General features: G+C 44.8%; 1 protein-coding gene and 1 long non-coding RNA gene across 2 annotated transcripts; both read left to right on the top strand.

The window, feature by feature from the left end:
• The first annotated feature begins 75004 nt into the window (after positions 1-75004).
• On the top strand, positions 75005-788078 carry LOC115090623 (potassium voltage-gated channel subfamily KQT member 1-like). The gene is made up of 5 exons (XM_029599984.1): positions 75005-75077; positions 108113-108207; positions 119214-119254; positions 138578-138639; positions 786564-788078. Exons 1-5 carry the CDS (start codon positions 75045-75047, stop codon positions 786675-786677), a joined length of 345 nt encoding a protein of 114 aa, XP_029455844.1. The 5' UTR covers positions 75005-75044; the 3' UTR covers positions 786678-788078.
• A 16451-nt stretch (positions 788079-804529) lies between these two features.
• Positions 804530-866544, top strand: LOC115090620. The gene is made up of 4 exons (XR_003856431.1): positions 804530-805373; positions 806692-807038; positions 863498-863583; positions 866095-866544. It is a non-coding gene; the product is annotated as an uncharacterized LOC115090620 (long non-coding RNA).
• The last annotated feature ends 169967 nt before the right edge of the window (positions 866545-1036511 follow it).

Here is a 1036511-nt window from a genome sequence, read left to right as displayed (position 1 = left end):
CAATCTGATAGAATCTACTCCCCCAAGGGGGAGGAGTTAGCAATTCGTCAGAATTCTGCTCCTATGGAAGGAGGAGTTGGCAATCTGTTGTGAACTGGCTCCTATGGAAGGAGGAGCCAGCAATCTGTAACGGATCTGCTAAGGAGTTGGCAATCTGTTATGATATAGACTGTTGGGTTGGCAATCTGTACCAGCGGAGTGCTAGAGAGGGTGCTCAGCTGGACAGGAATGTAAATTGGTGAATCCTTGGGCCGATGGCAGATGACAGCGCCCCCAGAAGGATATCCTGACAGGGACCACCGGCTAGGCTTGAGTATGGAAACAGACACAGATTGTTCTTTGATTAGACAGGTAGTAGAACCACCAGAGGTGGCAGTAGTGAGCTGATATGCCCAGCAGGGCTGAAGTCCCTCAGATGCTGGAACTGCGATCCCCGAGTTGTTGAGCTGTAAAGAGACTGTAGATAGTGAATAGACAGAGTATGTGCAAAACATCGGATGTTCTGAAAGCCCCGTCGGATATTGCCTTTAACATGTTTGCACCATTGTCTGTGACAAAGAACCCTGCCTGAAGATTCCTGTCTCGCTGGTGTATCTGCCAGCCCGCCAGCATCTGTCTGATGCATGCTAGAATATTAGCTGAGGTATGGGCGTCGTCCATCAGGTGGGTATGCAGTAAAGCCCACCTCCACCCTGATACTTGTTCACTAATAGAGCTGCTGCCTGCCCTGCCTCAGCCAGATCCCACCAGTATGCTGTCAGGGAGAGGTAAGAGTGTGCAGCATTTATTGTGGTTCAGATATCGCAGCTGTAATTCACACTCTCCTCTGCCCTAGCTAGCAGCGCTTGGATGCGACTGCGACACTGATTGTACAAGCTGGGGGTGACCTTTCTGCTAAATGTGGTTCTGGGGGAGACTTTGTAATTTGGAACTAAGACCTTCAGCAAATACTTGAGACCCACATTCTCCACTACCTACAAGGGCTGGTCATCAAGGGCAATCATTTCCCCAATGCTCCTGGTTACAACTTTTGAGGCTGCCTGCCTCCTTCCCCGGGATAGCGTTACCGAACACCACCCCATTTTCTCCATGGTGGGTTGTTGCTTCTGACAATTGGCAGGGGGCTGTTGGCCTGCCACCTGACTGCTAGAAGTGGCTGTAGGCATGGGGTGACTGCATCTTTTCAACCACTTTACGCTGCCTGGAAAAAGGGGTTCCCTGACTGGTTCTGCCACCATCCCCAGATGGCAGTACTGTTAGGTGTTGCTTCTGCATATGATGCATCATGCCAAAATTAGTTGGATGTCCCATTTGCTTGCCTCTGCTAATAGCCCTGTCACAGAAATTACACTGAGCAAAACGCGGGTCCTCCGTCACTTTAAAGTGGCTCCAGATTGCAGATTTCTTTCGTGATCCTTTCTCTATAGCCTTTGGGGTGGATGCTGGCACTGGAGTTTAAGTAGTGGGTGCACCCTGAGAAGCAATGCCAGGGGCATCAGTCACACTCTGTGCCTGTGCTGACTGCTATTCCTCCTCATCATCATCAGTTTCATCTCTCCCCTGCAGCACAGAAGTGGAGGCTAAGACAGAACTAACTAATCCTCCTAAACCTTCTTCAGCTATTACCTCTTCCTTTTCTGATGATGAGAATCCCACACAAGATGATTCTTCATCAGAATCAGAAGCAAACAGTGCCTGTGCTACATTTCCAATGCTAAGTCGAGTCTGCTGTCACACTGCTGCTTTTGGGTCTCGCCCTTATGTCTTGCATGACTCAGCCTCCCCTTCCCTCACCTCCAAAACTACAGGTTCAGAAACAGGTGGTGGCAGTGCATCATTTAAATTTCAGTTTTGTACGGATGGCACTGCCTGCCCCTCCAGAGATTTTAGATTGGAACAGCTCCCTTTTTAACTTTAATGGGGGACTGGCACTGCCTTTTGAAGTGCCTCCTCTGCCAGTCCCAATCACTGACCACATCTACCTTTCCAAGACATCATGGATTTAATGTACTACCTACTAGGGATTTCAATTAAAATAATTATTTCTTTATTGGTGAATGAACACCTGTCCCAATATATGTGAGTCTGGAAAACTGCCTACAGACTCACGGTGCAGTGCCTTGATGTACACTACAACTGAGATCATTGTATGTGCACACACCAAATTTTTAACTACAAAAGAGGCCTACTGGGGATTTGGCTTAAAGAGCACTGCTGTCCCAATATATGTGAGTCTGCAAAACTGCCCACAGATGCACGATGCAGTGCCTTGATGTACACTACAACTGAGGCCGCTGTATGTGCATGCACCAAACTTGTAACTACAAAAGAGGCCTACTGGGGATTTGGCTTAAAAGAGCACTGCTGTCCCAATATATGTGAGTCTTCAAAACTGCCCACAGATGCACGATGCAGTGCCTTGATGTACACTGCAACTGAGACCGCTGTATGTGCACGCATCAAACTTGTAACTACAAAAGGCCTACTGGGGATTTGGCTTAAAAGAGCACTGCTGTCCCAATATATGTGAGTCTGCAAAACTGCCCACAGATGCAGTGCAGTGCCTTGATGTACACTACAACTGAGACTGCTCTGTGTGTACAAAAAAATGAAACAGCAGAGAAAATGCCAACTAGAAGCCTGAGCAAGCACAATTCCTAGTGATGCTGCTTCTTGTTTGAAAATACCAACTCACACTAATTCCCTTCACACCACCCAAACCCTGCCTGTGCCTGCACCTGCACCTGCACCAACCTAACCCATGGGGTAAGATCAGCAGCACAATGCCATTGCTGGCAGCTTGTCTCAGTGGAGAGACAGAGAGACAGTCTGAGTTCAATAAAAAAAAAAGTGCAGTCAATAAAAGCCTGGCTGGCACAGCAGCAAAAATAAACAAATATATTTTTCAATGGAAAATTCTATCAAAGTAGCTAGCAATTGAATATATCTCCCACCCACACCATCCAAACCCTGCATGCAACCTACCCCAGGGGGGTAAGATCAGCAGAAAGATGCCACTGCTGGAAGCTTGTCTCAGTGGGAGAGACAGAGAGACCGTCTGAGTTCAATAAAAAAACGTGTGGTCAATTAAAGCCTGGCTGGCTGGCACTGCAGCAAAAATGAACAAATATCTTTTTCAATGGGAAATTCTATCAAAGTAGCTAGCAATTGAATACAGATTTGAAACACTCAGACTAGCTCTGAGTAAAGCCTCTTCCCCGGACAACCCTGCAAAGAAAGAGAGTGGCACGCCATATGCTTAAGGTATAAATAGTACAGCGTCATCAGGAACAGCGTCACAGAGCACTGAGTGAGCGCGGCGATTGGCTGCATTAGAAAAATGCTTAGCTCTGATAAGTTGCATTCTCCTCTCTTTGCCAACCTGTCTGACCCACTCTATGACAGGGCTGTGAGGTCACTTATGACTCACAGGAAAGGGCTGGTTTTTCTTATGGATACTCCCACATGGCCTTCTATTTCAAACGGCTGCTAAGAAATCACTGAGAACCAAAAGAATGAAACTAATATGATATGTTTTATTCGTGGCGGATCGCCATGCGTTTCACGAACCCACAAATCAAATGAACAGGGACATGTGTTGCGGATTGCACATTCGTTGAAAACAAATGCACATCCCTAACAACTATATCTTTTTTGAGATGCAACGACGAGAATTCCACACAGTGTGCTCACCATGGAGCAAAACTTATTATGACATTCTCCATTTTATTATCCTTGCCTTTCCTAATAATTCCTAACATTCTGTTTGCTTTTTTGACCACTGCTGCATGCTGATCCATGGATTTCAAAGTAATGTGTACGATGACACCCAGATCTTTTTCCTGGGTGTCAATATTTAACCAAACATCATGTGGGTTACTTTTACCCATGTGCATCGCTTTGCATAAATGCCCTGTCTCCGGTCTGTCAAGATCTTCCTGCAGTTTATCACAATCCGCTTGTGATTTAACAACTTGGAATAATTTTGTATCATCTGCAAATTTGATCACTCATTGTTCCCCCTTTCCAGATCATTTATAAATATATTAAAAAATATCAGTCCCAGTATAGATCCCTGAGCCATTCCACTGCTTCTTTCTCCACTGAGAAAACTGACCATTTAGTCCTCCTCAATGTTTTCTGTCTTTCAATCTGTTTGCTATCCACAGTAGGGTATTGCTTCCTATCACATGAGCTTTTATTTTTCTCAGGAGTCTCTCATGGAGGACTTTGTTGAATGCCTTCTAAAAATCCAAAGACACTAAATCCACTGGCTCACCATTATCCACATATTTATTAACCCCTTAAAAAAAAAGTAGCAGATTACTGAGACAAGGCTTCCCTGTGTAATCCATGCAGGCTGTGTTCCATTAAGCCATGTCATTGTCTTCTATATGTTTTGTGATTTTGTTCTTTAGAATAGTTTTGATGATTTTTCCCAGTACTGATGTCAGGCTCACCAGTCTATAGTTTCCAAGATCATCCCTGGAGCCCTTTGAAAAGATTGGCATCATGGTGGCCATCCTCCAGTTTTCAGGTTCAATAGACAATATTATTGATATGTTACATATTACTAGTATTAGATCTGCAACTTCATTTTTTAGTTCTTTCAGAACTCTGGGGTATAAGCCATCTGGTCCAGGTGATTTGTTACTCTTTAGTTTTTCAATCAGCCCTATTACATCATACAGATTCTTTGTAATTTGGTTCAGTTCTTCCCTATCATTACCATTAAATATTGCTTTCTGCACAGGTATCTCCCTAACATCCTGTTCGGTAAACACCGTAGCAAAGAATTCATTTAAGGCCGAATTTTAAAACCCCTGCATGCGCAGAATCAAGGAGGTAAGTGTGTGGCTGGGCCATGTGCCCGCTGCGTGGATTTTAGGAGGCCTGCAACCACACACGTATCTCCCAATATGTGCATTGGAAGGGCTAAATAAAAAAGGGGCGGGCCAGAGGCAGGGTCTTGGCAGGGCGTGGATATGGCAAGGGCAGTCTGGGACAGCACCATTAGGCACTGTCCTACTGAAGCGCACGCCGGGAGCCAACCGGCCCGTGCATCCTGCTACAGCTCCGAAGAGTGAGTAAGTAACAAAACAAAAAAATCTAGGGTAGTTAGTGGGGTTTTAGGAGTTGAGCTAGTTGGGTAAAAGGGAGTGGGGTTTTAGGGGTTGAGCTAGTTGGGTAAAAGGGAGGCAGCTTAGGTAGGGGTTTTGGAAGTTCCCTCCCAGTCCCCTCCTTTACTGGAGCAGGCTGGGAGGAAACTGGAGAAAAGGCCTATTCCATCGCTGTGTGCATCTACTAAATTTCCCCCCATTTACATGTGTGAGATGACACTCGCACGCACATGCGCGTGGGTAGTGGATTTTATAACATGCGCGTGTTGACGTGCGATTGTTATAAAATGGGCACATTCATATGTGCGCGCTGGCAGCCGCACACACACAGATGCCTGCGCGGAACTTTGAAAGTTTCCATTCCTGTCTTTCTGCTATGCCTTGTCTTCTCTAAGTGCCCCTTTAAACCCTTGATCATCTAACGGTTCAACTGACTCCTTTATGCTTGTTGAAATGTGGTTGCATACCTCCATGCGCACATGTAACTAGGGTGGCAATCCCTATCATGGATATTTAAAGACATTAATCTAAAAAATTAAATCATTCTTTACAGGATAAATTGTCAAAGTCTGGATGGAGAAAAACAAGAGTTATGTAAGCAGAATGCCTGAATCTGCATAAGTGGATTTTCAGCCCTCTGAGATAAGCAAGCCTTTAGCTACATTGGAAAAAGGAGTTCTCATGGGCATTTCAGAGAGATATTGGAAAAACTACCCATATGCATTTAAGTTTAAAAAATGTACAGGTAGAGGCCATATATTATGACTTAATTTGGAGCTACTTAATGTATTTGCATACTTTTATTCACATAGCAACCTGATCTTCAAAGATAGACCATGAATAGCAGCTTTGGTTTGTGCAAATTGTAAAACACACATATACTTTTGGTGTCAGATTCCTTATTGAAATGTACCCCTAATGTATAGGACAATAATTAAGAAGAACATTTTTTTTTTTTTAAATTTATATTCCACTTTTCCAGCACTTCAAAGTGGATTACATTCAGGTACATTCAGCTTCTAAAGGCCTCAGAGACTGGTCCAAGAAAGGATTGATTGCTTAGTGGAGAAAAAATAGCATTCTAGTTTTTGTTCTATAGTTTGTAGGTGGAGGTGACAGTAGGCCAGTTGGTAGTTAGTCCAAGTTATGGTTGTCAACTGATTCTAGCTTTGCTTTTGTCTATTGAATACATAATGCAGTTATATTCTTCTTCTTAAGGAAATCTGAAAAGTAAGTCCATATATGTAATGGATGGGGCATAGCTCAACTGTATGAATTGTCCTTTCACATACCAATGAAAAAGGTCCACAAAGGAAACTGGTGAGAGTTTAGTTACCTTGTTGCCACAGACCCAATGGTCTGAAGCCAACAGCCTGGAAAAATACCTTTTAGCGATCTGTACATGGAGTATCTCTTTTGACACCTGCTGCCCTCATGTACAGAGGTCCCTTCTCTTGTACTTCCAAAAAGGTGAAAATACTAAACCACACTATAGTAATATCATATACCCAAATACAAATGTATGTATGTATGTATGTATTTATTTATTTATTTATTTATAATGTCCTTCTAACCTCTTTCCCAGTTCTAGAAAGGACTGTCCAAAGTGGTGTACAACTGAAACTTGCATAAATCATAAAAAAAGAATTATATACAAATCATAAAAAAACCAAATCACACAAATTGTAAAATTACATGTTACCAGCATCAGCTTAGAATTAATTCTGTGAACATTTTTATTACATAAGATTTGCCATACTGAGTCAGACCAAAGGTCCATCAAACCCAGTATCCTGTTTCCAATAGTGCCAATCCAGATCACAAGTACCTGGTGACCCCTAAGTGGAAACCTTGCATTGTGTAGCTATAATTTGGGATACTCTTCTCTAAGTGCATCATTTTGCATTTATTCACATTAAATTTGCCTTTTGTATGCCCAGCTTCCCATAAATAGACCATCGCCCCTAATCAAATTGTTGAAAATAACCTTGGAAAACAAATCTTCAGCTTTTAATAGTATTACAGGTGATATTGAGAAAAAAGCCACATTTTCAATTTTTTTCAAAAAGTGGGATAATTTGACTCATGCCTATTATCTATAGGTAAGCATTTCCAAAGCATTGGTGCTGCACTGGAGAAAGCTCTAGCTTGAAATCAAACTACTATTATTTCCTTAATACCAGGAGCAAATAGAAGAGCGCGTTGGCTTGATTTTAACTGCTAATTAGGGACATGCTATCTTAATTTATTATACAAATAGGGCCTGATTTCAAAAGCATTTACACTTTTAAAACTGGATTTTACATGTGTAAATACACTTTACCCCTGTAAGTGGCCTTTTGACAATTACTACAATATATACCTTTGAATTCTCCATAGGTTTTACACATGTAGTGCAATTTATGAGCGTAAATGTCTTTTTAAACTTATTACAATAGTATACTATGTTTACACGTGCACCTCCTTTGAAAATGTCCTCCATAGTCTGATACCAAAGAGGTGAATTTAAGACCTGCGTATTTGCGCACATGTGCGCATGTTAGCAGGCTCACGCACATGGACACGGCGATTTTATAACACATGAACATATGTGCATGTGTTATAAAATCGGCTATGCATGCGTACATGTGTATGCAAATTGCCGCCTCAATTGTAGAAGTGCCGACGCAATTACCTGTTTCCCCAGTTCATTCCCAATTCGCCTCAGTAAAGGAAAAGACTTCCTAAAGCCCTTAGATAACTTGCTTCATCCATTTCCTTTCCCAAGTTCTAACCTCTCTTTTTAAGCATAGGAAGTTATCCATAAACCACGAGGTGATCTTAGACCTCTTATTACTATCGGATTTTCAGGGTGCAATCTCATCTAAAACTCCTCACGCCGTTTGTTAACCAAAGACTCACAATTATCATCTTCAAGCTAACATCAACCCTGGATCTAATTTATTATTAAAAATATATTGAGCCACTTTACCTCTAACCAGTCGCTTATTTCCTAAGTAAGTTCTATTCTGTGCTTTAAAGTTATCATAAATTTCAAATGTAAAAACAGCAATAAATGATCAGCTGAAGGAACCTTATAGTTCTAGTAATTATCACATTGCAGTTTTCCCTCTTATAAGAGGAGGACAAAATCAAATCTAGAGACTGACCTCCTTATGCATGGGAAAATCTACAATCAATTCCAACACAATACCCTTGGTAAAAGTAACAAAGCTTTGGACTAAAGGGCATAACAGATCATTACAGTAGAGACTGAAATCCCCGAAATGTCAAAAGCTAAGGAAATCTCAATACAACATGCACAACAGTCCAAACGTTTATTCAATTTAAATTAATTTCTGGAGGTCAATAAATGTCTAACAAATCTATATTAAATCCCATATTCAACTGAAAAAGCAAACATTCGGTATTTTATGGACAATCTAATAGAATTTGGGAGACAGTCCACTTAGATTTAAAATAATCACCATCTCTTTTGCCAACTTAAGACAAATAAAGATCATAAAATCAGAGCGGGTAAATCTGAGACATAGATATCCCTCCTTTAGTAGATAACCAAGGCTCAGTAAGAAAGACAACCTCAGGATTTTCTGCCAGAATCAAATCATGTATACCTATAACAACTTGGTTTGAACAGACCATGCATTAACAAGTAAACAAGAAAAAAAATCAACAAGCTGTTTCTTCTCAAATGAGACCATGTTTGAATCTGAATTAATCATCTCCCTTCTTTCACCCGCCCCCCACCTTGGCATATTTTTGCACGGATTCTCCACAAAATTCACTTTGCATGTTGAAATAACAGATTCATCAAGGCGCTTGTATTCATAGGGCCAGCCTTGGTGGCTCAGATGCCAAGTTCTGTGTACCCCTATGCAGAAGATTCCCAGTTCAATCCTAGGGTCAGGTCAACTGCTTCCCAAGTCTGCTGGAGCTGACATCTAGTGGATGGATTGAAGGTCAAGGTTCAAGAAGGAGCCCTGGTGCAAGGCCCTCAGCTTAGGACCATTACTGCAGTGACCAGTGGTAACAGGATATAAAATAACTCAAAAAATCCCAGAGAAGTTGAGAATGAAGGCCCATGGTGTCAGATCCTAGCCCTGGTTCCAACTGAGCAGGAAGCAGCTGCTAGATCAAAAATAAAATAAAATGTATAGAATTTGGTGGGAAAATACTTCTTTTTCCTCTTCCAAGAAAAGAGTGGAACACTGAAAATGTTGCAGGTTAAAGACTGACTTGCAATAGAACACAAGTTAAATATTATTATATTTTATGTGCACCAGTTTCAGCCTTCAACTATAGTCTAACATAACTGATCCAACTCTTGCATATTCATGAAATTATTCGATTTCCTTTTAAAAATATCAAATGGTGTTGCTTATGAGACCTCAGGAGGTGCTGAATTCTGCATCCTGAGTTATCCAGGGAATTTAATTGAACTTACATACTTAATGCTAGATTTCTTCCATAGGCAAATCATGTTGTAGAGTTTTAACCCAAATCTAACAAAGGTAATTTTCAAAGCTCTTTCTGTGAGTAAAACAGTGCTTTACCCATGGAAATGGGCTTTTAAGAAAATTTCCCCCCCCTGGGTGGGGAAAATTACATCCGTAGGGCCTCTGTGCACACACTTTTACCTGCAGTACAGGGAGGCATTCCTGTGGGTGGGGTTGAAGAGGGTTTGCATTTAGTGCATACTTTTCAATTCTCAAAAACTTTTCTTGGAAAAACCACTTGCATAATTTATTAGATGTAAATGCATTTGTGCAGTTTTTATGGGATAATTTTCAAGCAGAAAGGGCCCACAGACTTTGCACCAATGCAGGTATTTTTAAAATAACCCCAAGAGACTCATATTTCAAATATATAAAGCTGATATTGTTCTCAACAAACATATTTTTTAATACTCACAGTAGCTCCCTATGTGCTGCTTACAAAAATGTTCTTTAATGAGCATCTGTTAATACTAGATTTAAAAAAAATAAGATTATATTTTATCCAAACATTGATTTAAAAAAATATATAAACATTAAGTTGCCAAACATTAATCAAAGTAGATTTGGCAATGTATATTTATCTTATTGAAATGCAAAAGTGAAACCCTATGTTATGGTTGGAATAATATTTTTTAATTGAAGATTAGATGTGAGAACCTCTTTGACCGATTTGCAGTACAACCATTGTACTGCTGGTTCAAATAATTTGAAAACTGTAACTGAAAAATATGGCAGAAATTTCAAATGGCTGTTACATAACTTTATGTCTTCAAATATTTAGGTTACAGTGGCAAAGGGAGTTTTAAATGTGTTTTTGTATTAAATGCATAACAATTTGTGTGCAACTCTACAACTCTGAGAGGGAAATTTTCAAATAGCCTGCATATATTAAAGTCTGTGAGTACTTTTAAAATGCAGATTTTAGCTAGAATTTTCAAAACGGATTCACGCACATAAATCCACTTTGAAATTTGTGGGTTTGCACATAATTGACTTCGACATACAGGCACATAGATACATGTAACCCTTTTTTGGGGGAATAATGATAATTCCAAAGGGCCATAAATAATTTCTTTATGTGGGCTAGCTCTTCTGTTTTATTTTCCCCCAAATCTTCTTTCTCCCGGTGGGGGGAGAATCATTCTGTGGGGTTGAAGGATAACCTTCATGGTCTAGGCAAGGGAAACCTTGTTTGTGTGTGTTCTCTTGTTCTTCGGGACAGATACCTGGAGAAAACAGGCAGGACTCACTGATTGGAGGAAAATGAATAAAGGGATAGATTTTCAAAGGGTTACGCATGTAACTCCGAAAACCTGCCCCTGCGCGCGCCGAGCAAGCCCCGGGACGCACGTATGTCCCAGGGCTTTGAAAAAGGGGCGGGAAGGGGGCGTAGGCGTGGCACCAATCCGGGGGCGGACAGGGGTGGTCCGGGGGCGGGACCGAGGCCTCCAGCACAGCGGCTGCGCCGGGGGGTGGTGCGCCGGCAACTGGCCAGCTCGCGCAAGATACGCCTGACAGAGGCAGGCATAAGAAGTTAAACAAGGTAGGGGGGGGGGATTTAGGTAGGGCTGGGGGATGAGTTAGATAGGGGAAGGGAGGGAAAGGTGGGGAGGAGAGTAAGAAAAGTTCCCTCCAAGGCCGCTCCGATTTCGGAGCGGCTTTGGAGGGAACATGGAAAGCCATTGGGCCTCCCCTAGGGCTCAGCGAGCACAAGGTGCACAAGCGTGCACCCCCTTCCGTACGCCGACCCCGGATTTTATAACATGTGCGCACTAGCACGCGCATGTTATAAAATCAGGTGTACATTTGTGCAAGCAGGGTAGCGCGCACAAATGTACCCCGTGCGCGCTTCTCTTAAAATCTACCCCATGGTGTATACATTTTAAAAGGTGTGCCGCGCCTCCATGTGCATGCAGTTTCTGGCGTTGGCGCACATGTTATAAAATATGCTTCCCGCGTGCACATGCACATCGGATTTTCATGTCTGTGCGTGCATATGCGGGCGGGTGGCCTGCTCCACATGCGGGGGGGGGGGGAGTTGAATTTCAGAATAATACGCGCATCGACGCGAGTAGAGCTTCCTCAATTCCCTCCCAGTCCGCTCCAGTAAAGCAGTGGACTGGGAGGGAACTTCCTTACCCCTAACCCTATCCTTCCTCATTCTTCCCTTCTCCTCCCCAACCCCTAAACTAACCCTACCTATCCCCGTATTTTTTTTATTTTTGTACTTACTGCTCTTCTGAAGCAGAAGTAAACTCAATACATGGCTGGCTGCCTGTGCGAGCTTCCCTGGGACAGCATCTAATGGCACTGTCCCGGCCCGCCTCCCGCCCCTCCCCACCCAGACCCCATCCTGGCCTGCCCCTTTTAGCAGGCCCGGCACTTGTGTGTGTATCGGGGATTGCGCGTGTGACTGGGCCTATTCTAAAATGTGTGCAACGCGCACAAGGCCCAGTCATATACATAACCCCCGATTTTTACACACTCAGGTAATAAAACAAAAATTAATGTATTCTTTCATGAACCATCTTTGCAGAAAACCAGAAATCTTCATAAATACAATAAAATAGAATTAATCATCAGAACAGGTGCAGTGCAGAGCTAGAGCAATTCACATTTCAACTAACATGAAAAAAAAAGTCAAATTCAGGTGTCACCTCAGCAAAAATTAACCCTCCACTGCTATTTTGTGAAGTAACACAAACTCTTGCAAAGAAAGAGGCATCTAGAACCTTGCCATACAGTCACAGCACTGACTCTCAGGATTCAAATAACAGCAACCTTATGAAAAAGCAGCAATGCAAATACTACACCAAGCCCTAGAACATTAATACATCAACGATGGGAATAACAGAACAAGCTGGACTTCTACTACAGAGAAACTACACACTAGCAGAAATACTGCACTTCAGTCACACACACACAGGCAAAACAGAAACCGACCCTTACCTAATATAGAAACAAGAGACCACAAATTAGAAACAGAAACATGCAGATAAAACCAAAATAGAAAGCCTGAGAAACTAAACTCTCTCAACAGTGGAATACTGAAGAAAGAGCAAAATACAAAAATATAAGAAATGCACATTCCCAAAGATGGCATATCTAAAATCTCAAAATATATATTTTTTTAACCTTTGTTGTCTGATCTTTGTATTTTTCTAATCAGTTGGTCCTGGTCTCTTTCCCATTTTTCCCTTGTCGCTCATTTCCTAAATCCTTTCCAGTGTCTTTCTTCTACTTTTATCATCTTCCCTTCCACACACACACACACATACACACTTTCTCTCACACACTCAAGCTCTCACTCTCATATGCTCTCCCCCCCCCCCACACACACACAAGCTCACATTCTCTGCAGACACACATACAAGCTCTCACTTTCTCACCCCTCCCCAGGCTTACATTCTTATGCACACACAGACGCACAACCAGGCACCCATTCTCACCCACACACAAACTCAGACTCCCATTCTCACCCACAAACCGATGCTCCTATTCTCACCCACACATACACATATTCAAGTTCCCATTCATACCCACACATACACATATTCAAGCTCCCATTCTCACCCACACATACACATATTCAAGTTCCCATTCTCACCCATTCACAAACCCAGACTCCCATTATCACCCACACATACACACATTTTAGGTCTCATTCTCACCCACATATACACACATTCAAGCACCCATTCTTACCCACATATTCAAGCTTCCATTCTCACCCATACACAAACCCAGGCTCCCATTCTCACCCACACACAAACCCAGGCTACCATTCTCACCCATATATATACACATTCAAGCTCTCATTCTCACCCACACACAAACCCAGGCACCCATTCTCACCCATATATACACACATTCAAGCTCCCATTCTCACCCCCACACATACCCAGGCTCCCATTCTCACCCACACATACGCATTGAAGCCCATGCACAGCTTCCGCTTCCACCCCCTCCCAAGCAGGAAGATCAGTTGGCCTCTCCTGCTGCCACCGGCCTCCTGCTATCTTTGGGCCGTCTGGCCCACCGATCTTCCTGCTTCCGCTTCCTGCTTCCGCTTCCGAGCTTCTGCTTCCACCCCACCAAGGAGGGGGCTGAAGCAGAAGCTGTATGCGGCGCTTCTGCTTCCTCCCCACCAAAATAAGAATATCGGTGGGCCATACGGCCGCAGGATCGCCTCCCCATGTGTGCCGTGCAAATGCACGGAATGGCGCGCTGGCCCTGGGTCCTCCGCCATACCGAGATGGGATCCCGCGACGGCCTTGCAGGTCCGGTGCTCCACTTCCAGGTCCAGTTGGGTGGTCCTGGGTCCAAATTGGGTGGGCAGCTGCCCACCCAGGCCCACCTGTGGCTACTCCACTGATACAACCTCTTAATTGTTTTTTTATGCTCATCTCTAGAGCATGGTTTTCAGTTTATTTTTCTGCCTGATATCATATGTGTTGATTTAAAAATTATGAGGTCTATATTCAGTTGCTGCTTAGCTGTGCTAGTTAACCTGATAAATGTATCCAGCTAATTAGCGCAGTATATTCAATGGTGCAGCCGCACCTCTGAATATTAGAGATGTGAATCGTGTCCTCGATCGTCTTAATGATCGATTTCGGCTGGGAGGGGGAGGGAATCGTATTGTTGCCGTTTGGGTTTTAAAAATATCGTGAAAAATCGTTAAAATCGTGAGCCAACCCCCTAAAACCCACCCCGACCCTTTAAATTAAATCCCCCACCCTCCCGAACCCCCCCCCCAAATGCTTTAAATTACCTGGGGATCCAGCGGTGGTCCAGAACGGCGGCGGTCCGGAACGGCCCCCTCAATTGAATCCTTTTGTCTTCAGCCGGCGCCATTTTGCAAAATGGCCGCCGCAAAATGGTGGCGGCCATAGACAAAAACGATTCGACGCAGGAGGTCGTTCCGGACCCCCGCTGGACTTTTGGCAAGTCTTGTGGGGGTCAGGAGGCCCCCCCAAGCTGGCCAAAAGTTTCTGGGAGTCCAGCGGGGTTCAGGAAGCGATTTCTTGCCGCGAATCGTTTTCCGTACGGAAAATGGCGCCGGCAGGAGATCGACTGCAGGAGGTCATTCAGCGGGGGTTCCGGACCGCCACGATACAATACCAATTCCGGACCGCCACGATACAATACCAATTCCCCCGATAAATCGGGGGAATTGGTATTGTATCGTGGCCCTAACGATTTTTGACGATTTAAAATATATCGGACGATATTTTAAATCGTCAAAAAACGATTCACATCCCTACTGAATATACTTCTCTCTTTTAAAGTTAGCTGGATAACGTTAAACTCGCTAACTTTAAGACATCCCTATGGCTCGTCCAGAGTTGGCTGGATAATTCAGCTGGCTAACTTTGAATATTGACTTTAGCCAGTTAAATTATTTGGGCAATTCAACTCTTCCTGGATATACCCATTCAGGTCCTTGACGAGAACATAAGAACATGCCATACTGGGTCACTTGATGGTCACCAAGGGTCCATCAAGCCCAGCATCCTTTTTCCAACAGTGGCCAATCCAGGCCATAAGAACCTGGCAAGTACCCAAAAACTAAGTCTGCTCCATGCTACTGTTGCTAGTAATAGCAAATAGCAATGGCTATTTTCTAAGTCAACTTAATTAATAGCAGGTAATAGACTTCTCCTCCAAGAACTTATCCAAGGGCCAGATTTTCAAAGGGTTACATTCGCAGAAAACGGCACTTATGCGCGTAAGTGGCCGGAGCTTGCACAACCCAAATTTTGCGTATGGGTATTAGGGATGTGAATTGTTTTTTGACGATTTAAAAAATCGTCCGATATATTTTAAATCGTCAAAAATCGTTAGAGGCAATATACAATAGGAATTCCCCCGATTTATCATCAAAAATCGTAAATCGGGGGAGGGGGAGGGGAAGGGGGAGGGCAGGAAAACCGGCACACTAAAACAACCCTAAAACCCACCTGACCCTTTAAAATAAATCCCCCACCCTCCCGAACCCCCCCAAAATGTTTTAAATTACCTGGGGTCCAGTGGGGGGGTCCCGGTGTGATCTTCCATTCTCGGGCCACGGCTGCATTAATAGAAATGGCGCCGGCGCTACCTTTGCCCTGTCATATGACAGGGCAAAGGTAGCACCGGCGCCATTTTGGTTCCTGTCCCCCGACGTCACGAGCGCAGGAGATCGCTCCCAGACCCCCACTGGACCCCCAGGGACATTTGGCCAGCTTGGGGGGCCTCCTGACCCCCACAAGACTTGCCAAAAGTCCAGCGGGGGTCCGGGAGTGACCTCCTGCACTCAGGTCATATTACCGTATTGCAAAATGGCGCCGGCCGTATTGCAAAATGGCGCCTGCAGATAAAATCTCATCAGCAAAATGAAATATAGCTAGTTAAGCTCTGTAGTGGCAGAGAATGTTTTTGTATGTTGTTTTAACCTTGGAAAACATTGACAAATGATTCCACATCCTCACTACCCAGAAACCTGAAGATGAGTTTGGCTCCCCCCATTGGTCCAGACTTTGAATTACCCCTATACTTGGGGTGGGAAGACCACATGAGAATATATTTACCAATTCGATTTATCTTTGGGTGCATAGCCTGATGGGGGATGAAACAGGGTTGTGGTCACCCTGATACCACAATTCCTTGCTCTTCCCAAACAACCTCTCACTTGTGGCACCACAGAGCAGATAAAATCATCACACTAGAATAAAATAGTAATTAACCCTTTTACTAGTATTGTGTAACTAGACAGTAAATCCAACCAAAACATTAAATGGGAAAAGTACAGTAGTGAATTATATGATAAACTTGCAGTTTTCTTATTTTAAATCAAGCAATTCAAAAACAACACTGAGTATGGACTGTTAGTCAGGGCAATCAACATAATCATATGGATAGTAAAAAGAAATAAGGAATGCTAATAGAGAAAGTTTGTGTTAAAAAGCAGCAAAAAAAGACTACTACACCCAAAAAATCCACAATTACCAGTACGATGCTAAAGCCCTCTTTACTTATGCTTCACACCTCATAAATTCTATTCCTCCCTCTTTCACAGATTGTGAAGCAAAAAATAAATGTAATGAACTAGCTACCTTTTTCCATACCAAAATAGCCAATCTCATTTCACAGTTCCCCCCTTCTTCCCCCTCACCTACACCATTCACAAGAGTCCAAACATCGCCTTGACTCCTTTGAAACCACCTCTGCCTCCGAGATTTTAACACTTCTAAAGAAAATGAAACCCTCCACACACCCAGAGGACTCCATTCCTACAAAATTACTCCTTTCCATCCCTGACATTATAGCCAAACCAATATTAGAACTTATTAATTGCTCACTCTCCCTTGGACTTGTCCCATCTGCGTGGAAACAAGCCATCCTCAAACCCATTTTAAAGAAATGTAACCTAGACCCATCCGTCCCTGCTAACTTCCGGCCAATCTCTAACCTCCCTTTCCTAGCTAAACTTATGGAAAGGGCGGTCAACTTGCAGCTCACAGATCACCTCGAGAAACACAACCTTCTATACCCTTCACAATTTGGCTTCCGGAAGTTCTTCAACATGGAAACCCTCTTAATTTCCCTTACAGATACCCTCCTCAAAGGCCTTGACAAAGACCAATCTTTTATCCTTGCCATGCTAGACATTTCCTCAGCTTTCAACACTGTCAGTCACAACATTCTAATTGATCGACTTTCAGAAATTGGTATTTCAGGAACAGCCCTGAACTGGTTTGCAGCCTCCCTAAACAACCGACATTACAAGGTCAAAATTGGCAACCATGAATCCAACCCATTAATTTAACACACGGGGTCCCCCAAGGCTCTTCCCTCTCCCCGACCCTTTTCAATATCTACCTTCTGCCCTTATGCCAACTCCTCGTGGACCTTGGCCTTACTCACTATATTTACGCTGATGATGTACAGATACTCATCCCCGTCAAAGACTCCGTTCCTAATGCCCTCAAAACCTGGGATAACTGCCTCATTTCAATCAACGGCCTCCTCACCAACCTCAAACTCGCACTAAACAGGTCAAAAAATGAGCTCCTTTTCATTTCCCCAGCCCACCACGACACTCCTCTATCCTGTCAGCCCTTCCCCTTTTCCCAACATGTCAGAGATCTAGGTGTCATTCTTGACAATCATCTCAATTTAAAAAAAATATATTAACAACACGATCAAAGATTGTTTCTACAAGCTGCAGATACTTAAGAAATTAAGACCACTCCTACATCATAATGACTTCCAGACTCCTCCAAGCCACCTTATTTACTAAAATCGACTATTGCAATTCCTTACTCTTGGGCCTTCCCCTCAAACTCAATAAAACCTCTCCAAATGCTGCAGAATGAAGCAGCTAGAATCCTCACCAACTCACGCAGAATAGACCATATCACCCCTATCCTCAGAGACCTCCACTGGCTCCCGATCCCATCTAGAATTCTTCATAAAAGTCTTACTATCATCCACAAAACCTTGCACAACAAGAATATTCATTGGCTCAATGACTCCCTCCATTACCACACCATCAGCAGACCCACTAGATCCACATACAAAGGATCCCTGTCTACTCCTTCTCAAAAGTTCATCCAACATATCTCCACCAAAGAACGGGCGCTTTCCTTAGCAGGACCAACTATTTGGAACTCTATGCCACCCGATCTACGTCAAGAACACTGTACAGCAACTTTAAAAAATAATTTAAAACATGGCTGTTCAAACAAGCCTATACATAAAGCCACCCTCCCCCCATGAACTCATAGCTCACCTATTCCCACTCCCCCCCCTCGCGAAAGACCTATAAGTTTTTGTAATTTAGTTTTGTGTTTTTCTCTCCTTAACACCTATACTAGGTAACCCTGACCCTTTATTTTCTCACTCTCCCCTAGTTCCTTTGATATCCCTGTTAAATGTAACTTTATTTTTCCCTTTCTCATTTAAAGGTATTACTCCCCTTGTTAATTGTAAACCGATGTGAAATGTATATGAATGTCGGTATATAAAAGTTTTAAATAAATAAATAAATAAGGTAATTGGAGACATTTAGGTTTATTTGCTTAGAAAGTTAACACGAGGTGTACTGCAGATATGGATCCTAATATGGTGAAGGAGGAACAGCTGACGGGCCAAACATGTTTGTAGATACCAGCCCTATACCTAGTTTTACCCTGCATTGCTATACACACCATGAAGCCATGGATAGGGAGCAGACATAGGGCCAACATTTTCTGTTAACAACACCCTCTTTACATATCATGGAACATACATACTCAAACACATGGTCATATTAATTAAGGACATCAAAAAAGGTTTTTGGGTAACCTCACCCATATTATACAGCTTCAGGTTGTTCACAGCCTGCACACAAAAATAAGTTATCCTAGGTATGTAATACATGTTCCCTCTGACTCTCACAAGCTTTCAACAGAGCTCCATTGATGTTAATAGGCTGTGCACACAGCTCATTGATGTTAATAGGCGGCGCGCACAGCTTCATTAAAGTCAATGGGCGGCGCGCACCACTTCATTAAAGTCAATGGGCGGCGCGCACAGCTCCATTGATGTTAATAGGTGGCGCGCACAGCTTCATTAAAGTCAATGGGCGGCATGCACAAGCTGCCTTTAACTCTCATAACGTACAACATAGCAAACAATAGAATATCATCAGCATACCAGGCTGTTTGGTGAGCTGGTATAATGGGAAGAGATTCAGGTGACATACAAAGGTGAACTGCTACAAAACCTCAATGTACCTTACAGAGGCTGGTGAGAAGCAGACTACACATGTTAGAAAGAGAAAGTATGGTATGGTTCCCCTTTCAGAGCAAACACAGAAAACTACTAATCCGAGATACAAACACTATACACAAGTATCCCAGAATAAAAACAGATTTCCCCTTCTCAGGATTCATTAAAGCCTTCTTACCTACACATTTCACTCTGGTTCCTACAGCTGCAGCAATGAAATGACTAGTATGTGCACAGACTTGTGAACACTGCAGGGTCACAGAGAAGGTCAACTCAATCGTGGCCAGCTGCTAATCAGCACCTCCCACACCAAGCAGGGTAGTGAGACAAACTGGTAGGTGATTACTCGTAATTACCGGGGGGGAAGGAAACAGCACGCACATGTTGCATATAATCGTTAATAGCTACACACACACATTTTTTTATAGGACAGCATGCACAGCTCTATTGATGTAAATAGGTGGCGCGCACATTTTCATTAAAATCAATGGGCAGCGTGCACAACTCAGTAGCGCGCACAAGTTCCGCATCAATTTTAATTGCCGGTGCGCGTAATTGCAATTTGCGCTGATATGATCCACTTGTGCGCGTAACTTATGCAGCTGTGGGTGGGGAAATGTGCAAATTGGGCTCCCTTCAAAAGAATCACTGGTCCACTCAATGGGCACCTTCACCATGTCTCAGGCACGTGCAGTTCTGATTCGTAAGCCAAACTTCTTACCAGCTGAGGTTGACATGCTTGTTGAGCATGTTATTCGGCACTAGAATCTGTTGTATGGTCCACAGTCTCGTACGGAAGGAGCAGATCTGGAAGCAGATCAGGCACGCTGTCAACTCGGTGTTCCACCACAACATAGCATTGGGGAACTGATGCAAAAGTGGAGGGACCTGAGGAGGATAGTGAAATGGAAGCAGGCAAGGAGGGAGCAGGTAGCCACATCACCTTCACTCCCTCTGAGCAGCTGATCCTCGGCACCTTGTCTGAAGCAGCTGTGGGAGGAGTTGGCCTGCTTGATACCATGCCTTGTTTAGAGCAGGAAGGTAAGCCAAAAAAAAATTAAGTTTCAGTAATTTGCATTAAGAATCATCTAGCACTGCTAATTAATCATGCCTTTGTCTAGCTGCTCAACTAGTAAATGTTTTCTGGTACTGTATGGAAAGCCACATTGATCACATCTATAATTATTTGTATGTACACACTACAGAGTACAGCAGTTTATCTTAGGCTTTGTAAGGGACACAGGGGCCATAGTATTTTGAGCATTCATTATCCTAGGATAGTAGGAATACATGATCTTCATGCCAAGCCAGGACATAGCTTGTAAGTACTGCAGCTTTGGTCATATAAGCTAGGTCCAAGCGTGCAGTGTTCTTTCATGTGTGTATGAAGAGATGCAATCTGTTTGATATTTGCCCTAATAAAACTGTGTGTTTAAGGTGTACTTGCCTAGCCTGTGGATTAAAATGCATAGGGGAGCTTCACTGTTAGGGCTTATGTAGGCTGATCCTATAGCTGCTGCTGAATGTGAAATACCTGCAATATGCTCCTGGCTTTAGGCAATGTGTTCACATTTTCATATGGAGATCACTAGAGAAAGCAGAACACATTCATGAGGAAAGCACTGGATTGGCTTGTCACCCTTGACAAGGAGCTGTAAGGTCACCCTAAGTGTAGCTTCTCAACCACTTCACACCTTACAAGGTTCCCAGCAGATAAGAACTGTCAGGTGTCCCTGCAGTGCACAGAACAGTGGTGGTCTCAGCTATACACTTTCTGGATTCTTCCAAGGACAGGGCCTTCTGTTTGTGGAACTGGTAGACTATGGTCCAATTCTGTGCTGTCATATTCCCCAAGCACTCTGCTGTGTGCCTTAAGCCCTCCCTCTGCCACCACTGGCTGGGTTCTAGACTATTCAGTATGCCTGGGTCATTGATAGCTCTATACCACTGGATTAGTAGTGAGGTATATGTACTGTACCATGCATGCCATATGAATCTAAGGACATAACACACCATTTGGCAGTGTATGCTCATTTGTTTCTGATCCTTTTTAGGGGAGCCAGATGATGAGCAACCTGGACCTGCACCTAGACGACCCCAAAGGCCATACGGTCGTCTACGGGTGATCTCTGCCTCGTCGGAAGGGGGAGCCCGTGAACAGCCGGAACAGCCTGCGGAGGAAGAGGAGCAGCAGCGGCTGGGAGAGGAGCCAGAGGACACACTGGCTGATCTGCTTCATGATCGCCTGCAGGACAGCAGTGCTTCGGACCAGCCCAAACCTGAACTGGTTGCCAGTCAGGCTGAGAGACTGCTATTACAGCAGAGCGCCGGACTCTTGGATGCTATCTCCAGCCTGCCTGATGTGGTGTGGCAGGAAGTAGAGTCCCTCCGTGATACCATCAGGGAGGAATCACAAGCCCTCCGTGATACCATCAGGGAGGAATCACAAGCCCTCCGTGATAACATCAGGGAGGAAGGGGCTTCAGCAGGCGATCCGGGACCTTTGCTGGGCTACTGATGAACAAACTGAGGTGTGGAGGGAGATGCTGCAGCGGTTGCCTCTTGTGTAGCCACAGCCACCAGTGGCACCATGGCCTTTCATGGGGCACTGGATGCATTACCCTCCACCTTATGGGCCAACCTTCCAATAGATGGCACCTGCCGATGCAGAAGAGCCCGCCGTGGGACAGCCACCTGCACCTCAGCCTGCTCTAGGCTATCCGTGGATGGCACCCCCACCCTGCCTGCGCCACCTGTCATGCTTCCACCACCACCACCACCAGAGCTGCTGCTGCCATTGGCTGTACCTTCCAGCAGCCATGAACTGCCCCAACCTCCTCTGCCCTCTGAGGGTAACGTCAGCAATGGGAGGAGTCCACTGCGCAGGAGCTCCCAGTTTGGCAGCCGAAGCTTCCTGAGGGCCGAAAGAGAGGACGGCCAAGGAAGTGAACTTTTACTGTATTTATTTTATTGGTTTTTACTTTTTTATTTCTGTGCACTTTTTGTGCATACATCCACTTTAAATACACACTTGTAAATAAAGGCACTATCACCTTATGAAATGGCTTTCTATGAGAGTGTTCCTTTGTTGTATAGCCTGCCTTTGACTCAAGCGATGGATTTCTGCCCCAATTCCTCCTGAGTCAAATGCTCTGCCTCCTCCTCATTCTGTTCAGGGGCCTCCTCTGGAGAAGGCATGTGTCTGTTCAGTGCAAGGTTGTGTAGCATACAGCAGGCTAGAAAGATCTCACACACTTTAGGGGGGCTGTACAGAAGGCATCCTCCAGATCTTTCGAGACAGCGGAAACGGGATTTCAGGATGCCAAATGTTCTCTCTATGACAGCCCTGGTCTTATAGTGTGTCCTGTTGTAGCGAGTCTCAGCGGCAGTTGTGGGGGAGGCAATGGAGATCATGAGCCAGGTTTTAATTGGATAGCCTCTGTCACCTGTAGGAGAAGACAGCAAATCAAGGTTACATTCCTTCTGTGCTTCATTGTGGCACAGCTCAGAGGGCAAGCAAACACGAGGCGTGCTGTTCCACCCTAAATATAAGCCTACCAGACACATAACTGGGAGGTATTATGTTAAAAATTAGTAAGCTTACTACCTAGGAGCCATCCCCCAGTGATGTGTCCTTGCTGGAAGTGGTCATGAATTCTGGATTGTGATAGAATGTAAGCGTCGTGACTGGATCCTGGAAAGTGGGGCACCACATTGGTGATGATGCCCTTGGCGTTGCACACCACTTGCATATTTAGAGAGTGGAAACCCTTGTGGTTGTGGTAGGTGGCCTCATTTCCTCCTGGTGCCCTTAGGGCCACGTGAGTGCAATCAATAGCTCCAAGACTGAGGGGAAGCGTGCAATTTGGTAAAACTCTCTCATTATTTCTTGCTGTTCCTCTCTTCTGAAGGGGAAGGAGATAAAGCGTTGTGCTCCAGACACCTTGATGTGGCAGACTGAGTGATTCCAGAAGTCATGCCAAGCAGTGTTTAGAAGGTGCCGGTAGCCAAAAAAGCCAGGGTGGTAGTCACCTTGATGTGCACAGGCAAGGCATGGCCCCTTTAGGTGATAGGTTGCAGGACAGCCTCTAACATTTGGCAGAGGTACAGTATGGTCTCCTTATTAAATCTGAAACGGTGCATTACTTCCTCCTCAGACAGATCCAGAAATTGTGTGCGAGTCCTGTAAACTCTATGTAAAGGGTACCACCACTGTCTCAGCATTCTTCTCCTCCTCCTGAGCCATATAGATCGCAGGACCCATATCGCTATTATAAACATGTGTAGAAAAGAAATAACCAAAGAATAGCTGTTCAGTTTATAAGCTCCTGAGGCAGTCTGCAGCAGCAAAGTAAGCAACTTTCAAAAATTGTCTTTACCCCGAGTATTCAAAAAGGGGCTGGGGAAACAGATCCACCCCAATGTCACATGTTGGTAAAGGGTGCACCCTGTCCCAAAAACAAAATTGTGTGAGGAAAAAAAAAATCAAGAAAATGAAGAAGTCTCTCTTGAAGGTATCGCTGGCTAGATGACAAACCAAATAGAAGAGCACTGCTGTGTGTAAATGGTCTCTCGCTCCTGGGGAGCTTCCCCAAATGATTTTCTTGGTACTAAATAGATAGCTGGCCTGGTTTCAGTTTCTTACAAAAAGGCCACGGTCTACCAGTTTCTCTTTGTTGTGTTTGTGGCATATTTGTGGACTCTTGGTCGAAGTGGCGATGACTCCTCCCATGGGGAGGGGCCCCATGGGGAACCACAATGATAGGCTAGACTCTAGTAAGCAGACACTGAGGAAAGAAGGCTTTATTATACTGCTGTTGAATCTTGCCCAAGGAACGTACAGTAAGGTAATCCAGTGGTATCTCCATAAGCTCAGACAGTCTCTGTAGTAGATAGTCTCACCCAGATGTAGCAAAGGTCCGGTAGTGTTCCACAGCACGGGTTAGGCCGTGAACCTGAAGGGTAGAATAAGAAGAGCTGGAGCGTAGTGATACTCACAGAGTGGCAGAGTTTCCTGCACCTTGGATCCGTGGTCCAAGGTGCAGGATACCCTGAGCAGAATAGGCCCTTGAGGAGTGAGCACCTAGGAGCGCCAAGGGTTCCTGAAAGAAAGCAGACAGAACACCCGAGGAGCGGGTGTCCTTAAGGTTAAGCAGTTGAACCCTGAAGGGCAGGGAGAAGCGAGAGGCCCCCGAGGAGTGGATACCCAGAGCTTCCGTAGGAGAGAGATACCCCGGAGGGTAGTGAGGAATACAAGCGAGCAGCTTAGAAGCGGTCAGAGTAGCAAAATTGAAGTCCTTGCTAATTCGTTCCCGCCATGACGTATTCAAAAGCAAGGGCAACGTGTGCGTGTGCGCCCTAGGAGGCCTCAGGAAGAAGCATGGCAGACATGGATGCCCATGCTGTTTCGGAGACGCTGAGGGTTTCGGCAACCAGCAGCGGAGGCAGCCATCTTTCCAAGGGAGGAGGAAAAGGGTAGAAGAGAGGTGAGGCAGAGTTGTTGCAGCCGTCTGCGACCGACAGACGCAACTGTACAGTGGCCTCGGAGGGAACTTTCCTTCCGCCCCCCCCCCCCCCCCCCCCCGCACCATCCCCTCCCTTCCCCTACCTAACCCGCCCCCCAGCCCTACCTAGAACCCCCCCATACCTTTGTTGAAGAAGTTACGCTTGCCTCCTGGCAGGCGTAAATTACGTGCGCCGGCCGACGACCAGCCCACGATCCCGGGCACAGTGGAAAATGGCCACTGTGTCTGGAGGCTCAGGCCACGCCCTGCCCCCGGACCACCCCGGACCGCCCACACCCTGCCCCTTTTTGCAAGCCCCGGGACATACACGCGTCCTGGGGCTTGCGCACGCCGCCAAGCCTATGCAAGATAGGCTCGGCGCGCGCAGGGGCAGCTTTTCGGGGGTTACTCGCGTATCGTATGCGCGTAACCCTTTGAAAATCTGCCCCACTGGGTACAGTGGCACTCCGCATGTAGGTTTTACCCGCACACAGGGAGGGCAGTTTTTAAAAGCTTGTTTTTGTATGTAAAACATTGCTCATAAAGGGCAATTTCAAAGCCATTTATTTGGGTGAATCGACCGTCTGAAAACTTCCCTCCCTCAGTAAGTGTGGTCTTCCATAGTGCACATGATTTTTGGCCATATAGCAAGGAGGCATTTCTAGAGGGGTGGAGGAAAATAATGCATGGTTGTAATTTTTAAATCTACTGAGGTAGATTTTAAAAGCCCGGCACGCGCATCAATTGGGGGATGCACGCACAAATCGCTGACCGGATTTTAAAAGACGCTCAGATGCGCACGTATCTCCCACTGCACACACTTTTCACTCAGTTTCAAAAAGGGGTATAGTCTGGGCGGGGTGAGAGTCTTTTGGGGTATGACAAAGACATGTGCACATTAATACTTACATGCCCTGTTGCGCACCCTGGTCCTCTGCCACATAACATTACACCTTCTGCCAAGGAGGTCTAACTGTAAAAAACAAAAAACAGTCATTTTGGAGGGGTTTGAAAGGTCTGGAGTAACCAGGGAGTAGCGCAGGCTAAAACAAGGGGGATCTGGAGGACCTAGCTCAACACTGGGTGAACTAGTGGACCAACTGGTGGAACTGGTCATGGTTGGACACGCACCGGTTTTAAAATACCCTGCCTTACTTGATAGAAACCCGATTTACGCATTGGGCACATGCACACTTAAAATTGTGCGCACATATGTGCACACCCAAGCTATTTTATAACGTGCGAGTAAGTTATATATCTGGGAATGTACCAGGATACATACTAGGGATGTGAATCGTTTTTTGACGATTTAAAACATTCGTCAGATATATTTTAAATCGTCAAAAATCGTTAGAGCCGCGATACAATAACAATTCCCCCGATTTATCGTCAAAAAAATCGTAAATCGGGGGAATGCAACCGTATTATAACCAACACGCGTATATGCGCACAAGTTATAAAATAGGCTGTATGCATATACTTGTTCTCACAATTTTATATGGATGTGCACATTTATGCACAAATGTCACCTCTACTGAGTAAGTGGGAGATGTTAGTAGACTTGCGCACCGATGCAATTACAAATTTCCCCAGTTTGTTCCCAGTTCGCTCAAGTAAAGGATATAACTTCCTAACCAACCTAGTTATTTAGTCTCCATTTTACCCTGTTAGCCCTTAAAACCTTGCTAACTAGCCTAGAATGTTTTTTGTTGTAGGACTTACACGCCATCCATAGCAAAAGTAAAGTTATACAGTAGGGGACCCGAGTGCGAGCTTGTTTATTTACACGCCGGTTTCTTTCATAAATCCTGGAATGCCCATGTCCCACTCAGACCATGCCCACAACCTGCCTCGTTTTGGGAAAATAATGTTTGTGCGTGTTCCGGGAGGTACACTCATACTCAGGTGCCTTTTAAAATTTGAGCAGCGCATGCTGGCCCAACTTCTGCATGTATCTCCCGGCTTTGGCATTGCTGGGCTTTTAAAATTCACCCATATGCACATAAATTCTCTCAGGAAAACCATGCATACCAAATAGCGGTTGTAATTGTGTGCACATAGTTTTGTCGGGATAATTTTCAAAGAAGCTTGCATGCATAAACTTGCTTTCAAAATCAGGGTAATTCATGTGCAAAAAGGCCCATAAAGTTATGCAGCCTTTGATAAAATCACATCAATGAACAAAGATAAGAGGGTGGGGGAGTGGGAGGGAGGGATGTCAACTACTATGGGAAAAGCAAAAGAGAGAGCATATTATACGCTTCCTCCTTTTATCTTCCTGTCTTGGACCTCTCTCCCTTAAAGTCCCCACACGGCAGCCCACCAACTAGTAACAGTGGGGGTTCCCACCACTTAGTTCAAGCTGCTCAGGGACCATTGATGATTTGGCAGGAGGGGCAATGGTGGTGGTAGTGTTGTTGGTGGTGGGGGCAATCACAAGATGGGCCTGGTGCCATGTTATCTTTTGTAGCTATAGATCTGGCCCCACTGCTCCCTCAATATGGCACCAGATAAGGATTACATTGCCCAGGCAATCTGCCTGTTTTTTCTCCTGCTGTAATACTGCAGATTCCACCTGATTTCCTGTTTTTCTCTTACTTATCCACTTATCTTGTTTTTCTTTTACTTATCCACTTATCCTCTGTGCTTATTGCATGCTTTCTTGAATTCTATTAATGCTTTTGTCTACCAACTCCACAGGGGGGTGGGTTGAAATGGATGCTGTGAAATCAGGGTGCATAGTTCTTGCAAAGCCACACTAAACCCTGATATGAATTCTCTGAAAAGTGAGGAGGGAAAGATAGACTTCTAGGGCTCAGATAAGAACATAAGACTTGCTATACTGGGTCAGAACAAAGGGCCATCAAGCCCAGTATCCCGTTTCCAACAGTGGCCAATCCAGGTCACAACTACCTGACAGGATTTGAAGGGGTAGAAAGATTCCAAGCTGCTTATCCTAAGAACAAGCAATGGATTTCTGCAACTTTACCTTAATAATGGTTTACAGACTTTCCTTCAGAAACTTGACCAAATCTTTTTTAAATGTAGCTACACTAATACCTTTCACCATGTCTTCTGGCAATGAGTTCCAGAGCTTAATTATGCATTGAGTAAAAAACTATTTTCTCTTATTTGTTTTAAATGTATTACCAAGTAACTTCATTAGAACATAAGAAAGAACACAAGAAATTGCCAAACTGGGTCAGACTAAGGATCTGTTGCGGTTCTGGCCGCGAGCACCGTGGCCAGGCCCTTACCCCCGTGCTCCCGGACCTGCTCCCGCTTCCAGAGGCCTAGTTTGCGGCCTGTTTGGCGGCGTCCCCGCTGGAGCTGCGCTGCTGCGAGGTCTCCCATGGATGCTCTGCTCCTTGGCGCGCGCCACTTGGGCGCTTTTCTAGGCCGTTTCCCGCCAGTGGTGACTCCGCCCAATTCTTGACTTCAGATGCCGCGGCCTTGATAAGCCGGCCACGGCCATCCAGTCTTGGCCTTGCAATGGGTTTGCCTCCCGGTTCCCTGTTGCGCTGTGCCCCGGAGTGACTTGCCTTGCTTCGTCGCTCCGTTCCTGCTTGGTTCCTGCTTGCCTGCCACAGTGCCTGCTTGGTTCCTGTTTACCTGCTACAGTTCCTGCCTGGTTCCAGTACCCGAGTTTTGCTACAGTTCCTGCCTAGTTCTAGTACCCGAGTCCTGCTACAGTTCCTACCTGCTACAGTTCCTGCCTGGTTCCAGTACCCGAGTCTTGCTAAAGTTCCTGCCTGGTTCCAGTACCCGAGTCCTGCTACAGTTCCTGCCTGGTTCCAGAACCCGAGCCCAGTTACAGTATCTCTACTGTTCTAATCTGGTTCCAGTTACCCATCCTAAGTCTAAGTCCCAGCAGCTGGGCCCCTACGGGCTCCTCCCGGGGGGGCTTTGGCTTCCAAGGGTGAAGCCACCTAAGTCCCAGCGGTTGGGCTCCTATGGGCTCCTCCCGGGGGAGTACCAGCTTCCAGGGTGAAGAGCATCTACGTCCTGCCCGATCATCTGCCTCCCGGCCTGCTATTCACTAGAGATATTGACCATCTTTCCTAGTCTCCAGCGGGTCGGCCCAAGGGTCCACTAAACTGAGACTCCCATAACAGATTGCAAGGCCATGGACTTGGCGGATGCATCCGCTCCCTCGGATCTGCCCGGGATGGCCCAGCAGATGCTACAGCACTAGAGCTGCATTGATACTTTGGCAGCCACGGTGGAACGGCTATCCTCGCGCCTGGAGTCCTTGCCTCCCGCTGGCAGGGCCCCGAGGGTCACAGCTCTTCTGTGACTCAGTTACCGGCACCCTCCCGCTATGCTGGTGATTTAAGGACCTGCTGTGGCTTTCTGAACCAATGTTATGTACGGTTCTCTTTGTTGACCCGGTAGTTTCCCTCGGATGCGGTGAAAGTGGCATATATCCTGTCCCTGCTTGATGGGAAAGCCTTGATATGGGCTTCTCCCCTCTGGGAAAACAATGATTCTTCGCTAACGGACTTACAACAGTTCATCACGAACTTTCGCCAGGCCTTTGATGAGCCCGCCCGAGTAGCCATGGCTACTTCTGATCTGCTGCAACTTCATCAAGGGGCTCGCTCCTTGGCAGATTATGCAATGGAGTTTCGGACTTTAGCCCAGGAAGTAGGTTGGCAAGATGGTAGTCTTAAGGCCATCTTCCTGGAAGGCCTCTCCAGACGCATAAAGGATGAAATTGCTGCTCGAGATCTGCAGGAGGACCTCAACGCCTTGATTGAGATGGCTGCCTGCATTGACCGCTGCCTACAACAACGGGCCAAGGAGCAGAGGGCCGAGACCTGTGCCCACTCCCAAGATTTCTCATCCAGACGCTCCCACCTGCGAACCCATGCAGCTGGGACGGGCCCCACTTTCTGCTGAAGAAAGGCAACGTCGCCGTTCATTGAAGTTGTGTTTATATTGTGGCCAGAAGGGCCACTTCTTGGCACGCTGCCAGGAGTGTGCGGAAAATGCCAAAGCCTAGGAGGTCAGGAGGAGCTCCTCCTAGACTGTGCTACAGCTCCTCAATGTACTGTCCCTGTTACCTTGGAATATCCCGGAGGCTCCTTTGAGATGATGGTGTTCCTGGATTCCGGAGCCGAAGGTAATTTCAGCCTGCGGGACTTAGTCTCCCAGTTGCAAATCCCTACGCATAGACGAGAGGTCCCATTACGAATTACCTCTATCCAGGGGACGTTCCTTCCTGGACCTGTCCAGATGTCCATGGCACCCATTACGATCCGCACCGGGGCGATCCGTTCAGAGGAGATAGCTTTCCTAGTGTTGGATAAGGCTGTCCACCCTGTGGTGCTAGGGTTGCCGTGGTTACAGAAACACTCGCCCATGATTCAGTGGGACACGCTACAGATTGTCAAATGGAGTCCTTTTTACCTAGCTAATTGTATGAAAGTGCCTAAGACTCCCGCACTTCTGTTGATGCATTCTGCCGTGGGTCCTCCTACACCTTATGAGGACTTTACAGATGTATTCTCCAAGACCAAGGCGGAGATCCTTCCGCAGCATCGTCCGTATGACTGTGCTATAGACTTGCTACCTGGTACTATGCCCCCTGAGGAAGGGTTTATCCGTTATCCATACCTCAGACCCGGGCCATGTCCGAGTACATTGCAGAGAATCTGGCCAAGGGTTTTATTCGCCCGTCCAAGTCGCCTACAGGGGCAGGCTTCTTTTTTGTCAGCAAGATGGCTCACTGAGGCCGTGCATAGACTATCGAGGCCTAAATTCTATTACCAAGCAAGACCGTTACCTGCTCCCATTAATCCCGGAGCTCCTTGATCGGCTTCAAGAAGCGAAGATTTTCACAAAGTTGGACTTCGAGGAGCATACAATTTAGTCAGAATCCGTCCCGGTGATGAATGAAAAACCGTGTTAAATACCCGAGACGGGCATTACGAGTACCTCGTGATGCCATTCGGCTTATGTAATGCCCCGGCGGTGTTCCAGCACCTGATGAATGAGGTGTTGCGGGACCTTCTGAACACCTGCGTAATTGTTTACCTCGACGATGTGTTGGTCTGCTCCCAGGACCTGTCGTCACACCGTCAGCATGTCCGTCAAGTGCTCCAGATACTTAGGGAGCACGGTCTGTACGCGAAACTGGAAAAATGTAGCTTTGAGAAGACGTCCCTGCCATTCCTAGGCTACATAGTCTCTGCTGCTGGCTTTCGAATGTATCCTGAGAAAGTGGCGGCTATTAAGAATTGTCCCCGGCCGAGGGGCCTTAAAGTGTTGCAATGCTTCCTCGGCTTTTCCAGTTTCTACTGTCATTTTATTCCCAATTACTCTCATATTGTAGCCCCGTTAATTGCCCTCACCCGAAAGGGGGCTAATGCGGTGGATTGGCCTGCTTCCGCCTGTCAAGCTTTTGAGGCCCTTAAAGAAGCCTTCTTGTTAGACACCTGCCTTCGTCATCCAGATCCCAGCCGGCCCTTCGTGGTGGAAGTTGATGCCTCCAATGTGGCCGTGGGGGCCGTACTGAGCCAGTACTCTGATTCTGGACAGCTGTTGCCCTGTTCATATTTCTCGAAGAAATTCTCCCTGGCAGAGAACTACTGTGTTGGTGACAAAGAGTTGCTAGCCGTGAAACTTGCCCTGGAGGAATGGAGACAGTGGTTGGAAGGAGCCAACCATCCGGTTATGATTTACCCCGATCACAAAAACCTAGCATTCTTGAAGCAAGCCCAATGCCTGAATTGAAGAAGAGCCTGGTGGTTGCTGTTCTTTGATCGGTTTGACTTTACCTTTCACTACCGACCCGGCTCTAAGAACGTTCGAGCTGACGCGCTCTCGCGCTCTTCTGAGGTCAAAGAGACTCCTGACACACCTTAGTATATCTTGGATCCTGTGAACATAAGAACATAAGAGCATAAGAAAATGCCATACTGGGTCAGACCAAGGGTCCATCAAGCCCAGCATCCTGTTTCCAACAGTGGCCAATCCAGGCCATAAGAACCTGGCAAGTACCCAAAAACTAAGTCTATTCCATGTAACCATTGCTAATGGCAGTGGCTATTCTCTAAGTGAACTTAATAGCAGGTAATGGACTTCTCCTCCAAGAACTTATCCAATCCTTTTTTAAACACAGCTATACTAACTGCACGAACCACATTCTCTGGCAACAAATTCCAGAGTTCAATTGTGCGTTGAGTAAAAAAGAACTTTCTCCGATTAGTTTTAAATGTGCCCCATGCTAACTTCATGGAGTGTCCCCTAGTCTTTCTACTATCCGAAAGAGTAAATAACCGATTCACATCTACCCGTTCTAGACCTCTCATGATTTTAAACACCTCTATCATATCCCCCCTCAGTCGTCTCTTCTCCAAGCTGAAAAGTCCTAACCTCTTTAGTCTTTCCTCATAGGGGAGTTGTTCCATTCCCCTTATCATTTTGGTAGCCCTTCTCTGTACCTTCTCCATCGCAATTATATCTTTTTTGAGATGCGGCGACCAGAATTGTACACAGTATTCAAGGTGCGGTCTCACCATGGAGCGATACAGAGGCATTATGACATTTTCCGTTTTATTCATCATTCCTTTTCTAATAATTCCCAACATTCTGTTTGCTTTTTTGACTGCCGCAGCACACTGAATCGACGATTTCAATGTGTTATCCACTATGACACCTAGATCTCTTTCTTGGGTTGTAGCACCTAATATGGAACCCAACATCGTGTAATTATAGCATGGGTTATTTTTCCCTACATGCATCACCTTGCACTTATCCACATTAAATTTCATCTGCCATTTGGATGCCCAATTTTCCAGTCTCACAAGGTCTTCCTGCAATTTATCACAATCTGCTTGTGATTTAACTACTCTGAACAATTTTGTGTCATCTGCAAATTTGATTATCTCACTCGTCGTATTTCTTTCCAGATCATTTATAAATATATTGAACAGTAAGGGTCCCAATACAGATCCCTGAGGCACTCCACTGTCCACTCCCTTCCACTGAGAAAATTGCCCATTTAATCCTACTCTCTATTTCCTGTCTTTTAGCCAGTCTGCAATCCACGAAAGGACATCGCCACCTATCCCATGACTTTTTACTTTTCCTAGAAGCCTCTCATGAGGAACTTTGTCAAACGCCTTCTGAAAATCCAAGTATACTATATCTACCGGTTCACCTTTATCCACATGTTTATTAACTCCTTCAAAAAAGTGAAGCAGATTTGTGAGGCAAGACTTGCCCTGGGTAAAGCCATGCTGACTTTGTTCCATTAAACCATGTCTTTCTATATGTTCTGTGATTTTGATGTTTAGAACACTTTCCACTATTTTTCCTGGCACTGAAGTCAGGCTAACCAGTCTGTAGTTTCCCGGATCGCCCCTGGAGCCCTTTTTAAATATTGGGGTTACATTTGCTATCCTCCAGTCTTCAGGTACAATGGATGATTTTAATGATAAGTTACAAATTTTTACTAATAGGTCTGAAATTTCATTTTTTAGTTCCTTCAGAACTCTGGGGTGTATACCATCCGGTCCAGGTGATTTACTACTCTTTAGTTTGTCAATCAGGCCTACCACATCTTCTAGGTTCACCGTGATTTGATTCAGTCCATCTGAATCATTACCCATGAAAACCTTCTCCATTACGGGTACCTCCCCAACATCCTCTTCAGTAAACACCGAAGCAAAGAAATCATTTAATCTTTCCGCGATGGCCTTATCTTCTCTAAGTGCCCCTTTAACCCCTCGATCATCTAACGGTCCAACTGACTCCCTCACAGGCTTTCTGCTTCGGATATATTTTAAAAAGTTTTTACTGTGAGTTATTGCCTCTACAGCCAACTTCTTTTCAAATTCTCTCTTAGCCTGTCTTATCAATGTCTTACATTTAACTTGCCAATGTTTATGCTTTATCCTATTTTCTTCTGTTGGATCCTTCTTCCAATTTTTGAATGAAGATCTTTTGGCTAAAATAGCTTCTTTCACCTCCCCTTTTAACCATGCCGGTAATCGTTTTGCCTTCTTTCCACCTTTCTTAATGTGTGGAATACATCTGGACTGTGCTTCTAGAATGGTATTTTTTAACAATGACCACGCCTCTTGGGCATTTTTTACTTTTGTAGCTGCTCCTTTCAGTTTTTTTCTAACAATTTTTCTCATTTATCAAAGTTTCCCTTTTGAAAGTTTAGCACGAGAGCCTTGGATTTGCACACTGTTCTTTTTCCAGTCATTAAATCAAATTTGATCATATTATGATCACTATTGCCAAGCGGCCCCACCACCGTTACCTCTCTCACCAAGTCCTGTGCTCCACTGAGAATTAGATCTAAAATTGCTCCCTCTCTCGTCGGTTCCTGAACCAATTGCTCCATAAAGCTATCATTTATTCCATCCAGGAATGTTATCTCTCTTGCATGTCCCGATGATACATTTACCCAGTCAATATTGGGGTAATTGAAGTCTCCCATTATTACTGCACTACCAATTTGGTTAGCTTCCCTAATTTCTCTTAGCATTTCACTGTCCATCTCACCATCTTGACCAGGTGGACGGTAGTATACCCCTATCACTGTAGTCTTCCCTGATACACAAGGGATTTCTACCCATAAAGATTCAATTTTGTATTTAGTCTCATGCAGGATGTTTATCCGGTTGGACTCTATGCCATCCCGGACTTAAAGCGCCACACCTCCTCCCGACTGCTCCTCTCTGTCATTGCGATATAATTTGTACCCCGGTATAGCACTGTCCCATTGGTTATCCTCTTTCCACCATGTCTCTGAGATGCCAATTAAGTCTATGTCATCATTTACTGCTATACATTCTAATTCTCCCATCTTACTTCTTAGACTTCTGGCATTAGCATACAAACATTTCAAAGTTTGTTTTTTGTTTGTATTTTTATTCTGCTTTTTAATTGATAGGGATAAGTTAGAATTTTTTAGCTCAGGTGAGTTTTTAGTTACAGGCACTTGGACTACTTTTCTAATTATTGGAACCTCACTGTCGGGATGCCCTAATTCTAATGCATCATTAGTATCCTTTAAAGATACATCTCTCCGAACCATGCGCTGCTGAGCGACTGTCGGCTTTCCCCTTTGTTCGTTTAAAAGCTACTCTATCTCCTTTTTAAAGGTTAGCGCCAGCAGTCTGGTTCCACCCTGGTTAAGGTGGAGCCCATCCCTTCGGAAGAGACTCCCCCTTCCCCAAAAGGTTCCCCAGTTCCTAACAAAACTGAATCCCTCTTCCTTGCACCATCGTCTCATCCACGCATTGAGACTCCGGAGCTCTGCCTGCCTCTGGTGACCTGGCGTGGAACAGGGAGCATTTCAGAGAATGCTACCCTGGAGGTTCTGGATTTAATCTTTGTACCTAAGAGCCTAAATTTGGCTTCTAGAACCTCCCTCCCACATTTTCCTATGTCGTTGGTGCCCACGTGTACCACGACAGCCGGCTCCACCCCAGCACTGTCTAAAATCCTATCTAGGTGACGCGTGAGGTCCACCACCTTCGCACCAGGTAGGCATGTTACCAGGCGATCCTCACGCCCACTCGCCACCCAGCTATCTACATTCCTAATAATCGAATCACCAACTATGACGGCCGACCTAACCCTTCCCTCCTGGGCAGTAGGCCTTGGGGAGATATCCTCAGTGCGAAAGGACAATGCATCACCTAGAGACCAGGTCCTTGCTACAGGATCCTTTCCTGCTACACCTGGTTGGTGCTCTCCCATTATGAGACCTTCTTCCTCCAAGGCAGCACCAGGGCTGCCAGTCTGAAGTTGGGACTGGACTACTATGTCCCTGAAGGTCTCATCTATATACCTCTCTGTCTCCCTCAGCTCCTCCAGGTCTGCCACTCTAGCCTCCAGAGATCGGACTCGTTCTCTGAGAGCCAGGAGCTCTTTGCATCGCATGCACATGTACAACTTCTCACCGGTGGGTAAAAAATCATACATGTGACACTCGATGCAAAAGACTGGGAAGCCCCCCTCTTGCTGCTGGACTGCTGCCTTCATCTCAATTTTGATCAGTTCCTAGTTAAGTGAAAGTAAGTCTTGCTGCAACCTTGGTGTCCTCCCAAGGGAAGACTGTCGTTCCACGTCGCTCTCGGAGAGCAGTTCTCACTTGGGCCCATGACTCCCTCACTGGGGGCCATGCTGGTTGGAAAGGGACTTTAGACTTGTTAATCCGTTTCTACTGGTGGCCAACGGTGAGACAGGACGTCCAAGTTTTTGTGGGCTCGTGCCCTACCTGTACTGTTCAGAAGCTGCTCATCGGGAAGCCCAGGGGTCTGTTGCAACCATTGCCCATCCCGGTGGAGCCTTGGACACACATCTCCATTGATTTTGTCGTGGACCTTCCTGTCTCAGGAGGTAATTTGGTCATCCGGGTAACCGTGGACCGATTTTCCAAGATAGCGCACTTTGTTCCCTTGCCAAAGCTAGCTACCTTCTGCACCTGACCTGGCTGGCCTGTTCGCTCAGCATCTTTAGACTTCATGGTCTCCCGCAGGATATAGTCTCCAATCGAGGACCACAGTTTACAGCTCGTTATTGGAAAGCCCTACGCAAACGTTTCAATGTGCAACTTAGTCTTTCGTCAGCGTTCCATCCTCAAAGTAATGGGCAAACGGAATGAACCAATCGAACCTTGAAGACTTTTCTCCGTGCCTTCATGAACGAACGACAAGATAATTGGGCCAAGCTACTCCCGTGGGCGGAGTTCTCATATAATAATCACACGCATGCTGCTACTGGAAGTTCGCCTTTCCTCGTTGTTTATGGGAAGGAACTTCGACTGCCCCTACCTTCGCCTGAACCTAGTGCACTCCCGGCAGTGCAATTCTCAGCCCGCCAGCTTCGTTCCTTGTGGATCTCTACCCAGGAAAAGATCCGTAAAGCCACCCTGTCCGCCAAGAAGTGGGCGGATAGGCGTCGTCAGCCAGCACCCGTCTTCCTCCCAGGAGACCATGTCTGGCTTAGCACCAGAAATCTACAGCTACGTATTCCGTCTCGAAGACTAGCTCCGAAATTTTGTGGGCCTTTTCGAGTCGCCGAACGAGTGGGAGCAGTCTCATACCGTCTACGCCTACCCTCCTCCATGCGCATACATGACGTGTTCCATGTGTCATTGCTGAAGCCTCTTATGTTATCCAGATACCACTCCTAGGCTCCTGAACCGTCAGACCCTTCAGTACCGGACGAGGTTACATATCAAGTACGTGAAGTCCTGGATGTCAGGTTCCATCAACGCCGATGGGAATACTTGCTTGCCTGGGAGGGTTGCGGACCCAAGGATAATTCTTGGGAACCGGCCCGTAACATCCTCGACAAGGATTTATTGCGGCCGTTCCATCTGAACAACCCAAGTAAACCCGGACCAGCTAAGAGGGGGGCGTAAGAGGGGAGGTACTGTTGCGGTTCTGGCCGCAAGCACCGCAACCAGGCCCTTACCTCCGTGCTCCCGGACTTGCTCCCGCTTCCAGAGGCCTAGTTTGCAGCCTGTTTGGCAGCATCCCCGCTGGGGCTGCACTGCTGCGAGGTCTCCCATGGATGCCCTGCTCCTAGGTGCACGCGCGCGCCACTTGGGCGCTTTTCTAGGCCGTTTCCCGCCAGTGGTGACTCCGCCCAATTCCTGACGTCAGACGCCACGGCCTTGATAAGCCGGCCGCGGCCATCCAGTCTTGGCCTTGCAACGGGTTTGCCTCCCTGTTCCCTGTTGCGCTGTGCTCCGGAGTGACTCGCCTTGCTTCGTCGCTCCGTTCCTGCTACAGTACCTGCTTGGTTCCTGCTTGCCTGCTACATACCTGGTTGATTCCGGCTTGCCTGCTACAGTTCCTGCCTGGTTCCAGTACCCGAGTCTTGCTACAGTTCCTGCCTGGTTCCAGAACCCGAGCCCAATTACAGTATCTCTACTGTTCTAGTCTGGTTCCAGTTACCCGTCCTGATCCACAACCCACCTAAATCCCAGCAGCCGGGCCCCTATGGGCTCCTCCCGGGGGGGCTTCGGCTTCCAAGGGTGAAGCCACCTAAGTCCCAGTGGTTGGGCTCCTATGGGCTCCTCCCGGGGGAGTACCAGCTTCCAGGGTGAAGAGCATCTACGTCCTGCCCGAACATCTGCCTCCCAGCCTGCTATACACTAGAGACATTGACCATCTTTCCTAGTCTCCAGCAGTCGGCCCAAGGGTCCACTAAACTGAGACTCCCATAACAGGCTCCATCAAGCCCAGTATCCTGTTTCTAACAGGTTCGGCAGTCCAAGGGCAGTGGTCCTCGGTGGATGCGTCCTGGTCAATTCTGCATCCCCTGGTCTTTGTACTTTTTGGAAGAGTAAACAACTAATTAATGATTACTTGTTCCATTCCACTCATTATTTTATAGACCTCTATCATAACTTCCCTCAGGCGTCTCTTCTCCCAGCTGAAAAGTCCTAATCTCCTTAGCCATTCTTCATAAGGGAATTGTTCAAACACCTTTATCATTTTGGTCGCCCTTCTCTGTACCTTTTCTATTTCTGTTATATCTTTTCTGAGATGTGGTGACCTGAACTGCCCACAGTACTCAAGAAGAGGTTATACCATGAAGCGTACAGAGGTATCATGATATTCTCTGTTTTATTCTCCATTCCTTTCCTAATAATCCCTAGCATTCTATTTGCTTTCTTAGCTGCTTCTGCACACTGAGTAGAAGATTTCAAAGTATTTTCAACATATTTTCAACAATGGCACCTAGATCCTTTTCCTGAGTGGTGACTCCTAATGTGTAGCCAAAATGCGGGTTACTGTTTCTTATATGCATCACTTTGCACTTGTCCACATTACATTTCATTTGCCATTTGCATGCCCAGTCTCCCAGTTTTGCAGTGTCCTCTTGTAATTTCTCACAATCCTCTTGTGACTTAACAATTTTGAAGAATTTTGTATCATTGGCAAATCTGATCACCTCACTTTTGTTCCCATTTCCAGGTTGTTTATAAATATATTAAAAACAGTGGTCCCAGAACAGATCCTTGGGGTACTCAACTATTCACCTTTCTCCATTGGGAAAATGTACCATTAACTCTGCTCTCTGTTTTCTAATTAACCATGACTTTTTAATATCCTCTCTCATGAGGGACTTTGTCAAATGCTTTCTGAAAATCCAGATATACTATATCAACTGGCTCACCTTTATCCACATGCTTATTAACACCCTCAAAAAAGTCTAGCAAATTTGTGAGACAAGTCTTCCCTTGGCTTTATCCCAGTAAACTATGCCTAGCTATATGTTCAACAATTTTGTTCTTTATCATAGTTTCTGCCATTTTGCCTGGTACAGATGTCAGACTCACTGGCCCATAATTTTCTGGATCATCCCTTGATCCCCTTTTAAAAACTGGTGTTACAATGCCAACCCTCCAGTTTTCAGGTACAAATAGATGATTTTAATGATAGTTTACAAATCACTAATAGCAGGTCTGCAATTTCATTTCTTAGTTCTTTCAGTACTCTGGGATCTATCCCATCTGGTCCAGGTGATTTGCTACTCTTTGTCAATTTGCCCTAGTACATTTTCATTGAGATTTGTTTCAGTTCCTCTGAATCATCACAGCATTGTGTAAATGTCACTTTCTGTAGGTGCTAGCTCAGACTTTTAGTACCTATACTATTGAGTGCCAATAAATATGCTGGACACATGAACAGGGTGTTCCAAAATAAATAAAAATAAAAACAATTACTATTCAACTTGTTCAAAGGTAATTAGTTGGATTTGGGTACATTTTATTTCCTATTACATCCATAATCAGTTCAATAAATAAAATCCCCTTTCTTCCTGTGAGTGGAATATAGGGTTGCTCAGTATCTAATAGGTTAGATTCTCCTATTCCTAATGGATAGGTCCACAGATTGTATCCAAAATGTTCCTATTTCTCCTCAACAGAAACTGCTGTAAGGAGCCTGAGGTTTCTCCTCTCTTCCCCAGAAGGTATTCTTTCACTCTCCCAACCTCCTCCTAGAAGTCACTGGGATCCTATGGACTGAATGATCCAAAATTAATTAAAAAATGACAACAATCCTTCTTTCCCACATCTCTCTCTAGAACAGAAGGGTGGACAAAAACTTCCAAATAAAATCATCAAATACAAATGTAATCAAAGCATTGAAATCCACCTAAGCGTGGGTTAGAAGATATCATTTTCTCACTTCCAACCCTACTCAGCACAGGGTTTTAATTAATACTGGGTACAGATAGGGAAGCTACAAAAAAAATCAGATCCTTCTTGTATAAGCAGAAATTCCCCCCTGAACCTAAGGGTCACCTGCGCCTGTACAGAGAGGAAACTACCATTTCAGTAATTTCCTGTGTGGATGCAGTGGCAAAACGGTATATTCCTCTAATTCTGTGATGAAATATTTTCTAATGCTATTCTTGAGTCCAGATAATATCAGTAGACTCCTGCCTGTTTTCTTTGTTCTTCTTTTAATTTTCCATATGGAACGTCATCTCGTAACTCACTTCAAGTCTTCATGCACGCAGAGGCTGAAAAGCTGTGCTTTTCCATACCATGTTTTATGCCTTGGCTGGCAGAATTCATAATTAATCCAACTTCCCAGCATTTCTGAGGATGGGGGAAAAAGCAGGGGGGTGTATTTTTATTATTTTTAAATGCAGTGTGAGGCATGGTACATGCTAGCGGATTCCAACTGCGTGACCAGGTCAACCACTGTACTCTGTTCCAGTTCATGCCTTTTTAATTAGGACTCTGATGCTGTTATTTCTTTAACCTCTGGATATTTGCAGCTTATGAATCTCATCCATTGCTGAAGAAATTACAGTTGTGAGGGAACTGCTGTAAATATTAAGCAGTGGGTAAGGCTATTCTGTCCAAACCTCCTGGCACTCATGGAAGATCTCAATTGCTTACCCTGAGTCTTGCACCCCGTAGTGTAATGCCATAGCACGCTGTTTCTTAAGGAATTGAAACTTCTGAGTAGTGGTACATAGATGTTAGAGAACAGAGTTGCAAACCTAAACATTTCAGCATGATACCTTTTTATCCTTGGTCTGTTATCTTCCAGTTTAGTTGGAATCAATTAGGCTCCAGTGTCATGATCCTTCATTCACAACTACCTGCCAGTTTCCCTCCTCTATTTTATATCCCCTTCCCAACTCACTCAGCCTAATCCTTACAGCAACAGTCCCCGATATGCACCAAAGCTCCCCTCCACCCTATGTCTGGCCACTGCTGTGTGAATACTGGGTACACTGCCAGTAATCTGTTCACTGTAATCTGTAATCTGTTCACTGCCAGTAATCTGTTCACTGCCTTGGCAACAGGTTGACTCGCTGAGTGTCTAGTTGCTGTTCCTGCGTTCTTCAGTTCCTGCGTTCTTGCTCCTGCGTTCTTCAGTTCCTGTGTTCCTGTTCCTGAGTCCTCCATGCTTCTGCCCTGCTCTGCTCCCGAGTTCCTGGTCCTGCTCCTGTTCCTCTTCGGCTTGCTTCACTGGTTTGACTTCGGCTTGGCTTCTGGTACTTCTTCGTCTGCTGCCCGTCCTGACCCTTGACTCGTCCATCTCCTCGTCTGTCTTCAGCCTGCCCCAACTTCTGACCCCGATCTCCATCTCACACTGCTGCCGCCTGCCACGACCTCTGGACCGCCTCAGTTTCTCCCATACTGCTGCCTGCCTCGACTCAGACCATCCTTTGGATTCTTCGTGCCAGGAGACCCTCGCCTAAGTCCTGCCAGCCCCGGCATCCAAGGGCTCAACCTGAGGGGAACGAGGGCTGTTATAAGTGAAGGTCCTGCCCGGTCTCCTGCTCCTGTACCACCTGCCGGTTACGAGTCCTGCTGGAGGTCTTCCTCCAGTGGATCCATCCCGCAGTCTAGCAGGTCCAAGGGTCCATGTTCATAATATTTTCCTGATTGTTTTAATGGAATTCTACTGATATTTTTATATTTGGGATTATTTGGTCGCAGTACAGTTTCGGCCGAATTTTTAATTGTCCACACACATAAAAAAATGGGTGTTAGGTATGTGGCCGGGCCTTGCGCGCACTGTGCGCATTTTCAAAGGGCTTGGCCACGTGCGTAACCCTCATTTCGTGCTGAAGTGCCAGGCCCAGAGAAAGGGGTGGTCCGGGGGTGGGGCTGGAGGCGGCCGGTATAGCAGTAAGTAACTAAACAAAAAATAGGTAGGAGAACAGGTTTAGGGGGTGAGGAGGAGAGGAGAAGATAGAGGGAGTATGGGTAGGTTGGCAGGGATCTAGTTGCCGCGTGCACTTTTCTAAAATTAGGTCCCTCTGCACGTGCCGCCCGCACAGCTCACAGATCTTATAACATGCTCGCACTGGCACACACGTTATAAAATTGGCACATCTGTGTGTGCGTGCCAGGAAGCACACGCACATGGACGCACGCACTTCTTTTAAAATCTACCCCTTTGTGCACAGTTTTCTAGTAATAATGCAAGTAAAAGAAGTTTAAAATTGTTGTGTGGAATGACATAGTTTAAAATTTAAAGAAACAAAACACCAAATGAGAGGGACATAGAATTTAATCCTATTACCACACTATATTAAAGCCAAGAGACAATATCATAGGCATATGCTCAAAGATTATAATCTACTGTCTCTCGCCCACAATGGGCCTCAGGCAGTCGTCAGCCTTATGAGCAGTTCTCTTGTAATCATTTATTGTCTCTTGCACTTTCGTTTCTGAGAAAAATGTTTTTCCAAATTGCTCAAACACTATTTTATTAAGGCTTCTACTTTATAATTTAGACTTCCACTATTCCAATTTAATATCTATGTTTAAAAAGGAATACTTAGCCAATTCAGATGCTCATCAGCCAAGATTCTGACTGGAAAAAGTATTCCGTAATTTTTACCCGATATAGGCCATGATTCGACTTTTACAGTCTTCTTCAGGGGAAATAATTTTATTGTACACCATTGGCAAAATATTCTCTTGTCCTGGACAGTAAATACCATCTCTTAAAGATCAAAGCCACATCATGGCGTCTCGGTGTCTAAGCAATCAAAGCCATGATGTGGCTTTGATCTTTAAGAGATGGTATTTACTGTCCGGGACAAGAGAGTATCTCAGAACGTATCTCAGAATTTTAGTAGGGAATCACTACCTCCAGTACCATGTAATGACTTTTGACTTTGCATCCGTACTGTGAGTTTTCATAAAATACTTGGCAGTCATCATAGCATTTGCACACAGATTAGGGGTTCTTAGTATTTCTCAGGCAGGAGCAAAGGAATCAATGTATAGCATCATCCAGATACTGGAGTTACTAGAGTTCATTGCAAAAGGGCTGGACTAAAATATACTCATACCACAAGCTTTGTCAAGTTTTAAGCGGCCCCACAGCATTACCAAAATAATGTAATGTAAATTTAGTCTTTCTTTTGTATTTAGAGACCATCTCTTAAATTAAGGCCCTAAATAAAACATAAGCCCATCATCCTAACTGAAATTTATCAGGGCTGTAGTAGATGTGACTCAGGTCAGCCTTCCCGTCTCTACCAACAACATCAGACTTAGGCCTGATGAACTAAGCTTTTTTGTCATTGTTACGCATGCCATCCGCGGCAGACGCGTGGCACGGCCCTCTCACCTTTCCACAAGGATTCCAGCCTCTGGTTCCTCCTTGCTAGCAGCGGTGGGCCATAGGGATGTGCAGGCAAAAAGTTTTCGTTGCGTACGTGATCCGTATTCGTGGGGGGTCAATTCCGTTTCATGCGGAAGTATGGAGAATTCAATAAGTTGATGATCTGTAAATACGTTACTACTAAATTAACTACAACCCCCCACCCTCCTGACCCCCCCAAGACTTACCAAAACTCCCTGGTGGTCCAGCGGTTGGGTCCGGGAACTCACTCAGACCCTCGATGCTAGTTTCCTCATGGCGCCGATAGCCTTTGTCACAGGGGCTACCAGTGCCATTGGTCAGCCCCTGTCACATGGCCATCGGCGCCATCTTGTGCTCCTACCATGTGACAGGGGCTGACCAATGGCACCGGTAGCCCCTGTGACATAGTATGGGCAAAGGCTATCTGCGCCATTTTGAGTCCTGGCGTCGGACGGCAGGTCGCTCCGGGACCCCCGTTGGACCCACAGGGACTTTTGGCAAGCTTGGGGGGCTGGACCACCAGGGAGTTTTGGTAAGTCTTGGGGGGGTCAGGAGGGTGGGGGGGGTTTAAATTTTTATTTAGGCCGAATAAAACAGAAATCTGTTAAATAAGTGGGGAGTCGCGATGCGTTTCGCCTCCCCACGTATTTAACAGATAGCAAAAAATAAGTTGCGGATTACAAATACGTGGAAAACGGATGCACACCTCTAGTGGGCCACCAGATTCAACCTCGGATCTCCTCCGGTGCCTCCGGCTCTGCCATAGTCCCCAGCATTCCAGGTCATGATGCTACTGCTCGTCAGGCCTCTCCGCATGGCCCATGGAGAGAAGCCACTACTCGCGCCGCGCCCCGCCCCTCCTTGATCCTTATGAAGGGACCACGGTGGGAACCTGGCTGCGGCCCCGAATGATGACATCAACATTTTCACAGTATTTAAGCTCAGGTCCCATTCCATAGTGTTGCCTTTGCAACAGGTCTCCTCGCTGGTCGAATACTTGTTACTAATAGAGATTCATATGTACTCTACGTTCCTGATCCCTCGTTGTTCCTGGTTCCTGCTCTTTCATTCCTGCCCTGCCTATGCTTCGGATTGATTACACGGACTTTGACTTCACTTCGCCTGACTATGCTAAAGCCTGTCTCGAGACCCAGACCTCTGTTTCGCCTGACCACATATTGCCTATCTCCAGACCCTGACCTTTGCTTTGTCCGACTACACTATTTGACTTCTCTGTGATCAGACCTCAGCTTCGATTGACTGCGCTATTGACTTCTCCTTGACCAGAACTCAGCTTTGATTGACTACGATATAGACTATCTCTGTGATCAGACCTCAGCATTGCTTGCCGCAGCCCCTGGATTGCCACCGGCCCTGACACAAGCCTAATATTGGACGTCTCTTCAGCCTATTCCCTGGACGTGGACTTATTAGGCTTCAGCCTACCTGTGCTCAAGCATCCTCAGTCTGCCTTTGTTTCACTGGCACCCGAGTTTCCGGAACGTTACCCAGTCCAGGTTGGACTATACCATTCCTCGCCTGCTCTCTCTGGGCTGAACCAACTTCTCTTGCTACTCTATCTTGAGGCCCACCTAAGTCCTGCCGGCCCTGGCACCCAAAGGCTCAACCCGCGGGGAACGAGGGCTGGTATAGGTGAAGCACCAGCGGCCTCTGCCTATCAGCCCACTCCACCTGCCCGTGGTGGGGACCCGTAGATCCTTACCTATGGGTTGCATTGATCCCACTTCGGCCCAAGGGTCCACCTCTGATGCAACAGATTGCAAAGGCCATGAACTCGGTGGAATTACCCTCAGGTCATCCCAGGCCTGGCATCCAAGGGACAAGAACAGCAGCAGTTTCTTGAGGCATTGGCCTCCTCCATGGATCGTCTTCATGCCCGGCTTGATGCCCTCACTAATAATCCAGCTTCTTCTCCGGCTCCTCCACATCTACAGCCATCTCCATCAATGCCTTGAGCCTTGTTGGCCCTACCAGCACCCCTGTGCTTCAACAGTGACTCCAAACTTTGCAGAGGGTTCATTAACCAATGCTACATGCAATTCGCTCTGCAGCCCTCTGTCTTCCAGGACGAATAGACCAAAGTCACCTTCATCTTATCTTGTCTCGAAGGGAAGGTGCAGGCTTGGGCTTCCCCCCTGTGAGAATGCTTGGATTCCTTGTTAAAGGAACTGTCTCAGTTTGTGTCTGTGTTTCGACAGACTTTTGATGATCCTGGGCAGCATGCCATGGCAAGCACCAACCTACTAAATCTCTGTCAAGGTCAAAGAAGTCTCTTCGACTATACCATCGAGTTTCAGACTTTGGCTACTGAGCTCACCTGGCAGGAAGACTGCCTATGAGGTATCTACCTGGATGGACTTTCCTCACTGATGAGCTGGCTGCAAGGGAGCTCCCTTTCTCTCTTGAGGACCTTGTAGACTTGACAGGCCGAATTGACCACCATCTCCAAGAGCATCACCGGGAGAGATGCCCAAGAAGCCTTCTTGGGTTCGGTCCCATTTGCCACCAACCAGCAACCCTGCCCCAAGCAGGGACACTATGGTGACTAAGACAGAAGAGCCCTCCTTATGTATCACATCTATTTATGGAGAGCCGTTACCCGGCCAAATCTCCCTTACTACTGAACCTGTCCAACTGCGCACTGGTGCCCTACACACTGAGGAACTCAAATTGTTAGTGTTGGAGAAATCCATCCATCCAGTGGTTCTTGGACTCCCCTGGCTACAGAAGCATTCTCCCCAATTTAATTGGGGTCCTGCCTGCCACCAGTCTTGTCTTCAGAAGATAGTACCTCCATCCGTGGTTCCTTTGACAGTTACTTCTTCAGCCTTACCTGCCCCTTACACAGACTTTAAGGATGTGTTCTCCAAGCAAAAAGCAGATCTTCTTCCGCCTCTTTGGAGGTTTGATTGTCCTGTTAATCTCCTTCCTGGGACCATGCCTCGAGGACGCACTTACCCTCTGTGTCTGCTCGAGGGCCATGACGGAATACATCCAAGAAAACCTTGCAAAGGGATTAATCCGCCCCCTCTACTTCTCCTGTTGGGGTTGGATTCTTTTTTGTAACCAAGAAAGATGGGTCACTTAGGCCGTGTATTGAGTATCGTGGCCTAAACACCATCACCCATAAGGACAAGTATCCCCTGCCACTAACCTCTGAACTATTTGATCATCTTCAGGGAGCATCTATATTTACAAAGTTGGACCTATGCAGAGCCTATAACCTGGTACGAATCCATCCCGACGACATTTAGAAGACCACCTTTAACACCCAGGATGGGCACTATGAATACCTGGTGATGCCCTTCGGCCTCTGTAATGCACCCACCGTATTTCAACGAATGATGAACAAAATTTTTAGAGATTTGCTGTATACCAAAGTCGAGGCTTACCTGGACAATATCCTTGTCTTTTCTAAAGACCTGGATACCCACCGCATGGATGTTCGAACCGTCCTCCAATGCCTTCGTGAGAACCATCTGTTTCCAAAATTGGACAAATGCTTGTTCGAGAAATCCAGCCTGCCTTTCTTCAGTTATATTATCTCCCAACAAGGGGTTTCCATGGACCCAGGCAAGTTAAAAGGAATCTGGGATTGGCCACAGTCTTAAGGCTCTCCAGCGCTTTCTGGGATTCCTCAACTATTATCATCACTTCATCCCACATTACTCTACTTTGACTGCTCCTTTGACAGCCTTAACTCGCAAAGTTTGAGATACACTCTGGAGGCCGTTGCAGCCTTCCAGCGCCTCAAAGAAGCCTTCCAGAAGGGGTCTTGTTACATCATCCCGACCTGAATCGTCCATTGCTAGTGGAAGTAGACGCCTCCGCCATTGGGGCTGGGGCAGTCCTGAGTCAATGCATGGCTACTGGTACTATAGTCCCGTGCTCCTTCTACTCCCGTAAATTTTCATCTGCGGAGCAAATTTACAGTATAGGGGATAGTGAGTTACTTGCCATAAAATTGGCTCTTAAAGAATGGCGCCCATGGCTAGAGGGCGCACAACACAAATTCACTGTGTTCACCGATCATAAGAATCTGGAACATCTGAGACAAGTCCAACGTCTCAATGCCTGTCAAGCTCGATGGGCTCTGTTCTTTTCCAGGTTCGATTTTGAGCTTTGTTACCACCCAGCCGAGAAAAATCCTCAGGAAGATGCCTTATCATGGTCCTTTGAGCCTGAAGACACTCCGGAAGAACCTAGCCACATAATAGACCCAGCCTGTATTTGTTTATCTGCCACTCACCCATTCCCTGCTGGGAAGATGGTCATGCCCCGACATCTCAGAGAAAGTTCTCCGCTGGGCACATGATTCCAAATTTGCCGGTCATCCAGGACGAGCATGGACTTTGGCATTGCTCCAGCGGTTCTTCTGGTGGCCTACTATGGTCTCTGACACTAAAGCATACATCAAATCCTGTAATATCTGTGCATAGCAAAAAACCCCGGATGGTCGACCTTGGGGACTCCTAAAACCACTTCCAGTTCCTGAGGAACCGTAGACCAACCTGTCTACGGATTTCATTGTGGATTTGCCTCCATCCAAGGGTCATACCGTAATATGGATAATCATAGACCGATTTTCAAAAATGCCCCATTTCATCCCTCTACAGGGCTTACCGTATGCTTCAGAGTTGGCACGCCTCTTTTTCCACCATATTTTTAAATTGCATAGCCTACCCAAGGACATTGTGTCAGACAGAGGTACACAGTTCGTTACTAGATATTGGTAGCTCTTTGCTGAAAATTTGGTAGTAACATCAACCTGACAATTGCCTATCATCCTCAAGCTAATGGACAAGCCAAGCAAATGAAACACTCCTTGAAAGCTTTTCGGCGCGCTTACATCAATGACCGCCAAGAAAATTGGTCCGAACTTTTATCCTGGATGTTGCCACTGCTACAGGCACATCACTGTTCTCTATAGTCTATGGAAAACAGCCACGACCACCTCTGCCATACCTCTATTAGTGCCATCACCTGCAGCACAGGCTACTGCGGATGCCCTCAAGACTTTATGGGAGCAGACAAACCTTCACTTACGTCAAGCCACTTCCCGGGCCAACAGAACTGCTGACAGTTGACGTCGCTCGGCTCCTGAATTCTTCCCTGGCCAGAAAGTCTGATTAAGTACTTGGTGTATCCGACTTTGAATACCATCCCAAAGGTTTGCTCCAAGGTATATTGGACCTTTTACGGTCACTTGACGCATTGGACCCATTACATACCAGCTTCAACTGTCTCTTAAGCTGGGAATACATAATACATTTCATGTATCTCTCTTAAAACCTGTGGTCCTATCCTAGCCTGCCCGGAAGGCTCCTTAGCCACCTCCACTTGTGGCGAAAACTGATATGATGTACAAGGTACACGAAGTCCTTGACATCCGCCGTAGGGGACGCCGATGGGAATACCTCCTTTCTTGGGAGGGTTACGGACCCGAAGAAAATTTGTGGGATCCAGCTCAGAACATCCTGGACAAAACCCTCCTCCTGAACTACCATCGTGCCCATCCAGGCAAACCCCAACCTCCAAGAGAAGGGCATAAAGGGGAGGGGTACTGTTACGCATGCTGTCTGCGGCAGACCCGTGGCACAGAACTGCTGTGATTTATGTGATAAATTGGTCTCTTGGTTCCTCCTCGCTAGCGGTGGTGGGCCGCCAGCTCCAACCTTGGGTCTTCTCCAGTGCCTCCGGCTCTGCCACTGTCCCCAGCGTTCCAGGTCATGATGCTACTGCTCGTTGGGCTCTCCGAGTGGCCTGCAGAGAGACGCCACTACTCGCACCACGCACCTCCCTAGGCACGCGCATTGCTGATCCTTATGAAGGGACCGCGGCGGGAACCTGGCCGCGGCCCTGGATGATGATGTCAACCTCTTCACAGTATATAAGCTCAGGCCCCACTCCATAGCATTGCCTTTGCAGCAGGTCTCCTTGCTGGTTGATTACTCGTTGCTACTAGATTCATCTCTACGTTCCTGATCCTTTGTTGTTCCTGGTTCCAGCTCCTTCGTTCCTGCCCTGCCTATGCTTCGGATTGATTACACTGACTTTGACTTCGCTTCACCTGACTATGCTACAGCCTATCTCCAGACTCAGCCCTCCGCTTTGCCTGCAGCTTATCTCCAGACCCAGACCTTCACTTTGACTGACTACGGTACAGCTTATCTCCAGACCCAGCCCTCCGCTTTGCTTGACTACGCTACAGCTTATCTCCAGACCCAGATCTCCGCTTTGCCTGACTATGCTACAGCCTGTCTCCAGACCCAGACCTCTGCTTCGCCTGACCACGTATTGCCTATCTCCAGACCCTGACCTTCTCTTTGTCCGACTATGCTATTTGACTTTTCCATGATCAAACCTCAGCTTCGATTGACTATGCTATTGATGTCTCCGTGACTAGACCTCAGCTTTGATTGACTATGATATTGACTATCTGCGTGATCAGATCTCAGCATTGCTTGCCACAGCCCCTGGATTGCCACCGGCCCTGACCCAAGCCTACCATTGGACGCCTCTTCAGCTTATTCCCTGGATGTGGACTTATTAAGCTTCAGCCTACCTGTGCTCAAGCGCCCTCAGTCTGCCTTTGTTTCATTGACACCCGAGTTTCCAGAACCTTACCCAGTCCCGGGTAGGTCTACACTATTCTTCGCCTGCTGTCTCTGGGCTAAACCAACTTCTCTTGCTACTCTATCTCGGCCCCAGCACCCAAAGGCTCAACCACCGGGGAATGAGGGCTGGTATAGGTGAAGCTCCAGTGGCCTCTGCCTATCAGCCCACTCCACCTGCCGATGGTGGGGACCCATAGGTCCTTACCTACGGGTTGCGTCAACCCCCACCTTGGCCCAAGGGACCACCTCCGATGCAACAGCCATAGACACAGAATGGGCTAAATCTTATCTGGCTACATCAACAGAGGTCTGGGGAGAAGCAGCATTACTTTATTTATTTCCCAGTTTTCAGCATTATCTGACTAACATAGCCAGAATATTTTAGGACAACTGATGAGCAATCCTAAAGTTAGGTAGATAAACTTATTTGGCTAACTTTAAGATAGTCGGGTGTATTCAGCGGCACACTCATACTGCTAAGTGACAGGGTCATTTATCAAAATGTGTTATGGTGTTAACACACGCAATAACGCATTAATGCATGTGATAACGCTAGTGCACGGCGCGAATGCAAAATGTGGGAAGGGGTGGGATTTATGAAAATGAGGGTAGTATTGCACTGTGTAATAGCATAATATCACTGAAATGGCCATAATGCAATTTGTGATACATTTTTTGAATTGGAGAGAGAGAGAGACGACCTAACCATCAATCCAGGGTGAGATAACAAAGTACAAAATACCATCTTTGTGAGACTTTCCTCAGTCCAAATGATGTCAAATCTTCACCGAGGTATACTGTGCTGTTCGTATGTCTCACTTTGTATAAAACACTGGCCCCTAAACCCTAAACTACCACCAATACCTCACATCAAGCTATTAGATGGCCCTTCTATAGAGATATAATACTTGACTACTATGAGGGCCTTATAGATAGGCTCTCGCTCTCATTGCAGTAAACTATGAATGAACTATGAAAAATGTACTGCACTACTGATGAAAAGCAGTTGTAATTCTAAAATTTCCATAAACACACCCCTTTTTCTTAGCACATGCATTATGATGTGAGTTGGATAAGTTTATCTAACTCTCTTTGCAAGCAAACCCAGCAACTGAAATATGGACTTCAAAGAGACTAACAGGTAGCCACGTTCTACCTGAACAAGCAGTAAGGAACAGGTTCAATCCTCGCTTTACCAAAAACCTGCCCTCAAGTCAGAAATTGGGAATTTTTGGCATGCCCATCTGCCCTCACACCCACTTGGAAACCCCCCATACCTCTAAATTCCACTGGGAGCTGGGAAGAATTGCCCAGCTCCAGGCACATCCAGTGTTGGGAGAGAGGTGGATAGGTTTTCAGGTATATAAGCCAGCAACTATTTTCTTGTTTTAGGGGGGCTTGGGCAGATGGGCTTGGGCTAGCAGGTCTACACCATTGTCTTTTTTTCCCCTTAAACACATTGGCACTTAACTAGCTTTATTCTTTTGAATATAGCTGGATAAGGGCAAAGTTATCCAGGAGCACAATATTTTTTTGAAAATGTTTGGTGAAATATTTATATATCCTTTGATCCTGATCATTTAGGTAAATTTTTGCAGGATAAGTTTGCTTCATAGGTCAACCATTCTCCATAAATTGATCTTTTGAATCTTAGGATTGTATTAGGAGTGTTAGTGCTGTTTTGTACACTTGTATTCCTTGTACATATATTATTTTACAAATTTAAAAAAATTAAACTCCTCTTATGGCTGGGTTTCTTTGTAATAAAAGATTTTTGGAGAAGCTAATGCTTTACATACCGTTGTTTCCTTTATTTATTTATTTATTTATTTATTTATTTCTTTAATGTTTTTTTAAAATAACTGTTTTTATTGAAATTTATGTAAACAGAAACAAGAACAATGTACTGTATGATAAACACAAAATTTGGATAAGAATGTAAAGCATACAATCAAAAATCCATATTTGACTCAAATTTTATGTGTTCAATTCCATCATTGCAACCTACAACAATCATACATTCAAAGCCACTTCTCGCCAGTTCCAATATGAATCCCAAATCTGCTCATAAGTATCTACTCTGTTCTGGACCATATAGGTTAACCTCTCTAATACTGCTATCTCAGTTAGTTTGGACTCCCATCAGCTTCGAGAAGGAATAATTTTCCATTGATATGCAGTTGTTAGACAAGCTGCATGTAGCAAATGACCAACCAATTTCCGATGTCCTCTCATTTCCCATCTGTTACTCCATATTCCCAGCAAATACAAAGAGGCATCAATTGTCAATGGTTGTGTTGCGTTCGTGCCTGCTCTTTGCCCTCGCTCCACCCTTTCTACTTGTGTGGTGACTCCCTCCGGGTCTGAGGGACAGCTTGCTGCCGTGGCATCTCTCTGCCGCCTTTCTATGGAATCCCCAGGCTGGCCTGACACTGCAGATCCGCCATGTTCCTAATGACGTAGGGCGTGCATGCGTGCGTGCGCACTCCAGACTTTGTACCAGCATGGGTTCGAACCTCGGGGGCGTCCCCCCATTGTGACGTCATCCGCCTCCAACTTAAAAGGTCTTCGTTTGCAACTACGAATCAGGACACGAATCATACTCTTCTGGTTATGATTCGCCCAATCTACTCTGCCTTCTTGTACTTACCAGGGGTACCCGCTCCTTGGGGGCTCTGATCTCTCTTCTTGATTTCAGATTGCTAAGACAGGATCCGGTACTCGCTCCTCGGGGGTCTTCATTCCTGAATACTCCAAAGACTCCTTACTACCTGGAAGCGATCGCAGATGTGAACTGTGAGTTCTAATACAGATAGAAACTGGTACTCGCTCCACGAGGGCCTATGTTCCTAATCACTGAAGACTCTCTTCTGTCTAGACGTTATTGTAGGTACGGAAATCTTGAGTTCTTATTCCAGACTGCATATAGGAACCAGTACATGTCTACAGCTCTTGTTCCTGATTATATTGAATACTCTCTGTTGCATAGAAGCCATTACAGATATCTACAACTGTGAGTGTATCATCTACTACTGGTTATGTATCCAGCATACCCTGTCTACTCACTACCTATAGTTTCTCTCTACAGCTTAGCAACCCAGAGATCGTAATTCCAGTATCGGAGGGACTTCAGCCCTGCCGGGCACATCAGCTCACAACTGCCACCTCTGGTGGTTCAACTTCCATTCTAATAAAGAACTATCTGTGTTTGTCTCATACTCCAGCCTAGCCGGTGGTCCCTCTCAGGATATCCTCCTGGGAGCACTGTCATCTGCCATCGGACCAAGGATTTACCAATTTCCATTAAGTGTTATTCCTTACACAACAGAACAGTATCATATAGATTGCCACTCTGTGGGATCCAACTCACAACAGATCATTACCTCTGCCTACGGAGAATTACAAATTGCTAGCTCCTCCTCTTTGGGGAGCAGCATTGAACAGGTTGCTTGCAGATTTCAGAAATACAATCGGTAACTGTAAGCCAAAATCTTTGTACTTCGATACAATCCCAACACATATGAAGGTATGATCCCTCTCTCCCACAACCTCTCCAACATAATGGACTGGTGTTATTAAAGTGAGCATAAAATACTGGGGTGTGGTACAGACAATGTAATAGTTTAAACAACACCTCATACTCTATTACAAATAGAAATATTCCTAGCAGATTTCCAGTCCCTGGCCTCCAATGATCCTGCTCCATCTGCAGCTCTGGGTGGGTAACATGAACACATACCCACAAAACCTTGCCTTTTGTAGACTGATGATTTTCCCTAAATCACTTCTACTAATACAGCTGAATGCTAGCCCAAATGGTGCTTATTTCTAGACATTCAGTTGTGCTGAACTGTATCAAATTCTTTCTTTTCTGTTTCATTTATTGTTAGAAAATTATATTTAGGAGTATCATAGTTGTGGTCTGAAAAGGTTAATCTCACAAGTACTAATACCTCTATAACTCTATTAGTTATTAATTCAGGCAACTCATGAAGGCAGTTTAGTGGGTATTAGCAAGTGAACTTTCCAAGAGACCAATTTATCACATAAATTCTGAAGTCTCTTGACCTCCAGATAGAATTACAGGTTTATAATTTACTCAACACTAACATGACCCGTAGAACAAAAGACTGCCAAGTTAATCAAAACATAATTACTCTTGACCTTAAATTAGTCTTTTTCATGAGATTCAAAATGTTAATAAATTGCTGTTCAGATTATTTTTTAGACCACATGTGGTAAGTTGTTTTTTTTCCATTTCTCTTTCTCCACAAGTTTTTGTTACCACTCTGAGTTCTCTACAATGGCAATCTATTGGAGAGTCTTCAGAGAGCAGGACTCTCCTTGCCAATGTGACTTTTGCTCTTTTAACCTATATGTATGTGAATTAAGCTGTGTTTCCAACTGTCAGAATGAGATATTTCTCTGGTTTTCAGATTCTCACTCTATTGTATGCAGAATGCATGAAGAATGGGAGTTTAAAAACTTAAAACTAATCAACATATCAGAATGGCATTGTGTATTAGCTCCTGTACTAACTTTCAATTGGGTAAATAAAAAAGTTTACATTTATATAGCATCTTCCACCCACAATCTCTAAAACAGAATCATTTGACCCTTGTCACAGAATCTACCCCAGAGCTGTTGTAGGAAACCAGTGCTCTTGTCTACAATATACACATATGGGTAGATTTTAAAAGGGCCGCATGCATGCCCATAAACATGCGTATCTCACTGCATGCAAAGATATATGTGTAGGTTATAAAATACTCTTCATGTGTGTATGTCTATGCACATATTGAGAGAGAGCCTTTTTTTATAAGGCTCAGTCTGATATTCTATATATGGACCATTGTAAGGGGGCACTCTGATTCAGGGTGAGTTTTTGGAAGGTAGTTGTGCTTGGGGTTGGGGAGGGTGGTGTTACAGACACAGTCAGAGGTATCCATTGTAAAATTGACATTATAAAATAATTTTTGACCTTATAAGTGATGAAAATTCAAACAAGAGGCGTTGATTTGTACACTGCAGTCTCTGCTAGCTGCATTGTACAAATCGACTCCTTTTCATCAGTTATAAGGACCAGGACTTTTGATGCGTCATATATTTGATGCTTCCATTTTGGCAATTTATTCTGGCAAGCAACCCAAAAACTAATTGTTGAATTATTCAAGTAGGGCATGTGAAACAATTAAACATGCTGCTTGGGTATGTTTTTGCCCTTTTTCACTTTTTGTAACAGGGAGGATAATGTTAAAAGAATTGTGTGTGAGCCTAGAATTATATGCATGTGGGCTCACATGCTCATGCAAGTCTCGTGGGGGTCAGGAGGCCCCCCACAAGCTGGCCAAAAGTTCCTGGAGGTCCAGCGGGGGTCAGGGAGCGATTTCCCGCCGCGAATCGTTTTCGTACGGAAAATGGCGCCGGCAGGAGATCGACTGCAGGAGGTCGTTCAGCGAGGGTTCCGGCGCCTCGCTGAACGACCTCCTGCAGTCGATCTCCTGTCGGCGCCATTTTCCGTACGAAAACGATTCGCGGCGGGAAATCGCTCCCTGACCCCCGCTGGACCTCCAGGAACTTTTGGCCAGCTTGTGGGGGGCCTCCTGACCCCCACGAGACTTGCCAAATGTCCAGCGGGGGTCCGGAAGGACCTCCTGCCGTCCAATCTTTTTCGTCTATGGCCGCCGCCATTTTTCGGCGCCATTTTGGAAAATGGCGCCGGCTGAAGACGACAAGATTCAGGAGCAGGAGCCCGTTCCGGACCGCTGCCGTTCCGGACCGCCGCTGGACCCGCAGGTTATTTAAGTTATTGGGGGGGGGGTTCGGGAGGGTGGGGGATTTAATTTAAAGGGTCGGGGGTGGGTTTTAGGGGGTTTTAGTGTGCCGGCTCACGATTCTAACGATTTATAACGATAAATCGTTAGAATCTGTATTGTATTGTGTTCCATAACGGTTTAAGACGATATTAAAATTATCGGACGATAATTTTAATCGTCCTAAAACGATTCACATCCCTACTAGAATATCCTCTGGGACATGTAATAGATTTAATGGTGGCTCTAATAGCAGAGTCAGCCAATGTCCTCCTTTCAGAAAGAAAGATTGGGCCCTGTCCTACAGTTCTTGTTACTCCCCTAAGCTGTGTCCTCTGGAAAAGGATATCCCACTGGCTGGACTGCCCAATTTTCTGCCTCATGAAAAGGGATACCATGGCATTTCACTGAGTGTCCCTGTTCTGGGGTACTTTGGGGCCTGATGGTAGCATACCACTTCTTGGTACATTAAGGGAGTACAAAGAGCTATACTATTCACTTCAGATGTCAGTAGAATACATAGATACATACCAGTATGGAGGTCACAGTAGCAGCTACAGTACACACAATAAACTTTGTATTCACATTTCTCTGTACAGATTGAAGAATTTCCAGGAGGAGCACTGAAAACATCGGAGGTGGCTGGACCAGCTGCATGCCAGGCGGGATGGGGCCGAGGTAAGTTCTTGAAAGGGCCATCACAGAGATTTTCACATATCCTGTCTATGTCTTGTTTCCATCAATAGCCACACTATTGGCCTACCGTTCAGCCGCACCCTCTCTCTGCCTTGAGCTTAAACAAACCCTCATGCTAACATACTTTGACCTTGGAATTTCTTAGTGTCACGGGCAGCACTGTCATAAAGCATTACTTTGAAGGCACCCTCAGGCCTAGCTGGAAACCCTTCAGGATGTTTGAACCCATTCCCAAATTTATAATAACTGAAAGTCCCTATACTAGAAACACCCATATACTATGTGCCACAACATGCCATAACTATCTGACCCTTGATGCCTTGCTATGTAGACCACAACCCAAAGCTAACTACCATGTCGCAGAGTCTACCTCCAAGCCCATATCACATCTAGTAAAATAGAGTTGAACAGAAGCTTCTGTATTTCAAGTAACTATTCTGTGGCCCTGCCACCACCAATGTGATCTGGGTGTCCTGTAGCTAGGAGCACTTCCCTTGACCTACTCCTCTAACTGCCTGTATGATCATACACATCCCACTTTGGAGCATTGAGCTCTTGAAATGACACACATTTTCTCTTCTCTTCACAGATGACAACTCTTCTTCAGAGGAGGAAAAGGAGAAGAAGAAGATCAAAGATGATGGTGGGGGCCCAGCCCCTCCTCCAGCTGACACCACCAATGAGGAACAGCAAAAGTTAGAAAGATCAGAATATACTCTTTCACCACTTGGAGAGTATCCAGTTGTAGCAGTCCGGACCCTCCCCCCAACAGGCAGAGCCCAGGCCAGTGGCACTAGTCATCCCTCTCCCCTTCCCAGTAGGCCTCCCCCCCCCCCCCTTTATCCCCAGGATGTAGGGATATTGGGACTGCAGCCTTTATCCCCAGGATGTAGGGATATTGGGACTGCGGCCTTCCCAGTAGGCCTAGACTTCCCTTGACCTCTTCCCCAATCTTTTCTAGACTTGTTTGGAGCTGTTCAGCCTGGCTCAGTGGCTGAAGCACCACCTCTAAGCTGTCAGCCAGTATGTGAGGAAGTATTCAGACAGGGAATGCAGATAATGGTGGAGGGGGGTCCAAGCAGACCTCAAAATTCTGGTTGCTGTGGTGGTGTGACTCGTCGAGTCTCAAGAGTGCCTCATGGCAGCTCTTGAGCTCAATGGCATGATGCTGCTGCCACAGTGAATAGACTCCTAAGCCTTCAGGAACTGACATCTTTAGGTTCCTGATCATTAGTTAGATCCATAATCCCTTTTTACTTTATACAAATTATACAGTTTTTAATTAATTGTAATAATTATGAACATTTTATAAATTTTGTGCACATTTATATTTACTTTGTGTGTTTATCTCTATTATTTCTTATAAATTATGTGTTATTATCTAAAACAATAAAGTCCCTTTAAGGACATCCTATATCCATAACTATCTGACCCACACATAGCCCTGTACATCTTGTTGATGCGATCCTGCTCGCAGCAGGGCCGCGAGCAGGCTCTTACCTTTTCCTCGGTGGGCCTGGCCCAACCCCTGACGTCATCACCGGCACGGCAGGAGCTGTGCTGGGGTTTCTTGTAGCGGCAGGAGGCCGCCATCGTGCCGGGGATTTCTCTCGTGGTTGGAGCCATGCTGTGTCGTCTTGTGCGGTCTGGAGGCTGCTGCACATGCTGCAGGAGCCGTGCTTCTACCTCCCTTGCGGCCCGGAGGCCACCCTTGCCTTCCTTTGCGGAATGGAGCAGCCTACAATGCCCTCATGCGACCCGGAAGTCGCTAACCTTACCGTGGACCCTCCGTGGAAGAGGGCCATCATCCCCAGTCTTGCCTGCGTCCTGAAACCGCCTCTGGTGCTCTCCCTGCAGCTTGGGAGCAGCTGACAGCCCTAGGCCTGGGTTGAGGCCTATCTCTTCAGCTCTGCAGTCTCCCGTGCAGCAGGGCTGCTGTCCAGGGTCCTGTTTTGCTTCCTGCTTCCTCCTAGGGGGTGAGGCCGGCTCTCTCTTCAGTATTTAAAGGTACAGCAAGGGAGTGGTGCTTCACTGATGTCACCATTTGATCCACCTCTTCTCCAGTATAAAAAGCTTCAATCTTCATTCCAGCTTTGCCTTCGCAAGGAATGTCCTCCTTAGGACTCCATGTCTGCTTCTCCTCCTAGGCACTCTGTTCCATGTGGGATCTCGTGTCTTCGTCGTTGTTCCATGTTCCAGTCTCTGCATTTCCTTGATGTTCCTGATGTCCTGTTGTCCACCTGTTCCTGAGGTCCAGTTGTCCACCTGTTCCTGAGGTCCAGTTGTCCATCTGTTCCTGAGGTCCAGATGTCTGCCTGTTCCAGATGTCTTCAGCTCCTCCTGACCCGTCCCTCATGGTCCGTGACCAGCCCGGCTGGGCTGGTAGGGCATGAGGGACGCGGACCGGCTGGGCTGGTAGGGCGTGAGGGTCGCGGACCACTGCCCTACCATGCCCGGCTGGGCATGGTAGGGCAGTGGTCCACGACCGCCCCAGCTGGGGTGTGTAGGGCGCTGGTGGGCCTTTCCATCAGACGGCGCCAAGGAGTCAACTCTTTCCTCATTAGTCTGCCTTGATGTCCGTAACGTTGATGTCTGCCTTTCCTTGATGTTCTTGCCTGATGTCTTCCTTCCCTGGACAGGTCCTGTCCTTTGGTGTGGTCCATGACCAGTCCGGCTGGTCTGTGTAGGGTGCCTGAGGGATCTGGCTGCCTGCCTGTTCCTGTCCTTGGATTTTCGTGGCCCTGATGCCTTCTCGTGTGGTCCGCAACTCTGCCCAGCTGGGCTAAGTAGGGCGCCAGAATGGACATTGTCTGCCTGGAGGTTCTGGACTTTTAACCATTGGTTTTAGTCTTGCCTTGTCTTGCCCTGTCCTGCCTTGCCTTGCCTGTCCATACCTTGCTATGCCTTGAGTCTTCATCTGCCCTACAATGTCCTGAGTCTTCATCTGCCCTGCAACGTTCTGAGTCTTCATCTGCATTACCACGTCCAATGTCTTTGTCTGTTTTGTCATGCCTGATGTCTTCGTCTGCCTTGTCCTCTGTCCTGCCTGCTGCTTCCCACCGCTCCATAGCGGCAGTCCAAAAGGGCTTGGAATGGTTGGAGGACCATTCAGAGACCACCATTGCGTTGGTGGCCTCAAGGAAGCGGGCAGGTCCAGTCGAGGCTCAGGGTAAGGAAGTTTCACCACAAGGGCACCAGGAGAGCGCCCCCTGGTGCTCTCTCCCATCCGCAGCACAACACGTGCCATGAAGATTTGTCCACTTATTATTAACAGCTCTTATCTACCCTTACATCAGCATTTAGATCTGATTCAGTTATGTTAACCTTGTACCCTGCGAACTGCCTGACTAAAACACCAAAAGGCTCCCTGTATCTTCTCCACCCTCCCGCTCGCTCCTACCTACCCTCCCCCTCTGCCTTCCTTTCTCGCCCTGCCCCATGGCTCACTAACCTATTTATTTCTGTGTTTTCTACCTCCTCCTTCCTGCTTTTTCCGCCTTTTTTTCTGCTTTTTTTTTTCTCCTGCAGCCGACGCTGATCGCGGAACCTGAGGAACCCGGAAGACCAGCAAACTCCTCCTTCTTGGCTGACGTCACCGATGCCAGAAGCGCAGCCAAGAGGGAGGATTTAAAGAGCAAGAAGGACTGGAGGCACCGCGCGCTGGCGCCGCACTCCGAAGGGGCGCTACAAAGTGGCATGCCCCTTTGTACGCCCCTTCGTACACCCATTCACACAACAAAGGAACTTGGATCAACCGTCCAAACCACACAACAACAATAAAACAACCAAACTGAAACATGGAAAAGAAAGGAGAAGTCTCGAGTAAGCAACCAATATCAGTCTGCATGAACAAAGGTAAATATAAAAAGAATTTTAAAATATTCAGATCTAATCAAAGCAAAAGAGATTTGCAGAACTCACTTAAAAAAGAAAACAACCTGGTACAGATAATAAGAACCACCAAATCAAACACCACAACTCTAAATAACTTACTAATGTTAACATTTATCTTAGTAAATGCTCAATCAATCACTAAAAAATTCCCAATCATCTCCAACCTACTGTATGACAATAAACCCAATTTCGTTGCAATTACAGAATAATGGTTAAAAACATATGATGATGTCTTAAAAAATCAAATTGCACACAAAACTTATGAGGTTTTCTCAGTCCCAAGGATAAATAAACGTGGAGGCGGCCCTACTACTAATTATTGAAAAAGCTTTTAAATGTAAACTAATCCCAATAATACCTCCACCTAACCATGAAATTGCCATCTTCAACACCAACAATATACAAATATGCCTGCCCACCTAGTTTACTAGAGTTAAATATGTCACCACTAATCAAGTTTCTGACAACACATCTAAACACCTCTAAACCTACCATAGTGTTAGGTGACTTTAATCTACACATGGACATCCAACCCCTTTCTAACACATGCCAGACACTAATGGATGAATTCAGAATTGTAATTTAATATTTCAGCCTGTTTAAATTCTGCATTACTGGAGATTTAGTCTCTAGTTTCATAAACTGCCTTTATTGTAAAAACAAGATATGTAAATTTCAATTTGACATCTCAAATGAACATTTGCTGTTTTATTTGGTTGTATGAATGTGTGAGTGTGCTAGCTTAGTTTTAAATGTCTATGTAGGTATATATGTGGATATTTTCAATAAATATTAAATAGGGTTAAGATGTTGTCTCTCTAAGATTTGTGGTTGAGTCTACAATAATGATATAGAGAGTTGTATTACCCTTTTGTGTTATTATACAGACACTAATGGATGCCATGACAGCACTAGGGTTTTCACTAATAACCGATAAACCAACACACAGAGCCGGACACTCACTTGATCTAACATTCATAAATAGCAACTATTTAGAACACTTAGCTACAAGCTACACACAAATTCCTTGGTCTGACCACCTCTTTATTCAGTCCAATATTAATATTCTCAATCCTCAGACCATACAAACTCATAATCCCATAGAATTTAAATATCGACTACCCTATAACAACGATGAACTAAATGACAAATTAGAAGAAGAACTAAAAGACATAACACTCAATGATTGTAACAGCTACGGAACTTTGGTTAAACTCAGTTAAAAAGATAGCTGATGAAATAAACCCCACCAAAACAATAACTATCAAAGAAACAAAACAAAATAACCACTGGTATAATGCAAAAATAAAAGATGCAAAAAGAAAGCTCAGAAACTTTGAAAAAAACTGGAGAAAACACAAGACAACTGAAAACCTAACCAAATTCAGGAAACATCTAGCTTTCTACAAACAACTGATCCTTAATACTAAAAAAGTATACTATTCCAATAAAATAGAAAAGTTTGCCAATAACCCAAGAACCTTATTCTCCATAGTAACAAATCTCACAATTGACAAACAAGAATCACCTCAAAGTCTTCCTGAATCAAAATGCAATGAATTAGCCAAATTTTTTAGTGACAAAATATTAAACCTAAGAAACAAACTCCCAAAAAACAGCAAACAAGCAATCGTAATGCAAAAAAGAGATGTTAACCTATGGTCCTCATTTATAGAAATATCAGAACAAGAAGTTGAATCAATGATAAAAAATATAAACCCTGCTCCACACAAAATCGATACAATACCAACAACTGAGATAAAAAAGATTACCAATGTAGTAACCCCAACACTATCTAATATCATAAACCTATCCCTAACTGATGGATTAATGCCAGATACACTGAAAAGGGCAATCATGAAACCAATCATCAAAAAGAAAAACAGTGACCCACTAATCCTCAATAACTACCGCCCAGTCTCAAACCTCCCTTTATTAGATAAATTAATTGAGAAAACAGTACAGAAACAGCTAGCCAAACACCTAGACAATAATAGCATACTGTACCCCTCACAACATGGCTTCCGAAAACACTACAGCACCGAGACATTACTTCTCTCACTATCAGACAACATACTAAGAGGTTTTGATAACAGTAAACATTACATCCTTATAATGCTCGACTTATCTGCAGCCTTTGATACAGTAAACCACAAAATACTACTAAAAAGACTTGAAGAAATTGGATTACATGACAAAACAATAAACTGGTTCAGATCCTACCTAAACAATAGGTTCTTTCAAGTCCAGATAAAAAACACATTATCAAAAAAATTTAAACTTGAAACAGGAGTACCCCAGGGTTCAGCGCTGTCTGCTACCCTCTTTAACATATATATGCTACCCTTATGTCATCTGCTGGCAGGCCTAGGGATAATACATTACATTTACGCAGACGACATTCAATTAATTCTACCAATAGATGACACAATTGAAAAAACATTAAGTCTAGCTAACATGTACCTAGACATAATTAAACAACTACTAAACCAAATGGAACTGGTTATCAACATTGACAAAACTGAATTCCTTCACCTTGAGAGAAAACATACAGAAATCATTCAAACACCGATAACTCTAAGAAATAACCAGACAATTGAGCTAGCCGAAAAAGTAAGGAATCTGGGAGTAATAATGGACCCAGAAATCAACCTGAAGCAACACATATCTATAAAAGTAAGAGAAGGCTATGCAAAACTTATGATCCTCAGAAGATTCAAACCATTACGCATACCTGCCCACTTCAGAACAGTATTACAAACACTTATCTTTTCCAGCACTGACTACTGCAATGCACTCTTACTAGGACTCCCAAGCACATCAATAAGACCACTCCAGATACTTCAAAATACTGCAGCCAGAATACTGACGGGAAAAAAGAGGAGAGACCATATAACTGAAACTCTAGCAGACTTACATTGGTTGCCCATCGAATACTGGATAAAATACAAGGCTTTTTATGTACCATACACAAACTAATATATGATAAAGAAGCAGACTGGCTAAACACAGCCTTACAAGTACACGTCCCACAAAGAAACCTCCAGTCAGCAAAGCACTACTAACAATCCCTTCAGTAAAGTCAGCAAAACTAACCCAAGTGAGAGAAAGGGCTTTATCATTGGCTGGGCCCATACCATGGAACACGATGCCCCCTGAACTCAGATTACAGAATAATCTCAAAACTTTTAAGAAAAATTTAAAAACATGGCTCTTTAAAAAAGCCTTCACTAAAGAGTCTGGAGGGTAGAGAATGAAAGTACAGGAAACGCAGATGAGAATGATTTTATGCAATCCTACATTTAAGAAGTAATATCTCAAAGAGATAGTAACTCAATAATATACCTGGACTAGACCAACCTTGCTCAAATATTGATTTTATTTATGAAATTGTAACCGAACTTTATTGGCACCTGTTAGAAGGTACGATAACCTACATTAAATACCTTAGTCTATGTGCCTATTTGTAAACCGTTGCGATGGTATATAACTTAGCGACAGTATAGAAAAGTTTTTAAATAAATAAAATAAATAAAATACCCTAAAATAGCTCAAAAACAATATTAGGCAAGTGAATTAGAAAAATGTGAAAACACCAAATGAAATACTTCACCACAAAAGATTTTGAATTTCTTAGAACTTTATCTCTCCAGTAATTGCTGCATGTATTTTCTGAGAAAGGAAAAGACCTCAGAACCAAGCATGCATTTATTTTAACAACATACGTGCATGGTATGTGATCTTGAATTGAGTTGGAGATCTGGAAAAAGTAGTAGAGCCAATCGACAAATTTAATAGTAGCAAATCAATGGGACCTGATGGTATGTAAATTTTGTACATCTCCTAGAACCTGGCACCAGGTGCCAAATAAATAATAAATATTCTTAACCAACTCAGATATGACATTGCTTACCTACTACTAGTAATCTGTAACCAATCATTCAAATCTGCTTCTGTACCCAAGCAAATGTAATGCCAATTTTCTAAAAGGGCTCCAGGGCTGACCCAAGCAACTACAGACTGGTGAGCCTGATATCTGTACCTATTAAAATTGTGGAAGCTGAAATTAAGATCCAAATTACTAGTCATGTGGATAAACATGCCTTAATGGGAAAGAGCCAGAATGGATTTACGAAAGGGGAGTCGTGCCTTACTAACCTATTAGAATTGTTTGATGGTGTAAATAAGTATGTGGACAAAGAAGAGCTGATCAATATAGGGGTAGATTTTATAATGTGCGTGCACGCATCCATGTGCACGTGCTTCCTGACGCGAACACATGGATGTACCGATTTTATAACATGCGTGTGCATGCAAGGTGGGGGGTCGTTCACATTTTCCGCATGGCGATGCATTCGGGCCTTCCCCAGACTGGGAGGGAACTTCCCTGCCTAACCTTACTTCCCCTTCTCCACTCCTCCCCACCCCCAAAACCCTACCTTTTTTTTTTTTTTAGTTTTATCGCAGAACTTACTTTAGGTCCCCAGGCTGAAGTAAGTTGTGCGCACCAGCAGCAGGCCGGTGCGCAAGTCTTCGGGCAGGGATCCATGGTGCTGTCCTGGCCCGTCACCCGGCCCGCCCCTTTGAAGAGGCCCAGCAGTTGTGCGCGTACTGGGGTTTACGCACGTGGATGGGCCTCTTTGAAAATTGGCCCAGCGTGCACAAGGCCCGGCCACGCGCGTAAACCCCTGAAAATCCACCTGATAGTGTATTTGGATTTCCAAAGTCCTTCGTGAGAGACTCCTCAGTATACTATAAAACTTAGGATAGAAGGTAATGGGGCTGATGTTAAAAACTACGCGCGAGCGTAGATTTGTGTGCACAACCCGGCGTGCACAAATCTACGCCCGATTTTATACATGTGTGCACAGCCGCGTGCATGTTATAAAATCCAGGGTCGGCGTGCGCAAGGGGGTGCACAATTGTGCAACTTGCATGCACCGAGCCGCACAGCCTTCCTTTGTTCCCTCCTCCCACCCCATCTTCCCCTCCCTTCCCCTCCCTAACTCGCCCCCCAGCCCTACCTAAATCACCCCCCTACCTTTATTTTATAAGTTCCCGATTTTGGAGCGGCCTCGGAGGGAACGGGGAAAGTCATCGGGGCTCCCCTAGGGCTCGGTGTGTGCAAGGTGCACAAGCGTGCACCCCCTTGTGCACGCCGACCCCGGATTTTATAACATACGCGTGGCTGCGTGTGCATGTTATATATACTATAATCTGGCCCTTACTTTAAAGTACCGCAGTAACCACAAATACGGACAACTTTTAAAACCTCAATTTAATTGGAAATACTCATCGTAACTGTCGCATATTTATTTATTTTATTTATTTTATTTATTTAAAAACTTTTCTATACCGTCGCTAAGTTATATACCATCGCAGCGGTTTACAAATAGGCACATAGACTAAGGTAAGTAAATGTAGGATATCTTACATTCTAACAGGTGCAAATAAAGTTCGGTTACAATTTCATAAATAAAATCATTATTTGAGTAATGTTGGTCAAGTCCAGGTATATTATTGAGTTACTATCGCTTTGAAATATTACTTCTTAAAAGTAGGATTGATTAAATTCATTCTCATCTGCATTACCTTGTACTTTCATTCTCTACCCTCCACACTCTTTAGTGAAGGCTTTTTTAAAGAGCCATGTTTTTAGATTTTTCTTAAAAGTTTTGAGATTATTCTGTAATCTGAGTTCGGGTGGCATCGTGTGGGCCCAGCCAATGATAAAGCCCTTTCTCTCACTTGGGTTAATTTTGCTGACTTTACTGAAGGGATTGTTAGTAGTGCTTTGTTTGCTGAGCGGAGGTTTCTTTGTGGAACATGTACTCGTAAGGCTGTGTTTAGCCAGTCTGCTTCTTTATCATATATTAGTTTGTGTATGGTGCATAAGGCTTTGTATTTTATCCTGTATTCGATGGGTAAGTCTGCTATAAAATGAAGAATTTTCATATGTAAAAATAAAGATTTCTTATAACTTTTTTTATCTCAATGTAAATAACAAAACATAAAGGGGTAGATTTTAAAACCCCTGCGCACATAAATCCTGCCGGATTTACTCGCGCAGGGCACTCGTGCGCCAGCGTGCCTATTTTGCATAGACCGCTGGTGCGCACAAAGCCCCAGGACGCGCGTAAGTCCCGGGGCTTCGTAAAGGGGGCAGGAGGGGGAGTGTCCTGGGTCAGGGGCGGTCCGTGGGCGACAGGTTCGGGGGCAGGCCAGGAGGGCGGTCCCGAGTCCCCCGGCACTGCGGCCTGTGCCGAGGCATGCGAGGCGGCGCGCAGGCGTAACTTGCCCAACAAAGGTAGGGGGAGGGATTTAGGTAGGGCTGGGGGATGGGTTAGGTAGGGGAAGGGAGGGGAAGGTGGGGGGACACGGAAGGAAAGTTCTCTCTGAGGCTGCTGGGGGGGGACACGGAAGGAAAGTTCTCTCTGAGGCCGCTCCAATTTCGGAGCGGCCTCGGAGGGAACGGAGGCAGGCTGCGCGGCTCGGCGCACGCAGGCTGCCGATTTTGCGTAGCCTTGCACGCGCCGACCCCGGATTTTATAAGATCTACCTCAGCATCAATTAGGGGCAGATTTTCAAAGAGCTATGCTCGTCAGGCCTATTTTCAAAAGGCCTGGTGGTGCGCATAAAGCCCCGGGCCATGTGTAAGTCCCGGAGCTCGAAAAAATGGGCGGAGTGTGGGTGGTACGGGGCGGTTTGGGGGCGGGGTCAGCGGCTCCTTGCAAAGCGGCCATTTGCCACTGTGTCAGAGATCGTGTGCCGGCAATCGGCCGGCAGGTGCAAAAGGTAAAATAAAGATTGGGGGGATAGAGTAGGGCTAGGGTGGAAAGGTTAGGGGAATGGGTGGAAAGGTCAGGCCAGGGGGAAGGGAACTTCCCTCTCAGGTCGCTCCAATTTCAGAGTGGCCTGGGAGGGAACGGAGGAAGCCAGCACATCTCAGCGCACGCAAGGTGCACAATTGTGCACCCCCTTGCATGCACTGACCCCCAAATTTTATAACATGAGCGTGCCTGTGCATGTTATAAAATCCAAAGTCCGAGCGTGCAAGGGGGTGCACACTTGTGCACCTTGGGCCAGATTTTGTAATCTACGCCTGATTTTATAACATGGGCGTGCCCTTTCCCCCCTACCTTTGTCGTTTTCTATTTTTTATCACAAAACTTACTCTGACCCTGCCCCCGCTCCCAGACCGCCCCGCCCTTTAGTAAAGCCCCGGGACTTACACGTGTCCCGGGACTTTACTTGCGTCACCGGGCCTTTTTAAAATAGGCCCGGCGCGCGTGACCTTTTGAAAATCTGGCCCATATTACTTACAGATGTACTGCGAGGTCCTGCCAGCTCCTCCGGGAGCTCTCTAGGCCTGGGCTCTTATGGCAGGGTGAAGGGAACTTCCCTTCACCCAGAATCTCTTGCATTGTTCTTCCTTAAAGATGCCTGGGTTAAAAGCCTGAACTAGGCTCCTTAAGGTTCAATGAGGGAATTGTCGGTATACTCCGTCAGATATGGAAATGAAACAACATGGCTTCACTAGTCATATTATTTCCCTAAAAGTTAGCCATAATTCAGGAGTTGTAGCTAACTTTCCTTGGGAGTATTGGGATGCTAATGTGCTTCTAGGCAATTTCTTAAAGGGAGCTGGTGGCCCATTCAGACCTCCCAAAGTATTGAAACTCCCCTGAGTGTCTTGTGAGACCCCTGTCCTTTCCCCCAACCACTTCAGGAGGCATTTCTAGTATATATAAAAAAGAAAAGAATGTTTAATTCATGTGGCAAATGCCCCTCCTCCATCACAAACCTGTACCTTTGATTAAAAGCTTCCCTCTCTCTTCCGGGCTCCAAATTTACACTCCCTGGTTTTTTATAATCCCCCCCCCCCCCCACACACACACACACAGATCCACCCTAATCCACCCTCCTGGGCACACCTTTAATGATCTGGTGGCCTAGTGTGGCCAGGAGCACCCCATGGGCTCCAGACCCATCGTCATCTGAAACCAAAATGGTGCAGGCCGGTTGCTATACAAGTTATTCCCTTATCATATTTAACAGTTTCCGGTTCTTATCCTGCAAATTGATATGTGGTTAATGTATTTTTGCCTCTCCAATACCTGATTTTATACTCTTTAGCTCTGAAGCCCATTTTCCAAACCTTTGACCATTCTTCTAGTTTTTCAAACACGCTTTCATTTTCTCATCCCTTCTAGCAATTTTCCTCTATTGCATTTATATTATCTGCAAACAAGCATATTTTTCCTTCAGGTTTCTCAGCAATATCACTAAGAAAGTTACTGAAAATAACAGGCCTTAGTACCAAGCCCTGATTATTTTAACTTCACCAGAGTAAACTCCATTGACCATCTCACTCTGTTCCTAGCAATCAACCAATTCCTCACCCAGTTTGACATTTGTCCTACTCTCATGCATTCATCTTGCATACCAGCAGTCTTCTGTGTGCAACAGTGTCAAAAACCTTACAAATGTCCTGATAGGCAACATCTATTGCATCTCCCTGACCCATCACTTTAGGCACCCCATTAAAGAATTCAGGTTTGTCTGATAGGATATTCCCTTTATAAAACCATGTTTTCTGATGTCCTGTAATCTACTTGTTTCTAGATACTCCGCTGTTTTTGGTTGGTTTTTTTTTTAGTATGGTTTCCATAGTTTTACACACTAATGATAATTCGTAAGTTGTCGATAATTTGTGTAGTTGGATTATATCTGCTTTCCTCCATCCCTCTGTCTTTAAGGACAGGTTGAACAAGGCTCTTAGTACATAATATCCTGGCATATATACTATCAGGCTCAATGGCCTTATCCATTCTCTTTTGTGTAAGTACTTTTAAGTAGGGATGTGAATCGGGCTTCGGACGATTGAAAATATCGTCGATATTTTCAAAATCGTCAGAAATCGGGGGCTCTCCCAAAACAATAGGAAAACCCCACGATATTGATCGTGGGGCTTCCCTTATCGTTTTGGGGGAGGGTGGGAAAAACGGCACACAAAAATAACCCCGGCCGGGCAGCCGATAAAGAAAACGCGAACGGGCCTGATGGGAAAAAACCCACTTGTGAATCTGAACCGGAATCCAAACCGATTCCGGTTCCGATTTACATCTCTACTTTTAAGTACCTTTGTGTAATTAAGGTTGTAATCATCTCACATTCATCAGTGCATTCCCTGCCTTATGTCAGTTGTCTTCCCTTTCTTTAAGTACTGAACTGATTTGATTTCTGCATTTTTCCAGTTTTCCTCTTTGCTATCTAATCTTTGGTCTTCCTTTAATTGGTGGTTTATTGATGTGGAAAATATGGAAGCTTCCATTACTATTCATAGCATGCAATAATGGATGTTTTGTGTACCATGTAATAGGGCCTTGTCAGTCAGTACCTGGACACTGTCAGAACTAGAGTCTCATGTCTTATGTCTTATCACTCACAAGCTCAGACTCAACTGAGATGCAAAGTTAATATACCAGCATTGCTGTGGAGCATAGGACTTTGCAAATCATTTTACCCTAAAAAGAAGATAATGAATTTTAGGCACATTCACATGTTCATGAATGTGAAAGAACTTAGACTGGTTAACCTAGTAAGTTTGCATTTGTGCCTTGCTTACTGTTAATGTTTCCTAAAGATTGGTGAACATTATGTATGACTTCAAACGAAAAAATGTTTAAGCCCATCCTATAAGATCTGCAAGATTTACCCTGGTTGGAATCCTGTGATTGAATTCATAAACTGAATGCTCTCAAAGTGAAGCTGCATGGGAATTATTTAAATAATTTGATGCATTTTTTAAATTAGCTTTCAGGAGCTAGCATTTCCTTCCACAGCTCAAAACAGAATGAGCAAAAGATGACATAACCAGAAAATATAAGCAAATCATTAAAAGCATTCCACATTATAGTGTGACGGGGATGAGTAGAAGGGGGTGGTTGATGGGTGATTAGAAGATGTCATGCAGTCAAATTTTATTACTCATAATGGGTTAAGAAATCTAGGGCATTGTTGAGCCCTTTCTCGTGAGTTTTGAAATGTCTGATCATTTTAATATCAAAAGTTTTACATTCCTGGATTGTTTTAAAATTTCTTGTAAGTATCTTAATCATAAGGTTATTGATGCAGTGGTCTGGTTCCAAAAAGTGCTTTCAATGGAAGTGTCACCTTGGTCTTCTCTGGGCTGATTGATCTAGTGTTTGTGTGAGTTGTTTCTTCTTTTAACATCTGGCCTGCCTCACTATTGTAGCATCCTTCTTCACATTTTCTGCTCTGAATAATGTATACTACATTAGAGGTAAAGCAGGAAAGCTGGGCATATTCTCATAGTTTTAATGGGGCATACTGTAACATTCTTCCATAGATTCAGTGTTTTAAATTTTAGGAAAAGTAAAGAAACAAAATTTTGCCAAGCAAATTCTCATCTTTATGAATGTTAGAAATAGCAAGACCTCAGTTCTTAAAGGGGTAGATATTCAAAGTTAGCCAAGTAAGTAACTTAGCCGGTTAGAACTTATCCGGCTAAATTACGATCTATATTCAGTGGCACTTAGCTGGATAAGTCTACCCAGCTAAGTTTAAACGTGCTGTATGGCATGTCTAAACTTACATGGATACTTATGCAGCTAACTCCAAATATCATTAGTTAGCTGTATAAGTGATACTACTAACTCACTCTGCCACGATCCGGTCAATGTACACCTAGTTTTTGTGCGTGTAACCTTTAGCCATATAAGGGACTTGTACGGTTAAGTGGTGGTTCTGAACTAGGCGTATATTCAGCGGCCGCTACTTACCCGCTTATCTGGCTAAATAGTGCTTTTTTAATTCAAGGAATACATTCTATATGGGCTTCCAAAATGATATTTTTAAACAATGTCCACAGCTCCTGCAAAGTTTTAACCCTTGCAGTTGCTCCTTTTAGTTCTTAACTAATTTCCTAGTCTATCATAGTCACTCTTTTTAAAATTATATGCTACGGGGTTCAATTTCCAGCCAGGTCTTTTTCCCCCTCCCCCCAATGTATATTCAACCCCCATACCTGCCTCCAAAATGGCACTGACCTGTCCTTGCCCCAGCTTTGTGACTGGGGTTAGATTCGGGGATTGAAGGGTGTGGGGAGAGGGAGGTGGGGTTTTGATTGAGGAACATTGGAGTTGGGATGGGATGTTTGAATGTTGGGACTTCAAGGGGTCCAAGGAGTGAGGGGTATGATTAAGGGACTTCAGTGTTTGGGGTGGGGGATTTCAGTGTTGGTACTTCCCGGGGGCTGGGATGGGTGGGGTTGTGACTGGGGGGTGGGGTATAGGTATCAGGGCCCAGGGCCACATTTTATTGTTTGGGGAAGGGGAAGGGGGAGCTAGGGCCATCACCATGCAATTCTTTTTTAACTTTTTCACATTTTGGGGTATTGTGATGCCCCCCGGGCTCAACTTCCCCATTTGGTCGCAACTTTTTAAAAAGTTTTGTGCTGCTTTAAATGTGTGGTGGGAGCCTCAGGGCTTGCATTGGGGTCCTGGGCCTCCTGCCACACATCTAATGCATTTCAAATAGGTGTAGATATTTTATTGTGGCTGACCACCTTCTCTGTCATCCGTGATAAAATATTTAGATAAAATTGACTAGTAATGACCTTCTTTGCATGCACTCGCATTATTCATACATGAAAATCGCATGCAAAGAAGGTTATTGTAATAGGAAAGGATATCTGGGTGGGGAGATGCAAAATATCACTTATATCATGCAATATATGTGACAGATTATGTGCTAGAGCCCTAACGCAGCTTGATGAATCATCTAGAGAGTGTGAACTAGCAAGTCTTTTGGGAAATTGTCTTTGGGTTTAATACCTGAGTCTTTGGAAAAAGCGACTCTACCACTGTGAAGTTCAAATAGCTGCTCCGAGGCAGGCAGAAGGAGGAATAGGTTAGAGAAAGTCAAGTTGATGGACTGGATAGGATGGAGAGACTGTAGGTGATAAAGAGCCGGCAAAGGGGAGAACTTCCAATATTTGGAAATATCCATTATCTCAAAAAAGCTTGGTTCCAACTCTCTCCTTATATAAGATGCCCCACTATGGGGGAGTTACCTCGGAGGAGAGACGCGCTGAGAGAACTGCAGCGTGTTTTGGAGCCGCACGGCAGAGAGGGACGCTGGACGGAGGAGCGCCGACCGGACCCCGCCTATCTGACGTCATCAAGGCCCGCTGCCTCTATTTAAACCTGAGGATAGCGGCGCGCAGGCGGGAGTTACCTCGGAGGAGAGACGCGCTGAGAGAACTGCAGCGTGTTTTGGAGCCGCACGGCAGAGAGGGACGCCGGACGGAGGAGCGCCGACCAGACCCCGCCTATCTGACATCATCAAGGCCCGCTGCCTCTATTTAAACCTGAGGATAGCGGCGCGCAGGCGGGAGTTACCTCGGTGGAGAGGTGCGCTGAGAGAACTGCAGCGTGTTTTGGAGCCGCGCGGCAGAGAGGGACGCCAGACGGAGGAGCGCTGACCAGACCCCGCCTATCTGACGTCATCAAGGTCCGCTGCCTCTATTTAAACCTGAGGATAGCGGCGCGCAGCCGCCGGCGCGCCGAAGCCGCGCACCAAAGGGGCGCGCCCCGGGAGAAACTTTCCTTTTCTTTTTGATTGAGTGCTAATCGTTTTGCTTATCGGAAGAGGAAAATTGTGGATGGAAAAGAAGCGGAAGGCCAGGATGGCGATCTCCACTCCAACCCGAGGAGATATTATTGGACCAATGGACCAGCACCTCATAAGGAGGGTAAGTCAGTCCATTAGAGAAGTCATCCCAGATATCTCCTTCTCCTCAGGGGCATCCGTTAGTCCCGCCACAGACCAGTCCCCCAATATATCTTCTGGTAAAGAGGGAATCAGTAAAAATTCTGATCCCCTAAATACGGAACTAACATCTCCGGAATCCAGAGGGCAGATACCAGGAAGGCAGGAGGGGACTTCTGTAATTATTGAGAGGGGAAGTACGCCAGAAGGTAATTTGCTTGAAATAAATGATGAAGTAACCCCTCCCGATAACATCACCCTGGTAGATGTATGGAGGGTAGTCACCAAAATGGAAAGAATGCTTTCTCTTTCCATGGCTCAATCCACCAACCTGGCAATGGAAACTAAGAAAACCTTGGAAGACCATAATGAAAGAATTGTACGTTTGGAAAATTTGAATGATTCAAGTAACTCTCAAATGGCTACATTTCAAGTTGCAAGTACCGCGTTTATGAAAGATTCCTTAATAATTTTCAAAAAATTGGAGAGTTTTGAAAACATATTGAAAAAGAAAAATCTAAGGTTCTTGAACTTTCCTTGTATTAGGTTGATATCTGCTCAAGAACTTTTTAACAAATATGTAAAAGAAATTTTGGGAATAACAAAGGAATTGGTGGTGTCAAAAATGTATTATTTACCTGTGAAAAAAAGAGTTGTATCGAACCCTGAAGGAGGGATCGATACTTTGGTACCTATTAGCCCTAATTTGACATCTTTCCTTGAATCATCAAATGATGATATTCAAACAAGAGCTACTTTGTTAGTAATGTTTAGTTTGGAGAGCGAGAAAAATCTGGTTCTCCAAAATTATTTTAGAAATAAAGAAACTATGTTTTGCGGTCAGAAAATCCAAGTATTTCCGGACGTTTCTAAAGATACCCAACTGAGGCGGAAACAGTTTTTGAATTTAAGACAGAGTGATATCCCTCGGGGCATCCTTCCATCTTAAATTCCCATGTAAGTGCTTAATTGTTTTTCAAAAAAATAAGTTTGTGTTTCTGGAACCACCTCACTTGGAATCTTTTCTTTTAGATAAAGGTGGTTAAGCATGGTAGCCAACTCTCCTAAAAGGTGGGAATAACTGGTAGTATAAATAGGCTTTCTCCTAGAATTTCATGTTAGATATGAAAATTTTCCTTTAATTTTCTTGTTTGTAACTCCCCGTTAAGTGGGCTGGATATTGTTTTCACATGATATTTTGGAGGTAATGCATTTATGGTTATGTTCTTGATGATGTGAATCAATATTTTCTTTTTTCTTTTTGCATTGTAAAATGAAGAAGAAACTTTAATAAAATATAAATAAAAAAAAAAAGATGCCCCACTATGGGCATATACTGTATATGCACACAGAGACTCAAAGGCCTTAACTGTTGCTCTTAGGAGCAATGTTTGGGAATAACTCAATAAAAGTAAACCAAGGAGTGTAAATACTTCATGTTCTTCTAATTAAAAGATGCCACTTTTATGCAGGGATAATTGTCCTCTTTAATCTCCTATATATTATCTCTTTCTAGACCTGATTCTAATGTCTTTCACTATGATAAATTTTGAAAACCCAAACTGTGCATGATAATATTAAGAAATGTATGCACACATACTGTGTGTTTTAAACTCAACTGTTGTTTTTCATTTCATTTCATTTATTTCTGTGTATGTGTTTTTATGTTCAACAGATTAACGGAAACACACAGATCAGCTGTGAAAGTCATCCGAAGAATGCAGTATTTTGTAGCCAGAAGAAAATTTCAGGTACACAGGTAGATTTTTCTAATTGCAGTAGAGGAGCATTTTGCAGATCTGGCTGCTACTTAGCATGCTGAAAACATAGCACGCTATGCACTGAGACTTTAGCCTGCATGTTTAAACTGAGGTCAGAAGACATAGTGGGTACACACTAAAATTAATGCATTTCTGCATGTAAATGAGAGACACTAGCGCAAGTGAATTAGTGTATGGATGACAGCATGTCATACTATTTTGCATTTGCCCACTGAAAGTTACTAAAGTGTAACCCCTGCCTCAAAGTGAATGTTAAACATTAACATGCTCACAGTGTTGATATGATAACATCTAAAAATGGGGACAGGTCCTGCCCTGGAGGCCTCCTTCCAACTACAAGCATCTCCTCCCCCTCCCCCCATCTTATAATTCCACAGTGACAGAATTTGGCAATTAAGGTAGAAGTCCATTACATGCCACCATTTTTAGCTGCACCTTCTGCATGTCTCTAATGGGATTCAAGAAGAAAGCAGAAAGAAACACTTTCACAACCAATTTTTTTTTTGTCTCCAGCAAAAGAATTTCTTTCATGACTCAAAAATGGCACCAGATCAGCACCTAAAATCTAAGCCAATAATTTAGAGTGTTGTAGGTTAGAAGTATGTGTCAGAGTCAATATATTTTAAGCTTTGAATTTAATGACTCATCTTTTAAAGCCTGTACTTGAGGAAAGTTACAATTCAGATACAGGAAGTTGGCCCCTGCCCCAGAGAAGGTTTTTTACTATTTAGGGGGTCATTTTCCAAGCCGATCACACGCGATTCCAAGATCGGGGCAGAGTAGGGGCGGCGTCAGCCCCGGAAGAGGAGGTGTCGGGGCGGCACCGGGGCTGACGCCGTGAAGACTTTGTCGACAGCGAAAGGTACGCTGCGTTTTCGCTGCCAGTTTCGCACCTTTTATGGTGTAGTTATTTGGCACGACGCTGGCAGCGATCGCACCGCGGAGGTGAGATCGCTGCCAGCTATCGCAGGACTGCCCCCCCTGCCTCCCCCTCGTTACCGCAGGATTCAGAGAGCCCAGCGGTATTAGTAAATCCAGCCCTTAATTTAGTACCTGGGGCAGTGAAGAGCAAAGTGACCTGCCTAAGGTCAAAAGAGGCATCAGTGGAAAAAAGTGGGATTTGGACTCTGACTTACTTGTTTTTCAGCCTGCTGTTGTAACCACTAAGCTATTTCTCCATGCCAACTTTGGTAGCAATGATAATAGCATGATCATAAGTACCTGTGCCACTGACAACATCACCATTTTAGTTCCTCTTCAGTCAAAGATTTCTTATACTTGTATCCTCATGTTTCTGAATTTTTGTACTTTCAAGAGAATGTTTTGTCATAAAGGTTAGGTAGAATTTATAGGGATAATTTTCTGATTTGAGAGGTTGGGATTTGAACTGTGTGAACAAATTTAAAGGTAAATTTTAAAAAGGACACTCAGGCATCCATGTGTGCGCGATTCCCGGCACACGCACAGGGATGCGCTGATTTTATAACATGCGCGCAGCACTGTCTAAAATCCTTAGGTGATGCGTGGTCAGCCACCTTCACACCAGATATGCATATTACCAGGTGATCCTCATGCCTACCATGCACCCAGCTATCTACATGTCTAATAATCAAAACACCAACTATGATGGTCGACCTAACCCTTCCCTCCTGGGCAGGAGCCCTGGGAGACACATCCTCGGTGTGAGAGGACAATGTAGCACCTGGAGAGCAGGTCCTTGCTACAAGATCATTCCTGCTGTGCCAGGTTGATACTTTCTGAACAGAAGACCTTCCTCTTCCAAAGCAGCACCAGGGCTGCCAGACTGGAGTTGGGACTTGGCTACTATGACCCTGAAGGTCTCATGTATATTACTCTCTGTCTGCCTCAGCTCCTCCAGGTCTGCCACTCTAGCCTTCAGAGATTGGACTTGTTCTTTGACAGGACCTCTTTGCACTGGGTACACTCATACAACCTCTCACAAACGGAAAAAAATCATACATGTGACACTCGATGCAAAAGAGGGGAAGACCCCCCTCATGCTGCTGGACTGCTGCCTTCATCTTAATTTTGTTCAGTTCTTAGTTAAGTTTAGATTGTTATGGGAGTAGGAATGCATACAAGTAGAGTCCGTGAAATGAACATAAGAGCATAAGAACATAAGAAAATGCCATACTGGGTCAGACCAAGGGTCCATCAAGCCCAGTATCATGTTTCCAAGAGTGGCCAATCGAAGTCACAAGGTACCTGGCAAGTACCCAAACATTTGATAGATCATAAGCTACTATTGCTTATTAATTACCGTAATGGGAGTTTATGGATTTATCCTCTAGGAACTTATCCAAACCTTTTTGAAATCCAGTTATACTAACTGCTGTAACCACATCCTCTGGCAGGGAATTCCAGAGCTTAACTATACACTGAGTGCAAAAGTATTTTCTTCGATTAGTTTTAAATAAGCTATTTGCTAACTTCATTGAGTGCCCCCTGGTCCTTCTAATATCTGAGAGAATAACTTGTTGCGCCCGTCGGTCGCAGACAGCTGCGACCTCTCATGCTCACCTCTTTTCTTGCTACTTTCACAATTTTCGGAAGAATGGTGGCTTCCGCCAGTGAACGCCAACCTCCCTGGCGTCCCTGGGACGGCGTGGGCGATGCCAACCGCCATCTTGTTCCTGGAGTCACCTAGCATGCACACGTACGCACAGGCCATCTTTAATACACGTCATGGCAGGAACTTCGGGGGCGTCCCCTCCACATGATGTCACCACCTCACTGTATTTAAGCTGATTGGACCTACACTCAAACGGGTTAGCAAAGAGTTCTCCTCATTGCTGAATCCGCTTCTCCTTGGACTTTCTGTTTCTGTCTCGTGGGGAACACTCTGAGTACCCACTCCTCAGGGACTCTTCCGCATTCCTAGGTTATCCACTCCTCTGAGCCTTGTGAGTTCATATCACTTCATCTCTGCCAAGCCTTGCTGGGATTCTCTCTGCGGTGTACCCCAAGCCTCGGGCCACTACTGCATTTTCACCAGCAGGATTTGCTACTTCTACCTGTGCTGCAGGAAGATTGCTATTTCCTCTACAAGTACTTCTGGGCTCCAGGACCTCAGACGTCCTTTACACCATCGGCCTTGTACAGTCATCCTCGGCGTACCCCACACTGCGGACCACTACTGGATTGTCTCATCTGAGGTACCTTCCTGGGTTTACCCCTCAGCTAAGAGCTGTACTTTGATTGCAGTACCCGCTCCACGGGTTATGCTCTCTCTTTCTCCCATAATAAAGTCTATACTACAGCTGTGTCCTAACTACTGAGACCATGCCTACTAGCAGTAAGGCCCATGGGGCTCCTCCCTGTGCGTGGTGACACCTCTCTCTCTGGTCCAGGGTCCACATCCATACCAAAACATAACATAAATAACCGATTTACATTCACTTGTTCAAGTCCTTTCATGATTTTGTAGACTTCTATCATATCCCCCCTCAGTCATCTCTTCTCCAAACTGAACAGCACTAACTTCTTTAGCCTTTAGTCATAGGGCAGCCGTTCCATGCCCCTTATCATTTTGGTTGTCCTTTTCTGCACTTTCTCCCTTACAGCTATATCATTTTTGAGATGCAGTGACCAGAACTGCACACAGTATTCAAGGTGCGGTCTCACCATGGAGTGAATACAGAGGCATTACGACATCCTCCGTTTTATTGTCTATTCCTTCCTAATAATTCCGAACATTCTGTTTGCTTTTTTGATCGCCACAGCACACTGAGCCGACGATTTCAATGTATTGTCCACTATGATGCTTAGGTCTCTTCCCTGGGTGGTAACTCCTAATATAGAACTGTTAGGTTTGTAGGTTTTGTGGACCCTTGGCCTGAGGTGGAGGTTGATGCTACCTGAGGGGTAGGGCCCCACAGGTCCTTACTGTCGGGAGACGAGGCCAGCTGGAACAGGGGCAGCAGGGACACGACTGTAGTTCAGATGTGAGGGAGACACCCTGCGTCATTGCCATTTGATTGCAGGTACCTGCGCTGGTTATACTGCGAGGCACCCCGAGGAGCGGGGCTGGAGAGACACGGTTCCGAGGAGTCGTAGTACTTGGCAGGCCTGGAGATAGGATGTACCAGAGATGGGACCTCTGATGCAGAGGTGTGCTGGGCAGACCCCGAGGAATGGGGAGCGCTGAGACAGAATCTCTGGCGTAGTGACGTATGCCTCGAGGAGCGGGGAAGCATAGAGTCAGAGTCTCTGGTATAGTGAAGTAGAGATTGCACCGCGGAGCAGGGAAGTGTAGAGTCATAGTCTCTGGTGCAGCGGTGGTGAGGCTACCCCAAGGAGCGGGGAAGCGTAGAGACAGAGTGTCTGGAGTAGAGACATGGAGGCTGCCCTGAGGAGCGGGGAAACATAGAGTCAAAGTCTCTAATGTAGAGGTTGAGGCTGCCCCGAGGAGCGGGGAAGCATAAAAACAGGATCTCGGATAAGGTAATGCTGAGGCTACCCTGAGGAGCAGGGAAGCGAGCAGACAGGAACTCTGGTAAGGAGTGCAGGGGCTACCCCGAGGAGCGGGGAAGCACGGAGATGGAGTCTCTGGATAGGAAGTGCAAGCAAGCCCCTGAAGAATGGGTGCCTGAGCCAGATTCCAGAACGGAGAGTAGAGATCCAAGGCAAAACCGCAGGTCCGAAGGCAGGAACAAGCACCAGAGAGCTCAGGGAACTCGTTGCCAAGTCAGTTTGCGTAGGCAAAAGGAGGTGCTTAAATATCTCAGGGGAATGATGTCATCAGTCGGGGATGGCCCAGGAGTTCCCGCCATTGTCCCTTTAAAAAGAGAACAGATGGCGCGTGTGCGCGCCTAGGGAGGCCTGGAGTCAGAGAGTGGGTTGGTGGCATCCCAGCCGCCAGGAGGGACAGGAATAGTGCAGCTACAGTGGCTGGCCAGAGCCGCGAGTACCCCCAGAGTGGAGGCTAGGCATGGCAGGACGTGAGTTGGGTTGGCCGCAACTGCCCACGGCCGATGGTCATAACAAGAACCTAACATTGTATAACTATAGCATGGGTCATTTTTCCCTATATGCAACACTTTGCACTTCTCCACGTTAAATTTCATCTACCATTTGGAAGCCGAATCTTCCAGTCTCACAAGGTTCTCCTACAATTCATAACAATCTGCTTGAGATTTAACTACTCTGCATAGTTTTGTGTCATCCGCAAATGTGATCACCTTACTCGTTGTAACCCTTTCCAAATCATTTACAAGTATATTAAAAAGCACCAGTCCAAGTACAGATCCCTGAAGCATTGCACTGTTTACCTTTTTCCACTGTGAAAACTGACCATTTAATCCTACTCTCTGTTTCCTGTCTTTTAAGCAACTTGCAATCCACAAAAGGACATCACTTCCTATCCCATGACTTTTTAGTTTTCTTAGAACCCTCTAATGAGGGACTTTGTCAAATGCCTTCTGAAAATTCAAATATACCACATCTACCAGTTCACCATTGTCCACATGTTTATTCACCCCTTCAAAAAAATGTAAGAGATTTGTGAGGCAAGACTTCCCTTGGGTAAATCCATGTTGGTTGTGTCCCATCAAACCATGTCTATCTAAATCTTTTGTGATTTTATTTTTTTATAACAGTTTCCATAATTTTTCCCAGCACTGAAGTCAGGCTCACTGGTCTATAGTTTCCTGGATCACCCCTGGATCCCTTTTTAAATATAGGGGTTACATTGGCCATCTTCCAATCTTCAGGTACATCGGATGATTTTAATGATAGGTTACAAATTTTTACTGATAGTTCTGAAATTTTATTTTTTAATTTCTTTGGTGACCTAAAAGGGGATGATTAAACTCTTGATAAGGCCTGAATTTAAGTTAAAAGGCTGACTTTTTTTTTTTTTTACTTGAAAGTTTCTCCTGCTTATAAATCAAAGAATGAGCTAGGGGTGGGTGGGAGAGGGGTAAGAGAAAAAGAAATATAAATACACAAACGCCTGGCTTTTGCCTGCTTCTGACTAGCTATTTAATATAGACAGACAAACACATTAAAGAATATACCCCAATAGTTAATTCTCCCCAAAAGTTTTAAGTTCTAAAATTCCCAAAGCAGTACTTACTGATTCTCTTCAGCCACGAACAAGGTGATCCTCTCCTCTCAGTACTCCCACTGGATATTAGATGTAAAACATTTATAAGGCAAGCTAATACAAAATTTGAAAAGAAACGAGCCATAGAGGCAAAAACTAATAATACAAATTATTTCAAATACATCAGAAACAAGAACCACTAAATGATCATGGGGTAAAAGGAACACTCAAAGAGAACAAGGCATAGCAGAAAAACAAAATTCTTTGCTTCAGTCTTTACTGAGGAAGATTTTGGACAGATACCCAATCTGGAAGTGTTCTTTGAGGGTGATGATTCATAGGAACTGATGCAAATTACAGTGAAACTATAAGATGTAACAGAGCAGAAAAGGGGCAGCTCAAGGAAATCTGCTGCCTGAGGTGAGGGATGAGATAGCACCCCTCCCACCGCCCCATGATCGCGTACCCCCCTCTTGCTCCACCCCCATCCCTCCTCCCTCCTCCATGCTACTGGCCTGGCCTCCATCGGTTTCAGTGGCATTGGCATCCCTCTTCCCTCCTCCATGCTGCCGGCCTGGCCTCCGGTGCCATCGTCGATGTCCCTCCTCCCTCCTCCATGCCGCTGGCCTGACCTACGGTGAGTGTGGCAGCAATGCTCCTCCCTCCTGTATGCCACTGGCCTGGCCTCCGGTGTCATCGTCGTCTTTCCTCCCTCCCCCACGCCACCAGCTTGGCCTCCAGCGGGTGCGGCGGCAGCCCTACTCTCTCCTCCACGCTGCCGGCCTGGCCTCTGGTGGCAATGGCCCACAGCAGCAACCTCCTCTTTTCTGCTGCCACTGGCCCGGGGCAGTAGCCTTGACAGGGGCAGGCAGGGTGAGGTGGATGCCACAGTGGCGTTCTGAGAGGGGCATTTTTTGCCACCTCAAAATTCTGCCGCCTGCAGTGGCCACTCACCCTGACTCATTATAGAACCGCCCATGTAGCAGACTGACAAACTAAAAGTAACAAATTTATTTATTTATATATTTGAGGCTTTTATATACCGACATTAGTGTACAACATCATACCAGTTTACATTGTAACTGACAGCAGGAAAAATACAATGAACAGGGAAGGGGGGGAAAGAGGAGTAGTAACTAAGAGGTGCAGCGCAGGAGGAAATAAAGCATAAACTAACAAAAAATATAACAAGTGATATGCTGTGGAGGGGCAAAGGTGTTGGTGGGGAAAAAAAAACGTATGTACAAGGTGGGGACTTATATACATGAACCTTAAGAGGGGGGCAGTAAGGGAGCAAGTTAGCCATTTAACTTGTAAGCGAGTAGCAGGAGAGCATGGGCAGGCGGGGGTTGGGTCTAGTCTGGGTAGGCTTGTCGATAGAGCCATGTCTTTAGTTTCTTTCGAAATTTAGAGTAGCATGGTTCAAGTCTGAGCATAGGAGGGAGTGCATTCCATTGCCTAGGACCTGCAATGGAAAATGTGCGAACCCTTGTGGAGCAGAGGTGGGCTTTTTTAAGAGAAGGAAATTTGAGGGTTCCTCTGTTGACAGCCCTAGTGGGTCGTTCAGAGAGTGTGAGGTGGAAGGGTTCGTCTAGCCAGTTGGAGTTATGACAGTAGATGGATTTATGAATTATGCAAAGTGTTTTAAAGAGGATGCGTGCTGAGATAGGGAGCCAGTGGAGGTCTCTGATTATGGGGGTGATATGGTCAGATTTCCATGTATTAGTAATGACCCTGGCTACAGCGTTCTGGAACATTTGTAGGGGTTTAATAGTAGAGGAGGGGAGGCCAAGTAGATGGGATGGTATTCACCATTGAGTTTTGAAAGAACTAAAATTTTAAACTGCAGACCTGTTACTAGTCAGTAAATTATCATTAAAATCATCCACAATACTTGAAGACTGGAAGGTGGCCAATATAACACTCATTTCTAAGAAGAACTCCTGAGGTGATCTGCGAAACTATACACAGTAAGCCTGAGGTCATTTCAGGAGAAAATGGTAGAAGTAATCTGAAAAAAAAAGTTATTGAGTATATGAATAGACATATCCTAACTGGGAATAGCCAATATGGTTTTAGCAAAGGGAAATCCTGCCTTACCAATCTACTAGAATTTGTTGAATAATTTGTACATAAACAGTGGACATGGGATTTATTTATTTATTTATTTATTTTTTATATACCAACATTTGATCTCAATTGAGATATCACACCGGTTTACATTCAGGTACTGTAGGTATTTCCCTATCCCCAGAGAATCTAAGTTTTTGTACCTGAGGCAATGGAGAGTAAAGTGACTTGCCCAAGGTCACAAGGAGCGACAGCAGGACTCGAACCCTGGTCTCCTGGTTCATAGTCCACTGCTCTAACCACTAGGCTATTCCTCCTGTGGATCCCTAAAGGCTTGAGGATGATAATGAAAAAAAGAGTGCATGGGGGGAACCTGCATGGAATAACAGTTAGTACCCTTACCCAGAAGGCATGGAGGATAACTACCCTTAACCAATTATCCTTGATAATTTAGATACAACTGCAACATTGCTCTCCACTTTAACAGTGGGGCAGGGAAAAAAGGGTATTGGGTTCTGAAAACAATCAACACTGGGCCACAGTGTTTATGATCTGGGGTACTGATGCACTAACATTGGAGATGAAGCTTCTATGGCCTATTCCAAAAGCAAAGAACATTAAAGCAATATTGTCAGAATTATCAGAAAGGTCACTAACCAAGTAAAAATGTTGCAGTAATTTTGTTATGGGTTTGACAGTTGCTTGGTCTTGCTTGTAAGTATTACTATCCTTAACATAAGGCATGTTGCACAGAATGACAGATACTGCCTTTAGCAGATACTTGGGGGTAACTTGTACATTGAGACAGTTGCTGCCAAGGGAAGCTTGCTGGGCAGACTGGATGGACCATTTGGTCTTTTTCTGCAGACAATAGAGATGTGATTCGGCCGAACCATCTCTTAAAAAACGGCGTGGGCCATCCATTGCTCCTACCATGTGACAGGGGCCAACCAATGGCACTGATAGCCCCTGTCACATGGTAAAAGCAAAGTGCCATCGGCGCCATTTTGATTAGTGGCAGCCGACAGCCCGAGAGGGGGAGATCACTCCTGGGACCTTGCTGGACCACCAGGGACTTTTCGGTAAGTCTTGGGGGGGGGGGGGGGTGTCAGGCAAGTCTTGGGGGGTCGGGAAGGTGGGGGTTTGCAATTAATTAAATGTGAAATTTCATGGGTTTCGTGGGTTTTCTTATCGTTTTGTCGACCTCCCCCCCCCCCCCCCCCGAAATGCGACGAAATAGGAAATATTGTCTCTATTTCATCGCAAACAAATGCACATCCCTAGCAGACAATACTATGTTACTATGTTAAACATGTCAATAAGGGCAAGCCAGTCAATATGATGATTCTGGATTTTCTGAAGACATTTCTCAAAGCTCCTCATAAGAGACTCTTCTGGAAACTAAAAAATGGTAGGATAGGAAGCAATGTTCTATTGCAGCTAATTGGTTAAAAAAATAGGAAACAAAGTCAATGGTCAGTTTTCCCAATAGAAAAAGATGAATAGTGGAGTGACCCAGGGATCTGTGCTTGAACCTGTTTAACATATTCATAAAGGATCTGGAAGAGAAAGTAATGAGTGAGGTGATCAAATCTGAAGTGACACAACATTATTCAAAGTTGTTAAAAATCAAATGGATAGTGAGGTGTTGCAGTAGGGCCTTGCAAAACTGGAGGAATGAGCATCTGAAAAGCACATACAATTTAATGTGGACAGATGCAAAGTGATTCACATAGGGAAAAAAAATCCTACCTACTATAGATGAACATAGTGCAGTGGATTCCACATTAGGTTTCACCACTCAGAAGAAGAATCTTGGAGTCCTTGTGGAAGACACACTAAAATTATTGGGTCAGTTTGTAGAGCAGCCAAAAAACAAATTGAATATTAAAAAAATGTGAATAAATAATGCCTCTGTATTGATCCATGGTGCAACTGCATCTGGAGTATTGTGTGTAGTTCTGGTTGCCAAAAGATATAGCAGTAGAAAAAATTCAGAGAAGTGCAACATAAATGGTAAAGGAATGGAACGGCTCTATTACGAGGAAAGACTTAACTGGTTAGGGTTCTTCAGTTTGTAGACAAGATGACTGAGAGGGGATATAGTAGAGGTTTACAAACTTATGCGTGCACAATACTAGGACTAGAGGATATTACATGAAACTAACTAGCAGAAGATTATGAAATAAAAAAATGTATTTTTCCATGTGGCATCCCTATCGGATCTTGCCACTATCCCTGTACTTAGAACACACTTAGGCCTGGATTTATCAAAATGTAGTAAATATCGCATGCAATAGGAAAAGGGGTGTATCTTAGCACTTCATATAGGTATTACCACAGAGTGCAATAACTTTTTCACACATTGTGGTAAGTACCACAATTGTTGCAATTCCTACCTACAACCACAAGAGAGCGAGAGAGAGAGACTAGCTATAAGGCAAGGCCCTTATACTATGTAGGTATTTATACCTCTATATGAGGCCCACCTAGTAACTCGAGGTGAGGTTTAGTTAGTAGTGTAGGGGTTAGGGGCCACTTTGACATTCAGAGTGAAACGTATGAACAGAACAGTACACTCTTGGGAAGATTTGATGACCTTCGGAGTGAGGAAATTCACACAAAGATGAGATTTGTACAATGTTCTCTCAACCTAGCTTGATGGACTCAGAACATTGTACAAATCTCATCTTTGTGTGAGTTTCCTCACTCCGAAGGTCATCAAATCACCTAAAGTAACAGATAAGGAAAATGGACACTTGAATCCAAGGAAGAGCAAAAGAAGGAAATCCTATTTGGATTTCCTCACAAGAAAACAGGACAGGCTGGGTGTCTATGGGAGAGAAGATTTCTAAAGGTAGGATTTTGGCAAAGCAAATGGGACCCCTTCACTAGGATTTTCACAGCATAGCCGCTGGGAGAGTAACTGCATTTAAAATCACCATGAGCTCTACCCAGAGGTCTAGAATAAGGACACCTATCTACAGGGAAAGAAACCCTGAAACTATAATCAGATGTACACTCATCATTTTGAACAATGGAATTTAATTTAAGAATCAGTAAACTTTATTTTAACACCCAGTCCTGGTTCTGTCTGAGTTCTTACAGCCTCTCACCTCATGGGAAGCACTTAAAGTACAGCGCACACACTGGTGATGTTCTTTCATCGTCTGTGCCATAAGCAAGAACTCCCCCCCCATAAAAAGAATCCCTCCATGGATTAAGAGCGTGGGAATGAATAGCTAGCCAGAGCAGCCCCAGAAAATATAAATAAGATTGTATGTCCTTAGGAGTACTTCTCCTAGAAAGGGGGTTACATCTATCAATGAACAGCTATATTAAGGAACTTGTTGCCAGATATGGTCAAGACTAATAGTATAACTAAGTTTCAAAGGTTTGGCTAAATTTCTGGAGGACAGTTCTGTAAACAATTACTAGCCTAATAAAACTGGTATCTCCACTTCATATTTCTGGAAGTGAGCAATAGGGATTTGCTGGGTTCTTCCAAGTGATCCAGCTTTGCCATATAAGAATATAACAACATAACAACATGCCATACTGGGTCAGACCAAGGGTTCATCAAGCCCAGCATCTTGTTTCCAACAGTGGCCAATCCAGTTCATAAGAACCTGGCAAGTACCCCAAAACTAAGTATATTCCATGTTACTGTTGCCAGAAATAGCAACTTAATTAATATCAGGTAATGGACTTCTCTTCCAAGAACTTATCCAATCCTTTTTTAAACACAGCTACACAACTGCACTAACCACATCCTCTGGCAACAAATTCCAGAGTTTAATTGTGCGTTGAGTGAAAAAGAACTTTCTCCGATTAGTTTTAAATGGGCCACATGCTAACTTCATGGACTGCCCCCTAGTCTTTATATTATCTGAAAGAGTAAATAACCGATTCACATCTACCTGTTCTAGACCTCTCATGATTTTAAACATCTCTATCATATCCCCCCTCAGCCGTCTCTTCTCCAAGCTGAAAAGTCATAACCTCTTTAGTCTTTCCTCATAGAGGAGCTGTTCCATCCCCTTTTCATTTTGGTCGCCCTTCTCTGTACCTTCTCCATCGCAACTATATCTTTTTTGAGAAGCAGCAACCAGAATTGTACACAGTATTCAAGGTGCGGGCTGACCATGGAGCGATACAGATGCATTATGACATTCTCCGTTTTATTCACCATTCCCTTTCTAATAATTCCCAACATTCTGTTTGCTTTTTTGACTGCCGCAGCACACTGAACCGATGACTTCAATGTGTTATCCACTATGACGCCTAGATCTCTTTCTTGGGTGGTAGCTCCTAATATGCAACCTAACATTGTGTAACTATAACATGGGTTATTTTTCCCTATATGCATCACCTTGCACTTATCCACATTAAATTTCATCTGCCATTTGAATGCCCAATTTTCCAGACTCACAAGGTCTTCCTGCAATTTTTCACAATCTGCTTGTGATTTAAGTACGCTGAACAATTTTGTATCATCTGCAAATTTGATTATCTCACTTGTCGTATTTCTTTCTTTATAAATATAGGGGCGGATTTTCAGAGCCCTGCTCGCGTAAATCCGCCCAAAACCGGGCGGATTTACGCGAGCAGGGCCCTGCGCGCCGGGAAGCCTATTTTACATAGGCCTACCTGCGCGCGCAGAGCCCTGGGACTTGCGTAAGTCCCGGGGTTTTCGGAGGGGGCGTGTCGGGGGGGCATGTCGGGGGCGGGCCCGAACCGCGCGGCGTTTTCGGGGCGTGTCGGGAGCGTTCCGGGGGCGTGGCTACGGCCCGGGGCGGCCTGGGGGCGTGGCCGCGCCCTCCGGACCCGCCCCCAGGTCGCGTCCTGGCACGCAGGAGGCCCGTTGACGCGCGGGGATTTACGCCTCCCTCTGGGAGGCGTAAATCCCCCGACAAAGATAAGGGGGGGGGTTTAGACAGGGCCGGGCGGGTGGGTTAGGTAGGGGAAGGGAGGGGAAGGTGAGGGGAGGGCAAAGGAAAGTTCCCTCCGAGGCCGCTCCGATTTCGGAGCGGCCTTGGAGGGAACGGGGGTAGGCTGCGCGGCTCGGCGCGTGCCGGCTATACGAAATCGATAGCCTTGCGCGCGTCGATCCAGGATTTTAGCGGATACGCGCGGCTCCGCGCGTATCTACTAAAATCCAGCGTACTTTTGTTTGCGCCTGGAGCGCAAACAAAAGTAGGCTATTCGCGCTCGTTTTAAAATCCGCCCCATATTGAAAAGTAAGGGTCCCAATACAGATTCCTGAGGCACCCTTCCACTGAGAAAATTGACATTTAATCCTACTCTCTGTTTCCTGTATGTGCAGAGATATTCTGCCCACTCCTCGGTTTATTTCCATTATCGGCTGTATAATAAAGACTCTCTTGACTTCTGTGTGTGTACCATTAGAGCCAGCCTATCGCAGCAAGTCCCCACAGAACTCCTCCCTGTTGGAGGTTCCATCTCTTGCTACAACCAAGGGCCCACAACACCAATGAAACATATCAATGACATTTTCTGTTTTATTAACCATTCCCTTCCTAATAATTCCTAACATTCTGTTTGCTTTTTTGGCTGCTACAGCACACTGAGCCGACGATTTTAAAGTATTACCCACTATGATGCCTAGATCTTTTTCCTGGGTGGTAGATCCTAATATAGAACCTAACATCATGTAACTACAGCAACTGTTATTTTTCCCAGTATGCAACACCTTGCACTTGTCCACATTAAATTTCATCTGCCATTTGGATGCCCAATCTTCCAGTCTTGCATGGTCCTCCTGTATTGTATCACAATCCACTTGTGATTTAACCACTCTGAATAATTTTGTATCGTCCACAAATTAGATAACCTCACTCATCGTATTCCCTTCCAGATCATTTATATATATATTGAAAAGCAACGGTCCAAGTACAGATCCCTGAGGCACTCCACTGTTTACCCTTTTCCACTGAGAAAATTGAATAGGGATGTGAATCATGTGCCCGATCATTTTAACGATCGGGTTCGGCTGGGGGAGGGGGGGAAATCTGATCGTTAGAGATGTGAATTGGGATCGGTTCCGATTCCAATTCACATCACTAATTTTTTTTAGTGAGGCCCGCGCCGATAAAAAAAACCCACCCCGACCCTTTAAAATTACCCCATAGCCTCCCCACTCTCCCGACCCCCCCCAAAACTTTTTACACATACCTGGTGGTCCAGGGGGGCCGCGGGGAGCGATCTCCCATTCCCAGGCCATCAGCTGCGCTAAAATAAATGGCGCCGATGGCCCTTTGCCCTTACCATGTGACAGGGTATCCGTGCCATTGGCGCCGGCCATCCAGTGCTCCTACCATGTGACAGGGGCCGGCCAATGGCACGGATACCCTGTCACATGGTAAGGGCAAAGGGCCATTGGCGCCATCTTTATGAGTGGCAGCCGATGGCCCGAGAGCGGGAGATCGCTCCCTGCGCCCCCCCCCCCCCCGGACCACCAGGTAATTTTAAAAGGTTTTGGGGGGGGGGTTGGGAGGGTGGGGGAGGCTAAGGGGGTCGGTTTAAAGGGTCGGGTGGGGGTTTTTTTTATCGGGCCATCGGCGCCATTTATATTAGTGGCAACCAAAATGGCGCAGATGGCCCGAGAGTGGGAGATCATACCGGGACCCCCCCCCCCCCCACTGGACCACCAGGTAATTTAACATTTTGGGGGGTTCGGGAGGGTGGGGGAGGGTAAGGGATTAGTTTTAAAGGGTCGGGGTGGGTTTAGGGGTTGTTTTGGTGTGCCGGTTTTCCCACCCTCCCCCCAAATAATTCCCGTGCCCGATTTAACGATTTTTGACGATAAATCGGGGGAATTTGTATTGTATCGCGCACTCTAACAATTTTTGACTATTTAAAAAATATCGACGATTTTTTAAAATCGTCAAAAAACGATTCACATCCCTAAAATTGAACATTTAATCCTACTATTTCCTGTCTTTTAACCAGTTTATATTCCATGAAAAGACATCGCCTCCTATCCCGTGACTTTTTAGTTTTCTTAGAAGCCTCTCATGAGGGACTTTGTCAAATGCTTTCTGAAAACCCAAATACACTACAACTACCGGTTCACCTTTATCTACATGTTTATTAACTCCTTCAAAAAAATGAAGCAGATTTGTGAGGCAAGACTTGCCTTGGGTAAGGCCATGCTGACTTTGTTCCATTAAACCATGTCTTTCTATATGTTCTGTGATTTTGATATTTAGAACTATTTTTCCTGTCACTGAAGTCAGGCTAACTGGTCTGTAGTTTCCCGGTTTGCCCCTGGAGCCCTTTTAAAATATTGGTGTTACATTAGCCACCCTCCAGTCTTCAGGTACAATGGATGATTTTGATAGGTTACAAATTTTTACTAATATGTCTGAAATTTCATTTTTTAGTTCCTTCAGAACCCTGGTGTTGCATCTGTCACTGCCCGATGTCTCCACTCCGCCCTCCTAACCTCATCGGCGACTCCCTCTTGCTCAAGTGTAAGATTGGCTGCCACTGCGTCTTTTGCCGACTCCCTCCGACGTTCCCGGAATGGCTCGACGCTGCACACCGCCATGTTTCCCAGCAGCCTAAGGGTGCACACGCGGCGCAGCACCGACTGAAGTACCAGCAATGGCGCGAACCTCAGGGGCATCCCCCTGAGGTGACGTCATCTTCACCAGATACTTAACGTCTCTGTAAACGCTAATGTATCGAGTTAGCAAGGAGTTGGATATGTACAAGGAGTTCTAGGACTGATGGGCGATAGTATGAATCTCGTGTCTCCATTCAAATAAAGAATTTTGGACAACATTTGGTGTCTAATCCACTGTTTGCCCACAAGGAGTTCTAGGACTTCGGGTTCTCTCCAAGCTACTCTGCCTCCTCGGACTTACCAGGGGTACCCGCTCCTCAGGGGCCTCGCTTTCTCTTTGCTTTTCAGATCACAGTCTGGAACCGGTACTCGCTCCTCGAGGGACCTCGTTCCCTGACTCGCTTCTGAATACCTCTTCTGCCAGGAACTCATTGCTGCCTATAACTCCAGTGAGTTACCATCTCTCTCTCTCAGAGCCTTCCCTGGAACCAGGTACTCGCTCCTCGAGGGCCTAATCCATTCCAGCTCCTGGGCTGCTTCATTATGTGAGTGTTACCATCAAGGTTCTGTTCCTGAACTCTGCATACCCTGCCTACTCACTATCTTTACTAGGGATGTGAATCGTTTTTTGACGATTTAAAATATCGTCCGATATATTTTAAATCGTCAAAAATTGTGAGAGGCGATATTTAATAGGAATTCCCCTGATTTATCGTCAAAAATCGTAAATCGGGGGAAGGGGGAGGGCGGGAAAACCGGCACACTAAAACAACCATAAAACCCACCCGACCCTTTAAAATAAATCCCCCACCCTCCCGAAACCCCCCCCCCCCAAATGCCTTAAATTACCTGGGCTCCAGTGGGGGGGTCCCGGTGTGATCTCGGGCCTCCGGTGCGTTGTAGAAATGGCGCCGGCGCTACCTTTGCCCTGTCATATGACAGGGCAAAGGTATGCCCTGTCATATGACAAAAAACAAAATGGCCGGTGCCATTTTGTTTTTTGTCCCCCGACGTCAGGAGCGTAGAAGATCGCTCCCGGACCCCCGCTGGACCCCCAGGGGCCTCCTGACCCCCCCAAGCTGGCCAAAAGTCCCTGGGTGTCCAGCGAGGGTCCGGGAGCGATCTCCTACGCTCCTGATGTCGTTTTGCCGTACAAAATGGCGCCAGCCATACGCCGTATGGCCGGCGCCATTTTGTACGGCAAAACGATTCGAGTGCAGGAGGTCGCTCCCGGAACCCCGCTGGACTTTTGGCAAGTCTTGTGGGGGTCAGGAGGCCCCCCCAAGCAGGCCAAAAGTCCCTGGGGGTCCAGCGGGGGTCCAGGAGCGATCTCCTACGCTCCTGACGTCGTTTTGCCGTACAAAATGGCGCCGGCCATACGCCGTATGGCCGGCGCCATTTTGTACGGCAAAACGATTCGAGTGCAGGAAGTCGCTCCCGGACCCCCGCTGGACTTTTGGCAAGTCTTGTGGGGGTCAGGAGGCTCCCCCAAGCTGGCCAAAAGTCCCTGGGGGTCCAGCGGGGGTCCGGGAGCGATCTCCTACACTCCTGACGTCGGAGGACAAAAAACAAAATGGCCGGCGCCATTTTGTACGGCAAAACGATTTGAGTGCAGGAAGTCGCTCCCGGACCCGCACCTGAGGCCCGAGAGTAAAAGATCACACCGGGACCCCCCCTCTGGACCCCAGGTAATTTAAGGCATTTGGGGGGGGGGTTCGGGAGGGTGGGGGATTTATTTTAAAGGGTCGGGGTGGGTTTTAGGGATGTTTTAGTGTGCCGGTTTTCCCGCCCTCCCCCGATTTACGATTTACACGATATTTAAGAAAACAAAACCGCGACGATCCGATTCCCTCCCCCTCCCCCCAGCCGAAATCGATCGTTAAGACGATTGATCACACGATTCACATCTCTAATCTTTACAGCTCAGTTATCTGGGATCGCTGTTCCAGTATCTGAGGGACTAAAGCCCAGCCGGGCATTACCAGCTCACTACTGCCACCTCTGGTGGTTCAATATACTGTTTAGTAAAAGAACTAGTGTGTGTCTGTCTCCATACTCTGAGCCTAACCGGTGGTCCCTCTTGGGATCTTCCCCCTGAGGGCGTGGTCATCTGCCACCGGCCCAAGGATCCACCCACAACTACCACGAACATTAACACCTGGGGTGTATACCGTCCAGTCCAGGTGATTTACTACGCTTCAGTTTGTCAGTCAGGCCTACCACATCTTCTAGGTTCACCGTGATTTGGTTCAGTCCATCTGAATCATTACCCATGAAAATCTTCTCCGGTACAGGTATCTCCCCAACATCCTCTTCAATAAACACCGAAGCAAAGAAATCATTTAATCTTTTCGCGATGGCCTTATCTTCTCTCTTTGACCCCTTTAACCCCTTGATCATCTAACAGTCCAACTGACTCCCTCATGGGCTTTCTGCCTCAGATATATTTTAAAAAGTTTTTACTATGGGTTTTTGCCTCTACAGCCAACTTCTTTTCAAATTCTCTGTTAGCCTGTCTTATCAATGTCTTACATTTAACTTGCCAACACTTGTGCTTTATCCTATTCTGTTGGATCCTTCTTCCAATATTTGAATGAAGATCTTTTGCCTAAAATAGCTTCTTTCACCTCCCCTTTTAACCATGCCGGTAATCGTTTTGCCTTCCTTCCACCTTTCTTAATGTGTGGAATACATCTGGATAAAGATCCTGCATGAGACTAATTGCACAATCAAATCTTTATGGGTAGGATGCTGGGCTTGATGAATCATTAGTCTTTCTCATTGTAGCACCATTTATGTTCTTAAGTTAAGCATGATCTAGCAACACAGGCCATGGGGATTGCAGGGTTGGTATCAGCAAGCTACAGTTTCCTAGAGTCCAGACAGGTTGAGACAGAAAAGCTGAACCCAAACAAGACACAGGCCAGCGTAGTTTATTTTGGATCTGTGGCTACTCTTTCATGTTTTGAATCAAGAAGCATGCTGCAGAGAGGAGGTGGTGAGAACCTTTAGGATTTAGACATGCACTGAATGGGAATGTATGGAGTGAGATGGCATCAATTGATACCATCTTTAATGTATGAAGGAAAAACCAAACCCCCTCTGCAAGGGAACCAATCTCATAAAGGTGAATTTGGGAAGACTTGAATAACATTTGTATTCCCCTAAACTAGGATTATCTGACCAGATGATATCCTGAGGAAAGTATGGGGGAATGAAATGGGCATGAAAGAGATGAAGTCACAAAGGAAAATGGGAGGTAGCTAAATTTGTTCAAGGAGACAAGCATAGGATATGGCATAGGCTATGATTCTAAAACTAATCTAAACTAGATCTGTCTAGCAGGTTGCACAAATACAAGAATAATGAACTCCTAGCAGAAACGCAGATACTCCCATATTTGGTCTGTCTGATAGACTGTGCTTGAGACATAAAACTAACAACTGGATCTGTCTGGCAGGCTCCAGGTACAGTAATAACAAAGTCCTTGCAGAATGCAAGTGCTCACGTAGCCGGCTCTGTCTAGCAGGTGTCGAGGGGACACAGGAAGCCGAATATGGGTAACACCTTTGTGGTTTTGTGTAAAGGAGGGGGCGGGGTACTGAGTTTGAACTAAATAGTGAATCTTGTATGCTCAACTACACAGGAAGGTGGAGTATTAAAGAGAGAGACAATAAAAACTGTCCTGGATAATGAGTACTGTTTTCCGAGCAGTCATGTTTCATGGCTGGCAGCTGGTATATATCGTTATCAGTATGGACAGAAAAAACTGGGCAGTCTGCATGGACCATTTGATCTTTTTCTGCCATCATCCAGAATGGTAATAAGAGCATATATAGATGAAGAATTTCACATAACAGTAGAAATAAAGGCCAATACATTTAAAAAAAATCTATCTATCTATATATAAGGTGATACCTTTTATTGGACTTAGTATCCCTTATATTTGTTTACTGACCTTATAATTCCTCGTTTTAGGTATACAGGCAGAAATAATCTGCACATTCAAGTGGACTAAGATGGCAACCCCACTATTTCACACGATAGTGAGAAAGGGAGTAGAAATGTTACACTGCAAACTTTTTTAGGAAGTTTATAAATGTGTAGGAACAGTTGATAGTTTGGTCTTCCTTTCAGGCCATGCTGCAATTTATACAAAAAGTTTAAAAGTTTAGTCCTTCCATTATCTCATGATTTAAAAAAAAAATATATTTGAAGGTACTACAAAATAAAAACTTAAGAGGTTAATACTGAAAGCGGTTTGCCCACCTATGTTTGGACATAGCCAGAGAAACCGCAGGCTTTAAAAATTCTGCTGGTTTGATTCCCCTCCCCCTCCCCTCCCCGACATAGCTGAATACATTGTTAGACCACTAAAAACATCCAGTTATGTCAGGAATGTACCAGGGCAGAGTGGTGTTATCTAAGTTATCTGGATAACATTGATTTTTAAAGGTATCTGGCTAATATAGCTGAATAACTTTAGAACTGCTGCAGAGCATGCCTAAAGTTAGCCTGATAAAGTTATCTGGATAACTTTTAGATAGCCAGGTAAATTAAGTGGCGCACCCACATTGCTGATTATCCCAATTTAACTAGCAGGATACATTTGCCTGGCTAACGTTGCCAGACACCCAGCAGCTAAAAATGGACCTCTAAATCTTATCAGTATACTGACTTAACAGAATATATATTTATTTATTTGAAAGAGCTCGACTAGAAATGGGATCAGGAGTCTCCGAAAGAAGGGCATGTGTTTGAATAGCTTGGAGAGGAATTCTGCACCTTAAGGGCTGGCATTTGAACCAAATATAATATGGACTAGTAAACTGAGATCCAGAGAACCAGAATTTAACCTAAATTGCTATGTTAATCCCAGGAAAAATTGTATAGTTTGGAAGGTTTGAAATCATGTGTTGTGCAATAATGTATATATATATATCTGAGGTTGTACACTGTGGGCTTTCTAAGTGCGTTGTACAGATGTATGAATCTGCCAGGTCCTCCCCAAGGTATACTAATGGGTTCTCAAACAACAGATAGACAGAGCAGGTACAAGTCTAGGTGTTTAATTTTTGTTATGCGGTGTGTCTGATACAAACAGATCAGCTTTGATCATGGCAATAGTTTCAGTCCCGAGACAAGGATCAATGAAATCCACAGGTGGGGAGGTCCAGTCCTGGTGAAGGGCAAGTAGGATGTTGCAGAAAGGCTTTGGTCTGCAATATTTGTGTTCTCAGGTTGGTCTACGAGTCTAGCCATCCATCCAGTGGCATAGCGAGGGTCTCCAGTACCCAGGGGGCCAATGCATTTGTGTAAATGGATGTGTGTTGCCTCCCCTGCACTCGCTCCCCCTACCATCCTGCTTGTAGAAACGCTTGCAGTCACAGAAGGTCACACTAACACAAACCCCAGAAAAGAAATGAACTGACAGACTGTCATGATCAGCTTATGGGGAAAAAGCTTCCCCTCCTTCAGACAGACTGCCCCTTCCCTCTGTGGCACTGCAAGCATACAAAAACAGCCTCTGATAAAGAATGAGATCAAGATGGTCAGAGGGGAAACCAAAAAAAAAGAAAAACCGTTCCAAATTTGTCCTTTCTCCAGACCTGCACACATCCCTGCAGCTTCATTACAGCACATAGCCCTTCCCCTCACCAAATACAGATTACCTGACCACAAATTAGAAAGAAAAACAGAAAGACAAAAGCTGAACTGGAAATCTCAAAAAGCCAGACTCTGCCAGCAGTATACTGTAAAATATAGAAATATTCAGACTTCCTCCCCAGGCCCTCTCCCCACCCAGACCTCCCAGAGTCATATGCAGTGCAATAATACAAAAACAGAAGCATCACCATTAGTCATAAAACAAAATCAAAATATATAAATCAATTATAATAGTAAACCATACTAATAAAAACAATATTTCAAAACAGATGAATAGATAATCTAATAAAAAAGAATAAAAATAAACATTTCCCAAAAATCATTTAAATATTTCAAAACAGCAGACACCTAATAATTAAACTAATAAGGTTAAATATTCCCCCATCTCCATACATGGGAACTTTTGATTTCCAGTCACCCTGAGATTGTCATGGATTACTGGAGGGGAGGCGTGAAAACACAAACTTTCTGCTCTTTCATATACACACGTCATTCAGAAAGACACACATATACGTGCAACCTTCTTCCATCTCCTTACTCCCTCTTTCCTTGCCTCTCACTCACCTCTGTCACTCACCCCTTTCATCTCAGTCACTCACCCCCTCCCTCCCACTCACCCCATTCCATTCTGTCTCAGTCACCATCTCTCATCAGTCACCATTCTGTCATCAGTCACCATGCTCTCTGACAAAATCGGCGCTCTATGCATCCAGTGCTACTGCATGGGGCCACTTCTCACTGGTGGGGAATGGGAACCTCATCAGCTTATCAACCCAGGACACTGATGTGCAGGTCTTTTTCTCACTGGCAGGGATAGGAACCCCATCAGTGTGTCTTCAGAGTAGTTAAATCACAAGCAGACTGTGATAAATTGCAGGAAGACCTTGTGAGACTGAAAAATTGGGCATCAAAATGGCAGATGAAATTTAATGTGGATAAGTGCAAGGTGATGCATATAGGGAAAAATCACCCATGCTATAATTACACAATGTTGGGTTCCATATTAGGTGCTACCACCCAAGAAAGAGATCTAGGCGTCATAGTGGATAACACATTGAAATTGGCAGTTCAGTGTGCTGTGGCAGTCAAAAAAGCAAACAGAATGTTGGGAATTATTAGGGAATGGTGAATAAAACGGAAAATGTCATAATGCCTCTGTATTGCTCCATGGTGAGACCGCACCTTGAATACTGTGTACAATTCTGGTCACCGCATCTCAAAAAAGATATAATTGCGATGGAGAAGGTACAGAGAAGGGCGACCAAAATAAGGGGAATGGAACAGCTCCCCTATGAGGAAAGACTAAAGAGGTTAGGACTTTTCAGCTTGGAGAAGAGATGGCTGACGGGGGATATGATAGAGGTGTTTAAAATCATGAGAGGTCTAGAACGGGTAGATGTGAATCGGTTATTTACTCTTTTGGATAATAGAAAGACTAGGGGGTACTCCATCAAGTTAGCATGTGGCACATTTAAAACTAATCAGAAAAAGTTCTTTTTCACTCATCGCACAATTAAACTCTGAAATTTGTTGCCAGAGGATTAGATTATTGCAGTTAGTATAGTTGTGTTTAAAAAAGGATTGGATAAGTTCTTGGAGGAGAAGTCCATTACCTGCTATTAATTAAGTTGACTTAGAAAATAGCCACTACTATTACTAGCAACAGTAACATGGAATAGACTTAGTTTTTGGGTACTTGCCAGGTTCTTATGGCCTGGATTGGCCACTGTTGGAAACAGGATGCTGGGCTTGATGGACCCTTGGTCTGACCCAGTATGGCATGTTCTTATGTTCTTAAGCTTGCTGGGCAAACTGGATAGACCAGTTGGTCCTTTTCTGCTGTCAATTCTATGTTTCTATGTCTCTATAAATGGCACGACTGCTTGTACTATCGTACATATTGTGATATTGTGGTAGCAGTGGGACTTTCAGTGCTAAGCAAGGAACAGCCATAGACACATGCCTCAGAACTGAGAAAGAATTCTTGTTGAAAGTCAGCATAAGCAGAAACTAATTCCAGAAAAAAAAAGGAGAAAGATTTTTTTTTAAAATAGAAACCTTAGTTTTGCTCTAAAGCCTGGCACAGAGCAGAAACCTGTGCTGCAAAGTTCTCATATAGACAGTATCACAGACCAGGGGTTCACACTAAGGAAAAGAAGTGAAAAGAGAAATTTGAGAAACCTGTTTTATTCCTGCACAGAGTAGAGGACCTAAACTAATAAAATACTGTGGCTAAGCATTTTCTATAGTACAAGAACATGTAATGAAGAATATTTTTCCTAAGGGGCCTAGCTAAAAGAGCCAAGCGAGTTTAAAAATAGCAGCTAAGGAGAATAGCTGTGCCTGAGACAGGAATATACAAGTAAGTAAGGGTTTTTCTTGTGCATTTTGAACAATAATTTTGTCCTTTTACTCCAAAGAAAAAAGGTTGAAAGCTAAGCAGGGAACGGTCCATTGAAAACAACCAGCCTTGTTTACAACAGAGCACAAGTGAGCTAGTATAGAAGCTTTGCTTCAAACCCTCCTGGAGGGACAACAGCAGCTGGGAATTTCTCTATAGTCCTAGGTAGCCAAGCAGCAAGTTCTGCAAGAAAATTTGAAAAAGCATCAAGCTTCCTGGGTACAGTGTACAAAATCCATGAAAGCTCTGACTCTAGTGATACTCGAGGTAAATCAAGGAGAGGACTCAGGGTAATCTGAAGCAGAGGAATATGAAAATTAGAGGGTGCAGGAGGAGGGCACGGGTTGTGTCAGACCCAGCAATATTGAGAGTATCTTCCACAAGGATACTGACATGGCTGCAAATGAGGGCCAAACCAAGTGAGGATGAAGAGGTCATTGCTTTAAAGACAGAGATACAAAAAATGCCACTGCATGTGGCCAAAGGTGGTTGACACTACAGTAATTTTATCAAGGGTGCAGGAAAGCCCATGGTGGGGTCTTGTTTGGTGTGTGTCGCTGAGACCATTGGCTGGACAGGTTGGTCCTAAAGAGGTCAATGCTCTCTTAAGGTAGACCAAGGAAGTTGCAGTGGGTACAGCTGTGCAATGTTGCATGTGCCAGCCGCAGCAGACCCGCGGCTCGACCCTGTCACCTCTCTCTCTGACGAATCCAGTGCCTAGTTCCTTACCCTAGCGGCGGTGGGCCACCAGCTCCGTCCTCGGGCCACCCCCAGTGCCTCAGCTTCAGCTACAGACCCCTGTGTTCCGCGTTGGGCCTCTCCTCATGGCCCGCGGAGAGACACCGCTACTCAGTGCCGCGCCCTTCCCTAGGCGCGCGCATCATTGTTTCTTATGAAGGGCCCGCAGAGGCAACCTGGCCACGGCCCCAGATGATGATGTCACCGAAGCTCTGGTATTTAAGGCCGGGCTCAGCTTCCAATGATCGCCTTTGCAACAGGTCTCCATGCTGGTCGTGTACTCGTTGCCTCCTGGTGATTCTCCTGCGTTCCTGGTTCCTGATCCCTGCAAGTTCCTGTTCCTGTTCTCCTCCCTCCCTGCGTTCCTGATTCCTAGCCCTTTATCGGATTGCCTTCTTGGACACGACCTCTACATTTCCTGGTTACTCCATTGACTCTCTCCAAGCTCGGACCTCTGCATTGCCTGACACGGTATTGACTCTCTCCAAGCCTGGACCTCAGCTTTGCCTTGCCTCCGCTTCTTGATTGCCACCAGCCCTGACTCCAGCTTGCTCTACGATGACTCCTCAATCTACGTCCTGGACTTGGCCTATTCAGGCTTCGGCCTATTCTTGCTCGGGCCCCCCTGTCTGATTTTGGTTCTATTGGTGCCCGTGTTTCTGGGACTCCACCTCGTCCAGTACAGACTTCTCCATTCTACTGTTTCTGCCTCTGGGCTGACATCTCTGCCTTTCCATCAATGACAACATACGGAGGCCCACCTAAGCCCAACCGGCCCCGGTACCCAAAGGCTCAACCCGCGGGGAATGAGGGCTGGTATTGGTGAGGTGCCAGTCGGCCTCCATCCTTCAGCCCACTCCGCTTGCCGACTGTGGGGGACCTGTAGGATCCCTCTTATGGGTAGCGTCAACCCCACCTCAGCCTAAGGGTCCACCTCCGGCGCAACAGGTTGCAAAGGCCATGGATTCAGCAGGGCCGTGTGCCCTCCAGGCTTTTCCTAGCCTGGCTTCAAAGATACGAGAACAGCAACAATTTCTCGGGGCACTGGCCTCCTCCCTCGAGCATCTGCATGCCCAGCTTGATGCCCTGTCCGGTAATCCAGTTCCAGTACCGGCTTCCTCTCACCAACAGCCGTCTCCCTCCACTCCTAGAGCCTTGTTGGCCCTACCAGCTGCGCCTCGTTTCAACAGTGACTCCTAGCTCTGAAGAGGGTTCATCAACCAATGCTACATGCAGCTCGTCCTGCAGCCATCCATCTTCCAAGATGAACTCATGAAAGTCACTTTTATCTTGTCTCGTCAGGAGGGGAAGGCGTTGGCTTGGGCTTCGCCCTTATGGGAGTGATCAGATTCGCTCCTGCAAGAACTATCTCGATTTGTGGCCGTGTTTTGACGGACCTTTGATGATCCTGGGCGGCATGCCGTGGCAAGCACTACTCTGCTGCACCTACGACAAGGCCAAAGGAGCCTATTTGATTATACGATTAAATTTCGGACCTTAGCCACAGGACCTGGCCACACACTGTACTGATGTTCACATGGTGCTTCAATGTCTCCGCGAAAACCATCTTTTCGCAAAGTTGGATAAATGCCTGTTTGAAAAATCCAATCTGCCCTTTCTAGGATATATAATTTTTCAATGAGGATTCTCTATGGACCCTGAAAAGCTCAAAGGAATCCAAGATTGGCCTCGGCCCGTGGGCCTTAAAGCACTACAATGATACCTTGGATTCACGAATTATTACCGCCATTTCATTCCTCATTATTTGACACTAGCGGCTCCTTTCACCGCGTTGACCCGTAAGGGCCAAGATACCCGGAACTGGACCCTGGAAGCCATTACAGCCTTTCAACGCCTCAAAGAGGCCTTCCTTGCTGGACCCTGTCTTCACCATCCAGAACCAAACTGCCCCTTCCAGGTCAAAGTAGACGCCTCTGCTATTGGGCTGGGGTGGTCTTGAGTCAACATTTAACTTCTGGATCTCTAGTTCCGTGCTCGTTCTACTCACACAAATTCTCTTCTGCGGAACAAAACTATAGCATTGGAGATTGCAAATTACTTGCTATCAAATTAGCCCTAGATGAATGGCGCCCGTGGCTAGAGGGCGCTCAGCATAAATTCACCATATTTACAAATCACAAGAACCTGAAACATTTGAATTGTGCCTAGCATCTCAATGCACGTCAAGCTCGATGGGCCCTGTTTTTTTTTAGGTTCAACTTCGAATTTCACTACCGCCCTGCTGGAAAAAACCTTCGGGCAGATGCCATGTATTATTCCTTCGAACAAGAAGATACTCCTGAAGAACCCAGTCACATCATTGACCCAGCCTGTGTTTGTTTGTCTGCAACTCACCCAGTCCTGACTGGGAAGACTGTTGTGCTCCGTCGCCTCCATGAAAGAGTCCTCTGATGGGCACATGATTCTAAGTTCGCCGGTCACCCAGGGTGAGCGCAAACTCTAGCTTTGCTCCAGCAGTTCTTCTGGTGGCCCACTGTGGTCTCTGATGCTAAAGCGTACGTTGATTCCTGCAACAGTTGCGCTCAACAGAAAACCCTGGTCGGTCGACCATGGGGTTTGCTCCAGCCACTTCCAGCTCCCGAAGAACCATGGACACATCTCTCCATGGATTTCATTGTGGACTTGCTGCCATCTAAAGGTCACACGGTTCTATGGGTTATGATAGATAGATAGATTTTCTAAAATGGCCCATTTTGTTCCACTATCAAGCCTACCATCTGCTTCTGAATTGGCACGCCTGTTCCTTCGCCATATATTTCAGCTACACGGCTTACCTAAGGACATTGTCTCTGACAGGGGTCCACAATTTGTCGCCCGATGCTGGCGTACACTCTGCAATAAATTTGACATCAACATCAGTTTAACCTCAGCATACTATCCACAAGCCAATGGGCAAGCTGAGCGAATTAATCGCTCCTTAAAATCTTTCCTTCGCACCTATATAAATGACCGTCAGGACAACTGGTCTGAACACCTTCCTTGGGCGGAGTTCTCCCACAACTCACATATTGCCGTTGCCACAGGTACATCGCACTTCTGCAACCACGAACACCATTACCCATACCGTTATTGGTGCCTTCTCCTTCTGGTGCCTTCTCCTTCTGCAACCACTGGTTGCAGAAGGAGAAGGCACCAGAAGGAGAAGGCACCAGAAGGAGAAGGCACCTTCTCCTTCTGCAACCACGAACACCATTACCCATACCGTTATTGGTGCATGCTACTGCTGATACCCTCAAGGCACTCTGGAATCAGACAAATCTTCGCTTACGCCAAACCACATCCCAGGCCAAGATGTCTGCGGACATCCATCGACGCTCTGCTCCTGAGTTTCTTCCCGGCCAGAAAGTCTGGTTAAGCACTCGGTATATTCGGCTTAAGATACATTCTCAAAGGTTTGCACCAAGGTACTGTTATGGTTATTGATGTTTGGGTGGATCCTTGGACACTGTGGCAGCTGACCACGCCCATGGGGGGCAGTCCCATGAGGGACCACAGTGTCAAGCTAGACTCTGGACATACAAACACAGATTTGAATATTTTATTAAACAGTTTTGGAAACCACCAGAGGTGGCAGTAGTGCGTAGTGGATGTTGAGCTCGGCTGGGCAGGTCTCCCACAGAACGTTGGAACAGCGAGTCCTCTGCTGGCTGTGCTGTAGTGGAAAGAGACTGAGAGTTATGAGTACACAATGAGAAGCATTCAGAGTCCCAGGTAGAATTAGGAGAGGCTCCGAGACAGGGAGAGCAGGCCCTCGAGGAGCGAATACCTGATCCCTTAGAGCAGAGAGACTCAGTGGTATTGTACTCATGTAGCAGTAACAGAGATTCCACTCGATGAGAGGTCTGGCACCAGAACAGAGGGCAGGCCTTCGAAGAACGAGTACCTGGTTCCAGTGAAGCAGTACTGTGGAATAGATAGTAGTTGTACTCACAGATGGAAATTGTTAGTGAAGTCTTCCAAGTAGAAAGGTTTGAAGATGCAGGCAGCGACTCAGGGAACATGGGCCCTCGAGGAGCGAGTACCGGTTTCCTGTTAGCACATGAAAGAAGCAGAAGAGGCCCCTGAGGAGCAGGTACCCTGTAGCAACCCTGAAGGGTGTAAGAGTTCCAGATAGCGCTGGAGTGGCAGAGCAGCTTCGGTAAGTCTTGGGTGGGTCAGGAGGGTGGGGGGTTGTAGTTAATTAAATTTTAGCCAGGAAACAAATAAGAATGGAACACATGAACGGATCGGGGGCCCCCCCCTTGCCGAATGCAACGTATCTGCCCCCCCACGAAAACAAATACCGAATGTAACGTATGCGGTCCCTCTGCACATCCCTATATACTATGCTGTGATAAGCATTTATCATGTGAAAAATGCTTATTTCAACAATATTTTTCCTGGAAAAACTGCATTTAAATGAGCTGATTTGTATGCCTTAACTTTGCAAATGCATGCAAAGCAGCTCATAAATATCTAATTTTATATAAATAAAATAATGTATTATTTTCCAAAAATTTGGCTACAACTCAGGAGTTGAAGTTAACTTTTCTTGGAGGCCTGGGATGCTTCTTGAAGGGCCATGCTGACTTTAAAGCCCCAATCAAACATGTACAAGTTCCCCGGGGATCTTGAGAGATCCCTGCTGCCTCTATAGTAGACCCTGAAGTCAAAAAAGTAAAAAAAAAAAAGTTTCAAAGTCACATGGCAACTCCCTACCCCCCACCTAAACTCCCTGTTTTAATAAAAGGCACCCCCCTGGTTCCACGTACCTGCACCCCCTCCAAAGAAGGCAGCCCCCCAGGCACACCTAATAGTCTAGTGGGGGCCAGATTAACCCCTAGGCTCCATGCGGCTGATCATTACATCTGAAATGGAGCCATCCAGCCTTTACACTATTGTGCTGGCTAAGGCCATTTTGGATAATGTCAGTGGTTGGCCCAGAGACTAGGGCGAGCTCCAGGCCCTAATAGACCACCAAGGACCCATTAGACTACCAGGAATGCTTGGGGGTGGGTGGGTGAGGAGGTCAGGAGTTGGCTGCCTTACGCAGAGAGGAAGCCCCTGAAAAATACCACAACAAGGTATATATATCCCTTAAATCAGGGCTTCCCAAATCTGTCCTGGGGACCCTGCAACCAGTCAGGTTTTCCACAATTAGCATATACTGGGTCTACATGATATGCAAATTTATCTCATGCATATTCATTGTGGATTATGCTGAAAATCTAATTGGCTATGGGGTTCCCAGGACAGGTTTGGGAAGTTGTGCCTTAGATTGTAAGCCCTCTGGGGATAGGGGAATACCAACAGCACCTGAATTTAATCTACTTTATGTGCCTAAAAAGAGGCTTGCAAATCAAATAAATAAATAAATCATACTAGTCTACTTGCTGTATTTCACCATTATATGCACAAAAGCTGCAACAAAAATCCCTATTTTCTGTTAGGGTTTGTATTTTCCTGAGACAATATTTGTTTATAAAAATTTTGAAAACTCCTTGTGTCTAAGCATGCCAACTATTATGACTCTAATAATTGATGTGATGCTAGATTCATAAGAACCCATATAGACTTTACACCCATATATCTGTATACTCAGGGATGGATTTAGAATTTAACTTTTGATGTTTTCACCCCTCCCCTAAGGGGCTGTTTTAGCAGAATTGGAATTAAGGAGATGTAGTATCCTTTCACACTGTGGATATGTCTCCAGGGAAAAGTACTCAGGACGGAAGGGTTAGAACGGCTATTGTAGTTGGTGATTCAGTTATTGGCCTAATTGTAAAATTTTCCCAATGGAGAAAGATGAATAGTGGAGTGCGTTAGGGATCTGTTCTGGAACCACTGCTTTTTAATATATTTACAAAGAGCTGGAAATGGGGACAATGAGTGAGGTAATCAAATTTGCCAATGACACTATATTATTCAAAGTAATTAAATCACAAGAGGATTGTGAAAAATTGCAAGAGGACCTTGCAAGACTGGGATGTTGGATCCGTGGACCCTTGGACCAAGGTGGAGTTGGTGCAACCTGCAAGAAGGAGCCCTTCAGGTCCCCACTATTGGCAGGCAGGCCTGGATGAGGCAGAGGACCAACTGGATCTTCACTGTTACCAGCCCATGTTCCCCTTGGGTCTTTAGCTATCAGTCAGCAGGTCTTAGGTGGGGGCCTCTGATGATGATAGAGAGATCCACTGGGGTTGCTGCATAGGAGTAGAGGGAAGCCAGAAGAAGACAATGGTGTACAGGAGTCAAGCAGTGGTCAGTGGCAGGTGGCATTCAAGAATGTCCTGGAGTCAGGCCGAAGTCAATACCGGGAATCTGTCCGAAGAGAAATGCGAGACTAATAGGCAGGGCAGGAAGGCAAGGAGCAGGACAGATGGGCAGGCAAGAATGTAGAAGAACAGAAGAACTGATCACAGTGACTGACAAAGAAAATAAGAATCACTGGAACTGAAGATGAAGACAAGGACTGGAGAACAAAGACACAGGAACCACTGGAAATGAAGTTGAAGACAAGGGCTGAAGCAACTCATGCTACTAGACAGTAGAAAGACACATTGCCAAGGCATCAGTGGAGCATCTGCAGGGGCCTTTTATAGGCTGGAAGCTTGACATCATCCGGAGGCTCCTTCAGCCCTTTCCCGCCATGGGCCCTTTAAATTTAGAGGTGTCGGGCATGGACGCGACTTAGGTGTGGGGCCAGAGGATGTCAGCGGCATCCTGCCATAAGGGTGTTCTGCCATGAGGGTGAACAGCGATGCACCGCTAGGGTTCCGGGAGGCCAGCTGCATCCGGGAGCATAGGATGAGGCCCATCCCATGGAGTAAGTATGGCGGTTCACGGGAGAAGTCCATGGACCACCAAACACATCACTGGGAGATTGGGCATGCAAATGGAAAAGTGCAAATGGCAAATGAAAAAGTGCATTAACAAAAATGACATTTCTACTATGTTATCTCACCCTAGCTTGATGGTACCTGTTCATCAAGCTAGGGTGAGATAACATAGTAGAAATTTCATCTTTTTGAGATTTTCCCCACTCCAAATGACATCAAATCTTCACCAAGGTGTACAGTGCTGTTCGAATGTCTCACTCTACATGCAGAACTGGCCTCTAAACCCTAAACCAACACCTCACCTCGACCTATTAGATGGCCCTCCTATAGAGCTATAAATAGGTGCACACAGTGAGGCCCTCCCCAGAGGTTCTCTCTCTCTCTCTCCACTCCCCTTCTCTATCCCCAAGCCCAGAAATGGCCAAAATTCATATCCAAAAATTTATCGCAAATTGCGTTATGGCTATTTCGGGCATATCACATAGCCTAATGCCAGGTAAAAAGGTGTAGTTATTTCCAGCGTTAAAACTGTGCGATATTGCCCCTCATTTACTAAATCCCACCCAATCCCACCCCTCCCAAAAATTTGCATTCGCACTGGGGTAGATTTTTTAAAAAAGCGCGATCGCGTACTTTTGTTTGCGCAGCAGGCGCAAACAAAAGTACGCTGGATTTTATAAGATACGAGCATAGCCGCGTGTATCCTCTAAAATCCTGGATCGGCGTGCGCATGGCTGTCGATTTTGGGCAGCCTGCGCGCGCTGAGCCGCGCAGCCTGCCTCCGTTCCCTCCGAGGCCGCTCCGAAATCGGAGCGGCCTCGGAGGGAACTCTCTTTCGCCCTCCCCTCACCTTCCCCTCCCTTCCTCTAGCTAACCCACCCCCTCGGCCCTATCTAAACCCCCCCCCCTTACCATTATCCCTAGATTTACGCCTGCGAGAAGCAGACGTAAATCTACGTGCACCAGCGGACTGCTGGCACGCCGTCTTCTGACCCGGGGGCTGGTCCGGAGGCCTGGACCACGCCCCCGGGCCGGCATCATGCCCCCGGTCCCGCCCCCGAAATGCCCCGCCCCCGAAACGCTACGTCATCCAGTCCCGCCCCGACACGCCCCCTTCGGAAAACCCCGGGACCTACGCGCGTCCCGGGGCTCTGCGCGCGCCGGCGGCCTATGGAAAATTGGCACGCCGGTGCGCAAGGCCCTGCTCGCGTAAATCCGGGCGGATTTAAGCGAGCAGGGCTTTTAAAATCCACCCGACTGTGTGTTTCAATTCTTATCACTGGTGTTAATGCACGCATTAATGCCATACACATTTTGATGAATGACCCAGTGTAATTGCAAAAACGTACAGAAATACATGATGTAGACTATTAGGACAAAACACAAAGGATAACTAGGAATAAAACTAAAAGAGGAGGCAAGCAACCATCAAAAAATAGGGAAGCTGGTATTTTGAGGAACTTGGGGAGCCCTGCAGCTCTACATCCTGCAGTATGGTGTTCAAGCTGTTACAAAATGTGACAGGCCTAGCAACAATCTGAATGATGAAAGTGAAACGCTCAGCTGATCTGAATGCGAGATTAAAAGCTAGACACCGTCTAACAACCTCTTGTATTGTTCCTTTCACAGCAAGCTCGCAAACCATACGATGTGCGTGATGTAATTGAACAATACTCCCAAGGACACCTGAACATGATGGTTCGAATAAAGGAACTTCAAAGAAGGTACATGTAATCAAGGGTTTATGAGTTTGCTCATCGCAGCTGACTTTCAAAGAGAGGTGTATTTATTGCACAGTAAATAAAAAGGTGCAAGCGCAACAGGGAGAAAGAGAGCAGTTTGTAAGATTTGGCAAATAGCCCACCGCCAACCCCTTTGTTGAAGACTGGTTACAATTTAATCACATTCCGTCTTGCAAAAAGGAAAAAAAAAATGTAATTGAGGCCATTGCATTTCATGTTAATGCATAAAGCATTTATTTTTAGCTCTTTGGGATCTCCATTCAAAAGATATTAGCACACAAATCAATTCTGTGTCTTAGGCAAAGATAGAAGGGAAGAGGGAAGGCATAAAAGACCTTAAAACCCAGCAAGTTCCTACTAGAATAAATGAATATGGGTAACACCCCCGCTCCCACCTTATCCTCCCCCTATAGTTAATCCATAAAGCACAATGGATCTTTATGTCTCAGATAGTGTGGGGGGGGGGGGGGGGGAGAGAATTGTGGGTGAATTACTTTTTTCTCTCAAACGTGAACTAGCTGAATTCACAAGGTAAAAATATTAAGTGTAGCAAAAGAGTCTAAGCTGAACTGAATCTAAGGTGAGACAAGTTTCCAAAGTAATCCTTTTATGTAAGAAAACTTTAGAGATTTTCCTTCAATAGAGTCAATGTAAGAAATAGCTATATAGCATTTTAGGACACCCACCGAAGAGCATGATTCCCATTGAATAACAATTTGAATCATATAGGGTTTGTTTTTTTTATTATGAGATTATGAGGTGGCCAACCTCAAGGCAAACTCCAAGTCCCAGAGGTAGATCAGCTAGATTTTTAGACATGTATCTCAAAGTCATGGTTTGCTGGTATAGCCCCCCCGTCCCCCTGTCCCTATCAGCTATTGGGCACAGGAGCACACAGGGAGGGTCATGGACCACACAAGATCCTGAAACTTCCCAGAGTTCCCACACAGGGAGTGGAAAAGATCGTCTTTTCAAGACCCTCAGGGTTTCTGGGGGCTCTTCTGCACATCACTCCAAAAATTACTCTATAATCCAGGTCTGTTATTCATAATGGGGCGGATTTTAAAAGGGTTACGCGCGTAATATACTCGCGTAACACTTTTAAACCCCTCCTGCGCGTGCTGAGCCTATTTTGCATAGGCCTGGCGAGGTGCACAAGCCCCGGGATGTGCGTATGTCCCGGGGCTTGAAAAAAGGGGCGAGGAGTGGGCGGGTGGGGCGGGACCAAGGCCTCCGGGGGATTGTGCGCCGGCAACCTACGCCTGCCCAGAGGCAGGCGTAAATAAAAAAATAAAGGTAGGGGGGGATTTAGGTAGGGTTGGGGGACGGGTTAGGTAGAGGAAGGGAGGGGTGGGGGGGGGGGGGGGGGCGGAAGGAAAGTTCCCTCCGAGGGAACGGGGAAAGCCATCGGGGCTCCCCTTGGCTCGGCGCGCGCAAGGGGGTGACCCTGGATTTTATAATATGCGCGTGACTGCACGCGTATATAAAATCGGGTGTAGATACGAAAATCTGGCCCAATAAGTCTTTACTGAAATGGCATGAAACACAATGCCCAAACAATCTGGCACATCAGTGAATGGTGCTTCCCAGGAATAAAGTCCAAAAGAACAACTCACTCTCTTTCACCTTCTCACACACTGCCCTAAACAGATCAGTTTTTGGGACAGTTACTCTTCCTCCCTGGGTCTTTCTAGTACATGTGGGTGATGCTGATCTTCCTGGTTCTTTTCTCTTAGATGAGCCTCTGGCTGATTAACTTTGTCAGCCAATACTCTGTGGACTTTCTCCAGGTAGACTGTTCTCCCTTTAGCCTCCCTGGTACACACATCCAGATTTCTGCAGAATTTTCTTCTCTATTGGGTCAGAGTCTGATACTTCCTCAGCAACTCTTCTTCCAACATTCTGGACTCCCAGAAATTCCCCCTCCTGAAATCTTAAATTCTGCCTTCTTTTCTTCTCCCCCGTAGAGGGATAAAGCCCACCAAGTGCCAGGCCCTCACACACCAGCCTTGTGCCATAGCTGATTCTCAGCTGCCAGACTCCTGGACCCTCAGACTGCATCACATGGGTGCAGTGGTTATATACACACAACCCATCCTAATGTGGAGTGGTAACGTTACTAACACACCTCACTACATTGACCTCACAGAAAAGGGCAGGGTCTGGATGGAGACTTCTGACTCAGATTGCTGGCAAGCTGCCTTGTTGAGACTACTGCTGCAATACCATTAAGGGGCAACCACTACTAGTAAGGGACAGAATGGGCACCCTGTCACATCAGCAATCTACAGACTCATTAGCCAGGAATTCTCAGAATTGGACACTTATCTCAAATTGGGAATACAATTCTGAATTTTCTTCCAGAACGGCACAGAAGTAGAAGTGTTCACCTCAGGTTATAGTAATGGGGCTGTCCATGTTCATGGCGAAGATGCCTTTCTATCCTTCACTGGGTTTGGCAGATGGACAGGTTGCCTGGCAGGAAGTAACATGGCCCAGATTAGTACATCCAGGGGACCCCATGAGCATAGCTTCTGTGAGGAAGGCCTTGGATGGGCCAAGGGAAAGCCAGAGGACCAAACTTGATAAAAGCTTTGCCTTACTGCAGGTCAGGAAGTATCAGCTGGGATGGGCACAGCTCTGCATTGCTGCAGCCGGGGTGTTCTGGCCATAGATCTTGAAGGTACACCACTCCTTTCCAGCAAATCATCCTTGACTGGGTCATCCAAGTGTGGCTGGAGGTCATGAAGGTGAGATAGGAGCCCTGATGTTAATGTACCCCCTATGCATCCTCTCATTAGGCACGAGAGTCCCTGAGGAGATACAGGGACCACGTTGTGACCCATGCTTCAGGGATCTTTCCTAACCACAGGGGGAGGGGGGTGGAATGTGAAATTAAAGTCATTGAAAACCTTAGGCTGTTTGAATGTCTCCTTCTTCTTTCCAGTAGAAATCAACTGTTGTCCAAAAAAGTAAACCTTTACTGGGTTATTCAAGGCAAATTATCTTACAGTGAATATGCTTGGAACTCATGGCATCCATACATGATATAAAGTCCAGAAATCCAAACATAAAATCACAGTCAATGCACAGTCTTCATACAGTAGGGATTTTCTGCTTCCACTACCTCCTAGCTCTGAGGTATTCTTAGGGGAATGAAGGCTTCCCAATATTTACCCTTATTAGTACCTACATTCTGGTGTGCAGATCTCTGAAGTCCAGCAATCACACTGGAACGCTCCTGTACAGATAAGCTTCCAAGCAGCAACTCTGAAAGTAAATTTCCCAGTCTGGCAGTCCTTTGACTCCAACCAGAAATGGATTCTGCAAACCCTGAAGGCAAATCTTCAGTGAAATGCAAAGTGTATGGGATTCACATCCTTTCGCTATTCTTCACCTCTTTTTGATTTTCTCAACTGCTGGATGAGAAATCTCTCTCCTCCTGCAAAGCCTGAGGGCTCCATCCTTGAGTCTCAGCCACCACCTATTCCAGGATGAAAGAGTGGGCAAAAGAACATGAGTGGGCTCATGAGTTTTATTAAACACACTCTTTTACATGACCCCCCTCCTACTGGGGAGTGTCAGGGAATACTGCACACTTTTACTCTCACTGCCTTCACACATCCAGCATTTGTGAAGTTTTTGGTGCACATCTGGTCCAGGTCCCAATTCTGGTGCATATGCCACTAATATTTTCAGCCCTTATCCTCTATCTAATTTATGCTTAATCTCTACCCATAGAGAAGATAATGATTGTGTTGATTTCAGTGGTAGATAGTTTAAGCCTGGATGATGTCATAGGGCATCAGCTAATAATATTTAAGGTGGGACTTGCAGTAAGTACATTTTGTCGTCTTTTTTTTTTCCCATTCTTTTGCCAAATTTTGCCAATATGTATTTTGCTCAGTGATGTAACGACCAGAAGAGACACATTTTTCTATGAAGGGGTTAAATTCTGTTCTCTGCTTCTAGGCACAAGGTCTGGCTTGTTTTAGAAAAAGCCCCTAGGAGGATGTATGGGGACACTATCAAAGAGAACGGCTTGCCTTGGAAGTCTCATTATTTATCCTGACTTCTCATGTAACATAAGTGATGCATTTCCTATTGATGAACTCTGCTGGATTTTTTCCAGGAATTCATTCTCTTTTCTAAGGCATTTGCAGTACATTTTGTTGTTGCTATTTTTTGTTGTGCAGGTCTGTAGAAGTGGAATTTGTGTAAGACACCCTATTTTGTGTTTAACAAATGGTAGCATTATTGGAGCCACCAGTCAAGAAGTGGATTTAATCCTTTTTCCCAGGGTTTGGGTTCTCCTGAGATGCAATGACTGCAATCCCTCAGTCCCTGGTTTTATTTTATATAGCCTGTCATGGGATTATGCATATAGTATGGGACACTTTAGTGACACTCTTACATTAAAATTGAAAGTGACAATGCCTAGTAGCCAACCAAGCCAAACCTGAAATTTGGGAATAAGGGAGAATTGTTGTTGTGATTGTCTTCTTGTTTTGACTGTATCTAGTCTGATATATTCATTGATGTGCAGCCCTCCTTCCATGTGCGACTTTAAACTGTGGGGCTTAGTCTTCACAGTCTTTTAAAACCCTGGTGTGGATCCTCTAAAGGGGGAAAGGATTATCCTTAGGGCCCAAGGCATTTTCATGGTATAGCACAAAAGTGACACTTGGCACAAGGTATTGGTATTCAAAAAATAAAAAGCTTTACTAAAACAGTTCAGATTAGAAAATGGCCGTCTTGCGGTATTGAAATTTGAAAAGCAGGTACCGAAATTTCACAATGAAGATTACTAACCCTTGCTAGTGCACCCTCCTGGGATCCCTTCAGTCTTTTTTCTCCCGTAAAGAGATGATGGGCTCCCTGACTCCAAAGGAGACTTTTCGGTACCTGATTCTTTAACACTTGACTCTTTCTCTTGCACATCTTCCTCCTCCTTTCCTTTGGACCCCTGGACCAGTGCCCCAGATGGGATGTTATCACCTTTTTCTCCTTTCTTCTTTTCACCCTGCTGGTTACTTCTGGACATCCACCTGACACTCACTTCTCGCTCCACCTATGAAAATCCTTTTCAAACACAAAAGTCATAGAAAGACAAACCCAGCTCCACACTGCTGCGGAATCCCTCAGGAGTAGCTACTTATATTGCAGTATCATAAACGCCACCACAAGAACTTTTCTGTGTGGCCTTCTACTCTCTACAGGATTCTGAAGTTCTGAAGACACCAAGGACAGAAATCAAGCTTTCCTCCTTCTCCAACTCCAAACTTCTGCAGAGAGATGAGAGACTGGATTTCTCTCTCTCTCTCTCTCAGCTCCTAACCCTCTGACCAGAATATTCTTGGGCTTCACTGATCAACCCCTGGACTGTACCATTATGGCCATTGCTAGAGGGAAGTGCCATAACAAATTGTTCAGACCACCCACTACTTTTATAATCTCAATATGTCCTCCAGTAGGAGAAGAATAAACTGTGGCCATCTTGTACCTACTACCTGCATTATGTAGTGTCTTCTCTCTGAAAAATGGTTGGGACTCTTGGGAGGCAGGAATGGCAAGCTGCAAATGCAGAGAGATCTAGCTTTGATTCCTGGCCCAGGCCTTCCACATTCTGGGTTGGGTGAGGATAAAGATGCTGCAGAGGCAGTGTTTAGTTGTTTACAGCCCCCAGGATGGAAAGAGTCATAGTGATTGTGCAACGGTGATGCAGATTTAGGGCCTATGACTGCAGGGTTCCAGCAGGATCCCTAGTGCCTGGCTCCCAGCCGAGTACTGTTGCTGCAATGACTAGACTAAGCAAGTTGGGAGTAGATTTGAAACAGGGGGAAAAGCATAGGGGTAGATTTTAAAAGAAGTGTGCGCATGTCCATATGCACGCGCTTCCCGGTGCACATACATGGACGCACCGATTTTATAACATGCGCACCGGCACATGCATGTTATAAAATCCATGGGAGGGACGGGCATGTGCGCCAAATTTTATAATCTGTGCACGCATGTGCGGGTGGCGCGCACAGGAGGACCTAATTTTAGAAACCTATGCGTGGTGACGAGATCGGGCCTCTCCCAGTTCCCTCCCAGTCCGCTTCCAACCCCCCTACCCCCTCCCTCTTCCCCTCTCCTCCCCATCACCTAAAGCCATTGCCCTACCTTTTTTTTTTTTGGTTTGGTTTGTTGCTTACTGCTCCATTGGAGCAGAAGCAACTTGCACACGCTGGCTGTCTGCTGGCACGTGCTTCCCCAGCACGGCGGCAAAAGGCCAGTGTACTGGCCGCCTTCAGCCCTGCCCCTCCCCGCCCCCCAGACCACCCCTTTCCTTCGGCCCAGCATTTCTGCGCATAACGGGAGTTATGAGTGTGGCTGGGCTGCTTTGAAAATGTGCACAGCGCGCACAAGGCCCAACCACGCACGTAACCCCTGTCTTTTTACGCGCGTGGCCGATTAAAAATTCGGCCGTTAGGGTAGTTACAAATGAAGGCTTATGGTGCCAGATTCCAACCCTGATTCTGGTTGAGCTGAGGCTCAAAGGAGAGGGAGGCACTTGTCATGAAAACCTCCCTCCTTCCCTTCAAAAAAGTATTTGATTCTGCAGTGGCTCAAATTGCTATACAATAGAAATCTTACAGTCTTTCTATGAATGATTCTGAAAGCATTTTCCTTGGAACAAACGCCTTTTTTTAAAAACATGCATGTTTAATTTGTATGTATAAAAATATATATATGTACCTAGTGGAAGATGGGGGGAGGGTTGTGATTTTAGCCTGTTTATGCCTGCCATTGGAAGCTTGTTCAAACTCACTCTCAGCTTTTTATATCAAGGTACAGAATGTAGAATGTACTTTGGCTTCTGTAAGCTGAAGATTCTCCCCTTAAGTTCTTGTCAGCTGCCCTATTGTAGCATCACCCTGGCAATCCTCCATTCAAGGATTATAGGCTGTGACTGCATTTACAACCTGACAAACGAGCACCCTTAAAATGGTCAATAGGTGTCAGTGCTGAGCAATGGCCGAGAATGTCTCCAGTTTTCCTTACCCTTTATTAGATCAAGAAGCAAGAGCTGTCATTTGGAAATCAAAATGTTGCTTCTAAATCACTAGGGTGGCCTATGTATTTTCTTTTCCAACACAATGCCAGTGATGGAGTTATAACTGAATGTGGTGGTAGCAGCTGGCAAAGGAATAGAAGGGGGAAGGGGGTTGTGGACACCTGTTCATAGAAATTAGTGCAGCACAAATCTATGGGTAAAGGTTTACCTAAGCTGTGGTATTTCGATGAGTAAGTTCCCATGCCAGACAATCACCTTTCAACTTTCACCAACCAATTAATTTTACTCTAGAACAGGGGTGGGCAAGTCCGGTCCTCGAGGGCTGCAAACCAGTCGGGTTTTCTGGATATCCTTAAGGAATATGCATGAGAGAGACCTATGCAAATCTATTTCATGCATATTCATTAGGGGTATCCTGAAAACCCGACTGGTTTGCAGCCCTCGAGGACCGGAATTGCCCACCCCTGCTCTAGAATGCATGTTTTTGATTACATACTCTGTAAAGAATCCTGTATGTTGATAATACAGCCCTATAATATATTATACCAAATACATAACATTACTGAGTCAGTACCACTTTTCAGTGCAAGCTATTGGTTTTATTTGATGATATATATCCTGTGGTTAAGCAAGAAGAGCCACTAGCACAGGGGTGGTCAACTCCGGTCATCAAGATCCACAAACAGGCCCGGTTTTCAGGATCTCCACAATGAATATGCATGGGATAGATTTGCATACAATGGAGGCAGTGCATGCAAATCTGTCTCATGCATATTCATTGTAGATGTCCTGAAAACCTGGCCTGTTTGTGGTTCTCGAGGACCGGAATTGGCCACCCCTGCACTAGCATATTATCAGACAACATTAAGGTAGCGATTTCTAAATAAGCTGCTTTTTTTTTTTTTTTTTTTTTTTTACAGTATATGCAGACATTTGAAACCTAGCTTATTTTCTAACGGAAACTAGCCATATTGTCTCAAAATCAGCAGTCGCAGAGCACCCATGTTGAAATCACCTTCCTACTATACACTTCCTATTTGTATGGGCAGCCAAGTGGGGGACAAATAGTATGCGTACATTTGAAAATTGAATGCACACATGCTGTTTATTTCCTCAACCCTAAACAATTCTCTGGGAATGCCTTTTTTAGCCCAGCTAAAAGTGTGTGCATGTTGAAATTATATTTTAGACAATGTGGTTCAATGTTTTTGCAACAAAGAGTCATGATATTCCCAGATGTCTCTAAACAGACACAGAAAAAACATAAACAGTTTTTACTGTTTAACCTAAAGTCCTTCAGATGGGTGCATTGTTCTTTCTAAAATTTCCATGTAAATGGTGTGCTAAGTGCAAGGGAGTTTCCTAAGTATTTTTCTATTCAAATCAGCTTGCTTTCTTTCTGAGTGCTAAAATTGTGCAGCCCGGATCCTCATCTGTACCATCTGCTACTGATACATGAATATCGTTCTTATATAATACATCTTGGATGTCTGCTAGTTGATAATTTGCTAGACTGAATTTGTTTTCCTTTTGGTTTGAGTATTGATTTTCTTCTCCAAGATTTTGTGGACTTGATCTGTGCATGACAATTATTGTTTTTTTATTCTTTTTTTTTTCTTCATTCACAAGATGATATGTCATCTTAGATTTGTCTTTCAAGCTATTTTTGATTATAAGTATTTTGAAAAATTATAAATTTATATATATATATATATATATATATATATATATATATATATATATATATATATATATTAAAAAGTGCTTGTAACCCCTGGGCTAAGGTCCTAATTGAAGAGTCCATCTGCAACCTCCAATTCCAAGGGATTAAGCTTTCCAAGCCACCTATACTATCCTATTTCCAGGATTCTCTGTCAGGGGAGGTATGGGTGGGGGAGATTATTCTCCAAAGCCCTCAGCATTGTATGAAAGTATTTAACATGCACGGTAATAGTCACACTGGACGAGGGATGTGGTTCCAATATAACTTTATTGATAATGTAGAAATGACATGATTGGCCATATATAGTTCTTTGTTTTATGAAATCCATTACATAATTCAGTTCCAATAAAACTGGGACTCTCTACTAATGTTTTAAGTTACTCTTCTGTTTCCACATCCCTTTCCAATTGGAGCTTCCTCCCAAAATTTGTGGCGTAAGATTCTTCACTAAATTTAGATGGTATGCAATACAATCCCACTTGTCATGCCTTGATTCAGATGACTACTCTTTAACAACCTCCTCCAGTATATTCGGATAGGTGCCACAATCCTCCTTCTCTCACACTTCCAGACTCCTTTCAGGAATGCATGAGTATTCCTGAGAATTTTAACTGGAAAAAAGAAATCTGATCATATTACTCCTACGTTAATTGAGTTACACTGGTTACCTATAGAATCCCGGGTCAAATTTAACACACTTTGCATCCTGCACAGACTAATATATGGGGAACAGGTAGATTGGTTAAATACAGCTATTAGACTGCATGTCCCACAAAGAAATCTACGCTTGGCAAATAAGGGCCTACTATCCTTACCATCTGTACATTCAGCGCACTTGAACCAAGTGAGGGAGAGAGCACTTTCACTGGCAGGACCCAAAATCTGGAACACACTGCCTGCTATTTTGATTGAAGACCATTTTTAAAAAGTTCAAGTGTGATTTAAAAACTTGGCTTTTTAATGGGGCATACACAGCCTGAGCCTTCCATGCTTTATGATCCTATTTTATTTTACTTTATTTGTATGCTGTTATCGGCCTTAGCCAGCCTCTGATTGTTTCTTATGCCTTTATCTTCCTTTTACTTTGGTTTTTATTATTTTTAGTTCACTTTTAGGCCCGTATTCTATGTTTTTTTAATTCTGTTTGATTAGAGATGTTACTATTTTACAATTATTTATTTCTCTTGATCTTATTGTTGATTTCTGAGTTTTTCTCTTCTCCACTTTTGATGTTACAGGAAGACTGTTATGATAATATTTGTATTAGTATCACTGATTTGTTATTATTCCATTTTTTGATTATGTTGTAAACCGTTATGATGGCATGTCCTAGTGACGGTATATAAAACCGAATAAATAAATAAATAACATTTCTTCTGTTGACCTGTGAAGGGTCCCTGGATCTCTCTGAATGAGAGATTCCTAAAAAAAAAACCAAACAAAAAAACCACTTTATTCATGACAGTGACTAAATTTCCTAGTTCTTTAGTCACTGGACCAAACATAAAATTCCAGGCTTCCAAAAGCAACAAATGATGAAGGAAGGACAACATCCAAAAAGAGATAAAATCAGTTTCTCAGAAATAGAAGATGAGTTCCCCTTTCTTCTGTCTGACGCAGATCTTGCTCCTAAAGATTCCAGGATATTCCATTCTAAATAAAAGGAACAAAACTAGGAGTAGGCAAAAACTCCATGCAACCTCCTCAAAGGTCAACTCAAAAATCAACCTTACAAAATGATGTCCCTGTTTTTTATAAAGCCAGGACATTGCCATGACATCAACCCACATGGGGCAGATATACACCAGAAGGAATATTTCTATTCTACTTATTAGTGGAGTTCTCTGCATGCACAAGCTATGAAAGCCTGCACAAAACTTTTATCTGGGTGTAAAAAGGCAATTTTCAGCCAAGTCATTATACCTGAGTAAACAAGTTTGAAAATTGCCTTCTAAATATATCAGGACACAAAAGCAGTGGCAATGAGATTTCTCACTATAAAGATCAAATGCCCCTAGGGGTTTGAATTTTGCTTAATAGCCATTGTAAATTTTTTTTTTGGCAATTTGAAAACAGTGTTTTCTACTTACTTTTCTGTTTGTTTGAAGTGATTCAATTTTTTAATGTGCAAACTATTCCATTCTTTTGAGTGCAACAGCTATTTGAGAACAATGCTAAAAACAAACTTCTTATATGCCTTTGCAGACTGGATCATTATCTAGGAAAGCCGGGTCTCTTTCTACCAGGTAAGTACACTGAACATGAAATAATGACCTCATGTTTACTGCCAAACATAGCCAATCAGAAAAAAAAAACATTTTTCCCACAGGCTCAGAGTTTATTTTTAAAAGTAAGAGGTCCATATTCAAAAGCATTTAGCTTGATAACTAATAAGCTATGTGGCTAAATTCTAACCGGATAATAATTTATCCATCTAGAATTTAGCTGGATAAGTTAGGGGCATTCCAGGATCGTAACTGGGAGAAGTTGAGTTAGCCAGATAACTCTGATATTCAAAGTTAGCCAGATAACTTATCTGGCTAACTCTGGTCAGCCCATAGACCTGTCCTAAAGTTAGCCGGATAAACATAGCTGGCTAACTTTAAGATAACTGGGTATATTCAGTGGTGTGGCTGAATTTACCCAGTTTATCTGGCTACCTAGCCGAGCTGCACAGCAGCTAAATATGATCTCTTAAGGGGTACATTTTAAAAGACAGTGCGCGTGTGTACTTTTGTTCGTGCATCAGGCGCGAACAAAAGTACGCTGGATTTTATAAGATACGCGCGCAAGGGGGTGCACATTTGTGCAACTTGCGCGCGCCGAGCCCTGCACGCGCTGCCCGTTCCCTCCGAGGCAGCTCCGAAATCAGAGTGGCCTCGGAGGGAACTTTCCTTCCACCCCCCCCCCCCCCCCCCCCGCACCTTCCCCTACCTAACTCACCCTCCCGGCCCTATCTAGACCCCTCCCCCTACCTTTATCTGAAAACTTACGCGCGCCGGCGTGGCAGGCCCCAACACAGGCCGCTGTGTCGGGGCACTCGGTCACGCCCCGGACCGCCCACACGCCCCCGAACATGCCCCCGATCCTAAACCATGCCCCCTGGCCACGCCCCGACCGCCCCTTTTTGCAAGCCGCAGGACTTACGCGCATCCCGGGGCTTGCGCACGCCGCTGAGCCTATGCAAAATAGGCTCGGCGCGCAGGGGGTTTTAAAAGGGTTACGCACGTACCTTATTCACGTAACCCTTTTAAAATCCAGCCCTAAATGTCCAAACCTATTGAGTTTTTAGTGTGCCCCTTGTTATTCCACATAGAAGTATGTGGTGTACCTGATGTTTCCCATTGTACTGCTCTTGTATTAAACAACAAGGTAACTGATTGTTCAGGAAATTCTTAATAATAACAAGTAGTAAACCACAGATATGTCTGACTGCTGTTATTGCTAAATTAGACATCCATATTCAGCCACTTAGCAGCTAATTAATATAGGGGATACACCTATCTAGCTAACTTAAGCAGGATATTCAGCTACACGGCAGCACCACTGAATATACCCAGATATCTTAAAGTTAGCCGGATCGGTGTATGCTAGGTGCTGCTAGTTAACCGGTTAGGTTAAGCAGATAACACTGAATATCAAGTTATCCGGGTAATCTAACTGGCTAACTTTGATCTTCCTGGGAATGCCTATTGTCTATCCCCGGTACGCCCCTGCTTAAGTGGCTATATTCTAGCCAGATAACTCATTATCTGGCTAGAATACAGCCAGGTAAGCTTTTTTAAAATAGCAGCTTAACCATTTAGATGGATAACTTTTCAGTCATCTGTCTAAATGGCTTTTGATATATCTACCCCTAGGAGATTATTCATCCGAGGACATAACTGATATGTACTTAATGAAACAACTGTTCTTCCTGAGAGAAAGGATGAGAAAGGAGTGGGATTTCTTCTTGGAATAAATACATTTGAGTAGTATCCTTCCTGCATTATAAATATATGCCCAATGGAGAATTTAAAAGAGAAACATGTTCCCATGTACTGTGTGATATTTTCACAGAGCTACATGGCACATGCATATACTGAATCCTTAATCCAATACTTCTGTACACTGGATTTTGGTACTATCATACTGAGGCCAAGCATCAAAATCAATCTGCTTCTGCATGCAAGGGCAAATGTACCAAAGGATAAAAAAACATCTGCACGTGGTCAGCACAGCAATTAGGGACCAGATTAATCAAAGTAAAAGCCAAAATTGATTTAGTCATTGAAGGTAGAGTCCCAAAGAGAGAAGGTTCTATACCCACTAAAGGTAAGAAAAGCCCCAGTAGTATTTCTTTAAGGATATGCTTTGTCTAGGGGTCAAGATAACACTGCATTGAATCAACAAGCCTGAATGTTCTCCCTACAAGGGAATTCTTATAAACAATTCAGCTGTAAAATTGAGGTCAACACCCTCTGTGTTCCATGTGATATTTCAACTCCGGCCGTGGTCGAGCCAACTTTTTTTGAAAAATAAATTGTCGGGATAAATGAGCAAAAAAGTGAGCCACTTTTTGATAAATGAACTGTTGGGATATATGAGCAAGTGAGATCCTGAAGAGATATCCTTCTGGGGAGGCATTTTGGCACCAAAATGTACCACAAATGATTGATTAGTCCGGGCAGTCTCTAAATATTGATTGAGACACGCCGACAGGCTTGCTGATGCAGTATTAATTTAAAATTAAAAATTAAAAAATAATTTTAAAAAGTATATAAAATTAAGGTTGTTATAAACATACAAGAAACGATAATACAAATATTGCAATAAGTTTGGCGTTTGTGGAGAAGACATTTGCTTTTGATTTCCTTTTTTGACATTGTATACACAACATGGAAATCAATTGCTGCTCTTTTTTGTTTTTTGTATATTTCAAAAGTATACATGGCAAGTAATGTTATCAACTCTGTATAAGTTAAGCATTTCATTTAGGTGGTATGTTGTGACATTCTTTAGCCAGCACCCCTTTAGTACACTGGCACCTCTGGCAACAGCCTGTCTGGAAGAGAATTGCAAATTCCATCAAGCAAAATGTGGATTAGTTCATAGAGTATGGGCTGTTCAGGTCCAATGTATGAAATAATCTGTAAGGATGTTGTTTTCAACTCCCAGTTCTTCATTAAGTAGCCTAAATGTATGAAAATTTTAGTCAAAATTAGGATCCTAAGAATTTGATTGAAAAGGAAACTAAAGCTAGTTTCTTAAAATTTAAGGCCCCATATTTAGGATTAATATTCATTTAGGTTCCCAAGGCGTAGAGGCACTAAGCCGCTATGTTTTTTTGCGAGAGGGTTTCCCACTGTTGCGGGGGAAGAGGGGTGTTGCCACAATAGTGAGCCCCTCCCCCGAAAAAACATTGCAGCTGTATTGCGATGTTGTTTTGTCTTGCGGCAAAACACTATAGGTCAAACCAACGTGGCCTCAGTCCTTTTGGTGCGATGGTGGCTCCCCACCTCACGGGACCACCATTGTCTTAATGGGCCATGCTAAAAAAAAAGTGAAAAATAGAAAAAAAGATATGGAGGGGGGGGGGGTCAAAGTTCATCCCCTGTTCACCCTCGAGCCGCTGCTCAAGGTAGACCCAACAATCAAATGTAAAAAATAGAAAAGCTCACATGATAACGGCCTCCTACAACCCCATCATAAATCAATGAAGTGTCTCCCCCAACTCACATTTCAATACAAATATGGCCCTCCAGGTTTCCCCTTCCTCCCACATCCCATGGTTAAAAAATAATTGGAGCATAGCCCCCTCCCCCATTTCCCCATCCCCATATCCCGTCTTTGCATCACCTTGCACGTGTCCATATTATATTTTATCTGCCATATGGATGTTCAATCTTCCAGTCTCGCAAGGTCCTTCTGTAATTTATCACAATCTGCTTATGATTTTGAATAATTTTGTGTTATCTGCAAATTTGATCACCTGACTCATTGTACCCCCTTATCATTAAAAATATATTAAAAAGCACCGATCCAAGTACAGATCCCTGAGACACTCCACTGTTTACTTTTTTCCACGGAGAAAACAGACCATTTAATCCTACTCTTTTTCTATTAACTAGTTTGCAATCCACAAAAGAACATCTCCTCCTATCCCATGACTTTTTGGTTTTCTTGAAGCATCTCATGAGGGACTTTGTTAAATGCCTTCTGAAAATCCAAATACACCACAATGCCTTTATCCACATATTTATTCACCACTTCAAAAAATGTAGCAGAATTATGAGGCAAGCCTTCCCTTGTGTAAATCCATGCTGGCTACGGTCCATTAAATCATGTCTATATTCTGTGATTTTATTATTTATAATAGTTTCCATGATTTATCCTGGCACTGAAGTCAAGCTCACTGGTCTATAGTTTCCTGGATCACTTCTGTAGCCCTTTTTATATATCAGGGTTATATTGGCCACCTTCCAGTCTTCAGGTACAATCGATGATTTTAATGATACATTACAAATTACTTGTAATAGGTCTGAAATTTCATTTTTGAGTTATTTCAAAACTCTGAGGTGTATACCATCCAGACCAGGTGATTTGCTACTCTTCAATTTGTCAATCTGGCCTACTACATTTTCCAGGTTCACTGTGATTTGGGTCAGTTCGTCTGAATTGTCACCTTTGAAAACCATCTCCGGAGCAGGTATCTCCCAAACATCCTCCTCAGTAAACACCAAAGCAAAGAATTCATTTAGTCTTTCCACGATGGCCTAATCTTTTCTAAGTGCCCCTTTAACCCCTTGATTATCTAACGGTCCAACTGATTCCCTTGCAGGCTTCCTGCTTCAGATATATTTTAAAAAGTTTTTATTATGAGTTTGTGCTTCTATGGCCAACTTCTTTTCAAATTCTCTTTTAGCCTGTCTTATCAGTGTTCTATATTTAACTTGCCAATGCTTATGCTTTTTTCTACTTTCTTCAGATGGAAATGTCTTCCATTTTTTGAAGGAAGATCTTTTGGCTAAAATAGCCTCTTTCACCTTACCTTTTAACTATGCTGGCAATCGTTTGGCCTTCCACCTTTCTTAATGTGTGGAATACATCTGGACTGCACTTCTAAGATGGTATTATTTTAATAATGTCCACGCCTATTGGACACTCTTAACCTTTGTAGCTGTACCTTTCAGCTACAAAGGGTTTTTTTTCTAACTATTTTTCTCATTTTATCAAAGTTTCCCTTTTGAAAGTTCAGTGCTAGAGCCGTGGATTCAAATTTGATCATGTTATGATCACTATTGCCAAACGGCCCCACCACCTCTCTCACCAAATCCTGTGCTCCACTAAGAATTAGATCTAAAATTTCCCCTTTGTGCTCCCCTTCGTGCTAACATTTGTGCTAACCTTGTATGTATGTTTTAGTTAATAATTTAACTTTTAGTAATGTTGTTCAGCTTCTTGCTTTATTTACAATTATTTTGTTACAGATGTTTCAATGTATCAGACTAAGGAATGTTATTTCCTGCTTATACTGTTTCATTGTAAACCGGTTTGATATGCATTTAATGCATGAAAATCGGTATATAAAAATAAAAAATAAATAAAATAAAATAAATAAAATACTTCCTCTATCATTAGTTCCTGAATCAATTGCTCCCTAAAGCTGTCATCACTAGTGTACCAATATTTTTGGACTTTGCATTGCCCATTTTCAGCACCAGTAAAAGTACTTTTATTTTTGAACAACAATATTGGTGTCTAAGTGGTATTTTGGTTTTGACTGGACTGATGAATGGAGGAACCCCAGTAAGAAACTCTTATGGTCCTGAAAGGGAGATCTTTTTTCCCCTCTGCAGGAAGCCCTAGGGGTTATGGGGCATGCTCTGGTATGATGAGGATCCCAAAGCCTGCAGAGGCTTTCTTAATCAGTGCTTGATGCACCTTGAGCTACAGGCCTCCAGCTTCCCTTTGGATTGGACCAAGGTGATGTTTATCCTCACTCTCCTAGCTGATTCCACTCTAGCCTGGGCTTCACCCGTATGGGAAAGAAATGACCCCCTTATAGGGAATCTGGATAACTTCCTCAAGCAGTTGCAACAAATATTTGATGAGCCTGGCTGCTCCTCCTCGGCCACAACAGAATTATTCTGCATTAGGAAGGCACCCAAACAGTTGGCGTTTGACTGCCAATTTCTGGCAGACCTGGTGGAATGTATCAAGGATGGCAAGTCATGACCTGCCTCCCAAAATGGAAGATCTCATTGTTCTTTCCATCCAGATGCACATCCACTTCCAAGAGCGAGTCCGGGGGAGAGAGACTTTCTGACAGCATTTCAAGCTGGCTCCCAACTTCCATCATTCTCTAATCTCTACCACAGATGCCACGTCTGCTCCCTCCACAGAAGAGCCCATGTAATTTGGCAGGGCTCGGCTCACAGAAGAAGAAAAGCAGAGAGGCCGACGGATCAAGTCATTTGTCTCTACTATGCTGCATAGGGGCACTTTGCTGGCCGTTGATCCGAAAAAGCAGGAAACTTTTGAGCCTAAGGTTGGTTGGAGAGGCAACCCTAGGCTGGCTCTCATCCTCTCCTCAATTATTTGTGCTGATCTGCCTCACCTCTGAAGGTACTAAGGTGCACACAGAGGCATTCATGGATTCTGATGACAGGGTCAATTTAATTGATGAAGCACTTAGTACAGCCTTCCCATGGTGACCCTAGACAAACCAGTTACTATCTCCTCTGTCTACAGAGAACCCTTTCCTGGCCAGTTGTCCTCAGGTACCCTGCCATTACTTCTTCAGACTGGGCTCCTGCACAGGGAATGCATCACCCTTTATGTTCTAGTGAAGGCAGTCAACCTGATCAGTCTTGGATTACCCTAGTTGATGCAACACAATCGCATCATAGATTGGCAAGCTTTGAACCTTGCCCACTGGGGGCCCTCTTATTGACAACAATGCCTTACTTGGATCTTCCTGCTAGTGCCTATAGCTCAGACTCTGACCTTAATCCTCCCAGGCCTTCCTTCTCAAATAGCGGCATTTGTAGATGTCTTCAGCAAGATGCACACAGAGATGCTGCCACCCCATAGGTCCTATGACTGCCCTATTGACCAACTCCCATGAAAGATGCCCTCCAGGGGCAGGATCTACCTACTATCTGCCTCTGAAATGGCAGCCATGACCAATTACATCAAAGAAAATATGGAGCGAGGATTTATCCATCTTCTTCATCCCCAGCAGGGGCAGGCTTCTTCTTTCTTGGGATGAAGGATGGGTCCCTCAGGCTGTGCATTGACTACAGGGGCCTCAGTGCCATAACTTGCAAAAATAGATATCCATTGCTCTTATTAATGAACCTCTTTGATCATCTGCGCGGAGCACAAATAGCCACCAAACTGGACCTTCAAGGAACCTATAACTTCTTCTGAATACATAAAGGAGATGGACATTATGAATATCAGGTAATGCTGTTCGGCCTTTGCAATTCCCCGCTGTCTTCTAACACATAGTTAATAAGATCTTCAGAGACCTCCTCTATTTTCACGCCCTAGTACACCTAGACAACATTCTCATTTTTTCACGTTCCTAGACACAGCACCATGAGCATGTCAAACAAGTGATTCAGAGGCTCTGTGAGAATCACCTATATACTAAGTTTGAGAAATGTACCTTTGAGCAGAGAGAGCTACCTTTCTTGGGCTATATTGGAACCCCTAAAAGCCTGCGCATGGACCCAGAAAAGCGAGTCCAGGAACATGGGCCCTCGAGGAGTGAATACCGGTTCCAGACAGCGACCTGAAAGAAAAGAGAGAGGCCCCTGAGGAGCGGGTACCCTGATAGAGTAAGTCCAATAAGGAGAGGCAGAGTAGCTAGGTATGGAGAGCGAATCCCATCCGTAAGGAGTCCCATTACCTTGCTAACTTGATTAGCTAGCAAAATAGAGTAGGCTTTTATATCCGGGATGCGTGACGTCATCACAGGGGGACGCCCCTGAGGTTCGCGCCAAAGAAGAAATAAGAAGCAGGGCTGTGTGGCGCGTGCGCCCTATGGCAGCTGAACAACATGGCGGGATGCAGCATCCAAGCCGGACTGGGGATGCTGGAGAGGACGGCAGGCAGATGCCGTGGCAGCCAGATGTCCATCAACCGTGGGAGGAGTCACCAAAGAGGTAAGGAGGGCGGAGTGGAGACGTCGGGAAGCGACAGTCATAACAGTACCCCCCTTCAAAGGGCGGTCTCCTCTGCGGGTACCAGGTTTAGGCTTCAAAGGATGCACGAGATGAAATTGACAGAGCATCTCTTTATCAAGGATGTTAGCCTGAGGCTCCCAAGAGTTTTCTTCGGGGCTGAAACCTTCCCAAGAAAGAAGGTATTCAAGTGTTTTGCTTTGTCTTTGGACATCAAGAATCTCTTTGACCTTAAATTCTAGGTCATCTTCTGCGTTGATGACAGGTGGTTCCTGAGTCTTGGAAGAGAATTCACTGAGTATATGAGGTTTCAAGAGTGAAACGTGAAAAGGGTTGTGGATGTTTAGTCCGGGTGGTAGCTTCAGACTGTAAGTGATGTTGCCAAGACGTCGGAGGATTGGAAATGGTCCAACTTAGCGAGGAGCAAAACGAGTGGAGGGTAACTTCAGTCTGAGATGCTTGGTAGATAACCAGACTTTGTCATCGGGTTTGAAGACAGGCACTTGAGAATGGTGAATGTCATAAAACCTCTTAGCATGGTCACTCGCTTTAACTAGCATGTCTTTCGTCTGAGTCCACAGGTTATGGATTTCATCAGCAGTAGATTGAGCTGCTGGGGATGTCACTGAGAGCTTCAGTGGAAGTGGCGGTGTTGGAGAATGTCCATATACCACTTCAAAAGGTGTTGATCCAGTTGATTTGCTGGATGAGAATTGATGGTGAATTCAGCCCAAGGTAACAGTTCAGCCCAGTTATTCTGACGGCAACTCACGTGGGCTCAAATGAATTGTTTTAAGGTTCTATTCATCCGTTCTGTTTGGCCATTTGATTGCGGATGATAGGCTGAAGTGTAGTCTAGAGAGATGTCGAATACATTGCACAAGGCCCTCCAGAATCTTGCCGTGAATTGAGATCCTTGGTCTGAAACAATGTGTCTTGGTAGGCCGTGAAGGCGAAAAATGTGCGATATGAAGAGCTTCGCAAGCTCCAAGGCTGATGGTAAGCCAGGCAGTGCCACGAAATGGGCCATCTTGCTGAAGCAATCAACAGTTACCCAGATGGTATTTATTCCTCCAGAAAGGGGTAAATCGACTACAAAGTCAGTAGCGATATGTGACCAGGGCTGTTCCGGAACTGGCAGTAGTTTCAGCAATCCCCACGGTTGGCCACAACCAGGTTTGTGTTTGGCACAGTTGGTACAAGATGCCATGTAGGATAGGGTATCTTTCTTGATAGTAGGCCCCCAATAGAACTTCTGGACCTTAAGCAGGGTGCGACGTTGACCAGGATGGCCAGCCAGCTTGGAATCGTGTGCTCAAAAGAGCACTTTCTTCCTGAGGTGTTTAGGCATGATGGTCTTACCAGCGGGCACAGAATGTGTAGTCGCCAAGATGACTCTCTTCGGGACAATTATGTGCTGAGATTCTTCAGGCACATCCTCCGAGAGAAAGGAATGTGACAAGGCATCAGCTCTGGTATTTCTGTCTCCGGGGCGATATTTAAGCACAGAGTCAAAACGATTAAAGAATAAGGACCATCTAGCTTGTCTGTGGTTAAGACGTTGCGCATGGCGGAGATACTCTAGAATTTTATGGTCCGTGAATACGGTTATTTGATGTTGAGTACCTTCGAACCAAGGCCGCCATTTCTCAAATGCTAGCTTAATAGTCAAGAGCTCTTTATCTCCGATCCCATAGTTCTTCTCTGCCGGGGAGAAACGTCGTGAGAAGAAAGAGCAAGGACGTAAGGATTTGGAGTCTCCAGTTTGGCTTAATACAGCCCCCACGCCGACATCCGAAGCGTCAACTTCTACGATAAATGGCTTGTTGGGGTCAGGATGCCGCAAGCATGGTTCCATGGAAAAGGCAGTCTTTAATTCCTCAAAAGCAGAAATGGCCTCCGCAGACCATTTTGAAGCGTTGGCACCCTTGCAGGTCATTGTGGTCAAGGGTACTGTTAAAGAAGAGTAGTTCTTTATAAAGCTTCTATAATAGTTGGTAAACCCCAAAAATCATCTCAGGGCCTTCAGGCTGGTAGGTTGGGACCAGTTTTTGATACTCTATAGCTTTTGAGGGTCCATCTGGAAACCGTCTTTAGACACGATATAGCCAAGTAAAGGCATGGAGTCTTTATGGAATTTGCACTTGGATAGTTTGGTGTAGAGCCGGTGTTGACAAAGTCTGAGTAGTACTTACTTGACATCCTCTAGATGTGTGGGCAAATCCTGAGAAAATATTAGGATATTATCCAGGTATACCACGACACTCTTGTACAACAGGTCCCGCAAGATGTCGTTCATCATGTTCTGAAATATAGCGGGTGCGTTGCACAGGCCAAAGGGCATTACTAAGTACTCAAAATGGCCGTCTCGAGTGTTGAAGGCTGTTTTCCATTCGTCACCACTGCGAATGCGAATTAAGTTGTAGGCCCCCTTCAGGTCAAGTTTTGAGAATATTTTGGCCCCCTGAAGCCAGTCAAACAGCTCTGAGATTAAAGGCAGGGGGTAGCGGTCTTTAATCGTGATCTCGTTCAGACCTCGGTAATTGATACAAGGACGAAAGGTACCATCCCCACAAAGAAGAAGCCTGTGCCGGCTGGAGACTTCAATGGTCTAATAAACCCCTTCTGTAAATTCTCCTCAATGTATTCGGACATCGCCTTGTTCTCAATCACTGAGAGTGGATAGACACATCCTTTAGGAGGTTCAGTATTGGGTTTGAGTCTTATGCCACAGTCATAGGGCCTATGTGGAGGAAGAATGTCAGCAGCTTCTTTGGAAAACACATCACTGAAAGATGTGTATTGGGGCGGCAGTCCCAGCATCACTGGAGTTGTAGGCATGCAGATAACAGGAGCAATCTTAAGGCACTTTCCATGACAACCTGGGTCCCAGCGGGAAAGTTCCAAGGATGCCCAGTCAAATTGGGGTTGGTGCAACTGCAACCAGGGTAACCCCAGGACAATAGGGTGCATGGCCTTCTCTAACAGAAAGAAGGGAATTGACTCGGTATGGAGAGCTCCGGTGCGAAGAGTTACCGGTATAGTTTTGCAAGTCACATCACCCGGTAAGGACTCCCCATGGATGGAAGATAGGAGAAGTGGAACCTTCAAAGTGAGAAGGGGGATCTTCAAATGTTCCACTAGGCGTCGAAGAATAAAGTTGCCTCCTTCCCCTGAATCCACCAGGGCAAGAGTTTGAAACTCAGACGTTCCGCAGATCAAAGAGACTGGGAGAGAGAGCAGAGGAGAGGCCATAGTAAGGCCTAAGAACAGTCCTCCTGCAGGACTTAGGCCCGTCCATTTCCCGGATGAATTGGGCATACACAGACCATGCCTCTTCTGAAGTCTTCTCTCTTTGGAAGTCAAATGACTGCGACCAAGTTGCATCGGTTCATCTCCACTGGCAGCAGGAATTACTGGAACCATCCAAGGTTCAGGTTTAGCACTACCCTCCTTCTGACCTGGTCCTCTATTAGGCCAGAGTTCTTTCACCTTATCACGATCCTAGTAGCCAAAGCCACTAGTTCATCCAGTGAGTCAGGTGTTTCACGAGCGGCCAGCTCATCTTTCAAGTGAGTATCCAGGCCTCTGAAGAAGAGAGTTTTCATGTATTTGGGGTCCCAGCAGAGTTCTGTAGCAAGAGTCTTAAATTCTATCGCAAAATCTGCCAGTGGTCGGATGCCTTGCTTCAGGTCCACCAGAGCAGAACTGGCAACGGTCACTTGGGCAGGATCATCGAAACGGATTTGAATAAGTCCAAAAATCCATCTATATCCTGCAAAATAGGATACTTGCATTCCCACAGTGTAGAGGCCCAAGACAAGGCCCTTCCATCAAGATAAGATAGAATGTAAGTAGTCTTGGCAAAAGCTGTGGGGAAGTGAGAAGGCTGTAATGCAAAATGCATGCAGCACTGGTTTACAAAGCCCCTGGTCTTCTGAATCTCTCCCGAGAAACGAACTGGAGCAGCCAGCGGTACAGAAGTCTTTAAAGTTACTTCAGGTAACTGACCTTCATTACTGGAAGTAGCGCCTTGGGTCTTCTGTGCGTGCAGCTGATGAAACGCTGAAGTGAGTTTCTCCAATGCGTCTTGCTGTTCAGAAATGCACAGGGCCAGGCCCGGAATGGCCTGCAAGGCATTGAGCTGTGCCGGATCCATGGAGTTAGCAATCTGTTATTGTTTGTAAGGTTTTAGGTGGACCCTTGGACACTGTGGCAGATGACCATGCCCACAGGGGGAAGTCCCGTGAGAGGCCACAGGTCAGGCGCAGCTTTAGGACACACAACACAGAATTATCTTTTATTAAACAGAGTTGAGAAGCCACCAGAGGTGGCAGTAGTGAGTAGAGATGAAGCCCAGCTGGGCTTGTAGTCCCTCAGGACACTGGAACAGCAATCCCTCAATAGCTCTGCTGTAGCGTAGGAAACTGAGGTAGTGAGTACAATGGAGCGTACACAGGGTTCTGGGATAGAGCCTCATTGGTAGATGATTCACACAGCAGTTTCTCCCAGAAGGTAACACAGAAGCTGAAATAGAGGCAGGCCCTCGAGGAGCGAGTACCTGGTTCCAGGGAACAGCTCTGAGAGAATATAGATGGTAACTCACTGATGGTGTAGGCAGCAGTTTCTTCCAAGCAGAAGTGAGCTCAGGCAGCGAGTCCGGGAACATGGGCCCTCGAGAAGCGAGTACCGGTTCCAGACAGCGACCTGAAAGAAAAGAGAGAGGCCCCCGAGGAGCGGGTACTCCGATAGAGTAAGTCCAATAAGGAGAGGCAGAGTAGCTAGGTACGGAGAGCGAATTCCATCCGTAAGGAGTCCCATTACCTTGCTAACTCAATTAGCTAGCAAAATAGAGTAGGCTTTTATATCCAGGATGCATGACGTCATCACAGGGGGACACCCCTGAGGTTCGCACCAAAGAAGGAATAAGAAGCAGGGCTGCATGGCGTGCATACCCTATGGCAGCTGAACAACATGGCGGAATGCAGCATACAAGCCAGACCGGGGACACCGGAGAGGATGGCAGGCAGACGCCGCGGCAGTCAGATGTCTATCAACCGCGGGAGAGTCGCCAAAGAGGTAAGGAGGGCGGAGTGGAGACGTCGGGCAGCGACAGTCGTAACACAACCTGAGGGAACCCCAGGTTGCTATTGGTGAATCTCCAGCTAGCCTCTGTCTCCTCCTGTGCTCCGCCTCCTGGAGGCAAGCACTCTCCTGGTCCACCCGGAAGGCCGTACCAATCCTGTACCAGGCCAAGGGTCCACCTCCAGCGCACCAGGTAAAGGATCACCATAGATGAACATAAGAACATGCCATACTGGGTCAGACCAAGGGTCCATCAAGCCCAGCATCCTGTTTCCAACAGTGGCCAATCCAGGCCATAAGAACCTGGCAAGTACCCCAAAACTAAGTCTATCCCATGCTACTGATGCTAGTAATAGCTGAGGTCAAGGTGACTCAAAAGAAAAAAAGTAAAAAATAGAAGTATGTGCCATGCGGAAGTGCCCTTCCCCTCTCCAAAACCTCTCCTCTTTCCACTAAAGTGAACCCCTACTCCAAATTCACCTGATGCAAACACCCCCTCAGTCCCCCATCCTGGTTTCCCCTTATATTCATTACACTTCCTGGTGTTCTGAAAAAGCTATGGTTATAGCTGTGCCCAAAAGCCTGCAAAATATCTTCAAATCAAAAAGTGTTTTGTGATGTAAAGTATCACCTCATTTTGGATTTTAAGATCCTGTTAAAACTTTCCACCACAAAATGGTGAACACCTCTGAACTCTAACAAATTCTTCACAGAACAATTTAAAATTCTCTACTCTTATCTATTTGTATTTTATTGGGAATATGGTCACTGTTAAATATATTTTCAAATGCCTTGGCTGCTTCACAGCCTGTCTATTTTTAAGCTCACCATCCATGCATATTTTGACCATCTATCTATCACTGTCAAGATGTTTTTGTATCTGCTGTTATAACTGGACAAGGTAGACATGTTGACCAAATCAGCCTTGTTTTAAGCATTGAAATAGATACTTAATACCGATATCTTAGGAGAATTGCAGATCACCAGAGCAAATGAAGAACTCCGTGGTCTTTAGATTTTACAGTGGGTTATATAGTCAAACCATCTCCCCCCAAACATACAATTCCAATTAATTAGTTACTTTGTTAAGGTAACAATTTTCAACTGGTTAGTTCCATGTCTTTTCTAAAATATGCTAAATACTTTATTCTTGTAAGTCATATGATTTCTTGTTAAGTTGAGACTACAAAGCAGAAGCAAAACTCAGTGGTGACCTTTTACATACTTTACAACCACAGAAGCAAACACCTCTCCAAATCTTTGCAAAACAAAATAAAAAAGGAAAGGGAAAAATGAATCTCCCAATCAGTTATTTATTAAAAAAAGAAACTTCAAATGAGCAGAGACGGTATCATAACTGGAGTGCCTCCATTTTAATTCACTGTCTCTCACCCTCAATGGGCCCCAGGCAGTATCAGCCTTAGCAGCACTGTAAATTGTAATCATATAGCGTCATACTCATAAAGTATTATTTTATTTTTACCTTTACATTTAGAAAAAATATTTTTATTTTTATAAAAAGACTGTTACTTTATTCTATAAACTACTCATTATCCAAAACTAAAAACTACAAAATATTTAGCTCATATAATCCGATGTTCAATAATTTTTCTGTTCAAAATGTTCCCAACACAGACCATGTTTCGGCCATCCGGCCTTCATCAGGGGATAGATTTTATATCAAACATCACCAAAACGCTAAAACTTCTTCACATAACCACATCCTAGAAAATATACAATAAAAATATTTTATATTGTAAAAAGTTTTTTATTTCTCAAAAATCACTACGAACCTCAAAATGACTCAATCTCCATATACAACACTACAAGATCCTACCTTCTTTAAGATATGTGATTCTCACAAATCTCTTCCACCAATCACTTTCACAAATGGCACCATAACGCTCACGACAGTACCCCTTCACTTCCTCGATTTAAAAACCTACTACACTGATATCACCGGAAACTAGACCTCAATACCGCTGTCAGTCACCAACTCCAGAATGGTAACATTCTTACAGACTTTGTCAGGTCAAAAAACAGGCCAATCTATTTATTTATTTAATCCTTCAGGTGCAACAGTTTCAAAGAAATATATCTTTTGTTCACGTCGTAACAAATATCTGTCAAAATCGCCACCACGTGAAAATTGTGTAGGTTGTTCCATTACTGCAAATGTTAAATCCGCAAAACAATGTTGCTGAGTAAGACAGTGCTGAACCAAAGGGGTTTCCAACCGGTTCCTCAAGATCGCACTGCGGTGTTCAATCATGCATGTGCACAAACATCATTTTGTTTTAGCTATATATACAGTAGCGGACAGGGGCACCATATGCCATACATTACCCTTAATAGAGGAACAATTTGTACACACTCGTAATCAAAAATGACCCCCTCTAAAAAAAAAAGGAAGAATTTCTCCAGAGAAAGATTGCTCACAAACTGAGCATTTGTTGCAAGGGTAATGTCCCCATTTAGCTAGTGTAACTACAGAAGTACCATATGATTCCTCCTCAAAATTTGAACGAACAATCATATCTCTGATATTCCTGCCACGCTTCAAGGCAAAAACTGGCATTTCTGAAAAAATTTCATGTAACCCCAAAATATGCCAATTTTTTTTAATGCTATTTTGTACCCAGTATATAGAAGAAGAAAAAGGTAACACACATATAGATTTCTGTGCCTGAGTGTCCAAGAGATTATTATCATTAGTAGGCATAAGCAACAAATCTCGATTCACCCAATGGGCGTGTTTGTACGCTTTTCTAAAAATGTGTGTAGGATAACCTCTCTGAGCAAAGTTATTGATCATCTCTTTAGCCTTCAATTTGTAGTCATAAATATTAGAGCATAACCTTCTTAAACGACGGAACTGCCCATAAAGGAGATTCCTCCGTAAATGTAAAGGATGACAGTTGTCATAATGCAATATTGTATTTCTATACATGGGTTTCCGGTGTATAGTGAAGCCAAAGTCCAATTCCTGAATAGTATATATCTAAGTATGGTAAACCTACTTCACTGTAAGAGGAGGTAAAGCTTAAATTAGGGTCACAAGCCCCTAACCATTGCATAAATTTAGTGAAGTCACTGGCGTCAAAATGGCACCATATGCCAATCAAAATGTCATCAATATAACGCTTCCACAATTTAATATATTTCAAAAAAGCATTAACTGGAAGCCAAATATCTTCAAATTGGCTCATATATGTTATAATCATGTAAAGAACATAACTTACTTACTGTTCTATCACTGTAAGTGAGAAATTATTTTTTTCTGTTTAATTTATTAACTTGGATATTTTGAACATTTCATTATTATTTTCAATACCTACATAATAAGTGGAAATGTTTTTTCTTCAAAAAATGTTAACATCCCATCTTAAAATTTAAAAAAAAAAAATTTGGAGTAGGCAGAAGGTTTCATACATATGTGTAGGTGTCCCTGCACCATTTGTTGCAAATATAGGGGTAGATTTTAAAAGGTGCATGCGGGAGTAGATTTGTTTGCACAACCCGGCATGAATAAATCTACTCCCGATTTTATAACATGTGCGCGCATAACTCCCAAAAAGCTGCCCCTTCCACCCCCTGTGCGCACCGAACCTATCTTGCATAGGCTCCGCGGTGCACACAAGCCCCGGGACGTGCGTAAGTCTTGGGGCTTTCCTGGGGGGGGGGGGGGCATGTCGGGGGCATGTCGCAGACGGTGCATCATCGGGGGCGTTCTGGGGGTGGGGCCGTGGGCATGGTTCCAGCCCGGGGGTATTCCAGGGGCATGGCTGTGGCATCCGGACCAGCCCCCGGACCGGAACATGGTGCGCTGGCAGCTGGCCGGTGTGCGCAAGTTACGCCAGTTACGCCAGGAAGATCACAACACTGCCGGTATCAGGGATAGGGCACTGTGTGCAGGAAGATCACAACACTCCCGGTATCAGGGATATGGCACTGAGTGCAGGAAGATCACAACACCCCCAGTAACTGGGATAGGGCACTGCGTGCAGGAAGATCACAACACCCCCGGTATCAGGGACAGGGCACTGCGTGCAGGAAGATCACAACACCCCCGGTAACCGGGATAGGGCACTGCATGCAGGAAGATCACAACACCCCCGGTAACCGGGATAGGGCACTGTGTGCAGTAAAATCACAACACTCCCGGTATTAGGGATAGGACACTGCGTGCAGGAAGATCACAACACCCCCGGTATCAGGGATAGGGCACTGCGTGCAGGAAGATCACAACACTCCCGGTATCAGGGATAGGGCACGGCGTGCAGTAAGATCACAACACTCCCGGTATCAGGGATAGGGCACTGCGTGCAGGAAGATCACAACACTCCCTGTATCAGGGATAGGGCACTGCGTGCAGGAAGATCACAACACTCCCGGTATCAGGGATAGGGCGCTGCGTGCAGGAAGATCACAACACCCCTGGTATCAGGGATAGGGCACTGCGTGCAGGAAGATCACAACACTCCCGGTATCAGGGATAGGGCACTGCATGCAGGAAGATCACAACACCCCCGGGATCAGGGATAGGGCACTGCGTGCAGGAAGATCACAACACTCCCGGTATCAGGGATAGGGCACAAGTTCTAGTCACATTGACTGATCACATTACTTTTTTTGTCAAGCTACCAACTGTTTCCATTTCCCATCCCCCATATATTGTCAGTGGGAACCTTGGTAACATCAATAAATAATAGGGCAGCCAATAGGAATACATATTCATTCCTAAACTGACCTTAACTGCCCTGAAAAGTGTCAAATTGTATCATTTTCTGTTAGTGCGCACTAACAATGGTTAGTGCGCACTAATCGGAAAAACCGATTTTTTAACTAAAAAATCGTGCCAAACACAATTTTCTTCTCCTGCCAGACGATTTTGATCGTTAAGACGATCGGGCACACGATTCACATCCCTACTCCTATCACTATAGTCTTCCCCAACACACTTGGGGTTTCTGCCCATAAAGATTCAGTTGTGCATTTAGTCTCATGCAGGATGTTTATCCTGTTGGACTCTATGCCATCCCGGACATAAAGTACTACACCGCCTTCCGGGGTGCTCCTCTCTGTCATTGTGATATAATTTGTACCCCGGTATAGCACTGTCCCATTGGTTATCCTCCTTCCACTATGTCTCTGAGATGCCAATTAAGTCTATTTCATCATTCACTGTTATACATTCTAATTCTCCCATCTTACTTATTAGACTTCTGGCATTAGCATACAAATATTTCAAAGTTTGTTTTTTGTTTGTATTTTCATTCTGCTTTTTAATTGATAGGGATAAGTTAGAATTTTTTAGCTCAGGTGAGTTTTTAGTTGCAGGCACTTGGACTACTTTTCTTATTATTGGAACCTCACTGTCGGGATGCCCTAATTGCATTGTTAATGTTGTATATATCATGTTTTTACTATGTACTTATTTTTTTTCCACCCTACTTGAGCAAGTAGTTCAGAGCAGATTACACTTTTAAACATGAAACTGTGTACAACCTATGACGGTAACTTTCAAATTGGCGTGCAGGTGTATATTTACGTGCATACGTCTGCTCGCTTCCAGGAACGTGGTCATTTTATAACTTGCTTGCCGAGTGCACATATGCGCTGAATTGTAAGTGCAAATCCTGATTCTATTGTGTAAATTGTGGGATTTTAAAAGGGGCACACGCCAACGCCACTCCGTTTTACCAGTTCATCCCCAGTTAAGAGATAGGTCCTCCATACCCCCCTAGCCTTCACTCTCCCATTAGCCCCGACCCTTAAAACCCCACAGATATGCTTAGTTTTCTTTAATTTTTAAATGTACACATCATCCATAGCAGGGGACCTCGGTGCATGCCGGGGTGCATAAGTATTTATGCTCACATCTCTGGTTCATGCCCCAAAACGCCTATGCCACACCCCTTTTTGAAATCTTTAGATATGTGCGTGCTGCCGGAGAAACGCGCATTTCCGGGTGGCTTTTAGAATCTGCTCGCGCGCAAGCACAATTTATTAACACCACCTAATTAATATGCACACTGGACTTTTAAATTTCACCTCTCTATATATTTATATGTATTTATACTTTACTTTCTTTATATATACATACTTTGTCCATATTTTGTATATATATTCTGTCTTTTTTATTATGCATACAGTCCTTTCTCAAGAAATTAAAATATGAACCCAAGTGTTATCTATATTGTCTTCATTTTTTTTTTAGTAATGTTATATAATATTAACTGTCTCATTGCATATAATTCTTAGTCTACATTTACTGCTTGTGTAATGAATGTCCTCTTTTTTTTAATTTAGAAAAAGGGGTAGACAAAGGATATTATACTGTAGGAGCCAGACTGATCCGACTAGAGGATAAGGTAAGGGTATGAAAGCTTTTTTTTCCCCTTTAGTAATGATATCTGATCTATGTATGGCTGTAAGATATAATCTAGGTATGATTTACTTTAGAACTAAAGGCACTGTAATGAAGAAAAATATTGTAAAGAGCTTGTGTTTGTTTGCACGCCTAAAGTTATGACATTATTAACCTTGAAAACATCAAGGTTTTTAACTCTGTACATATTTCAGTGTTAGATATATTTTTATGATGAAATATGTAAATTACAGCTCTTGTAAGTAAAAAAAATGCTTTATTAGTAAGATGTCTGCTATGCTGGGTCTCATCTGGTAGAAATGCCACATAGATGTTGTTTGCAAAAACCATAATGGAATTTTACGTTTAAGTGATAAAAGTCTAATCTGAAATGGTATAATAACTTTGCAGTTATGCCTTCAAGTGTCTAAAAGATTGCTGCTTAGCCTTCACGTAATCATCCTCCCTGGAGACCCACAGGTTAGCGAGTCATCTTCTCCATGACTATCCTTCAGTGCTGCTTTATTGGCCACAGGATCTGCCCATCACAGTAGCAGCAGTTGGGCAGACCTCCATGGATGGGAATGTGTTATTCCCATGTCACTGAGTGCTTCACCTTTATGTTTGTAAGACTTGCCTCACAATTCAAATGGTTTATTACTGTCTAAAAGCTGAGTACTGCTTATTTTGGGATAAGATATAGTCTTAGCATCTAGTAGTAAGGAGAAACAACTATACCCAGATTCTATTGTGCCACTGCTTGGTTGTTTTGCTACAAAATTACGCAGTATCTAGTCTCTACTACTTCACTAAAGTTTCACTAAAGTTTAAATTAATATGCATTGTATTGTTTCAGTGTTTAGATTTGTTTTGTCATTTAGTTTTTTTCTTCTTTCTAGTATTCATTATCTATTATAGCCTTTTCAATATCTGTACATATTGATTAACCACTATGCAAGCTTTATGACAGCACACCCAGCTATTCCCCAGCAACAGTAGGAAATGAACGTTGTTTTATTTTATAATACTTGGTTTTTAACTTATGAATGTTGTTTTGTAACCCACCTCTATCACTGGAAGAGTGCAGTTAATAAATCTTGTAAACAAATCTTGTAAATAATAAATACATGCTTTGTTTTGTCATACAAGGAAACTATTGTAGTATCATAGGAAATCTCCCTGCCTCACACACACACACACACACACACATATTATTTCTGAGAGCATTAATATATTCCCCCAATAATCTCTTTCTAAAAATTGAGAACTGGGGAACGCACGAGATTTCTGCTGTATTATGCCAGGTCATCATATTTGCTCAGTGTACCAATAAAAAGAAAGTAGATTAACTCAATAGCGCATAATGAATATTCATACAGTAGAACTTCTGAGATCCCAATAATGTGATCTGTGATCTTGTTCCAGGAAACCTCTGTTGTGGATCAAAGCCCTAGAACAGTGTTTCCCTACAGCCGGTCCAAGGACCAGCAGCAGTTTTACTGGTCCGTGAAGCCATGGTTGAGAAACACTGATTTAGGTCATGCCTTTTATTGCAACTAGTTGTGAGCCAGTTGGTGAACAAAGAATGATCTCTAACATGTTTGATCTGACATGGGATGCCCATGGGTTTATACTCCATCCTTGCTCTCAGACACTAGATCCATTTTACCCCTGAATACCTTAGGCTGGAATTTGCTGTGTGAGGAAACTTTACTTCCATCTTCACCCCCTTTCTCTCCCCTTTCTGAGATTTATAATCCATCTAACACTGTCCTTCTCACAGGTAACCCGCCATTGCCATGCTTTTTTTTATTTTTGCTTTCCAAACACCAAGGTCCCTTAACGCACTCTCTCATAAATGGAAGAAAAAGAAGTCTCCTGTGGCCTGCTGGGACATGTAGTTTCACTGTGAAGGTGACGGTCAATAAAAAAAGATGAGATGAAGCCTCCCTTTAGAAAGTGGGTCCTGGGTGTCTGGTAATTGTGAAGGTGACAGGGTGGGAGGAGGGGCAGTAGTCTCAATGTTAGAGGGAGATTGTCTCCCCCGCCCCTGGCCAACAACAGCAGCAAGTCCACATCAGTTTGGGAAGGTATCCAGCTGGTCCCTGGTATCCAGCTGGTCCCTGACAAACTGCCCTAGATTAATTACAGAGTGTATGAACACAGTCTCATTAGTAAGTTGCATATGAAGCCTGACACATAACATGATATACCTATTTAATTGCCTTATGCCTTCACCATAGTGTAGGTTATATAATAACAGAGAGAGAGAAAGAAAGAGCAAAAAGTGGTCTTCATTGTTTTCTCATTTTATCAACATAGGTGGAAAACTAGTTAATCATATTCAGAATGAAGATGATCATTTTGTTATTGATTTAATTTGACTTGTTGCAACATGGTGACTAGCTGTTGTCAAAACCAATGGAAGAATATTATGTTCTGCTCCTTTTAAATTGTATTTATTCACCTTACTTGCATCTAAATATATTCTGTTCCTTGAACTCCCATTTGACAGAAAATATATCAAGAGTTACATCTAGGAGAATGGAATCAATAGATGTAATTCTTGATCCAAATTTCCCTGTATGCTCTAGCTGTAGCTGGAGTCATCTGGTCACTATAATTATTTACTCCATAGTCTACTTTACATAGTATGGAGCTGCTTTTGGACCCCCCCAAAAAAGTTTTATTTAAATGGATATTATTTACTGGAGATGAACTATAAACTATCCTTTAAAGTAAAATGTTAGAGGAGGAAAGGCAATGTGCACTTAAAGCTTGGGTTATTGTTGTCCATTTTTAAACATTTAACACAGATACTTTTAAATTCAATGCATTTCTATTTGTAGTAAATATATTTCCATCCAAAAGTGAATCGCAGAATGCATGGAACAGAATTGTCCAAAATCTGTTAGAAACGCCTGTGCCTTTTTAGGAACAAGAACATAAGTGCCATGCTGGGTTAGACAAATAGTTCATTAACCTCAGCATCCTATCTCTGCCAGTTTGGGTCACTTGAAAGTACCTGGCAGAGCCTAACAGAAAAATACAAGAACTGATTAGAAATGGGGCAACTAGTACATTTAACTAAGTAAATAAATTCAATACGTCTCACTCCCAGAAGTAAGGGGTACAGACAATGAAGTCCATCTGGATAATGACTGTTCATGGACCCATCCTCCAGATTCTTGACCAAACCTTTATTAAACTCAAGTATCCTACTAGCCTTGCTATTTTCTAGCAAACAATTCCATAGCTTAATTGTACATTAACTGAAAAAAAAATACTTTCTTAAATTTGTTTTAGATCTGTTACTAGTTAACTTCATGGAGTGTCTCCTTGTCCTAGAACTATTTAAGAGGATAAAGTTAAGTCCTTTATACTATAGGTTTACTTATCATTTTACAAAGGAAAGCTGGTATATTTTTTTAATCAATGACACATATATTGGCAATTTTAGCCTTTACAGATTATATCTCCAAGACCTTTTTGGCAAAAGCTGTATTTTCCAAAGCTTTACACCTTGATGAACAAGATAAGCTGCATTACTACATCCAAGATTTTTTCTTAACCTTCTTTCCTTTGAAGAAAAATCATTTATATATTTATTTCTGTGGTGTACAATTTCCATTCCATAGCAAAAGGAAGATGTTCAGGCTTGTATAGAAAAGAGCCCGTCAGTTCATACAGATGTTATTTGTATGACTGCCCCTTATTTAAAAAGCAGCTCAGCATCAGGGCTTCATGTAATATGGAAGCAGGTGTAACCCTTGGGTGGGATAAGGCCCAGACGTTGGACCCAGAGGCACATAGAAATAAAATAGACCCTATTTGCATCAGTTTTCCAGGAATACCTTTTACTTCTGAGGTCTCTGTGGCGAGAAGCCCTTTTGCATTAACCAAAGTACACAACCCTTTTCCAAACCTTTAAACAGCACCGATAATCTCTACAGTTTATAGAAGCAATAATTACACTTGGGGCGGATTTTAAAAGGCCCCGCGCGCCAGCGTGCCTATTTTGCATAGGCCGCCGGCGTGCGTAAAGCCCCGGGACGCGCGTAAGTCCCGGGGCTTTCGAAAAGGGGCAGGAGGGGGCGTGTCCGGTGGGCGTTCCCGAAATGACGCAGCGTTTCGGGGGCGGGCCCGGGGGCGTGGCGCCGGCCTGGGGGCATGGTCGAGGCCTCCGGACCAGCCCCCGGGACCGGAGGACAGAGCGGGGCTGCCGGCGATGCGCGCAAAGTTACGCCTGCTTTCAGCAGGCGTAACTTTGCCGACAAAGGTAAGGAGGGGGTTTAGATAGGGCTGGGGGGGTGGGTTAGGTAGGGGAAGGTGGGGGGAGGGCGAAGAAAATTTCCCTCCGAGGCCGCTCCGAAATCAGAGCGGCCTCGGAGGGAACATGCAGCTCGCGCTGGGCTCGGCGCGCGCAGGTTGCACAAATGTGCACCCCCTTGCGCGCGCCGACCCCGGATTTTATAAGATACGCGCGTCTACGCGCGTATCTTATAAAATCCAGCGTACTTTTGTTCGCGCCTGGTGCGCAAACAAAAGTACGCGCTCGCGTATTTTTTAAAAATCTGCCCCTGAGTGTTTTCTAACTCCTTTACAGATAGTTGATAAATTGACTGAAGATTCTTTACAGTACTTAGGTATTAAATAAAATTGATGAACAATAATGAAGAATAAAGCTTTAATAAGTTTGTAACCTCACTCTTCTAGTATAGTCTTTGAATTTAAAGAAGCCAGTTCCTTAACAATTTATCTCCTTCTCTTTTTTAAGTACTCAAATTGAAGAAAGTGTAATCCTTCCTCAAACCCCCAAGTTTATCTGAAGCTTCTCCCCATTGTTGAATGGTTAGAATTTAATCCCAATCACTTATCAGAATACAAATCCCAATTCTCATACCTCTCCTGCAGTCTTCTTAAATATCTTAGATCTCTTTCTAAAAGCACCAGGTTAGCACTTTCATCCCAAATGTAGGATACTTGAGTCAGCAAAACACTTGAACACTATCTTCAACTCCTTCCATCAGGTAATGGACAGGAATCCATTCCTCACAGATGTACTCTCTACTCCACGGGCTTTTCCTAGGTGAAATACACCTCTTCTTCCCAGTGATTTAGAAATTGGGTCCCTGGTACCATGGGCACTCAATCTTATAAGGAACAAAAATAGACTTTGACTCAAAAGGGGGAAACAAAGAGACTGAAAAGCTGGAAAAAATCTTCCTTTGTCTCCCAAATTAAAAGATAGTCAATGAGGAAAAATGTAAACTCCTATCTACTTGGGGTGAAATGGAGAGCAGGAGAATCTTTTCTACCCCTTTGTCTTTCCTTATACAGGGACCCTCCAAATTCTCTGTGAAGGGGTACCAAGGCTCTCACAGGAAAGTGAAACAAAAAGGCACAATGCAGCAAAATAGGGCCAGATGGCTGACCGAAGGAGAGCAACTTAGGAGAATAAAAAAAAAAAAAATCAGCCAACAAACAGGTCGATCCAGTAACGTGCAGTTAAAGATTGCCCGTCTGTAACGTGCTGGGAGCGCACAATACAGACGAGTAAGGCCATCCAGCCATACAGTCTCCAGTTTCACGCGTCCTTAGCGCTTCCTAAAATAAACACCTAACCCTTTCCGCACCCAGCATGTAAATGAACGAAAAAGCTGTATAATGAAGGAATTAGCTATTCCCCTCCGATACTGTAACGGGCGCTGATATTATCTCCTTAGGAACGTGCTGTTTTGCCGCGGCCTTAACCTGTTAGTTTACCGCCTCCCCCTAGTAGGAGTTAGGACTGTGTAACAAATCCATCGACACCGCTTAAGATACTCAAACACAATAAAACAATAAGCCTGGCACCTTCCTTGATGTAGTAGGTCCCGGATGCCCCCCCCTCCCCAGCGCGCCCGCCACTACCCCTTTCATCAGCTGCATCCACTGCGACCCGGCAGTCCCGTGAGGCCTACAAAAAAAAAAAAAAAATCCCCGGCTCCCGCACCCCCGCACTGGCCCGCCGACTCTACCCCCCCCCCCCCCTCCTCCCGATCGGGCAAGGAGGCGGCGGCGACGAAAACCAAAGCAATTTTTTTTTTTCAAAAAGCAACATCACACATTGCATAAAATAATTTCTCCAGCCTTAAAGCGACTTACTTTTGGGATATGTCAAGTAAGTCGCAAAAGTAACTTACTTTTCTGAAGCCATCACGATCGTAGCTCAAGACGAAGATGGCCGCCTGCACGGGGGAAAGCGTGCAATTGGCCGCTGAAGACGTGAGGTCACGTCTTCAGCGGCCAATTGCACGCTTTCCCCGTGCAGGCGGCCATCTTCGTCTTCGTCCGGAGGAGCTAAGATCATGTTCCTGATGGCTTCAGAAAAGTAAGTTACTTTTGCGACTTACTTTTGGGATCTTGACAGATCCCAAAAGTAAGTCGCTTTAAGACTGGAGAAATTATTTTATGCAATGTGTGATGTCGCTTTTTGAAAAAAAAAAAAAATTGCTTTGGTTTTCGTCGCCGCCGCCTATCTGCCCGATCGGGAGGAGGTGGGGGGGTAGAGTCGGCGGGCCAGTGCGGGGGCGCGGGAGCCGGGGATTTTTTTTTTTTGTAGGCCTCACGGGACTGCTGGGTCGCAGTTGATGCAGCTGATGAAAGGGGTAGTGGCGGGCGCGCTGGGGGGGGGGGGGGGCATCCGGGACGTACTACATCAAGGAGGGTGCCAGGCTTACCGAACCGCTGCTATTGCCTCTGCTCGCAGGTCTATTTCGCCGGCTTGCTGCACGCTTTTGCTTTGCTCGGCTCTGCTTTTTCTCCTCTCCCGTCTGTCTTTGCCGCTGTGCCTCACCTCCTCCGGGTCGCAGTGGTAGCATGGCGCTGTGAGGGGGGCGAAAGGGTATATACCCATGAACGGATTTGAGTGGGAGCGCTCTGTGAAGCGGGACATGCCCGTGAGGGGCATAATGGGTGGATGCAGCTGATGAAAGGGGTAGTGGCGGGCGCGCTGGGGGGGGGGGGGGGGGCATCCGGGACGTACTACATCAAGGAAGGTGCCAGGCTTATTGTTTTATTGTGTTTGAGTATCTTAAGCGGTGTCGATGGATTTGTTACACAGTCCTAACTCCTACTAGGGGGAGGCGGTAAACTAACAGGTTAAGGCCGCGGCAAAACAGCGCGTTCCTAAGGAGATAATATCAGCGCCCGTTACAGTATCGGAGGGGAATAGCTAATTCCTTCATTATACAGCTTTTTCGTTCATTTACATGCTGGGTGCGGAAAGGGTTAGGTGTTTATTTTAGGAAGCGCTAAGGACGCGTGAAACTGGAGACTGTATGGCTGGATGGCCTTACTCGTCTGTATTGTGCGCTCCCAGCACGTTACAGATGGGCAATCTTTAACTGCACGTTACTGGATCGACCTGTTAGATAGTACATTCCTTCAAATATAAGAGAGTATACCTAATTGACCTCTATAAATTGTTCTTATTTCTCTACAAATCAGGGGTTATTTTCTTGGTTTCCAAAATCTATGACATGATCCTGTATAAGAGAGGTTCCTTTCTGTCTATGACTCAGCTGCAGTGCAGTAGACCTACTTTTTCATCTTCTGTGAGGGCTGTTTGTGGAGGTAATGTAGTGTGCACAGAACCCAGAAGAGAAGGGAAAGGATCTTTGTCACTGAAGGGGCAGCCCTACTGGCTCAAGAATGGTAATGAGGAAGTCAGGCTTGTCTAGTCTTCAGCCAGCAAGGAGTCTCACTTGGATAGTCATTCTGGGGGAAGAGGTGAAGAAAGCTGAAAAATTTAAGCTGCTTGATTCATGATTTTCTGTATCGCTAGTTCTTAGATTTCCTCCAGTCTCTTTTGATTTTCAGGATTCAACAGATAAACCTACCTACTATGAATTAGTCTGACTGGGCATTAATTGGCCCAAAATACGGATGGCAACAGAGAATTACAAAGCTACTAATATTTTACAATTTTTGTATTTCATAATGCCACTTACTAGCATTATATATCCACAAAGAGTCAAAATAGCTTCTGCAGTATTAGTTTATAATAGTTTCTGCAAGCTATTCCTTTAATTACAGTACTTTATTAGAAATAATATTATCACAGAACAAATGTTCTGCAGTTAGCATCAGCTTTGCTTTAAAACTGTAAACTGTGTCTCTATGCATATATATATATATATATATATATTATGCATTAAAAACCCACAGAATTTGGGTTTTTAAAAGTAGAAGACTGAAGACAACAGCTGTGTTGTCTTTGAAAAGGAAATATATTAGGTGTTTTTATAATTCTGTGGCATCCTCTTCATGTGGTATTCACATTTATGATTTACATTCATATTAAAATAACTATTTCCATATTTATAGATAACATGATTATACAGTGAGCCAAAACCAACCATTTGGCAGCTATTTTAAAAAAATGCAGAAACACTGAGGGAAACTGGGGTAGGGCAGAAAAACCCATCTGAGCTGTATTCATCACAATCATCTTAAGTCAAAACTAGATCCTGATCCATTGTAAACACATCTCAGTGTTAGACTTTGGTTATATGGTTTAATTTTACCAAATCAAAGGAACAATTTAAAAGTTGATGCACACTGGAAAGAGTTTTTCTCTGTGGAGCCAGTGTTTTGGACATGGTTGTGAGGTAGGTGATTATGAATCAAAAATGCTGAAATCATAGAATGTGTGAAATTTTGTCTGATACTTTATGATTCAGTTTCAAAGTTGGTAGTCCTTTAACTTCAAAACTCCATGAGCATTTTAGATTACATAACAAAGTGTGACTGCATGCTCTCTGCCACAATGATCTCTAATCAGTGGAAAATAACCCAGCTTCGTACATTGACCTATATATTTGAGACCTGACAATGTACAAGTTGAATGAGTGAAAAAAGAGTGAATGCCTCAGGGAGAAGTGGTGAAAAGTGGAAAAACTGAGGGCAACTGGAAAAAATAGATGCTTATGGGGCATTCCAGATGTTTTGCTTGAAGGAACTTTAAGGGGCAATATTTAGTGACTGGCCAGGTTGTAAAGTTAGCCAAATAGAACAAAAAAAACAAAAACAAAAATGGCCTTCTATGAAAATACCCAAAATTTTGGAGGTATTTTTGTATTCATTGTCAAAAAAATGCACCTCCTGCAGTACTGCAAGCACCCTCCTGACATGCCAAAATTGAACTCAGAGCCCAGATATGCTCATTTGGGCATCCGTGGGCATCTCTGGCCACTAAAATGAAAGTGAGCCTGGGGCCTGGTCTACTCTGCTGGCCCTCCCCTAGCCTCTCCCACCCCCCATCAAAATCTTCCAGGGTCAGGGATCTTCCTCTTCTGTCTCCACTTACCCTCCTTCTCGCAGTCCTCGAAAAATCCTTAAGGGCAGTAATGTAACACTCACTTCTATCCCAGCTCCAAGAATGGACAAATATACAGTTGTACAACATAATGGTGCTGGGTACACCAGAAGCAGGTGCCAAAGTGACACCACATCGCACTGTCCTCCAGGCAGCTGGCACCAGTTTAAAGTTCCTGGTGTCAGGGCTGAAGTGTATAGGCTTTGCTACTGCCATTAAGGATATTTTCAAAGACTAGGGGAAAGGGATAAGATGGAGCAGGGAAAGGAAGTCCCCAGCCTTCGCAAATTTTAACAGGGGGTGAAAGGTGTCTGGGGAAGCACCTCCTATACCAGGGCCCTAGGCTTCCTTTAATTTTAATGGTCAGAATCGGGGTTAATGATCCAAACTGAAAAAAACATTAAACGAACCAAAAAATAGCATGAACCATACCAAAAAATTTGGGACTACACATCTCTATTGAGAATTAGCCTTAATAGCAAGTGGGCATGCTAGAGCAAAAAGTATAATGTCTTCATGTTATTTCCCCCTGACTGCTAAGGAGTGTGTACAGACACTACACAAATTAGCATGTATGCACTAAACTTAACATGTGTAGTCTGCTTTACCTCATGGTTCATCCCTCTTGCTGTAAACCTGTATAGTACCTGAATGTAATCCACTTTGAACTGCCAAAAAGCAGAATATAAATACAAAATAAATAAATAAATAAATAAGTCTGGCACATGGAACAGATTGCCAGTGATGGGGGCAGAAGTGGTAAAGCTTTTGGACCTCAAGAGAGGAGGTGAAAAAAGAGAAATTTTCATTTCATTTTCATTTCATAAAATTTATTGATCGCCTAACACAAAGTAGGCCTAGGCGATGAACGAAAATACATACATAGTAAAAACAATAATAAACATAGGGGCAGATTTTAAATACTTGAGCGAGCGTGTACTTTTGTTCGCGCAGCAGGCACGAACAAAAGTACGCTGGATTTTATAAGATATGCGCGTATCTTATAAAATCCGGGGTCAGCGCGCGCAAGGGGGTGCACATTTGTGCAACCTGCGCGCGCCGAGCTCAGCGCGCGCTGCCTGTTCCCTCCGAGGCTGCTCCGATTTCGGAGCGGCCTCGGAGGGAACTTTCCTTCGCCCTCCCCCCACCTTCCCCTCCCTTCCCCTACCTAACCCACCCCCCCGGCCCTATCTAAACCTCCCCCTTACCTTTGTCAGCAAAGTTACGCCTGCTAAAAGCAGGCGTAACTTTGCGCGTGTTGGCCAGCTGCCCCGCTCCGTGCTCCGGTCCCGGGGGCTGTTCCGGAGGCCGCGGCCACGCCCCCGGAACGCCCCCGGGCTGAAACCATGCCCACGTCGCCGCGCCCGAAACGCCACGCCCCGCCCCCTAAATGCCGCGTCATCCCGACACGCCCCCGACAGGAAGCCCCGGGACTTACGCGCGTCCCGGGGCTCTGCGCGCGCCGGCGGCCTATGCAAAATAGGCGCGCCGGCGCGCAGGGGTTTTAAAATCCGCCCCATACACTTCAGACAAAAATTTTTGTTTCACAGAAACTGGAGAAAAGTACTACCAAATACTGGTATCTATGTCCCTAGATCAAGTTATTTATTCGTCAGTTGACATTAACGAGAACTCATAGCAATTACTCTACTCACATTATTCTCATTTTTCTAATAACCATGTTCTCACATTCTTTTCTCTGATAACTGAATTACACATATTTCAGGCTGTTACATATTATAGCACGATGGAGTAAATACTCTTTAAATTCTATTTTAAATCTTTTAACATCATCCAAAGACCTCAATTCCACAGGAATGAAATTCCACTGCATAGGAGCTGCTATGGAAAAAGAGGTCTCCCTCATACTAAACAACTAAGCAGGTCGAACTGAAGGGATCTCTAAAAGATTCAATTGAGAAGATCTCAAACATCTTACAGGTTTATAAATCCGTAATAATGCATTAAGCCAGTATGAAGAATCTGAGGCAAGAAGCTTATAGACTATCATGCCAATTTTAAACACAATCTGCTCAGTAACTGGCAGCCAATTAAGCCTACATAAAGTAGGAGAGATCTGCTCGAAACGCTTAGAATAAGAAACTAACCTGGCGGCTGAATTCAATAAAAGCTGTATTGAATGAATCAAACCTTTAGGTAAACCAATATAAAGACTATTGCAATAGTCAATATGCGGGAATATGATCACCCGTACCACTGTCAAGAAATCACTGTCATAAAGTAAGTGTCGTAAACTTGCTAACAACCGGAGTTTAAAGAAACCGATTTTAATAAGAGACCTAATCTGAGGTTTGAATGAAAAAGTAGAATCAAGCAACACACCAAGGCTCCTTATAGGTTTACCTAGAGAAAATGAGATCTTATCTATAGACACTGTATCATCAGAAGATATCGAATGTGGTCGATGAATGAGAATAGTGGTCTTGTATTCAACAAGGAGTGGATTTTAAAAGGGTTACACACATAAGGTACGCACGTAACCCTTTAAAAAAACCCCTGCGTGTGCCAAGCCTATATTGCATAGGCTTCCGGCATGCACAAAGCCCCGGGACGCGCATAAGTCCCGGGGCTTTCTTGGGGTTGGCGTGTCGGTAGGCGTGACACGGACGGTGCGTCATCGGGGGCATGTCAGGGGGCGTGACGCGGTCAGCGCATCATCTGGGGGCAGTGCTGTGGGTGTGGCTTCAGCCCAGGGGCGTGGCCGTGGCCTCCGGACCAGCCCCCGGACCGGAACACGACGCGCGGCAGCCAGCCCGGCGTGCGCAAGGTTACACCTGCTTCGAGCAGGCATAACTTCTGCAACAGAGGTAGGGGGGGTTTTAGATAGGGCCGGGGGCATGGGTTAGGTAGGGGAAGGGAGGGGAAGGTGGGGGGAGGCGGAAGGAAAGTTCCCTCTGAGGCCGCTCCGATTTCGGAGCGGCCTCAGAGGGAACGGGCAGCGCGTGCAGTGCTCGGCGTGAGCAAGTTGCACAAATGTGCACCCCCTTGTGCACGCTGACCCTGGATTTTATAAAATATGCGCGGCTATGCGCATATCTTATAAAATCCAGCATACTTTTGTTCACACCTGGTGCGCGAACAAAAGTACACGCGAGCGTAGAATTATAAAATCTACCCCCAAGAGTTTATTTTGTCTCAACCATTGGTGTCCATACACAAAAGTAAAGAATCAACTGTTTCTTGTCACGAATGTTGAACTTTTATGTAAAACTGAATATCATCAGCATAGATCTTAAAACCATCGGTGATGATATAATTTAGCAATGGGGGCAAGATAAAAAATAACATTGTCGAAAGGGCAGAGCCCTGTGGCACCCCAGCTTTCAACTGTTGAGATGATAAACATAAATTCCTGAATTTGATGGATTGAGAACGCTGTGATAAGTAACTATTAAACCACGCAAGATCTATTCCTGAAATCCCACATTCCTGAAGTCGACATAATAAGATTTGATGATCAATTGAATCAAAAGCAGAAGTAATATCAAGCGAAACCAAAAGAAATTGTTGCCCACTATCAAGACTCCATTTAATAGAATCAATCATAGAGAGAAGAAGTAATTCTGTACTTAGACCACGACGAAATCCAAATTGATGAGGACTCAAAACCTCATTTTTTTCCAGGAAATCAGTTAGTTGATTTAAAACTATCCCTTCAATCACTTTAGCAATAATAGGAAGCGAAGAAATAGGTCTATAATTCTCCACCTTACTAGCATCTAAATTAGATTTTTTAAGCAATGGCTTAACCACTGCAGATTTCAATACGGTGGGCATTATCCCGGAAGTAAGTGAGGAATTTACTATTTGAGTAATGGAAGCTCTCATGAGATCGAAAATATCTTTAAATGTCACAGTAAAGACATTTAAAATGGGACACATAGTGTTATTTAAATTTGAAATTACATTTGCAATTTCGACAGAAGAAACTAATTCAAATTCAGACCACAAATTTGAAGTCGTTACAACCAATTCAGAATACCAAGGGGCCACATCTTTAAAGGTTAAGAATACACTTTCCAATTTCAAAGCAAAATAATTAGCAGGAGATTAAGACCAAAAGCATTTGCTTCAGATGTCTTCTAAGGAGGCAGAGGAGGAGACAAATGTAGAGGAATCAGAGAAGAGAGCTAGTGGCATGATACTAGAGGCTGTGCCACACACATCTAGGATGACAGATCTATACAGTCACATGATATCCAGCCAGGAAAGTCTGCAATGAGGAGAATGACTGGCATCAGATTTATCTCATTGATGCCAGGGAAGGAAATCTGTCTGCCATAAATCCAGAGGACACTGGCATCAGACCATCCCCCCCTCTAAGATGGCATATTTCAAACTGACGCGCATGCGCACATGTGCCTTTGTGGCGCATGCACATGAACGCACCAGTTTTATAACATACATGCGTTTATGTGTGCATGTTATAAAATCAGCTACCCACGCATACATGCGCACACGATTTTATATTGAAGTTCGCATGTGCATGCGAATGACGTCTCAAGTGCGTAAGGGGGGGAGGAATTTTAGTAGGTATGCACAACGACGCATTAGGCCTATTTCCCAGTTCGCCCCAGTAAAAGAGCAGACTTTCTAAACCCCATACCTAACTTGCCTTCCTTTTACCCTACTAGCCACGACCCCTAAAACCCCACTGACTACCCTATTTTTTGTATTGCACTACTTACAAGCAGTGCATAGCAGAAGCAAGTTGCAAGGTTATGGGCTCCCGATGTGCACTTGTGCAAGTAACTGACTTCATGGTGCAGTCCTGGCCTGCCCAAGTCCACCCATGCCCTACCCAGATCACGCCCATGTCCCACTCCTTTTTCCCAAAACATTTTTAATGTGCGTACCGAGAGATACGTGCGTGGCTGTGGGCCTTTTAAAATCCACATAGCCTGTGTGCTTCCAAGTCACGCGCGTATCTCCTGACCTGGCCGCATGTAAGATTTTTAAAATCCACCTGTAAGAGCTTGGCTAAATGACCATGTGTGTGCAAGCTGTTGGTAGGAGAAGAAGGAATTGCATTTGAAGCCCTGGTAGAGGCTGCAAAATCAGAAACAACACAGTTTGGGAAGGGCAAAGAGCTCTAAGAAAAGAAAAATGTAGTCAAACAAAAAGAACTGTTGACCTCAAGGAAGCCCTGATTGCTCAGGTTGCTATTCTGCTTCAAGACAGAATACCTTCAAAGATCTTTGGCCTGATCAGCCACAACACTGACCATCATAATCATTAGGGATGTGCATTCATCTTAATTTGTTTTGTTATGTTAATATGTATATAATAATTTATTCATGTAAAATGTATTTATGTACAAATAAAATTTTAAAAAAATACAACAAAAAAGAAAAATGAAACAAAAGTTTTTCCATGTATACAACTAATAATAATCAAGCCATTCTATAGGACACCAAGGAATAGCCCTTTGTTAGACACTATCATACTATTAGGCCTTATACGTTGTGAAATGGACAACAATATTTGCTGATCAGCTAGTGCTAAATCAATCCCTTTTTGTTTCTGGTGATCATTTACCAGGTGTTAACCTTTTTGTTTCAAAAGACACTTTCATTGTGTCAATAAAGTTGGATATGATTAGGAGTATGTTAATGTCTATCTTTTCCAAAGAGAAGTTTGAGAAAATGTATAAAAGCACAAAGGCTTGCAGGTAAACTTTAACATTATCATCTCTTCTACATGATCTTTATCTTTCAGTCGTAATGCTTGCTGGTAGCTGAGCCCTTTAAATAGCATGCACGCTAAAATGGTAACACTTTTAAATAAATAAATAAATAAATAAGCACCTGGTCTGAGGAATGTGTTAAATTTTGGGTCTTAGTGAGCTCACACTAAATAGTATGTAGAGGGGAGCCACTCTGTGTGACCACTATAGCCAAATTTATATCTGATGTTCCTTCATTAGTATGCTCATGCACACACCAATGTTCCAGGACTGGCTTAGCATGTATACTGAGCCCTTAATACATATCATGCTATTCCATGTACATACTAAATGGCCTTAACATGTATGTTAATTTTTAGGGCACAGACCCCTAAATGTGCTGCCAATTACATGAATAACCCATAAAAGCAGCCATATTTTATGTATTAATAGAAACTGGAAAACTGCTAAGTTGAAGACATATTTTATATTGTAATAGGTGAATTTTAAAAGCCTGACGCACACCAAAATCGGGAGATAGGTGCACAAGTTGGGCCGGCGCACGCCGAGCAGATTTTAAAAGCCTTTGAAGTATGTGCACAAATGAAAACGTCTAAGAAAGGGGCGAGGAATGGGCGTGGTCTGGATGGGATGTGGGCATTCCTATATATGTGAATGGAACCAGCGCGTAAAAACTTCCGTGCTCAAGCGTGCGCCGGGAACCCCCACAGCATAATTTTACTTCTGCTATAGATGGGGTGTAAGTCCTAAAACAAAAAAAAAATAGGCATGTCAGTAGGATTTTAGGGGTCGGGGTTAAGAAGGGAAAAGCTAGGCTATTTAAATAGGGGGGTTAGGAAGTCCTATCCCTATCCTGAGCGAACTGGAAATGAAGTGGTTTAACTGGTAATTGCATCAGGGTGTGTTTCTATTAAAGTCTCCCCACTTATGCGGTAGTGGAAGCATTTGCTCGCACATGTGCGCAACCATCTAAAATTGTGCACACATATACATGCATATAGGGCCGTATTTTTAAACCTACTCGCGCGGGGTACATTTGTGCGTGCTACCTGGCGCGCACAAATATACATGCATATAGGGCCGTATTTTTAAACCTACTCGCGCGGGGTACATTTGTGCGTGCTACCTGGCGCGCACAAATGTACGCCCGATTTTTTAACTTGAGGGCGCAGACCTTGCGCTCGCCGAGCCCTCGGGGAGACCAGCTGGCTTTCCCCGTTCCCTCCCTACCTTCCCCTCGCTTCCCCTACCGGTCCCGCCACCCAACCCCCCCCCCAAAAAAACCCCCAGTACCTTTATTTCAGAAGTTACGCCTGCCAGCCAACTGCCGGCGCGCGATCCCCCGGCCCAGCAACAGTGGAGAGGCCTCCGGCCCCACCCACGCCTCGCCCCCAGACTACCCATTTTTTCAAGCCCCGAGACTTACGCGCGCGCATAACCCCTCCTATGAGCATAAATCCACCTGGATTTACGTGCAATGGGGAAGATTTTCAGACCGCGCGAATAGGCGTACTTTTGCTTGCGCATCAGGCGCAAGCAAAAGTACGCTGGATTTTAATAGATACGCGCGTATCCGCTAAAATCCGGGATCGGCATGCGCAAGGCTATGGATTCTGTATAGCCGGCGCGCGCCGAGCCGCGCAGCCTACCTCCGTTCCCTCCGAGGCCGCTCCGAAATCGGAGCGGCCCTCCCCTCACCTTCCCCTCCCTTCCTCTACCTAACCCACCCGCCCGGCCCTGTCTAAACCCCATCCTTACCTTTGTCGGGGGATTTACGCCTCCCGCCGGGACGCGACCTGGGGGCGGGTCCTGAGGGCGCGGCCACGCCCCCGGACCGCCCCCGGAACACTCCCGACACGCCCCGAAAACGCCGCGTGGTTCGGGCCCGCCCCCCGACATGCCCCCCTCAGAAAACCCTGGGACTTACGCGAGTCCCGGGGCTCTGCGCGCGCCGGTAGGCCTATGTAAAATAGGCTCACCAGCGCGCAGGGCGGATTTAGGCGAGCAGGGCTCTTAAAATCCGCCCCATAGGCTTTTAAAATCTGCTCGCATATATGTGCGTATGTTACAAAATGGCCACATCTCTGGTCACAAACTGACATTCGTGCGTACATGTGTGCCCGCGCACGGGTATTAAAGTTACCGTTTAAGAATATTATAGCCAGAACAGGTTATTATGGTCTTTTTATAGTTAGGCATGGCAATTGCAAGTTTGCTTAGAAGAATGTAGAAACTTTACAATGATTAAAAATATTCAGAGAAAATTGCATATAAAAAGGAATATTTGAATTTCATTCCTAGATTAGAAATTACACTTCTCATTCATGGTTTATATTTAGATACACTTGGCAGTCTCCAAAACGCCATGGTAGACGGGAGACTTGGCTTTCTTTGGCTCATGCAGTTGTGCTATTTCTGTGTTCATTTGGCTTGGCTCAGGCTGTGAAATGCTACAGTCTAAAATAACTTTTTATATGTTGACATGCTCATTTACCTAAAATAAGTAAGCAGAGTGGAAGGTAGTAGACTCAACATTGAACAAAAATACATTTGTATAGCCTTACCATATTTTACCCAACTTTTATTTTCACTCTGTTAAATGGTAGACATTGAATACTATTTTTGTATGTCTGCACTGTATAAAATAGTTTGCAATATGTCCATATACCGTATATGTGTAGGGTCATTTAACACTAAATCATTAAGAATCCTGGGTTGGGTTTTTTTTTCATTTTTTTACATTTTATTTTAATTTTAAAGAGACATTTGTGCTTAAAGTTTGCTTTCTGAGGGATGGTGGACATATTGACCCAGAAGCTTCTTCCTCCCGATCCTTTCAGCTGCCAGCTCAATCAGAACTGACCTCTAATAGGTCTACAATGCCATGAGCCTTCATTCATAATTACTTGGTGGTTTTTGGACAGTTATAATTAACCACTTCCCATCCAGCAACAGTCCTGTGGCCGAGAGGCATGAATTGAGTTTCCCTCTGGAACCTGGCACAATTATACCCATGAGCCAGCTGGTAGGCATCACTATTGCTCAATGGTGTTTACAAGATTTGAAAGTTCCTTCTGCTTATCCCTCCAAGTAAACTGAGATACTGTTTTGTCAGTTCTTAGCAGAACCCATGGAAGCATCACACTGATGCATGTTAAATATGAATGCACAAACAGCTGACAAATAGACTCCAGAATGAAGATTTGTTAACAACAGGGGATGCGCCCATAATGAAATGATGCAAACATTACATTCAAGGACATTGATAAAACTGAACAAATGTATTAGGATAAAGAGAACTGACTAACTGATTAAGATAACGCGACAAAGTCAAAAACAAAAAAGTTGTTATTTTCAAGACTCTGGTGCTTTAAGCAACATCTGTGTATGAGGTAAGACAGTAGAAAGTGGGTGACTGCCAACTTTTTTGCAAACCATTCTTGAGTCTGTGTACAGTATTGATAATGTAGCTCTGTATAAACAATGATTGCTGGTAGCAATCTGTCATCAAAATATTTGTTAGCTTTTTATTTTTGGCTTTTTTTTAATGTTTCTTAGAATCCCCATATTTAATAAGCGTTGTTATTTCTATTTCTCTGCTTAAATCTAGCACACAGTTTCAATTTTTAATTTATATATTTATTGAAATTTTTTAACTTACAGAATTACATAATACACTTATACAATAAGCATATAATTCACCATAGATCATAAAGAAAGATAAAGTGGTATATCTATTAATGGAGCAAAAAAGAATCTATATATATCACAAAATCATATATTAGAAGAACAGCATATCTACTTCTTTATCTAACCTCCTGCAGGATTCAGGTAGTTTTAGTCTCCCCTTTACAATTGTTCAAATACTTCTTCAGTTCTGATGGTTCATAAAAAACATAATTATTATTTTCATGTTGAAATGTACATTTACATGGATATCTTATTTTTATATTTATCCCCAAAGAACTTGCTTCTTGAATCATTCCAACAAATAATTTTCTACGCATTTGGGTTTCCTTCATTATATCGGGATATATCCATATCTTTTGCCCGAAATACAATTTATTTCGGTTTCTCAAAAATAGTCTTAACACCAAATCTCAAGATACAAGCAAGGTTCCTCTATACTCAATTTGTTCTTCACTTGGTGTTTCTAGAAAAGCTGTTAAATCAGTTTCTATATTCAAATTCAAATTTAAATCTTCTATTTGAGAAGTAGTTTTTGATGTTGCCACAAAATAAACTTTAGTTGTCAAAGGTATTTTTTCTGCTGATATCAATAATATTTCCATTAAATATTTTTTAAGTTGCTCTTTTGGAGATATCATTTTTAAAGAAGGAAAATTTAGTATTCGTAAGTTGAGATATCTCATCTTATTTTCTATATTCTCCACTCTCCTTCTCAACATATTATCTGAACAGATTAAATTTGTTTGAACCTTTTGGACCTCATTTAATTGTTCTGTAACTATATTTATCTTCCCTTCACAATTATTAACCCCAGTTATTGAATCCATCACCGTTTTCTGTACATTATTTACCACATTTGTTAACATTGATATAGACCCTTCCAACATAACTATTGCATTCCAAATGGTATCTAAAGATATTTTATCTGGTTTTTTCAACTTTTGCAAAGTGAGATTAGCACTTATCCTCCCCTCTCGGCATATCTCAGAAATCTGATCGATTTTTAATGCCGATGCTCCTTCACCCTCTTGTTCTTTCCCTCCAAGACCCTCCTTAGGTATCTTGGGTGTCTCGTTCCCTTTTCCCTTTATCTCAAGAAACTCCTCTGTGTCCGTTCTTATTCCTACCTTTGGTGGAAAGTCCCGAACTGATTCTTGGGGTTTGGGATGGGCTGGGGGTGAAGGAGTCTCAGGAGCTCCGGGGCTTAAAGATAGTTCTTCCAGGAAAGGAAGGCTATGCTCCTTAGCCATCCTCTCAGCGAAATCTCCCGGAGATGAAGCTGCAGCCGGCTCAAAAAAAACATCAATTAATGGCTGTATAGGGGTAGGCACCGGTGGAGCAGAGGACTCCAAACGGAGTCTCCCCTTACGCTTAGTATGAGGCATTACTTATAAACAAATATACAATATTGATGGTATTCGAGCGGGCATCTTCTACAACTATCATGTATACCACTTTAAACGAAGGTTCAAAACCAAGCTATACTAAAAGAAAAAAGAAAAGAAAAAGAAGAGTCTAAAGCCAAAATCTTACTCGAAGTCTGGAGTGAAGTCGGAGCAAAGTCCTTCAGCAACGCGCCGGCAGACGCGACGCGCCGCAGTGTCACCAAATTAAAAGTCTATCCGATGATGACGTCAGAGAGGGAGGAGTCAGGGGCGCCGTCGGGGCCGGGATAGCGTCCTCATCCCCGGTAAGCCCTGGATGTTTCTCTCTTTAGCGTTGCTTGGCTTGTCGTCCTCAAATTGTGAAGCAAAGGACCCGGTTTAAAAAACCCGCTGGTCCGGTGACGTCAGAGAGGGAGGAGTCAGGGGCGCCGTCGGGGCCGGGATAGCGTCCTCACCCCCGGTAAGCCCTGGATGTTTCTCTCTTTAGCGTTGCTTGGCTTGTCGTCCTCAAATTGTGAAGCAAAGGACCCGGTTTAAAAAACCCGCTGGTCTGGTGACGTCAGAGAGGGAGGAGTCAGGGGCGCCGTCGGGGCCGGGATAGCGTCCTCACCCCCGGTAAGCCCTGGATGTTTCTCTCTTTAGCGTTGCTTGGCTTGTCGTCCTCAAATTGTGAAGCAAAGGACCCGGTTTAAAAAACCCGCTGGTCCGGTGACGTCAGAGAGGGAGGAGTCAGGGGCGCCGTCGGGGCCGGGATAGCGTCCTCACCCCCGGTAAGCCCTGGATGTTTCTCTCTTTAGCGTTGCTTGGCTTGTCGTCCTCAAATTGTGAAGCAAAGGACCCGGTTTAAAAAACCCGCTGGTCCGGTGACGTCAGAGAGGGAGGAGTCAGGGGCGCCGTCGGGGCCGGGATAGCGTCCTCACCCCCGGTAAGCCCTGGATGTTTCTCTCTTTAGCGTTGCTTGGCTTGTCGTCCTCCCACAGTTTCAATTTTAAATATTAGTTTATACGTTAAGAAGTAGTATGGTTGTGTAGAAATAAAGGTCAACAAAAAAGTTGAGGATAGTAGCTTTGTTTTGGGCTAACATGTTATGTTTTCATAGAAACTTAGAACAAGACGGCAGATAAAGACCATACAGCCCATTCAGTCTGCTTGTCAGCATCCCCTGCTTAGCTTTATAGTCTCTTTCTCAGAGATTCTCTGTGCTTGTCCTATGTGCTCTTGAATTCTTAAACTGTCCTTGTTTCCATCACCTTCACAGGGAGGCGGCTGTTAGTGTTCCATGCATCCACCACCCTTTCTGTAAAAGATTATTCCTGAATCTACCCCAGGGATATGCATTCATTTTTTTCATTTTGATTAGTGTGTACTGTTTTAGGGCCTGATTTACTAAGGCTAAATGGAAATCAACATGCTCTTAAAAATATAGGTGTGAATTTTCAAAGAGTTGGCGTGTAAAAATTAGAGTATATGCACATATCCTATACTCATGCAATCACTATTTTATAAATATCAAAAATGCACATGTACTTTTGGTTTCACATGCACATAAAGGGGCAGTGTAGGGGTGTTCCAGGTTGCAGCCAACAGTTATGCATATAAGTTGCATAACTTGCACACATACATTTGGCAAATTACTTGCAGAATTTTTCACTGCTAATTACCTTGCATAATTGCTATCAGACTTGTTTATTGTGTAAGGTCTGGGTGAACTGGAGGAAGTACAGGCTGAAAAACTAAGAGGGTCTCGAGATTTGGAGAAGCACTGGGTGAACTGATGGAGTCATGGGCATAGCGTCCAGGCACCCACCAACTTTAAAACAGGGTGTGCCATATACCAGCAACTACATGCACATCCAGGACAGTGATGACAGAGAAGAGGAAGAGACCCGCAAGGCTGCCAGCAGACTCCATCCTGCCAGCAGCTGAGATGAAGAGACCCTCGAGGCCACCACTGAACCCTATCCCACCAGTGGCCGAAGAAAGGAGAGGTCCGGGAGGCCTCCTACAACCATGAAGAGGCGCAGGCCTGGGAGATTGCCAGCAGCTGAGAAGAGGAAGAAGCCTGCATCACAAGATCAGAGTAGAGGATGTGCTAACCCTGTGAGTTTTGAATAGTGTGGGGAAGGCACACAAGGAGCAGCAGAAGAATGGGTTTCTTCCTATTCTTGGCTGCCGGTGGCCTCTTGGGCCTGCTCCTCTTCTCAGTTGCAGATGGGATCGGGTCCACCAGTGGCCTTCCAGACCCAATGGGGAGCCTACCTGTGTTTTGTCTTTATGTATGGGAATGAATGGGAAACTACCTGTGTATGAGTGTGTGTGTAAGAACATGCCATACTGGGTCAGACCAAGGGTCCATCAAGCCCAGCATCCTGTTTCCAACAGTGACCAATCCAGCCCATAAGAACCTGGCAAGTACCCAAAAACTACATCTATTGCATGTTACTGTTGCTAGTAATAGCAGTGGCTATTTTCTAAGTCAATTTAATTAATAGCAGGTAATGGACTTCTCCTCCAAGAACTTATCCAATCCATTTTTAAACACAGCTGCACTAACCACATCCTCTGGCAACAAATTCCAGAGTTTAATTGTGCGTTGAGTGAAAAAGAACTTTCTCCGATTAGTTTTAAATGTGCCACATGCTAACTTCATGGAATGCCCCCTAGTCTTTCTATTATCCGAAAGAGTAAATAACCAATTCACATTTACCCGTTCTAGACCTCTCATGATTTTAAACATCTCTATCATAGCCTTCCTCAGCCGTCTCTTCTCCAAGCTGAAAAGTCCTAACCTCTTTAGTCTTTCCTCATAGGGGAGCTATTCCATTCCCCTTATCATTTTGGTAGCCCTTCTCTGTACCTTCTCCATCGCAATTATATCTTTTTTGAGATGCGGTGACCAGAATTGTACACAGTATTCAAGGTGCGGTCTCACCATGGAACAATACAGAGGTATTATGACATTTTCCGTTTTATTCACCATTCCCTTTCTAATAATTCCCAACATTCTGTTTGCTTTTTTGACTGCCGCAGCACACTGAACCGACGATTTCAATGAGTTATCCACTATGATGCCTAGATCTCTTTCTTGGATGGTAGCATCTAATATGGAACCTAACATTGTGTAACTATAGCATGGGTTATTTTTCCCTATATGCATCGCCTTGCACTTATCCACATTCAATTTCATCTGCCATTTGGATGCCCAATTTTCCAGTCTCACAAGGTCTTGCTGCAATTTATAACAATCTGCTTGTGATTTAACTACTCTGAACAATTTTGTATCATCTGCAAATTTGATTACCTCACTCGTCATATATCTTTCCAGATGATTTATAAATATATTGAAAAATAAGGGTCCCAATATAGATCCCTGAGACACTCCACTGCCCACTCCCTTCCAATGAGAAAATTGTCCATTTAATCCTACTCTCTGTTTCCTGTCTTTTAGCCAGTTTGTAATCCACGAAAGGACATCGCCACCTATCCCATGACTTTTTACTTTACCTAGAAGCCTCTCATGAGGAACTTTGTCAAATGCTTTCTGAAAATCCAAGTACACTACATCTACTGGTTCACCTTTATCCACATGTTTATTAACTCCTTCAAAAAAGAGAAGCAGATTTGTGAGGCAAGACTTGCCTTGGGTAAAGCCATGCTGACTTTGTTCCATTAAACCATGTCTTTCTATATGTTCTATATGTTCTTGAGTTCAACAACAACAAGGAGTTCTTGATCAAGTAACAGGAGCTCTGGAATGACTAGCCGCTTGCATGGACGCATTGGCTCTGGCGCTTTCAGGAACGGCATCTGCCGCCACACCTCCGTCTGCTGTCCTACATCTTCCACCTCCTCCTTGCTTTAATGGAGCTCCTCTGCAGTGTAGAGGTTTCATAAATCAGTGTCAGATGCACTGCTCGCTTCAAGCTTCACTATTTTCTTCAGATAAGACCAAGGTTCACCTTTAGTTTGTCCTTATTAGAGGGTCCAACTCTAGCCTGGGCATCACCATTGTGGGAAAGAGATGATCCCATTCTTAATAACCTGGATAGATTCTTGAAGGAATTTCATCTCAACTTTGATGAGCCTGGACGGTCAACTTCGGCAGCCAACGATTTACTTCAAATCAAACAAGGGTCCCATTCAGTGGGAGACCTTGCTATCCAATATCGGACCTTGGCAGCTGAACTCTGTTTGGGAGAGGACACTTTCACTGCAATTTTTCGACAGGGATTGTCCAAAAACATAAAGGACAAGCTAGCCGCTCGAGAACCTCCCGAATCATTAGAGGAACTAATATGATTAGCTATCCGCTTGGACTTACGATTTCAGGAGAGGGCGTGAGAATGCGCCGTGGTTCAAAGACTGTTTCGTCTAGCACCCACTTTTCAACAACCACTTGTAACACACAGGCCAGTAGAACCTCAACCCACTTTTGAGGAACCAATGCAGATGGACAGATTTCGACTTTTAACTGAGGAACGACAACATAGGAGAATAAAAAACCTCTGCCTATATTGTGTTGGAGCTGGACATTTTGCAAACAAATGCCCTAACAAGTCGGGAAACCGTCAGACCTAGGTCGGATAGGAGAGGCCTCCCTGGGTCTCACCATTCCCTCTCCTCAGATATTAATTCCGGTTACCATCTCGTTAGGAGAAGAAGCTATTCAGCTCCAGGCCTTCATAGATTCAGGGGCAGCCGGCAATTTCATAGAAGAATATCTGGTTAGACTTCATCATATTCCTACAGATCCATTAAAGACTCCACTCTCGATTACATCTGTGTCTGGACAACCGCTGGGGATCCAAATCTCCTACATCACTAAACCTATTAGAATGAATTCAGGAATCCTACACCAGGAATCCATTCAATTTTATGTACTTCCTTCCTCCATGAATCAGGTGATTCTAGGCCTACCTTGGCTAAGACTACATCAACCTTATTTGGATTGGGCATCTCTACAATTGGCCAGTTGGAGCCCATTTTGTTTTCAGAATTGCTTAAGTCAAATCAAACCCTGTCAGATCAATTCAGTGACTCTGTCTTCAAGTGTACCCACTCTCTACAGGGAATTTGCGGATGTCTTTAGCCAGCAGCAGGCGGAATAATTACCACCTCACCGATCCTATGATCGTGGCATTGATCTTCTTCCTGGGAAATCTCCCCCTAGAGGGAGGGTTTACACCCTGTCAGAACCCGAATCTGAAGCCATGACACAGTATATTCAGGAGAATTTGGCTCGGGGGTTCATCAGACCATCCTCCTCGCCATCCGGAGCTGAATATTTTTTTGTTAAGGCTGGATAAACAGACCAACAATTTCTCTAATGCAGATTCAAATATGGAAGAGACTAGGGGAAAATACCGAATATCATGTGCAAACAGCTTGTATGAAACTTCCAAGCAGGAAAGTGTAGAACATAAAGGGAGCAGGTAAATATTGAACAGAATAGGTGATATTAAAGAGTTCTGTGGGATACCTGTAGCTAATGGATATAAAGCAGAGGAAACATTACCAACTGTTACTTTAAAGGACCAATTCGAGAGAAAAAAAGAGAACCAGGAAAATACAGTGGAGGAAATACCCAGAGCTTCCAACCACCCAAGTAAAATCTTATGGTTGAGTGTATCAAAAGCTGATGATAGATCAAGAAAAACCAGAAAAAACTTAAATGGCAATTTTGTAATATTCAGCCGCTTATCCAGTTAAATTATAGCTGGCTAAGTAGTTATCTGGCTATAATTTAGTGGATAAAAAAGGAATATTCTGGGGTGTTCAGGGAAGGGTTGAGTTATTCGACTAACTTAGCTCAATAGCAAGCCTATCAGGGCCTAGGTGACCCTTGTGCTGCCCCCCCCCCCAGTCACACCACCTCCCCTGGTTGCACCCCACCCTACCTGTTTCGGCGCCGACTGTCTGCTTCTCAGGTCTCGTGGCCCTGAGAAGCACACAATTTCTATTTCTCTTTGCCGCAAGCGGGATAGGCCCCGCTTGTGGCACCACGTGGCTGCTGTTCGGCGCCCTAAGCGACCACCAAAGTTCGCCTAATGGACACGCCGGCCCTGGATAGAATGAAAGGAGCCCAAAGATGAGTCTAGATCTGTGAAGTACCAGGCCACCTTAGGAAAAACTGATAGCATGAAAATGCTTGTGTTACATTTGCAGATTCACAGAACTTTCCCACAAGCTCTGCACTCACCCCACTGTTGCTGGATGCTGCCGGATGCCTACTGTCATGGCAGAATATTGCCACTGCACATGCTGCTGACCATTGCTGCTGCCAAGCTGCCGCCTTCCCTTAATTGCACATGTGCGAGCATAATATAGGCCCTACAATGGGTAACACTGAGCAGCACTTCCCGATGACACAGCCCAAACGGGCTATTTAAGCAAGAGTCCTGCAGTATTACCTCGCCTCAGCAAAGAGTCTCCCTCCTTGCAGTATATGTTGCTTGCATATTCCTGTTTCCTGTTCTCCTGCATTCCTGAGTCCAGTCTTGCCTTCCAGCCTTGTCTTCTAGTCCAGCCTTGTCCAGCTTTGTCTTCGCCAGTCTTCCTTGTCCAGCCAACTTTGCCCAGCCTCACCTTGCCCTGTCGCCTTCTCCAGTGTCTTCTGTGTGTCTTTGTCCAACCTTGGCCTGTCTCTCCGGACCTTGACGCCTTGTTTGGACCTGATCACAAGTCACCTGTATCTGACCCCTTGCCTGGACCTGTCCATAACTGCCTGCTGCCTGACCTGATTACGATTGCCTGCGGCCTGAACCTGACCCCTTGCCTGGACCTGACCACTCTTGCTAGCTGCCTGCCCTGACCTTAGCGTGCCCTGACCCCAGTGTGCCTTTGATCTCTTCACCACCCTAGGGACCCACATAAGTCCTGCCAGCTGCCAGATCCCAAGGGCTCAACCTGTGGGAGAGGAGGCTGCTTTAGGTGAAGCTCTAGTCTGTCTCACTACAGGGCACTTTTGCCAGCTGCCGGTATAGGCCGGCCTTGTGGATTTACCCTTGAGGCTGCGTCTCCCCTATGATAATCTTATCTATAATAGTATAGGGCCCTATAAATCTAGCCCCAAGTTTAGCACAAAAAAAACTTCAAACACATAGGGCCGGATTTTTAAAAGGTTAAGCATGTAAATCCTCTTATGCGCGCCGGGCCTATTTTAAAAAGGCTCGGCAAAGCACGTAAAGCCCCGGGACGCGTGTAAGTCCCGGGGCTTTACTAAAGGGGCGGTCCGGGGGTGGAGCGATCCGGGGGCGGGGCAGTCCAGGGACAGGGCGGGGCCAGAGACCTCTGACACAGCGGCCATTGCCGCTTTGTTGAAGGATCGCGTGCCGGCAGGTTGCCAGTGCACGCAACTTGCGCCTGCCTGGAGGCAGACGCAAAAGGTAACATAAAAATTTTGGGGGGTTAGAGTAGGGCTAGGGGGAGAAAAGGTTAGGGGAAGGGGTGGGAAGGGAAGGTTAGGGGGAAGGGAACGGGGGAAGGCAGCACGGCTCAACGCTCGCATGGTGTACAATTGTGAACCCCCTTGCGAGCGCCGACCCCTGATTTTATAACTTGTGTGCACAAGTTATAAAATCGGGTGTATATGTGCGCGCACCGGGTAGCGCACGCACATGTATGCCCGCGTGCACCTTTTAAAAATCTACCCCATACTATTTATGGACAATATTTTATTGTGCATCTTAAATTATGATTTGGGCATCCAATGTCAATCTGCAAACCTGTTTTGGGCCAAAGCCTTATCCAGATTGCAGTTTACCTCCTTCCAGATATCCTGGAAATGCTGGGCCAACCTGATAAATTGACTGTGAAAAAGATTGTGCATTTCAAGAGCTGATGAATGCTGCGCTATGGGCATCATAGAAACAGATTACACATATAGAGCTGCTATAACAGGCCTCCAGGCATACGTAACAGCATCAGTAGATCCAAATACTGAAAAAATGCTGAATTTAGTGAATTATGAAATTGAATGGCCAAAATCGACTTCCATCCTTAGCTTTGCATAAGTGTTCCAACAAGTAGAAAGAATTATTGAGAATCTACCATCACACTTGTAAAAAGAAGCTACAGAATTTACAAAAGAAGAAAAAAAAACTTTAAAAAATAAAATCAGTAAACAAGGAAAAACAAACAGCCAAATCATAAATATATTGGAAAATACAAAAAGGTTACTCAGCAACTACAAGAAGATCAAAATCTGACACAGGAATGGTTCAGCAGAAGTCAACTTAAACCTAAAGATATGAGGTTGGTATTGAGGCACAGATCAGTGGACTATGGACAAGATGGTTCACAGCTTGCATAGAAAAAACAGTAAAACAGACAAATGCAGATTCTGGAAAAAACAGAGCTGGAAATGGTTACACTTCTCATCGCTGAGTGTCGTGCTGATGTCAGAAGGCCTGTATATAGAAAGGCACAATAAGGTGGCACTGTTCATGCATTGCAAAATGTGTAAACACTATGGCATCGCTGAACCAGAAGAACATTGAGATCATGACCCTGATAGAATTGTAGAGAATGAAAAAGTTGTCACTTGGGATATTTTCATTCCAGCTGATAAATAAGCTTGATAAAAGAAAGCAGACATTTTGATAAAGGAGAAAAACACAAGAATGTCATTACTAATCGAAGTGTTTGTTAGGGATGTGCAACTGTTTTTTGACGATTAGGAAATTCGTACGATATTCCTAAATCGTCATGGATCGGGAAACTGATAAAACGATTACACTTTCCCCGAATTTTTGTAAAAAATCATTTTTCGGCTTGTGCACACTAAGCCAAAAAACAATTTTTCACGAAAAAAAAAATGCTGATCCGCAGGAATATGAGATTTTCCCGCGGCCACACGAACCCGAAAGCGGAAACGATTGGGCACCCGATGCACATCTCTAGTGTGTGTACCATCCAATTACTCTGTACTATGTATGGAGAGCGTGAAGAAATATAATCAAAGATCAAGAAAATGTGGCAGAAAGTTGCAGAGATAACTCTAACTGTATTCATGCACCTCCGCCGGATCAGACAACTACGCAACTACCACATTCACAAAAACTTGGCTTCAATCATTCATGCTGTAATCACCAGTTATCTAGATCAGTGGTTCTCAACCTTTTTTCTTTTGGGAAACACCCGATAGATGGTTCTCATATGCGTGCCACACTGAACACATGACAGTCACAAGGTTAAATGTAAATGTACACTTTGCATCCACAGGAACCCCACCCCCTCCCCTGACCCTCTGTAATGAGTATAAATCAAAACTAGAACATTCCCCGTACAACTCACCATACAAAAAATATATTTTGGTGTTATCTCAATAACAGCAACACAAACTTCCTCTATTACCAGGCGCAATAGCCCTACTTATAAAAAGACAGCAGTTCACCACTTACGCATGTTCTGCTGACAATACTAAGCAAATAAGGACCTAGATTCATCATTTTGCTATAAATTTTGTAAGAATAGCACCTGTGATAATAAAGGAGTGTGGTGAGAGAAAGAGAGAGATAGCCCAAACTAGGTCAAGAGTACAATGTACAAATCTCGCGATGCTTTATGGCATTATCGTGGGCATTAAGGCCATAATGCAATTTGATGAATGACCCTGAAGGTGAGGTATTTTACTAGCCTACATGCTAGTTAAATACCTCACCTCAGTCATACACGAAAAATTGACCTTCACCAAATACAGAAAGATCACAAATTACAAATATGGAGACAGCAACTGGATTGGAAACCCAAAAAAAGCCACTCTGCATGCAGTACAAAACTGGAGACATGGAAACAGAAATATAGAACCTAACATAGTACCAGGATCTCCAATAATGCACACAAACTAATCCGTACAAAGTTATATCTGCATTATGGCATGTACTCAAATGGAGCAACCCTACCTATAAAAAGGCAACATTAAACCAGGCCCCAAACACCAACACACCTCCAATTAGGAAAACAGAAAAAGCCAAGCTGCTATAGATCCCCACACAGAAATAATTGTAAAACTATATAAATAAATGTTTCAAAACAGCTGACGAACAGAATAACAAAACTCTTACAAATTATGAAAAATTCTGCAAACACCAATAAAATATTTCAAAACAGCAGACACATCACATAATACCCAATAATTAAAATGGCAGTCAATCAAGAAAAATGAACTTAAAAAGGCCATATTGACTTACCCTCCCCAGCAGTTCTACTCCTTTCCCTTGCAGGCCATACCAGAAGCAGAAGTAGCTGCTGAAGCTGTCATCATGGTCCTCTTCCTTAGGCACCACAACTAGTCTCTGTCTCTCTTTCTCTATCTCTCTCTCACACACGCAAACACACTAGTCACACCCTCAGGACCAGTTTCTGTCCATCACACCAATCATCTCCCTTACCAGCCTCTCTCTCTCACACACACACACACACACACACACACACACAGACCAGTCACCTCCCTGATCAATTTTTCTCACAGATACATGTCACCACTTGACCAGTCTTTCTCAATCACACAATGATCTCTCTCCTACTTACACACAGGCTTTCAATCGCGCACATTTACCTAGGATCTCTCTCACTTAGGGGTAGATTTTAAAAGATGAACATGCGCGTCCATGTGCACGTGGGTCCCGGCACACGCACATAGATGCGCCAATTTTATAACATGCGCATGCTGGTGCAGGCATGTTATAAAATCAGGTGGCCACATACACATGTGCGCCGGATTTTACAATCCACGCACACAAGTGTGGGTGGCGCGCGGCGTGCGCAAGGGGGGTGAATTTTTGCAAATTATGAGCGTTGACTCAATCTGGTCTTTCCCAGTTCCCTCCCAGTCCATTCCAATTAAGGAGCGGACTGGGAGGGACCTTCCCTAACCCCCTACCTAAACTCCCTCCCTCTTCCCCTCTCCTCCCCACCCCCTAAACCCTTCCTATTTATCCTTTTATTATTGTTTTTCAACTTCCTTCAGGGCCAGAGCTCCGTACAATGGCGCTGTTCTGGCCCGCCCCCTGCCCAGTGGCATAGCCACGGGTGGGCCTGGGTGGGCAGGTGCCCACCCAACTTAGACCCAGGCCCACCCAACTGGCACCGGAACTGCAAGGCTGTCGCGGGATCCCATCCCCGCGACAGCGAACAAGAGAACCCACGCCTCGCGCCCCATCACGGCACACATGGGGAAGCGCTACTGCGGCCGTATGGCCAACCGGTCTTCCTGTTGGGGGGGGGGAGAGCGGAAGCGCCGCGCGCAGCTTCCGCTTCCTCCCCCCCAATGCAGGAAGATCAGCTGCCTCTCCTGCTGCCACCTGTTCTCCTGCTATCTTTGGGCCAAACGGCCCGCCGAACTTCCTGTTTGGGGGTGGGGGAGCGGAAGCGCCGCGCACAGCTTCCGCTTTCTCCCCCAAAACAGGAAGATCAGCTGCCTCTCCTGCTGCCACCGGCCTCCTGCTATCTTCGGGCGTCGGGCCATATAGCCCGCCGATCTTCCTGCTTGGGGGGGGGGGAGGAAGCGGACGTTGTGCGCTGCGCTTCCGCTCCCCCCCCCCGACAGGAAGTTCGGCGGGCCATACCGCCCGACGCCCGAAGATAGCAGGAGTCCGGTGGCAGCAGGAGAGGCAGCTGATCTTCCTGCGTTGGGGGGAGGAAGCGGAAGCTGTGCACATGCTTGAATGTGTATGTGTGGATGAGAATGGGAGTGTGTGTGGGTGAAAACTGGAGCCTGGGTGTGTATGTGGGTGAGAATGGAAGCTTGAATATGTGGGTGAATGGGAGCTCGAATGTGTGTATGTGTGGTTGAGAATGGGAGCCTGGGTTTGTGTGTGGGTGAGAATGGGAGCTTGAATGTGTGTACGTGTGGGTGAGAATGGAAGCTTGAATATGTGGGTGAATGGGAGCTTGAATGTGTGTATGTGTGGGTGAGAATGGGAGCCTGGGTTTGTGGGTGGGTGAGAATGGGAGCTTGAATGTGTGTATATATGGGTGAGAATGAGAGCCTGGGTTTGTGTGGGTGGGTGAGAATGGAAGCTTGAATATGTGGATAAGAATGGGTGCTTGAATGTGTGTATATGTGGGTGAGAATAGGACCTTAAATGTGTATATGTATGGATGAGAATGGGAGCTTGAATATGTGTGGGTGAGACTGGGAGCATGGGTTTGTGGGTGAGAATGGGAGTCTGGGTTTATGTGTGTGCGTGAGAATGGGTGCCTGGATGTGCGTCTGTGTGTGCATAAGAATATAAGCCTGGGGAGGGGTTAGAAAGTGAGAACTTGTATGTGTGTCTGCAGAGAATGTGAGCTTGGGGGGGGGGGGAGAGCATATGAGAGTGAGTGCTTGAGTGTGTGAGAGGGAGTCTGTGAGAGAAAGTGTGTGTGTGTGTGTGTGTGGAAGGGAAGAAGACAGTAATAGAAGAAAGACACTGAAAAGGAATTAGGAAATGAGCTATAAGGGAAAAAATGGGAAAAAGGGACCAGGACCAACTGATTAGAAAAATACAAAGATCAGACAACAAAGGTAAAAATATATATCTATATTTTGAGATGTTAGCAATTTAAATATAAGCAACACAACCGCTCTCTCAAAATTTATGGACAGGTAGGAGCCGTGTATAAAATCGTAATAATAAGAAGGCTAAAGTACCACAAATCACCGTGAATTATGTTTGTATCATTAAGTAAACCTCATACTTAGGCGTAGATGTGAATGCTATGCTGCATAATTTGGCATTATTTATCAGTAAAAAAACAACTAGTAGACCTGCATGCCTACAGCCCACCCATGTTAACCTTGTGCCCACCCAAAAAATCAATTCTGGCTACGCCACTGCCCCTGCCCCTCCCTGCCCAGACCCTGGCCCGCCCCTTTCTGAGAGGCCTGGCACTTGTGCATGTACTGGGGTTTACGCTCGTAGCCAGGCTCTTTTTAAAATGCGTGCAGCGTACACAAGGCCCGACCATGCGCGTAAAGCCCTGGTTTTACGCGCGCAGGCCTTTTAAAATTTGGGCTACGGTTCTCAATCACACATACGTACATATTGTCTCTCTCATACACGCAGGCTCTTAATCACACATACAAGGCTCTCAATCACTCACTTACATACATGCTTTCTCACACTCACATACATATACACAATCTCAAACACATATGATTGCTTACTTATTCTCTCTCCCCATCAAACTACTGGCAGCAACAGTCTCCTCCTCTTCCAGCCCTCACGGCCTCGATAAAGGAGTCCCATCGGCTGTGGGGCTGACCGTGCTCCTCTTTTTGCTCCGGCTGAGCTGCTCTTCTTTGGACCACACACTTTACCTAGCATGGTCTCTTCTTCCCGAGCGCATGGCCACTGCACACTTCCTCTTCCGGGCCAGGGGGGTAGGCTTGGGGAGTGGTAGGAAGAAACCATGCTGGTGTCACTGACTCCAGCTTTCCTGCTGCGCTCTGCCCGTGCTATCAACATTTTAAGCCCAGGCGGAAGAAGAGATCCATTTTCACTGGGGCAGGGGGAGCAGCTGGGCCATCGGGGGACTGGGAAGTGTGGCACTATTCCTGCGAGTGTTTGGCGACACACTGGTGTGTTTTGACACACCGGTTAAGAACCTCTGGTCTAGATTACTGCATCTCTCTACTAAATGGTATCTCCAAGAATAACTTGAGATGTTTACAACTTATGCAAAACACTGCAGTCAGATTCTTGGTAGGCACCAAAACTTCTGACCATATCCTATATAATCTGCACTGGCTCCCATTAGAAGCCAAGATAAAATTCAAGGTCATCTGCTTCACCCTCAAATGTGTGAACAAACTGGCCCCGGAGTACCTCTTGCACATCCTGACACCCTACGTCCCTTCTTGAGCAGTCCATTCCTCACAAATGGCCCTTCTTGCCTCTCCTTTCTTGACCACTGCAAAACTATCTAGTGCAAGGCAAAAAGCCTTTAGCTGTTTTGCTCCCAAACTCTGAAATGAGGATCCATGGCCCATTTGCCTTGAATCATGTGAAAGTTGTAAGCATGGCTGTTTAACTAGACTTTCCTTCAAACTGATCAAACATAATACCATTCTCCACTAGGACCCTTACCTTGAGGAAGTTTAGTCTCATTTGCTGTCTGCACTAGTGAATCCATTCATTTGGAGAAATATATCTCTGCATGTTTTGTTCTATTCTGTACAGGCTTAACTATTCTTTACCCTTGACCTGATGACCTGTCCTGGGTTTGCGGAGTCTTACCTATTGAATATGAATATAGGCTTCAGAAATCAGGTGACCACCAATCTTCAAAGTGCCAACTGACATTGGTCTCTATTACATGACTGCGTTAAGTGCTCTGTGTATTGTTTTTGTTCCTATGGTTTTTTTCTTTCAATTGTTCTATTGATTCAATGTTTAGCATTCTTTATGATGTACATAATTTTGAGAGCTATATTATGATCAATAAGGTGATTTATAAGCATTCTTAAATAAATAAAAATATTAGGCCCCACTGACCTGATTAAAAAGAACTTCCAGGCGCACCTTGATATGTTGCCTGTACATGTTACACCCTATGAACTCAAGGAGGTGGTTCTCTTTGGCATAATGCAAGTATTAAGAAGAGCATTAGCATTGGGAGATTGAGATAATAGCCACACATACTCTGGCTGTCAAGTGAGGTTCACGCCTGTGATGGTATGTGCAAAACTAACCCTTTTGGAGACATTACCCTGGAAGAGATCATGTATTACCTACGTAAGCAAGAATTGTATCTCTTTAAAATCTGTTGATTTGCCACAGCTCCATCACTGTTGGCTGTGGGAAACCCATGGCTGCTATATTGATTTTAACAGAGCCTTGCACATGCTGTCCTGGTGCCAACTGTAAAATGAAGGTACCATATATAGCTTAAAACTTCCAGAGGAGTAACTGTGTAAGTTGAAGCAGCAACAGTGATACAGAGCCTGATGGCATCTGTAATGTCCTGTTGAAACATGCCCCTGTATTGCTGACCAGGAATTGGGGTTTTTTTCCCCCTCCTATTCCTTTAATTATGTTTGTACTCCACTTCAGGTTTTAGGGATAGTACCACCAAGCAGCCAGGGATCAGAGGTTCAGGCTTCAAACATACATACAGGCAGACTAAGCACTGAGGCCACCTACACTGACTGTAAGCTGCATGTGTTAATAAATGTGCTTAGTTCAGTCTTAAGCCTCCATCATGATTTCTGAAATGTACTGGGATACTACACTGCCTTAGACTAATAGATTTATTGAGGCATGAGCTTTCAAGCACAAGGGGCCATCTCATCGGATATTAAATCTATAAGGTGCCGCCAGCCACTGTGCTGTTTTTGTACATAGTCTAGTTTACTAAAGTTCAGAGGCCCTTTCTTGAGAATAACACTGTTGCTCTTTCACTCTTCCTGTTTGCCATCTTCTTAACTCAGCATTTGTTTTGCAGTTCCAAAAGAATTGTTCTAAAAAAAAAATTTCTTTCGTTGCATATCAAATTTTACATCGAATTCCTTTATTGTTGCTCAACATTTGCAAAGCATTTCAAAACACATTTAAGAGGCTTTAAAATATGACACCACACTTCAGCAAAGATGTTATCAGTGCTTACATTTATTGCTGCAAAATAATGTGTGTTCAAGATGACAGAATTTTAACCAAAATAACTCTTTTTGGAGTTTTGCAATTAAAGCTTTAAAAATTATTTTTTTTGTTTAAAAACTTTTCCAGAAATGCTATGATGGCCATCATGTTTACTGCTGAGGTTCTTAAGTAGTGAAATAATGAACCCTCAGCAATAACCTGAATAGTGGGTGCCAACTAATAAGAATACTGACTGATTCTTCTATTCCACATGTAAGGACCCCTAAAGATTCTTTACTAAGTGTCCCTTTTATACAGCTTGTCAAAACAAACCTAATAAAGTAGGTGATTCCTAATCAAATTGGGTTAAACCTTCTCTTGGTTGACTGAAAATGGGCTGCTTCTTAATTGCAGCAAAACTTCAATTCTTTGGGTCGGTAGAACTCCCCTTGAGTATTCCTTGAATATTTCTGTAGACAAATCCATTGTTGATATTAAGGAAGAATCTAGGGTTGCTATTAGGTTCTAGGATGTCATTAAGAGTTCAGATTTCTAGAATAAGAGTAGCCTATTATAAGTTGTGAATTGTTAGGCACCTAAGGAATTTGCTGTCAATTAATGATTCTAAATTAGTGGTGCAAGCTGTTGTATTAACCCATTTAGATTACTATGATGCCCTTTATTTGGGGTTACCTGCTTACTTGTTAAAAGTATTGCAGCATGTGCAACATCCTTCTGTTCAAACCAGTTTTGGTCTGTGTTTGAGTGAAAGTTTGATGCCTTATATGAAAGAACTTCACTGGTTACCAGTGTTTCAGAGGATACATTTTAAGTGTTTTCGCTGGTTTACAAGGCTGTTCATTTCGAGTCCCTTCCTTTCGCAGGGAAATTTGCATGGTATATGCCAATAAGTTCATCTTCACAAATGTTGCTGTATGTACCATCTATTTGTAATTTCCATCTTCAGACTACTAGGTCAAGAGCTTTTTTGATTGCTGCACTTTTGTTATGGAATATACTATCTGTAAAGTTAAGGCAAGAACAGGATTATTTAAAATTTCAGAAACAAGTTAAAGCAATTTTGTTGAACCAGGCAATTGGAGAAATAAGGAGTACATGTTAATGATTCCTGAAGGACATTATCGAGCTGATTTTAAATGGCTGGCTTGCGTAAAAAATGGGGGTTAGGCATGTGGCCGGACCTTGCACGTGCCGTGCACATTTTAGAAGGGGCTCGGCAATGCGTGTAACTCCCATTACGCGCAGAAATGCCGGGCCAAAGAAAAGGGGTGGTCCAGGGGGGCAGGGAGTGGCTGGACTGGAGGCGGCCAGTACAGCGACCATTTGCTGCTGTACCGGGGAAGGGAATTCTGGTGTGTGCAATTTGCTTCTGCTCTGTTGGAGCAGTAAGCAATGAAATAAGAAAATAAAAGGGTAGGAGATAGGATTTAGGGGGTGGGAAGGAGAGGGGAAGGGGAAGGAAGGTTAGGGTAGGGGGTAGGGGAACTGGGGAAGGCCGCGATGCGTCGCCACATGAAACTTGCAAAAATATACCCCCTTGCACGCGCTGCGTGAACATGCGCACACAGATTACAAAATCCAGTGTGCATGTGCGCGTGGTCCTACAATTTTATAACATGCGTGCACTGGCGTGCACAGGTTATAAAATTGGTGTGTCCATGTGTGCATGCTGGGGAGCGCATGCACATGGCCACATGCGCACACATACTAAAATTTACCCCATTGTGGGTTTTTTTACATATATATTTAATTTATATTTATTTAAGTTAATGTTTGTATGTATAGGTTTTTATGTTTAGTTTTGATTACATATGTTTTATGTATAATTTTATGTATCTGGAGTTGTAATCCATGTTGAACACATAGGATTTGTGGAATATAAATTGCTTTATATGCATAAATTATAGGTAATTGTAAAGGATGCCAATAATGCCCAATCTTTGGTTCCAATTTTTAATAACTAGCATGTATTGTCTAATCATTGGTCTCTTAAATTTAAATATCAAGTGTCCTTCATGTGTAATATGTACAACTATAAACAACTTATTCTCGTAAGTTTATGTAACCACTCGCTTCACTCTAGCAGCGTGGATATTCACAAACTATGTTGAGATTCAGCTTCTGTAATGTTCAGTCTTTGCTTGTTTTATTTTTGTACCCTGCTTCAATCAATGGGAGAGCATGGACAATAAATGTTGTAAATAAATAAATAAAATAAAATAAAATATTCAGAAAAGTCCCGACATGGCATCTGGGTTTTGAGTCAGTGTCCATCTCTAAAAGTTCTCTTTGATCTGCATACCAGAAGTGGATCTGTGCAACAGAAACACCTTTCGAATTTCCTATAGTAACATGCAACCAATGTATTCATCACATAGCACTCATTTGAATTGTGCGGAGTGGCTAATTTCTAGAATTAATATCTTTAGTGAACTTTTAAAATTAAAATTATCTTTCAATAAAAATAATTAACTAGTGTGTTACTCATGACCACTTATTGACAAAATCAGTCTCTGTAACTATGTTGTTATTACATGTAAAGCATTGCTAATATCCATCTCTTTAAATGTGTCATTATGTTCTGACAGGTTGTTAAAATCATTTTGGTATACTTATCCTTAATAGTATTAATAGATCTTTACAATCAACATGGAGCCTTTCCAATACCTAACATTTTAAAGTAGAACACAAAATATATGCTCCTGAAAACAGAAACGAAACATTACAGAAGCTGAATATCAAAATTATTTGTAAATATCAACGTTGCCAGAGTGAAGCAAGTGGTTACATTGACCCACGAGAATGATGTTTATAGTGATACACACATTACACATGAAGGACACTTTATATTTAGATTTAAGAGACCAATGATTAAACAATACATGCTAGTTATTGAAAATTGGACCTAAAGATTGGTAACTATTGGCACGACATATGAAGGTCTATAATTTGTGCATACCAAGGGAAGGTTTATGGTTTCCCATTTATACGGGACATATCTTTGGAGTGCTAATAAATGGTATGATTCATTTGTAAAATCACTCCTTTGGGAGGCTTCCAGAATGGATTCTTCTTGCAATGAACATAAGAACATAAGAAAATGCCATACTGGGTCAGACCAAGGGTCCATCAAGCCCAGCATCCTGTTTCCAACAGTGGCCAATCCAGGCCATAAGAACCTGGCAAGTACCCAAAAACTAAGTCTATTCCATGTAACCATTGCTAATGGCAGTGGCTATTCTCTAAGTGAACTTAATAGCAGGTAATGGACTTCTCCTCCAAGAACTTATCCAATCCTTTTTTAAACACAGCTATACTAACTGCACGAACCACATTCTCTGGCAACAAATTCCAGAGTTTAATTGTGCGTTGAGTAAAAAAGAACTTTCTCCGATTAGTTTTAAATGTGCCCCATGCTAACTTCATGGAGTGTCCCCTAGTCTTTCTACTATCCGAAAGAGTAAATAACCGATTCACATCTACCCGTTCTAGACCTCTCATGATTTTAAACACCTCTATCATATCCCCCCTCAGTCGTCTCCTCTCCAAGCTGAAAAGTCCTGGGCTATGAGCCAGGGCCTGGACTGGGGGGAGGGGAGGAGGGCACAAGGTAGAAGATTCACCTAGGGTGCTAATACCCTTGCACAAGCCCTGTTCCCAGTCAACAATTTTCCACTTCTCTTTAATTATTGTTTGCTCTTGAAATCTCACCCACCTTGCCCCAGCCCTCCATCTTTCGTTCTTTGTCTCTCCTCTCATATTGGGCCGGATTTTCAAAAGACCCAGTGTCGAGTGTAAAGCCCCGGGATGCGTGTAAGTCCTGGGGCTTTACTAAAGGGGCGGGGTGGGGGCAGGACCAGAGGCCTCCAACAGAGCGACCATTTGCAGCTGTGTTGGAGAATCGCGTATCGGCAGGTTGCCAGCACGCGTAACTTGCACCTGCCCAGAGGCAGGCGCAAAAGGTAAGACAAAGGTCGGGGGGGGGGGGGGGTTTAGAGTAGGGCTGGGGGGGAAGGGGTGGGAAGGTCAGGCTAGGGGGAAGGGAAGTTCCCTCACAGGCCGCTTCGATTTCGGAGCTGCCTGTGAGGGAATGGGGGAAGGCAGCGCGGCTCGGTGCGCACAAGGTACACCATTGTGCACCCCCTTGCGCGCACCGACCCCCAATTTAATAACATGCGCGCACCTGCGCGAGCATGTTATAAAATTGGGCATACATGTTTGCGCGCCGGGTAGCGTGCGCGCCTTTTAAAATCTACCCCATTATGTTAACAATTTCTCCCTCAGCCTCTTTCTTCCTCTGTAAATAGTAGTAGAGACCTCATGGCTGGTCTTCCTATCCCTATGGTGCATACTTCCTGCTTTAAACTCTAGCAACCATTGTGGGGAGAGGAGAAGCAGCAGCCATAGGGATAATGAGAACATTCTTCCACTATCTCTGCACACGCTATGGCACATCTCTTCTGTTATGCAGCTGTAGTACTGCTGTCTCAAGGCTGAGGGAACAAAAAGGCATTAGAAGGAGCGTTTCTGGGAATGGCTGTTAGTGACTTTTTTTTTTTTTGCAATTCGGGGTCCTTGCAAGGCAATGTGTGTGGTCAAGCCTGTATTTTTAAAACTAAATATATAATCTACACCTCACCTCCCACTTGAAGGTTTACTGTTCCCAAAGCTTTAGTACTGGTGCCGGAAAGACACCTTTCTGACTGTATTTTAGCTGGCAAATGAAAACTTGTGGGTTAGACCAAATTTAAATTAGGTCATTGACAACACAGCAACATAGAAAGAGTCATTGATTGCTGATACTGTGGCAACTGTGCTCTTATTTCCCTTTGGAATAAGTATAAAAAAAGTCTTACCTTTATTTCTATTCGTAGGTTGGGTTTATCACTGGTTTATGATGTTCACCAATGGCAAATAGTTAAATAAAACACAAGGGCTCAATTCACCCAGTTATGTGATGTAAAAACATCTATGGCTTAAAGTTATTTGCTGAGTTTTGTCAAGTAAAATTAATTGTATCCTATGTTTAAAAAAGCTCAGCCCTAAGGTCCTGCATAGTCTGAAAAAGGCGCTAATGTTGTTCTTGATACTTTCAACACGTGTCCACAGATCCAGAGGAATTGTCAATTGAAATCCAGAGAATCGTCTTATTGTCATATTTTTATGTGACAGGTTTACTATGAATATTTGTTTCACTCTGTCTCTAATGCTGTTAAATGCACAGCGCATGGACATGTAGAGTGAATGATACATGGATATATATGTATAGCTGATTCTGGAATAAACAGTTCTTACCCAGCTATGTGAGTTCCTAAGTTAGGAAATTGATTAGATGATGTAGTGCATTTCACATGACTATAATAATTCACTGTTCCTCAGGAGAACTTGCATGCAAAACCTGTTAGATTACCTTAATGGGTGATACAGAATGCTAGAGTAGTGCTCACTGCTCACCAGGGGCATCGTTAGCACCAGGCACATGGGGCCCATGCCCTGATTCTCAGTGGCCCCACTATTGTTTTCAATCCTGGCAGGACTGTAGTGGAATTTGAGGGGTGACTGCCATGACAGTCCCAGGCCGAAGAGAGAAGGCTGCTAAGTGAGCCTGGGCTACACAGCCAAAGAGAGAAGATTGCTGTATGGCCCAGGAGAATGCTGATGCATTGGGCCTGAGCCACACAGCTGAAAAGAGAAGGCTATTGAGTGGGTCTAGGCTGCCAGCTGATAAAAAAAAGTTTTCCGCTTCATGCTCGGGCTGTGCACCTGAAGAAAGAAGGTTCCTGCATCGAGTCCAGGCCATGTGACTGAAGAAAAAAGGTTCCCACATTAACTTCAGAGCTGCAAAGCCAATGAGAGAACGTTGCCGCGTCAAGTCTGGGGCCATGTGGCCAAAGAGAGATTGTTGCCATGTCGGGCTTGGACCACATTGCTGAAAAGAGAACATTACTGCACTGAGTCTGAGGCCAAGCAGCTAAAACGTTGCTGCATCTGGCCCGGACACGTGGCTGAAGAGAGAAGGCTGCCAGGGTGGTCCATGCAATGCAAGAGCAAACACATGGGGGGGAGGGGGTGGGGAGAGAGCAGGAGAGAGGGAGAATGTGTGTGAGCATGTCAGTAGACAAGTGTGTGTGTGTGTGTGTGTGTGTGTGTGAGTTGCAGAGTATGTGAATGTGAGTGAGGGGAAAGTTTGTATGCACTCACCCCATCCATTAATCCGCAACAGTCTTACCCCTAGATTCATCAGAATGCTATAAAATTTGCATGAATATCTCTAGGGCTTTGCGGCCAGTTTTACATGCACAGGTAGACATGCGAACAGCACAGTACAATCAAAGATGAGATTTCTACAAAATCTCATCTTTGTGCACCTTTCCTCATTCCAAATCACGTCAAATCTTCACTGATGTGTACCGTGCTGTTCGTACATCTGCCTGTGCATGTAAAACTGGTCCCAAAACCCTAGACCACGCTGAAACCTCACCTTGAGTTACTAGCTGACCCTCCTATAATGGTATAAATAGTTGACTACTATGTGTGCCACCACAGAGATATTCTCTCTCTTTTTCTTGATGAATGACCCTGTTAGTTTGACTGGAAATTAAAATAAGATTTTTTAAAATCCTTATTTGCTTTAATTATTGTGTGTTTGATGTATTTGCTGTTTTGAAATATTTTATTGGTGTATGGGAAATTTTAACATTTTTTTATGAGTTTTTAATTCTTTGGTATTCTTTTTGTCAGCTGTTTGGAAATATTTATTTATTTTATGAGTATATTTTATATTTCTTGATTTATACTGTAGTTTGATATTTTATGTGGCATGATGATATTTTTTTTCCATTGTATTACATACAGTCTGGCTTGTTGTGGTTTTCAGTTCAGTTTTTGTCTTCATATTCCTGTTTATACTTCATGGTCTCTTTATTCTGTGTTTGGTGAGGGTTTGTCTCTGTTCTGCATGTGTGACTAAGATGAGGAATTCTGCTAGCGTGTGGTTTCTACAATGGGATCTATTCTATAGCAGTTTGCCTTTTTCTGTTTTCATAATAGGAGGAGTATTGGAGTGTAATAGTTGAAGTATTGCTTTTTCATTGTTTGAGTGCTGGCAGTTAGCGCTGTTTTGGTGTGTGAGGTTTACTATATTGTAATCATAATTCATTTTTTTCAGAGCATTCATTGTTAGTTTGTTTTCAGCATCAAATTAAAGACAGCACAGTTTTTAAAAATCTACAATACTGTAATCCAGAGACTGTATGTAAGTGGCTATGTGCTCAGTGCTTTGCCGTGTTTGGGTCCCTCAGCCAGCTATTGGGATCACCTTAAGAAGAGATCAGTGAAGTGCATGGATGTTTGATGCACTCATATTTCTATAACATTGGGAGAAATGATTTGCACGCACACAATTAATGGAATGCATGCATTTTTGCAAATTATGATCCGTCATATTGTTTTATGTTGAATCACGAGTGCATCACTCATCACTGGTAGCCCTGTTGGTTCTGTTGATCCATTGTTAGATTGTTCATTGCCATTGTCGTGGGGATGCTAGAATAGAAGGAACAAAGGGACGAGAGAAAGGAGGCCAGGAGTAGCCGATTGAACAGCTCACACCTGCATTCCCTTCAGGATGATAGGGGGTTGTTCTGCTCTTCTCCATTCTATACCATGCAACTTACAAAGTTCTTGTATAGTAGCAGATTCAAAGTTCCTTTCTTTATTTTCTTTCTTTATTCATATTTATGAATCACCTAAAGCGATACACTAGGCAATGTATACATAGTAAATATGTCCGTCAGCAAAAGCGGGCTCTAGCACAGTATAATTGATCATTAGTTCTTCCAGTGGATACGAGACATCGATACACTGGAGGAATGCGTGTTATTTGGGGGAAATGTCCTTCACAAGAACACATCTTTTACAGGTATTAACTAGGGATGTGAATCATTTTTCTAACGAATTGAAATATCGTACGATATTTCTAAATTTGTTAATATATCGGGTAAAAAAAGAAACGATCACTTTTCCCCCCAAATTTTCATAAAAATCGTTTTTCGGGTTAGTGCGCGCTAACAAAAAAAGTTTATTTTTGTTATTTTTTGTTACTTTTTGCTATTTTTGTTAGTGCGTGCTAATGGGAGTTAGCGGCGCTAACCCAAAAAACGATTTTTCACTAAAAAAAACTGGGATCTGCGGGAAAACGAGATTTTCCCGCATCCAGATGAACCCGAAAGCGGGAACGATTGGGCACCCGATTCACATACCTAGTGATAACCCTCTCAAGTACATCAACAGACATCGTGATCCAATAGTACAACTTCTTCAGGTTCTTCAAGGTGGTTACTGCTCCAAAATGTCCACCCCAATCATGCTTAGCTGCAACCACTTCCCTCTGAAGAGTCTGTGGGACCATGAAATGAAACACATCAGAGGAGTCATGGGGTCAATTATTTTTCGGTGTAACAGCCCTCTCTTAAGAAACAGTCTGTCTATCTGTTTCCACAATTTCTGGCAGGTAGGACTCCAATTAGAAATTTCTGAATCATGCTCTTTCGCTAATGCTGTGATGATAATATTCAGTTCGTCATCATCTCATTGATCCTCCTTTAGAAATTCATGACAGCACTCCATATTGTTTGCCTTTCTCCTATGTCTTATTGCATGTACATTGCTCACAAACTTTCCACTTGGCAATAACCATTCTTAAACTTCCTTTGTTTAAATTTGGTGGAAATCTTTCCCATTATATTCAGCTTCACATTGGTTTTGCTGGGCTTGTAACAGATTTCAACTCTGCTAGCTGAGCTAGCCAGCATTGTTCCACAGGCTGTATATTGGCATTTTCTAAGTACCACAAGGTGTTGTCATCAGTCTTTACAGTAAATTTCTTGTAGATCAAGTATTCATGGAACTTTTCAGTTGGTGCCCATTTTAGTGCCAAAAGCTCCAGCTTAAATGCACTATAGCTTTTATCATTGGACTTTCGCAGACCCCTGCTGGCATAAGCTATGACTCTCTCCTGTCCATCCTGTACCTGGCTGAGAACTGCCCCCAAAACATGAAAGCTTGCATCAGTTGGTCCACTTGGTGTCACTACAGTCCAGGAGATAATACCACTGGCTTCCAGCCATAGCACCTCCCCCCCCCCCCCTTGTAGTGGACCAGAGGGTAATTTAATATTTGCATAGGTGAGAAGGACTTCTGTAGGCTCCAAAGGAAAGAATTTGCTTTGGCCCCTCTCTGTCTCAACCAACAAAGATACTGCCAAGTAATTCACAAGTCACCAGTTGCCTTTACTGTTCTTCCCTGGCATTTTTTTTTTTACTTCAAATAGAGAGTAAACAGAGGTTCTCCCCTTTGCAATTTAATTCACCTTTGCTAATCAGAGCAAGAACAATATCTTAAGCTTCTGGCTACCACTAAAAATAATTTAATTAACACATTTATATTCTACCTCACAAGGATTAACACTCATTTAAAATTGGATTACATCAGATAAAATACAATCCATATAAAAAACTATACCATTAAAGAATATACAAAATAAAAAATTCATAATATAACAAATAAAAACAGGCCCCTAAATCCAATCACTCCATACATTTTCTCCCATAAGTAGTCATATGCACAGATATATCATTTGTGCTGCATTACTACAACATTACTAATAACTGATCCCATTTTTTTTTATATAAGCGCCATTAAATATAAATTTAAAAGGAGGCAATTTTGAGTAACCTCTGCAGGAGCAAGGTCTGGGGTACATTTATGCCCGCATGCTTTGTAATTAATTTTCAAAGGGAAACTTCACAGATACTTTCCCAAAATTAGCTAAAAGGTAAATAAGGGTGAATTTTTAAAACGGCTGCACATGGCTGGGCCCTGCACATGCCACGCGCGTAAATACCGATATGCGCACAAGTGCTGGACCCTGAAAAGGGGGTGGGCTGGGGGGCATGGTCTTGGTGGGGAAGGATGGGGCAGGCTGGAGGCCGGCTGGGACAGCAGCCATTAGCCACTGTTCCAGGGAAGCACACGCTGGCAGCCAGCCAGCACGCGGAAATTGCTTCTACTCCGATGGAGCAGTAAGTAAAACAACAAAAAAATGGGGATAGTTAGGATTAGGTTAGGGGTTGGGGTGGAGAGGGGAAGAGGTAGGAATAGTAGGGTAGGGTTAGGGTTAGAAAAGTTCCCTCCCAGTCCACTCCTTATTTGGAGCGGACAGGGAGGGAACCGGGGAAGGCCTGATTGTGTCGCTACGTGTAATTTACTAAAATTCACCCCCCTGCATGCTCCACCCACACATGCATGCGCGGATTTTAAAATCTGGCGTGCATGTGCGCACGACCAATGGATTTTATAGCATGCACACGCCGGTGCGTGCATTTTATAAAATCGGCGCGTCTATGTGTGCGCGCCAGGAACCATGCGCACATGGACGCGCGCGCGCTCCTTTTAAAATCTACCCCAGACTGTACATACATAGAAAAGTAACTGCCGGGCACTTGCTATTTCTAAAGATTAGCTGCCTGCTTGAAAATAAGTGCATAAGATTTGCTCTACTGGATCAGACGAAAGGTCTATCAAACTGTATCCTGTTTCCATCAGTGGCCAATCCAGGTTTACAAGTACCTGGCAAGATCCTAAGGGGTAGATATATTCCATGCTGCTTATACATCTGTGTATAAATTTGAAAATCAAATGTATGTACATATATTCCCTTCCCCAACTTATCGCCACTTCAGGGTAAGCTCATTTTTGTTATAGCTTAATCTTACTGTCTAGCTTTATCTACTCTGGTTTTCTTTCCCCTTGCCCCCCAAGATTTAGATCCCATTTAAATTTACCCTTGATACTTTTATGCATAAATCCATGGATGTGAGGTTATCATTAGTAGAATAAATTATTATCCATTAATTTCATTTATATTGTGAAATGAAATTAGCATTAGTCCATGTGAAATATAACATGAACATGTGAGTTGTTAGTACAGTAACAGCATACTGTATTATGCAAATGAAATAAGCATTTCCTCGGTCCATCTTATAATAAGACTGCCCAATTTTGCTTGAATTGCATCATGATTTTTTGCTAAATATATAATAAAAGTCAAATTAAAAACCTGGCTCTTTAGGCAGGGGGTTTGGGCATTTGACATTCAGGCTACAATTTATTGGGTTTTTTCCCCCTTCCGCTTATTTGGGATGTTGATTTCATAATGTGATATTGTCTTTAAAGTATCACGTTGGTTATTTATTTTTTTATAATTTTCTGTTGCATGTTTATGATTTTTTTTCAACATAATTGTTTTATGATGTTTACTTTATTGGATGGTTCATTCATGTGTTCATTTTATGTTCCCCTCTTTGCATAGATAGCTCCTGAAAAGGTAGATTATAAATTCTGTAAATTTAAATAATATAAATGATTTATTTTTCTGATAGTTTATATTAAATTTTGTTTTCAAACATCACTAAAGCATAGGCATATTTATTTAAGACACCGTAGATTTTCAGATGTGATAAGTGGATAGAAAATGCTCGGTTCCATTAAGAAATCACATAAGATTGCCATATTGGATCAGACTAAGGTCCATCGAACCAAGCATCCCGTCTCTGATAGTGGCCAGTCTGGGTCATAAATACCCAGCAGATCTTACTAAAGGATAACACAGTGCCTAAGGTTATTTGTATGAATATTGATTTGATAGCACTTATTGTTGATGTAATTGACCTCTGGAGTAGTATCATATGCTAAACGTAATTTGGTCATCTAGGCTGATGGTTAAGAGGCCTTTGCTGAGTCAGTATGTGGCAAAAATGTGCACCTTCAGAAAAATGCATCCAGATCCAGAATTCAAACCAGGAATCTCTATGATTAGGGACAAGGATTTAGAGCCATGTGAAGCAGGAGGAGCAACCAAATTGGATTAAGGCAGAACGTCCTAGTCCTTATGTGAAGGAGAACTATACGGGAGTAATTTTTGTAACAGCCCTTCTAAAAAAAATATTCAGCACCAATAGCAAGTGCATCTTGCAACATCTGTAAAAATTGCTTGTGCCTGATCTGTGTCTCAGAACAAAAAATCAGGAAGAAGCCTTTTTTTTTTTTTTACCTATATACAAACTTCCCCTACTCTTAAAGAAAATCCTCAAAACTAAAGTTTTATCAGATCTGAAAACAAAGAAGACTTTTAAGGTAGCCTTATGAATCTCCTCATCTTGAGAAGTCTAAAGAAAGGCAGATAATTCCAGGCCACCTACAGTCAAAATATCTTCTCCAGTATGATCTTGCACTTCCTTATTTATGGCACGCTTCTTCAATGGCAATTAACAGGCCTTATTCCTGTGGGCAGGGATTCCACAGGGATCTTATGAATTCTTTTATAGACCTCTTGAACAGTTCCATGGGACCTCATTGAAATCTGAGGAAAGTTCAGAATTCTTAAGTTCAAAGCTTACATCTTGTTTTCCATTAATTCCAGCTTACGTTGTATCCTCTGACTATTTCTCATGAGGTTACAATCTAAAGTCTGCACTGGGTTTAACTGTTCTTTCAATGACGCCGACCTCTCTGTATGCAACAGTGCAACTTGTTCAACTCTAGAAATTTGACCTCTATTATTCCTCAGTAAAGTCATGTTTTCAAATTTCTTGGAAACAGTGAATTCCAAACATGTGCAGCACTCCAAATAGATTCTGATGTGACTGCTCCAGAATCCCCAAGGCTGCCAAGTCCAAACCCAAAAGATGATTAACGGGAAGAGGACACCCTAGCCCCCACAGCTGGTGAACTTGATCTTTCTGTCACCACTAGGATAGATGAGGTAGCAAGCAGAATTATTGAGTCACATTGTACCCCCCATCTTACATCCCCAAATCCTTCTAAAATCTTTGGCAGTTTTCCTCCTATTGGCAGCAGTGCCAAATCCAATATGGTGTCATTGACACTCTGAAGAATTTGGGGAGTGGATGTTGTGGAGCCCCATAGACCTAGTTTGAGATATGGGAGAGTGGGAGTTGCCTAAAGACCCATAGGCCTGGTTTAGATTTTTTGGGGGGATGTTCTGTACATTAAGTAGGTTTTTCATGTATGTTTGATTAGCATAGGGAAACCTGAGCTGCCAAATGTGGCAAAATTATCATAGTACACTGTCTTTAATGCAACCACAATAACATTACCACACTGTGCATTTCATTATTTTAGTACCTTATGTGATAAAGCCCACAGTCACCTGTTGGTTACAATGTGTTAGTACATAAACCAGGGCTTCCCAAACTGTGGGTTGGGATGGTAAATGGGGTTGCCAAACCTTCAATTGGGGTCACAAGTGCCTTAAATGTCAGCACTTTTCCAGCAGCGTTAGTGGTAGAAATCAGCATGAGGCCTGCAAGTGAGCACATGCTCACAGGCCCTACAGTGGCACTGCTTAGCATGAGTTTCTGTGGTAATAGAAAGCCTTGCACGAGGAGGGATCAGGGCCACTGCTGGCTCTATGAGCTTGTACTAGCTCACAGGTCCCATGCTGACTTTCATTAATAATTCTGCCTCCACTTTCAGACTATTCAGTCTTGGGACCAGCCATTAGGGGAGGGGGAAGTTTGCCATTTCTCCTCTCTCCTCAGCCACACTTGAATTAACCTAAGAGTAAAATGTTGCCTGCTCTATATTCCCACTAGTTGTCATTCAGCTACGGCTCAGGATCCAAAGGAAAATGTTTCCAATGATCCTGGCCAGGGGGGTGGTTGGAGAAGGGGCAGTTTGAAGTCATGGATAAGAAGCAGGAGAGGTTTGAAGGTTTGATAAGGTGAAGAGGAATTGGCTGTGGAAGGAGAAGGTGGGGGGAATGACAGAAGATCACCTGGGGATGTACAAGTAGGTGGGAGATAAGAGTAAGCTAGATGGAATGTGAGAGAAAGGTCAGACAGGAGGAGGTGACACTGGGAGATGAGAGAGGGCACAGGGATGAGAGTGAGAAGAGAATGAAGGATGGGATGAGAGGGAGGGGATGACAGAAGAGCAGCTGGGGGTTATAGGAAGAGGGTGAGACGATCATCTTGGGGGATGCAAAGGCTAGATGGGCTGAGGAGGTAAAAGGAGCAGAGGTTGAGAAAGAGGATATGCTGGAAGGGGGGAAATCCTCTTGGAGTGGATGGAAGTCAAGCGAGGTGTTAGGATTCATGAGTTTAATGGACACTTGGCCTGAGGTGAGAGTTGTTACCACCTGTCCTCACCGTCGGGAGGCGAGGTCAGGTGCAGCAGGAACTTGTGGAGAGAAGTTTGCGGGGAGGTGCCGAAGAATGGGGTGAAAGACCCAGTACAGAGGGACCTCACAGTAAACAGATTGGACTGGAGAGCAGTACCTGAGCAGAAGCCTCCGAGTGAGCGGCGCTAGGCAGGCCCGAGAAGCGGGGAGCGCAAGGCAGGTAGGTCAAGAGGTATGCTGCAGAGACAGCCCCGAGGGGCGGAGCTGCGTAGCAAGGAAGGTACTGATGCTATGACGTAGGCTATCCTGTTTAATGGGGAAGCCTGAGTCGAGTCTTCAGACAATGACGTAAGCAACCCCGAGGAGTGGGGCTGTGCACAATGAAACCTCTAGTAGAGGAATGGAGATACCACCCCGAGAAGTGGGGAAGTGTGAATACAGTCACAGATGCAATATGAAGGCACTGCCCTGAGGAGCGGGGAAGCACAGGCAATCACCAGTGTGGAACGTAGGCACTGCCCGGAGGAGCGGGGAAGCACAGACAGTCTGGTGTAGAATGTAGGTACTGCCCCGGTCCGGGGAAGTGCAGACAGTCACCGGTGTGGAATGTAGGCACTGCCCGGGGAGCGGAGAAGCCCACACAATCTCAGGTGTAGAATGTAAGCACTGCCCCGAGGAGCAGGGAAGCACAGGCAGTTGCTGGTGTAGAACGTAGGCGCTGTCCCGAGGAGTGGGGAAGCATGGAGATGAGTCTCCAGAGTAGCAAGGCAGTTCTCAGAGGCAACCCCGAGGAGCAGGGAAGCCAGTGGTTAGGACCTCTGGAAGGCCCGGGTCTTCCCCCCACTCTGGAAGGAGCGGGAGAAGACAGGAGACCAGGTCTCCAATAGGAGCGCAAGCAGGCCCCAGAGGAGCGGGTACCTGGGCCAGAGTCCAGAATCCAGGTAGATCTGAGACAGCCACCACAAGTCCGAAGAGACAGGAGCAAGCACAGTAGCGATGGAACTTGTTGCCACGTCAGCTAGCAAGGGGTGAAGGCGGTGCTTAAGAACCCTGACCAAGTGATGTCATCAGTCGGGGACACCCCTGAGGTTCCCGCCATAGCGTCTTTAAAGGAGGGCTCAGTGGCACGCACGCGCCTAGGTAAACCCAGAGTGGGCGTGGGTGGTGGCTGCGTCCCAGCCGCCACGAGGAGCTTTGAGATATGCGGCGGTAGAGGCTGGCCTTCACCGCGAGCAGGCCTGGAGAGGGGAGAAGGGCAGCACAAGACGTAAGTAGATGTGGTCGCAGCCATCTGTGACCGATGGGAATAACAGTCAGTACCCTCCTCTTAAGACCCCCCCCCCCCCCCCGGGAGGATTGGGTTTTCAAGGATGTGTGGCATGGGACTGCCGGATAAGGTCTTTGTCAAGGATATTGGCGGCAGGTTCCCAACTATTCTCCTCAGGTCCAAAGCCCTCCCATAAAAAGAGATACTCCCACCTTCTACCACGTTTCCATACGTCCAGGACATCTCGGACTTGAAATGTTATGTCTGCTTCTGAGGACAGTGGTTGAGGCTCCAGTGGATTTTTTGATAGTACCAAAGGTTTTAGTAGAGAAATGTGGAAGGCATTGTGGATTGTGAGCGAGGAAGGCAGCTGGAGTCTGTAGGTGACCTGACCCAGACGGTGGAGCACAGGAAAGGGACCAATATACCTGGGGGCAAAGCGAGCCGAGGGCAGCTTAAGTCAGATAAACCGGGTACTGAGCTACACTTTATCGCCGGGTTTGAACTGGGGTGCTTCGCAATGATGTGCCTCGAAGAACCTTTTTGATCTTTGAGCAGCCTGCTGGAGCAGCTGCTGGGTACTGTTCCACAATTGATGTAACTCTTGTGCGGTTGACTGTGCCGCTGGAGAAGGTACAGACAGAGGGAGCGAAAGCGGCGGCAAAGGCTGATGTCCATAGACCACCTGGAATGGAGATGAACCAGTGGAAGTGGACTGATGAGAGTTTAGCTTGAACTCCGCCCAGGGAAGGAGGTCGGCCTAAGCACCTGCCATAGGCTCACATAGGCCCGCAAAAATAGTTTTAAGGTTCTATTATCTATTTCGGTTTGTCCATTGGCTTGGGGATGATAAGCTGAGGTGAAATCTAACGAGATGTTGAATTTTTTGCAGAGAGACCTCCAAAAGCATGCAGTGAATTGGACTCCATGGTCCAAGAGGATATGTTTAGGGAGGCCGTGGAGCCAGAACACGTGTCGGATGAACAGCTTGGCAAGCTGCAGTGCAGAAGGGAGACCGGATAGAGCCAAGAAGTAGGCCATTTTAGAAAAACAGTCAATGGTGACCCAGATGGTGTTGTTGCCACTGGAGAGAGGCAGGTCCACTATGAAGTCCGTCGCAATGTGGGTCCATGGCCTGTGTGTCCTTTCTCATGGTAGGCCACCAATAATACTGCTGGAGTGTGGAGAGAGTTCTATACTGGCCCAGATGTCCTGCTGTCAAGGAGCCGTGAGCCCATTGAAGAACCCTCCATCATAATTGGTGAGGGACCACCTTTCTTTCCAGGTGGCACTGGAAAAGTGGCAGACAGGATGAGCTTGGCAGGGTCAATTATGTGCCGTGGGGAATTGGGAACGTCTTCTGCAACGAAGGATCTGGAGAGAGCATTGGCATGGCAATTTTTATTGGCTGGTCAGTAGTGCAGCAGGAAATTGAATCCAGTAAAAAAGAGAGCCGAACGGGCCTTGGGATGGTTCAAATGCTGAGCATAGTGTAAATACTCGAGGTTTTTGTGATCCGTGTATCTTATGATCTTGTGTTGCGCTCCCTCGAGCCAGGGACACCATTCCTCAAAGGCCAGCTTGATAGCCAGTAACTCCTTATCCCAGATGGCGTAATTTCATTCTGCCGGAGAAAAATGAACATGGGTGTAAGGTATGGGGAGTCGAGTATTGGCTTAGAACAGCTCCTACTCCAATGTCGGAGGCGTTGACCTTGACCTCAAATGGACGCCTGGGATCCGGATGGTGGAGACACGGCTCCTGGAGAAAAGCGTTCTTGAGATCCTGAAGGTGGTCATGGCTTCGGGCGACCACTGAGAAGGGTTGGCTCCCTTATGAGTCATGCCCGAGAGTGGTGCGGTCAGGGTAGAATAATGGTGAATAAATGACCAGTAGTAATTGCCAAAGCCAAGGAATCTCTGTAGTGACTTGAGACCCGTAGGTTGAGGCCAATTGCGGATGCTCTTCAATTTCTGAGGATCCATTCTGAACCCTTGACTGGAAACCACGTAGCCAAGGAAAGGAATGGTCTCCTGCTAGAAGGAATACTTTTCGAGTTTGGCATAAAGTTGGTTGTCCCATAGATGCTGGAGGACTCGAGAGACATCCCGGCGGTGGCTTTGTAGGTCTTGGGAGAAGACTAGGATGTCGTCAAGGTAAACCACTTTGCATTGGTAAAGCATATCTCTGAAGACCTTGTTCATCAGATTCTGAAAAACCGCGAAGGCATTGCAAAGGCCAAACGGCATTACAATGTATTCAAAGTGGCCGTCACGCGTGTTAAACATGGTCTTCCATTTGTCGCCTTTGCGGATACGGACCAAATTGTAGGCTTCCCAGAGATCCAATTTCGAGAAGATTTTCGCTCCTTGAAGCTTGTCGAAAAGCTCCAAAATCAGAGGCAATGGATAGCTGTCCTTTAGAATGATCTCATTTAGACCTCTGTAATCGATGCAGGGACGGAGGGAACCGTCTTTTTTCCCAACAAAGAAAAATCCCTCTCCTGCGGGAGACTTAGAGGGCTGAATGAAACCTTTGGGCAGGTTCTCACGGATGTACTCCAACAAGGCCTGAGTCTCGGTTATTGATAAGGGATAGATCCTACCCCGAGGAGGCTCTGTGTTGGGCAACAAGTTTAATACGCAATCGTAGGAGTGATGCGGGGGTAGAGTGTCCACGGCCTTCTTTGAGAACAGATCAGCAAATGAAGAGTATTGCGGTGGAAGACTGGGAGGAGAGAGCGAGGCAGTCAAGCAAAGCAGAGGCGAGACAGACTCCAGGCAGTTCTCATGGCAGAAGGGACCCCAACAGGAGAGCTGTAAGGTGGCCCAGTTGAACTGCGGGGTGTGTTGCTGTAGTCACGGCAGTCCCAGAATCACAGGATGAATGGCTTTGTCCAGAATGTGGAAAGAAATAGTTTCTACCTGCAGGGTCCTTGTGCCGAGTTGAATAGGGGCCGTGGTGTGAGTAACCTCACCAGGAAGAGGTTCTCCATGGATGGACAAGAAGAGTAAGGGCACTGTGGAGCAGATGGTGGGGATCCGCAGGTGCTCAGTTAATTGTTTTAAAATAAAGTTCCTACCAGCCCTGGAGTCCACCAACGCCAGAGTGTGAAACTCCTGGTTATCCATTTTAATGAAGACAGGTACTATCAATGGAGGAGATGGTAAAGTCAGGCCTAGCAGCAGTCCTCCAGCAAAACCGAGGCCCGGGAGTTTGCCAGACTGGACACGAGGCTATGGCATGTCTGGGTTGGCCGCAGTACAGGCAGAGACCGGATTGCTGGCAGCGACGTCATTCCTTGGGGGACAGTCTGCTCCAGCCCATCTGCATTGGTTCATCCTCCACTTTATTCTGAGCTGCGTTCAGTCTGGGGGAAGATGAACATCGAGTTCTGGACGAGCCTGGGGTAGACTTCCTGGATGCTCTAGACTCTTGTGAGCGCTCTTGCAGGTGGTGGTTGATGCGACCAGTAAGGTCTATCAAAGAGTCCAACAATGAAGGTAATTCGCGAGCCACCAACTCATCTTTAATCCAGGGACTCAAACCTTCGAGGAAGATGGAACGTAAGCAGTCTGAGTCCCAGTGAAGTTCTGACGCAAAGGTCCTGAATTCAATAAAACATAGTCAGTTAATGAACGAGAACCTTGTTGGAGATGGAGAAGAGATGACCCGGAAATGGCTCTTCGGCCTGGATCGACGGAGCGGAATAAGGCCAGAAACCCTGGAAGGTCTTGAAGAACCGGGTCAGCATGCTCCCAGAGAGGTGAAGCCCAGGCCAAGTCCTTACCACTCAGAAGGGAAAGGATGTAGGTAGTCTTGGTGATCACATCTGGGAAGTAAGCTGGTTGCAGACAGAAGTGCATATTGCATTGATTCAAGAAACCCCTGCACATAAGAGGGTTCCATGAAAAGCATGGAGGTGCCGGCAAGGGCACGGTAGGCCGAGGAACTGGCATAGAGGTGGAGGACTTGAGCTTGGCAGACGTCGTGGCGGCAGTCATGGTGGCATCTAAATGAGTACTCAAGTTGTCAATGGCTGCTGCCAGAGTTTACAGGAACTTTTGCTGTTCACTGATTCTTTGTGCCAGGCCAGGGATGGCCTGGATGGCTGAGACCTCTGCCGGGTCCATGGACTTGGCAATCTGTTAGGATTCATGGGTTTCGTTGACCCTTGGCCTGAGGTGAGGGTTGTTACCACCTGTGGGGAGGAGCCCCACAGGAACACACTGTCAGGAGGCGAGGTCAGGTGCAGAAGGAACTTGTGGAGAGAAGTCTGTGGGTAGGTCCCGAGGAGTGGGGTGAGAGACCCAGTACAGAGGGACCCCACAGTACACAGGTTGGTCTGGAGAGCAGTACCTGAGCAGAGGACTCCAAGTGAGCAGCGCTAGGCAGGCCCGAGGAGCGCGAGGCAGGGAGGTCAGGAGGTATGCTGCAGAGATGGCCCCAAGGAGCGGGGCTGCGCACAATGAAACCTCTAGTAGAGGAATGGAGACACCACCCTGAGAAGCGGGGAAGTGTGAATACAATCACAGATGCAATATGAAGGCACTGCCCTGAGGAGCGGGAAAGCACAGGCAATCACCGGTGCGGAACATAGGCACTGCCGATGTTCCACACCTGAGCACAGGCAGTCATTGGTGTAGAATGTAGGCGCTGTCCCGAGGAGCGGTGAAACATGGAGATGAGCCTCCACAGTAGCGAGGCATTTCTCAGAGGCAACCCCGAGGAGCAGGGAAGCCAGCGGTTAGGACCACTGGAAGGCGGTTAGGACCACTGGAAGGCTAGTAGGGATGTGCAGAGCAAAATTTTATGTTCATATTTCTTATGTCCGAAAGGGGGTCCCACTTGCGGCCAATATGGACATAAAAAAAATCTAATGAGTTGGGTATATGTACATATGTCGCCCATTAAAGTCAATGGGGGAAGGATTTCCAGCCTATTTTTGGCTGCAGAATTGTGGTTTTCTTATCAATTGGCCCAGGAGAGAGTTCCCTTTCCTTTGTGCAGGGAAGTACTCCCTGGAAAGGGTCCACCCCTAGAGTTGTGTGTACCCGGTGTTTACATTGGCGTCCAGTGAATATCGTTGGCGTCTAGTGAATTCCGTTGGCGTCTAGTGAATTCAGACGGTACTTACGCACTTCAGCAGATGACAAAGGAATTGGAGGATCTCTCAGAAATAAGAATACGTGTGGGAACACAAGGTCTGGATGAACAGGCAGGCACAGCAATGGAGTTAAAACAGCAGTAGGAACACAAGGCCTGGATGAACAGGCACTTCCTTCGAGGACAGAGGTCAATCCCAGCTAGGGACACAAGGCCTGCATGAACAGGCACAGGAACTAGGTTAAAACACTGGTAGCTCGCCAGCATCTTTCTGATGCATGCTAGAATATTGGCAGCGGTATGGGCATGGTCCGTCAGGTGGGTGTGCAGTAAAGCCCACCTCCACCCTCATGCTTGTTCAGGGAAGGACTCCCTGGAACGGGTCCACCCCTAGAGTTGTGTGTACCCGGTGTTTACATTGGCGTCCAGTGAATATCGTTGGCTGTCTAGTGAATTCCGTTGGCGTCTAGTGAATTCAGACTGTACTTACGCACTTCAGCTGATGACAAACGAATTGGAGCCTAGGATTTCTCACAAATAAGAATACGTGTGGGAACACAAGGCCTGGATGAACAGGTACATCATTCGAGGACAGAGGTCAATTCCAGCTAGGGACACAAGGCCTGCATGAACAGGCACAGCAACCAGGTTAAAACACTTGTGGGAACACAAGGCCTGGATGAACAGGCACAGCCACTGAGTTAAAACACCTGTGGGAACACAAGGCCTGGATGAACAGGCACCGCCACTGAGTTAAAACACCTGTGGGAACACAAGGCCCGGAAGAATGGGCACAGCAACTGAGTTAAAACACCTGTGGGAACACAAGGCCTGGATGAACACGGATACTCGGATAGTAATTATGTGTTTTTTTAATGTATTTATATTCTTATTCGAAAACGTTTCTAGCACGTCATACTTGATTACACTCAGGTACTGTAGGTATTTCCCTATCCCCAGAGGAACACAAGGCCTGGATGAACAGGCACCGCCACTGAGTTAAAACACCTGTGGGAACACAAGGCCTGGATGAACAGGCAGGCACAGCAATGGAGTTAAAACACCAGTAGGAACATGGATGAACACTGATACTCGGATAGTACAATTTTTTTTTTATGGATTTATATTCTTTTTTTAAAAAGTTTATAGCACTTCATTTATTTTTATATTTATTTGTCATTTTTATATACTGACATTCTTGTATTCAATGCAAATCATACTTGCTTACACTCAGTTACTGTATGTATTTCCCTATCCCCAGATGAACACAAGGCCTGCAGGAACGGGCACAGCAATGGAGTTAAAACACTTGTGGGAACACAAGGCCGGGATGAAGAGGCGCAGCAGTCGAGCACAGAGGTCGATCCCAGCTAGGGACACAAGGCCTGGATGAAGAGGCACATCATTCGAGGACAGAGTTCAATCACAGCTAGGGACACAAGCCGCGGAGGAAAAGACACTAACCAGGATCCTCCAAGCCCTCATTTTCTCCAAATTAGACTACTGCAACTCTACATTTCTTGGACTCCCTTCCTCATACACAAAACCACTCCAAATGGTTCAAAACGCAGCAGCCCGTCTACTAACAAACACTAGGAAAAGAGACCACATTTCCCCAGTCCTAAAAGACCTCCACTGGTTACCAATTCAGTTCAGAGTCATTTACAAATCCATCACCTTGATATACAAAATCTTTCACCAACACACCATAATCGACCTACAAATTCCTCTCCGTTTATACAAATGCACAAGACCGACCAGGGAAGCCTACAGAGGATGCCTCCTTGTTCCACCCTCCAAAACCACTTATCACAGCACCTTTAGAGATTGAGCCCTTTCCACAGCAGGTCCACCGTTATGGAACTCCATCCCCCCAGATCTCAGAAATGAACCTTGCCTCCTAACCTTTCGGAAAAGACTCAAGACATGGCTTTTCAGGCAAGCCTTCCCGAACTGCACCTAACACACACCATCAATAAATTCTCAGCTCAGAAGCTGTATATATTGGACGCCATATTTGTAATGTACTCTTGTATATTTTTATATTCTACACATGTATATAATTAACCTCCTCTATCCCTCTTTATTTCTTACACTCCCAGTTCATAGCCCCAGTTAATTGTAACTGCATCTCTTCACCACGTGTATTTATGTTATAGGTTGTTTTCTTTGCACCCCTGTTTTCTGTAAAGCGACATCATGTGAACGATTTCATGAATGCCGGTATAAAAAAACCTTAAATAAATAAAATAAATAAGTAAGTACCGCAAGGGAAAGTTGAAAACAACTTTGAAGAGGGAGTTCAAGAGGGCGTGAAATTGTAAAGAGGTAAATGGGTGGGGTCCGTGCAGTCCGCCCGCAGGATTCAACCCGGCGGGTTCGGTCGGACCGGGGTTTCGGCGGATCCCCCACCCCCACCCCTTTCGCAGGGGGTGGGGGAGGGGCGGGGAACGCCTTCCGGACGGCCCCGGCCCCCGCAGGGCGCATTTCCTCCGCGGCGGTGCGCCTCGACCGGCAATGGGTCGGCTGGGAAGGCCCAGGGGGGCAGGTGGCCCGCTGCTCCGGCAGCGCGTGTTATAGCCCCCCCTCCCGGCGTTTCCTCCTTCCCCTTTGGCAACTGTTAACTTGTCTTAACCTCATTCACTACATCTATGCAGACGATGTTCAGATTCTTATTCCCATAACAGAATCTATTAACAAACTTGGCTATTCTTACAAGCCTTCCCTGATCCTTCAAACTTTCACTAGATAAGTACAGCTACTCAGCTTTGACTATGGAACTTCGCCCCTCCAATATTCTCCTCATTTAGCTACCCTACTTATGCACTTCAGAAAATGACAAAGGAATTGGAAGATCTCTCAGAAATAATAATACGTGTGGGAACACAAGGTCTGGATGAACAGGCAGGCACAGCAATGGACTTAAAACACCAGTAGGAACACTAGGCCTGGATGAAGAGGCACATCATTCTAGGACAGAGGTCAATCCCACCTATGGACACAAGCCGCGGAGGAAAAGAAACTAACCAGGATTCCCTCCGTAACGGCGAGTGAAGAGGGAAGAGCCCAGCGCCGAATCCCCGCTCGTCCGGCGGGCGCGGGAAATGTGGCGTACGGAAGATCGCCTCTCTGGCGCCGCTCGGGGGCCCAAGTCCTTCTCATCAAGCCTCAGCCCGCGGACGGTGTTAGGCCGGTAGCGGCCCCCGGTGCTCCGGGACCGGGTTTTCTCGTAGTCTGTTTGTTTGGGAATGCAGGCCAAAGTGGGTGGTAAACTCCATCTAAGGGTAAATACCGGCTCCGGCGCGTGTTATTGCCCCCCCCCCCCCCCGGCAGCAGCTTCGCCGTTTCCCCCGGACAAGGGTCCACCTCCAAGTTCAACAATTTCTTACTCTTTGTCTGTCGAGGCTTGACGTCTCTAAAAGGGTTTGACCTGGAATGCTGTGCATGTCCATCCAATATCGCATACAATATAAAGTGGCATGTTTAATTCAAAATGTTGTACACGGGGAGATCTCAGAAATGAACCTCGCCTCCTAACCTTTCTGGAAAGACTCAAGACATGGCTTTTCAGGCAAGCCTTCCCGAACTCCACCTAACACGCACCATCAATAAATTCTCTGCTCAGAAGCTGTATATATTGTATATACAGGTGGCCCGCCGCTCCGGCGGTGCGTGTTATAGCCCCCCCTGGCAGCAGCTTCGCCGTTTCCCCCGCCGTTTCCTCCTTCCCCTTTGCCAACTGTTAACTAGTCTTAACCTCATTCACTACATCTATGCAGACGATGTTCAGATTCTTATTCCCATAACAGAATCTATTAACAAAGCCATCGCACTTTGGAACAACAGCTTACAAGCCATCACTAATCTCCTCAACAGTCAAAGCATGAGATCTTATTAAGAAACTGACATTATCCTCAACAAATTCTTACTCCTAGCAAAACCTCTACCAAGTAAGTACACAGGGGTCTGTATTTTCATACCCCAGTGCTTGCTGTTTGAATACCACTCTTTCCGTACCGACCCGCAGGGACCACCTAGGGACACAAGCTGTGGAGGAAAAGAAACTAACCAGGATTCCCTCAGTAACGGCGAGTGAAGAGGGAAGAGCCCAGCGCCGAATCCCCGCCTGTCCGGCAGGCGCGGGAAATGTGGCATACGGAAGACCGCCTCCCCAGCGCCGCTCGGGGGCCCAAGTCCTTCTGATGGAGGATCAGCCCGCGGACGGTGTTAGGCCGGTAGTGGCCCCCGGCGCGCCGGGACCGGGTCTTCTCTGAGTCGGGTTCTTTGGGAAATCAGCCCAAAGCGGGTGGTAAACTCCGTGTAAGGCTGAATACTGGCACGAGACCGATGAAACAGCTAGTAGCAATCGGAATCTCTGGATTGGCGCTCACCTGGTTCAAATTGTTGCTAACCAACAGAGGTTATAAGGTAAAAATCCAGAACAAAGAATCACCACGCCACGACTCGGCCATCGGAGTCCCACAAGGTTCCTCTTTATCCCCTAAACTCTTTAATATTTACCTCCTACCACTCTGCCGACTCCTTACCAACCTCAATTTAATACACTTTCTCTATGCTGACGACATCCAGATCCTGATCCCCATCAAAGAATCATACACAAAAACCCTCGAATACTGGGATTTCTGTCACCTAGAAATCAAAAGCCTCCTCAAAAACCTAAATCTGGTACTAAACTCCTCTAAAACTGAAGTATTACTCATAACTCCTGACAACAATCTCACAGCTTGTCTCCCAACCAACCTACAAACTACTCATGTGAGGGATCTAGGTGTGCTAATCGATAATTAACTAAACTTGAAATCCCATATCAATAAAACCACCAAAGACTGCTTCTATAAACTGCAAGTTTAAAAAAGGATAAGACCACTCTTCCACGCCAAAGACTTCAGAACCATCCTCCAAGCCCTCATTTTCTACTACTGCAACTCTACATTACTTGGACTCCCTTCCTCATACACAAAACCACTCCAAATGGTTGAAAACGCAGCAGCCCGTCTACTAACAAACACTAGGAAAGGAGGCCACATTTCCCCAGTCCTAAAAGACCTCCACTGGTTACCAATTCAGTTCAGAGTCATTTACAAATCCATCACCTTGATATAAGAAATCATTCACCAACACACCATAATCGACCTACAAATTCCTCTTCGTTTATTCAAATGCACAAGACCCACCAGGGAAGCCTACAGAGGATGCAATGCCGGTATAAATAAATAAAATCAATAAGTACGTAAGGGAAAGTGGAAAAAAACTTTCAAGAGCGAGTTCAAAAGGGCGGGAAACCGTTAAGAGGTAAACGGGTGGGGTGCGTGCAGTCCGCCTGGAGGATTGAACCCGGCGGGTTCGGTGGGACCGGGGTTTCGGCGGATCCCCCACCCCTTTCGCGGGGGGGCGGGGAACGCCTCCCGGACGGCCCCGGCCCCGTCCAGGAATAAAAAAAATAAAGTAAAGCAATAAAATCAATAAGTACGTAAGGGAAAGTTGAAAACAACTTTCAAGACCGAGTTCAAAAGGGCGGGAAACCGTTAAGAGTTAAACGGGTGGGGTGCGTGCAGTCCGCGGCCCCGTCCAGGAATAAAAAAAATAAAGGAAATCAATAAAATCAATAAGTACGTAAGGGAAAGTTGAAAACAACTTTCAAGACCGAGTTCAAAAGGGCGGGAAACCGTTAAGAGTTAAACGGGTGGGGTGCGTGCAGTCCGCCTGGAGGATTGAACCCGGCGGGTTCGGTGGGACCGGGGTTTCGGCGGATCCCCCCACCCCTTTCGCGGGGGGGCGGGGAACGCCTCCCGGACGGCCGCAGGGCGCATTTCCTCCGCGGCGGAGCGCCGCAACCGGCTCCGTGTCGGCTGGGAAGGCCCAGGGGGGGCAGGTGGCCCGCCGCTCCGGCGGCGCGTGTTATAGCCCCCCCTGGCAGCAGCTTTGCTGTTTCCCCCGCCGTTTCCTCCTTCCCCTTTGCCAACTGTTAAGTAGTCTTAACCTCATTCACTACATCTATGCAGACGATGTTCAGATTCTTATTCCCATAACAGAATCTATTAACAAAGCCATCGCACTTTGGAACAACAGCTTACAAGCCACCACTAATCTCCTCAACAGTGTAAACCTGGTCCTCAATGCCTCTAAAACTAAACTCCTCTTCATTTCCTACAAGCAAGAAAACCTCCCATCTCAGATCCATCACAAACACCTTCTCACCCACAACCATGTGAGAGACCTGGGAGTAATTATAGACAACCGTCTTCACCTAAAGAATATGATCCAAACCACAACTATAAGATATAATATTATATCTTAATGGGCCTCGAGAATGGAAACTCTTTCCTATTGATCTTGTTAGACCTTTCCGCAGCGTTCGACACGGTCAACCACGCCATCCTCCTAAACCAGCTTTCGTCCATAGGAATCAGCGGCACCGTCCTATCCTGGTTCAAAACGTTTCTCAATTACAGAGGTTACAAAGTTAAACTCCAAAACAAGGAATCCTCAAGATTTGACTCTGTCATAGGAGTCCCTCAAGGTTCTTCATTGTCTCCGACCCTATTTAATATCTATCTTCTTCCTCTCTGCCAACTTCTTACCGACCTCAATCTAAAGTACTTCCTTTACGCAGATGATATTGAAATCATCATCCCTATCAAAGACACATACTGTAAAACTCTTGAGTACTGGGAAACATGCCACCAGAAAATCAAACAAGTAGTAAACAACCTACACCTCATCTTAAACTCATCCAAGACAGAAATCCTACTCATCTCTCCTGAAAACAATATCTCCAACACTACTCTTCCCACCAACCTACCTACCACACAAGTTAGAGAGTTAGGAGTGATAATAGACAACCGGCTAAACTTCAAGGCACATATCAACAAAACAACCAAAGACTGCTTCTATAAACTCCAGGTTCGGAAGAGGATAAGACCTCTTTTCCATGCTCAAGACTTCAGAACGATCATCGAAGCAGTCATTTTTGCGAAATTAGACTACTGCAGTTCCCTATTGCTAGGTCTGCCCTCATCCTATTCCAAACCACTACAGATGGTTCAAAATTCAGCAGCCCGATTACTAACAGGCGCAAGAAAGAGAGACCACATATCTCCCATTCTGAAAGAGTTACATTGGCTACCCGTCCACTTCCGTATCATCTATAAAGCCAGATGTGTCATCTTCAAAACTATTCATCAACGCATCTTATGCACTTTAGCTGATGACAAAGGAATCGGAAAATCTCTCAGAAATAAGAATACGCGTGGGAACACAAGGTCTGGATGAACAGGCACATCATTGGAGGACAGAGGTCAATCCCAGCTAGGGACACAAGCCGCGTAGGAAAAGAAACTAACCAGGATTCCCTCAGTAACGGCGAGTGAAGAGGGAAGAGCCCAGCGCCGAATCTCCGCCACTCCGGGTTCGGGGATCTGAACCCGACTCCCTTTCGATTGGCCCAGAGCGACGGAGGCCTTCGCCCGTCCCTTCGGAACGGCTCTCGCCTATCTCTTAGGACCGACTGACCCATGTTGAACTGCTGTTCACATGGAACCCTTCTCCACTTCGGCCTTGAAGAAGAATGCTCAGTCTGTTTAAAATAAGAAAATGAACGGACCCACTCTGAAGGACCATGCTCAGTCTGTTTAAAAGAACAAAATTAACGGACCCACTCAAGGACTATGCTCAGTCTGTTTAAAAGAACAAAATTAACGGACCCACTCTGAAGGTCAATGCTCAGTCTGTTTAAAATAGCAATATCAACAGACCCACTCTGAAGGACAATGCTCAGTCTGTTTAAAATAACAAAACGGAACTGCCCAGCTAGGGACACAAGGCCTGGAGGAACAGGCACATCATTGGAGGACAGAGGTCAATCCCGGCTAGGGACACAAGGCCTGGAGGGACAGGCAAGCACAGCAATGGAGTTAAAACACCAGTAGGAACACAATGCCTGGAGGTACAGGCAGGAACAGCAACGGAGTTAAAACACATGTGGGAACACAAGGGCTGCACAGTAGATGCCGGTCAGGCACAGCGATTCATGTCAAGAACATGTGCTGCAGTGCTTACATTATCTTGAGCATAGGAGGCAATTGGAACTGCTGCAAGGCTCCTTTCAATAGCTTTTATTCATCTTGCCATTCACAAGGAAAATCGGGAAAGCCAAGCAATGGCAGGTTTACTTTCAAAAACACTAGCATTTCCATCAAGACCGGTGACAGCCTTGAGCGGTGAGGGCTCATGATATCCCCTGTCATTGAAAAAACACGTTCACTGGGCACACTGGTTGGTGGACATGACAGATATCCTTCAGCCACTTTGGCTAGGTGTGGCCAGACAGTGGACTTGTGTGCCCAATATGCCAGCGGATCTGTCTGCGTGTTCTCTATCGGCTCTGAGAGATACCGTGTCACTGACAGCTCTGCTGCTGTCTCCTCCTGTGCTTGGGAGGGCTGAGAGTCACTCAATCCAGTTACTTTCTTTCTCGCCCGTTGCACAACTGATGTATCTTTATGGCCAACATGCCTTGGGCGTTCTGACGTTGAGGTGGACGCACTAATAATAGTATCTGTCACTGACACAGTCCTTCTCCTGCCAGGGCTAGCAGCAGCACAACTCTGTGACGTGCCTGCTGTTTCCACCTGTGCTTCAAGCCTAATCTGTCTCCGCCTATGGTGCTCCTGTTCACGGACCTGTGCTAACAACAGCTCCTTCACAAATGACAGACAATTGGTCTGTAGGGCGAGTTTACCTTTCACACGGGGATCACAGACAGAGGCGAGCATGTATGTGCTGTCCTCTGTTAAAGGCCTTAATCTGTCTTTCACCTGCTGCTGCAAAACGTCCACACACTGCAGCACCTCAGCAGTCATTCCCTCTTGCCGTTTAATGCCTTCCAAATGGTCATCCAGGAATTTCACTATAGGGATGATGTCAGCCAAGGTGGAACTTCTGGAACTCAGCTCCTCCGTGACGTCCTTGAAGGGCTGCAGGATTTTTACCAGCTGACTCATGACTAACCAATCGTGATGCCCTAGGGGATTCTGCACACCTATGTCTATTGTATCAGAAAGTTCATGAAGGGGTGTCTGCAGCTCCAGTAACCTCTCCAGCATCATAAAGGTTGAATTCCACCGGGTGGCAACGTCTTGAATGAGACGCTTCTGAGGCATATCCAAATCAGTCTGCTTTTCTCGGAGAACCTGCCCCGCCCTGACACTTCTGTGGAAGTGTGCTGCTATGTTCCTGCACTTGTGTATTAACCGACGCAGGTATTCAGTCTCCTTGTCCTTGGACTCCAAGCCCAAACCTGACTTCACTACCAGATGCAGAGTGTGTGCAAAACATCGGATGTTCTTAAACCGCCCATCGCTTATTGCCTTAACCATGTTTGCACCGTTGTCTGTGACAAAAAAGCCTGCCCGCGTTTTACTGTCTCGCTGGTGTACTTTCCAGCTCGCCAGCATCTTTCTGATGCATGCTAGAATATTGGCAGCGGTATGGGAATGGTCCGTCAGGTGGGTGTTCAGTAAAGCCCACCTCCACCCTGATGCTTGTTCAGTAATAGAGCTGCTGGCTGCCCCTGCCTCTGCCATGTCCCACCAGTGTGCTGTCAGAGAGAGGTAAGAGTGTGCAGCATTCATGGCGGTCCAGATATCGCAGGTGAAATGCACTCTTCCGTCTGCCTTTCCTAGCAGTGCTTGCACGCGACTGACACAGTGCTTGTACAGGCTGGGGATGACCTTTCTACTAAATGTGGTTCTGGAGGGGACTTTGTAATTTGGAAGTACGACCTTCAAGAAACGTTTGAAACCCACATTCTCCACTAACTGCAGGGGCTGGTCATCAAGGGCAATCATTTCCCCAATGCTCCTGGTTACTACTTTTGCGGCTGCCTGCCTCCTACCCCGGGATAGCGGTACCGCACTCCACCCCATTTCCTCCATGGTGCATTGTCGCTTCTCCCACATATCAGTGGGTTTCTGGCCTGCCGCCTGACTGCTAGAAGGGTATGAGGGCGTGGGCTGACTCTGCTGCTTTCCTACCACTGCACCCTGGTTGGAAGGGGAAGGGGTCCCCTGACGGAAAATGCTACCATCCCCAGATGGCAGTAATCTTGTTGGGTGTTGCCTCTTAATATGATACTCCATGCCAAAATTTGACAGATGTCCCAGTTGCTTGCCTCTGCTAATATCCCTGGCACAGTAATTACACCGAGCATAACGCGGGTCTTCTGTCACTTTAAAATGTGCCCAGATCGCAGATTTCTTTTGTGATCCTCCTCTCTTTCCCGCCCTGGGGGTGGATGGTGGCACTGGAGTTGAGGTACTACTGGGTGTGGGTGGTGCACCCACTGCACCCGGCGAAGCAATGCCAGCGGGGGCAACAGTCACCCTCTGTCTCCCTTCTGACAGCTCTTCCTCCTCCTCGATATCAGTGGAATGTCTCCCCTGCCACAGATTTCTGGAGGTGGAGGCTAAAACAGGACTAACTGACAATTCTACCGAAGATTGCTCAGGTATTACATCTTCCGTTTCTGATGAGAATCCCATCCAAGAAGATTCTTCTTCTGAATCAGAAGCTAACAGTGCCAGCGCTACCTTGTCACCGCGAAATTTTGCAGGACACTTCTGTCCCCTGGCTGCTCTTGGGTGTGTAACTTTTGTCTGGCTAGACTCTGCCTCCTCTTCACTCTCCTCCAAAACTACAGTGCCAGAAACACGTGCTGGCGATTGCAAAGTTTCATGGTCTGATTTCTTTTTTTTTGCCATGGAACTGCCATCCCCTACAAAGACGTTTGATTGCGACAGTTGCCTTTTTACCTGTACTGGTGGTGTTGCGCCGGTGTCTTTTGCGGTGCCTCCGCTGCCATTCCCACTAAGTCGCTTGCATCTCCCTTTCCCTGACATTATGGATTTAATGTCAATGAGTACTAGTGGTAACACTGCCCACTGTCCCACAATAATAATGTTCGGTCAGTTTAAAATAACTAAATTAACAGACCCACTCAAGAAGAATGCTCAGTCTGTTTAAAATAACAAAATGAACGGACCAAGTCAAGGACAATGCGGTTAAGTCTGTTTAAAAATAGCAGATTGAACAGACTCGCTGAAGGCCAATCTTCACTCTGTTTACAATGCCCACTGCCTCACTGCCTGCCTGGCAATGCACGGAATGTGCCTGTCTGTGTGTGTGCAGTGAGTGCACAGAGAACCAGCTTCCTTTTCAGTAGATATGAGGCAGAGTACTGCCAGTGCCAGCCCTGGCACTGCCCACCCAGCACTGAACCAGTCAAGGACAATGCGGTTAAGTCTGTTTAAAAATAGCAGATTGAACAGACTCGCTGAAGGCCAATCTTCACTCTGTTTACAATGCCCACTGCCTGCCTGGCAATGCACGGAATGTGTCTGTCTGTGTGAGTGCAGTGAGTGCACAGAGAACCAGCTTCCTTTTCAGTAGATATGAGGCAGGGTACTCCCAGCCCTGGAACTGCTGCCCACCCAGCACTGAACCACTCAAGGAGAATGTTTTTAAGTCTGTTTAAAAATAGCAAATGTAACAGACTCGCTGAAGGGCAATGTTCACTCTGTTTACAATGCCCACTGCCTCACTGCCTGCCTGGCAATGCACGGAATGTGTCTGTCTGTGTGTGTGCAGTGAGTGCACAGAGAACCAGCTTCCTTTTCAATAGATATGAGGCAGAGTACTGCCAGTGCCAGCCCTGGCACTGCCCACCCAGCACTGAACCAGTCAAGGACAATGCGGTTAAGTCTGTTTAAAAATAGCAGATTGAACAGACTCGATGAAGGCCAATCTTCACTCTGTTTACAATGCCCACTGCCTCACTGCCTGCCTGGCAATGCACGGAATGTGTCTGTCTGTGTGCACTGCAGTGCACATAGAACTAAAGTAGATATGAGGCAGAGTACTCCCAGCCCTGGAACTACTGCCCACCCAGCACTGAACCACTCAAGGAGAATGCTTTTAAGTCTGTTTAAAAATAGCAAATGTAACAGACTCGCTGAAGGGCAATGTTCACTCTGTTTACAATGCCCACTGCCTCACTGCCTGCCTGGCAATGCACGGAATGTGTCTGTCTGTGTGTGTGCAGTGAGTGCACAGAGAACAAGCTTCATTTTCAGTAGATATGAGGCAGGGTACTCCCAGCCCTGGAACTGCTGCCCACCCAGCACTGAACCACTCAAGGACAATGCGGTTAAGTCTGTTTAAAAATAACAAATTGAACAGACTCGCTTAAGGCCAATCTTCACTCTGTTTATGCCCACTGCCTGCCTGGCAATGCACGGAATGTGTCTGTCTGTCTGTGTGTGTGCAGTGAGTGCACAGAGAACAAGCTTCCTTTTCAGTAGATATGAGGCAGAGTACTGCCAGTGCCAGCCCTGGCACTGCCCACCCAGCACTGAACCACTCAAGGAGAATGCTTTTAAGTCTGTTTAAAAATAGCAAATGTAACAGACTCGCTGAAGGGCAATGTTCACTCTGTTTACAATGCCCACTGCCTCACTGCCTGCCTGGCAATGCACGGAATGTGTCTGTCTGTGTGCACTGCAGTGCACATAGAACTAAAGTAGATATGAGGCAGAGTACTCCCAGCCCTGGAACTGCTGCCCACCCAGCACTGAACCACTCAAGGAGAATGCTTTTAAGTCTGTTTAAAAATAGCAAATGTAACAGACTCGCTGAAGGGCAATGTTCACTCTGTTTACAATGCCCACTGCCTCACTGCCTGCCTGGCAATGCACGGAATGTGTCTGTCTGTGTGTGTGCAGTGAGTGCACAGAGAACAAGCTTCCTTTTCAGTAGATATGAGGCAGAGTACTGCCAGTGCCAGCCCTGGCACTGCCCACCCAGCACTGAACCACTCAAGGAGAATGCTTTTAAGTCTGTTTAAAAATAGCAAATGTAACAGACTCGCTGAAGGGCAATGTTCACTCTGTTTACAATGCCCACTGCCTCACTGCCTGCCTGGCAATGCACGGAATGTGTCTGTCTGTGTGCACTGCAGTGCACATAGAACTAAAGTAGATATGAGGCAGGGTACTCCCAGCACTGGAACTGCTGCCCACCCAGCACTGAACCACTGAAGGAGAATGTGTTCACTCTGTTTACAATGCCCACTGCCTCACTGCCTGCCTGGCAATGCACGGAATGTGTCTGTCTGTGTGCACTGCAGTGCACATAGAACTAAAGTAGATATGAGGCAGGGTATTCCCAGCCCTGGAACTGCTGCCCAGTGCCCACCCAGCACTGAACCACTCAAGGAGAATGCTTTTAAGTCTGTTTAAAAATAGCAAATGTAACAGACTCGCTGAAGGGCAATGTTCACTCTGTTTACAATGCCCACTGCCTCACTGTCTGCCTGGCAATGCACGGAATGTGTCTGTCTGTGTGCACTGCAGTGCACATAGAACTAAAGTAGATATGAGGCAGAGTACTCCCAGCCCTGGAACTGCTGCCCAGCCAGCACTGAACCACTCAAAGAGAATGCTTTTAAGTCTGTTTAAAAATAGCAAATATGAGGCAGAGTACTGCCAGCCCTGCCTGGCACTGCCCAGGATAAAATGTACAGACTCACTCAATAAGAATGTTCTTTTTTTTTTTTCCCTAACAAAGAATCTGTTCTGTGTTGTCTATCAAATCTGGTTCTGTTCTGTGTTGTCTATCAAATCGGGTTCTGCTATCTTCTCTGCCTCAGCCTGCCTAAGCCCACCCTGCACGATCCCGATCCCGATCCCACCTCCCCACTGAATCGCTGACAGTGTCCGTCAGTCCTCATGCTGCTGCTGCTTTTATAGTGCTGCTGGCTCGTCAGGAAATCCTCAGAGAAGCACGGAATGACAGCGCGATTCGCTGCATTCAGTGCTTCTCTGAAAAGGTCAACGCAGATTCGCTGCGTTCCGGTATCCATGCCGACCTGTCCCACCCTTTCCTGTGAGTCACTGAGACTCACAGGACAGGGTCAGACAGGTTGGCATGGTTACCGCAGGGGCGCCGCCATTTTCAGGTAATCCGGGGCTCCGAGCTCGAGTCGCAGGTAATGGCGGTGAGAAAGCGCGCGCATGGCGATTCGCCGTATCCGACATATCTATGTTCATTTATGTCGGAAATCTGCTCGTATACGCCCCATCTTTTTTTTAAGTTAAAAAAAAATATTGAGTTGCGTTTTCCATATGCGGTCAATCCGAATGCACATCCCTAAAGGCTAGCCCGATGAGCGGGGGAAGCCAGGAGACCAGATCTCCGATAGGAGCGCAAGCAGGCCCCAGAGGAGTGGGTACCTGAGCCAGAGTCCAGAATCCAGGTAGATCCGAGACAGCCACAAGTCAGAGGAGACAGTAGCAAGAGCAGTAGAGATGGAACTCATTGCCAAGTCAGCTAGCAAGGGGCAAAGGTGGTGCTTAAGAACCCTGACCAAGTGATGTCTTCAGTCGCGGACGCCCCTGAGGTTCCCGCCATAGCGTCTTCAAAGGAGGGCTCAGTGGCGCGCGCGCACGCCTAGGAAAGCCCAGAGTGGGCGTGGATGGCGGCGGCGTCCCAGCCGCTATGAGGAACTTTGAGGTATGCGGCGGTAGAGGCTGGCCCCCGCTGCGAGCAGGCCCAGAGAGGGGAGAAGGAGAGCACAAGACGTAAGTAGACGCAGTCACAGCCGTCTTCGACTGATGGGCATCACACGAGGGAATTAGCTGGAGTGCAGGGAAGGTGAGAAAGAGTGATTGGAAAGCGGCTGCACCCCTGCTGATTTGTTTTGGTCATTCTCCAGGGACATACAAATTTTCAACTGCTAAAATGGGGTCACATGGACTAAAATTTGCGAAGCCCTAACATAGACACCCCCAAATGCCTTACCAATACGAAGTTTGCCTAGTTCTGATCATGGTTATTCAATGCTGAAATAGATAATTGCCATAATGGTTATTCAATGCTGAAAAAGAATATTGCCATAATATGATTAAAAAATACCAAGTAAGCCTAACAAAATAAAAAAATAACATTTAGAGGAAGAAACCTTTTACTTTTTACTGTAATCTGGTGGACCGCACTATTAAATATGCATTTTAGAAAAACATCAGAATGTCTCCTACTTTATCACAGAGATATTTACGAATGACTACTCGGGCAAGGTAAATAGTTATTTTAAAGGTTTTGTGCCAAATAGAAACTGGCCTTAAAGTGTGTTTGACAACATTTTGACATTCTGGAGCTAAATCCGCTCACTGTCTTGCTCTTTCGGGGGCTGTTTCTGTCAGATGTCTAGTCTAATTTATTACTGCAAAGTTACATACATCATAGCAGTGTTGCAAGAGTGATGATGTGAAATCAGCAAGTGAAATTTCTGTTGTAGTTCCTGCCACAGATATCACACAGAAGTGTGATTTCTTGCAGGTTCTAGTTACTCAGAAGGCAAAGTAATTCATTATAGATTTTTAGGAATCACTCAGAAGCTACTTGAAAATGGAATCCCTTACATACTACAAACCCTCAACAAGGGCTTTTGTTTTGTCTGGATACAAATTTTACAGCAAAGCAAAACATTTAAATACAGTGGAAAAAGAATGATTTAATTAGCCCATTGGGCCACACCACCATGCTTGTGGCCAGGATTCAGTTTCTGACTGGGGGCTTTGATTCTCAGTGTGGTCAAGGCTGAAGCAGCAGTGTTCACAGTGCTCATGGGAGTGATTACTGGTGATGCTTTAGCAACAATTATAAAAGCCAGCTTTGACTAGGCAATGAAATCACGTGAGTTGCAGAAGGCATGTCAACTTACCCTCACTTCTTGGTCACAAGCATTAACTGTTACCTAGTGCACTATGTACAATGGAGAGGAAAGAAGATGAAAGATTAGAATAAAAACCCAGTCCTCATGGCACTGAAGTCTTCAGTCATTCATTTGTAACTAACTGGAATGAGATGTAGCACATAGGTTAACAACTGCTCACACTTCAGGATATGACAGTGTGTGGACCAAAACAGAAAACAGTTGCAAACTCACCTTAGATTTTGAAAGTTTCTTACATTGTCATTACTTAAGAAAAATATTCTTTGAACATGCTGCCATTTTTAGGGAATGAACACAAACCCTGTGGGTTCAATTCACCCAAATTTAGAACGGAGAACAATTAGCAAGAAGTAAAAATATTCACATCTTAGATAAATAAGTAAAATTCGGAGGATCTGCATGTTTCATCTTTTTAGACCCACCCTCATTTGATGTAGAAGAATATTTTATTAATTTCATTACAATATGCAAGACCCTCATCCCTTTCCTTTTTAAGCTGTCACTCCCATGATATTAGCAGCATGTAGAACTGGGCAGAGAAAATACAATAATTTATGTTCTCATTCTGATATCAGCTTTGTAAGGGAAAGAATCTAAAAATGCTTGCCCTTATTTCAGGCATCATTTAAATATGATCAAAAGCATGTATGTTGCTGTATTCCTCATGAAACAATGGGGGGAATGGAAATTTAAAAGAAAAGTAAAATCTATCATAATCTGGTGACAAAAACATTTCCATAAGGAAGCTACAGACAGTGTTATACAGGAATTATGATAGATCGCAAGGATGCAAAATAACAATCAAGGTTAATAAAATAGCTCATATTGTCCTTATTGCCTTATCTGCAGTTCTGTTCATCAAGGAGAAACATTCTTTTCAGAAACAGCACATTCCTGCTTTTCATGATTTAGAATGTTTGATCTCCATTCCATCCCTTTTAGGAGAGAATGCCCTGATGGCTCAGAACTGCACAGTAGGGATAGCAAAATGAGGAAATGGTTGTTCTTAATAGTCTTTTCTCGTGACTTGCGTATACAAGTAAAGGGGCAGATTTTAAAAGGGTTACGCGCGTAATATATGCACGTAACCCTTTTAAACCTGCTCCTGCGCGCGCCGAGCCTATTTGCATAGGCCCGGCGACGGCGCAAGCCCCGGGATGCGCGTATGTCCCAGGGCTTGAAAAAAGGGGCGGGGTGTGGGTGGGGTGGGGCAGGGGCGGGACCAAGGCCTTCGGCACAGCGGCTGTGCTGGGGGATTGCACGCCGGCACTCGGCGGCGCGCGCAACCTACGCCTGTCCGGAGGCAGGTGCAACTTATAAAATAAAGGTGGGGTGGTTGGGTAGGGGAAGGGAAGGGAAGGTGGGGGGGCAGAAGGAAAGTTCCCTCCGAGGCCACTCCGATTTTGGAGCGGCCTTGGAGGGAACAGGGAAAGCCATCGGGGCTCCCCTAGGGCTTGGCGCGTGCAAGGTGCACAAGTGTGCACCCCCTTGTGTGCGCTGACCCCGGATTTTATAACATGCGCGCGGCTGCATGCGTATGTTATAAAATCGGGCATAGATTTGTGCATGCCGGGCTGCGCGCACAAATCTACGCCCGCGCGTGGCTACTAAAATCTGGCCCAAAGTGTGCAACAATGAAGAAGCACAATACTGACCGCATAAGTACCATAAAAGATGAATTTTAAAAGCTGGGCATGTGCCAAAATCAGGAGATGTGCGTGCATCTAGCACATGCACGTGTTCACTTGATTTTATAAGCTGCCCACATGCGCGCACAAGAACCGATAAGCAAATATCTCATATCGGGGGACAAAAGGGGCCATATGTGGGCAGGACATGGATGTTCTGGGGTGGGCCAAGAGATATGCTTGCAAATAGTTACGTGCCTGGGTGCACGCCCAGGTATATTTCAGTGTAAAGTTACTTCTGCTATGGATGAGGTGTAAGTCTTAATAAAACTATTTCCAGGCATCTATGAAATGTTTGAGGGGTCTGGTTCAACTGGGGGGAGTGCAGGTTAAAGAACCAGGGGGCTTTGGAGCACCTAGCTTTAGGCTGGGCAAACTGGTGGATGAATTGGTGAAACTGGCATGGCCTGGATTTGTCTTTTATAAAATTCTCTGACTTGCACGTCCCAAAGCCCCGAGTTATGGTGCTGCGCCTGCACAATCTTCAAATTACGAGCACACGTATGCATGCCAGGGCTATTTTATAACATGCACGTGTATGTGCACATCTATACACATACAGTCCATTTCATTCCCAAATTAGGTTTCTATGGACAGCACTTTCATTCTACACAACTTCACCATTACCTGCTAGGATTCAGCTGACGAACTAAATAATTGAATCACAATCAGATCTCTCTGATCTGCCTCCTGAGATCCCACATCTTAGCCTCCAAAGGATCTCTCTCTGACCAAAGCAAACAGAATCAGATACCCATATTGTGGAGCATGCAGGGCACCACAAACACTTTGCACGCTGGCTGAAGTTAGAAGCAGAAAGCCTCAAATTTGACTGAAATAGCAGGAATATATTTTCAGGAGTTTAATGTACACTATGTAACTTTCTTGGTGGATGAATGGCACTGTGGTAATATCCTTCAGAGCCAGCAGATGGGTACAGGAATTGAGTTTACAGCCCAGATAAGAGGGTATTTCCAAATGAAAAGTCTATATGTATTTGGGTCATTTGATATTTGCAGGCAGAGAGGAAGGCATTTAATAAACTGTCTGTGGTGACTCCTCATGTATGGTTTGAATATATTTTTTTAGGCAGATATCTGCCCCAAACCAGCTTTTATAACAATCACTGTTTTTGGCTGTCTAGAGGTCAAAAAGGATTTGGGTATTCCTAGCCCTCTATACAAATGAATAAAACAGCCAAAAAAGAACACCTGAAACTTGCATTCTTTTAAATATAAAAACTAATTTGTGACACGATGTGGTTATTCATTGTAAGCAACAAATTAATATCATATTACCTGGTTACTTTCTAAGCTATTTGTACATATTTGCTGGTTTACTTTCCAACACAGTGTATGCATGTCAGTCAGCGTGACTACCGTAATCTCTCCGTTCACTTTTTTTTCAATAATGCAGCTCTCCGAAACAGTTTGTTAATAGAACCAGAGCAATTCAAAATTACATCTGAAAGATATGCAATAGGATTAAAACCACAGACTGTGCCAGAATAAATATAAACTCTCACTGCACTGATACAGTTGCTGGAGCTCACATGTTATGTATGCAGTTATAATTCTTTTCTGCAAGCATTCAAGAATACATTAAGGGATAATAGATGCTATCACTGAAAGCTAAAATAAATCAGCTGGCTAATTCTGCTTCAGATCTGTTTTTCGCTGACTCCATGTTGACTTTATTTTCCAGGCCCCTGCATTTATTTTTGATCAGTCATTCAATTTTAAACATGAGCTGAAACATGTGCCGTTGATATGACCATGAACAAATTAAACAGCCCTTATCAGAATCAGGATTGTGGCCATGTCACTAACCAGAGGAACTGGCTGCTGCCTGTGTCTGGATCATTTAACACAGCTGATTATTTTGTTCTGTGATGTTTTGGTTTCTCCTGAGTTTTCCAAGCTGATTAGTAGTTTCTGGTGATGGCACTTCCTTAGTTAATGTTGTAGTCAACTTTGAGGGAAAATCAATGGCCATTTTCCTAAAGGGTACTGCAAATTTAGGTAAACTGAGGCTTAGTAATCCATCTGTTGGCTTGTAGATGTGCTTTCAGACTGTGATTTCTTCTGAAAAGAAGATAAACAGAATAGCATATATGCACTGAGATAGTGCTGTCTGACCTCTAAGTACCATTTGCACAAATAAAAGATAGCCTGAAATAACACTCTCAAGTTTTAAACATGCCATAGACATGCCTGCGTGCTCATTTTAACCTCTTTTTTTTTCTTCCCATCCACCCTTCCGTTTTCTTCTTTTCCCTTCTCCCCTTCTTATCCTGTTTCTTCCTCTCTCCCTCCCTCCCTTTCTTGCCACTCCTGACAGATACAGAATGCTGCTTTCTTCCTGGAGCTCCTGACTTACCTCTCTCTCTCTTGTCATCCCCACACCAGGCCCCCACTGCATGCTTCCAAGCTCTGTGCAGGGTGGGGAGGGGGCTCCCTCTGTGAGGGGCTCCTGACTTACCTCTCTCTTGTCATCCCCACACCCCACACTGGGTCCTTTGGCTTGGTTCACAGCCCACTGGGCCCCACTGCTTGCTTTCTATTTCCCTGCTGGGTGGGGTGGGGGGGGGGCTGCCTCTTCCTACCCAACACTGTGAGGGGGCTTCTGAGACAATGCTCTCTTCTTGGCTTCCATAAACTAAGAATTATTTTATCCACAGACTTGTGCAGGCTGCTAATGCTGGTGCCTAGTCTGCAGTTTTATAAGACAAAGTTGTTGTTTGGAAAGGTAATTAAAAAACAAAAAACACATTTCTGGTTATCTTTCTTTTCCAGGGATGGGTTCCTCAATGAAATAAAATATTTGTTCTTCCAGGAATTGTCAAAATCAGTGTGTTCTTGGTTTTTTTTTTATCAGTGTTCTAGAGAAATTCATTTAGGGGCTAGTTTTCTAAAAAGCTTGGAAACTATTTGGGCCATTTTAAAATGCATAGCTAATTTAGGAAAGAAATTTTATTTATTTATTTATTTATTTATTTTATTTATTTATTTATTTATTTAGAATTTTTATATACCGGCAATCATGAAAACATATCTTGCTGGTTTACATAAAACAGGGGTGCATTATATACATAAAAACTAGAACTGTGGTGACCGAAGGTACAGTTACATTTAACAAGGGTAGCCGAACTTGGAGAGGAAGAAATAGGAGAGAATAGAAATAGTTAAACAATATACAATTTAAGTATAGTATACAAAATAAATGTTATATACAAGAGGCATGGTGTTTTAGGAGTCATTGGATTGTGTCAATGGGTTGTGTCCGGAAAAGCTTGCTTGAATAACCAAGTCTTAAGTTTTTTCCTAAAAGTTGGGAGGCAGGGCTCCTGTCTGAGGTCTGTAGGAATGGAATTCCACAGAAGAGGGCCAGCTGTGGAGGTGGCGCGATCTCTTATGGTAACGTGTCTGGTCGTTTTTGCTGGGGGAACTTGGAGGGAGCCTCTGTGAGCATCTCTGGTAGGTCTGGTAGAGTTATGTGCTTGGAGAGGGAATTGGAGATCGAGGGTGGTGAGTTGATGTATAGTTTTGTAGGTGATAGTTATGGCTTTATACATGATGCGGAACTATACGGGTAACCAGTGAAGCTCTTTCAGGACGGGGGATATGTGGTCTCTTTTCCTTGCGCCTGTCAAGATTCGGGCTGCTGAATTTTGAACCATCTGTAGAGGTTTGGAGTAGGATGAAGGTAGACCTAGCAATAGGGAATTGCAATAGTCTAGTTTCGAAAAAATGACTGCTTGGATGATCGTTCTGAAGTCTTGAGCGTGGAAAAGAGGTCTTATCCTTTTCAGGACCTGGAGTTTATAGAAGCAATCTTTGGTTGTTTTGTTGATGTGTGCCTTGAAGTTTAGCCAGTTGTCTATTATTACTCCTAGGTCTCTAGCTTGTGTGGTAGGCAGATTGGTAGGAAGAGTACTGTTGGAGGTGTTGTTCTCAGGAGAGATGAGTAGGATTTCAGTCTTGGAGGAATTTAAGATGAGGTGTAGGCTGTTGAGTAGCTGTTTGATTTTTTGGTGGCATGATTCCCAGTAGTCAAGAGTATTAGAGTATGTGTCTTTGATGGGGATGATGATTTGAATATTCATATATTCAAATCATATTTTCATATATATATTCATATATATTCATATATATTCATATATATATATATTCATATATATTCAAATATATGATTTGAAATTCTCTTTGAAAATAATCAAGTGCAAACCGTATGGGTTACAACGCACACATGTACCTTGCATCTGCTCTCTGTGTGCCTGGTTGGGGGTCCAAGGGGTTGAAAAATCAAATGCACACAGGTCATCTCCTCCCCCCCCCCACCCACATACCTCACAAAAGCGTCTTTTCTTGATATGGCTTAATGCACGCGCACTGTGCAACCTGCCCTTACTTCTGGTCCCATTCGGAGAAGGCAATTGTCAGTCAGGTCAATTTTACCCAGGTAAATTTATTTATTTATTTATTTGTGGGTTTTTATATACCGATAATCATTTGGAACATCTAATCGGTTTACAGGGAAACAGCAAATTCAGCAACAGGCTTTACAAATAACTTAGTGAGCAACAAATTCAGAAACAGTCTATAGCAAGGTAGTGAAAGTGACTAATATGAGAGATTATGTATTACTATGTATAACAATGTTTAGAAGGAAGTCGATATATATGACAAACTATGTACATACATAAACATTTAGCTTGGTAAACGAGTAATTAAACTCTCTTAAAGGAATATTTTCTCCGAGATGTAGAATATCATTATGTATAAAAGATGAATACATATAAGGTGTGGCTGAGAGAGTGACAAATGGAAACAGCATTGGCGGAAAGGGGAGCAGGGGACCGGCGAAGGGAGGTAAGGTAGTTCACGAAGGGGGGGGGGGGAGTAGAGGGTAAAGGAAGGGGAAGGATGGCTCAAGTGAAGGCTTGCTTGAAGAGCCATGTTTTGAGGTTCTGTTTAAATTTCTTATATCATGGTTCCTGTCGCAGAGTGTGAAGCATATTATTCCATAAGGAAGGGCCAGCAGTGGAGAGGGCACGGTTTGCGGTGAACTTCAGTTTCGTCAGCTTATGTGAGGGAGTATGTAAGGTAGCTACATGTTGTTTTCTGGTGGGTCTGCCAGTTTCATGGAAGTAGAGGTGTTCCATGAACCATTGCATGTCATTGTTGTGGAGGGATTTATGAATTAAAGTGAAAGTTTTATATTGTATCCGGGATGATATGGGTAACCAGTGAAAGTGTTTGAGTACTGGGGTGATATGGTCATTTTTATGTACATTCGTAAGGATATGGGCAGCTGCATTTTGGAGAATTTGTAAGGGTTGGATCGTGCTTTTCGGGAGACCTAGGAGAATGGCATTGCAGTGGTTGATTTTAGTCAGAATGATGGCTTGTAGTATAGTGCGGAAATCATGGAGGTGAAGTAAGGGTTTGAGTTTTTTTAATGTGTGTAGTTTGAAAAAGCCATCTTTTAGGGTTGTGTTTATGAATTTTTTTAGATTAAGTTGATTGTCTAAGATGACACCAAGGCTGCTGACGTGAGAGGAGAAAGTAATGGGGGGTGTATAGTGATTGATTGAAGGGGGATTGATGGTGATAATGTTGGGGGAAATGGCTAATAGCTCGATTTTTGCAGTGTTAAGGGTGAGGAAGTTGTCGGTGAGCAGAGCGTTGATGGCGGGGAGGGCTGATTCCCAGGTCTTGATTGCATTAGGCAGTGTGTCAGTGATAGGGATGAGAATCTGAATGTCACCAGCATATATGAAATGCGGAAGCCCAAGGTCAGACAGGAGACGGCATAGGGGAAGGAGGTAAATGTTAAATGAGGTGGAAGAAAGTGAGGAGCCTTGTGGAATGCCTTGTGCCAAGTTATATGATTTAGATTCGTTGTTCCCAATTTTTACTCTATATTGTTGATTACTGAGGAAAGACTGAAACCAGAGGAGAGCGGATCCTGAGATGCCAATTTCTAGGAGGCAATTAATATATTGTGATTGACAGTATCAAAGGCGGAGGAAATATCAAGTAGGGCAAGGATATAGGATTGACCATTGTCGAGGGCTTTTAGGATGTAGACGGCCAGTGAAATGAGGAGGGTTTCCGTACTATGGTGTTTACGGAAACTGTATTGGGAGGGGAAAAGGATGTGATTCTCATTCAAGTAGTCTGTTAGTTGGCGATTGATGATTTTTTTCTAAGATTTTGGATAGGTATGGGAGGTTGGAAATGGGGCAAAAGTTGGCAGGTTCAGCAGGATCAAGGGAGGGTTTTTTTAAGGATGGGTTTTATAATGGCTTGCTTTAATTGGTTTGGGACAGAGCCAAGAGTTATAGATCTATTTAAGATGAGGGAGATGGGTTTGGCAATTGTATTAGCGATGGTGAGGAGGGTTTTTGTGGGAATGTTATTGGATGGGTGTACTGCTGGTTTAATTTAGTTAAGGATGAACTAAACTTCCATTTCGGTGATGTTCATAAAGAACGGGAGGTTTGGAGGGAGTTCGGATGCTAGGGTATTAGTGGTGGTGGAAGGGGGAACATCTACAATTTGAGAAGAGTGGGTGTTTGTGGGTGATAGAGGTACAGGGAAGCGTGACATAATGTTGAGGATTTTATCGTGAAAGTATTGCACGAGGTTTTCACAATTGGCCTGGTCGTCAGAGTCGGGGCCGGTGTAGGAGGGTGATTTGGTTAAGCTGGCCGCAAATTCAAAGATGGGAGGGTGGGAGGGGATGAAGCTGCGCTGCCGGTGCAGGCTGAAAAAGGGGAGTCTGCCCACGCTGATTTCCCCTTTTCTATCGGCTGCCGCCCCACACCCCCCCTCCCTCACTGGGCCCTCCCCCTAGGCCTGCCTACTTTGCCTTCCCCACCCCATCGCACTCTCCTCTCTTACTGAGTCGCGGGCTCTTTAACATGATAAGCCTACTTGAAAAAACATAAAATCATACCTTGTGATATAAGGATATATCTTTTTTTTTTTTCACTTTTCTGCCATGATTTTTCTTTTCAAACTCTCATAAACTCTAGGAACATTGAGTTTATGGTGTAAAGAATAACTATTTTGATGATTCTCAACTTTAACATTTTGCCTTTCCGAGCACTACTGATAGATGGGAAATTACAGCTAGGATCCTTGCTTTGCCGTGATGCTGCAGGAAAGGCCACAAAATCTGCCTCTTCCCGCGGAATCGCCACCTGAGACTGGAGCCTGAGGCTGTCAGGCTATGCCTTTAATCACCTCCTCCCCTGGCCAGTTACCCCTCCCTTCCATGTTGATCAGACAGCAGGAAGAGGAAGAAAGCATTAGCAAGTGCGACTGCATCCTCCTGCTATGCTGTCCAGGCTCTGGCTGCTGCTCCAAACATGCGGCAGAATGGTATCCTGTGCGGTTCAAAGCAGAAGTTGGGCCCTGAGCAACAGAAGAGGACGATGTGACTTGAGGCACTGATGGGAGGGAATGGGGGATTGGGTAATAGGGGGCCTTGTAAAAAAGAGGGAATCGGGGGGATATGGTTTTTCGAGAGGGATTGGAAAGATGGTCTTTGTGTGTGTGCATGTGTAAAAAGGAGGCTGGGGAATCAGAGTGAGTGTGAAGGAGGAGCTACGAACAGGGTGGACGGTTGTGTTTGTATGGGTGCCAGGGATAGAGACAGAAAAGAAGAGGACTGGGGGTTGAGACAGGGGAGTGAGAGGGCATGGAGATGTGAGGGAGAGCTGGGATGGAGCTAGAGGAAGGACACCTACCCCTCATCTCTCTGGATCCTCTCCTATTTCTTCTCCCTCCCCTTGCAATCAAGATACCAGAATCTCCTTTTGCCCCATACATATCCTCCCCAATTCCAGAACCACTCTACCCTCCTCCTCCCTATCCTGCCTTATTCTGCCCATCCCCAATTTTCCCTCCTCCTCTTCCCCCATTCTCCTCCATCACCATCACCACATCCCCAAACCTCCCTCCCTTCTTCTCACCCCCATACTTGATCCTTTCTCCTTCTCTCTTCTCCATATGTTCCTCCCAGTTCACTCACCATTCTCCAGTCTTCTCTCCATCTCCTCTCCCCATCCCTGAAATATCTTCCTCTCCTCCCCCACATCGATATCTGAAATTCTGCACCCATAAATCTCCCAAAAGAACAAAGGGCCTGATTTACTAAGGCATTTCTCCCATTCTGTTTCTACAGGAAAAATGCTTAGGGGCGGATTTTAAAAGGCCCGCGCGCGCCGGCGTGCCTATTTTGCATAGGCCGCCGGCACGCGTAAAGCCCCGGGACGTGCATAAGTCCCGGGGCTTTCGAAAAGGGGAGGGAGGGGGCGTGTCCGGGGGCGTGCCGCGGCGTTTCGGGGGCGGGCCCGGGGGCGTGGCGCCAGCCCGGGGGCGTGGTCGAGGCCTCCGGACCAGCCCTCAGGACCGGAGGACGGAGCGGGGCTGCCGGCGACGCGCGCAAAGTTACGCCTGTTTTCAGCAGGCATAACTTTGCCGACAAAGGTAGGGGGGGTTTAGATAGGGCCGGGGGGGTGGGTTACGTAGGGGAAGAGAGGGGAAGGGTGAAGAAAAGTTCCCTCCGAGGCCGCTCCGAAATCGGAGCGGCCTCGGAGGGAACAGGCAGGCCGCGCTGGGCTTGGCGCGCGCAGGTTGCACAAATGTGCAGCCCCTTGCGCGCGCCGACCCCGGATTTTATAAGATACGCGCGGCTACGCGCGTATCTTATAAAATCCAGCGTACTTTTGTTCGCGCCTGCTGCGCGAACAAAAGTACGCGCTTGCGTATCGTTTGAAGATCTACCTCTTAGTAAATAAGGCCCTAAATTATTCTGATACAAAGCAAAGTTGGAAAACTATTTTATTTTTATTATGTAGAATAAATGAACATAATTAAGCATTCAAAATAATTTGAATTTAGACAATAGAATTTTCCCCTGAGCTGCAGAAAGGAAACCAGGGGCTGTGATTATAATGAATGAAGATGAAAAAGAAAAATCAAAGTGACATTGGAGGGGGGGGGGGGGGGGGCGGTGTCAATCTATAGGCATCTCTCTCAAAATATTTTAATTATATCTAGCTATGTTGTTTCTTTGTTTTTATCTTTTATTTTATCATGGGCCACAGCGTTTTACAATAATTCAAGCAGAGACCTTGCATTTTGTGCTCTGACATGTGATGCATTCCATTTGGAGTTATTTAAGGTTGTTTGTCATAGCCTACTGCTCGGCTCAGGGAATTTCTTTCTTTCTTTCTTTCTTTCTTTCTTTTTTTAATCATTATAAATGACTTTCCTTTCCCCCTCCCCCAGTCAAGTAGTCGTGGTTTTGGCAATGACATCCCCCCACAGGGAGATAAGGGAGTTTTACCATGTCAGTGACCAGAGGCAGCCACAGAACATTAGGCAGGCTCCTGTCTGTCGAGGAGTCAAAGCTGCCTGAAACAGCGGGGTCAGTCTGCTCTCCAGCACACTGATATTATCTCATTAGTGGTGGCATTTATTGCATGGGAGTAATACAAAAAGAAAAAAAAGAGCAAGCAAATGGTTATAGGGTTAGGCAGAAAAACAGTAAAATGAAAATGATTTTGTCTTTTTTTTGTTGTTAAAAAACCAGCGGTCAGGTTCCACAGAGAATGCATGCATGGGCTAATACAGAACTGCAGTGTAACATATGCAGAAGTGGCTCTAAGCTGTTATGTGGGAATGTTTGGGTCTCAATTTGGTGGCCAAGCTGCACATAGTAGCATTATTTTTAACCTGACACAGTATGTAATATACACTGATTCAAGCAATGACTGAAAGTATAGCTATATATATATTTTTTTTTTTATTTTTTTTTTTAAAGCAGCCTAATTTGCGGCTGTTCCTCTGCAAAAGTGGTTATCTTAACCACCCCCAGGGAGCAGAGTCATTTCACTCTTACTTTTCAGCAAGTGTTAGCTGGAGGGGCTGCTGCTAAGCTTCCCTAAAACCGAACAGTAGTATTTGATGAAAAATCTGTGCTCATATATTGGACGCATGTTACCAGACACACAAAGGGGTTGAATTAGCACAAGTTTGAAACTTGTGAGTAGTAGTGCCAATCCTCAAGGTTTCAACTGTAGTTACTGTCCATTTGCACATCTTTTATACACATTTATAACTTATGCAATTCAAAGGAAAACTGGAGTTACAGCAGTTGTAGCGTCTGATTCCCCTGTGAACCGGATGCACCATGCTCTTTTTAACCTCCCAACTTTACTGTGCATGTGATCCTCTCAGGTTTTCAAGTTGCCTTACACCTGATAAACAGTGAACCCTGTGTCCTTCATATATAGATCAAAAACTAGTATTTATCTTGCATGACGGAAACATAATCTTCCTTGACTCCATGCCCATGTCATAATAAAAAAAAATATGCGAGAGAACAGTTGGTGATTAAGATATACAATACTCAGTGGTATTACATAGAGATGTGAATCGTGTCCTCGATCGTCTTAACGATCGATTTCGGCTGGGAGGGGGAGGGAATCGTATTGTTGCCGTTTGGGGGGGTAAAATATCGTGAAAAATCGTAAAATCGTGAGCCGGCACATTAAAACCCCCTAAAACCCACCCCCGACCCTTTAAATTAAATCTCCCACCCTCCCGAACCCCCCCAAATGACTTAAATAACCTGGGTGTCCAGCGGCGGTCCGGAACGGCAGCGGTCCGGAACGGGCTCCTGCTATTGAATCTTGTTGTCTTCAGCCGGCGCCATTTCCAAAATGGCGCCGGCTGAAAAATGAAGACAAATGAAAATGAAAAATGAAAAATGAAAAAAATGAAAAATGAAGACAAATGGCCGGCGCCATTTTCCGGCGCCATTTTGGAAAATGGCGCCGGCTGAAGACAACAAGATTCAATAGCAGGAGCCCGTTCCAGACCGCTGCCGTTCCGGACCGCCGCTGGACACCCAGGTTATTTAAGTCATTTGGGGGGGGTTCGGGAGGGTGGGGAATTTAATGTAAAGGGTCGGGGGTGGGTTTTAGGGGGTTTTAGTGTGCCGGCTCACGATTCTAACGATTTATAACGATAAATTGTTAGAATCTCTATTGTATTGTGTTCCATAACGGTTTAAGACGATATTAAAATTATCGGACGATAATTTTAATCGTCGAAAAACGATTCACATCCCTAGACATAGTGGTATTTTATAGACTGACCTGGCTGAAAACTGCCTTCCTTCTCCAAACAAACTGTGGGCTTCCATTGTGCTTAGCTAGGTTAAAAAAAAGACAGCAGGCACATATTCGATTTTGTGCCATTCCTGCTACTGGCACAAACAGCGGCTGTAAAATACATGGACGTCTTTAGAATGTACACTCTGCGCCAAGACATTTTGAAAGTTTTATTTTGCTTAGAGAGTTTGTTACAAAGTGCGTGTGTGTGTGTGAGCTTTGCACCCCTGTGGGCTATTGAGATGTGCCCAGCAATAACCAAGAAATTAGTAGGCGGTAAGTCATAAACCAGTGGTTCCCAGTCATCAGAGTCCTAATTTGGCCATGCTTGCTTTCTGCATTTTGGGGGAAATTTTGTAGATGGCCGCATGAGTTTAAAGTCATTCACTCACGGACTTTCTATTGACTTTCAAAATTATCGAACCAAAACTACCCATGCACATTTACACCCAGATAATTTGTGCAGATAGCTTTCCCTCATAAAAACTATGCACATACTTTTGCAAATCCGAACGTATGTGTGTAAATGCACGTTGCTGTCCCTCCCTGCCACCAGGAATGCCTCTTCCCACTGCAGGGAAACTTCCATGCACAAGTTTACCCACATATAGGGCGGGCAGATTTACAAAAGACCGTTTCCATGGGTAAAGCACTGTTTTACCCACAGAAATGGCTTTTGGAATTGCCCTCTGTGTGGTTCAGAGGCTAACAACTGCCACATCGGAGTCATAGCAGACTAGCTGTCAGTCTCCATATACAAGTCTATGAGATGTACCTGCTGCAATTTCTGTAAACTCAGGAACTGAGGCTTGTATTTTCAGAAGACTGATTCAGACTTGAGGTCAACATTTCATCTAACTAATGCTAAAGTTGCCAACAAACAAAAACAATCTTTAGGGAAAATGTCAGCTAAATATATAAATTAATTCAAAATATATACCAACATTTTTTTTTAGGGGTTATTGTCTCCTTTAAGGTCTGCTATGCTTATACACAAGAAAACTGCATCTAGCAGCATTGAGTCTTTGATTCTTAATTGATAGTACTGATCTTTTTACCTGTAGCCATCTAACTATAAAAAATGCTGCCTAACAAAAACAAAATAATCTTATATAGGAAATCATTCCTAGGACTACATGGATGAAAATCAATAAATACAGATTTTGTTCAGCTCTAATTTGAAGGCATGTAGTATTTTGCCATAACAGTTGTTATGTTCTTTATGTAAGCAATGACATCTGTCAGGATGTACATGAAAGAATGTCACATATGCCACATGGTGCAGCATGCGGCACAAGGTCAAAGTCCCGGAGCTGTCAGAAGTACCTTAGACTGTTGCACACATAAAGTGTCCTAGAACCAAAATGTTCTCATTTTTATTTTGAAAATGAAGAAAATGCTATTTACAAAACAATTTTTTTGCTTTATTTGAAAACTTGTTTTAACTGTCTTTTTAGAGATTTAATGAAACGAGCAGTTTCTGTTACAAATCCGGAAGTGGACCCCTGTTCCGAGGTAAGGTTAGTGCCGCCAAAGAGGGAGTCAACCCTCTCTGGTCCCTACCGTCGGAGGGCAAGGCTTGAAAGTTCACCCGTCGAGTAAAGACTTCGCCCTGGAAGCTCGGGGTTCCCCCAGGAGGAGCCCATAGGAACCCGGCCGCTGGGACTTAGGAGACTCCCTCAAGACTGAAGATTGGTCTGGATGCAGGCGCCTCCTGCAGGTCATTTGATTCCAGACGGCTGGCGCCTCCAGCAGGTCGAGTCAGTCCAGGAGTAGAAGTTGAAGAGTGGTCGAAAGCCGTTCCGAGGGTCGAAGCCAGGAGAAGGGTCCGCAGCCAGTCCAGAAGCAAGCCAGGAGAAGGGTCCACAGCCAGTCCAAGGTCAAGCCAAGTGAAGAACAACAGCCGGTCCAAGGGTCGGAGCCAAGAATCAGTCCAACGAGGAAGGAGAACAGATGCAGGACAAAGACCAGGAACGGAGATCCGGAACACCAGCACGGAATCCTGAACCAGAAGCCTCAATACCAAGGCAAGGTCTGAGGAGCAGACCTTGCCTTAAATACCTAGTATGAGGGAGGAGTCTCAGGAGGGAGCCACGACCATTTCCTGTCGTGGCCCCTTTAAATCTTATCTTCAGCCGCGTGCACGGCTCTAAGGCAGCCAGGAAGGGGGAGGAGTCAGCTCAGCCTCGCTGGGCTCCGTGGCCGGCCTAGGCAGCGGAAAGAACACCTGAGGAGGCTCCCTGCTCCTGCAGGAGCCTCCGGGCCCACCCAATGCTGCGGGTGAGTACCTGGTCCTGACCGCCGCAGCCGGCGGCCATGACAGTCAACCCCAGTCGCGGCTTGCCGCAGCCGGTGGCCATAACAGTTTCTGATGTCATCAGTGAAGACACAGAAGACATCCAAGTAGTTCCACAAGGAGCCCGCAGAAGCACCAGGTGCAATCCAGAATGCAGATTATTGAAATAATGTTTAATCCCCTGCAATGATTGTCAGTTACCTGCAGACTTTACACCAGTTTTTGAAGGGAAAGTGCATGTGTAATTTCTCTTTAAAATTTATCCTAGAAAAATCACCAGCACACTTATATACCTTTGTAGAAAAAATGCATGCATATTTTCAAAAATGAAAAAAGTATGCAAATAAGTCAAACCCCTCCAAAACCCTACCCCTCGGTATGCCTCTTCTTACTGCTGGTAAAAGCATGCACAGAGAGGTCCCAGGAATGTACTTTTATCTGCTTACAGACCAGACAATTTTCTAAAAGCCCTTTTCCATGGGCAAAAATGCTATTTTAGTGGCAGAAATGTCTTTGAAAACTATCCTCCCTATAGGCTGACTAGACACCAAAGTCCCTAAACCATGCTCCCCATACCAGAAGAAGGCCTCTGAATAATCTGGGAGGTGATGGATCCCCTCCTGAGATGCACTGTCTCCCTCCTACACCTCCCCCCCCCCCCCCCCCCCCATCACCCTGTACTCTTTCTGGGTCCAACTGCTAGGGATGCCAGCTCACCACAGCTCTTCTGAACAGAATGATCCAATCCCAGTTTTGTCCTGTTGCATGCATGGAGCTGTAGTTTGGACTGTTTAAGAGAAATCAGAACTACAGCTCCATACATGCAATGAAGCAAAACCAGGACTGGATCAGCCTGTTCAGGAACACCTGGGGGTGAGGTATAAACCCTGCCAAGTGCCATAGCTTGCGCATGTAACATTCAACTTACATATCTAACAAGTTAGGCTCCTATGCTTAAGAGTTAGGTTTTTAACTTTAAATTATGCACACAAGTTAAACGTTAGGCTCATAAGTTTGAAAGTTGTACATAACTTGAAATAGGACATAGACTCATATCAACATATTCAATACAAAGAAAGCAACTGGAATTTTTCTTTCTTCAATGAAGTACGTCCTTTCAAATTTTGTACCTCCTGTTGCCCTTGCCACTGTCTCGAGATCTCTGCTTGCTGATTTTGTTGCCCCTGGTCATGCTGGTGCCCTGTTCAGTCGTGCACTGCAAAAGCTGACCCTGGACAACACTGCAATGAGGTAATGAAATCTGCCAAAATGTGCAGTGTCCTACCTGCTTTAAAAAAAGGGCCATTGCTTTTGGTTTGTGCCCCTTAACATAATGTGCAGACCTTGAGCTAAAAGGATGATTGAAACACACAGTTGCATAATGCTGTCTGGTCAATCACAATGACTGACATTTCTTGATTCTTTTATGTAGAAATAGGAGTCAAACAAGTTGCTGGTGATACCTTTTTATTGGATTAACGCAATACATCTGTGACTAGCTTTCAAGAGTTATTCATCCTGCCAGTGAAGAAACAACACAGTTACACTGGGTTTAAATAGTACATCAGGCATGAGGTTGCCTGCATGTGCCGTTCCAGCTCAGTATAGGATAGGGGTGGTTAACAGAGGTGACAAAGGCAATAACAGTTTTAGTTTCAAAGCTACTCTCTCTCATAATGGATGAGAAATTCAGTGTCCTTTTGTTTTTGTTTCAAAATGTTTGATCATTTCAATTTATAATGTTTTACATTTTAGGGTACTTCTAGAATTTCCTTTGAGTACCCCAGTTGTGAGGTCAATAAGGAAGTGATCTTCCCTTGAAAAATGTTTAGCTACTGAAGTTTCACTCTATTCTTCTCTGTAATGTGTTCCTTTACATCTGTCAAGTAGGTTTGCCAACTTTTCCACAGACCAGATCTGGACACTCAAGGACTGAAGGGGTGGCACCCTCCCCTCCCCCTCATTTGCATACATTTGCATAACATAAAATCAAGAAATATAAATCATAAGAATAAAATCATACTAATAAAAAGAAAAACTATTTCAACACAGTTGATGAACAGAATATCCAACTGGTAAATTTAAAAAAGTTTTTAAACAGCAATAACATTTCTCAAAATAGCAGACATATCAATTAACACCCATTAATTAAAACTAATGGTTAAGAATTCCCCACGCCCCATACCTGTGAATTCTAAAGACTAAATAATTATTGTGGATAGACAGTGTGCATGGACTTATCTCTCTCTCTCATATACACACACACACACACTCACACACGCACACACTCAGTCTAAAACAGGGGTTTCCAAATATAGGAGGTCATTTATCAAAGTGCTATATGGTGTTTTCGCATGCATTAACAAGTTTAATGCTTGCGATAACATGTTAACACATGCAAAAAGATCTATACCGCACATCACGATGCAAATTTTAAAAAGAGGAGGGATTGGGGAGGAGTTGGGGGAGGTCTCATGTAAAGTAGGATTTGCTAGCGCGTTATGCGAAAAATTTGGCCATTATCGCAGGTCATTAACGCGGATAATAGCTACACCTTTTTTATTTGCGCTAAGGTGTTATTGCAGATTATATCGCTGACCGCGGTATTAGCGCGGCACATAGCACATGCAATGAAAACTCAAAACAATACCCACACAGCTACCCAGCCTTCCTGGTCCAATAAAAATGCTTGTTTTTAGTAGGTCTGCCTTCCTGATACCATTTGCTCACTGCCAGGTGGCCACTTCATGCCTCACCAGTCTCGTCGCAGATGACAGCATATGGAAGCAGGACAACCTGAACAACAGGCAAGGCCACTTCCAAGATATCACAGGGAGTTACCAGCAGCGCAGGCAGAGTCTCTGCTCCCGCAGGCTCACAGGCCTGGCCGGAGCTGGTGCCTGGCCCAAGCTGAGGATAAATAGGCATGCCTGAGGACTTTTTGGTAAGCAGGTATCGTCTCAGCTCTCAGGCAATACATGAATTATATGAAGACATGCGAGCTGATCTGGATCCAGCAACTACAAGGTCCCACGCCGTCCCTGGCATCACAAAACTGTTGGCTGCACTCCATTTCACTGCCAGCAGCTCCTTCCAAACCACAGTTGGAGTTGTGGGGGGAATGTCTCAAAGCACTTTCTCATGCTGTCTGGATCAGGTCATTGAAGCTGTCATGGACCGCATTCATCGATACATATACTTTCCTTGCAACAGGCAGGACTTGATGGACTTGAAGAGAGGTTTTTATGCCTTTGCACACTTCCCCAATGTCATTGGAGCTATTGACTGCACTCATGTGGCCATCATTCCACCACGTGAAAGGGTGCAAATGGTCTGTGATGCTGGAATGCACATTCTGGACGTGGTGGCCAGGTACCCGGGAGGAACACATGATTCCTTTATACTAAGGCAATCGGTCCTTTTTGACAAGTTTGAGGCCGGCCTGTACGGTGATGCTTGGCTTGTAGGTAACAGACTTTTTCCTTTATCTATTCCATCTCACGCTATGACAAGCCAGTATACTTGCCTTGTCAAGGTTTCTATGCAAGTAATCGGCTAAATGTATGCCTTTTCCAGACCATTTTTCACTGCCCTGCTGATGTTCTGTAGTCAAACCAGTCACTAATGTTGATAAATAAATAATAAATACTGTTGATAAACCTTTTCCTTAGAAATAACTCCCTTCAAGACAGACTTTAGTTAATATTGTTACACATATGTATTTGATATGTATACTCCTAGTTTTTCTGTTAAATAAGCACTTTGCTTTTTCCCACTTATGTTCATTGTAAAGCCTTTGGCTGAATTACTGTTTGCTGTAAACCGAGGTGATGTGCATTACGTGCCGCGGTATATAATAAAACTATAAATAAATAAATAAATAAATAAATAAATAAATAAATAAACATGAAGCAGTATCTAGGTTCCTAGTACTTGTTATCTGAAAGTTCCTGTTCCTATTACTGCCGTTGGTGCCATTACAATGGCTCTGTTTATTTGTAAGCCGGCACCCTGCACACTGCTGGCACGCTACGTGTGATCATTTACGGAGCCATTTGGAACATAGGCAGCAAGTGTTAATGTGAACCCTTGGACACCTGTGCCACAAGTATTGTGCACTGCATGTTGCAGGCCTCTGTTATTCCCTCTATAGGGTATTTTGGCACCACTTGCCAGACTGCACAGCCTGCACACCTGCAATGGACAATCACATGTACAACATTAGCTACGGCCAAACCTTTCACTGCAGGTCTCACAGCTGTTATGTTTGTCTTGAAGGTTGGCAGGCAGCTACACACCAGTAGACTTTGCTGGGTTTTGAGGGCCTGTCATGCCACACTTGCAAGACGCACATCATATGCTGTAGTTATGAGCAGATCAGCTGGTTAGCGCTATAGCTTGCCAGCATGTATAGCTGACAACACCTAACTCAAACGCTGTCAGGCAACATTAATGAGCTTTTAAGGCTCAGCAAAGGTCCAGGCTATCTTGGACCGTCTTACTGGATGTTGTGGGTAGGCAGTCAGATGTGGCAATAACATAGCAAACTGTAATGTGTTTCTTCTGTCATTGGTGCAGGAGATTCAGGTTATGGTTGCAGGCCCTGGCTTCTCACCCCCATACACATGGTTAACTCTCGAGCAGAGATGAGATACAACGAGGCTTTATGTGCTACCCGCTCAGTCATAGATCGCACCTTTGGCCTTCTGAAAACCCACTTTTGCTGTTTGGACAAGACGGGGGGGGGGGGGGGGGGGGAGCTTCAATGTATGCCCCAAACAAAGCTACCAAGATTACCCTGCTGTGCTGTATTTTCCATAATGTGGCAGTACGGCACGGAATAGCAATGGATATACATCCCAATCTCCCACGGGATCCCGCATGTGAATGCCAGAGGCCAGGAGAGCATACCGAGTGGCAGCCAGATTTGGCAGAACCTTATACTTACACACTTTTCCTGATGGGCCTGGCCTATGAAATAGCCTTGCATTGGGAGGTCTGGCTGAAGCATATTAGCAGCGCTTCCACTCATGAGGCCTTTTCTTTGTTCAACATTTTGCCTAAGTATCTGGCTCCTTTTCATTTTTGTCTTGATAATGGACCATAGTACTGTAGTTTGAATAAAAGATTTCCTGCCAATGTTACTTTTTTTTTACATGAGTCAGTTCTGCCTGTATCTCACAGAATAAGAGGCACATCTGTTAACACAGTCTGTGGCCTACCTAGCACCATGTGGCCTCACAGCCATCACGGGTGCACCTCTCTGTCAGTGTGAAATGTGCCTGTCACAGTCTTATAAGTGTTGCAATGGACAACATGCTTCACGACCCTGCACGGTGGCAGCTGAACAAATGGTGTGAAATAGTTATAACACTGAAGGTGCAATGTGCATGGCGATCCCAAAAAGCCACACTTACCAGTAATAGTGTCAGATACCATCATTTTAAACCATTTACAGGTTTGCTACTGAAGCAATACCTCTGTTATGTATCTGTGTGTATTGACAAGGACATTCCCAGAGAATAGTGACACCAGTGATGTCACACATGCATGAATAAATGCATTCCACTTAGCTGTGTACATATAAATACACATCCTATTTCCTGCATGTGCACAAGTTTAGACAGTGTGAGTATACTTTACATTGAGCCAACATAGCTCAATGTAAAGTACTTTGGAAGTGTGCACCATGCGTGGCCACAATACAGCACACATCACACAGCTTTGCTCTCTCACCTTTCCTTACAAGCAGGCTGAAGGTCATGGTGCTATTAGTGTCTGGTTTAGCTATGTGCATAGCTACTTTGAACTTGCCATTGGCCTTTCTGAATGCAAGGATTCCAGAGTAGATGGCCCCAAGGTCAGGCTATTGGCTGTGGTGATATAATGTTGGTGTGAAAGGTTTTCCAACATATATATATGTGAAGAAACATGTGCAGGACAGTGAAGGCACATTATTCAATGAGTTACTGGCCAGCCTTCACTGCATTAGTCACATGAGACCCCAATGTTACAGCTGGCTCGTCTTTCATAAGAAGGCCAAGGTTTTACCTGCCTTTAAGTAGTCTCTCACTGGATGACTCACTGTCATATCCATATGGCAGGTTGTTGGAAAGTCCTAATGGTTACAGAGTGTCAGCTGTTCATGTGCTGTAACAATATGCACTTCTGTTTGTTCCTTCAAGATAACCACTAAGTCGAAAGTAATGCTACACATAGTACATTTTACAGTGCATGTGTTATGTGTGAGGCCTGCAAAGCACATAGGCTCAAACACTAACCATATTGTACCGCTAACAACCTAATGCTACACACTTGCAGCCTTTCATTATTTATAGCTTCAGCTCTTCCACGTGTGTGTGTATGTGAAGGTCTGTGAACAGCTGAACAGCAGCAAAGCTGAACAGTCTTCAGTAACTGCTGTAACAGTTTGGCATTATTATAATTGTTGTTGTGTCCTCTGGTCCAGTCCAGTCCATGCAGGGTGGGCTCTATGGCTTTCTCAGCAGCCAAACTGTGGTCAAGTGAACCTCATTGAGTCAGGAACCTCATTGAGTCAGAGGCACTCCATTCTCATTCGCTAGGGCTGCTGCTGCTACCACAAATGTCAGGTGGTTATCATGCTTGATGAGGTCCTTAAGATGCTGGCATCGTGCAAAGCTGCCATGTAGAGTGTGTTTAACCTTTCCGGGGCCCTTTAGGCAACCTTCCACTAAGTACCTGTGAAAAATGGCAGTGACAGAAGTGTTTCCAGAATGCTGCTATACTTACTGTTTGTGGAGGAAGGAGTGGCAATGGCTGATAACCAGTTACAGTAAGCTGACAATGAGCACCTTCAGCCATATTGACAAGCTTGGCATTAACAGAGTACCAGTGGACAATGTGTATGTGAAGGGCCAGCAACATGTAATGGCAACTGCTAATATACGTGAGCGTGATACCTAGGCTATGTTGTGCTGAGTGCGCCTTGGTCACTCGGTCACTTGTTGTCTGCAGGGCCTCCAGCTTTTGGTGCTTCCTCCCTTGGGTCTCTTTTACATAAGATGTTAGCAGGTAATCAGGTTCTAAGTCCTTTTTACACTATTTTACTGCTTTAATGGAGTAGGAGCTCTCTGTAGCTCGTGGCCCTCTGACAGTGACCCAATATGTACTGGGGTCAGTTTGGTCCGAAATATTACCATTATTTTTCTGTTCAAAATGAACCTACTGGGTAAATGTGCTGTTCTTGCAGGTGCAGAGGTGAGGCGGTACCCATGCTGACATATGAAGTAGTTGGCATCACCTTGTACTGAGCAACACAGCAAGGTTTGGATAGCAAGTGCTTATAGAAAATCACATCATGCAGTGTTTAGGTGTACGTAGACCAAGCCACCTTTCAGATACTGTTACCAATTTATGCTGGCAGCTTGTATACTTAATGACAAAGTGCATGTTGTGCTGCCTGGAGAGTGACAGTAAATTTTGATTACTGCTTGCACTAGAGATATCTTTCACACCCTTATTTTCTATCATGCAGCTTTACACATTGCATGTACATAGAAATGTGCCCCATTCCCTTACTCTGTGTGTGTGTGTGTCTGGATGGCCATTCTGTAATTCAATCCTGACACATGGATTGTGAAAAAGCAGTCACTGAGTACCATGTTTGTATCTGTTTCAGATCAGGAAGTATGGCCATAGCGTTCTCCACAGCACAACACCTTTTGGACCCCCACCTATTTGCTTGGCACACATAATAACCTTAGACCAGCTCTCTATAGGGCATATGAAATCCATCAGCTTTTCGGAGTCATGCAACAAGTTTTCTGACTATACATTCCTAGAAAGCCAGGGGCCCCCCCCATTTATAAATCAGTGTGCTTAAACTAATACATTATACCAACATTGTGTTTCAGTTAGCTGTGCTTGGAGTGAGTCGTCTTACACACTGTCAAGGGCAGTTCCACAAGTACACAGCAGGAGTACGTCAGTGTTGTGTGGAACAGCATCTGGAGAGGTGGCAAGTAACAGAGGGAGTGGTGTGTTGCTGGAGCTGTGTATCAGGAACACCTCTGCAGTCTGACTCTCATGCCTCCCTTGTGGGTGTGTAAAGTCCGTTTCTAGTAAGGCTTCCCATTACCTACCGTACACACTCCCAAAGCAAGGGGAGGACCTGTAGGGCGTATGCACAGCTCATGTGCCATACTGCTTCATATAGTACAGATACAATGGTTAGGCCTACTCTTCAGGCTTCAGCTCTGAGTGTGCACAAATTTCCATTAAAGGTATTCAACCAGTGCAAGACAGAACCTCAAAATAGTCTTAAAAAGGCATGTGTACAATGTAGTGAACTGTAAATAGTTATAGGCAAATTGCAGAGCTGTTTGTTGTGAAATAGCAAGCTCATGTTAATAAACTGATATAGGCAGTACATGCAGTGTAAGGGTTTTTCTAGACCAATGTGATTCTGATTAGCACGCCATGCTCTTTGGCTGCTGCTTCTTAGACAGGGAGTTAATGTGCTGTTAATTGACCTTTCATATAAGAACATACCATACTGGGTCAGACCAAGGGTCCATCAAGCCCAGCATCCTGTTTCCAACAGTGGCCAATCCAGGCCATAAGAACCTGGCAAGTACCCAAAAAATAAGTCTATTCCATGCTACTGTTGCTAATAATAGCAGTGGCTATTTTCTAAGTCAACTTAATTAATAGCAGGTAATGGACTTCTCCAAGAACTTATCCAATTCTTTTTTAAACACAGCTACACTAACTGCACTAACCACATCCTCTGGCAACAAATTCCAGAGTCTAATTGTGCATTGAGTGAAAAAGAACTTTCTCCGATTAGGTTTAAATGTACCACATGCTAACTTCATGGAGTGCCCCCTAGCCTTTCTATTATCCGAAAGAGTAAATAACTGATTCACATTAACCCGTTCTAGACCTCTCATGATTTTAATCACCTCTATCATATCCCCCTTCAGCCGTCTCTTCTCCAAGCTGAAAAGTCCTAACCTCTTTAGCCTTTCCTCATAGGGGAGCTGTTCCATTCCCTTTATCATTTTGGTCGCCCTTCTCTGTACCTTCTCCATTGCAACTATATCTTTTTTGAGATGCGGCGACCAGAATTGTACACAGTATTCAAGGTGGGGTGTCACCATGGAGCGATACAGAGGCATTATGACATTTTCCGTTTTATTCACCATTCCCTTTCTAATAATTCCCAACATTCTGTTTGCTTTTTTGACTTCCGCAGCACACTGACCCGACGATTTAAATGTGTTATGTTCCTCCAGTTCTGTAACTCTCTGCATCCACTGAAATTCCCACAAACAATGGAGCTTGGATGTTTCCCTTACAGCTCATCATACTAAAAGATGTTTTCAAATTCTGGTGTCACCTCACAGTAACAGCAGCACAAACACCTTCCACTGCCAGGCACATTGTGAACTAACACAAAACCCCACAAAAAAGACACTCAAAATCTGTACTGCAATCCCATCGTAACATAACAGTAATAACACCAAGGACTCAAACAACAATAACCCTACCTGTGAAAAAGCAAGGGTAAATATTACACTGGGTCCTATAATACCAATACACCACCTAATGAGGAAACAAAACAAACCCGATTGCTATAGATCCCTATGCTAGCATAATCTCTCATCATGGTCACACACACAGAGCAGAGACAGACCCTTACCAAATACAGAATACAAAATAAAGGAGCACAAATTAGGCAAAAACTGAAATGGAAACCCCAAGAAGCCAGACTCTGTGTATTAGCAATAGAAAAACAGAACCACCATTCCTCATAAAACAAATAAAATCAAGAAACATAAAGTATCAGTTATAATAGAAAAACCATACCAATAAAAGAATAGTTTAAAACTACTGATAAATAGAATTTATATTAATTAAAATCATATACATTTGTTTACAATTTCCCAAACACCAATAAAATATTTCAAAACAGCACATATATCAAATAACACCCAATAATTAAAACTAATAAGGATTTTAAAAAGCCCCTGCTGTCCATACGTGGGAGCTCTTGATTTCCCGTCACCCTGATATTGTCGAGGATTAGGAGGTTATCCTCTCTCTCTCACATGTCCATTCTCTCTCACAAATACACTGTCACATACATACACATTTGTGCTCTTATACCCAACATAACCTCTCACTCTCACAGACACTCAGGCTCTCTCTCCCCCTCCACACCCCCCCCCCCCCCACACACACACAAACTCTTACTCCCCTGGATTTTCTCATACACACTCATGCTCTCACTCTCACTGACAGACACACAAACACACACACACACACACCCAGGCAAGCTCCCAGTCATTCTCTCACACACACACACACACACACAGATCCCCAGGCAGGCTCCCATTCATTTTCACACCACTCCCTCACCATCTCCCAGGCATGCACACATTCATTCTCACACACACATACACCACACACAGGCAGGCACCTATTCTTACACATTCAAACCCCAGGAAGACACCCATTCATTCTCATACACAGACACACCCTCAGGCAGGCACCCATGCATTCACACACATACACCCCCAGGCAGACTCCCATTCATACACATGCACACACTAAAGGCAGAACCCCTCTCTTTCTTTTGCCAGCAACCTCGGAGCCTCTCTCATTCCTCTGCTGCTGCTGTCACTGCTGCTGCATAGCTATTGGGGAGGCGCTGATTGCTGCTACTGACACTGAAGCCCATTCTGCTGCCTCCTCTGTGCAGGCCCCGTGGGCTTCCACTTCCTCCATGCTGATCTCATACATTGTGAGATCCGCATAGACAAAGTGCTACTCTTGCACATTACCAAAGATTACATGTGCCAAACAGTAAAAAGTAATTTATTTTTTTTACCTTTGCTGTCTGATCTTAATTTTCTAATTGGTTGGTCACAGGCTTTTTTGTTCCACCTTCCCTTTCTTATTTTTTTGTCAATTCCTTTTATATTGTGTTTTTTTCTATTTCTTTTCTCTCCATCTATCTTCCCTCAAACACACAGTCAGGTTCTCATTCTCACATGCTTTCTCTCTCTCACATACACAAACAGGCTTTCACTCTCACATGCTCTCTCTCATACAATTATTCATACACACAGTCGCTCACTGGCACATGCTGTCTGACTCTCACACACACAGGTTCTCTCTCACTCCCACATGCTGTCTTGCTCAAGCACAGGCTCTCAATGTCACATGCTGACTCTCACACACACAGAGGCTCTCACATGCTGTCTCTGCAAACATTCAGATCCTCACTCCCACACACAATCTCTCAACTCATCTCATACACACACACACTCATACACCACACACAGGCAGGCACCTATTCTCACACATTCAAACCCCAGGAAGACACCCATTAATTATCATACACAGACACACCCTCAGGCAGGCACCCATGCATTCACACACATACACCCCCAGGCAGACTCCCATTCATACACATGCACACACTAAAGGCAGACCCCCTATCTTGCCTCTGGGCCTCCTCTTCATGGGTCGCCACAGGATGGGCTCTGCAGCAGCCCTGATCTTCTCGGGCTGCCCGCAATGTGGGATCTGCGGCGGCGGCGGCCCTGCTACCGGTCCTCCTCTTCTTCTCAGCCCGCTGCGACTTGAGATTCATGGATGACTATAAATGCTGCTCCTCTTCTGCACGCGGGTGATGCTCCTCCTCCTTCCTGCCCGCACAGCTCCGGCAACATTTTCTTCCGAGGCCGCACGGGCAGGAAGGAGGAGGAGCACCTGCAGGTTTGGATGCGACCTTTTTCTTCAGGCCGTGGAGACATGAGCTCTACCACGGCCCTGCCGATCTTCCTGCTGTGTGTGTCTGGCACACAGCACAGCACAGCGGTAGTTCACTGCTCAGCCGCCAGCGGGATGCGGTCCACCGGCGGCCGCATTGGCTCCCCCTGACCTCCGCTCGGTATACCGCTGCTCGGCGCCCCCTAATGCTCGGCGCCCTAGGCCCAGGTCTAGTTCGCCTAGTGCTTCCACCGGCCCTGCCTATAGGGCATGTGCATCAGAAAGGAGTGGTCCACAGGGGCCATGGCCCCACCTGTCCCACCAATTAGAGAGCTGCTGCAAGTGAATGACAAGGTGAGCTTTGATCCTCCCCCAGCTTGCAACTTACTTGCAATGGAAGTTACATCAAGATGTAATTTCCCCTGCAAGTAAGTTAAAAAAAAAAATAGCGGTTCACGATTTTGCTGTTTCTACACTTTTTGCCTGTGCTGCTGCTGCAGCTAAGTCTCTGATTCTTGCTGTGGCCACTGAGCTACGCACCACGGGAACTGCTGCCTTAGTTTTACTGCTGTTGCGTGTGGGACTTGGCAGGACTTGCTGCCATCATCACATGGGGGTCTGCTCTAATCCAGCTCAGCACCACCGCATGGTGCACCTAACTCTAGTCCAGACCAGCAAACCAGGGCCACCAGGTAACATGGGGGTGGGTCAAGACTTGCCGCCTATTGTCCAGCTCAGCACCACTGTCTTCAGTCTAAGCGGGACTTGCAACCACCAAGACAGGGACTACAGTTATGGAAAATAGAGGATGGATGGATGGGAGGACTAGGAGAGCTGGTGTCTGGGGAGCAAAGCAGGAGCAATGAGTAGGGTGGGGTGGGTGCGGGCAGGAAGAGAGAGAGCAAGAGGCCTGGAGAGTCAGTGAGGTAAATATAAAATAGGGGAAAGTAGGAGGGAAGCTGAAGAGAAGAGACGGAAGAGGTAGAAGACAGAGAGAATGGAGGATTAAATGGGGATGACAGTAGGGAATGGGGAAAGCGCAATGGGGTGGGGAGGGGCTGAAGGGAGAAGAGGAAGATTTTCTAAAGGCAGAAGAAGCTGTTGGGGGGAAGGGACTTTTCTTACCCCCCCCCAGCTTCCTCCTCTCTCCCCATCCTCTTCTTCTGTCTTCTCCTATTCCCCACTGCCTCTTGCCCTCACCCTCCCCATCAGGAGCAAGCCATCTCTCCCCAGCCTGTCAGTCTGCATGCACGTGTGTGAGTGTGAGTCTCAGTAAGTGTGTGTGTGTGTGTGTGAGCATTCCCATTCCTTTCTCTGACACTAATTTATAATGGGCATGAGAAAGAATGGGCGATAGAGCAGAGGTCTCCAAACTTTATCCTCAGGAGCTGCAATCCAGTCAGGTTTTTAGGATTGCCACAATGAATAGGCATGAGGTCTGCGGTATACAATGGTAGCAGTACATGCAGGTTTCATGCCTATTCATTGTGGCAATCCTAAAAACCTGACTGGATTGAGGCCCTTGATGACTATAAGGCCTGGATTTATCAAAATGCACTAAATATCGCATGACTATCGCATGCGGTAAGAAAATGGGCGTTTCTATGTAAATGAATGTTTGTCCACTTCTCAAAGGTAAGTATCGCACTTTGTGGTAATATCGTACGCCGCAAAACTCTTTGAAGTAGAATCGCGGTTTGCGAAAACGTCATCGCGTTTTGCAATAATGTTTCCAATATAACAGCACACTTCCTGCACCTTCTCCTTTGAGGGTGTGTTTGGTGTTGCAGGTTTCGGAGAGGAAGTTAGTGTTTGGAGAGGGTTTTGGAGGAGTTGTTAGCGATATCTGAGTGAGTAGTGCTATTTATTTGTTGTCCTTTGTTTTCCTTTCCCTTTGACTTTTGTCCTATTTGTTGGAGTGCAAGTTTGTTTGTCTTGTTAGTCTATTTCTGTGTGGAGGAGTGGTGGGAGTGAGGAGGTGAGGGTGGGAGTGAGGAGTGGGAGTGAGGAGTGGTGGGAGTGAGGCATGGAGGAGGTGAGGTGGGAGTGAGGAGTGGTGGGAGTGAGGAGTGGTGGGAGGAGGTGAGGAGTAGTGGAAGTGAGGAATGGTGGGTGTGAGGAGTACAGGGAGAGAATGGAGCGTGAGAGGAGTGGGAAGAGAGGTGAGAAGAAGAGTGAGGATAGGAGTGGGAGGAGGAGGGCAGGAGTGGCAGGGGAAGGAGGAGTAGAAGTAGGGGCAGGGTTAGCAGTAGAGAGAGGCAGGAGGGAAGGGATAGGAGGGTGGGAGAGGGGAAGGGGTTAGTCTGGAAAGAGTGGTGGGAGGAGTACAACAGGTTAGAGAGACAGGACAGAGGGGAAGGGAATTGGTAGGGCAGGATGAGGTGGGAGGGACGAAGGGAGGGTAGACAAGAGTGGGACGGAGAGTAAGGACAGGGAGGACACCCCTCCGGGACCAGAAGTGGCACCCCCATCTGGCAGCCAGGCAGCACTCCGCCAGAGATTGCGGGCTATTAGGTTCAATGCACAGGAGAACGAGCTGCTCATAGCAGGTGTCCTGCAGAACTATGCACACCTCTTTGGAAACGAAGCTGCCAAGACCAGCAAGTCAGCAAAAGTGCACATTTGGAATGACATAGCCCAGACCATCACCCGGCACAGTGGCATACAGAGAACTTGGGAGCAGGCATCTCATAGGTATAGAGATGTGAAAATTCAATTGAAATCCAAAACAGCATCTCGCAGAAAATATCAGCATCAAACAGACGGAGGGCACCTTGTCCGATAGAGATCACAGAAATGGAGCAGAGGTTATTGGAGCGTCTGGGACGGGACATTTTTGAAGGCTTGGAGCTGCGGCTGGACACTTCACACATCACGGCTGGTAAGTTCTCATGAGCCATAAAGGCCCACACAGCAACATACTGTGTCTTAAACTATGTGTTTTAGGCATTCACAAGGAAAGGAATGACCCAAACAAAGTAGTGAAACCCACACAGAAATTGTCATTAGATGATCACTTTCAAATCCCACAAAGTGCTCCTCTGATGCCAAAAACATTGAAAGGTTGTTAAGCCATATGTTCGGCTTTATCGGTGCAATGAGTGGTGGGAGGAGTACAACAGGTTAGAGAGACAGGGGGGATATGATAGAGGTGTTTAAAATCATGAGAGGTCTAGAACGGGTAGATGTGAATCGGTTATTTACTCTTTCGGATAGTAGAAAGACTAGGGGGCACTCCATGAAGTTAGCATGGGGCACATTTAAAACTAATCGGAGAAAGTTCTTTTTTACTCAATGCACAATTAGACTCTGGAATTTGTTGCCAGAGGATGTGGTTAGTGCAGTTAATATAGCTGTGTTTAAAAAAGGATTGGATAAGTTCTTGGAGGAGAAGTCCATTACCTGCTATTAAGTTCACTTAGAGAATAGCCACTGCCATTAGCAATGGTTACATGGAATAGACTTAGTTTTTGGGTACTTGCCAGGTTCTTATGGCCTGGATTGGCCACTGTTGGAAACAGGATGCTGGGCTTGATGGACCCTTGGTCTGACCCAGTATGGCATTTTCTTATGTTCTTATGTTCTTAATGAGCCTTCCTTCACAACTACCCAGAGATTTTCTCTCAGTTTTACATCCAACTGTCTTTATTATATTCATTGTAGTCACTGTCCTCACTGAAGTGCCATATACCAAGGCTTCTTTTGGTGGTTTGTTTGTGATTAAAAGTAACAAGCAGGGTAACCTGGATGGTACCCGTTGAAGTTTATGAAACAACCACTGTCCATCACAAAAAAAGTTTTTGAGAAAGGATTTTTGTCTTTACAGTTAGATTTGTGAATTGTTACTCTGGTTGAGGGATATACAATTTGAATTAAAGAAAGAAAATAAGAAAAAAAGAACAAAAATATTGATTAGGGGGTGTAGGTGTTTGGTGTGGCATTACAGTGAGTTTTACCTACATTGCTGGATCTTTTGGGTTGGTAAATAACTATAAGCAGCATTATTTATATGCCATCATTCTAAAGCATGAAGTTAGCAAGTAGCTCATTTAAAACAAATTGGAGAAAATGCTTTTTCACTCAATGCATAATTAAGCTCTGGAATTAAAGCAAACAGAATGTTAGGAATTATTAGGAAGGGAATGGTTAATAAAACAGAAAATGTCATAATGGCACTTTATAGCTCCATGGTGAGACCACACTTTGAATACTGTGCACAATTCTGGTCGCCACATCCCAAAAAAGATATAGTTGAGATGGAGAAGGTACAGAGAAGGGCAACCAAAATGATAAAGTTGATGGAACAGCTCCCCTATGAGGAAAGGCTGAAGAAGTTAGGGCTGTTCAGCTTGGAGAAGAGATGGCTGAGGGGGGATATGATAGAGGTGTTTAAGATCATGAGAGGTCTTGAACGAGTAGATGTGAATTGGTTATTTACACTTTCGAATAACAGAAGGACTAGGGGACATTCCATAAAGTTAGCAAGTAACACATTTAAGACTAATCGGAGAAAATTCTTTTTCACTCAACGCTCTGGAATTTGTTGCCAGAGGATGTGGTTAGTGCAGTTAGTGTAGCTGGGTTCAAAAAAGGTTTGGATAAGTTCTTGGAGGAGAAGTCCATTAAGGGCTATTAATCAAGTTTACTTAGGGAATAGCCACTGCTATTAATTGCATCAGTAGCATGGGATCTTCTTAGTGTTTGTGTAATTGCCAGGTTCTTGTGGCCTGGTTTGGCCTCTGTTGGAAACAGGATGCTGGGCTTGATGGACCTTTGGTCTGACCCAGCATGGCAATTTCTGATGTTCTTATGTGGTTACAGCAGTTAGTGTAGCTGGGTTTAAAATAGGTTTAGATAAGTTCCTAGAGCAGAAGTCCCTAAACTGCTATTAATCAATAAGGATTAATAGCTTGAGATCTATTCATTTAAAGATAGATTTTCAAATCAACGTGCCTGCGTCAGTGCGCACATGTTATAAAATACAATATCCACATGCGCGTGCGCGTGCGGAGGGGGAATTTTCTAAAGTACGCGTGGCAATGCGATCGGGCCTTTGCCCAGTTCCCTCCCAGTCCACTCCAATTAAGGAGCGGACTGGGAGGGAACTTTCCTATAACCCTACCTACCCTTCCTCCCTTTTCCTCTCCCCAATTTTTTTGTTTTCATACTTACTGCTCTTTTGGAGCAGAATATCTTCTGCGCGCCGGCTGCCTGCCAGCGTGTGCTTCCCTGAGACAGGGCCTAATGGCTGCTGTCCCGGCCGACCCCCCGCCCCGCCCCCCTGGCCTGCCCCTTTTAGTTGGCCCGGCATTTTGGCACGTATCGAGGGTTATGTGCGTGTCTGGGCCCTTTTGAAAATGTGCGCAGCGCGCACAGGGCCCAGCCACGCACATAACCCCCAATTTTTATGTGCACAGGGCTTTTAAAATTTGGGCGTTAATGTTTGGGTACTTGCCAGGTACTTGTGACTTGGATTGGCCACTGTTAGACACAGGATACTAGGCTTGATGGACCCTTGTCTGACCTAGTACGGCATATCTTATGTTCTTATTTCACCAATCAAATCATTAGACTGGCTAAACCTTCAGTATCTTTAGTCTGCTCACAGGATATGTCATATGAAGGACTAGTCTCATGCAAATATCCGATTCCAGCAATGAATGAGTGGGGATGCTATTTCTCTTACTTACCATATACTAAAAACAAACTTTGTTGAATTTCCTCATTTTTTAATCATGGACTTCTGTTTCAGCCTTTTTTTCTGGGTTACACATCTCAGCTTCATTTAATCACATTGTTCCCCTGGATCCAAAAGCTTACAATAAGCTCTGCGAATCACCAATAAGGATGTGTAGGAAGATTTGTAAATATGCATCATCTCTTTTCCACATTGTTGTTTTCCCTTAGTAAATCCTCATTGATTTTTCTCAACCAAATAATGCCAGAGAAGATCATCTCTTTGAGGGCAATTCTGAAACTGCAAGCTGCTAGGCAATTTTCAGAGGGAGGCGGAGTTTCCCGTGGAAAGTTCCACGGTGAGCTGGTGCCACGAAAGTTCTTACCCTGCATGCTTTCCAGAAGACATACTTTTCCCCATATGAGAAAGGGGGGCACAATTTTCAAAGGTGTTTTACCCCTAGGTAAACAGCTATTTTCCTGTGCAATCTCTTTGAATATTGTCCCCGTCATCTTTAATCTTACTTTCAAGTAGACATAAAAAAAAAATTATCTTCACAGTATTGTGTTGTAGTTCTCCAAATTTTTAGGGAGTATGTTATGGAGACTTGCATAGTACTGCAGTAGACAGCGGGTATAGAAACATAAAACTTCAGTGCTGTGCATCTGCAAATGAGCTTAGCTGCATGTATATTATCCACGTTGCTTGAAAAATCTGTTAATGTATGCAAATTTAAACTCACACTGTAACATAGGTGCCCTGGGAATTTGAGTAGCAGTGGAGTCATCACAGAGTCAGAGCCAGCTCTGATGGCATGTGCTGAAAGTTCTAGAGGTCCCAGGGCGTTAAGGGGGCTTGTGTTTAAATAGACAAACTGATCAAGAAATTTATGGGGCGGGGATCACATTTCTCTCAGTTGAACCAATGCTCTAAATTTTCCAGTCCTGTGCATTGCCCTGGGACTGGAATTGGCAGGATTTAACTAAGTAAGAGTCCTTAGATAGGTATAAAATCCAGAAAAGGAGAGGTCGGTGCCAGCGATATATTTAAGAAATATTACTTGCTAAGCAGTTTGAAAGATCCGGACTTGAAGTTAAAGAGGGACCTAGTGTAAGCAAGTTAGATATATTTTAGTTTTCATAGGATGGTTAAAATGTGCCAAAATCAGCAACTGAGACAAATAGTATAAATCAATTAAAGAGAGAACTGGAGCATTTTTCTGGAGACGGAGGGATTTGGAGATTACAGGCACTTGCTCATTTTTTTGGGTTGTGATGATAAACTCTGGGTTGATTTGTATTTCTTAAGGTTACAATGAGGGCAGGTCTTGATGGGCCATATGTTTCTTCTCCACACCCTTAAATATAACAGCTGGAAAAATGCCATGATTAAATAGCTATTTATTGCAGTTTCAAAGAAAAGCATATTATTTATTTACTATTATTAAATAAACCCAGAAGAGACATTGAAACCAAGATCTTCTGTACAGGCTTTGTCTTGTCTATGTTTCTTGATTAGGTTGTAAACTCCAAGGACTGTCTCTTATGTGTATTTGTACAAGGCTGTGTGGATCCAGTAGTACTGTAGAAATAAATTTAAGTAATAGGCTTTCAAAGAGAAACCTAAAGCTGAATACTTATTTACAATGCTGAAAAATAAATATAGACACAGGGAGGGTAATAAATATAGATGCAGGTAAAGTGTAACGAGACTGGCTGCTACCTGGCCCTCCCTGCCAGCAGGGCACCTCACTGGGCCACACTCCAAACCTCTCTAGCCGCTGCCCTCTTAAACCTTACCTCACAGATTACTCCCTGCCTCAGCGTGGAGTCTCTTCTCTGTTTGTGGCCCCTTGTCTATGTATTCTTTGACATTCATTCCTATTCTGGGACTCCTTATTCATGTATACCTTGCCTGATTATTTGCTCTGTCTTGTGTTAGGCCTCCCAGTGGCCTTCCTTGCCTGCGTGCTCCTAACTTTGCTCCTATCCTGTGTCAGGCCTTTTAGTGGTCCCTTTGTCCATGTGATTCCCTTGTGAGATCTGTTGTTGTTCCATGCTTTGTCTGGCTCCTTGTTTGGTCTCTGGACCTACTCTGCCTTGTGTTTACTTACCTGTCCTTGTCTTGTTGGTGCTCACCCCTGTTTGTGTTCGCTGTGGACAGGGCACCTTCCCGTTCCTTGTTTCTTGCTGCCTGCCGGCTCCAGTCCCTGACCCTATCTACTGCCCCCCCCCATAAAACCTGCCAGCCACCAGCACTGGAGGGCCCAACCCGAAGGGAAGGTGGCTGGTCAGGCAGAAGACCTACACCTGTCCTGCCTGCTCCTGACCCCTGCGGACCCTGACAGAAGACCTCACGCCTGACTTGCCTGCTCCTCACCCTCTCATACCCCTGCCTAGTGAGTACCTTGAGTCAGCAGCACTCCTGCAGAAATAGGCTTCTTAAAAATGGTCCTATATGCGGTTAAATGTACACACATACTTTTACTGCAGTAGCGGGAGGCATTCCCAGGGGTGGAGGAAGGGAGGGCTTTGCACTTATACACTTAGGGGCAGATTTAAAATACTTGCGCGAGCCGCGCGTATCTTATAAAATCCGAGGTCGGCGCGCGCTGCCTGTTCCCTCTGAGGGTGAAGGAAAGTTCCCTCCGAGGCCGCTTCGAAATCGGAGCGGCCTCGGAGGGAACTTTCCTTCACCCTCCCCCCACCTTCCCCTCCCTTCCCCTACCTAACCCACCTCCCTGGCCCTATCTAAACCCCCCCCTTACCTTTGCGCGTGTCGGCCGCTGCCCCGCTCCGTGGTCCGGTCCCAGGGGCTGTTCCGGAGGCCGCGGCCACGCCCCCAGAACGCCCCCGGGCCGAAACCATGCCCACGTCGCCGCCCCCTGAAACGCCGTGCCCCGCCCCCTAAACGCCGCGTCATCCCGTCACGCCCCCGACACGAAGCCCTGGGACTTACGCGCGTCCCGGGGCTCTGCACGCGCCGGCGGCCTATGCAAAATAGGTGCGCCGGTGCGCTGCGCGCGTAAATCCTTCCAGATTTACGCGCACAGGGGTTTTAAAATCCGCCCCATACTTTTGAAGTTCCCAAAAGTATGCAGACAGTTGTTCTCAGAAAAAGTACTCCAGAAATTAGCAGGCGATTTTTCTGCAGTGATTAGTGCATGCATGCTTTTACTTTGAAATGTAGTGCCAAGTCTGAGGATACCCTGAGACCTTGCACAAATATGGGCAGCTATGAAATGACTCCCCTGTGAGGCCATGAATGGAAGCTCCTTCCATAAGTAATAGTGTTTTCCCAGGGGAAATGGGTACAACAATGCCACTTGCTTTCACCCAAAGGCAGAAGGGTGGAGCTTGGAACCGCATGCCATTACCCACAGAGAAAGCAGGCACAAATATCTGCCAGTAATGTTTTGTTAAACAAAATCAATATTTTCTAAAATATTGTTAGTAATGGGTTTGCTTTGGATGCAATGCATGATACAGTAAGGCAGTTCATAAGCAGTTAAAGTAAAAACAGCGGTTTACACACATAAATTGGCTGTCTGGATGTTGCCCTTACTCAAAATGGCTCAACAATGTGCATAGGTTTGTCCGTATTGAGAGGAAGAGTTCCTGAAAAGCGTGCTTGGGTTGGGAAAGGCAAATAACCGCCCGGAGATTGCAAATTCAACTCTGTGTAAATAATTATCCATGGAAAAAGTACCCACACAAAAAGGCAATGCAGAAGTCTGCATCAAGTTTGACAGTGAATGTACTCGCGTGCTTTCTCTTTGAAAACTGATGCAACGTCGGCAACTAAAAAATATTCCTTAGCATACAGTACAGTACCAACCACCAAAAACTTGACGTACTGCTTGAAAACTGTAGGCATCACCATTCAATGTAATATATCAGCCAAAGATGTCTCATCTTATCCTGCCGTACTCTGTTCTAGCATTCTTTCCATACCAGGTTCCATGTTTTTAATTATTACATGTGCATGAGTGAAAAATAACTCAACATGTAGCTGAGAGATTCTTGGAAATAAACAGAGGCTACTACAGTAAAAAATAACTAGCTTTATCTCATTTTTTGTATTCATGTAAACATTCCTTTTACATTTTACTGCACTGTGCTCCTGCCAGCAAGGGCTAGGAATTCTGAGAGCAGTTTAGCACACACAATGAAAACTGTGCAAGCTACTATGCACCTAACACAGGGCACAAATATGGTATTTACCACAGCCTTGTCTTCAGAATATGTAAATGGAGGGAACATGAACTCAATCATTATCTTCCTATTTACCAAGCTGTGATAAATGTCCTGTAGGATAATTACCACTGGGGGAAGCTTATATTGAGACTCTTTGTGCCAAGCCTGTCATCCAAAGTAGTCACATGGATCGTCTTCCTGGTGGTGAGAGAGAGGCCTCTCAGGCATTGGAGAGGGGGAGAGCCTAGCCACATCTCCCCCCGCCACACACACACTTTGGTAGGTTCTGTAATTCTGTAGCAATTATATGGTATATTTGTTTACATTTGAATATTAAATATTGTGAATTATCTTTTACCTTATAAAGATACATTTTCTATCTAATTAATTTTGTTCTTTTTGAGAGCAAAGGGATATTAGTGATCGGTATTGAGAAAGTAGGAGGGGGAATAGCAAATAGAGGTAAGAAAGAGGATCTGGGAGATGAGAAGAGGTGCAGGAGAAGGGCTATCAAGGGGCAGGTCTGAGGGATTGGAGGTAAAGGAAGATGGGGAAGGGAGGAAAGGGAAGTCAAGAAAAAGAGGAGTATCTGGGATCAAGAGAGGGAGAGAGGGATGGTCCACTCTCGTACATCGCCTCCTGATGCTGATCCCTTCTCTTGATCACTCTGATATAAATACATACACCTCACCCCCTCGACCCCCTCATTAACTTACACTCATAGAATGTGCATACATGGACCCCACACACCCTCTGATTCCTTCATTCTCACACGCACACCCCTTACTCCCTCTGATCTTCTCATTCACTGAAGCACACTCCTACGTACGTATACTCCATACTCCTCATTCACACACACAGACACTCCATCATTCACTCCCCCCTCCCCCCCCCTACACACATACCCTCATCCTGTTCAATCTCATCATTCACAAACACATCTTAAACCTCTATCCCCACCAATTCCTCTCCCCCCCCCCCCCGGCTGCTTATCTGGGCTTGGTAACTAGGGAAGGACAACAGTGACGCAGTGCCTTATGTCATTCCTTTTCCTCTGCTGCCCAGGGCCAGAATCTCACTTTGAATTTCATGGTTCACACCATAAGACTCCAGCCCCTGGCAGCAGTGGAAGGGGAAGCAACCTGAAGTATCTTGCTACTGCTGCATTTTCCAACTGCCAAGTCTGGATCAAAAGTGAGAAGAATCAAAGTGGGGAATTCTGAAGCTTGGGGAGTATTTCTGAGAATTCTGCCCTGGAGATTCTGGATTTCAACTTTCTAACTGAAATCTTAAATTTGGCTTCCAAAATCTTTCCACTCCTTCCTATGTTACTTGCATAACAGCTGACTTCTCCCCAGCACCGTCTAAAATCCTATTTAGGTGATGCATGAGATCCATCAACTTTGCACCAGGCAGACAAATTACCAAGTGATCCTCATGCTCACCAGCCACCCAGCTATCTCCATTCCTAATTCGAATTGCCAACTACAACGGCCATCCTGAGCCTTCCCTCCTGGATACAGGCCTCTGGAGATACATCCATGGTGCAAGAGGATACTGCGTCACCTAATGGGTATGACCTAGCTACAGGATCACTTCCTGCCACACCAAGGTGATGCTTTTCTTGCAGGTGACCTTGCTTCTTCAGTATGGCAACACAGAGGCTGCCATCCTGGAGGTGAGACTGTTCTACTATGTCCCTGAAAGTCTCCTCTGTATACCCCTGTCTGCCTCATCTCCTTCAGGTCTGCCACGCTGGCCTCCAGAGATTAAGCTTGTTCTCTAAGAGCCTGGAGCTCTTTGTATCAAGTGCACATATACAACTTCTCATACATATATGTGACATCTCACTTTTGGACTGCTATCCGCATCTTAATATTGTTGAGTTCAGTGGTGTAGCCACGGGTGGACCTGGATGCGCTGTGGCCCACCCACTTTGGGCTCAGTCCCACTCAATCAGGGCTGTCCAACACTGCAGCAACACAGCGATGACATGCCCATGGGGATCCCACCCCCCTCTGCTGGCACATGAGCAGATGCACAGCAGCGTGGTGATGTCATGACCATGGGTATCCCAACCCCCCCCCCCCCCCGGGCTAAAGAAAACTGCAGCGATGCCGAAGAACAAGCCCGACAGGCCACAGAAGGTGAGGGAGGCAGTGAAAGGTGAGGGAGGAGGAGTGGGAATGCCTCACTCCTTCACTTCCTCTCCCCATCCCTTCCCATCTGCCTTACTTGATCAGCTCCCCTTTTTTCCCTTCCCTCCCTTTCCTTCTTATTGAGAAAGGAGGGAAGAAAAATGGAACTGAGCTGAATAAGTGAAAGGGAATGGAGTGGGCTGTGAGTGGGGGAGGTGTGAATGAGAGGGAAGGGAAGGTCAGAGGAGTGAGTGAGAGGGAAGGAGATGAGAGGGAAGGGAGGAAGAGTGAGATGGAAGGACAGGGGAGTGAATGAGAGAGGGATGGGGAGTGAGTGAGAGGAAAGGAGGAGGATCCATGTTGGCAGTGAGAGGATGACTGTGAGACTGCTGGGGATGGGGGAGGCATTAAATGGTGTGTGTAAAACTGCTGTGGATGGGAGACAATGAGGGTGAGTGTGAGATTCTCTTTTGTGTGTGTATGAGAAGATGGGTGGCTGGGTATGTGTATATAAGAGCATGGGTGGGTGGGTGTGCCTGTGAGAGCATGGGGGGGGGGGGGGGGCGTGTGTGTGTGTGTGTGAGTGTGTGTGAGAGAGAGCCTGTGAGCAAGATCCTTTAATTAAGAGCTATTAATTAAGTTGACTTAGAAAATAGCCACTGCTATTACTAGCAAAGGTAACATGGAATAGACTTAGTTTTTGGGTACTTGCCAGGTTCTTATGGCCTGGATTGGCCACTGTTGGAGACAGGATACTGGGCTTGATGGACCCTTGGTCTGACCCAGTATGGCATGTTCTTATGTTCTTATGTGTGTTTGTGTGTCTGTGTAAGAGAGCCTGTGAGAGAGCACATGTGAGAGCCTGTATGTGTGTGTGGGGGGGGGGGGAGGGGAGAGAATGTGAAAGTAGGAGTGTGTGAGTATGTGAGTGACCCTTTGAGAAAGCATATGAGAGTGAGAGTCTGTGTGTGTGGGGGGGGGGGGGGAGGGCATAAAGGGGAAGAAGATAGGAGAAAAAACAGAAAGAGAAAGTGACCCTGAAGAAATAATTAGAGAAAGTGGAAAAAAGAGACTGGGAACAACTAATTACAAAAATAAAAGATCAGAAAACAAAGATTTATAGTGACAAAATATGCCATCTTTGGGAATGTGCATTTCTTATATTTTTGTATTTTGCTCTTTCTTTAGAGTTCCACTGTTCAAAGTATGATTTCTCTGCTTTCTATTGGTTTTGTCTGCATGTTTCTGTTTCTAATTTGTAGTTCCTTATTTCTGTCTTAGGTAGTCTGTGTTCTGCTTGTGTGTAACAGAGGTGCAGTATTTCTGCTAGCATGTATTTTCCCCGTAGAGATTTATAGCACTCTGGCTTGATCTCTTTACCCAGTAGATGGTGTAGTATTGTTTTAGGGCTTGGTATAATATTTGTATTGCTGCCTTTTCATAAATAAGGGTACTGTTTATTCCTGAGAGTTAGTGCTGAGATTGTATGGAATTGCAAGTTTCTAGGCGTCTCTTTTTTTTATTTGCAGGGGTTTTTGTTACTTCACAAAAAGGTGAATTTTAAAAGTCTGATGTGCCTCTTAATTAGGGGATGCACAAATATGTTGGGCTCGCACATGCCGAATGGATTTTCAAAGCTGTCTGTATACGTGTGTATCTCCCGCTGCATGCGTATGTTACAGTTTACAAAAAGGGGAGGGGCTTGGGTATGGGCTGGGCATGGTCATTTTGGGGTGTGAACCAGAGATGGGCACATAAATACTCACACACCTGGGTGCGTACCCAGATACTTTGCCGCTTAAGTTTACGTCTGCTATGGAGGAGGTGTAAGTTATAAAATAAAGAAAAATAGGCAGATCTGCATGGTTTTAAGGGTCGGAGCTAACTGGGGAGAGGAAGGCTATTAAACTATGGGGGGTTTGGAGGACTTACCCCCTAACTGGACAAACGGGGGACATACTACATGTTTAACCTCGATATTTTCTACGATGTTTCCGTTACGTCTAGTTAACATTATACCCATTTATATTGTTCATTGTCTGTATCAAATGGATACCCATTTATATTGTTCGTTGTCTGTATCAAGTTGTTATACTGTAAACCGGAGTGAAGGCAGATAGCTATACTTTGGTATATAAAAGACTTTAAATAAATAAAATACTGGTTTAACTGGCAATGGTACAGGGCACTTTTAACATCCCATGATTTACGCAGTAGAAGCGGGATTTGCGCGCCCACTTAAAATTTGGCACACATGTGTGCGTGGCCAGACAATTTTATAACATGCACACATATGCACACGCACGTTATAAAATGGCCGAGTTCCTGGGTGCAGGCCAACATATGTGCACAAATGTGCACCCGTGCACTGGTTTAAAAGTTACCATCAGGGATGGTCATTTTTAAACAGGCATGTGGCTGCACATGTGAGTATGTTCGTCAGCCAGCACCAAGGGACTTGGCCCTTTTATAACATATGCATGTATATGCGTGCATGTTATAAAATAGACTGAGCATGCACACATCTGCACATAATTTTAAATAGACACGCAACTGTGCGAGCAAATGCCGCTTCTACCATGTAAGTGAGGGGCTGTAAAACACACGTGTGTCTACGCCATTTCCAGTTTTCCCAGTTCATTCCCAGTTTACCCAGGTAAGGGATAGGACTTCCAAACCCCTCTAATTTATTAGTCTTCCTCCTCCCCTCCTAGTCCCGACTACAAAACCCCACCGATCTATTTATCTTTATTTTATTACTTACACATTCTCCATAGCAGAAATAAAGTTCTGAGGCAGGGGACCCTGGCGCGTGCCTATGCGCATAAGTATTTACTTTACATGTTATGCTTTATTTTACATGTTATGCTTTACTTATATTTAATTCTCTACCTAAATCTGGTTCAAAGATATTAGTTATTTGTAACGTTTTTTGCAAGGTTTGGGTTTGATGTAAACTGGTGTGATAAGAATCTTTGTCTTGAACGTCGGTATAGTAAAAAGATGTAAATAAATAAATAAATCAAGCACGCACTGAAAATTAATCTAGCCTTTTTCTTTTTGAAGACTCAAACACAGAATAATCAATTTATCCTACAGTCTTGCTGCTTTTCCAAAATTTCCCAGCAAAGTAATTCTTATAAATTTAGTTCAACTTTATCGTTGACATACTGCTTTTTATGATATCAAAGTGGTAAACAATCATAAAATACTTTATAAAACATACAGTTCAGACTTAACATACTCACAAGATAGTCCTTCATAAAAAATACATTTTATATCATTAAAAGTCTAGAAAAACAAATAAAAATACAAATCCTATTCCCTCACCAGCAAAATCACCATCTTAGTACTCCCTTGGGATTCCACTTATAGAGCAGGTGCATATCTGCTCCACAAGTGGAAATTCAAAGACAATCCAAAATGTGGTTGTGATCACCCACCAGACAAAGGATCACCTCACAAAGGGGCTGATGTAAGAGGCACATCAGACTGATGTAAGAGGCACATCAGACTGATGTAAGAGGCACATCAGACTTTTAAAATTCACCTTTTTGTGAAGTAACAAAAACCCCTGCAAATAAAAAAAAGAGACGCCTAGAAACTTGCAATTCCATACACGTTGAAATTGGCACTATTTTTCTGCGCTTATTTTTTTGAGCATGCACGGCAAAAAAACAGGCAGCCCTGCAGAATGTAATAAATGAGAGAATGCAAATGAGATACACACATAGCAATTACCCACACAGCCCCAATGCAGAAAGCCAGGGACATGCAGATGCAGCGCGACAATGCTGTTTATTTTATTTTAAAAAGTATGCAGCCTCAGCAGCAGTGCCAGGAGTGCTGGAGCGGCCGCGGCGGTCTCACCGGCTGCTCGCTCCGGCTCCTGACCCACATGGCCGGTCTCCTCTTGGGCACCGAGAGGAGCTCCCCTCTGGGCCTCCAAAATTTAAAAAAAAAACCAAATGCTGTGGCCATGCTGCCCAGGTTCCTCCTAGGCTCCACAGACACTGGGCCTCCTATTTCAGGCCAATTTCTGCCAGCAATATTGGGCACAATTCTTCCTACCACCGATAAGTGTCATGGACTCAGGGCTAAACTGGGACACCGGAGGAGGTAAATATTATTTTTATTTTTCATCCTATCCACATGTCCCCTTTGACATTACACACAAAAGAAAACCCATCCTGAAATCCATGGCTCGACTGATTCTGCTGCATGTTTGAGTGCATATACAGCACCTATATCGGATTTCCCTGTTGGACATGTATTCCCCATAAGAAACCAGGCATTTACCATGTGAAAGAACACACATTGCTATAATATGTTAATTGCACATACATGTGCATACATACATACATCCCCATCTCCATCTACTGGAATGCATTTGGATAAACTTACAAATGAATAGGACATACTCTCGATAATTTTACCCATTATCGGATGGGTAATTTTTTTAAAAGCCCATTTCTGTTTTATCTGTAGAAATACTTCGGAAAATTATCCTATCTGTGGGTAATAAAATCATTGATCCTGATAGCAGATTTAGATATTCCTTTTGTCACAGAGATGTGGTTAAAATAGCCCCATGCTTGGGATGTAACCAAAGTTCCCATGTTTATGCAGCAAATTAATGTGCTAAAGATAGCAAATTCTGTGGATTTTTCATCAGTTATGTAGTAAACTTTTATTCTCTTGCGTAACACTTTGCATCATTAAGTATGCACAAAAAATCAGTTTTTATTGAAAATATTTCACATCATTCTTAAATAATATATCTAAATGATACAAAATATACCATGTACATAAAAGCTGTTTAACAAGTATAGGTCTCAAAATGTAATGGTGAAATGTCATTTATGTTTTGAATTAAAGTATATCAAAATCATTCTTTTTATATTTTCTTGGTAAAGTGTTTTCTATTTGAGTACTTACGTAAGTGTGTTGTTTGCCATTTTGCAGATGGTACCAAAATCTGCAACAGGGTAGACACCCAGGAAATTTTGGAAAACATGAGGAGGGATCTAACAAAACTTGAGGAATGGTGTAGAGTCTGGCAGCTAAGATTTAATGCTAAAAAATGCAGGGTCATGCACTTGCACTGCAAAACCCCAAGATAGCAATAGAGCATAGAGGTGAAATTCTTCTTTGCGCAAATCAAGAGCGGGATCTGGGGGTGATCGTATCTGATGATCTCAAAGTGGTTAAACAGGTGGATAAGGCAACTGCAGAAGCCAGAAAGTTGCATGAGTTCATAGGGAGATAAATGGTCAGCAGGCAAAAGGAGATGATATTGTGCCTGTCTAAGACCCTCGTGAAACCTCATTTGGAATACTTTGTACAACTGTGGAGACTTAAACCATATGGAGTCTGTCTAGAGAGTGGCTACTATAATGGTCAGTATATGGGAATAGACAAAGATTTAAACATGTATACCCTAGATGGGGAGATATGATAGAGACATTTAAATAACTCTAAGGTAGGGAGGCCTCAGTCAATGGAAAGGAGGCACTGGAACGAGGGGTCATGAGATAAAAGTGGGAGAGGGTAGACTCAGAAATAATATAACAAAATATTTCTATACAGAGATAGTGGGTGAGTGGAGGAGATAAAGACAGTGTCTGAATTCAAGAAAGCAAGGGACAAACCCAGGGGATCTCTGGAAGAGTAGTAATGATTGTAGAGATGGGCAGACTAGATAAGACCATGTTTCTGTGTTTCTAGACTGTACTCGGAGGGCTGAATTTTCTAAGCCATTTGCATACATAAGCCGGTGTTTTATGTACATAATGGCTGTTACAAACTAGCCTGGAGTCAGTGCACTTAAAAGTATGTGTATGCTTTCATGTGAACTGGAGAGAGGCATTCGTGGGGGCAGGAGGGGGAGTCAGAATTGGATTTTCTGCACATACTTTTTCATTTTTTAATGTATGCACATAACTTAACCTGCACAAGTTACACCCTTTAAAGAAGAAGTGTAACTTTGAGAGAATTAATAACCTGTGCTCATACCAGACCAACTGCAAGTACATTTTCAAAGCAAATGTATGCACATTAGTTTTCTCTAAAAATGTTGGTTGTCTGCATGTGCAAGTTACACATAGACTTTAGCCCTGTTTGCAGAGTTATAAAATTCCCCTCAGATTCAGCAGAATTTGTCACACTACATTATAAATAGCTAAAATTAATAAATGCAATGTATGCAATAAATATATTTTAAGTAGAATGAATGAATAAATAACGGAATAGAACCATATATATCCACAGGAAAAAAATTGGCTTTTGCAAAAAATACATACAACACTATAAACCATTCTGATTTACTAATGGAAAGGTGGTCAATTAAAATTATTAAACTTAAACTAAACTGCAGAGGGTCATCCCAGAATGTGCACAGAGGTGATGTGATCAGAAGAAGGGAGGGATGATGTCTGTCACTTCCGTGGTCAATCCTGCCAATCAACCAGTAGCTCTGAGGATGCATCTCAAAGAAGGCATCCCTCAAAGCAATCACACAAGGGCCCCTTGAGCTTCCCATCTGGAGAGGATAATGGGTGACAGAGATTGTTAAGGGGAAGAAACAAGAAGGATCAACCCAAAAAAGCAATATGTGCATATACATTAGTATATACAAATACAAATTATTAATTAAAATATAAAGTACAACAGTAATAAAAATAATATGCATCAAAAGCTGTGTACATACCTCTCCACTCTAGGTGAAAAAGTGTCAAGTTGCAACACCAATGAAAGCCTGCAGTTCTCTCTTCTGGCCATTAGATGTTGGCGGCAATACTGGCAGAGTGCCCAAAGTTGGAGTGTCCTGCTCCTGTGCTTTGGATTCCCACTCCCAGGTATCCAGATTGAGTCTCTTCCTGCTGGTGTGAATGTGATTGGCTGATACAGAAAGCCATCAACCTGCAGCACAGTAATGCTGCTAGCACTACAGGGGCAGAGGGGCAGTTGTTTTCATTACAGTGCTGGCAGACCTTTGAATTGATTGTGTGGTGAGAACATAATTGCTTGAGGAACATTTATCAGGAAGGGGGGACAGTATAAAAAACAAACAAAAAAAAGGATGTATAAAAACAAAACCTTACAATTAGTTGTAAAAATAATTAGTCTTTAAAATCAGGGAGGACAAATGACTTTCTCCCCTTACCATCCCCTGCAGGCACCCTTGGGCAGGGAGCCTGCTGATCTGTGTATTTGGCAGCAGTTTGTTTTGCAGTGAGATGCTAATGATGCTGCCCATTCCATATGCATGTAATTATGGGAGATTGGGGGCTATGGCTATAATCGTACCAGGTTATATAATGTGTTCATAGAAGGACAGGCTAAAGGAGAAGGCATAGCACCTTATGCAAAAAATATTAAAGCAACTGAAATGCAAGGGGCCTGGGGAAGGGAAAAGGATGCCCTGGATATCTTGGAAAGGGGAGATTGTACTTTCAGTTATAGCAGTGTAATGTATAGACCTCAACCCCAGAGATAGTTGGATAGAGATGTTGCTGGTGGGACATTTAAATCAACTGAATGTTATCTGGAGCATCCCCATCTCCAGAAACAATTAGAAGTAGAGAGATCCTAGATCAGAGGTAGGCAACTTTGGTCCTCGAGTGCCACGAATAGATCTAGTTTAAAGAATATCTGCAATGAATATGCATGAGATATTTGCGTGTACTGCTTCCAATTATGCAAATATATATAATCATTTTATTGTATTTGCTATTTTTTCTTCTATTTGAATTTTTGCATTCTTGACTGCTTTCCCAGTTTAATGTTTGCAGATATTGTCGCCTGTCTTCCTCTTTCTGTGATCTCTTGTAGTTTAAGAACGCTAACTTTTCTCCCTTACCTATTCAGCTACTTCTTTAGAAAACCATAGCAGCCTCTTTTTCTGCTTTTCTTTATTTACTTTCCTAATAAAAAGAATCTCCTTTTAGTTTTGCCACTGCTCTTCTACTTCCCCTAGATTTTTGCAACCAGCTAACTACTTATTGAGGACTGGCATTCCTTTCCACTTGAAGATACCACCCTACAGCAGTTATCTTAGCCAGGGAGACATCCAAAGAACCTCTCTCCCCCTTGGAGAGAGAGACTTGAAGAACCTACTTCTTCAAGAGAGAGGCTTGAAGAACTGTGAACTTTGAGGACAAAATTTGATATGCCATTGTCGAAAGTCAAACCTTTGTTACCACTCTTTCTCTACTCTGATCTCACTCTGAGGTCTGTTGAGGCTCTGAGACCTGCTAGTAAGAGAGTTATGAGACCCTCTTATTATTATTTAATTTGGTTGACTGCAAATTGGTCAAACCAGTCTACAATATCTAAAAGTTACATAAAACTATTTCACAATTAAAAACAAACATTCTTAAAAAACCAATAGGGTCATTCATCAAAATGCATTATGGTGTTAACACATATGATACTCATACATGCAAATTTTTGGAAGTGGTGGGATTAATGAAAATGAGGGGCAATATCACATGGTTTTAATGCTGGAAATAACTACACCTTTTTTTGTGGTATTAATTGCGATATGGTTGAAACAGCAGTAACACAATTTGTGTTGTTTTGCAATTTGCATTTTGGAGAGAGAGCGAGAGAGAGAGAGCCTCTGGGGATAGCTTCACAGTATTCAGCTGTTTATATGACTTATAGGAGGGCCAGCTAATAACTCGAGGTGAGGTGTTGGTGGTGGTTTAGGTTTTAGGGGCCAGTTTTACATGCAGAGTGAGATGTACAAACAGCACAGCACACCTCAGCGAAGATTTGATGTCATTTGGAGTGAATAAAGTCTCACAAAGATGATACTTTTACAATATTCTCTCGCCCTAGCTTGATGGACTTTATAACAGGGTACCATCAAGTTTGGCCAAGATAACATAGTAGAAATCTCATCTTTGAGAGACTTTCCTCACTCCAAATGACTTCAAATCTTCACCAAGGTGTACTGTGCTGTTTGTACGTCTCACTCTGCATGTAAAACTGGCCCCAAAACCCTAAACCACCAACACCTCACCTCGAACTATTATCTGGCCCTCCTATAGAGATATAAATAGTTGACTACTAGGCAGCCCTTATAAGTAGTCTCTCTCTCTCTCTTTGTCTCCCTCCCTCCATCTTCATGAGCTGCAAAATAGACCCTCCCACAGGGTGGGAAAAGTTTACCATATGCTACTATCTATATCAAGGGCTATATTACCACACAGTGCAGTAATTCTAAAAATGACCTCCCTTTCTCTTACCCGATATGATATTATAGCATTTTTAAAACCTTACACAAGTAAAAATAAAATAAATCAGGTAATAGAACAAAAAAACAGTAAAGTAAAAGACTAAAGCTCAAATGCTGGAAGAAAATCCATGTTTTTAAACACTTTCTGAATTTTATATTTTTTTTTTCATAATGACCAAAGAGAGATAAAATTCCAGGTTGATGGGGCTACATAGCTAAAAGCTGCTTGGCGAGTATGCTCTAATCTAATCCTGGAAGGGGGCGAACCTATAAATAGATCCTGCTGGGAAGAGCACAGAAGGTGAACCAGCTCAAAGAGGCACAAAAGGTATAATAAGAATTGAGGGTTGTCAGTGGATAGTGCTAAACTAAGAATTTAAATGTAATCTGATAGGTTATTGGCAACCAGTGCAACTCAATCAAAAGTGGTAACACAGAAGCAAGGATATACCTATGAGGAGACAAATAGGCAGACTATTTGTCTTTGTTATTAATAGTGGTTTAATAAATTGCACTTCTGTGTTGCGGTTCTGGCTGCGAGCACCGCGGCCAGGCCCTTATCTCTGGGTTCCCGGACCTGCTCCCGCTTCCACAGGCCTGGTTTGCGGCCTGGATGGCGGTGTCCCCGCTGGGGCTGTGCCGCTGCAAGCCCTCCCATGGACGCCCGACTCCTAGGCGCGCGCGTGCCACTTGGGCGCTTTTCTAGGCCGTTTCCCGCCAGTGGTGACTCTGCCCAACTTCTGACGTCAGACGCCGCGGCCTTGATAAGCCGGCCGCGGCCATCCAGTCTTTGCCTTGCAACGGGTTAGCTTCTTGGTTTCCTGTTGCGCTGTGCCCCGGAGTGACTTGCCTCGCTTCGTCGCTCCGTTCCTGCTACAGTACCTGCCTGGTTCCTGCCTGCTTGCCACAGTTCCTGCCTGGTTCCTGCTTACCTGCTACAGTTCCTGCTTGGTTCCAGTACCCGAAACCTGCTACAGTTCCTGCCTGGTTCCAGTACCCGAAACCTGCTACTGTTCCTGCCTGGTTCCAGAATCCGAACCCAGTTGCAGTATTGCTACTGTCTTAGTCTGGTTCCAGTTACCTGCCCTGATCCACAACCCGCCTAAGTCCCAGCGGCCGGGTCCCTACGGGCTCCTCCCGGGGGGGGCTTTGGCTTCCAAGGGTGAAGCCACCTAAGTCCCAGTGTTGGGCTCCTACGGGCTCCTCCCGGGGGAGTGCCAGCTTCCAGGGTGAAGAGCATCTATGTCCTGCCTGAACATCTGCCTCCCGGCCTGCTATTCACTAGAGGCATTGTCCACCTTTCCCAGTCTCCAGCAGGTCGGCCCAAGGGTCCACTAAACAGAGACTTCCATAACACTTCTGTGTCTAATGTGCATTATACATGTTCAGTAAGTTAGGGATGTGCATTTGTTTAAAACAAATGGCCTATCCACAACAAATATACCATATTCATTTGATTCATTTGCCCCCAAAAACGTATGAACAAGTCCCATGAACAAAACATGTCATTCATTTTACTTGTTTATGTTTCCCTTTTGAAAAGCATTGGCTGCATTATAACAATAGACTTTGAGGCTGGGCAGCTCATGTGGGAGTTTCCATAGCAACCAGCCCTCATGCCTATGACTCATGTGAGAGGTCAGAGGAGAACTAGGATCTGTTGTCAAGGAAACCAGGCTGACAAAACGAACCTATCAGAGGGAAGCATTTTTCTAAATTAGCGGATCACTGAACTTTCCATCCTTTGTATTGCAATCCCTAAGTGTTTCAGCTTGCAGTTGGATTCTATCTCTCACTTCTGGAGGATACATCCTGCTTTACTGTTGTCTTAGAATTCCGTATTTTTACAGTCTTCTCTATCAACAGTGCTTTGGTTCAAGATTAGAAACATTCCATCTGTTCTGATCCTGTTAGCTGTTAGCTGCTGTTACACTGTTAATCTGCTCGGGCTTATCATTTTTTTTTTAACATTGCTGGTCACTGCTACTGACTTAGAGGAAGGTTAGTGTTCTCAAGCATTCCCTTCCCTTTAAGAGGAAGTCACTCCAGGCTGCCAAGCCTGCCTCACTAGCAATGGATATTTTTGCAGTGATTTATTAAATATTAAACCTGTTGCTACCAGTGTAGTATCAGCACTGTAGTTGAACTATGCCACAGTAGAGAGGCTGTTTTAAACTTTCTTTGTCTGGGTCTACATCTGTTAGATATGTCAGTTTATGCACAAAGAGTACAGTAGATCTATGCCAGTTACCACCACAAGTATAGCCAGCCACTTTGTGGATTGTTTTATTTTGCTACTGTATTTAAATTACTTGTGCATTCACTTTTACTTCTGTTTTACCAGTAGTGAGCTCACACACATAGAATAGCACTATATCATTCTTTTTCTGTGTGTTGTGTGCATCAGCATGCACTTTAGTCACTAGCAGAGCAAAATACTAAAATTGTTGTTCTACTGTAGTATATTCTCTGTGATGTTCAACCTTACACACAAAAGGATCACTAGTAGTTCATCACACTGGTGTCATCAGTGTGACTAACCACCAAATTTTCAAAAATAAAGATTAATTAACAACACCTTTTGTCCAGCACTGCAGCAGAAAATAAACTCCATCAAGTCATGTAAAGGATGTGGGAAACCCACAGTTGTTGGCAGAAAATAGTGAGTCTCCCAACTAAGATAAAGAGGGATTCTTTCAAATCCCAAATGTCAGCAGGAGAGAGAGGCATAGCAAGCTTCAAGAAGTTGAGATTTGGGGAGGATATGCCAGTTGTTCCATCAGTGTCTCAGCCAGATTCTGCTTTCTCAGAGGAGAGGGAAAGGGAAGGCACTAGTAGTACTAGTAGCAGCAGAGTACAACCCCCAGTACCTATAGAAGTACAAGTACAAATGGTGAAACTAAACCCTTAATGCAGCAGAGGCTATAAGATCAGTTTTGTCATCCTCTTCTGATTCAGAGCTTGATGAATCTTCCTTAAAGGATTTCCTGAAGCAGAGATAGAAGAGGCATTATCTGAAGACTCTGTATTAGGAGATTTAGTCAGTACTGTGCTAGCTTCCACTTCACTGACAGAGGAGAGAAAGGCAGGAGGACATGTTAGTGAGAGAGTGCAGGCCATACTGACAATTAGGGATGTGAATCGTGTGCCCGATTGTTTTAACGATCGGGCACACGATCGGGGTCAGGGTGGGTTTAGGTCGGGGTGGGTTTAGGGGTTGTTTTGGTGTGCCAGTTTTCCCACCCTCCCCCCAAATAATTCCCTTTAGTGGACACTATCCCAATTAATGATTTTTTCAAGATAAATCAGGAATTTCTATTGTATCGCACTCTTTAACGATTTTTGATGATTTAAAAAATATTGGACAATATTTTAAATCGTCAAAAAACGATTCACATCCCTACTGACAATGCAGAAACAGAGGATGAATGAATCCTCTGCTGCATTTCCTCAGGCTCCATCTATGACCACCCCTACTTCACTGCAAGCAGTGCCATCCACCCTAAAAGATGCAGACAGACTCAAGGGATCATGAAAAATATTTGTGATCTGGAGCCATTTTCAAATGAAGGAGGACCCATGCTTTGCGCATTGTAACTATTTCACAAAGGACATTAGCTGAGGGAAGCAACTGAGCTACTTAAGCAATGCTGGAATGGAGCATTACCTGAAGAAGCAGCATCCCCTTCAATATGTACCTGGGTATGGTAGTAGTAGTAGTAGTAGTCAGGGGGCCCCTTCTGCAAGACAGAGGACACTAACTTTTGAAAAGGGGAGGAGGGTTCATCAAGCTCCTTCCAAGACTTCAGCTCCTTCTACCAGTCAGGTGGCAGGCTAGCAGCAACAGTCCCCAACTATGACTAAGAAACAACTGCCCACAATGGAGGACAAGGGGGGGTTATATTATCACTTTTTGTTCTTTTCTCTGCTCCAGGCTCTCCTTCCCATCCCTGGAAGTCCCTTTTTAGTTGTGTGGGTGCATTATATGTGTCTGACCCTAAACACACAGCTGAAAGGTGGAGTTCTTTTTGTGGCCTCTCCCACTATAAGGTTTATAATTGGCGTCATGAACAGGATCAATTCTTATCCAACCAGATCCATTTCTGTACTCAAAACCTGTCACAGATTAGTCAGTGAAAATTTCTGTACCTGTTGCAAAATATTTTTTTAGTGTGCATCTTTACTTTGGGGGGAGGGTGTTGTCTGAGAGTAGCTTGTTTACCCCACCAAAGTTCTGTCTTACTTTCCAGTGCCAGACATGGAAGAATTGAAGGCCCTATTCAAATCACAGAAAAAGAAATTGGATGTCTAGGAGGCCAGGTTTGGGGAATAAGCTGAAGCTCTACGAATGACAAGGGAAGAGCAGAAAGAAGTTCTGTCCTTAGCCAAGAATGTAAAGTACCCATCATTATAGTCTCCCAAGATAAGAAGATACCAGATTTCAGTGGAGTGCCTGAGGGGCCTGAAGATCTGACTGTAGAAGAATGGATCACTCAGACCAAGAGGCCCTGAAGAGTCTGTGCATTCCAGAAGAAGATCAATTGTGATGGTCAAGGACAATTTGAAGGGCCAAGTTAAGAACACTGTGAAGTATACACCTGCCTCAGAACCGAAATCTGTAGAAGATATTTTCTCACTATTGCTCTGAGTATATGGAGACAAGGCACCAATTAGTAAGAGGCTGAAGGAATTATATATCTGGAAACACCTGCCTGGGGAAAGTATCAGAGATTATGCCTACAGCCTACAGGAAAAGGCTACAAACATGATCGCCAGAGATGCTATCTACATGGGAGACCATGAGGCTAGGGTCAAAGAGAAATTTGTCTCTGGGTTAAGGGAAGACAACCTGCAAAGGATGATGACACAGAGGTGCCTAGAGAATCCTAATATGATATTCCCTGAGCCATTACAGGCCACCATGGGATGGGCTGAAAAGAATGAAGTGATCCAGCCAGTTGAAAACAGGAGCATCGCTCAGATCCTGATAAGGTCCAGAACTGAAGTGGCAGTAAGGGCAACCTCAGTTGCAACTGATCCCACAGCAATTGCTAGAGCTTTCTTGAACCAGAATGTAGAGAAGCTTGTCCTATAGCAAGAGAATATTTTCTCCCAACAGGGAGAATCAACTCGAACTTCACCCAAACACTTCAGAAAGACCGAGAGGAATACACCACGTGTGAGGTCTACTCTGAGAAGGACACAGCTTGGTGAGCTGGTATGCTACCATTGCCTGGAGCCTGGGCATATAGTCTGAAACTGTTTGATTGAAAGAAAGATGGCAGCCTGTAGACAAGAGCTGCGGCCTAGTGCTGGTGGAAAAGGCTTAAAAAAGCAGAAGGAGACAGCGTCTACTTCATAGGAAGCTGGATCCGGGTATACCACTCCTGCAGTACGACTCCAGTCAGTTGGTATGATGGAGGGATATTAGGATGATAAGGAAAGCCTTTGAAATGTCACCTATACTAGATGTGGTCATCAGAAGTATTAACACCCACTGTTACATAGACACAGGATCAGATGTGACTACAATCATTGAAAGTCATTTTCGACAGAACTTCCAAGCATATGGTAAATTTAAAGATGCTAGTTGGGTGAGTTTGAAGGCAGCCAATGGCATGGAGTTGCCAGTACTTGGCTGTCTGGAAAGAGAGTTCACATGTATGGGACAGACATTATCTCCTAGGTATGTGTTCATCATATGAGATAATGATACCCCAGACAACATACCTGGGATACTTGGGATGAATGTTCTCCAAGGCTTGGAAGGTATCTTCAAGGATATCACCACTTTGACCGAAGGACCCCACAGAAGAGGCAGAATGGCCAAGATTTTGGCTGACATCAGTTTCATAACTATGAGAAGGCACCAGAAATGTTGGGTTTCATCAAACTAATGGGGAACAAAAGAGTAACTCTCAATGAGAAGATAAAAGTGGGAAAGTGTTTCAACTTACACTCGATTCCAGCATGTCCAGGGCTGGTCACTCCAACCAAATCCGCAATGTTTCTTGATGCCTGATGGTGGCTCATGTATTGGCCCAGTCCAATAAGGGACAAGTTCCAGTACATTTCCTGAACACAGGAGAACGAAGTACAAGGTTACCCCCTCGAGTGAGAGTGGCTGAATTGCTAAAGCCCAAAGAAATTAAACGACTCATGGGCTTAAGGTTAGACAGTGAAAGAGGAGAAGTAAGAATGATATAAACTGGAGAAAAGACCAGGGGCTAGCCATGCAAACTATATCCCGGTAACAGTAGATTGGAATCAGCTCTCAGACAAAGAGTTGAGTTACAAAATCTACTTCAAAAGCACTATATTTTCAATCAATGATTCTGACATTCCTACAGGAAATGCTAGTCCAAATAAATAACCCAACCAGACAGTCTCTCACCCCATGTCTTCAGTGAATTCAAGCAGAATGTGCAAGGCCTTGTGAACCAGGGCATTCTGAGGAAAAGTAATGGTCCCTGGGCCTCACCAGCTGTAATTATCTGCAAGAAAGATGGGAGTGTGAACTGAGGAGTCCCTTGATGTACTAGGCCAAGCCTTATTGTTTTCATCTCTTGATTTGACATCAGGTTATTTTCAAATGGCCGTGCAAGCAGATGACATTCCGAAAACCGCTGTGACCACTCCATTTGGCCTCTTTGATTAGGTCTGCATACTATTTGAACTGTGCAATTCTCCAGATAGTTTTCAAAGACTCATGGAGTCTGTGCTGATTGAGGAGGTTTTGACATTCTACTCCTCTACCTTGATGATATCTTGGTTTTTTTCAAAAGACTTTGAAAGTCACATAGAGAGTCTGACAAAGTGTTCCAGCAACTTAGTGATAGCAGTTTGAAGCCAAAGCCTTCCAAGTATCGCTTGCTGTGCAAAGAAGTAGATTTCTTAGGTCATGTGATTTCAAAGAATGGAGTGTCAGTAGGCACTGGCAAAATCTATGCTGTGAAATACTGGCGAATACCCTCATCAGTGGCAAAGGCAAGGCATTTCCTGGGATTTACCACCTATTATTGCCGTTTCATGCCTGGGTTTGCAAGAATAGCTGCCCCACTTCATGCTGTCACAGGGAGGCCCATGAAACATAGCCATTCAACTGGAATGCAGTGTGTCAAGCCACCTTTGTTACCTTGAAAACCAAGCTTAGTATTGCCCAAGTATTGGCATTCCCCATCTTTGAATTGCCCTTCATATTAACAACTGATGCCAGCTTTCATAGGTTGGGGGAAGTTCTCAGCCAGTTGCAGGATGGATGGGAGAGATTCATAGCTTATGCCAGCAGGGGTTTGTGAAAGTCCGAGAAATATTATAAAAATTACAGTTTTAAGCTGGAGCTTTTGGCACTGAAATGGGCAGCAACTAAAAAGTTCCATGAATACTTGATCTTCAAGAAATTTATTGTAAGGACTGATCATAACCCCTTGTAGTACCTAGAAAATGGCAATATATAGGCTGTGGAACAATGCTGGCTAGCAGAGTTGCAGTTGAAATCTGTACGACAGAAGTTGGATAACGGGAAAGATTTCCTCTGAATTCAAACAAAAGAAGTTCAAGAATGGTTATTGCCAAATGAAAAATTTGTGAGCAAAGTACATGCAATAAGACGTAGAACAAAGGCAAAGAGTATGGCATACTCTTATGAAATTCTAAAGGCGGCTCAACAAGATGATGATTAACTGAATATTATCATCACAGCATTAGAAAAAGAACACAATCCAGAAATTGCAAATTGGAGTCCTGCCAGAAATTGTAGAAACAGAGAGACAGACTTTCTTAAGAGAGGGCTGTTATACCAAAAAATAAGTGACCCCCATGACTTCTCCATTGTTTTTCAGTTCATGGTCCCACAGACTCTTCAGAGGAAAGTGTTTGCAACTAAGCATGATTGGGGTGGACATTTTGGAGCAGAAACCACCTTGAGGAACCTGAAGAAGTTGTACTATTGCATTACAATGTCTGTTGATGTACCTGACTGGGTTAAGACCTGTAAAAAATGTGTTCTTCTGAAGGACATATTCCCCAAAGAACGCACATCCCTCCAGTATATCCATGTCTCGCATCCACTGGAAGTACTAGCAATTGATTATACCATGCTAGAGCCAGATTCCACTGGAATAGAAAATGTTCTTGTTCAACATACATGTTTACTAGGTATATTTTGGCCATACCAACTGTTATGAATGCGCTGCCCGCGGGTCCCCCCGCGAGCAGGCACGGACTCACCACGCAGCTGTTATCTTCGCCGAGGCGGCAGAACGCCGCTGTCGGCCTGCCCACGTGGCCAGGAGGCCGCCCTGCTTCCTTCTTCGCTCCGCGGTCGGAGCCGCGGCCTCCCATGGGGCTGGGAGTGCCCCCGACGTCATCAGGATCTTCGCGGCTGGAGGCCGCAAAAGCCCCGGTGTTTCCTGGCGGCTGGAGCCGTCCTCGGGGCCTCCTGCAGCGGCTGGAGCCGCTGCACTCGTCGGAGCCTGCGTCCAGGCTCTCTCCTGCCTCCTCTCAGCGTCTGACGCTGCCGGCGTGCAGACGCTGTGCAGGCCGCTGTCCAGGGTCCTGCACAGCCCTGCTCCTGCTCCTTAGAAGCACGGCCGCGTCTCTCTTCTATATTTAAAGGGCCAGACACAGGAAGTGTCTGGGCCCCACCTAAAGACTGTTTCCTGCCTGAGCCCTATATAGGGCTGCTTTGTTCATTCTGCCTTGCCTTGCATCGTGGTCAGTCTTCGCTCTGGAGGCTCCTGCCTGCCAGAGCTCGTTGTAAGGTCTTCTTCGTGGAGCTCCTCACCTTGATGTCATCTCGTCATGCTATGGCATGTCCGTGTCTTCGCCTGAGGTCCATGTCCAGGTTTCTTCGTCTTCGTCCTGGTGTTCCTGCCTTCCTGATGTTCTTGCCTTCACTCCGCCTCGTCCTCGCTCTGGAGCCTTCTGATACCGGTAGGCCGGGGAGTCCCTCAGATGCAGTATTCCTGGGTGGGCTGCCTGCTGGTGGACGGTTGTCCTGTGCTCCTGAGCCGTGAAGCCTGATGTGTGTTCCTGCGCTGTCCCGCTCCCGTCGTGGTCCGTGACCAGCCATGGGGCTGTGTAGGGCGCGTAACGGACAGGGTGGTCCACGACTCAGTCCCGTGGGTGGCCTGAGTAGGGCGCCCTGAGAGACAGTGCCAATGTCCATGCCTTGTGTCTTGCCTTGATGCCATGTGTCTTCGTCTGCCTTATCCAGCCATGTGTCTTGCCTCGGATGCCGTCCGCATCATCCCAACCATGTATCCTCGCTTTGGATGCCGTCTGCATCAACCTCGTCAAGTGTCTCGTCTGCGATGCCGTCCGCATCGATCCTGGTGTCTTGTATCCACAGCCCTGGTGTCACGTCTTCTGCCAAGTGTCTTCGTGTTTGTGATGCCGTTGCATCAAATCCAGTGTTTCCATGTCAAGGCCCGTCTGCCCTCAACCTCAGGCCAGGCCTGCTGCTCCATGCTGCTCGCAGCAGGTCCGAAAGGGCCCGGAATGGTCGGAGGACCATTCACCTTCCAACATCCTCGGATGTTTGGCCATGGGAGCTTGCCGGCCTGGCAGAGGGTAGAGTGTTCAGCCATGCGGGGCCACCGTCAACCCTTGGTTCGGCCCTGGACGGCCGGGGTCGGGCTGAGGCCCATGGGCACACTAAACCACCGATACATAACAGAATGCAAGGCCTTTCGAGGCCAAAACACAACACCAACTCAAAATCAGACAGCAAAAACCATATCAAAGGTGATAGTGCAACATTGGATATCACATTATGGCTGCCCTTCTTGCCTACACTCTGATCAAGGGAGGAACTTTGAATCTGCTACTATACAAGAACTTTGTAAGTTGTATGGTATGGAGAAGAGCCAAACAGCTCCCTATCATCCCAAAGGGAATGGCAGGTATGAGCAGTTTAATTGGACACTACATGACATGCTCAAGACATTGTCCATTGAGAAGAAAAGAAGGTGGACAGAGCACCTTCCAGAGTTAGTGATGGCCTATAATGGGAATGTGCATAGTTCAACCGGATAGGCTTCTAGGAAAAGTAAAAAGTCATGGGATAGGTGGCGATGTCCTTTCGTGGATTGCAAACTGGTTAAAAGACAGGAAACAGAGAGTAGGATTAAATGGGCAATTTTCTCAGTGGAAGGGAGTGGACAGTGGAGTACCTCAGGGTTCTGTGTTGGGACCCTTACTGTTCAATATATTTATAAATGATCTGGAAAGAAATACGACGAGTGAGATAATCAAATTTGCAGATGACACAAAATTGTGCAGAGTAGTTAAATCACAAGCAGATTGTGATAAATTGCAGGAAGACCTTGTGAGACTGGAAAATTGGGCATCCAAATGGCAGATGAAATTTAATGTGGATAAGTGCAAGGTGATGCATATAGGGAAAAATAACCCATGCTATAATTACACGATGTTGGGTTCCATATTAGGTGCTACAACCCAAGAAAGAGATCTAGGTGTCATAGTGGATAACACATTGAAATCGTCGGTTCAGTGTGCTGCGGCAGTCAAAAAAGCAAACAGAATGTTGGGAATTATTAGAAAAGGAATGATGAATAAAACGGAAAATGTCATAATGCCTCTGTATCGCTCCATGGTGAGACCGCACCTTGAATACTGTGTACAATTCTGGTCGCCGCATCTCAAAAAAGATATAATTGCGATGGAGAAGGTACAGAGAAGGGCTACCAAAATGATAAGGGGAATGGAACAACTCCCCTATGAGGAAAGACTAAAGAGGTTAGAACTTTTCAGCTTGGAGAAGAGACGACTGAGGGGGGATATGATAGAGGTGTTTAAAATCATGAGAGGTCTAGAACGGGTAGATGTGAATCGGTTATTTACTCTTTCGGATAGTAGAAGGACTAGGGGACACTCCATGAAGTTAGCATGGGGCACATTTAAAACTAATCGGAGAAAGTTCTTTTTTACTCAACGCACAATTAAACTCTGGAATTTGTTGCCAGAGAATGTGGTTCGTGCAGTTAGTATAGCTGTGTTTAAAAAAGGATTGGATAAGTTCTTGGAGGAGAAGTCCATTACCTGCTATTAAGTTCACTTAGAGAATAGCCACTGCCATTAGCAATGGTGAAATGGAATAGACTTAGTTTTTGGGTACTTGCCAGGTTCTTATGGCCTGGATTGGCCACTGTTGGAAACAGGATGCTGGGCTTGATGGACCCTTGGTCTGACCCAGTATGGCATTTTCTTATGTTCTTATGTTCCACACAGTACCTCCTGTTTGGTCATGACTCACAATTACCATAGGATTTAGTCTCTGCGCCATTTACTAAAGAAGAAAGCATGCGATGCTAGATGACTGGGTGTTGTCTTACTGAAATAGGCTAAATACAGCCTGTGCAATAGCAGAGGAGACATTGAGGTGAAGTGGAGAGATTCAGAAGAGACACTATGACCAAAGGTTCAGAGGTGCACTAATAGGTGAGGGTAATATGGTCCTCCTCAGAGTAGGCATAAGATGCAAGATGTCTGGGAATCTGCTCCCTTTGAAGTGATAAAATTGTTTGAACCCCATGGGAATACATTCAGAATATATTCAAAGTCTGAGGAGATAAAAGTTGTACACTGAAAACAAATTAAGCTGTATACTTTGGTGGATGAAGACAATGTAATGGTTAAGAAAACTGTAAACCCACCTGAGGATGCAATTTGACAAATACAAAATTCTGAGATGTTAGGGGAAGATGACTCAGATTCTGATCAAATCTGGTTAATAGGGATGTGAATTGTTTTTTGACGATTTAAAATATTGTCTGATATTTTTTAAATCATCAAAAATCGTTAAAGAGTGCGATACAATAGAAATTCCCCTGATTTATCATGAAAAAATCGTTAATCGGGATAGTGTCCTCTAAAGGGAGTTATTTGGGGGGAGGGTGGGAAAACCAGCACACCAAAACAACCCCTAAACCCACCCGACCCTTTAAAACTAATCCCTTACCTTCCCCCACCCTCCCAAACCCCCCCCCCAAAACATTTTACATGTACCTGGTGGTCCAGTGGAAGCCCCAGGACTGATCGCCCGCTCTCGGGCCATCAGCTGCCACCCCGACCCTTTAAAATTGATCCCTTAGCTTCCCCCACCCTCCCGAACCCCCCCCCCAAAAAAAAAACTTTTTACAAATACCTGGTGATCTAGCCAGAAGTCCTGGGAGCGACCTCCCGTTCTCGGGCTGTCGGCTGCGCTAATAAAAATGGTGCCGATAACCCTTTGCCCTTACCATGTGACAGGGTATCCGTGCATTGGCCGGCCCCTGTCACATGGTAGGAGCACTGGATGGCTGGCACCATTTTTAAAGATGGCGCCAGCCATCCAGTGCTCCTACCATGTGACAGGGGCCGGCCAATGGCATGGATACCCTGTCACATGGGGAGGAATGTAAGCCAAAAGCTTAAGATATTGTTCTTGCTCTGACTTGTAAAGATGAATTAAATTGCAAAGGGGAGGACTGCTGTTCACTCTCTATTTGAAGTAAAGGCAAATGGTGACATGTGAATTTCTTGGCAGTACCTTTACTGATCCAAGACAGAGAGGGGCCAATGCAAATGCTTTCCTTTGAAGCTTACAGAAGTCCTTCTCACGTAATCAAATGTTAAATTACCCTCTGGCTCCACTACAAGGGTGTGTGTGTGGGGGGGGGGGAGGTGCCATGGCTGGAAGCCAATGGTATTATCCCTTAAACTGCAGTGACACCAAGTAGACCTGGCTACAATTGCTAGGATTAAATGGATATTTCCACAGAATGAAAATTTTGAGGTGAATGGACCTATGGCAGTTATTGGAATTAGAACTTGGGGTGTAATCCCGGACCAGAGCCAATGAGGAGCAGGGGACCGATTGCTAATTAACTTTTTTTTAATTTGGTATAAAAGAAAGGATTGATTTTGGTAACAGTCAGACAAGCAGAGTGAGGAAAAGCCAGAAGTACATAGCAATGAGGTGAGGTTCCTACCAGAGCCACATGGCTGCTACCACAAAGGAAAGAGCAGATATATGGGAACGTTCCTCATAGCCATAGTCTGTAGAATAATAATTATATAGCTGTGCTGAGAAAGCAATGGTTTGTTATTTTGTAGTGAGGGAAAAGAGTGTGAGTTTCAAGTATTTCCTGACCTTTGGTTTCATGTATAGCTAGAAGGACAGTATTTAAAATAGTATCTGCATACATTCAATATCAGGCTGACTTAGTTGCAGGGAGATTTGTCATGATTTTATCAAGTGCAGAGAAGGAATTTATATATATATATTTTTTTTGTGAGAACCGGGACTTCCAATCTTCTGAAGCAAGAGGACACTGCAGTTGACCTGAGCACAGAATCTCAAGGATCTACATCAGCTTCATCAAGCACACAGTGGAGCAGCTTGTCTAAAGAAAAGGAAAATAGATCTCACATGAGACTTAACTGAGAACTTAAGTTATTATTCTGGCCAGAATTTAGTTGGGAGTTGAAGTATTTTGCAAGTGAACTGAACTAAGATACAGAGTAGGTGTAGTGATTTTTCTTTTATATCCTTCAACCTGATTTTCCCCACTTTTCAATGTTAATATAATCTTCTTTCCTTTTTACTATAATGCCATTTGTCTATGTTAGCCATCGAGTATAAGAATCCTAATGCACTGTGTAACTGTGCATGCACTGATTTTATGTGCAATACTTGCTGTAGCTACATAAGGTGGGTTTTATGTTATCACTTATTGTTCTATTCTCTGCTCCAGCCTCTCCTCCCCATCCCTGGAAGACCCTTTAGTTGTGTGGGCAAATTACATGTGTCTATCCCTAAAAACACAGCTGAGTGGTGGAGTTATTTTTGTCGCCCCTCCCACTATAGGAGAGAGGTTTAAAAATTTTGGGTACCCGATTGCAGGCTCTGCCCCTTCCCCAAACCCCTCCCCTTTTGGTAAAAATACATGGAGCTTGCACCTCCTCCTCCCATTTCTTACTGATCAAGTCCCAGTGGTCCAGTGAGGCCTGGAGCACCCCCTAGGGTTCTGTGCCTGGTGCCACCAGTTTTCAAAATGGCATAGGCTGGCTAAGATCCTACCTTAGTCCTATCATGTAATAGGACACATCAGTTTGCCAATACCTCCAACAGTTCACTCATTCCTTGCCCAGTTCATCCAAACCCTGTAGCACTTCACTCAATCCTTTCTCAGACTTCCCACCCAAAAACGTCAGACAAAGAAATGTCAGATTTCAATTGTACAAATCCATTAGCTGGTGTAAAAATGTTCAGACAAGTATAGTAATATATGCATGTATGCTTTTTTCAAAATTGCAACTTACTTACAGGTCAATACAGTAAAGTGCGGCCGCGGTTACCCCGCTCCTAACCCGCTTTCTACTCACTTTCCGGCCGCGTTAGCCCTTCCTGCGATACACAATCCCCTTTAACCAATTCTTACTGCCTCTTTAAATCACCAGGTAACCCCTTCCACCCGCGGCATGTATATTAGATGTAAATGATCGAATTAGCTATTCCCTCCCATACAGTAACGCGCGCCCCGACTATCGCTTTTTTACCCTGCCATTTTGCCGCGCATTTAACCTGCTAACTTACCGCCTACCCTTACCCCTGCATTAGAGGCAGGGGTAAGGGTAGGTGGCAAACTTACCCCCAGCCCCCGCTCACCTGCCCTGGCCGCGTCAATGGGTGCTGGTCTCCGGGGCAGCCCCAGTCCTCTCTCCCCTCCTCCCGAAGCAATGAAAGCAGAAAAAATCGAAAAAAGCCAAAAAAAAAAAAAAGTAGCAAATAAGTGGACGGTTCTCCTACGCTCGGGATTGCCAGTCCTCTCTCCCCTCCTCCTGAAGCAATGCGCGAAAAGCAGCCTTGCTTCGGGAGGAGGGGAGAGAGGACTGGCAGTGTAAATCGAAAAAGCCAAAAAAAAAACAACTAGCAATGAAGTGGACGACATGTGACATCATGCCTTGAGCAGCCCAATTGCACGCACAGGGGCCACTTTCGCCCGTGCAGGCATCCATCTTCGCTGGGAGGCAGGGGAGCCGTGATCCGTTTCTGCCGATGTCCATCTCCGGAGGAGGGCTGTGAAAAAAGTAAGTCGTTGCTTTACACTGCCAGTCCTCTCTCCCCTCCTCCCGAAGCAAGGCTGCTTTTCGCGCCTTGCTTCGGGAGGAGGGGAGAGAGGACTGGCAATCTCGAGCATAGGAGAACCGTCCACTTCCTGGTACCTGTCATTTCAAATGTCATTTGAAATGACATTTGAAATGACAGATACCAGCGTGTCCATGAAGCGTTAGGCCAACACACCCAGGATACTGTATAGCGCTCTATACAGTAAAATGGGTTGCGCGGGCCTAACGCTTCACGGACGCTTCTTGGACGCGGCATGCATTTGCAAGCAATTTAAATACAGTAATGAGCGGTAGGTGAGCCAGACTGTGCATGCGGCAACCGTGGGTGCGCCCGGCACTAATGCAGCTCTTCCTACCACTCCTTACTGTATCGGCCTGTTACAGAGTTCTAAACCCTTCCCTGGAACCCCCCTATACCACTCCTTTTTTTCCCTGGTAAAACATACATGCCATACTGCAAGTATGCATGTACTCTCAATGAGGCCGATGTAATGTGACCTGCGGCAAAGAAGGCGCTAGTTATGAGAGCGGGTTTTGATCACTGGGCGCAGTTAAAGCTGCCGCTTCCATGGGATGTAAAAAAAAAAAAAGCAATTGATTTACATGCAGAAATCCACGACATACAGAAAAGTGTGCACACCTAAGTGTGGCAAGGGTCTATTTAATAAGTAGCCGCATCCGCGCTCAAAACCCGCACCGATAATCCGCCCATAAATGCGAGCAGGCAAACGGGTCTCCCTATTAAGCGACAGTATAACCCTGGAAAGTATTTTTAATATTTTCAATAACTGTGCTGCAGAAAACATGGCAAATATTTTCACGGATGCTAATTCACATTGGCATAGCAGTGTGCTGACATAGGCACTCAGCCGGGAGCGAATATAGACTCTCTGGTGCCCTGAAAGGTGCCTAGCTAATCTTTCCGCTCAGGTGCTGAGCTAGGTCCATACTTGGTCATGAATCTATATGATTGGGCACCCTGAAAGGCACCTAGCTAAGGTGGTCACTCAGATGCTGAGATAGGCTCTCGGCTAGGTGGTTTTCAGGACGCTTGGATGCTGACATAGACCCCCCCCCCCCCCCCGAGTCAGCGCTGACATTTAATACGTGCCCTGACCATGGTGGTAAAAAAAACCCCACATTAAAATACCTGCACTAGCATTAACCTGGCTCCCTGCATTGCCTATGATAAGCTAATTGTCTCCTTTGCATGCCGTTAGCATGCATTCACGCAGGAAAAATCGCAGGTCTGTAAACACAATCATATGCAATTTTCCCCATGCACAAAATCTTTATTACATCCCCGTATGGAGCTTTGCATGGGAAAATGTGCATACAAACGTGCATCCATCCACGCACAAATCCACAGCAGCTTCAGGTCACCTTATTACATCGGCCCCAATGTTTATATAATATCATATGCATGAGTATATGCCATTTTTACATATACATCCCATATGTACCAAAATTGGAAGACGGGCACCCATCTAGCACTTGCATGTGTCTGCCCAATTTTATAAGGCTGCCAGATACGTGCACAAGTGCCGATGTGCGAATATCTCCCATCGGACAAAAAAGGGGTGGGATGTAGGTATTTTGGGGCATGGCTAAGAGATGTGTATCCAAGTAGCTTTGTGTCTGGATGCGCATCCAGGTCCAGTGCTACGTAACTTTACTTCTGATATGGATGAGGTGTAAGTTTGAATTATGAAACACAGGTATCTAGAAAGTGTTTGAGGGGTCTGGGTTAACTAAGGAGAGTGCAGGCTAATGAACCAGGGGGTTTGGAGGACTTAGATGAACACTGGGTGAACTTATGAAATTGATCATCGACTGGGCGTGCATTTGTTATAAAATACTCTCACTTGCGAGTCCGTAAGTTGACTTAGGCTGCTGGGTACACATGAGCTTAAAACTAGTGCACATATACGCGGGCCTCGGCTATTTTATAACATGCGCGTGTATGTGCACACTTTATAAAATTGCCGCGATTCTGGGCAATAGCTCATTCTGAATAGCTCATTAATACTTATTTCATGAAAGAAATCCCTTCTTATTGTGTTATATTTACTCTTTATTGCACAGAATTTTGATGAAACGGAATACTTAAATTCTGCATGCATGGACACCTGCCTATGACAGTTTTCTAATGAGAGCTATCAGTATGGTAAAATTTGGCTTTCTATAGAGTATTTCTTTGTGATAACTCTTTTTTCTCAGCCCAAAGCAGATGCTATTGCATGATAAAACCATTTGTGCACTTCAATGAATAGACTGCATATTTTTGTTCCATCACAGAGTACATAAATGAGAAGGTTGTTGATGATGAGTCAAAATCAGGCCTGAAAGATGAGTTTAAGTAAAATTGTTCTACTCATTCATGTAGCTTGGTTTGTCCAATCAGAATGCTCCATTTTTTCATACTGTTTTATATATCGCATTAAATCACAGTAACTCTGCTATGAAATATTATGACAAATTTCCATTTAACCCATGATAGGACTTTGCGACATACGACTTGGGGGCGAGTCTGTAAGGAGATGGTAACATTTTATGTTGGGCAGGATTACCAGCTAACAAATGCAGTAAGCAACAAACTATAATGACCACAGGCTGGCAAATTCTTCCTCTTACCAAAAAGAAATACAATCTTACATCCAGTGGCAGTAGGACCCAAACATTCACCAATATAGAAGGATGGAGACAAACAACTGCTTTGCTGCATGATTTTTGCTGGTGGGTAGGAAGCATTTTACTCTGCTCTTTGGCCCCAAGTAAGATTCTTGCATAATCCTATTCGGAAGATTGATTTTTTTTTGTTTTTTTAACAACAAATCCCCACGAGAAATCCACTGTAATAAACTCTGAACAGCAGGAAGGGCCTAATTTTCTGCACCTGCAGAGGTTGTTTTGTCTGAACATTTCTATAGGTGAATAAGCACTGGGAACACAGAGAGGAAGAGAATTCAATGGCTGGTTTAACAGATCTCAGCAGGCTACTCACTGTACACTCAGGTGAAACTGCCACTGTTAGATTTTTTTTTTCCAGGTCACGCATGATGTTAAGCAGGAAATGCTTTCCATTTTTCGCAGTTGCAGTTTAGTTGTAAAGAGTAATGGTTGCTTAGTTGGTGGTATAGGAGACCCATGCGTCAGCAGAGTTCCTCTCACCTAAAGAGAGCTTTTCTAAGAGAAGCTGCTTTTTAATTCCATCATATTTTGGCAGCCGCCGCAGCATACACAGTTCTGAACCCACATTAGTCTGGTGCAAGCAAATGTAGCGCAGTGGAAAATGGAATTATAACTGGGGGTGGAGGGGTGATAAAGGATGTCAGCCACCAAGCTGATGTTAGCTGTTGCAACACTGGAACATGGAGCAGGGCAGGGAAGCAGTGAAACTGTTTAAACTGGACTGAAGTTCAGAGACAAAATAAAAAGCACCTGCATTTTAGGAAACTGCAGAGAAATGCTAGACTTTCAAATGACAGGAAAAGCAGGCTAGAATAGATTCCAACCCTTCCCCCCCCACACAAAAAAAATATAATATGCCAAATACAGCCCTTCCTATTATTCTACACGAGGTAAGTAAAGCCAGCATACTTAGGGGCGGATTTTAAGAGCCCTGCTCGCGTAAATCCGCCCTCCCCTCACCTTCCCCTCCCTTCCCCTCCCTAACCCACCCCTCCGGCCCTATCTAAACCCCCCCTACCTTTATCCATGGATTTACGCCTACCGGAGGCAGACGTAAATCTGCGCGCGCCAGCGGGCTGCTGGCGCGCTAAGACCCGACCCAGGGGCTGTTCTGGAGGGCGCAGCCACGCCCCCGGGCCAGCGCCATGACCCCGGGCTCGCCCCCAAATGTCGCGTCACGCCCCCGAAACGCCGCGTCATTTGGCGACACCCCCGACACGCCCCTTTTAAAAAGCCCCGGGACTTACGCGCGTCCTGGGGCTCTGCCCGCGCCGGCGGCCTATGCAAAATAGGCGCGCCGGTGCACAAGGGCCCTGCTCGCGTAAATCCGGCCGGATTTACGCGGGCAGGGCATTTAAAATCCGCCCATCTGAGAATAAGAAAAGCAATAGTCACATATGGCACCACATAATATAATGGGGTACATCATTTAGGCTTACGACTGGAGATTATCATCAGAAGCAGCAGGTTGTGTTTTTCCTATCAAAAACTAAGTTAGTTGGGGGGGGGGGTTTCATAAAAAATATAAGACTTATTTTGAAACTTAATCATGTATTTGCATGTAAATTTTAGGAAAAATACACCCCCAACTTGCTGAACTTGTGGTTGCATCAACAAAAATTGTCTCCGCTTTTTCTGAGTTTGTCTGGAGACATCCGGGAAGACTTTAATTTTAAATTATAAGAACTGTTCAGATCTATGACGAAAATAAAGTTTCAATAACCAATCTTTGTCTGGTTCCAGAGTCAAAGTCACAATCAACTAGCTAGTACTGCCAACTCTGTGTCAGAAGTTTCAAGCAAAATAGGTGCGCGAGGGCCCTGCGCGCGTAAATCCGGAAGGATTTACGCCCGCAGGCCTTTTAAAATCCGCCCCAGTACCTTTACTGGGTTGATAACCACATTCACTTCACCAGAGATGGAAGCTGGACTTGCAACTTCTGCTGCGGCCCCGTCGATCCCTACAGGAAACAAACCAGCTGTTGCTATGGCTGTCGGCGTCTCCCCCGACTTACGGGCGACTCTGACAGTTGCTGGGTTATCTGGTGGAATTCCCTCCTCAGGGCTCAAAGGTGAGAGTGAGCCAGGGAGAGAGGGGAGCTCCAATTCCCCTCCCACTCCCTCCAGCGGCTGAGGCCCTGGTAGTGGGCTGCTGCGCAGAATGTGGGTGTCCATCAGGCACGTCAAAGGAACCGTTGAGGGGGCCACAGGGAAATACCCAGGTCTCGGTTTCCTTTTCCTATCCATACAGAGGAAAAATACGAAGCAGGAAATCTATTTTAAGAAAATTACTCGAGAGGGTCTCCATGCCGCAGACTATGTGTCAGCCATCTTGGATTCGCCCCGAACATGCCATTTGGAAGTGTAGCCCCTGGTTTCTTGTGGCTATTTAAGAATAGATTCTGCAGCAAGGGCTAGAATGTCCTGTGGCATAGTTTTAGAAGATCTACTACAAATCTGTGGTAATTTTCATGAAAGTATATGTTTTATATTACTTACTGAAGGTAATTTTCAAAGGCTAAACAAAACTTCAGCTCAACGCACAATAAAGCTCTGGAATTTGTTGCCAGATGATGAGGTTAGTGCAGTTAGTGTAGCTGGGTTCAAAAAAGGTTTGGATAAGTTCTTAGAGGAGAAGTCCATTAACGGTTATTAATCAAGTTTACTTAGGGAATAGCCACTGCTATTAATTGCATCAGTAGCATGGGATCTTCTTAGTGTTTGGGTAATTGCCAGGTTCTTGTGGCCTGGTTTTGCCTCTGTTGGAAACAGGATGCTGGGCTTGATGGACACGATCTGACCCAGCTTGGCAATTTCTTATGTTCTTATGTTCTTAAATAACTGTAAAAAAAATCTACCTGCCCAATATGCAGATAAACTTATGTGGGTATGTCTTGTATGTGCCTGAATTGAGCAAGGACATTCCCAGGACCAGGGATGGGAAGGGATTTTCACTTACACATACATTTATGTGTAAGGAATTTTTGTTTTTCTTATCAGAAGGGAATGTACTAACTTGTTGGGGAGGTTTAGAGAGATTAGTAAGTAGAAATTGGGGTTTTGACCTCCTCCATGTGGGAGGAGCAGAAGGTATGCTCTAGCAGTATATAAACCCTTACCACCACCTTACGTTATATATTTGCTTTCTGGTTTTCTGTTGACTTTCTGTTGTAGATGTTTAGCTCAAATTTTCTTGAGTGACCCTTTCTAACTGACCTATTTTTTGTTTCTCTTTTTGAACTACATTTTTGGAAACTCTTTTGTGAAAGTCCTAGTACCCCTTGCCAGAGGACTTCAGGGATATCCTGTGCACAGTCAGGTCTGCTCTCTCCATCCCAACCAGTGGATAGACCAGTCGGTGACCTAATGCAGAGGTTCCAATTTTGAGCTGTTTCTTCTAGGGATGTGAATTGGGCTTCGGACGATTGAAAATATCGTCGATATTTTCAAAATCGTCAGAAATGGGGGGCTCCCCCAAAACGATAGGAAAACCCCACGATATTGTTCATGGGGGTTCTCTTATCGTTTTGGGGGAGGGTGGGAAAAATGGCACACAAAAATAACCTCTAAACCCACCCCGACCTTTAAAACTAATCCTTTAGTTTCTCCCACCCTCCCGACCCCCCAAAGAAATGTTTTACATGTACCTAGTGGTCCAGTGGGGGTCCCGGGAGCGATCTCCCGCTCCCGGGCCGTCGGCTGCCACTAATCAAAATGGCATCGATGGCCCTTTGCCCTTACCATGTGACAGGGTATCCATGCCATTGGCCGGCCCCTGTCACATGGTAGGAGCACTGGGTGGCCTGTGCCATTTTTAAAGATGGCACCAGCCATCCAGTGCTCCCTCCATGTGACAGGGGCCGGCCAATGGCATGGATACCCTGTCACATGGTAAGGGCAAAGGCCATCGGCGCCATTTTTATTAGTGGCAGCCGACGGCCCGAGAGCGGGAGATCGCTCTCGGGACCCCCACTGGACCACCAGGTACCTGTAAAAAGTTTTTGGGGGGGATTAGGAGGGTGGTGGAAGCTAAGGGATTAGTTTTAAAGGGTTGGGGTGGGTTTTTTGTTTATTGGCTCAGGCGCAGCCAATAAACAAAACCGCGATCGGGCTGGACTAAAAAAAAAACCCACGATGTGAATCAGAACCGGAATCCGAACCGATTCCTGTTCCGATTCACATCTCTAGTTTCTTCATTGATTATGTATCCCCCAGTTGGTCTGGACTATAAATTAACCTATGCTTGGGTTGGGGAGTACCACATGAGAAATTATGGGCCGGATTTTAAAAGGGTTACGCGCATAAGGCACACGCGCAACCCTTTTAAACTCCCCCTGCGCACGCCGAGCCTATTTTGCATAGGCTCGGCGGCGCACACAAGCCCCGGGACGCGCGTAAGTCCCGGGGCTTGCAAAAAGGGGCGGCCGTGGGCGTGGCCGGGGGCGTCGTTTTGGATCGGGGGCGTGTGGGCAGTCCGGGGGCATGGCCAAGTGCCCCGACACAGCGGCCTATGTCAGGGCCTGCCGCACCAGCGCGCGTAAGTTACTACTGCCCGGAGGCAGTAGTAACTTTCAGATAAAGGTAGGAGGGGGATCTAGATAGGGCCAGGAGGGTGGGTTAGGTAGGGGAAGGGAGGGGAAGGTGCGGGGATGTGGAAGGAAAGTTCCCTCTGAGGCCGCTCCGATTTCGGAGCAGTCTCGGAGGGAACGGGCAGCGCGCGCAGGGCTCGGCACGCACAAGTCGCACAAATGTGCACCCCTTTGTGCGCGCTGACCCCAGATTTTATAAGACACGCACGGCTACGCGCGTATCTTATAAAATCCAGCATACTTTTGTTCGCGCCTGATGAGCGAATAAAACTACGCGCGTGCGCTGTCTTTTAAAATGTACCCCTATATTTAGTAATATGATTTTTCTTTGGGTTCATAGCCTGAGTGAGGGATGAGACAGGGTCCCACTCACCCCAATACCACAATTTACTGCCCTTCCCAAACAACCTCTCACTTGTAGCACCACAGACCAGATAAAATCATCACACCAGAATAAAGCAGTAATTTACCCTTTTACTAGTATTGTGTAAGTACACATTAAATCCAACCAGATAATTAAATGGGAAAAGTACAGTCGTGAAGTATAGTATAAACTTGCAGTTTCCTTATTTTATATCAAGAATTAAAAAAAATATGGCCTGTTAGCTAGGGCAACCAACATACTCATATGCTTAGTAACAAAAATAGGGATCAGTATTAGAAAATTGGGGTGGCGGGAAAGCAGTGAAGTATACAATTTTCAAAAATTGTCTTTACCCCTGAGTTCTCAAAAAGGGATGGGGGAAAGGTCCAAACACAAAATTGTGTGGGGAAAAAAACAATCAAGAAAATGAAGAAATTCCTCTTGATGGGGTTGCTGGTTAGATGACAAACCAAATAGTTGAGCACAGAAGCATGTGAAAGGTCTCTGTCTCCTGGGGAGCTTCCCTAAATGGTTTACTAGTGTATACTAAACAGAAAGCTGGCCTGGTTTCATTCAAGGGGTTTAGGGAGTTCCCTCCCAGTCTGCTCCTTTATTGGAAGGAACTAGGGAAAGGCCCTATCGCGTCACCGCATGCTTTTTAGAAAATTTACCCCCTTACACGTGCGAGTCAGCACTCGCATGCACATGCGCGTGGGTAGCGGATTCTATAACATGTGTGTGTACTTAGGTCCTTAAATCTCATATGGTTTTTGGTGCAGATCCCTCACCATTGTGGTTGCCTTTCTGTGGCTAGAGATGGTCCACAGAAAGGCAACCAAATTGATGAGGGGGTCTGCACGAAAACTGAATATAATAATCTAGATGAGTTCTCACCAGTGACCTGTATAGAGGTGTCATCACCTTTTTCTGCTAGTTAAGCCTTACCCTAAGCACCTTTGTATCACTCTGTTCTGCCATCTTGACAGCATCAGACACCATCACCCCAAGAGTGCACATCAGCTTCTCATTGCCCTTCCCCCATCATATACCACTCCCTCAAAAATTCTGTACCCAAATTCATAACTGCACTTCTTTACATTGAATCGTATTTGCCAAGCGTTCAACCACTTCTTGGGCTTTCTTAGATCACTTCATATTCTGTGTTCTCCCACAGGGTGTCCACTCAGTTGCTGGTCTTAGTGTTATCCTCAAAAAGGCACACTTTTCCTTCTAACTCTTCTGAAATATCATTAACCAAGATAATAAACAGAACTGGCCTGAGGACCAGTCCTGAGGCACATCACTAGTCACTTTTCTTTCGTCAAGAGTGAATTCTATTGATCACTACTCTACTTAATGATACGTAAGGCATTATCAGCAGCAATTTTCTGTACCTTTTCAACAGTCATTCCCCCATGGAGAATAATGGGGAAAATTGGCCACACCACAGGCAATGGAAACACCCACAAAAACAGTCATTAGTTTGCCAAGCTTTTAAAATCCTGAAGGTGACCTGTGCTGATAATAGATTAAATATCAAAAAAGGTGGAGTACCTCGAATTTGAAGCTATAAAAAATATGCTTAGATTAAAAAAAACTCAGTTGAAATGAGTATATCATGTAAAGTTTCTTTTCAAATGTCTGTTCAAAGCCTTGTGCAGTAATCATAATTCTCCTGGCTTTTTTTCTTCACTAATCTGAATTTTTTGCATTCAGTATGGGGCAGATTTTAAAAGCCCTACGCGCGCCGAGCCTATTTTGCATAGGCCCGGTGAAGCGCACAAGCCCCGGGACGCGAGTATGTCCCGGGTCTTGAAAAAAGGGGCGGGGTGGGGGCGGTCCAGGGCGGGGCGTGGCCAGAGGCAGGCACAACTTCCAAAATAAAGGTTAGGGGGGTTTAGGTAGGGCTGAGGGGCGGGATAGGTAGGGGAAGGGAGGGTAAGGTGGGGGGGTGGAAGGAAAGTTCCCTCGGAGGGAACAGGGAAAGCCATCGGGGCTCCCCTAGGGCTCGGCGTGCGCAAGGTGTACAAATATGCACCCCCTTGCGCGCGCCGACCCCAGATTTTATAACATGCACACAAACCCTTGCCCGCGCGTACTAAAATCTGGCCCTATATGATATGGAATCTTAATTAAATTTAAAACAATCCTAAATTTATGTGGAGAGTATAGGAGTAATTTTCAAAGTCATTTACATGCATAAAACCCAGTTTTATGCACATGTGGCTATTATTAAATAGCCCAAAGCTCAGTGCATGTAAGAGAATGCATATAAGAGCCCTATCACTAGCAGGACCCATAATCTGGAACACAATGCCTCCAGAGATCAGGCTACAAAGTGATCTCAAGGCATTCAAGAAAAGTCTAAAAACATAGGGGCGGATTTTCAGAGCCCTGCTCGCGTAAATCCACCCAAAACCGGGCGGATTTACGCGAGCAGGGCCCTGCGCGCCGGTGAGCCTATTTTACATAGGCTCACCGGCGCGCGCAGAACCCCGGGACTCGCGTAAGTCCCGGGGTTTTCGGAGTGGGCGTGTCGGGAGGTGTGTCGGGGGCGGGGCCGGAGCGTGCGGCGTTGCGGGGGCGTGTCGGCAGCGTTTTGGGGGCGGGTACGGGGGCGTGGCTACGGCCCGGGGGCATGGCCGCGCCCTCCGTACCCGCCCCCAGGTCGCGGCCCGGCGCGCAGGAGGCCCGCTGGCGCGCGGGGATTTACGCCTCCCTCCGGGAGGCGTAAATCCCCCGACAAAGGTAGGATGGGGGTTTAGACAGGGCCGGGCGGGTGGGTTAGGTAGGGGAAGGGAGGGGAAGGTGAGGGGAGTGCAAAGGAAAGTTCCCTTCTAGGCCGCTCCGATTTCGGAGCGGCCTAGGAGGGAACGGGGGTAGGCTGCGCGGCTCGGCGCGCGCAGGCTATACGAAATCGATAGCCTTGCGCGCGCCGATCCAGGATTTTAGCCGATACGCGCGACTACGCGCGTATCTACTAAAATCCAGCGTACTTTTGTTTGCGCCTGGAGCGCAAACAAAAGTAGGCTGTTCGCGCTCGTCTGAAAATCTACCCCATAGCTTTTTAAACAAGCATTTTACAAAGAGACGGGAGAATAGGGAGAAATCATTCAGGAAAAGACAGAAAGGCATCAACACACAGTACTTAGGACTTTACAGTAGATTAGTCTATGAACTCTACACAATAAGCATAACTATAATACTATGTGTGATAAAACTACCCGTGTACGTACCTTGGTACAATTGGTCATGAACTACTTTGCTAAATGACTATGTCTAATGATATATTGTAACCGAACCTTTGACGGCACCTGTTAGAATGTACTATTGTACGCTTTTACCTACATTAAATATGTGCCTACATGTAAACCGTTGCGATGGTATTTAACTTAGCAACGGTATAGAAAAGTTTTTAAATAAATAAATTTAAATAAATATAACTGTGTAAAAATACATGTGTAACCAAAACTACAGAGAAGATGTCCAGAAGAAGAGGGATGGAGTTGGAGCTTATGTGCATACTTCTGATTTTAAAAATATACGTGTAAATTAACCTGCATAAATTAGGCCCTCCAAAGACGAGGTTTGACTATACGCGAGATAATCTACGCTTCTTCTAAGCCAAGCATTTTCAGAGCAACCTGACATGCATACATTTGCTTTGAAAATGCTGGCTATAGTCTACGTGTAGAAGTTGCATGCAGATGTTAGCCCTATCCACACGATTATAAAATTACCCTCTATGAGTCCTTCATCAATTGGACCTGGTGGAAATCAAAGAGCAACTAAAGCACAATACAATCTTGCTGTAATTTATGCAGGCTAATTTATATTTTTATTCTGAAAACATGTATTCCCTCAAAAATTTGTGACTGAATTATACCATACACCCACAGTGGCAGAATACAGCATAGTCAAATACATTAGTTGAGAATAATAATAATAATAATACATAACTGAAAACTAATTAGGTTTTATTCTCTTTTTTTTTTTTTGTTTGCATCAGGAAAGAAACCCTGTGATATCTACACTGACATCTTTTATTTTAAAGGGAACGTTTTTGTTTGAGAATAAGCTCTACTCTAGCAGTTTTTCTCTCCCTCGTGGGCATTTTTGATTGGTCATATGATTAGATGTCAAATCCCGAAAGGTTTGTAGATTAAAAAACAAAGGTTGGTTTGAAAGTGAACTTGCTGTTGATGGATTAGGGCAGTGTGCCTGCTGTAACTAGATCCACAATACAAGTCCATTCACTGGGAATACAGCTCATGGGTCACGTTTCACTCTCTCTGAGGCCACTCTTTACTGTCCAGCTAGTGAAACCCTATACTCAGTACGGTTTTCTATCACAGTTTCAGTGCACCAACAATGTGTCTCATGCTGTGAAAAACAGAACCATAACTCAGAGCTCTGCATATATTATTAACCTTTCAAGGGCTCTGTTTCAAAACCAAAGCTGGAAGCTGGATTTCATTTCACCAATGTAAGAAAAAGAAATCTAACAAAAATTATATTTTCTACTATATAATCTAGTTAATATCAAGTAGGACTAGCATAGGACTAGTAGTATAATTTTGTACATAGCAAATGTGAAGCGAGCAATGTTTTGTAATTGTGCAGTTTATGCAAATGAACGCAAATGACATTGTTAAAGAGACAGTACTAAATTATTACTTTGTCTTTGCTATCATTCATGATCCACTTGTTGGATACTTAAAGATAGAAAAAGAGATAATACATATAAAATGCCATACTGGGACATACCAAAGTTCCTTCAAGCCCAACATATTGATTCTAGGTTTCAAGTGAATCTTGAAAGGATTAAAAAACTTGAAAGGTAATAACTATCATGTCTGTCATGATGCCATCTTCATGCCAATCAGGTGAGAGTCTGCCTAGCTCGACACTAGTTTAAAAACAATTAGGCAGTTTGTTGACAAATCAACTTGAAAATACACTCAGCACCCACTAGTTGCCCATAGTTGCAGGGACAGTCCACAATTCTTGCTTGTACCCCATTTTATAGAAAAGGACTGATGTGCTATTATCACGGTTTCTGTTGCTAGACAAAATATGGATTTTGTCAGCATCTGAGAAGCAGATTATTAATACAAAATGTGTTACTTTTTTTGCAACCAGTATCATCAAGGTAGCTCTTTCATCGACCTGGACACTAGAGCTACCTATTGAAAAGATATGATAATTGTCCATTAAAGTAAACAAAGAGCTTATACCAGCTGTGGTATGTTTTCTAAGAGCTAATATTGTTAGCTTTGTTAAAGCTTTGTTGCAGTCCAGTTTTGAAATTTAGTGGGATGCTGCCATGTAGTTTTTCATCAAATGCCCGAGTCAATGATGGTTACTTATTTTGCATCTCACTGTATGAATTAAAAAGCAATACATAAAACAAGCTAATGAGCAGCACAATTTTAAAAAACTATTTAGAACAAATTAAAAAAATATATTTTTATTTAAACTCTCAATAAATATCAGGTCAAGCTGGCTTTACATCCAAGGTAGAGGATAAAATGAAGACACCAACAAATAATCAGTATACAAATTGCATACTCCCCATCTTTCACACAAACACAACACAAAACAAAAATATACACAGTATAGATACTAAACTACAGATTTCAAATATCCCTTATTGATGGTAATAATGTTAAGATGTCCTATCCAAAAGCATGTCCAACCCGCAAGATACTTTATGACGACAATTGTACTGCAACATATAATCCAATGGAATAGTCTTGACAATATTGAGCCAAATGGGTCTTCCAGCAAAAAAGGTCAGTCCGTTGGTATTTTCAGATTACTCTAAAGTGCTATCATTAGTGAAAGGAACTGCCAGTATAACTCTTGGACAAATTTAGCAAGACAGTGTTTCTCCAAATACAGAATTAAGCTAAACAATCACTTGAAAAAGACGAATTATCTGTAAAGTCCCTTTACCAGTAAAAAAAAAAAAAAAAAACACATAGGGGTAGATTTTCAAACCGCGCGATTTGGCCTATTTTTGCTGGCGCATCAGGCGCAAGCAAAAGTACGCTGGATTTTAGTAGATACGCGCGGAGCCGCGCGTATCCGCTAAAATCCGGGATCGGCGCGCGCAAGGCTATGGATTCTGTATAGCCGGCACGTGCCGAGCCGCGCAGCCTACCTCCATTCCCTCCGAGGCCGCTCCGAAATCGGAGCGGCCTCGGAGGGAACTTTCTTTTGCCCTCCCCTCACCTTCCCCTCCCTTCCTCTACCTAACCCACCCGCCCAGCCCTGTCTAAACCCCATCCTTAACTTTATCGGGGGATTTACGCCTCCCAGAGGGAGGCGTAAATCCCCGCGCGCCAGCGGGCCGCTAGCGCGCCTGGACGCGACCTGGGGGCGGGTACGGAGGGCGTGGCCACGCCCCCGGACCGCCCCGGGCCGTAACCATGCCCCCAGACCCGCCCCCAAAACGCTGCCGACACGCCCCCTAAACGCCGCAGCGACTGGGCCCGCCCCCGACACGCCCCGACACCCCCCCCCCCTCGGAGAACCCCGGGACTTAAGCGAGTCCCGGGGTCTGCGCGCGCCGGTGAGCCTAGGCTCACCGGCGCGCGCAGACCCCGGGACTCGCTTAAGTCCCTGCTTAAGGGACTCGCTTAAGGGACTCCCTGCTTAAGGGACTCGCAGACCCCGGGACTCGCTTAAGTCCCCGCTTAAGGGCCCTGCTCGCCTAAATCCGCCCGGATTTGGGTGGATTTAGGCGAGCAGGGCTCTTAAAATCCGCCCCATAGAGGTCAATATTCAAAGGGGTTTATCCAGATAATTTCTGAATTATCTAAATAAACTCTGAAATTTGAATATCTTGGTCACATCCAAGTACTTGAAGGCATTTCAGGGGCATTCAGGGGTGAATTGACTTAGTTGAATAACTCATCCATCTAACTCTGATATTTATAGTTGGCTGAATATGTTATTTAGCTATGTCTGGACATGCCTCTGAGCAGGGCTAAAGTTTTCAGGGAATGTGCTCCTGGATAGCTTTACCTTAACCAGGTATATTCAAATGATGTAGCCAGTTAAGTCAGACCGAAGCCAGAAAAAAAGTAATGAGAAGACCTGATGGCCCAATACCCCAACCACTACCGTGACACTAATACTGGGCCTTGTGTCCGATTCTCCTTCCAGTACCCCCCCCCCCAATATAGTTTAAAAGTTTATAGCCTATCAGACCGATAGACCTCACCTCCTTTCTTCAAATAACATTTCCTTCAGCTCCCATCCCCCACTCCCCAATCTTATACTCGTAAGGTTGACAGCAATGCTAGAAGCTGCTCCCGGTGGCCCTAGGGGGTCCTAGTTGGGACAGGAGGGTTTGTGTTAGGGTGGTGGGGGAGGGAGAAGGGGTCTGGAGGAAAGGTTATTTGGGCAAATTGTAGGGGGGGATGCAGCTATCGACTTGATAGGCTATAAACCTTTTTTACGTTCATTGGGGAGGAGGGGTTGTCAGGCACAAGGCCTGACAGTGTCACTGGGATTGAGGGGAGTTAGGGATCAGGCCAACAAACTCACTTGGCTGCTTTTTTTTTCATGTCACTACTTAATTGAATATATCATTTGAATATAGCTGGTTAAGGTAAAGTAATCCGGGAATAATTATGTACCCAGACAACTTTCAGACCTAACCAACAATTTTCATACATATTAAGTTTCAAAGTTATCTAGTTATTTGAGGATATTCAACAGGACATTTATCCTGCTGAATATCCCTGATAACTTATCTGGATAGCCGAATAAGTTATCCATTTTCTTATTTTCTTAGTATTGGACTCTAATCATCCAAAGGGAGATAAAAAATAGCAGTATATTACTCCTGCATAGTGATTTTGTATAGTTTGCCAGTCGCTGAAGTCACCCATGACTGGCAGCACTCACCTCTTCATCTCCAGGGAGATGCCTGGTGAGCTCATCATGGCAAGACACCATTATCTTATCTTCCTCTGCGGGCTGCCTCTAGGCCTCTTAAGGGGTCTGCAGCAGAAACCAGGGCTGCTGGCAACTCCTGATGACTTCACAAGGCCCAGCCATGCACCCTAGCATTGCCTCAAAAATGTGTCACCTACACTGGGAAGTATAGTGTGTGTTGCTGCTCCTGTTCCTGCATTCCAGTCTTGCCTCGTCTCTGCAGCCCAGCTTTGCCTCATCTCCAGTCTTCCTTGCCTCGTATCCTTACCTCCTCTTTGACTGACTTCTGGATCTGACCTTTGCTTGAACTCTAACCACTCATTCCGAGCAAACCCTGGACCCATATCGCTACAGACTTTATTGTGGATTTGCCTGTCTCCAAAGGGAATAACACCATATGGGTCATGGTCAATCGCTTCTCTAAGATGGTACATTTTGTGGCTCTACTCGGTCTCCCTACGGCACCTCAACTGGCCAAATTATTCTTTCACATATGTAATGAACTTGCTATGCTAGGAATTCTCATTACTAGTCAAGTCAATCTTCATACGATACCAATTTTTAAATTGGCTTATCGTGCTGGTAAGCCCTGTAAACTGAAAGGCTTTATAATCATTAGGTGACTTGGTAATATTGTTTTTGATTCTTCCAAAGAAGCTATTTGTCTGTCACACTTATCTTGATTCAAGTCCACTGACGGTTAGTACAGCTGCCGACATCGCAATGTTTCGGAGCGTATGAACTCCTTCTTCAAGGGCTCGGTGTTAGTGCAAGTGGTCGATAGGTGGACTGATTTGCATGATTGAAGTGCCAGATGACGGAACAATAGCCGTCTGCTGACAAGGAGTTTTTAGCGGTGCAGTTGGCTATCGCTAAAAAAGTATTTTAGGTGCCGACAACTACCGGCGCAAGGGGGTTCAGAGCCCTTCACTAGCACCAGTGGACTTGAATCAAGATAAGTGTGACAGACAAATAGCTTCTTTGGAAGAATCAAAAACAATATTACCAAGTCACCTAATGATTATAAAGCCTTTCAGTTTACAGGGCTTACCAGCACGATAGCCAATTTAAAAATTGGTATCGTATGAAGGTTGACTTGACTAGTAATGAGAATTCCTAACATAGCAACTTCATTATATATGTGTTTCTAATACATGCTATACATTTGGGTCTTTTTTAATTAGTGATTACAAATTATTCTTTTGGCATGTGTTCCGGCTCCATGGTTTTCCCAAGTATATTCTCTCGGAACGTGTGGTTCAATTCACCACACGCTTCTGGAAATCTCTTTGCAAGAAGTTTAATATTTCTTTAGACTTCACCTCGGCTTACCACCCTCAAGCCAATGGCCAAACAGAGAGGACCAACAGAACTCTAAAGCAATTCTTGCGAGCCTATGTGAGTTTGCTGTAGGATGATTGGGCCGACCTCCTTTCCTGGGCAGAGTTTGCCTTAAACTCCCATCTGTCCACTTCCACTGGGTCGTCACTCTTCCAGGTGGTCTGTGGGTGACAATCATTGCCTCCTCTTCCGCTCCCGCTCTCCTTGGCCTCCCCGGCAGCGCAAGCGCCTGCCCAAGAATTGCACCAATTGTGGCAGAATACACAACTGTTTAAGTAAGCTGCTCAGAAGTCGAAGAAGGCCTTTGATGCTCATCATCGCACAGCACCCCAGTTTCAGCCTGGGGATAAGGTATTGCTAAGTACCAAATTTATTTGGCTCAAGCAGCCCTCTGTCTGCTTTGCTCCAAGGTACATTGGCCCCTTTCCGGTGCTTCGCCATCTGGGTCCCATTACCTACCGACTATAGTTGCTTTCCTCACTCAAGATTCACAATGCCTTTCACGTTTCTCTGCACAAGCTTCTGATTCTCTCTGGATTTTCTAAGAAACCACTGGATCCCTTGCCACTTTCTTCTGAGGCAGATGTCACCTATCAGGTCCAAGATGTCCTCGACATTAGGAAACGTGGAAGAAAATGGGACTACCTTCTTGCTTGGGAGGGCTTTGGGCTTGAGGAGAACAGCTAGGAACCCATGGCCAATATCATACCACGGGCCAAGTGTCCACCAACCCACAAACCATAACACATGTAAGTAGTATCTACTTATGTACATACTATTTTATAAACATCCAACATAAGTGCAATTTTTTGCTTTCATATGCACATATATGTGCATAAAAGGAGGCAGTTTAGGGGCATTCAAGGGTGGGGCCATAATTTATGTGTGTAAGTTGCTATTTTAAAAGACATGCATGCAGATTTGCCAATTTACATAATTTTATGCCTGCTAATTATCTTGTGTAAGCAGGGCCGGTGCAAGGGGATTAGGCGCCCTAGGCACCTTCTGCCTTGTGCTGCCAACTCCCTTTCCCCTGGTCGTGCCGATACCCCCCTCCCCCCTCCCCCGCTCTACCGTTCTACCTCCCGTCGCAGCCCCAACTACAGGGTGGGGACCACATGCCATTGCTCCCTCCCCCTGTGCCACCCACCCAAATTTAAATAAAATAACCCCTCCAACCTCCCTCCAAGACTCACGAAAAGCTCTGGTAGTTCAGTGGGGGGTCTGCTGGACCACCAGGGCTTTTTGTAAGTCTTTGGGGGGGGGGGGGTCGGGAGGGTGGTGTGACGGGGGGAGGAAGGGGGGAAGGAAGGGTGAGGCAGGGGCTAGGCAGAATTTTGAAGGGGCACTTTTTGTCCCTTCAAAATTCTTCCACCTGACGTGGCCCCCTCACCCCGCCTCATTGACTCGCGGTGACGCTGGCCCTGTGAGTAAGTGATATTAAATGTGTTTATTGTGTACTATCCTTTGGTGGGAGGGATGGGTGAATTGGGTGGGAGGGCTGGGTGAATTGGAAGAAGTTTAAGCTGAAGAACCAGGAGGATCTCAATGACCTGGAAAAGGGCTGGGTGAAATGGTGAAGTAAATTGTAAAATTGATAATGTCAATTACACGTGCATGCTTTAAAAAATACTGACTTACGAGTGTAAATCGGGATTTATGCAAGTCCTGCTTTATTTTCACGCATGAAAAATACGCATGTATATTTTTTAAATAGCTAGAAAAAGTATGCCCATTCAATAGATTGTTGTGAGGTAGAGATATATGTATTTTATAATATGTGAAGGTTATAAAATACTATTGTAAATTTGCGCACAGCCATATTCACATGTAAATCCCGCTGCACACAATTGCTTGAAAGTTATCCTCTCAGCACTACTTCCAAAGAAACCTAATTCAATTTTTCAAAAGACATCACAGGTCCCACCGCCTCCAGTGCAAGCTTAAAATGTCAGTAATCAATTGCTAATTAAAAATATTTTTCATGCATTAAATAACTAGCACTTTTATCGTTAGTCATAGTCAGAAAATCCTGCCATTACTCCTCATTCCTAATGGTTATAGAGGTACACGATGTTTCAGAGCCACAACTGTCAGTTCATTTCTGTTTTTTTGTGGGCTGCTCCTTTTTTATCAGACACTGCAGGGAGAGAGATTAAGAGTCAGCAAGAATTAGGATGCATAAAGTAGCAAGTTGCTGCATGTTCTCAGGAGTGACAGATAATGACAAGAGGAGGCAAGTGCCTTTTTTCACAGATGTTTCAAGCACTGGAAATCTTTGAACGTGATACCCCCAAGAGCTAAAGTTTCTTTCTCCTTCCATTTTCTGCCTTCCAGCCTCCCCACCCACCATACACATTGAAAATAAATCTCTGTCACTGAAAACTCTCCTTCCTCGACTTATTCACAGAGGATCCAAAGTGGCTAAAGGAAGTGAAGAAGTGGCAGTCTGTGTAACTTATAAGTGTAGTACAGCTGAAGTAACTCAGGTTCACCGATCCAGACTAATAGCACATTTACTAATGGTAGCCATCAAAAATATCACTATATACGGAGGGACCTTCAATCTCACTTTTTAGTTTATTTTGCCTGGGAATTTCAATATTAGAACAAAAAAAGCAATCAGTGGAAAAATGACTTTTCTACTGCTTTTTCTCTTATGTGTTATTTCAAAGTAATTTTTCCATTGACCTTTTTTATTCTAACATTGAAATTCCCAGGCAAAGTAAAATAAAAACTGAAAATGAATAGAAATAGTGCATATAGTAATTTTTTTATGGCTACTATTAATAGATTTCCTGTAACTTTTAGTTGAAACACTTCTGCATGGAGGTAACCTGCACAGAACGACAGTTACTACCATAAACAACTTGCCAGGCAGACTTCGTGGACCTTTTGGTTCTTTATCTGTCTTCATTTAATATGTTACTATCTCTGTGCTGGTTTCCTTCTATTTGATTTGATGCCTGCTTTAAATATTATGTATGTTTTCTATTAATGTCTGAAAATTTATGATCAAGCAGGAAACACCTTTTTTTTTTAAAATAAATAAATAATTTGGCAAACTCCATGGATTTGTCTTTGTGCTTGATTGCCTTTTAATAAGAAAGACAGACAGACATCCATAAAAAAAACCAGCCTTGTGAGTCTTCAGCTGCCAAAACACATTTTCCACCCCCTAAAATTCTATACAATTTTAAAATGCAAAGGCATAACCAACAATTTCCTGCACTGCACGAAGGACCTGGGCCTTTTCCAGCTTAGAATATCTCCTATTCATTGTGGGGGACACTCCCTAGACTTGATATTCAAATCTTATAATGCTCTCATCAACTGAAGTAGGATTGCAACTGACCCTCTCTCCTGGTCCAACCACTTAATAGTGAGTTAACTGGCTAAGACTTATCTGGCTAACTCACATGGGATATTCAGCAGCACGGCTATGCTGCTGAATATTCCCGAATAAGTTGCTAGTTAGCTGGATAAGTCTTATTCAGGTAACTTTAGACCTGCTATCGAACAGGTCTAATTTATCCAGTTAACCAGATAAGTTTGTGTTGCGCTAGTGGACCCTTGGACTGAGGGGGAGTTGACGCTACCTTTGGGGAGGAGCCCCACAGGTCCCCACCGTCAGTAGTCGAGGCTAGAGACAGGCAGAGACTCCTCTGGAGCTCTACCAATACCAGCCCATTTTGCCCTTAGGTTGAGCCCTTGGGTACAGGGGCCGGCTGGACTTAAGTGGGGTCTCTGATGATGGAGGCAGGCAATGTATCTCGTGGTCAGATTCCAGGCAAGGGTCAGAGGCAGGCGGCGAATCTCGTGGTCGGTGTCTGGTCCGGGGTCAAAGCCAAGGAGGTCCAAGAAGCAAAGGAGGAGACAAGGAACTCAGGAAGCAACCCGCAGCAACCCCAGAAGTGAGGAGACCTGTTGCCAAGGCATCTGCTAGCAGCAGGGTGCAGCCTTATATAAGGCTGAGGGGCTGATGTCATTGATGAGGGCCGGCAGCATTTTCTCACTGTGGGCCCTTTAAGATTCAGAAGGAGGTGCGCACGCGCGCTTATGTGGAAGTCCCGGGCAGGAGGTGGTTGGTAGCATCTTTGCTGCGGAAGAGCCGTCAGCAGCGTTGGCCCAACGGCTCGGGCCCATTGCGTTGTATGGGTGGCTGAGGACCAAGGATAGGACACCGTGTCGGCAGAAGCTCCCTGCTGCTGCCAAGGACCCGGGGCCTGCCTCAGCAGCAGCGCAGCGGCAAGGGTGAGTGAAGCAAGTCGCGGGGCTCTGCAGCCGGTAAGCTTAATAGTATGAATATCAGCACTTCTCCGGCTAAGTTAACTAGATAAGTAACTTCTCCCTGAGACGCCCATTTCTTGCCCCCCCACTTAGCCAGATAAGTACTTATCTGGATAGTTATCGACCTCTAAACATGGTCAGATACTCATCCATTGTCACTTAGCTGGATAAGTCCTTACAATATGGCTAAGTGGCACTGCATATCGACCTTTCAATAAATACATTTAAAAATACTAGTCAAATTTAAAAATCCTAAAATTGAGACATAACCATTCCTAAATCAGCTTTTAAAACTTTAGCAACTCAACAGATAAAAAGTCGACAGAAGCCCAGCAGCAAGATGACAACTATCCAATCTTATGTACCAAGTACCACATGTATGATTATCTACCTGATGAGAGTTGTATGTTTGTACCTGGTGCAAAGAACTCCTGGCTGTTAGAGATTGAATCCAATCTCAGGAGGCCAGAGTAACAGACCTGGAGGAGCTGAGGCAGAGGCAGACAGAGAGGTACATAGAGACGTTCAGAGACATAGTAGTCTCAACAGTCTAGCAGCCTATGAGCTGCTTTGGAGGAGCTAGGTCCCCTGGTAGGAAACCATTACCTTGGTGTGGCTGGAAGTGATCCTGTAGCTAGGACCTGCCCTTGAGGTGATGCTATATCATTTTGCACCGAGGATGTTTCCAGGGGTATGTGCCCAGGAGAAGAAGGGTTAGTAATGCTGTTGTAAGTGGTGATTTGATCATTAAGAAAGTAGATAGGTGGTAGTAGGTGAGGAGTCTGGGGGTGGATTTAGAATCCACCTTTATGATGGACGTTTGTGGGCTTCAAGTATTAAAGCGGGCATATTTACAATTAAAAACAGTTCACCAGCTGAAACCATTTTTGGATATTTCAGCATTGTGAACAGTAGTATCATCTATATTTATGAGTTCATTGGACTACTGAAATGTATTATTACTGGGAACTTTGAAGGCAATAATTAAGAAATAAGTTTTGCAGAACAGTGCTCCTCAATTGGTAATATGGAAAGAATCAATATGAAAGTGCTAGATCTTTGTTGGTATTGCTGCATTGGTTGCTATTAACTGAGAATATACAATTTAAGTTATTAACAATGGTATTTAGATGTATGTGAGGCAATAGACCAAATTATGGTAAATTAAAATGGTATTTTCTAGGGCCATCAATTGGAAAGCATAGAAAACATTGCTTTTTGAACAGGCGTTCGGAACAGTTGCTAGCCAGTGATTATATTTTATTGAATTATTTTATGTTTATGATCCTTATTTATTGCTTTATGTTTATGATTTGCATTTTTATTCTTTTTACGCTATTGATCATTAATTAATTTTATTATTAATTTAATGGGTAATCATATTGTTTCTTATCAATAATTTATACTTTTAAATTCTTATTGAATGTTTTAATTTTGTGAGTAGAATAAGTGTAATTTTTCTTAAAATTTTATGATTGTATTTTTGCTTTTACAAAGAAACTGTAAACCGTTGTGAAGGTTAACACCAACATCGGTATATAAAACTCGCTAAATAAATATTGTGCTGTTCAATTTCTCCCCTTCCATCCCAAGTTTATTTTCCTTGTTTTTTGTAACTTTCCCTCTCCCTTTTTCTTATTCACTGTATTTAAAGTTCAAGGTTCTTATTGAAAATATTGTTTTTTACGTTACGTTATGCTTTACACTCCTTGTTATTTGTAAACCGGGTTGATGTGATGCCTATCATGAAACTCGGTATAACAAAAACAATAAATAAATAAATAAATAAATAAATAAATAAATAAAATAAATAAATGCAGTTAGAAGTCAGTGTATTTTTTTAATAAGCTGCCTATTCCAAATAAGAGCCTTGTCATATTTTCAAATGTTTTGTAAGTTGGTAAAAACCTCATTGTTCCCAGATAGCAGGGGCTTTAACGAGCCATGGCTGATAGGATGACTTGGAAATAATGTTTGTCACATATGATTTTATAAGTTATGTATATTTATGATTGTTAACCTCCATGGTAGTTTTGGCTTATTTGAGTGGTATATAAACATTTTAAATAAATAAATAGCTAGTTGCGTGGCTGGTGGACATGAGGATCACTTGGTAACTTGCTTACCCAGTGCAAAGGTAGTGGACCTCATGCACCATATAGATACAATTTTAGAAAGTTCTGGGGAAGAGTTGGATATCATAGTACATGTGCATATAAAAAGACATGGAATGGTGCAGGAGGGAAGAGTGTCTGTGCTCCCACCTCTCCCTGACCTGTTTTGCTCAGCCCAGAGCAGAGGCTGCCCTCGGGAGATCTTGCTGCAAATTGTTTCCCCTGCAGATGACTTTGTCAGCTTGAGGTTGAATACAGGGAGGATGTCAGTGGGGGAACAAACCATAACCTTTGGTAGTGATGTCACTGGGGAACTCTTGGTAATGGATGGACAATGGAATAATGCTAGAATCCCTTGCTGTAATGGATACAATGCAAGATAATGAGCAGGTACCCATTTCTACCTTGGTGGGGACTCAGCTGACTTTTCGTCTTGAGAGGCTGAGTTTAAATTGGAAACAATTTGGAAGGCAATAGATGTGCTGGTCAATATCTTATCAGCTCAGCGTGCTGTAGTAGTGGACAAAAACCTGGCTTTGGAAAGCAAGGTATCTCAATTTTAAAATTTTAAAATAGATGTAATGTTGCGACAACAGTGATGTTCATCTTGCAGCCAATGCATCTTACCATCTGCCAGACCAAGGCCCTGAGACACCACCAACACCGTAAGATGCTGGTGATGTCTCTCTTGGGTGCACTTGCATGCATTGTGCAGTGCACCCCTTTCAAGGCCCCATGGCGGGAACTTTCGGAGGTGCTCCCCTGATGACGTCAGCTCTGCCGCACTGTTTCAACTCAGCAAAGCAGTAGCATGGTGCCTCAGCAATGGGTCTTCCTACATCATCTCACCAGTTTTGGTTGCTTCTGCTTGGTTCCTGATCCTACCATGTTGCTGCCTTGTTTCTGCTGAGTTCCTGACTCTGCTGTGCTCCAGCCTTGTTCCTATTCCTGCCTTGCTCCCGCCTCACCTGTTCTAGTCCAGGCTTGCCTTGTTCCAGCCTTGCTTCTCTTGTTACCATTCCATGCCTTGTTATTCTTCTTCCTTGTCCTCAATCTCGGTCCTCCTTGCCCCTCTCACTTATCTCTTGTTGCCTGACTTTTGCCTGGATACTGCCTTGATCTCCACTTGCCCCGACTCCTGCCTGGATACTGACTCTGCTTTGCTCTCTGCCTACCTCAGTTCTTGTCTGGATTTCAACACCGTCTGTCCACTGCCTGCTCTGACCCTTGGACTGCCTTTCCTGCTTGAGACATTTGCCTAAGTGCTGCCGGCCTCAGAACCCAGGGGCTCATCCTGCAGGGGAAGAAGCTGGTATAGGTGAAGCTTTCTCTTAGTCCCTGCCAGTAGCATATCCGCCTGCTGTCAACTTGGAGCCAGCCTGCACTCATGTGCAACCACGTCATAACCTAAGGACTCACGTTGCATGATAACAGAGATCAACAAAAGAATGGACATGGAAAAACAAGTTGAGAATTATACTCAGGTTCAGGAAGCCTGTGTGAAGGATAACATCTATCTTCAGACTGAGGGAGATTTATTAAGCTACAATAGCTTATTGCAGGAGTGGCCACATATTGCAAAGTGGGGGGAACACCAGAATATTTGGCCCCTCCTTGACAAACTATTGTGGCTGTATTGCAGCTATTCTGTGGCATGATTTTTTATTGCAACACAAATGCATCACAAAAATTCATGCAGCAGTACTCCCCTTTCCCATGAGATGGCAACCTACCTTGGCTAGGGCTGCTATCACTTAAAGGGCCAGCGGCCTGAAAAATTACCCCCTGCTGCCTTCCGAGTTGGCCCTGACCCCATAAAATCAGTCCTGGCAAGGACTGGGAAACAGACAAGGAACTGGACAGGGCAGCGTAAGACATGTATGTGTATATATATATATATATATGTGTGTGTGTGTGTGTGTGTGTGTGTGTGTGTGAGTGTGTGTGTGTGTATGTATATGTATAGTATATTTTAAATTGATACAATGTAATAAGAACAGGGGTGGGCAAGTCCGGTCCTCGAGGGCTGCAAACCAGTCGGGTTTTCAGGATACCCCTAATGAATATGCATGAAATAGATTTGCATACAACTGAGGCAGTGTGTATGCAGGTCTCTCTCATGCATATTCATTAAGGATATCCTGAAAACCCGACTGGTTTGCAGCCCTCGAGGACCGGAATTGCCCACCCCTGATATAGCCTGTTTAGTCTGCCCATCCACACCAATTAAGCTTAACAATCCCTACCAGTCACTCAGAGATCCTCTGTTTTTATTCCATGTTTTCTTGAATTGAGATACTATTCTTTTCTCCATCACCTTCACAGTGAGGTTGTTCCATGCATCCACCACCCTCTTTGTAAAGAAATATTTCCTTAGATTATTTATGAATCTACCCCTTTTCTGTGTGCTTTAGTACATCAGCCTCATTGAACCTTTCCAATTATTTTTGCTATGGCTTCAAAGGGGGGGGGGGGGGGGGAGGAGGGAAAGAGATGGGAGAGATTAAAACTGAAAAATTAAGCCAAAGTTTTAACATAGAACTAAAGAGAGCTCCAAGCTAATAAATTTGAAATGTACTAAAAATGTATTTTCATCCTGATCCTTGTTCAGGATCGGTGCTAGCCTTTTTGTTGCTCTTTACAAACAATTACTGTGCTGCTTACCCCTCTCCCCCACCCTGCCCTGATTCATTCAGTCTCTGCCCTGAGCCCATCAAAAAAAGCCCAGCTCCCTCCAGCAATCTATATTTTTAAAAACTGAAAACTGCCCCACCCCACGGAACCCATGGTCAAGAGAAGATTTTTAGATACCCTAGGCAAACCTAATAACCTTGCATACACACACACACACACACCACTCCCACACCCTCTACAGACACATATAAATTATGCATTTATAATAGAACATTCAAAAGTACAGTCTTCTGAGTCAAAAATATCACTTACAACATGCATATTATATTTACATGCACTGCTGTGATGCCATAAGAAAACTTTTTCAAGTGTCATTTTTGCACTCATATTTATTTATTTATTCATTTATTTATTTGTTTGTTTATTTATGAGATTTTTTTATACCGAAATTTGTACGTACGCCGGTTTACAATTAACTTGAAAAGGAAGGAAAATTACAATGAACAGGGAAGGGGAAGCAGGCTAGAAGAGAGGAGGGAGGAGAGGCAGAGAGATTAAGCAAGCTGGAAAATGGATAGGAACAGCACCATTAAGAGGTACAGGTGGAGGATAAACTAATTATATGAACAAAGGCGAAAAACTTATTACGATAACATATTAACACCTTGGGGAAAGCTATATACTTGACATTGAATAAATACAATAATAATATTTCTGGAGGAACAAAGGGGATATCATACTAGGGGGAACAAAAGTAGAGGGATACATCTCAAAGGCTATAATTGAGACCAGCAAAGTTAGGTCTAGGGGGAAAGAAAAGGCAGGGGGAGAGTTAGGGAGTGCTAAGGGACTGAAAGACGGTGAAGGGCTGTACCAAGTTGAACATCGAGTTAGGTTTGGTTCAATTTGGGGTAGACCTGTATGAAAAGCCATGTCTTGAGTCCTTTCTTAAATTTGCGCAGACAATGTTCTAATTGTAGTTCTGTAGGTAGGGAGTTCCAGAGGGAGGGGCCGGCGATAGAGAAGGCTCTCTCTCTGGTAAAGGTATGGTGTGCAATTTTGAGGGAGAGGGTATGGAGGGTGCCTGCGAGGGAGGTTCTGGTGGGACGAATGGATGCCCGAAAATGGGGCGTGTCATCAATTCAGGAGTGATTGGGATTGTACAGGGACTTGTGAAGGATGGTAAGGATTTTGTATTGTATGCGGGATGAGATAGGTAACCAGTGCAAGTCTTTAAGAATGGGTGTGATGTGATCACCTTTTCGGGTATTTGTTATGATCCTGGCCATGGCGTTTTGCAAAATTTGCAGAGGTTTAATCGTAGAAAAGGGGAGGCCCAGGAGTAATGAATTACAATAGTCTAATTTAGAGAGAACTGTCATTTGGAGCACGGTACGGAAATCCTGAGCATGGAGGAGGGGTTTGAGTTTTTTAAGGATATGAAGTTTGTAGAAACCCCCCTTTATGAGGCTGCTGCTGTGGGTTTTGAAATTTAGCTGTTGATCTAGGGAGACACCCAAATCTCTGACAGATTGCAGTGGGTCTTTTATTAACTTGGAGTTGCCACAGATAGATTGTATTAAACGGTCAGGTTGACTTGAGATTACGAGGAGTTCAGTTTGAGGCATTTAGTGCAAGCTGGAGGTTAGATAGTAGGGAGCTGATAGAAGTGAGACATGATTCCCAGAACTGGAGGGATTTTGGTGAGTGAATCTTGAATAGGGATGAGGATTTGCAAATCATCTGCGTAAAGGAAAAACTTTAGTCCTAGGTCAGATAGGAGGCAGCAGAGCGGCAGTAGATAAATATTGAAGAGTGTGGAGGAGAGGGAGGATCCTTAAGGAACGCCCTGGGTGAGGGGAACATGGGGGGATTCAGCGTTAATGATCTTTACCAAGTACTCTCTATGGTTGAGATAGGAGCAGAACCATAGGAGGGCTGTGTCAGTGATACCTATCTCTGTTAAGCGGGTAATGAGGAGTTCATGACTGATGGTATCAAAGGCAGCTGATATGACTAGGAGGGCAAGGAGATATGATTGTCCATGGTCCATGCCCTTGAGAATGGTGTCAGTGATAGCAAGTAGGAGGGATTCAGTATTGTGATATTTGTGGAATCCGAATTGTGAAGGATGTAGGATGTTGTTGTGTTCCAGGAAGTCTGTAAGCTGGAAGTTAACTACCTTTTCCATGATTTTAGATATGAAAGGTAGGTTAGATATGGGGCGGTAATTAGCAGGGTTGCTGTGATCGAGGGTGGGTTTTTTGAGGAGGGGCTTGATGATTGCAAGTTTGAGGGGATCTGGGACTTTTCCCAGTGAAAGGGAGCAGTTGATTAATTCAGCTAATGGTTTAGCAATGGCTGAGGGGATGGAGAGGAGAGCTTTAGTGGGGATGGTGTCGAAGATGTGTGTGGTTGGCTTGAGCTTTTTTAGGATGGATTCAATTTCCTTGGGTGTAGTTGGGTCGAGAGACCCAAGGTGGACATTGTTGTCTTTGGGAAGTGGAACAATAGGGGAGGGCTTAGTGGGGAAGTGAAGAAGTATGTTGGCAATTTTGTTTTTGAAGTACATTGCGAGTTCTTCGCATTTGTTGTTGGCATTTTCTTCAGTGAACGGGGGAGGGGTGGGGTTTGTGAGCTCAGCCACTTATGAGAAAAGGGCGTTCACGTTAAATTGGTAGTCGTGGATTTTAGATGCGTAGAAATTGCGCTTGGCTTGGAGGGTGGCTTGTCTGTAGGCATGCAGTGATTGTTTGTAGGCTGCTAGGTGTATGGGGGATGGTTGTTTACGCCATGTACATTCTTTCATTCTCAGGTCCTTTTTTGCCTTTTTTAAGTCTGAAGTGTACCAGGGTTTTCTCTCGGTTTGGGTGTGAGGTATTTTTTTGTGGACAATGGGGCGGGTTTCATCTGCTACTATGGAAGTAAGGTTGTTCCAGGATAGGAGAGCAGTGTCTGGGTTGGTCAGGTCGAGGTTATTAGCTACATTTTCAAACGCTAAGGTGAGGTCTTCTGGCGAGCAAGGCTTGCGAAAAGAGTCTTGCTATAGGTGGGGGGGGGGGGGGGCAGAGGAGTGGGTATTTGTAGAGAGGAGGACGTTGATGAGGAAGTGGTCGGACCATGGGACTGGGGTGGCTAATGGAGAGATGGGTGCTTGTATGCTGTTGTTTACGAAAATGAGGTCAAGGGTATGACCTGCTTTATGTGTGGGTGCCGTGATGAGTTGCCTAAAGCCTTGGGCTAGGAGGGTGTTGAGCAAGATATCGCAAGGGGGGGTGGGGGGGAGGGCATCAACATGTAGGTTAAAGTCTCCTAGTATTATAGCCGGGATGCTTGGATTGATATTGTCGGCTATGTAGTCTATGATGGGGGACGAGTCATGTTCAAGTTGGAATTAAACTTTTTGTAATGAGTGTTGGGTGTGGGATTGGCTCTCAGAAAGCCATGAGTAAATGGGATTACCATAACAGTATAGTAAAACTCCTGTACCAAAATAACCCTTATTACAAGCACTTGAACAGTAACAACCTTATCTATAAAAAGGCAACACTATACATAAGAACATAAGAACATAAGAAATTGCCATGCTGGGTCAGACCAAGGGTCCATCAAGCCCAGCATCCTGTTTCCAACAGAGGCCAAACCAGGCCACAAGAACCTGGCAATTACCCAAACACCTAGAAGATCCCATGCTACTGATGCAATTAATAGCAGTGACTATTCCCTAAGTAAACTTGATTAATAGCAGTTAATGGACTTCTCTTCCAAGAACTTATCCAAACCTTTTTTGAACCCAGCTACACTAACTGCACTAACCACATCCTCTGGCAACAAATTCCAGAGATTTATTGTGCGTTGAGTGAAAAAGAATTTTCTCCGATTAGTCTTAAATGTGCTACTTGCTAACTTCATGGAATGCCCCCTAGTCCTTCTATTATTCGAAAGTGTAAATAACCGAGTCACATCTACTCGTTCAAGACCTCTCATGATCTTAAAGACCTCTATGATATCCCCCCTCAGCCCCCTATAACACTAGGCCCTAGAACACCAATACACCTCCTATCAGGAAAACAAAACAAATCAGACTGCTATAGATTCTTACACAGAAAATATATGCCAGCTTTATACCTCACCTCAGTCACATATGCAGACAAACCCTGACCAAATACAGAATAAAGAGACCAGAAAGTATAAATAGAAACATGCAGAGAAGAACTGAACTGGAACCTACAAGCCAGCCTGTACATGCAGAGCAACAATATAAAAACAGAAACCTTACCATTCTTCATAAAACAAATAATAAAATCAAGAAATATAAAGCATCAATCAAAATACTAAAATCATATTCATAAAAAGAATACATATTTCAAACCAGTTAATGAATAGAATATGCAAACTTTCCCAAACATCAATAAAATATTTCAAAACAGCAGACAATTCAAACACCAAGCAATAATTATAACAAGGATAAAAAAAATATTCCTCTCTCCATATGTAAGCTTTTAACCAGCTGAGGAATGTCCCACGACTGGCTGCACTTACCCCCAAATGCCGCTAATTCAGCTGAGACACCGCCATGCCTCTGGGCCTCCATAGGCGCACGCACAGCATGCCAACTCTTGAAGGACCAGGGCAGGAAATGGAATCTCTAGTGTTCACTGATTTCACATGGATAGGTATTTAAACTCCAGCTCTGCTCCATAGCCTTGCCTCAGCAATAGGTCCTGCTTGTTGCTTGCTGTCTCTGTGCATTACTTTGCCTTGTCTTGCCTCGTTGTTACCATGCCTTGTCCTGCCTTGCCTTACCTTACCTTGCCGTGTTTTTGTCTTGATTTCCAGTACCTTGCCTTTGTCTTATCTGTCCATCTCTGTCTGATTCCTGGTTCTGACCCTTGCTACAGACTTGACTACTCTTCTGGACTTCCGCCTGCCCTGACCCCAACTTGGACATTGAACTACTTGCTTGCTGCCTGCCCTCACCTTGGCCTAGACCCTGACACCACTTGCCTGCTGCCTGTCCTTGACTTTAGCCTGGACCCGGACACTGTTTGCTTGCTGCCTGCCCAAGACTCGACTTCATATGACACCTCCTTACAGGACTCTCACCTAAGCCTTGCCGGCCCCTGGAACCTCAGGGCTCAATCTTCAGGAAACAGGGATTGTATAGGTGAAGCTCTAGACCAGTCCTGGTAAGATCGAGTCCACCTGCTGTTAACATGGGCCTAGTAGGTTCGTCTGCTAGGCTGCATCAACCATGCCACAGCCCAGGGGCTCACATCCATGACATTTCATCATAGCAGTAATATATTCCAGGGTGTGACATATTCTGGAATATCTTCATTTCTCAAATGAATGATCCTGAGCCATGATAATAAACCATGATATATAATGCCCTGTTGTAAAGTTTTTCTCAAATGTATATTCTAGTGCATTCAATGCCAGTTCTGTCCTCAAATGGGTTTGCAAAATCAGTGGATGGAGTGATGAGAAAGAAGCTGCTCCCCTCCGACATGGATTTCTATTCCCCTACCTATGGAATTCCACTCCAACCTGCAACCAGCAGTGGCAATCAGAATGGGGTCTATGAGCCAGCATACACTCACAAGCTCCGACCCCTCCTCCTCTGCATGATTCAAGTTAGATCAGAATCCCTGCAGAGGTCTGGGGCCTGTGAGCATGCACTGTCTCACTAGCCCTGCAATGATTGCTTATCATGGTGTCTGAGAGAATGAGAGGTGGGAGGGAATAAGAGAATGCAGAGGGAGTGGATGTTACGGCTATGGCTGCTGTGCAACCGCCTCACCACCAGGGGTCCCTCAAGAGCAGGCTCTCCTGACTGGCCCAGTCCATCTTCCTTGTTTTCTCTATGTTCTGGACTTCCCCCTATAACCCTGCCTGGCAGTTCCCTCGGTGCTTCGGCATCGAGCTCGCTTGGGCTCCCTGCTCTAGCCTTCCTTGCCTTGCTGTGCGTGTGGCCTTCGGGCCTTCTGCCTTGCCTTGCTATGTGTGTGGCCTTGGGGCTACTGCCCTGCCTTGCCTTGCTGTGCGTGTGGCCTTCGGGCCTTCAGCCTGTCTTGCCTTGATGTGCGTGTGGCCTTCGGGCCCTCTGCCCTGCCGTGAGTGTGTGTAGCCTTTGGGCCCTCTGCCCTGCCATGTGTGTGTGTGGCCTTCGGGCCCTCTGCCCTGCCATGTGTGTGTGTGGCCTTCGGGCCCTCTGTCCTGCCATGTGTGTGTGTGGCCTTCGGGCCCTCTGCCCTGCCATGTGTGTGTGTGGCCTTCGGGCCCTCTGCCCTGCCATGTGTGTGTGTGTGGCCTTCGGGCCCTCTGTCCTGCCATGTGTGTGTGTGGCCTTCGGGCCCTCTGTCCTGCCATGTGTGTGTGTGTGGCCTTCGGGCCCTCTGCCCTGCCGTGTGTGTGTGTGGCCTTCGGGCCCTCTGTCCTGCCATGTGTGTGTGTGTGGCCTTCGGGCCCTCTGCCCTGCCATGTGTGTGTGTGGCCTTCGGGCCCTCTGCCCTGCCATGTGTGTGTGTGGCCTTCGGGCCCTCTGTCCTGCCATGTGTGTGTGTGGCCTTCGGGCCCTCTGTCCTGCCATGTGTGTGTGTAGCCTTCGGGCCCTCTGCCCTGCCGTGTGTGTGTGTGGCCTTCGGGCCCTCTGCCCTGCCGTGTGTGTGTGTGGCCTTCGGGCCCTCTGCCCTGCCGTGTGTGTGTGTGGCCTTCGGGCCCTCTGCCCTGCCGTGTGTGTGTGTGGCCTTCGGGTCCTCTGCCCTGCCGTGTCTGTGTGTGGCCTTCGGGCCCTCTGTCCTACCGTGTGTGTGTGTGGCCTTCGGGCCCTCTGTCCTGCCGTGTGTGTGTGTGGCCTTCGGGCCCTCTGTCCTGCCGTGTGTGTGTGTGGCCTTCGGGCCCTCTGCCCTGCTGTGTGTGTGTAGCCTTCGGGCCCTCTGTCCTGCCGTGTGTGTGTGTGGCCTTTGGGCCCTCTGCCCTGCCGTGTGTGTGTGTGTGTAGCCTTCGGGCCCTCTGCCCTGCTGTGTGTGTGTGTGTAGCCTTCGGGCCCTCTGCCCTGCTGTGTGTGTGTGTGTAGCCTTCGGGCCCTCTGCCCTGCTGTGTGTGTGTGTGGCCTTCGGGCCCTCTGCCCTGCCGTGTGTGTGTGTGGCCTTCGGGCCCTCTGCCCTGCCATGTGTGTGTGTGGCCTTCGGGCCCTCTGCCCTGCCGTGTGTGTGTGTGGCCTTCGGGCCCTCTGCCCTGCCATGTGTGTGTGTGGCCTTCGGGCCCTCTGCCCTGCCGTGTGTGTGTGTGGCCTTTGGGCCCTCTGCCCTGCCGTGTGTGTGTGTGGCCTTTGGGCCCTCTGTCCTGCCGTGTGTGTGTGTGGCCTTTGGGCCCTCTGCCCTGCCATGTGTGTGTGTGGCCTTTGGGCCCTCTGCCCTGCCGTGTGTGTGTGTGGCCTTTGGGCCCTCTGCCCTGCTGTGTGTGTGTGTGGCCTTCAGGCTCTCTGCCTTACTATAAGGTTCCTTGACCCTGCCTGTACTCTGACTCTGCTTGCCTGCCGCCTGCCCTGACCCAGCCTGGACTCTGACTCTGCTTGCCTGCCACCTGCCCTGACCCAGCCTGGACTCTGACTCTGCTTGCCTGCCACCTGCCCTGACCCAGCCTGGGCTCTGACTCTGCTTGCCTGCTGCCTGCCCTGACCCAGCCTGGACTCTGACTCTGCTTGCCTGCCACCTGCCCTGACCCAGCCTGGGCTCTGACTCTGCTTGCCTGCTGCCTGCCCTGACCCAGCCTGGACTTGGACTTTGTCCCAGCAAGTACTCTGCTCCTTTTACCAGCCATCACCCAGCTCCATATACTCTTGCTGCAACACTTCTCTCCCAGCCATCAGAGACTTTCCAGTTACCCCTGTCTCTCTCCACCTGGAGCCACCCTTCTGGGTGGTGCTCATGACACCGGACCAGTGCTCAGCATAACAGTGGAGGTGTGCTGAAGGAAAAATTGGGAGGGGAACTTCAGGTCTGCTATTTTGTTCTGGACATCATCTGGGGTATGTAAATTGTCAAGTGTTATAAAGGGCCCATATTGGGGAGGAAGTGACGTCATGGGTCAAGATGGATGCCTGATCCGAGAGCTCCAACCAGATGTCTGCATAAACATATACATTTATAGATTGCAGAAGAGCTGAGAGCCCATAACCTCAGCAAATCACAACTTAAACAACTGAGCTACTATGTTGATATGAAAAAAAATCAGCAGAAATTAAAAGCTATTCGCAGCAAGCGTGACTTCCACCAGATGTGCAACAGTCCCAATAGTGGTACAGGAGTGTTCCCAGTCTTGCTCAGAGGAGGAGGGTAAGCAAGTGAGCAAGCTCTGCACAAAAGGAGATGAGAGCCTGGTTTAAAGAACTTAAATGAGATATAACCTCAATTAAAAACAAGATGTTAGAGGCTATGAATAAATTAAAGGGAGAGTTGAAAGAAACTGGCTCTTATGTGGATGAGGTGGAGCAGCATGTGGATGATCAGGCTGCTAGAGTAGAGGAGCTGCAAAAAGAGATACTAGTGCTGAGAGAAAATAAAGAGGAACTTTGTGATAAGTTGTCAGATCTGGAGGATCGAGTGCACAGAAATACTGTGCACAATAGAGGGGTTCCAGAACTGAGTGGGTGCGACAACTGCGTTGATGTGGTACAAAGTAAATGTAAAGCCTTGCTGAATAGCCAGGAAGATGCTGAGATGGAGTCCTTAATAAATATCGAAAGGGCTCACAGGCTGGAGGTCCAAAGCAGCAGAATTTCTCTAGGGCAGTGTTTCTCAACCTTTTTTCTGTCGGGACACACCTGACAGATGGTTCTCACATGTGTGACACACTGAACACATGATCGTCACAGGGCTAGATGTAAAAGTACAGTTTGCATCCACGGGAACCCCCCTGACCCACAATAATGGATGTAAAGCAGAATTATGACATTCTCCATACAACACACCCTACAAAAAAGATATTCTGGTTCTAGTGTCATCTCAGTAACAGCAACTCAAACTCCTTCTATTTCCAGGCTCAATAGCCCTACTTATGAAAAGACAGCAGTTTACCACCAATGCATGTCCTCTTGAGAAAACACAACAAATAGGACTGATACAAACGCTTACATGCTAGTAAAATATCTCATCTCGGTAACAGACACAGAACCGACCTAACATACTCCCAGGATCTGTAGTAATGCACATAAACTAATCCGCACACAGTTACACCTGTATTATGGAATACACTCAAACAGGAGCAACTCTATCTATGAAAAGGCAACACTACAAATATTAAATCAGGCCCTAAAAACCAATACACATCTTATTAGGAAAACAGAACTAGCAAGCAGCTATAGATCCCCACACAGAAATAATTGTAAAACTATACTAATAAGCAGAATAAATGTTTCAAAACAGCTATGAACAGAATAACATCCAACAATTAAAAACTCATAAAAACTATTAAAAATTCTCCAAACACCATTAAAATATTTCAAAAAAAGCAGACGCATCACATAATATTAAATAATTAAAATGGCAGTCAATCAAGAAAAATAAACTTAAAAAGCCACCTTTACTTACCCCCTCCAGCAGCTCTCCTACTTCTCTTCCATGCAGGCCGTAGCACACAACAGAAGCAGCAGTAGAGGCTAAGCTCTATACTCATGGTCCTCTTCCTTAGTGCCCATGTCTCTCACACACACACCATACTAGTCATGCCCCCATGACCAGTTTCTGTCTCTCACACACCAATCATCTCCCAAACAGTCGTTGACACACACACCAGTCACCTTCCTGAACAGTTTCTCTCATGCCATACACACACACAAGCTTCCCACTCCCGTGTTCTACTTACATATACAGGCTTCTCACTCTCATAATCACTTTCTCTGTCTCACACACACTCACCAGTCTCTCACACCCATGCTTGTTCTCTCCACATGCACAGGCTTCTCATTCCCATAATCACTTTCTCTCTCATACACACACACACACACACACACACACAAACACACACCAGTCACCTGATCTCTCTCATGCATACACACACACAGGCTTCCCACTCCCATGCTGTGTCTCACACACACACCCAGGTTTCTCACTCCCATGCTCATTCTTCACATGCACAGGCTTCTCATTCCCATAATACTTTTTCTCTCTCACACACACACACCAGTCACCTGATCTCTCTCATGCATACACACACAGGCTTCCCACTCCCATGTTCTCTTTCAGATATACAGGCTTCTCACTCCCATGCTGTGTCTCACACGCACCCAGGTTTCTCACTCCCATGCTCATTCTTCACATGCACAGGTTTCTCATTCCCATAATCACTTTCTCTCTGTTACACACACACACATATACACACACAACAGTCTCTCTCTCATTTCTATGCTCGCTCTCCACTGCCCAGGCTTCTCATTCCCTGAATCACATTCACACACACCAGTCTCTTTCTTTCACACACACAGTCACCTTACCAACCAGTCTCTCTCTCATGCATGCACACACACACAGGCTTCCCACTCCCATGCTTTCTTTCACACACACCCCCACAACACCAGATTTCTCACTTCCATGCTTTTTCTCTCTCTCACACACACACACATCAGTCACATCCCTGACTGTCTCACACTCTCACATACACATCGGTCATCTCCTTGAGCAGTCACTTTCATTGTCTCTCACATATACACACACATCAGCTCTCTGACCAGTTTCTCTCAATCACACACACATGCTGTCAATCAAATACGTTCTCTCACTTACACACTGGCTGGCTGCTTCTCTCTCTTTCTCTCACTTACTTCCTCTCCCCTGCCCGAGCACAAATGATAGCTGCAGCAGCCTCCTCCTCCAGCCCCCGCAGGCCAAGAAAGAAGAATCCCATCGGCCGCGGGAGGCTCATGCTGCTGTCTCCTTTCCAGATTACCGGCTGCTTCAATTGCTCGGGGGCTGCTGCTGCTGCCGCCGCTGCTACTTTATCACGTGGCACGGCTCTTTCTCCTTCACGCGCACCGTGTATCACTTCCTGTTCCAGGTCACGGGGGGGGCGCGGGAAGAAGAAAAGGCCAGCTACGGGTGCCACAGCTTCTTTTAGCACTGCTGCTGTTCCCACTGGGCTTGAACGTACTGATAGCCCGGAGGCAAAGGCAGCAGGGAAGGAAGAGCAGCGGGAGAGACTGGGAGCACGCGACACACCTGCTGGTGCTTGGTGACACACTGGTGTGTCGCGACACACCGGTTGAGAAGTGCTGCTCTAGGGATATAAGAGTCTGCTTCAGGGAATTCCCGCAAAAGGAAAATGTGATAGTGAAAGCAAGAGCCTGAGGAACGTTTCACCCACAAGCTTGAGTTCTATGTGGATCTGTCGGCAGAGACATCACCAAAGATAAAGGGAAATGAAAGAAATCACTGATGATTTGAGAGGGAGTAATGTATAATATAAGTGGCTATTATCCTTCAGACTTTTTTTTTTTTTTTTTACTATAAATGGCATGATACATAAGGTGAAAATGAAGTACGAGGCAAGAGCTAAGCTGCAGGAGGCAAGCCTTATGAATTCACGCAAGACTCAGCTGACTCAAGAACATGGATGGTTAGGGGCAGTGACGCCTACCCATGCTCACAGGGATTTCTCTAAATAGCAAAAGGTGTCGGCAAAGAACAGGATCAGTGCATAGACTGATGCAGAAGTCTGAGCAGAAAGGTTAAAGAGCCAGTTGGTTTATATACCTGGATCTATCAATACTGAGTGATGCTTAGCAACAGTGGATCCCAGCTGTTGAGAGCTTGTTTAGGCAGAAGAAAGAATGACTGTGAGGGATGGGATTCAGGAGTTATGATTTTGATATAATGATTTTGAGCTAATGGTTATAACAAATATGTTATTTTTGTTAGGTTGTTGATATTTGGTGAGTGTTCTTCTTCCCATAGGGTCTTTGCTGGGAGTGGAGAGAGCAAAGATGTGGAAAGTTATGGTGCAGGGGGGGGGGGGGAGTAGAAAGGTGGTGGGAAGTGAGAGAATCCTTGGAGGCGGGGGGTTGTGTTCACTTATGGGCTGGATAATGGCAGATACTGAAGGCTGGATTTAATTTAATTTCTCTTAATGTTAAAAGGCTAAATTCATATTTGAAAAGGCAGCTGCTATCAAAGAGGTTCATCAGTTACATGCTAACATAGTTCTCGTCCAAGAAACATACTTTCATAAAAAAGATGAAAATGTCTTATCACATAAGGATTTTGATCAAGCTGTGTTGGCCTCATTTAGGAATAGAAAAGAATGTGGGGTGGGAGTATTATTCTGGAAAATGTTAAAGGCTATTTGTGAAACTTATAAAGATGCAGAAGGTAGATATAGGATGATTCTTAATGTTAAACTTGAAGGAGTAATGGTGACTATTGTAAATTTATATGCCCCTCATACAGAACAAGGGTTTGTTTGTTTTTTTGAGAAATTAGCTTAGCAAAGTTCATCTCATGCTCAGGATACTCTAATACTAGTGGATGATTTTAACCTCACAATAGGACTGGAGTTGGATAATTAATCTTCTCGGGGGTAGCTTTGAAATGGCAAAGATTAAAATTACTACACATAATCAAATCCCTGAACCTTATAGATATATGAAGAGTATGGAACACTTCCTCTAGAGATTACACTTTTAATTCCCACCCACATGGAACATACTCCTATATTGATTATATTTTAATGGGAAAGGTGCAGGGAATGGGGATAGAGTGCTGTATCTGGTCTGACCATGCCCCGGTTTGGTTAAAAATGGGAAGGATACGTAACCTAGACAGGAAAACCTTGTGGAAACTTAACAATGCTTTGCTTAGGGATGAAAATATAGCAGGGAAGTTTGAAGATGCAGTGCAGGAATATTTGGATCCTAATAGGAATGGTGAAGTGTGCCATAGTATGGTATGGGGTGACTTGAAGGCAGTGCTCTGTGAGAAATTGATTTCTTAAGCCATTTGGAGAAAGAAAGAGTAAGGAAAATGATTGAGAGTTTACTAAATAATATCAGACAATTAGAAGTACAGCATAAAAAAACAGGGTCACAAAAAGTTTGACAACAGTTAAATAAAGAGAGAAAGGAATTGAAATACTGTCAGGTTGAATCCATTCAGCATCAACTTATGATAGTAAAACAAAAACATTTTTATTTAGTAATAAACTTTCAAAATTATTGGCATGCAAGTTAAAAAAGAAAATAGTGCAATCACAAATCACACAAATCCAGGATGAGCAAGGGAATATGATGTACCCACCAGGACAGATAACGGAGAGGTTTTGGCAGTTTTATTAAGAGTTTCATCAGGATAATGATGATATTAAGGAGGATGATATTGAGGGGTACCTTGCTGGAGTGTATATTCCATTATTAGATCTTGTGCAGCAGCAACAGCTTAATAGGGAAATTTCTACCTTAGAAATGTTGCAAGCCATCAAAACATTGAAAATCGATAAAGCTCCAGGGATAGATGGATACACAGCTAGCTTCTATAAGAAATTTTAGACTATTTTAATGGAGCCATTAAGGGAGATGTTCAATGATCTAATGAGAAATGATGAGATTGCCCCTTCATGAAAGAAGCAGGCATTGTGGTACTCCCCAAGGAGGGAAAATATAGGACAAATTGTGGTTCATATAGGCCAATCTCCCTACTCAATATAGATATAAAAATTTTGGCTAAATTTTTGGCCACCAGATTAGCAAGTGTGATCCTGGGACTGGTTCATGAGGACCAATAGGGCTTTATCCCTGGTAGGCACACTGTAGATAATATTTGGAGGGTATTGAATTTAATCTGGGTGGTGCAAAAGGACAAAATTTCATTTCTTTTGTTAATGATCAATGCTGAAAAAGCTTTCAACTGCATATACTGGGTATATCTCTGGGCAGTCATGAGAAAGGTGGGGTTAGGTAATAACTATTGCAAATGGATTAGTCAAATGTATAATTTCCCTACTGCGAGATTGCGAGTCAATGGATGCTATTCAGATTCTTTTATACTGTGAAGGGGAACAAGACAAAGATGTCCTCTGTCTCCCTTGCTTTTTGCACTTGCTATTGAGCCATTTGCAGCCTATATTAGATCTTTTCAAGATCTCAGGTGGAGTCAGTAGAATGCTGATCATCAAAGGCTGATGAATTCTTATTTACATTGTCTAATCCCAAGGAGTCTTTGCATACCCTAATGGGGGAAATAGATTGGTATGGGTGAGTATTGGGTTTTAAAGTAAATCATACCAAATCAGAAATGCTAAACATGACAGTATCAGAACTAGAGAGCTGGGAACTTTGGGAAAAGTACCCTATTATGTCAGTAGCCCCCTCTGTCAGGTATTTGGGAATATATCTTTCAGTGCATAGATAAAAACTATTAGATCTAAATTATACTCCCTTATTGAAGAAAATCTACAGAGATCAAGTGATATAGACGAATGAATCCATTTCATGGCTAGGAAGAGAGGCAGTGTTGAAAAAGAATGCCTTGGCTCATTTAGGGGCAGATTTTATAAATCTGCGCACACGCATACTTTTGTTCACGCACCAGGCGCGAATAAGATTATGCGGGATTTCAATAGATACGTACGTAGCCGTGTGTATCCATTAAAATCCAGGGTCGGCGCGTGCAAGGCTGCCCAAAATCGGCAGCCTGCGCACGCCGAGCCACGCAGCCTGCCTCCGTTCCCTCCCCCCACCTTCCCCTCCTTTCCCCTACCTAACCCACCGCCCCGGCCCTATCTAAATCCCCCCCCTACCTCTATCACGAAAGTTACACCTGCTCGAAGCAGGCGTAACTTTGCGCGCGCCGGGCCGGCTGCCGCGCTCCATGTTCCAGTCCGGGGGCTGGTCCGGAGGCCGCGGCCACGACCCAGGAACGCCCCAGGGTCGAAAACATGCCCGCGGTGCTGTCCCCGGATGACGAGCTGAACACGTCATGCCCCCTCGACATGCCCCCCCGATATGCCCCACCGATGACGTGCTGATCGCGACACGCCCCCCAGAAACGCCATCCCCAGGAAAGCCCCAGGACTTACGCACGTCCCGGGGCTTTGCACGTGCTGGAAGCCTATGCAACATAGGCTCGGCGCATGGAGGGGGTGTTTGGGCCAGGTTTTCAGGGGGTACGCGCGTATCTTACGCACGTACCCCTTTGAAAATCTGGCCCATATTGTTACTTGTTTCAGGTACTCCCAACTGAAATTCCAAAGTACATGTGCAATCAAATTCAAAATAAATTCTCAGGTTTTATCTAGAGGTACAGACCCCTGAGAGTAAGCTGCTACATTTCTTTATTGGCTAAAGGGAATGGGAAGACTAGGAGAGCCAAATATTGAGAACTATTATGCTGCTTTTCAACTACGAGCTGTTGTGGAATGGTGACAAAGGGGGATAGTCAAGCAATAGATGACCATAGAACAAGCATTTCTGGATAAGATCCCTATTCGAGCATATTCATGGGTGGAGAAAAAATATCAAATTCTGGGGTCGATACGTAATCTCTATATCAGACATATCTTGAAAATATGGGATAAATATTTTGCTCAGTTGGATTCATGGGGGTGATTTTCCCCTCTCGCACCTTTACAATATAATAAGGGATTTCTACCGGGGTCGCAAGAGGGGTTATTTCAAAAGTAGGAATGTTTGGGTCTTATTCATTTAGGGGTAGATTTTAAAAATTTGTGCGATCGCGTACTTTTGTTTGCGCATCAGGCGCAAACAAAATTATGCTGGATTTTATAAGATACGCGCGTATCTTATAAAATCCGGGGTCGGCGCGCACAAGTGGGTGCACATTTGTGCAACCTGCGCGCATCGAGCCCAGCGCGCGCTGCCTGTTCCCTTCCCCTACCTAACCCATCCCCCCCGGCCCTATCTAAACCCCCCCTTACCTTTGTTGGCAGATTTACGCCTGCTAAAAGGAGATGTAAATCTGCGCGCGCCAGCGGGCTGCTGGCGTGCCATCACCCGACCCGGGAGCTGGTCCGGAGGCCTTGACCACTCCCCCGGGCCCGCCCCCGAAACGCCGCGTCACGTCCCCGAAACGCTGCATCATTTCGGGAACACACCCTCCCTGCCCCTTTTACGAAGCCCCGGGACTTACGCGCGGCCCGAGGCTCTGTGCGTGCCGGCGGCCTATGCAAAATAGACGTGCTGGCGCGCGAGGGCCCTGCGCACATAAATCCGGCCGGATTTATGCGCGTAGGGCATTTAAAATCCGCCCCTTAGGGCAGATGGTATCTAATGGGATAGTGGTAAGTTTGCAGATCTAAGGGATAGGTACGCCTAAACCAATGCTGCTCTGTTTGCTTAATTTCAAATAAGATACTAATATGAGTGTTGGGCACTAATATGAGTGTTGCTTAATTTCAAATAAGACAATAATATGAGTGTTGGGCAAAAAGGCAACTGGGATGGAAGAACCTTGTTCTAAGAATGCTAGCCTTAAGGGGTTGACATCCATGATGTATAAAATTCTTTTGCACAAACCTAAGGCAAAGCTACAACATGAGGTGGCATGGGAAAAGGATTTAAAAATGGAGCTAGAGGAGGAAGAATGGGAGGATGTGCATATACTTGTGATTAAGTGGTTAAGTCATCCCTCTTAGTGCAACTGATGGAAAATACACTGAAAGTCTATTATAGATTGTATCTCACTCCTTACAGAGGAATCCTGCAAGTTGCTTAAGAACATAAAAAATTGCCATGCTGGGACAGACCAAGGGTCCATGAAGCCCAGCATCCTGTTTTGTAACAGAGGCCAAACCAGGCCACAAGAACCTGGTAATTACCCAAACACCAAGACAATCCCATGCTACTGATGCAATTAATAGCAGTGGCTATTCCCTAAGTAATCTTGATTAATAGAGGTTAATGGACTTCTCCTTCAAGAACTTACCCAAACCTTTTTTGAACCCAGCTACACTAACTTCACTAGCCACATTCTCTAGTAACAAATTCCAGAGCTTACTTCAGGTGGTGAGGAGGAATAGCCTAGTGGTTAGAGCAGTGGACTACAAAGGAGGAAACCAGGGTTCAAGTCCTGCTGTCACTCTTTATGACCTTGGGCAAGTCACTTTACTCTCCATTGTCTCAGGTACAAAACTTAGATTGTAAGCCCTCTGGGGATATATAAGTATAAGTATTTCCCTCTCCCTCTGGGGAGAGGGAAATACTTATAGTACCTGAATATAAACTGATGTGATATCTCAGATGAATGTCAGTATATAAAAAAAATAATAATAATTAAATGTGCTTTGAGTGAAAAAGAATTTTCTCCAATAGTCTTAAATGTGCTACTTGCTAACGTCATGGAATGCCCCCTACTCCTTCTATTATCCGAAAGTGTAAATAACTGATTCACATCCTCTTGTTCAAGACCTCTCATGATCTTAAAGACCTCTATGATATCCCCCCTCAGCGGTCTCTTCTCCAAGCTGAACAGCCCTAACCTCTTCAGCCTTTCCTCATAGGGGAGCTGTTCCATCCTCTTTATCATTTGGTTGCCCTTCTCTGTACCTTCTCTATCACAGCTATATCTTTTTTGAGATGTGATGACCAAAATTATTCACAGTATTCAAGGTGCAGTTTCAACATGGAGCGATACAGAGGCAATATGACATTTTCCGTTTTATTAACCATTAACCCTTCCTAATAATTCCTAACATATTTTTTGACTACTGCAGCACACTGAGCTGAAGATTTTAAAGTATTATCCACTATGATGCCTAGATCTTTTTCCTGGGTGGTAGTTCCATATATGGAACCTAACATCTTGTAACTACAGCAATGGTTATTTTTTCCTATATGCAACACCTTGCACTTGTCCACATTAAATTTCATCTGCCATTTGATGCCCAATCTTCCAGTCTTGCAAGGTCCTCCTGTAATGTATCACAATCCGCTTGTGATTTTACTCTAAATAATTTTGTATCATCCGCAAATTTGATAACCTCACTCATCGTATTCCTTTCCAGATCATATATATATATATATATATATATATATATATATATATATATATATATTGAAAAGCACCAGTCCAATGTATTTTGTCTCTTATCGGGGGTGTTCTTGAATTAAAGAGAAATATATATTGTCAAGGTTGTTATTTCCTCAATAAAAAATTAATTGAGGAAAAAGGGTTCATATTGGATAAAAGTTTGGGAAGCTCTGACCTAGTGTTTTATGGCACTAATTTATTTATTTATTTAATAATTTTTATATACCGACTTTTCATGCAAGCATATCAAATTGGTTTACAGTATTTAGCAATTAATCATTTTAAATTATTTGCATTTCCAAAGAAGAAAGAAGTACATACATTATTTCATAATATAATTAACATAGCAAACTAAATAGTATGCTAAATAATCAAAATTTAAACACTTAGAGAGGTAGTAGGGTAGAGATAGTATGATAAAAATAAAAATATACATTACCTTGGTATTAAATCAGAAGTATAAGATAATTATGCTAACAGCTCTTGGTAGGCTTGTTTAAAAAGCCAAGTTTTAATCCCCTTTTTAAATAATTTGATGTCAGCTTCTAGTCATAATTCCTGCGGGATGGAGTTCCACAGAAGGGGTCCAGCAATAGAGATAGATCTTTCTCTTACATTATTTAGGTGGGCAATTTTGGGGGAAGGAATTGGTAGCATCCCTGTTCCGGTTGATCTGGTGGTTCTTGAGGGGGTGTGGAAGTGAAGTGAAGAGGTTAGCCATTTAATTTTTTCATTGTAGAGGGTTTTGTGTATTTGTGATAAGATTTTATGCTGGGCTCTGTATTTGACCGGCAGCCAATGAAGTTCTTTTAATATTGGGGTGATATGTTCAGATCTTCTAGTACCTGTCAAGAGTCTAGCTGCAGAGTTCTGCAGAAGTTGCAATGGTCTTGTTATATTTGCGGAAAGGCCTAAGAATAGTGAGTTACAGTAGTCTAATCTTGATAAGACAAGAGCCTGTAAGACAATTCTAAAGTCTTTAGGGAATAGGAGGGGTTTTAATCTTTTGAATATGTTTAATTTGAAGTAACCATAGCTTATGGTTTTTTTAACGCAGGATTTCATGGAGAATTCGCAATCAATAAGAATCCCTAGATCTCGTACTTCTAGAGAGATGGGGTAGTTTTTGGCCGCTTCTTGAATTTCAAGCTCTTTTGTCTTGCTTAATTTAGGGGAGATGTATAGGATTTCAGTTTTTTTAGTATTTAGGGAAAGATTCATTTGGGTTAATACCTTTTCAATGGTGGATTGGTATATGTCCCAGAGCTTTAAAGTTTGGTCAATGGACTTTTGGATCGGTATTAAAATTTGAACATCATCGGCATAGATAAAATGTGTTAGACCGAGGCCTGATAGAATTTTGCATAAAGGGAGCATATAGATATTAAATAGTGTAGAGGATAGAGAGGATCCTTGGGGCACTCCGAAGCCGAGATCGAGAGGATGTGACTCCTTATCAAGAAATTTTACTTTGAAGGTTCTATTTGTTAGGTAAGAGCTAAACCATTTGAGCACTAAGGGCCAGATTTTAAAAGGGTTACGCGCATAAGGTACATGCGTAACCCTTTTAAAAAACCCCTGCGAGCGCCGAGCCTATTTTGCATAAGCTCGGCGGAGCGCACAAGCCCCGGGATGCACGTAAGTCCCTGGGCTTGCCTGGGGGGGGGGGGGGTGTCAGGGGCGTGTCGGGAGTAACGCAGCGTTTTCGGGGCGAGTCCGGGGGCGTGTTTCCGGCTCGGGGGCGTTTCGGGGCGTGGCCGAGTGCCCCAATACAGCAGCCTGTTTCGGGGCCTACCGCGCCGGCGCGCGTAAGTTGCTACTGCCTGGAGGCAGTAGTAACTTTTAAGATAAAGGTAGGGAGGGGGTTTAGATAGGGCCGGGGGGGTGGGTTAGGTAGGGGAAGGGAGGGGAAGGTGCGGAGGGGTGAAGGAACGGGCAGCGCGCGCAGGGCTCGATGCGCACAAGGTGCACAAATGTGCACCCCCTTGTGTGCACTGGATGGCCGGCACCATCTTTAAAAATGGCGTGGGCCATCCAGTGCTCCTACCATGTGACAGGGCTGCCCAATGGCACGGATACCCTGTCACATGGTAAGGGCAAAGGCCATCGGCGCCATTTTGATTAGTAGCAGCTGACGGCCCGAGAGCGGGAGATCGCTCCCAGGACCCTCACTGGACCACCAGATACCTGTAAAACATTTTTGGGGGGGTCGGGAGGGTGGGGGAAGCAAAGGGATTAGTTTTAAAGGGTCGGGGTGGGTTTAAGGGTTATTTTTGTGTGCTGTTTTTCCCACCCTCCCCCAAAACAATAAGAGAACCCACACGATCAATATCGTGGGGTTTTATTATTGTTTCGGGGGAGCCCCCGATTTCTGACGATTTTGAAAATATCGATGATATTTTCAATCATCCGAAGCCCAATTCACATCCCTAAAGATGATATCTTGTAGTGAAGTTAAAATGGTCTCTGTACTAAAATAATTTCTAAACCCGTGTTGTGCTGGGTACAGGGTACAATGTTTTTCCAGATAATCTGTTAGATGATTCTTAATTACTTTCTCGAGAATTTTTGATATACAAGGTAAATTAGAAATGGGTCTTAGGTTTGAGAGATCATATGAGTTTGCTTGTGGTTTTTTTGTGACTGGTTTTACTATTGCTGATTTTAAAGTGAGTGGGACATTAGCTTCGGTTATGGACAAGTTAATTATATCGGCAATAGGTTTAGATACTATATTGGTGATTGTTTTTAATAGTTTAGTTGGGATATGGTCAATTGGGTGGGCAGCTGGATTCATTTTTTTAATTATACCTTCGACCTCAAGAGATGAAACTGTGTCAAAGGAGGTTAAATGGTCCTTAGGCTTGCTTGTTAGTACAATTTGGTTAGAGTTCATGGGAGCTATGTTCTTTATTATGTTTAAAGTTTTTTCTTTAAAATATTGAGCAATTGTGTCGCAATTAGAAGAGTTGTTTGATGTGGGAGTTTCAATAGGACTGGTCAGGTCTTTTACGTATAAGAATAGAGCTCTAGGGTTATTTTGAAATTTATTTTGTTAGAATAGAATTCTTTTTTTGCTTTATTGGTGACTTCGTTGTATTTATGTAATAGAAATTTGTAGTTAGTGTTTCGGTGGAAGGAGAAGCTCTCCAATGTCTCTCAGCTTTTCTCAGTGTTGTTTTAAATATCCTTAATTCATTGTTGTACCATGGGGTATGGTGTTTTTTTGTTAATGGAAATATCTGTTTTAATAAGTGGGCAGCAATTATCAGCTACATTTTTTGTTGATTGCGTTATCACTGTTTGATGTGTCTAGATCATTCAGAGCTTTTGAGAGATGATCAGTTAGGGTATCTAGTTGACAAGGTTTCCTGTATTCAATTCTGGTCTTGGTTGCTGGGGGTGTTACGGTTGTGTATTGGATATTTATATCACAGGTAATTAATTTATGATCAGACCATGGGATTGGGGAAGTAGTAGGACTGAGAGTGGTGTTGAGATAAGAGTTGATGAATATTAAGTCTAGTGTGTGTCCTTCTTTGTGGGTTGATTGATTTACTATATGATGAAAACCTAATGCTGACCTAGGACCAGAAAAGTTATGTTTTTGATTTTGAAAATTATGCACCATGCAGTATTTGGATATACACATTCTAAGTAGTAATACCTTCCCTTTGTCATGTAAAATTGTATTTAAAAGTCATTGTTTTTGATGGCCCTGAAACTCTATGAGCAGCCATTTATGGTATGAGATCCGATTATTATATGTAGTGTGTGATATCACTTGTGCCAACATACTCAATATTAGGGATGTGAATCGTTTTAGGACGATTAAAATTATCGTCCGATAATTTTAATATCGTCTTAAACCGTTATGGAACACAATACAATAGAGATTCTAACGATTTATCGTTGTAAATCGTTAGAATCGTGAGCCGGCACACTAAAACCCCCTAAAACCCACCCCCGACCCTTTAAATTAAATCCCCCACCCTCCCGAACCCCCCCCAAATGACTTAAATAACCTGCGGGTCCAGCGGCGGTCCGGAACGGCAGCGGTCCGGAACGGGCTCCTGCTACTGAATCTTGTTGTCTTCGGCCGGCGCCATTTTCCAAAATGGCGCCGAAAAATGGCGGCGGCCATAGACGAACACGATTGGACGGCAGGAGGTCCTTCCGGACCCCCGCTGGACTTTTGGCAAGTCTTGTGGGGGTCAGGAGGCCCCCCCCAAGCTGGCCAAAAGTTCCTGGAGGTCCAGCGGGGGTCAGGGAGCGATTTCCCGCCGCGAATCGTTTTCGTACGGAAAATGGCGCCGGCAGGAGATCGACTGCAGGAGGTCGTTCAGCGAGGGTTCCGGCGCCTCGCTGAACGACCTCCTGCAGTCAATCTCCTGCCGGCGCCATTTTCCGTACGAAAACGATTCGCGGCGGGAAATCGCTCCCTGACCCCCGCTGGACCTCCAGGAACTTTTGGCCAGCTTGGGGGGGGCCTCCTGACCCCCACAAGACTTGCCAAAAGTCCAGCGGGGGTCCGGAAGGACCTCCTGCCGTCCAATCGTGTTCGTCTATGGCCGCCGCCATTTTTCGGCGCCATTTTGGAAAATGGCGCCGGCCGAAGACAACAAGATTCAGTAGCAGGAGCCCGTTCCGGACCGCTGCCGTTCCGGACCGCCGCTGGACCCACAGGTTATTTAAGTCATTTGGGGGGGGGTTCGGGAGGGTGGGGGATTTAATTTAAAGGGTCGGGGGTGGGTTTTAGGGGGTTTTAATGTGCCGGTTTTGCGATTTTACGTTTTTTCGATTTTTTTACGATTTTTCACGATTTTTCACGATATTTTACCCCCCCAAACGGCAACAATACGATTCCCTCCCCCTCCCAGCCGAAATCGATCGTTAAGACGATCGAGGACACGATTCACATCTCTACTCAATATGAACCATGCAGATCCATTAAGTTGGTGTCATTTTTGTCTCCAACTAACATTACTGCTCTCAGAAGATTATGAGAATTTTAGGGGAACTGCTGAAAGAATTTTTAATTAAAGACTTAGAAGTGATATTGTTAATCAGTACAATGTCTTACTTATGTACTTTTAAATGTGCAGAATAACTGCAATATAACCACTGTCATTCATTAACAAACATTACAACATATAAAAAAGGTAAAATTTTCTCTTAAAAGCCATCTAATAATCCTTTTTAAAAAATGTGTTCTAAATTAAAATCTCAGTGAAACTATATTATATTGTGATGTCATCAAACTTTGTTAAAGCTGCCTTGCCCTTGGTCAGTGTATCTTGATATATAGGCTAACCTTTAAAGAAATTTCATTCATAGTTAGATGCCAATATTTATCAAATTGTAATTCTTGATTTTTTTTTCAGCTTTTCAAAATAATGATTTCTTTCTTTAAATTACAAGTTTCAAAAAGACTGAAAAGTGGTGTTCTGCAAGACCGCGATTGTCCTCCCTTTCATAAGCATTAAATTGTACTGTGCTAATTTATTAGAGTTTCAAATCACTAATGCTGAATGTATTAAGTTTACTGCAGGAAAACATGTCATCAGTGTGATCCATGTATACCTTGGAAAAGATTCATTTGATGTGAAGAAATTGAAAGTTCTTAAACAGATCTTGCCAACTTATTTTCATTTGATATAGAAAGTGTTTTTATATATGTGAGTCATATCCTGCAAGCTGCTTAATGCTTCAACTTCACAAGAAGGCTATAGATTCATCATAATAGCATTATATTATATTTCTGTCTTATGGCACAAACAACATATATACCCTAAAAATTGCATGAAAATGACCTAGGGGACAATTCACTGTTCCCCCCAATCATACAGGGATGGATTTTCAAAATATTTACATGTGTAAAATTAGCATATATGAGGGTAATTTTCCAAAGGATTTACACGCATAAAGCTGGATTTTACATGTGTAAATGCACTTTACCCATGTAAGTGGGCTTTTGAAAATTGCTACACTATATGCCATTGAATTATCCATAGGTTATACATATGTAAGTGCATTTTAAGGTGAATTTTAAAAGCCTGACGTGTGCATTAATTAGGGTATGTGCGACTATGTCGGGCTCATGTGCACCGAGCGGATTTTAAAAACCACTGAGATAGCACATATCTCCCATAGCATGAACATCTAAAAGGGGAATGGGTGGGGCATGGGCATTTCGGAGCGTGAACCTGAGATGTGCGAGTAAATCCCTATGAGATCCAGCACGCGCCGAGCATAATTTATTTCTGCTATGGATGACGTGTAAGTTAAAAAATAAAGAAAAATATGTAGATCTGCGGGGTCTTAAGGGTCAGAGCTAACTGGGAGAAGTGAAAACTATTAAACTAGGGGGATTTGGAGGACCTCCCACTGGGAACACTGGAGATGAACTGATAAAAACTAGGAATAGAGTCGCTGCACGCGCCTTATAAAGTCCCCAAATTATGTGGTAGAAGTGTCGGCTGCCACTATAAAGTCCACCCAATTATGTGGTAGAAGTGTCGGCTGCCACTAATAAAAATGGCGCCGATGACCCGATAAAAAAAAAAAACCCACCCCGACCCTTTAAAACTGACCCCTTAGCCTCCCCCACCCTCCCGACCCCCCTAAAAACATTTTAAAATTACCTGCTGGTCCAGTGGGGGCGCCAGGAGCGATCTCCCACTCTCGGCCCGTCGGCTGCCACTAATAAAAATGGCGCCGATGGCCCTTTGCCCTTACCATGTGACAGGGTATCCGTGCCATTGGCCGGCCCCTGTCACATGGAAGGAGCACTGGATGGCCATTTTTGGGGGGGTCGGGAGGGTGGGGGAGGCTAAGGGGTCAGTTTTAAAGGGTCAGGGTAGGTTTTTTGTTTATTGGATCGGGTGCAGCCGATAAACAAAAAACCAATTGGGCCAGACAATAAAAATTATAAGATTTGAATCGGAACCGGAACCGAACCAATTCCGATTCACATCTCTATAAAATAGATGCATCCCTGGGTGTGGGCTGATGCTCGCTCACACATGTGCGTCTGCTCGCCAGTTTGAAAGTTACCATCTTTATGCACATAAATGGCTTTTGAAAATTGCTATGATTGTATGCTAAATTTACATGTGTAACTCCTTTGAGAATTGCCTCCCCTATGCGCAAGCAGCTTGTGCGTGTGTACATGTTGTTTTAAAAATATAAAAAATATTCACATATTTGCACTCTCGTGTACACATATTCACACACACAAAAAAAGGATGGAGTAGGGGTATTCTGGGGCTGGGCCGAAAGGTACGCACGCAAGTTGCTATTTTATAAGAGACTTGTACACTTACATTTGTCAATTTATTTGCATACTTTTACACCTACTAATTATCTTGCGCAACTGATAATAGACTTTATTGTTTATATTGGTTGGGTGGTTGGTCTGGATAAACTGGGGAGGGGGGTTGAGACTGAAGAATTAGGAGGGTCTCAATGACCTGGAGAAGGGCTGGGCGAACTGGTAGAGGTTTCGGCAAACTGGTGATTTCAATTATGCGTGCATGTTTTAAAATATACTGAGTTCTGAATGTAAACAGGGTTTTACCCAAGGGAGTCGTGATTGTTTTCAAGCATAAAATACACATGTAACCCTTACTTGGAATGTGTTAAGTCTCAAGGGCACACAATCTAATTTATTTCTTCAGGACTGCTCCAGCTAGCTGATTTGTCCCCAGCTTAACTCTCAATCCCTGGAGGGAATTCTTTTTATGAGGAGAAAGCTATCACTATGGCCCAGACAAATAAAACAGGTCGCCAATGTGTGCATATTGTAGTGGTGCTTCCCATGAAGTGAGAGGCTATAAGAATTAGATGTAAATTAATAGTTTACTGATTCTTAAGGTTAAATAAAGTCCATTTGTCCAAAAAATGTGCATACTATCTCAGTGGCTGTCCCGTAGAATCCTATTGAGAGGGTTCCCATGTAACTGCGAAAATCCTACCTTTCAACATCCTATTCCCCCGGAACACCCAAGCTTGTCCTGGTCCCTTGATGTGCAGAGATCCGGATAGGGTCTCCTTTTCTTGGTCTTTCTTTCTTTGGATCAGCTGTTCCTTTATCCTTAGCTGTTACTTCAGGCAATTTCTCTTGTGGAAAATTCAGGGGATCAGGCTAGTTCTCAGCAATGCACTGGATGGCTGGCGCCATCTTTAAAAATGGCACGGGCCATCCAGTGCTCCTACCATGTGACAGGCGCCGGCCAATGGCACGGATACCCTGTCACATGGTAAGGGCAAAGGGCCATTGGCGCCATATTTATTAGTGGCAGCCAATGACCCCAGAGCGGAAGATCGCTCCCGGGACCTCCACTGGACCACCAGGTACCTGTAAAAGGTTTTGGGGGGTGGGGGAAGCTAAAGGATTAGTTTTAAAAGGTCGGGGTGGGTTTTTTGTTTATTGGCTCGGGCGCAGCCGATAAAAAAAAAACTCGATCGGGCCGGACGAAAAAAAAATCACGATGTGAATCGGAACCGATTCCGGTTCCGATTCACATCTCTAGTAAGAAGGACCTTGTGGCAGGGAGTGCATGATGAGGTATCCTCTCTGAAAGACAACTCCTTAGAGCAAGGCCAGGAGACCCTACCAGAGTGTGGAAAAAAATACATCCTTAGTCTTTGACTGCTTCCTCAAATTGAACCCATGGTGTAATAAAATAGCTAAGCTAAATAGTATGGAGACATCCAATCCAGAGCCTTCTTGTGGGAGGGATTGAAAGGTATGGATGTCTCCCATTTAAGTGTGTATTAAGGACAGGGATAGTGACATCTAGTGGCCAAATCCAGTAGGGGAGCTACATACACATGTATATTTTAAAATATGTAGAAGTACAATATACTTTCAATGTGTTATGTTTGGCAGCTCACAAGACAGTCCCGTGAGCTGCCTCACTTACTCCCAATGTCATCAGCAAGCAAATGCCACTGAATGTAGCTCAGGATGCCTCAATACCGTTGCTTCCCCAGCTTCCCCTAGGTGTGTGCACACCAGATGTTCACCCTCTTAAAGGCCCTGTGAAGGAAAAACAGCCATGGCGACCCCTGATGACATCATTGGGTCTCCTCCATAAAAGGCTCCTTCAGAGCAGGATCAGATGGCTCAGCAACAGGTCTTCTGACATGCCTTGAGCCTTCAGTGCATGTTGCCTTCATTCCTATGTTCCTGCATTCCTGTCTTGTTCCAGTGTTCCTGTGTTCTTGTGTTCATTGTTTTTGCCTTTTTCCTGTGCCCTTGCCTTGTCCAGCCTTACCCTTGTCTCTGCGTCTGTCTGACTTGTCTTCCTGTGTCTTGATCTTCTGGTATTGACTCTTGCTTTGGACCTTGACCTTCCCTGATTGCTGTTTGATCTGACCTTTTATGTTGCACTTGGTGAATAGGAGGCCCATCCCTTGGCTCACTGCTCTTCCCTCCAGCCCAGGCCCTTCCTTGCAGCCTTCAAATGGTGCAGCAGATCTTCCTGGCCGAGACGTGGCCACCTGCTGCAGTGCGGCTAGGCCAACGCCGATGCTACTACTGGCCCTGCTGCAGAGTATCCCTAGGTGCGTGTACGCCCGACTTGCCAGGATTTAAAGACCCCTCAGTATGAAATCCACCGCAGTGCCCTCTGATGACATCATGGGTCCTCCAGTATATAGAGCCTGCCTGGATACCCCTCCAATGCCTTGGCAATAGGTCAACTCCATTGGAGAAGTGCTTTGCCTCTGAATTCCTGGTTCCTGATCCTTGCTTCCTGAGTTCTGACTCAGGTGTGTGTTGTTCTTGAGTTTCTGTATCCTGTTCCTGGCTGTCTGGTTTGTTTTCTGAGTTCTTGTCTTCGTGGTCAGTCTTCGTTTCATCTGTCTTCAGCACCTCTTCTTGCTCCTGTGATCCCTCGGCCTCCTCTTTGTTCCACATCTCTTTGATTGGATTTCTGGCTTGACCTTGGACTGGACCTTGATGCTGCTTGACTTCTGCCTGCCTCTTACCACAGTCTGCTCACCGTTACTGATTAAGCTCTGCCTGCTGTGACCACTGCCTGAAACATGACACTGAGTGAACTCCGCCTGCCTCTGACTACAGCCTGATCCTGACCTTGTTTGACTGCCGCCTGTCCTGACCACTGCCCTTTCTGACTCTGCTATCCCCCTCGTGCTGGCCTGCAGCACCTTCTATGTGATGGATCTTCATTTCCAGAGAGGCCTACGCCTAAGGCCAGCTGGTCCTGACACCCGACGGCTCAGCCTAAGAGAAATAAGGGCTGGTATTGGTGAAGTTCCTGTTGGGCTTGTGCTCCAGTCAGATCCACCTACCAGTGGTGGAGACCTGCAGGGCTCCTCTGCAGATTTCACCAACTCCACCTCAGCCTAAGAGTCCTTGGATCTGACCATGCCTTGTCTGCTGCCTACTCTGACCTCTGGCCTGTCTTCAATATCTACTGTCTGCTATTTGCCCCAATCTCTGGCCTATCTCCAATGTCTCCTACTTGCCACCAGCCCTGACCTTGGTCTGTCATTGGATTCTCATCTGCTTGACTGTTCTAGGACCCACTTAAGTCCTGCCAGCCTCCAGAACCCAAGGGCTCAAACTGCGCCCTGTGAAGCTCCAGTCCATCCCACTAAAGGGCGCATCCTCCAGCTGTCAGCGAGGACCACTAGGCTCGCCAACTTCACCACAGCACTAAGGGCCCACTGATGTCGAGCTCATTACAGGTTGCTGAGGCCATGGACCCGGGGTTCTAGTCACCTTGCAGGTGATTCCTAGTATGACGCAGCGCATTCAGCAACAGCAGAATATCCTTGGCCAAGTAATAAATGTCCTTGAGAGACTTGCAGCCTGAATGGACAGTTTACCACCCACATCAGTCACACCAGTCACACCAGCCTCACCTGCAGTCCTTCCACTGCCAGGGCCAGCCATTTCTTCAAGACCCATTCCACAGCTACCTCGCTACCAAGGGGATGATAAAGAATGAAGGTAGCTTCCTGAAGCAGTGCCACATAGGGATGTGAATCGTTTTTTGACGATTTAAAAAATCGTCCGATATTTTTTAAATCATCAAAAATCGTTAGAGTGCATGATACAATAGAAATTCCCTCGATTTATCATGAAAAATCGTAAATCGGGGATTTGGGGGGAGGGCAGGAAAACCGGCACACCAAAACAACCCCTAAACCCACCCCGACCCTTTAAAACTAAACCCTTACCTTCCCCCACCCTCCCAAACCCCCCAAAAACTTTATACGAGTACCTGGTGGTCCAGTGGAAGCCCCGGGACCGCTCTCCCGCTCTCGGGCCATCGGCGCCATTTTGATGCCACTAATAAAAATGGCGCCGATGGCCCGATTAAAAAAAAACCCACTGACCCTTTAAAAATCGACCCCTTAGCTTCCCCCACCCTCCCGACTCCCCCAAAAATGTTTTAAAATTACCTGGTGGTCCAGTGGGGGCGCGGGGAGCGATCTCCCGCTCTCAGGCCATTGACTGCTACTAATAAAAATGGCGCCGATGGCCCTTTGCCCTTACCATGTGACAGGGTATCCGTGCCATTGGCCAGCCCCTGTCACATGGTAGGAGCACTGGATGGCCGGCCATGGCCCACGCCATTTTTTAAAACGTTTTTGGGGGGGTCGGTAGGGTGGGGGAAGCTAAGGGGTGGGTTTTTTGTTTATCGGATTGAGCGCAGCCGATTAACAAAAACCCAATTGGGCCGGACGATAAAAATTTTAAGATTTGAATCGGAACCAGAACCAATCAGATTCCGGTTCCGATTCACATCTCTAGTGCCACATGCATTTTGAATTCCAGGCAGCCCTATTTCCCACAGACAAGGCCAAGGTCACCTATATCTTGTCTTTTTTGGAGGGCTCCTCGGCCTCCCCACTTTGGGAGAAAGACAACCCACTCCTGGTAGATTGTACCATTTCCTATAAAAGTTTTGCCTCATCTTTGATAAGCCTGGCTATACCTCCTCAGCTGTGACTGAATTCCTCCAGATATGTCAAGGCACCAGGTCATTTGAAGATTATGCAATCCACTTACACATACTGGCATCCTGTTATGTTTGGTGGCTCGTGGGCTGGCCTGGGAGCCACCTCACTTACCCAGGCCACTGCCAACTCCTTTAGACACTGCACCAGCTGTTCAACACTCATGCTGCTCTGGCACATTCTCATCTCCGCCAGAAGCCCTTAGACGCACATGCACAGAACCCTCATTTCAAGGGCCCGCAGCAGGAAACCAACAAGGCAGTACAACTTCAGCCAGGAGAATTGGTGTGACTCAGCACCAGGAACTTGCATCTTAAGACACTATGAAATTTGCCCCAAGGGCCATTCTTTGTGGTTCAACAAGTGGAAACAGAGGCATGCAAATTAAAACTATTCCAACTCTCCCAATTCATCATGTGTTCCACGTGTCATTGCTAAAACCTGTAATATTGTCTTGGTCATTAAGGCCTCCCCTCAAGGCCACAGGCATAGGGGCTGAAGATGGCACTCAATACAAAGGAGAGGAGATTCTGGACTCTAGGAAGGTCAGGAACAAAATACAGTACCAGTTTGCCTGGAAGAACTTTGGGCCTGAAGAAAATTCCTTAGAGCCAGCCTGCAATCTTCGGGTCCCACATCTAGTATTGGAGCTCCACAAAAGATTTCCCAGGAAGACCAGGCCCAGAAGACTGGGGAAGGGGCTTTGGAGAGGGAGGTACTGTTATGTTTGATGGCTCATAGGATGGCCCCGCAAGCTGCCTCACTCACCCTTGACACCATCAGCAAACAAACGCTGCCAAATGCGGCTCAGGGTGCTGCCATACCATCGCTCCCCTGGCTTCCCCTAGGCATGCGCATGCCTAATTCTCACTCTCTTAAAGGGCTCATGGCAGGAAAACAGCCATGGCGACCCCTGATGACATCACTGGGTCTCCTCTTTAAAAAGCTCCTTCAAAGGAGGATCAGATACCTCCTGACATGCCTTGAGCCTTCAGTGTATGTTGCCTACATTACTGTGTTCCTACATTCCTGTCTTGTTCTAGAGTTCCTGCATTCCTGTGTTCTCTGGCTCCTTCCTTGTTCCTGTGCCCTTGCCTTGCCCTTGTCTTGCCTCTCCTTGCCCCTGTCTCTGTGTCTGTCCATCTTCTCTCTCTCTCTCCCCTTGGCTTGATCTTGCTTTGGACCTTGACCTTCCCTGATTGCCACCTAGATCTGACCACACCTTGTCTGCTGCCTGCCCCTATGTTACTCTGTTAGGTGTGTCCCTAGAGCAGTCAAGCAGATGAGAGTCCAATAACAGAGCAAGGTCAGGGCTGGTGGCAGACAGGAGACACCTATCTCCAGTGTCTCCTGTCTGCCACCAGCCCTGACCTTGGTCTGTCATTGGACTTTCATCTGCTTGACTGCCCTAGAGACACACCTAACACAGTAACATAGTAATGATGACAGAAAGACCAAATAATCCATCCAGTTTGCCCAGCAAGTTTCTTATGGTAGTAGCTCCTACACTATGTAAGTTACCCCCATGTTTCTCTTTTACTGGGAGATGAGCATTCTTGAAAATTCAGACAGTGCTGCTTGACGTGCATTACTTATGGACTTGGCCATTGAAGCAGTCCTGTGCTTTTTCCCCTTATGTCTGTGTATCAGTACCTCAGACTGTGTTGGTTGTTGTCTGAATCCAATTCTTCCCCACCTCATCCCCTCCATCAAAGCGGAAAGCAATGTTTCAGTTGTGTCAAAGGCATCAAATCTTATTAGTTAAGAGTAGTAATCCCAGGCCTTCAGTTAGTAGTAACTGCTGCTCTGTACATGCTTATCAATTCCCCAGACAGTAAAAGTCAGGGCCTTCGTTGGCTGTTGTCTGCTTCCAAGTCCTGCTAGCCAATAAAACCCAAGAGCTCAATCTGTGGAGGAGGTATAGGTGAAGCTCCAGTCTGTCCCGTCAAGTGGAGTGTCCTCAAGCTGTTGGCATGGGCCTGGCAATATCATTCACTAGGCTGCACCAACCATGCCAAAGCAGTAAAGGCCCACCAATACCAAGCTCATTACACAATGCATTGCAGGATTCACATGTAACCATGCATACATGTTTATCTTTTGTACTTTATAATCTGTGTATGCCTCACACAAGCAGATTATAAAATACTCTCAGAGATCTCTGTGTGGCACATACACACATATATGGGGCTATGTGGAGTTGTTTGAAAGTTACCTTCTCTGTGTCTATGGGAAAAAATGTGATGAATCAGGCCCTTAGTATCTTGGAATCAATTTTCAAAAATTCCCCAACACTTCACTTAGGAACCTAAGTTTTAGTTTCTTGAATTTAGGGGAAATCCTAGCTGAATTTAGCTTCATAAGTTTTCAGGGAGAAAGGTCAGTCAGTGCTATTTTGAAAGATGCCCATCTCCACTCCAAGCCTGATGAAATAAGCTGAAAGTGGTGGGGTGGTGATAAATAAAATGGGGCATGCTTTGGAGGCCTAGTTAGGGGGTGGGGTTTAACCAAGGACACATTTTAAAGTTTTTGTATGCCAGGTGGGGAAGAGAGGATAGCCCATGGCCATTCCCCAAGGACCATCAGGGATTTTGTCTAGAGGGGGGGTAGAGGGAATATTAGAGGGCCTTGTGGCATCTTTAAGGTAGCCATATGGGAATATCTCCAGGTACTGTAGCCTGGCAAAACGCCTGGAAAAGTTAGCTACCTCTTATAGTGTAACTAATTTCCTCAGAATAGCTCAGCTACCTGTGCAACTGGTTGGTATGATAATGAGCTGTTTTGCATGTATTTGCATATCATGTAATTCATTATGTATTGCACTTAATTTGTTTATGCACTAAGCTGCAAAATGAAATAATTTACTGTATTGACAAAACTGCACATTAAAGGAGATGGCATGTGTTATTGGACGATATAGTGAGTTATTGTGATTTTGCAGCTTAAAGTAGACACCCAAACCTGTTGAACATTGAATCCTGTGTTTATTTAGGGGTGAAATAAGCAGTGCTAGCATTTCAGAGTCAGCACCAATTCACAATTGCTTTGAGCTCAATTTGAGCCTCAGCTATAACCATGTGGCCAGGCTGGACTTAAATGGAGTCAGCTCTCTCACACAGACATTTTCTGCCAGCATTACATTTTGGCAAGCCCTTTCTAAACTCCTGTTACATTGTGTCATGGAGATAATTTTGACTCTCAGAAGCTAACACATTTCAGAGTATAGCTACAGTATTTCCAGAGATACAACAGAAAACCTTCTCTTGTCTTACTCTGATAAAGCCTGTGATAAAACTAAGGAAGAACTATCTGCCTTCCATTCATGAAAATGTATGTTTTGCATCCCCCTCCCTTTCTCCTTGGAATGCACATACAGTGGGCCATGCATAAAGGCAGGAAAACCCTTTTAAAAAATAGCATTCATAGTATATTATTGAAAAAGGACTTTACTCCATCATGTGTTTATTAAAAAAAGATCTTTATGGAATAAGGCGCACTGTGTCTAATATATCTGGCATGATAAATAGTAGGGCAATTAACGTAGAAGGAAAACTATTTGAATGCAACCAAACATCATTTTTGGCTGGAGAGAACAGAAAAGGAAATTCTTTGATCACATTCAGGCCAATACAGTAAACCAAACGGGAGAGCGGGCGAGTGCCCGCTGTCCCGGCGCACGCACAGGCCACTCTCCTGTGCGCGCGATTCAGTAACTTAATTTATTTAAATTAGGGCCCACGGTAAAAAGAGGTGCTAGGGACAGTAGTGCGACCCTAGCGCCTCTTTTTTTGACGGAAGCGGCAGCTGTCAGCGAGTTTGACAGCCGATGCTCAATTTTTCTGGCGTCGGTTCTCAAACGCGCTGACAGCCATGGGTTCGGAAACCGGATGCCGGCAAAATTGAGCGTCCGGTTTTCAACCCGCGAGCCACGGGCCCATTTTAAATTTTTTTCTTTATTTTTAACTTTTTTATAACTTTTGGGGCCTCTGACTTAATATCTCCATGATATTAAGTCGGAGGGTGCACAGAAAAACAGTTTTTACTGCTTTTCTGTGCACTTCCCTGGTGCCGGCAGAAATTAACGCCTACCTTTGGGTAGGCGCTAATTTCTTAAAGTAAAATATGCGGCTTGGCTGTACATTTTACTTACTGTATCGCGCGGGAATGACTAATAGGGCCATCAACATGCATTTGCATGTTGCGGGCGCTATTAGTCTCGGGGGGGGGGGGGGGGGGGGGGTTGGACGCGTGTTTTCGACGTGCTATTACCCCTTACTGAATAAGGGGTAAAGCTAGTGTGTCGAAAACGCGCGTCCAAATGCCAGTTAACAGTGCGCTCCACTGGAGCAGAATTTATGGAACCTGCACAGTCAATGAAAGCTGCTCTTGGAGACATAAGTGGAATACTATCAATGTAATGGTCACTTAGATATTTATCTGCACATTTCTCTTAATGTACTCCAGATTTATTACATATAAAGAGGAGCACTGCTGCTGTTCTTCCTTTTATTTATTGTTTTTACCATATTTTAGGTGTTTGGATACTGAGATCTGGCAAAATAAACTACCAGAAAAGACAAATACAGGTTCTAGATCCTGTATTATTTCTCACTGTATCTTCCACAGTTGTAAATTAAGAGGGTGATATTCAGCGCTCTTAGCTGGATAAGTTAGAACTTATCCGACTAAGTATCAATGACTGAATATCCAGCCCTGCTGAATGGTTGTCACTTGGCTAGATAATTATTTTGCCAGATAACTAGTTAACTGGCTAAGAGGCAGGTGGAACGAGGGCATTCCAAGGAGGAGCCAACTTACAGGGTCATATATCAACTTGCATTATGGCGTTTTCGCATGCGAAAAACACCTTAACGCATGCTGCGATGCTAATTTTTAAAAGGAAAAGGATTGGGGAGGAGTTATGGTGGGAATTTTGTAAAGGTGGGCTGGCTTCATGAAGCCATAAAATTGCACTGTTTTAACACCGAAAATAACTACACCTTTTTCATTAGAATTAAGCTGTGTGATGTCATGTGATATGCCATGCAAATTCTACTTTGGGTATTTTTAGGCTGGGGAAGGGCCTGAGATGTGGGAGAAGGGAAAGGGAGAGGGAGGGAGAGAGCCTCTAGTGACAGCACCATAGCAAACAGCTATTTATGCTACTATAGGAGGCCCACCTAGTAGCTCGAGGTGAGGTTTAGGTAGTAGTGTAGGGGTTAGGGGCACTTTTACATGCAGAGTGAGACTACGAACAGAACAGTACAGTCTTTTTTTTTTTTTTGTTTAAATTTATTTATTAAAGTTTTCAAGTGGTCACATACAGCATCTTAAAGGAAAATAACATCAGGTCTTGAGTAATAATGAACACCATGTAAAGGATGCAACAACGAAGAAGTGAAACCAAAAACATTATGTGACCTGGAGAAAGGGGGAGAGATAGAGAAAGGAAAAGAAAAGGAAAATGAGAATATGCAAGGAAAAATGAGATATTGGGGCAAAAAGTGAGGCACTCCATGTGGGCATGTTATTGGGGCATAGAGTAGCGAACTCCTGTAGAGCTCGGTGTACAGCATATACAATGGGGTTAGAAGCAGATGGCGAAGGTAGAAGAACCCCTGGAAAATAGTCCAGCGGGGCAGGGGAGATTAGTTGTCGTTCTATAAGAAGCCATCTTGGTTGTTCAAATGTGTTAGGACTGGGAGTAAAATAATGATGTCCTTGCTGGAGAATAAAGGCCAGATGATATAAGTAAAAATTGGGGAAGTTAACCCCTCCATATTGAGTCATACATTTCAATTTATGTAAGGCAGTACGAGGGACTTTATTATGCCAAAGAAATCTAGTTAGTAATCTGTCTACATGTTTGTAAAAGTCCCTGGAAAAAAACACAGGGATCATGGCTAGGGTATATGTGATCTGGGGAGCAAGTACCATTTTAATAGTATCCAGACGACCCCACCAGGAAAGATGCAAGAGGGACCATTTGTAAGTAGTCTCTCGTGTCATCTGTAAAATATAAGACTCACAGTAGCCGGTGGTGGTGAGAATATCCATGTGAAATCATATACCCAAATACGTAAGACCATTTGACACTTTTTGGATAGGGAAGCGAGATAAATCCACTAGTGAGCCCAATAAGTTGAGAGGGAGCAGCTCAGTTTTATGCCAGTCGTTCTTGTATCCAGAGGCAAGAGAGTAGTCTGAAATAAGATGAAATATAGAGGAGAGAGAGGAGTCAGGATCGGTAAGGAAGAGAAGCACATCATCTGCATAGGCGGATAATTTAAAAACATCATTACCTATAGTGATACCTCAAATTGTCGCAGTCTGTCGTATTGCTAAGAGTAGAGGTTCCAAAGCCAGGTTGAAAAGAAGGGGAGTCAGAGGGCAACCTTGCCGTGTACCTCGGTGTAATTGAAAGGAAGAGGAAGTACGATTATTGATATATAGAAAGGCTGAAGGAGAGGAGTAGGTATATTGAACCCAAGAAAGAAATGTGGGCCTGATACCAAACCACTTAAGGGTAACGAAAAGAAAAGACCACTCAACTCGGTCAAAGGCCTTTTCGGCATCTAGAGAAATGGCCACAGCGGGGGCTGGTAGAGAAGGAGCATGATGTAATGCATGTAAGAATAAGCGGGTGTTATGAGCTATAAGCTTACCTTTAATAAATCCAGATTGGTCAGGGTGGATGAGAGAGCACAGGACATTTGAGAGTCTAGTGGCAAGTATTTTAGTAAATATTTTATAATCTGTGTTAAGGAGAGAAATTGGTCTATAATTAGAAATAAGAGTGGGGTCTCTACCTGGCTTCGGAAGAGCCACAATCCATGCTTCAGTGAAACTAGACATCCCTGTAGGGTGTGAAAGAAGTGACAAAAAATAATCATGTAATCGAGGCACCAGAGTAGTCTTAAATGCAGGGTAAAAGTCCGAGGTGAAACCATCCAGTCCGGGCGCTTTTCCACAGGATAAGGATGAGATCGCAGAAGCAATATCCTCCTGTGTGATGGGTGCATCCAGAGTTGAGGCCTGACTGTCCGATAGAGAAGGATGAGTTAACTTGGCAAGAAATTGCTGAATCCTGTCTGATGCTTGTGTGACATCTGATTCTGATTGGTATAAAGTCTCATAGAAGGAGCAAAAGGCAGAAAGAATATCAGCATCTGAGGTTAGTGGCAGTTTTTGGGTTGAGAGAACCATGGTAATCCGCTTCTTTTCTTGGTGTTTTTTTGAGGTAAGTGGCAAGTAGGTGCCCACACTTATTATTTTCAGCGTAATAGAGTGCTTTAGTGCGGTGAAATCTGAGTTGAACCTCTGCACTTAAATGTTGGTTATATTGATACCTTGCCTTCAAAAGAGGCGTGAGAGAAGCAAGAGTGGGAGATGCAATATGCCGTTGTTCTAACTCTTCAACCGTTTGTTGCAAAGTGGAGAAAGTAGCTGCGTGAATCTTCTTGGCTTTAATCGTGAAGCTAATGATTTCCCCTCGAATCGTGGCCTTGAAAGCATTCCAAAGGGTGGATGGAGAGATCTCTGGAGACGAGTTAAATTTAAAGAATTCCAATATACTAGGTTGAATGGCTTCAGTGAAGGAACAGTCAGATAAGAGAGAAGAATTAAAGCACCAGTTACGATCCATTTGAATAGGAGAAAGCATGATCCAAGATCAAAATGGGAAAAATGGACGCCGATTTGATAGAAGAAACCATTGAGTGGGAGATGAGAAAATAGTCTATTTGTGAATAGGAGGAGTGCGGGAACGAATAGAAAGTATAATCTTTGGTGGTAGGATGAAGTAATCGCCATGGGTCAGCAAGGCTCATAGACTCCATTAAATGCTGTAGTGTCTTACAAGAATTGGAGATATGAGAGCGAAGCATAGTCATTTTATCAAGAAAGGGATCCAAGGGCTGATTGAAATCTCCTCCAGCAATGATGGGATGCACCTCCAAGGTCAACAAATTGGCGAAAACAGAATGAAAAAATTCAGGATTGTCCATATTGGGGGCATAAAGATTGAGAAGAGTATATGAATGACTGGCAATGCGGATTTGAGCCAGAATCCATCTACCATCAATATCTGCTGTTTGGTGAAGAATTTTGGCCTCCAGGCGTTTATGAAGAAGGATTGTAACTCCTCTTTTTTTATGAATCGCTGGGCTAAAAAGAACTGTGCCGACCCACTGTTGCCGAAGCTTGAGAGACTCAGTCGAAGAAAGATGAGTCTCCTGTAGGAAAGCAATGTCTGCGTGTACAGATTGTAAATAGGTCAGAATCTTCTTCCTTTTAATCGGATGTGAGAAGCCATTGACGTTCAAGGAGATGGTGGTAATTGTAGTAATTGCAGACGCCATGAGGAGTGGAGACAAAGTCGTAATGAGTGGTAAAACTTCAATGCAATGCAAAAAACTGCAATAATACTATGAGATGTCATGACGAAACAGTCCAAACAAATAGGGATGTCACATTCTAGATAGAAGAAAAAAGAACAAAGAAGAAGAAAAAGGCAGGAGAAGAATTGCCATAAGAAAAAAAGTTGAAAAGCCATAAGGCTACACAGAAACAAAATGAACCTCTTGACATGCCAGAGGCCACAACTAACCTAGCGCTCATGCCAGATCGCTAGTAAAAGGGAACTGTAATCCAATACGGTATACTGGGAACCACTGCAAAAATAAAAAGGCATTCTCTGACATCAATCATATTGAGAAAAAAAAAAAAGAAAAGAAGAAAAAAGTCTCAAGTGAGCAAAGTGGGAGGCAAGAATTCACATAAAAAAGAAATTAACGGGATATCCTCCCAGTTGAGACTCCAGACGTATGGAAGAATCTTCCTTAGAAGGCCTCTGGGTAAAGGCGTCAGAGGAGAGTAACACCACTCACTAAGAGCAATAATGGCAATGATCAGGTAATCATATCTGGAGCCGATTGCGATCGCAGAAATTCTTCTAGGGCAGCCGGTTGTTGAAAGATCTTCGTTCTATTGTGAAGGGTAATCTTCATCTGTGCGGGATATAGGAGACCATATTGTGCCCCGAGAGAGTGCAGTTGTGGCCGCAGGGCTAAAAATTGTTTACGTTTTGCTGCCGTGGCTTTAGCGAAATCGGGTACCAAAATAATGTTATTCCCTTGATAGTGTGAGGGAGCTTGAGATTTGGCCGCATTCAAGATGAGAAGCACTTGTTTATAGCACAGTACTTTGAAGATGAGGGGCCTCGGGTGTTGAGAGTCACGTATCGGCCTAGTGGGGATCCGATGAGCCCGCTCAACTTCGAAAGGCTGGTCAAATTTGATCTTAAAAAAGGACGGAATGAAGTTAGAGATAAAGGCGACGGGATCCGTACCTTCCGTTCCTTCAGGAATTCCCAAAATGCGGAGATTATTCCAACGGTTTCTGTTGGAGAGATCCTCGAAATCGTGCTGTAATTGCTCCATTTTGGTGGTTATGCGAGGAATGGCTGCTGTAGTTAGTAGTAAGGAGGAGGCCTGCGCTTCAACATCATCAAGACGTACCTGAAAATTAGCCATTTGCTAGATCACCGCCTGTAATTCTCCCCTGATCGCCATGGTAGCGTCTATGTTGAGTTGTAGCATGTCCTTGAGCTGTTTTAATTCGAGCAGCACTAAATCCGCTGACACCATGTGTTTTGGCGCGGCTGCTTTGTCTGGGGAAGGTGGTTTTGCTCGTTTTGAGCTGGTTGCCGCGGCAAAAGCCACTTCAATTTTCCCCGATTTGGTAGCGGACATTTTCAAAAAGATAAATAGCCCGAATGCCAAAAACAAAGGACAAAGGAATCGGCTGGTTCCCAGGAAAAAAGTAGCGATGTCTGGTAGAGCTCTCAAGTTAGGCAGCCATCTTGGTCACTGCTCAAGAGCACCCCCTAGAACAGTACAGTCTTGTGAAGATTTGATGTCCTTCGGAGTGAGGAAACTCAGACAACGATGAGATTTGTACAATATCCTCCCAACCTAGCTTGATGTTACCCAGGTAGAGAGTCCATCAAGCTAGGTTTAGAGAAATTTGTACAGATCTCAACGTTGTCTGAGTTTCCTCATCCCGAAGGACATCAAATCTTCACAAGACTGTACTGTTCTCTTCATACGTCTCACTCTGCATGTAAAAGTGGCCCCTAACCCCTACACTACTACTTAAACCTCACCTCAAGTTACTAGGTGGGTCTCCTATATGTTCAATGCTGCTCCCCCAAGGGGAGGAGCTAGCAATTTGTAATACTCCATAGGCGGAGTTAATGATCTATAGTGGGTTGACTCCTACGGAGTGGCAATCTGTGATACTGCTCTAGTAGTGTAAGGAATCAACACTAAATGGAAATTGGTGAATCTTGGGCCGATGGAAGATGACAGCGCCCAAGGAGGATAACCTGAGAGGGACCACCGGCTAGGCTGGAGTATGGAGACAACACAGATAGTTCTTTATTAGACAGGAAGTAAAACCACCAGAGGTGGCAGTAGTGAGTTGATGTGCCCGGCAGGGCTGAAGTCCCTCAGATACTGGAACTGCAATCTCTGGGTTGCTGAGCTGTAGAGAGAGACTATAGACAGTGAGTAGACAGGGTATGCTGGATACATAACCAGTAACAGATGATACACTCACAATTGTAGATATCGTAATGGCTTCAGTGCAACAGAGAGTCTTCAGTATGTTCAGGAACAGGAGCCGTAGGCGAGTACTGGTTCCTATATGCAGTCTGGAATAAGAACTCACAATATTTATTTATGTATTTATTTAGCATTTTTCTATACCGACCTTCATGGTTAAATACCATATCAGATCGGTTTACATCGAACGGGGATAGAGAACTGTAACAAACGGAACATCAATTTATAATCAGAAGGAGAACAAAGTTCTCCTGTGTATGAGGTGTATGAGGTTCTCCTTCTGTGTATGAGGTGGCTTCTGTAATAGAAGAGAGTCTTTAAAAGGTTTTAGGAGCATAGGCCCTCGAGGAGCGAGTACCGGTTCCTATCTGCAATCTGCAATAATAACTCATGATCTCCGTACCTGCGATAATATCTTAGACAGAAGGGAGTCTTCAGAGATTAGGAACAAAGGCCCTCGTGGAGCGAGTACCGGTTCCTATCTGTAATAGAACTCAGTGTTCACGTCTGCGATCGCTTCCAGGTAGTCAGGAGTCTTCTGAGCATTCAGGGATGTAGGCCCTCAAGGAGCGAATACTGGATCCCGTCTAGTAGTCTGAAATCAAAAAGAGAGAGCGGAGCTCCCGAGGAGCAGGTACCCCTGGGATAGTACAAGAAGGCAGAGTAGCTTGGGCGAATCGTAACCAGGAAAAGTAAGATTAGAGTCCTCGCTAACTCGATTCTTAATAGCAACAAAGACCATTTTAAGTTGGAAGCGGATGACGTTACTTCGGAGGGACGCCCCTAAGGTTCGTGCCCTTGCCAGTACAAATTCTGGAGTGCACGCGCGCGTGTACCCTTACATCATCAGAAACATGGTGGATCCGCAGCATCAGGTCAGCCCGGGGATTCTGGGAGATGCGGCAGGGAGACGCTGCAGCAGCAAGCTGTCCTTCAGACCTGGAGGGAGTTGCCACACAAGTAGAAAGGGTGGAGCGAGGGCGAAGAGCAGGCACGAACGCAACACTATAGTAGCATGAATAGCTAACTACTACAAGGGCCTTGTCGATAGTCAGTCTCTCTCCCTTTTTATATTGCATGTGATATTTACTGCTTTTTGATAAATCTAGGCCTTAGTTCGATAAATAATAAAGCTAACTCAGATATTCAGAGTTAGCTCTGAACTGGCCAGACAGCCCTATGAACTGGCCAGTTAAATCTGGCCAGTTCATAGGGCTGTCCTAAAGTTAGCTGGATATCCTACAAACTGGCCAAGCTACACAGTGACTCAGTATCTACCTCCAAGGTTTTATGATTCCTTGCCAGAACCCAGAAATACCATTCTTGAACTAACATGTGTAGTTCTTTTCACAATCCTACTGTACTACCTACCCTGGCAGTTGTAAAGCTCTATTTTAGAAATAAAAAATGTATCTTGTATTGAAAACTGGAAAAACTCTGCACATTTTTTTAGAGTGCTATTTTTTTGAGAGGGGGGTGTGGAGGTTTCAGATATTGTAGTGTACATTTAAAGCTCTTGTTTTATAAAATGTGAAACCATCAATTATAAAATGCTTTCTTACTGCTATAAATTTAATAAAACCAGGAGGCATCTTAAAACCTCATTATAGTAACATATTACAAAATACCATACATACTACACAAAATTACGAAAAACAAACAAACTGGCTAAGTTCTTCCATAAAATTGCACGCTCCAAACAGAAACCTAAGATCAGCAAATAAAGGACTATTAAAGACTCCACCTGCTTGATCTAAACAACTCACCTCAACTCAAAAGAGAGCAATTTCTGGAACCCCCTACCAATCGAACTCAGAACACAAGAAAACTTTAAAACTTTCAAAAAAGAACAAAAACATGGATGTTCACCAAAGCATATCAACTCACCCAATAAAGAAATCTGGAGAACTCCATACTAGATGATATTATAACAGAAAATCGAAACATGTAAAGACTAACCAACAAAATAAGTGTATAAATTGATTTCTTCTATGATAACAACCATATGAACCTTTTTTTAAACCGTGTTAATCATCATAATTTTGTAAACCGTTGTGATGGCGAAACCGAATGACAGTATATAAAATATGATAAATAAATAAATATTAACATAGAAATAACGGCAAAAGAAAAGACTAAATGGTCCATCCATCCAGCCCAGCAAGTTTCTTATAGTAGTAAATGCTGCTCCGTGCAGGTTATCCCATGTTTCTGTTAAGGACAGACCTGCCGCTCCAAGCAGTTTACCCCAAAGCCTTATGTTAAGGGTAGTAATACTACTAGCAACATATTTATGTGGTGAGCAGCCGTGATAATTCAGACAATGCTGCATGCGTGAACATGCTTTGCTTTTGGACTTGGCCACAGAAGTAGTTCTGCACGTTTCCCCTAATGTCTACTTATCAGTACACTGGACTGTAAAAGTCAAGGCCAGTGTGAGCTGTTGTATCAATCCAATTCCTCTTTTACCCCCTCCTTTGAAGTAGAGAGCATTGTTGCAATTGCATCAAAATCATGAAAGCTACTTGGTTAAGGGTAGTATCTGTCACTACTTGCAGGTTACCACCATGCACCCTTTTCTTCATTTCCATTCTCTAGCCTTTAGGTATGCACAATGGTTATCCCATGCCTTTTTGAATTTGTTTTACTGTTTTTTCCCTCACCACCCCTTCTGGTAGGGTATTCCAGGCATTCACCATCCTTTCTGTGAAGAAATTCCTGATGTTGGTTCTGAGTTGTCCCCCCTGGAGTTTCATTTTGTGACCCCCTAGTTCTACTGTCTGCTTTCCAACAGAAAAGGATTGAAGTTTGTGCATCATTAAAACCTTTCAGGTATCTGAAGGTCTGTATCATATCTCACCTGCACCTCCTCTCTTCCAGGATATACATATTCAGATCCTTCATCCTCTCCTCCTAAGTCTTCTGCTACAGACCCCACACCATTTTGGTTGCCATTCTCTGGACTGCTTTTGCCTGTCTCTATCCTTTTTGAGAAACGGACTCCAGAATTGAACACAGTACTGCAGGTGAGGCCTCACCAAGGACTTGTACAAGGGCATTATCACTTCCTTTTACTTACTGGTTATTCCTCTCTCTATGCAGCCCAGCATTCTTCTGGCTTTAGCTATCACCTTTTCACATTGCTTCGCCTCCTTGAAGTTATCAGACAGTATCACCTCTAAGTCCCTCTCCCAGTCTGTGCACATTAAACTTTCACCCCATATCACATACTGCTCTTTTGGATTACTACACTCAAGATCTTGCTTGTCCCTGTTGTAATTATGTGTGTTTGTGGATCCTTGGGTGCTGTGGAGGTGACCACGCCCACAGGGAGGAGCCCCGTGAGGAGCCACAGCACTGGGCTAGACTCATACTACAGAAACACAAGAGTTCTTTTATTACACAGCTTGAAGAGAACCACCAGAAGTGGCTGTAGTGAGGCAGTCTTGTAGTTGCAGTCTCAGGGACCTCGGCAGAGGGAGCCCTTCTCTCCTTGATGACATCAGGAGGTTCTGCGGCAGGTCTCCCAGCGAGGAGATACTGTGAATGAGATAGACTGAGAGTTAGAGTACTCACTAGTTGTTTGCTGTTGATATGCGATTCCACCAGGTATGTTGTAGAAGGTACAGTCACCGAGGCAGGGAGAGCAGGCCCTCGAGGAGCAAGTACCTGTTCCCTGTAAGGCACCTGAAATAAAGCAGAGGGCCCCCGAGGAGTGGGTACCCAGTTTAGCATACCCCGAAGGACAGAGAGAGAGTTTCCAGCGGCAGCACGGAAGCAGCAGAGTAGCGTAGACAAGAACGGATTTGAGTTCTTGCTAACTCGGGGAGCTAACAAATGAGTGAAGGTAATATACCTGGATGGCGTGACGTCAGCATGAGGGAATGCCCTCGAGGTTTGCGCTAAGGGTGGTGCAAAGATATGGGTTGCACGCGCGCACACCCTAGTAGATACCTGGGAGGAGCAATGGCGGGAGGCTGCACCATAGCCGTTTCGGGGACGCCAAAGAGGTCGGCTTGTAGATGTGGTGGTAGCCATCTTGCCCAGGTAAGCAGGAGGAGCCATGAATAAGGTGAGGCAAACGGGGCGAAGCCGTCGAGGACCGACGGATGCAACAGTCCCGGCCATGTGGGTGCCGCGACCGGGCCTGCTCACCTTGCCACATACTCAACCAGCTTCGGTCTCACCGCTGCCACCAGTTCCCGCCGTCCCTGTCGCTCACCACGGCGCTCTCCGGCTTCCTCCACGCCGCAGGCCTCACAGCAGAGCTCCCTCCGGGGCTCAGCGTCCTCCTGCTCCTCGGCCCCGCCCCTAGGCACGTGCGGCCGACATCACGACATTTAAAAGGCCAAACGTGGGAGACCCGGCTTGGACGCACCCTGATGACATCACCAGCCCCTAGTATAAATAGCGAGGTCCTGCCCCCAGGACCTTGCCTTGACAATCGGGTCAACACCGTGGTGTTCTGAGTTTGCCTTCTCCATGTTCCAGCATTTCCATGTTCCAGTGTCTCCTTGTTCCTGAGCCTTCGTGTGTTCCTGTATCCTTCCCAGGTAGTACTTTCCCAGACTGATCTCTGGTACTGACCTCTGCCTGCCTGACCATTCTCTTTGTCTGCCACCTGGAACTGACCCTCGCTTGCCTTGACTACGCTCGGACTGACCTTGGTATTTGACCCCTGCTTTGGCTGACCACTTCTGGACTGATACTCTGGCTCTGACCCTTGCGCTTCACTCGGACATTCTCTTCTGGCCTATTGTGACTACCAGACCAACTTGCTTGGAATCCATCTGCGGCTTCCACCTGACTAGATCCACAGGCACTGCCTGTCTCACCCGGAGAACCTTCCTGAACTGTTACCTCCATGAGGTCTCCGAGCTTCCAGTTCGGGTCTAGTCCATCCTCTCTGCATCCGCCATGCACCCTTGCTCGTGGTGGGCACACCTCTCTGCTACCTCTCCGGGAGACCACCTGAGGCCCACCTAAGTCCAGGCGGTCTGGGTACCCAAGGGCTCAACCTGCGGAAACCCCGGACTGTTATTGGTGAAGCTCCAGTTAGCCTCTGTCTCCTTGTGTGCTCCACCTCCTGGTGGCAGGCGCTCTCTGGATCTGACCAGAGGGCTGTACCAATCCTGCACCAGGCCATGGGTCCACCTCCAGTGCAACACCAGATGCATGACCCTGCACTTCTTGGTATTGAATCCCAGCTGCCAAGTCTTTGACCTCTCTTCAAGCTTTCTTAAATCAATTTTCATTTTCTTCAAGCATGTCTACTGTATTGCAGATCTTAATATCATCCACAAATAGATAGACTTTACATTCTATCCCTTCCGCAGTGTCACTCACAAACATATTGAACAGAAATGGTCCCAAAACCAATCCCTATGGTACTCCACAACACTGCTCTTTCTTCAGAGTAGGTTCCATTTATCATTACAAGCTATGGCCTGTCAGTCAGCTAGTTTGTAATCCAGTCCACCACCTTGGCAACAACTTCCAAGTCTTTTCCTTTTATTCACGAGTCTCTTATGTGGGACCGTATCAAAAGCTTTACTGAAATCCAAGTGCATTCCATCTAGCGCTCTTCCCCGATTCAATTATTTAATCACCCAGTCAAAAACATCAATCAGATTGGTCTAACAGGACCTTCCCCTGGTGAATGCATGCTGCCTTGGGTCCAGCAACCAATCAGATTGTAGATAGTTTACTATCCTTTCCTTCAGGAGAGATTCCAATAGTTTTCCCACCACCCAGGTGAGGCTAACTGGCCTTAATTTCCATTCTCCTCTCTGTTACCAGTCTTGTTTTCCAAACATACGCAGTTTGGAAAATAAGCTTTTCTGCTTTTCATGTGTTGCTTGACCATGATTCCTTTTGACAGTGTAACTAATACATGTTTTGCACTACAAAAGATTATTGTAAAAAGAAACAAAATGGTTGTGATTATCAAGCTTTAGTGAAACAGTGAACGTCAAATATGAACAAGAAGAATATAAATCCAAGACTGGGTGAATGTTGTCTCCATATGTTCAGTAGAATTAACCATCAGCATTAGGCAGTGGTGGTGTCACAGATCCAGTTCTGTCTCCCCAGATGCTCATACCTTAACTTTGGAAAGAATCCCAAAAATCATCTCTCCAGTCTAGCATAAAGCTTGGCTTTCAAGGTACACCTATTTGTACAAAAAGATTGTATCACATTTTACTGCCTGTGGAGCACAGTTGATACCAATGACTAGAGTTTCTGTAGGCACCATTTAAACTTTTTTTTAAATGCATCAGCTAAATTGTCTTCAGCTGTGATCAGTATTCTTCCTCCTTTTCCATTCCTTTACCCACAGCCACCCCCATATGTGTGTGTGAATGTACTCATCCTAGTCTATCTCATACACACGTGTGCGCACACACACACAGCTATTCTAGTCTTGCAACTGTCTTCAGCAACAATTCTAAAGCAGTTGGTCTGCTGTGTCAGTGCTTTATCCTAGACTAGAGGTGCTATAAGTCCGGGTTTAGGTCTGGACAGGGAGGAAGATTTTTCTTCCGGGGTCCCTGGCGCTATCCACCATGATCTCCGTGACTACTTCATACGCTGTATTGTGATTTCCAGAAGATGCCAAATAGTGAAAAATAAAAGCAGGGAAGCCAAATTATCACCACAGGGAGAAACCAGGAATCACAAAAGGGTCCATCCATCCCAGTTAGTCCACACTTGAGTAAAACTCAATGAAAACACTGTAGTTGCTGTTCAAATAAAAAAATAGTCTTTACTGTATCTTAAAGAAGATTCAGGTCAAGATGACAAAAATAAGAATCAACATATATCCAATGATCTATAAAAAGCAAATGGTTTCTCTGTCCGTCCTTCTTCTATTCACTTCTCTTCTTGCTCCTGCACTTTCATCCTGATTGAAAATATCTTCACCAGTGAGAATGGGATAACTAAATTGTAGTTCCAGTTCTGGCAAGAACTGGGCTGGAAAAATTTTCCCCAAGAAAAATATCCAAACTGGATTCAAAAGTCAAACTTTTCAACTGTATTTCAAAAATGGAAATTTCTTGAGTTATTGTCTCAAAAGACAGCTTCCTTCTCTTTAACCCATCTGTTAACTGGTCAAATGGGCAAAAAGATCTCTATCCCAGCCCTTTGGGATACTAGGGGTATACCCTCCCTTTAGGCACTGATTGATCAGAAATCTCAAAATTTCTTTGCCAAATGCTTGAATTGCCTTCTGTGAGATCCAAGGGGACTCTCCAGCTCTCCAATCACCTTGCTTTGAAATCTTGGGGAAATTTCTTGTTCTTCAATCCTCTCTCTCTTTCTTGAAACCCTGGGAAGGTGTCAACTCCAAGCTCTTTCACTGCAGATCTATCAGTAGGGGTGATCTATATCTGCTCTTCAAATCCTCTTCCTTTGAGATCCTGGGGGAATCTCTAGCCTCTTTCCTTAGCTCCTGACTCACTAATCCCCTGAAGCACTGGACATGCTCCAACATTCTATATACCCCCAAAAAGATGACTAGCACTGGGAGAAATATCAGAACCCTTCCTACTGCCCCTAGATAGAAAAAGCACATAGGGATAATGTTAGTGACTGGCAGAGCCCTGTCACACTAGTATACCTGGGAATATGTGAAATGAAATGGTAGCTTTGCACCCTTACTAAATATTTTCACTGTTTCTATCTGCTGGGAGATGTTTGTATTTTTAGATCCTCCCAGGTGTTGGCCATTCCCCCTTTTTTAGGATTGGTCAGACTCCCCTTTATAAACTGGGTTGAGCATGCTCAAATTGTGTTTGCTTCTAGTCTTTAAGTTCTGGAAGCTTGGAGGGGTTTTTTTTTGCTAGAGATTCCCTTAGGCCCCACAGCCTGCAAGAAGGGATAACAGAGAGAAATCCAATCTTTTGTGCCCTCCCTGACTAGGAGTACTTTTCCCTACATTGGACAGAAGCTGAGAAGAGATATTTTTGTATTAGAGAGAGGAGATTTGTTTTTTCTTGAACTGCCCATCTTAAAAGGAAACCCCTCTTCTTGTAAGGAGTAGGATTGAGGCGATTTGTCTGTTTACCAATCAAGTGGGCTAGCAGTGCTCTGAAGAAAAGAGAATTGTTGTTAGAAGAGAACTTGTTTTTCCTATTTTGAAAGAAGGAATTGTTTTGGCCTTTACCTTCCTACCCCAAATTTTGAAGCACTATCATTCCTTTTTCAGCCACAGGGAAAAGGACATTGGTTCAATGTTGGAGATGGACAAAGAGACTATAATGTTGGGATTTATCATATTATTTTTTTTATGATGATGATGATGATTTTTGCCATTCTGGCATGGATATTGTTCTTTAAGTTACAGTAACAATTTTTGTTGAACATCACTCCCAGTCTATTGCCTGATTTTTATTGATTCCTCCTCCCTTGAAAACCTGACTGAAGAGAGTTTTCCTACATGAGGAAGAGTGCGCATGTGGACGAGATCCCCCATACCATCTGCAACCCCAAAGGCTTGGTCCTCCACCCCGCCAGTGGAACCCCAGCACTTTAGATGCCTGGGAAGGTGATAATAGCCCTAGGACTTGATATAACCTCTGTATTTGGGACACTAAAACCAAAAGGGTTTACATGGAAATTTTGTGGTATAGACACACTGTCTATTCACTGTCATATCTTGGCTAAATCTGTCAAAGTCATTTTCAGATGAATTAGGGTAGTTTGATTTTTACTCCACCCCTTTCTCCCCTGTTTATATATTGAGGTCAGTATTCAAAACTAAACATTTAAATGGATAACTTGAAGTTAGATGGCTAACTTGGAGTTGGTTGGATAAATTAGAGTTAGATATCCTGGATAACAGAGTTAGATGGATAACTTGTGAGTTAGATGGATAACTTGTGAATTTATCCAGTTAAATGGCTTTGAATATTGACCTCATTATTTCTAGGCAATGCAAGTATTCCTCCCAGCTCAGAGGGTTCGAAAGAGGACTCCTACGAGACATCCATAATATTGCAGTAGCAGTAACTCTCTTCATTCCTTCCCCAGACCTCAAACTCTTTGCCTCTAAGGCATGCCCAAGCTTTGTTGCCCTCTTCAGAAAGGAAAGTCAAATCTTAGTCTCCTGTACTGCAACACAAAGGGCTAAGGCCTGAACATAGGGCTGCTTTCAAGGTCATTCATTTAACCAGTTTTTCAAGTAATATTCACATATGGTTTGTCCAGCTAAGTTTGGGATTTAGCTAGACCAAATTGTGGGTTTCAAAATTCCTGTGCTCTAATCACCTCCAAGTCATCTGGCTAGGAAGTTAGCCATATAAAAAGTATCAGGTAGATTTTCAAAAGCCTACGCCTGTTGGTCCAAAAGGATTTTTTTGGGGGGGGGGGTTTTGTTGTTTTTTTGGGTTTTTTTATAACTAACTGGCTATATTTTGATCATAGCTGGTAGGGATGTTCAGAAGGAAATTTTTTACTTTGGTTCATTTATTTGTTTTGTAGGTCACAATCATTCATTTGGTTCATTTCAAACAAAAAAAATGTTTATTTGTTCATTCATTTTCCATTAAAATCAATGGAGGATGCACTGCAGCTTTTTTTTTTTTTACTTCCAAATTGCTGTTTCTCAAAATTGCTACTGAAACGTTTTGGTAGACATCATCAGAAGGGTGAAGACATTCCAATACATCAAGACTATATCAATATGGCATTAAAAAATTGTTGTGGAGCGCTAGAAGAGCGGTCCCACTTACCAAGAGATGTGTGTTCTTGGGCCACGGCTCAACCCCAGAGGAACTCCGAAGAGGTGCCGCGGTAGGCGAGGCATGCCCGAGCATGGGCTGGACAGGAGCGAGGCTGGACTGAAGATTGGAGATACTGACCCTCCTCTGGACCTGCACACTTCGGAAGACCAACAACGCAATGATGGTCTTATGAACAGTCCTTCGACCATTCCAAGCCCTTTCGGACCTGCCGCAGGGTACGGCAAGAAGCGGCAGGCCGGATGGAGGCCAGGGCAGTGAAGACCGGAACATGGAGATTCAGACGAGACTCAGGGACAAGGTATTTGGATGCACAGCCAAACTTCAAGAACGAGGTACTTGGATGCACAGACATAGACTCAGGCACAGATGTAGACTCAGGAACGAGGTACTTGAATGCACAGACGAGACTCGGGTATTCGGACAGTGGCACGATCCCTCAGGACGTCCTACTCAGCCAGTACTACTGGTCTGGTCACGGACCACCCTGTCCTACATCCGCAGGAGCGGGACCAGCTCAGGAAGGAACGAAGTACTTGACTTTCAGAAGACTCAGGAACAAGGTACTTGGCTTTTAGAAGACTCAGGAACAAGGTACAAGGCTTGCATCATGAAGCGCCCTACTCAGCCCGCCCGTGGGGCTGGTCGCGGACCACAACATGGCTTGCCGTGGGCTACCAAGCGTACAGAAGACTCAGGAATGAGGATCCAGGGGTTTCAGGAGAGCAAGACAGGAACACGGACTTCAGGATCAGGAGAAGCAACATCAGAGCTGGGTCACAGACATCAGGAACAAACATCTGAACTGGAACACAGATAATGGATCAGGAGACAGACGTTAGGGCTGGAACAAGGACATCTGGAACAGCAGGTGAACATCAGGACTGGAATGTAGACAATAAGACAAGACGAGGAGCTCCAACGAAGAACAGGAAACACAGGACCTTGAAGAAGTGCTGGAACAAGGACGACTCCTGGAGTGAAGGACAGCAGGATCCCAGGAGTGACCAACTCCTTGCGAAGGCAAAGCTGGAATGGAGCCCTTTTGTAGGGCTGAAGAGGACAACGCCCAGGGAGGGGTCAGCAGAGGGCCACACCTGGCTGGCCCTTGAAGAACAGGCAAGAGGCGCGCGCCCGCGCCTTAGGAAGCTGGAGAGGAAGAGAAGCAGGATCTGCAGGTGGCGTCCTCGGCCACATGGAGGGCCCAGGAAGCAAGGCAGGCAGCGGAGCAGCCCTGCCATGGAGGTGAAGAGATGGCAGGCTGCAGGAGTGGCTCCCAGCTGCTAAGACAGAAGCAGGAAGCTGTAGAAGGCTACAGGCCCAGGCGAGGACCCGGACTGCAGCAGGAACTGGCAGGGACGGCCTCCCTGCCGGCTGAAAACCCCAGCTTCGTGGAAATAGCTGCGGGTACAGCCCCAGCTGATCCGGGGGAGCAGGAGTGGCAGTGGCAGTCCCCAGCCACGAGGGAGAGCTCGCGGCGGGTCGGCCCCACCGCGTAGAGCAAAAGGCAGACGGGGAGGAGTCCATAGTGGCACGACCACCATGGAGGGAGTCAGCGTCCACGGCCTGACTGGCCGCGTGGCTGTAAGAGCCTGCCCGCGCTCCTCGTGGGCAAGATCGCAACAAAAATGTCATGAAAAGCCCAAGGATCCGCTATGGGGCAAACGCTATCAACAGTGGCTGAAGTTCTCCAAGGCACCATCAGAGGAGCAAAGCAATAACAAGAGTGGCCAGAATATCCCAGGGCTCCAAATGTAGGATAAAAGGCACCAGCAACATTAGCATAACCCCTCTCCCTCCAAGACTGCACAAGAGGAGCAAAGTGGCGCCACATGTGGTATAAACAGCACAAGGCACTATGAAGGGGAAAGAAATCAGTGATAGAGGGTCAAAGCAGCTAAACAAGTGGCATGAAGACCCCAAAATATCATCAGAGGAGCAAAGCAGCCACCTACAATGGCAAGAACACTCTAAGGATCCAAATGAAGAGCAGGGGGCACTAATCAAATTGGTACAAAGTCCTAGGCAGGGAGAAGCCAGAGGAAATCTCTTGAGGAGTCCTCATGTCATATCCATATGGCAACATTAGGGGAAGGGGCTATCTTTTCAGACGTGGAGTTGGTCTTCCCCTTTGCTGTGTCTAATCTCAGCCTCGTCAGTATCATCTGCCTCCTTCACTGTCTCACTGTAACTACAATGCTACTGACTGGAGGTGCCAAATTCTCTTTAGCCACTAGCTATTCAATATCCTGTGATTCATGGAATCCAGAACATGATTCTTCTTCTTCGGAATCAGTTGTTGCTTTACCTCAGAAGCAGTAATCATGGAGAAGAATGGTCCTGGTTGCAGGTGCTGCACTTCTCCAGCCCTTGCTTTATGTTGTGATGTAATCCATTAAAGGCTAAGTACCAGATGAGACCAATGATCATAAGAACCATAAAGGAATGAAGGTTGAAGAAAATGTCCAAGAGGCATGAAATCATTAAAGATAACTGGGTTAGGTCTTGTGTAAAGCATCAGACAATTTTGTTGTTTTTTTTTCTCTATTATTAAACCGCAAGGTCCCAAAAATTCCAAGTAGCAACAGTACCAGTGCCACCATTACCTGAACATCCTCTCTCTTAGGTTCCCATGGCTTTTCTAGCTGGCTTCATGCCATCACCAACCTACTGCATCAATCAGGTCAACACAAGGATGGCTTAGCCCTCCAGACAGACCTGGCTACTTGAGCACCTGTTTTTCCACTAGGACTCCTAGTTATTACTGTATTAGCAGCCTACCTGACAAACCCAGCTGCTAATTAATTGTATCTTCCCAGCCTACCAGAAATATATGGCTAAGGAAGCAACTGCATTTCTTCTAGGACTTCTAGAGGTCCGTACTGAGAGACATTTAACCAGATAACTCAGAAATTAACCAGCTAAATGAACATTTGGATACTTATCTGGTTAAAATGTACATAGGTTATCTTATTATCCAGCTAAAATGTTAGCCAGATAAGGTGTCTGGATAACTCCAATATTCAGAGTTAGCCAGAAAGCTTATCTAGCCAAGTTTGATTGCTCCACAGAGCTGTCTTAAAGCTAGTTGGAAAACTTTAAAATAGCCAGCTATATTCAATACTGCGGCTGCACTATTGAATATACCTCTGAAGTTAACCAGATAAGTATATCTGGCGAGCTTTGCTAACCAGATAGTGACAGAATATGGACCTCCTAATTATTAGCGTAGGTGCCAGCTCTGTGGGTACAGTGGATGCATGAGCGCCTTCAATATTTAGCAAACTCCTTCACTGTGTCTAGGGAAGGAGTAATTTGTGTTGAGTTTAACATCCCCAATCGCTTTGAAAAGTTGGCTCCTATGAGTTATTACTATTGCACTCTGCCAGACAGCCCTGGCAATTCATTAATTCTTCCTCTATCTCTAGCACTGTTTTCTTACATAAAAATTTCAGTAGCTTGGTCAAGTTCTTTTTGTTGCTGAGAAACATGACCACTAGGTCATTAGGTCCTTGGAAAATTAACACTGAGATTCAGACATTTGTTTTGAGCTGTTTTGTTTTTTTTTTAGAAATTGTAGATTGAGAAGCACTTGCAAGAGATTTTTCACCTTGCCTAAGACCCTTAATTACAGACTTTATTAGTCATCTCACCTGGGGACATTGTTGGATCATTTATTACAAATGTCGGAGTTTCAGGACTTTGCAGTACTGCTAATTAATTCCCTGTTACTGTCACTGACTGAATGCTGCTGCATGACACTCCACATGTGAAAGTACTTAATGTGATCAGGTCATACATTAGTGAGGTGCTGCTCCGCTGTCAATCTGCTGGAATGCTTCACCGTGCCAAAGAAAGCAGAGGCAAATATGGAATGCAGGACTCTGAAACCTGGGTAATTGCATTGGCAGTTCAATGCTTGCAGCTCAGTGTTCAAACCTGCTTTTCAAAATTGCTCTGCCTTTTGCTGTTTGCAGCATGGGCTCTCTTTCGCATGCAGATAGACATAGAAAAATAAGGTTGGCAAGAGACCTCAAAAAGTCCTCCAGTTCACCCCACTGCCTCCAGGTGAGATCCATGGCATGTAAACTATTGCAGACAGATGCTTGCCTAATTTGCTTTTAAAAACCTCTAATGATGGAGATTCTACCACCACCTGAAGTAATTTATTCTGGTACTTAACTAGTTCTGGTGTTATGATGTAGGGGCTGCAGGCTACTGGAAGACTTTAAAAAATGAAATGCCAAATTTGTGGTTGGAAAGTTTTGTTTTTTTTCACTGTTGCAAAATTGGCAGCAGATGCATTTATTTTTTTACTTTCTCCTTAATTACCATGTAGAGAGAGCTGTTAGGTAATCAAAATAGGGTTCAACATGGTGGACATCTGGTCTTCTTTCAACTTCACCAACTGTGTAAGAATACTTAAGATTCCAGTTAAATATAAACTCAGGGCAGGATTTAAGATTTTCATGCCCACAGGCAGAACCAGAGAGCAGGGACAGTGTCTTCCCCTCCCTACCCCGGAGAGCAGAAATTATGAAGGGTTGACCAGAGTACCACTGTGCTGCCCTCTGAAGTGCCACCCAGCCAAGAAAGCAGTGAAGTGCCACCCAGCCAAGAAAGCAGTAAAAATGGCGCGGGCCATCCAGTGTTCCTACCATGTGACAGGGGCCGGCCAATGGCACGGATACCCTGTCACATGGTAAGGGCAAAGGGCCATCGGCGCCATTTTCATTAGTGGCAGCCTACAGCCCGGGAGCGGGAGATCGCTCCCAGGACCCCCAATGGACCACCAGGTACCTGTAAAATGTTTTTTTGGGGGGGTCGGGAAGGTGGGGGAAGCAAAGGGATTAATTTTAAAGGGTCGGGGGTGGGTTTAGGGGTTATTTTTGTGTGCCGTTTTTCCCGCCCTCCCCCAAAACGATAAGAGAACCCCCACGATCAATATCGTGGGGTTTTCCTATCATTTCGGGGGAGCCCCCGATTTCTGACGATTTTGAAAATATCGACGATATTTTCAATCGTCCGAAGCTCGATTCACATCCCTATTACAGAGTTATAAATTGTAATCTAATCCAGTGTTTCCTAACCCGCTCCTGAAGGCACACCTATCCATTCAGGTTTTCAGTATTGCTACAATGAATATGCAAGAGATGGGTTTGCATACCCTGAATCTCCTGTGTATGCAAATCTCTCTCTTGCATATTCTTTATGGATATCCTGAAAACCCGACTGGTTAGCTGTGCCTCCAGGGAGGGTTGAGAACCTGCAATTGCCTGGTATATACAGACTGGCTCATGCCTAGCTGATTCTGTACTATTTAAACCCAGTGTGACTGCACTGTCTCTCCATTGACCTGATAATGGGAGGCTAGCTTCTCAAAAGCTAGTCACAGATGTATCGAGTTAGTCCAGTGTAATCATTTGCTGGTGATGGGTTCCATATCCATTTCTGGTCATTAGGAATTCTTTGAATGTGGTCATGCAGATGGTGTAGTAGACTGGGCTCAAATGGCTCTCTAAAACCTGTAACAGTGCATAGGCAACCTCCACTTCAGGCGAACCCAAACCCTGAAAAACAGTTCCAGCCACATCTTGGATTGGTAACTCTAGTATTGCCTTTTCACCCTCTGCGCCACACCATTGAAATCTTTGTCCATTAGGTCTGAATTAAGTTATTTAATGGTTTCACAAGCAGGTTAAGTCCTGGCAATTTCCTAGAAGGGAATGATTCTGTTCTGATTGTTCTCCTTGGGTAGTGGTTTCCTTATTTTATGGGTTTTCAGTGGTATTTGTATATGTTTTAATTTGTTTTTTTTAAATGATTTTATGACTATGGATGTTTCTTATTGTAAACCACTTTTATAATTTGTACTGATTGATTATGTGCTATAGAAGTGTGTTAAATAAATACATTTATTCAACAAAACATAGGGTGTCTTCAACAATTTAAAATACATAGGTTTCTACAGTAAAAGTTCAAAACAGACACAAGCAAAGGGGTATAGCAGTAAATTCCTTACCACAAAGAATTAATTCCTGGCAGGATCCAATACAGTTCATCAGTAGCAAGATTATTCACTTAATTATTGCAATTCCATGAGGCATGCTGTTCCTTCTACTGATGTCCCCATAATTCTTCTGAAGGGCTCTTCAGAAAGCAGAAGACCTTTAGACCTAGGAAGAGAGTATGTTATCCACTCCCTGCATGGAAAATGAGCATCCACTGCCTTGCTCACCAGCAGGCAAAGGCAATAGCATACAGCTACCACCCAAAGCAAATAAAACAATTCTTCAAGAAAAGGGGCAAAAGCAAAAAGGCCTTTAGATGTCACTGTTGAGGCCATCAAGGCTTAAAGGCACAAATCTTCTATTTCAACTCTACTGCATGAAGAGACATAAGCTATTGTTCTCTATGAATTTAAGTACTGGTAGAGGTTAAGATCATTTACACATATAGACCTAATGGTCAGACTTTTGGGACCAGAGTCACCTACAGCTTGTTTGCTGACCCTTATTTCTGTGTATTTCACAAATATATAGTAAAGCAATTGGGCATGGGCAGACATACTAAATGTTGCGACCGTTGGTCGCAGACAGCAACGACCGCTCTGCCTTACCTCTTGTCTTCCCTTTTCCTCCTCCTTGGGCAAGATGGCTGCCTCCGGTGCCAAGTGCCGAGGGCCTTGGCGTCTCCAATCTAGCATGGGCATTCCAGTCCACCATGCTCACTCCCGTGGCCTCCTAGGGCACGTGCGCGCACCTCTCCTACACGCAAATACACATCATGCGGGAACCTTACCTCCGGGTATTTAAAGCCTCTGCTTCGCTACCACCATTGAGTTAGCAAGGACTTCAGTTAAGCTACTCTGACCGCTCTAAGCTGCATGCTTAGACGCCACTCTACACTCCAAGGGCCTTGCTCCTTCAGAAGCTCAAGACACCTGCTCCTCGGGGGTCTCTCGCTTCCATCTCCCTTCAGGGTCTTACTAATTGAGACAACCGCTCCTCGGGGGTTTCTCTCTCTCTTATTCCTACATGACCTCTGGACTACCAGGTACTCGCTCCTCGAGGGCCTACTGTTCTAGTATCCTGTACCATGGACCTTCGGTCCCACCATCTCTATCAGGAAGACGCCTACACTCCTGTGAGTACCTTTATGATCTGGTGCTCCAACTCCACCCACCAGGCTCGGCGTTGCCCGCTCCGTGGGTCCCCACCTCTCTGTAACATCTGGGTGAGAATCATCAGAAACTGTTGAACGTATTGGCACCTCGCGGACCTCAGTGCCTTACCTTCCTGCTTCATACCATCTATCTACAGCAGTACAATAAAGCCTTCCATTCAATCTGTGTCTGCTATCTGAGTTTAGCCAATCTCTGTGGTTCCCCACGGGGCTCCTCCCCATGGGCGGAGTCATCTCCACAGCGACCAAGGGTCCACAATGCCACAAACACAGCACTAAAGAGTAAGATGAGACCTGCTCGAAATTGTCTGTTCCAATTGGAATGTTAAACAGCAGGCTGAATCCCTCTACAAAGTACTGCTGTTTCATAGCATGTGTATTTAAATTAAGTATTCCCTCTAAATACAATTATAACAGGATGAGAAAGTGCACATTCTCCTTGTTGCATGAATTAGGTATGTTTCCCTCTCCTGGTTCCCTTTCCTAGTGTCCCATTCTATGTGATGTGAAGATCCTTTGAAGCTGCCACTGCCCAGACTATCTAGCGGGAGAAACAAGGGCAGCAAGGCACTGAGGCTGGGAGAAGCAGGGTCCTGGAACCCTCCCAGCAAATACTTGACCTGCTCCAAGCCTGGCCCATGGTGTCTATACTGACAGTCTCCTTGCCCTGCCTTTTTCATGTCTGTCTGTCTTTCCATATCCATGAGTGCCTAATGCATGTGTACAGGCAGATTAGCAAAAAGTATAGGCGCGTTTGCTTGATTATAAAATTCATCTTAAAATAGATTGTGCTACCTGTTTTAAAATAATCTTAATTAGGTAGATTTACTATGATAAACTGGTGGTATTCAAGGCCTGGATTTAAAAAAAAAAAAAGGAATGATGGTTTCTGCTGTGTATTAATGTACTATTATGTACCAAAGTTTGCCAGAACTCTTACTACCTTACTGGCAGCTTGGAGCATCATAAATATTTTGACACTATAGTTTTAGTAATAAATGAGAGACTTCTTCAATAAGTAGATAAGAACTAGGGTTTAGAGCTGAACTTTGTAGTGTGTTCTCTATAGGATCACAACTTGTATTACATAATTTGAATTATATATATATATATATATATATATATATATATATATATATATATATATATATGATATGGTAGTTTTCCTTTTATTTTCAGAGCTAACAATTATTCAAGGTCAGTTTAACCCCTGGCATGAAAAAGTTTGCAAATGATGTGAATGTTAATGTAAAGGCCCCATGCATACTGTGCACTCTGTTTCTAGCTGGATAACTTAGAATTTGAACCTGCAACTTTCTGGTTTCAAGCCAGTGACGCAATCGGTGAGTTAAAGGAGTATCTTCTTCAGCTGAATGCAGAATCAGAATTAGGAAAAGGCAACTGCTTCTGGTGCAAAGTTTATATAGGTGTCAGAGCATTGCCGCCCCCGACATGTCTTCATCCGGGTCTCCTGCAGCCCTCATGTCCTGGCAGGCCCTGCAGCAGCCCACCCCTCCTCTGGCATGAACTTCCTATTACCATGGAAACCCTGCTTGGGGCCTGTCGCTGTGCAAGGGCTACAGGAGGCCCTAGGCTGAATTTCTTTTATCTTTAGTTGCTGCTGCTGCCATGGAACTGGCGCCATAAATTGAAGGTGGGGGTGGGGGAGGGATGTAGGCACAGGTGATCCTCTTACCCCTTCCTTCCCTAACCACAACCCTACCTCCCATTGCCTCTGGGCATAACACTGCTTGAATTTGGCCCTGGCTCAGTGTTCCCTCTAAGCTGTGTGCGCGCACATGGTACAAAGTTTAGCGCACAGAGTTTTTAATCCTAGAGTTTTACAAAAACTAGGCAAATTATTAGGCATAAAATCATTATACTTGCACAGCAATGATGGGAGACACCTAACGTGCACTACATAATGTCTGTGCCACTCTGTGGGTTAAAAGATCTCTGACTCATCTCTACACAGTCCATAGTATTGGTTTAAACACTTGCTCCAAAGTTTCTGTAACCCCGGTGAATTTAGGCCTAAGTGCACACACTGATGCGGTTCTCTGACAGAGGCCACGATGCCAGCTGTTACTTAGAACTGACTGCTAGCCTGCTAGGTCATTAATGGGATGAGGTCAGGGAGAGTTCATAATCCCAACCTCCAATGGCATGGGCTGCAGCTGTTCAGGGTACAGCGACAGAGTGTGGATGGGAGGGATGCTAGCATTGCTAGGCGACACAATACACATGCGTACAAGAATCTATGCTCTGCATCAGCAGCTATTTATTTTATTTTTATTTATTTAAAAAAAAAATGTATACCAGTATTTGGTTATTACCATCATATCGGTTTGCAATGTAGAAAACAATAATAACAATCTACCTTATAAATGGCCTGTGACCGACGGCCCGCAAATGCGCAGTAGAGCACAGCTCTACTGCGCATGTGCGGGCAAGGATGTCGATCAGAAAAAAAAATGGCGGTGGGGCCGCAGGAGCGGGAGGAGAAGCAGCGGCGCCGCCGCGCGCACGCGCGCGCGGCGCCGCTGCTTCTCCTCCCCAGATCTGCCGGCAGATCTCGGGGGGGGTGTCACTCCCGCGCCCCCCCCACCGAGATCTGCCGGCAGGAGCGGGAGGAGTTAATGGAGCCGGGGTGAGGGTTGCGGGAAGTCGCGCTTACGGCGCCGGGAGGAAATGGAGGTGGGTGAAGGGAGGGAGGGAGAGGGGGACTGAGTGAGTGGGAGGGAGAGGGGGACTGAGTGAGTGGGAGGGAGGGAGGGAGAGGGGGACTGAGTGAGTGGGAGGGAGGGAGAGGGGGGACTGAGTGGGAGGGAGTGAGGGAGAGGGGGGACTGAGTGAGAGGAGAGGGAGGGTGGAGAGGAGTGGGTGGGGGAGGGGGGTGGTGAAGAGTGAGGGGGAGGTGAGAGACAGAGGGATGTAGCCCGTTTTAACGGGCTTTACGGCTTGTATAATATAAAGCAATATAAAAGAGTTAGATGACTGAGTATATATGACACCATGTGGTAATATAAATCATTTATAAAGAACATTTATAAAGAACATTAGAAAAAAAAGATAGTGTCAACTGGTTAAGTTTAAATAAGTTGATAATATTTAAGTTAATTACAATTAAGATAAGATTTGATCGCATAAAAACCGAAATGAGTAAAGGTGTTAAACGCAAGAGAACAGCTACATCATCCGAATGGCTAGATGAGACTGTTGAAACTAATATCGCGAAGTCGCACGGCCTAACTCGTGTAGCCCTGCCCGAAATGTTTTTGTATGATGAAGATAAAGGAGTCATTTGTCTGATCTGCGCTGAAGCGAAAGCTGTAGGAGAGTTTTCTATGGGTAAAAGTTGGAACGAGGTCTGGAAACTGGATTTCCTCAAAAGACATCTAGTAAGTAAATCTCACATTGATAGTGTAACAAAATTGAAAAATATGAATTCACTATTTCACGGTGGGTTGAAGAACCTGTTATTAGAGACTCCAGAAGAAAAGCAAAGGAGGCAAATCATTGTAGAATGGAAGCGCTCAAATCTAGATGACTGACAGCGTCTTGCTAGCCATCAAATTGAACTCCTCTATGCTGGCTGTTATAGATATAAATGAACACATGACCAAATTTGTAAAGCTGCCAGATAGTTGGAGAAGTAAAAATTACGCAGTTGAATTTCTTGAAGTCATCAACAGCGTTGTTTAAAATGATATGATGCAAGAAATTTCTTCGGCATTGTTCCACACTTTAACCGTTGATGAAAGCATTGACATATCTTTGACCAAATGCTTAATACTTTACTTTAAATATCGGCCTAGCAAGCTTTGGATTACAAAGTATTGTTTGGTGCGATTAGAACATTGCAATGCTGCTTTAATCGTATCTGCCATCAAACTCTTTTATACAGCAAACAAGCTTGATTTAAGGAAGATGGTTATGTTTACATCGGACGGAGCCTCTGTTATATTAGGAAGAAAAAATGGAGTAGCAGCACAGCTGAAAAAAGAAATCCCACACCTAACTCAGCAACACTATGTAGCACATCGTGAAGATTTAGGAATAACTGATACATGGAAAGAAGTCAAACTCTTATCAGAACTGTGTACTCGATGTTTAGTAGATCTGTTTCAAAAAAAGTTAAATTTCAAGAAATTGTTGACGCCTCAGAGCATGATTCAGTGGCATTCAGACCTTTAAAGGAAGTGTGATGGCTGTCGAGGCATTTTGCTGTGCAAGCTATAGTTCGAAACTATGCTGTTGTGTTACAATATTTCGAGGAGGAACGGGGAAAAGACCCATTTGCCAAATACTGTTTCAAGAAGCTGAGCACTTCTGAGTTTAGGGTAGCTCTGGAAATTTTGATTGATGTCCTATCAGATTTGGCTTCATTGTCTCTTCTTCTTCAGAAGAAGGGTTTAACAACTCTAGAAGCTCACCATCTAGCTCGAGGCAAACCGAACAAGATCAGAAGTTAATATCTAGCAAGCTCACCTCAGTGGAAAAGTGTTAAAGCACTATTACAGGTACCAACCAATAGTGCAGTTGACACAAGCTCACTGATCACATTTATCAATCTCTTGTGTGTCCATCTGGATGAAAGGTTTCCAGAAGAGGAAGTAGGGGCATGGGCTGCATTTGATATTGGGCCACTTGTGACTTCGATTTTGGAATTGATAACCTTCTAATAGATATACCCTTCTCATCCCTCAAACCACTACAAATACTTCAAAACTCTGCTGCTAGAGTCCTAACTGGAACAAAAAGAAATGACCATATTACGCCCATCTTGTCCTCTCTTCACTGGCTCCCTATCACTGCACGAATCGCTTACAAATCCATGACTATCATCCATAAAGTCCTTAACAATGATCATCAAGGACTTAACACCGTTAACATAACTCTTCAAACTCCTCAAGAAACCTACGATCCAGCAATTCAAACCTCTTATCAATCCCCACTGTCAAAGATGCTCATCTAACAACAACAAGAGAGAGAGCCTTCTCCATCGCCTCCCCTAATCTTTGGAACACTCTACCTGAAGACCTAAGATCTCAACACAATATAAAAACAAAAAAGACCTAAAAACTCTACTGTTTCGTAAATTCTTCATGGATCCACAATCATCTACACAGACCAACTCTCAAATGAACTCATAACCTTAATTCTCAACCTAAATAACCTCCCTCCACATCCAACCTTATATCTTCAGAGACTTACTTGGTTATGTTTATTATTGTAATTACAACATGTTATGATATCTCAAAACCTCTTTATTAAAATTTATTCACTTTGTAAACCATTATGATGGCTTTCCAAATAACGGTATATAAAACTCTTCAAATAAATAAATAAATAAATAAATAAAATCACTTTGTGCTCAATATAAAGAGTTTCTGCCTGAGGAGTTAACAGTAGTTGATCAATACAACGACTTCAGATTCATTGTTGCTGAGAAAATCAAAGACAAAGTTGTTTCAAATTTGTCATCTATGTTGTCGTTTGTAACTTAAAATGAACAATTCAAAGACCTCACTGTGTTGATGGATATTGGAGGAACATTCATGGCATCCAGTGTAGACTTGAACATGGCTTAAGTTTAATGAACGCTACAAAAACCAAATCGCGGAATCGGTTACAGACGGATATGATCATGCGTGTGAAGAACTATCAACTAGATGGCGGAAATATAGATCTTGACAGAATCTGTAACGAATGGACAAATGTCAAAGACCGCAGGGAAAAAATGTAAATATTATGGAATGTGAAGTTGTGAACTGGGTTATGAGGCGCAATCGCCCAGTATATATGGTATAAAACAAACTGTTACGCTTTCTACTTGCTATACCTTAGTAGCCTCTTTAGTTAAGAAGTATATAAACATGTTAACATTTCACTTGGTCTTCACTTCTTTTCTTTAACTCCAGTAGGCTGAGTTGTAAGTTTGGACGCACATCATTAAGTTAAGTTTTGGAAAAGTTGCACACAACAAACCTTTTGCGCATATCGCATATCAGAAATTACAGGGAACATTGCCTGGCTGAATGGATAAGAGAACTCTGTCTACTTTAGCCTGGTTGCTCATACTGATGCCCTTATTACTCTGCCCTGTCACGGTTACTATAAGATATTTGAATTAAATCAGCAGATTCTAAATGAAGAAGTAAATTAGCATAAGCCACTTGGTAGCGATGTAAACTAAATTCCAACATGAACTTCTTGGCAATTACATTAATCAATTTTTCAAGAAGTGCATGGAAATAAACAGTCAACAATCATGACAAAAAGTCACAACATTTTATAGTGGAGATTTAAAAATCAAAAAATAAATCCATATGAGTGCAGCATATATAGGAGGCAATAATGAAATGTTTTCACATGGAAAAACACATTTACAAGCAAAAAATTTTATTTTTATTTATTTATTCAACTTTATATACTGACTTTCAAATACATGTCAAGACGGTTTACATCCATGTAATTTGCAGTAGAAAATTAAAAAAAAACAAAAACAACTTGTCAGTTTAACTATTACAATCTTTCAATAATGTTAATCTAAAAATAGTATTAAAATATACAGTTAAGACATAAAACCCTTTGAAATAAATTTTTAAAATTAAAAATAATTCTACCTTTTACCTCGACATACCCGGCCTCAATTAACTTAGTCAATTAACTTGAGTAAAGGCCTGCTGAAATAGCCAGGTCTTTATCAGTTTCTTAAATGTGAGTGATTTGATTTTTGCCCCCCTTACTGTAGTTAAAGTGGTTGGAGTTAGATCAAGAGATTTTCAAATCATCACATACACCTGCTTCAGTTCAGGTGCTGATTCTTGTTTTGAAAGGGAAATTATTTGGGGAGTTTCCCTTTGAGAATAAGCTTGCAAGTCCATGGGTACAAAATAGGCACTGGTTTAGAAATAGACCATATAGGCAATTGCCTCTAGCACCAAATGATGAAGATGCCATCTGATCCCCATACCTGAGAACCCATTGTTTATTGCTCCAGCCCCTCCTTGTCAGGCATCATGCCAAGAACAGGAGGGGAGGGACTTGAAAAGGGAGTAGAACTACTGTTTTCTGCTTTGCAATGGCGATGTCAGTTTCAGCTTCGCCCCCTCCTCTGCTTTAGCATGGGACAAGAAGCAGGACAGGGTAAGGCTGAGCAGACACTGCAGGAGAAACAGGAGGGGAGGGGCTAGAGCAGGCAGCTCAGCCTGCAGCTCTCTGTGATCCCAGGACTTGGAATTCAGCGGAAAGCAGAGTTGAGGGGAGGAAGGAGGCACCTGCAGAAAAAGTCAAGAGAGCTGTGAGTGATGTTAGTGGGGGAGGGGAAGAGCACTGGGGTCATCCCTGAAGGGGAAAGAGTGTGTATGATAAAGTGTGGATTAGCAGATGAGGGCAATCACAACTAAAACATTTCCAGTTATGCTGATCCTACTTCCATTATCAGCTCGAACCTTGAAGCTTGCCAGCAGGGATTCATATGGTACAATGCCTCTCTCCTCCTCTCTTCTGGCCTGAGGAAACAAAAAGAAATGAACACAGGTTTTGTGAGCAGATGTCCCCTCCCCCTCTTCCCTTGGGTATCTTTAGTAACAGGAAACCCTTGTGAAGGAGCAACCACAGGACCTGTGGTGTACACCTACTCACAGACTCATCAATTATTTCCATTACTGCCATAGGCCGGGTGGAGAAAAGAGGTTGATGGGAGGGGAAAAAGAGATCAGGAGGTAGTGTGGGGAGGGGGGCATGCAAAATGGGAGGACCTGGGCAGTGGCACTCTAGTGGTTCTCCCAGTCCTCCAGGGCCTGCCACTGCTCCCTCACCAAGAGTGCCTGTGTGTGCCAAAGTCCTAATTCCAAGCTTGGTACAAATTACCCAAGGACCTGCAGGCTCCCCTCACATTATTATTATAATCCCTCATAATCTTAAATGAAACAATATATAATTATAGGCTAATGTTTATCTAGTGTTGGATTATGAAGTTTCTAGTTTTGCATTAACCACTATTATTCTAATCATAGGTGTGATGGGGCTTTCCCAGTCACCAGAAATGCTCCCATGTAACGTTTTCCACCATGAGGTAGTGGGAAGGGTTTTTAAAGGTTTTGAATCCTCCCATGACCATATAACACCACCTTTTGGGGGAAAAGCGTGAATGGGATATAAATATCCCCATGAGCATGCTCAGTGTTCAGTGGGAAGGCGATAGAGGGAGAGGAGCTTAAAATGCTGGGTATCATGAAACAGTTGTTGGTTGGAGAGAGGAGGAAGAGCTCTGGAGAGTCTTGGCCTCATCCCAGGAGGTCCCAGTGACTTGAAAGATTACAATTGCTTTTGAAAAGATTTTTGAAGATCAGTCTAGAGGGAAAGGCATTTCCCTGGTATCCCAAGCGGTTGTATCAAAGGATCATGTTGCCCAGATAACCAATGAACAGCATAGGTGAAGAGGCTTTTGAGAAAGGAACTCAAGAGACTTGAAGTTTTTGAAGTTGGACTGCAAGTTCAGAGTTTTTGACTAGTTAGGACTTTTTTTTTCTCTAAAGTTTTTTGAGCTTGGTGATATTTCTCCTTCTGGAGAAATATACTGGAGCTACACTCTAGTTATCCCAGGTGATGGTATGTTTTCTGTTGATAAAGGTGCAAGAGATAAGAGAGAGATGAGAAGATCCAAAATGGGCAAGGAAATCTTATTTTTCATTGTGGTGATTTGTCTGATGCTGTTTTTGATTTTGGCTTGGATACTTTTCTTTAAGTTGCAATAAACAGATTATTTTGAACACTGCTTTGGACTCCTTTTTATCATTTTTCCTTTTTATACTCAGTGCTTTGGCTGAGTAGATGGACATTGGTTTGGCCCCTCTTTTTTTTTTTTTTTTTTTTTTACTAATTCTGGTTTTTACTAATTCTGGTTTCCTTGCTCTTATATTGGACATTTTTGCACCTTGAGGAAATCTTCCAGGGTCCCAGGAGAATAGATTCCCAGACCACTAATGCCCAAATGGGGGGCCGGCTACATAGGCCTTGGGGCGGATTTTAAAACCCCTGCGCGCGCCAGCGCGCCTATTTTGCACAGGCTGCCGGCGCGTGCAGAGCCCCGGGACGCGCGCAAGTCCCGGGGCTTCCTGTCGGGGCGTGGCGGGGGCATGGCGGGATGACGTGGCATTTAGGGGGCGGGGCTGGGCGTTTCGGGGGCGGCAACTTGGGCGTGGTTTCAGCCCGGGGGTGTTTCGGGGGCGTGGCTGCGGCCTCTGGAACAGCCCCCGGGACCGGACCACGAAGCAGGGCAGCCGGCCGACGCGTGCAAAGTTAAGGGGGGAGTTTAGATAGGGCCGGGGGGGTGGGTTAGGTAGGGGAAGGGAGCGGAAGGTGGGGGGAGGGCGAAGGAAAGTTCCCTCCGAGGCCACTCCGAAATCGGAGCGGCCTCGGAGGGAACAGGCAGCACGCGCTGGGCTCGGCGCGCGCAGGTTGCACAAATGTGCACCCCCTTGCGCGCGCCGACCCCGGATTTTATAAGATACGCGCGGATCTTATAAAATCCAGCATACTTTTGTTCGCGCCTGCTGCGCGAACAAAAGTACATTGTTTTATTGTTTTATTGTATCGCCCACCTGAGTTCTTTGTAAACCGGCATGATGTGCTGCACGAATGTCGGTAAATAAAAGTTAATAAATAAATAAATAAATAAATTTAAAATCTGCCCCCTTATATTTAAATAAATAAAGCCTCAACCCAGTTCCTTCAAAAATGATCCAGTGCTATGCTCTCCCCACCCCCACCCCCACAACCTGTAAACTTTAAAATTTTAATCAAAATCATTAGTCCCCACTATATACAAAAGAAAAATCTACATTTTGATGAAAATCCCTAGACAAACTAGTTATTTTGAATTCTACAAGCCTGAATCAAGGGCAAAATGTATACAAACTTAAAAATTGCTTTTAGGGAGCAATGCTCAAACTTTCCAAATTGGGACAGTCTATGGGTATGTTTTACCCGTGAACTTTGTACCAATTTTCCAAGGGAAAGTATCCATGGTCATTTGTATCTGTGTTTTTTGTTTGGATACTTCCCACACCCCCATGGGAAATAACGTGGCTAGAGTTAAAGATGCAATCTACGTACATTATTTTCCTCCCCAACTTAAACATGGCCCTGGGAATGCCTCCTCTAAATTTTCTGGAACATTGCTCTTACTTTTAGTTGAGTTGAGGGAAGGCCATTTTCAGCACCCATTTTACATACATAAATTGCTATTCACCCACATAAATGGCTTTGAAAATTGTCCTTTTCAGGCATTTCTTAACAATGCTATTGCTTTTTTATTTGTGTGCATGTTTTAAGAAATTGGGTGCTCTAAAAGTCTATCAGCAGACTTTTTCTGGAGTTGAATTAATCAGTAAATCACAGTCTCATATCCTAGCACTCCAGGAACGCTATAGTCCTTTAGTGGTAGAAGCAAAAATATTGTGTTTGCTTACAAAGTGATCCTATCCAGATGGTGGCTTTTTTGACAAGTTTTCTGTTTTTGCTGTGCTAATGACCTCTCTTGTTTTATTTCATTTCTGCGTAGCAGTGGGAGCAAACCGTGCCTTTCAGCTACCTGCCACTGCAGTCAATCAGAAAAAAAAAACCATATAGGAAGCAAGAAATTGAAATTGAAATAAAAGAGAGAAATTCAGTTAATCAGTACTAGAGAGGCAATCTTGACAGCGCTTGTTAATTTATTTCTTGTTGAATGCTTCATGAGACATGACTGAACAGGCCCCAAAGCACAAATTGAGGTTGGCAGCAAGATAGGATTGTTTTGCCCAAGTGTTACATTGAAAAATACTGAAAACAATCTGAATAAAGGGAATGCAGACTTTGTAAACTGAGTTTTGGCATTAGTGTGTATAGCAGCCAAGATATCTTAAACCTTACTTTTTCCTTAGAGCACTTTTGAGAGGTGTTTCTCTGCTGCCTGTCAGTTGGGCTAGATGTTTGCTTCTGTCACCCAAGCAAAATATGCAGTGTGGTTGCACGAGTCACACCTAGGAAAAAAAGAGTAGAAGGGTCCACACTGCAAGCAACCAACAGTCACAAAAGAATGATTTTTTCTTTTACATGGCTGCTTTGCTTATCTAGTTATGCTGTGTATGGCACAGAAATTATATTTGCTTGCAATAACCGCAGCTGAGCATAGTCTATAATTATTTTAAGAAAGTCCTTCCCCCTTTCTGCTCTGATCATGAAACTCTCACCCCCACCCTATCTCTCTTATCCTTTCCCACCTCTGTAAGTGTGTGTTTGTGTGTGGGGGGAGGGGGGATTTTACTGGGTACTGAACTGACAAATGGTTCATTCATGACACTTCTTCCTGTTTGACAGTAAAAGCAGAGCAACACAGAGGGGAAAAGTGCAGTGCTATACTGAAGTCTTTTCAGTCTTTATTAGAAATCTAGAAACTTAACAACTATTGAGAAAGCCCAGTTCAATCAACTAATGGACTTAGAGTTTAAATAAGTTATCTAGTCGCTGAAATAGCCTACATATTTGCTAATAGAAATTAGGAAATGGGTAATTAAAGAAATGAGTTAATAAAGTTGATAAAGTGTCAAATCACCAAGCTGACGGAGCAACCAAAATAGCTTATTAATGAAGTAACGTATTTGATGAATTTGTATGTTCCTAAATAGAAAGTCATTGAACTGATCCAAGAAATTCGTAATCTTCATGGAAATAGTGAATCAGAGAATCACCAGATAATCTTGCCACCCTCCAGTTGAACAGACAAATGAAGATGCAGTGGTTGCAGGCCTTGCTTTTCATTAAAACTGCTGTTTCTTCAGGACTCCTCTTCACTTTGAACCCAGGTCTTCTATAATGACAAGTGCTTTGAGGTATCTATTAACTATTACTTGACATTGGGAAATAATGCCTTGAAGAGTCTGTATATATAAATTGAAATTTACTGAACAGAACACAGGCCATGCTTACAATCACTTCTTATGGAGACTTGCTCAGACCATTGCTTGCTTAAAGAAATCACCCAGAATGCAGTAGTATGCTGTTTTGTTTCTTTAAGTGCTCTTTGGCAGTCTGATATCCCCATTAGATTCAGATAACTTTATTGGTATGACAATTTTACCTGTGTTGCCAAACTAATATACAGAATAATTAAAATAAAAGGATATGAAAAGGTAAAAAATTACAAAATGATAAGTAAAGAAACAGGTTAAAATACAGCATCAAGGACATGTCTCAGGTTTTGGTGCTAGTCACTGTTGTCCATGGTCAGATTTCATTTCTGACCTGGTGGCAGGATACCATATATATTTTGCTATGATTATAATTAGTTTTTTTCTTGCTCATTCTTTTGTGGGAAGTCTTGTAATTCTCCATCAGCTTTGGGAAATGTGCATCTCTGATATCTTTCTATTTTGTGAAAGAAAATTGCTTTTAGAAAATCAATCTTAAGCACACAGAAATGATATATTTTAACTGGAGGAAAAATTTTTCCAGTAAATATTGGTTTGGTTAGCTTCCCTAATTTATCTCAGCATTTCATTGTCCATCTCACTATTTTGGCAGGTGGATGGTTGAATACTCCTATTGTAACCGTCTGTTTTTAATCAGTAAGGAGGTCCAGACAACTGATCCGCAAAGATAGACTTTTATTGCTAGCAAGATGCAGCTAAGACAAAGGCTCAGTACAACTGCATGCCACGCCCCCTTCGGAGCAAACCCTTATACACTTTACAGTTCTTATCTTTCACACATGCGTTCTGGTTTTGCTGAATAAACATTTTACAACTGCTGAGCGAGCATATTCCGGCTGAAGGGGCTACTGACCCCCTCCCTAGACACCCTGGAACTTTCGTGAAACTTCTCCCATGTTCTGCAGGAGAGGCTGCTGGGACTTGCAGTTCTGGAAAGGAATTTGCGAGTCTGCAGTAATACAGCCCATCACATAATACATCCATTGTTCTAATCTAGGTTACAGCAGTGAAAGCTTATCAGAGAATAAGAACAGCGAAGCCAAAAAAAATGAAAATGTGCAATGTGCTGACAGAGAGTTTCTCAATGTCCTAATTACAGCTGTATTGCAGACTGTAAGTAAACCCGTCATGAAGCAGGGAATTCTGGTATATGAAGTCCTTTGTCAGGTTGAAGCGTTCAGACTCCTTCATTCCCCCCTTTGATACTTCAACTTCGGTAAGAAGGCGTAAGTATCACCTTCATATGTGAAGTAACTGAAATGACAAGAAAATAATTAGTACCATAATACTGAGTAGGGCCCTAAATTGTTTGCCAGGTCGATGGTGTCTTCACCGGTTTGAGACGGATGGGCCCTATTGGCTCCACCCCCCTTTGTAGCCGGACTTCACCTGAGCAAACAAGGTGGCCGTATGTTTCAAATTAAAAGTTAGTGTCATAGTAAACTGAAGATTCATCTTCTGAGTCTGAAGAATCACTGAAGGGTAGCGAAGAAATTGAAGCGTACTGGTTCAGCATCATAATTTGGGCTGCTGCTCGTCGATCAGCGATCTTCTCCATCATAGACGAAAGGCTCCTGAGGAAAAGAGGGAAACACATAGGGAGGAGTGCACAGGATAGTAAGAAAAATAATAAAGGGAATAAAAGTTCCCTGAACCCAGGAATAGATGTAAGCCAGGAAGGTAATGAAGCTGTCCAATCCAAGGCTCCGGACCAGGATTGTACCGGAACATGAGCCAACCGCACCATACGGTCTGTGATTTCTTCGATGACTTTACTCTTATCATCGATCTGCAAACAACAATTGGAAAGGTTAGAAGGGCATATGATAGTTAGAGCGGTTACCAGGAGGGTACTGATAACCCACTTCCAGAGCATTGAGATCATATGCTTTTGATGCCTGCGAGAGAAGAAAGAAACAAACAGGTTATTAGTATTTCTGTGACTGCATTAGTTTCTATAGTAGGTTGACCTTTGCTGTATTTCTAGTAAAGCGCAGGGTGCTGTCACCGGTCTTGGAGACCTGCCAAGTTTCGGTGGCTGGTTTAACTCGGGTCCAGTGGATCCAGGTGGGACAACCGGATACTTTGAGAGCGGAGGGTGTGGTTAACAGCACAGTGAATGGTCCCTTCCATCGAGGTTTAAGGAAGTCTGATTCGTCCCATTCCTTGATCCACACAGAGTCATCCACCTGGAATTTATGGATAGGATTGATTAAGATTAGTGGCTCTGTCTCACAGGTATATTTGCGAATTGCTTCCACAGTATTGTAGAGTCCTTTCATTTGGTTGCTGAGTGACATTTCCCCTTGGACTTGTAAGGATTCGGGGAAAGAGGGCAACGGTGGCGGTCTTGCGTACATCATTTCATAAGGGGTTAGTCCTGATTGTCGTGGAGTGCATCTGATGTTGAGCAATGCCAATGGTAGCATTTTGGGCCATTTGGTTCTTGTTTCTTGACATAGCTTGGCTAATTGACTTTTCAAAGTTCTGTTAGCTCGTTCAACAGTCCCGCTACTTGAGGTCTCCATGTGCAATGGAGATGCCATTTGAGGCCCAATATTTTGGTGAGGTATTGAGTTGCCTCGCTTGTAAAAGCTGGGCCGTTGTCTGAGTTGATCTGCCTTGGTAATCCATATCGTGGTAAGATTTGGTTCAATAAGAGGGAAACGACTTCCTTTGCAGTTTCTGTTCGCGTAGGCACAGCTTCAATCCATCCGGTGTAGGTGCATACTGCCACCAGCATGGCTTTGTAACCTTGTGCAGGGGTCATGTGGGTGAAATCAATTTGACAGACTTGAAATGGTATAGTTCCCCGGAGAACGTGTCCCGGTGCAGGACCAGGTCCATTGCGAGGATTATTTCTTGCACACGTAACACATTGATTAATTGCATGTTTAGTCAATTGTGTGATTCGGTTTATATAGTATGTTTTTGCCAGTAGTTTTGCCAATGAATCACGTCCCAGGTGTGTATGACAGTGTGCTTCTCTTACTATTGTCCACGCAATAGTATCAGGTATCCATATCGTCCGTCTGATATGATCCACCACCCATTCTGTTGATGGAAATTTTCAGCTTTTGCCCAGTCGTTTTCTTCGGCTGAGTAGGTGGGTACTTCAGTTGGAAACTGCAAGAGGGGACATATGGTCATTTTTGTTTGATAAGGGTCTTGGGCTCCTGCTTTGGCGGCAGAATCAGCTTTCTGGTTTCCCCGAGCGATAGGATCAGATTTTCCAGAGTGTGCTTTGCAATGCATTACGGCCACTTTGTGTGGTAGCCATACGGACCTTAACAGTTCATGGATCTCTGGCGCATTTGCCAATTGTTTTCCTTCGGCATTGAGAAATCCTCGTTCCTTGTACAATGCTCCGTGTACTTGGATGGTTAAGAAGGCATATTTAGAGTCTGTATAAATATTTACAGTTTTCCCTTCTGCCAACTGAAGAGCTCGAGTAAGGGCAATTAATTCAGCTTTTTGTGCAGACGTTCCTGAAGGCAAGGGTCCAGCTTCAATGATATCATCTTCAGTTACTACTGCATAGCCATCCACTCGTACTCCATCCTTTACCTGACTACTTCCATCTGTAAATAAGGTCCATGCGCCTTGCCAAGGCTGATCTCTTAAATCAGGTCGACTGGAGTGTACTGTAGCCATGACTTCTTCACAATCATGGCTTACTGGTTCAGGTGCGGGCATTAGAGTGGCTGGGTTTAAGTTTTTACTGTCTTGTATTTGAATTTCAGGAGTTTCACATAGTAAGGCTTGGTACTTTACAAGACGTGAGTTGGTCATCCACTTTGGTCCATGTGTTTCGAGCAGTCCCTGAATAGTATGAGGAGTTGTTACTTGCAAAGTTTGTCCAAATGTCAACTTGACTGCTTCTGGAATTAGTAAGCATGCAGCCGCAATGCTTTGAAGGCAACCAGGCCATCCTTTTGCAACATTGTCCATTCCTTTTGACAGATATGCAACAGGTCTTTCCCATGAGCCTAGAGTTTGAGTCAATACCCCAATGGCCATGCCTTTCTTTTCATCGACGAATAGATGGAATGGTTTCATTACATCTGGCAATCCTAGAGCAGGTTGTTCAATCAAGGCATCTTTCAGTTGTTGTAAGCTTGTCAGCTCATGGGTTTCCCACTGAAAAGGCTGAGATTCTGCCTCCTTTCCCCGCAGCTTGTCGTACAGGGACTGGGCGATAACAGCGTAGTTAGCAATCCACAGCCTACAGTATCCTGCAGCTCCAAGGAACGCTCGGAGCTCTTTCTTGCAAGTGGGTACAGGTTGACCTCGTATTGAACTGGTACGGGATATTCCAAGGCAACGGGTACCTTCCCGGATTTGGAATCCCAGGTATTCTACTTCCAATTCACAAATTTGCACCTTCTTTTTACTTGCACGGTATCCTTTTGAGTACAATGTCTTTAACAAGTGGAGTGTGGCTATAGCACATTCGTGATACGTTTCACGAAACAACAGAAGGTCATCCACATACTGTATTACTGGCCCATACGTGACTTGGTACATCTTCAAGTCTTTTGCCAGTTGCTCCCCGAACATCGTGGGTGAGTGCTTAAATCCTTGCGGTAAGCGAGTCCATGTGTACTGCTGCTTGATTCCAGTTTGTGCATTTTCCCATGTGAAGGCAAAGATCTTCTGGCATTCTTCTGCTACTGGAACGGAGAAGAAAGCATCTTTGAGGTCAATGACACTGTACCACTTGGAGGTAGGGGAAACTTGAGCCAAGATTGAGTATGGATTTGGGACGAGGGCTACTAGATCTGCTACTTGACTATTCACTTTTCTTAAGTCTTGTACTGGTCGATAGTCATTAGATCCAGGCTTCTTTACTGGCAACAAAGGGGTGTTCCAAGCAGATCGGATTCGCCGAAGAATGCCCAAATCATACAGTCTTTGCAGGTGTATCTGGATTCCTTGTCTGGCCATATATGGAATGGGGTATTGAGGTTGATTAATCACCTGTGCATTCTGTTTCATCTCTATCCATATGGGGGTAGCGTCGATAGCTATTCCTCCCGGGTTCTGTTCGAACCATACTTGGGGTACACTATCCATCAGTTGTCTGCGCTGTTCGTTAAGAGGGGTGTTGTTTTCATCTCGATGTTCGATGGTTCGTTCGACTATGGGAAGATGTAGTCTCCATTCTTCTTGGAGGGGACAGATGAGTATCACTGGATGGTCCCCGAAGGAGGCTTTAACTTCCCCTGTTGGTTGAAATCTCAATGTGGTCTGAGGCTTACACAGCAGGTTCCATCCGATAAGGGATACCATAGTCCCGCCTACTTGTATACTTCATTCTTTCTGCAGAGGGGCAGTGAGTACCTGACCTGAGGCACCCACTATAAAAACAGTCTCTTTCGTCGGGGGGGCCGATTGGTGCAGTCATGACAGATCGTTGGCCTTTGAGTCCAACAGGCCCCTGATTTTTGTTGTGTTACCTCATGGATCTCCACCAGAGGGTCAGTGGGGATTCTTCCCTCCCGATCTCTTCAGGCTGTATGCTCCTTGTCGCCTCCCCCGCCATCTGCCAGTGGGGGTTGTCCAATCTCCTTCCTCCTCGGCCCCTTTGTGTCGGTGCAGGTCCATTTTTGTCGTTAGTATTCACTGCAGGGCTCCCGTATTTCTTTTGCCATTCTTCACAGTCTCTCTTCCAATGGCCTTCATTTTTGCAGTACGCACACTGATTCTTTCCCAAAGGGGGGGTCTTGTTCCCCCTCCTCTTCGCGGTCTGCCATTGTCTTGGCTCCTTCCCGTCCGCGTGTCCTCGAGAGCGGCGGCTAACAGTCACTTTCTCCTTCATGTCTCTACTTGCTTCTCTCTTTTCTCTTCCACTTCTCTATTTCCACATACTCGGTCTGCTATAGCTTTTAACTGGCTGAGGCTCATGCCCTCAAAGCCTTCGGCCTTCTGCAGGTTCTTTCGGATGTCAGGTCTATTATTAAGTTCCTGGTTGCAGGGACGGGCCCTTTTCTTCTCTTCCTGATCCCTGTTCCCATACATCTCAAAATACGATGAGTCATTAGTGAGAAGTTCCAACACTGCTTGTAGTCGGATAATACGATTTAACATATAGATTGGAGTTCTATATCCATAAGAACCATCTTCAGCCCAAGTGGCAGGGCCAGAAGCTGCAAAACATTGCTTCCTTCATACTTGTAAGTTTGGCATTGGGTTAATTCAATAAAGTCAACCTGGATCTGCAGGCAAGGATCCAGGGGGGGGCGCTTTAGGTGTGCAGGAGTGATGATCAAACCCTTGGAAGCCTTGTATCAATTACATTGCAAACACTAAGAACATATGGTAATAGCCAGAGCCCAGCCCCCACCAGTGGTAAAAGAACATAATTGCAATATATATATATATATATGTGTGTGCTACTACTTTATCATTTGGGCCGACTCATATTTGCTCTTGTTCCTAATCTTGCATAGTGGCCCCTTTTCTTGCCCACAACTTCCAATAATCCTTATCTTGCGCCTGCCACTGTGGATGTATCGAGTGAAGGCGCAATGAATTTGCTGCTATAAAATGTCTTAAAAATAGCCCGCATCATAAGGCACTAAATGATTTGTAAGGGACCCTTGGTTCTGGTATTTCTTTGCAAGTAGCAATCCTTTGTCAGATTACAGACAGTTTTAGCAAGGACCTTGGAGAATAAATTTAATCAGCAGAAACTCGGAGCTACAATCTTCCTTTCTTTTAATTAACATACCACAAGTCTATCGTTATTCACATACGCACACCATGAACTAACTTTCAATAATGTTCTGTTAAAACAAACGAAACAATTTTCATTCACCCAGGCTAGCCAAATGTCCTTTTTTTTTTTTTTTTTTTCTCTCTGGCTCGATCCCCGCCTCTCTCCTGTAATTATCTCTGCCGTTAACCCTTAACTGCCATCAAGTTCTAAACTTCAACACCAGTAAATGCATTCTCAGTAATCAAATCAGTATTTTAACTTAACATTGTAAATTAATTTGTTGTATAGTAGTCTTGTGCAGCATCTGTAAACCAAAATCTCTTCTTATTAGGGTTTAAAACAATTAAAACAATTAAAAAAATCCCTGGTACATGTGCTTGCAATTCACAGATAGCAGTTATCAAAAGAAATAATGCATTTGATCACAAAAAGAAATTTGTCTAACCGATCTACCACAGTAGAATTTTTTTTTTTTTTTTTTTTCTTTCAGGTACCTTACAGACAGACAGACACTGGGGACTTCCGGTTCCCCAGGGCAACCCGGGTTCCCTTCTCGTATGACTATTTTATGGACCCGTGTGGCCGTTTGGAAATTAAAAGTTCCTGTAGGAGGCCAATTTACACAGAAACCGGGCCATTTATGGGTGCATCGTTGAATCATTCCGGGTTTTGTACATTTATGTTCATCGAACACTTCGCTATAGTGTTCCGTCATGACTTTTAACGGAGTCGACCCGCTCCCTCCCATTAGGATAGAGTTCACAGACAAAGGAGGGAAGGGAAGACGGATAGGTAAGGGGTCCGTATCCGTCAGACACAAAGGGTCACAATTGCCCCGACTAGAACTGCGAGGCCATTCACTCTCTTTCACACAACAAGAAACCTATTCCCAAGATTTCTTTCTGATTCCCAAAATTCAAAAATTTCCGAAATTCCAATTCAGGTTTTCAGTAACGAGGTCTTCGGAGGGGGAGCTCCTACTAACCACGCTGTGGGGTTTGATCAACGCCCCCTCGATCCATTTCAAGATCGGCTGGTAATTTAGCTGTATCTGGTTTCTAATTCAGGTTCCCCTGTTTCTTATTCCCGTGCAGATAAAAGTATACTTGCCTGAAACGTTCTCTCGATCGCGAAGAAAGCCTTCTTTTCGAATCACCAGCCCAGAGGTCTCAAGAAGTTCCTTGTGGAACGGTCCCCTCAGAAACCTGATCGCTGAACTCAGCGGTGGCCACTCACCAAGTAAGTCTGGGGGATCGCTCCGCCATCAAACCACCGGACCAGCTGGGGGGCTAAAATAGCGTCCCCGGCACCTCCTGGCTGAAGCTCGCCAAATGTAACCGTCTGTTTTTAATCAGTAAGGAGGTCCAGACAACTGATCCGCAAAGATAGACTTTTATTGCTAGCAAGATGCAGCTAAGACAAAGGCTCAGTACAACTGCATGCCACGCCCCCTTCGGAGCAAACCCTTATACACTTTACAGTTCTTATCTTTCACACATGCGTTCTGGTTTTGCTGAATAAACATTTTACAACTGCTGAGCGAGCATATTCCGGCTGAAGGGGCTACTGACCCCCTCCCTAGACACCCTGGAACTTTCGTGAAACTTCTCCCATGTTCTGCAGGAGAGGCTGCTGGGACTTGCAGTTCTGGAAAGGAATTTGCGAGTCTGCAGTAATACAGCCCATCACATAATACATCCATTGTTCTAATCTAGGTTACAGCAGTGAAAGCTTATCAGAGAATAAGAACAGCGAAGCCAAAAAAAATGAAAATGTGCAATGTGCTGACAGAGAGTTTCTCAATGTCCTAATTACAGCTGTATTGCAGACTGTAAGTAAACCCGTCATGAAGCAGGGAATTCTGGTATATGAAGTCCTTTGTCAGGTTGAAGCGTTCAGACTCCTTCACTATCACTATACTCTTCCCCAACACACAAGGGATTTCTACCCATAAAGATTTGATTGTGCAATTAGTTTCATGCAGGATCTTTATCCTGTTGGACTCTATGCCATCCGGGACATAAAGCACCACCCTACCACCAAGATGCTCCTCTCTGTCAATGCAATATAATTTTTAGCCCATTGGTTAGCACTATCCCATTGGTTATCCTCTTTCCACCATGTCTCCGAGATGCCAATTAAGTCTATGTATCATTCACTGCTAAACACTCTAATTCTCCCATCTTACTTCTTATGTTACAATCCTGCTCGCGGAGCCCATCTCGCGAGCAGGCTTCCCCACCTACCTTTGTGCTCAGTCCATTGATGCCGCTCTTCGCAGCCTGATGCCGCTGCCGCTGACTCCACCCTTGTCGCGGCTTCTGAGTCGCTGCCATCTGCGCAGCCTATTGCCGCTGCTGCTGCTGCCGAGACCTTCTACGGCAGGCCGCCGCCGATGCCATCTCTATGCGGCCTGAAGGCTGCGCCAGTGAGCTGTTCTTGCGGCGTGGAGCCACCGCCGAAATCCTTCTTGAGTGGCAATGGGAGGCTGCTGCCGCTTCGATGCAATCCTGCAGCCTGGAGGCCACTCTTGAAGCCTGCCTGCTCCTCCGTCTGCTTCCTGTGCAACAGGTACACCGCTGTCCATGGTCCTGCTTCTCTCTGGGCCTTCCTAGGTGCCGGCGCATGCTTCTTCAAGCTATTTAAAGGGCCAGTGGCGGGAAAAGCCCGTGGCCCCACCAAAATTCCGTTCCGCTCCACTTCCTGGTTCAGCCCTATATAAGGGCTTCTCTTCAGTCACTCGAGGCCTTCAATCAGGTTTCCACAGTTGTCTGTGCTCCGTGACCGGTCCAGGTCCTCCATGGTCTTCATCTGTGTCAATGGCTTCATGTACAGTGTTCTCCATGTTCCTGGTCCCGATGTTTCTGGTCTTGTTCATCATCAGAGCTCCTTCGGTGTTTTCCTGATGTTCCAGATGTTCTGCTTGTTCCAGTTGTCCTGATGTTCCATGGTTCTGTTCATAGTAAGCCTGTTCCATGTCCTGTCTTGGTTCCTGATGTTCCGTGATCCAGTCCTGATGTTCCCTGATCCAGCCTTGATGTCCTGTACCTCTGGTTCCTCGTCGCCTCCTTTCCTGGCATGTCATGTCGTGGTCTGTGACCAGCCCCACAGGCGGGCTGTGTAGGGCGCCTTGTGGCACAAGGCCTGCCTTCTTGCCTGCAGCACCAGCCTCCGGAGGGTCATCCTTGCCTGAAGCCAAGTCTCGTCCTGGTCTTGTGTCCTGAATCCTTGCCTGAAGCCATCCTGTCTTGGTCCTGTGTCCTGAATCTCGTACCGGCCCTCGGATTCCCTTGTGTTTGCTCTGTCCATGTTAGATGCTGCTGGAACCTGCGCCACTTCAGCATGGTCCGCAACCAGCCACAGGCAGCTGTGTAGGGCGCGCCCCGGTGCAGGCCTCTACAGTATCTGGGACATGTTCTTCGCACTTGCTTCACTTCTCATCTGGAGTCTGCCCTGCATCAAGTGTAGTCCGCGACCAGTCCCGTGGGTGGTCTGTGTAGAGCGTGCTGCGTCGCAGCCTCAACCTAATACTTGACTTTGATCCTGAATCTTGTTCCTGAATCCTCGTCTTCAGTACCTTGATCCTGAACCTTTGTCCTGAGTCTTCCACGTTCCAAGTTCCTCGCCTGAGTCTTCGTCCAAGTGTCTTCACCCGAGTCTTCATCTGAGCCTTCCATGTTCCAAGGCCTTCGTCTGCCCCTGGCCTCCGTCCGGCCTGCTGCTTCTTGCTGTTATCCAGTGGCAGGTCCGAAAAGGCTTGGAATGGTCGGAGGACCATTCAAAGACCACCATTGCGTTGTTGGTCTTCTTGAAGTGTGCAGGTCCGGTGGAGTGTCAGTAGCTTCAGTTATCCTTGTCTTCGTTCCAGCCTTGTTCTGCTCCGCCCATGCTTGCATTAGCTCACCTCTCGCTGTGCTCTCGGGGCTCCTCCCTGAGCAGCGTGGCGATCCAAGGGCTCACATCTCCTGTCAGAAGCGACCACGCCTCCACGCTCGCAACAGTAGCTGGAGGCCTTCGCTTTCGCAACATCTTAGCATACAAACATTTCAAAGTGTGTTTTTTGTTTGTATTTACATTCTGCTTTTCAGTTGACAGGGAAAAATTAGAATCTTTTAGCTCAGGTGAGTTTTTAATTATAGGCACTTGAACTACTTTTCTTATTATTGGAACCTCACTGTTGGGATGCCCTAACTCTAATGCTTCATTATCCTTTGAAGATACTTCCCTCTGAACCATGCGCTGCTGAGCGACTGTCGGCTTTCCCTTTTGTTCTAATTTAAAAGTTGCTCTATCTTCCTCAGTTCTCTTTAGCCTGCATCGGAAGGGGCAGGATTTGGAAGGGAAACTTGCCTGGGGTAGGGAATTTTGAGGTGAGATTGAGGCATCGAAACTCCTTGATCCTTGAAGTCAGGGGGCTAGAAAATCTGATCCTGGGACCACTGCACCTCTATTGTCACGTTTTTAGGGAACGATCAGGTTCTCCAAGTCCATAGCAATTACTGGACAAAACAGCTCCATGATCAAGGCTCGCTTTTGACACTTTCTTTGCCTTTCAGGCTGGAATGTTATCAGATTCACAGGTTGGCATCAGTGGAGGTGGGGGTGTCACTCTACTTGTCCACCCCTTTCAACAGGCTGATCCAAGACACCTCCTTTCTGTAGGGATGTGAATCGTTTTAGGACGATTAAAATTATCGTCCGATAATTTTAATATCGTCTTAAACCGTTATGGAACACAATACAATAGAGATTCTAACGATTTATCATTATAAATCGTTAGAATCGTGAGCCGGCACACTAAAACCCACCCCCGACCCTTTAAATTAAATCCCCCACCCTCCCGAACCCCCCCCCAAATGACTTAAATAACCTGCGGGTCCAGCGGCGGTCCGGAACGGCAGCGGTCCGGAACGGGCTCCTGCTCCTGAATCTTGTTGTCTTCAGCCGGCGCCATTTTCCAAAATGGCGCCGAAAAATGGCGGCGGCCATAGACGAACACGATTGGACGGCAGGAGGTCCTTCTGGACCCCCGCTGGACTTTTGGCAAGTCTCGTGGGGGTCAGGAGGCCCCCCACAAGCTGGCCAAAAGTTCCTGGAGGTCCAGCGGGGGTCAGGGAGCGATTTCCCGCCGCGAATCGTTTTCGTACGGAAAATGGCGCCGGCAGGAGATCGACTGCAGGAGGTTGTTCAGCGAGGCGCCGGAACCCTCGCTGAACGACCTCCTGCAGTCGATCTCCTGCCGGCGCCATTTTCCGTACAAAAACGATTCGCGGCGGGAAATCGCTCCCTGACCCCCGCTGGACCTCCAGGAACTTTTGGCCAGCTTGTGGGGGGCCTCCTGACCCCCACGAGACTTGCCAAAAGTCCAGCGGGGGTCCGGAAGGACCTCCTGCCGTCCAATCGTGTTCGTCTATGGCCGCCGCCATTTTTCGGCGCCATTTTGGAAAATGGCGCCGGCTGAAGACAACAAGATTCAGGAGCAGGAGCCCGTTCCGGACCGCTGCCGTTCCGGACCGCCGCTGGACCCGCAGGTTATTTAAGTCATTTGGGGGGGTTCGGGAGGGTGGGGGATTTAATTTAAAGGGTTGGGGGTGGGTTTTAGGGGGTTTTAATGTGCCGGTTTTGCGATTTTTCGATTTTTCACGATTTTTCACGATTTTTCACGATATTTTACCCCCCCAAACGGCAACAATACGATTCCCTCCCCCTCCTAGCCGAAATCAATCGTTAAGACGATCGAGGACACGATTCACATCCCTACCTTTCTGTGTGTTGGGATTGGAGGTGGAGAATTGGAGCATGCTGGCTCCTTCATCTTTGAGCTACAGTGTGGGAAGGATAAAATCCGTCTTGCTAACTGACGCAAAGTTAAAGACCAGTTAGCACACGGGAATTTTAAGACTTCCCTACCTGCAAAAACGTGATTACCTAGATTAATGTGATTGTTTAATTTTAAGCAATAGGGAGTGCTCAATACATAGCATGTAGAAAAGAGCATATGATTCCGTTTACTGTGCGCACAGCACAGTTAAGCCTCATTGCATGTGACAGTTCTTCATTTATATGTATTATTTATTTTATTTTATTTATTTTTATATGCCGACATTCGATCTGAGATATCACATCGGTTTACATTCAGGTACTGTAGGTATTTCCCTATCCCCAGAGGGCTTACAGTCTAAGTTTGTACCTGAGGCAATGTAGGGTAAAGTGACTTGCCCAAGGTCACAAGGAGTGACAGCAGGTTACGTGGAGATGCTAATTACTTTACTTTGTTTTTTTGTAGCCTGCATTGTCGAAAAATAAAAAAAAAATGATTTATTTGTTATTTTCTGCTTTTTGCCACATACATAATCATGAACATTAAAAAATATAATACAACTAAACAAAACATATATATATAGAGAGAGAGAGAACCCTTTTTTCATGGGTTTGCTATATCCCAAAGGGCATACAAAAGAATGTAAGTTTTCTGGTGCTGTCTTCCCTATCTTCTTTCCCTTCTGTGATTCCATAAGGAGTCCTTTCTATTAGGGTGAAGGCAGTCCTTCTTGGCCCAGGCATTGGAGTACGTTTTCCCTATGTGTGTGATTCTCTCTGCAAACTCTGGTGATGCAATGCTGCAGGGAAAAATTAGATGGACAATCTGCTCTTATAGGCAATCGTAGCATGGGATCTATTTAATGTTTGGGTACCTGCCAGGTACTTGTAACCCTGGACTGGTCACTGTTGGAAACAGGATCCTGGGCTTGATGGACCCTCGGTCTGACCCAGTATGACAACGTCTTAAGTTCTTATCTGTTATACACAGCAATATCCAGCAACAATCCCTTCTCTTACACACACAAACACTGCTCTAATTATCTCTCTCTCTTACATACAGACACAAGTATTCCAGCCAATCTCCTCTCAGCCCATCTCCTCAAGTTCCAATTTCCCTCTTAGCCCTTCCAGTCCTCCCCAAAATAATCCACATTTGCCATGTTTGCTCCAGACTCACCGTATCTTATCCTACCCCTGAATGACAGGAGGGGAGTGGTTGAATTAGAGAGTAGAATGCCTCTTCCTTTGCTATGCTATGTCTGCTCTAGCCTCAGCCCCTTATCTCATGTTCCCTTTATGCAACCTGGGAGGGGAGGGCTGTAGCAGCAAGCAGAGGTCTGTTCTCTGCTGAGTGAGATTCAGCTTATTTGGGAAACAGTAAATCTTCAATCAGTCAGTCTGATGCCCTATTGGCAAATTTAGGCCTGAATTTGTAGAGAGAAATAGGAAGATGATTCCAGAAATCCCATCTCCTTGTGGAGAAGGTTCTTTTCTTGTGCTTGTTAGAATAATTTCTCAGAGATGGTAGTACAAGGTGAGATTCATTTATGGACCCAATTTCCTGACAGGAACATAGAGCCATACCAACTCTATCACAGTAACTGGATCCAAATTGTGGAGGGCTCTATTGACCAGCATAAGCACTTTAAGAATTAGGCAGCCAATGAAGATCTGCAAGGAGAGAATGAGAGGGTCCCATTATTTAGTCTTGTTGCATTATTTTAAAAAACCTGAAGATAGTGCAATATATATTTAGGTAGCTTCAAATAAATGCTATTGCAATAATCAACTCTACTCTGGACAGTGCCAGTGTCTGTACCACAGTAATCAGGTCACACAAAGATATTAATAGGAAAAATTGTTTTGTCACATAAAGGTAGCAAGAAACAGATCTAATAACCACAGAGACTTGATCTGCCATTATAAGTTGGTAATATAACAAAATTCCTAATATGTATGTTGCGACTCTCTGGTCTCACACTAGATTGACCTAGCTCCATGCAATTGGTTTTCCAGCTTAGTGGGAGAGACCATTTCTATGCAGCATCTCCCCTTGAGGCTGGCTGTAAATGGTATATCTTTAGTCCACTTGGGGTTGCTTGGAGTAGGAGAAGTGTGGTCATTTTGGTGAAGCATCTGAGGAGCTATTTTGGTTTCCTTTGTGTGAGTGAGACCTACTCACCTCACTCAGTATTTTTATCACTGAGGAAATTCCAAGCAATGCACTCCCTGTCTGTGAGGCTCTGCCTCCTTTTGAAAGAGACTGATATGAGGATTTTGGCTTTTTTTATGAGGTTGGACTCGTATGAAGTATGAACCATGCACCTTTTAGGTGATGGTCATCCCCCAAACCCGGAGGCCAAGGAGCTGAAAGATCTGTGAGTCAGAGAAGGAACTGTAGAGACAGCATCACTCCAGAGTGAGATTTTTTGGATTTGAAGTATTTTCCCTTTTTGTATTGTGAGGAGGTTTTGATCCACTCCTCCTCACTAGAAGGCAGGACAGCCATTTTCCTATTCATCATCAGATCTCTCATCCAGAGAGAAGGAGCAAAATCTGGAGATGCACAACTGGATCTTCATCCTCTCAGGACACAGGTTGGAGAGAAGAAATACACTGAATTTTTTGACTCAGGATTTTTCCAGGATTTAGGGAATCTCCCCACTAGTAGGATTTCCCTTGCCCACTGGAACAACTAATTCACTCAGATGAGGAGTGATAAGCTACCTCCCAGGAACCTGAGAGACAAGACACATTCCCAGAGAAAGAGAGAGCAGTGCAAGCAAAGACAGCTGTAAATCTCACATCTTTGATTGATGATTGGACATTTACTTCACCTTAAAGAATCAAAATTCTCAATGGAGCACAGGATTTGGAGAGAGAGGTAATGGTGGTGGGGCCGCTTGGCAATAGTGATCATAATATGATTTAATTTGAATTAATGACTGGAAGGGGGATAGTAAGTAAATCCACAGCTCTCGTGCTACTTTCAAAAGGGAAACTTTGATAAAATGAGAAAAATAGTTAGAAAAAAACTGAAAGGTGCAGCTGCAAAAGTTAAAAGTGTTCAAAAGGCATAGGCATTGTTTAAAAATATAATCCTAGAAGTGCAGTCCATATGTATTCCACACATTAAGAAAGGTGGAAAGAAGGCAAAACGATTACCGGCATGGTTAAAAGGGGAGGTGAAAGAAGCTTTTTTAGCTAAAAGAACTTCATTCAAAATTGGAAGAAGGATCCAACAGAAGAAAATAGGATAATGTTTAAGCACTGGCAAGTTAAATGTAAAACATTGATAAGACAGGCTAAGAGAGAATTTGAAAAGAAGTTGGCTGTAGAGGCAAAAACTCACAGTAAAAACTTTTTAAAATATATCCAAAGCAGAAAGCCTGTGAGGGAGTCAGTTGGACCGTTAGATGGTCATGGGGTTAAAGGGGCAATTAGAGAAGATAAGGCCATCGCAGAAAGGTTAAATGATTTTTTTGTTTCAGTGTTTACTAAAGAGGATGTTGGGGAGATACCCATTTTGTAGAAGGTTTTCATGGGTAATGATTCAGATGGACTGAACCAAATCACGGTGAACCTAGAAGATGTGGTAGGCCTGATTGACAAACTGAAGAGTAGTAAATCACCTGGACCAGATGGTATACACCCCAGGGATCTGAAAGGACTAAAAAATGAAATTTCAGACTTATTAGTAAAAATTTGTAGCCTATCATTAAAATCATCCATTGTACCTGAAGACTGGAGGATAGCAAATGTAACCCCAATATTTAAAAAGGGCTCCAGGGGCGATCCGGGAAACTACAGACCGGTTAGCCTGACTTCAGTGCCAGGAAAAATAGTGGAAAGTGTTCTAAACATCAAAATCACAGAACATATAGAAAGACATGGTTTAATGGAACAAAGTCAGCATGGCTTTACCCAAGGCAAGTCTTGCCTCACAAATCTGCTTCACTTTTTTGAAGGAGTAAATAAACATGTAGATAAAGCTGAACCAGTAGATGTATTATATTTGGATTTTCAGAAGGTGTTTGACAAAGTTCCTCATGAGAGGCTTCTAGGAAAAGTAAAAAGTCATGGGATAGGTGGCGATGTCCTTTCGTGGATTACAAACTGGCTAAAAGACAGGAAACAGAGAGTAGGATTAAATGGACAATTTTCTCAGTGGAAGGGAGTGGACAGTGGAGTGCCTCAGGGATCTGTATTGGGACCCTTACTTTTCAATATATTTATAAATGATCTGGAAAGAAATACGAAGAGTGAGGTAATCAAATTTGCAAATGATACAAAATTGTTCAGAGTAGTTAAATCACAAGCAGATTGTGATAAATTGATAGATTGTGAGACTGGAAAATTGGGCATCTTAATGGCAGATGAAATTTAATGTGGATAAGTGCAAGGTGATGCATATAGTGAAAAATAACCCATGTTATAGTTACATAATGTTAGGTTCCATATTAGGTGCTGCCACCCAAGAAAGAGATCTAGGCGTCATAGTGGATAACACATGGAAATCATCAGTTCAGTGTGCTGCGGCAGTCAAAAAAGCAAACAGAATGTTGGGAATTATTCAAAAGGGAATGGTGAATAAAACAGAAAATATCATAATGCCTCTGTATCGCTCCATGGTGAGACCGCACCTTGAATACTGTGTACAATTCTGGTCACTGCATCTCAAAAAAGATATAATTGCGATGGAGAAGGTACAGAGAAGGGTGACTAAAATGATAAGGGGAATGGAACAGCTCCCCTATGAGGAAAGACTAAAGAGGTTAGGACTTTTTAGCTTGGAGAAGAGATGGCTGAGGGGGGATATAATAGAAGTGTTTAAAATCATGAGAGATCTAGAACGGGTAGATGTGAATCAGTTATTTACTCTTTCAGATAATAGAAAGACTAGGGGGCACTCCATGAAGTTAGCATGTGGCACATTTAAAACGAATCGGAGAAAGTTCACTCAACGCACAATTAAACTCTGGAATTTGTTGCCAGAGGATGTAGTTAGTGGAGTTAGTATAGCCGTGTTTAAAAAATGATTGGATAAGTTCTTGGAGGAGAAGTCCATTACCTGCTATTAATTAAGTTGACTTAGAAAATAGCCACTGCTATTACTAGCAACAGTAACATAGAATAGACTTAGTTTTTGGGTATTTGCCAGGTTCTTATGGCCTGGATTGGCCACTGTTGGAAACAGGATGCTGGGCTTGATGGACCCTTGGTCTGACCCAGCATGTCAATTTTCCAGTCTCAGAAGGTCTTCATGCAATTTATCACAATCTGCTTGTGATTTAACTACTCTGAACAATTTTGTATCATCTGCAAATTTGATTACTTCACTCGTCGTATTTCTTTCCAGATCATTTATAAATATATTGAAAAGTACGGGTCCCAAACAGATCCCTGAGGCACTCCACTGCCCATTTCCTTCCACTGAAAAAATTGTCCATTTAATCCTACTCTGTGTTTCCTGTCTTTTAGCCAGTTTGTAATCCACAAAAGAACATCGCCACCTATCCCATGACTTTTTACTTTTCTTAGAAGCCTCTCATGAGGAACTTTGTCAAACACCTTCTGAAAATCCAAATATAATACATCTACTGATTCAGCTTTATCTACATGTTTATTTACGCCTTCAAAAAAGTGAAGCAGATTTGTGAGGCAAGGCTTGCCTTGGGTAAAGCCATGCTGACTTTGTTCCATTAAACCATTTCTTTCTATGTGTTCTGTGATTTTGGAACAGGAGCAGTTACTGGAACAGGAACATGATGAGCAGCAACTAAGCACACGACAGGAAGTGCGGAGACCTGTTGCCAAGGCAGAGCTTGCTTTAAATAGTCCCAGACTGATGACATCATCGGGAAGAGCCGGCAGCCCTTGCCTGCCGCGGGCCCTTTAAACGAAGTAGAGAGGCGCGTGCGCACGCCTAGGGGGACCGGGCGAGGAGCAGACTGCGGCGGCATCTTCACTGCGCTCCAAGGCCTGCCGGTGGCAAGCAGGGCCACGGAGAGGAAAGCCGCGCCGGGGGCATCCCCTCCGCATCGCCTGGGCCCACACCCAGCATGGCGGAGCAATGCCGGGAAAGAAGGCCGGTTGCGGGCTCCGCAGCTGGCTAACGTAATGAGGCAAACCCAGACAGCAAAGGCCTTGGAGAGACAGGAGGGAAACTATATTTCCCAGGCTATTAGAACCTCTGAGAGACCAATGATAGGGCAGGCCATTCACCAGGGGGGCGTAACCCTGGGGGATTGGACACACCCAGTTGAGTCCCTGAGTAGAGAGGAGGGAGCACACAGTGATATTGGAGAGTTTAAATTACCAACCAACCCCATGGAGGGGGAGAAGGACATGGAGGTGAATTACCCAGAGACAGAAACCCAGTGATTCAAGGTGGACCCTGGCCAGGAACTTCCAACCCAGATTTTAAACTTTCTAAAATGGGCCCTGGGGATGACCCCGAGGCTTTCTTGACTACCTTTGAGAGAGTGGCTAGTGTGGCAGGCTGGCCCAAGGAGCAATGGACTGCTAGACTTGCACCATGTCTGATAGGGAATATCCAGGCTGCCTACAGGGCTTTGTCTGCAGAGAAGGCCCTCGTTTATGATGCTGTGAAGATAGATAGTCTCGACCGGTTAGGGTGGGAAGCTTACCGGCGGTGGTTCAGGGAAGCCTGTTTGGGTCCGGCAGATCGCTCACATGCCCTTGCCTAGCAACTGCAAGATCTGGACTACTGCTGGTTACACCCTGAGAGAAGTCAATAATGGAGATACTAGATGTGATAGTACTGAAGCAGTACATGAATGCTTTACCAGCAAACATGACGGGTTAGGTAGTGAAATAAAGGGTGAGTAAACTGGAGGTAACGGTTACCATTCTGAGCAGTTTTTGGAGGCAGAAGTGGCCACCATGACTTTGCTGAGCTGGTGGGTAACTGGGGAGCACAAGAAGGCTGACCTAACTAACCCTGGGCAGCGAGAAGTAGGGAGTCGTTACAAAGAAAGGGCCTCAAGGCCTCAGAGGACCCTGTACTACTATCCTAGGGAAGGTAGTGATCTAGGAGGGCCTACACAAGAAGCCACCCTTAGGTGCTACAACTGTGGGGAAGTGGGTCACTATCACCACAAATGCCCCCACAACACTTTGGCTGACATGCAGGGTCAAGAGCAGGCAGTAGTGAGAGCTGTCTCCTCCCCCCATCCATACCTCCAGGATGGGAACAGTAATGGGTTTCCATTGCAGGCCTTACCGGATACTGGGACAAATCAGTCCCTGATAGCGCCAGCAGCTAAGGATCTAGGCTTAAGGCCCAAAGGAGGAAGCACAAGGAGAGTGACAGTCAGGTGTGTGCATGGGCACGCACAGGGCTATGGGGTATACCTGGTGCAAATCCAGCTGTGATGCAATAGGGGTGGCGATAGTAAAAGGGCTTCCAGTACCCCTGATGCTGTGCAGAGATTGGCCATGCTTGGCAGGGCTATTGCAGGAGAAGCAGATGTATGTGACCACCAGCACAAAAGTGCAAGGAAAACCTAGGCCAGGCCAGGCCAGAGTTGGGTGAGATCTTCCCTTTCCAGGGAGAAGGTGTATTTGAGACCCCACAGAGGGAATGTAAACCTAGGGCGCAGCGCAAGAAAAAGAAGCGGGCAAGTCTAGGCCCTGACGCTTCAGTAGATCCAGAAGCTGGTCTGGAGGAGATTATGGGAACCCTGGGGAGACGCTTCCTTGATTTTCTGGCAGAACAACAGAAGGATCCCATATTGAGGGTTGATTAGGAAAAGGCAGCTGTCACTGATAAAGATCGGTCCAATAAAAAAAGGATGGAGTATCTGTATTTTGAGACTTGTAATAATTTATTGTATAAGATTGAAGAAGGTCTACCAGGGCAAGAGCCATGGGTACAGCTTGTAGTGCCCCTTAGATTTCAAGAATCCGTCCTGCTTCTGGCTCATGCTCACCCCTTGACCGGCCATTTAGAGGTACATAATACTGTGGCCCGCCTGAAGTGACGCTTTTATTGGCCTGGAATTTACCAAGCAGTTAAAAGATTCTGCTTGTCTTGTCCAACCTGTCAGCTAGTATCGAGGCAAGTTCCCCCAAAGGCACCCCTAATGCCCCTTCCTATAGTTCAGCAACCTCTGGATAAGTGGGTTCCCTTGAGAAGAACAGGCATGGGCACCACTATATAATGGTCATAATTGATTATGCCACATGTTTTCCCTGGGCTGTCCCCTTATGTTCCACCTCTGCCCAAGTAGTGGCCAATGAGTTGATAAAAATATTCTGCCAGTTTGGGTTCCCCAAGGGAGGTCCTTACAGATTGAGGAACTAACTTCATGTCCCGGGAGTTGGCCTAGGTTTGGGATCAATTTGGCATTAGGCATCTTCGCACGGCAGCATATCACCCACACATCGATGGTCTGGTTGAGTGGTTTAACCAGACTCTAGAGGAACCCACAACTGAGGAACTGGTAGAAAGGGAAACACAATGAGAACTAGGAGGGTATGTCTTAAGTTGGGGCTTTTCTCATCTTATACTCCTCTGGGGTAATTTTTGTTAAGATATACTGGTCTCTTAAAACTTTATGTATGTTTTGTGCTGTAAGTCACATAGATCAACAGTGTTGGAGATTGTGGATTATAAATGTAACAAACAAATAAATAAATAAATATCTATCATACACAGTCATAATGTTCTTGGAAAAAGTTGTTTCTTTTGCTTATAAATGCTTTAAAGAAGAAGTTCTTCAAAGTTGTACATTGTTGAGGCTAATTACAGTGACCTTTGCATGATTGCCTCCCATAATATTTGAGGGAACAACATAAGTCAGATTAATATAGCCATATTATCAAATGCATTTTAAATAACTGAGTCAAAAGCTAAAATAGGATTATCACTATTGCATGTATATTGCATTTTCAAAATGTTTTAGATTCTGTTGTCCAGTCTTCCTAGCAGGAGGGAGTTATTTTTATCAATAGTGATTTTATCAGTGGCCTCAGGATAATCTGTTATCTCCAGCATTCTACTAGTATTGATGATTAGCCACTGTAACTTCTATCATCCTATCTGTATTTTCTAAAAACTGGCACTGCCTTATGTTTCCTCTGTCATCTGTCTTTGAACTCTTATGCTTAAAAAAACTGAAGCTGCAGAGAACACAAGGACTTCATGATGATATAGTAAGGTAGTTCCTCATGATCTTATCTTTCAAGCATCGTTAAGCCCTATCAGTTCGGGCTTTGTTTTCGGGCCCCCGTGGGAAATTTCATTTTTCCCGTGCTTCTTTTTTTTTTTTTACGTGGGTCCCGATTTTCATTTTAGTGCGCGCTAATTGGAGTTAGCGCACACTAACTTTAAAATGTTAGTGCGTGCTGACTCCCGTTAGCACGCACTAACGTGAACTACGAATTTTTCCAAAATTTTGGAAGAATTCCGTTCATTTTTCGGTGCCCACGAACCTGTTACGGATCTGGAGGTGGACCCTTAGTCTGAAGTAGAGTTAGCTCTACCTAGGAGAGAATAAACCCTCTTAGGTCCCTACCGTCGAAAGGCAAGGCCAAGTAAAGCAGAAGTTGAACAGGTACTTCACCACTGGAAGCCCGCAGTCCCCCCAGGAGGAGCCCGTACGGACCCAGGCTCTTGGACTTAGGTAAATCACTGAAGACTGAAGATAGGTCTGGATGCAGGCGCCTCCTGCAGGTCGTAGAATCCAGACAGCTGGTGCCTCCAGCAGGTTGTAAGCCAGTCCAGGAGTTGAGGCCGAAGAATGGTCGGAAGTCGGTCCAGTGGTCGAAGCCAGGAGAATGGTTGGAATCCAGTCCAGGGGTCAAGCCAGGAGAATGGTTGGAGGCTGGTCCAGTGGTTGAAGCCAGGAGAATGGTCAGAAGCCAGTCCAGAGGTCAAGCCAGGAGAATCAGTCCAACGTGAGGAGACGCAAAAGCTGGGATCAGAAGGACGAGAACAAGACCGAAGCGGACCAACAGCGGAGACCAGGATCAAGACAGGAACAGGAACTCGGAGCTCAGGAACCACACCTGACTAGGAGCCAAGATACCAAGGGAAGGTCTGAGGAGCAGACCTTACTTTATATACAGGAACTCAAGGAGAAATCCCAGGGAGGAGCCACGACCACGTCCTGTCGTGGCCCCTTTAAATTTAGTCTTCAGCCGCGTGCGTGGCTCTAGGCAGACCCAAAGGGGGAGGAGTCAGCACGGCAGAAAGGAAGCAATGTGGCCAGGCCTCAGCAGTGGCAACGGCCGCGAAGAGAGCGTCGGGGATGGCTGCTTGCTCATGCAGGTGCCTTGGAGGCGGCCCGACACCGTAGGAGAGTGGCCGGCCCCGGTCACGGACTACAGCGGCCGGCAGCCATAACAGAACCATTACGAATTAGACAATTTTGTTGAAATTGTCTAATTCATGAAAAACGAATGCACATCTCTAGAAAGCAGTATTTTCGGTTTGAAGTACTGCAGTGAAATTTTTCTGATTATGGTTTTGATCTTATCAAGCAGTTTCCTCTGAAGTTTTTCCTTGAAGCTGAAAGTAAACTGCTAGAATCTGTCTCGGAGCAAAGACTATCAGCTCTAACTTTCTAAATAAAAATGTAAAAAGAATTAGAGCAACACGCCATTCATAAAAATCATGTGCTCTCTTTCATTTAGCATTTTTCTGGCCTTCTTTCATGTTTCATTAAAAGCTATGTTTCCAAGAGGAATAGAACTGAGTATATTGCAGGCAATGTTGAAAGTCTCTGATCCATTCGTTATCCCTCCACCAACACTAATATTAAAAATTCAAAGGTTCACCTCTTGTATTTTCTTGCCCTCTTCTCCCTCAGTCTAGTCCTGCTCTGAAGGCCCTTCCCATAATTTAATTTGCTTTATATCATGGAATATGAAAAAATATCACAAAAGAAAAACAAAACTTGCACTGTCTCTTATCCTAAGGCCCCTGCAACACTGAAAATCCATGACAAATCATCTGAAAATAATAACTCAATTATAAGCATGACATACTATAGATCAAGATAAAATGTGGTCAACTAATATGTGTTTCTTGGGTCTTTATCAAACAAAATAGGCAATTGAAGGGAAATTATTGAGTTTATTACACTTAGGGGCCAATGTACTAATGGGTGTTTGGATGAATGCAGGTGTTAGCCAACGCCCATGTTGATGGCATAAAAGCATGGTATTTCATATGTGTTACTTGTCAGTTTCTGAAGATAAGAACATAAGAACATAAGAAAATGCAATACTGGGTCAGACCAAGGGTCCATCAAGCCCAGCATCCTGTTTCCAACAGTGGCCAATCCAGGCCATAAGAAAGTGGCAAGTACCCAAAAACTAAGTCTATTCCATGTAACCATTGCTAATGTCAGTGGCTATTCTCTAAGTGAACTTAATAGCAGGTAATGGACTTCTCCTCCAAGAACTTATCCAATCCTTTTTTAAACACAGCTATACTAACTGCACTAACCACATTATCTGGCAACAAATTCCAGAGTTTAATTTTGCGTTGAGTTAAAAAGAACTTTCTCCGATTAGTTTTAAATGTGCCCCATGCTAACTTCATGGAGTGCCCCCTAGTCTTTCTACTATCCGAAAGAGTAAATAACCGATTCACATCTACCCATTCTAGACCTCTCATGATTTTAAACACCTCTATCATATCCCCCCTCAATCGTCTCTTCTCCAAGCTGAAATGTCCTAACCTCTTTAGTCTTTCCTCATAGGGGAGTTGTTCCATTCCCCTTATCATTTTGGTAGCCATTCTCTGTACCTTCTCCATCGCAATTATATCTTTTTTGAGATGCGGCGACCAGAATTGTACACAGTATTCAAGGTGCGGTCTCACCATGGAGCGATACAGAGGCATTATGACATTTTCCGTTTATTCACCATTCCTTTTCAAATAATTCCCAACATTCTGTTTGCTTTTTTGACTGCCGCAGCACACTGCACCGACGATTTCAATGTGTTATCCACTATGACACCTAGATCTCTTTCTTGGGTTGTAGCACCTAATATGGAACCCAACATTGTGTAATTATAGCATGGGTTATTTTTCCCTATATGCATCACCTTGCACTTATCCACATTAAATTTCATCTGCCATTTGGATGCCCAATTTTCCAGTCTCACAAGGTCTTCCTGCAATTTATCACAATCTGCTTGTGATTTAACTACTCTGAACAATTTTGTGTCATCTGCAAATTTGATTATCTCACTCGTCGTATTTCTTTCCAGATCATTTATAAATATATTGAACAGTAAGGGTCCCAATACAGATCCCTGAGGCACTCCACTGTCCACTCCCTTCCACTGAGAAAATTGCCCATTTAATCCTACTCTCTGTTTCCTGTCTTTTAGCCAGTTTGCAATCCATGAAAGGACATCGCCACCTATCCCATGACTTTTTACTTTTCCTAGAAGCCTCTCATGAGGAACTTTGTCAAACGCCTTCTGAAAATCCAAGTATACTATATCTACCAGTTCACCTTTATCCACATGTTTATTAACTCCTTCAAAAAAGTGAAGCAGATTTGTGAGGCAAGACTTGCCCTCGGTAAAGCCATGCTGACTTTGTTCCATTAAACCATGTCTTTCTATATGTTCTGTGATTTTGATGTTTAGAACACTTTCCACTATTTTTCCTGGCACTGAAGTCAGGCTAACCGGTCTGTAGTTTCCCAGATTGCCCCTGGAGCCCTTTTTAAATATTGGGGTTACATTTGCTATCCTCCAGTCTTCAGGTACAATGGATGATTTTAATGATAAGTTACAAATTTTTACTAATAGGTCTGAAATTTCATTTTTTAGTTCCTTCAGAACTCTGGGGTGTATACCATCCGGTCCAGGTGATTTACTACTCTTCAGTTTGTCAATCAGGCCTACCACATCTTCTAGGTTCACCGTGATTTGATTCAGTCCATCTGAATCATTGCCCATGAAAACCTTCTCCATTACGGGTACCTCCCCAACATCCTCTTCAGTAAACACCAAAGCAAAGAAATCATTTAATCTTTCCACGATGGCCTTATCTTCTCTAAGTGCCCCTTTAACCCCTCGATCATCTAACGGTCCAACTGACTCCCTCACAGGCTTTCTGCTTCGGATATATTTTAAAAAGTTTTTACTGTGAGTTTTTGCCTCTACAGCCAACTTCTTTTCAAATTCTCTCTTAGCCTTTCTTATCAATGTCTTACATTTAAATTGCCAATGTTTATGCTTTATCCTATTTTCTTCTGTTGGATCCTTCTTCCAATTTTTGAATGAAGATCTTTTGGCTAAAATAGCTTTTTTCACCTCCCCTTTTAACCATGCCGGTAATCGTTTTGCCTTCTTTCCACCTTTCTTAATGTGTGGAATACATCTGGACTGTGCTTCTAGAATGGTATTTTTTAACAATGACCACACCTCTTGGACATCTTTTACTTTTGTAGCTGCTCCTTTCAGTTTTTTTCTAACAATTTTTCTCATTTTATCAAAGTTTCCCTTTTGAAAGTTTAGCACGAGAGCATTGGATTTGCACACTGTTCCTTTTCCAGTCATTAAATCAAATTTGATCATATTATGATCACTATTGCCAAGCGGCCCCACCACCGTTACCTCTCTCACCAAGTCCTGTGCTCCACTGAGAATTAGATCTAAAATTGCTCCCTCTCTCGTCGGTTCCTGAACCAATTGCTCCATAAAGCTATCATTTATTCCATCCAGGAACGTTATCTCTCTAGCGTGACCCGATGATACATTTACCCAGACTATATTGGGGTAATTGAAGTCTCCCATTATTACTGCACTTCCAATTTGGTTAGCTTCCCTAATTTCTCTTAGCATTTCACTGTCCATCTCACCATCTTGACCAGGTGGACGGTAGTATACCCCTATCACTGTAGTCTTCCCTGACACACAAGGGATTTCTACCCATAAAGATTCAATTTTGTATTTAGTCTCATGCAGGATGTTTATCCTGTTGGACTCTATGCCATCCCGGACATAAAGCGCCACACCTCCTCCCGAGTGCTCCTCTCTGTCATTGCGATATAATTTGTACCCCGGTATAGCACTGTCCCATTGGTTATCCTCTTTCCACTATGTCTCTGAGATGCCAATTAAGTCTATGTCATCATTTACTGCTATACATTCTAATTCTCCCATCTTACTTCTTAGACTTCTGGCATTAGCATACAAACATTTCAAAGTTTGTTTTTTGTTTGTATTTTTATTCTGCTTTTTAATTGATAGGGATAAGTTAGAATTTTTTAGCTCAGGTGAGTTTTTAGTTACAGGCACTTGGACTACTTTTCTAATTATTGGAACCTCACTGTCGGGATGCCCTAATTCTAATGCATCATTAGTATCCTTTAAAGATACCTCTCTCCGAACCATGCGCTGTTGAGCGACTGTCGGCTTTCCCCTTTGTTCTAGTTTAAAAGCTGCTCTATCTCCTTTTTAAAGGTTAGCGCCAGCAGTCTGGTTCCACCCTGGTTAAGGTGGAGCCCATCCCTTCGGAAGAGACTCCCCCTTCCCCAAAAGGTTCCCCAGTTCCTAACAAAACTGAATCCCTCTTCCTTGCACCATCGTCTCATCCACGCATTGAGACTCCGGAGCTCTGCCTGCCTCTGGTGACCTCCGCGTGGAACAGGGAGCATTTCAGAGAATGCTACCCTGGAGGTTCTGGATTTAATCTTTCTAACTAAGAGCCTAAATTTGGCTTCCAGAACCTCCCTCCCACATTTTCCTATGTCGTTGGTGCCCATGTGTACCACGACAGCCGGCTCCTCCCCAGCACTGTCTAAAATCCTATCTAGGTGATGCGTGAGGTCCGCCACCTTCGCACCAGGTAGGCATGTTACCAGGCGATCCTCACGCCCACCAGCCACCCAGCTATCTACATTCCTAATAATCGAATCACCAACTATGACGGCCGACCTAACCCTTCCCTCCTGGGCAGTAGGCCTTGGGGAGATATCCTCAGTGCGAAAGGACAATGCATCACCTAGAGAGCAGGTCCTTGCTACAGGATCCTTTCCTGCTACACCTGGTTGGTGCTCTCCCATTATGAGACCTTCTTCCTCCAAGGCAGCACCAGGGCTGCCAGTCTGAAGTTGGGACTTGACTACTATGTCCCTGAAGGTCTCATCTATATACTTCTCTGTCTGCCTCAGCTCCTCCAGGTCTGCCACTCTAGCCCTCAGAGATCGGACTCGTTCTCTGAGAGCCAGGAGCTCTTTGCATCGCATGCACATGTACAACTTCTCACCGGTGGGTAAAAAATCATATATGTGACACTCGATGCAAAAGATTGGGAAGCCCCCCTCTTGCTGCTGGACTGCTGCCTTCAACTCAATTTTGTTCAGTTCCTAGTTAAGTTTTAGGTTGCTATGGGAGTAGGAATGTGTCTAACTTCCTTTAAATGTATTAGTGAATTCACTATGTGTCTGGTAGTGGCCTACTGGGGTCTGATCGAATTCTCAATAAAGTTTTTGTTGATGTTTGTTTTTTTTTGGTTTTTTTTTGTGAAAGTGGCACCTGCCTATAAATTAAGGGATGAGCTAGGGGTGGGTGGGCAAGGGGTGGGAGGGTTGGGAAATACAGTCTAACTTCAGTTAGTCAGCCTGAGTGACTCACTGCTCCCTTGATTAACAAATGTTGGTCCCTATTCAAACCCAATCACACTACCTCAACACCTTTCCAAGGTGAGTAACTGAGCTGAACTATTCAACTTTTTTACTTTGGTATATACTGCTCCTAGTTTATTTCTAGCTTCTGGCAAAAAATAATTAAAATCATTTCATTATGTACTAAGGCTGCAACCCCACCATTAAGGCATTTTGTTTGGGTCAGCTGGTGGTGCAGGCTGAAAGGCTATCTTTTTGGTAATAGAGAGATAGCAGGGTCCAGAGGTGCTTGTTGTAACCCCTGCAGTATTTTCACTACCCCCCCCCCACACACACACACACACTATACCCTCTAGAACAAAGGAGCCCCCCAAAAAGACTACCCCACATAACTACTCCACTGCCTTCACCCCAAAGAAAATATCCTAGTAGCCTTGCCCCTTCCAGCTGTAAACCCCACTCTCACCTAACAACTCCCCCCAAAAATACCCTCCTCCACAGACTCCCTCTGAGTTCCTATCCCCTCCACAGAATTATCTCCCACCCCAACCCCAGGTAACCAGGTTTTCTGGCCAAAAGTGATGCCCAGTTGCTTCAGCACCACCGGTGCCATAATGCTCCCCTACCCACAGCTCATGATTTCTGAACATACTGAATTGCTCTTGATGTTGCGGGCATGGACACTTGGACTGAGGTGGAGTTGGCACAACCTGCAGGGTGGACCCTTGCAGGTTGCCATTGTCGACTGGAGGAACTGGATGAGGCAGAAACCCAACTAGAGCTTCACCCTTACCAGCCCTCGTTCCCCTTAGGTTGAGCTCTCGGGTGCCAGTGCTGGCAGGTCTTAAGCGGGGGCATCTGCTGATGAACTGGAAATTCGTAGAGGGGGGGTCTGGTTGTAGATCAGGGACCGGGGCAGGCTGAGTTCATACATAGTTGGAAGGCAGGCAGTGGTCAGTGGCAGGCAGAGTTCAAGCATATTCAAGAATCAGGCAGTGGGCAGGGGTAGGTGGAGTTTAGGCAAAGTCCAAGTCTGAAGTCAGAACCGGAGATCCATCCAAAGGAAGGTGGGACAGATAGGCAGGCAGTGAGGCAATGAACAGCAAAGATGGGCAGGCGAGGAGACAGAAGACATTGAAGAACTGAAGACGTCACATGAACTGTAGACTGACCACAAACAGAGACGAGGACCACTGGAACAAGGAACACAGGAGACCAGGAACTTAAAGATGAAGATCAGGAGCACAGGCAGGAATGCTGAGGCAACTCTGTACTTGACAGTAGTGGACCTATTGCTGAGACATCCTGTTGCTGGAGGATTGCTCTTTTGTAGAGCAGCATCACTGATGTCATCAGCAGGGACCGCAGAGACTTCCCCGTCGCAGTCACCTTAAATCAGGCAAGGTATCATGCGTGCGCATGCCTGGGGAATGGCGCAGCGCGAGGGTCGGTGGCATCTGGCTGCGGGAAGGACCTGGTAGGGGTGTGCATTCGGATTGACCGCATTAGTAAAACGCAACTCATATTTTTTTTTTACTTAAAAAATTGATTCGACATAAACGATCGGATTTCCCACATATCGAACATAGATATGTTCGATATGTGGGAAATCGCGATTGTTGAGCCAAAATAAAAATATAAACCCCCTCACCCTCCTTAATCCCCCCCCCCCGACTTACCACAACTCCCTGGTGATGGAGCGAGGAGTGAGGACGCCATTTCTGCAATCCTTGGCGAGAAGCATGTGACGTCGGCGGCACGTCGAGTGACGCCGGCGTCACGTGATTCCCGGCTCGTTCGCGCCGGACGGCTCGTTCGGCCCAAAAAGAACTTTTGGCCAGCTTGGGGGGGTCAGGAGGCCCCCCCAAGCTGGCCAAAAGTTCTTTTTGGGCCGAACGAGCCGTCCGGCGCGAACGAGCCGGGAATCACGTGACGCCGCGTCACTCGACGTGCCACCGACGTCACATGCTTCTCGCCAAGGATTGCAGAAATGACGTCCTCACTCCTCGCTCGATCACCAGGGAGTTGTGGTAAGTCTGGGGGGGGGGATTAAGGAGGGTGAGGGGGTTTAATTTTTTTTTTGCACATATGTACATATACCCAACTCATTGGATTTTTTTTATGTCCATATTGGCCGCAAGTGGGACCCCCTTTCGGACATAAAAAATATGAACATAAAATTTTGCTCTGCACATCCCTAGGACCTGGTGGCCCCTTGCCACATCCGAAGGCAGCATCCCATCATGCATGGAGGCAGCGGGAAATTGCAGCTTCGGTGGCCTTCCAGGGGCTGGAGGTAAGAGGGGCGGTCCGCGGGGCATTATGCTGAAAAATGCACAATAAATTCCACCCTCTTATTTGTTCCACAAGAAAGTGTTTACTTGCTTGAGGGAAGGGGGGGGGGAGAGAAAGGGTGGGGGAGGTAGGGGGAATTGATGGGTGATCAGAAGGTGACAGGCAGTAGCCATAAAATGAGTCTGCTTGTCACCTTCTGGTCACCCATCAAACCCTCCTCACCCTGCCCCTTCACCTGGTCATTGGAATGCCTTTTATGATTCGCTTGTATTTCCTGGTAAAGTTATTTTTTGTTCATTTTATTCTGACCTGAAGAAGAGAGTATTAGCTCTCAAAAATGAGGCAAGAAATGTATTTAACCCATTGAAAAGATATCACGTTACATAATTTTTATTTTTATTTGTTAACTATTTCTGTGCCAATTTCCTAATACTAATCGGTACGTTATTGAAAGGTGAGACTGGATCAAGGTGTCTTTGGTGAATTGGAGTGAGTTGAAGAGAAAAGTGGAGATGTGATTTTCATGCTTTTTCTATCTTATTTCCTGAACTCCTCAGGTCTCAGCTATGGCTGAGATTAACCACAAGTGATTCCTGCTGGTAGTGGGTTTGGATTTTAGTGAGGTCACAATCCAGATAAAGGCTAGTGAAATAAAAAAAATCATGTCTGTTTAAGTGACAGTGGAGGGTTTTTCTGCATTTTAGAATAGTATTCTTTTTATTGCGTGGTAGATAGGGGTTTTCTGATATCTTTCCATTTTCCTCTGTCCCTGGGCACCCCAAGTTATAGTACAGATTTAGTTACTAATTCTACTTCCCTAAAATGCACTTCTCTTCAATTTAAATGCTAAAGACAAGATGCAACGTTTTGTTATTTGCTCTTCGGCTCTAAGAATAAGCAATTTTAAATTATATACAGTATGATTAATACAAAACCATAATTCCTTAATAATTTCAGACCTGCAGACTTCAAGCTTAGCTTCTCTGAAGAGCTGCAGCATGAAATTGAGTAGCATTCTTGCACTGGATTATCTGTAAGATTAGAATTGGTGCAAACTTCATAGCCAAGGGTCAAGGAACTAGCTAGCGGTCAATTTTGTTTCAGTCACAAATCAGTTCAGCAGTGAGTGATCTGCCTGCGCTCTGTGCCATTCTTTCTGCTTTTCATTATTCATTTCATTTGTGCTCCTTTTCTCCTTCCATGGGCCTCCTGTCTCAGGGCCTGCTGCAACACATGTGCTTTAATAAGCATGCTAACCGCAAGGTGATTCATAGTTTGTATCCGAATTTAGGTGATTCATAAAACAACCCTACCAGAGGGCACTGCATTTGTTTTAGAATCAAAACCAGTCTCAGCCTCAAGAGTAACGCCGACGCAGGTGTACGGGGAAAAAAAAACCCGACAGCCAGTGCACAACCTGTCCTTGGATTCAATGGAGCAATGTAAACAGACGAAAGGGGACGAGGCCTACAGTCAGGCACCACTACTGACAAGTTCATCAATCAGACAGCCTCTTTGGATCAAATAATCTACAGCAGCCATCTTCAGGCAGTACACAGCCACAGGCAGTGCAGGAGATGAAGCTCTGAAATAGTTTCACACATGTACACTTTATCAAGGAGGTCACCTGATAACTTTCAGCTACACCAGAATCATCTCAAATTAATTGTTCACAAGTTATGCTTTCCAATTAAACACCTGAAGATTATTGCAATCAGTTTTCCAGCTATGCTTGAATGCAGACCTTTTCCCTTACTACTCATCATACAAAAAAGATTATTTATATTCTGGTGTTACCTTAATAACAGCAACACAAAAGGTACCGTTGACTTGCAAGCAGCCTGAATTTTTTAAACATTGCCCCTAATGCATGTAATACCATATTTGGGGCTATAAGTGGAAGCCCTACATGCTTATCTCCATCAGAGCCTTCACTTCTAGCCTTGGATGATACAGCAGCCAATAAATTAAAATAATGTTAAATCTCCGTAAAAGGGAATCTTTGTTTTTAACACATGGCTCAATCAGTAGCTCACAATCCTAAATTATTTATTCCTTGGGTAATTCTGTACCAAAAACTTTAAAAATTCTGCACACAAAATCTGTAAATTCTAAAAAATTCTACACATTTGTCAGTCAAAATAATAAAATTTTTGCAAACTATCATCTTGCATTTCAGTACATCCCCATGTTTTCTGCCACTTAGCCAGATAAGTTATATCTGGCTAAGTTAAACCTTATCAGGTTAACTTAATGAACTAACAGGGTCATTTTTCAAATGGCGTTAGGACGTACCGCATGCGATAAATAGTGCATCACACATTGCTTATGTAAAATAGAATTTATTAATCGTGGGAGGAGTTTGGGTGGCATTAATGGAAATGGGGTCTATTAGCGATGCGTGTGATACAGTATCACAATTATCTCAGGATCTATCGCTGGGGTGGTACGGTGGAAAAAGTAATTATTGTGCACGGTTATCGAGGCGATTATTGCAAGTGATAAAAAAAGCTATGGTCACGGACATACCTACCAGGCCTTCCATACCAATGAAAACACCTGTTTTTAACTGCTCTACCTTCCTAAACCCTTAGGGCAGATTTTAAAACCTACGCGCGTGGCCTACATTTGTGCGCACTACCCAGCGCGCACAAATGTACGCCCAATTTTATAACATGCGCACGCAGCTGCGTGCATGTTATAAAATCCGGGTTCGGCACGCCCCCCCAGCCCTACCTAAATCCCCCCTACCTTTATTTTGTAAGTTACGCGTGCTGGCCAGCTGCCGGCGCGCGATCCCCCGGCACAGCAGCAAATGGCCACTGTGCCGGAGGCCTCGGCCCCGCCCCCGCCCCACCCCGTCCTGCCCCTTTTACAAAGCCCCAGGACATACACGCGTCCCGGGGCTTTGCGCGAGTCGCCGGGCCTATACAAAATAGACTCGGTGTGCGCAGGAGCAGTTATGCTCGTTAATTCTGAGGATTTACGCACGTAACTCTTTTAAAATCCACCCCATGTTGTTTCTTGCATTATTGTCACAGCATACTGAATGCCTCGGCAGGCTCGCCACAGACAACATGTGGAACCTGAACAACATCAACAACAGGCAAGGCTTGTTCCAAGGCCTCCTAGGAAAGTACCAGCAGTGCAGGCAGAGCCATGGGTCCCATGGGCTCAGTGCATGGGCCACTGTCTGGCATGCAGGTGGCTACAGCGCAGGAGATAGAGCGAGTGGATCTTTCCTCCATGAACATCCTTGTTGGGCATACCAGAGGACTTTGTGCTTAGTAGGTATCGAATCAGCCCTTGGGCAATCCTGGAATTATATCAAGACATCCAAGGGGATTTGGATCCGGTCACCAAAAGCTCCCACGCTGTGCCTGGCCTCACCAAACTATAGGCAGCTCTGCACTTCATGGCAAGCAGCTTCTTTCAAACCACAGTAGGGATGGTGGGGAGAATGTCCCAAAGCACTTTCTTATGCTGTCTCAACCAGGTCATTGAAGCAGTAACTGACCACATTCCTCGCTACATTCAATTTCCTCATCACAGGGAGAACTTGAAAAAGGTTTCTATGCCTTCGCATACTTTCCCAATGAACTCACATAGCTATAATTCCACCCCATCTGAGGGAGGAGACATACCGCAACAAATGCCACCCAAATGGTTGGTAGCTGCAGGGGAGGAAAGGATTGGTGACATGACAAGTGACTTGTACAGTCACGTATGCAGGCCATTGGCCCTGGCCATGGCTTTTTATCCCCATGCTTCAGAGCATGGCAAACTTTGAAGCCAACAAGTCACATCACGTAAAGCTCACTGAGTAAACAAGCACTATATACTTAGAAGGTCTTCATAAGCTAAGTGGCCCCATTCCTATCCTCTCCCTGGGTGCCATTTTAATAATCCAGGTGATTCACAAGCTTCAACTGTTTACACTGCCAGCACAGCACCATCACGTGCGGTTCCTTACAGAGGTGTAAGGAAGATTTTCACAAACTGTTTCTGTATAGACTCACACACCTATACTATAAGCAGTGTCATGTGTATGTTGGTGGCCTTCCATAATCCCTGTGTGTAGGCTCTCAATAGGTTTTCTAGGCAAGACATACTACATATCTGCTACTGACATTTGCATTCATACCATGAGGTATGGAATTTGCAGGTAGCACAGGTTTGGCAGCTCTTATATATCTTCTCAGGGGTGGCAGGCCACTACACACCAGTAGCATTTGCTGGGTTGTGAGGGCATGGCACGCAATAGTTCCAATACACACATGTGATGTAGTAGTTGTGAACAGCTGACCTCCTTACTGCTACATCAAGCCCGCACATATACTGGTCTACAACAATGTGATAGTCACTTAGGCTACACACATCACCCTTAAAGGCTCACCAGGCTACCTTATACAGTCTTACTGGATGCTGTGGTTTGCTCTGATTGACACCTTTAATCTGTCATTGCCACAGGAGATTCTGGGTACAGTTGCAGGACCTGACTTCTCACCCCCGTTGCCATTCTCAACACACCAGCAGAGAGAAGGTGCAAAGAGGCCTTATGTGCTACCCGATGTGTCATCGAATGCACCTCCAAACTTCTCAAAAGTCACTTTTGATGTTTGGACAAGACAGGTGGACTTTTAATGTATGCTCCACCCAAAGTGGCAAAGATAGTGCTGCTCTGCTGTGTATTCCACAATCTCGTTCTATGACTTGAGGTAACAAAGGAGATACGTCCAGATCTTCCCCCACATCCACCATGTCAATCTGCACAATGCCATGAGAGCAACCAGCTTCAGCAAAACCTTATAGAACACTACTTTGCCTGATAGGCCTCACATACCACTTCCCCTTCCAAGGGAGGTAGTTCAGAAGTGTGTTCACTGTTCCTGTCTGTGCTACCATCTTTCTTTCACACTGCTACCATGTGTAGGTCACTGTGTAACTGAAAACACGTATGCCTACTTAGCATTTGTCTTCACAATACAGCAGTACATTGTACTGGGAAAACTGTGGTGCAAATAAAGATTACATCAAAGACATGTCGCTGCCACCATGTGTTCTTCCTGATAGCTACACTAAAAGAGGCACATATTGCGCAACACTTTGTGAGCGCAATACGTGTGCCTTGCCAGCCCTCCCCAGTGGACCATCATCCTACCACTGACAAGTATGTGACATAGGTCCACCAATGTGCTGCCACCCCAGCTCCTCCTGGAGCATCAAGAGCTGCAGCTGTCAAAATGGTAAATAACTATAAACCTTAAGAATGCACAAGTGAAAGGGACAGGTATACAGTTAAAGGTTTAAGTGACAGAATTTTCTGGTTAAAGCCTTTTCCCAAAGTGCTGAAACGTGTGTATGTGAAGTGCTACCCCTGTATTGGTTCTGCTTACTGTCACATGGCTATGGCCACACAGAGGTGACCCCACAGCCTTGGCAATTAAAAAGACACTGCAGACTAGGAATTGCAACTGCATCCACATTGACAGCATATGTAGATCCAGTCCTGGTCTTACTGCCATGCATGCAGGTATTGATACTCTTGATTAGGCATGCACACCTATATGCTAATCACAGGAAATGCCTGCATGTTATGGCTTCCAAGCCTGCACAGGATTTACCAATCACAAAAATTGAACATACTTAGCAAGAGTAATGCACAAGATAGTGCTGTATTGCACCCCTTCCGTTTCAGCCTTGCTGAAAGTGCCAGTACTACTTGATGCCATAGACACTATGTGCACAGCTCCTTACAAGCTAGCCTGCCTCTTGGTGTTTGCATGCACCCCAATGCACATGCACCTGACTGCACCTAGCTATGCAATTTATCAATTATACTGTGAAAAAGGTGAGGTCCTTGTCTGCCATGATGTCATGTATGTTGCGTTAGCTTTTTGGTGAGCCCACAGCAGGATGCACATCATGCTCAGTGAAGACAGAATTAGGGATCAGATAGTGTCCTGCCTTCACTTGTCATTCGCAATGACCAATGAAATGGCACTGTCACAGTTTATATTTAACCACTCTTACAGCATCTACATCTATCAAGAACAAAGGTATATGTCATACAGACCAACGGTAAAGTGTGTTTGAACCTCCTGCTTTCAACTCTCCCCTCACACGTATCCTTACTCAGATAGAAAGATGCAAGGACATTGTGACTTATGCCTCAATTACATTAATGCGGTGTAGGTGTATGCACATATGTATGAACAGTTAACTTATGCTGAGTATTGACCTTTTACTTATAGCAACAAGCTCTTACAGTACAGCAATGAAATATGAGCACCAGGAAAGCACATAGGCTGAGCAGTCCTGCCCCAAATTGTTTACTGAGAGTTCCGTTGCCAAAATCGCACATGTTTCCATGCTTTCATGGTTGCATGCACTTGCTGATGTACATGCGTGTCACCACTGCTGGGGAATCTGGAAGAGCTGTTATCCTGTAGGCTGAGCATCAGGTGCTGTTCGTTACTTCCACTGCTTGCTCTGAGCATGCCAGGTCTGCTGCTACACTGGCAATGTATAGCATTAGGAGTAGAGAAAATCTTGTCAGCTAAAGAGGTCAGGAGCCTACTAGCTGCCCACATAGTAAAGGGCACATAGTGCTGAATGTATAGCCCTACTGCACCCAGAGCTGTAATGCCATTGCCATGCTGTCTGATGGCCTTTCTGTTTTGCAGTTTTCCCAGACACATATTTAGTGCTACCTAGGCCCTTCAGGCGCCCATGCCACTACCTCACACTAAGAAGGTGTAATGTATTCCTCAGACATCATTTGTTTAGGTGCCCAGCTATGTTTGCCCAGGAAGGACTCTAACTCATTAGAACTTAGGACAGGATGTAAAGCATTTTACCCACACACACAGAATGGGAGAAAAGCCTTATTCAATTGAGCCATTACTGAGAAGCAGACACAGAGCTCAATGTAGTATGATGAAAAACATTGATGAACCAATGCATTGCACATGTGTAGGTGCTGGAAGTGAAGCCAGTTGTCCATACTCCAGACATAAGAGTGTTTCTCACTCAGTGAATGACCAGCTGTACTTGCCTTTGTCAATTGCTCTGTGTGTGGGTGCTGCTGAACTCTGAGGTTCATCCCTTGCCACTACTATCCTGACCCCTGAGCAGGCAGTATGTACGCACATTCATAAAGCTCATACTGCTTTTGGACAGCACTGATGGAGTGGTAGGCCCGTTGAAAGCAGGCGCTTCTGAAAGGCAAGCATATGGGCTATGGTTGCAATGTCCTGACCCTTTATACTGTAACATTTCCCCAAGTACACTCAGAGTTAATACATACTGTTCATAGAGGGGCCGTGGTGTGCTGGTTGGCATTGTGACACATTAAATATGCTGTATAACTTCACTGTGATAGTTGACATTAGATTGTTGTGCGCCCCATGGCCCCCCGACCATAAGAACATAAGAACATGCCATACTGGGTCAGACCAAGTGTTACAATTGAGCTCCGACCTCCCCTTCTCTCGCCAGCGCGACATCTGCAAGAAAATATAAAATTATAATAATCAAACTACAAAAAAAAAAGGCTGGGGTGGGGAGAAAAGAATAAAATTACAATCTCAGCTGATTGCTCTGTGCCGCGATCAATCGCAGCACAAGCAAACAGCTGAGTGCTGCCTTCTTAGCGCTGTGGGGCTGGGGAGGTCGCTCCTGCTGCAGTTTCCAGCCTGTCAGGACTCTGCTTTTAATAGCAGCATACCGGCTACCTTATGCTGTAGCTGCTATATTTATTTATTTATTTATTTAAAAACTTTTATATACCGGTATTAGTATGCATACATCATACCGGTTTACAATGTAACTTTAAAGGTAGAAATTACAATGAACAGGGAGGGCGAACAAGGAGGAGTATACAAAGAGCAGGAGGTGGAGGAATTAAAGCAATAAATAAAAACTGCAACGGACTATTTACAGGAATATACAAGGCGTAGGCAAGATACTTGCAGAAGTCGGTGTACTTAATCAGGGTAGGCTTGTCGGAAGAGCCATGTTTTAAGTTTTTTTCTGAACTTGGCGTAACATGGCTCTAGCCTGAGAGTGGTAGGGAGGGTGTTCCATTGTTTAGGGCCTGCAATGGATAGTGCACGGTCCCTAGTAGAGGAGAGGTGGGCTTTTTTCAAAGGGGGAATGGAGAGGGTGCCTTTGTTGACAGTGCGAGTGGGTCGTTCAGTGCGTATAGGACGAAAGGGTTCATCCAACCAATTGGAATTGTGCGAGTGGATGGACTTGTGCACTATGGTTAGAATTTTGAAGAGAATTCGGGATGCGATGGGGAGCCAGTGGAGTTCTTTGAGTATTGGGGTAATGTGATCAGCTTTTCTTGAGTTGGTGATGACCCTGGCGATGGCATTCTGGAGCATTTGTAAGGGCTTGGTGGTGGAGGAGGGTAGGCCAAGGAAGAGGGCATTACAGTAGTCCAGCTTTGAGGAAAGGGTGGCTTGGACGACGGTGCGGAAGTCATGATAGTGGAGGAGGGGTCTGAGTTTCTTCAGGATGTGAAGCTTGAAGAAACCTTCTTTGAGGATGGAGTTGATCTGTTTTTTGAGATTGAGTTGTTGATCTATGATAACCCCAAGGTCTCTTACTGTGGGTTGGGGTGTTATGACGTTGAAAGCTGGATCGTTGGAGATCGGTGGTTTGGGAGGGAGGTGAGGAGAGATAAGGAGCAGCTCTGTTTTGGAGGAGTTTAGAGCGAGGTGGATGTTGGTGAGGAAGTCATTGATGTTGGCAAGACATGTGTTCCAGAAGGCAAGGGCATCTGAGAGAGAGTTGTGAATGGGAATGACGATTTGAACGTCATCTGCATAGAGGTAGAATTTGAGGCCGAGGTCTGTGAGGAGCTGACATAGAGGTGCTGTGGGTGGGGGTGAGTGAGGTGCTGTGGGTGGGGGGTGAGTGAGGTGCTGTGGGTGGGGGTGAGTGAGACAGAGAGTGAGTCAGCATGTGTGTAAGTCTATGAGAGAATGTGTGCGTAAGTAAGAGAAATGTGTGAGAACAAGAGACTGCTCAGGAAGGTCACTGGTGTGTGTGTGAGAGAAAGAGATTGGTCAGGCAAGTGACTGGTATGTGTGTGTGTGTGTGTGAGAGAGAGAGAGATTGGTCAGGCTGGTGACTGTTGTGTGTGTGTATGTGAGAGATTGGTCAGGCAGGTGACGTGTGTGTGTGAGAGATTGGTCAGGCAGGTGACGTGTGTGTGTGTGTGAGAGATTGGTCAGGCAGGTGACTGTGAGTGTGTGTGTGTGTGAGAGAAAGGGAGATTGGTCAGGCAGGTGGCTGGTGTGTGTGTGTGTGTGTGTGTGTGTGTATGTGAAAGAGATAGACTAGTCATGGGCCCTAAGGAAGAAGAACGTGAGGACAGAGCTTCAGCAGCACTTGCTGCTTTTGGTATGTGCTATTGGCCTACAGTGGAAAGGAGTACAAGAGTTACTGGAGAGATAAGTAAAGATGGTTTTTTAAGTTTATCTTTCTTGATTGACTGCCATTTTATTTATTAGGTATTATGTGATGTGTCTGCTGTTAGAAATAGTTTATTGGTGTTTGGAGAATTTTTAATAATTTAGAAATTTTTTAATGATTGGATTTTCCATTTATCAGTTGTTTTGAAACATTTGTTATATTCTAGTTTTAGAATTATTTTATATTTCTCAGGGAATGTATAAATAGAAATGTGGAGACAAAAACTGAACTGGAATCAGCAAGAAGCCAAACTCTGTATGCAGTAAAACAACGCAAAAACAAAAACATTAGCTTTATGGTCACTTTATTCTGTATTTGGTGAGGGTCTGTCTGTGTTCTGCATGTGTGACCCAGCTAAGGGTGTTCTGCGAGCTTGTAGTTTCTTGGTAGGGATCTATAGCAGCTTGGCTTGTTCTGTTTTCCTAATAGGAGGTATATTGGTATTTAGGGCCTGGTGTAATTTTTGCAGTGCTGCCTTTTCATAGGTAGGGTTGTTACTGTTTCAGTTCCATAATGCACTCGGGCCATTGGCTGCCAATATTCAAAATGGCAACGATAGACTTTGCCCTCACTATGTCACAGGGGCTACTGGTGCCATTGGTCAGCCCTTGTCACATGGTAGGAGCACAAGATGGCGCCAGCCATCCATTGCTCCTACCATGTGACAGGGGCCGACCAATGACACCGGTAGCCCCTGTGACATAGTAAGGTCAAAGGCTATCGGCACCATTTTGAATACCGGCAGCCGAGGGTGTGAGTGCAGGAGATGGCTCCCGGACTCCCCGCTGGACCACCAGGGAGTTTTGGTAAGTCTTGGGGGGGTCAGGAGGGTGGGGGCTTGTAGTTAATTCAATTTTAGCTGGGAAACGAATAAGAATTAACGCATGAACGTATCAGGAGCCCCCTTGCCTAATGCAATGTATCTGCCCCCTGACGAATACGAATCCCGAATGCAATGTATGGCGTCCTTCTGCACATCCCTAACCCACACCCTCTTATCCCTTCCCTCCTGCCTCTCTCTACTCTTGCCCCAGTCCTTACTCCTATTCCTATTGCTCCTTCCCCTGGCACTCCCGCCCTCATCCTCCCACTCCCTATGCCACCTCCTCCCCCTCCTCTCCTCACGCCTCTTCTCTCCTCTTCTCTCCTCTCTCCCCATGTCTGTCACGCTCCATCCTCTCCTCAGCACACACACATACACACACCCCTCAGCACACAGTCACACACATACACACCTCAGCGCACATACCTCCTCACCGCACACACACACACACACACACACATACACACAGTTTCTCACAACCTCCGTTCATCCTCACCACCTCACCACCTCTGCTCCTTCTCACCACCTCCACCCCTCCACTCAGTAATCACAAATAACTCCTCTAAACTCCTCTACTAATACTAACCTCCTCTCTTCTCACTCCAATGCCTGACACACCCTCAAAGAGGCACGTGCAGGAAGTTAGCATTTATACAGGGCAAAAATAATGCATGCTGCGATGACACAACACGCCACACGATCATACAATGCAGCGGGCGATGACGCAATGCAGCATGTGATAAAATAGCTTTGCAATGTGGCAAAATATCGTGCATTGCGGTATCTGGAAAATTACCCTAACCACATCCCTTTTTCTATTGCGAGTATTATTCTTGCTCTATTTATAGCAATTTGATAAATCTAGGTCATTGTCTGAATTAAGGCACTTATCCAGCTAAGTAGCTCCACCACGATCCACCCACTGCCTGCCCATTAGATACCCAGCTAACTACTTAGCCACATAAGTGGTTTATCCGGTGGTGACCGTAGAATGTAGCCAAATATACAGCGGCTGCTACTTAGCCAGATAAGTCACCACTTATCCGGCTAAGTAACTTTGAATATCGGGCTCCCGGTATTTTCATTTACATTATAATACAGAAAAAAAGAGCCTTCAAGTTTTAGTGATTTCCTTCTGGTAGAAAGTATCAAATTGTAAGTGAACACTTCTCCCTACATCTGCAGAGTTTGAGAGAGTTTATTAAATTGAAAGTCAGTTTAGCAATATTTATAATTCTGTCTTTGACTGAAAGCCAGAACACTTGGAGGTCTACAACAGCTTGATTCTGAATAGCATCAGGCGCAGTCTTTTCCCTGTACAATTTTAGTTCATGTTCAGGTACCTCAGAGAAAGCAGGTATTGCCTGAAAGTGCTCATAGTGTTCTGGCAGGATATAAATCCAATGAGGATCATATAACCTTCAAGCCTTCAGAAAATTCTGATCTGATTGTCCAAATGACAAATATTTGTTAGGCCTTTCAGAAGCTTCAAAAAATGCCTCTTTAAAGACAGGCAAATCCTTAAATTCAAAGACCTGAGAAGTGCTTTCTGAAGGGAGGAGCTCTAGAATTGAACTGAAATATAGCTGCAATACTTCCAGAAGATCAAATGCTTTACCAGTGCAAGGCTTCCTACTCTCAAAGGACAGGTTTAAATTGAGAATTTGTTCACATGTTTTTCCTGGAAAAGCGATCTGTACTACTCTTAACAATGGAAACGTAGTTGGGTCATTCAGCATTTTCTGAATAGTGTGGGGAGCTGCTGTTACACTCTTCATTGATGAACTCTTTGTAGAACTGAAAGTTCGTAGCGTGATACTGATCACCATGGAACCAGCTGTTCCAAAATGTTCCAAGAGGACTAGAAGGCATGGATGCTTTGGCATTTGGAGACTTCTCTTGTAGTTTTTTTGTTAATGAAACAGAGGTACTATGCTTTCTTGCTACCAGAGTTATAGAACATATTTTTTGAGCACCTTACAAATATATCAACCTATTGAAAAGGCTTTCTGAATGATTCACCAATTAAATTAACAATATGTGCCACACAAGTGAAATGTACAAAGTTTGGAAACAGTATAGAAAAAAATACAGAATTTTTTTTCATATAACTAGCATTAGCAGTATGAGTTACTAAAATGTTGTTTATATATTTATTTATATGGAAGTCCAAATTCAATAATTTAGTGGACAAGTTATCCATCTACAGTTAGGTGGATAACTTGTCCCATATAGTCAGCAGGAGAAATGTATAGACCAGATAACAAAAAAAACCCAAACCAACTATGTCTGAATATAGCTGAGTAGGTTTTCAATTATCTAGCCTTGTATGGCCAGATAACATGCTGCTTAACTGGATATCTTAAAAGATATCTGACTAAGGAGCACTGTCATTATCAAAACCAAGGAAAGACTGAGAGGGCTAATCCACTTCCAAAGCTTAATACAAAGGTACGCAAGCCGTACTCACCTACCCTTTCCCCCCTCAAACTTTTGTTAAGACTTAGGATGTGGCCAGCATTGCATCCCGGTCCTGATCCTGATATTTGATTAAAGAGGATCAGGCTGCCTCCCTTCCTGCCCCCCCTTACCCACTCACCCATAAGGAATCATAGGCCTCCCCCCCATCCCTCTGACCCTCCCCAGGCCCCCACGATACATTTTAGATCCGAGCCGGGAGCGAGGGACCCGCTGCCCCATTCGAGGTGCCTCCAGCGCTGCTCTGACAGAGGCAGCACTGGAAGCATAAGCTTGCATTGAAGTTTACGTTAGTTACCCGGCTACAATTTAGCCAGATAAGGGATAAATATAACCGGGTAAGCCATGTAGATGGATAACTATTAAGTTATCCATCTAAATGTTTTTTTAGTATCTACCCCCTGATTGGCACTTCAAAGCGGATTACATTTAGGTACTGTAGGTACTCATTTATCACCTTGACGACAGCTTGGGAGACTTGTGCGATTAACAATATCTAAAAGCACTGTATCCGCTAAAAAGAAGTTAACATATCCACTGCAATCAGTTCTAATACAAACAGTTCATTCAGCACTGATCTTGCGTCATCATTACAAGATTCATCAAGGATAAATGCAATTTTTTTTTTTTATCTTTAAGCATTAGTTTTAAATTTTTCTTTTCTTCAAGGCATGATTCTGGTAAATATATTTCAGTCAGCTGTGACCTTCCAGGAACTGCATCACCACTGTGAACCCTGCTGTCAAGAAATTCCCTCACAAGTAGGTGTTATCTCTTGATCAGAGGAATATTCTCAACCTTGCTTTACAAATCTGAAAGAGGCAGTTGGTGCACTAGACTGGCAATGACCAAGAGGGGAGACAAGTTTGCCGAACTCATGGCCTCAGCAACCTTTAATGGATATGGTATGTGTGAGCTCTTAGTGCTGCAGTGTAGTTGACGCAGCCTTGAGGACGATCCTCTGAGGCCTACGCCAGAAGCTGGTGAATGTGCCTTGAAATGGGATAGCTGGAGCTTCACCTTCATCAGCTTCATCATCATGCAGGTTGAGCCTTTGGATTCTGGTGGGCAACAGGACTTACGCGAGTCCCTAGACCAGAGGTGGTAGTTAGAGTCCAAAGACACACCAGATGCAAGATAGCATGCTTATGGAAGTCAGATGAGTGACAAGGTTGGGGCAGGCAGCAAGCAAGAGTAGTAAGGTCCAGGTAAGGAGTCAGGTCTAGGCAGCAGGCAACCCTAGTCAGGTCCAGGCAGGAGGACAAGATCCGGAAGAGTAGGCTGAGGGAGAAATGGACACACAGAAGACACTGACGATGAGAACGAGGAAGCAGGCTGGACAGACTGGGCTGCAGGACAAGACAGGATGAGGCAAGGTGGGCTGGAAGATGAGGCAAGGCTGAAAACACTAGCAACATGCTTTGCAAGGAATGCAGGAGATGCATTTTTGAGGCGATGAGAAGAAGCCAGAGAGCCCTTATATAGGACTAAGGCCACTGACATCATCCATGGACACCACAGCCTTTTCCTGCCACGGACCATTTAAAGAAGATACTGTTGGGCACACGCATACCTATGGGGGTCGTCTGGAGTCAGCTCTCCTGGTGGCACCCTGCTGCATGTATGAGGCTCAGCGTCCTGCTGTAGTTAGAGGGCCAACTGCTGCGGCATCAAGGGTGAGTGCAGTGGCCTGCAGGGATGTCCCTCAGGCTGCCAAATGTAACAATTTTCTTTTGATTTTCACTCATATCCACTTTTTTTTTCTTCACCTGCATTTTATTTTTCAGTGTACTTGTGGTGGTCTTCTAGCGTTTGATTCTGCCATCCTGTCTAAATGTATCTTCCTTTAGTTGTGTTTTTTGGAATTAAGGTGATCCAAAATTATAGACCAACAGTAATGTTTGAGAATAACATTGCAGAATATGTAAAATAATATGTTCCTTTCCTCATGTAGTTTTTAGGGAATTCTCAGACAAGAGATCCTGGTGTAGACGTTTTTGAGGCATGATGTGAAGGACGTTCATGATGTTGTGCAAAAAAATGAATGTCTCTGTCTCTTGGAAACTTCATCTAAACCTGATTGCCTTCATTGGGAAGTACTTGGTCCGTGATAGTTTTCTGACTGGTTCATAAATGACCTGTATGACGAACAAATTAGTGCACCATAAGGCAGTATTTTTTTTCTCATAACCCAAGGAAAGAAAAATACTTACTCCTGTGCTCCTTCCCTGTCCATTCAACTCTATCCCATCCGCTCCAATTCTGCCTGAAGACAGCAGTGCAAAGACAGTCGGTCTAAGCACAGGGCTGCCATGGAGTGGTATTGGATTTGGATTTTAAATTTAGTCACTCACATTTCCAAGAGAGCTTGCAGTCTAAGGGCCTGATTTACTGATTTGCTTCCCCATTCGGTGTTTATGGGGAAAATGCTTAGTAAATGAGGCCCTATGAGGCAATAGAGGGTGAAGTGACTTGCCCAAGCTCACAAGGATTTTCTTTGGGAGAAGCTGTATTTGAACCATGGCTTTCTTGGTTCTCAGCATATTGCTCTAAACATTAAGCTGGTCATGGCAAAGTTGGTCTCCAGGCTGGACCAGGGCTGGAGGCCACAGTGCAGTGGTACTTTGGGGTGAGCTATGCATGGTAGCAGCAGTCTTACCCGATTGAGTTCTGCCTAGAGCTGGGACAATGCTGGCACTGTGTTGGAAAACTAAACAGGTTTCTGTTGTGGCTGGTAGAGAGAAGTATTTACTTCTTCAGTGCTTCTTTTCTCATGTCAGCAGAGTCATGCTGATTTCTGCTCTGCCGCTCAACCCTTGAAGCCAGCTCAGGTCACTGTAAGAATTTTTTGCAGTACACTCAAGGAGGTATCAATGCACAGGAGCCAGGTCTCTTTCACAGGGAAGAGGAATCTAGAATGAGGGCTCCTAGGATGAAGATGAAAGGTGTAGACAGAAGTAATCAAAGAAATATTTCTTTATGGAGAGGGAAGTTGATGCATGGAACAGTCTCCAGTGGAGGTGGTGGACATAAAGATTGAATCTGAATTCAAGAAAACATGGGAAAAGCACAGGGAATCTCTGAGGAAGTGATAGGGATTGAAGAACTGAGCAATTGGTGGAGACGGGCAAGATTAGATAGGCCATATGGAGGCCAATATTCAGTAGGCCGTTTAGTGGACAATTTAGCCGGATAACTTTTCCTGTATATTCAGTAGAATAAACGTCCTGCTGAATATATTTGCTTAGCTATCCGACTAACCATAGCCAGATAACTCTAAACATAACTAGATATTCTTTTGAATACTGCCAGTTATGTATAAAGTTATTCAGCTATGGTTAGCAGCATAACTTTAGACTTAACCGGATATATTAAAAAAAAAGACTATATCCAGTAAAGTTAGGGTCCATTAAAAAAAAATAAAACATCGCGGCCTGTCCCCCACCTCCCTCCCACCCGAGTTGCAAGGCCCTACAGGGCCAAACTTGCAACCCCCCCCCCCCCAAAACCGCGCATTTAATATTAAAAAAAAATTATTGGGGCCAGGAGTCCCCCTTCCCCCTTTGATATCCCCTGTGCCTACTTCCCCTTATACTAAAAAAAATTCAATCCAGCGGCCACCAGAGTCCCCCCTCCCCCACCAATGCCCACCCCGATCCTTTCCATTCTCCCTGCCCTGTACCTTTAATTCAATTTGCTCTCCAGGATCGCGAAAGCCTACCGTAATCTGGGACCAGTGCTTCTGGGATGCTTAGGCCGTTGCTAGGTTACTACAATGGAGATAAAAGGTAAAGAGAAGATAAAAACTAGGGATTTTGGGATGATGGGGGGTAGTATGAGAGGGTAGGTAAGACCGAGACATGAGAGTGCCCTGGGCAGACCTGAGCAACACTCTGAGTGGGAAGACAAGTCCTGCCTCCCTCTGGCCCTGGCCCCGGCCCCAGCCCCAGAGGGACAAGGCCCCAGCCCAGTACTTCTCCTTTCCCTCAGTGATAGCCTCCAGTTGGCTGTTCTGCCTCAAACCAGAGCTGGCAGCAGCTGCTGCCAACCCTCCCTGAGTGCTGACATGGAGGGGTGCTCCACAGTGACTTGGCTTCAACTCCCACACCAGAACAATTAGGAGCAGGGACACCAGCTCATACCAGCACTGTCCCCAAGAGAGCTGCAGCCACCCTGAGGGCAGAGAGCCCTAGGGCCCCACCAGGACTGCAGCACAAAGCCCGGGCAGCAGCTGCCAATCCCACAGTTTTGGATGAAGAGCTGCAGCTGCAAGCCCCCTAGTTCGCCTAACAGGCAGGCACCCTGGGGAACTGCCCGGCAACCTGCCTCTTAATCCAGCCCTAGCAAAGGGTAGAATATGTGGGTCAAGGAGGCGAAAGTTGATAAGAGGAGGAACTGGGAAGGGTTAGGAGGAAGAAGACAAAATAAATAGGACAACAAAGGCAAGGAAAGGGGTTTGCATAGGTCCAACAAAAAAAAAAAAGACTTACAGGTCCAGATAGATGATCCAAACATGGAAGTCTTATCCTCCAAATCTGAGTCTTCCAGAGACAGGAAGTAGAAAGCTGGCTGCTGTGGGGTACAAGGTGGTATGCCTGAGGCTGAGGACCTACTTGCTGGGAAGTCTGGCTTCCTAGCTTGTGCTTTCCTGCTTAGCTTTGGCTTTTCCTCCTGTATGCTCAGCCTGACTCTTCTGGAACCAGATATCAACTTTACCACTTGTCCTGTAGGCTCATTGAGCCTCCTCATCATGTAGAATGTTTATCTAGGTCAGTAGACAGCTGCTCTGTGTGGCTCCCTCTTTCCGTGGACTCGCAGAACCAGTTCTTCACATTGCCATGCTCCTGCAAGCTCGTGCTTTGCAGTTAGGTCCAGTATAAGGGTATTAGGTGCCCTAGGCGAAATATACAGCCTGCCACCCCCCCCTCAACCAGTTGTATCCTGCCAAAATACAATTAAAACTTATGCATTTATGATATATTTTATATGAAAGGGAACATTCAAAGTACAGCCTTTTGAGGTAAAAATATCACTTACAATGACTTTCACATTATGTTTACATGCACTGCAGTGGTGCCAACTATAAAGCCCAGCATCAAAGTAAAAAAAGACCCTTGAATTGATATTCAATCTATTATAACTTGTGTTGGGTGTGGGCATGGCCTTCAGAAAACCATGAGTAAACTGAATTATAATTTCAATATAGTAAATCTCCCATACCAAAATAGCAATAACTGCCAGCACTCAAACAGTAACAACTTTACTTATGAAAAGGCAACCCTGCAATTATTACTTCAGGCCCTGTACACCAATATAGCTCCTATTAATAAAACGTAAAAAGCCATGCTGATATAGATCCCTACACAGAACCTACACACTAGCAGAATACGTCACCTCAGTCACACTGTTGTGTCCCACGGCCATGGGAGGCCATGACCGCAGTCCCCTACCTCGTCCGCGGCAGCTTACTGCCGCGGCAACTTCGGGGGAAACCGGATGCTCGCTGCCCCGGCGTGGGTCCCCGGCCTGACCGTCGGGTGGAGAGCTGTCCCTGCTGTCCCTGCAGCCGTTCCTCCACGGAGGAAATCCAAGATGGCCGCCGCCATCTTTAGGTGCGAGGCCGCACCCCCTTCACAGATTTAAAGGGACCTGATCCCTTTAACAAGCTTCACCTGTCCTTGATCAGCCTGAGCAGGGGAAGTATAAAGGGAAGCTTCCTCTGCTCATTCTGACTTGGCAACATCCTCCAGCGCTGTCTAGTCTGCTTGCTTCGGTGAGTTCCTTAAGCTTTGGATCCTTGTTCCTATTACATCTTGGTTTTCCCAGTTCCTGACTTTGGATTGGCTTACGGTGATTCTCTGGTGAGCGACTCGGATTAGCAAGCGGTGATTCTCTGGTGTGACTTCGGACTGGCAAGTGGTGCTCCCTCGGTGTGTGACCTCGGACTGGTAAGCGACGACTCTTTGGCAATTGATCTTGGACACCTCCTGGACTCCGTCTCCAAGGGCCCTCCTAAGTTCCAGCAGTCCGGGTCCCTACGGGCTCCTTCCGGGGGGACCGCGGACTTCCAGGGCAAAGCTCCAGTCAGCCCTTGCACCGATACCGCGACCCCTCTGGGTCCACCTAAGTCCCAGCGGTCTGGGTCCCTACGGGCTCCTCCTGGGGGAACCACAGACTTCCAGGGGTGAAGACACAGCTTCTCCTCTAGCCTCTTCATCTGCCTGCAGTTGCCTCCGTCTCCAGTGCCGAGGGTCAGCTGCTCTCCTCTTCTGTTCTGCCTCGCCACCCGACGAGAGAACCTACAGATCCTCCGCAAGGTATACCATCCTCTCGTCGACCCAAGGGTCCACAAGCCTGAGCATAACACACACATGCAGAACACAGACAGGCCCTCATCAAATACAGAATAAGGATACAATAAATTATAAACAGAAACATGCAAAATATTACTATTCCTCATAAAACATCAAACAAAATCAAGAAATATAAATCATCAATAAACATAAAACCATACTAATAAAAAGAATACAAATTTCAAATTGCTGATGAATAAAATAGCATCCAATAATTTAAAACTCATAAACATTTTCCAAATACCAATAAAATTTTTCAAAACAGCAGACACATCAAACACCATCCAATAATTAAAACTAGTAAGGATAAAATATTTCCTGCTGACCATACTTGGGATATTTTGTTTTCCAGATACCCTGAGATTGTAATGGATTAGCAGGAGAGAGGAGAGGGGTTGCTGCTCACAAACATTCTCCTCTCTCTCTCATATATACAAATACACACACCTACACACACACACACACACACACACACACATGTGTGTGTATATCCTCTCTCTCTCACACATACACAAATATACATGCTCTCGCACACATGCACTTCTCTCACACAGACATTCTTTCTCTCACACACACATATACACACAAAAATGGTCCTTCTCATGCTCACAACACACAGAGACATGCTGTCTCTCACTCACTTCTTCCCCTTCCCCTCAGAAACAGAAGATCAGCAGTAGCCCCTTCCTTCATCCTCTGCAGCCAACAGGACTCTTCCTCTTTCTTTTAGCCATGGGAGCTGATGCTGCTCTGCCTCCTGCTCTTAATGGTCCATGGCCCATGCTGCTCCCTCTGTTCCTCCTATTCCAACTGCTGACCACGTGCCAGGGCTGATGTGGTAGGCAGTAGAGATGTGATCCGGCTGAACCTTTCGGTTTGGCCTTCGTTATCAGCCCGCCAAGGGAAATTTCATTTTCCCGTGATTCAGGCCGATTTTTTTTCAGCTGCCCCAAAATGAAAAACCCAAACCCACCCCAATCCTTCAAATGTAATTAATTACAACCCTCCCAACCCCCCAAAAACTTGCCAAAAGTCCCTGGTGGTCCAGCTGGGGTCCCAGGAGTGATCTCCTGCTCTCGGGCCATCGGCTGCCAGTAATCAAATTGGTGCTGGTGGCCCTTTGTCCTTACCATGTGACAGGGGCTATTGATGCCATTGGCTGGCTTCTGTTACATAGTAGAAGCAATGGATGGCTGGCGCCATCTTAGAAAAAGGCGTGGGCAATCCATTGTTCCTACCATGTGACAGGGGCCGACCAAAGGCACCGGTAGCCCCTGTCACATGGTAAGGGCAAAGAGCCACTGGCTCCATTTTGATTACTGGCAGTCGATGGCCCAAATGAGGGACATCGCTCCCGGGAGCTCGCTGGACCACCGGGGACTTTCGGCAAGTCTGGGGGGGGTGGGGTCGGGAGTGTTGGGGTTGGAATTAATTAAATTTGAAGGGTTGGGTTTGGGGGGGGGGGGGTTCAATGTGCCCTTTCTCCCCACCTCCCCAAAAAACGATAAGAAAACCACACAAAATTTCATGGGTTTTCCTTTCGTTTTCTCAGCCCTCCAAAATGCAACAAAATAGGAAATATCATCTTTATTTCCTATTTCATTGCAAACAAATGCACATCCCTAGTAGGCAGAGAGTGTGTGGGTCCTCAACCTACTTCTGACAACTGCCAGGCCAATGCTGCTTGTTCCAGCCCCAGGCCACACTGCTTGACTGCTGCATATGCCCAGGACTGATGCTGCCTATTCCTGCAGTGAGGGCTGTGCAGCTCTTCAACCTGCTTCTGGCAGTGGCAGCATGTCATATCCTTTTTCTCACCCATGGGGCCTGGAAAAGGACATAGTATTGTATGGGCCCGCATGAGTAGGAAGAAGGCGTGATCATGCCATTGCTGCTGCTGCCACCCCCAGACTTGTGGCCCTAGTCAGCCACTTTGTCCGCCTAGTGCTTCCACCAGCCCTGTTTGCAGTGGCACTTTTGTTCAGGAGCCTCACTCTTCAGAGCACCTCTTCTCTTCTGGCAGCTTGTAGTGCTCGGCTCTTCACACTGCCCCACACAGTGAGCCCATCCTACTCAGTGGCTCTTTCTTTGCGAAGTCCGACTCTTCAGAGGCCCCCTCCTCTTTCAGAGGGCTCGCAGAGCTGGGCTCTGCGTATTTCCACGCTCCCACAAACCCGTGCTCGGACCTGCACAGACTGAAAAGGGGGGGGGGGGGGGCTTTTTCGCCAGAGCCTTGCTGCAGCAGGAGATTCTGCACAGTCAGTGGTAAAATCTGCGCAGTTGTGCATGGAGTGACTGTTCAGGAAGCCTTTTGCTGTCAGCACAAAAGAAAATGCACACATCTCCAACCCCATCTTCCATTATCAGTGCCTTGTTGGGTTTGTATTGTCCTAGCACATCAAAGAAGAAGCCACTGTGGGACATCTTTCATTAGGTAATGTTATGGTTTGAGCAGACCCTCCTTGTCTGGTTGGATCAGTGTATTCAGCCCTTTGATCGCGTCTTTTAGCCCTCTCCCAGTTTGTTCAGTCCCTGTTCACATATTGTGTGTGAACAAGAAATTCTCCTGACCTGGGACCACTTTTAAGGTAGAGAGGACTCCTAGATATAAGCCATCAAAGAGGAGCACTCTGATCTTATGGCTATCTGCTGGGCATCTACTCCAGAATGCAAACAATAATGAAAAGAGAGCCCAGGACAGAAAAGTCAGGCACAGCTGTAGTGAGGGTGAGGGGAGCAGTTCCTCCCTGCAGGGAGGGCTTTATCTTTGCCATCAGTCCCAAACAAAGACTTTCAAATAATAGACAGGAACCTCTCTGATAGAAAAGAAAGATTGTCTGGAAGGCAGCAGTAATATTATTTTTAAAAAGCTGCCTGAAGCTAGAGTAAACAAAGTCATTAGGGTGATTAAGATATCTCTTATTATATTCTTCAAAAGTTTGCTTTGTTTCTGAAGTTTGGTCAAGATTTGAAATTATTGCAAGGTCCCTGTACATTCCTACACTTATGAATCTCAGTAAAGCAGCGTGCTGCCCTCCTGTTTTTCATCAGAAACCAGCCCTAGAGCCACCTTGACGCATAAAAGTATAAATATTGCTAGTCCTGAAAGGGCGTTGGTCTATCTTGGGTTTAGCATTTCATTTCAGATTGTGGTAGACTCTGTGTTAGGACAGGGATGTTAATTGCTCCAGAGGAAGGGAAAATAAAATTTTGGTTGAACTTCAGTTACAAAGAATTTCATCCTTTGCATGTGTAGTACAAAATAGGAGTGTGTGTGTGTGTGTGTGTGGGGGGGGGGGGGGGGGGTGTGACCACACTGTGTATGACCAACGTTTTTCTCGATCATAAAAAGAATGTTCTATTTCCATTTCCATCCAGATCTAGTGTAGACCTGCTTTTATGATTATGTTGATGGATGGTTTGCTGAGGTACATTTCACAGTCTGATATTTACTGTAAATTCGGTTGTGAAATACTCCTCAGGAAAAATCCAGTCCACTGAACGAAAAGAGAAGTGCTTTACTATTATGTAAACTGAGGGCTCTATTGTCAAAAGCTGGCGATGCACATGTCTTTCCGAAAGCGGACTTCGGCAGAAATGCTCCAAAGGCTGCTATTTTTAAAGGCACGAATGAACTTGTCAGCTCTACTCAACTGACGAAAAAGTAACATGATTAATAAAACATAAATAAATAAAACTAGATAATTCCCCTGGCAATAACAACATAGGCATTAAAATTACACTTTTGAATTCTGATTTATATTTCAGTCTTGAGATGTTAGTTATTAAAGTTCTAGAAAGCTTCTCCTTCGTCACCCTCATCATTGGGAACTTAAAGCAAACCAGGGTGTTGCTGAGCTTATCCCCTTGCAAGCATCATATTGAGCAGCTGAAGCGTGGACTCTGGGAAGAACATTTGTAAAATAGAGGCAGGCCGATGCAGTACTGTGTGTTGCGGACACACGTCCATAAGCCCAATGCAATGCGGGGCTTAGCATGTCCAAAACGCGCGTCCAATCGAGTGCCTAGCTAATAGTGCTCAAGTGGTCTGCCGCGCTCAAGGGCTCATTGGAAAAAAACAAAATGTCCTGCTTTCTGTGATTCCTCCTACTAGTATTGTCATGATACTAAGTAGGAACCACAGAAAGTGGAATCCTGTAAAAAAAAAATTTCTGGACGCTCAACATACACCCACAATATATACAGTAGAGATGTGAATCGGAACCGGAATCTGATCGGTTCCGGTTCCGATCCAAATCTTAAAATTTTTATCGCCCAACCCGATTTGAGTTCTGATTATCGGCTGCGCCCAATCCGAAAAACAAAACACCCTCCCAAACCCCCAAAAAAGATTTAAAAATTACCTGGTGGTCCAGCAGGAGCGTGGGGAGGATCTCCTGCACTCAGGCCATCGGCTACGTTAATAAAAATGGAGCCGATGGCCCTTTGCCCTTACCCTGTCACATGTTAAGGGCAAAGGGCCATCGGCGCCATTTTTATTAACGCAGCCGATGGCCCGAGAGCGGGAGATCGCGCCGGGACCCCCCCACTGGACCACCAGGTAATTTAAAACATTTTGGGGGGTTCGGGAGGGTGGGGGATTTGTTTTAAAGGGTCAGGGTGGGTTTTAGGGTTGTTTTGGTGTGCCGGTTTTCCCGCCCTCCCCCGATTTACAATTTTTCACGATAAATCGGAGGAATTTCTATTGTATCGCGACTCTAACGATTTTTGACGATTTAAAAAATATCTGATGATTTTTTTAAATCGTGAAAAAACGATTCACATCCCTAATATACAGTCCAGGCCGTATATATTGTGGGTGTACATTCTGCCAATAGCGGGAGAAAGCGGACGCTGGTACTGAGCTTCTGTTTCCTAAGCCAGACTGACAGCCACCTTTCTTGGGCGCCCGATGCCAAGGAGGCACTAGAGACACACAATTTCTCCTTACGCCTGCATTTTACCGCGACAGCTCATTTTAATATTAAATCGCGCTCCTGGGAAAGGTGGATTGGCGCTCGTTAGGAGATCGGGCGCTGAATTATGAGCACCCGTTTTAAGCGCACCAATACTGCATCGGCCTGAGGGTGGTGCCAAAGTTAAAGAGACAGACTCCATGGTGTGCAGTCAGTTGAAAAAGACCTGGGTTCAATTTGGCAGACCCAGTGTATGCTCGGTGGCCAGACAGGAACTGGGGATGCTATGAGGGCAACATTCTTGGCCTCCCCTCCCCCACCAGTGAGGAGAGAATCCCAGGATTCCTAGCCATCGCACAACAGTGACAGAACAGCAGTGACAACTTTGCATGCACAGATACCATCTTGCAAACGAGCCATATCCGGTGGCTTTCTATTGTCACTGTACTAACTGGGTTATAGGAGGATGAGGGAATAAGAATGGTAAAAAATAGACACATGGAAAAAAAAACCCTGTAAATGATGGCTCATGGCACTTTATCCTCAATTGGGACAGGTTCCAACTGAGCTGTAAGTACAGCAGCAGAAAGCTGTTGTGTCAACAAAATACAGACACACACCTATTATTCCAAAGCATTGTAAGAACAGAAGAAATAACATATGCAAGGGAAACTGAAAAGGAGACGCATCAAAAAAGTCACAAAACAGGCAATTTTATATTTTGAGGAATAAAGTCAGTATGACCTTTTTAATTTTTGGCCTGATTGAACATTTTCAAGCAAGGTATCTTGAATCTGTAATTGCATTTTTTACTTTTTTTTTTTTAATAGACAATTATTACATTAGAAAAGGTGAAAAATTGTCTTAATACCCCTTCACTATTTTTTCTGATTGCTTAGAGAAATTTCAAAGTTCAGCATTTGTGTTTAGCTGTCACACAAACAAGCTTATCTCAAAGTGTTCAGTGAACTCCCCAAAGTCCAATGCATTAACAATCGGGAATGCACATTTAATAGGCCTTGTTCAAATTTAGTAATGTTTATGTGCTTGCCGAGCAAGTTCAATTTGGCAACAGATTCTGGAAATAACGTTTACCAAGCTGAAAATATCATACATTTGATTATAAAAGAGGAACAGTTCCAAAATAATATATAGGTTTATTTTGTCAGGCTGGAAAAGCATGCAGAAATGCCGATGTAAGGCAGTTACAGAAAACATGTAATGAATCTTCTGGACGATGTGATCTGTCTTTGCCATGTCCAAGGGGCGAGGTCTGTTTCTTAAAAGCTCAAGCAGTATAAAAAAAACATGCTGTCTAATGTTCATCAACTGAAGATGTTATAAGATGGGCAATAAATCTAATGACGTTATTTTCTCAGATGTTAGAAATGGAAAAAAAAAAAGATTAAAAATTATGAGGTCAACATTCATTAAGCTGGTGAGTGACAAAATGTCTGTAGAAAGTTATCCATGTAACTTTTCATGAATTTCAAGTGGACCTTATATGCACAAGTCTGCTGCTAAATATACTCTGATAAAGTTATGTATGTAACCATATCAAGGTATAGCTAGGACATCTATTTTTCCAACTAAACAAGAGCACATAACTTAACGAGAAGATTGTACAATATGACAGTAACTTTCAAAGTGGCACACAGGCGCACATGTGTGAGCATTTGTCAGTCCGCGCCCAGAGACGCAGCTGTTTTATAATAAACACGTGTATATGCGCGCATGTTATAAAATAGCCTGGCTGTACACAAGGGCGCGTTTTAAGGGGGCGCATGCCTGTGCAGACAAATATCACTTTTACCTTATAAGTGGGTTTTTTTTAAAAGGGACACGCAATGATGCCATTGCCACTAAAACCTGCATTCCCAATTCGCCCATTTAAGAAATGGGTCTTCCGAAGCCCTAGTTTAATAGCCTTTCTTCCTCCTTGTTACCCCTGACCTTTAAAATCCTGCAGATCAGCCTAATTTTTTTTGTGTTATCATTTACATGCCATCCATAGCAGAAGTAAAGTTTCGTGGCAGGGGACCCTGGCACGTGCCAGTGCACATAAGTATTTATGTGCAAATTTCAGGTTAAAAGTCCAAAATAAGAACATGCCATACTGGGTCAGACCAAGGGTCCATCAAGCCCAGCATCCTGTTTCCAACAGTGGCCAATCCAGGCCATAAGAACCTGGCAACTACCCAAAAACTAAGTCTATTCCATGTTACTGTTGCTAGTAATAGCAGTGATTATTTTCTAAGTCAACTTGATTAATAGCAGTTAATGGACTTCTCCTCCAAGAACTTATCCAAACCTTTTTTGAACCCAGCTACACTAACTGCACTAACCACATCCCTTGGCAACAAATTCCAGAGCTTAATTGTGCATTGAGTGAAAAAGAACTTTCTCCGATTAGTTTTAAATGTGCCACATGCTAACTTCATGGAGTGCCCCCTAGTCTTTCTATTATCTGCCCAGTGGGAGATACACGCATATCCGGGCAGCTTTTAAAATTCACTCAGCGTGTGCGAGCTTGACATTTTTGCATCTCCTAATTGATGTATGCGTCAAGCTTTTAAAATTCACCTTTATGTACACTTTTTTGCTAAAGTTAAGCCCCACCCCCAGAACGCCTCCATTGATGCTCCCGTTTTGTCCAGATAAATTTTGTACACACAGTCAGTGGGGTAAAAATTGTAAAACTTGCTTTATGTACACAAAACTCAAAAAGTTAAACACACAAACAGGCCGATGCAATATCGGCGCACGTTAAATGGGCACTTATGATTGAGTGCCCACTCCCTTAACGCGTGCCAAGCCACCCTTCCCAGGCACCTGATTTAATATGTAAATCAGGTGCTGCGGTAAAAAGGGGGAAATTGTACACCCCTCAGTTTTAGAGCATCCGTTTTCCTAACCTCTGCACAGCCACAGATTAGGAAAACTGACGCTTGCAAATTGAGCATCCCTTTTCCTAACCTGACTGCTGGCACCGTTTGTTTTTTTTTGGGGGGGGGGGGGGAGACTTCTAATTTTTTTATTCCTCCGACTTAATATCACCATAATATTAAGTCAGAGGAACTACAGAAAAGCAGTATTTTTTGCTTTTCTGTACGCTTTTGGGCTCCTCCAAAAAATGTGCGCGGCAGGCACACCTTTTTTTCACATCACAGGAATAGATAATAGCCTCATCAAAATGCATTTTCACTATTACATACATGCGCAATTGGACGCGTGTTTTGGACTTGTTAACTCCCATTTTGCATTGGGGGTTATGGGTGTGCATCCAAAACAGGCATCCAATCGCAAGTTGAGCCATGCACTGCAACAGCGCATGATATTACATCGGCCTGACAGGCTTTAAATATCGATCTCTATAAGAATTCCCTGCAACAGACAAGACAACATTCTGTCTATAACTCAGAGAGATGCTAAGTTGATTACCTTAGGAAAAAGGTTCTGGCTTTGGCTAAAGCAGGATATCAAGTAATTCTAAGGATTAGCGGATCTCAGTTTTTATCATATTATTAAAAGACATGCATGAGATAGATTTGTATGCACTCAACACCCAGTACATGCAAAGAATCCTTGCTCTCAATGCACATTTGTTAATTTTTCCCCTTTTTGTTACATGATCATGTTGGGAGATATCCCCATGTTTAACCACTGAAAGTACAGAATATGAATCATAATAGCCAAAGAGGGATGCATACAAACATGCAGACAGGCCAAAACACTGTCACATCTAAAAAAATAAATAAACTTTGCCCAGATGAGAACTTTAAACCAGAACTGAAGGATACTTATCAAGATCTGCCTGTTTGTAAACTCCTGTGTAAATAAAACAAATTGGTAGTGCAGTAATAATGGGAGATTTCAATTACCCCAATATTGACTGGGTAAATGTATCATCAGGACATGCTAGAAAGATAAAGTTCCTAGATGGAATAAATGACAGTTTTATGGAGCAATTGGTTCAGGAACCGATGAGAGAGGGAGCAATTTTAGATCTAATTCTCAGTGGAGCACAGGATTTGGTGAGAGAGGTAACGGTGGTGGGGCCCCTTGGCAATAGTGATCATAATATGATCAAATTTGAATTAATGACTGGAAGGGGGACAGTAAGCAAATCCACAGCTCTAGTGCTAAACTTTCAAAAGGGAAACATTGATAAAATGAGAAATATAGTTAGAAAAAAACTGAAAGGAGCAGCTACAAATGTAAAAAGTGTGCAAGAGGCGTGGATATTGTTACAAAATAACATCCTAGAAGCACAGTCCAGATGTATTCCACACATTAAGAAAGGTGGAAGGAAGGCAAAACGATTACCAACATGGTTAAAAGTGAGGTGAAAGAGGCTATTTTAGCCAAAAGATCTTCATTCAAAAATTGGAAGAAGGATCCAACAGAAGAAAATAGGATAAAGCATAAGCATTGGCAAGTTAAACGTAAGACATTGTTAAGACAAGCTAAGAGAGAATTTTGAAAGAAGTTGGCCGCAGAGGCAAAAACTCACAGTAAAAACTTTTTAAAATATATCCAAAGCAGAAAACCTGTGAGGGAGTCAGTTGGACCATTAGATGATCGAGGGGTTAAAGGAGCACTTAGAGAAGGTAAGGCCATCATGGAAAGATTTAACGATTTCTTTGCATTGGTGTTTACTGAAGAGAATGTTGGGGAGATACCCGTTCCAGAGAAGGTTTTCATAGGTAATGATTCAGATGGACTGAAGCAAATCAAGGTGAACCTAGAAGATGTGGTAGGCCTGATTGACAAACTGAAGAGTAGTAAATCACCTGGACCAGATGGTATACACCCCAGGATTCTGAAGAAACTAAAAAATGAAATTTCAGATCTATTAGTAAAAATTTGTAACCTATCATTAGAATCATCCATTGTACCTGAAGACTGGAGGGTGGCTAAGTAACCCCAACATTTAAAAAAGTGCTCCAGGAGCGATCCAGGAAACTATAGACCAGTTAGCCTGACTTCAGTGCCAGGAAAAATAGTGGAAAGTGTTCTAAATATCAAAATCACAAAACATATAGAAAGACATAGTTTAATGAAACAAAGTAAGCATGGCTTTACCCAAGGGAAGCCTTGTCTCACAAACCTGCTTCGCTTTTTTGAAGGAGTTAATAAACATGTAGATAAAGGTGAACCGGTAGATGTAGTGTATTGGGATTTTCAGAAGGCATTTGACAACATTCCTTATGAGAGGCTTCTAGGAAAAGTAAAAAGGCCCTTTCCCAAGTGAGGGAAAGGGCCTTATCATTAGCAGGACCCACAATTTGGAACACAATGCCTCCAGAGATCAGATTACAAAGTGATCTCAAGGCATTTAAGAAAAGTTTAAAAACATGGCTTTTTAAACAGGCATTTTACAAGGAGACAGGAGAATAGAAATTATTCAGGAATAAGCAGATAAACACCGACACACAGTACTTATGACAATACAGTAGAGTAGTCTATGAATCCCACATCACAACTAGCATATTGATAACACTATGTATAATAAATTTACCCGTAAAAGTACTTTCAGTACACTCGGTCATGACCCACTTCTCTAAAAATTATTTTGTCTAATGATATATTGTAACTGAACCTTTGCCGGCACCTGTTAGAATGTACTATAGTACACTTTTACTTACATTAAATATGTGCCTACATGTAAACCGTTGCGATGGTATATAACTTAGCGACGGTATAGAAAAGATTTTAATTAATTAAATAAATAAATAAATAAATAAATAAATAAATAAGATTGGTGGCAATGTCCTTTCGTGGATTACAAACCGGCTAAAAGACAGGAAACAGAGAGTAGGATTAAATGAATAATTTTCTCAGTGGAGGGGAGTGGGCAGTGGAGTGCCTCATGGATCTGTACTGGGGCCTGTGCTTTTCAATATATTTATAAATGATCTGGAAATGAATACGACAAGTGAGGTAGTCTAATTTGCAAATGATACAAAATTATTCAAAGAAGTTAAATCACAAGTGGATTGTGATAAATTGCAGGAAGACCTTGTGAGACTGAAAAATTGGGCATCCTTATAGCAGATGAAATTTAATATGGATAAGTGCAAGGTGATGCATATAGGGAAAAATAACCCATGCTATAGTTACACAATGTTAGGTTCCATATTAGGAGCTACCACCCAAGAAAGAGATCTAGGCGTCATAGTGGATAACACATTGAAATTGTCAGTTCAGTGTGCTGCAGCAGTCAAAAAAGCAACAGAATGTTGGGAATTATTAGAAAAGGAATGGTGAATAAAATGGAAAATGTCATAATGCCTCTGTATCGCTCCATAGTGAGACTACACCTTGAATACTGTGTACAATTCTGGTCGCCACATCTCAAAAAAGATATAGTTGCAATGGAGAAGGTACAGAGAAGGGTGACCAAAATGATAAAGGGGATAGAACAGCTCCCCTATGAGAAAAGGCTAAAGAGTTTAGGACTTTTCAGCTTGGAGAAGAGATGGCTGAGGGGGGATATGATAGAGGTGTTTACAATCATGAGAGTTCTAGAATGGGTAAATGTGAATCAGTTATTTATTCTTTCGGATAATAGAAGGACTAGGGAGCACTCCATGGCACATTTAAAACTAATCGGAGAAAGTTATTTTTCACTCAATTCACAAACTCTGGAATTTGTTGCCAGGGGATGTGGTTAGTGCAGTTAGTATAGCTGGATTTAACAAAGGTTTGGATAAGTTCATTACCTGCTATTAATTAAGTTGACTTAGAAAATACCCACTGCTATTACTAGCAACAGTAGCATGGGATAGACTTAGTTTTTCGGGTCAAGTTCTTATGGCCTGGATTGACCACTGTTGGAAACAGGATGCTGGGCTTGGTGGACCCTTGGTCTGACCCAGTATGGCATGTTCTTATGTTCTTACATTCTTAAAACCAAGGCAAAGGGACAATGTAGCAACTTAAATTCATAAGCAGAATTCACAGACCAGAAGTCCAGAAATTAGAGGGAACCCCACCCTTGGATGAAGGGGAAACATTCTGAAATGGAGAAAACGCTGACGCTGGCATACAGCCTCGGTCCAGACATGGCAAGACCCCACCCCCGAAGAAAAGGAGAGGGGTGAAAAGACCTGCCATGAGGCAAAGACCTTCCACATACTACATAATTATGCACAAGCTTATGCATATTTATCAGCTGGGGGGACAAATAAGGAGAAAGGGAATTGACCCAAAGCAGCCCAGCACCCTCCTGCAATCGAGGCAGGAGAAAACTAGGCATGACCAGGAGACTGGAGAGAGGAGGTGCCCTGCCTGGAGTCAGATGGTGGTGCGGAGTCTGGAGTGATGAGAAGCCGAGAGCAGCCCAGAAGCTCTGCCTGTACCAAACCCAGAACCAAGCTTATTTCCCAGATGGTTCTTCAGACTTTCAGCCAGAGCCTGCTTCAGAGGTAAACAGAGGGAAATCATCTGAAGTTGGGACCAGGGTTAAGTAAGCAATAAGTTTTAGTATATTAAGCAGGCTAAGGTTTATGACATGTTTGAAACCAACCATGGTACAGAACTTTCTTTAGGGTAAACTGGCGCTCAGTAACAAGGATGTTAGAGACATGTGTTGTTGTTATCTTCTAAATGCTAATCCTGCCAAATCTGATAAATAAAAGTCTAATTCTGTGGAGAAAACGTCTTTTCCTGAACTTAGGATTGTGACTTGACGTGGGAGGGGAACCAGAAGTGTCCTGTACCAGACAGGGTCCTGAATCCCTAAAACTTACTTACAATCACTGTCATGCATCATTGAATTAATTTAGAATTACAGCAATGAGTTTGTAATATATTGACAGCATTATTAAAGCAGCAGCAATTCACCTCGGTGAGCACTATTAGTTTGTAAACATAATTCAGTTATCATACTTTAATTCATTTCAGTACAAAAATTGTTAAATATTTATATCAGATTAAATTAGCCTGGGGAAGCTGCAAAATTAACTTTGAAACATTTTTTAATACCTTCAGTACTTTTCACATGGCATGTGAGTGTTAGTTTATTTTTTAAGCATGTTGCATGTTGTATCTGCTGAAATGTACCTGCTATAAACAGATGCCAGTAGAATTTTTACACAATTGATTTCTGCTTGAGGGTTGAAGAGTTATAGGCTTGATTATTTATTTGGACACTTCCAGTATGTAGAAGGTTTTGTAACTGCAGCCACATGCAACTGGCTAGCATGAGAGTATTCCCAAAATGCACTGTGCCAAACTGCTCTGTGAATTGTGCAGCACTGGCTGAATATAAATAAGCTGCTTGGCAGCATAAAGGCCACTGCTTAATTGTTCCCCAGACTCACTTGTACTATTTGGGGGAGGAGAAGAAGATTTATTTATTTTTATTTATTTAGATTTAGCTCATATCTTTTCATTCTTAGCTGAAGTAGAATTATATTCAGGTACAGTAGGTATTTTCCTTTCCTCAAAGGGCTTACAATCTAAGGGGTATATTTACTAAGCTGCATTAAGGGTATAATGTGTGAAAAGTAGCTTTTATCATGTGATATAACCATATTGTGGTGATATCGCAAGATATTTCCTTAAAATCCCACCCCCTATTAAAATGAGCTGCTTTGCATGAATAATTTTTTAAATGCATGCAAAGCAACTCATGCCTAGCTAATTCTATGTAAATTAAATAATGCAGCTTGCCAGAACCACATTATTTACCAAAAAGTTAGCTACATCCCAATGCTCTGTGCTGACAATTAGGGCCAGCAGTGGCCTAAAACAATGCCTCCCCACCATGTAAATTTTCCCCCAGGGGTCATTGTAGACCCCACCCAGCCCTCTGCCACCTGTAGAGGCAGCCCAAAGGAATAAAAAAATATTTTAAAAAGTTTTGTAAGTCACTCACTTCCCCAATCTAAACCCCTGCTCACTTCCCCAATCTAAACCCCTGTCACGATCACACTTCCCTGGTTCTGGCTCGCTCACCCTCCAGACCCCCCCTCCGGAACTTTCAGTTATGCTTTGGTGGTCTAGTGGGCACCTCTGGTGTCTAGTGGGGCCTAGAGCACCCTCTAGGCGCTTGGCCAGTCATTGCCATCCACTGAGAAAACTTTTGGCCGGTCAACACCATCTTTCAAACTGGTGCCAACCAGCCTTTGCCCCAATCACATGATATGGCAAAGGCCAGTCAGCGCCATTTTGGAAAATGATAGTGACTGGCTCGGAGTGCATGGAGAGCTCCAGACCTCACATGGGTCAGTTTGGCAGGAGCTGCTCTTTCTGATTATGGAGTGAGGAAGAGAGGGACTTTCAGGATATAGGGATCCAGGAGTAGCCAGCCTATGGGCTGGTAGGGCCCAATAACCCCTTCAGTGTGGAGAGGGCCCTGCAGGGACGCTTCCCCTCAAAGGAAGAGATCCATGAGCAGAAGCAGGAGAAATGGGGTTTCCTTCTCCTGAGGAAATAGCCAGAGATTGGAGAAAAGATTTTTTTTTCCCAAAGAGGAAATGGCCAGGAGCAGGAGAAGAGGGATTGTACCAAGATGAGGAGTACTCCAAAGCTGACCAGAGCATGGAGGAGATCGAGAGATTTCCACTTTACTGGAAAGTCAAGTGTCAAGGGAGATATGAGTAAAAGTGAGGGGAATAAGATAAGTGGCTTAAGAATTAGGGATGTGAACCCTGTGTCCCATAATGAAGTTTGGTGTTTAAAAGGAAGGGGAATTTGAAAGTGTGACTCACCTGTCCCTCGGTGACTGGATGGAAGTCAAATATGGAAAAAATGTACTGAGTTGGAAAGCCTGTGTATTAGAGTACTGAAGAATGTAAAGCTTACCTTCTGCTAAATAATGTCAGAAAAATATGGGAGTAGTGGATGAGAGAAAAGCACCTTACTGGATACAATATATCACTTATGACATTGGATGTGTAACTTGACTAATTGCCTCATGAACTTTGAATATTGCAGTAGTCTCTATGCCCTCTATAAATAATGTACATAGTTGCTGGCAGGACATCGCAGAAAACAAAAGTTCATAGATTTGACCGGAATGCAGTGGCCAACACTTTTAGGGCCTCATTTTCCAAGCACTTTACTGCGTGCGATAAATTCGCAAATCGCGTTAACAGCTGTTAACGCGATTTGCGAATGCAAATTAGTCATTTGGTATTCAGGGGGCGGAGTCAGGGCGGAGCATATGTAAAGCGGGAACCTGTGTATCGTGTGCGGCGAAACAGCCGCAGCTATCGCGGCTAATAACTACAACTCCAACCTCGCGTTATGGACTGTGTTACGGGCCTGAAAAGTATTACCGCCATCCACGATAGTCCCAGACAGCCTGTTTCAGGCTCCGAGAGAGAGAGAGAGAGAGAGAGAGAGAGAGAGAGAGAGAGAGAGAGAGAGAGAGAGAGAGAGAGAGAGAGAGAGAGAGAGAGAGAGAGAGAGAGAGAGAGAGAGAGAGAGCGCGCCTTACTATAGTGCCTATGCCCTACATAGGTATTTTAACCCCTATAGGAGGGCCATCTACTAACTCGGGGTGGGGATTAGGTATGAGCGTCGGGGGTTGGGGGCCACTTTCGCATTCCACATGAGACCTACGGACTGAACAGTGGTCTCTAGTGCAGATTTGCTGGCTGTCGGAGTGAGGACGCTCACTCCAAGCGGAGATTTGGCCAACATTCTCTCCACCTAGCATGTTGTTGCCCAGGTAGAGTGTCCATCAAGCTAGGTAGAGAGAACGTTGCCCAAACCACTTCTTGGAGTGAGCGTCCTCACTCCGACAGCCAGCAAATCTGCACTAGAGACCACTGTTCTGTCCGTAGGTCTCATGTGGAATGCGAAAGTGGCCCCCAACCCCCGACGCTCATACCTAATCCCCACCCCGAGTTAGTAGGTGGCCCTCCTATAGGGGTTAAAATACCTAAGTAGGGCATAGGCACTACAGTAAGTCTCTCTCTCTCTCTCTCTCTCTCTCTCTCTCTCTCTCTCTCTCTCTCTCTCTCTCTCTCTCTCTCTCTCTCTCTCTCTCTCTCTCTCTCCAGGAGCCTGAAACAGGCTGTCTGGGACTATCGAAATATCGTGCACCACGATAAAAGAAACCGGCAATTATCGTGCACCGTGATAAAAGACTGAAAGAATCATCGTGCAGTGGGAAAACATCGCGTGCGGCGCTAATGTTTTCGCGAATGGCGAAAACATCGCCGCACACGATGTTTCCCCACTGCACGAAAGAAGCCTCATTTGCATTGGTAACGCCCCCTAATGCGATATTGGAAAATAAGGCCCTTAGATCATAGAGAAAAAGGTTTCATGAAGAAGAATCTATGGCAATGCCTCCCTACTATCTCATCTGAATTTGCTTCATATTTGCATGGTCCATTTTTGTTGAACCTACCAAATAAATTAGAGAGCCTGACTCATAGTCCAATTGTGCCAGATCTTCTAGATATTTTATGTGCTCTGGAATTGAGGTTTTTATATATATAGGGATAGATAAGAACTGTTAATAACAACATCAGTGTCAAGCACTTTGTGATTATCCAGAGTTGTTAAATAGAAATATTGGTACCATGTATTTTTATTAAAATTTGCTAATACAAAGTTGAGTTATATCAAGTTGTATAAAATCACATAAATGTTTATTATAATATTCAAAGCAAATATTATGTAATTCCTATTTTGCAAATATTGCACAAAGTGAGAATGGTGTGGTTGAGTATGAATGGATGATGATTTTAGTGAGGGAGAGATGAGATGTGTCATTTTATGATAGTCTGAATTTGTTATAATTGTTGGTATAAAAATTAAATAAAGGAAATATCAGTGAGAACGAAATTGTGCTTTTATTCCACTCTGTAATGAGTGTTTGTGGTTGTTATTATTAAATAGGCACAAGAAGAGACAGTAGTATTGCCTAATATTAGTATTGTTATATATATATGATACTTATCTCCAGGACTTTTCATCTTTTTAGATCTCCAGGGAAACAGTGATCATGTATAAGAAGAAATTAATTTTAGGATGGTCCTATGTTTCCTTCAGGTAGTGGTAATCTCATATGCTTCAATTTTGAAAACTGAACATCTAATTAAGTTATCCGGAGAAGAGTTATCCAGTTAACTTACAAGGGATATTCAGCAGCACAGCCATGCTGCTGAATATCCCCATAGAAAGCACTAGTTAGCCAGACTTTTATCTGGCCAACTTTAGACCTGCTTATTGAGCATGGTCTAAAGTCCGAATATTGGTACTTATCTGGCTAAGTTAACCAGATAAGGTTCTCTTCCTCAAAACACCCATTACCCGCTCACAAGTTATCCAGCTAAGTGATGACCACTGAATGTAGCAGGATATTCAACAGCTGCCACATAGCCAAATAAGTCGCTACCTAACTGGCTAAGTTATGCTGAATATTGGCCTCATATATGCATGCCTGTAGAAAAGAGGAAAACTTAAGCTCTCCTTTATTATAAGAGGTAAATGTAAAGTAAACTGTTCCTTCTGTTTCAGTTATACACTGATGGATTTTAGCTGTGTAGGGGTGGTATCCATTATAATCTTTTCCTCTTTTATCTATTCTTGTAGTATGTATGTGTGCCCTTGCAGCTTTATCTGTGTATAGTATACCCTCTGTGTCAGTTAAGTGATTATACATACTTTGTGTTCTACAATGCTGTAGTAAGATTTGTCACTTACTAGGATAAGATTAGATGACTGATTGCTTCCAGTGGATGGTTTCCTCAATGATGTTTTCTGCATTCAATTCCTCCAGAGCGACATGAGTTCCTACAGAAAGGGTCTATTTATTTATGTATTTATTTATTTTCTATACTGATGTTGGTATATACCTTCATACCAGTTTACAATATTTCTTTAAAATAAAATGAACCATAAATAATAAAACAAAATACAATAAAGTTTAAACCAATCATAAAAAAACTTCTATCATATAAATACTTAAAATAAAATAAAAATACATAACAAATAAAATACTCAAATGTAAAAATAAAAGTCCTTAACCTAAAATAATAAAAATAAAGTAACAAATTATTAGCTGGCTTCTACTTGAAATGCTTGTACATACAACCAAGTTTTCAGTGCTTTCTTAAACTCTTTCAAATCACTCTGGAGCCTTAATTCAGTAGGTAATGAATTCCATAATCCTGGACAAGCTAATGAAACAGCCCTTTCCCTGACAGAAGTAAGTCTGGAAGTGGCGACTGAAGGAATTGTAAGGAGTCCTTTACCAGCTGAATGCAGATTTCGCTGCAGGGTATGAATGCGTATGACTGCAGAGAGACATGAGTTCCTATAGGAAGGGTTTTGTCCCTCTGGTGTCAGTGACCTTGTGGATCAAATAGTCTCTCATATCTCTCCACTTCTTGAAAGAGTAGTTTTTCAGTAATTGACTGATTTCCTGGAGAAAATCTGGATAGTTTATCCTAGTCTGTCTGGGTTTGTTGCAATTCTGCCCTGTTTGGGCAGTATCTCCTCCTTTTTTCCCTTCTGTAGCTTCCCAGAGGCTGCCGACGTCTTTAACTCGCGGCTGAGACACCAGCACGGCCTGAAGACCGCCGACAGCTCATTTGCATGGCCGGAGCCGCACTGCCACCTCCCAAGCGGCACAGAGGCCACTGACCCACTCTTTGAGGCAGGAGCCGCTTGGGTATTGCTATGCAGCCAGGAGGCCACATTCCCACTTCCCATGCGGCAGGGAGCAGCCGACTGGCATCCCCATGCGGCCCGGAAGCCACCATCTTACCTTGGGTCCTCTGGGGATAGAAGGCCTGCATCCCCGGTCTTTCCTGCAGCAGGAGGCCGTCTTTGGTCCATCCTTCGTGGCAAGGAAGCCGCCATCCATCCCCGGGCTTGCCCTGAGGCCTGCTTCTCTTCTGCAGTTCTCGGCGTCGTAGCAGGGCCGCTGTCCAGGGTACTGTTCTGCTTCCTGCTTCCTCCTAGGGGGCGAGTTCCAGAAATCCACTGCTTATTTTTGGGATAAGCGACTTGAAATCTATCTACACCTTTGGATCCTGCCAAATAATTGTGACATGGCTTGGCCACTATTGGAAACAAAATACTGGGCTTGATGGACCTTTGATCTGACCCAGTATAAAAAATCTTATGTTGTTATGCTCTGTAGTATCCCCATCACAGCAAACAAAAAAAAAAAGTTCTTTTGTGTCATTTTGTTTGATTTGGGGTTCCATTTTCGTTGTCATTAATGTTTTTCCATTTTTTTCTTTTCATTTTTTACATTTTGGAAGCCAAACTTAGGCTCTTAGGTAGAAAGCTGAAATCCAGAACTTCCAGGATAGCATTCTCTGAAGTGCTTCCTGTTCCATGCACAGGTCCCCAGAGGCAGGGAGATCTCCGGAGCCTCAATGCATAGATGAGACGATAGTGCACGAAAAAGGATTCAGTTTTGTAAGGAACTGGGGAACCTTTTGGAAAAATGGAGTCTATTATGAAGGGATGGGCTCCACCTTAACCAGGGTGGAACCAGGCTGCTAGCACTAACCTTTAAAAAAGAGATAGAGCAGCATTTAAAGTAAACCAAAGGGGAAAGCCAACAGTTGCTCAGCAGCGCATGGTTTAGAGGGAGTATCTTCAAAGGATACTAATGAAGCATTAGAGTCAGGGCATCCCAACAGATTCCAGTAGTAAGAAAAGTAGTCCAAGTGACTATAAGACTCATTTGAGCTAAAAGATTCCAATTTTTCCCTGCCAACTGAACAGAAGAATGTTAATACAAATAAAAAATACACTTTGAAATGTTTGTAAATTAATGCCAGAAGTCTAAGAAATAAGATGAAGAGTTAGAGTGTATAGCTGGCATCTCAGAAACATGGTGGAAAGAGGATAACCAATGGGATTGTGCTATACCAGGGTACAAATTATATCATATTGATAGAGAGGAGCAACTTGGTGGCAGGGTGGCGCTTTATGTCCAGGATGACATAGAGTCCAAAAGGATAAAGATACTGCAAGAGACTAAATGCACAATCAAATCTTTATGGGTAGAAATCCTGTGTGTTTTGAGGAAGAGAATAGCAATAGGAGTATACTACCATCCACCTGGCCAAAATGATGAGATGGACAGTGAAATGCTAATAGAAATTAGGGAAGCTAATCAAATTGGTAGTACAGTAATAATAGGAGATTTAATTTACCCCAGAATTGACTAGGTAAGTGAAACATCAGGACATGCTAGAGACCTAAAGTTTCTGGATGGAATAAATGACAGTTTGATGGAGCAATTGGTTCAGGAACTGGTGAGATAGGGAGCAATTTTTAGATCTAATTCTCATTGGAGCGCATGATTTGGTGAGAGAAATAATGGTGGTGGAGCCGTGGTGGTGAGCTGCTTGGCAATAGTGATCATAATATGATCAAATTTGAATTAATGACTGGAAGAGTGGACAGGAAGGAAATCCACGGCTCTAGCACTAAACTTTCAAAAAGGAAACTCTGAGAAAATGAGAAAAATAGTTTTAAAAAACCTCTGAAAGGTACAGCTACAGTGGTTAAGAGTGTGCAACAGGCATGGACATTGTTAAAAAATACTATCTTAAAAGCGCAGTCCAGCTGTATTCCATACATTAAGAATGGTGAAAAGAAGGTCAAACAATTGCCGTCATGGATAAAATGTGAGATGAAAGAGGCTATTATAGCCAAAAGATCTTCATTCAAAAATTGGAAGAAGGATCCATCAGAAGAAAATAGGATAAATCATAAGCATTGGCAAGTTAACTGTAAGTCATTGATTAGACAGGCTAAGAAGAATTTGAAAAGAAGTTGGCCGTAGAGGTAAAAAACTCAATTAAAAGTTTTAAAAATATATCTAAAGCAGAAAGCCTGCGAGGGAGTCGGTTGGACCATTAGATGATAGAGGGGTTAAAGGGGCGCTTAGGGAAAATAAGGCCATTGCGGAAAGGCTAAACAAATTCTTTGCTTTGGTGTTTAATGAAGAGGATGTTGGAGAGATACCCATTCTGGAGATGGTTTTTAAGGGTGATGATTCAGCTGAATTGAACCAAATCACAGTGAACCTGGAAGATGTGGTAGGCCAGATTGACAAACTAAAGAGAAGTAAATCACCTGGACCAGATGGTATACACCCCAGGGTTCTGAAAGAACTCAAAAAAGAAATTTCAGCCTTATTACAATTAATTTGTAACCTATTATTAAAATCATCCATTGTACCTGAAGGCTGTAATGTGGCCAATGTAACCCCAATATTTAAAAAGGGCTCCAGGGGTGATTTGAGAAACCATAGACTGGTGAGCCTGACTTCAGTTCAGGAAAAATCATGGAAACTGTTATAAAGAATAAAATCACAAAACATTTAGTTAGACATGGTTTAATGGGACACAGCCAGCATGGATTTATCCAAGGGAAGCCTTGTCTCACAAGGGGTGAATAAACATGTGGACAAAGGTGAACTGGTAGATGTGGTGTATTTGGATTTTCAGAAGGCATTCGATAAAGTCCTGCATGAGAGGCTCCTAAGAAAACTAAATAGTCAAGGGATAGGAGGCGATGTTCTTTTGTGGGTTGCAAACTGGTTAAAAGACAGGAAAAAGAGAGTAGGATTAAATAGTCTCTTTTCACAGTAGAAAAAATTAAACAGTAGAATACCTCAGGGATTTGTACTTGGACTGGTGATCACATTTTCAGATGACACAAAATTATGCAGAGTAGTTAAATCTCAAGCGGATTGTGATAAATTGCAGGAGGACCATGTAAGACTGGAAGATTGGACTTCCAAATGGCAGATGTAATTTAACTTGAACAAGTGCAAGGTGATGCATATAAGGAAAAATAACCCTTGCTGTAGTTACACAATGTTAGGTTCTAGCTTAGGAGTTACCAACCAGGAAAGAGATCTAAGTGTCATAGTGGGTAATACATTAAAATTGTCAGCTCAGTGTGATGAAGCAGTCAAAAGAGCAATCAGAATGTTAGGAATTATTAGGAAGGAAATGGCAAATAAAAGGATGACTGTCATAATGCCTCTGTATCTCCATGGTGAGACTGCCCCTTGAATTCTGTGTGCAATTATGGTTGCCACATCTCAAAAAATATATAGTTGCACTGAAGAAAATGCAGAGAAGGGCAACCAAAATAATAAGGCGCATGGATCAGCTCCCTTATGAGGAAAGGCTAAAGAGGTGTTAGGACTGTTCAGCTTGGAGAAGAGAAAGCTGAGGGGGAATATGATAAGAGGTCTTTAAAATCATGAGAGGTCTAGAACAAGTAAATGTGAATTGTTTATTCACTCTCTCAGATAATAGAAGGACTAGGGGACACTCCATGAAGTTAGCAAGTTGCTCATTTAAAACAAATCAAAGAAAATGCTTTTTCACTCAGCTCATAATTAAGCTCTGGAATTCATTACCAGAGGATGTGGTTATGGCAGTTAGTGTAACTGGGTTTAAAAATTTTGGATAAGTTCCTAGAGGAAAAATCCACATACTGCTGTTAATTAATAAGCAATAGTAGCTTGAGATCTATTTAATGTTTGGGTACTTGCCAGGAACATGTGACTTGGATTGGCCACTGTTGGAAACAAGATGCTGGGCTTGATCGACCCTTTGTCTGATCCAGTAAGGCATATCTTATGTTCTTATATTTCTGAATATTGTATACTATATCTGAATAATGCATACTATTTGCAAAATAGTGCACACTGTTACCCATTAGTGTGCAAAATTCAGAAATAGTGCACACCAAAAATGATAGCAGAAAAAACACATTTGTCTTTTTTTCTATAGTTTCATTTTGAAAACAATAAGAAACAACATAGACAGTATTGCTTTAAACAAATGCATCCCTAAAGACTGACTCAAATTTGTCCATGAGTTCTCAAGCTACAACTATAATGCATTCCTCTCTTTTACTTATGCACTCTTCATCACGTTTCTGGTTTTATTGATAGGAAACATCTTCATTGTCTCTGTTTATGATCTTATTACTAGTCAACTGGACTACTTTAATGCTTTCTATTTAAGGTATACTAAGATTTTACTTAAAAGACTGCAGCTTTTATAGAACACTGCAATGAGGATGTTCTTTGATGCCAGTAGATGTGGTCATGTAATTCTTCTCTTAATGGATCTACACTAGTTACCCATTCTTCAAAGAATTACTTTTAAAATATTATGTACATTTTTAAACGATACACAAGATCTGTTCCTAGTAATTATTGGAACTTCTGATCTCCTATTTTCCTGTTAGATCTTTGAGGTTATCTCCACTAAATTTGCTTGCTGTTTCTCCTCCCTCTAAGTTCAGATTAGAATCAACATGTTTTTCAGCATTCATTTATGTTGCTCCTTCACTTTGGAATGCCCTCCCACCTCGTCCTAGAGAAAAAGTGATTTTTCACACATTTAGAAAGACAATCGTCATGGATTTATATCCAGGCTTTTGATCCCTATTATGAATATGAATTTTCACCAATGATTTCAATTCCTTTTTAAATGGACCATTTTGCTTTGTAAATAGAAATGTTTTTAAGATTATTTTTTATATATTCTGAGTTAATTTAGATATTATTGTTGACATTAATTAACGGGCAGATTTTAAAAGCCCTGCTCGCGTAAATCCGGGCGGATTTACGCGAGCAGGGCCTTGTGCGCCGGCGCGCCTATTTTCCATAGGCCGCCGGCGCGCACAGAGCCCCGGGACGTGCGTAGGTCCCGGGGTTTTTCGAAGGGGGTGTGTCAGGGGTGGGACCGGATGACGCTGCGTTTCAGGGGCGGGACCGGGGGTGTGGCGCCGGCCCGGGGTCGTGGTCCAGGTCTCCGGACCAGCCCCCGGGTCGGAAGACGGCGCGCCAGCAGTCCGCTGGCGCGCATAGATTTACGTCTGCTTCTCGCAGGCGTAAATCTAGGGACAAAGGTAAGGGGGGTTTAGATAGGGCCGGGGGGGTGGGTTAGGTAGAGGAAGGGAGGAGAAGGTGAGAGGAGGGCGAAAGAGAGTTCCCTCCGAGGCTGCTCCGATTTCGGAGCAGCCTCAGAGGGAACGGAGGCAGGCTGCGTGGCTCGGCGCGCGCAGGCTGCCCAAAATCGGAAGCCTTGTGCGCGCCAATCCAGGATTTTAGAGGATACGCGCGGCTATGCGCGTATCTTATACAATCCAGCGTACTTTTGTTTGCGCCTGCTGTGCAAACAAAAGTACGCGATCGCGCTTTTTTAAAAAATCTACCCCTAAGTGTTTTTGTTATAATGACACTTATTGATCCTATTTATTATGTAAATGTTATGATTTAATTATTTGTATGTAGTTTAGTTCATTTTAGTTTATTATTCTTATTATACCACTTTTGAAGAACAAATCAAAGCACTGATGTTTTATTATGATTTTGTGGTTAATCAACAAGTCAATAAATTAAACTCAACTTGTGCATGAATCCCCTACTATCCTGGATGCCATTTCAATGTTGTTAACCACAGTCAATTAGACTCTGTATCTAGTGTTTGGTAGCATTGTCAGTGGTTCTAGCATACACCACATAGGCTGTGGGACACATGAAACCACTAATTTGCCCATTACCTCAAAAGGAATAGGCAGTCCAGAGAAGGGCTACCAAAATGGTGTGGGGTCAGAATTAGAAAACCTATGAGAAGAGACTGAAAGATATGAATATGTATACCCTGGAAGAGAGGAAGTGCAGGGATGATATGATGCAGGCCTTCAGATACCTGAAAGGATTTAATGATGTACAAATGTTAAACCTTTTCTGCTGGAAAGAAATCAGTAGAGCTGGGGGGAGTCACAAAATGAAACTCCAGGGAAGACGTCTCAGAGCCAACGTTAGAAAATATTTCTTCATGCAGAGGGTGGTGAATGCCTGGAATGCCCTTCCGGAGGAGGTGGTGAAAACCAAAATAGTGAAAGAATTCATGGAATAAACAATGTGGATCCCTAAAGGCTAAAGGATGAAAATGAAGAAAAGAGTGCATGGAGGTAACTTGCTGTTGTGCCGGTTACTACCCTTAACCAATACGCCTTCATACTGTTGATGCAACTCCATCATTGCTCTCTGCTTCAACGGCTGGGGGAAAAGGGGAATTGGATTCAAACAGCAACCAACGAGGGCCCTAACGTTTATGGTGTGAGAAACTGATAAGTATGAGGTAACCTAAACGGCACAGCAGATACTTCCATAAGCTTGCTGGGCAGACTGGATGGACCATTTGGTCCTTTTATGGTTTCATTTCTATATTTCTGTTTCACTGAAATGAAAGATAATCTTGCGAGTTTTACTGCCCCTTTTGTATTTGGCTCAATTATTGGTAGTCTTTGGAGTCTCAGAATCCCTCCAATCCCCACAGCTGAGGGTTGACTGAGACCCTATTTATTGCAAACAGCATTCCATTCATGAGATATCGAGGTTCTTGCAAGCTGCTCCATATCCCGGGAAGTGGGATCTTAGCTTGTTGCATTCTGGTATTTGTATATTGCAGCACAAATAGTTGTGGGGTGAGTGGAGTATTTTCTTCTGTGTTATCTGGATCCTGATAAATGGTAAGACATTTTTTATTCTTTCATAAGATTTTAAGTGCTGCATTAAAAATCTGTGTGTTGAGAGTCAGAGCTTAAGAGCTTTCATAGCTTCAGAGTTGGACTCTTTGGTTGTTTGTTATATTCAGAGTAACCCAGCCTTATGCTTCAAAGGTCCCTAATGAATTTCCTAATATGGATAGCAATTTGTACAGCAAGTTGGTATTTGAACACAGTTTTGTGTGAATGTTTCCCTTCCTTTAACAATTCTGCTGACAGAATGGAGTTTATATGCTTGGTGCAATTCTTCAATACTGCTGTACTAGAGGTTTCATGATACAGAAGTTTCCCCATTGTATCATAGGGAGCTGGGACCAATAAGTGTTTTGGAAAGAATTTAGAAGACAATTTTCAAAGCCCCTTACATGCATAAACTGTCTGTCTGAAAACTGCCCTCTCTTAATATGGCTAAAAGCATGTGTGGTGTTCCACAATGCTTACACTTGAGCTGTATTTAAGGGAGATGTTCTAGGAGATATGTTTAGGTCAGGAAAAGAAAGTAATGTGCATAGATTGCATTTTCAACATGTTCTTTTCCATGAAAAATGTACCTGCAGAAAATATAGAAGCAAATGTTTGTGAGTACTTTGCACACAAGTTTCACAGTGAAAGTACGTGTGTATTTTTTTCTTTGAAAATTGGTGCAAAACCCCTGGGTAGAAAAGTGCCTACAGAACATGTCCCAGTACAGACAATTTGAAATTATTCCTGTAAATGAGACAGGATGGTTTTCAGGTGTGAACTTGGATTTCTTGTCAATAGTTGTACTGACAACATTCATCAAGCAAGCTCTATGCACGTCTTCCACCCTTTTCTATAAGGATCCAAACATCACTGGAATTAATTTGCATGCCATAGGCTGAGCAATCCCAAAGGGAGCTCCTTCAGGAGCATCCAGGAACCTTGGGAGTTTTATCAGGCAACTCATGGGCTATTTTTAAATATTTTATGCTGTGAGTAATGATTTTTTTTTGTTGGAATGTACATTTTATATGATATTTTATAATGTGGAAGATATTTTATATATGATTTTAGAGTGATGAGTACTGATATGTAGAATTTAGATTGTAAGTGAGATATCTGTTTTTTCTCCAATGTGTGGGGCTGGAATCCCTTTTCAGGGATTTATATGTTCCTTGTATTTTTGCAATATATATTTGTTAGATTGTAAACTGCTTTAGGTCACTCTTTGAGGGAGGTGGTATACAGATGTGAAAAGAATAGAATAATTAGGTTTATACATATTTTAATGAGGCTGAATTTGATCTGCCCCAGATACATTATCCATTATACATTTATTAACAGCTTATTTGCCTCTATTTAGGCTGTCAAAGACAGATTTTTCCAAATTCAGAAGTAGCATTTTAAATATTCATCCAGACTTCCTAAATAGTCATGCATCATGGTCTTCTTTCCAGATTCAGACTGATAAATGAAAAACTGACTTTTTTTCCATAGTGAGAGATATGAAATTTTATTCAAAAGTCTGCAGACTTGCTAGAGAATTGCCACAGAATTCTGAAAAATCTGTCACAGAATTTACTAACTCTTGTCACAAAAAATCTGCCCCAGGAAAATGGGTCTGTGCTCAGAACTAGAGCAAAGTGTTGCAGTTGACGTTAGTCCACTTTAAAATGTAGAAATAAGAGTCAACAAACAAGTTGTAGGCGATACCCTTTTACTGGATTCTCAATACATCTGTGACTAGCTTGGAGAATGGCTGTATAACACAATTTATTTTATTTAAAATATTTTAATATACCGAGGCTCAAGACCAGGTCTTATCATACCGGTTTACAATAAACTAGGGGGTAAACCAGTTAACACTGAAAGCGAAAGTTACATTACAACAGGGAATGTGGAACAAGGCTGTTAGAAAAGAAAGGGATAGATTAACAATTTATAACCGGAGAGCAGTGCATGTAAGCAGAGAGTAATTGCTTACATGGTAAGAATTATATACAATTTACACAGTGGAGTCGATTAGGCAAGTTATATGAGAGCGCAGTTAGCAGAAAAACAGTTCCTTTGTGCAGCGGAAAGAGGACGCAACCGTGGGGTATGGGACCATGTGGGTGACCATAAGGCTTCTTCAAGGATATGCTTGGGCGAACAGCCATGTTTTTAATTTTTTTCTGAATGTGATATGAAAAAAGTGACAACAGCTACAAGGCCAACCACCACCATTTTAAAGGAGGTAGCTGGCAGGGCAGGAGCAGTTTGGATTCACTCCTGCCCCATTTGGGCTTCATGTGACCCTACAGATGGGGTAAGATGGGTCTGGAGAGGATAGAGGAGGTCCAGGAAGAGGGCTTTGGTTTGTAAATTTTGGCAGCGCTGGGATTTTTTTCTTTTTTTTTTTTTTTTTTTGAGCAGGGGAGGGCCTTTCTTTCTTTTGGGAGGGGAGTTGTAAGGAATTTTTTTTCCCTCAATTGTTTTGGCATATTTAGTTTCAAATAAACAAAATCTTAAGCCTAATGAAAAAAAAAAAATCAAAATGAAACAAAAACAAAATGAAGTGCCCCCTATTCCCCACCCCCAGGGCTGCCTCTGTGGGTAAAAGCACACACGTTATTTAAAAACACGTGTGCTTTTCCTACAGACAGGGAGGGCGATGTTTAAAAATCCAGATAACTAGGGTAAAATGTTTTATGTACCTGCGGAAAGGGCTTCGAATATTGCCTTCAAAAGTTACAACTTTTACCTGTGAAATGTCACTTTTGTTTTGAATTGAAGTACAGTGAAATCATCCTTTTTTAGATTTTCTTGATAAAATCCTCCTTGGCTTTCCGAGGATATGAGCTGATGTGTGCTGGAGCTGTGCTCAGCATCAGCAGTGCTTGCACTGCTGTTTTAACGTCTCCACCAGTTGTGGGAATGAGCACCTTGCACAATTCCGAAACACATCCAGGTCTGACGCAGGGTTGGCCATATATGCAGGTGCAAGAACCCTTTTGTAACAAAGATAAAATTCTCCTAAAGGGACGTCACGCCACCCAGAAATTATATGAAACTCGTGTTCAGTTTGTCTTAGATCGTTGAAGGATGAAACACTCGTGCTTGTTTTGACCACCTGAACCTTAGCTCTACTCGTCCTGTTTTCTTCAGGATGGGAGGAGAGGGGAGGCCTTGGCAAACAGTGACTTTTCTTTTCTCTGCTCTATCTGCTCCGGCCTCAGCCTTATCCCCCTTCTCCTCTTCTTCCCGGCGTGCAGCCCAAGGGCGTGGTGAGGAAGGCTGCAGCAGGAGAAGCGAGGGGAGGAATCAGAGAGAGAGAGCTGAGATAGAACAGCCCTGCAGGCACACGGTAGCGTCCTTCAATAACTGAATTATGCCTCCGGGAAGTTTCAGGCTTGTGGCAGCAGGCTGTAAATTATGTACCAGAAGTCTAATTAGGCAGTTTCTCCTTGCTTCTTTCCCCCTTCCCCAGACCACAGAATCGAGGGAGCGGGGGGGGGGGGGGGAGCACTGGTTATAGTAGGAAATTGTATACTTAAGGCTTATTCAGGAAGGAAGAAAGAAAACAAACCATCTCATATAGCAAAGATTTTGAAGAATTGTGAAGAATTGCAAGGAGTTCCAGAGTGAAGATAAATCTATATGAATATAAGTCTATAGACAGGGCAGGCCCTTTGGGGTGTGTGACCTGAGTGATTACATAGGGCGCCACGCACTCAGGGATTGCCCACTACTCCCTCCTGATGTGACTAAAGAAGAGTTGTTGTCCCCCTCCTCCCAGTGCAGCCTGTGTGCGGCTGAAGGACTACAGGCCGTCCACTTCCTGACAAGCAAATGCTGCTACTGCTGCCCCCTCCCCGAGATGTCCTGCAAGGTCAAAGATCAGCCGTTATTGCCCAGCCAACAGAAGAGCAGACACTCTTGGATGGCACTTCTAACCTCATCCTCTTGCCCTCTTGCTGTTGGCTCCTTCCTCTCTAGCACGGTTCAAACAACTATTCTACAAAATGAATTGCGCTGGAGAGAGAGAGAGAGAGAGAGAGAATACAGTGGCAGGAGATAGAAGTTAGAAGCATCATCTGCTGGCTCTGCTTTCCTGCCATGCAGAGGGCAAATAGGAAGAAAACATTTGGCTGGCCTTTTATTGACTGAAAAAATCATGACTTTGGGTTCTTAAGGAGAAAAAGAGTCTAATTCAATTTTAATTCTTTTTGTCCTACATACTCCTTCATTTTTCTCTTTTGTAGACTATGCTGCTTTATTTATTTATTTATTTATTTATTTGAAGCTTTTATATACCGAGGTTTAGCGCATGCCTTCACCCCGGTTTACATTGAAACGAAACAATGATACATAGAACAAGTAGTGAAACAAAAGTATATATAACAGGTCATGGAGCAGGTTGTAACAGGAAATAACTAAAATAGTTTAAGCCAAATAACGAAAATGAATATAGAAACGAAAAACGAGGAAGGTATATACAATAGAGGGGGAGGCAGTGGGAGGAGGAAGGGGTAAATATCTGCGGAAAAGAGAAGAGGGGAGAAGTAGGTGGAGGCTTAAGGCATCATAATTGTAATTTGCTTAAGTCATCATTGAAAGTCTGGCTGAAGATCCAGGTTTTCAGTTCTTTTTTGAATGCTTTATTATCGATGATATTGGTTAGGTAGTATGGTAGGGCATTCCAGAGTTTTGGCCCAGCTATGGAGAGAGCTCTATTTCTGGTGTTCGTAAGCTTTGCCATGGGATATGTGGGTATTTCGAGAAGTCGTTTTTTTATACATTTTATACATTTTTAAATAAAGCAGTGTGGTTAGCTTATACTTCTATTTTTTAATTACTTTTAAAAAGGCAGGAACTATCAATTGTGTCACATGTGATGAATGGGGAAGTGAGGAAGGGAACTGAAAAGTGAGGAAGAGGGGGATGGGAGAGTGGAAGGTCAGGGATTATAGGAGACAGGATGGAAGGTGAGGAGGGGTGCAGGGCAGTGGTTGGTTAGGAGGAGGGAGGCAGGAGGAGCAGCTTTGAGGTTCTTAGGAAACGGGAGAGCAAGAACTCAGGAATTGGGGCAGTGAATGGAGAGTCAAGGATATGGAGACAGTGGGGACTCAGAGAATGGAAGGGGGCTGAAGGGTGGGTTGAGAGATGTGTGAGGGACTTGGGCTGGAGAGGAGATGTGAGACATTGAAAGGGGGGCTGTGGAGATGAGTGTCAGAGGATGGAAATGAGGAAAGGGGTGGGGAGAAATTGAGAATGGATCAGGGGAGTAGGGGTAGAAGTGATCTCTGAAGAGGCTGTGGGGAGGGAAGAGGACAAGGGGACTGGGGCTCTAATGAAGCCAGTATTTTTCACTGGGGAGGGGATTTGGGCACCAATTACAGTTTTTCAGTAGGGCCAGCTCTGTCTATACAGTTCCTATATTATTCTGTACAACATTGAACTAAAAGGAACTAAATACAGGTCTAGTTTGGTTTGTTTTATTCTTTTACATTAAACATAGACAAGAGGAAAATATCAGTTGTGTGTATGAGTATATATATATATAACTTTTCCATGTTGGAACAATTTAATTATGTTAAAGAAGCCTTGCAAAACAATCAAATTGCCAGTCTCAATGGCTCTTTGCAAGAAGACTTCATAAAGAAAAAAAAAAGATCTTTGCAGATCGTGGCAATGATTCTGTGAGAAACTGTGATTTGTGGCTGTCTGTCAAAGCTCTGGAGGTTAATGCCTGTAGTGCTATACTTAGTGTCACTAGGTTGAAAATAACTATGCTTCTGAGCCTTAAAGGAGAATTATGTCTCTATAGGGAATCAGGATGAAATGCTGCCATAGCCTGTCAGCAGCTGTTCCTCTTGTTCGTTTACATTGTCAGCTCCTGGGCAGCGGTAGGCAGCTCTGGTCCTGGAGAGCCACAGACAGATCTGGTTTTCATGTTATTCCTAATGAGTATGCATGAGATCAATTTGCATGCAATTGTATGCAAATACACCTCATGAATATTCGCTGTGGATATCCTGAAACCCAGACCTGTTTGTAGCACTTCATAAGTAGAGTTGCCTACCCCTTCCCAGGTGTTGACAGTGTGAATGAACAAGAGCAACAGCTGCTGGGGAGCCACAAATCCCAGTTTCTCACAGAGACTCTGCCCCGATTTGCAAAGATCTTTTTGTTCTTCATGATTTTCCACTTGCAAAGAGTCATCGAGGCTGGCAATTTGATACAGTTGTTATACACAGCTTCTTTAACATAATTAGATTGTTCCAACATGGAAAACTTAAAAAATAAATACACAACTCGCATTTTCCTCCAGGCTGGAGTTGCCTACCTCTGACCTAGGGCACGTGTTGCACAAGTGTTACAGGTTCAGACCGTGCACACTGGTATCCTGCCCAGGGGCTCTGACCTGGAGGGCTAATCTCATATAATCACAAGTCACTGAGTTCTCCTTAGCAGTCACATCTCCCTTTCACCACCCCAAACCCCAAAGATAATGCAGGATTTAATATTAATAAATATGGATTAATGGTTTTGTAATCCAGTTTGTTAATACTTCTTCATGTTGTGCTTTGGTCTCTTCTCCCACCCAGCTCCCCATTATTTGAATTTTTAAACCGTCTCTTCCCCTTTGCTGTGAAACTTCTAGAATTCAGCATTGATTAGCAGAACTACTGTATAATGTACAGAATGAAAAAGATACTGTGGAAAACAATATGCAAGAAAATATCATCAGACCCAGTAGTTGTTAGTAACCTTTGTTGCATCAGAGACCAAGTCACACATTTCATGAATGCAGTCCACATATGGAGGCTTGACTTACTGGAAAAGCCTGAATTGCCAATTTAGGCTTTTCTGGTAAATTAATTCCTCATTTGTGACTATGTAAAATGTTGGAACCTGGCCCTAAATAATGTACTGGAGGCAATCTGTTTGGTGCCTTAGTGTTGTTTCTGTATGAAATATTTGTGCAATTTTAAGTACTATTTTTGGTTTGTGAGCGACACAGTAAGGACTGTGGGAATTCAGCTTTGCACAGTAGCCTGATTTTAAGATGAAGTTTGTTACGTGCCAATGAAGACTGAGGAGTTTTCTCACTTGGACTGTGGCCATTAAAGACCTCTGTGACTCGTAGATGTCTATGTAATTTAACAAAGGAACATAAGAAGTGCCATGCTGGGTCAAACCAGCATCCTGATAGTCTCTGGGTCACTTGAAAGTAGTGGCAGATCCTAATGGGGAGGTCCATTCCCTCCTTGTAGCTGGCTCCCAGAAGTAAGAATTCTGGCTAATAATTGTTAATGGACTCTATTCCAATCCGTGCCCTGAAGAAATTAACCCAAACCATTGCCCCAATCATCTCGGCAATCATAAACAAACCTCTAGAAGAAGGTGAGCTTCCCGACAAATTAAAAATAGCAACAATTAAACCCATAATAAAAAAAAAGAACCTCATCCCAGATGATCTAAACAACTATCGCCCAATCTCAAACTTACCCCTCCTTGCCAAACTGATGGAGAAAGCAGCACTAAAACAACTCAATGAGCATCTCGAAACAACATCTTACATCCTGCCCAACACGGTTTCAGAAAAAATCACAGGAAACCCTGCTACTCAACCTAGCAAACACAACAATAAGAGGATTCGACAACAGACAAAAATACATCCTCATCCTACTTGACCTCTCCGCCGCATTTGATACGGTTGACCATAAATGCTTAATCTCCAGACTAGCTGACATTGAACTATCTGGCAAAACTCTTAACTGGTTTACATCCTTCCTCAAAAACAGATTTTTCAAAGTAAACATCAATAACCAATCTTCTGATGCCATACCGTTGGAAACAGGAGTTCCCCAAGGATCTGCACTTTCAGCCACCCTGTTCAACATTTACCTACTGCCCCTCTGTCAGCTCTTCATGAATCTTGGCGTCGCATTCTACATGTATGCCGACAATATACAATTAATAATTCCCATAACAAACACCATCGAAAATGCATTGAATCTCGCGGCCACCTACCTCGACACCATAAGAAACATGCTTAACCATATGAAACTTTGTCTCAACATGGACAAAACGGAGTGCATACTCCTTGAAAGAAAAAACTCCGGAACCAACACGAACCACACCATACAAATCGACAACACTCAGATCAAATTAAAAGACAACGTGAAAGATCTAGGAATATGGCTAGATCCAGAGCTAAACTATAAAAAAAACACATCACAATGAAAACCAAAGAAGGCTTCCACAAATTACTAATACTCAAACACCTAAAACCACTACTGTCTCACTCAGATTTCAGAACCATTCTACAATCTCTAATACTCACCAGCTTCGACTACTGTAACTCACTCTTGATAGGTCTGCCTAAAGCCACCACATGCCCACTTCAACTATTACAGAATGCTGCAGCCAGAATCCTCACCGGTCACAAAAGATCTGAACACATCACTCCAGTACTTAAGAGCCTACACTGGTTACCTGTTGAAAAGAGAATCAAATACAAAACTCTAACCATAATACATGACAGCATGGCTCATTTGCAGGGCTATTGCAGCAGTAACTACCAATGGACTCCTGCATTGCACTGCTGCTGCTTTTTTAAGAAAAGCTGCTGGCCATTGAGGAGCTATCTCTTTAAGGAAAGCCCTGCTCTCAGCCTGGTGCAGCTCCGCTAGGTAGCCCAGATTCTCTCTCGGCAGCCTCGCTGACTCAAAGGGCCCTCTAGCTCCCTTTTCACACCAGCTCTTTCTCAGGCAGGTAATTTCACCACAGCAACCCACCTCTTTATCACTTCTCCACTGTCACCACCTTTTAAAGCCCCGATCCTCTGCTGCAACTCCAGGCTTCCCCACGGCTTCTTTTCTAAATTTCAGTGCAGGTCCATGGATGCTGGGTCCTGCTGATGTTCCACTCTTGTCTCCTCTTCCCTCTGATGTGAAACCTGGCTGCTTCGGTTCTTCAAAGTGCGATGGTGCTGCTGCTGCTACTCCACTGCCACAAACCTCTCGCCACATTTCCAGGCCTTTCAGCCCAGTGTCAGGCCCAGCTGCAGCTGCTACGTGGATTTCAGGGGGCCACTTCTCAGGCAGGCGATTTCTATGCTCTTCCCCCCCTGCCAGGCCCCTCTTCTGCTCCATCAGCCCCAGAACATGAGCTCAGGCAGGCGGAGAGCAAGGCAGGCCCGGGGCATTAATAGAAGCGCCAGAGCAGAAAGGCAGCAGGGGCAGCAGCATTTTGGGAAGCAATGGGGACACTTCTGTGACTGATGTCTCCAGAAACAGACAGCCCTGTGTGGCAGCAGGGGACCATGATAATAAGGCTGCATGCTACTTCCTAGTAGTCCTGCAATCAGTAGTCTGATTGCAGGACACATCAACTCTGGGCTTGCTGGTAGGCACCTCTCTTACCCCCAGAGGACATCATCCAGGCCCTCAGTCCCATCCACCTTAGACGTCGCGGGCACCACCTCTCGGCTGAGCTCACCAGACTCCTCGTGGATGGGCCTCAACTCCACCTGCACTGATGCCACCAGCACTATCCTTGGGTAAGTAACACAAGGGATTTCACTCTGAACTTCTCCCCCTTAGGCAGGGACAGCGGCAGAAGTCTCCAAAGCACAGCAAAGTCCCAAAAAGTTGATTTTTATATCTAACTTCATTTATTTATTTTTTTATTTAGATTTTTATATTCTGCTTTTTGGCACTTCAAAGTCTACATCAAAGCGGATTCCATTCAGGTACTGTAGACATTTCCTTATCCCCACAGGGCTTACAATCTAATTTTGTACCGGAGGCAACGGAGATTAAAGTGACTTGCCCAAAGTCACAAGCAGCGACAGCAGGAATTGAACCTTTCATTCCAAAATGTCCAAAATCACCCCAAACACATTCTGGGACCCTGTTTGAGTGCCATCTTCTAACCTCTGGGCGGGATGGATCCTTTTACTTGTATGCAGGGGCACATAGGAGAAAGAAAAGAGACGTACCCTTTCTGCACAAAACGCCTTCAATATCTCTCAGTCTCTCCTTCACCCCACCAGATAACCCTACTTTCTGAATCCCAGGATTCCAATGTGGGAGCGAACAATATTAGTAGTAGTAGTATTTATTTACTTATTTATTAGTATACCATCAATCTGTACAGTCAATCGGCGGTTTACAACACATTAAATAAACATAAAAATAATGGCATATATAATCCTCAAATTACAGTGTACATAACCTTAATAAAACAATTCTAATCAATAATTCTTATACCCTGCTCTTTGCAAGACTAGCGTTTTCTTCAAGGTCTGTACACAGCACAGCTAATTAACACTGTACACAGCACAGCTAATTAACACTGTCTCTGCATCTAATGAAGCACACATGAGAAGAACTTCTTTACTGATAGTTGATTAAATGATTGAATGATATTTACACTTCAATTTTGTTTCTCAGTTTAAGTCAATAAATAATAAGACAGCAGAAGGACGAAATAAACTTGTGACTCCAATTCTTTAGTAAAGTCTCTACTTTTCTCGGGGAGCATTTTATTTACACAGATTTTCTTCTTCCATCCAATTACTCAAATTATCTCAGATTTATCAGGTTGAAATTAGCTCAACCCTCCTTTAACTCCTGATTTTTTTTTCCCAGCTCTTCCCACTGAAGATGGTCAGAATTTGGTTCCAATGCTCTATCAGTCCCAGATTTTTCTCTTCCTAGTGGGCACCTTACTCTCCCCTTTATATAATCCTTCATATAACAGCAACAAAGTTCTTGTTCCCTTTACTTTGTATCCTTTAGTTTCCTTCTTTTTGTGTCCTTTGATGGGATCCCCTCCTCCAGATGAATCCCTCCACACTTCTGTCTCTTTCAGAATGAAAGACTGCACACTCTCAATGGTTTCTGAGTCTCAGGTACCAAGGACCATCAGCTCCCAGCAGAACAAAACAAAAGGGGCAAAAGAACACCAAGCAAGAAGCAGGAAGAGTGGAATAAAACTACCTTGCCTCCAAACAGAGGAAATAGTGCAAAAAGACAGTATCAGGTCACAGTAAGGTCTATCCTCTGAAGGATAGACCTTACTGTGACCTGATACTGTACACTTACTCCAAATCCAGCCTCGAATGCAGGGACATCCACTGCAGTAAAGGGGACCGGCTCTCACAAAGAAATCTCAAAAAATCACTTTAAAAGAGTCAAGCTTAAAGGCTAGACAAGTCAATGAGAGGCTGACCCCATAAGAGACTTTCTTACTCCTTTCCCCTAACTTAAGAGAAAAAATAGCTGACAGGAGTCAGTGGGCTCCTGTCAGCTTGAAACTGTAACTAAAAATCCACGAGGATAGACGGTGCTTTGGGATGATAAACACATCGGACAAACCACCTACTGTTCCCATATGGGGAAGCAAAACCTAAACTTCTCTCACTAATTTCTACACTGACCCTCCTCAATCAATTGGTATACTCCTTTTAGTTAGGAAAACCAACGGCTCCCTACATTATGAACCATTGTGCAAACTGTGAGTAGTACAAACAAGCCACATAATGAAACGACGGTATAAGGAAGAAGGATACAGTTTTGTAAGGAACTGGGGAAAATTTTGGGGAAGGGGGAGACTTTTCCAAAAGGATGGGCTCCACCTTAACCAGAGTGGAACCAAGCTGCTGGCACTAACTTTTAAAAAGAAGATAGAGCAGCTTTTAAACTAGAACAAGGGGGAAAGCTGACAGTCACTCAGCAGTGCATGGTTCGGAGGAATGTATCCTTGAAGGATACTGATGAAACAGGAGAGTTAGGGCATCCCAACAGAGAGGTTCCAATAAAGCAAATGTAGTCCATGTGCCTATATGTAAAAATCACGTGAGCTAGATTGCCGAACTATCCCTATCAACTGAAAAGCAGGGTTGTTATACAAACAAATGTTATAAAATCCGGAGTTGGCACGTGCAAGGGGGTGCACACTTGGGCACCTTGCGTGCGCCGAGCCCTAGGGGAGCCCCAATGGCTTTCCCTGTTCCCTCAACCCTCACCCCCACCTTCTCCCTTCGCCTACCTAACCCCCCCCAGCCCTACCTAAACCCCCCCCCCCCCAACATTTGTTTGCAAGCTGTACCTGCTTCTGGGCAGGCGTAGGTTGCGTGCGCCGGCCAAGTGCCGGTGCACGATCTCCCGGCCTAGAGGCCCTACGGAGGCCTCTGGCCATGCCTCCACCATGCCCCAGACCGCCCACATCCCGCTCCTTTTTCCAAGCCCCGAGACACATGCGCATCCCGGGGCTTGCGCGAGTTGCCGGGCCTATGCAAAATAGGCTCAGTGCGCGTAACCCCCCTACGCACGTAAATCCATAAGCATTGTCAAGTTAAGTGTAAAGCATTGATAAGACAGGCGAAGAGAGAATTTGAAATGAAGTTGGCCATAGAGGCAAAAACTCATAATAAAAATATTTTAAAATATATCTGAAGCAAGAAACCTGTGCAGGAGTCGGTTGGACCATTAGATGACCGAGGGATTAAAGGGGCTCTTAGGAAAGATAAGGCCATTGCAGAAAGACTAAATGAATTCTTTGCTTCCGTGTTTACTAATGAGGATGTTGGGGAGATACCAGTTCCAGAGATGGTTTTCCAGAGTGATGAGTCAGATGAACTGAACGAAATCACTGTGAACCTGAAAGATGTAGTAGGCCAGATTGACAAACTAAAGAGTAGCAAATCACCTGGACCAGATGGTATGCATCCTAGGGTACTGAAGGAACTAAAAAATGAAATTTCTTATCTATTAGTTAAAATTTGTAACCTATCATTAAAATTATACATTGTACCTGAAGACTGGAGGGTGGCCAATGTAACCCCAATATTTAAAAAGGGATCCAGGGGTGATCCGGGAAACTATAGACCAGTGAGCCTGACTTCAGTGCCGGGAAAAATAGTGGAAACTATTTTAAAGATAAAAATCATAGAGCATATAGAAAGACATGGTTTAATGGAACACAGTCAACATGGATTTACCCAAGGGAAGTTTTGCCTAACAAATCTTCATTTTTTTGAAGGGGTTAATAAACATGTGGATAAAGGTGAACCAGTAGATGAAGTGTATTTGGATTTTCAGAAGGCGTTTGACAAAGTCCCTCATGAGAGGCTTCTAAGAAAGCTAAAAAGTCATGGGATAGGAGACAATGTCCTTTCGTGAATTATAGACTAAAGACATGAAACAGAGAGTAGGATTAAATGGTCAATTTTCTCAGTGGAAAAGGGTAAACAGTCGAGTGCCTCAAGGATCTGTACTAGGACCCGAGCTTTTCTTTTTTTTTTTTTGTCAAAATACTTTTTATTAACAGGGGGGCAGTAACAGCTGCCACTCAAGCAAATAAACATAATACAAAGATGAAGTTTCAACAGCATTAGTAACACAATGTGACCAGAGACGCAACATACTCCCCACCCTGGTTTTCCATTTTCACCCCAAGACCCCTCCCCCAATATATTTATAAATGATCTGGAAAGGAATACAATGAGTGAGGTTATCAAATTTGTAGATGGTACAAAATTATTCAGAGTAGTTAAATCACAAGTGGATTGTGATACATTACAGGAGGACCTTGCGAGACTGGAAGACTGGGCATCCAAATAGCAGATGAAGTTTAATGTGGACAAGTGCAAGGTGTTGCATATAGGGAAAAATAATCCTTGCTGTAGTTACACGATGTTAGGTTCCATATTAGGAGCTACCACCTAGGAAAAAGATCTAGGCATCATAGTGGATAATACTTTGAAATCGTCGCTCAGTGTGTTGCAGCAGTCAAAAAAGCAAACAGAATTTTAGGAATTATTAGGAAAGGAATGGTTAATAAAACGGAAAATGTCATAATGCCTCTGTATCACTCCATGGTGAGACCGCACCTTGAATACTGTGTACAATTCTGGTCACCGCATCTCAAAAAAGATATGGTTGTGATGGAGAAGGTACAGAGAAGAGCAACCAAAATGATAAAGGGGATTGAACAGCTCCCCTATGAGGAAAGGCTGAAGAGGTTAGGGCTGTTCAGCTTGGAGAAGACGGCTGAGGGGGGATATGATAGAGGTCTTTAAAATCATGAGACGTCTTGAACGAGTAGATGTGAATCGGTTATTTACACTTTCGGATAATAGAAGGACTAGGGGGCACTCCATGAAGTTAGCAAGTAGCACATTTAAGACTAATTGGAGAAAATTATTTTTCACTCAACACACAATTAAGCTCTGGAATTTGTTGCCAGAGGATGTGGTTAGTGCAGTTAGTGTAGCTGGGTTTAAAAATGGTTTGGATAAGTTCTTGGAGGAGAAGTCCATTAACTGCTATTAATCAAGTGGCCTCTGCTATTACTGGCATCAGTAACATGAGGTCTTCTTGGTGTTTGGGTACTTGCCAGGTTCTTGTGGCCTGATTTGGCCTCTGTTGGAAACAGCATGCTGGACTTGATGGACCCTTGGTCTGACCCAGCATGGCAATTTCTTATGTTCTTAAATCGGTTATTTACTCTGTCAGATAATAGAAGGACCAGGGGCCACTCCATGAAGTTAGCAAGTAGCTCATTTAAAACAAATTAAAGAAAATTCTTTTTCACTCAGCACATAGTTAAGCTCTGGAATTCATTGCATAGGATGTGGTTACAGTAGTTAGTGTATCTGAGTTTAAAAAAGGTTTTGATAAGTTCCTAGAGGATATATCCATAAACTGCTAAGATGGTAATTAATAAGCAATAATAGCTCGTGATCTATCTAATGTTTGAGAAATTGCCAGGTACTTGTGACTTGGATTAGCCACTCTTGGTAACAGGATACTGGGCTTGATGGACCCTAGATCTGACCCAGTATGACATATCTTATGTTCATATTCTCCAGCACAGCCTGGCATGACTCATGATACCATGTTTCAGGAAACAATTGTTCCATTGTTTGTGAACAAAATACTGAATTCTTTCCCTGGAAAATGACATACTAAGTCATATTAAACCTGAGCTAATGACCAAGGGTATTCCTGCTACTACAGTAGGGGCTACCTCAAGTAAAGATATGAACAGGCCTGTCTTTATTTCGTTACTACTAAGAAGAGTTAAAGCAACTCATATCAAATCCAAATCTCAGCCAAACTGAAAGATGTAAAAAATCAGAACGGGTTGTGATTCATTTGGATAAATCTGTCCCACTCACAGCTGGATTGAAAGCTCTATATTCATCTGATTTATACCTGATTAAACTAGCTCAAATGTGTATTGTCACTGAATCACTTATAATTCACTTTTATAGATTCACCTTTATCTCGGTGATTTCTTCTATCTTCAAATGCATCAAATATATTCAATTTGTGAATATTCTCATTAGTTCATATCAACTAGCCATGTAGCACAAATTAGAAATGTTCATCCTTCATGAAGCACAAGATGCATGCATATGGCCAGACATTGCAAAGTTAGTAGGCACATTTGCTTTGTTATGAAATGCACCTAAAACCTCTCTCAAGCAGGCTAGTGTGTTGATTTCTATGGGATACTCCTCTGGGAAATAATCAAAGAATAACACTATAGTGATACGCATGTCATTTTTTTCTGAGCATGAAATCCTAATACCATGATCGCACAACATTTTTACTGTGGCAAACTGTTTCTAGAGAAATTACAACTTCTAAAATTAGAAGAGGAAGGAAAAATTGTGCAGGCATGCTTTGGATAGAATTCCAAAATAAAGTGCATATATATTAAAAATTCCAGTGTGTTTGTGTGTGTGTGTGTATGTATATATAAAAGATCTAGGCATCATAGTGGATAATACTTTAAAATCGTGTGCTGCAGAGGTCAAAAAAGCAAACAGAATGTTAGGAATTATTATGAAGGGAATGGTTAATAAAACGGAAAATATCATAATGCTTCGATATCGCTCCATGGTGAGACCGCACCTTGAATTCTGTGTATAATTCTGGTCGTCGCATCTCAAAAAAGATATAGTTGCGATGGAGAAGGTACAGAGAAAGGCAACCAAAATGATAAAGGGGATAGAACAGCTCCCCTATGAGGAAAGATTGAAGAGGTTAGGGCTGTTCAGCTTGGAGAAGAGACGGCTGAGGGGGGATATGAAAGAGGTCTTTAAGATCATGAGAGGTCTTGAACGAGTAGATGTGAATCGGTTATTTTCACTTTCGAATAATAGGACTAGGGGGGCATTCCATGAAGTTAGCAAGTAGCACATTTAAGACTAATCGGAGAACATTCTTTTTCACTCAACGCACATTTAAGCTCCAGAATTTGTTGCCAGAGGATGTGGTTAGTGCAGTTAATGTAGCTGGGTTCAAAAAATGTTTGGATAAGTTCTTGGAGGAGAAGTCCATTAACTGCTATTAATCAAGTTTACTTAGGGAATAGCCACTGCTATTAATTGCATCAGTAACATGGGATCTTCTTGGTGTTTGGGTACTTGCCAGGTTCTTCTGGCCTGGTTTGGCCTCTGTTGGAAGCAGGTTGCTGGGCTTGATGGACCTTGGTCTGACTCAGCATGGCAATTTCTTATGTTCTTAGATATATATATATATACCTATCTAGAAAACAAAACAAATTAGGCAATGTACTCCCTAAATAGTGCTCAATAATTATAACAAAAAAAACCACTCTAACTAGAGTGGAATACGAGCACTAGAACATATAGAATAGATAATATATGTATTTTGTACATTAGCAATCCAACACTATTATAATAATTATCAATTTTTATTACAAAAATGTTATCTTAACAGGTCATTAATTAGAAACATTTTTGACACATAATTATATTGAATTACACTTATATTGAATCGCTCTACATGGATAGAGTTTCTTTTGATCTAATCACCTAACACTTTAATTGATGTAACACATCACTTAACACATGATATCAAATAATCCTTTTTAAAAGAATTGTTCCCACACATTCATACCCCAAGCCCACATACATACTCATTCATACATTACCCTCTCCATTATACCCTCTGATCATAAAAACTTTTTTATGAAAATAGCAACAAGCCTTTTAATATTTAAGTATTATGTTAATAATATTGTTAGGTCAGTTACATCCGATGTTCTTTTTATTTCATCATTGATTTTTCAATAGTGCCTGTGCTCAATCAACTTTATATCCCCGAAATTCCTCTCATTGTGTCACAGACAGTCCCTGCCTCCGATGTTCCTCTTGTTAAACTGTAAAGAGTCCCAACAAGGCCCTTGTTTCGCCACGAATGGCTTCCTCAGGGGAAATTAATCAGCAAGAACACCGCAATCACTGCGGCAAAAAACTGGTAAACATGTATGCGCATACAATTTAAAATGCAAAAGCCTTCCCCAGCTCTGCCCCCAGGAATGCCTCCGCTCTGTCCAAGTAAATTTAGGGGTGAACATGACATATATGTGTAAGTTTATTTGTATATTGGGCGGTCGGACAATTCTGTAAAAGTTAATTTCTAGTCATATAACATTGTTATACCCTCAGAAGTCCCTTTGAAGATTGCCTTCTGTTACCTACAATGTGTCTTTGGCCAGTGCTTTATTCATCTGGTATGAACTATGCAAATTTATTTATTTATTTATTTATTTGGAGTTTCTTATATACCGACAGCCGTTTGCACATCGTATCGTTTTACATACAACTAATAACTTGTGGGCATGGCCCTTACAACGAATAGTAGAAAGATGTGGAAAACAAATATACAAGAGATATATGTGTAATTGATAGATATATGCAACAAATACAAGGGATATATATGGATATAAGAACAGGGGGTATAAAAAGGGGTTTTTTAGACAACTATATTAATAATTATATCTTAAAGAGAACAATTATGATACAGGGGTTATGATACTAGCAAAACAAGAACATTAAACTATACAACTTTGCTATGAGAAAGTGTAAAAACAGCGGTGGGGAGCTGAGTAAATCAGGGATTTAATAGGGTGGGTCGGGGAGAAAAACAGCATAACGGAGATATAAGAGGGTGTGGGAGAAAAAAGGAGGGTGAGGGAAAATACAGAGGGAAGGCATATAAAGGAGTAGGAGAGAAGTGTGGGTCCTGAGCTACAGGGAGTAGGAGAGATGCTAATGAAATTATAGATAGATAAATAGATAAATAGGAAAAAAAATAGAAGTCTGACCATTGTAGTCAGAAATAGAAAATGGCCTTTGACAAAAATACTCCAAAATTATTAGGGTATTTTTTGTATTTGTTTAAAATCTCAATGGCCTTCTTGAGGCCTTCTGGCACCCAAGACTGCCAACCCTCCAACCTCCCCCCGACCCTTCTCCTGCTCCACAAAAGAAGACTTGGGGCCCGGGCCTACCTGGATGATCTTAGCTTAGCACAGCCAAGGCCTCCCTGAGTCCCAGCAATCCCCACCTGCCCCTGGAAATATTTCTAGAACCAGGGAAGTCCTGGCCCCCCCTACCACTTCATGTGGGTCCTCCTGGGGTCTAAAGAGCAGGAGCAATGCCTACTCACTCCTTCCCTGGCTTACAGTACTTTTATAAATGGAATTGGCTACACAGAGGCCAGTACCGACATGACATCACTTCAGTGCCTGCCTCAGGTGCAGCTGTTACCATTGTGTTAAGTAGTAGAACATATGAACCAGTACTGATGAGGGTGGCAAGATGGCGGCAGGATCGAGGCTCCAGTCCTCCGTGTTGATTTCTGCATAAAGTTTCTTCTTTTGTAAAATGCTTCCTAAAAGAAAGGGGAAAGAAAGGATATTTCCCTCCGAGCCTCAACTCACCCCAGATCAGCATACCATCCTGGGCTTTCCTGTTATTGAAGGTCTGAGTCCCTGATGTGGTGGTAGGCGAGGGAGCCACTTGGATGAGCGATTACCTCTGACTCAGCGTGCTCCCCCTCATCCAGGCATAGCTGGCTCGCAGCCCGCTGAGGTGAACGTCGATCCAGGGTTGGAGGGTGCCTCAGGTATAGAGGGTGATTCCATCATTGGTTTACTTGAGTTTGGAATTGCTGTATTTTTCGCTCCATAAGTCGACCTGACCATAAGACGCACCTAGGATTCAGAGGGTGGAAATTAAAAAATAAATGGTGTGCTAAACCGGCTCTGTTCTCGGGCATCTGTTCATCTTATGGAGCAAATTAGGGTTGTGCATACAATTATTTTTGTCCCCGTTTTATTTTAGGGTCTGGGGAGGGCCATTTCGGTCCACTCCCTGGATCAGAAAACTTTTATCGTTCTCTTTCGTGGGAAAAAAACCCCCACCCCCAACCCCTACCATGTGACAGGGGCCGACCAATGGCACCAGTAGCCCCTGCCACATAGTAAGGGTAAAGGGCCACTGGCGCCATTTTGATTACTGGCAGCCATCGGCCCAAGAGCAGGAGATCGCTCCCGGGACCCCCAATGGATCACCAGGGACTTTTGGCAAGTCTTGGGAGGGTCAGGAGGGTGGGGGTGTAGTTATTTTTTTTTTTTTTATATTTGCTACATAAGATGCACAGACATTTTTCCCCCACTTTGGGGTAAAAAAAAAGTGCGTCTTATGGAGCGAAAAATACGGTAAGTGAAAATCTGAGAGGTGAGTGTGTCCCCCCAAGTTCATCTGCAACTGCTGAGCTTATTGCAGTTTTATAGCCGGAGGTTGTAACTCTAGATTTGCTATGAGACTTCATACATAAGCAGGGTTCTGCGTTTATAGAACATTCTATTAAAGTGTCTGTCTGTATGTAATATAAACAAGAATGAATTCTTTGGAGAAGCCTCAGAAGTTAAAATTCCAAGATTTGTCTACAAGAGTTTCCACACTTGAAAATAAGCTTAGTAGAATTCTAGAAGTTAACTCCGCTATTGATAAAGATAATGGGATTTTTAATCACTGCCTGGATTATGTGGAAAATTAACCAAAGGTTTAATTTAAGATTTTTAAATTTTGCAAGAGTAGTGGGAGAAATTCCAAAATTGACTTTGTGGAGATATTTGACTGAATGTTTGAATATTTTGTCTGAGAATATACCACCTTTGAATAAGGCTGCAAAATATTGGTCAAATTAATATTCAAGACATGAACTTGACAGATTTCCTAGAATCCTTGCTTTAGAAATTTCTGAGTGGGCCACTTTTTTATTTCTTTTCTGATCAAGATCTCAGTTATATTATGAAATATTACTTTCGTAATTTCAGTAGTTCCTTTAAGGATCAAATAGAATTTTTTCAGACTTTTCTAGGGCAATCCAGGAGAAAAGAAAGGGGTTTTTGGCTATGTGCCCTGAAGTACTTGCTATGGGTGCCTCCTTCCTCCTTACGTATCCGTGCAAATGTCTTGTTAAGTTTCAAAATGAGTCTTACGTATTTTTCTTACCAGAACAACTGAAATCCTTTGTAGATTCTAAAAAAAGTATTGTTGATGTCCCATGATTAGATTTGGACTGTAAACTCATCAAATTTATAATGAGGGAGGTTTTTCATGCTAAAGCTTTTTTCTTGTATTTAGATTTTTTGTTGTTGTTTTTTTCATATTCTCCCTTGTCTGCCACCCTGTAATAAGTTTGTGGTCTAGTTGTGTATAAGTTTAGTGGCGTATTTCTTTGTTTTGTCAAGTAAGTCTTGGTTTAAAAAGTATTAAAATGGATAAAAAAACCTGTACTAATTAAAGTGTAGGGAAAAATACACAGCTCATTCTTAACTGTTCAGCTTTTCTGGGCTTATTGTTTACCTTTTAATATTCCACTGATTACAGCATATAACATCGCATGAACAATTCTAGCAGAATTACCAGGGCCATCTACTATCTCTTCTTTGTAGTTAATGACAGAAAGCCACAGCAACAAAGATTTCCAAATATTTGAATTCATAACAATTGACTAGTAGAGGCTGATGAATTATTAATGTTATTTAATTAGTGTAATTATAGTTGGAGAGAATTGGTGCTTTGTCAGCATTTTTTATGGAACCTGACCAATGCACACTAAAGTTTCCAAACCATCCAGAAAAGTTTTAAAGAGCTACCATTGCTTTAGGGAATAGTTCATCTCAGAGACAAATCAGCATACAATCCTACCTGTGTTTACTTAATTTGCCTTTTCTTTTATAGTAGCAAGATTTGCCTGCAACTGCAATTTAGATTTCTTACCCAGTCCAAATGCATTATATCCTGCTTTTAAGCCTTTCTTTTCTTAAAAAAAAATCAATGGGGTGAATTTTCACAGTTATGTGTGTAAAAATGAGCATATACATGCATAATAGTATCTACTCGCATACATGCTATTTTATAAACATTAAATATACACGTGTATTTTTGCTTTTATGCGCACATATACGGGTGGTCCAGGGAGATTTACCAACAGGGAGGGTAACTTTAAAACATTTTTTTATTTTTATTTATTTTATATTATTTTTTATATACCGACATTCATCTCAATTGAGATATCACACCGGTTTACATTCAGGTACTGTAGGTATTTCTCTATCCCCAGAGGGCTTACAATCTAAGTTTTTTGTACCTGAGGCAATGTAGGGTAAAGTGACTTGCCCAAGGTCACAAGGAGTGACAGTGGGACTTGAACCTTGGTCTCCTGGTTCATAGTCCAGTGCTCTAACCACTACTGTACTTTCTACTGATATTGGCTTTCTACTGATATTGGCTGAAGCTGTCACCATGCTGGCTGATGCTATCATTGCTGCTGCTGCCTTTCACCTGAGGCCTGTACTGCTTCTTTCCTTCCTTCCTTCGGGTCAGATACTGATATAGCTTCCATCTTGTCCATGCGTACTAATGCTGACAACCCCTGTTTCTCACTGCACTGCTCAGCACTGACATTAGTGTTGCACCCTTACAGCTGTGGGTGCTCTCCTCCCTTTGTGGCCTGCCCACCGACCTGCAGTGCCAAACTGTGTAGAAAATCTGTAAATTCTACATAGAAGGGGAATTCTGTGCCAATTTTTCTTTGCGTAGTTGCGCAAACTTCCCCCAGCAGTAGTCTTTCTACCCATTGGGTATATTTTTTAAAAGCATTTATGTACATAAAATGTGGGTTTATGCACATAAATAGGCTTTTGGAAAATCACCCGTGGATCATGCATGTAAAAGTACATGCAGAAAGATTCTGTGCATACTTTTATGGATACTTGAAAGAGGCATTTCCAGGGGAAGCCATCTACATGCATGTTTTCTATTTTGAGAAGCATGCATGTAAATGTATACATACATTTAGACCTGCTCCGAAGCTGGTGTAAATGCGTGCACATATGTCACACAGGGCTCCACGTACACACGCTAATTTTCAAAGTGAACTTGTTTGTGTAAGTCTGCTTTAAAGATTATGGTTGAAGTCTGCGTGTACTTTCTATATCTAGTCGTCATATCCCAAACCATTCAACCTACAGCAGCCACATTTTCAGGAGAGGTATATGTAAAAGCTAGATACCAAAGTAACATTTTCCATAAAACCTAAGGGGTCGATTTTAAAAGAACCACACGGGCGACCAAGTACATGCAGCTCTCGGCGTGCATACAGGGAGGCGGCTATTTTATAACGTGTGCGCGTCAGTTTGCGCACACGTTATAAAATACAGTTCCCGCTTGCACATGCACCAGATTTTAAAATCCGCTCGTGCATGTGCAAGCGGGTCAGGACTTGCACACACGGGGGGGGGGGGGGATTTTATAAACTACGCATGGCAACACGATTGGCTGAATCTCAGTTCCCTCCTAGTCCACTCCAATTAAAGAGACCCTTACGATCGAATTTTAAAACGTGCATGTAAAATGCATGTAAAATGCATGTAGCCGGGCCATGCACGTATATACCAGTATGCCCAGAAGTGCTGGTAGATCGAAAAGGGGCCGGGTGGGGTCTGGGCGGGGAGGAAGCCATCCAGCCTAATGGATGATTCAAGCTAGGGCGAGAGAACATTGTAGAAATCTCATCTTTGTGTGACTTTCCTCACTCAAAATCACGTCAAATCTTCACTGATATGTACTATGCTGTTCATACATGTCACTACACATGTAAAACTGCCCCCAAAACCCTAGACCACCACCAAAAGCTCATCTCGAGTTACTAGCTTGCCATCCTGTAGTGGTATAGTTGACTACTATGAGACCCTTATAAAGAGTCAGTCTCTCTCTCTCTCTCTCATTGCCATGCTCCTTTGCTTTTTGGTGAATCTAGGCCTAAGTGAGCTTTTGAATGTTACATTTATGGGCGTAACTCCTTTGAAAGCTCACCTGAATTGATCTAGCCCAAAATGGAAAAAAAATTAGAAAAAGGGGCTCTGATTTGCTCTGCAATGCTTTTCTTAATTGTTCTCATCTGAAGTTGTAATGCCTTTCCTGATAACACCTAAGTTGCTTACATAAGTGATTCTGGCATGGCATACAGAAAATTCTGAACTCAAGAATAAAAAAATATAGGGGCGGATTTTAAAAGCCCTGTGCGCTTAAATCCTTCCGGATTTATGCGCGCAGGGCCCTCGTGCACCGGCACGCCTATTTTGCATAGGCCGCTGGCGCGCATAAAACCCCGGGGCGCGCGTAAGTCCCGGGGCTTTCGAAAATGGGCGGGAGGGGGCATGTCCAGGGGCATTCCCGAAACAACACGGCGTTTCGGGGGCGTACCGTGGTGTTTCGGGGGCAGGCCCGGGGGCGTGGTCAAGGCCTCCGGACCAGCCCCCGGGACCGGAGGATGGAGCGGGGCTGCCGGCCAACGCGCGCAAAGTTACGCCTGCTTTCAGCAGGCGTAACTTTGCCGAAAAAGGTAGGGGGGGGGGGGTTAGATAGGGCCGGGGGGGTGGGTTAGGTAGGGGAAGGGAGGGGAAGGTGGGGGGAGGGCGAAGGAAAGTTCCCTCCGAGGCCGCTCCAAAATCGGAGCGGCCTCGGAGGGAACAGGCAGCGCGCGCTGGGCTTGGCGCGCGCAGGTTGCACAAATGTGCACCCCCTTGCGCGCGCCGACCCCGGATTTTATAAGATACGCGCGGCTACGCGTGTATCTTATAAAATCCAGCGTACTTTTGTTCGCGCCTGGTGCGTGAATAAAAGTACGCGATCGCGCAAGTATTTAAAATCTACCCCATAAGGTTCATTTGAATCCTAGATGGCAATATGCTCTGATTCTGCGATGACAAAATATGAAAAAATGTTCTAAAAATGCCAGCCATATTTTTAGAATCTTGAAAGGTGAATTTTCAAAAGTTGTGCATGTAAAATATAGCACTTGGCACCTTACTTGCATATATTTACTTCTGCTCAGTATCTTAAAAGTGAAAAAAATGAGAGAATGGAGGTTCTAGATGACTTACCTACTACAGACCCAGCTAACTTTAGACCCATAGCAAACCTCCCTTTCATTGCCAAAGTCATGGAGAATGTTGTAAACAAACAACTTACTGAATACCTTAACGAAAACAATATCCTCGCCTCAAACCAATTTGGCTTTCGTAAGACTATGAACACCGAATCATTATTAACATCATTATCCGACACTATCATTTTCAACCTAGAAAAGGGCCAACCTTGCCTTCTCGCTCTCTTGGATCTCTCATCAGCATTTGATACCGTAAACCACTCATGCCTCCTGCAACGCCTAATAGACATCGGCATTACAGGAGTAGCTTTTAACTGGTTCAAATCGTTTTTGGAGAACAGATCATACAAGGTCAAGATAAATAACAAAGAGTCCCATACCATCGAATCCAAGAGGGGGGTACCACAAGGATCATCCCTCTCCCCGACTCTTTTCAACATTTATCTGCTCCCGCTCTGTCAACTTCTCACCAACCTTAAGCTAAGACATTACCTATACGCGGATGATATTCAAATCCTCATCCCTATAGAAGATTCCCTACACAAAGCTATATCATACTGGAATAAATGTCTGTCAGCTATCAACAATCTACTCACCAGCATCAACTTGGTTCTAAACAAAAACAAAACTGAAATCCTCATTATAGCACCGGAAAACTATACCCCCTCCTCACATTCTAACACTAATCAACATCCGGACACTGCAGGGCTCTCCACCACGCAACAAGTTAGAGACCTGGGAGTCATCATAGACAGCAGACTCAATCTCAACAAATTCGTCAACAACACAACAAAAGAATGTTTCTTTAAACTTCAAACATTAAAGAAACTCAAACCACTCCTCCTATACAGAGACTTCCGCATGGTTCTACAAGCCATCATTCTCACTAAGCTGGATTACTGTAACTCTCTCCTCCTAGGCCTACCAGCATGCACCATCAAACCACTTCAGATGGTCTTGAACGCCTCTGCAAGAATTCTATCAAATGCCAAAAAAAGAGATCATATCACCCCAATCCTCCACCATCTCCACTGGCTTCCGATTAAATTCAGGATCCAGTTCAAGTCTTTAATGATGATACATAAGGCCTTACACAACATCGCACCTCTCAACCTAACATTTCAAATTCAACTACACACATCCGTGAAACCAACCAGAAGCGCCTATCAGAACAGACTAATCACACAACCGGCGAAATCCGTTCTGAGGAAACGTGCATTATCCACAGCGGGCCCTTCACTTTGGAACTCGCTCCCTCCAGACCTTCGTCTGGAACCATGCCACTCTACATTTAAAAAGAAACTTAAGACTTGGCTGTTCAAACAAGCTTTCCCCTAGAGCCAAGAACACGAAGAAAAGTAACCTACTTCGATTAATTTGTACAATGTTAAAACTTGTTTACTTAATTTTCAATGTTCAATGTAAAAACTCCTGTTTTATTCTTATTCTGTTCTATGTAAACCGCTAAATGTAGCAACAGTTACTGTTCCTTGTGAACCGGGGTGATATGTATATTATACAGGAACCTCCGGTATATAAATCATTTAAATAAATAAATAAATAAATAAATAAATAAATGGGCTAAACTGCAGCTGAAGGGCTGGAGTGGGGGTCTTCGTGAACTGCAGATGGATGGGGCGAACTGGTAGACTAATTGATAAAACTGGTTATTTTATTGCCGCACACATGCTAGAAAATTCCCCGACTTACACCTGTAAAATTTGCTTGCATATCCCTTTAAAACTGAAAGTAAAGATGCACGTGTATATCATTTGTGCACAGTTATCCATCTAAATTTTACTTAATGGCCAAGTAGAGCCTGCTAAAACTGAAATCAGGCTAAGTAGTGGTTCTTATCTGGACAAGTTCTGATTTATCACGCTAAGTAGCAGACAAGTCTGGGAAAAAAGCACTACTTAGATGATATCTCTTAAAATGCTACTTGTCTGCTAAGGGGGTCATTTTCGTAGCTAGATCGGCATGGAGTCGGCCCCGGAAGAAAAGGAGTCGGGGTTTCATCAGGCGGACGCAGCGGAAACTTTGCTGGCGGCGAAAAGGTAAGAACCCTTTTCGCTGCCAGTAGCGCGCCCAATAGCGCCATCTTTTACGATGGCGCTATTGGGTGTGAAAGCCGGCAGCGATCGCACCGCAGATGTGCAATCGCTGCTGGCTTTCGCAGGCCCGCCCCCCCCACCCCCCGTTACCGCTGGATTTTCTAAGGTCTGCGACCTTAGAAAGTCCAGGCCTAAGTCAGATTACTGAATAAGTCTACAGCTACTACTTAGCTGGCTAAGTAGTGCTTTTTTGACTTATCCAGCTTTGTGACTTAGCCGAATAATTAGCATTGTAAGACTTATCCAGTTAAGTAGCTTTTCAGACTTATCTACTACTTAGCCGGATATGTCCAAACTTATACGGCTCAGTGTTCCCATTTGCAAGCATATTTGCACACATATGCACTTGTATTTTATAACCTGCGCACTATGGGGTAGATTGTTAAAGACGGGGGTTTGCGTCCAAGTGCGGCGCCACCCCGCGTGCACACATGGACGTGCCGATTTTGTAACATGCGCGCACCAGCATGGCATGTTATAAAATCGGCGGGCCGTGCTCACATGCGTGCCAGATTGTCTAATCTGCATGCGTATGTGCGGGCAGCGTGCAAAAAGGGGGGGGTAGACTAGCAAATTTTGCACGGCCACGAGAGCAGGCCTCTCCCAGTTCCCTCCCAGGCCACTCCAGTTAAAGAGTGGACTGGGAGGGAACGTCCCTACCCCCCTGCCCATACTCTCTCCCTCTTTCCCTGTCCATCCCACCCCCTAAACCCTTTGCCCTACTTTTTTTCTTTTTATTTTGCGCACACCGTCAGTCCCTTCTCCGGTACAGCGGTAAATGGACGCTGTACTGGCTGCCTCCAGCCCCCACCCCTTCCCTCCTCCCCAGACCGCCCCTTTCTTTCGGCCCGGCACGTCTGCGCATAACATTGCTCTCTGAGTTTAAAGTTTTTAATATAATTTTCTTTCATTATATGCAGTTCAATCTGTTGCATGTATAATCAAAAGCAAAGATGGAAACAATTCCTTTTATAGGACAATAAAAGCACGGAAATAAGAACTTTAAAAAGTCAAGATGTTTTTAAGCTGGCATCATGGCGTTTCAGAAAGTCTCCAAGTACTGGAGAAATTGCCTGTGTTTGGAAGATTAAGAGCAGGGCTTGTGGTTAAGTCATGTCTCAGTGCTCAAAACTCCCAAAGTGCTGGGTGGGTCACTGTGGTTAACAAAATGTAGGTGTTTCAGCACCATCATTGCTTTTTCTTTGTGTGTCATCTTTTTTTTTTTTTAAGCATTCATGACAGGCTTACACTTAAAGTCACTGGCATTGTGGCTTTGCTGGGGCACCACCTTTAGCCTTGAGTGGTCATGAGTCTGTGTACTTCTGGTTCCATTGGCGCCATAGTGCCAAGATGGGTGGGATCTTCTCCATGATGAGGTAAACAGGGAGAGGCAGACCCCTTACTGCATCGTTTATAGTTAAGCAAGAAGTAAGCTTTGTTAGCTGGTTGTTAGAGCCAAATCCTTATGCTCCTTGTAAATATTAGGCTGTCCCAAGAAGAAGCAGAATAAATTATACGTCTGGTTTCTTTCTTTAATATTTGTGCTGTAATGAGTTACATTTTTCAGCATCATCACTAGAGGCATTGAAAGAAATATTTATCTATAGTACAATGCAGTTTTCATTTAATCTTTGCTACAATACATATAAAACTGGTTTTAAAGCAATCTCAAATATGTTCTGCAGTGAAGGGTAGTTTTGTTTGAAACTGGTACGAAACACTTTCCCCATGGAAAAAGGTTCAAATCATTTTACGAATGCATAGGCCACAGTCTATAGGCTTCTTGAAATATAGTTTTAAACTGGATTATGTGGTTGTGTTTTAGAGAGAGCAAGAGAGATGAAACCATTTCATGGAATTACTTGTAGATTTGTATGAGCTGTCATTAAAAAAACAAAACAAAAAACAATCAGCCTTTAATGTATATTAAAGTGCGCCATCTGAATGTAGGACCGAGGAGATTTTGAAAGTTTTGGTTACAATAACATATTTATAAATGGTTTGGTTTTAAAATAATTGTAAACCTGCAAAACACTTGAAGCGAGAGTAATGGCAGAACTGCAAGGCTGCAAATATACAGTGTAGGCACTGCAGTGAGCACTTAGACTCTTTTTTTTTTTAGAAAATAAACTCTGAGAAGAGAGCATTTCCTCTGTATCAGCAGCGTGAGAACAATGTAACAGTCTCTCTGTATGCTTCATGAAATACAGATGTTCATTGTAGGGATATCAATTATCATCTTTTCAGAATATATGTCTACTATGAAATAAATGTAGTTTTTGATGTGCTAAAGTGCAATAACATGTAAATCAATTTATCGGTACATTTCTCACATTAAAGTTAGCACATTAATGCAAAAAACATAACTACATTTTGAGGTGCAGTTAAGTATCTTGTGGGAAAGTGTCTGCTTTTTAACATCACATATTGAATTGTGTGTATTTTTACTGTTTGTTTATAGGTAATGAGCTGATATGCATGATCATGCAGCTCATTTCATACTTTGCATAGATTTTGCACTGATGTCCATGATAGCTAAAAAAAAATACAAATTAAAAGTACCAATAACACCCATAATTGACATAATTCACGTTAATGATATCGCGAACATTATCAAGGTTTAGTATATTGGTCTCTTAAATTGATGTATCCATTGGCACAACCTGTGCTGAACAGCAATTTCTCATAATCTAAGATGTTTATTTCCCCATAAGAGACATGCTGAAAAGAAATGAGAGCTCTAGAAAGAGAATGAAATGCAGTTGACTAGTAGCTATCCTCTTTATCTACTATATTGCTAATATCCATGCCATATACATTTGTTTATAGATTGAAAACCTTCATTTTTGCAATAATTCAATAAACCAGTGAAGATTTTAAGTGATTAATTTGCTTTGAGTATTCCTAAAAATTAAAGTAAAATATAAGGATAAATAAAAATGTAGTAGCAGTAAAGGGGTAGATTTTATAACATGCGCGTGCGTCCATGTGCTCGCGGTTCCCGACGCGCACACGGGTGTGCCGATTTTATAACATGTGTGAGCTGGCGTGTGCATGTTATAAAATCCGTGGGTCACGCACACATGCACGCCGGATTTTAATATTTGCGCAAGCATTTGGGGGCGGGTTGGGACTCACACACGCGTGGGGGGAAATTTTAAAAAACAACGCATGGTGACGTGATCAGGCCTAGACCAGTTCCTTCCCAGTCCACTACAATTAAGGAGCAGAGTGGGAGGGAACTTATCCTATCCCCCTTCCTACTCCTCCACCCTTTTCCTTTCCCCTCCCCTCCCTGACCCCTAAAACCCCTTTCCCTATCTTTATTTTTTTTATTTCGGAACAGAGGAATAGATGAAGTAAGTTCTGCGCGGCTGCTGGCGTGCACTCCCCCGGGACAGGGCCAAATGGCGCTGTTCCAGTCGGCCCCTCCCTGCCCAGACCTTACCCTCTGGCTTGCTCCTTTTCATGGCCCGGCACTTCTGCGCATATCGGGGATTACGTGCATGGCCAGGTCCTTTTTAAAATGCGCTCAGAGTGCACATGGCCTGGCGATGCACATAACCCCCAGTATTAGCGTGCACAGGCCATTGAAAATTTGGGCATATGTGTAAATTTAAACAAAATATGGGTCAGATTTTAAAAGCCCTACGCGCATAAATCCAGAGGATTTATAAAGGCCCAGCGACGTGCGTAAAGGCCCGGGACGGGCCTTTACGCACGTCGGGGGGCGGGGTGGGGGCGGGGACACTGGCACAGTGGCCATTTGCCACTGTGCTGGGGGATCGCGTGCCAGCAGGCTGCCGGCGCGCGCAACCTGCGCCTGCCCCGAGGCAGGCGCAGAAGGTAAATTAAAACTTTGGGGGGGGGGGGGGAGTTAGGATAAGGGCTGGGGGGGATAAGTTAGGGGAAGGGGTGGGAAGGTCAGTTTAGGGGGAAGGGAACGGGGAAAGGCCGCGGGTAGCGCGCGCACATGTACGCCCGCGCGTACGTTTGAAAATCTACCCCTACATCTGTAATCTTTTAGACCACTGATGCATAGTTATAAGCACTTGGGTATTTATCTGCTCATTTTTTACTTATTTTTTTTTTCAGTTTCAAAAATTATTTTTGCATTACCTGACTGGTGTGCTTTTTTTAGTATTACATAAATGGCTAGTTCAGGCAGCACTAATTCTCCTCACCTGACGGTGTCTCCCCTACTCCCCCTCCACCCCATTTAACTATCTTACAAATCATTGTTATAGATGCCCTAAAGGAAAGAGGCAAATGTGCAGCATATTTTATAAGTGATTAATGAAATCAAGACAACCAAAATGGCAACATGTGGAGTTGATTTAACTTTTTGATTTTTAACCACTGTTCATGTGCAACATAAACAAAATATGTAATGGTTTTTGTTAGATGAGCAGTTTGTTCTGCTATCTCACATGAGAGAAGGGGCTTTTACAACTGATTTGTAGGAGTGCACTTTCAAAAGAGTTACATGTGTAAAAGTAGCATATTTTCCAAAGCCCATTTAAAAAAACCTTTTGAAAATAACCTCCATAACTTGGTAACTCATCAGTCACTCCTCTCCCAACTCATGGGCACTAAAACATTTATTTCATGACCACCTATTATGTATTTTGAGCCAATTAGGATCAATATTGGGCCATGCATTTTACTCTAGGCCAGTGTTTTACCAATCTTTTCAAACCCAAGACATATCTACATTTACTAAAATGTTGTGTAGTACACCAACCTCCATGGAGTAGGAGAGAGAGGATGCATATGGCCAAAATAAGAGCTAGGAAACTACTGAAAGCCCACCAGTCTCTATTCCAAATTTAAAACAAAAGGAAAACAATGTCAGAGAGACGCATGAAGTCCACAGGCTGCTGGAGGGAGGGAGGGAGAGAGAGAGAGACACACACTTTATGAGAGCCTTATATAAGTAAAGTAAATAGGTTATTTATTCTCTCAGATAATAGAAGAACCAGGGGGCACTCCATGAAGTTAGCAAGTAACTCATTTAGAACAAATCGAAGAAAATTCTTTTTCACTCAACACATAGTTAAGCTCTGGAATTCATTGCCAGAGAATGTGGTTACAGCTGTTAGTGTAACTGGGTTTAAAAAAAGGTTTGGCTAAGTTCCTAGAGGAAAAAATCCATTAACTGCTATGGATAAATGGTAATTAATTAATAAGCAATAGTAGCTTGTGATTTATCTAGTGTTTGGGTACTTGCCAGGTATATGTGACTTGGATTGGCCACTGTTGGAAACAGGATACTGGGCTTGATGGACCCTTGGTCTGACCCAGTATGGCATACCTTATGTTCTTATGACATCAGTGAAGATTTTATGTGATTTGGAGTGATGACAGGTACACAAAGATGAGATTTATACATTGTACTCTCAACCTAGGTTGATAGCAGCTAGGTAGGGAATGCGTCAAGCTAGGTCAAGAGTACATTGTACAAATCTCATTCCCCTCCCTCCCCTCCCTAAACAGATATTTATCGCAAATCCCGTTTTGGGCATAACGCCTTGTTATGCCCATTTTCATAAACTCCACCCAAACTCCTCCCTTTTGACTAAATGTATAGAATTTGCATTATTTATCGCATGTTTTATGGCGTTATCATGGACGTTAAGGCCAAACGCGAGTTGATGAATGACCCCCATGTGGCTGCCAGAGCTCCTTCATTGCTGCTGCTCCAGTGCTCCCAACTGTCAGAATGAGGCACATCCAGTGTTCAGTGCATGCTCTCTCCCTGTCTTGCTCAGTCTGAGGATAAGATAGAGGCTGGAAGAGCACAAAGGAGAAGGCTTATGAGGGTAAGATGAGGAGGTGCTGTATGCACTGTGTGTGCTTCACAAACAGGGCACAGCTGTGTCCTCTTTCCTGCCCATTAATTACCACACACTGGGGCTCTTATGTAGCTAGGAAGAGGCAGCATGCGTGATTACATATGTTCTCAGAAAAGAGCTCCTACATGTTTGCATTGCCATTGGTGACTCATGTTGTAGTGAGGTGCTGAGATGGATGGATGGATCTCATCATCAGACAGTGGTGACTTTTCTGTGGCACACCCGATCAGGCGAAGGCACACCAGTGTGCCGTGAAAAACTGGTTGGGAAACACTGGCCTTGTACATTCAGCTGACTGTTTCCATGGATAAAATGGTGCTTTACCTGCAAAAATATCCTTTCACAAAATTTCCTGCCCAATACGTGGGTAAACTTCGGTGCATATGGTGCAGGGGCGGAGTTGGGGAAGGATTTGCACTTTCATGCATACTTCTGTATTTTCAAAAGTATGTGCAATAATTTTCCCCAAATAATTATGGGCACATATTAGCAAATGTAAACATGTGTGAGTATTTCTGGTGGGATAATTTTCAAACAGAAAGGACGTGTGTATTTTATTTTGAAAACTGGTGTTAAGCTATGCAGGAAATTTGCCTTAAAATGTATGCTGGCTGCTGGAAAATTAACCCCTTTATGGTCAGTCGTATTTTACTAATAGGGATGGTGTTGTATAGGTTCAGCTGTAAGTCATTTACCTGTTTCATGAACTGTGAATTCTATGTCTTTGGAATAAGCTAAACCTATGCTCCAGGTTTGAATGGAATAAAAGCTTACTATATCATAACAAACATAGTTGCCAAGAGTTTGATATAATTAGAACACACTGTAGTTGGGTCCAGACAAGTGACTGAAGGAAACATAATTGATAGGATCAAGATAAAAAAAAATAGACTCCTTTAGAGAATGCAGTTAAATGAATATGCATTAAAATGAGTGTAAAAGCTTAAACTCTCATTGATAGAATAAATCCACACTTCTTAGATAAACTAAATAACCCATCTTGTAAAGATTTTATACTTACAAATGCTGCCTCAGGGAAACACACTGTAAATCTGGCCTTAGTTTGGCGCTTGCAATGGAAGATGTGCCCATGCCAGACGTTCTGCCACCTACTCTCCAGTAGCCAGTGTGCCAGCCAATCTGGGACATTTTCTATCTGGCTTTGCCTCTTTTTTTTTTACTCCACTGGTCAAAATGCCAGAAAACCTCCAGTCTTAGGCATGCCCCCTTCTGGTGTCACCCTTTTAACCCTACTGGTTAAAATGCCAGCTGACCATTCTGGCAAACCTGGGAAAAAGCCATTTAAAAAAGCTGGAGCTTAATAGAGCTTTTTAGGAGCCAGGGGGGGAACCTTCCTCTGCCACTGACTCTGTCTCCTCTGCTGTTTTCCACTGGTGAACCTAAAGGAATTTCTTGCCTGTTTGTACAGTCATGACGCTTCTCCTGCTCCAGACCCAACTTTTCCAGCACACCACAACAGACCGCCACCCCCCCCACCCCCACCCACACACACACACCCCTCCCCCGAACAGCAATGGCCAATGAATCACCGCTCCAACCCTCCCTCCTTATATCTCGGTAGCTTCCTCTCCTTCACAGATGCACTGTATCAGTTTTTTTGTTTTTCTGCATCTCCTGGATCAGAGGCAGAAGCATGGACAGGACATCTCGGAATCCATGGGGAGGGATCCAATGCCAGGGATGCATGGGGAAAAAAAAATTAAAAACAGCAAAAGCCAACATTTTCATTACAAGATTTACATTAGTTTTATTACTCTTTTTATGAGTTCTTACCCCACCTCTCTCTTCAAGGTGATGTAATGTGCCATAGGAAGATGCAGGAAAAGCACTGATGAAAGCTCTTAGGGCGATGGCAAGAAAGAGTAAAGCGATCAGCATGCCAGGGTTTGTTGATAAAGTACATGGAACAAGAGCTTTTCCCTTATTCTGAGCCCAAGTGATACCTCTTCATGGTTTCTGCCGATTAATACTAGAACTTTATTTAGATTTTTATATTTTGCTTTTCTGCTGAGTAGTTTAACAATTAATTTAATCACACTGAGATGATCATCTGCTAATTTAGCAAAAAAAAAAAAAAAATAGGCAGGCATTTATTGAACATTTCCTTGCTTATTTCAAGACCTTTTTTTTTTTATCACTCTTTTTATTATTTTTGCATTTTTAAAGGCAGCTCGGTGAGCCAGATGTCTTTTCTCAGGTTACAGAGGATTTCCTGTTCTGTGCATGCAGAAAGGGAAGAGACCAGGACTAGCGCCAGGTGCTACATAGCGTGCCACATTTCCCCTCCTTCTTTGTAGTCCAGTAGCTCTCAGACAGGCAATCGGCTTATGCCTCCACACCCATCTAATGGGGCAATTATAGCAGACTAAAAACAAAATTATCTACCAGCGTTATTGGAAGAGTCTTGTCATAAATGCATATTGTAAACAGACAAGTGAGTGTTCATAAACAGCTCAGGCAATGATGGTGTCTGAAGCCTTTGCCGTTGCAGTTGATTCTGTAGAAACATTTCTATTGACTAATAGCATAAGGCCAAAAAAAGCAAATCAAAGTGGCCCTCTCCCTGCTCAGTACTGTGGATACTGAGAGATATCTCAGAGGTATGTTTGAGAAGTAAATTACGCTATGAAATGTCTATTCAAATACTTAGGAAAGAAACAGTGAATTATAGATGCCTACCCTCAAGTCTTGCCTGTCAAATTTAAAGCTGAATTTTGAACTAGTAGTATGAATGTGGTTGTCCGTATTTGTTTGTTATGCCACATAACATTGCCCATGTACATAGGGAGGTTAATTTTCAACAGTGTGTGTAAGTCAGCACATACACGTATAAGTATGTGCAGTGCGCACCCAGGGAGGATTTCCAAACAACTACACGCAGCAGCATTTAAGCACGTACATGGTGGCATGTAGTTTTGCCAAAGTATTTTATGACCTGCATGGATGAGGTTTATGCATTTTATAAAATATGTGTTTCTCTACCCTACAACTGTTATGCTCAGGCTTGTGAACCCTTGGCCGACGGGAGGATGGTATATCTTTCGGAAGATCCGTAGGTTCTCTCGTCGGGTGGCGAGGCAGAGCAGAAGATGGGACCAGCTGACCCTCGGCACTGGAGACTGAGGTGACTGCGGAGGTGGATGAAGAGACGAGAAGAGGAGCTGTATCTTCACCACTGGAAGTCTGCGGTCCCCCCGGGAGGAGCCCATAGGGACCCAGACTGCTGGGACTTAGGCGGGCCCTTGGAGACGGTAGTCTAGCAGGAGTCCTAGGTCAAGTGCCAGAGGGTCGTCGCTCACCAGTCCAAGGTCACACACCGAGGGATCACCACTTGCCAGTCCGAAGTCACACACCAGAGAATCACCGCTTGCCAATCCGAAGTCGCACACCAGAGAATCACCGTAAGCCAATCTGAAGTCAGGAACCGGGAACACCAAAACGAAACAGGAACAAGATCCAAAGCTCAAGGAACTCACCAAAGCAAGCAGACTAGACAGTGCTGGAGGATGTTGCCAAGTCACTGAATGAGCAGAGGAAGCTTCCCTTTATACTTCCCCTGCTCAGGCTGATCAAGAACAGGTGAAGCTGGATAAAAGGATAAAGTCCCTTTAAATCAGTAAAGGAGGCGCGGCCTCGCGCCTAAGGATGGCGGCGGCCATCTTTGATTTCCCCCGCGGAGGAGAGGCGCTGCTAGACGCCGCGAGGGCAGAGCAAGACGGCTCCCCCTGCAGCGAGCAGCACCGAATGCCTCGCTGGAGCGACAGCCTGAGTCAGAGCCCTCCTCCGGGGCTCCCGTGGCAGAGGAACGCCGCGGGCAAGGTAGGGGGCCGTGGTCGTGGTTTGCCACGGCTACGGAACACAACAGCAACAGTTCTTACGTGTGAATACATGCAATGCTATGAAACACATATATTAATGCATTGAATGCGTGTAATTTTCCTACCTGTTTTTAAAATATTAACATAGATTATACATATGAAAGTTAAGTAGGACTTACTCATTTAAGACCCGATTGATGCGCGTAAATCAGCCAGTTTTAAAATATGTGCACATCAAGAAATTACCAGTTTTACCAATTAGTCCACCTCGTTTCCCAGGTCATTGAGAACTTCCTGGTTCTTCAGCCTGAATGCTCCCCAGTTCACCCAGACTTTCCACTCAGTCAGTACTACACAATAACACATTTAATATCACTTACACCAGATAATTAGCTGGTGTAAAAATACACAAGCAAATTGGAAAATGTATGTATGTGTCTTTTAAAATAGAAACTTATATACTTAAGTGTTGGCTTCTCCCTGGAAGATTTTTAAATTGCCCCTTTTTTACACACATATATTTTTTACATATAAAGTATTGAGTACTCGAGTATATGCTAATTTTTACATGTGGCAAATTTTGAAAATTCACCTTAAAATTATGCCTGTATTATATAAACTATGGTTGGACCTGCACAGTTCATAAAATATCATGTATCAATCTACCCCTAAAAGTAAATGCACATATTTTTAATGCAAGAAACCACATACTATCTACACCTATTCTATTAAAGTACACGCACACGGAGGATAATTTTCAAACAATTCTGTGTGGCCCCATATACACACATATATAGCCGTGCAGAAATCTATTACAGTATTTCATAACCTGCATGTATCAGGTATATGCAGATTATAAAATACACATATGGCTACCCCTAGATATGCGCAAAAACCTGCAATTGTTGCAATCGTGATGGGAGGGAGCGCTAGGGGGCGCTCCCCATTGCGGGACGAGATCTGTTTGCCCTTGTGGTGAGGTGATCCATGTCTGGGAATGGAGGAAAACGTGACCTGCACGCCTCGGTGAGACCAACAACACAATGTTGGTCTCTGAATGGTCCTCTGACCATTCCAAGCCCTTTCGGACCTGCCACTGGGTAATGGCAAGGGCAGCAGGCCCGACAGAGGTCAAGGATGGATGGAGACATCTGGCACAAGACAAGGACTCAGGTGTTGGAAGACGAAGACTCAGGCATTGAGGAAGACATAGACTCAGACGAGGATGCAAATGAGGACATAGGGTGGAGGCTAAAACTGAAGGAGCGTTGCCATGGCACGTGCCCTACACAGCCAAGCCTGGCTGGTCGCGGACCATGTAGCGGTGAAGCAGACCCCATACAGGCATTGAATCAATTACAAGAGTTCAAGATGGCAAAAGGTACTGACGAAGACACAAGTGCTAAAGGTGATGATCTGTCTTGGACTGAGCCCCAGGGACCCGGCGTGAAGACGCACCTGACAGGTCACTGGGTCACTATGCGCCCTACTCAACCCATCCAGGCTGGTCACGGACCACGAGGGATGGGTCAGAGCAGAGCAGAGGACACCTGGATAATGGACAAAGACATCAGGGCTGGAATGGAACATCAGGATACTGAAGACAACTGGACGAGAAGACATCGGAAGGTCAGAACATCAGAATATAGAAGACAACAGGAGTGGATGGACATCACAACGAAGACAAGAGACCAGGAAGAATGACAATGAGGGATCCCAAGACGAACAACAAGAATGCCAGCAGGAGCGGAGAGCAGGAATCCGAAGAGGACAAGTTCCAGGGAGGAACTTACTCCTTGCGAAGGCAAGGAATGACTGACCTGAGGTGCCTTTTGTAGGCTGAAGCAGGAAACACTCAGGGAGGAGTCAAAAGAGGACCACACCTGCACTGGCCCTTTAAAGGAGGCAGAGAGGCGCGGCCCCGCGCCTAAGGGAAGCATTAACAGGAAGTGTAGGACCACGGACAGTGATCCTGCTGAAGACGCTGAAGCAGAGAGGGAGCCGGAGAAGAGCTGCAGGCAGGCCCTGACGTGGGAGGTGGCTCCCTGCCACTGAAGAGCAGCTGATGGCGGCTCCATGCTGTTGGAAGGTCTGGGGACTGCAGCCTCCAGGCTGTGGAACGACTAGCATCAGCGATGGCCTCCGGGCCATGAAGAGGAGCTGAAATCCGCGGCTCCCAGCCGCGGTGAAGAGGAAGTCGATGGTGGTGTCTGCGGCCTCCTGCCGCTGCAGGGAACCCCGGCACGGCTCCTGCCATGCCAGTAAGATGACGGGGGTCGGGCCGGACTAGAAGCATGGAGGCAAGTATTTTATAAAGCATGTGTGTATTTCACATATGAAAATACTTGTGCCTGTACTTTTAAATACCGAGTTCACTGACAACTCCACCAGTTCACCTAGATCCTCCCACACTTCCCCTCCAACCCTCCCCCACCACCACTTAATTCAGACCTCCCACCCAAAAACTGCAGACAAAAGACAATTGCAAGTTCAATTAGGTATAAAAGTGTGCAAAAAAAAAAGATTAATTATTTTGAACTCCATTAAAATGAGCTTCAATTTTAACCCCATCCTGAGGATCCTGCCTGGTTTGTACCTGTCTTGAAGAGCAAGGGTAACACCCTCTTCTAGGATACCACACAACCCTGCCTGGGCCAAGAACGTTTTCCTTCACACCCATAGAAAGGACCCACCCTTTGGGAAAAGAATGAAGGGCAAGAGACTGAGGAGCTAGCCACATATAATAAATTCTTTTATGGCCCTTTAGGATACGTGTCATCCACCAAGAATGGGTTACATAACACAAACTGGAAAAAATATTTTTCCTTCAATACACAGCTGTGGAATTTTTTTTTGCCAGAGGATGTGGTCAAGGCAGCTACCAAAGCTTAGTTTAAAAGGGTTTGGTCAAGTTCCTGGAAGAAAAGTCTAGGAACAATTATTAGCCAAGTAGACAAAGCTTATCCCTGAGAATAGCAACAAGAAATGGATCTGCTTTTTGGGATCTTCCTTGAGATCTGGACTGGCCATTGTCAGAGACAGGATGCTAAGCTTGATGGATCTTTGGTCTGACCAAGAGTGGTGCTTCTCATGTTTTTATGCTCTTATTAAAATTAAAAAGTATGTGCACAAGTGCAAACCCCTCTGTATCCCTACCCCAGGGAACACGTCCCCCTCCTGCGGGTAAAAGCACACACATACGGGCCCTAACCATGTACTTTTCCCTGCATATTGGGTGGGCAATTTTCTAAAAATCCAATTCTGTGGATAAAACACTGTTTTACTTATGAAAAAGGCTTTGAATATTATCATCAATAAGGCTTGAACTAGTATTTAGAGGGGGAAAAAAAAGCAAGTTGGGGCATAGTTGCAAAGTTTGGGGGGGGGGGGGGTTTACCCACTGACTTTGCACCAGTTCTCAAAGAGACGGTATGAGAATATTTATTTATTTGATTTATATTCTTCCTTTCAGATACTTCAAAATAGATTACATTCAGGTATTGTAGTACTTACCTTTGAAATGCCTAGGTAAAGGTACCTGCACAGATTTGTACCCACATTTTCTGTGGGTATATTTTTCCCTCAAGTTAATGCACATAGGGCCTGATTTTCAAAAGCATTTACATGCTTAAAACTGGGTTTTATGTGTGTAAATGCACTTTACCCATGTAAGTGGGCTTTTGAAAATTGCTAAGATAGAATGTAACATTTACATGTATAACTGCTTTGAAAATTCAACAGATAGTTTTGAAAATATAAAATGACGCATGTTATTGCTTTCTGAAACCTCATCCTGCCACTGAGCCCAACTAGATTTCTCAGGTATAAGGACTGATCCCAATACATTATTTTACCCATGGAAAAGGAGGGCAATTTTTAGAGAGCCAATTTACCTGAGCAAAGAGCCATTTGCCTGAGTAATTGGCTTCTGAAAACTGCCCTCTTTGACGGTAACGTTAAAACAAGTGCATAGGTGCCCATATACGTGCATAAATGGGCGCAAGCAAACATATATCTGAATTTTATATCATCCGCGCAAGAGTGTTCGCATAACTTAAAATACACCAAGGGGCAGATTTTAAAAGCCCTACGCATGTAGGGCCTATTTTCAAAAGAACAGGTGGCGCGTGTAAAGCCCCGGGACGCGTGTAAGTCCCGGGCTTGAAAAAATGGCTGGTCTGGGGGCAGGGCGGGGGCATGGCCAGAGGCCTCTGCAAGGCTGGGCCAGGGGATCACATGCCGGCAGTCGGCCGGCGCGCGCAAGTTATGCCTGCCTCTGGGAGGCCTTGGAGGGAACGGGGAAAGCCAGCTGGTCTCCCCGAAGGCTCGGCACTCGCAAGGTGTACTAGTGTGCACCCCCTTGCGTGCGCCAACCCCTGATTTTATAACATGCACGTGGCTGCACAAGCCTGTAATAAAATCGGGCTTACATTTGTGCGTGCCGGGTTGCGCGCACAAATGTACGCCACACGTGTAGGTTCTAATATCTGCCCCAAGCGTGCAAATGTGTGCTTCTAATTTTAAGCTGTGCCACGAAGAAACATTATCCGCATATTTTCCTTAAGTCTTGGTTTTTACACGCGCAACTGAGTACAATTTTAGAACATAAGCACGTGAAGGAAATTCCCAGTTTTATCAAGTCGTCCACCTGTTTCCCGGTCTGTCTCTAGGTCATCCAGATCCTCTGGTTCTTCAGCCTACAGTCCCCCCAGTTTACCTAGAGACCTCACCCAATCAGTTTTTTTTTCTCACTTTTATGATGTTTACAATCTCTTACACATATGACATTGAGCAGAACATAAGAAATTGCCATTCTGGGTCAGACCAAGGGTCTATCAAGCCCAGCATCCTGTTTCCAACAGAGGCCAAACCAGGCCACAAGAACCTGGCAATTACCCAAACACTAAGAAGATCCCATGCTACTGATACAATTAATAGCAGTGGCTATTCCCTAAGTAAACTTGATTAATAGCAGTTAATGGACTTCTCCTCCAAGAACTTAACCAAACCTTTTTTGAACCCAGTATAAATATGCACATGTAAAGACTGATGCGTGACACTTTAATAGGTTTTAAAGTAACAACTTACGTGTGTATACATTGATACCACTCCAGAACAGTCCTGCCACGCCTCTCCTGCCCCGCTCCTTTTTTTCTACATGCAAAGTTACTTGTGGTCCCTGTGTTACATGCGTTAAGTAGAGGGTTTGAAAATATGATTTACTCATGCATGTGCTCTTTTCTGCACATATGTGGTCTTTTTTTGCGCATGCAGCTTTTTAAGATCTGCCCCCTTTGGGGTAGATTTTTAAAAAATAAGCGCATGCATCCATATGCGCGCGATTTATAACATATGCGCGCTGGTGCACGCATGTTATAAAATTGTGGGCAGCGCACATAAGGGGGCAGAATTCAGCCAAAATTGCTCAGGCAACGCATCAGGCTTCCCCAGTAACTTCCCAGTCTGCTCCAATTAAGGAGTGGACTGGGAGGAAACTTCCTTACCCCTTACCTTAATCTCCCTTCCCTTCCCCTCTCCTACCCGCCCCCCTATTCCTGTCCTAGGTACCCCCATTTTTTTAGCTTACCTTTTGCTCCTCCAAAGGAGGTTGTAAATGACCGCTATACCGGCACCTCATCCCTGGCTCGTGTGTGTAACGGGTTATGCGCACGGCCGGGCCCTTTTAAAATGTGCACCGTGCACGCAAGGCCTGGCCACGCACATAACCCCTGGTTGGTAATGTTTGCACTTATAGCCCTTACAAAATGCTAACGTGTGTGACCAGCCCCCTAAACCTCCCCTCTTTTTCATTTACATTTATGGACGACAATGCTAGTGCATGTGTACTTCAGGCTCTTAAAAATATTACTGCTTGCACATGTACATGCTGCTTACACACACAACTTCCAATTTTACACCCTGAACCCTTTTGAAGATTACTCCCAAAAGGCCCGATTTTTAATGGCGCCATGTTCTCTCGCCCTAGCTTGATAGTACCCAGGTAGAGAGTTCATCAAGCTAGGGTGAGAGTACATTGTAGAAATCTCATCATTGTGTATCTTTCCTCATTCCAAATCATGTCAAATCTTCACTAATGTGTACTGTGCTGTTCGTACGTCTGCCTGTGCATGTAAAACTGGCCCCAAAACACTAGACCATTACCAAAACCTCACCTCGAGTTACTAGCTAACCCGCTATAGTGATATAAGTAGTTGACTACTATGAGAACCTTATAAAGAGTCAGAGTCTCTGTCTCTCTCTCATTACCTAACCACATCCCCCTCCCTTTTTTTATTGTGGGCATTATTCATGCAAAATTTACAGCATTTTGTTGAATCAAGGGGTAAGTTAGTAATGTTCCTCTCTAATTATACAATCAGAACTGCTTCCCTGTTGTATGAAAAAGGATCTTTTTTTACTCTTTCAGTGTTGCAGAATTTATTTGCTACTTGCTTAGTTACCCAGCATTGCTCAGGAAATTCACTATCTAATGGTTGACATGTTAGGAAGTAGTCAACAAAATCAAACACATACTTTGTAATACATGAATTAGATGAGATTTTATTTCAAAGCAATAAAACAATGTTGTTGTTTTTTAATAGAGTTAAGGGCTAACATTTTTTCCAGTTCTAATTCTTGAACACACTACATAGAGTAGCCCATGAGAAAAGCAAGACATTTCTAGGTTAGAACTTGGTACTTTATTTTCCGCTTTTCTTCATTTTCAGCTCCTCATGAGGCTGCTTGCCTTGTTCCTTGAGTGTCCAACCAAATTTGCAATTCTGCCACATTTTCGATTGCTTTCTATATACATTTATCTAACTGAATTTACCTCTTTTCTAAATTTTCGGCTGATCATGAAGTAGCCATATTATTAGCAGCTGATGTTCTGTCTATTGGGATTCTTTGTTGCGGTGGCATTTTTTTCAATTGGATAAAATGGCCATTTTATCATACCTTTGTAAAGAAAAATCCGCAGGTCACTATCTTAAACTGTTTGTTCCAAACAAAATACAAATTTGCCATTTTTTTTTTTTGCACGGCAGGTTAGCTTACTCAAGTATAAGATAATATTACATCTTTCATTTAAATGTAAATGTCTCCGTTTTTAGCTTGGAGAAACTGGACATTTGGGGTCGAAAGGTAGTCCATGACCTTCCCCTGGATGTAAAGTTTGTTTATATTTACTCAAATAGGGGCAGATTTTCAAAGGGGTACGCACGTAAGATATGCGCTCTCCCCCCCCCCCCCGAAAACCTGCCCCAAGTTCCCCCTGCGCGCGCCGAGCCTATGTTGAATAGGCTCGGCGGTGCGTGCAAGCCCCGGGACGCGCGTAAGTCCTGGGGTCGGGGCGTGCCGGGGGCGTGTTGGGGGCGTATCGCGGCGGCCATCGTCCAGGGGCGGGGCCACAGGTGTGGCTCCGGCCCGTGGGTGTTTCGTGGGCATGGTCGAGGCCTCCGAAACAGCTCCCGGGCCGGGGAATCGCGCAGCCAGTGCGCGCGAGTTATGCCTGCCTTGGGCAGGCGTATCTCTTCAAACAAAGGTAGGGGGGGTTTAGATAGGGCTGGGTGGGTGGGTTAGGTAGGGGAAGGGAGGGGAAGGTGCAGGGGGTTGGAAGGATTTTGGAGCAGCCTCGGAGGGAACGGAGGCAGGCTGTGCGGCTCAGCGTGCGCAGGCTGACGATTTTGCACAGCCTTGCACGAGCCGACCCCGGATTTTAAAGGATATGCACGGCTACAAAAGTACGCGTGGGAGTACTTTATTAAAATCTACCCCATACTGTCCAAATGCATAAAGAACAAACCAACAAGCAAACTTTCAAAAATATATTAGATTCTAGTTCTTTTAGCAGCTGTGCCTCATAAAGTACCTGCTGATTAAACCTGTCAAAATCTAGCAAGCCCTCATGCTCCAGCAGAGTAAAGGTAAATTTTTATCATCAGCCTCCATCTATTTCCAAAGACATTTTATATTTATTTTATTTATTTAAACTATCTTATAGTCCACAATTTCCATATTGTTCAATGCAGAATACAGTAAAAGCATACAGAATAAAACAAAAATAAGATACATAATATCTTCCTTATCTTTTCTTTTTCTAATAATATCAAACTTCAGAAGGATTCTGAGATGTCTACTGTTTGTCAACAGCAGTGCATCTTGCCTTTAGCGATACTTTCATGTTGCTTGAAAGAGTGAGATGAGTAAAAAGAGTCATTGAGACATTAAGTACAGACTTCATTGGAAATCAGTTTGTGGTCAATGCCTGGAGGATCTTATCTATCCTACAGCAGGAGGGTTTTACCCATATCTAATCAAGTTAATGTGGCTCCAAAGGGAACAGGATTTAGCTTTGATAGGACAACTTTCATAGAAAATGTACTTTAAAGTACTTCATGTATCTTGTTCAGAAAACAACCATTGGGCATCAGTTGCAGGACCAAACAAGGTCAAAACAGGCAGACTTGAAAATAGAAAGATAAAATCCCTATTAAAAGGAGGCAAAGTGACTTGCCCAAGGTCAGTATATCAGTGCAAAAGATGATATTTGAAGCTGACTCTCCAAGTTCTATGATAATCTAATCAGTGAGTGATACTGCCAGCTCTTACTAATTCAGATATGGTACTTTAACTATGCTGCATACAAGATTTGTTATGGCTGGATACATTACAGAGAATAGCTATAAAAACCATAAGAGGGCTGACAAAACAGGGATACAGAGACTGAAAATCTTTGTAAAAAAGAATACCAAGAACCTATGAGGTCCCTCAACTTGATGAAACCAGAGGCAATTCTAGATTTTTTAAAGTTTTTTTTCTCATGAATTTAATGCTTATGAAAGGTGCCAAATTGCCACCACTAGAAAGCAACGTTCTCCGCTTATTAATAGAACAGCTATGGTAAGGGCAGCAGCAATGCTTATTCTCCATTCTGCCTTTCCAACGTGCCCTAATCCTGCTCTGGAATAACTGCTTCTAGAAGTGAGAGGATAATGTAATCTTCATGTTTGTGCAGTCTTTCACCTGCCTGCTGAGGTTGCCAGTAGTGGTATCAATTATTGTCAAACTGTGAAGTTGCTGCTGACTGATAGGAACAGGATTGAGATCATTAACTCATTCCACATAGGCCACTACACAGCATCCAGATGTTGATTTGTTGGCACTACCAGCCTGAGCTGGACATGAACCAGTAACCTAGAGCTGAAAAGCTCTGTAATTCTGTGTCACTCCCTTAAACCATCCAGTTTCTCCATGTGTTTTCTGATTTCCAATGGGAATCCCACAAGACTCTTAAATAAGCCAGGTGAAGAGGTGTTGAGAATAGTAAGCTAAAAGGACCCATTCATTTATGCAAGAAATAAGTCCTAAAATGTTCTGGCCCCGAAACAGAGACTATTAACAGGCATGGAAAATGGTACTGCAGAGGACTGGAGAGCAAAGGTTCATGACTATAAACTGAGCAGGATTGGATGACTTAAGCAATATACCAGACAAGGAGAGAGCAAAAATGTATCATAAAGATCATAGAGTTTCAGGTGGTACAAGAGGAATCATAGCTATTCATGTCTAAAATTGTCAAAAATAGCTAACACCACAGTAGTCCTGAATACATTTCTGGAACTTGTTTTCAGAAGTCATAAATAAGTTTCATTTTGCTTCAGCAAGAAAGATTTGATCAATGTTACACCAAAACCACCAAACATTTATACACTCACCATTTTAATTAAAGATTAGGCCATTGGTAGAAAAGTTTCGTATGGTATGTGATAGGCTCCTGAATAGTAACCTGTTTCAGGTAAAACTAGTTCGTACCCTGAAGAGTATATTCCTGAATCTTCTCAGGAAACTGATTTAAATGGACAGATCTTTTCCGGGCCTAAACTTTTAAGAGGAAGAAAGTTCTGGCGTCATTTAGACATTGCACTGTGATGATTGGATTAAACTTCATGAGGTTCTCTGCTTCCATAAGGGTGTAACTCACAACAGCGCCAGGCAGCAGTCTAACCACTCTCGTAATTTCTTTGGTGTTTATGAAGATCAAAGTGAGAAGGTGTGTTATGACTCTACAGTTGCCAGGGAGAGTCTTGTGGTTTAAATGCAGTACATGTAATTGCTTCATTACTGGTTAAACTAGTGCTGATGACACACTACATGTATGGCTGTCTTGTAGGATATTTGTAATACACTCTCTTGGTGGAATATGTGGTAACAATAGACTCCTGTTAACCTACGCTATTCCTACAGGCCTTTTGTTTTTGTTGTTCAGAGCTCTGAATTTCAACAAGGAGAGTCATGTGTAGCACTGCACTGTCCTCATTTTGGCTCTTTTAGACAACTGGGTTTTATTTAAAAGCAAATAAGTAGGGAACCAGCCCTGTAGCTCAGGTCACAGCACTTTGCGCTCTGGTGCCGGGGCTCCACATTTGAGTTCCCTCTTAATCAGAGGTAATAGGACCTTAGGAGCACCATAAAGATTAGATGGTGCACTCAAGTCCATGGAGGGAAGATAGCTGCCATTGAAGTGGGAGCCCTCAGCAGCACCATGGGTACCTTGGAGAAAGCGTCTCTGTAATCCTGGGATCCGCAAGCTGAACCTGTCCGCCCATACAAGACCATTTGTGGAGGAACAAATGTGGTAGAGACCGGTAAAGGAATCTGAGGAAAAAGACACACAAAATTAGAATGAAATAGCACTGATCCTAAATATTAAGATTAATAGAAGATAACATTAGATTTTGGCTCTCTGAGACATAGCTTATTGCTAATGTGACTCAATGAATGATAAAGGTTGAGGACCACTGATTAAAAGTAAACAGACTGAAGTGAGTTTTGGCTATAGAACTTACAAAATTAATGAAATTAACCTGACTGAAGGATGAAATCTGATATCTGTGCAATGTTTAGTACAGAACTGGAACAAGCTAGGCAGGAACAAGCCTGGTATGAACTAGGGATCTGGATTGGTTCTGTCTCAACTTTATCTTCACAGAGGGCAAGCCAAGCTAAGCAAAAATAAAGCATAGGAAAAAAAGGAAAACTTTTATTACATTGGTTTGAGTAAATACTCATAGGGGCGGATTTTAAGAGCCCTGCTCGCCTAAATCCGCCCAAATCCGGGCGGATTTAGGCGAGCAGGGCCCTGTGCGCCAGTAAGCCTATTTTACATAGGCCTACCGGCGCGCGCAGAGCCCCGGGACTCGCGTAAGTCCCGGGGTTTTCGGAGGGGGCGTGTCGGGGGGCGGGCCCGAACTGGGAGGCGTAAATCCCCCAACAAAGGTAAGGGGGGGGGTTTAGACAGGGCCGGGCGGGTGGGTTAGGTAGGGGAAGGGAGGGGAAGGTGAGGGGAGGGCAAAGGAAAGTTCTCTTCGAGGCCGCTCCGATTTCGGAGCGGCCTCAAAGGGAACGGGGGTAGGCTGCGCGGCTCGGCGCGCGCCGGCTATACGAAATCGATAGCCTTGCGCGCACCGATCCCGGATTTCAGCGGATACGCGCGGCTACGCGCGTATCTACTGAAATCCAGCGTACTTTTGTTGGCGCCTGGAGCGCCAACAAAAGTACGCTTATTCGCGGTTTTTGAAAATCTACCCCATAATGCCTATTTTTTAAAGCCATTAATGAGTTGTCTCGGTTATGCTTTTTACCAGCATTAGGGGTTAGAGAGCGCAGGGGTTTTCAACTCAACTCTGTGAGATGAAGAAAAATGGTAATTTATGCTACATTATTGTTATGATTTCAGCTGCTGTGCAGCCTCACCGAGGATATCTCCTTACCAGAAGAGGTCTCTGGTGAGCCATGCTCTGCTCATTGACTCATCCCTGGTCTCATAACTCAGCCTGTCTTACAGCCTTCTCTACACCAGGGGATCTTGAAGAGCATACTTCCCAGGCTGGCCAAGCTCTTCTCTTCTTCCTGCACCACACACACAGGCTCCAGCCCTACATAATCCTGCCTTGTCAGTCCCAAGATGCTTCTGCATCGAGTCATCCTTGGCTCCTCGCCCTAGCTACTCTTGCCTTGCGGCCTCCTCAGGCCCTTCCTTGTTTTGCTTTGTGGCTTAGCTTCTTGTCTTGCCTGGTGGCCATCTGACCTTTTAACTTATTGTCTTGCCTTGTGGACTTCTCACTCCTAGCCTTGCCTTGTGGCCTAAGGGCCTTCTTGCTCCTGTCTCTGCCTTGAGGCCTATCTAGGCCTACCCCTGAACTCTGTCCTTTCCAGGCCTTTCCTTACCCTGTGGCCTATCTAAGTCTTTCCTTGTGTTGCCTCTTGGGGCCTTCCTGTATTGCTGCTTTCAGGCATATATGTTCCATGTTCTGTGTTGTCCTTGTCTTACTCTATCCTGTCCTTAATCCAAGCCTCAGTTCCAGTCTTATCTGCATGCTGTTACTGTTGAAGCCTCAATTCCAGTGTTACCTGAATGCTGTTCCTGTATAAGCCTCAGTTCCAGCCTTATCTGCACTCTGTCCCAGTCCCAACTTTGGGTTTTATTTATTTATTTTATTTATTTAAGGGTTTTTTATATACCGAGGCACGTTTGCAAAACATCACCTCGGTTCACAATGTAACATAACCTAGCAACAAGCTTTACAATAATATAAATTTTTAACAAGGAGTCGGTTAACAGGGGCTGGAGGAAATAATACATGGATTATATACATATGTACATTTATTTTTTTTTTTAAACAATAGAGTTAATCAAAGCAGGTTATTGGCGAGGGGGGGTGGGGTATTAGGAGTAAGAAGGTGGAGGAGAGGGAGACCCACAAGAAGTGGGGAGGAGGGAGAAAAGATATAATTGGGCGTGAATCAGTCGGGTGGTCATATCGTAGCTTTGGAGGGGAGTCCGTTAGTTAGTCGGGATAAGCTAGTTTGAACAGCCAGGTTTTGAGATTGTGTTTGAATTTTTTGTGGCAGGGTTCCTGGCGTAAATGGGGAGGCATTTTATTCCAGTGGGAGGTTCCTGCTATAATGAATGAGCGCTCTCTAAACGTGACATGCTTCATGAGTTTAGGAGAGGGTGTTTGGAGTTTGGCCTGGTGTTGCATTCTTGTTGGTCTAGTCGGAATGTGGAATGAGAAATATTCTGGGAACCATTGCATGTTTTGGTTGTGAATGGCTTTGTGTATGAGTGTGAGTGATTTATATATTATCCTGGAGGTTACGGGGAGCCAGTGTAGTGACTGAAGAACTGGAGTAATATGTTCATGACGGTGAGTATTGGTGAGGATGCGGGCAGCAGCCTTACCTGCACACTTTTCCAGTCCCAGCCTTGGTTCCTACCTTAACTGCATGTTGTTCCAGTCTAAACCTTGGTTCCAGCCTTACCTGTGCTCTATTCCAGTCCAAGCCTCAGTCCAGCCTTACCTGCACTCTGTTCCTGCTTCAGCTTTACCATGTCCAAGCCTTGCTCCAGCCTCACCAGATTGTCCAAGCCTTGCTCCAGCCTTGCCCTGCCATCCTGAGCCACTCTGAGGGTAGTATTCCCAATGCTCCACCTGAACCGGAGCCATAACAAGTATTATGACTCTTGTCCTGCTTAGTAATATATTTTTCTAACCTACAAAGGAGAAAGCCAGAAATTGTAAGTGTGTCAGGATGATGTTGGTTGATTTCTTTCAAAATCTAAAAGTTATTGCTAATAAATGTAAATCTACTTGTATGCAACACCAAGGGGACAAACATAGCTCTAAATGAGGAGCTGTCAAATTGCTCATGATGCGCAATCCAGAACATATTGAGCCCGATATTCAAAATGGTACTTAGCCGGATAAGTCCTACTTATCTAGCTAAGTGGCGCCACTGAAAATCCGGCTAGGGTCAGCAGGCACCACTTAGCTGGATAAGTCACTTATGCGGCTAAGTCTTGCCAGATATGTCAGGGGCAGGGAATAGGTATAATGGGGAGGAGTTGAGTTAGCCGGATACGTTATCATACTTTAAGATAGCTGGGTATATACAGTGGCCGTGCTGCGCCGCTGAATATTCCAGCTAAGTTAGTTGGATAAGTTTATCCAGCTAACTTATTGAGCTGCACAGTGGCTGAATATGGACCTCTAAATCATGTGGTGCAACCAGTGTATGTTTAAATTAAAAAAAAACCCTGTTATTGCTAAAATAATATATGTGCAATCATTTTTAGAAAAGACAAAAATAAGTCTCTCCACTGTGCTGTATAGGTAGAAAAGTATAGCAGTCAATTGATTTCACATGATACATTTTGAAAAGGGTACTCAACTTGAATGTAGAGTCACCAGTGCTGATCAATCACATATCCAGAGACAAAATCTTCAGTCCCAGTTTGGCCAAGTTTCGTGGGTACTTTGTACCGAAAAATCTCTTTCAGCTCCATGTTTAAAATGATTTGCAGGCTGCTTATTTCAGCTGTATAACATACTGACTGCAAACAAAAATGTGCTGTAGTTTTTCTACCTGTACAGCACAGTGATGGGATATAATTTTCTAAAAATGATTGCACATATACAAGTTTAGCACTGAAAACAAAAAAAAAAATTATATTTGGAACTATGATTTAAACATACATTGGTCAGACCAGATGATTCAATGTTTTGGTTTTGTATAGTGTGATATGTGACTACTCCTCATGTAGAAGTGTTGTTGACTCCTTGGTGTTGTATATGTGTATTTACATTTATCAACAATCGCCATTATTTTTTAGAACTATTCCAGCTGGTCGTTTATCTGGTGGAGGTGACCTTTTAATCTGCTTTTTTCTCTCTGTTGATTTCTTCCTCCACCCCTTCACTTCTTGAAACTGTTGATTAAAGTCAGAGATTCTCAAATCTGCCCTTAGGATCCCCCAATGCTGGGGGAACACAATGAACATCTATGAGATAAATTTTCATACACCGGGTCTGCAATGTACACAAATTGTATGAATATTCATTGTGAATCTCATGAGACATGTATGGGGGTTCTCAAGGTCAGATTTGGGAAGTTCTGGGTTAAGTCATTTATCTTGATAAGGCTCAAGTTCTCAGTTTCCCTGGCTTTGCATGGATGGAATGGTTCTGATAATGCTCTAAAATGATGAACATTTTAGAATTATTTCAATTGTTGAGAGTGGCAAGATGGTAGCAGTATCAGTGGTCGGGGCATTATATTATGGTCCATAGGAATCATATCTTTTTTTCTTCTCCTCCTCATCACATATGGGGAAGCATAAGGATAAAATGATGATCTTAGCCTCCTGAGGTGACCTTGGATCTGATGGATAAACTTGTTATTTCAGCTTCAGTGCTGCGGGAATGCCTAGTGAATTGCTGAAAGTGGTGTCAGATCAGAGCCACCCCAGCATACTCTCAGATACTCATCCCAATGCAGCCTGTGGAGCTTCCAAGAGCTATGCATTGAGAGAAAATGTGGTGGATGCTTTTGTGTGGTGACAGAGTCATCTTTCTTGAGTCTCAAATACAAAACAAGAAATTTGGTCTATCTGGAGTGGCTTGCTTGTGACAGATATTCTTGCATGTTTTGGGGGAGCAGAAGCAGTTTTCACTACCAGACCATCTTTGATGCCCATAAAGAAAGTATTGGGGCAAACAGCCCTGCAGCCTTGTGCTGGCAGTGGAAGAGGATATTTGGCAGTAGCTGAGGCCAATGGTACGGATCATTTCTCTTCTCCTGTTTTAACACGTCTTTTCAAGCTCCTCCACAGCCTGTAACTTTGCAGTCTTGTGGGAGATGTGGAAGCTGTGGTGACTGGTAAAATGGATAACATCCAAAATATTGTGAGTGCCCTGGAAAACAAATTGGTGGAACAGGAAAAAGTTATAGCTAAAAATAAGGATAGAACTGTGAGCTTGGACAGCAAAAAAAAACAGTGAATATTCAAGCTACGTATAAGATATTATTTAAGTATAATTTCATTGTGTGGAAAAAAAGTAGAAAATCTGGAAAATATATCCAAATGTGAAAACTTGAGTTTTATAAATTTTCCAGTATTGAAAGTGGGGACATATTTAAACAATAGTTCTTACAGGTTTTTCAGATACCAAAGGAGTCAGTACCTTCTATTATTTATTTATTATTGTTTATTTATGTATGTTTATTGTGTAAACCACCATGATCATAGACATGAGTGGTAAATGAATGATTTTTAATAAAAATAGGAAGATCACGTGATGTTTGAATGAAGCAGGATGCTGGTCTGCCCTGCTCCTTGGGCTGCCCCACTATCCAACCCGATAAACAGCCTTTTAGCTACCCAGTTGGTGGGATTGGCTTTTTAGTCCTTTAATTATTTTATCACTGCAGCTTCAGAGGACTTTGGGGCTGCTATGATCTTGAAAATTGCCCAGAAAGTAAAGGACAAAATAAAGTCGGCAGAATCCAAGATGGCGGAGGGCAAAGGAGAGCTGGTAACAGCCGACATCGCATCCAGCACAGCCTTGCTTGAGGCGTTCACTGTGGCACTCACATAGGCCTTCGGTATTAAATTTGATGCCATCACAGCAAATATGGAGGCCTTTACTCAGAGGGTGACTATAGTGGAGCAGTGCGTCTCAGGCGCAGAGGATGGTGCACGTGCGATGGCAGCGACAGAAAGTGCTTTTAAAATTAAAAGTGGTGCAGCTAGTGGACAAAATGGAGGATTTAGAAAACTGATTGCGCCACAATAATCTGAAGTTTATAGGGTTGCTAGAAACCAGCGCAAGCCTGGATTTATGGGGGCTCCTGGAGACTTGGCTGGTGCAGGAGCTTAAGTTTGCTGACACCCTTGGGCTGATTCAAATTAAACAGGCACACACACCACATAGACTAAAAAAAGCAGGAGACCCGAAGAATGCCTATATTGGTGGTAGCTCACTTCGTGAACTTTATCCATAGTGGCTGTTTCGCAAACAATCAGATGACGTTTACTGCCAGCCGTGGGTAGCAAAAGGTGTTAATCTTCCAAGATTATTCAATGAATCTGGCGGGCTCTGGAGAGCTTTCCCCCTGTTTGTTTGGCCTTATTTGAAAGGAAGATTGAAAGAAAGGGCGACCAAAATGATAAGGACAATGGAACAGCTCCCCTATGAGGAAAGGCTAAAAAGGATAGGACTTTTCAGTTTGGAGAAGAGACGGCTGAGGGGGTATATGACAGAGATGTTTAAAATCATGAGAGGTCTAGAACGGGTAGATGTGAATCGGTTATTTACTCTTTCGGATAGTAGAAAGACTAGGGGGCACTCCATGAAGTTAGCATGGGGCACATTTAAAACTAATCGGAGAAAGTTCTTTTTCACTCGACGCACAATTAAACTCTGGAATTTGTTGCCAAAGGATGTGGTTAGTTCAGTTAGTATAGCTGTGTTTAAAAAAGGATTGGATAAGTTCTTGGAGGAGAAGTCCATTACCTGCTATTAATTAAGTTGACTTAGAAAATAGCCACTGCTATTATTAGCAATAGTAGCATGGAATAGACTTAGTTTTTGGGTACTTGCCAGGTTCTTATGGCCTGGATTGGCCACTATTGGAAACAGGATGCTGGGCTTGATGGACCCTTGGTCTGACCCAGTATGGCATGTTCTTATGTTCTTACCCTGGTAAATGAAAAGTTGCCCATGGGAGAAAACTGTTTTTATTCTTCTCCCAGTGAAGCTCGGGCATTCCTAGACTCGCTGGGGACAGCTTGAACAATGGGGTGGAGGTCTTAAGCTGTTTGGTGTACATTAAGGGGCGGATTTTCAGAGCCCTGCTCGCGTAAATCCGCCCAAAACCGGGCGGATTTACGCGAGCAGGGCCCTGCGCGCCGGGAAGCCTATTTTACATAGGCCTCCCGGCGCGCGCAGAGCCCCGGGACTCGCGTAAGTCCCGGGGTTCTCGGAGGGGGGCGGGCCCGGTCGTCGCGGCGTTTCGGGGGCGTGTCGGCAGCGTTTTGGGGGCGAGTACGGGGGCGTGGCTACGGCCGGGGGCGGGTACGGGGGCGTGGCTACGGCCCGGGGGCGTGGCCGCGCCCTCCGTACCCGCCCTCCGTACCCGCCCCCAGGTCGTACCCCGCCCCCAGGTTGCGGCCCGGCGCGCAGGAGTCCCGCTCGCGCGCGGGGATTTACACCTCCCTCCGGGAGGCGTAAATCCCCCGACAAAGGTAGGATGGGGGTTTAGACAGGGCCGGGCGGGTGGGTTAGGTAGGGGAAGGGAGGGGAAGGGAGGGGAAGGTGAGGGGAGGGCAAAGGAAAGTTCCCTTCTAGGCCGCTCCGATTTCGGAGCGGCCTAGGAGGGAACGGGGGTAGGCTGCGCGGCTCGGCGCGCGCAGGCTATACGAAATCGATAGCCTTGCGCGCGCCGATCCAGGATTTTAGCCGATACGCGCGACTACGCGCATATCTACTAAAATCCAGCGTACTTTTGTTTGCGCCTGGAGCGCAAACAAAAGTAGGCTGTTCGCGCTCCTCTGAAAATCTACCCCTAAGGAAGTGAGAGCCTCGCCAGCATGTTGCTGCCACAGAAAGCATGGTCTAATTGAGTTTGTATTGAGAGTTGGCAGAGCCAATTTTGTTCCTTGCACTTTCTTTTCTTAACTGTATCCTGTTAATGCTTCATTCCCTTCCTTTTGAGGTGGGGGAATCTTTGCGGGGGCATTCAGTTGACAGGCACATCAGACACAACTAGCGACACTGCCTGAGAGAAGATGCAAATGGCCGAAGAGATGAGCAGCATATGAGTACTTATTTACAATTATTTATTTATTTTTATTTAAAAACTCTTCTATTCCATCATTAAGTTAGATAACCATCACAACGGTTTACATATAGGCACGATAAAAAAATATGAGTAGTATAGGTTACAAATTAAGCACGTGCCTTCATAGTACGGTAACAATATAGTACACTAAGCTATTTCTTTAAATTGAGTTTATCTGTTTGGTAGGAAATTGTTTAAGCGGTTCAAATTTAACATTAAAGTGCACTTGTAGGTTTTAAAAAACAAAAACAACAACTGTTTTTTTGGTGCGTCCTTATCAATCAGTTGTTTTTCTCCTTCTCTTTGTCTTTATTGAAAGCTTGTTTGAAGAGCCAGGTTTTCAGGTTAGACTTAAATATTTTCAAATTTCTCTGTAGCCTTAATTCGAGAGGCATGGTGTTCCATAGCACAGGACCAGCCAGCGACAGTGTCTTTCCCTTACTTGAGTGAGGCGTGCTGATTTAACAGAGGGGACAGTTAGTAGAGCCTTATTAGCAGATTTTAGGTTTCTGTGCGGGACATGTACGCGCAGTGCTGTGTTAAGCCAGTCGGCGTTTTCATCTTGTATTAGCTTATGAATTATACATAGAGCCTTGTATTGTATTCTTTGTTCAATTAGGAGCCAGTGTAGTTCTGCAAGTGTTCCAGTTATGTGGTCACTTCTTTTTTTGCCAGTCAAAATTCTAGCAGCAGAGTTTTGTAGTATTTGCAGTGGCCTTAGCGTAGATTGTGGTAGCCCTAGTAAGAGTGAATTACAATAGTCTGTGCTTGCGAATATCATTGCCTGAAGAATTGTGCAAAAGTTGTTTAGTGTTAACAGGGGTCTCTCTGAGAAGAGGTATCCCACTGTTGAACAACTCTTTGAGGTCCATCTCTTGAAACTGCTGCTATTTCATATGGCAAAATTTGACTATTGAATTGGACTTGGTGTCTGGGTGGTGGAAGGTCCCTTTAGCATTGTTAAAGTGATTGCCCTCTTAGAAGGGGTCCTCTCTTTTGAGGGATAGCTGGGGGAAGGCAACATAAGGGGAAGGATATGGAAGAGGGAAAGGTTGGGAGGTAGGGGTTGGGGGAAAAGATGGAGGAGGTACATATGATGAGACTGGTTAATACCTCTGAAGAGTTTATTTATTTATTTATTTTTAATTTTTATAGACCGAAGTTCTTGTAGGAACTACAAATCAATCCGGTTTACATACAACTTTTAAATGCCCAAAAAGAGTAGGGGGCTTTACATAGAACAATTGAACAATAAAACAGGTAACAATAGAACAATAACAATAATGATGGAACAAATAGAATAGATAACCAATTAAACATAGTAATATAGTAATAAATATTATATAGAAAATAAATATAAAAGGGATAGAGTAAATGAAGTGTGAATACAGTATAAATACAAAAGATGAAAGAGCTCAAAAATTAAGGTACAGTTGAAAAAATCTTAATAGCAAAAAACAGTGAGATAACCCATGATTTGGGTTAAAAGACTTGATTAGGTAGCATTAGATGTCTGGGAAGGCTTGATGGTAAGGGTGGCTACTTACAGGTTTAGGTTTGGTTTCATGGGTTCCTTCCTAGGCTAAGGGGATGGACCTTTACAATGTAATTTACGACTCCATCAGAGAAGATTTATTTGTATGACCTGTGGGGGTAAGAGAGATATGAGAATAATGTCCTGGAAAGTGACAGATTTTGGATCTCCAATTAAATGACATGATATTAAAGTTTTTATTGAAGCACGTCCAATACTGCTATGATTCAAGAAACGCATTTAAACAATATGGAACACAGTAAATTGAGTATTGGTGGATGGGAGAGGCCTACTGGGCATTCTCAGGCACTAGGAAGGTAGGGGTTGTTCTTTTGATTGTTAAGGCCCTGTCATATCAGATGGATATCCAAATTATTTTATTTATTTATTTATGAGATTTATTAATTGTTTTCCAATTTTTATAAATTTAAGACCCGGGATGTACATATCGGATTCTAAAATGGTTGGTCTGTGGGGAACCGCTTACAATTTGTAATGTATACACCCCTAGGGGAAGATTTTCAAAGTGTTACAGGCGTAAGATAGGCGCGTAACCCCCAAAAAGCTACTCCTGTGCACACCGAGCCTATCTTGCATAGGCTCAGCGGCGTGCGCAAGCCCCAGGATGCGCGTATGTCCCGGGGCTTCGAAAAAGGGGTGGGAAGGGGGTGGGTCCGGGGGCATGGTGGCGGTCCAGGGACGGGTCCGGGGATGGGTCCAGGGGCAGGTCTGGGGGTCAGGGGGTGGTCTGGGGGCATGGCAGAGGTTCGGGGGTGGTCCGGGGGGCGGTCCCGAGTCCTCCGGCACAGCGGCCTGTGCCAGGGGATGGAGCGCCGGCGTGCGCAAGTTACGCCTGCCTCGGGCGTGCGTAACTTCTGAAACAAAGGTAGGGGGATCTAGTTAGGGCTGGGGGGGTGGGTTAGATAGGGGAATGGAGGGGAAGATGGGGGGAGTGGTAGAAAAGTTCCCTCCGAAGCCGCTCCAATTTCGGAGCGGCCTCGGAGGGAATGGAGGCAGCCTACGTGGCTTGGCGTAGGGGATATTATAGCATATCTCATTAGAAAAAAGAAAGATCTGGATAAAAGAATAATTACACTTGAAAACCAAGTTAGGTGGGATAGAATAGTACTGGCTAATACACCCACAGCTACTGCAAGAACAGTCCTCACATGTGGAAACGTTGGCTGGGGAGAGGAAAGAACCTATGGGCCCATGTCCCAAATATTTGAAGTACCTAGCAATGCCCCTGTTTAAAATAGCTACTTATTTGCATAAATGTTAGCCCTACACTAGAACACCTCTTTCTTACACGCACAAAGTTATTCATAGACCCCGATTAACGTGTGTAAGTTGCTATTTTGAAAATAGTATGTATTTGCGTTTGTACTATTTTATGTGCACAAGTGTTAATTTTTATATGAACATCATTTGAATAGTCATTTGATAAGTGATGATGATGATTTAACCTTTGATGGCCAAGTGTGGAAACGTTTCGATCCTGTCTCAATATTTGATAGTGTCGAGATTATCAACAACATGAAACCCTCCTTCAACTTCCTTAGCCAATGCCATACTGCATTTCTTAAATTGATTAGACTTGATATTCCACCATTTGTTACTGATTTCACCAATTCCTCCCTACAACATAGTGTCCTACCGGACTCTGTAAAACAGGCTTCAGTGCGGCCTATAGCTAAAAAGCCAACAGCTGATCCAACTTTCCTCTCCAGTTATCAGCCAATCTTTTCTCTTTTATTTATGGCTAAAATTGTTGAAACAGCAGTTCTCTATCAATTTTGTAATTTTCTTGATTCTAACAATATCCTTAATCAATACCAATTTGGTTTCAGAAAACATCATAGCACTGAGCTACTTCTATTATCAAGCTCTGACACAGTGAGATGGGATTTTGACCAGGACTCAGCTTTCCTTTTATGTTTCCTTGACATTTCTTCTGCATTCGACACAGTGAATCATTTTATCTTACTCTCTCGGTTGCAGTCTCTTGTTATAACTGGTTCTGTTTTGTCCTGGTTCTCTTTATACCTTGCCAATAGATCTCAACAAGTCCAAATTGATTCCTCTGCTTCCTCCTGGACTTCTCTCAGTTCTGGTGTGCCTCAAGGGTCTGTTCTCTCTGCTGCCCTATTTAATGTCTACTTTAACACCGTTATGCCGCATTCTGGCCAACCTTGGAGTCCACTATAAACTTTACACTGATGGCATTCAATTCTTTTTTCCCATGAAAGAAACATGGACCTTAACTGAATCATTTCTCACCCTCTGTCTTACAACCATACAAAAATGGCTTCACCATAATAAATTAGCTCTTAATGTCTTAAAAACTGAAATCATTATCCTATCTCCTTTTCCTGTTAAAAACATACCTATTAGTTTTTCATTTGATACCCACATTATTACCATCTCTCACACTGTCCATAATTTAGGAGATACCATTGACCACTCTTTCTGCGCGACCATATTAGAACTGTCACCCAATCATCATTTCACAAACTGCATCTACTCCGTCACCTTAAACCTCTTCTTGAGCACTCCGATTTCCGTTCTGTTCTTCAATCTTATTCTTCAATATAGATTACTGTAACTTCCTCTTAATAGGTCTCCCAATATACGTCACTCGTCCTTTACAAATTATACAAAATTTGACAGCAAGACTTTTATCCAGCACTCCTATTAATGATCATATTACTCCTGTCCTTGAATCATTACACTGGCTCCCAATTTCATACCGCATTCAATATAAACTTGCCATGATTATGCACTCAATTATTTACAAGGTCCATTCCCCCCTGGATTTTCTCTGTACTTAAAATCCACACTCCTTCCCGGTCTCTCAGATCAGCAAGCCTAAGATTGCTCAATGTTCCTTCCCCAAAATGGACCCATCTCAATGAAACTAGAAAGTTTGCCTTCTTTTCAGCAGGTCCCCTCCTATAGAACAGCTTACCAAAAGAAGTAAGATGCCTTCGCAAGATAATCTTTAAAAAAGAAAAAAGCACTGAAGACCTATCTCTTTAAAAATCATTCCCCAATTTAAGCATATGTGTCCCTTTCCTCGAACATGACTCTCGCGGTTCCCCTCATTCCCTCCATGAGTCATCGTTGTGACAGAAGTACTGCTATGACTCTATGTGTTTTTGATTTGTATTTTTTTGTAATGTGCCCTTATCAATTTGTTATTTTTACTTTTGAATTTATTATGTTTTTTTCTAATTTTTATGTATGTTTTTAATGTACACAACCAAAACCAAACAGTGTACTAGTCTAGAAATTAATATAGCACCTAGAACGCCAAAACAAATTTTGTATTTTGTTTCTATTTTGTAAGACCCTCTATTCACGGGCAAACATTTGTGTGTACAACTCGTTTCTCATAGGGGTCACTATTGCTTTAATCATTAATAAACTCAGTTTTTTTTGTTTTTCAAAGCGGGCTGCGTTTCAGTTGAAACGCAGCCTGCTTTGATAAAAAGGACCGGCACGGAGTAAATACGCCACAAGAAGAAGATGTTTTCTACAATTACCTGAATTGGTTTCCTTCCTTTTCCCCTGAAGCAGGACAGCGGTCCGAAACATGGCCATGTCGGGTTACCTGGGACCTTTTCAGTGCGGATAAGTACCCGTTTTTTATCTTGGTTGGCAATTGCCTAAAAAAATTTTTTGAAAAACAAAAAAAACTGAGTTTATTAATGATTAAAGCAATAGTGACCCCTATGAGAAACGAGTTGTACACACAAATGTCTGCCCGTGAATAGAGGGTCTTACAAAATAGAAACAAAATACAAAATTTGTTTTGGCGTTCTAGGTGCTATATTAATTTCTAGACTAGTACACTGTTTGGTTTTGGTTGTTTACATTGGTGTGTACTGGAGTACACCAGTTGGTGTGTGTGGGTTTTTTTGTGTGATTGATATCGTGTTTTTAATGTACCCCATTCTGAACGTAGGCAGGGCGGGTAACAGATACTGTCAAATAAAATAAATAAATAAATATGTTCTATTTGAGAATTATCTTACCAGATCTGCCTTTCACAAATTGCAGCTGCTATGTAGTATATAGCCCCACCTAGAGGTGATGTCTGTATAATGATTATTTCCCTTTTGGTGAATTGACTTCTGTGGGGAGTTGTCCCTGAAATGATTATTCTAGTAGTGTGCCCAGTCCTCTTTATCTGTGACCCAATGAACACACTAATGTAAAACAGTGCAGCTGTTGTTATTTCAAGAGCTAGAGCTGCAGTAAAAGAAATGCACATTAAAGGGTTAACCATAAAAAGATGTGAAAATAGATACATAGTCAAACTAGTTTCTAGTGATACTATGCTGAAGGGCAATAAACTATAACCTTAAATTTTCAGGTAAAAAGACCTTGTATACGATTTTATATTAGTAAATTCACTATAATTCTCGAAGGTATATATTTACACCAATAATTGGGACCAGTAATACACATGCATAAACATATGCAATTTTCCCCACACCCTCAGAAAGCAATTGCTGTGCTACGTATATATAGGGGTGCCAACTGTCTGGATTTTTTCCAGTTTGACAGGATTTATGCTTTTGTGTCCAGAAGCCAGAGGCAGCTCTGAAAAAAACAGAAATTGTCCAGATTTTCATCCTCCATGTGCCTGCAGACTGCAGCGTGCATCTTACCCAATCTCCGTGAGCAAGGGCGGGCCAACCGAGCAATCGCCCGGGGCACCAGCCAATAGGGTGCCAATTGCCTCCCTCCACATCTGATGGCGAAAGATCGAGCAGGCTGTGCAGCTGCCTGCAAAGCACAACCCTCCAATGGATGAAGATGGCAGGGCCACCAGCAGAGCCCAAACTGCTGGCAGCTGAAGATTTCAGGAACCTGCAAGGCCACCAGTGGAACCCAAACCGCCAGTGGTTGAAAATGGCAGAAGGCCACAGGACCACTGGCAGAGTCCAACTCGCCAACAGCTGAAGACCCCAAAAGGCCGCTGTTTGCCGCGTACAGTGCAGTCAAAGTGAATTAAATCAAAGATTATCTGGCGAGGCCAGGAAGTGTGTGTGAGAGAGAAGGAAGGTATGTGGGAGAGTATGAGAGAGCTTGTCTGTATGTTTGTGGGGGGAAAGCATGTGAGACCTTGTGTGTATGTGTATATGGGAGAGCATCTAGTGAGAACTTGTATGTGTGTATGGGAGAGCATTTGAGAGAGCAAGCTTATGTGTGTGTGTGAGAGCATGTGAGAGTGAGAGCTTGAATGTAGGAGAGCATGTGAGCTTTTGTGTGTGTGCGGAAGAGCATGTGAGAGCTTGTGTGTGTAAGAGAGCATGTGAGTGAGAGCTTGCATGTGTATATGGAGAACATGTGAGCGTGCAAGTTTATGTTTATGGGTGAGCATGAGAGAGTGAAAACTTGTGTGTCTGTGTATGGAAGGGCATATAAGAGTGAGAGCTTGTGTGTGTGTGTGTGTGTGTGTGTGTGTGTTTGTGTATATACGGGAGAGCATGTGAGAGGGTAAGCTTTTATGTGTGAGAGAGTGAATGCACATGTGTGTGGGAAAGCATGTGAGTGAGAGCTTGTGTGCATGTACTGGAAAGCATATGAGAGAAAGAGCTTGTGTGTGTGTGTGGGAGAGTATGTGAATGAGAGCTTGTGTGTGTGTGTGTGTGTATGAGACAGCTTGTAAGTGAGAGGTAGTGAGTGTGTGTGTCTGTGTATGTATGGGAGAGCATGTGAGAGGGTAAGCTTTTATGTGTGAGAGAGTGAATGCTCATGTGTGTGGGAAAGCATGTGAGTGAGAGCTTGTGTGCCTGTACTGGAAAGCATATGAGAGTAAGAGCTTGTGTGTGTGTGGGAGAGTATGTGAATGAGAGCTTGTGTGTGTGTGTGTATGAGACAGCTTGTAAGTGAGAGGTAGTGAGTGTGTGTGTGTCTGTGTATGTGTGTGTGTGTGGGAGGGAGGGAGGAAGGGAGGAAGGGAAGATGGTGGGAGAAGAGTGAAGAAACAGAAAGAGAAGAGAGACCATGATAAAGGAATTAGAAGATCAACAAAGGGAAAGAGGAAAAAAGAGACCGGGACCAACTGATTGGAAAAATAAGATAGACAACAAAAGTAAAAAAATATAGTTTGAGTTTTTATCAATTGTGATATGCCATCTTTGGGAATGTGAATTATTATTATTATTATTATTTTTTTTTTTTTTTTTGTATATTGCTCTTTCTTTAAAGTTCCACTGTTCAGTCTGGTTTCTTTGGCTTTCTATTTTGGTTTTGTCTACACATTTCTGGTTTTAATTTGTAGTACCTTATTTCTGTATTAAGTAAGGGTTAGTCTGTGTTCTTCCTATGTGTGATTGAAGTGTAGTTTCTCTGTGCGTCCTGTGGGGATAGGGAAATACCTATAGTAACTGAATGTAATCCGCTTTGATGTACACTGTGAAGTGTCAAAAAGCGGAATATAAAAATCTAAATAAATAAAGAGTTGTAGCAGACCAGGTTGTTCTGTTTGGCCAATAGGCGGTATATTAGTGTTCCAGGGTTGGTGTAATATTTATATTGCTGCCTTTTCCTAGATAAAGCTGCTGCTGTTTGAATCCTGAGAATTATTGCTGGTATGGCAACGTTCTAGCTTTTTTTTGTTTTGTTTGTTTGCAGGGTTTGTGTTACTTTACAAAATATTTGGCAGTGTAGTGAGTTTGTTTTGCTGAGATGACACCAGAATTTGCAACATTTTTGCATGTTCAGTTATAATGTGAACTGCCCTAATTATTCTCTGCACCTAATCTTATAATTATTATGATTATTACTGTTTTATTTTAGTTATGATGATCTCTGCCTTTCTGGAGAGATGATTCATGAAAGAATACATGGATATTTGTTTTATTACGCAATTGGATTTGATATTTCTGTTATATGTCGTTTGCTTTTTATATGATATTCTTCTTGTATATTTATAAACTGCAATAAATATAAATTAAGTTAAATTACGTTAATAAGGAATTCTTACTGTTGGTAAGTGCATGAAATAAGTGAGTTTAAAAAAATTTAAGGTTCATTCATGAGGCAAAACAGCTGTTGCCAACTACATAAAAATCCATCTATTTATTTATTTATTTATTTATCTATCTATCTATCTATTTGTGTGTTTTTATATACCGAAGTTGTCAGGTGCACTCTAACTAGTCACTTTTAAAAGCCTTGTGCACACCAAAACTAGGAGATACATGCGTGACTCAGACCCATGCACACTGCGTGAATTTTAAAAGGCCCGCGGCCACACACGGATCTCCCATTGCTTGCACAAAAATCTTTTCACCAAAAAGAGGCGGGCAAGGGTGTGGTCTATGTGGGGTATGATCGGGAACTGGGCAGGCCTAGTCTGTTGCATGAAGTAGTTACATGCACAAGCATGCACCGGGGTCCTCTACTGTATAACTTTACTTCTGCTATGGACAGCGTGTAAGTCATATAACAAAAAAATATACGCTTATCAGTAGGGTATTAAAGATTGGTGGTAATAGGATAAAAGGAAGGCAAGTTATCTAGGTGGATTAAGAAGTCCTCTCCTTTACTGGGGCAAACTGGAAGCAAAATGGGAATAATGTCTATTACATTGGTGCGCATAGCTACTAAAATTCCTCCCACTTACATGCATATGTACTTGTCAATATAAAATCAGGCACACAGATACGCATGTATAGCCGATTTTATAAAACGTGCGCATATACATGCTTATGTTATAAAATCACCACATCCATGTGTGCTCACTGGCAAATGTATGCACATGTGCGCCTGTGCTCGGGTCTTAAAATTTACCTCTAAAGCATTATTTATCGATAAGAGTACAACTAATACTACCCACACATGTTAACCTTGAGCCCACCCAAAAAAAATCAGTTCTGGCTTCTTCACTGGATTGATAAAGAGAGCTTGCATACGAGAGACAGCGAGTCCTGCATGTTTGTGTGAAAGCCTGCATTTGTATATGAGAGAGAGAGCGAGCCTCTGTATATGTGTGTGTGTGTGTGAGAGAGAGAGAGAGCCTGCATGTGCTAGAGAGAGAGAGGAAGAGAGCCTTCATGTGTATGCATTTGGATTCATGTAATACTCAGTTCAGAAAACAAAGGAAGTATAATGCTAGCTGATTTGTGTCTCCTCTTCAGATAGTGGGAAAACAGTATATTAATGCCCAACAAAAACACATGATGAAATACTAGCCTTAACCTAGTACTTAATACGTCAAAAACAGAACTTTTGCTTATCACTCCAGATGAGAACCTTCAGCCTACCAACAACCTAACCTCACCACCAATGATCAATTCCACTCAAGTAAGAGACCTTGGGGTCACCTTAGACAAAAGGCTGAACCTCAAAGAATTTGTCAAGAACACAACGAAAGAATGCTATTATAAACTACATATTCTGAAAAAGCTGAAACCTCTCCTGCATTTTCAGGACTTCAGAACAGTCCTCCAAACAATACTATTTTCCAAAATCGATTACTGCAACTCTCTGCTTATAGACCTTCCAACCATAACCACAAAACCTCTACAAATGTTGCAGAACTCCGCCGCAAGGATTCTTACTAACACCAGCAGAAGTGAACACATAACACCCATACTAAAACACTTACACTGGCTCCCCATCAGATCCAGAATCATTTTCAAAGTGCTAACTATAACACACAAGAACATCCATTCACAAACGTCGCTAGATCTAAGCCTTCCACTTCGCCTACACGAGTCTTCACGACCAATCAGAAACAGATACTTAGGCACCTTACACGTACCTTCAGCCAAGTCCTCACTCAAGAAACGTGCATTCTCGACTGCCAGCCCCCTTCATTGGAATGCCCTCCCCACGGACATTCGCCTCGAAACGTGTACTCGAACATTCAAAAAGAAACTCAAGACCTGGCTCTTTACAAAAGCCTACACTTAAAGGTCTAGCTCAGAACCACATCCCAGAACTTGAATCATTCTCGCTTTTATAATCATATCAAACAACTCCTAATTTTATCCTTGGTCTCACAATTCCAAATCATTAAATATTTGAACATGCTACACCAATACCTCTTAATCCAGATGTAACCTTAGTTTTTGAAGTCTTCACTCCTATAGAAATAACCGCCAGTTCTTATTTACTTAACCCTATTCTGTAGACGTAAACTTTTCTTGAAGACTGTAATCTGTAAACACCTGTATTTATTATAAGAACTTGTATTTACTATTTATATTTATTATTTAGCTATTAACATTGTTCTATTACCACTTGGTACTATTTCTCTCCTTCACCTCTAACTCTAAGTTCCTACTAAGTTAGCCATGTTATTTATACCCAATTGTTGGATGTAATTGTATATTTGTTTAATTGTTCAATCTGTTTGATGTAATTTTCTGTTCCTTGTTCCGTGTAAACCGAAGTGGTATGCACTAGTGCATGAACTCCGGTATATAAAAGCCTTTAAATAAAATAAATAAATACTCCTGACCCTGCCCTGGAACACCCCTAGACTACTCCTTTTTTGATGGTAAAATGTGCGCGCTAAACTGAAAATGTGTGTAGTTTTGATGTGTATAAAATAGTATATACGCAAATATAGGCTACTTACATGCATATATGCTATTTTAATGCACAGAACCCCCTTTTGAAAATTTACTCATAAGATTCTTATTTACATAATAGTAACATACTATACCACCTATATTCTTTCTCTTGTCGAGCCCTGACAATATATTTTTTCATCGTGTTTAATTCTTAGGGTCCATTGCCTGAGCCACAGAAATTTCCCCCACCTAAACAAGTAAATGGAACTATGACTAAGCAGAATGAGTGCTTTGATTTCCTTTGTAATGAGTCTACGAGATTTCTTCATGCAAGGCAAGAGAAAGAGTGCAACCTCTTGAACGCTGATAAGATAAAGAATGCTCAGTAGAACTAATCAGTGTCATTCCTGCAGATGTGATAGAGTACCAGATATTTGGTGCCCATATTTTGAAGGGTTACTTTTCTAGCAGAGAAGCATGCACAACAATGAACAAGTTAATTGTAGATGGCTGGGCAGGGAATTTCCTAGACGAAAAATTCTATAATTTTAGATCCAAATATTGGATTTACTGATTCCTCCGTGAAGCATGGAGGGGTAAGTGACAATGTAGAGAGAGATGAAGAGAATTCCATGTCTCCCCCATACAACATACCACACGGCAATTGCTCATTCCAGGAGAGAGAGGAGAGGGACACTTCACTTCCTCCCTCTCCCCCGCCCCCTCCATGCAGAGCAATGGCATGTGAGGGAGAGGAGGAGATCCCTATCTCTCATGCAATGCAAGATCCACAAGCTTAATTCTGGGGAAAGCGCCAGGAAAGAAGGAGAGCCTCTCCATATCTCTCCTTCACACAATGACACCTCGGTTCCCCTGCAGCATTGATTGGTTGCAGTTCTGCCTAGGGACAGGGAGGGGATGTTTTTCCCTCTGTGCTAAGCAACTTGGCCATAAGCCAGGCCAGACCTTTTGGCTTCGGCTCAATTTACCCATCAAATTATCTGACATGTCCAACTCCAGCTTATTGGGCAAGATATTAAGTTTCGTAGGTTCTCCAGATATGCTATTTGCAGGTTCATCTGGGTTAGCCAACTCAAATAAAGAGTTTATTTTTTTGGTTGGGAATAGTCTTGTTTGTTTGAATGCGTGTTTGCTAACATTTGGTTCAGCCTCCTGTTTAATCCTATAAATGTGCTGGTTTTATAGCAAATGTTGGTAGAAAAGGAATCAAGCAAGCTATAGATGGCACCATTTTATTGCACTAGCTTCAAACACATTTTTAGATTTACTTTAGAGAGATGCACTCCCTTTATCAAGGCATTAGAATCAAAGGAGCAAGTTATTAGCTAGGAATATAAGTTACAGTTCACGAGAATTCATTGTTCATTCAGAATGTCGTGCCTCTTGTCAATGGTGACACCCAAAACTGAATGTTACACAATGCAAAGGAACACTACCTTGAGCTGAACAAAGGGAGACTGCATGCATTGTAATCCATTGTTTTGGTTAGATGTAAAGCTCACATCTTATTAGTTTCATAGTGTAACTTGTTTTCTGCTGTAGAAGTGGAAGCATTGTCTTCTGGTCTCAGAAATGCATATTTGTAATCACTATTTTCCTTATGCTTCTGTTTTGCAATTTATTTTTACAAGACAGTCCAGGTGCTTCATCCTGCTCTGGCTACACCCTTAATTTACCTGACCCATCCCTGTGAATGCCAGAAATTATCTGTCGCAGAGCATACTTTAAATCAGCAGATCTAGTTATTTCCTAAAGATTATTAACTTGCTTCTTAGCTCCATTGCTTCCTCGATGAGTGTGTTTCTTATTTCTGCTTCTTTTTCTGCATTGAAAATAATTCATTTTTCCATATTGTTTGAAAATAAGGATAAGAAACTGTGACTGAAACTTGTATAGAGTTTTACTTTCCTCTTCCTGTTTTTGAAGATGATATAATGTAACGGGGAATTGGACTCAGACAGTAACCAACAGGGGCCCTGACTTTGACGGTCTGGGAAACTAAAAGGTAGATTTTTAAAAAATATGTGCGCGCCTCCATGTGCGCGCGCTACACGATACGCGCACATGGATGCGCGATTTTATAACATGCGCGCACTGGGGGGAGATTTGCCCTGTTTACATGCGGCGATGAGATCGGGCCTCCACCAGTTCCCTCCCAGTCTGCTCCAATTAAGGAGCAGACTGGGAGGGAACTTTCCTACCCCTCTACCCACTCTCCCTCCCTCTTCCCTTACCCCTTTGAAGTCTCTGCCTTTGCTTATTTTCTTTATTTTGGAACTTACGCCAGCTGCTGTAACGGCGGCCTCCAGCTCTGCCCAGATCCACCCCACCCCCAGGACCACCCCTCCCTGCCCCCAGGACCGCCCCCGGGACCACCCCTTGATAGAGGCCTGGCTCTTGTGCGCGTAAAGGGGGGTTACGCACGTAGCCGGGCATCTTCTAAAATGTTTGCAGCATGCACAAGCCCCAGCCGCTCGCTTAACCCCCATTTTCCCCATGTGCAGGGGATTTAAAATTTAGCTTTAAGTATGCAGGCGACCTGTATGGGGCAGGCAGATGCTACCATAAGCTTGCTGGGCAGACTGGATGGACTGTTTGATCCTTTTCTGCTGTAATTTCTATATTTCGGTGTTATTCCCCTATCTATCCCCCACCCCGCCCCACCCCCTATTGGTTATAATACCAAACAGTGAACTAAGCTAAAAAAAATCAAATGGTAAACCAAGCTACAGGAATAAAGGAATTCCAAATAAGATTGCCAAAAGCTCTCTAAATCACAGAATCATACATTTAGTAGCAAAACAGAACAGCTACACAGATTGTTGTGGCAAACAACTTTCTTAATCTATGCAGAGCATCTCTCTCAAGTCAATGACACCCAACAGCCATATTTATTTGCAAGAAATCAATGAAGATTAACCCCAAAATATTAGTGCTTTGGGACTGATGATTCTTTCACATTAAAAAAAATACTAGTTATTTTTGCCATAATGGGCTGATGACTTGTTGTAACTCTGTCTTTGGAATCCATACAGAGACATTCCTTTTTATGAGTAGCATCCATGTCACATACTACCTTTTACGTATGTAATCTTGTAAGTCTTGTGGGGGTCAGGAGGCCCCCCCAAGCTGGCCAAAAGTTTCTGGGAGTCCAGCGGGGTTCAGGAAGTGATTTCTTGCCGCGAATCGTTTTCCGTACGGAAAATGGTGCCGGCAGGAGATCGACTGCAGGAGGTCGTTCAGCATGGCCGTGCTGTTTTTAAAATGCGCTTGGCACGCGCACGGCCCGGTCTCGCTCATATCCCCCGGTTTTAGCGCGTGCAGTGCTTTGAAAATGTTGGTGTATGGTTCCAACATACCAAACCATTTGAAGTTATTTTGGATGTCATCCATCATCTTGTTTAATTCACATTCTAATATTTGTGGAATTAAACTAACTGGTCGATCATCCATGGTCTAAATATTGCACTTTTACAATACCATCAAGCACTTCTGATACTATAACCAACACCAAAACCTCCAAGTAGAAATCAAGTGACTCCTCCCATCCCAAGAATTTCTCCAAGGGCCATACTTCAGTGACAAAGGGCCCAGCTTGGGGCCCCATCATGCATATTCCTACCTGGATATAAATAGTTTAAGAATTTCAGAAGCTGCAGAGTACCCTTTGTATTTCAAAAGACTTCATGATAACAGCATATTTCTGAACTACAATTTAATTTGATAGGGGGGAAAGTACATCTTAGCCACTGAGGAGTGAGACTTATTTGTGATGGCCCAGCCCCATTAACTTCAATGAGTTGCTGCAAGTACTAGTAGTCCCACAGATTGCTACAATTCTCAGAAGTTGGAATAATAAGTATTTAGTGGTTATACCAAAAATAAAAAAAAAGAAAATAGATGCAAAACCACTTTTTCTTACTTAAGAGTCTACATTCTAACATGCATTAACACCAGCAGGGTAACGCAGGTTATCCACCAGTTTTAATGCCATCAATATGTTAGGCTTTAATGAAATGCACAACACAGCCGCATTCTCATGGCCAATTTAAAGACAGTGTGGCATGGTAATTCTGTTTCATTGGGTAGCTTAAATTTCCTTGTGCAAACCACCCTCAAGCACCCAGCCCCCAAAAGTGAAGTATGGGCTTCCAGACTCCCTGAGCCTCTACAGTCCTGCCATGCACTTCAAAAGAGAAAATTAGACTTCTGCCCTCCCATTCCCAGAACTCAAATCAAATTAAGCATCTCCGCCCTTACCTGATACTCAAACTAGGCTGCTGGGAATGTGCTTTGGCCTGTGGGTCCGAGTGTCTGCAGCACCGATTTGGATATGGCACCACTATTGGCAGGACAGAAACCTGTGAAGATTCCCAAAGCTTTTTGGAGGGGGCGGGGAGAAGGATGGGAGTACAGAGGCTCAATTTGCTTTCCAAAAGGGATCAGGCTAGGAGGCCAGATTTAAACTGGTCCTTCTAATGGTTTAGTTAAAAGCCTGTGTTAACCTTAATGAGTATTACTGCTTGAATACTTAATGAGAACATAATTTTTGATTATTATTCCTTCGTTTGCATACTTCCTAGCATTACCATTGGGGAACTGATGGTAGTGCTAATGGCTAGCAAAAAATGCATGTTGATACCAGAAGTAAATAGGCATTAGCTTACACATGTGTTAAAGCTAATATGGCATAGACCTTTTAATGTATAGCATAATATGATCTCAAACCTTGTTTATATTATAATGCACTATCTTGTAGCATGAATAGTGATAGTTCCTGGGTTCCTGTTTCCTTGTGACTCAATTCATCTCAGGGTGGTGAAGATCTAGTTAATTCGGAAATACTGGATGTCAAGATGAATAGTTTTGAGTCCCTTTCTCTCTTAGAGGTTAAACAATTGGTTAGTCAGATTAAGTCATCTAACTTTTGTTTAGATGCTTGTCCATCCTGGTTACTTAAAGTTTGTTCAGATAAAGTTCTGGCATGCTTACAGAAATTGGTTAATAAGTCTTCGGAAGTTGGTTCTGTGCCTACTCAATGTAAAACGATGATTGTTTCTTCTTTATTGAAAAAAGAAAGTTTAGATCCTAGATAATGTAGCAGTTATAGACCAATATCAAATCTCTCATTTGTTGCTAAGGTGTTAGAAAAAGCTGTTTCTAAGCAAGTTTCTGAATTTTTTGAATCAGCTGACCTTTTGGATCCAGCTCAAGCTGGTTTTAGGCATGGCTGTAGCACGGAAACTTTATTGGTTTCCTTAATGGGAAAAGGAACTTTATTGGTTTCCTTAATAGGGAAAAGAACCACAAAGACCCGAGTTTTACAGTTCAAAAACACAGACTTTGAGGAAATGGGGAAGTACCTAGAAGAAGAACTAAATAGATGGGAAAATGAGAGAGATGTGGATCAACAGTGGACCAATCTAAAAGGAGCAATCGCCAGGGCAACTGCTCTATATGTTAGAAATGTAAAGAAAAGCAAAAGAAAAATGAAACCTATCTGGTTCTCAAAGGAGGTGGCTGACAAAATTAAAGCTAAAAGAACTGCATACAAGAAATACAAAAGATCCCAAAGGGAGGAGCACAAAGAAGAATATCTGATTCAACTGAGGGAGACTAAGAAATTAATCAAGTTGGCAAAAAGTCAAGCAGAAGAGAGGATTGCCAAGGAGATAAAATATGGTGACAAAACATTTTTCAGATACATCAGCGAAAAGAGAAAAGTCCAAAGTGGTATAGTGAAATTGAAAGGTGGAAATGATCAATGTGTGGAGGGAGACGAAGAAATGGCAGAAATATTAAATGAATACTTCAGCTCTGTGTTCACTAAAGAAGACCCTGGAGAAGGACCATCTCTACACAACAAGAAACTGGAGGGAAGCGGAACAGAGGAAAATCCATTTACAGTAGATAATGTATGGGAAGAGCTAAAGAATCTGAAAGTGGACAAAGCCATGGGGCCTGATGGGATTCATCCAAGGATACTGAGGGAGCTCAGAGATGTGCTGGCGGGACCGCTGTGCGACCTGTTCAATAGATCCCTAGAAACAGGAGTGGTGCCGAGTGATTGGAGAAGAGCGGTGGTGGTCCCTCTTCACAAGAGTGGGAACAGAGAGGAGGCTGGTAACTACAGACCAGTTAGCCTCACTTCAGTGGTGGGAAAAGTAATGGAGTCACTGTTGAAAGAGAGAATAGTGAACTATCTACAGTCCGGAGAATTGATGGACCAGAGGCAGCATGGATTCACCAGAGGAAGATCCTGTCAGACAAATCTGATTGACTTTTTTGACTGGGTAACCAAGGAATTGGATAGAGGAAGAGCACTCGATATCATATACTTGGATTTCAGCAAAGCTTTTGATACGGTTCCGCACAGGAGACTGGTGAATAAAACGAGAAGCTTGGGAGTGAGTGCCGAGGTGGTGACCTGGATTGCAAATTGGTTGACAGACAGAAGACAATGTGTGATGGTAAATGGAACCTTCTCTGAAGAGAGAGCGGTTTTAAGTGGTGTACCGCAAGGATCGGTGTTGGGACCGGTCCTGTTCAATATCTTTGTGAGCGACATTGCGGACGGGATAGAAGGTAAGGTTTGTCTTTTTGCGGATGACACTAAGATCTGCAACAGAGTGGACATGCCGGAAGGAGTGGAGAGAATGAGACGGGATCTAAGGAAACTGGAAGAGTGGTCGAAGATATGGCAGCTGAGATTCAATGCCAAGAAGTGCAAAGTCATGCATATGGGGAGTGGAAATCCGAATGAACTGTATTTGATGGTCTTCCTAGTCATGGGACTCGGGGAGGGGGGGGGGAGTGTCTCCCTCTAATGACTCAACTGGTAGTGTGCAGCCGCATCATTAGAGAAGACCCTCCACCCATACCGGAGTTTATGGCATGAGTTGCTGCTGACATCTCTCTTCCTGATAAGGCACACCAAAGATCCTCCCACCAGGTAACTCAGGCATTCATCCATTTCACCTGCCCCTTCTCACAGCCCTGGTGGGTGTTAGTGTGTGTGTGTGTGTGTGTGTGTGTGTGTGTGAAAGTGAGAGAGAGAGAGAGTGTGTGTGTGGTGTGAGGTGAGTGGCAGGTAGGTATGGTTTTGTGTGTGTATGTGTGTTTGATGAGGATTGTTTGGAAAATTGTTGGGGGGTGTGGATGTAGGGGGAAGGGTGTATGTGAGGGCAGTGTGACTGCTTCATTGTGTGTGTGTGTGTGTGTGTGTGTGTCTCTTTCTGCTTTTCTTACTCTGAACCAAGTTACTGGATGGGGAAGGGAGGGTGGGAATTTTGGAATGGAGCAGCTACCAAGTTTAGTATATTTTTGTTTAGTTTATTAGTTTGATTAATTTCCATTTCTTACATTAGAACATGCCATACTGGGTCAGACCAAGGGTCCATCAAGCCCAGCATCCTGTTTCCAACAGTGGCCAATCCAGGCCATAAGAACCTGAGTAATGCAAAGCCATAAGAACATGAGTAAAGCAAAGCAATGTACAATAAAAACATTAGAAACATCAACATGATACAATAAATATAACTAATATAATAGAATTTTAAATAAAATAAGGTATATTGGAAATAAAAATATATAATAAATGTTGAGCGCCTCGTCCATGTCCTGCCCGCGCATGGGCCTACTCACCTCTGGCTCCTCTGCAGGTCCCAGGTTGGCCTCCCCAGCAGCAGCCGCAAGCGTCTCCAGGCCTCAGCATCCCACAGTGGCAGTCGCCGGGCCTTCCACTGTGCACCAGGCCTCACGACGGAGTTCGGCATCTTCCATGGTGTTGGCCACGCCCCTACGCGTGCACGCGCGTGCGGACCGCCTGGCCTCTTGTAGGGCCAGGGGCAGGTCCTAGCTCGTGGCGCACCCTGATTGAAGGAACTACTTAAGGAAGTCGCTGCCTGCACTTCCTTGCCTTGGCAATCGGGTTGGCATTGTATTGTGTGCTAGATTGTCACTGCGTACTAAGCCTTGTTCCAGTCTTGTTCCAGTCTCGTTCTAGCCTTGTTCCAGGATCCTATTGTTCCAGCCTTGTTCCTGCATCCTACTTGTTCCAGCATCCCTCTGTTCCTGCGTCTGTCCGTCCATCTCCCAGGTAGTATCCTCTGACTGTCTCTCTGGTACTGACCTCGGCCTGTTCCTTGACCTCTCTTTCTGCTGCCTGCCTTCTGACCTCTGCCTGCCTTGTGAACTCATTTGACCTCCGGAACCTGACCTCTGCCTCGTCGACTACTCCTTGGACTGACTCCCGGATTCTGACCTCTGCCTGATTGACCACGCCTCCTGATTCTGGCTCTGTCCCTTGCCTTGTCATTGCCTATGCTGTTCTGGTCCTCTTTGTTCCATCAGACCTACAGCCTCAAGTCCAACTACACTCCCTTGCTGTCTGTGGGCACGCCTGTCTACTACCTTTCCAGGAGACTCTGCGAGGCCCACCTAAGTCTAAGCGGCCCGGGTCCCTACGGGCTTCCAGCGGTGAAGCTCATCCTAACCTCTGTCTCCTCCAGTGCTCCGCCCCCTGGGGGCAAGTGCTTCCTGGTCCCTACCAGGGAGCCATTCTCCACTGCTGCAGGACAAGGGTCCACCCCCAAGCGCAACAATAAATAATTTAAAAATTATAAACATAGTGATAAAAGATTAGGTAAAGATCAATTAAATGAATCTTACTACAATTTATTAGAAGGACTATAACATCAAGTTATAATATAATGAATAAATCTGTCAAAAGAGATGACCTTTTAAAGAAATATTCTGCAACCTCTGTCTCACAGATTAAAGTAATGGTGATTTTTTGGGAGGCTCTGTTGTCTGAAAAGATGATCCAATGTTGCTGGTTTTCAAATTCAGTTGAGATATTCTTATTTTCTTTTAGCTTGCCAATTTTGTTGTCTCTCTGTCCCTTCTTTGGAGAATTATATTGCCCCAGGATGGACAGACAGGCAGACCAACTTGGACCCCTTTTATATAACTCCTTCAAACATTTCATGTATTCTAAAGCAAAAATAGGAAATAAAACAACAGTATTACTTTATTTATTTGTGGCGATCCCCTTGGGATGACCCTTATTTTTTTGGGTTGGAGTATATAAAACCGCCTGAGTTGGGGAGACCCTTCTCTCATCAAGTTCTTGACTTTCATAAAAATTTGAAATAGTTATCATGTAGTACTACGAAGTGACCACTGGATGGCATTTTAAGGGAATGAGTAATGATGTAAGTTGCTGGGTTTTTTTGGGAAAAGAGTGTATGTTCTCAACAGTTGTGGGACTCTCTTATAGGCGGATGCTAGAGAGCAGATAGTATAAAGGAGGAAGCTTTTAGTGGATTTCTGAACTTTTTTCCCTTCCCTCTCCCACATAGGATGGGGATTAATGACCTCCAGTGATATATCCACACTAGAGTACACAGGCTGCGGGCTGGGAGACCCGAGAACCCTATAAGGGAGTGGGACCCTGAAGGGTCTCTTCCTAAAGGGAGAGGTCTGAGAATGAAAAGAAGTAGAAGGGAGTCCATTCCAGTTCATGGTTGGACCATAAAAGAGGAGAATCGGAGTGTCAAGGAATGGGTACTTTACACCCCATGGGGAACTACCAGATGGCCCAAAAGGAGACGTAGGAGTTGGGTGAATGAACACATTGGGGAACTGCACTGTAATGTCTGGATATGTGGGGTCCAGGGAACCTAGCACATATGGACAGTGGAGGTGTCCTCCTTCCTCAGAGGAGCAAAACCATGGGGGTGAGGCTGAGAGGTCAGTGGCCAGAAGGTGGAGTGGTGCTGTTCTATTGAGGACCTAATCAAAAGGTGCAGAGCAGGGTGCTCCAAAAGGGGAAGAAACAGATGTAAAGAGAATGGAAATCCTTACTAGTTCTGTATCCAGGGAAACCAGCACGGGTGGGTGGTACTGTGGAGATTTGTGTAAAGAGGTCAATCACCATGATGAGAGGTGAGCAGTGTGCCTTGGAAGGAATTGAAAGTATATTGTACTGTCATGGATTATTAGTGTTCATGCATATGTGTACCCATTGGATGAAGGTTTTGGTATGGGAATGCCTGAAGAAAAACCTAGCCCTCCCATATGGCTAAAGGAGAGAAATGGCAGTGAAGGTATCTACAAGTTGACCCTTTATGTTCTGTAGTAATTGTAATATGAGACCCATGATTTTTTTTCTGTCTTGTTCAGTATTTCCAGTTATATATCATCTCAGCTATGTTCCTAGTTCTTTATGCTGGCTGGTTCTTCCAGAAAATAAAGTTACTGTGGGGGGTGAGGTGTTTTTGGGGGGAATAAATACAATGAGTCAGTGTCCTTTATTGAGCCAGCCTGGTTTCATGGATGTAGTCAGAGATCATGGAAAGGAGTGAAGGATGACCTCCCTGTCCTAACAGTGAGTTGAAAAGGAGAGTGATGTTAAGAACATGTGGTCTCCATCAGGTTAACTTCACCATCAGCATGATAGAAGGGAATTCCTCTCCCCCTCCTCCCATATTTTTTGTACCCCATCCTTGGGATACATTTAATTGGAAATCTCATTCTGTTTCCCTTGGAGCATGTGAGAAGTCACAGCCAGGTAGCACTAGTAGTAGAACCTATTTATAGTCAAATAAATTAAGGTGAAAAGAGGATGTCTCCTTGCTCAATTCATGGAGTCAGGACTAAAGCTTTGAAGCCCCAGGAGTTTTCCTGCCTCATAATAAATGATTTAACTGCTGAACCACACATTTCACCTGACCAAGCACACAACCACTTGTAGAAAAGTACATTTGCATCTCAGTTGCATGCGGGCACAATGACATCTTTTTAAAACATGACTCTTCCCATCCCAAAAAAAAGAAGAAAGCTTTGCAGATTCTAAACTAAAGAAAAAAAAATGCTCCTTTCCACGTGTGTGATCCTCCTTGGTGAATAGATGTTTATACATTTATACAAAAATAATATTTGAGAAGCCTCCCATGCCCTTTCATTAGGTGCCACTCATATTAAGAGTATGTAAACTTGCAAAGCAGCAGACTTCAAGGAACGGGTTTCAAAGCAGAAACGAGCACAGCCATCGCCCTGCTAAATGTACCCTCTGTCTTTTTACCTATAATTAAACCTTAAAATAAAATGCTAGGGCAGCATCCCAGTGAAAAATAGCTTTTACTGCACAAATTAATTTCCATGTTGGAAAGCCATCGTTACGCTATAAATATCCATGCCGATTCTTTTAAAGTCTCTCTTTTTGCTCTTCAATTTGGTTTGGAAAAGTTTTTGTGGACCCTCAGGTTAAGAAAAGATCCTGGCAGAGTTAAATATGTTGTTTTTCAGTCTGAATTGGCCTTCCCTTCTTTCCTGTTCCCTGAAATGTTTGGTTGACAAATGTGGTAGAAGTCAGCTGTACCTGTCATAAAGATATGTCCACCAGTTAACAGGTGATTTCTTGGCCTGTGTGGTGGGGAAGGGGAGGATTAGTCAAAGATCATATTCTACCTTTTGAATAATAGGTGTCTTTAGTGAGCTATGTGAGGTGATGGGCTAATGTATTTGCCTTTCTGCTGTTGAGATCTGGGTTTAGAATTTGGTCCTTAGGTTGGTCTTAAGTAAAATTAGATTGTTGTGCTCAGTTTAATTCTTTCATACTAGATATTTACCCACATTTTGAACCAACAGACAACCTATCACAGTTGGTAGTTTCTGTTCAAGAGATTTCGGCACGACTGGGCAACAAGGCTATATCTTTCCCTTGTCTATTAAACTTGACAGTATCCAGCACTTCTTTTTTTCTCTTTCAGGAAAATTAGAAACATCATTAAAAGAATCTTATGGAGAGGTGGAAAACATGATTTTAACATTATCATTTATTAGCAGTAGTGCTATTGTAACCCCAGTTCAGGGTATCTGCTGAGTCTTAGTAAGGCCATAAAAATCCTGGGGTTGAGTCCCCAATGTCACAGTCACTAGTCCCTGCTGCCCTAGGGTATGGGTTCCTGTCTTTTGAGGGAAGGATATCCTTCAAGGCCCAGAGCGGAGATGGAATCCCTTCAATGTGTGTTGCTATGACTCTTCAGGACAGATACACTGACAAACCTGGCTGAGCTCACTAGATGGGTGTTCAAAATCAAATTTACTTTGATTGATTGCTAAAGAATTAAGATGAATAAATAATGAAGTGTCCAGCTACATCCAGATTCTTCATCCACATGGGAGTATATATTTAAAGTGGCTCTATCTCTGTTTAGGTATCCCTCAGTATAGAGACTTGGAACTTCCTTCTTTTCCATGGAGTGGAATGATAATTCTCCCAAAGTGGCTGGAGTGTCCTAACCATAGATGATCCCCTCCTCACAGTACCTGAGGTCCTCAGACACTCCCAATCCCCAACCTGGCTGTGTCCTGCATCCCTAGGGTGGAAACTCCTTTGGAGGTCTCCAGATGTCATCCTCCTCTCCCTTGAATGCCACTTCAAAGAAGATGGATACAGTCCTTCCTGGAAGGCCTCTACTGGAAACAGTTCTTAATGCTTCCAGGTCTAAGGTAAGGAAGTGGGGTAGAAAAAAATATTCCTTCCTAAAATCAGACAGATGAAATAGGAAAACTTCTCTCGTCACCTTGAATGGTCACTGCAACCTCCTATTGGCTTTGGTGAGGAGGTCTACAGCTCCTTCCTGACCTCCAGGACAGGGGAAACAGCCTGACAGCAAAGCACAGATCTTACCAGAAAGAAAAAGGGCAAAATTCCTCTAGTCCTGAAAAAGAGAACTGGCAAGGTAGTGTCTCTCCTTAACTAAGCAGGACCTAAACTTGGGGAGCACAAACTTGGGGACCTAAACTTGGGGAGCACACTTCTCTAAAAGAAACTCTACACTGCCACACAATACTCTGTCCTGCTCCCCTCTTGCTAACTGGGAGCTAACATTGCAGCAATCCTCTGGAGTAAGTTTTGTTGAGAACTGTATGTCTCTCTAAGATGCCTAAACCAAGGGCTGGGAGGTAGAGCCATCTAATGAAGACCCCCATGGAGTCACTATAGTATCATTACAAGGATGGAAAAACTTAATAAATGCAGAATTACAAGAACATTTTAGTAACATGGGCTGGCAGATGCTTCTCAGCTTCCCTCCCATGCCCTTTTCGCCCTCCGAGAAACACACCACACACAATATGGATTTAAACCAGGGCCACAGTTTATTGTCTACACAGACATGAACATGACCCGAACCCAAGATATAATATAAACCCAACTCCCCTCCAAGAACCCTAGCAGCCATTTTACTGGCCTACACCTCACCCTAGTAGTGGACCGCTAACTACCAATCCCGCTTCTGAGGCTCAACCAACAAACCATCACCAAGCACAAAAACCTCTCTGCCATAACCCAACATGAGAGATTCCACAGCCCATCTGATGCCACACTATCCAGGTCCTGCTTAGCCGAATAGTGTCCCCCACCCAAGTATATTATCACCAAAACCATCTCGCAAAATACAATTTAACCAGATGATCATCAAAGCTAACCAGGGCTTGAGTTACTACCACTGCAACAATGCATCGTGATACAATTCCTATAACCATATCATCAAAAGGAAAGAGAGGGCGGGAGATGGGAAGCAAGCCATTGAGAAGTGTATGGAGGAAAATTATTGTCCAGTTTAAAAGGGAGGGAGTGAAGGGGTGTACACAAGAAACCCCAGAATACCATAAGGGACTAGATCCAGATATCTTACCTGGTCCACCTTAAATCCCAGATACAGACAACAGGGAATCCTGGTCCAGGAGAAGGCCCCTGAAAAGAGGTATATCTAGCTAGGTCCTGGATGGAACAGGAGGCCCTGGGGAAACTGGAGGAATCTTAGAAAATGTCCAGATCAGGAGACTATGAGTTGTGAAACTGCTTCTTTGTTTATAAGCTGCAAAGATACTCAAAGTTGTTTTCCGTTGTGAATTAATAAAAGTAGTCCAGTAATAAAGGGAGATTTAAATTACCTCAATATTGACTGTGTAAATGTAACATCAGGATGTGCTAGAGAGATAAAGTTCCTGGATGGAATAAATGACAGCTTTATGGAGCAATTGGTTCAGAAACTGTCAAAAGAGGAAGCTATTTTGCATCTAATTCTTAGTGGAGTGCCGGATTTGGTGAGAGAGGTAACAGTGGTGGGGCCACTTGGCAATAGTGATCATAACATGATAAAATTTGAATTAATGACTGGAAGGGGGAACAATAAGTAAATCCATAGCTCTAGCATTAAACTTTCAAAAGAGAAACTTAGATAAAATGAAAAAAATAGAAAAAACTGAAAGATGCAGCTACAAAGGTTAAAAGTGTACAACATGCATGGGCAATTGGGCATTGTTTAAAAAACACCAGCTTAGAAGCGCAGTCCAGATGTACTCCATTCATTAAAAAAGGTGGAAGGAAAGCCAAACATTTGCTGGTAAGAGGCTATTTTAGCCAAAAGATCTTCCTTCAAAAATTGGAAGGATCCATATGAAGAAAATAGGAAAAAGTATAAGCATTGGCAAGTTAAATGTAAAACATTGATGACAGGCTAAAAGAGAAGTTGGACATAGAGGCAAAAACTCATAATAAAAACTTTTTAAAATATATCTGAAGCAGGAAGCCTGTGAGGGAGTTGGTTGGACCATTTGATAATCAAGGGGTTAAAGGAGTACTTAGGGAAGATAAGACAATGTGGAAGGACTATATTAATTCTTTGCTTTGGTGTTTACTGAGGAGGATGTTGGGGAGACATCTGTTCCGGAGATGGTTTTCAAGGGTGATGATTCAGATGAACTGACCCAAATCACATGAACCTGGAACATGTAGGTCAGACTGACAAACTAAAAGAGTAGGAATGATGGTATATACCCCAGGGTTCTGAAACAACTCAAAAATGAAATGTTAGACCTATTACAAGTAATTTGTAATCTATCAATAAAATCATCCATTGTACTTAACGACTAGAAGGTGGCAACTGTAACCCCAATATTTAAAAAGAGCTCCAGATGTAATCCAGGAAACTATAGATTGGTGAGCCTGATCTTTCTGCTGAGAAAAATTGTGGAAACTATTATAAAAAATAAAATCACAGAACATATAGATATAATGGAACATAGCCAGCATGGATTTGCACAAGGGAAGTCTTGCCTCCCAAATCTGCTCAATTTTTTTAAGGGATGGATAAACAAGTGGATAAAGGTGAACCAGTAGATGTGGTGTTTTTGGATTTTCAGAAAGCGTTTGATGAAGTCCCTCATGAGAGACTTCTAAAAAAAACTATAAAGTTATGGGATAGGAGGAGCTGTCCTTTTGTGGATTGCAAACTGGTTAAAAGACAGGAAATACAGAGTAGGATTAAATTGTCTTCACAGCAGAAAAAGGTAGCAAACAGTGGAGTGCCTCAGGGATCTGTACTTGGACTAGTGCTTTTTCATTTATTTATAATTGATCTAAAAATAACTATGGTGAGTGAGGTGATCAAATTTGCAGATGACACAAAATTAGTCAGAGTAAAGTCACATGCGGATTGTGATAAATTGCAGGAAGACCTTGCAAGACTGGGCATACAAATGACAGATGAAATATAATGTGGATAAATGCAAGGTGATGCACATAGGTAAAAATAAGCCATGCTGTAGTTACACAATGTTAGGTACCAATTTAGGAATTATCACCCAAGAAAAAGATCTGAGCATCATAGTTGATATTAAATTGAAATTGTTGGCTCAGTGTGCTATGGTGGTCAAAAAAGCAAATAAAATGTTAGGAATTATTAGGAAGGGAATGGCAAATAAAATGGAGGATGTCATAATGCCTCTGTATTGCTCCTCGGTTAGACCACACCTAGAATACTGTGTACAATTCTGGTCATTGCATCTCAAAAAAGATATAGTTGCACTGGAGAAAGTACAGACAAGGGTGACCAAAATAATAAAAGGCATGGAACAGCTCCCCTATGAGGAAAGGCTAAAGATGTTAGGGCTGTTCAGCTTAGCGAAGAGATGGCTGAGGGAGGATATGATAGGTCTACAAAATTATGAAAGGAGTTGAACGGGTAAATGTGAGACGGTTATTTACTTTTTGAATAATACAAGGTTAAGGGCCACTCTATTAAGTTAGCAAATAGAACATTTAAAACAAATTAGAGAAAATTATTTGTCTTTCAATGCATAATTAAGCTCTGGCATTCATTGCCAGAGGCTATTGTTAAGGCAGTTGGTATAGCTGGGTTTAAAAAAGGTTTGGATAAGTTCCTGGAGGAAAAGTCCATAAACTGCTATTAATCAATATGGAATAGCCACTGTTTGTTGCTGGCATTAGTAGCATGGTATCTATTTAATGTTTGGGTACTTGCCAGGTACTTGTGAACTGAATTGGCTGCTGTTGGATACAAGATACTGGGCTGATCCAGTATGGCATTTCTTATGTTTTTATCCAGCCAACGCCTAGCCTATGTCTCTTCTCAGGCCATTATGACTGCACACGGTGCCACATATGGTATCAATTTGGGAATCTCTGAGCTAAGCTTGAACAGACGGAAACCCATGCCAAACAAAAGAAAATGTTTTTTTTCTTTCCCTGTTTCTTGGGGCCCAGTTACAGCGGCTGCCCAGAAGAGGGTTTTAAACAGGCAAGAGAGAATAGCAGTGCCTGCAGAGACGGAATTTACAATAAGTCAGTGCAAAACAAGCAGGGTTTGGTTTTCAAGAAAAAAGAAAAGAAAGGCGAACGCTTCTTGTACAGGTGCTCGGGAGCAGTGCAGAGCCTTTTCACGGATTTACTGATCAAGAAGGGCTAATAAGCCACCATGAAATATGAATACCATGGATCATAATCTGATGTTGAAATGTCTGCGTCAGATAAGAGTTGGTGGGCAGGTATTTAAATGGCTTGTGAGTTTTCTGGTTGGCAACAGGGGCCGGATGTTTTGACTTGGAGAACTTTACGCTCAGGGGTACCTCAGGGTTCAGCCCTATCTCCTGTGTTATTTAATATTTTATTGACTCCACTGGGTTCTCTTTTGAAAGGTTTGGGCATACTGTACTTTATTTATGCAGATGATATGTAGTTACACATTCCAAATGATATGGGGCAAAGGTAGCGCCTGCGCCATTTCTACAAGCACCGGAGGTCCGAGAGTAAAAGATCACACCGGGACCCTTCCTCTGGACCCCAGGTAATTTAAGGCATTTTGGGGGGGTTCGGGAGGGTGGGGGATTTATTTTAAAGGGTCGGGGTGGGTTTTAGGGATGTTTTAGTGTGCCGGTTTTCGATTTACCGATTTTCACGATATTTAAAAAACCCAAACGGCAACGATCCGATTCCCTCCCCCTCCCAGCCAAAATCGATCGTTAAGACGATCGATCACACGATTCACATCTCTACTGCATTCTGATTAATTTGGTACATATGGCATTAATACTGGCAAGTAACTCATTTTCCCTACTACTTATCATTTTAGTGCTACTGGATGTGTGCAGTACTATAACCATGCCAGGTTTAAGGCTGGTTAGTATATAGATCATTTAGTTACAAAACCTTCTGCTCAAAAGAACTTAAAATTTATATGTTATGGTGAAGGCTGCACATTAAGGAGCTTTAATAAGTCTGCAGATGTTGCCTCTAGTGATATGGACATCTGAGCACTAGGAATCGTACTAATATCAATTGATTTAATGAACCCTAGATCAAAACATTTCACCATCGGTATCTGAAGAAGATACTGCATTTTACCTCATGTTTGCATTGATGTCCCCAGTTTACCCCTTCAGAAATGATGTAAAAACAAGCAGATTTATTTTTTGTGGTTAGCTCGCAATAATTGTTGATGAATTCTTGCATCGGCAACATCTCACTGAACTGAAACTAAAAAGGCCTGAAGCACCGCTACAAGCTCCTCAAAAGTAAATGCATGGCTTCTTCTATCAACGTTAACTAGATTGTTTTTACTTTATGCATTTTCTTCAGTCTGGATATATAGAGACAAACATCATGAAGCAAGATCAGAATAACCCTCGAAATCTAAAAGTTATTGATGATAATACATTTGTCCTAAAAGTTTGTTTATTTTTTCCCCATGGTGTGTTAGGACTTTAGGTCTCTGCACTTCTGGCATGTAGGAATTTATTACAGCTGCACTGTTACAGTAGAAACAGCTACACAGCAGAGAAAACCACTGCTATTGGGAATCTTTAAAGCCCTTTTTCCTTTTCTGTAAAAATAGAAGCATGCACAGGCAGAATGAAAACAAATAATTAGGAAACATATATAAACTTAAATTTGGGACAAAAGCAGTGCAAAGAGAGACTGCAGGCCCCATTTGCTTACACAATTTTAAAATATCTCATCATTATCCCAAAGATTTTCTTCCCTGAGTGCTGGAAATAAGTGGAATAAGAGAAAGTGGGCCTTGCTATTCCCCTGGGAAAGAAATCTATGCAAGTGCAAATTTCATCAAAAAGCACTGTGGAACTTTTTTTTTCCCCAAAAGTACTTAAGAATCAGGCAAATGCTCCACAGTACCTTTTGCACAAGTTTGTCCTTGCATAACTTCTTCTGTGGCGTTTTCCCCCCTCTAGAAATTGCAGGAAGTTAAATCCATAAGCAAAAGAACTGTTTAAGAACTGTGCAAGCAAACTCCCTTGTAGGCTTTTTGGACTTTATTTGCCCTCCTTTTGCCCCAGACTAAAATCCAACTCTTACGGGTAGATTTACTAAAGGGCAATAGTTTTAACAGGTTACATGGCCAACGTCCCAAAATTATCACTCCAAAAATTGGCTGACATTATGTTCTAAGCTATTGAGATGCAAATAGGGAGGATAACTTTCAACTACACATATATAGCTGTGCACAAATTTATGATAGTATTTTATGATCTGTGCAAATCATAAAATATGCATATCTTTGCCCTGTAACATACACATGTATGCATGCTTATGCATAAACATATACAAAATAATGAGAGTGTTGCGCTGGAGGTGGACCCTTGGCCTGGCACAGGATTGGTACAGCCCTCTGAGGGATCCCAGAGGGCGCCTGCCGCCAGGAGGCGGAGCACACGAGGAGACAGATGCTGACAGGAACTTCACCAATAACGGTCCGGGGGGCTCCGCAGGTTGAGCCCTTGGATTCCTGGACTGCCTGGGCTTAGGTGGGCCTCTGGGGGTCTCCTGGAGAGGTGGTGGAGAAGTGTGCCTAACAAGAGTAGGGATGCACGACTGTCGGTGAACAGGCGAGCTAGACCGGAATCGAGAGTATCGGAGACCCCAGGAACAAGGCAGGAACTGAAGGTCCTCCAGGAAGGATAGGCAGCGCTTAGTGGTCCAGCTCGAAGAAGGCCACGGGCGGTGTCGAAGCAGGCGGGCCTGGTGTTCACAGGAGGAACAAAGAGAGTGTCCGAGTGGAGCACAAGGGTCAAAGCCAGGGTATTCGTTTGAGGGTGGTCAGCCAAAGCAGGGATTGGTTCCAGGTATCAGTCTGAGCGTAGTCAGACAAGCAGAGGTCAGTTCCAGGTATCAGTCCAAGCGTGGTCAAGGCAAGCAGAGGTCAGTTCCAGGTATCAGCCTGAGCAAAGTCAAGGGCAGGCCGAGGTCAGTACTGGGTATCAGTCCGAGAAGGTACTACCTGGGTAGCAAGACGAGGAACAGGATTCAGGAACAAAGGAACTCTGGAACAGATGCTGAAACACAGAAAGGACCACGGGAACACTGGAACACAGGAACACTGGAACAAGCACAGGAACAAGGAACGGTAACTAGCTACACACGAGGGTGTCGACCCAATTGCCAAGGCGAGGGACTGAGGAGCAGGCCCTCGCTTAAATCCTGAGTCAAGTAACGTCATCGGGATGCGCCGAGGAGGAATTTCCTGCCCTTGGCCCTTTAAAGGGCAGGGCGATCGAGGCAGCGGAGGACGCCGAGCCCCTGCATGGGGCGTGTAACGAAGCCTGGGATGCCGAAGTGCTGGAGGCAGCCGGAGACGCTGCCATCCTGAGCCTAGGCGCAGGCGACTAGCTGTGGCAGCGAGGGAGGAAGGGCCAGGACCTGCGGAGCTTGTAACAAGGTGAGCAGGCCCGGGCGCAGTGTCAGCATGACCGGGACGCGCAACAGTACCCCTCCCTCTAGGCCTCCCCCTCATCGGTCAGGGCTTCTCGGGGTGAGAGCGATGGAACGCCCAAAGAAGATCTTTATCAAGGATGTGTTGTCAAGGCTCCCAGTAGTTCTCTTCGGGCCTGAACCCCTCCCATTAGAGAAGATACTCCCATTTTCCCCGGCGACGCTGAACATTGAGCACCTCCTTGACTTGGAGGATGGTATCGGCCTCTGCAGATACAGGCATGGGTTGCGGTGGTCGCCGGGATGGCCAGGAGAGAATGAGGGGTTTAAGGAGAGATACATGAAAAGTTTTGTGAATACCCATGTTCGGAATAAGACGTAACTGGTAGGACATGGAGCTGACCCGGTGTAGGACTGGGAAGGGCCCGATGAAGCGGGGAGCAAAATGTTGTGAGGGCATCTGAAGGCAGATATGCCGGGTTCTTAACCATACCTTCTGTCCTGGCTGAAACACTGGGGCCGCTCAACGATATGCATCTGTAAATCTCTTAGCGCGGTCTGCCGCTTGCTGGATTTGGAGCGTCACTTGGTCCCAGATGCAGCGAATTTCCTGGGCTGTAGTTTGGGCCACTGGTGAGGAAACCTGGAGTGGCACAGGTAAAGGCAGACGGGGCTGTCTTCCATAGACCATGGCGAATGGGGATGAGCCCATAGCTGCTGCCACATGTGTGTTGTGGGAGAATTCAGCCCGCGGGAGGAGATCCGCCCAATTATCCTGCTGGTAATTAGCGTATGCCCGTAGGAATGTCCTCAACGAGTGGTTGGTCCGCTCGGCCTGTCTGTTGGCCTGAGGGTGGTAGGCCGAAGTCAGATTGAGGTCAATGTTGAATTTCTTACACAATGCTCGTACCGAGCGGCGAACTGTGGACCTCAATCGGATACGATTTCCTGGGGAAGACCGTGAAGATGGAACACGTGTACCAAGAATAGTCGGGCGAGCTCAGGAGCTGAAGGTAAGCCTGGTAGCGGGTCAAAGTGAGCCATTTTTGAAAAGCAGTCAATGTTGACCCATATAACGGTCTTCCCCTTGGAAGGGAGCAAGTCCACAATAAAGTCCATGGCAAAGTGGGACCACGGACCGGTAGGAGCTGATAAGGGTTGCAGAAGACCCCATGGACATCCTGTGGGTGGCTTCTGTTGAGCAAATGTAGGGCAGGAGTCTACATAATCCCGGGAGTCTTTAACCATGGAAGGCCACCAGTATTGACAATGGAGCATCTCTAAGGTTCAGGCCTGGCCTGGGTGGCTGGCGAGGCTGGAATCATGGGCCCATCGTAGGACTCGTTCCCATAGATGACGAGGTACCACCGTCTTACCGGCTGGCACGGTGGTAGTAGCTGCAAGGGAGATGCATACAGGATCAATGATGTGGGTCGGAACTTCGAGGGCATCTTCTGGGTCTACTGAGTGCAAGAGTATATCAGCGCAGAGATTCTTTGTAGCCGGGAAGTAGCATAACTCGTAGTTGAAGTGTACGAAGAAAAGGGCCCAGCGGGCCTGCCATGCATTCTGTAGCTGGGCTTCTTTAAGGTGTTCCAGATTCTTGTGGTCCGTGTAGATGGTAAACTTGTGTTGAGCCCCTTCAAGCCAGGGACGCCACTCCTGGAGGGCCAGTTTCACGGCCAGGAGTTCGCGGTCCCCAGTCATGTAATTGCGCTCTGCAGGTGAGAACTTATGAGAGTAGAAGGAGCATGGGATTAGAGCTCCCTTTGTGGAATACTGGATGAGGACTGCCCCGTGCCGATGGCAGACGTGTCAACTTCTACAATGAAGCAGTGGTTCGGGTCCGGATGGCGGAGACAGGGGCCAGTGCGGAAGGCCTTCTTAAAGGCCTGGAATGCAGACTGAGCTTTGGGGCTCCACTCCCGGAGGTTAAATCCTTTCCTAGTCAAGGCGGTGAGTGGAGTGGCTAGTGTGGAGTAGTCTGCAATAAAGTGACGGTAATAGTTCGTGAACCCCATGAACCTTAGCAGAGCCTGCAGACCTACAGGCTGGGGCCAGTCACGGATGCCTTGGAGTTTGTCTGGGTCCATGGTGAATCCATAGCTGGAGATGATGTAGCCCAGGAATGGGAGACTGGACTGTTGAAAAAGGCATTTTTCCAGCTTGGAGTGGAGATGGTGGTCCCTAAGCTGCTGGAGAATGGTCTGGACATCAGAGCGATGGGATTCCAAGTCTTTTGAGAAGATCAGGATGTCATCCAAATAGACCACAACGAAGGAGTATAGAAGATCTTGGAGGATCTCATTCATTATTCTCTGGAAATTGGCCGGGGTGTTACATAGCCCAAAGGGCATCACTACGTACTCAAAGTGTCCGTCTCGCATGTTAAACGCTGTCTTCCAGATGTCTTCGGGCTGGATGCGGACTAGATTATAGGCCCCATGCAGATCCAACTTGGTAAAAATCTGGGCCCCCTGGAGCCGATCGAATAGCTCACTGATGAGCGAAAGTGGGTACCGGTCTTTACGGGTAATGGCGTTCAGGCCACGGTAGTCAATACATGGCCTTAAGGTACAGTCCTTTTTCTTTACCAAGAAAAATCCAGCACCCGCTGGGGATGTGAAAGGCCTGATGAATCCTTTGGCCAGGTTTTCCTTGATGTAAGTTGACATGGCCTGAGTCTCAGGAAGTGAGAGTGGGTACGTTCTCCCCTTGGGAGGCGTGGTACCAGGCAAGAGCTCGATTGGGCAGTTAAACTTCTGGAGAGGTGGCAAGATGTCGGCTTGTTGCTTGGAGAAGACATTTTGGTAATCAACGTAGGGCATAGGAAGCCCAGGAATGGTCGTAGATGTTAATACAGGTACGGACAGAGAAACCCGCCATAAGCAGTATGTTTGGCATCGAGAACCCCACTCGATGAGCTGGAGTGACTCCCAGTCGAAGTGTGGGGAATGTAGTTGTAGCCAAGGTAGGCTAAGGACGATGGTGTGTACTGACCATTTCAGGACCAATTGAGGAATCTCTTCATCATGGAGCGTCCCTATAGTCAGCTGGATGGCTAAGTGCGATGGGTGATACGGTCTGGTAATGGTTCTCCATGGATGGAGGCAATTCATAGTGGGAAGCTGGAGCAAGGTAACTAATTCCTCAAGAATAAAATTCCCACCAGCCCCAGTATCCACGAGGGCGGTGGTGGAGAAGGAGTGTGCCTCCCTGGAGAGGGAAACGGGAAGAAAATGTTGAGGGCCTGTAACTGTAATCAGATATCACTTGACTCCTTTGTCCAATTTTCTTCTATGAAATTAGAAAATTTGTCATTACTTTTCACAAATGTGACACCATGGTTTTCTGAAGATATTCCAGCATCTGGTTGAATTTGGTCTAATTTTGAGACAGTTTCATTGTTAAAGATCGCTAATATTGTTTTTTCTTTAAACAATACTATCTGTCTTTTATTGAATATCTCTACTATTTCCTTTAGAGAGATGTTTGAAGTCGTCAAAAATTCAATTTCTCATATAGTGAACTCTTCTCTTACGACTGGAGTAATGGTTGATTTATTAAAAACTGCGATGGTAAAACCATTGTTAAAAATATTGAATTTAGATGCTAATAATCCAGCCAATTACAGACCGATTTCTTCTCTTCCACTTATTGCAAAAATTATTGAAGGTGCTGTCCTCAAACAACTGGCAGAATTTCTTGAAAATAATGAAGTATTAAATCCGCATCAGTTTGGTTTTCGACGAGGCTTAAATACTGAGCTTCTTCTTATATCATTGATCGATTCTATTAAACGTAGATTAGATCAAGGACAACAGCTTCTTTTGGTATCATTAGATATTTCTTCTGCTTTTGATTCTATTGATCATGAGATTTTATTATACCGCCTTCGTGAACACGGTATAACAGGTGTAGTTTTTTCCTGGTTTAAGAGCTATCTCACTGACCGGTACCAAGTATTCAGGCTGAATCAACAATCTTCTGCCCCACAACAGTTAAAAACAGGGGTCCCACAAGGGTCAGCTTTATTGACCACATTATTCAATGTATATCTTGCCCCTATCACAAAATTGTTGGCCATTATTACGGACGGATATAAACTGTACGCCGACTATATACATTTCTATATCAAGGTGCAGAAGTCTTGGCAAGAAACTGTAGAACTGCTGAAACTGTGTATTGATTCAATAAAACATTGGTTAAAACAAAACAAATTATCCTTGAATACTAAAAGCGAAATATTGTTAATTCATTCTCCTCAATCTCCTCTGATCAAGAGTTCATTGTGATTGACAATATTTCATTCTCTATTACTAAGTGTTGCGTTCATGCCTGCTCTTGCCCTCGCTCCACCCTCTCTACCTCTGAGGCGATTCCCTTCGGGTCTGATGGACAGTTGCTGCCACGGCTTCTCCTCGCCGTTTCTTCCTGGAGTCCCCGGGCTGGCCTGGCGCTGCGGATCCACCATGTTTCTGATGATGTAGGGTGCGCGCACTCCGAAGTTTGTACCAGCAAGGGCGTGAACCTCAGGGGCGTCCCCCCGTAGTGACGTCATCCGCTTCCAACATAAAAGTCCTTTGCTTACGCTTACGAATCGAGCTTGCAAGGGATTGATTGTGGGGATCATCTCGACCCGCTTCATTCTCCACTGCTCTGCCTCCTCGAACTTACCAGGGGTACCCGCTCCTCAGGGGCCCCTCTTGTTTTCAGATTGCTAAGACGGGATCCGGTACTCGCTCCTCGAGGGCCTACGTCCCTGAACGCTCAGAAGACTCCCTATTGCCTGGAAGCAATCGCAGACGTGAACATTGTGTGTTTCTATTCCAGTTGCATATAGGAACCGGTACTCGCTCCTTGAGGGCCCATGTTCCTAAAACCTTCCAAAGACTCTCTTCTATTTCAAAAGCTATTTCATATACAGATATTGTGAGTTCTTATTTCAGTTTGCATATAGGAACCAGTACTCGCCTAGAGGCTCTTGTTCCTGAAAATACTAACTATTCTCTATTGCCTAGAAACCATTACAGAGATAGATAACTGTGAGTTACCATCGCTCTCTCAGAACTGTCCCTGGAACCAGGTACTCACTCCTTGAGGGCCTAACTCTCTCCAGCTACTGAGCCTTCTTGTTAATCTATGTAAGTGCATCATCTACTTCTGGTTATGTATCCAGCATACCCTGTCTACTCACTATCTATGAGTCTCTCTCTACAGCTCAGCAAACCCAGAGATAGCAGTTCCAGGATCTGAAGGACTTCAGCCCTGCCGGGCACATCAGCTCTCTACTGCCACCTCTGGTGGTTCTACTACCTGTCTAATAAAGAACTATCTGTGTCTGTCTCCATACTCCAGCCTAGTCGGTGGTCCCTCTCATGATATCCTCCTGAGAGCACTGTCATCTGCCATCGGCCCAAAGATTCACCATTCTACATTAGAGTGCTCTCTCACACTTCAAGAGCTGAGTACAACAAACTGCTACCTTGCAGTCTAACCCTCAACTGTTGCTAACATCTCCTTCCTCAGGAACTGTATTATAACCAATTGCTACTTCTTAGGCCAACACCTCCCTTCAGGGGAATTCTCGTATATCAGGTTGCCACTCTGTGCGGCGATCCATAACAGATACTAACTCCTCCCCTCTGGAAGAACAGATCTTATATGGTTGCTGACTCTCCCCTCTGGGGATCAACTCTATAACAGCTTGCCAACAGACTGCTAACTCTAGCAGAGTCGCTAACAGATTGCTAGCTACTCCCCTCTGGGGGAGCAAAGCTCAACAGGATTGCTAACTCCTCTCCTTGGGAGGAGCCAAACCTAACAGACTGCTAACTCCTAGCGGCTCCGTCTACAGATTGCTAACTCCGTAGTCCAACCGATAACAGATTGCTAACTCCGCAGTCTAACTCATAACAGATTGCTAACTCCGCAGTCTAACCCATAACACTAAGCCCTTAAAGAGACTGGGAATTTTGCTTGACACGTCCTTGTCCTTTAAACCACAGGTTAGAGCTGTCATCAAAACTTTTTTTTTTATGGTTAAACGATTTTATTAGGTTTATATCATAGAAAAAAAATACAACACTGAGGAGGGGTTGACTCTGATCCCTCCTCAGATTTCAATACATTGATTCAACAACCCAACAAGAAAACTGCCCCCCTTCCCTCACCCGCCCGCCCCACACAGAGTGTAAAATTTCCCCCCCCCTAAGGAAGTGTCATCTAAGATAGGCTAATCGTTAACTACAAGACTACGTGCCCGATGTGTTAAAGATTGTAGGTAATTTCCCCACACCTTCAAAAAACGTTGTCTACTACGGGGCGACTTCTGGGAGGCCAAAGCTTCCATAGTCATCAACCCGTGGATAAGTCATATCCAGCTAAGTTACTTAATCGGCCAGTTCTCAATATCGGGCCCCATATACCTGGGGTCTACTTCAAACTTCTCATTCATTCAGATATCACCCGAAATCCAGGACTTTATATGCTGCTTGTGTGTGAACCTATCAGTCATCTAGGCCAGTTCTGACTTCTTTGGCCTATTAAACCTTCTTTGGCCTATTAAACCTTGATACATACTTACTGGATTAGACATTATGTTCAGACACAACTAAAAGCATGGTAACAGTGGGAATGGGATTACAAGCACAACACCTGGAATTTCTTCTTAGTATTCTTCTACACAGGTTTATATAATAATGTTTTTTCTATTCTAGCTGAAGGTTGCATGATTGCTGCTTGTAGAAAAGGTTGCAATGAAAAGTAACCAATTTTCTTTAATTAAAGAGTAAACAAGCACATAGCACCTACACAGCAAGTTGATGCAGGAATTATTTTATTATTTGCTCCAGGGCTGAGATGACTTCTTGCACCTCCTTTTGAAAAATAACCAGCACAAAAACTACGGTTGAATTAGCAGGAAATGGAAGCTTGCGAGCTGGAGCGACATCTTTCAGGCTTTAAAAACTATTTTCCTGTCCTAGTTACTCACCTGGCATGGGTTTTTCATTCCCCTTAACTAGCATATAGACACAAACAGGTAGTAAAAGAGTCAGTGAGCAAAATAGAGACTGCAGTAGAGGTGAGGATTCAGACTTGTACTAACTGAACCATTTTTGTGTGTGTGTGTGTTTGATGTGTGCATGTATTATGTGCTTTTGTGAAGAACAAGACAATCTTTTTTCTTAGTGAATATATAGGTTCATCATTTTAAGGTTCAGATAATAAATCAAAATTAGATGATCAACCATTCAAAACTCTGAACATGAAATTAACATTTCAAGCCAACTTATTTTGTATAGAGCCGTAGCTAGCCTATGGTCGATATGGCCTCTGCAGTAGGCACTATCAAGCAGGGGCAACATCCTCATAGTGAACGCCAGTGTGGTCCTCTGGGCCACATAAATAATCAACTTCTGTCTCCCTCTCCTCGCCCCGGTAGTGAACAACAGTGCGGCACAGAGGACCATGTAAAGCATCAGCCTCCTCCCTCTCCTCACTCTGAAGAGCACCGCAAAAAGTGAGGGGCCAATTTTAATTCCTACGCGTGTGGGGTACATTTGTGCGCGCTACCCGGCGCACACAAATGTACACCCAATTTTATAAAATCCAGGGTCGGCGTGCGCTAGGGGTTGCACACTTGTGCACCTTGTGCGCGCCGAGCCCAAGGGGAGCCCTGATGGCTTTCCCCATTCCCTCCAAGGCCGCTCCGAAATCGGAGCGGCCTCGGAGGGAATGGGGGTAGGCTGCGCGGCTCGGCGCGCGCCGGCTATACAGAATCGATAGCCTTGCGCGCGCCGATCCAGGATTTTAGCGGATACGCGCGGCTACGCGCGTATCTACTAAAATCCCGCGTACTTTTGCTTGCGCCTGATGCGCCAGCAAAAGTACGCCTATTCGCGCGGTCTGAAAATCTACCCCTAAGTGCATATATATTTTAGGTACATATAATTGTATTTATATGCATAAAATCGATGGGGGCAATTTTCAAACTGAGCGGCTTGGCTAATTAGCCAGATAAACCTATGCAGTTGCACTGCTGAATATACCCAGCTATCTTAAAGTTTTATGCTGCTAACTTGAGAAACGTTCAGTGGCACGACCAGAACTAGTGGCAACAAATTCCGTGCCTCCTACATGCCCCCGGAACGCCCCCGACTTATGCGCCAACATTCTAGCTGTAGAACTCATTATCTGGATAGAATTTAGGTGCATGAGTCTTTTAATATGCCAATTTTGCCATTTAGATGGATATGCACATAAGTACATTTTTTATACATAACGTAATGAAACAAAAAATATGACAAAAACAAAACAAAATGACCTGAACACAATTTTTCCCATGCACATTCCTAGATTTTAATTGCTCATCCTCAAGGATAAGTGGTGGGCACAATGTGGGAGTATCAGGGAAGAGTTCTTATCCAGTTAACTTAGCCAAGTAGGTGCCGGTTTTCATACTTATCTGGTTAAGTTAACTGGATAAGTTAGACCTGCTCAATAGCAAATCTAGCATTAGCTGGATAAGAGTTATTCGGCTAAGTAGCAATTTCATCTGGGATTTTCAGCAGCATAGTCGTGCTGCTGAATATCCTTTATAAGTTAGTTGGATAAATCTTATCCAGCTAACTTAGGGGGATATTTTCTAACCCTATCACGTGCGATACCTAGATCGGGGCAGAGTCGGAGCGGTGTCAGCACCGGAAGAGGAGGAGTTGGGATGGCGTCGGGGTGGACGCCACGGAAACTTCGCTGACGGCGAAAAGGTAAGGCCCCTTATCGCCGCCAGTAGTGCGCCCAATAGCACCACCATTTACAATGGCGCTATTGGATATGAAAGCCGGCAGCGATGACACCGCATTGGTGTGATCGCTCGCCGGCTTTCGCAGGCCTGCTCCCCCCCCCCCCCCCCCGTTAGCGCCGGGATTCACAAACCGGTGCAAAGAAAGAAAATCCAGCCCTTACTTAGCCATTTAAATGTGAATATCAACCTTTATGTTGCTTTCAAGACTAGTTAAATGTTTAGGACAACTTTTATGAGATCATGCAAACGCAAAGACATAGGAGTCTATTTACCAAGCTGCATGAGGCACTTACCACTCGGGGAACGCCATGCAGTAACAATACCACGGATTATTTTGTGTCCCCCCCCCCCCCCCGATAACACAGTTATGATAATGAGCTGCTTTGCTACGTGATTTTTAATTTATTTTGATTAAACCTTTTGTGCCAAACTGCCACCCCTAGCAAAAGTAGGGGGTGGGTGGGGGTCTCACAAACCTTTCAGGAAGGATTGCATATGTTTGAGGGGGTGCTTTGGGCTGCTTTGACCCTTTAACAAGATGGCAGCCTTGGGTGAAGGGCCTGCCATCATGTGGCTTTTGCAGCTTGCTAACCCACAGTATTTTTCCTCTTCATATTATGATGCTGGGGAAAATACTACATAGTTTCCTAAGCTATGAACCCCCATGGTATTTTCCTCTCTGGGAAAATACCATGGCTTAGTAAATGAGCTCCATAGTTTGAAGAGACATTTCCTCTAATATATTCATTTACTTATTGTACTTTCTGCCTGATCAACCTACATTTCATTCTCTATCAATTCTGTCCTTTTAAATGTTATTTATTTATCTGATTTTTATATTCTTCTTTTTAGCACTTCAAAGCGGATTGCATTCAGGTACTGTAGTTATTTCTCTGTCCCCAGAGGGCTTACAATCTAAGGGGTAGATTTAAAAAATGTGTGCGCTTACGTCCATGTGTGCGCGCGCTACCCAGAGCGCGCATGTTATAAAATCAGGGGGTCGGCGCGCACAAGGGGGTGCACATTTGTGCAACCTGCATGCGCCAACACCTGTGGCCTTCCGCAGTTCCATCCCAGTCCGCTCCAATTTAGGAGCGACCTGGGAGGGAACTTCCCTACCCCCTATACTAACTTTCCTACCCCTTCCCCTAACCTTTTCGCCTCCTAGCCCTATCCTAACCCCCCCCCAAATCCTTGTCTTACCATTTGCTCCTGCCTCGGGGCAGGAGCAAGTTGCGTGCGCCAGCACCCTGCAGGCACGCAATCCCCCGGCACAGCGGCAAATCACCACTGTGCCGGGCGCCTCTAGCCACACCCTGCCCTGCCCCCAGGTCCACCCCGTCTCTCCCCACCCCTCCCCGAGGCCCCAGGACTTACACGTGTCCTGGGGATGTATGCACATGGCCGGGCCTTTGAAAATTGGCCCGGTGCATGTAAGCCAGCCATGCGCATACATCCCTGGGATTTACCCTAAGCTTGTACCTGAGGCAATGGAGGATAAAGTGACTTGTCCAAGGTCACAAGGAGCAGCAGTGGGATTTGAACTCTTGTCTCCTTGGTTCAAAGTCCACCACTTTAACCACTAGTTTACTCTTCTAAAAAACCAGATAAATGTCTTTTAGAAAATTATACAAAATTATATGCAAAATTAATCTTTTCTAGAACAGTTGAATCAAATGCATTATCAAGTATTGAGACCGTAAAAAATGTTGCAGTCCTCCAATAGATCCTACCATTCTTTCATTTAATGGAGCAAAGAGCCACGTGTAGCTCTACAAGTGCCAATGAGATTACTAATGAGTTTTAGTAGGCACAGCACACAGCTTTTGGATGTGCACACTTAATTTTGTCATTTTCTGTTTATCCATTTATTTTTTCATTTTCAGGGCTTTTATATTTTTTTTATTTTCTGTGTATATTTATTTTCAGCAAATATAGTGCACTATTTACTGAAAACAAAAACGCATGAACATTTTTTCCCTCATTTTTGGTCTGTTTGAAACAAAACAAAACTGGATCATTTCCCCCATTTGCTTTAAATGAATGCACACCCCTATAGTACTGTATTTAGTGTTGTTCATTGTGGTACTTCATAAATGAGGACTATTAAGTGTTCAACTTCTATATAAAGCAAGAGAAAGGCCCAGTCAGACTTTCAGTTCACCTCAATGTGGAGTTATGTTGAAGTGCAGAGACCAGTGGCTACACAGGAGCAGTCCTAGCATCGTAGTTGAGCGAGTGAAGCTGCTCGTGAATTTCGAGCATGGTAGGGATGCAAGGGGTGAAGTATAATGCCACCTATTTGGCTTAGCACATCTAGGTGCTGATGTAATAAGACCTGCAGCCAAACAGGAGCTAGTTATGAGCACGGGTTTTGATCACCACGGGCGACTAAAGCTGCCGCTTCCACAGAATGTAAAAAAAAAAAAATTATGCAAATGATTAGCGCGCAGAAATTCACGCACGTATGGAAAAATGCATGTACCTAAGCGTGGTAAGAGCCTATGTAATAAGAGGCTGCATCTGTGCTCAAAACCCATGCCAATAATCTACTAGATAAATGAAGCTTGACCAATGTGCCGCAAATGCGCAGTAGAGAGCAACTCTAACGCGCATGCGCGAGCAGCACGTCGGTCAGAGCTTGCCTGTAACAAAAATGGCACAGCGAGGAGCAGTAGTGGTGGCGCACGCGAGGGAGGGACCTCCCCCAGGGATCTTCCGTCTGCGCCATCTGAAGGGGTTGTGAATAAGCTGAGAGGGGGAGTGACTGAGGGGAGGAAGGAGAGAGTGACTGAGGGGAGGGGGGAGGGAGGAGAGAGTGAGGGGAGGGGGCAGGAGAGAGTGGGGGGAGGGGGGAGGGAGACTAGAGGGTGAGGGAGAATGAGGGGAGGGAGGGAAGAATGAGAGGTAAGGAAATGGACCGAAAAAAAAATGTTAATGTAGCCCGTTGTTACGGCCTTAACGGCTAGTCCACACATAAAAGAGAGCAAGCGAACAGGTCTCCCTATTAAGTGCAAGTATGACCCTGGAAAATATTTTTAATATTTCCAATAACTGTGCTGCAGAAAACATGGCAAATATTTTCATGGATGCTAATTCACACTGGCATAGCAGCGAGATAGGTGCTCAGTTGGGCACCAGTCTGGATTCTCGGGTGCCAACATAGGCACTTAGCCAAGAGTGAATATGAACGCTCTGGTGCCCAGAAAGGCGCCTAGCAAATGTCACCGCTCAGGTACTGTGCTAAGTGTTTAGTTGGTCACGAATCTATACAATCGGGTGCCCAGTAAGGCACCTAGCTAATCTTGCCACTCAGGCACTGAACTCAGTGCTTACTTGGTCGCAAATCTATACAATAGGGCGCCCAGAAAGTGCCTAACTAAGGTGGCCACTCGGACACCTAGATAGGTGCTCAGCTAGTTGGTTTTCAGAGTGCTCGGACACTGTCATAGGTCCCCCAAGTTGCCGCTGACACTTAACTCATGCCCTGACCATGGCAGTAGAAAACGTGCATTGAAAAATTCGCACTAGCATTAGCGCTGCTCCCTGCATTGCCTATGACTAGCTAATCGCCTCCTTTGTACGCTGTTAGCATGCATTCATGCAGGAAAAACCACAGGTCTGTAAGCACGTTCATACGCGCTTTTTTTTCCCATGCACAAAACCCTTATTACATCCCCATATAGGGCTTTGCACGGGAAAATGAGCGTTCATCTGCGCACCAACCCGTGGCAGCTTCAGCGCACCTTATTACATCGGCCCCCTAGATTTTTATATGGTATTTGTTTTATTATTTTTTAAAATATGTAAGAGGATAGAAGCAATTTATTTTCAAGATACTGTCTTCCTTTCTTTTGAAAAATTTAAACTCATATAATTTTGACTTCCCAAACATAAGAATACTGAAATATTTGGTTGCATGTATTATTTAGATTCACAAAAATCTTAACTCTTGGATCAGATCCTTCATCGATATGAAACAATAGACTGAATGAGAGCAACTAAACTAGCTCTTAAATTGGATTGTTAGTTTAGGGTCTCTAAGTATTGACTTGGAAAACACAAGGATATTGGATGAATAATTAAAGCAATCCCATGTACAGGTTTAGCAGAGTGCTACTTAGCCATAGGGTGTTATTTCTTAGTCAAATTCATGTTTATTTTTTATTATTTGCATGTTACTTCAACAGCCAAACTGAACCACTGAGCTCCAAAGGCACTTTGTATACATTTGAAAGAACAATTGAAGTGTTTGTTTTACAAAGTTTGCCCTTCCAGGGTTCTATGATAGGCTTCATTTTTGTCTAGGTTTTTTTTTCATTGAAGATATTGCATTGTTTTCTTTGATAAATGATGATGACCCTAAATGTACAAAAGAATGGACATGCCTGAGGGAGTAGACAGTATGAGAAATTATCTAAGAAATCTCCCGAACTAATCGACTGCTTGGCAGTTAAATTTTAATGCTTAAAATTGCCGAGTTATGCACAAGGATGGTATTTTTCAAAAGGATAATTCTGCGGGTAAAACAATGTTTGCCTGTTATGCAGGTAAAATTAATATATGCATGTGTCATGTTTGCGCATAAGTTTACCCAGACTGAGCAAAAGCATTCCTGAGAATAGTGTTGGGGTGGGATCTGGATTTAGACGCATACTTTTGGATGTTAAAAAGTATGCATGTAAATTTTCAGGAAAATTTGTGCTGGTGATGTAGCAGATGTAACTTGAGCTAGTAGAATTGATGGGATAATTTTCAAAGCGGATGTTTATGATGCTTTGAAAACTGGTATAACTTATGCACATATTTGCCAGCCTTTTAAAGTGCGATGTTGGAGAATTGCTTGTATAGGGTATAGAAATCTGAGGACCCAATGTAATAAGGTGCACTGAGCTGTGCAGGCAGTTTTACACTAGCTTGTGTGCGCATTTATTTTATGCAGATTTTACTCTCAATGTAGTAGGTAAAGGATGTGCATACAAACCAGTGTAAAATTGTGCACACAAATTAGCACGTCTTCATTTAAATCCCATGTTAATGAAAGCATTAGCTGTTTCTCCCCATTGTAGTCAGGCAAATAGGTTTAACTCATGGTTTCTTAGCAATAGAAATTTAACTCCAGGTCAGAACTGGAGTTACTCTGGTTAATGATAGTCAGTGAAGCTCTGAACTTGAAGTTCATAGTGTGGGGGATCTACCAGGGTAGCATTCTCTGAAATGCTCCTTGTTGCACACGCAGATCCCCAGGGGCAGTCAGAGCTCTGGAGTTTCAATGCATAGATGAGAAAAATAGAAAACAAACTGAAAGGCGCAGCAACAAAGGTTAAAAGTGTACAACAGGTGTGGACATTGTTTAAAAATTACAATTTTAGATGCCCAGTCAAGATGATTCCAGGCCTTAAGAAAGGTGGAAGGAAGGCAAAATGATTGCTAGTATGGCTAACTAGGGATGTGAATCGTTACCAGACTTGTTTCCAGTATCGAGTTCAGGTAAAAACTGCAGAAAATCTTTGTTCCTGCGATTCTTACCTGTTTTAATCGGCTGTGTCGTGCCGAAAAAAAACAACACACTGACCCTTTAAATTTAATTCTTTCGCATCCCCCACCCTTCAAAAAATTTTTTTAAAGTACCTGGTGGTCCAGCTGGGGTCCCGGGAGTGATCTCCCACTCTCGGGCCGTCGGCTGCCATTAATCAAAATGGCACCGATGGCCCTTTGCCCTTAGTATGTGGCAGGGTGTCCGTGCCATTGGCTGGCCCCTGTCACACGGTAGGAGCAACAGATGGCACGGGAGCAGCTATGGCATGCTGCCCCTGGAAGGGAAACAGAAAATCCACATCTAAAAAATGGTGGTCTCAGTATTAATATCAGAGAAACACCATGTACACTCTCCCACACGGGAACCATCTTTGCATATGGCTACTATGTTTCCTCCACATACAAATACAATATTCTCAATGGTTCCTGGTAGGGATCGAACAGGATGTCTACACAAGGTTGAACATCATTGTATTCAGCATTCAGAATGAAAATTAAGGTAATTTACTACTCAAGAAATATTGAAATATTATTTCAATCTGCCAATAAAAACATTCAGGATCTATAACTCATTTTCTGTGTTTGGCAATGTTCTTCCTCCCAGAGTCCTATATCAAGCCATGATATTTTATTGCAGAAGGTGCAAATTACTGTATGGTGGTGGTCCCTGAATAGTTGATACCTCCCTGACAAAATATTGAGGAGATCACATGGTGTGATTTATTATTGTGGGAGAAATATGCTATAAAAAATCACGCCATGCAGCGGACCTCAACGTTCGATAGTGGCCCACCTCAGGCAGGGTTGCCATTACCTTAAAGGGCTTGAGGCCCTAAAAGAACCTCCCTTATATATCGAAAGCCATCCCCAAGGGGGTCTACATAGACCCCTGAAAACAAAAATAATAATCTTTGCACAGTGACCTAGTGTACACTCTCTCCTTGAGCCACAATACTGCCTCCCCAGATCAGCACATTTTCTCCCCAACACTTGAAATATCCTTCCTCCCCCAAACATGTTGCATCCTCCCCCCTCATTTGAATAATTTAAAATCCTTGGTCAGAAGTGGCCCCTCCCCCCCACCCAGACCCCCAACCCACCCTCCAACTTCCCCATATCTCTAAAAGATACCAGTGGGGGCCTGTAGTTCCCTCCGCTCTGGGCCTGGTTGACTCTTTTTCAAATGGCGCTGACCAGTCAGTTCCCCTATCATATGGTAGAGGAAATGACCAGTTCCTCTCCATGAGATAAGATAACTTACTTGTTGGCACCATTTTGAAAAATGACATCGACCAGGCCTGGAGCAGGGGGTGCTCTGGACCCCCACTGAGCCTCAATGATAACTTTTAGAGGCATGGGGGGTTGGGGGATGGGGAGAGCAGGTGGGAGAATGGGGGCTCTCAGAGACCCCCCAGAGTCTTAATTTTGGGAGGAGGGGAGAGGCCACTAGAGATTATGGATTTTAAATTATGGCAATGGGAGATATATGATTGGGGAGAGGGATATTCCAAGGGGTGGGGGGAAAGTGTGCTGATCTAGGGGACTATATTTTGGCTCAAGGGGAGGGTGAACATTAAGGGGCATGGCATTACCATGTGATTGCTACTAGTTTTTTTCACTATGAGGGTCCCCAGCAGGGGAGGGGAACTTTAACATTTGGGGATGTGTAGATAAGGGCTGATTGGCCCTAACTAGCATCGCAGAGGCATCAAGAGGCACATTAGTGTCCCAATGTCCCGAATAATGGTTTAGCTACACTTTGCTGAAATGCGATAAAATAACAGGACTGACTTTTACTAAGTTAGCCCCATTATTTTATTTACATTGAATTGCCTATGCATAAGCTGCTTTGCCTGCATTGGGAAATTTAATGCATGTTAATGCAGGCAAAGCAGCTTATTTTCATAGGGGGAGGAAATCATTTAAAATATTATGCAATAAATGGCATTTAATGCACTATATAGCCTTATCACAGCTTAGTGAACCTAGCTGTTCATGCCTTCCTACCTCATAGCTATCCTGTAAAACACTTTGGGGCTGAGGCAATATCCTGTGCACAATAAACTTGCATCCAACCTGGACGCACGCTTTTTGGATGCGAGTACAACCCCTCTCTTGGGCGCTTGATGTAATACTCAAATGAGCTGGTGCGCCAAAAAGGGACCCACAATGGATAAATTGCATGTCCCTAACGCGTCCATGGCATCAAGCGCCCAGGAGAAGTAGCTGTGCGAGGGTAATTTTCAATTTTCCGAGCATCTGTTTTCCTAAACCGTGCATAGCCACAGGTTAGGAAAATGGACACTCGTAAATTGCGCTTCCCTTTTCCTAACCTGACCACTGTCGAGATTTTTTTTTTTCATGTTGCAGCTTTCTGTGGTTCCTCCTGCTTAGTATCACAATGATATTAAGTAGGAGGAACCACAGAAAATCTGTATTTTTTGCTTTTCTGAGCATGGCTTGGAGTGCCTCAAAACTTAACACCACCTCTGGGCTGGCGTTAATTTTTGAAGGTTAAAATGTGTGCGTCGGGCGTGCTTTTTGTTTTTACATCAGGGTACTAGCTAATAATCTCATCAACATGGCATTTGCATGTGATGAGCGATATTAGCTACACGCCAGTAGGAACGCGCGTTTTGGATGCGCTAATCCCGATATTGCATTGGGCGTATGTCTAGAGCGTCCAAAATGAGCATCCAACTGCGCATTAAGCAATGCGCTGAGCGCAGCGCCCAATATTGCATCAGGCCCCTTATACTACAGACCGCTCCATGGTTTTGAAAAAACTGCCATTTTTTAAAAACTGTGAAAACAACACTTTCCAAATGGAACACAGTGCCTTATTGCATTTCTGCTTTCATCCAGGCTTTGTAAAAACATGGAGGTAGATTTTATACATTTGCACGAGCGCATACTTTTGTTCGCGCACCAGGCACGAACAAAAGTACGCTGGATTTTATAAGATACGCGCGTAGCAGGCTGCTGGCGCGCCATCACCCGACCCGGGAGCTGGTCCGGAGGCCTCAACCACGCCCCCGGGCCGGCGCCATGCCCCCCGGTCCCGCCCCGAACCGCCCCCTGACCCCCGGACACACCCCCTCCCCGCCCCTTTTACGAAGCCTCGGGACTTACGCGTGTCTCGGGACTGTGCGCGCGCCGGCGGCCTATGCAAAATAGGTGCACCGGCGCGCAAGGGCCCTGTGCGCATAAATCCAGCCAGATTTACGCGCGCAGGGCATTTAAAATCTGGCCCACTGTGTGGAGCTTCCCTAATTAATGAGCGTTGATTATAACTGATAGAAAAGTTTGTTTCTAACGTACTTTGTTTATTTCCTTATTTTGCATGTGACCGTACACCAGGTATATGCTTGAGCCTTTTTTTTTTCTTTCTGGATGGGGATTGGAAAAAGAAAAGAAGCTAGTTCTTGTGTATATTTCATGAGGTTCCCAAAATAATGATGGCATTTGGAAGGTGAGAAGGACAGGTCTACCAAAGCTTATTACATCTTTCCCTGGAAGAGTGACCTGTTTCCAGATAGTTTTCAAGCCGTACGTTTCCTCAACTTGCTGATGAGTGAAGAACTTTGCAGAAACAGCGTCTTTCCTGCCAGTGTGCATCATCATGAGTTCACATCCTGACTAACAGCGGTTCCCTGTGCCAACATCAGCATCCATCAGTTTTCCTTGTGTAGCAGCCATAAAAAATAAATTAAATTGTTAAAAAATATATATGTAGATGCTGATGACATTGAAATAGGGACTGGCATGGGATTAGAGTGGGACGAAGACAAAATGTATTACGACCTGAGTCTACCTTTCTTGTTCCATCTCATCCCACCCACACAGTGACTTGTATGGCCTACTTCCCACTCCACACTCATCAGGATACTAGGATCCAAAATCAAGATTATGCCCAATGTTTTACTCATTATACTATGGAAGCCATTATTAATAATAAGAATTCGTATTATTTAAATAGCATTATCAGTGTACACTGAACCTTACAAGAGAATTTGCATTACATGGCTCTGTCCGTAAAGAGTCTGATACAGGGAAACAGAGAGGATAACCATAAAACAAGCACATGCGCACATATTTTATATCACGCGCACAAATGTGCGCACACTATATAAAATATGTTTAAAACTACCCAACAACATATTCACATATCTAAAATATACATACATAATAACATAGTATTGTCGGCAGAAAAAGACCCAATGGGCCATCCACTTTGCCCGGCAAGTTTTTATGGCACTAATTGCTAAGGATGTGTGAAGCCCGAACCCATTGGTTTGGGCTTCATTTTCGGTCTGCCGCAGGAAATCTTGTATTTCCCGTGGTTCGGGCCTTTAAAATTCAGGGAGACCCGAATTTCGGTCTAGTGCGCACTAACTCCCATTAGTGCGTGCTAACATTTTTTCGTTAGCAGTGGCCTGTGGTCCCCACCTCAGGCGGCACATTGCCTTGAGCTGACCCTGCAGGCAGGCATATAAAGCTTCTAACCAACTGGTAGATAATCATACATGTGACACTCAGTGCAAGACTGGAAGCCCCCCCCCCCCCCCCCCCATCTCACTGCTGGATCGCTGTCTGCATCTTAATATTGTTCTTAGTTAATTTACGAGAAGATGCATCAAGCCTTGAATGTGCTCCAATGTGCATTAAACAGTGTATATCGCATGATAGAGGACTATTGTGGCAGTATCACACGATATACACAATATTTTGCATGCCCCCACCCTTCTACCCTCCCCTATTACAAAGACCTTCTTTGCATGTGATTTACTTGCATGAATAGTGCAAATGCATGCAAAGAAACTCATGATCAGGCAATCCTATTCAAATATTTTATCGTGGCCGACCGAGAAGATGGTCAGCCGCAATAAAATAACAACACCTATTTGAAATGCGGTAAATGTGAGGCAAGAATTGGTGGTCCCAAGGCTCCCACCTCAAATATAAAGTGTCGGCCAACCAAAAAAAATTAAAAAGCCACGGTTCAATAAAAAAGTTGAGCAGGGGTCAGTGTTGACCCCTGGCTCAACCCGAGGCTGCCACTTGAGGTGGCGCCGACTCTCCCATACTAAAAAAATGCAGAAAATCTAGTCAAGTAGCGATGGCCCCGGTCCCACTGCACAATCCAAAATAAAAAAGTAGGGACCTGGCCCCAGACCACCCAAAGTCCAACATTAAAAAGTAGGGCACAGGCCCCGGTCCCCTCATCCTTTCAAAGTCCAACATTAAAGTAGTTCCCCTTCCTCCCCAATGGTGTCAGAAAATGAAATGGGGTCCCTGGCCTCTGACACCCCACCCTCGCACCCAGCCCAGTTGGCACCATTTTTCAAAATGGTGCCAACTTGACCATGCCCCAGCCATGTGTCAGGGGTAAGGTCCAAGGATAACACCCTGGCCTGAGGCAAATCCATGGACCTTGCCCCAGTCACATGATCAGTTGAAGGTCAGGTCGGCGCCATTTTGAAAAATTGTAATGACTGGGCTGGGTGCAAGGGTGCGCCCCGGACCTAACGCAGGACTCGCAACTTTATTATAGGGTTTGAGCGATGTGGGAGGGGGGTTGGGGTATAGGGAAGGGTTCCAGAATGTGGTCCAGGGTCCACGACCTTCTTTTTTTGTTGTTGATCTATCAAGGGGGATGTCGGGGGCCTGGGACCCTATTTTAATTTGTGACACCTTTGGAGGGGGAAAGGGGAAGGTCAGGAGGACTACTTTAATGTTGGACTTTAGGGGGAGGAGATGAGGGTCTGGGAACTGGAATCTTCGTTTTAATATTGGACTTTGGAAGGAAGGTAGGGGTGGCTGGGGCCTGGACACTACTTTTTAATGTTGGACTTTGGGGGGGCTACATTTTCTGCATTTTTTCAGTTTCGGGACATCGGGGATGCTTTGAAGCCCTGGGTTAAGCTGGGATCAGCTTTGATCCCCCGCTCAACCTCCCCACGTGGCCATGGCACTTTTTAAATTTTTGGTCTGCCCTTGAAGGCATTGGTGGTCCCTTGAGTTTGGGGCCATTATTGTGTTAAAGAGCTGTTAGGCACATTCTTTTGCTCCCTTTGCTCAGCCCCTAGCTTCAGGCCCGGTTGACTCAATTTTTCAAAATGGCATCTACCAGGCCCAGAGCTAGGGATGCTCTGGGCTTCCACTACCCATTCCAACCAAATCCCCTCTTTTCAAAAACTCCCCTCTGCACCAGCTGACATCCCCAGCTCCCCCTGGTCTAGGGAGACCCCAGGCCTCCACCCCCACCCCTCAGAACTGAAATAACCTGAAATAAGCATCGGTGGTGAGGTAGTAGAGGCCTGGATGGTGTAATGGTCATTCAGCACCATTTTGGAAAATGGTGTTGACTGGGCCCAGAGTAAGGGGGCACTCTGGACCTCCACTACCCCACCAATGATGCTTATTTGAGGTACGGGGAGGGCGGCCTATTAGGCCCCAGGGATTCTGGCCTATTTTGAGAAGGAGGGATCAGGAGGAGGCCAGGAGGGTATCAGCTTGTGTATAGGAGTTTCTGAAAGGGGGGGAGGGTTTTGACCAAAGGGGAGTGATTTGGAAAGGGAGATGGAATATCACTGTATGATTTGAAATCTTTTGTTCTTACTTTATGACTTGATGCTGCCACAATAAGAGGTGTGTGTGGGGGGGGGGGGGGGGGGGGGGGCGGGGATTTGGCAGGGGATCTTGCAAGAACTCTGGGGGGAGTATATTTAATTTTTGGCAATGCTGTTTCAGGCCTCGGGGCCTTTAAATTTTGCAGTGGGAGCATCGGGAACCATGCTAGTTTCCCACAGCTTCTGCAGTAAAATATCCACACCTCCTTCAAATGCGATAAAATAACAGGGCTGATTTTTTCTAAGTCAGCCACCTTATTTTGTTTGCATAGAACTAGGTATGCATTAGCTTCTTTGCATGGATTTGCAAAATTCATGCATGCAAATTTCATGCAAAGCAGCTAATTGTAATAAAGGCATGTTTGGTGCCTAAATTCCGTTATATCTCGCGATAAAAGCTGTTTAATTCCCATTATAACCTTATTGCGCCTTAGTAAAATCAGGTCTAAGTTAACACATCAGTGCATTGTACAATTAAAAACAAATAGTTTTACAACTAATACATTTGAAAAAAAGATAAACCAAGCACAACTCAGAAATAATAATAACTGGTTATAAGTAAATTTCCATAAAATAAACAAGCCAGTACAGTAAGATAATCAAAACCATATAAAGTACCACCAAGAAGTATAGAAAAACTGCCTAAACTATCTAACTAGATAATTGTACAACTAAAACAATAAAAGAAATAAGAAACTGTTTTAGCTAATCGCCATATTAAGCTAAACTTCACACATTGAAACAGTTATTAAGAATGTAAATGATAAAATAAGTAATACAAGCGTGAGGATGTATACAGAAAACTCCTTCAGACTACTTTGAAGGACCAGGCACAGCTGTCCCACCCAGTCCTCCTTAAGAGTAAGAACGACAGGGAATCCTGGGTGAAGGTAGGAGTCCGTCACCAGAGTATAAGACCTCAGGGCCTAGAAGGGTTAGAGGAGCCCTGGGGAGCTAGCAGAGAAGTACTATATGCCAAGACCTGTTATGTATGAGAACTGTGTATAACCTGAGCTAAGGTGAGCTGCAAATTTTGTTTTCTGTTGACTTTTACACTGTAAATAAAGTGCACCCTATGGAGCAGCCAAAGTCTGACTCCTTTTCCTCTGGCTATCCCAAGCCACTACCGCTCGAGTTACCACAAGAAGATAAAAGTTGAAGTGCCCTTAAGAGGACAAGGCACTAGCCAAGAGAACAAATGCTTTGACAAATAACCAGGGTTTGATAAGTTTCCTGAACTTAAAATAGTTTGCCTCATGCCTCACTTCAAGTGGTAATACATCCCATAACAATGGTACATTGTAATCTAAACATAGTTATGTGTGTTGTTTCTAGTTGGATAACAGAAGGGGGATGAGCAGTTAACAAATCCATTGTGCTGAACATAGTGAATGAGAAGGTGCATATGGTAGTAGTAGATTAGAAAGATATTCTGGATGACCTCTATAAAAAAACATTTGAAAACTAGGCTTAAAATCTTAAACTTTACCCAGTAAACAATAGGTAACCAATGTAGAGCAATCAAAAGGTGGGGTCACATAGTCGGGCCTCTTAGCTGTAAATAAAATTTTCACTGTAGTGTTTTGCAGTAATTGAAATCATTTTAAAAGATCTGTTGTATAACCCTGGAATAACACATTGCAGTAATCAAGCAGACAAGATATCAAGAAATGGGAAATTGTAAGCTGATCTTTCTTGTAACACATAGTTGACAGAGGGACCACAGAAAGTAGAAAGATATGCGAACAATATAAAGGAAATTTGGGAGAGAATTGAGAGACTGTTATGATTATCCAACCTAATATCAAAACTGGTCACTACATCCTTAAGTACGACGGCAGTCCCTGAAATTAAAGAATGAACAGGAGAAAAGATTTCTTATATCTGGATTAAGTTTTAGTTTATGGTCAAAGATCCAGGCAGAAACTGAAGCAAGACAATTATTTAAGTTTCCAAAGTCAACCAGGAGTCACAGAATGGAAGCTCAAAATGTCATTGATTGGATATCATCAGCAAAAAGATATGAGCTGATGCTAAAAGGGTTAGGGTTGCCAAGAGGCCAAGGTATAAATTTAAAAGGATGGTTACAAGGACAGAGCCTCAATGAAGTGACCTAGAAGTTGAAAAATTCCCATCCCAGGCAACCTTGACGATTCGAACTGTAAGGAAAGATTCAAATCATTTTAGTATTTTGCCACCTAAGCCCAAATCTTGGAGCTATTTTAGCAATAAGGCATGATTAACAGTATGAAGTGCTGCATTCACATCAAGTTCAATAACAAAGGCATCCCAACCCAGGTCAGCTTTCAACCAGATTTCATTGATCATATCCGTGAGACCTGTCTCGATGCTAGGATCTGTACAAAATTCTGTACAAAATTCATCTCAGATTGTCTGGGATGAAGAATATGGATTTTAACAAGGAAATGTTAAAGTTATTAGAAAACCAATTTCACTAGATGTTAGGACACAAAAGCTAGATTTGAAATAGTTTTATAATGAGTCACATCAGTGGTATCTAAACTTCTTTTTTCATGAGTGATTGAATCCTGGTTTCTTTAAAGACTAGTGGCACAATTCCTTGTTCTAATCTGCTGTTGACAGTCCTTGAAAGATATGGCATAAGATCCAACTCTTTTTTTATAAATTTTGAAGGGAGCGGATCAAATTCTGACTTCATACCATCCAGTACCTTAAATAGGGCTAGCTCAGAAATTGGATAGATATTTATTCCTCAGAGAGGGAAAAGGCAACTTGCACGCACCGGCAGTCCCTTCCCCAGTACAGACCGCTCCTTTATCTGGGCCCAGCACTTCGGCGCATAACGGGGGTTATGCACGTGGCCAGGCCCCTTTGAAGATGTGCGTGGTGCGCTCAAGGCGCAACCACACACATAACCCCCTGTTTTTTACACGCGTGGCAGATTAAAAATCAGGCCGTAGGTGCGCACACGCACCTCTTGCTGGCATTTAAAGGAACTGCAGTGGGAAAATCTCCACAGCCCCTAATGATGATGTCAGCTCCACAGCCTTATAAGAGGGCATATTTCCTAACACAGTTTGCCTCAGCAACAGGTCCAGCTACTGTATAGTAGTGTGTATTGCACCCAGTGATCCTGCCTGTTTCCAGTATTCATTCCAGCGTGTTTCCAGTCTTAGTCTCAGCTTTCCTCAGTCTGCATCTCAGCTTCTTCCAGTCTTCGTTTCCTGTTTGTTTCAGCCCTTGTCTCAGCCTATCCGTCCCTCTTCCTCTCCCTCGGATACCTGGTTTGACCTCTGCCTGGTCTTCGGATATGCCTGACTGCTGCCTGCCTCTGACCCCTGCCTGTACTTTAGATACACCTGACCACTGCCTGCCTATGACCCCTGCCTGGAATTTGTAAAAGTCAGACTACTGCCTGCTTCTGACTTCTGCCTGGACGTCGGATTTGTCTGACCACTGCCTGGACTTTGGATACGCCTGATTGCCACCTGCCTACAACCCTAGCCTGGCCTCGGATCATCAGTCCTATCATCAGCAGAGACCCCCAATCAGTCCTGCCAACCCTAGCACACAAAGACTCAACCAGAAGGGAATGCAGGCTAGTATAGGTGAAGGTCCTGTCTGGACTCTGCTTTTCCTGGGTCTGCCTGCCAACGCTGTGAACCTGCAGGGCTCCTCCTTGCAGGTAAATTCAATCTTGCCTCGGCCCAAGGGTCCACAGATACAACACTGGGACCACTGCTTTTTAATATATTTATAAATGACCTGGAAATGGGAAGCAGAAGTGAGGTGATAAAATTTGCTTATGACAAAAAAGTATTCAAAGTTGTTAAATCATAAGAGGATTGTGAGAATTGCAAGAGGACCTTGAAAAACTGGGAGACTGAGCATGGAAATGGCAAATGGAATTTAATGTGGACAAGTGCAAAGCAATTCACATACGGATAGATTTTAAATAGTCTGTGTGTAAAATCTGGCCTTTACTTGCATGGCCGAGCCTTGCGCGCGCCGTCTATTTTCCAAAAGGCCCGGCCATGCATGTAAACGCCAGTACGCTCATAAGTGCCAGCCTTCCTGCAAGGGGCGGGCCGGCGAGTGTGTTCTGGGCAGGGAGGTGCAGGATGGGGGTGGGCCGGGACAGCGCCATTGATCGCTGTCCTGGAGCCTCGCACTCCGGCCAGCTGCCAGCGCATCCAACTTACTTCAGGTAGAGCCCTGAAGTAAGTTGGAAAACAGAAAAAAAAAGGCAAAAAGGTAGGATTTAGGGGTTGGGGGTTGGGGGTTGGGGAGGAGAAGGGAAGGGAAAGGGAGTTTAGGGTAGGGCGTAGGGACCTGGGGAAGGCTGGGATGCATCGCCGCACAAAGTTTGCATAAATCCTCCCCCCCTTGCGTGCACTTCCCGCATATACACATGCAGATTATAAAATCCGGCGCATATGTGCGTGCAGCCCATGTATTTTATAACATGCACGCGCTGGCACATGCATATTATAAAATCACCACGTCCATGTGTGTGTGTGCACGCTTCTTTTAAAATCTACCCCTTAGGGAAGAGTAACCCAAAATATAGCAGCACAATGCAAGGTTCCACATTAGGAGTCACCATTCAGGAAAAGGATCTAGATGTCACTGTAGATAATATGTTGAAATTTTCTGCTCAGTGTGCAGCAATAGCCAAAAAGGCAAATAGAATTCTAGGGCTTATTAGGAAAGGAATGGAGAATAAAACAGGGAATATTATAATGCCTCTGTAGCACTCCATGGTGCGACCGCATTTTGAGTATTGTTTGCAATTCTGGTTACCACATTTCAAAAAGATATGGCAGAATTAGAAAAGGTACAGAGAGGGGGTGACCAAAATGATAAAGGGACTGGAACAATTCCCCTATAATAAAAGGCTAAAGAGGTTAGGACTCTTGAGGGGAGATATGATACAGATTTATAAAATAATGAGTGGAGTGGAACGAGTAAATATTAATCAGTTGTTTACTCTTTCAAAAAGTACAAAGACCAGGGGACACACAATGATGTTACTAGGTAATACATTTAAAACTAATAAGAGAAAATATTTTTTTACTCAACACATAAATAAGCTCTGGAATTTGTTGCCAGAGGATGTGGTGAAAGCTATTGGTGTAGCTACATTTAAAAGCAGTTTGGACGTGTTCCTGGAGGAAAAGTCCATAAACCATTATTAAGGTGAAGTTGCAGATATCCACTGCTTATTTTTGGGATAAGCAACTTGGAATCTATCTACCCTTTGGGATCCTACCAGATACTTGTGACTTGAATTGGCCACTGTTGGAAACAGGATACTGGGCTCGATGGACTTTTGCTCTGAACCAATATGGCAAGTCTTATGTTCTTATGTTCTTAGTCCATCCACTTGGTATTACCATTGAGTGATGGTTGGGATTCCCTCTCTTCTAGGGTCAGTGAATGCTGCCTCTCCAGAATCTCCAGCCCTGGCCCATCCAAGAAGCAGAGTCCTAGTCCAGGAAATGAATCCAAGTCCTCTGCGTGGTAGTGCCACTAGTTGGGCCAGCCCCATTGATTGTTACAGTCATGGACCCTTGGGCCGGTTGGGACAGAGGATGGTATGCTATGGAAGGCCACAGCAAGCATCCCAGCTGGGAGGCAGCTCGGAAGAGACTCAGAGGAGGCTTCACCACCAGAAGTCAGAGGTCCCCCCAGGAGGAGCCCGTAGGGACCCGGACCTCTTGGACTTAGGTGGAGTCCTATGCGACCAAGGACCCAGGTAACGGCTGAAGAGACGAACAATGACTGGACCCAGGTGGATGAAGAGACTTCACCCTCGGAAGCCCGCGGCTCCCCCGGGAGGAGCCCGTGAGAGCCCAAGCCACTGGGACTTAGGAGAAACCTCTGGGCCAGTAAGTACTGGATACCTGAGATGAGGTAGAAGCTGAAGTCGAAGTCCAGGAGCGAAGCCGGTTCAGGAGCCAGGAGTCAGAGATCCACACCAGAGCCAGGGACGAAGCAGGAGACGGAATCAGGAACGGAGCCGGGTCATAAGCCAGAAGGTCAGAAGACAATACCAAGCCAGAAACAGAAGCCGAAGACGAAGTCGTGGGACGGAGCCGGGTCAGAAGCCAGAAGTCGGATGTCGAAACCAAAACCAAGGGACAGAAGCAGGAGACAGGTCAGAAGCAAGCCGGGTCGAAGACAGAAGTAATCCAAGCGCAAACAACAGCTAGCAAGACAGGAACACCTGAGGAACCTCGTTGCAAGGCAAGGAAGAACCAAGAAGCAGGGCTTAAATAAGCCAAGGCGTCTGACGTCATCCAGGGGTAGTCCTGAGGTTTCCCGCGCTGGCCCCTTTAATTCTCCAGCCCCTGCGTGCACGGGCGCCTAGGGGGCGGGGCCAGCCACGGCGAAACGTCGGCGTCTCCCTCGAGGAGGGAGAGCCATGGTAGAAAGCCGAGCAGGCCTAAACAGATCTACGGCGGCCCGGGCCGGCCTCGAGGTAGGTGGGGGACCCGGGGCACGGCCCGGGGCCACAACATTGATTATATTCTCGATACTCCAGTGAAACAGGAGAGGTGTAAAGGCAGCAACCTCACCTTTGATGAAGTAGGCTTATGTAACAACAACGAGAGCTGATCCTTTTCCTCCAAGTCTCCCCTTCTCATCACCATCTGATCTTTGACAAAGCCTGTGGTCCTTCACCTTCGCCCCTAGTTTGATTTGGCTGAATTATTGTCTTGCAAAGAAAACAAATGTGGCAGGTAAACCTATGGTATTGCAGCAGATTCTGTGTTGTAATGGTCTATGCAGTTATACTTTTATTGCTGAATGGAGCCATATTTTGGTGGGAGAATTATGTTTGTACAAAAGATAAGAACATTTTGCAACCACTCCTGGGGTGGAGTATGGCTGCAATTATCTGTGCCAGCATATGTAGCAGAGAAGGTGGAATTTGGCCAGTATGTTGGGTGAACACCCCCTATTGTTTTAAAATATCCAGAGATCTGTTTTTAAAAGCTGCATGAAGAACTTAAAGAAATACTGACATCAATTGGGATCTAGGACTTCTGGTTCAGCCTGGCTTTTTATTTATTTTATTTATTTAAGGTTTTTTTATACCGGGATTCAAGAACTCGTTCTCATGTCGGTTTACAGAAAACAGGGGTGCAAAAATATAACCAAAAACATAAATAAACGTGGAGAAGAGAAGCAGTTACATTTAACAGGGGCTAATGAACTGGGATAGTAAGAAATAAAAGAGACAGAGGAGGATAATTATATACAAGTGTACAACATATAATTACCAATTCCTTTTTAGATGCCATGAATGGCCTAGGCTGGGAACAACTCATAAACACCCCCACACACACTAAAGGACAAATACTAGATCTGGTGTTTTTCAATCCACTTTACCACTTCCCCGTTTGGAATACAATCACAACAGTTCCTATTCCATGGTCTGACCATTACAGAATTCATTTTTCCCTTAGTATTAACCCCAGCAAACACATTCCCTCAAAGAAACCACCAATAGTTTACAAAAGGAAATTTATCACTACTGACTCATTTGTGGAAATTGTTTCCCCCAATCTACCTTCTACGTTATCATCTAACATAAATGACACTGTAGCAACCTGGAATACCGCAATTACAAATACTCTAGATAACATAGCTCCCTATAAGTCCATAAAACCTAACACTCGGAATAAACCCAATGCCCCCTGGTATACTAAAGCTTTACATATTCTCAAAAGTAACCTCAGGAAATTAGAACGTAAATGGCGTACTACTAGAACTCCAGAAACAAAAAACGCATACCGTTGCAACTTACGACGTTATAATAAGGAAATAAATCTAGCAAAAAAACATCATTATGCAAATATAATTTCCAAAGCCAATGGCAACGCCAATGCTCTCTTCAATATTGTTAAATCTCTTACCACTCCTCAAAATGAATATGTCATAGACTCTGATCCCAACTTTTGCAATAAAATCGCTAAGCACTTTGAAACAAAAGTATCTAACATCTCAAAGGAATTTTCCAACCTACCCTACCCAATACAAGGAAAGATAGACCCCATCCACTCTTGGTCACAATTTTCCTCTGTATCAGAAAGTTCTATCCAGACCATCATAAGTAAGCATAAAGTTTCTAATTCTCCCTACAACCCATGCTCTGGAGTTTTCTTTAAAGCCCTCAAACAAGAAGCCTGCTTTTTTCTTCACCTACTGGTAAACCAGTCTCTTGAAACTGGAGAATTTCCATATGACTTGAAAAAGACATCTATACTCCCAATTCTAAAATCAAAAATTAAGGATACTACAGATCTCAACAATTATAGACCTATTGCCTCCCTTACCTCCTTGGCAAAACTAATAGAATCCGCAGTATTAAAACAGCTTACCGATTTTCTCTCAGACTACAATATTCTCCACATCAACCAACATGGATTTAGAAAGGGACATTCAACAGAAACACTTCTATTATCATCTTTTGACACTTTTTTTCGTGCTTTCGACTCATACACTGACTACATTATAGTATTTTTAGATATTTCTTCAGCTTTTGACACAATAGACCATCAAATCCTTATCTCCGGTTTAAAGTCCATAGGCATCACAGGTACAGTTCTAAACTGGTTTTCATCATTCCTTTCAGATCGCCCTCAGCAAGTCAACTTTAATCAACACACTTCCACTTCCTATATTATTAACTCTGGTGTCCCTCAAGGCTCATCATTATCTCCTATTTTGTTTAACATATATCTTCTTCCACTATGTAATATCTTATCTTCTCTAAATTTACAATTCAAAATCTATGCAGATGACATTCAGTTCTATGTCCCATACAAAACATCTTGGTCAGCAACACTAGCCTTGGTTTCCCTCTATCTCTCCACTATAAATTCTTGGCTCTCTCACAACCGTTTAAAATTAAACTCTTCAAAAACAGAAATCATACATCTCTCCTCTATTACAGACCCCACTATTGGACCCCCTGCACAGTTGACAATAAACAATATATCTATCCCCATAACTCGTTATGCCATTAATCTAGGCATAATCATTAATTCAGATCTTTCCATGAAACAACAAATCTCTTCACTCACCAAAAAATCCTTTTATAAACTACGACTATTAAAACATCTTCGACCGTTACTCTTTTTCCGTGACTATAGAACCATTCTTCAATCACTAATATTTTCTGGATTAGACTATTGCAACGCACTCTACCTAGGATTACCTGATTCCTCTTTACATTCCCTTCAATTGATTCAAAATAGTGCCGCCCGAATATTAACCAGGACCCCTCTACATAGTCATATCACCCCAATCCTCCAATCGTTACATTGGCTCCCAGTAAAATTTAGGATACAATTTAAAATTATGTCTATTATACATGGTCTGATCCATAACCCAACCTCCATCTGGCTTTGCTCATCATTGCGGATCTACAAACCTACCCGTCATCTACGTTCTCTTACCCAAAATCTTCTAGATATCCCCTCTCCTAAATTAGCAAGGCTAGAAGTCACCCGAAAACGAGCCTTCTCAGTTGCGGGACCCATTTTATGGAATTCCCTTCCCAACCCTCTTCGTTCAATTTCAAATCCTTCCCATTTCAAAAAATCACTCAAAACTTATCTTTTTCAATTAGCATTTAAAACACCCACTCCAGAATAAACATAAAGTCGCATTCACCCCTTCATTTACAGTCACCATCATACTTCTCAACTCGTTTTCATTTCATTTCCCCTCCCTTCCTTTGCTTCCCAACCGTTCCCTACTTTTTGGACACACTCTGTCATTTCTCTACCCCCTTCCCTTCCCCCCCCCCCCCCCCTATATTATTAGAAAAGTCCCTCGGCAACAGTTTTTATATTTTTATTTATTTTATTAAACACGTGTTTATTTTTAGCCGGAATTCGTTCCGGCTATTAAGCAATTTTATGTATTTTTAATTTTATTTAATTATTACCTTTTTCTTTTTATTCTTTTATTTTATTATTTTTCTCCAATGTAAACCACTTTGACAAAATCTAATTTTATAAAGTGGTATATAAATTCCTTTAAATAAAATAATAAAAAAAAACATAAATAAGGAGTCCACTATATACACATATGACTTTTCTTATACATATATGACTTTTCTGTCATAGAACTTGTTATCAATCCTCTGATTAATAGGGAAATCAGCATGGAGAATTCACAAAGATATTTAAACTTAAGGGTTTTGAATTTTCCGCAAGTGAGATTCATCTCCTTGAGGGATCAATTTAAAAAGTATCTTACAGAGATTTTACTTGTTCCGGTTGAAGCTATCCCTCCAGTAGCAAATATATTCTACGTTGTTAATACGAATCTGAATAACCCATCCTTGAGTGATGGTGACAACCTAACAGCATTTCTTGAAACATCTTCGGAGGAACAAGTTGAGACACGTGGAACCGTCTCTGTTTCATTTGTTTTTTCAACAGACAGAGATGTGGTGTTAAAATTATTTCTGAGAAACAGGGAGAAAGAGTTCTATGGACAAAAGATTTGGATCTTCCCAGACATTACCAAGGTGACGCAAATTAGAAGGAAAAAAATGTTGGAGATGCACCAGGAAGCAAGGTTGATGGGGGCTAGAGTTACGATTAGATATCCCTGTAAATATATTTTATTTTGGAATAATGTTCGCTATGTCTTTTTTGAACCAGACCCAATGCGTGTATTTTTGGACAGTCATAATAACGGAGGGAGTTCTGCCTGAAAACATCTCGAGCTAGAGTAGAAACATAAATGCCTCCTTAATTTCCTATAATTTTGTTTGTATGATTATGTCCCGTAAATTCTTAGATCTTCCAGTATTCCGCTTAACATTTAAATATGATAGAGGGAGTAGGAAAGGAATATTTGTTTTACAAAGTTGTTTCTTTAAATGTTTTTCTTTTCCTTTCTCAATGATTGTCGTAAAGAAATGATAATCTAATGTTATTTTGTTTCTGTAGATCATATGAAAAATTAATAAATAAAGAATTAAAAAAATATATAGGGAAATCAGAACTGTAATCCCCAAGTATGCATGGTCCTCACAAAGGCTGGACAAGATGGGTGACTTCCCATGGCACCAAGACGGGGGAGAGACAGGAGGATGTGGCTCCCTTCCTTATACTCCTTGTACTTCTGAGATATGACCACTTGTTCTCCTGGTCGGCCAATAGATGTCTAGCCTGCCCCAAAATGGGTGTGGCCACTGGAGTCATGCAGCCAGCTGGAGAGGGTACGTATTGTGGCTATTAGGGTGCCAACAGCAACCTTTGCCATGTACACCATTTTGCTCAGCGATAGCCCTGCAAGCATACAGTTTTCTGAGTGAGGCCAAGACTAGATCAACCTGACCATTAAAAATAGAACCAGCTGGCAACACTAACCTAGGATGTGAGTGCATCCAGTGACAACAATGCAGGTATGGTACTGTCTATTGCATTGGAGGTGGACCCTTGGGCCAAGGTGGAGTTAAAGCAACCAGTAGGTAGGGACCTACAGGTCCCCACCATTGACAGGTGGAGTGGGCTAAAGATAGAGGCCACTGGAGCTTCACCCATACCAGCCCTCATTCCCCGCGTTTTGAGCCTTTGGGTGCCGGGACTGGCAGGACTTAGGGGGGCCTCGAGGTTGGTTCGTGAAGTAAGGCGGTTCAGCCCAGAGACAGCAGTCAATAGGTGGCGTAGCCCTACCCTGGCCTGGGTTCGGTACAGGAACTCAGGCACCAATGGAACAGGAAGTAACTGGATGCGCCTGAGCAAAGAAAGGCTGAAGCCTTGTAAGTCTACGTCCAGGAAATAGGCTGGAGGAGGCGTCACTGACAGGCTGGAATCAGGGCTAGCAGCAAGCGAGGATCATGGCAAGTAATGTAAAACTCTGGACACATAGTAATCTGTAGTGTAGTTGATCAAGGCAATGGTCAGGGCACGGAGAAGGCAGGTGTAGTCAATCAAGACAATGGTCAAGACACAGAGAAGGTAGGCGTAGTCAGTCAAAGCAATGGTCAAGGCACAGAGAAGGCAGGTGTAGTCAATAAAGGCAATGGTCAGGGCACGGAGAAGGCAAGCGTAGTCAGTCAAGGCAATGGTTAGGGCACCGAGAAGGTAGGCATGGTCAAACGTAGCAAAGGTCCGGGGTTGGAGATAGTCTGAAGAGTAGTCAAATGTAGCAGAGATCCGGGATTGGAGATAGGCTGAAGAGTAGTCAAATGTAGCAGAGGTCCGGGTTGGAGATAGGCTGAAGAGTAGTCAAACAAAGCCGAATCGAAATCCAGAAAGTCAGTCCAATACATAGACAGGGCAGGAACGAGGAGACAGGAACCGGGAACCACAGGAGACAGGAACACAATGTATTTTCTATCAGCAAGAGTACTCGGAAGAGGAAACCTGTTGCAAAGGCAACGCTATGGAGCGAGGCCTGAGCTTATATACGCTGAAGATTGTGACATCAGATCCAGGGCTGCGGCTAGGTTCCCGTCGCGGGCCCTTTAAAAGAATCAGCGATGTGCATGCGCCTAGGGAGGGGCGCGGCACTGATGGCGGCGTCTCTCCGCGGGCCACGCGGAGAGGCCCGACGAACAGGGACATCTTGGCTGGCAACACTGGGGACCATAGCAGAGCCAGAGGCACCGGAGGCGACCTGAGGTCGGAGTTGGCTGCCCACCGCCACCAGTGAAGAGGAACCAGGAGCTGGAGTCCCTGCAAGAAGGTGAGAGGGCCACACCACAGGTCTGCCGCGGGCGGCACTCATAACACTGTCTTCTCCCTTACAATCTCAATCCCAAATGTAAAAAAATATAGGAAGAAAAAATATTGAAAATCCATAGCAAAATGATTATCGGCATATCTCTTTGTAAATTATAAATTATTTTTTTAAATGTCTTGTTTAGAAGTAGTCCTTTTTTATCCTAAAAAAAAAAAAAAAGAAGCAAATAGCCACTGATGGTAATTCTGCGAGTTTAATCTTTCTGTACTTTATTATTGCATTCAGCAAATAATACAGTACCTTTTGCATTTCAGATTTGGTGTGTAACTCAGGGTGAGATCATATGTAGTTTGAAAGACAGTTTTGTAGAAAAATATTTCATTTGCCATTATGTTGATTTTTGCCAGAGTATTAGTAATTCGTTTACAGTATACTGATTCACAGCTGAGCAAATAAGGTATTAATTAATGAGTCAAAGCTACTTGTTTTCTATAGCATTTTGGCTCATCCTTGGGGAAACAAACATGCAGACTGAACCATGCTGTCATTAGACCTTGGAATAATTTATAAAGATCTTACGCCCAAACAGTACTGTAATTATAAAGATGGCACAGTATTTCATAACCTTTCTAAAGTTAATTATGGGGCTTTCCCAGCTCTCTTTGTTTTCTAATATTCAAATTAAGGTTGTGCAGAGGTGATCTGGAGTCTGCTTGAAATACTGAATACAAAAGGATGTGGGTTTTACTTTAAAAAAAAAAAAAAAAAACTATAAAAATGCCCTCCAATTATGTTAGATTAGTCCCGTGTTCTGGTAAATGCTTGTGCTTGACCTAGTTTAAGATCTTACTTTTATATTGAAGTGATGAGTTTAAAATTTATTACATATGGATTTTGCCTTTACAGCACATGCCTAGGGACAAATTATTATCTTAAACTGAGCAGAAGAATGTAATTTTAGCCGTCCTAACATCTGCCAGTTGGGGGTACCTGGAATTGCTAAAACTATGCAGCTGTTCAAAAAAGGGTTATGAAAAAGTATTGCCTTGCTCTGTTTTCAGTAGCTGGTGACAGGATGGAGCAGAATCTCCAATAGGTCCGATTTTCAGGCTGTACACAATGAATATTCATGAATATCCATATTTGCATACATTGAGTCTAAGTATCAGGTCAGTTTGCATACTTTTGTTACCCTGAAAATAGACCTCTTGAGGGTTCTCGAGAACCAGATTTGTAAACAACCGGTGGAGACAGATATAGGGGGGAGGCAAAGCAACACAGCTGAAGTAGGCAAGGTTAGAAATAGAGCATGACAGCAGCTAGAGTGGTCTGCCTCCTTTCAATCCCATACGCCCAAGATAATCTCTGGCTTTCCCCTCAGTTCTTCACACTAGAGCTGCTTTGTTTATCCCATGCTATTTTGAATTTGGGGATTCCCTTGCTAGTTCAGTTGGGGGCGCTGTACTTTAGCTCACTGGTATAGTCCCTGTCAGAATTTTAGCTAACAGAATGTTGAGCAAATACTGAATGCTGCTATCAAAGTAGAGTATATATTAGTTAACACAGTTTAAAGGGAAAAAAATATGACTTTGAAACTGCATATCCCCAGATCACTGTTTATTTTCATGAAAATTACTGGGTTAAATGATCAGAATAATTGACAGGAGCCCAGGATATTGACTAGGGCTATGCAGATGCTGTCAGAGGGTGGCTGAGAAGAGTCCAAGACCTCAGTTAAAGCTCAAGGGGAACTCATCAGAGAGTGAATAAAGGCTGAGGGCGAGCTATCAGAGTATGGCGTGGAGAGGAAGAGAGAGTGGCTAATCTGATGTACACCACATTGCACATATTAGAATGAATTGTTATTTAGAAGAAAAAACAAACGTATCTGGCTGCCAAAGCTCAGTATAGCTGAAAAAACATAGAAGTACTCTTGTAATAATTGAAAGTGTGATTTGAAAACTATTAAAGAGGCTTTTCCTTCATTTTTTTTTTAAACCAAGACGTGATTTAAAGTTTACTTTCTGTGTGCAGTTCATTTGGACAGGGCGTCTGCCAAAGAGAATACATTGAGCTTCACAACAGGGATGTTGCATCTTATATAAATTATGTTAAGTTCGCATTGGGCTAAGGATGGATTTATTGCCCTGACTCTGTGTTGCTACAGCTTGAATAAGCCACGTGCCATAGGTGTGTTCAAGTGAAAAATGTGTGTTAGTTTTGGACACTTCGTGCTTATCAAGAGGCCTTTTTGGCCTGTGCAGGCTGGAAGGGAAACCAATGACCTGTACAGCCAAGCAGGAATCTCAGCTGAAACATTTGCACAGCTGAGATCAGGCATCCTTCCTGCTTGGAGGGGGAAAAAAAACCCCTAAAACAAAACAGTGCAAGCTGTGAAGCACTTTCCAAAGCAGCACTTGCTTGAAAGAGTGGAGATGGAGGTTGTCTAGAGATTAAATTTGGAAGGGACTATGGGGAGATACGTTTCTGTTTCAGTCCCTGTTCCAGCATAAAATGCAGAGTTTTCTCTGGAAATGGTCATCCATCATAAGGAATAAAGAGGGATTCATTCTTAGTGCCACTTGGTTCGGGGGTTTCACCTTTCCAGCATTGCTTCACATTACAGGTCTTGGATTTATTTCCATTTCCTTGTGGCACCAGCACCACTTGGGGATTAATTACTCACATTACTCAGCAGCCTGTTAGAGTGAGTAACTTAAGATTCTAACAACTTTAGCTTTTTCTGTGAATTCAAAACTGGCCAGCATATTCATATAGCACCAGTGTCGAAGAGAAAAAGGTGTTAAAACTGCGCAAAGGGTCAAATCTGTGCAAGTGCTTAGAGGCAGGTCACATGAATATGTCTGATGGCATAACAAACTCATCCTTGTACCACACATTCAATGTAGCTAAAATTTTAAAAATAGGAAAATATGTTTTTAAAATAGCAATTAGACAGGTGAAATTATCACTTACAAAACCTTCTCTTCCCCAGATCAATAACTAAGGTTATCAGTTAACTAAGTTTTTCCAGATAGCCTTATCTAGTTGATTTTTACTCCACTGTATATTTGGTGTCACAGTCCAGCTATACTTAGGGTAGGGGTTTCCCAAACCTGTCCAGCCAATCACGTTTTCAGAATATCCACAGTAATTATATATAAGATAAATGTGCATATACTAAAAACTTGGTATATGCAAATTTATCTCATGCTTATTCATTGTGGTTTTCCTGATAATCCAATTAGCTGTGGGGTCCCCAGGATAGATTTGGGAAACCCCGACTTAGGGTAATCAGAACTACTGTTCTCATAGATGTAATATGGTTGTAACACTGCTGGAGGTTTCTGCGTAACCTCTCACAGATGGTCCAACAATAATAAAAAATCAAGATCACATTATTGATATTGAATTGCTTGACTGGCTTCAAGGAGCTTCAATCTTCATCAAGTTGGATCTTCAAGGTGTTACGCGTGCCAGCTGCAGCAGACCCGCGGCTCGGCCCCCTCACCTCTTTCAAAGGGATTCTGCACCTTGTCCCTCATCTCTGGCAGCTGTTGGCCGCCGGCTCCATCCTCGGGTCGCCCCTGGGGCCTCCGGCTCTGCTACAGTTCCTGATGCTCTGCGTCAGGCCTCTCCGCTTGGCCCGCGGAGAGACGCCGTCCCGACCAACGCCGTGCCCCTCCCTAGGCACGTGTATGCGTACAGCTGATCCTTTAATAGGGCCCACGGCGGGAACCTGACCGTGGCCATGGATGATGACGTTGGCTAAGCTCTGGTATATAAGGCCGGGCTCCGCTCTCTCAAATTGCCTTTGCAACAAGTCCCCTCGCTAGTCGAGTGCTCGTTGCTGCTACTGTTCCTGGTTCCCGATCCTGTTTGCCTTCGTTCCTGTTTCCTTGTTCCGGTGTTCCTGTTCCTTCATCTCTTCTTCAGATTGCTAACCTGGTTTGACCCTGCATTGCCTGACGAAACCTTTGCTTCTCTCCAACCCTGGACCTCTGCATTGCCTGATTACTCAGTTGCTTCTCTCCAGCCCCAGACCTCTGCATCTCCTGAATGCTCCGTTGCCTCTCTCCTGCCCTAGAACTCTGCATCGCCTGACTACTCTGTTGCCTCTCTCCAGCTCCGGACCTCCACATTGCCTCACTACTCCGTTGCTTCTCTCTAGCCCTGGACCTCTACTTCACCTGACTACTCAGTTGCCTCTCTCTCCAGTTCCGGACCTCTGCATTGCCTGACCATGCCGTTGCTTCTCTCCAGCCCTGGACTCCTGCTTCGTCTGACCATCCTTTGACTCTCTCCTCGTCTAGATCTCAGCCTCTTCAGCCTTTGTCTTGGACGTGGTTCATTCAGGCTTCGGCCTACTCTTGTTCGGGCGCCCTCTATCAGACTGTTCCTATTGGCGCCCGGGTCTCCAGGACTCTGCCTCATCCAGTACAGACTGATAACTACACCAGTTGCTGTCTCCGGGCTGACCTCGATCGACCCATCGACAACCACTGACAGAGGCCACATAAGTCCAGCTGGCCCCGGCACCCAAAGGCTCAACCCATGGGGAACAAGGGCTGGTATTGGTGAAGTGCCAGCCGGCCTACGTCCATCAACCCTCTCTGCCTGCCGATGATGGGGACTGGTAGGATCCCTCCTATGGGTAGCGCCAACTCCACCTCGGCCCAAGGGTCCACCTCCAGCGCAACATAAGGAGCATACAATCTCATATGCATTCGAGAAGACAATGAATGGAAAACTGATTTTATTACTCAAGATGGCCACTATGAGTATTTGATGATGCCTTTCAGCTCATGCAATGCTCTGGTGGTCTTCCAGAGTTTGTTAATGACATCTTCAGAGACTTGTTGTATACTTGTGTTATAGTATATCTAGATGACATTCTGATCTTGTCTGACCTTCAGTCACAATGTTCTCATGTTAAGGCTGTGCTACAGTGGCTAAGAAGTCATTCTCTATATGCCAAGTTGGAAAAGTTTATTTTTAAACAGTCAGAGCTTCCATTTCTGGGTCATATTATCTTTGCACGGGGTCTTTGAATGCATCCCTCCAAGCTATCAACAATTATGGATTGGCCCCAGCCAGTAGGTCTCAAAGAGATCCAGTGCTTTCTAGGATTTGCTAATTATTACAGGCAGTTCATCCACCATTACTCTACTCTTATTGTTCCTATCACTGCCATTACTATAACAGGGGCTAATATCAAGGATTGGCCACCTGACGCAATTGAAGCCTTTGTCTTCCTGAAATTTGTCTTCCTTTCTACACTGGTGCTGCAAAGACTGGACACCACATGACCTTTTTTCTTGGAAGTCAATACCTCCTCTTGGGGCATAGATGCTGTTCTTTGGCTGTCTGCCCATAGTGGCAAATTGTTACCCTGTGCCTTCTATTCTAAGAAGTTCTCCTTAGCAGAAAGAAATCATGGCATTGGTGATTGAGAGCTGCTTGCCATTAAACTAGTTTTGGAAGAGTGGCGTCACTTATTGAAGGGTGCTGTTGCGCTCAGTGGTGGACCCTTGTCCTGAGGCAGTGGAGAACTGCCTTTTGGTTGGGACCAGGAAGCAACTGCCCCCAGGGGCTGGAGCACTGGAGGAGACAGAGGCTAGGTAGAGCTTCACCACTGGAAGCCCGAGATCCCCCCGGGAGCAGCCCGTAGGGACGCGGGACACTTGGACTTAGGTGGGCCTCACAGGGTCTCCTGGGAAGGTGGAAGTCTGGTGTGCCCATGGGCAGAAGGGGAGCACAGTCAGGTTCGAAGCAGGAGGTCCGATGTAACAAGGAGGTCCAGAAGAGCGTGGGTGATGACAAGGCGAGGAACAGAGCCAGAATCTAAGGACGTGGTCAGGCAGGCAGAGGTCAAAGTCCAGGAGTCAGTCTGAAGAGTGGTCAGCTAGCAGAGGTCAGGTACCGGAGGTCAGACGAGGTCATAGGCAGACCGAGGTCAGAAGGCAGGCAGCAAACAGGCAGGTCAATGAACAGACTGGAGTCAGAGGCAGGTAGCAGGCAGGCGAGTCGAGGAATGGACTGAGGTCCGAGGCAGGCAGTAGGCAGGTGAGTAGGGAGTCAGGAGGCAGACAGCAGACAGGCAAGCAAGTTGAGGAACAGACTGGAGTCAGAATGCAGGCAGCAGGCAGGCAGGCAGGTCAAGGAACAAGCTGAGGTCAGCACCAGTAAGACAGTCTGGGGTTCTACCTGGGTAGACGAACAGATGAACGAACAGGAGGACGCTGGAGTACTAGGAAGCAGGAACAGAACTGGAACAGAAGGATCCTGGAATGAGACTTGGAACAAGACAGGAGCAAGCAACAAACTCAGTGACAATCTAGCACAAACACCATCTCAATTGCCAAGGCAAGGAAGTTCAAGCAATGACTTCCTTATAACGGGGGATCAATCAAGGTGCGCCGCGGAGCTAGGACCCGCCCTTGGCCCTACAAGAGACCGGGCAGTCCGCGCGCGAGTGCATAGGGGCGTGGCCGACACAGCCGAGGATGCTAAGCTCTGGCGTGAGGCCTGGTGCGCAGAGGAAGGCCCAGCGACTGCCGCCGCGGGACGCCGGGGCCTGGAAAAGCTAGCAGCAGCCGCTAGGGAGGCCGACCCAGGACCTTCCGTGGGACCATGAAGGTGAGCAGGCCCGTGCGCAGATGGGATGCGTATCAGGTGCCTTGCATCGCTTCAACATCTTTATGGACCATACGAATCTGATATATCTCCAAACTGCCAAAAGAATTATCCTGTGACAAGCCAGATGGTCCTTGTTCTTTACCATGTTTAACTTTTGCCTAATCTACTGCCCGGCTGTAAAAAAAATTAAAGCTGAAGCCTTTTCTAAATCTTTTGATCCTGCTGATATCTCCAGTTATCCTCAATATCTCATCAACCATCATTGTCACTACGGTGGTACCAGTGGAAACCCTTCCAGGAAAGACTTTTGTACCTAAACCTCATCGACAAAATGTCTTGAAATGGGCCTATGACTAAACTGGCTTGTCACCAAGGCATCCACAAAACCTTGGATTTCATCTCCCACAACTATTAGTGGTCCAATTTATTCAAGGATGTATGTGACTATGTATCTCTGGTCCATCCCTTTCTGATACCCCAGAAACCTTGGGCTCATTTGTCTATGGGTTTCATTATTGATCTACCCCACTCCTTTGGGCATACTGTTATCTGGGTAGTCGATCAGTTCTCCAAAATGTCCCATTTTGTTCCTCTAGCAACCCTATCTATAGCCCTAATATGATCATTTCTTACAACATATATTCTAATTGCATGGGCTTCCTAAATATATCATCAGCGACCAATGAATACAATTCACATCAAAGTTTAGGTGTGCCCTTTGTAAAACGATGGACATGACATTAGACCACTCATCAGCTATCATCCCAATCTAATGGCCAAACAGGGTTAACCAGATTCTTAAAACCTTTCTTAGATCCTATGTGATGACCAGACAAGATGAATGGGTATAGCTGTTCCTAAGGGCAGAGGTTTGTTACAATATTGAGTCAGTGAATCCTCTGGGTCTTCTCCATTTTACATCATATAGGGCAGACATCCTAAAATACCTATACCTGTCTAGATGTCCACAGAGACTCCAACGGTGGATCTTCTCTTTCTCAGTTTGCAAGTGTTTGGGGAGAATACTCCAAATCTCCTAATGAGAACAGCTGACTATTACGAAAGGCAGGTTGACAGGAAGCGTAGATTGACACCTCAATTTGCTACTGGAAATAAGGTTTGGCTCAGCACTAGAAACATCTAACTCAAGGTGTTGTGTTCCGCACTCGTGGCCTTCCACGAGTGCGGCCCCCTACCTTGCCTGCGAAGGCGACCCGCCGCGGGAACTCCAGGAGAGACCCCTGACACGATGCCCGTCGCTTTGGCGCAGGTCCCCGCTCTGGCCGCCGGTGGGAAGCCGTCCCTGCTCCTCCCTTGCGGTGTCCTGCAGCATTTCCTCCTCGGAGGAAATCCAAGATGGCCACCACCATCTTTAGGCCTGAGGCCGTGCCTCCTCATTAGATTTAAAGGGACCTGATCCCTTTAACCAGGTTCAGCTGTTCCCTATGAGCCAGAGCAGAGGAAGTATAAAAGGAGGCTTCCTCTGCTCATTCCTCGACTTGGCAACTTTTGGGTTAGTCAGGTCTGCTTGCTTCGGTGAGTTCTTCTACTTTGGATCCTTGTTCCTGTCTTGTCTTGGTGTTCCTGGTTCCTGACTTCGAATCGGCTAGGTGATTCCTGGTGTGTGACTTCAGATCGGCTAGCGGTGATTCCTAGGGATGTGAATCGTGTCCTCGATCGTCTTAACGATCGATTTCGGCTGGGAGGGGGAGGGAATCGTATTGTTGCCGTTTGGGGGGGTAAAATATCGTGAAAAATCGTGAAAAATCGTGAAAAATCTAAAAATCTAAAAATCGCATAACCGGCACATTAAAACCCCCTAAAACCCACCCCCGACCCTTTAAATTAAATCCCCCACCCTCCCGAACCCCCCCCAAATGAGTTAAATAACCTGCGGGTCCAGCGGCGGTCCGGAACGGCAGCGGTCCGGAACGGGCTCCTGCTCCTGAATCTTGTTGTCTTCAGCCGGCGCCATTTTCCAAAATGGCGCCGAAAAATGGCGGCGGCCATTGACGAACACGATTGGACGGCAGGAGGTCCTTCCGGACCCCCGCTGGACTTTTGGCAAGTCTCGTGGGGGTCAGGAGGCCCCCCACAAGCTGGCCAAAAGTTTCTGGAGGTCCAGCGGGGGTCAGGGAGCGATTTCCCGCCGCGAATCGTTTTCGTACGGAAAATGGAGCCGGCAGGAGATCGACTGCAGGAGGTTGTTCAGCGAGGGTTCCGGCGCCTCGCTGAACAACCTCCTGCAGTCGATCTCCTGCCGGCGCCATTTTCCGTACGAAAACGATTCGCGGCGGGAAATCGCTCCCTGACCCCCGCTGGACCTCCAGGAACTTTTGGCCAGCTTGTGGGGGGCCCTCCTGACCCCCACGAGACTTGCCAAAAGTCCAGCAGGGGTCCGGAAGGACCTCCTGCCGTCCAATCGTGTTCGTCTATGGCCGCCGCCATTTTTCGGCGCCATTTTGGAAAATGGCGCCGGCTGAAGACAACAAGATTCAGGAGCAGGAGCCCGTTCCGGACCGCTGCCGTTCCGGACCGCCGCTGGACCCGCAGGTTATTTAACTCATTTGGGGGGGGGTTCGGGAGGGTGGGGGATTTAATTTAAAGGGTCGGGGGTGGGTTTTAGGGGGTTTTAGTGTGCCGGCTCACGATTCTAACGATTTATAACGATAAATCGTTAGAATCTCTATTGTATTGTGTTCCATAACGGTTTAAGACGATATTAAAATTATCGGACGATAATTTTAATCGTCCTAAAACGATTCACATCCCTAGTGATTCCTGGTATTTGACTTCGGACTAGCAAGCGGTGATTCCTGGTTTGTGACTTCAGACTGGCAAGCGGTGATTCTCTGTGTGTGACCTCAGACTGGCAAGTGGTGATCCCTTGGTGTGTGACCTCAGACTGGTAAGCGACGACCCTCTGGCACTTAACCTTGGACTTCCTCTTGACCATCGTCTCCAAGGGTCCACCTAAGTCCCAGCAGCCCGGGTCCCTACGGGCTCCTCCTGTGGGGACCACGGGCTTCCAGGGGTGAAGCTCCAGTCAGCCCTTGCACTGAACTCTTGACTTCCTGACCTCTGAAAGGTCCACCTAAGTCCCAGCAGTCAAGGTCCCTACGGGCTCCTCCTGGGGGGACCGCAGGCTTCCAGTGGCGGACACAGTTCCTTTCCTCGATGTCACGACTCTTCGTCTGCCTCCACAGTCGCCTCTGTCTCCAGTGCCGAGGGTCAGCTGGTCACGTCTTCTGTTCCTGCCTTGCCACCCGACGGGAGAACCTACGGATCTTCCTCCTAAGGTATTCCATCCTCCCGTTGGCCCAAGGGTTCACAAGCCTGAGCATAACAGATTGCCAAGTCCATGGACCCAGCGGAGGTATCTGCCCGCCAGGCAATTCCAGGAAAGGCCCAGCGCCTGATGGACCAGCAAAAGACCCTGGATGCCCTTGTCTCTGCAGTACAGGGCCTGAACCAACGCATTGAAGCGTTAGGGCCAAAGGACCCCACTCTGACATCCCCGCCTGTGGCTCCGAGGGGCCGCTCTACTCCTCAAGGTTCCATACAGGCCACTGTGGGCGGTCTTGGACAAACAACCCCTACACAGCTCCCAGCACCCTCTCGATACCCCGGAGATGCGAAGTTGTGTCGGGGATTCCTTAGCCAGTGTCAGGTCCGTTTTTCCTTGTTACCTGCTCAATTTCCTTGTGACCTGGTCAGAACCAGTTCTCTGCCACGTACTCTCAAATCTAAAACTTAAGTTTTATATATACGCAGACGATGTTCAAATTTTAATCCCCATATCCAACTCACTGGAATCAACACTCAGGCTATGGAACTCTCACCTGCAAACTATCATCCATCACCTTTCAAGCCTCAATCTGGTGCTCAACACCTCTAAGACAGAACTATTGCTAATCACTCCAGAAGGCAGTCCCTTCCATCACCAATCACAAGCTAGCATACAAATATCCCATACTAGAGATCTTGGAGTCATAATTGATAGTCACCTGAACCTAAAGCAATTTATAAAACACACCACAAAGGAGTGCTTCTACAAGTACTCAAAAAACTCAAACCGCTCCTATTCCATTACGATTTTAGGTCTGTCCTCCAAGCCATTCTGTTCTCCAACATCGACTACTGCAATTCCATCTTGCAGGGTCTCCCAGCTTCCACTATAAAACCCCTCCAGCTGCTCCAAAATGCAGCGGCGAGAATTTTGACGAATACCAATCAGAGAGAGCACATCTCTCCGATTCTAAAAGATCTTCACTGGCTCCCAGTAAACTTCAGGATTCTCCACAAATCACTCACAATTATCCATAAAAACATTCACCATCAGACCCCTCTTGATCTGCTACACCCACTCAAATTGCACTCGTCGGCCAGACCCTTAAGAGATGCCTACAAGGGATCCTTACATGTACCTCCAATCAAAGTTGTTCACCACTCAAACATCAGAGACCGGACATTCTCTATCACAGGTCCCTCCATCTGGAACGCCATGCCTCTAGACCTCAGGCAGGAATCTTGTCTACTAACTTTTAAAAAGAAACTAAAGACATGGTTGTTCTGCCGAGCCTTCCCCTCTACTAGCCCAACAGCCTGATTTTTTAGAATTGTTCCATCACTTATGTACATAATCAAACAATAAATCCTGCTTACAAGTTATCATGAGGTCGGCCCCTTTGCCTCCCTCCCATGTATATAGAACTTTATCTACATTCTCCCTTTCTTTATTTCCCACTCCCAGTTAAGGCATCCTTGTTATAATGTAACTTTTATGCTCCTTGAATTGTCTCTTGTTGATTGTTTGGTTATAGTTACTGCCTAGTTCAATGTAAACCGAGTTGATTTGATTTGTATCAAGAAAGTCGGTATATAAAAGCCTTAAATAAATAAATTATGTTCCTGCTCGACGGGAAGCCTTTGACCTAGGCCTCTCACAGAAGAGACCCGGTGTTTGGAAACTTGAACCAGTTTCTGTCCGCTTTCAGACAGATATTTGATGAGCCTGTCCGTAAACCCACTGCTGTCTTAGAATTGCTTCGGTTGCAACAGGGTACTTGGACAGTGGCCGAGAACACAACAGAATTCCACACCCTAGCCGCAGAGCTAAATTGGAGAGAGGACTGCCTCCACGGGATCTTCTTGGAAGGGCTAGCCTCGTGCCTTCAGAATGAACTAGCAGCGAAGGAACTTCTGGACGACCTCAATGGCCTTCCAGAAATAAAGGCAGCGAGAAGGCCCTCGCCTTCCCCCAAGGGCGCATCAGGAGCCCTTCGAACACCCACCGAGAAGCCCATGAAGTTGGGCCATGGGAGAGCCTCTCCACAAGAGCACTGGTGGTGAATGAAGGAAGGACTTTGCTTTTACTGCGGAGCAGCCGGCCATCAAATAGTCACATACCCAACACGGTCGGGAAAAGGACCTGAAGGAGGTCTCTTCCTGGGCCGTACCTCACCTGCACCTCCACTAACGTTACCAGTGGCGTTAACATCTGCTGGCGGTGAGTTCCACACCTTAGCCCTGGTGGACTCCAGCGCCGGCGGCAATTTCATTATGAAAAGCCTGGTGGAACACTTAAAGATCCCGCAAGCTCGTCTTCCAGCTCCGTTGGTTATCTCCTCGATCCAAGGGAAACCTCTCCCGGAATGCGTGACACACACCATGGTTCCCGTCTCGTTGAGAGTTGGAATCCTTCATTGGGAGCAGATGCCATTTTATGTTTTGGAGTATTCCATACATCCGGTCGTCCTGGGCCTTCCCTGGCATCAGGAACATGAGCCTCAGTTCAACTGGAAGACCTTGCAGCTATCTCGCTGGGGGCTGAATTGTCACGGCAATTGCATCCAATCAGTGACTCCAGTTTTCTGTTCCATTGCCTCCACTAGCCTTCAGGGCCTGCCGGTCCCCTATGCCTCATATGCGGACGTTTTCTCGAAGCAAAAGGCCGAGGTACTTCCGCCTCATCGATCTTTTGATTGCGCCATCAACCTCCTCCCTGGGAGTGAGCCTCCTCGGGGGCGCACCTACGCCCTCTCCCCTGCAGAGACGCAGACCATGACAGAATACATCAGAGAGAATCTGGAGAGGGGATTTATTCGAAAGTCAAAGTCCCCAGCAGGGGCTGGGTTCTTCTTCGTCGGGAAGAAGGGCGGCAGCCTTCACCCCTGCATTGATTACCGGGGCCTGAATGCCATAACAGTCAAGGACCGTTACCCCTTGCCCCTCATCTCCGAGCTCTTCGATCGGCTGCAAGGTGCAAGGACAGCCCTGACCCGGGACGTGTCGGGGGGTTGTCGCGGCTGGTGCATTGTCAGGGGCATTCCAGGGGCGTAGCCGCGGCCTCCGGACCAGCCCCCAGACCGGACCTTGACGCGCCGGAGGCCGGCCCAACGCGCGCAAGTTAAGCCTGCTTTGAGCAAAGGTAGGGGGGGTTTAGATAGGACCGGGGGGGTGGGTTAGGTAGGGGAAGGGAGGGGAAGGTGGGGGGAGGCCAAAGGAAAGTTTAAAGAGGGTTCCGGACCCCGGCTGAACGACCTCCTGCAATCGATCTCCTGCCGGCGCCATTTTCCGTACGGAAAACGATTCGCGGCAGGAGATCACTCCCGGACCCCTGCTGGACCCCCAGGGACTTTTGGCCAGCTTGGGGGGGGCCTCCTGACCCCCACAAGACTTGCCAAAAGTCCAGCGGGGGTCCGGAACGACCTCCTGCAGTCGAATCGTGTTGGTCTATGGCCGCCGCCATTTTGCGCCGCCATTTTGCAAAATGGCGGCGCAGAATGGCGCCGGCTGAAGACAACACGATTCAATTGCAGGAGGCCGTTCCGGACTGCCGCTGGACCCCCAGGTAATTTAAGGCATTTGGGAGGGGTTCGGGAGGGTGGGGGATTTAATTTAAAGGGTCGGGGGTGGGTTTTAGGGTGTTTTAGTGTGCTGGTTTTCCTGCCCTCCCCCTTCCCCCGATTTACGATTTTTTTGACGATAAATCGGGGGAATTGGTATTGTATCGTGGCCCTAACGATTTTTGACGATTTAAAATATATCGGACGATATTTTAAATCGTCAAAAAACGATTCACATCCCTATTAAATAAGTCATCAAATTTTGTAACATGCGTGCATGAAGGAAATTATCAGTTTTACCATTCAGTCCACCAGTTTGTCCAGTCTATCTATAGATTAGCAAGATCCTCCTGGTTCTTCAACCTGAACTCCCCCCAGTTTACCCTGACCCCTTATACAATTAGTATTTGCCTATAAAGAATTTTATTCAAACTTACACCACATAATTAGCATGAGTAAATATACATATGTAACATACTTATGCATTTCACTTTTGCAGATTATAAAATAGCAATTTATATGCACAAATGTTGGCCCCATCCTGGAACGCTCCTGGCTCGACGTTTTTTTGTATGCGCAAATGTATTCATACACCATTACTTGCACGTGTATGTTAAAGGATTATTAAACATCATTTATGCAAATATATGCTATTTGCACATGCATCTTCTAATTTTTATGTGTGCAACTCTTTGAAAATTCACCTTTTAAAGTACACCTATGCATGTAAAACCTATTGACAATTCAATGCATATATTGTAGCAATTTTCAAAAGTCCACTTGCATACATAAAGTGCATTTACAAGTGTAAAACCCAGTTTTAAGCGTGTAAATCCTTTTGGAAATCAGGACCTATTTGTGTAATTTTATAACTGCTAATTAACAAGCACAAGTGATATCTCATCTGTTGTTTCCTATTGTTTGGTGAAAGGTCTGGGTGAAGTATTAGAAATGTCTTGGTGAACTGGTCAAGGTTTCAGCAACCTGGTGATTTCAAGTATATGCACATATTTTAAAACATACCTACGTTATGTGTATAAATCAGGGTTTTATGAGAACAACTTATATTTTTTAATGCATAAAATATTCAGACATATTTGTATAAAACAAGTAGAAAATGTTCATGCTTTCATTACTGATATTCACACATATTGAAATATATGTGCATATGTTGGGGGTGAACATACAAGTATTTTATAATCTGCATGGACCAGATGAAAGCTATTGCTATAGCTGCGTTTAAAAAAGATTTGGACAAGTTCCTGGAGAAAAAGTCCATTAACCATTATTAAGATAGAATTGCAGAAATCCACTGTTTATTCTTGGGATAAGCAGCTTGGAATCTATCCATGCCTTCGGGTCCTGCCAGGTACATTGTAACTTGGCTTGGCTACTGTTGGAAACAGGATACCGGGCTTGATGGACCTTTGGTCTGACCCAGTATGGCAAGTCTTATGTACTATAGTAAGCCTCTCCACGCTCATATGAGGCTGTGCGGCATTCTTTGAAATGTATCTTTCTTGTTTGTATCTGAGGCATGGAGTGACTTGCCCAAGGCAATGGAATTTGAACCCAGATCTCCCTGACGTCCACCCACTGCTCTAACCACTAGGCTACTCCTCCTCTACTACAAAGGCCCTAAGCTTTGTCTCAGGCTTTCACTTCATTTAACAGGGCATTAACCAACTGGCAATGCCTTTTCCCCTTATTTGTATATGTTTTGGCACAAAGAATTGGTTAGACTGTTTTAGCATGGTTGGTGATGACATAATGCAATCATGCTAAACAAGAATGGTTAAATTTTCAGTAAGGCACTTAATAGTCAAAGTACATGATTACTTTTCAGCCTGCACAAATCAACATTATTTTCCAGCATACCCATATAGTTTGTGTTTGAAGATCGACTTCTTAGATGTATAAAAAGTATGCGTATGTACAAGTCGTCTAAAATGACAGCATAAAGTACACATGTAGTTTTTGCTCCCAACCAAGTTATGCCCCTGAGAATGCTTCTTTTAACTCCGACTATAAGTGCATGCTGTGAAAGTATACAAGTACTTTTAAACAGCTGAAAATCCACTTAGGCAGATTCAGCCATTCTACCTGTGGAACCTCTGTTTTTAACCTCCGAGATCTCATCTAAGCCTTTGAAAAATAACAACAATGTCAATTGAAAATATTGTTCATGCTGTAAAAAGACAATGCAATCAGAAAATATTGATTTGAAGCAAAGCAGTTGGCCTAGTAGTTTGACATTAGGTACAATATATATCAGACAGATTTCCAGGCTCTGTGCATTCCTTCATATCTTTTAGATCACCTTGTGGTAGCTGGCAAGCAATGGCAGTGTCTCTACCACAGCGCATAGAATTAGAAGAAACATTGCTACCTCAAAACTAAGAAGTAAGTGGCACCACAGCAATGCGCTATGCATGCTGTCACCATGGCCTTTCCACCTATCTCTACAGTACCTGACATGCAAGGGCAGGATGCAGCAGCCACAGAGAGAGGAAGCATAATGCTTTTACTGACTTCTGTGATGCCATGATGCTGTTGTTATACAGAGAATAGACACAGCAGAGAGGGGAGAGCTCAGTGGAGCAGACAGAGGACTAGCAATCGACAGAGGAAAACTGAAGTCTGGGAGATGAAAGCACAACAAATGGGGAAATGGAAGGCTGAGAAATGGAGAGATGGAGGACAGGAAGTTGAAGAGAGCAAGTGAGGGCATGATGAAGGGGAGAAAAAACCCTTAAAAACAAATATTCTCACTGGACAAGCAGGATAGTAGTCTTCACATATGGGTGACATCAGTGGACGGAGCCCTGTTACAGAAAACTTTTCTGTCAAAATTTCTATAAAGCTTTGACTGACACTGGCACACTGAGTGCACTGAGCATGCTCAGCCTGCAATTATCCCTGTGATCACAGGTGTCTCCCCTCAGTCTTTTTTCCCGCTCTGCAGTTAGCATAGTGGTTAGGAGCTCTGTGAGAAATTCTCAAAATTTTTCCTTACGGAAAAGTGTTTCCGTAAGGAAAAACTTTTACTTCACAAATGCTTTTTCCCTACACGGGTCTCCCTTTGTGTACATTTAATTGATGCTCTATGAGTACTATGCCCTGTTTTTTGGTCGGTTCCTGTCACCTCACTATGGATTCCCCGGCCTACCAACCGAATTGCGGCCTTCCCTCTTCCTATGTTTTCACAGCCCCACATAGCCTGCGAGTGTCCTACTGTGACCCTCTGTCTGGTTATTAGGGCTAGTGGGATAGGGACTTCCACGGTTACCGTTGCCGCCAGGGCTTCTGTCAGATTCATACCTCGGTACCTTCGTGCAGTCAATGCCCCCATCGCTACCGTCAGTACCCCCATCCAGGCCGTCCTGCCTTTTTCAATGCCATCGACACCCCTCCCTCCCTAGTCTGTCGATGCCATCGATTCCCGCATTGATTCTTTCAGTGCCATCAATGTTTTCATCCATGGCGCTGATTTTTCCATCGGTGTCGTCAATGCCCGGGAGGATGCCATCGATGCACACCTTGGTGTCATCGGTGCCATCAATGCCCAGGTCAGTTCCATCAATGCCATCATCGATTTCGATGCCATTGATGCCCGGGTTGATGGTATCAATGCCCATATCGATGCTGTTGACGCCCGGGTCGATACCATCGATGCCCATGTCGGTGCCATCGATGCCTATGTCGGTGCCATTGATGCCATTGATGCCCATGTCGGTGCCATCAATGCCCATGTCAGAGCCATCGATGCCCATGTCGATGCCATTGATGCTGTTGACGCCCGTGGCCATGCCACCGATGCCGTCGGCGCCCATCTCCATCCATCGATGCCGTCAACGCCCACATTGTTTCCATCGGTGTCCTCGTCATTCCTAATGATGCGGCCATCGATTCCATCGATGCCGGTATCGATTTCCCGATGCCATCGATGTCTATTCGATTCTTCGATGCCATATTGTTTCCATCGATACCTACGCCAATGCCGTCGGTGCCTCCGTCACTGTTATCGTTGCTCTGCCCGGGCCATCAACATTTTTTCATCTATATTTTTGACGATACCCTCGAGGCCGCATTTATGCCGCCATCGATACCGTCAATACTCACATAGCACCTACACGCAATGCCCTCGCCTAAACACAGTGCTGCATGCTTTGGGTTCTTAACGAAAGCCCCGTATCAGCCTACGACACTACAGTGCAGGCATGCTGACAGTCCATCATCATTCATCATCCAAGACAGCAAGGGCATCCACCTCGGCGCTGGGGAAAGACCTGGCCGAGCACCGTGGCACTCATTGTCACTGGCACGGTGACAGTCCGCCACTGACGCCATCCAAGACATCGGAGCTATCCTACTCGGTGCTGGAGAATGCCCGGGCCGAGCAACATCGCTACTGCCACCACCACTGTTCCACACAGTGCTGGCAGTCCTCGGTGCTCCAGAATGACCGGACCGAGTTCCGACGAATTCTGCACTGGCGTCACGATACATCGAGCCGCTGCAAAGAGGGCCGGGTTCATGAGTCATAATGGCTCCCCTGTACCCGAGGCGTTCCCCACCGACACTGGTGCGGGGTTCTGACCCTCCACAAATTACTGTGGTAGCATCAGACATGCTCAGCCTGTCTCCTCTGTACCTGCGCTACCATACCAGGTTACAGAGTTGAGTCGGACATTTACATCCTTCAGGCTGTCCCTCGATGCCTCCTGAAATCCACGGAGCCATCGATCTTCACCGGCTCGTCCTTCTGCGATCCATGACGGATGGTAAGTACTCTAATCCCGCTTCAGCGACAATCCCATTGAGACCTGTTCTCTAAATCGGGCCATATGGTTCGAAAGGTTCTAGGTCGTCTTGTCTTCCAAGAACCGTATTAGTGTCACATATCGCTATTGCCAGCTATGTCAAACACAATACCAAGAGAACCTCTCTACCAATCATTTGGGATTGCATCAGGACATCCTCCCGTTGTCAGCAACGGGACTCTGTACTGATTAATACTCTGGCTTCTGGTTCCTAATTAAGGACTGAAATCCCAGATGCATTCACTGATCTGCTAAACGCCAGATCCAGAAAACACTGCCTCAATTGCAAATCCACCTCGAGGCCTAGCAACAGGTCTCGACGTTTTCTTGTACAGCACACAGAAATGTGGGTAAGACTTTTACCGCTCACACTCCCGTGGGAGATTACATGATATCCAGATTACATCAGCCCCACAAGTTGGGCACCTCCTGGTCTCTCAACTTCCTGGATATCAGAACGGCCACCCCACTTGGTACCAAGGTTCAGGGTACAGTCCCCCGGACGCTACAAAGCGTGGGGGGGGGGGGGGGGATTTTCATCTCACTATTCTTTCTTTCAACAGAAAGTAGTTACTTTCCGCCCATCCTGGACCTCAGAAATATCAACTTTCTTCAGAAGGGACAGGTAAAATGGTGTCTCACGTCACCATGCTTCCATACTGCAGTAAGTAGGTTGCCTCTCTCCTCTAATCTATGTATGTGCTTCATGGTGAGTCAACAATATTACAATCCCAAGCTCTGCCGGTTGCTCCAGCTTCGGCAACTTGGGTATTTCATTAAATCACTAGCAGTGACTGCTGTTTCTCTACGGAGTAAAACATCATTCACGCTTTTCCTTGCATGGACAGCTGCATAACAACAGTCAATCCAAGCAAGGAGCTCTATCTTCTTCACGACTCACTATAAATCTACTACCTGGGATTGCTGTTAACTACCATAAATCCCATATAGAATACTTCTGGACACCACAGTCACAATGAACTTCCTGTCCAACAACCACGCAGACATTCTGACAAATTCCTATATGTCTCTGCGCGCATACAACATAACCTCAGCCCCTCAATTCTTTCATTGCTGGGCCACGGGATTTTTTCACCATGCACTTTACTCATAGGTCCAGATTTGCTATGAGTAAGATTCAGTGAAATTTCAATTATCAGTGGATCTAAGCTGTTCAACCGCTTTCGTCCCTGATCCATATTGCAGATCTAGAACCAAAACCTAGACTGGTCCTCCTCATGCTCGCATTTACTCAGGGTTGCAGAGTTCGAACTAACATCTTCTCAACCCAATATGCATCTATTCTGCTCCATGCAGAGTTTCACATCAACTTCCTGGAGCTTCGAGCCATGAGTTATGCCTTTATGCCTTACAATACTGCCTCTGCAACAAACCTTTGTGCATACAGACAGACAGCATAGTAACAATGTGGTATTTCCAACACACATGCATGCACAACCTCTTAGCTGCTCTGCTAGGAAGCTGCGCAGCTCTACCCTTAGCCCTTGCTCACTCCATGTATCCCCGGGCCACTTATCTAACAGACTTACTAAACGCACTAGCAGACCTTCTCCATATAGGTTTCCATCCTCTCGGATGGTCTCGGACTACATGTGTAGCGAGAAAAATCTTCTAGCGCTGAGGTCAACCGACCGTGCTCTCTGCGTCTGAATCGAACCATACGGTGGACAGATTCTACTCCCTACACATGTCTTGAATGCATTCCCATGGACGCCTTTGCTGCAACAAAGGCCTCTTATATGTGTCTCTTTCGATGCCTCTCATAGCCAGCACTCTTATTATGCTGCACCGGGACGGGGTTCACTGTTTCTCAGACCCACGACCTGGCCGAGACCAGTATGCTTTCCCATACTTCTCAATCTATCACACCAGTAACCAATTTGCCTTCTCATAGGTCAGTCTCATATCATGGACTCACTGATGTTCTCAGGTACTGGTAGCGTCACAAAAACCTTCCACACATAAATCCTACCATTCAAAATGGCATGATTTACCACATGGCGCATTCAAAAGGGTATTACCCCCTTTTTTTTTACACCACTCTTTGACTCTTACTCCCTCGGATTCTGCTCCCCAGACATCCTCCACATGGGTACACCTCGGTTCCAATTGGTCCAGGAGCGACCTCCTGCACTCGGACCGTCGGCTGCCAGTATTCAAAATGGCGCCGATAGCCTTTGCCCTTACTATGTCACAGGGGCTACTGGTGCCATTGGTCAGCCCCTGTCACATGGTAGGAGCACAAGATGGTGCCGGCCATCCAGTGCTCCTACCATGTGACAGGATCCGGCCAATGGCACGGATACCCTGTCACATGGTAAGGGCAAAGGGCCATCGGCGCCATTTTGATTAGTGGCAGCCGACGGCCCGAGAGCGGGAGATCGCTCCCTGCGCCCCCACTGGACCACCAGATAATTTTAAAACTGTTTTGGGAGGGTTCGGGAAGGTGGGAGAAGCAAAGGGGTCATTTTTAAAGGGTCGGTGGGTTGTTTTTTTTATCGAGCCATCGGCGCCATTTTTATTAGTGGCAGCCAAAATGGAGCCGATGGCCCGAGAGCAGGAGATCGGTCCAGGGGCTTCCACTGGACCACCAGGTACTCGTAAAAAGTTTTTGGGGGGTTCGGGAGGGTGGGGGAAGGTAAGGGTTTAGTATTAAAGCATCGGGGTGGGTTTAGGGGTTGTTTTGGTGTGCCGGTTTTCCCGCCCTCCCCCCAAATAACTCCTGTTAGTGGACACTAACCCATTAATGATTTTTCACGATAAATCGGGGGAATTTCTATTGTATCGCGCACTCTAACAATTTTTGATGATTTAAAAAATATCGGACGATTTTTTTAAATCATCAAAAAACGATTCACATCCCTAAAGCAATACGATTTCCAAACTGAAAGGTTCAAAATCTTTAATCCCTCAATGCTACTATGGTGCAAGAATGGGGATCCCTTTCTAGACAGATTGAATACTTGGAAAAAAACCATGAGAGACATCGTAATCTCTGCTTTTTTAACTTTCCTAGGGTGGTGGGTGAGCCTCCTCATGTGACACTTAAAAAATACCTCATTGAAACTCTACATATGCCTGAAGATATTATTCCCGCATTTAGCAAAGTGTATTTTCTGCCATCTATTCCACAGCAGGCTCAGGTTTCCCCAGTTGCCTTTGAAATGTCTAATTTAACTAATTTCCTGGAAATTTCTAATATTGAGGTTTCTGAACATAACTTTACTTGTTTCTTTTGTTACTGAATATGATTTAAGTACTGTCATGAACTCATATTTCTATAATATTAGTGAAAGTTTTCTGGAACAAGCTGTAAGAATATTTCCAAGTCTAGCTAGAGCCACCCACGAAACGAGAAAGGGATTTCTTGCTATGAGATCAAAGGTTTGTGCATTATGGGGCTTCCTTTACATTAAAATACCCTTGTAAGTACGTTATTAAATATAATCGACATTTTTGCCCCAGAGCAATTACGTTCCTTTTTAGATTCCAAAAAGTCTGTCATTGATTTCCACTCAGGACCCACCAGAGGTATTTAGTATGCAGGGTTAAGATGCTATTCGTGGTTTCTTTATAGTTACTTTGATCTCCAGTTATTTCTGTTGGCTCCTCTTTTTACTTGTGGGCTGAGGGAGAATTACTTGTTTTGCAAATTATTGATTTTTCTTTTTTCTTGATTGTTTTTTAGATTTGTATCTCTCAGCATGTTTCTGTGCAAAGTTGTTTTTTGTTTTTTTCTTTGTAAATTTGTAAATTTAATAAATAAAAGGTAAAAAATAAAAAGTGGTGCCTGAAGGTAGAATTCAGGATGGCATAGTCCACAAGAATCTCCAAGCTCTCCTAAAAAAGCTCTATATTCAAACAAAATGAATTGTTGACCTCAAAGAAGCCCTCATGTCTCAGAATGCTATTCTGGCTCAATTTTCAGAAATCTTGCAGTGGTCATTGGATCAACAACAGCAAGGACAACAATTAACATGACAATTATACCATAAATTAGGGGAATGACCTTTTGTGAAACACAGTAAAACCTCACAGGCCAATTTTAAAACTAGCTCATGTGCACCCATACATGCACATGTCGGCGTGCAAGAGATACACTGGAATTTAAATCATGCACACACTTGCGTGCATATGATTTAAAATGCGCCTACCTTGCATAAGTATGCTCCTAATTTTAAGAGGTTATTCGAGCAAACCTACTTGCGTAGCTCCCATAGGACTTTGTCGGCTCTAACTCATGTATGTAAGCGGATTTTAAAACATGCTCATATGAAGGACATTCCCAGCTTTTCAAATGAGCCCATCAGTTTGCCCAGTCAAAGTCAAGGTCTTCATCCTACATGCCTCCCAGTCAACCTGGGCCCCTCCCCCTGTCCTATCAACCCTAAAATGCAAGATCTTCAGACTTGCTCCTCATCAGGAGCATCAGTAATGTTACATGGCTAACATGCCAATGTGCACTGCAGCCTCTGGTTTTAAAATACAAAGTTGTGCACCTAAGTATTGGCCCTGCCCCAGAACACCCATGCCCTGCCCATGCTCTGCCTCTTTTTCATACACCCCCTCCTTATTTTTGGTGCACACACACAGGTACATCCTCACATAAATCGTGGCTTTTAAAATCTGCGTTGCTTGCTTGCAGCCCACATGCACGCATATGTGGACATTACTGTACGAGCAAAACTTTTAAAATCAACCTCACTGTCAGCTCGATACAGTAAAGTGGGGCCGCGGTTACCCTGCTCCTAACCCGCTTTCTACTCGCTTTCCGGCCGCGTTAGCCCTTCCTGCGATACACTATCCCCTTTAACCCATCCTTACCGCCTCTTTAAATCCCCGGGTAACCCCTTCCGCACGCGGCATGTATATCAGATGTAAACGATCGAATTAGCTATTCCCTCCCATACAGTAACGCGCCCCGACTATCGCTATTTTACCCTGCCATTTTGCCCCGCGTTTAACCTGCTAACTTACCGCCTACCCTTACCCCTGCGTTAGAGGCAGGGGTAAGGGTAGACGGCAAACTTTCCCCCAAAAGGAAACCTCTAAAAACCTAAAATCCCCTCCTCCCCTCCTCCCGAAGCGACTCGACATTACTTTCTGTTGTTTTCTTACCTTTTGTTGCTTTTCAGCCCCTTCCCTTCTCTGCCGCCCTCCGGAGGGGGCAGCCGGCGGTGAAAGCGGCTCGCAGCAGTCCCCCCCGTGCAGGTCCCGGTTCTCCTGGCTCAGCAACAGCAGTACAACAGCTAGGGCTCCATCTACCCCAATCCTTCCTTCCTTCCTAGCTCGGCCAAATTGTGAAGCGGCTTGCAGCGTGTCCCCCCCCGCGCAGGTCCCGGTTCTCCTGGCTCGGCGTGAGGTGAGAGCCCACTGTTCTGTGCCCTCTCCGGCACGAGCTGAGCGAAGCGTTCTTTCGTTGGCCGGAGGAACGCTGCAAGCCGCAAGCCGCTTCACAATTTGTCCGAGCCAGGAAGGAAGGAAGGATTGGGGTGGATGGAGCCCTAGCTGTTGTACTGCTGTTGCCGAGCCAGGAGACCCGGGACCTGCACGGGGGGGGGGGGGGGGGGGACCGCTGCGAGCCGCTTTCGCCGCCAGCTGCCCCCTCCGGAGGGCGGCAGAGAAGGGAAGGGGCTGAAAAGCAACAAAAGGTAAGTTGGCACATGTCGAGCCGCTTCGGGAGGAGGGGATTTTCAGTTTTTAGGTTTTCCTAGGTTAAAGTTGGGATCCACTTCCTGGTGCCTGTCATTTCAAATGTCATTTGAAATGACAGGCACCAGCGCACCCAGGATACTGTATAGGCGCTGTATTAAGCGTCTATACAGTAAAATGGGTTGCGCGGGCCTAACGCTTCGCCTAACGCTTTGCATACGCAGCTTGCATTTGCAAGCAATTTAAATAGAGTATCGCGCGGTATGGGGCGGATTTTCAGAGCCCTGCTCGCGTAAATCCGCCCAAAACCGGGCGGATTTACGCGAGCAGGGCCCTGCGCGCCGGGAAGCCTATTTTACATAGGCCTCCCGGCGCGCGCAGAGCCCCGGGACTCGCGTAAGTCCCGGGGTTCTCGGAGGGGGGCGTGTCGGGGGGCGGGCCCGGTCGTCGCGGCGTTCCGGGGGCGTGTCGGCAGCGTTTTGGGGGCGGGTACGGGGCGTGGCTACGGCCCGGGGGCGTGGCCGTGCCCTCCGTACCCGCCCCCAGGTCGCGGCCCGGCGCGCAGCAGGCCCGCTGGCGCGCGGGGATTTACGTCTCCCTCCGGGAGGCGTAAATCCCCCGACAAAGGTAAGGGGGGGGTGTAGACAGGGCCGGGCGGGTGGGTTAGGTAGGGGAAGGGAGGGGAAGGTGAGGGGAGGGCAAAGGAAAGTTCCCTCCAAGGCCGCTCCGATTTCGGAGCGGCCTTGGAGGGAACGGGGGGAGGCAGCGCGGCTCGGCGCGCGCAGGCTATACAAAATCGATAGCCTTGCGCGCGCCGATCCAGGATTTTAGTGGATACGCGCGGCTCCGCGCGTATCTACTAAAATCCAGCGTACTTTTGCTTGAGTCTGATGCGCAAGCAAAAGTAGGCTGATCGCGCTTCTTTTAAAATCTACCCCTATGTGATCATAACAGTGCGTGGGGCAAACGAGGATGCGCCCGGCACTGCCGCACTCTTTCTAACGCAGCCTTACTGTATCGACCCGTGTGTCTTATATATTGTGAGGTGTCCATCAGTGCTTGAATACCAGCTCTCATGTGCTCAATGAGAAATCATTTTTGTGATTTGAATATATATGTACTTGTGTAGCAAATTTTTTTAAAATGCGTGCATTGGAATCTGTCTTTGTCGCAAGGGTCTGTGGGAAAACTTTTAAATATTTATCTCTTATACATCATTTTCATCATTCAGCCACATGAATCTTTTTATGAGCAGAAAACACGCTTATTGAACCCAAGGCATGTTTTTTTGCACATATATCGACTACAAGCCCCAATACTATAATTCTTATTTCTGCGCTTAGACTAACACTAATGCTGGAAACTTTACTCCACCTCAGACTAGGAGTAAAATTTCCAGCATTAAGACCTCAGGAGTTAAGTCAGTGTACTTTTCTGCATTGCAGAGTAATAGCTAATACCTTCATTTGTATGGGATTTCCATGCGTGCGCACTAAGCAGTGCATATAGTTGTACACATAGGGGCGGATTTTCAGAGCCCTGCTCGCCGGTGAGCCTATTTTACATAGGCCTACCGGCGCACGCAGAGCCACGGGACTCGCAAAAGTCCCGGGGTTCTCCGAGGGGGGCGTGTCGGGGGCGTGTCGGGTGGCGGGCCCGGTCGTCGCTGCGTTTAGGGGGCGTGTCGGCAGCGTTTTGGGGATGGGTACGGGGCGTGGCTACGGCCCGGGGCGGTCCAGGGGCGTGGCCGCGCCCTCCTTACCCGCCCCCAGGTCGCGTCCCGGCGCGCAACAGGCCCGCTGGCGCGCGGGGATTTACTTCTCCCTCCGGGAGGCGTAAATCCCCGGAGAAAGGTAAGGGGGGGGTGTAGACAGGGCCGGGCGGGTGGGTTAGGTAGAGGAAGGGAGGGGAAGGTGAGGGGAGGGTGTTAGAGGATTCCCTCCGAGGCCGCTCCGATTTCGGAGCGGCCTCGGAGGGAACGGGGGTAGGCTGCGCGGCTCGGCGCGCGCCAGCTATACAAAATCGATAGCCTTGCGCGCGCCGATCCCGGATTTTAGTAGATAAGAGATTGCAAAACTGTAGAAAAATCAGGAGGAGACAACTATGGTGTTAATCTCCGCAACATACATAACTTATAAAATGAGTCCTTCACCACCTTTTTTACATGAAGGTGAAAGGACAGATCCAAATTATAGATAACACCCACATTTTTTAATATACGCATTATCTGTATTGTATGTCCCACATATACAATTTCAGTGGAAAAATCTATCCTAGAGAATCTACTAAAAATAATAGCTTCTGTTTTCTCAAAATTTAAAACAAGTTTCGAATCCACTTCTCTACTTCAGTCAAGCAACATGAGACCAGCTGCAATGCATACTGCCATTTCTTGGGATAAATAGTTGAATGTGATCTGTATAAATATGGTAGCTAATACCCTGAGTGGCTAAGATCTTAAGAAAAGAGCTAGATAAATATTAAATAATGTGACCAATAACACCAAACAATGTGGGACTCCAGTTTTCATTTCTGTCCACTGTGACACCTGAATACCTCGCTGTACCTGAAATTTTCTGCCTTCCAGAAATGAGCTAAACTGCTATGGTTAAGCGGTGTTTGGGTGGATTCTTGGGTACTGTGGCAAATGACCACACCCATGGGGAGGAGCCCCGTGAGGTGCCACAGTACTGGGCTAAACGCAGACGCACAAACACAGAGTTTAGTTCTTTTATTAAACAGTTTGTAGTGTACCACCAGAGGTGGCAGTAGTGAGGAAGTCTGGAAGTAGCAGTCTCAAGACCCTCGGCAGACGGGACCCTTCTCACCCCGTTGGTATAGGGGAATTCCGGTGCAGGTCTCCCAGCAAGGTAGCACTGTGGATGAGATAGACTGAGGGTTAGATTACTCACTAGATGGTTGCTGTTGGTATGCGATTCCACCAGGTTGAAGAAGTTAGGTAGCGGCACCGAGGCAGGGAGATCAGGCCCTCGAGGAGCGAGTACCTGATCCCTGTAAGGCACCTGAAATAAAGCAGAGGGCCCCCAAGGAGCAGTTACCCAGGTTAGCAATACCCCGAAGGGCAGAGAGAGAGCTTCCAGCGTCAGCCCGTTAGCGGCAGAGTAGCTTAGAACCGGCTGAAACCAATCCTTTGCTAACTCAATGAGCTAGCAACTTAGTACAGGCTATATACCCAGATGCCACCCATGGGACAGGCTGCGAAGCACCGTAAAATGCCAGTAGGTACCCCAACTCTCTGCAGCGTGGCCCAGGAGACTGCTGGCCAGCAGGCAAGCAAGCTTAACCATGCCCAGCTGGGCCGAGCAGCGCAACAGTATCCCTTCCTCTGGGCCCTCTTCAGGAACCAGAATGGCATTCGAGAACCGGTGATTCCACCCGTCTTTGGAAGAATTCTGGCGTCTGGCTAGAAGTTGAGGCATGACTATCTCAGGAGTCTCTGGAGACAAGGTGGAAGATTCCAAGAGGGTAGAGGGGACCTCTGCGTAGTGTGTCTTTGTCTCCTGTAGTTGCCCTGCTGCATGTAACCTCCAACTCTTTATAGGCGAGCACCGATATAAATCCTTTAGTGGCTTGATTATGCTCTTGACGAGAGCTTGGTGTTCAGCAGTGTTTTGCGCCAACTGCTTCTGTACTTGAGTGAATACGGTTCTCCCGAAGGGTTCTCCCGAAGGGAACCAAGGCTAGTCTGAGTCTCTTGGAATCTTTTGCAAGGAGTAGTTGGATACAATAGTACATTTGCCACAGTCAAAGGACTCGGAGATTTTAGGGGCTCCAAACAAGCCTCCAAGCATTGTGGGCCCCACTGAATTAATTCCAATGCTGCCCAGTCTAAGTATGGCTGATGCTTCCGTAGCCATGTCAGACCTAGAATCACTGGACTTACCGTCGTGGGAAGAACGTAAAAGAACATTAGTTCCACATGATCTGGGCCTACTCTCATGGGTAATGATCGTGTCGTTTGTGTTACCTGTCCGGGAAGAGGTTCCCTGTGTACAGAAGAGAGAATCACAGGAGGAATTACCGGACATATAGGGAGCTGATATTGATCCACGAGATCTTGTTGAATAAAATTTCCTCTGGCGCCAGAATCCACCAGGGCCTTAGTGGAGATACCGCCAGAGGGAAGATTCAATGAGATAGACAAAGAGAACAGAGGTGAAACAGTAGTAAGGCCCAAGGTAACTGTCTCGGAAACCTCCCGACGAGAGGTCGTCCTCTTTTTCTCGGGACATTGGGTCAGCGAATGTGAAGCATTCTCGCAATAAGCACAGAGTCCCAACTGTCAGCAACGAGAGCTTTCAGCCTCAGTGAGATGAAAGCGACCCGACAGTGTTAGCTCTTCGGAAGGCAAAAGGGTTTCCTCGATTAGAGTGCTAGAGTCCTTAGTGAGAACTCGCGGAGTGATGCGGTGCTCTCGGGAACGCTCATACAATCTTCAATCGATCCTGCCCGCGAGATCAATAATCCCATCAAGAGAAGTGGGAAGTTCGCGAACTGCGAGTTCATCCTTAATTTGGGGTGCCAAGCCCTCCAAGAACATGGCATAGAGACTGCTCCCCTGCCAGTCTAATTCCGTAGCAAGAGTTCGAAATTCAATAGCATGATCCTTTAAAGAACGAGAACCTTGATGTAGACGAAGAAGGTCGGAACCCAATATGTGTATTCTACCCTATTCCTCGAAGACCTGTTTAAATTCTGACACAAAGTGTGGCAAGTTCGACAGTATGGGATCACCGCGCTCCCACAAGGGAGAGGCCCATGCCAAGGCCTTGTCATCCAATAAAGAAAGGATAAAGGTGGTTTTGACAGAGTCAGTAGGAAACAACACTGATCGTAGGGTAAAATGCATGTAGCATTGGTTCAAAAATCCCCGACATCGTTTAGGGTCCCCTGAATACCGTGGCAGCGCTGGTAAAGCAAGTGGGTCTGGGTCAGGAGATGACACAGAGGTTATTGGGCACTGAGATTTGAGTTGAATTAAGAGATTTTGTTGAACCATGAGGCAGTTAACATCTGCCATTACTAGATCTAAAGTTGACTGGAGCTCTTCAAGTTTTTTACTAAGACTAGGAGATGACTTGAGCATCGTCAATTCTGCCACCTGGAAATCCAAGCGAGCATTCACTGAGTCAAATGAAGTCAACAAAGTCTCCAAACTCCTCCGCTGCTCCAAGTTGCATTGAGCCATACCAGGAATAGCCCACAGGGCCGAGAGCTGAGCCAAATCCATGGAGTTAGCAATCTGTTATGGTTGTGAGGGTTGGAGTGGATTCTTGGGTACTGCAGTGATGGCCACTCCCACGGGGAGGAGCCCCGTGAGGAACTGCAGCACCAGACTAGACTCTAGACACACAACACAGAGCAGTTGATCTTTATTGTACAGCACAGTGGCACTGCCCGGGAAGCGGACAGCAGTGGAAGGTAGCTCCAGCAGTAGTAGTCTAGGGGTCCTCAGCAGAGAGGACCCATCTCACTCTTGAGTAGGTGGAGACAGCTCAGGGAACAGCAACAAGTCCCGGATGAAGAGCGCTGAAGCTGTAGGTGAGATAGGCTCATAGGTTAGTACTCACTGAAGCAGAAGCTGTATCATGGAAGTCCTGTCAGGCAGAAGTTGTAGAGTGGCAGGCACCAAATTAGGGAGAGCAGGCCCTCGAGGAGCGAGTACCTGGTATCCCAGGATAGGCACCTGAAAGAAAGCAGAAAGTCTCCCGAGGAGCGGGTACCCAGTTAAGTAGAATTACCCCGAAGGGTGGAGAGAGCCTCCTGTGGCAGCTAGGAAGCGGCAGAGCTGCTTAGACCAGACTGGGAAAAAGAGGAAGTCATCGACTGGAGGTAGAAGATAGGCTGATCATCCTTCAGTGAAACGATGAGCTGGATGAAGGCTCAGAATCCAGGGGCAGGTTATCCGGAGGGAGTAGGAGCAGGTAGAACTCCGATGAGAGAATGGGAGCGGAAGAGACCCGAGGAGCGGGTACCCAGAAGGTCCAAACGGTAAAGATGAAGAGAGAACGAAGGAGCAAGGTCCAATGAGAAGAAAATCCGTGAAACAGGAAGATCCAGAGAAGCTAGGAAACAGCAGACTGGCTCCTTGCTAACTCGGGTAGTGAAGGTCGGAAGAAGCCTTAAATATCCCGCCTTGATGACATCATCCACGGGGTGAGGTCAGGGCTTTCCGCCCTGGCTTCTTTAAATCCTTGTCAATAGCGCGTGCGTGCGCACAGGGACGTCCAGGAGGTAGAGCTCAAAGTGGCAGCAGCGGCAGCGCGACCATGGGACCAGGCCTTCTACCCCCGGGACAGGCTGTGAAGCACCATGAAATGCCGGTAGGTACCACGCCTCTCTGCGGCATGGCCAAGAAGACGGCCAGCCGGCAGGCGAGCAAGCTCGGCCACGTCCAACTGGGCCGAGTGGTACAACACTGCCAACTCCATATTTTCAGGATTGGCTAATCTAATCCTTGTTTTACCCTACTGCCTGCAAGGACTTGTAGTTCTGGTGTTCCTATTGATTTTCCTAAGAGAAGTAAAACTATGAGTCTATGCAGACAGTGTGTTAAAACCAGAACTGCAACAGCCTGTCCTGAAAATCTAGACCAGCTGTCAACCCTACTTACTGCCTTCCTGGAAAACATCACAGACTCGTACTACCTTGCAAACCTGTTCTTCCAGGAAACACATGACTGGAAAAACTGCATATCCTCAACCCAATACTGCAGCGGCAAACAACCCTGATCCTCAAGGGCCATGAATGGATCTCATTTTCTGGATAACCAAGCTGTTCAAATAAACCTGGTTCTCAGATGCAATGTGTGGAAACATGCCTGAGAATTACTCAGTGTAGAAATCCTGAAAACCAAGTCTGGTTGTGGTTATTGTTGGGCACCTCAGCACTAGTGAAAGCTAAATGGCTGTTTCTTTTATTTTGTTTTGTATCGTCATTCCTTTCTTCACTTATTGTCTCTTTATTTATAATTTATCTTTTCCCCCTTTCATTTTCCTGTACACTTTTACTTCTCTTTCCCCCAGCAGTCTGTCTCTAGCTCTCTTCCTCTAGTGTTGCTGCCTTTCGGTTAATTTCAAACTCCCTCTGCTCTTCCTCTTGTCTGCCCTGTGTTTCTACTGTTCTGTTCTCTTCTCCTACCTCCTGCCCTATTTGATTTTATTGGATTCCCTCTTGCACTGTTACCGAAGTTCAGAATTGTATTTTCTAAGGCCCATTTCTGCAAGCACAGAAAAGATAATGGGGGCAGTCAGCAAAAAAAATAAAAGACTGACTTACCCATTCCTTATCCCCCCCTGACTCCTGCAGACCAAACACACACACTCCACAAACACGCTCCACAAACACACACACACATACACACACACATATACTCCACAACACACACACACATACTCCACAACACACACACACACACACACACACACACACATACACTCCACAAACACAGCATGCTTCCCAGATCTTCAGATCTGGAAATAATGGTACAAGAATCCAACAGATGCTGTCTACCTCTCACCACTGCAGTACTAGGGAATGCAGAGAGTTTGTTCCTCTGTGGCCCATTCTTCATAATTTACAGAGAACTTCTTCTTTGTGGACTGGAAATATGGTAACACACCGGAGCAAGGAGCTTAAAAAACAAACTGGTGTTCTCAACTAGTTAAGAGGAAGTTTGCTTCCTAGAAGAAATGTTGGCAGTTTTGCAAGGCCTTTTCATTCTCCGTTCCAGTCTGTCTCTTGCTTTGTCATACGGTAACTTCACTGCCCGCTGGCTGACCTCTCAGACTTATTCTCTGCAGCAAGACTTTGGCTACAGGAAAAGTGACTGGAGGCATGCGTCCAAGAGTCACAATGGAGGTGTAGTTGTAACTGGAAGCCACAGAGATACCAAGCATACTAGCCTTCGATATTTTTCTGTTTTTCCTTCAATACTGTACACAGAGATGGCCTGCTGTAACTTACTGTGGCAGGAAGTGTAGGCTGAAATTTACTTACAGTGCTGTTCTTTCGTAAATAAAGATACTCACGTAAGAGTAGCAATTTACTTGATTTTACCCCTTCTGCACCAGTGCACACCTTAACAAGCCCAAGAAGCAGACATCTGAGAGGTTCCTCATTTAGCAGTAGTAGAAGTTGCATGTCCTGTTTAAGAAAAGTAAAAAAGAAGTTATATTCCGTGATCGCAACTCATTTTTAAACTAACTTTTTGCCATTTCATAAAATCATCATGAGCTGCAAACAACTGCACCAGTCAGTTTCTTTCTATACATGAGCATTTATTGAAGAAATCCTGGTGGATCACAGCTTGCCAAATCAAGTCAAAGTTGTAATTTGGAGTATTTTTCATCATTATTATACAATACACATGATGCCTCTGAGAGGCATTCATGTCAATTAGGCTGCTCTGATAACCCCTTTTGTGTTGATTAAATGTGAGCTAGTTCTTTAAGGGAAACTGTAATCACGTCTTTAAGTTAGCCTCGAACAGATGATTCTTTATATGAACCTAATAAACATCCATTAACTGATTCCAAAAGCTTCATTCAGGCCCTGTGTTTAACATGAAATAACCTGTGCGGGCTCATTAGGGTATATTACGTTGGACATAATGCTGGATTGTGTTCTGTAAAGTGACTTCAGTTCTTGAAGAATTATAGTTATTATAGCAGAGCTCGTGATGCGCCCAGTCTGGGTCTTAATCTTAACCTTGGTCTGTGCTTTTACAGTGGAAATGTTGCCTGTTGCTTAGCAAAGGGAAAAATCTATAAGGTTATGCTACTGAGAAATGACTCTTTTACGTTGCTGCTTTACCACAATTATTAGGAAAATCCAGCAGCAAGAAAGAAGTTTTAATGTTACCCAGTTTTCTTAAAATATCAGTTTACCCTCTTTTTTAGTACCGTTCATCTATTGGTCTCAGTGAGGCATTGCATTGCGTCAGGTCTGGCAGCTGTATAGAGGAACTTTATACACTATCCCTGTACTTCTCAGCTTTGCTGACAATCTCTTTTATCAACAGACAGCTTTGCCACCCACATCCAAGGCTTCATCCTTAATTTATATGCCACTTAGTCTACCAAAACAATTAAGTCTAAAATTGTAAAAGGTTACACAGAAGTTTAAGATGTCAAATCTGCACAGATTAAAATTAAATTAAATTTAGTACAGGATTTATATTCCACCATTCAGAGCAGATTACAAAATGAGATTAAATTAACCCATATAAATTTACAGAAATACAAGTAATACAAGCAATACAATATCAACGACAATATGCAATAAATATTGAATAAACATAAAACACCCCCAAAGAAATATCCTCTCCTCCCCCACTCTCACCATCCAAAAACAATGATGGGAGCCATATCCTTGGGACTGGACCCATACACCAAAATGAATTATTCTGGGGGATATTACACATTTCATATCTGACCCTATCCCAGCCACACACACCCTCCCCTGTTGAAATCCATTGCCCTTGAGAGCCTACCTACACTCGAGGAATATATTACGAGACATTTACAAAACCAGTATCTGATCCTAGCCCACTCATACGCAGAAGATATATAGAGAAACATTTACGGTATCCATGCTATCAGCATTAGTTTGACATCTAACACATTTTCTGATATCCGTAGTTGAGTCACTATCTCAGCCGTTTAACTTTAGATGGCCATTAATCCCCACATAACCTCTATCACCATTTATATATATTTTGCCTAACATATTTTCTTTTTGTAATAATCATATTTCTTGATTTTGCTCCTAATTATTTTGTAGTATTTTTCAATTCCACACCACTTCTATCAGACCTTAGCTGTGAGAGTACAAGATCATAAGAAAATTATTTCTGCTCCACAACAGGATCCATTTCAAAGAGAAAATAATTGGTTTTAAAAACTGACATTCATTTCCAAACTGTATTACTAGGTGTGTGTATGTGTATATATATAATTTACACCTATGTGTGAATTATACAAGAATGAATAACAAGACAGAGGCTAGTTTCACCATCTAGATCAGGGGACCCAAACTAGGTCATTGAGGGCTGCAAACCAATTGGGTTTTCAGGATTCCCACAGTTGCATGAGATCTATTTGCATACAATAGAGACCTTGCATGCAAAATGATCTCATTCATATTCATTGTGCAAACCCCGAAAACCCAACTGTTTTGCAGTCCTCGAGGACACAGTTTGGAGACCCCTGTTCTAGACTAACAGATTTGTTGAGGCATCAGCTTTTAAGAACAAGAGTCCATTTTGTCAAATACATCATGGTTACTTCTCTGCAAGTTTTATCACAATAAAAAATAGTTCTTCTGTGATGTTGGTACGTTAAGTGGTCTCCTCCTAAATCCACACTGAGGAGATTTAGAGGGAGAGGGAGCCAAGGGATCAAAGTGCTGTGGTGTGTGAGTGAGATGATTGGGAAGCTGTGTGAGAGGAGAAAAGCGTGAGGAAAGATTGAAGGGGCAGGGTTGAGTTAATATTGAGTGAGGGGATTGGAATAGTTGGGGGTTTGATAGTGAGCAAGGGGACTGAAGGAGCTTTGAAAGTAGGGACTGGAGGGAGGAGTGCAGGGAGAGAATGAGATGATTGAAGGGGTGTGAATGAGAGAAGGGATTGGTGTTAGGGGTGTGAATGGATCGTCTCTTCCGCTTCCTCTTCTGATCTCGGATCTTCCTCCCTCATAGCCCTCTTTCTCCTTCCCCTTCCCTGATCTTTTATTTTTCTGAGAAAAAGCAGGATGATAGTCCTCACATATGGGTGACATCATTGGACGGAGCCTGGCCCAGAATTTTGATCTCAAAGATTCTAGAGCTTTCAAACATGCCCTGCTAAGCATGTGCAACTGTAGTTATCACTCTGCCTCCTAGGCAGAGTTCCTCAGTCTATTTTTTTCCATGGAACCATGTGGTCATGGTATTCAGCTTTGCTCTCGCCTCACAGTTTTGTTGTGATTTTTTTTATGGAGCTGCAGCTGTTTCCTTTAGGTATTTTTTGTTTTTTATTTTATTTTCTCTTCTTTTCAACTTTCTGCCATGCACATGGTAGGCCATAGTCACTGTGAATAAATGCTGCAACTGAAGTTTAGTTTCTGTGTCTTCTACTTAATCTGCCTGTTTTTGTGCCTTCGGTGCTGACAGGACTGATGGCATGCAGACCGTGAATGATCCGAGTAGGCTGCTGAGCCTGGGGACTCCTCTGAGTACTACCCAGGCAGGAGTTCCATGTTGTTTCACCGATTATTCAACATTGATGGAGGTGCAGACAGTGAAGAGATTGAGGACCCACACCATTCCTGTGGGGAGGCGAGAGAGACAGAGAGAGAGATATATGACATCACCATCTAGGGCGGCAGCAGACCCTTGCAAGTGTTGCTTGGGTTTTTTTGCCCATTGTGCCTATTAGCCAATCATTGGGCGTGCTTCAGCAAATACATTCTGTCCTTCAGATGCTAGTGGACTGCAGTTTTTTTTCTGGATTTTTTGGTGGTCTTGTGACACTGAAGGAAACTATGCAGTCTTTGTCCAAGAGTTCTTCTCTTGGTTGGTTTTCTAGGCCTTTTCCTCTATACAGGAGGATTTAGACCTATTTTGCTTGAAAGGGTTCACTGATCCGAAACCTTGACTGTGATATTTCTGTGAGGTAAAGTCTGCTTCCTGCTGGACTTTGCATCATGACCCTGCCTTAGGGCATGGGGTTTTGTGGTTTAATCTGTTCCTTGGTTTTCTTTTGTAGAAAACAACTCTTTTCCCACCTAGACCTATTATGGGGTTGGCTGCTTCAGGCAAATGGGAGAAAGGTGATGCTTTCAGCACTGTGGGGTTTCCCCCATTGTCCTGTTTTCAGCAGCCTCTAGCTAGGAATTCACCCATGTGTGAGGACTGCCATCGTGCTTATCCACAGAGAAAACAGAGTTGCTTACCAGTAGCAGGTATTCTCTGAAGATAACAGGATGCCAGTCCTCACGAAATCCACCTGCCTCCCCTGGGATTTGGTTTCTCCATGTATTAGCTATATCATGCACTGAGGGACTCTGTCTAGAGGGCAGGGTGATAACTACAACTGCACATGCTCAGTAGGGCATGTTTCAAAGCCATAGAATCTTTGAGATCAAAATTCAGGGCTGGGTTCCATCCGATGATGTCATCCATGTATGAGGACTGGCATCCTGCTGTCCTTGGAAAACATCTGTTACAGGTAAGCAACTCTGCTATCTCCTCCACCTCCTTGATCTCTCTTCCCTCCCCTCTCCTCATTCTGCTCCCTGAGTACCTCTATCCTCTGTTCCCTCTGTGCCTCTGTCCCCTTTCATCTGCTGTCCCTCTCCCCCATATTACCTAAGACACTTCTCTATTTTCCTACTCTGAGTCTCCTTCGCTCTTCCAATGCCCCAGATTCCTTCTCCTTCCCCTATTCTCTGCCCTCCTTCCCGGCACAAGTCGCTAAGATACATTTTCCCCATCTGGCACCTTGAGCGATCTGTGGCTGGCCAGAAAATAGATTCAAGCTAGTCTGTGGTGGGTTTTTTATAAATATTATTAATTACAAGAAAGCAAACAGATGCAGCTTTGTTTACCTTAGCAGTTCTCAAAAACAAAAACAGCAATGCAAATCATAGCTCATTAGTATCGGCCTTCCCTAGGCTCCTTCTCTTCTCTGGGGATCTCTCTTCCCTCCTGGGCCCAGCTGGTTATTCCCCTTGTCTAGCAGAAGGATTCCTTGCTGCTTCAGAGTTTAAGGTGGACCAGGCCAAATCTCTGGATCCAAGTTCTTTAAGATGTCCTGGGGTTTTCTCCTGTATGCTTCTTCACATACCCTCCCCCTCATCTCAAACTTCTCAGGTTAAGCACTTGCCCTTACTAGGGGTATACTTCTGAGAAAACAGGCATTCCTCTTTTCCTTTCTATGCTATACTAGGGTTGTCTAAACCTTCTAGGTTTTCCCTTTTCCACCCATTCTGGGGAACCACTCAAGGGTTCGCAGGGTGCCCACTGGTCCTCCTTTGTCACAATAAATTATTCTGCTTTGTCTTCTGGATATCTGGAATACCCCACCTTCTTTGCTGGCATTGCCATCAGGTTTGGGTGTCTTGGAATTTTTTCTATTTAATTCTGAGTTCCCCTTAGGTAAAATCTCTGGAATTGGGTCTTCTCTACATTTGGTGAACCCAGTGTTAAGCTGGGCCCACAGAGTCTCAAACTGGGGATAATTGTGCCCTAAAACAACTAGCTATGGGAGATCGGAAAACATTCCCACCTCTATACTGACTTGCCCTGAAAAGTGGGGTAATGTTGCTGATCCCAAGAGAGTGTCACCTTCTTTTTGTAGCTTACATATAGAGGTGAAATTCAAGACCCATGCACGGGAGCACATATGCGCGCATTTTCCGGCTCGCGCACATGGATGCAGCGATTTTATAACATATGTGCGTATATGCATGTATATGTCCACTTGTTATAAAATAGGCTGTACGCACATACATGTGTGCATGATTTTATATTGACATGCACATGTGTGTGCAAATGCCACCTCTACTGCATAAGTGGGAGAATTTTAGTAGAAGTGCGCCAACACAATTACCTGTTTGCTCAGTTTGTTACCATTTTGCCCCAGTAAAGAAGAGGACTTCCTAAACTTCCTAGCTAACTTGCCTCCCTTTTACCCTATTTGCCCCAACCCTTAAAACCCCGCTAACTAACCTAGTTTTTTTTTATTTCACAAATTACAAGCCATGCATAGTAGAAGTAAAGTTACATGGTAGGGGACCCCAGCATGTGCTTGTGCAAGTAAATACTTACACGCAGACTTCATGTTGCAGACTCGGTGCAGCCATGCCCTACCCATTGCCCAGACCTCGCCTATCTCTTGCCCCTTTTTTAAACTTTATGATTTGTGTGCTTATCAGGAGATATGCGCATACTCGAGCATTTTTTAAAATCCGCGTGGCGAGCGCCTGGCCAAGTCACGCTCATATCTCCCAGCTATGGCACGCTTAGGGCTTTTAAAATCGATCAGACAGTTTGTGAGCTGTATCCTCCCAATGAGTATCATCCGCACTCTGAATCTACCAAAGCTCATTTAGTGTAGTCATCAAGCTCAATGAGGATCATGAAGTTACTAATCCCCAAACACAAATTATCAATGTGGTTACAACTGTGACCTGTTAGCAGCTTCGCTTCCACTCTTCATCCATGAGCCAGGGGCACTCTTTGGCACCATGCTCTTTCCCTTCACAATGGAAAGCTTTAGTTTCCACAGTTCCCACTAAGGGTTTATTGTTCTCTTCTTTTGCATAAGGCCAGAAGTCCTCCTCATGTCTATTCCCTGCACAGAGTGAGTAAAAGGAAAAGATGTCTGTAGCCTTGTGGCTTGACAGTGCAGTTACCCCCCGGGCCTTTTCTCTCCTCTGACTCTGTGGTCAACCCTGTTTCAAAGGTCCTCCGTTGTTAATGTAATCAGGTTGATGTCCATAGCTTCACTTCCTTGGTATCGGCAATCTCTGGCCAAATGACCTCTCCTATCACAGTTAAAACAAGCTGGGGAGCCTGTGCCTGTGATTTGAGTAAGGACCCAGAGCTGTCCCACTCCAATGACTGTAGTTGAGCTCCTGCACTCTCACTGCCATGACAGGGAGCATGTATGAGTACTTTCCAGCTTTTGCACCAATTCTGGCATTAATTGAGCCTGGTGGAAGGCATCTGTCTAAGGCTTTCTTCAGAGTGGCCCCTGGTTTCTAACATACTCAGTTCTGCGTGGGCCAGTCCAGCCCAGCCAGGAACTGCTCCAGGAGGACCTGATTAGCTACCTCAAAGCCTATTTTTGCTTCAGACTGTAACCACTTCCAACTGGCATCTTTTAGCCATTGAAAAAGGTTTCAGGGGGTTTCCCTGGGTTGTAGGGTACACTTTCAGAACTGTTGCTGTATGTCTGTCATATAACCCACTCTTTCCAGGATGGTGGTTTTAACATTGGAATAATTGATTCTCCCCTCAGGATTAGGAGCTTGAAAGGTCACTTGGCTCTTGCCAGAAAGTAGATTTACAAAGTATGTGGTCCAGGTGGCTTCTGGTCAGCCAGTCATGCTGGTGGTTCTTTCAAAATTTCTCAAGAATACATCTGAATTTTCCCCTGCCTTCATCGTAAATAAAACAGTCCAAGTCTTTCCCTCTCCCTCCACCAATGTCAGATAAGGCCCGTGTTACATCCCCCCCCCCCCCCCCCCAACCTCCTCCAAACTCCTCAAAAATAGGTAATCATGTCCTGGGCCACAGGTCGGGCTGCCCCAACTCTTTTTCTGGTTCTGTCAATACAAATTAAATTAAGGCCCTGCACCAGAAGTTCAAGTCTCAGGCTGGCCTCCCTACATCTCCCTGGACCTCTCGCCCATGCCCCCTGATAACTATTAAACCCTGCCAGAAACAAGGTATGAACTGGCTCTATAGCTGGCAGGATTTGCCTCAGTAGAAGCAGCCATCTTTCTTCGCACAGGCCTGAGTGTGTCACCTTTGTGGCATGCCCAAATGCTTCTGGCATTGTCGGAGGGAAGTCAAAATCCTGGTTTAAACACCAAGGGGTAATTTTACGACTGCCCGCATTGGTAGAAAGTCCCATGGATGACTTTTACCTACAGACTTTACATCGGTTTGCAAAAGGAAAGTATGCACGTATGAAATTCCAGAAATCTACCCACATATATTTACACCTACTAACTTGTGCAGTTAGTTTCCCCTTAGAAAAAACATACATGCATGCTTGTGAAAATGCAAGCATACTTCAAACTGTTTCCCCAGCCCCATGCCTGGGAGCACCTCATCACACTGCAGACAGGTCTGCCCATAGAGGCTCTGTGTATGTACTTCTACTCTCATATAGGGTGGGCAATTTTCCAAAAGATCTTTTCCCTAGAGAAAGAACTATTTTACTTGTGGAAATGGCTTTGAAAATTACCTTTTACGAGAGCATTCATGAAAGGGAGGTAGGTAAGTAAGGATTTAGCCTACCAGATCAAAGACTTCAAAAACTGACCAGGCTAACAGGGCCCCTGAAATTTCACAGGATGGCTAAATTTAGATAGACAAACTCTGGGTGGGACTGGAAGTAAGGTGCAGGGAGAAGGTTTGGCTGCTGGCTCTGATTTTCAGATCTAAGCACCTAACATAGGGGGTCATTTATCAAAATGAGGTAAGGCGTTTTCCAGCCTGGCCATAATAGCATGTCCCGTAGATAGGTATTTATATCCCTAGGATAGGCCCACCCTACTCTAGGTGGGGATTAGATAAGAGTGTAGGGGGTTAGGGGCCACTTTCACATTCTACATGAGACATACGAACAGAACAGTGGTCTCTTGTGAAGATTTGCTGGCCGTCGGAGTGAGGACACTCACACAAAGATGGGATTTGTGCAGTGTTCTCTCATCCTAGCTTGATGGACTCTCTATCTGGGTAACATCAAGCTAGGTTGAGAGACCCTTGCCCAAACCTCATCTTTGAGAGAGAGAGAGAGAGAACACCTCTGTAGAAAAAAATGATATATCACGCTATTATTTAGACCACTGTAAGATGGGGCACTTTTAACTCGGAGTGGGGTTTAGGGGGTGGGATAGGTTGGGGGGGGGGGTTTTACATACACAGTAGGTGGTACGAACAGCAAAATACACATCATTGAAGATTTTCTGTAATTTCAATCGATGAAAGGTTCAAGAGGAGTAGATTTGTACAATGCACTCTCTACCTAGCTTCAAACAAGCAAAGTAGAGAGTGCATTGTTCAAATCAATTTTTCTTATACCTTTCATCGATTGAAATGACAGAAAAATCTTCAGTGATGTGTACTTTGCTGTTTGTACCTCCTACTGTGTATGTAAAAACACCCCCCCAAACCTACCCTACACCCCCCTAAACCCGAGTTAAAAGTGCCCCCTCTTTCAGTGCTATAAACAGTAGAGTGACATATTGTTTTTTGTTTTGTTTTTTTTACAGAGGCTCTCTCTCTCTCCTCTCCTCTCTCTCTCAATGCACCTGTGGTGCAGGTATGATGCCCCCTTTTTTATTGTGGGCACTATTTCCGTTTTATAGCATTTTGATTAATCTAGGGGTAACTTTCTACTAATTATGTTGGGACTTATTTATTTACCTGTTTATCAACTCATTTCTATCCATGTTGAACTACAATCTATTTAACCTTGCCCAACAGGAATTTGCTAGAGTTTGGGAGGGACTTTCATTTTCATTTTGATGATTTGATTTGTTTGCCCATCTCTATAAAATCATCAGTACCCGAGGGAAACAAAAGAAAAGAGGATTTTCCTTCTTGTGTTTTGCAGTTTTGCGAGAACTGGCCTTGTTTGAATATCAGATTAAAAGTGTTTCCAGCAAGTCCATAAGCAATGAATTAAAAAATAAATGAAAATGCTAAAAGGAATTTCTCATGCACTGAATGCACTGTCCACATAGAAATAAATGGGTTTAAAAATGTTTGCATTGGATCTCAGGCTTGAAAACAGTTTTTAAAAATTGATTTTACAAGCCCACATAACTTTTAGGAAATGGAAACTGATTGCATGATGTTGGCATATTGCTGTTAGATAAGGATAACACTTGGGCTCATGTTCAGCTTACTGACACTTGGGCATGTCGTTTTATATCCCTGGATTTCAGTTTACTCAGCTGGGATAATAGTGACAGGGGTCCTTTCTTCTCCATTTACAAAATATTCATATGGAGTCCTAAAGAGTTAAAAAAAAACAAAAAAACCAAAAATCCCTGTCATTATCAAATGTAATCCCATACAGTAAAAAGAAAAAAAAAGACTACCCTGACCACAGAGACATATCGCATAGGAGAATGGACTCCTCAGTGAAAAACATCACAAAGGAACAGCAGGTGTCTTGCATCTAAATATACCTTCTCCCATACCTATTCCTCAATCTCCTACATCTTGTGCTTTGTATTTCCCACGTAAATTGTCTGTCTTTGATCGAAACCTGTAAACCGTTGTAATGGCGAAACCGAACGACGGTATGTAAAACTCGATAAATAAATAAATAATCAAAACCTAGATTTTTTTTTCTTAACATTGTTAAATAAAAAGATGATATTTCAGTCCTGGCGTAAGCCATCAAATCTGAGGATATATATGAAGAAATCTATGTTTTGAATATACTAAGGTGTCTGCTGATTCTTTTTCATGTTCTTAATGGGGACCATTTTCAAACTATTTACCTAGGGGCAAAGTTCACAGATCCACAAAGATGCTGGCTGACCCTGAGACTGGCACCAATGTTTTATGGTCTTAAAGCATACAGCCCCTGAGACTGGCACCAATGTTTTATGGTCTTAAAGCATACAGCCATAAAACAAAAGGGTGCCGGTTTCAGGAATGGCCAGTACCATTGTATATCAGGATAAAAGGGGACTGCTACATCTTTCTACACTTAAGATATCAAGGAAGGAGTGAGTGTGTGTGTGTGTGGGGGGGGGGGGGGGGTTGCTTATTTGGGGGAGCTGGGGGGGGGGCCCTTTTTTGTAACCAAAAATATCCAAGAATTTTTGCATATTTTCTGGTAGGCCGATTTTCGGTTTGTTCCATTTGCAACAATCTAAAAAAGTGCCATCTTTGTTATGAAATGGGCATTTGTTTCAAACAAATGCACATGCACATCCCTAATATTGAGGAAGGGCAAGTGTCAGACATTCACACCAATAAATTGCTTCTTACCCATATAAATGGCTTTGAAAAATATCCTTATTGTTGACATGCCCCAGTTGTTATACCAAGCTTTTCACCCCAGACATCAATGTACATGTGTTTTTGAAATACTCAATTGCAAAGCTGCTGGTGTTCTGTTTTAGATGAAAGGTGTATATATATATATATATATATGGCTATAATTGTTTAGCTTATTCAAGTTCAGAGAAGTACTAGTAACACTTTTGCCAATTTAAAGTGATCATATCCTGTCCACCAGATTTGTTGTAGAGACAGTTCTTGAGAATACTTTTCAGATATGTTTTAGGTACACCCTAAAGTAGATACAAATAAGGGTGTGGTATGGAAAATACAGTCTTTCAATGTGCAGTCTTTAGTCCAATAAGCTAAACTTCTGCTTCAAAGATATTGATTAGTCCATGCCATTAAAACAGCTTCCAAATTATGAGGAGGTCACATATGCACAGTAACATGTGTGGGAAGCATGATGACAAAGTAAGAAAATTGACATTTCTGATTCAAAGTAAGACCCTTTGAAATAAATGCCCTAGCCCTTCCTAAGTCGCCAGGCCCGAAAACAGGAGCATTTTTATTTTATTTTTAATTCGACCAAAAAAGAGAGAAGAGAAGAAACCTGAAGCACTGAGATTAGCACAATTACTGAACTGAATTCCCACCAACTCTGACCAGTACCGCAGGTTTCAATTCAGTGAGAGAGCAGGGACTCCTATCCATCTTGCAAATGGAGCATTAGACCTCAACTGGAGAAAACCAAGACAAACATTCAGGGAAAACATTTAGAAGGTAACTTTCAAAGCCATTCATGCGCATTGAAGACCGTTTCCTGCACGTAAATTGCTGCAATAAAACTGACCCGGGCTTCGTGCACAGAAAAGGACCCGTGGAATCCAGTTTCATGCATACTTTTATACGCACTGAGGAGAAAAAGTCCAGAGGGCAGAGTCAGGCACTGGTTTTGATATTTCAAAGTATGTATGTAAGTGTACGCATGCAAGTTATGAAGATGAGGTGCAAGTTTACACAAGTGAATATGCAACTCTTACTCAGCCAGTTACTTGAATATTTTCTAAGCAAACTTACATATGGAAGTTCACTTTGAAAATACTCAGTAAAATCTGTGTGCATAATTTAACACTACTGAAAAACTATTCTCCCCAAGTTTGAAGATGCAACTGTTTTCAGGCACTGTGCTTAAAGTGCCTCCCAATTGTGGAAAGTAATGGTGTGGCACATGAGAAGTGGTGCATTTTTGGCTTTATGGCTCTTCTTGGACAATTGTGTGAAAATTTTCTGAGAAAAAGGATTACGCTTCCCACTCTGCTGGTAGACTACATGGATAAATGAGCTGTATAGCAGTTGCTCTCAATCCTGTCCCCTGAATATGTCTAGCCAGTCAGGTTTTCAGGATATCCACAAGGAATATGCAAGAGATACATACTTTGGACCTGATTTTAAAAAGTATTTACATGCTGAAAATTGTGTTTTACATGGGTAAATGCACTTTATCCATGTAAGTGGGCTTTTGAAAGTTGCTACAATATATGCCATTCAATTCTCGTGTTAATGCACTTTACATGCATAAATGGCTTTCCAATGGAGACAGGGCATTCATATTCATTGTGGATATCCTGGAAACCTGACTAGCCAAGTGTTTCCTGAGCACTGGCTTGAGATACCCTGCTGTAGAGTGTAATCTAACACAATTCCAGTGTATTACATGTGCTAACATTATTAAGAAGTGCAAGGATAGATTAGACCAATGGCCCATCAAGCCAAGCATCCTATCTCTGACAGTGACCATTTCGGATCCCTTGCAAGTACCCAATAAAATCCCAGCTCTTTCCTTCTTGGCCTTTGATATCTGGGGTCTGCGGGTCACTCCTTTCCTCGGTTCCTTCAATGTGTACTTTTACCCCCTGGGAATTATTATTAGGGACATGTGAGTAAAGAGAGACATTTATTCAAATGATATTCAGATACTGGTACTATGGCATCTGGGGCAGTGTTGTGGGAGTGCTTAATAATTTGTGAAATACAGTTGCAAAATGAATGCGATAGAACTTTCTGGATAAAAAAGAAACAGAGAGCACAGCTATCTAGACAGGAATTACAGCAAGAGGTGCCATCTGTTTGTAAGATTAGAAAGATAAGATCAGGGAATGGGCCTTTACAGGGTTGGCTTCTACTTTATGGTACTGGCTGCTTGCAACTATTACTTATATTCCAGCTTATTTGTTTTTTGTTTGGTTTTTTTGCATTGTAACCCTAATTCAGGATGTTTGATGAATTCTAAAGAGGCCACACTCAATCCTGGGGCTAAGTATCAATTGTACAGTCACCAGTCCTTTTGCTCTGGGTTGTGGGTTCTTGTCTAATAGGGGGAAGGCTATCCTTCAAGGCCAAAGGCATTTAGGTACAATCCCTTCCCAGTGTGTTGCTAGCAGCATTTCGGGATAGATACACTGAAAACAACAGGCTGGACTCACTGATGGAGTATTCCATATTTAAAGTTTACTTTGATGAATTTGGATCAACAAGGTTATTCCCAATTTCATCCATGCTCAGACTCTTCTCTTGGATCAACTATCTTTTCTCTCTCTCTCTCTCTCTCTCTCTGTAGAAATGTCCTTCAGTGCTGGTTCCTGAAATTTGCTTGCCATCCAGGGAATGGAAAGATAAATGTCCCAGGTGGGCCAGGGTATTCTATTTGTGGAGGGATCCCTTCAATTGAACTCCTGATCCTCAAGAGCCAGTCAGTGTCCTGTGTCTCCAGTGGGGGAGAGGGGTCTCCAGATATCTCACCTTATCATACTCCAGATCTCCTCTACAAGTTCCAGTGAGATCCCTCTGTGGGAAAAGCCTTTAGTTTGAGAAAATCAGATCTTCCTCTTTCCCAATCTGTGGGTAAGGAAGGGTGGCTGAAAAACTCCCCCCCCCCCCCCCAGTGGAAAAATACCAAGAAAGAAACCAATCTTCTTCTCCAAGTAAAACTCTCTCTCTTGTGAAGTTACCATTGTCCCTCCACAGGTAGTGAGAGGAGCACAGCAGATCTTCTCTGCTCTGGCGTCCTGAGGCAGGGCCTATCTTTCCTCTAACCAAAACTAGGGATTTACAGAAGAAGAAAAAAGTCCAAAACTGACTTCACAAAAAAATAGTTCATTGTACTCAACAACCGAGGCAACCCTTCCAGGCAGGGAATGCAGTTGTAAGAGGGAAAAACCTCAATCAAATAGATTAGGTTGGGAAGCCCAAACAGAAAGCTGTAGAAAAGCAAACAGCTCTTTCTTCCTCAAACTCCAAACTAAAATACCACACTGCTCTTTCTATATCCCCTCCCTTATGCAACCAGGGGCTCATGACTCCAGCAAGCCTCAGGGGAGGTGCTGTTCAGAATGGTTTGCCCATCTCCTGATTCTCTAACCCCAGGGCTTAGATTAGGGTCATCTAGTGGAAACCTAGATGGTCTGTACACACTCTCTTTCCCACAAAACAACATGGGATCAGGAGATGTCCACACATTTATTTCTAGAGGCAAGGACACATACAATACAATAACAATAGATTGAGATGTTAATATAACCTAGTCTGACCACATGGGGGAGCGCTCATCCCAGTAGAGCCTGAGGCCTGCACAGACTTGCACAGGTTTGGGACCCAGTTCCTTCACAATACATCACATAACATTACAAACAACATTTTTTCAAAACTTTGACCACATACTGCATACCTGTTCTCTGGGGGGAGAAATTCACCCAGTTAGTCATCACAAACACTCTTCCTTAGTCAATTTCATTCCCAAGACATTGAGTAGGTATCTTTCTCAGCAGTGGGTACCATCAGTTGAATCCACGCCATTAGTAGTACATCAGAACATGAAGATAACATAGCCAAAAGGGAGTCGTCTGGGTCCCAAATGATGTGTACCTCCACATCTTACTCCTGTTACATAACTTAACAACATCACAAGTATACTAAAACTCTGTCTTTTTTTATTTTATGGAGACATGTAGTGAGGTATCTCTCATACAATTCTCTCTTGGAATCTCTGGTTTAGAGATCTTTACTCTCCTCTTAATTTTCATTACCACTTGAAAGACCTGTGGAAAAAAAGGTTATCTTCTAAGGAGGGACACAGGAACAGAAGATAGATGTACTCCAGAAACCTGCAAAGGAAAAATAAGTTAGCAGCAGGATTAAGATTCTGGTTGTGAGAAATCACACCTTTGAAAGAATTAAATGGTTAAAACATTGGAATTTCAAAATTAACCCAATGACAATCCCTTTTTCACTGCTTTTTTTCTTTAGAATTTTGCTATTTTTTTATTATTTTCATTTTTTTTCCAAACTGTAACTTTTACTCATTCTTTTATCATGCTTAGGAATGACCGACCCCTAGAGACTTTGTTGACTTCTCCAACATCACTGGATAGAGTCCAAACTCAATGCACAAACAACTGGGTTCCAGGCACGGTAACCTAGTAGGAAAAATAGAATACATACACATAAGCAACATACAGTCTCTTTAGAATTCCTATCCGTGTTTTCCAACTGGTTAAACTAAAACAAAATTTTAAAAAATACAGTTCAGTACTGGTGCAAAGTCATTTTATTTGATGCTAACCTGCACTGACTAGCCAGTGCCAGTCCATACTGGCAGGCAGGCACACACACCAGCAGAGATGGTGACCACCACTCTGACCCACCAGCTTCTCTCAACAGTCCTTCTCTGAGGCCTCTCCTGCTGAAAGCTCTGGTATCAGTTTTTCCTGCTGGTCCAAGGCAGCAGGGGCCCCTCATGAACATTTCCCCCCCCCCTCCTGGGCCCCAGAGAAGGGTCCAGCACCTGCTGCCTCAGACTGTGTGGCAGTAGGGAGGCTCCTTTCCCAGCAGCAGGACATTACTTCCTCTCCTCCTGATTGCTCTAATACATGGTGCTCTGCCCCTTTAAGAGCAGCTCCTGTCTGTGACAGCAAGGCTCTGTTTTTCTGTATGCTGTCCTGCAACCTGGCTTTCCTGATTGGCAGCACTTCCCGGCTGCTCCAGCTCCTTTGCCTGGTGACCTTGCTGTCCCACATCAGGTTCGCACAAGTGACCCCCACTGCTAACTTCTGTCCTTCCGGGCTCTGGTTCTTGCAACTCCTTCCCAAGGTCCTGCTCTCTCCCAGCAGAGCCAGGAAGATACCTGAAACATGTGGGGGCAGTGACATCCATAGTTTCTCTTGAGGCACGCATTCACACTGCTCTTCATCCGCAAGCTTCCCTGATCCCGCAGCAGCAACAAGAGGCCACAGGACAAACCACGGCTAGGTCCAGGTGGTGACGGTTCTTCTCCAGGCTGATTCTGCTCTTATACTGCAGTGCTGGGCCCCACCCCTACTGCAGCCTTCAACAGTGCCACCATTCTGCACAGCACTGGTTCTCTTTTCTCAATGGTATGATTGCTCTGTAGCAGATTTTTCTCTTTACTGCTGCACCTCGGGTCCTGATAGCAGTGCAGCCACTCCTCCTCAGGCCTCCCTCTACAGTAGGCCGGCTCTTACTCCATGGTCCTGCTAGGTAGTAGGGCTCCTGTCTCTCCTGCAGCCTCCAGTCTCCACACACATCCCAGACCCCCTAATCCTCTGTGGCAGCTTCTGGGGAAAGGCTGGATGCACAGGCGTAACTCCTCTCTCTCTGCTTCTGGCTGCTACTTCACACCCTCCCTTCGGGATGGCAGAGGGGTCTTCCTCCTAGCACTGCAGCCCCTCTCTCTTTTCCAAGCCACATCACTACTAGGGACTTCAACCAGCTCCTCTCACTCTGCAAGCAGACGTCACCAGGAATTTCAAACGCCTCCTCAAAGAACACCAATAGTACTACCTCTGGGTAAATGACATCGGGGTTTTCACTGCAAACTCCTCCATCCAGGTAGGGTCGGCAGCCATTTTTATTCCCTTCTTCCCTATGGTGTTTTTTTTTTTCAAACTTCTCTAAACTGCAGCACAGTAACAAAGCATCACTTTTCTCCTCCTTAACTCACGATTCTATCCTTCCAACGCCCTTGAGCCCCACATTGGGTGCCATTTTATGTAATCCTAATTCAGGGTGTTTGCTGAATTCTACAGGGGCTACACTTAATCATGGGGCTGTCCCAAATGTATAGTGACCATTCCTTTTGTCCTGGGTTGTAGGTTTTTGTTTAATGGGGGGGGGGGGGGGGGGGGGAGCGCTATCCTTCAAAGCCCAAGGCATATAGATGGAATCCCTTCCCAGTGTGTTACTAGCAGCTTTTTAGGTTAGGTGCACTGAAAAAAAACAGGCTATACTTACCAGTGGAGTGTTCCAAATTAAAAGTTTACTTTGATTCAAAATAATAAATTTGGATCAACAAGGCTATTCTGAATGACATCCATCTTCAGAATGTTCTCTTGGATCAACTCTATTTTCTCTATATATATATATGGAATTTGCTTATCCTCCAGGAAGTGGAAAATTAAGTGTCCCAGGTGGGCCAAGTTATCCTTTGTGTGGAGGGATCCCTTCCCCAAACAGTTACTGAAGTCCCAGCTGAATACCCGATCTTCAAGAGCCAGTCAGTATCCTGTGTCCTGAGGTAGAGACTCCAGTGGGGTCTCAAGATGTCTTGTCTCTTACTCCAGATCTCCTCTCCCAAGTACTCTTTGGGACCTCTCTGTGGGAAAGGCCTTTAGACTGGGGAAAAATCAGATCGTCCTCTTTCCCAGCCTGTAGGTAAGAAAGGGTGGTTCAAAAATTTCATCCCCCTCAGGAACAATTCCTAAAGAACCCCAAATAATCATAACTCCAAGGAAAACTCTCCCTCTCTCTATTGTGGCGAGTCACCACGCATTTTGTTGCTGACTGTTCAGCGCCCGCTTTCTGCACATATTTATTGCATCGGCCCCTCTGTGTTTGTCTCCACCACTTCCACTGGGAGGCTGTTCCACACATTCACCACCCTCTCTCTAAAGAAATATTTCCTAAGACTATTCCTGAGTCTACCCTCTTTCAGCCTTATCTCATGGCCCCTCGTTCTAAAGTCTTCTTTCCATTGAAAAAGGCTCACATCCTGTGCATGGAAACCTTTGAGATATTTTAATGTTGCTATCATATCTCCCCTATCTCGACTTTCCTCTGGGGTATAAATGTTTATATCTTTAGGTCTACCCCCCCCCCCCCCCAATGCTCTTGAATGAAGACCACTGACCATTTTAGTAGCCACCCTCTGGAACGACTCTATCCTGTTTATATCCTTTTGGAGGTGCCATCTCCAGAATTGTACACAGAATTCCAAATGAGGTCTCACCAGGGGCCTAAACAGGGCAATATCATCTCCATGTTTCCTGTGACATTCCTCTCCCTATGCAGTTAACCATCTTTCTGGCTTTCTGGCCACTTGAAGATCATCAGATACAATTACCCCCAGATTCTGCTCTTCCTTTGCTTAGAAGAATTTCACCTCCATTATTGTACATTTTTCTTTGGTTTCTGCATCCTATATGCATTAATATGCATTTTTTTTAGCATTAAATCTTAGCTGCCAGACCTTAGACCATTCCTCGAGCTTTGCTAGATCCTTCTTCATGTTTTCCACTCCTTCCTGGCTGTCCACCCGGTTACAGATTTTGGTAGGAAAGGGGCAGCTGGCTTGGTTAGTTACATTGGCAGCCGCATGTGGTTGCCAGAGCTCCACCATTGCTGCTGCTCCCAACACTCAGAGTAAGTCACATCCAGTGCTCAGTGCACACCCAAGCCTGGAGATAGGGCAGAGGCTGAAAGAATTTAAAGAAAGAAGCTCAAGAAGGGGATGGTAAGGAGCTGCAGTGTACCCGCAGTGTGAAGTATAAAGTGGAAATCAGCTATCTGTACCCTGTATGCTGCCCATTAATTACCACACTCTGGGGCTCATGCTGTAGCTAGGAAGAGGCATGCATGATTGCACGTTCTCCGAAAGGAGCTCTTTCATACTTAAGAGCCACCGTTGGTTCTTTTTGCTGTGCGGTGCTGAGAGCAGGTGCAGGATCCAGGTGCAGGCCGAGATCCGAGTATCAGGCAGTGGTGTCTTTTCCATGATACAACTAATCAGATCTGAAGGCACACCAGGGTGCCGCAGCACACTGTTTGGGAAACACTGGTTTTTTGCATGCATGTCATTTTATAAGATAATTTCATATGCCATAAGCCAGTGATTACATTGCATTTTATGTTTTGAGAGTTGGTCTGAGCTATAATTTTATACATTTAATATTTTAATGCTGATTTTGTTTACATATATCAGATTGTATTTAGTAAATGTATTTCTAATGATAAATGCTGTGAATTGAGAGGAGCCCCTGGTGTCAAACACTCCTGTGCTCACGTCTGCTAAAGACATCATGCTAATCATGTTGAGGTCCACATTGAGTGGTGCAATGAGCGGTAAGGTACCCGTGTAACTTTAGCCGGGAGATTCAGTGGGACTTACTTGGCTAAATCTCTCTGCTGAATATATCTGGCTACAGTTACCCAGGTTAATTTTATTTAATAGCTTTGTATTCCACTTTCCACAATCAGAAAGCTATTCCATGGTAAATTATAATCATTAAAAAAATGATAGATAAGATTAAAAACACCTCAACCCCCACAATTAACAAAGCAGTAATTTTAAAAAAATACATTTCACATACACATTTATTTATTTCTAACATTTCTATTCAACTGGTCCGAAAAGAACTTGTTCCCATCCAATAAAAATAGAAATAGGGAAAGTTATCTCCTTCTCTTGTACTCCCTTTCTCTTTCCATTTCTGTCTGTCTCTCTCTATATTGTAAATCTAAAATGACAGAGAAATATTAGGCTGGATAGTGCTTATAGCATATTGCCTCGGAGATGCTTGCCTGTGTAATAACTGTACTAAAGTGCATGTATTATGATTCGTGAGCAGGGTAGGCAGTCGGCGGAGTCCAAAGAATAGGCAGGCAAACTGAGAACGTTACTTGGAGCCACAGCATCAACTCAGAGAAGGGACAAAACCAAAATGTGTGTCTGTGGGGAAGCAGACTGAGCATATGTGTGTCTGACACTGGCTGGCAGTGTCCATTACTTGCAGCTGGTTCAAGAGCCAGACCGCAAATCCAGGATATATCACTATAAGAGATATAAGCAGATGTGTAGGGGGCCCAACCAATTTCCATGGATGGAACGGGGGCTGCAGCTCTGCTCACTCCTGGTCTAGAATGTGCTCAACTTCTTATTTATTTAGGAAAGATGACATTTATTTTGAAGGCATTTTGGCTCAATTCTGCTGGGTTCCAGGGTGGATTTGGCGAGCTTTTGGGAGTTGTTGATGCATGCGCTGCAGGGAAAGTGCATGAGAGTGTAAGATACTCCATGGGCCAGTTTTGAAAAAATCCCCTGGGTTGATATTCTCCTGCAATCTGCCACTGAGAGTGTGTGTATGTTCGAGTATCTGAGAAAGAGTGTGTGTCTGTGTCTCAGAGAGTGTGTCAGTGAGAGAGCGTGTCTAAGTGTGTGTGACTGTGAGAAATCAAATGTGTTTCTGACAGATCAAGAGAATGTGTATGTGAGTGTGACTCACCCCTCTTTCCCCACCAATGTGCAAAAACAGCTCCGTACACGCGTATGTGGGCTGAACATGGTGGTGCAAGTCTGGAGATTTGGGGCCAGAGTAATCCTGAACACCAGAAGGAAGGGGGGGGGGAGAGAGAGAGAGAGAGAGATAATATGACACCCTTATATCTCCCACTGTAAGAGGGGCACTTTCAACTCAGGGTGGGATTGGGGAGGTGATGTTACATTGGTCTGCCTAGGGTGCAAGGGTCTGTAGACCCTTGTAGCATTGCCACCCCCTCAAAACCTATCCTGATTTAAAACTGCCCCTCCTACAGTGGGAGATTTATAGAGTGTCAGATTCTCTGTCTAACAGAGGTGTTTTCTCTCTCTCTCTCTCTCTCTCCCCCCCCCCCCCCCCCCCCCCCCCAGTGGATCTTGTGACTTTCTTCATATAGGAGTTAGCAACACAATGGACAAGGAATGGTGAGCACATGGAGTCACAGCCCACTGCAAAGCATATGAAGTGATATCCTGTGTAGTGTGAGATATATATGTATTCTGTTCTGTATAGTGACTAGAAAGTACAGCTCTGTTGTTCCTTTAAAGAGCTGCACTTTATAAGAGGAGCACGCCTGAGAAATGTTACCTTGTGTCATACACAATTCAAACATGACCCATTACATTAATGCACACACATCCTCTGTGCCTCAAACCAAAACCTTCTCTTGCAGTCATATAGCCATCTAAAATTAATCAAAGTACAATAATAATTATTCTTTATACCAACTCATCTAACAGTTTCACAGTCACTACACTTTAACAAATGCAATGAGATCTTTTTATTGGTTTAATCACAGTGTTGACATGATAACAAGGCTCTAATTTTATTGGACAGTCTAGTCTTTGTCCTTTGTCTGTCTGTCTGTGGAGCAGCAGCGAGGTACTTTTCGCCATCCTTTAATAACAGACAATACTGTGGATAAAGCAAGGTTATTAGGATCCTTCAAGGCTCAGAGTTTGTTCTCTTGTTTACACTAATGCAGTATGCTGCCAGGGGATTATCTCCTGCAAATTATGCTTCATTTTCATGAAGACAATATGCAGCCACATTAGTCTTTCATGTGCAGACACTCACTTCCCAGGCTGTCTCTGCATTGTCTGTGCGCCTTTCCACAATTTCGCAGTGGATGTTCTTTGAGAGCCGAGTTAATTGTTTACAGCCTGCGGGGATCTGGATTTCAAAAGCTTTTCCCCCCATAGGCACAGAATGAGAGAGCCCCTACTAAACATAGGACTCATTAGCTAATGAATCTAAATTCTGCTAGAATCATGCCAACATTTGAAAGATCTTAAAGGAAGTTTGGTGAGAAAAAGGGAGACGTCTTAATCTCCCCGTGAAATGCATCATAGCTGGGATATTTTTAAGAGGGGAAACATTGAGAAAATGGGAACTTTTTTTGGGCCAAGAAAAAAAGGATCCTCCTGCATTCAGAGAGAAAGATGCCAGCTTTCCATAATCAATACAAATACTTGGCCTAAAACTTGTGCTTTTAGCATTTTATTTTTTACTTCGGGCTGTAAATGAAACTATGATTACTTCCAGTTATTTGTGGAATTCTTTATTTATTTATTAGTTTTTGTCTTTTTTTTACCTCACTGTGTTTTTTTCTGTGGTGACTCACTCTGGGCTGGAAGTGTAGGGCAAATGATCAAGTTTAACTAAATACATAAACTAAATAAGTAAGGGATTCATTGATTCATGCCAGTGCCACAACTTAAAGGTACCTTTTATTGGCTCCTAAGGACAGATGCATGTAAGGGAAAAATTTTCAAAACGGTCACACTGGGACAAAGTCTGTGATTGTTTTGCTATGGGAATGTGTATGCTCATCTGTCAAAATGAAATTGGGAGGACTTCTGGAATGATTTTAATTGGGTTTAGGTTTTTTAGTCTGTAATTGTATTGCAGGATGCGCTTGATGCAAATTGTATATAGTTTTATTTTATTATGCTATTTAGGTGAGTTACTGTGTAATTCGCTTTGTCCAAGTTGACATGTAAAATGTGGAATATAAATGCATAAATTAGAAGAAATTAAATTATAAATGCATAAATTAGAGTTAATTAAATTTAATCTACCCAAAGAAAGCCAGAGAGAAAGAATTACAACTGGCAGACCAGATGAGCTCTTTATCTGCCATCATTCACTATTACAATGTATTTTTTTCTTTTACTCGCTTCTAAATATCTAGTTTGCTTTTTTTTTCAATATTATGCAGATTAACAACCTAAGGCTGTTTCCGCAGTACTTTTCAAGAAAGATCTACTAAATTCTAAAATGAACTAAATAATTCTTCCACAACATCAGTACCCTACCAGTCAGTTCAGAAATACAGCTTTGTTCCAAGTTCAAAGTGAAAGTGCCATGTGTACTTTCTCATTGAAAATTGTTCATGGGTACAAAGTACCAGCAGGCAGTTGTATCTGCTGTGTGTGCAGGCACTTTTTGAATGGAAAATAATGCATGTGGATTTGAAAATGCAATATATTCCCCTTAACAAATAAAAAATGCCCCTCTCCTCTTGGGAAGCCTCCTCTTAATGTATCTAAAACTACACACATTGCGCAACAGAGAGAAAGGGCAATTTGCAGATGGTGGGATTTAAGTGGATAAAACTTTTTTTTTAATTATGTAAATGACTTTGAAAATTGCCGCCACCACCACCATCACCACGCCCACCCCGCCTACGGGGAAAATACCAACTATCTGATCATTAGTTCCAATATGTAGTGAGATTTTCTTCCAGGTTCTTTGCTGTCTGAGCTTCAGGTGCTTTTTGTCTGGATGATGATGAAATAAATAATTCTCCTTTATCTTATCCAGCAGAAATCAGGGTCAGGTGCTTTAAATAATGAGATGGTGTCATGGTTTTCCTACAGCTCTGAGTTAATTCTAGGGCTGCCCTGTGAGATCAGTGATGCTGTTGCCACAAGGAAGTAGAGTGAGTCCAGCCTAGGACTAGCAGCAATTCCAGGTTATAAGGAACAAGCTATTGCAGTCAGTTATGTCCTCACCAGACACATTGGCGTGTAGTTTTTAACCCTTTGCATTCCATAGGTTAAACTAGGACCGGTGAAGCCTACAACATGGAAAAATTGGCAACCTTAATTCCAACATGACCTACTGCCTTTGTGTCACTGGGAACAGGTGAGCAAGTCCTGAAGGGGTTAGCAGCTTGCTCGGTTTTAACCTTGATTCAAAGGCATTTTTACATTGGCAGAGCCTTGTAGTTAAAATGAAATATTAATGAACTACATCTTTTTTGTTGTGAAAACTTAAAAAAAATATTTGATATATGATATCAGATTTATCTGCAGGTGACATAATTCCATGAGTTATAGCAATATCCTTCTAACTCCTACATTGCCTGAGAGCAGAATCTTAACAAAGAAAGTGAGGTCAAGGCTTAGCAGAATACGGAGAGACTGAGTAGTCTGCATCACATGCATCATTTTCTTTCTCAAGATTCTAGGCAACAAGGGCTGCCCTTGAATCCATTTCAGACTGTTTTTGACACTCAGATTTATGGAATGCTGTCACTTCCAGGTTATCCTAATGCCTTGAAGGGCCTTCATGTGCACACTGAGTAGACAGCTAGTGCTGAGAGTTGATTTATGGTATTTGTAACAAGACCCCTTGATACATTTGAGGGGCTACACAGTTTCCAAGGCTTTCTCTTCCTTCCTGGATCACTCTAAGATTTATCTTTTAGCCCCTGGTATGCCGGGTTCATCCAGCAGGGAGGAGGTTTACACCTCCAAGGCACCTGGTGCAGTGGTTAGCAACACAACTCAGTCCAAAATTCACATATACTTTGGGTCAGCGAGGGCTCACAGTGGCTGGAGTAGCAGAGGTCAAAGGCACCATTAAAATCAGCATGGATTCCAACGGTGTTCAACTGAAAAAAATCTTTAACTTAAAGGATAATCCAAGAAAGTATTCCAAAAATCATAGAGCAAGACAAAAATCATAACCAGAAAAGCAATAGCTTCTTTGTCCATGATGCACTGGTTAGCCACTCTTCTTTCTCTAATTGACCCAGTCTCCACTGTCCCTTCCCCATAGATAGTAGGATGATTGTTCTCTGTAACAATCATGAATGGGGTGGGGGATCCCCATATTCTCCAAAAATATATATCTCAACAACTTGATCCAACAGTCTTTTCCAAAAATCAGCAGCTTCACTCACTGTTCACTTGCCAAGCGCCAATGTCCACAGCAAGGGAAACTGACCTTACTGCAAATCTGGTCTCCAAAATCTCCAACTTCTTCAAACTTATTCCCCAAAACCATCACTCGTTCCTGTTTCCTGGGTGCAAAGCTGAAAATTAGGTTCCCAGCCCTTTAGAAACTCAGAGTTTGCCTGAACTTCAGGATCTGGATCACAGGATCAAAAATAGCAAAACCATATTTACTTCAAACTTAAGAAAACAAAACTTAATGAGGAATTCTTATGGATAGAAATTTCATGTCTGACAGTTAAGAGTATAGCAGTGGATGTATACTTTTGGCCATCTGGCCGAAATGAAGAAACAAGCTAGGAAATGCTAACTGAAATTTCCAAAGCAAATCCATTTGGCAACACAATAATAATGGAAGATTTCAGTTACAGCAGTATTGACTGGGTCAATGTCTCACCAGGACATGATAGAGAGGTTAAGTTTCTAGATGCTATAAATGACTGAATCATGGAGCAGCTGGTCCTAGAATTGACAAGAGTGGCAGTGACTTTAGAATTCTGCCGCTCGGTTGTTGTAGGTACCTCACGTAGAACTCACATTACTCCGGTCTTACTTTCTCTTCATTGGTTACCGATTAAGTATCAAATTCAATTCAAAGTATTATCAATCATCCATTCTCTTATCTATAACACCTCTTCTGCTTGGCTATGTACAAATCTCCGTATATATAAACCCTCTAGACATCTTAGATCCTTTTCAAAAACTTTATTAGATATCCCCACCGTCAAATTGGCAAAATTCGAAATAACCAGAAAAAGAGCATTTTCAGTTGCAGGTCCTGTTTTATGGAATTCACTCCCAGATCATCTTCGTCTCACCTCTTCTACTCAACAATTCAAAAAATCGCTTAAGACTTATCTATTTCAGAAAGCATATTCCTTATCTTCTAATTCATAATAAAAACATTCATTTATCCATTACAACAGTTCCATTTTTTACAATCCACATAATACCCATACGCAATTTATTTTTCATTCACTCCGTTTGTTATTTTATTGTTTAAAAAAACCGCAGGTCTTGAATGTTTATTGCGTTATTATTTTAATTGTCAGTTTTAATTTGTTTTAACCGTTATGTTTTTATTATTATGCATGTTTGGTTGTAAACCGTTTTGATTAATTCTTTTGAATTGTAAAAGCGGTATATAAACATTTTTAAATAAATAAATAAAAATCTAGTCCTCAGTGAAACCCACAAGGATTAACTGTGGTGGGGCCGCTAAGCAATGGCAATCGTAAAGCAATCAAATCTGACATAATTACTAAAGGGAGAACATTTAGTTAAACTGCTAGAATAGCATATAACTGTAAAAAGGGAAACTGTGAAAGAATGAGGAAGTTGGGAAGCAAAACTAAAAAGAGCAGTTGCAAGGGTTAAAAGTTTGCATGAGACATGGACATTATTTAAAAATATCATTTGGAAGCCCAAACAAAATGTATTCCATACAGTAAAAAAAAAGTTGAAGGAAGACCAAACCACTGCCAGTGTGCTTTAGTGGAGGCAGTTAAAGCTAAATGGGCATCATTCAAAAAATGGAAAGAAGACCCAAATGATGAAAATAGGCAAGAGCATAAGCATTGGCAAGTTAGTTGTAAAACAGTAGTTAGACAGGCCAAAAGACACTTTGAGAAAAAGCTTCCCAGTGAGACAAAAATTAATAATAAGCACTTTTTCAAGTACATTTGAAGCAAAAAACCTGTAGGAGTCAATTTGACTGCTAGATGATCAAGGGGCAAAAGGGATGCTCAGTGAGCACCAGGATAACAGGATATGGGAAGGCTGGATGAGACAAAGCTGGATGAGGCACAGGAACCAGGAACACAAGAACACCAAGACAATCAAGAACCATGAACAGGAGCAACATGCACTGTGAAGCAGAAGACCTGTTTGTGAGACAATGATGAGCTGTCTGAGGAGCCCTTAAGTAGTGAGAGCTGGCTGACATCATCAAAGGGCACTGCGGGGATTTTCCTGTCATGGACCCTTTAAGGGAAAGCGTTACATGCACATGTCTTAGGAGGAGCCAGGTTAGCCAAGGCATGGCAGCATGTGAGGCTATGCTTGCTGGTGTTCCTGCCTTGCTGAGGTCAGGGCCTTCCAGAAGCGTTGGGGTAAGTATAGTGGCTTGCGGGGCAAACCTGCAAGTCATGAATCTTAACAATATCCCCCCTCCCAGTCTTGAGCTTCTTAGGAATCTCCTGTGAAACTCAGATATGAGTTGGGGAGCTTGCAGTTTGGAGGCCGGCTCCCAAGAATTTTCCTCAGGCATAGTCTTTGCAGGCGATAAGATACTGAAACTGGTTTCAGATCCTTTGGAAATCCAAGATCTCTTGGACTTCAAATTGAGTGTCTTCTTCCATAGCAACTTCGGTGATCTGGAGGGACGGCCACTGGATGTCCGGCGACTTCCTGTTGCGCCTGTCGGTTGCAGATGGCTGCGACCTTTGCTGCTCACCTCAATTTGCTCAGTAGCTCCGATTCTGGCTAAGATGGCCGCCTCTGCCTCTGCACGCCATGGCGGGGCCTCGGGGGCGTCCCCTCCGCATGATGTCACTGCCTACGTGTATTTAAGCCTACCGGACTTTCCTACCTAAGAGTTAGCAAGGATTCCATCTTGCTCAATTCCTTCCTTTAAGACACCTTGCCTTGCTGTTCCTGCGTTCCAGACTGAGTGACTCAGGTACCCGCTCCTCGGGGGCCTTGCTGCACTCAGGGCTATACGCTCCTCGGAGAGCCTTATCTGCCTGTCTCACCTTCTCCAGCTAAGTGAGTTCTCTCGCTGCTTCCGCGGAAGACCCTTCACTGTTCCTGCTCGGGTCTCCGCTGCTGCTACAACGAATTCTCTACTTGATGGACTCTCTACCTGGGTAACATCAAGCTAGGTTGAGAGAACATTGCCCAAATCTCATCTTGGAGTGAGTTTCCTCACTCCGAAGGCCATCAAATCTTCACACGAGAGTACTGTTCTGTTCGTAGGTGTCACGTAGAATGTCAAAGTGGCCCCTAATCCCCTACACTCTTACCTAAATCCCACCTCGAGTTACTAGGTGGGCCTACCATAGGGATACAAATACCTACCTATGGGCCATGACATTATGGCCAGCTATTAGCATAAAACACGCCCCTTTTGCTATCGCATGCGGTACTTACCGCATTTTGATAAATCCACCCCAAAGACTGTTCTGCTCCCCATGCAGGATACCAGCTTGTATGGGGAGGGGAACGGTGGCTCCCTTGACATGCCCAGGCAAAATTTCTCCATATAGAAAGGAAATTGAGATTTCAGAATCCAGAGAGACTGTCAGATTCTGGTAGCGATAGACCAAGGCTTAATGGACAAAGCTGCCCCCAGCGCCAGTATCCAGGAAGACAAGAGTGTCAAGACAAATGTCCCCAAGAAAAAGGTGTATTAGTAGTAATGGAAAGGTGTAGGACGACCTAGGGTGGCCTTTCCCACCAGACCTAGGTCATGGAGTTTCCCGGCTTAATTGGGCAGCGATTTGCGAAGTGCATAGATGCAGCACAGTAAATATTTAGGTTAAGGCAATGGTGTCTCTGCTTCTCCTCTGCTGACAGCTTGAGCTGATTCACCTGCATGGCCTTTATTGGTACTGTTCCCAGCTCCTGAGGAGAATGGGAGGTTACTAGTTGCTGGAAATTTGGGATGAAGCAGACTGGGCAGTGAGCCGAGCCTCTCTCTATGGCCCTTTCCTGGAACCTCAGGTCTAGCCATATGGCTAGGCTAATTAAGCCCTCCAATGTATCCAGCAGGTCCCGGGGAGGCAGCTCATCTTTAATGCACTCCAAGAATCCTTGCCTGAAAATTGCAATCAGGCTGTCACTGCCCCACAGAAGTTCAGAGGCCAAAGTGAGGAAGAGCACCAGACCAATAGCCACATCTGATCTGCAGGACTTCAGATGCCTTGAAAGCTGTGTGACCAGGCTCATCAAAAATTTGTTAGAATTCTTGCAAGAAGCACATCAGGTCTCCCAAGAGAGGATTATTCTTTTCCCAAAGTGGTGAGGCCCAAGCCAGGATGGAGTCCTCAACAAAGAAAGAATATAAGTCACCTTGACTCGGTCCAAAAGAAACAAGGGTGCTTGCAATTTGAACTGCATCCAACATTGATTTAGGAAGCCTCTACATTTCATGGGATCTCCATCGTACCTCGGGATTGGAGACAGATGAAGCATGGGAGTAGTAGGCCATATCATGGGTGCTAGAGTGGAAGATGGAGTGGACTGGGCGGCCATGCCCTGAATGTTGCCGGCCATAGTATTCAGCTGATTCTGCTGCTACTGGAGCTAGTGTGCTAGCCCGGTGATAGCGGAGGCCTGAGGCAAATCCACCAAGCTAATGGCCTCAGTGAATTGTGATGAGTGGCATAGGTGTGAGCCTTTATTGCTGTGGTGTAGACGCAGACTCATAGGTGAACTTATGAGGCCTATGCCAACAGCTGGCAAACGCACCCTGTAGTGGTACAGGCTGGAGCTTCACCTATACCAGCCGCTTCCCCTGCAGGTTGAGCCCTTGGGTTCTGGCAGCCAACAGGGTTTAGGTGGGTCCCTAGGTAGTCTGGTAAGCAAGAGTTTGAGGGCACTCTGGAGTCAGATCAAGCAGCAGATTGAAGGAATCAGAGACAGGCCAAGGTCGGGGCAGGCTGCGGAAAATTGTTGTCAGGTCCAGGCTAGAGGCCAAGTCCAGACAGCAGGCAATCATGGTCATATTCAAGCAAGGGGTCAAGATCCAGAAAGTCAGGCCTAGGTAGACGGGGGATACACAGAGAACATTTATCGAGACAAACAAAATAAAACACCACTGGACAAGGATAACAGGACGGGGCAAGGCTGGACGAGGCAATGGATGAAGCACAGGAACCAGGAAACAAGAACACTGAGACAATCAAGAAGCAGAAACAAAAGCGAAGCAGGAGACCCGTTGCTGAAGAGCCCTTAAGTAATGAGAGCTGGCTGACATCATCAAAGGGTGCCCTGGGGATTTTCCTGTTGCGGACCCTTTAAGGAAAGGCACTGCGCGCGTGCCTTAGGAGGAGCCAGGTTAACCATGGCATGGCAGCGTATGGGGCTGTGCTCAGTGGCATTCCTGCGTGCTAAAGTCGGAGCTTTCTGGCGACGTCGGAGTAAATGCAGTGGCTTGTGGGGCAGACTTGTGAGCTGCGAATCTTACCTACATGATCAAGGTGACCAGCATAGCGGGATTTCAAAGAGTTTTGGACAAGTTCCTGGAGTTAAAATCTGTAAAATATTATTAGCCAGGTAGACTAAAGAAAGTTATTGCTATTCCTGGGAGTGAGAAATAGGATGCTGGACTCAACAGACTTTGGTCTGACCCAGTATGACAATTTTTATGTTCTTAAGGACACAGTGGAGCTGGATCAATGGAGAATCACTCCTGCTCCATATGGATTTCCAAAGGCCTATGTTTGGATGATGGGTATGGGGGATGGGGTGGGGTTGTGCAGATAAACCCAGGTGGGGGCTTTCATTTTTTTTATTTTTAAAGTGCCAATGCAGTTTTTAGGATGGGGAGGGGAAACCCCATCCCTTTCTTTCATTTTGTTTTTCCTTTCTTTTTTTTTTCATTCCTTTATGTTACTTTAATTTTGTTTATTTGATATGAAATAAACCATAAACAAAATGAAAAAAAAATATGAATAATTTAAGTGCTCATCCCTAGTGCATGCTAAGCTTTTGTGCACGGGTCTCTGTATTGTGAAGATTCTGGTAGTAATACCATAGCGAAGAAATTTTTTTTTTTAAATAACAAGAGCAAAGTCTCTCCATTTCTTTTTCTGCTCTGTCTTTCCACCTGTTCCTGCGTTTCTAATGTGGGATCAGACACATTTCCCCAAGGACAGGATTCAGCTGTCAGGTCTGGAAAACAAAACCACGTTTGCCAAGGTATTTTTAGCACAAAGAAAACATGGAGGTTGCACATGCATGCACCCACCGGCCAAATATCTGGCTTCCATAGCTCACTGCCAAAATAGAAAGAGCACAGCATGAGCAGGAGGAGGCCATTGATTTCGTGTCAAGAGCAAACCTTCTGGAATGAATCGACCAGTGATTCAACGGTTGTTTTTTTCTTCCTCTTTATTTAAAAGACTGGAGGAGTTCGAGGGTGGAAGAGGGAAGTTCTTGCACTATTGGAAACATCATCTGCATTTTCCTCATCCCCTGTGTCACCTGTGCTTGCATTACCATATATGTATGGAATTGGGCTCTGCCAGCCACATGCCCCCATTCCCTCTCTGTCAATCTGATGATGGCTAGTTAATCTGCAGGCTACAGATGCCTGTGTCCCCTTTCTTTAAAGTCCAGTAGGATCAAATCCCTAGAAGCAGCAATGCCATAAGGTATATAGCTGGAAGCAGATGATGCAGATTTTACACATACCTAATGGCAGCTTCTGCCCTCCCATACTCCCCAAATACCATTTGCTTTTAATATGGGTCTTTGAGAGCCTCAGGCATGTTTTGGAACAATCTATTTAAATGACTGGCCACCATTTATTGGCATTTGGCACACTTGGTCCAAAAATAAAAATAAAATGACTATTCCAAAAGTACATGGAGTATTTAGAAGCAGTGAGATTGATTTATTTTATATTATTATGACATTTGCTTTTTATATGCCACTTTCCTTCCTAAAACCCCAACGTGATTTACAACAAATGTAAAAAATGCAAGATAATCAAATACAGTAATTAATAGAAATATTCCCTGGTATTTGACATTTATATCCATCTTTTGTCTATAGTTCTAAGATGCTCACATAATATGTTAACAAAGAATACATTCATTTAAACATAACAGATTGATGGCATTTTTAATAATGTGGCATTGTAATATATTCACATAGGGAGGATAACTTTTAAATAGCTGCGCACATATCTATATAAGTGTGTATATGGCCATGCAAAAATCTACTCCTGTATTTTATAACCTGGGTATATATGCAGGTTATAAAATATGTGCAAATGTAAACTGCAACATGCATGCACATGTAAAAGAACCACGCAAATACATAGTGCATGTCCCCAGATAAATTCCGGTTTATCCGAATAAATAGCAGCAAAGCACCTACATAGCCAGATAAATCGGAATTTATCTGGATAAGTAGCATGCATCTGCTGTACTCATGTATTTTTACGTCTAACTTTAAAAATATACACATGGAGATTTTACCTGCATAATTAAAATGTATCTACACCTCCCCCCCCCCCCCCCCGTAAGTCGGGTTTTACACGTGTAAGTCGGGAGATTTTTCTAACGTGCAAGGCAATGAAATTAGCAGTTTTACAAGTTAGTCTATCAGTTCTCCCAGTCCATCTGTAGGTCATCAAGCCCCTTCTTCAGCCTTCACTCCCACCATTTCACTCAGATGCTCCACCCAATCAGTATGTCACTTTGAAGACGTTTACGATCACTTACTCCAGATACAGAGTAGGTGTAAATAGATGCGAGAAAGCTGCCAAATCTACATGCACGAATTGCTTAGAAAATAGCAACTTGCTCGCCTAAATATTGGCCCCGCCCCAGAACACTCCTGGCTTGCCCTTTATTTTACATGTGCGCATTTACTCGCACACATGTATTTTGAGGTTTATACAATAGCATATACGCAATTGTATGCTCTTTACACACATATAGCCTGATTTTTACATGCGTAACTTTTGAAAATTCACCTTTAAAAGTTGTTTGTGATGAATGTGGTATGCTGTGGAAAGAGCAGGATACAAATCTAAAATATACATAAAAATTGCATATATAAGTGATTTAGCAAATGTGCTTCATGTTTAAAGACTTGTAAGATAAATTTTAAACAACTTCGCATGGACCCACATTCGTATATTTATGGGTCCGATCAGATTTACTATAGTAGTTTAGAATCTGCGTGACTGCATCTGTGGGGCTTCTAAAATACACATATCCATGCTCTCAAAAGCACCTACCTACTTTCCCGTATGCACAAAATTTCATGCTTACTCGGAAACTTTTGTACACCCTCCCCGATATTTCAGGTTTCGCCAGGGTGGGCATATTCCATGATGGGACCCCCCTGGCAAAACAATCAAATTTTACACCTGGGACTTGGCCAGACTGGCGTCCCTGGTGGTAATCAAGGAGGACCAACTGTTCCCAATCCGAAGGGGTCTGAAGGAACAAAGCTGTGCTGCTCTAGGCCTTGGAGTGAGCCTGCTGCAATATTTTAATCACGGGGCTCCCTACTCCCACAGAGTAAGTACTTTGTATGAAATAGGAAGGTGGATAGAGGTAGGGATGGATATAGAGGGGTGGGGAGTGTGAGGGTGGTCAAATGTGAGGGTGTGGGAGAATGTGAGGAGCTTGGGAGGGTGCTAGGTGGGGCATATGCTAAACTATTTAAATAGAGACACAAAGGGTCACCATAGAGGCAAAAGCACAGGATCGGGTTTATAGGAAAATAAACCACAATGAGAAGATCTAAAAACCAGCTCCATAGAACTATAATATTTTCCTTTTATAGATTGAGGACCTCAAGAAGAAGGGCTGGGAGCTGTGGTGCAAGGAGGGAAAATGGCTTGACCAGCTGTGAGCCTGGCAGGAGGAGGCTAGAGCCAAGCAGGAGGATGTAGGTTCCCTAAACTGCCATTCAGGACATATAAACCCGGTCATTCTATTTCTCACTTCCATCACAGGCCCCACTATTGCCCAGCTAATCTACAAGATCCTGCCTTTACCTATACATGATAGAACCCCCTCAAGCACATTGACGTCTTCCTTTTAAAAGCCCTGTGTCATAGGCAGTACTGTCCTGAAGCAGGAATGTTAGTGCACTCAAGGCCTACTATAGAAGTAACTAGGGCGTTAGAACCTACTCCTTATACCCTTACCAGGGAATGCCAATGCCTCCCTTTCAGCAAGGGCCCCTTGATTTGTGGCTGCATCATGGCCTTTGATGGCTTGGTATGCTAGAAATGCTCCAATACATACCTCCCTGCCACTGGGGCAACATCCAAGCCCTTATCACTAGCTAGGCACTATGCTGTATAGGACCACTCTTCAGAAGGACGCTCTCTGGGAACCTATATATGGCCTTGCAACCCCCTAAAACTAATGAGTGTCCCACAGATTTGACTCATTGCCTCCACTTTTCCCACAAATACAATGCACCCTATTTCTATGCTGCTGTGCATCACACCCCTGAGCACAACCAGTAGATTGCTTGACACACACTTTTGTCTCTGTTCATAGAAAATACCAGCTCGAAGGAAGAGGAAGAGGAGCAGGATGATGAGGAAGGACGCTTGATCCTTTCTGCCACTGCAGCAGCTGTGCCACCTGGAGGAGACCATGTGCTACCACCACCGCCGCCAGATCCCGCAGCAGCACTGCAGCCACTCCCTCCCCAGCTGGCTGCCCCAGGCCAATGCCTGTTTGGAAACTGCTTCCTCTCCACTCCCCGGTTGGGCCTCCTCCCTGTTTTGCCCTGGGACCTCTGGACACAGGTCCTGAGTTTGCCCAGCCATTGCTGGGTAAGAGAGGCAAACAGCTCACTGGAGACCTTCCCTGGATTCTGGACTGTAACCCTTGGCTGCAGAGGTGGCCTCAGTGGCTGGAGAACCCACTGCTAGCCAAGAGGCCTGGTCTTTATCCTCTATCAGTGAAGCAGTCCAGGGAATGGGAGGGAATTTTAACAGGTTATGTGCTGACCTTAGGAGGCTGGTGAAGGTGGTGGGGTGCCTTGCCCAGACTCAAGGAGGCTTCATGGCCTCTCTTGAGCTGATGAGCATGAGGTGATTGCCACAGCCCCCAGCCCCTAAGCTAATCAGGACCTTGCCTCCAAAGATTCCTGCACCATTTTCATTTCTGTAAATAGTTTACTCCCTAGTTTGTCGCCCCCTCTTCCCCTTTTTTATATATTTCCAGTTTAAAAAATTTTATTTTAAAAGTTCATTTTAAATTTATATTCTATGTGTGTCTTTTTCTTATGCATGCTAAGGTTCATATCCTACCAGTGTCTAGCCCCTTCCAAGGCAGCCTAGTGCACTCATTCTATCACCCATATACTGGCATGCATGTAGTTAGCCATGCAAATCTGTCCTCTAACCTCTATTCTCCACTCATCTACCCTTACAGCTGCTTCTAATTAAATCCTGGTTATTTGGGTGTGCATTCTTTCCTTAGCTTCCTTGAATGACCTTGCAGTAATGGATAGAACACATCTGAGCTGTAAGTCATCACTTACCTCCCATCTCCTCAAAGTGCCAGAGATGTGAGTGCTGCCAAGCCATAAACATAGATATAGTCTTGTTTACTTCCCCACTATTAACAGCACTTCACTGGGAAACAAGGAGCACATATTTAGTAGCCTTTTCACCAAGAGAAAACCTTCCAATAAAGAGGAGGTGTCATAGATATACAGGAAGGAACTCTATTCACCAGAAGCTGTCTGCAGCAAGTTCTAATCATTCACCTCTATCTCCCGAAAGGGAGTGATGTCAATGAAAGTAAAAGATTGTAAAATTGATTTTATTCCACTAAGATGAAGGCCTGTTTGAAGTAATACAAGTGTCTGATGTTATTATAGAACCCATCCTCATCTTCTCCCTTCTTACACCTGCTCACCTCACTGGTAAGGGCCAGCCTACCTCTACAAGCCTACCAACATCCAGTTGCAAATCCATGCATCACCATGCCTATTCATACATTTCTGAAAGACCTACTTGCCAATGGAGATCTGCCTGGCAGAGCATACATTTCTCCTGGATCGCTGTCTTCTACTAGACAAAAAGCTAAATGGAGTATTTGAGGACTCTCACATTAAAGCTCCCAACTGTGAGTTATCAGGGTCTCCTTGCTGTTTCCATTATCTCCTCCCCTCACCCCCTATACACCTATAAATGAGAAGGACCCTAACAAAGCAAGCCTGCAGAGCTTGGGGCAATCACCTGAAGTTGTGTTTGAATTGCAAGTTCTGTCAAAAGGTATCCATCATGACACCAGTTATACTACTCGGAGTTTGTAGGGTAGGTCTAGTTAATTAGGCCCTATAGAAACCAACACCCAGATGTCTTCTAATATACAGGACCTAAAATTTACCGTATTTTTCGGACTATAAGGCGCACATAAAAACCTACGATTTTCTCAGAAATCGGAAGTGCGCCTTATAATCCAGTGCGGCTTATATATGAATTTTTCTGCTGCCACTCCTTTTATATTGTCTTTTTTTCTGTTTCTTTTCTCTCCATCTTCTTCCCTCAAACACACAGGTTCTCATTCTCACATGCATTTCTCTCTCACACACACACACAGGCTCTCACTGTCACATGCTGTGTCTCATACAATCATTCATACACTCAGTCTCTCACTCCCACATGCTGTCTTGCTCAAGCACAGGCTCTCACTCACCTCTAGGCCTCCTCTTCGTGGGTCGCCGCAGGATGGGTTCTGCAGTGGCCCTGCTACCGGGCCTCCTCTTCTTCTCGGGCCGCTGCGACTTGAGATTCGCAGCAGTCCGTAAACGCAAGTGCTGCTCCACATCTGCACGCGCTGATGCTTCCCCTCCTTCCTGCCCTCGCGGCTCCGGCAATGTTTACTTCCGGGGACGCACAGACAGGAAGGAGGAGGAGCATCAGCACGTTTTAAACGCGATTTTTTTCTTGGCGGCCGCCCACCCCTCGCTACGCCACTGCTGCGCCTTATAATCCGGTGCGGCTTATATATGAACCAGGACGCATTAGCAGGCGCTTTTTGATAATGCGCCTTATAATCCGGTGCGCCTTATAGTCCGAAAAATACGGTAGTTATTTGCAGAATGAAGGCTCTCTTCCTTTCAGATTAAATACCAGGTATAGCGAATAAAAGCAAAGTCCAATTCAAAAGTATTAGTTTATCACCCACACATGCCTTACTTTCCTTATATAGATACATATGTACCTTTTTAGAGATATTCAGTGATGTTAAAGGCAGATAGGGCAGTAGTCAACAGCCATACCAAGCTGTCTGTCCTCGCATGTTGGTGAAAAAATTGTGCAAAATGTTAGGTTTGACAACTATGGGAATGCTAGATTAGAAGTTTGTTGAGTAGCAAGAGATCGTAGACTTGGCACCATTGAGCTGTTCTCCATGCCTATAAGGAACATAGAGTGGGTGAAAAGAGAAAAGGCCAGATAGAGTGTGTTGTGACAGTTTGTATGCTTTTACCTTTTTGCAGTGGAAGAGACTGGCCAGTATTCTGATGGTCCCGGACCCAGTAGCCTTGTAAGGGCTAGGTGATGTACGTAAGTGCTACTGGAAAGTCTGAAGGAAGACAACAAGGATGAAGAGGAAGGGTTAGCAGAGTCCAGTACTGACAAAGAGGAGCATTAGAGGGATGTGGTCTTGAAGCCTTTGTTGGAGGAGGAGGAGCTCAGAGTCACCTACATCCAGCCACTTAAGACATGCTCTAGATGGAGGAAGCCGGGCCATTTGAAGAGTGCATCTTCTCTGGTAGAGAAAATGAGATGCTTTGAGAAGCTCTGAATGCTGCATTTCAACATGACAGTGGCAGATCAGATTGCAAGCCTAAAACTGGACATCATGAGCCTGAAGGAAGTGGTGCAGGAGGCTTTGGCTGAATGCTACAGGAACAACTGCAGGCCATGATTTGAGTCTGGAGGGAGATGTTGATGTCACCCTGCATTCTCCATGGCAACTACTGGGCTCCTAAATGCAGCCTTCCCCAGCTTTCACTGCACCATCACCCTGAATTGTTTGTCCGCCTGCTGTAGGTTTGCCAGTCTGATGGGAGACTCCCCCCAATGAATCCAGCATCACCCATGATGGGGCCACATTCTGCAGTGCTTACATCACCTGCGCTTATGCCTCTTCCAGTAACAACTCCAGCAATGCAAAGGAAAGCTCCTCCACCCTTTGAGTGGACAGCTGGGTACCTCCCCCTCTACCTAATTCAGTAACTTCTCTTTGTTCTGTAAATATTTTATCCATTTTCTGTACATCACTTCATGTATCTGATGAAGTGGACTCTGTCCTTGAAAGCTCATGCTTCAATAAGCTAAACAACCCTTATTGTGCTACTGCTGCTGAAAAGGGGAGGCACACCACTGCTGGCAGGCCTTCATCCTCAGCCCCTCCTCATGTCAGCTCTCAGAAGCATCTTTACCCTCCACAGCCATCTTGTAGTTTTTACTCTTTGCCAATGCCCTCAGTGTCCATAGCCCCTGAAGGCACTATGAGTAGATTGGACACTGCAGTGGTAGAGCACAAGACCAGGCCAGCCCATGGCACTGGAGCCACTGCCAGAAAGAGAGGATGCCCTAGGAAGCATTAATGTTAATTCTCTATGCACAATATCACCTCTAATTATAAATAAATGCACCTTCACCATTGAAAATGTCTTCAAATCAGATGTTCCTTTCCTCTACAGCCTGCTGGTTGAGACTGGCAATGTATCTCTTGCACCTCCTCTTCACTCAGGTCATATGCCTCCTCCTCCTCCTCCTTCTCCTTCTCCTCAGTATGATCATAGTCCCTCTGGAGGAGGTAGGCCTCTGGTTTTGATGAGGTTATGAAGTATGCAACAGGCTAGAAATATCTAACCGACCTTTGTGGGGTTGTAGAATAGATATCCTCCTGATCTTTCCGGGCAATAGAAACATGTTTTGAGTAGATCAAATATTCTCATGATGACAGCCCTGGTCTGCCAGTGGACTCTGTAGTAGTGCACATCTGCTACAGTATGTGGGTATGCCAGTGGATTCATGAAGCAGGTTTTGAGTGGATATCCTCTATCACCTGTAAGAGAGAAGGTAGAGAAGAGCTGAGTGAGGTATCCCATGGTGGTAGGCAGCGAGGCTGTTCCCAGGTAGGCTGGAGCAGGCCTCTTGCCCCTGAGTAATAAGTCCACCTAGATATCAGGGAGAGAAATGGGCAAAGGTTAGTAGCTGTGTGGTTGTAGTAAGAGCAGCATACCTACCTAAAAGCCACCCCCCAATACTGTGACTTTCTGGAAGAGGTCATGAATTCCTGACTGTGAGAAGATGTAGGCATCATGACAGCATCCCGGAAACCTGGGCACTATGTCCATGATGATTCTCTTGATATTGCAGACCATCTACCTGTTGAGAGAGTGAAGGCCCCTATGGTTGCAGAAAGTGACTTTGTTGCCTGCTGGTGCTCTTTTAGGGATGTGAGTGCAATCAATAGCTCCCTAAAACCAAAGGGAAGCTTGCAGTTTGGTAGAAATCAGAATAATTTGTTATTGTTGCTGTCTTCTCTAAGGAAAAGATATATGTGTTTTCCTGAGAAATGCAGCCAAAAACTGGCATATTCCTGCCGTGACCCCTAGAGGTGTCTGGAAGGTGCCAGCGACAAAAGAGGCTAGGGCCATAGTGACATTGAGATATACTGGCAAAGAACTGCCGGCGTGCGATCCCCCAGCACAGCCGCTGTGCTGGAGGCCTCGGTCCCGCCCCCGCCCCACCCCTTTCACAAAGCCCCGGAACATACGCGCATCCCGGGGCTTGCGCGCGTCACCGGGCCTATGCAAAATAGGCTCGGCACGCGTAACCCCCCTACGCGCGTAAATCCAGCTGGATTTACACGCGTAGGGATTTTAAAATCTGGCCCTATGGTTTCCTGGTTGAACATGAACTTAGGCATGTCTTGTTTCTCTGATAGATACAGAAACTGTGCCCTTGTCCTGTACACTCTCTGAAAGGGGTATCTTCTCTTCCTTCTCCTCTTCTTCCTCCTCCTCCATGAGGATTAGCGGGTGCCACTTAGCCAGGTAAGTCACTTATCCAGCTGTATTTAGCTGGACAAGTCAGGGATAGGGAATGGGTGTAACGGGAGAAGTTAAGTTAGCTAAATATGTTCAGAGGCACTGCTGAACTGCTGAAATTACAGCTCTAGTTAACCAGTTAAGATTGTCCGGTTAAATAGCAAAATCACACAGTGGCTGAAAATGGGCCTCCTTTTTGGTGGCATCTACTTGCTCGAAAGGCACAAGAATGCCAGTGTCACAATTTTTGTTACTGTCACCTGTACTATCATGGCTACAGTATAATCAGAAAAATGTGAGCAAACATCCTCCCTATCACTCATGTCTCCATGAGGACCATTCCGACCAAGAAAAAGGTGCTTTTAACATTTTAGTATCAGCAGCACAAGTTATCCAGTCAAAAATGTCAGTACATGCAGCCCTGTGGCTGTGTTTATGTTCGTTAGAAAGTCTTCATGAAATTAGAACATTAGAATAATGCCCGGATCACAAGTCACCCTCTCCCAGAGAAATTATATGATGAAGCCATTCGATTGGCTGAAAACTTTCAAGTGCTTTGTAATGCAGCATGAGAAAAGTGCTGCTCGATGCTGTGATCAGCTCTGTGGGTAAGGGGATAATGACAGGGAGCACTACCGCTAAAGAACGTCATTCTTGGCTCATTTCCCAATGACACTCAGGGCTCTTCTTTCACTAAATACATAGTGGTTAAGGTTTGTGCCTTTCTTGCTTACCCTGAGTACTTGAAACTTCCTTAATAGTCTTTGAATTGCATTAAAAGTTAAAAAAAAAATATTGGCTTCTGGATGAGTAATTATTCTCAAAGGACTTTTATTGTGAAAGGAAATGTAGTTGGCTACTGATTTGTTGTACCAGGACAGAAAGCAGTGCAGCATTAACACTGTAGTATGTTGCATCCCTGTTTTGAGGGTTTTCACGGAGCGGCAGCAGATTCCATTTCCAAGCACAGCAAAAACATGTCACAGTTACCGCTTGCCCGCCCCTTAGCCTTCTGGGTAGGATTTTAAATGAACACTTACATCCCTTCCCTTTTCCAAAAATAATTTTTACAGTGTCTAATAGATAGCAGAGAAGGATGCAGCCTGAGGAGCCACTGCTCACCTCCTCCTGCTGCCAGCTGGATTGGTATGGGCGACGAAGGGGAATTTGCTAGGAAAGAGGTGCAGAGAGAGAAAGTTGCAAATGCTCTACTGGCAAAACCACTACCTACCAGACTCAGCTTGGTCCTGGTTTTCTGTGAAATTCCCACGCCTATTCCCTTCTAGTTTTCCCGCCATGCTTTGTACCCACCAAGTATGCAAGGAGGCACTTCTCCCCAGCACTGTCAGCCAGGCAGTTTTTGAAGAAAAATCTCTGCAAGGAAGTCTCCTTTTTAAAATCTGCTAGTAGGTCCATGGGTACCAAGTGCCTGTGGGCCTTCAAGCTCTGCCGGCTCGCTGAAACTTGCCCTCCCCATGGCAACAGTGCCCTCCATCTCAGATTGTCATGGGCCAAATAATGCTACAGTCGGGTAGAAAGATGTCTACAGTGATGTAAGAGGCACTTTATTCCCAGTCTTTGAAAGATTTTTTAAATTTCAGACACATGCAGCTACCTCTAGGTGATTCACATGACAGAGTGTGCCAGGCGCCTTGACTGCATGTATACTTTCACAGGAGAAGAGGGTACATAGTTGTTATTATCCCCATTTATTTGAATAAATAGAGGCACAGTGAAATAAAGTGGCTTGCAGGGTCACAAAAAGTGTCATTTGCAGAAGGGAAGACTTGAACTCATGTCCCAGGTCTTCTCCTGGCTAAACTCTGCTTTCTTCTTTTACTTGTCCTTATCCTAATCATAATAGCCCTCTGCATTGAGTAACCAAAATGGGCTGTCTGGCCATGTGATGTTATCCATTCACTTCGGGCAACATAAAGGAGATAAGGTCTTTAGTGGAACAGTGATGCAAGACAAAAACCACATAATAACTATGCAATCAAATTAATACTATTGTTTTAAAGGTTTTACATTTTAAATATCTAATAGACAACATCAGTGAGATCTTTAATGATATCTACTGTGTCCTAGTTCATTGTAAGTCCATTGATAAAGATTGCTTTTTGAATACTTTTGACTGCAAAATTACAGTGTGTTGCATATCCTTTCTGAATTGCAGTTCTTATTTTATTTTTATACCATTTTGCCAGGTAGACACACATCCATTAATGAAGGGTTAAATACCAGAAACACAAAACAGCTAGGTGGATTGGGCAAAGGATCTGAGAAATAATAGCAGCTTAGATTAATATTTTCATTTTGTGTGATCATTTGTATTGCAAAATATTCCTGTTCAACTTGGGCCAATGCACAGCATCAGAAGAGGAACAGTTGGGAGTTCAGTCTAGCCTTTGTTTGCTGATTTGAACCTAACAGCGACTTGCCTGAAGTCCCTGCCGTCAAGAGAGGCAACTGACCCTGTGCCCAAGGCATGCGGCAGCTGAGCTCTAAGCATATGGGACATGCAGCTGCTAAAATGTCATGTGTTATAATCGCTCACAAGAAGGTTTCCTAACCCTTCTGAAACATGACTTGGTCACTGGGAAATGTAATTTGGGAGAAGGAGGGAGTATGCATTGATTGGGAAAAATCAGACTGTAGATTTACCATAATTGGTAGCAGATTAAGAAGCAAATAATCAAACTGCCTACATTTTTGCAAACCTCATGGGTAATTTGTACTTGAGAGGCTTACTGGAATAATGAATGCGCAGCTATGCTGGTAGGTTTGCTTTAAAGTACTCACACAAATTTGTGCCTGCTTTTTTTCTCTGGGTAGTTTTTCATGGCAAAAATATACAATTAGTTTGCAATAATCAAAAGACACGCGTAAGCGCCTCCTCTGATCAACAAACACCCTCCCCCCCCCCCCCCCCCCCCCCGGCCATCCTGGGAATGCCTCCAAACAAAGGCAGGTAAAAGGATCCACGTTGCCAACGTACATGAGCACCCTAGGAGAACCATACAGCTTGGTGCCTCTACCCCACCCCACCAATTGCGCCCTCCACACACACACACATACAATGTTTTAAAAATTTGCATATATAACAGATTTACATGAAAAAGGACAAAGTACAGTCTTCTGAGGTAAAAATATTACTTACAATAACATGTATATTATATTTACATGCACTGCTGTGGTGCCAAGCAAAAAAAACCCTATAAAAAAGAAATTGGAACCCATATGGCATTAGGCCTATGATAATGCATGTTGGATGTGGGCATGGCCCTCAGAAAGCCAAGAGTAAACTGAATGAAATTACATTGTAGTAAACCTCCCATACCAAAACAGCACTAAATTCACAATATATCCCCTCTTCACTTAAGCACCCAACTACGTCTTCATTCTTCAGCTAGACCCATCAGAGGAGCATATAAAGGCACTCTCTATGTTCCCTCAACAAAATCCTCGCTTCATAAACGTACCATATCTACTGCTGGCCCCATTCAATGGAACGCGCTCCCGCCAGATATCCGTCTAGAGATCTGCCACTCTACATTCAAAAAGAAACTTAAAACCTGGCTCTTTAAACAAGCTTTTACAGGACCATAAGCACTTTTTTCCCGACAGCCAGCAAGAGTTCCTCTTCCTCATCATCGCATCATCATCATCGCATCCCCCAGGTTCTATACTTCTACTCATCTACTCTTCTACTTGACTCTGTATCCAATCTCTTGCTGCAGGTCTCATGTGACATCTACTGTTTTCCTTTTATGTTTCTTTTTGTTTATTCTGCTAAATGAGACTTGTTAGCCAATACGTTTACATTACAATGTTAATTTTGATCTAGTTTACCCTATTCCAAGTTCCTTAACCTTGTTTTATGTAATGCCTCTAGGCAAAAATTTATGTTCTGTTTCAATGTAAACTGATGTGATCTGTATTTCATACAGGAACACCGGTATAAAAAAATCTAAAAAATAAAAAAAAATGCCAGCACACAAACAGTAACAATCCTACCTATGGAAAAGCAACACTGCAATTATTACAACAGACCCTAAAACATCAATAAACCTTATTAGCAAAACAGAACAGGCAAGCTACTATAGACCCTACACAGAAACAACACGCTAGCAGAATACCTAACCTTAGTCACACATGCAGAACACAGACAGCCGTACCAAATACAGAATAAAGAGACCATAAAATATAAATAGAAATGTGCAGACAAAAAAGGTGAACTGGAAACCGCAAGAAGCCTGACTGTGCATACAGTGCAACAATGGAAAAAAATAAATATCTCTATTTCTCATAAAACATTAAACAACAAAATCAAGACATATAAATCATTAACCATAATAGCAAAATCATCCTAAAAAAAAGAATAAATATTTCAAAACAGCTGACGAATAGAATGGCATCCAAAAATGTAAAACTCATAAAAAATTTTCAAATACCAATAAAAGTTTTCAATACAGCAGACACATCAAATAATAGCCAAAGCAATGATTAAAACTAATAAGGATAAAACTAATTACCCTCTCTTCATTCCTGGGAACTTTTGATTTCCAGAAGCCCTGAGATTGTCATGGATTAGTGGTGGCTGGGCTTACTACCCTTAAGCCTGATACTTTGATGCAACTCCAACATTGCTCTCTTTTTCATCAGCAAGGGCAACCAACGAGGACCTTGACGTTTATGGTCTGGGAAACAGATAAGCATGGGGGTAACCTGCACGGCACAGCAGATACTACCATAAGCTTGCTGAGCAGACTGGATGGACCATTTGGTTCTTTTCTTTGTTTCTATGTTTCTCCTCTCTCTCCCCCCCCCCCCCCCACCCCCAGACACATGGTCTTTCACATGCATCTTTCAATTTCAAACACATACACCCTCTCACTCATACACATGCTTTCAATCACATACATATACACACATACACACTCATGCTCTCTCCACATATGCCTGCTATACAAACACACACACACACGCTCTCTCTCTCTGTTAGGATTAGTGGGTATTTCTGCCCTGGGCTGAGGTGAGAGATGGTACCTCCCACAGGGAGGAGCCCCGTGAGCCTCACGGTTGGGAGGCGAGGTCTCAGCTGATGTCAGACTCAGTTCAAGTCTAGCGTCTTTATTAAAGAGGTAGAGCAGCACTACCCGCGGAGCAGGGGGTGCAAGATTAAAGTCACACAGACACAGAGGTGCCACGGGGTCTGTGGAATGGGGGATACCCAAGGAGGATACCACAGGATAGTTGATAATGGTCCGCAGAGCGGGGTATGCCAAAGAGGGTCCTCAGTAGAAATGGTAATGGTCCGCAGCACGGGGTACACCGATGAGATCCTCAGTAGAAATGGTAATGGTCTGCAGAGCGGGGTACACCAAAGAGGGTCCTCAGTAGAGATGGTAATGGTCCATAGAGCGGGGTACACCAGGGGGGGGGGGGGGTAGGCTTTCTTGGGTGAGAAACATGGAACTGTTTGATCAGCTCCTTGTCAAGGATATTGACTGCAGGCTCCCAGCTGTTCTCTTTGGGGCCAAATCCTTCCCACGAGATCAGATATTCCCAACTCTTCCTGCGCTTCCTTACTCCCGAGATGTCCTCAACCTGATATGTTATGTCCTCTTCTGAAGCCATAGGTTGGGGCTCAGGAGGTTTCTTGGATAATTCAGATAGGATGAGCGGCTTTAGTAGTGAGATGTGGAAGGCTTTATGAATCTTAAGTGAAGTGGGTAGACAAAGGCTGTAAGTGACCGGGCCCAGCCGACGACGTACGGGAAACGGCCCGATGTATCTGGGAGCGAAGCGGGCTGAAGGCAACTTTAAGCTAATAAAGTGGGTGCTGAGCCACACCTTGACTCCAGGGTTCAACTGAGGAGCTGCCCGATGATGGGCATCGCAGAACTTCTTTGATTTCAGGGCGGCTTGCTGTAGAAGTTGTTTGGTGTGCTCCCAGAGCTGATGTAGCTCTTGTGCAGAGGCTTGCGCTGCCGGAAAAGGTACAGACAGAGGCATTGGAAGAGGAGGCAGAGGCTGGTGTCCGTACACTACTTGGAAGGATGATGACCCGGTAGATGCAGAACGATGGGCGTTCAAGGTGAACTTGGCCCAAGGCAATACGTCAGACCAGTCATTCTGCCGAGAGTTCACATACGCCCGAAGAAACTGCTTCAGGGTGCGGTTTGTCCTCTCTGTCTGTCCATTGGACTGCGGGTGATAGGCCGATGTGAGGTCCAAGTCATTGTCGAATTTTTTACAAAGTGACCTCCAAAACTTGCCCATGAATGGAACACCCTGATCCGAAAGTATGTGTCTCGGGAGTCCGGGAAGGCAGAAGATGTGATGAATAAATAGTTTAGCTAGCTCCGGGGCTGAAGGAAGACCAGGTAATGCCACGAAGTGAGCCATCTTCGAAAATCGGTCCACGGTGACCCAAATGGTGTCATTGCCACTGGAAGGGGGTAGGTCAACAATGAAATCTGTGCCTATGTGTGTCCACAGCTCACTAGGTGCAGGAAGACGTTGTAGAAGACCCCAAGGATGGCCTGCCGGTGGCTTCCGACGAGCGCAAGTGGGACATGATTCCACATATGCTTGAGTGTCCTTCTTCATGGTTGGCCACCAATAGAACCTCTGGAGTGTGGAGAGAGTTCTAGCTTGTCCGGGATGGCCTGCGAGTAAGGAGTCATGTGCCCAGTGGAGGATTTTCCTTCGACGAGGTTGTGGAACCACCATCTTTCCAGATGGCACTGTGAGTGTGGAGGAGAGGAGCACTTTAGTTGGATCAATGTTGTGCCGAGGAACATCTGGAACATCATCTGTGGTGAACGAACGAGAGAGGGCATCAGCTCGGACGTTCTTATTGGCTGGCCGGTATCGAAGTAGTCCGTGCCATCCAGGGAGGCCTGGGAGCGGTAGGCAGGTCGGCGACAGCTGGCGGAGGCTGCAAGTCTTCCCCATGGAGCCAAGACTGTGAAGAAAGAGGTGAGCAACAGCAATCGCAGCCATCTGCGACCGACGGGCATAACACTCTCACAGACATGCCTTTTCTCTCCCACGATCTACACCCTCCCCTGTGCACACAACCATTCACATATATACTAGAGATGTGCATTCGTTTATCACGAATTAGGCAATTTCAACGAAATTGCCTAATTCGTCATGGGTCGGGGACCCCGAACCCCGAGATTAATTTTCCCCGAACTACGAGGAAAATTAGTTTTTCGTGTTTGTACAAAAAACCACCCCAAGCATTAACATTCTTTGTAAAACAACACCCCCCCCCCCCCACTATCCCGATCCCTCCCCAAGACTTACTAACATCCCTGGTGGTCCAGCGGGGTCCCACAAGGGATTTCTCCCTCCGTGCCGTCTGACTTTCAGGCCTGCCTCGATCAAAATGGCGCCGATAGCCTTTGCCCATACTATGTCACAGAGGCTACCGGTGCCATTGGTCAGCCCCCCTGTCACATGGCCATCGGTAGGAGCATAAGATGGCGCCGATGGCCATGTGACAGGGGCTGACCAATGGCACCGGTAGCCCCTGTGACATGTATGGGCAAAGGCTATCGGCGCCATTTTGATCGAGGAAGGCCCGAAAGTCAGACGGCACGGAGAGAGAAATCCCTCGCGGGACCCCGCTGGACCACCAGGGATGTTAGTAAGTCTTGGGGAGGGATCGGGATGGTGGTGGGGTGGGTTGTATTTAATGTATTAAAGTTAATTTTAATGCTTGGGGTGGGGTTTTTTTAGCTTCGTTTTTCCGTGTCGATTTTGGGCCAGTTTCGTTTTTCCCTGTTTAGTTTTCCCAAAAAACTAACCGAGGAAAAACGAACTTTACCCCGAAGCATCCGACTCAAAAAACGACCCAGTAGAAAAAAACAAAGCTCATCTCTAATATATACCCACACACATGCCCCCTCACATATATATACACACACATGCCCTCCATCACATATATACATACATGCCCCTTCACATATAAATACACATACACACTTATTATTTCTCCCCCTCCCCCCCAAACTCACCAATAGCAGCAACCTCCTCCTGGGGTTTATGGGAGGTCTCCGGCTTCCAGCCAATAGATGCAACAGTATCTTCTGTTGCTGCTGCTGTTGCTGCTTCTGCCATTGGCCTCTTCCCTTCTTCCTGTACCCACAGGCTAATCAGAGGCCTCCTCCCTTCTTCCTGCCAGCACAGTCAGGAAAATGGGAGGAGGCATACCATTGGTCTGCAGGCGCAGGAAGAAGAAAGGAGGCCGCCGATTGGTCACAGGGCAGGGGAAAGGTAGGAGGCATTCAATTGGCCCATGTAGGCCAATCAGATGGTTTCTAGTCTAGCTGCTTCACTAGCGCGGCAGCAGCAGAGCACCCGGAGATAATAGGTGTTGACCTAGAGACCTGGCAGTTCCATTAGAATTATGGAGTTTCTGGGTCAAATCCGGAGAGTTCCCAGGTATGACTACCACTAGTAGCATTTGGGTATAGATAGTCTGTGACCAGGCAAATGATTGGTTTCCTTTTTTTTTTTTAATATAAAATTTAAGAACATAAGAACATAAGAAAATGCCATACTGGGTCAGACCATGGGTCCATCAAGCCCAGCATCCTGTTTCCAACAGTGGCCAATCCAGGCCATAAGAACCTGGCAAGTACCCAAAAACTAAGTCTATTCCATGTAACCGTTGCTTATGGCAGTGGCTATTCTCTAAGTGAACTTAATAGCAGGTAATGGACTTCTCCTCCAAGAACTTATCCAATCCTTTTTTAAACACAGCTATACTAACTGCACGAACCACATTCTCCGGCAACATCTACCCGTTCTAGACCTCTCATGATTTTAAACACCTCTATCATATCCCCCCTCAGTCGTCTCTTCTCCAAGCTGAAAAGTCCTAACCTCTTTAGTCTTTCCTCATAGGGGAGTTGTTCCATTCCCTTAAGTAATAGCTTTCAATGTTCTGCCATGAGATAATTTCTAAAAAAAATTATAGAAGAAAGTTATTGATTAAGCTGTAATGTAATATGCTTCATTTGAACTGGGGATCCAAGCAGCTAGGTTCTCGGATGCCTGAAGGTGCCAATGTAATATGAGGCCAATATTCAAAGCAAGTTTAGTGCTAGATAGCTAGATAAGTAGGACTTATCTGGCTGTATGAATAGCTAGTCACTGGGCAGATTGGGGCAGCGCTTCTTGTTAAGTTAACCGGATAAGTTAGTTCCTCCTACTTAGTATCATTGTGACACTTAAATTTACTGCTTGCAGTGTTGAAAAATAAATGTATATTGACTTGATTTTTTGTTTTAATTCTTCTGGACACACAATTTAGATGCCCATAGCAAGGGGCTCTTAGCTGTGGGAACCTTCAGCAACCTCAGCAAAATCAGCCAGAAGTGGGTTAAAAATTGAGTATCCATTGCAATTCTGGGCGCTAGGGATGCACAATTCTCCCCTAGTGTATCCTTTTTTACCCAGATCCTCATTTAAATACTGCATTGGGTGCCAAGGGAATGTGGGTGCGTGCATGTTAGAAAAATGAGCTCTCAATACGAGCACCTATTTTCAACGTACATCTTATTGCATTGGCCCCTCTGGTCTATGGGAAAATACCTTGATGAACACTGAAATCAGCAGCAGTTTGCCCATTATTGAAAAGCCAGGCTTAGATCAATATGACCTTGCAAACTTCAGACCCATTTCATCTCTGTCATTTATGGCAAAAATTTTGTAATCCTTAGTTTTGATATAGCTAGAAGACTTCGTAAGCAACAATAACGTTCTTCATGATATTCAATTTGGCTTCAAGAAGTCGTTAAATATGGAATTGCTTCTGATCTCCTTGACCAATGCGATTAAAGGGTCGTGTTGTGCTGGAGGTGGACCCTTGGCCTGGCGCAGGATTGGTACAGTCCTCAGGGAAGTCCCAGAGGGCACCTGCCGCCAGGAGGCAGAGCACACGAGGAAACATAAGCTAGCTGGAGCTTCACCAATAACAGTCCATGGTTTCTGCAGGTTGGACCCTTGGGTACCAGACCGCCTGGACTTAGGTGGGCCTCAGAGGGTCTCCTGGAGAGGAAGCAGAGAGGTGTGCCCACCAAGAGCAAGGGTGTGCAAGGGTGTGCAAAGGTCAAAGCCAGGGTATCTGCACGAGGGTGGTCAGCCAAAGCAAGGGTCAGTTCCAGGTATCGGTCCAAGCATGGTCAGTGGCAAGCAGAGATCAGTTCCAGGCAGCGGTCCAAACATGGTCAGTGGCGAGCAGAGGTCAATACCGGGTATCAGTCCAAACATGGTCAGAGACAGGCCGAGGTCAGTACCCTGAATCAGTCTGAGAAGGTACAACCTGGGAAGCGGAGGAGGAATCAGGAACAGACGCTGGCAAACAGGTGGGACCACAGGAACAGACGCAGGAACACTGGAACAGGCACAGGAAGGCAGGAACACTGGAAGACACACTGAAACACAGGAACGCAGGAGAACTGGAACAAGGGCAGGAACACAAGAACGCAGGAACACTGGAACAAGCACAGGATCAAGGAAGCAGGAACACAGGACGGCAACAAGCTTCTCATGAATGAGATGACCTGTTTGTCAAGGCGAGGAACTGTGGGAAGAGCCTCGCCTTTTAAGTGGAGCTCAAGTGACGTCATCGGGAGGCATCTGGCCTGAGTTTCCCACCCTGGGCCCTTTAAAGGAGGGAGCGCGGGCCACGCTCGCTCCTAGGGGCGGGGCCGAGGACGCTGAGGACACGGAGTCCTGATGGGATCTCCGCTGTGAAGCCTGCGAAGACAGAGGAGAGCGGGGTCAGTGCAGAGGATGCCGTGAGCTGGCTGCAGCAGCGAGGGAGGAGTGCCTGGAGCATGTGGAGGGAAGCGCGAGGTGAGCAGGCCCATTTGCAGCACCAGCGCGGCCAGGACGCACATAAGTACCCCCCCTTCTAGGCCCCCTCCCCCTTACCGACTTTGGCTTCTCAGGGTGCTGTTGGTGGAAGGTGTGGAGGAGGTTCTTGTCAAGGATGTGGTGGGAGGGCTCCCACAAATTTTCCTCCGGACTGAAACCCTCCCATGCAAGGAGGTACTCCCAACACCCTCTATGGCGATGTACATCCAGGACCTCCTGAACTTGGAGGGTAGCCTCTGTTTCTGCGGCCAGCTGAGTGGGTTGCAATGGTCTCCTCAAGGGCCAAGATAAAACTAATTGCTTAAGCAGAGATACGTGGAAAGTATTGTGGATCCCAAGGCTCGCAGGCAGCTTTAGCTGGTAAGTTACTGCTCCCACCCGGCGTAAGACAGGAAGTGGACCTATGTACTTAGGAGCCAGTCACTGAGATGGCAGCCGAAGGCAGATATGCCGCGTGCTGAGCCAGACTTTTTGTCCAGGAAGAAATACCGGGGCAGCCCAACGGTGGGCATCTGTCACCTGTTTGGCCCAGTTGGCCACCTGGCAGAGGTGCTCCTTGACCTGGTCCCATAGCCGGCAGATGGTCTGGGCCGTAGACTGTGCTGCAGGAGATGGTACACTGAGAGGAACAGGCAAAGGCAGGCGAGGCTGTCGACCGAAGACCACTGCAAATGGTGAGGTCCCAGTGGCGGATGCGATGTGGGTATTGTGTGAGAGTTCAGCCCACGGGAGAAGGTTGACCCAGTTATCTTGCTGGTCATTAATGTAGGAACGGAGAAAGGCCTTCAGAGAGTGGTTAGTCCTCTCGGCCTGGCCGTTGGCCTGCGGATGGTATGCGGAGATCAGGTTTAGGGTGATGTTGAATTTATTACATATCTCCAATATTTTGCAGCGAACTGAGGGCCACGATCTGAAACAATCTCCTGTGGCAATCTGTGGAGACGGAAGACATGTTTCAGGAATAAACGTGCAAGTTCAAGAGCTGACGGTAGGCCAGGTAAAGGCACAAAATGGGCCATTTTGGAGAAGCAATCTATTATGACCCAGATTATGGTATGCCCCTTGGAACGGGGCAATTCCACAATGAAGTCTGTAGGAGGACTAGTCCAGGGTTTAATGGGTGCCGGGAGAGGCTGAAGAAGCCTCCAAGGAAGTCCGGTGGGAGGCTTTTGTTGCGCACAGACAGGGCAGGGGACTACGTAGTCTCGGGAGTCTTTTACCATACTGGCCCACCAGTAGTGTCTGCGGAGCATCTCAAGGGTTCGGGCCCAAACAGGATGACCAGCGAGTCACCAGTCATGAGCTCAATGTAAGACTCTCTGAGATGACGAGGCACCACTGTCTTACCAGCTGTCATAGTGGTAGTTCTGTTCAGTGGGAGTGAACTTATGGGAGTAGAATGAGCATGGGACAAGGACTCCCTTCGTATAGTATTAGCTGAGAACTGCTCCCGCGCCAATGGCAAATGCGTCAGCCTCTACAATAAATAGACAATTCAGGTCCGGATGGCGGAGACATGGGCCGGTACGGAAGGTCTCCTTGAGGGCCTGGAATGCAGACTGGACTTTGGAACTCTATTTCCGGAGGTCACATCCTTTTTTAGTCATAGCGTGAGCGGAGCCGCTAGCGTGGAGTAGTCTGTGATGAAGTGACGGTAATAGTTTGTGAATCCCAAGAACCTTTGTAAAACCCGTACGCCAACTGGCTGGGGCCAGTCACAAATACCTTGGAGCTTATCTGGATCCATAGTGATTCCTTGGCCGGAGATGATGTAGCCAAGGAATGGAAGGCTAGACTGCTCAAAGAGACATTTTTCAAGTTTAGCTTAGAGGTGATGGTCTTTAAGACGCTGGAGGTCGGTCTGGACATGAGAGCGATGTGAATCCAAGTCTCTGGAAAAAATCAAAATGTTGTCCAGATACACTACGATGAATGAGTATAGGAGGTCTCAAAATATATCATTCATCATCGTCTGGAAAATGGCAGGAGCATTGCATAGCCCGAAGGGCATGACTACATATTCGTTGTGTCCATCCTGCGTATTGAATGTGGTCTTCCATATATCATCTGGTTGAATGCGGACCAAGTTATAGGCCCCGCGTAGATCTAACTTAGTAAAAATTTGGGCCCCCTGGAGCCGATCAAAAAGTTCACTAATGAGCAGCAGTGGGTACCGGTCCTTGCAGGTGATGGCGTTTAGGCCTCGGTAGTCAATACACGGCCTCAAAGTACCGTCCTTCTTATTTACAAAAAAGAAACCAGCACCTGCAGGGGAGGTCGAAGGCCGTATGAAGCCTTTGGCTAAGTTTTCCTTAATGTAGGCACACATAGCCTGGGTCTCTGGAAGTGAGAGAGGATAAGTTCTGCCCTTGGGAGGAATGGTACCAGGCAACAGTTCAATAGGGTAGTTGAAAGTCCGGAGAGGCGGTAAGATGTCTGCTTGCTGTTTGGAAAAGACATCTTGGTAGTCTGCGTAGGGTGTAGGTAACCCAGGAAGGATAGTGGATGTTAGCACCGGTATGGATGGGGAAACCCACCGTAGACAATGTTCCTGGCATTGAGGGCCCCACTGGGTGAGTTGGAGCGACACCCAGTCAAAATGTGGGGAGTGAAATTGTAGCCAGGGTAGACTGAGAACAATGGGGTATACTGACTGTTTCAGGATCATGAGAGGAATCTCTTCTTCGTGCAGAATTCCTATGGTCAGTCGGATGGCTCGGGTACGATGGGTGATGCGATCAGGCAAGGGTTCTCCATGGATGGAGGTGATACGTAATGGTATTTCAAGTGGTTGCGTAGGAATTTGAAATAAGGTCACCAATTCTTCCAGAATGAAATTTCCACCAACCCCAGTATCCACAAGGGTGGTGGTTGAGAACGAATGTGTCCTTTGGAGATGGAGACAGGCAGCAGAAGTCGGGGCCAGTAACTGTCGTGCCCAAGCTCCAGACCCCCACCGGGCTTAGGCTTTGGAGTTTCCCAGACGCACCGGACAAGTCTGGATAAGGTGCCCAGGACCCCCACAGTAGAGGCAGAGACTGGACTTCCTCCTTCGGAGGCGTTCTTCGGGAGAAAGGCGAGTGCGGTTTATTTGCATGGGTTCTTCTTTTGGTGGGCAATCGCCGGAAATGCCCTTCATCTGGGGCTGATGGACCAAGGTGGTTCCTAGGCCGGTTGTTGGACAGCCTTTACTTCCCAGTGTCGTTTCTGGAGGCGGTGGTCAATCCGCCCAACCAACAAGATGAGCTCCTCCAACGATGTAGGGATCTCTCGGGATGCCAATTTGTCCTTCAGAGTGAATGACAATCCTTCAAGATAGAGTGCCCGTAGGCAGTCTTCCTGCCATCCCAATTCCATTGCCAGGGTTCAGAACTCTACGGTGTATTCTGAAAAGGAGCAAGATCCCTGGCGGAGGTGGAGGAGATGGTGTCCAGTGACCGCCTGTCGGCTTGGATCATCGAAAGTGCGTCGGAACGTGGAAATAAATTGAGGGAGCTGCTGTAGTAAGAAATCAGAACGCTCCCAGAGTGGGGAGACCTATGCCAGGACTTTCTCCTCCAATTGTGATAAGATGAAGGTGATCTTCGTTACTTCATCCAGGAATAAGGAAAGTTGCAGCGCAAACTGTATGTAACACTGGTTGATAAAACCTCATCAGAGGCGAGGATCCCCATTAAAATGGGGAGGAGCTGGGAGGGCCAGCAGTGCCTCTGAGGGCAATGAAGTGGTAGAAGCGCTGTTTGCGAGAGTCCCTGGGTTGGCCATGGTGGATTTTTCCAATTGAGAGCATAGTCTCTCTACCGAGGTAGCCAATGCTTCGAGAAATTGTTGCTGCTCCCGGACACATGTAGCCAGGCCTGGTATAGCCTGCAAGGCAGAGGACTCTGCCAAGTCCATGGCCTTGGCAACCTGTTGCGCTGGAGGTGGACCCTTGGCCTGGCGCAGGATTGGTACGGCTCTCAGGGAAGTCCCAGAGGGTGCCTACCACCAGGAGGCGGAGCACACGAGGAGACAGAGGCTAGCTGGAGCTTCACCAATAACAGTCCATGGTTTCTGCAGGTTGGGCCCTTGGGTACCGGACCACCTGGGCTTAGGTGGGCCTCAGAGGGTCTCCTGGAGAGGAAGCGTAGAGGTGTACCCACCAAGAGCAAGGGTGTGCGGCTCGTGGACAACAGCTGAGCTAGACCGGAACAGAATGCACCGGAGACCACTGGAAGGGAAAAGGAACTGAAGGTCCTCTGGACAGGATAGGCAGTGCCTAGTGGTCTAGCTTGTAGAAGGCCACTGGCAGCGTCAGAGTAGGCAGACCTGGTGGTCACAAGAGAAGCAAAAAGAGTGTCCGAGTGAAGCACAAGGGTCAAAGCCAAGGTATCTGTCCGAGGGTGGTCAACCAAAGCAAGGGTCAGTTCCAGGTATCAGTCCGAGTGTGGTCAGTGGCAAGCCGAGGTCAGTTCCAGGTATCAGTCTGAGCATGGTCAGTGGCAAGCAGAGGTCAGTTCCAGGCAGCGGTCCAAATGTGGTCAGTGGTGAGCAGTTCCAAGCAGCGGTCCAAACGTGGTTAGTGGCGAGCAGAGATCAATACCGAGTATCAGTCCAAACGTGGTCCAAGACAGGCCGAGAACAGTACCGTGAATCAGTCCGAGAAGGTACAACCTGGGAAGTGGAGCAGGAATTAGGAACAGACGCTGGCACACAGGAAGGACCACGGGAACACAGACGCAGGAACACTGGAACAGGCACAGGAACGCAGGAACACTGGAAGACACACTGGAACACGGGAACATAGGAGCACTGGAACAAGGACTGGAATGCAGGAACACTGGAACAAGCACAGGATCAAGGAAGCAGGAACACAGGACGGCAACTAGCTTCTCACGAATGAGACGACCCATTTGTCAAGGCGAGGAACTGTGGGAAGAGCCTCGCCTTTTAAGTGGAGCTCAAGTGACGTCATCGGGAGGCATCCAGCCCGAGTTTCCCGCCCTGGGCCCTTTAAAGGAGGGAATGCGGGCCGCACACGTGCCAAAGGGGTGGGGCCAAGGATGCGGAGCCCCGACGGGAGCTCTGCTGTGAGGCCTGCGAAGATGGAGGTGAGCGGGGACGGCACAGAGGATGCCATGAACTGGCTGCAGCAGCGAGAGAGGAGTGCCCGGAGCTCGTGGAGGGAAGCGCGAAGTGAGCAGGCCAGTCACAGCACCAGCGTGGCCGGGACGCGCAACAGGTCGTTGTTTTATCTTGCTTATTTTAGACATCTCAGCCACATTTGACATGGTAGATCATTCTGTTATGTTGCTGCATTTGAAGGAGCTTGGAATATCCGATCTGGTTATCAGTTGGTTTCACTCTTATCTCCAAGGCAGAAGGCAACAGTCATGGATTAATAGTGACTGTTCTGATTGGTAGTCAATGCCATCGGGAGTCCCACAGAGGTCAGCTTTGTCAGCTTTATTATTTAACATCTATATGGCACCTATCTGTCAACTCCTAGCAGTTTTTTATGTTCTTTCTGAGGGCTTCCGTATTTATGCAAATGACATTCAGTTTTATCTATTGGTTGAAAAGTCTTGGAATGGAACCTCTGAAAAGTTAGCTTTTTGTATGAATAAAATCAGGACTTGGATGACCCAAAACAAACTTGCATTAAATTTTGGAAAAAACAGAGATGGTATTAATGCAACATCATGAAGTTATCTCTAATCGTACTTCTCTATTAATCAATGGGGAACATATTAAACTTGCTTCTCAAGCTAGAAGCCTTGGTTGCGCTATTGACTCAAAACTCTCATTTGTTCCACAGATCAAAGCCATTGTCAGATCAGGCTTCTACAAGTTGCAACTTTTAGGTCCACTTAGACTTGATATCCTCTGATGACTTTCAATCAGTGGTTCAGTTAATGATAATGCCACTGCTTGATTATTGCCTGTCAGTGTGTTGAAATCATTACAGCTGCTGCAGAATGCTACAGCTAGATTGATTTCTGGATGTTCAATTCAGGAACATATTACTCCTGTTTTGTCAAGTCTTCAATATCAAATCAAGTATAAAATGTCCCTACTAGTCTATAGGGATGTGAATCGAGCTTCGGACGATTGAAAATATCGTACGATATTTTCAAAATCGTCAGAAATCGGGGGCTCCCCCAAAATGATAGGAAAACCCCACGATATTGTTCGTGGGGTTTCTCATCGTTTTGGGGGAGGGCGGGAAAAACGGCACACAAAAATAACCCCTAAACCCACCCCGACCCTTTAAAACTAATCCCTTAGCTTCCCCCACCCTCCCAACCCCCCAAAAAACTTTTACAGGTGCCTGGTGGTCCAGTGGGGGTCCCGGGAGCGATCTCCCGCTCCCGGGCCGTCGGCTGCCACTAATCAAAATGGCGCCAATGGCCCTTTGCCCTTATCATGTGACAGGATATCCGTGCCATTGGCCGGCCCCTGTCACATGGTAGGAGCATTGGATGGCCCGTGCCATTTTTAAAGATGGCGCCGGCTATCCAGTGCTCCCTCCATGTGACAGGGGCCGGCCAATGGTACGGATACCCTGTCACATGGTAAGGGCAAAGGCCATCGGCACGGAGTGCAGCCTTTCAGCGTTCTATTTGACGACTGTCAAGTCGTCAGTCGTCAGTCGTCAAATAGAACGCTGAAAGGCTGCACTCTGTCTGTATTTCATTTTAGCAGACACTGCCATCAGCGTATGGACTAGGGATGTGAATCGTTTTTTGACGATTTAAAATATCGTCCGATATATTTTAAATCGTCAAAAAATCGTTAGGGCCACAATACAATACCAATTCTCCCGATTTATCGTTAAAAAATCGTAAATCGGGGTAAGGGGGAGGGCAGGAAAACCGGCACACTAAAACCCCCTAAAACCCACCCCCGACCCTTTAAATTAAATCCCCCACCCTCCCGAACCCCCCCCCCCCAATGCTTTAAATTACCTGGGGATCCGGCGGTGGTCCAGAACGGCGGCGGTCCGGAACGGCCCCCTCAATAGAATCGTGTTGTCTTCAGCCGGCGCCATTTTTCAAAATGGCGGCGGCCATAGACAAAAACGATTCGACGGAGGAGGTCGTTCCGGACCCCCGCTGGACTTTTGGCAAGTCTTGTGGGGGTCAGGAGGCCCCCCCAAGCTGGCCAAAAGTTTCCTGGGAGTCCAGCGGGGTTCCGGGAGCGATTTCTTGCCGCAAATCGTTTTCGTACGGAAAATGGCGCCGGCAGGAGATCAACTGCAGGAGGTCGTTCAGCGGCGGTCCCCCACTGAACGACCTCCTGCAGTCGATCTCCTGCCGGCGCCATTTTCCGTACGAAAACGATTCGCGGCAAGAAATCGCTCCCGGAACCCCGCTGGACTCCCAGGAAACTTTTGGCCAGCTTGGGGGGGCCTCCTGACCCCCACAAGACTTGCCAAAAGTCCAGCGGGGGTCCGGAACGACCTCCTCCGTCGAATCGTTTTTGTCTATGGCCGCCGCCATTTTGCGGCGGCCATTTGAAAAATGGCGCCGGCTGAAGACAACACGATTCTATTGAGGGGGCCGTTCCGGACCGCCGCCGTTCTGGACCACCGCCGGATCCCCAGGTAATTTAAAGCAATTGGGGGGGGGGGGTTCGGGAGGGTGGGGGATTTAATTTAAAGGGTCGGGGTGGGTTTTAGGGGGGTTTAGTGTGCCGGCTCACGATTTTAACGATTTTTCACGATAGTTTACACACCCAAATGGCAACAATACGATTCCCTCCCCCTCCCAGCCGAAATCGATCGTTAAGACGATCGAGGACACGATTCACATCTCTAGTATGGACTGATCGTATACAGCCACAGAAATGTACTCGTTGTATGTAACCACCTGGAACTCCCTGAAGAAGGAGGTATATACTCCGAAACACTGCCGTGTCGGAGGATTCATTCCAGGACCTTGCATACCATCCTTTCAAGTTGTGGACCAAGATAAGTGCACGCATTAGTTATATCACACTGCTTGCCTTTCTTACTTAGCTCTGTCCAGAGAATTTATAAGTCCTATGCAACCTATGATTAGACAAGTCCAGTGCTATACGGGCTTGACATTATAAGCCATTAAGCATATGTGGCCAGATATGACGGTTGCTATACTTTTCCTTCTATAGAGTTCTTATAGAGCTGGATTTTTCTTCCTGCATCTGAGTGAGGAGCAGCCCAGCAGCATCGGGGGGAAGCCACAGAGGCCCGACCTGAGAGATAAGTGCTGCAGTTCGCGGGTCTCCCCCACCAAGCACAACAGTGCAATTGCTGATGTGAGCCAGCCCCAGACAGGCAGAGTAGACCCTCTATCCTGCTGTAACTGACTGGGTTAGTAGCTTTTGAACATCAAATTGTCTGGGACTTCATGAGAAAATAAGAATGTCTATGAGCAACAAGTCAATACCATCAAGAAAAGACTATTGTCAAAGGAGCAGCCAAAAATTATTAAAGGGGCTTTGTTTCTGATGGTTTAGTAATTGGATGGAAGATGGATGCCACCGCAAACACTAATGATGTATTTAGAATTGCCTTTAGGCTTTCATTTTTTTCACTTTTTTTTAGGTGGGGGAGAGGATGGTGAATGGGAGGATGAGTTGTCTAAGAATGGCTTGTAGTTTGAGTTTAATCTTTTCATGTGTTGTTTATTTCAAAGTCTGAAAATTCCCTAGGTAACATAATGGTTAGGTTAAAGTAGAACTTTGGGGGAAAAATTAAAACATCTAGATTCCATAAATGATAGTTGTTTGCATGAATTAGGCAAGCAGCCAAAAGCAAAGATAGGGTAGAGACAGAAGCAGAGGGAGACAATGTGTCTGGGAGCTTTGATTTATAGTCTGAAACTTCTTGTGCAGATCATTTTTCCTTCTGATGTCTGCATGTAAAGGGTCTGATTTTAGTGTGCATCAACATATACTTATTAATAATGTCAATTTAAAGTATACGATTAAAGGGTTGCTGAAGTTCAGCTGGGAAGCTTTAATTTTGCAATCATTGCATGCTTCAAATAGATTTTTTAAGTTGTTGTAAAAGGAATATTAGTAGATTAAAAAATATTGCTCATAAAATACCAGTTTATCTAATCGTAAAGTTTGCTGCCTTACTTTATGAAGAGCAGATAATAGGCAAAATATCACTGCCTTACAGAATTTGAGAGGTGAATGCAGAATATATATATATATATATATATATATATATATATATATATATATATGCAGAAAAAAAATATATATATATATTGAGAGGTGCATTCACCTCTCTAATTCTGTAAGGCAGTGATATACGAATCCGTTTCTCATCAGTCACCACAAGGGACGGTTGTCAAGTTATCCACAGTGAAATAAAACTTGCATGCACTTGGTCTGTGATGTGGGTTCATTTGCATATTAAGATATGCTGAAAACCAGACCTGATGGTGGCTCACAACAATCAGAGTAAGAGACAACTACTCCATGGAGAGCCAAGTTTAGTTGCGCTACCGTTCTGCCACCTCCCAGCATGCACTTGCTAACACTTGAACGGTCCACACACAGGGGCAGGTGCAATAAGGGGTGTGCTCAAAGTAGGCACTCATGTTGCCCACCCCTTGTCCTAACGCGCACACAGTCACATCCTCTGTGCACTCAATGCAGTTATCTAAATGAGAGGAAAATCAGGGCAATGTAAAAAAAGGGGGTGCACTAAGGCAGAATTGTGTGTCTCTGGCACTCAAAGGTTTAGTGCATTGGACACTCAATTGCAACGGGCGCGCAATATGAGCGTCCATTTTGATCGCGCTTCTTGTTGATTATTCTGCTGAGGTGCTGATTTCAATTCTGAAGTTTATTATATGAGGTGTACATTGCTACGGGTGACTAAATTGTGTGGGCATATTTTTCTCCACCACAAGTAGTAAATTTAAGAGTCAGGATGATACTAAGGAGGAGGACACATTTTTCACAACACAGAGGACCATATTTTTTTCTCATGAGCCCTTGACTGTGAGGGTGTTGGGTGCTATCAGATACGTATTTGTTAGGGCGTATGTTTTGGACATGCTAATCTTATTGCATCGGATGCCTTTCTTGCATGCCCAAAACATGCACCCAACCACGAGTAAACCCGTGCAGTAAGCTGGGCACCCCTTATTGCATCAGCCCCACAGTAATAACTGCTAGAGTCAAAACCTTGAAAGCTGCTCTGGATTCAGAGTACCAAATGAGAAGAAGATATGTCTTTCCAATCCTATAACAGCCTCTAAAAGAATATAATAGAAAAGTTTGATGGAAGACTCAGTAATGGTCAGCTTTAGTCAGTATGATTGAGGTTGATCCAGCAATTCAACCTACCTAAGTGAAAGTCAGTTAGGTTCAAGTACTCCCATATGGGGCTCATTGTGCTAAACTATAGTGATATAGTCATTTCCATTTTGCCAGAACTGTACAGAAATTTACCTAAAATTCCCTGCCCTTCATTGCAGGCAGTTCCCATATATGAGACAGTCAATAGGAAGCTGCCCGGAAGATTTCAATCCCATGACTCTCCTCCTTTCCGAATTCAGATAATCTGGGAGATATCAAGAAATGTCAACCATTGGCTCAAGACTTCTGGAAAGCATTTGAAGCATTTGTGTAGTTTAATTTGCTGCTAAAATGTTTTGCTGCTAAAATGACCACAGTAAAAGTAATTATTTACAGTCATTCTCCCCTTTTAAAACCATTTAAAAAACAAACGTGGGCCTATGAGAAAATTAATTGAGCTCTCATTCGACCAGAGTCCTTGTCCAAATCCCAGCCCTGTAATAGCAGCATCTTATTCTCTCCTTAACCTTGATGATATGGAACTCTCTTGAGCATGCTCAGGGGTGTTCCGGTGTCACTTCTGACAGCCTCTGGGAAAATCAGGGCAAGTAACTGGCACAGCATTATCAGGTCTATCCAGTACCGAGCGGTAGGAAGAGCTGCATTAGTGCCTACGGCACCCGCGGTTGCCGCACGCACAGTGCAGCTCACCTACCGCTCGATCCTGAACACTAATTTTATTTAAATGTAAACCGCGTCCGAAAAGCCTTAGGCCCGCGCAACCCATTTTACTGGATAGAGCGCCTATACAGTATCCTGGGTGCGCGGGCCTAAGGCTTCACGCCACGCTGGTATCTGTCATTTCAAATGTCATTTGAAATGACAGATACCAGGAAGCGAAAAAACCAAAAGCAAAAAGTAAGTCGCTTCGCCGCTTCACTCTTCCCTCCTCCCGGAAAAGGGCGCGAAAAGCAGCCTTGCTCCGGGAGGAGGGAAGCGGCGAAGCGACTTCTTGCTTTTGGTTTTTTTGCTTCGCCGCTGTCAGTGTCTTCCCTTCCTCTTGGAGCAGGGCGCGAAAAGCAGCCTTGCTCCGGGAGGAGGGGAGAATAGACCCTGACAGCGGCGAAGCGAAAAAAAACCAAAAGCAATTTTGGTTTTTTTTCAAAAAGCTAAAAGTAAGTTGCTTCGCCGCTATCAGTGTCCCCCCTCCTCCCGGAGCAAGGCTGCTTTTCGCGCACTGCTCCGGGAGGAGGGGAGAAGAGATGACAGCGGCGAAGCAAAAAAAAAAAAGCGAAAAAACCAAAAGGGGACCCGACCCGACTTACTTTTGCAGCCGTCCGGCATCGTTGCTCCCCCGCCTCGTCCGGCATCGTTGCTCCCCTGCCTCGTCCGGGAAGATGGCTGCCAGCACGGGGGAAAGCGGCCCCTGTGCATTCAATTGGCTGCTCAAGACGTGACGTCCCGGAGCAAGGCTGAAAAAGCAGCTCCGGGAGGAGGGAAGAACTGAAGCGGCGAAGCAACTTACTTGCACGGGGGAAAGCGGTCTCCGTGGCAGCCCCAGTCCTCTCCCCTCCTCCCGAAGCCAAAAAAAAAGCGAAAAAAACGTTGCAATGTTTTTTTCGCTTTTTTTTTGGCTTCGGGAGGAGGGGAGAGGACTGGGGCTGCCACGGAGACCGGCACCCACGATCACGGCTGGGGCAGGTGAGCGGGGGCTGGGGGAAAGCTTTCCATCTACCCTTACCCCTGCCTCTACCGCAGGGGTCAGGGTAGGCGGTAAGTTTGCAGGTTAAACGCGCGACAAAACGGCAGGGAAAACTAGCGATAGTCGGGGCGCGGGTTACGGGATGCTAGGGAATAGCTAATTCGCTCGTTTGCATGCAATATCGAGCTAATTCGCTCGTTTGCATGCAATATACATGCCGCGGGCGGAAGGGGTTGCCCGGGGAATTTAGGACGTGGTAGGAGTAGGTTAAAGGGGATTCGGGATCGCAGGAAGGGCTAACGCGGCCGGAACGTGAGTAAAAAGCGGCTTAGGAGCAGGGTAAACGCGGCCGCACTTTACAGGATAGGCCTGTATATTTGGTATTCTGGGTCTCCAGAATATACTTCTATTAGGAAGAGATTCATAGCAGGCAAGTTTAGAGACCTTTGCACCCTGTTTACCCTCGAGCAGCCTATATTGATGGATGAACCTCATAGTGAAGTCTATGCATGAAAAAGAGCAGTTCACTTCAGGAGAGTTCCACTGTACCAAGTTTGATTTTCATCTGTCACCTTAAATCTTTGAACTTCAAGCATGCCTGAAATTGGGGAACATATATATCAGGGTTATTCACTTACAGTTCTCAAGGGCCACAAATGGATCAGGTTTTCAGCATATCCAAAATGAATATGCATGAAATAGATTTGCATACATTTGAGGCAGTGTGCTTGCAGTTCTCTCTCATGTATATTCATTATGGATATCCTAAAAACCTGACCATTTGTGACCTTTGAGGGCTGGAGGTGAATACCATTGAGGTACATGGCTGATCTTAGCATGCAGACCACAGACAAATCTGGAATGTAGTGCGACTAGCACAGAGGTGTAGCTGAAAGTTATCCTGTAACATTGAATGTCATCTGTTTGCTGATGATATCCAGTTATGTGGATGATCAACACTCTTCCATTTCTAATCTTAACTGTCTCTCAGCAGTAGCAATAACAAACTTAAACCAAGCCCATACAAATTTGAACTTCTTTGGGTAAGCCATTCTGGGTAAACTTTTTTATTTCCACCCTCCATTTCAGAGACTAATTTCCAACCTTCAGATCCGTACATAGTTTGGGAGTTCACCTTGACCACCAGCTCTCAATGGAAACCCCCATCTCAGCCATGGTGAAGTCAATGTTCTTCCATTTACCTCAACTTTGACAATTATGTAATGCAATCTAGCTACTGTCATCCACTGTCTAATCACCAGCCGCATTGACTATTGCAATTCTGTAGGCCATAGTATTCCACAGCACAGCCCCAAGTGCCTCCAACTGTTACAAGGCTTTCAGCAAGGGCCAAGTCCAGCTCTACAGTCCCCATCAAGAGCAAATAAAATTTATAGTACTTTGTATTGGATTCAAATGCCTGAATCAAACAGCACTAGCATATGTGTCTCATCTCCTGCCCACACACACACATCCTACCGAGAAAACTTTGGTCCTCCTAACAGGCTCTTTTATCGACCCCTTCACTTGCTACAGTAAGGCTAGGCTGCATAAGGTGTTATACATTCAGTTGCTTCGCACCCAACGTATGGAACTATATCCCATAAAAATTATGCAAAGAAACTTGTTACTCTTCCTTGCTAAAAAAAAAAAAAAAAGAATCAAAACATGGCTATTCAAACAAGCCTTCTCCCGAACTCTGCATTTCCACCCTCCTTAATGCTAGGTATCCTCCCTTAACTATAAAAACATTATTCTGCTTTTATGTGCCATGTTTGTTTATCTTATTGCTAGGTATCCTCCCTTAAGTATGAAATCATGGCACCCTATATATTGCTACCTAAACAGTTTTGCACTGTTCAGTTCCCAGTTTTATGCTCATAGGTCCCTTCCCCCCATTTTAAACATATGTACTGCAGTTTGCATCTCTCTTTCTAATCTGCCTTGTGCTTTTCTGAGGAAAAAGTGGAATATCAAAGGTATTAAGATAATATTGGTCTTTTTTTTTTTTTTTTTTTTAAGCATTTATTTTTTACCAGGAATCTTTTATATTTTCTGTTTCAGTATAGCACAGCGTGTTCTTCACTAATAATGTATGCACACATGAGCAAATTATTAGCCAAAGGACAATTGAATCATCTTTAGTTGGTAGCATGAAATCTTCTAATTCAGTTGTCCCCAACCAGGTCCATGGACACCCCCCAAGTCCAGTGGTAGGCAACTCTAGTCCTCGAGTGCCACAAACAGGTCTAACTTTCAGGATATCCACACTGAATATGTACGAGTTCTATTTGCATACAATGGAGGTAGTGCACTGCCCCGGACCTCGGCGGGAGCGGACAAGTGTTAACCCTGCTCCTGGCCTCGGGAAGTGGGGGGAGGGTCCGGGGGGGCTTGAAGGTACAGCAGGGTGCTAGTTTATCTTGCTGAAGGAAAGAGAGAGGGGGACGGCCTGGCCCGAGTGACAGGTTTATATCTGAGGAAAGGGTTTGTTGGGGGCGGGGAACGTGACGGTTCAATCCCAGAACGTTTTGAGATGTGAGGTGGGGGATGCAAGGCCCGACAGGGCAACTTTAATATTAGGTGGGGGAGAGAAGAAATCGGGCCAGAGGCCTCTTTAATTCATTTTTTGGGGGGGACAAAAGCGCTACTTGCCCAGATATCATTTGAAGATATCTGGGTAAGTAGCAAGTTAATCTGGTCACACAAGGCCAGATAACTTAAAAACCTAAATGGCTATATTCAGAAATAGCTGGATACCTTTAAGCAAGTATATTCAGAGGGACATATATCCTGCTGAATATATGGGCCATGTTATCCAGCTAACCTTAGATGTTCATATATTTTTTAGGCTAACCTAAAACAAGAGCGGTTGAGAGGAAAGCTCAAAGACCTATACCCTAATTATACAACTCTTGTGTTAAGGCATATTGCCCAATCTATGACAATAAGTTTTTTCAATTATCAATGGCTTAATTATTAGTGCCTAAATATTTTTTCATGTTTTGTATCCTTTCTTTCCTGCTTTCACCTTCCTCCCTTACACAACAAGAAATGTGTAATAGTATTATACACTAGTAACAGAAACAAATTACTTCTGATTCTGGTTTGTATCACCATTGACAACCTTGACAGCAGTAAAAATATGATTTGCTGTAGTCACTCAGCTAACGATTTTTGTGTTTCTTCTATACAGAATAGTGTGCTGCAGTTTATGATTTTTGACATTGATGTTATGCAGTACCTTAAACGGAGATTGATTTTTTTTTTCATGAGTTTGAAAACAAAAATTAATTGAAGTTAGCCCCAGCTTGTTTGTTTAATTGATTAAAATGTTGAAAAACCTCACTAAAAATAGTTGTACTTTTCCGGTGAAATTTGCTCTACCATACCTCATCAAAGTCAATTAAAAGAGAATTTGAGCAGGTCCTAGACCCCAAAACTCATAGAATAGGCTGATGAGAGCTTTTCTCCCATCTGATGATGTCGAACTAAAAATCCTCATCATAAAATGGATTTTGAAGAATATGTTTGTCAGCTGACTAGCTACAGAGTTCACGTGACCATTGTGAAAGCAAGACTTGGCCAACGATTCCGGGGAGGACCAAGTTATTACCACTGCTACTTACATTTCCTGACCTAGGCTATTGAATTGGTACCCGGGATTATGTAATGCCAAAATAGACAACTATGTACTATGAAAAGGGAAAAAATTCATTTTAAAGATAATCTCTATATATTTCAGGGAATGGACATACAGCAGGTGACAGTGTTCCACACCCCCTGCTTTCCAGGGGGTTTGAGGGACTCCCAGTCCCCAGAACTCCCAAGAAGGGTTCAGATGGAAAATAATTTTAATGCTCCATTTGAGGGTGTATAGCACTATAGTTAGTACTCTCCAATTATGCTGGCAGCATTTCAACCTCATCTGCTTTGAGTCATCTTGTTTGGAAATGCCTCCTCAAAGCCAGGAAGATGGGGTAACAATATTGCAATTTAGGGTTCTTAGCTATATTTCTGCTTATTATTCACATATAACTGGATGACATTGGTGATGCCATAAAATTGCCTGAACTGATCCTGTAATGTATTTTTTATTTTGATCTGTGATGGTGATCAGGGAAATCCCTCCTGCTAGATAATGGACTGAGATCATTCATGCCCTTGAGTTTACCCTTCTTCCTCCTCCTATCCTTAACAGTCCTGAACTGTCTGTTTGTGGTTCATTCCTAAATGATGTTATTGACACTGATCACGGGGATTCATTTCTTAAGAGCAGAGATCAGCAGTAGCAGGGCTCACTGTAACTGTCATTAGATTCTGAAGTTAAATATCCCAAACAGTGCAAGGGTATGCATGTAGTTGACGTTGTCACTGGGTTTTTTTTTAATTTACATTAGCTTTAAGGCCTCCCAGCTCCCTTCTTCAGATGTCTCCCCTACAGGAGCACAGAAGCAGATTTTATACTCAAAACATACCTTTATTTCTTGCACAAGTAAAGGGGAGGAAGGCGGGGTGCCCCCTTTATGCTGTAAGAAAAATGTTCCTGCCCTTTCAAGCATGCAGAACGTGACTTGAGCTTGTCTGAGTGCCCTCAAAAATGAATTTTAAAACCAGCGCGCAGGTGCACGTGTGCACACGTTCATCGGCCCGCACCCAGGGATGCGGCTGTTTTGCAACATACGCGTGCATATGCATACATGTTATAAAATAGCCTGATCACGTGCATGTGTGCGCTCAACTTTAAGTGGACGCATGCCTGTGTGTGCAAATAGCACTTCTACCGCGTAAGTGGGGGGATTTTAAAAGGCACGCACACCGACGCCATTGCCAGTTTTCCCACTGTGTTCCCAGTTCTCCCAGCTAAGGAATAGGACTTACAAACACCCCTAATTTAATAGCCTCCCTTCCCCCGTATTAGCCCCGACCTATAAAACTGCGCTGATGTGCCTAGATTTTATTGTTTTATAATTTACACGTCATCCATAGCACAAGTAAAGTTTTGCAGCAGGGGACCCTGGCATGCACCAGCGAGCATAACTATTGATGAGCAAATTTCACGTTAAAATCCCGGAATGCCCATGCCTCGCCAATCCACGCCCACGCCCCACCTCTTCTTGGAAACGTTTCATTTGTGCACACAGCAGCATGTACGTGTATATATAGGTGGCTTTTAAAATCCACTCGGCGCGCAGGAGCCAAACATATTCGCGCATCCCCTAATTTTGGCATGCGGCAGGCTTCTAAAATTCACCTTTCAGTGTGTCGGAGGTCTCACCAGACTCTGCCTGTGATGATGTCAGGTTAGTGTCAGCATGTTGAGGAGGAGCACTGCTCCCCATTGGGAGGAGTAAGTTATTGTATACAAACTCCTGCTCCCATGTGAGGGAGGAGTTAGATTTTTGGAAGGAACGGATTGAACAGAGGATTGGGTAGGGTTGTAAGTCCTAGAGTCCTGAGTAGTATTTGAGCCAGAGGGGCTCCATGGGACCCGTCTTCACCAGAAGGTCCCGAGAGATCTGAGTGAAGGAGAAGAAGTGTAAAGGGATGGAGAAGAAGTTCCTGCAGGGTTTGGTGGACCAGTATACTGGGAAGTACCCAAGGACAAAGCATCCTGCCTGGGAAGGTAACCATTATCAGCCAGAGACTTCAGAGAGAAAAAATAAAGAACTTTAGAGTAGGAGTTTACAGCTACCAAGCAGGTACTAGGAGGGCCCAGGGTAGAAGAGGGTACCTTTCCCAAAGAGCTGACCTGTTTGAGAGGGAATTGGAAAGAGGCTGCGATTTTTGTTGTTGTTGTTGCTCTGTGGACTTTTGTTACAGTATTGGTACACTATCCTATGTGTGCTGATTTGGGGTTTGTGCTCCTGCCACCAGTAATATTGAATTAAAACTTTAGTTTGAACAACAGTTTGGAGTGTGAAGAGTGTTTTTGTGAATGGACTAGTGTGCAGAAGAGCCCCCAAAGAGAGATAAAACCCTAAGGACCTTGAAAAACTATGCCAAAAAACCCAGGAAGTCACGGGGCTTTGCATGGTCCATGACCCTTCCCCGTGTGCCCCCATACCCAAGAGCCGACTGGAACGGGGGCTACACACAGAGGGGTAATTTTCAAAAGGATTTACACACTTAAAACTGGGTCTTGCACATGTAACTATACTTTACCCATAGAAACGTGGGATTTTCAAAATTGCTACAATATATGACATTGAATTGTCATAGGTTTTACCCACGTAAAGAGCACAGCATGGATAAATGGCTTTTGAAAATTACTATGATAGTATATGACATTTACATGTATAATTCCTTTGAAAATTCACCTGCAAGGTTTTAAGTAGTGCTTGTATTTTTCACTTTTGAATTATTTTGTCATGAAGTTGAAAGATAAGTACTCTCAATTGGTAATTCTGGGTGGATCTCTCAGGAATGACTTCTGAGCACATCGTGTTCCCATTGTAGTTATGAGGGCTGACAGGTTGCATACATGCTCCCTGATTCTTGTTTTAATGCAAAATGCAATAGGATGGTAGAAAGAAAAAAAACAGAAATAGATTAACATCTTACGATTTAGGTTGGTAACATTGCTACTGGTTTTCACAGCTATGGCTCCAGCCCTGACAAGTCTCTGCATGAAAAATAGATGCACAGTCCACACAGAACTATCTCAGCAGTTTAGAGAATCTGATCAACAGGAAGAAAAAGCAAGGTGCTTGTTAGAAAGGCAGAGGCCAAAGGGTTTTGAACTCTAGTTACAGTTGTTTTAGAAAAATAATAAATTATAGAAGATTTTCAGAAGGTTGAAGTCTTCTTTTAATATAACCAACTATGCAATTATGAAAGATTAAAGATATAAGAGGAATTAGGATGGTCAGTAAGAACAATGTTGTACAATGGATAGAAGTGAATAAAACAGAATTGTTAGGAATTTGGTACGGATTGTGGACCCTTGGCCCGAGACGGAGTTGGTGCTACCTGAGGGGGAAGCCCACACAGGTCCCCACTGTCGGGAGGCGAGCCCATAGAGGTGCAGGGGCCAATTGGAGCTTCGCCACTACCAGCCCACGCTCCCCACGGGTTGCGTCATTGGGTACCGGGGCCGGCTGGACTTAGGCGGGCCCCTGCAAAGACGAACTTGGAGGGTGTGGGCGGCTGAAGATGAGGCGGAGTCCAGTCCATGGCCGGAGGCAGGAGGCAAGAAGTATGTCGCAGTCCGGTACAGGGGTCAGGGCAGGCGGAGAGAGGCAAGGTGAAATCCGATCCAAAGGTCAGGGACTGGCGGCGAGAAGCAAAGAGAAGTCCAGTCCAAGATCAAGAGGCTGGGAGATCCGTCCGAAGGCGAGAAGGAGAGGCCAGATCAGGAAGGCTGGATGCAGGATTAGGAATGCTGGATCAGGAAAGCTAGATGCTGGATCAGGAACGCTGGATCAGGAAGGCTGGATGCTGGATCAGGAACCCTGTATCAAGAATGCAGGATCCCAGAACGAGGAGACCTGTTGCGACGGACATCTGATGGATGTCCGTCGCAGAGTGGTATAGGGCAAGAGCCCTGACGTCAACTGAGGGGGCCAGGGACGTCTTCTTGCCATGGGTCCTTTAAATCCCTGCAGACGGTGCGCACGCGCCTAAGGGAAGGGCCAGTAGAGGAAGGAGTTGGCGGCATACCACGTGCTGGCACCTAGTCATACAGATAAGTAACATCGTTTGACGTCACAGACACAGATACTTTTTCTAGAACTTTCCAGTGAAGCCTGCCATATGGATTTTAAAACCCTTGTGAGCATGTATCGATCATGTGGCTACGTGGCATCCTTCGATTCATCTTTTTCTGTTTGTATTGATGGTCATGTTCCTGAGCTCCACTCAGTTTTTCTCTACTCTGTGCAGTAATTTCAGCAGGATTTTTCTTTTTTCAGCATTGTAATGGTAAATGGAACTTACTCTGAAGAGAGAGCGGTGTTAAGCAGAGTGCCGCAAAGATTGGTGTTGGGACTGATCCTGTTCAATATCTTTGTGAGCAACATTGTGGATGGGATAGAAGGTAAGGTTTGCCTTTTTGCAGATGATACTAAAATCTGCAACAGAGTGGACACACCAGAAGGAGTGGAGAGAATGAAACGGGATTTAAGGAAGCTGGAAGAGTGGTCGAAGATATGGCAGCTGAGATTCAATGCCAAGAAGTGCAGAGTCATGCATATGGGGTGTGGTAATCCAAAAGAACTGTATTTGATGGGGGGTGAAGGGCTGATGTGCACAGAGCAGGAGAGAGACCTTGGGGTGATAGTGTCTAATGATCTAAAGACATATCTATTCAGTGATGCGTACAATATAACTTAATTACAACAATACAATATACTGCTAGACCTTTATCATGTTCAAATTAGCTGTGCTTGTCTTATTTTAACCTTCGTAGGGAAATTTGTTGCGCTTGACTATTTTAACTTATGTATGTATATTTGTAAACCGCCTAGATGGACATGTAAATGTCTTATTGTTTGCGGTATATAAAAATGTTTAAATAAATAAATATATAAATAAATAAAAATAAAGTCGGCGAAACAATGTGACAAGGCGTTAGCTAAAGCCAAAAGAATGCTGTGCTGCATAGAGAGAGGAATATCTAGTAAGAGAAAGGAAGTGATGATCCCCTTGTTCAGGGCCTTGATGAGGTCTCACCTAGAGTACTGTGTTCAGGTCTGGAGACCGTATCTCCAAAGGGGCAGAGACAGGATGGAGGTGGTCCAGAGAAGGGTGACCAAAAAGGTGGATGGTCTTCATAAAATGACTTATGAGGCGAGATTGAAGAACCTAAATATGTATACCCTGGAGGAGAAGAGGAACAGGGGTGATATGATACAGACTTTCAGATACTTGAAAGGTTTTAATGATCCATGGTCAACAACAAATCTTTTCTGTTGGAAAAAAAAATCAGTAGAACTCTAGGGGCCACGATTTGAAACTCCAGGGATGAAGACAGAACCAATGTCAGGAATTATTTCTTTACGGAGAGGGTGGTGGATGCCTGGAATGCCCTTCTGGAGGAAGTGGTGAAGACTAAAACCATGAAGGATTTCAAAGGGGCATGGGATAAACACTGTGGATCCATAAAGGCTAGAGGATGGGAATGAAGAGAAGGCCCATGGGGGTGGCTTACTGGAATGGAGGCTACTACCTGGTGATTACTACCCTTGCTCAATAAGCCTTCGCACGGTTAATGCAACTCCGACATTGCTCTCTGCTTCAACGGCCGGGGGAAATGTGGAAAAGAGGATTTGCATTCAGACAACAACCAACAAGGACTGAACTTCACAATCTGTGTAAACAAATAAGCGTGGGGGTAGCTTGCTTATTACCAATTAAGCCTGATACATCACTTTGAATGCATATACAGCATTGCTCATGCTTAAACGGCAGGGATAAATGTGGAAAAGAGGATTTACATTCAGACAACATCCAACAAGGCATTGATCTGTGCTGTTGGGGTAAACAAGCATTGGGATAACTTGCTTGATGTGGCGGTTACTACCCTTAACCATTGAGCCTTATGCTCACCTTTGATGCAACTCAAATCTTACTCTCTGCATCAATGGCAGGGGATGGCAGGAAATTTGAATCAAACAGTTACCAACAAGGGCCCTGAACTTGGTGGTTGGTGAAACATAAGTATGGGAAAATAAGTGTGGGAGCTTGCTGGACAGACTGGATGGGCCGATTGGTCTTTTTCTGCCGTCATTTCTATGTTTCTTTGTTTCAATCAGCGCAACAAATAGTGATCATAATATGATCAAATTTTAATTAATGACTGTAAGGGGGACAATATGTAAATCTTCACCTCTAACACTAAATTTTCAAAAGGGAAACTTTGATTAAATAGTTAGAAAAAACTGAAAGGTGCAGCTGCAAAGGTTAAAAGTGTACAATAGGCATGGACATTGTTTAAAAATAAAATCTTATCAATGCAATCCAGATGTATTCCACGTATTAAGAAAGGAGGAAAGAAGGAAAAACGATTACCGGCATGGTTAAAAGATGAAGTGAAAGAGGCTATTTTAACCAAAAAAACAGCCTTCAAAGATTTGAAGAAAGATCCATCTGAAGAAAATAAGAAAAAGCATAGAGAGAATTTGAAATGAAGTTGGTCATAGAGGCAAAAACTCATAATAAAAACTTTTTAAAATATATCTGAGGCAAGAAACCTGTGAGGGAGTCGGTTGGACCGTTAGATGACTAAGGGGTTAAAGGGGCTGTAAGGGAAGATAAGGCCATTGCAGAAATACTAAATGAATTCTATGCTTCTGTATTTACTATTGAGGATGTTGGGGAGATTCCGGTTCCGGAGATGGTTTTCAGGGGTGATGAGTCAGATGAACTTGGAAGATGTAGTAGGCCAGATTGACAAACTAAAGAGTAGCAAATCACCTGGACCGGATGGTATGCATCCCAGGGTTCTGAAGGAACTAAAAAATGAAATTTCAGATCTATTAGTTAAAATTTGTAACCTATCATTAAAATCATCCATTGTACCTAGGACTAGAGGGTGGCCAATATAAACCCAATATTTAAAAAGGGCTCCAGGGGTGATCCAGGAAACTATAGACCATTGAGCCTGACTTCAGTGGTGGGGAGAATAGTGGAAACTATTCTAAAGATCACAATCACAGAGCATATAGAAGGACATGTTTTAATGGAACATAGTCAGCATGGATTTACCCAAGGCAAGTCTTGCCTCACAGATCTTTATTTTTTTGAAGATGTTAATAAACATATGGATAAAGGTGAACCGGTAGATGTAGTCTATTTGGATTTTCGAATGCATTTGACAAAGACCTTCATGAGAGGCTTCTAAGAAAACTAAAAGGTCATGGGTTAGAAGGTGATGTCCTTTCATGGATTACAAACTGGTTAAAAGACAAGAAACAGAGAGTATGATTAAATGGTCAATATTCTCAGTGGAAAAGGGTAAACAGTGGAGTGTCTCAGGGATCTGTACGTGTACTGGTGCTTTTCAATATATTTATAAATGATCTGGAAAGGAATATGAGTAAGGCAATCAAATTTGCAGATGGTATAAAATTATTCAGAGTAGTTAAATCACAAGCGGAATGTGATAAATGGCAGGAGGACCTTGCAAGGCTGGAAGATTGGGCATCCAAATAACAGATGAAATTTAATGTGGACAAGTGCAAGATGTTGCATATAGGGAAAATTACCCATAGGTTCCATATTAGGAGTTTCCACCTAGGAAAAAGATCTAAGCATCATAGTGGATAAAACATAGAAATCATCAGCTTTATGTGCTGCGGCAGTCAAGAAAGCAAACATACTGTTAGGGATTATTAGGAAGGGAATTGTGAATAAAATGGAAAATGTCACAATGCCTCTGTATCTCTCCATGGTGAGACTTTACCTGGAGTACTGTGCACAATTCTGGTCACCGCATCTCAAAAAAGATATAGTTGCACTGGAGAAGGTACAGAGAAGGGTAACCAAAATGATAGAGGGGATGGAACAGCTCCCCTATGAGGAAAGGCTAAAGAGGTTAGGGCTGAGGTGGGATATGATAGAGGTCTTTAAAATCATGAGAGGTCTAGAATGGGTAGATGTGAATCAGTTATTTACTCTTTCGGATAATAGAAAGACTAGGGGACACTCCTTGAAGTTAGCAAGTAGCACATTTTAAACTAATCGAAGAAAATTCTTTTTCACTCAATGCACAATTAAGCTCTGGAATTTGTTGCCAAGGGATGTGGTTAGTGAAGTTAGTGTAGCTGGTTTGGATATGTTCTTGGAGTAGAAGTCCAATAACTGCTATTAATCAAGTTGACTTAGGGAATAGCATGGGATCTACTTAGTATATGCGTACTTGCCAGATACTTGTAGCCTGCATTGGCCACTTTTGGAAACAGGATGCTGGGCTTGATGGACCCTTGGTCTGACCCAGTATGGCAATTTCTTATGTTCTTATGTAAAAGCCAAGGGTTATCAATATTCCATTGAGCCTGGACCAAGGACTCCAAAGAACATAAGGACCATGGAGCTTTACCAACCACTGGAGACTTGGATCTGCTGAAGGCATCTACCACTTTGGTACTGAAACCTATGGATAGGTCCAGAAAATGAGACAGAACTCATTCATCCAGCTCATTGTCAGGATCTCATTATCTCATAAGTGGCTGACAGTAAAGGAACTGAATAAGTTAGTAAGCATATCTGAAATTACTAAGACAAAACATCAGTGGAAGCAGAATCAGGTCCAGGCTGAGACTGACAACCAGAAAATCAATCCAGGAAACAGCCAGACAGAGAAAACAGAAAAGGAACACATAGGAACCAGGAAATCAAGGACAAGCACAGGAGTCAGGTGTGGGTCCACTTAGCCAGACTTGTCAGTGGTGGTCAGTCAGTGCTGAAAGGGGCAAAGAATATAATAGTCCATGCCCAATTCCCCTGGGGCATGGATTATCAATATTAGATCGCTTTGGTAGGAGGCATTATCAAAATGCTATGCTCCAATCTCATATAGTATCCTAGTAGACCTAAACGGTCCAATACATACATACAATTCTGGAAAGGGAACAGGATTTACCAATTGCCTCCCTCAGTACCCCAGAGTGAATTCTATTTGTTCTTGGCTCAAGGTGAGGAGTGTGAAAAGCATGTTATCCATTAGGCATGCAATGCTTTTCAGATCAAGAGCCTCTGCAGTGGCAACAGTCAAGTGCAGACCTTCATGGCATCTGGCCTTTGTGAAGATGTATAGGAAAAGCTTACTGATGTACTTGTGCAAAAGGGAATCTCTTCAGAGATAAAGCCTTCAAAGACCATCATTTGGTTCTTCGGGCTCTCTCCTTTACTGCCTCCAAGCCTACATCTGCACCCAGGAGTTGCCAAAGTCAAGAATATAGAAGGACATTTTTCCATCCAAGGAGACTCTTTCAGCACCAGAGTCTACTTCGTCTGATGAAGTGGACTCTGGTCCTTAAAGCTCATGCCTCAATAAGTTGATTAGTCTATAAGGTGAAACCCACCTCTGTCATTTTCGCTACACCAGAATAACATAGCTACCTCTCTGAAGATTTTCAATTATTAGTTTAATTACAGAAGTATGCCATGCTGCAGGGGCATGGGAATTACCACATATGCCTACAGGGATTATCAAGTTGTTTATGAAAAGCTCTGGAAAAAATGTCCCATGTTGGTGACTAGTGAAATGTTGTCTTCAGACAACCCCCATTTCAGGAAAGTAATTTTGTCCTTTTCATTTACTAAAAAGACAGTAAAAGTAAACCCAAGCACATTTTTCTCTGTAAGAAAAGAAATGTGACTTCCTCTATAATTGTTTTTATTTGAAATTTCAAAATATCTGAAGAGAATAAATATCCAAGGAATCATAGAAATCTGTATAGAAACAAAATATAACAAAAAATATAAGATATAACCTCCAAGCGGTACAGAGAGATTTCCAGCCTCTGGCAAATCAAATTAGTCACATCGGGAAGACTATTGCCTTTTTAGAAGTGTTACCTGTCCATGGAAAGGGAAAGGGGAAGGAGAGGCTAAGCCATATAGATAACTTCAATGCATGGCTCAAAACTTGATGTAAGGAAAAATGTTTTGGATATATTGGTGGCTGGGGCCATCTGTGGAACAGTAAAAGGCTCTATATCTGAAGCAGGAAAAAATATCCTAACTGATAAATTCAAATTCTATGCCATAAGGCATCTAAACTAGAGGATGGGGGTGGCAGAAGCAAATTGGAATGTTACCTCCGACATCTCCAAGAAATGGGTGAACAAGATAACAAAAGTCAGCAGAAGTCCAAGTAAAGCAATAATCCAGAAGGAGAGAGCTGGAAAGCTATGAGCACAAATGCTCGTAGTCTGGGCAATAAAATCCCAGACCTGCAGGCCCTAATGGTGGAAGCAGATCTGGACATCGTTGCTGTTACAGAGACATGGTTTATGGCATCACATGACTGGGATATGGCCATCTCTAGCTATAACTTATTAAGGAAGGACAGAGAGGATAGGAAAGGGGGAGGAGTAGCGCTTTATGTCAGAAGCAATGTCCAAGCAATTGAAATGCAAAAGATGTGGGGTAGGGAAGAAGCATTATGGGCTACCATAAAAAAAAGATGATGATGCTTCCATTTACATTAGTATGGTTATAGGTCTCCAATGCAGACAGAAGAGCAGGACAGAGATCTGATCGAAGACATCAAAAAGATGGGAACGAGGGGAGAAGTGTTGCTCTTTGGAGATCTTAATCTGCTGGATGTAGACTGGAGATCCCTTCTGTGGAATCTACAAGAAGTAGAGAGATAGTGAATGCCCTCCAAGGGACTATGCTCAAACAAATGGTAATGGATCCCATGAGGGAGGGTGTAATCCTTGAGCTAGTGCTCACAAATGGGGATATTGTCTCCAGTATCCAGACTGCCCACCTGAGTACATGTGATCATCAGACAGTATAGTTTGATATTGCGAATATGATACAAAGAAGTCATACGAAGACCCGAGTTTTGAATTTAAAATATACGGACTTTGACAAAATGGGGATGTACCTAGAAGAAGACTGGGAAAACAGGAAGAACTAGAAGACTGGGAGAAAATGGGCAAGGTGGAACAACAGTGGGCTAAATTAAAAGGAACTATTACAAAGGCACCAAATCTATATGTTATGGTTTTGAGGTGTTGGAGTGGATTCTTGGGTACTGCGGTGATGGACACGCCCACCGGGAGGAGCCCCATGAGGAGCCATTTACTAGGCTAGACTCTATACACGCAAACACAGAGAATTTGTATTTATTATACAGCTCGGTGGTACTGCCCAGGAGGGGCAGCAGTGAGGTAACATAGTAGAAGCAGTCCAGGGGTCCTCAGTAGAGGAGACCAGTCCCACACTTGAGTAGATGGTAGGCAGCGCAGGGTAGTAGAGGAAAGTCCCGGATGCAGACTCTGAGCGCTGAAGCTGGAGGTGAGACAGACAGATAAGGTTAGTAACTCACTGAAGTAGATAGCTGTATTGATGAAGATCCTGGCAGGCAGAAGTAGATCAGTAAGGCACCAGAGTAGGAAGAGGGGGATTACCCAATATAAGGGCCCCGAGGAGCGGGTACTCAGGTTAGCGGTGAATTACCCCGAAGGGCAGAGAGAAGGCTTCCTGTGGCAGCTAGGAAGCGGCAGAGCAGCTTAGACCGGAGGCAGTCCAGTCCGTACTCAGTTTGTTAGCAAATGAAGGGCAGGCTAAACACCGGGATGTCGTGACGTCACTCAGAGGGGACGCCCCCAAGGTTCCTGCCATGACGTGGATAAAGACATGGGTGGCGTGCGCGCGCACACCCTAGGAGGCCCTCAGGAAATCCATGGTGAACACCATCGCCATTGCCGTTCCGGGGACGCCGGAGAGAGTGGCATGAAGACGTGGCAGCAGCCATCTTCCCAAGGCTTCAGGAGAGAGAAGGAAGAAAGGTGAGGCACAGAGATCGAAGCCGTCTGAGACCAACGGATGCAAAGTACCCCCCTTCAAAGGCCAGACCCCCTACCTGGTCTTGGTTTTTGAGGATGCGATCGATGAAATTGACAAAGCATCTCTTTGTACATGATATTAGCCAATGGTTCCCAAGAGTTTTCTTCTGGTCCATATCCCTCCCATGACAGAAGGTATTCCCAAACTCTGCCTCTCTTTCTTACATCAAGGATGTTGCCAATGTCTTCTTCTGCATCAACAGGAGTAGGTTCAAGTGTCTTGGTGGAAAACCCGCTAAGAACAAGCAGTTTCAACAGCGAAACATGGAATGCATTATGAATCTTCACAGCTGGAAGAAGTTTCAGATTATAGATAAGTGAGCCCAATCGTCAGAGAATAGGAAAGGGTCTGACAAAGCGTGGAGCAAATCGAGCAGATGGAAGCTAGAGTCTTAGATGTTTGGTAGACAGCCATACTTTATCACCAGGCTGGAATTCAGGAGCGTTGCTTCGGTGAGCGTCATAGCCTTTCTTTGCTCTTTGTCCTGCTTTTTGGAGCATCTCTTTAGACTTTCTCCAGAGCTGCTGTATATCTTTGGCAGTAGATTGAGCTGCCGGGGATGACACAGAAAGAGGAAGTGGTAAAGGTGGTAATGGTTGTCATCCATAGACCACTTCAAAAGGTGTAGATCCAGTAGATGATGCTGGATGCGAACTGATGGCAAATTCAGCCCAGGGCAACAATTCAGCCCAGTCATTCTGTCGTGAACTGACATAGGCACGGAGGAACTGTTTGAGATTTCTATTCATTCTCTCAGTTTGGCCATTTGACTGAGGATGGTACGCAGAGGTGAAGTCAAGTGTGATGTCGAATTTCTTACACAAGGCTTTCCAGAACTTAGCTGTAAATTGAGCTCCTCTGTCAGAAACAATGTGTTTAGGCATGCCGTGTAGGCGAAAGATGTGACTGATGAATAGCTTAGCAAGTTCCATGGCTGAAGGCAAGCCAGGGAGAGCCACAAAGTGAGCCATCTTTGAAAATCGAGCCACTGTAACCCAGATGGTATTGTTACCTCCAGAAAGTGGCAAGACCACCACAAAATCTGTTGCGATGTGGGTCCAGGGCTCATCCGGTGCTGGCAAGGGTTGAAGCAGGCCCCAAGGACATCCGGGCAGAGGTTTCTGTCTGGCACAACTGGAACAAGAAGCTACATATGCAAGAGTGTTTTCCTTCATGGTGGGCCACCATAGAAACATAGAAACATAGAAATGATGGCAAAGAAGACCAAACGGCCCATCCAGTCTGCCCAGCAAGCTTCGCACTTTTTTTTTCTCATACTTATCTGTTTCTCTTGGCTCTTAGTAACCTTTTGGTTCTATTTCCCTTCCACTCCCACCATTAATGTAGAGAGCAGTGTTGGAATTGCATCTAAGTGAAATATCTAGCTTTAATTAGTTAGGGGTAGTAACCGCTGCAATAAGCAAGCTACACCCATGCTTATTTGTTTACCCAGACTATGTAATTCAGTCACCAATAGTACTTCTGTAGCTTAGCCAATGTTCTCCGTTGACCAGGGTGTCTGGCCAGTTTCGAATCGTGAGCCCATGTTAGCAATTTCTTTCTTAGATTTCAGGGTACAATGGTCTTGCACGGGGGTACTGGATTTGTAGCTGTGAGAATAACTCTCTTCGGGTCAGTGATATGTTGGGGTTCATTAGGTATGTCCTCTGAGAGAAAAGAGTGAGATAATGCGTCTGCTCTGACATTTTTATCACCAGGGCGATATTTCAGCACAAAGTCAAATCTGTTGAAGAACAGGGACCACCTCGCCTGTCTATGGTTGAGCGTGATGGAGGTACTCCAGATTTTTGTGATCCGTGTAAACAGTGATCTGATGTTGTGCACCTTCAAGCCAGGGGCGCCATTCTTCAAATGCCATTTTTATTGCCAACAGTTCTTTATCCCCAATGCCGTAGTTCTTCTACGCAGGCAAGAAGCATCGGGAAAAGAAAGAACAGGGGTGCAAGATCTTAGCATCACTGGTCTGGCTTAGCACGGCCCCCACGCCTACGTCAGAGGCATTGACTTCCACAATGAAGGGTCGTGTAGGGTCCAGATGGCGGAGACATGGTTTGCTTGAGAAGGCATCTTTTAACTTCTGAAATGCTGTCACAGCCTCTGTAGACCAAATGGCAACGTTGGCTCCCTTCTTAATCATCGCTGTTAATGGAACAGTCAGTGAAGAGTAATTTTTTATGAAGGTCCTGTAGTAGTTGGTAAATCCCAAAAATCATCTTAGAGCTTTAAGGCCAGTGGGTTGAGTCCATTTTTGAATACTCTCAAGCTTCTGAGGATCCATTTGGAAACCTTTGTTTGAGACAATATACCCTAAGAAGGGCAAGGATTCCTTGTGGAATTCACATTTAGTCAACTTGGCATACAAGCGGTTCTTGCGGAGTCTCTGCAGAACTCTTTTGACATCTTCCTGATGGGTTTGCAGGTCTGGGAAAATATTAAGATGTCGTCTAAGTAGACAAGGACACATTGGTAAAGTAGATCACGCAGAATATCGTTCATCATGTTTTGGAAGACAGCTGGGGCGTTGTACAAGCTGAAGGGCATCACCAAGTATTCAAAGGGTCCATCTCGGGTATTAAAAACCGTCTTCCATTCATCACCAGAGCGGATGCGAACTAAATTATACGCTCCCTTGAGGTCAAGCTTGGAGAATATCGGCTCCCTGTAACCTGTCGAATAGCTCCGAGATGAGTGTTAAGGGATAGGGGTCCTTTATAGTGATCTCATTCAGAACTCTGTAGTCAATGCATGGACGTAATGTACCGTCCTTCTTCCCCCCGATGAAAAAGCCTGTGCCGGCAGGAGACATGGACGGTCTTATGAAGCCTTTCTGGAGATTCTCCTGGATGTACTCTGACATCGTTTTATTCTCTTCCATGGAGAGGGGGTAGACCCTTCCTTTGGGTAGTTCCGTATTTGGCTTCAAATTAATTGTGCAGTCATATGATCTGTGTGGAGGCAAGACATCAGCAGCTTCTTTTGAGAATACATCTTGGTAAGATGCATATTGAGGCGGCAACCCAGGCAACAACAGGGTAGTTGGCATACATGGTAGTAGCATACGTGGTATTGTGGTAGAGAAGGCTATGCACACTTTGATACTTGGGCTACCGTGGCTGCAGAAACATATGCCACAATTCAACTGGGCCACTTTGGAGCTTTCACATTGGGGTCCAGATTGTCATGGCAAATGCTTGATGGTCTGCCACCTTTCATCTGCTGGAGTCAGATGAAAGGTGGCAGACCATCAAGCATCAAGGATATAGGTAGTCTTGGCATATGCTGTAGGAAAATGGTTAGGTTGCAGAGAAAAGTGCATGCAACATTGGTTGATAAATCCTCTACATTTCCACTCTTTACCTGCAAAGCGTGTTGGAGCAGATAAGAGGCACAGAAGTCTTGACCGTCACTTCTGGCGGTGTAACTTCTTTACCTGCGGTAGTTGGTGTATTCATCTGTGTGTGTAACTGGTTAAAGGCAACAGTCAAGTTGTCCAACGAATTCTGTTGTTCAGAGATTCCCTGGGCCAGGCCCAGAATGGCCTGCAAAGTGGCGAGCTGAGCCAAATCCATGGAGTTAGCAATCTGTTATGGTTTTGAGGTGTTGGAGTGGATTCTTAGATACTGCGGTGATGGACACGCCCATGGGGAGGAGCCCGTGAGGAGCCGCAGTACTAGGCTAAACTCTATACACGCAAACACAGAGAATTTGTTGGGGTCCAGATTGTCATGGCAAATGCTTGATGGTCTGCCACCTTTCATCTGCTGGCCACAATTCAACTGGGCCACTTTGGAGCTTTCACGTTGGGGTCCAGATTGTCATGGCAAATACTTGATGGTCTGTCACCTTTCATCTGCTGGCCACAATTCAACTGGGCCACTTTGGAGCTTTCATCTTGGGGTCCAGATTGTCATGGCAAATGCTTGATGGTCTGCCACCTTTCATCTGCTGGAGTCAGATGAAAGGTGGCAGACCATCAAGCATTTGCCATGACAATCTGGACCCCAAGGTGAAAACTCCAAAGTGGCACCGTTGAATTGTGGCATATGTTTCTGCAGCCACAGTAGCCCAAGTACCAAAGGGTGCATAGCCTTCTCTAGCACAAAGAAGGAAATAGTCTCTGTATGAAGAGCACCGGTATGTAAGCTTACTGGTTCTGTAAGCAGGGTTACTTCACCCGGTAAGAACTCTCCATGAATAGAGGACAAACGTAATGGAGACGTCATAGTAGTGGTGGGGATCCGCAAATGTTTCAAAATGAAATTTCCCCCTGACCCAGAGTCCACTAAGGCAAGGGTCTGGTATTCTAGAGGCCCACAGATTAAAGATACTGGAAGAGAGAGTGGAAGAGAGGGTGCAGTTAGACCTAAGAAGAGTCCTCCCACAGGACATATAGGGCATGTTTGAACAGCATGACCAGCTTGTCCACAATACTTGCATAGTCCCAATCTCCTTCGAGTTCGTCTCTCTTTAGAAGTCAAATGACTGCAGCCCAATTGCATTGGTTCTTCTTCGCCAGCCACAGGACCTGGGAGTGTAGGCCGGGGTACCAACTTGACTCGAGTCTCTCCCTGGAGTGTTCTTCTGGGACTCTTGATCTCTTGAACCTTTTCGCGAAGTCGGCGATCAATCTTTGCTGCCAACTTCATCAGTTCTGCTAAGGTCTCAGGCATCTCACGAGCCACCAGCTCATCTTTCAATCGGGAGTTCAGGCCTTCAAAGAAGAGGGTCTTCAGGCACCTGGGGTCCCAATGTAATTCAGAAGCCAATGTCTTGAATTAAATGCGAAGTCTGATAAAGGTTTATTACCTTATTTTAGATGAACAAAAGTTGATCCTGCTGTCGAGTACCAGGCAGGGTCATCGAATACTGACCTGAACAGTTCAAGAAACCCAGCAAGATCATTCAGGATAGGGTCATTGTGCTCCCACAGCGGTGAGGCCCAAGCCAGCGCTCTTCCATCCAGATACAAAAGGATATAGGTGGTCTTGGCATATGCTATAGGAAAATGGTTGGTTTGCAGAGAAAAGTGCATGCAACATTGGTTGATTTTATTTATTTATTTGACAGCTTTTTTATACCGACATTAAAATACACATCATATCAGTTTACATCTTAACAGTAGGTGGAAATTACAAAGAACAAGGGCGGGGGGGGAGGGGGAGACAACCAAAAAACAAAGGTAAGAGACTCTAATGGGGAGCCTGAAGAATTGTAACTAAGATGGAGAGAATAAAAAGACAGGGAAAATATTTACAGAAATTTACAGGAAGCATATTGCTAGGCATAAATTAATGGAAAAGAGGGGAAGGGGGGGGGGAACAGGAATAGCCTGGAAAAGCCTGGTGGAAGAGCCAGGTCTTTAGCATTTTCCTGAATTTGAATGGGCATGGCTCCAGGCGGAGGTTGGAAGGTAAGGCATTCCAGTGAGTCGGTCCGGCAATTGAGAGAGCACGGTCCCTTGTTGCTGTGAGACGGGCTTTTTTGAGGGGTGGGACTTGTAGTGTGGATTTGAGGTTTGATCTGGTGGGGTGGGCAGATTGTGAGAGTTGAAACGGTTCGCTGAGCCAGGAGGAATTATTTTTGTGGATAGATTTGTGTATGAAAGTGAGAGTTATCCTCTACATTTCCACATTTCACCTGCGAAGCATGTTGGAGCAGATAGAGGCACAGTAGTCTTGACCGTCACTTCTGGCAGTGTAACTTCTTTATCTGCAGTAGTCAGTGTATTCATCTGTGCTTATAACTGGTTAAAGGCAACAGTCAAGTTGTCCAACGAATTCTGTTGTTTGGAGATTCACTGGGCCAGGCCCAGAATGGCCTGCAAAGCGGTGAGCTGAGCCGAATCCATGGAGTTAGCAATCTGGATACGCCCACGGGGAGGAGCACCGTGAGGATCCGCAGTACTAGGCTAGACTCTATACATGCAAACACAGAGAATTTGTATTTATTATACAGCTCGGTGGTACTTCCCAGGAGGGGAAGCAGTGAGGTAACTTAGTAGAAGCAGTCCAGGGGTCCTCAGCAGAGGAGACCAGTCCCGCACTCGAGTAGATGGTAGGCAGCGCAGGGTAGTAGAGGAAAGTCCCGGATGCAGACTCTGAGCGCTGAAGCTGGAGGTGAGACAGACTGATAAGGTTAGTTTCTCACTGAAGTAGATAGCTGTATTGATGAAGATCCTGGCAGACAGAAGTAGATCAGTAAGGCACCAGAGTAGAAAGAGCAGTCCCTCGAGTACCTGATATCCCAGATAGGTACCTGTAAGAGAGCATAAGGGCCCCCGAGGAGTGGGTATCCAGGGTTAGCAATGAATTACCCCAAAGGGCAGAGAGAAGGCTTCCTGCAGCAGAGCAGCTTAGACTGGAGGCAGTCCAATCCTTCTAACTCTGGGCCTCATTTTCCAATATCACAGTGGTAACGCATGAGGGGGCATGTCCCATGCAAATAAGGCATTTTTCATGCTGCAAGCAACATGTTATATATATATGAGAGAGAGCGAGAGCGAGAGCGAGAGCGAGAGCGAGAGAGAGAGAGAGAGAGAGAGAGAGAGAGAGAGAGAGAGAGAGAGAGAGAGAGAGAGAGAGAGAGAGAGAGAGAGAGAGAGAGAGAGAGAGAGAGAGAGAGAGAGCCTGCCTTGCTTTAGTGTCTATGCCCTAGACAGGTATTTGTATCCCTATGGGAGGGCCACCTAGTAACTCGAGGTGGGGATTAGGTATGAGCGTAGGGGGTTGGGGGCCACTTTCACATTCAACATGAGACGTACGGAAAGAACAGTGGTCTCTAGTGAAGATTTGCTGGCCGTCGGAGTGAGGAAACTCACTCCAAGAAGAGATTTGGGCAACGTTCTCTCCACCTAGCTTGATGGACACTCTACCTGGGCAACAACAAGCTAGGTGGAGAGAACGTTGCCCAAATCTCTTCTTGGAGTGAGTTTCCTCACTCCGACGGGCAGCAAATCTTCACTAGAGACCACTGTTCTTTCCGTATGTCTCATGTTGAATGTGAAAGTGGCCCCCAACCCCCTACGCTCATACCTAATCCCCACCTCGAGTTACTAGGCGGCCCTCCCATAGGGATACAAATACCTGTCTAGGGCATAGGCACTATAGCAAGTCTCTCTCTCTCTCTCTCTCTCTCTCTCTCTCTCCATGCTAACACTGCGGCTGTTTCCTGTTTTACATATGCTCCGCCCCTGAATATAAAATTACGAATTTGCATTCGCAAATCACGTTAACGGCTGTTAGCGCGATTTGCGAATTTATCTCCCGCGATAACACCTTGGAAAATGACCCCCTCAGTTTGTTAGCAAATGAAGGGCAGGCTAAATACCCGGATGTCGTGACATCACTCACAGGGGACGCCCCCAAGGTTCCCGCCATGACGTGGATAAAGACATGAGTGGCGTGCGCGCACCCTAGGAAGCCCTCAGGAAATCCATGGCGAACACCGTTGCCATTGCTATTCCGGGGACGAAGACGTGGCAGCAGCCATCTTCCCAAGACTTGAGGAGAGAGAAGGAAGAAAGGTGAGGCACAGAGGTCGAAGCCATCTGAGACCGATGGATGCTACACTATATGCTAGAAAAGTAAATAAAAGTTCAAGGAAAATGTGGTTCTTAAAGAAGGTGGCTGCAAAAATAAAAGCAAAAAGATCAGATTCAGGAAGTATAAAGGATCCCAAAAAGAGGAACACATTGAACAATACCTGGTGAAAATAAAGGAGACGAAGAAAGAAATCAGAAATGCAAAAGGTCATGCGGAAGAAAGGATTGCCCAAGAGAAAAAGAGAGGTGACAAAACATTTTTCAGATATATAAGAGAAAGAAGGAAACCCTGAAGTGGAATAGTAAAATTAAAAAGTGACAAGAAGCAATGTGTGGAGACAAACAAGAAAATGGCAGAAACAAATACTTCATTTTGGTGTTCACTAAAGAAAACCATTGCTGGTTGACAAGACTGTAGAAAGAAATGGGCTAGACACAACTCCTTTTACAGAAGAGTATGTATGGGAAGATATAGGAAAGCTGAATATGGACAAGTCCATGGGGTTGTATGAGGTACATCCCAGGATACTATGAGAACTCAGAGATGTCCTGGCGGGTCTGCTAAATGAGCTGTTCAATAGATCCCTGGAAACAAGAGTGGTGATGTGAGACTGGAGAAGGGTGGTTGTGGCCATGCTTCATAAAAGTGGAAGCAGAGAGGAGGCTGGAAACTACAGGCCGGTTGGCTTCACCTCAGTGGTGGGAAAATTAATGGAGACACTAATGAAAGAAAGGATACTGAACTATCTACAATCCAGTAAGCTGCTAGACCTGAGGCATCATGGATTCTCCAGAGGAAGGTCCTGTCAGACAAATCTGAATGATTTTTTTTGATTGGGTGGCTAGAGAATTGGATTGAGGAAGAGCACTTGAAGTCATCTACTTGGATTTCAGCAAAGCTTCTGATACCGTCCCACGTAGGAGACCTGTGAACAAAATGAGAAACTTTGGAGAGAGTGTCAAGGTAGTGGCATGGATTACAGACTGGTTGACTGATAGGAGACAGTGTGTAATGGAAAATGGAACCTACTCTGAAGAGAGAGCCGTGTTAAGTGGAGTGCCATTGGGATCGGTATTGGGATCAGTTCTGCTCAATATCTTTGTGAACAACATTGCGGAATGGATAGAAGAAAAAGTTTGTCTATTTGCGGATGATACCAAGATCTGCAACAGAGTGGACCTGCCTGAAGGAATAGAGAGAATGAAAATTGATTTACAAAAGCTTGAAGAGTGGCCGAAGATTTGGTAACTGAGATTCAATGCCGAAAAGTGCAGAGTCATGCATCTGGGATGCAGTAATCCAAAAGAGCTGTATGTGATGAGGGGGTGGGGGGAAGGATGAGGCACATGGACCAAGAATGGGATCTTGGGGTCATAGTCTCTGGTGATCTGAAGAGGGGGAAACAATGTGACAAGGTGATAGCTAAAGCTAGAAGAATGCTGGGCTGCACAGAGAGAGGAATAACCAATAAGAAAATGGTGGTGAAAATGCCCTTGTACAGGTCCTTGGTGAGGCCTCACCTGGAGCACTATGTTCAATTTTGGAGCCCTTATGTCAAAATGCATAGAGACAGGATGGAGGCGATCTAAAGAAGGGCCACCAAAATGGTGTGGGGTCAGTATCAGAAAACCTATGAGGAGAGATGGAAGGATATGAATATGTATACCCTGGAAGAGAGGAGGTGAATATGTATACCCTGGAAGAGAGGAGGATATACAGACAGACCTTCAGATACCTAAAACGTTTTAATAATTTTCCATTGGAAAGAAATCAGTAGAACTAGGAGTCATGAAATGAAACTCCAGGGAGAATGTCTCAAACCAACGTCAGAAATTATTTCTTCATGGAGAGGGTGGTGGATGCCTGGAATGCCCTTCTGGCAGAGGTGATGAAAACTAAGACAGTGAAATAATTCAGAAGGGCATGTGATAAATCTGTGGATCCCTAAAGGCTAAATGATGGAAATGAAGAAAACAGTGCATGGATTAACTTGCTGGTGTGGCGATTACTACCCTTAACCATTAAGCCTTGATACTGTTGATGCAACTCCATCATTGCTCTCGGCTTCAACAGCAGGGGGAAAAAGGGGAATTGGATTCGTACAGCAACCAACAAAGGCCCTGACTTTTACAGTCTGGAGAAACAAGTATGGGGGTAACTTGCTGATTCAGCGGTTACTACCCTTAACCATTAAGACTAATACTTTGATGCAACTCAAACGTTGCTCTCTGCTTCAATGGCAAGGCATAATGGGTGATTGAATTCAAACCAACCAACCAACAAGCGCCCTGACCTTTACGGTGCGGGAAACTGATAAGCATGGGGTAACCTACACGGCACAGCAGATACTACCATAAGCATGCTGGGCAGACTGGATGGACCATTTGGTCCTTTTGTGCCATCATTTCTATGTTTATATGTTTACCTGCTGTGCCATGAATGTGAATTCAATAGCATAGTAAATATAACAAGTGAGGTCCTGATGTATAGGGATGGTAACTTTCAAACCGGCTCACGGGCCCTGATACCCTGCCATTTTATAATGTGAATGCATATATGCGCGCATGTTATACAATTGCCTGACTGCAATGCATATGTGTGTCCAATTTTAAGTGGGTGTGCGCCTATGTGCATAAATTCCACTCCAACCGCATAAGCCGAGGAATTTTAAAAGAGGCAATCATCCACGCCATTGCCAGTTTCACCAGTTCACCCAGTTAACAGCTAAGTCCTCCAAACCCCCATGGTGTGATAGTCTGCACTCCCTCCAGTTACCACAGACCCTTTAAACCCCTGAGAAATGTCTCTTTCTGTTTGCTTTTTAACGTATACCTCAACCCTAACAGAAGTAAACTTATGCACCACTGGACCTGGGTGTGCACACAGGCGCGTAAGTATTTATGAGTGTATCTCTTGGCCATCCCCAGAAACACCCATTCCCCGCCCAGAACATGCCCTCACCCCAACCCTTTCTGAAAACTTTTGAGATGTGCTCCCAGTGGAAGATATGCGTGTATCTGGGTGGCTTTTAAAACTCGGTCACCAATCTGACTTGTGAGCACATCCCCCTAATTGATGCACGTGCCAGGCTTTTAAAATTCACCTCTAAGACTTTTCTCCTGTTCTCTCTATTGAAAAAAAGCTTAGGGATGAGCCTTCATCAGAGAAATCCGTGTCAGCACAAAGAAGCATTTTAAAAGAGGAGCCCTGAAAAAAAACAGTTGTGCTTTTGTAAGGCTGACTAGGCCTCACTCTATTTTAAGGAGAAAGCTTCTAGCCATGGGAGATTTCCAGGATATAGCACAAGGGTGAGTGATAGCAAGAGTACATCCACAAAAGGGTGGGTCAGTTGCAAAAGGCAATAAGGGTGACTCCATGAGTCACTAGGAGAAGTTCCTTGACAGAGGGACCAAGGGAGAAACAGCAAAGGCTGTGGCTCTCCTTAACTCCATGAGGAGAAAGGAATGTTGTCTTCCCATTGGAAGAGGAGTTGTCTTCCATCTTGAAGTGGTTGGAGAGATTCCAGGAGGTGCTTGTCTTCAGAGGTACTTGTCTTCAGATGTAGAACAGTTTGTCTGGAAGGCAAAAGACATTAACCGGGTATTGCTAAACTTTCCAAGTGAGAGAGGAGGATTCTTCAAGTTTCTGAGGGGTATGAAGAGAGAATGTACCCCATTGGAAACATAGAAGAGAACCCAAGTTTCCTTCTAGGGAATCAGTGGCATTAGAATTTCTGTATTTTTGTGCTGATTGTAAAATGAGCTTCACTTGTATTTTTCTATTTTTGTAATATAAAGAGATTACATTTTGCTTCATTAAAAGAACTCTGCTTTTGGAACTATACCCCATTATGGACATTGTATTTTTCCCAAAAGACTATGTATGCATGACACTCTTGTAGCTGTGTGCCCCATGGAAGAATCCTGATCTAGAGCTGCAGCCAGGCTTTCCCTCAACCCCTGTAATATCTGAAAGAGATCTTCTTGCCTATTTCTGGGAAAGCATTGAAATTAAAGGGGGTTACACTTTCAAAAACCTATGTTAAAACATTCACAGAGAAAAAGGTGTGTATTAGCCCAAGTTTGAAAGTAGTGATTGCTTATGTAGTCATCAAGCCTTTAAATCTGGAAACTATCCAGTCGCTCTGCTCTCATGAGCATTCAGTTGCACAGTCATCTTAAAACATGCAGACCTGTATGTAAACTGGAGAATTTTAAAGGGGATACCCTTCTAGGTATTTTCCTGCTTAAAAACATCCAGGGTTGGCCTGGTAACTCAGCGTCATGGGGAGGGGATGGTATTCAGGTCCCAGCTCATGTCTTCCATTCTGCAGTTTGGCTAGGACTGCAGAAACAGTGCTCACACCCCCTGGGTAATGGGTGTGTGTGTGCGCGCGCGCGTGTGTGTGTGTGTGTGCGCGTGGGTGTGTGTGAGTCTGTGTGTGGGTGTGTGTATGGAGGGGGGATAGTCATAATCATTGCACAATGGCCTAGTGGCCAGATTTAGGGCCTATGATTACAGAGGATTACAGAAGACACCCTGGTGCATGGCCCCTGATGGAGAACTGTCACTGCAATGACAGGACCAAAGGTAAGGTGAAACAGAGATATGAAATAGGGGTGGAAAATCCTCGTGTAACCCTATGCCAGGGTTTTGCTGTTTCCCCTAGGGTCATAAAAGTATTTTTTAGCTGGGACCACTTTCTCCATCCTACTCTTTCTTTCTGCAGATCCCATGGAGCGAGTTCTTGCTGTGGGGGAAAAGGAAATCCTTCTTGGCCAGGTGATGGAGTGTTTCTCCCTTAAGTGTGTGTATTTTTCTGGTAGTGTATTCTCCTCAGGGACAGACTGGGTATTCAAATACAATGTACTGATTACTTCCAAAACATCAATCACTTTCTCACATACTTTCCACTAATGAAACTGTACTTTTGAACTATTTACATAGTCTTTCTCCTGGGGTGCTTGTGCCCATCTGTCTAGCATCTGGGAGGGAGCTTGCCACTTTTTCCTCATCCGTGTCCAACAGCCCAGTCAGACAGGGAATCCTATGGGGAACCCCAAATCACAAAAAGATTCTACCTAAGTCCAACAATCTCTCTCTTGCCCAGAGCCTGTGTTCTTGTTCCTATGGGATGGAGATGCAGTAGGGAGTCTCCAGATCTTGATGTTTCAATCCCGTACTCTCTTTCCACTCTGTATGACTTCTCGGCGGGGGGGGGGGGGGGGGGGAGTGTGATATTTCCAGTCTTGAACAAAATTCTTCGACTCCTAAATCCAAGGAGGGTGGAAAAAAAACTTCCACACTAACAAAAAAGGAGAAAACCCGAAATGGTTCAAAATTTAAAAATCCCATTCTTGGTACTGCTGTCACTGCTTTGGTTCCTATAGGGAGTAAAGGGGTAGCTCAGAGGTCTCCAGCCCCTGTTGTCTGGATTGGGCACAGGGTGTTCTCCAGAATGAGAAAATTAATCCAAAATCTGAGTAAAAATCTCCAAATATCTCTCTCTCTTCCAAAAATGAGGCAGACCCTCTTAGACAGAGAGTATACTAATGAGGAATTGCATCTGATTGCTGGAAAAATACCAATTTGGGTTAGTAGGGCAAAACTCAGCAGGCTGAAAAGAAAAATAGCTCCTAACTCTTCAAGAGCCAAACCAAAATGACCAAGCTCTCTATACCTTTATCTTTACCTTATGCCCTTGGGATAGCCAATCCTAACTAATTGGAGAGTGAAAAGGAATGGAAAATCCCACTAAGCTGTTATTGGTACTGATGGTAAGGGATGTAGGGCCATCTAGTGGTTAACCAAAGGGTTGGCCACACCCAGATAGTTGCAAATGAATGCTCACAGCACCATATCCCAACCCTGGTTCTGAATGAGTTGGAAGTCCAAAGGAGCCAGAGAAAACTGCTGAGTAAAAAATAGAAAAAAAAAAATATATATATACATATTTATATATATTTCATCATATATATATATATATATAAGCAGGCATAAGAAATGAACTTTCAAAGACATTTTTCACTGCTGCAGTTTAAAATGTAGCCTGAACTCCTAGATACAAAGATCCTGAAATCTACTTATTGTACTTAAATGTAACTCACCTAGAGTTACCAAATGAAAAGGCATAAGCTAAATCTAAAAAAATTAATTAATTAATTAGTTGATTGATTGATTGATTAATGGATTTTATTTCTCAGTATTGGAAGCATTATAAATAGGCTTACTGTAGTATAGAACATTTTTTCATTGATTGAACTCTAGATTTGTTGAGTTATATGACAGACTGTGGGATGGCACAAGATATTTTTGTTGCTAAAAACTCCTGACATGCCTAAAAGTGAAGGCTACCTGAACAACCCTGAGCGGGCCAAAAAAAATAGTTTTAGAAAATAAGCCCTGGCTGAAATTTCTCTGCTCTGCTTTTGGAACTGGTTTTGAATTAGTTCAAAATAATTTCCGCCATGGCTGAAGGCAGCTGGCATTCCAGTTTATATTGGTCATGGGTTTGTGTTCATGGGGATGGGGTTTAAAATTGCAAACTGAAGTGCCTTGAGCTAGTCTGGAGCATTGGCGAAAGAATTTGCAGATGGATTTCAGATGCAAAGCAAAGACTGCAATGCAATGCCTGCTGTGCGTGTTCACCTGCTAGGAAAAAAAAAATACACACACAAAAGGGCTGCTCAGGACGCCTGCCTTAGGTATAAAAGATGCCCAACCCAGCTTTTGTGTTTCAACAAAGGAGGCCTGTAATAATTTAAATGGGAGGGAATAAAAATTGTTGGTGTGGATAAACCTGCTCCGACAAGGTGGAGTAGGGTAATTAAACATAGGTCGGGCAGAAATGGCACGCAGCTAAGAGGAGGAGAAAGAATGAAAAAGAGCAGATATTTTAAAAAAGACAATTGTTTACGTAACCAGTAGGCATGCAACACCAGTTTCTTATTTTAATAACTGAGCTATTAGGTAAGGCATGCCAATTAGTCCCTTCCCTCCTCCTAACCCACATACCAGAATTCCCCTGCCCTGGTATCCACAACGCAGTGCCAGCGGCCTGCTGTACAAATGGGTCACAGTTTACTGTATGCATAAGTTGGAAATTTGCTTCTCACTTTCTCAAGTAAGGCTCTTGAATCTTATTAGCCCCGGGAGTATTTTCTCTTATGTGATTTGGGGTTGAGATGCTTCAGAAAAATGGCCATGAGGAGGTTCAGATGCCTTACATTCCTGGAGTCTTGTGAGGCTCCCCTATTGACTCTGCTGAGAATGACAGGTCGCCATATTGGTTCACTTTAAATAAAAATGTAAAAAGTCAACAGACAACTATCTACATGACTTGCCAAATATTTATAAATCATGCTGTTTTGCCTCAGTCAAGGCACTGAAGTAAAATACATTAAAAAAGGACAAGAGGAATTTAATAAGGAGTAACTGATGCTCGATGAAATCCACCTGGTACTTCAGAAGCCTGACAAGTTTGTAATCAAATAGTTAACCATTTCTGGGTTAAGATTTCTAAACAGAGACTTCTAAAAGTGATGACAATTATTTAATTCAACCCCTCTGCATTAAGAATGTCATGTTATTAATGACATAAGAACCAATTTATTGAATGTGTCTATCCATTCCCATTCCTCATTAATGGGTTGAAATCCCTTGGTAGACAAGCCCTACAGTTTTTTAATATGGTAATAGGACCCTGTTCTCTGGAATACACAGATATTCTCTGACCTAGCTGTAATTCCTAGGCAGGGCAAATCCTCGGTCTGACACCTAGGGGCACATAGAAGAAAAGAGAATGGACCTTTGCTGCATAAGAAGAACATTGGAAATTGCCATGCTGGGTCAGACCAAGGGTCCATCAAGCCCAGCATCCTGTTTCCAACAGAGACCAAACCAGGCCACAAGAACCTGGCAATTACCCAAACACCAAGAAGATCCCATGCTACTGATGCAATTAATAGCAGTGGCTATTCCCAAAGTAAACTTGATTAATAGCAGTTAATGAAGTTCTCCTCCAAGAACTTATCCAAACCTTTTTTTGAACCCAGCTACACTAACTGCACTAACCACATCCTCTGGCAACAGTTCCAGAGCTTAATTGTGCGTTGAGTGAAAAAGAATTTTCTCTGATTAGTCTTAAATGTGCTACTTGCTAACATCATGGAATGCCCCCTAGTCCTTCTATTATCCGAAAGTGTAAATAACTGATTCAAATCTACTCATTCAAGACCCCTCATGATCTTAAAGACCTCTACCATATCCCCCCCTCAACCATCTTTTCTCCAAGCTGAACAGGCCTAACCTCTTCAGCTTTTCCTCATAGGGGAGCTGTTCCATCCCCTTTATCATTTTGGTTGCCCTTCTCTGTACCTTCTCCATCATAACTATATCTTTTTTTAGATACAGCGACCAGAATTGTACACAGTATTCAAGGTGTGGTCTCAGCATTGAGCGATACAGAGGCATTATGACATTTTCCATTTTATTAACCATTCCCTTCCTAATAATTCCTAACATTCTGTTTGCTTTTTTGACTGCTGCAGCACACTGAGCCGACGATTTTAAAGTATTATCCACTATGATGCTTAGATATTTTTCCTGGGTGGTAGCTCCTAATATGGAACCTAACAACGTGTAACTACAGCAAGGGTTATTTTTCCCTATGTGCATCACCTTGCACTTGTCCACATTAAATTTCATCTGTCATTTGGATGCCCAATCTTCCAGTCTTGCAAATTCCTCCTGTAATGTATCACAATCCACTTGTGATTTAACTATTCCTTTTTTATGCTTTCTGTCTCCCACGGATAGCAGCAGTTACATTCTGAGTTCCAGGATTCTACTTAGGGGACGACCAATAGTTCTTATACCTGTTTCTTTGCAAACAAGCCCTTTTACATTCTTTGAATACAGCACTGATTAGTATCACAGTCTTTTCATCTAAAAAAAAAAAAAAAACACAGCGAGAAGCAGGGTGATTTTCAACTTCTTTTACTGAATAGTATTTACAGCTTTAACTCTGATTTCAATTAAAGTCAATAAATAAGAACAGAAATATGAACAAACTTTTTTCAGAAAAGCTTCTTAACTGAATATATTCTTTTGAATATATTAGGTTAAGTGTTAAGTTATCTGACCACACAAAGCCAAACAACTTTAGACGTAACTGGCGATATTCAAAAGAATATCCAGTTATTGGGCTAAGGATAGCCAGATAAGTTTAATCAGGGATATTCAGTGGGACATTTATCCCACTAAATATTTAGGGCAAATTAGCTGGATAACTTGTCCACTAAATGGCTAACTGAATATTGGCCTCAATTTTATCAGAACTTAATCCCAGTTTTAATACTTGTACTAAACTCTTCTTAAATCCTTTTAACTCCTTATGTAGTACTTGGTGGATACTTTTCTCTCTCTCTTATCCTAGTTAATTTAGCAGCACCAAAGTTCTTGTTACCTTTATTTATTTATTTAAAATTATTAGTATTATGCCTAAGTGACAATGTCATACTAAGCCGATTACATAAGTTCATAAAATACAAATTACTTTGTATCCTGTAATTTCCTTCCCTTTTATAACATTGACAGGGTTCCTCTCATCCATCTCATCTAGTCGAACTCCTCCACACTTCCAGCTTCTTTCAGGTGAAAGACACCGCTCTCCAAAAGGTTGGATACTGAGCCCCAGGTACAAAGGGCCATCAGCTCCCAGTGGAACAACAATAGTCTCTGAACCCAAAAAGGGGAAAAAGCAAGCAAGAGGCAGGAAGGGTGGAATAAAAGTTCCTGGCCTCAAACAGACAATGGTGCAAAAAGACAGTTGATTCAAAGTAGAAACTGCTCTTCATCAGTCACTGTCAGGCCTATCCTCTGAAGAAGTGATGGTACACTGCAGGTCTTCCCTACCCTAAATCCAGCTTGGAACACAGGGACATCCCAATCCACTGCAACAAGGGGGAATGGCTCTCATAACAAATTCTCCAAAAATGGATTAAAAGAGTCAAAATAAGTTTGAAGCAGGTCAGAAAATCCCCAACTCCTTTTCAATAAAAAAAGAAAAAACAAAGGTGCTAGGATCGTGGACCCTTGGGCCGGCTGGGACTGCAGGTGTTGCGCTGTGGGAACCCACAGTCAGCGTCACAGCCGGGAGGCGGCGCTGAGGAGAGACTCTGAAGAAGACTTCACCACTGGAAGCCCGAGGTCCCCCCAGGAGGAGCCCGTAGGGACCTGGGCCTCTTGGTCTTGACACCCACCCATCCTCTATCTGTCCCAGACAGAAAGGAGTAATGATAATTATTGAACTGTTCGTACAGGTAGCCCATTTGAAAATAGGGTGCATAATCATTGACACAATCTAAGGATATCTGAATAATACATTACACCAATTTTCAAAGCAGACTTACATGCATAAGTTTATTTGAAAATTATTGCACCAAATGTATCTGTACCAACTTACACCTGCTAAAATGTATGCAAACATTTTCTTCAGGGAGGTTTGAGTGGATGCTTTTGAAAATCCAAAAGCATGTGCATAAAGGCAAACTCCTCCCCAACTTCGCTCCCAGGAACACCTGTGAACAGGACATATGTAATTTTACCGTCATCCAGGTAGATTTTAAAAGCATTGTTTGAACAGAAACTGCCCCATACACGTTGTATGTAGTCCGCGCATGAGCAACGCAAATTTTAAGAAGCCAGGAAGAACGCACATATATACCTGTGTACTCATCATGAATAAGGAGGCGAAAAAGGGGCGTTCCCAAGACTTATGCACGTACCCCCGAATTTTACTGATCATGGCACACATTTGCATGTTACCTGTGTAAATTTACTGCTAGTCCTGATGAGGAGCAAGGTTCAGGCTCATGTTTGGGGCTTATAGAACCCAGAGGGGTCCTGAACGAGGGAGAGGGGGGGGGAGAGAGAGATAATATGACACTCTATATATCTTCCACTTTAAGAGGGGCAATTTCAGGGTGTGTTTTGTGGGATGTTACATTGGTCTGCCTGGGATGCAAGGGTCGGTAGACCCTTGTAACACTGTCACCCCCCAAAAAAAACCCACCCTGAATTGAAAGTGCCCCTCTTAAGAACATAAGAACATAAGAAATTGCCATGCTGGGTCAGACCAAGGGTCCATCAAGCCCAGCATCCTGTTTCCAACAGAGGCCAAACCAGGCCACAAGAACCTGGCAAGTACCCAAACACTAAGAAGATCCCATGCTACTGATGCAATTAATAGCAGTGGCTATTCCCTAAGTATAATTGATTAATAGCCATTAATGGACTTCTCCTCCAAGAACTTATCCAAACCTTTTTGAACCCAGCTACACTAACTGCACTAACCACATCCTCTGGCAACAAATTCCAGAGCTTTATTGTGCGTTGAGTGAAAAGAATTTTCTCCGATTAGTCTTAAATGTGCTACTTGCTAACTTCATGGAATGCCCTCTAGTCCTTCTATTATTCGAAAGTGAAAATAACCGAGTCACATCTACTCATTCAAGACCTCTCATGATCTTGGAAGATATATAGAATGTCATATTATTTCTCTAGTAGAGCCTCTCTATCTCTCTCCCCCCCCCCCCCCCAATATGGTTACTCAAGTGAGCATGTTATTAAAAAATGCACATAAAGGCTGCACACATGTGCAGCAGGGATATTTGAAATAATTCACATGTACATATATGATATAAAATTAAGCATATCTCTGCTTGCGTGCCAATATAGGTGTACACGCGCTCCTTTTAAAATTTACCAGTAAACGAGTAATCTTAAAAGAAGCCCATTTCTGCAAGTAAAACGCTGTTCTGCCCCAGAAATGCTTTTAAAAATGACCCTACATAAGTCTAACATTGTCCAGGCACATTTCAATTTGTTGGGAAATGCAAACCTGCTGGACTTTTTTTTTTTCAAGAATATGCGGGAAAAAAAATCTAAAGTGGAGTCTTGAAAATCTGATGCAAATCTACCAGTCCAAGGAAACTCATGATCATGGTTTTATCTTGATAAGAAGTTTTCAGTGCTAATTCAACAATTAGCTTTTTCACGGGTTTGTCAAACTGGGCAGTGAACCAATTTAAAAGAGATTCATGCATCCCTACTGTAGTCCAGTTGAACTGGCTTCTTCTTAAAATGCCAGGTGTGTAACTTCTTGTCAATGTAATAAGGGCAGGGCTACATAAAAGTAGAATTCATTGTAATGCTAATAAGAAACCTGAATTTTGTGTTGACAAGCTGAGAATGGGGACTAGTTTTGCTCTTGTGAAATAAAGGAGAGTATAATTTTTAAACACTCTGCAGGGCTTGTAGCATCTGAGGGATTGCAAGCTTGTTTTTGGAAGGGAAACTCTTGCTGACCCTCCTCACAGAGGTTCCCTTTGAAAATATGGCCCAGTACATAGAGCATGGCTACAAAGTAAAAGCAAAGTGCAGAGTAAGCATGGAGATTTGAACATGCAATCTCCACACGCACTTTCCCCCTCTCCTGATCTGTTCCCAGGGTGGAAGTATACAAGCTGGTCTCTGTGCAGACTTGCACAAAGAGGAAGGGGCAATAACATATTTCTGCATGGGTGAACATACATTTACTGACATAAAGCGTTTTCATGATTGCCCTCTGAGGGGGTAATTTTAAAGCCGTTTACACATATAAAACATGGATTTGTGCATGTAAATGGCTGATTATAAAATTATGTGGTGATTGTGCACGTAAAAGTATGCACCTAATCTGGATATGGGGCCTATTTCAAATTTACACGCATGCTTTTGATTTTAAAAAGTAAGCATGTAAATTAAGAAATACTAGATACACTCTGCAAAAAGCAGGTGTAATATTGTACATCTTAGTGTGTATGTGTTGTGTAAAATGAAAAGCGAACTTATGCCTGTTAAGACCACTTTGAAAATTGGTGTCACTTGAATGCATTTTTGGTGACTTTCTTATGCAAGCTGTTTAAAAATTATTCCCCACCCCCATTTTTCTGCTGGATAATATAAGGGTAATATTTGCCCTGACAAAAGAATCACCCTTTCAGCAGGAGCACATCACTATTATATTATTTACAATGCTGTTTTCAATCTTGGTTCATATGAACAGAGGCTTATTAAATCCTACTGCATGTCTTTATGTGATGCAGTTGTATGTTTGTGTGTCCCCCTTGCCCTACATACTTCTCCTCCTTATAACTTTGAAATGGCTAAATGCAGGTTTACCAAACTTGCTGGGTCATTCATCAAAATGCATTATGGTGTTAATACGTACAAAAAAAAACTGTAACACACAGTCTGAATGCAAATTTTGGGGAAGGGGGAAGAGTTTGGGTGGGATTTAGTTAAATGAGGGGCAATATTGCATGGTTTTAATGCCAGAGAGAGAGGGAGGGAGAGAGAGAGATCACCTCTGGGGAGGGCCTCCCTGTGTGCACCTATTTATATCTCTATAGGAGGGCCACCTAATAGGTCAAAGTGAGATGTTAGTGGTGATTTAGGGGCCAGTTTCACATGAGAGTGAGACATACATATAGTACAGTACACTTTGGTGAAGATTTGACGTCATGTGGAGTGAGGAAAGTCTCAAAAAGATGACATTTTGTACTATGTTATCTCACCTTAGCTTGATGGCAGTCCATCAAGCTAGGGTGAAAGAACATAGTCTGGATTGGTCAGTAAGAATTGATGAGTGTGCTATATTGGCTATATTTTGTTGTGGGATTTATATATGTGATTTTAATGTGGGTAAGCTGAATGGGTGTGTGTGAATGTAGGGAATATATAGGTTATTGTTATAATATAAAGTTGTATTTATTTGTGGATATTTTATTCTGAAATTTGTTAATCTTTTTCATTAAATTGGTCTACTTTGTGATACATTACATAATAAAAGTATGATGAGTACATATATGCAGGTATTTACCAATGTATTATTATGATACTTTGTAATGTAATGAGTGCCTTGTAACATTGAGTTAACCCCCATACATGCATTTTTATGTTTGAATGCAGCCAGTTAGGTTCTAAAGTTATCCAGCCTCATGTGGCTGAATAATTTGCTACTTTACCGGATATCTTTAAAGATATCCACCTAAGTAGTACTCTCAAAAATGAAAAACTATTAAATAAATACAGAAGGCCATCCCTTCCCCCCAAATCCTTAAAATATTAACACGACACCCCCCTCCACTAGAGGTAACACTGGAAGCATAAGCTTAATGTAAGTTTACATTTCCAGCACTGTCTCTCTTAGAGCAGAGCAGAGGCACCAGGAGTGAGGCAAAGGGTCCCTTACTCCCAGCAATCTAATTTAAGGTATCGGGGGGGGGGGGGATTGGGAGGGTAGGGGCACTGTGGGTGGGAGTGAAGGGGGCAGCCTTATTTTTTAATTTATGATACATTGGGATGGGGGGGGTCTTGTTAATATTTTAAGGAGTTGAGAGATGAGGAGAGCATAGCCTGACGGGATCTATGCAAGATATTTTGAGGGGAGAGAGGAGATGACCCACTGTATTTATTTAATTGTTTTTCAGTTTTGACTGCGCTTCAAAGATATCCAGTTAAGTAGCATGCTATCCGGCCACATGGTAAACCTAGCCGGATATACCCAATATTTGGTAGGCTAGCTGGATAACTCAACCCCTAATCAGAACACTCCATTTTTATCTGGCTAAATTATTGCCGGATAGCTATTTATTAGCCAGATAAGTGGCTTAATATGCCAGTTTGCCATTTAGATGGATAACTTGTGAGTTATCCGTCTAAGGGCCTCATTTTCTAAAGTATCGCAGGCCTGCGATACTTTAGAAGATGAGGGGCGGGGGGCCGAAATGGGGGGCGGGCCTGCCGGTATGCCGGTCGCGGTGCGATCGCTGCCGGTTTCGCACCCAATAGCACCACCATAGAAGGTGAAGCTATTGGGAGCGAAAGCGGATGCGAAAAGGGGCTTACCTTTTCGCTGTCCGCAGTGTCGGCGCAGAGTTGGCCCCGGTGACGTCCTGACTCCTCCTCTTCTGGGGCCGACTCCGCCCCCATCCTGGTATCGCACGCGATAAGGGACTTTTCGCGTGTGAAAGGTCCCTTATCGCGTGCGAGCAGCTTGGAAAATGAGGCCCTAAATGGCTTTCAAATATTGACCTCATTCTTTTTAGTTTTATTTTTCAGGTGCTATTTGATGTGTCTGCTGTTTTGAAATATTTTATTGGTGTTTGCAACATTTAAAAAGATTGTATGAGTTTTTAATTATTCAATCTTTTATTTTTCAGCTGTTGTTGAAATATTATTAGTATGTTTTTACTAACATGATTATGTATTTATTTTATTTCTTGATTTTATTTTTTGATGTTTGAGAAATGATGACGGTTTTGTTTTTTCATTGTTGCACTGCATAGATTATCTGGCTTTTTGTGGTTTCCAGTTCAGTTTTTGTCTGCACTTTTATATTTATACTTCATGGTTGCTCTCTTCTGTATGTGATGCGGCTCTGTTTATGTTCTGCATGTGTGACTGAGGTCAGGTATTCTCCTAATAGGAAATGTATTAGTGTTTTAGGGTGTATCATATTCGGGCTTGCTGTGGCTGCAGGAATAGTTCAAGAATATAATAAGACTGTACCAAATTAGTTATGGTGCAGATATTTATTTACAGTGCTTCAAAAATACAGGAATCAAGATAGTAGCTCACCTTGCATCCAGGGGGATGAGTCAGATGAACTAAACCAAATCACTGTGACCTGAGAAGATATAGTAGGTCAGATTGATAAACTAAAGAGTAGCAAATCACCTGGACTGGATGGTATGCATCCTAGGGTACTAAAGGAACTCAAAAATGAAATTTCTGATCTATTAGTTAAAATTTGTAACCTATCATTAAAATCATCCATTGTACCTGAAGACTGGAGGGTGGCCATTGTAACCCCAATATTTAAAAAGGGCTCCGGGGTGATCCAGGTAACTATAGACCAGTGAGCCTGACTTCAGTGCCGGGAAAAATAGTGGAAACTATTCTAAAGATCAAAATCGTAGAGCATATAGAAAGACATGGTTTAATGGAACACAGTCAACATGGATTTACCCAAGGGAAGTCTTGCCTAACAAATCTGCTTCATTTTTTTTGAAGAGGTTGATAAACATGTGGATAAAGGTGAACCGGTAGATGTAGTGTATTTGGATTTTCAGAAGGCATTTCACAAAGTCCCTCATGAGAGGCTTCTAAGAAAACTAAAAAGTCATGGGATAGGAGGTGATGTCCTTTCGTGGATTACAAACTGAGAGTAGGATTAAATGGTAAATTTTCTCAGTGAAAACAGTGGAGTGCCTCAGGGATCTGTACTTGGACCGGTGCTTTTCAATATATATATTAATGATCTGGAAAGGAATATGACGAGTGAGGTTATCAAATTTACGGGCGATACAAAATTATTTATTTATTTGTTTATTTATTTAAAGCTTTTTTATACCGGCATTAGTAGATATATCATATCGGTTTACATCAGAACTGAAGTTGGAAATTACATTAAACAGGAACCGGGGATGGGATTACATAGGAACTAAAAGAAATAGCAAGGAACTGGTAAAGAAGAGCAACTGAATGTGTAAAACTAACAAGTCAACAATGTAACAATGTAACATAACTTTATACATGGGTTCAGGTTAAGTGCTGATGCAGCAAGGGTTAAGAGTGCAGGAGATCTAATTAGGGTAAGCCTGTTTGAAGAGCCAGATCTTTAATTTAGTTCTGAATTTGATGGTATAAGGCTCAAGCCGGAGGTTAGTGGGTAGTGAGTTCCAGCGGGTAGGCCCAGCAATGGAGAGGGCACGATCCCTCGTGAAGGTAAAGTCTGCCTTCTTGAGGGATGGCACATGGAGGGTTCCTTTATTGGTTGCTCTGGTAGGGCGGTTAGAAAGTGTGGGGCGGAATGGCTCATCAAGCCAGTTATATTTGTGTGTGTAGATGGATTTGTGAATGATAGTAAGGGTTTTATAGAGGATACATGAGGGGATTGGAAGCCAGTGAAGGTCTTTAAGGATAGGAGTAATACGGTCTGATTTTCGGGCATTAGTGATGGTCCTTGCTACCGCATTTTGTAGCATTTGAAGCGGTTTTATAGTGGAGTAGGGGAGACCTAGGAGAAGGGAGTTGCAGTAGTCAGTTTTAGATGAGAGGCCTGGATGACGGTACGGAAATCATTAATGTGGAGTAAGGGTTTTAGTTTTTTCATAACATTGAGCTTGAAGAAACCTTCTTTGAGGATTGTGTTGATGTATTTTTTTAGGTTCAATTGCTGGTCAATCAGAACACCGAGGTCTCGTACAAAAAGCTGAGCAAAGATGGAACTATATGCCGGGTCGTTTGCAAGGGAGGGTTTAGGGGATTGGTGGGATATGAAGAGCAGTTCAGTTTTGGAGGTGTTTAAGGCAAGATGGAGATTTGTGAGTAGGGTGTTAATGGCAGCAAGACATTTCCCCCAGAGTTTTAGGGAATCGGATATAGAGTCATGAATAGGTATGATGATTTGGCTGTCATGGGCATATAGGTAGAATTTGAGGCCAAGGTCAGATAGGAGCTGGCAGAGGGGTGTAAGGTAAATATTGAATAGGGTGGATGAGAGGGAGGAACCTTGAGGAACTCCTTGGGTGATGGTGTAATGGGTGGATTCAGCATTGCCTATTTTTACTGGAATTGTCTATTAGACAGGTAGGATTTAAACCACTGGAGGGCTGAACCTGAGAGGCCTATGTCAGATAGGTGGGAGAGGAGGTGATTGTGGCTTAGTGTATCAAACGCAGAGGAAATGTCAAGGAGGGCAAGGATGTAGCAGTGACCTTGGTCCATGCCTCTAATAAGGTGGTCAGAGAGGGTGAGTAGGAGGGTTTCAGTATTGAAATGCTTGCGAAAACTGAATTGTGAGGGGTGAAGGATATTTTCGAGGTAGTCCATTAGTTGGGAGTTGACTACCTTTTCCATGATTTTAGAGATAAATGGGACGTTTGAGATGGGGCAGAAATTGGCTGGGTCATTAGGATCTAACGATGTTTTTTTGAGCAAGGGTTTGACCACTGCATGCTTGAGTGTGTCTGGGACTATGCTAGAGGAGAGGGAGCAGTTGACAATGTCAGCTAATGGTTTGGCGATAGTGTTAGTGGGGATGGTGGGATGCGGGTTTAATCTTTTTGAGAATTTATTCAATTTCCTTGGAAGAGGTGAGGTCGAAAGAGTCAAGGATGGCAGAGGTTAGGCATGGGTCCGTGGGGATAGGATGAGGGGTGAGAGGGAATCTGAGGCGGATGTTTGCTATTTTGCTGTGGAAGTAGAGTGCTAGTTCTTCACATTTGCTACTGGCTTCATTGTCAGGGATGGGGGAGGGGCAGACTTGGTGAGATCTGCAATGTAGGAGAAAAGGTCTTTGGGGTTGTACATGTATTCATGTATTTTAGAGGCGTAAAAGTCGCGTTTGGCATTAAGTGTGGAGAGTCTGTAGCAGTGAAGGGCAGATTTGTAGGTGGAGGCTTGTTGAGGAGGGGTCTTTACGCCAGACTCTCTCTCTCTCTGTCTATTTTTCATTTTTCAGAGTAGTTAAATCACAAGCAGATTGTGATACATTACAGGAGAACCTTGCAAAACTGGAAGATTGGGCATCCAAATGGCAGATGAAATTTAATGTGGACGTGCAAGGTGTTGCATATAAGGAAAAATAACCCATGCTATAGTTATACAATGTTAGGTTCTAGCTTAGGAGTTACCACCCAGGAAAAAGATCTAGGCATCATAGTGGATAATACTTTAAAATAGTCGGCTCAGTGTGCTGCAACAGTGAAAAAGCAAACAGAATGTTAGGAATTATTAGGAAGGGAATGGTTAATAAAATGGAAAATGTCATAATGCTTCTGTATCGCTCCATGGTGAGACCGCACCTTGAATATTGTGTACAATTCTGGTCACCACATCTCAAAAAGGATATAATTGCGATGGAGAAGGTACAGAGAAGGGCAACCAAAATGATAAAGGGGATGGAACAGCTCCCCTATGAGGAAAAGCTGAAGAGGTTAGGCCTGTTCAGCTTGGAGAAAAGACAGCTGAGGGGGGGATATGATAAAGGTCTTTAAGATCATGAGAGGTCTTGAACAAGTAGATGTGAATTGGTTATTTACACTTTCGGATAATAGAAGGACTAGGGGGCATTCCATGAAGTTAGCAAGTAGCACATTTAAGACTAATCGGAGAAAATTCTTTTTCACGCAACGCACAATAAATCTCTGGAATTGTTGCCAGAGGATGTGGTTAGTGCAGTTAGTGTAGCTGGGTTCAAAAAAGGTTCAGATAAGTTCTTGGAGGAGAAGTCCATTAACTGCTATTAATCAAGTTTACTTAAGGAATAGCCACTGCTATTAATTGCATCAGTCACTAACCAACCTCTTTCCCTTTTCAACAATTCACCAACTCGAGCGTACAAGGGAATCCTTGTGCGGTGGTAATCTTTGTACGGAGGTCTTTGATGAGGATAACCGATTTGCAGTTATCCCTTCTTTTACCTCCGTCTATTATTCTTTTTATTAAAGTCAAAAATTATCCCTTCTTTTACCTCCGTCTATTATTCTTTTTATTAAAGTCAAAAATTATTTTTTATATGCTCTTTTGTGTGTTTTTTTTAAAACGGACGAGCAGCTCCGTACCCATGAGAAATCAACACAGGCGATGCCCTTGATAAGTATGGCGAATGATTAGCAGGGGTACGGAAAAGCAGCAGGGGAGAAGGGATTTTAAAAAAAACACACAAAAGAGCATATAAAAAATAATTTTTGACTTTAATAAAAAGAATAATAGACGGAGGTAAAAGAAGGGATAACTGCAAATCGGTTATCCTCATCAAAGACCTCCGTACAAAGATTACCACCGCACAAGGATTCCCTTGTACGCTCGAGTTGGTGAATTAATTGCATCAGTAGCATGGGATCTTCTTGGTATTTGGGTAATTGCCAGGTTCTTGTGGCCTGGTTTGGCCTCTGTTGGAAACAGAATGCTGGGTGTATCATGAGGTTCTACTCAAACATCAAACAATAGAATCAAGTAATATAATAAATACATAATAATATTAGTAAAAACATACTAATAATAATGTTTCAACAACAGCTGAAAAATAAAAGATTGAATAATTAAAAACTCATACAATCTATTAATCAAGTTTAGTTAGGGAATAGCCACTGCTATTAAGTGTATCAGTAGCATGGGATCTTCTTAGTGTTTGGGTAATTACCAGGTTCTTGTGGCCTGGTTTGGCCTCTGTTGGAAACAGGATGCTGGGCTTGATGGACTCTTGGTCTGACCTAGCATGGCAATTTCTTATGTTCTTATGTCTTATACCCTCCCACTCAGTTCAGCCATGTCCAGTCAAGCGTCCAGATGTGCCCGGGGGATACCCCAGTTCTTTCAAGTGCCTCCCTCTTCCGGCTGTAGTGTCCCCAATACCCATGAGTTGCCTCCATAAAGTTGCAAAATGGGGATAATCTCAACCCAGGACTACTGGGTGCGGAAACTCGAAGAGGACAGCCTCTTCTAACATGGCTTGTCCTGCAGCAGTCATCAAGAGGACATGGAAATGAACACTTGTTCGTCCCCATCTAGGAGAGGAGGAATAGCCTAGTGGTTAGAGCAGTATCCTAGGAACCAGGAGACCAGGGTTCAAGTCCCACTGTCACTCCTTGTGACCTTGGGCAAGTCACTTTACCCTCCATTGCCTCAGGTACAAAAACTTAGATTATAAGCCCTCTGGGGATAGAGAAATACCTACAGTACCTGAATGTAAACCAGTGTGATATCTCAATTGAGATCAAATGTTGGTATATAAAAATAATAAATCTATACAAGTTAATATGTTCTTGAAATAGTAAGCCCTGGCAAATGATCATTTTGCTATAGCCAGAATCTACCAAGGCCTGGGTAGAGGCTTCCTCCCATTCCACCTGGATTATAAAGTCCATAAGTCATGCACATGGGACACCCACAAATTTCAACTTTGGATTTTTGACAACTTGTGATCCCAAGCATTTTCCCACGTGTCATTAACATTCTGGGGCTCTGTTCACGTTCTTTGCTCCTTCTCAAATTGTTCTGCTAACTTGCCTTTGAACTCCAGGTCCTCAAGCCAAGAACATTCTTCCCTTGAATGACCTTCTTTTTTACAGAAGCACATTACTATAGGGCCAGTCAGGTTTCTGCCCTACCTTGTTCACTTAAAGAATCTTCAGTTTCTGGCTGCCTATATGGACAGCGATCTTCTTTGTGCCCATTCTCCATACAAAGTGCACAAAAAGAGAAGGGTCTGCAATGCTCCATTTCTGGGTTGTTCCCTCCTCTCTGGATTCTCCTTTTTTTCCAGGTTGCAGGTCATGGCTGCTTCAGAGCATTTTTTTTAAGTATGGTCATCGCTGCTTCAGAGCATTTTTTTAAAGTATGTGTACTTCTTCCTCGGGTTTTGCCTGGGTCACCAGGCAAATGTCCATAGGTTTGCTTCAGCCATACTGACAGTCCCTTGCCAAGTGTCCTTTCTGTCCACAGTTAAAATATGTGGATGAGATTGGCATTTCGAAACTGAGTACAGAGGCCGAGCCCCCTATCTTGGAGGTTTGTTGCTAAAGTCTTCTATCCTGTGTACCATGCCAGGGAATTGTTATCGGTTGACTCTCTAAGCCTCTTATTCCAGCAGGCATTGACTGTGCCTGGTGAAAGTCTTCCGCCACTTCCAGGGCTCTCTCCAGGGTGAGCCCGTTATGTTGGCAGACCCAATTTTGCATGGGCCAGTTCAGTCTGTCTAGGAACTGCTCCAGGAGTATTTGATTAGACACTTCCATTCCCAACCTTGCCTCCAGCTGGAGCGGCTTCCACCCAGCATCTTTCAGTGGAAGAGGTTTCTGGGGCTCTCCTCGGATTGTAGGGTCACCCATAGGACATGCTATCGATAGTATTCTGGGAATACCCCGCTCTCTGTAGTATAACGGCTTTGACGTCCTCATAGGAAGCCCTTCCATATGGATTACAGGCCTGGAACATTGATTGACTTTTGCCTGTGAGCAAATTAGCTAAGTAAGTTGTCCAGCTGGTCTCTGGCCAGGCCGACAGACAGACGGTCCATTCAGAGCTTTTTAGAAAGACCTCCGGGTCCTCTCCTCCCTTTATCTTAAACAGGATATGTGAAGGTGAAGGTGTCTGAGGTATTCTGGACATAGCCGATTGCAGGGCCTCAGCTTGCTGAGTTAAGACTGCACCTTAATGCGTTAATTAGTCTTGTAGTAACTCCTGTTTATCTATTTGTGTTTGTGCAGCATTTTGCAGCTGTTGCTGTCCTGTGCCAGGACCTCCATGGCCTACTCCATTTTATCTCCTGGACTGTCTGGCTCTAACTTACTACTTAACCCCTAAATTGCCCAGGCAGGTATAGCCCCCTTGACCTGCTGTAGTAGAAATTGAAGTCAGAAGGCCCCAGGAAAAAACTCTGCAAGCAGTTTTTCTTTTCTTCTTTTTGGAGACTGTGGAACAAACCTCCTTGCCCTGAACATAAACTCCTTTTGGGGAAACAAGCTCACTAAAATCAGCACAGACAAGTTAGCATACGTTTTAGTATATAGGCCACTTAATACTTGAAGCCTACAAGCTCCATACTTTGAAAGGAGTTATTTTCTCTTGGAGAAGCCAAAGGAAGCAAAAACAAAGGGAAGTCTCCCTCATGAAGGATGAAAGATGAACCTTGCCTTTTCCATCCCTGGCTATAAAAAACAGGTGAATGGACAGTGTGCCTGCTGCCATGTTTCTGTCTTCCTCTTTTCTTCCCCTTCCAGAGACAGTTATATGAATAATCATCCCCCACCCCCACTTCCTCCATCTGACCTACCTCTGGCTCCATCTCTTCTGTCCTAGCGTCAGTGACAGGTTTTGCAGTGGTCACTAGGATTTGCAATCTGAGATTCCAACAAACACTGTGGCTTAAGAGATGGATCAAAAATAGATTTGAGGACTGATGCAGATGCTCCCAGATATTCAACGAATGATTGGCATGTACTGCTGGACCATTAACTGAAGGGATTATTTAAATATAAACTAGCCATGTCTGAAGTTTGCCTCTATTGTTTTTGTTTGTACTCCTGTTAAACAACAGCAACGCCCTGTCTCTTCCTTTATATCTTTGTAAACTGATAAGCCATAAGGTTTTACACAATCTTAAAAATCAGAATTGTTAGTGTCTTGCTTTTCTTGCATTCATTAGAAAAAATGCAGACAGGGGGAAAAGATATGGAAGTCATGAACTTGGAAAGACACTACCATTAAAAAAAAAAAAAAGGCTCCAAAGTGAATGTTAAAGCTACACAGCTCATGTTCAGTTTCAACAGATAACATGACTAATGAAGGAAATATTTGCATCCATGCTCTACCACTCCTGATGACCTGCTGTTAGTATCCACTCTCTTTTTTCTGCTAAAACACTTTTTGGAAGGGTGAAGGACTATGTGTGTCAGAGATTGTAGTATGTCTTATCAAACCAGTGTAAATATGGTAGATAGATATTGTGTAGCAGTGTTTCCAGTCCACACAGAAGTCCCCTTCTGAAGGGCAGGAGTGCTTCCTGAGAAGCAGGGCCTGTGTGTGGTCTCCAGAGCGGGTGCACAAGGAACAATATTTATACTGGTCCCGTGTAATGTATAACAAGCTCCATCTTATCTTTTCCCCACAAAGAGATTTTTTGTCGCTCATTTTGCAGTATGCTGCCATTTATTGGTTTAGCTGTCTTGCTGATATGTAGCTGGTCTGCAGAATGAAGCACTTCCCCTTCAGCCCTGCTGAAAATGTAATATCCCTCCACTCTTCCTGCCTGTACCTCGCTACTATTTTTTTTTTTTAAATCTTTTTCTCCCTTTTAAAGCAACAGTACCACTTAGGTTCTTTAAAATAAACTGGCCTACATTTGAAAAAATGTTTTCTGCTGACCTAATTATTTTTGCTGATTTTACCCAAATGAAAGGTGCTGATTCCAAATATGAAGTCAAAAAATATGCAATACGTCAAACTTTTTCACAAATGAGAAATGTTTGATTAAAGATTATAAAGTCAAAGAAGTGTTAGCACGAAGAAGCGATAGCACGAAGTCGAAGAAGCGATAGCACGAAGAAGCGATAGCACGAAGAAGCGATGGCACGAAATATATTTGTTTCATGCAAAAAACGAGTCTATCATCTAACCAAGAGAGCAATAGTTGTGTAAATTTTAATTGTTAGGGAGAAATTTTCTCTCCAATGGTTTTGGGGCTCTCGCCACACCATTGGAACTCTGAAGCTGAGACTGTTTTTCTCTGACCTTTAGTCCATTGTCTCAGGTTTTCAATACATGTCCTGCACACTTTAGGGCAGATTTTCAAAGGGGTACGTGCGTAAGATACGCACGTACCCCCCGAAAACCTGCCCCATGTTCCCCCTGCGTGCGCTGAGCCTATATTGAATAGGCTCGGCAGCGCGTGCCAGCCCCGGGATGCGCGTTAGTCCCGGGGCTTTCCTGGGGGGGGGGGCGTGTCACAGCGGCGCGTCATTCAGGGGTGGGCCCGCGGGCATGGTTCCGGCCCGGTGGCATGGCCGAGGCCTCCGAAAGAGCTCCCGGGCCGGGGAATTGTGCGCTGGCCGGCACGCACGGCAGGCGTAACTTTTAAAACAAAGGTAGGGGGGTTTAGATAGGGCTGGGGGGGGTGGGTTAGGTAGGGGAAGGGAGGGGAAGATAAGGGGGGGTGGAAGGAAAGTTCCCTCCGAGGCTGCTCCGATTTTGGAGCGGCCTTGGAGGGAACGGAGGCCGGCTGCGCGGCTCGGCGCACGCAGGCTGCTGAATTTGCTCAGCCTTGCGTGCATCGATCCTGGATTTTAACAGATTCATGCGGCTACGCGCGTATGTATTAAAATCCCACGTACTCTTGTTTGCGCCTGGTGCGCGAAAAAAACTACGCATGTGCGTAAATTTGTAAAATCTACCCCTTTATGTGGTGCCCTTTATGAGGTTTGTCCTGGTCACCCAGTTTAACCCTGAAATATGCATGATTAGCTTTTTGTACAAAGTCTTTTTGTTTGGGGGTTGTAAAACAACCACAAATGTAACAGAATATATCAGGATCATTCCAGCACCGTCCACGAATTACTCGATTGTTGGATGGCATATTCAACAAAAACAGATTTAACAGTTAAATTTGCTGCGACTTCTAAGCCTCTTGAACGACTGAATGCTGCCGTCGGTTTTCACGCTGCTTATATAGCCATAAAATGCCGACGTCAGCAGTTTTAAACTGTTTAATAAGCAGTCTTCCTATTGGTTATACTGATTGCGTATTCAGCATGTCTTTCTGCGCATTAATTATCTTTTTGCGTATTCAGCGTATCTAAATAATAATGTTACGTTATTGCTATAAGAGTTTATGAGTAGAGAGCATTTTGCGGAAAAACCGGACATAAGATACGCGCATACCCCCCAAAAACCTGCCCCAAGCTCCCCCTACGCGCGCCGAGCCTATGTTGCATAGGCTGCTGGTGCGCGCAAAGCCCCGGGACACACGTAAGTCCCGGGGCTTTCCTGGGGGGCGTGTCGGGGACGAGTCACAGCGGCGCGTCATTGGGGGCATTCTGGGGGTGGGGCCGTGGGGCGTGGTTCCGGCCTTGGGGGCGTGGCCGTGGCCTCCAGACCTGCCCGCGGAGCGGAACATGGCGCGCCGGCAGCCAGCCCAGCGCGCGCAAGTTACGCCTGCCTCAGGCAGGCGTAACTTTTGAAATAAAGGTGGGGAGGGGAATTAGGGCCGGCGGGTGGGTTAGGTAGGGGCAGGGAGGGGAAGGTGGTGGGTGGTGGAGGGAATGGAGGCAGGCTGCACGGCTCGGCATGCGCAGGCTGCCGATTTTGCGCAGCCTTGCCCGCGCCGACCCCGGATTTTAACAGATACGCGCGGCTACGCACGTATCTATTAAAATCCGGCGTACTCTTGTTTTGCGCTGAGTGCACGAACAAAAGTACGAGCTCGCGTACTCTTTAAAAATCTGCCCTTGTGTGTGCACCATTTAAAATATCCCTACTGTACACATGTGTGGGAGGAGGGAGGGAGAGAGAGAGAGACAGAACCTCTGTTTGAGAGACAATCTGACACTCTATATATCTCCCAATGTGAGGGGGGGGGGGCACTTTCAACTCAGGGTAGTTTTTTTTGGAGGGACGGGGTTACATTGGTCTGCCTAGGACACAAGGGTCTGTAGACCCTTGTAATACCACCTCTCCAAAACAGACACTAGATTGAAAGTGCTCCCCTTACAGTGGGTTATATAGAGAGTGTCATATTGGCCCATTAAAAGAGTGTCTCTCTCTCTCTCTCTCCCCCCGACTTGTGCCTCATCAGGACAAGTAGTAAAGTTACCTGCATAACTTTGTCAGCCTTGCAAAATTCAGGGATTATGTGTATGTACGTCTTGACCCCCATTCCCTACCCCTTTTCGGCCTCCTTATTCTTAACGCACACAAGTATGTACACGCCTACTTCCTGGCTTCTTAAAATTCACGTTGTTCACATACGGCCCACATATGCTTGTGCTGTTTTTGCTTGAGCAACGCTTTTAAAATCTACTTGATAAAGTGAATTTACAATTCAATGGCATGTATTGTAGCAATTTTCAAAAGCCCACCTACATGGGTAAAGTTCATTTACACGTGTAAAACCCAGTTTTATGTTTGCAAATCCTTTTGAAAATGACCCTTTTAAAACTGGAATATACACGTGTAAATCACTTTACCTGCATAAGCCAGCTTTTGAAAATTGCTACAATATATGCCATCATACATTTATGCCACAGCGCGTAGTTTAAAAGTTGCCTGCACTGTGCTTCACATTTTAATTTTGAAATGCATCATATTGTTTTGGCTTTCATTTTTGTTTCTGATTTTACTTTTAGTACTTATTATTGTGGCCCCGCCATTAGGGGATTGGGTACTCACCTAGCTGCAAAGTCCATTGCTACATTTTACTCGCGGCCTTTGGAACAATTTTCAAAGCAAATGTTTGCTTGCTCTTTCCCTTTGGAAATTGCCTAAGGGCAAAGTATCTGGAGAGGTTTGCACCTCTTTTTTCTGTGGAAACTCTTTCCAACCAGAATAACACGCATGGGGGCGGATTTTCAAAGGGTTATGCGCGTATATTACGTGCGTAACCTCGAAAACCCGCTCCTGCACGGGCCGAGCCTATTTTGCATAGGCTCAGCGACGTGCACAAGCCCCGGGACATGCGTATGTCCCAGGGCTTTGAAAAAGAGGCAGGAAGGGGGCGGGTCGTGGGCATGGCGGTCCAGGGACAGGGCGGGGGTGGGGCTGGAGTCTCCAGGCACAGCAGCCATTTGCCGCTGTGCCCAGGATCGCGGGCCGGCCGTCAGCTGGCGCGCGCAATCTACACCTGCCCAGAGGCAGGTGCAACTTATAGGAAAAAGGTGAGGGTTTTAGGTAGGACTGGGGGGGCAGGTTAGGCAGGGGAAGGGAGGGGAAGGTGCGGGGGGCGGCAGGAAAGTTCCTTCTTGGAGCAGCCTCGGAGGGAACAGAGGAAGGCTATGTGCATTGTTTTCTCCTCTGACCTAACCCTGCCCTGGGAATGCCTTGACCTCAACACGGTTAAAAGTACACACGTTGTAGAATTACGCATGTACTGTTACTAGTATACAGGGTGGGTAGTTTGCACGGAACCCATTTTCATGCTGTTTTATCCATGGAAATAACTTCAAAATTTGCCTTCTTATATGTTGCCTTGTGTCATTTGTAATGTCCTGCATAAGATGGGCCCCTGCTTGCAATAGTGACCTTATTAATCCTTCTTCTCCCTCCTATCCCATCTACTCTGAACCCTGAGCCCACCTCTGTCTTGGGTTGTCTTCATTTGGAGGCCCGCACTCGCTTGGTATCATATGTAAAAACAAACTCAGGAAAGGTCATTTGACATAGTTATTGAGAGCAATCTTTACAATAGTACTTGAGTGCTAATGATGTTATTCCATGAACTGCGTGGTACAGATATGTGATAGTCATGGGGAAGATCTGCTGCAGGGAGATACATTCACTACACTGCAGATGAGCCCTTTCCAGCCTTATTTGGATATTATTACTGCTAACAAATAAGCAGAGCAAAGTTAAACTTGGAACTTGGAAACTAGAGGCAGGTTGAATGATTTATAAAGCACAATCCAGCAGTTCTTCCCAAGAAGGGGATTTGGTTCAGGTTCTGGTGAAAACATTGATCCATTATCAGGATCCAAGAATGCTATTTGCAATTCATTTCAGTGCCCCTGCTGCTCCAGTGAAAGAGCGAGGTTTCATTCAGAATGGATCGCTGAAGGGACGCTGGCTCAGCATGTACTGCAGATGTTCAGCACCCTGGATGTTTTCTCCTTTGCCCTACAATAAATCCAGAGAACTTTGTCCACCATCCTAACCAGACAGATTTCTGTCTTTGGAAAGGATCAGTGATAGCTGTCAAACACCAAAAATAAGGTTAAAAAACATATTTGGAGGGGAGAGGGGGAAATATGGGAAAATGCATTTTTTTTTGTAAAATTGTGCCAGTGTATTCTGCCTTCCATGCTGCCTAAATGCACTAGCTGGCTGGCACAGGAAACAAAGCACAGGCCCTGATATTTTCGGGCCATTAAACTTGGATTGGACGCAGCAAGCTTGAATTGACGCACAGGGCGAGCTGGACTGGCACTGCAGAATATGTGCTTGTCTCTGTGCCAGTTTAGACCGAGCTGCCGTTGTGCTTTGTGCCTGGATGGAAAGCACTGTTTTCACAATTAAGCCAGCTTTCAAAACCCCTTTTATATTTAAGATACAAGGCTGGAGAAAACAAGAAGTGACAGCTCAGATCCTCTGTAATATGTGTTCACTGGTCTGTAGGAGCCTTTGCATCACTCTCTCATATTTCAATAATTGAAGCTTTTTTTTTTCTTTTCAGAAAATCTACAGTTTACCTCAGCAAGGGAAAAAAAAAACACTTCAAAGTCCTAACACACAAAGCTTTTTTTTTTTTTTTTCCCAATCATCACAGGATTAGAAAGCCTGTTTGAAAAACAAGGCCATGGGAATAACCAGGACAATTTTTTTTTTCAAAGTAAATTTAAAAAAAATCCTTATGTCTAAGCCTAAAAGTAGAATTATTACATGGGCAACTAAAAAATTCGCCATTCCAGTGTTTTAGGAAGCTCCATTTTTTTTAAATTAAGTAGCATCTTTCTTTTCTGATTTACAAACAAGTCCATGTATGTGGAGTATTGTGTAAATTCATGTATTTTTTACCAAAGAATTTATGTACTCAAAAATGTCCTGCTCTCGTCAGGGACAGTACTATAACTGCATCTTTTCTTTGTCATAAGATTGCTCATCTGTCTCCTCCACATTCCCAGTAGGTGGAATAGAGGTAAAGTTTTACAGTTGTGCTCATAAGTTTGCATACCCCTGGCAGAATTTGTAAGTTGTGTAGCATTTTAAGAAAACACGAGGGATCAGACAAAACACGTCTGTAATTTTTAATGTGTTTTAAATTAAACTATTATGCATCACAGAATAGCACAATCATTAAACAAACCATATCTACATGAGAAATAATAAAATGGTCCTGTTAAAAGTTTGCATACCCTTAGTTCTTAATATCGTGTATTGCTCCCTTTTCCATCAATGATGGCTTGCAGTTTTTTCTGATAGTTGTGAATGAGGCCCTTTATTTTCTCATGTGGTAAAGCTGCCCATTCCTCTTGGCAAAAAGCCTCCAGATCCTGTAAATTCTTTGGTTGACTAGCATGAACTGCATGTTTGAATTCTCCTCAAAGTGGCTCAATAATGTTGAGGTCAGGGAGACTGTGTTGGCCACTCCAGAACCTTCACTTTCTTCTGCTGCAGCCACTGAAGGGTCGACTTGGCCTTATGTTTCAGATCATTGTCATGCTGGAAAGTCCAAGTGCGCCCCATGCTCAGCTTCTTGGCTGATGAATACAAATTCTCCTCCAATATTTTCTAATAAGATGCTGCATTCATCCTGCCATCAATTTTGACTAAATTCCCTGTGCTGCTGTATCTCACACCTACCAAAACAACAGAGATCCATCTCCATGCTTCTCTTCAAAGGTTTATGGTTGTGACCATAAAGTTCAGCTTTGGTCTCATCACTCCAAATTATTTTGTTCCAGAATTGTTGAGGCTTCGTTAGGTGCTGTTTGGCATATTGTAAGTAGGCTGTTTTGCAGCATTTGTGCAGCAATGGCTTTTTTCTGCCAACTCTACCATGCAGCCCATTTTTGTTCAAGTATCTCCTTATTATGCATGCTAAAACACCCACACCACTGAAGCCTGTATTTCAGTAAAAGCTGCTTGTGGGTTCTTCTTTGCATCCTGACACATTTTCCTGGCAGTTGTGCCTGAAAGCTTTCTTGGTCTATCTTAGTATTAACAGAACCCATAATTTTCCACTTCTTGATCAGAGTTTGAACAGTACTTATTGGCATTTTCAAAACTTTGCATATCTTTTTATATCCTTTTCCTGATTTATAAAGTTAAACTACCTTTGCTCGTAGATCCTTTGACAGTTCTTTTGCTTTCCCCAAGCTTTAATAACCACCAAGGTCAGTGCAGCCCTGGATGAAATGCACAAGAGTTTCTCAAGAGCTAAGAAACATATTAACTATTTATACTCAGACACTAATTACAATCAAACAAGGCACAGGTGTGAATACCTAGCCTTCAATGCCATCTCAATTTGTGTATGTCAACTTGAATGTATATTATCAGCCCAAAAAATCAAAGGTATGCAAACTTTTGAATAGGACTATTTTATTGTTTCCCCATATTGATATGGTTTGTGTAATGATTGTGCTATTCTGTAATGCATAATAGGTTTAATTTGAAACACATTAAAAATAACAGATGTGTTTTGTCTGATCACTCATGTTTTCTTAAAATGCTACAAATCTTTCAGATTCTGCCAGGGTATGTGAACTTACGAGCACAACTGTACATCAAGAGGCTACATATAATAGAGATCACCATAATGGTCCAGGTTTCTGCAGGTTCCCATGAGAAACTCTATTACTTTACATTAAATTGCTCATAAGAATCTGGAGCATTTTATTCAATTGTGCTGTCTATGTTTTTAGATTATATGCTATACAGAGAGGTAAATAAACCCTATAGGGAGCTTGCAGTCACACAAATACTTTGTACCTGCAGGGCTCAAAGCACACCTTCAAAGAGAAACTTCTCCCATATTTATCCGCACAAAGGGCCGGGGCCAGTTCTTCCATTAGGTGGACTTGGTAATCACCTAGAAAGCCAAAATTATGAAGAAGAAGGGGGAGGGGGTAGTAAACCCTCCCCAAACTGTTCAGGTGCTGCCTAAGCGCAGCACCACAGGGGAGAAGAGAGTGGAAGCTGGGTAGATGTAGGGGGTCATAGGTGTTGCTACGGGGTGGCAAGCAGTGGCAAGTGCCACCCAAAAAAGTCTTTGGCCACTCCTTTGCCACCCCAGTTTCAGTCAGTGATGCCAGTTGCCCATGCCGCCAGTGCCAGCGCTTCTTCTGTCCCCCCTGCAGTGCATACTTAAAATATCATTTGACACAAGAGGGGCAGAAGAGGATCCCATCCCATGACATCTGAAAACTAGATTTGATGGGGTCACCACAGACCCCATTCCAAAGCAGTCAAAGAAGAGGCCTGGTGGGACTGCAAAAGACTCACATCATGAGGTAGTTGAAGAAGAGGACTGACAGGGCTGATTCAAAAGACCCAGAAGAGAGGGGGAGGTCTTGAATATGTGTGTGTGTGTATGTGTGTGTGTGTGTGTGTGTGTGTGTGTGTGTGAGAGAGAGAGAGACCTTGGTAGTAAATGCCGCTCCATGCAGGTTACTCCATGTTTTTGTAAAGGGTAGTAACTGCCGCTCCGTAAAGGTCACCCCCATGATTCTGTTAAGGATAGCAACTGCCGCTCCGTGCAGGTCACCCCCATGATTCTGTTATGGGTAGTAACTGCCGCTCCGTACAGGTCACCCCCATGATTCTGTTATGGGTAGTAACTGCCGCTCCGTGCAGGTCACACCCATGATTCTGTTATGGGTAGTAACTGCCGCTCCGAACAGGTCACCCCCATGATTCTGTTAAGGATAGCAACTGCCGCTCCGTGCAGGTCACCCCCATGATTCTGTTATGGGTAGCAACTGCTGCTCCGTGCAGGTTACCCCCAGGCCCACTACCCCCATGATCTCATTCTCTAGCCTTTAGTGATCCACAGTGTTTTTCCCATGCCCCTTTGAAATCCTTCACAGTTTTAGTCTTCACCATTACATCCGGAAGGTCATTCCAGGCATCCACCACCCTCTCCGTGAAGAAATTATTTTCTGACATTGCTTCTAAGTCTTCCTCCCTGGAAAGTGCATGTATAAGAGAAAGAGAGGATAATGTTTGTGTATCCTCTCCATCTCCCACTAATCCAGGACCATCTCATTATGACTAGAAATCAAAAGCTCCAAAATATGGATGTTATGGTATGACAGGTTTGCTATTTAAGTTCTAAATATGTTTTTGTTGGAGCTTTCTATTACTAAACAAAGCATCTGGCAATGGAAGGTGTTTGTGCTGCTGTTACTGAGATGTCAACAGAATTTGAAAATTATTTTTTTTGGATGGTGAATTGTAAGGGTCAACGTCCAAGGTCCATTGTTATGGAATTTTCTATGGCTGTAGATTGTGTTAGAAAACTGGAGGTGCAAGATTTATATTGAGATTCTGGTCCTTCCTATTTAGACTTCACTCTTATATCCATATAAAAGAATTGTTTGAATGAGGCTATCAAATAATTTTAATGGTTGTTTTACTGGGAGGTTAAAACTGGCCAGTTTTTTTTAATTGCATAGAAGAACCTTCATATGTATCTTTTATAGCCAATTTAATAGCAGGGTTCGTGATGTGTGTAAATGTCACTTTGGCTTGCCCCCTCCTTACTTGACTTGCCCCCCTTGTCACCCCAAAAACTTCTGTCTGGATATGCCACTGTAGGGGATAGAAAAAGAGAGGAAGCTGAAGAGTGGGGGAGTACTGGAGAGAGAGTGCTGGGTGGGTGAGGATGGGGGTGGAGAGAGAACGAAAATTATGAGCGGATAGAGAATGGAGAGAGGATGCTAGGCACTACAAAAAAGGAACAAAGATATTGGGGGTGATGTCAGTATTTATTTATTTATTTATTTAAAAACTTTTCTATACCGGCGTTTAGTAATGCACCATCACAACGGTTTACAATTAGGCACAAAATAGGTTTGGTTTATAAATTATCCAGAAGGTGCCAAACATTTTTTCGGTTACATGTTTCAATAATATACACTAAGTGGAGAGTGGGTTGGAATTTCCATTTATATGAATAATAGGATAATCATATACGTTCTATACTGTCCTTCTCTTAATTTAATACTTAATTGTGATGAAAATAATAAAGTAAGCAATTATGCTTTTGGGTGACTTTCAGTATACTGAGCAGGGAGTGGCGAAAGAGGACGGTGTGGGAGGGATAAGAAGAGAGGAGAAACTCCGGATGGGAGGACTAGAAGGAATGCTGGGCAGTGTGATGACGAGACAAAAGGAAGAGGATGCAGGACTTGGCAGATGGTGAGAGGAGGATGATAGGTGAACGTAGAGCGGGATGAGCGAGAGATGCTGTGCTAGAGCTGCCGCCAACAGGCAGATGTGTAAGGGGAGAATGCAATATTAAAAGTTCCCCTAGGGCGCTTAATGCCCTTCCACTGGCCCTGCAAAGGACCTGATTTTGTAAAAGATTCATGTACCTGAAATGCATGTAAATGGGCTTTTAGAGAATTGCTCTGGGAGTTATACATGTAAAAGTACTTGAAAAGGCAATTTCACTTGTACTTTTATGGGTACTTGAGAGGCATTGCCACTGGGCAGGGAAATCATTGACATACATAATTTTGATTTTTTAATGTATGCGTGTAAATGTAAGTGTATACATTCATGCCTGCTCCCAAGCAGGTATAAATGTGTGCACATGTGCCATATTGGGTTCCACGTGCATCCACTAATTTTCAAAGCAGGCTTATGCACATAAATCCATTTTGAAAATTCGGCTGAAGTCCACATGTGTATTCTATAAGTGGACGTCAGCCGTACATGGGCTGTTATAAAATTAGATCATCCTCATAAAGTTCTGATTCTCAAGGACAAGCAGGATTGTAGTCCTCACACATGGGTGACATCATCAGATGGAGCCCCAAAGCGGAAAACATGTCAAAATTTTTAGAACTTTGACTAGGCCCACTGATCATGCCCATCATGCCCTATACCACACATCCATGCTGGGTCCCTCTCCAGTCTTTCTTTTTCCATGGAGCTTAAAGCCTCGCATTGTGAGTGAGCTCACTTTGGCTGAGTTTTGGCCTTGTGGAAAACTTTGGATTTTCTTGTGTTTTTCACAGGTTTTTCCTTGTTGTTTCATTGCTGTGTCCCTCTTGATGCTCTCCTGTACTGTCTTCTAGTCAGGGTTTTCAGCGATTTGGTTAAGTTTCCTTTCGCGGTTGATTCCCCATGGCGGAGGTGCATCAGTGCTCCCCAGCCATCACCACCCCACAGCCATTGTTTTCAGTTCATGCCCCTTATGTTTCGTCCGACATGGCCACATCCAGTTTTTGGCGATGTCCCCGATACCTGAGGACCATGTCCATCATGGATCCACATGAGATATGTGTCTACCTAGGAGCATCACATGACGTCTGGGGTTCCCTCTTATATACCCAGATGACCCTGAAGGGAAGTTGACTTTGACTTGACAAGATGGAGCATCTCTTCGGGTCAAAGAAATTTGAGCCATCAGCATGAGCATCGGCATCGAAGGACCAAGGAGTTGCACCGATGGACACTGAGCCATCGACATCGGCAGGACCGTCGGTTCCATTGATGCCATTGGTGGACAGGGTCACCAGAGACTGACCATCAGCAATCTCCTCCAGGCCAAGGATGTCAGGGTCCTCATCATCGGCCTCGGCACCGGGGAAGAACCGGGCCGAGCATCGAGGGAATCCGAAGAAGCATCGGCACTGGTCCCCATCAATATACAATGCTGGGCACGGGGATGCACCGGCTTGTGCTGCGATGCCCCTGAAGCAACCCTGCAGTGAGGAGTGCCAATCCTCCATCAGTGCCAGGGGTTTTCAACAGTCTCCACCAGTCCTGATGACAGTCACCAATCCACCTCAAAGATCCGAAGAGGATCTGGCCACCTCTTCTTCCTCCCAGTCGGTTTTGGCATCAGCAACATTTGAGGAGGAACTGGAGAGCCAAGTCCAGCTAGCAGTGGACCAGGTGCTGCAGGGCTTTGGACCTGTGGCACCAATGGTACCGGACCCGATGCCAACCATCCTCGTACTGCTTCTGGAGAAGCTCAGTGTGCTCATTGGTGTGTTACTGACCAAGCTAGCATCGGTTCCCAGGACAGCATCTATACCCAGCTGGGCACCGAGTTCTCCCCTACTGATACGGTGGTCATCACCAGTTCTTCTGAGGAGGAAGCTCCACCTAGGCCGGCTGAATGAGTCCTGCCACCACGCCCCCCCCCCTCCCTGTCCAGTTTTGCCGGTGCCTGCAACTTTGGACAATGGCCAAACAACTAGGGACCCATCTCCTGTGGCTTACAATGAGGATGAGGAAACCTATGACCCCCTAGGGGGTTGACATTTTAGAGTCCTCCAAGGACTCTGAGGGTCTCCCTTCAGACGCTGCTCCTCCAGACAAGCGAAGGAAGTTTCCACCTGAGAACTTAACTTTTGCAGGTTTTGTAAGGGTGATGGCAGAAACCATCCCTTTTCAGTTATTGATGGAGGAGGATGCCAGGCTCAAAATGCTTGAGATCCGCAAGTTCATGGAGCCTCCTAAGGAGATCGTGGTAGTCTACTTTAAAATTTTGCTTTATCTCCTTTATGAATGTAAGTTCCAGTAGTCGTGTTCCACTCTGGTTAAGGTGGAGCCTATCCCATCAAAATAGGCTCCCCCTTCCCCAGAATGTTCCCCAGCTCCTAACAAATCTAAAGCCCTCTTCCCTGCAGCATTGTCTCATCCATGCACTGAGACTCTGGAACTCAGCCAGCCTCTGGGGTCCTGCACGTGGAACAGGGGGCAATTCTGGATAGTTCACTAAACACAGTGACACAATGTGCAGCAGCAGCAGTAGTCACAAAGTCTAATGGAATGTCAATATACCATTATATGAAACATAGAAACATAGAAATGATGGAGAAGAAGACCAAACGGCCCATCCAGTCTGCCCAGCAAGCTTTGCACATTTTTTCCCTCATACTTATCTGTTACTCTTGGCTCTTAGTAACCTTTTGGTTCTATTTCCCTTCCACCCCCACCATTAATGCAGAGAGCAGTGTTGGAACTGCATCTATGTGAAATTTTTAGCTTAATTAATTAGGGGTAGTAACCGCCGCAATAAGCAAGCTACACCCATGTTTATTTGTTTTCCTAGACTATGTAATTCAGTCCTTTTTGGTTGTTGTCTGTATATAGATCCTCTTTTCTTCATTCCCCCTGCCATTGAAGCAGAGAGTTATGTTGGACATGCATTGAAAGTGAAGCATCAGACTTTCTCCCCTGCCGTTGAAGCAGAGAGCCATGCTGGTTATGTGTGAAGCATCAGTCTTTCTCCCCTGCCGTTAAAGCAGAGAGCTATGCTGGATATGCTTAAAGTATCAGTCTTTCTCCCCTGCTGTTAAAGCAGATAGCTATGCTGAATATGCGTAAAGTATCAGTCTTTCTCCCCTGCCGTTGAAGCAGAGAGCTATGCTGGATATGTGTGAAGTATCAGTCTTTCTTAGGGATGTGAATCATTTTTTGACTATTTAAAACAATCGTCGGATATATTTTAAATCGTCAAAAATCGTTAAGAGTCGTGATACAATAGAAATTCCCACGATTTATCGTGAAAAATCGTAAATTGGGGAGGGGGGAGGGCGGGGAAAACCGGCACACCAAAAAAAACCCTAAACCCACCCCGACCCTATAAAACGAATCCCTTACCTTTCCTCACCCTCCCTCACTCCCCCAAAACTTTTTACAAGTACCTGGTGGTCCAGTGGGGGTGCGGGGATTGATCTCCCGCTCTCGGTCCATCGGCGCCATTTTGGCTGCCACTCAAAAATGGCGCCGATGGCCCAATAAAAAAAAAAACCCACCCGACCCTTTAAAAACGACCCCTTAGCTTCCCCCACCCTCCCGATCCCCCCAAAACATTTTTAAATTACCTGGTGGTCTAGTGGTGGTCCCGGGAGCGATCTCCCGTTCTCAGGCCATCGGCTGCCACTCATAAAGATGGCGCCAATGGCCCTTTGCCCTTACCATATGACAGGGTATCCGTACCATTGGCCGGCCCCTGTCACATGGTAGGAGCACTGGCTGGCCGGCGCCATCTTTAAAGTTGGCTGCCGCCATCGTAAAGATGGCACCGGTCATCCAGTGCTCCTACCATGTGACAGGAGCCGGCCAATGGCACGGATACCCTGTCACATGGTAAGGGCAAAGGGCCATCGGCGCCATCTTTATGAGTGGCGGCGATGGCCATCTTTATGAGTGGCCTGAGAATGGGAGATCGCTCCCGGGACCACCACTAGACCACCAGGTAATTTTAAAATGTTTTGGGGGGCTCGGGAGGGTGGGGGAAGCTAAGGGGTCGTTTTTAAAGGGTCGGGTGGGTTTTTTTTTATCGGGCCATCGGCGCCATTTTTGAGTGGCAGCCAAAATAGCGCAGATGGCCCGAGAGCGGAAGAACGGTCCCCGCTCCCCCACTGGACCACCAGGTAATCATAAAAAGTTTTGGGGGGGGTTCGGGAGGGTGGGGGAAGGTAAGGGGTTAATCTTAAAGGGTTGGGCCTCACTAAAAAAAAAAAATAACGATGTGAATCAGAACCAATTCCAATTCACATCACCCACATCACCCACGATCAGATTTTTCCCCCTCTAGCCGAACCCGATCGTTAAGACGATCGGGCACACGATTCACATCTCTAGTCTTTCTCCCTTGCCGTTGAAGCAGAGAGCTATGCTGGATATGCGTAAAGTATTGGTCTTTCTCCCTTGCTGTTGAAGCAGAGAGCTATGCTGGATATGCATTGAAAGTGAAGTATCAGGCTTATTTGGTTTCGGGTAGTAACCGCCGTAACAAGAAAGCTACTCCCAGCTTTTTTGTGAATGCAAATCCTTTTTTCCACATTCATTCATGTCCTCTAGACTTTATGGATCCACAGTGTTTATCCCACGCCCCTTTGAAGTCCTTCACAGTTCTGGTCTTCACCACTTCCTCCGGAAGGGCATTCTAAGCATCCACCACCCTTTCCGTGAAGAAATACTTCCTGGCATTGGTTCTGAGTCTTCCTCCCTGAAGCTTCAAATCGTGACCCCTGGTTCTGCTGTTTTTTTTCCGACGGAAAAGGTTTGTCGTTGTCTTTGGATCATTAAAACCTTTCAAGTATCTGAAAGTCTGTATCATATCACCTCTGCTCCTCCTTTCCTCCAGGGTGTACATATTTAGTAGGGGTGTGCATTCGTATTGACCGCATATGTAAAACGCTACTCATATTTTTTTTTTAACTTAAAAAAAAGATGAGGCGTATACGAGCAGATTTCCGACATATTGAACATAGATATGTTGGATACGGCGAATCGCCATGCGCGCGCTTTCTCGCCGCCATTAGCTGCGAGCTCGGAGCCCCGGATTACCTGAAAATGGCGGCGCCCCTGCGGTAACCATGCCAACCTGTCTGACCCTGTCCTGTGAGTCTCAGTGACTCACAGGAAAGGGTGGGACAGGTCGGCATGGAGCCAGCACTATAAAAGCAGCAGCAGCACGAGGATTCACGGACATTTTCAGCGATTGTGTGGGGAGGTGGGATCGGGATCGTGCAGGGTGGGCTCAGGCAGGCTGAGGCAGACAAGATAGCAGAACCAGATTTCATAGACAACACAGAACAGAACCAGATTTGATAGACAACACAGAACAGATTCTTTGTTAGGGAAAAAAAAAAAAAGAACATTGTTATTGAGTGAGTCTGTACATTTTATCCTGGGCAGTGCCAGGCAGGGCTGGCAGTACTCTGCCTCATATCTACTTTAGTTCTATGTGCACTGCAGTGCACACAGACAGACACATTCCGTGCATTGCCAGGCAGGCAGTGAGGCAGTGGGCATTATAAACAGAGTGAAGATTGGCCTTCAGCGAGTCTGTTCAATTTGCTATTTTTAAACAGACTTAACCGCATTGTCCTTGACTGGTTCAGTGCTGGGTGGGCAGTGCCAGGGCTGGCACTGGCAGTACTCTGCCTCATATCTACTTAAAAGGAAGCTTGTTCTCTGTGCACTCACTGCACACACACAGAAAGACACATTCCGTGCATTGCCAGGCAGGCAGTGGGCATAAACAGAGTGAAGATTGGCCTTCAGCGAGTCTGTTCAATTTGCTATTTTTAAACAGACTTAACCGCATTGTCCTTGACTGGTTCTGTGCTGGGTGGGCAGTGCCAGGGCTGGCACTGGCAGTACTCTGCCTCATATCTACTTAAAAGGAAGCTTGTTCTCTGTGCACTCACTGCACACACACAGACAGACACATTCCGTGCATTGCCAGGCAGGCAGTGGGCATAAACAGAGTGAAGATTGGCCTTCAGCGAGTCTGTTCAATTTGCTATTTTTAAACAGACTTAAAAGCTTTCTCCTTGAGTGGTTCAGTGCTGGGTGGGCAGCAGTTCCAGGGCTGGGAGTACTCTGCCTCATATCTACTTTAGTTCTATGTGCACTGCAGTGCACACAGACAGACACATTCCGTGCATTGCCAGGCAGGCAGTGAGGCAGTGGGCATTGTAAACAGAGTGAAGATTGGCCTTCAGCGAGTCTGTTCAATTTGCTATTTTTAAACAGACATAACCGCATTGTCCTTGACTGGTTCTGTGCTGGGTGGGCAGTGCCAGGGCTGGCACTGGTAGTACTCTGCCTCATATCTACTTAAAAGGAAGCTTGTTCTCTGTGCACTCACTGCACACACACAGACAGACACATTCCGTGCATTGCCAGGCAGGCAGTGGGCATAAACAGAGTGAAGATTGGCCTTCAACGAGTCTGTTCAATTTGCTATTTTTAAACAGACTTAAAAGCATTCTCCTTGAGTGGTTCAGTGCTGGGTGGGCAGCAGTTCCAGGGCTGGGAGTACTCTGCCTCATATCTACTTTAGTTCTATGTGCACTGCAGTGCACACAGACAGACACATTCCGTGCATTGCCAGGCAGGCAGTGGGCATAAACAGAGTGAAGATTGGCCTTCAGCGAGTCTGTTCAATTTGCTATTTTTAAACAGACTTAACCGCATTGTCCTTGACTGGTTCTGTGCTGGGTGGGCAGTGCCTGGGCTGGCACTGGCAGTACTCTGCCTCATATCTACTGAAAAGGAAGCTTGTTCTCTGTGCACTCACTGCACACACACAGACAGACACATCCCGTGCATTGCCAGGCAGGCAGTGGGCATAAACAGAGTGAAGATTGGCCTTCAGCGAGTCTGTTCAATTTGCTATTTTTAAACAGACTTAAAAGCATTCTCCTTGAGTGGTTCAGTGCTGGGTGGGCAGCAGTTCCAGGGCTGGGAGTACTCTGCCTCATATCTACTTTAGTTCTATGTGCACTGCAGTGCACACAGACAGACACATTCCGTGCATTGCCAGGCAGGCAGTGGGCATAAACAGAGTGAAGATTGGCCTTCAGCGAGTCTGTTCAATTTGCTATTTTTAAACAGACTTAACCGCATTGTCCTTGACTGGTTCTGTGCTGGGTGGGCAGTGCCAGGGCTGGCACTGGCAGTACTCTGCCTCATATCTCCTTAAAAGGAAGCTTGTTCTCTGTGCACTCACTGCACACACACAGACAGACACATTCCGTGCATTGCCAGGCAGGCAGTGGGCATAAACAGAGTGAAGATTGGCCCTCCGCGAGTCTGTTCAATTTGCTATTTTTAAACAGACTTAAAACTATTCTCCTTGAGTGGTTCAGTGCTGGGTGGGCAGCAGTTCCAGGGCTGGGAGTACCCTGCCTCATATCTACTTTAGTTCTATGTGCACTGCAGTGCACACAGACAGACACATTCCATGCATTGCCAGGCAGGCAGTGGGCATAAACAGAGTGAAGATTGGCCCTCAGCGAGTCTGTTCAATTTGCTATTTTTAAACAGACTGAGCATTGTCGTTGAGTGGGTCTGTTAAATTCTGTTATTTTAAACAGACTGAGCATTCATCTTGAGTGGGTCTGTTCATTTTGTTATTTTAAACAGACTGAACATTATTATTGTGGGACAGTGGGCAGTGTTACCACTAGTACTCATTGACATTAAATCCATAATGTCAGGGAAAGAGAGATGCAAGCGACTTAGTGGGAATTGCAGCGGAGGCACCGCAAAAGACACCAGTGCAACACCACCAGTACAGCTAAAAAGGCAACTGTCGCAATCAAACGTCTTTGTAGGGGATGGCAGTTCCATGGCAAAAAAAAAGAAATCAGACCATGAAACTTTGCAATCGCCACCACGTGTTTCTGTCCCTGCAGTTTTGGAGGAGAGTGAAGATGAGGCAGAGTCTAGCCAGACAAAGTTACACACCCAAGAGCAGCCAGGGGACAGAAGTGTCCAGCAAAACTTCGCGGTGACAAGGTAGCGCTGGCACTGTTAGCTTCTGATTCAGAAGAAGAATCTTCTTGGATGGGATTCTCATCAGAAACGGAAGATGTAATACCTGAGGAATCTTCGGTAGAATTGTCAGTTACCCCTGTTTTAGCCTCCTCCTCCAGAATTCTGCGGCCGGGGAGACATTCCACTGATATCGAGGAGGAGGAAGAGCTGTCAGAAGGGAGACAGAGGGTGACTGTTGCCCCCGCTGGCATTGCTTCGCCGGGTGCAGTGGGTGCACCACCCACACCCAGTAGTACCTCAACTCCAGTGCCACCATCCACCCCCAGGGCGGGAAAGAGAGGAGGATCACAAAAGAAATCTGCGATCTGGGCACATTTTAAAGTGACAGAAGACCAGCGTTATGCTCGGTGTAATTACTGTGCCAGGGATATTAGCAGAGGCAAGCAACTGGGACATCTGTCAAATTTTGGCATGGAGTATCATATTAAGAGGCAACACCCAACAAGATTACTGCCATCTGGGGATGGTGGCAGTTTCCGTCAGGGGACCCCTTCCCCTTCCAACCAGGGTGCAGTGGTAGGAAAGCAGCAGAGTCAGCCCACGCCCTCATACCCTTCTAGCAGTCAGGCGGCAGGCCAGAAACCCACTGACATGTGGCAGAAGCGACAATGCACCATGGAGGAAATGGGGTGGAGTGCGGTAACGCTATCCCGGGGTAGGAGGCAGGCAGCCTCAAAAGTTGTAACCAGGAGCATTGGGGAAATGATTGCCCTTGATGACCAGCCCCTGCAGTTAGTGGAGAATGTGGGTTTCAAACGTTTCTTGAAGGTCGTACTTCCAAATTACAAAGTCCCCTCCAGAACCACATTTAGTAGAAAGGTCATCCCCAGCCTGTACAAGCACTGTCTCAGTCGCTTGCAAGCACTGCTAGGTAAGGCAGACGGAAGAGTGCATTTCACCTGCGATATCTGGACCGCCATGAATGCTGCACACTCTTACCTCTCTCTGACAGCACACTGGTGGGACATGGCAGAGGCAGGGGCAGCCAGCAGCTCTATTACTGAACAAGCATCAGGGTGGAGGTGGGCTTTACTGAACACCCACCTGACGGACCATTCCCATACCGCTGCCAATATTCTAGCATGCATCAGAAAGATGCTGGCGAGCTGGCAAGTACACCAGCGAGACAGTAAAACGCGGGCAGGCTTTTTTGTCACAGACAACAGTGCAAACATGGTTAAGGCAATAAGCGATGGGCGGTTTAAGAACATCCGATGTTTTGCACACACTCTGCATCTGGTAGTGAAGTCAGGTCTGGGCTTGGAGTCCAAGGACAAGGAGACTGAATACCTGCGTCGGTTAATACACAAGTGCAGGAACATAGCAGCACACTTCCACAGAAGTGTCAGGGCGGGGCAGCTTCTCCGAGAAAAGCAGACTGATTTGGATATGCCTGAGAAGCGTCTCATTCAAGACGTTCCCACCCGGTGGAATTCCACCTTTATGATGCTGGAGAGGTTACTGGAGCTGCAGACACCCCTTCATGAACTTTCTGGTACAATAGACATAGGTGTGCAGAATCCCCTAGGGCATCACGATTGGTTAGTCATGAGTCAGCTGTTAAAAATCCTGCAGCCCTTCAAGGACGTCACGGAGGAGCTGAGTTCCAGAATTTCCACCTTGGCTGACATCATCCCTATAGTGAAATTCCTGGATGACCATTTGGAAGGCATTAAACGGCAAGAGGGAATGACTGCTGAGGTGCTGCAGAGTGTGGACGTTTTGCAGCAGCAGGTGAAAGACAGATTAAGGCCTTTAACAGAGGACAGCACATACATGCTCGCCTCTGTCTGTGATCCCCGTGTGAAAGGTAAACTCGCCCTACAGACCAATTGTCTGTCATTTGTGAAGGAGCTGTTGTTAGCACAGGTCCGTGAACAGGAGCACCATAGGCGGAGACAGATTAGGCTTGAAGCACAGGTGGAAACAGCAGGCACGTCACAGAGTTGTGCTGCTGCTAGCCCTGGCAGGAGAAGGAGTGTGTCAGTGACAGATACTATTATTAGTGCCTCCACCTCAACGTCAGAACGCCCAAGGCATGTTGGCCATAAAGATACATCAGTTGTGCAACGGGCGAGAGAGAAAGTAACTGGATTGAGTGACTCTCAGCCCTCCCAAGCACAGGAGGAGACAGCAGCAGAGCTGTCAGTGACACGGTATCTCTCAGAGCCGATAGAGAACACGCAGACAGATCCGTTGGCATATTGGGCACACAAGTCCACTGTCTGGCCACACCTAGCCAAAGTGGCTGAAGGATATCTGTCATGTCCACCAACCAGTGTGCCCAGTGAACGTGTTTTTTCAATGACAGGGGATATCATGAGCCCTCACCGCTCAAGGCTGTCACCGGTCTTGATGGAAATGCTAGTGTTTTTGAAAGTAAACCTGCCATTGTTTGGCTTTCCCGATTTTCCTTGTGAATGGCAAGATGAATAAAAGCTATTGAAAGGAGCCTTGCAGCAGTTCCAATTGCCTCCTATGCTCAAGATAATGTAAGCACTGCAGCACATGTTCTTGACATGAATCGCTGTGCCTGACCGGCATCTACTGTGCAGCCCTTGTGTTCCCACAAGTGTTTTAACTCCGTTGCTGTTCCTGCCTGTACCTCCAGGCATTGTGTTCCTACTGGTGTTTTAACTCCATTGCTGTGCCTGCCTGTTCCTCCAGGCCTTGTGTTCCCACAAGTGTTTTAACTCCATTGCTGTGCCTGCCTGTACCTCCAGGCCTTGTGTCCCTAGCTGGGATTGACCTCTGTCCTCCAATGATGTGCCTGTTCCTCCAGGCCTTGTGTTCCCACAAGTGTTTTAACTCCGTTGCTGTGCCTGCCTGTACCTCCAGGCCTTGTGTCCCTAGCCGGGATTGACCTCTGTCCTCCAATGATGTGCCTGTTCCTCCAGGCCTTGTGTCCCTAGCTGGGCAGTTCCATTTTGTTATTTTAAACAGACTGAGCATTCTTCTTGAGCGGGTCTGTTCCATTTTGTTCTTTTAAACAGACTGAGCATTGTCCTTCAGAGTGGGTCTGTTGATATTGTTATTTTAAACAGACTGAGCATTGACCTTCAGAGTGGGTCCGTTAATTTTGTTCTTTTAAACAGACTGAGCATAGTCCTTGAGTGTGTCTGTTAATTTGGTTCTTTTAAACAGACTGAGCATGGTCCTTGAGTGGGTCCGTTAATTTTGTTCTTTTAAACAGACTGAGCATAGTCCTTGAGTGGGTCTGTTAATTTTGTTATTTTAAACAGACTGAGCATAGTCCTTGAGTGTCTCTGTTAATTTGGTTCTTTTAAACAGACTGAGCATGGTCCTTGAGTGGGTCCGTTAATTTTGTTCTTTTAAACAGACTGAGCATGGTCCTTCAGAGTGGGTCCATTCATTTTCTTTTTTTAAACAGACTAAGCATTCTTCTTAAAGGCCGAAGTGGAGAAGGGTTCCATGTGAACAGCAGTTCAACATGGGTCAGCCAGTCCTAAGAGATAGGCGAGCGCCGTTCGGAAGGGACGGGCGATGGCCTCCGTCGTCCTCGGCTGATCGAAAGGGAGTCGGGTTCAGATCCCCGAACCCGGAGTGGCGGAGATTCGGCGCTGGGCTCTTCCCTCTTCACTCGCCGTTTCTGAGGGAATCCTGGTTAGTTTCTTTTCCTCCGCGGCTTGTGTCCCTAGCTGGGATTGACCTCTGTCCTCAAATGATGTGCCTGTTCATCCAGAACTTGTGTTCCCACACGTATTCTTATTTCTGAGAGATTTTCCAATTCCTTTGTCATCAGCTGAAGTGCATAAGATGCGTTGATGAATAGTTTTGAAGATGACACATATGGCTTTATACATGATACGGAAGTGGACAGGTAGCCAATGTAACTCTTTCAGAATGGGAGATATGTGGTCTCTCTTTCTTGCGCCTGTTAGTAATCGGGCTGCTGAATTTTGAACCATCTGTAGTGGTTTGGAATAGGATGAGGGCAGACCTAGCAATAGGGAATTGCAGTAGTCTAATTTTGCAAAAATGACTGCTTGGATGATCGTTCTGAAGTCTTGAGCATGGAAAAGAGGTCTTATCCTCTTCCGAACCTGGAGTTTATAGAAGCAGTCTTTGGTTGTTTTGTTGATATGTGCCTTGAAGTTTAGCCGGTTGTCTATTATCACTCCTAAGTCTCTAACTTGTGTGGTAGGTAGGTTGGTGGGAAGAGTAGTATTGGAGATATTGTTTTCAGGAGAGATGAGTAGGATTTCTGTCTTGGATGAGTTTAAGATGAGGTGTAGGTTGTTTAGTACTTGTTTGATTTTCTGGTGACATGTTTCCCAGTAGTCAAGAGTTTTAGAGTATGTGTCTTTGATAGGGATGATGATTTGAATATCATCTGCGTAAAGGAAGTACTTTAGATTGAGGTCGGTAAGAAGTTGGCAGAGAGGAAGAAGATAGATATTAAATAGGGTCGGAGATAATCAAGAACCTTGAGGGACTCCTATGACAGAGTGAAATCTTGAGGATTCCTTGTTTTGGAGTTTAACTTTGTAACCTCTGTTATTGAGAAACGTTTTGAACCAGGATAGGATGGTGCCGCTGATTCCTATGGACGAAAGCTGGTTTAGGAGGATGGCGTGGTTGACCGTGTCGAACGCTGCGGAAAGGTCTAACAAGATCAATAGGAAAGAGTTTCCTTTGTCGAGGCCCATTAAGATATAATTTTATATCTTATAGTTGTGGTTTGGATCATATTCTTTAGGTGAAGACGGGTGTCTATAATTACTCCAAGGTCTCTCACATGAGTGTGGGTGAGAAGGTGTTTGTGATGGATCTGAGATGGGAGGTTTTCTTGGTTGGAGGAAATGAAGAGGAGTTCAGTCTTAGAGGCATTGAGGACCAGGTTTAGACTGTTGAGGAGATTAGTGGTGGCTTGTAAGCTGTTGTTCCAAAGTGCGATGGATTTGTTAATAGATTCTGTTATGGGAATAAGAATCTGAACATCGTCTGCATAGATGTAGTGAATGAGGTTAAGACTACTTAACAGTTGGCAAAGGGGAAGGAGGAAACGGCGGGGGAAACGGTGAAGCTGCTGCCAGGGGGGGCTATAACACGCGCCGCCGGAGCAGCGGGCCACCTGCCCCCCCCTGGGCCTTCCCAGCCAACACGGAGCCGGTTGCGGCGCACCGCCGCGGAGGAAATGCGCCCTGCGGGGGCCGGGGCCATCCGGGAGGCGTTCCCCGCCCCCCCCCCCACGAAAGGGGTGGGGGATCCGCCGAAACCCCGGTCCGACCGAACCCGCCGGGTTGAATCCTCCAGGCGGACTGCACGCACCCCACCCCACCCGATTACCTCTTAACGGTTTCCCGCCCTTTTGAACTCGCTCTTGAAAGTTATTTTCAACTTTCCCTTACGTACTTATTGATTTTATTTATTTATTTAATTTATTTATTCCTGGACGGGGCCGGGGCCGTCCGGGAGGCGTTCCCCGCCCCCCGCGAAAGGGGTGGGGGATCCGCCGAAACCCCGGTCCGACCGAACCCGCCGGGTTGAATCCTCCAGGCGGACTGCACGCACCCCACCCCACCCGATTACCTCTTAACGGTTTCCCGCCCTTTTGAACTCGCTCTTGAAAGTTATTTTCAACTTTCCCTTACGTACTTATTGATTTTATTTATTTATTTAATTTATTTATTCCTGGACGGGGCCGGGGCCGTCCGGGAGGCGTTCCCCGCCCCCCCGCGAAAGGGGTGGGGGATCCGCCGAAACCCCGGTCCCACCGAACCCGCCGGGTTGAATCCTCCAGGCGGACTGCACGCACCCCACCCGTTTACCTCTTAACGGTTTCCCGCCCTTTTGAACTCGCTCTTGAAAGTTATTTTCAACTTTCCCTTACGTACTTATTGATTTTATTTATTTATTTAATTTATTTATTCCTGGACGGGGCCGGGGTCATCCGGGAGGCGTTCCCCGCCCCCCGCGAAAGGGGTGGGGGATCCGCCGAAACCCCGGTCCGACCGAACCCGCCGGGTTGAATCCTCCAGGCGGACTGCACGCACCCCACCCCACCCGATTACCTCTTAACGGTTTCCCGCCCTTTTGAACTCGCTCTTGAAAGTTATTTTCAACTTTCCCTTACGTACTTATTGATTTTATTTATTTATTTAATTTATTTATTCCTGGACGGGGCCGGGGCCGTCCGGGAGGCGTTCCCCGCCCCCCCCGCTAAAGGGGTGGGGAATCCGTCGAAACCCTGGTCCCACCGAACCCGCCGGGTTGAATCCTCCAGGCGGACTGCACGCACCCCACCCGTTTTCCTCTTAACGGTTTCCCGCCCTTTTGAACTCGCTCTTATTTTCAACTTTCCCTTACGTACTTATTGATTTTATTTATTTATTTTATTTATTTATACCGGCATTGCATCCTCTGTAGGCTTCCCTGGTCGGTCTTGTGCATTTGAATAAACGGAGAGGAATTTGTAGGTCGATTATGGTGTGTTGGTGAATGATTTTTTATATCAAGGTGATGGATTTGTAAATGACTATGAACTGAATTGGTAACCAGTGGAGGTCTTTTAGGACTGGGGAAATGTGGTCTCTTTTCCTAGTGTTTGTTAGTAGACGGGCTGCTGCGTTTTGAACCATTTGGAGTGGTTTTGTGTATGAGGAAGGGAGTCCAAGTAATGTAGAGTTGCAGTAGTAGAAAATGAGGGCTTGGAGGATGGTTCTGAAGTCTTTGGCGTGGAAGAGTGGTCTTATCCTTTTTTAAACTTGCAGTTTATAGAAGCAGTCTTTGGTGGTTTTATTGATGTGGGATTTGAAGTTCAGTTAATTGTCGATTAGCACACCTAGATCCCTCACATGAGTAGTTTGTAGGTTGGTTGGGAGACAAGCTGTGAGATTGTTGTCAGGAGTTATGAGTAATACTTCAGTTTTAGAGGAGTTTAGTACCAGATTTAGGCTGTTGAGGAGGCTTTTGATTTCTAGGTGACAGGAATCCCAGTATTCGAGGGTTTTTGAGTATGATTCTTTGATGGGGATCAGGATCTGGATGTCGTCTGCATAGAGAAAGTGTATTAAATTGAGGTTGGTAAGGAGTCGGCAGAGTGGTAGGAGGTAAATATTAAAGAGTGTAGGGGATAAAGAGGAACCTTGTGGGACTCCGATGGCCGAGTCGTGGCGTGGTGATTCTTTGTTCTGGATTTTTACCTTATAACCTCTGTTGGTTAGCAACAATTTGAACCAGGCGAGCGCCAATCCAGAGATTCCTATTGCTACTAGCTGTTTGATCGGTCTCGTGCCAGTATTTAGCCTTACACGGAGTTTACCACCCGCTTTGGGCTGATTTCCCAAAGAACCCGACTCAGAGAAGACCCGGTCCCGGCGCGCCGGGGGCCACTACCGGCCTAACACCGTCCGCGGGCTGATCCTCCATCAGAAGGACTTGGGCCCCCAAGCGGCGCTGGGGAGGCGGTCTTCCGTATGCCACATTTCCCGCGCCCGCCGGACAGGCGGGGATTCGGCACTGGGCTCTTCCCTCTTCACTCGCCGTTACTGAGGGAATCCTGGTTAGTTTCTTTTCCTCCACAGCTTGTGTCCCTAGGTGGTCCCTGCGGGTCGGTACGGCAAGAGCGGTATTCAAACAGCAAGCACTGGGCTATCAAAATACAGACCCCTGTGTACTTGGTAGAGGTTTTGCTAGGAGTAAGAATTTGTTGAGGATAATGTCAGTTTCTTAATAAGATCTCATGCTTAGACTGTTGAGGAGATTAGTGATGGCTTGTAAGCTGTTGTTCCAAAGTGCGATGGCTTTGTTAATAGATTCTGTTATGGGAATAAGAATCTGAACATCGTCTGCATAGATGTAGTGAATGAGGTTAAGACTAGTTAACAGTTGGCAAAGGGGAAGGAGGAAACGGCGGGGGAAACGGCGAAGCTGCTGCCAGGGGGGGCTATAACACGCGCCGCCGGAGCAGCGGGCCACCTGAATATACAATATATACAGCTTCTGAGCAGAGAATTTATTGATGGTGCGTGTTAGGTGGAGTTCGGGAAGGCTTGCCTGAAAAGCCATGTCTTGAGTCTTTCCAGAAAGGTTAGGAGGCGAGGTTCATTTCTGAGATCTCCCCGTGTACAACATTTTGAATTAAACAGGCCACTTTATATTGTATGCGATATTGGATGGACATGCACAGCATTCCAGGTCAAACCCTTTTAGAGACGTCAAGCCTCGACAGACAAAGTAAAGAGTAATAAATTGTTGAACTTGGAGGTGGACCCTTGTCCGGGGGAAACTGCGAAGCTGCTGCCGGGGGGGGGCTATAACACTCGCCGCCGGAGCAGCGGGCCACCTGCCCCCCCTGGGCCTTCCCAGCCGACACGGAGCCGGTTGCGGCGCACCGCCGCGGAGGAAATGCGCCCTGCGGGGGCCGGGGCCGTCCGGGAGGCGTTCCCCGCCCCCCGCGAAAGGGGTGGGGGATCCGCCGAAACCCCGGTCCGACCGAACCCGCCGGGTTGAATCCTGCGGGCGGACTGCACGGACCCCACCCATTTACCTCTTTACAATTTCACACCCTCTTGAACTCCCTCTTCAAAGTTGTTTTCAACTTTCCCTTGCGGTACTTACTTATTTATTTTATTTATTTAAGGTTTTTTTATACCGGCATTCATGAAATCGTTCACATGATGTCGGTTTACAGAAAACAGGGGTGCAAAGAAAACAACCTAAAACATAAATACACGTGGTGAAGAGATGCAGTTACAATTAACAGGGGCTAATGAACGGGGAGTGTAAGAAATAAAGAGAGATAGAGGAGGTTAATTATATACATGTGTACAATATAAATATACAAGAGTACAATATAAATATGGAGTCCAATATATACAGCTTCTGAGCTGAGAATTTATTGATGGTGCGTGTTCGGTGGAGTTCGGGAAGGCTTGCCTGAAAAGCCATGTCTTGAGTCTTTTCCGAAAGGTTAGGAGGCAAGGTTCATTTCTGAGATCTGGGGGGATGGAGTTCCATAACGGTGGGCCTGCTGTGGAAAGGGCTCGATCTCTTAAGGTGCTGTGATTAGTGGTTTTGGTGGGTATAAACGGAGAGGAATTTGTAGGTCGATTATGGTGTGTTGGTGAATGATTTTTTATATCAAGGTGATGGATTTGTAAATGACTCTGAACTGAATTGGTAACCAGTGGAGGTCTTTTAGGACTGGGGAAATGTGGTCTCTTTTCCTAGTGTTTGTTAGTAGACGGGCTGCTGCGTTTTGAACCATTTGGAGTGGTTTTGTGTATGAGGAAGGGAGTCCAAGAAATGTAGAGTTGCAGTAGTCTAATATGGAGAAAATGAGGGCTTGGAGGATCCTGGTTAGTGTCTTTTCCTCCGCGGCTTGTGTCCCTAGCTGGGATTGAACTCTGTCCTCGAATGATGTGCCTCTTCATCCAGGCCTTGTGTTGCCACAAGTGTTTTAACCTAGTTCATGTGCCTGTTCCTCCAGGCCTTGTGTCCCTAGCTGGGATTGACCTCTGTCCTCGAATGATGTGCCTGTTCCTCCAGGCCTTGTGTCCCTAGCTGGGATTGACCTCTGTGCTCGACTGCTGCGCCTCTTCATCCAGGCCTTGTGTTCCCACAAGTGTTTTAACTCCGTTGCTGTGCCCGTTCCTGCAGGCCTTGTGTTCCTCTGGGGATAGGGAAATACATACAGTAACTGAGTGTAATCAAGTATGATTTGCATTGAATACAAGAATGTCAGTATATAAAAATGACAAATAAATATAAAAATAAATGAAGTGCTATAAACTTTTTTAAAAAAGAATATAAATCCATAAAAAAAAATTTTTACTATCCGAGTATCAGTGTTCATCCATGTTCCTACTGGTGTTTTAACTCCATTGCTGTGCCTGCCTGTTCATCATCCAGGCCTTGTGTTCCCACAGGTGTTTTAACTCAGTGGCGGTGCCTGTTCATCCAGGCCTTGTGTTCCTCTGCGGATAGGGAAATACCTACAGTACCTGAGTGTAATCAAGTATGAAGTGCTAGAAACGTTTTCGAATAAGAATATAAATACATTAAAAAAACAAATAATTACTATCCGAGTATCTGTGTTCATCCAGGCCTTGTGTTCCCACAGGTGTTTTAACTCAATGGCGGTGCCTGTTCATCCAGGCCTTGTGTTCCTCTGGGGATAGGGAAATACCTACAGTACCTGAGTGTAATCAAGTATGACGTGCTAGAAACGTTTTCGAATAAGAATATAAAAACATTAAAAAAACACATAATTACTATCCGAGTATCCGTGTTCATCCAGGCCTTGTGTTCCCACAGGTGTTTTAACTCAGTGGCGGTGCCTGTTCATCCAGGCCTTGTGTTCCCACAGGTGTTTTAACTCAGTGGTGGTGCCTGTTCATCCAGGCCTTGTGTTCCTCTGCGGATAGGGAAATACCTACAGTACCTGTGTGTAATCAAGTATGAAGTGCTAGAAACGTTTCGAATAAGAATATAAAAACATTAAAAAAACACATAATTACTATCCGAGTATCCGTGTTCATCCAGGCCTTGTGTTCCCACAGGTGTTTTAACTCAGTGGCGGTGCCTGTTCATCCAGGCCTTGTGTTCCCACAGGTGTTTTAACTCAGTGGCGGTGCCTGTTCATCCAGGCCTTGTGTTCCTCTGGGGATAGGGAAATACCTACAGTACCTGAGTGTAATCAAGTATGACGTGCTAGAAACGTTTTCGAATAAGAATATAAATACATTAAAAAAACACATAATTACTATCCGAGTATCCGTGTTCATCCAGGCCTTGTGTTCCCACAGGTGTTTTAACTCAGTGGCGGTGCCTGTTCATCCAGGCCTTGTGTTCCCACAGGTGTTTTAACTCAGTGGCTGTGCCTGTTCATCCAGGCATTGTGTTCCCACAAGTGTTTTAACCTGGTTGCTGTGCCTGTTCATGCAGGCCTTGTGTCCCTAGCTGGGATTGACCTCTGTCCTCGAATGATGTACCTGTTCATCCAGGCCTTGTGTTCCCACACGTATTCTTATTTGTGAGAGATCCTAGGCTCCAATTCCTTTGTCATCAGCTGAAGTGCGTAAGTACAGTCGGAATTCACTAGACGCCAACGGAATTCACTAGACGCCAACGATATTCACTGGACGCCAATGTAAACACCGGGTACACACAACTCTAGGGGTGGACCCGTTCCAGGGAGTCCTTCCCTGAACAAGCATGAGGGTGGAGGTGGGCTTTACTGCACACCCACCTGACGGACCATGCCCATACCGCTGCCAATATTCTAGCATGCATCAGAAAGATGCTGGCGAGCTGCCAGTGTTTTAATCTAGTTCCTGTGCCTGTCCCTAGCTGGGATTGACCTCTGTCCTCGAATGAAGTGCCTGTTCATCCAAGCCTTGTGTTCCTACTGCTGTTTTAACTCCATTGCTGTGCCTGCCTGTTCATCCAGACCTTGTGTTCCCACACGTATTCTTATTTCTGAGAGATCCTCCAATTCCTTTGTCATCAGCTGAAGTGCGTAAGTACCGTCTGAATTCACTAGACGCCAATGGAATTCACTAGACGCCAACGATATTCACTGGACGCCAATGTAAACACCGGGTACACACAACTCTAGGGGTGGACCCTTTCCAGGGAGTACTTCCCTGCACAAAGGAAAGGGAACTCTCTCCTGGGCCAATTGATAAGAAAACCACAATTCTGCAGCCAAAAATAGGCTGGAAATCCTTCCCCCATTGACTTTAATGGGCGACATATGTACATATACCCAACTCATTGAATTTTTTTTATGTCCATATTGACCGCAAATGGGACCCCCTTTGGACATATGTACATATGAACATAAACTTTTGCTCTGCACATCCCTAATATTTAGATTCTTCAATCTCTCCTCATAAGTCATTCGATGAAGACCTTCTACCTTTTTGGTCGCCCTTCTCTGGACCACCTCCATCTTGAATCTGTCTTGCATTCCCATGTTGAGTACAGTGTGTCATTCCCGTCATCCTATCTGAAAAAAAAAGTTACACATAGAAAAGGCACAGAGGACAATGATGATGCTTAGGTTTATGGAACAACTTTCTTAAGAGGACAGGCTCAAAATCTAGGATTTTTTAGCTTGGAAAAGAGATTACTGAGGGGAGAGATGACAGAAATATTTAAAATCATAAAAGGTGTGGAAGAAGTAAATAGGAAACTATTGCTCACTGTGTTTCAGTGAACAATAGTACCCAGTAGGAGGACTTTTTCCAACTTGCCTGTCCTCCTGCTGACCCAGTTTTGGTGCCTGGACTGAGCCAGAGCACCTTCCTGCTGCTTGTCCCACTCCTTCCCCCTAAAAACAAACACACACAGACCTCATAAAATGTCCCAATTTATTTATTTACTTAGTCATGTAAATGTTCTTCTAAACCACCTTCCCGAACCCAAAAGATCACCCAAGGTGGTGTACAACAAATATTAAAACATATATGCAGTAAATATACAAAGCAAAATTAATTAAAATCATGGTGATCCAAAGGGGGTTGTCCCTTTGGGAGTGACCAGGAGCTTTGTTGGGATTTATTTGGGGCCTGGTTATAATTGATAGGGTTATCGTGAAGTTATGGGATTATTTTAGAGTTTTTATAAACTTCTCCTAAACCAGGCCCTTAGGGGCTGTACCAGACTGTCTGCGAAAGAACTGCTTGTAACACTCTCTGACCAAAAGACAACCTTTGAGTCACTGGAACCTTCCTAGCTCACATTAACACAGCGCTTATAGGATTTCCCTTTGGAGGAAAACCACCAACTTAATATTACACATAATTTTTAATAGTAAACCATATACACTCTGTGACACACAGTGCCACATTACGAAAAGGAACAAGAAGATTGATGGATGACGCTGACACCCAAGCACTTTCTGAGAGACAAATATTTTTCAGGGTCTTTCTCTTTTGTTTCCTTTTAATGGGGCGTGCTTCTGTTGACTTTGTATGTGTTCAAATAAAGCTGTCCATTGTAGGTAGCGTCCTTCTCGCCACACCTTTTTCTTGTGTGCATGTGTATGTCAGGTGAGGCAAGGTGTGTAGGCATGTGATAAGGCGCGTGTGTCAGGCGAGGTGTCAGGTGAGGCGAAATGTCTGTGTGCGTGTCAGGTGAGGCAAGGCATGTGCATGTGTATGCATAATCCCTGTTAACCTTTTGACTTTTAGAGGGTAATTGGCAAACAGCCCCCACCTTTAGCCAGAATTTTCAAAGTGGATTTCTGTGCATAAATCATCTTGGAAAATTTGTGGATGTGCAGGGACTCCCTTCCCATCCCCTCCCCCCCCCCCCTCCCCCTGCACACACATACACAACATATGCACACAAAATTACACCTGCATAAGGACTCAAACTTTGTAAACGTGGATTTGCATGCACGCATTCCAAAATCAAAAGTATGCATGTAAATCCCACTCCCACACCCAATGCCATTCTCTGCCGCCCAGAACACCTATTTAGAATGCACGTTATTAGTCTGCACAAAATTGTGTTCCAGGATTATTTTGAAAGAGCCACTTATGCTCATAAAATCAGGTTTTATGTGCATATGGGCCCTTAGAACTTACCCCTCTAAAACTGTTTTTATGAAAATTTGGAAATTGTAGGACAAGGGTGCAGCCTTCTATTTTAGGGCCCAATTTCTAAAGCTATGCAGGAAGCTGCAAAGGTCATGGGTACTGTTCCCTGCAAACTTTTCCTAACTTCTCAAAGGGAAAGGACATATTCCTTTGGAAAATTGTCTAGGCCTGGAAAAAAGTACCTGCAGAGATTTGCATCTGTTTTTCTGAGGATACATTTTTTCTTCCAAAAAAAAAAAAGCCTAGTTTTGAAAATGCGTTTTTGCCTCCCCCAACCAAACCCTGCCTCTGAGTCTGCCTGCATTTCCCATGAGCAGAAGAGTGAACATTGCTGATCTCTGTGCATACTTTTATCTGTGTAGAAGGTAAGCAGTTTTTCAGCAAGCCCTTTTACCAGGGGAAAAGGCTTTTGAAAATTGCCCTCTTATTGATCATTTACTTTTCATTCTTGCTCATGTAACATCCCTTGAGCTGGGATTCAGAGCGGTCAAAAAGAAAGTAAAATGCTGAGCTCTGGAAAGAGCAGTTGTAAAATGACATATAGGGCCAAATCCAGGGCCTGGGCAAAAGTTGCATGGCACATTTGCCAGCAGGGCTTTGTTTGTGCAATTGTTTTTAGCTTAGAAAATTTGGGATTTAGGATTTAAAAAAAAAAAAAAAGCAATGTCCATGGCATATTTCTTTTAAGAGGATCTATGTTAAGTGAAACAGATTCATTCAAAAGTGATATTTCACTGTTTTCCAGAGGCATATATATTTTAATAAAATGAAACTGGTTTCAGCAAACCTGATTTTTTTGCCTTTATCTCAGTTTGACAGCTATATAAAATAAAACAAGAGTTTATTATGTAACAAGCTACTATAAACCAGGTTCCTGCCCCCACGAGCTTATCATATGTTGCAGCCTTACAAGGTGAACCAAGCTGTATCTGGATCTGAGTGATGTCTTTTGGACCTGTCAAAAAAGAGTTTTCAACCTTGCAGAGCCAAGGTGAAGGAATATAAAAATATATCAAAACCCATGTGTGCTCTCCTATGAATGACAAATATTTTGCAAGAACCAGCATCCAGCACTCACAGCGTTAACAAGCTGGAAAAAAGGCTGTATTGTTTAGCCTGCCCAGAGAACAGCACTACATAGGCAGTAGAGGAAGAAACCAAAGGAATGCTAGGAGACCATTTAAGGTAGAAAAGGCACAATTTAGCTAGCTCAATCTGTGTGTGAGGTGGAGATGACGAGGAGTAGGAGCCGGGAAGAGAGGAGTGTATCTGGCAGCTCTGCAATCAGTTCATCTCCTGAAGAGCTAGTTATCAAGAGAGAGAGACAGAAGTCTGCGCTCTGAGGAAACAGAGAGGCAGACAATTGCTCCTGCTTCATAGACGAACTACATGTAAAATCCCAACAAGCGACAAAGGAGCCAGGAGCTGAGAGACTAGTTAAGATTTTGAAGAGTGGGAGGGTGAAGAAGGCAGTGCCCGACAGGGCCTTTAAATATATTTGGCGGGGTGGGGGGGTGGCCGAGGGAGGGGATGGCCATTCTCTTTGTTTAATACTTTTCCTTTTGACAGCGCTACTTAGCCGGTTATCATTAAAGATATCCAGTTAAGTAGCACGTTATCCTGCCTCATTTTAGACTTGCTTCTGAGTAGGTCTAAAGTTATCCATTTAACTCATGAAAATGGCTTGGAAAATTGTCCTCATTCTCACAATAACTGAAATGTAGCTTTCTGCTTGCTTTATTTTTCTTCCTATTTCTCCCTCTTATGGTTTTATTTCTAGGCTTTGTGTATTTATTTTTCTTTTTTACCTATTAGCCTGTTTGTTAGATTTTTACAGTGGCTTTAAAGTTTACACCAGGATCCATATGATAATAAACTTAAGGGCCTAGATTTGTGTACCCTAGAGGAGAGGGGGAAGAGGAGGAATGTGATAAGGACTTTTAAATACCTCAGAAATCGGGCACAGGAAGCAAACCTTTTTCAGAGACAAGAATATTCTAGAAACAGAGGTCACAGCATCAGAAGCAACATCTGAATATATTCTTTCCATGATAAAAGGTGGTAGATAATGGAACAGCCTTCCAATGGAGCTGGTAAAGACAAAAATACAGTAACAGAATTTGAGAATGAACGGAATGAGTACAGATAATGTCTAGCTGGAAAGGAATGAGGGAAATGCCAGAGATCAATTTGGATCTGTGGCATTCTACTAGGAACTCAAATGGGCTGATTAGATGGGCCCATACTTCTTTATCTGTCATCATATTCTATATTTCTCAGCCAAACCTCCCTTGTTTCTATGAATCCTCCTTTCTTGTATTCACTCTTTCATCTCCCATGTTTTATGAATTCCAGATTGGTGTAATACCTCTGTGGGATTTTCATAAGGATCAACACAGCCTCAGGTCAATCTCCATAAATGCAGCATGGTCAGAATGAGTAGACCACAGGAGCTTTCAAAAACTGTAGAAAACAATTATCTTAATTGCAACAGTAATCATATATTATTCTATTACTGCTGCTTTCCTACATATTAGGTGAGGGGGAGGAGGTGAGCAAAATAGCTTCCCAGCAAAGGAGGCGGGGCAATAATGACATCAGAATTCCAAGTGGTGCAGTAGAATCACAGGAGGGCCTTTAGTGGCATCGGTGATGGTCTGAGAAATTGTCAATAGGTGGAGAAAATAAGCATCTGCAAATATCTCACAAAATTCTTTCACCAACAGTATCCTCTGGAAGACCTGCATGCACTGTAGCCTCTTGAAAGGCCTTTCTGGGTTTTTTTTAAAAATCGAATTTCAAATTTTTGGGCACCCTCAAAGCTAGAAGACAATTTTCCAAAAAAACTGTTTACCAGGTAGATACCCAATTTGGGTAGAAGGGCTGTCGGAAAATTGTCTGCCCTTCACCTAGCTAAAAGTGTGTGCAGGGATCCAGAACTTTTAGCTGAATCAGAAGGCATTCCCGGGGGGCATGTTTATGTTGGGGGGGGGGAGGAGATGAAAATAAAGAGGTAGATCTTCAAAAGATACGCGAGCGCGTACTTTATAAGATACACGCGTAGCCGCGCGTATCTTATAAAATCCGGGGTCGGCGCGCGCAAGGGGGTGCACATTTGTGCAACCTGCGTGCGCTGAGCCCAGCGCGCGCTGCCTGTTCCCTCCGAGGCCGCTCCGATTTCGGAGCGGCCTCGGAGGGAACTTTTCTTCGCCCTCCCTTCCCCTACCTAACCCACCCCCCCGGCCCTATGTAAACCCCCCCCCCCCTTACCTTTGTCGGCAAAGTTACGCCTGCTGAAAGCAGGCGTAACTTTGCGCGCGTCGCCGGCAGCCCCGCTCCGTCCTCCGGTCCCGGGGGCTGGTCCGGAGGCCTCGACCATGCCCCCGGGCCGGCGCCACGCCCCCGGGCCCGCCCCTGAAATGCCACGGCACGCCCCCTCCCGCCCCTTTTCGAAAGCCCCGGGACTTATGCGCGCCCCGGGGCTTTACGCGCACTGGCGGCCTATGCAAAATAGGCGCGCCGGCGCGCGCGGCCCTTTTAAAATCCGCCCCAAAGTGCGTAAGATTGCATTTTCAAACATACATGTGTTGTATTCCAGGAAAAGAAGTTCCTGCAGAAAAAGCAGCTGCAGATGTTCGCAGGTACTTTGTATACCCTTGGCCATTTTCAAAGTGAAAGCACGCACCCATTGAAAAGCTGTGCAAAGGTCCACATGTAAAAAGCTACCCGCAGACTTTGCAGCAATGCAGGCAGTTTGAGAAGAATTGCCCACTTGATCAAGGCCTTCATTTCCCAGAGGCATCCACTCGTTGTTTTGCGCCCTCTGCACGAAACTCTAAAACATGGCCCACAACACTTGCTACCAGCAGAACCGAAGATTATTTTTCTCTGCGTCGGATTGAGCATTAAAGTAGAACATAAATGTACTGAAAAAAAAAAAAAAGAAAATAATCTTAAACGTGATCATACAATTGCATGGCTGGCCATCTTGCTGGGCATAGAGCTGAACGGGATGCAGTCCTCCGTTTAACTAGGACTGAATGCCTCGTGTTCTTCTTTCTACAGCTGTCCCTCTCTTTGTTGGGATTTTATACTCAGATTCCATCTCGCTTGTGTCTTCTAAACTTCTAACCACAGCAGGGCTGGAATCCCGAGCTCACGCGCGACAACTGCCGTCTTAAAATCTTTCGAGACAAGAGTAGCCGTAGCAGTACTAGCAACATCTCAGCAAAGTCTTGGCTGCTTTTTCATGTGTGTATTTATCAGGCTATTGCTTGAGTAATTCCCCTTGCTGAACTGAAATACATTACCAGAGGGTGCTTGAGGCCAAGTTAACGTATATGGTGAGGGGGTGGGGGGGGGGGAGAAGGAGGAGGAGGGAGTCGAACAGCTCTGAAAGCAATAACAATTGAAGCTTTAGAAAAGCAAAACAGGTGCACAACCGATTTTGAATATCTAAATAATATTTAAACCCAACACTGCTTAGGGGGCATATTTTGCTGATACTGATATTTTCCTGCTGTTTGGTTAAGTCAACAAAGGCAAAACAGTTGGAAAAAAAATTTTTAAGGTACCTTTTCAATTGCAGGCATTTCTTCTTGAATGGAATGGTTTGAATAATGCGCTCTTATAGTCTATACAGCACAAGTAGCATGAGACACTCACTAACCGGCACATGACTGATTCCAGAAAGAGAAGAATAACAAGAAGCAACCCATGGAGTACTTATCTTTTTGTTTTATTGTGGGTTTTTGTTTGTGTTCCAATAAAAGAAGTCAATTTTGCCTTTGCTAATGAACAAACCACTGTTAGGTGTTAACATTTTACGCTTGTAAAGCATGTGAGCTGGCCCCATGTGCTTCCCCCCCCCCAGTTTAAAGTTGTTAAAACAGCAGTAGATTGCAAGGAATTACAGAAGGACCTTGTGATACTAGGAGCTGGGCAACTGCATGGCAGATGAAATGTAACGTGTAAAAGTGCAAAGTGATGCACAGAGGGAAAAATAATCTCAACTGCAGGTACTATTCTGGTCACCCCCATCTCAAGAAAGACATGGCAGCACTTGAAGAGGTGCAGAAGAGGGTGACAAAAATGATAAAGGGGATGGAACATCTCTCCTATGAAAAGAGGCTATACAGGCTAGGGCTTTTTAGCTTGGAAAAGAGACAGCTGAAAGTGGATATGATAGAAGTTTATAAAATCATGAGTTGGGTGGAATAGGTAAATAAAGGACATTTATCATTTCAAGTAATACGAAAACAGGGGGACACTCCATAAAACTAGCAGCCAAAATATTCAAGACGGATCATAGAAAGTACTTTCGATCAGCGCACCATCAAGCTGTGAATGTATTGCCAGAGGAAGTGATCAAGGTGCCTAGCATAGCAAGAGGTTTGGACAAGTTCCGGGAAGAAAAATCCATAGCACATTATTATTAGCCAGGTAGACTAAAGAAAGCTATTTTGCATAGGCCGCTGGCGCGCGCAGAGCCCCGGGACACATAAGTCCCGGGGCTTCCTGTCGGGGGCATGACGGGGGGGGGCGTGGCGGGATGACGCGGCGTTTAGGGGGCGGGGCGCGGCATTTCGGGGGCGGCGACGTGGGCGTAGTTTCAGCCCGGGGCGTTCCGGGGGCGTGGCCGTAGCCTCCGGAACAGCCCCCGGGACCAGACCACGGAGCGGGGCAGCCGGCCGATGCGCACAAAGGTAAGGGGGGGGTTTAGATAGGGCTGGGGGGATGGGTTAGGTAGGGGAAGGGAGGGGAAGGTGGGGGGAGGGCGAAGGAAAGTTCCCTCTGAGGCCGCTCCGAAATCGGAGCGGCCTCGGAGGGAACAGGCAGCACGCGCAGGTTGCACAAATGTGCACCCCCTTGTGCGCGCCGACCCCGGATTTTATAAGATACGCGCGGCTACGCGCGTATCTTATAAAATCCAGTGTACTTTTGTTCGCGCTCGCGCAAGTATTTAAAATCTGCCCGTATGTGTCCCAGTGATATTCAAAGGAATCAACTGGATTGGGTAATCTGATAGAATGACTGTGATTGTGACCAAGTTATACAGCTGATGTGGCGACACAAAAAAAGTTTAACTTTCAGACCTATTCTTGGTACTGCATTTACATGCGTAAATGGATACAAGGTGATTTATCTTTTGTAAACTGTGCAGCAGTTTGCTGTAGGGATGTGCAGAGGGACGCCATACATTGCATTCGGTATTCGTATTCATCGGGGGGGCAGATACGTTGCATTTGGCAAGGGGGGCCCCCGATACGTTCATGCGTTAATTCTTATTCATTTCCCGGCTAAAATTGAATTAACTACAATCCCCCACCCTCCTGACACCCCCCCCAAGACTTACCAAAACTCCCTGGTGGTCAAGCGGGGGGGTCCGGGATCCATCTCCTGCACTCACACCCTCGGCTGCCGGTATTCAAAATGGCACCAATAGCCTTTGACCTTAATATGTCAGAAGGGCTACCGGTGCCATTGGTCGGCCCCTTTCACATGGTAGGAGCAATGGATGGCCGTCGGCTACCAGTAATCAAAATGGTGCCGATAGCCTTTGCCCTTACTATGTCACAGGGGCTATCGGCACCATTTTGAATACCGGCAGCCGAGGGCGTGAGTGCAGGAGATGGCTCCCGGACCCCCCTCTGGACCACCAGGGAGTTTTGGTAAGTCTTGGGGGGTCAGGAGGGTGGGGGGGTGTTGTTTAAATTCGCTCCTTTAGACGGCCGAATAATTCTGCGAAGATTCGTTGTATTCATGGGGAATCGCGATACGTTTCACTTCCCCACGAAAACAACAAATATGGCCCTATTCGTTGCGGATTACCAATACGTAGGAAATGAATGCACACCCCTAGTTTGCTGCATAATTTATAAAATATAGTGTAATTGTGCTCTAAAAGTATGCATGAGATGGCTCCCGGACCCCCCTCTGGACCACCAGGGAGTTTTGGTAAGTCTTGGGAGGGTCAGGAGGGTGGGGGGGGGGGGTTGTTTAAATTCGCTCCTTTAGACGGCCGAATAATTCTGAGAAGACCTGGCTCTTTACGGAAGCCTTCACTTAAAACCCCATGCTAACCTTAAAGGCCTACACTTAACCAGTGTATAGGAGAACCAGTCCAACCAGTTTAACCAGTTTCCTTCTTCCGTTCAGTTTTTTTTCTACTGTTTTCTATTATATTTATTATTATAATTATTCATTGTTCTTTGCTCTGTGTTCAATGTCTATTGATCTCTGATTATTGATTATTGTTCTATATACTATATTTATTATTATAATTAATCATTGTTCTTTGCTGTGTGCTCAATATTTATTGTTCTCTGATTAGTGATTATCGTTCTATGTACACCATATTTATGGGAATTCTGGTTATATGTAAACCGAAGCGATATGTACCAGTACATGATCTTCGGTATATAAAAAGTCTTAAATAAATAAATAAAGGTATGTTTCAGTACATGCAAATATTTGCAATGTATTGAAAGTGCACGTTTTCTCTACCTGTTTTATATTTTATGCATGAAAAAATATAACATGTATGTGTAAGAACCCTGATTTATGTACTTCTTTTAAACTTATCCTTATACTTGCCTCTGTATATAAATCAGGGTTTTTACACTTACATGTTATATTTTTTTCATGCCTAAAGTGTATGGGCATTTGCTTATAAAATAGGTAGAGAAAATATGCGCTTTCAATGTACTGCAATTATACGCATCAACTGAAACATACGAATGTGCAAATCATTTCAAACGAATTTAAAAAATGCGACAAATAAGGGCAATTCATTTCAGGGGTGTACCAAAATGAATCGAAGGGTCCCCCCTAATGAAACAAAATGTATTTATTGCATTCATTTGAAAAGAATACATTGAGCCTAAGCCTAGGCCCGAAGCCAGGGCCTCGCCTAAGGCATAGGCCATTTCCCAAAGCAGCAGCTGCAGCCTATGCCCTAGTATGACACCAGTGTCTCAGGAGTGTTTGAGTTCGGGCTCATCCAGGATGTCCGGCTAACTGAGAATCATGCCCCCAGGCCAGTACTTTATTACGCAGTCTCTTAGGCACCACCGTTTTACCAGGTGGGACAGTAAATGTTGCAGAGAGGGTGATGCAAGCCGGGTCTATAATATGTTGAATAGGCTCATCAATATCTTCAGCAGAGAAGGATCGAGATAGGGCATCTGCCTTAATGTTTTTGTTAGCCGGTCGATATCGCAGTTCAAAGTTGAAACGTGTGAAAAAGAACGCCCAACGAGCTTGACGCGGGTTCAGACGTTGGGCCTGTTGGAGGTACACCAAGTTCTTATGGTCAGTATAAACTGATATACGATGTTGAGCTCCCTCCAGCCACTGCCACCACTTCTCAAATGCCAGTTTAATGGCAAGAAGCTCTTTGTCGCCAATGGAGTAATTACGTTCAGCCGACGAAAATTTCTTAGAGAAGTAGGAGCAAGGATGAGAAGTTCCTATAGTGTCGTTCTAGCTTAACACAGCTCCTACCCCTTCAGCTGATGCATCCACCTCTACTACAAACGGACGTCTGGGATCAGGATGTCAAAGGCAAGGATTTTGGAAGAAGGAGTTCTTGAGCGCAAGGAACGCTTCTTCAGCCTCTATAGGCCAGGACTTGATGTTTGCCCCTTTACGAGTAAGAGCCATGAGAGGTGCAGCCAATTTAGAGAAATTATGAATAAAACTATGATAGTAGTTAGCGAAACCAAGGAAGCGCTGGAGCGCATGTAAACTGTTAGGTTGAGGCCATTCTTGGATACATTTCAATTTGGAGGGGTACATCTGGAAGTCTTGTTTGGAGATAATATACCCCAGAAATGGTAGTGACTCTTGTTCGAAGATGCATTTTTCGATCTTTGCATAGAGATGATTTTCTCTTAGGCGTTGTAAAACTTGAGTAACGTGTTGTCAATGCGTCTGTAAATCGGTAGAAAAAATCAAAATGTCGTCTAGATAGACTACAATGCAGACATAAAGCAGTCTCAGAATATCTCATTGATGAGATGCTGAAATACTGCCGGAGCATTAGTTAATCCAAAAGGCATGACAAGATATTCATAATGTCCATCTCTGGTGTTGAAAGCCGTCTTCCACTCATCACCCTCCTGTATCCTGATAAGATTATATGCTCCTCGAAGATCCAACTTAGAGAACACCCTGGCCCCTTGTAGGCAGTCAGAGTTCAGCTATTAACGGCAACGGATATCGGTCTTTGATAGTAACGGCGTTTAGCCCACGGAAATCAATACATGGACGCAGAGTCCCATCTTTTTTTCCAACAAAGAAGACGCCCGCCTTGGCTGGAGATTTGGATCGCCAAATAAATCCCTTTTGTAAATTGTCTTGGATATATTCTGTCATAGCACGAGTCTCCAAGGCGGATAACAGATAGATCCTACCGCGAGGCAGGGTAGCTCCAGGAATCAGATTAATAGTGCAATCAAATTCTCGGTGTAGAGGCAAGGTGTCCACAGCCTTTTTGGAGAAGACGTCCGCAAACTGACTGTACTGGGAAGGCAATCCCTTAAGACGGGAGGTACAGATGAAACTACAGGAGCAATTTGATCCTTGAATGCAGGTCTTATGGCATGCTGGACCCCAGTGGATGAGTTTTAACGATGTCCAGTCGAACTGGGGATTGTGACGTTGCAACCACGGAATACCAAGAACGATTGGATGAATTGCTTTCTGGATGACGTAGAAGGTGATACGTTCAGTGTGGTTCGGAGTGATGTGGCAATCCAATGGAACCGTGTGATGAGTTATTCTCCCCGGCAGGGGATCTCTGTGGATAGAAGATATAATTAACGACCTTGGACACGGACGAGTAGGAATGTGTAGTTGTTCCACCATATCTTGCAGGATGAAACTTCCTCCGGCCCCAGAATCTACAAGAGCTATTGTGGAGAACTGGTAGTCTCCGAGAAGCAGGGTGACATGTAGAGTTAGTGGGGGAGCTGGAAAGGTGATGCCTAGGGTTACTCCCCCGATGGAGCCTAGCCTTGGGATTTTCCCGGACGTGTAGGACAACAAGCAATGAGATGGCCTGATCTACCACAATATAAACAGAGGCCTGCCTTACGGCGTCTTTGCCATTCCTCAGGCGAGAGAGGGCCATGACCTAACTGCATCAGTTCTTCGACAGTCCCCTCTGTGATGGATGCCGTTCGAGAGACGGAAGGAAAGGAGCGAGATGACGTAGTCCCCGCCATGCGCCTCCTTGTGCTCAGTCCCTCACGAGCCCATTCCTGTAGACGGCGGTCGATCCTGGTTATCAATTCAATAATAGAGTGCAAAGAGCGAGGTAACTCGTGAGCTGCCATTTCGTCTTTAATTTTGGATGACAAACCATCCAGATGTGGTCCGAAGACAGCTCTCCTCCCAATGGAGTACTGATGCAAGTGTTCTGAATTCAATTGTGTAATCAGCCAGTGGCCAACTTCCTTGTTGAAGTTGCAGAAGTTTGGAACCAGCGACTACTTGTTTTCCTGGATCGTCAAATACTGTTTGGAACAGTTCCAAGAATTTAGAAAGATTTTGCAGGACTGGGTCTGACCGTCGCCAGAAGGGAGAAGCCCAGGCCAGGGCTTTACCCTCTAACAGAGACAGGATATATGTAGTTTTTGTAAGATCATCCAGAAAGAGAGAGGCTTGAAGCCGGAAATGCATGCTGCATTGGTCAAGGAATCCCTGGCACAAGCGAGGTTCGTCAGAATAGAGTGGCGGAATTGGTAATGGAATCGTTGAACGGGTATTTCCCTGTATCACAGATGATAGTGGTAATGGTGGAGGAGCTGCCTGAGCTGCAACTACTGAATCAAGATGGGCGCTGAGTCACTCCAAGGAAGATGCCATGGATTCTAATACCCGTTGCTGCTCCATAATCTTCTGGGCCAGTCCAGGAATGGCCTGGAGAGCTGAAGCTTCTGCCGGGTCCATGGCCTTGGTATTCTGTTATGGATCTGGAGGTGGACCCTTGGTCTGAGGTAGAGTTAGCGCTACCTAGGAGAGAATCAACCCTCTTAGGTCCCTACCATCGGAAGGCAAGGCCTGGTGTATCAGCAGTTGAATGACACTTCGCTACTGGAAGCTCTTGGTCCCCCCAGGAGGAGCCCGTAGGGACCCGAGCCGCTTGGACTTAGGAGAATCGCTGAAGACTGAAGATAGATCTGGATGCAGGTGCCTCCTGCAGGTCATGGATTCCAGATGGCTGGCACCTCTAGCAGGTTGTACGTCAGTCCAGGAGTGAAGGCCGAAGAATGGTCATAAAGCTGGTCCAATGGTCCAAGCAAGGTGAAGGGTCGGAAGCTGGTCCAAGGTCCAAGCCAGGAGAAGGGTCGTAAGCCAGTCCAGTAGCAAGCCAGGAGAACGGTCGGAAGCCGGTCCAGAGTCAAGCCAGAAGAATCAGTCCGAGGGAGAAGAGCCGAAGCAGGACGGAGAACAAGACCAGGAAGCGGGAACTCGGAGCTCAGAAGTAAACCAGACTGGAAGCCTCACTTCCAAGGCAAGGTCTGCTCCTCAGACCTTGCCTTAAATACCTTAGCCGAGGGAGGAGTCTCAGGAAGGAGCCACGACAACTTCCTGTCGTGGCCCCTTTAAATATAATCACAGCTCTAATTATACCCGGAGGGGGAGGAGTCAGCCCGGCCTTGCAGGAGCCATGCAGCCAGGCTCAGCAGCGGCAACGGCTGCAAGGAGAGCGACGAAGGAGGCTGCCTGCTCCAGCAGGAGCCTCGGAGGCAGCCCGAAGTCGCAGGTAAGCACTCGGCCCCGGCCGCAGACCGGCAGCCATAACAATTGGGGAGTGTCAGACCCGGGTTTCCCGCGCTTGGGTCTTTAAAAGGAGTGACGTTGGCCACGTGCGCGCCTAGGGGCGGGGCCAAGGAGCAGGAGGATGCAGAGCCCCGGCGGGAGCTCCGCTGTGAGGCCTGGTCGAGCGAAGGCAAGTGGGAAAGCCAGGGACACCGCGAACTGGCTGAGGCCACAGATGAGGTGAGCCCGGTGCTGGTGGACGGAGTAGCAAGGTGAGCGGGGCTGGCCGCACTGCGGAAGCGGCCAGGGAGCGCAACACATATACCATTTTGAAAGTAGTTGTGTGCATCTCTGAAATCACTAGTTTGCCAATACCTCCATCAATTCCCCCAGTCTGTCTCCAGTTCATCTAGACCCTCTAGCTAGGCCTGGCATTTCCATAAGGTGAAGTAGGAGGCTGCACTATGGGGGGCATCCAAATTGCAGTGAAGGCCTGAGGCTCCCAGCAGAGCCCATCCTGCCTGCAGTTGAATAGCGTCAGTGCTGCTACCAGTAGGTAAGTCTCGGGGGGAGGGGGAAGGAATGGCAGCAAGGTTGCTGCCATTCCTTAAGACTTAAGACCTGGCTGTTTAAACAAGCATTCCCGGACACCAACTAATTCTCACACCATCAACCAAACGTTATCCAGCCAGTCGTACTAGACGTTATCCAACCAGTCCTACCGCCTTCTCCATGTAAATATCTATAGCTTATATTATAGATATTGTAAATATCTTATCTAATGTAAATATCTTTATCTAATGTTATCCTCTCCTTTTTTTCTTCTCTTCTCCCAGTTTTAATTCCCTTGTTATTTGTAACTGCTCACTTCCACAGGTTACTCTGTTGTTCATTGTACACCCCTGTTATATGTAAACCGGCATGATTGTATCATGAATGCCGGTATATAAAAATCTTAAATAAATAAATAAATAAATAAATAAATAAGGTTGCCTAGGGTGCTTAACACTGTTGCACCGGCCCTGCCTCTAGCATTTCACCCTGAACTGCCACCAGTTCACCAGACCTGTTACCCATAAATTGCAGACAACAGACAAGTCCGATTTCACCTGCATGAATCAAGCAGCAGATATAAAATTGTACAAACAAGTTGCCTAATATATATGCATAAATCTCTTATAAAGCATCAACTACCACATGTACTTCTTGATCCTGCTCCGGAATTCCCCTAGACCGATATTTTTATGCCTCAGTACAATGTGCACCTGAAACCAAAACTACACGTGTACTTTCAATGTTTATAAAAGAGCATGTATGTGAATACAGACTACTTATGCGTGTATATGCAGTTTTTACAGGCGGAATCCCTTTGAAAATGTACTCAATAGTAGGAAAAGGCTACAAAAGAGCTTTTTCTTATTTAACCCTCAGAACAAACCCTTACTAAGAAGACCTACATAGATTCTATGCAGGTTGTAATACCTTTTATTAGACAAATATGTCTACTGGTGCACTGCTCTGAGAAGCCTTATAAGGAATCTATTTACATTGGGGAGGGTGTGCAGCCAAATTTTTGTTTCATTTCATTTCATTATGGGATTTTTAATTTCATTTTTTCTTGTTTCATTTTCTGTCATGTTTTAGTGTACACTAATTTTTTTTATGTGCACAGGAAGAATAACTTTCCAAAAAAACTGCACAACAGCATGTATGCAAGTGTGCGGCTGTGTGCAATTTTATCATAGTATTTTATAACGTGTGTATCACATATGCAAATATTATAAAATATACATGTGTTTACCCCACGACATATGCTCCTATGTAGGCCAACACACAACACCATGCAGTGCATTGAAACCACATATTTCAATACATTGAACACACATACTTTACTCACCTATTTTAAAAATATACACATGCATATTTTACATGTGAAAGTAAACTAAGACACTCATAAGTCCTGATTTCCACATGTAAGTTGGCCAGTTTTAAACCATGTCCATCAGTCTTTCTCTGGGTCATCAAGACCTTCCTGGTTCTTCAGCCTGAACTCCCTCCAGTTCACCCAGACCTCCCATCCAGTCAGTACTGCACATTAAACACATTTAAGATCATGTGCCAGATACTAAACAAGCATAAAAATACGCAAAGAAGTTGGAAAATGTATGTGCTTGCATGTCTTTTAAAATTTATTTATTTTTATTTATTTAAGGATTTTTATATACCGCAGTACGTAAAGATATACATCACCGCGGTTTACATTTAACAATAACTTAGCAACAGGCTTTACAATTGACATTATTAATAGGTATTAATTAGAATAAATTACAATTAACAGAATTAACAGAATATCAACTTATGTACGTATTGGCCTCACCCTGGAACAGCCTTTGACCGCTGTTTTTGACATTTATAAAATTTGGAGAACACAATTAGAGGCCACACATATATACGTGTATTTTCACATATATATGTGTGTACAAAAAGGGGAGGTCGAAGGCTGTTCCAGCACGAGGCCAATATGCACATAAGTTGATATTTTAAAAGACATGCATGCACATACATTTTCTAACTTCCTTGTGTATTTTTTATGCGTGTGTACGCTCATTTTTACACTCAAGAAGTTTTGGAAATCCACCTTCAAAAATTTTGCCGCGCACACACTAAAAAAATGAGTGTGAAATAAAAGTTGACTCCCATGTCCTATCTGTGGGAAAAATGCTTCATAAATGAAATGTCTTCTAGTTGGAAATCAATGTGTACAAGCCTTTCAGGACTGATCTGCAGTCATTTGGTGCTGAAGCGCTGAGACACAATAAATCAATGACAACAGTTGCATCTAGCCATCTTATCACATAGGTTAATCTTATTGACGGGGTACTAGGAGATTAAAAATATACTGCGCAATTCAAACACACACATACACATACACCAACACACACAAAAAAATGGACAACAGGAAATATCCCAGAAACAAACTTCAGGAAGAGAACCTTTTGTGGTTTCATTTAAACAGGAAAGGTAGATGGAAACAAAAATACATTTACTGTGCATAGAAGAAAGGTAAATATAATCCAGGTCAAAGTTCATAACACCTGACCTAAGAATAGGTGGGTGTGTATAGGCTAAAGGAAGGGAGGACTGGGAAATAGTTTGGTTATAGAGATAAACTGAATAAAATGAAAATAAACAAGAGATGCTGTTAAGCAGTATAAAGAGGAAAAATAAGTCTGGTAAAATGTTTTTAAAAAAGCTAGCATATTAGTGTAGAAGTTTTCAAATACATAGACAAAATATACATATAAAATGGGGTGAATTTTAAAAACATTACTTGCATAAAAATTAGCATATACGTACGTATATAAGCATCTACTTGCATATTTCATATCTTACAGAAGTAAAAAAGCGTGCTTATTTTCACTTTTGCACACACATAGAAAAGGGGCAGTCTAGTTGACGTGGCCAACAGTTACACACATAAGTTGCCATTTTAAAAGACATGCACGTAGGACCTGATTTTCAAAAGCATTTTCACACTTAAAACTGGGTTTTACACATGTAAATGCATTTTAGCCATGTAAATGGGCGTTTGAACATTGCTACAATATATGTCATTGAATTGTCAATAGGTTTTACATGCATAAGTGTAGTTTACGCAGGTAAATAGTTTTTGAAAATTGCTCCAAAAGTATGTTACATTTACATGCATAACTTCTTTGAAAATTCACCTATGTTGCTAACTTCCTTGCATATTTTTACACCTGCTAAACTGGCATAAGTGATATTAAATTTGTTTATTGTGTAGTACTGATGGGTAAGAGGTCTGGGTGAAGGGGGAAGTTCAGGCTGAAGAGCCAGGAAGGTCTCAATGACCTGGAGAAGGACTGGGCGATTGTTTTAAAACTGTCTGACTTCCGAGTAAAAATCGGAACTTACGTGAGCAAGTACTACTTTACTTTTGCATGCAAAATATACATGCATATATTAATAGGTAGGAAAAGTATGCACGTTAAATGCATTGATATATGTGGTTCTAATGCCTAAATACTCGCATATGTTGTGGGGTAGAGATACATGTATATATTGTATAAAATACTTGCGTAGATCTGCTCGGGGCCATATATGTGCGTATATACTACCATGCGCATTTGTTAGAATGTTATCTTTGTTAAGGGTAACTTTAATACTGGCACACAGGTGCACATGTGCATGCGTTTGCCGGCTCACGTCCAAAGACGCATCCACATTATAACATATGCGTGTATATGCGCTCATGTTATAAAATAGCCTGGATGCACGTAATGTCTACACAATTTTAAATGGATGCATGCATGTGCGCACAAATGCAGCTTTTACCGTGTACATGGAGGGGATTTTATCATGTACGCATGCCAATGCCATAGCTAGTTTTCCCAGTTTGCTCCCTGTTCACCCAGTTTAAGGATAGGGCTTGCAAACCCCCCCTTATTTATTAGCCTTTCTTTCCCCCTGTTAGCCCCAACCCTTAAAACCTTCCTGACTAGCCTAGTTTTGTTTTATTTATTTATTTATTTATTTAGGATTTTTATATACCGACATTCTCGATACAAATATCGAATCAGGTCGGTTTCCATAGAACAAAACTGTCGCGGTTAAGGCGTTACAATAAACAGATTTTCTGAACATAAGAACATAAGCATAAGTTACAATAAAAACATGTTACAATACTTACACACCATCCATAGCAGTAGTAAAGTTACGTGGCTGGGGACCCCGGTGCGCCTGTGCACTTAAGTATTTACGTGCACATCTCTTGGACTTCCCCCAACATGCCTATGCCCTGCCCAGACCATGCCACTTCCCACCCCTTTTTGCAAACTATGGGGTCATTTTCTATCGGTATCGCACGCCAAAGGGGACTTTTCGCACACCGCGTGCAATAGCTTGATAGGGGCAGAGTCGGGGCGGAGCCGGGACCGGAAGAGGAGGAGTCGGGGCAGCGGGGCGGAAACTTCACTGGCAGCGATAAGGTAAGACCCGTTATCGCCGCCAGTAGTGTACCCAATAGTACCAGCTTTCATGGTGGCGCTATTGGGTGCGAAAGCCTGCAGCGATAACACCGCCTATATCCAGGCCTATATCCTTGCTCGAGCAGCCAGAGATACGCACATCCATGGGCAGCTTATAAAATCCACTTGGTGCACACCAGCCCAACTTGTGTGCATATCTCCCGGTTTTAGCGCTTACACATCTTTTAAAATTCATCTATATGTGTAAAACTCTATTTATCTATATATATATATAGGTATATCCATATAGGCATGTATATATTTATACCTAAGTATCTAGATACTGATAGATAGATATATAGAGAGAAATGTCGAATAGCGCACCTGATTGCAAAGTTCACTTGTACTCTTTACCCATGGTTTTAGCTAATTTTCAAAGGGGAACTATGCAAATAATTTCCCTTTGAAAATGACCTGCTAGCTTTGGGGTTCAAAAGTACTCGCATGGTTTGCACCTGCTTTATTGTGCTGACAAAATTTTCATGCAGAGATTTGTAAATCAAGACAGTGAGTTCGAAACTGTGTGCGTAAATGTAGTGTCTGAGGGTACATTATACCCACAGACGTTATAGCAACTTTCAAAGGGATAAAAATTCCCTTTTGAAAATTGCGTTGGAAAAAGCAGAGACCTGCACTTGCTATTTGCATGTTTGAGTTGTTTTCCAGCAAAATTCTTCAGGTATGTGCATGTTTATATACGTGCATAACCTATCCCAAATCCACCCCCAGAAATGCCTCTACTGTTTGTAAAAATGCACATGCACTGGCACTACGCATGTACATTTACTTGCAGATAGGGTTGGCAGTTTTCAAAGACCCTGTATCCCTGCCTGAAATACTGTTTGATGTGCGGAATTTGTTTTGGAAATATGCCCTCCCCATCTAAACAAGCTGTTCTCCCCCACCAAGCTAAAAATACACGTGCTGGGAAAGCTTATATTGTACTTTTAGATAGGCAGAGAAGGAAACCCTTTCAGACAAGCCATTATACCCTGGAAAATGACTTTGAAAATAGTGTAAGTTCACTTTGAAAATACTGGGGTAATTGCCCAAGAGAGACGGTAACTTTCATAGCAGAGCACAGGTGCACCTATGCGCATGTTTGTTGGCCTGCACCCAGGGTCGCGGTCATTTTATAGCCTACGCGCATATATGCATGCAGTTTATAAAATAGCTTGACCATGTGCACATGTGCGCGCAGTTTTAAGTTGAAGCGCCTTTGCGTGCAAAAGCTGCTTCTACCGCATAAGTGGAGGGAATTTAAAAGCCACGTGCACTGATGCCTTTGGTCATTTTTCCCAGTTCGCCCAGTTAAGGGTTAGGACTTCCAAACCCTTCCTAGTTTAATAGCTTCCCTTCTCCCCTGTTAGCCTCAACCTTTAAAGCCCCACTGATACGCCTAGGGCCAGATTTTTAAACGTATGCACGGGCGTAGATTTGTTCGCGCAACCTGGCACGAACAAATCTACGCCCGGTTTTATAACATGTGCGTGCAGCCGCGCGCATGTTATAAAATCCGGGGTCGGTGCACGCAAGGGGGTGCACACTTGTGCACCTTGCGCGCGCCGAGCCCAAGGGGAGCCCCGATGGCTTTCCCCGTTCCCTCCAAGGCCGCTCCGAAATCGGAGCGGCCTTGGAGGGAACTTTTTTTGCGATTCCCCCCCCCCAACCTTCTCCTCCCTTCCCCTATCTAGCCCACCCCTAGCCCTAACTAAATCTCCCCCTTACCTTTTGTTTCCGAAGTTACGCCTGCCCAAGGTGTGCTGAGGTGCTGCTGCCAGCTTAAGTCAGCAGACAGAGTCAGGGCTGTAATCAAAGCCCTGGCATAATTACAGTGCAGGCCAAGAGGTCTTCATTGTGCAACCATAGCATGGGTTATTTTTCCCTATATGCATCACCTTGCACTTGTGTGCGTCTTTCCTGGTTTTGGTGCATGCCGGGCTTTTAAAATTCACTTTTATGTGGGCACATTCACTTGCATCAAGATACACCTTCTCTTCGGAGGACATAACTTGCATGCATACACTTGGGCATATATGTTTTTTTTAAATCTGCTGATTCTGCACCCTGGAATGCTTCTGCTCAATTTGTGTAAAAGTACAAGCATTCTTTTACCCGCACACAGCCCTAGATTAGTTTAATACAACAATTTACATGCATAAAACTGCGTTTTATGCATGTAAATGGCTTTGAAAATTACCTCCATAAGGTGTATCTATACTATGCAAATTTTACTCCCATAAAGTTGAATTTTAAAATATTGGAGATACAGGAATATGTTCGGCCGGCGTGCATCGAGCGGATTTTAAAAAACCACCTGTGCATGTGCGTCTCCTGTTATGTGCACAAATGAAAAGTTGCAAAAAATGGGCAGGGCATGGGCGTGGTCTGGGTAGGATATGGGTGTTTTTGCATTTCAACTTCATATTTGCACAAAAATATTTACGCGCACGTAAAATACACACTTTCCATGTATTTCCATGTATTTGTGCAGAAGCATAATACATGGAGTAGACATACACTTATTTTATAAAACATGCATACTTGACATGCACAGTTTATAAAATGCTATCATAAATCTCTGTGTGACCATATTTGTGCATATATGCAGCTGCATGTTTGAAAGTTATCCTCCTAGTCTGTATACATAAATAGGAGCAAATACATGTGTATGTGTGTATACAAATACACACACATATACTTTATACATCTATTTTTATTTTATGAGTTATAAATAAATATTGTTAGGGAGGGTAATTTTATGGCAGTCTGCATGGCAGTAAAGTCTGTGTGGACATTACACGCAAACACGTTTGCTTTGGAAGCCTTCAGGTAACTGGCCGAGTACACGCACAAATTACTTTTCTCAGAGTTATACCTACTCCATGCAGGATATAACTCGTGCAGGGTAACCTACGCGCTGACTTTTTAAAATCACAAGCAGGTGCATAAGTCACCCCTCCCCCCTCAGAATACCTCTCAGTGTGCGTATAAGTAAGTACGCACAGAATCGGGTTACGCAGTGCTATTATAGGCCCTGGCCCCCTGACTGGTTTTCAAAACACCACTCATTTATAAAACCGGATTTTGTGTGCAAAGGTCACTTTAAAAATTGAACTATAAATGACAGAAGTATGAGTCATATAGAAAAAGTGAAAGAAAACCAAACCTAACTCCTTAAGTGATGTCTAACTTTCAGGAGGAAGTAAGGGTATAAGACATGATGACAGAGAAAAGATGCACTCATCTTCCCTGATGACATTAGATAGATTGCACTCTGCCATCTAGATATAGAGAGATAGGCTTACATACAGGTGATCTAAGTTGGCTGTCTTTCACATTTGTAATAGTCATATTGATTTTAAAGAAAACTGAATTTTTTGCATGTTGTACTTTGTTTTAAGTGGACCAAGATAAGAACAACTTAATGCCTTTTACTGTGCTTTTTTCATATTGATCTCTGTTCTTTCAACCGACTACCTGCCTGTCGCATACACCTAATCAGTGGTGACTTTCTGCCTGGGTGCAGACCTGGAACCTTTCTCAACTTGCTTCCTTTTTCCCATTAATCAAAACTTCGTTTCAGTGCAAAAACAGCTTCAGATTAATCAGTGAAAAATCTCTCAATATTTTTCTTCAGAAAAATGGCAGGTTAAAATTGGAATTTCAGTATAAGATATCACCATCTACAAAGCATGCAGTTTCCTGGAAATCAATGTAGAAGCAAACATTTTGATAGGCAAATTAAAGAAATCATAGGGATGTGCAGTCATTCGAATGACATTTTTTTCATTTCATTTTGTGTCATTTCCCATCCAAAACAAAACAAGAAACCTTGGCGTCTTCCATGTCATTTATGATGCAGGCACAGAACTTTTCAGTGCTGGCATCGCAAGCATTTTTAAAACTCATGTGCTGGTGCTTCTGACTGTTGATCTCATGCATTTCAAGATCAGCAGTCAGGATTTCAGAGATGCCATCCATTAGTTTTAAAAATGTCATTACCCTGGGGGTGATTTTCTAGAATAAAAGGTGCCGGGTCAAGAAATGCTATGTAGCAAGGAGGGGTGGCTGCAACGCCCGATGTGCCTGCACCGACCTTCTCTCCTCCCTCCCAGAACTTGTTTATCCTCCTTTCACCCACCTTCCACAGCACCAAGCCCATTTTTTTTTAATTTATTTTATTTCGTGTATTTAGCTCACACCTTTTCATTGTAGCTCAAGGCGAGTTACTTTCAGGTACAGTAGGTATTTTCCCTATCCCCAGATCCTCACCGGTGTTTCTTTTTCTTTCCCTCAAGCCCATTCCTACCACCCTCTCTCGCTCCTTTATGGCTTTATCTCATTGCTGCTGCTGCTGCTGCTGCTGCTGCTGCTGCTGGGAAAGATGTGGGGTGTCTGCTCCTGGAGCCACTATGGCCCACTCTTCTTTTCCCCCACATGGAGAGGAGGGGGCAGGCCACTGAGCAGCCATTGGCCCAGTTTTCTCTTTGGGGCCTGAAATGCAGCGCTAAATAAGCCTGGGCAGCTGAAATAATCTGCAGCCTGCTCTTTCACCATGTGCTCGAGAGATGACATCTGATGGGCAGCCAGGTCATTCACCCGGCTTGACCTGGCACAGAATTGCTACTGCCAAAGACAGAAGGAAATCTGGAGCAGCTAGTAGGCCTCATCCTGCCAGTAACTAAAGAGGAGGCAGCCCAGGGCCCGCTGCTGGAGTCCATCTTGCCAGTGACCTGAGAAAAGGTGGCCCAAGGAACACTGGTGTAGTCCATCTCACCAATGGCTGTAGAGGATACAGTGCAGAAACCACTGGTAGAGTCCACCCCGCCAGTAGGCAAAGAGGAGAAGAGACTTAGCACTGCCACAGGTTCAGAGAGAGAGAGAAAAGGAAATGGATGCTGGAGAGGTAGTCAGCAGTCACAGGACAGAGTCCTGAAGCAGAGAACAAATGCTAGAAGGGGAGAGAGAGAGAGAGGGAGAGGCAGGGACAAATGAGATGAAGGGGAAGAATGCAGAACCACTCTGTACAGCTTTGTGGGCCGGATTTTAAAAGGGTTCCATGCGCTGGGCGTATTTTTAAAAGGCCCAACGACACGCGTAAAGCCCTGGGACGCGTGTAAGTCCCGGGGCTTGCAAAAAGGGGCGGGGAGGGGTGGGGCCAGAGGCCTCCACACGGCCACTGGGCTGGGGATTGCACGCCGGCAGTTGGCTGGCATGCGCAAATTACTTCAGCCCCAAAACAAAAAAAAGAAAAACAAAAAGATAGGGGGGAAAGGGCGGGGGAGGTAGGGGAAGGGAAGGGAAGGTGGGGTGGGGGATAGGGAACGTGGGAAGGCAGCGCGGCTCGGCACAGGCTCGGCGTGCGCAAGTTGCACAATTGTGCACCCCCTTGCACGCACCGACCCCTGATTTTATAACTTGCGCGTGCAAGTTATAAAACCGGGTGTACATGTGCACGCATGTTATAAAATCTACCCCTGTGTGTTTTGTTTCTGTGAGCACAGGGGGAGGGGCAGTCAGTGACTGCAACAGAAATAAAATGAAACAATATGACAGAAATGAAAAAACAGGAAATAAAACAAAAAAAAACCTAAACAAAAAAAGTATCTGGGAAGAATGTTCTGTAATGAAGCTAATATTATGGTATAAAACAGGTTTACAGAGCGAAAAGGATTAATCAGTACAAATAACAGAAGTACAAAATAAAGTGAGTACATTGATTGAAAAGCAAAGACAATTCAAATGGAAAACTCAGACAGCATAGTAAAATGTTGTATGGGAGCAGATTCCAAACAACATGTGCATCCATGGATACGATGCAAAGTGGGTGTGTTGTGTTAGGAGAGGGTTAACTTGTGTGACCAGAGCACTGAAGGCAGATGTGATCTGGGAGAAAATATGGTTTAAGACCAGAGTAGGTGAGGAGTTGGAGGGCCAGATTGGTGATGAGGAGACAGTTACAGTGGAAGTGCTGTTATTAGGAGCGAAGAAGCGTGAGAATATTTGGGTGACTGTGCATCACTAGTCTGAACCTTTTTAGGGAATAGGGAACTGAAGCAGGGACACAGAGAAGAAGCAAATTGCAGTAGTTCAGATGGAATATAACTCACATCTGGACTAGGTGGTGTATGCAAAAGACTATACAAAGCACTTGTAATAATCTGTAATCATCTCTATCCCCTTTTCATTTTATGAAGGAAAATTTGGCAACCTGAAATTTAGCTGATGGGTGGGAGATTTGAGGTTTATTTCTTTCTTTTGAAAATGTTTTCAGACCTTAAGAACATGATAACAGGATAGGAATTTCCTTTTAGAGATGAAGGTAAATGAATTGCAGGGAAGAAAACGTAAGTGTTTGTGTAAGTATCTTAGTATATTAAAGTTAGTGTATCATTATGCACAGTGCTGTCCTCATGGGCTGGTCCTGTTTCTCGACAAAGCAGGCATGATAGCCATGTTTGAGTCTTCTGTCCTCAAGGTCAGTGGGGTTCAGCCACACTTTTGCAGGTGGAGGTGACCCACTCAGGTATAGGGGTCAAAACGACAATTCTCAAAATAAGGGCAACGTCTGCTGGCACACAATGGCATTAACAGATTCACTTTCAGAAGAGGCTCCCTTAACCAAATATAGAGGAGCTTGTCACCAGAGTAAACTCACTGGGAGGTGGAGGGGGGAGGGGAAGGGAAGAGATAATACTCATTCAATATATAATTGCTTGCTTTTAAAAGAGAGTTGTAGCTATTTTCCCCACATTTTTGGTGAAAACGTTTATTAGGCCAACTTCTGTGTTATAAACCTTTGTACTTCTGCCAAGGGTCCTTCTGCAGATAAGGCAAATTTTCAAAAAGAGCAGACCTTAAATACATTTCTGCTTTACTTATAGTTTATAGTTTATTATTTTTTATATACCACCACATTAGCCGTAGCCTTCACAGCGGTTTACAATTTAAATACAATAAAGAAATACAATAAAACATTCAATAAAAAGTGATGAAGAAAGCCTTTATTTTATAACAGTGTCTGTTAAGAAAATCCTAATTCATAAACATTTTTCCCATGAAGTCAAAGAAATAGAAAAAGGAAAGAAAAAAATGGAAAATTATCAAATATTTATGGGGATTACAAACCATTCCTTTGTTTGACTCATATAAACTAGGCAGCAACGAGTACAATGATCAAATATAATGGCACAAAAATATTTAGTAGTTAAAACACAAGTGGGCTGTGAGGAATTGCAAGAAGGATCTTGCCAGATGGGGGAAGTGGGCATCTAAATGGCAGTTGGCTTTTTTTTTTTTTTTTTTGTAATTTAAATTTTTATTAACCAGTAACCAGTTGCAAAATACAATATTTTGGCATACGACAATATACAAAGCTTTTAAACGTGTTGCTCGTGCAAAAAGGGCCCCATACGCCCACATGTGAGCTGCAAGCGAGCAATGCAGATTTTAAGAAGCCTTGAAGTACCTGCATATATCCCTGTGCATGCATCAAGAATAAGGTGGCAGAAAAGGAGTGGGGTATGGGCATTCCAGGGTGGGGCCAAGACTTATGCATGTAAACCTGGATTTTGCAAGGCTGAACATGGCAATGTGTGCTGTGTTACCTGCATAACTTTACTACTGGTCCTGATGAGGTGCAAGTCTGGAGATTTTCTGAACATGGGGCGGGAGAGAGAGAGAGAAAACCTCTGTTAGATAGATAATCTGACACTCTATATATCTCCCACTGTAAGTGGGGCACTTTCAACTCAGAGTGGGTTTTGGGGGGGGTGGAGTGGTGTTACGAGGTCTACAAACCCTTGTGCCCTAGGCAGACCAATGTAACACCGCCCCCTCCCAAAACCCACCCTGAATTCAGCCTAGGTGCGCTTTCTGGGATTTGCCAACTATTATCGCCAGTTCATCGCCAACTACTCTGACATTGCTGCACCCCTCACAGCCCTCACCAAGAAATGCGCATACCCAAAGAACTGGGCACCCAAAGCTATCTCGGCCCTTCAGGCCCTCAATGAGGCCTTTCTTAAGAAGCGATTCCTGCAACACCCGGATCCCAACCAAAGATCATTGTCGAGGTGGATGCCTCCTCGGTGGGAGTTGGGGCCATCTTCAGCCAATGCTCTCCCAAGGGCAAGCTCCATCCGTGCTCATTTTACTCCCACAAGTTTTCACCCACCGAGAGTCACTACAGAGTCGGCGACCGCGAGTTGCTCACCATCAAGTTGGTCCTGGAAGAGTGGCACCCCTGGCTCAAGGGAGCTCAACACCGGTTCGTTATCTACACCGACATAAGAATCTTGAGCACCTGAAACACGCCCAGCGTCTCAACGCCAGGCAAGCCCATTGGTCACTCTTCTTCTCTCGATTCAATTTTGACCTCAAGTACTGCCCAGGAGAGAAGAACCTACAGGCAGATGTGCTCTCGCGCTCTTTTGAACCTGAAGATATACTTGACACTCCTCAGCATATCATCGACCCTGCTCGCATTCACCTACTTGCCTCCACTCAGGAAGATGGTAGTTCCCCCGCAGACTTCACGAAAGGATCTTGCGCTGGGCCCATGACTCCTGATTCGCCCAACACCCCGGGTGGGCCCGCACCTTAAATTTACTCCAGCGTTACTACTGGTGGCCAAACATGATCCAGGAAACCCGAGCCACGTGTGCCCAATAAAAGGTTCCCATGGGCCGGCCATGGGACCTCCTCCAGCCTTACCCATTTCAAAGGCTCTGTTTGTTCATCTTTCCGTGGACTTCATGGTGGACCTCCCCACATCCGATGGCCATACCACGATTTGGGTAATAATGGACCGCTTTTCTAAGATGGCCCATTTCGTTCCTCTTCTTGCTCTGCCATCTGCTCCTGAACTGGCCCGCCCTTTTCTTTATCCACGCTATCCGGCTACATGGCCTGCCCAAATATATCACCTCGGACCACGGGCCTCAGTTCGTAGCCCAGTGCTGGCGGGCCCTTTGCTAAAAGTTCGGTGTGAAGCTATACCTCACCACCACGTACCACTCTCAAGCGAATGGCCAGGCAATCGCTCCTGGAAAACCTTCCTGAGGGCATATTCCAATGAGCAGCAGGACAATTGGTCGCAATTTCTACCCTGGGAGGAATTTTCGTATAATTCCCACGTCTGCGAATCCACTGGAGCCTCACCGTTCTCAATTGTCTACGGCTGACAGCACAGCCTCCTCTGCCTGTATGACTGTCCATTTCTCCTGCAGCCCAAGCTACCACTCAAGCCTTACACGCGGTGTGGGTTCATATGGCCAAGATGCTCCAGGAGGCTGCCAACCATGCTAAGAGAACTACAGATGCCCACCACAGGCCAGCGCCAGTGTTCCACCCGGCCCCACTCTCTTCCTTTCTCGCCTGCTCCCCTCTCCCCACTCCCTGTTCATTGTAACTTTCCTTCTTCGAGTTCATTGTAAACCGGCGTGATGTGTCCTACGAATGTCAGTATATTAAGAATTCATAAATAAATAAATAAATTGTGCTACCCAGCACGCACAAATGGATGTGCCGATTTTATGACATGTACATGCATGTTATAAAATCAGTGAGCTGCACACAGAAGGGGGGGACAGTTTAGCAAAATTTGCGCGGTAACGCATCGCGGCCTTCCCCAGTTCCCTCCCAGTTTGCTTCAATTAAGGAGTGGAATGGGAAGGAACTTCCTTACCCCCCTACTCTAACCTCCCTTCCCCTCTCCTCCCCAACCCCTAATTCCTACCTTTTTCCCTTTTTTGACTTTTTCCCTCAAACTTACTTCAAGGCCCAACCTGAAGTAAGTTGCGCACACCAGCAGAGTGATTAATGCCGTTTTCCCGGCCTGCCCTCCACTCCGGCCCGCCCCTTGGAAGAGGCTTGGCTCTTGTGCACATAACAGGGTAACGCATGTGGCTGGGCCCCTTCTAAACTGTGCACAGAGCGTGCAAGGCCCGGCCGCATGCGTAATCCCCATATTTTACGCATGGGGGGGGGGTTTAAAATTTGGCTGAATATGAATAGTGCTTTATCATCGGTTCAAAAAACTAATATTTCCTCTATAAGGGATAGTTTGTATGTTCAAGGTCAATTAGAGGTCTTGGAAAATTTGATTCGTAGTAAAAATTTGAGATTTCTGAATTTTCCTATTACCAGACTCTTATTTCCTATCAAGATGTATAAAAAGTATTTGAAAGATATTTTAAGCTTCCTAGATAAGCAGATTCCATCTATATCTAATGCTTATTATTTGCCTAAACAACAACAAATTCAAATGGGATTTTAGAAAGTACTAGACAAGAAACCTTGGACATTTTGGATTTCCTGGGATCCTCTATTGATTTCATTTCTACAAGGGCAACTTTGGTTGTGTCTTTCTCTTCCAACAGAGATAGGGATTCTGTTTTTTGGAAATATTGTTTGAATAAGCATCTTTCTTTTTTTGTGACCATAAAATACAAATCTTTCCTGATGTTTCAAGGGAAGCACAAAAGAGAAGGAAGCAATTTCTAAATCTTAAGGAGAGGCTGTTACGTTTAGGTGCTACCTTCTTCTTGAAATTCCCCTGTAAATGCCTGATTTCTTTTCAGAATAGTAAATTTGTATTTTATGACCCATCACATTTAGAAACATTTATTTTAGATAAATCAGTTATGACTTGAATTATAATCTTTGATTATGTTAGAGGTTAAGGTTGAACATATAATTAATTTATCTTCTCTCCCCTCTTTTCTTTTTTTGTTTATTCTTAATGCAAGTTTCTTATTTCTCTCCCCCACCATAATGAGGACTCTAGTATGGTATATTATATTATGTGTGTAATGTGTGAAAATGTTCGCATATGAAAATTGTTCTATTTTATTTCATGTTACTGTTTGTTTCCTTTTGAATAATGAAAATCAATAAAAATTTAAATTAAAAAAAAAACTTCATGGTGTGGCCCCTAGGCCTTGTATTAAACGAAATAGTAAATAACCTTTTCAAATTTACCCATTCAAGTCCTCTCATGATCTTAAAGACCTCTATCATATCCCCCCTCAGCCATCTCTTCTCCAAGCTGAACAGCCCTAACCTCTTCAGCCTTTCCTCATAGGGGAGCTGTTCCATCCCCTTTATCATTTTGGTTACCCTTCTTGTAATTTCTCCAGTGCAGCTATATCTTTTTTGAGATGAGGTGACCAGAATTGCACACAGTATTCAAGGTGTGGTCGCACCATTGAGCGATACAGAGGCACTATGATATCCTCTGTTATTGCCATTCCCTTCTAATAATTCCTAACATTCTGTTTGCTTTTTTGACTGCCGCAGCACACTGAGCTGATGATTTCAATGTAATATCAATAAGACACCTAGATCTTTTTCCTGGGTGGTAACTCCTAAAATGGAGCCTAATATGAACTCTGATCCCATGCCTCACTCCAGTGCTGGCTAAATGTGGCAAACACCGAAAAGTTCCAAACAATTAACTTTATTTTTCCTGGATGATCCAGCCAGCAACTATATGCATGGATATGAAGCAAGATTAAATGTTTACCACTGACTACATCAGAAATTAATGGCCTTCCAATAGTCAGCATTTTACAAGACATCAGAAAATTCTAAAAACATAGTAGTACATTCCTACATCAAGTTTCTCCTAAGTTACATTTCCATTCCAACCCTGGTTAAGGAGTGGGGTTCACTGTGTAGCACACCCATATCAACATTCATATCCAATGGGGACCAAATGCAACCAAGTTACATAATTTATTCACTCAGGGCCGGATTTTCAAAAGATTACGTGCGCCGGGCCTATTTTAAAAAGGCCTGGTGATGTGCGTAAAGCCCTGGGAAACGTGTAAGTCCCTGGGCTTGCAAAAAGGGGCGGGGAGGTCCGGGGGCAGAGCCGGGCGGGGTCAGAGGCTCCCAGCACAGCGGCCACTTACTGCTGTGCTGGGGATCGCGCACTGGCCGACTGAAGTAAGTTTTGTAACAAAAGGAAAGAAAAGAAAAAGGTAGGGGGAAGAGAGCGGAGGAGGTAGGGGAAGGGAAGGGAAGGTTGGGTGGGGGGCTAGGGAAGTTCCCTCCCAGGCCGCTCTGATTTCGGAGCAGCCTGGGAGGGAACAGGGGAAGGCAGCGCAGCTTGGTGCGGGCTCGGCGCACACAAGGTGCACAATTGTGCACCCCCCCTGCGCGCGCCAACCCCCGATTTTATAACATGCGCGCGCCTGTTTTAAAATCTGGCATTCATGTGTGTACGCCAGGTAGCGCGTGCACATGTACACCCGCGCGCAGGTTTTAAAATCTACTCCTCATTTTCCATTCACAGACCTTTTCCTCAGAATCCTATGCCACCTTTATCTCGGTGCAGGTTCCACAGACCACTGCACAAAAAGGGACACTTTGGGACATTCCTCTTCTGGGATTTACCCCACTCCCGAACTTCTGGCCCACTTTCTCAGAGGGAAGAATGACTTCTTCTTCTTCCATTTGCCTCCTGGCTAATTCACCTTCCACCTCTTTGATTAATTCTTTGGAAGGAGGAAGAAACCCAATCCATGGCCTCTCCCCATGGACTGGTAATCTCTCCCCATCAGGGGAAGAGCCCTACAGGGTCCCACTCCCACTTGGGAGAGGTCCTGGACCCCACAGGCCATGGGCCAGCTACTCCAGCAGTTCACATACTAGAGGTCCCTATTACCCACCCTTCATCGATAAAGGCAGGAACCAAAGACAAAAACCCACCAAAAGTTTGCACTTTTGTAGCCATAATAACAGGAAGCCCATATGGGAGGAGGAAACACGGTACCTCAGGGCCTTGAGAGTGTGACCGGCAGCAAGAAGCCCCGAGCTGGATTTTCTTCATAGAGTTGTATTGCTGCTATTGCTGGAGCAGGCTGCTGCCGTGACTTGGAGGTAGATAGAGGACCAAAGACACAACTTTGGGGTAGGGGTAGGAGTCTGATCCCTCCCTCCAACTGTCTATGGACACTAGATATATAAATCTGGCCCTGCCGCTACACCTTGGTCACTCAGTCAGAAATCTCCAACTGTTTAAGTGAACATACACACCATTTCCCCACAAACACACTATCCATTACAGTGCTTACTATATAAAACCCCATCCAGTGGTCTTTTAATAGTACCACATGCACAAAACATTTAAACATTTTTCCAAACAAGGCAACCATGAAATCCCCCAGGTCTCCCTCACCCAGAGCCTTTTGTATGGCCACCAGTTTCAGAAAGAGGGCGCCATATTTTGGGGGCCTTTCCGGGGGTCTCCCTACTTGCATAACTCCTGTTTTTACCCTCACAGATTCTAAGCAAGACTTTGAAAATGTGCCCTTATGTCTTATTTGACAGTGTGGAATAGCTGCCATATAATATCCAACAGTAACAAAGATACACATGCATATAAAAGTAAGCATAAACAAGCTTAGACACCATGGATTTCAGTGCAATAACCATAAAGCTTGAACAAAGGTTTTCCCAAAGAAAGGACACACACTGATGTAAAGGACAGGAAACCACGCATGCCATCCTTTTTGCTAGCACCCCATGGATACAGCTGCCACTGCTGGTGTGGGCTGGACTGAGAAGGAATCTGGTCTGATGGGTAGGAGGTGAGAGGATAGAACCTGGATGGTCAAAGGAAGGAGAGTTTGGATGGGGAGAGAGAATTAGTTGACAAGAGAGAACCCAGGTGATAGAAGATGTAGAAAAGTTAGAAGATGGTACAGGAGGAAGAGATGATAGAACTTAGTGAAGTGGAGACAAAAAGGCAGTTTTTCGAGAGGAAAAAAAAATGAAAAGACAAGAAAACAGAGGTAAACAAAAGAAAGCAGAACTGAGGTGGAGGGAAAACAAAAGCTTGATACAGAAAGAATAGAAAAATGTTTAATAAATAATTTTTATTATAAAATTGTTATACAAAATTTCTCTTGTAGCAGTGAGTGCTATGGAAAATTGTTGGTGTAAGATATTCTCTGCTGTGTTACCTGTAAATATCCCCTAGTAGGATGCTTTACAACAAGCATCTTAGATTTAATTATTTATTTATTTATAAGTTTGTTTGTTTTTTATTTATTTAACGGCTTTTATATACCAACGAATGTTGGGAACATCTCATCGGTTTACAGATAACAAAAAAGTTTAGCAACAGGCTTCCTCATTCGGAATATGCCATCATAACAATTTACATAAATAAATAATTAATTTAAAATAAAACAGTTAAAATGAAATAAAAGCAGAATGCAATCTTAATCAATAATACTATCATAACAAAATAAAACATAAAATACAATAGAATCAATAAAATAATAAATCAAAATGTCAATCATAGTAAAATAAAACAATAAAATCAAGTAATTTTAAAACTTGATTTCACCTCATCTGTCCTGCATCTGTATTCAATCTAATCTAATAATCAAGTTTTTACATCCTTCTTGAATGATTTAAAATTCTGCTGGAGTCTTAACTTTTCAGGTAATGTATTCCAGATTTTTGGGCCGGCTAGGGAAATCGCTCTATCTCTGATTTGTGAGAGATGGGCTGATTGTATTGATGGGATCGATAACTGTCTTTGTGGTGTATGTAGTCTGATGGCTGCATTAAACCATTCTGTTGCTTCTCCGTAAATTATTTTGTGTATAATGCATAAAACTTTATACTCAATCCTGTAGATGACTGGTAGCCAGTGTAAGGAAGATAGTACGGGGTGATATGATCATATTTCTTTGTATTAGTTAGAACCCTGGCTGCTGCATTTTGGAGGACTTGTAGCGGATGAATAGCCAAGATAACAGAATAAGTAACAGAAATCGTGCTTTTTCTGAAGTAGCCAAGTGTCATAACTGTGCCTGAGCAGGGTGTACCTCAGAGAAGCCGGGCACTCTGGAGCAGGCATTCTTCTGCCATAAGCAGCCACCATTCCTTGTGGGTTGGGCTCTTGGTTGCAGGCAACCGCCAAGACTTACCAAGTGGAGCCAGGAGGCAGGGCCCAGGAATGAAGCAGGAACCAGGAGACAATAGGAACTGGGCCAGGAAAACAGTTGGATCACGAAGCAAACTGTGTGAGGACTTATTGACCCGCAAAGGTGTGCCAGACTAGGGCTCGTTAATTTGGAGTATTCCTAATGCTGGTCAACTGGGAGCCGCTGGAGGTGAGACTCCCTAACTCTACATTCAAGATTCTTGATGAGCCAGAGTCCCTGGGGCTCCATTGCAGGGTCCCCTGACTTTGAATACCCTGGGCCGCCTGTTGATCCCCACTGCCCTGACACCAAGACTCATGAATTATTTGAGCTCCCCTTTCCCTTAGCCCTCTCTCCCCTCCTTCCATCGGCCCAAATATGTTTATCAGATAGAACGATCACATCATAAAAGTATTACATGTCCACAATCAACATGCAGCAAGACCCCAGAATAAACCTCTATTGCTCCATTCTTCAGTACTCTAATGCTGGGTATGAAATGTCATAATTTATAGAAGTCTCCCTGCATTACAAAGTTTGCTCTGTTTGCACACTTTATTTAAAAAAAAGGACAAACAACTAATTTATTAGGAAATCTGCCAATGAATAAATTATCATTGTTGTTTCTAGGGTCATGAAATTCTAAAGTACTTATGCAAAACAAAAAGAAAAAAGACAGAGAAGAAGGTGCCAGCTAAGTATACTTTTCTTTGAGTGCATGATGTAGCCAACTGGAATATCCCTTTAAGTCAATAGTTGGAAAACTTTCAAATAAACTGGTTATACAGATTGGGTTCTTACCTTTCAAGCTTCTAACACTGATATTTAGTTAACAGATGAATACCTTAGGGCAGAAAGTTGAAGTAGTTTAAATTAATATTCTTGAAATTGCATTCCTACTTCAGGTTAGTACGTCATTTAAAAAAAAAAAAATTATACTGCAGAACTAAGCAACTTTTCAGCAAAACTAACACTGAGAAATCAAAAATCTGGCTGTGATAAAATGCTGCCCCATTGATGTTTTAGCAGAAGTAGGCAAACTTTATGAAGTGGTATGCCAAGATTTAAATCGGGGGTAGGTAATTCTGGTCCTCAAGTGCCACAAGCCAGTTGGCACCCTCATCTGCCAGATTCCTCTCATGCAGTTCTTGAATATTAATTTTAATTGACATTAATGTTCCTCGTGTAAAAAAAAAGAATTATACAAAGGAGAAGAGAAAAGTATCTCTCACTACCTCCCCTCCTCGCCAATATATCACCAAGTAGGAAAGCAGAACAGGCCAGGCTGCTATAGATCTCTCCACAGCAACTAAACGCTAGCTAGCAGAATACCTCAACTCAGTTACACATGCAGAACATTCACCAAGTACAGAATACAGTGACCATAAAAAAGTATAAATAGAAATATGTAGTCAAAAGCTGAACTGAAAACTGTAACAAGCCAAACTCTGTATGCAGTACAGCAATGGAAAACCAGAAACATTACCATGCCTCATAAAACATCAAACAACAAAATTAAGAAATATAAAACATCAATTACAATAGTAAAAGCATACCAATAAACGAATGCATATTTCAAAACAGCTGATGAATAGAATAATATTCAATAATTAAAATACACAAATTTTATAAAATTTTCCATACCAATAAAATATTTCTAAGCAGCAGACACATCAAATCAATAATTAAAACTTCTAAGTATTAAAAAAAGATCTGGCCTCCATACGTGGGAACTTTTGATTTCCAATCACCCTGAGATTGTCATAAATTAGATGGGGTGGAGGAGAGTGCACACAAACTTTTCTCTCTCTCTCTCTCTCTCTCACACACACATACACATACACACACTCTCCAACTCTCTCTCTCCCACATGCATAAGAACATAAGAAAATGCCATACTGGGTCAGACCAAGGGTCCATCAAGCCCAGCATCCTGTTTCCAACAGTGGCCAATCCAGGCCATAAGAACCTGGCAAGTACCCAAAAACTAAGTCTATTCCATGTTACATTGTTAATGGCAGTGGCTATTCTCTAAGGGGCGGATTTTAAAACCCGATTTATGCGCGCAGGGCCCTCGCGTGCTGGCGTGCGTAAAGCCCCGGGACGCGCGTAAGTCCCGGGGCTTTCGAAACGGGGAGGGAGGGGGCGTGTCCGGGGGCGTTCCCGAAACGACGCGGCGTTTCAGGGGCATGCCGCGGCGTTTCGGGGGCAGGCCCGGGGGCATGGCGTCGGCCCGGGGGCGTGGTCGAAGCCTCCGGACCACGCCCCCGGGGACCGGAGGAGAGAGGGGGGCTGCCGGCGACGCGCGCAAAGGTAAGGGGGGGTTTAGATATGGACGGGGGGGTGTGTTAGGTAGGGGAAGGGAGGGGAAGGTGGGGGGAGGGTGAAGAAAAGTTCCCTCCGAGGCCGCTCCGAAATCGGAGCGGCCTAAGAGGGAACAGGCAGACCGCGCTGGGCTCGGCGTGCGCAGGTTGCACAAATGTGCACCCCCTTGCGCGCCCCGACCCCGGATTTTATAAGATACGCGCGGCTACGCGCGTATCTTATAAAATCTGGTGTACGTTTGTTCGCGCCAGTGGCGCAAACAAAAGTACCGGTGCGCGTATTGTTTTAAAATCCGCCCCTAAGTGAACTTAATAGCAGGTAATGGACTTCTCCTCCAAGAACTTATCCAATCCTTTTTTAAACACCGCTATACTAACTTCACTAACCACAACCTCTGGCAACAAATTCCAGAGTTTAATTGTGCGTTGAGTAAAAAAGAACTTTCTCCGATTAGTTTTAAATGTGCCCCATGCTAACTTCATGGAGTGCCCCCTAGTCTTTCTACTATCTGAAAGAGTAAATAACCGATTCACATCTACCCTTTCTAGACCTCTCATAATTTTAAACATCTCTATCATATCCCCCCTCATCCGTCTCTTCTCCAAGCTGAAAAGTCCTAACCTCTTTAGTCTTTCCTCATAGGGGAGCTGTTCCATTCCCCTTATCATTTTGGTAGCCCTTCTCTGTACCTTCTCCATCGCAATTATATCTTTTTTGAGATGCGGCGACCAGAATTGTACACAGTATTCAAGGTGCGGTCTCGCCATGGAACAATACAGAGGCATTATGACATTTTCCGTTTTATTCACCATTCCCTTTCTAATAATTCCCAACATTCTGTTTGCTTTTTTGACCTCCACAGCACACTGAACCGACGATTTGAATGTGTTATCCACTACAATCTGCTTGTGATTTAACTACTCTGAACAATTTTGTGTCATCTGCAAATTTGATTATCTCACTCATATTTCTTTCCAGATCATTTATAAATATATTGAAAAGTAAGGGTCCCAATACAGATCCCTGAGGCACTCCACTGTCCACTCCCTTCCACTGAGAAAATTGTCCATTTAATCCTACTCTCTGTTTCCTGTCTTTTAGCCAGTTTGCCATGACTTTTTACTTTTCCTAGAAGCCTCTCATGAGGAACTTTGTCAAACGCCTTCTGAAAATCCAAGTATACTATATCTACCGGTTCACCTTTATCCACATGTTTATTAACTCCTTCAAAAAAGTGAAGCAGATTTGTGAGGCAAGACTTGCCCTGGGTAAAGCCATGCTGACTTTGTTCCATTAAACCATGTCTTTCTATATGTTCTATGATTTTGATGTTTAGAACACTTTCCACTATTTTTCCTGGCACTGAAGTCAGGTTAACTGGTCTGTAGTTTCCCGGATCGCCCCTGGAGCCCTTTTTAAATATTGGGGTTACATTTGCTATCCTCCAGTCTTCAGGTACAATGGATGATTTTAATGATAGGTTACAAATTTTTACTAATAGGTCTGAAATTTAATTTTTTAGTTCCTTCAGAACTCTGGGGTGTATACCATCCAGTCCATCATACACACACAATCGCTGTCTCCCCATATGCAATCACATACACAAACTCGCACACACACACACACTCTCTCTCTAACATGTAGTCACACATGCATGCTCCCCCTCTCCCACATACTTTCACACAAATACTCTCTCTCCCACTTGGAATCATGCACATGCCCTTTCTCTCGCACATGCAATCACGTACACATTCTCTCTCTCTCTGTCTCTGTCTCTTTCTCTCTCTCTCTCTCTCTGTCTCCCTGACATGCAATTACACACACACACACAGAGGTTCTTACCCGACTATCCGCACCAGCTAGCAAAAGACACTCACACATGCTTTCACACTCTCCAGCTCACACTCTCACTACCTGGGCCTCTTCTCAGCCATCATGGGGGTCTCCTGATGGCTGCTCTGTCCTCTGTCTCTCCACAGCTTCCTACTGGGCCTCTTTGAGTTCAGCCACCAACAGGAGAAAGTCTACTGGTGGCCACCAGGTCCTCTTTCTCTCTTTTCCACCACGGGATGGGCTCCGCCGTGGCCTGCTAGATCATGGAGTGTTATGGCAAGGGGAATTGCATTTAATCAAATGTCATCTCCTGCTGCCATGGGGCCAGTCTTATGATAAAAGCTGTGAGGCTGGCCCTATGGAAGCAGGAGATGATGTTTGGTTAAACGCGACTCCTGCTGCCAGCGTCTGGAAGGCTGTATCTCCATGCCATTGTGATGCCTATGCTACTTGGGATAGCCTTCCTTCATTGGTAGTGGCAGTGGTGGCCACTCAGCTGATATTCAATGCCTTCGCTGCCTTGCCAGTAAAAATGGCTTCATGTACCACAGGCTGCTGACTCCTTATGTATGGCATTCAACCTGTCTAAAGAAAAAAAGAGAGAAATTTCCAAAGCTATTTATACAGACAGATAGCAACTTAAGTATGTGCAAATTGTCCATCTGAAAATTGCCTTGCCTCAATGTGGTAAAGTATGTGCATCGTTCTGCAATGCGTTTAGTGAAGGCAAAATAGTGGATAGGTCAGGGAAGGAATATAACATGAAAGGATTGCATTTTCAAAACTATGTGCATTATTTTCCATGAAAAAAGTACCCGCACACAAAGCAGGTGCAAATGTGCTCAGATACCTTGTACCCATGACAAGTTTCAAAGTCATAGAAAAATGTAAATGTAACATGCTATCATAGGAATTTTCAAAAGCCATTTACCCGCGTTAAGTGCAACTTAATGCAGATAAAACCTATTAATTAGTTAATGGCATATATTGTAGCAATATGAAAATATCTCTCCTGTCACTTAATGCAGGTAAATGGGCTTTTGAAAATTGCTACGATAGTATGTTACATTACATTTTCCTTTGAAAATTACCTTGACTGTGTAGTTTTGTTTTGAAAACTGATGCAAAGCCCGTGAGTTAAAAGTACTCTTGGATTTTATCCCAATGCAGACAGTTTGAACATTACCCCAAAATAACTTCCAGGCAGAAGATAACTTCTTTAAAGAAAGACATCACTTTCTATATCATTTCTAGGTTTGTGTGTCCTTTTCCTTCTCAGTAGAGCTCCAGTAGGGATGTGCAGAGGGACGCCATACGTTGCATTCGTGATTCGGATTCGTCGGGGAGCAGATACGTTGCATTCGGCCGTATGGCGCCCCGATGCATTAATACGGCGATTTCTATTCGTGTCCCAGCTAAAATTAAAATTAACTACAACCCCCCACCCTCCTGACCCCCCCAAGACTTACCAAAACTCCCTGGTGGTCCAGCGGGGAGTCCGGGAACCATCCCCTGCACTCTCACACCCTCGGTGCCGGTTTCATCATGGCGCCGATAGCCTTTGTCACAGGGGCTACCGGTGGATTGGTCAGCCCCGTCACATGGTCTTCGGCACCATCTTGTGCTCCTACCATGTGACAGGGGCTGACCAATGGCACCAGTAGCCCCTGTGACATAGTATGGGCAAAGGCTATCGGTGCCATTTTGAGTACTGGCATCGGACAGCCGGCGTGCAGGAGGTCGCTCCAGGATCCCCGTTGGACCCACAGGGACTTTTGGCCAGCTTGGGGGGGGCCTCCTGACCTCCACAAGACTTGCCAAAAGTCCAGCGGAGGTCCCGGAGCGACCTCCTGCACGCCGGCTGTCCGATGCTAGTACTCAAAATGGCGCCGATCGCCTTTGCCCTCACTATGTCACAGGTACCGACGGTCGGCCCCTGTGACATAGTGAGGGCAAAGGCGATCTGCTGCCAGTATTCAAAATGGCGCCGATCACCTTTGCCCTCACTATGTCACAGGGGCCACCCACAGAGGGTGGGGGGCTTGTTTAAATTTGTATTTAGGTGGCCGCGTATAATTCGGCGAAGATTCGTGTATTGTTGGGGAATCGCGATACGTTTCGCTTCCCACGAATACTACGAATAGTGCAATATACGTTGCAGATCGCCAATATGGCGAAAACGAATGCACACACCTAAGCTCCAGTGCTGGGTATAACTATTATAAAAAGATGTATAGGTCTGATGGTTGGCGTAGAAAACCAAGGGATAGGTGAGCAGCTTAGACCAAGGGTGCTCATCAAACTGGTCCTCGGGCCCCCACTCCCACCCACCCCCCAGCCAGTCGGAGACAGTGCATGCAAATAAATCTTATTCATAATCATTAGCAATATCCTGAAAACCTGACTGGCCATGGGGACCCCCAAGAACTGGTTGGAGCATGCCTGCCTTAAACGTATATTGCTGATATAAGTTCAGGGGGGGCAATTTTAAGACTGGGTGGGAAAGGGTAACATCTGTGGGTACTTTTTACCGTCAGACTTTAAATAAATTTCAAAGGGAAAAGTTATATCAGGAGAGGTTTGATTCTTGTGCATTATCAATACCTTTCTGGTATTTAAAAGTCTGTGTCATACATATCTCCCCTGGCTCTCTCATTTCCAAGGTTTACATATTTAGGTTCTCCAGATGAGCCAGTACTTTCTCCAGTGGAATGTACATGCATACTTTTTGAAAGAAAAAAAGCATGCATGCAAATCCCAACTCCACCCCTGGAAAGCCTCTTCTGGTGTGCATCTAGCACATCGTAACCCTGTTGCCACATGAATGTATGCGTACACTGGGCGGGGGAAGTCTTAAAGGGGGCATTTATGCAGGTAAGGCCCTCTGTACCCAAATAAATGACTGCCTGCAATCCAGGCAAATAAAAGTAACTTTGAGCATTGAAATCCTCAATAATGTGCTGCCAGTTTCTTAGCAGGGAACTCTTGCCAGAATTCCGGCTCTGCTCACCTTAGTGTGACCCTCTTTGTTATCTTATAGTAATTTACCTCCCTGAGAGCATATCTCCGCAAATCCACTGACTCAGCACGAGCCTAGGCAAGTTACTTTCTCTCTCCGTTCCTCAGTTTCACCAACTGTGACTGGCTGTGCTTCCCTCTCACAATTGTGGAAGCTGTCAGAAGATAACTGCTTGCATGTTTCTGAAGGAAGCTAATGACACAGAGTGTTGGCATTCAGTGTCAAGGAAAATGTACCATGTAGAATACAGGTTCATTTTGCACCCAGATGGGATGTGAAGATCATTCGCACAGCAACCTGGGCACTGGCATTTTTGCTTTCTTCGTCTAGCTGCAAGTAGATATGGGCAGAGGGCACATCAGTCTCTTTCTTCGAGTCCTACCATGCATATGTGGCACTCCAACCACTCATCACTCTCCCATACCACCCAAGCTGCTAAAATGGTAGCGTCAAGGACACAAGGAGGCACTCTGTTGTGAGTTATTACTGTAACCCCCTTGTAGGCATATAAAATGAGAGAAGTCTCTGATGCCCATTTAGGAATTAAGAATCCGATCTCTCTCTATGGGTTCAAAACTAAATATTGGTCATACAGTTGGTGTAATTGACCTGGCACAGAGGCAGCGGCTATATCTCTTTTGCTGGACAGGGAAAAAATTGACTAATACTTCTTCTCCCTCTTCCACCAAACCCCCCTGACTGCAACCCAATTTTTTCCAATGATGACAGATGCCTCTCATCTTGGGATAAAGGATGACTTCACTCAAAAAGATATCTTCAACAAAACATTTAGGGGTCGATTTTAAGACCCACGCTTCCATGTGCACACTCCTGGAGTGTGCACATGGACGCGCTGATTTCATAACATGTGCGTGCCGCCGCACTCATGTTATAAAATCTGATTGCCATGCACACATGTGTGCACAGTCTTAGACTCACGCGCAGAGGGGGGGATTTTAGCAAAATATGTTCCCTCCCAGTCCGCTCCAAATAAGGAGCGGACTGGGAGGGAATTTTCCTACCTCTAACCCTACCCTTCCTACCTCTTCCTTCTCCTCCCTGACTCCGAACCTAACTCTACCTTGTTACATGTGCCGTCCGCGGCAGACCTGCGGCATGGCCCCCTCACCTCTCTGCAGTAACTCCAGCTCCTGGTTCCTCGTCTCTGGCGGTGGTGGGCCACCAGCTCCATCCTCGGGCCTCCCCTGGCGTTCCCGGTCCAGCCACCGCTTCCATTGCTCCACGTCGGGCCTCTCCGTGTGGCCCGCCGAGAGACACTGCTACTCGGCGCAACGCCCTTCCCTAGGCGCGCGCATCACTAATGCTTAAGTAGGGCCCGCGGCAGGAAACGAGCCATAGCCCCGGATGATGGTGTCAGTGGAACACCGGTACTTAAGCCCGGGCTCCGCTCCCTAGCTTTGCCTTTGCAACAGGTCTCCTCGCTAGTCGAATACTCGTTGCCTCCTGAGAGATTTGTCTCACTCCTGTGTTCCTGTTCCTCGCTGATCCTGGTTCCTGACTCCTTGCTCCTACATTCCTGCTTTTCACCTTCCCTCGGATTGCCTACATGGACTTTTGACTCTGCTTTCCTGACCACGCCGTTGACTCTCCAAGCCCGGGCCTCTGCTTTGCCTGACCACGTTATCAACTCTCTCCAAACCCGGACCTCTGCTTCGCCTGACCTCACCATCAACTCTCTCCAAGCCCAGACCTCTGCATTGCCTGACTACGCCGTTGCCTCTCTCCAGACCTAGACCTCTGCATTGCCTGACTACGTCGTTGCCTCTCTCCAGACCCAGACCTCTGCATTGCCTTACAATGTCATTGCCTCTCTCCAGACCCATACCTCTGCATTTCCCGACTACGTCATTGTCTCTCTCCAGACCCAGACCTCAGCATCGTTTGACTACGCTTGACTATCTCCATGATCAGACCTCAGACTTGCTTGCCACTGCTTCCAGTTGTTATGATATCGAGGTGTTTGGTGGATTCTCAGGGGCAAAGGTGACGTTATCTCCTACGGGGAGGAGCCCCGTAGGGAGACTGATGCACCGGGCTAGACCCGGTGCATCAGAGATAGTTTCTTTTATTGTACAGCTAAGATGACCACCAGAGGTGGCAGTAGAGAGCAGGTTAGCTGGTAGCAGCCTGTAATCCTTGGCGAGGGAGACCCGTCCCACAATGGTGGTGTATGGCCCCGATGCAGATGTCCAATAAGGCACTGTAGGAGAGACAGACTGGCAGATGTTAAACACACTCCCGTAGAGAGAATCCCAATGAATAGTAGAGAGGATAAATGTTAGCAGTACGTAGTCCTCAGCAGAGGAGATCCATTCCACAATGGTGGTATAGGGCCTGATGCAGAGAGGTAGCGAGGAACTGATGAGAGACAGACTGGTAGAAGTTGTACTCACTCTCTGCAGTTGATAGATGGATTTCCAGCAGGTTGAAGAATGGAGCAGGCACCAGGATAGACACACAGGCCCTCGAGGAGCGAGTACCTGTAAAAGGATAGGCACCTGTAAATAAGCAGAGGGCCCCCGAGGTGCGGGTACCCAGGTTAGAGAACCCCGAAGGGTGAAGATAGCTTCCAGTGGATAGAAGTGGCAAAGTAGCTTCAGACCCGGGCATACCGAACCTTGCTAACTCGGCGAGAGTCAGCAAATGGGCAACCTTAAATATGCGGAAACAGTGACGTCACTCGAGGGGGACACCCCCGATGTTTGTGTCAACACTGCTACAAAGGTAGGGTCACGCACACGCGCGCGCCCTAGAAGACCTCGGGACAAGATGGCCGAACGCCGCGCCAGAGCCGCTCCGGGGAAGCCAGAGGGTGCGGCAGGGAGATGCCATGGACGCCATACTCCCGAGGCTGGTGAAAAAAGCTGAGAGAAAGGTGAGGCATGTCGGGCAAAGTCATCTGAGCCTGACGGACGCAATACCAGTTTGCCGCCAGCCCTGACTCATGCCTGTTCCTCAACGCCTCTTCTATCTACTTCCTGGACTTGGTCTATTCAGGCTTCGGCCTGCTCTTGCTTGGGCGCCCCCTGTCTGCCTTCATTCCTTTGGTGCCCGAGTCTCCAGGACACTACCTTGTCCAATGTAAGACTCTACCATCTCCCTTCTGCTGTCTCTGGGCTGATCTCAATCTCCTTATCATCCACATACAGAGGCCCACTTAAGTCCAGCTGGCCCCAGCACCCAAAGGCTCAACCCATGGAGAACGAGGACTGGTATTGGTGAAGCTCCAGCTGGCCTCTGTTCATCAGCCCACTCCGCCTTCCAATGATGGGGACCCTTAGGTCCCTACCTATGGGTTGCATCAACCCCACCTCGGCCCAAGGGTTCACCTCCGGCGCAACATACTAGGAGTGTGCATTCATTTGCCACGTATCGTGAATCCGCAACGTATATGGCCGGATTTGTTGTATTCGTTGCGTCGCAAACTGTATCGCGATTTCCCACGAATACAATGAATCGCGGCCGAATCATTCGGCCGTCGAAATGGCAATTTTAAACAACCCCCCTCCCATCCTCCTGACCCCCTCCCCAAGACTTGCCTAAATTCCCTGGTGGTCCAGCAAGGATCCCAGAGTGTCTCCTGCCCTCCCTCCGTCGGCTTGCCAAAAGTCCAGCGGAGATCCAGAAGCGACAACGGTCGGCCCCTGTGGCATAGTGAGGGCAAAAGCTATTGGCGCCATTTTGAATACTGGCAGCCGACGGCCCGAGTGCAGGAGATCACTCCTAGTCCCCCGCTGGACCACCAGGGACTTTTGGCAAGTCTTGTGGGGGTCAGGAGGGTCCCCAAGACTTGCCAAATGACCATGATGGTCCAGCGGGGGTCCGGGAGCGATCTCCTGCACTTGGGCCGTCGGCTGCCAGTAATCAAAATGGTGCCGAAAGCCTTTGCCCTTACTGTGTCACAGAGGCTGCCATTGGTCAGCCCCTGTCACATGGTAGGAGCACAAGATGGCACTAGCAGCCAACAGAGGGAGGGCAGGAGATGCTCCTGGGACCCCCGCTGGACCACCAGGGAATTTAGGCAAGTCTTGGGGGGGGTCAGGAGGGGGGTTGTAGTTAATTAAATTAAAAGGGAAACAAATAAGAATGGCACGTATCAACGGATCAGGGGGCCCCTTTGAACGGATACAACGTATCTGGCCCTGACGAATACAAATGCCGTATGAAACGTATGCGGCTCCTCTGCATATCCCTACAACATACCTATCCCTAATTTTTTTTATTTTAATACTTACGGCTTCCCAGGAGCAGAAGTAATCTCCGGTGCATGCTTCCCCAGACAGTGGCTAATGGCGCTGTCCTGGCCCACCCCCGCCCAGACCACACCCCCTGGCCCACCCCTTTTGTAGGGCCTGGCACTTCAGCACATTACAGGGGTTACGTGCATGGCCTGGCCCGTTCTAAAATGCGCGCAGCGCACGCAAGGCCCAGCCACATGCGTAACCCCCCATTTTTCCACAGATGGCCCATTTAAAATGTGGCTGTTATTGTTTCCAAAATTTGGGGTTTCCAGCAATCAAAGCAAAACTCCTAAAAAATTAATTGATTTCTCAGGGTACACAGGTATCTTAGAGCATTAGTAGCAGCAACGGTGACAACAACAACAAAACATTCTTCTTTCAAGGCTTTACATCAATAGAAAATTAACAATGAAATTCAGGACTCACACTCCCACCCTGAATTCTTCTCAGATTTTGTCCCATCAGTACAGTTCACATATTTAGAAAAATTATTTCCACAAGTCTGTTGTGGTCCATATGTCTCCCAGGTTGCCTCAGGACATCATATAGGAGCCCGGCAAAAGTTCACAGGTCCCCCAAACCTGGTCTTACTGAGTTGACTAGCCCACTAGTCCAGCTGCCCTCCAAGGGCCTGCGTGATCCTCTCACTCCCAAACCAAAAAGACCCAAGGTGAAGGAGCAAAAGAAAAGAACACTTTCCTGCCTGTGCACCACCTTATATGACCCAAATAAAACAACAACACTCCCCCTAGAGAATTTCCCTCACACCACTATTTAAAGGAATACACCAAAACCTTTCAGTAACCCTTAATCATAAAAACACATCACTACAACCCACTGCTTTGGAATTTTTCCAAAATCATAACTCAGGTGGCCAGGACCTGTATGAGGACTTTCATCACATTACATACCTGAAGGATGAGCGTCACCATCAATTACTGGAAGCTTGCACCCAGATAAACCTCTTCATTTGTTTGTGGAATCCTAGTAACTTCTAGGATTGAGTTTTAGGAAATTAGCAAACTCAGCTTTGTGTTTTATTTGTATGCTTATAAATAAATCTTCTGTTTAACATTCAAATAATAAAAGGAATCAAACATTATCTTTTGGAAAACCGTAGAAGACATATTAGAAAGTTACCAGGGCCTGCCATGCTGGTGATTAAAGGTTCTGCAGTTTTCAGTGTCAAAACTATTTATTTGATCTGCTTCATTTTGTTATACTCTAGAACTGACTGATTGGACACATTTTCAGGAAACTTTTGGGGACCTGCAAGAAGCCACTTCAGAACTCCCATGTTGCCACAGATGGTGCTGCATGAAACCTCTGCTCCACATTCCAAGATATCCTCTAACATTCTTTTTCCTATATTTTTTTCTCTCTCTCTGAGTTTTTTGGGGGGGTTTTTGTTTAATTTATTCTCTGCTTTGTTTTTAGATGAGTCTGTCATGGTTTGAAAGTGCTCAGACATTGTCTGTTGGCTCTGCAGATGCTCTCTTGTGTGCAGTTCTGCGAGCAGAGGCTTAGCTGCCAGGCTTAACTTGTCTCGGCGCAGTGCATCACGTCTCACTGTCTCCTACTCTCTTGCTGTCCCGGTCCATTGCAGGCAGGCTGGCTGCTTTCTGTGCTCAGTGATCTCAGGACTGTAGTCTGAAGTTAACCTATAGCCCCCACTAAATTATTATTAATAATACTGTTATTAGTATTGACATCAAAGAGCTTAACAAATTCAAAAGTTAAGAATCATAATAGATAAAATGTACCTAGATTTGTATGTACCTAGATACAGCATTTCCAAACTGTCAGCAGGTGTGAGGGAAGAGCACATTTCTTTTTCCAGAAAACAATTGGATAAAAATAAACCAGCCTCCCAGAAATTGCTTCAGGCAGTTTCATTGCCAAGCTGAAATGAATACCAGAAAGGCCTTATGGTCTTTCCCTGACATATTCTGTAGTTATATTGTAGTTATATCAGTAGTTACAAAGCAGCAATCCCACAGCAAACTCAGTATCTGAATGTATCCCTTTAATAGTTGGGTAATATCTCTGTGTATTAAGTGGACTAACACAGCAACTAAAATACTTTACTAATAGCTGGGTAGAAAGACATCTAATCCAGCAAGCATCAGGATGCTCAGAAATTCATTTGTTATGGACACTGTGCTACACTTTTTGCAATGTTCAAATTTGTGGTGGATCTCTGTGGGGTTGCTATAGATTGCGGTTGGGTCTTTCAGGTGGGGACTGTGCATTATCTACATAGGAATATATATAGCAAACAAAAAAAAAAAAAAAAAAAAAGCAAATGCTTCGTTAAACCATTGCCAAGGCTACTCAAAGCTGTCATATAAATGAAAGAGCGGAAATAATCTTGAAGGGCCAATTTTCACACACGTATGGATCCTGCTGGCTGCCATGGACCTACAAGTCACTTTTCTAAAGAAAACTCCCTTCCCTGGCTGTCTGTTTCATCCAAGGTGGACAGCTCACTCTCCCTACAGTGACCTCCCCCCCCCCCCCCACACATCTCTACCAACCCCGATCCCCAGACTGGAGCACAAGTTAACTCAGTGATGGGCCTGACTCTAGAAATGAGGGACAGTCTTGACAGAATTAGAATTATATATATACATGATGTCTCTTATTCATTAAAGACTGTGCTAGAAAGGATTTCAGTGTATGCCCTGGTACATGGATAGACACCAGACCAATGAAATTGTCTAATACACTTCACTTATCTATCTATTTATTTATTTATTTATCGCGTTTTATATACCGTCGTTCGGTTTACAAAATTTCGATGTTTAACATGTTTCAAAAAGGTTCCTGTGGTTCTTAACATAGAGAGCACAACTTATAGAACATATATATTGTAGGCTTTATAAACGTAGTTCGGATGTCAAAATATACAGTTTCAGTTATGTGGCATTATATGTGCTTGTAATGGATCCACATGTTTGCAAAGGCCAGTAGGAGGGGAGGTAATCTCAGATAGTCATTGGGTGTTTTGGTAGTCTTTGGTAAACATCCAGGTTTTTAGTTCTTTTTTGAAGGTTTTTAAATTTTGCTGTGTTCTAAGTTCGATAGGGAGGGTGTTCCAGAGTATGGGGCTTCCTAGGGATATGGCTCTCTTTTGAGTTTGGAACGAGCAGGTGGAATTTTTAGTAGACCTTTGCTGAGTGGAGGTTTCTATTTGGAGAGTGCATTTTTGGAGAGTGTATATATTATATTTATTTATTACTATGTTAAATTGACATCCAGTTATATTGTTCCATCTGTTCTATGGTTCTATGTAAAGCCCCCCTTTCTCTGTTGGGCAGTTCATCGTTTTATGTAAACTGGAGTGATTTGTAATTCCCACAAGAACTTCGGTATATAAAAATTAAAAATAAATAAATAAATAAATAAATAAATTTTTATGGATGTACTTAGCCATGTTAGGCCTGTTAGTGCATTGCTAGAGCTCTGGAATCCTTAAAACTTTATATTTTGTTACTAAAATTAAAAAATATAAATGTGCTTGCGTCGGCAGCAAATATACTAAACATGTAAATTGGGTTATTGATTTAATATTGTCAGGCATTGCCCTACCATTGACTGATGCCTCATTAGGGACTGGCAGTGCATTAAATGAGTAATAACGGGCCAGTCCTGTGGTCCTAGAGGTTGAGCCTCCTACCGGGTTGGGCACACCACAGAGGTCACATGCTGAAGCTCCGGGAAAGAAGACAGCCACCACTACTTCAGCAACTTCTGCTGGCGCAAGAGAAGTGCAATTGCGAAGGCGTACCAGAGAGGGTAAATAAGATGGCATTTTTTTAAATTGGAAAAATGGTCAAAAGTATAGCAATTATGCTTTAATCTCCAAAAATAAATGCAAAAAGTGAAAACAGATGCCTAAATTTAGGTGTTCAACCCAGTTAATTTTCAAAGGGGCCAATCTAGTCATCTAACTTGCAAAGTTAGTTAAACCCATTGAAAATGTACCTCTTAGTAAATCTGACTCATGCCCCAGGTACATAGTAAGGCATGAGGTCAAAGGATGAGTACTTTCAGCCTCCAGTAACTACACTGAAATCTTCTAATGTTCATCCTAGAGTGTATTATTATACTAATAAAATGTTCTAAGGACAAAATCAAGCCACACAGATTTGGAATTTTTTTGGCTCAGTAGTTCCTCCTTTCTCTGTGCTGGGCTTCTGGCACCATGAGCCTTCATTTATGACTTCCCAGGGATTTTTCTCCTACTTTAATAGACCTTCCCTCTCACTGTTCCCAGCGTATTCATTGTAACAACGGTCCTGAGGCCAGGAGGCATGCACTAGAGCCAGACCCCAATATCAGGAACTTTGAAACCAGCCACCAGGTATCACCCTTAATAATGGCTCGGCCTCGAACTCCCCCCTCCTCCAGGGGCTATGAATGCTGCCTCTGCAGCGTCCCCTGCCCCAGCTGACCCAGGGCGAGGAAGGCCCAATCCAGGAATCGAATCGGGGACCCTCCCCCGGGCTGTATGCAGTACTGCCATAGAGCCAGCAGACAGGTCCAGGATTTGGATTTTAAAATAGAAATGTTGCCTTTTTAATCATTTTCTGATATTGTATAACTGTCTTAGTTGAAGTTTCAGTGAGATTAGTACAGGTTATAATGTCATCAGTCATGGTTAAGGTTGCTTTCCAAATGTGTTGATTGTGCATCATACGACTTAGATACACACAGATTATCTGATGCTGTCTGACAAACTGCAAAACTGGATTTACCCCCCAACAACTTTATTAACAATTTTTATGCATGGTCACGTAACAGTGACTGACAAATCAAGATTCCTGGTTTTCTTTAGCTATTTCTTTATCTGTAGTCACCCTGAGCCATGGCTCATAGAGAGGCACCTTCAATACTGTTTATATGTTACTCAGTTCATCACAAACCCCGTAGTACTTTATTTTACATTTATAAAAAGTTTAAAAGTTAGCAATTTTAAAGAGCAAGTGCCAAACAGTAGGTTACTTATATAAAATCAGTACAACTAAGCCAGGGTTTTGTTAATGGTTATTTTGCCTAGCCACTTTACGAATACTAATAACGGCTGTGGCATGCCCTTTATTGACCTACATCTCCTGCCTGGCCAAGTAATTAATCATTCTCTAAAACTATCAGAGCATGGCTGAAGTATCTTACAATAGATTCCAATTCAGACATCTTCCCAGATTTACATTTTCTCTTCTTCATGTACAGGTCAGTCTGGGTTGATTTCTACTGAATGGAAATCAACTTCTGTTTATCCAAGGTCTTTTTGAATCACTGCCAGCCATCCTGAAATAGGATCTCCCAGAATAGAGAAGAAATAGTCAGCGTTTCAAAACTGTCTAAGCTACTCAGAAGATGAATAAGATTTTAGGCCACTCCTTTAAAAAAAACCAAAAAAAAAAAAACCTGCCTGTCCCCAGCAAGGTGAAGCCTGCTATATGGGTCACTCTAAAAAGCACCAGGTTTCTTGCAGTACTCTGTGTAGCAACTATTACAACAAATGTTACTGTATGGTGGTTATTAAACAACCTGGGCAATTTTGGTATAGTATAATATTGGGAACTAATAGTTAAACTTGCCGATTTATCTACAGTTCCACTAGGAAATCCTAGCCTGGATTTCTAGTTCAATCCTAATGCATTCCAATCATTTTACTTTCCGTTTCCCATATAAAAGCAGACCTACAGAGATCACAGCAAGAATGTATGTTTGAGCATCTGTACTGAATTGAATTCTCTAGTGGAGGTGATGGAATTATATCAGCAACTATGGGCATTTCAACTTTATGGACAACCAATTATCAGAAAAGAGTGACCAAAAGTCTTGGGTCAGTTGAAACAGATTAGTTGAGTTTGCTTACTTTAGGGATTAACACATCTAATATTGTGGATCGAGTCTTGCTTTTCCTTTCACAGATTTGGAAGTACATGTCTACGGTCAAACTGTATCCATAAAATATTTCCTAATAAACTGGATGACCAATTATAGGCTTTTCATGAAAAAAATCATAATATGTAATCAGATTAACCAAACATCAGATGTAGATCTTTTTTTTTTCCTTCCCTTTTCCTTTGTGTGAGATTTTCAAAAAATGACTTAATTCTGTTATGCAAAAAAAAATTTTTTAAATTTCAGATTAAACATTCACATCAGCAACTCTTCTTCTACGGACATGGTGAAATAAATGTTAAATTTGGTAAACAAACTCATTGGAAGGTTAATGAGGAAGGTTGCTGAGCTGTTGCAACTATCAATATTCATTGCCAGTTCTTCAGGCAGAAAGATAAGGGAAAGAAACTGTTGATGCTGTGTGACCCTACTCCCAGCAGTGTCTGTCACTTAAATGTAACTCTAACATTCCTGCCTACTCTTTTGACAGGTGACTCAGATGGATCAAAAACTTGATGACATCCTAAAGGCTCTTAAGTCAGCTCAGTTCCCAGGAGGAGCCACCACTGCCATGGACTTCAACTCCTGCCACTCCAGCTATTAGATATTTGCGGTCTACCTTGGATTCCCCTCCACCATCAGTTGAAAAGTGTAAAGTGGTGCATCATACACAATACTTGAGCTTCAAAGAACAAGATATTCTCACAGATTATAGATATTTTTTTTTTTAATGTGTGGAATCTTTCATCCGTAGCTGGTGAGACCTAAATATTTGGCTCCAGTTGTCCACTCATTATCTTAGCAAAGTCCATATTCAGCTGCTGTGTGGCTCGGCTAGTTAGCCAGATAAAATTATTCTGCTAACTTAGCCAGGATATTCAGCAGCACAGCTGCACCACTGAATATATCTGGCTATCTTAAAGTTAGCCGGATATGTTTATCCGGCTAACGTTAGGGCAGGGTACGAGCCGACCAGAATTAAACAGATAAGTTATTCAGCTAATTCTGAATATCAGAGTTAGCCAGACAACTTATCCAGCTAACTCAGCTACTCCCAGTTATGCCCCCAGAACACCCCTGACTTATCCGGCTAGAATTTAGGCAGATAAGTGCCTAAACATTAATTTAGCCCGATAACGTCTGAGTTATCAGGCTACATGCTTCTGAATATGGACCTCTAGCAGATGATCTGCACAGTAATACTTAAGCTGCCTGAACACTATTCACTGGTCAGAACATTGAGAACCAAAGAAACATGAGGACAATGCATCACACAAAGCACTTCTCCCAACATTCTAATGTCTTATTGCTAGTTTAATCAGTGCCTGTGAGGGAAGCAAAAAGAGTCTTTGTCCACATCTGAAAAATGCAAGCCAGCAGAAGTTGTTGAACGGGCAAATTAAAGTGAACGTTTGGAAAAGAGTGATACCGACCCAGCAAGGAGAGTTTATGAACTTTTACAAATGATAGGACAAAGATTATAAAAACTGCTGAAAGATCCAATCTCTTGAAAATAGATGTCTGCTAGCTTACAGGAAAAAAAGGGAAAGCCATGCAAATGTGAGATGTTTGCTACATGATCGATCAGACAGATAAAAAAATTATCTAGCTGCCATTAGTGCAGGAACATTTCACTGTGGAAAATATCAGTCAAGAAAGAACTGTACGAAGTTTGTCTAAGCTAAGCTATATTTGTTGTTTCTAAATGCCTGTTTTGAAAAAATGGTAATTGGCAGAATACTTGAAGATCAATAAAATGCAGTGGTTTAAATGATGCACAGTACGGCAGCAGTAATAACTTTCCATGATAAAAACAACTCCATAGCATACAGATCCAAAATAATTTATAAATAAAATTGTGCAGAGACATTTCTGTTAGTTGATTGCAAATGAAACATATTGGCATTATGCAGTACTGTTTCTGCTGAATGTTAAATGATGTGTATAATTATCCCTATGAAAAATGTATCTTAAATTATACTTGGGTGTAGCATGTTACAACACTAATGCCTATGTAAATAATAATAAATTAAAGATACATTATTATTAAAGCCTTTCCTTATATTGGTTTTACAGTGGGGGCTGCCATGTCAAGAATTTGGGTTCACAGCTCTCAATTAACTCCAGTCCACCAGGGATGTTTTGACCCAGTCCTGACCTTTATTTGTTATTTTAATTTAGGACCAACAGTTTTCTTCCTGTTCTTTGGGTTTCCAGCTCAGGCAAAACTGGCTTCTTTTGTGCTATAGAGCTATGAAACTTCATTAGTGACGACAAGAGATTTTCCCGTATTTTGATACCCATCTCCCTCTCTCCCTCCCTCCAGCATAGCCATGGCAGTGAAAGGCTCTTGCCAGTGGTCACAGATTGTGGCTACTGGAGCATACTATACCTGCATGCTAAGTTTAGCCAATAGGTGTCACCATTCATAGCTCCCTGCTCACAAGGACTATGAAAGCCATCTCTCAGCATCCCCATCCCCAGTCAACCGGGGAAACGAAAGACATAACCCTGGAATTGAATCCAATCACTGCCACTGACTCACTGGGCCAACCCTAATCCCAGGTTCGTTATCCCATCTTACTATGTGAATACAAAATGTAGGACTACCATATAAATCCCAAAACACTGGTGCTGGGATTTGAAAACCAGGACTGACTCAGTGGGTTCCTGATCAAGTTCATTGATAGGTACCTTGGGCTGGTGTACAGGCAGCAAACACAGCCCTAAGAGGAAGTTAGCAACAGAGATTACTAGAGAAGCAATACCCACTAATCAGTTGATGGGCAGCTTAAAACATATGGGGTAGATTTTAAGAGGTGCATCCATGTGCGTGCGCCGATTTTATAACATGCATGCACCGGATTTTATAATCCGCATGCACTTGTGCGGGCAGCGCGCGCAGGGGGACCTAATTTTATAAAAGTAAGCGCGGCGACGAGATTAGGCTTCTCCCAGTTCCCTCCCAGTGCATTCCAATTAAAGAGCGGACTGGGAGGGAACTGTCCAACCCACCTAACTGACCTTCTTCCCTTTTCCCCTCTCCTCTCCTCTCCTCCCCGCCCCCTATCCCTATCCTAGCTAACCCACAATTTTTTATTTTACCTTTTGCTCCCTTCAGGAGCAGTAGCAACTTGCGCGTGCCGGCAGGCTACAGACGCATTCTTCCCCGGCACAGTGGCAAATGGCCAATGTACTGGCTGCCTCCAGCCCCGCACCTCCCCACCCCCACCCCCCGGACCTCCCCCTTTTCAGGCCCCAGTACTTATTTGCGTACCGGGGTTTACGTGTGTGGCCGGTCCCGTTTGAAAATTCGGGATTTTCGCACGCAGGGGTTATAAAATCTACCTGCCCTCTCTCTTATCCTCCGTTATCTCCTCCCTCCTCCTCTCCTGCCTTTCCTCACACCTCTTCTCTCCTCTCTCCCTAGGCCTCATCCTCTCCATCTCCCACCCCTCACCACTCTTCTCCACTCCCCACCACTCATCTCCTCACTACTTTTCTCCACTCCTCTCCACCCTCACCACTCTTCTCCACTCCTCTCCACCCTCACCACTCCTCTCCTCTCCTTCACACAAAGGGACAGACATACAAGAGACACAAAACACTTTCACTTCTTTCACACACAGATAAGCACAAAAGACAAAGGTAAAGATAAACAGATGAAACACAAGGAATAGGACAACTCAATCAGGTAATCGAATAAAGAAATCCAGCTACTCACCAAACTCCTCTCCTCCTCTAATTCCTGACGCACCCTCAAAGAAGCTGCAGCAGGAAACCAGTATATATAAACAAAAAAAATAACATGCCATATCTAAAATGATGAGTGATGCAACATGATAGAGCATTGTGTGACATGATAGAAATATATGCGATGTGATATTTTGTTAATTTCCCTAACCATGCCCATCTTTTTATCATGGGATGCTAACGCACCATACTTTTGCCATTTTTACTGTGGCTTGATGAATCTAGGGGTAACTTTGTACTGGAGGCAACAGAGGGTAAAGTGACTTGCCCAAGGTCACACGCTGTGGCAGTGGGATTTGAACAGAGGCTTCCCTTGTTCATAGTCTAACCACTAGGCTACTCTTCCACTCCCACCCAATTACTTAAAAAAAAAAAAAAAAAGTTGGAAAGAGAGTCCTCTGTACCAGCAACTGTGTTTGTTATATGCAAGCTGGGAAGAAGGCAGCTTTATTCTGGTAACTTTAGGTCTGCTGTTTGGCTGACCACAATTACCTGGATAAATGTGTCCAGGCAACGCTGACTACCAGCACTACCTGGACACAGTGAAACCCTGACCTGAGAACATCCCCAGTGCTGCTTCTTTTTACCTTGATATATTTTGTCTGCACAACAATTTGCCCAGACAAAATTTGGCCAAGGAGTTGGCAGAAAATTTCAAACCTTGTCCAAAAGTTAGCCAGACAAGCACTGGCTATTTACCTTTGGGGTCCTAATTCACGTAAGGCTTTTCTCTCGTTCTGCATCTAGGAGAAAATGTCTTGATAGATGTGGGTTATGATTACATATACATGGTCCAACATACAGAAGTTTTTGGGACCACGTGCGTTTTTTTCTGCAGATGTGATTCTCCGAACTCTGAGCCGCTGTTGTAAAACAAATTCTACAGGACTGTGTCCGTGAATAACAATCAATAAATACCGTTTTTAATGGGTTTTCTTCCTCTTTCTTTCTCAAACAGCAAAACGTCCCATAAACACTAAACAACAGAGCGGCACAGAACCCCTGTTCTGATCCTACCTAAAAACATTGCCAAAACACTAATTATGTTGCCTTATCTCTTATTATGGTTTCAACTGGCTCCTGACAGAGCCTGTAAAAGTAGCATGTCTGTGTTTAGATTAGCAGCTTTTACCAACTAGTCTCAGAATTTGGGCTTTAATGTGGGGATTGTGAACTGTAGTGTAAGTCAACTTCAAATGTTATTTGATCCCCTACAAGGGGGAAAAAGAAGCCACAATAGAAGAAAATAAAAAGGTATTTTGCACTCTATGATAAGCAAAAATATAGCATGCTGTCTGCAAGGGCAAAAAGCCAGCTTTCTTTTCAGGATTATATTACAATGTTTATGAGACAAACAATAAACCAAAATATAAGTCACTCTATTTAAATACAATCATGTATGTTCACTTTTCCAAAGAGTTTTGTCATAGGCAAAGATTAGAAAAAACACAGAAAACAGGGTTCAGATTTTTAGGCCTAATTTAGAAAAATTGTCAAGCTCAGCAAACTGGCTTCATCCTTTATGATGAACCACCTTTCTTTAAAGTTAATAAGAGTTAAGTTTTATACTTAAAAACCTGTGCATGTTCTGTACCATATAATGTTTGAAAACTTTCATCAATTGAGGAAGTTACTTCCTTTAGGGTTTCCAATTTCTCCACAGACCAGGACTGGACACTTGAGCTCTGGAGGCCTTCCTCTCATTTGCATAAATCTGCATATGTTTCAGATCCAGCTGCTTTGAACCCATATAATGTTAGGCCTACTCTGTAATGTGTGTTGGGTATGGGCTTGACCCTCAGAAAGCAATGAGTATACTGATTTACAATTACAAGATAGTACATTTCCCATATCTAAACAGCACTAACTGCTGGTACTCAAATAGTAACAAACCTACATGTGAAAAAGGCAACACTGCAAATATTACACCAGGCCCTAAAACACCAATGTACCTCCTATTAGAAAAATAGATCGAGCCAGACTGCTATAGATCTCTACACATAAAATACACATTAGCAGAATACCTCACCTCAGTCACATATGCAGAACACAGACAAAACCTCACCAAATAAAGAATAAAGAAAGCATAAAGTTTATTTATTTATTTAGAAATTCTTCTAACCCGCATGTTCCATTTGGAGTTCATAGTGGCTTACAGACATTTACATAAATAATAAAAACACTAAAAAATTCAAACTGAAATATAGGCAGAAACTGCACTGGGAATTGCAACAAGCCAGACTCTGAATGCAGTGACTCAATGGAAAATTGGAAACATCAACATTCTTCATAAAACATCAAACAATAAAATCAGCAAATATAAAACATCAATCATAATAGTAAACCCATATGAATAAAATAAATATTTCAAAGTAGCTGATGAACAGAGCATTAAAAACTCATATAAAAATTGTTATAAATGTCCCAAACACCAATAAAATATTTCAAAACAGCAGTGTGAGGGAGTATATAAGAAACCCCCTCAGAACACTTTAAAGGACTGGCCACAGCTATTTGTACCAGTCCTCATTAAGTCCCAACCCAGCAAGGAATTCTGGGCTAGAGTGGATAACGGCAGACCAAGGATAAGAGACCAGGAATCAGAAGATTGGGAGAGACCCTAGAGAGCAGAGAGGAAGCCTTCCTATGTGAGGACAGGTTGCCATTGATGTTTGAATACTGTCAGAACAGCAAGATAAGTTGCATATGTTTTACTGTTTTTCTTTCACTGTAAATAAAAGTGCACATAAGGAAACAGCCAGAGTATGCCTCCTTTCCTTTTCTGGCTGTTCCCAAGCTGCTACTGTCCAAGTTACCACATATGGTGTCTGAAATGGGATATCTTGCCTAAGCAGGAAGCACAAGCAGAAATCCACAGCCGCAGCAGAAAAAAAAACCAACCCTGCAGAGTTTTCTTTTCTGGGACCTCCCAATTCCATTTCCCCAACCAAAGCTGCAACAAGCCAAGGGGTTTAGCCAGCAGGGTTTTTTTTTTCTTTTTTCTCTCTCCTTCCCCATAGAGATACTCTGGTTGGAGGCAGCCTACGAAGCAGGAAAGATGGAGCAAGTAATCCAGGTCCTTAGAACAGGACAGCAGCAGAACACCATTCAAACACAAATTGACCAATAGCAGGCAATGTGAGAGCAACTTATGCAGCAAAACGCAGTGCTGAATCAGTATCATAGGCCATGCAGACCACTGTGACCAGATAACCCAGATGAATCTGTTACCTCACATTCTGTTTAATATGAAGGCAGGCGAGGATTCGGATGTCTTCCTTCAAACCTTTGAGGGGACCGCCCGCCTATTGGCCTGGCCCAAAGCCAACTGGACTATTTATTTATTTATTTTATTTATTTAATTTCTTTTCCTATACCGATGCTCAAGACTAGGTCTTATCGTACCGGTTTACAATGTAACTGAGGGGAAACCAATTAACATCAAGGTAGAAAGTAAAGTTAAAGGTACACACTATGTACTTAGCTAACTTCTTCACAGGCAAAAGTCATGCGGCGTTCCAAGCAGCCAACCCAGATGGGAGGGCTACCTATGCAGAAGCCAAGGCCACTATCCTGGAGAGAGCTGGGTAAACCTCAGAAACATACCGGAAGCAGTTCTGGCTGGGGCTCCTGCAGCCTGGGGAGAGAGCCTCCAAAATCTGTTTCATCACCTGAAGGATGCCGCCTAGAAGTGGCTAGAAGCCCTTGAGGGTTGTTCTGGGATGCTATTGTCCCCAGTTCACAGCCCTGTGGTGCCAGCTCATAGGAAATCAGAGCAACCCACCGGGGATAGTTTGACTATGAGGTGGAGCTGGGCAGTAGTCTGGGTACGGCTGGATGCCTGGCCTGACAAGGCCAAGCTGAGGGGGAAGGCATGTGAGGGAGTATAAGAATCCTCTTAAAGAACCAGCCACAGCTATCTGTAACGGTCCTTCTTAAGTCCCAACCCAGCAAGGGATTCTGGGATACGGTGGATCATGGCAGCCCAGGGATAAGAGACCAGGGCCCAGAAGGTTGGGAGAGACTCCAGAGAGCAGAGAGGAAGCCTTCCTATAAGAGGACAGGTTGCCATTGATGTTTGAATACAGTCAGAACAGCAAATTGAGCTGCATCTGTTTTTCTGTTTTGCTTTCACTGTAAATAAAAGTGCACATAAGGAAACAGCCAGAGTATGCCTCTTTTGTTTTCCTGGCTGTTTCCCAAGTCACTAATGCCCAAGTTACCACAAGCAGACTCATCAAATAACACCCAATAATAATTAGAACTAAGGATTAAAAAATATCTTCTGCTCTCCATACCTGGGAACTTTGGATTTCCAGTCACCCTTAGATTGTAGTGGAATATTGGAAGGAGGGAAGGTGAGAAGGCCACATAAACTTTCTCCTTGCTCTCATATATACACATATTCATTCTCTTTCACATGGATGAACACACTCACCACTCTAATTCTCACAAATGCTCTCACCTGCTATCTCTCTCTCACACACATACACATACACACACAAACTCCATCTCACATACCCTCTCACTGGCACACAGATACACACACTCACTCACTTATACTCTCACTGACACACACATTCTCATATGCACTTAATGATCTCACATGCTCTCAATGACACATGAACATACTCAATATGCTTTCACTGACACATATTCTCGCCCATGTGCTTTCACTGACATGCATGCTCACATACGCTGTCAGACATGCTCATATTGCACTCACTGACATGCACATACATGGTCTGACACACGCATTCTAACTTATGTTCTGACACACACATGCTGTCACTCACATAAGCTCTGACACACACACATACACACACCACATATACTCTTACTGACACACATGCTTTCACATATGCTTTCATTTCACACACACACGCTCACATATGCTCTCACTAACACACACATGCTCACATAAACTCTGACACACACATATGATCTGTCTCTCACTCAGTCACCGACCCCCTCTCTCACAGGCCACACACACATACTGACTCTCTGAATCATACTGAAGCCTGCCGCTCTCCCCTGGTGTCTTCAGCTGCCAGCAGAATGTGCTCCACTGCTGACCACTGGGTTTCTCTTTCAGTCACTCCATATCGGGATGGGTTCTTCTGGCAGCCACTGGGCCTCTCTCTCCTCTTCAGCCACCAGCAGAATGGGCTCTACTGGCAGCCACAGGGCCTCCCTCTTTCTCTGTGTCCTGGTGTCTTCCAGCACACCTCCTCTCCTGCTGATTGACCCCTGGCCTTGCTGACTGGGTTTTACAGTGTCCGGTTGTAACCAGCACTCTATAACTAGCTGCAAAACTGGGCTGTCTGGCTGAAAACTGGGCAGTTAGTCACCCTACCTTTTAGTCATTTCTTTAAAATTTTGTTGAGCTGTCCCAGCTCCCACAGTTTGCTTGTGCTTCTGAGAGATTCTGAAAGAGAAGAGTCACAAATGACAGTACACAAAGTGCTAACTGCTTGGTATCCGGGACAACTTAAAACCAATTCGGCGAGGTGGGAGATTCTCACTCCCAATGTTTGAATACACCAAAACAGGATATTGAATAGAATATACATATATATGGCCACCAGTAACTGAAAAATTGATTTGATTTAAATTGGAACCATCATAGTAAGCACTACAGGTATTGATAAATATACCTTCTTTGCTTTATGTTTAATCTTCAGTCCAAAGTCTATATGTTTTGCAAATAAAAATGATCTAAATCAACAGTTCAAATGTCTTATCTTTTAATGAAATGTGTCAATTTCTTCTTTCAATTATAGTGGTGGATATCTTTAGCGATTACCCTTTCTTCATTGGCGATTATATATATGACTATAGCTTTATTAATCATGCTAACAATTTAACAAAATGCCTAACCTAGGTATCCTAGCCCTCCTTAGTTAAACGGAGGTCCATATTCAGCCGCAGTGTGGCTCAGCAAGTTAGTCGGATAAATATATCCAGCTAAATAATTAGCCTGTATATCCAGTGGGGTGGCTACATTGCTGAATATATCCAGCTCTCCTAAAGTTCGCTGGATAAGTTTAACCAGCCTACTTTAGGTCAAGTCTAAGAGATGACCAAACATAGCCAGATAACTTATCCAGCTAACTGAATATCGGCGTTATCTGGCTAACTCAGCTCTTCCCAGTTTCGTTCCCAGAACTCCCCTGATTTATTTGGCCAGGTTTTAGCTGAATAAAAAAGCTATCTGACTTTGGTGACAATTCTGGCCTGCAGTTGCTAGATAATATCAGGAATGACCCTGCAGCCAAGTCATTGCCTCCAAGGTGCATGTCTAAACTTTCTGGGGACACTGATCTGACTAACATCTAATGCAGGAGAGGAATAAGCTGGTTCCAGTGCATTGCTCTCATGCCTGTCTATTACATCTACATGATTCAAGCTGCGAAGCCCAAATGAGGACCCAATTTGCCAAAACCTGCATGTATTTTTGCCCAAAAGACAAAAAAGTGGCCCACGATCCATACCATCTGTCCTTGCCAGAGACAAGAAAAGAGGACCATTATCGCTGCATTTGACCAGGACTAGCATTCATCTGCCTGATATAAGACAGGTATGTGGCAGAGCCACCTCTTATCTACCTGTTGACACAAAGTGGAGGAAGTGAAGCTGAAGTGGACATAGAGCAGAAAACAATTTCTCTGCTCTCTTTTCAGCCCCTCTCCTCCTGTTTCTCCTCACCTGCTACCTGTAATGTCTGCTCCAGCCTCACCCCCTCCTCTCCTATAGGAACAGGAGAGGAGGGAGCAAGGCTGGAGTAAACACTGCAGAGCAGAAACCAATTAGTTAGCTCCCTTCTCCAGTCCCTCTCCTCCTGTTCCCTGCATGCTGCTTGATGGGGAGGGACTGGAATAGTAAACAGCGAGTTCCCATGTATGGAGATTGGATGGTGTCTTCAAAATTTGGTGCCAGAGTCAACTGCTTACATTGCCTATGCATAAATCTGAGGCTTGACCAGCAGGTGACTGGGGTCTGGACATACCCATCTTTGTATGCCCTCTAGGTGACAGGAGCCACAGATCTGTGCATCATGTCCATTGAGTCCTTGCTTCAAGACCCTAAGGAGATCCATAACTGTGATCTCCAGTACTTCTGCCTCTAGTGCCAACCTCCTGAATTCAGTTCACTTGCAATGAGAAAAGAGTCAGCAATCTCATTTCATACCCAGGAATATGCAGCATCAAATGAGGCATACTGAACACACACACTTCTGGGGAATTAAGATATTCACTGTGTACCAACCTATTCTTACCCTGCTCTTTCTTCTGGACCACTGCCAAAGGAGACAGAATCATCCAAGAGAAAGGATTCTTGAGGAAAGAACCCACCATTCACCACAATTCCAGCTTGGTGGGCAGCATATTGCAGATAACACTAGCAAAGCATGAGGCACTGTCCTCCAGAGAGATGCCATTTTTATAATTCTAGGACATGGGCAGGCATGAGTGAGCTTCAACCTACCCTTTAGACCTGGAAAAGGGGTAAATGGGGGCCGAGGTGGGAGCTCACCAGCCCCAGTTTATTTAAATTGGGGACAGGAGGGGCTCAGTGAGGTTCTGACTGGGCTTGTGGAGCCCAGCCAGATAGGCCTGGGTCTTAGGCTAGATTAGTTTTGTGGACCATGGGTGGGGATCAGAAGGATCCAGGGAGGCCGAGTGAAACAGACTGGGCCTATGGGTTCACGTTTTAAAAGTCAGAAAGGGGTTTCCAGGGCCACAGGAGGACCTTTTTTTATTGGTTCTTTTTTGGAAGGGGCTTTTTATTTTGGGAGGGGAAAGGTTCCTTTTAATATTTTTTTTGGTTCAACAAACAAACCAAACTGAAAAAACATTAAACAAACTGTAAAACAACCCCCAGAAACAAAACAAAATATGAACCAAAACAAAAATTTGGGGGTTGCACATCCCTATGTGACACTCCTTTGGTTTGGACTATGAATTACCTCTATGCTGGGGGGGGGGGGGGGGGGGACGGACTGTCACATGAGAAATTTTATCCGAGTTCATAGCCTGAGTAGGGAATGAGACAGGGTCCCGGTCACCCTGATACCACAATTCTGTGCCCTTGCCAAACAACCTCGCACTTATAGCAATATAGACCAGATAAAATCATCACACCAGAATAAATCAGTAATTAATCCTTTTACTAGTATTATGTAAGTAGACAGTAAATCCAACCAGAACATTAAATGGGAAAAATACAGTAGTGAAGTACAATATAAACTTGCAGTTTTCTTATTTTAAATCAAGCAATGCAAAAAATCACTGGGTATGGCCTGTTAGCCAGGACAACCAACATACTCATATGGATAGTAAAAAAAAACTAAGGAACGCTAATAGAGAAAAGTTGGGGGGGGGGGGGGGGGGGGGAGCAGTGAAGTACACAGCTTTCAAAAATTGTCTTTACCCCCAAGAACTCTAAAAGGCGGGGGAGGGGAACAGATCCACCCCAATGTCACCAATTTGTAAAGGGTGCACCCTGTCCCAAACACAAAATTGTGTGAGAAAAAAAACCATCAAGAAAATGAAGAAGTCCCTCTTAATGGTGGAGCTGGCTAGATGACAAACCAAACAGATGAGCACTGCAGTGTGTGGAAGGTCCCTCTCCTGGGGTGCTTCCCCAAATGGTTTACTTGGTACTAAACAGAAAGCAGGCCTGGTTTCAGTCTCTTACAGAAAGACCATCAGCTTCTCTTTCCCTGTCCTATCTTGTGTGGCTGTGGCAAGGGTTTATGCTTGACTTCGGCTGAAAGGCTGAAACAGTTAAGATGAGATACTGAATTTGTGACAAAAGGCAAGGAAATATTCCTTCTCCCTCCCCTACCAAGGTACTCTCTGTGCAAAGTTTTAAATTACTTAAATCAGTCTCATAGGAAGATGATCCAGCCATGTGCTCCTGGGCCTGTATATCAATGAAGTTTCTCAGCTCTTGGCTCTTCTGACCCTTGTTGGAATTTTACATGTAGCTCAGCTATGAAGCAAGAACAGCTGTCTGTCTATTTTCTCAGAGCACAGACTTCTGACTCTCCCTCTTGATAATTAGTCCTTCAGGAAAAGAACTGATTGCAGACTTGCCAGATATACTTCTCTCTTCCTGGTGCCTGGCTCCAACTCCTGGCTATCCATGCCCTCACACATAGACAGAGCCAGCCAAATTGCACCTTTCCTTCCTTAAATAATCTCCCAGCATTTCTTTGGCTTCCTCCTCTGCTGGCTATGTAGTGCTGTTCTCTCTTCTCTAGGCAGGCTAAACAGTACAGATCTTTTCTCAACTTGTTAACAGTGTGAGTGCTGGATGCTGGTTCTTGCAGAACATTATTTGACATATTTTTATATTCCTTCACCTTGGCTGCAGCAGCTTGCAGTCTCTGCAGGGTAGAAAAATCATTTTTGGCAGGTCCAAAACACATCACTCAGGTACAGACACAGCTTGGTCCACACTGTAAGGCTCTAACGCATGATAAGCTCATGGGGGCAAGAACCTGGTTTATAGTAGTTGCTATATCTAGGTTCTACCCCTCTGCTGGATTTCCCAGGAACAGTTACTTACAGTGCTGTATCAGCAGCAACACCACAGGAACTGTTTGTGTGGCCCTCTATACCCCCTATAGATTATGGAGCAAAGGGGCAAAAGCAGGTTTTACCCCTTCCCAAACTTTACACTATTGCAAGAGATCAGAAGCTTGCTTCCTCTCAGTCTCCAGACTCCTCACCCTTCTGACAAGTATAATCTCAGACTGCTGTAATCCATCTCAGCTCTACACCACTGAGGCCACGTCTACAAAGAAGTGCCATAGCAAATTATTCAGTCTACTCATTACTCTGACATCCTCAATATGTTCCCCACTGGGAGGAGCACAGGCCTAGTGAAGAGTCAACAAGCCCCTTTCCATAAATATATTTTGTATAATTTTCCAACCTTGCTTGTGTGTCTCTACAATTTATTGTGTTGTTTTGGAAGATTTATGGGTAGAGGATCTCAGTATCAGTATTGGGAAGGAGAGGGAAAGGATATCTCAGGGATGGGGAGAAAGGATCAGGGATGAGAAGAAGGGAGGGTTGTAACTGCTGCTCCATGCAGGTTACACCCATTCAGAAATGGTACAGCTAAGGTTGCAGTTGCAACTGGAGGTACCACCATTATCCTCTCCCTACTGTAATGGACACTACGATCACATTACCAGTAAGCCCTTAGGTTTCCATTATCAAAGGATAGAGCAGTATAGTTTAGAAAAGGGGGCGGAGCCACTCGGTGCAACCCCTCCCTTGAGGGTGCTGGGATGGCCAGCCTCCTGGGAGTTAATAAAATCAACTTGTAACAGTGAATTCTGGGGGCAGTGCAGCTTTGAGTTGGAGTTAGAAGGAAGTGTAGGAACTTCTTCCTTTGTTGGGTTTTGGGCCTACCGTTGGACTCAGGTACCATCTGCCTGCAGTTCTTGGGCAAGGTTGAGGGAGTATCCTTTTCAGTCCACTAACTGGTTGGCTGGGTTGTTCTTGGGATATTTTGGGGGTATTTTTATACTTTTTGTGGTAAGAACCTTGTAAGACACATGGGCCTCTCCTAAGCACGGGGAACCACCATGTTTGGGGAGCCCAGAGATAGGGAAGACCTGCCCTTCAGAGGTGGTGACCTGATGCATGGAACAACTCTGGTGCTGGGATCAGTTTTAGGGTAAAGAAACATTTTGGTTAGAAGATCTAGTAGGAAGAGTTTTGCTTCCCCTGCTTCCTACCCTGAGAAGGAACATCGAGAGTTGCATGTGCCAGGGGATCCCTTTCCAACTTGGGATTTGAATATTGTGAGTGAGACTGAGAAGGACGGAGAACGGTGAGTAAAATCAAAATTGAGTTACATCTGAGCACCCCCACTTGGAGTCTTCAACCTTGGGAAGAGAGCTAACTGGGAATACTGTGCAGAGACTGTGTAGTAGATTTTTGGCCAGCTGGAACGGGGTTGTCTGACCCAACCAGAATATCTCTGCCTACTTGGGAATCTCATTAATTCAACCCCTGAATGGTGAGTGCTTCCCTTGTCCCTGGACCAAGATAGAGAGACCCTTGCACAGAAAGAAAGAGAAAAAAGAAATAACAGCCATCTGTAGAAACCAAGGGAATTAAGTTGAACTGTGGCATTATTTCATCTGACCACTCATCAGTAAAGGCTTTGATTTTGGACACTCAACCCAAAATCTCCTGTGTATTCTTTCTGGCACTTACAGCATCCATAGTGTGAGGAAAATTGTACACAAGTAAGAATCACCCCTGTCACATCGAGCCCTGAAAGTAAAACTTCCCCCCCCCCCCCCCCCCGGCCTATAAAGGATCCAGCGGTGGAGGAAAGAGGAATAGTGAGAGAGTTAGCCAGTGAGTGGTTCCAGCCCTGAAGAGACTAACAAATTCTTTTATGGCCCCAGCGGGTTGCAGTCTGCACCCAGGGATGGGGGTTACACTACTACAAGGCGAATCAGTGTGGGAGAGATTGGGGGGATTTGCAAAGCCGCACACCGACCAGCCGCCACTTTCCTGACCTGGCTCAGCCCCTGGTGATTCCTGTGATGATTTCATGGGGAGTGACAGATTTTGGGTCCCTTTCCCTGGCATTGTAGGGGGACGGGGGCCTGCTAAGAGCGCTTTGAATAGTTTCAGGGGGAGAGATGGTCCGGGACAAAACAGAAGGAACACCAGATATTGACACAGGAGAAAAAGAAAAGCCTGGAGATCTCAGGGCTTCTACTTTTTGCTGAAAAAACAGGTGCTCCCAAGGTAAACAATTCAGCAGAGAGAATGGCAGAGCTGTCAGTGTCTACCCATTAGAAAAGGCTCCCTCACCCACTCTACAACTTTTTTGTTTCTTTATCTTCATCCACCAGCCTCTGACAGCTGACCTTTAAAGCTCCAGAGAGCAGCTCCAGCAGGTGATTTACTAACAGCTGTGCCGGTCAACAAAATAAAAGAGGTCAAAGGGCAACCCAGGATGGAGCCTGCCGCTGAATCCAAGAAACAAATTTAATTAAATAATGATGCATTACACTCTTTATTGATTTTTTTTTTCTTTCCTCTTCTCAGTTGTCTGCCCCTTACTCTGGCGCGGTGTATCAGATAATAAGAAGCAGAATCTCCCACTTGCAAAGGGAGGACTGAGATGTGTGTGAACAGGTGGGGGGGGGGGGAGAAGGAAGCGAGAGAGGGGGAGATGGTGGGAGGAGAACACTGGGTAAACAGAGCAAAGTAACAGCTGAAAGCACACAGCATTACATCACATGCCTCCATATTCATGAGGTGCCCTCTCTGTTCCTTTTTTAACCATTAAGGTGAAACCCCCTTTGCCCTCTGCAAGCCTTTCGCCTCTCCCCTCCCCCGCCCAATAAAACCTACAATCCGTTGGATAGAGCAATGCTACAACCTCCATTTCTGTTCCTCCCTGTTCACTCCCTGGAGCGGGGGTCAGCAGCTGAGGTGGCTGCAGGTAGGATGCTCTTCCTTTCTGTGCAAGAAATTGCATTTTGAAAAACTACTAGGTCTACATTTGAAGGGTCATTTTCAAAAGCCATTTATGCGCATTAAACCCGGCTGTGGGTGCGCAAATGGTTGTTCTCAACGTGGCCTGGGAGCAGTGCGGGTAAAAGTATATGCTTTGGGGAAGAGGCATTTCCCAGTGAGGGAGCTGCGACTTCTGGTGCTTGCTTTTTTGATTTGAAAAAACTATATATATTTGCATAAGTTATCCCGCAACAGGTTATGCCCCGCGAACAGCAAGTGTAACTTTGTAGGAGATGATCTGTGTGCAGGCTGGCCATCCGAAGATTTCCAAAGCAAACTTATGTACAGACGTTTGCTTTGGAAATGCAGTAAAATGTCTGTTTGTGTGTGTATAAGCTGCAGGCAGATGATAGCACAGTTATAAAAATGACCCTCCCTGAGTGCATGCACAGCGGCTGGGATGCTAACATTTTATTTTTCAGAGTTCTACAAAAACAAAAACCAAAAAGCACAATCCTTGCGGGGGGGGGGGGGGGGGCCTACAGGGTCATTCTATAGCATTTTGTAAAATGTTACTGCATAACATAAGCTCAGGACATTCACACTCTTAGTAACAATGAAGGGACCTTCATTTTCAGTTTTTATTGTTCTTTGTTTTTCCAGGGAATTTATCACGATTTATTATGATGAGAAACAGGCCCGGCTCTACCAGGTGTGAATACCGTGCATTTGCACAGGGCGGCACACTCAGGGGGCGGCGGAAGAAGAAGTACCCCATGAGGCCGCTGGTGGACCTTGTCCCATCAGTGGCCAAGAAGAGGAAGAGGCCCGCGAAGCTGCTGGTAGAACACATCGCACCGTAGGTCTGGAAGAAGAGGAGGCCCACAAGGTTGCCAGTGGTCTCTAGTCCACCAGCGGCCTGGAAGAAGAGGAGGATCTCGAGGCTGCCAGTGGACTCTATCCCATTAGCAGCCCAGAAGAGGAAGAAGCCCGTGAGGTCGCTGGTGGTCCCCATCCCACCAGCAGCTGAAGAAAGAAGCAGGAGCCCGGTCTCCTACTCCTTCTCATGCTGGTGTACTCTGTCCATAACACATGTAGCTAGCATGTGCTCTATGCTGATCTCACGATGCACGAGATCAACATAGAGGAAGTGCTAGCCTCACGTGATTTGATTAGCGCAGGGGCCTGCACACATGGAGGAGCAGTAGAATGGCTCCTGCTGGTGTTTGTGTGTGAGAATGAATGAGAACATTACTGGGGGCGGGGGGTGATGTATGTGAATGAGAGCCTTACTGGGGTAGGGGTGTGGTGTGTGTGTGAATGGAAGCCTGACCTGGGATGGGTTTATATGTGTTTGTGTGTGCAAAGGAACCTGACCAAGGGGTGTGTGTGTGTGTGTGTGTGTGTGTGTGTGTGTATGTATGGGAACCTGACTGGGGTGGAGGGGGGGGGGTTAGGAACTTGTCTGGGATATGTGTGTGAATGGGAGTCTGACTGGGCTGTGTGTGACTTCCTGTGTGAAATTGTGAATAGGAACCTGACTGGGGTGTGTGTGTGTATGTATGGGAACCTGACTGGGGTGGAGGGGGGGGGGGTAGGAACTTGTCTGGGATATTGTGTGAATGGGAGTCTGACTGGGCTGTGCGTGACTTCCTGTGTGAAATTGTGAATAGGAACCTGACTGGGGTGTGTGTGTTTGTGTGTGTGTGTAGGAACCAGTCTAGGGTATGTGTGTGTGAATAGAAACCAGCCTAGGATGTGTGTGTGTGAATGAGAACCTGCCTTTGGGAGGGGGGGCGGGGCGGTTGTGAATGGAAGCCTGACTGGGAGTGGGTATGTGTGTGTTTGAGTGTGCAAAGGAACCTGACCAAGGTGTGCATGTATGTGTGTGTGTATATATATGGGAACCTGACAGTGGGGGGTAAGAACTTGTCTGGGGTATGTGTGTGAATAGGAGCCTGACTAGGTTGGGTGTGTTTCTGTGTGAATGGGAACCTAACTGGAGTGCGTGTGAATAGAAACCAGCCTGGGGGGTGGGGGGAGTGAATGGGAACCTGCCTGAGGTGTATGTGTATATTTGTGTGTGTTTGTGTAAGAACCTGTCTGGGGGTGTGTGTGTGTGTGAATGTGAAGCTGCCTGGGGTGTGTGTGTCTGTGTTTATGGGAAGAGATGGTACAGTCTTACACCGGACAAGGTAGTGTCCTGGAGACTTGGGCGCCAAAGGAACGAAGGCAGACAGGAGGCGCCCGAGCAAGAGCAGGCCGAAGTCTGAGTTGACCAAGTCCAGGAAGTAAGCTGAAGAGGTGTCAAAGGACAGGCTTAAGTCAAGGCTGGCGGCAATCTGGAAGCAGTGGCAAGCAAGGCTGAGGTCTGATCATGGAGAGTGGCAGTAACGTAGTCAGGTAATGCAGAGGTCTGGGTCTGGAGAGAGGCAACGGCGTAGACAGGCAATGCTGGATCTGGAGAGAGGCAACGATGTAGTCAGGTGAAGCAGAGGTCTGGGTTTGGAGAGAGTCAACGGCATAGTCAGGCGAAGCAAATGTCCGGGCTCGGAGAGAGTCAATGACGTGATCAGGCGAAGCAGAGTCAAAGTCCGTATAGGCAATCCGAGGTAAGGTGCAAAGCAGGAATGTAGGAACAAGGAGACAGGAACCAGGATCAAATGAGGAGCAGGAACGCAGGAGTGAGACGAACCTCTGAGGCGGCAACGAGTACTCAACCAGCGAGGAGACCTGTTGCAAAGGCAAAACTAGGGAGCGGAGCCTGCGGTTAAATACTAAAGCTCCGCTGACGTCATCATCTGGGACTGCAGCTTGGTTCCCGCCGCGGGCCCTACATAAGCATTGGTGATACGCACGGCACCAAGTAGCAGCATCTCTCTGCGGACCACGGAGTGAGGCCCGACAAGTAGCAATGGATGTGGTGGCTGGACCGGGAATGCCAGGGACTGCAGCTGAACCAGAGGCACCAGGGGAGGATGGAGCTGGCGGCCCACCGCCGATAGAAAGGAGGAACCAGGAGCTGGAGTTACTGCAGAGAGGTAAGGGGCCGTGCCGCAGGTCTGCCGCGGACGGCACGTGTAACACTTATTGGATATCTGTGTTTGCCATTTTGAAATAATTTATTGTTCTTTGGGAAAGTTTTAAAATTTTGTATGAGCTCTTGATTATTGGATGTTATTCTATTCCTTAGATCATTGGAAATATTCTTTTTTATATATTTATTTATTCATTTTCAATTATATATATCAAGAATACACTTGAATCAATAAACAATGAGACAGTTAAAAGAGATCATAAAGGTATTCAAATAATACAAAGGAAACACACATTTATCCTATTACATTACATTTCAGTCCTCAATAAGGAGGATCGTAATGTTATTTTAGAAAAAAAGAAAGACAGAGAAATTCCATTCCAATAAAGAAATAAACTAGCACTGGGGGAAATATATTCTATCCAATACAGATCATGACTGGTGTTCTGAAGAACTGCCAGCAAGTAAGGAGGAAGAATCTGCTAATGGCGGAGGTTTATCACTCAAAAAAAGATATCAGCTGTGAGGAATGAAAGAAAACATATGAAATGCTTTGATATTTTAGAAGACATTTACATGGGAACTTTAGCACAAAGAAAAAGGGCTCCTAATTCCAAAACCCAAGATCCTAACAATAGAAATTGCCTCCTCTTCTTCTAGGTCTGTCTAGAAATGTCAGGGTAAACTCGCCCCCTGAAATTCAAAAGCAATTCCATACGATGGCGAAAGAACATTATTAGAACCCAGTCTTGGTCCGATTCTAGAAGGAAAACAGCAATTAAAGTAGCTGGAGTAGCCACTTCACCCACAGAGGATTCAAGAATTGTAGTCAAATTCAAAATTGATGATCTAATTGGAGACAAGGCCTGCATGTTCTTATCGTTAGGTAAATTATTTTTATAAGGAGGTAAATAGTAAACCCTTGAAGTCATGGGTAAAGCTTGTTCAGGTATTTTTAGAATATCCATAAAGTATTTCTTCAACATATCCGTAGAAAATTATCCAGGATCCTTAGGAAAATTAATGAACTGAAGGTTTTTTCCTCTGATTTGATTTTCTACCTGCTCCATCTGAAATGAGAGATATTATTTTTCTTTGAGCAAATTTTGTTGCAGAGGGACTCAGTTGTTTCTTTTAGAAACTTACTTTCAGTTTCCAGCATGCCCACTTGCATATCAAGGTCATTTACACACTGAATGACTGGGTTAATTTGAACAGAAATATTATTGTTCAAGAGTCTTAATTGCCTCCCAAATAATTTTTAAAGGAAATGTGGTAGTTCGTAGCCAATGCTGAAGGTCGCAAATTTATTGTCCCCTCAGATTCAGCGGGCTCCTCGACTCTTTGCTGCCTTGCTTCTTTTCCAGCCCAACTGCCCAATGTTGCCACAAATGTTCAGCGGCTCCAGGATGTCTTCAGCTAGATCTATGGTCCCAGCATTCGCTGGCCAGCACCAAGTTACATTGCATTTCGAGCAACAATGCCTGGGTAGGATTCGTGGGTGTGATCCAATCCTCCAAGGACAAAGATCGCAGCATCTTCTCAAGGACTCTCCAAGGTCTCTACTCCCAGAGGTCCGATTGCAGGTCTTGGGGAGGGTGCAGCTGGGACATCCCGCTCCCTAGCTTTCCACTTATGAACCGAATGAGGCATATCCAAAAGGGAATAGGTAAGAGACAGCCTCAACTACGACGTGCTAGTGCAGTCATCTTGGATCCTCCGGAAATATTCTTTTTATAAGTATGATTTTACTAATATGATTGATCAGGGGCAGATTCCCGATGACGACCAGCCCGGGGATTCGCCGCCCCGGCCGGCCCAGGAGATACCAGGTGGTCTGCCAAGCATGGCTCTGTCACAGCTGCGCTCGGCAGACCACTTGACTGGAGCAACCGGCCCACCGGGGGATGCTCAATCCTCCGATAGGCCAGTCCGCCCCTGTGATTGATTTCTATTCCTTGATTTTATTGTTTGATGAATGATTTATAAGGACGTAATGTTTCTGTTTCTCCATTGCTGCATTGCGTACGGAGTCTGGCTTGTTGTGATTTCCAGTTCAGTTTCTGTTTATAGTTTATAGTCTCTTTATTCTGTATTTGGTGAGGGTGAGTCTGTGTTCTGCATGTTTAACTGAGGTGGGTTATAAAAAAAACCAAACCAAAAAACAAGGAGTGGGGCAGTACAGATATTGTTCACACAGGGCAGTAAAAATGCTAGTTCCAGCCCTGAGGAGAAAATCAGTTGAAACAAATGAATCATTATTTTTCTGAGTAAATATCAGAGTTTACTTTGGTGGCTAGAAGCCAGGACAATAAAACAACATTAACAGATTCTTCCAACCACCCACTCAGCAACATTCCCCTCTCTGCCCCATCTCCTGCCTAGCATGCCCCTCTCTCTCTCTCTTCCCACCCCACCTACAATCTACCTCTCTTCTTCCCCTTCTCCACCCCCCCCCCCCGCCCCCCACTTTGCATTACTGTGCTTCTGCTTTTGTGCACAGCCAGGGAGCCTGCTGGGAAGTGTTTCTGGTAGACAGGGCTTGATTCAAATGCATTCCTGGTACCAGAGAGCAGGTAGTTTGGCTGAATAGTGGGGGAGGAGGAGGGACTTGAAACACAGCATGGGCAGCACTGGAGGGTGAGCGTTTTCACTGGTGGAAGATGGGACTCGAAACACAGCATGCACTTTAGCCCACACTGGCTTCCAGCAGTGGCTGAAGGTCTTGAAACAAATGCATATGCAGCTCTGGAGCAACTTTTTAATCAACCTAAAATTAGGGTGAATAGTGGTTTAATTCTCATATTTGGAAAAAGGCAGCAATTTATGGGTGAAAACTGGTTTAAACTAAAAACGAAGGACCCTAAAATATGGTAAAGACTAACACTTTGGAACAGAGGAAAGTTGGATTTATAGATCCATTTTTTTATCCAAAGAGGATGCCAGTGTTTCTTCTGTAAGGCTGGAGTGTTGCGCGTCCTGGCTGCGTTGGCACAACGGTCGGCGCTGCTCACCTCTCACTTCCTTCGACCAGCTCCGAACACCTCTCCCTTGCGACTGCAGCCAGTTCACGGCGTTCTCTGGCTCTCAGTTCGCCATCCTCCGTGCAGGCCTCACGGCGGAGCTCCCGTCGGGGCTCCATGTTGTCGGTGTCCTCGGCCATGCCCCTAGGCGCATGCGCGGCTGACGTGCAGCCCTTTAAAGGGTCCAAGGTGGGAAAACCCGTGGGGGCGTTTCCCAATGACGTCATATAGACTCCCTACTTAAGGTGAGGCCCTGTCCCCAGGACCTCGCCTTGGCAATCTGGTCGACACCGTTGGTGTGATAATTTGCCTTCGTGTTCCAGAGTCTCCTGTTCCAGTGTCTCCTGTTCCAGCGTCTCCTGTTCCAGCATCTCTGTGTTCCAGTGTCTTCCATTCCCAGTGGCTCCGTGTATTCCTGTATCCTTACCAGGTAGTACCTCTCCAGACTGACCTTTGGTACTGACCTCTGCCTGCCTGACCATTCTCTTGTCTGCCGCCAGGAACCAACCCTCGCTTGCCTTGACTATGCCCAGACTGATTCTGGTATTGACCCCTGCTTTGGCTGACCTCTCCTGGACTGATACTCTGGTTCTGACCCTTGTGCTTCACTCAGACACTCTCTTCTGGCCTCCTGGGACCATTGGGCCAACCTGCTTGGAAATCATCCGTGGCTTCCACTTAGCTAGATCTACAGACACTGCCTGTTTCGCCCAGAGGACCTCCCTGAACAGTTGCCTCCCTGAGGTCTCTGGAGCTTCCGGTTCAGGTTTAGCTCATCCACTCTGCATCAGCCACGCACCCTTGCTCGTGGTGGGCACAACTCTCCGCTACCTCTCCAGGAGACCACCAGAGGCCCACCTAAGTCCAGGCGGTCCGGGTACCCAAGGGGTCAATCTGCGGAAACCCTGGACTGTTTTTGGTGAAGGTCCAGTTAGCCTCTGTCTCCTTGTGTGCTCTGCCTCCTGGTGGCAGGCGCTCTCTGGGTCTGACCAGAGGGCCGAACTAATCCTGCACCAGGCCAAGGGTCCACCTCCAGCGCAACAAGGAGTCTGCATGCAACATGTACCGCTGGCATTTTCAAAGTGAACTTCTGCCAGTCTTGGCTATTCGGCCTGGTAGGCACATAGATTGACTAGCATCAATAGGTTGAGTTATGTGCAGGACGTTCCAACTTCACCCCCTTGGAACGTCTCTCTTCAGTTCACGCAAAAGTCTGTGTGTAACCGAGTGATGCGTATACATTTACACGCGCAGAGCCCCAGTCTATGTTTTTACATAAAGAGAACCAGGCTTTCTGCTTGTAAATGGCTTTCAAACTCAACCCCACAAAGTACTAGCTCATAAAAACAGGCAGCCGATGAGCTTAACCTGTACTAAAGAATTTTAAGAAATGGGAACATAAAGAGTATGTCTATTATAAAATATACAATTATAGCTGGGTAACTGGAGGAAAAGGAAGCTAATGTAACTTCCTCAATATGTCATTGAGAGAATTAAAGAGTTGCGGAAATTTGAATTTGCATCCTAGAACTTCCACTGACTCTTAAGTTCAATAATCTAACCGCTAACTCATGTCAGAACATTTTAGATAACACCTGCAATGATCTGAATATTGCCTATATGTAAATGTGATAAATAAATTAGGAGGGCAACTTTCAAACTGTGTGCAGAAGTGTAAAGTGTATGGGTACATTTTGTCTGCAGTTTACATCAATTTTCAAAGGGAAATCATTCTTTTTGAAAATTGCACCGGTAAATATACTGTTATGATGCCGCTCGCGAAGCTCATCCTGTGAGCTGCCTCTCACCTCCCACGCCAGTCAGGCCAGCACCCAACCATCTTCTCTTCATGTTTGTGGCCCGACACCGCTGTTGTCACTTCTTCGTGGCATGGAGCCGCCGCCGTCCACGGCAGGAAGGGCCACTACAGCTTCCTCTCCTTCACGGCAGGGAGACGCTGCCGGGACGCTCATTTTTCTGGCCCTGGTGCTGCAGCCATCTCTGCCATCTCGCAGCAGGAGTGCTGTCACCATTGCTTCCAACTATGCGGCAGAAACGCCACCAAAACTGCTGCTCCGCTCCTGCCTGTCCCTGGGCCCTGCATAGGTGCCTCTTAAGAACATAAGAACATGCCATACTGGGTCAGACCAAGGGTCCATCAAGCCCAGCATCCTGTTTCCAACAGTGGCCAATCCAGGCCATAAGAACCTGGCAAGTATCCAAAAACTAAGTCTATTCCATGTTACCGTTGCTAGTAATAGCAGTGGCTATTTTCTAAGTCAACTTAATAGCAGGTAATAGACGTCTCCTCTAAGAACTTATCCAATCCTTTTTTAAATACAGCTACACTAACTGCACTAACCACGTCCTCTGGCAACAAATTCCAGAGTTTAATTGTGCGTTGAGTAAAAAAGAACTTTCTCCGATTAGTTTTAAATGTGCCACATGCTAACTTCATGGAGTGCCCCCTAGTCTTTCTATTATCCGAAAGAGTAAATAACCAATTCACATCAACCTGTTCTAGACCTCTCATGATTTTAAACATCTCTATCATATCCCCCCTCAGCCGTCTCTTCTCCAAGCTGAAAAGTCCTAGCCTCTTTAATCTTTCCTCGTAGGGGAGCTGTTCCATTCCCCTTATCTTTTTGGTAGCCCTTCTCTGTTCCTTCTCCATCGCAATTATATCTTTTTTGAGATGCGGCGACCAGAATTGTACACAGTATTCAAGGTACGGTCTCAACATGGAGCGATACAGAGGCATTATGACATTTTCCATTTTATTCACCATTCCCTTTCTAATAATTCCCAACATTCTGTTTGCTTTTTTGACTGCTGCAGCACACTGAACCGATGATTTCAATGTGTTATCCACTATGACGCCTAGATCTCTTTCTTGGCTTGTAGCACCTAATATGGAACCTAACATTGTTTAACTATTTTCCAGTCTCACAAGGTCTTTCTGCAATTTATCACAATCTGCTTGTGATTTAACTACTCTGAACAATTTTGTATCATCTGCAAATTTGATTATCTCACTCGTATTTCTTTCTAGATCATTTATAAATATACAAGCCGTAAAGCCCGTTAAAACGGGCTACATCCCTCTGTCTCTCACCTCCCCCTCATTCTCTCTCCCCTCACCACCCCCCTCCCCCACCCACTCCTCTCCACCCTCCCTCTCCTCTCACTCAGTCCCCCCTCTCCCTCCCTCCCACTCACTCAGTCCCCCTCTCCCTCCCTCCCTCCCACTCAGTCCCCCTCTCCCTCCCTTCACCCACCTCCATTTCCTCCCGGCGCCGTAAGCGCGACTTCCCGCAACCCTCACCCGGCTCCATTAACTCCTCCCGCTCCTGCCGGCAGATCTCGGGGGGGGTCACTCCCGCGCGCGCGGCAGTGACCCCCCCGAGATCTGCCGGCAGATCTGGGGAGGAGAAGTAGCGGCACCGCGCGCGCGCGGTGCCGCTACTTCTCCTCCCGCTCCTGCCGGCAGATCTCGGTGGGGGGGGCGCGGGAGTGACACCCCCCCCCCCCGAGATCTGCCGGCAGATCTCGGTGGAGGGGGGCGCGGGAGTGACACACCCCCCCCCCCCCCCGAGATCTGCCGGCAGATCTCGGTGGAGGGGGGCGCGGGAGTGACACCCCCCCCCCCCCGAGATCTGCCGGCAGATCTGGGGAGGAGAAGCAGCGGCACCGCGCGCGCGCGGTGCCGCTACTTCTCCTCCCGCTCCTGCGGCCCCACCGCCATTTTTTTTTCTGATCGACATCCTTGCCCGCACATGCGCAGTAGAGCTGCGCTCTACTGCGCATTTGCGGGCCGTCGGTCACAGGCCATTTATAAGGTAGATTGAAAAGTAAGGGTCCCAATACAGATCCCTGAGGCACTCCACTACCCGCTCCCTTCCACTGAGAAAATTGTCCATTTAATCCTACTCTCTGTTTCCTGTCTTTTAGCCAGTTTGCAATCCACGAAAGGACATCACCATCTATCCCATGACTTTTTACTTTTCCTAGAAGCCTCTCATGAGGAACTTTGTCAAACGCCTTCTGAAAATCCAAGTATACTACATCTACCCGTTCACCTTTATCCACATGTTTATTAACTCCTTCAAAAAAGAGAAGCAGATTTGTGAGGCAAGACTTGCCTTGGATAAAGCCATGCTGACTTTGTTCCATTAAACCATGTCTTTCTATATTTTCTGTGATTTTGATGTTTAGAACACTTTCCACTATTTTTCCTGGCACTGAAGTCATGCTAACTGGTCTGTATTTTCCCGGATCGCCCCTGGAGTCCTTTTTAAATATTGGGCTTACATTAGCTATCCTCCAGTCTTCAGGTACAATGGATGATTTTAATAGGTCTGAAATTTCATTTTTTAGTTCCTTCAGAACTCTGGGGTGTATACCGTCCAGTCCAGGTGATTTACTACTCTTCAGTTTGTCAATCAGGTCTACCACATCTTCTAGGTTCACCGTGATTTGATTCAGTCCATCTGAATCATTACCCATGAAAACCTACTCCAGTACGGGTACCTCCCCAACATCCTCTTCAGTAAACACCGAAGCAAAGAAATCATTTAATCTTTCCGCGATGACCTTATCTTCTCTAAGTGCCCCTTTAACCCCTCGATCATCTAACAATCCAACTGACTCCCTCACAGGCTTTCTACTTTGGATATATTTTGAAAAGCTTTTACTGTGAATTTTTGCCTCTACGGCGAACGTCTTTTCAAATTCTCTCTTAGCCTGTTTTAACAATGTCTTACATTTAACTTGCCAACGTTTATGCATTATCCTATTTTCTTCTGTTGGATCCTTCTTCCAATTTTTGAATGAAGATTTTTGGCTAAAATAGCTTCTTTCACCTCCCCTTTTAACCATGCTGGTAATCGTTTTGCCTTCTTTCCACCTTTCTTAATGTGTGGAATTCATCTGGACTGTGCTTCTAGAATGGTATTTTTTAACAATGACCATGCCTCTTGCACACTTTTTACTTTTGAAGCTGTTCCTTTCAGTTTTTTTCTAACAATTTTTCTCATTTTATCAAAGTTTCCCTTTTGAAAGTTTAGCATGAGAGCTGTGGATTTGCATACTGTTCCTCTTCCAGTCATTAATTCAAATTTGATCATATTATGATCACTATTGCCAAGCGACCCCACCACCGTTACCTCTCTCACCAAATCCTGTTGTCCACTGAGAATTAGATCTAAATTGCTCCCTCTCTCGTTGGTTCCTGAACCAATTGCTTCATAAAGCTATCATTTATTCCATCCAGGAACGTTATCTCTCTAGCGTGTCCCGATGATACATTTACACAGTCAATATTGGGGTAATTGAAGTCTCCCATTATTACCGCACTACCAATTTGGTTAGCTTCCTTAATTTCTCTTAGCATTTCACTGTCCGTCTCACCATCTTGACTAGGTGGATGGTAGTATACTCCTATCACTATTGTCTTCCCCGACACACAAGGGATTTCTACCCATAAAGATTCAATTTTGCATTTAGTCTCATGCAGGATGTTTATCCTGTTGGATTCTATGCCATCCTGGACATAAAGCGCCACACCGCCTCCCGGGTGCTCCTCTCTGTCATTGCGATATAATTTGTACCCCGGTATAGCACTGTCCCATTGGTTGTCCTCCTTCCACCATGTCTCTGAGATGCCAATTAAGTCTATGTCATCATTCACTGCTATACATTCTAATTCTCCCATCTTACTTCTTAGATTTCTGGCATTAGCATACAAACATTCCAGGTTTGTTTTTTGTTTGTATTTTCATTCTGCTTTTAAATTGATAGGGATAAGTTAGAATTTTTTAGCTCAGGTGAGTTTTTAGTTACAGGCACTTGGGCTACTTTTCTTATTATTGGACCCTCACTATCAGGATGCCCTAATTCTAATGCATCATTAGTTTCCTTTGAAGATACCTCTCTCCGAACCATGCGCTGCTGAGCAACTGTCGGCTTTCCCCTTTGTTCTAGTTTAAAAGCTGCTCTATCTCCTTTTTAAAGGATAGCACCAGCAGTCTGGTTTCACCCTGGTTAAGGTGGAGCCCATCCCTTGCGATGTATGCAGTCTTTGATAGGATCCCTTAATTTTGCTTGTAGGGTGATACCTATGGGGAGGGCATTTATTTGTAGATTATCGTATGCAACGAGGGATGTGAAGACGGCTCATCATTTTATTCGCATTAAAAACAGTGTGAAAGAGGAATTGGCTGTGTGGGAAATATTCCTGGCCTCGTTTAACGGTGTGCGCATGATCCCATCAGAAGAAGAGAGTAATAGTGATTTGCAATTGTACTCGGATGCGGCAGGCGGTGTGGGTTTCGGAGTGTATTTTCAGGGTAGTTGGTGCGCTCAGAAATGGCCAGTGGAATGGGGGCAAAACGGGATCACTAAGAACATTACTTTCCTAGAATTGTTTCCCATAGTGGTAGCAGTAACAATTTGGGGACAACAGTTGCAAAATAAGAAGGTAGTCTTTTGGTGTGACAATTTAGGGGTTGTGCAGGTTATTAATAGACAATCAGTCAGTTGTTTGAATGTTTCAAGACTGATGCGGGAGCTGATATTGTTATGTTTGCAACTAAATATGACAATAACGGCGAGGCATGTGCCAGGTACTCAGAATTTGATTGCGGATGCTCTTTCTCGTTTCAAGTGGGATGTTTTCTGGGAGTTGGCTCCGGGAGCGAGACAGATGGGAGAGGTTTTCCTGGATCATCTATGGCAGTTGGGAATGAGGAAGTGTGGCAGTTAATTCAGAAATCCGTGGCTCCTGCTACTTGGAAGGTGTACGCAACGGGCAGGGGAGTAGTGTCGAGTTTTTTGCAAACGGTGGGGGTGGATGGAGGGACCGGTGCAAGAGCAGGATGTAGTGTGATTCATTATGTGGGCAAAAGGGCAAGGGTACTCGTTAGCTTCAGTTAGAACTCAGTTGGCGGGCTTCACCTTTTTTCAAAAATTAAGGGGTTGGGGTAATCCGTCGGAAAGTTTTCTGGTACGGCGAGTGTTAGGTGGTTGGGGACGTTCTAGGGGAAGGGTGGAAGATAGGAGACGACCAATTAAGTACGAGCATTTGGTAGTACTAGTGAAAAAAGTGGGAGTAATATGTTGGTCACAGTATGAGGCGTTGCTGTTTCGAACGGTTTTCATTCTAGCCTTTTTCGGTGCTTTTAGAGTAAGCGAGTTGGCTGCGCGTTAATCTGCTAGCAGAGGGGCGGGTTTGCAAGTGGAAGGTGTGCGGTTATTTGCACACAAGGTACACTTGTGGTTACATCGGTCAAAAACAGATCAGAGAGGTAGGGGGCACTGGATAACATTGGTGCCAGCAGCGGATGAATTGGTTTGCCCCATCAGGATCATGTATGAGTTTTTGCGAGCACGGCCACACATGAAAGGCTTGTTGTTGATTCATTCAAACGGTGCGCCATTGACCATATTTCAATTTTCTACAGGGTTGAAGTTAACGGTGAGGTCGTTGGGGTAGCAAAGTGAATGCTTTACACCGCATTCATTTCGTATCGGAGCGGCAACTTCGGCGGCTGAGGTGGGATTTACTAGTGGGCAAATTCAATCAATAGGGCGTTGGAGGTCCAAGGCCTTTCGGTATTACGTACGAAGTTGAAAAGGGGTGCAGGAAGTGAAATTCCAGGATAGTAAAGATAGTTTTTGTCTTTCAGAAACGGATGATGTGGAAGGAAGATTAGAATGTGCCTGGGTTGTGGGCCATTCTTTGGTGCGTTGGGCATTTCATCGTGCAGAGAGGCGTCCATATGGAACGAACCTGGATTTGGATGTTCGAAAGTTTAAAGTTCTCTGGTTTTTTAAAGGGGGTATGAGGTGGGAGCAGTTAACAACTTTTCTGCAGAGGTTGGTTGAGACACATGGTTACCCAAAAGTTTTGTTAATTCATTTGGGGGGTAATGATGTCGGAATTTTCTCATGTAGGCAATTACTGGCAAACTTGAGAAAGGATTTAGTGGGCATCATGAATGCGATGCCTGGGACCCAAGTGGGTTGGTCGGATATAATAGTTCGGATTAAGTATCATAAGTTACACTTAAAGAAGAACGGGGTTAAAAAACTAAATAGACAAATTGGGAAGTGGCTGCAGCAGCACGGGGGATTTTGGGTGAGGCATGATTGGTCGTGGGAAACTTTGCCAGGATTGTTTCGGACCGATGGAGTACATCTATCTGATGTGGGAGTTGATTTGTTTAATAATACTCTGCAGGAAGGTTTGGAACAGCAAATGTTAAGCAGGAGTTGGGCCGCAGTGGGGGACAAAGACAGCTAAGTGATCTTTGTTGTGGCAGAAGCTTGAGCCCTGAGTTATAAGTTTGTATTGAATGATAAAAGAAATGGTGGGGGGGGGGGATGAGAATCTCGTGTAGTTTGGGGCTACTGCACGGGACGGCTAAAGAGCAAGGGGGGGCCGATGCTCTGGCCGCATGCTTACCCTCGCTGGAGCCGAGGCGGGGTAAGCACTTTGTAGGGATGTGAATCGTTTTTGAACGATTAAAATTATAGTCAGATAATTTTAAAATCGTCCAAAATCGTTAGAGTGCACGATACAATACAAATGCCCCCGATTTATCGTCAGGGGCATTTGTATTGTATCGTTAAATAGGGCGCGGGAAAACCGGCACACCAAAAAAACCTTAAAACCCACCCCGAACTTTTTAAAAAATCCCCCACCCTCCCGAACCCCCCCAAAATGTTTTAAATTACCTGGGGTCCAGTGGGGGGGTCCCGACGCGATCTCCCTCTCTCTGGCCATGGCTGTGTTGAGAGAAATGGCGCCGGTGGCCCTTTGCCCTTATCATGTGACAGGGCAAAGGTAGCGCCGGCGCCATTTTGGTTCCTGGTTCCCGACGTCACGCGTCCAGGAGATCGCCCCCGGACCCTCGCTGGACCCCCAGGGACTTTTGGCCAGCTTGGGGGGGCCTCCTGACCCCCACAAGACTTGCCAAAAGTCCAGCGGGGATCCAGGAGTGACCTCCTGCACGCAGGCCGTATTGCCAATCTTCAAAATGGCGCCGGCGCTACCTTTGCCCTCACTATGTCATACGGGCAACCGTCGCCCGTATGACATAGTGAGGGGGCGATCTCCTGGACGCGTGACGTCGGGAACCAGGAACCAAAATGGCGCCGGCACTACCTTTGCCCTGTCACATGATAAGGGCAAAGGGCCACCGGCGCCATTTCTCTCAACGCAGCCGTGGCCAGAGAGAGGGAGATCGCGTCGGGACCCCCCCACTGGACCCCAGGTAATTTAAAACATTTTGGGGGGGTTCGGGAGGGTGGGGGATTTGTTTTAAAGGTTCGGGGTGGGTTTTAGGGTTTTTTGGTGTGCCGGTTTTCCCGCCCTCCCCCGATTTACGATTTTTAACGATTTTTTAAAAAAAAACAACACGACGATAAGATTTCCCTCCCCCCCAGCCAAAATCGATCGTTAAGACGATCGATCACACGATTCACACCCCTAGTAAGCAGAGGGGTGGGGGTGGGTGACAATACGGCTTACCATTGGGACGAGGTGGTAAGCGGATGAATAAGAAGAAAGGGAGGGGGAATGGGAAGGTTTGGTTTTTTGGATTATTGTATAAGTTAAGGTCTCAGGGCAAGTCATTTTGAATAAACTGCGGCCTGGTGTTTAAGCCCTTACCTGCATTGTGTGGTTTTGTACAGGGGGAGGGGGAAATAATAGCGAGCTCAAGTCTTGCATACCTATGTTAATACTAAAGCAGCAGGTGCATTTAAGAGCAGACAGAGCAGAATGATTCCAAATTACACCTGGTAACTGACAAGCAGGTTGTTAGTACAAACAAAAAAAAATACTTTGCAATGTCTATATACAAATGCTAGAACTCTGAAAAATAAGATTGGAGAGTTAGAGTGCATAGTACTAGATGAAGAGAGAGATATAATTGGCATCACAGAAACCTGGTGGAAGTAGGACAACTAATGTGACACTATGATACCAGTATATAAACAATATCGAAGTGCTAGGAATGATCAAATTGGTGGAGGGATGGTACTATATATTAAAGAGGGCATTGAGTCAAACAGGATAAAACTTCTGCAGGAAACACATGCAATGTTGAATCTTTATGGATAGAAATTCCAGGTGAAAGGGGGTATAAAATAGCAGTGAGGGTGTATTTCGTCACTTGGCCAGATTGAACAGACAATGAAATGGTAAAAGAAATTAGGGAAGCTGCAAAATCAGCAGCACAGTAAAAATAGGTGATTTAAATTACCCCAGAAATGACTGAGTTTCACATCAGGACATGCTAGAGGGGTAAAGTTCCTAGATGAAATAAATGACTGCTTCATGGAGCAGCTGGTACAAGAACAAAAAAAGTGGGAACACTATTTTAGACCTAGTCCGTGAGAGGTAATAGTGTTGGAGCCATTTGGCAATAGTGATCACAACTATTGAAATCAGCGGTCTTACCTCTAGCCCGGGCCTCCCAGGGCTTCCTTCCGACAACATGGCCGCCCTCCCTGGCTCAAGCACGCAAGCCCGCTGCAGCGTAGCTAGGTTGATGCTGCCGCTAGGCCAATGCCGACACTACTGCTCATCACTAGGGAATCTTTTAGGCGTGTACACACCTGACCCTTGCAGATTTAAAGGGCCCGTGGAGGGAACCCCCATGGCATCCTCAGATGACATAATGGAGTCACCAGTATTTAAAGCCTGCCTGAACATCTCTCCAGTGCCTCAGCAATAGGCTGACTCCATGGAGTAGTACTTTGCCTCTGCAATCCTTGTTTTTGATCCTTGCTTCCTGGTTCCTGATTCTGATGTGTGTTCCTTCTGAGTTCCTGTGTCCTGTTTCTGGTTCCTTGGCAGTCTTGTTTGCCTTCTGAGTTCTTGTCTTCGTGGTCAGCCTTCCCTTCTTCTGTCTTTAGCATTTCGTCTTGCTCTTGTGGTTCCTCGTCCTCCTCCTCCTCTTTGTTCCTCGTCTCATTGGATTGGACTTCTGGCTTTGACTTGGATTGAACTTCTCAAGACATCGGATTGGATCTCAATGCTGTTTGACCTCCGCCTGCCTCTGACCATTGCCTGCTTACCATTCCTACTCAAACTGCCTGCCCTAACCACTACCTGAACCATGATTCTGAGTGAACTCCACAGCCTGAACCTGTTTCCATTTGTCCACTGTCTGCCCTGACTGCAGCTTGTTCTGACTCCACTTTCTTCACTGTGCTGACCTGGAACCTCTTTTACGCAATGGATCTTCACCTTCACAGAGGTCCGCGCCTAAGTCCAGCTGGCCCTGGCACCTGAGGCTGAACCTAAGGGGAACGAAGGATGGTATTGGTGAAGCTCCATTTGGGCCTCTGCTCCAACCAGCTCCAGCTGCTGATGGCGGGGACCTGCAGGGCTCCTCCCTGCAGGTTGCACCAACTCCATCTTGGCCTAAAGGTCCACTTCCGCAACAACAACATGATCAAATCTGACTTAATAACTGGAAGGAGGACACTAATGAAATCTTTCAGAAGGGTGTCTATGATAAAATTAAGAAAATGTTAAGGAAAAAACTTAAAGGAGAAGCTGAAAAATTAAGAGTTTACATCAGGTATGGACATTGTTTAAAAATATCATCTTGGAAGCCCAGATGAAATGAATTCCACATATTAGAAAAGGTGGAAGGAAGACTAAACAACTATTGGCATGGTTAAAAGATGAGGTGAGAGAGGCTATAATAGCTAAAGGAACATCTTTCAAGAACTGGAAAATGAAGACAACAGGAAACAACAAAAGCACTGACAAGTTAGATGCAAAGCATTGATAAGGAAGGCAAAGAAAATTTGAAAAGAAGCTGAAAGAACTGAAAAATGAAATTGTGGACCTGCTATTAATAATTTATAAACCAGAATTAACATTGTCTATGGTACCTGAAGGCTGGAGGGTTGCAAATGTAACACCAATTTTAAAAAGGGATCAAGGAGTGATTCTGGAAACTACAGACCAGTGAGTCTGACATCTTTGCCAGGCAAAATAATAGAAACCATCATAAAAAACAAAATTGCTGAACATATAGGCATAATTTAATGGGACAAGGCCAATATGGATATAGTCAAGGGAAGTTTTGCCTCTCCAATCTGCTACATTTTTTTGAGGGTACAAATAAACGTGAATAAAGGTGATCCAGTTGATATAGTAAATGATGACATAGACTTAATTGGCATCTCAGAGACATGGTGTAAAGAGGATAACCAATGGGACAGTGCTATACCAGGGTACAAATTATATCGCAATGACAGAGAGGAGCACTCAGGAGGAGGTGTGGCACTTTATGTCCAGGATGGCATAGAGTCCAACAGGATAAACATCCTGCATGAGATTAAATACAAAATTGAATCTTTATGGGTAGAAATCCCTTGTGTGTCGGGGAAGACTATAGTCATAGGGGTATACTACCGTCCACCTGGTCAAGATGGTGAGACGGACAGTGAAATGCTAAGAGAAATTAGGGAAGCTAACCAAATTGGTAGTGCAGTAATAATGGGAGACTTCAATTACCCCAATATAGACTGGGTAAATGTATCGTCGGGTCACGCTAGAGAGATAACATTCCTGGATGGAATAAATGATAGCTTTATGGAGCAATTGGTTCAGGAACCGACGAGAGAGGGAGCAATTTTAGATCTAATTCTCAGTGGAGCACAGGACTTGGTGAGAGAGGTAACGGTGGTGGGGCCGCTTGCAATAGTGATCATAATATGATCAAATTTGATTTAATACTGGAAAAGGAACAGTGTGCAAATCCAAGGCTCTTGTGCTAAACTTTCAAAAGGGAAACTTTGATAAAATGACAAAAATTGTTAGAAAGAAACTGAAAGGAGCAGCTACAAAAGTAAAAAATGTCCAAGAGGTGTGGTCATTGTTAAAAAATACCATTCTAGAAGCACAGTCCAGATGTATTCCACACATTAAGAAAGGTGGAAAGAAGGTAAAACGATTACTGGCATGGTTAAAAGGGGAGGTGAAAGAAGCTATTTTAGCCAAAAGATCTTCATTCAAAAATTGGAAGAAGGATCCAACAGAAGAAAATAGGATAAAGCATAAACATTGGCAAGTTAAATGTAAGACATTGATAAGACAGGCTAAGAGAGAATTTGAAAAGAAGTTGGCTGTAGAGGCAAAATCTCACAGTAAAACCATTTTTAAATATATCCGAAGCAGAAAGCCTGTGTGGGAGTCAGTTGGACCGTTAGATGATCGAGGGGTTAAAGGGGCACTTAGAGAAGATAAGGCCATCGCAGAAAGATTAAATGATTTCTTTGCTTCGGTGTTTACTGAAGAGGATGTTGGGGAGGTACCTGTAATGGAGAAGGCTTTCATGGGTAATGATTCAGATGGACTGAATCAAATCATGGTGAACCTAGAAGATGTGGTAGTCCTGATTGACAAACTGAAGAGTAGTAAATCACCTGGACCGGATGGTATACACCCCAGAGTTCTGAAGGAACTAAAAAATGAAATTTCAGACCTATTAGTAAAAATTTGTAACTTATCATTAAAATCATCCATTGTACCTGAAGACTGGAGGATAGCAAATGTAACCCCAATATTTAAGAAGGGCTCCAGGGGTGATCCGGGAAACTACAGATCGGTTAGCCTGACGACAGTGCCAGGAAAAATAGTGGAAAGTGTTCTAAACATCAAAATCACAGGAGCCCCCTCCTGACCCCCCAAGGCTTGCCAATAATCCCTGGGGGTCCAGCAAGGGTCCGAAAGCGATTTCGTTTTCGGCTGCCAGTAACCAAAATGGCGCCGATAGCCTTTGCCCATACTATGTCACAGAGGCTTTCGGCGCCATTGGTCAGCTCCTGTCACATGATAGGAGCACAAGATGGCGCCGATGGCCATGTGACAGGGGCTGACCAATGGCGCCGAAAGCCCCTGTGACATGGTCGTTCGGGCTATTCGGCACCATTTTGGCGCGCGGCTTGCACTGGCATGAACTAGGGCACGGAGGGCATGGCAAATGGAAGCCGGGACTCCGCTGGACCACCAGGGATCTTCGTAAGTCTTGGGGAGGGATCGGGGGGTGGTGTATTATAATTAATTTAAATTTGGGGTGGTTTTTAATAAAAAAAAATAATTTTTGCCCCTCTCCCCAGGCAAACCCGAAAACGAATTTTCCCCCGAATTGCGGGGAAAATTTTGTTTCCGGTTTCGGGGGCTCCGAAATAACGGCGTTTATGTCGTGTTTCGGATACTCCGAAACAGAAACGAATTAGGAAATTTCGTTAAATTTCCTAAATAGGGCGAAAAACGAACCACATCTCTAGTGGACAGTGGTGTGCCTCAGGGATCTGTATTGGGACCCTTACTTTTCAATATATTTATAAATGATCTGGAAAGAAATACGACGAGTGAGCTAATCAAATTTGCAGATGACACAAAATTGTTCAGAGTAGTTAAATCACAAGCAGATTGTGATAAATTGCAGGAAGACCTTGTGAGACTGGAAAATTGGGCATCCAAATGGCAGATGAAATTTAATGTGGATAAGTGCAAGGTGATGCATATAGGGAAAAATAACCCATGCTATAATTACACAATGTTGGGTTCCATATTAGGTGCTACAACCCAAGAAAGAGATCTAGGTGTCATAGTGGATAACACATTGAAATCGTCGGTTCAGTGTGCTGCTGCAGTCAAAAAAGCAAACAAATGTTGGGAATTATTAGAAAGGGAATGGTGAATAAAACGGAAAATGTCATAATGCCTCTGTATCGCTCCATGGTGAGACCGCACCTTGAATACTGTGTACAATTCTGGTCGCCGCATCTCAAAAAAGATATAATTGCAATGGAGAAGGTACAGAGAAGGGCTACCAAAATGATAAGGGGAATGGAACAACTCCCCTATGAGGAAAGACTAAAGAGGTTAGGACTTTTCAGCTTGGAGAAGAGACGACTGAGAGGGGATATGATAGAGGTGTTTAAAATCATGAGAGGTCTAGAACGGGTAGATGTGAATCGGTTATTTACTCTTTCGGATAGTAGAAAGACTAGGGGGCACTCCATGAAATTAGCATGGGGCACATTTAAAACTAATTGGAGAAAGTTCTTTTTTACTCAACGCACAATTAAACTCTGGAATTTGTTGCCAGAGGATGTGGTTAGTGCAGCTTTGTTTAAAAAAGGATTGGATAAGTTCTTGGAGGAGAAGTCCATTACCTGCTATTAAGTTCACTTAGAGAATAGCCACTGCCATTAGCATTGGTAACATGGAATAGACTTAGTTTTTGGGTACTTGCCAGGTTCTTATGGCCTGGATTGGCCACTGTTGGAAACAGGATGCTGGGCTTGATTGACCCTTGGTCTGATCCAGTATGGCATTTTCTTATGTTCTTATGTTCTTATAGTGTATCTGGTTATCCAGAAAGTATCTGACAAAGTTCCTCATGAGCGACATCTTAGGAAATTAAAAAGTCATGGGATAGGAGGCAATGTCCTATTGTGGACCGGGAACTGGTTAAAAGACAGAAAACAGAGAGTAGGACTAAATGATGAATTTTCCCAATGAAGACAGGTGAATAGTGGAGTGCCCCAGGGATCTGTTCTGGGACCACTGCTTTTTAATATATTTATAAACAATCTGGTAATGGGAACAACGAGTGAGATGATCAAATTTGCCGATGACACAAAATTATTCAAAGTTGTTAAATCACGGACGGAAGTAATGTTATCATGCTGGATGGCTGCTTAACCCTGGAGTTCTGATCTTTCTCGGGTTAATCTAAAAAAAATTCAGACCATCGGGAGTCCAAATATAGTAATAGGAGTGTGACAACTGGCTGACAGAGGGGCATGTCTACCAAAAAGAAGGTGGTGGATTTTTTACACTTCTCATGCCTAAAAGCGGATGAGGTGACTGTGATGACAAGGGTGAATGTGAGATACATGATCGCTCAACACCGGAGATAGACCCAGATGGTGGAGCTAATGATGTGCTCAGTGAATCCCCAACATGTGCATAAATCAGGGCATGGTTCTGCGAAATCCAGAAAGATTTAAAAGATAATATAAGGGAACTGTTGGCTTTAATGATCAAGATTCGGGAGGAGATGGCAGACATGGGTCATCGCATTGATGAGTCTGATAACAGACTGGAGGGCCAAGCAGTTTCCATCAACAACCTGTGGGCCCAATGTAAGGCACTGATGTTGGAAAATAGTGTCATGCACGAGAAATTAGTAGACATAAAAAATAATGCTACAAAAAATAATCTTCGTTTCAGGGGCATACCTGAGGCCCAAGAACATAGTGATTGTGCAGTGGTGATTCAACATATATGCAAGTTTATCCTGGCTGCAATGGAGAATGGAGGCACCTGACTTGTTAATAATGTTTGATAGGGCGTATAGATCTTTGGGCCCCAGGATTAATAACAAACCTTGGAATATCATTGTGTGCTTTCATGATTATGCTATCAGAGAGGTTCTTGGTATCAGCAAGTAAGTGACCTGTTTGGCTGTGGGAAGACCAGGAAATCTCAGTATATGCAGATCTATCCTAAGCCACACTACATAACCATCAAGAGTTGTGTGAGGTGTCTCTCTTTTTGTGGAAAGAAAATCACAGATTTTGCGGGCTTTTTCCATTCGGCATGATGGTTATGCTTGATGGAGTATCTTCCAAAATTAAATCCTTAGAAGATACTCAGCTTGTGTTGGGTCCTAAAGACTTTTCTGGTACACATAAACCATTGCCTGTGTCTCATTTTGAAGTTAACAAAAATGACCATCCAAAATGGCAACGTGTGGAGAAAGGCACAAACCTCCTGTGATGGCACTCAGGAGGCTCATTGCCCTCACAGGAGCACACCTGACTTTACATGTTCTGTTATCTTCATCCATGGTGATGAAGATCCCAGAGTTGAGACTTGGGCTCTATCTTACAATATCTACCTTGTTTAAGTCAAAATAGTTTGGTCAAGATTTATTGTTGTGATTTATATATTCATACTTGAAATTACCCCAGTGAGTTCAACTTACCCCTTTCTCGATGATAAACATTTATCCCTGGGGAGGTGTAGGTCTGCATGAGAACAGACGCAATTTAACTTGGGGATGGCGATGGGTGAGGTGGAGGAGGGATTGGAATTTTGAAGTGGGTACATTTATGCCCCAGTTTGATTTTGAATTCAGTGGAAACATATCTCTATGGCAAGGTATATATTATCCTTTCTTTCAGATGGCATTCTTATTATGGTGAGGAGGATTCTGGAATGTTACAGATGAGGGGGATATTAGCAGAGATCTTCCCATGAGAGGCTTCTAGGAAAAGTAAAAAGTCATGGGATAGGTGGTGATGTCCTTTCGTGGATTACAAACTGGCTAAAAGACAGGAAACAGAGAGTAGGAGGGGCAAGATGGCTGCCGCATAGCAAGACGCAGGTCCCTCGGCTCCTGGAAAGTCTAAAAGAAATTTGCCTTTTTCTTCGTGAATTACTTTCTTAAAAATGCCTCACATGAAACATAAGGCTAAAATATGTGAGACTATTACATCTACACCAATTTTTTCCTTAAGTCAACCCGGGATCGAGGAGGACTTCGGGAGAGCCATGCAACAGGAACCAGCAGGAGGGGCCACTGGAGAATCTATCAGAGGGCAGCTGCTAGACTCCAGGCCTGAAGAAACATCCTTCAGTCCCAGCTCACCAACTGTTCTACCTCCTCCAATAGACCTCCATAGAGATCTGGGGGCAGAACATCGAGAAACGCCGACAGAACATCAACCAACCCCAAAGACCTCGTATCTCCAGAGAAGCGGCGCTGGTGAGTTGTCTGCTTCGGAGAGCCCATTATTTCAGGGTTCCAGGGGAGCGAGCGAGGAAGAATCATGGACGGCATTGGAGAGGCGGCCTTCGGAGGTAGGGAGAGAAAAGCCCGAAGTACAAGTCTTAATATCTCTGTATTTGGAAACGCTAGAGAAAATAACAGAGCTAATATGGAAGGGAATTATAGCCTTAAATAAAAATGTTGCCGACTTGACTAATACTGTCAAAGAAAATTTATGGATATTTCAAAATCAGGAGGAAAAGACTATACAGATTGACCCAGGCATCAAACATTCTTCACGCCTCAAAAGCAGATTGACCCAGGCATCAAACATTCTTCACGCCTCAAAAGCAAGAAGGTCCCTTGGTCTGATCACTCACTTATCTCAACCTCATTCTCATTGAAAAAACCCTCCTCCTCCATAGGGCCCTCACCATCTTTCCCATACAGAAGATCCTGCTCTACAGAAGACCTCAGCTCCCACTTAGCCTCTCAACTTCCATCCATTGATCTCTCAAACCCGAACACAGCTCTCCGCTCTTGGAAAGCCATCACAGACTCCATAGCCGACAAGCTATGTCCGCTTACAACCAAAAAATCACTCCCAAACGCCTCCAAAAGACAACCATGGTTCACGGAAGAACTAAGAAAGCTAAAACAAAATCTAAGACAGAAAGAGAGCGACTGGCGCAAATCCCCAAGCACCAATACACGATCCATCTACAAAGCCACCCTCCATCAATACAAGTCAACTACCTCTAAATCCAAAAGGGATTACTATGCATCCAAGATTCACCACTTAATCTTCGACGCAAAAGGGCCTCTTCGCCTATGTCTCCAATCTCACCCAAATCAACCCACAGGAGATTCCCAACAACCTAGCACAATCCAAAGCTGAAGAACTTGCTCTTCATTTTCACAACAAAGTCAACAGCCTTCTAACTCATCTGCCTTCTAATCCCACCGACCCTGCTCTTTACCAGTCTCTTCAACAGTCATCCCTCAACAACAATGGTCTGGAAACACTTGAACCCATCTCTATCTTAGAGATACAAACTCTTATAAGAAGAATGAAACCTTCCTCCCATCCTTTAGATACTATCCCCACCAAACTGCTCCTGGCCATCCCTGACTCCATCGCTAAAACATTGTCGGACATCATAAACTGCTCACTCTCCCAAGGACTTTATCCTGACGACCTCAAACTGGCCTCTATCAAACCTCTACTTAAGAAACCCAATTTGGATCCTAAAGACCCCAACAACTTCCGTCCTATCGCCAATCTCCCATTCATAGCCAAGATTCTAGAAAAAGTTGTCAATACTCAACTCTCCGAATACATTGAAGAAAACAAAATCCTATTCCAATCACAATACGGATTTCGCAAATCACTGAACACAGAATCCCTCCTCATCTCCATGTCGGACTTCATATTAATGGGCCTTGACAAAGGTCAATCCTTCCTCTTAATTCTACTGGACCTATCAGCTGCCTTTGATACGGTCAATCATTCCATTCTCACTTCCATTCTGGCTTCTATAGGTATCTCAGGCACCGCACTCTCATGGTTTAAATCTTTTCTATCCAACAGAGGCTTCAAGGTTAAGATACAGAACAAAGAATCTTCAAGAATGGACGCATCCATAGGAGTCCCTCAGGGCTCCTCACTGTCACCTACACTCTTTAACATTTATCTTTTACCAATCTGCCAACTCCTCTCCAACCTTAACCTCAAACATTTCCTCTACGCCGACGACATCCAGATCGTGATACCCATTAAAGAATCTTACACAAAAACACTGGTTCACTGGGAAAATTGTCTCTTCGAAATTAAACATCTCCTGTCTAACCTAAACCTAGTTTTAAACTCCTCTAAAACAGAACTGCTACTCATCTCCCCAGATAACTTTTCCATCTCTAATCCTCCAACTATCCCAACTACTACACAGGTGAGAGATCTAGGAGTATTAATTGATAACCGGATGAACCTCAAAGCTTCCATCAACAGAACCACCAAGGACTGTTTCCACAAACTCCAAGTTCTAAAAAGAATTAGACCACTCTTCCACACTCAGGATTTCAGAACCATTCTACAAGCTATCATTTTTTCTAAGATCGATTACTGTAACGCTATCCTTCTAGGCCTTCCTTCCTCCTACACTAAACCCCTTCAGATGTTACAAAACGCTGCGGCAAGATTACTGACAAATTCCAGAAGGAGGGATCATATATCTCCAATCCTAAAAGATCTCCACTGGTTGCCTGTTCACTTTAGAATCCTCTACAAATCTCTTTCCATAATATACAAAACCATCCATCAATACACCCCACTCGACTTACAAGTCCCATTCCAAATTTATAACTCCTCCAGACCAACAAGAGACGCACTCAGAGGATCTCTTCAAGTGCCCCCAGCCAAAACTACCAGACACATTACCTTGAGAGATCGGGCCTTTTCAACAGCCGGCCCCCTTCTGTGGAACTCCATCCCACCGGACCTAAGACAGGAGCCCAGCCTCCCAACCTTCAGGAAGAGACTTAAGACCTGGCTATTTAAAAAAGCGTTCCCGGACACCGATTAATTCTATTCAGCCAGATCTACCACTTCCACATGTAAAAATGTTATTACTAATGTAAATACCTATACCTAATTCTCTCCCTTTTCTTCTCTTCTCCCAGTTCTATTACCTTGTTATTTGTAACTGCTTCCTTCTACACTAATAGGTTATTCAACTGTTCATTGTACACCCCTGTTATATGTAAACCGGCATGATGTGTTTGCAACATGAATGCCGGTATATAAAAATTTTAAATAAATAAAAATGAAAGAAATTGAGGTGGAAGTTAAAAAAGTGAAAGAAGTACAATGTGAGTTAATAAAATCGGATTCCAGTGTGAAAAGGAAAATGGACTTTTTTGCAAATGAACTAAGGAGGCCTAATCTTAGGTTCCTTAATTTTCCCCGGACTAAATGGATTACTGCTAAAGATCTTTTAAAAAGTTATTTTCTAAACATATTGGGACTCACAGAAGCAACAATTCCGTGTTTCTCAAAAATCTTATATTTACCATCAAAATCAGATATCAGAGATCAGGTTCAGGAATTAAGTGATAATCTTTCAGAAATATTAGAGAAATCTTTCGAAACTAATGTAGAAACGAGGGCAACATTATTGGTAACATTTACTTGGATATCGGATAGAGATTTAATATTACAATTGTATTTCCATAAGCAACAAGCTCAATTTTATAGGAAACCAATTAGAATCTTTCCAGATACAAGATTGATGCAAGAAAAAAGGAAATTATTCTTAAATATGAAAGTAATAGCAAAAGCTGCTAAATTCTATCTGAGATTTCCATGTAGATGTTTAATTATTTTTCAAAATAATAGATATGTTTTTTCTGAAGCAGATCAATTAAGACAGTATTTGGACTCACACTCCTAAGAGACCTTTGAAGGAGTTGGTTAAGAAAATATGATTGCATGATGCTATGAATCAGTTTGTTATTGTTTGCTTTTGAATCTGCCTTAATTATTCTTGTCCCTCTCCATTTGCTTATAAAAAATAATAAATGATTGTTACTGAAATAGCTTAAACCAAATGGTTTTTTTTTTTCTTTACTTTAGAAATAACATTTTTCTTTTCTTTTTGTCTGAGCATTGATGTAACGTCTTAATGTAAAAATTGACTGAAAATCAATTAAAAAAAAAATGAAACAGAGAGTAGGATTAAATGGACAATTTTCTCAGTGGAAGGGAGTGGGCAGTGGAGTGCCTCAGGGATGTGTATTGGGACCCTTACTTTTCAATGTATTTATAAATGATCTGGAAACAAATACGACAAGTGAGGTAATCAAATTTGCAGATGATATAAAATTGTTCAGAGTAGTTAAAGCACAAGCAGATTGTTATAAATTGCAGGAAGATCTTGTGAGACCAGAAAATTGGGCATCAAAATGGCAGATGAAATTTAATGTGGATAAATGCAAGGTGATGCATATAGGGAAAAATAACCCATGCTATAGTTACACAATGTTAGGTTCCATATTAGGTGCTACCACCCAAGAAAGAGATCTAGACGTCATAGTGGATAACACATTGAAATCGTCGGTTCAGTGTGCTGCGGCAGTCAAAAAAGCAAACAGAATGTTGGGAATTATTAGAAAGGGAATGGAAAATTAAACAGAAAATGTCGTAATGCCTCTGTATCGCTCCATGGTGAGACCGCACCTTGAATACTGTGTACAATTCTGGTCGCCGCATCTCAAAAAAGATATAATTGCGATGAAGAAGGTACAGAGAAGGGCGACCAAAATGATAAGGGGAATGGAACAGTTCCCCTATGAGGAAAGACTAAAGAGGTTAGGACTTTTCAGCTTGGAGAAGAGACGGCTGAGGGTGGATATGATAGAGGTGTTTAAAATCATGAGAGGTCTAGAACAGGTAGATGTGAATCGGTTATTTACTCTTTCAGATAATAGAAAGACTAGGGGGTACTCCATGAAGTTAGCATGTGGCACCTGAGGATAAATTTAGGAAACAGGGTGGAAGACCTGATTGTATTAAGTTATGAGCCATTGTTGGGTAAAATTAAGAAGGATTTAGATAAATGGGACACATTTATGGGACACAAAGCTAGACTACTGCAATTCTCTACTGCTAGGTCTCCCAGCGACAACTACCAAACCCCTTCAGATGGTCCAGAATGCCGCGGCAAGGTTACTCACAAACTCTAATAAAAGAGCCCATATCACACCCATCCTTCATTTCCTTCACTGACTTCCCATAAAATCTAGGATCACCTTCAAAGTGTTGATGATGATCCACAAGGACATTCACGGCATCGCCCATCTCAATCTAAGCTCTCAATTCCGTCTGCATACATCAGACAGACCAATCAGAAATGCATATAAAGGTTCATTATATGCCCCTCCGGTCAAAACCTCACTAAGAAAGCGTGCAATCTCGACAGCTGGACCCACCCTTTGGAACTCTCTGCCTCCGGAGCTTTGTCAAGAACCCTGTCATCAAACATTTAAGAAACACCTCAAAACATGGCTTTTCAGACAAGCCTTCCCGGATTCCCAAGACTACTTTGACACAGGTCAAAGGACATAACAAAATATAATTGTCCTTCAGGGTCCACTTTACGCTCCATTCGATTTGTTCACTTGTTCTCATAGTTATACTTGTTCACTTGTTCTCATTTTTATTCTCATATCCATTCTCATATTTATATTAGACCCTATGTTTTAATGTAACGCTTTAGCTGCCACCGTTATGTTGTTCTATTTACTCTATTAGAAGCTTTGTTTTAATGTAACGCCTTAACCGCGATTGTTCTGTTAGATTGTAAACCGATATGATTTGTCAATTGTACAAGAATGTCGGTATATAAGAATTATAAATAAATAAATAAATAAATAAATAAATAAACATCTTCTCTGTCATGGTTAGGGCAGATAGCTGTGATTAAAATGAACATTCTGTTACGAGCGCGTGCGGGCGCGGTCGTCTCGGGCGGGTGGTGAGCCCTTGGGCCACGGCAGGACCCCAGGAGGAGCCCAAGGCCACACCGTGGGAGGTGAGCTGAGCAGGCATGGTGAGCCAGGCAGGCAGGAACAGAAGCAGGGAGTCCGACCCTCAGCCGGACCTGCATGCCCATGGTAGCCAACACGGGGAAGTTGACTAATGAACGGTCCTCCGACTGTTCCCGGCCCTTTCGGACCTGCCGCAGGGAACGGCAATGGGCAGCAGGCCGGACAGAGGCGAGGGCAGACAGAGTCCTTAAACAGAAGACATCAGACGGGACAGAAGCAGGCTGAAGCAAGACGGAGACATCAGGTCAAGGGCTGAAGCGAGACACAGGAAAGGTCCAGGCGAGCGGGAACTCCGATGCTGGGATACTCACATCCGAAGCCCCCTCGGCTGGCAGAAGCTCAAGAGCCCGTGGGACGAATCCCTCCTGTTGGCCACTCCAGGGCCCAACAGGACAGAAGGCTCAGGAACCAGGTCAAGGTAGAGACAGGAAGACATCCGGGCAAGGGCTGAAGCAGACACTGGAGACAAGGCTGGACGGGAACATTGCACTGTCCATCAGGGCGCCCTACTCAGCCCACCCGTGGGACTGAGTCGCGGACCACCCTGTCCCAGACGCGCCCTACACAGCCCTGAGAGGCTGGTCGCGGACCACGCTGAGAAGGAGGGCGCGGGGAAGACCCAGGCGAACAGGAACTCCGATGCTGGGATACTCACATCCGAAGTCCTTACGGCTGGCAGGAACAGGAGCATACATCTAGGCAGGGACACAGGACAGGAACCCATCAAGGCATAGGCGAAACCGGGGGACCTGGATCGGCAAGGTTACAGACGACTGTAGAGCCCGATCCGGAGGCCGAAGACAAGCAGGAGTCGGAGTCAAGGCAGGCTAAAGACAAGCAGGAGTCGGAGTCACGGACCGGAGTCAAGGCAGGCTGAAGACAAGCAGGAGTCGGAGTCACGGACCGGAGTCAAGGCAGGCTGAAGACAAGCAGGAGTCGGAGTCACGGAGGACCTGGATCGGGAGAGGCCACAGGCAACTGTGTAACCCAATCCGAAGGCAAAGACACAGTGAACAGAAAGTCCTTAAATACTGGAGGTAGAAGGCAACTCCCTGGGAGGAGCTTGCCAGGACCGCCCACCGCTGGTCCTATAACTAGGGTAGAGAGCTGCGGGCCAGCCCCTAGGGAAGGGCGTCGCCCAACAGGAAGTCCAAACACTGAGGCTGCAAGCCACAGGCATGCCTCAGGAGCAGCTAGGCCTCTCAGGCCCTGGAGCAAGTCCTGGATGATGCGCAGGCGAGGCCCTGGCTTCAGAGCGGCCTCTGGAGGAAGGTAAGAGACCTCCTGCAGCGCAGCAGCAGGGGGGATCGCAACACATTCTGCCCCTTTTAGGATATTTGTTTCAAATACTACCTGTTAGGATTTCAAACGAGAGGCTTAAGTTGTGGCAGAAACATATTTCTTATTAGATTTGAAAACATAGACCCCTGAGAATAAAGAAAGGAATAATGTACCAACCCAAATCCAGAGGATGTTCCCAGTCTTACATGATACTATATAGCAGCCCAGTTCTGACTATTGATAGATTGGTATAAAAGTAAGGAGAAAAAACAGTGGGTTTCTATGGAGCAGTATTGGTTGGGAGCTATGCCTCTGGGAGCAATGTTATGGCAAACTAAATGTACCTGGAGCCCTTGTACAGTAATGCCCCCGAGTACTCATACAACACTTTTGTAAGTATGTGGACCCTCTGACTGAGGTGAGAAGTGGAACCGCCCAGGGGGAGGACCCCCACTGAGCCTCACCATTGGGAGGTGGAGTCTCAGCTGTGGGATGGAATACAGTAGTGGGTGGAATGAGGGAGAGAGTGACCCCAGGAGGTCACTCTCTCCCTCATTCCACCTACATTCACTACACCTCCCCAGCGGCAAATGCAGCTGCTGATATCAGACTCAGCTCAGGAACTGGAGTAGACAAATACAAAAGGCACTGCCCGAGGAACGAGGGGTGCTGGTAGAAGTACAGTCACTAAAGCACACTGGGTCCGTAGAGATGGTATGTGATAGGGTCCCTCGATGGAAGATCACGGTAGTGGTCCGCGGAGCGGGGTACACCGGCGAGGGTTCCCCTTCAGAAGTCACGGCAATGGTCTGCAGAGCGGGGTACACCGGAGAGAGTTCCCACGAAGAGAATATACAGGAACCACAGTGTAGTACTCACAGCGACTGAAGATAGTAGCAGGTCCGGAGAAACCTCGGGAAGCGAGGCAGGCAGGAATTCATGTGAAGGCCCTCCGAGGAGCGGATAGCCAAGTGATGTGATAGGGCCCCTGAGGAGCGGGTACCCGATAGTCTCTAAAACGAAAGCAGGAACCGGAACAGCATTGCAGAGAGAGTAGAATTGTAGCAAGTGAACTCATTGCCAAGTTGCTGTCTGTCTGGGCTGGTGCGCTTAAGTATCCCTGTTGAGTGACGCCATCTCTTGGGGACGCCCCCGAGGTTCCTGCCATGACGTGGTTAGAGCAGGTCGGGGAGTGCGCGCATGCGCCTAGGGAACCCCGTAGGTAAGATGGCAGTCGCGGCGTCCATGCCGATCGAGGAGGCCCAAGAACGGAGGGTGGAAGGCCAGTGGTAGCTGGCAGAGGCCGCGAGTTCCCCTAACGGAGCTAAAGCAGCAAACAGAAAGGTGAGCAATAGCGGCCACAGCCACCTGCCGCCATGAAGCATAACAGTACCCTCCTTCTTAGGGCCCTTCCCCGGGGGTTTGGGTTTCCTAGAATGAGCCACATGAAACTGCCTGATTAATTCTTTGTCGAAAATGTTAGCTGCGGGCTCCCAACTGTTTTCCTCTGGTCCAAAGTCTTCCCAATTGTTTTCCTCTAGTCCAAAGTCTTCCCATGCTATTAGATATTCCCATCGTCTTCCTCTTTTCTGTATACCCAGGACATCCTGTACTTGATAAGTGATGTCCTCTTCTGAAACCAGAGGTTGAGGTTCAGGCGGCTTTTTGGAAAACTCGGACAAAATGAGAGAACATAAGAACATAAGATGTTTAAGTAATGAGATGTGGAAAGCATTATGAATCTTGAGTGACGTGGGTAGGTGTAGGCTGTATGTAACTGGACCCAAACGACGAAGTACAGGGAATGGTCCGATGTACTTGGGAGCAAAGTGGGCAGAAGGTAGTTTCAGGTGAATAAATCGAGTACTAAGCCATCTCCTGGGCTGAATTGAGGGGCTGCCCAATGATGGCTATCATAGTATTTCGTGGACTTTAGAGCAGCTTGTTGAATAAGTCGTTTAGTGTCTTTCCAGAGTTGATGCAACTCTTGAGCTGTTGCTTGTGCCGCAGGAGAGGCCACTGACAAGGGTTATGGAAATGGAGGCAGGGACTGACGTCCGTATACCACTTGGAATGGAGAAGACCCAGTAGAAGCAGAGAGATAAGAACTGAGGGCAAATTCAGCCCAAGGTAATAGCTCAGACCAGTCGTTTTGTCATAAGTTGACATAGGCCCGAAGAAACTGCTTCAAAGTCCAATTAGTCCTTTCCATCTGACCCTTGGCCTGCGGATGGTAAGCCAACATGATATCCAACGCGATGTCAAATTTCTTACAGAAGGCCCTCCAGAAACTGGCTGTAAATTGTACTCCCCGGTCGAGGAGTATATACCTCAGAAGACCGTGGAGTCGGAATGTGTGGCGGATGAACAATCTCGCCAGTTCCAGGACAGAAGGGAAGCCAGATAGAGCCACAAAGTGAGCCATTTTTGAGAACTAGTCCACCATGACCCAAATAGTATTGCTGCCATTGGACGTAGGAAGATCCACTATAGAATCTGTGGCAATGTGTGTCCACGGTTCACTGGGTGCGGGTAATGGTTGCAAGAGACCCCAGGGTCGACCTGTTGGTGGCTTCTGACGGGCACAGGTGGAGCACGACTCCACGTAGGCCTGGGAGTCCTTCCTCATAGTCGGCCACCAGTAGAACCTCTGAAGTGATGATAGGGTTATGGCTTGGCCTGGATGGCCTGCTACCAGGGAATCATGCACCTATCGAAGAATCTTTCTCCGAAGTGGACAGGGGACCACTGTCTTCCCAGATGATACAGTGAATGTGGTTGAAAGGAGTACCTGGTCCAGATTGATGATATGACGCGGAACATCCCGAATGTCCTCGGTGGTGAAGGACCAAGAAAGCAATAAAGCATTGGTTCGGGTATTCTTGTCTGCAGGCCAGTACTATAATACAAAATTGAACCGAGTAAAAAAGAGTGACCAGCGAGCTTGTCGGTAATTAAGGCACTGTGCCTGGTGCAGATACTCTAGGTTCTTGTGGTCTGTATATACGGTGACCTGGTGCTGAGCCCCTTCAAGCCAAGGGCGCCATTCTTCGAAGGTGAGCTTTATTGCCAATAGTTCTTTGTCCCCTATTCCATAGTTGCGCTTGGCAGGGGAGAAGTGGCGAGAGAAGAAGGAGCAGGGATGTAAAGTGTGGTTGGCAGAATGTTGGCTCAGGACTGCACCAACACCGATGTTGGATGCGTCAACTTTTATGATGAAATGTCGTCGAGGATCTGGGTGGCGTAAGCATGGTTCTCTAAAGAATGCCTCTTTAAGTTTCTGAAAGGCCGATATGGCCTCGGATGACCATTGCGAGGGGTTGGCTCCCTTGCGGGTCATGGAAGTGAGAGGGGTGGTCAATGTGAAATAGTGTGGAATGAATGACCGATAGTAGTTTGTAAATCCTAAGAATCTATGAAGTGCCTTGAGGCCAGTTGGTTGAGGCCAATCCTGGATGCTTTTTGTCTTTTGGGGATCCATCTGGAAGCCTTGGCTCGAGACTACATAGCCGAGAAAAGAGACCGCCTCCTATTCAAAGGAACATTTCTCTAGCTGAAGAACTTTGCAAACATTTCAGCGATGATTCTGGAGGTCCCGTGAGAATACCAGAATGTCATCCAGATAGACTACAATGCACTGGTAGAGCATGTCTCTGAACACCTCATTCATCATGTTCTGGAACACCGCTGGGGCGTTACAAAGGCCAAAGGGCATTACCAGGTATTCGAAATGGCTGTCATGGGTGTTAAAAGCAGTCTTCCATTCATCAGCCTGATGTATACGGACCAAATTATAGGCCCCTCTCAAGTCCAATTTGGAGAATATTTTGGCCCCTTGGAGCCTGTCAAACAGTTCTGAGATTAGCGGCAGGGGGTATCGGTCCTTCTGGGTGATTTCGTTTAAGCCGTGGTAATCTATACACGGCTGGAGGGAACTGTCCTTTTTCCCTACGAAAAAGAATCCCACTCCAGCAGGAGACAGAAGGCCAGATAAACCCTTTTGCCAGGTTCTCTTGTATGTAATCCGACATTGCCTTGGTTTCCGTTAGAGAAAGTGGGTATAATCTTCAGCGAGACGGTTCAGAATTCAGGAGCAAGTTTATCGCACAATCAAAAGAGCGGTGAGGTGGCAACGTGACTGCAACTTTCTTTGAGAACACATTTGCGTAGGTGGAGTATTGCAACGGGAGACCCGGGAGAGACATCTTGGTAGTTAAGCAAGGTAGGGATGACACGACCTCCAGGCAGTTCTTGTGACAGGAGGAGCCCCATTAGGAAAGTTGCATGGTGTCCCAGTCAAATTGTGGAGAATAGAGTTTCAACCACGGTAGCCCGAGAACCACCGTGTGAATGGCCTTGTCTAGTACCAGGAAGAAGATGGTCTCCATGTGCATGGATCCAGTACGTAGTCGGATCGGAACTGTCGAGCAAGTAACCTCACAGGCAGCGGCTCACCATGGTTGGAGGAGAGCAGTAATGGTGTTGGAGTGCGTACCGTGGGAATCTGGAGATGCTCCACCAGCTGTCGGAGAATAAAATTACCACCAGCCCTGGAATCCAATAAGGCTAGGGTGTGAAATTCCAGGGTACTTGAGTTAATGGAAACAGGTAATGTTAATGGAGGAGAAGGAGATGTCAGGCCTAGGAGAAGTCCTCCGGCAGAACCTAGGCCTGGGAGTTTCCTGGACATAGTGGGCAGGCGGGTACTGCATGTCTGGGTTGACCACAGTACATGCATAGCCCAGTTCGTAGGCGGTGACATTTCTCCTTTGAGGACAAGTGGCTGCACCCCATCTACATAGGTTCTTCCTCATTGGCATCTTATGGAACAGCAGTCTTCGTGGGTGGTACTGAATGGATACGAGGAGTGTCAGTAGCCACCCTCTTAGGTCCTCTGGTCTCATATAAGCATTCACGAAGACGGCAGTCAATATGACCTGCGAGGTCCACAAGGACATCCAGAGTCTCAGGGAGTTCTCGAGCAGCTAGCTCATCATTGATGCGCGGACTCAGCCCTTCGAGGAAGATGGCACATAGACAACTCAAATCCTAGTGCAGCTCAGATGAAAGGGTTCTGAACTTGATGATGAAGTTAGTAAGGGGTCTGATACCTTGGTGCAGGTGCAGTAGAGTGGAGCCGGCGATGGTCTTATGGGCAGGGTCGTCAAAGACAGAGCGGAAGAGGGCAAGGAAGCCCGGCAGATCTTGGAGGATCAGATCAGCTCTTTCCCAGAGGGGTGATGCCCAGGCCAAAGACCGTCCTTCCAGTAGAGATAGAATGTAAGTCATCTTAGTAGCTACGTTGGGGAAGTATACAGGCTGTAAGGAGAAGTGCATGTTACACAGGTTCAGGAATCCCCGACAGGAAAAGGGGTCACCTGAAAAACGAAGTGGTGCCGGCAAGGGCACAGGTGGTCGGAACGGAGGCGTCTGTGGAGTAGAGCTCAGTTTGGCATACGTTGAGGCTGTGTCCAGCCGATTATTTATGGCATTAGCCAAGTTCTCCAGAATTTTCTGCTGATCATCCCTGGGCCAGGTCAGGGATGGAGGGCCGAGAGCAGGGCCAACAGCTGGGCCGGGTCCATGGACTTGGCAATCTGTTAGGATTTGTAAGTATGTGAACCCTCTGACCGAGGCGAGAGGTGGAGCCGCCCAGGGGGAGGAGCCCCACCGAGCCTCACCATCAGGAGGCGGAGTCTCGGCTGCGGGATGGAATACAGCAGCGGGTAGAATGAGGGAGAGAATGACCCCAAGAGATGGGTCACGGAGCAGCAGTTAGTCTGCTGACATCAGACTCAGCTCAGGAACTGGAGTAGACAAATAGAAATGGCACTTCCCGAGGAGCGGGGGGTGCTGGTAGAAGTACAGTCACTAAAGCACACTGGGTCCGTAGAGATGGTATATGATAGGGTCCCTTGATGGAAGGTCACAGTAGTGGTCCGCGAAGTGGGGTACACCGGCGAGGTTCCCTCTTCAGAAGTCATGGCAATGGTCTGCAGAGCGGGGTACACTGGAAAGAGTTCCCACGAAGAGAAAGCAAATGTTGCTTACCTGATGTAACAGGTGTTCTCACAGGACAGCAGGATGTTAGTCCTCACAAATGGGTGACATCGAGGATGGAGCCCAACCACGGAAAACTTCTGTCAAAGTTTCCAGAACTTTGACTGGCCCCTACTGGGCATGCCCAGCACGGCACCAACCCTGCAGCCAGCAGGGGTCTCCCTTCAGTCTTGTTTTTATAGCTACAGGCAGTGCCGAAAAAGTAAATAAACGAACCCAACACCGCGGGGTGGTGGGCGGGTTTCGTGAGGACTAACATCCTGCTGTCCTGTGAGAACACCTGTTACATCAGGTAAGCAACATTTGCTTTCTCACAGGACAAGCAGGATGGTTGTCCTCACAAATGGGTGAGTACCGAGCTGAGGATGTCCTGACTTGCACCAAATGCACCCAACAACGTGCAACAGGCACAACAACTGGGGTGGAATTTGGTAAAGGACATCCGCACCCTACCGGGAAGGTAGAAGGGTGTTGGTACATCAAATTGGAAAAAGGTTACGCAAGACAGATAGGCCGAAGATGGAATCCTGTCTTCCAGCTTTATCCAAACAATAGTGGGCTGCAAAGGTGTGGAGGGAACTCCAGGTTGCAGCCTTGCAGATGTCAGGAAGCGGCACCGATCGAAGGTGTGCTACTGAAGTCGCCATGGCCCTCACAGAGTGTGCTTTAACACGGTCTTGGAAAGGAATGCCAGCTTGCTCATAGCAAAAGGAAATGCAGTCCGCCAACCAGGAGGAAAGAGCCTGCTTACCCACAGGTTGTCCTAACTTGTTAGGATGGAAAGAGACAAATAATTGAGTGCTCTTCCTGTGAGAAACTGTACGGTCAAGATAAAAAGCTAGAGCTCGTTTACAGTCTAAGGTATGCAGAGTCTGTTCCCCGGAGTTGGAGTGGGGCCTGGGAAAGAAGATAGGTAGTATGATGGATTGATTGATATGAAACTCCGAAACTACCTTAGGTAAAAATTTAGGGTGAGTGCGGAGTACCGCCCGGTCCTGCAGGAGCTTAGTGTAAGGCGGATAGGTAACTAGGGCCTGTAGTTCACTAACCCTGCGAGCTGAAGTGATAGCCAAAAGGAATAACACTTTCCATGTGAGATATTTTAATGCACAGGAGTGCAGAGGTTCGAAAGGTGGTTTCATTAGACGACCAAGAACCAGATTAAGGTCCCAAGATGGGGCCGGAGGACGTAAGGGTGGCTTCAAATGGAGCAAGCCTTTAAGAAAGCGTGTTACCAGGGGTTGTACTGAGATAGGGACACCCCCCGATACCTTTATGGAAGGCGGCTACCGCACTGACATGCATCCTTATAGAAGAGGTCTTTAGACCGGATTCTGATAGATGCCATAAATAGTCCAAGAATTTAGAGATTGGACAGGAAAGGGGATCAAGGGACTGAGAAGTGCACCATGACGTGTACCTTTTCCATTTGTATGAGTAAGATTTTCTTGTTGAAGGCTTTCGTGAAGCTATCAGGACACGAGAAACTGAATCTGAAAGGTTGAAAGGCTGAAGGGCTAACCTTTCAACATCCATGCCATCAGGGACAAGGCTTGGAGGTTGGGATGGAGGAGGCATCCGTCGTTTTGAGTGAGGAGATGCGGGTCCTTTCCCAGAGGAATGTGCCTGTGGATGGAGAGATCCTGGAGTATGGGAAACCACACTTGGCGAGGCCAGTGCGGTGCTATCAGGATCATAGTTCCCCTGTCCTGGCGGAGCTTCACGAGAGTCCTCGACAGAAGAGGAAGTGGAGGGAATGCATAAAGCAGACCCATTGTCCAAGTGAGGGAGAATGCATCTCTCGGCCGAGAGTGCTGGCTCCGAATGAGAGAGCAGTAATTGTCCACTTTGTGGTTTTGAGGGGACGCAAAGAGGTCTATGTGGGGATAATCCCACTTGTGAAACAGAGAGGTCGCTACCAAAGGATTGAGTGACCACTCGTGTGGTTGGAAGACACGGCTCAGCTGGTCTGCCAATATATTGTCTTCTCCCGGCAGATAGGTGGCCCTGAGGTACATGGAGCGGGAGAGGGCTTCTGCCCAGATCTGCGCAGCTTCCTGACACAGAAGGAAGGAACCTGTGCCTCCCTGCTTGTTTATGTACCACATAGCCACCTGGTTGTCTGTCTGAATTAAGATTGCTTGATTTGAAAGGCAATCTTGAAAAGTCCTGAGAGCGTAGCGGATCGCTCGGAGCTCCAGGAAATTTATCTGGTGTTTGGCTTCCTCTCGTGACCAGTGCCCTTGAGTTTGCAGATCGTTTACATGGGCACCCCAACCGATGTTGGAAGCATCGGTGGTGAGAATTACCTGAGGATCTGGTGGAAGAAAGGGTAAGCCCTGTAAGAGGTTGAACGGATTCATCCACCATGCAAGAGAGAGACGAAGGGTGTTGGAGATGTGGACTATGGAGGACAGAGGCTGAATAGCTTGAGTCCATTGTAGTCTTAGAGTCCATTGTGTGACTCTCATGGCTAAGCGGGCTGTGGGAGTCACATAAACTGAGGAGGCCATGTGTCCAAGAAGAACCAGGAGTTGGCGAGCTGTGGCTGTGTGTTGAGAGCGCAGCTGGCGAACTAGGGACACTATGGTCTGGACCCGTTGATGAGGAAGGAAGGCTTTTGCCTGTAAGGTGTCCAAGTCTGCCCCAATGAAGGATAAGGTTTGAGATGGGACTAAGCAGGATTTTTCGTAATTGATTAGAAAACATAGCGAAAGCAAAGTTTGAATTGTTAGGGTCAGGGAGGACCGAGCTAATTGCTGGGTTGGGGCCCTGATCAACCAATCGTCCAAGTAGGGGTAGACGTGGACACCTTCCTGTCGAAGAAATGCTGCAACCACCACGAGGCACTTGGTAAACACGCGTGGTGCGGATGCGAGGCCGAAAGGTAGCACTCGATATTGGTAGTGACTTTGGCCTACTAGGAAACGGAGGTATTTGCGATGAGATTGTGTTATCGCAATGTGGGTATATGCGTCTTTTAGGTCTAGAGAGCATAACCAGTCCCCTCTTTGTAGCAGAGGGAGCAACGAGCCTAGGGTCACCATTTTGAACTCCTTGTGGAGGTACTTGTTGAGGGCCCTCAGGTCCAGGATGGGACGAAGTCCCCCTGACTTTTTTGGGATCAGGAAGTACCTGGAATAGAACCCCTGTCCTTGTTGAAAGAGAGGAACGGGTTCTATAGCGTTTGACTGTAGGAGAAGAGAAGCCTCCTGCTCTAAAAGAACCGAGTGATCCGTGAGACTCCACGCCTGCAGGGGTGGGGAGTCGGAAGGGAGAGTCAGGAAGTTGAGATGGTAACCCTGTGCAATGATTGCTAATACCCACTGATCTGTGGTGATCTGATGCCATCTGTCCAGGAAGTGGCATAGTCGACCTCCCACTGGTATGGCTGGAAGAGGGGTCTGGTATGTGCTCTCTAAGTCGAAGTCAAAAACCTGCTGCAGGGCCCGGAGGTGGAGCTGCTGCAGGTTTTTGCTTTCGAGTCTGGCGAGACTGAGTCTTATGATAAGACCGTGCAGGCCTAGGCTTAGATGAAGGGGGATAATATTTCCTGGGCCGAATGAAAGGCTTCTTGGAGTCTTTTCTAAACGGCTGTTTAGAAGGTACCTCAGGAGGAATGGAGGAGAGCTGTTTAAGGGTTTCGTGATGATCCTTAAGTTCAGCAACAATTTGCTGAATCTGCTCACCAAAGAGATTATCCCCAAGACAAGGCAAATCAGATAGCCTGTCTTGAACTTCTGGACGCAGATCAGATGACTTGAGCCAAGCCCAGCGTCTAGCAGAGATTGCTGTAGCAGAAAGTCTCGTGGAAGCATCAAATACATCATAAGATGTTCTAATTTCATGTTTCCCAGCTTCAAATCCCTTAGCTAGTAGGGATTGGAGCTGTGGCTGGAACTGTTCTGGCAAGGAACAGTTCCAGCCACAGGGGCATCCTGTATTTGTTTGAGAATGACCCTATTGTATTGGGTCATGTACAGCTGATAGGAAGCTATTCTGGAGATCAGCATAGCTCCTTGATATACTTTTCTACCTATGCTATCTAGGAATTTGTTTTCCTTGGTAGGAGGCATAGAAGAGTGGGGTTTTAGTCGTTTAGCTTTCTTTTGAGCTGATTCTACGACTACAGAACGATGGTCCAATTGTGGTTTTTGAAAACCAGGAGCTGACTGTACAAGATATGTAGTGTCAGCTTTCTTATTAACTGGAGCAATAGATCCAGGGGATTCCCAATTCTTCTTTAGAAGATCTAGGAAAACCTGATGGATTGGTATAGATGTTATAATTTTAGGGGCATCCAGGAACTGGAGTAATTCCATCATCTGGTGCCTGTCATCTTGTTCAGATTGGAGCTGGAAAGGCACCAACTCTGACATTTCCTTCACAAAATTTATGAAAGAGAGGTCCTCAGGGGGAGAACGCTTTCTACTCCCTGCGGGAGAGGGAGGTGAAGGCAAATCATCAGTATCAGAGGAGGTATCATCACCCCAAGTGTCATAAGGATCAGGTTGGTGAACTTTACGACCACTAGGGGGTTGAACACCTGAAGGCCCTGGTTGAGGCTCCGAGAAATTGGAAGGAGCCACCGGGGGCATCGAGAAAACCCTCGATGGAATCGTTGTCGGGATCGGTGCCGGGGTCGGCATCGAAGGAACCGGTGTCGGTCTCGATGGAATCGATGCCGGCATCGGAAACCTCGGTGGAGCAGAGGGGCGTATCGGTGCCGAGGGATAGATCGGTGGCGAGGGACGCCCTGGAACCGACGGAACTATACCCGAAGGTGGGATCCGATACGGTGTTTCTCCACCCGAGGAAATATCTGTCGGTGACAGCGGTCTTGCCGGTGTCGGTGACATAGGTATCACCGGTGGAAGGGCTGTCATTAGTGCCTCCATCCGGTGTAACAGCGGTGCCCGTGCAGCCGCAATCGGCTCGGTGGCCGGTTCCGCTCTCGGTGCCGGAGTCGGTGCCGGGGGAGGCTGGAACCGTTGCATCGCTTTATCGAAGGCCTCCTGGACCAGCCGGTCCAGTTCTGCCCGGAGACCAGGGGTAACTAGACCCGGCTCAACGGGAGAGGGAGGCTGAGGCTGAGCCGGAGGGACCACCGTCACCGGTGGAATCGCGGCTCCCAAACCCCGAAGGGGTGAGGGTTGCCTCGGTGCCTGCGAAAGAGAAGTGGACGGTGCCAACTCTGATCGAGGCTTTTTCTGCGGAGGCTCAATCGGTACAGAGGTCGATGACGTCGATTCCTCGACGGGCCGAGACTTATGACGTCGATGGCGATGTTTCTCCTTCCTATCTCCTCGATCGGGGGAAGGGACAGGAGTCGATGGCCGAGAAGGTGTCGATGGCGGACGGTCACCGGAGGGCTGTCGATGGTAGGAAGACTTCGACGGTGCCGGTTCCGATGACGTCGATGTAATCGATGGCGTTGGGGTGCGAACATGGAAGAGGAGCCCCATCTTCTCCATTCTTGCTTTGCGACCTTTTGGTGTCATTAAGGCACATTTGGTGCAAGTCAGGACATCATGCTCACTACCCAAGCATAAAACACAGACTCCATGAGGGTCTGTGATAGACATAGTCCGGGTACAGTCCGGGCACCGTCGGAAACCCGATGCCATGGCGGAAGGCCAAACATTTAGCCGCGGGACTGTCGACTGCTAACGGGCCCCGAGGGCCAAAGTCGACAAAAGTCGATGAAACAACGGCAAAAACTTACCGGAGTTCCGCGGACGAAAAAATTCAACGAAGGGAGACCCCTGAGGGGCAAATTTTCTTCAGAATAATAAATTCTATATTCCTGTCAGGAACGTGGTTAAGAGCTCTTTCACCGCGTGGCTACTGCTGCGCAGAAAAAAGAAGACTGAAGGGAGACCCCTGCTGGCTGCAGGGTTGGTGCCGTGCTGGGCATGCCCAGTAGGGGCCAGTCAAAGTTCTGGAAACTTTGACAGAAGTTTTCCGTGGTTGGGCTCCATCCTCAATGTCACCCATTTGTGAGGACAACCATCCTGCTTGTCCTGTGAGAATACACGGGAACCACAGCATAGTACTCACAGCGACTGAAGATAGTAGCAGGTCCGGAGAAACCTCGGGAAGCGAGGCAGGCAGGAATCCGTGTGAAGGCCCTCTGAGGAGCGGATAGCCAAGAGACATGATAGGGCCCCCGAGGAGCAGGTACCCGATAGTCTCTAAAATGGAAGCAGGAACCGGAACAGCGTTGCAGAGAGAGTAGAATTGTAGCAAGTGAACTCATTGCCAAGTCACTGTCTGTCTGGGCTGGTGCACTTAAGTATCCCGGTTGATTGACGTCATCTGGTGGGGATGCCCCCGAAGTTCCCGCCAGGACGTGGTTAAAGCAGGTCGGGGAGCGCGCGCGCCTAGGAAACCCAGCAGGTAAGATCACAGTCGGCGGCGTCCATGCCGCTCGAGGAGGCCCGAGAACGGAGGGTGGAAGACCAGTGGTAGCTGGCAGAGGCCGCGAGTTCCCCTAACGGAGCTAAAGCAGCAGAGACGTGAGCAATAGCGGCCACAGCCACCTGCGGCCGCGAAGCATAACAACTTCAAATTTGGAGTCAATGGTTTAAACAGATTGTTGGAAACAGGGAACTTTTTTATTCCACTAATCTATTTCATAATATGCAATTCCCATCTTGCTTTCCCTTAACTTCTTTCCATAGATGGAAGGAGGGAGGTATTATATGATTGGGGCACTTATGGCATGTGGATCATTTGATGAGTTATGCTGAGTTGGATGAAAATCTTCATTTACTGCCAGAAGAATATTGATCTTTTGCACAAGTATTGCACTTTTTAAAAGCAAAGAATGCTCAATCTCAATTGTCTCTTGGAAAATCATATTTTGGATACGTTTGTCAAAAATCTGATCAATTAAAGTGGTAATATCGAAGATCTATGCTTGTGTGAATCGGTCTTTTTACAGTGGGGTACTGCATGCTGAGCCTTGGGAAAGGGATTTGGGTACACATATGTTAGAGGAGGAGTGAAATCAATCCTGTTTTTATACGAGAAAAATGTCCATATCGGTAAATTTGATGGAAAATAGCTATAAAGTGCTAATGCGGTGATATTTGACCCCAAAGAAATTTAATAAAATATATCCTACAACAGGAAGGGCTGCCTGCAGAAAGGTACATTCTAACATATTTGGTGAGAATGTGTGGTCATTAAAAAATTCTGGTCTGAGGTTTATTGCTAATTTCAGAGATTGTATAGGTACCTATAATATTGGATCCTAAATCAACTTTGATAAATATTCCAAATGAGAGTCACGACAAATACACCCAGTTGTTAATACAGCAAATATACTTGGCAGCTCAATGTGAAGTTGCTTACTTTTGGAAACAGCTGGTTGCTCCTCCAATCCAGAATGTGATCAAGAGGTTGGACTTTGTGTATAGACTAAATAAACTGACTGCCATAAAAAGACATATGATATATAAATTTGAATATATATGGGATAAATATGTTGCCTGGAAGGCGAAACACAGAAGTAACTTTTATTCTTCTTCTACTGCGCTGTAATTTCTGAAGGGATAGTCAGCCTTCAGCTTTATGGTTGCGCCTTAGACAAAGCAAATATAAGTTGTTTAGAAATAATATGCTAGATGGATTTTCTAAGGATCATCTTTGCTCATTTCTACTCTACGATTATTTTTATTTTTATCTTTCCTTATTTCTGACTAAATGGTTTACTTTTCAATATTTCACTTTAAAGAAGGGGGGTACATATTATAGAGTTTGTTTTATAAGATCCCATTATTTACTGTTTGAAATGCATTAGACTATAAAGTCTGAACATTGGGGTGGATTAACATTGCTTAATTACTATGGTCCTGAATAGTATATATTGTTGCTAACCATATGGATATTAAATATAATTGATTTATGTAGTTGGGAAGGGGGGAGGGGGGGGAGGGGATTTGGGATTGAGCATTGGGGGGATGGAGGGTTATCTATCATATAATTCTCTATCAGTTGTTATTTGATAGTTATGATATTGAGACCTGTGAGTTATTTACGCATGCTCTGGTATAGGCTGCAGCCCCTGCTTTGGTCTTTGGCCTATGCCCAAGTGAATCCTCAGCCTCAGGCCTAGGCGTAGGCCCAACTGGAAGTTTTAACTGAAGGTCAGGTCCCAACACCAGGGCCTGGCCAATTCTTGATACCAGGATCCGGCCCAGAAGCTAGGTCCCGATGCCTGGGCCTCAGCCTAGACCAGAGCTTATTCCTGGGCATAGACCCAGGCCCAGGCGTAATGCAGTGCCCAACATGAAGGCCAGGCCCCAACACCTGGGCCTTAGCATAAGCCAGAATCCAGGCACAGACCTGACATTGGGGCCCGGTCTTTAGGCCGCGTCCCAATGCTTCAGCCTAGGCCAGGTCCCAGGCACAGGCCCAATGCTAGGACTTGACCAAAAGACCAGTTCCCGATGCCAGAAACTGGCCCAGAGGCTGGGTTACAATGCCTGGGCCTTTACCCATCGTCAGGCCCAAGCTGGGAGGTTAGAGTCCAGGCCTCAGTCTTATTTTTTCTTCTTAAAATGACACTGTCCACTGGGGACATGCTGGAATAAATTAACTTCAGCGCATTCTCCTCATCGGAGGACACCGTTTTCCTGTATGGCAATTAATTAACCACTGTACAGCAAAATGGTGCCCTCTGCTGAGAAGGATTCACTAGACCTAATTTACTCTGACGTGTTCCCAGCAGATGGTATCATTTCTAGAAGAAGGAGGAAGAAATAAGAAATAAAACAAGAGGACTCCAAGGCCTGGGATCCAACTTCCATGCATGGGCTTGACCTTCAGCTGAGGCCCTGGCATCAAGTACCGGCCTCCATGCTGGGCCCCAGTATTTGGCCTAGGCCTAGGCTGAGGCTCAGGCATCAGGACTCTGTCTCTGGATTGGGCCTCGGCATCCAGCCTGTGCTCAGGCACTGGCCTAGGCCGAGGCTCAGGAGTCAGGACCCAGTCTCTGGATCAGGCTCTGGCATTGGGCCTGGGCTCAGACTCAGGCATCGGGACTAGGCCTCTGCCTTGCACAGGGCTAAGGCCAAGGTCGCGACATCCTACCAAGGTCATGGTAGGATGTTGCGACCTTGGCCTTAGCAATTCAGCCCTTGCCAAGACCTCAACAGCGAATTCCCACCAGACCAAGTAAGTGAGGACAGGGGAGATCCTAGCCCCAGGATTTTTCAGGATGGGAGGAATGGATGGTAAGGACCAGAGGCCTTTGAAGGCTCTGTTTCTTTTGTTTGTTTGTTTTTTGAGGGGGATTCTAATGTTTTTGGGTTGTTTTTTTTTTAACTAAAGAAACAAATTAAACATTAAATAAAGTGAAATTTGTGGGAATCTCCACCTTCCCCTGAGAAGGAACCAAAAAACAAAACAATTTTTTTTCCCCTGCACACCTCTAGTTGGACATCACTGGTATTGAAATTAGGCTACTGGGTTGCTAGTAGCATTCTTGCTCTAAAATGTCCCTGCAGAACTTGAAGTTATGCATCGCAGAAGCTTTCGTATTATTGCGCGTACACATCGTGCAAATGTAATGAATGCACAAATATAAAATTAAAGATTCCTGTATCTTAAATCGTGCACACACATTTATGTGCACAATACAAACTTCCTGTGCATCAGTGCACATGCCTCTATACTCACTTACAGGGGTGCACACACTCCCGCTCTGATGGCTGGGGAAAAGAGGAATTGAATTCAGACAACAACCGAGGGCCCCGACTTCCAAGGCATGGGATACTGATATGCAGACACAAGGGAAACATACACAGTCATAAAGGAAAAAGCACAGGACTGCTTCTACAGCCAAGTCCTAAAGGGAAAAAAGAAAGCGTACTTGGGGGATACTTGCTGGAGCAGTGGTTACTACCCTTAATCAATATGCCTTTATACTTTTGATGCAACACCAACATTGTTCTCTGCTTCAATAGCAGGGGAAAAGGAGAACTGAATTCAGACAGCACCCAACAAGGGTCTTGACTTTTACAGTCTGGGGAACTAAGCATGAGGGTAACCTGCACAGAGCAGCAGTTACTATCCTTAACAGAAGGCATGGGATTACTACCCTTAACCAATAAGCCTTGATGCTCTTGATGCAACTGCAACATCGCTGTCTGCTTCGAAGGAGGTGGGTGGGGATTGGACGGAAAGATGAATTTGGATTCAGAGACAACCAACAAGAGCCATGACTTCTTTACAGTCTGGGGTGCTGATGCACAGACATTAAGGAAAAAACAGGACTGCTTCTATGGCCAAGTCCATAATCAAAGCACGTCAAGCAGCACTGACTGATACATGGGGATAATTTGCATGGCATGGTTTGCTGGGCAAACTGGATGGACCATTGGTCTTTTTTGCCATTATTTCAATATTTCTATGTTTTAAAATTATTCTCGAAGTCTGCTTGGTTAAAAACAGTTTATGGAATTCTTCAGGAACTTGTCCAAACCTTTTTTAAACCCAGTTATGCTAACCCCATTAATCACATCCTCCAGGAATGAATTCCAAAGTTTAATTGTGCATTGAATGAAAAAGAATGTTCTCTGATTAGTTTTGAATGTCTTGCTTGCTAACTTTATGGCATGTCCCTAGACTTTGTATTTTTTAAAAGCGTACATAACTGATATACATTTACCTGCTCAATTCCATGCATTATTTTATAGACCTATATCATATCCCCACTCAGCCGTCTATTCTCCAAGCTGAAAAGCCCTAACTTTTTTAGCCTTTCTTAGATGAGCCACTCCACTGCCTTTATAATTTAGGTCACCCTGCTCTGTCCAAAGATTAGTGGCATAAATAGTGACTCACTGTGGAAATTCTGAAAAGTTGGAGGACATCAAAGGGAACTAGTGAGAGGCAGCCATGGGTTGTAGCTCTCACTGGACTCCAGGAAGAGAAAGCACTGCTTTCCTCTCTTTTCCATTCAAAGTTTGGAGTGACTTCCATGGGAAGCCAACTGTATCTACAACCAGGAGGTTTTCTTATCCCAGGATCAAAGGAATAGAGGCACTCGTGCAAAGGACTGGGTCACCAGTCAGACAGAGTGCTACCTTTCTTTGTTTTGAAGAAGAGGATTTTTCTGGATTTCAAGAATTGCAAAGTGAGAAGATGCCTTTTCGGAGAGCTAGGAGTGATCCCCAAAGTCCTCCATTAGTACTCAAGTGGTTTGAGGACTTATTTTTTACTTTCAGGACTGTGCTGAAATTGCCTTTGGATTGAGATTATTTCTCCACACTTTGTTAATTCTGGACTGCTTTTCTTGCCTCTAAACTACTTGCTTTTTTTGTCAAACCCAAAAACTCTGTTTTTTTCAGAGTGAGTTCCTTTAGGGCTTTATAGGTTAAGTCTGTCCCCATCACAGAACTCAGATTCCAGAGGTTCACTGAGTTGGAGAGGGCTCTGCAGCATCTAAAGGTGACTCCCTTATAAAAGGTGGCAGGATGGGTACATAGTTATTGAACTTGGCCATTTCCTCTTACTCCTATGGGCTTCCAGCACAATTGGAACTGGGGCTGAGTTCTGGTGCAATGAGCCTTCATTCCAAACTACCTGGAAAATGTTTCCCTCCTGTTCTATATCCCCTGCTAATTCACCTAGCCCAGTCATCACAACAGGCCTAGACCATGGGCCATGCGCTAGGGCTCCTTTTGGAGTCCTGCAATCATGGACTCTAAATCTGGCCATTAAGTGTCACCATTGCACAATGACTGGAACTTCCTCCCCCAGAGCAGTGTTTCCCAACTCTCTCTTGGAGGGCACACCTACCCAGTCAGGTTTTCAGGACTGCCACCTTGAATATGCATGAGGTATGAATATGCAATTATTGAGACCTAGTGTATGCAAATCTATCGCACACATACTCTGGATATCCTGAAAACCTGACTGGTTAGTGTGCCTCCAAGAGAAGGTTGAGAAACACTGCCCTAGAGGCTGTGAATGCAGCATGTTCTCCGCATTTCTGTTGCTTTCATGCAGTGAACTACAGTCAGTTTCTTACCCAGGGACTCTCCTCAGCTATGCTCCACTTACTGAGACCCTTTTTGTTACCACACAATAATGTAGATAAGGTTATTCCCAGACCTCTAGAAACCTCCTCCCACATATTACTGCTTTCATTTTATACTTTACATCATAAAACATGTCCCCCTTTCATAACTATGCATTCATTCTAAAGCTTCATACCAGTCATGGGTTCCATTCTTCCTCATCTTTGAAATAACCACTATGTTCAGTCAGGCTTTGCCAACAGGGTTCCCAGACTTCAAGCATTTGTACATCTGGCATTTCAAACTGTGTTCCTTCCATGCCTGAATCTCATTTTTGTATCCCCCATGTCTATCTCCTCCTATCATCTTTAGGTTCATTTGTGGGTTTTTACACCTTTGGGGTTTGGCAACGTTTTTACAAGATAAAATCACTATGAATGGAGCAGTTTCAAAAACCAGTAAATTTGATATACTTTATTCTGAGCAATAATGGTTTATTTAAGGAAATAAAATAAAATTTTGCCCTTAGGATAGAAAAATTTGATTAATTATGAACTTTATAGTCATAATAGCTTTCTGTCCTTTATGCTTCTATTAGTTTCAAAATCATATGCTGTATATTAAAGGAAAGGAAAGTGAAACATGTATGCATACTGTTTTCTTGTGTGCATTGTGTCTGTTTTTCAGGGATTTCTTTTGGTTGTTCATATAGTATATATCTTTCCTCCTACGTTAGTTTTGTACATTGCTTTGTAGTTTCATAGAGCAGTTTATAAATTTGTTAAATAAATCTTCTTACCTGACCCAAAAGGCCTAGTATTCTAGTTCCTATCAGTCTGAAAACCTTGCTAAATTGTGTAAGATCCATAACATTGGCCACTACTTCAGCTGTTCCTTAACTACCTGTTAAAGAAAAGGGAATCTCAGCATAACTTTTCTTTTGGTAAGCATCATCATATTTCCTAGCATTCTGCACATTTCGCTATTCTTTAGAGATTTCTCCTAAACCACATTTGACTGAATTTCAGGGCACTGATGGTCATGTAAACTCATTGCCATGGACACTTTCTATTTCATTTCTATTGTTTCGGGGCAGAAAGAAGCAGACATTTTTTTGTCACCCGCTGCAACACAGGAGAATGTATCACTCTCCCCTGGCTATTCGGACTAACTCCTTTCTCTGCAGGCAAGAACAGTCATTCACTTCCAAAAAGCCAGCGTCAACGTTTTCTACATCAGGTTGTGCAGCAAAACACTAGGGGGCGGGCACAGGCATTTTTTTTCATGTTGTTTTGTTTTTCTTCTGTTTCATTTATTTTGTATAATTTGTTTCTTTTCTTTCTGTTTAAAACAAAAAAGCAAACAAATGAAATGAGAAAACAAGAAAAATTAATCTGTGGTAAAAAAACAAACCAAAAAAACTTGCATGCCATACCCCTGATCCCCCCCCGGACTGTAGTTGAAAATTTCTTCATGGTGAAAGAGTAATCCCCAGTCATTCCTGCCCCACTACCACCACTATTGGAAATGACACAGCAGACCAAGGCTAGCGCCATTGCAAACTTTTGCCATATATCATGGTGCTGACCAAGTCTGCTGCTGAATATATTCGGATAAAGTTAACATCTAAAATGTTACTTTATCCAGGTATAGTTAGGACAGCTATTTTACCAACCAGTCATGTGAGCATAACTTTAGCAGACTCAATGGGGCGGATTTTCAGAGCCCTGCTTACTTACTTACCTCAATTTCTTTATTAGGTCCTAAAGGTTCCACAGTTCGTAAAAAATACTCGCGTAAGTCCCGGGGTTTTCGGAGGGGGCGTGTGGGGGGCGGGCCCGAACCGCGCGGCGTTTTCGGGGCGTGTCGGGAGCGTTCCGGGGGCGTGGCTACGGCCCGGGGCGGCCCGGGGGCGTGGCCGCGCCCTCCGGACCCGCCCCCAGGTCGCGTCCCGGCGCGCAGGAGGCCCGCTGACGCGCGGGGATTTACGCGGTCCGGGGCGTGGCCGCGCCCTCCGTACCCGCCCCCAGGTTGCGGGGAGGGATACAAATACCTGCCCATGGGACATGCTATTATGGCCAGGAGCTCGCTCTCTCTCTCTCTCTCTCTCTCTCTCTCTCTCTCTCCCCCTCCCTCCCTCCTATGTGTCTGAGATCATTAAAAACCAGTCCCCCAGTGGTTGAATGCAACAGGTCTGGCACTTATCACAGAATCTGACATGGTATCACAATTTGCACTAACTTAGCTCTTCACACAGGTAATTAGTGCACATTGCAATAAATGCTACATTAGCATAAAACACACCCCTTTTGCTATCGCATGTGGTACTTACCGCATTTTGATAAATCCAGGCCAAAAGGTGCTAGAAATTCTATAACCCATCTCTTGCCTCGCAATGGACTGAAGACAGTGTCAGAAAACACACCAATAAATCAATCATCTGCTGATCAGCTATACCCTAAAATATTATATTTAAAGAAAAAAATACTTACCTGAATCAGAATATCTCAGTCTCTGTAGGTCAGGCCAGCTCTTTAAATCCAACTGCCCCACTAGTGTCGATGCCATGTACTTTTTTATATGTATTCTCTATATTGCATTCCCATTTCTCCCAACCCAACACAGGCCCGTGTTTTGGCGACCACCTCTGCCTGCCTCAGGGGTCTCTTTCTTATCTATAATTAAAATAAACACATACATATAAAAAAAACTCTAAAAATGGAAATCCCACAAGGCAATAAACAAAAAACAGAAAACACATACCATGCAATCTTCTAACCTGGTATTACTGCTCTACCACCCGCCAAACCAGAAACCAGATATTTAAACCTTAAGCCGTCATGTCACCCCCGCTTACATAAAGCGCGCATGTTCGACCTTACTAAACACATATATTATGTTGTCTATTGACAGGAGGACCAATCAATTTCTTTATTAGGTCCTAAAGGTTCCACAGTTCGTAAAAAATAGATCCAACATTGTTCTTTGCTAACTGAGAGCAACTATCATGGGCAACCTGTTCCAACACTGCAAAAGTGAAATCAGCAAATGCATCGCTAAGCAATGTGTGATCAAAGGGGCCTCTATTTTCTGATGCGTGATGACACTTTGATGTTCAATCATCCTTGACTGCACCGGTCTCATTGTTTTCCCAATATAAATGCCATATAATGCATTCTACTGCTACAGAGGTGCATCACTTATAGTTATCAAGCACACTTAGAAAGTTTCTCCAAAGGTAAAACATCACCGTCAAATGACTGGGGACAAACAGAGTAACCACCACAGTTATGGTGCCCTGCAGTCCCCACGCTCACAACTGGTGGCTCCTCCGTCTCATTGAAACTTGACCGGACAATCATGTCATGTTCATTCCATCCCTTCATAAATGCAAAAATTGGCACATCCCAAAATAAAAGATATAACTGTAGAACTTTCCAATGTTTTTTGATACATCGCTGAATCTTAAAAATTTGCGGAAAAAATGGTAAAGTACGAATTAACTGGTTCTCTTGATCATGGATGTAATAGTAGATCCTGACTGATATATCGTGCATCTTTATTTGCCCTATTAATCACACTACCAGGGTAACCCCCCTGGGCAAAATGTCTCTTCATTTCCAATGCCTTAAGTTTAAATTCATCTAGTAACGAACATACCCTCCTCAAGCAAAAGAATTGTCCCACAGATAAGTTGTCACAGAGTCTTTGGGGATGCCAGCTCCGAAAATCTAACAAAGTATTCTGATCTGTGGGTTTTTTATACAACAATAACTGCAGATTATGAGGTCCATTTCTGATTTTAATGTCCAAAAACACCACTTCACTCATACTAAAGATATAAGTAAATTTCAGATTGTGATCACATCTATTAAGCATGTTATGAAATGTTCAAACTCAGTCTGACTACTGGACCATAAGATAAAATATCATCAATATAACGATGCAAAAGTCTCACAAGGTTGTTAAATGGAAAATCAGACAACCAAAGTTTTTCAACACATGCCACATATAAGTTTGCCACATCTGGTGCCATTAGTGTGCCCATGGTGACCCCTTTCACTTGAATATAAAGCATCCTATGAACATGTAGAAGTTTTCTTTTAAGGGCATACACAACTAATTCACAAATTTGTTGAACTGTTAATTTTTTTATATGAGTTTTTCTAAAGTGATGAGTGGGGAATTTGAATCATATATGCTATTTGCCTTTCTGTTTTTACTTCCTTTTATTGAAATTCTTTATAACATCACCAAACTCAAGCCTAGATTCATCATTTTGCTATAAATATAGCAAAAATAGCGCCCACTAATTTTCCTAGTACCGCATCGCATAAGTATTTTATCACTACGCACATTAAATTTTCCTGGTAACGCATCGCAGAGGTATTTTATTGCAACGCACCATGGGGCGGATTTTCAGAGCCCTGCTCGCCTAAATCCACCCAAATCCAGGTGGATTTAGGCGAGCAGGGCCCTGCACGCCGGTGAGCCTATTTTACATAAACGTCGCGGCGTTTAGGGGGCGTGCCGGGAGCGTTTCGGGGGCGGGCCCGGGGGCGTGGTTACGGCCCGGGGCGGCCCGGGGGCGTGCCTACGCCCTCCGGACCTGACCCCAGGTCGCGTCCCGGTGCGGGAGGCGAAAATCCCTCAACAAAGGTAAGGGGGGGGCTTAGACAGGGCCGGGTGGGTGGGTTAGGTAGGGGAAGGGAGGGGAAGGTGAGGGGAGGGCAAAAGGAAGTTCCCTCCGAGGCCGCTCCGATTTCGGAGCGGCCTCGGAGGGAACGGGGGTAGGCTGCGCGGCTCGGCGCGCGCCAGCTATACAGAATTCATAGCCTTGCGCGCGCCGATCCAGGATTTTAGTGGATACGCGCGGCTCCGCGCGTATCTACTAAAATCCAGCGTACTTTTGCTGGCGCCTGATGCGCCAGCAAAAGTACGCCTATTCGCGTTTTTTGAAAATCTACCCCATTAAATCTATCGTACCCGTGTTATTTTTACATCGCAAGCTGAGAAGTCCCATTGCATGCTTTGTTTCTGACCGGACAGCTTTTATTGCGTATTAGGCTGCTGGCAAAAGAGAGAGAGAGAGAGAGCCTCTTTAGAGGCTCACCAAAAAGTTAACTATTTATACCACTGAAAGAGGGGGCATTATGAATTTGGGGTGAGGTTTGTGGGGTGAGTTTGGTTTTGGGGAGCAGTTTTACATGCACAGTCATATGTACAAACAGCACAGTTATCATCAGTGAAGATTTAATGTGATTTGGAGTGATGAAAGGTGATAGAAGAATAGATTTGTTCCATGTTCTCTCTCATGGTTGTAGCTAGGTAGAGTGCATCAAGCAAGGTAGAGAGAACATGGTAAAAATCTACTCTTCTTTCACCTTTCATCACTCCAAATCACATTAAATCTTCTCTGGTGGTAACTATGCTGTTTGTCTCTATGACTGTGGATATAAAACTGCCCCCCAAAACCCAACTCACCCCCCAAATCTCACCCCAAGTTCATAATGCCCCCTCTTACAGTGGTATAAAAAGTTCATATATAAGTGAGTCTCTGCAGAGTCTCTCTCTCTCTCTCTCTCTCTCTCTCTCACCGCAATTCATGATAAAAACATTTTCAGCTGCTAACGCAGGCACAACGCACAGGAAAAAAGTGTAGTTATTACTTGTGTTGCTGTGCATTACTCTATCGCATGCCATGCTAACTGGCCTCATTTCCATAAACCCCTCTCACTTGAATACAAATGAAAAATTTGCATATGCGGTATTTATTGCAGATGTTAGGGCCCTATTACGTGCAATAATGTCCTAATGCATTTTGATAAATGTCCTTGTTACATCCATATTCTCAAATCACTACATTGACTATCTGTTTCCACATACAGTTCAAGCTCTTCTTATTCACCTCAAGAATCTTCACTCTGCAGCTTCTCACTGCCTCTCCTCTCTTATCTCTCCCTACACTCCTCGACTATTCATCAGGCAAGTCATTACAATTTCCTTCTCCTCTACCTCCAATTCCCAACTCCATGATTTTCAGCTGGCTGCAACATATGCTTGGAATAGTCTTCCTGTGTTGGTGCATCATGTTTCCTCTCTTGCCTTATTCAAACCCAGGCTAAAAACCCACCCTTTTTGAGGCTGCTTTTGATTATTAGGAATATGCAATTGTTTAAAACAAATGCACAAAACGCAACAATTAAGGCCAATTTGTTTCATTTGGGGGCCACCCAAATGAAACAAACCATGTTCGTTGCATTTGTTTTAAATGAATGCATTGGGTCTAGACCTTAGGCCCAAGACTGGGGTTTTGCCTAGGGCATAGGCCGAGGACCAAAGCAGGGACCGATGCCTATGCCCGAGCCGATGCTGTGTACTTGGCTGAGCGCGCCCCCCCCCCCCCCCCCCCGAACAAACTTACCTGATCCATCGGGTATCCAGGGGAGCAGCCAGGCTAGGTCCTAATGTCTGGGCCTCAGCCCAGGTGGGAGCCTGGACCCAGGCCTGATGCCAAGGCCCAACTTCTTTTCTTCTTCAACTGATTCTGTCCACTGAGGTTGTGTCATAGTTAATTAACTCTGGTGCATTCACCCCAGTGAATGGCACCATTTTAATGTACAGCAATGGAGAAGAGGCCCCAGCATCTGAACCCAGACTCCAGGCCGGGCCATAATATCTGGTCTGGGTCTGGGTTGAGGCCCTGATGTCAGGATCCGGCCTCCGGGCCAGGCTACAGCATCAAACCTGGGCCCAGGCTCCAGGCTAGGCTCAGGCATCGGAACTCATCCTGCGGGCCAGGCCCTGGCATCAGGCCTTGGTTCAGGTTGAGGCCCTGGCATCAGGACCCAGCCTGGCTGCTCCCCTGGCCTTGAGCAGGATGAGGCTGAGGTTGCGGCGACCTACCACAGTCTCAATCTTTCAAGGCAGAGGCTTCAGCCTGGGCCTAGGCCAAGGCCAAGGTGTTGGGATTTGGCCTTTGGGCCAGACCATGGCATCAGGCCTGGGTCTGTACTCTGGCCTAGGCCAAAGCCAAGGCCAAAGTCATGGTCACGGTAACCTACTGAGGTCTTGGCCTACACAAGGTCGAGGCTTTGGCCTGGGCCTAGGCTTCGCCAGCAGATTCCCACCCCGAACTTGGTAAGTGGGGGCCTGGCCCAGGCATATTTCAGGGTGGGTGAGAGGCCTTGGGAGGCCCCGGTTTTTTTTTTATTTTGATTCATTTTTTTCACACAAATGAAATGAATCAAACATTGCATAAAACAAAATTAATGGGAAAAAACCTCTGAAAATAAACAGAAAAACAAAAACAAATTTTTTTCCTTGCACATCCCTATTGTTTATCCTGCTTACAACCTTACAGGGTCATTTATCAAATTGCGATGTGCCGTTATCGCGTTTGTTAGGGCCTTATCGCAAGCAATAAGACCCTAACGCACACAATACTGGCTGTATCGCAGCAGTACTATTTAAATCAGGGGAAGGGGAGGAGTGTGGGTGGGGTTTGGGTGGAGTTATGGCTGGGCAGCGTTGAGGGTGATAATGTTTTACACATTATCACCAGCAGCGCCGCAGGAAATTCCACCTTTTCCCGTGGCACTATGGGGGCAATAGTGTGTGGCGCGGCTGCACTGAGGTGGGCAAAACCACACCCCCGTGATGCAGCTGGCTGCACACTATCGCCCCCCTGACCCTTTTTTTCCCACGAGCCATCATGATGGCCTTCTATAATTATAGCAGAATGATGAATCCCGGGGTTAGTGATATTAACCATTTTCTTAATAAAAGAAATTCCTTAATTGTCTTTTGCTGTATATGTGTGTCTTGATTTGATTGTAAGCTTTACTGAGAAGGGACTTACTTGACTTTGTACAATGCTACATATATTAAATAGTACTACAGAAGCAATAAGTAGTACTAAGTAGTAAAATTGAATTGATCAAAATCCCTTTTACATTATCATTGTGCATACCAAGTGAAGGGAGAAATTCTCCCCTGCTATCATATCCACAGCAAATACTTATTCCTCCTGTTTTAGCAAAAGATTCTTGTCCTTCTTATGTGGGGAAAACATTTTACTGCATAGGTATCTGATCAGGAGTACACTGGTGATGCAAAGTTTCCATGTGACTTGCATGCTCACCAGTCCTTTCTTTATAAGATGTGCTCACAACACATTCAGTAAGTCCCCTAGATAAAATGAGATGAGTCTTTGCCTGGTTCCTGTGCTTAAAAGATAGACCAGTGAGATGCAGATGGGATTAGCTACTCCTTATCTTCATGTCGTAAAAGATCTATGATCTCTTTATAATCAGCATGTATGGTATTAAAGGCCTACTTAATGAATGCTAGTTTTGGCTGGCAATAGCAATGCTTTAAAACAAAAATGTCTAAGAAGTTTTTCTTTATTACTTAGTAAGACTTCAATTGAGTACAGAAAAGATGGGGGTAGAGGTTGTATTTATTTACATTTTACACAATAATGGTTGCCAAAAAGTTTATTCCTGAACAGATATTGAATAAGCACTGGGTAGGGCTCTGAGTTTGCGATCAAGATAAAGTCTCTTTGCCTACACTGCAATCAAGCAGGAATAGGATGTCATTATTGCTAGTAAATCCAAAAAATAGAAAAAAAAATTGTACTTTTCCCTCATAAACGTCCTTGTAATCTCCTAGCACTATAAATAACACTACTCAGCAGTCAAGGAGAAAATACATGACTGCCATTCTCACATTCCATAGGTTCATAGGATATGCTAATACCCCAGATTCCCTGGAATTGATTCACAGAGAGCTCATATGCTGTTTGGGAAAATAGATCAATATGGTAGCTATCCAGGTCAAGATGATGACTAAAACCCCTATAATAATTGTAGAGGCAACCTTAAATCCTTTATGCAGACATTATAAATCATTTCAATTTGTAATTAAAAATTAACAATCTAACATCTTTAGTGTGGAAATATTTCAGTGTGTCAGATGCCCAATATGCAGAGTTATAGAGAATGGAATTCTCATCTAGCCCATGAATTTAATTTTTTAAGCAATGTTCCATGCCTTATGATATATGTCTTTGGCTCTACGGATGGCAATCCTATTACTTAAAACCTGGTCCAAATTCCACCGCAGCCCTTTAAGTCAAGACCAAAAATCTGTCACACCTCATCCAGAGATGGTGTGGGTAATATAAGACAGGTCTGGAATCCTGTTACAGTGTAGCCAGTGTTTCATGCCTGGTGGTCAGTGCAAAGATAGAAGTTCATGTTATGGAAGCATAGAATATGATGGCAGATAAGGAGCATTAAGGGCCATCTAGTCTGCCCAACTTACTTTTTGGTACAATGCCATTTGCCTCGCTTGATCTATGGCTTTCTCTTCACTTCTTTGCAACCAAAAATTCTCTTTGCTTATCCCATGCTTTCTTGAATTCTGTTTCTGCTCTTGCCTCTTGTCTCACTGGGAGATGGTTACCCAGTACAAAAAATTGTGTATTACTATATATTGACTTACAAAAGGTGAATCGACAGGCTAGTTAGGGGACCTATGAGATATTTCCTCTTTTCTTCAGGGGAATAAGAAAGGGGGCAAGATCTATCAGGCCCTTTGCTCTATCCTCTATCCTCTCTCCCCGTTCCCCCGCCACTACCACTACCACTAGGAGGAAGGGGACCACCAGAAGTCTGCCAGGCCTCCCCCTCTTTCAAGGAGGCAGGGCTACAAACAGATTTTTTAAATTTGACTCAGGGTACCTGTGAGCCTAGTCAGGTGATCAGAATCCCACAACAACAATCACCAACTTCTGAATGATGCTGAATCCTTCCACAGCGTACATAACTAAGGAAACACTATCCACCAAATAAAAAGGGTCATTCATCAAAATGCATTTAATGCATGCGTTATTGTTCATAACGCATGTCGCAAATGTAATATTTTTTTGAGGGGAGGAGTTTAGGTGGGATTTAGTTAAATGAGGGGCAATATTGCACCGAGCGATAGCATAATACATGCTATTGCACAATTTTAATGCCAGAAATAACTACACCTTTTTCCCTGATATGCCCGAAATGGCCCTAATGCAATTTGCAATAATTTTTTTGAATTGCATTTTGGCCATTTCTAGGCTTGGGAAGGAAGGGGAGTGAGGAGGGAGGGAGAGAGGGAGAGAGAAAGCCTCTGTGGAGGGGCTCACTGTGTACACCTATTTATTTCTCTATAGAAGGGCCATCTAATAGGTCGAGTTGAAGTGCTAGTGGTGGTTTGACGTCATTTGGAGTGAGGGAAGTCTCACAAAGATGAAATTTTGTACTATGTAATCTCACCCTAGTTTCATGGTACCCTGTTATAGAGTCCATCAAGCTAGAGTGAGAGGACATAGTAGAAATTTCATCTTTGTGAGACTTTCCTTACTCCTGATGACGTCAATTCTTTACCAAGATGTACTGTGCTGTTTGTACATCTCACTCTACATGCGAAACTGGGCCCTAAACACTAAACCACCACCAACACCTCACCTCAACCTATTAGATGGCCCTCCTATAGAGATATAAATACTTCACTACTATGTAGGCCTTGCAGATGGTCTTGGTTTCAGTCTCTTTCTCTCTCTCACTCACAAAAAATAGAGATTGTTGCAGGACATGCTAAGTTTACCACACCATACAATACTACTGATACAAAGCAGTAAGTTGTCATTTCTGAACCTTAATCCTAATGCAATTCTCTGTTCATCCTTTTGATTTTCCCAAGGGCCAGTCAAATGAAACTGAACCATAACCAATGACAATATTTGCAACTTCTTTTAGAAGGGTCTGACATCCACCAGTTAAGGCTAGTACCTTACAGTTCAGATGGATTCAATTATTAAGCTTTTGGTAGGTGTGCCTATCACAGTTAAACTTTAGAGTCAAAGCGGATCAATTGAATATTTATGGAACAATTTTTAAACTGTCCACATTGGGATAACCTTTTAATCTGCGACCTTTGCACTAATTCTTAAAGCAAAAGTATTTGTGTACTTTCACTCTGAAATTAGCCACAGTCACTTGTAGGGATGTGCATTCATTTTAACCAAATTTGAAAAACACAATGAATAAGGGCAAATTAATTTCTTTTGGGGGCCCCAAAAAGAACTGAGGCCCCCCCCCCCCCCCCAAGAATTAAACAAATCCTATTCATTGCATTCGGTTAAAAAGAATCTCCCCTCAGGCCTATGCCTAAGCCTGAAGATGGGTCCTCACCCAGGGAATAAACCGAGGCCCAAAGCAGGCACTGCAGCCTTTTCCCAAGTACGAGGCCAGTGTGTTGGCCCAGGTCAAGGCCCAAGGACAGGGCATTGCCTAGGCATAGGGTGTGATTGCATTGGACAGTGGCCTATGCCCGAGAGTAATACCAGGATCTTGGCCTAGGCCTGGGCTCAATGCCAGGGTCTCAGCTGAAACGTGAACAAAGGCCCAGGCCCCCCCCCCCCCCCCACCAAATATTTTGCCAGAGTTAAAAATTTACTGACCTCCACTTACCTGATGTGTCAGGGGATCTGATGCTGTGGCCAGGCCAAGTCCTGATGCCTGGGCCTCAGTCTAGAACAAGGCTCTTGCCCAGGCCCGTGACCAGGCCTAGGCCAAGACTTTGGGACTACGCCTTCAAACCTCAGCCTTGCATAGAGCTAGGTCTAGGTCACGGTGTCCTATTGCGGCCTAGACCTATGCAAGGCTGAGTCTTCAGTCTGAGCCAAGGCCTCGCCAGCGGATCCCCACCAGACCAGGTAAGTGGGGGCCAGAGGCAATCCTGAGTTGGAGGGATGGGTGGTGGGGAGAGGAAGCCTTGAAAGGCCCCATTTCATTTTTTTTTCTTTTTCTTTTTTTATGTTTGATTCTTTTTTTTTTTAAGAAATGAATTAAACATTAAATGAAATGAAATTCATGTGGGAGAAACCCCCCCCAAAAAGAAACCAAAAACCAAAACAAATTTTTTACCCCTGCTCATCCTTAGTCACTTGCAGCTTCTTTTTATGCCGGTAGATTTTTTGCTGGAAAAGGATGCACAAAGATTTGAAAATGCCATCTACACCAACCTAAACACCTTTCCCCCCTCCCCGCCCCACCCCTGGAAATGCCTTCTCCTAATGTGGATAAAAGCACGTTCGCCGTTAAACAATACGCAGAAGTTTGGCTGTATTGAGGGAGGGCAATTATCAGACAGTTGATTAACGTCTGATAATTGTTTCTTGATCATAAATAAAGTGTAGCAGCAGCAGCAGCAGCAACATCAATTTACACTGAAAAATTTTCACATGTTTTCTATTGCTCTAACTAGATCAAAAGCAAGCAAATAAAAATGGAAGCTGGAGTCTGCACATACTTTTCGGATCACAACAAACCTGGCTAGTTTTCAACGACAAGGTACCCCAGCATACATTCTGATTGAATATCAGCTTCTTATGCAGCTAAGAACATGTAGGTACAATAGTGTAAACTATGGGGTAGATTTTCAAAGGGTTGCGCACGTAAGATACGCGTAAGATACGCACGCAACCCCCAAAAACCTACCCCTGCCTCCACCTGCCCGCGCCGAGCCTATCTTGCATAGGCTCGGCAGCGCGCGCAAGCCCCAGGACGCGTGTATGTCCCGGGACTTGCAAAAAGGGGCGTGGCCTGAGCCTCCAGGCACAGCGGCCATTTGCCACTGTGCCCAGGATCGCGGGCCGGCCGTCGGCTGGCGCGCGTAACTTCCTCAACAAAAGTAAGGGGGGGTTCTAGGTAGGGCTGGGGGGCAGGTAAGATAGGGGAAGGGAGGGGAAAGTACAGGGGGTGGAAGGAAAGTTCCCTCCGAGGCCGCTCCGATTTCAGAGCGGCCTCGGAGGGAACAGAGGCAGGCTGCATGGCTTGGCGCGCAAGTTGCACAATTGTGCACCCCCTTACGTGCGCCGACCCTGGATTTTATAACATGCGCGCTAATACGCGCATCTTATAAAATCAGGACATCTTTTAAAATCTACCCTATACTGTATATTGTCTGATGGCAAAAAGTCAATTTAGCCAGTTATGGATGATCTAGGCAGGTTAACTATTTTTACAAAAAGATTTCTAAGCCTTCAAAATTTTGCTTCATACTCCAAATGCCTTCAGGAATACTGTGAATAGAAATTCCATGTGTGGTGGGGGAAGATTATAGCAGTGATGTTATACCACCATCCACCGAATCAAAATGGTGAAACTGTTTAATGCTAACTGAAATTAGACAAGCTACTAAAATTGGAAACAAAATAATAAATAAGAGATTTCAGTTACCTCTAATAGTGACCAGGTGAATCATCAAGGCATGCTAGGGAGAAATGTTTACAGATGCCATAAATGTCTGCTTTATGGAGCTGGTGGTCCTAGAACCGACAAGAGAGGGGGTATTTAAACCAGACAAATGCAAGCCCCCACACCCATGACACCATTGAGAAGGAGCCCCCAATGCCACTGCCAAATTCCTTAGTCATTCGTAATCAGATTTACTGTGTCATGCAATGTTAACCACCTAGAATGATAGTGCAGTACTATGCAAGTATTTGAAATAAATAAATAAATACACAGATAGATAGATAGATAGATAGATAGATAGATAATAGCGCTCTGCAGTCCCTTCTGCCTCTAAAGAATGGGATCTCCTCTCAAACGAGTATCTATTCTGGAGTTGGGGGTAGGGAGACAGAGTTGTCAGGAGCACCTGGGGGTGGGGGGTTGTCTGAGCTAGGAGGAAGTGAAGATGCCCTGGAGGGGTAAGCGTGAAAAGGCGGATAGATGGATGGTGCAGGGATGTCCTGGAAGGGGCAGGCTTGATTCATAGGGAAGTTGGAGGAGGGAGGGTGCAGGAGTTCCCCTTTGAGGGCAGACTTGAACTCTTCTTGTTGGGATGGAGGAGTGAAGGAGGTTATGGTGAGGCCTCCAACAGGCCTCTCTGTCAGGTGAAGGGAGACTGGGAGGGATGGGTATATCCCAGGGAGGTTTGAAAGGGGAATTCCCTGCAGGGAGCCTTTTTTTTAACAGAAGGAGGGAGGGAGTGGGGATGCCCCATAAGGAACTCATCTCGATCATGGGAGGGAAGGAGGAAGTAATAGCCCTGCCCTGTTACTTCAAGTTGGATAGCAAGGAGGATGTGGGCACTTCAGAGATGCTCAACACGTTTGCTTAAATTGCTCATGTGTTATATTCTTCTTCCAATTGTGATTCCTCCTGGCCTTCTATATGTTGGCAAGACCTCACGACCATTAAGGAAATGGATCTATAAACATTGTAGTAATATCAACAGGTCCAATGTGAATGCCTTTCTAGTTCTACATTGTTCAAGTGTACATCATGATATTTCTGATTTGTAATTCTTTGTAACTGACATGATTTGGGCACATCACAGGGGAGGAGACATGGACCGGCATCTTTTACAACATAAATAGTGTTGGGTTTTTAACTTATGTTCACTCCTGCCATCCGGCTTGAATCGTGAGATTGAATGGCCTGTGCTGGATAATAATTCCTGCTCTCTCTTCCTTGCTCTTTACTTGTATATTGTTTATCCCTTTTTGTTTGTGTTATATTACATTTTATTTCCCTTCATAATGCCCTGCACTTTGTTCCTCTATAATTTTCTCACGCTTGGTCATTCAGGATCATGTGACTAGTTTGTGCCTTTTTTTGACAGCTTTTTACTATCTTACTGGGAGTGCAGTTTTAGTTCTTTGATATGTGAATCACTGCTCCTTTCAATTGAATCATTTATTTCCCTGATTATCCATTTAGGTATATTTTCTACAGTCTTTTGTTTGCTTTCTTATTTAGATTTCATTGATTCTAGATGCTGTTTTGTATCCTTATTTCATATTATGATGTATAACTAGGTTTTGTTTTGTAACTCTTGCTTTCTTCTTACAGCTCAGGCCCTCTCGATGAAGCTGCTTGGCGAAACATGCCCATGTCAGGGGACCTACTCGTGCTGGAACTGACTGTTATTTGAACTCTTAATACAACTTGAACTAGATTTATTTCCGAAATCTCAGAACTATGCCTGTATCCCTTACCTTAGGAACTTTTTTTAACTTTGAATGTTTTTGAATTTTGTACATTTATTTATGTATTTAAATATTTTTCATCCGCCTACATTATTGTCATGCTAAATGAGGTATATTATAATAAAACAAACACAAATATAAAAATGTAATGCAAAATATACAGTATAATACAGCAATTCATTATAACTATGCTGCATTGCACTTTGCTATTAGCCAAAAGCTTCCTAGTAAAGGGCAGTCTTCAGCTGTTTCCTGAACACTGCTATATAGCTAATTTGCCTCATTTGGTTAGGCAATGCATTCCAACATATTGGCCCAAAAATAGCAAGTGTACAATTCCTCATGCTGGCAAGATGAGCAATTTTGACGGTTGGTACTATAAACAAACTTTTACTGCTAAACCGCAAAGTTCTCTCTGGAGCATATGGAATCCGGGGAGATTTTAAATAATGTGGCCCATTGAGTTTCATTTTAAATACTAAAGTTAATTTGTTGCTTTATGGGCAACCAGTGTAGTTCTTTCAGAACCGGTGTGAATCGTATGTTCATTCCGCTGTCTGCCTGAAACCAGGTGAGTGGCGGAATTTTGTAAAATCTGTAACTCTTTTAGACTTGAATTTGGCAATCCATGACAAAGTGAATTGGAATAATCCACACAGTGTTGGCCCTGGGGTAATTCTGCGCTACTGTGGAGCGCAAAATTGGTGCAAAATCCCCCCCCCCCCCCCGTGCAGAATTGCCATTTTCTGCGCAGAATTGCTGAATTATGCACAGAAAATAGCAGAGGAGACCCTGGCATGCCACGAACAGAACGTGCGAAGACAAAGGCCTGCGTGTGCCACGGGACGCGCTCCGTTTGTGGTGAAGATGAAGGCCCCCGTGTGCCACGACCGGAGTATGCTCTGCTCGCGACGAAGATAAAGGCCCCGTGAGAGAGAATGGGTGTGAGAGAGGGGAGGGGGTGTGGGGGAGGGGATGGTGAGAGAGAGAGAGCATGGGAGGTAAGAGAGCGGGGGTAGATGCTTGAGTGTGGATTTCAGAGAGAGGGAGCCTATATGAGGGGAGGAGTGGAGGGGAGGGGAGCAGGAGGATGTGAGAGAAAGCATGGGAGGTGAGAGAGAGCATGGGAGGTAAGAGAGCGGGGGTGTGGGGGGATGCTTGAGTGTGGGTTTCAGAGAGAGGGAGCCTATATGAGGAGATTGTGAAGGAGTGTGTATGTGTGTGAGAGATTGGGAGCTCGTGAGTATGAAAAAGGGATCATGTGTATGTGAGGGTGCTAGCCTGTGTGAAGGGATTGTGTATGTGTGAGACAGAGCCTGTGTGAAGGGGTGCATGAGAGAGAGACATAGGTAGCCTATGTGAGGACATATGTGTGAGAGAGAGAAAGGGAGCTTGTGTGGGTGTGTATGCAAGAGAGAGAGGGCCTTGTATGAGGGGATGTGTCTGTTTGTACAAGAGAGTGAGAGAGCCTTTATGAGGGTGTGTGTATATGTATTAGAGAGAGGGAGCATGTGTGTGAGAGAGGGAGGGACAGAGGGAGCCTGTGTGAGGGGCAGTACTGAGAACGGGGTCAAACTCTGGGACTAGCAATAGAGTGGAAGGGGTTGAGCCTAGAGGAGGGAGAGATACTGGCAGGTGGAGGGGTTGGGGCCTGAGAGGGCAAAGTGGCCAGGGGAGTAGGGAGAGCGAGTGGAAGGGACACTCTTACAGTGAATTTCTAGGGAAATTCTGCTCAAAATATTTAAAATTCTGCATCTTTTTTTCTGCATTAATTTAAAATGTAATTACTTAAAGACTGTTGTATAAACTGTGTTACTGTTGGGCGCCCCATCCGCGCCAGACCTGAGCATGGGCCTGCTCACCTCGCTAACTCCTTTGCAGGTCACGGGTCAGCCTCCCCAGTGGCAGCCGCGAGCTCCTCCAGGCCTTGGAGTCCCGCAGCGGTGGTCGCCGGGCCTTCCACTGTGCACCAGGCCTCACGCGCGTGGACTGCCCGGCCTCTTGTAGGGCCAGGGATGGGTCCTAGCTCCGCGGTGCGCCCTGATTGAACGAACGATATAAGGAAGTCCCTGCCTGCACTTCCTTGCCTTGGCAATCGGGTCGGCACTGTAAGTGTATTAGTTTCCCTCCGCGTTCATAGTCTTGTTCCAGTCTTGTTCCAGTCTTGTTCCAGCGTCCTACTGTTCCAGCGTCCTACTATTCCAGCATCCTACTGTTCCAGCCTTGTCCAGCATCCTTCTGTTCCAGCAGACCAGAGGATGTTCCTGATGTTCCCAGACACATCATAGATCCTGCCTGTGTATCCCTTGCATAAGCTTAAAATTAGAAGCACACATGCATGAAGCAGGGCTATTTTATCACATGCATGCATATATGCACACGGAATAAAAAGTTTCCGCATATATGGCCATGCGCCCTTATACACATGTTATGTGCTCCCGCAAACCTGCTTAAAATTTACCACCCCTATGCATTTCTTGACTACTTTTTGAGAGCTTTTACTCATGAGCAAAAGATGACATCACCAGAAGATGTATGTGAATCATAAAAGGTGTTCCAGTGATAGTGTGAAGTGGAAGATAAGTTGGCGGAAAGGATTGATGGTTGATTAGAAGTCAACAGGTAGAATATTTTATGGCTCATAATGTGATAGGAAACTTACCATATATACTTGTGTATAAGTTGATCTCATGTATAAGTTAAGGGTATTTTTTGGGCTCCCAAATCAAGATTTATCTGTCACCCATGGATAAGTCAAGGGAAAAACCTAGAGAGGCTTATGAAATGGTGAAATCACACTAAGAAACAAACCGATAACTTCAGAAAATCACTTTTATTTATTTTTTAAAAGCAGATTAAAATGTCCCTTCTGTATGAGATGGGAGTAAGAAGGGCAGAGGAAATGAGTAGGGTTGTGGTTACCCAAAGAAGGTTTGGCAGGCAGTCATGGATTGGAGAATTCAGAAGACAAGACAGATAGTTACAAAGAAAACTTTGAAAGAGATGAAAAGGTGTAGTCAGTCCTTGAAGATCAATAAGAATTTGTCAAAATTAAAGACAAAAGCAAATTGTTAAACAGAAAGCAAAAAAATGCATTTTGGTGCAAAATGAACTTTATTGATAGCCTGTATCATGGAGCAAAGCACCTGATGTTTGCTTGTGGTCTCCCTTCTCATGAGCTTATCGACACGGCCATGCCCTCCCTGTTCAATCCTTCCCTCCCTCTCCTCCCATGGCTGCCCTCCCTGTTAAATCACTCCCTCCCTCCATCCATGGCTGTCCTCCCTGTTAAATCACTCCCTGCCATATGGCTTCCCTCTCTGTTCAATTCCTCCCCCCCCCCCCCCCGATTCACTGAAAGTCCCTGGTGGTGCAACGGGGGGCCCAGGAGTGATCTCCAGCTCCGGGGCTGTCAACTGCTAGTAATCAAAATGGCATAGGTGGCCCTTTGCTCCTACCATGTGACAGGGAACAGCTAATGGCACCAGTAGCCCCTGTCACATGGTAAGGGCAAAGGGTTTCCAGTGCCATTTTGATTACTGGCAGCTGACAGCACCAAAGCTGGAGATCGCACCCGGGCCCCTTGCTGGACCACCAGGGACTTTTAGTGAGTCTGGGGAGGGTCACGAGGGATTAAACAGGGAGGGCAGCCAAGGGAGCAGGGAGGGATTGATTGAACAGGGAGGGCAGCCATGGGGGGAGGGAGGGATTTATTGGCAGCCGATGGCCTGGGAGTGGGAGATCGCTCCCAGGCCCCCCGCTGGACCACCACGGACTTTCGGTGAGTTTTTGGTGGGTCAGGAGGGTGGGAGGCTGTGCACAACACGTGTATAGTACGCGTGTATATGTCAAGCCAGCTAATTTATGCCGATTAGCATAAATTTCTCAACTTATACACGAGTATATATGATAGGTCTTTGCTGAGTCCTTTTTTGTAAGGTCCTATTGTAAGATCCTTTTTTGTAAGGTCCAAAGTGTTTTAGCATTTCTAGATTGTTTAAAATTGTCTTTTAATTATCCTGATCATAATATCACCTTCTGTCTGTAGATTAAAAGAGGGTATAGTGTAGCCACTTGATTCAGAAAGACCCTGTTTCCTCTTTCACTCCAAATCTATGACAGCAGAACTGAATAACTTTGCTCTGATGCCAAACACTGGACTGGACAAACTCCTGATGAATCCTATTTGCCCTACTTTGGAAGTTTAGCGTTTAGCTTGTTTCAAAAATTTGAAGTGTGCCATTAATTTTGATGTGAGTATCTGTCTGTCTGTCATAGTAGCTGTCCAAACCTTGGTTTTGAAAAGCAATGAAAACAAACCTCAAGGTTTATTAGCCATTCTTATTTTTTATTTGGAAAAACACGCTAACCTGTTAAAACATGGTTCCTTGGAAAATAATAAAGAAGGTTTGTGTTGAACTGGGATGTCATTTTTCATTTTCTACGTCTTTTATTTACTAAGGCAACAAGGGTTTTCATTTGAAATGTCTTTACTGAAATACTTGAGGCCCAGGTCTGGAATTATAGGAATATGATTCCTTTGAAAAAAAAAGGTGGCAGAAAAGGCCAAAAATTGTCTTTTTTATAAGGGAAATCAGTGTATATATTTCCTGGGATTGCATTGTAACTAGAAAAGTTGTTTATGGTGATCATGAGTCACAGTTGGCAAAGGAAGGTTCACTCAGGGACAGGAAAATTCGCTTTAGCTCCTAAGCAAAGTTAGTTTAAACATAGACAGTGTTGATATACCTTTCTGCGGGTGCATAGGTATTGAATGGGAACTAATTTACAGAGGTAACATGTTTTTAAATGACATTTTTTTGCTTCTGTAGGTATACAGCACTATATAATTGTATTAGGTTTCCCATTTAATGCATTTCAACCTAGCAGGCTTTAAGATTGACTGTACTGAATTTCTGCTTTAAGATCTGATTGACTATGAGGTTAAAACAGAACCAGAATTCTAAAAATTCAATTACTTAAATCTACAACTCACATCTATGCTAAAACTTGTGAGTGGAAAATTGATCTGAGCTTCTCCAAAGTCTATTTTCCCACAGCTGTTATATATCTAGATTTTGTTTTCTATTAGAAAAAGAAATAGCTCTTGAATAGTGAAGCATTTTGTGTCAGTCTTGATTTATTAATTCTATTCCTAAAGCATTCTGTTTTGTGGTTTTGATTTTTTTTATTAAGCAACTAGGAATATAATGTCGAGAAATCCAGACAGTAAAAAAACTGTTGCGAGTCCTCCCGCAGCTGGAGCCACGGGAGGCCTCTTACCTTCCTCCTTGTGCCAGCCCGATTCCCCGACACCGCTGCTCTCTGTCCTACGCGGTAAGGAGACTGCCCACTCGTTCCTCCTGCATGGCGGGCCTTGCTGCCGTGCTCTACCATGGCAGGACGCCGCCGACCAGGCCATCTTCGCGGCTCAGAAGCCGCCACTGCCATCTTGTTCTATGGCCCAGAGGCCACGTTCCCGGACTCGCCTGCAGCAGGGAGGCCGCTCCAGCATCCTCTTCAGCGTTGTCAGCGCCTCTGACAATGGGGCCTGTCCTGTGGCCCATTCCTCCTCTCCTGCTCTCAGCAGCAGCATGGCCGCTGTCCAAGGTCCTGCCCCTTCTGCCTAAGTGGCGCGGCCACTTCTTCCTCTGATATTTAAAGGGCCAGCGAGGGAGTAGTCCCTCTGGCCCCACCTGATGGGTGTTTCCTGTTCAGCCCTACAAAAGGGCTAAGTCTTCATTCAAGCTTTGCCTTCGCAAGGAGTCAGTTGCTGAGTTGAACTGCTCCGTTCCAGCTTCCGATCCAGGAGTCTTCAATGATGTCCTTCCTCGCTTCTGCAAGGCAGTCTGTTCCTTGTCATCCTTGTCTTCGACGTCCATGATCCAGTCCTGATGTCCGTGATCCAGTCCTGATGTCCGTGATCCAGTCCTGATATCTGAATCATGTTCCATGAGTCAAGTTCCAAGATGTTCCGTGTTCCAAGATGTTCTGTGTTCCAAGTTGTTCCGTGTTCCAAGTCCTGAGATGTTCCATGTTCCAAGTCCCGAGATGTTTCATGTTTCAAGATTGTCTGTGTTCCAAGTCCCGAGATGTTCCATGTTCCAAGTCCTGAGATGTTCCGCGTTCCAAGTCCTGAAATGTTCCAAGTCCTGAGATGTTCCGTGTTCCAAGTCCCGAGATGTTCATGTTCCAAGTCCTGCGATGTTCCCAGTCCTGATGTTTTCTAGTCCTGATGCTCCAGGGCTTAAATAACCTGTGCCTCCGGAGGTTCCTTGCTTTTAATCCAAGTTCCTGTTTCCAAGTTCCAAGTTTTATCCTCGTCTATATCCTGTTTCAACTCCGGAGAATCCGAGGGATTACTTCACTCCTGTGCTGTGAGATGTCCTGAGCATGTCCTGCTCCCCTCGTGGTCCGCCACCAGCCGTCCGGCTGTGTAGGGCATGTAGGGGACAGTGTGGTCTGCGACCAACCTCTGGGCTGTGTATGGTGCCTGAGGGCCTTGCTCATCCCCCTCTGTGTCCACCTTCCTCGTCTGAGTCTCCAGTGTGGTCTGTGACTAGCCCATGGGCTGTATAGAGTGCCTGAGTGACTTTGCTTGTTTCCATGTTTCTTCGTCTATGTACCAAGTCTCCTCATCTATGTTCCAAGTCTCCTCATCTCCAAGTCTCCACATCTCCTCATCTAAGTTCCAAGTCTCCTCATCTACCTCCCAAGTCTCCAAGTCTCATCGTCTACTCTCCAAGTCTCCTCGTCTATGTTCCAAGTCTCCAAGTCTCCTTGTCTATGTTCCAAGTTCCACGTCTGAGTCTTTGATCCCAGAGTCTCCATCTGCCCTTGTCTCCTGTCTGGCCTGCCACCTTTGCCGTTCCCTGTGGCAGGTCCGAAAGGGCTTGGAGTGGTCAGAGGACCACTCAGAGACCAACCTTGCATGGTTGGCCTCACCTAGGCTGTGCAGGTCGGCGGGGGCCTAGGCTTCCAGTCCTCACCCAGATGGGACTTGTCTCACCTGCCTCGGCGCTTCCTTGGAGCTCCTCTCCTGGTTCGCCGGGGTCCAAGGGAACACTTCTTCTGGGGATCAGGAGCGCTCCCTAGTGTTCCTTCCTACGGATCCCCAACAAAAACACCATGCTGTCCATGATCCCCTCTGGTTATTCTATCATCTTTTGGGTCAATTCAGTCCCGCTCAGGAGTTTGAAAAATGTCCAGCAAAAATGTATTCACAAGCTTGGTCAAATAAAAATAATTGTATCCTGAGCCTGAATCAAAACATACCTCTCAGAAACCCCAAATAAACTCCCTGTTTATAGGTTTTCAGCCAGTCCTCACATTCTGTCATATAACACAGTACTGACTTCATTACAACTGCATGAGGCTTATCATTTCTTTTCAGACCCAGAAAGTCACTCTGGTGATGTCAGCAAAATCTGGAATTGGGACAGAGGAAGCACAGGAAATATGCTTTTTACTTGACCGCAGCTCCCTGCCCCACGCACCTCGGTGCTGACCCGTTGGGGTCCCGGGCTCACCTGCACCCTCGCAGCAAATCGGACGACAGCCTCCAACCCCCTCCTCTCAGATGAACCTCGAGACCGCCGATCGTGACGTTATCGGAGCGACTGGAGTGACCGCAGCGACTACCCTTTAAAAAGGCAGGTCGCAGGTGCCCCTTTGTGCACTCCTTCATGCGTCCCCCGTACGCACTTCCAGTCTGTCATCTTCCCCCAGCCCTGCTAAGCTTTAAGGCAGACTACCTCTAATCCCATGAATCCTGACTCGTTCATCTGCACCGGCTGAATACAGACACTGGCTGCTTTCCTTCTAACCGTCTCACAGAGCCTGCTGATACATCTTTGATGATAGTCCCCTAAGTATCTCTCTTAGGTTCATAGTACTACTATTTCATAGTCCCTATGGTGATTTTGTCAATAGCTACAAGTTGTATAACATACTATATAACAACCTATGTAACTTACCGTACCCCACCTTTAATTTCCTACCCCTTGCTTGTAACTGCTGCTCTCTGCCAATACCCCTGCACCCGTTCCACCTTCCCTGGCCCAAACATGATAATCCACACCATCCCCCCGCATTCATTACCCTTCCCACAGACTCTCCTTCCCCCCCATTACCAACCCCCCAGCTCAGCGCAAATCCCTTCTTCCCATACTCATACCCCCCTTGACCCAGCTACTAGGACTCACAACTCTCTCCATAGTTCTCTTCAATGCTCAATCCCTAACCAAAAAAAACCCCTATCCTTAATGATCTACTCCTAGATTGCAAGCCTGAAATTTGCGCTGTCACGGAAATCTGGCTCAAGGATACTGACACCATCCTCCTAAATCAGCTCCCCACTCACTCCTATGATATTTTCTACATCCCAAGTCCTAAAAAACGAGGTGGAGGCCGCCTCCTAGCAGTCAAAAAACACCTCAAATTGAGACCACAGAACACTGACACCCCACCCAGATTTGAAATTGGCCTGTTTAAATCCCCAGAAATTCAAATCTACCTCATCTACACCCCTCCTGGCCTACTAGAGCACGACCCATTCCCCTTAATAGAATTCATTTCTGACAACATTAACATTGAAATCCCGGCCATCATCCTAGGAGACTTCAATCTCATATTAGTAACAAGTATGCAAGCATATAAATGTCTATGAAACTTTAATCCATGCTTTCACCCTAAACAATCAACAACCTATTTCAAGGAGAGAGAACAAAATACATCTGACTTAAAGGGAATAGAACTTTAGAAATTGTTACATTTCATGGCAATTAAATGTTCATCAGTTGTCGATAGTCCTTAGGCAAGACCTTGATGTAAGTGCTCCATATTTGACAAAATATGACATAATCTGCAGAAAATTTCAACTTGGCAGAATGATGCTCTAAATAAACCAAATCAGTCATTCGAGTAGATCATTCCAAAAGGGTAGATGCAGTTTCTTTCACCCAATTGTAAAGAATATATTTCTCCACTACTACAAAGGCTTTCGCCATTTGGGAACAGAGGTTTTCTCTGCAGAACTTGGTAAATTGTTTCACAAAATTGGTACTATCTCACTTGATGTCAAGGTGCATGAGATGCAATTTCAAATTTAAAATGTAATCTGTCTGTTTGCTGCAGATATATTGCATAAAAAGGGATGGCTAGATTCTAATTTATGTGAGAAATGTAATATGATTAAAGAATTTAGACTGTATTTAAAACTTGTATCCCACACGTATTTCTACATTCATGATGGGTAACAAGGATAAACATTCATAGTAAAATAAACACTTACCAAAACAAAAGTCACAAACTCTGCAAATATTAAATCGGCATCAAAATCCACAGCCTCTGATATGCTAACATACACAGTGTGCCAGCTTAAATAAATAAATCTTTGACTGCTTCCAGAGTTGATTAGGCAGTCGATTAATTGTAACTGCTTGGGGAATGAATTCCAGAGGATGTGTACTCTAACGTATAATTTCTTATTTTGTTTTAAAATATTTGATTTCTGGACTGTGCTTCTCACACACATAGAAAAGGTGACTGTGGTTAAACCCCATTACTTAGGGGAAATGTTGAGATTAGGTTCTGTAATGTGGTCATCCTTAATGTCAAAGGGAAATGTTAAATTTCCTTCCATTGCTATTTTGCAAGCGAATTTATGTATCCTAAAGTTTCAGATTCCTAACTCTTTGCCGCTTATTCATGAGTGGTATACACAAATGCTTGCTAGGATCCTATTAGAAAAATTAGACACTGAAATCTCTCAGAAACCACTCTCTAAATTGCATTTAGGGGCATGGGATGTTTTATTTAATTCCTGAAAGATTTCAGCATGGTTTATTATAAGAGATTGCAAGGTTTCAACTAAATTAAGAATTAATTTATATTCTGCTTTATATGTTGTATGTTGTGTGTGTGATTGTCTGGTGTCTGAATGTGTCTGGCAGTGTTTGGCAGTAAACAAATGTTGAAAATTGATGCAACCAATATATTGTTTCGTTTCTGGTTGACCCATGTATTGATTGCTCTGGCTACATCTAATATATAAAAAAAAATTTTTTAAAAAAGAAAGAGTGACTTATTCCTTGAGAGCAGCTCTTACAATCTGACATGGGACTTGGAGGAGGAAGAGGTCTCTAGGGATTGTGACTTAATTGAATATATGGCTGGTTGATCTTTATCTTTTTCATTATTGTATTATATTATGGAATTCCTTCCAACTTTACTGTGGATTGTTGTATTATAATGGTTCCCTTGTGCTGATTTAAATAATGTTTTTAAAAAACTGCGTGGACTAATTTTTGCAAAGCATAGTTAGATCACAGTGTCTCTCACCAATAGTCTTGAAACATGTTCCATGTCCCCTCTACAATGGATAAGAACCTTCAATCCTGTTTCAGTTCTCTTGAGAGCTTCCAGGTTATATTAATTATTCTAATGAGAGGGTTCTCATCTATCTCAGATTCCTGTGCTCTGAAGAATGTTGTATTCCGAAATGAGTAATGATTAAATTCATTCAAATTCATCATGCTAACTGGAAAAGTATAATAATAAAGGTCACATTAAGCTAAAATTGTCAAATGTTAAGGAATAATTTGCTGAAAAGGCCTTTAGAAGAGGCAAATAAAATTAAGTACTCTACCCTATAGCCCTGTAAAATAAGCAAACATGGAAACAAAGTAAATAAATATTTGAAAAAACTTTTTTAATTTTTAAGAGGGCATCTAACGTGGAGCTTCACCAAAACAATTGTTTTTGTGAAGTACTCCACCCCATGTCATCATTTGCCAGTATTTTTTCTTTTTTAAAACAAAGAGTGAGAGTGCTTTCAAGTGTCAACAAAATTCTCAAAATAATTTAAAAGTGATGCCACGAATGTCAGTCATAGCAATTCTTAACTTATCCAATGAATAATGTAACTTGACGTGCGAATCTTTCACAAAACTGCAAGTCCTGACATCGATGTTTTGAAGAAATTCTCCCCTGATGAAGATTTCTCCAAAATGGATTTAAAGAGTCCAAGGCAATCAGAATCAGGTCAGATGGGTGGCTGATCCCAAAAGGGTCCATAAAGAAGAAACATTGATACAGTAGGAGACAGAAGGCTCCTGTCTGCTTAGAAAGGTAATTAAAAATCCACAACCTATCTGAGCAAAAAGTGAACAAAAAATCCACGAGGCTTGATGGTGCTTGAGGATGATAAACAGCTAGATCACACCAACTGCAGCTCCTACATGGGGGAGTAAAACCCAAACCTCTCTTTAATAAATATGCACTAAATCTCCCCAACAATTTAGTACATTACTTGTAGTGAGAAAAAACAAAGGTTCCCTACAAAAAGTATTCTGGCCGCAGCATAAACCCACGCAGTTAGTAAAAAGTAACTGAAATGCACAAAATGTCCTACGTGAATATGAGCTGTCGGGTATACAGTGAGAGTGGGTGATGAGACCGCTAGAGGTATGAAACTAAGCTTCCTGGCTAGAAATTTGAACAAGGCAGAGAATATAAAAAAAAAACCCCAGATTCTTGCTGCATCTCAATGTGAGAAATAACAGATTATTAAGCTTTAGCACTCTGACAGAAAGAGGAAGGTATGTTTGAGGAAGATCAGACTTGTAGTTTAGCACAGATTTTCAGCATGTTAATGGATGTCTGGATGAGTGTCACGGGGTGTCACATGAGAGGGGCAAAAGTCCCTATGCAGCTGACCAGCACCAGCTGTATAGGGATTGGCAGGACCTAGGAGGTGTTCCAGGCCCATTTGAGAACAAGGGATATTGATGTACCTCACAGGGGAAGGGTGCTAAGCTGGAAGACAGGGACTCAGAGTCTGAGGTTATTTTGTCCAATATGGGGAGGGGTATGGAGAGAGAGGCCTGCATACCAGTTTAAAATATATATTTTTTTCCCTTAGGCCACCTCAAGGAGTGACGGGGGGGTGGGACGGGGGAAATGGGAAACGTGATTGGGTATGGTGAAACGTTTTTCGCCCATCAGCCCTTCACAAGTTGGTGAACCTGGGATATGGGGCCCCATTGCATGATATTGCCAACAGGCAGCTAAATCACAGTATTTTTCATGGTGGTTGGCACCACAGCTATGGGAATCCAGCAGTATTTTTCCCTACAAGGAAAATATCACAGCTTAGTAAATGACTCCCTTAGATTGGGGAAGGGAACTGCTTACTATACCTGGTTGTAACTTGCATTGAGCTTGAATTTGGAAAGGCAAGCAGTTAAATCTAAAACCCAAATATAGGTATAAAAAAAGGGGGGGCCCATTCACATAAGTTTACCCAGGGCCCCTTAAGAGTTTAAAGCCGCCCTGGTCTCCAACAATAGCCCATGTGGGTTAAACGTACCTGGTAAATCTCAAAACATAGATCTATTTCTTGTTGCTCAGTCCCAGGCACAAGTGATAGTTTTCCCCAAGTCTACCTGGCTAATAACTGTTATGGGAAGGTCCAAAGAAACAAATCGGAAACCGATCCAATATTGCAAGTAGTGACCAAACAAAGAAGATCAGTAAACACCAAGTAAACTTTATTGATATAAATTGCCCGACTCAGGCCGATTTTCGCTCTATTCTGATCTGCTTCAGGGGCTATGATTGTACTGCTGTATCATGGTAGTCACCTTGTTGTAATCATATGTTTTGGAATACAGTTCGATGTTTGTCCTTGAGCTGTTAGAGCCAGTGGTATCTGTCAGCAGCGATTCATGCCGATTCAATTTGCATCATATCCAAGTAGTATGCTGCATTCAACTGTGACCACTGTTCGAATGCACCTGCGTGACCACTGCTGTCAAGCCAGATGTATACTGTAGTCGTGCGTGCTTTTCATTGCCATTTAAATCATTGTTTTCACGCCAAAGCCTGCCTGTTAGAACCACTGTGTACACATCTGGCTTGACAGCGGTGGTCACGCAGGTGCGTTCGAACAGTTATGTCTCAATTCCCTTTCTTATCCCTTGCCTCCGCCATCCCTTCATTTCTCTCTTCTACAGCTTCCACCTCCTGTCTCTTTCCCTCCTTTTCCCAGCATCCAAATCCTTCTCTTTCCCCCTTCCCCCAGTATCTGTCCCAGTGGTGTCTCCTACCCCAGTGGTGTTACCTACCCCAGTGGTGTCTCTAGACACCACTGGGGTAGGTAAATTAGCCAGATAAGTTTAAAGTTTATCCAGCTAACTTTAGACATGCTCAACAGCAAGGCTAACTTAGCTGGATAAGTCTGACTTTCATTACTTATCCAACTAAGTAATTCCTCCCCATCATGCTTCTGACCTCCCCACTACTTAGCTGGTAGTTATCCGCTAAGTGGAAGCCGCTCAGCAGTCAGCACAACTGGATATTCAGCCTCCACCACTTGGCAAGATAGGTAATCACTAATTCAGCTAAGTGGCACTGAATATTGGGCCCACAGTGCCTTGTAAAAGTCTTCACACCCTTGAACAGTTTTCACATTCCGCTGTCTAAAAAATACAAATCAAAATACATTAAGGGGTAGATTTTAAGACATGTGCATGCTACCCGGCGCGCGCACATGGACATGTGATTTTATAACATGCGTGCGCAGACGCACGCATGTTATAAAATCGGGGGTCGGCGCACGCCAAGGGGGTGAACAATTGTGCAGCTTGCGTGCGCCAAGCCACGATGCCTTCCCCCGTTCCCTTCCTCCTAGCCTGACCTTCCCACCCCTTCCCCTAACCTTCTCCCCCTAGCCTACCCTAAACCCCCCTGACTTTTATCTTACCTTTTGCGCCTGCCTCTAGGCAGGCGCAAGTTGTGAATGGTGGCAGCCTGCCGGCAGGTGATCTTCCAACATAGCGGCAATGGCCACTATGTCGGAGGCCTCTGGCCCCGCCCCACCCCTCCCCCTGGACCACCCCGCCCCCAGACCGCCCCTTTAGTAAAGCCCCGGGACTTACACGATTCCTGGGGCTTTACGCATGTCGCCGGGCCTTTTTAAAATAGGCCCGGCGCACGTAACCCCCTCTACACGCGTAAATCCACTGGATTTATGCACGTAGAGCTTTGAAAATCCAGCCCTAAAGTAGGAGCTTATTTCACTGATCTCCACAACATAATCTACACTTTCTTCATGAAAGACCAATTATAGAAATATTCCAAAAGTAATTATGAATAAAAAAACTAAAAGTCTTGATACAACCGTAAATTATTTAGGATGTGTCGTTCAACTTTGCACAGTGAAATGGGCAGTATTTGCCCATTCTTATGGCAGAAGAGCTCAAGCTCAATCAGATTGGCTGGGAATGGTCTGTGGACTAAAGTCTTCAAGTCTTGCCACAGATTCTCTATTGGATTCAGGTCTGGGCTTTGACTGGTCTACTAGAGGACATTCACTTTCTTCATGCTGAGTCATTCCACTGTTGCTTTTGCTTTGTACTTGAGATCATTGTCCTTCTAAAGGGTGAATCTTCTCTGTAGACCTAGGTCTATGGCAGGCTATAACAGCTATTCCTCCTGTTCTGTCTGTACCTTGTACCATCCATCTTTCCCTTGATCTTCACAAGCATCCTTATCCCCACTGCTGCAAAGCATCCCCAAAAACATAATGCTGCTATCACCATGCTTTACCATAGAGATGGTGTTAGAGATGATAACATGCTGTGTTTATTTTACTCCTCACACTCTCTCCTTCCAGTCTTCAATCTCTCTTTCCACCTCTCACCTACCTACCAGCTTTCCGAATCACTCTCACCCCTCCTCAGTTTTCCCATTCCTCCTTATGTTTTCCCAAGCTTCTTATTCCCCCGTTCTCTTTCCCCAACTCCCTAGTATCCCATTTCTACTCTCTGTAAGCATGTTCCTCCCCCAGCCTTTATCTACCTTTCTTTGTCTCTTATTTATTTGTTTGTTTTTATATACCGATATTTACCCAGGGGTATCACATCGGTTTACATAATTACTAGTGAGATGGTGTGAATGCAGGTCACACTATCTTTACATTGAGATGATAAAAACTACAGTGATGATAAAAAGTACAGAGAATTATAGTATTGTAGTCAATAGAATTATAACATTTTAGAAACTGCAGTGAATTATAGTATTGTAGATAAAAGAAATGTAACATTTTAGAAGCAAAACATCTTATTTTCGTGGCAGTATAATAGCTACCGATTAATTTGATTATTAAGTGTCTTCATTGTAGGATATGTGTGGGTTAGGGATCTGTTTGGTAGTGGTCATTGGAGATGTCATGGAGTTAACTTGTCAGGGTAGGTTTTTTGGAATAGCCATGTTTTTAGTGATTTCTTAAATAGCTGTGATGAGGGTTCCGTTCTTAGATTTGCAGGTAGTTTGTTCCATAGTGCGGGTCCTGCTTTTGAGATTGATCATTCACGTGTTGAGGTGCATTGTGCCTGTTTGTTGGAGGGAATGGAGAGTAGTCCGGAGTTGTTGGATCGTAGGTTTCTTTGGGAGGTGTATGGGAGAAGGGTGTCCTTTAGCCAATCTGCTTTTTCGTTGTTAATGGATTTGTGTATTAGGGTAAGGGTTTTATATTGGATTCTGTGGGTTATGAGGAGCCAGTGGCGGTCTTTTAGTATGGGGGTGATGTGAGTGGAGCGCTTGCTGTTTTTGAGGGATCTGGCTGCCGCATTTTGGAGTAGTTGTAGGGGTTTGAGGATGGAGGTTGGGAGTCCAAGGAGGATGGAGTTGCAGTAGTCAAGTTTGGAGATGATGAGGGCTTGGAGTACAGATCGATAATTTTGACTGAGTAGTATGGGTTTAATTTTTTTGAGGATTTGTAATTTGAAATAGCCTTCTTTTATTATAGTGTTGATGTAGGTTTCAGGTTGAGTTCAGAGTCTAGTGTGACGCCTAGGTTTCTTGCACTTGTGACGAGATGGTTTGCACTTTGCGTGGGTGTATAGTCTTGCATGTTCCATGCTGGTGGTTTGTTAGAGATGTGTACGATTTCAGTTTTTGTGTGATTGAGGGTGAGTGCTATTTGGGATAGGAGTTTTTGTATTTGGGTTAGTATGGAGTTCCATTGTAGCAGAGTGTTCTGTATGTTTCCTTTCATGGGGATAAGGATCTGGACATCATCGGCGTAAATGAAGTATTGGAGGCCCAGGTCAGTGAGGAGTTTGCAAAGTGGGAGCATGTAGATGCTGAAAAGGGTGGAGGAGGGAGAAGAACCTTGAGGCACGCCGTGTGAAAGGGGCATTGTTTTGATTCCTTGTTGTTGAAGGTTACTTTGTAGGTTCTGTTTGAGAGGGAGGATCTGAACCATTTGATTGTGGTACCATCTAATCCGATTTCACTTAGTCTGGTTAGGAGGGTGTTGTGGTTGACGGTGTCGAATGCGGCAGATATGTCCAGTAGTATGATAAAGTATGATTGCCGGTGTCTAGACCTCTGAGTGCTGAATCGGTAAGGGTGAGTAGAAGTGTTTCCGTACTGAGTATTTTTCTGAAACCGTGTTGGGATGGGTATAGTATTTTTGGGGTTTCCAAGGGTTCGGAGAGTTGATGGTTTACAGTCTTTTCAAGAAATTTTGAGATAAACGAGAGGTTTGATATGGGTCTGAAACTGGAAGGGTCAGCAGCATCAAGGTGTGTTTTTTTGAGAATAGGTTTGATGATGGCGCATTTGAGGGCTTCAGGTAAGTTTCCTTGTTCTAGTGATATGTTGATGATGCCAGCTATAGGTTTGGCTATGATGTCTGGGATTTGTTTCAAGGTTTTGATCAGGATAGGATCAAGGGGGTGTGTTTCTGGGTTTATTTTCTGTATGATGTTTTTTTTATCTCGGAGGAGGCTGTGGTTTCAAAGGTGGTCCATGTGGGGACTGTAGGGGGCTGGGGGGGGTCAGTGTTTCCTTGGTTGCTTGAGAGGAGGTGGTTATTAGTTTGGTGATTTTGTCCAGAAAGGACAGTGCTAGTTTGTCACATGTGTGATGTAGCGCAGCCCGGCCGCAGGCAGGAGCTGACAAGCTACCATAAGAGCAACAAGAGTACCAGAGCCAGACAGCAGGGCCTATTTCAGACCGTACAAAAATGCCCGGGAGAGGGGCACCAGCCCGCTCTCCCACCGAAAGAGACAAACAACTGTGCCCTGCATCCCGCAGGGAAGCCAGACAGCAGGGGCCTATTTCAGACCGTACGAAAGTGCCCGGGAGAGGGGCACCAGCCCGCTCTCCCACCGAAAGAGACAAACAACTGTGCCCTGCATCCCGCAGGGAAGCCAGACAGCAGGGGCCTATTTCAGACCGTACGAAAGTGCCCGGGAGAGGGGCACCAGCCCGCTCTCCCACCGAAAGAGACAAAGTAACTGTGCCCTGCATCCCGCAGGGAAGCCAGACAGCAGGGGCCTATTTCAGACCGTACGAAAGTGCCCGGGAGAGGGGCACCAGCCCGCTCTCCCACCGAAAGAGACAAAGTAACTGTGCCCTGCATCCCGCAGGGAAGCCAGACAGCAGGGGCCTATTTCAGACCGTACGAAAGTGCCCGGGAGAGGGGCACCAGCCCGCTCTCCCACCGAAAGAGACAAAGTAACTGTGCCCTGCATCCCGCAGGGAAGCCAGACAGCAGGGGGCGCAGGGGAAGAGAAGAACTACGAATCCCAGCTTCCCTGAAACACCACCAGACAGGGGAGGAAAGCCTGAAGGCGAACAGGTGGCAGGCATAGACGTTAATGAGGCAGACACAGATGAGTCCATGGAGGTGGAGGAAGAGGGCGTGCCCCCTTGGTGGAACTGGCCACAAAAACCCAGCTCTTCAGAGTCAGAGGAGGAGGAGATGGAGGTAGGTTCAGGGATAGAGGAGTCCTCCAGTTCAGGCATGGATACGGAGTAATCCAGGTGGCTGGGTGAAGTATAATCTTTACCCTAAAGGGGCCTGTGGTGTTGGGGCTTGTAATAGTGCTGAACAGAGGAGGTAAAGGAGTGCTCTGAACTAGCACTGCTTGTAAGGGAATCAGAGGGCTGGAGGGGGAGGGGACAAACCCCATGTAATGCATCCAATTGTTACTTATTAAACTGCTTTGAAGGAACTATCCCTCTCTCTGTGTTGTCTCTGGGGATTGGGGGGACTGCTTACCCCCAACCCTGCCTGAAGGGAACCCAGCAGCCCAGCCAAACCAGGGCCAGCAGAGGCACAGACTCAGGGAGTTACTTGAACACACCGGACTCCGGGGATCGGGGCAACTGGTGGCGACTGAGAACTGGAGACGGAAGAGCGGCGTTCGAGGCCTCACGGATGGTGAGCCATCACACATGTCATTGTGTCATTCTCATTGGGAGGAGGGGTTTGGATGGGTTGTGTCAGCTTGGTGACAAAGTTGAAGAGGGCTCTTGAGTTGTACTGGTGTTCGCGTTTGGCCTTGTCTATGTCAGTTTTGTAGATGTAGAATATTGATCTGTATTTGTCCCGGTGGGGTGTGGTAGTATTTTTTCTCCATTTTTTTTCAGTTTGACAGTGTAATTGTTTTGTGTTTTTCAGTTGATGCTTGTACCATGGTGCTTTTTGAGTTTTTTCAGTTCTGATTTCTTTGGTGATGATAGGACATTTTACTTTGTCTTTTACCCCATCCAGCTTCTCATTCCCCCTTTCACTTCTTCCCTGGTTCCTCCATTTCTACCTTTTTTCCCTCTTCGCAGATCTGCCCCGCCCTCTATGTGGCTCCCCTACCGGCATCCCTTTCTCTGTCTCTTCCTTGCCCCATATCTCCCTTTCTCGCACCCCAGTCCTTGCCCAATAGTAAATCCCTTGTCCCTCCTCTCTTCCCCTTCAGCAGTATCCAACCATTGTACACCCCTGACCCCCCTATCTTCCAAAGCAGACTGCATTGAATTCAGCATTTTAAAATAATTTTATCTTTCTCGCATGATCAGCAAAAGGAGGTGCTGGCCCACAAGTTTAGAAGTTGCTTATGGTGCCAGCACAGAAGAAATATAGCAGTGGGCTACTGTGCAACATGCCCTTACTGGTCCTTCTCCACTCTGGCCCAGGTCCTGTGCAGTCTGAAGTGGGGCTTCCACGGCCACTAGAAGAATGCCACGCGGCTGTGCACACACACACCTTAGAGAGAACAGTGCTTGTGACATTTGCTTTTCGCCAGGATCAGGGCTTCATTTTACGTTTGTTTTCCCATAATCTTTAGCACAAAACCTAGATTTTTCCAGTTTTATGTAAATCTATGCAGGACTGCAAGAAAAACATTTCTGGCAGTGCACCAAGGAGTGATCTCTTTAGGTGAATTATTTGTTATTCAATTTCCTTGATAAGCGCTACATTTTCTTTGAGACCTCTCAACTTCATTTCTTCCTAGAGGCAACATTATGATAGAGTCATTAATCTTGAGTAGACAGTGTATGCAATAGGTTAACTTCCTGGGAAGTGATTTGCATTTTGGATCTTAATCTTTCCTTTTCAGTTTTCCTTCTTTTTTCATCTTTTGATATGCAATGCTCCTGGCATTTTGTATCCTTTATGTTGTAGACTAGTTTATTTAATTTTTATTTTTTTCCTTTTATTATGCATTATTTACAATGTTGTTTCTATTTTGTGAATTAAAGTTGTACTTGAAGTATATATTGCTAAAACTTTATTTAAACAAATAATAATAAGTGGTCCAAAAAAACTTTGCATGGGCATTCTAACACTGGTATCTTCGTGAATGAATATGACAGCAGAAAAATGTTATAGAAGGGAGGCCTTGAGAGGCCTTGCATTCTGTTACGTTAGGGACTGCTAGGAGAACGATCCCAACTTGAGGGGATTGTGTGTCCATGGGCCTCGGCTCGAACCCAGACGAATCCAAGACAGCACCGAGGATTGGCGAGGCGTGTCCCAGCATGGGCGAAGACAAAGTCTGACCCTCTACCGGACCTGCATGCTTCTGGAAGCCAACAACATTATGTTGGTTATTGAACAGTCCTCTGACCGTTCCCAGCCCTTTTGGACCTGATGCTGGGTATCGGCAAGAAGCAGCAGGCCAGACTGAGGATGAGGGCAGACGGAGGCCTTGTAACACAGAAGACTCAAGACATGAACGAGAAGACTCTGGATGTGGATGAGGTTCTTGGAAGACTCTAGACAAAACAAGGAACTTGGAAGACTCTGGATGAGATTAGGAGCTGGGAAGGTTCAGACATTGGCACTGTCTCTCAGGGCACCCTACACAGCCCACCTACACAGACGAACCCAATGGGCTGGTCACGGACCACACTGCCCCACTGCACGCCCTACACAATCTAAAGAGGCTGGTCACGGACCACGCGGAGAGTGGAACAAGGGCAGGAAGGGAATCCAGCTGAGATGAGACTCTAGTGACGAGGCAAGGTGTTATCTGGAGAACCACAGGAGCTGGAGGGTCAAGAAATTCGGAAGCGCAGGAAGGGAATCCAGCTGAGACAAGACTCCAATGTTGAGGCAAGGTGTCATCTGGAGAACCAGAGAAGCTGGAAGGTTAGGAGGACTCGAAATGAGGGAACGAGGGCAGAACCTTGGAAATATCAGGAAGTGGAACATCAGGAAGTGGAACATCAGGAAGCCTGGACTGAAAACCTCAAGAAATGAAGACATGGAACATCAGGAAGCCACGGACACAGGAAGCAGACAAGACATGGAGCTCCAACGAAGAATGAAGACCTGACGGAGCGCTGGAAGACGAGACTTCCAGGAGCGAAGAACTGCAATGCAAGGCCAAGCAGGACTGAAGGTGAAGCCCTCTTATAGGGCTGAGACAGGAAGCAGTCATTAGGTGGGGTCCGTCCGGGGCATATCCGGCCGCGGGCCCTTTAAATCTTGTGAAGAGGCGTGGCCCGCACCTTAGGAGCAGGAAGCAGGAAGTTGTACAAGACCATGGCCAGCGGCCATGCTGCTGCTAATGCCGAAGAGCAGGGCAGGGCCGAGGAACCAGCCCAGCGTTGTCGGCAGCTCTCAAGCCGCAGAGGGCAGACAGAGGAGCGGCTCCAGCCGCAAGGAAGACCGAGGACTGTGACTTCCAGGCAGAGAGAAGGTAAGAGGCTGCCCATGAGGGCAGAATCACAACAGTACCCCCTCCTCAAAGACCCCCTCCTCAAGCCTCAAATCAACAGCTAGAAGGGACAAGATGTCAGTCCATACCGACAGAGGAAAATCAAGGGTCCAAAAACGGAAGCTGGTAATTCCGGGGACTGGAACGGAACAAGAGCAAGAAACTGTAGACACGAAGCAAAGGCAAAACAGCACAAACAAGACAAAAAAGGCAAAACAGCACAAATGAGACAAAGAGACAAAACAGCATAAATGAGCAAAAAGGCAAAAAACAGCACAAATGAGGAAAAACAGCACAAAGAAGCAAAAAGACAAAAAACCAACACAAAGACAGAAAACAGCACAAAGAAGCAAAAGGACAAAAAAAACAGCACAAAGAAGCAAAACAGCACAAAGAAGCAAACAAAACAGCACAAACATGACAAACAGCTCCAAAGAACACAAATAAAAAACAAAACAGCACAGACAAGCAGAAAACAGCACAAACAAGACAATAAAAAAAGCACAAAACCACAAAAAAGCACAAGAAACCAGACAAGAAGCACAAGAAACTTCAGGAAAGACCTGGGAGGGACCCAGGGTGGGAAACCGGAACCAGCAAACCAAGTGGGGTGCAGGCGCCTCCTACAAGTCATAAAAACCCCAACCTGGAAAAAAGGTGGAAAAAATGTCTGGACGCAGGCGCCTCCTGCAGGTCGAGGAATCCAGACAGCTGGCGCCTCCAACAGGTCGTGGGAAAAGTCCTGAACCAAAAAAAAATTTGAGGGGTTCAAATACAAGTCCAGGAACAAAGACGAAGACTCTGAAGCAAAACTCCAGGAACAAGGCAAGTCCATCACAGGAACACGTTGACCGGACACATGGCCTTGCATTCTGTTATAGAAGGGAGGCCTTGAGAGGCCTTGCATTCTGTTACATTAGGGACCTCTAGGAGGGCAATCCCAACTTGAGGGGATTGTGTGCCCATGGACCTCGGCATGACCCCAGACGAATCCAAGACAGCACCAAGGGTTGGCGAGGCATGTCCCAGCATGGGCGAAGACAAAGTCTGACCCTCTGCTGGACCTGCATGCTTCTGGAAGCCAACAACATTATGTTGGTTATTGAACAGTCCTCCGACCGTTCCCAGCCCTTTCGGATCTGCCGCTGGGTATCGGCAAGAAGCAGCAGGCCAGACTGAGGATGAGGGCAGACGGAGGCCTTGTAACACAGAAGACTCAAGATATGGACGAGAAGACTTTGGATGTGGATGAGGTTCTTGGAAGACTCTAGACGAGATGAGGAACTTGGAAGACTCTGGACGAGACAAGGAACTGGGAAGGTTCAGACATTGGCACTGTCTGTCAGGGCGCCCTACACAGCCCACCTACACGGGTGGACCCAATGGACTGGTCGTAGACCACCCTGCCCCACTGCGAGCCCTACACAACCTAAAGAGACTGGTCACGGACCACGCGGAGAGCGGGACAAGCGCAGGAATGGAATCCAGCTGAGACGAGACTCCAATGACGAGGCAAGGTGTCATCTGGAGAACCACAGGAGCTGGAGGGTCAAGAAGACTCGGAAACGCAGGAAGGGAATCCAGCTGAGACGAGACTCCAATGATGAAGCAAGGTATCTTCTGGAAAACCAGAGAAGCTGGAAGGTTAGGAGGACTCGAAATGAGCGAAGGAGGGCGGAACCTCGGATATATCAGGAAGTGGAACATCAGGAAGCCTGTAACATCAGGAAGCCTGTAACATCAGGAAGTGGAACATCAGGAAGCCTGGACTAGGAACCTCAAGACATGAAGACATGGAACATCAGGAAGCCACGGATACAGGAAGCAGATGAGACATGGAGCTCCAACGAAGAACGAAGACCTGATGGAGCGCTGGAAGATGAGACTTCCAGGAGCGAAGAACTCCAATGCAAGGCCAAGCAGGACTGAAGGTGAAGCCCTCTTATAGGGCTGAGACAGGAAGCAGTCATTAGGTGGGGCCTGGGGCATATCCGGCCGCGAGCCCTTTAAATCTTGTGAAGAGGCATGGCCCGTGCCTTAGGAACAGGAAACAGGAAGTTGTGCAGGACTATGGCCAGCGGCCATGCTGCTGCTAATGCCAAAGAGCAGGGTGGGGCCAAGGAACAGGCCCAGAGTTGTCAGCAGCTCTCAAGCCGCAGAGGGCAGATAGAGGAGCGGCTCCAGCCTCAAGGAAGACCGGGGACTGTGGCTTCCAGGCAGAAAGAAGTTAAGAGGCTACCTAAGAGGGCAGAATCACAACAAAAAAGACCATATGGCCTATCTAGTCTGCCCATCTGCCCAATTAATTTAGCTTTACAATTCTCAACTCTTCATCAGAGATCCCCTATGTTTATCCCATGCTTTCTTGAATTCAGATACTGTTTTTGTCTCCACCACCTCCACTGGGATGCTGTTCCATGCATCCACTACCCTCTCTGTAAAGAAATATTTCCTAAGACTACTCCTGGGTCTACCCCTTTTTACCCTCATCCCATGACCCCCTTTGTTCTAGACCCTCCTTTCTGTTGAAAGAGACTTCCCTCCTCTGTATGGAAGTATTTAAATGTCTCTATCATATCTCCTCTATTTTGCCTTTCATCTAGGATATACATGTTTACATCTTTAAGTGTGTCCCTTTAGACTTTAGAAGAAAGACCAATAATCATTTTAGTAATCACCCTCTGGATTGACACCAACCAGTTTATATCCTTTTTAAGATACAGCCTCCAGAATTGTCCACAGTATTCCAAATGAAGTCTTACCAAAGACTTACACAGGGGCAATATTACCTCCCTTTTTCTCTCCCTATGCGCCCAAGCATTTTTCTGGTTTTTGAAGTCGCCTTATCCACCTCTTTGGCCACCTTAAGGTCATCAGATATGGTCACCTCCAGATCCTGCTCTTCTTTCATGCTTAGAAGAATTCCACCCCTCCCCCCCCAATTCTGTACCTCATCTTGGGATTTTTGCAGCATAAATGCATATCTCTACATTTTTTAGCATTAAATCTTAGCTGCCAGACCCTAGCCCTTTCCCTCCTTATATTTTCCCTTCCTTCCTGACTGTCTACCCATTTGAAGATTTTGGTATCATCGGCAGAAGACAAACCTTTCCAACAGCTACTGGTCTCTGAGCCTTCTCTCTATTGTGCAAACATTATGGTCTGATCATTTTCTCATTACATTTCATTTTTTTATTCATGTTACCTGTCCTTATCTACCAGTAGCACCAGTAATTATAAAGGTCCATATGCCTACAGCTATAGTAAGTTTAAATGAGAATGAGTTTTAGCCAAAGATCAACTTGACAACCCCTCAACTGATGGCCTAGCAAATTCTCTGTATTCAGCTCTCAGTCATCGGAGAAACGATTGCTCCTTTTCAAACTTTAAAGTTTTCTTTGGTAAAATGTAGGGTGCTCTGGTGCAATCATTAGCTTATTATTAGTAAAAGGAACATGAAGGCAGAAAGGAAGTGGAGAAAAGTTTATTCACATCCTCCTGTGAGCTGTTTGCAGTGTATAAAATCTTCATAAAACCTCTAGAAAAAATTATTATACGTCACAACTTCAGGCCTCTATTAATCGCCCTCATGAACTATTTGGGATTATTAAGACATCAACTGATGGACCCAAGAAATAGAATACATATATTATACATACAATTGATAAGGTAACTCAGCCACAGAGTTTGAGTGTGTTGATAAATGTTGTTCTGACTCTGCCGACATTGACAATTGTTATGCTTCCTCCTCTGAGCTTTGCCTACTCTCCCCACTTTGGGAATCTTTTCAGCAGGTAGGAAGGGCTGCGATTGAAGGTTTCATGGGAGAACCAAAGAATTCTAGTTGCCCTTTGAACCCTTGCCCTTTCTCAGTAGTATGCCTTCATAGGGAAGAGCTTTTAGATGTTTTACATTTCCTACCTAATTTTTCATTATCTGAGGGGAAGGTACCCACAATTCTAAAGAAAGCAAATGTTCAACCATTTCGTAAACGGGATTGCCATGCTGCTGTTTTATTTTCTAGTTGTTGGCCAAGTTTAAACTTTACTATTATTGGAAAAAGTGGTCTACTCTCAGTTAGCCAAATTTATCCAAGTAAATAATATCTTACACCCTTTTCAATGCAGGTTCTGCCAAAAACAGACTACAGAAACCTTGCTTTTATCTGCAATTGATTATCTCCTATGGGAACTTGATAGGGGGAAGGCAGTTGTTCCAATCTTCTTAGATGCATCTTCTGCCTTTGACACCTTCTCTCATGCCATACTTCTTTGACCATTTAAAGAATTTTGGAATGAACGGGGTTGTTTATTCTTGGTTCAAATCTTACCTTGAGCCGAAAGAGCAGCAGGTCTATTTTTCTGATGATACATCAGACTGGTTTGTTATGCTATTAGGGGTATCATAGTGGTCCCTAATATCTGTTGCTCTTTTCAATTTGTACGTGACTCTTTCATGCTCTTTGTTAGATTGACATTCTGTCATATTTAGAATTTATGCTGATGACATACAGCTGTATTTTCCTATAATCAGTGATCTTCAGTCAAAACTGGTTAATGGCAAAGAAATGTTGTTCATCATTAATGGCTAGATGCACCACAATTGTTTAACGCTCAATGTTGAAAAAACTGGAGTAATTTTTTTTACAGGACAGAGATTTTTTGGGATAAACAGAATATAAGCTATTTTTCAATAATGGGAAAATCTATTTATTTTGAAGTATGTAATCTGGGTTTCCTGTTTGACTCCAGTATCTCATTCAAACCTCAGCTTCAGCAAACTCTGAGTTGGTTTTTACAAGTTACAGATGCTCTAGCACTTAAAGACTATTTTAGACTATGATGATTTTCGTGCCATAGTGCAAGCTTTTCTCCTTTCAGTTATTGATTATTGTTAACTCTTTATTTATCAGGTTCCGAGTCTCTTCTGTCAGGACCCGCTATCACTGAGATCATGTATCCCCATTGTTACATGATCTACACTGGCTTCCAGTAAAGCAGCGAGTGGAGTTTAAAGTTCTTACCATAATTTTTAAAGTGAAAAAATGTGATGGGCTTTCTTAAATACCCTTATTTATTCAGAAGCTATAAGCCTCCCTGTGATTTATGCTCTATAGGCACTATCTTGTTTACGGTTCATTTTGTTAAAACTGCCCGAATATCCACGATGCATAATTGTGCTTTTTCTGTAAAGGGCCCTTCATTATAAAATGCTCTTCCTGATTCACTGTGGGCTATAGATGACATTGTCATCCTCATTAAGCAGTTGAAAGCCTTTTTATTTTACACAGCCTATTCCAGTTCCTAATAGTCTGATTCAGTAATAGCATAGTTGTAAGTTTGCATATGTCATTTTTATATTTTCTGTTGATTGTCTCATTTTACAATGTATGTTGTTTTAATGAGGCTTATATTTGCTGTTGTTTTTATCTTGTAACCCACTTAGCACAATTTTTGCTATAAGCAGAATATAAATATGTATACATATAATAAATAAAAAATAACAATCGTTCCACAAAGTTGCTCATAAAAATATTGAAAAGAACCGATCCAAGGACCAATGCCTGAGGCATACCACTAGTAACACCCCTCCTCCTTGAAATGAACTCTATTTACCACTACCATTTGTCTCCTCCTACTCAACCAATTTCTAAACTAGTCACGTTAGGGATCACACCAAGGGTGCTCAATTGATTTATAAGTCACCTATATGGAACCGTGTCAAAGCCCTTATTGAAATCCAAGTACACTACACCTAGCGCTCTCCCTTGACCCAACTCTCTGGTTACCCAATTAAAGAAATTGATCAGATTGATCTGACAAGATCTACCTTCTGGTTAAACCATGCTGCTTCAAATCTTGCAATCCATTGGATTCCAGAAACTACACCATCCTCTGTTTTAGCAGCAATTCCTTAATTTGTTCACACATAGGTCAAACTAATTAGCCTGTAGTTTCCAGTCTCCTCCTCATTTATGACCATATTTATATTCCTCAAATAAACTTTGGCCTCAATATTTTATATCAAGAGGGGTCCCACATATTCTGGGGGGGGGGGGGGTGTCACCGCAATAGTGAGGCCCTCCCCTAAAAAAGTATCACGGCTGTATGGTGTGTTCTTTTGTCTCATGGGCAAACACTGCAGGGAAAAACAATGCAGCACACAGCCCTTTAACGTGTTGGTGGCCCCAACCTCATAGGGCCACCATCACCTTAAAGGGCCACTGACCCATAAAAAAAAGTTGCAGCAAATGGGGAGGTAGAGCAGGAGTCAGTGCTGACTCCTGCCAGTTGAGATGATCTGACTCCCCCCAAAGTGAAAAAATAGATGTAATATAGGCACATCATGATGGACCCCACCCTCCCCCTGTCCATTAAACAAAGTTGAGGATATGGCCCCCTTTCCATCCCCCACCCCCTCAAGTCAAACCATCAAGTCAAACCATCAAGTCCCTCCCACCCACCAAAAAAATACAAAACTGATGTAGGACCACCCCCCAAGGGACCAAGAATGTCCCGGCTCCCCCTTTCCCACCCACCCCAAGTCAAAGATGGTGTCCCGGCTCCACCTGCCAATGCCCACCTCCCTCCCGCAACCCCCAAACCTTTAAATGGATATCATGTTCGGGCAGGGTGCACCTTCACACCCGGCCCGATCAATGCCATTTTCCAAAATGGCACTGACCTGACCTTGCCCCAGCCATGTGACTGGGGTAAGGTCCAGGGATCTGACCTTGGCCAATTGGCACGGGTCCAATCCCAGTCACATGGCTGGGGCAAGTTCAGGTCGATGTAGTTTGGAAAATGTCACTGACTGGGCCAGGTATGAGGGTGCACCTGGCCACGAAATGGGTTCAATTTGAAGGTTCAGGGGTGCAAGAGTGAAGGATGTGATCTTCACAACTTATACGGCTAATGCTACTCCTCCCGGAAACGCCTCCCGTCCGCCCCCAAAATGCCCCCAATTTATGTGACTAAATTCTGGCCACATAACTTGGAATGCCTCAAACCTATGTGGCTATCTTCTAGCCGCACAGAATTTAGCCACATAAGGCTTTCAACATCACCAGTTAGCTATTTAGATGGATAACTTTTCAGTTATCCATCTAAATGTTTTTTGAATATTGACCTCATTATTTTTTATATATATAGTGCCTCCCTTCCTTCCTACCTGTAATAATATCAACTGTAACTGCATATTTATTGAAAGATGGATTTTAATTTGACTTTAATTATTATTTAACACCCAGTGCTTGGTCCTGCTTGTCTTCATTCTAGGGATGTGAATCGTGTGCCCTATCGTCTTAACGATTGAAATCGTTTGTCAGGAGAAGAAAATCGTGTTTGGCACGATGTTTTAGTTAAAAAATCGTTAAAAATCGTTTTTTCCAATTAGTGCGCACTAACTGGGAGTTAGTGCGCACTAACTGAAAATGATACAATTTGACACTTTTCAGGTCAGTTAAGGTCAGTTTAGGAATGAATATGTATTCCTATTGGCTGCCCTCTTATTTATTCATGTTACCAAGGTTCCCACTGACAGTATATGGGGGATGGGAAATGGAAACAGTTGGTAGCTTGACAAAAAAAGTAATGTGATCAGTCAATGTGACTAGAACTTGTGCCCTAACCCTGATACCAGGGGTGTTGTGATCTTCCTGCACACAGTGCCCTAACCCTGGCACCAGGGGTGTTGTGATCTTCATGTACACAGTGCCCTATCCCTATTAATACCAGGAGTGTTGTGATCTTCCTGCACACAGTGCCCTAACCCTGGCACCAGGGGGGTTGTGATCTTCATGTACACAGTGCCCTATCCCTATTAATACCAGGAGTGTTGTGATCTTCCTGCACACAGTGCCCTATCCCTATTAATACCAGGAGTGTTGTGATCTTCCTGCACACAGTGCCCTAACCCTGACACCAGGAGTGTTGTGATCTTCCTGCACACAGTGCCCTAACCCTGACACCAGGGGTGTTGTGATCTTCCTGCACACAGTGCCCTAACCCTGACACCAGGGGTGTTGTGATCTTCCTGCACACAGTGCCCTAACCCTGGCACCAGGGGTGTTGTGATCTTCATGTACACAGTGCCCTATCCCTATTAATACCAGGAGTGTTGTGATCTTCCTGCACACAGTGCCCTAACCCTGGCACTAGGGGTGTTGTGATCTTCATGTACACAGTGCCCTATCCCTATTAATACCAGGAGTGTTGTGATCTTCCTGCACACAGTGTCCTATCCTTATTAATACCAGGAGTGTTGTGATCTTCCTGCACACAGTGCCCTATCCCTATTAATACCAGGAGTGTTGTGATCTTCCTGCACACAGTGCCCTAACCCTGACACCAGGGGTGTTGTGATCTTCCTGCACACAGTGCCCTATCCCTATTAATACCAGGAGTGTTGTGATCTTCCTGCACACAGTGCCCTATCCCTATTAATACCAGGAGTGTTGTGATCTTCCTGCACACAGTGCCCTAACCCTGAGACCAGGGGTGTTGTGATCTTCCTGCATGCAGTGCCCTATCCCGCCTGCATTACTAGTGAGAGGCTGGCTTCACAGACAGGGGGGAGCTTCCTGACCCTCACTCCTCCCCTCCCCCATGCCCCAGCCAGTGAATGGTGTGTGGGTGAGGGGGGGGGAGGATGGTGAGGCTGAAACACCTCCTTCCCTGCATTACTAGTGAGAGGCTGGCTTCACAGACAGGGGGGAGCTGCCTGACCCTCACTCCTCCCCTCCCCCATGTCCCAGCCAGTCGCACATGCTCAGTGCTGTTCCTCCTCACCAAGCTGGAGTCAATGTGTGCAGGAAAGGAGACCTGCCTTTTCCCTAAGCTGGAGTCAATGTGTGCAGGAAAGGAGACCTGCCTTTTCCCCAAGCTGCAGTCAATATGCTGTAAAGGAGACCTGTCTTATCCCCAGGCTGGAGTCAGTGTGTGCAGAAAAGGTGACCTGCCTTTTCCCCAAGCTGGAATCAATGTGTGGAGTAAAGGAGACCTGCCTTTTCCACATGCTGGAGTCAATGTGTGCAGTAAAGGAGATTTGCCTTTTCCACAGCTGGAGTCAGTGTGTGCAGTAAAGGAGACCTGCCTTGTCCCCAAGCTGGAGTCAGTGTGCTGTAAAGGAGACCTACCTTTTCCCCAAGCTGGAATCAATGTGTGCAGTAAAGGAGACCTGCCTTGTCCACAAGCTGGAGTCAATGTGTGCAGTAAAGAAGACCTGCCTTATCCCCAAGCTGGAATCAATGTGTGCAGTAAAGGAGACCTGCCTTTTCCACATGCTGGAGTCAATGTGTGCAGTAAAGGAGACCTGCCTTTCCCACATGCTGGAGTCAATGTGTGCAGTAAAGGAGATTTGCCTTTTCCACAGCTGGAGTCAGTGTGTGCAGTAAAGGAGACCTGCCTTGTCCCCAAGCTGGAGTCAGTGTGTGCAGTAAAGGAGACCTGCCTTGTTCCCAAGCTGGAGTCAGTGTGTGCAGGAAATGAGATCTACCTTGTCCCCAAGCTGGAGTCAATGTGTGCAGGAAAGGAGACCTGCCTTGTACCCAAGCTGGAGTCAATGGGTGCAGTAAAGGAGACCTGCCTTGTCCCCAAGCTGGAGTCAGTGTGCTGTAAAGGAGACCTGCCTTTTCCACAAGCTGGAGTCAATGTGTGCAGTAAAGGAGACCTGCCTTATCCCCAAGCTGGAGTCAATATGTGCAGTACAGGAGACCTGCCTTGTCCCCAAGCTGGAGTCAATGTGTGCACATAATGCAATGCACAGGAAGCAATGATGTGACTGAGGGAGTGGTGCACTGCCTGCCTACCTAGGCTTGAATATATTAATGCTGCTGTACTAATAAAAATAAATTATAATTCTGCTAAAATGCCACTAGCCTCACCAGTGACACTAGGCTAGTAGTGTCACTGGTGAGGCTAGTGGCAAACAAGTTCTAGTCACATGAGTGATGATCATCACATTACTTTTTTTGTCAAGCTTCCAACTGTTTCCATTTCACATCCCCCCAACCATTACCTCAGTGGGAACCTTGGTAACATCAATAGATAAGAGCACAGCCAGCCAATAGGAATACATATTCATTCTTAAGTGACCTTTACTGACCTGGGAAGTGTCAACAATTTGTACCATTTTCTGTTGGTGTTCATGAGTTTCCAGTTCCATTTCCCATCCCCCCAACCATCACCTCAGTGGGAACCTTGGTAACATCAATAGATAAGAGGGCAGCCAGCCAATAGGAATACATATTAATTCCTAACTGACCTTCACTGACCTGGAAAGTGTCAATTTGTATCATTTTCTGTTAGTGCGCACTAACTCCTGTTAGTGCGCACTAACACGATTTAACGATTTTTAACGATAAATTGTTAGAATTTCTATTGTATTGTGTTCTATAACGATTTAAGACGATATTAAAATTATCGGACGATAATTTTAATCGTTGAAAAATGATTCACATCCCTACTTCATTCACAGAAACTCCCTCCAGGGGTTGCCATAGCTAGCAGAACACACAGGATGTTCATTCACATCACTGTCTGGACCATAAACAAGTCTCCCCCCACAAAAAAATCCCCCTCTGGGATAGAGAGCTCAAGAACTGGGAACAGTGCTAGCTGGAGAATTCCCTGAAGATACAAATTAGATGTGTGTCCTGCAAGAGCTTTCTACTTTCAAAAAAGTTTTCTTTTTTCTATTTTTCATTTAGTGTGCACTATTTTGATTTAGTGCACACTATTTGAGTTGTAATAATGTGCACTAACTCACAGTATGCACTAATTCGAAATAGTGCACACAGGGAAGATAACTTTCAAAACTGCTCACGTGTGCCCATGTACACGTGTATATGGGCGCACACAAATTTACTAGCTACTGCATTATATAACCTGCGTGCGAACGATTAAATCAAGTACATAAGCACACAAATATGCATGTAAAAATCACAAATCATGCAAGTTCATATTTATCCAGAAAAATAGTCCATTTATCTGGATAAGTTCCAATTTATGCAGCTAACTAGTGGTACTTAGCTGGATAAGTCTGAAAAGTGCTACTTGTCTGTCTAAGTAGCACTTTTTGGATTTATCTAGGTATATAAGATAGCCAGATAAGTATAAAAAACAGTGCTATTTATCCTGCTAAGTTCAAATTTGTCCATCTAAGTAATGGCAAAGGTGCTACTTAGCTGGATAAATGTACACAAACGATGTACCTGAGTATTTGTACTTTGCATTTTAAAGGGATACGCAAATAGATTTTACTCATGTTAGTTAGACACATTTGCTCCCCCATAAGTCGGCTTTAACACACGTAAGTCAGAGGATTTTATAACAAATTTATGTACACAAGTGCTATTTTTTTATGCACGCATCTTTTGAAAATTCACCCCAAATAAAAATAATGTGCACATAGGGGTAGATTTTCAGACCGTGCGAATAGGCATACTTTTGCTGGCGCATCAGGCGCAAGCAAAAGTACGCGGGATTTTAGTAGATACGCGCGTAGCCGCTAAAATCCTGGATCGGCGCGTGCAAGGCTATCGATTCTGTATAGCCGGCGCGCGCCGAGCCGCGCAGCCTACCCCCGTTCCTTCCGAGGCCGCTCCGAAATCGGAGCGGCCTCGGAGGGAATCCTCTAACGCCCTCCCCTCACCTTCCCCTCCCTTCCTCTACCTAACCCACCCGCCCGGCCCTGTCTAAACCCCCTCCTTACCTTTGTCGGGGGATTTACGCCTCCCAGAGGGAGGCGTAAATCCCCGCGCGCCAGCAGGCCGCTAGCGCGCCGGGACGCGACCTGGGGGCGGGTCCGGAGGGTGTGGCCACGCCCCCGGACCGCCCCGGGCCGTAACCACGCCCCGGGCCCGCCCCCAAAACGCTGCCGACACGCCCCCTAAACGCCGAGTGGCTCGGGCCCGCCCCCCGAAATGCCCCCCTCGCCAAACCCCGGGACTTACGCGAGTCCCGGGGTCTGCGCGCGCCGGTAGGCCTATTGAACATAGGCACACCGGCGCGCAGGGCCCTGCTCGCCTAAATCCGCCCCTAAATGAAAAATTTTAAAATAGAATTTTTTTATTTTGGTTTAGAAATAATATGAAACAAAATAGATAATGTCATTGACATTGTCTATGGTGTCAAAAATGAAAAGCACATCCCTACTGTTTTCTACTTCCTTTCTCTGTTCTTACTTTAACCTTGCATGATGCTTGATGGATAATATAACATCACCCATTCACTGGCAACTTTCAGTTAACTTTATTTCTGCACATAAAATACAGTGTCAGATGTATCTGAATTTGTATTGCTGCCCCAATACATATGAAGTAGAGAATTTTTGGAGTGCAATGGGCTTAGTAACTGTCAGCAGAAGGCAAGGCTCGTAGTGATATTGATTGCTTAGCCACCGCATGCACGCTCCCAGGGATGCTGAAGCTCAAGAACATTTCTGCATCGTGGCAGCTGCTAACCTAACAGCATTCCACCCCTGATGATGTGAAGGCCAGTGGTGGTGTCTTAAATAGCAACTGTGAAAACTTCACAGCAGAATTTGAAGACTATTTTCAAGCCACAAACTTAAATGAGAAGCCAGCTGAAGTACAGGCAAGTACATTGAGGAAGATGATGGCATGGAATGCTGCCATGTGTAAAAGCACATTTTGAGCCACACAGAGGAACAGAGAACGGATCCAAAATCCATCCTTCATGCACTGGAAGCCTATTTCAAGCCTGCAAAAAAATGTGACATATAAAATATAGATATTTGGCTGCTGCAAACAAGAGGATGATGAATCTATTGACAGTTTTATTATACATTTGAGAGAGATGGAGCAGCATGTGACTATGAGCCACTGAATTATGAACTGATTCAGGATAAACTAGTCCTTGACTTAGATGCTGAATGCACACATTGCTGTCTTCTGAGAGAACGAACTTAAGTTTGAATACAGCTATTGAAAGGTCACACTGCAGAGCTTACTGACTTGCATATGAGAACTATGGACTGGGCCGGCAGGCTGACAGTGTTAATGCAACAAATAAGCATCAGCAAAGCACAGATGGCTATTACCACAATAAGCGACAGCAGAGTTACCAAATCTGCAGCATGTATGTATTGTGGCAATGTATGTAAGTGAGAAAAAGAATAATATCCAGCGTATGGAAAAACATATAGGTCATGTGGTAGCTGGAATCATTTTGCAAGAGTGTGTCTATCAATTAAAAGGTGAAATACATGTAAACCCCCCTTTTGTGGGGTACACTGAAAGAAGGGGCAACACCGTTCCCAGGATGCGATCAACACCCCGGACCTCTGATTCTCTCCACAAGTAACTCCTGGGAATGCCGGGGTTCACTGGCGGGGAAGAGTATAGACCTCTGATTAACAGCCTATCCAGTAAGAGTGCCCCAAGGTTTGTTTAAGGTATTCTTGTACTTGCTTTTGATAGGTTTTTTTTTTTGCCAGATCCCTGGTACTTCCCCTGGGTTAGGAGACTTTCAGGGAGTCCCTCTTCTTGGGAAGGCCGGGAGCAGAAAAGAGTCTATTAAGCCCCACAGGCTTCAGATTGTGTACATTCCGCCTGTAGATGAAAGTGCTACAGGGTTTAATCACAGGACCTGTAGATAAAGGTATTTCTGTGCGAGCACTGAGAGGAGAAGATCACCATGCTGGTGGCTGGAAAGAATCAATAAGTACTGCTTAGAAAAATGTTTTAAACTTAAAAGTAATGGGGAGAAGTAGAATATTGGGGTATATTATTTAGTGTGCTCATGTGTTTTGTTTTAAATAGGTAGTCAGAAAGGCAGGCAACAAAACAGAAGATTGTGTGTGTATTTCCCACCCCTCTCCCATCCACCCCCAGCTCATCCTTTAATTTATAGGCAGGTAACACTTTCACACACAAAAAAAATTGTTTTTTAATTCAGCCTTTTAACTTAAACTCAGAAATTCCTCATACTTTATCAAGAGTTTGATCATTCCCTTGTAGGTCACTACCAGATATATAGGCGTAGATTTTTTTAAAAACGCGGGTATCCCATGTACGCGCGGTTCCCAGCATGCGCACATGGACGTGGCTGTTTTATAACATGCGCACGTTGGCGTGCGCATATTATAAAATAGGATTCCCGTGTGCACATGCATGACGGATTTTAATATCCGCGCATGCACATGAGGGCAGGGGTATTTTTTAATTTACACGTGGCAACGTGATTTCCAATAAAGGAGCGCACTAGGAGGGAACTCTCCTAACCCTAACCCTATCCTTCCTCTTCCTCTCTCCTCACTGATCCCTACCTAGCCCCAATTTTTTAATTTTTCTACTTACTGCTTCTCTGGAGAAGTATCTTCCACATGCTGGCAGCCGGCCAGCATGTGCTTTCCCAGGACAGCGACTAATGGCGCTGTCCCAGCCCACCCCCATCCTGTGTCTCCCCCCACAGGCCCCCCCCCCCCCCCCCCCCCAGCCTACCCTTTCCGAGGCCCTGGCACTTCAGTGCATATCGGGGTTACGCACGTGGCCAGGCCCTTTAGAAAATGCATGCGGCGCGTGCAGGGCCTGGCCACGTGCGTAACCCCCGAATTTTACACATGCGGACCTTTTAAAATTGGCCAGATAGTGAACACACTAATACATTTAAAAAGACCCTAATTGTACGCAATCCTATACCCATAACAACCTAAAACTTAACTTGGAACTGAACAAATTTAAGATGAAGGAGGTAGTCCAGCAGCAAGAGGGGACCCAGTCTTTTGCATTGAATGCACATGTATGATTTTTTTTACCCATCGGTGAGAAATTGTACGTGTGCATCCAATTCAAAGAGCTCCTGTCTCTCAGAGAACACGTCCGATCACTGGAGGCTAGAGTGGCTGACCTGGAGGAGCGGAGGCAGACAGAAAGGTATATAGATGAGACCTTCAGGGACATAGTAGCCAAGTTCCAACACCAGTCTGGCAGCCCTGGTGCTACCTTGGAGGAGGAAGTTCTTATGATTGGAAAGCAACCGGGTGCAGCAGAAAATGATCCTGTTGCAAGGACCTGCTCTCCAGGTGATGCATTGTCCTCTCGCACCAAGGATGTGTCTCCCAGGGCTACTGCCAAGGCGGGAAGGGTTAGGTCGGCTATCATAGTTGGTGATTTCATTATTAGGAATGTAGATAGCTGGGTGGCTGGTGGACATGAAGACTGCCTGGTAACATGCCTACCTGGTGCGAAGGTGGCGGCTCACGCATCATCTAGATAAGATTTTAGACAGTGCTGGGGAGGAGCTGACTCTCATGGTACATGTGAGCACCAACGACATAGAAAAATGTGAGAGGGAGGTTCTGGAAGCCAAATTTAGGCTCTTAGGTAGAAAGCTGAAATCCAGAACCTCCAGGGTAGCATTTTCTGAAATGCTCCCTGTTCCACACGCAAGTCCCCAGAGGCAGGCAGAGCTCTGGAGTCTCAATGCATGGATGAGATGATGGTGCAAGGAAGAGGGATTCAGCTTGGTAAGGAACTGGGGAACCTTTTGGGGAAGGGGTAGTCTTTTCTGAAGGGATGGGCTCCACCTTAACCAGGGTAGAACCAGACTGCTGGTGCTAACCTTTAAAAAGGAGATAGAGCAACTTTTAAACTAGAACAAAGGGGAAAGCCAACAGTCACTCAGCAGCGCATGGTTCGGAGGGAGATATCTTCAAAGGATACTAATGATGCATTAGAATTGGGGCATCCCGACAGAGAGGTTCCAATAATAAGAAAAGTAATCCAAGTGACTATAATTAAAAACTCACCTGAGCTAAAAGATTCAAATTTATCCCTGTCAACTGAAAAACAGAATGTAAATACAAACAAGAAATACACTTTGAAATGTTTGTATGCTAATGCCAGAAGTCTAAGAAGTAAGATGGGAGAATTAGAGTAAATAGCAGTAAATGATGACATAGACTTAATTGGCATCTAGAGAGACATGGTGGCATGAGGATAACCAATCGGATAGTGCTATACCGGGGTTCAAATTATATCACAATGACAGAGAGGAGCATCTTGTTGGCTGGGTGATGCTTTATATCCGGGGTGGCATAGAGTCCAACAGAATAAAGAGACTAAATGCACAATAAATTCTTTATGGGTAGAAATCCCTTGTGTGTTGGGGAAGAGAATAGTGACATACTGCCTTCCACTTGGCCAAAATGGTGACACATACAGTGAAATGCAAAGAGAAATTAGGGAAGCTAACCAAACTGGTAGTGCAGTAATAATGGGAAATTTCAATTACCCTAATATTGACTGGGTAAATGTAACATCAGGACATGCTAAAGAGATAAAGTTCCTGGATGGAATAAATGACAGTTTTATGGAGCAACTGGTTCAGGAACCAATAAAAGAGGGAGCAATTTTAGATCTAATTCTCAGTGGAGCACAGGATTTTGTGAGAGAGGTAATGGTGGTGGGATTGCTTGGCAATAGTGATCATAATATGATAAAATTTGAATTAATGACGGAAAGGGGGAGAGTAAGTAAATCCACGACTCTAGCGCTAATCTTTTAAAAGGGAAACTTTCATAAAATGAGAAAAATAGTTAGAAAAAAACTGAAAGGTGCAGCTACAAAGGTAAAAAGTGCAACAGGCAAGGGCATTGTTAAAAAATACTATCCTAGAAGCACAGACCAGATATATTCCATGCATTAAGAAAGGAGGAAGGAAGGCAAAACAATTACCAGCATGTTTAAAAGGTGAGGTGAAAAAGGCTATTTTAGCCAAAAGATCTTCATTTAAAAATTGGACGAAGGATCCATCAGAAGAAAATCGGATAAAGCATAAGCATTGCCAAATTAAATATAAAACATTGATAAGACAGCCTAAGAGAGAATTTGAGAAGTTGGCCATAGAGGCAAAAGCTCATAATAAAAACTTTTAAAAATATATCCGAAGCAGAAAGCCTGCGAGAGAGTTGGTTGGGCTGTTGGATGATCAAGGGGTTAAAGGGGCACTTAGAGAAGATAAGGCCATCGTGCAAAGATTAAACAATTTCTTTGCTTCGGTGTTTACTGAAGAGAATTTTGGAGAGATACCCATTCTCTAGAAGATTTTCATGGGTGATGATTCAGACCAACTGAACCAAATCACGCTAAACCTGGAAGATGTAGTAGGCCTGATTGACAAACTGAAGAGTAGTAAATCACCTGGACTGGATGGTATACACCCCAGGGTTCTGAAAGAACTAAAAAATGAAATTTCAGGCCTATTTCAATTAATTAAATTCAATTAATTAAAATCATTTATATACCTGAAGATTGGAAGATGGCCAATGTAGCCCCTATATTTATTTATTTGTTTTATTTATTTAATACTTTTATATACCGAAGTTCGCATGTACTAGGGATGTGCATAAGGGACAGATTCATCTGATTCAGTATTCGTATTCGTCGGGTCCCAAATACGTTGCATTCATTCAAGGGCGACCCGATCTATTGATAGTTTTATTCGTTTTCCGATTCCCATTAAAGTCAATGGGGGAAGTATTTGCAGCTTATTTTTGGCTGCAGAATTGGGGTTTTCTTATCAATTCTGATGAAACTTCTGGGGAGCAATCATCAGAACGAGAAAAGAGCTCCAAGGTACTTAGACTGTGGCAAAGTGGCACCAAAGGGGCATGAATAGCCTAAGGCACTGTAAAGGGGCAAAGGGGTACCAGAAGTGGCAAGAGTGCTTTAACAGAGGCACAAAGCAGCAGCGAGAGTTTCAAAAACACACCACAGCTTCAAAAGAGAGCACCGATAATAGATGCATGAACCCTCGAAGGCAGCACGACAGGCAAAGTGGCAAGACAAGTGGCATCAACATCCTACAGCACAATGAAGGGGGAACATAGCAAGCAGAAAGACTAGCACCAACACACTGAGGAACCATGATAGTGGCAAGAACACCACAAGGAGTTGAGTGAGTCATCTGGTGTATGGCAGCAAGACAGAGTGGCAGAAAGCTGAAAGGGGCAAGACAGGCTGGCAGAGCCGAGGTAGTCTGGTCCCTGTGGTTTTGATAGAGGAAAGACAGGCTGGCAGAGCCAAGGTAGTCAGGTCCCTGTGGTTTTGATAGGGGCAAGATAGGCTGGCCCCAGGAAGAATTCCATTTCCTTTGAGCAGGAAAGGGCTCCCTAGAATGGGTTCGCCCCCAGAGTGGGGTGTTTCCATTGGTGTCTAATGAGCTCTCTCTGGTCTTTTAAAATCTGGTGGGCATACAAACGAGAATATTCACGACAGAGGTGAAGGAGGTTTCCATGTGAACAGTGGTTCAACATGGGTCAGCGGTTGTTAAGAGATAGGCTGGCTACACCTGGGGAGAGTTCCCCTTCCTTTGAGCAGGAAAGGGCTCCCCGCAATGGGTTGGCCCCTAGAGTGGAGCACAAGCTTTCAAAGTGTGGCTATGTGGGGGAGGTCTCACTGTGAACAGCGGTTTAACATGGGTCAACAGGTACTAAGAGATAGGCTGGCCAGCTACCCCAGGGAGAGTTCCCTTTCCTTTGATCAGGAAAGGGCTCCTGGATGGTCAGACACATCGTTAGAGGTCAAACCCTTGTAGGGGCATAAAGCCTGGATGGACAGGCACAGCATTAGAGGTCAAGCCCTCGTACAGATGTAAGGCCTGGACAGACAGGCACAGCATTAGAGGTCAAGCCCTCAAGGAGACGTAAGGCCTAAACGGACAGGCAGGCACAGCTTTCGAGGATAGAAGTCAAGCCCTCGTAGGGGCATAAATTCTGGACGGACAGGCAGGCACAGCATTCAAGGATAGAGGTCAAGCCCTCATAGAGACATAAGACCTGGACGGACAGGCATAGCATTAGAAGTCAAGCCCTTTTAGGGACATAAGGCCTGGATGGACAGGCACAGCATTAGAGGTCAAGCCCTTTTAGGGACATAAGGCCTGGATGAGAAGGCATAGCATTAGAGGTCAAGCCATTTTAGGGGCAAACTATCTCCATGCCATCTAGAAAAGTGGAAACCCCAATAGCCTTACCATCTCGCTACACACATAACAGTGCCTGAGATAGTTTGGTGCCAAGGGTGTTTACACAAATAAGAGATTTCAATGTTAATTTGTAAACAGTCTTATTACTGATATAGTACAAGAAACATTTCTCAGATAAGTAAAGAAACTCATCTAAGTACCTTTCAGGCCAACAATCTATGCCCAACTTTAACTTCTAATTCCAAAATACCTTTTCACAGTTCTGATTCATTTCAGAGATTTCTCTTACTGTACTCTCCCAAATATATCTGGACTACTCCAGGCAATTTAAGTGCTAAGCTATCTTTACTAGAGATGTGAATCGGAACCGGAATTGGTTCCGATTCCGGTTCCGATTCACAATGTTAATTTTTTTTTGTGCGGCCCGATCACAGTTTTGTTTATCGGCTGCGCCCGAGCCAATAAACAAAAAAACCCACCCGACCCTTTAAAACTGTTCCCTTAGCTTTCCTCAACCTCCCATACCCCCCCAAAACTTTTACAAGTACCTGGTGGTCCAGTGGAAATCCCGGGAGCGATCTCCCGCTCTTGGGGCTGTCGGCTGCCACTAATAAAAATGGCACCGATGGCCCTTTGCCCTTACCATGTGACAGGGTATCCGTGCCATTGGCCAGGCCCTGTCACATGGTAGGAGTAATGGACAGCCGGCGCCATCTTTAAAAAAGCGCGTGTATGTCCCGGGGCTTTGAAAAAGGGGCGGGAAGGGGGCGGGGCCATGGGCATGGTGCCGGTCCGGGGGTGGGACCAAGGCCTCCGGCACAGAGGTCGTGCCAGGGGAAGGTGCACCGGCAGCCAGCCGGCGCACGCAAGGCAGGCGTAACACCTGAAACAAAGGTAGGGGGGGAGGGTTAGATAGGGGAAGGGAGGGAAAAGTTGGGGGGAGCAGAAGGAAAGTTCCCTCCGAGGCCGCTCCGGCCAGAGAGTCCCTATGAGAAAGCTGTAAGCTGAGTCTAGAGCTGAAGAAATCTAATGAGCAAGACTCCTGAGCTGCTTTTGTGTGTCAGACTAAGAGTGAGCAATAATTTTTCTCCTGCTTGTTACATTTAGGTAGGGACACATGCCGCACGCATGTTATAAAATCCGGGATCGGCGCGCACAAGAGGGTGCATTTCGGAGCGGCCTAGGAGGGAACAGGGAAAGCCATCGGGGCTCCCCTAGGGCTCGGCGTGCGCAAGGTTCACAAGTATGCACCCCTTTGCGCGTACCGACCCCTGATTTTATAACATGATTGTGGCAGCACGCCCATATTATAAAATCAGCTGTACATTTGTGTGCGCCGGGTAGCATGCACAAATGTACCCCGCGCTCACTTCTCTTAAAATCTACCCCTTAGTGAACTGCATGAAGCTCACTGTTAAGAAAATAAACATTCAGGGGTAGATTTTCAAATAGCGCGAATTGGCCTACTTTTGCTGGCGCATCAGGCGCAAGCAAAAGTAAGCTGGATTTTAGTAGATACGCGCGGAGCCGCGCGTATCTGCTAAAAACTTGGATCGGCGCGCGCAAGGCTATTGATTTTGTATAGCCGGCGCGCGCCGAGCCGCACAGCCTACCCCCGTTCCCTCCGAGGCCGCTCCGAAATCGGAGCGGCCTCGGAGGGAACTTCCTTTTGCCCTCCCCTCACCTTCTCCTCCCTTCCCCTACCTAACCCACCCACCCGGCCCTGTCTAAGCCCCCCCCTTACCTTTGTCGGGGGATTTACGCCTCCCTCTGGGAGGCGTAAATCCCCGCGCGCCAGTGGGCCTCTTGCGCGCCGAGACGCGACCTGGGGGCGGGTACGGAGGGCGCGGCCACGCCCCCGGACTGCCCCGGGCCGTAGCCACGCCCCCGTACCCGCCCCCAAAACGCTGCCGACACGCCCCCTAAATGCCGCGACAACCGGGCCCGCCCCCCTCGGAGAACCCCGGGACTTACGTGAGTCCCGGGGCTCTGCGCGCGCCGGTAGACCTATGTAAAATAGGCTCACCGGCGAGCAGGGCTCTGAAAATCCGCCCCTCAGTGTCCCTAAATGTAACAAGCAAGAGAAAAATTATTGCTCACTCTTAGTCTGTCACACAAAAGCAGCTCAGGAGTCTTGCGCATCGGATTTCTTCAGCTTACAGCTTTCTCATAGGGAGTCTCTGGCCGGACTCTCACACCCAAGCAGCTAGGTTCCCCCTCTCCCTCGTTTGGATCTCTCACCTCTGAATCTGGCCTGGGAACTCTCTCAGGATCAGGGCTGGCATCTTACCAGGTCCGGTTCTCTCAGTGAAGTTTGGCTGTCATAAGAACATAAGAACATAAGAAAATGCCTTACTGGGTCAGACCAAGGGTCCATCAAGCCCAGCATCCTGTTTCCAACAGTGGCCAATCCAGGCCATAAGAACCTGGCAAGTACCCAAAATCTAAGTCTATTCCATGTAACCATTGCTAATGGCAGTGGCTATTCTCTAAGTGAACTTAATAGCAGGTAATGGACTTCTCCTCCAAGAAATTATCCAATCCTTTTTTAAACACAGCTATATTAACTGCACTAACCACATCCTCTGGCAACAAATACCAGAGTTTAATTGTGCGTTGAGTAAAAAAGAACTTTCTCCGATTAGTTTAAATGTGCCCCATGCTAACTTCATGGAGTGCCCCCTAGTCTTTCTATTACCCGAAAGAGTAAATAACCGATTCACATCTACTCGTTCTAGACCTCTCATAATTTTAAACACCTCTATCATATCCCCCCTCAGCCGTCTCTTCTCCAAGCTGAAAAGTCCTAACCTCTTTAGTCTTTCCTCATAGGGGAGCTGTTCCATTCCCCTTATCATTTTGGTAGCCCTTCTCTGTACCTTCTCCATCGCAATTATATCTTTTTTGAGATGCGGCGACCAGAATTGTACACAGTATTCAAGGTGTGGTCTCACCATGGAGCGATACAAAGGCATTATGACATTTTCCGTTTTATTCACCATTCCCTTTCTAATAATTCCCAACATTCTGTTTGCTTTTTTGACTGCCTCAGCACACTGCACCGACGATTTCAATGTGTTATCCACTATGATGCCTAGATCTCTTTCTTGGGTTGTAGCACCTAATATGGAACCCAACATTGTGTAATTATAGCATGGGTTATTTTTCCCTATATGCATCACCTTGCACTTATCCACATTAAATTTCATCTGCCATTTGGATGCCCAATTTTCCAGTCTCACAAGGTCTTCCTGCAATTTATCACAATCTGCTTGTGGTTTAACTACTCTGAACAATTTTGTGTCATCTGCAAATTTGATTATCTCACTCCTATTTCTTTCCAGATCATTTATAAATATACTAGCCGTTAAGCCCGTAACAACAGGCTACATTTAAAAAAAAATTTCGGTCTATTTCCTTCCCACTTCCTCCCCCCACTCTCTCCTCCCTCCCCCCACCTCACTCTCTCCTCCCCCCTCCCTCTCACCTCCCCCCTCTATTCTCCCTCTCCTCCCCTCACCTCACTCTCTCCTCCCTCCCCCCACCTCACTCTCTCCTCCCTCTCACCTCCCCCCTCTATTCTCCCTCTCCTCCCTCCACCTCCCTCCACCTCCCTCTCTCCTCCCTCCCTCTCAACTCCCCCCTCTATTCTCCCTCTCCTCCCTCCCTCTCTCCTCCCTTCCACCTCCCCCTTCTATTCTCCCTCTCCTCCCTCTCTCCTCCCTCCCCCCTCTATTCTCCCTCTCCTCCTTCCCCCTCCCCTCACTCTCTCCTCCCTCCCCCCTCCCCTCAGCTCACTCTCTCCTCACTCTCTCCTCCCTCCCCTCAGCTCACTCTCTCCTCCCTCCTCTCAGCTCACTCTCTCCTCCCTCCTACCCTCAGCTCACTCTCTCCTCCCTCCCCTTTCAGCTCATCCACAACCGGCAGACAGGGGGGTGTCCCTCCCTCGCGCGCGTGCATCGCCGCCGCTACTGCTCCTCCCTCCCTCCCTCCCTCGCACGCGCATTGCCGCCGCTCCTGCTTGTCGCCACCCGCTGCTCCTGCTCCTCCCGCTCGTCGTCGCCGCCGCCACTCCTGCTCCTGCCACTGCTGCTGCCGCCGCTCCTGCTCCTAAGGAGCAGGCGCCATTTTTTTTTGGGGGGGGGGCACGCTCTGCTCTGGCCGACGTGCTCGCATGCGCGGTAGAGCTGCTCTCTACTGCGCATTTGTGGCATGTCGGACAGGGCTCCCTTATCTAGTAGATTGAAAAGTAAGGGTCCCAATACAGATCCCTGAGGCACTCCACTGTCCACTCCCTTCCACTGAGAAAATTGTCCATTTAATCCTACTCTCTGTTTCCTGTCTTTTAGCCAGTTTGCAATCCACGAAAGGACATCGCCACCTATCCCATGACTTTTTACTTTTCCTAGAAGCATCTCATGAGGAACTTTGTCAAACGCCTTCTGAAAATCCAAGTATACTACATCTACCGGTTCACCTTTATCCACATGTTTATTAACTCCTTCAAAAAAGTGAAGCAGATTTGTGAGGCAAGACTTGCCTTGGGTAAAGCCATGCTAACTTTGTTCCATTAAACCATGTCTTTCTATATGTTCTGTGATTTTGATGTTTAGAACACTTTCCACTATTTTTCCTGGCACTGAAGTCAGGCTAACCGATATGTAGTTTCCCGGATCGCCCCTGGAGCCCTTTTTAAATATTGGGGTTACATTTGCTATCCTCCAGTCTTCAGGTACAATGGTTGATTTTAATGATAGGTTACAAATTTCAACTAATAGGTCTGAAATTTCATTTTTTAGTTCCTTCAGAACTGTGGGGTATATACCATCCGGTCCAGGTGATTTACTACTCTTCAGTTTGTCAATCAGGCCTACCACATCTTCTAGGTTCACCATGATTTGATTCAGTCCATCTGAATCATTACCCATGAAAACCTTCTCCATTACGGGTACCTCCCCATCATCCTCTTCAGTAAACACCGAAACAGTCTAACTTCAGTTAGTCAGCCAGAGTGACTCACTGCTCTCTTGATTAACAAATGTTGGTCCCTATTCAAACCCAATCACACTACCTCAACACCTTTCCAAGGTGAGTAACTGAGCTGAACTATTCAACTTTTTTACTTAGGTATACATTGCTCCTAGCTTATTTTTAGCTTCCGCCTACTTTTTTGGGTTTGGTTTTTTTTTGTGGGGGGGGGGGTTTCAATACAAACACTCAGTTCTTTAAAAGTCTGCAGAACACTCAGTTCTGCAGACTTTTAAAAATAAACACACTACCTATTGCTTACTAGCTACCTTATTGACTATTTAAAAATACAAACAGCCTAACTTGTTTATTCACTGCCTTTCTGACTGTTAAAGGCACAAACACACAAACACACTAAATAATATTCCCAAATAGTTAACTTTGCCCCAATACTTTAAAAAAGACAATGTCCCAAGCAAAAACTTACTGATTCCTTTCAGCCACCAGCAAAGTGATCCTCTCCTCTCAGTGTTCCCACTGGAATGTGGGTAACTGAGCTCTTCCCTTCTAATTTATAATGTGCTTCTAAGGTAAATTAGTACAAAACAGTTCCTTTAGAGATTTACACTTCAGTTAGTTTTCCTGAGTGACTCACTGCTGTTCTGATTAACAAAGAATGTTACCTAATCAAATAAAACACACAACCTTAACACTTCCCTTGTAATATATATTGTGCTTCTAAGGTAAATTAGTGCAAAACAATCCCTTAGGAGATGTACACTTCAGTTAGTTTTCCTGAGTGACTCACTGCTGTGCTGATTAACAAAGAATGATACCTATTCACATCAAACACACAACCTTAACACTTAGTTAGTCAGCCAGAGTGACTCACTGCTCTCTTGATTAACAAATGTTGGTCCCTATTCAAACCCAATCACACTACCTCAACACCTTTCCAAGGTGAGTAACTGACCTGAACTATTCAACTTTTTTACTTAGGTATACACTGCTCCTAGCTTATTTCTAGCTTCTGGCTACTTTTTTGGGTTTGTTTGTTTTTGTTTTTTTTTTGTGGGGTTTTTTTTTTTCAATACAAACATGGCCCCTCTGAGCAGCTTGGCTTTCAGCTCCCATCTTTGCCCCAGTAGTTTCACGTACGTCTCCTTTAAACTAGGCCCATCTTTCCCAGGGCTTTTTGTTTCCTCACAGCTTCTTGCTGCCTCTTCTCTCAGCTGCTCCTCGGTGATTGATTTTAGTCTTCAGGGACTTCCTTTTATCTCTTCTATCTCTGCTCCTCCCCATCTAGGGTTTCTTTGGCAGGCTTCCTCTCCTGGAACCCGAAAAATCCACGGGCTTTTTTTCTTCTTTTTTTTTTTTATATGGGTTCACTTCAAAGGTCCTTGCCTACATCTTCCTGGGGAACTTTCCCTTCATCTATCTTCTAAGCTAGTTGGGGAAGGAATCTTCTTTCACTCCACGTAGTCCCTGTTGAGGGCTCTTAAGACTGCAGGACTCCTCTCTCCTAGCTAGAACTGGTTTTGCCTGGAGATCTCCTGCAGCAGCTACCCTGGTTAACTTTTGCTCCTGGCCACAACAGCACCCATCTCTCTTCAAGACTGCCTCTTCTCTCAGAATTTGTTGCCAGAGAATGTGGTTAGTGTAGCTGGGTTCAAAAAAGGTTTGGATAAGTTCTTGGAGGAGAAGTCCATTAACTGCTATTAATCAAGTTTACTTAGGGAATAGCCATTGCTATTAATTGCATCAGTAGCATGGGATCTTCTTGGTTTTGGGTAATTGCCAGGTTCTTGTGGCCTGGTTTGGCCTCTGTTGGAAACAGGATGCTAGGTTTGATGGACCCTTGGTCTGACCCAGCATGGCAATTTCTTATGTTCTTAAGGCTACTGCTGCAGCTCTGCATGCCTCCAACCCCCAGGAGGGTGATAGTGGCGGGGGTACCAGCAAGTAAAATTAGTCACAGGCTATACTACTTTATATCTTTAGGCCATTAACCCAGTGCTTTTTACTTATCATAGATCAATTATGTTCACAGCATTATGGACCAGATTTAAGAATCAAGAAAAGCTAGGGCATAAAACAAGAGCAAAAAGTCTGTAAGACAGTTTGCTTGCACAGTTTTTAAAGTGCACATCTTTTGTCTGAGGCGTTAATTTTGCCCAACTTCAAGAGGGGGAAAACCACCACAGAATAAGTTGATCTAGCCGAAACTCCAGTGAGCAGTGAAAGGCTTGTCACCAAGGGCCAAATTTAACAATTGATCAGAATTCCTTTAGCGCTTTTTGCATTTCGGGTCCTGAAAACAAGCAACAGAAACAGAACTAAAATGTAAGGAAAACAAGAAGTCAAAATGTGGTCCTCTGAGACCCGTCATTTATTTTTGTGACTAGGAGAATTTACGCTCCCTTCTCAATCCCTTGCCTGGCATTTCCTATCTGATAACCTCCACCTTCTCCCCCCCCCCCCCCCCCCCCCATTGTTTTTGAGCTCCTTGAAATGCTGCCAAGATCCTTTTGTTGATACCAGAAAGAATGCAGACAGGACTAAGCACATGGAACTATGTTGTGAGATTATCTACGGCTTTCCATGTACAGTGGTCAAGGTTACATCCTTCTGTCTGGAAAATTGAAATCTGGAAAACTGTGAGCCGCTAGTCAATGTGACAATATTTCATGAGCAGAAAATAGTCTAAATACAGTAGGCTCATGCTAATATATTGCATACAACATTGTAAGTAGTGGAAAATCTTTGATAAACTAAATGTACGCTGTATGGAAACTGTATAGTGTTACGGCTGTGGCTGCTGTGCTACCGCCTCACCACCAGGGGTCCCTCTAGTGCTGACTTTCCTGACAGGCCCAGTCCATCTCCTATGTCCACTCTATGCTCTGGGTGTGCCCTCTTAACCCTGCCTGACAGTTGCCTCGGTGCTTCGGCATCGAGCTCGCCTGGGCTCCCTGCTCTAGCCTGCCTTGCGTGGCCTTCGGGCCCATCCTTGCCTTGCCTTGCCTTGCGTGGCCTTCGGGCCTATCCTTGCCTTGCCTTGCCTTGCGTGGCCTTCGGGCCTATCCTTGCCTTGCCTTGCCTTGCGTGGCCTTCGGGCCTATCCTTGCCTTGCCTTGCCTTGCGCGGCCTTCGGGCCTATCCTTGCCTTGCCTTGCCTTGCGTGGCCTTCGGGCCTATCCTTGCCTTGCCTTGCCTTGCGTGGCCTTCGGGCCTATCCTTGCCTTGCCTTGCCTTGCGCGGCCTTCGGGCCTATCCTATCCTTGCCTTGCCTTGTGCGGCCTTCGGGCCTATCCTTGCCTTGCGTGGCCATTGGGCCTTCTTCCTTGATTTCCATACCTGGCCTACGGGCCTTCCGTGTGTGTGTGTGTGGCCTACGGGCCTTCTGACCTGCCTTGCCCCGCTATTGGTGTGTGGCCTACGGGCCTTCCGTGTGTGTGTGTGTGGCCTACGGGCCTTCTGACCTGCCTTGCCCCGTCTATGGTGTGTGGCCTACGGGCCTTCCGTGTGTGTGTGTGTGGCCTACGGGCCTTCTGACCTGCCTTGCCCCGCTATTGGTGTGTGGCCTACGGGCCTTCCGTGTGTGTGTGTGTGTGGCCTACGGGCCTTCTGACCTGCCTTGTCCTGCTTACTGTGCCCTGACCCAGCCTGGACCCAGACACTGCTGACTGCCGCCTGCCCTGACCCAGCCTGTACTAGACACTGCCACTTGCCGCCTGCCCTGATCCAGCCTGTACCAGACACTGCCACTTGCCGCCTGCCCTGACCCAGCCTGGACCCAGACTCTGATTATTGCTGCCTGCCCTGACCCAGCCTGGTACCTGACTCTGTTTCGAGCCTCCTGTCTCTCTCCACCTGGAGCCACCCTGCTGGGTGGTGTGCACGACTCCTGTCCGGAGCCCAAGCGTAACAGTATGCCGAAGCCATCACATTTTCCAGGGGAAGAGATAAGTCTGTGTCCTGCCGGTGAGTCAACTTTTCACTAATTCAAGATGCCTCCTTCTTTAAAGTTTTATACCTGCAGTTCCTGTCAAACTTTGAATTATCCTAGCTATCAGAACTGTCTAGCCTGTGAACTTGTTGGTCAGGAACACTGGTCATGCAATAACTGCAACAAGAAAAATGTCTCTGTCTATCAGGAGTGTTTGAACTGTCTGGCTCCTAAACCAGGGTGGTGGAAATGCTCCTGTCTCCCGTGTTTGTTACCTCCAGGCAAACCCTGCCCCTGTTGTTCTGCTCTAGGACCAGCTGTGCAATTAGAAAAGGCATTCAGCTCTCCTAACCAGTATTCTGTTTCTGGCTCAACTAAAACAAACATTTTTGCTGGCAGTTTGAGGGTAGAAAAACCCAGGACTTACCTGGCCAAGAAGGCTTCTGTGAGACCAGTGCTAGAGCCTCGGGAACAGGTTTCTCTACAACGGAGAGAGCTGATTAGCTCTAGCAGGGCTCAGCTTCCCACAGCTGCCAAGTGGATACTAACGAGCACCTTCCCTAGACGTCCTAGAACTGCCTGTGCCTTCTCTAAACTGCTCCTCCAGAAACAAAATCAGGAGCATCAGACTTTGGCTCGAGGTATCAAGCCCACGGCAGTACAATCTGTGTCTTCCATGCACACCACCTTTAACCATGCTACTCTGCCATCTGAACCTGCTGCACTACCCGAGAAGAGCCTGAGTCTGCTGAACCGGCCCTGCTGCCGTCCTCGGAGGGGTCCGCACCAGCCCTGCTGACAGACTTTCTACCTCTGCCATCTGAGCCTGCCGAACCGGCCCTGCTGCCGTCTTCAGAGGGGTCCGAACCAGTCCTACTGACAGACTTCCTGAGTCAGCCATCGGAGTCTGCTGAACTGGCCCTGCTGCCACCCCGGGAGGGGTCCATACCGGTCCTGCTGCCACCCCTGGAGGGGTCCATACCGGTCCTGCTGACGCCCCGAGAGGGGTCCGAGCCTGCTTCATCGCCCCGAGAGGGGTCCGAGCCTGCTACAACGCCCCGAGAGGGGTCCGAGCCTGCTACAATGCCTCAAGAGGGGTCCGAGCCTGCTTCATCGCCCCGAGAGGGGTCCGAGCCTGCTACAATGCCCCGAGAGGGGTCCGAGCCTGCTTCATCGCCCCGAGAGGGGTCCGAGCCTGCTTCATCGCCCCGAGAGGGGTCCGAGCCTGCTACAATGCCCCGAGAGGGGTCCGAGCCTGCTACAATGCCCCGAGAGGGGTCCGAGCCTGCTTCATCGCCCCGAGAGGGGTCCGAGCCTGCTACAACGCCCCGAGAGGGGTCCGAACCTGCTACAATGCCCCGAGAGGGGTCCGAGCCTGCTTCATCGCCCCGAGAGGGGTCCGAGCCTGCTACAACGCCCCGAGAGGGGTCCGAGCCTGCTACAATGCCCGAGAGGGGTCCGAGCCTGCTTCATCGCCCCGAGAGAGGTTCGAGCCTGCTTCATCGCCCCGAGAGGGGTCCGAGCCTGCTACAACGCCCCGAGGGGGGTCCGAGCCTGCTACAATGCCCCGAGAGGGGTCCGAGCCTGCTTCATCGCCCCGAGAGGGGTCCGAGCCTGCTACAACGCCCCGAGAGGGGTCCGAGCCTGCTACAATTGCCCGAGTAGGATCCGAGCCTGCTGTACTGGCCCAGCTGCCGCCCCTGGAGGGGCCTGTACCGGTCTTAATGCCGACCTTGGAAGGGTCCGGACCAGTCCTACTATCGCCTCAAGAAGGGTTACGGACTATTTCTCTGCCCCAGGTGGGGTTTGTGTTCCCCTTGTCACCCCAGGAGGGGTTATGGAAATCTGCACCGCCTCTGCTACCCCAGGAGGGGTCTCACCCTGCCGCCTTGTCCCAGGAGGGGTTATGGACTGCCTTTTTGCCTCGGAAAGGAGTTGAACCTGCCGCATCACCCCCGGAGTGGTCTCCCGTTATTCTTGACTACCTCCTGCACAGATGGGATCCAGGAGGAGGGGGAGGCCTTGAGGGGGGGGGTACTGTTACGGCTGTGGCTGCTGTGCTACCGCCTCACCACCAGGGGTCCCTCTAGTGCTGACTTTCCTGACAGGCCCAGTCCATCTCCTATGTCCACTCTATGCTCTGGGTGTGCCCTCTTAACCCTGCCTGACAGTTGCCTCGGTGCTTTCGGCATCGAGCTCGCCTGGGCTCCCTGCTCTAGCCTGCCTTGCGTGGCCTTCGGGCCCATCCTTGCCTTGCCTTGCCTTGCGTGGCCTTCGGGCCTATCCTTGCCTTGCCTTGCCTTGCGTGGCCTTCGGGCCTATCCTTGCCTTGCCTTGCCTTGCGTGGCCTTCGGGCCTATCCTTGCCTTGCCTTGCCTTGCGCGGCCTTCGGCCTATCCTTGCCTTGCCTTGCCTTGCGTGGCCTTCGGGCCTATCCTTGCCTTGCCTTGCCTTGCGTGGCCTTCGGGCCTATCCTTGCCTTGCCTTGCCTTGCGCGGCCTTCGGGCCTATCCTATCCTTGCCTTGCCTTGTGCGGCCTTCGGGCCTATCCTTGCCTTGCGTGGCCATTGGGCCTTCTTCCTTGATTTCCATACCTGGCCTACGGGCCTTCCGTGTGTGTGTGTGTGGCCTACGGGCCTTCTGACCTGCCTTGCCCCGCTATTGGTGTGTGGCCTACGGGCCTTCCGTGTGTGTGTGTGTGGCCTACGGGCCTTCTGACCTGCCTTGCCCCGTCTATGGTGTGTGGCCTACGGGCCTTCCGTGTGTGTGTGTGTGGCCTACGGGCCTTCTGACCTGCCTTGCCCCGCTATTGGTGTGTGGCCTACGGGCCTTCCGTGTGTGTGTGTGTGTGGCCTACGGGCCTTCTGACCTGCCTTGTCCTGCTTACTGTGCCCTGACCCAGCCTGGACCCAGACACTGCTGACTGCCGCCTGCCCTGACCCAGCCTGTACTAGACACTGCCACTTGCCGCCTGCCCTGATCCAGCCTGTACCAGACACTGCCACTTGCCGCCTGCCCTGACCCAGCCTGGACCCAGACTCTGATTATTGCTGCCTGCCCTGACCCAGCCTGGTACCTGACTCTGTTTCGAGCCTCCTGTCTCTCTCCACCTGGAGCCACCCTGCTGGGTGGTGTGCACGACTCCTGTCCGGAGCCCAAGCGTAACATATAGAGCATTTAATCCTAAACATAAATTCATTTCCTCTCTTTCTGTCTCTTATTCTGTAATTTAAAGATTTTCTATCTACTTAACCTATTTTAAATACCGCAACCAAATTAAATATATCTTTAAAAATGTACCCCTAGATTTATCAAAATGTGAGAGTGAGAGTGAGAGTGTGAGAGAGAGAGAGAGAGAGAGAGAGAGAAAACCTCTGTGGAGAATAATATGTCATGCTACTATTTATACCACTGTAAGAGGGGGCACTTTAACTCATAGTGGGGTTTAGGGGGCTGGGGTAGATTTGAGGGGTGGTTTTCCATACACAGTAGGAGGTATGAACAAAACAGTACACATCACTGAAGATTTTCTGTCATTTCAATTGATGAAAGGTACAAGAGGAGTTGATTTGTACAATGCACTCTCTACCTAGCTTGTTGCACTCTCTACCTAGCTTGTTTGAAGCTAGGTAGAGAGTACATTGTACAAATCAACTCCTCTTGTACCTTTTATCAATTGAAATGACAAAAAATGTTCAGTATACATGATGGTGCAAAACCTAACTAAAGATGGAACAAGGAATAATGATCAGAACATTGAACCATCAATTGAGAAATGTAATGAATTTGCGAGATTCTTTGATCTAAAGATTCAGAACTTAGTAAAAAATTTTCCTAACACAATTAATCACAATATTTCATTACAAAAAAGTGAAATAGTAAACTGGTCAGTTTTTGACCATGTATCGGAATTAGAAATTAAATTGATCTTGAGGAAACTAAACCCAGCTACTCACCCATTAGATTCACTCACAATTAAGTAACTAAAACTTATCTGAGACATAATAGCTCCATATATAACTAAACTCATAAATTTATCATTAGACAAAGGCTATATCCCATGTTCATTGAAATGCGTGTTCATCAAGCCAATCCTAAAAGGAATCAAGGCTGATAGTGAAGTTCTAAACAATTATAGTCTAATATCAACCTTACCTGCAATTGCCAAGATTTTGCCAAGGACCCTTGCCCCATCTCCTTCAAGAAAAAGGACCCTTCAATTGCCAGGGACCCTTGCCCCATCTCCTTCAAGAAACAACTAAAAACATGGTTATTCAACCTTGCGTTTCCAGAACCCTCATTCTAACTAATCAAAGTCCCTCAATTTTTTTTTTTTTTTAATCTCAACACTTCCCTGCTCATTTCTCTCCACTAGTATGGTTTAGTTTGTTATTAATCCTCTCTCATTTTTCTCTCTTTTTCTCTAACTCTTGTCCCTCGAAGAGACTCTCAGATACCCTTTAATCTTATCTTGCTTATCTTTCCTCTATTCCTTATCCCCTTCTTAACTTCTTACTGCACACTTCCTAATGGATCCTTTGCACAATGTATTGGATTGTTTCACTTATTGTGACCTATATCAATATGTAATTTCTAATTGTTTTTAAACTGGGCAGTTAACTATCTAACTATGTTACCCTAAGGTTTTCGTTTTACATTCATGGTTCCTTGTATCGCCTTTTTGGCAAGTTCTTTGTTCTTTGTAAACCGGTTTGATTTGTATCTAATGCAAGAAGATCGGTATATAAAAACTAAAAATAAATAAATAAATACATAAATTTTTAAAAAAGTAGTTCTCTCACAATTGTCAGACCATCTTGAAACAAACAACACTTTATTTCCAAGCCAGTTTGGTTTCAGAAAGCATTATAGTACTGTAACTCTATTGCTGGCACTACTGATACAGTGTTAAGAGGATATGATGCAGGTTGCTCATACCTGTTAGCTTTATTGGACCTTTCAGCTGCATTTCATACATTATGAATCAAAAGCTAATCAAAATTGGCATTGAAGGAAAAACGCTGGAATGGTTTACATCCTTTCTATCATGTTGTTCATATCAGGTAAGACTGGGCGAATGTCTATCAGATATAATTAACATGGTTACAGGACTTCCACAAGATTCTCCACTTTCTGCAACACTCTTTAATGTATACATTTTACTATTGTGCTGATTACTATCAGGGATGGGTATTAACATTTATGTTTATGCAGATGATGTACAGTTCCTTATTCCAATAGATATTTCAATTGAACATTCTTTAAACTTATTGGACATTTACCTTTCATCAGTTAAGTAATTGGTAAAATACATGAAACTAGTTTTAAACAGACAAAAGACAGAAATCTTATTGTTACACTAGCTGTACCCTGCCACGCGTTGCTGTGGCTGAGCCTGGTTAAGTTGAAAAAACAGAACAGACCCAGGGGATATCTGTAATATGTTTAATTTTGCAATGCTTGTGAGTATACGACGTTGAGGTGCTGTCGGGGTTAGAGGGATTTCAACCACTGTCAGCGTTTCATGGGCATGGTGTGAACGAAGGAGATTGTGAGCAGCGGAACGTGCTTGCCGTGATCGCAAGCGTGCCTCTAGCAGTCTGGATGCATGTTGCTCGGCCGCTTCCTGCTGTCTTCCTACAGCTATTCTTTCTTTGTTGTGCTGTTTTTTTGCTGCCCGTTCCTCCTCCGTGCACCTAGTTCTAAGGCGCAGCGCGAGTATGCCAACGTACGTTAGATTTTCTGCGAGGCATAAATTTGGTGAATTGCAAGAGATGTATGAATGGTGTGTAAAAGGATCAAGGGAAATGAGACAGTAATGTCTGAAGAGCAAGAGAAATGCACAGGGCCAAAATTAATGCCTTCTTAGGTAAGAGGATCCAGACCTTAAAAAGCAGTTACGACACTGATAGACAAGAAATGAATTGGTGTGTATAAACGTGGTCAGTCAGTGGGAGGTTGTGATCCTTAGGGATAAAAATAGGGGAGTGCCTAATCCACCTAGTAATGTGTCTGTAGAGAAGTTTGTTTTGGAGGGCTAATCCGCTAGCTTTCAGAGATCAGTAAAGGTTATAGTTTGTGTGTTTTGGATTTTTTTTACCCCAAATGAACAGCACCAGCAAAGAGTAGTTTAAATATGCAAGCACACCTTCCTGGCCCCCCCCCCCCAAACCCGGCGAAATAGAGCAACCCACGCTACAGCCCCCCTCTCGAGAGATGTGGAGAATTAGTGCCCCCCCCTGTGAAAAACGCGCGGTGGAAAATAAGAACGGTCTCCCACTGTGCTCCTCCCCGGCTACCTGTGTAAACTGCCAGCGGGTGGCGAGGGTGTGTGCTAGGGTTTGTTCCACCGGCTGCCATGTCGCAAAACTTCACCGGTGAAAGTGGTGCGTCATGATTCCTGACCTAGTAAGGGCAAATGTCCGCTGAGGATATGACGCCGACGGGCGGGTAGGAGCACTGGCTGGCCATCTTTAAAGATGGCGCCGGCCATCCAGTGCTCCTACCATGTGACAAGGGCCGGCCAAAGGCATGGATACCCTGTCATACAGTAAGGGCAAAGGGCCAACGGCGCCATCTTTATGAGTGGCAGCCGACGGCCCGAGAACGGGAGATTGCTCCCGGGACCACCACTAGACCACCAGGTAATTTTAAAATGTTTTGGGGGGCTCGGGAGGGTGGGTGAAGCTAAGGGGTCATTTTTAAAGGGTCGGGTGGGTTTTTTTTTTATCGGGCCATAGGTGCCATTTTTGAGTGGCAGCCAAAATGGCGCAGATGGCCCAAGAGCGGGAGATCGGTCCCCGCGCCCCCACTGGACCACCAGGTACTCGTAAAAAGTTTTGGGGGGGTTCGGGAGGGTGGGGGAAGGTAAGGGGTCAATTTTAAAGGGTCGGGCCTCACTAAAAAAAAATTAACAATGTGATTCGGAACCGATTCTGATTCACATCACCACCGATCAGATTTTTTTCTCCCTCTAGCCGAACCCGATCGTTAAGACGATCGGGCACACAATTCACATCCCTATTGGTTACCAGTGAAATTTAGAGTATAATACAAAGTTCTCTCTATTCTTCACAACATGATTAATAATAATAAAAATACAGAATGGTTAAGTGCTTCATTGCACCTGTATGTCCCATCCAGAAATCTGAGATCTGCTAGCAAGGGTTTACTTCAAGTTTCATCTTTGCATTTAGCACACTTAAGCAAAGTTGGCCCCAAACTGTGGAAACACAATGCCTGAAAATGTATGTATTCAGAAAGATAACAAGCTTTTCAGAAAAGGTTTAAAAACATGGCTATGTACTGTAGCACATGCTGACTGAGAAAAAGATAGTAGAGCTGAGTCGCTGAAACCATTGATAAGAGAACATGCATCTTATGAATTTTATCTGTGATTATGACATTTTATTGATTTTAGTATGATTGTTTTATTGCTTTGTTTTATTATAAACCGCCATGATTGTATGTCCAGAATGACGGTATATGAAATAAACATACTGTGCTGTTCGTACCAATGAAGCTTCTCTTCCAGGGGGGAGTGAAGTGATCATGGGGGAGGAGTGAAGGAGGTGAGTGGGGGGAGGGAATGTGTTGTGGGGGGTGGGAATAAAAGTCTGAGGGGATTATGGGGGGTTGGGTGTGAAGGAAGTGAGTAAAAGGATTGTGGAAGTGTAAGATGTGAGTGAGGGGATTGGGGAGGGAGGGTGGGAGTGGGTATTGTGGGGAGGTGGGAGTGAAGGAGGTGAGTGGGGAGTCAGAGAAAAAGATTGAGGGAATTGTGGAGAGATGGAATGAAGGATATGAGGGGATTGTGAGGGTGGGAGTGAAGGAGGTGAGTGAGGGGATTGGGGGACAGGGACGTAGGGGCCCGGGAAGTGGGGGTAGGGGACGATACCCACGATTGGGGACAGAAGGGGCTGAGAGAAGAGGATGGTGCATGGGACAAGAGGAAGGGTGGATGGAGGAGAGAGAGGAGGGGCTGAAGGAAAAGAGGGGGCGGGAAAGAGAGGTGGGATGCTGACGGAAGAAGGCCTGGGGCAGGACGAAAGAGGAGGGGGAGGTATTATGTTGGGGGTCATGGAGTCTTTGTTATTTTCACTGGGTGGGCAGGGATTTCCTCTCTCTCTCTCCACTGCTCCTAGCCCTCTCCTCTCCCCCACAAGCTTTCCACCTTCCTTCCCTGACCATCTCTTCTCCCTTCAGTCTCTCCCATCAGCCCTTGTTTCTCTCCATCCTTACTCCCTTTAGCCTGCCCCATTACCCCTCCTCTCCCTTCACCTCCTCTTCTCCCTTCTGCCCCTCCTTTTCCTTTCCCATGCTCCCACCTGCTCCATTTGCTTTATTCTCCCTCCTTCCTCCTTCCTATCCCTATCCTTACTCAAACCCATACCCCTACCCTCCACAAGAAAAACAACATAGTACCATATTATGTTGGGCCACAGAAACTTTATTGTTTTTCCTGGGGCCATACCTCATTTCACAGCCACCAGACCTCTCCTCTTTCTCTCCTGCCTCCCATACAGCACCCTCCTCTTTCTCTTCAGCAGCCCACCTATATCCCCATCTTCCTCCTCCTTCAACACTTCTCTTCCTATCCCCAATCCTTGTCCCCCCCAACTCCCCTCTTCAACACCCTACATCTTTCCCCAATCCCTCCCTTCTCCCCCTTCAGAACGTCACATCCCTACCCCAACTTCACTCCCACTTACTTTTGCCCCTTGTCCCATCCTTCCTCCTATCCCTTTAGTCTCCCTCCTCCCATTCCTTCTTCTCCTATAACTCTCTCTCCTCCTGCCCCCATCCTACTCACCTTCCACAAGAAACATTACAAAGGCTCAGTGACTCCAACATAACATCATATTATGTGGGCGCTGCCAAGACTTTGTCATTTTTCTTCTGGGTAATGTTATTTAACATAACAGCCCTAACTTCCCATAAGGACAAGGACTGGGGTCCAGTTTAGCCTAAGAGGAAATGAATATCTGTTGCATTGCATGCATAGTCTAACTTCTAGTTTTTGGCTACATATTTGTTTTTAATTTGTGATCACTTATTTCATATTTGTTGAAGGTCATTTTGCATATGTGACTAAGGTGAGGTATTCTGCTAGCATGTAGTTTCTGTGTAGGGATCTGTAGCAGTCTTGTTGCGCATTGTATTTTCCCACTAGGAATTGTAATGGTGTTCTAGGGCCCAGTGTAATATTTGCAGTGCTTAATCATAGGTAGAGTTGTTGCTTTTGGAGTCTTGTGAGTTAATGAGATAGTATGGCAGGTTTGCTATATATGTAATGAGTGGGGGGTTTTCAGGATTTTATTTCACAATGTGTCTGGTAGTGGAGGAAATTTATGTTTCTGTTACTTAGATGGCCCCATATTTTTTTGTATCGTGAGGTGTAGGGGAAAATATCCTCCTCTACTCCCATTGTTAGAGAGGTATGTATGTTTTGGGGGCAGTCAGTGGTCACAAAATATTTGGGGTCAATATTCAAAAGCCATTTAAATAAATAACTCAAAAGTTATCCATCTAAATGGCAAATGTGGCATATTCAGCCTTTTATCTGGCTAAATTATAGCCAGACAAGTAGTTATCCAGCTATAATTTAGCTGGATAAAAAAGATTAAGTAGTGATGCCCCCCAAAATAATCATGTAAATCACATGCCTACAGGCCCTAACCAGGCCTCCTCCTCCCTTTTATTTGAACTCCGAAGACTCGGCCCACTGACCTTCATCTCCTTAGATTGGCAGCATGTTAAATTTAAAAAAATAGTGCAGCATCCTACAGTGATCCAGGTCCAACGTGTCTGATTCTGTGTTGCTAGGCAACACTGCCTAGCAATGCAGAAGCACTGGGCCCGGATCGCAGTAGGATCCAGGCCGCATGAAGGCTTCTCTTGAAGATACAAGGAGTAGGAAGGATATGGTTGGGGTAGAGGCAGACAGGGGGCGTGACCTGAAAAGAAGCCTATTTCAAAACAAAAAAAATGGAACCAGGAGCAGGGGGTGGGGAAGGGAATGAGGCACAAACTCTGCCTTTTTTTATTTTTAACTTAAAATGCCACTGATTTGAGGAGTAGGGGGCAGTGGGCAGAGACTTCAGCGCTCAAATAAAAGGAAGGATTGTGCCTGTAAGCCTGCGATTGTTTTAGGGCGGCTTTTATCCCACTGAATATCCAGGACAAGTTATCTAGCTAACCTTAGCCAGATAACTTGTCCACTAAATGGCCTACTGAATATTGGCCTCAGTATTTACAGAACTGAAGGAACTGGGTTTATAGAGGGTTTGTTTTGCACATACAATGACAAGAATGAACTCCTCTTAACCAAGGGTACAGTACATTGGTATGATCTCAATCTCTGAAATTTACTCTTAATGCTCTTCTCAATACTTGCATTGTACCAAACAACTTCTTTTTGATAGAGCAGTAGGCTAATCTTCATTTTTTATGGCAACATAAACCCCCGAGAATTGCACTCTAAGCTGAAAGCTGATAAAAGTAGTGAAGGGGTAAACTTCCCTGATTTCTACTGTTATCATCAGGTCTATATCCTTCAACAAGGATATTATTGGATGGTGGATTTTTTACATAACCCTGAAGGCTAAATATTGAACAATATCTCACTTGTCCATTCCCGTTTGAGGTTATCCCTGGTATAATGCTCCCTCACTCCTTTTCGGATATTCCTATAATTCAAACTACTCACAGGGCATTTTCCAAATTTGACCAGTTGCAAGCCTCCTTTTCTCTTAAATGGCAGTTCTTCCAGTTTGCCTCTTCTTGGTATTACTCTCATGTTAAAACAGATGGTAGAAGTTTGAATTAGAATATAGGGCAATCTCATAGAATTTAGTTTTTGGAATCCCTTCAGAAGGATGCTAAATTCTTATCTTTTGATGACTTAAAGGCTCACTTTCACTTACCTATGTCTCAATTTTATGCTTGGCTACAGATTCAGGATTGTATTGGTTCCGATCGCTCAACTAAATTTTCCTTACATAGTCCCCCGTGTCTGTTAAGATTCTATCATGATTATGGTTTGCTAGGACATCTTCCCTCCCAGATATACAAACTGTTGAAATTGATAACATTTCCTGCTTAGAAGAGTCTTCTGACTGCTTGGCTCATTGATGTAGGCTGTGCTGATGATGACGTGGATTGGCCTTATTTTCGGAACATATCATTACATGTTTCGCTCTCTTCCAGCATAACTCAGTCTCTATTTTTTCTTACGCACTGAGCTAGCTGGATACCATGGAAATTATACTGGGCTGGTTTGCTCCCTAACCATGATTGTTGGTCCTGTTCTTGCCCTAAAGACACTGTGTCCCATATGTTATTTTTTTTGCCCAGTCATCCATCAGTTTTGGTTTAAAGTTTGGAGCATTATATCTCAAATACTGGATCTACAATGTCCAATATCATACCATATACTGATACTAAGAGCTGCAACACTTCCTTCACATAACCCTATTCCCCATAAGAAGCTTTCAGATTTTCTCCTAGCTGTTACATTAAAACTGATATTATCATTCTGGAAGAACAGCAAATTACTTAATGAGCATTTTTGGTAGAATTCAATTTGTATGTTTTATAAATATGAGCAAGCTGTGGCAGTAAAATTTCGTCATCTGTTTACCTGAGCGGTGGTGTGGAAACCTTTGGATGCACATTTTAGAACTGCTCATTCTCATCAATCCTGCAGCCTCTGATGGGGATTCTTTCTGTTGGACCATACTCTCTTCCCTCGTGCACTTTTTTTTTTTGTTATGTATTATTTTGAGACCTGATTCTGGAAATGCTTTTATGTATCACTATTTTCAGTCTATTTATTCTTTGTTCTTTTGTTGCTTTTGTAATTCAATAAACAGATTTGAACTTAAAAAAGAACAGTAGGCTAACAACCAGAGAAGTCAGCGTTCTAATCCCACTATGACTTCTAGTGACTTTGAGCAAGTCACTTCCCTTCCTATTGCCGTAAATACAAATGTAGAACCCAATATTCTAAGGCTTTTCTCTCATTCAGAGTCTATGGGAAAAATGCTTCATAAATGACCCTCTTCGATTGTAAGCCCTCTGGGAAAAGGAAAATACCTAGAATACCTGAATGTAACTCGCCTTGAGCTACCAATGAAAAGGCATGAGCTATGTAAATAGCTTATTAAGGTGTTTCATAAATATACAAGCAACATATTGAGGTGAGCCCAGAAGTTCTTTTTAATCATGTGAGTGGTGCCCCAAAAATTAGGACTGTTTCTGTATTTTCAGGCCACATTTTCTTGGGCTCATTGGTACTAGACAATTCTTTCTCTCGCTCCATCCATAGTGCAGAATAGTACTGATATTTCTATTAGCAATGCTGTTTTTTTTCTTTTTCCCCTTTACCATTATGTCTGGTTTTCTAGCATTGGTTGGAAATGAATAATTATTCTCTATGATTTATGTGAAAGGTGTATGTAAGATAGAATGACATTAACTGTAAATGTAAAAAATTGGCAGAGGAACATGGATGGAGCTTGGGGCAGAGTTGCAGCAGAGCTGGAGCAGAATTTGATTGGTTCCCCCCCCCCCCCCCCCCAAACAAAAATGCATCCATTGACCCTGAATATTTAGATGATATAAAAAAGGGCTGGGTTCCCATTGGTTGTTTCTATGCCAGAGAAGCATAAGGTGACTGAGTTACCTTATTATCTATTTCTGATTATAGAAAAGAGTTTTAGTAGCCACATTACTCAAATGGTGGCTATATTAAGGTCAATAAATTCATTTAGATGGATAATTTACAAGTTATCCATCTAAATGGCAAGTTTTTGTTGCGTTCCCCATCCGCACTTGGCCCATGCACGGGCCTGCTCACCTTCCCAACTCCTCGACAGGTCCCAGGTTGGCCTCTCCCACAGCTGCAGCTAGCTCCTCAAGGCCTTGGCATCCCGCGGTGGTCATCGGGTCTTCCTCAATGCACCAGGCCTCACGACGGAGCTCGGCATCCTCCGTGGCATTGGCCCCGGCCCCTTAAAGGGCCAGGGGTGGGAGCAGGCTCTGCGGCGTGCCCTGATTGAGCATAGTATATCAGGAAGTTCCTGCCTGCACTTCCTTGCCTTGGCAATCGGGTCGACACCGTGTGTGTACTAGTTTGCCTCAGTGTCTCATCGCTTGTTCCAGTCTTGTTCCAATCCTGTTCCAGCATCCTTCTGTTCCAGCGTCCTTCTGTTCCAGTGTCTGTCTGATCCTGCGTTCCCTGGACTGACTCTCTGGTACTGACCTCTGCCTGTTCCTGATCACGCTGATCGCTGCCCGGATACTGATTTCTGAATGTTCCTTGACTACGCTGATCGCTGCCCGGATTCTGATCTTGCCTGCATCTTTGACCTCGTCTGACCTCTGGAACCTGACCCCTGCTTTGGCTGACTACTCTCGGACTGACCTTTGGAACTTGATCCTTGCTATCACTGACCATGCCTCCTTGAGCCTGGCCCTGCTCCTGGCCTTGTCATCGCAGACACTGTTCTGGCCATCCTTGATTCCTCTAGCCCCTAGTCTTTACATCGACCGCGCACCCTTGATCCTGGTGGACACACCTCTTCACTTCCTTTCCGAGAGACCCTGCGAGGCCCACCTAAGTCCAAACGGCCCTGGTCCCCAAGGGCTCCACCCGGGGGGGACCTCGGGCTTCTAGTGGTGAATCTCCAGCTAGCCTCTGTCTCCTCCTGTGCTCTGCCTCCTGGTGGCAGGTGCTTCCTGGGCCCAACCAGGGAGCCGTTCTCCACTAGGGGTGTGCATTCGTTTCCTACGTATTTGTAATCCGCAACATATAGGGCCCTATTCTTTGTATTCATGGGGAAGCGAAACGTATCGCGATTCCCCACGAATACAAATCTTCGCCGAATTATTCGGCCGTCTAAAGGAGCCAATTTAAACAAACCCCCCACCCTCCTGACACACCCCCCCCCCCCAAGACTTACCAAAACTCCCTGGTGGTCCAGCAGGGGGTCCGGGAGCCATCTCCTGCACTGACACCCTCGGCTGCCGGTATTCAAAATGGCGCTGATAGCCTTTGACCTACTATGTCACAGGAGCTACCGGTGCCATTGGTCAGCCCCTGTCAAATGGTAGGAGCAATGGATGGCCAGCGCCATCTTGTGAGGGGTCAGGAGGGTCCACCAAGACTTGCCAAAAGTCCCTGGTGGTCCAGCGGGGATCCGGGAGCAATCTCCTGCACAGGGGCCATCGGCTGCCAGTAATCAAAATGGTGCTGATAACCTTTGCCCTCACTATGTCCAGGGGCTACCGGTGACATTGGTCAGCCCCTGTCACATGGTAGGAACACAAGATGGCACCAGCCATCCATTGCTCCTACCATGTGACAGGGGCTGACCAATGGCACCGGTAGCCCCTGTGACATAGAAGGTCAAAGTGTTAGGGTTTGCTCCCCCAGAGGGGAGGAGTTAGCAATCTGTTAGGGTTTGCTCCCCCAGAGGGGAGGAGATAGCAATCTGTTAGGGTTTAGAATGCGAAGTTAGCAATCTGTATGAGTGAACTCCCCAAGAGGGAGGAGTTAGCAATCTGTTAGAGGTTTGCTCCTCCAGAGGGGAGGAGTTAGCACTCTGTTATAATCTCCGTGCTGAGTTGCAATCTGTTATGGTTCTGATGTCTGATGGGCGGAGATATAGATGAGAGCTAGCACTCTGTTATGCTCAGCTCCTGAAGTGGGAGAAGTGAGCACACTGTAGTAAATAGGTGAATCCTTGGGCCGATGGCAGGTGACAGCGCCCCCAGGAGGATATCTTGAGAGGGACAACCGGCTAGGCTTGAGTATGGAGACAGACACAGATAGTTCTTTTATTAGACAGGTTAGTAGAACCACCAGAGGTGGCAGTAGTGAGCTGGTATGCCCAGCAGGGCTGAAGTCCCTCAGATACTGGAACTGCGACTCCAGGGTTGCTGAGCTGTAGGAAGACTATAGATAGTGAGTAGTCAGTGTATGCTGTATACATATCCAGTAGTAGATGACAATCTCACATAGAATCTTAAAAAGGCTCAGTAGCTGGAAAGAGTTAGGCCCTCAAGGAGCGAGTACCTGGTTCCAGGGACAGCTCTGAGAGAGCGATGGCAACTCATGATTGTATCTGTAATAGCTTCTAGGCAGTAGAGAATCTTCAGAGTCTTCAGGAACGTAGGCCCTCGAGGAGCGAGTACCAATTCCTATCTGCAATCTGAAATAGAGAAAAGAGCGCGAGGCCCCCGAGGAGCGGGTACCCCTGGTAAGTCCGAGGAGGCAAAGTAGCTTGGACAAATCCATAGTGAGTCCTTGCTAACTCAAATCATAAGCGCAAGTGAAGACCTTTTATGTTGGAAGCGGATGACGTCAATACAGGGGGACGCCCCTGAGGTTCGCACCCTTGCTGGTACATACTTCAGAGCGTGCGTGCGCATGCCCTATGTCATCAGGAACATGGCGAATCCGCAGCATCAAGCCGGTCCGGGGACGCTGGGGAGAAGCGGCATGGAGACGCTGTGGCAGCAAGCCATCCATCAGGCCCGGAGGGAGTCGCCATAGAGGTAGAGAGGGTAGAGCGAGGGCGAAGAGCAGGCCCGAACGCAACACAAAGGCTATCGGCGCCATTTTGAATACTGGCAGCCGAGGGTGTGAGTGCAGGCAATGGCTCCCGGACCCCCCGCTGGACCACCAGGGAGTTTTGGTAAGTCTTGGGGGGGTCAGGAGAGTGGGGGGTTGTACTTAATTCAATTTTAGCCGGGAAACGAATAAGAATTAATGCATGTACGTATCGGGGGCCCCCTTGCCGAATGCAACGTATCTGCCCCCCAACGAATACGAATCCCGAATGCAACGTATGGCACCCCTCTGCACATCCCTATTCTCCACTGCCTCAGGCCAAGGGTCCACCTCCAAGCACAACAGTTTTGGTATATTTAGCCCCTTATCCATCTAAATTATAGAAGTATAAAAAGGAGTGTTCTGGGGACATTCCAGGGCATGCCAAATTTCAATTATATCCAGCTAAATTAGCCGGATAACTGTAGACCTGCTTACTGAATATTACCCCCAGTTTGGCTATGTTTTATTAAATGGTTCCCTCTTTGAGTGATGGTTGAACTGATGATGCTACTGGATGCTATGAATAAATTATCACCATCTTGCTGCTGATTTAATCCCTCCTTTTCAATTCTATGTAAAAGTTGCTGTGTGTCTTCTGTTCCGAGACTGATTTTTCAATAGTAAAGTGCAAATGTTGCCTCTACAGCAATGGTATATAAGTTTTCAACTGAGACATAGCATGAATCCTATCTTGGTACTTTCATTGCAGAACTCTTGGGAATACATATTAAAGTGCAAGTGGCACTGGTTAACAAACCTACGAAAGTAGTTGACCATCAAATTGTTCTGGCAATAGCAGGGTAGTCAGGCATACTGGTGGTGGCTGGGTTGGAAGTGGCTGAGCCACAGCTGCTTGGCCAGGGGTGAGTGAGTCAAAGGTGGCTGTGCCACAGCATTCACAGCCTGTAACTGGGCTACTTGCTGGTGTAAGACCTGAATTTTCACAGCCAGCACAGTAATCTGACCCTGCAGTGATTCAATCAGTTGCGTGTAGATAGGTTTTCCCATAGTGCATAGCTGGGGAGCACTTGAGGCGAAACAAGGTTTCCAGTAAAAATCTTAGGTTCCCATCCTTTAAGAACTTATGGGACTCGGGCAGGGCATGAGCTGGGAAACACTCAGGAGTTAAGAGTTTCACTCAGGTGGATGGAGGTCTGGATCTTGGAGTCGGCAGGTAACAAAAGCTCTGGAACGGGCTCCAGAGTTTGACTGCAGGTCAGGAACTAGAATTAGCGGGCAGGCTGCAAAACTGGAAAAGGTACTAGAAACAAAGTGGAATTGCAGGTCAGGAATTAGGGTCAGAAAAACAGGGCACAAGCAGTAGCAGAACTAGTAAACATTGACATGGTAGAGTTGTAGGAAGGAACTGAAAATCTAGAACTGAAAGACTGAAATGACAGACTAGAACCAAAGTTTGACATGAAAGATCTGGAGAGTCAGAGTTCAGCATGTAGCAAATCCAATAGCAAAAGGCAAGTCAACCTTCGAGATGCTGCAAACAACTTCCTGGTCCTTTGCAACCCTTTTTGATTGAGCTCTAGCCAATCTCTGATACCTAGAAGTGTGACGTTGGGAACTATCTGAAGCAATCTTCTTCTTTCCTGCTTCCTCTTCCTTTTTCAGGTCCTCAGTTGGTCTAAAGGTTAGGACTCTCATTTTGAATCCCAGAACTGACCCTGGTTCAAGGCCCTGCATGGGTTTTATTTTAGCTTCTGCTCCTTTGCTCCAGTTGCATGATCCAGGCAAAAAAAAGTCCTCATATTAGCCAGCACCATCTTGGAAAATGACACCAGCAGAGGAGTGAGGAATCACTCCTGTCCTAAATAGATCCCTAGAGGCCATCCGGGGGTAAGGTGGTTTGCTTACTGGAGGTGGGGCTTTTCTAAAGGAGCAGGGCTTATTCAGAGAAGGGGGCTGAAAGGGGGGGGGGGTACAGGGCTCCCAGCAATCTTTGGACAGGGGGGTTGGAGGGTCTTTTAGATGGGCTTATGACCTTTTTAAAAGATGATGTGAGGGGACTGAGGGCTTCCATCCCTTATTGCATAAAGTTCTGGGTTTCACATGTACTTTTTGCAGTGATTTATGTGATTTACAATGTTTTGTATCTTTAATATGTTTTACTGCTACATTGGTTTTACGACCTAGTTTGTTTCATTTTGTGATCACATATGTGGCATGGATTTATGACTTTTATATTTATGGTCTATATTGTTAGTAAACCGTCAAACTATTTCAGACTGGTGGGATAGAAATGTGTGAAATAAATAAATAAATTGATGCATTAAACATATTATCATAGTTTTTATCTGTGGTACAAATACTATACTATAGTAAATAGATCCCCTAAATTGCTTGTCAGAGTAGGGTGTCATCATGCCCTTCCAGGAGAGGTTTATCCCCTCATTTAGGCCACTCCAAACTAAGCAGTTCTTGAGTTCAAGTGTAGCACACCAGCAAAAATATCAACAGTTTATGTCAAGCTGAAATGCTGCAAATAGTATAAGAAAGCAGTCAAAGGCTATCGGTCAATCACATTCCTTGATTCTGGGGTCAGGAAAATAAGATTGTTGCAAGATGCCATCTAATACCTGACAGTCATAAACATGCTGGTCATGACCTTCCTGAAGTATTTTCAATTATTTTTTAGTAAGATGATAGGGAAGGAGGATGTTAACAGCAGATGCCTGAATCAGATCTTTGCTATGGAATCACATCTACCAGCACTCCCACATACAGAGCATCCCCAGGAGCTTTTCATGTCACATTTATGTAGCCCTGTACTCTAATTATCTACTGTAATGAATAAGACAATGAGGGATGCGAAGAAATGGACTCCACATTCCCCCACAGAGAATCTCCCAAACTCTTATTTAATGTATGTGCCTAGATAAATGTAACCATCATACAGATTCCAGCTCCAATATCTGTTGGCTTTTCTAGCTTTCTAAAAGGAACACGAGTATGCTGACACCTGTCAAAGCAAAAACTGGAAATTATTTTCCGCGGTGCAATTTCATCAGCAACAGCTGTGGGGAATATTATTAGAAAAGACTGTTGGTCTTTAATAATTTCCACTGAATCTCTCTGTCTATCAAGTGGTTACTGCATTCATGTACTGCATGCCATACGCACACAAACTGGCAGTGTGCGAGATCGGCGGGACTTTACTCATGACGTCAGTTGTGGTCAGCTAAGGAAGCCAAAAAAAAAAAAAAAAAAAAACAGAACTAGAGCTTACTATTATTTTAACAGGGATATTGACTTACTGGAATTAAAGAGAGGCTGCACTGAGTTTGACTCTAAAACAACTCAGCGCAATTTGGTTCCCAGAAAAAAGGGGATCAACCTTGTGGGATTTTATATACCAAGCAAATGAGACTGTGGAAAACAACAGATGTTGTTCAGAAGCAGCTTCCTGTGTGTTGACATCTCATCCTGACCAGACAGAAACAGCACCTGCTTTACACTGCCTGGATAGTCTTTCTTTTTTTACAGTACATCTAATAAGTGGGGGAGGCAGTGACATAAACATAATACAGGATATATATATAGCATTTAACCACTTTCTCAGAAGAAGCTTACTATCGTTTTATCCATGAGTTCAAAATGAGAGTTCTCTTGAATTCTATATATCGATGGCAGCAAGAGTCAAAAAAGGCAAACACCATAAAGCCATGTACTATTTTCAGCTGATTTTCTTAACAGAACAGATTCTAAGAACTGACTATCATTTTTATCACTTTGAATGAAAAAAATACTGTAGAACTAGTAATTATTAATTAATCCCTTTTAGGGGATAGTGAATTACCTATTGTACCTTATTGAAAACCGATGTGATATCTCTTTTTGAAATGAACATCGGTATATAAAAATCGTAAATAAAAAAAAATCATAAATAATAATAAATATTCTTTGATTTTCGTAGCAATTTTCCAGATCTAATCTTTGCACCTACACAGGGAAGACAATTTTGAAAGGTTTTTACCCAGGCAAACACATATTCACAGCCCCTGAGGGTGGAGGAGAAGGAATCATAGTCCTTGCACAATGGTGACACCTAGTGGCCAGATTTAGGGCCCATGATTACTACATTTATTTATTTAGAAACTTTTATATACCGGTATTAGTGGGGACATCATACCGGTTCACATATTAACAAAAGGCTTGGAAAATACATTTCAACAGGGAAGGAGAACTGGGCGGGGGGTTAACCAGAGGCAGTATGGAAAGACTAGATTAAAACAAGAAATCATAACAAGAAAGTAACAATTTACAAAGTAATTATCTCCTTAATATAAGGAAAGGGCGGTCACCTGGGGGGGTGAGAGCTATAGTGAGGAGGGGAGGAACTATTCTGGGTAGACTTGGTTGAACAGAAATGTTTTTAGTTTCTTTTTTAATTTGATTGCACATGGTTCAAGGCGCATGTGGGCAGGTAGGGAGTTCCAGAGAGCCGGACCGGCAATGGAGAGGGCACAGTCGCGGGTGGAGGAAAGATGAGCTGCTTTCAAGGAAGGTACATGAGGGTACCTTTGCTGGCAGATCTGGTAGCTCGAGTGGACAGGGGGGCAGTGAAGGGGAGGTCGAGCCAGTTGGAGTTGTGGGTGTGGATAGACTTGTGTATTATAGTCAGAGTTTTGTAGTGTATACGGGAGAGGATGGGGAGCCAATGTAGATCCTTGAGGATAGGGGTAATGTGTTCGTGTTTACGTGTGTTAGTGATGAGTCTTGCAGTGGCATTTTGCAACAATTGGAGAGGTTTTATCGAGGATAAGGGGAGCCCTAGGAGGAGGGCATTGCAGTAGTCTAGCTTGGAGGTGAGGGTGGCTTGGATCACTGTGCGGAGATCTTGGGTGTATAGCAGGGGTCGGAGTTTCTTAAGAACGTTGAGTTTGAAGAAGCCTGCTTTGAGGATAGAGTTGATGTGTGGTTTCATGCTAAGATTGGGATCAAGAAGAACTCCGAGGTCCCTAACGGAGGGTTGAACTGTGAGGAGGTTAAGTTTGGGTTCATTAGGCAGGAGGTCGGGGGGTTGCGAGGAGATGTGGAGGAGTTCCGTTTTTTCGTGTTGAGGGCAAGCTGAAGGTTGGTGAGGAGGGAGTTGATGGCTGCAAGGCAATTTTCCCAGTGCTCCAGGGCGTCGGATATAGAGTTCTGAATGGGAATGATGATCTGAACATCATCAGCATAGAGATAGAATTTGAGTTTAAGGTCGGAGAGGAGCTGGCAGAGGGGGGTGAGGTAAACATTGAAGAGGGTTGAAGAAAGTGATGAGCCTTGTGGGACTCCTTGTTTTAAAGGGTATGAGGCAGATAGGTTGTTTCCAATTTTAACAGAGAACTTTCTGTTTGAGAGATAGGATTTGAACCAGGCGAGTGCTATTCCTGAGATGCCGATGCTTTCTAGCCGTGTCAGGAGGTGGTGGTGGCTGATGGTATCAAATGCCGCCGAAATATCGAGGAGGGCAAGTAGGGAGCTGTGGCCTTGGCCCAAGCCTCTGAGGAGATAGTCGGATAGGGAAAGGAGTAAGGATTCGGTATTAAAGTGTTTCCTGAAGCCAAATTGGGAAACATGGAGGATAGCATGATTTTCATGGTAATCCATGAGTTGTGAATTAACAACATTTTCCATTAGCTTGGAAATAAAAGGGAGGTTGGAGATGGGGCGGAAATTGGAGGGGTCTTTTGGGTCTAGGGAGGGTTTCTTAAGGAGGGGTTTGACAACAGTGTGCTTGAGTGAATCTGGGACCATCCCATGGGTGAGGGAGCAGTTGATAATATCTGATATGGCTCTGGCTATGCTGTTGGGGATGGCTATTAGAGCTTTGGTAGGGATGGTGTCGTAGGGGTGAGAGGCTGGCTTAAGTTTTTGAATGAGGCTTATGATTTCTTTGGAGGAAGTAAAGTCAAGAGTGGCCATTGTGGGTTGGGATGAAGAGGGGACAGAGGGTAGGTTGGTGGGGGAACAGAGATTGGAGAGGGGAAATCTGGAGAGGAGGTTGGAGATTTTACTTTGGAAGTAGTTGGCCAGTTCTTCACATTTGGCTGCAGCCTCAGAGTCTGGTATGGTAGGTGGGATAGGGGTGGTGAGGCTTGCGACATAGGAGAAAAGCACTTTGGGGTTTAATTTATAGTAGTGGATTTTTTTTTGCATAGAAGTCTCGCTTGTGTTTGAGGGTAGATAGTCTGTAGTTGTGTAAGGCTGTTTTGTAGCTGGAGGAATGTTGCGGGGTTGGGTCCTTGCGCCATTTTCTCTCTTTTTGTCTGAGATTGCTTTTTAGGATTTTTAGCTCTTGGGTGTACCAGGGCTTGGAGGGTTTCGCAGAGGTATTTATGACTCGTTCGGAGAGTGGGCATAGCTTATTGGCAATGTCTTCTGTAAGGCTATTCCAGGACGCTAAGGCTGTGTCGGGGTCTGAGCAAATTAGTCTTGGTAGGGAAGAGGCTAATGCGTCTGTTAGTTCGTCGCTGGGGCAAGTTTTTCTAGATATTATGGTAGTGTGAGAAGTATGGTTACTTGGAAGGGGTTTCTTCGCAGAGAGTGGGCCTTCAATGAGGCAGTGGTCGGACCAAGGCACTGGGGTGCAGGTGGGTGTGTTGGTGGTCTGGAAGCTAGAGTTGATAAACATCAGGTCCAACGTATGACCAGCTTTGTGGGTTGGAGATGCTATGATTTGTCGGAAGCCTATGGCAAGGAGGGATTGAATGAAGGTTTCGCATGATGCAGTGGGGGGGAGAGAATCAACTTGAAGATTAAAATCTCCGAGGATGATGGAAGGGGTATCGGTTTTTATCCATTCTACAACAAATTCAATTAGGGGAGAGGGGTTGGACTCAAGGATGGTGGGGGGGGGGGGAGCGCAGACTAGACAGATTTGCAGGGCAGCTGCCCTAAAAAGACCTATTTCGAGTTTGGGTGGGGCAGCTATGCTGATGGGTTTAAGGTTCAGGTATTTCTTGGCTGCTAGGAGGAGTCCTCCTCTTTTTTTGGGTCGGTGGATGGGGAAGATGTCATAAAGGGTAGATGGGAGTTGGTTTATGAGGACGGTGTCTGAGTCTTTAAGCCATGTTTCTGTGACTCTGTCAAACTATCTCAAGGAGTACCACAGGGTTCATCCCTCTCTTCTACACTCTTTAATATATACCTCCTCCCCCTCTGCCAACTCCTCTCGAAACTGGGTATCCAGCACTTTATATATGCTGACGACGTGCAGATACTCATCTCGATTCTGTATTTAAATGAAAAAGATTCTCGATTCTGTATTTAAATGAAAAAGAAATAAAAAGGGCACCTAAAACGCACACGGGAGGTCCAAAAGTGCTTCCTTAGCACTATCTGTTTTATAGCATAGGACATATAGCATCGTTCGTGCAACGAAATTCTGTTAAAGGGGCATATCTGTCAAAAGACTAAAGACATGGATATTCATACAAGCATTCCCGGACTCAAACTGATATATCTCATCCTCGCCAATCCTTATCTCCAACTACACCATGATTAACCATCTCCATTATTGTTTACATGTTTGAATTAATAACCTGTCCTTTCTCTTCTTTCTCTGCCAAGTTCCAATCTCCCTGTTATATGTAACTGCATTTTCTGCACCACTGTTTTTAGTTTATGTTTACGATGCACCCCTGTTCTATGTGAACCAGCATGATGGGACTGCGTTCTCGAATGCCGGTATATAAAAACCCAAAATAAAAATAAAAATACCACAGGGTTCATCCCTCTCTTCTACACTCTTTAATATATACCTCCTCCCCCTCTGCCAACTCCTCTCGAAACTGGGTATCCAGCACTTTATATATGCTGACGACGTGCAGATACTCATCCCTATTAATGATTCCATTGCAAACGCAATGAAGATCTGGAACTCTGCACTATCTGAGATAAACAAACTGCTCTCCAATAATTTCCTTGCTCTCAATACTAACAAAACAGAGCTACTCATTCTCTCCCCTCCTAACAACCCCTCACGCAGTCTCTCCCCCACACCCTCACTACCCAGTTGCCCTCCTACCCTACTAGTCCGCAACCTTGGCATTATGATAGACGATCAATTTAATCTCAAAAAATTCATTTCAGCCACCATAAAAAGTGGATTCTTCAAACTCCACACCTTGAAGAGAATCAAACCTCTTCTTCATACCTCTGACTTCCGCACAGTTCTGCAAGCTATGATCCTGTCCAAACTTGATTATTGCAACGCTATCCTCCTAGGCTTACCAAAAAATACCCTACAACCCCTACAGTTATTACAAAACGCTGCAGCACGCATCCTTACCAACACTCACCGTCATGACCACATTACTCCCGTCCTTCAATCATTACATTGGCTCCCCGTAACCTCCAGGATAGTATATAAAGTACTCACGCTCATACACAAAGCCATTCATAACCATGACATGCAATGGTTCCCTGAACACCTCCTGCTTCACACTCCAACAAGACCCACAAGAACGCATCACCTGGCCAAACTCCAGATACCCTCTCCAAAGTTCATGAAGCATACCACCTTTAGAGAGCGATCTTTCATCATCGCAGGAACCGCCCACTGGAATAAAATGCCTTCCCAATTACGCCAGGAACCTTGCCACAAAAAATTCAAGCACAATCTTAAAACATGGCTGTTCAAACTAGCATACCCTGACTAACGAACTGACTTTCCCCTAAGATATGACATGACCGCCCAACCGACCGCCCACCTGACCCGGGCCCTTTCTCTTTTCTCTCTTTTCTCTCCCTACCAAATTGACCCTCGCCCCCGCTATCTCCTCTCCCCTCCTCCCAACCTCTATAGGTCTTCTCCTCGTCTTCCCCTTCCATCTATTACTTCACCCTGCTAATTATCCTGATTGCTTTATATAACTTTATTGTTAAAACTAACAAGTACATTTGTATATATTTCTCGTATTATCATCCCCTGCCCTATTAACCGCTACCTGTTAATGTTATTATTGTAAAGCTTGTTGCTAAGTTATTATTATTATTATTATTATTGTAAAGCTTGTTGCTAAGTTATGTTACATTGTGAACCGAGGTGATGTTTTGCAAACGTGCCTCGGTATATAAGAAACCCTTAAATAAATAAATAAATAAATGTCTGGTGTGCAGTCCGTGAGTAGGTCATTGAGGATTGGTGTCTTTTTGGATAGGGATTGAGCGTTAATGAGTATAATGGAGAGGGTGGTGAGACCGAGGAATTGGGTCAGAGGTGAGGTGAGGATGGGGATAAGGGATTTGCGGAGGGGAGTGGGGGTGGCGGGGAAGGAGGGGAGGGGGAGGTAGTCTGGTGAGTGGGTGGTGGATGCGAGGAATTGCGTAGGCAGCCATATTGGAACCACTAGTAGTCAGGTGGGGTAATGTAGTGGGGATGTGGGAGGTGAGAAGGAGGAGGGTAGTGAAGAAGGGTGCAATATGGAGTAGTAGTTGATATACAGTGCAGCAAGTTACATTCAATGAAATAATGTACATATGGCAACAGGTATGTAGAACAGAGTAGAAGCACTTTGAATTGCTCACCGAGTGGCGAGTGTCCGTGTTGAGTGACAGTAGTAGTAGAAAGTTGTGAGGGAGATAGTCCCGTAGCAAGCTGTTCAGTTTGTAGCTGCGAAGAACTTTCTCTGCAGCGGCGTCTTTCTTTCTTTCTCCCGATCGGCGTCTCTCTCTCTCTCTCTCTCTCTCAGGCTGTGGGTCCTTCACAGGATCAGTGGCGGTGGAGGGTAGGTTTTGATGCGGCACTTAGGTGCGGCACGAAGGGGCGCACAAAGGGGCGGGCCCCTTTGTCGCCCTCCTTCGGCGCGTGACGCCTAGATTAGTGGGTTATTTTTAAAGCCCAGCGCGGGCTGCCTTGATAGGCCAGCTGTGGCTTCTTTCAATTGGTCAGGGTCCGGTGGAGGCGGGGCAAAGGCCCGAAGAGGACAGCGATCTGGCTGCGGGCTGCGTGCAGGGACGGAAGGCACAGAATGGCCTCGTGGTCGGCGAGAGGACCTGCAAGGGGTAGGAGTGCAAAATTGCTAGGCCTTACCCCGGTGGGTCCTCGGCGCCGATCGCGCAGGCCCTCCCTCCTATCGCTCCGTTGCAGGAAATCAAGAGAGCAGCGACGTCTCCATGGGTTTTCTTAAAGCCCAGCGCGGGCTGCCTTGATAGGCTGGCTGTGGCTTCTTTCAATTGGTCGGGGTCCGGTGGAGGCGGGGCAAAGGCCCGAAGAGGACGGCGATCCGGCTGCGGGCTGCGTGCAGGGACGGAAGGCACAGAATGGCCTCGTGGTCGGCGAAAGGACCAGGTTCTTATGGCCCGCATTGGCAACTGTTGGAAACAGGATGCTGTTCTTGATGTATCCTTGGTCTGACCCAGTATGGCATGTTCTTATGGGTATCTCCTTTTCTGAACTTTTAAGCAACTTAAGGTGCCAGAAAAAAATATACTATCAGTTTCCAACTTCTTCCTGGGTGAACATGCTGTCGCTGTTTCCTCAATCAATTCGCGATAGCAGAGCAAATATTCTCAGTGACTTTGAATCAGAGGAGCTTCTACTCAGTATGGAGAATTTCCTCACTCATTGTGTTCCGTAGTTATCGTGGATGCCCTGGAATCTTCATGCTGCATTATGAGCATGAGCATTACAGTGGGAGCCCATGTGATGGCCTCCACCCAGAACTGTCATTGTAATAACTGGACTGAAGATGGGAGGGGATGCAAAATAAGGGGGGGGGGGGGGGGAAATTCTACAGATAATTCTGAATGAAGTCTCATGGGACAAGAACCCAGACCTGGTTCTGAATGAGCTGGATGCCCAAACGAGCAGGAGGAAATGACAAGGTCAAATAAAGAAAAAAATTCAGCTATACTATCTATTCACCAGAGACTCAATTTGAAATAGGAAAGTACACTGGCAAGTTTGCAGCTATCAATATTGCCCACTACTACAAAGTCAACAATTCTCACATCATCATTTAATTCTGAAAAATATAAAGGCATGTACAGATTTGAATAGGGACTTGTTTGGGGACTTTGAATAAAAATATTTACAATCTTAACTTCAGGGTCTCTGCATAACTTAGCACATTCATGCAACAGGGATTTACTTGGTTTTCTAAGACCTGCACTCGCTGACTGCATTCTTTCTCTCATTTAAACATCTCCTCCTCTCATTATCCCTTTAGGATATGTACTCTTGATGACATCATATACATCTTGAAAAGGAATGGAGAGGATTTCACTGAGCATGCCTCCTCTACTGGAGTCAATATGCAGTGTGGGCATGAAGCTAAAATATTTAAGAACATAAGAACATGCCATACTGGGTCAGACCAAAGGTCCTTTAAGCCCAGCATTCTGCCTCCAACAGTGGCCAATCCAGGACATAAGTACCTGGCTGTTGTGCCCGTCAGTCTCAGACGGCTTCGACCTCTGTGCCTCACCTCTGTGCCTCACCTCTGTGCCTCACTTTTCTTCATGCCGCTCTCTCCAGCGTCCACGGAATAGCAACGGCGACGGTGTTCACCATGATTTTCCTGAGGGCCTCCTAAGGTGCGTGCGCGCACGCCAGCCATGTCTTTATCTACGTCATGGCGGAAACCTCGGGAGCATCTCCTCCAAGTGATGTCATCACATCCTGGTATTTAGCCTGCCCTTCGTTTGCTAACAAACTGAGTTGGTAAGGAATGGACTGCCTCCGGTCTAAGCTGCTCTGCCGCTTCCCAGCTGCCGCAGGAAGCTCTCTCTGCCCTTCGGGGTAATTCTTCACTAACCTGGGTACCCGCTCCTTAGGGGCCCTTCTGCTCTATTTCAGGTACCTATCTTGGGACTCCGGGTACTCGCTCCTCGAGGGCCTGCTTTCCCTAATCTGGTGCCTGCCACTGAACAACTTCTGCCTGCCAGGACTTCAACAATACAGCTTTCTACTTCAGTGAGTACTAACCCTTTCAGTCTGTCTCATCTTCAGCTTCAGAGCTCTGTATCTCCATCTGGGACCTGTTCCTGCTATGCCACGCTGCCTATCCTACTCGAGTGTGAGACTGGTCTCCTCGGCTGAAGACCCCTGGACTACTTCATTGGGTTACCTTCACTGCTGCCCGCTCCCCAGGCAGTACCATCGAGCTGTACAATAAAGACAACTTCTCTGTGTTTGCGTGTATAGAGTCTAGCCTGGTACTGCGGTTCCTCACGGGGCTCCTCCCCGTGAGAGTGGCCATCACCACAGTACCCAAGAATCCACTCCAACACCTCATAACCATAACAGATTGCTAACTCCATAGCACACCACTTTGCAGGCCATTCCGGGCCTGGCCCAGCGAATCTCCAAACAACAGAATTTGTTAGACAACTTGACTGTTGCCTTTAATCAGCTATACGCACAGATGAATGCTCCAGCTGCTGCAGGTAAAGAAGTTACACTGCCAGAAGTGACGGTCAAGTCTATAGTGCCTCTATCTGCTCCGACATGCTTCACGGGTGAAGTTTGGAAGTGAAGAGGATTTATTAATCAATGTTGCATGCACTTTTCTCTGCAACCTCACCATTTCCCTACAGCGTATGCCAAGACTACCTATATCCTTTCGTATCTGGATGAAAGAGTGCTGGCTTGGGCCTCACCGCTGTGGGAGCGCAATGATGACCCTATCCTGAATGATCTTGCCGGGTTTCTTGAACTGTTTAAGTCAGTATTTGATGACCCTGCCCTGTACTCAATAGCAGGATCAGCTTTGGTTCATCTAAAACAGGGTAACAAACCTTTACCAGACTTCGCCATTGAATTCAAGATGTTGGCTTCTGAATTACATTGGGACCCTAGGTGCCTGAAAACCCTATTTTTTGAAGGCCTGAACTCCTGGTTGAAAGATGAACTGGTGACTCGTGAGATGCCCGCGACCTTAGCGGAACTTATGCAGTTGGCAGCAAAGATTAATCACCGAATTCGCAACAAAGTTCAAGAGGTCAAGAGTCCTAGAAGACCATTTCAGGGAGAGATTCGTGCCAAGTCTGTACCCAGGCCTACACCCCCAGGGCCTTCTGCTGGTGAAGAAGAACCAATGCAATTAGGCCGCAGTCATTTGACTTCTAAAGAGAGACGAGTCCGAAAGAGGTTGGAACTATGCATGTATTGTGTCAAGCTGGTCATGCTGTACAAACATGCCCTATATGTCCGGGAAACTGGCAGACCTAAGTCCTGTGGGAGGACTCTTCTTAGGTTTAACTGCACCCTCTCCTCCACTCTCTCCTCCAGTATCCTTAATCTGCGGGCCTTTAGAATATCAGACCCTTGCCTTAGTAGACTCTGGGGCAGGGAGAAATTTCATTTTGAAAAGTCTAGTGGAACATTTGCAGATCCCTTCCACCACTATGATGCCTCCATTGCTATTGTCCTCTATTCATGGAGAGCCCTTACCGGGTGAAGTAACTCTGCTTACACAACCAATGAGCTTATGTACCGGTGCTCTTCATACAGAGACTATTTCCTTCTTTGTGCTAGAGAAGGCCATGCACCCTTTGGTACTTGGGCTACCATGGCTGCAGAAACACATGCCACAATTCAACTGGACCACTTTGGAGCTTTCACGTTGGGGTCCAGACTGTCATGGCAAATGCTTAATGGAAGTCTCTCCAATACCATGCATGCCAACTACCCCACTGTTGCCTGGGTTGCCGCCTCAATATGCATCTTACCAAGATGTATTCTCAAAAGAAGCTGCTGATGTGTTACCTCCACACAGATCATACGAATGCACAATTAATTTGAAGCCAAATATGGAACCACGCAAAAGAAGGGTCTACCTCCTCTCTGTAGTGGAGAATAAGGCGATGTCGGAGTACATCCAGAAGAATCTCCAGAAAGGCTTCATAAGACCTTCTAAGTCTCCTGCCGGCACAGGATTTTTCTTTGTGGGGAAAAAGGACGGAATGTTACATCCGTGCATTGACTACAGAGGTCTGAATGAGATCACCATGAAGGACCGCTACCCTTTACCATTCATCTCGAAGCTATTTGATAGGTTGCAGGGAGCCAAGATATTCTCCAAGCTTGACCTCAAAGGAGCATATCATTTAGTTCATATCCGCTCTGGCGATGAATGGAAGATGGCTTTTAATACCCGGAATGGACACTTTGAAAACCCGGTGATACCCTTCGGCTTGTGCAACGCCCCGGCTGTCTTCCAAAAGATGATGAACGATATTCTGTGTGATTTACTCTACCAATGTGTCATTGTCTACTTGGACAACATCTTAAGTTCTGCAGAGACTTCACGAGAACCGCTTGTACACCAAATTGTCTAAATGTGAATTTCATAAAGAATCCGTGCCCTTCTTAGGTTACATTATCTCAAACAATGGTTTCCAAATGGATCCTCAGAAGCTTGAGAGTATTCAAAAATGGCCACAGCCCACGGACCTAAAAACTCTATGATTTTTGGGATTTACCAATTACTATCAGACCTTTATTAAAAATTATTCGTCATTGACTGTTCCATTAACAGCAATGACAAAGAAGGGAGCCAACGCTGCTACTTGGTCTATGGAAGCTGTGACTGCGTTCCAGAAGTTAAAAGACACCTTTCAAAGCAAACCATGTCTCCGCCATCCGGACCCTACTCGACCCTTCATTGTTGAATTCGATGCCTCTGATGTAGGTGTAGGGGCCATGCTAAGCCAGACCGGTGATTCAAAGATCTTGCACCCCTGTGCATTCTTTTCCCGATGCTTCTCACCAGCGGAGAAGAACTACGGCATTGGGGATAAAGAACTGTTGGCAATAAAAATGGCATTTGAAGAATGGCGCCCCTGGCTTGAGGGTGCATAACATCAGATTACTGTTTAAACTGATCACAAAAATCTGGAGTACCTCCATCACGCTCAACGCCTCAACCATAGACAGGCGAGGTGGTCCCTGTTCTTCAACAGATTTGACTTTTTGCTGAAATATCGCCCTGGTGACAAGAATGTCAGAGCAGACGCATTATCTCGCTCTTTCCTCTCAGAGGACGTACCTGATGAACCCCAGCATATTATTGACCCAAAGAGAGCGGTTCTCTCAGCTACACATCCTGTATCCCCAGGCAAGACCATTGTACCCTGCAATCTAAAAAAAAAATTGCTAAGATGGGCTCATGATTCGAAACTGGCCGGACACCCTGGTCAACGGCAAACACTTGCCAAGCTACAAAAGTACTATTGGTGGCCCACCATGAAAGTAGACACTCTAGCTTACGTAGCCTCCTGTTCCAACTGTGCCAGACAGAAACCTTCACCCGGACGTCCTTGGGGCCTGCTTCAACCCTTGCCAGCACCGGATGAGCCCTGGACCCATATTGCAACAGATTTTGTGGTGGACCTTCCACTTTCTGGAGGTAACAATACCATTTGGGTTACAGTGGATCAATTTTCAAAGATGGCTCACTTTGTGGCTCTTCCTGGCTTGCCATCAGCCATGGAACTTGCTAAGCTATTCATCAGTCACATCTTTCGCCTACATGGTGCTGCGTCCGTCGGTGCTAGACGGCCTCGCCCCACTTGCCTCTCCTTGTTCATGGCTCCTCCCGCATCCTTGGGGAAAATGGATGCCGCCGCGTCTACAAGCCAACCTCTCCGGTGTCCCCGGAATGGCTATGATGCTGCCTCCCGCCATGCTCCTCCCAAGGGCCTACTAGGGTGCCAGCGTGCATGCCACCCACATCTTTATTCCTGCATTGTTGCGAACCTCGGGGGCATTCCCCTCTACTGACGTCACGCCATCCGGGTATATAGCCTGTACTTTGTTGCTAGCTTGTTGAGTTAGCAAAGGATTGATTTCGGCTGGTTCTAAGCTACTCTGCCGCTTCTGTGCTGCCGCTGGAAGCTCCCTCTCTGCCCTTCGGGGTATTGCTAACCTGGGTACCCGCTCCTTGGGGGCCCTCTGCTTTATTTCAGGTGCCTTACAAGGATCAGGTACTCGCTCCTCGAGGGCCTGCTCTCCCTGCCTCAGTGCCGCTACCCAACTTCTTCAAACTGGTGGAATTGCATACCAACAGCAGCCATCTAGTGAGTAATCTCTCAGTCTATCTCATCCACAGTACTGCCTTGCTGGGAAACCTGCACCGGAATCCCCCTTTACCAATGGGGTGAGAAGATTCCCCTCTGCCGAGGGTCCTGAAACTGCTACATCCAGACTACCTCACTATTGCCACCTCTGGTGGTACACCTCAAGCTCTTTAATAAAAGAACTAAACTCTGTGTTTGTGCATCTGCGTTTAGCCCAGTACTGTGACGCCTCACGAGGCTCCTCCCCGTGGGGGGTGGTCATCTGCCACAGTACCCAAGAATCCACCCAAACAACGCTTAACCATAACACATGCGTCCGGAGAAGAACACATGGTTCTTCTCCGGACGCAGCACGGCGGAGCAGTGAAGCAGGGCATGCGCGATCGGCGCCGGAGACCCGCCGGGGTAAGGCCTGATTTTTCACTTACCCACGGCCGCCTCCGACCCCAACCATGAGGCAGCCCCTGCCGGCCTCCGTCGAACCGAGACGCTGACGACATCCGTCTCACCTCCCTCCGCCTCCGAGGGGCACGCCGACCACCTTCAGCCAATCAGGGGACAGCCCTGATTGGCCTTTAAATTCAAAGATCTCCCGGACTGAGCCCTCTTCTCCGGACGCAGCACGGCGGAGCAGTGAAGCAGGGCCTGCGCGATCGGCACCGGAGACCCGCCGGGGTAAGGCCTGATTTTTCACTTACCCACGGCCGCCTCCGACCCCGACCACGAGGCAGCCCCTGCCGGCCTCCGTCGAACCGAGACGCTGACGACATCCGTCTCACCTCCCTCCGCCTCCGAGGGGCACGCCGACCACCTTCAGCCAATCAGGGGACAGCCCTGATTGGCCTTTAAATTCAAAGATCTCCCGGACTGAGCCCTCTTCTCCGGACGCAGCACGGCGGAGCAGTGAAGCAGGGCCTGCGCGATCGGCACCGGAGACCCGCCGGGGTAAGGCCTGATTTTTCACTTACCCACGGCCGCCTCCGACCCCGACCACGAGGCAGCCCCTGCCGGCCTCCGTCGAACCGAGACGCTGACGACATCCGTCTCACCTCCCTCCGCCTCCGAGGGGCACGCCGACCACCTTCAGCCAATCAGGGGACAGCCCTGATTGGCCTTTAAATTCAAAGATCTCCCGGACTGAGCCCTCTTCTCCGGACGCAGCACGGCGGAGCAGTGAAGCAGGGCCTGCGCGATCGGCGCCGGAGACCCGCCGGGGTAAGGCCTGATTTTCACTTACCCACGGCCGCCTCCGACCCCGACCACGAGGCAGCCCCTGCCGGCCTCCGTCGAACCGAGACGCTGACGACATCCGTCTCACCTCCCTCCGTCTCCGAGGGGCACGCCGACCACCTTCAGCCAATCAGGGGACAGCCCTGATTGGCCTTTAAATTCAAAGATCTCCCGGACTGAGCCCTCTTCTCCGGACGCAGCACGGCAGAGCAGTGAAGCAGGGCCTGCGCGATCGGCGCCGGAGACCCGCCGGGGTAAGGCCTGATTTTTCACTTACCCACGGCCGCCTCCGACCCCGACCACGAGGCAGCCCCTGCCGGCCTCCGTCGAACCGAGACGCTGACGACATCCGTCTCACCTCCCTCCGCCTCCGAGGGGCACGCCGACCACCTTCAGCCAATCAGGGGACAGCCCTGATTTGGCCTCCTAATTTAAATTGAGAGACACCCAGGCGTCGCGCGCCTAGCGTCGCGCGCCTAAGGAGCTCAACAAAGGAGCCTGCTCCTTTGTGCGCTCCTTAGTGCACTCCCTATTAGAGGGACCAGCCCGAGACCCATTCCTCCCATTAGGAGGCCTTTAATAGAGCAAAGGAACCGAAGCTACCCAACTACCATTCTAGCATGTTATCTATCAACCTAATCATCGGAGGCCGGAATATAATAGTCCTCGATGTAACTGCTTGTGACCAGAATCATCCCAGCAACCAGTCAGGCAACCACTCAAGCTTACAGAGGACAGAGCACTCTACCAGCCAAACCCACTAACTTACAAACACCTTCAGCATTTTCATCCAAACATCTACCCTTACAGACAGACACCTCTATCTCACCCACCCTCAGACACCTCTTGAATTTCTACAGACTCAATCCTTTGGGCCTCCAAACCCGGACCCAATCAATCCGTATCTCAAAACAAACCTACCAGAACCACTCTCACCATGCTCACTTTTAATATCCCTATCATCCACAACCAAAGGCGAACCCCCTTAACTAACATCACCAACAGCTTACAAAAAAGAATCATCCCTATTACGACATCACCATTGAACCAACTACTAAGCCTCACGCTACTCTCAGTAACTCTCATCAATGCGCAATCCTTAACGAAGAAGACACATATCCTCAATGATTACCTCTTGGATAGCAACCCAGACATCTGTGCCATCACAGAAACCTGGTTAAAAAACTCGGACATTGCCTTAACCAATCAACTACCAATTCAGACATACGACATCTTCACCTTCCATAGACTCAAAAAAAGAGGAGGCGGACTTCTTCTAGCCACGAAGAAAGAACTCAGATTGACTGCGCATACTATCAAGACAGAATCCAAATTAGAATTGGGTCTAGTCAAATCTAAACAACTACAAATTCTGTTAGTCTACGCTCCCCCGGGAGTTCTAGAAACGGACCCATCACCCCTCGTAGAATCCATCGTGAAACATATTAATGCAGACATCCCAACAATAATTATGGGGGACTTCAACCTTCACACAAATGCAATACCTCGCTCTACCAACTGTGAAGCTCTCCTCACCACCCTCGGCGTGATGGGATTCACTCAGACCATCAACAGCCCCACACATAAAGCTGGTCACACCCTGGATCAAATATTCATCAATTCTAATTTCACTTGCACAATAGAACCGTCCTGTACACCAATCCCTTGGTCAGATCATTTCCTAATAGAATCTTCCTTTTCCACACTCAAACAGACACACACCTCTCCATACACTTCTACCATTCAATTCAGGAAAACATGTCCTTCTGACATACTCGGCGACCAGCTATCCAAAGAACTCTCCAACCTAGACCTAGCTAATCCGGACTCAGCACTATCCTCTTGGCAAAAGATTACGGAAACAGTCGCAAACAAATGGTGTCCAATAATCTCCAAATCACTCAACCCAATAAAAAAGGGAAACCAACCTTGGTTCTGCTCGGAATTGAAACGAATGAAACAGGATTTACGCCAGAAAGAAAATAGATGGCGCAAAACCCCAAATAAAACAACCTTCTCATCATACAAGGGACTCTTAAATCAATACAGGATCGCTATTCTACAGAAAAAGAAGGAATACTACGCAAACAAAATACACCATTTTCAATACGATGCCCAGGCCTTATTCGCCTACGTATCACAAATCACTAAATCAACCTCACCACCTATTCCAGATGAACAAGCTCTCTCAAAAGCTATAGAACTCGCTTCTTACTTCCAACAGAAGATCTTAAATACCCTCGCCCTCCTTCCTACAAATACAACCCCCCTCAAGTCAGGTGAGAATTCCAATTCTCTAAATAGACCCAAATTTGACTGTTTCGAATCAATCTCCACCAAAGAGATTGAATCCCTTCTAAAAAAACTGAAACCTGCTAGCCATCCAGCTGACAACATCCCATCGAGACTCCTGCTTCTAATCCCTAACTTGATCTCAGGACCTCTGACCTGCATAATAAACAGCCTCCTATCCCAAGGAAGCTACCCAGACATCCTAAAAACCGCTTCACTCAAGCCCCTCCTCAAGAAACACAATTTAGACCCTAATGTTCCAGCAAATTTCAGACCCATCTCTAACCTCCCTTTTGTCGCTAAATTAACGGAGAAATTGGTAAACACACAGCTTTCTGACTACCTGGAAGACCACAAGATCCTACACCCTTCGCAATATGGTTTCCGGAAATCACGCAACACAGAAACCCTCCTCATCTCACTAACAGACCATATTATTATGGGGTTAGATAAAGGACATTCCTTTTTACTAGTCTTGTTAGACATTTCGGCGGCTTTCGACACCGTCAATCACACCATCCTGTTGGATCGCCTAGCAGATATCGGCATCTCGGGATCTGCGTACAACTGGTTCAAGTCCTTCCTCAGTAATAGGACTTACAAAGTCAAAATCAATAATAAAGAGTCTCCCCTAACAAAATCTAATCTTGGCGTACCACAAGGATCCTCTTTATCCCCAACCCTCTTCAACATATACCTCCTCCCCCTCTGCCAAATGTTAAGATCTCAATCTAATTCATTATCTGTACGCAGACGACGTACAGATTCTAATCCCCATAACAGATTCAATAGCAAAAGCGCTCACCCATTGGAATAACTGCCTACTTTCCATCACCAATCTACTCAATAGCTTAAACTTGGTCCTTAACGCTTCTAAGACAGAGCTTCTCCTCATCTCCTCAAATGATAATATCCATCAACCAACATCATTCAACGCTCACATCACATGTAAACAGGTGAGAGATCTTGGGGTGATTCTAGACAACCGACTAAACCTCAGGAAAATGGTCAATACAACAACGAAAGATTGCTTTTACAGATTACAGGTCCTAAAACGACTTAAACCTCTCTTATTCTTCCACGACTTCAGGACAGTCCTCCAAGCGTTACTGTTCGCCAAAATAGACTACTGCAGCGCCCTGCTACTAGGACTTCCCAAATCCTCTACTAAACCGCTGCAGATGATTCAAAATGCGGCAGCAAGATTGTTAACCAGTACCAGCCGCCACGATCACATATCACCAATTCTCAGGAATCTACATTGGTTACCAGTAAATTACAGAATTCTATACAAATCAATCACCTTAATCCATAAAACTATCCATCATCAACTTCAACTTGACCTGGAAATACCTCTCAAACTCTACTCTTCTATCAGACCAACTAGAGACATGTACAAAGGCACTCTGAATGTTCCCCCCACTAAAGCCTCACGCCTCGTTACGACCAAAGACAGAGCCTTTTCAATAGCAGGCCCATCGATCTGGAACAGTATCCCATCAAACCTCAGACTGGAGCCATGCCTTTTAACTTTCAGAAAAGGACTTAAGACCTGGCTCTTTCAACAAGCCTTCCCTGAACCAGACAATCAATAGTTGGCCTTCATTGCTACTCGGTCTGGCACTCCATTTTTCAATGAAGGAATAAATGGACTCTGAGACATTAAGGTTAAAACACCGTCTTTAAGTTTTTAACTTGTACTTTCTATGGTAAAATTTCTTTTACCGGCCTATCTTCCTTCCAGCTTGTTGCAAGCTTCCAAGTTCTCTCCCCTTGTTGATTGTAATTTTTGACTTATTCCTACTTATTGTTATCTTTCATTTACGTGAATTTGTTACTCTTGTTGTTTTTCCCTTTGTTAAACTGTAAACCGATCCGATATGGTAATTTACTATGAAGGTCGGTATAAAAAACTGTTAAATAAATAAATAAAATAAATAAACATATTGTTTCTGACAGAGGAGCTCAATTTACAGCAAAGTTCTGGAAAGCCTTGTGTAAGAAATTCGACATCACACTTGATTTCACCTCTGCGTATCATCCTCAGTCGAATGGCCAAACTGAGAGAATGAATAGAACTCTCAAACAGTTCCTCCGCGCCTATGTCGGTTCAAGACAGAATGATTGGGCTGAACTGTTGCCCTGGGCTGAATTAGCCATCAATTCGCATCTACTGGATCTACTCCATTTGAAGTGGACTACGGATGACAACCTTTACCACCTTTACCACTTCCACTTTCTGTGTTGTCCCCAGAAGCTCAATCTACTGCCAAAAATATACAGCAGCTCTGGAGAAAGACTAAAGAGATGCTCCAAAAAGCAGGACAAAGAGCAAAGGAAGGCTATGACGCTCACCGAAGCAAGGCTCCTGAATTCCAGCCTGATGATAAAGTTTGGCTTTCTACTAAACATCTGAGACTTAAACTTCCATCTGCTCAATTTGCTCCATGCTTTGTCGGACCCTTTCCTATTCTTCGACGGTTGGGCTCACTCACCTATAGTCTGACTCTCTCCAGCTATGCGGATTCACAATGCATTCCATGTTTCACTGCTGAAACCACTTGTTCTTAGCGAGTTTTCCACAAAGACACCTGAACCTACCCCAGTTGATGCAGAAGACATTGAGTATAAGGTTGATGCCATCCTTGACTTAAGGAAGAGAAGCAGAGTTTGGGAATACCTCCTGTCATGGGAGGGATATGGACCAGAAGAAAACTCTTGGGAACCATTGGCTAATATCATGGACAAAGAGATACTTTGTCAATTTCATCGATCGCATCCTCAAAAACCAAGACCAGGTAGGGGGTCTGAAGGGGGCCCTTCGAAGGAGGGTACTGTTGCATCTGTCGGTCTCAGACGGCTTCGACCTCTGTGCCTCACCTTTCTTCCTTCTCTCTCCTCAAGCCTTGGGAAGATGGATGCTGCTGCATCTTCATGCCGCTCTCTCCGCCATCCCCGGAACGGCAACGGCAACAGTGTTTGCCACCCACGTCTTTATCCACGTCATGGCGGGAACCTCGGGGGCATCCCCTACAAGTGACGTCATCTCATCCTGGTATTTAGCCTGCCCTTTGTTTGCTAACAAACAGGCCAATACAGTAAAGTTCGCGGGAGAGCGGGCGAGCGCCTGCTCTCCTGGCGCACGCACAGGCCAGTGTCCTGTGCACGCGATTCAGTAAACTAAAATATTTAAATTAGGGCCGGTGGTAAAAAGAGGCGCTAGGGACACTAGCGCGTCCCTAGCACCTCTTTTTGGACAGGAGCGGCGGCTGTCAGCGGGTTTGACAGCCGACGCTCAATTTTGCTGGCATCGGTTCTCGAGCCCGCTGACAGCCACGGGTTCGGAAACCGGACACCGGCAAAATTGAGCATCCAGTTTTCAACCTGCGAGCCGATTTCAAATTTATTTTTTTTTAACTTTCGGGACCTCTGACTTAATATCGCCATGATATTAAGTCAGAGGGTGCACAGATAAACAGTTTTTATTGCTTTTCTGTGCACTTTCCCGGTGCCGGCAGAAATTAGCGCCTACCTTTGGGTAGGCGCTAATTTCTTAAAGTAAAATGTGCGGCTTGGCTGCACATTTTTCTTTCTGAATTTCGCGGGAATACCTAATAGGGCCATCAACATGCATTTGCATGTTGCAGGCGCTATTAGGTTCGGGGGGGGGGGGGGGGTTGGACGCGCATTTTCGACACGCTATTACCCCTTACTGAAAAAGGGGTAAAGCTAGCTCGTCCAAAACGTGCGTCCAATCGCGGGTTAACAGTGCGCTCCGCTAACCAAATTGGTAGTGCAATAATAATGGGAGATTTCAATTACCTATATAGAAACACGTGGTATTGAAGAGTTAAACAATCACAACGCTATGAAATTTTATCTTATATATTTAAGGACCATCATACCACCCACAGTGCTCACAAGTCAGACTTGCGTCTCATGCACTTTAACGGGGTCACATTTAATCAATTGGTCCAGATGGAAGGCATCAAAGTTCAATTTTAAGTAATTTTATGAATTTTTTTGCTATATATATTAAAAAAGCAACTTCCCTTGTTTCTGAATTATCGGGGTTACTTGTCCCGTAGCTGTCGGAGAAACTTGTCCGACGCGCGCGTTTCGCCACATAAGCTGCTTCAGAGACATCCGTATTCAAGCTCTCCTGATCCAGCACATCCCCATATCTTTAGCGGGGGTATAAACAAGCGAATTTCATGCAAGGTGCCGAAGGTCCATCGATTTTTCTGAAGTAAAAGGACTTATGGTTATGAAAAGATTTCAGCGATTACAATTTTCTTAAAAATATTTAACGATGTATTTTAGCAAGTGGGAAAAAAGGTTAAGTTAGTCTGACTCACCGGACACCGACACCATCTCTCTGCCCAGTTAATTCTAGCAGTGAGGCGGCTCGGGTCGGTCTGATTTTAAATGCAGCGGTATTTTGTAACCACCTGATAGTCAAGTAATTCCTGATTTCGGCGGGCAATCACCAAAAATGAAACCATTCTATGTCCTTATTTAGGCCACCGGGTGTCACTGATTTCAATTGAAAAATCCACTTTTGTTCACATTGTCTAAGTGTCTGTACACGATTTCCCCCTCTCCAATGTGGGTTAATGATTTCAAGTATTGTCCACTTGATATCATCAAATTCATGCTTGAATTCCTTAAAGTGAGCGACCAAAGGTTCCTCAACTCTATTAGTATTAATGCAGCATTTATGTTCAGTGAGGCGAATTTTAATTTTTCTTTTTGTCATGCCCACGTATACTAAAGGACATGGGCAGAATATCGCATAAACAGCGTGAGTAGAGTGACACGAAAATTCAGGCAGCGCAATTGACTTCCCAGATGCTGTAAAGATGTGTGTTTGAGACGATCTCAAAGGACAAAATTTGCATTTGTCACAAACTTGAATTGGTTGCACACTCAAGATGGGCTTGGAACAATTGGAACGCACAACATGATCGCGAATATTTTTGCCTCGGGAATATGCGACTCGTAGGGGTTGATTGAACAAAGGGTGGATTTGCTGAATGATCCTCCAGTGTGTTTGCATGGCTTTACAGGCGCCCACCCGCCCGCGGCCTAGATTTAACACGCGACCACCGGCCCCCCGGATCCCGCCGGCCGCCTGGACCCACGCGGCCCTCCGACAGGTATTTAAAAATTTTGATTTTTACACTTCCTGGTACCTGTCATTTCAAATGTCATTTGAAATGACAGGTACCAGCGCACCCTGGTTACTGTATAGGCGCTGTATTAAGCGCCTATACAGTAAAATGGGTTACGCGGCCATAACCCTTCCCTACCGCTTTAAAGCCGCGGCATGCATTTGCATGCGATTAGAGGAGAGTATCGGGGAGTTAGTGAAGAGAACTGTGCGTGCGGGGAGGAAGGGTGCGCCTGACACTACCGCACTGTTTCTACCGCGGCCTTACTGGATCATTGCTTCAGTGTTTACTGAAGAGGATGTTGGGGAGATACCCGTTCTGGAGAAGGTTTTCATGGATAACGATTCAGATGGACTGAACCAAATCACGGTGAACCTAGAAGATATGGTAGGCCTGATTGACAAACTGAAGAGTAGAAAATCACCTGGACCGGATGGTATACACCCCAGGATTCTGATGGAACTCAAAAATGAAATTTCAATTAGTATTAGTAAAAATGTGTAACCTATCATTAAAATAATCCATTGCACCTGAAGACTGGAGGGTTGCTAATGTAACCCCAATATTTAAAAAGGGCTCCAGGGGTGATCCGGGAACCTACAGACCAGTTAGCTTGACTTTAGTCCCAGGAAAAATAGTGGAAAGTGTTCTAAATATCTAAATCACAGAACATATAGAAAGACATGATTTAATGGAACAAAGTCAGCATGGCTTTACCCAAGGTAAGTTTTGTCTTACAAATCTGCTTCACTTTTTTGAAGGGGTTAATAAACATGTAGATAAAGGTGAATCGGTAGATGTAGTGTATTTGGATTTTCAGAAGGCATTTGATTAAGTTCCTCATGACAGGCTTCTAGAAAAAGCAAAAAGTTTTGGGATAGGTGGCGATGTCCTTTCGTGGATGACAAACTGACTAAAAGACATGAACCAGAGAGTAGGATTAAATGGACAATTTTCTCAGTGGAGGGGAGTGGGCAGTGGAGTGCCTCACGGATCTGTATTGGGACCCGTGCTTTTCAATGTATTTATAAATGATCTGGAAAGGAATATGACAAGTGAGGTAATCAATTTGCAGATGATATAAAATTATTCAGAGTAGTTAAATCACAAGCGGATTGTGATAAATTGCAGGAAGACCTTGGGAGACTGGAAAATTGGGCATCCAAATAGCAGATGAAATTTAATGTGGATAAGTGCAAGGTGATGCATATAGGGAAAAATAACCCATGCTATAGTTACACAATGTTAGGTTCCATATTAGGAGCTACCACCCAAGAAAAAGATCTAGGCGTCATAGTGGATAACACATTGAAATCATCGGTTCAGTGTTCTGCGGCAGTCAAAAAAGCAAACAGAATGTTGGGAATTATTAGAAAGGGAATGATGAATAAAACAGAAAATGTTATAATGTCTCTGTATAGCTCCATGGTGAGACCACTCCTTACTGTGTGTGCAATTCTGGTCGCTGCATCTCAAAAAAGATACAGCTGTGATGGAGAAGGTATAGAGAAGGGCACTTCAAATTGATAAAGGGGATGGAACAGCTCCCCTATGAGGAAAGACTAAAGAGGTTAGGACTGTTCAGCTTGGAGAAGAGATGGCTGAGGGGGGATATGATAGAGGTGTTTAAAATCATGAGAGGTCTAGAACGGGTAGATGTGAATCGGTTATTTACTCTTTCGGATAATAGAAGGACTAGGGGGCACCCCAATTTTGACTGGGTAAATGTATCATCAGGACATGCTATAGAGATAAAATCATGTACTGGATTCCCTGAATCACAGGATATGGAACAGTTAGTGGCTGAAAAGAATTTAAGGCCTCTAATCAGTAGCATTTTAGCTTCTAATGAAGAGGTGGAAGAGAAAGATGATACTGACAGGGCTGAGATTATATCATAGCAAAGGGGAAGATCAACTCCAAGCTTGAACCCCCTTCCCCCAAATAATGCCATATGAAACTACATCAGGTCTCCTCCAAGGATTTCCCCTGGCCTCTCCCTGCCCACGGATACTAAGTTCCCCATCTTCTGGCTTTTAGATGGTTTGATTGTCTTTTGCCTTATATAGATGCAGACCTAAGGTCTAATTTGCACATCAAGACTGCTATAGACCTCCTCCAGTGATTTCCTCTGCACATGGTTTCATACCAATTTGGTTGTTGCCTTTTGCTTTTCATGTGGAGCCTTGGTATGTATCTGCAATTGTGGGTGGCTGCTTTGCACCTCTCATGGTGCCCTGGAATTTTCATGCCATGCTTTGTGCTGTTAGAAATCTCTATCAGTGCCTTGAGGTTTTTCTGCCACCTTTCCTGCTTCGATCCCCCTTCATGTTGCCTTCATGTTCCTGCCACTTTTTGAACCACTTTGACCTTCTCATGTTGCCTTGGGGAGGGGGGTTCCTGCCAGTGTTGTTGATGCCATTTGCCTCTCTTTTGGAGCCTTGGGGTGCTCTTGCCACGCTTGCTGCTGCTTTGCTCCTCTCATGATGCCTTAGAGATCTCTTGCCACTGCTGGTACTCTTTTGCCCCTTTATGATGCCTTAGGCTATTTGTGCCATTTTTCTTGTCACTTGGTGCCTTGGAGTGCTTTCCCCCTTCTGATTATATCTACTCACAAGTTTCATTAGAATTAATTAGAAAACCTCAATTTTGGAGCCCAAAATAGGCTGCATTACTTTCCCCCGTTGACTTTAACAAAAAACAAGTGACTGAAAGGAATGAAAAAATGAAATTTGTTTTTCATCTGAAACAAACCAAGCAAATGCAGGTTATTTGCAAAATGAATAAATGAACAGAAATGAAAACGTTGCCTCTGCAAATCCCTAGTCTTTGAGGAGTGTTTAGCATTTTATTTTATGACTGTTTTATTTGTGCTCTGGGAAGAACTGTGGATACTGTGGAATATAAATACTTAAATAAATAAACAAATAAATAAATGCTTAGATAGCTAAATAAAGGACAAGGGAGTTGCCATTTATTTCCAGTTTCTTTGGTTTTTGAAATAAATAATCCCATAAACCCTCACCAGAGGCAAATGATACATTTTGCAGTTTTGACGTCACAATGGTCCATCTCTGCAAGAGTATGTCTAACAATTATGAAACTTGGTGATGAAATCTTTCAGTGAACATCTTGAGGTTACCATTACAACACTTGCTTCCCCTGGCCCCTCCAGTCATGTACGCTACAAACAGCTGATTATATGTTCCCGTACTCGTAAAACCAGCAGAGTTCTCCTTAATCTGAGGTTTTCCTTTCTCTCTCTAGTATTTACCACATGTTTTACAAGAACTATGGCAACTGCAAAGTCATTTCTTCTTTCATCTTCTCTTGTAAATCAGAAGCAACTCTAGTGTACAGGAAATACTTTAAAAAAAAAATACCTTTCTAGTTGAGGAATGGGGGCCATTCTTTCAATCTATTGTAATGTGGAAAAAAATAATTTCAAGAATCCTTAGGTAACCTTGCCCCTTCCCGTCCCTCGACACACCTAAGGTGTGTGTCCATGCAGGATAAAATAACACACCCTGCCGCACCTTTCTAAAAATATCCTATTGTGATGCTACTTACTGAATCCATGTCATTCAGTTTTCTCATACACCAGTTTGTCTTGTTTCTCCAAATCTATGTTGATCATATCGCTTTCCTTTATAATCATCCCCAACATATACTGAATTCTGACTCGTTATGGTTCAGATCACGACTTTGCTCAATGGAAAACAGGTAATACCATATTTTTGCCTCTTTTCCTATAGACAAAGACATCATTTCACACTAATCCAACTTCCATATCTGATCATCACAAAACCAGCCACCTGTTAGACCTGTGCATGGGTACCTGATGTGTCAGAGCGGCAGTTCGTGCTGCTCATGTTTCTGCAAAATTCAAGCTTAGGGCCTCATTTACTAAGCATTTTTCCCATAGGTACAGAAAGGGAGAAAAGCTTTAGTAAATCAGACCCTTAATGTGAGACCCAGATACACTTCACAGTAATAATAACTATTTGAATTTTCAGCCCCCTTTCCCAAATAATGTTAAAGGCAGCTTACAGCATCATTAGTATTCGGGTACAATAATTATCTTTATCAAAGTTTTCACAATCTAAGAGGCGAATTTTAAGACCTGTGTGCATGCACACATGTGCGCGTGTTCTCACGCACATGGACACAGCAAATTCATTAAAAAAAACACACTTATATGCGTACATATGTGCGTGTGTTATAAAACAGGCTATACGTACCTACATGTGTGCACGACTTTATATTAATGCACGCATGTGCGCGCAAATGCCGCCTCAATCGCATAAGTGTGGGGGGGGGGGATTTTAGTAGATACGCGTGCCGACGCAATTACCTGTTTATCCAGTTCATTCCCAGTTGGCCCCAGTAAAGGAGAGGACTTCCTAAACCCCCTAGCTAACTTGCCTCCCTTTTACCCTATTAGCCCTGACCCTTAAAACCCCGTTGACTAGCCCTTGTTTTGTTATTTTATTACTTATACTCCGCCCATAGTAAAAGTAAAGTTACGCAGTAGGAGACCCTGGCACCCGCTTGTGCGTGTAAATGCTTACGCGCAGACTTCCTGTTACAGACTCAGCCTGCCCATTCCCTGTCCATACCCAGCCCCTTTTCTAACTTTTTGATTTGTGTGCGTACCAGGAGATATGCACGTACTCGCGCAGTTTTTTTTAAAGCCACCAGGTGCCCGCCGGGCCAAATCACATACATACCTCACAGCTTTGCCATGCGTAGCACTTTTAAAATCTGTTAGTACGTGGGTATCTGAAGCAATGGGAGATAAAGTGACTTGCCCAGGGTTACCAGGAGCATCAACGGGGGAAATAGGATTTGAATCCTGGTTCCCCCGGATCTCAGGCCATTAAAAATGTGCCTTTGTTTCCTTTTGTTTTGAAAACGAAAGTAAAAACAAAATTGTGTTTCTTTTCTTTATGTTTCATTTTCAAAGAACCCCAGACACCTCCCCAGTATCTTAGCCCATGCATAGGCTCCCAATCCCCAGTTTTTCCTGCCCCACTGCTTCTGTTTTTCAAAATGGCACCAAAAACCCCAGGCTGGCACCATTTTGGTGTATGATTCATTCAGTAACACGGGGCTGGTCTTGGGTCATTGGTGCCATTTTGAAAACCAGTATTGGTGGGCAAAAGTGACTAGGAGTCGCTCCTTCCTCATTGGGAGGCAATGGATAGGGTAAGATACTGGGACCTTGATCAGAAAAATGGGCAAGAGGTGGCATGAGGAAAGGAGGAAGAATTCAGGGCCTAACACCATTTTTTATTTTATTTTTTCATTTCTTTTTTTTTCTTTTCTATTTGTTTCTTTCATTTTAAAAAAATGAAATGAAAGAAAAAAATGAAACAAAAATAATGAAACAAAGAAAAGCAAAAATGAAATAAAATTAAACTAAACTAAAAATGTAAAGCAGAGTTGCTTACCTGTAACAGGTGTTCTCACAGGACAGCAGGATGTTAGTCCTCACATATGGGTGACATCATCAGCATGGAGCCCAATCATGGAACACTTTTGTCAAAGTTTCTAGAACGTTGACTGGCACCTACTGGGCATGCCCAGCAATGCACCAACCCTGCATCCAGCAGGGGTCCCCCCTCAGTCTCGTCTTATAGTAAAAAGTATGTGTGAAAAATAAAATAAGAAAACATAAACAAACCCAACTCTGCGGGGTGGCGGGCGGGTTTCGTGAGGACTAACATCCTGCTGTCCTGTGAGAACACCTGTTACAGGTAAGCAACTCTGCTTTCTCACAGGACAAGCGGGATGGTAGTCCCCACATATGGGTGAGTACCGAGCTGAGGATGCCCGAGCAAAGGACCAAATGCCCCCAAAGACGTGCAACAGGCACAACAACATGGGTGGAAATTTGGTTAGGAGGGCATCCTAAACCCTGAACGGGTCAGTGGAAGGATGTTGGGAAAGTAAACTGAAAACAAGTTGCGTGGCCAAAGATGAAATCCTGTGTGCCAGCCTTATCTAAGCAATAATGGGCTGCGAAAGTATGGAGAGAACTCTAGGTAGCAGCCTTACAAATATCAGCAAGCGGCACCGAACGGAAGTGCTCTACTGATGTCGCCATGGCCCTGACCGAGTGTGCTTTTACACGGTCTTGTAGCGAATGCCCGCTTGCTGGTAGCAAAAAGAAATGCATTCCACCAACCAGGAGGAGAGGGTCTGCTTTCCCACAGGATTTCCCAATTTGATGGTATCAAAAGAAACAAACAATTGAGTGGATTTCCTGTGGGCCGACGTGCGGTCCAGATAGAAAGCTAGAGCACATTTGCAGTCCAAAGAATGCAGAGCCTGTTCTCCTGGGTTCGAATGGGGCCTGGGAAAAAAAGGTAGGTAGGATAGTAGATTGGTTAATATGAAATTCCGAAACTACCTTAGGCAAAAATTTAGGGTGAGTGCAGAGGGGGCTGTGCCGGAGGCCTCGGTCCCGCCCGTCCCCACCCCACCCCCAGATCGCCCCCGCCCTTTTCACAAAGCCTTGGGACATACGCGCATCCCGGGGCTTTGCGCGCGTTACCGGGCCTATGCAAAATAGGCCCGGTAACGCACAGGAGCGATTGCGCTCGTAAATCCTGAGGATTTACTTGTGTAACCCTTTTAAAATCCGCCCCTTATAATTTAGCCAGCTAGTGCTGATTTTCCATGTAAACCATTTAAATTGAGCCAAACAACCCTGGTTGCACAAATAGCAGGCCCAAGTCTACCTAGTCAAAATTTGCTTATCTAGATATAGGGAAATCTCACCAGTTTGGTTTGACTAAAACTTTGTCTGATGATAACTGGATAAAATGGGTTATCTTTGCTGCTCAGCAGCTTTTCGAAAATGTATCCACTAAAGGACAAATTTCAAAGGGATTTGGCCTCCTAACTAGACAGCTAGAAAGCTAGTTCTTGTAGAGTGAAAATTTTCCCCAGCTGAACAGCTAAATGTAGCTGCTAAAAACTGGGGTCCAATATTGAAACCGCATTTAGCCCTAGACAGTCAGATGAGTCACTTATCTGGCTATCTTTTAGCCGGTCAATTTGTGGGCAGGCAGTGGGCGGATCTGGGCGGCACTGCTTATCCAACTAATTTAACTGGATAAGTAGCAATATTCATTCTTATCCACTTAAATCGTTCATAGAGCTCATCTAACTTAGCTGGATTTAATTTACCCAGGCAGCCCAGAATATCAGGCCCTGGAATTTTGGGGGAAAAGGAGTTTGCTCAGGGCAGAACTTAGAAGGCAAGCACTGGTTTTCAGCAATAACAAACTTTAGGAATATCACCATGATCACTGACTCTGCTGACCTAAATTTATCCAGCTAGATTTTGGCCAGCCAAATTTAGATACATTTTCAGATGCAATTTAGCTGGCTAGCTTGGAACAAAACATTAGCTTAACTTAGCCAGCTAAGAAAGTCATTCAGTACCAAGTTAAATATTTACTTCAGAATTCTGAGTTTGCTGTAGCAAGGTTGCATAACTGTTGCAAAACACTTAACAAAGGCCCCAGTGTAATAATTTGCATTTGGTTGTGCATCCATTTTTTGTTAAGACTTTACTCTCAATGCACCAAGGAGTTTTGCACACAAAAATGGTGCGCTTCTCCATTTAAATCCCATATTAATAAAGCCATTAGCTATTTAGCTCCCAATGCATTGCAGAGAGGCGCATAGGCTTAACACATGGTTTGGTAATGCTGGAAATGTAATACGAGGTCAGAGCTGGAGTTACTCCGACTAATTTTACTCTATGGGCTGAAACCAAAATTCGTGGTGCACAAAAAATAGAAACATAGAAATGATGGCAGAGAAGGACTAAATGATCCATTCAGTCTACCCAGCAAGCTTATGGTAGTATCTGCCACGCCGAGCAAGTTACCCCATAGTTATCAGTTACCCAGACCATAAAAGTCAGGCCCTCGGTTGCTCTCTGAATCCAATTTCTCTTTTCCTCTTGCCGTGGAAACAGAGCAATGATGGAGTTGCATCAATGTATCAGGCTTATTGGTTAAGGATAGTAACCGCCGCACCAGCAAGTTACCCCCATGCACTCTTTTCTTCATTTCCATCCTCTAGCCTTTAGGGATGCACAGTGTTTATATCCCTTGCCTCTTTGAATTCTTTCACTGTTTTTGTCTTCATCACCTCCTCTGGAACAGCATTCCAAGCATCCACCACCCTCTCTGTGAAAAAATATTTCCTGATGTTGGTTCTGAGTTATCCTCCCTGGAGTTTCATTTTGTGACCCCTAAGTTCTACTGATTTCTTTCCAACAGAAAAGGTTTGATAATTGTGCACCATTTCAAACTTTTCAGGTATCTGAAGGTCTGTGTCATATTTCCCTTGCACCTCCTCTCTTCCAGGGTATACATATTCAGGTCCTTCAGTCTCTGCTCATAAATCTTTTGATGCTGATCCCACAACATTTTGGTCACTCTTCTTTGGACCTCCCCCATCCTGTCTCTATTCTTTTTGAGATATGGGCACCAGTACTGAACACAGGTGAGGCCTCACCAAGGACCTATACAAGGATCTCCTTTTTCTTACTGATTATTCCTCTCTCTATGCAGCCCAGCATTCTTCTAGCTTTAGCTATCACCTTGTCACATTGCTTCGCCACCTTCAGATCACCAGACGTTATCACCCCAAGGTCCCTCTCCTATTCGTGCTCATTAATCTTTCACCGCCCATCACATACAGCTATTTTGGATTACCAAACCCCCATTGCATGTCTCTGCACTTCTTGGCATTGAATCCCAACTGCCAAATCCTTGCCCAGTCTTCAAGCTTTCTTAAATCACTTGTCAGTTTCTCTACTCCTTCAGGCATGTCCATGCTGTTGCAGATCTTAGTATTATCTACAAATACATAAACTTTACCTTCTATCCCTTCTGCAATGTCGCTCACAAAGATATTGAACAGAACCGGAACCAAACCGATACCTGTGGCACTCCACTTAACACCATTCTTTCTTCAGAGTAGGTTCCATTTACTATTATAGGCTGTCTTCTGTCAGTCAACCAGTTTGCAATCCACGCCACTACCTTAGCACCCACTCCCAAGCTTCTCATTTTGTTTACAAGTTTCCTATGCAGGATTAAATCATAAGCTTTACTAAAATCCAAGTAAATCACATCAAGCCCTCTACCCTGATCCATTTCTCTAGTCACCCAATCAAAAATCAATCAGATTTGTCTGACAGGACCTTTCCCTGATGAATCCATACTGCCTCAGGTCAAGTAACCCATCAGATTGTAGATAGTTCACTGTCCTTTCCTTCAGAAAAGTCTTCATTAATTTTCCCACCACGAAGTGAGGCTAACCAGCCTATAGTTTCCAGCCTCCTCTCTGCTCCCACTCTCATGAAACGGGACCATCACCACTCTTCTCCAATCTCAAGGTACCACTCCCGTTCCAGGGATCTATTGAACTGAACTTTCAGCGGACCTGCCATCACACCTCTGAGCTCCCTCATCCGACCTCATGGCCTTGTCCACTTTCAGATTTCCTAGCTTTTCCCATTCTGCAAATGGAGTTTAATCTACTCCATGCCCATCCACGGTCTTGTCAGCCAGTAATGGTCCTACGCCATGGTCTTCTTTAGTGAACACCAAACTGAAGTATTTGTTTAATATTTCTGCCATTTCTTTGTCTCTCTCCACATATTGAACTTTGTCACCTTTCAGATTCACTATACCACTTCAGACCTTTCTCCTTTCTCTGATATATCTGAAAACTGTTTAATCACCTCACTTTACCTCACTGGCAATCATTTCTAACGCCTGAACTTTTGCTTTCTTGATTTCTTTCTTTGTCTCCCACATGTTTCACCAGATATTCTAACCTGTGTTCCTCTTTTTGGGATCCTTTATACTTCTTGAACACTGTTCTTTTTGCCTTTTTTTTTCAGCCAACTCCTTTGAGAACCAGATCGCTTTCTTTTTCCTCTTACTTTTGTTTAGAACATAACATAAGAACATAAGAAATGCCATACTGGGTGAGACCAAGGGTCCATCAAGTCCAGCTTCCTATTTCCAACAGTGGCCAATCCAAGTCACAAGAACTGGCAGGATCCCAAACATTAGATAGATCACAAGCTACTATTGCTTATTAATTACCATAATAGCAGTTTATGGATTTAACCTCTAGGAACTTATCCAAACCTTTTTTAAACCCAGTAACACTAACTGCTGAAACCACATCCCCTGGCAATGAATTCCTCAGTTTAACTATGCGCTGAATATACTTTTCTAACATATATATTTGTTGCCTTTTTAATTGCTCTTTTTAGTTTGGCCCACCATTGTTCCACCTCTCTCATTTTATCCCAGTCTTCTAGTTCTACCTCCAGCTACATCCCCATTTTCACAAAGTACGTATTTTTGAAATTCAAAACTCAGTCAAGAGCCTCATAGACACAGAATGGGAGTAAAGTCTTAGAAAACTAGGCCCTAAGTTTTCTGCACAAAAAACATAGTTTATGTACAGAGAATATGTTTTGTACACACACATTTTGTATGCACTCAGATTGTTTTGTGTGCCTAGATCTTGTTTTATGTTCAGAAGACACTGTGCGCGCCGGTGGAGCACACTGTTAGCCCGGGTTTGGCCGCGCGTTTTTGATGCGCTAGCTTTATCCCTTATACAATAAGGGGTAATAGCAAATCGAAAACGCGCGGCCAACCCCCCCAAAATTAATAGCGCCCGCAACATGCAAATGCATGTTGATGGCCCTATTAATCCATTATACCTTGATGGCCCTATTCATCCATTGTACCTGAAGACTGGAGGGTGGCCAATGTATCCCCAATATTTAAAAAAGGCTCCAGGGGCGATCCAGGTAACTATAGACCAGTGAGCCTGACTTCAGTGCCGGGAAAAATAGTGGAAACTATTCTCAAGAACAAAATTGTAAAGCATATAGAAAGACATGATTTAATGGAACATAGTCAACATGGATTTACCCAAGGGAAGTCTTGCCTAACAAATCTGCTTCATTTTTTTGAAGGGGTTAATAAACATGTGGATAAAGGTGAACCGGTAGATGTAGTATATTTGGATTTTCAGAAGGCGTTTGACAAAGTCCCTCATGAGAGGCTTCTACGAAAACTACAAAGTCATGGGATAGGAGGCAATGTCCTTTCGTGGATTACAAGCTGGTTAAAAGACAGGAAACAGAGAGTAGGATTAAATGGTCAATTTTCTCAGTGGAAAAGGGTAAACAGTGGAGTGCCTCAGGGATCTGTACTTGGACCAGTGCTTTTCAATATATATATAAATGATCTGGAAAGGAATACGACGAGTGAGGTTATCAAATTTGCAGATGATACAAAATTATTCAGAGTAGTTAAATCACAAGCAGACTATGATACATTGCAGGAGGACCTTGCAAGACTTGAAGATTGGGCATCGAAATGGCAGATGAAATTTAATATGGACAAGTGCAAGGTGTTGCATATAGGGAAAAATAACCGTTGCTGTAGTTACACGATGTTAGGTTCCATATTAGGAGCTACCACCCAGGAAAAAGATTTATTTATTTATATTTATTTTTAGTTTTTATATACCGATCTTCTTGCATTCGATACAAATCAAACCGGTTTAAATGGAACAAAAAAACTGCCTGTAAGGCGATACATGGAACCAGGAACATACAGTATAATAAACTGGTCAACTTATTTATAAATTTAACTGACCCATGAAAACAGTTTGAATTACATAGTAATGTAATATATGATAACATAAATATATATATATATATATATATATATACATATACATACCTAAACGAACATACATATATATATATATATATACACACACATAAAATAAAAATATATACCCATATACTCATGCACTCATGCATGACACATATTAAACATATTTCTAGTTATGGAGTGATTAAAGGAGTAAAAGACTGAAAGATGTCTGAAGGTCTTTTAAAGGGACCAAGGGCTAGCGAGAATTGAGATATGAGATAAAATTTAAACATCTTGGAGAATAGAAAGCATGTGTTAAGCTAAAAATCTGATTCAGGAAATGCAAGGTTAAATAACCAAGTTTTTAATTTTAATTTTAAGATCTAGGCATCATAGTGGATAATACTTTAAAATCGTCAGCTCAGTGTGCTGCAGCAGTCAAGAAAGCAAATAGAATGTTAGGAATTATTAGGAAGGGAATGGTTAATAAAACGGAAAATGTCATAATGCCTCTATATCGCTCCATGGTGAGACCACACCTTGAATACTGTGTACAATTCTGGTCGTCGCATCTCAAAAAAGATATAGTTGCGATGGAGAAGGTACAGAGAAGGGCAACCAAAATGATAAAGGGGATGGAACAGCTTCCCTATGAGGAAAGGCTGAAGAGGTTAGGGCTGTTCAGCTTGGAGAAGAGACAGCTGAGGGTCTTTAAGATCAGCTTGGAGAAGAGACAGCTGAGGTCTTTAAGATCATGAGAGGTCTTGAACGAGTAGATGTAACTCGGTTATTTTCACTTTCGAATAATAGAAGGACTAGGGGGTATTCCATGAAGTTAGCAAGTAGCACATTTAAGACTAATCGGAGAAAATTCTTTTTCACTCAACGCACAATAAAGCTCTGGAATTTGTTGCCAGAGGATGTGGTTAGTGCAGTTAGTGTAGCTGGGTTCAAAAAAGGTTTGGATAAGTTCTTGGATGAGAAGTCCATTAATGGTTATTAATCAATTTTACTTAGGGAATAGCCACTGCTATTAATTGCATCAGTAGCATGGGATCTTCTTAGTGTTTGGGTAATTGCCAGGTTCTTGTGGCCTGGTTTTGGCCTCTGTTGGAAACAGGATGCTAGGTTTGATGGACCCTTGGTCTGACCCAGCATGGCAATTTCTTATGTTCTTATGTTCTTATTATTCCCGCGCGATCCAGAAAGCAAAATGTACAGCGAAGCCGCACATTTTACTTTCAAAAATTAACACCTGCCCAAAGTCTGGCGTTAATTTCTGCCGGTGCCGGGAAAGTGTACAAAAAAGCAGAAAAAACTGCTTTTCCGTACACCCTACAACTTAATATCATGGAGATATTAAGTTGGAGGTCCCAAAATTTAAAAAAAATCGGGTCGGAAGACAGACGCTCAATTATGCCGGCATCCATTTTCTGAAGCCATGGCTGTCAGCGGGCTCGATAACTGACGCCGGAAAAATTGAGTGTCGGCTGTCAAACCTGCTGACAGCCTCCGCTTCGGTCAAAAAGGAGGCGCTAGGGACACGCTAGTGTCCCTAGCGCCTCCTTTTACCGTGGGCCCTCATTTACATTTTTTTTTTTACTGAAATGCACGCACAGGAGAGTGGCCTGGGCGCGCGTCGGGAGAGCGGGCGCTCGCCGGCTCTCCTGCGGGTTTTTCTGTATCGGCCTGTTAGTGAATAACAGGAGATATTATTTTCTACCACATTGGCAAACTAGGCCCCTTTTCAGAATCCTTAGCTTTTTTTGTATTTTGCTTCCTTAGAGGCAAATATTCAGTAAGCCAGCCAGCAGACAAATTATCCAGCTTGTTAGCCATAATAACTTGTCTGGCTAAAATTAGCCATAATAACATCCCTGAACATCCACAATTAAATTTATCTGGCTATCTTTCCAGATAACATTTAAATTTAACAAGTTATATTTGAATATAGCCAGTTAGGTTTAAAATGATCAGATAGCATGTGGCCAGATAGCTTTTATCTTAACTGGCTATATTAAAATATTCAAAAGAATATAACCAATTAAGTATCAGAGGTTTTTAAACATAAATAAAAAGAAACCAGAACACCACACAGATCTGTGGCCAAATTCCCTACCCCCCCCCCCCCCCCCCCCAAGTAATAATATACAAATCTGCCCTCCCGAGCTGAGCTTCCCTAACACCACCCCCTCACCCCCCACCCCTAAAGCTATCTGAAAGGAGTTAAGTGCTAGAGGTTTAAGGCCAGCCCCTCTCCCATCCCCCTGCCTGCTCCTTGATTCTGCAAATTTGCTAAAATCTCTTCTCCCCCTCCCCAACCCTAATCCTCCTACCCTCCTGGTACCTCCTCATAGGGCAATCGTCTGCTAAGATCGCAGTATGTTGCAACTGTAATCCCAGCCAGCACATACTGTGTTGCTATGTGTAACCCAACCCAGTGTGGCTATCCTGCAGGGGTGGGGCCATAAAAGACTGTGTTACTCTCTAGGGCTGGAACCTCTCACTGGCTCGCTCTCTCACTGTCCCTAACTCCTATGGTGTGAATCCTTTTCGATGGTGAGGGGGGGGGGAGGGCAGAAAGGGGTTCTCTCACGTCCCAGTGCGGGGTGACCGTCTTCCTGTTCTGAATTCTTACACTCTGTGTGCTGTGGACACAAAAGAAGACTTAGGAACCACTGTATTAGTGTCCAAAATAATACTTTAGATTTATGGCACAATAAATATGTATGTCCAGCACCACAGTTCTCTCCCTCTTTATCTCTCTCTTGGCATACAGTTCTATATCCTCAGTCTGTGCAAGAGTCTTTCTGCAGGCAGCCAGGAATCCAGCCACTCCCCTGGCTTAGGTTGAGCAGTGGTTCCCCTAGGTTAGGGCCCCTTTAGTGGGCGGGAAACCATTCCCAGATGGCAAAAATCTGTCTTTGTACAGAGAGCAAACTCTCCATTGTGAAGACTCCAATTGGGTGTCCTCCCTTACTGAAGATGATTTCTTACTCATAGTTAGATGTTCTGGATCTTGATAGGATCCTTCATGGAATTGTAAGTTTCACAGGTCCACTGATGGGTAGGAAGAGGGGCAGAAAACACTTCCTCACAGATCTTGGAAATAACCTTCTTTTTTCTTCCCAAAAAAGCAAATAACACCAGATCTCCCTTGCAGCAGGTCACCACCACTTCAGAGGTAGATCTTCCCTAACCCTGGGTTTCTTCAACATAGGATTGCCCAATCCCTATGTCTCGTAAAGACCCAGGGGTTCAGTAGGGCTCCTACCAAGCAAAATATCCAAAGTCCAAATGATTTCCCTGGACATCTGCTGTACCTCTGAAGGAGAGCACAACAGAAATGTCCAGACCCATTCTGGAGGATCTTAGATGGCTTCCAAGGTTTCTGGTAGGCCCAAAATGTAACTCGGGAAAAACTTCAACCTTCCTCTCAAACCTTCAAATAAGACTGCCCCCCAGAGCCCTTTGTGGAGCTCTGCTATACAACCTCCAGCAGGGAATATCCATTACAGCCCCACAATGGGAGGGCTGCCAAGGAATGCATGCTCCCCTTAATTATCCCTTTCTAGCTACACTAGTATGTATACTCCCAGGGCTTACTGTTAACCCAGAAAAGTGCCCAGATTACATAGGTCAGCAACACTGGAAGGGTATTCACAAGCTCTAAGGCCATCCTAAAATTATCTAGCTATCTTAGATCTAGATTCACCAATTTGCTATAAATATAGCGAAAATAGTGCCCGTGAAAAAAAAAAAGGGGGGACATGGTTAGACTAATTTTCCTGATACCACATCAATGGAGAGACAGAGAGAGCACCTTTGTAGAGGCTCACAAAAAAGTTATTCTATGGGACCTCATCAATCAAGGGTAAGCAAACCTCAGTGTGATGTTGTCAAAAAATGTTACAATAGAACAGGTGTGTCTCAGGCAGAAGCATCAGCCAATCCTACCAACATTATTTACCCCATTTTGCTTGTCTCAGCAATGGATGCAGCAGGGAGCTGTTGAATCAGGACACCAGGAAACTGGATCAGTTCTGATACTGGTCCCTTACCTAGCTGACCGGAGAAATAGGAGAAGCAAGTGAATTGCAGAGTTAACCTCTCTCCCTTCCCACAACACACATATACACATTGACATGGGCACACGTTGAGGTCGATTTTAAAACAAGCGCACGTACGGAAGCAGGGATACACTGGAATTTTTAATTGTGCACACGTTTTAAAAATGCACTAACCGCGCATAAGTATGCTCCTAATTTTAAGAGGTTACTCGTGCATAGCTAGCGCGTATGTCTTCCATAGGCCCTTGTCGGCTTTTACGAGTGTATGTCAGCGAATTTCAAACCATGCGGGCACGAGGCACATTCCCAGTTTTGCAATTAGCCCACCAGTTTGTCTAGTTCAGACCTGGGCAAGGGGCGGCCCGTGGGCCGAATCCGGCCCGCCTACGGTCTGTGACCGGCCCGCCCACTGCTGAGAGCAGACGGAGAATGAGGCACGCTGCCTTCCCTTGCAGAGGCAAGGCTTGCCCAGCACCGGCCAATCGGACAGCGTGCCTTCGCTCGAGTCACTCCCTCCCCCCCACCGGACGCTGTAAAAAAAACAGTTCATTCTCCGCTCCCTCACTCCCCGGCCAATCGGGGAGCGAGGGAGCGGAGAATGAACTGTTTTTTTACAGCGTCCGGTGGGGGGGAGGAAGTGACTCCAGCGAAGGCACGCTGTCCGATTGGCCTGTGCTGGGCATGCTGGGCACGCTGTCCGATTGGCCGGTGCTGAGCAAGCCTTGCCCAGCACCGGCCAATCGGGCAGCGTGCCTTCACTCGAGTTTCTTTCCTACATATGTCACAGTTCCGCCTTTCGTGGTCTTTTATCCCAGGGGTCCCCAACCACCGGTCCGCGGACCGGGAACGGGCCATGGGAGTTTTTTGCCGGTCCGCGGCGCCGCCAAGCACCGGCAGGTGTGTCGCGCGCTCCCGGTCTCTCCCGCTGCCGTTGCCGCTGGGCTGTCAGCACGTTCAAGCCCAGTGGGAACGGCAGCGGTGTTAGAAGAAGCTGTGGCACCCGTGGCTGGCCTTTTCTTCTTCCCGCGCCTGCACCCCCCCCCCCTCCCGTGACCCGGAACAGGAAGTGATACACGGAGCGGTGCGCGGGAAGGAGAAAGAGCCGTGCCGCGTCGGCTGCAGCGTCGGTCCCCGAGCAATTGAAGCAGCCAGTAATCGAGAAAGGAGTCAGGAGCATGAGCCTCCCGCGGCCGATGGGATTCTTCTTTCTTGGCCTGCGGGGGCTGCTGCAGCTCCCATTTGTGCTCCGGGGGGGGGGAGGGGAAGAGGAAGTGAGTAAGAGAAAGAGAGAGAAGCAGCCAGCCAGCCAGCCAGCCTGTGTGTGATTGACTGGTCAGAGAGCTGATGTGTGTGTGTATGTGAGAGACAATGAAAGTGATTGCTCAGGGTGATGACTGATGTGTATGTGAGATTGTGAGACATTAGTCAGGGAGGTGACTGATGTGTGTGTGTGTGAGAGAGAAAGCATGGAAGTGAGAAGTCTGGGTATGTGGGAAAGCATGAGCGTAAGAAGCCTGGTGTTGTGGGAGTGAGAAACCTGGATGAGTGTGCATGCATGAGAGAGAGAGACTGCTTGGTAAGGTGACGGTGTGTGTGAGAGAAAAAGACTGGTGTGTGTGAATGTGAGAGAATGTGATTCAGGGAATGAGAAGCCTGTGCACGTGGAGAGTGAGCATGGAAATGAGAGAGACTGGTGTGTGTGTAACAGAGAGAAAGTGATTATGGGAATGAGAAGCCTGTGCATGTGAAGAGAGTGAGTATGAGAGTGAGAAACCTGGGTGTGTGTGAGACACAGCATGGGAGGGAGAAGCCTGTATATCTGAAAGAGAACTTGGGAGTGGGAAGCCTGTGTGTGTGTGTATGCATGAGTGAGATCAGGTGACTGGTGTGTGTGTGTGTGTGTGTGTGAGAGAGAGAGAAATAAAGTGATTATGGGAATGAGAAGCCTGTGCATGTGAAAAGTGAGCATGGGAGTGAGAAACCTGGGTGTGTGTGAGACACATCATGGGAGGGAGAAGCCTGTATATCTGAAAGAGAACATGGGAGTGAGAGACTGGTGAGTGTGTGTGTGTGTGTGAGAGAGATAGAAAGAAAGTGATTATGGGAATGAGAAGCCTGTGCATGTGGAGAGAACAAGCATGGGAGTGAGAGACTGGTGAGTGAGTGTGTGGGTGTGTGTGTGTGAGAGAGAGAGAGACAGAGAAAGTGATTATGAGAGTGAGAAGCCCATATATGTAAGTAGAACATGGGAGTGGGAAGCCTGTGTGTGTGTGTGTGTGTGTATGGCATGAGAGAAACTGTTCAGGAAGGTGACTGGTGTGTGTGTGTGCCAAAGACTGGGAGATGATTGGTGTGTGAGAGACAGAAACTGGTCATGGGGGCATGACTGGTATGGTGTGTGTGTGTGAGAGACATGGGCACTAAGGAAGAGGACCATAAGTATAGAGCTTAGCTTCTACTGCTGCTTCTGGTGTGTGCCACGGCCTGCAGGGAAGGGGAGTAGGAGAGCTGCTGGAGGGGGTAAGTAAAGATGGATTTAAGTTTATTTTTCTTGACTGCCATTTTAATTGTGTGATGTCTGCTTTTTTGAAATATTTTATTGGTGTTTGGAGAATGTTTAATAGTTTTTATGAGTTTTTAATTGTTGGATGTTATTCTGTTCATAGCTGTTTTGAAACATTTATTCTGCTTATTAGTATAGTTTTACAATTATTTCTGTGTGGGGATCTATAGTGCTTGCTAGTTCTGTTTTCCTAATAAGAGGTATATTGGTTTTTAGGACCTGATTTAATATTTGTAGTGTTGCCTTTTCATAGATAGGGTTGCTCCTGTTTGAGTGTATTCCATAATCCAGGTGTAACTGTGTGCGGATTAGTTTATGTGCATTACTACAGATCCTGCGAGTATGTTAGGTCGGTTCTGTGTCTGTTACCGAGATGAGATATTTTGCTAGCATGTAAGCGTTTGTATCGGTCTTATTTGTTGTGTTTTCTCAGAGGACATGCATTGGTGGTAAACTGCTGTCTTTTCATAAGTAGGGCTATTGAGAACTGAGTTAATTATATTAGTCCGGCCCTCTAAAACCATCCCAATTTCTCATGCGGCCCCATGGGAAAATTAATTGCCCACCCCTGGTCTAGTTAATAGCGAGGTCTTTCAGACCTCTCTAGTTCTTCATCCTACATGCCCCCCAGTTGACCTGGACCCCACCCCCCCCCCCCCCCTCCACCCTGTTCTATAAAACTCGAGATCTACAGACCTGCTCCTCATCAGGCACAGCAATAAAGTGACATGGATATCCAGCACACGCTGAGGTTTTTTGTTTTAAAATTCGGAGTTATGCACTTAAGTCTTGGCCCTGCCCTGGAATGCTCATGCACCACCCATTCCCCATTCCTTTTCCAACCCCTTATTCCTTACGCGCGTACGGGTACATACGCATGTATTTTGCGGCTTTTTAAAATCTGCATTGCTCATGTGCGGCCCACATACTCATGTACGTGGGCATTTTTGCACAATCAACGCTTTTAAAATCTTAACTGACAGTGTGTAAATGCATGCCGCCAATTCCCTGTGGAGGTTAAATATTCTTGTTTGACAATTGCGAAATGATCTCTAGTTCCTTCTGAACTGCTGTCAAAAGATTTTGTCACAACAGAGAAAACAGAAGTGACTCAGCAATTCGGAGTTATGGGAGCCCAAACTCAAAACCACAGAGCAACTTTTAGCATTTAGAAAAAAAAATAAGACCAAGAAATGTAATGATTCAACCAGTTATATCAAAAGAAAAAAAATAACTATACGTTTTGGTCTTCTGCATTTCTTTTCCTAAGCAAGATAATAAATGACGTATGGTTTCAGAAAATTATGATAAAAATCAATTTTGGAAACTCTTCAAAGCCAAGTCCTGGAAGTGCTGGTGAAAAGCAGCAAACCTAATGTAAAATTTTTCCAGACAGGCTCACATAGTTCAGGTTCTCCCACGGAGGATGCCTGGACTTGCAGTTTTGATTTCTGTAAGAAGAGAAGGATTAAAGTTCCATGCATGCAATGGAGTACAAGCAGGACTGGGATTGACACGTCTTGAAAAAATAATGAAGCCAATTTGATAATTGTAGGGGGTGGGAACCTGAACTGGGGGCAGCTTCATGTCTCAGATCGCAGACCTAAAAACTGTAGTGCAGGAGAAGTGTGTTTTGAGTTTCCTATCCAAGAGGGCAGGTAGGATCCCAGCATGCTGGGAGAATGGCCAAGGGAAAGAGGGAAGACATCTACTGAAACTCCTGAGTCCCTTGCTGCCCGTTGAGCGGTGCTAAGGGTTAAGTCTTGGATATGGCTTGGCTTCCATTCAGCCCTTGGAGTTACGTGTCACCTGGGCATGCCATTTGAAAATGAAAGTAAACTGGACTAAAACCAGCTTGTTTTAACAAATTAATCAGTTGGTAACCTGACCCCGGGTATGGTACTTAAAAATCCTATAAAGCAATGGGTAAACTCATCTGCAGAAGGGTGGTATGTGGTCTCAAAAACTCATATACGATGTTTTTTCATAATTCTTCAATTGATGTAACTACCCCTTTCCCAGTAGCAGAGGGATTAGGGGAATGAGTCCTATTAAATGGCCATGAAAAGGTGATTTGGACCCTGAATGGAAGGAAACCCAGAATGGCTGCAACAATCCACTTCACATCCTGGGCTGGGGTTCCTAATGACTTGCATTTATTTAAGGTAGAAACTGTACACCCAATAGTTAATGGAGCCGATATTTATAGAAGAGGGGAAAAAAAGGTATTTACAGACTGTTCTCTTAGTCCATTAAATAGGTAACAAACAGAGTCCACACCTTTCTCTGAAGGTGTGGCTCAAACTCTACTTTTACTTTTACCTTGGGGTAATCTCAAGATAGTGAAACAGTATGATAAGGCGGTGGCCACAGCGAGAGGGATGCGAGGGAGTAAAAGGAGAGGAATAACTAGTAGAAGGGCGATGATAATGAGTAATGTGCCTGTACAGGTCTTTGGTGAAATCTCACCTAGAATATTGAGGTCCATATTCAAAAGCATTTAGCCAGATAACTCAGAGGTTATCTGGTCAAATGAAGATTTGGGCTGAATATGGACCTCATTGTGTCCAATTTTGGAGGCCATAACGCCAAATGGATATGGACAGAATGAAGGCAGTCCAGAGAAAAGCTATCAAAATGGGGCATGGTCTACGCCAAAAGTCCTATAAAATGAGACTTAAGGACCTAAATAAGTACTGCCAAGAGAAGAGATGAGACAGGAAATATGACAGAGACATACAAATACCTCAGAAGTATTTATAATGCATAAGAAGAAAACCTTTTTCAGAGGAAAGAATGCTTTAAAAGGCCGTGTTTTGAGGATTCATGGGGTAGACTCAGGAGCAACATCAGGAAATATTTCTTCACAGAAAGGGAGATGGATGCATGGAATGGCTTCTCAGGGGAGGTGGTAAAGGCGGAATTCAAGAAATCATGGGACAAGAACAGAGGATTCCTGGTTATGAAGAAGTGAGAGGAAAAAGCAGAGATCAACAGGGGTCTATGGCACTGTGGCAGGAATGGAATTGGGCAGACTAGATGGACCTTGAGGTTCTTATCTATCATCATATTTCTATTAGGAGGAAATCCCTTCTCCTCAGACAAAAGTTTGCAGGGATCCTCTAATATTCAATAGGAACGTGCATTTGTTTTAAATGGATGCACAAAATACAACAAATGAGGCCATTTTCTGTTCATTCCAAATAAAACAAACCAAAAATACCCCCCCCCCCCACCCTTACAAAACTGCCCCAACATTTTTTGATAATTTTGTATTTGTTGCATTAAAAAAAATGGACCTGCCACAGCCTTCTACCACTATTTAATCTGGGTCCCAATCCTGACACAATTGAAAGCCAGCCCAGAGCCCAGGTCCATGCAAGGCTTCCCCAAGCCTCTCCCACTCCACCCCCAATTCAAATAGATTAAAGGGCAGGAGTGACGCCTTCTCACATTTGGCCTGGGTCCGGAACTTTAAAAATGGCATAGGTTCACTTTGAAAATACTCGGGTAATTGACTGAGTACACGCGCACGTTCACACACATTCTCTTTGGAGGGTGTAACTTACATGTATGCATTTGCGCTCATATTTTTCAAAATAAAAAATTATATACCTAAGGGCCAACTCTGCCCCCAAATCCACTCCCTGGAATGCCTCTCCTCAATGAGCATAAAAGTACTCGTGAAACCTGGTTACGTGCATAATTTTATGCACACTGAGCCCAGGTCAGTTGCAGGACAGTTATATTCATGCATAAAACCAAATTGTATACATGCAAATGGTTTTGAAAATTCACCTCCGAAAAGCAGATATTCAGCAAAAAAAAAAAGGAAAATATATCTCAGGATCTCTACAAGGAATATGCACGAGATTTATTTGCATACAGTATGGGCAGTGCATGCAAACAGGTCTCATGTATATTCATTATGAAAATTATGAACACCCGACTGGCTGCAGCCATTGAAGACTGAGTCGGGGAACCCCTGGACTACAGGGTCATATTCAGATTTTCATGATGCAAATGTTTTCCTTCATATGTTCTGAGGCGTATTGCCGTTTGTGTAAAGCAGGGCTTCCCAAACCTGTCCTGGGGACTCTACAGCCAGTCGGATTTTCAGGATACCCACAATGAATATGTGTGAAATAAATGTGCATATACTGAGTCTCCATGATATGCAAATTTATCTCATCTATATTCATTGTGGATATCCTAAATTCCCAACTGGCTGTGGGGGTCACCAGGATAGATTTGGGAAGCTGTGGTGTAAAGCAAAATGAAGTGAAGAAGGGAAATCAGCACTTGGGAAAATTGTTGTGCTAAGAAAAGCAAAATTCTTGAGAAAAGCACAGTTTTAGCACTGACTCACTTACCCAGGGGTCAAAGTACTACAATTCTAAAACATAGCCAGGTTTGTGAAAAACCTGAACTCAAGAATTTCTCTGGTTAGCCGAAGCTTTCAGTTTTCCGAAGCTCCCTAGGAAAGTGTGGACGATATTATGCTGCGGCACACCATGTGAATGTGCTAAAGCTGGTAATGATCATAGATCTTCTTCAGACCCTGAGGCAACCACCAATGGAAAGGGAGACTAAAGGATCATCAAGAAACTAGGCTGGTATGACACACTATTTTAGGGGTGGTCAACTCCAGTCCTCAAGAGCCGTAAGCTGGCATTGTTTCCAGGATACCCATAATGAATATGCATGAGAGAGATTTGGGGTAGATTTTAAAAGGTGCGCGCGCTACCTGGCGTGCACACATGTACGCCCGATTTTATAACTTGCGCACGCAAGTAGGGGGTCGGCACACACAAGGGGGTGCACAATTGTGCACCTTGCGCGCCGAGCCCGCAATGACCCGCACTGCCTTCCCCTATTCCCTACCCCCGCACTCCACCTTCCCTTCCCCTACCTCCCCCGCCCTTTCCCCCCTACCTTTTTTTTTTTCTTGTTTCAAAACTTACTTCAGCCCTGGGGGGTGAAGTAAGTTGTGCGTGCCAGCCAACAGCTGGCACGCGATCCCCCACACAGTAGCATATGGCCGCTGTGCCAGGAGCCTCTGACCCCGCCCACGCCTCTTCCCGCTCCTTTAGTAAACCCCCGGGACTTACACGCATCCCGGGGCTTCACGCGCGTCGCCGGGCATTTCAAAAATAGGACCGGCGCACGTAACCCTTTGAAAATCCAGCCCTTTGCTTGCAGTGGAAGCAGTGCATGCCTCATATATATATTCATTGTAAGTGTGCTGAAAAACCAGACCTGTTTGTAGCTCTTGAGGACCAAAGTCGGTCACAACCACAATACATAAAGATCCCATAACCCTATCCTTCACTCTTCCAGTGCTTTCAATTTGAGCACTTCCGTAAAGTGTTGCCTCATAGGAATAGCAGCACAAATTATTCTGATAAGCAGCAGATTTATATCCCTGGCAGCCCTTAGGCATGTGTACAGCTAGCTGCTTCCACACTCCCCCACCCCTTCTCCTCCCCCTTCTCCCCCGTACAAGATGGCAGGGTGCTGCAGCTGATGAAATTAAACACATAACACACAAGCTACAGGGCAGCTGCCTCATTGCCTTCTCTGCCTATTGGTAGATCCACCCTAGCTGAGTTAGGAAAACTGATTGACTAACATGAAAATAATAATTGGACAAAGAATGGCATTTTACTTGCTAAGTTTTCTTTAATACCTTTTCTAATGATTATTTTAAAATTGTATGAGGATATTTGGATGCTGAAAATACATTTGAAGAGAAGAGGGTAAGTGGAATGGTGCCTAAAGTTCTCTCAATGAATGATACTGTATGTTGGGTGTGGATCTGCCCCGATGAGGAAACAAACAAACATACATTAGGAAAGCCAAAGAACTTGGTGTTTTCTTGTTGTCTTCCTGTATGTGCAAAGTAGAGGAAACATTTGCAAGCAGACTTCTCAGAATCCCTGCCCTTTGCAGAGGTAAAATGATGGCAATCTGTACAGGATATCTTGCTCTAATTACTGCACAATCACTGCAAGGTTTACATTTTCCTTAGGGGGTACGTGCTGTATATAACAGTGGTTCCCAAACCTGTCCTGGGCAACCCCCAGCCAGTCAGGATTTTCAGGATATCTACAATGAAAATGCAAGAGAAAGATTTGCAGGCAAATTTATCTCATGCATATGCACTGTGCAAATCCTGAAGCTCTGACTGGCTGGGAGTCCCCCAGGACAGGTTTGGGTACCACTACTGTATACCATGCCATCCAGCTTGGTAAAAAAAGAAGGATAAATTATTACCTGATAATTACCTCTTCTTTAGTACAGACAGGTGAATCCAAAACCAGTGGGTTATGCTCCTCTACCAGCAAATGGAGACGGAGCACAGCTGACATCACGGTACATATACCCCTGCAGTATTTTCTGCAAAGGCCAACTGTGAACAAACTAACAAAATCTGATTAACAGATAATCATTTCAACATTCAGCCAACAGGAAAATACTGAGCTAAGACAAAGAGTGTAATAACATTAGTCTAAGGACTGGATTGACACTTACCAGTTCTCCCTGGAACAGTCAGCCATGCAAAAGGACCATAGTACAACCATTTGGCAGCCAAGGGTGGGAAGGTGGATTCACCTGTCTGTACTAAAGAAAAGGAAATTATCAGGTAAGTAAAAATTTCTCCTTTCTTAGCATTCAGACAGGTGAACACAAAACCAATGGGATGTACCAAAGATATTCCAGAACAGGACAGAAGGCTACCCACGGTCCAGTCAAAACCACACATGCAAAGGCTGCATCCTCCCAGGCCTGCACAGCCAGGCAATAATACCTGGGAAAAGTGTGTAAAGAGGACCACATCGCAGATCAGCAAATGTCGGTGAGAGATAACAATCTAACCTCTGCCCATAACACTGCCTGAGCCCTAGTGAATTGAGCCCTAATCTGCTCAGCATCCATATATGCGGCCATGACTACCTCCTCAATCCAGCGGGCTATTGTAGCCCGCAATGCCCTAAATACCTCAAGATATGCCTCTTGACATCCAAGGGCCGTAACAGGATATATTCCTCCACATCTCTTGCCCTGTCCAGAAACGGCAGGGAAATAGTCTGATTCAAATGACAATCTGAGACCAGTTTTGGTGAAAAGAAAGGAACAGTACGCAGCTGTATCTCCCCTGGAGTCACTTGTAGAAATGTCTCCTGGCAAGACAAGGTCTATAGGTTGGATACTTGATGTGCAGAACAAATTGCAACAAAAAACACCTTTTTTAAGGTCAGTAACCTCAAGGAAAGATTAAGCATCGGTCGAAAGCTAAGGCCCACTAAAAAATCCAAAACTAGATTAAGACTCCACAAGGGCACTGGTAACCGCAAGGGAGAACAAAGATGCTTCACTTCTTTCAAGAAACAGGCCACATCCAGTTAAGCCGTCAAGGGCCCACCAGTCACCTGACCTCGGAAACAGGCAAAAACCGCCATCTGTACCTTTAATGAATTAAGGGCCAACCCTTTACTCAATCCATCCTGCAAAAATTCCAAAATGAGCGGGATCTTAATCAAACAAGGAAGAACCCCTCGATCTTCACACCAAGCCTCAAATATTTGCCAAACCCGCACATAGACTAAGGAAGTGGAGAACTTTCTCACTTGTAGCAAAGTGGAAATCACCACAGTAGAATATCCATGCTTCAGCATCCGAGCCCTCTCAAGGGCCATACATTAAAACAAAATTGATTCGGATCTTCATGACAAACATGTCCCTGCCGTAGCAGATCTCTGTGCACTGGAAACCAAAGGGGAGAGTCCACCAGAAGCCTTCGTAAATCCACATACCACGGTCTTTTGGACCAATCTGGTGCCACCAGAAGCACCATCACCCATGACTCTCGATCTTCTGAATCATTCTGCCCAACATGGGCCATGGAGGAAAGCTTGTCCTCTGGCCACTCCAGCACAAGGGCATCAATGCCCAAAGACTTTGAATCTCTCCTGCGACTGAAGAAGCAAGGGCTTTTGCATTGTGAGCAGTCACCATAAATAGAAGGCTCCAGCGATCCACTATTAGCTAAAATGCCTGAGAAAGTCAGCTCATACATTGTCTTTTCCTGAAATGTGCAAGGCTGAGATTCCCTAAAGATGCAGTTCTGCCAACTCCATAAGTTGGGCTATTTCCTGTGACACTTGCTGGCTCCTAGTTCCTCTCTGCCAATTGATGTAAGCCACTGTCATTGTATTGTTTGACATTATCCGGACCACTTGACCCTGCAATCTGTCGCCAAACTGCAAGCATGCCAACCGGACCACATGGGCTTCCAGCCGATTTATGTTCCAGAGAGACTCTTCTGCACTCCAGCACCCTTGCACTGTCAGATCCTGACAGTGAGTTCTCCAACCCTGGAGACTTGCCTCTGTTATGTGTACTAGCCAGTTCGGTGATTTTAAGGAAACCACCTTTCTTAAATGATCTGCTTTTAACCACCACTTCAGTTGAGTACTGCTATGGTTAATGGTGTTTGGGTGGATCCTTGGACACTGTGGCAGCTGACCATGCCCATGGGGGGCAGTCCCGTGAGGGACCACGGTGTCAGGCTAGACTCCAGACAGACAAACACAGATTTGAATCTTTTATTAGACAGTTTAAGTGACCAACAGAGGTGGCAGTAGTGAGTAGTGGTTGTAGAACCCGGCTGGGCGCGATTCACACAGAACTCTGGAACAGCGGATCCTCTGCAAGGCAGGGCTGTAGTGGAAAGAGACTGAGAGTTATGAGCACACAATAAGATAAACATTCAGAGTCCCAATGTAGAAATAGGAGAAGCTCTGAGACAGGGAGAGCAGGCCCTCGAGGAGCGAGTACCTGATCCCTTAGAGCAGAGAGACTCGATAGCATTGTACTCACTTAGCAGTAACAGAGATTCCACTAGACGAGAGGTCTGGCACCGGAGCAGAGAGCAGACCCTCGAGGAGCGAGTACCTGGTTCCAGTGAAGCAGTACTGTGGAGAGAGATGGTATCTGTACTCACTGATGGTAACTGTAAGTTAGTTCTTCCAAGTAGAAGGGTAGAGATTTCAGGCAGTGACACAAAGAACATGGGCCCTCAAGGAGCGAGTACCAGTTTCCTGATGGTACCTGAAAGAAGCAGAGAGGCCCCCGAGGAGCGGGTACCCCGTTAGAGACCCCGAAGGGTAGTAAGAGTTCCAGATAGCGCTGGAGTGGCAGAGTAGCTTAGGAACGGAGAGCGAATCCCATCCGTAAGAATCCTGTTGCTAACTCAACGAGCTAACAAATACTGTAGGCAGATATACCCGGACGCCCCTGAGGTTTGTGCCAACGTAGAGTTAAAGATGAGGGCGGCGTGTGCGCACGCGCGCACCCTAAAGGTACCTTTAAGGAGAATGGCGGGAGGCAGCACCAAAGCCGGTCCGGGGACGCCGGAGAAAACGGCAAGCAGACGCCGCAGCGGCCATCAGTCCAAGGTGAGGGGGAGGAGCCAAAAGTAGAGAGAGGTAGGCGGGGTGAAGCCATTGAAGACTGACGGATGCAACAAGTACAGACCTCCATTGGCAGGTGGAGCCAAATCGAATAGTCTTGAGACTGTGGGCTCCAAAGAAACAGCAGAGTGTGCTGAAGAGGATGCATATGTGCCCTTACCTCTAGGGTCGCTGTCATCAATATGAGCACCTGTAGATCGGAACACACTGTCGGGCATATTGTGTTTGTCAATAGATGCATCTGCACCATCAGCTTCAGAATACAGCCCTCCGGCAGGAACACCCTACCTTGTTTCATGGCAAACTGAATACCGAGATACTCTAGCGATTGTGATGGCTGAAAATTGCTTTTGGCCAGGTTCATGACCCAACCTAGCTCCTGCAACAAGAAGATCACCATGCACAAGTCCCGAAGACTCTCTTCCAGACTCATGGCCCTAATCAGCCAGTCATCCAAGTACGGGTGTACCAGGATCCCATCTTTTCTCAATTCCACCACCACCTTAACCTTGGAAAAAGTTCTCGGCATGATGGCCAAACAAAAAGGTAGCGCTTGAAACTGATAATAACGCCCAAAACCCGTGAAACACAGAAATAGTTGATGCTCGGGCTGGATGGGAATATGTGGGTATGCCTCAGACAGATCCAGAGATGTCAGGAACTCTCCCAACTGTACTGCCATTATCACTGAGTGCAAGGTTTCCATGCAAAAACCATTCACACACAAATAACGATTGACCCCTTTGAGATCCAGAATGGGATGAAAAGAGCCCTCCTTCATTGGCACAATGAAATAAATGGAATATCGGCCCATATTTTCTTGAGATGTAGGCACTGGAACCATAACCCACAAGCTAAGAAGTCTTGACAGTGTACATTCCACTGCCTGTCACTTCTGCGGAGAGTTGCAGGGAGACATCATGAACACGTCCCGAGGAACACAGTGAAACTCCAGCACATAGCCATCTCTTATCACCTCCAGAACCCACTGGTCTGATGCGACCTTGACCGATCTCCAATAAAAAAGATAGACGTGACATCCTATCTTCTGTTCCCAGAGATGGGTCAGCACACCTTCATTGGGAGCTCGGGGTACTCCACTGCCTGAACCTGCACCCCTTCTGGGCTGCCTGGGATGAAAGGACTGAGATCTACCTAAAGGTCGAGTCCTCTGAAAATCTGCTCCTCTGTAGGGTCAAAAACATCTGAACCCCTTAGTATGACCTCTCATGCTGAAGGATCATGGCATCTGTTTCTTATCCTCTGGTAATCAAGGAACCAGGGGCTCACTCCACTTATTGGCCATTTTCTCCTGCTCACTCCCAAACAAGAGTGAGTCTTTAAAGGGCAACTTTGTAAGGTTAGACTTCAAGGTTGTATCAACCAACCAATTTCTCAGCCATAGCTGACACCTAGCTGCTATCATCGAAACCACTCCTCTGGCCTAAATGTGGACTAAATCGCAGCCTACATCTGCCAAAAAGGCAACTGCTGGTTCCATCAATGCCCTGGAATTCACACCAGATTCATCGATCTCCTGAGAGAGGAGTAAACAAGAATGAATCACCAGGGAGCAACAGGAAGCTATCTGCAAATTCATTGCCATTGCTTCAAAGACCTGCTTAAGGATAGCCTCAATTCATCTATCCTGTGCATCCTTCAAGGCCGCTCTTCCTTCTATGGGGATAGTCGTCCACTTGGTAATGGCACACACAAGTGCATCTACCTTCGTAAAATGCAATTGCTCTTTTGCAAGTGGATCCAGGGGGGTACAGTGCTTCCAAAACTCGTCCCCCTTTAAAATTAGCTTCTGGGGCACCCCATTTAAGATCAATTAATTCTTGAATGGCTTCCATAATAGGGAATAAACATGAATCTTTACACAGAGAAATCAAATGGGATCTTTCTTTGGCTCAGACATGGATTCAGCCCCAGGTACTCCCAGCATCTTAAATATCTGGGAAATCAGAGCCGGTAACTTATCTCTATGAAAAAACCATAACATAGTTCTATATGACTCCAATCCCGGAGGAATTTTCCCATCTTACAGGGAGTATAGATCAGCTTCATCATCCATGCCATCTGGGTCCCTATCAGGAAGACTGGCTCCAGGTGTACCTCAGCACTTACCTGACAGCACCAGGTGTGCGTGATTTCACCACCTGCGACCCTGCTCTGTTAAGATTGGCTAGGGCAGAGGACTGTGCCTTAAGAAAAGACTGCAGTCCTTGAAAATATTCTACCCAAGAAAAGGCAGAGGGTCCATGCCAAAGCCAGGGGGCACCTGTCCTGTGCCCATGGAACTACCTTCCCATGCTGACAAATCAGTTAGGGAAGCTCCAAAGTCAGGAGACTCTTCCAGCAGCTCTTTTTCCATTCCCGCACCAGGCCGGAAAGAACCGGGATTAGTAAAATCAGATGGAGACAATTTTCCCTGAGCCTCCAAACAGCACTGGCACACGTTAAAGGGAATGCCAGGCTGAGATGCCTAAATATGACAAGCAACACATAGGGCAAGGATCTTAAGGCTTCTTTGCTATGGGTGCCATCAGTCTGTCAATATATCCTAACAGGTGTCTGACAATAGTGCGCCCAAAATTTAGGCACTCAACACTGTGCCTTGATAAGAGCACAAACTGAGCTCCCCCAGGATGCTCAGATAGTGCACGTAAATAAGCATTTACGTGCACTATCTGCACACAGTTGGGTACCCTAGTAGGCGCTCCTATGTGCCTAATAAGGAATCTAACCAGACGCCCAACTAGGTGCACAACTAAGGGCACAATGGGCCATGCAGCCAGGCGCACAGCATAAACCAACAGAACTGAAGAGGGCAGTCTTTGTCGCACTAAAGTGCATGAAAACGCCACCAAGGCCTACCATGCAGCGAACAAGACAAGCCTGAGAGTAGGGCCTAGCCTGAAAGGGCTGCTCAACCCGCCAGGCTGCCCACGTCCCCTGAGCTCCCCCGGAGGTGGGAACGACTGTCAGATCACGAGCTGAGCACGGAGACCAGGGGGAGAGGAGGAGTCCCTACTTAACTCCTCTACCTTTTTTTTTTTTTTTAATTACTCTTTACCTGAGTTCAGACTATCCCAGCTGAGTACAAGGTCAGTCTCTGGCTGCGGAGGGAGAAAGGATATACCTTCACCGCCACACTCAGCTTCCTGCACCCACTTGCCTTTCAGCTGTGTTTTTCTTTTCTTTTTTTTTTACAGCTAAGTCCATGCCAGTTGAAAAACCAGCTACCAGACCAAGGCACTCATCAGAGGGACCACGGAAATCACCTCAGGAATTTTCAGCTTAAGGAGGAACCATAAGGTATCACCACAGGAAAGGGGGGTGAATAAATCTCCTTCTTCTTTTCTGCTTTGCAAATTTTTAAGCAATCCCCAGAAGGGAGATGCACATCCATTATCTGCTGGAGATGGAGAATACTGGCGGGCTGATGTCACTGCAGGGATATATATACCGTGATGTCAGCTTTTCTCCGTCAATGTACAAAAAAATAAACCACCACACCTCTAGTTATCATAAAAACTATTAAAGACACACTAACTTGAAAATGACCATCATAATAAGCATCATCGATAGTGTAACCACTTTACTGCTCTGCCTGATATTTAATCATAGGTCATTCAAATAGCGAAAATGTCCCACATTGAACTGATATGCTTTTTTTTTTTTTTCTGTTGCAAATAAAAATCGGCATTCACATTTCTTCAATAAACTGAAGGAAATTAAACATCACATTTAAACTTATCTGGAAAATCATTGTATATCCAGTCTCATGTGTTCTCTTCCAAAGTATTTCATAGTTCTCCCTGGAAAATATATGGTCACTGTGTATCACGCCAAATGTTCACTGCAGTTATCACCGCCAATGCCCAACACGGGACCGTGTTTCAGACAAAAGTCCTTCTTCAAATGGCTTAAGAGTGCGTCTATAAAACCAAATATATTTAAATAAAAGCTTACTATATCAGTGTAGAAATGAAAAGTAAAGGAGCAAAAACTTACTTCAATATGTCAGCATAAACAATAGTAAACGGCATTCATTTCTGGCAATGAAGACTGGAACTGAATGGAACCCCCATAACTTTTAAAGGAGGCGATATGTCACTCAAAATGACGTCAGAGACAGATGTTACAAAAAGACTGTTCACAATTATTGTCCTTTATATTAGTGAATACCATTCGACTGCGATGTTCAACCCATAGGGCTGAACACTGTTCAAATGAAAAAATCTACTGTTGTTCACTTAAATTTAAAGAGAATTTAGGACATGATTGATAGAACACCATAGCTGTTTGCAGACCTTTAAACTACAGGCTCCCATTGTTACTCATTGCATTCAGTTCGCACATCAGTTCCAGGATTTCAAGTGGCGGGTTATTGATGAGGTCTTTTTAAATCCGGGGGGAGGGGGGAGATTCTAAATGCAGAGAGGACAGAAGAAGAGATGCTGATGAATAACATGCTCATGAACCTTAGAATTAGATTTACCAACTCACCCCAGATTGACTGATCAGGCTGATCCAGTCCTGATTTTCCCTAAGGTTGCCAACTGGCTCTAAATTTTCAGGACAGGTTGATCCAGTTCTGGTTTTAACCAATTGCATATTTAGATTTAATCTGATTTCCCTATTGCATTCCCTAAGAAAACCACAATGGTCAAGTACATACTATCACAAATGGGCTATTCACAGGTATTATTCTTACATGAATAAATATACAAACATATACTTGTGTGCATTTCAACACATATTTTATTAATCACTTATAATTTGAATCCACATACATCTAAAATCTACTCACACTCATCACGCATACCACATTCATCCACAGGTTATAACATTGCACCTATCACTAATACAATATTATACCTATCACTCACATATTAAAATACATACACAGATTACATACATTAATTATTGTACAGCAATTTTGAACATCCATAGTTCTACCACTTAATTTATTTTATAAAAGTATCCAATTGTTTAAATAAATTATTTTATAACCAACACTATCTCCCTACTCTGTTCCCTTCTCAGTTAATCTTTTTGAGACACTCAATTACTTAAATTATTTTTATAAAAAATTCCAAATGCTCAAAAAGATTCTTTGTAACCAACACTATCTCCTTACTCCGTTTCCTTCTCAATTGGTCTTTTTTGAAGCTCCCGATTCTTTATAACCAACACTATCTCCTTACTCCGTTCCCTTCTCAATTGGTCTTTTATAAGTGATTAATAAAATATGTGTTGAAACGCACACAGGTATATATTTGTATATTTATTCCCTAAGAAAAGAAAGGCTATAAGTACATGCATGCAGGTGAGTAAAACCAGGACTGGATCAACCTGTCCTGAAAATTTGGAGCCAGTTGGCAACCCTATGTCTGCCCTATTACATACATGGATTTGGGTAGTTCTAATAATCTAAATAAAATCAAAGGGGTAAGCAATTTGTGTGAGTTTGGTAAGAAATCACTGTACTTGGTATTTTCATTCTGTTGGGTGGAACATTCCACCAGACAGAGCATTTCAGAATGGAATTTCGTTTGTGGTCAACTTGTGAGATGTGAAGTCCACATGTTGATACCTGTGGGGCGTAGGATTGCCTTCGGCAGTGCCTTGCCATGATTCGTGATGAGGAACACCTCAACAGTCCCCCCCCCCCCCCAAATTCTTTTATTAAGCCCCTCAAACTCTTAGGTGCCAAATCCATTGATGCTGTGAATGCTGGAGCACACCCAATATTGGGAACTGCAGGCTGTCTGCGTTATCTGGCCTAGAATAGTGGCACTCCTGGTTCATCTTTTTAGATTGCAGTGTTGCCCCTGGAAAATACGATTACCAAAACCTTGATGCCTGCATGTGCTTCAGCTCTTGAGTCCTATCAGCAATCTGGCTCAGCTGAACAGACCATTTCATTTCTGACCAATGCGGGAGACTTCAGCTGAGACAGAGGACCATGAGAGAATGTCGTTAGCAACCATTTTCTTTACTGTTAATGCTGCTGCCATCGCTGCTGGTATCACTATCCTTTCCTCCTCTTCTGATCTGATGGCTCTGGCATCTGAGGTCTGTATGCTGATTTGGCAGAAAAATGAAAGCACTTTCAAAATTCCTGGGCCGTCCCTTCAAGGTTCTGCCGGCCCTTGAATTTTAAAAGTGATTAGTAGTCCTGCATGCCAGTAAACAGCACAGTGCCCTGCCATTGGATCAAAGACAATATTTCTTATTGCTTCTGTCCCTTCACCCCACCTGCCCCCCAAAGAGAGCATCCTCAGGCAGGCCCGAGCCCCAGAAAGTCAAAATGTTCAAAGTGAGAGTCACTGGACTCTTGACAAATGACAACAAGAGTAGTAATTTTATTTTGTATTATAATGTATTTTAGAGGTACGGGTATATGCAGCCTTAAAATTGATTGGGTTTGAATTTATGTTTTTTTAATTTTTTTTAATTTTTATTTTTTTTAATTTTGCCCTTTTGCTTTTTCAAGGTCCACTGTGTATGTGTGTCTCTTATTTTCTGAGTGCAAAGCTCATTCTGGGGGTCAGAAAAATTGAGGGAGCATGAGTTGATGGTGAGCACCTGTTGAGGGTAGCAAAGGATCAGGAAGGACAATATTCAAAGTCATTTTAATAAATAAATAACCATTTAACCATGTAAATTGGTTATCTGAAAATTGCCTTCCCTCATGAGAAGAGATGCTGGCACCAGGAGGAGTAGCTGAGTTAGAAGCAGGGACTGCTGGCACACAGGCCTAGAGGGAACAGGTGGGGGGGGGGGCAAAAGTGTGAGGCAATAGGAGGTAGAAGCTTGGGAGAGGAAGAGAGCAAAGGCTCAGGGAACAGTGGGAGTGGAGTCTTGAACACTGGGTGCAGATTGGGGAGACAGTGATGTCAGGAACCTCAAAGATTTGAGGGAGATTGAGGACTAAATGAAGGAGAAGGAGAAGTGAAATAGGAGGGGATAGAGGCAGAGAAGAGAGAAATAGAAAAAGAGATGAAAGATCAATGACAGATAGATGTAGATGAAGAAGACAGGAGGAGAGAGAAAAAATAGCAAATGAATAAGAGACCTTGGACAAGGAGTTAGGAGAACACAGGCAGAGAAAAGCAAGAAAGAGAAACTAGAGTCAACCTAATTAGAAAAATAGCAAAGGTAGAAAACCACAATTTATTTTCAGTTTAGTGATTGGAGTATGTAAGCTTTGGGAATGTGCATCTCTTCTACTTCAGTCTGTACAGAAGAAAATGTGCTTCTTATTCTATTTCTTCTGTGCTGTTCTGCATACACAATATGGTTTCTTGGGGTTTATAGCTCAGTTTTTGTCTCTAGTTCTAATTTGTGGTTCTTTATTCTGTGTTTGGTCACGCTAAGATCATGTTTACGTGTGTGACGTATTCTGCTAGCATGTAGTTTCTGTATAGAAATCTGTAGCAGTCCATGTGTTCTGTTTTCCTAATAGGAGATGTTTTTGGTATTCTATGGCTTATTGCTATATTTGGAGTGTTGCTTCCTCATAGGTACAGTTGCAGCTGTTTGAGTCCTGCCAGTTAGTGCTGTTATGGCATTACAGGTTTGCTGTATAGATTCTGAGTGTGCATTTTCATAGATTTTTTGTTATATCATAATGTGTCTGTAAGTGGAGTGAGGCGACACCATAATTTGAAAATTAATTTAAATTTTAATATCTAAAAGTATGATGATCAATTATGTGTTTTTACAAGATCATTCTGGGAGAGGAGAGAACTATGATTGTTTATTTATTTTTATTTTTTATTTAAAAACTTTTCTATACCATCGCTAAGTCATGTACCATCGCAACGGTTTACAAATAGGCACAAAATAAGGTATATACAGGTAGTTTATCGTACATTTAACAGGTGCTATTTACAAACAATATCATTAATAAAGTCAAAATTTTGGGTAGTGGTGGATTAGTCCAGGAAAGTTATTGAGATACTTCTATTTTGGTCTACATCTTAACTGTATTATGTCTTTGTAATATTGTAATGCCATTTATTCTTAGTTGCGCTTTTCTGTATTTTTCGTTCTCTCACTCACTCTCTACCCCCTTGTTTCTTTTGGAAAGGCTTGTTTATAGAGCCATGTCTTCAAGGTTTTCTTAAAGGATTTGATATCACTCTGTAATCTGAGTTCAGTGGGCATTGTGTTCCATAGAAAGGGTCCAGCCAGAGATAAGGCCCTTTCTCTTACTTGGGTTAGTTTTGCCGATTTTACTGTAGGGATTGTTAGTAGTGCCTTGTTAGCTGAACGAAGGTTCCTTTGTGGGACATGGACTCATAGGGCTGTATTTAGCCAGTCTGCTTCTTTATCATATATTAATTTGTGTATGGTGCATAAGGCTTTGTACTTTACCCTGTATTCGATTGGTAACCAGTGTAGTTCTGCTAAAGTTTCTGTTATATGGTCCCTTCTTTTTTTTCCTGTTAGTATTCTGGCTGCAGTATTTTGAAGTATTTGGAGTGGTCTTATTGATGAGCTGGGGAGTCCTAGTAAGAGTGCATTGCAGTAATCAGTACTGGAGAAAACAAGTGTTTGTAAAATTGTTCTGAAGTGGGTAGGTGAGAGCAATGGTTTCAATCTTTTAAGGATCATGAGTTTTGCGTAACCTTCCCTTGTCTGGCATTATTCCTTCTGTTAGGGATAGGTTCATGATATTAGTTAATGTTGGGGCTACTACCTTGGTGATCTTTTTTATCTCAGTTGTGGGTATAGTATCAATCATGTGGGGGGCGGGGTTTATATTTTTTATCATTGACTCTACTTCTAGTTGAGATATTTCTACAAATGCTGACCATGGGTTAACATCTCTCTTTGGCATTATGATCGCTTGTTTGGTGTTATTTGGGAGCTTATTTCGTAAGTTTGATATTTTATCACTAAAGAATTGGGCTATTTCATTACATTTTGTTTCAGGTATGCTTTGAGGTGATTCTTGCTTGTCGGTTGTAAGATTTGTTACTATAGCGAAGAGGGTCCTTGGGTTATTGGTGAATTTTTTCTATTTTGTTACTATAGTATTCTTTTTAGTATTCAAGATTAGTTGTTTGCAGTAAGCTAGGTGTTTCCTGAATTTAGTTAGGTTTTCAATTGTTTTGTTTTTTCTCCAGGTTTTTTCGAATTTTCTGAGTTTTCTTTTGCATCCTTTATTTTTACATTGTGCCATTGGTTATTTTGTTTTGTTTCTTTGATATGTATTGTTTTAATGGGGTTTACCTCATTGGCTATTTTTTCTGTTGATTTTAACCAACGATCTGTAGCTAGGCAACAGTCTGTAGGTGGTATGTTGGTTAGTTCATTTTCTAATTTGTCTTTTAGTTCCTCGCAGTTATAGGGTGGGCGATATTTAAGTTCTTTGGGGATCTGTTTTAGTATGGTCTGAGGGTGAAGAATTTTAATGTTCGATTGAATAAGGAAATGGTCGGACCAAGGGATTTGTGGATAGCTAGTTGCTAGGTGTTCTAGGTATTTGTTGTTTATGAAAGTTAGGTCGAGAGAGTGTCCGGCTCTGTGTGTTGGTTTATCTGTAATTCGTTTAATTAAATGAATTATTAAAATCTTGGTGGAGGGTGGCAAGAGCCTATGGGTCTAAGCAAAATGATTGAGGATGCTAAAGTCAACACAAATTACCTGTCCCTGGACACTGTAAGAGAGTTTACTCAATATTGGGTGTGCTCAAGCACCAGCTGTACCCACAGAGCTGGCTCCTATTAAGTACTTAACAAATCCTTTGACTACTAGGGAGCATTGATTATTTTGGGACTTGCCCAAGTTTATAACAAGCTCTGCAATATGCTTTCATGCAGATCAGATTTTTTAAGCTACATCCTATCTTCCTTAGCTCTGATGGAGCTACCTAGGAGCACTCTGGAGTTAGAGGCAATACTAAGTTGCCCACTGTTTTAGCTTAACTAGAACATGGCAGCCTCAGCTATTTCAGGAATGGTAGCAGTAGGAGGGCACTTACCCTGATGCTACCGGCATCCCTTCATGTCCTGCTTACCACCCAACACTAACCGTCATCGAGAGTTGAGTGGGATGCCACCGTACTTCTAGGATCCCCTAGGCATGCATGCACCTGACTGCCTGCTACTTAGAGGGCTCGTGGAGGGAAGGCAGCCCTGGCGCCCTTTGATGGCATCACTGTTCTCCCCTATTTAAGGCTCCTCCTGTGGAGCAGCCGACACCTCAGCAACAGGTCTCTTGTCTTCTGCCCTGCATGATGCTCCTGCATTCCAGCCATTCTTGTGTTCCTGTCCCATCCAGCCTTGCCTTGCCCAGCCTGCCTCGTCCAGCCTTGCCTTGCCCAGCCTGTCTCATCCAGTGTCCTCATCCTCTCCTTGTTATAAATCCGCTAGGGAGTTAGCGATCTGTTCAATGCTGCTTCCCCAAGGGGAGGAGCTAGCAATTTGTAATACTCCATAGGCGGAGTTAATGATCTGTTGTGGGTTGGCAATCTGCAATAATAACTCACGATCTCCGTACCTGTGATAACGTCTTAGACAGAAGAGAGTCTTCGGAGATTAGGAACATAGGCCCTCATGGAGCGAGTACCGGTTCCTATCTGTAATAGAACTCACAGGGGTAGATTTTAAAAATTTGCGCGATCGCGTACTTTTGTTCGCGCACCAGGTGCGAACAAAAGTACGCTGGATTTTATAAGATACGCGCATAGCCGCGCGTATCTTATAAAATCCGGGGTCGGCACGCGCAATGGGGTGCACATTTGTGCAACCTGCGCGCGCCGAGCCCAGCACACGCTGCCTGTTCCCTCTGAGGCTGCTCCGAAATCAGAGCGGCCTCGGAGAGAACTTTCCTTCGCCCTCCCCCGCACCTTCCCTTCCCTTCCCCTACCTAACCCCCCCCCCCCCCGGCCCTATCTAAAAACCCCCCCCGTAACTTTGCGCTCGCCGGCCGGCAGCCCCGCTCCGTGTTCCGGTCCCAGGGGCTGGTCCGGAGGCCGCGGCCATGCCCCCGGAACACCCCCGGGCCGAAACCACGCCCGTGTCACCGCCCCCAAAATGCTGCGACACGCCCCCAAAACGCTGCATTGCTCCGGGCATGCCCCCCGACACGCCCCTGACCCGGCCCTTTTACAAAGCCCCGGGACGTACGCGCATCCCGGGGCTCTGCGCTCGCCGGCGGCCTATGCAAAATAGGCGTGCCGGTGCACGAGGGCCCTGCGTGCGTAATTCCTGCCGGATTTACGCTCGCAGGGCATTTAAAATCCGCCCCACAGTGTTCACGTCTGCGATCACTTCCAGGCAGTAAGGAGTCTTCTGAGTATTCAGGGACGTAGGCCCTCGAGGAGCGAGTACCGGATTCCATCTTAGCAATCTGAAATCAAGAAGAGAGAGCAGGGCCCCCAGAGGAGCGGGTACCCCTTGGTAAGTTTGTGGAGGCAGAACAGTAGAGAAAGAATTCCCCTTCCTAACTCGATTCGAAGTAGCAAACAAAGACCTTTTAAGTTGTAAGCGGATGACGTCACTACGGGGGACGCCCCCGAGGTTCACGCCCTTGCCGGTACAAACTCTGGAGCGCGCGCGTGCGCCCTTACGTCATCAGGAACATGGCGGATCCGCAGCGTCAGGCCAGCCCGGGGATTCCGGGGAGAAGCGGCGAGGAGAAGCCGCGGCAGCATCTGTCCATCAGACCCAAAGGGAGTCGCCACAAAGGTAGAGATGGTGGGGCGAGGGCGAGAACAGGCACGAACACAACACTCCTTCAGCATGATCTAGCCTTGGACCTGACCATGTTTGCCTGCTGCCTGGACCTGACCATTGCTTGGACCTGACTATGCTGCATGCCACCTGCCCCGACCCTTGGCTTGTTCCTGGTACCTCCAGTCTGCTTCCAGACCTGACACTGGCATGCTCCTGGATTCATGCTCTCACTACTGCCCTAGGGACCCACCTACGTCCTGCTAGCTGCCACAACTCAAGGGCTCAATCTACAGGGGAGGCGGCTGATATAGGTAAAGCTCCAGTCTGTCCCGCTGGGCACATTTGCCAGCTGTCAGCATAGGCTTCGTAAGTTTACCTACGAGGCTGCATCAACTACGCCACAGCACTAGGGGCTCTTTCCCATGCCCCTCATCACAGTTCCATTCAGCATCCCTAATCATTGTGAAAGTTGGCTTGTATGTTCAAAACCTCTTTGAAATTTCACAACTCACATGCTATTGCCCCTTCCTAGTCCCTCTCCTCTACCTTGCTTCCTATGCCTATAAAATACATCACCTGTAAAATGTTAGAGCTCAACATTCAGTGATTCTCATCACCTCCTAGGTAAAAAAAATATATATATTCCAAGTAACTCTCTGATTAGACTGATCTTATACCATTGTCCAAACTGATCTTACTACCGTCTAATTATCTTTTATGGTGTCCAGGTAGAAGGCTTTTAAGGACTTTTCAACCAGAGCTGAAAGCACTATAGCAGTGATTTAATCCTCCTGTCTGTCTGGGAGCATGATAACTTCTGCTAAAATTCACGTTGGGTCCAAATTTAGGGGGAGGAGGGAGGGGAATATGAGCCTGGAACCCACCCTATTGAAAATGGCCTCAAATCTGATAAAGGTGATGTTGTCATTTTCTAAAGGTTCAAAGTTGAAAGGTGCTAGAAAGACAAACATGAGCATGGTTTTCACTTCCTTCCTTGTGTGTTTTTTTGCCCATAATTCCATACTGCATGAATTTATGATTCCATTAAACAAAAATGTTGCTTCTTTAAAGAAAGCCTTCCAATGAAATGTCCAATACAGAATCCTTCCCCCTAATCCTGCCTTTATTAATCTTATGGTTACAGTTTGGTCACAGTTATACAGAATATTTCCTATGTACTATTGTTTGTAATTCAAAGGAAAATAAATAGTTCTGTTCATTACCATCTTACCTTAGAATGCAGTATGCTGGCAACCACTGTCAAAATTAGTACAGCTAGCAGGTAAAATGCAGCTAGCATAGCAACTTGAGACCAATAAAACATTGGTATTGTTTAAATAAAGAATGTGGTATTGTCTTGATCTTTATAATTCCAAGAATGCAGTGTACTAGATTTGATCTACAGTTTTAAGAATTTCTGACAAGTAAACAAATAACATCCTGGAAACCAAGAATAAAATGTTGCCTTAGTTTTCATTATTCTCAGAAAATCATGTAGTACTACTTTATGTTCTAATATTATGAAGGTCATACATGTACCATACAATAGTTGACGAGACTTGGTTGTCTGAAAGGTGATTTACAGCATCTAGAAGACATTCATGGGTTAATTTCTTATTTTCAAAATAAATGACAATGGTACTGAGGCCTAGATTCATCATTTAGATATATTTATAGCTTCAAATAGCACCCACGATAAAAAGGGGCGTGTTTATTATAATTGTTGGCCTGCCGCATCGCATAGCTAAATAATGCATGCTGCGTTGCAGCTTCGCACGCGATATTGCGGCTTCGAACACCACTATGCGTCATTGCAGCATGCATTAATTTTTCCCTGTATAAATACAGGCTTTCTGCACATGCCTCTTTGAGGATGTGTCAGGAGTTTGGCGAGAGGAGGTAGGTAGGTATTGTTGGTAGCTACTTGGAGATTCTTTAGAGTGATTACTGATTGCATTGTCTTGTTTGCTGTTGTCCTCTGATTCCCTTTACCTTTGTCTTTAGTCATCTTTGTTGAAATGAAAGTCCAGTTTGTCTATCTGTTTTTTTGTGTGGAGGAGTAGTGGTGAGGAGGAGTGGTGATGGTGAGGAGTGGAGTGGTGAGGAGTGGAGGTGAGGAGTAGAGGTAGTGAGGAGTTGAGGTGAGGAAGAGTGGAGGTGAGGAGGAGTGGAGGTGATAAGTAGTGGTGGTGAGGAGGTGTGTGTGTGTACGCTGAGGAGGTGTGTGTGGAGGTTGTGGAGAGGATGGAGCGTGACAGGCATGGAGAGAGAGAAGAGGTGTCAGGATAGGAGGGGGAGGAGGCCAGAGAGGGAGCGGGAGGATGAGAGCATGAGTGCCAGGGAAAGTAGGAGTAGGGACAGGCGCAGGAGTAGAGAGAGGCAGGATGGAAAGGATAGGATCGTGCAGGAGGGGGAAGGGGCTAGACAGGTGAGTTCGGAGGGAGGAGTAGGGCAGGCTAGGGATAGACAGAGAGGACAGAGGGGAAGGGAGTCAAAAGAGCAGGGGCAGGAGGGGGGAGGAAGGGAGGGGAGAGGGGAGCAGGACAGAGAGTGAGGAAAGGGAGGACACCTGTTACGCTTGGGCTCCGGTCAGGAGTCGTGAACACCACCCAGCAGGGTGGCTCCAGGTGTAGAGAGACAGGAAGCTAGAAACAGTGTCTGGTTCCAGGCTGGGTCAGGGCAGGCAGCAAGTAGCAGTGTCTGGGTTCAGGCTGGGTCAGGGCAGGCAGCAAGTAGCAGTGTCTGGGTTCAGGCTGGGTCAGGGCAGGCGGCAAGTAGCAGTGTCTGGATCTAGGCTGGGTCAGGGCAGGCGGCAAGTAGCAGTGTCTGGGTTCAGGCTGGGTCAGGGCAAGGCAGGTCAGAAGGCCCATAGGCCACACACACACAGAAGGCCCGTAGGCCACACACAGTAAGCAAGGCAAGGCAGAGAAGGCCCGTAGGCCACACACACACAGAAGACCCGTAGGCCACACACCGTAAGCAGGGCAAGGCAGGTCAGAAGGCCCGTAGGCCACACACACACAGAAGACCCGTAGGCCACACACCGTAAGCAGGGCAAGGCAGGTCAGAAGGCCCGTAGGCCACACACACACAGAAGGCCCGTAGGCCACACACAGTAAGCAAGGCAAGGCAGAGAAGGCCCGTAGGCCACACACACACAGAAGACCCGTAGGCCACACACCGTAAGCAGGGCAAGGCAGGTCAGAAAGCCCGTAGGCCACACACACACACACAGAAGGCCCGTAGGCCACACACCGAAAGCAGAGCAGGCAGGTCAGAAGGCCCGTAGGCCACACATACACACGGAAGGCCCGTAGGCCACACACCGTAGTCAGGGCGAGGCAGGTCAGAAGGCCCATAGGCCACACACACACACACAGAAGGCCCGTAGGCCACACACCGTAAGCAGAGCAGGCAGGTCAGAAGGCCCGTAGGCCACACATACACAGAAGGCCCGTAGGCCACACACCGTAAGCAGAGCAGGCAGGTCAGAAGGCCCGTAGGCCAGGTAAGAAAAGCGAGGAAGAAGGCCCGAAGGCCGTGCAGGGCAAGGAAAGGCCCGAAGGCCGCGCAAGGCTAGAGCAGGGAGCCCAGGTGAGCTCGATGCCGAAGCACCGAGGGAACTGTCAGGCAGGGTTATAAGGGCCAACCCAGAACATAGAGTGGACAGGAGAGATGGCCTGGGCCTGTCAGGAGAGCCAGCACTAGAGGGACCCCTGGTGGTGAGGCGGTTGCACTGCAGCCAAAACTGTAACAACACCTCTCCAGAAGAGGAAGTGGCACCACCTTCAGGCAGCCAGGCAGCACCATGCGTTTGTCTCAGAGCCATAAAGTTCAGCACCAAAGAGAACAAACTGGTCACTGAAGGGGTCCTGCAGAATTACCCCATGCTCCTCAGCAACTGGGTGGCCAAGACCTCCAGGGCATCCAAGGGGAAGATAATGGCCCAACACTGCACAGTCGACCAGCAGGCGGAGCGGAGTGTTAAGAAGCACAGAGCAGGTTGCCTACCGATACCGTGACATTTAAGGTCCAGCTCAAGGCCAAGGTGATGGCCTGAGAAAAATACCATCGCCATACTGGAGGAGGAGTGCCCTGTCCAATCATGACGACGCACATGGAGGAGCGATTCATGAACAGGCTGGGACCGGACATATTCGAGGGCATAACTGAGCAGCTGGACATGAACACGAGCTTCAGCCAGTAAGTTCACCTCACCCTTAAATGGGCAGGCTGCAATGAGTGCACACATCATTTGGCATAAGATGCTCACTGTACAAAGAAGCAAAGTGCACCTCTCATGCCAAATCAAAAAAGGATACTTGCTGGCATATATGCGTATGTCTTCTTTTTATGTTTTTTCTGTTTTGTTTCCACTGCTCTCAAGTGCCAAGGTGCTGGTCCCAGCCAGAAAGGCCCAGGGCCCAGCTGGGAAGCCCCAGGGACCAGCCGGGATGCCTCTGAGAGCAGCCGGCCACTACCAGAATTACAGAGGCCCTTCCTTATGGATGCAGAGATTAAGTGGAGTGGGGAGGAGGAGGAGCAGCAGCAGCAGCCACAACCTTCACAGCCATTGATGTTCCTGCATCAATGGGCTCAACAAGCCTAATTCAGGTTTCCCTGAATCTGTCTTCATTGATGGATGAAGGCAATATTGAGTGGGACCCTTCTCAACCAGATCTATCATGAGCCAACCCACCACTGCAGCATCTGGAACCACCATCTCCAGGCCAGGTGGTGCTCATCTTGCACCCTCAGACACCAGCACTGCCACCAACACAGACACCACCAGCAGCACTGACACCAGCAGCAAGCATGCCTGTAGCTGAGCTCAGGCACTTAGGTGAAGAGATACAGGACCTCAGAAGGTCGGTCGACCGTCAGAACTGCATCCTGCAACATGATACGGCTGCCAACACTCAAAACATCAACACCCTTGTTGCTACCATCAGCAACATGACAAATGTTCTCACCCAAATATTGCAACAGATGCCAGTGCAGCCTTCAGAGTCCTCCACGCCATCACTGGAATTGACAACACTCAGCAGACCTGTGAGGTAAGATGCCAGAGGGGTAGGCCCACAAAAAAGCATGCCATCCCCAAGTGGCAAGTCATGACACAGCAAGGGGCCTTGAATATTTATTTATTTATTTATTTTTAATTTTTATAGACCGAAGTTCTTGTAGGAACTACAAATCAATCCGGTTTACATACAACTTTTAAATGCCCAAAGAGTAGGGGGCTTTACATAGAACAATTGAACAATAAAACAGGTACAATGAAACAATAGAACAGGTAACAATAGAACAATAACAATAATGATGGAACCAATAGAATAGATAATCAATTAAACATAGTAATATAGTAATTAAATATATTATATAGAAAATAAATAAAGAGGGATAGAGTAAATGAAATATGTGAAGCACATGACCAGTAAGGGGGAAGAACACAATTTTGTGGACAAGACTGAGCCAGCCTCTTCACAGAGTTGCTGTGCCATCTAGATGGAAGAAACCTGCTCTGCGTCTCTTCACTACAGAGTTGCTGTGTCAACTAGATGGAAGAAACATGATCTGCGTGTCCTCACTACAGAGTTGCTGTGCCATCTAGATGGAAGAAACCTGCTCTGTGTGTCCTCACTACTGAGTTGCTGTGCCAGCATGCAGAATGGATAGTGTTCTGTGAAGCATTTTCATGCAGCATACTAACTAAGAAGCCCTCCTCAAGGCTCAGCCCTATTACAGGGTCAATTAAGTAGCTTCCAATCACTTTCCAGCTGCTGGCTCTTGTCACGACTCCCCTTCTCCTGCTCCATGCTGCTGGTGTGTCATCTCATCTCATCTCCTGCAAGTGCTGCCTCCACGCTGCTGGGTCTCCTCCTGTGCTTCCTGCCTCCCTGCTGTTGGGTCTTCTCCTAGGGCTCTTGCCTCTACACTGCTGGGTTTCCTCCTGGGTCTCCTCCTAGGACTCCTGCCTCCACGCTGCTAGGTCTTCTGCTGTTCCTGCTGTGTTGAAGTTGCACTCTTCGGTCCTACTCCTGCTGCCTTCATGCTGAACTGTTTGGTCTTAGTCCTGCTCCTTCATTTTGAATGGTTTGGTCTTGGTACTGCTGCCTTCATGCTGAACTTTGCTTCCATGTCCCTTAGGCTACCCCATTTGATCTATCCCAATAGATTGTACTTTATTATATATTATCCGTTCATTATTTCGATATGTTCCATGTAAACCGCCTCCCCGGCGATAGTTATCTCTGTTAAATGTGAACCGGAGTGATATGTATTGTATACAGGAACTTCTGGTATATAAAAACCAAAAATAAATAAAAAAAATAAATAAATTTGATACACTCTTTTGGCTTGGGGTGGTATGCGGTAGTGAAGTCCAGGGAGATACGAAACTTCTTGCAAAGGTTTTGCCAGTATCTAGCGGTGAACTGAGAGCCTCGATCAGAAGTGATATGATGCAGCAAGCCATGGAGACAGAAGACATGTTGTATGAACAACTGAGCTAGTTGGGAGGCCGAGGGAAGGCCAGGCAAGAGAGTGAAGTGTGCCATCTTTGAAAAGCTTTCAACCACCACCCAGATTGCAGTGTTACTCTCGGAGGCGGGGAGATCCACGATGAAATCCATGGAGATGTGGGTCCAGGGTTCCTTAGGGGCTGGTAGTGGCTGTAGTAAGCCCCAGGGTTTCCCCACCGGTGTCTTCTGTTGAGGGCAAGTGGGGCATGAGTCAACATATGCTTGGGTGTCTTTGCTCATCTCAGGTCACCAGTAAAACTGCTGGAGAAGAGTCAGGGTCCTGGCCCATCCAGGATGGCTAGCAACGTGGGAGTCGTGGGCCCAGGCTAAGACCTTATTATGGAGCCTCTTCGGGACCACAGTCTTTCCCGGGGGATCAGTCTGAGTGGCAGAGAGGACAATGCAAGCTGGATCTAGAATGTTTTGGACTGGTTCCTCATGATCCTCAGGTGAGAAGGAATGAGAGAGGGCATCTGCCCTAAGATTCTTGGTAGCCGGCCGGTAGCGAAGTTCAAAATGGAAACGAGAGAAGAAGAGAGCCCAACGGGCTTGTTGGGGATTAAGGTGCTGGGCTTGCTGTAGGTGAACTAAATTTTTGTGGTCGGTGTAGACCGAGATACGGTGTTGTGCCCCCTCCAGCCACTGGCATCACTCTTCAAATGTGAGCTTGATAGCTAGAAGCTCCTTGTCATCGATGGAGTAATTTCGTTCCGCCGGGGAGAACTTCTTCGAAAAGAAGGAGCAGGGGTGCAGAGTTCTGGTCGAATCATGCTGGCTGAGAACAGCTCCTACTCCCTCAGAGGAGGTATCAACCTCCACTATGAATGGAAGTCTGGGGTCCGGGTGCCGGAGACAGGGTTTCTGCAAGAAGGAGCTCTTGAGAGACTAGAAGGCTATCTCTGCCTCGGGGGGCCAGGCCTTAACATTTGCCCCCTTGTGAGTCAAGGCAATGAGAGGGGCAGCCAGCTTGGAGAAATTTCTAATGAAGCTACGATAATAGTTTGCAAAGCTGAGAAAGAGTTGAAGGGCTCGCAGTCAGCTGGGTTAAGGCCACTCCTGGATACATCTCAGTTTGTCCGGGTCCATCTGGAAGCCTCGTTTAGAGATGATGTACCCGAGGAAGCGTAGTATCTCCTTTTCAAAAATGCACTTTTCCAATTTAGCATAAAGATGGTTCTCCCTCGGATGTTGAAGAACCTGGGAGATATGTTGCCGGTGAGTGTGCAAGTCTCTGGAGTATATCAAAATATCATCTAAATAGACTATAGATAGACGGTGGGAGCGTTGGTAAGTCCAAACGGCATGACCAGATATTCATAATGGCCGTCCCAGGTGTTGAAGGCCATCTTCTATTCATCACCCTTCCATATCCGAATCAGGTTGTAGGCCCCACAGAGGTCCAGCCTTGAAAAAACCCTTGCACCTTGAAGGCGGTCAAATAGTTCGGATATTAGGGGCAGAGGGTATCGGTCCTTGATGGTGATGGCATTTAGACCACGGAAGTCTATACAAGGGTGCAGAGTCCCATCCTTCTTACCGACGAAGAAGAAGAAGACGGCCCCAGCTGGGGAATTGGATCGCCAGATAAACCCTTTCTGGAGGATTTCCCTGATATAGTCAGACATGGCGCGGGTCTCTGGAACAGACAGAGGGTAAACCCTTCCGTGAGGAGGTGTAGATCCAGGAATTAGTTTTATAGCGCAGTTGAATACTCGGTGTGGGGACAGGGTGTCCACCACCTTCTTGGAAAACACATCGGCGAACTGGCTGTACTGGGGAGGCAGTCCCTCCAAGAGCGGATTGCTGAGGCAACAGGAGGTGGTGTGAAGTCCTCTTCAGGCAGGTTCCTCGGCAGGCAGAGCCCCAGCGAGACAACCGTAGGGAGGCCCAGTCAAACTGAGGGTTATGCCGCTGTAGCCAAGGTATGCCAAGAACAACAGGATGGATAGCCTTTGGGATGACATAGAAGGAGAGCTGTTCTGTGTGGCCTGGGTCAATGCGGCACTCCAGAGGGATCATGAGCTGTGTGATCCTACCCGGGAGGGGATCCCCGCGGATGGAGAAGAGCGTTAAAGGCCTAGGACACTGGTGAGTAGGGATGAGCAACTTCTCTACAATATCTCGCATAATGAAATTTCCTCCAGTTCCAGAGTCAACTAGGGCTAGCGTGGTGAAATCGTGTCCTTTCAGAGAGAGGGTCACAGGCAGCGTGAGGGGGGGAACAGTGTGGTCAGGCCTAGAGTCATTCCCCCGATGGAGCCTAGGCCTTGGTGTTTACTGGATGGGTCGGGAAGAGAGCGATGAGGTGGCCAGACCCTCCACAGTAAAGACAGAGACTCGCCTTATGGCACCTCTGCCATTTTTCTGGAGACTAGGGGCAATATCCCAGCTGTGGCTGGAGTGGACTGAGAGATGGGAGAGGAAGGTCGCAGTTTGCTGAGGGCCGTCATGCATCTCCTTTGGTCTTAAAACTCGTGAGCCCTCTCCTGTAGGAGATGATCTATCCTACTCGCCAACTCGATGAGAAGATCCAGTGAGAGAAGAAGTTCCCAAGCCACCAACTTGTCCCTGGTTTTAGAGGACAGTCCATCTAAGAATATAGACCAGAGGCAGTTCTCCTCCCAATGGAGTTCCGAGGCTAGGGTTCGGAATTCAATAGTGTAGTCCGAGAGTGAATGCCCCCCCCCCCCCCTTGCTGGTTGTGTAAGAGTATGGTGCCTGCAGCAGCCTGCCGCCCCAGGTTCTCAAGCACAGTCCTGAATAGCTCCAAGAATCGGGGAAGGTCTTGCAAGACCAGGTTAGCATGTTCCTATACGGGAGATGCCTAGGCCAGGGCCTTACCCTAAAGCAAAGATAGGATGTACATGGTCTTTGTAGTGCTGTCCGGAAACAGCGAAGCCTGGAGGCATAAGTGCATGCTGCACTGAATGAGGAACCCCTGGCACTGGCGGGGATCACCAGCGTAACACGGGGGACAGGTAGCGAGATGACCTGGTGCGTGGGAGCCAGCACCGTAGGAGAAGTCGGTGCTGGTGAAGGAGTAGCACTGGCCACAGCTACTGAGTCCAGTCGGGCATTGAGATGCTCCATGGAGGACGCTAGTGTTTCCAAGACTCATTGTTGCTCCAAGATTTTCTGTGCCAAGCCTGGAATGGCTTGCAGAGCAGAAGCCTCCACCAGATCCACGGCCTTGGCTTTCTGTTATGATTTGGAGGGTGGACCCCTTGCCCGATGTGGAGTTGACACTACCTGTAGTGGACCTGTAGGGGACCACTGTTGGTAGGCGAGGCTGGGATGGTGCAAAGACTAGGGGTGTGCATTCGTTCCCTACGAATTGGTAATCCGCAACGTATAGAGCCATATTCGTTATATTCATGGGGAAGCGAAACATATCGTGATTCCCCACGAATACAACAAATCTTCGCCGAATTATTTGGCCGTCTAAAGGAGCCAATTTAAACAAACCCCCCACCCTCCTGACCTCCCCAAGACTTACCAAAACTCCCTGGTGGTCCAGCAGGGGGTCCGGAAGCCATCTCCTGCACTCACACCCTTGGCTGCCGACATTCAAAATGGCGCCAATAGCCTTTGACCTACTATGTCACAAGGGCTACCGGTGCCATTGGTCAGCCCCTGTCACATGGTAGGAGCACAAGATGGTGCCAATGGCCATGTGACAGGGGCTGACCAATGGCACTGGTAGCCCCTGTGACATAGTAGGTCAAAGGCTATCGGTGCCATTTTGAATACCGGCAGCCGAGGGTGTGAGTGCAGGAGATGGCTCCCGGACCCCCCGCTGGACTACCAGGGAGTTTTGGTAAGTTTTGGGGGGGTCAGGAGGGTGGGGGTTGTAGTTAATTTAATTTTAGCCGGGAAACGAATAAGAATTAACGTATAAACGTATCGGGGGCCCCCCTTGCCGAATGCAACGTATCTGCCCCCCGATGAATACGAATCCCGAATGCAACGTATGGCGTCCCTCTGCACATCCCTAGCAAAGACCCCACAGGAGCTTCACCACTATCAGCCCGCGTTCCCCTCAGGTTGATCTCTTGGGTATCGGGGCCGACTGGACTTACGTGGGGTCTCTGGAAGAAGGGGATATGAAGCTAGGTGGAGCCTTGGGTCGGGTCCGAGAGCAGGCGTGAGGACACAAGAGTAGAGTCATAGTTGAGAGTCAGGACAGGCAGCCGTGCTCGTAGTTGAGGTCCCAGTCGTAGGTCGGGTCAGGCAGCAATACACATGGTCGTGGTTCCAGGCGTAGGTCAGGACAGGCAACAATACTCAAGGTTGTGGTTCCAGGCATAGGTCGGGCAGGCAGCAATACTCGTGTTGTGGTTCCAGGGGTAGGTCGGGTCAGGCAGCAATACTCGTAGTTGGGGTTCCAAGCAAGGGTCGAATACCAGAAGAACAGCAACAGACCAGAATGCAGGAGAGATCCTCCATGGAGGAAACAGTAATGGAACCTAGAAAGCCAGAAGCCAAGGCAAGGTCTGCGAGCCAGGCCTTGCCTTAAATAGGAAAAGGAAGGAAGGAGCCAGCAGGAGGGGCCATGGAAATTTCCTGTCGCGGTCCCTTTAAATGCAGAGAGGAAATGCGCTGGGCCCACGTGTCGGGAAGGCCCTGGTCGCGAGGCCTACCCACGTGGCAGCAGAGGAAACCGCAGGGAAGAGACCCAGAAGCAGCTTCCTGCCACAGCCAGCGTGCCAAGGCCTGAAGCAGCAATGCAGCAGCGGTGAGTGGCAGATGCCGGTAGCGGGACGCCACAGCCGGCAGACATAACAGTTAGCACCAAAAGCCATACCTCATGCTGTGCATGAGAATGTCTGTGGCAGCTCTGCAGTCCTCCATAGAAACCCATTAGTGAGCCAACACATAGGGAATATGGCAGGCCACTAACATGCACAGGACACTGCTCATGGTACAGGTGTGTGAGGCTGTAGAGAAACAGTGTGCGACAATCTTCCTGATGCCTCTGTAATAGCCCACAAGTAATGGTGCTGTGCTGGCAGTGTGGTCAGTTCAAGCTTGTGAATCACCAGTGACACTGTAAGAACTGCCAAGGGGAGGATAGGAATGGGGCCATTTTGGTAATGAAGACATGCAAAGTGTATAGTGATTCCTCACTCGGAAACCTTTAGGTCCCATGCATTGTTTGCCGTCACTAATGTTGCAGGGCTCTGAAACATGTGGAGAAAATGGCATGCCCTGGGTCAATGGCCTTCATACATGACTGCACAAGGCAGTTATCATGCTATGGATCATTTCTTCCCCCACAGCCACCCCCCATTTGGGTGCCATTAGCCACATACTCATAGGCAGTGTTGCAGTATGTCTCCTCCCTCAGATGGGGGTGGAACGATAGCCATGTGAGTGCAATCGATTGCTCTGACAGCACTGGGAAAGTGTGCAAAGGGATAAAAAACTCTCTTCAAGTCCATCAAGTCCTGCCTGTTGCAAAGAAATGTTATGAAGCAAGGAATGCGGTCAGTGACGGCTTCAATGACCTGGTTGAGAAGAGTGAGAAAGTGGTTTGGGACATTCTGCCCACCACCCATACTGTAGTTTGGAAGGAGTTGCTTGCCATGAAATGCAGGGTGGCCAAGAGTTTGGTGAGGTCAGGGATGGCGTGGGACCTTTCAGTGACCAGATCCAGATCCCCTATCTTCTTATAATTCCAGGTTAGCCCAAGAGCTGAGCTGATACCTGCTAACCACAAAGTCCTCTGGAATACCCAGCAAGGATGTTGGTGGAGGAAAGATACGCTACTTGTGCCATGGCTGCCTGTGTGCCAGCCTCAGGGTCGGGGCCTGAGCCTGTGGCACCAGTGCCTCTACCTGCACTGCTGGTACTTCCCTCAGAGGTCTTGGAACTTCCTTTGCCTGTTGTTCAGGTTGTTCTTCTTCCACGTGTTGTCTGTGGCGAACCTGGTGAGGCATCAAGTATGCCTCTACAAGTATGCTTGCCAACACCAGCAGTTGAGCCACACACCTCCTGCTTCCTCCTGCCATGTCTCCAAAAACATCATGTGGGCCAACATGCACTGACAGAATCCGCCTGCCTTGCCCTGTTGGTATCTACCATCACTGGGGCCTGACCAATCCTGTTACCTCCTGACTTGTGAGGTTATTGAAGTATGGCCCAACTGAAGGTGTTGAGGACACAGCAAGACTCAGCATTGGTGTGTTATGGCCCTTGGATTGGCTTTTCAGGCCTTGGCGGCGGCAGCAGCAGTATGATTATTGAAGTGTGGCCCAACTGATGGTGTTGGAAACACAGCATTGGTGTACTGTGGCCCCCTGGATTGGCTTTTCAGGCTGGGGCAGTAGCAGCAGTGTGGTTCTTGAAGTGTGACTCAACCGGCATGTTGGGGGATACAGCAGAACTCACTCAGCACTGGTGTGTTGTGGCACTTGAATTGGCTTTTTGGGCTAGGGCGGTAGAAGCAGTGTGGATCCACAAAACTGTGGCCTGTTACAAATGCTACCTCTTGGCTTGTTCCCATCCAGAAAACTGGGATCTGACTCTGCTTACTGCCTCCTGACAGATCCCCATGGAAAAAAACGGGGCCTGTCACACCCTGCTTCTCATGACCTGTCCCCATCCAGAAAACTGGGGCCTGTCAAACCCTGCTGCGCCTGACTTGTCCCCATCCACAAAACTAGGGCCTGTCACACCCTGCTGCCTCCGACTTGTCCCTATCCACAAAAATGGGGCCTGTCACAAAATGCTGCCTCCTGACTTGTCCCCAGCCTCAAAACTAGGGCCTGTCACAACATGCTACCTCCTGACTTGTCCCCACCCACAAACCTGTTACAACATGCCTCCTCATTACTTGTCACCATCCAAAAAACTGGGACCTGTCACAACATGCTGCCTCCTGATTTGTCACCTTCCACAAAACTGGGGCCTATCACACCCTGCCTCCTGACTTCTCACCATCCACAAAACTGGGGCCTGTCAGAACATGCTGCCTTCTGACTTGTCCATATCCACAAAACTGGGACCTATCACAACATGCTACCTTCTCACTTATCCCCATCCCCATCCACAAAACTGGGAACTGTCACAACATGCTTCCTCCTGACTTTCCCCATCCAGAAAACTGGGGTCTAACTCAGCTTACTTCCTCCTGACTTGTCCCCATGCAGAAAAGTGGGGCCTGTCACACCCTGCTGCCTCCTGACTTGTCCCATCCAGAAAACTAGGGCCTATCACATCCTGCTGCCTCCTGACTTGTACCCATCCATAAAACTGAGGCCTGTCACAACAGACTGCATCCTGACTTGTTCCCAACCACAAAATTGAGCCTGTCACAACATGCTGCCTCCTCACTTTCCCCATCCAGAAAACTGGGGTCTGACTCAGCTTACCTCCTCCTGACTTGACCCCATGCAGAAAATAAGGGGCCTATTACACCCTGCAACTGCCTGACTTGACACATCCACTGAACTCTTGCCTGTCACAACATGACTTCCTCATCCAGAAAATTGGGGCCTGTCACACCCTGCTGCCTCCTGACTTGTCTCCATCTACAAATCTGGGGCCTGTCACAACATGCTTCCTCCTGACTTTCCCCATCCAGAAAACTGGGGTCTGACTCAGCCTACTTCGTCCTGACTTGTCCCCATCCACAAAACTGGGGCCTGTCATACCCTGCTGCCTCCTGACTTGTACCCATCCACAAAACTGGGGCTTGTCACAACATGCTGCTTCCTGACTTGACCTTATGATGAAAACTGAGGTCTGACTTAGCTACTTCCTCCTGACAAATCCCCAACAACACTGGGACTTCAGTCCTCCTTTTTCCTCCTGACTCATCTCCAAAAACACTGGGGCTTTAATCCTTCTGCTTCCTCCCAACATGTCCCCAACAACAACAACACTGGGGCTTCAATCCTCCTGTTTCCTCCTGACATATCCCCAACAACAAACTGGGGTTTCAGTCCTCCTGCTTCCTCCTAACATTTCCCCTTCATCAATAATGGAGTCTGACTCAGCTTATGTTTGCCTGACACATCCCCAACAGGAACACTGGGGCTTCATTCCTCCTGCTTCCTCCTAACACGTCCCCAACAACACAGGGGCTTTAATCCTCCTGCTATCTCCTGACACTTCCCCTTCATCAAGAATGGGGTCTGACTCAGCTTACTTCCACCTGAAAAGCCAAAACAACAACTCTTGGGCTTCAATCCTACTTCTTCCTCCTGTCCATGAAGTTCACTCTTGTGTGTGCATATATCTATATGTATCTATAGATAAATAGATAGGTAGATAGATAGAATTTGGCAGAGGGAGTTCAAAGGTCAGTTTGTTAATTTCAGACTTCCAGGTATTAATAGTTCTTCTGCTGATTTAAATTTTTTTGAATGTTGAGATTGCAGGTCTGCCATGGATGATTTAAGCTGATTCACGAACCTATTGCTTACATTCCCATGGTAAACCGTTGTTTTAGGTTAGTTTCAGGATCACATGGATCTATTATCTAGGCAATTGTTATTATTTAGAGAGTGCTTTTTGTTGATGATATTTGAATGGTTTTAATGGTTTGCATATTTTTAGTATGGTAATGTTCACTTAATGTGCTGCTTTTGTGTTGTTATATGCTAGCAGCATTCTTATCAATCTAGCAGGCTAAAAATGGAACTAAATAGATAAAGACACTGTTTTTATTTTATTTCGGTGCCACTGGCACAATCCAGTATTACACAGCTATGGCTTAGCCACTAGAAACTAAACTAAAGCTCCCAGGCTGGGAGGTCCTGCTGCTATATATATTGCCTGACAGGTTGACAGTGCTCAAGATGGTTCTTAAAGTGTTTGAAATACATACCTGTCTACAAAACATGTCCATACTAAAAACAGATTAGGCATAATCCATTATTAGTGCTCGCAATTACAAATCATTAGTAAATAAATCCCATTGAATTTAATTATTGCCCTTTTAATTGACTTTCTAAAATTACCTCCTTCAACAAGTGAGGAGCCCTAAGGGACAGAATTCCAGTTGTTACAAATTGAAAGGGTTTAATTGATTCACTATATTTTTTTTGTTCTCCCAGAAGGCTATGACCATCCTCAAACATTCATAAGGATGGAAATAACAGATATGGTGTCTTGGGAAAAATTAAAAGAATGCTGTCAAACTTTGCAAGCCGATTATACTTGTATTACAACTAAGGCATTGCACTTTCTCTATCCAAAGTACAACTTTGAAATCATGTTTTGTCTTGCGTTGTTAATAAATGGTATGACTGCAGTCAGGGCCAGTGCAAGACGTACCTATTGGTGGCAGCTCCAGTACAGCGTTCTCTCCTATCAGCGGCAGGGCTCTCTGGAACTGACATAGTACCCTCTGGACATCATGCTGGCAGGAGTTTGCCACCCCAAAGATTTTGGCACTCTAGGCAACTGCCTAGTTTGTCTAATGGAAGCACCGGCCCTAACTGTAGTATCCCAATCCAGCCCATCTCTCCCCCACCCTAGTTCGTAATACTGTGTCATTAGACGTGTGAGAATGGTTATTCTTTTTTCATACTGAAATGTAACAGTGCAGATTTATAGTGTTATTTTCAAAACTATTATATGATGTTACATCAGTATGAGAAGATGACATGTTTATGGAAAAAGTATGTTAGTTCATAGAATGTGTGTCAGTCATTGAGGCAGAAATGGCAAAGATTTGCACCAATGCAGTTTTTGCCCTGCCATTCTCATGGAAAATAGTGGGATATTTCCACTGAAAAACCTAAGGCAACATTTGCAATGAAGCAAATCTTTGATGGCCCATCATGTAATTATTTGTACTTTTAATTTTGATCCGCTGGCCAAATGCGCTTCTATTGATCTTATCGGATATTATTTATTTGCAAGTTTAATACTTTCAGCTTTGTGCCCTCTTCTTTCGTTATGCTCCCCTATGTTATCTTATAGTTTTAATGTTATGAGCGACCCTTATTTACTTGATTTGGATTGTAAAGCTGCTGCTAAGTTAATGTTCAATGTAAACCGAGGTGATGTTTCATAATGTGCCACGGTATATAAAAACCATTAAATAAATAAATAAAATAAATAAAGCTGCCCCATTGCATTCAATTTTTTTCTTTTTCTCCTCTAGTTATCTCAGGATATTTCCAGAAGAGCCAATTACAGATCCTCTTTCTAAATGGGAAGATAAGTGGAAAGCCTTGAGAATACCCCTTCTGAAAGTAGAGGTTGCCCCTCACCCCCAACAACAGCAGTGCAACAGCAGTGATCCTTCCTCCCAAAATGATCATATCACCTAGCCAAGATGGACAGGATACCCAAATAAAGTCTCCTGAATGATAACCCTAAAGCTACAGCCTAGTCACAGGGTTGGCCCAATTCATTCTAAAGCAACAAAAACAGACGTATTAATTTAAAAAAATTTAAAACCCGCCATTACTGAGATGTAATCTGTCTAATGAAGGAATCATGATTAGATTCTAGCTTAATGGTCCAAATGGATCCATAATCATTGACTCTAAATTTTTAATGTATCATAAACAGTTTTTAAAATTTTACTCACATAAAAATGAAAAATTAACATAAATACTAGTGAAAAAAACCTGGAAGTAAAACAAAAAATGATCAAAACCCCAATGAATTCTGAGTTTTTGATGCTTCACAAGCTTATTCTCAGAGACTTCATTCCATTTGGACATTTAAACTGCTAACTTTACATTGTTTCCAAACGGCTGAATTGTAAAACGGCCATGGATACAAAAACCAGTAGTTATGCGCATGGCCAGGTTCTGAGTGAGCCATGCGCATTTTCTAAAGGGCCTGGCCACGTGCATAACTGCCAGGTCCTGGAAAAGGGGCGGGCTAGGTGGTGGGGTCTAGGCGAGGCAGAGCAGGATGGAGGCCGGCCGGGACAGTGGCTATTAGCCACTGTTCCGGGCAAGCGTGTGCCAACCAGCTGCCGGCGTGCACAAGATATAGGCCCTGGAAAAGGGGCAGACTAGGTGGCGGGGTCTAGGTGGGGCAGGGCAGGATGGAGGCGGCTGGGACAGTGGCCATTAGCCACTTTTTCGGACAAGCATGTGCCAGCCAGCTGCCGGCACGTGTAAGTTGCTTCTGCTCCCATGGAGCAGTAAGTAAAACAATTTTTTAAATTATTTTATTTAGGTAGGAGGTAGGGGTCAGGGTGAAGAGAGGAAAGGGAAGGAAGGTTAGGCAGGAGGGTAGGGAAGTTCCCTCCCAGTCCAGTCCTTAATTTGAGTGGACTGGGAAGGAACTGGGAGAGACCAGATTGCATTGCTACACATAATTTGCTAAAATTCATCCCCCTGCACACACCTTCCTCCTACCCTGAATTCACAAATTTTCCCTGTAAACACATCCCAAATCCTTCGACCCCACCCAGAACTCCCCAAACCCCTTACCACTGCCAGAAGCCTGGTACAATCACTCCGTTCCCAGCATGTCCAGTTTTGCTTTGTTGAGACACTTTAGAGTTAGGGAGGGCCAGCATTTTGCAGAATACATTCACTGTTGTAAGGCCATCATTACAGGAAACATACCAGGACATATTGCAAACAATGACATGAAGCATCATTTAAAAAAAGAATAATTGTTAGCTTTGGTTTCAGGAGAGGCTGCTGGTACTAACCTGGGGACTATACCTAATCACTCAAAGTAGCAGCAGGAAAGCCAGGGAAGAGGGGAAGTCTTTTTTCCAAGCCAACCTCCCAGTTCCTTTCTCAAGTGAGAAGACAGACAACCTCACATTAATGGTAAGTCACCATGGAGGTCCCATAGTAGGTGATTGGCAGCATCAAAGTGGCTACATAGATCCATTAACATATTGGGCACACCAGATCATCATCTGGCTAGACCTTGCTAAAGTGACCCAGTATTTCTTCTGCTACCCACCAACTGGCATGACTAATGAGCAGATATTCTTAATGGCAGGGGACATCATGAGTCAACATCATTCATGACTGGTGCCATAGTTGATGAAAAAGTTGATATTCCTTAAAATAAACCTCCCTCCCTCCTGAAATGTCAATGTGATTGACAGGAAGACTGAATGCACAGCTACAGTGAACCTATGTCTACAGTTCTGCCCCCATCACCTTGCTGTGTTGCTGCCAGTTATCACTCTTGCCACTGCTGCTCAGCCCACTATTTGTGCCCTGCTTCTTTCCTGGTACAGCTCCTTGCTAAGTTGTTCTGCCACTGATACTGCCCAGTTTGTCATTGGCTCTCTAATGGTCTCTATTTTACCTCTTATGGTACCTTAAGGGATTTATGCCACTATGCTGTTTATCTGACTCCTCACTCTGTCTTGGGGTGTTCATGCCACTGTGCTTGCTGTCTTATTCTTCAATTTCAAAAAATAGGATATTCATGCCTCTCAAACAGAGGCATGAATATCCTAAGGCATGTGAGAGAGGCAAAGCAGTTGCTTAAACACTCCAAGGCATGGAGTGAGGGGTAAGGCAAATAGCACCATGGCATAGAATGAAGAGTAAGGCATCAAGCACACTGGTATCAAAATCTCAAAGCACAGAATAGGAAGTAAGGCAGAGAACACAGTGGCATAAATATCCCAAGGCACAGAGTGCAGGGTAAGTCCAGCTCAGTGACATCAAAACCCCAAGTCATAAATTGAAGAGTAAGACAGCAAGCACAGTGGCATGAACACCCCAAGACAGAGTGAGGAGTCAGATAAACAGCATAGAGCTATTTTGCTCCCTCGCGATCTTGGCATGACTAGAGAGGTTTCCAGCTACTATCGGTTCTGCTCTGCTTCTCTCTGAGTGCATTTGGAGTCTTCATTCTACTATTGATGGTGTCCATTTCCTCTCTTTTGGAGTCTTGGGGTGTTCTTGCCATTCAGTATCAGTTCGCTTCTTTCAAAGTACCTTGAGGCATTGGTGCCTCTGTTTGCGCTATTTTGCCCTGTCAGAATGCATTAGGATCTTCATGCCACTCTTGGTGTAATTTTACCCTACTCTTCATGTCTAGGAATACTTTTTCCTCTGCTGCTAAATTAAATACCCCAATATTTTTATCCCATAATAATATGCATTCTTACCCCCATTTTCTTTAATGGGAAATGAATGAACAGATGACATGAAAAAACAAATAATTTGTTTGGCTCTGAACCAAATGAAACAAATCACTGAGCTAAATTAATGAACCACACTGAAATTCTTTTCCATGCACATCCCTAATGGGAAAAATGCATAGGGGAAGCAAGAGAATTCACTAAAACTAATTCCTCTGCCCAAGTATCAAAGATGAAACAAAGTTTTTCAGTATGAGTAAGAAAGTAATCATTAGGCAGTGAAACTGTATAATGAAGAAGGTCCAATGCAAAAGTCAGATAAGCATGCAAAATGGAGTAAACAGAAATGTAGAAAGTGAAATTTCTAATCCAGCAAATCCCATGGAAGTGAGTAGATAGCAGAGAGACAGAAATAATCTACTAGTCGTGAGGGTAATTCAAAGGATACTGATTTGTAGACACTCTACATGGGACACCAAAATTGGAAATTGGAAAGGTTAGGGTTAGGGTTAGGTGAACTTTTGTTGCAATTGCCTCATTCTCATAAATGAAAAGAAAAAGATAAAAGTCAAACACTTTTGCATGCTTGCTGCAACCGCCTTTCCCAAGGCAAAAGATTGTACAAAGCAGAAGAAGACCTGAAAGGTTCAGGTAACCTTACACAAAGGTGTGTCTTTCCAAAGTTTAGTCTCTCCACAATAGTCACTGAGGTCTTTATTGTTGCTGTCCTTGACTGGACAAAAAAAGGAGCAAATCTCTGTTTTCACTGCAAATATTATATTTTAGGCTCTCACTGTTGTTTTCCTTGGGAAACACTGGCTATATAGGAATAAAATCTGAATTCAGAAATCCTTAAAAAAGGGAAAATCAGAATGTGAACTGGAATGTGCGCCTCTCCTGGAAGTTGAAACAGAAATTTTACTGAGTGCTGGAACATGGAGGAGACAATTTACTGGGCTGGAGGGCTAAACATCAATGGCTCCTTGGGCCTGGGGAAATATGCTGGCGCTGTGACTGGTCCAGACCCGAGTCCAAGGATTGTGGTCAATCTTAGCCCAAGGAGAAATGCTGCCACTAAGACAGTCAGCACAAGCCCAAGTGAGGACACCATGGCCTGGGGCTGATCTCTGCTGCTGAGCTACTTAAGAGAGGTGTATGCCTGAATGCATATGGAGAGAGGAAACAGCTGGAGGCTGGGGAGAAGCTGGAGGAGAAGAAAAAGAGAGTGGCTGAAGGGAAATAAGAAACTGGAAGAATAAAGAAGATGGAGACTGGGAGAAGCATGGGGAGAATGGCTGGAAGGGAAGGATGAGGTTAGGGAAGAAGCTGTAGGAGGATGCTGAAGGGAGAAGAAGGGTGGAAAGTGGTTGAAGGGGAGAAGAAGGGAAGATCTTCCTCTGGATATTAGAATGGAATTGAGCTATCTGACTTTCAAGAAAAAGTTAAAAGCTTGGCTTTATGTGCCAGAGGGATAATTAATATTACTGTAACAACTGATGGGTTGCATCTTTTGCTCAGTCCTGTTTGCTGGTCAGGTTTGTTTATATGAACTATCTCCTCTTTATTTGTATTGTTGGGTTTTTAATTCAGTTTTTTGTACACCATTTTGGGGATCTCTTTTGGATGGGTAAGCAGTATAGAAACATTTTAAATAAAATAAATAAATTAGTGATGAGCTGGAAGGAGGGAAACAGAAGAAAAGAACCTAAGGAAAGGGAGAGCAAAGAAAGTCAGAATAAAAAGTAAAAAAAACAAAAACAAAAAACCTACACAACCTCACCCCCACTCAAAAAATATAAAACAGGAAAAATAAGCAAAAATAAAGTTGGAAAGTGCATGCTAGAAGTGTGACCTGAAACCAAGTTTCCCTTTCCCCAGCCACATGAAAGTCAGCACAGGGGATCAAAACTACAATTTGCAAGGCAATTGTAATTGTGCACCAATTTGAACCGAAATCACAATTCCACAACTTTTAGCCTTGATCCCCATGCCAAATGTTAGCCACATCCATTTAGTAGTTTCCAAGTTCCAATATGTGTATGGATGCACAGACAGATAGATGGACAGACAGATTCATCATCAACAATAGGTGCTCTCACACTAGTAAAATATACCTTTAAAAATCTCTCTCTTGATATATTTGTTGAGGTATTGTGATAGACTGACCGTGCCACCTAATCGAAAGAAGCTATTTACCCAGTTAATTAATTAGAAATAAATAATTGGAAAACAGTACAGAAACAGCTAGCTGAACACCTAGACAATAATAACATACTGTACCCTTCACAACATGGCTTCCGAAAACACTACAGCACTGAGACATTACTTCTCTTACTAACAGGCAACATACTAAGAGGTTTTGATAACAGTGAACATTACATCCTTATAATGCTCGACTTATCTGCAACCTTTGATACAGTAAACCACAAAATACTACTAAAAAACTTGAAGAAATTGGATTATGTGACAAAACAATAAACTGGTTCAGATCCTACCTAAACAACAGGTTCTTTCAAGTCCAGATAAAAAACACATTATCAGAAAAATTTAAACTTGAAACAGGAGTACCTCAGGGTTCAGCACTGTCTGCTACCCTCTTTAACATATATATGCTACCCTTATGTCATCTGCTGGCAGGCCTAGGGATAATACATTACATTTACGCAGACGACATTCAATTAATTCTACCAATAGACGACACAATTGAAAAAACATTAAGTCTAGCTAACATGTACCTAGACATAATTAAACTACTACTAAACCAAATGGAACTAGTTATCAACATTGACAAAACTAAATTCCTTCACCTTGAGAGAAAACATACTGAAATCATTCAAACACCAATAATCCTAAGAAATAACCAAAAAATTGAGCTAGCCAAAAAAGTAAGGAATCTGGGAGTAATAATGGATCCAGAAATCAACCTGAAGCAACACATATCTATAAAAGTAAGAGAAGGCTACGCAAAACTTATGGTCCTCAGAAGATTGAAACCATTACTCACACCCGCCCACTTCAGAACAGTATTGCAAACACTTATCTTTTCCAGCACTGACTACTGCAATGCACTCTTACTAGGACTCCCAAGCACATCGATAAGACCACTCCAGATACTTCAAAATACTGCAGCCAGAATACTGACGGGAAAAAAGAGGCGGGACCATATAACCAAAACTCTAGCAGACTTACATTGGTTACCCATCGAATACAGGATAAAATACAAGGCCTTACGTACCATACACAAACTAATATATGATAAAGAAGCAGACTGGCTAAACACAGCCTTACGAGTACACGTTCCACAAAAAAACCTCTGCTCAGCAAACAAAGCACTACTAACAATCCCTTCAGTAAAGTCAGCAAAATTAACCCAAGTGAGAGAAAGGGCTTTATCATTGGCTGGGCCCATACTATGGAACACGATGCCCCCTGAACTCAGATTACAGAATAATCTCAAAACTTTTAAGAAAAATTTAAAAACATGGCTCTTTAAAAAAGCCTTCACTAAAGAGCGTGGAGGGTAGAGAATGAAAGTACAGGGTAATGCAGATGAGAATGAATTTACTCAATCCTACATTTAAGAAGTAATATCTCAAAGAGATAGTAACTCAATAATATACATGGACTTGACCAACATTACTCAAATAATGATTTTATTTATGAAATTGTAACCGAACTTTATTGGCACCTGTTAGAATATACGATATCCTACATTTACTTACCTTAGTCTATGTGCCTATTTGTAAACCATTGCAATGGTATATAACTTAGCGACGGTATAGAAAAGTTTTTAAATAAATAAATAAATTATATTTGATAAATTGTTTTTCTTTCTACAAATCAAACCAATTTAAAATAGAAAGTAAAAATTGACATAAATCAACATAAATAAACTACTAATCATAATTTAAAACATAAAATAATTGAGCATAAGAAAACAATAAAACAATCAATTAAAGAATCCATACTCATACAATAATCAGCAGAATAAAATTATAAAACAGGTTGATAAAACTATCATAAGAACCTTCAATCTGGAAAACCCTTGTTAAATTATGAGGTCTTCAGTAGTTTCTAAATTTAAAATATTATTTTTCAAGGTGAAATGTAAGAGGTAAAGAATTCCAAAATAAAGGGGCCAAAACAGCAAAAGGCATATCTCCAATATCCTCATAAAGAATCTCATTAAAAGAAGTTACTCAAACATATGGTATTAAGAGATAAGCTAGATATGAAGGGGAACCAGAACAAAAGGCTTTGAGGATCAGACAACCAATTTTGAATTGGACATGGAGCGATAGTGAAGTAACATGATCAAATTTCTTTTTACCGAAAATATGTTTAGCAGTGGTGTTTTGTACTATCTGTAATCTTTGGATTGATCAAGATGATAAGGACTGCTAGACTTATCGCCACCTTTTCTGAAAGACTACACTTCAACCTGATTTTTGGAAACACATTGCATAAATCACCAATGTCGAGAGGCTTACTTTCATATTAATAGGCAAAGTGGAATGGTACAATTTGATAAGGCACTTGTTCGTCTATTTCATTTGCACTAAGACATTTCTTGAGTATTTCTATCATTCTTCATCACTATAGTTTACTTAAATAATTTTATAGTTTTGGCATGTGTTATAGCTTATCTTTTTCTTTAATCCTCATATCAGTGGGCTTTGAGCTTTTTTTGGTTAAGGAACCTTATTATAATACACACTGTAGATCCGTTATAATGCGGCTTGATATAATGTGAGATCACTTATAATATGATCAAATGTTGGCTCCCAATTTCATGGGCAGCTGAATATCTGACCACTATTTAGCCAGACAAGTATTAGACTTATCTAGCTATCTGGCCACATTTAGCAGCTGCCACTTAACTTGATAAGTATGAATTTATCCAGTTATCTGGCCATGTTAGCTGTCACCACTTAGCCAGATAAGTATGGACTTATTGTTGCATCCGTCAGTCTCAGACGGCTTTGAACTTTGTGCCTCACCTTTCTTCCTTCTCTCTCCTCAAGCCTTGGGAGGTTGGCTGCCACCGCGTCTTCATGCTGCTCTCCCCGGCGTCCCCGGATCAGCAACGGTGATGGCGTTCGCCATGTTTCTCCTAAGGGCCTCCTAGGGTGCGACCGCACATGCCACCCACATCTTTATTCACGTAATGGCGGGAACCTCAGGGGCGTCCCCTCCGAGTGACATCAGCACATCCTGGTATTTAGTAGGGATGTGCAGAGGGACCGCATACATTACATTCAGTATTCGTATCCGTTGGGGGCAGATATGTTGCATTCGGCAAGGGGGGGCAGGTTCATGCATTCCATTCTTATTCGTTTCACGGCTAAAATTTAATTAACTACAACCCCCCACCCTTCTGACCCCCCAAGACTTGCCAAAACTCCCTGATGGTCCAGCGGGGGTCCAGGAGCCATCTACTGCATTCACATCGTCGGCTGCTGGTATTCAAAATGGTGCCGATAGCCTTTGCACTTACTATGTCACAGGGGCTACCGGTGCCATTGGTCGGCCCCGTCACATGGTAGGAGCAATGGATGGCCGGCACCATCTTGTGCTCATACCATGTGACAGGGGCCGACCAATGGCACTGGTAGCCCCTGTGACATAGTAAGTGCAAAGGCTATCGGTGCCATTTTGAATACCAGCAGTTGACGGCATGAGTGCAGTAGATGGCTCCCAGATCCCTGCTGGACCACCAGGGAGTTTTGGCAAGCCTTGGGGGGGTCAGGGGGTGGGGGTTTTGTTTAAATTTGCTCCTTTAGACGGCCAAATAATTCAGTGAAGATTCGTTGTATTCGTGGGAAATCGTGATACGTTTCATGGCGCAACGAATACAATGAATATGGCCCTATACGTTGCGGATTGCCAATACGTTGCAAACGAATGCACACCCCTAGTATTTAGCCTGCCCTTCGTTTGCTAACAAACTGAGTTAGCAAGGATTGGATTCGCTCCAGTCTAAGCTGCTCTGCCGCTTCCCAGCAGCCGCTGGAAGCTCTCTCTCTGCCCTTCGGGGTAATTCATCGCTAACCTGGGTACCCGCTCCTCGGGGGCCCATCTTCTCTCTTTCAGGTACCTATCTGGGAAACCGGGTACTCGCTCCTCGAGGGTCTGCGCTCCCTACACAGGTGCCTGCAACTGCTTCGCTTCTGCCTGTCAGGATCTCCATCAACAGCCACAGCAAGCTATCTACTCAATGAGTACTAATTCTCTCAGTCTGTTCCACCTTCAGCTTCAGTGCTTGGAGTCTACATCTGGGTCCTGCCTCTGCTATCCTGCGCTGCCTTTCATCTACTCAAGAGTGGGACTGGTCTCCTCTGCCAAGGACCCCTGGACTGCTTCTACTGGGTTGCCTTACTACTGTCTACCCCGGGCAGTACCATCAAGCTGTATAATAAATACAAATTCTCTGTGTTTGCGTGTATAGAGTCTAGCCTAGTACTGCGGTTCTTCACGGGGCTCCTCCCTGTGGGAGTGGCCATCTCCGCAGTACCCAAGAATCCACTTCAACACCTCAAAACGCTAACACTTATCGGGTGTGTTTGGCCTCTGCCACTTAGCTGGATTGGTCCACATTTATCCTGCTAAGTAGTGGTGGTTAAATGAAGGCGTAGACCAGATATATCACAGGTTTATTTATAATGTGGACCAAATTGTTGGACTCCATCACCCTCATTATATCTGGTCTATACTGTACTGTAAAATATGGTGTGCTACCAAATTTCTTTCTATCCTCCCTTCCCACAATATATATATATACATATAAAACTGTATATATACAGATGATTACATTTCTTTTTGCATTTGGATGTCTGGAATAATAAAGAGCTTTTAAAAAGACAAAATTGGTATGAAAATAAAATAAATGAAGGAAAAAAAATCTCTGGCTCCTAAAAATCTTTGACCGAAGCCCAAGTTTTCTAAAGAGTTTTTCATTCCTGATGATTGACATTAAGATCTCAATAAATGAGACACTGCTTTGGACCTCCAAAAGTGATGTCAGACTTACCCATTTGTTAAAAAAAAAAAAAAGAAAGAAAGAAAGGAGAGACACCTAACTCTCAGCTAAGAGAAAGAACAAAGAGGAAATAATGGCTGAGATAATGAACCCTGGCTAGCCTCCCACTAGAAGGGTTAATTACTGCAGAGACTCTAGTTCTCTTAGAAACAAAGAAAGCACAGTAAATGTCACTCTAAGGGAATGTTTAGCTGGCAAATCTGCTCTTACACAGTACTGGTTTTGTGAAAGGATTTAATTCTTATTTCATATTTTGGACTATTTGAAAAAGCCCAAGAGTGTTGCATTCTTACCCAGCTCTGCCAGACACTCCAGACCTGGTCTGCAGCATTCCTTGCTATTCCAATCTACCCTAATCGCCCTTAATTTTTAAAGAAAAATCTTCATGTCTAACAATAATTATAGATAATCCAAAGATCCCAAAAATATTATTGGTAAAAAAGACAAGTTATCACTCTCACCCAGAGCTGATAAACAGTTCCTAGTGGATTGTCCATACAAACTGAAAAGCATATTAAGCTCTTTGTAGGTAGAGTAATTACAGATGTCATTTTATCTGTCTGGTCATGCTGGCACCGTGAATTTTTATGGAGTCAGGTACAACCAGAAAGAGAGAAATTTATTTTAAAATCAGCCAAGAGTCATCATTTTAGAGGTGGACTGGAGATCTGGAAAAGATGCACCTGCACATCCTTACAATGTGTGTTAAACATACCATCAACTTTTCCAGGCATCACACTTCCCACCCATTTCATTTTACGAGCTTCCTTCCAGAAGATGAATTGTGCAGTTATAATTTGCCAACACGGAAAACAGCACGCAGGCTGGCCTTCGCCTGCCATCGAGCGTATGCTCAGGATGGGTGAGATCAGAGGAATGCTAAATTACGCTGCCAAAGAAATCAGGTACCTGTTTGACTGTTTTTGCAGGTCACGCTGCCTGCACTCCCTGTACTGTACACCAAGTGTGAAATAACTAGAGACAAGCTAAGCAAGCTTTGTGATTTATGATCCACTTGGCAAATAGACCATTTTCTATATTAAATTATAATCACCCTAATTTGTTGGGTAGATATATATATTTATAAATACACAGTATACACAAATTTGGGAGAAAGAGAGAGTAGTGACATTTTATATGTCCCAATCTATTTGCACAGCTCTAGGATTGATTCCTTTTAATAGGTTAAGCTTAGAGTTACATTGTTATCTTGACAGACTGAGACAAAGTATCATGCTTTTCTCTCTCTCTTGGTATTAATTTGGATCCAAACCACTTGGGACTGACAGGGTTAAGATTATTTTTAAAACACTGAGTTAGATTTTCGAAGAGCCCCTGAGGTTAATTTTAACTTGTGACTGAATAACCAGTTAAATCTAACTGCACAAGTTTTGGGTAGTTAGGTCTAAGTCAGCCATTTATGTGGTTGCACCTGGGAGGGGGGAACAAATTTAGCCAGCTTGCATTGAATATCATGCTATCAGGGCTACATTTGAAAATGTTGCCCCAACCCGGCCCCTCTAAATTTGCATGCACAGAGACTTTGTACAGACTTTAACTGGGGGATAGAGATGAGATTTTTAACCAGTTACATTTATGCAGTTAAAAGCCAGTTTTGACCCAATTAAATTTTTGTTACTATTGACCCCCAAAGCACCTATCAATCATAATAACCAAGAGAGGATTGCATTTGGTTAAGAATTCCATCTCTTGCATCCATCTGGTGGAAGTACGAATGAACCTGCTGCTGGGCGGTTTGGTGGAATTCTCCGAAAATATCTACATGTAACTGAGTAACTAATTTGGTAAGCAGGAGGGCAATATGCCGTGCAGAATCACAGAGAGGATGGAAAGTACACCAGGTGAAAACAGGAAGCAGAACTGAAGTAATGATGAACAAAGAATACAGTCTCTCTTTTCTCAGTCGCTCACATTCCTGGCCTGTTGTCAAGATATCTGTCAGGGTCATTCCAGTTACATTAGTAACGACATCTTCCTCTTTCTTAATGTAGCAATACTTTAAAGTTTATCCAGTTTGTTTTCTATACCTTGCTTCTCTGAATGTTGCTGTCCTCAGCTGATTCAGAAGTTGTTACAAAACTGATTTTTATTTCTAAATAATTCATGTATTATGCATTTAAAAAAGCAGACACATTGCTAGGTAAAAGTGCACTGCAAATCTATCCCCTTCCTCATCACCCAAAGAGATTTCATTAAAAAAAAGTAAAGTTGGCTTGAAGAATACCAATGTACTATTTATATATGAGAGCGAGAGAAAGAGAGAGAGACATTATAAGGCTCAGTCTGATACTCTATATATGGACCATTGTAAGGGGGCACTTTGATTTGGGGTGAGTTTTCGGGAGGTGGATTGGGGTTGGAAGGGTGGTGTTACTGACACATTCAGAAGTATCCATTGTAAAATTTACATCAGTAAAGAATTTTTGACCTTGTAAGTGATGAAAATTCTAACAAGGGGAGTTGATTTGTACACTGCAAAGTCTGCTAGCTGCATTGTACAAATAAACTCCTTTTCATCACTTACAAGGTCAAAAACTCTTTACTGATGTCAATTTTACAAGGGTTACCTCTGAATGTGTCTGTAACAATACCCCCCCCCCCAATCCCAACCCTCCTCCCAAAAATTCACACCGAATCAAAGTGCCCCCTGACTGAGTCTCTCTCTCCCTCCCTCTCTCTCTCCCTCCCTCTCCCTCCCCCTGATGTTCACCAGACTCCTGCACCTACCAATATGTGCATGCAAACATGAAGAGTATTTCATAATCTGCTGGAGGCAGCAGAAATAAGAAGAGAGGAGAACCAGCATCTGTTGCATCAGAGGTGGACTCTTGGGCCAAGGTGGTGTTGATGCAATCTCTAGGTAAGGACCTACGGGACCCCACCATCGGCAGGTGGAGTGGGCTGATAGGCAGAGGCTGCTGGAGCTTCACCTATACCAGCCCTCATTCCCTATGGGTTGAGCCTTTGGTGCCAGGACCGACAGGACTTAGGTGGGCTTCTGTGTAGAGATGCAGGAGAAGTTGGTTCAGCACAAAGACAGCAGGCGAGAGATGGTGCAGTCCTACTCTGGACTGGATAATGTCCTGGAAACTTGGGTGCCAATGGAACAAAGGCAGACAGAGGGCACTCGAGCAAAGATAGGCCAGTCTGATGAATCCACATCCAGGGAGTAGGCAGAAGAGGCGTCCAATGGCAGGCTTGAGTGAGGGGTGGTGGCAATCCAGAGGTAGTGGCAAGAAGGCTGAGGTCTGATCACTGAGATAGTCAACAGTGTAGTCAAGCAAAGCTAAGGTCTGATCATGGAGATAATCAATGCTGTAGTCAGACAAAGTGAAGGTCTGGGTCTGGAGATAGGCTGTAGCATAGTCAGGTGAAGTAGAGGTCTGGGTCTGGAGAGAGGCTGTAGCATAGCCAGGCAAAGCAGAGTCAAAGTCCATGTAGTCAATTCGAAGCATAAGCAGGGCAGGAAAGAGGAAACAGGAAGCAGGAACAATGAGGATCAGGAACACAGGGAAGAGACGAATATCTTAGTAGCAAAGAGTACTCGACCAGCGAGGAGACCTGTTACAAAGGCAATGCTATAGAGCAGAGCCTGAGCTTAAATACTGTGAATAGGTTGACGTCATCATCCGGGGCCGCGGCCAGGTTTCCTATGTAAGGATCAGCGGGCGCCTAGGGAGGGGCGTGGCGCAGGTAGTGGTGTCTCTCCACGGGCCACATGGAGAGCCCCGACGAGCAGTGGCAGCAGTACCGGGAATGCCAGGGACAGTGGCAGAGCCAGAGGCACTGGGGAGGCCTGAGGACAGAGCTGGCAGCCCACCACCACTAGCGAAGAGGAACCAGAGGCTGGAGTCCCTGTGGAAAGGTGAGGGGGCCGTGCCATGGGTCTGCCGCGGATGGCACATGTAACAGTACCCCCCCTTTACGCCCCCCTCTTGGAGGTCGGGGTTTGCCCGAATGGGCACGATGATAGTTCAGGAGGAGGGTTTTGTACAGGATGTTCTGAGCTGGTTCCCAAGAATTTTCTTTGGGTCCATAACCGTCCTAAGAAAGGAGGTATTCCCACCAGTGGCCCCTATAGCGGATGTCAAGGAATTCATGTTCCTTGTACGTGTCAGTTTCAGCCACATGTGGAGGTGGTTCAGGAACCTTTTGGACAGGCCAAGATAGGACCACAGGTTTTAAGAGAGATACATGAAATGTATTATGTATTCCAAGCTTAGGAGGCAGCCGAAGCTGGTATGTAATGGGTCTGATGTGTCGAGTGACCGTAAAAGGTCCAATATATCTTGGAGCAAACCTTTGGGAAGTTGTTATGATATCAAGGTATTTGATGGATTCTTAGGGGCAACAGTGTTGTTATCTCCTATGGGAAGGAGCCCCATAGGGAGACTGATGCACCAGGCTAGACTCAATAGCACAAACACAGTGGATGTCAAGGAATTCATGTACCTTGTACGTGTCAGTTTCTGCTGGTAGCAGTCTGTAATCTTTGGCGAGGGAGACCCATCCTACAATGGTGGTGTAAGGCCCCGATGCAGACGTCCAATAAGGCACTGTAGGAGAGACAGACTGGTAGATGTTAAACACACTCCTGTAGCTGACTAGAGAGAATCCCAATGAACAGTAGAGAGGATAAGTGTTAGCAGTCCGTAGTCCTTGGCAGAGGAGACCCGTTCCACAATGGTGGTGCAGGGCCTGATGCAGAGAGGTAGCTAGGAACTGATGAGAGACAGACTGGTAGAAGTTGTACTCACTCTCTGTAACTGATAGATGGATTTCCAGCAGGTTGAAGAATGGAGCAGGCACCAGGAAAGACTCACAGGCCCTCGAGAAGTGAGTACCTGTTAAGAATAGGCACCTGTAAATAAGCAGAGGGCCCCCAAGGAGCGGGTATCCAGGTTAGAGAACCACGAAGGGTGAAGATAGCTTCCAGTGAATAGAAGCAGCAGAGTAGCTTCAGACCGGGGCATACCGATCCGTTGCTAACTCGGCGAGAGTCAGCAAATGGGCAACCTTAAATATGCAGAAGCAGTGACGTCACTTGAGGGGGACGCCCCGAGGTTTGCGCCAACACTGCAACAAAGGTAGGGACATGCACGTGCGCACGCCCTAGGAGGCCTCGGGTCAAGATGGCCGAATGTTGTGCCAGAGCCGCTCCGGGGAAGCCAGAGGGTGCGGCAAGGAGATGCCAAGGACTCCATTCTCCCGAGGCTGGTGGAGAAAGCTGAGAGAAAGGTAAGGCATGTCGGGCGAAGTCATCTGAGACTGATGGATGCAACAGTACCCCCCTTCAAAGGGCCTCCTCCAGACCCCCTACCTGGTCTTGGCTTCTGAGTATGTGCACGATGATACTGGTTCAGCATCTCTTTGTCCAAAATGTTAGACATAGGTTCCATGAGTTATTTTCTGGTCCAAAGCCCTCCCATGACAGGAGATATTCCCATACTCTGCCTCTTTTTCGAACGTCCAAAATCGCATCTACTTTGTACTCAAGATCTTCTTCTGTATCTACAGGAGAAGGCTCTGGTGTCTTGGTGATGAATTTGTTGAGTATGAGTGGTTTTAGCAATGAGACATGAAATGCGTTAAAGATCTTCATTGTTGGTGGAAGTTTGAGACTGTAGGAGACTCAGACATCGGAGGGTAGGGAATGGTCCAACATAGCATGGAGCGAAGCAAGCAGAAGGCAACTTCAATCTGATATGCTTAGTAGATAACCAGACCTTATACCAGGCTTAAATTCAGGAGCCTTGCCGTGATGCATGTCATAGGCTCATTTTGCTCAGATTCCAGCTTTGATGAGCATCTCCTTTGTCTTCTTCCAAAGAGTGTGAATTTCATCGGCAGTGGCTTGAGCTGCCAAGGATGACACGGATAGCGGAAGTGGCAAAGGTGGTGAAGGTGACAAATGGTGAAGAATGGTGACGATCCAGTAGATGTTGCTGGATGAGAGTTGATGGAAAACTCGGCCCACAGTAGAAGTTCAGTCCAATTATTCTGGCGTGAAGAAACATAGGCTCTGAGGAATTGTTTGAGAGTGTGGTTCATTCGCTCGGTTTGTCCGTTGGATTGCGGATGATACGATGACATGAAGTCGAGAATGATATCGAACTTTTTGCAAAGAGCCTTCCAGAAGCTGGATGTGAACTGTATACCTCTGGCTGAGACTATGTGCTTGGGTATTCCATGCAACCGGAATATGTGGCTGATGAAGATCTTTGCAAGTTCACTGGCAGAAGGTAAGCCAGGAAGTGCCACAAAGTGAGTAATTTTTGAGAATCTGTCCACTGTTACCCAGATAGTGTTGTTGCCCCAGGATAGGGGTAAGTCCACCACGAAATCAGTGGTGATGTGAGTCCAGGGCTCATCAGGGTAGAGGTTGTAGTTGGCCCCATGGATGACCGGGTGGAGACTTTTGCTAAGCACAGTTGGTAGAGGCTGCAACATAAGCGAAGGCGTCTTCTCTCATAGACGGCCACCAGTAGAATTTTTGCAGCTTAGCTAGAGTTCTCCTTTTACTGGGATATCCAGCCAGTTTGGAGTCATGAGCCCATGCTAGTACTTTCTTCCAGAGATTGTCAGGCACTATCATCTTGCCTGCAGGCACTGGGTGTATGGCAGATAGAATGACTCTCTCAGGATCAATGATGTGTTGGGGAGCGTCAGGCATATTTTCAGATAGGAATGAGCGTGAAAGAGCATCCACTCTGACATTCTTGTCTCCAGGTCTGTACTTTAAGACGAAATTGAACCTGTTGAAAAACAGGGACTACCCGGCCTCTCCGTGGTTGAGGCATTGGGCGTGACAAAGGTATTCTAGGTTTTATGGTCAGTAAAAACCGTAATCTGGTGTTGAGCACCCTCGAGCCAGGGTCTCCTCTCTTCAAACGCCATCTTTATCGCCAACAGTTCTTTATCTCCGATTCCATAGTTCCTTTCAGCTGGTGTGAATCGTCTGGAGAAAAAGGAACATGGCTGCAGAATCTTAGAGTTACTGGTTTGACTTAATACAGCTCCTACTCCAACATCAGAGGCATCCACCTCAACAATAAAGGGGCGTGTAGGATCCAGATGATGGAGACATGGCTTGCTGGAAAAAGCACACCAGCTTTTGAAAAGCGGTCACAGCCTCAGTAGACCAGTTGGCAACATTTGCACCTTTCTTTGTCAGAGCTGTTAAAGGCACAGTTAGTGAGGAGTAGTTTTTAATGAAGGTCCTATAGTAATTTGTAAATTCCAGGAACCTTCTGAGAGCTTTTAGACCAGTAGGTTGGGACCATTTCTGAATGCTCGCCAGCTTTTGTGGGTCCATTTGGAACCCCTTGTTAGACACGATGTACCCTAGGAATGGTACAGACTCCTTGTGGAATTCATATTTGGACAGTTTAGCATACAGGCAGTTCTCCCGCAGTCTTCGTAACACTCTCTTAAGAACATAAGAAATTGCCATGCTGGGTCAGACCAAGGGTCCATCAAGCCCAGCATCCTGTTTCCAACAGAGGCCAAACCAGGCCACAAGAACCTGGAAATTACCCAAACACTTGACATCTGTGATGTGGGTATTCAGATCCTGAGAGAAGATCAGGATATCATCCAGACAGACAACGACACATTGGTAGAGTAGGTCGCGTAGGATGTCGTTCATTATGTTCTGGAAGACAGTTGGGGCATTGCATAAGCCAAAGGGCATCACCAAATACTCAAAGTGTCCATCCCTGGTGTTGAAAGCTGTCTTCCATTCGTCTCCTGATCGAATGCGGACAAGGTTATACGCTCCTTTAAGATCCAGCTTGGAGAAAATCTTAGCCCCTTGTAAGCGGTCAAACAGCTCGGATATGAGTGGTAGAGGATAGCAGTCTTTGACCGTGATCTCGTTTAGACCACGATAATCAATGCATGGACATAGGGTTCCATTCTTCTTCCCCACAAAGAAAAATCCTGCTCCCTTTTTGTAGATTCTCTTGAATGTATTCTGATATGGCTTTATTTTCCACCACTGAGAGGGGGTATACTCTTCCCTTAAGTGGTTCAGTATTCGGTTTCAAGTTAATCACACAATCATAAGATCGATGTGGAGGAAGTATGTCAGCAGCTTCCTTAGAAAACATGTCTTGAAACGATGCGTATTGCGGTGGTAACCTGGGCATCAACAGAATTGTAGGCATACAGGGCAGTGGTGAGACTTCCTTCAAACACTTGCCATGGCATTCTGGGCCCCAGCGTGAAAGCTCCAGTGTAGCCCAGTTGAATTGAGGCATGTGCTCTTGCAGCCATGGTAACCCGAAGACTAAGGGGTGCATAGCTTTCTCGAGCATGAAGAAGGAAATGTATTCCATATGAAGAGCTCCAGTCCTTAAACTGACTGGTTCCATTTGTAGAGTTACTTCACCCGGTAAGGGCTCCCCATGAATAGAGGATAACAGAAATGGCGGCTTCATAGTCATAGTGGGGATACGAAGATGTTCCACTAGACGTCTCAGGATAAAATTCCCTCCTGCCCCGGAGTCCACTAGGGCAAGAGTCTGAAATTCAAGTGGTCCATTAATCAAGGAGACTGGAAGAGAGAGTGGAGGAGAAGGAGCAGTTAGACCTAAGAAGAGTCCTCCCACAGGACTTAGGTCTGCCCGTTTCCTGGACAGATAGGGCATGTTTGTACTGCATGGCCGGCTTGGCCAGAATACATGCAGAGGCCTAATCTTCTCCGCGTTCTTCTCTCCTTCGAAGTCAGGTGACTACAGCTTAGTTGCATAGGTTCCTCTTCACCCAACACCACTTTAGACGAAATAGGCTTCGGTAGAGTCTTGACTCGGATCTCTCCCTGACTAGGCCTCTTGGAACCTTTAACCTCTTGAACCTTGTCCCGAAGTCGTTGATCAATTCTTGCAGTTAACTTCATCAGGCATTTCTCGAGCCGCCAACTCATCTTTCAATCGGGAGTTCAGGCCTTCAAAGAAAAGAGTCTTCAGGCATCTCGAGTCCCAGTTCAACTCTGAAGCCAACATCTTAAACTCAATGGCGAAGTCAGGCAAAGGCTTATTACCTTGCTGTAAATGGACCAACGCAGATCCTGTAACAGTGTGCCTGGCAGGATCGTAGAATATGGATTTGAACAGTTCCAAAAATCCATAAGGTCCTTCAAAATAGGGTCATCATGCTCCCACAGCAGAGAAGCCCAAGTCAGTGCTCTTCCATCCAGGAAAGACAGAATGTATGTTGTCTTGGCGTACTGTGGGAAAATTATTAGGCTGAAGTGCAAAATGCATACAACATTGATTGAGAAATCCCCTGCATCTCCAGGCCTCTCCAGAGAAGCGGATAGGAGCAGAAAGGGTACAACAGTTTTTACCGTCACTTCTGATGGTTTTTCTTCTTTACCTGAGGTAGTAGAAGTGTTCATCTGTGAGTGTAGTAGATTAAAGGCCACAATCAAGCTTTCCAGCGTGCTCTGTTATTCAGTGACTCGCGGTGAGCTGAGCCAAATCCATGGAGTTAGCAATCTGGTATGATAGCGAGGTGTTTGGTGGATTCGTAGGGGCAACAGTGTTGTTATCTCCTACAGGGAGGAGCCCCGTAGGGAGACTGATGCACCGGGCTAGATTCAATAGCACAAACACAGAGATAGTTTCTTTTATTGTACAGCTAGGATGACCACCAGAGGTGACAGTAGAGAGCAGGTTAGCTGGTAGCAATCTGTAATCCTTGAGGGAGACCCGTCCCACAAGGTGGTGTAAGGCCCCGATGCAGATGTCCAATAAGGCACTGTAGGAGAGACAGACTGGCAGATGTTAACACACTCCCGTAGCTGAGTAGAGGAAGCAGGAACAATGAGGATCAGGAACGCAGGGAAGAGACGAATCTCTTAGTAGCAAAGAGTACTCGACCAGCGAGGAGACCTGTTGCAAAGGCAATACTATAGAGCAGAGCCTGAGCTTAAATACTGTGAATAGGCTGACGTCATCATCCGGGGCCGCGGCCAGGTTTCCTACGTAAGGATCAGCACTGTGCGCACGCGTGCCTAGGGAGGGTCGTGGCGTGGGTAGTGGTGTCTCTCCGCGGGCCACGCGGAGAGGCCCGACGAGCAGTGGCAGCAGGACCGGGAATGCCGGGGACAGTGGCAGAGCCAGAGGCACTGGGGGAGACACGAGGATGGAGCTGGCAGCCCACCACCGCCAGCAAGGAGAAACCAGAGGCTGGAGTCCCTGTGCAAAGGTGAGGGGGCCGTGCTGCGGATGGCACACGTAACAGCATCAGGACCAGAGATGAGACATGATGAGAAGAGACACAAGCAGCAAGACCAGGAGATGAGATATGATAAGAAGAAATACTAGCAGCAGGACCAGGAGATGGGGCATGAGGAGAAGAGACACCAGCAGCAGGACTGTGACTGGAGACTGCATAAGGGAGGCAGGACTATAGGCAGAACAAAGAGGAGGGCATAAGAAGCAAGCAGCAGGACAACACATGTCGACAGTAGACCATCCCCATCAGCAAGCCGGCATAGGAACTCTTTAGTCAGGACAGCCCAGCAGTCTTTTTCCATCTAGCTGGCATAGGAACTCTGTAGTGAGTACCGGTCTGGCTTGTTTGGAAAAATCATCTTTGAGTGAAAATTGTTACACTTTAAAATGTTAACTACATAGTGGGTGGGGGAGAGCCTCATGGCCCTTTTCCTCGCCTGGGCTTTTGGCTACTTGGGGGTGGCATACTTTGGGAGGGCCTACTCCTGGGCCTTCTCGATAGTTGAGGACTTCTGCATGGTGTCGACTCCTGGGAGGATGGGGATGGCACTGGTGGAGGTTCTGGCAATCTTTCGATTAGTAGGGTGACAGCAGATGTGAGATTGTTGACAGAGGTGGCAATGGTGGTAAGGCTCTGTGTTATGGCAGCTGAATGCACCTCTAAGACATTGGTGGTCTTCAGATGCACCAGCTCTGCCCATATATGTTGCAGTTGGAAGCCATGCCTCCTCTCGATACAGTCTATGGTTTTGTGGACCTGCTTTTTCTCTGCTGCTGGTGCTTCTGATGCTGCTGCTGGTGGAGGCTGAGGCACTGACTGCGGGACCAACACTGGCATGTCTGGGCTAGTGGCCTGATCAGGCTGGGTATCTGTAGGACCTGGCTGGGGAATGGGTGTGTTGGAGCAAGGTGGGGACTGGCCAGCTTGGTCCCATGGCATAAGGCTGGAGAGAGTAAGATTCATATTCAGTTGCAATGGTGAGCCAAGGGGTGCAAGCATCTCGTACTCTTCTGGTGGCTGCTGGAGCTACTCCTCCTCCTCTTCCTCACTCCATTGTTTCTGTATATCCAATTGGAGGGTTGCCATATGAGCTGCTGCTGGTCCCTGGAGCTGTGCTCTGGTCATGGGGCTTGATGTCTGGGACCAACAGTTTCCCAGGCAAGAGCTGTGGAAACAAAAAAGACATAAGTATAAATGCTAAGAAGTATACATGTAATGTTTGGCATAAGAGGTGCACTTTGCATCAATCCATCAATCTCTCAATGTAAGCATCTTATGCCAAAAAATGTATACATTTGTAGCAGACTTGACATTTACAGATGAGGTGAACTTACCAGCCCTAGCTCGAGTGGTGTCCAGAGCCTCTTCCATCCCCTCAAATACATCCAGTCCCAGCCGTTCAATCAGGTACTGCTCCATGGCGGTCAGGATGATGGGGCAAGGGGCTCTACCTCCTGTCTATCGCTGACAATTGTTCCTGCTTGCCACTCCTACTCCTCATCCTCCTATCACTCCTGCCCACCTCCTCCCTCCTCCTCTTCTTCCCCGCTCCTCTCCTCATGCCTCTCCTTTCCTCTCGCCCCATGCCTCTCACTCTCCAGCTCCTCATCACCACTACCACCACCACCACTCCTCCACACAAAAAGACAAACGGACAAACTGAACAAACTAACTAAAACTTTCACTCCAACAAAGAAGACAAAAGACCAAGGTAAAGGGAAACAGATGACAACAGAAGACCAGACAATGCACTCAGTTAATCAAATCTGAAAAAGCTCCTACTCCCACTATTCAACTCACCAACTCTCCTCTCCTCTCTCCAATGCCTGACATACCCTCAAAGAAGCAGCTGCAGGAATCCTGTATATCTAAACAAAAAACTTAATGCGCAACGCGTAAAATGATGTGCAACGCCTAAAATGATGCATGACGCGATAATGTAGCGCGAGTTGTGCTACTTTGCTATGTGATGCGGTAAATCGGATATGTTCCTAAGCATGCCCCTTTTTTTATCACAGCCATATTTCTGCTTTATTTATAGCATTTTGATGATTCTAGGCCTAAGTTTGGCATTTAGATGGACAAAGGCCAGGATTTGAAAATCCTGCTAGTTTGACCATCATGTAACATATAGGGTCATTTATCAAAATGGACTCTCTTCCTGGGTAACATCAAGTTAGGTTGAGAGAACATTGCACAAATCTCATCTTTGAGTGAGTTTCCTCACTCCGAAGGTCATCAAATCTTCACAAGAGAGCACTGTTCTGTTCGTACGTCTTACTTTGAATGTCAAAATGGCCCCTAACCCCCTACACTAATACCTAAACCTCACCTCGAGTTACTAGTTGGTCCTCCCAAGGTGAGGGCATTATGTTTCTCTCTCTCTCTCTCTCTCTCGTGAGACAAACAAGTTATCACAATTTGTGCTAACTTAGGTATTAGCACAAATTGCAATAAACTGCCTATTACCATAAAACACACCCCTTTTTCTATCGCATGCAATATTTAGTGCATTTTGATAAATCCAGGCCATAGCTGGATACATTTTAAGCTAGCTAAAAATGTTTCTGTTTCTGTCAGGGGTGTTCTGGGAGCATTCCAGAGCAAAGCAACAATACCTAAGTTAGCCAGATAACACTGATTTTCAGCATTATCCAGCTAATGTAGCCTGCTAACTTTAGGGCAGATGAAGAGCAGCCCTAAAGTTAGCTACATAAATTTATCTGGCTAACTTTAATTAAGCCAGGTATATTCAGCACTAAATATCCCAGCTAAGTTTATCGGGCTAACTTTGTCAACAGCCCAGTGGCTGAATATGGTCCACAATATACTCAAATTCCAGAAATTAGTATCCAATCATTTTGTGCCTTGTATTAACAAGATTCAAACTATGCTTTATAAACTTCCCTATAGACACCACTGTAATAATTTCATGACATCTGTTCAAGGGGAATCTATACAAGAAAGGTAAGATAGAACAATATTGTTCTTCTTCAACTACACTAGGATCTTACAGTCAATGGATAGCAGGAATCCTACACTGTATCTCCTGACTTTCAGTATCATGGGCTAACATGGTGATTCTCAATTCTAGTCCTACTGAGCCACCAATAGGAGACATGTTTGTAGGCTATTTTTCAAATCTTTATCTTCTTGAAAATCAATCCTAATGTTGGCGCAAGCATACAAGTATTAGGAGCCACTGCTCTAGCTGTTAGACCAATAAGACTAAAACTTTAGTCCTCAGGCCTCACAGCCCCAACAGCTCTGAAGTAGGCTGGCCATCCAATTATATTGATATAGTAGTTAAACTAAAGGTAGATGTGACACAAATGACCCCAGTGATACTCCCCCCTGCCCCCACCCCACAAAATCAAAATCTATATAACATATATTTATTGAACACATGTATTTTAGTGTTCTAGTTGTTGTATTGGTACTAATGTCTTTGTAGGTTGTGATACCTTTTAAAGGACCAACAAAAAAAATAAGTCATATGTACAGTATAAGGAAGAGGTCTGTAAGGTCTCAAAAGCTTATACAACACTCATAAAGTATATTGTTACTACATTACAAAACATGCTTTTGTAATGCAGAACAATAGACACAGTCATGATTCTATGGTTGAACTAGTAGCTTTGGGGTCAATATTTAAAACTGCCCAGTTGGGTAACTTAGGCCTAGATTCATCAAAATGCTATATGTCTTCACAGGAAGATCCCACTGTCGTGGGGGGAGGGGGGGATCATCATGACAGTGAGGCCCCTCCCCCAAAATCACATTGCGGCTCCATGGCCAAACACCACGACACAAAAGACTGTGGGGAGTGGCTCTTTAATGTGATGGCGGCCCCAACACTCAGAACCATCATCATCATCTTAAAGGGCCGCTGGTCGCTGAAAAAAAAAAACCACAGACAAACAGAGAGGATGAGCAGGGGTCATTGCTGACTTCCTGTTTCAACATGGAGCCGCCAGTCAAGATGGCCCCAACTTCCCAAAAAGAAAGATAACATTGACAGTAAACGCATGATGGCAGTGGTGACTGCCACCCTTCCCCTGGCTCCCCTGATATCTTTCTACAGATTCCCCTTCCCCCTAGCCCCCCAATATCCTCAGCCCCTCCCCCTCCCACCAATAGCCAAAGATCATTCCCCCCTCCCCAGGTCACGATATCCTCAAGCCCTCCCCTCTCGTGACAACCCCAATAGCCAAAGACCAATTTCCCCTCCCCCTTGACCCCCAATATCCAAAGACCAATACCCCCACCCCCTGACTCCTCAATAGCCTTAGCCCCCTCCTCCACCCCCTGAACCCCCTCCAGACACCTCTTTACCTTATGTTTGATCCCATGGCAGGAACGGATGCACCCTTGCACCCATCCTGGTTGGCGCCATTTTGGAAAATGGCGCCTACCTCACCTTATCCCAGCCACGGGATTAGACTCAGGCCACGTGGATCAAATATAAGGTAAAGGGATATCTGGAGGGGGAGTCAGGGGTGGGGTAGGGGGCTGAGGCTATTGGGGGTCAGGGAAAGGGGATTGGTCTTTGCCTTTCAGGGGGCGAGGAGGGCTGAAGCTATTGGGGGTGTCAGGGGGAGCTTGAAGGGTGCTGAGAATCTTGGGAGGTCAAGGGAGGGGGGATTGATCTTTAATTAT

The sequence above is a fragment of the Rhinatrema bivittatum genome, chromosome 4 (genome assembly GCF_901001135.1).
Source record: "Rhinatrema bivittatum chromosome 4, aRhiBiv1.1, whole genome shotgun sequence".
Lineage (NCBI taxonomy): Eukaryota > Metazoa > Chordata > Amphibia > Gymnophiona > Rhinatrematidae > Rhinatrema > Rhinatrema bivittatum.
Note: the sequence above shows the minus strand (reverse complement) of the source record. Positions and strands in the feature narration are given on the sequence as shown.

Excerpts from the sequence above, each read along its gene's own strand:
- LOC115090623 (XM_029599984.1), top strand. The coding sequence starts at position 75,045 with ATGCAGTATTTTGTAGCCAGAAGAAAATTTCAG. Across the intron at positions 75,078-108,112 it reads TAGCCAGAAGAAAATTTCAG|CAAGCTCGCAAACCATACGA; the intron begins GTACACAGGTAG and ends TTCCTTTCACAG. Across the intron at positions 119,255-138,577 it reads GCCGGGTCTCTTTCTACCAG|AAAAAGGGGTAGACAAAGGA; the intron begins GTAAGTACACTG and ends TTTTTAATTTAG.